This window comes from Pelodiscus sinensis, chromosome 8 (genome assembly GCF_052426305.1).
Source record: "Pelodiscus sinensis isolate ZL-2025 chromosome 8, ASM5242630v1, whole genome shotgun sequence".
Lineage (NCBI taxonomy): Eukaryota > Metazoa > Chordata > Testudines > Trionychidae > Pelodiscus > Pelodiscus sinensis.
In genome coordinates, this window is record NC_143059.1 from 67,332,355 (window position 1) to 68,485,787 (window position 1,153,433).

At 45.4% G+C, this 1,153,433-nt stretch overlaps 1 protein-coding gene and 2 long non-coding RNA genes across 4 annotated transcripts; 2 read left to right on the forward strand and 1 right to left on the reverse strand.

Moving 5' to 3' along the window:
• The first annotated feature begins 343,294 nt into the window (after window positions 1-343,294).
• On the forward strand, window positions 343,295-820,991 carry SORCS1 (sortilin related VPS10 domain containing receptor 1). 2 transcript variants are annotated; one of them, XM_075935516.2, is made up of 27 exons: window positions 343,297-344,716; window positions 503,045-503,112; window positions 564,623-564,722; window positions 642,107-642,265; window positions 674,417-674,490; window positions 696,118-696,182; window positions 709,904-710,022; window positions 715,855-715,944; window positions 727,903-728,082; window positions 734,495-734,641; window positions 742,023-742,125; window positions 743,294-743,370; window positions 749,985-750,076; window positions 751,302-751,409; window positions 753,320-753,437; window positions 755,231-755,361; window positions 764,212-764,325; window positions 766,013-766,184; window positions 778,604-778,790; window positions 787,381-787,514; window positions 790,342-790,465; window positions 794,433-794,545; window positions 797,328-797,459; window positions 814,543-814,642; window positions 815,268-815,373; window positions 815,488-815,648; window positions 820,211-820,990. In XM_075935516.2, exons 1-27 carry the CDS (start codon window positions 344,168-344,170, stop codon window positions 820,273-820,275), a joined length of 3,588 nt encoding a protein of 1,195 aa, XP_075791631.2. In that variant the 5' UTR covers window positions 343,297-344,167; the 3' UTR covers window positions 820,276-820,990. The 2 variants fall into 2 exon arrangements, with proteins under 2 accessions (XP_075791632.2, XP_075791631.2); XM_075935517.2 differs by lacking the exon at window positions 815,488-815,648 and having other exon boundaries at window positions 343,295-344,716; window positions 820,211-820,991.
• On the reverse strand, window positions 473,263-490,329 carry LOC112547741 (uncharacterized). Its single transcript, XR_012905724.2, has 3 exons — window positions 490,194-490,329; window positions 488,922-489,138; window positions 473,263-473,571 (listed from the first exon to the last, which is right to left on the reverse strand). It is a non-coding gene; the product is annotated as an uncharacterized LOC112547741 (long non-coding RNA).
• Window positions 820,992-840,616: 19,625 nt separating the features above from the next.
• LOC142830514 (uncharacterized) lies at window positions 840,617-857,803 on the forward strand. Its single transcript, XR_012905818.2, has 3 exons — window positions 840,617-840,741; window positions 843,687-843,812; window positions 857,665-857,803. It is a non-coding gene; the product is annotated as an uncharacterized LOC142830514 (long non-coding RNA).
• The last annotated feature ends 295,630 nt before the right edge of the window (window positions 857,804-1,153,433 follow it).

Sequence of the window (1,153,433 nt, forward strand, 5' to 3'; positions counted from 1 at the left end):
CAACCTAGGGAACCCATCCCAGTGCTTCACCACCCTCTGAATGAAATAGATTTGTCCTAATATCCAACCTAGACTTCCCACGCTGTAACTTAAACTAGGTGCAGCTGGAAGGGGTTTTCAAGTGCTTTGGAGAATACGGTCAAAATTCAAAATGATTTGGACAAACTAGAGAAATGATCTGATGTAAACAGGATGAAGTTTAATAAGGACAAATGCAAAGTCCTCCACTTAGGAAGGAACAACCTGTTTCACATATACAGAATGGGAAGCGATTGTCTAGGAAGGAGTACTATAGAAAGGGATCTAGGGGGTCATAGTGGATCACAAGTTAAATATGAGTCAACAGTGTGACACTGCTGCAAAAAAAAGCAAACATGAGTCTGGGATGCATTAAGAGGAGTGTTATGAGTAAGACACGAGAAGTCATTCTTCTGCTTTACTCTGTGCTAATTTGGAGCATTGTGTCCTGTTCTGGGCACCACATTTCAAGAAAGATGTGGAGAAATTGGAGAAAGTCCAGAGAGGAGCAACAAAAATTATTAAAGATCTAGAAAACATGAGCTGTGAGAGAAGACTGAAAGAACTGGACTTGGTTAGTTTGGAAAGGAGAAGAATGAGAGGAGACATGATAGTGGTTTTCAAGTATCTAAGGGTATGTCTTCACTAGCCCCCTAGTTCGAACTAGGGACGCTAATGTAGGCATTCGAACTTGCAAATGAAGCCTGGGATTTAAATATCCTGAGCTTATTTGCATGTTCCCATCTGGTCGCTATTTTGAAATGCCACTAGTCTGGACTAACTGCCCGCAGCTACACGAGGCAGTTAAACAATAATTTGAACTAAGTCCTGGAATAAGGATTGTTCTTTTTGGCCTCTGATGACAGGACAAGAAGCAATGGGCTTAAATTGCAAGAAGGGAGGTTTAGTTTAGACATTTGGAAAAACTTCCTAACTATCAGGGTGGTTAAACACTGGAATAACTTGCCTAGGGAGGTTGTGGAATCTCCATCACTGGAGAAATTTAAGAGCAGGTTAGACAGACATCTATCACTGATAATATAGATGGTGCTTAGTCCTGCCATGAAGGCAGGAGACTGGATTCGATGACCTCTTGAGGTCCCTTCGAGTTCTATGATCTTTGTGATGAGAAGTGCTCTGAACAGGCCTTGCTTCTGCAGAGCATTAAGGAAGGAGATGCCACATTCAATAAAAACCCACAAGTCACTTGAAACAACTAGGTAGCATATTATACCTGCTTCTAACTTCTTTCCAATGTGCTTGAACCGGTGGGCCTGACCAAGGAGAAGAACAAATCCCTTTTACATCTTACGCAGTTCTACAGTACATAATAAATATCTTAATAGCTGCAGTCTTGAAAGTAACACATGAGGAGCTGCTGCTGGGGCCTACAAAAGACGATGTATTTTTACTGTACGTATTTCCACATGGTATTGTTCAGTCTCTTCCCTAGTGTTAGAAAATTATTTAGGGGGTTTTAATGTCTTTGTTGCACAGCAGAGATTTGCCCTCCTGGCAGATCACTTTAAACGTGAAGGGAAAAACACAACACAAGGTTGGTGTTTTTCTAGCCTTCATATGTTGGTGTCCCCAAACATCATCGCAGTCTTCCTTATCAGGAGGATTAGACCACTTGGCTCATTAAGCTAAGCTACTTATACAAAAACCAAGGGGCTGGTGGGATTTGTAATACACCGGGATGTGGCACTAGATTAAATTGGCATTAGGTAAACGGCGCAATGTTCAACTGATGTAAGTGGAGTTAAGAAAGTAACCACCTGTGAGAATCGCTAAGGCCTTGTGGGGAGGTGTTAACACCAGCTGCACAGTTCGCAGTGGGGGAGAGCAGGAACAGCTATGTCAAATCACCTCTTCATGCTGCATGTCTTGGTAGCGTCTCTGTCATTCATCAGCATCTGTGCTGGCAGGAAAGGGAAGAGCAAAAATTCAGATTTAAGGAACAACTTAAAACAGAAAGAGAGCGAGCGAGCAAGCAGTTTTCTGTGCTGGTTTTTGGCAACCACAAATCAGAAAGGAAATTTCCTGTGAATTCAGTGCTGGGGAAAGGTGCCACGTACGGCATGGGGAACAGCTGTTCTAGTCCCTTCACCCCATCCCAACCATCTCGATGCCAACTCTGCTGAGGGCATGTGTATGTGGTTTTAACTGGATGACATTTGTAGGCCTAATCTACACTATATCCTCCATCAACCTAACCTACACAACTTCAACTATACGAATAGAGTAGCTGAAATTGATGCACTTACCAAGGTGTCTTCCATGTGGTAAGGTCAGTAGGGGCTGCTCTTCTGTTGACTCCAGCTACTCTTCTCGCCCTGGTGGAGTACTGGGCTAGACGGGAGTGCACTCGGAGCTGCGGGGGGATTGATCGCTGAAGTGTCGATCTACTGTCTAGTGTAGACAAGCCTGTTAACTGTTTAGAAAATGTTTCTACCTTGTATTAGACACATACATTTTTTAAAAAATTGGCTTTATTGAAATGAAATATTTCAATTGACCCAAATTATCTGATTATAGAATTTCATTTTGGGAAAATTTAAAAAAAATGTTGATTTTGTTCCTCAATAGAATGAAAAATATTTCAAACTCAAGATCTCACACAAAATGGAAAATCCAGTTCCAATCCAGTTTACTCATAAATACTAGGGATCTGAGGTCCAAATCATGCTCTGGTTACACCAGCGTAAATCTGGAGACTCTGCAATAAAATAAATTAACTTACTTCATATTTATACTGATGAAGAACTGAACTTGGCCCTTTGAAACAATACGTTAGAAACAGGTCCTGATTCTCATTTTACTTAATCCCAGTGTAAACCAGGAGAAAACCCACAAAATTAATGAAGTTACTGTATTATAAAATTCATCTGAGATAATACCCTTTCTATATTTGTTTTTTCTCTTCAGGAAATTTAAAACAAAAGTTCAATTTCAAATTGCCATTACAAAATGAAACAAAGCTGAATTTTGACTAAAATGTCTTTTTTTTGTTTCCCATTTTCAGTTAAAAAAACACCCACAGTACAAAATGAGATCTTAAACTGATGGCTCAGTAGTGAAAGCCAGTAGTGAAAGCTCAGTAGTTCTATAGCCATATAAAGGAAAAAGAAAACCAGGAAAGAAGAAGAGGGACTGCGAAACTGTGAGGGTTGAGTGGAGATTAAAGATAATCTAGCCAACACCTCAGCAAATTCTTTGCCTGTTTTGAGTAAGGATAATGAGGAGTTTAGGGGAGTGGCAGTGTGATTAACGGGAATAAGGATATGGAGGTAAAAATTACCATATACAAAGTGGAAGTAAAACACAAATATCTAAACAGGACTAAATTGGGGGTCCCAGATAATTTCCATTCAGGAATATTAAAGAAACTGGAAAACCTAAAAGCAAGGATTTTTAACCAGTCTGTAAACTTGTTATTCTATGATTGGAGAATTTCTAATGTAGTTCCTAGATTTAAGAAAGGTGGTGGTGGGGGGGGGGGGGGGGGGGCGGGAGGGAGTGATTCAGAAAACTATAGGCCTGTTAGTTTAACTTCCACTGTATGCAAGATCTTGGAACAAATTTTGCAACAGAAAGTAGTTAAGGACATAGAGGTTAACGGTAACTGGGACAAAATACAAAATGGTTTTACAAAAGGTAGATTATGCCAAACCAATCTGATCTTTTCTGAGAAGACCACTGATTATTTTAGACAAAGGAAATGCAGTTGATATCATCTGCCTGGATTTCAGTAAGGCATTTGATAAAATTCCACATGGGAAATTATTAGTTACATTGGAGAAGATGGGGATTGATAGGACAATTGAAAAGTGGATAAAGAACTGGTTAATGGGGAAAATACAACGGGTAATACTGAAAGTTGAATTGTCAAGCAGGAGAGGCTACCAATGGAGTTACAAAGGATCAATTTTGGGGCCAATCTTATGCAATGTTTTTATAACTGACCTTCGCACAAAAAGTGAGAGTGTACTAATACAATATGCAGACGCCATAAAATTGGGAAGCATTGCCAATAGAGAGGAGGACTGGAATATCATACAAGGAGATCCAGATGACCTTGTAAACTAAAAATGGAATGAAATGTAAAAGTGCAAAGTGCAATGTCACCCATTTTGCCCTGGTCTACACTAGGGAGTTATTTTGAAATAATTCTCCTTATTTCAAAATAACAAGCAAAGCGACCACACTACCAAGCCCGTTATTTCAAAATAACAGGCTGGTTATTTTGAAATAATTACTCCTGTTTTCCTTCAGGAATAAGCTTATTTTGAAACAGTTATTTTGGGAGTTATTATTTTGAAATAAGTTATTTTGAAATAATTTCCGAGAGTAAACATACCCTTAGAGTGTGTCTACACAGCACGTTAGCTGGAAATAAGCTACTCAATTTGAGCTACAAAAATTGTGTAGCTTATTTTGAGTTAATTTTGAAATAGCTTATTTTGAAATTTCCCTTAATCCTCATGGAATGAGGTTTACAGGGACATCAGAATAGCACACCTGTTATTTTGAAATAATGGGCGTACTGTCAAGACGTGGAATAGCTATTTCGGGATACTGGAAGTATCCCAAAATAGCGCTGCAGTGTAGATATATCCTAGGGACTAGCAACAAGAATTTTTGCTGTTAGCTGAGTATGTATTAGTTGGAAGAGACAGAGGAGGAGAAAGACCTGGATTACTGATCACAGAGAGTATGTCTACACAACATGCTTATTTTGAAGTAAGCTATTTCGGATTTTTTTTCCGAAATAGCTTATTTCAAAAACCACACCTACACTACAGGGATGCCTCAAAATTAGTCTGAGGCAGGCTCCCCTAATCTGGATGCGCTACCTTGATTTAGAGCCCCAGGAGGCACTGGGGAGTAATTACTACGAATGGCCTTAGGGAGGAGCTATTTCGAAATAGCAGTGGAGCATCTCGGAAATAGCATCCTAGCTATTTTGGAATAGGCGTTATTCCCCATGGAATGAGGTTTACTGAAATTGGAATAAGCTGCCTGTTATTTTGAAATTATTTCGAAATAATAGAATTGCTGTGTAGATGCTCGCATTGTTATTTCAGAATAACAGCCATTATTCCGAACTAACACTGCTGTGTAGACGCTTCCAGAATGATTATGAGATACCAGAGAGATGCAAATAAGGAATAGGCTTACACAATGCTTGGATGCATGAGGAAAAATATTTCCAGTAGAGACAGGGAAGCATTAGTACAAAACACTGGTGGGACTTCAGCTGGAATTCTGTGTGCAGTTCCTGTCTTCCTTGTTAAAGACAGATGAATTCAAACTGCAACACATGCAGATAAGGGTTACCAGGATGTTCTGGGGAATGGAAAACCTCCTTATGAGAGGAGCCTCAAAGAGCTTGGCTTGTTTAGCCTAACCAGAAAAAGGCTGAAGGAGATATGATGGCTCTCCATAAATACATCAGAATAGCAGGGAGGGAAATGTGTTATTTAAATTAGGGTACATCTACACAGCAGGCAGTTATTTCGAAATAATGTCAAAATACTGTCAAGCTGGAGGACTTCTTACTCTGACTCCTGTAACCCTCATTGTCCGAGGAGTAAGGGAAATCGGAGAAAGAGTGCTCTATTTCGAAATAAGTGCTGTGTAGAGGCTCTCAATTTCGAAAGCATCTATTTTGAAATAAGCTACGTAATTGACGTAGCTCAAGTTGCATAGTTTATTTCAAGTTAAGCCCTGCTGTGTAGATGCACCCTTAAGGACCAATGTGGACACAAGAGCAAAGGGATATAAACTGGCCATCCACAGGTGTAAGCTTGAAATTAAATGAAGGTTTCTAACCATCGGAGGAGTGAAATTCTGAAACAGCCTCCCAAGGGGAGCCGTGGGGGCAATAAACCTAAATGAGCTTGATAACTTTATGGAGGGGATGATAGGATGAGATTGCCTATCACAGCATGTGGCTGATTAGCAACTGCTAGCAGCAAATATCTTCAATGACCAGTGACAGGACACTAGATGGGGAGGGCTGTGAGTTATTACAGAGAATTATTTCCCAGATGTCTGGCTGATGGGACTTTCATATACATTTGTTGTCTAGACGATCCCAATATTTGGGAAGGACTTTTTCCCCCAGGTCAGATTGGAAGAGACGTTGGGGGATTTTCATCTTCCTCTGCAACAAGGGAATGGGTCACTTGCAAGTCTGAACGAGTGTAAATGATGGATTCTATGCAAGTCTTTAATCCATGATTTGAGGACTTTATTAACTCAGCCAGAGGGTGGGGTCTAATACAGGAGTGGGTGGGTGAGGTTCTGTGGCCTGCTTGCACATAATGGACCCTTCTGACCTTAAAGTCTATGAGTCTATAGAGGAAAATCTGAAACAAAATGCTACTTTAAGTCATTTTGAAATTTTCGTAGAGAATGGCCATTTTTGTTCATTGAAAATTCTCAAACAAAGATTTATCACCTGAAGCTTCTTGCTGGAAAAGTTTATTTTATGACCATCTCTTCTGAGACAACAGATGAAAGGGGAAACAATTATTTCAAAATAGTTTCCTAGTGTAGACATGCCCTTAGGTAGCATGATGGCTTGTTGCACTCTCCCCTCCTGGAATGTGTGCTGATTTTCTTGACTGGAGGCATCTCCTGTAACAAGGAGAGTAGATTTGCTGCCTATTGAATAACACTGGGTCAAATCCTGACCTTCTCCTTACCCTTGGAAGGTCCCAGATACAGCAGAACTAGTGTGGATTCACTGTGAAGATTGCACATGAGAAAGCTTCTGGTTTGAATGGAGAGGCAGCAGGCAGATCAGCTGCTATGTGGTTCCATGAAGCATAAGGACTACTGCAGCCTTAGGGGTGGTAGTAGCCATGTTACCTAAGGGTGCTGAGATTCCCTTCCCCCCCAGGAGTGAGGATACTCCCTGCACCGAGCTAGCGTCTCAGGCTGTGTGTGTGTGGGAGGAGAGACTCCATCTAACAGCCAAGCACAAGGTTTGGGTAGAGGTCAAATCTAGGAAAGGTGACAGATTTGCTAAGGCCTGAGACCTTCTTAGACCCCTCCAGATAGCTGGCTACTGATTGTCTCTCTTCTAACTAAGGGCAGCTCTCAGTTATGCTGCCCTTTGTGTTCCAAACAGTGTTGGGAATGGCCACAAAAGGCAGCATTGTGCTGGGGAAATGAATGCCATGCTGTGGGTTCCAGCTGAAAGAAAAAGACAAGCATACTGCTTCCCTGGAACAACGAGTGGGCTTGTAGTACAGGAAACGTCGCCGTCTGTTAGCCTCAGCCAGGAACAACGGCCATGCATGGAGGCAAGAAGGAGAGCATGGCCTTGGTGGTACCCCCGTCCGTCCCTGGGAGGAATGGCATTTCAAGCATCAGACAGCTACTGAATGGCCCAATTAATGCAAAACTGCCTCTTCTCCATCCTTGGAGACAAGCACATGCAATGATTTGTTGCAGTGTTAGCAATGCGGATCGAGGTTATCAAGCATTTAACTGACCTTGGTTTACTGAAAGTCTTCCCAGCATGTGCCCCCTGTGAGACGGAAAAAAAGGAAACCTTTGTCTATAAGACTGGCAAGTAATAAACGAGATGAATTCTCTCTGCAGGCAGAATTCCCAAAGCCTTCTGTCCTACTAGAGGGGTAAAACCGGGCCTGGGGGCTAAGAATGCAGGTCTGGAGCTGTGACTTCTGGGTTGCCTTCTGGGTTGCACAGTTCTTTCCACACGCGCATGGGATGTATTTCCCTGTTGCATCTTGGGATACTTTCCATGGCTGGTAGGGAGACGCTATTAGCAGATGGTAAACAGTCACTTTCTCTGCTTGTCACCAGCTTTTGTGCAGATGCCAAACCTTCTTGTGCACCTGTCACCAATTGGCTCAAAAGTCCTTTCCCAGCAGGTCCGGAAAAGCCTTGCCTGAGTTCTTTGCAGATGGTCTTTGTGGTGGTTTGAAAGCCCTGGGTTGCTGTGTTGAAAACTGTATTCAAATGGTAAGTTTAAATTTTCTGCCTTTCTTTTCCTGGTCCCGCCTGTAGGCCAGAGGTTCTGTAGGGAAACATGCAATCTGAGTATATCAGCAGATGGTCGGCCTTCCAGTTTGCAGCCAGGGCTATGTCTAGACTGCAGGCTTCTTTCGGAAGAAGCTTTTCCAGAAGAAATATTCCGGAAAAACTCCTACCGAAAGAGAGCGTCCACACAGCCCAAATGCATCAAAAAAAGATCTGCTTTTTTCAAAAGATTGGATGCTTTCTCACATTTCAGTTGTGATTACTGTGGATGGAGTGGCTACTGGGGCACCTGTGCTTTTTCCTGTAGGCCTCTTCTTTTGAAAAAAACTGTAGGGTAAACTGAGGCAGTCCAGGATATTTCGCTAAGAACCCCTATTCAATCCTAAAATTTGATACAGGCCTATAAACTTAACAGCACAGGGAGTTAGCATAAGTTAGCATGACCCAGGGAAAGGCATAGTTGCCCTGGCAACCACATTCCAGGAGGCCTCACCAGATAAGACACCATCTGGTACCAAAACAACCTTGTTAATGTCAGCATGTGAGATATGTTGTTACTGTTTTCCTTTAATCCTAGATAATGGGCCCATGACCTAAAGATCACGCCAGTGCGAGGTGGCACTATTCTCCATAATTTAACTAGAGAAAAGTTGCCATTTAATTGTCTATGTGTTGATGTTGGCTTATTTAGCTTGTTAAGGAAAACTTCCTGTATTAGTGATAAGGTGTTTAGCTGACGATGGGCGGATATGCGAAGTAATCTTTCTTAGCTTATTGGTTTAAGTGCTCATTTCGTCTTGATGCTAGAACCTATCAACTTGCTTCCCCTCCATCCATCAGCCCCCTATATAATCTATTGTAATGTTTTGCTTAAGCAGTGTTAACCTGCTTAGTCCCTGGTAGCATTCCACCAGCGCTGTGTGTAATAAATCCTGTTTTCACTGCATCTAGAGTGTCCAGACTTATTTCCAACAAAAACACTCTCTTCCGTGTCCATATATGCCTTTTTCAGAAAAAGGCTTCTTCCTCGAAGAAAGAGGTTTACCGCTGTTGGAGAAACCCCTCCATTCTTTCGACTTTCTGTCAAAAGAATGCAATTGCAGTTTGGACGTAAGTGTAGTTTTTCCGGAAAAATGACTGTTTTTCCAGAAAATCTTTGCAATGTAGACACACTCCTCTTCTGCCACAGGGAGCAGGTTGCTTTATCTCTCTCTGTCTCTGGTCCTTGTGTATTAAGGGTCTGGCTTTTAAGAAATAAAGGAGAGTTACCATGCAAACCTCCAGGAAGCACATTTTCTGTTTTGATTTAACGTCTGCTTGTATGTTGTGACCCTTACAAAGGTCAAAATTGGAAAGGGGCTTACTTAGGACTTCATGCTCATTTTGTTATAATCCATAAAACTTCTGACATGTAAAATGTCACTAGGAAAATCACACTGCAGGACAGACGAGCGTTTTCCAAGATCCCTGAGCTTTCTGTTGGAGAAAAACACTGTACTTTGCCATGTGATCATGTGCGCACAAACTGTTTCTCCCTCCCTCTTCTTCTGTCCCTTGCCCTCTTGTAGGAAATAATGGAAACATTTTATTCCTAGGATGCAGGGAGTGAAAGCCTCTAGCTTTACCAGCAGCCTGTTTTCCTATATTTAAATAAGGTTAAAACAGAGAGTAATTCAACCATGGCAACTCTAATTGGCTACAAGTATAATCCAATAACCTCATATCACCCATATTGTTAGTTGAGTTAATTGGACCCTTATAGCCACCAGCTAAATGTATTGGTGTATGCAAACGGTGAATCTAATTTCCTTCATAAACCTTCCTTCTGCTAGAGTAGAAGTTGGAGAGAGGAAAAGAGGAGGCGGTCAGCCTGGTGGTGTTATTTCAAAAGATCAATTTGGTTCCAATTATCTGCTCCCTCTAGATAGACAGACCAGAAAACATCATTAATGTCTTTAAACGGAGAAGAAAAAAATGAATCAGAAGTTCATGAGTCACAAAGTGAAAAGATTACGAGCTTTAGAACAGAACTGTATTCAGTGGTTCTCTTTGCCAGATCTTCCAGGTTCTGAGACACAGGACTCAGCATACCCGGTCAGTCTGGTTTTATTTTTGATTTATGCTACAAACGAGTTAGGTTTTTACATATGACATGTTATTTTTCATGCCACTGTATGGGGGTTGTGACCGTACTGGTGAATAGCTGTCCATGCAACACCCCCAGACAGTCAACTCTGTTTAGCCGCAGAACTGTTTCCTCAGAAGCAAAGGCTGTGCAAGTTTCTCCATCCTCCCCTTGCATCATGAGCAGGGTCCTACCAAATTCATGGTCTGTGTTGGTCAATTTCACGGCCAGAGGATTTTTAAAAATTGTAAAGTTCACGATTCCAGCAAGTTAAATCAGAAATTTCACAGGGTTGGAATTGTGGGGGTCCTGACCCAAAAAGGTGTTTTGGGGGAGGTTGTGGTACTGACACCCTTACTTCTGTGCTGCTGCAGGTGGTGGCCTTCAGAGCTGGGCAGCAGGAAAGCAGCAGCTGCTGGTTGGGAGCCTAGCACTGAAGGCAGAGCTGCTATCAGTCACAGCACAGATGGCTTGACATGCTGTTGCCACCCTTATGTCTGCAGTGCTGCCTACAGAGGTGGGCCTTCATTCAGCAGCCTCTGCTTTCTGTCTCCTCCCCAGCACTGAAGGAAATGCAGAGGTAAGGGTGGCAATTCTGCAATCTACCCTGCAACTCTCTTAGGGTATGTCTACACTACCACCCCAGTTCGAACTAGGTGGTTAATGTAGGCAACCGGTGTTGCAAATGAAGCCCAGGATTTGAATTTCCCGGGCTTCATTTGCATGTTGCCAGGCGCCGCCATTCTTAAATGTCCGCTAGTTCGGACTCCGTGCCCGCGGCTACACGCGGCACGAACTAGGTAGTTCAGATTAGGCTTCCTATTCCGAACTACCAGTACACATCATTCCACGAGGCTACACTACAGCGTTAATTCGAACTAACTTAGTTCGAATTAGTTAATTCGAACTAAGCTAATTCGAACTAACGCGTCTAGAACTAAAAACTAGTTCGAATTAGCGTTTTGCTAATTCGAACTAGCATGTCCACATTGAGTGGACCCTGAACCGGGGTTAAGGATGGCCGGAAGCAGTGCCGGCAGGGCATCAGAGGAGGACTTAGAGCGTGGAGATGCTGTCTCAGGCTAGCCGAGGGCTGCGCTTAAAGGGTCCTGACCCCCACCCCGGACAGACAGTTCTCAGGGGTGCCCCGCTTGCAAAGCAGTCCTGGCTTGGATTGCCCGGACTACCCACACTGGGCACATCACACCATTCGGCCATCAGACCGGCTGCACTTGCCGCAGGCTGCCATCTGGGGAGAGGGGACAATTGGGGGGCTGCAGGAGAGCTTCCACCCCCAGAAGTCTGCAGAGCCAGCCCAGTCCTCCCCATCGGGGGCTCGTACCCCATTCCTCCCTCACCTCCTTCCACTTACCCTTCCCTAGCCCCTCTTCTTGATGTACAAAATAAAGGACAATTGTGTTCAAAAATGGAATCTGTCTTTATTCAACAAAACTGGGGGAGACTGGGAAAAGGAGGTGGGAGAGGGGAAGAGAGAGGCTGGGAGAGGGGAGGGCAACTACAATGATCAGGGGTTGGGAACAGGTCCCATATGAAGAGAGGCTAAAGAGACTGGGACTTTTCAGCTTAGAAAAGAGGAGACGGAGGGGGGACAGGATAGAGGTCTAGAACAGAGAACTAGAACAGAGTTTAAAGGACGTGAGATCAAGTCATGGAGGTTGGGTCCATGGAGTGCTATTAGCCAGGGGGTAGGAGTGGTGTCCCTGCCCGATGTTTGTGGAAGGCTGGAGAGGGATGGCACGAGACAAATGGCTTGGTCACTGTCTTCGGTCCATCCCCTCCAGGGTTCCTAGGGTTGGCCGCTGTCGGCAGACAGGCTACTGGGCTAGATGGACCTTTGGTCTGACCCAGCACGGCCATTGTAAGCTCAGGACTCAGGGTCGGGGGTCTCAGTGGACCCCCTTGATTTTCATGCACACCTGCTCCTGGGTGGCCAGGCTGGCAGCTCTCCTGCCTTAGCTGGCCACTTTCCTGTGCCTAGTGCAGAGATCGTGGACGAGGTCCACGATGTCCGCACTAGCCCAGGCGGGTGCCTGCCTCTTGCAGTCCCGGGCAAGCTCCCGGGAGCCGCCAGCCTGGTCCTGGGAAGAGGGGGAGGGCTGGGGGGCATCAGGTGGGTGGCTCGATCCGTGCCAGGTGCAGGGTCTGCTGGCTGGGTGCTGGCAGGCTTGCACCTGGCACGGGCACCGTAGCCAGCCCGTGCCCCTCTAAGGGGTCCGGGGCCGGGAGGGGGGCATAGAGTTTCCCTGGTGTTAGCCAGAGTGGCCACCAGGGAAACCTGGGGAGGGCTAGCCTCCAACTAGTTTGAATTAAGGGGCTACACAGCCCTTAGTTCGAACTAGTAAGTTCGAACTAGGCTTAATCCTCGTGGAATGAGGATTACCTAGTTCGAACTAAGCGCTCCGTTAGTTCGAATTAAGTTCGAACTAACGGAGCACTAGTGTAGCGCCTATGAAAGTTAGTTCGAACTAACGTCCGTTAGTTCGAACTAACTTTGTAGTGTAGACATACCCTTGGTGCCATGCAGCCCCTAACACAATGGGGGATGTGTAGCTTTCACCATCACACAAGCAGCAATATATACTTGGCATGTTGTGGATGAGAAATAAGGGGCCTGACCCAATGCTCACTGATGTAAATGAGAGTCCCTTAATGGATTTAGGATGAGGCCCAACGTGATTTGGGATCAGCAGGATGCTGGGAGAGGAAGTTACAAATTCAGAGAGGAAAAGAGGTTTTCAGAGCCTTCTGAGTCATTAGTGCTTTTCTACAGTATGGCTGGAATTCCGGCCTCCGCTAATATTCCCAGTGAAATCACCAACAGCTAGACACACATTGCATCCCTTACTAAATTAAGTCATAATGCAAACAGAATGTTAACAGCTGGGGAAGCTACGCTTGGGCAGGTCTGATCATGCTACAAGTAATGCCCACGCATCACTTGAAAAGAAGCAAGCCCAGAGGAGGGCGGAGGGAAACAATAATGGCACTTATAACTTTTAATCACAGTTTGCAAGAAGGAAAACACCCTGCTCCTTCCTCTTTTGCAAAGGGCAAGGAAAGCTCGGGAAGCAGGGCTGACGTGGGGACCCACACCTGTGAAGGTGCTCGATCCTCATGTGCTGGATTCTGTGGGAGCAGGCCCACTGATGGGGGGAGGACACAGAAGGTAATAGCCCTGGTCCCCAGTGATTCAAAGGAGCCTGGGGCTCTGGCTGCTTTGGCAGCAGTGGTGCCCAGAGCCCTGAACCCCTTAAATTGCTGCTGGAGTACTACCGCGGCGCTCTGCATGGCTCTGAGGGCTGCCTGGGGAGGTGGGGACGTCACACGGTGAGGTCCAGGCAGTGCTGCGGTGGGAGGGGGGAGGCACTGAGAATGGCTTCCCTTAGCCCTGCCCCTTCTGCCTGAGGCCCCGCCCCTTCCCAGAACATGCTGCCATCCCTCCTCCCCCACTTTGCCCAAAGGCCTGGCATGGCTGTGTGGGAGGAATTGGGGGGAAAGGACTTTCTAGCTGAAAAACCACAGTGGAAAAAATGGGCAGAGGAGATTGTGGAATCCCTGACTCTGAGACTTGGATGGGCAAGGTCTGGTCTACTCCTAAAAATGGCTCCGGTTTAACTAAATCGGTTTCTGTGTTGTTTTCGTTAGCTCAGTTCTACTCTGTCCAGGTTCCTGCACTGCCCGCATCACCGTCGTATCTGAGCATCTTCCAGCGCAGCATGTGATGTGACCAGCCTCCGTCCTCCCTCTCCTCCTTGCCCTGGAGAGAGAATCGCAGGTAGTGTTCAGGTGGGGTACATTGTTTTAAATGTGTCCACTGCTCTGTGGAGTGGAAGGGTTGTGGTGGGTTCTTCTGGGAGCTCATTCCACAGCGTCACCCCAGCCCCTGAGAAAAGCTGCACCCCCGTCACGTTGGGGAGTTCTGCTGTGCCTTAGGGTTAGGGTGAGCTGCAGGGTTCACAGTGCTCACCCTGGTGCTTGAGGGGAACCATTAATCATGCTGGTCCCTGGTATTGCATGCCCTGATTATAAGCACCCAGCCTGTGACCTGGACTTCATTCAGTGCAACCCCCTGAGGAGAGGTTAAGAACATCTTAGACTGATTTAGCCCAATTTGGTTTCAAATAGGTTCTGAGACAAGTCCAGCTTGGGGTTACTGAGCAGAGAACAGGGAGGGTGGAGAAAGCTACGGTGACCGCCATTTCTCCCCTTCATGATACACGCATGCCTGTGTCACTTGGGGGAAACTAGGGGTGGCACCTAAAAAGCTACGTTCTCTTCCTTCCCTGACCCCTCCTGCAGCTTGCTGCTGGGCTACCTTGCACGGCCGAGGCTGCAGGCTCAGGTTAACGGTTAACCAAGCAGCTCTCCTTGGTTAGCCCGCTAAGCAGAAAGAACACATGCATGTGACCTCTTGAAGTAGGCAATGGACAGTCCCATACCAAGCAGCCAGAGTGGCGAGGAGGTGAGGGGGGCACAAAACAAGCGAGAGAAAGGAAAAATGAGACAGAAAATGAAAAGCCAAGAAGGAAAAAACACAGACTAAAAGGAGGAGAAGTGAAAAAACCAAAAGGAAAAAAAAAACTATGGTGGCAACTCAAATGAGATTTGGTGCAAGGTGGCATGGGAGTGTCCTTTGCTACAGGGGATACTCTGACAGAAAATAACTGGACCCCTCCTCCCATCAGTGTCATATTTCCATAAGCTGGTGTTTTGTGCTCTTGGTGCAGGAGGGAAGGGGCTTGTGACTGTTTGTAATTGGAGATTTGAGGAATTAGCTAGAACATTAGTGGGATATAATTTGTTCACTCAGGAGCAGAAATTCCATTACTGTTTACTCAGCTGTGATGCGCTAGACTTCCCTGAGCATGGGGCCGACAGAGATGCTTATAGCTGAGAAGTGAGCTAACAGCAGCAGGGATGGGGCTGCACTTAAAACAGGCTGCAGTGTAAATGCAAGACCCCACCCTGCTGCCTATTTGAACTTTACACCTAATAATGTCCTAGTATCCAATGAAAACACACGGCAGGGAAGGATTATTATTATTTCATATTTCGCTTAGGCTAGCGCTCAGAGGCTGGGATCAGGACTCCGTAGTGTTAGGCACTGCACAAAACATCCAGTTAGAGCAGATCAGGAATTTTTCGAGAAAATATTTGAATGTCAGAAAATGCTGAGTCAGTGAAACCAAACCTGTTTGCAGGCTAGCTTTCATTGTGATGAATGTATCCTGTTGAGACTTTTCTGAAAAAAAAAAAGCTCTGAATTGCCAACATGAAAAAGTCAGTATGTTTGAAATGACTTTTCAATTAAATTGGAAAACTGGGGCCTCGGAGTATTGTGTCCAGTTCTGGGCACCCCATTTCAAGAAAGATGTGGAGACATTGGAGAAGGTCCAGAGAAGAGCAACAAAACTGATTAAAGGTCTAGAAAACATGAGCTATGAGGGAAGGCTGAAGGAATTGGGCTTTTTAGTTTGGAAAAAAGAAGACTGAGAGGTGACATGATAGTAGTTTTCAGGTATCTAAAGAAGTGTCACAGGGAGAGGGGGAAAATTGTTCTCCTTGGCCTCTGATGATAGAACAAGAAGCAATGGGCTTAGACTGCAGCAAGGGAGGTTTAAGTTGGACATTAGGAAAAACTACCTAACTATCAGGGTGGTTAAACACTGGAATAAATTGCCTGGGGAGGTTGTGGAGTCTCTATCACTGGAGATATTTAAGAGCAAGTTAGACAGACATCTATCAATCAGGGATAATCTAGATGGTCCTTGGTCCGGCCGTGAGGGCAGGGGACTGGACTTGAAGTCCCTTCCAGTTCTATGATTCAACTTTTTATTGCAATTTGGGAGGGGATTTTCCCCCAAAACAAATCTTAACTTTTCCCCCTCCCCCAGAACAGGAAAGTCCTTTCCTTCTCAGCTATGTGCACAGGTAAACATGGTCCCTGCTTGGCGTATAGGGTAGGGGCCTGATAAACAACTTCCAAGCCTTCCAATTGTATTTATGCCTCAGGAAAGGAGTCCTTTTTCCTTCCACAAAATCCTTCTGTTATTCAACTGAATTCCTCCAATGAGAAAGGAAAAATTAAAAGGCTCAAGTAACTGTAGGTCTTCATCTAAAATAGCAATATTTGAAAACTTCCTCTCAGCTTCTTCCCTGCATTTCTTGTCTGCATACCTGCCACTTCATTGGATCCTTCTTTTGCCACAGAGCCTCCTATGAACAAAGTAAATATTTGGAGATCTAAATTACCAGATGAGCTATGATGCCATCATAAACAGTGGTAACAAGAAGCAGCTACGGTAGCAGCCTTTTATTTTTTCAATTGCTCCTGCATGACAGGTTGTCAAAATATTTACCCAGTGGTCTGATTAATAACAGGTGACAGATTCACTTATCCTCAGACATACCAGAAAATACCGCTCAGATACAGTCTTTAAAAAGTAACATCTTAGCTGCCGTTACATTGCCCCGTGGCAGGAACAAATGCATCCACGCAAAATGCAGTTAAACCCTTTCTGCTGTTTCAGTCAGGTAGTTTGTGTTTTAAAGATGCATATTTATAAAGAGGGCGTGTGCATGATAACATTCATCAGAAGATTGCAATACATTTTGTTCATATTTGTCACATCCCCTGATAGTACTCTTTGAGGGATGCACTGGAGAGGCAGTGTTTTCTAATGGTTAGAGCATCCTCCTACCATTCAGAGGATCTGCAGGGTGATCACGGGCAACTCACTTAGCTCCAGGGTCCCGAAATATCTTGGGGTATGAAAGAGGAAGACTCATTACACCCCTTCCTCAGACCTAAAAATGGGCCAGGGACAGTCTAGCTTTGATTTTGCAGGTTCAAATTAGGGATGCTAAAGACTAGTTGACTATCTGATAAGCATTTGCTTATCGGATAGTCTTTTGACTAGTCAACTAGTCAATATCCCCCTCCTTAGTGCCTCTATAAGACAGAAAAAGGGTAGGGGAGGGCACTCAGAGTGGCAGCACTTTGAAACCCCAAGGTGGCTGCTGCACAGCTGATCCATGGATCAGCTGTGCGAGGGGCTGCACCTTTAAAATGCCGCCTCTGTGCAATTCAAAGGGGCAGCCGTGGAGCCTGGAGTCCTGGGGAAATGGGGAAATGCTGTGGGGAGCCCAGGGTCAGCTGGGAGTCCCCAGTTGGCACTGGGCTGCATGGCAGCAGCCCTTTTGAAACACCAGAGGTGGCGTTTAAACGTGGCAGCCACTGCACAGCTGATCCGCAGATCAGTGGTGCGGTGGCTGCCCCTATAAAATGCCACGCCTGGGCATTTCAAAGGGGCAGCTCCCAGTGTCATTTCCCAGAACCTGGGATCAACTGCGGAGTCCCCAGATGACCCCGGGCTCCTACTGGCATGCAGCATAGCATGGAGCCCAGAGTCACCAGGGGACTGTGAGTCCCTCGCTGACCCTGGGCTCCATGGCTTTGAATGCACAAGGGCCCCTCCTGGGGATTCTTGTGCATTTCAAAGAAGGCACACCGTGTACAGCCTTAAGTCAGCAGGACTTCCTGCTGGCCCCGGGCTGTACGTGAAGTTCCACATTCCTCCTTTGAAATGTACAAGAGCCCCTCGTGGGAGGAATGCGGAAGTGCCTATTGACTAGTCAACGAGTTGATGGAAATTCTATCGACTAGTCGACTAGTCAATTAACCGCATTTTAATATCCTTAGTTCTAATTGCTTGCATTGCACAGCTATTTGCATCTGCTCCTATTTGCATGTGCAAATGGCTGCTCTGGTGAGCAACCCATGGTCCTGTGCATTTAGCTTGGATGCTTTCATTGAAGCTGTGAAACCCAGACCTCCACCCTTCCTCGGTTGGAAGGCTTTTGAGATTCCTATGACAAGAAAACAAACAAAACTACTCAATGAGGGTTTTTTAAAATAAAGTAAGATGCTGTTATTTCATTGAGACCTGAGAATGAATAGAAATGTAGAGCAAAACAGTTCGATCAGGCAAATAGCAGCAACATTAAGACTACAGAATCCAAGAGATAATAGAGAGGAGCAGGTGTATTGCTGGCAAGAAGGTGTTTTGTTTGATGCACAAATGATTGAACAGATTCTGAAGCCCAAAGTCTCCATCTGTGCCGCTTGACTATGATTACGAACGTCTTAAAAAAAAACCGCCAACCCAAAGCTCCAAGCCATATGGCCCCACTTCTACCTGGTGCTTAAGGGAGTACCTCATACTCAACCTCTCTTTACTTTTGCTCAGTCTCATTCCATGGCCTTTTTAGTTACAGCCTATATAATGACCCCCAAAGACTGAGGGCCATTATTCCCTGACATCCGGCCTGCTGCTTATTCTGGATTTTGATTGCGTGAACTTCCTGTTCCTCTCTTTAATCCCACTGAACTGTTTGTCTCATTGATTTCCCATGGCAGCAAAGTCAGCACAGGCCACATAAAAGAGTTATTCTCTTTTATATGCTGTGTTAATGTGTCTGCTGGCTAGTTTCATTCACCCACACTCTGGTTAAAGAGGAGCATCCAATCTGTTGGGTAATAAAGCATTTGTTTGGCACGGCCTTTTCTACCTCCTCTTAATCTCTGTTGCTTTAGAGCAGGGGCAGGCAAAATGTGGCCCGCGGGCCAGATCCGGCCTGCAAAGTCACTGGATCCAGCCTGCGGGAGCCTCGGCTCTGCTCCCTGCCTGCTCTGCCCCTGCATGCGGCTCAGAGCAGCTATCGGAATGCTGAAAGCCTGGGGCAAGGGGAGAAGAGGCTTTGCACACTGCCCCCACCCTGAGCACAACCTGCAGCTCCCATTGGCCAGTTTTCTGGCCTATGGGAGCTACCTATTAGCAGGACAGCAGTGCATGAAGTGCCCATCTCCCGTCCCCTTGGGATCTTAGCATTCAGAGCAGCAAACATGGCCCCTGCCTGGCTGAGGAACCTAGGGGGTAGGGCTGCTGGCCGGGAGTCACTCAAGTAAGTACTTACCAACCACAGCCTGCGTCTGGCATCCCGATTCCTCCCTCCCCTAACCATCTTCCCCCCTCTTGCACCCCTAAGCCATATAACGCAAACCCTCTTCAACCTTGCTCCTGCACCCCCATCCCCCCAGACCCTGCACCCCCTCTTACACTCCTCCTCCAGGTCACAACTCCTTCCCAGACCTTGCACCATAATCCCCTAGCCCCAGTCCCAACCCAAATTTCTTCACCCTCTCCTGCACTGCTCTTCCAGGTCACAATCCCCTTCTAGACTCTGCATCCCCTCCTATACCACTCCTCCAGGTCAAAATCCTCTCCTGCATCCATATCCCCCTCCCCCGGATCCTGCACCCCCTTTTGCACACCAATCTCCTGCCCCAGGTCACAACCCCCTCCTTCACCCGAACAGTCTCCCATATGCCCTCTTGCACTCAATCCCTTACCCAAAGCTCCCTTCTGCACCAAACCTCCATTCCAGACCCCACACCTTCTCCATTAATATAATGCAAGTGTGTGGCCCTCAGCCATAAACCAAATTCTTTGAGCCCCCTCCCCAACAAAAATTATTGCCCACCCCTGCTCTAGAGAATGAAAAGTGACCAAGACTTTGAGGATATGGATGACACCACCTCCCCCTATTGGAGGAATGTGGTAGGTTTCACCTCCGTAGTACCACTGATTCTCAGAGCTCTCCCAGTCTACAGCTTCTGGCGAGCCAGGTCAATTTGCTTCCCACAGCTGAGCATCCCAACTATGGCATCCCAAAGTAAAGGTATCAGGCTGCTGGAGTTTCGACATCATGCTGAGCCTAAACTGAAGAAATCCAGTCTGGGGTAAATGCTGTTACTTTGGCTGTGTTATTGGAGCAGATGGCTATTTGAAAGACGAGACCAGTGTATGTGTGTATGCCCAAGGTAAAAATGAACTTTTGGAGCTCACAGAAAATAAGGGGGAAAGAACAAACCTCTTTGTAGCTGAGGAGTCTGGATGAGACTCTATCAGGCAGCTGCACTATCAATCTTATTATATTAAGCATAAGTGTAAACACTGAAAAATTCATGAAGCAGAATGAAACAGTAAAGCCTAGTTAAAACTCAGAGCTCTGGTTTGATATATGCAGCGCTGACAGGATAAAGTGAAGGGAAAGGAGGAGAAAGAACAAGGGCAGTTTTACATGCTGTTTCCTTTTTTTTAAAAAATAATGATTTGCATTCAAAAAGTTCAAATGCGAGAAAGCGGAGCTATGCATGTTGCACAGAAATTGCTGCAGGGAGCATCTCTGATTGGCTTCACCCTCGATGCTTCCTCTAGATTCACGATCTCACCTTGAAGTTTGGAAATATTTTGCTTTGTCTCAGCAGCCTCACTTTCAAAACGAAGCTCTGAATTAGGCACCAAAATAAGAGCCCGGCCCAGATTCTCACACTGGACGCTGTGCTCTTTTGACAAATCGGGTCAGCGGCGTGTCACTATGGCAAACTGCTGGGAGCTGAGCTTGTTTGTAAATTTGCCCCCGTTGTAGGAGCAGATCCCTTGAAATTCAGGCCCTTTGGGAAACTTGGCTCCATAAGATCAAAGAGCATGAACTTTCCCCCCACTATATAAAGCTGTATTTGGTGACACAGAGTAAGAAGCGTGGGCAGTGGGTGAAGGCCCAGCTGGGAAAGGCAAGCCTTAACCCCGCCCCTTCTGACCAAGGCTCCACCCCTTCCACCCGAGACTCCCCCCCCTGCAGCAACCTGCCCCCTGGTGGAGCCACGCCCCACCCAACCCATGCCCTGAAGCCTGATCCTTCCTGACCAGCCAAAGAGCTGGGGCTAGTGGGCCACGGCTCCACCCTCCCAGGTGGCTAGGAAGTATAGGCAGTTTTGGGAAGGCAATGCCTTCCTTTGCCTACATTACCAACCACCCATAGTGAGAAGCAAATACCATATGCATGCCCAAATGACTAGCGTGCCACTAGATGATGGCTCTGTGTGTGTGTGTGTGTGAGAGAGAGAGAGGGAGGGGAAGAGAGCGAGAGAGACTGTGTGCAGGAGAGAATTAAATTTTTCTCCAGTTCCCCTCCGCCGTTCTGCGGCTGTGATATGATAATGACATTCTGCTCTCCGAGAGTATGCAGACAATGCCAATGAACAAGAGGTGGATCTGAGGCGCGGGACGAGCAAGTACAAAGAAAGCAGCTGAACACTGATTGGCCCCTTTGCTTGCCAGGACATCAAAGAAGCCTACACAAAACAGTTTAAAACAACAGCCACAGAGAGAACTGACAAAAGAGGCTGACTCCAAAAGAGACAATGCACTGATGAAGCCATATGGAAACTCCAGTGACGACTCCCTTTGGATATTATACTCACATATAGAGGACAAATAAAAATTCTGTTGGATGTTACTTGTCAAAAGGACCAGTCAAGCATCAACTTACGAAGACATACGAGAAAACTCAGGCTGATGTTCTGCTTTGGGCAATTTGCCCTCTGTTTAAACAAAATGTTTGTTTGTTTGTTTAAAGGGAGAATATAGTCTTCAGGCAGTCACAGATCTTTCTTTATTGTCTCCTTTCTTTCCTTGTCTGTTTTCCCTTATCCTGCTTTGAGCTCTTCTCTGCTCTTTCCATCAAATAAGAAATCAAAGGTCACTAAAGGGCTGGAGTCTCCTAACTCTAGAATAGTAAGGACAATTAACCCTTTAAACACTACAACATTGATTGCCTTTGCCCTCTACCCACCCACTTATCTACCCCCCATTGATATCTGCCCTTGTGAGATTTTTCTCCCATCCACTCTAAATTCACTCACTCCACTAAAAATGGCTCCATCCTCCCATATGTATAAGGTCAGGCAAGAAAGCTAGTCTTGTAATGACTTATAATATAATGGGGTACGTCTACACTACAGCGCTAGTTCGAACTAACTTAGTTCGAATTAGTTAATTCGAACTAAGCTAGTTCGAACTAACGCATCTAGAACTAAAAACTAGTTCGAACTAGCGTTTTGCTAGTTCGAACTAGTAAGTCCACATTGAGTGGACTCTGAACAGGGCTTAAGGATGGCCGGAAGCAGTGCCGGCAGGGCATAAAAGGAGGACTTAGAGCATGGAGATGCTGTCTCAGGCTAGCCGAGGGCTGCGCTTAAAGGGTCCCGACCCCCACCCCGGACACACAGTTCTAAGGGGTGCCCCGCTTGCAAAGAAGTTCTGGCTTGGAGTGCCCTGAGTGCCCACACTGGGCACATCACACCACTCGGCCATCAGCCCGGCTGCACTTGCCGCAGGCTGCCATCTGGGGAGAGGGAGTAATTGGGGGGCTGCAGGAGAGCTTCCACCCCCAGAAGCCCGCAGAGCCAGCCCAGTCCTCCCCATCGGGGGCTCGTACCCCATTCCTCCCTCACCTCCTTCCACTTACCCTTCCCTAGCCCCCCTTCTTATTGATGTACAAAATAAAGATAACGTTTCTTCCAACATTGACTCTGTCTTTATTGAACAAAACTGGGGGAGACTGGGAAAAGGAGGTGGGGAGAGGGGAAGAGAAAGGCTGGGAGAGGGGAGGGCAACTAACATGATCAGGGGTTGGGAACAGGTCCCAGATGAAGAGAGGCTACAGAGACTGGGACTGTTCAGCTTAGAAAAGAGGAGATGGAGGGGGGACAGGATAGAGGTCTCTAAAAGCAGGGGTTGGGTGGAGAGGGTGCATTCAGAAAAGTTCTTCCTGAGTTCCCATAAAGAAGGACTAGAGGACACCAAAGGAAAGGAATGGGTAGCAGGCTTGAAACTAGTAAGAGAAAGTTGTTGTTGTTGTTGACAAAGCAAATAGTTAACCTGTGGAACTCCTTGCTGCAGGAGGCTGTGAAGGCTAGAACTAGAACAGAGTTTAAAGGGAAGTGAGATCAAGTCATGGAGGTTGGGTCCATGGAGTCCTATTAGCCAGAGGGTAGGAGTGGTGTCCCTGCCCAAAGTTTGTGGAAGGCTGGAGAGGGATGGCACGAGACAAATGGCTTGGTCATTGTCTTCGGTCCATCCCCTCCAGGGTCCCTAGGGTTGGCCGCTGTCGGCAGACAGGCTACTGGGCTAGATGGACCTTTGGTCTGACCCAGGACGGCCATTGTAAGCTCAGGGCTCAGGGTCGGGGGTCTCAGTGGACCCCCTTGATTTTCATGCACACCTGGTCCTGGGTGGCCAGGCTGGCACCTCTCCTGCCCTAGACGGCCACTTTCCTGTGCCTAGTGCAGAGATCGTGGACGAGGTCCACGATGTTCGCACTAGCCCAGGAAGGTGCCCGCCTCTTGCGGTCCAGGGCAAACTCCCGGGAGCCGCCAGCCTAGTCCCGGCAAGAGGAGGTGGGCTGGGGGGCATCGGGTGGGTGGCTCTGTGCCGTGCCAGGTGCAGGGTCTGCTAGCTGGGTGCTGGCAGGCTTGCACCTGGCACGGGCACCATAGCCAGCCCGTGCCCCTTTAAGGGGTCCGGGGCCGGGAGGGGGGCATAGAGTTTCCCTGGTGTTGGCCAGAGTGGCCACCAGGGAAACCTGGGGAGGGCTAGCCTCCCACTAGTTCGAACTAAAGGGCTACACAGCCCTTAGTTCGAACTAGCTAGTTCGAACTAGGCGTTAGTCCTCGTAAAATGAGGTTTACCTAGTTCGAACTAAGCGCTCCGCTAGTTCGATTCAAATTCGAACTAGCGGAGCGCTAGTGTAGCACCTATTAAAGTTAGTTCGAACTAACGTCCGTTAGTTCGAACTAACTTTGTAGTGTAGACATACCCATGGAGATTGCCTATCTCCTAGAACTGGAAGGGACCTTGAAAGGTCATCAAGTCCAGTCCCCTGCCTTCACAGCAGGACCAAGTACCATCCCTGATGAATTTTTGTCCCAAATTCCTAAATGGCCTCTGCAAAGATTGAGCTCACACCCCTGGGTTTAGCAGGCCAATGCTCAATAAACGGAGCTATCCTCCCCTCCTCCACACTTAAGTGTGGAGCATTCCCTGGCTGGGGACGAAGAAATACAGATGCTTTTGTGACATCATAAAATAAAAACGATCAGTATAATACTTTGGAGACTCTATATTAACTATATTTATTGGTTTGAGGCAGGGTTCTTGCAGCTCCTATTAACTTCAGTGGGATTTCGGACGCTCGGTGCTTTATATTAGTGATCCTAAATACTGATCTGAGAGACCAACATTAGATATCAAGATCTGAAAAAGTTGTTCTTAGTTTCTCATGATCAGAAAGCATTGGGTAAGATTAATGTTTGTCCAGGTACATTTAAGGGGGCTGTTTTGTATGTCAGAAAATCCATGAAGTACTGGGTGTGACGGGATATCTTTATCTTTTTTATTAAGAGGCTTTAATTCAGAGGTTCTGTGCCTTCAGTGACTGGGCGGACTTATACATGGGTGCCCACAGACTGATTTAGCTTTGAGGCTTAACAGCAAGAATAATGCAGCTCAGAGTCTCATCACTCTACAACATACATCGCTAATGGCCTAGAAGTTGATTTGTGTTTCAATGCGTGTCAGCGGTAGGGCTGACTGTTGAGTAGGGGGAGAACACGGGGTGACAATTGTGTAGCAATTATTGAACATCACTCACTGCCCTTCCCCCACTCTGGGGATTTTTCCATGCTAAACGGTTTGAAAGGAGGCCAGCGAGCTGCCAAGTGCCACAGGACCTGCCGTGAAAGTAATGTGGTCTGACGTCTGTAGCTCTCACATTAAAAATGGGGAGAAATGACACACGGTGCGATATGCCAGAAAGATGAGGGAGATGGGGGTGAAGGCCACAGGGGGCAAATGAGCTTATGATTCTATAGGGGTGGAGGTGAACTTTGTGGCCACTTCTGCAAGTAAAAAAAGCCAGAGCAGCAGGTCTTAGTCCTACCAGAAGTACATTTTTCAAATGAAACGTATTTCAGAATGGGCTTCTCCATGCATTCAGCCAAATGAACACTCAGGGTATGTCTACACTAGCTCATTAATTCGAGCTAGGTAGGCAAATGAGGCAACCGGAGTTGCAAATGAAGCCCGGTGTGACGGGACAGACTGCCCCCACCCCGCGGAGACAGAGCTGCCCCGCACTGAACCGGCGGTTGCGCTCGCGCTCCTGGGAATGCACCAGGAGACGCGAGCGGCATGCGGCACCTGTACGGCAGCTGCCGCACAGCTGGGCGATGGGGGAGGGGCTAGCTGGATGAACGCCGGGAGGCATGATGGGGGCGCGACGAGACGGCCAGTGACATCACGCCAGCAAAGTGCTGGCGCGGTGTTTAAAAAGGGAGACGACAGCCGCAGGGAGGGGGGAAGCAAGGGAGTGAGCCAGCAGCAGTGCGGTCCCCGCCGGAGAGAGGCGGGCCCAGTCGGAGCTAGGGTCAAGATAGGCAAGGATTGCGGGGTAGAAAGCAGCCCAGGATGGGGCATTGAGCCGGTGAGCTGGCGAGTTTCGGGTGCTAGCCGAACCTGTCCTTAGGGTCCTGGGCTGGGGCCCGTGTGAGAGGGCAGGCCCGGGCCCCCCTACCCAGCACCCTGGTGTCAGGCGCAGAATCCAGCTACAGATGCCAGGAAGGGGTATAATGAGTGGGACGAGAAACTAAGTCAAAGACTGGGGGAAGAGCGCGCGGGCGGCTGAGCCCATGCCCAATCAGGGTGACTCAGCATCCCACGCGTACACCCAGGATTTAAATATCCCGGGCTTTATTTGCATGTTCCCGTCTGGTCGCCATTTTGAAATTTCACTAGCCCAAACTCACTGCCGCGCGGCTACATGCAGCAGTGAAACATTAATGTGAACTAAGTCCTTAGTTCGAATTAACTGTTACTTCTCATTCCACGAGCAGTGCCACAAGGCACTGAATCGTCAAGGGATCCACCATCTCTCCATCGCCCATTCCCACCTTCTGACAAACCGAGGCTAGGGACACCATTCCTGCTTATCTTGGCTAATAACCATGGATAGACCTATTATTGGGACGTCTAAGATATATTTGGGACCTCTTAGGCATCAGCATGGGAAAAGGTGTCAAAATCTGGCCCTTGGTGAGACGACTTTGTGCGTTGGCTGGAGAGCTGTCATGGTGAGTTTTCAGGGCATCCTGTGTCTCTCAAGAAAACTTCCTATTTATGTACACCCACTGATATATGGAGCAGCTCCATTTTCGTGTGAAGCAGAAGGAAAGTTCTCATTGTCTTCAGTTCCTCACAATTCCACTTACAGGACCAAATCCAGCTGTCAAACTCTAAGCTAATGAGAGTTTGTCATTGACGGCTCATACTGAACCTCTGCTTTGAGTGAGGTTGGCCCTTGAGGGGGTACAGTGGGGTGCACTCACCCTGCACTTGATGGGGAAGGGTTAACCCTACATTGTGGGCTGTGGAAGCCACGTCCCAGGGGAATTAGAGAGTGGCCTGTTAGTGAACTGGAATTTTGAGTCAGCGGGTTTTGGTCAAAGCCTGCATCCTTGCCAACTCAGTGGCACATGCTGCTTTCACTAGCAGGGCCCTGGGCTGGAGTCCTGGTGGAAAAGGAGGGCCCAGACCCCACTAACCAGGTTGTCACCCCCCTTCTTGAGCATGACAACTCCTCTTTCCCAACCACTTGGCAACTAGGCGTTACAGTTTCACTAGGAGGCATGAATCTAGGGATTCTGGCTGGTGGGCCTCACTGCCCTGCTAACCAGGGTGAATTTACTGCCGTTGGCCACTAGACTTTTACTAAGACAGGTGAATTTAGAGAGTCTGTCTGCTAGGCCTAACAGCACTGTCAACTGGGACAAATCTATGGCTATTGGGGCATACTGCCCTGCTAATTGGGGTGAATTTACTGACTTTGGCCACTAGGCCTTACTGTTCTACTAAGAGTGGAGAATCTAGGGCCTCTAACCACTAGGTATTACTGGCCTGCTGACTGGGGCAAATCTATTGACTCTCCATTAGGCTGCACTGCCCAGCTATTAGGGGTGAGTACACTGACTTTGCGCTCTGCGAACAAGGGTGAGTATATTGACATGGATTAAGGCAGCATACACATAGGTTACATATGCCCTACCCCTACACCCTAAGAGAAATCGAGTGTACTCACCCTGCATGCGATGGTGTCTCCCTCAACCCTGTCACGTGGGGAAAAAGAAACTCTATAACAAAGTTCCTGTGTATATGTATTTTGTAGGGGTCAGGTTTTTTTTGCTTTGTTTTGTTCTTGTAACTTGTTCCAGGTGCCTAGGGCATCGGATGGGATGTCTATAGTCACCTCTGTTTCTGTCCTGCGTTTCACAAAGTTTAAGAACCCCTGCCTTAGGGACATGGATCTGACGAAGTGGGTCTTTGCCCACGAAAGCTTATGCTCCTACACTTCAGTTAGTCTATAAGGGTACGTCTAAACTACATGGCTCCGTCGACAGAGCCATGTAGATTTGTTTGTTTAGCAAAGTCAAATGATGCCGCGATTTAAATGATCGCGGCTTCATTTAAATTTACATGGCTGCCGCGCTGAGCCGACAAACAGCTGATCAGCTGTTTGTCCGCTCAGCGCGCTAGTCTGGACGCTCCTCTGCCGACATCAAAGCCCTTTGTTGGCAGCCCCGGTAAACCTCATCCCACGAGGAATAACGGGGCTGCCGACAAAGGGCTTTGATGTCGGCAGGGGAGCGTCCAGACTAGCGCGCTGAGCGGACAAACAGCTGATCAGCTGTTTGTCGGCTCAGCGCAGCAGCCATATAAATGTAAATGAAATTTAAATGAACCGACAGAGGCATGTAGTCTAGACACAGACTAAGGTGCCACAGGACTCCTCGCCGCTTTTGCAGTTTCAGACTAACACGGCTACACCTCTGATACTTGCCTTAGGGTTCTGAGCAATGGAAGGTGTCATTACAACAGCAGCCTGTGAAAAAGGACACCCGAATAAATAAAGTCCCTCTAAGAATCTTCTTCACATAGATCCTTCACAGACAACATTAAGGTGATCCTCACGTTGATTCAGCCTAGCTCCCTAAAGACATTCTGTGCTGTGCCTGTTGCTGGTTCTTCCCAGATGGACTTCAACTGACACAAGACCCTTAAGTCTGGTCCAATATCAGTGTTATCATGGAGCAATGTTACATTCTGGATTGACCATGAGAAAGCAGCTCTCTTCCTCATCCTTCTTCCAATACACCCCAGATTCTTCTAAAGCGGCCACTCCTTCTATCCATTCACCGCCATCCAACTATCTGAAGGACTCTGACATCATAATGGAATGACATTTGCCATGGAGATAGGATGTGATGGTGATGGACATTGCAGCAGGACCTGTTACTATTTATGTCATGCTGCTAAGTGTGTCCAATCAACTTTATAGTCTTTGAGTTTGGTTTGACAGGGTCCAGCATGGCTGAGGCCTTCATCCTGAATCTTTTATTCGTCTCTGCATGCTGCGAGCTGATCCATCCAGCCACAGAGTTTCCAATTTAAAAAAAAAATGTTCACCCCATTTTCCTGCCAACTCTTCCATGATCAATGTAATTGCATCTGAAATTTGCTGTTTATTGTGGATAAAGTAAGAGATACACAGCAGTTAACAAACAGTGTGGTGGGAGGATTGTTTGTAAGGCCGCTGCCTAGTTGAGTAGTGTTTTATCTAGTATGTCTGTAAATCAAAAGAAAAAATAATGTATTCTGAAATTCATTGTAGAGATCATTTTTATATTTCTCAGCTCAATTCTTCAGTATGTTTATTTCTTCAGTGCACTGGAGAATTGTTATTTTAACAAACACACTCCTTAATCAAGTATTTAAATGGCTGTTGCTGCATTCCCTCTGGGTTGGGGCTTGGAAAAATTGTTTCTGATAGGTCCTGTGCCTTAATATACACCCTTTAAAGTAGGCTACAGCATCCCTTGATACAACCAACCAACCATATTTCTTAATACTTATGCTCTGAAATAATCAGCTTTAGTGCTACGTAAGGGAGGAATATATCGGTCTGAAATAGATAGACTTGAACTTTTGCTGAAAACTTGATGTGACTGAGCCCACAGGAAATAATTTTTAACCTTCATTTGGGTTTATTCATACTTTAAGCCAAGCTTGGCGCTATCTTCACAGAGAGAGGCTTATAGGAGCCAAGATCCTGTTGGCTTCTCTTACTCCTTGAGAACGCCAGGAGTAGCAGTGTCAACCAGGGCTGCTCTCAATGTTTGATTTAGCAGGTCTTATCTAGACCCACTAAATTGAACACCAGAAGATTGATCTCCAGCATGGCAAGTGGAGACGTGGGCTATGGTTTTCATACCTTTTATGCAAATGGGTGGTCTGGGTCTTTGGGAAATTGTTAATGAGATGATAAATTGGGAAGTACCTAAAATTTAATGGAAGAAGTAATGCCTAATAGAAAAGGCTAGGAACTTTCATTATATTTTCAATGAACTCTGAGGTTCCCTTTTACTTTTCTAGTTCCCTTGAAATCAGAGGCCCAGATCAGGTTTTCTTCATTTTTTTTTTTAAGTTTCATTACTTGTTTCTGGTCAGGAGAGGAAATATTAAAAATCTTGTCATCTAAGGTACTTATATAGTCCACATTGCTTTTGTATCTGAGACTCCTAGCCCCGAATGTATTTGTCTTCATAACACCCCTTTAAGGTACATTATTATTGCATTTTTACAGTTGGGAAACTAAGTCATGGAGTAACTAATTGACTTGTTAGAGGTCAGAAAAGAATTTAAACCTAGGTCCAAGCTAGCATCTCGGCCATTGGAGCATCCTTTCATTCTTCGTGTGTGTGTGTGTGTGTGTGTGTGTGTGTGTGTGTGTGTGTGTAGAAGTGAAACAAACTAATGATTAAAATGGTCAGGTAATTATTTTGCAACAAAAATGCCTTTGTTATTTCCTGGAAAGTGTTATGAGAAGACTTATTTTTGTCAACATTCTAGGGATTTTGGTGGAAGCACTCAGACTGAAAATAGAAAGTTTTAATTTTCAGGGTTTTTTTTATGAAACCCCAACACATTTTGGTGAAAATATATTTGTCATTTTGTTCTAATCTTTCCAAAGAAAATAATAAACCCCTCACCTCTTCCGACCAGTTCTACTAAACATTTTGGAAGAGAGCCTGCTCTATTAATAAGATTTGCAGCCCAAGCCTACATACCCAAGAGCTTTAGAGAGTTTGGATGCTGCTTTGAATAATTATAACAAGCTTCTGTTGCCGATTCCAGCTAGACTCTAATGCCTTTTGACATCCACCCATCACTGTCCTTTATACCATTCATGGTGTCAGCACTCTCGCGCTGTACTTCAATGAGCCAGATTTGTAAAATGACATGATTGCATTTCTTCCCAGAAATGCGTTCTGTGTTGACAGGAAATATCCAGTAAGAAAAATCATTGCACGTTCTTTGTTATTTCTACTGCTAAGCCTCCAGCAATGAAAATACCGTATATGTGCCCTCATGAATCATTCAAGCTGTCCTTACAGTTCCCAAAAAAAAACAAAACTCACAACCCCACCCCCAAACCACAACCGCCCGAATAACATCCTCCAAAATATTTGAAAAAAAAAACCCCAACAACCCAAATTAGATTTAATTAAGAACCAGCAGGAAAAATATCCTTTGGCTCTACCCAGTTCTGAGCTTCCTTACTGAACACTGACTAGCTCCCCCATTATTAAGAGATCATGCGTGAGAAATAGCAGAGTGACATGAGCCTGATTTTCCATTGGTTTGCTCTTTGTGTCTATTCTGATAACAGCAGCATTTTACATGGTGGAAATGATGACACCGGAAGGTGGTCTACTGATTTCACTGAAGCTGCAATGATTTACGCCATCTGAGAACCTGGTCCATTAGGCAATTGGTTATCTTTGGATAATGAATACATTGATCCTCGTCACAGAACCAACCCGGACTGCACAGGATTCCTCTGGGGCCAAGAACTCAGCAAGATTCAAAGAGTGACTGGACATTTGTAAGGATAACAAAGATACTCAGAGGCATTATAATACTAGAATACTAGAGTTGGAAGGGACCTCGAGAGGTCAAGTCCTGTCCCCTACCCTCATGGCAGGACCAAGCACCATCCACACCAACCCTGATAGACGTCCGTCTAACCTGCTCTTAAATATCTCCAGTGATGGGGATTCCACAACCTCCCTAGTCAATTTATTCCAGTGTTTAACCACACAGACAGTCTATCCTAAACATCCCTTGCTGTAATTTAAGCCCATTGCTTCTTGTCAAGGAAACCTCCTTGTAACACCTTTTAGGTACTTAAAAACAGTGGAACCATTGGGTTATTGAATACCAGTGCTCCAGGTGAGGCTAGAATGCACAGCCTCAGCATATCTTCCAAAGAGGATGGAGAGAGGCTGTTCTCAGAAGTGACAGATGGCAGAACAGGGAGCAATGGTCTCAAGTTGCAGTGGGGGAGGTCTAGGTTGGATATTAGGAAAAACTATTTCCCTAGGAGCACTGGGATGGGTTCCTTAGGGAGGTGGTAGAATCTCCATTGGCTTGACAAATCCCTGGCTGGGATGATTTATTTGGGATTGGTCCTGCCTTGGGCAGGGGGCTGGACTCAATGACCTCCTGAGGTCTCTTCCAGCTCTAGGATTCTATGATTCTGTGATTCTCTCTCTTGAGAGTACTTCCCTATAAGTGCAGTGCTAGAGCTGATGGACTCCAGGTCTGTTTTCCCATGACTCTTCACTCAAGACCAAAAGCAGCTAAAACTGGAGCCTTTCAGTGGCTTGAAAATATTGGGTCCATTTAAAAAGACGAGTTTTAGCCCTGCATAGTATCTGAATAACCCTTCCAGTTCGTATTTGTTGCACGACATCATAGTTGGTCAAAATTACTGGGCCATCTTCACAGCAGTTGACAATCTCCAGAAGCTGGAGAGCCAGGGCATGCCTGCAGGATGTCTGCCCTGTGGGGTGTCTGCCCTGTGGGAAGTGTCCGCCAGGGCTCAGGGCTCATGTCCTGCTTTTTCCGAATCCCTGGAGCCCTGTCAGGCATGCCCCACAGCACTCAAGCCCCAACACCCCCAATACCGCTGGGCAGACGCTGGAGGTAACACTGGGGATCTTTGGGATTGTGGCCCCCCCCCCCCCGATTTTTGCCAGGCCTTGTTGGCCCTGTGTGGTCACATGGTGCTACCCGGCTCTTTGCCTGCACGGCAGATGCTGGAGCCGGCAAGTGGGAGCTGCAGCCATGGGGAGACACAGTAGGAGCTGCAGGGAGCACCTCTGCTTGTGCTGCTGCCTCTCCCTGGGGAGCTAAAGCAGCCACCCCTCCCTGCAGCTTCCAGCTATCTGCTGCTGCCTCTACCAGGAGCGAACACCCGGGAGCTGCAGGGAGGGTCTACTGCAGGCAAGTGGGTACATGGCTTAACAGGGAACAGGGAGGTTGAAGAACATTTAAATTGTGCACCCCCCCTGCATGCACCAGTCATCTCTGGAGATACCCTGAGCCCAGTAAGCCCCAAGTTTCACCCCTTCCCCATCTGCTAGGTGAAGACTGGAGGTGGGCAATGTCCCTGTAAGCTGGGTGCTTGGGGGGCCACCCAGGAGAGATTCAGGTGCTGCCTAACTGATTAAGCAGAGCGCCCAAAGCTGCCAGCATGTGTTTCTACTGGAGGTGCACATCCGCATATGCCTCTGTGCACAGAACAAAATTTATTCTGCATACAGAGGGGAAAAACTAGAGGGAAAGTTTGTGCTGAGTGAGAGGGGCTCTGTGCCCCATACATTAGCTGAGTGACTCACGAGCTGCGGTTTGCTAGAACAATCTAAAATCCAGCTTTTGGAGGGCGTGTAGTACCCAGAATCATTCAAGATTGTTGGCCAGGTTCTCAGCCTCTCTTTGGTTTCAGTGGCGCCTGCCCCGTTTACACCAGAAGAAGTTCCGACCTTGCCATGACTCTGAGGCTGTGTCCTGACTCGCAGACGAGGTGTGGTTATCAGTCACAATAGCACAACTGAGGATATATCTACACTAGCCCCGTAGTTTGATCTAGAGAGGCTAATGAGGGCGACTGAAATTGCAAATGAAGCGCGGGATTTAAATATCCCACGCTTCATTAGCATGCTCCCGGATGGTCGCCATTTTAGAAATTGACAATCCCGAAGTAACTGCCCGCTTCTACACGCGGCAGTGAAACGGGATTCCGAATTAAAGCCCTTAAATCGAATTAGTTGGCAAACCTCATTGCAGGAGGAATAACAGCTAATTTGAGTTAGGGCTTTAATTCGGAATCCCGTTTCACTGCTGCGTCAATTTCGGTCTCCCTCATTAGCCTCCCTAGATCGAACTAGGGAGCTAGTGTAGTCATACCCTAAGTGCTTGAGAAGCACCATTAAGATACAGGTAAAAAAAGAAGAAGTGTAGACGGGACCATTTTTTGCACAAGATCCTGTATACCTCCTTTTTTGAAGCATAAGGGATCTTGTGCAAAAGAGATTTTTGTGCACAAAATGGCCCCATCTACACTGCTTGTTTTTGCGCAAAAACCTCTTCCGCAAAAAAGGATCGGAAAAAACTATGCAAATGACAGCGCGAGAAATGCTAATGAGCGCTTCATTTGCATTGCCTCTGGTGACAAATTCCTGCAGTCTAGACGTAGCCTGAGAGATGTAGTTAAAATGACCTAAGGATTATTCCCTGGCTTAGGTACTGTCTCTGGAGGTTTTAGACAACAATGGCTTTTCTACAACCCCTTTATGTCACCATTGACGGTGTCTGCTGCCTAGAGTGCTTGTAGCACATACATACCCACAGAGGAGTTGAGGGGGCTTCACATCTTTTAGGAGATTGCTTGGTCAGCACTTCACAAGATTGAGCCTGGGGTTTATAGTGTATTAACATGCTAAGCTTCTAATGGCCATCCAGATGGAAGGCAGGACTATGAATGGGATCTCATTATCCCTTAAGAGAGAAGTGGTATGTAAACGAATCAATCTAAAAAGCCTATTCTTTTAAATAGAGTACCCACAGATTCTAATCACATCAGGGGAAATTGAGGGCAAACAGGGAATTTTGGATCGGGCTCTTCAAATGTACAATATGTTTGGCTTTCGAGAGGTTACCAACACTCTGCAACCCCTGTGGGGTTTGGTTCGGTTAGTGAATTTGTATGCTGGGCAAGGTTCCAATCTCTGACTAGCTTCTTGTTTGAGCAGGCATAAATTCCTTGGAAAGTCATTTTGATTTTTGCATCTGACAAATCACTCTTGTATATCTGCTATTTTTCTCTCCTTCCAACCAGATTTTCCTTACAGTAATGCCCATCTTTTATCCCCACATCACTATGTTGACAAGTACCCATGTTTAGGTTTGGACAGAAATTACTGTTGAGTTGTTGCAATCCATCTTCTCATTTTAACAATGATACGAGCAAACGAGATTGTAGGAGGATCTTAATTTCCCTTGTTAGAGCCGTTGAGCTTTGGGACTGACTATTCTCACAATAAACCTGTCCTAAATGAACCTCATCTAATACCATCTATCAAGGTAATATAATGAACATCTGGTGGGGTTGAAATCCGTATGCAGTAAGGCAGTGTCTATAAAACTACCGAACTGTACAGCATTGCACTTAGTGAGTTAAACTACAGGAACAAGAACCTAGGGTCCAGTTGCAATCATCTGTAATGATCCCCCACCTCAGGTGTAGAGAGACAGGCAACCCTTGTCACAAAATTAGGTGCTAAGCACGCTGCGAAATGCAATGCCCTTAGCCTCCAAGCTACAAAGAAATGATGCTTCTATTGGTATGCACTTTTAGAGACTTTAAAAGTACAGATCCATTTCACACACTAAAAATGCCAGAGTGGGATTCCACGTTTATGGACTGTCTGAGATACTCAGCAATAAATATCCTACAAATATAAAACTGTTTCTTCTCACCACCAGCACGATAAAATCAGCCTGGGCGCAGAGTCAAGCTTGAGGTCTTTCTATCTAACGCATCAACGAACATAACAAGGGGTCTGCAGGCCAAACAAAGCCCTCAGGGATGTCTGTGAAACCTCACTGTAATGTTCTCAGGGATTGCTGTATGACCCCTCTGCCTTTGGTGGGTTTGCACAGAGATGAGTGATTTAAATGTAGTGAACAATTGGGTGGTGTATGCCCAAAGCAGGGCAGAACGTATAGCTCCCTCCATCTCAGCTATGTGGGCTTTGCAGGCCAATAGGAAACGAAAGTATTAAAAAAGCCCAAACCTTTTGTTTCCGAAGTCAGCCGATCTCACACAGGGGACATATCTCCTTTTCTCACAGTCCCTTTCAGAGAAGAACCGTACCTTAAGGCCTCAGCAGGGTAGCCATGTTAGTCTGTAACACATCATGTAGTCCTGTAGCACCTTAGGGTATGTCTAGACTACATGGCTCCATCGACGGAGACTTGTAGATGAGTTTACTAGACATAGGAAAATGAAGCGTCGATTTAAATAATCGCCGCTTCATTTACATCAAAATGGCCGCCGTGCTTTGCCGATCAGCCATTTGGCAGCACAGCGGGGCAGTCTGGACACTCCACAATCGACAATGGAAGCCTTTGTCGACCGCTCCGTTATGCCTCGTGGAATGAGGTTTACTGGAGCGGTCAACAAAGGCTTCTGTTGTTGACCGCGGAGCATCCAGACTGCTCCGCTGTGCCGCCAAACAGCTGATCGGCAAAGCACGGCGGCCATTTTGATGTAAATGAAGCGGCGATTATTTAAATTGATGCTTCATTTTCCTACGTCTAGTAAACTCATCTACATGGCTCCGTCGACGAAGCCATGTAGTCTAGACATACCCTTAGAGACTAACAAAAATATATCTGTAGTATCATGAGCTTTCGTGGGCAAACCCCACTTCCTCAGATATATTAGGGATATATTACCGACCACCTGACCAGGACAGCGATACTGACATTGAAATGTTGAGGGAGATTAGAGAGGCTACCAAAATAAAGAACTCTATAATAATGGGGAATTTTAATTATCCCCATATTGACTGGATACATGGCACCTCAGGAAGAGAAGCAGAGATACAATTTTTCAATGGCTTAAATGACTGCTTCTTGGAGTAGCTGGTACAGGAACCCACAAGGGTAGAGGCAATTCTCGATTTAGTCCTGAGTGGAGTGCAGGATCAAGTCCAGGAGATAACCATTGCAGGACCACTTGGGAATAGTGACCATAATATAATAACATTTAACATTCCTGTGGTGGGAAGAACACTTCAGCAGTCCAGCACTCTGGCATTTAATTTCAAAAAGGGGAATTACACAAAAATGAGGAGGTTAGTTAAACAGAAATTAAAAGGCACAATGACTAGAGCCAAATCCCTGCAAGCTGCATGGAAACTTTTTAAAGACACCATAGTAGAGACCCAACTTAAATGCATACACCAAATTAAAAAACATAGCAAGAGACCTAAAAATGAGTCACCGTGGCTTAACCACCATGTAAAAGAAGCATTGAGGGACAAAAAGGCATCTTTTAAGAAGTGGAAGTCCAATCCTAGTGAGATAAATAGAAAGGAACATAAACACTGTCAAATCAAGTATAAAAATGTAATAAGAAAAGCAAAAAAAGATTTTGAGGAACAGCTAGCCAAAAACTCTCAAAGAAATAACAAAATGTTTTTTAAGTACATTAGAAGCAGGAAGCCTGCTAAAAAACCTGTGGATCCCCTAGACGATCGAGATATAAAAGGAGCAATCAAGGACAATAAAGCCATTGTGGAGAAACTAAATGATTTCTTTGCTTCAGTCTTCATGGCTGAGGATGTTAGGAAGATTCCCAAATCTGCACCGTCCGTTGTGGGTGATGAATCTGAGGAACTGTCCCAGACTGAAGTGTCATTAGGGGAGGTTTTGGAACAAATAGAAAAACTTAATGTTAACAAATCTCCGGGACCGGATGGCATTCATCCAAGGGTTCTAAAAGAACTCAAATGGCAAATTGCTGAACTATTATCTGTGGTTTGTAACCTATCCTTTGAATCAGCTTCCGTACCCAATGACTGGAAGGTAGCCAACATGACACCAATATTTAAAAAGGGCTCTAGAGGCGATCCTGGCAATTAAAGACTGGTAAGTCTAACTTCAGTACTGGGCAAATTACTTGAAACAATAGTAAAGAATAAAATTGTGAAGCATGTAGAAGAACATAATTTGTTGGACAAAAGTCAACATAGTTTCTGTAAAGGGAAATCATGTCTTGCTAATCTATTAGAGTTCTTTGAGGGGATTAACAAACATGCAGACAAGGGGGATCCAGTAGATATAGTATACTTAGATTTTCAGAAAGCCTTTGACAAGGTCCCTCACCAAAGGCTCTTGTGTAAATTACATGGACATGGGATAAGAGGGAAGGTCCTTTCGTGGGTTGAGAACTGGTTAAAAGACAGGAAACAAAGGTTAGGAATAAATGATACATTTTCAGAATGGAGAGGGATAACTAGTGGTGTCCCCCAAGGGTCAATCCTGGGACCAATCCTTTTCAACTTATTCATAAATGATCTGGAGAAAGGGGTAAGCAGTGAGGTGGTAAAGTTTGCAGATGATACAAAACTGTTTAGGATAGTCAAGACAGAAGCAGATTGTGAGGGACTCCAAAAAGATCTCACCAAACTGAGTGATTGGGCAACAAAATGGCAAATGAAATGTAATGTGGATAAGTGTGAAGTAATGCACACCAGGAAAAATAACCCCAACTATACATACAGTATGATGGGGGCTAACTTGGCTATGACAAATCAGGAAAGAGATCTTGGAGTTATCGTGGACAGTTCTCTGAAAACTTCCACACAGAGTGCAGCGGAGGTCAGAAAGGCAAATAGGATGCTAGGAATGATTAAGAAAGGGATAGAAAATAAGACACAGAATATCTTACTGCCCTTGTATAAAACTATGGTACGCCCACATCTTGAATACTGTGTACAGATGTGGTCTTCTCACCTCAAAAAAGGTATTTTGGCCTTGGAAAGGGTTCAGAAAAGGGCAACTAAAATGATTAGGGGTTTGGAACGGGTCCCATATGAGGAGAGGTTAAAGCGACTGGGACTTTTCAGTTTAGAAAAGAGGAGACAGAAGGGGGATATGATAGAGGTCTATAAAATCATGAGTGGTGTGGAGAGGGCAGATAAAAAAAGTTATTTATTAGTTTCCATAATAGAAGAACTAGAGGACACCAAATGAAATTAATGGGGAGCAGGTTTAAAACTAATAAAAGAAAGTTCTTCTTTACACAGCGTGTAGTCAACCTGTGGAACTCCTTGCCAGATCAACTTGCTTGACGGGCCAGATCCGGCCCACAGAGGCCCTTTAGCTTACACCCTGGGTTAGGGGGTCGCCTGTAGGTGAGGATTGGCCTGTCTTCCAAGGCCTGTGAGAGTGAGGGATCATTTTCCAGGATAGGTTGTAGATTATCACACCCTAAGGCGAACATCAGCAGGAAAGACGAAGGGCAAGTCTCCAGTAGAAGTGCCACGTCCATGAAGCCGAACCTTCCAGCACCAGGTTTTGATCAGCAGTGAACAATGGAAGTGTCTTTTCCACATCCCGGAGTGATGCAAGTTAGATTGACTTAAGCTGTAGTGTAGATCTGCTCTAACACACGGGGGAAAAGAACAGGCAATATCATCTGTGACTGAAGGATCTTCACAGGAACACCCCAACATTAAAAAAAGTTAACAATCTTCAGATGCTGAACCTTTGAATTTCGGCCTCTCTTTTCACTTGTTACTGAGATAAAATGAGGCAGCTCTTCAGACAATGCTCAGCCACACTATAGAATGGTCACAGATAAGGTATGAAGAAAAGAATCATCGACACATGAAAAAGGAGATGGAATTTAGATGGATGACGTAATTCCTTCTAGCTGGAATTTGGCCAAACTGCCAGATTAATGTAGTAAAAGTGGCTTGGATTTTTTTAAAGAGCATGAATGGCCAGGATTTAGAACTGGCTGGTATGTTTTCATCAAAATAGAAAATACTGGTTTTGTCTACACCCCGCCCCCCAATTTTATTATTGATAAAAGTTTGTTTTGAAAAAAACATCAACATGAACCATTTGGAGATCAGAAATACCCAGACATTCAATTCCTGCATATTCTCAAATGGAGCATTTCAATTTTTACATTTCTAAACATTGTTTTATATAACTTTTTACAAGTGAGTTTTGAAAGGCTGAAATCAGAATGAAAGGATTTAATGTATCCAAACAAAACTTTTTGATCAACTGGAAATGACAGCCCCCAACCCCTTCCTCCACTTTCCTTTTCTGGTGTTCTTTTGGGTTACATTTTGGAGTAGAATTTTTTTTCCAAAACTGCAGCATTTCCACAAAAATGGAAAATCCAGGTCTGGCACAGCCTTAGCCAACCCCTATAAAAGCACTCAGAAACCCCACTGATGGGCAACGGTATAAAAACATCGACAGGGTCTTCAGTTTTGGTTTAATCTGACTGTTTTCATACCAGTGCTATCATTGCATTGGAGTGTCACGTGAGCAGATGCAAGAAACATTGCTCACTTAACAGAGTCAGCACCATGTTGACTGCACATGGATATGAGCGACAAGCTAGTTTTATACAGTATCTTTAACAGGCTGCTACCCAGAAATTTGGCATCTCCCCTCCTGTATTTGACCCATGCAGCCAGAAGGAGTTCAGTTACACTGAGGAAGAAGTTGAAGCATGAGATCTTTAGTCACTTGCTATGGGATCATATTTATCTTTATTATTTACTCCAATCTTACCTGTGTTCATAAGTCTCCTTGTCAAGTCCACCGTACATACTTCCCCAGATGAGCTGCAAACAACTTGGGAGCATGACTTTAAGAAAGTGTATATTAACACGGGAGAAGTTTGGGGATTTGTATGGTAACCAAAGCATAGACACCATCCTATTTGTCTCAATTGTGGTGACATTCACATGTTCTAGGTACAGTATATTTGTTAGTGTCTGGTTCAATGTGCGAGTGGTAAACAAACTGTCTGGAAAAAAACAGTACTGAATTTGTTACCATCCCTCTCAAGTATCTTTCGTTTCAAGGGCCAGCTGTGTCTAGGCTGCATCCCTCTTCCATAAAAGGGATGCAAATTAGACACATCACAATTGCAAATGAAGCGGGGATTTAAATTCCCCCCGCTTCATGTGCATAAAAATGGCTGCCGCTTTTTTCTGGCTCGGAGCTTTGCCGGAAAAAAGCGCCAGTCTAGACGCGGATCTTTCGGAAAATAAAGCCTTTTCCGAAAGATCCCTTATTCCTCTTAAAAAAAGGAATACAACTCGGGAGTTATTAAATTGAATTTATTAATTTCAAAATAGTTTCCTAGTGTAGACATGCCCAGAGGGACCTCAAGAGGTCATCTAGTCTAGCTCAACTGCATTCAGACAGGACCAACTAAATCGAGACAATCTCGAACAGCTTTTTGTCTAACTTGCTCTTAAAAACCTCCAAGAACAGGGATTCCACAACCTCCATCAGTAACCAGCTCCATTGCTAAACTATCATAATTGGAAATTTTTTCCTAATATCTAACCTAAATTTGGTGCTGTAAATTAAACCCATTACATCTTGTGCTGCCTTCAGTGGACATAGAGAACAATTGATTGCTGTCCACTTTATAATAGCCCTTAACATATTTGAAGACTTATTAGGTTCCATATCAGTCTTCTTTTCTGAAGACTTAGCAAGGTCCGTTTTTTTTTTTTAACATTTCCTCATAGATCTGGTCCTCACCCTTTTATCATTTGTATGGGTGTCCTCTGGATTCTCTTCCTTTTGTCCAAATCTTTCCTAAAATAGAACACCAAGAAGTGGACAATTCTCCAGATTAGGCCTCATTAGTGCTGAATAGAGTGGGATAGCGACTTCGTCTGTCTTGTGTATGGACATGCCAATTGATGCTTTAAGCCTTTTCCATACCTGGATCACACTGCTGGCTCAGAGTCAGTTTGTGATCCATTACCACCCCCCTTTCCTGTAGTTCTTTTCAGCACTATTACCACCTATCTAGTTATTCCTTATTTTGTAGCCTCACATCACATTTTCCCCTCCTAAGAGTTGCACTTCACACTTTTCTTTATTGAATTGCATCTTGTTAATATTAGACTCGTTTTTCAGTCTAATTTGTTTTGAACTCTAATTTTGTCCTTCAAAGTGCTTGCAATGCCTCCTAGCATCGTGTTATCTGTAACCTTCATAAACATACTCTCCACTCCATTCTTTGTGTCAGAAATGAAAATATAGGATAGTAGCAGACCTAGGATAGACCTCTTTGGACCTCATTCGATATATTCTCCCCTTTGGACAGCAAGCCATTGATAACTACCCCTAGCATGGTCTTTAAAGCCAAAGACTAGTTATCAATGGTTCACTTTCAAACTGGGAGGACTTATTTGGTATCACTTGTCATTATAATTATTATACAATAGCACCTTAAGGTCCAGTCAAGACTGAGAAAACATTGTGTTAGGAGCTGTACAAACACTTAGGGTGTGTCTGTACTGCAGAGCTTAATTCAAAATAAGTTATGCAAATAGAGCTACATCAATTGCGTATCTTATTTCACAACAGCTTATTTCGAAACAGGGAGCGTCTACACAGCACTTATTTCGAAATAGAGCCCTCTTCCTCCGACTTCCCTTATTCCTCGTACAATGAGGGCTACATGAGTCAGAGTCAGAAGTCCTCCAGCTTGACCGTATTTTGACACTATTTTGAAATAACTGCCTGCGGTGTGGACACGGACTAGGTTATTTTGGAATAGCACCAGTTATTTCGAAATAGTGTTGCAGTGTAGACGTACCATAGTAAGAGCAAGTCCCTGTAGTAAATAGCTTGCAATGTAAATGTACAAGACAGGTACAGTGGAGTAGTACCCAGCCAGTATCCTACCAACTGGACTACATGGCCTCTTACCCTCCCAAACTATCAGCATGCTGCACAAATTTGATTTCACTTTTACTGTTGAGAAATTATCAGATATATTGAATTATGAACCCGAGGTTATAGAAAGAATTCCCACCACAATTTCAGTTCTTTGCATGAATGGATTCTTTTGTCCCTCCTCCTCCAACGCTTTTTTAAAGTTTCTTATTATGTCCCACATTTGTATGTTATTAAACCAAGAGGTAGGATGTGTGCAAGTGAGGCTTTACATACTAGGATGTATATGACTAGCCATCAATTCTTCTGTGCTGAGTTTGTGCAGTGAAAGTGTATGATTTCCAAAGGCATTTTTGAGATAAGGCAAATTCCTAACCCTGAGTCACAAAGGCCCTTCATGAAAAAAAATAAAAAATCTCCCAGAACAGTGCTTCATTCAACCCACAACTACTGGCGCTCACATTTTATCCCTAATGTGACCTCAAGTTCCTCATGGCACAAAGGAGCTTGTGTTATTTCTACAGTCACGACAAAGAGAAAAACAGAACCAATCCTTCCCTGGTGTGCTCCATATGAATGTGAACTTTCCTGCATGTCAGACCAAGTAGGAAGATCTAAGGGAATTCATAAGTAACATAATTAAAGTGGGAAACAGAAGGCGATGGAAAGAAATAAAGCATTCAGAGCTTTGCCATAGGTGCCTCTAGTAAGTTTATTAGTGGCTCAGAACATCCCTGGGCCAGCACTGGAGAAAGGCTAAGAAGCCATTTGGAGGCAGGGCTGGCTAAGTGAAGATGAGGAATTCTGACCCCGGGTTTTGACCATGAGTGAATGGGGCACCCTCTAATTGCAAGGCAAGAGACTTGCAGAGGTGCCGTGTTATGCAGTCATACTCAGCAGTGAAATGAAAGTGCAGCTCCAAAAACTCCTTTGTTATTTGAACCGACATGCAAGAACTGCCACTTTTAAGTTGATTGACAGCTGACCTGAAATGGGTTTGATAATCTTAGTTTCTAGTGGACTTGTCTCTGTGTGCCTGAGCCAACGGGAGACTTTCCATTGACTTTAAGTGCTTTAGTGCAGACCCTAGATCAGGGGTGGGGAGCACGTGCTGGTGTTCCAGCTCCCCTGTCATCCCTCCTCAGGGCTGGAGCACACAAAATCTACGAGCCTGGACCCCCCCTCCCCTGCCCAGCCTCTGGTGTATTGGGGGAATGTGTGGAGTGTCTTTCTGCTGCTCACTTGTGTGTGGCCCTCAACTGATTTTGTTGTGGGCCAAGAGCGCCACCAAAAAAGGTTCCCCATGCCTGCCCTAGTTCATGACACACACATTTGATCCCCTTTTTGGCTGTCCTTGCGGCTTAGAGGTAGCCCTCTGCAGAGTTCTGTAGAGACTCATTTTGGGGGAGGAGGGAAGAAGGTTGTACTGCCATTATCTATGCCAGGGGTGGGCAATAATTTTAGGCTGGAGGTCACTTCACTAATTTTTGGAGTAGTCCCGGGTTGCCCCAGAAGGGGCAGGGCCTCTGGTGGAAGGGGAGGGGCCAGGACACTTCCCTGTTCTCCTCCCCCGGACCCTGATTGGCCTGGGGGTGGAGGGTATGTGAAGTCTTTGGCCCCGCCCCTTGCCTAGAGACAACTGCCAGCTGTTCTGAACCACGGGCCGTTCCCTCTAAGTACCCGCCCCCAGGAAGGACAGGAGGAGACTTCGTGAGCTCCCCACACTCCCAGGCCAATCAGGGGGCAGGGTGGAGGCAGGTAGCGAGAGACTTCGTGTGCCCTTCCTGTGCCCTACCCATCCCCAGGCCCTGATTGGCCTGCGGGTGGGGGAGTGGCAGGGCATCTGTGGACCGGATCCTCCTGCTTGGTGGGCGGATCCAGCCCACAGAGGCCCCTTTGCACACCCCTGGTCTATGCTGTAGCAGCTCCACTGACAAACTGAATGTCACTCTTTAGAAGTTTCCACTTCACAAATCTTCTACCAGCACTAAAGGAATTTTAAAAAGCTTGTTACATTTCTGTTGGCTTCGTTCTCTCCCTGGACTATAACAACATCAGAGGCTGGGCATGGGAATTCTGTCTGCAGCTGAGGGCAGCAGTAAAATTTGTTCTCTATATATGATCTGCAGAGAGGCAGCATCTGCACGTTTCCCACACACCTACTGGGTATGGTGCACGGTTCCATCTGGCACTGAGACCACTTATAGAGAGACTAAGGAGTCTGGTCCAGTCTTAGCTGAGAGCCAGCTGGCTTTTACCTGATGCGGTAGAGGCTCATGCTCTCAGCTCCAAAGGTCCCAGGTTCTATTCCACCTGCAGATAACCCAGGGTCTGGCAGCCTTACAAACTAGATGCCAGCCTGAAACAGTACTAAGCGCCTCTCAGCATCCCCCATGCATGAGATTCCTCTGGATCCTGTGATTGAGTTTAAAACTTCCCATGCCCCTTGGGCACATCTGCATACAAAAGTTGGCAGGACTTACTGCACCCTCTCACACTCAGCTTGCTCATTTATCATGCAGCCTTCCCTAGTGTAATACCTGAGCATCTCACAAGAGCTCTCCTTGGGAGGCAGGAAAGTATTATTCCCATTTTACAGATAAGGCACCATGGGGCCAACGTCACTCTGAAAGTCTGGGGGGAAGGGCCAGGAACAGAACCCAGCTTTCCGAGTCAAAGTCTAGTGCTTTCCTCCCTCGTTTCTGGAGAAGCAAGTGGGCAGCAAGTGTCTTAAACAAACTACTACAACAGCAACGTTGAAAATGGGATGTTTAAGAATATTTGGCCAATGAAAGGCTGTGACTGGCTAAGCAAGTCCTCAGGGACTGTCATCTTTCAGCACTACGAACGTTGTTGGATTCTATTTATATATTCACTGCAGTAGCCTCTTTGTCTGTCTGTCTGACTGTCTGTCTGACTTTCTCTCTCTCTCTCTCTGTCTCACACACACGCATCCAGAGTTCACAAGCAGGGACACCAGGGATATGTATGCTATGATACCTTGAGGCAATAGACTACATTACATTGTAACTCTGGAGATTTATTGCATTATAATGAACAGTACCCTAGTTAATGTAATAACAGGAGCCTCTCAGGCACAACATAAGTATTTGTATGTAGTGTTTAAGGTTTGCAATTGGTATAATAGGAGACTGAATCAGAAAATTTAACCCTATGAGACAGCCACAGGTCATTTTAATTATGATAGCTATTCCCTAGTCTCTGGAAGAGCAGATTTCTGGCTAGTTATGGATAAATTGTTGACCTGTATAACTATCTGAAGCATTCTACTACCAAGTTTGCTTGAATGAAAAATGATGTGTGGTTTACACTCAGTTGCATTTGCTTTCTATGAAATTTCCGATGGACAATTTTGCAGGCAGGGACATTTGCAGTATCAATTAATTTTAAGCAAAAATTAAAGACTCTACATAGATTTCACACATTGAATTTGGAATCACAAGATGCCTGAGTCAAAGTAATTTTATTCCAGTCAGGGAATAGTAACAGTACTATGTGACCTTTGTATCCAACCAAAACTAATTAACACAGCAGAACTTTCAAAACTCACAAACATTCTGCAGACAAAGGATTATTTAGGAAAACTATTCAGTACATAATTCTAAAGAAAATAAAAACAGTTAAGAAAACTGCTGGTTGCTTGGAAATTACACACATAGAAAAATAGGCTAAAATAATGGAAAAACAGGATTTTTTATGTGTTAATCAAACCGCATAATTATTTCAGATTCACTAAAGCTGAATGAATAAGTATTCAAAAATTGACAAGTAGTCCTGTAGCACCTTATAGACTAACAGATATATTGGAGCACAAGCTTTCATGGACAAAGACCCACTTCATCACATGCATGCATGAAGTGGGTCTTTGCCCATGAAAGCTTATGCTCCAATACATCTGTTAGTCTATAAGGTGCTACAGGACTACTTGTCGCTTTTGTAGATCCAGACTAACACGGCTACCCCCCTGGTATTCAAAAATTGTGATTCTCATCCAATGTTCTCTGGAGGAACTACAACATTGGGTTGGAAATCACATGTCAACAGGCTGTCGGCTACTATTCCAGTCAGAAATTCCACAAACCAGCTTTTCTTGACATTAAAGCATTACCTTCTGTCTTAAGGGAATTTTTAAAACAAGGTCTGTTAGGAATTCAATTCAAGCTTCAGATTAATTTATCTTTCCTGGCTCTGAGTGAAACTTTTTGACCCAAATATACATTTTTTTTTTAGAGAAAAGACACAGATTTGGAACACCACAACATTCCACGAATTTGTGTCATTTTTGACAAATTGTTCACATAGAAAAAAAACCAGAAAAACCTTTCACAAATTACTTTGACAGATTTATAACAAAATGTGTCAATTTAGAATTCAAAATAATTTTTCATTGTGAATTTTCCTTTGCTTTAAAAAAATATCAGAATCAAACTTTTAATTGAGGCTAGAGCAAAACTTTTCATTCAACTAGAAATCATTTTTGACTCTTCAATTTGCTGATTTTTTGTTTACATTGGGTTTATTTTGACCAAAAAGAATTCACTTGCCTTCCCCAATTTTTCTGAATGGCCAGCAATATAAAAAATCTGTTATTTGCACCATTGTACATCACACGAAACTTTATATGAGAATGAAGAAGTATCATATTATCAGTATGTTTCATAGAATCATAGAATCATAGAATACTAGGACTGGAAGGGACCTCGAGAGGTCATCGAGTCCAGTCCCCTGCCCTCATGGCAGGACCAAATACTATCTAGACCATCCCTGATAGACATTTATCTAATCTACTCTTAAGTATCTCCAGAGATGGGGATTCCACAACCTCCCTGGGCAATTTAGTCCAGTGTTTGACCACCCTGACAGTTAGGAACTTTTTCCTAATGTCCAATCTAAACCTCTCTTGCTGCAGTTTAAGCCCATTGCGTCTTGTTCTATCCTCAGAGGCCAAGATGAACAAGTTTTCTCGCTTCTCCTTGTGACACCCTTTTAGATACCTGGAAACCGCTATCATCTCCCCCCTCAGTCTTCTCTTTTCTAAACTAAACAAACCCAATTCTTTCAGCCTTCCTTCATAGGTCATGTTCTCGAGACCATTAATCATTCTCGTTGCTCTTCTCTGGACACTCTCCAATTTCTCCACATCTTTCTTGAAATGCGGTGCCCAGAACTGAACACAATACTCCAACTGAGGCCTAACCAGCGCAAAGTAGAGCAGAAGAATGACTTCACTATCACCCCTAGATTCCTTTCTGCCGTACTCCTTCCCAGACAGTCGCTTCCCATTCTGTATGTATGAAACTGATTGTTCCTTCCTAAGTGGAGCACTTTACATTTGTCTTTATTAAACTTCATCCTGTTTACCTCAGACCATTTCTCCAATTTGTCCAGGTCATTTTGATATTTAAGAGTAGGTTAGATAAATGTCTATCAGGGATGGTCTAGAAAGTATTTGGTCCTGCCATGAGGGCAGGGGACTGGACTCGATGACCTCTCAAGGTCCCTTCCAGTCCTAGTATTCTATGATTCTATGAGGGGGTGGCACAATTGGAGAGGTCCCACCACAGTGCAGATGAGAAGAAGTGGAGAAGGAGAAAACAGCAGCAAAAACTGCCCCGAGTTCTTCCAATAGCCACCAGGACCTGCCTTTTCTGAGATAAGACCTGTGGCTCCAGAATCGGGTTAGTCAGTCATCTACAGATCCACAAATAGGAGGGTGACAGAAAGACAGCCTACTCATTATCGAGTGACCACTAAGAGAAAGATTCCTCAGAATAATTCAAACTAATTACTCCACAGTATTTTCTGGGGATCTAAGTCAAGGTACTGTGTCCACATTTATGGAGGTTGCCTCGGACTAATTTCAAGGCTTCCTCGTAGCGAGGGCACGCTATTTGGATTTTGTTATTTCGGGAGTTATTACATCGATTTTAGTTATTTTGAAATAGTTTCCTAGTGTAGACATGCCCTTAGTGACTCAGAATAAGGCCCTTGATGCAGCTTTGCTTAACTCAGTGGAGAAATTCAGAATGATTTAAAAGGGGGTTAGGATTTGGCCTGTTCAGAACCAGCATGACATAGGTTTTCTGCTCCATCTTTCATTAGATTATTTTTAGAGAAATCAGTGTGGCTATGAGATAAGGGGCTCAAATACTTACATACTCCTCAGTGGATTATGACATCCTATTTACACTCAGTTGTGTGATAATGTAACTAGTCTCTTAAATCAGCTTTTGTAACAGATAACTGGCAGGTAAATAACATAACCGATTTCTTAAAACAAGCCTCCAGGGGAGATCCCAGCAATTATAGGCTGTCAAAGCTAACTTGTATGTAGCAGGCAAATTGGTTTGAAATTATAGTAAAGAACAAAATTATTACACATGTTATATGAACATGATAGGTTGAGGCGTCAACAAGGCTTTTGTAAAGGGAAATCATGCCACAAATTCTAGTACAGATTGACTCTCTCGAGTCCGGCATTCTCAGGAATTGACTGGGGCCAAACTGGAGAATTTGCTAAACCACCAGAAGTCGATATTGTCTAGCAGCATTACCAACACTTCCACTGTTTACTGGGCTCTTAGAAGACATTTAGGAGTAAATTAGAATTAACTAAAAGCACAGAACACTGACAGTCAGGATTGGTGGCTGTAAACAAACTTTATGGGACCTGGGGAAACTCGGCCATACCCATAATAGGCGGGTATCCGACTAACTAAAATCATGCTGCACCATGGATGTTGCTGGACCAGAGAGTGCTGGACTAGAGAGATTCAACCTGTAAGCTTCTATGAGGGAATAAACAACCATGTGGACAAGGATGATCCAGTCAATATAGGCTACGTCTAGACTGGCATGATTTTCTGCAAATGCTTTTAACGGAAAAGTTTTTCCGTTAAAAGCATATGTGGAAAAGAGCGTCTAGATTGGCATGGACGCTTTTTCGCAAAAGCACTTTTTGCGGAAAAGCGTCCGTACCAATCTAGACGTGGTTTTGCGCAAGAAAGCCCCGATCACCATTTTCACCATCAGGGCTTTTTTGCACAAAACAGTTCTCAGCAGTCTACACTGGCCCTCTTGCGCAAAAGCATTTGCGCAAGAGGGCTTTTTCCCAAACGGGAGCAGCACAGTATTTGCGGAAGAACACTGATAATCTTGCATTAGATCGTCAGTGTTCTTGCGCAAATTCAAACGGCTAGTGTAGACAGCTGGCAAGTGTAGACGGCTAGTGTAGACAGACTGTTATAGCCATTAGGAAACAGATAGATAATAAGATAGAAAATATTACAATGCCATTGTATAAATCTATCCTTGACTACTGCATATAGTTCTGGTCATAACATGTCAAAAAGATATATTAGAATTGGAACAATGCAGAAAAGGGAAACAAAAACTATTAAGGTTATGGAACAGCTTCCATACAAAGAGAGACTAAAAACCTAGGATTGTGCATCATAGAAAAGAGATGACTTAAAGTACATATACACTGCCCCCCTAGTTCGAACTAGGGAGGCTAACAAGGGCGACCAAAATTGCTTGATTAGCATATTCCTGGCCAGTTGCCATTTTGGAAACTGACTAACCTGAAGTATCTGCTTGTGTCTATACGTGGCAGAGAAGCTGGATTCCGAGATAAACCCCTTAGTTCGAATTAACTGTTAAACCTCATTCCACAAGGAGTAACAGTTAATTTGAACTAAGAGGTTTAATCTCGGAATCCCGCTTCTTTGCCGCGTATAGACACGGGCAGTTACTTCGGGCTGGTCAGTTTCCAAAATGGTGACTGGTCGGGAATATGCTAATCAAGCACGGGATATTTAAATCCCATGCTTCATTAGCAATTTTGGTTGCCCTCATTAGCCTCCCTAGTTTGAACTAGGGAGCTAGTGTAGATGTACCCTAAGGGAGGAAAGTCAATAGAGCTCTATTATATCATGAACAGCATAGAGAAAATGAACAAAGAATGGTTATTTACTCAATCACATAACACAAGAACTGGGAGTTACTCAAATTAATAGGCATCAGGTTTAAAACAAAGATATGGAAGTATTTCTTCACACAACTGTGGAACTCTTTGCTAGAGGAAGTTGTGAAAGTCAAACGTATAATAGGGTTAATAAGAGAATTAGATGAGTTCATGGAGGATATATCCTTCAATTGGTAACAAAAACATAAATATAGTATATAGTATATATTTTGTTAGTCTCTAAGGTGCTACAGGATTACTCGTTTTTTTAAAGTTACAGACTTAAGGTATGTCTATACTGCAACACCATTTCAAAATAACTAGCGCTATTCCAAAATAATGTTGTCCGCGTCTACACAACAAGCATTTATTTTGAGATAGTGTCAAAATACTGTCAAGTTGGAGGACTTCCTGCTCTCACTCTTGTAACCCTCAGGCTGTGTCTAGACTGCATCCCTTTTCCGTAAAAAGGATGCAGATTAGACACATCGCAATTGCAAATGAAGCGGGGATTTAAATCCCCCCTGCTTCATTTGCATGAACATGGCTTCCACTTTTTTCCGGCTTGGAGCTTTGCCGGAAAAAAGGGCCAGCCTAGACGGGGATCTTTCAGAAAATAAAGCCTTTTCTGAAAGATCTCTTATTCCTTATTTTAAGAGGAATAAGGGATCTTTCGGAAAAGGCTTTATTTTCCGAAAGATCCCCATCTAGACTTGTGCTTTTTTCCGGCAAAGCTCTGAGTCGGAAAAAAGCGGCAGCCATGTTTATGCAAATGAAGGGGGGGCTTAAATCCCCGCTTCATTTGCAATTGCAATGTGTCTAATCAGCATGCCTTTTACGGAAAAGGGATGCAGTCTAGACACAGCCTCATTGTATGAGCAATAAAGGAAGTCAGAGGAAGAGTACTCTATTTCGAAATAAGTGCTGTGTAGCCACTCCCTATTTCAAAATAAGCTACGCAATTGACGTAGCTCAATTTGCGTATCTCATTTTGAGTTAAGCCCTGTAGTGTAAATGCACCCTCACACGGCTATCCGTCTGAGACCTTCAATAGTATTAGTCAAGATGGTCAGGGACATAACCCCATGGTCTGGATGTCCCTATCCTCTGAAAGCCAGAAACTAGGCATGGACAATAAGGAATGGATCACTTGATGATGTCTGTTCTGTTGATTCTCTTTGAAGCATCTGGCAGTGGCCACCACTGAGTCTGGATACCAGTCAGGATGGACCACTGGTCTGACCCAGTACGTCCATTCGTATCTACACTGAATCATAATGAATACTGAGCAATTGTTACATACCAATTCTCCTGAACAATTTGTGAGCAGACCAGGATTAAAAGATAATCCTTTTACTCTAAGTTACCCTAGTTAATGGACCTTAGACATATTCACATTTATCCCTCATTAATTCTGGATTAGGTTATGATGATATTTTATAATAATGCCTTGCACATTGATAGAACCTTTTCTTCTGATTATCTTGTAGTGCTGTTCTACTGTTGATTAATGTTGTCTTGCAATACCCTGTGAATTAAGAATTAATATCCCACTTTAGAGATGGATAAGCCAAGATATAAAGAAGTGAAGTGATTTGCCTGAGGTGAGGTGATTTGTCAGTGGAATCAAATCCAGGAATCTAATACGCTCCGTGGCAAAATCTCTGGCTGGATAAAGTACTTAAACATCGGACTAACTTAACAAACATGAGTGCTTCAGGTCAGCAGGTTTTGGGTACATGCTAATTATTGGCTGAATCAAGGTCATAAAGGGAACCTTTGTAATTCCTAATTCTGAGCATTGCTCAACAATGCTGGATTAATTGTAAACTTAAAAGCTTTTTGGGATCTTATCCAAGGACTTTCTCACCACTAAACTGTATATTTATCAGGTGTGTATTGGGAAAAGTTGAAGCAGTTCACCTGTTGGGATACTGTGGGTTTCCCCCCTCTGATGTGAAGGTCACCCAGAGAGATGAATGCATTGACCGTTTCATGTAATGTATCATCTCATGTCTTTACAAGTGCTCTGCAGTTCTAAACTGTACAAAACCATTTTGCAAAATGCCACTGTGAACTTGAAGTTGGTTTTTTTTATAAAAAACAAGCCAACAACTATTAGTCTCTCCTGATGTGAATTGTAAAACACGTAATAAAGGGCTTTGAGTAAAATTGAAAAAGAGGAGGAAAAGTTTTGCTCCCAGCAGGCAAAATATTACTGACATTTTTAATAATAATGAAGCATAACACCTCAGTAGGGCAAAACTAAAATCCATTTTGTATGTCAAAGGATAGGTTGCATTTAATTTGTTTAGGTAATTTGCTAGGTTTCCCGTTTCTTATGGAATAAGTTCAAGGTTCTGAAGATTATTCTTTTTCTTTTCTAACTCTTCCCAATCATTTATGTTTAAAAATAAAACACAGAACTGCTTTTCCAACCTGCTTTTTGATTGATATAAACCTTTATAAAATATTTCCCCCCTCCCATTGCCCATTTAAACTTCAAATTTATTTCACAATTGGAGAATTGAAGGCAGGAAAAATGTAACATATTGGGAAGTTATTTCTTAAAATGAATCTAATTCATATTTAATTCAAAGTTGGTTAGTTTGCCTGATCTGATCCATTCTTCTTAAACATCTGCCATTTGGGGTGGAGTTTTAATTTGTGACTTGTTACTTATTTTATTAAAAACATGTCCTTTACTTAAACATTTTTACTTCAGTTGAATGTGCATGAACAGAACTTCATTTGGCCTCTTGATATGAAAATCAGTGATGGACAAACTTCAAAAGCTTCTGAAAGACTGCGATAAGCCTCTGAAATCTGGAAGACTTAAAAATACCTCATTCAAACTGTTGGAGTCCTACCCATGGACCTGGAAGGACAAGCAAGGAGAAGCACAGGGAAGGCAGAGAAAGGGAAAATCTTGCTTATTTTACTCTTACAAATAAGGCTTTGAAGTCAATAGGCCTAATTTTAACTTTACTTTGAAGACAATGGAATTACAGTGGAGTGAAACCAGTGCAAGTGAGATCAAAGTTATTGGGACTCTTTACTCATTTGAATATTGTACTGCTTAACACAATCAAAAAAGCTAACAGAATGTTAGAATCCTTTAGAAACAAAAGACAGGACTATGTAGCACTTTAAAGACTAACAAGATGGTTTATTAGGTGATGATCTTTGGTGGGCCAGACCCACTTCCTCAGAACAAATTGTGGAAGAAAATTGGCATAACAAAAGCTCATCACCTAATAAACCATTATGTTAGTCTTTAAAGTGCTGCATAGTCCTGTCTTTTGTTTCAGCTAGACCAGACTAACACAAAAATATCATAAAGCCTCTATATAAATCCATGGTACACCCACATCTGTGAATACTATTTGTAAATCTGGTCACTCCATCTCCAAAAAGATATATTGGAATTGGAAAACATACAGAAAAGAGCAACTAAAATGATTAGGAGTATGAATCAGCTGCCATATAAGGAGAAATTAAAAAGACGGGACTTTTTAGCTTGGAAAGGAGACAATTAAACGAAGATATGATAGAGGTCTATGAAATTATGAATGATATGGAGGAAGTGAATCAGGAAACATTATTTACTCCATCACATAATGCAAGAACAAAGGGTCACCCAATAAAATTGATGGGCAGCACATTTAAAATGAATGAAAGGGATTACTTCTTCACATAATGCACAATCAGCCTATGGAACTCCTTTCCAGGGGATGCTGTGAAGGCCAAAATTATAACAGCTCAAAAATAACTAAATAAGTTCACGGATGATAGGCCCATCGCTGGCTATTGGCCAAGCGTGCATGCCTCATGTTCTGGGTGTCCCTAGCCTCTGTTAGAAGGTGGGTATGGACAATAGAGAGTGGATCACAATTGTCCACACTATTGGATCACTCCTTGATAATTGCCTGTTCTGTTCATTCCCTCTAGAGCAGGGGTGGCCAATCCATTCTGGGCAAAGAGCCAAGATATCAGTGGATCCAGCACAAAGAGCCGGAGGAAAGATGTCGAGCACAAAAAAAAAAAAAAGGACTGCCTCTTTAAGAAAACACGTTTAGAGGCTTTTTAGCCACATCAGGCTCCCGCCGGCCGATGCCATCTTTAATACTCCATCTTAAGAAGATTTCCAGAGCCTATCTTGCTTGGGTGCTCGGCATGACAGAACTGCTTTGCCCAAATGGCTACTTTTGGCGGGTGTTGTCCCACGAGTCACTTTGTTATTGGGGCGGTGGCGCGAAAGGGTGATTCTCTGTGTGGAGTGACTCTCAAGAAAAGTACATAAGAACATAAAAATGGCCGTACTGGGTCAGACCAAAGGTCCATCTAGCCCAGTATCCTGTCTACCGACAGTGGCCAGCAAGTAAGCAAGATGCTTTCTTGCATCCTCTGCCCCCAGCCAGGGTGGGAGGTGAACTGTACAGATGCACCTCTGAATTCTGGGTCTGCACTGGCTAAGGACAAAAACTGGAGAGGAGAAGAGAGGGGCACACTAAAGAAACCTTTGGTTGCTGGATGTAAGAACAAGAGGCAAAGGAACACGGCTTATGGTTTATGCTTATGAATCCTGCTTCTGGCATTTCCCAAATGAATGATTTCCTTCCTTTTATTAAACGTTTGTTTTCTATGCTTGGACTTTGTGCTTGCACGAGGAGAAGTATTGTCTCTGAGAGGTGCCCAGGTGTGTGTGTGTGTGTGTGTGTGTGTGTGTGTGTGTGTGTGTTTAAAAGGAACATCTAGCTACTGAACCTGGCCCCAGTGGCTTCCAACTACACCTGATGGAAGGGTACCAACGGAAGGGTTTCATTAATCAGCCCCTGAAATACTTTGCGTGTTTTGAATGAGAGCCCCTGGAATAGCTGTTTTAGAAATAGTGACAATAAGCGATGTACTCTAACAATTATATTCTTTTAAATTACATTCTGAGAGATAAGGAACCTGCCTCTTTAAGATGAGCGTAGGAGTGAGCTGAAGGCCTATCGCTGGCCACCTAGGGAGTGTCTGTCTGCAAGAAGCTCCTAATGCAAAAGATCTGAATCCCAGAATAAACAATGTTCTGTTGGAAAGCTAAGCCAGGTGATTAAGGGTGCAGGACAGAGGACTTATCACATATATTCTGCAGCATGTACAGAGTGAATCTGTTAGTTCATGGAAGAGGAGAGACTGGCCCTATTACTCCCTCTGATCATGGCCAGGATCTGATTCATCAAGAAAGAGCAGAGCAGATCCCGAAGAGATTAAATAGGGAAACAGATAGAAGAGGACAGAAGTTTTGCTAGTTTGCAGGGGAGTCAACAGCTTGTGGGGGGCCCTGGGCAAAGTGTGTAGGAGGATGACTCTGTGCTCCTGGAAGAGGAGGGACCTTGGGTAGAAGGGGCGGAGCTGGGGGCCGCCGGTCCTTCATGCTAACAAGAGCGTGGTGTGCTCCCCTCAGCCCTCAGAGCCACACAGAGCACGCAGCATGGCGCTGTGGTGGCAAATTAACGGGCCCAAGGTTCCGGCTTCCACTGCTGCTGAGGTAGCAAGTGTAGCAATTGACAGCCCCCAGCCCCTTTGAATCACTGCCCCCCTCCCCAGTCGACAGGCCTGCTGCTTTGTCAGCAAATGGCCGAGGGAGCGCTGCCACAGCACCAAAGGAGCAATTAAGGGCTAAGGCGCAACCTACAGAATTGGCGCAACCTATTGAAAATGAAAGCAAGGCTGGAACCTGGCCTGAGAACCACCAAAACCTGCCATAAATATTCAGAAAAGGTTCCACGAATTACAGGGAAAACTGGTGATTTCGCACAAAAGGATACATTGTAGTGGTCTGGAATATCAAACTGAAAATGGATTAAAGAACAGTTCTTCAGAGTCAGAAATTATATACAGTGTCCTATATGGGGTCAGCCCTGGATTAAAACTCCAGTTTTTTATACTGTAAGGTTACGTCTGCACAACGAGTTCTCAGCAAAATATATGCTAATGAGGAGCTCATTTGCATGAGTTCCTGATCTCATTTACATATTTCCTGATGATCCGTTTTTGTGCTAAGAGTTTTTGCCCAAAAATAAGCAGTGTGGACATTTTCTTTTTGCACAAAACCCCCCTTTTCCGCAAGATCCTTATGCCCCCACAAAGGAGGTTTACCTATCTTGTGGAAAAAGGGGATTTTGCGCAAAAAGAAAATGTCCGCACGGCTTGTTTTTGCACAAAAACCTCTAGCACAAAAACAGATCGGCGGAAAATATGCAAATGAGATTGCAACTAATGCAAATAAGTCCCTCATTAGCATATTTTTTGCCGAGTAAACTCGTAGTGTAGACATAGCCTAAGAGTGATTTTATTTTGCCTGAACCAGAGCAAATCCTACGCACATATTAGTCTATCTGAAATTAATTAAGGCTGCTCAAGAACACAACGTAACTCCACTGGATTTCCTGGTGCAAGCAATGGATCAGCACCAAACAATTAGTTTTGACTAAGAGAATACAGCGTCAAAATTAAAGTATCAGCCTGATTTGGACAAACATCAGTTTCTACAGGCTATTTTGACTAAGCTACTCCAAGAGAATAGGAGAGCTGACCGAAAACGGTCCTTAGCTGATGAACTTTGGTGAGTAGAAAAATTTGAATTGCGCCTATAGCGTTGAACTGGAGCGTGAACAAAAATTAAGAGCATCAGGGTACTGGAAGCCATTACACGTAAATGCTATGCAATCAGTTTTGAAAGAAGGAGAAACTAATGATCTCGCTACTGTCAAAGAACAAACTGCAATAGCCACTCATGTGGAACAGAACAATGAAGCAATCTGACTACTGGCAATTGAAATCACGGCTTTCAAAAGGCCACGAGTTCAGGGAAAACCTATATTAATTCCCCACATTATGCAAACCGGAAAGGACAAATACCAATGTTACCCGACATACTGTCAAAGCTGTCAGGGGGGGAATGCAGCTGTCAGATGCAATCACTGCTACAAGTGTGGTAGCTGGGCAAACTGCACAAGAGGATGTTGGGTTGGAGGTCAATATGAACAATTGGGAAATGAGAGAGGGCTACAATTGGTAGGACAGAGAATGATCAATTCAGAGCCTAAGTTCAAGTCTACTTGCTCCTTTTGCCAACAAAGAGACTATGGGCAGTTTATGCAGCACTCATGTCTTCAGGAATGTACTGTTCAAGGGACTATCAGATGCAGCACCCGGAGAACACAAAACTATCTTACAAAGCCAGCAAGTCTCCATGGAGAATACTGATAACTTACCCACTCCTAGCCAGAGATATGTTGCAAGAAGAACACAACATCTTTGCAAGGGATTCAGATGTAGGATGTATTGAAACTTTGAAAATGGGCGTTAAACTGGCTGACAAGACTCCTGCCCAGAAAACATTTAGTGCTGTTCCCCAACTACTATTTAATGAAGTGAAGAGCTATACAGAAGACCCTTTGCCAGTGGATGGATAAAAAAAGAATCAGTCACCATGTTCCTCACCTCTTGGTTTTGCCAGAAGAAAAGATGACACCTTATGACCATGCACAGACTTGAGGCAACCAAAAAAACAAAAGAAAATAACTATTCCACATAGACATACTATACTGACCTTATATAGCTTAGGTGGGAAATCTTTGTTTTTGTTCCTTGATCTGGGTAAAGCTGATCAGGGGTTTATAACTGTGGCACCTTAGGCTATGACTAGACGACATCTCTCTGTTGCCAGAGGGATGTAAATTAGACATACCGACATTGCAAATGAAGCGGGGATTTAACTCTCCCATGCTTCATTTGAATAAAAATGGCCACCGTGTTTTGCTGAGTCAGCAGTTTGTCGGCAAAAAGCAGCTGTCAAGATGGGGATCGGGCGACATAGAAAGCCTTTGTCAGCTGATCCCTTATGCCTCGTAAAACAAGGTTTACAGGATCGGCCAACAAAGCCTTTCTTTGTCTCCCGATCCCCGTCTTGACAGCTCCTTTTGGCCGACAAAATGCTGACTCAGCGAAACGAGGCAGCCATTTTTATTCAAATGAAGTGCGGGAGATTTAAATCCCGCTTCATTTGCAATGTCAGTATGTCTAATTTACATCCCTCTGGCGACAGGGAGATGTAGTCTAGACATACCCCTAGAGACTAATGAAAATAGACAGGGCCATCAGCGGTCACAGGTAAGACCCACTTCATCAGATGAGTTGAAGTTCATGATTCTATATATTTTAGTTAGTCTCTATGGCGCCACAAGACTACTCGTTGTTTTTAAAGATTCAGACTAAAATGGCTACCCCTCTGCGGGGTTTATAAACGAGGGAAGTGCACATCTGAGAATAATAATCAAACCTTGAAGATTATATGAATGGGTTCATATTCCTTTTGGATTCACTAGTGCCTCTGCAGCACTCCCACGTGGAATGGAAGCATAGCTGAAAGATTTGAGAGGTGCCATATATATCCCCTATCTTGCTAATGTGGCCATCTACAGCTGTGGGGTCCAACCAGTTGTGAAGCAGTAGCCACTATAGCTGCATTGTTCAAGCCAACTAGCCACATTCTACCAGCCAAATAGACACATGTGGCTAGTGGCTAGCGTGATGGACGTCACGGATCTACAGCAAAGATTTCAGGGACCACGTGAAAGACGTTAGGAAAGTTCTCAGAATTCAGCAAAAAAAATAGTCTCCTATCATGACCACGTAAATGTAGTTTGTTCAAGAAGGAGGTGTTCTACTGTGGAAGAATGGTTTTAACTGAGGGATTCAAAATGAACTCGAAAGACATAGCTATTGTACAGGCTTTGGAAGAAAGGACTTCTTTCACAGTGAGGGAAGTAAAAAAAATGGTTTGGAATTTTTATAGGGGATTTATGAAGTATTTTGAGGGTTGCAAAAGCTCTGTCCAGTCTCCTTTCCAATACCAACACACTGGCTTCAAACAGAAAAAGACCAAAAATATGGAGGGAGCTGGACAGTTACCTGTCAAGCAACCAGTGGTAAGGACAGAACTCCACAAAGTACTATAAAACAATTAGACATGAGGCTGTGCCTGTGTTTGCAGGAAATGCCCACAGACAACCAGCTAGAATAAAATGGCCAAAGGAGTCACTGACATACGATCATTTGGGACAGCCAAGGTTCACCAGTCCACAGTTTGATGCACATGGCCAGCTACCTGGCTCAGCTGACTTTTAAGGAAAAAATATTGTAGTTGCGGAAGGTATTTATTTAACCCGAGTGAAAGGTGAGGTGGTGAGGCAAATTCACAGCCAAAACAGCGCTGTGTGCTCAGTCGACAATGAGCCCACTCCCAGGAGCGGCCTGAGGCCGGCTGCGGCAGCTGGCGCCCCAGGCTGGCGGTGCAATTGGCGCCGCCCCCTGCTTCATTTGCATCTTCCCAGGTGCCGCCATTTTTAAATCCCCCTTAGTCCGAACTCCGTGCCCGCGGCTACACGTGGCACGGAGTAGGTAGTTCGAATTAGGATCTCTAATTCGAACTACCGGTACACCTCGTTCCTACTCCTATTCCAACTACCTACTCCATGCCACGTGTAGCTGTGGGCACGGAGTTCGGACTAAGGGGATTTAAAAATGGTGACGCCCGGGAAGATGCAAATGAAGCCCAGGATATTTAAATCTCGGGCTTCATTTGCAACTCCGGTTGCCCTCATTTGCCTACCTAGCTCGAACTACCGAGCTAGTGTAGACATACGCTCAGGCTGCTCTAGGACAAGTGCAGGACAAGGGATTGCACAGATGCACCAGATAAGGGGACTGCAAAAGCATTAAACCATTTTTTCTGCACACATCTTGGCCTATTTGTGTGAAGATCAGCTGCACCCCAGCATCTGGACTTTTGTGTTCTTGTGCCAGCCAAAATAGTCTGGGGTCCAGCTATGCCCCTATTATAAATTCCACTGACTCTGTTCGTTCAATAGAGTCACAGGCGAAATGGGTCTAGTTCCAGCCCTTTTCAAGGAGCATATTTGGAATGTTCTTCATCTGGGTTGAAATAATTGCTTATTATGTTTGATGTTTTTCAGCCATCTGCTGTTCAGTTACATTTCACCCACACATTGCAATGTGGAAATGCAATATTTACTTTTTTCATTTTTTTTTAATTTAAAAAGTCTGATTGGATTTTTAGAAAAACACAGAAATAACCAATTTCAGGAAAGCGGTGAGTATAGAATGCCAACACATCTGCAAATAGGTCAATAGATACATCAAAAAGTTCCCAAATAAAGCCACTGGGTTGAATTCTGATCAACCTGGTGCAAGTCAGTTGACTTCAAAGGAAATACACTAGGTCAGATTCTAGTATCAAAACCTGGCCCACTAACTAAATAGTGAAATCTCTCATATGTCCTAAGGGAAGAGATTTGCAAAATTTAGTCATGCAGCAGAGATGATTTTTAACTAAAGGTCAGAAAGGAAATTGTACTGAAAACCAAAAATAGAGAAACCTACTGAAGCTCAAGTAATAACAAACAGCAATAATGTCTGTCTTTGATATCAGCACATTCTATTAAAGATGCTCTATCAATTAATTTTATGCTCAAAATGTAGGTTTGGCTGCAAAAAAATGTTTCTGGTTGCGCTGAATGGATGGTTAATGGACATTGGTTAACAAGAGTTTAATGTAATGTGCTCCTATAACAGAGGCTGGTGTCAGTCGAGATATCATAATATTACACTTTAATAGTCTTACAGATAAGAGCACAAGAGAAGTTATCCCAGTTGGAAAACATCTGAAGTCAGTGGGAGTTTTGTCTTAGTAAGGATTAGAGGAAAGAGAACTTACCCCAGGCTAACCAAGCAACAAAGGTAGAATGCTAGTCACAATTCTTTATAGCCAATGCTACAGACGCATCTGGGAAACGGTTTCACATAATGAGTTCAAGACATTCATGATGAGTTCACAAAACCATCGAGAACGAGAGGCAAAAAATTGTCGAATTAATTTGTTTACAGATTATTGACCCGTCTCTATTTTTCTTCTTCTTGTACTAAAACGTGCAAGGTAAAATCCTGGTGTTACTGAAGCCAATGGCAAAACTGCCACTGGAGCCAAGAATTCACCCCCATCGTTCATGGTTAAGTTGGTGACAGTATTTCTACTATAGTAGAAAGAGAGTCTGAGACTAAGCCCTTGTTTTAGAGACCTGAGGCTTGGGCTAACGGCAGGAGTCAAAGTTTTACTGATACAAAGCAGAAACAAGCCATGAGCAAGAGGCAGGCTCTACTCACAGAATCTGGCAAGAACTGAGCTGGTATTTCACAAATACACATTCCTGAGAAGCACTAGGCACAGAGTACACACACAAACACATCCCCGTATTAAGTAGTACCAGAACATCCCGATATCCAGCATGATAAAAAACATTCCCCAAGGGTAACAGGAACACAAGACTCTCCTAAAGGATAAGGTCAGTGTAGTGGGGTCGACTTACCACTGCAGTGCCTCCTGCTGGCCAAGCTGGGAATTAGCTCAGTTCATTGCAGTGCACCACCGTCAGCCACTGTCTCACCCATCGTTATGCTGCCGCACTGTCTCCACTGCCTCTCTGTGGACTGTGGTGCTCCCTGGACTGTGGCATCCTCTTCAGGACACTACCCTCTGGCAGTGCCCACCACTCCATTCTCATCCCCTTCCGGGGTATCAGCAGTCCTCAGTCAGTACACCTGCCACCATGGCCAACTGCAGTCCCGAAGTATAACCCCTTGCCTTAGGGGCAAGCCACAGTCAGTAATGGCCATGTTCCTTGGTGGCAAGGCAGGAAGAGGGGACCCAGGCCTGCCCACACTCTGGGTCCCGGCCCAGGCACCCTCTGGCAGCAGTCTTGTCCTGCCTGCCTTCACTCCCCTCTACTGCCCTCAATGTTCCCTGGGCCACTTCCCTGTGACCCTTGCACCTTCTCTCCCCTTGTGCCAAGGCCACAGCCTGGCAGGTATCAAGTTGGAAGCTCTTTCCCTCTCCTCTCCTGACCATGCCCAGCAGTGCTCTGCCCAAAATGCTTCTCCCTGGGAACTGATCCTTCACCCTCACTGGTCAGGAGCCAAATGCCTTCTGGTCTGCTGAGCAGCCCCTTATTTCAGGGCTGCCCCAGCAAGCTGCCCTTTGATTGGCTCCCTGTAAGCCTCTCTCTGATTGGAAGGGATTCATGCAGGCTCCCTCTGGCCAGTTTTTAACCCCTCCCTTGCCAGAGTGGGGCAGCTGCCCCACTACAATTAGTGATAGAAATGTAACTGTGTTAACCACCTGCATTCTGCTACAAAGACCTTTTACATCTTCACTTGAAAGGGAATCCTCTGAACTGTCATTCATGTTAAAATTCGACACTCTCCGAGAAGGAATGAACAAACACTCAAACTATCTTACCCATTACCAAGATAGCTTCCCCAATTATCACCTCTAATACCATTAGCTCACAAACATCCCACTCTCCCCACCTCTAATATCATCAATTCACAGACACTTACCTTCCTTCCTTCCCCCCCCCCCCCGCAACCCCCTCCTGTTCTGAAATGTGATTTGTCCTTTTCATATGCGTTCATTTTTTTTAATTGTATCCTTTGGTATATATGGTTGTGACTATTTTCTTCCACTATTTGATCTGAGGAAGTGGGTCTGGCCCACGAAAGCTCATCATCTAATAAACCATCTTGTTAGTCTTTAAAGTGCTACATTGTCCTGCATTTTGCTTCCACTACAATTAGGATGACAGTATGTAATAGAAATATTTTGAACAAACCAACATGTACAAGGTGATTAGTGATAACTAGCCACATCGCAGAGGCGGGAGGGGCAGTATGTAAGTTCCTTGCAATGGGGTATATATTCACTCAGAGGGAGTGTCTTTTTCTAGATTAGTGAGGAATGTGAAGTCTAACGGTTCACTGAGTTAGCCCATTGTTATAGGCACATATGTATTAGTGGTCTGGTACGGTCATTGAGAATAAATTGGTCTAGTGCCTTCTTAGAGAGTCTGCATAGAGCCATGGCAACACACACACACACACACACACACACACACACACACACACACACACACACACACACACACACACACACACACACTCACACCCTGAACATCTAACCACAAGCAACACATACAGGTCAATCCACAAGGGCATTGAGTTAACAGAGTCTAATGTATTTCATGATTTTCTTTCTTTATGTATGAAATAAAAATATAATGAGATCTGATTAGACAAAACAAAAAGCCGTCTCCCCCACCACCACTACAACAAAACATGTAGCTCTCACTCTAGTTGTTTTATTTTACTGGGATATGATCAAAGGAATCTCAATTAACCGGGTAAAAGAAAATCAACTCAAATAAGAGAAACTCAGGAGATAAGATGCTGATGTTTTTCTGGCAAATTTAAATGACAATGAAAACTCAATCTCAACAGTTACTGTGTGTAATGAAGAGTGGAAAGCTAGTACACAGCTCTTGTTCTGAAAATTTGTTGTACAAGGTTTATTTTTAATTGCATCTTTGTTGAACATTTTTTGAACTGTCAGAAGAAGCTACAAGATGCCTTCTGCAGCAGATTTCTATGTCTAAGCATGCAAATTCATACATTTTAAGGCCAGAAAAGTCCCTTTCCATTCAGAAGGATGAGTTACTCCTTAAACACCTGTTTGCAATGTGCAGAAAGAAAAACTGTCTTCAGTTCAGGAGACATATGCTCGAGATCTCATATAGCCAGTAATCATTTGAGCTTCTAAAATTTAGAGGTGATAATTTTCTTACTGAAAAGGTATTGAACCCATTACCATGTGATTATTTTGGACCTTATTATGAGGGAGAAAGCTGACTTCATTACTGAACTGGAAGGGAGCGGGGCTGCTTATGGACCAGCGATCATGACCTGATTATATTTTGTATGGGCAAATGACCATCCTAACCAGTCACATGCATAGGCATGGTGATTGGAAAGGGCTAATTTTCCTCAGGTTTGGGAAATTCTGAGTGAAATTGATCGGGATGACAGAGAGAAGAGAATGAACATTGGGAGATATTTAAGAAGTCTATTAGATGGCCAAAAAGCTATGACTCTACAAGCAAGAGAGAACAACTCACTAAAAACCTAGTTCAGTGCCAAAGTGAAGGCAGCAGTTAGAAAATAGAAAACAATGTATAGCACATGGAAAAGAGGGTGCATATGTAGCTGTCCATATACATTTGAAGTTCTGAATTGTAGAATATTGATAAAGGATGCTAAAAACCTTGGGGGAAATCTCTGGACCAGAGTTGGGGCAATTTAGATCACTTTTTAAACATTTCAGCCTGAATGCATTGGTCTCAGTTCTCTTTCTTTGCTTGTGCTGTTGTCTGCATCGCTACAAATGAAAAAATGCCTGCCAAATAGCTATAGAAACCCTATAGCTATAGATCAGATTTCTCCACTCATTTACACCTATGGTAGCATCTCATAGCCTGTTTGCATTGATCTTTCACAATCATAAATGACTATTGTTATATACTATATATTCCACAGGTGATCTAAGCCTACTTTTTTATTCCCTCTTCAAAGTATACTTTTTAGCTTTACTCCTATCATTATGCAGGAATTCCCCATTACATTTCCGACCCATATCTATTGAAACTATTGCTATAAAAGGGCTAGTGCAGTGTTTCTCAACCAGTGGTACGACTACCCTTACGGGTACTCAACAGACGTCTGGAGGGTACTTCAGCATAACTGAAATTTAGAGAAAACTGAATTTTTGTTTTAAGTTTTACAGTGTTTTATTATTTTTGTACTTATTACACCCCAAAATTTCATTGCCCGCCCGGCTATGATTAAGTTGTGTAAACAAATGTGTTGCAATGGTAGAAAAAATGTTGTGTGTCTGAAAACTGTAGTACTGGGGGTACTTATAATTTTTTTTAAAGGAGTACTTTATATAAAAAAGTTGAGATACACTGGGCTAGTGCGTAGTCGTGCCACTGCCCTCTACTGGCTGGAACCAGAACTGATGGACTGTAGGTTAGTTAGAGCCCCATACTGCTCTAGCAAAAGGGATTTCATCTGTAGCTAGGCTAATGGCAGGATTTGTTTGTTTGGCGCAGATGAACTCAAATCTTATCCCTGTTATCAATGTGAAGTTCCAAATAGTCACAGTGTTTAGCACAGAGGCAACTGAAACGCTTCAGGTTGCTATAGACTTGTTTCTACACATTAAAAATATGAAGCAAGACATTTCTGTGATAGCAACACATCAGAGAAGGGAAAGATGGTTCCTGTATTCATTTTCCCTTTGTTCAGTCACCCCCTCCATCTGCAGTTTATCCCACTATTCCACCAACGTCTCTTACCCCGGTGTTCTCTAACTTCAATATTCAGTACAAATGCTCTGTCCTGCCACATGTTTGTAAAACATCCTGTACACTTAACACACAGTGCCATACAAGAAGCCTTATTAACAGTTTCCCTGTTTGGGTTCCAATAGATGTCCCATCTCTTCTGCTGTAGGAAACCCTGCAAAAAGACGTGTTGCAGAAATTGTACTGTATGCACAAAGATCCATATGCGAAAGAAGGATCTATCCATGAAATAATCATTTCTTGTCCATCCATTAAAAAAAATCTCTCTTCATGCAAAAAGAGTTTTGAAACAAGAGGTGAAAGGCAGGTTTGTTACAGCTCTGGAAGCAGTTATGGTCCCATGACGACCAGCCATCTCTGGCGCCGATATGGCTAGTGGTAAATGAATTAATAGACCTTAATATGAATTACAGCAACCAAATCTATTTGTATTCGCAGTTGACCAGCTGCAGGGAACTGGCTATAACTGGGTTTTAATAGTAGGCAGCCTCTTTCGATGCAGACTGTAAGCTGTTTGGTTTTAATCTGAAGAAAGGGGACCTTTATTTAGAGGAAAAGTTAATGACTTCATGTAAGAAGCACATCCATTGTGATCTAAGTAGTTTTGTTTTATGAGGAAGACTGATATCTGGCCTGTTTTGTGGGCTGGGGGTATTAATTCTCTCCCAGGATATGACAAAGTAAAACAAATGCTACACACTTAAGCTGAAGACAGCAGCCCACAATCAAAATGCCATAAACACAAAAGACTGCCAGTAATCAGTGGCATTCCCAATCCTCAGACAATAGCGTGTCTGCAACTGTAATGACATTAGATGGGCTCGTGTTTTGAAACAGACCATAGAGAATTATTGTTTCAAAGAAGAGAATGCTAGGGCCTGGTTTCATTTCCTTATGGTAACCTGAATGTTAGTCAGATTCTGCACAACAGAAGCAGCAGGCTTGAGAATATAAAAGTGAAATGTGAAAGACCATAATCCAGGTCCAAAGTCCCATTTAAATCAATGTAAAGATGGCTCTTATTTTTGACTTCATCCATTTTTGGTTCAACCTCCAAGCAAATATCTAAGGTTAACTGAGACCAGCAAGCCTCCCAGTAAGGGACAACTCAACAGTAGAGGATTATAGCAAACTTGCCTCTGCCTGTCATTTCATGCACAGTGATGAAGGCATTAAAAATATCGCATGCTATGCACAAGTTGACATTTTTGCTCTATCTCCCCATATAGCGGCTGTCGTTAAAAAGGCTTTGTGGCTGAAAAACCATCCTGTTTTAATTTTTTTTCTCTTCACAGAGAAGAAAAAGAATAAGGGGATTCATGCCTCTTAGCAAATGCAGGCTTTTAAAATGGAGACGATGGCAGTTACGGTAGAAATACCAGGGCAAAGGGAAAGAGTATGGAAAATGCTCATGTTCTAGTGGACACACTGATTTTCTACAGCACTGCCAGGTTCCAGCCACACTCCCAGGCGTTCCAAGACTATGAAATAATGAATAGAAAAGATCGTTTAGATTCTAGGGACCACCACAGTTTATTGAAGAAAAACCCAACAAGACTCCCTTTCATTAAACATAGATAATGTAACCCTTTCCCCCAGTGCTTCGGAAAGTAATAAAGTGCAGGTTGACATGACAAAGTGCTATTCCCTTAAGTACCTTGTGAGGAAGCTTTTTAACCAGCTAAATTGTTTGAAGGCCTGATGTAGTTTCACAATGTGCTCTGGGGAAATGAAATAATAGGAGCCCGTGTTGCTGCTTCAAATCTGAAGTATTGATGGACACGGATAGCCAAATTCTCAGCTGGCAAACAGCAGTTCCACAGATTCTGATGGAAATGGTTGACATGAGGATCTGGTCCCTGAGTTCATTATGGAGCAGGAATAAAATCAGAGAGTGATACCTCAATAAATCATTGACAAGCCCCAAGAAAATTAGGGTGATTAAAAAATCTCACTAACAAACAATAGATGATAGTGGACACTGTAAAAGATGCATTTAACAGGAACCCCAAAGTCTTGATGGAAGTAGATGCTCACGTTGTCTACATCTGAAACAAAAGGGTGACGTCATGTCTAACAAGCATCGGCATGCATGACGAGTAATCTATTTTGCAGAGAGACCCTCTGGCTAGAATGAAGACAAAGCTGTAATTTGTACCTTTGTCCCATTGGTTCTCCTCTCAGCTGTCTTCCATGAAAAACAGGAGGCAAATATTCACAGATGTTGTGGCCTGGATAGGATCTGGTCTGTTGGGGCAGTAGAATTCCATACAACAGATGGGGAAGATTGTTTGGGTTCTTGTTTGGGTTCTTGGATCTAGGGGTATCTACACTGCAGAGTTTTTCTGGAAAAACAGTACTTACATCTACACTGCTATTGTGTTCTTTCGACGAAAGGGGTTTTTCCAAAGGGGTAAACCTCATTCTACGAGGAAGAAGCCTTTTTCCAAAAAAGCTTTTTCGGAAAAAGGCGTGTGTGGACGTGGAAGAGGGAGTTCTTTTGAAAGAAGAGGCCTCCAGAAAAAAGAACAGGTGCCCTGGTGGCCACTCCATCCAAAGTAATCATAACTTAAATGCGAGATAGCGTCCAATCATTGTAGATGCTATCTTTCGTAAAAGCACATCGCTTTTTCATTGCACTTTTGCTGTGTGGACGCTATCTTTCGAAATAAGCATTTCTGGAAGATCTCTTCTGGAAAAACTTCTTCTGAAAGAAGCCTGCACTCTAGACATAGCCTTGAAGAAAAAGGCAGGCACTGATGTTGCCAGCATAGGTACACTGGTAGTTGCCTGTGCATCGCTACCAAAAGTATTTGTTCTCTGATAACTGTTGACTCTTAAATGACATGTGAATTACCCAGGGTCTTATCTGAAGCTCATTGGAGTCACCTGGAGAGTCTTTCTACAGAACTGGGTAGGTTTTGGATTAAGGTTATAGTGAGATAGTCACTCATTAAATCCTGTATCAAAGAGCAAACATAACATTATTTCTTTATTCAAAGTGTAGGTTGAGCAGCTATCACTTCTGTCTCCAGAAACGGCAGTTGTGTGATCATCTGGATGATCACAAGAAGGGGCAGGGTGTATCCCATACCTCCATCAAGGCCTGGGCCTAACCTGTTATGTTGACAACTGGATTTAACTCCATCTCTAAACCTCCCAAAGTTTGGGCATGTCGTGACCTCTATTTAGTCCATGGGAGAGGTAAGGGTGAAGAAAGATTAGGTTTAGATCTGAGCTTTTGGGTGTGGCATTAAGAAAGTCGTTTTACTTCCAGCCTGCATCTGCTACTGACATTCTCAAATATTCAGACAATACACCAGTTGGCTTTGGATCTGGATTCTCCAGCTGTTTAAAACCAGTGTCCTCCTTCTGGCCCAGCACTGCTATGAAATCCTTGGCGATACAGTAGATGAACGATTTAGATATTGGCACAGAGAGTACTCTTATTAAGTTTGCAGATGATACGAAGATGGGAGGGGTAGCAACTGCTTTGGAGGATAGGGTCATAATTAAAAATGATTTAGACAAACTGGAGATGCAGACAAACTAGAGAAATGGTCTGAGATAAATAGGATGAAGTTTAATAAGGACAAATGCAAAGTGCTCCACTTAGGAAGGATCAATCAGTCTCACACAAACAGAATGGGAAGCGATTATCTAGGAAGGAGTACTGCAGAAAGGAATCAAGGGGTCATAGTGAACCACAAGCTAAATGAGTCAACAGTGTGACACTGTTGCAAAAAAAGCAAACGTGATTCTGGGATGCATTAACAGGAGTGCTGTGAGCAAGACACGATAAGTCATTCTTTTGCTCTACTCTGTGTTGATTAGGCGTCAGTTGGAGTATTGTGTCCAGTTCTGGACACCACATTTCAAGAAAGATGTGGAGAAACTGGAGAAGGCCCAGAGAAGAGCAACAAGAATGATTAAAGGTCTAGAGAACATGATCTATGAAGGAAGACTGAAAAAATTGGGCTTGTTTAGTTTGGAAAGGAGAAGACTAAGAGAGGACATGATAGTAGGTTTTAGGTATCTAAAAGGGTGTTAAAAGGAGGAAGGAGAAAATTGTTCTCCTTGGCCTCTGAGGATAGGACAAGAAGCAATGGGCTTAAACTGCAGCAAGGGAGGTTTAGGTTGGACATTAGGAAAAAGTTCCTAACTGTCAGGGTGGTTAAACACTGGAATAAATTGCCTAGGGAGGTTGTGGAATCTCCATCTTTGGAGATATTTAAGAGCAGGTTAGATAGAAATCTATCAGGTATGGTCTAGATGGTACTGCGTCCTGCAATGTGGGCAGGGGACTGGACTCGATGACCTCTTGAGGTCCCTTCCAGTTATAGTGTTCTACAATGCTATGAAGAAACATGACTTCAAACAAATAAGGGCAGTGAATCTGAAATGTGCTGTTGAAAGATTTATTAATGTTGTCCAAGGCAGGCTGTCCTCCTTCCTTGCTCCTGCCCCACCGAGAATGAAAGCGAGGAAGCCCAGCTCAGCTCAAGAAAAAGGCATCAGCAGTGGTCCGTTGGGCTCTCATCTACATTGTCCGGTTGGACCTTCTGCTGGGAAATGTCAATAGGAAAGCTCCCTCTGGGGGAGAAACAGACACCTTGTTGTAAGTGGTGGAGCTACCCGTACTGAAACATTGATAAGTAGCCCTACAAATGACAGTGACACTCTTTATATAAGATAAGAACAGCCAATCTGGTCAAACTAAAGTTCCATCTAGTGTGCTATCCTATCTTCTGACATTGGCCAATGCCAGGCGCTTCATAGGGAATGAAGAGAAGAGATAACTGTCAAGTGAACCATCCTGTTGTTCATTCCCAGCTTCTGGCAAGCTATATCTATGCGCATGAACTATTCCTGCATTCCCACTGGGGCTCTTCTATAGCAAGCTCAGTTTTCCTGCTCTGGGCACCCCCTTTGCATAATGTGATTCTGTCTATATCCATAGTCTATGCACGCACATGAAAAGTGTTCATTCTCTTTCATTACTGTTCTGTGTCCCTGAGAAACATAAGGAACCCTGAATTCTACAGGCTGCATAGGTTCTCTATATTCTCATTAGCATTGACCTGTTTCCTGTATTTCAGACACATATTGAAATATATACACCATCAGAGCAATTTTATGCTTTAAAATTAGTCTTCTGGCTAATTTTTTACATTATCACCACTTGGTACCTCTTCTCCCAGTACTCTTCTCCCAGAATCTTACGGCATCAGGTTATTCTTCGGCCACTTATTCAGGTCAACATTTCTTATCTCCTAGGCCCAAAATAGCTAAGCTAAAATCTTGCAGGCCTCAGCCTACAAGTCTTGTGTTCCAGCCTTTCTTACTTAGATATCTAATACATGATTCCCTCTAAACACTGATCAATGGCATACAGCTATATACTGATATAATCCTACCAATTAACTCTGTATAACATAGAAAAGAATATATATAGGCAAAGCTCCAACCATGCCCTGTGGATTCTGCGCTTCTGACAGATAGTGTTTGCCTCAGAGACTTGCTGTGACCCTCCACACAGCCTCATCTTGTTCTACAGGCCAGGGAAACCACCTATTGAGCCATACTCATCATAGGCTAGTCCACAGTTTGGGGTAAAAACCCTTCCATAGTCCTGGTCTCCCTAACCCAGGGCAAATACTGCCGTGGTGTGGGGAGGTTTGGGAGGAATCTAGGCCAACCCACTACTCCAGGTTCTGGCTGAGGGAACCTGAGGCAGTGGTGATTGACAGCTTTTTCCCTGGGCCATTTCCCCAAACAATCCCTCCCAATACCTTTTCTCTGGTACCTGAGCAAGTCAGTCCTCAGCATGCGTCTGCATACACATGCACACGCACACGCACACGCACACGCATGCACGCAGTTCTTCAGCACTGCACTTCCTCTTTCCGGGCCTTCACTCTTTTCCTTCCCCCTTCCTTGCCTGATGGGAAACCCTTTAAAGCAGCTGCACAGGCCTTAATTGGCTGCAGGTGTCTAATTAGCCTGCAGCTTCCAACATGCTCTAATTGATCCCAGGTGTCTGCCTGATTATGCTGTACTAGGCTTGGCCCTGTTTACACAGGGAAAAGAAAACTGTTGACCCAGGCCACACCATGTCTTCCCTCCATTAGTGTGCAGCAGCCAGCTGGTCTGGGTCTATCACAATATACATGTTAATTAATCCTAACAACTCCCAGTGAATGGATGATCATTTGAAATCATTGCTTCCACAGCTCTGTAATTAAACGGTAAAATAATCCCTTAGGATCTGCACATTTGGGGACCTTTGATGCCTATGTGTCCTTCCCCTTCGTGTGAACTGGTTATTGTTGCTCCAGGTAATCCTCCATGGCTCCGGAATGTGCCCATATGAGAGGAGTGGACTAGGAGCTGGGTCAGACAGGATTTGCTTCTCCTAGCACCTGCATTAGTTGGCCTGAAACAGTGCCTATCTCATAGTCCCACTGTGTTGGGTCTCTCTTTCCCTATGGGGAAATAGTGACAAAGTGGTTTTGTCACACCCATGCTGCTGACGAGATAAAGGGAAATAGGGACTTGGAAGGGACACTCGACTTCTGTGAAAGTGTCTCTGCGCTTCCCTCGGAACCCCAGAAATCTATCGTTTCAGAGGTGAATGGCTACTTGTTGCATCAGGAAAGAATGGCAAAATCTGCTGCATGCTGACTGAATGATTATGGGAAAATTCCATGACGTTCACCTCTCTCAATTTTCCTTCCCGTAAAGTGCCTTCCCCATGGGACTCTCTACAGTAATTCACACTAATAAATGCTAAGCAATTACAAGCAATTTGCATTCCAGGAGATTAAAAAATATATAAAGAGTTCCAACATGAAAACTTGAATAAGATGCATTTGCTTACAGGGATCATGACATCATAGAATACTAGAACTAGAAAGAACTATGAAAGGTCATCCACTCTAGTTTTGTGGACTCAAAGAAGCACCATCTAGATCATTCCTGACAGGTGTTTGGCTAACTTGCTCTTAGATATTTCCTGTGGTGGAGATTCCACAACCTCTCTAGGCAATTTATTCTGGGGCTTAACCACCCTGACAACAGTTAGGAAGTTTTTCCTAATGTCCAGCCTAAACCTTCCTTGCTGCAGTTTAAGCCCATTGCTTCTTGTCCTGTCCTCAGAGGTTAAGGAGAATAATTTTTCTACTTCCTCTTTGTAACGCCTTTTGAGGTACTTGAAAGCTTGTATGTCCCCTCTCAGTCTTCTCTTTTTCAAACTACCCCTCCCATTATTTCAATTCCTCTCTCCCACCCCCCCAGAGATCATGTTTTCTAGCTCTTGAATCATTTTTGTTGCTCTTCTCTGGACCTTCTCCTATTTGCATACATCTTTCCAGAAATGTGGCACCTGGAACTGGACACACTACTCCAGTTAAGGCCTAATAAAAGCAGAGTAGAGAGGAAGAATGACTTCTCATGTCTTACTTACAACACTCCTGTTAACGTATCCCAGAATCATTTTGCTTTTTTTGCAACTCTATCACACTGTTGACTCATATTTAGCCTGTGGTCCACTATGAGCCTTCTGTCCCTTTCTGCAGCACTCCTTCCAAACAGTCATTTCCCGTTTTGTATGGTGCAACTGTGCCTTCCCTTCTATTTACCTTAGACCGTTTTTCCAGTTTGTCCAGATTATTTCGAATGCTAGAAGGGAAGTGGTACAATGAGTAGGTTTTGCCATGCCCGTGATTTTCCTGTGGAACTGGACTGCTTGTGAAAGCCAGTTGTGGGAAAGAGAGTGGAGGGGGTAAAGCAATTGTGGGTTGTGGTATATTGGATTAGTTGGCTTACAGGCTGTTACATTTGGGGCTGATTAAAACTCAATTTGATGGGAAAATATAGTTGCAATTCAAAAAAACTGATCCCACAGACACGATGGCCTTGGAGGAGACACCAGCCAAAATATTCAAAATATATCATGCACCAAAATGTAGCATCACTGCTAACTCCCTGTAGGATTGATATGTAACGTTACATTGCCTGACATCCCAAACAGCTTGTTAGGAAGGCGTGTCAAAATGGTGACAATATAAGTATTATTATTATTATTAATAAACCTAGTCAGTCATGCATTGTGGAAAGTGGGTGAATTACAGGAAGAAACCTCTTGAAATGGGATAAGGAGCATACTAGGGATAAAGCAAAAGTAAGTACAGTAAATGGGAATTACAAGCACATCATCATGATCCTGCTGTGCACAGTAGAACAAGTAGTATAAGGTGTGACAGAGCTCCAGTCATACCCCCTGGATTCCGTGCTTTCTGGAGGATTTTTAGTCACCTCAGAGGCTTGTGGTGATCCTCCCATGGCCTCTTGTCTCGCAGAGGCAACGGTCCCTCACTTAATGAGCCATTCTCATCATAGGCAAGTCACTAGCTTGGAGGGAAACACTTTCATGGTCCTAGACTATTCCTTTCCCTGGCAGCAGCCCACTAGGTATGGGGAGGGTTGGGGGAACCTGGTCCCACCCCCATACTCCAGGTTCTGGCTCAGGGCCCTATGTAGCAGCCACTAGTGGGGCTCCTGCCCTTATCCGCACAGAATAGTGGCCTTTCCCTGGGCTATATCCCCAGCCATTCCCACAGTATTTTCTCTTAGCAGCATGGTGAGAGCTTCACTCGGTTATAACATTCTGACTCCTTCACACTGCACTTTCTCCTCTCTGGTCCATCACACCTCTCCTTCCCCTTCCTTAACTGAGGGGAAGCCTTTTATAGTGGACCAGCAGGCCCTAACTGGCTGCAGGTATCCAATTAGCAGACCGGCTCTTAATGAGTCTCAGGTTCCCACTTGTCTTGGTGACTGAGTAGCAGTTTCTGGTGGCCTATGAGGGGAACAGGAACTCACTCATCCAACTACCAGTTTAACTGCCCTCCATCAAACTCCTGCAGTGCACTGCCTTTGATCTGCCACCAAGGATATAAAAAATGCTGCTCTGTTTTCCAATTGAAGAATGCTGTCTGGCTCCAGAATCAAGCCAATACAGGTTGAGAATCCAGTGAAAATTGGTCAGCTTAAACTAGCTGCTTGCATTGCTTGTCACTCAAGCATTCTCAACATTGACCATCTTAGACTATAGTAGCTGAGCCATCTAATAAGGACATACATCTTCACTGATCAAAATGTTGAGTGCTGGTAAAAAGCAGTGTTGGCCTTACAATGAAGTTTGAACTTATGGTAGACATAAAAGTAGAATATAACATCCAATGAACAATTGTGTGTGCTTCTGAGGTACTAGAGTACGACACAAAAGAAAAATTTTGTCTACATTTGGTAGGATGATCCCTTTGCTGGATGGAGGTGCTGAATGCACCAGCTATTTTTTTGCTGTCGTTTCTTAAAGAGAGTAATAAGATTTTTGTAATTGCATTGATCTATCCATGACAATTGCAATGCAATGGACTGCAAAAATAACCATGGTATCCTGGCTTCATGATCTTCATCCAAACATTCTTTGCAACTGTGTTAATCGAAACCAATTACACTGCTCCCTCTAAAATATTGATTCATGATTTCACAAACACACAACGGGTTTTCTCACAGCACTCTGCATCAGAAATCATACTATGGATGCCACACCTCAAAGTGCCACCAAAGATACTGCAGCTTTCTGACGGCTCTCCACTAGTCTCTGTGAGAACAGGGTTCTTGATCCATTCAGCAAACTGAAGAGGAACTTTCAGATCGTCAAAGAGAAAGAAATTGACTACAATGCTGAACATCTTTATCATATGGACAGTGATCTGGTGAACAACAGCTACCTGATTTTCTATGTCTGATCCTTCAGGAAGTCTGACAGGATCAACCATATGTTCCAGTTGGGAACTGCAGATACAGTTCCCAACTGCAAATTGCAGTATAAACACTCACTGTTTTGTTGCCAAAAGCTGCTACATTCTATCAGCACCCATTGGTGAATTTATGAAACCATGTGTTTTTGAGAGCTGGACTGCAGTGTGAAGCCTTATCTATACTGGGATATTTTGTCACCAAAACCAGCCTTTTGGCAACAAAACAGTGAGTGTTTATACTGCAATTTGTGAACTCTGCTGTTTGTTTTGTCGAGAGAACTGGCTTCCACCAATATCCCATAAGCCTGCCCTGATGGCTGTGCTCAGTGTTTTGTGAGCTCTGCTGCTCTGCAGGCATGCACCCCTCTCCTTTCATAGCTCTAAGAAGTATCTGACAGTTGAGTGAGCTGCTCTGTTTGGGGAACAAACACTGAGCAAATCATTGGAATGCTCCTGTTCTGCTGCTGCCAGGGGATGGCTGGAGAGATTGCTGTGCTGCTTTGATATTCCTCGGCATGGAGAGCTCACAGAGCTACGAGGGAATCCCAAGAAGCACAGGGACCTGCTCTGCCTTCCCACAACACTGCACTGTGGGATGCTTACCCACATTTCTTTGCTCTACCCATCAACAGAGGAACTAGCAATGTGGCCATGAAATGTTGACAATAGGAAGGGAAAAAACCCTGGTTTGTCCAGTTTTCGCTTTTGGCGACTTTTGCATGTCGACAACACTTTTGTTGCCAAACTTTCCCGGTGTAGACACAGCGTTGAAGGCATCATCACCTTTGGCCTTTTAGTCATGATTTTGGAGCCACTTTTTTGTTAGACTTTTCAAAATACTCACTAACTGTCCCTGTTGTCAAATGTCTAATGTAGGTGTTGACATTTCATGCTGGAGTTTATAAAACACAGGAAACAGAGATTGCCACAAAACGTCCAGTGGATTGAATCAATTGCAGTACTAACTACTTGTGCTCAGTCCTGCATGACATAAATTGGCTGATATCTCATTTTTTCCATTGTTCTGTGAAGGTCTTGGACAGTTGGAGCATGGGTATTGCCCATGGCATCATATTTAGACCAACGAAGTAGAGAAGCTTTGGGTTGAAGTTCTCAATCACATGTATGTTGCTGGTGACAAAGACTTCAGTGAACCTGGCTTGTTTGCTCCTTCATTGCTGTTGCTACCTTTTAGCAGCGTTGCAGCTGAAAGGTTGTTTTTTCAGATGAACTTGATGAAAACAAAACTGTGCAACAAGCTACAAGAGGAACTCACGCAAAACAATCTTTGTGTTAGGGCATAGATGTAACCACAGAAGTTTGCACCAATGAAAGGAATGATTGTGCTGGTGATTACATTATATATGAGCAGCAGCAGAAGCAATCTCATTCCAATGAAGACTGCCAGGATGAAATATCACCTTTTGGAGACCAACCATAACAAACTAATTCAACACAAAATATGTCCATTGATGTCAAATGCACTTATAAATAACATAAAAATGTTATTTTTTTTGTACTACCTGGCTGTGTCTACATTGGCATCCCTTTCTGTAAAAGGGATGCTAATGAGACACTTCGGAATTGCAAATCCACGGGGAATTTAAATATCCCCCGGGGCATTTGCATTTACATGGCTGCCGCTTTTTTCCAGCTTGGGGATAAGCCGGAGAAAAGCGCCAGTCTAGACGCGATTCTCCGGAAAATAAGCCCTTTTCCGGAGGATTTCTTATTCCTACTTTCCGACTTGTCTCATTTCCGGAAAGGGATGCCAATGTAGACGTAGCCAGACTGAATAACCTAGTGAAAAGGGTTTTAACCAGTTTCAATAAGGGGCAGGTGACCGAAGCCCACAGGTAAGTGTAAAACATGGAGACCTGGGAGACGGGTCAGAAATTGGGGGGAGCCTCGGATATAATAGCATGGATAAAGGAGAGACAAGGAAGAACTGGGGGGCAAAATCAAATCTGAATCTTAGTTGTCTGTACTGCATACCAATGCAAGAAGTATGAGGAATAAGCAGGGAGAACTTGAAATGCTTTCTCAAAGGGGCTTTATTAAGGGTGCAAGAGCAAACTATTCCACTGCATGGGAATCACAGAATACTAGGACTGGAAGGGACCTTGAGAGGTCATTGAGTCCAGTCCCCTGCCCTCATGGCAGGACCAAATACTGTCTAGACCATCCCTGATAGACATTTATCTAACCTACTCTTAAATATCTCTAGAGATGGGGATTCCACAACCTCCCTGAGCAATTTATTCCAGTTTTTGACCACCCTGACAGTTAGGAACTTTTTCCTAATGTCCAACCTAAACCTCCCTTGCTGCAGTTTAAGCCCATTGATTCTTGTTCTATCCTCAGAGGCCAAGATGAACAAGTTTTCTCCCTCCTCCTTATGACACCCTTTTAGATACCTGGAAAGATAGGGAAAGATGGGAAGTATGGAAAGTCACCCCTCTAGCTTTACCAGGAGATTTTGAATGGTCTAAAAACCAAAAAGGAGTCTTATAAAAGTGGAAACTAAGTCAAAGGACAAAGGATAAATATAAACAAACAACACAGGTATGCAGGGGCAAAATTAGAAAGGTTAAGGCACAAAATGAGCTGATTCTAGCTTGTGACATAAAGAGTAACAAGGAAAATTCCTACAAATATATTAGAAGCAGGAGGAAGACCAAAGACAGGGTAGACTCAATGAAGAAGAAAAACAATAACAGAAAATGTGGAAATGACAGAGGTGCTTAACGACTTCTTTTTTTTTGGTTTTCACCAAGAAAAGGCTGATGGTGATTGGATGCCTACGATTGTGAATGCTAGAGAAAAGGAGGTAGATTCAGAAGTTAAAATAGGAAAAGAGCAAGTTAAAAAATTACTTAGAAACATTTGATGTCTTCGAGCTACCATGATTAAATGCATCCTAGAATATTCAAGGAGCTGATTGAGGAGGTATCTGAGACATTAGCAATCATTTTTGAAAAGTCATGGAAGATGGGACTGATTCCAGAAGACTGGAAAAAGGCAAATATAGTGGCCAGTGTAAAAAAGAAAATAAGGAAAACTCAGGCAACTACTGACCAGTCAGCTTAACTTCTGTGCCAAGAAAGATAATGGAGCAAATAATTAAGGAATCCATTTGCATGCATCTGGAAGATAAGGTGATAAGTACCAGTCAGCATGGATATGTAAAGAACAAATCATGTCAAACTGACCTGATAGCTTTGATAGGATAACAAGCCTTGTGGATAAGGGAGAAACAGTAGCTATGGCATACCTAGACTTTGATATAGCAAATACAACATAGATGGGACTACTACAAGGTGGGTGCATAACTAGTTGACTAATCATTCTCAGGATCACAGTCATGCTGGCAGGGCAGAGCAAGTAAAGTTCCACAAGGATCATGTTTGGGACAGGTTCTGTTCAATATCTTCATCGATGATTTAAATCATGGCATAAAAAGGGCGCCTATAAATTTTAGGGATCATGCTTTGGAGGGCAGGGTCATAATTCAAAATGATCTGAACAAAAAAGGAGAAATGGTCTGAGGTAAATGGGATGAAATTCAATAAGGACAAATGCAAAGTACTTCACTTAGGAAGGAACAATCTTGCACACATAGGCTGTGTCTACACTGCACCCCTTTTCTGGAAAAGGGATGCAGATTAGACAAGTCAGAATTGCAAATGCAAAATTTACATTTACATTTTCCCCGCTGCATTTGCATGAACATGGCTGTCGCTTTTTTCTGGCTCGGGGCTTTGCCGGAGAAAAGCGCCAGTCTAGACGGGATCTTTCGGAAAATAAAGCCTTTTCCGAAAGGTCCCTTATTCCTGATTTTAAGAGGAATAAGGGACTTCTCGGAAAAGGCTTTATTTTCCGAAAGATTCCGTCTAGACTGGCGCTTTTCTCTGGCAAACCCCTGAGCTGGAAAAAAGTGGCAGTCATGTTCATGCAAATGCAGCGGGGAAAATGTAAATCCCCGCTGCATTTGCAAATCCAACTTGTCTAATCTGCATCCCTTTTCCGGAAAAAGGGGTGCAGTGTAGACACAGCTATAGGGTGCATCTAGACTGGCAAGATTTTGTGCAAAAGAGGCTGCTTTTGTGCAGAAACTTGCCAGCTGTCTACACTGGCCGCTTGAATTTGCGCAAGAGCACTGACTTTGTACTGTACAAAATCAGTGCTTCTTGTACAAATACTATGATGCTTCCACTCAGGGATAAGCCGCCTTGTGCAAGAATACTTGCGCAAGAGGGCCAGTGTAGACAGGGAAGGAATTTTTGGTGTAAGAAAGCCCGGATGGCAAAATGGCTGCCGGAGCTTTCTTGTGCAAAATCGCGTCTAGACTGGCCACGGATGCTTTTGCGCAAAAGAACTTTTTGCACAAAAGCATCCGTGCCAATCTAGATGCTCCTTTGCAGAAATACTTTTAACGGAAAAGAACTTTTTGCGCAAAAGCATCCGTGCCAATCTAGATGCTCCTTTGCAGAAATACTTTTAACGGAAAAACTTTTCCGTTAAAAGTATTTCCGCAAAATCATGTCAGTCTAGACGCAGCCATACAGAATGGGAAGTGACTGTCTAGGAAGGAGTACTGCAGAAAGACATCTTGGTACCATAGTGGACTACAAGCTAAGTATGGGTCAACAGTGTGACACTGTTGCAAAAAATGAAAAAAAAATCAAACATGATTTTGGTATACATTAACAGGAGTGTTGTGAGCAAGACATAAGAAGTCATTCTTCCACTCTATTCTGCCCTGAATAGGCCTCAGCTGGAGTATTGTATCCAATTCTGGGCACCACATTTCTGGAAAGATGTGGACAAATTGGAGAGGGTACAGAGAAGAACAACAAAAATGATTAAAGGTCTAGAAAGCATGACCTATTAGGGAAGACTGAAAGAATTGGGCTTGTTTAGTTTGGAATAGAGAGGACTGAGGGTATGTCTACACTACAGCGCTAATTCCAACTAACTTAGTTCGAATTAGTTAATTCGAATTAAGCTAATTCGAACTAACGCATCTAGAACTAAAAACTAGTTTGAATTAGCATTTTGCTAATTTGAACTAGCGTGTCCACATTAAGTGGACCCTGATCCGGGCTTAAGGATGGCTGGAAGCAGTGCCAGCAGGGCATCAGAGGAGGACTTAGAGCGTGGAGATGCTGTCTCAGGCTAGCCGAGGGCTGTGCTTAAAAGGTCCCGACCCCCACCCCGGACAGACAGTTCTCGGGGGTGCCCCGCTTGCAAAGCAGTCCTGGCTTGGAGTGCCCTGAGTGCCCACACTGGGCACATCACAGCACTTAGCCATCAGACCGGCTGCACTTGCCGCAGGCTGCCATCTGGGGAGAGGGGACAATTGAGGGGCTGCAGGAGAGCTTCCACCCCCAGAAGTCTGCAGAGCCAGCCCAGTCCTCCCCATCGGGGGCTCGTACCCCATTCCTCCCTCACCTCCTTCCACTTACCCTTCCGTAGCCCCTCTTCTTGATGTACAAAATAAAGATAATGTGTCTTCCAAAATGGAATCTGTCTTTATTGAACAAAACTGGGGGAGACTGGGAAAAGGAGGTGGGAGAGGGGAAGAGAGAGGCTGGGAGAGGGGAGGGCAAATAAAATGATCATGGGTTGGGAACAGGTCCCGTATGAAGAGAGGCTAAAGAGACTGGGACTTTTCAGCTTAGGAAAGAGGAGACGGAGGGGGGACAGGATAGAGCTCTCTAAAAGCAGGGGTTGGGTGGAGAGGGTGCATACAGAAAAGTTCTTCCTGAGTTCCCATAAAGAAGGACTAGAGGACACCAAAGGAAAGGAATGGGTAGCAGGCTTCAAACTAGTAAGAGAAAGTTGTTCTTCACAAAGCAAAGAGTCAACCTGTGGAACTCCTTGCTGCAGGAGGCTGTGAAGGCTAGAACTAGAACAGAGTTTAAAGAGAAGTGAGATAAAGTGATGGAGGTTGGGTCCATTGAGTGGTATTAGCCAGGGGGTAGAAGTGGTGCCCCTGCCCAAGGTTTGTGGAATGCTGGAGAGGGATGGCACGAGACAAATGGCTTGGTCACTGTCTTCGGTCCATCCCCTCCAGGATCCCTAAGGTTGGCCACTCTCGGCAGACAGGCTACTGGGCTAGATGGACCTTTGGTCTGACCCAGCACGGCCATTGTAAGCTCAGGGCTCAGGGTCGGGGGTCTCAGTGGACCACCTTGATTCTCTTGCACACCTGCTCCTGGGTGGCCAGGCTGGCAGCTCTCCTGCCCAAGCCGGCCACTTTCCTGTGCCTAGTGCAGAGATCGTGGACGAGGTTCACGATATCCGCACTAGCCCAGGCGGGTGCCCGCCTCTTGCGTTCCCGGGCAAGCTCCCGGGAGCCGCCAGCCTGGTCCCGGGAAGAGGGGGAGGGCTGGGGGGCATCGGGTGGCTGGCTCGATCCGTGCCAGGTGCAGGGTCTGCTGCCTGGGTGCTGACAGGCTTGCATCTGGCATGGGCACCGTAGCCAGCCCATGCCCCTTTAAGGGATCCATGCTGGGAGGGGGGCAGTAGAGTTTCCCTGGTGTTGGCCAGAGTGGCCACCAGGGAAACCTGGGGAGGGCTAGACTCCCACTAGTTCAAATTAAGGGGCTACACACCCCTTAATTCGAACTAGCTAGTTCGAACTAGGCTTAATCCTCGTGGAATGAGGATTACCTAGTTCGAACTAAGCGCTCCATTAGTTCGAATTAACTTTGTAGTGTAGACATACCCTGAGAGGGGACATGATAATAGCTTTCAAGTACCTAAAAGGGTGTTACAAGGAAGAAATAGAAACAAATAGTAATAGAAATGTAGCCGTGTTAGTCTGGTGTAGCTGAAGCAAAATACAGGACTATGTAGCACTTTAAAGACTAACAAGATGGTTTATTAGATGATGAGCTTTCGTGATTTTGATCTGAGGAAGTGGGTCTGGCCCACGAAAGCTCATCATCTAATAAACCATCTTGTTAGTCTTTAAAGTGCTACATAGTCCTGTATTTTGCTGTAGAAACAAATGTTCTCCTTAACTTCTGAGGATAGGACAAGAAGCAATGGGCTTAAATTGCAGCAAGGGAGGTTTAGGTTGTTTCATGAGAATGCAGTGAATCTACCTGTCCATGCATGTAATTACAGCTTTTGAACTGAAGTATAGTATCAATGGGTTAGTGCCTTCCCCCATCAAATTGCTAATTTATGGGATTGCTTGGACAGCGAACTTTACTGCCTGATCTGTATCTCTGATGTTTGTTTGTAATATTTATTCATTGCAGGTGGAAAAAGTCACATTTTCCCAAGAATAATATAGAACAGGATAGTCAAGCCTACAAAAGACTAGTTGCCCTGGCTGGAAAGTACTGTATTTACCCGCCATGCCTTCATGTTCTCATACCTACTGGACATCTTCAGCCTTTTAGATCCCGGACAGATCGACCTTGTCCTCAGTGATCATTAAAAAAAAGCTCACTTTGTTGTCACATGTAATGATGTCGACTTGAAAGGAATCTACAGTGTTTCTTCCTTACGAGGCTTTTGCAATACCAACCTAATGAGATAATGTATTTATTTATTATAATAATAAACACAGCTGTAAAATGGACTATAAAAATAATAGATGACTTGCAGATTTCTCTACCCAGTGTGTCAGCTGTAATTGGTAAATAAATTAAATGATCCATATGCTTGCAATCATCTACTCTACTTTCCGTAGTATCCTCAATATTTAAATACAGTCAGCGTTATTTATTCTAATTACTCACTCACCAAAAAAAACCCCCACCAACAACAAAAACCAAAACTCGGCACAGAAATTGATTGGCCCTGTAATATAATTTCCCCAGCCACAGAAACACATACTGTGCTCTTTCTCGTGCACGTGAATGTAACAAGTATGATGGTCTCACATTTCTTATTAACAGTTTTCACTTTATCATGCCAATATTATTGAGTTTTCTCTTTATTAGTGTCTTGGAGGCATCGCTTGGAATGATACATAGGAGGATGAGGGAGAGAGTCCAATCTGTGAAGCTAGTGGTGATTCCCAAGTGAAGGGAGAATGATTCTTTTTCTTCCCAGCAGTATCAGTCTCAATGGTACAGAATCTGTTGTTGCATATTTGGATATGTCTGCACTGCAAAGAAAAACCTGTGGTGCTGAGTCTCGTAAACCCAATCAGCTGGCTCCAAGGATGGGGGTCTAAAAATAGCAGTGTAGGTACATGGGCTTGGATTGGGGCCTACTCTGAAACCCAGGGAGGGAGGGGGTCTCTGTCCGTACTTAGCCCTGCAACTTGAACCTGAGTCAACTAGCCTTGGTTCTGAGGATATGTCTACTCTGCAATTAAAAGGCCACCTCTGGCTGGGACCCAGAGAGTGGGTGGGACTTGCAACACTGCAGTAACTACTAAAAGAGGCAGGAAGAAGCCTGGTCCTAAGCAATCTAGAAGAAGGGACATCTGGGATACCATTCACTCCCAGAGCCAGGAGAAGGAGCAGAAGCTAGTGGACACATGCCCTTAGCCAGAGAGGGTACTCGAGAAAGTGAGAGTCCTTTACACATGAACTGACCTGCTCCGATTCAGAGCAAATGAATGCCAAGGACCCTAACTGAAAATGCACTCTGTTTATCCAAACTCCACCAACCATATTTTGACAATTCACGATACTCACTGGCATCCCAAATGGGCCGAACTTAAGTTATGGGGGGAATAAGACGGTGGTAGGTTCCTTTGTGCCCCACTGTCAATGCTGGTGTGTTTGCTGTAGCACATTCTCTAATGCTTTATCCAGATCGGTTTGAAAAAAAATCCCTGAAGTGTTGGGGCTTTCACCACCTGCTCCTGGAAAGTCTCATGAGGGTACGTCTACACTCGCTCCCTAGTTCGAACCAGGCATGCAAATGTAGGCGACTGAAATTGGTAATGAAGTGGGGATTTAAATATCCCGTGCTTCATTAGCATGATCTCGCCAGTGCATTACTCCACTCAACAGCTGTTTTGAAAGTGAAAGTGTACGCCGGGATGCATTAGTTTGAACCAAACCCCTTGGATCGAACTAACATTACTCCTCAAAAAATGAGCTATTGAGCAGAGGAGTAGCCATGTTAGACTGTATCTGCAAAAACAATGAGGAATCCTGGGGTACCTTAAAGACTTATTTATTTGGGCATAAACTTTCATGGGTAAAAACCACTTCGTCGGACACTTGGGTAGAAATCAGAGGTAGGGAGATTGTGTATGGGTGTGTGTACATAGCATATCAAAAGAAGAGTTACTTATCAAGTGTCGGGCTAGCATTAATAAGGCCAATTCAGTCAGAGTGGATGTGGCTCAGTCACAGCAGTTGATGGGGACATATGAATACCAAAGAGAGGGGAAATTGCCTTTGTAGTGAGATAACCATTCTAAGTCCCTATTCAGTCCTAATTTGATCACGTTCCTCCAGGAGGCTATTTCATCCTCTTCTATAGATTCTCACTGCTAGAAAAATTATATTCAACCTAATTTTTCCTTTCCTCTGTTTGCCTGAGCTGACCATCCCCTTTGTGCCAGTCTCCAGGATTGCACTCTTCTTTTCTGTTTACATTTAAATACCCAGGAAGAGGTTCAATCATGGTGCTGAGTGTAGGGAAAGCTTTCACTAGTTGCGAATGCAGGTGTTCTACAAGCAAATAAATCCCATTCACAAAGCGAATGGAAATTCACTGTCAAAACTGAGAAAGAAACCACTTGAAAGACTCGATGCAGAGCATAAAAGTTGAACTCTGCCTCTTTCATGTCTACGCCTGGAAAGTTTTCATTTATACATAATTTTATTTGGGCTGATATTACAACGTATCATGCCAACTCTCCCACAATAATTGTCCTGCAATTTTAAAATGAAAGTGATGAAAATTCTGAGCTTTGAACCCCTTGAGGTATGACTATTATTACAGGATGATTATTATCCTCACTCCCTTGCCAATCTGGAGACTTGAGAAAAGCAGCTTTGAGCCACTTGCATAGAGGAACTGAAACTGAGGCTGTCTGCCGGGCCTGTGTGCAAAAGAGACTAACACAGCTTGTGGGGATCAGGTCAGGACAGATGTAGGCCTTGGACCGGGCTGGGGCCTTCCATAGGCATGCGGTGGGCCCAAGCAGGGGCAGTTTTGTGCCACTGACTTGCCAGTTGGGAACTGGGGTGCAGCAGTAGGACAAGATGTAGCCCAGGAATTGTTCCTTGTAGTAGAAGGTCAGATTGGGCCATTTTGCCTGTCTTTGTCAGAAGGCTTGAGATCAGCCTGGGCCTCCCAAAGGAGGGACTGAGTCCCAACACTCTTGTCAGCCAGGGAGAACGGCCAGATCCCTTTCCCCCGGTACACAGAGCAGCCAATGACACACTTCACTCAAAAGGGAGAGCTAGCCCCTCCCCAAGCAGGGGGCAACAACCTTTATCGGGCATTTAAATTATTGCCGATTCATTGGTTAGCAGTTCACGGAATAGCTCACGCAGATTCCCCTGCCTTTTTTTGGTCATCTTTGGATCCTGCCCTTTCCTCCTTTTCTTTTACCACTGTCATTTCCCGGAATGAAAACCTTTGTGTAACTTTACCATCAGCCTTTTGATTCCCTGCTATTATGATTTGTCATGCCCTGGCATTCCTAGTGATTGTCTGTGAGTTTTTGATCCAGCCCACTGGGGACAGGCACCGAGCACAAAGAACTCACTATTTCCAAGGCTGGTACCAATCCCCAAGAAAGGAGAAATAAATGGTTCTGTCACGCTTAAGGAGCAGGGGCATTCAGGAGAGGGCTACAATTATATTATAATAGGGTGTGTCTAGACTATATGGCTCCATCAAGGGAGCCATGTAAAGTAGTTTACTCGACATAGTCAATGAAGTGGAGATTTAAATAATCCCCACTTCATTAAAATAAAAATGGCCACCGCGCTGTGCTGACAATCAGCTGATCTGGCACAGCGCAGCAGTCTAGATGCGGTGCAGTCGACAAGGGACGCCTTTGTCACAAGGCATACTGGAGGCATACCGAAGCAGTCGACAAAGGCTTCTCTTGTCAACCACGCCACGTCTAGACTGCCGTGCTGTGCCAGATCAGCTGATTGTTGGCGCAGCATGGTGGCCATTTTTATTTTAATGAAGTGGGGATTATTTAAATCCCTGCTTCATTGACTATGTCGAGTAAACTACTTTACATGGCTCCGTCAACAGAGCCATGTAGTCTACACACACTCTTAGTGCCTAGGGACCCAATCAAGGTCAGCTCCCTGTTGGTATGCTGAGTGCTGTACACAGTGAATAAGAGACCGTCTCAGTCCCAAGGAGCTATTTAAATAGACAGGATAGTGTTTCTCAGGCAGTGAGTTGCGACTTCCAGCTAGGCTGTGAAAGGCAACCTGGGAGAGTTGCATGATGTCATCAGTATAATCCCCTGAAGTGTCACAAGAATGGAACTGGCCAGCTAAGTGGAAGGAAGAGCACAGCTGACCATCAAATTGTGCATGTTGGGGCCATAATCGCAGCCCTTTTGTTTTGCTTGCACTTTCTCAGCTGGCAGGCTACAATTAATGCAGGACTCAGTTTGTAAATTGTTGAGAAAAATGATTGGAACATTTTGCATAACGTACATTTCCAAGGCGCAACAAGCAGAGGGGAATCCAGACACCTGCCACGGAGGCTATATTTACACTGCGTTTTTTTTGAGGAAGAGGATATGCAAATGGCATGCTCATTTGCATATCTTCTGATTCTTTTTGCAGAAGAGGTTTTGCCGCTAAAAAGCCCCGTGTACACAGGATCATTTGTCGGAAAAAAACCCTTTTTTGCAAGAGTCCTTATTCCTCAAAAATCGAGATCGTGAGAAAAAGATTTTTTTCCTGACAAACAGCCCTGTCTACATGGGGCTTTTTAGCAGCAAAACCTCTTCCGCAAAAAGAATTGGAAGAAGATATGCAAATGAGTGCCCATTTGCATATCCTCTTCCGCAAAAAAACCACAGTGTAGACATAGCCAGAGTGAGAAAGAGGACACAGGTCCAATTTTAGTCTGGTTATTCTAAATGAGTAAAGACCAGAATCTCGCCTAAGGCAATCGCAATGCTAGATTCACCCCAGAGGAGATACAGCTCCACCCGGACCTGCAAATACAAAGTCAGCATTCCTGTTGTTCCCACTCTGAGCTTGTCCTGATTGCCTGCAGCCCATTGAATTGCCTGATATAAATGTGATGGCAAAGTTTGATGCTTAAACATACAGGACCATCCTCTAAATCCTGCTTCCTGCATATTATTATGTGCATAGCCTTTAGTTCATCTCTATTGATTTTGTTGCAAATCAGTGCATAGCATTTCTTCATATAGCTCTTCCTTCTCCCTCCCCTGGCCACCCTTTATTTTTACTGGTTGCTGTTGGCACTGAGTGTCTATGCTATAAAAGTAGCCAGTTATAGCAAGACGCCTCCCCCTATTTACTTGAAAAGATGTGAGCGAGCATTTGGTGGGTCTGTGAATCAATATGTTTATCTGTTTCTGCTTCCACAGGCTTTTACAGAATTGCAGGCTCAGGACAATGCAGATGTCTCCACTGATGTGCGGGGAGGTGAAAGAGGGCTGTTGCTACTGTGCAGATGTTTATTTTTCCCTCTCAGAGACCAGACAGGCTCAGCAAAAAGTGGCAGCTCTGCTCTGTATCTGCAGTACAATCCTCCAGCCACCATAAAGTGCATTAGGGTTATTATTTTTAAGAAACATTGGTTATACTCTCCACAGAGATAGGTCTAAACTTACTCCCAGACCCAAACCCTAGAGGCTGAGACACATGGAGGCCCGGAGCATCATCAGACCATGTCCTTATTTTAGTCACGTGACCGTAGGTCCATGTTCCAAAGGCAAATACCTCTATCACGTGATAGGGATCGGCAGCCATCATCTTCAATGCTTGGTGTTATAAACAACAGATGAGTTCTGAAAGAATATCAGAGAGGACCCGTTTGTCTCCAACCGATGTCACACCGAATTCTCAGATCCCAAGAGGTGCTCACGCAGTGGATGTGGAATGAGTACTCAATTCCACCAAAATACGCGGTGCCTTAAAACCAGACCTAGAATTTGCATTTTGGGCTCATCAGTCATTTCGTGTGATTGAAATGAAGAGGCTTGACAGTAAAGAATTTAACATCATAGAGCCTGAACCCAGAATTTGCTCACATATGCTGAAAGTGGGAGGGGTCCACGGATCTGACGTGCTACTGATTCTTTCTTCCAAGATGACCAGTTTCATCCTGGAAAGATGCAGGGGAAGACTTCCAAAGGCATAGTCAAGCCAACAAAATGGCTCTTCTTTAACTTCTTCATCTTGTTAACTATGTGGTTCGAGCTTGCGGAGTTTGGCTCTTGTGAAAGTGCCAGTCCAGTGCCTTTTTTGTAAAAAAAAAAAGTTGCTGGTACTAGGGTTGCCAGATGGTTAAATAACCACCCCCCCCAGCAGAAAAAAAAAGCGGTTGCAGTCCCTTTAATTGCCGCATGTCCTGAACGGGTTTCCATCCAGGCTGGGAGACTGTGCCAGGGGAAAGTGGTACACACTGTGCCAGTCTAAACATTACCAATTTCACCTGGTTCCCTCTCATCAGTTGCATTGTCAGAATGACAGACTGCAGCTGTTATCGGTGGTTGTCCTAAAATGTCAGTGAACAGGAGAAGCTATTGCTCCCCACCCCACCAAAATGAATAGAATAGATTGGCAAAAAGTAAGTCACCGTGCGCGGACTAAGGCTGCCTTGCTCACCTTCCTCCAAAGGAAGGGCAAGACTGAGAGCTGATGCTGCAGACTGCGTAGCTAGGAAATAGTAAGGTGGTGCCAATCTGGTTTCTGTCCACTCACCCACAAGGTACCTCTTGTTGGTCTCCTCAGGAATTAGTTCGTTCAGCCCTAGAGCATCCTCTGCTGATTGGTGTCTTGCCCTCAGTTACTTGTCTTCTGCGCAACTTCAGGCCCCATGTTCCTTCTGGCCCACGGTGCTCATTCCTCACAGTACTGGCCCTCACCAGTGCCCCACGTGCTGGAGTCCTCCCTCACCAGGCAACCCTAAATCCCTATGCCCACTTTGCCTCAGTGACCCATTGCCAGTTGTCATCTAGCCTCTGCCCCAGGGGCAAACTGCAGCCTGAAATGGCCATTGGCAAGGGGGTGTGACCTGCTGCCTTATCCTGTCCCGGCTGCCTCACTGCAGCTCTAGTTTACCTCAGGCCCCTATATCAGGCCTGCAGCCTAGGAGTTGGGTCAGGCCTAGAACTCCCTAGCTCTACCTGTCCTTCCCCCAGCACCACTCTGTCTCAGGTCCCCTCTGTATCTTCCCAGACATCCGGGTCCCTCCTGCTACACAGCCAGAGCAAGAGCATAAGCTCCTCACTGGAAAAGCATAACAAGTGGGGTTCCGCAGGGGTCTGTTTTGGGACCGGCTCTGTTCAATATCTTCATCCACGATTTAGATATTGGTATAGAAAGTACGCTTATTAAGTTTGCAGATGATACCAAGCTGGGAGGAGTTGCGACTAATCTGGAGGATAGCGTCATAATTCAAAATGACCTGGACAAATTGGAGAAATGGTCTGAGGTAAATAGGATGACGTTTAATAAAGACAAATGCAAAGTGCTCCACTTAGGAAGGAACAATCAGTTTCACACATACAGAATGGGAAGCGACGGTCTGGGAAGGAGTACTGCAGAAAGGGATCTAGGGGTTATAGTGGACCACAATTTGTATATGAGTCAGCAGTGTGATGCTGTTGCAAAGAAAGCAAACATGATTCTGGGATGAATTAACAGGTGTGTTGTGAGCAAGACACGAGAAGTCATTCTTCCGCTCTACTCTGCGCTGGTTCAGCCTCACTTGGAGTATTGTGTTCAGTTTTGGGCACCGCATTTCAAGAAAGATGTGGAGAAACTGGAGAAGGCCCAGAGAGGAACAACAAAAATGATTAAAGGTCTAGAGAACATGACCTATGTGGGAAGGCGGAAGGAATTGGGTTTGTTTAGTTTAGAAAAGAGAAGATCGAGGGGGGACATGATAGCAGTTTTCAGATATCTAAAAGGGTGTCATAAGGAGGAGGGAGAAAACTTGTTCATCTTGGCCTCTGGGGATAGAACAAGAAGCAATGGGCTTAAACTGCAGCAAGGGAGGTTTAGGTTGGACATTAGGAAAAAGTTCCTAACTGTCAGGATAGTTAAACACTGGAATAAATTGCCCAGGGAGGTTGTGGAATCCCCATCTGTGGAGATATTTAGGAGTAGGTAAGATAAATGTCTATCAGGGATGGTCTAGACAGTACTGGGTCCTGCCATGAGGGCAGGGGACTGGACTCGAGGACCTCTTGAGGTCCCTTCCAGTCCTAGTATTCTATGATTTTATGATTCTATGAAGAGAAATTCATGAAGGATAGGTCCATCATGGAGGATAGGTCCAACAGAGGTGTCCCTGGCCTCTGTTTGCCAGAAGCTGGGAATGAGTGACGGGATAGATCACTTGACGATTCCCTGGTCTGTTCACTCCCTCTGGGGCACTGGTATTGGCCAGTGTTGGAAGAGGGGCCTTTGGTCTGACCCAGTATGGCTGTTCTTAAGTTCTTATGTGCCAGAGTCTGGCCCTGATTGGCTGACTGCTCCCCGCCCTAGTTGGTCAGAACTGTGCAAGCCTCCTCTGGCTTACCTGGAACCCTGTCCCAGCTGGCATGGGCTACAGCACCACCATGTGCAGACTTTCTCTGTGTTTCTGCCTCTTTGTTGTTTTTCCTAGATGCAATAAGAAAAAGATCTTTGCCTAAACAGGGCACAGCTCCACCAGCTTAGTGGAGTCGCACACACTAGTCCCTCCGTCGGCTGGCAGGCTCTCTGGCTGCCGGCCTGTCGGGGATTAAAATTGATGAGAATTCTGTGCTACCACAAAACTCTTCAGAGCATGAGATTTTCGTCAGTTACAGTCAGGCAGATTGCAAATTGCAGTCAGGAGGTCAGGGTGCTGGGGAAAAAAGCGCGTGTATTATGTTTTCCTTTATTTGACAAATAAAACATTATAAGCGAAGGCGATGGGCCTGTCCAAGCTCTCTTTCACCCCAGTGTGGATACAGAACAACGTGGCTAAACTCCACAAAATGACATCCATGAAAAGAATCAGGCCCTCCAGTACATTTTCAGCTTCACGCATCATTAACTCTCTGCTTCCTGAGTTTTCTAGCTAGGTATGTGCATGGCTCCCATCACCACAGGAGCTGAGTGCCTCCAAACATGGACAAACACCAGAGTGAGATAGGAAAGTGTTATCTCCATTGCACACAATAAAAACACAGGTCGATGAAATGATTCGGCTGTTTTTACATGGGAGGTCTGTGCTATGGCTGAGACTTGACCCCGAAATACAATGCAGTGCTTTATCCACACACCAGACTGCCGGGAACGACACTTTTGGATGATTGCTTTCCCGTGCTTACCACCTTCTAATGCTCTTACTCGCCTGTGCCCATTGGGGATTAGTTTGCATCATGTGAAATTACCCTTTCACTGTCTTGCTCAGAGACAAATGTCATTGGTTGGTCATAGCATTATCAGCTTAAAATCCAGGAAAACAACTTCTTGTTTTCAGTTGTATACAAAACAAGACGTCAGTGTCCTGAAGAGTCTTTATTCTAAAAGAGAGATGGATTGCACTACGGAAATTGGAAGGACCTCCCAAGTCAGCACCTTGTCTTTACTGCACTGTTTACTGAGGTGCTTAGCCCAAAGCCTACTATGATCCACACACAGAAAGCTGTGACTTGGATTTGGAGGTGCGTTGAACCTGGGCTAGCTTATGTGTAAGGTTTGCGGCTGGGTGTTGCTTTTAGAATCCACCTACTTTGCAGTGAGGATGCAGGCTAGGCCACCTGAGTGCTGAGGGTCCTCCAATGCCCTTTCCATAATGCTCCCTGAAGAACAGACAAGTTCTTCCACCATGGACTGGTGAAAGAATCCTTGAACATCTCAGTGCAAGGAATCACGGGATATGGCCCCAGACATACATGGGTGAGTGTAGAAAGAGTGAGGACATAATAATACAGATAGGCTACATCTCCACACGAGTTTTCTCGACACAAAATATGCTAATGAGGGACTCCTTTGCATGAGTCGTGATCTCATTTGCATATTTTCTGCCGATCCATTTTCGAGCTGTGGTTTTTATGCAAAAACAAGCTGAGTGAATGTTTTCTTTTTGTGCAAAACCCCCTTTTCCCGCAAGATCCTTATGCCCCAAAAAAGGAGGTTTACTGATCTTGCAGGAAAAGGGGTTTTTGTGCAAAAAGAAAACGTCCACTCTGCTTGTTTTTGCGCAAAAACCCCAGCGCAAAAACGGATTGGCAGAAAATATGCAAATGAGATCGTGACTCATGCAAACGAGTCCTTCATTAGCATATTTTTTGCTGAGAAAACTCGTAGTGTAGACGTAGCCATAGGGTATTGCTGTGGAGATATTAATACCTGTGCTAGGTTCACCCAGGTGTCAATATCTTGGGTTAACTGCATAGTACAGACATACTCCAACCATGGCCAGTGCCAACTACTTGCAAAGGAGGTACAGGAAACCCGACAGTAGGTTGTGAAGGGATAACCTACCTGCAGGGAAGCTTTCCTTCTAACCCATTAGGTAATTGTTGACATATCCCGAAGCTATTCTTTTTTGGTTTAAATGTTTACTTTGACAACTCTGGATGTTTTTGGTATCCACTGGAATTTTTTATTCTTTTCTGCAAAGCTCTTGGCCTCCAGGATGTTTTGTGGGAGTGGAGTTCCACAGGTAATTTTTGATTTGGATGGAAAGAAATGGTTTCTTTTCAGCCGCTTTGAATTCGCCACCCTTCTTGCTAACTGAATGTCCTATTGTTCTCAATGTTATGAAACGAGAGAATCTATGCTGTGAATCATAACACTTTCTAGGGTAGATACCCCCAGTGAAAAGAAAACCTGTTGAGACCTCTGATCGCCTTTATTGTTTTTCTCTAGACTATTTCAATCTCAGTTCTATTTTTTTGAAAGTCAGGTTACCCACCATGGATTTCGTTTCTAAAAGGCATTTTCAACATTGCTTCATTCCAGATTGCTTTAGGCATGTGTGATGTGTGCGCCGCATAGTTGTTTTCCTACAGAAGGCTCAATCATCGGCGTTAAATTAGTAGAATAGATCTCTAAGGTTTCCTCCTTTTCCTCCCCTCCAAACATGCACTCAGGTGTAGTTTTGGATGGAATCGCGTTAGCTAGTGTTAAATGCCTTTCAGGCAGTACCAATTGTTTTTCAGGAGTGCTCACTGGATATGGTCTTCATATTTTGCCCTAGTTTAAAATCCCCTTGCTGCTTCCCAATATACTTCTACTTTCATGTCACAAATTTCATTTGCAGACTACTTAATGACTTGGCACCTTTTCTGTTGCCCTCAATAGAACGTATGAACATAAGAACGGCCATGCTGGGTAGACCCAAGGTGCATCTAGCCAAGGGGTCTGTCTGCTGAAAGTGGTCAATACCAGATGCCACAGAGGGAGTGAACACAGCAGGTAATCATCACGTGATCCCTCTCCTGTCATCCATTTCCAGACAAACAGAAGCTAGGGACACCATTCCTACACACCCTGGCTACTAGCCATTGATGGACCTAACCTCCATATATTTATCTAGCTCTTTTTGATCCCTGTTAAAGTCCTAGTCTTCACAGCAAGGAGATCCACAGGTTGACTGTGAGCTACATGAAGAAAAACTTTCTTTTGTTTGTTTTAAACCTGTTACCTATTAATTTCATTTGGTGAACCCTAGTTCTTATATTACGGGAACAAGTAAATAACTTTTCCTTATTTACCAGTCATGATTTTATAGACCTCTATCATATTCCTATCTTAGTCTCTTCTCTGATTGTCCACAGATTCTGAGGCCAGAAAAGGCTATTGTGGTCATACAGTCTGAACTCCTGGATAGCACAGACCAATGGACTTTCACAAAATAATTCCTAGAACTGGTTTAGAAAACATCCAACCTTAATTTAAAAGTTGTCAGTGGTGGAGAATTCACCAGGGCCTTGGTAAATTGTTCCAAAGCTTAATTATCCTCAGTGTCCAAAATGTAACCTTATTTCCCATCTAGATTTGTCTAACTTCAACATCCAAGCATTGAATTATGTTATATCTTTTAGATTTGAGGAGCCCGTTATCAAATATTAGTTCCCCATCTAGATACTTGTAGACTGTAATCAAGTCATCCCTGGGCCTTTTCTTTGTTAAGCTAAATAGATTGAGCACGTTAAATCTATCGCTATAAGGCATATTTTCTAGTCCTTTAATTGCAAGATAACTCAATTCCTACTTGTGCATGAAGCTGCTAGTCTGTCTCTGAATCTCAAACTAAAATATTTGATCGCTATCACTTCTAATATTTCAGTGGTTTTAAATGTTTTACTGAAAAATGCCCTGCAACTGCTTGTGAAGGGCACTCTATAATTGCTGTCTTCTTGCTCTTATTCATTCATTTGGGTGAAAGGTTGCCCTTTTTCACTTGTGTTCACTCCATTGTTCCTTCTGAAAATACCTTAATCTCTGATGGGCAACATTAGGATAAGTTTTCTACCTGTGCTAATACAGAAATGGGCCATATTTTGTTGTCTGCAGACAGAGCATTGCTGTTTTCATAGTGAAACAAACTTTTCCCTATTTTACAGAAAAATATTAAAGTTTGAAAAGAAAAAGAAAAATAAGTCTCTTCGGGTATGTCTACACTACCCTGCTAGTTCGAACTAGCGGGGTAATGTAGACATACCGCAATTGCAAATGAAGCCCGGGATTTGAATTTCCCGGGCTTCATTTGCATAAGCGGGGTGCCGCCATTTTTAAATCCCCGCTCATTCGAACCCCGTGCCGCGTGGCTACACGCGTGGCTACACGCGTCACGGGGTTCAAACGAGCGGGGATTTAAAAATGGCGGCGCCCCGCTTATGCAAATGAAGCCCGGGAAATTCAAATCCCGGGCTTCATTTGCAATTGCGGTATGCCTACATTACCCCGCTAGTTCGAACTAGCGGGGTAGTGTAGACATACCCTTCTTCAGAGAACAGCATTTTCAGAAGGGTTCTGTACAACCCTTGTGCTCTGAAAACTAATTAAAATCTGAGATGCAGCATTTGGACACACTGCCAGCAGAAGATGCAATTAACTTTAATTACACCAAGCATTGTGGTTAACTGGGGGTGGCCTATCATATTTAATATAAAAAAAACCCCCTAAACTGAGAGTTTTACCAAAGTGCTTTCCCTAAAGGAATTTTTTGCTCTTTTCCCTTCCCTACCTAAGGGCTCCATTCTAAGAAGTTGCTTTCTATTTTGTGTGTTTTGGCCTGGATTGTAAAAGTGCCTATGTTACAGCATGTAACTTGAGGCCAGGCTGGAAAAAAATAAAGAAGTGCCTGAACCCAGATCCAAACTTCTGCAGGATATGAAGGCATTCAAATATGAACCCATATCCAAAGTTTGCACAAGGCCCATAATGAAAATATCATCCACATAGCCCAGGAGCATTCAAAAATCCTAATCGAGGTCTACATTTTGCAGCAGAAAACCATATACTAAGACAAGGAAAAAGTACTAACATCTGAGACTCAAATGAATAAAATCCCAAGTGTTTTTCACAACTAAACCTTCTTTTCCAGAAGTCATAGGATTTGATTAAGGGGAGGCTTTTCCCTCAGGGTAGGTTAAAGGGGAAGGTTGAATCAAGATCCGCAACTCCAGCTACGTGAATTAGGAGTCAATGTACCTTGATTGGCATTTCCCTGCAGTCCCCACAGCGGGAGACCAATAGGAGCAAATGCTCCCCTCAACTTCCCTTACTTCTCACAGGAGCAGGAGTTCTAGTTGCTGGTGAGGGTGCTCTCTGAGTTCGATTTAGCAGGTCTTTATGAGACCTACTAAATTGAACTCCGGAAGATCACTCGTGGTGCTCTCGATCTTCCCCGGAGTGAAGACATGGCCTCAGTGAAATTAGAAGGACTTCCTCTTCAGACTTGTACTCACCACGACCCTATGAAGAGCCCTGCAAATCTACACATACCATCTTTATATCTGCAGGTATCCACGTGCATGGATATGGATGCAGATATCCTCAGCTCCTTTTTGCAGATACAGATGAGGATGTGGATACAAATTTTGTATCCGCCCAGGGCTCTGCCTAGAAGAGTCTTCCCCTACATCAACCCATTCTAGACAGAAAAATACCTCAACTTTCTCTGATTGTCTTTTGATCTAGAGGAGCTCACTGCAGATAAACTTTTCTATAGCAAACAGACACCTGAGGTTACTCTTCTGCTCTGTGTGAGCATGAACCTTCTCCCTTCCAAACCAGAGAATGAAATCTACACATCTAAAGCATATCAGAATCCTGCTTTTTTGTTTATTTGGCTAGCACCTGACTTTTGAATTCAGTGCAGAAAGCACTTCCCTGGTCCTTTGGTACTTGATGACTAAGGCTATGTCTACACTCGCGGATCCTTGTGCGAGTAATATGCAAATGAGGCTAAGCGTGGAATATCGCCGAGCCTCATTTGCATACCTAATGAGCCCCCATTTTTTTTCAGAAAAGGCTCTTGCACAAGAAGGAGCGTCTACACTGCCCCTTCTTGTGCAAGAAAAACCCTCTTGTGCAATGCTGTTCTTCCTGTCAAGTAATAGGTGTAACGGCTTTGCGCAAGAGGGCTTTTCTTGTGCAAGAAGGGGCAGTGTAGATGCTCCTTCTTGTGCAAGAGCCTCTTCTGAAAAAAATGGTGGCTCATTAGGTATGCAAATGAGGCTCGGTGATATTCCATGCTTAGCCTCATTTGTGGACTTAGCCTCATTTGCATATTACACACGCAAGAAGCCACGAGTGTAGACATAGCCTAAGAGTGGACCCCTAATATCCAAAGGGAGCCCATCGCAGGCTCAGCGTTTAAAGCCTAGATCCTCAGAGGTCTTTAGGTCCCTCACTTTTATTGATTTCAGTGGGAGTTAGCTGTATAGAGCCTGGGCCTAGGTAATACATAGGAAAATTATAGCAAAGTCAGAAACTGAGTCCAAGTCAGAAACTGAGTCAAACTTCTGAGTAAAAACTTTGTCACTAGGGCGGTGTCTACATTGGCAGAATCTTGTGCCAAAGCGGCCGCTTTTGTGGAAAAACATGCTGCCTGTCTACACTGGCGGGGAGTTCTTGCGCAAGAACACTGATGTTCTAATGTGTAATCAGTGCTTCTTGCGCAAGAACTATGATGCTCCCGCTCAGGAATAAGCCCTCTTGCACAACTGTTCTTGCGCAAGAGGCCAGTATAGACAGGTAACATGAATTTCTTGCGCAAGAAAACCCGATGGTTAAAATGGCCATCAGAGCTTTCTTGCGCAACAGAGCGTCTACACTGGCACGGATGCTCTTGCACAAAAGCACATCTCTTGCGCAAAGGCACATGCCAGTGTAGACGCTCTCTTGCTCAAATGCTTTAACGCAAGAACTCTTGAGTTAAAGAGTATTTGTGCAAGATCATGTCAATGTAGACATAGCCTAGGAGGGTGGAGAAGTACTGGAATGGGTTACTTAGAGAGGTGGTGGAATCTCCATCCTTAGAGGTTTTTAAGTCTCGGCTTGACCAAGCCCTGGCTGGGTTGATTTAGTTGGGATTGGTCCTGCCTTGGGCTGGGGGATGGATTTGATGACCTCCTGAAGTTTCTTCCAGCTCTATCATTTTAGAGCCCCAATCTAGTGCTGTAATATCAAGCTCCTTTCACAGGTTCTAAAAACGTTTATTTGTTCATTCTGTTACGTTAAGCAGTCCTGGGAGCAGAGCTGTACATTTTGGATGTTCATAAAAGGCAGAACAGTAACTTGCAATGAAATACGCTCACATGTTGACACCTGCCGCAAAGGATTTAATGAAACATCTCCAGATTTTGATGTGAAGTGTACAGCAAGTGGCTTTTCTTTCATGCTGTGCCTTGGTCTGGCTCCCTCACTGTCCCCACATGCTCTCCCCTTTGTTGTACTAGCAGTGACATGCAACTTGTCCTAGCAGCGAGAGCGTTTTAGCAAGTGTTCTCAGCCAGCAATATTTTCAGTCCCAATTCAAAACAGCATATGCAAAGCAGGGATTTCAACTTGCTGAATGTGGAAAGTCTGCACATCAAGCCACGGTAGGTTTAGTAATTGCTTATTGCATTAGTTTGGATGCAAGCACTGCATGTGCTGTGCATTATTCTGATTTTATTAAAATCAAAAGATGAACTGCTAAATTAAAAAAAGGAAGATTGTTATGACTTCAGGTGAAGAATAAACAGCAGGAGGCAATGAACTCTCAGGCCACAGCAATCCTGTTTTAATGAAATATCTTCACTTATTAAAAAAAGTGAGGGGGATGGGAACACACACACACACACACACACACACACACACACACACACACACACACACACACACAGACATATATATGCCACATCAGCAGAACTGTCTCTGAACAGCATGTTGTTTTCACGAGGCACCAGAAACAAATATCTTTATGAAACAAATACCCATTGCAATCAGAACTGAAGGCAGGAAAATTCAAAGCCTTCTGCAATATTTTCAAACTAATTTTGGGACAATTTTTTTTTATTTATCTAAAGTTTTCCACCAAGCAATGTCAGCTCTTTAAAGCAAATATTTTTTCTTTTTCAGCGCTGATGATGAAGATGATGATTGCCAAGAGTAATAGTCTTCCAGGAGATGAAAATTCTTTTATTTTCTTTTTTTCTTTTCTTTAGAAAATAAAAAAAAAATCCTAAGGTAATTTACAACCAAAAACAGGTGATGCATTTTGTAAATGAAAGAGCAAAATGTCACAGTGGTAAAATTAAAAAGAAGTGTGTGAATTCTGAGCTGGAGGGGAAGGTTTAGGAGATTAGATTTGCCAAGCGCTGCTTGGAAAAGGGAATCATTGGGGGGATATCCGTGTTTTCATTAAAAATACAAAACCCAAATCATTCTCAAATCCTGATTACTGGGCCCTGAATTTGACCCCTATTTTATTTTTAATACAGTTAGAAAAAAAATAAAACGTACTTCGACGCTGACATCTCCGCTGCAGCAGTGCCAGTGTGCAATTTGCATGCAAATATCTGGCTAGATTGTTCTATAAGGGCCAGCACTGTACATAACTTGCACCAGAGCAAGAGAAAGAACAGGGGAGGTGCTCAGAGGCACAAATGCGAGCTTCAACGAGACTTTCAATGGGATTTGGCAGAGTGTATTCCATTTGGATCTCTGAAAGATTCCTTCAAGGCATTTGTCTTAGAGTCAAATAGCAAAGGGCTACTTGGAATTTTCAAAAAGGTGGGTACAAAAAGGAGACGTCCCATGAATGAGCAAGGTGGTGTGCATTCTGGCCCATGTGTTACTGGCATAGTGAGTTTGGGATTTGGGAGATGAGGTTCAATTCACTGCTCTTCCATAGACTTAACATAAGAACAGCCGTACTGGGTCAGACCAAAGGTCCATCTAGCCCACTATCCTGTCTACCAACAGTGGCCAGCACCAGGTGCCCCAGAGAGGGTGGACCGAAGACAATGATCAAGCAATTTGTCTCCTGCCATCCCTCTCCAGCCTCTGACAAACAGAGGCCAAGGACACCATTTTATCCCCTGGCTAATAGCCTTTTATGGACCTAACCTCCATGAAATTATCTAGCTTCTCTTTAAACTCTATTATAGTCCTAGCCTTCACAGCCTCCTCTGGCAAGGAGTTCCACAGGTTGACTACACACTGTGTGAAGAACTTTCTTTTATTAGTTTTAAACCTGCTACCCATTAATTTAATTTGGTGTCTTCTAGTTCTTCTATTATGGGAACTAATAAATTACTTTTCTTTATCAGCCCTCTCCACACCACTCATGATTTTATAGACCTCTATCATATCCCCCCTCAGTCTCCTCTTTTCTAAACTGAAAAGTCCCAGTCGCTTTAACCTCTCCTCATATGGGACCCGTTCCAAACCCCTAATCATTTTAGTTGTCCTTTTCTGAACCCTTTCCAAAGCCAAAATATCTTTTTTGAGGTGAGGAGACCACATCTGTACACAGTATTCAAGATGTGGGCATACCATAGTTTTATACAGGGGCAGTAAGATATTCTGGGTCTTATTTTCTATCCCTTTCCTAATAATTCCTAACTTCCTGTGTGAACTTGGGCAAGATATATAAAGATCTTTGGGATTTTAAAAAGCAACTAGAGGTCTAATTCCTTCTAATTTCAAGGCCAGGGCACTTCTGAAAATCCCTGTAGGTGCCCAGGTGCATCTTTAGGTGCCTCTGTGCCTCAGCTCTCCACCAACAAACCAGGGGGAACAACTCTTTCCTATTTCACAAAGGTGCTGAGGGAATAAATATTTTGACATTTGTGAGGTGCTGGGGTTCTAGAGCAATGGAGCTCATATGAGCACCTCAAACAGAGAGGTAACTTTATATGGCTTAGTTCTTCTCTCCCTTTGGTGAAGCGGGTTGTGTCTTCTACACTCATGGAACCCAAGGTTCACTGTGCTTCAAGAGCAGCCCCGGGAACTACAAGTTGTGGATGACAAACAGTTTCAGGTTGGGAGAACTTCCTGTTAGGACGTACCATCTGCCCCCCAGCAGGGTTTTAGCACTGACTGAGCTGGGAGCACATAGGCTGCAAGCAGAGAGGAGGCTGCTGAACTGGAATCCTGTTCTAGGTTCTTTACAGAATACATCTAATTCTCAGTGGTTTCTCCACATGGGTCTGGTCTGAGGTGAACACAACACAGAGCACACAAAGGCCTCTCAGAACCAGTCTTTCAAAGTTGTGTAAAAAAAGTTGCTTCTCCAATGTTAAATAGCCTCGTACTAAGCTAGTGAACAGGACAGGCTATAGTTATGCCCATATATTCTGTGGCTAGGTCAGGCCCATTCCTGTTCAGTCCACAGTCTTGCAGCCGGCCTAATGTGGCACAGGTCACACTTGCCCTTGCTGGGGTTTGGGCTTTTGTCTCTCAGCTAAAATGGGTGTTGGAGCAGATACCCCATGTCAACCTGGGCTAGGTAACCAGCCCTCCCCAGCTACCAGATGGACTCTCAGGTTCATTGGAGAAGGGAGTCTAAACACTCCCTGTTGGAGACCTTCACCTTCCCTGCTGTCTCTAACAACCCATTCGCCTTATCAGCTTCCCTGAGTTTCTCCTCTCACCCTCTCTCCCTGTCCTGGGGGCAGGGAGGAAGGAGGAAGCTTTGTAAAGGTTCTGTGGCAGCCTGAAGTGAGATCAGCTGGACCTTCATTGATTTCTAGCAGCCCTGTCTCAGGTGTTCTCACTCTGCCCTGTGATAACACTGGGTCAGCTGCTCCTGGTTGCCCTGAAGTACCCGTCTCCCAATTAGCCAGGACCTTTCTGCTTTTTAGAGCTGCCTTTTGCCCCTTCTAATCTAGCCCTCTGGCCTGACCCTGTCATAATTCTTATCAGAGTAGTCTAGAAAGATTGAGACACCATTATGTTAGGATCTGATCACCTAGCCCAGGCTGACCAGGAGTCATATGCTCCATCACCCTTTTTAGCCAAGGGACAGAAGCTCAGCCCCCAGCAAGGGCAAGCAGGACCAGTGCCACAGTATTTAGATTGCAAGACTGGAGACTGGGACCCAGAAGTGGGCCTGACCTTGCCACAGACTATATTGATATGATTGTAGCCTGTCCTATTCACTAGCCCAGTGTGAGGTCATTCAACATTGGGGAAGCAACTTTTTACACAATTTGGGGAGACTGGATCTCAGGCTCCTTTGTGTGCTCTGTGTTGTGTATCAGTGTGTGTCTGTGTGCGCCTCAGACCAGACCCACTGTGCTGAAGGTAATGCCTAAAACTTTGCATGCTTCTCTGAACCATTGGGGCGGTGTGTGTGGGGAAAGCTTATAAAACCCTGAAAAAGTTCCAGAAGTTCCCTCCAAGAAATGCCATGAGAAGAACTGGAGTGTAGAAATACAGCCACACACATCATGCCATGATGCAAAATGGCTATCTGGGTCCTGATGGCATTTCAAGAAAGATATGGAGAAATTGGAGAGGGCCCAGAGAAGAGCAACAAGAATGATTAAAGGTCTAGAGAACATGACCTATGAAGGAAGGCTGAAAAAATTGGCTTTGTTTAGTTTGGAAAAGAGAAGATGGGGGAGGGGGGACATGTTAGCCATTTTCAGGTATCTAAAAGGGTGTCATAAGGAGGATAGAACAAGAAGCAATGGGCTTAAACTGCAGCAAGGGAGGTTTAGGTTGGATATTAGGAAAAAGTTCCTAACTGTTAGGGTGGTCAAACACTGGAATAAATTGCTCAGGGAGGTTGTGGAATCCCCATCTGTGGAGATATTTAAGAGTAGGTTGGATAAATGTCTATCAGGGATGGTCTAGACAGTATTTGGTCCTGCCATGGGGGCAGGGGACTGGACTCGATGACTCTCGAGGTCCCTTCCAGTCCTAGGATTCTATGATTCTATACGCAAAGGGTTAACATTAGATGCGCTGCAACCTGCCCTTGCTCAGGAGAAGGGCTATAAATTGGCAGCTTGACAGGCAGAGGTGAGAAGGAGAGTAACTAGGCGGAGGGTTGTGTTGGAACGGAACGGAATGCTCCCCTCCCCTGCCCTGCGTGGTGTTTGAACCTCGACGTTTGAGTTTCCTGTTTCTTTTGGTCCCTGACAGCTGACTGGCTCATCTCTCATGTAAATCACAACTTTGTGTGTGGAACAGAAGGCTGCGTCCTTCACAAGGCTCTCTGTGAAGCCAACCAGACTGTCAGTGCCACTCTCCTTGCTCAGCAGGCCCAGGGCCTGAACTCATCTGGCCCTGCTCACTTTACTCATGATGAGAGTATAAGGCACCCAACCCAGCAGAGGAATAAAATCCAGGCTGAGTGTAGTCTGGACCGCTGAGGAAGGAAGAAACAGCCAGCATGGCTGCCCCAGGAATGGAGCTGGCTCCTGCATTAGGAATGCAGGAGAAAGGACCCTCTGAAGGTGGGGAGGTGGGGTGGGTTCTGGAATGGCTTAGTGGATATGGGATTCACGTGGGGAGCACAGGGTGGTCGACTCAATATCTCCCTGGCTCCGTTTCCATGGCAAGCCTGAGGCAAATAAGGCTGGGTGCCCTATGGGAGACATCTTAAAGGGGCCATGTTTTCAGACGTGCGGGCTTACTACTTTCTGACAGTCAGTCTCATTTAAGGTGTCTTCCTGTGGGCATCCAAAATCAGGCAATCCTGATATTCTTGGTTAACGACCTTAATTAAACCTCTTGGATCTAGCCTATCTCCAGTAAATATAGAACTACGACTGCATTGTCACATCAGTTTTCCCCATGAACAAAGGCAATCATAAACATATTCCTTCTCATTGTTTTCAAACTCAGATGTGTTCTGGGACACAGTTTTCTTTCTTTTTTTTTCTAATTATGTGCAGGTGTCTGAAGCTCATATGACTTTGGCATTAGAAGTTGGAGTTCGCACCGGTCCCTAAAGATGGAATTAGTTTTTAGAATCATCTCATTCACTGGAGCACAGACTGGGACTCCAGCAGCACAAAGAACACAATGTATGCACATCCTTGGCCTGTTTCATGCTGATCTTCTCATCACAAGGAAGCGTTTATTCTAGGCACTCCTGCTGTCATGTGTGAAAGGAAGGCGACGCTGCTTTGCAAATTTTTGGTTTCCCAGCTTAATTCATGATGTGCCACAATTCATTGTAGCATGTGATTCATTCCAGTGTGTAGGGCGTTCTTCTTTAGTATTGTTATCTATTTGTGTTACAACCACGACTAGAGGCCTCAGCTCAGATCACTACCCTTTTGTGTTAGCACACAGGAGGAAATAGATAATGTACATCATGGCCAACAGGAATAGTCCAGGGTTCTAATCTTAGCTCTGACACTGGCCTTCTGCATAACCTTGGACAAATCACGTTGACTCCCCGTGCCTCAGTTTACCCATCAGTAAAAAATGGAAAATGGCACTGATCTCCTCTGAAAAACCTTTGAGTTCTATTGATAAAGAGTGATGTGAGGGCTAAGTACTAAGACCATCCTTCCTTTTCTTTGAGGTGCTAGTATGAACTGGGAGCAAAACCACTTTGAAAACAGGCAGCCCTATGACTAATCCTGAGTCAACAACTTGCTACCCCATCCTGCACCAGGCCCAAGGGTGCCAATTTCTTATGCAGCTCATCAGCCTTTTTTCTTGGAACCCGGTTACAATGCTGTAAGAATATTTAATGTACACATTTTACTTTGATAAAAGAGATTTCTCCCAGCCTCGCATGTTCAGAAATAGGTTCTCTTTCCTTGCTCAAAACGACGTCTGGCTTACAGGTGTACCAGCTTACGTGATATTTCTAGATCCATTTTTTTTTAAATAAAAAGGCAATTTCCTTCAGTGAAGAGGAAAAATAGGTTATTTCCCCACTTTAACAAAGAAAATACATGGTCTGTAAAGCAAAGGTAAGTGGGAACCAGCATGTGATCTGTACTCAGCATGAATCTCTATTCTAGAGACAGTGAAACCTGCTTACAGATGTGGCTAATAGTAAAGTTTTGCATTCAGCAACAGATATTTTCTCTAAACCATGGGAACGGCTCCCCAGTATGCCTACTTCTCCCTGGGCCACCTTGAAGAAGAATTTCTGGACCAATGTACTACAAAATCAATCATATACCTGGGATATATCAAGAATATTTTCATCCTCTGGACAGATTTCCAGCATAACATCAACAACAACCACCATCCATCCATCCAACTCTCTAAAACTCTCCTGCATCAGCATCAACTTCCTGAACACATTATCAGCTTCAACAATGAAACCCTACAGACAACTGTATATAAGAAACCCACTGATCACCACGCCTACCTACATAGATCCAGTAGCCACCTCAAACATACCAAGAAATCTCCTATCGACAGTCAGGTACTCAGATGCCACAGAATAAGCTCCAAGGAGAAAGTCCAGGATGCACATCTTAACACACTTTAAACTGCCTTCACCAAATAGGGACACTTCACCAAAAAAAAAAGAGCTTGCATTATGTAATGAGCCACCCAAATTCCACAACAGAACCTGCTTCAATACAGAAAAACACACTTTCAACTACACCCCCATACTTGTCACCTATCACCCCCACACTGAACCCAAATGGGGTATCATTAGACAATTACAATGCATATTTGAAGGGGACCACATTCTGAAGGAAATCTTTCCTGAGCTACTTCTCCTGGACTTCAGATAACTCCTACCTCCCATCTTGCCAGCTCATCATCAGAAGCAAGTTCCACACAGGCTAGGAGACATCACCTGAAAGAGGCGCCAGATGCTGACACAACAACAGATGCAAAACCTGCAGCCATATCTTTACTGCTACAATGATCAATGCCCCCTCCCACACCTTGATCCACAGGTCCTAAACACGCCTACCACAACATGTGGCAAAACTCATCCAGTGCACTAAATGTCCCAATGTCAACTCTGCGGGCAAAACCAGTCACTATGCTCTCAAGTGAAATCACACACCAAAAGCACAAAAGACAAAAACACTACATCACCTCCAGGTGAACCCTTTTCACAAAATACCCATGCCATATCTCAGTCCTTGTCCTTAAAGGAAACCTGCACAACACCCTAAAAAGACAAGCTTGGAAGCTTAAACTCATCACTTTGCAAAGCACTAAGAATCCTGGTTTTAATAAAGATACCGATAAACCATCTGTAATCCATTAACCCTCTGTTTTTGCCCCAGGACTGTCCGTGTTTCAGTGGGCCATTCAATTGACATGGTCCTTTAAAATATGTTAGTTACTTATGCTAAAAAAGTCTGTTCCAACTTGCATTTTTCTGTGATACTCTGAATACCTTTCCCAGGCCTGAAGAAGAGGCTCTGTGTAGCTGGAAAGCTTGTCTCTCTCACCACCAGATTTTGGTCCTGTAAATGATACTATCTCACCCACCTTCTCGCAGTAAAATACATTGCAAGTCCATAATTTTTCCAATGCTTTCCAGCATGCTAGCTACAATGCCAGTTACAGTGAGCCTCCTCAGAAGGTGAGGTTTCTCCGTAGCCTATTTGATTTCACTGTGCACCAAATCCTACTCTGGTGAACAGAGACTCAGGCCATGTTTATGTATACACTCCTGCAGTGGCACAGCTGTATTTTTATAACTGTGCTGCTGCAGCACATCTGGTGAAGACACAGCTGGCTCTACACTCTTGGAAGGGGTGGAGCCTTGGTCTTAAGGGGCAGGCAGGGTAGCATCCCCCCACAAGCCCTTTTGCATTACTTGGGTGGTGATATAAATATGAGGCTATGTCTACACTGCTGGGTTTTGCCGGCAGAGAGTATGGTAATGAAGCACTCATTAGCAACTTCTCGCACTTCATTTGCATAATCTAAATTAGCAGTGTAGACAGATCTGTTTTGCGCAAGATCCTTTTCTTGCTCAAAAGGGGTTTTTTGAGCAAACTGGATCTGTCTACACTGCTAGTTTTTGCGCAAAATCCTCTTGTGCAAAAAGCCTTGGGCAGAGATTATGCAAATGAAGCATGAGAAGTTGCTAATGAGCGCTTCATTAGCATACGTTCTGCCAGCAAAAGCCGGCAGAGTAGACATAGCTTTAATGTTCTGAACTTGAGGAATGTTTGGAACTAGCTCAGCACATCTATAAATGAAACTGATCACACTAATTTTCATCATCCCTACCCGGGTGAAATGGAAAAATAAGATGAACAGCATCAATTCTGAACACTAACTTAGATTTTAAAAAAATATCTTCAGTTTTTATAATCTCAGGTGTTATCCCAGGCAAGTAAAAGAGTTCCCTTCCTCAATGGATAGTTTTAATTTTAATAACCTTAAATGAGAGAAATGCTCAGCTTTCTTTGACAACTCTTTTTTTTAAGAAGGCCAGAAGCTGTTCATGATGCCATGCTCATTTAGAATTAAGTTCATGAATGAAAAAAAGTTGAATAATTCAACAACACCAATTCTGTTTGTTGCACCAAAAGAATAGCATGCTGCTTCTCTTTCTTTGGATCTTTTCAGAATATTTATTTGACAAAATTGTTGCTTAAAAGATTTATTTTCCAACCTGTGTACAAGAAATGATTCTGTGGTTAAAGGAAAGTATCTAAATCTCCCCAGGTGGAAAATAATCCAAAATTGAATTTTACAAGTCAATGTGGCTTTATTAACACTGATAAAATAAAAAAAAATGAAAGAGAGAGAGAGAAAGAAATTCAAAATCAATCCTAGTTTAGTGGAGACGGCTCAGCGACTTGCATAAAATAAAATTAATCTTGTTTTGGAACAACAGGAAGTACATAATAGAAAATAAGGTTAAGATTGATTCTGAAGTTAAGACGCTTGCATTGTTGCCAAGCTGCTTATACACAAAGGAAGGGGGAAAATATTCAACTCATCTCAGATACATTATTAATCTATTTTTTTCAATATTTCTTAATGTCTGTGGCATAAAAGAAAAAGATCAAAGAATGAGGTTTCTAGTTAGCAGACTCCTTTTTGGTAGGAAATCATCTAGCCTTGGAACAAACGTGGTTTTTATTAGTCACTTGTTTATGTTGAAAAAATAAAATTTATTTCTCATTTCCAGCCTAAGCCTATAGTATGAAATATGCCATAATCTTCCTTTCTCTGGTACAATCCAAAACCATCCGTTTTCTTTCCAGTTGATTAGAAAGAGACTGGTGTCTAGACCATTAAAGTCAACAGGAGTTACAGGCTGCGATGAGAAGAGAATAGACCACGGAAAACAAGCATATATCTCTCTGGGGTGGGACAAACATGAGCTACTGTTCAAAAAAACTAGGTTAGGATTCTGTTCTCTGGGCTCCTTGTTGTTCCCAGGCTATGTCTAGACTGCAGGCTTCTTTTGGAAAAAGCTTTTCTGGAAGAGACCTTCCGGGAAAACTTTTTTCGAAAGAGAGTGTCTCCACAGCAACAGCTCAATGAAAAAGTGATCTGCTTTTTCGAAAGATAGCGTCCACATTGAGTTGATGCTATCTCGCATTTCAGTTGTGATTACTGTGGATGGAGTGGCCACCAGGGCACCCGTGCTTTTCTCTGGAGGCAAAAAACCACTCTCTTCTGCGTCCACACACACTTTTCTGAAAAAGTTTTTTAGGAGAAAAGCTTCTTCTTGTAGAAAGAGGTTTACCGCAGTCAGAAAAACCCCTCCCTTCTTCCAACTTTCTGTCAAAAGAACACAATAGCAGTGTGGACGTAAAGGTAGTTTTTCTGGAAAAACATCCATTTTTCTAGAGAAACTCTGCAGTGTAGACATACCCTGAGTGCTGTGCAAAGTGAGCTGGGATGAAAGGGTGCAATTTCCTTGCAATTCCTGCTGGAAAGTGGCTTACGGCATGTACGGGGAGCATGTGTAGAAGAAGGTGCCACGAATGGCTTGTGCTCAAAGGCAGAGCATTGCAAAATGCAGGGGGGAATGCATATACCTGGTACATATTAAAACTTGCTGGAGTGTTTGAGGAATGTGTGAAGGCATCAGGGTGTAGCCCTCCATGGGCCTGACAGGGACGTGACCAATCCACTTAGTATCCACACCCACCCAAATCTGAACAGGGGGACCCAGCAGCCACACACAAGGAAGTGGCAAAGGACAGTGCTGCGGAGACACATTAGCGCCTCAGCTGTTCCACCGCCCTGCCCTTCTCTGCTGGGCCATACCATTGGGCTGCTAATGCAGGGGGGAAGGAGGTGACAGGAATCCCCACCTCACCCATGGAACGCAGGAGCTGGTCATGTCCCCATGTGAATGCAGTGTGAGACGTTGGGCTGGCACATTTCCCCTCGCCGCTGGAGGGGGAATGGTTGGGCTCTCACAGGCAGCTGCTCAGAAGGGAGGGACACAGCAGGCATTGCGGGGTAGGGGTGCTGTGCTGACTCCCTACCAGGTTCAATAATGCACAGCGCTGGCCCAGGCTAGGCGCGGGAACCGTGGCTGCCCCCTGGACGGGTGAGGCATGCGCGTGCCCAGCGTGGCAGGTGAAGCCCTGCATCTGGAGGCACCAGGGTGTGGAAGAGGACACGGAATCAGGGGAGAAGCCGAACTAGCATAGTCGGTCATTGCCCGTCCACCCAAAAGTCATGGCCCATCCACATTTCCACTCAGAGCCGTGCCCCTGGGAGGCATCCCTTAGCCCAGGCACCCTTTGCCTGCAGGTGAAATGGCTGGTGACGGAGTCTCTGGGGCAGCTGAAGTGTTGCCCTCCTTGCTGTACTATTAACCAGGTGCCTGAGTGTTGGCCGCTGACTCTGCGCGAGTGTAGGGGTAAGCGAGGGATGTTGGCTCCTGGTGGGCTGCCTGCAAAAAAGACAAAAGACTTGCAGCTGATAACCGCTAATGGAGGACCAGAGTTGTAATTCCAGTTCCCCCTCTGTGCCTGTGAGTCTGTGTGGGTGCCTGCTGCCTGACGAATATTAATTCCCGACTGCTTACCCTGATGTGCTGGGTTATGCTGCTAACCCTCCTCCTCCACCACCAAGGCGGCATTCAAGATCTCCTGTGGTCACAGTCAGCTCCACCCTGCTGCTTGTGGGGCTGTTCGTTCTGGGGGAGACCCTTAAAAAGAGGGGAAATTCAGCCCAGTGTGGTGGAACGCGACGAAACAAGCAGAGCGAGAGTACCTCGCCTGGGTCAGATAAGTAGACTGGTTTGTCTCTTCACTCGAAACGCTGAGGGATTACGCCTTGACCTTTAGCCATTCAGGAGCTGAGACTTGCTGAAAAAACTGAAAAAAACTGCTTCCCTGCCTTGTGTGAAGGAGGGAGCCGAGACCTTTGCCGGCTGTGGAAGAATTTTCGTCTTTCGGTGGGGGTTATTTTATACCTTCCCCTGGAAGAGGATGGACTTTGTTATGAGGTAAAGCTTAAGGGCTACACCCCACTCCACAGGACTGGACTACAGGACTGTAGTTTCCCAGAGAATGGTATATGAGGTAAGTGAGGTGCCTTCTTGACCCTCATAGGGTGACCTTGACATAAACTTTGACACCTAAATTTTACTGACAGGACTTTCTCCCAGCAGCCTCCTGGCCTGCATGGCTACCAGCTCAAGACATACATGATAATGCATGGTAAGCATAGGAATATAGGGATGCTGTCACTGAGGACTGGTGAGTACATGCTGCCTGAAAATGAATATAGTGAATTTAGAGCCTGTATGATTACAAAATCATTCAAGTCCCATGGGCTTTTCATGATGTACGTGATGGCAGGTTCTGCGTGGGGCTGGTTCCCTTCCCCCGCCCCACAATAGTCCCTGGTTCCCACTCCCCCTCCCCCCGAGCTACAGCTACTATGTGAGATGGCCTGAGACTATTATTATTAGGTGCTACTTCTGGCTTTGGGGAATTCACCCCTCTCCCCCAACAAGCAGATTTATAGTCAATATGACTGAGGAAGTTTTGACAGGAGGAGGGAGGTAGTTTTCCTCAGAAGGATTTCTTCTGGTTCAGGTGTCTGGTTCATGGGGTTTCTACACCATGTTTTGTACTTCGTGCACGTTAAAGTGAGTCACAATTTTTCATATGACAAATACTTCATTTGAAAAATGGCCCTTGTCCTAAATTAAAGACTACCACTCTTTAAAGAGAGATGGATCTCAACCCACCTTTCATACAACCACTTCCACCTCAAGTGGGGAAAATAAAGAGGACCCTTTGGCTGCATCTCGACTGGCAAGTTTTTCCAGTTTTGCTTTTGCGGAAAAACTTGCCAACTGTGTACACTGGCCGCTTGAATTTCCGCAAGAACACTGACTTCCTACTGTCTGAAATCAGTGCTTCTTGCAGAAATGCTATGCTGCTCCCGTTCGGGCAAAAGCCCTCTGGTGCAAATGCTTTTGCGCAAGAGGGCCAGTGTAGACAACGCGGTATTGTTTTGCGCAAAAAAGCCCTGATGGCGAAAATGGCGATCGGGGCTTTCTTGTGCAAAACCGCATCTAGATACGCACGGACCCTATTCCTCAAAAAGTGCTTTTGTGGAATAGCGTTCATGCCAATCTAGACGATCTTTTCCGCAAATGCTTTTAACTGAAAACTTTTCCGTTAAAAGCATTTGCGGAAAATCATGCCAGTCTAGATGTAGCCTTTGAGTCTGTCAGGCTTCATGGATAGTAAGGGAAAGAAAGGCCCTGGCAGTGAGAGATGAGGGGGAAGATGGAAGGTCAGAAGGGGCCCTTGAAACACCAGGCAAGAAAAGATTCAAGAACATGATTCGACCCAGGCTGGGAGTGGCCTGTCCAGGCAGGGAAGCCTGGCTGTGGATAGGTGAGAGGTGGGGAAGGAAGAGTATATTATTTTGGAACTGTTTGTGGTACTAAATCAACTTAAGTAAGGATGTTGTGGGCAATAAGAAACTTCATGTAAGTATTGAAGAGCCCTGAAGTGAGGGAACTGAGGCAGGGATGTTGTAATGCCTCCTCATGTAATAAGGGGGTGTTTTAGAAGCAGTGACCCTGTCACAAAGTGTGTGTGTGGGGTGGAGGGGTTTCCTCAAAATTTTCCATTTTTTAAGCTAGAGAACTCTAGCACCTGGTCTTTGCTTTGTTTCCAGATTTCTTCCAACCTTTCTCCCACCTTCTGTCAATGACCAATGGTGAAAAGGAAAAGCAAAATCAATAATGAGAAATTTTACAAACCAGAATTGTCAATACTGAATTGAAAACCACACACACACACACACAAAATTCCTTTCTGAAACATGTAGAATTAAAATAGCTTTAAAATGTTGATTTTTTTCAGGAAAACTTTTTATTTTTGTACATGCACGAGTTAAGAGGGAATAAGCACACTATATAATTTAGTGACAAGGAGTTACCAGGGCCCTACTATGTTCTGAACAAACCCAGCCCCAAAAAACTTTACAGTCTAAGACAGAAAACAGCAGACAAGAACAAGCTTGCTGTATGATCTTGAGCAAGCCACTTAATTTCTCTGCACCTCCGTCCTCCTCTGTGTAATAGGGATAATAGCATTCCCTCATCCACAGGGATCTTATGAAAATAAATACAATAAAGATTGCATGGTACTCAGATAAGGAGGGGAGGGAAGTGTGACAAGGTCAAGCCAGAGGGCTGCTACAGAGTGGAGGTAAGGCAGCCAAAAAAAGTAAAATGCCCGCTAATTAGGGGTGGAGGGCTGCAGGGCAATTAGGAGCAGCTGGCAGGGAGCTGGCCCAGGTAGACTGGGGCCAGCTGACTCCACTTCAGGCCTTCTGGAGGCCTTTAAAAGCCTCCCCAGTTAGCAGGTGGAGGAGAGCAGGAGAGGAAGTGTTAAAGATGGATGAAGTAGTAAGAGTTATAGTGCTAGAGAATGCAGGGGAGAGAGTCCCAGAAGAAGTGGATGGGCTCTCTATTCCTAAAACCAGCTGCAAGTCTATCCCTTGGCAAAAGGGGAAAGGCTGCTAGCCCAAATGCTGATCAGTGAAAAAGGGCCTCAGGCTGCAGAAGGGCACATAGGGGCCTACTATAGATGGGGGAACACATGGAAACAACGAGGCAATAACTTTGTCCCCAGCCATGATAAGTTGTATATAAGACAGCTGCTTTAAGAATCACCAGAATAAGCCTGGGTGTTTACTTAAAAAAACCAAAAGCTTGATGTTTTGGGAGTCCCCTCCCACTTATCACTAAAGCAAAATACCAGCTGCATCTTCTTTCCCAACATCTCAGCTGCCCTGCGTCTCCCCACCCAGTTGTTGGTTGAAATGGTGGGAGAGATGCATGATTCCCTGGCTGGGCTGTTGATAATGAAGACTCAGCCTGTATTGCTAGAACTAAGACACCCATCCCTCTTAGCCAACACTGTACCAGGCTCATCAATGTTTAGATGGCCTCACCATCAGCAGAGGCAACAGAATGACACACCAAGAAAACATGGCTCACGCATGTATTCTTTGTTCAGTCTAGCCCCAATGCTGATAACATTCCTGGGGCAAAGAACAATATGGGAAAAGGTTTTGCTTTCACCAGTTATCCTCCCCCTCCATGAAAGTAAACAAAATATCTCAGATGATAAAGGTTCACATTGTCCGTTTTTCATGTGGAAGCCAAAATTCATCAATGTCACAACAAATGTGAAATCACTTGCAAAAATCTTATATGGACTCGCTGGCAAAAACTATCATTAAATTGGAGGTAAGGTTGGATACATATTAGTAATTTCAGGGTAAAAACATTACAGGAATGATAGCATTTATCCTAAATGCAAGCATTCCACCCTGGGAAATTCAGAGTTCAGGTTAATTTTTTAAAAAAATTCAAACCTGTTAAGGTGTGGAAATGTGCAGTTAAAACAATAATCTTAACTCTGCTCTGTGGTCACCTCATGCAATGACTACACAAATATGATTAGGGTTTGCACTTGCAAATTCAATGAAAAGGATTTTTAAAAACACATTCAATTTTTTTTCCAATTTTTACTTAGTGTCAAGACAGGGATGAATGAAGGTTGTTGGGTTCATTTCCAAAACCTAACAATGTTTAGATTTCTTTTCAGTTTAACCCTTAAACCTAAAAGAAGTCTTCACATGTAGCCAATGCACTCGATGGGTGCGTCTAGACTGCCAAGATTTTGCGCAAAAGCAACTGCTTTTGCACAAAAACTTGCCAGCTGTCTACACTGGCTGCTTGAATTTGTGCAAGAGCACTGACGTTCTAATGTAAGAATTTAATGCTTCTTGCGCAAATACTTTGACGGTCCCACTCAGGGATAAGCCCTCTCACGCAAGAATACTTGTGCAAGAGGGCCAGCATAGACAGGCACTTTAATTTTTTGCACAAGAAAGCCTAATGGCTAAAATGGCCATCGGAGCTTTCTTGCGCAAAAATGCGTTTAGATTGGGCATGGATGCTTTTGTGCAAAAGCACTTTTTGCGCAAAAGCATCCTTGCCAATCTAGACGCTCTTTTGCGGAAATACTTTTAACGGAAAAACTTTTCCGTTAAAAGTATTTCCGCAAAATCAAGCCAGTCTATATGCAGCCTAAGGGTATGTCTACACTGCCACCCTAGTTAGAACTAGGGTGGCTAATGTAGGCATTCGAACGTGCAAATGAAGCCTGGGATTTAAATTTCCTGGGCTTCATTTGCATGTTCCCAGGCGGGCACCATTTTTAAATGCCTGTAGTTCGAACTATCTGCCTGTGGCTACATGTGGCATGGACTAGGTAGTTCGAATTAAAGCTCCTAATTCCTCCTTGCTGGAGGAATAACGGTAGTTCGAATTAAGAGCTTTAATTTGAACTACCTAGTTCGTGCCGCGTGTAGCCGTGGGCAGGTAGTTTGAACTATGGGGCATTTAAAAATGGCGGTGCCCGGGAATATGCAAATGAAGCCCGGGATATTTAAATCCCGGGCTTCATTTGCAAGTTCAAATGCCTGCATTAGCCACCCTAATTTGAACTAGGGTGGCAGTGTAGACATACCCTCAGATAAAGAATGGCTCTCAAGACTAGTAATGAAACTGGAAACCTGCAGTGATCCCCAAAACTGTTACCCCATTTGCCCCTTTTCATGCCATTGCTTTTCCAGAAGCCCCCAACAACTCCCAGCTTTCTCATGCGCATGGCACTTTTGTTTAGCTTTTCTAAGGAATCCATGTGAGGTTTGCAATTATGTGAGACATCACGGTGTGTAAAGGAGAGCAGAATAGAGTGCCATTTCTTTTCTCTTTCCCTCTGCTCAAAGGCTGCTGCTTGGAGATTTACTAAAATAATCCGTTTGGCATTTTTGATTAATTTTTCCACTGCCAAATTTTTCACTCCTGAATTATGCAACTTTTTTTTGGCCTTCGTTTCTCCCCCCCACATCTCTGTTCGTTGTGCAGATTTAATTAGAATCACGTCATAAATACTGCATTACCAGAATATTAATGGAGATCCCATCAAGTAATTAAATCATTCTATTCACCATGAAACTCATCACATCAAAAATACAGGTGGCCACTGGTCTTGCTTAAGGAGTCTATTGCTTCTGGATTTTTTTTTTCTTAAAGAAAAGCAGTTAAAGATTTTATTTGCTCTGCCTCAGAGATTTGGGAGGTTTGGAATCCCCTCCACTGAAGTGCACAAAGCATTACTCACTTAATACTTCCACTGAGGTTCCTTGCTCCCAAATATGGAATTACTCTTCTTCATAGCTCATTGCTCGGACCACTCCACCTTCCTCTTTCAATCTCTCTACTGGCCGCCATCACACAAGACTCGTGCTTCTTGCATTTGCCTACAGACAACTGCAAGCTGCCTCCACCATCACTTAGGTGCCCTTGTTTCTTTTCTGACTGTTCCCTGCCTCTCTTTACTCTTTCAGTCATGCTTGCCTCAATGCCCCATTTATTTTTTCTTGATATTTTTCCCTATTGCTCCGTGCACAAAGCTAGTATTTCAGGCCACTCCCCCCCTCCCCGCCCATTCCTATTTCTCCTCAAGATCTATTTCTGCCACGAAGCATATGAGAAGCAAATCAACAACGCCACTTACACAAAAATCTTTCCTCAGCCCTATTAAAGGCATTGGGACTGCATGCGTGGAGTGCTTAATGCAGGATCCGAGCCTGGGTTTTAAGCTCTCTGAGATGAGGAGCTTCATTAGTGTTTCTAAAATGCTTACAGGTTGGACCTCTGTTGTCTGGCACCCTTGGGACCTGACCAGTCCCGCATGAGGAATTTTTCTGGACCAGGGGAGGTCATTTCTGGCTCCCTTAGCCCTGGCTCAACCATTGGCCTTCTGGTCTGCTCCCACCCTGACACTGGTTCTCCTGCTTTGGTCCCACTGACCTTCCCAGCTCTGCCGGGCAGCCCTGCTGCCATGGGCCAGGCCCCGGGGCTTGTTGCTGGTAGTCTGCTGCTCTGCCAGCCCTCCACCGGGGCTCTTTCATCCTGGAACATCTGCGGTCCTGCTGGACTAGAAAGTTCCAGTCTAAAGATGTTCAACCTGTAGTGATTTTTGGGTGTCTTGATCATTTGCTGCCCAGACTGAGGGCTGGTCTACACTAACACTGTCAGTCAATCTCCATTATGTTTGCTCAGTTACCTAAGATATATACCGGAAATCGATGTTACATAAATTGACTTACAGCTGCATCTACACTGAGTTATGTCTACTGGGGATGCTCTCCCATTGACATGCCTTCTGCTTCTCAGGGAGGTGAAGTACAGACACTGGCTGACAGCAGAGCACTCTCCTGTCGACTGGAGTGTTTTCACCAGACTCACTAAATTGACACATTATTAATTGTAGCAGAGCCAGTTAAGCTGGTACTGTAGACATGGCTTAAGTTATCTTCTGGTACGTCTAGACTACATGCATCTGTTGCCAGAGGCATGTAGATTAGGCTACCCGACATAGTAAAATGAAGCAGCGATTTAAATAATTGCTGCTTCATTTAAATGTACATGGCTGCCGCGCTGAGCTCCTGGGATGAGGTTTACCTGGTTGGTCGACAAATACCTTTGATGTCGACACTCGCGCGTCCAGACTATCGCGCTGAGCCGACAAACAGCTGACCAGCTGTTTGTCGGCTCAGCGTGGCAGCCATGTAAATTTAAATGAAGCGGCGATTATTTAAATCGCCGCTTCATTTTACTATGTCGGGTAGCCTAATCTACATGCCTCTGGCGACAGAGGCATGTAATCTAGACGTACCCTTAGAGAGGCCTGATTTTCAGGAAATGCCCTTTGAAAATCAAAGGCCTATAAGCTAGATACCCAAAGATTGCATCCCCGAGAGTCATAAGATGCCATTGAAAATCTCAGCAGTATCTTATTTGCATGGTAAGTTCTCCTAGGATGCTGTTGGGCGTGGTAAAATATCTGCGACTATCAATAATATTATGTGTCCGGATTTAAAATTCGTATTGTGACAGATCTTCAGTAGACTCCTGGCTAGTTGCCATGGCTATCTATTTTGGATAGTCTTTGGATAAAACGCTGTGTGTCCAGAGCATCCCTCTTGTTGAAGCAAAGGTGCATCGGCGCAAAAGTGATACATGAACAAAAGTTATTTTAAAAGACAGAATAAAACCCGGCTCATTAGTAAATGCCCTGTGATGAGCCTGCGGATCAATGAAAATACTCTTAAATCTAATTGCAGCCCAGACTCCTCTCATGCCTCAACACGACTGTTGTGTTGCAGCTTTCTCAGGCTGGAAGGACATGGTGTGAGGCCATAAACCAGTGCACATTAAATAGTTACATGCTCTTGGGTGCCGAAGCCAAGCGAGAATTATTATTGATTGTGATTTACATTGTAAATAGATGTGATGCATCAATGTTTTAAAATGTGAGGGCTGGGAAAATCCATCACAGTTGCTAAGCAAAATGCAGCCATCAGCCCAGCTTTAATGAGGGGATGAGCACAGACTACAGGAAGGAGCAAGATGTGAAGCAAAACAGAACAGTAATGAGCTTAAGTAACAATCATCATCTTGAGCGTCACCATGCACTGAACCTGAGACTTTAACATACGGTTAAGCAGCATGAGTGAACATGTAAATGAGGAGGACATAACTAGAGCTGTAAGAGTCAGGTTCGATTTCCTGCTTCACTACAGATGTCCTATGTGGCCCTTGGGCCTGTCACTTAGTCTTTCCATCCCTCTGTCCCTATAGCTGCAGAACAGGTATAAGAGCATTGCTCTGCTTCATGCATGTGTTGTCAGGATAAATACATGGAAGATTACATGGTGCTCAGATATTACAGGCAGTAAATCCTCTAGGTGGGAGCTGCAATCGGCTTATATCCCCTGTGAATCAGGCCATGTCTATATCATTAACTATATCGGCACTACTACGATCAATGCCACGATGTCGATTTAGTGGGTCTTGTGAAGACTTGCTAAGTCAACAGGATAGCACTCTCCTTTCAACATCTGTGTGCCATCTCCCCAAGAGGCAGAAACTACATCGACAGAAAAGCAGCTCGTATCTACATAGCACGGTGTAGGCACCGCTGTAAGCTCATTTAAGTTACAACAGCTTCCATTACATAAATTAGGTAACTGAACTAGCATAGCTTAGATTGACTTACATACACCAGCCCTCTGACACAGTTTTGGGTCTTGTAACACACTGCGGCTGTGTCTAGACTGGCCAGTTTTTCCGGAAAATCAGCTGCTTTTGCGGAAAAACTTGCCAGCTGTCTACACTGGCCGCTTGAATTTCCGCAAGAACACTGATTTCCTACTGTCTGAAATCAGTGCTTCTTGTGGAAATACTATGCTGCTCCCGTTCAGGCAAAAGTCCTTTTGCACAAAGCTTTTGCGCAAAAGGGCCAGTGTAGACAGCTCAGATTTGTTTTGCACAAAAAAGCCCTGATCGCGAAAATGGCAATCGGGGCTTTTTTTTGCGGAAAAGCGCATCTAGATTGGCACGGACGTTTTTCTGCAAAATGTGCTTTTGCGGAAGAGCGTCCGTGCCAATCTAGACGCTCTTTTCTGCAAATGCTTTTAATGGAAAACTTTTCCATTAAAAGCATTTGCGGAAAATCGTGCCAGTCTAGATGTAGCCTGCTTGTTTCACACACATTGTTTCAAGGTCTCAAGAAGCTACTGAAGTTGAATTGGTCTTTTTTTAACTATTGACTGAAATGAAACATACATCAAAAGAAAACAATCCTGGCAGGGGAAAAAATGGTTTCCAGTCATGATATGTTGCTGAAGATTGGACAGTCATGGAGTCAAAGCTCGTGGGTGCCAATGGGAGATGTTTAGTTGACTTCACCGGGCTTTGGATGAAGTTTAAAGTCTCCAGGCAGGAACATTCTTCTGGGATGGCCAAGGGGGTCAAGTACAATCATCCTTCTGAGACAAAATGTCTCTGTTCACAGCATTCTTTACAAATAGCCTCCATCCTAACACCTCCTTTGAATTGCTTTGGTGGAACAGAAGGTATGGGGTGCTTCAGCTGGGGTTTCCCTTCCAGGAAGGAATTCTTAGGTGATGTCAAGCAGGCTGAACAGTCTCTCTCTCTCTCTCTTCCTGAACATGAAAATAGCTGTAGCACTTTGCCCTATGGATTCTCCAACCATCGGAGTAGCCTTTAAGAGGCTGTTTTGTTGGGATACATTAGATTAGCCTTTAGTCACACAAGGGACTGGTTTGTCCCATGGCTGGCCTAGCATCAGTGGAGCATTTAGGTGAATTATCTTTTTCCTCCCAACCAACCTCATTCTCTATGTTGAATGCAGCTCAGCTGGATTCATGGCTCCGATTGTCTGTCTGGATATAGACTAAAGTTCCAGCCAGGGCATCACCCTGCAGCTGGAAGGACCACTAAATGGAGCACCGTAATAGGGTCAGCCAGCTGTCACAATTGAACATTTTTCTGTCAATGACACTTCGTGCCCCAACTCAGCCCCTAAATTTGAAGGTGTATGAAGTAAATTGAAAAAATGAATTTGCACACGCAACACAGTTGTTAGATGTCAATGTGCAAATCCTTTTTTAAAAACATATGAACTATATTGCTTATATGAGCAAATTCTAGACACAGAGAACTAGATGAGATCTCCAAGAGAAGTTATTCTGGGCTTTAGTATCTGGAACTTTTCTTCTGTAACTTAGCTTTCTTCCATATAATTAGAGGAGTCAGAACATTTTTGACAGGATGAAATGGTGAAATATGCCACTTTGTTGAAGGTGAAATGTATCACGGAGACATATGATTCATGTAAGCTCTATGTTAGAAATGGGTTTTTTTTGGTCAAAGATTCTGATCAATTTGACCAGACAGAAAGAGAGAGAGAGAGAGAGAAAGGAAAAGCTCCAATTTTGATCCAAAAATGAATCCTTCAACTCAACTCTGCTAAAGAAAAAACATTCCAAAAGTTTTGTTTTAGTTTTTGAAATCTCAAATGTTTCTGTGAAATGGAATTGTCATCCTCCAAACTGCTATGTGTATTAATAAAGCTTTTTAACTACTTTTCAGCAGTTGATTTTTGGTATGTGGTATGCTGTTTTCAAGGTCATTAGGGTGAACAAAAATGGATGACAGGTTGAGGCAATGGGTCATGAAAAGACCGTGACATTGGGACTGAACAATTAGATGAGCAATTTATACTGAAGTAATACATTGTCACCATGTTTCCTAAAATGGATGTGGCTTCTATTTTTTGTTGCTTGCAGCATCTCAACACAAGCTAAATTGCAAAAAAATTTACCTCTCATGTTTATGATTTTAAGTGAGGTACCCTACCTATTAGTATGGGAGGTAGAAAAGCTAATTTGTCATGAACAATTTGTAATGGTAGTTATTCCCCCCGTGCTTCCTAGGAAATAAATGATTTTTCATTTCAAAGCTCTTCTCTATATTACTGTAGCATGGCTGAGTTTTCCAAAAAAGCCCATTATTCACTGAAAATGAATGAGAGCTTTGCTAGTTCCAAAAAAGGGTGGGGGGGAAATATATATATTGGTACATGAAATGAGAGACCTACCTTGGGGTAATAATAACATGTGTCTGAACTGCGTGTCATTCTTGGCTTACTAATTATCCAACGAACAGGCAGACTTGGGGTTTTGTAAATGGAATAATTTTAGAAATACTATTGTACCTACTGATAAGTGTGTCTAACTTGTTATTTAGAAGAGAAATAGGGAATGGATTGAATAACTTTCTAGCTTCCTATTAAAATTACATGAACCACACTACCCTGGCTTTGAGATCTTATCAAATCTCCTAAAGTTAGCAGAATGAGACTTGCTCAGTACATATCTGGGAGATTTCCTAAGACAACACAAGATGCTGATCCTTACAGTTTTGGTTCTGGGGTAGATCCAAAACTTAGCAGATCCTGATTCCAAAGCACCAAAGAAATCTCAGGTATTTTCAGAAGCTATTATTCAAAGAGAGTTGAGCTCAAATGGGGCTTTTGTCAATTAACAAGAGTTCGCAAGAACAGATTTTTGGCACCAGCAAATTTGACCCTAAATCCTAATCCTGATTTGAGCTCAAACCAAAGTCCCTTCTAAAACAGGATCCTTCCCAGCTCTCATTGGTCAATCTCCACTTTTTATTGTTTTACAAATGTCAAAATGGAAGAAAAATAACCCTATTAGATACACATGAAATCTTTATCTGAGGTACTTATATTACCCCATTCATATCAGAGATTCTCATGCCATTTATTGTTCCCATCCTCATAATACTAACTTTCTCTACCTTAGTCCCAGCTATATGGGGTCAGCTACTACTGTGAGCTAAGTATTATTATCCCCATTATACAGATCATAGAAATATTAGAGAAGAAATAGGCAACCCAGGAGCGGATGGGTTAAATGAAACTGTTGCCCATGCACGTTAAACTTGGACCCTCAATACAACGTTCCAAGTGGCAACAATTTGGCAACAGTTACACCCTGTTATCTATTTTAGTATGTTAATTCACACGTCTATCATTACTTTTCCATAAGCCTTATTTAGTAATGTTAACTCCCATACAATGAATATTAATAAGCAGGTGATGAATACAATTATACTCACCCCGTTTGTTGTTTACTGGTTTTTAGTTAAATCAGCTTTACATACTATCTTAATCAGCAGCTCATAGGGCAGGGGAAGGAACTCTGACCCTGAAAGTGTTTTTACAGATCAAATGTGAAAACAAAACAAGACACTGTTCAGTGCAACCATTTTTCAAGGCTGCCAAGACAAAGGGGAAAAACATGTTTAGAGGACAATGCCTGCTTTGGCTGACCCCTTACCACTATCTCAGACCTCTATTCAATTTTACATATGCCAGCAAGAATTGTAGAACATTAGAACTGGAAGGGACATTGAGAGGTCATTAAGTCCAGTCCCCTACCCTCATGGCAGGACCAAGCTCCAGCTAGATCATCCCTGATAGACGTCTATCCAACTGATATATAATAACTCAAAGTACTGAAAGTACAAAACCAAACAAAAAACTCCCCACCCTGCCTAAATGGAATGGAAATGTCTTTGTGGATCTCATTCTAGTTCCCAGGGAACAGGTGTCCACTGCATGGAAGCCACTAGTGTATCAAATAATATTTGGCTCCTGTAACCTTAGGACTACAGGCTCTCATGGCAGAGGTGGCAATCACTATGTTATCTGAGAGCCCCTTGATGAGTTAGCCTCTATTGCCCTACAAAACAGAGTCCAGGCACAGTGACGAGTGTTTATGGAGATAGGTCAACTCTTTCACCTCTCACCTCAGTGTAGTCATCCGAACATAATAATATTGATCTCTATCATGGAGAACAGGGTTGCCTAATTCATGCATGTAAAATGCTCTGAGATTAAGAGAGGTAAACATTATTGTGATTAATAAATATTTATTGCTGTTAAATTCTTTTCCAGTTTCATGCTAGTGCTCTGGTTTATTCTGATCCTGTTTCTCCATGTACTCAATACCTGTAATTTCCAGGCAATGAAACACTAGCCATTCATAAACCAAGCTCCAGTTCTAATAATACTGAGCCCAGATACCAATGTCTTTACTAAGGCAAAGCACTCATTTAAACAATGGGAGTTTTGATGGAGTGAAAACGGAATATGGACCTTAGAATCTGGGAAAATTACACAAAGTATAGTGAACACATTGACAGTAAAAACCATGGCCCAGATCCCTAAAGGTATTTAGGTGCCTAGGTTCTGGTAAAATCAATGGGAATTAGGTGCCTAAGTACCTTTGAGGTTGTGGGCCTATAAACCTGATTAACCTCTTACATGATTCAGATCCTATTGCAGCACCATTGACTTCAGTGGTGTGATTGTCTAATTTGCAGTGATGTACACAGGAAGAGAATCAGGATAATGTGTCTTAAATTGATGTAATTCTGAGACATTAATAATAAGACTCTGCCTCTGAAATCAGTATTGACCTCAGGGATTGTCAAAGCCTTTGCAGTGGGCAAATTGCTGTCTGACAAATGCCAAAGCCAGGAGAGTCTAAGTCAAGAAGCTCAATGCGTCTTCAGAATCTCAGATGAAATCGTTAGCCCCTTTTGTGCAGACTGACAGGCTAAATGGATACAACTTGGGAAATAAGATTTGCTTTTATTAAGGACAAGCTACTGAGGAAACAGGCTGACTCAAATCTGTAACATCCATTTGCTTGAAGGTTCATGTGACGATTGTGTACTTAAAAATGAAAAATGTAAAAACAGCCAAAAACACAGTCATGGGCCAAACCATCAAACCTTAGTCAGTATTATTAATTATTATTATTTATTAACTAACATGAGAACAATGGGGATTGTCACTAATGTCTGACATAAGGTGGGTGAGATCATATTCTTTAGTGGTCCAACTTCTGTTGGGGAGAAAGACAAGCTTTTGAATTTACGCAGAGCTCTTTTTCAAATCTGGGAAATTTACTCAGGCCTGGTCAACACTATAGAATTAGATCGATTTAAGCAAGTTATGTCGACCTAATTTTAGAAGCATCTATATTAAAATGTCACTCCCATCAATGGCCAGGTCTACACTAAAGGGAATGTCGAATAAAGATATGCGATTCCAGCTATGTTAATCATGTAACTGGAGTTGACGTAACTTGTTTCAAGTTTCCCTGCTGTCCCCACCGGGGGAGACTAATGGGAGCAAACACTCCCATCACCTTTCCTCACTCCTCACAGAAGCAGGAGTACTGGACACTGATGGGAGCACCCTCTGAGCTTGATTTAGTGAGTCTTAACTAGACTTGCTAAATCAAACTCCAGAAGATCGATCAAGGCAGTGTCAATCTTCTGTTTAGTGAAGACATGGCCAATATAACTTGTCCTTTACACTGACTTAATAACTCCTCTTCCCTGAGAGTCATAGTGCGTAAGTTGATGTAGTCAGGTTGACTCAGGATCAGTGCATACACTGTTGCTTTCATCAACTGGTGTTGCCTTTCAGAATCCATCCCACATTGTGCCACATTGACAGTTAAATCTGTGCAAGTGCACCTGGTGAGGATGCACACTGCTGACACAAGGAGGTTACGTGGATGGGCAAACGCAATTTAACTATTGCAGTAGCTGTACATCGATGTAACCGTTGACTTAATTTTGTAGTGTAGATGTGCCCTCAGAGTGCCACTGCTAAATACCAGGTAGAACAGATGGATTCACATAAGCAGTGAACATGTGTTTCAAGGGACCACTCAAGGGGAAGTGGCTTGTTAACACCACTCCAGTCAAAAGGAGGAAAGGAAGGGCAGGGAGGGGAAAGCAGTGTGTGTGCAGGGAAGAAGTTGATTATGTGTTACAAACTGTTGTAATAAGCCACAAATCCAGGGTCTCTATTCAGGTTGCACTCTCTTAGTGTCTAGTGAAGTTATGAATTTAAGCTCATCTTTTGAAAGCATTGTGCAGGTTTTCTTTGAGGATGAGGACGGATAGGTCAGATTTAGAATGATCACGTTGGGAAAGTCTTCACCCTTGGATGATGCGGCCTTTTTGCCTTTTATCATTTTCATGGGTCAGTTCATTTGAAAGCACAGTGATTCTCTGATGTCCCCCAACAGGAGCTGGTCCAAGAAACTCAAAAGCGTCTCTCTCTCCTCAACAAAAGCTGGTCCAATAAAAAATATTACCTCTCCCACCTGGCCTGCCTACCATCCTGGGACCAACATGGGGCAACCCAACACTGTGGAGTACTAAAGACCATAGAGACCATCTTCCCCAGAGCACGGGGCTGCTGCTCTCCTCCAGTTGGTCCTGTTAGTGGAATCTCAGTGCTGACAATCAGTCTGGGAAATGACACAGCAAACTCTTAGCGATTCAGCAAGAGGGGCCCCTCTGAGGTTAAGCGACTGAGTGGGGAAAGCAGCAGACTGCATGTCTGATTAATGAACCGTTGTCTTATCAAGCAGTTCTTACCCTGGTGTAAGCCTACACTGACTGTGCTACAGTCCATCAAATCTACCGGGGAGCTGCTCCCTTCTGTGGGGCCAGGTTTTCCTGCTTCGATGCCAAATACCAGTAATATTAACCCCAGTAATGGCAAGGAGAGACAGCATCTGCTCTATCTGCCTTTAAATCTCTGTCTTCATAATTACCCTGACTTCTGAAGATACTGGCCTTAAGTTTAACTTCGGAATCAGCAGAAAACAGCCATTTTCCATTTGCAGGCAGGCACAATGAATGATTGGAATAGGTATAAAATCACTTTCTGCTTTATGATGTGTGGATTAATGAAAGTATTAAACCATTCTAAATGATAGATAAGGAAATTATTTCCACTGTAGCTTGAAAGAAATAAAACCTCTCCGTCTTAAATTAAAGAGATTTAAAACTTTGCAAGCTCATCAAAATTGAATGGGCAACAAAGAGGGGCAAGTTTATAACCACTTATGGATCACCTTAATTTTTTATACATTCATCATTTTTTCTGATTCATTTCTCTTAGCGTTTCTCATAAGCTTTGAGAAATGCAATAATTTCTTCAGAAAACAAGAGTAAATATGGGTCAGGCTAATATGCTTTTATGGGGAATACTAGGGCTTTCCTATTTTATTAACACTTTACACTGTTAATTTTATTTGACGTACATTGTTGTCTTTATTGCTTGTGTCTCCCAGACTCAAAAAGCATTATTTACTGCATTCAGAAAGCTGGAGCTGGAATAAACTGGTTAGAATTAGGTGCAAGGTAGAGAGATGTAATGATGGTTAGTGTGCGTGTCAAGAAGTGTTTGTGCATGCATTGAGGTGTTTGTGTATATGTGTTTATAGAACGGTGCGATTGTCCATAGGTGTATTTATTTGTAAATCTGTGTATGCTTTCACATGAGTGTTTGTCTGTGTCTATGTGAGGGGGCATTTGTCCATGAATGAAGGGGTATATATGTGTGTCTGAGGGTTTGTTTGTGCACAAATGTATCCATGTCTGTGTATTTGTAGATGAAGCTGCCTGTTTTTGTGCATGACTGTCTGTGTGTCCATATGATGGGTTGTTTCGTTGTGTGGTGAGGGTTCTGTGTATTTGTGTAAAGGTGTCTATATTTTTGTGTGAGAATGTTTTTTTGTACATGTGAGTGTCTAGTACAAGACTGCATTATAAAAGGCAAGTAAAATCAGAAGCTGGATTTTTTTTCACTCAGGAAGACTTTTGGTAAAAAGAATGGATAGATGGTGCTATTTATCCTTTTAATTTGATACCAGATGATTAAATGTTCCTCTTGCCCCAGAGAGCTCTACCAAACACAGATAATGCTCACAAAAAGTTTGATTAACTTCTTTCCCTCCATATACTTTTGTTTTCACCAGTGTGGGCACTTCAGGGCACTGGATGGAAGGAAGGTCAGGCAGCGTTTCCCTCCCAGCACTTGGAAATGGCCTTTTCAACCATGCAATTCACTATCTCTAGTCACTCAAATGCCAGAAAGTATCTCCAGAGTGCAAAGCTTTTCTGTTATCCTGACTAGAGGTGAGACTAAACCAAAACTCTGGGATACAAGCAGCCCCAGAATTTGCTAACATTAGGATCTTGAAACCGACTTTACAACTCCGCGCAATCAGTTGTCATAACGTAGCAATGTCAAATCATACCGACGATAAGACATTGGTGCCGAGCAGCATAATCTGAGGAGACTGTGACATTCAGATCCGTCAAACCCAGAATGTTTGCATTTTCATTGAGCAAAGTCCAACACGGCAGCTTTGAACTGATTCATATTCTCTTTAGAGCTGGGTGAATGGTCTGATCAATAGTTCAGATGTCATCGCAGCAGTACTGTCGAGCACTGACTATAAACCGGCATAGAACCTCACTCCCCACCCAGTGCTCACCAGGCAACATTTTTTTTTACAAAGTCTTGTTAGCTATGATGTTCCCATCACTGCTCCAAGGGCTTTGCCAAGCTCTATTGACATTTCATAATGCTCCTCATGGATATATTGAGTGCTCCCCTACGGCATGTGCTTTTGGGTCGGCATTTATTTCAGTAATGTCTGTTAGCACCATATGAGTGCTGGAACACAAAGGCAGACCCACTGAGATCAGCAAAATCCCACTGTGCTACTCTTTGATGTGCTGTGCAGTCTTAATAACAGACAGCACCACAGAGAAGCTAGGTCTGGCTCGTCTATCGCAAGACTCTGGCTCCTTCCTGCTCATCCTGTTATCTTCACCTCCATCGTTTCAGAAACAAATCTCCTTATTTTTAAAATAAAAATCACATTTGATAGGAAATGCCATTTTCTGACTGGTCCAACTGATGCTTGTGCTTTTGTTTAGAATGGGGAAAATAGATATTTCTAACTGGTTTAAAAATTTTTTTGTGTAATTTTTAAAGATTGGGAAATGATGTATGAAAGAAATGGGCTTGTACAATTCACCTATTGAGAGTGGTATTTGGACAATGGTTACATTCGGTTCTACCGTTGAGTCAGGTCATTCAGTCTACGTAGTACAGCAGGGAGGTGCCAGCTGTATGTAGCAAGGTTCCCTCTATGCTATGCAGCAGCACAGCCCTGCAGCCCTGAGTGGACGGGGCCAATGAAGAAGCGGTGGGGCCATGCTGTCATGCAGCTTAGAGGAACCGTGGTATGCAGACATCTGTGCAGCAGCCATGGACTAGGCCAGTGTGTATGGATAAAGGACCATGGTATCTGTGAAGAGAGGTGGTTAAAAAATAGTGGTTTCCTTGGAAAATGTTGAGATGAACTGAACAAAACCTAAAATATTTTGGTCAAAACTTGAGAGATGCCCAGGCACTCGTGAAAGGATCTTAAAGTGACTGACCTCTTACAAAGCAATTTCAGAAACCAGCTAGAGAGAGAAACTACAGAATTGGTTTTCATATGCAAATCTGATTCCTTTAACCAAGGACTGAACAAAGACATGAACTGGACGGGCCATTATATTCAACACTCAAATGACATCAATAGCTAAATATCAGGCACGTACAGCCCCCTCTATTAGACTCATTGAGCACGGCCACTTTACAAGGTGGGTTTTTTTCTCTTTCTCTCACCTTCTCCCGTCTTTTTCTGCTATTTATTTATATCTCTGGATCCCTTAACTCCATTCATTTGAAGAAGTGGGTTGTGCCCACGAAAGCTCATGATACCAGCTACAAATTTTGTTAGTCTCTAAGGTGCAGCAGGACCATTCATTGTTTTATAAGTTTTTTTAGTAGTGAAAAGTGTCTGCCTTTAATTTGTGGGAAAACAGAATGCTTGAAACCCCCAAAAATTTCATTCAAAATATTGCCATGGTGCTTCATGGGAGTTGTCATTAGAGTGACTCGTGCCTATTCTCCTCTAGGGGCTAAATTTCCTATGGTGCACCACTTTCTATCTTTTTTGGTAAAGAAAGGATATGTCATTGGAGTCCCTGGCCATGGAGCATCATGGGAATTGTAGTCTGGCTCAAAGGAGAATGGAAACATGAGGCCCCCAAAGTACCACCACCATACAGCACCACAATACCATTGCTGGATTAAAATATTTCAGTTTTGAGACAACTGTGTCTTTCCCATTATATACTGAATTCAAAAGCAGACACTTCTCACACAAAATCATTGTCAATCCCCCCCATATTCCATTGAACAGTTTTGCTGGAAATTTTTTAAGGAGCTATATCCATGGCTCTGTAGATCGAGTGATCAGCCTATATAGAGGGTGTGGAGCGGAAGCACCTGCTATTCCAGCCGATGTTGTCAAATGAAATTAATAGGCAGCAGGTGTAAAACAACCATAAATACTTCTTCCTACCATGCACACTCAACCTATGGAACTCAGGGTACGTCTACACAACCTCCCTAGTTTGAACTAAGGGGGGTAATGTAGTCATATGGAGTTGCAAATGAATCCCGGGATTTGAATTTCCCGGGCTTCATTTGCATAAAGCCGGCCAGCGCCCTTTTTAAATGCCAGCGCCACGCGGCTACACACGGCACGGACTAGCTAGTTCGGATTAGGCTTCCTAATCCAAACTAGCTAGTCTGTGCCGCGTGTAGCCGCACGACATGGAGTCCGAACTAGCTGGCATTTAAAAATGGCGCCAGCCGGCTTTATGCAAATGAAGCCCGGGAAATTCAAATCCCGGGATTCATTTGCAACTCCATATGACTACATTACCCCCCCTAGTTTGAACTAGGGGGATAGTGTAGACATACCCTCATTGACAAGACTACCACATGGTTAACAAAGAACTTGATAAGTTCATGGAGGATAGGCCCATCAGTGGCTATGAGCCAGATGGTGTCCCTAGCCTCTGACAGAAGATGAGAAAGGGCATGCAGGAAGGATAACTTGAGGATTACCTGTTTTGTTAATTCCCTCTGGAGCACCTGGCATTGGCCACTGATGGAAAACAGGGTACTGGGCTAGATGGAATTTTGATCTGAAGTAATATGGCCATTATTATGTTTTTATGTGCTGGAGTTTCAACCGTGGAGTGCTACCCTGAAGCCTCAATTCCTTCCAGTGGGCTGAGGGATGAATTCTGTCCCCACAAGTCCCTAAATAGCACCTTACACAAAGCCAGAATTATTCTCCTCTGTAATCTGGGTAGATATAATCTATTTATGACTGTCCACGGTAGGCTAGAATACAAGTTGACAAGCTGTAGTGAATGGAACTGCTCCCAAAATTAGGGCAAAAACAGTCACACAAGGACTTGATCAAAGCACATAGGCTACGTCTACACTGGCATGATTTTCCGGAAATGCTTTTAATGGAAAAGTTTTCTGTTAAAAGCATTTTCGGATAAGCACGTCTAGATTGTCAGGACGCTTTTCCACAAAAGCATTTTTTGCAGAAAAGCGTCCGTGGCCAATCTAGACGCGGTTTTGTGCAAAAAAGCCCCGATCGCCATTTTTGCGATCCGGGCTTTTTTGTGAAAAACAAATCTCTGCTGTCTACACTGGCCCTTTTGCGCAAAATTTTTTCAGAAAAAGACTTTTGCCCGAATGGGAGCAGCATAGAGATCGTCAGTGCTTTTGCGGAAATTCAAGCAGCCAGTGTAGACAGCTGGCAAGCTTTTCCGCAAAAGCAGATGATTTTGTGGAAAAACTGGCCAGTCTAGACACAGCCATAATGTTTAAAACCTGTGTCCAATCATTGTCGTCATAGTCAGGCAACATTCTCACTTCACATTATCTTAACCATGTAACTAATGCCATTGCATCAGTGAATAATAGAATAAGGTACATTATTCCAAGTCAAGCCAGGTCCCGCAGGGTACATCTACACTGTGGCACTATTTTGAGATACTTCCGGTATCCCAAAATAGCATATTCCGTGTCTTGACAGTGCACTCATTATTTCGAAATATCTTTTGAAATAATGGGTGGCTATTCTGACATTCCTGTAAACCTAATTCCAGGAGGATTAAGGGACCTTTTGGAATAGCGCTCTATTTCGAAACACACTCAAAATAAGCTATGCAATTTGCATAGCTCAAATTGCGTCACTTATTTTGAGCTCTGGGTGCAGTGTACATGCACCCTCAGAGTAGAAGAAACTTGCTCCTCACAGTGAGGAGGAGAGGGGAAACTTTTTTAAGTGTCACAACACTTCATACTTCCTGGGAGTGCCAGGCAATCCTGTTCCAGACCCTACCACATTAGTTGACAGCCTGTTCCAGTCAGACAGGGATCAGTGGTTTCCTTATTCATGCAGTAACCAATTTTATGGCCCATTATATAACTCTATGTGTTCAAATCCTATTAAGCCATACTTTATGTAGATGCACTTTACTGTACATTGGTCAGTAATTTTTTTCCTTTGCTCCCCACTACAGTAATCTGTTATGAGTTTATAGCAGCACTTCTTCTTTGCCAGAAAGGAGACTGCACTTTGTATATATGTCATCTGTCTGAAATTTGCTTTAGACTGATAATGAACCCTTGATATGCGCTTCTCTAAGACCAAGATAAATTAGTTTATAGCTGCCATCAATTTCTTCTGAGTCAATTTCTTCTGTGACAGCGACATACACACTCGGACCAAATGAGGATCATGATGACATGTTGCTAGGTGTGCACAGGGACTACCTCTCCCAGCATGCAATGCTCCATCTTGCTCTAACTGGCAGAAGCATGGTCCACATAACATAAGGGAAGCTGTAGCCATAGCATGATGGGATCTGTAGTTTCTGTGTCCTGTGTATACAACCATCATATCATGCCTGATACAAGAACCATCTAAGCCCATGGAAAGACTCTTCCTGAACTGAATAGACTTTGAACCAGATCCACAGTCAATAGACAAAACTTTAGGACTGAAGTGCTGAGTGCCATCCCATGGAAGCCAACAGGATGTGAAGGTATGGAATATTTCTCAGGAAATGCTCATCCCACTGGAGGATCAAGACCATCTCTCTTAGTAGATAGGATATCAACAGTATTTTGTGTGTCAGGATCTGAAATTGAGACAAGTACCAAGGCTACGTCTAGACTGGCATGATTTTCCGCAAATGCTTTTAATGGAAAAGTTTTTCTGTTAAAAGCATATGCAGAAAAGAGTATCTAGATTGTCATGACACTTTTCCGCAAAAGCACTTTTTGCAGAAAAGCATCCGTGCCAATCTAGGGACGCTTTTCTGCAAAAAAAGCCCCGATCGCCATTTTCGCGATTGGGGCCTTTTTGCGCAAAACAAATCTGAGCTGTCTACACTGGCCCTTTTGCGCAAAAGCTTTGCGCAAAAGGACTTTTGCCCGAATGGGAGCAGCATAGTATTTCCGCAAGAAGCACTGATTTCAGACAGTAGGAAGTCAGTGTTCTTGCATAAATTCAAGCAGCCAGTGTAGACAGCTCAACTTGCTAGTCTAGACACAGCCCAGATGTGTATTTTGAATCAGAACTGAGGGCTAAACTTCACTGTAATTTAGGTATACTTGGATCAGAGGGGTGTGGCCTCTAGTTCTCAGAGTTATTACAGTCTAACGGTTAGTAAGCCATTGTTATTTCTGTTCCGTCTTCCTAATGGCCATTTATTACTAGGGTTCCTATTGGGAAAGTGAGAAAATTTCAGTCTGGGATTCAGTGATGACTGTCATACGGCAGTGGCAATTAGCTTGGGACACATACTAGTGTCATGAAGTAGAAGACATGCTTCTTCATTCTGGGTATGTCTATACTACCACCCTAGTTCGAACTAGCGTGGTAATGTAGGCAACCGGAGTTGCAAATGAAGCCCGGGATTTGAATTTCCTGGGCTTCATTTGCATATAGCCAGGCGCCGCCATTTTTAAATGTCCGCTAGTGCGGACTCCGTGCCGCGCGGCTACACGCGGCATGGACTAGGTAGTTCGGACTAGGCTTCCTATTCTGAACTACCGTTACTTCTCGTGAAACTAGGGTGGTAGTGTAGACATACCCTCATTGAGGTTAACTTGTGAAACTGAGTTAATTTGCAGTTTATAGCTTTTGACCATTCTGAATCACCCTGTATGGAAAAAAATCTTGCCATATAATAAACATGGTTTTGTTTTCATGTAAATCGTTTGTTCTTTTCCCCTTGCTCTGATATGTGAGTATACTTTCTGCTTGGATGGGCACTAGAGGGGAAATTCATCCCGGTCCAGAGGGCCCATAAAAGGCCTATGAAAATCACTTTAGTCCCACTTAAACCTTCAAAATAAGGCTTAATGCACATAAGCCTAGTGCTGTGATCCCAAGCACAGGGAAGCATACAACAGACCTTGCCGAGTTGCTAGCCTGCCAGTTTCTGCATCACACAGATAAAAACAGTGTCAATGCAGGGGCTGACATGGCCTGTTGGAAGGAGGAAGGAATTGTGTTACATCACTGGTTTCGTTGACACTTTGACAGGTCACTTAGTCACTGATGCAGATGTGTGTAATTACTCCCAGAAAGTGATTGCCAAAGTTCTGGGTATTGATGTTCACTCTGGAGTTCTGCTGGTTTTTTAGTTTTTTCGTTTTTATATATTATTCCCTGGGTGATTCCAGTTGACTCATCAGGCTTGTACAATTAGTGCTCTAAGAGGGATGACTTAGAATCTCTAATGTGGAGGAGCACGAAAGTGGAGGCAGAAGTCTTTGACAGATTCTGGGAGAGATTCTCTCTTGTTGCTCTAGTCCCTGTATACTCCACTCCTGGGGCTCGTCTACACTGGCCCCTTTTCCGGAAGGGGCATGTAAATTTCATGAGTCGTAGTAGGGAAATGCGCGGGGGATTTAAATATCCCCCGCGGCATTTAAATAAAAATGTCCGCCGCTTTTTTCCGGCTTTTAAAAAAGCCGGAAAAGAGCATCTACACTGGCCCCGATCCTCCGGAAAAAGCGCCCTTTTCCGGAGGCTCTTATTTGAAGTAGGAATAAGAGCCTCCGGAAAAGGGCGCTTTTTCCGGAGGATCGGGGCCAGTGTAGACGCTCTTTTCCGGCTTTTCTAAAAGCCGGAAAAAAGCGGCGGACATTTTTATTTAAATGCCGCGGGGGATATTTAAATCCCCCGCGCATTTCCCTACTATGACTCATGAAATTTACATGCCCCTTCCGGAAAAGGGGCCAGTGTAGACGTAGCCCTGGTGAAAAGGGGCTGTGAGGCACCATCTGTCAGGGGAGAATTACTAAAGGGAAAGCACAGTGCGGGTGTATCTCAGTTCCCTCTCTGTACCCCACTCTCAGAGGATATGAGTCTGCTATAGCCCAAGGCTACGTCTACACTGTCAGCTTCTTGCACAAGAACTATTTTGCGGAAGAGTTCTTGCGCAAAAAGTCTTCCACAAGAGAGCATCTACACTGGCATGTGCTTTTGTGCAAGAGCGTCCATGGCAGCGTGGGCGCTTTCTTGCACAAGAAAGCTCTGATGGCCATTTTAACCATAGGGGCTTCTTGTGCAAGACATTCATGTTGCCTGTCTACACTGCCCTCTTGTGGAAGAGCTCTTGTGCAAGAGGGCTTATTCTTCGTGGGGAGAGGAATAACTCTTCCGGAAGAGGCCCTGTTTTACAACGCTGTACTGTAAATTTACTTGTGCAAGAACACGTGTGCAGTGTAGACAGCAGGCAAGCTTTTGCGCAAGAACAATATTGATCTGAGGAAGTGCGTCTGGCCCACGAAAGCTCATCACCTAATAAACCATTTTGTTAGTCTTTAAAGTGCTACATAGTCCTGTCTCTTTTTGTCAGGTCCTCCCACCTGAGTCAACCCGCAGAACCCCCATATCCACAATCCATACTATCCAGGCATTCCCGCTTTCTATGCTCTGGCCTCCCACATTGGCAGCCAGTCATTGTGCCAGCCCCCACAGCTGCTCCTCGAGGTGACTCCTTCCTCGCCAGACCTTTCCCAGAAAAGGGCTCCTCTGGATTCCTCTTTGGTTCCTTGTCCCTGAAGTGTCGGCCTTCTCTCAGGGGAACCTCTGGCTCGAAATACTCCTCCACCAACCTGACCACTGCATCAACTGTGTCAGGCTGGTGGTGCCTGACTCACACCCAGATACTCAAGCAGGGCTAGAAGCAACTGCTCGAGAATGAGCGAGTCCAGTATTTCTTGCACTGTCCGTGCCTCTGGCCTCAGCCAATGGGTTGCCCAGTCTAGCAGCTTTTTGGCAAATGCCCGGGGCCTCACAGCTGCTGTCCATCAAGCTGACTGAAACTTTTTCTGCTGAGGAGGGATAACTCAGTGGTTTGAGCATTGGCTGCTAAACCCAGGGTTATAAGTTCAATTCTTGAGGGTCCATTTAGAGATCTGGGGCAAATCTGTCAGGCATGGTACTTGGTCCTGCTGTGAGGGTAGGGGACCAGACTTGATAACCTTTCAAGGTCCCTTCCAGGTCTATGAGATAGGTATATCTCCAAATTGCTTTCTGTGGACAGACCCACTGGGTCCAAAATGGCTGCTCTTACTGCCTCATAGCTACAGGCTTGGTCATCCTCCAAGGCCCTATAGGCCACTTGAGCCTCTCCTGCCAGGTAGGGAGCCAGACACAGGGCCCAGATAGCCCTGTCCCATCCAGCACCCATGGCTACCTGCTCAAATGTCCTTAAAAAGGCACCCAAGTCATCTGCTGGCCCCATTTTTCAAAGTCCCAGGCCTGGTGGTTGGGTACCATCCCCTTCCCCAGGACTCACCAATTTGTTCAAGAGCTGCTGCTGCACCTTGCTCTGCTCTTTTATAAATTCCTGCAGGCTTTGCTGCTGCTCTGCCTGCCAGGATAGCAAAGCCTGTTTCTCCGCATGGTGGTCCTGCTGAAAACTTTTGCAGGGCCTGCTGCACTTGCTCCTGCTGCTTGACCAGCCATTGCAAGGTCTCCTTCATTTCTGGGCCACCAACCACATTCGCTGGTGCTGCACCCCGCTCTTGGTATCATATGTGGCAGAGTTCCTGCTCAGGCTCCTTGGTCTGATACACCAACTGGTCCACAAATCAGTCAACAAGCCTTCTGGTGCAGTCACCCATGCCTTTTATTGTAAGTCCCCACCACCTTCTATTTACAACGTTTACAGTCCAGCCAGCCAGCCAGCCAGCCAGCCAGCTCCTTCCTTCCTTCCTCCTCCCCGGAACACACTGAGCCACACCCTGACTCCTTCTTTCCCTCCCTCTGGCTTCCTTCCTTTGCTTTATATAGCCCTCCTTCTGTGAGACCCACAGATGCTTCTGATAGCCATGCAAGCCTGGGCTTGCTCAACTGTTTCCCCTTGACCAGGCTACCATGACAGAGCTCTGGCTTAGCCAGCAGTCTGTCGCACCAAGCTAGAGAACTGCTGCATCATGAAACATGAGGCGCGTCTTAGAGCAAAGATGATGGAAGCTCACACTTTTGGCTCTGGGTTGCAGTCCCAAAGTTGGTGGCCATGCTGCATACCAACAGAAATGCTTCTGTGCTGTCCTCTTTACGAGCCCCAAGTGCAGAGGAGAAAGGAGGGTGCCTATTGAGGGTTGGAGTCGGAGGGTTTCTAGCAGTAGGGTTAGTGGGCTGTGCTGAAATGCATTGGAAACCCTCAGGCAGCTGACTTCTCAATGTTCACAAAGTGTAGTAGACCAAACACTAGTCAAACACTCCTCAAGCATATGAGGCTGTTTGTCAGAGGCTGGAGAGAGATGGCAGGAGACAAATCGCTTGTTAATTGTCTTTGGTCCACCCCCTCTGGGGCACCTGGTGCTGGCCACTGTCGGGAGACAGGATACTGGGCTAGAAGGACCTTTGGTCTGACCCAGTACGGCCATTCTTATGTTCTTATGAAACATTCCATGCCCTTTTCCTTCATCTTTGCTTTAAGACATGTCTTATATTTCATGATGAAGCAGCCGCTTGGTGAAACTCTAAAGCCTGGGATCAGTAAGACCTCGGTCTAGATGATCCTCATGTTTCTTTCTGACTTGGAATCTATGACTCTATAATCCCACTAAAATACACAGAGGAACCTTAGAGCCACCTACTATGGGCAAATTCAATAAAGACCTGTATCAGAGGGGTAGCCGTGTTAGTCTGAATCTGCAAAAGCGACGAGGAGTCCTGTGGCACCTTATAGACTAACTGAAGTGTAGGAGCATAAGCTTTCGTGGGCAAAGACCCGCTTCGTCACTGCATCTGGCTCCTACACTTCAGTTAGTCTATAAGGTGCCACAGGACTCCTCGTCGCTAATAAAGACCTGGATAGTCAAACACCAAGTCTCAGATCATAGGTTGGTTGATACTATCATGTCTCGCATTGCTGAAATAGCCTGGTTTTTTATTGGATTTTCTCGGCAGCATCGGGCATTGCCATCATCAGGACAGCAAAGTAAATGGGCCAACTTTGATAGGATAAAGTGAACGGTGCGCTCCAGTGTTCCAGGCTGGAGACGTCTTTGCTGGCTGGAGATAAAGATGGCCACTGCTGCCGCTGCTAATTATTGGAATATATTGAATGGACTTTCAAGAGAAGCTGATTTGTTTTTACCCATTGGAAAATGGAATCACAATACGTGCTTTCCAGAGTCCTGAAGTTGCGAAAGGTGGGCTTCAGTGAAAAAGAAAAGTGCTCCTGTCATTGCATTTGTGATTCATGGATATGGTTTGAGGGAAAATCCTGCAAGGAGCCTGGTTCCTCTGTTGATGGGTGTGGAACCCCTGTGGCGAGGCCTTAAGTCTCACCGGGCTTCCATGGAAGTTGAGATTACTCAATACTGCTCTGGGCTTGTCATTGCTTTTTACAAAGAAGCTCGGCATATGGAAATGTGTCTGAGACCTACTGTCAGTCTCCTAATGAAAGAGCAATCACTCCTGATTGAAACCCCCACTCCAAACCCACATCTGAACCCTGTTCATGCTGGATGATGGGTGGATTGGTGCGACGGGGTGTGGTGCTCACTGTTAGCTGGGCCACCAGAGGAACTGATCATGGTGAAATCAGGCACCCTGCTGAGATGTAAGCTGCTCTGACATATTCTTAAATGAGGCCACTGTAATTGCATTGCAGGGGCAGAATTAAGATCTGACGGCTGGCGGCAAGCTCGTTTAGAGGGTGCACAGGTTCGGCAGTACATTACGGGGCTGGAGGGACACCATTTTTTAAAAGTATATTTTGCTCAAAGGTTGCAGCAGTGATAACTGGGCCCTGCCCATAGCTCTGCTCTCAATAACTAGGGACCAGGTTTTCAAAAACACCTAGGCCGTGTCCAGACTCAGGGGTTTTTTCGGGAAAAGTAGCCTTTTCCCGAAAAAACTTCCCCTGCGTCCAGACTCAAGCCGCGTTCTTTCGAAATTATTTCGAAAGAACGCGGCTTTTCTTTCGAAATTATTTCGAAAGAACGCGGCTTTTCTTTCGATGGCGGTAAACCTCGTTTCACGAGGAAGACCGCCTTCTTTCGAAAGTTCCTCTTTCGAAAGAAGGCGTTCTTCAATGTAAATAGGGCTTCTTCAAAAGAGAGCATCCAGACTCGCTGGGTGCTCTCTTTCGAAAAAGCGGATTGCTCTTTCGAAAGATCTGCCTGCAGTCTAGACACGATCTTTCGAAAGAGGCTCTTTCGAAAGATGCTTTCGAAAGAGCCTCTTTCGAAAGAAGCCTGCAGTCTAGACATAGCCCTAGTGATTTTGCATCCCTCCATTTTTGTTTGCCAGCTGCAGGGACCTTCTTTTCAGAGAGTGTTCCTCAGCACTTCTGAAAATCAGGTCCCTTTGACAGGTCTCATGCTAGGAATCCAGAAACTCGAGTGCCCAGAATCACTAGTAATTTTTTAAACAATCTTGGTTTAGATCTATGCTGATGATCAGAGAACTTGCGCATGTGCTGGGCGGATTTGAACCTGGGAGCTTAGTATAAGAGCCTCTACTGCTTGAGCTAAAAGCCATGCTCTCAGCTAAGGCTGTAAAGGTCTCTTGTTCTTATCTCTCACTGTAAGTGGTCTAAGTGCCACTGTATGGGACAGTGACCCACACCAGGGCTGTGTCTAAACTACATCCCTTTTGTCGAAAAAGGGATGTAAATTAGATACTTTGAAATTGCAATTTTTTTGAGGAGTACAGGATCTTTCGAAAAAGGGTTTTATTTTCGATCGATCCCTGTCTAAACGGCTGTTTTTCTTTTGAAAAGCCCCGTTTCGAAAAAAAACATGGCCGTCATTATGGAAACGAAGCGCAAGAAATTTAAATACCAGCTTAATTTGCAATATTGAAGTATCTAATTTACATCTCTTTTTCAGGAAAAGGGATGTAGTTTAGACACAGCCTCGGTGTGTAGGTTACATTTTGCTTAACTGGGCTCCTACTAGCACATTTTGGCTCCGAGACTCTCATTGTGTATCCCAGCCCTGATATCCCTAACACATTTTCTTCCCCGAGTTTCCTTTGGAAGATTCATTAAAGTTTGTAAAATATTTGGAGCTTGATTCAGATCAACAGGAATCGTTCCATTGACTTCAATGGACTTTGGATCAGGAGCCTGGAGATATTTTGTGGCAGGTACTATGTAAGTGGAAAACACTTTATTGTTTATTTTAGTCACGCGGTTACTGTAAGAGTACCTGCCTATGCCAGAAGCACGTTAACGCTGAGGACTGAATTGTGACCTTTTGGCCAATACGCTGTGCATCACGACATTGTGTGATCCTTCGGTGTTCTTCCACCGCCATCCTTACAATGCACACCTGTCTAAATGACACGAATAGTTATTGTGGTTCACTGAAGAACACATCTTTGGAGAGTTACAAGTCTGTGCTGAGGTGGACACGTACACTGTTAACCTGATTGCTGAGAAGGAACAGGGCCACCTGGGTTGAGCTCAGTGTAATCTCCTGGTGAAGTGGAAGGGGAAAATTTGATGCAGCTCTCATGGGATACTCAGCAGCGTTTCAGTGGCTGGACCTGTAATCCTGATCACTACTTGTAGACTGTGTGCAGTGAACTGAGACAACTTCTCAACCCACTGATTAAATGGAGTTCTTGCAGCTCCCATTTTCTGATGATGGAAACAGTAATTAAAAAAAATCGCTGACCAGAATGTGATGTTAAATGGAAAAGTCAACACAAAACTCCATAGAAAGTGAATTGTCCAGAAGTCTGCATTTTTAATCTGGGGATCTCAAAGGAGCTGACAAACATGAGTGAATGTTCGAGGCATCCCTGGGGAGCTGGTAACTATCTCCATTTGGGGGATAGAGAAGCTACAGCATAGAAGGATCACCTTGCTTGCCCAAGACTTCCAGCAGAATTGAAAACTGACCAAGGCATCCTATTCAGACACAAAAAACCTGCCCTTTAGGAAGCTTCTCACAACTTTGTGAGGTGTGTGAGATTACAAAACTCAGCTTCGAGCCCTGGAAATAATTAGTTCAGATCCATCTCTTCTCGGTGTGGTCTGTAGAGATGCACTCCAGGGTTGACCACCAAGGAAACTGTGGATTTAAAAATCTGAGGGCCAGATCTTCTGCTGGTGTAAATGGGTGTAGCTCCTCTGAACAGCTGTATGTAGGCTGGCCGACAGGCAGGGCAAATAGAGCAGTTGCCTTGGAGGCTGGTGATTCCACAGGGCCCAGAGCTCCTGGGCTCTACCACTTCTACTGAAGGAGCAGTGACAGCCTGAGTTCTTTAAATTACCGCCAGAGTGCTTCATGGAATGTTCCAAGTGGGGCTGAGGGCTGGCTCCGCCCCACCCCTTCCATCCTTGGCTCTGCCCCTTCCAGGCATGTGGAACCAACCTCTCCCCACTCCCCATTGCCCAGGGGCCAAGTCAGTCAGCACCCCGGCTGTATGCCAGTTGAGGATACGGATCTGAATTTGGTGGCTGTTTCTAATTTACTTCACCACTCTGATTTTTACATGCCTAGTTGTCCGGGCCATACCTCAAGCTGAGAAACGGGTTATTAGCACAGCTTACTGCTTGGCTACCAGGGATTTCTGCACATTGCACGCAGGATTGCTGTCTCCCTGTTCCGAGCTCCCTCCCAGCACCCCTTCTGATCTTCCCAGCTCCTGCGAGATCAAGAAGCTCCATTAGTCAGCAGGAAGTTTGCCAGCACACTCTTCAAGCTGACGTGCTGTCTAAAGAACACGTGCAGTGAGCGGATTAAAGTAATCACAGGCAGGTGTGTTCTACAGGATGTCAACAAGAAAGAATCAGTTTGCTTGACTTCAAGCCCTCCCTGAAGCTGTCAGGCAGGTATCTATGGACCCTGGCATCTTAGGTATTTGAATAATTACAGCATTCAAACTGGAGAGAGTCACGCTAGTACTCACTCCCCTTCTGCCTTCTGAGTGGACAGCAGCACCATCTCCTACCCCAAACTCTGGACTCTCCTCCTCATCTCATCGGCTATGAACAATGTTCCTCTAAGTTTTTCCATCCATGTGCAGAATAAATTTTGTTAGGTGTGCCAAGACATGGGTATATGTAAACTACCAATAGAAACACATGCTGCTGGGTGTGATCAGCTGTGGATGCGCTGCTAATCAGCTAGGCAGCACCTGAATCTTTCCTGGGCGCCTGCACAAGCACCCAGCTTACAGGGAACACTGACTATAATGTACTCTGCTTTTCAATCAGCTTGGACTGATTCTCTTCTTGCCCCAGAGCCAATCATGGGCTTGATCCTAGGTCCTGCTTTGCTCTCTTTGTCCCAGTGCTGTGGCCCCAAAGGAGGAGAAAGCATCCATGTCTACGCAGCTTGGAATTCCTTTGACGTGGGGAACCCTTGCCTCGTGTAAAATTGGCATTGTTGGTTCCTATGCCACTGATTTCCAGCTCCAGGCATTGATGGCATGCTGGGGATGGGGACGGGGACGGGGACGGAGGATGGGCGGGGGGGGAAGGAGAGGGACCATTGTGGGAATGTGCTGCACTCTATTAATAAAATCCATTGTGAACCCAACCAATGTGCCATGTGACCTTAAACAAATCACATGCTTTCTCTGTGTATCTGTTTTACAATCTATCACTTGTCTTCCCATCCATTTAGACAATTGGCTCTGGGGTGGTTTCTTATTTTATGTACTTGTGAAAATGTGAGCTTTTCATGGGAAGTGAGTAAGTGGGAGCTGAGAGCTTTGCAAAAATCCAGCTGGGGCAATTTGGCGGGCACATTTTTAGACTCCAGTTCAGCAAAGCACATAAACATACTCTTAATTTCAAGCACCATGGGGCTGTGATTTTGCTTGGGCGTCTAAGTGATACTACAATAATAACTGCAATAATGAATAAAATATACATCATTTTTACGATTAGTCGCTCAATACATATTTATAATGAAATAATTTGTCCTCCTTCTACAATATTTCATATTTTGGAATCTGCTGATGATAACTAGATCTGGATACTAAAAAATACATTTTTTCCCCTTCCAACTCTGTGGAAAGTTGCCAGCAACTGATGTTATCTTCTCCTTCTTCCTACAATGAAATGGATACACTCTACTGTAATTTTTACAGCTGGAACTGTATGCAGAGAAATATTAGATTATAGGTAGGGCTGTGATGAAAAATGTCTCAAATGAGCTAATTTTACATTCTTGAAAGACTACCTTCTATTATATTATTACGTTACAATGCTGTTATATAAATCAATGGTGTGGCTTCATCTAAAAGACTGTGTGGAGTACCAGCCATCCTATTCAGAAAGGATATTGCAGAATTAGAGGAGGTTCAGAAAAGGGGGATGAGAATTATCAAGGGCCTGAAAAACTCTCATATGAAGAGAGATTGAAATGTCTAGGATTGTTTACCTTAGAAAGGAAATGAATAGGAGGAACCCTGATAAATGTCTTCATAATAATGAATGGTCCAAGAGAAAGTGGTGCCTACCTCATAACACCAGAACATGGGGACCTGCAATGAAATTCAAAGCTATCAGACTCAAGCCATTAGACTGTAGATTCACTGCCACAGGAAGTTGTCAAGACCAAAAATTTTAGCAAGATTTTAAAAAAGGAATTGGGCATTTCTGTGGATCACATGAATATTCAGCATGATCATCATCAACAGTGACACTCATTTTGGTGGTGAGACTAAACCCTGCTGATAATCACCGGTCAATAATTTTTTCACTAATCCATAACCGGAACATTAGTAGCCAATAATTTTGTAGGAATTATAACTGTGATATGTTTAGTGAGCAGTGTTTTCTCCAGTTCATATTAGTTTAATAATACATCTCAGATAAATCAGCTGTGGTTGTATTTATTAATGAAATAATAAAGATAGCACATACATGGAGAAGCTTACCATTACTAAGTAACTTCCCTGTAGTTTCTGACAGCTTCTGTCCAATCTGCTTCTGGTCTTAGTTTCCCTGTGATTTAGGGCAATTATACCCTTATGGCACATATGGTGTATCATTCAAGTCCTTAGCTACCTCCTCAATTTGACACTCACTTCTCCATATCTTAGGGCTTCCAAGTTCTCCTGTACATGGGAGTATCTCCACTAACGTCAATGGAGCTACAGTACTTTGGAATTATAACAATGTATGTGGGAGACAGGATTCATCCCTCACCTAGTACCTTTCTTCAGGTCATTTTTTCCCCCCAAGCTGAAATATATTCCCTCTCGACCTTCCTTACAGTGTCTTGCTGAATGTTCTCACATGTCTAAATTAAGTACATGTTTAAGTGCTTCGAATGAGGGCCAGAGTTGTCAGTTGACTAAGGACTTGCCAAGGTGCAACCCCACAGGAATATAATTAAGGCGTGATTTCTAAACCATTTAAATTAAACTGCTTCCAATGGCTGTGGAGACGCTGCCAAGATTCAAGAATCAAAGCTGCAATAGCTGAATTAAGGTGTGTTTTTAAACTCTTCTAGTAAAACCACTCCCGAAAGCTATGTAGACACTGTTTTTGGTTTAAAACAGAATTATTCTCAAACTGAAATAGGGCTGCTCTCAAAACACTGGAGTTACTAAATTGGATCAAAACTCATTGACATTGAAGCTGGTAGTGGAAGCCAGATGAATTCTAGCTGGAATTAAAGCATATTTTTTTCAACAGTGAGAGTAATTAACCATGGGAACAACTTACGTCGTGCATTCTTCATCAGAGGCAATTTTAAAATCTAGTTCAGCTGTTCTTTTTCCCCCCTGAAAGATCTGGCCTACTTCAAGCAGGAATCATTTTAGGAAAGGTCTCTGGTGTGTGCTGTGTAGGAGGTCAGACTAGATGATCACAATGACTCCTTTTATCCATAAGAAAATCTAGGAATAATGTACATTTTAGTTTAAGCAGTGCAATTTTCTCATATAGAGGAGACCAAAACTATGTGTTCTAATTTAACTAAAGCAGTTTATTCAAACTGGTTTATTTAGACTGGTGCCCATTTCTGTGTAGATGTAGACTAGGTCTAAGTGCCTGGTTTCTGGGCTCAGCCAGGTACTTATGAAACACACCCACAAATACTTGTATTTTCAAAATTGTACTGAAGAGTGGCCATAAAATGGAGACAATTTCTGCAAGCCAAGCAGGTCATTAGCAGGTCATTTACATTTATCGTTTATGTAAATCTTTTGTGTCTATGATTCAATTTTATTCTTTTTTCCCCCTTTCTCTCTCTTCTACAGCTTTGTCTGTATTTTTAAAATACAAAATATCCTGAGTAAAAAAAGTCTGTGAATTTATTAATCTCTCCCTGTGTGCTCTGTCACTCTTTAGCTACTGGCAACAGTATCTAGTTCAAGTTGAGTTACTTTTAGTAAGCCTTTAATTTGGAGGAAAAAAAAACCCAACAACCCAAAAATCTTGGGTTTTTTTTATGCCGGTGTGGGATCATCACATGTTTGAGTTCAATTCATTGCTCAGGAAACTCACACACAGATGGTCAATAGTTCATGCGAATGGGCAACAGACCATGTAAACACACCTTCAAATTCAAGCATTATTATTACAGACCCTGTTAGTAATAAAGCCAAGTCCTTTGAGAAATAGCTTACTGATAGTGCTAGCCTTCAGACCGTGTCCAATTTAAGATATAAAAATAAACTACATTACCTGGTATTTTGCATATCTAGATCAAGATAGTGTTCCTGTAACTCCTTAGAAACTTACCAAAAAATGTATAGATAGTATCATGAGCTTTCATGGGCATAGCCCATTTCTTCAGATGACAAATAGGGAGCAAGAGTGACGTGAAGAAGTGGGTTGGACCCACAAAAGCTCATGATACTATCTCTGGGTATGTCTACACTAGAAAGTTAGTTCGAACTAACGGACGTTAGTTCGAACTAACTTTCCTATGCGCTACACTAGCGCTCCGTTAGTTCGAACTTAATTCGAACTAACGGAGCGCTTAGTTCGAACTAGGTAAACCTCATTTTACGAGGACTAACGCCTAGTTCGAACTAGCTAGTTCGAACTAAGGGCTGTGTAGCCCTTTAGTTCGAACTAGTGGGAGGCTAAGGCTTCCCAGGTTTCCCTGGTGGCCACTCTGGCCAACACCAGGGAAACTCTATTGCCCCCCTCCCGGCCCCGGAGCCCTTAAAGGGCCATGGGCTGGCTACTCACTTTGTGCCAGTTGCAAGGCTGCCAGCACCCGTGCCTGCACAGCCTGCACCTGCCACAGGATGAGCCAGCCATCCGAGGGCTCCCAGCCCTCCACTGCTCCCCACGACCAGCCTGGCGGCTCCCGGGAGCCTGCCCGGGGGCGCAAAAGGCGGGCGCCCGCCTGGTCAAGTGCGGAGATCGTGGACCTCATCGAGGTTTGGGGGGAAGCCTCAAATGTCCACGATCTCCGCACTAGCCACCGGAACGCGGCCGTCTATGGACGCATGGCTGCCAGCCTGGCCGCCAGGGGCCACCAGCGCAGCCGGGAGCAGGTGCGCTGCAAGATTAAAGACTTGCGGCAGTCCTACTCCCGGGCCTGCCTGCCAGAGGCTGACCCGGAGGCCTGCCCCCACTTCCATGCCCTGGACCGCATCCTGGGGCCTCATGCCGTCCCTGCCCCCCGGGACGTGATTGACCCCGGGGCAGAGGGACCGCTCCTGGACACCGAGGAGGAGGAAGAGGGCTCTGAGAGCCAGGAGCCTGCCGCCAGCCTTCCCAGGACCCGGGACCCCCGAGGCACCCCACAGAGCCGCTCGCCTGCATCATCAGAGGCCGGGGAGGCGTCCACCTGTGAGTACCCTCGTGTTCCCCTTATGTGTACGGGGGGCTGGGGCGAGAGGGAGCCCCGGGACCGTGCGCCTGGGCCTTGCCCACTACGGAGCAGCAGCTGGGGATCCTGCAGGGGCCCTGGCCTTGCAGAGGGGAGCTGGGTTTCACACACCTGGGCCCCTGGGGTAATTGACCGCTGGTCTTCTTGCACCACAGCTGCAGCACCGGGGACTGCAGGGCGCACCACACCGCCTGCAGCAGCCGCCCGTGCCCGGGCAAGCAGGACAGCCAGGAACCAGGAGGACTACCAGAGGCGGCATCTCCGGTTCCTGGACCGACAGCTCCGTCTCCAGGACCACTGGGTCCAGGAGGACCTCAGGCTGCGCCAGAGGAGTCTGGAGGCCCTGGAGGAGCAGGGCCGTGCCCTGCGAGGCCACCTCCAGAGCCTGCTAGACCGCTTTCCATTTCCTCCTCCCCCTGCTCCCCCTCTTGCTCCCCCTCTTGCTCCCCCTGCTCCCCCTCTTGCTCCCCCTCTTGCTCCCCCTGCTCCCCCTCTTGATCCCCCTCTTGCTCCCCCTGCTCCCCCTGCTCCTCCTGTTCCTCCTGCTTCCGCTCCTGCTTCCGCTCCTGCTTCATCCACACCCCCTGTCCTCTCTGCCCCCCCCTCCACAACCATTCCCCACCGACGCCCCCGGACCCGCAGTGTGGCGAGACGGGAGAGGCACCCAGACTCCCACCCCTGAGCTTTCCTTTCCCTTCCTCCCTTCCCTCCCCTCCCCTTCCAGCTCCCTCGTCCCAGGTTTCCCCCTCCCTTCTCCCACCTTCATTCCTCCCTCCCCCACCCCAGTTCTCTGAAATAAACAGACGTTTTTGTTTGAAAAACAGGTGTCTTTATTGTACAGTAGATAGGGAGGGGAAAGGGGAAGGGGGGGGGGTAGGGTGGAAGAAGGCCCCGGTGGGGCATGCAGGGAGAGGTCAGTCCTCCTCCTCCTCCACCTGGAAGCTCTCCCGCAGGGCTTCCCGGATCCGGATGGCCCCCCGCTGGGCTTCCCGGACGGCGGTGGTGCGGGGCTGACCGTAGTGTCCAGCCATGCGGTCAGCCTCAGCCATCCAGGCTGGCAAGAAAGCCTCCCCCTTCCGCTCACACAAATTGTGGAGCACACAACATGCCGCCACCACGGGAGGGATGTTGTGCTCGGCCAGGTCCAGACGGGTGAGGAGGCATCGAAAGCGGGCTTTCAGTCGCCCGAAGGCCCCCTCCACCACGATGCGGGCCCTGCTCAGCCTGTTATTGAAGGCCTGGCGGGAGGGATTGAGGTGCCCCGTGTAGGGCTTCATGAGCCAGGGCTGCAGTGGGTAGGCGGCATCCCCCACCAGGCAGACGGGCATGTCCACGTCCCCGACCCTGATGTGGCGGTCGGGGAAGAAGGTCCCGTCCTGCAGCCGCTGGCACACGGAGGAGTTCCGGTACACCCGGGCGTCGTGTGCTTTGCCGGACCAGCCCACATTTATGTCCGTGAACTGTCCCCGGTGGTCACACACGGCCTGCAGGATGACGGAGAAGTACCCCTTGCGGTTCACGTACCGGGACGCCTGGTGTTCCGGGGCACGGATGGGGATGTGCGTCCCGTCGATGGCCCCCCCGCAGTTGGGGAAGCCGAGGGCGCCGAATCCCCGGATGACGGCATCCGGGTCGGCGAGGCGGACCACCCTGCGGAGCAGCACCCGGTTGATGGCCTTGACCACCTGCGGAGAGAGACACAGCAAAGCGTCAATCAGTGGGGCGCCCGGGTGGCTGGGAGCATTCATGCCCTGGCAGTGCCCCGCGCCCCACTCCCGGAAGCAACCCCCCTGGCGGCGTGTAGTACGGCCGGGACAGCCCGACCCCTCCGGTGCGGGGCGCCTTCGCCTCCTCCCGCCCCCCCCTTTGTCCCTGGGGCGGCCCATCCCCTCCTCGCAGCCCCCCTCCCCCCCGGCTCGGTGGCCGACGAGCGCCGTACCTGCATGAGCACTGCTCCGACAGTGGATCTCCCCACGCCGAACTGGTTCCCGACGGATCGGTAGCTGTCCGGCGTGGAGAGCTTCCAGAGGGCGATGGCCACCCGCTTCTGGAGGGGGATGGCGGGCCTCATGCGAGTGTCCCTTCTTTGCAGGGCAGGGGCGAGCCACTCGCAGAGCTCCAGGAAGGTGTCCCTCCTCATCCTAAAGTTCTGGGTCCACTGTCGGTCGTCCCAGCGCTCCAGGACGATGCGGTCCCACCAGTCGCTGCTGGTGTCCAGACGCCAGATGCGGCGGGGCACGCCGGTGCCGGGGCGCCGCCGCGGCTCCTCCATGGCCCCCAGGGCGGCCAGGCGGAGAGGCAGGGGGCTGACGTTCCCCAGGTGGTGCCAGGCAGCCTCGAGCCATTGCTGGCAGGCTTGCAGTAGCAAGTCCAGAACGTGCACCAGAAGGTGCAGGGCGAGCCGTGGCTCCATGTTGCCACCTGCGGCAGTCCCCCCCGAAGGGAAGCACCGACACAGACGGGCACAGAGACCGACGCTTTGCTGTCCCTCGGCGAGGTTGGCAAGCAAGCAGGAAAAGCTGAGAACCGGCTGTCCAGGGGGGGTCCCTTTAAGCACGAGCCTCAGATAGCCTCAGACAGCAGCCACACAAAGCAACTGCTGACCTGATGCCCTGCCAGAACCGGTTTCAGCTGCCCTTAAATGCCCCCCTGCGTCCAATCAGTGTGGACGCGCTAGTTCGAACTAGCAAAACGCTAGTTCGAACTAGTTTTTAGTTCTAGATGCGCTAGTTCGAACTAGCTTAGTTCGAATTAACTAATTCGAACTAAGTTAGTTCGAACTAGCGCTGTAGTGTAGACGTACCCTCTATATATTTTTGGCTAGTCACTAAAGTGCTACAGGACCATTGTTCTTTAAGTTTTTTTAGTTACAGACTAACATGGCTACCCCTGTTTTTGACACAGAGGTTATGTCTACACTGGCGGGTTCTTGAGCCAGAAATATGCAAATTAGGCTAAGCGTGGAATATCGCCGAGCCTCATTTGCATACCTAATGAGCCGCCATTTTTGCAGAAGAGTCTCTTGCCCTAGAAGGAGCTGTCTACACTGCCCCTTCTTGCACAAGGAAAACCCTCTTGAGCAATACCACTACGCTGATTATTTTCAGGAATAACGCCATTGTGCAAGAGGGTTTTTCTTGTGCAAGAAGGGGCAGTGTAGACGCTCCTTCTGGTGCAAGATCCTCTTCTGTAAAATGGTGGCTCATTAGGTATGCAAATGAGGCTTGGCGATATTCCACACTTAGCCTCATTTGCATATTTCCGGCGCAAGAACCCTCCAGTGTAGACATAGCCAGAGAGTAGCCAGGTGTTTCCAATGTATAACTGAAAATGGAGAAACCATCTGTTTATGAAACAATCTGTTGACGAATGGTAACTTTGCTCAACCAAACTGACCAACTTAGCTTGAGATTTTGTTATATGTCATCAATTAAACAAAGTCGGGCTTCGTCTGAACTTGGAAGCCAAGACTCAGCAGAAAGAAAGGTTGAGGGAAGGGGGGACAAGAACTAGCATGTATCTTGTTTAGTACTTGAATGAATGCTAAACAATTGTGTTAGGAGGTACTGTGCTAACAATCATTGCTTTTCTAAAGGGATGTAAAGCTGAGAACTCATTAAAGGCCCCATGACTTTTATAACAAATATAATAACATTGAAATGGCTCAGATTTAGAGAATGAAACCTTCCACCTCCCATAGGAGGCCATCAATTCATATCCAGCCTTGTTGGCATTGACCAAAAGCTGTAAACCACGGCTTTTCATTTATCCAAGCAAAAATCATTGTTCATCTCAGTCCATCTCTACCTGCAATAGTGTCCGCGTCACAACAAAACCCATCACCATGGACACAAATTGCTGCTCTTTCAGCAGTCTCAGCAGAGAGCCTATGGACTGAATAGCCCATGGAGGTGCAGGTTGTTAAAGGACGGGTAAAGGTTTCCATTCCTTAGTGCTGTCAGTCTGGCACTAAAACACAATAAAATCAGAGATGGGCTTGCACTCTCAAGATCTGTGAGAGTCCAGAGCAGTGATGGGCAACCTAGGCTTCTGAGTGGGCCAGATGAGTGGCCCTCTTTCCTCTCATTGGGCCTCAAGATTGACATACCTAAGACGGTCTCCCCGGATAGGGAAGTTTTGCTAACTGCACGTACCTAGAATTGGAAGGGTGTGCCGATTGAACTGTAGCAGCGCTTTGATTGAAAGCAGGGGGAGCGCACGGCTCTCCCAGGCAATGTTGTGTGCAATCAACATGCACTTCACTTCACATGTCCTTGCTTTGAATGCATGTCACTTTAGTAATACTAGTAGGGAAAAAATAATATGGGCAGAAATCAGTGTAATCTGGCAACCCTGCACATGGCCAACAGTAAACAAAATGTTTCACAGGCCACACATAGATCCCCAGTGGATCTATGGGCCACACGGGGCCCACCGGCCATAGGTTGCTCACCACTGGTTCAGAGTAAGGGTTTCCAGTTTGACTCTATCCATAATACAAATTACCAGGCAAGATTATCAACTCACCTAGATCAGTGTAGCTCCACTCAAGTCAATGCAAGGGCAATGTTCTACCTCCATGGAAGTGCCACCCTACAGAAACTAACATGGCAGCTATAGACATCCAAATTCCATGCTGTACCTTAGAATGTAAACCTCTCTGCTCTCTAATATCCCTATACAGGATCAACTCAGAGTAATTTCCTCTCCCTTCCAATTGAGTTTGATTCTGATTTGATACTGTTCAGCCCCCAGATGCAATGAGAATGTGCCCCCTTTGAAGCTCTTCTATTGATTTTGTTCTCATGTTTGATCCAAGTGGGGGCAAATCCTATCAGATCCCAAATACCCATTTGTTCTGTCTTTAAGTCACAATGCCCCATTTTTTGTGCCAGATCGGCATGTGAACACTAGGGGCTTGCTTCAGAGTTGGACTTCACTCTTGTTCTCAGAAGGCAATAGGAACGCTGCAAAGAAATCAGCAGTTAGAATAAATGTTGATAATCTATGCGGAAATGGTAATTGCAGCTCCCTGGCTTGGGATGGGATGACTCATGGGCTGAAAAAAAAAGAAAGAAAAGTTATTACAGAATGTAAATAAATATTTCATGCGGAAAGTTTAAATTATTCTTTCCATTAAGTCAGACAATTCTGAACCCACAAATCATGCTATCAGCACTGGGATTATGAAATTATTCAACATGAGATCCAAGGAAGAAGCAAATTGTTCATTCCCAATGTTCCAGGGGGATTTCAACTTTAACCAAATCTTCCATTTCCCCTTTCACATCTCCCTGGCCATCTTAAGCACTTAAGATTTATTACAGCTCTTGATTGCAATCTAATGCATAGTGGGCATCATGGACCTGATCCAAAGCCCATTGAAATTAACAGATAGATTCCCAGCTGACTACAATTGGCTTTAGATCAAACCCTAGTATCTCTCCTCTGTATTCCCTCCTCTCATTCAAGCTATGCCAGCACTATGGACTAGGGTGTGATTCCCAGTTTGTGCATGCATGCTTACACTAGGTCAATGAGCACTAGCAGAAGCATAAATAGTAGCAAAGCTGTGGTAGCATGGGCGACAGTCATGGGGTCTAGGCAGGATGGTACTCAGTATAGCTAAGCCATCAAGCTACTTCCCATGCTACAAGGGGCTACACTGCTATTTATACTCACACTATTCAATGGAAGCTAGTGTGAATGGATTTACACAAGCTGAGAATCACACCCCTCACTTGTGTGTAGACATAGCATAGATGTCCGGTGCACTCAGGCAGAACTGATCGTCACTACACGTGAAAGATGAACTCTTAGCATTGAGGCTAAACTTCACCAGAGATTTGTTTGCATCAGTGCTCCAAAGCCATTTGCAGATGCAGAGATTGGGTCAGAGGATTGTCACAGAGCAGATCAAGGAGGTAATGACGGGGACCCAAGGTGGCATTTGTAACCAAGTACAGAACCTATAAAGCTTTCTCAATTCCTGGCACAACTCCAAGGAGACAGCCTTAACCCAGAGAAGTGCTGAGTACTATGGGCTCATTAAAGCCAATAGACCTTAGTGGGCTTTGGCTCAGGGCCTTTAACAAGAGAAGTCACAGGTGTTAAGCAAGATGAGGCCCTCTGGATAGTAAAAGACTTTTGTATTATAAGCCTGATAGTCACACCCACCAAAAAAAAAGGGTTTTTTTCATCTGAAACTTCAGCCATTTTCTCTAACCAGAAGAGAGTCTGTAGGCAGTGTGCATGCAAATTCGGTCTTCACTGGCTTTCCTCTTAATCTGAGGAACCCAAACACCTTTCTAAGTATTACCAGATACATTGGAAGGGATGGATCTAGAGCAAATAATTAACTGGAGGTGAACTTCCAGTAGTACTATTTGCCATAAAGCAGAGAGTATTATTACAATGGATAGTAGATAGAACAATAGAACAGGCCTACATGTGATCATCTCCCACTAAATTATCTGTTTTTAATTTGAATGAGTGTTTGTGAAGATGATAGAACCCCACGTACTGAAACGTGCTCCATGCATCCCACACACCAAATCATAATCCATGTACAATCTGGAGATTGCTAATCTCATTCTGATTTCCCAATGTAGTGAAATATTTAGCCTATCTACACTGATGCCACAAGTTCATTGGCTTATTCACTGCTAGTACGTCTACACTGCACACTTGTTTCGACATAAGCTATTCCAGAAGAAATACTCTGAAATAGCTCATTAAAAATAGCGCGTCTACACTAAAGGGAAGCCTTGAAATTAGTCCAAGGCAAGCTCCCCTAATGTGGACGTGCTACCTCGATTTAGAGCTCCAGGTGTCACTGGGGAGTAATTACTTTGAATGGCCCTGGAGAGGAGCTATTTCAAAATAGCAGCAGTGGAGCGTCCATACTACAGCTAATCTGAAATAGCAATTTTGGAAGAGGCGTTATTCCTCATGGAGTGAGGTTTACAGAAGTTGGAATAAGCCATCTGTTATTTGGAATTTATTTTGAAATAATGGAATTGCTGTGTAGACGCTCACGTTGTTATGTTGATATAATTGACAGTTATTTCAAAATAACTGTGCTGTGTAGACACACCCTGGCTATGTCTAGACTGCAAGCCTCTTTCGAAAGAGGCTCTTTCGAAAGAGAGCGTCTAGACTGCACGTTGAACTTTCGAAAAAGCGGCTTGCTTTTTCGAAAGAAAGCATCCAGTGGGTCTGGATGCTCTCTTTCAAAGAAGCCTTATTTACATTCAAGAACGCCTTTTTTCGAAAGAGGAACTTTCGAAAGAAGGCGTTCTTCCTTGTAAATTGAGGTTTACCGCCGTCAAAAGAAAAGCCGCGTTCTTTCAATTTAATTTCGAAAGAACGCGGCTTGAGTCTGGACGCAGGTGAAGTTTTTTCGAAAAAAGGCTACTTTTTTCGAAAAAACCCCTGAGTCTGGACATAGCCCCTGAGACAATCGAGTGTGAGCTGCAAACAAACCATCAGCCAATTAGATGGACCAGGCCGGTGTTTTTCTAGCCTTTCCTATCACAATGGGCCTGTCTCAAAACACATTGATGTCAATAGCAGTTTTTCCACTGATTTCAATGAGGTTTGGATTAAGTCACCGTGGAGGCATTAAATGAATGCGTAAGTGTAATGACTGTGTACTTTGGGGGCTTGATCCAAAGCATGTTGAACTCAATAGGAGAAGTCTTTGCCTTGACTTCAGAGGGCTTTGGATCTGGTCCTGAGTGTAAAGAATTTTAAGGGAAGCTGTTGCCTTTGATTAGCATCATGTCGTCTCCCCTCTAGTGCCTGGTTTAAAGATTGTGCTTTCTTTGTGTCTGCATGGTGATGTCTACCAGAGTTTCCTGTCTTCCTAGATGCTGTATATTTAGTCACTACAAATGGAAAATGAGATTAGCTGCCCCAGTGTGCAACTTGCTGTCCAGAGAAAGACCCTCTATCTTCTCCAAACCAGGTCAGCCACATAGTGTCATTTTCAGTGCTGGGAATATGGATTGCCGTTCCAAGCCCATAAATATCATAGGGCAACACTGGGTTTTTTAAGAGGGGGGAGGCCAGTGCCCCGTGAGTGACCCTCAGTTTAGCTTGAGAGAGCAGCTGAGGCCTAGGTTGAGGAGATAGGTAGGTGAGAGATGCCTGATGCTGGGAGATTCAGGGCCTGGAAGGAGTCAGATTCAAGGAAGAGGAAAGAGCTGGAAAAAGCTGCATCAGGAGAGCTAATAGAACACACTGAGTTCAGAGGACAGCAGGAATAGAACTGCTAGGGTATGTCTACAATACAGTGTTATTTCAAAATAGTTAATTCGAAATAGCTTATTTCGAAATAATGCGTCTACACACAAAATGCATTTCGAAATAGTGTTTTGCTATTTCGAATTAGAACAGCCACACTCAGTGGATGCTGAATTGTATTTAAGGCCGGCTGGAACCAGGTCTGGCAGGGCATCAGGTCAGGAGTTACGTTGTATGGCTGCTGCCTGAGGCTATCTGAGGCCTGTACTTAAAGGGACCCCCCGGGATAGCCGGTTCTCAGCTTTCCCTGCTTGCTTGCTCACCTCGATGAGGGACAGAAAAGCATTTTGTCTCTGTGTGCTCTGATTGCCCTCACTCGGGACACCACAGCACTCTGCAACATGGAGCCAGAACTGCCCCGGGACACTCTGGTGCTTCTCTTGGATGCGTTGCTATGAGCCTGGCTGCACTTTCTGCAGGCCATCCGGGAGGTCCATCTGGGGCTGTGAGTATCCAGGAGGCCCTGTGGGAGAGCTTCCACCCTGAGGAGCACTAACAGTCTCCCTGGTCTGCCCCACTGGGGGCTTGTGCCTCATTCCTCCCTCACGTCCTTCCACTTACCCCTCCCTAACCCTCATTCATGATGTAAAATAAAATACACATTTTTTTATAAACACAAACTGTCTTTATTTAACAAAACTGGGGAGGGGGGTGAAACTCTGGTGAGACTGGGGAAAGAAGGCAGGAGTGGGGAGGAGAGAGCATGGGAGAGGGGAAGGGGAAACCTGGGAGGAGGGAGCTGGAAGGAGGAAGCAAGGGGAAGAAGTGGGAAGGGAAGCCCAAGGCTCAGTGTTGGGGGTCTCGCCGGACCAACTTGATTTTCATGTGAACCTGCTCCTGGGTTCTCATGTGGCCTTTGGTGGCCAGGCTGGCAGCTATCCTGCCATAGTCGGCCACATTCCTCCATCTAGTGCGGAGATCATGGACATTGGGGGCATCTCCCCCAAACCTGAATAAGGTCCATGATCTCCACCCTGGACCAGGAAGGTGCCTGCCTTCTCCAGCCCCTGACAGGCTCCTGGGAGCTGGCAGGCTGCTCCTGGGGAGTGGTGGAGAGCTGGCTGCCAGTGGCTTGCTGGCTCATGTTTTGGGGCCACTGGGTCAGGGGCAGTGACTGCTGGCTCTGGGCTGGCCGGCTTGGAGCTGGCACAGGCTCTGAGGCCAGAGTCAACCCCTTTAAGGGCTCTGGGGAGGGGGGAAGGGAGAGGAGTGTTCTTGGTTGAGGCCAGAGTGGCCACCAGGGCACCCTGGGAAGGCTGGAGGCCCCCTATTTCAAAAAAAGTGTCTACACAGCGCTTATTTCGATTTAGCTATTTTGAATTTGGCGTTATTCCTCGAAGAATGAGGTTTACCAAATTTAAAATAAACACTAGGGGTATGTCTACGCTACGAAGTTAATTCGAATTAACTTTAATAGGGGCTACACATACAAACCGCTAGTTCGAATTTAAATCGAACTAGCGGAGCACTTAATTCGAACTAGGTAAACCTCATTCTATGAGGAGTAACACCTAGTTTGAATTAAGTAGTTCGAATTAAGGGCTGTGTAGCCACTTAATTCGAACTAGTTGGAGTTAGCCCTTCCCAGCAAGCCCTAGTGGCCACTCTGGGCCAAACCAGGGAAACTCTTTTGCCCCCCTCCCGGCCCCGGAGCCCCTAAAGGGGCACGGTCTGGCTACAGTGCTTGTGCCAGGTGCAACCCTGCCAGCACCCAGCCATCAGACCCTGCACCTGGCACGGCATGAGCCAGCCACCCGCTGCTACCCAGCCCTCCGCCTCTTCCCAGGACCAGGCTGGTGGCTCCCAGGAGCCTGCCCAGGGCCATAAAAGATGGGCGCCCGCCTGGTCTAGTGCGGAGATCATGGACCTCATTAAGGTTTGGGGGGAGGCCTCCAACGTCCACGACCTCCACACGAGGCACAGGGAAGTGGCCGTCTAGGGCAGAATAGCTGCCAGCCTGGGCACCCAGGAGCAGGTTTGCATGAAAATCAAGTTGTTCCAGTGAGACCCCCGACCCTGAGCCCTGAGCTTACAATGGCCGTCCTGGGTCAGAACAAAGGTCCATCTAGCCCAGTAGCCTGTCTTCCGACAGCGGCCAGCACCAGGTGCCCCAGAGGGGATGGACCGAAGACAATGACCAAGCAATTTGTCTCGTGCCATCCATCTCCAGCCTTACACAAACAGAGGCCAGGGACACCACTCCTACCCCCTGGCTAATAGCACTCCATGGACCCAACCTCCATGAATTTATCTAACTACTCTTTAAGCTCTGCGGGTATGTCTACACTACCACCCTAGTTCCAACTAGGGTGGTTAATGTAGGCAACCGAAGTTGCAAATGAAGCCCGGGATTTGAATTTCCTGGGCTTCATTTGCACCTTGCCGGGCGCCGCCATTTTTAAATCCCCGCTAGTTCGGACTCCGTGCCCGCGGCTACACGTGGCACGGAGTAGGTAGTTCAGATTAGGCTTCCTATTCCGAACTACCGTTACTCCTCATGGAACGAGGTCCAAACTAGTGGGGTTTAAAAATGGCGGCACCCAGCAAGATGCAAATGAAGCCCAGGAAATTCAAATCCCGGGCTTCATTTGCAACTTCGGTTGCCTACATTAACCACCCTAGTTCGAACTAGGGTGGTAGTATAGACATACCCTCTTATAGTTCTAGCCTTCACAGCCTCCTGTGGCAAGGAGTTCCACAGGTTGACTATATGCTGTGTGAAGAAGAACTTTCGCATATTCGTTTTAAACCTGCTGTCCATTCATTTCATTTGGTGTCCTCTAGTCCTTATATTATGGGAACTAATGAAGAACTTTTCTTTATTCACCCTTTCCACACCACTCATGACTTTATAGACCTCTATCATATCCCGCCTCAGTCTCCTCTTTTCTAAGCTGAAAAGTCCCAGTCTCTTTAGCCTCTCTTCATATGGGACCTTTTCCAAACCACTAATCATTGTAGTTACCCTTTCTGAACCCTTTCCAAGGCCAAAATATCTTTTTTGTGGTGAGGAGACCACATCTGTATACAGTACTGAAGATATGGCATACCATAGTTTTATACTTCCCCTTCTCCTTCTTCCCCTGGCTTCCCCCTTCCAGCTCCCTCCTCCCAGGTTTCCCCCTCCCCTCTCCCACCCTCTCTCTTCCCCACTCCCACCTCCTTTTCCCAGTCTCCCCAGAGGTTAATCCCCCCCCCCCCCAGTTTTGTTCAATAAAGAGAGTTTCTATTTTTGAACACACGTGTCCTTTATTTTTTACATCAGGAAGTGGGGCTAGGGAGGGGTAAGTAAAAGGACGTGAGGGAGGAACGGGGCATGAGCCCCTGATGGGGAGGACTGGGGTGGCTCTGCGGGCTCCTCGGGGTGGAAGCTCTCCTGCAGGGCCTCCTGGATCCTGACAGCCCCCCGATTGACCTCCCCAGATGGCAGCCTGCGGCAAGTGCAGCCAGGCTGATGGCCGAGTGCTGTGATGTGCCGAGTGTGGCCACTCAGGGCACTCTAAGCCAGGACTGCTTTGCTGTCCCTCATCGAGGTAGACAAGCAAGTGGTGAACCCTGAGAACTATGTGTCCGGGGTGGGGGTCGGGTCCCTTTAAGCACAGCCCTCAGCTAGCCTGAGGCAGCAGCTCCACGCTCTAAGTCTTAACCTGATGCCTTGATGGCACAGGTTCTGGCCAGCCTTTACTTTGGTTCAGGGTCCACTCAGTGTGGACATGCTATTTCAAATTAGCAAAACGCTAATTCGAATTAGTTTTTAGGTCTAGATGAACTAATTTGAATTAGCTTAGTTCGAATTAACTAATTCAAATTAAGTTAGTTTGAATTAGTGCTGTAGTGTAGACATACCCTAGGAAAGTTATTTTGAAATAAGGGCTATTATTTTGAAATAATGTTGCTGAGTAGATATACCCCTAGAGATCAAAGTGGGGTGTCTGATGAGAGGAATGCCCAAGCAATGGCCCCTGAGCAAAAGGAGGAAGATCCAAGTTGGTCATGGGGAGCAGAGCCCTGAAACAAGAGGATGGAATCAGGAGGGATGTGCCCTGAAGAGGTGTAGGATTCACGGGGAGAGAGGCCTGGGGAGTAGAACACCATGGGAACTATCTGGAAACACAGAGCTGCTCTTGGCTGGATGACTCAGATGTCCTTGGAGAGGGGAATGGAAAACCCAAAGTATCTTTGTTTACTGTGAGAGCTGGAAATGTTAAGTTAAACTAAGCAGCCTTTGTTTCAGTCAGACACGGATAGACAATATTGCTTTCATGGGTGGAAGAATAGGGAAACCGAGGCAAACACACCTACTGTATGGCAGCCTGTCAGAGGAAGGCATCTCCAGTGGGGTCGCTATATGTCAACAATACATCTGAATAGTGACCATTTCACTGAGAGCATATTTAGGAAGCTTCATTTACTCCTTCTGCCTGAAGGATAAAAGGAAAGGGGAAAATGTATGTTTTTTTAAAAAATAATTGCTCCTCAGAGACTGGCTTCTGGGCTTAGAGTCTTTAATTATGACTAATTCTCCCCTCCTCCCTGAGATAAATCTTCCAGTTATGAAACTATTCAGAAGTAAGCACAACAAAAAATGCCTAATTTTAGCCTTTTCTTTTTGGGTTTATGTCATTTGCACTCCTCCAAAAACAGGTATCGCCTATGCAAGAGGAAGAACCATCAACTAGACAAGAAATCAATCCCAATTAAGATCAGAGCAATGATTAAGGGCTTCCCTCCCAAGGTGGTCAATAGGGATTTTATTAATAATCTGGGAAACACATATGCAAGCAGCTTTTTAACGAAAATGGAAAGGAAACAATATGTCTCCATAATGCTAGGTTTGGGACTCTCAGCATGAGTCAGTGAGAATAAGAGCTGGAACAAAATGCAGATTCCTCCTGATTTCTATATTTTACTATCATTTAAACAGCGTCAATCTGGGATAAAAGCTCATTTGTCAATTTTGTTTTTGCTGCTGTTGGTGCAGGTGATTTACAAACAGGCACTTTTCCTCCGCAGCTTTCCCATCCCAATGCTTCAGGATGGTGATATAAACTATGCTAATGTGAGTGCTGCTCTTTGGGATTGGGATGAGATGTAAAACCTGCCACCCTGTGCATGTGCGGGCTTTAAAGATCCTCTGGCGGGTCTTACAAGAGTTGGAGATGTTAGTTATGATGTCATGGCCTGATTCTAGTTTGGGTAATTGAATAAGGGGCAAATTCTCTGCTGGTGTTGACTGATGAAACTTTAGAGGAGTTTTGCTCCTTTATAACAGCGAAGAATTAGTCAGATATTCTGAATTGCACAAAAGGCAATCAAATACCCAACTTCCATTGACTGACTGGAGATAGGCATATAAATCTAGTTGTTTCTCTTTGAACATGAGGGTAATTAATGGTTGTGATAATTTGCCAAAATGGACTGTACATCTCTGGCAATTTTAAAATCAAGATTGTGTGTTTGTCTACAAGCTATGCTCAGGGCTGGATTACCCAATAGGCAGACTAAGCATCAATAAAGCAGGGGCACCAAAAAAAAAAAAGAGATTTTATGATATAGTATTGTTTTTATTTTGAATTACATATGGGGGGAGGGCACCATAATCTTTTCAGAGCTTAGGGCCTCTAAGGCTGTGTCTAGACTACATGCCTCTGTCGGCAGAGGCATGTAGATTAGAGTTGTAGGCAAAGGGAAATGAAGCCGCGATTTAAATGATCGCGGCTTCATTTACATGTACATGGCTGCCGCGCTGAGCCGACAAACAGCTGATCAGCTGTTTGTCGGCTCGCGTGCTAGTCTGGACGTTCCCCCTGTCGACATCAAAGCCCTTTGTCGGCAGCCCCGTTATTCCTCGTGGGATGAGGTTTACCAGGGCTGCCGACAAAGGGCTTTGATGTCGACAGGGGGAACGTCCAGACTAGCGCGCGATCAGCTGTTTGTCGGCTCAGCGCGGCAGCCATGTACATGTAAATGAAGCCACAATCATTTAAATCGCGGCTTCATTTCCCTTTTCCAAAACAACAAATCTACATGACTCTGTCGACGGAGCCATGTAGTCTAGACGGACCCTAAAGGTCTTAATCCAGCCCAGGCTATGCTCCAGTTTAACCAGGAATTATTTCTTGGACGTTTTCTGGTCAGAGTTGTATAGGAGATTATCACGAGTCCCTTCTGATGTAAGAATATATGACAATTCCCCCCTTTGGTTCTAAATTTCTTTCTTGGGAAGAGATGCCAATATGATAGCAATGCACATTACATTGCTGAGCAGTGCCTGAGAAGTGTTTCGTGCACACGCAGTATTTGGGTAGTGCTTAAAAAAATCCAGATGGAAAGGTAACACATGCCTTAGAGACTCATTCCCCCAAGACCCTCACAATGGCTCGTTCCATCTCAATTTCATGAGCTCTTTGTGAAACTCAGACACAATCTAAATGGAATAACACCAGGCTGAATGGGGGGAAAAAAACAATCAGAGTGAAAACTTTATTGCTGTTTATTAGAGGGGAAAATGTAAAAAAATACATATAATCATAGCTGGGTTTTCCTACAGATAGAGGCTTTAGTATAAGGATTATTAAATGGAATCTGGAAGGCAGACAACGAATGTGATTCTCTGTTTTAGACTTATTTAAAATGAATGAGCCTGCCAGTTTCTATTTCTGTAACAATATTTTATATGGATAAGCTTTGCAAGTTGATCCTGCCCAGATCTTGGCTGAGGTGTCAGTTGGATTCAGAAAGCGAGGGAAGAATGCCCAGGGGTCAGGTTTGTAAAGATAAGAGGAGGCAGGTGAACCTTCTTGTCTCTCCTCCTCTGTACTCCCTCTCAATCTCTTTCTAAGCTTGTTTTTTCTCTCCATTTACAAAGGCTTCTGGTCCCAGGTAATGGCTGTCAGAGGCAACTAAGACCAGGTCTACACTGGGGGAGAAAATTGATGTAAGAGATGCAAATCCAGCTATGATTATTGTGTAGCTGGAGTTGATGTACCTCACATTGATTTTCTGGGGCAGCGGGAGGTCAACAGGAGGAATGTGGTGATGGGAGTGTGACGTAGTGGGGGTACTTGCTGGGCTGTGGTGACCTCTGCTGTCTGGAGCAAGACCCAGCAGGGAAAACCTCACTATGCAAAGGTGACGCCAAACCTGTTGAACCAGACACCCCCCATGGAGAGGAACAAAGGAAGGGGGAATGCTGCCCTGGCTGGGGGGCAGGGCTGGAAGAGTGGGAGTTAGTTGCTGTCTGGGAGCATGGAGGAGACAGCCTAGGGAAAGGGGCTGGAGTTTAGGGGCCCAGTCTCCCCCCATCTCAAGGGGGCCTGAGGCATCCTAGCCCAGCTCTGTGACCAGATTACATCTGTGCTGTGTTGTATCCTGGAGAGGCAATAAACTTCCTCTATTCCACTGGCTGGTGCAGTCTGTTTGTGCCCTTCGGGGTGCAGGAGACAGAGGAACCCCAACGCGCTGTCACAGGGAGAAATGCTTGTTTCAACTTGCCTAATCAGTTCTGGGCACCACCTTTCAAGAAAGATGTGAAGAAATTGGAAAAGATCCAGAGAAGAACAACAAAAATGATTAAAGGTCTAGAAAATGAAGGAAGACTGAAAGAATTGGGCTTGTTTAGTTTAGAAAAGAGAAGACTGAGAAAGGATATGATAGCAGTTTTCAAATATCTAAAAGGATGCTATACAGAGGAGGGAGAGAAATTGTTCTCCTTCACCACTGATGAGAGGATAAGAAGCAATGGGCTTAAATTGCCACAAGGGAGGCTTAGGTTGGACATGAGGAAAAACTTCTGGAAACTTCTGGTTAAACACTAGAATAAATTGCCAAGGGAGGTTGTGGAATCTCCATCACTGGAGATATTTAAGAGCATGTTGGATGGGCATCTATCAGGGATGATCTGGGCAGTGCTTGGTCCTGCCGTGAGGGCAGGGGACTGGACTCGATGACCTCTTGAGGCCCTTCCAGTTCTATGAATCTATGATTCTATGAGTACCATGGTCTATGAGGGCGCCCTCAGCATTTGATTTATCGGATCTTTCTAGACCTGCTAAACTGAACTTCAGAAGATTGATCACCACAGAGACAGTTTCCATAGCAAGGAAGAGAAGCCCTAAAATGGGAGCCTTTTTTTCCCCCTCCCAGGATAAGGATTCTGTTCCAACTTGGGACATTAGTGATGGAACAGGTGTTTCCATGGGATGGTTGCTCAGCTACATAAAAACATGCTGATGTTCTCAGACCTTTTCCAAATGCCTGTCTCACCAACTCACCATCATATTGAGCATTAATTTCAGATTCACCAAGGAAGACTGAGACTTGCATGAACCTGGAGAATTAATTGCTCTCAAGCATTTCCACCAGCTCAGGGGTGAGAGGAATGGGGAGGAAGCATAGAAAAGTAGGATAATCAGTAGCTTGTTCACATTCTATGTATATGTGACACTAAGGGATCCTTTGCCTTGAAGTCATAGGCACCAGACAATCTAATAGCTGGCAGTTAGAGCAAAATAGATTCAAATGGGAAACTAGGTGCACATTTTTCACTGTGGAGCTAAGGAACAAGATGATATTCCCAAAGCAAGAGGTTGATTTCCTCCCTTCAACTGAAGTTTTTAAATCCAGATTGGTTGTCTGTCTAAGACTCAGAGTGGTAGCTGTGTTAATCTGTAACTTTAAAAAAAAACAACGGTAGTCCTGTAGCACCTTAGGCCGTGTCCAGACTCAGGGGTTTTTTCAGGAAAAGTAGCCTTTTCCCGAAAAAACTTCCCCTGCGTCCAGACTCAAGCCGCGTTCTTTCGAAATTATTTCGAAAGAACGTGGCTTTTCTTTCGATGGCGGTAAACCTCGTTTCACGAGGAAGAACGCCTTCCTTCGAAAGTTCCTCTTTCGAAGGAAGGCGTTCTTCAATGTAAAGAGGCCGTCTTCGAAAGAGAGCATCCAGACTCGCTGGGTGCTCTCTTTCGAAAAAGCGGATTTTTCTTTCGAAAGATCCGCGTGCAGTCTAGACGCGATCTTTCGAAAGATGCTCTTTCGAAAGATGCTTTCGAAAGAAGCCTGCAGTCTAGACATAGCCCCAGAGACTAACAAAAATATATACAGTATTATAAGCTTTCATGGACAAAACCCACTTTCCACTCTGCTCATCTGAGGAAGTGAGTTTTGCCCATGAACGTTCCTGATACTATAGTCTCTAAACTGCTATCGGGCTACTTGCTGTGTTTCTACGAGTTGTGCTTAAGTTACATCACATGTAACTTAATGCTCAATATTGGAATTATTGGGTGAAGATCTGTGACCTATGTTATTCAGGAGATCGGACTATAGTAGTGTTTCCCAATTGGTGCTCCGCAGAACCGCGTGAACTCAGAACTCCCCCCTCTTAAAATGATAGCTCTTGCTTTTTTTTTTTTGCTTGACCAATTTTCCTGGCTGGGGTTCCTCGAAATTCTAAAAGGGTTCCGTGGCCAAAAAAACCCACTGGACTATAGGATCACAAGAAGTACCTTCTGGCCTTTAAATCTAGGAATGGATGAATAATGTATCCATTTAAGGTCACATTAGCGTAACTATAACTGGATGAAATGTTATGACATTTTAAGTAAACAATCCCCCCCTGCAAATTTCAATATTTTCCCCCTTCCAAAATCAATTTCACTGTTTTTGTTTCAGACCTCCCTTAATTATCATTTAAGTCACCATCCCCCTACCAGCACTGCTTGAACAGGGTCCTGGTGTGTACCTCAAAACCTTCCTTTGCTATGCTGCCTTCAAAAAAGCATTAGTTAACTGGCTTGTGTAGTGAGACCACTGCCTGTCATACTGATCAATAGAGTCTCATGGATTATTTGTACTGCTCCATCTGTGTGTACCTGTTGTCTCTTACCTTATCCTTAGATTGTACACTCTTTGAGGGGCAAGAAATATCTTTTTCTTTTGTGTTTTTACAATAATGGAGTTCTAGTCCATGGCTCTGAAGTGCTATGATATTATTTTGACTAAGCCCTGGTCTACACTAGGGATTTATTTCAATATAACCTCCCTTAGGTCGAATTTATAAGTGGACCATCCACACTACCAAGCCCGTTATTTTGAAATAATGGGCCACTTATTTCAAAATCTGTACTCCTGCTTTCCTCGAGGAATAATGCTCATTTCAAAAGAGTTACTTTGAAATAGTGGTAATGTGAACACTCCAGTGCTGCTATTTCAAAATAACCACTCCCAAAAATAACCACTGTCAAGACACGGAATATGCTATTTTGGGATACCGGAAGTATCTCAAAATAGTGCCACAGTGTAGATGTACCCTGCGGGACCTGGCTTGACTTGGAATAATGTACCTTATTCTATTATTCACTGATGCAATGGCATTAGTTACATTGTTAAGATAATGTGAAGCGAGAATGTTGCCTGACTCTGACAACAGTGATTGGACACAGGTTTTAAACATTATGGCTGTGTCTAGACTGGCCAGTTTTTCCACAAAATCATCTGCTTTTGCGGAAAAGCTTGCCAGCTGTCTACACTGGCTGCTTGAATTTCTGCAAAAGCACTGACGATCTCATGTAAGATTGTCAGTGCTTTTGAGGAAATACTATGCTGCTCCCATTCGAGCAAAAGTCTTTTTCCGAAAAACTTTTGCGCAAAAGGGCCAGTGTAGACAGCAGAGATTTGTTTTTCGCAAAAAAGCCCCGGTCGCGAAAATGGCGATCGGGGCTTTTTTGCGAAAACCGCGTCTAGATTGTCCCTGGATGCTTTTCTGAAAAAAGCATTTCCAGAAAATCATGACATTGTAGATGTAGCCTAGCAAAAAGCAATGCTTTCCTCTCAGCCAGTGCTCAAGAGGCACCACTTTTGGAAGAGGCTCTGCCTGTGTTGCAAAGGTCAGGTCAGGAGCAGTGAGACAGATCTGCTCGTCCTTGGCATCAGCCATAGACTAATTTGCCCAATGAACTTGCCTCCATGCATTCTGACTGCCTCTTCACCTTGTCACAGCAGGAACGTGGGACCTGACAAACCATTGGCGATAATGTCTGCTACACTGCCCGCAGCAGTAGATGTTCCAGGAGAAGGCCCTTCTGCTTTACTTAATGCATTGAAGCATCAAATACTTAAAACTGTATTATGTCGGGAGCGTTATGTAGGCCCACTTCCAGCATTGTGGGGAAAGGGGAAGAACTAGACAAATACCTGCAGTGCTCAGAATTTGGCTGCTATTTCCTTATGCATAGATGCCTCTGACATTTTTTTTCATTAACATACATCAATAACAGAGAACTTATTTTTACTCATGGTACTTTTTGATCAAGAAAGGTTATGTCCAGGAATCCCCCCTCCTTAATGCAGTTATCTCTTCAGTGGACTATGATATCCATTTAATACTACACAAAAGTTCAGGACAGGGAAGGTGGAAGATGATGGAATCCAGTGGAAACCACATGCGGACAAAGCTGGAAACTGGCCAATCAAATCAGTAAGGCCTTGCCCTATGCTGAAAGTGCTACAGGATCTGCAATGCTCACAAGTGGTCAAGGTCTCAGCTTCACTGGTAGCAGATGGAATATATATGCCTTTTGTGATCACTTTCGGCCCAGTGTGCTTTGTTGGTGTGTTTAGTTACTTTAAATGTAAACCTGACATTTTGGAAATGAAACCACAAGATTAAAGATTTTCATTCTGGCTTCCGTGAAAGAAATCTGCCTTCAGTGGGGGGAAAAAAATACATAGATCAAACTAACAAACAACTTGCAGTCTGGAGCTGTCCGGTGCTGACAGATTCACAGTCAATGCTCTTGCAAGCACATAGCCGCTGCCTCTTGTGGCTTTCTACACGTAACTAATACAAGAGAAAGGAAGCAGAAAAGGTGAAAGCACCATCTTCCTTATTGAATGTTTTGTATCTGATAAGAGGTCTCCACCTCCACCACATTTTTAATGCAATTCTTTGAAGGGTTTGAAAACCAGGACCATTTGGCCTGCAAACGTCATAAATATGTATGGAGACTCTAATAATAAAACCAGACTGACACACAACCCCACCCGCAGTGACCTCATTCAGGATGAAAGGTCAGTACTTTGAAGTGTCAATTTCAATTCCCCATGTTTTTGTGGGCCAAGAGAGGTCTCCTGCAAATTGAATACAATCAGTGATTATCTGTTTATCTTTTCCTCCTCCCTCTTCTCTTTTGAGAGCTGCAATGAAATCAACTGTGATTTCCCCTTCCCCCCAAATAAACCTTATGTTAAAGAAATTAGAATGCATTGTGGATAAAGGAAGGTCACCTAGGTCTTGGCTCTATTTTCTTCATTAGTATCAAATCAACCGCTAGCGATTGTTACTTCCACTTTCAGTGCTGAAGCAGTCAGAACAGCTTACAGATGCCATATGAGGAAGCCAGTGATGCATATAATATGCTATGGAAAAATAAATAGCTAAGCAAGAGCTGGTTCTCCCTTAGTTCAGTATTGTTGTTTAATAGCGACCCTATGCAGCCCATTGAGTTAATTATTGTATTAACTCTAGACACAATTTTCCTGGACTGAACAAGGGGGGTATCATATTATTAAATAATACATTTCATTGTGGTTCCCATATGTAAGCATGGGAAGTGACTTATACTAGCTAGACTGCAAGGCACTCAATGGGTTAAATTCTGCCTTGTATGAGTGCGCAGCTCCCATTGAGGCCAGGGGGAGCTCCTGCATGTATTCAGAATATGACCCTACTTTATCATAGAATCATAGAATCATAGAGCTGGAAGAGACCTTAGAAGGTCATCAAGTCCAGCCCCCTGCCCAAGGCAGGACCAATCCCAACTAAATCATCCCAGCCAGGACTTTGTTAAGTTGAGACTTAAAAACCTCTAGATTCCACCACCTCCCTAGGCAACCCATTCCAGTGCTTCACCACGCTCCTAGGGAAATAGTTTTTCCTAATATCCAACCTAGACCTCTCCCACTGTAACTTGAGACCATTGCTCCTTGTTCTGCCATCCGTCACTACTGTGAACAGCCTCTCTCCATCCTCTTTGTAACCTCCCTTCAGGAAGTTGAAGGCTGCTATCAACCCCCCCCCCCCCCCATTCTTCTCTTCTGCAGACTAAACAAACTCAAATCCATCAGTCTCGCCTCATAGGTCATGTGCTCCAGCCTCCTGATATTTTTGGTCACCCTCCACTGAACCCTCTCCAATGCATCCACATCCTTTCTATAGTGGGGGGCCAAGAACTGGACACAATATTCTAGATGTGTCCTCACCAGAGCTGAATAAAGGGGAATAATCACTTCTCTGGATCTGCTGGCAATGCTCATAATACACCCCAATATGCCATTAGTCTTCTTGGCTACAAGGGCACACTGTTGACTCATATCTCGCTTCTCATCCACTGTAAACCCCAGATCCTTTTCTGCCGAATTGCTACTTAGCCATTCGGTCCCCAGCCTGTAACAAAGCTTGAGATTCTTCTGTCCCAAGTGCAGGACTCTGCACTTGTCCTTGTTGAACCTCATCAGATTTCTTTTGGACCAATCCTCTAATCTTTCCAGGTCACACTAGACAGTATCCCTGCCCTCCTGTGTATCTACCTCTCCCCCTAGCTTAGTGTCATCTGCGAAGTTGCTGAGGATGCAAACCATCCCCTTATCCAGGTCATTAATAAAGATGTTGAACAAAACCGGTCCAAAAAAAGATCCTTGGGGCACTCTGCTACAAACTGACTGCCAACCTGACATCGAGCCATTGATCACCATCCACTGGGCCTGACAGTCTAGCCAGCTTTCTATCCATCTTACAGTCCATTTATCCAGTCTATATTCCCTTAACTTACTGGCAAGACTATTGTGGGAGACAGTATCAAAAGCTTTGCTAAAGTCAAGGTATATCACATCCACTGACTTCCCCATATCTACAGAGCCAGTTACTTCATCATAGAAGCTAATCAGATTGGTCAGGCACGACTTGCTCTTTGTGAATCCATGCTGACTACTCCTGATCACTTTCCCCTCTTCCAAGTGCTTCAAAATGGATTCCTTAAGGATCCCCTCCATGATTTTTCCAGGGACTGAGGTAAGGCTGATTGGTCTGTAGTTCCCTGGATTGTCTTTCTTCCCTTTTTTGAAGATGGGCACTACATTTGCCTTTTTCCAATCATCTGGGATCTCTCCCGATCTCCACAAGTTTTCAAGGATAATAACCAAAGGCTCCGCAATGACACTTGCCAACTCCCTCAGTACCCTCGGATGCATTAAATCTGGGCCCATGGATTTGTGTATGTTTAGCTTTTCTAAATAGTTCCTAACTTGTTCTTTCCCCACCAAGGGCTGTCCTCCTCCTTCCCATGCTGCATTGCCTAGTGCATTTGTCTGGGAGGTGCCCTTGTCTGTGAAGACAGAGGCAAAGAAAGCATTGAGTACTTCAGCTTTTCCCACATCATGTCACTAGATTATCTCCCTCATCCAATAAGGGCTTCACACCCTCTCAGATCACCCTCTTATTGATAACATGCCTGTAGAGACCTTTCTTGTTACCCTTCACATCCCTTGCTAGCTGTGATTCCAATTGTGCTTTCCCCTTCCTGATAACTCCCCAGCATTCTCGAGCAATATATTTATACTCCTCCCTAGTCATCTGTCCAAGTTTCCACTTCTTGTAAGCTTCCTTTTTGTGTTTAAGCTCTCCAAGGATGTCCCCAGTAAGCCAATCTGGTCGCCTAACGTATTTGCTTTTCTTGCTGTGCATCGGGATGGTTTCTTCCTGTGCCTTCAATAAGGCTTCTTTAAAATACTGCCAGCTCTCCTCGACTCCTTTCCCCTTCATGTAAGCATCCCAGGGAATCCTGCCCATCAGTTCTCTGAGGGAGTCAAAGTCTGCTCTTCTGAAATCCAGGGTGTGTATTTTGCTACTCTCCTTTCTTCCTTTATTCAGGATCCTGAAATCTACCATCTCATAATCACTGCTTCCCAGGTTGTCACCCACCTCTACTTCCCCTACTTGTTCTTCTCTGTTTGTGAGAAACAGATCAAGCTGTGCATGGCCCCAGGTCAGTTCCTTCAGTACTTGTACCAAGAAGTTATCCCCAACATTCTCCAAAAACCTCCTGGATTGTCTGTGTTCCGCTGTATTGGTCTCCCAACAGATGTCAGGGTGATTAAAGTCACCCATGAGAACCAGGGCCTGCGATCTGGAAGCTTCTCTCAGTTGTCCAAAGAAAGCCTCGTCTACCTCATCCACCTGATGAGGTCTATAGCTAACCCCAGCCACAGCATCACCCCTGTTGCTTCCACCTCTAAACTTATCCTATAGACTCTCAGCAGTCTTTTCTCCCTCTAAATACTGGAGCTCCGAGCATCATACTGCTCTCTTACATACAATGCAACTCCTCCTCCTTTTCTCCCCTGCCTGTTCTTCCTGAACAGTTTATACCCTTCCATGACAGTGCTCCAGTCATGTGAGTCATCCCACCAAGTCTCCGTTATTCCAATCAAATCATAGGTCTTTGACTGGGCCAGGGCTTCTAATTTTTACTGTTTGTTTCCCAGGCTTCTCGCATGTGTGTACAAAACACCTTAAATAACCAGTTGATTGCCCTAACTTCTCCATCCGAATCAGGGGTCCTCCTTTGTTGCTCATTCCTTCTTGTGATTCTTCCCCCTGTCCAACTTCTTCACTTACCTCAGAGCTTTGGTCACCGTCCCCCAACAAACCTAGTTCAAAGCCCTCCTCGCTAGGTTTGCACACCTGCCCATGAAGGTGCTCTTTCCTCTCTTGGTTAGGTGGATTCCATCTCTTCCTAACAATCCTTGTGCCCAGAACAGAGTCCCATGGTTGAAGAAACCAAAGTCTCCTCTCCAATACCACCTGTGTAACCATGCATTTACTTCCTCTGTTCGATGATCCCTACCTGGACCTTTTCCTTCAATTGGAAGGATGGACAAGAACACCACTTGTGCTTCAAATTCCTTGATCCTTCTTCCCAGTTCTACATAATCTGCTGTGATTTGCTCAAGGTCATTCTTGGCTGTATCGTTAGTTACGCTACATGGAGAAGTAGGAAGGGGTAGCGATCCAAAGGTTTAATCACTTTCAGAAGACTCTCGGTCACATCCTGAATGCGAGCTCCTGGTAAGCAGCACACTTCTTGAGATTGCAGGTCTGGACGTCAGGTGGATGACTCAGTCCCTCTTAGGAGGGAGTCCCCGACCACCACCACCTATCTTATTATTTTGGAGGCAGTGGTCATGGAACACCCATCCCTAGGGCTATATATCCCATGCCTTCCAGTAGATGGTGTTCCCTTCTGATTTCTTCCCTGAGAGGTCCCTGACAAAGCAGTCTCCACTGCATTGCCTGTGGAGAGAGCCTGTAAGTGGTTACTTACTTCTACAGGAATGGGGGATCTCTGAATTGGCCTTCTTCTCCTTCTAGAGGTTACATGCTGCCAGTTCTCTTCCTTGTCCTGTACTGCCCTGACTGGTTCTTTAGCGTGCTATGCCTGCAGGATTAAATGCTGCCTTCTATCAAGGAAGTCTTCATCCTCTCTGAGAGAACATAGGGTTGATACTTGGCCCTCAAGTCCTCTAATTTTTTCTTCCAAAATGGTGACCAGCTTGCACTTAGTACAGATGAAATTCCCTATGTCTTCTGGGAGGAAGACAAATAAATAAATGGAGATTGCCTATCTCCTAGAACTGGAAGGGACCTTGTAAGGTCATTGAGTCCACTCCCCTGCCTTCATAGCAGGATGAGGTACCATCCTTGACAAATTTTTGCCCCAGATCTCTAAATGGCCACCACAAAGATTGAACTCATACTCCTGGGTTTAGCAGGCCAATGCTCAAACCACTGAGCTATCCCTCCCCTTGGCACCTGTTGTTCAGGTAACAACAGCAGACCTATCACCATCCATACCTGGCATCCTTCTGAGATATTCGTCAGTTGTTATTAAGTGCATCCTTGAAGGGCAGGAGTGTAGTGAAAAGATTTTAAAGAAAGGCAAGGGTATCTCACTTCCTTCCCAAGTCCCTTTCCAAACTCCCTGTTAACAGTTCCTGTTCACAAGCTCCTTGGTCACTGACTCACTCCTTTATAAAGCCCTGGACTGCCTGATAGCTCCTCCCCCTGACTAAGGTTCAACCAATTAGCAGAGACTTCTAGATTTCAAACATTGATTAGAAGCTCACAGTTTCCACCTGCCAGCCACAGCCCTCACTCCATGAGGTGGGGGAGGGGGAATAGAATATGTTATATCCATCTATTAAGCTGTCAGTTTATTTTTCTAAATGCTTTTAAAGTGGCCATCAACCTGATACCTTAAAATTTATTTAGACTGTAAGCCCCATGGACAGGGACAATGTTTTGGTTCCGTATTTGGGAAGCAATTGTCTAGGTAGGAGTACAGCAGAAAGGGATCTAGGGGTTATAGTGGATCACAAGCTGAATATGAGTCAACATTGGGACGCTGTTGCAAAAAAAGCAAACATGATTCTAGGATGCATTAACAGGTGAGTTGTGAGCAAGACATGAGAAGTCATTCTTCCTCTCCACTCTGCGCTGATAAGGCCTCAGTTGGAGTATTGTGTCCAGTTCTGGGCACCACATTTCAAGAAAGATGTGGAGAAATTGGAGAAGGTCCAGAGAAGAGCAGCAAGAATGATTAGAGGTCTAGGGAACATAACCTATGAAGGAAGACTGAAAGAATTGGGCTTGTTTAGTTTGGAAAAGAGATGATTGAGAGGGGACATGATAGCAGTTTTCAGGTATTTAAAAGGGTGTCACAGGGCGGAGGGAGAAAAATTGTTCTTCCTGGCCTCTGAGGATAGAACAAGACGCAATGGGCTTAAATTGCAGCAAGAGAGGTTTAGGTTGGACATTAAGAAAAAGTTCCTAACTGTCAGGGTGGTTAAACTCTGGAATAAATTGCCTAGGGAGGTTGTGGAATCCCCATCTCTGGAGATCTTTAAGAGTAGGTTAGATAAATGTTTATCAGCGATGATCTAGATAGTATTTGGTCCTGCCATGAGGGCAGGGGACTGGACTCGATGACCTCTTGAGGTCCCTTCCAGTCCTAGTATTCTATGGTTCTATGGTTTGTACATCATTGAAAAAATGGAGTCTATGACTGGGGCTCCTATGTGCTCTGGTAATAATAATAATTAATTGATGTTTTCTGTGGTCTTGCTAATCTTAGGATATTTATTCCACAGAGGAACATAGTAGCTTCAGATGCACAGACTTTCTCCAGCACTTTTCTCTCTTTGCTTTGGTTTTCAATGCTTTTAATACTCCAAAGCAGAGAGAGTGAAAAGTGTGCAGGGTTGCACCAGGAGCATTGCTCGAAAAATGACAATGACAAGGTTAAAATGATTACCGAGTCCTTACTCAGCCAAACACTCAGTGAGTCCCAATGGAGTGTGGGCTGCACAAGGCCAAGATTCAATACCATATTATTAATAATGCTTTAGATCAGGACTACGCAATACATGGCCAGTGGGCCACATGCGGCCCATAGCCCATTTGTTTGCACCCCCGTGGTGCAGTTTGGGTTCACATGTCCCGCAGGTGGGAGCCAAAACAAAAAAGGAGTCAATAGAATGGTCTTCTGTTGCTATGCGTTTTAGTAGTTACATTCCTGGACTGTCATTGCTCATTACAAGTGCTGACATATGGGTGGAAATCAGGTAAATGTTGCATTATATTACTATCAGCAGAACTGACTTAAATGGGGCCTGTGTGTTGTGCAATCACAGTTAAGTTGCGGCCCTCGGTATGTGCTGTGAGTATCATTGTGGCCCCCAGGGCTTCCAAAGTTGAGTAGCCCTTCTTTAAATGATCAAACCAGGAGGAACTTAAAAATGAATTCAGTGCTCACCATTTCCTTTTGTTTATCACAGAATGGTCAGTGAGCCATTATTTTTATAATGTTTCATCATCTCATACGATCCCTCTTTCTGGGTTTTCTATTTCCAGAGCTCATGGATTCCAGATTCCAGTTCATGGGTGGAATAATGAAATGATTTAAAAAATAATTTCTGGTCACTTTTTGATTTGTCAACTCAAACTGTATTATTTTATTTAAATGTGGAGCCTGTGTTAATAACATTCTTTCCTTCTCAATCAAGGGATGGTGTAGACGGAGCTTGATCCTGCCTTGAGGGCGGGGGGCTGGACTCGATGACCTCTCGAGGTCCCTTCCAGTCCTATTATTCTATGATTCTATGACTCTAAGGTTGGGTGTTTTTCTGAAAGATACACTCCTGTTCAAAAAGGAATTATTTCAGGGAAATTCAGTGGTCTGCATTCTAGAGGAGGTCAGACAAGATGAACACAGTGGTCTTGGAATCTCTGAATCTTCTATTATAGAAGTCTAACATATCTATGGTCAGTCTTATATTGGCATGGCATATATTCCACTCAAACCTTCAATGTTCATTATGGTTTTATTAGTCCTTTTATTGAGGTAGTGCGTAGAACAGTGATGGACAAAAGGGCCTCCGCAGGCAGGATCCAGCCCAACAAGCAGGTTGATCCGGCCTGCGGAGGCCCTGCAAGTGGCATGGGTGCCTAGTGGGAAGGGGGGGGGCAAAGGGGCTCCCTCACCCCCAGACCAGTCATGGCCTGGGAATGGGGAAGCCCAAAAGCATCGTAGCCCCGCCGCTCCCAGTTTAGGCCTTGTCCCTTCCAGGGCGGCCAAAAATTATTGCCCATCCTGGCCTAGAATCTCTAGACCGGAACCTCAACCCTCTTACTTTAAGCATTGAACACACCTATAAGAGCTTACAATCTGGGCATGCCCTGCTCCTTCCCTACACAGATGTATTAATAATATAGAGAGAATGGGAAAATTCCACTGGATCAAGGATTCACACCACAGAGTCTCAGGTTAGTATACGACATTATTTTCAAAATTTATTTAAATAGAAACTTAAAAAACCTCTCCATTTTGGAATGCAACATAACTCACCTTGGTCGCTCTGATGCATCCTTGAGTGAAAGTAGTAAATCAAGAACCATCCAGCAGATTTTGCAAGGACTATAAACAGTTGTTTAAAGGTTAAGTTACTCTTATCTAGCTGCCAAATGACCTCCACAAATCTTACTTATTGGGGGCAGTCTGTACATGCACTTATTTGTGGATCATTTTTTATTCCCTTTGCAGATCACCTTCAAGGGAAGTTACATTTTGGGTCTACCCCTTAATAAGGGTGAGGATTTATTTGTATTGCATCTAAAAATGTGCTAGCTGCTTGTGCTCTATTTTCTCGGCTTACATGGGAGAGTTACCATTGGAGAGATTGTGGTTTGAACTTTAACTCGATTTCCTATGTGGAATAAGATACATCTTAATTGCTGGCTGGTGAACTGCAAAGTTGCTGTCCGTTTAATAGGCCTGGTAATAGTGCCAGCTGATCACTAAATAATACATGGTGGAAAGTGACTGCTGTCCCAGGTAGACAAATGCTGCTAACCTGAAGAACAGTGACAGATGCATCAGATGTGGGTTGGGGAATGCACTTAGGAGACCGCAGGGCTCAAGGTCTCTGGAACCATTCTGATGCGGCCCTTCACATCAAAGTCAGAGAACAAAGGGCAATCCATGTGGTCTGCCAGGCCTTCTGCTCCCACCTGAGGGGACATTGTGTCTTCGTCAGTGTGTATAATACAACGGTGATGTTCAATATCAACAAGCAGGGAGAGGGAAGGGGTACACGCTCCTCTCCCCGACACTAAGAAGTCCTCATGTTATGGGACTTTTGTATAGAACATTCAATACACTTGGAGGCCTCGTGCTTATTGGGAAAACAGAAGAAGCTGGCAGATAATCCTCAGCAGGTCCTTCAACAACTGCATATTGTTACTTCACCCAGACATTGTGTCATCAATTTTCCACAGGTGGGGTCATCCCCAAATGGATCTCTTCACCACAGCTCACACCAGTGTTATCAGTCCTGCTTGTTCCAGAACCACAGTCTGGGATCTAGTGCGGACACATTCAGCTTTCATTGAGGGGACTCCCTCCTATATGAATTTCCTCCTATCCCACTGATAGACAAGATAATCATCAAGATCAGGCGCTACCAGGCCCAAGTTATTCTCTTAACCCCAGCATGTGCCTCCAGCACTGGCAGACTTCCCTGCTGAAAACATTGGTAGATGGTTTGGTCCTGCTCCCCCTAGTACCAGACCTTCTTACATAAGACCATGGTCACCTGTGCTATCCAAACTTCGAGTTGTTCCATCTCGCAGCATGGAAACTCCATGGCTAAACCCACTAGAGAGTTTGTGCTCTGAACAGGTTAGGCGAATGCTGCTAAGCAGTAGAAAACCAGCCACAAGGACCTTGAAAAGATTCTCACTCTGGTTGACACAGCAGGGATTCGCACCTACGCACGCCCCAACACCAACCATTTTAGACTACCTGTTTCCTCTTAAACAACAAGGTCTGTTGGTATCCTCCATTAAGATCCATTTAACTACAATATCTGCTTTCCATCCAGGGACACTTGGCTGCTCTGTGTTTATGAATCCCATGGTTGGCCAGTTCGTAAAGGGCCTTGAGAGATTCTGCCCTCAAGTTCAGCAACTGTTTCCTCCCTGGGATCTTAACCTGGTCCTGACCAGACTGATAGGCCCACTGTTTGAGCCGCCGACCTCGTGTTCCCTACTCTACCTCTCATATAAGGTAGCCTTTCTAGTAGCAATTACCTCAGGGTATGTCTACACTACCCCGCTAGTTCGAACTAGCGGGGTAATGTATGCATACCGAACTTGCTAATGAAGCCCGGGATTTGAATTTCCCAGGCTTCATTAGCATAAAGCCGGCGCCGCCATTTTTAAAAGCCGGCTAGTGCGAACCCCGTGCCGCGCGGCTACACGCGGCACGGGCTAGATAGTTCGAACTACGTAGCCATTCCGAACTATCTGTACTCCTCGTAGTTCGAACTATCTAGCCCGTGCCGCGTGTAGCCGCACGGCACGGGGTTCGCACTAGCCGGCTTTTAAAAATGGCGGCGCCGGCTTTATGCTAATGAAGCCCGGGAAATTCAAATCCCGGGCTTCATTAGCAAGTTCGGTATGCATACATTACTCCGCTAGTTCGAACTAGCGGGGTAGTGTAGACATACCCTCAGTCAGGAGGTTGTCTGAGCTTAGGGCACTTATATCAGAACCACTCTATATGGGTATGTCTACACTAGCCATCCTAGTTCGAACTAGGGTGGCTAATGTAGTCATTTGAACTTGCAAATGAAGCCCGGGATTTAAATATCCTGGACTTCATTTGCATGTTCCCAGGTGCCGCCATTTTTAAATTCCCTGTAGTTCGAACTACCTGCCCGCGGCTACACGTGGCACAGGCTAGGTAGGTAAAGCTCCTAATTTGAACTACCGTTACTCCTCATTGCAGTGTTATTATAACAGTAGTTCGAATTAGGAGCTTTAATTCGAACTACCTAGCCTGTGCCACATGTAGCCGCGGGCAGGTAGTTCAAACTACCGGGCATTTAAAAATGGTGGCACCTGGGAACATGCAAATGAAGCCCAGGATATTTAAATCCCGGGCTTCATTTAACCGAGTCTCCATTCCTTAGATGTTCGCAGAGCTTTAGCATACAACATAGACAGAACTAAATGAGGTAGGAAGTCTTCCCAACTGTTTATAGCAGCGGTGGCTAGGATGAAAGGTCAGCCTATATCCTCACAGAGGGTCTCATCAGGGATAGTTTCCTGTAGCCGAGATCACTAAAAATCCCCCACCCCCACCTGTCTCAGTTCATTTCACCAGGGTCCAGACCTCATCTTTGGCATTTCTGGCCCACATTCCTATGCAGGAGTTCTGCAGAGCGGCAGCCCGGTCTTCCATTCATGCCATCACTGCACATTACACAATTAGTACTCATGCTAGGAACAATGCATCCTTTGGATAGGCAGTGCTCCAATCAGTGCAGGATTCTGACCCCATCTCTTAATGAGGGTTTACGTCTCAACTGATTGCAATGCACATGAACAAGCACTCAAGGAAGAAAAAATGGTTACGTACCTTCTCATAACTGTTGTTCTTCAAGATGTATTGTGGCTGTCCATTCCAAAACCACTCTCCTTTCCCTCTGTTGGAGTAGCTGGCAAGAAGGAACTGAGGAGGCGGTGGGTTGGCTGGGTTCTGTATTGAGCGCCACTCTGGGGGCGCCCAGGCTGACCCAACAGCTAGCTGTTAGGGGAAAAGTTGTCTGGTTACTGTGCATGCATGTACACACTCCTGATTGGAAGGGACATGGACAACACATCTCAAAGAACATCAGTTATGAGGAGGTACGTAACCGTTTTTTTATGCCACAGGATCGAGGCTTAGCCTAGTGAGATTATGTTATGCACAACATGACAACTATGAGGCATGGCACTTTGTCCCCATCTAGTGGTGGCAGGTGACGTAGAGCTTGACGATCTGCTACATCCTTGGATAATAGAGTGAGGACTTTTAGCTCAGGGAAGAGAGACTCACGTTTTAAGATCCAGAGATCTCCTGTTCAGTCCCTGTTGTCAACAATCTGCCAAGAGACAAGGCATTTCAAGTGCCCAGCTATTTAGACTGTGTTACATGGGTAAAAGATACACTCTGTCTGCCTATTGTGGGGTTGTATACTGCAACCCATCATCATGGTATCTGAGCTTTCACCAAGTCCCTAGCAAACTCCCTGGAGTCTTGGGCTCTTCCCCTTTTTCAGACATAGAGTAGTCTTACTTTGTTTGATTAGCTGATTTGTGTGAATCTTGTATGCAAAGTGTGAGATCTTCAGCGGCTGCAAATAGGTGTCGCTCCGAAGGCACTAGCTCATTACCTTGTCTCCCCACAATCCAGTTAAAAAAAGTTCAGGAACACGTTGGTGGTTTTGTTTTGCTTTTTAGACAGTGCTAGCATCTGATAGACTGACAGAGAGATTTTCTGTAAATCAACCCCATGCTTACTTTTCTAAATAGTTTTTATTGAGTTACTATAGTGAAGTGTAATACACCCAGGTCGTTATGTGAAAAGTATCAACCATAATCACAACACATAAAACAGATGTAATAGGAGGTTGTTCAAGTTACCATAGAACTCTTCTGATAAATGGGGGTAATCATTTATACTTCAACAAATGTCTGCCTAACTGAGCTGCCATCAAAAGGCAATAAGACATCATGCATGCTTAACATCTTCACTGTAAATAAAGGAACACGTTGTTTTGAAAACTTCTTTCTTGTCTCTTCGTGAATTTTAATGTGACTCAAAAGAGCAAGGGTTATATATGCTGCATAAATATGGACCTGTTCTCCCCCCTCCAGAGGAAAAAGAGGTGTGTAGTCTCAAGTTGTGTAAAGCATGGGGCATAGAATCAAGGCATAAAAACAGAATAGTCATGGGACTGGGTTTAGAAGAACATTTGCAGAAAAGAGGGACATTAAAAATAAGAGGTCAGATTTTCACCTGGTATAAATCAGTGTACAGTGACCAGATATCCTAATATTACTAGGACTGTCCTGATATTAGGAGCGTTGTCTTATATAGACAACTATATACCTCTGACCCACACAAAAAATGTCCTGAATTTTCACACGTGCTACATAGTCACCCAAGGTGTGTCACCACATGGAGTTACACCAGCTGCGGATCTGACTCAGAGTCCATTCTTACTAAACATGTCACTTACCCAGAGATGGTCCTTTGGTGGCATGTTTGAGAGATCAGGCAGGAAAGAGGGCAATAGTAACGACAGGTTGGACCTCCCTGGTGCAGCACCCTCAGGAGATGACCAGTCACAAATGAGAGATTTTGCTGGATCAGGGGAGGTCATTTCTGGTCCCTCTGGCACTGCCCTCCCCAAACCTGGCTCCACTCCTGGCCTAGCCACCAGTGTCTCATCCAGCTCTCCCCCAGCCACCAGCCCTGCTGCCTTGCTAGCCCTGCTGGGCTCCTAGCCCCAATAGCCTTGCTATGGCAACCGATGGCCCCATTGCTATGCCTCCCAGCCCCAGTGCTGTGTCTCCCGGTCTTGCAGTCCAGTAGACTGCTGCCCTGCTAGAACTGCTGGTGCTCTGGCCGCCGTGCCACTGGCCCTCCCAGACTTCCATGGCAGGGTTTCTGGCCAACAGCCCCTTTAAGCCAGCCTGGCTGGGCTCCTGGACCCTGCAGGGCTCCTGCCTCTGGTGCTTCACTGGGACTCTCTGGTCCAGGACCATCTGTGGTTCTACCAGACCCCAGAGGTTGTCACACCAGAGAGTCCTGGTTTAGAAAAGTTCAACTAGTAGAAAGTAGAAGGAATTTCAAATTGCTTACATAGAGGCCAAAAAGTGGTAGGATGTCTCAGGTGGAAAGAGAAAAGCAATGTACTGATGATGAGGCCAAAGTCAAGGAGCTGAAACTGGTTGATTGCAGTGACAGAGAAATGGAAAGACAGAGGAATTGAGAGAAGGGGAGAAGACTGGTTTTGTTACAAGCTTAGGACAAAAAGAAAGGATATAATCTGCTTGAATATCTTGTGGGCTGAATTTGGTATCTCAAAGACAGGAGAATTGCGGCTGTGCAATCAACTCAATTGCTCATAGAGCAAATAGTTATATAGAGCCTGATTAACATGAAGAGCTGAAAGAGTTTATAAACAGTGGTTACAACTATAGACACTGAATCTCTACTTGCTTCCTCTGGGTCTCCTCCAATACCAGAGAATGATGTGTATGTGAGACAGCAGATGGGAATAGACTCCTTGTTGACTATTTACATTTGTTTAGAAAGGATGGAAGCCCCTAGGTAATCCCTAAAGGCATGTCGACACTAGGAAGTTATTTCAAAATAACTGATTTCGAAGTAATAACTCCCAAAATAATTATTTCAAAATAGTGCGTTCCCATTACAGGGAAGCCTCAAAATTAATCTGAGGCAAGCTTTGTTAATGTGGACATGCTACCTCAACTTAGAGCCCCAGAAAGCACTGGGGGAGTAATTAGTTCAAATTGCTCCTGGGTGCAGTTATTTCAAAATAGTGGCACTGGACAGTCCACACTACCACTATTTCAAGATAACTATTTCGAAATTAGCATTATTCCTCGTGGAAAGCAGGAGTTGTTATTTTGAAATAACCAACCCGTTATTTTGAAATAATGGGCTTGGTGGTGTGGACACTCCACTTGTTATTTCGAAATAACTCCTAAGAGTTTTCACTTTACTGCAAACCATCTGGGTGAAACTGCTGCTACAAGCAGAATATCAGACCTGATGGGCCCATGGTTTGGGAAGGCAACTCTTCTGTTCCTGCATTTATTCGTTAATTCAGACCAATGGTGTGTAGAGTGAATTTGTCCAATGGGGACATATTTAATTTCATAAAAGCTTGAAAGGGGCTGTTTATTGTCCTCTTTCTCCTACACAGTAGGTACTAATTGGCACCCATGTGACTCGCACCATAGAGGTCAAGGACTAAATTGGTGATGAAGACTGAGTTCTTCTAGAGAAGCATCCTCCACAACAGGTTAAGACACATAGACTGGGCAGGTGTGGGGAAATTTATATGGTCATTGCTCATGACAGATTTACTGTGCACACATGGTATCTGGGTCAAATCTTTGGAGATTGTAAATATGCAGCTCCAGCAAATCCCTTGTAGCTATGATGATTTACACTTGAGGGTTGTAAGCCAGAATCCTCCTCTGCACCATTCATCAACACTTAGATAGAGTTGAAAATATCCCCTTTTCAAAGTTTTACCACTGTTCTTCTCGGGATGCTTCATTCAACCAAATTTCATCCACCAGGATTAACCTGCTACCGTCAAATTCTGATAATCACCCAAGTCATCTCTGCTGCTAAAAAGTGAATTAAACACATCAGTCAAAATAGTCATGGTTCCATGATTATCAGCTACTTGATATAAGTATGAGACAAGTACCACACAGAATTCCACATACCACCCAAGTGAAGTGTTGTAAGAACTCAGGGAACAATCTGAGCCAGAGCAAATTGAGGTAAATGTAACTCTTTTGGTTTCAGTGGAAGCTGTTACAATAGCTGAGGATCGGGCCAGTAGATTTGAAGACCCAGGTCTCCGTAGGGAACTGTGTGACCTAACAACAGTCTGGAAAGAACCAGCTCAGAACCAATTGAGGTGAGTTGTGAGTTTATTTTTGTGTCTCTCCATGTTTTAGATCTTGTGTGTTTAAGATTCATAGATTCCAAGGCCAGAAGGGAACATTGTCTGTCCCCCTGTGTAACGCAGGCCAGAGAATTTCCCCCAAATAATACCTACAGTAGATCTTTAAGGAAACATCCCATCTTGATTTTAAAATAGGCAGTGACAGAGAATCCATCACGACCCTTAGCAAATTGTTCCAGTTGTTCTATGCTTTAAGAAATAAAGTAGAAGTATATTACAACCTCCTTAACAGAGGCATCATGTTTTTCTATTTAACGTCTCTGTTTGCATGCTAACAGTGAAGATGGGATTTTAAAAATGTGAGAAAAAAAACAGATAAAACAGATGCATAGGCAATATGGACAAATTTCCAATTCAATGGAAAAGAGGAAGATTTTGCAATCTATATTCAGAGACTTAAGCAGTATTTTTATGAAAATGCTATAGAAGATACTGATAAAGGGCGCTTTCCCTAATTTTGGTGGGAAACACATTTACTGTGCTTAAAAGCTTATGTTTTCTACAGTAAACTGATGAGATGGAGTATATGAACATAACAGAGTTCTAAAAAAACAATTATGGGCTTGTCTATGCCATGGGGACTGTAGCATCATAACTGTGCCAGCATACCCCAATAGTGTGGATGCATCCTATTGTGGCAGAAGTGGATTTTCAGGAAAAGCAGCTCCCTGAGAAATTCCCCGACACTGGGGGCTAAGTCAATATTGCTACAGTAGTTAGGGGTGTGGATTTTTCATGCTCCTGAGTGCTGTAACTAGAGTCAGCCTGAATTCTAAGTGTAGATAAGGCCTAGAAGCCTAGCACGGTTTTTGTAAAAGCAGAATGGTATGTTACATTTATAAAACCACATAAAAAGTGAGAGAACCTATGAGTTTTTGGCAAACCTGAAAATAGTCTGCTACTCATTCTTTTGGTAAGTTTCTGAATAAGAACCTTTGAGATCAATTTGCTCTTGAAGAAAAGCACCCTGCATTAACAGAGAGGGTGAACAAGAAGGAACTGCCACTAAAGGGAACTGTAGAGACTGCTCTGAGGTTTGAATCCACAAAGAAATACATAACAACATTTGAAAGAAAACTGGCCCCATCGTGCGAGGCCTGTGAAGAAGGGCATCGGCAGGGGGTGAAGAAGATGTCAGCACATTTCACGGAATCTAAACAAAATGGAGAGAGCTGTGTTTCTTCTCCTTAAGGACAACCTACCAGCAGGAATAATGTTTCTTTAATAAGCTGCCGTGTCAGAAATGTGGTAAGAGGAGACATGTCACTTGGGCTTGCCACAGCACACCAAAGGACAAGATGAGTGGAAGCTGTAAGTGTCTACAAGCAGAGGGAAGAAGTGGCATGTATCAAGGATTGTTTTGGACTTGGAAGCTATTACTTTAAGGCTATGTCTACCCTGTACCATAACTCAAAATAAGATATGCAATTTGAACTATGCAAATTGCATCTCTTACTTTGATGGTATTTCAAAATAGCCTATTTTATCATTTGGCGCTCCGGTCTACACAGCGGCAAATTTTGAAATAAAGCGCTATTCCGAAACATGCCTTACTCCTTGTAGAGTGAGGTTTACAGGAATGTCAGAATAGTGAGCCCGAAATAACAGGCTTGCTGTGACGATTTGGGATAGCTATTTTGGGATACTCTGGTATCCCGAAATAGCGTTGCAGTGTAGACGTAGCCTTAGAGTGGGTGTAGGAGGAGGTCTTTCCTCCTGCTTGAAGGCTAAGGGTTCTGTAGTGAAGTGTGTGACCTTGCAGCAGTAGAACAATTGTGTGTCTCTGCCTCGAAGAGCAGCCTGCTTTGTCTCCCTCTGATTTTTGTTGAACCAGTTTTCTCCCTCTGATGAACCAGTTTTACATTGCAATCTTCTTAAGAGTGATTTATGGGTTTTATTAAACTTCTCAGCATGCTATGAACATATCTGGCAGCTTGGTGACAAAAGGCTGCAAACAAATGTATAAATATAGATCAAGTTTGTACATTTCATTTCTAAATTTAAGGCGAGCAAGGGGATAATTTGTTATCAGGTTCCTTATGGTAAGGGAGGTAGGCTTGCATACGTAATTAAGGATAAGTATTTAGGGAAAGCAGCTCTGCATGGGACTAACCAAATGCCCAATGAAGTCAATAGACATCCCAGCTTTTGAGACGCTATGTACCTTTTGGGAGATGCTAAGCAAACACAGCTTGAAGCCTTTGAGAGTCGTGCACGGATGTGCTCAGACTGCAGCGCTCTGAGGGAGCTGAGTATCTTTCTCTGGCCCTCCTGTAGCTTTATCATCTGCTGCTGTCCATCTATCAGCTGTGCCTGCTTTCTCTCTCCTTCCCAGGGGATTCAGACGGAGGTTTTCTTTAACTATTTCCCTCCACGTTCTTGTTATGCTCTCTGTTGTATCTGTTCCCTGCAGCATTTCTCAAAACGTATCCTCCTGGCTCGTCCTGCTTCACCTCCTTAGCTGACGGAGGCACTCCGCTGGTGTGGAGGGGTAGGATCTCAAGGCCACAGCTGCAGACACCAAAGAAACGACTGTATTGCGAGTACACTCACAGCCCTGATGTGTAAATGTTACATGCGCCTCTTTCTCGCTGTCCCTTGGCTAGCACACAGCTTGGTGGGGGCCCCGACTATGGTGAGTTCAGTGGGCTGGAAGGGAGAAATGGCCAAGGTGGTTTACAAAGAGGTCACTACATACACCTTGGAAGACTTTTCTGAATATTGGCAACCTTTTCTGCACACTGGGGTAATCAAGCCTGTATCAGTAAAGGATCTGGCCAGAATTTAAATCACTCCTTTTTGGGTTTGATGGTGATTTCATAGATAGTATTTTGATCCCTGAGATGTTTCTGAACCAGTCCACCAGAAAGGTAATAAGAGGGCAGGATGGGTCATGTTTTTCCTGTTATGTATTAACTAAGGCTCCTAAATTACGAGTTATTACTATTTAAGAGTTGCCCAAGCATCAAGGTGAAAGAGAGAACAGAGGGCTACAGGAATACAAAACAAATGTCTAATGCTTCGATTTTTTTAGTAGTCTGAGGAAACCCTGACTTGCTGCAGCCTTTTGCAGGAGTGAACTGCGGGTACCACTTCCTTCACCCTTCCATCAGTGAATAAGTAAATGAACTGAAAATCCTATTACATGAATATCAAACATTGATGTTATATGAAGTGCTACATAGAGTGGTAAAATAGGGAAGTTCATGGACTGTAATATAGTGATTCAAGTGGATATAAAAGGGGAGTCAACTACAAGTGATGCAGCTTTCAACAAGATTCTGTAAACTTTAATGATAGGGTTTAAGTCTGGGGCAGTCCTGTTAGGAAAGAAAAGGCTGCATTCTATTGATTTATTTTAGTTTAAGTGACAAATTGAAGAAGTAAGGTTAATGTTGGCAATCAGGCATCCTGATGCTATCAAATTAGGGAAATACAATAAACCTGTGCTGAACGAGGCCGTAAAAAAAGGAACTGAAACTAAAATGTGTGTCTTATAAGGACACTTGATCACAAAGTGGAATAATAATGTGGGACTGTTTTGTTAAAAATACATGCACTTAGCTCAGCCAAACATTCTAAGGTCCCACCATTGTAGTTAAAACAAGTACGTATGACCGAGCAATCGATCAATGGACCTCATCTTCTTTGATGCCGTTGGTGAGCAACTAAGACAATCCACAGTTGGCAAGTATGATTAGAGATGTCACATAAAAATCTGCCATCTGTGGGTGTCGTACACTTTTTCTTGTAATGTCTGGATCTGTTGACTCTCAAAGCTTTTGGGAGCCTGTATAATAGTTTGCCACTAGAATAGTTTGTCCTGAGCTTTGATTTCCAAGTAACCAGGAGATAAGTTGTATGACTTCACAGCAGCCATTAAGATATCTTTATAAACTATATACTGAGCACTTTCTGTTGACAAGCTGGCTGTAGAAGACCATCTTCAGTATCCATGTATCATCCATCCACATAATATGACCAATCTATCTAAATTGTTTGTTAATAAGCATTGCTTCCATACCCATGACATCACACACCTTAAGGAGCTTCATGACAGGAATTTTATCCCACCAATTCACAGGGGCAATCTTCCTGAGACAGTGCATATGGAATCAATCAAGTTTCAAAACGTGATGGTGATATATGGTCCATGACTCTGAGCCATACAGCAGGATATTGAGGACAATTGCCTGATAAACAGTTACACAGCAGCTCTTGAAGTGATGTTGCATTGTACAATGGACATTTAAAACAAACTTATGGAGTGTTTAAGAATAGGGAGAGACTTTGTATAAATTGTATGAAATTTAAACTTAATATTTCAGCCATTGGTAGAAGGTCGATGGAGAAACTGCATCCTGAGCAAGCCCCACTGAGAAATTGGCCAGGGGATGCACCCCAAAGGAACACATGGAAAGCATCTTTCAGAGGGTAGTTTCTGACCAGAACAAACCAGCTGGGATTCAGAGTATGTCTGGAGATGTTTGTACCACCATTTAAGGACTAACTTGTCTAACGCAAGCTGGTATGAAAGAAAAAATTGCACAAAGAAATTGGAATATTCTACTCCCAGTTGTCAGGATTAAAAAGCTGATTGGTGAACAAAGACAACTCTAATTTTGCTTAGACATTTTGAATTCTTTGGAAGACTCCAAAAAGAGAGCAACCATAACCTGGCTGAAATAGGATAAAATGCCCTGTAACTTTCTGTATATCTCTTCCCAAAATCTGAAGATAATTGCAAGGAAGAAGATTGAAGTCCTGGACTGGCCACATAGTAGTCCTGCTTAGGATATCAATACCTATCTTGAATAGACCCTCCCTTTCCTGTCTTTTTTCTATTTTCCAGCAATCTGGCCTGCCTTTACATTTGTTGGTGAAGTAGAGTCACCTCTAGATTGAAGACACAGCAGTTAAACTTCTTTAACATATTCTACCCTCGTGTTTTCCAAAGAACTCAGAGTCAGATAGTTCCATGCTCAACACTCACAAGCAGGGCCAGGTTTTTAAAAGAGCTCACTACCCAACATACAAACCAATGTACGGAGACCTCAAAAATCTGAGCTTGATTATGGCCAATAGTGGGGATTAAACCAGAGATGTTCAGAGCTAAAGACATGAAGAGGGCTGGCCAGAAAACAACAGTGACAACAAAACAAATACCAACATGCCAACATCTGAAAAATGTTGAGGGTTTGGAATTTGGTCTCATTCCCCAGTGCAGAATAAAACACGGCCTCTTGAAATTGTACAGGAAAAATCCAAGAGAGACCCCCCCAATGTATGAACAAAAACATTGTAGAACGCTGTAGATCTGAATCTCCCACATTCCGTGCGAGTGTTCTAACCACTAAGGGTATGTCTACACTACCACCCTAGTTCGAACTAGGGTGGTTAATGTAGGCAACCGAAGTTGCAAATGAAGCCCGGGATTTGAATTTCCCGGGTTTCATTTGCATCTTGCCGGGCACCGCCATTTAAAAATCCCCGCTAGTTCGGACTCCGTGCCCGCGGCTACATGCGGCATGGAGTAGGTAGTTCGGATTAGGCTTCCTATTATGAACTACTGTTACTCCTTGTGGACCAACATAGAGTTTTTTTTGAAAATTCTGCCTTAGAGCTCAGCTGACAAAATTTGCACAGAATAAAAAATTCCTATTTTTAGTGACATTCTCCGTGGACTCATTTGGGTTGACAATTAAACAAACACGGAGACATTTTCAGTTTCATGTTGTCTGCCTTTCTCTCATCTCCTCTGGCCTTGCCCTTTCCCCCTTGGAACCTTTTTCAGTTTTGAGAAACAGGTGCTGGAGAACCTTGGCAGTTCTCTCTTGTTCAATCCCACCTTAGCCTGCTCATGGAATTCATGGAATTCATGGTCCAACAATGGCTGTTAGCCAAGATGGGCAGGCATTTGTTCCGACACTCTGCCAGAGGTTGGGAATAGGTGACAGGGGATGGGTCACTTGATGATTAGCTTTTCTATGGCATCTGGCATTGGTTAATGTTGAAAGACTGGATATGAGCTACAGGGACCTTTGCTCTGACCCAGTTTGGCTGTTCTTATGTTTTTACTTACTCCCTTATGAAGGAAGGTCCTTCAGTTGTAAACATAACAGACGTTGGCTGGATGCAGCAGGCTGTGCAAAAACTTTCCAGCTTATATTAAAAATTTAATACACAGCTGTTGAGCTGCCACTTCGTATGGAATTGAAACGAAGGGGAAAAACAAGGTCCAATTTTGCTTGGGTGTTTTACCAGTGGCAATGGAAACAGGAGTGGGCCTGTGATGGATACTAAATGGGCTTTCAGATTGATCATATAACAGTGCGAAGACATGGTGCCCAATAGTTCAGACAGGTAGATGTGGTGTAGCTGACAGTCGGATGTGTCCTGGGTTGTTTTTAAGTATTGTAACTGGCAGTTGGATACAAAGTTCCCATTCTAATGCTTTCCATCTCCTGGTGACAGTTCTCTTCTCCCATATGCTCTGTCTCATCAGCTAAGGGTCTCAATTTCTTCCTCGTTAACTCATGTAATGCTGCCTCTTTATATCTAACCATGTGCCAAGGACAGACATATTTCCTTATAAAGACACCCGGAAGTCCCATTTCTATGAGACATTTTTTTTGTTTTTATTGAGGGAGAATTAAGACTGCTGAAAGGTGGCACGTTGTCCCAGCTCTTTGGCAGCGGATTACAATTTGACAAGCAAAATTCAATAGCCCAACTGTGGTGAACTCAGAGCTGCTGTACTCCATGCTGGATTCCTTGGACACAGCTATAGCAGGTGGAATCTTGCATGACGTCAACAGGTGGAAGCAAACTTGGGACCTCTGGAGTTTAGTGCAGGAGCCTCTCCAGCTTTAGCTAAAAGCCAGCTGCTTCTCAGCTCAGGCTGTAGAGCAAACTCATTGTCTCGCTCTGTAGACAGTTTAAGTGCCATTACATGGGAGAGTGAACGCTGTCTCTTCTCCTTCATGCAGGGCACAGTGAAGACCAAAAGGAAGTTGAGCATGCAAGAAAGCATGTCTCATCCCACAATATGCAACACCTGGGAAGGGACATTCCTCTGTTCAACTTGCCCTTTCCCCCTTCAATCTACACAGCCGCTGAAGTTTTCTTCCTCCCTCACTTTTCACAAGAAGTTCAAGCTTCTTGTCTTTCCCGCTAGGGTCTGCACAGCTCAGTCCATGTCTACATCTCATCTCTTCCTGTCATCCTCAGTGGTGTTGCAAGCCTCTTGTTGTTTGTTCCTGAAGCTGTAGCTGCTGCAGCCATGAAACCCGCAGCTTCCCATTGACCCTCTGGGTGCGAAGCCCTGGACACCCCCCCCCACCACAGATCACTTGTAATGCCATGAAGAGCCACCTGCTTTGCCCCTGGAGTCCTGACTGGCTGGGGATGGGCAGGTAGAAGAAGCTGGCCTTTCCACACACTGGCTTCCTAGACATCCAAGACATCCCACTGCTACTTCCTGCTGCTGATTGGAGGATGGGATTTCCCTTCGGGAAAAAACTGTGGGCAGCACAGTGGTTGCTGCGGTAGAGACACGGTTGGTGGCAGGCCACCGACAAGGGGCACGAAAGGAGCCATTGTCCTGTGGCCTGGTGAGTCAAAAGGGTCTGGGGCTCCTAGCCGCCTCTGCCGCTACCACAGAAGCCAAGGCACTCAGAGCCTCGGGCTCTTTAAATTGCCGCTGCAGCACACTCTGAGCAGGTCTCAGGGCTGGCTAGGGGGTGGCGGAGCAAGTACGGCATCTTCCATGCAGTCCTGAGGGCTGGCTGCCCCCAATCCCACCCCTTCTTCCTGGGGCAGCCCTTCCTCACCTTGCCCAAGGGCCCGGCCAATCTGTTGGCCCCACTGGTTGGTGGAGAGTTTGGGCTCGGGGCCGGAAACAGGCCACGGAACGTTATCTATGTAGCATGGCCTTGCATCTTGCGCAAGCCTCAGCTGAAATCCAAAGGAGTCACTTTTTGGGGGCGCATTAGTGACCAGATTGCTTTTGTTCTACTCCTATGGTAGGGGGGTAAGTTGATCTCTGAGTGAGTGCCTGCACCCCCTAAGGCTGTTAGTGGGCCCTCCACTCCCAGGCAAGGGATGGGAGTTTGGAGCTAGCTATCTGTGCGGGCAGCCATGCCCACAGAAAAAAAGGTGAAGCGAGTTTACCAGAAAGGCTCAGAAACCAGAAGGTGCAGAAAAAGAACCTGAAATGACTTTTTTTTAGAACTTTGTATTTTTAAATGGTTGGAGCTAATGGTACAGCATCTGCCCCCTGTGTTCCATCCCATGCCCCTTTCAAATCCACCTGCTTAGCTCCTTTCATGCTTGGACTCCCTGACTCTCCCTGTCGCCAGACACCATGTCCATTTCCCTCAAATCCTTCCAGGGGCCAAACATCTGCTGAGAAGCCCATCCATGTGGATCTGCAGAATTGAAGCCTGTTTTCCAAAGATCCTCAGTCTCTGTTTCCTTTCTTGGGCCACAAACCTCCCCTCTCCGAAGAGAAAATGCAGCAGCAACTCTACAAAAAGGGAGCTTTTTTGTAGCAGCTTTATTTTTTCCTGTGATTGTGGAACACTTAGCTCCAGAAACTTATTATCTAGGGATAAGATTATTAATTACATTTCAGTAGCTCTTAATGGACAAAACAAAGACCTGGCTCTCTGTACAAACACATGATAGCAGAGAGTGTGTGTCCTGAAGACCTTACAATTAGAGTGATCAAAGGTCCTAATATTATCAGTACTGTCCGAATATTAGGGGCTTTGTCACACAAATGCAACTATATGCCCACACACTGAGAAAAAAGTCGTCTGATTATTTTCACTTGCTATTTGGTAACCTGATTTGCAATATAAATAGCCAAAGGATAGAAGTAAGAGAGAGGCAAAGAAGCTTGCTCCAGGTCATGTAGCAGCTCAGTGGAAGAATGAGGAATTAACTTGGTCTCTTGACTCCCAGTTGATGCTTTAGCCACTGAGCCATGCTGCCTTTCTAACCTTGAGAGCTTGCCTGGGAATGACGAGGTCCAATCAGAAAGGAAGTCTCTAGCAAGCAAATGGAGCTCTGAGGACTCCCGACTGAATAAGAACACAGTTGGAACGATTGCTGGATATCACCTCATTGTGTTTTATGATCTGCACAGAATTAGTTTCCAATTCACTTTAGCAATGAGTGAATTCTCATTGTAAACTTGTTTAGAAACACTTCAATGATCAGTGCCTGATAAGTATCTACATGGAGAGGACTCAGGGTATGTCTACACTACCCCGCTAGTTTGAACTAGCGGGGTAATGTAGGCATACCGCACTTGCAAATGAAGCCCGGGATTTGAATTTCCCGGGCTTCATTTGCATAAGCGGGGAGCTGCCATTTTTAAAACCCCGCTGGTTCGAACCCCGAATTCCTAATCCGAACTACCTAGTTCGAGCCCCGTGTAGCCGTGCTGCACGGGGTTCGAACCAGCGGGGTTTTAAAAATGGCGGCTCCCCGCTTATGCAAATGAAGCCCGGGAAATTCAAATCTCGGGCTTCATTGCAAGTGCGGTATGCCTACATTACCCTCCTAGTTCGAACTAGGAGGGTAGTGTAGACATACCCTCAGAGAGGTAGCCACCTTAGTTTGTAACTTTAAAAACAACTTAAAAAACCTGACATGTACCATTATTGGACACAACCAAGTGAGTTATAAGATCAAGAACACATATTCCTGCGCATCCAGAAATATAATTTATGCCATCATGTGCCGAAAGTGTCCATCTGCTATGTACATTGGACGAACGTCTCAGACATTTTGCCAAAGGATCAGTGCCCACAAAACAGATATCAGACAAGATCACAAAGAAAAAACAGTTTCTTGCCATTTCAACCAGAAAGGAAATTGTCTCAACGACTTGATTACCTGCATCCTGCTTCAAAGACCTCTTAAGACTTCACTTTAAAGAGAATCCTCTGAACTGTCATTCATGCTTAAATTCGACACTTTACATTCAAATTTGAATAAAGACACTAATTATCTTACCCATTACAAAGATAGGTTCCCCAATTATCACCTCTAATATCATTAGCTTACAGACATTTACCTCCCCTCGTTCCCCCCCTCCAACCGCCCTCTGTTCTGAAATTTGATTTGTGCTTTTCATATGTGTTCATTTTTTAAATTTGTATCCTTTGGTATCTATGGTTGTGACAATTTTCTTCCACTATTTGATCTGAGGAAGTGGGTCTGGCCCACGAAAGCTCATCATCTAATAAACCATCTTGTTAGTCTTTAAAGTGCTACACAGTCCTGGTTTTTGTTTTAAAAAACCTGAGAGTGCCACTCTTTAACCTAGTGATAGAAATGTAGCCGTGTTAGTCTGGTGTAGCTGAAACAAAAAACAGGACTATGTAGCACTTTAAAGACTAACAAGATGGTTTATTAGGTGATGAGCTTTCATGGGCCAGACCCACTTCCTCAGATCAAATAGTGATGACTAACACTCATTAAATGCCGTATGAGAAGACAGGTGGAATTGAACCTGGAACCTCTGGAGCTTAGCACATGAGCCTCTACCAGGAGTTAAAAGCCAGCTGGCTGGTAGCTCAGGCTATAGAGCAAGCTCATTTTCTCTCTCTGTAACTGGTCTCTGTGTCACTAGATGGGACAGTGCAAGACACCCATGAGGAGTATGGGTTACAGCTGCACATTGACTGACCTGACCTCATCTCTAGGTCCTTCACCAACACAGAATTCACTTCCTCGCCGTTGCCACTTAGTAGCGCTAGTTGTGATTTTAATTCCGGCCTCTAACACCAAAACAAATACGGGACTAAAAAGTCGAATTTGCCTTGGTCCAGGCCATGGACAGGAAAGCCACCATGAACTGGTAATGGTGTCAGGATTGCTGGCGTCAAAGTAGGGAATGAAAGGAGCTCTGAACCACTGAAGAGCAGAGACAGGGGGTCAGGAGAAGCCATAAGAACATGTTAACTTCTCCATTTAACTTCTTGCCAGAGGAAAGAAGAAGCAAGCTTTTGATTGTAGCCCTTTATGTTAAGCCATGGAGGCAATTATCAATCCAGGGCTGGTAGATGCTTGAGGCGAGAACAACCCTCCCCCCCCCCACACTCACCATGATAGCAAGGGAGATCGCCACATTATAGCACAAAATCAATGCCCAGGGTGCCAATAAATAGACCTGTTGGCAAATTGATCTCAATTTCCCCGGTTCTTTGCACCCATTATGGCCCCAGGCATCACTTTTGTGTGTAAATAGCTTCTTCCTTTTCACATAGTGCAGAATTGATTGGCATAGCCTCACTTTAAAGACAGCTATCAGCACACGCTCCCTGGTAGACCTGTAATTTCAGAAATAACACCGATTGTGGCCTCATCACAGCAGCCACAGAGAGACGTTGGAAGAGACAAAGACAGTCATTTTCCATCCTACTAAGAACATTTCCCTAGGAAATCCAGACCTGATCCTCAATGGGTATAAATCGATGAGGCTCCATTGAAGCCAATGGATGGCAGTGTTCCCGTTGCTCCATAGTTCTTCCTCCCTCGTGAAGCCTATGGTGTTACTTTTAGTGACATGGCCATAACTGGGTAACTCATGTCTACACTACAGAGGGTTTTTTTTCAGAAAAATGGCCATTTTTCAAAAAAACTTCAATTATGTCCACACTGCAATTGCATTCTTCCGCAAAAAAATTGAAAGAACAAAGGAGTTTTTCAGGCATTGGCAATCCTCATTCTATGAGGAAGAAGCCTTTTCTGAAAGAGCTTTTTCAGAAAAAGGCATGTGTGGATGAGGATGAGGGAGTTCTTTCGAAAGAAAAGGAAAGAGGAAAAAGCATAGGTGCCTTGGTGGCCATTCCGTCCATTGCAATCACAGCTGAAATGCAAGATAGCATCCATTCAGTGTGGACGCTCTCTTTCAGAAGAAGTTTTTCTGGAAGATCTCTGCAGTCTAGACATAGCCTCAGAGTATTCCGGGCTGGAGCCATGAGCTAACTCTGACTTACTTCCTTACATAAGAGACCCCCATGGTTGTGATGCACTTAACTAAAGGCCAGGCTGGAATCCTGTGAGGAGGCTTCTCTGTGTGGCACTGCGAGGTCCCCTTTGCAGAAGAGTTATAAGACTTTATAGGAGCTGAATAACTGACCTTGCAGTGTGAGGGAATGGACCACAAAGCTGAAAATGGAATGAGCTGTCATAAAAGGCCACTTAAACCTGTGAAAGAAAATAAGCAGTAAGGTCTTAGCTGGCTCTCTATGCTATGCTTGCTTTATCCCAAGTCCTGGGTGCACGGGACAAAAGTACTGGGGGGAAATGAGTGAGTGACCTGACATTGGGCAGGCACATTTGTCCAAAGCTAAACATGGCTGGAGGTGGCTGGTCAGGACCAGGAACTGTGAATTTGCTGCTTCATCTCCCATCCTGCCTCCAATCTCATCCCCTGCCTGGAGCTATCCAGGATAAAGACATTACGGGTAAATCAGACATACCGACATTGCAATCGAAGAGGGGATTTAAATCTCCCGCGCGTCATTTGAATAAAAATGGCTGCCGCGTTTCGCCGAGTCAGCAGTTTGTCGGCACAAAGTGGCTGTCAAGACGGGGATTGGGCGACAAAGAAAGCCTTTGTCGGCCGATTCCTTATGCCTTGTAAAACAAGGTTTACAGGATAAGCCGACAAAGGCTTTCTTTGTCGCCCGATCCCCGTCTTGGCAGTCGCTAGACATACCCTATGTGTCCATCCATGCCTTCTCTTGCTGTCCTCCCCAAGAGTGCAGGGAGGTGCCCTCTCTGTCTCTCTTTGGGTGTTCTACAGCCACCTCCCCCTATTATATCTTAGCACATCATAACGGCTACGTCTACATTCGCCCCTTTTCCGAAAGGGGCATGCTAATTTGAAAGGTCATAATAGGGAAATCCGCGGGGGATTTAAATATCCCCCGCGGCATTTAAATAAAAATGTCCGCCGCTTTTTTCCGGTTTTTAGAAAAGCCGGAAAAGAGCGTCTACACTGGCCCCGATCCTCCGGAAAAAAGCCCTTTTCCAGAGGATCTCTTTTTTCCGGAGGATAGGGGCCAGTGTAGACGCTCTTTTCCGGCTTTTCTAAAAGCCGGAAAAAAGCGGCGGACATTTTTATTTAAATGCCGCGGGGGATATTTAAATCCCCCACGGATTTCCCAATTACGACCTGTCAAATTAGCATGCCTCTTTCGGAAAAGGGGCCAATGTAGACGTAGCCAACTTGTATATCCTCATGACAACCTGTGAGGTAGTGGTCCCTATAAGCGGTGTGCTTGTGTGGCCATTCAGGAGAGATTCGAATGCTGCCCAGCTGATTAGCAGTGTACTCATAGCTAGGATTTTGTTTCTACTGGTGGTGCACATTTGCACATGCCTGGGTGCACATAGAAAACATTTATTCCCCATGTAGATGGAAAAAAATACACACTTATTGACTCTGCCTGGCTTTGGCCACACAGAGTGGTGTTTCTGTGCATTCTTTTTATGCTGTTTGGGGAGCTCTGACCTATGTTACTGGTTTATGTTTTTCCATTTGTTTTAAATGATGTATGCATGAGATATTTAGCTGACTCAAATCTGGACCAAAATGCATCACAACATCCTGACAAGAACATAAGTAGTCCTGCCCCTTTAAAATTGTCCTTGCCCTGCTTGGAATTTCTTGAGCTGCAGGGTGAATTCCATCCAGTCAGTTCAGAGTTTTTGTAAAACAAGCTTCTGTTCTTGTGCAGCACTAGGGGTAACCCTTAATAATATCCAATGCATGTGTTTAGCAAGCTGCATTCTATAGGCATATGGGCCTGCTCCCATGTAAAGGAACGCGGAAGGAATTTGCCATGGAGTTATGGAGTGGAATCATGAACAGGCCTTTAAAAATGTTTATGGAGACTTTTTAAACAAACCCAAACCCATAATTTCAATAAGGAGAAATTTCCAAAATGCTAAGCTGCCCATAGGAGCCTATCTCCCATTGACTTTCAATACAAGTTAGACTTCTGGTTGCCATTTGTGCTGGTAAGAAATGTTGTTGGTGAGCTTAGCTGAAAGGATTGAGTGGACCCTGGAGACTTGAACCTGTTTTCATTCTCCGAACACTTGCTTTCAGCCATGCAGCAAGAGGGGCTGGCTAGCGTAGGTCAGATTGTCCTGCTGCCCCCTGCAGCAAATACATTTTGCATGGTAGAGCCATCTACCTCCGTGAGTTACACACACTGGGTCGCAGCCCAGTATAGGATTGTGGAATGTCAGGTGCCTGGTCGCCTGGCTGTTGGGTGACCAAGTGACCAGTAGCATTGCTACGGCAGGCTTCCTGCCATTCCTGGCAGTGCAGATCCCAGAAGGGGCCAGCAGCTGGTCCAACTCCTAGGCGAGGCTGGATGGGACTCCCTGCACTGCCTCCACCCTGGGCTTCGGCTCCAGGGACCAGTGCCTCTGGGCGAATGCATTGTGCAGAGCTGCTTGTGCACCTCTGCCTAGGAACCAGTCCTGCTGCTGACCACTTCCAGGGCGCAGTGCAATCCACAGTTCCAGGACAGGCAGGAAGCTGCCTTAGCACCCCTGCTGATCTGCTAACTGGATGCTGGCAGAGCAAAGCCCATGCCCAAACCCTGAACACTAGCCCTGAGCCTCTCCAAACCCAGAGCCCCCTCCTACACTCCAAACACCTCATCTCCGTACCACCCCAGAACCTGTACCCAACCTGAAACCCACCCTCCGAGCTGCCTCTCACCCTGAACCCCTCTGCCCTGCCCCCAGTCTGGAACACCCTATTATAGTCCAAAACCCTCATCCTATCCCACCCCAGAACCTGTACCCATCCTGAAATCCACCCTCCGAGCTGGCCTCTCACACCCTGAACCTCTCTGCCCTGCCCCCAGTCTGGAACCCCCTACTATAGTCCAAAACCCTCATCCAATCCCACCCTATAGCCTGAACACCCTGATGTAGCCCTCTCCCCTACCCTCCCGCAAAACCCCCCTCCTGGCCCCACCCATAGCCCTTACTCTAGTCAAAAGATATAATTATGCTGGGTCACAGGCATCAACCATTTTCTTCAACGGGGTCGTGAGGAAAAAAGTTTGAAAAATGCTGATCTATCTGGTATCTTTTTCACTAGCATGAATTTCACTGTAGCAAATGCAGTCTCCAAAATATCAGATCTCCCCACTCATTAGAGCATTTTGCTATTATCATTAATCTGCAGAAAAATAAAAGTACTTCTGAGTGTAGAGCGTGGAAGATAAGTTTTAGCCTGGAGCCAATTTTTGCAGCTGAGAAATAAAGTGAGAGGATGATAGAGAAGCTGACAGACCATTCACAAAAGCAGTGCTTAGTGCAATTGCCATCAGAAACTCTCAACAGGAGCAAGTTAATGTTGTCTGCCATTTACAGGAGATTCGAAGAACAAAATACTGAAATTCCGACTAATACAATTTTTAAAGCATTGCTAAACTCTGGCTCTGGTGTGGTCTCTTGTTGAAGAGGATACAGTGAGTGATAACTGTGCCATTCTATACCTAGGGGGAACACCCTGTAGTCCCTATATTTTTCTGGTATATATTTGTGATTTTGCATATAAGGCATGTCATGTGAGGTATGAGGGAATAGGTTATGGACTGCTGAACTCCACGGTGCTATCTAAATATGTATATCTTTGGTGCATATGAAGGTATGAGATTGCGTTGTATGGTTGTCACTCTAACAGCTGTAAGCTGGGGAATCAGTCAGGGTGTGTCTAGACTACAGGGTTTTGTCGACAAAAGTGGACTTTTGTCGACAAAACTATACCTGCGTTCACATTGCCTTTGAGTTATGTTGACATAATGTCGACAAAACTCAGCATTTTTGTCGACGTATGTAAACCTCATTCTGCGAGGAATAACGCCTTTTTTTTGACAGAGTTCTGTCGATAGAAGGCGTTATTGCATCTACACTGTCCTTTGTGTCCACACTGTTATGTCGACAAAGCGGCTTGCTTTGTCGACAGAACTGGATGTAGTCTAGACTCTCTATGTCGACATAAGTTTTGTCAACAGATTTTGTCGACAAAACTTATGTCGATGTAAGCCTGTAGTCTAGACATACCCTCAGATATTAGCTCCTCAGAGACAACAGCAAGGACCGTAACCAATGCTTAGCTGGTGTCAAACAACCATTAACAGCCACTGTTCCTTAAGGGAGCTACTATTTAATGACTCATCTACATAAGATCCCACCAGAGGAATTGTTGAACCTAGCCTAGGGACTTAGCAATGCCCATCAGACACACCTGGACTTGTTTCTCCAAGCACATGGACTGAGGGCATAAAACAGAACAAAGCAGGCCCTTGCTTTGCCTTTCTCCTGCTCCCACCTCTGCAAGCAACCAGGACACTGAGAAGACTGAAGAGTCCAAGAGCCCATCTATACTTACTAGATCAATGCTCCAGAGGTTGATCTTCTGGCATTCGATGTATCAGGTCTAGTATAGGGCTCCGGACACCTTCCATTGGTGTCCGGTACTCTTCCTTTTGTGAGGAGTAAGGGAAGCCTTCGAGACCAAATGCTCCCATTGGCCTCCCACTGTGCAGATGCTGCCAATGATCAGTGCAAGGTAAGCCAACTCCAGCTACGCATTTTGAATAACTAGACTTGTGTACCTTAAGCCGACCTTCCTGGTCTAGTGTAGACCAGACTCAAAGAGAGGACACTGTCCTAAGTTGAAGGGATAAACCTGTACATTAAGGACTACAATGTCCAGAGTGGTGAGAAAAAACTGCTTCATCTAGTTTAAGAGGGTTGGGAGTTTAGATTACATGTTTATATGTTATTTCTTTTGATAACTGACTTTTTGCCTATCGTTTACAATCACTTAAAATCTATCTCTTGTAATCAATAAGTTTGTTTAGCTATATATCTTTACCAGTGAGTTTGCCTGAAGTGTCCGGTAATTTACTCCGGTTTTACAAAGGCCGGTGTTTATCCACTTGCCACTGATGAAGTGGTGAACTAATATATAAATGTATAAGCAGGAGCACTGAAGAGACAATCTTGTCCCTTCAAAAGTTCTCATCTCTGTAATTAAGTTTTTTCCCCCCAGTGATTCAGTGTTGTTCAATGGACTTAACTCTGCAGGGTTAGAATTCAGATGGAATTTAGAAGTACTAGGATTATACACTTAGGCTAGGTCTACGCTACAGCTTTTTTTTGGAAGAGGCTTTTCCAAAATTCGTCTCGTCTACACTGGGCCAAATTTTAGAAAATCCCCTTCTTTCGGAAGATCCCTTCTTCCTCATTGAATGAGGAAGACACGGCTTTTGAAAAAGCATGTTTGCACTTCCGCAAAAAAAAAAAAAAAGCGGAATGTGGTGGAGTTTTTCTGGGATACCACTGGTATCCTGGAAAACCCCCACAGTGTAGACATAGCCTCCCGGTGCTCCCTGTGCTGAAAGAACTCTTTTAGCTGCTCCAATCAGCTGATAAGGGACCATGGAAGAGACAGGGGCAAATCACCTTTCTTCTATGCTGAAGGTCTCACACACACACACACACACACACACACACACACACACAAAACAGTCACTTCACACACACACACACACACACACACACACACACACACACACACACACACACACACACAAAAGCAGTCACTTAGGGCCAGATTGCAAGCTCCTTACACATATTAGTCAGTTCATTGGTCCACAAGTAGTTGCATTGACATCATTGGGCTTATGAGTGGATACAAAATAGGGATGCAGTAACATAGGAAAGAGATCTCCAAAATGAGACAAAGGATTATTGTGATGGGGATGCCTAAGGTGCAGCCTGGCACTGGGAGACTTCTGTGTCCCCTTAACTCTCCAGCCTATGCTGCCTCTCACAATACTTTGCTAGTGGCAAACAGCAAACCCCTCAAGGTAGTATTCCGTTTTAAGCAGTTCCGGAAATTTATGCCAGTGTAGACACAGCCTAATGGTGTAATCCCTCTTAAAATAAGGGATAAGGGATCCACTTCATTTGCAATTGCGATATGTCTAATTTGCATCCCTTTTACGAAAAAGGGATGCAGTCTAGACACAGCCTTGTTAAAAAAAATGGTTAGCAGAAAATTCAATTCTTCTGTTGGAAAAAAAAGTTTGGATGAACTATATTGGAGCATGTCTAGCCTCAGAGTCTTCCCTTTGCAGGTACAGGTTCCCTATGTGAAGCATGGTTGTCTCAGCTTCCTGACAGTTGTTTCCAGGGGGGCAATTAAAACCCCCTCATAGACTCCCAGGGTATGCTCAGTACCCCTCCAAAAGCCAGCTGGCAAGGGCATGCTAGCTGCAGTGTACCAAGCCATTCATATTGGCTTAGGAGCAGGAGAGACACCTCTGACTGACAGAGAAGGATAATGACTTTGCTTCCAAAAACCTCCATCACCCATATATGCTGGATAAATGAGCTTCTACAAGTGTTCCTGCAAGGACGACGGGCTTTGATCAGATGAAGGTGCATTTTACAAGTCCCTCTCCCTGCTCACAGGGAACAGCCCTGGAAGGAAGCTTGCCATAGTACAGGCTTTTATGAGCTCATATTAACCTCTCAATCATTAGTTACATTTCAGTACCTTGCTACAAGGAGGTGAGCCTACACTCTGCAAGAGGATAATCATTTATTATAATTGAAGGTTAGCAATGATCTGGCAGAGCGGTGCTTGTCACAAGAGCAAGCGTGGTGCACAAAGCTGACATTTTACTATGCCCTGATTCTGGGATAGGGCAAGGAGCAGTTCTGCCCTGGCACAGTTTATAGCAGCCTCCGAGGATGGTTGAGTTGCTGAAAACAGCTGTGAAGGAGCTATTATGTCACCAAGGGGTTGGAAAGTTCAGCAGCACTCTGGCCATACCTCCTTCACTGGCCAGCCCTCCAACGTGTCGTCTGTCTTGCAGGCTTTGATATCCAGATCTGAATTGGGTGGCTTGTGCCTATATCTACATGAAACAGAATACACAGAGTGCTTAGGGCTATTGCAGAGAGACAAGTGGTTAAATATTTTACAGGTACATCAAAAAACTTGGTGGCATAGAGAGGAGGGGTCTCCAAATCTCACACGTTCCTTCTCCAGGGCCTTTCCTCCCACGCACTTTCATGCTGCTGACGGTAGAGAGCTATAAATACATTTAGTTGTTGTCAACTGCAAAGATAACAAGCACTAGAACCTCTTCTGATAATTAGATCTTAGAAGTCAGCCCATCTGTTTGTGTTTATGCACCACCGAAAAGGATCTATTTTAGGAATACTAACCACAAGTGAGGTCCAAAAGTCTTTCTCAATAATTATGCACTTTCATCCTTTGAAAACACACAGTTAGTACTCAGTTGACCCTCACGGAATTTCATTTTCTACAGAAGATCTGTGCTTGCAGTAATTGGCCAGCTGGAAATTTCCCTAGAGCAAGTTTAAAACACATATTCCTTATCTGGAACTGAAAAGCAGTTGGTCCCATTATCCTCCCAAACAGCAGCACATAACTTTAAAGTTTCACTTTAGCCTCACAGAGAACTTTCCGAGGAAAAATTTCAACAGAACCAATAAGGAGAAAAAAAAATCTCAACCAATCCACAGTGTCACTGGGAATCTGGCAAACCCACCTTAGGAACCCAGGAATTATGATTCCTAGAGCCATGCTGTTAAGAACAGATTCTGCGTCTTCCGAGGATGTGGTCACGATGAGTTTCATGGGAGATGATGATGGTGTCAGAGGTGATTGACTTCAGGTGGGAAACGTACAGCAGGAGTAGAGGACCTTCTGAGCAACAAAGTCATCAGAATGGGGTTGAACCTCTCTAGTCCAGCATCCTTGGGATCTGACCAGTTCTGAACCAGAGAATTTTCCAGACCACGGGAGGTTAATGTTGTCTAGCAGCATGACCAACACTCCCACTGCTTACTGGACTGTTAGAGGACATTTAGGGTTAAATTAGAGCTAAATAACAGCACAGAACACTGAGGGCCAGGACTGGTGGCTGTAAGCAAACTTTATGGGACCACGGAAAACTTGGCTACACCCATGATAAGTCGACATCCGGCTAACTAAAATCAAGCCGGACCAGGGATGTTTCCGGACCAGAGTTCCAGACTAGATTTCTGGACTAGAGAGGTTCAACTTGTAAGAAGAATTAAAAGAAACCAATGACGAGGCCCCCTGGAAATATGGCATTTCAGAAGATGCATCTGACGAAGTGGGACTTTGCCCACAAAAGCTTATTCTCCAGTAAATCTGTTAGTCTATAAGGTGCCGCAGGACTTCTCATCATTTTTGCAGATTCAGACTAACACAGCTACCCCTCTGATACTAAATGGAATGTTTTTCAAGGCTTCTCACCAGGCAGTCACAGCGCTTTAACTTTTAATCTCTCTCTTTCATTCAGGCAACAAAATGCATTTTTTACGTTAACTGTAAAATTGCCATGTCACCGGTGACAGTAATGCAGAAAGGAAGCCTATTATCAGAGCTGCTCTTTATCCGACAACTTCCTTGCAGTACAAGGCTTGATTGCTTAGATGGGGAATGCGGGGGAGGGAGGTGGGACTGAATGGAGACCACTTCTTCAATTCAGGTTTTCCAGCTGATTGGCAGACATAAAAAAATCCTTTCAGTCACTATATGGTTTCCCATTAAAATCTCTTATGAGAGTGGGCCATTCATGCCACTATTGTTAAAAAAGAATCTTCATTGACTATTACTATTATAGAAACTAGAGATGTCTAGACTATTAATCTAGGCTAAACGCCAGCTCTATCACTTCACTTAGTTAGAGACTCACTCATTAACGGATCCTCATATCTGCAAACATATTCATTGCTCCTAAGTATTTGCTGAATAGTTTAGACAAATAATCCTCCACCTTTCAGATAGGCCTAAAGTATTTGTTGTAGCTGTTGTGTGATTGGTTCCTCAAGTCACATGCTGTTGTTTCTCCTTCATAACAGGAGGAGTGGAAACAATCAAAGTAATGAAAAACAAACTTTCAGCTGAATAAGCCATTGAGTCTACCAATGTGAAACTTTTGGTCTCCATGGAGATATTCCAAAAGACACAGCTATCATCAGTGTAACGGTGTGTGAGCAATAATGCGACCTGACGCATCGCAGGCAGCTGAACTCTGTGCTGCTTCTGTTTATCAAAAATATTCATAAGCCCAATTATTTATACTTTTGATTAAAAAAGACTAAAATAGTCATAAATGAGCAAAGAATAGGATCATTTGCAACCATTTTGTGAATAAAATTCACTGACAGATTGAAAATTTTAAAAAATGTCCAACAGCCTGAAATATGTGTGTGTGAGAGAATTATTTGACCATGTGTAATGGCAGCCTTCTTCGAGGGTTATAGACATTAGCCACAAAAAATTGCTCACAGCTGAATTTTGGAATTTTCCTGGTTCAAGTTCTCTCCAGAAGGGAGCTAATGGTTATTGTTGCCCGCTTCATTTTCTTTATTGACACCTCAATTTAAAAAATGACCATTTTGTCCCTGTCTTTTACTATGCTGATTGATGTTGTGTCTTTAGCTTCATTGTTATGATCATTGTTTTTACAGTATAATGAGAGTTGTTGGTGTGAATGGTCTGGTCAGAATTGGGTCCGTGTGGAAGATGCTGAGCAGGAGAACAATACTGTCTAGTTAGACAGCATGAATGGGACACACATGGACCATTCCTCATGCCCAGATTATTGACCAGGTCTTTGCTTTGTGCCTAAAGCTCTTGGGGTGACAATTGGATCCTGGAGGAAGCCCCCAGCTTTGCATATTTAGTGGAGACCTGCTTGGACACTGCTTGCACTGGTGCAATTCATTCCTAACAGTTACTTCAGCGTGAATGGGGATTGCTGAGGAGAAGATGCGGCTGTGCTTTTTGCACTTCATCCGCAAGGCAGTTCTCATTTGCCACCAACATTTTAAAATGTTCCCGTTTCCCAAGCAGACTGAGTTGGAATTTGTCTAGAGCACTGCGCTTAGTACCCAGATAGGCTGGTGAAAAGCGCCATCGATCATTAAGGACCACGTGTGGTTAGCCCCTCCATTTTCCATCCTTTCCTAAAGACAGCGGATGTCACAAGTGTGAAAAATCAGGACACTTTCATATGGGGGGCTGAGTGGCACAGTTTCAAAGCCCCTAATACTGAGACAGTCCTGATAATATTGGGACATCTCTTCACCTTAACAGCACTTGGCCCCTAACACCATGCTGTGCTAACACAGCTATAACTCACACCCAGAGCTCAAAATGCCACCTACTGAATCACTAACATTAATGAGTGTAGCATTTAGCTGCTTCTTGGTGATCTCCAATCCAAGAAGGCTCCCCTCCTGACTCTCTTTAATTTGTAAAGCTGACAGCCACACGAGTAGGTGGTAAAGCTCTAGGCAATGAAACTAAATGCTACCTTTCAAAGAAGCCCCTGAATTAGGGTCGCCAACGTTCTAATCACACAAAACCAAACACCCCTTCCCAGTTCCCTTCCTATATCCTTCTCTGGGGTCCCACCCCTACCCCACCCCTTCTCCCAGGCCCCATTGCCTGCTCCCTCCATCTGCTCTCCTGCTGCCACTTATTTGCTCCCAAATTCACTCACTGTCACCAGGCTGGGGCAGGGGGTTGGGGCATGTAGGGGTGTGAGGGCTCTGGCAGGGGGCGGTCTCAGGTGTGGGGCTAAGGATGTGAGGTTTGGGGTACAGGAGAGGAATCTGGGCTAGGGCAGGGGACTGGTTTGTGATAGGTGCAGGATGTGGGCTCTGGAGGCAGTTTGGGTGCGAGAGGGGAATCCAGGCTGGGGAAAGCCACCCTAGACCCCGCAGTTTTGGGGCCCCTGCGATGGCTGCCCCAAGTGTCCTATGGACAGGACCTGTAAGATTATCAGGGGCTAGGTGCCTGGCACGGGGTGACACTAGGGGTTGCCCCCTCATACTCACCATGGTGGCAGAATCCAGAATGGCCCCGCAGCCCCGCCCTGCCCCGCCAGCCTCTCCCAGCACACTGCGTGCAGCATCTCAGTGGCGGTGGGAAGCGGAGTACTGCTGAGAAGTGGGGCACAGCAAGTGGGGAGGCAGAGCAGAGCAGGCTACTGGGCCGCTCCGGATCCCCTCGCCATGGTGAGTTCGGGGGAGGGGATGATGCTGCCCTGTGCCCGGCATCCCATAATCCTCTGGGCCACATTGAGGGGCAGAGGTGGAGTAGGGGCAGAGCTTGGGGAAGAGATGGGGTAGGGGTAAGGCAGGTCCTGTGGCGGAGGGGAAGGGGTTGCCCCATACCCTTCTTGGGATGACCCTGCCTGCTCCCATTGGTTGCGGTTTCTGGTCAATGGGAACTTCAAGGATGGTGCCTGCTGTCACAAAGGCCTCCCTGGCCACCCCTGAACCTAGGGGCCACAGGGACCTGGGGGTTACTCCGGAATCTGCATGGAGCCAGGGCAGTAGAGAGCCTGCCTTATCCCCAGGTCCCTGCTGAGCATCGACAAAACTTTTAACAGCTGCCAGGGTCCCTTTTCAACTGGGCATTTTAGTAGAAAACTGAATGTCTGGCAGCCCTATCCTGAATGCTGGTGATCTCTGAAGACTCCATGGAGTTCCCCCAAGAATTAGGGTGTTTACTACAATCTCACAGCCATATTCTGGTTTAGGTAGTAATGAGTGCAAACTTCCTATCAAATATTTCTGCTTATATGATGGCTTGTTTTTTCTCTTCCCTCCTAAATAACTTCTCTCATGTTAAAGAAAAGCATCACACATCCCTGATTCTTTAAGAAGGGAAAATAGCTTCCATGTAGATCCAGTTCCCTAGCAACAGGATGCTAACTCCTAAATCAGTGGACACTTACTCACCCGTTTGTCTTCCATCTCTCGAATTTCCATCGCTGCAACTTTTTGACCTTCTGACTAGATGGGGCTTAACAATAAAGTATGTCAGGATCCCCAAATGTCCTGGCGTGTTTTCCTGCTGATCTTGCCGTTGTAGTACAAAACAGAGAGGACAAACATTGCCAGAAGCATCTGTTGTTTTTAATAGAAACAGTGGACTGTGCAAAGATAATTTCAACAAGAATTACTAAGCAATAAGTGATAGCCATTACTGTCATCATTTAGAAAACTGTAATATAACGAGAACTTTATTTTAAATATATCTGGAGGCTGGCTTAATGACCTTTATTTTGCCATTTTAATTTAAATATGCACAATTTCAAAGCTGAGATATCAAGAATAATACCATTAAGTCCCAGAAAGATGAATTATGTAGTCAAGTTACGTAGTGGATCTGAGTCACAGCTGTACAACAGGATGGCTTTGTCACTTTTTTGTTAATGCTGTCGTGATAATACTTAAGTGGTTTTACTTTGCAGGAAATGGGTTAATTCAAACTCTTTTTCGTTGCATAAATGGGAGACTTTAGGGAGATGCTTATGAAGTCTATCTTAATATGAAATTAAATTTTGAGGGATATATTTTTATTACATGTACATATAATTTCTCTGAGGCGCTGAGAATTGTATATTTTTATGTTACACACAGTGAAACGTGGTTTAAATGGAGTGAGGAAAAAGGAAGCAAATGCAATGGATGGCTTAAATAGATATTCCACCGTGTTTGATTGCAAAAAACCATGATTATAATGTAGCTGTCATAACTCAGATGATATGTGATAGATTTCCTCTTAAAAAAATAAAATGGGTCCCACTACCAGAGCCTGATTTTGCTGTCTCTTACACTAACTGGTATAACTCTATTAGACTTCAATGGAATTACACTTGATTTGCACTATTGTATATGAGATAAAAATCAGATGTGATATTTACAAAAATGTCTTATCTTTTCATCAGCCTGAATATATCACAGGTCAGTGTGAATTCCATAGTTTGCCATATCCTGCATCACTATCTATGAAGATACCAGTAACTCTGGGCTTTGAATTTAAGAATCAGAGGCACAGGTTGCCTGGCAAAGCTATTCCTTCATTTCAGCTCCATCTGTCTCAGACGGATGCCACATACTCATTTCAGAATGAGGAGACTTCTTCCTTACTCCAATACAGCACTGACATGTACATTTCCATCCTCTTTCTTTGGTCTTAAAAGAAACTACAAGTGATCAATCAGCTGTGTCTGGGATATTTACAAATTAAAGACATTTACAAAAGTTTTCTAGGAAAAAGATATAAATGTCAACATAAATGACATGAATGAAGGCAGTAATAATTTTCATAACCTATTAAAATATTTCATTCCAAACTTTTCTGTAATGCAATATGCTAATCTAAATGCAAGCTCATCTAAAATTACTTTTTTATGGCCACTGTGACACATCTGCCAAGGCATTTTTGCCTCTGTTTAAGCAAAACATTTTAGCATGTGCTTAATTTTAAGCACGAGTTGAACCCGTTGACTTCAGGGGGTGTGATCATGAGTAAAGATTTGCTAAACTGGTACCTTAATTGGCAATGCTTTGATGAGGAAACTTAATGATTGTGATCCAATTGAAATTCCACAAAAGAGGTGAATTACACATTCCATTGCTGTTTCATAAAGCCCATTAATGTGAAAGAAAAGATTTCCATTGATCTCACTGGGTTTTAGAACAGATCTTTAAAACTACAGAAGAGAATGCATGCTATAAATAGAAACATATGCCCATATCCTCAAAGGTATTTCAGCTAGGGATGATAAAAAGCATTTATTGAGATAAATGTGTAACCGTTGACATTTTCAGCAGTTACACATTTACTCAGAGGCATGAGGGGTCTGCATGTAACTGTGAAAGTTAACCAATTAGCCTATCTCCCATATATTTTGATGAGAGTTTATTGTTATTTGTTTGTTGTTTAAATATCTTTGTGTATCTGAGCCTTGCTATTTGGCAAGCCCATTTCCATGGTCTCTTCTGCAGCCTTTTGCATGGGCAAGATAGTATCACAAAAGTTATAAAAGCACCAGATAAGATTTTTCCCTCTTCAGGTTTTAAAGGAGAAGGACTAACACCAGACAAGATTTGTGTGGAAAAAAATTAAGCCTCTATGTATGTTTTCAGTAATGACACCTTTGGCAGTGCAATTAGAGTCAAAATAAATCTCTCCATCCCAGTGACAGCTTGTGGAAGTGAAATCCAGTGAACTGGATGGCTCTGGGAAAATGGGATCTTATATTTTTTGACAGCATAATTGTTATGCTCTGTCAGATTTATATAACTTTTTCATAAGAAATACTTAATACTTCACACGGATATTACTTTTTCTCATCAAATATCACTTTGGAAAAAAGTTAATAATTTAGCAACATTTTTATTAAAAAATAGCTAATTCATAGATGCACACAATGCAATCACCAGATATTGCATTCATTACGAAAGGAAGTACAATTTTCCACCAAAGCTTTGTAATGAGTCTGTTGTTTATGTAACAGTCTTTCATCCTTGAAAAACATGCGTTTTCAACAGAAGTTTAAATCTGTGTTGTAAAGGAGAGATGGTATGCTGTTGTATTGTGCTTATTTATCCCAGGGTTTATGGTAAATTTAGTCCCATTATTTTTCTACTGTTTTGGCCCAATTGTAGAATCTATAAAATCATTAAGAATAAACAGATTCTGTTTGTCCCTCCATCTATCCTCTGATTTTAAAGCTGAACACTGATTCAGGCATCACAAACTCAAACTACATGTTACATTGTGGTTTCAATTTTTCTTTGAAAAAGAAAAAAAAGCAGCCCTCCAACAAAATTCGTGAATTTTGGAAGACATTTGGTTCCTGTTTTGACCTACAACGTTTTTAGCCTTGACTCTATAAACACTTACACGTATGCTTAACTTTACAACTTGAAGATTAATCAGTTTTACACACACACACAGGCTACATCTAGACTACAGGTTTCTTCTGGAAGAAGCTTTTTTTGGAAGGGCTCTTCCGAAAAAACTTCTTCTGAAAAAGAGCGTTCACACTGCAAAAGTGCATCAAAGAAGAGATCTGCTTTTTCGAACGAGAGCTGAATGGACACTCTCTCTCATGTAAGCTGTGATTGCTATGGACGGAATGGCCACCAGGGCACTTGTGCTTTTTGTTCTTTCCTCTTCTTCAGAAGGAACTTCCTCTTGCCCATCCACACATGCCTTTTAGTGAAAAAGCTCATTTGCAAAAATTCTTCTTCCTCGTAGGATGAGGATTACCAATGCCAGAAAAACCCCTCTGTTCTTTTGATTTTCTTGCCGAAGAACCCAATTGCAGTGTGGACATTCCTCAAAATTCTGTAGTGTAGACATACCCACACACATCGGCTACATCTGCACTACATGTTTCTTGCGCAAGAGTTTATGCGCAAAAACTTCTGGCGCAAGAGCACATCCACACCTCAAAGCACATCACAAAAGCCATGTGCTTTTGCTCAAGACAGCGTTCACACTGCACAAGAAAGCTCTGATTGACATTACACACTAGCATAAACTGAAGCGAAAGACACACTAGCATAAACTGAAGTGAAAGTGCTGAGACCAGAATATTGGAGAATTAATATCCAATGTGCAATGTTTGTACATGATCCCTAGGGCCAAAAAATGATTGGGAAATTAGGATGGAACTAAGTAAAGAAAAGATTGGTTCAGAAATGCCTTCCACTTCTGTTTGAATATTTCAGACATCACAAATGCCTAGGATTCTGTTACATTCCAGAATTGATTTCTCTACCCCAGGAACGCCATTGCCAAATTAGCCTGTTTGGTTCTCAAGGATCAGCTCTAGAGCACTTGTTTAATGGTCCTTAATCTGCAGCAGACTCCTACAGCCCCATTGCAGCCCATGCTTAGTTTGTAATGAAAGAGATGCTGGTGCTTAAGCAATTTTTTTACATTCGTAATTGATGCATGCAGAGGTGCCGGGGTATAAACTGCCAAGCCTACGGGTGCCAGGACTCCATATTAAGCAGAATTAGGAGCTATGCACTGTCGTTTTTTAAAGCCATTCCTGAGACACCCATCCGTCTGTGTCTTCTCCTTCACTGAGAGAATGATGGATGAGAGCAATACAAAAACCGTTAGGGGAGGTAGCTCAAAACGGAATGAGCCGCCCAGCAGCATGTACAACTTTGATCTGCTTGGGGGAATTGTTTATTTTCTTGTTATTGAAAATCTAAGAGCTTTGGTTGACAGCCTCATTTCTGTGCAGGTTTTCTTTTCAAATCACATTGAGATGAAAAGTAAATTGCTAATTACTTATACACACAAGTAACAATGAGTACGGTTTTTCATTTAATCCTCAGGCTCAGGCACCCTCATGACTAGCCCACATGCAACATTTGTATTCTTTTGGCGATAGTCCACATCGGGAACAAAAAGGGGGTTTCAGCTTAGCTGTGCTCCCTTTAACCACGGACAAGGGTCAAAGTGAGGGAGGGAGGTTATGTCTGTGGAGAAAGTGCACTGAAGTGTCTCCAGCAGCAGGGTTTGATTGTTTCTTTAGGATAAGAACAAAAGTTTTAATAAAACACCCAAGTTTAGTCAGCACCCTTGTCTGGGAATGTAACAGCTGCTCTCTGAGGGTATGTCTACACTACCCCGCTAGTTCGAACTAGCGGGGTAATGTATGCATACCGAACTTGCTAATGAAGCCCGGGATTTGAATTTCCCGGGCTTCATTAGCATAAAGCCGGTGCCGCCATTTTTAAAAGCCGGCGCCGCCATTTTTAAAAGCCAGCTAGTGCGAACCCTGTGCCGCGCGGCTACACGCGGCACGGGCTAGATAGTTCGAACTAGCTAGCCATTCCGAACTATCTGTACACCTCGTTCCGCTTTTAAAAATGGCGGCGCCGGCTTTATGCTAATGAAGCCCAGGAAATTCAAATCCCGGGCTTCATTAGCAAGTTCGGTATGCATACATTACTCCGCTAGTTCGAACTAGCTGGGTAGTGTAGACATACCCTGAGGCACTGACAGGATTGCGGGGCACCTAGGCAATGTTGGGGGAGGAGGGGCTCCCTGCTCCAGGAAGGGGCAGGGCCTCAAGTGGAAGGGGCGGGGACTCAGGTGGAAGGGGCGGGGACTCAGGTGGAAGGGGTGGGGCTGGTACAGCCCTCAGTACTGCCAGAAGCATGCCCTTCTCCCATCCCCCACCACCCTTCAGAACCGCTCGGAGCACATGGCACAGTGTTCTGGAGCATGTCATGAGTCTCTCCATCCGCATGTCGTGTGCCTCTCCGTCTCTCTCACCGCAGTGGCAGCGGTGGTGGCCAGGAGCCTCAGGTTGTTTGGAATCACCAAACCCTGGGGCAACTGCCCAATTTTTTTCATTTCCCCCCACCCCCTGTCCTCCACACATATCAGCAGGCCTGGTTGCTCTTGAAATACACAGAACTAATGACTTACACAACAACAACAAAGACATGCCAGTTTAACCCAGTTGTGTTTTTTAGGCCAGAGAGATCTGTAGACTCACTAAACAAATGACCATAGCCATTACTTACCCCTGTTTTGTTTTTATTTTCATTTCCCCTGGTTTGGGATCAGGCTTTTCTCAGACCTATAGCTCTTGAGATCCAGTCTGGGGACAATGTGACTGGGCTGAGATAGGGAACCACCCTACACCAAAGGAAAACGTGAAGCACCGTTGAGATCAGTGTATACATCCCCAGCTTTTATTACCTAGAGAAAGGGCTTGAATGCCCTTAGGGGCAAGAAAAATGCTTGAGTCACAGATATTGCTGAGAAAGAGAGGCAATAATTAAAAATTAGAAACAGCTAGAGGACGGCTAAGGTTTGGACCCCTTGGTTAATAGTTCGGAAAGCAGTTCAGTGCAGATAAAAACTGAATAAAAAGACACATAAAAGAGAAAATAGCTGCCAAAAGGGAAGATGTTGAAAGCAGTCAGCTGACAAAGGAAGAGATTCTGGAGTTTAACCGAAGGGAGGGGAGGAAACAAGGCTGATGTTCGGATGTACAGTGGAACGCCATCAGGATTCTAAGATGTATTGCAGGAGGAATGTAACATAAATCAAAAAGGAGATAGTTTTATTGCTCGAAGGCTGTGCGAATGAAGATCTCGCTGAGCATGCTGCTCTCAGTGCTGGTCACTATGCTTGAGAAAAGGTGTAATCGCTTTTCAAGGCAAAACAGTGCTGAGCAACTACAGATTAGACCAGATTTAAATGAAGAAGAAAGAGGAAGAAAAGTCAGGCTTATTTCTTACTGCAAAAGATAAGACAGAGCTTCATGGGGACCTGCAGGAACCTGATAACATCACTAGAGAAGGCTGAGAAAATGTGATCCAATTCTACTATTTAAATAACCTGCAAGCTGGAGTTTTTGGCCAGATGTACAGATGAAAGACATTTCAAGCAAAAGCCTCGTATTTCAGAATAAAAGTAGCAAAATCACCGTACAAGTCTATGATTGGAAAGGCCATAGGGGAAAAGAGAGTCAAAGCACCAAAAACGTGAAACCTTTCTTTACCTTTTGGAATGATACTCATGGCTCATGAAAGCAAAACAGTTCTGTCTATAGAGTCTGCTACCATAGCACCCCCACTGTGTGTGATTTCTTACAGACGTCTGTCTACTCCTGCTCTACATTAATCCTGCTGGGTCAGTTCTAGCTGATTTCTTTGAAACCGCGTAGATGTTGCAATGGGCAAAAATTCAAATATCATTTTCGATTACAATACAGAATACAAAGTGCAGAGTGCTCACTTTACATTCATTTTTATTACCAATATTTGCCCTGTAAAAAATTAAATAGCGTTTTTCAATTCATCTAATACAAGTACTCTAGTTAGTGCAATCTCTTTATGGTGAAAGTTGAACTTACAAATGTAGAATGACAAAAATAACTGTGTTCAAAAATAAAACAAGGTAAAAATTTAGCAACAAGTCCACTGAGTCCTATGTCTTATTCAGCCAATTGCACAGACAAACACATTTGTTTTCATTTGCAGGAGATAATGCTGCCTGCCGCTTGTTCACAATGTCACCTGAAAGTGAGAACAGCTGTTCACATGGCACTTTTGTAGCTGGCATTTCAAGATATTTATATGCCATAGGTTCATGTGTCCTTTCATGCTTCAGCCACCATTCCAGAGGGTATGCATCTATGTTGATGATGGGTTCTGTGCAAGAACATCCCAAAGCACTGCAGACCAACCATACTTTCATTTCCATCATCTGAGTAGGATGATCCCAGCAGAAGGTTAATTTTGTCCCTTTTTTTAGTGGTGGTGGTTTGGATTCCAGGAGATTCCACATCAGAAAGTTGTTCTTTTAAGACCCGCTGAAAGTAATTGCCACCCCACATCCCTCTCAAATTTTGGAAAGCGCTTCAAATTCTTAAGTCTTGGATCGAGTGCTGAAGCTTTCATATCTCACAAACATACCATCTTTGTGTTTTGTCAAATCTGCAGTGAAAGTGTTCTCAAAATGAACAGGTGCTGAGTCATTATCCAAGGCTACTATACCATGAAATATATGGCAGAATGCAGATAAAACAGAGCCACACACATAAAATTCTCCCCTAAGGAGTTCAGTCACAAATTTAATTAATGCATTAATTTTTAACAAGCATCATCAGCGTGGAAGCATGCTCTCTGGAATGGTTGCCAAAACATGAAGGGGCATACGAATGTTTAGCATATCTGGCACATAAATACCTTGCAATGCCAGCTACAAGAGTCCCAAGTGAACTCCTGTTCTCACCTTCTGGTGACATTGTAAACAAAGAACAGGCAGCATTATCTCCTATAAATATAAACGAACTTGTTTGTCTTAGCGATTGGCGGAGCAAGATGCAGGACAGTATGGATTTGTAGGCTTCAAAGTTTTACATTGTTTTGTTGCAAGATGCACTTTCACAATAAAGAGATTCGACCATAGTACTTGCGTGTGGTGAATTAAAATTATATTTATGTCGTTTATCCATTTCTATGGTGCAAATATTTGTAATAATAATAATAGAATAGAAAATGAGCACTTTACATTTTGTATTCTGCATGGCAATTGAAATCAATATGTAGATAAACATCCAAAATATTGAATGCATTTCAATTGGCATTCTATTGTTTAACAATGTGATTAAAAGTGTGATTAATTGTGAATAATTTTTTTGAGTTAATTGCCTATGTTAACGGCAATTCGTTGACGGCCCTTGTTTGTACACTGCTTTAATTTAAACCATGTGCTCTATGGTCATGGAATAGGGGTCCTTGCTTTACAGGGGTTTGTGAGAACATATCATCTGGGTTCAATAAACAAAGATGGGCATTTGTATTACTGTATGGGTTGCATGGGTTGTATGGGAAAGGTGAGGACGGTGGGGTTGTGGAAGCACAGGCTGTCTCTTCGTCTGTCTCACAGAGCAATAGAATCTTGATGCTGAATGGAGCTTTTTGGGGGTGCACATAAATAGCAACAACAATAAGAGGTAGTGAAAGCCCTTTCCTGGAGCCTTCTGTTGGTGAGGGTCTGGAGTAGAAACCACCACTTTAGGCTTCACTTTAGTTCCATCCCCAGGCCACAAATTAGCCCACCTTCATAAGAATGGCCATACTGGCTCAGACCCATGGTCCATCTAGCCCAGTCTTCTGACACTGGCCAGTGCCGGATGCTTCACAGGGGATGATCAGTACAGGGTAACTGATCGAGTTAGCCATCCTCTGCCATCCACTCCCAACTTCTAGCAGTCAGAGGTTTAGGAACATTCAGTGCCTGGGGTTACATCCCTGAGCATCTTGGCTAATATCCATTGACGGACTGAACGTATCCATTTTTTAAACCAATTCTACTTTCGATCTTCCTAGCATCCCTAGCCACAAGTTCCACAGGCCGACTGCGCTCTGTGGAGAAGTACTTCCTTTCAACCTGCTGCCTACTCTCTTCAGTGGGTGACCACTGTTTCTTGTGTAGGAGCATAAGCTTTCGTGGGCAAAGACCCACTTCGTCAGATCACGCTGGCTCTGGGACTGCTGCAGCTCTGCCTTTTAAATGTAGTAGTGGCAGCTTTTACATTTAAAAAGCAGAGCCGCAGTGGTCTGGGACTTGGCACGAGCTGGGACTGCTGAGTCCCGGCTCCCGCGAGGTCCCCTGCTACACCTCTGCCTCCCTGCCCCCCAGAGATGGTGTTGGGAGAAAACCAGCATTTAAACTAGCTCCCCCCATCACTGGCTCCTGCTCCCCCTTGCTGTCTCTGATACAGAAGCAGCAAGGGAGGAGGAAGTGAGTAGTCGAGAAATGACTCGGCCACCCGATAAGCCTAGGCTTATTTCTCTTTTAGAAACATCTTTCCTGGCAAATTTAAACCAAGCAAATGAATCAATTCTAAGAAGAGTTTGTTCCTGTGCTATGCATTTTAGACTAGCATCTACATTTAGATTGAAACTTTCTCCAAGAGCTAATGGCTCACCCCTTGCAGATCCATGACCACATTTAACATTTGCCCCTGACTTTAAATGTGAACTCTCCCCAAATCTGGGGTTGTTCGGATACAAGGCTTTTTGTTTTCTCCCGATGCACTTCAGTGTAAAGATGCACTTTGAAAACTTCACAGGGGAGAACTCAATAAATAGTTACTCAGATCTGTGCTTTAATAAGCACCCATTTTCCATGTGTGCTAATGATCATTTCTAACAGACTCGTTTATTACAGTTGCTGTGAGCTTCTGTGTTTAAGAACAAGGGGAGAGGAGAAGGAAAAGGAAAATTAAATCTACAAGCATTTCTGAGGACATGGTGGAACATTGGGAAGTGAAAGTTGTTCCTTCATCATTGTCGTTGATGTTCTCAAAGGAGGTAACATGTCTGAACAGTGTGGCTGTGTCTACACTGGGCCACTTATTCCGGAAAATCAGCCGCTTTTCCGGAATAAGCTGCGAGCTGTCTACACTGGCCCTTGAATTTCTGGAAAAGCAACGATGCTCTACTGTGCAAAATCAACTGCTATTCCGGAAAAACTATTCTGCTCCCACTCGGGCATAAGTCTTTATTCCGGAACACTGTTCCGGAAAAGGGCCAGTGTAGACAGCCCAGTAGTCTTTTCCGAAAAAAGCCCCGATCGCGAAAATGACGATCGGGGCTCTTTTCCGGAAAAACGCGTCTACATTGGCCACAGACGCTTTTCCGGAAAAAGGACTTTTCCGGAAAAGCAGCCTGCCAATGTAGACGCTCCTTTTCCGGAAAAACTGAAAACGGAATAGTATTCTGTTTTAAGCATTTCCGGAAATTCATGCCAGTGTAGACACAGCGGCTACGTCTACACTGGCATGAATTTCCGGAAATGCTTAAAACGGAATACATTCCGTTTTCAGCTTTTCCGGAAAAGGAGCGTCTACATTGGCCACGGAGTTTCCGCGATAACGATGCGCTTTTCCGGAAAAGCGCGTCTACATTGGCGGCGCGCTTTTCCGGAAAAGCAAAAAGCCCGGAACCATTTTGAAAAGGGCAAAGGCCACCAGACCTTTCCGGGGGCGGGGCCGGAGCTCCGTCCAGACGCGTGGTTAAAGGGGTCTCGCCGGGCAGCCGTTTGTCTCGTGCTCCCATGCCTTGTGACCTCTGCCAGAGACTGGCACCCTTCACAGGGTCGGTGGTTGCCCTGTGAGTTTTGGGGACACCACCCTTTGGCCCCCCACCAGCTTTTCCTGGCATTTTATTTTTTCTGCTCTGCACTGTCTGCTATGGAGCCGTGGGTGGCCATGTACCTGCTCGGGCCCCTGTTAGACCTGTACAGGTGCCTGGAGCTCGTACTGCAGGCTGGTGCCCTGCTGTACACATACCAGGAGGCAGAGATTGCCTTGGACTCCCTCACCAGGGAGGTCCTGGCAACCGCGTGGCATCAGCACCCAACGATAGACCGGCCCATTTGGATTTTGGAAACGAGCACCGACTGGTGGGACCGTGTGGTCCTCGGACGATGGGACGACTACCAGTGGGTCCGGAATTTCCGAATGAGAAAGCGGACCTTTTTGATGCTGTGCACCTGGCTGACCCCCGCGCTGCAGAGAACCGCCACCCGGCTGCGGGCACCCATCCCCGTCAACAAGAGGGTTGCCATCGCGCTGTGGAAGCTGGCCACACCGGACAGCTACCGCTCGGTGGCACACCAGTTCGGGGTGGGAAGATCCACCGTTGGTGTTATCGTCATCCAGGTAAGTCCCAGGGGGAGTGAGATGGGGGGAGGGTGCTCCACTCCAGGCCCAGGGACACCCAAGACTCCAGGCTGGGTCGCTCAGGGGTTTCGACCGTCCCTCCCTTGCACCGGCCCACTGGTGGGGGGGGCGTGGGGCGAGGGGGGCCCTGTGTGTGTGTGTGTGTGTGTGTGTGTGTGTGTGTACAGAGGGAATCAAGGGGGGGACCCAAGGGAGCGCACACTCACCCCTGGCTGTATGTAATGTGTTCCCTTGTGTTTCTCTGCACCCTTCTGCAGGTCGTCCACGCCATCAACGACGTCCTGCTGCCAAGAATCATCCGCCTGCGCGACGTCGATGAGACCATGGCCGGCTTCGCTGCCCTCGGGTTCCCCAACTGCGGGGGAGCCCTGGACGCCACCCACATCGCCATCCGGGCCCCGGAGCATCGAGCGGGCCATTTCATGAACCGCAAGGGGTACTGCTCCATCGTCCTGCAAGCCCTCGTGGATCACCGGGGTCGCTTCCTGGACATCTACGGCGGCTGGTCCGGCCGGGCACACGACGCCCGCATCCTCCGGAACTCAGGACTGTTTCAGAGGTTGGAGGCGGGCACCTACTTCCCCCGGCGGGACTTGACTGTCGGGAATGTGCCGATGCCCATCTGCATCGTCGGGGATGCGGCCTACCCCCTGATGCCCTGGCTCATGCGGCCCTACACGGGGCAGCCGGACCAGAACCGGGCCCGGTTCAACGACCGCCTCAACCGGGCCCGAAACCCAGTGGAGCTGGCGTTTGGACGGTTAAAAGCCCGCTTCCGTTGTTTGCTCACCCGTCTCGACATGGGTGAGCAGAATGCAACAGAAGTGCTGGCCGCGTGCTGCGTGCTCCACAATATTGTGGAGCGCAGTGGGGAGGCCTTCCTCCCTGCATGGGTGGCAGCTGAGGCACAGACCTTGGACCAGCCCGACACAGCTGCCATCCGCCAGGCGCGCCAGGAGGCGGTGCGCATTAGAGAGGCCCTGGTGGACATGTTTGCCCAAGCCCCGTAGCAGGGTCGCTTGGGTCACCCCAGAGTACTCCGTCCCAGCTCCTACCCTTCCCCACCTCCTCCCCTTACCTCCCCCCTCCCCATAGTATAGTAAAGCGTCGGGTCACAGCACATCGCGGCCGTCATCGAGTCTGTTCGTCGGGTGCGTCGGGTGTAGTTAGGGTTTTTCTTTTAAGTTAGGCTAGGGTTTAGGCCACCATCGCCGTCCTGAGGAACAGCCAACAGGATTTGGGACTTGTGTCGAAGGCTTACATCAGTGCCATCTTCAATGGATCTCCTGGCTGTTCCTCTCCTGAGGCCCGGAAGGCCCAAAGGACTGACATGGCCAGCAACACCGTCATCGTCCGTCGAGGGATCTCCTGGCTGTTCCTCTCCTGAGGCCCGGAAGGACCAAAGGATCGAGGTGGCCAGCAACACCACAATCGTCCTCCCTGCGCCTAACTTATGTTTTTGAATGTGTACTGTACTGCATATTGTAACCATTTTTTTCTGCTTGTTTGTTGCTATGTAAATATAGTTTCTGGTTTACATCTTTACTGAAAAGTCTCAATTATTTCTTTATGCGCCGCGAACCAATGACCACTGAAAAAGCCCCCCCCCCCCCCCCCCGGTGATAGAGTCATGAATTTGTTGTCCACAGTTGTAACCCTCTTTACATTGAAGTGGCTAATTGGCATCTCACATAATTTCTGTACAGTTACTAGAGGAACACAATAACCACACAAGATTGAAATGAAAACAGAACTTTTTATTTACAAAGGAGGGGGGGGGGAGCTTTAACTGCAAGAAGGAGGGGGGGACCTTTAACTGCGAGAAGGAGGGGGGGGGAGCTTTAACTGCGAGAAGGAGGGGGGGACCTTTAACTGCGAGAAGGAGGGGGGGGCAGTTACTGGGACGGGTGGCCCCTGCGAGCGCCCCTCTGGGGGCGGACCTGCCCACGCTGGGCAGACCGCGTTGGGGCAGCCTGCACGCTGAGGTGCCCACGAGTAGGAGCACGAGTAGAAGCACGAGTAGGAGCACGAGTAGGAGCACGGTCTTCAGGGTCAGGAGCAGGACCATGAGCAGGGTCAGGGTCAGGAGCATGAGCAGGGTCAGGGTCAGGAGCATGAGCATGAGCAGGAGCAGGAGCAGGAGCATGAGCATGAGCAGGAGCAGGAGCAGGAGCAGGAGCAGGAGCAGGAGCAGGAGCAGGAGCATGAGCAGGAGCAGGAGCAGGAGCAGGAGCATGAGCAGGAGCAGGGAGAGGAGCAGGAGCATGAGCAGGAGCAGGAGCATGAGCAGGAGCAGGAGCATGAGCAGGAGCAGGAGCAGGGAGAGGAGCAGGAGCTGGGAGAGGAGCAGGGATAGGAGGGGGCATGGGCTGTGCTCCCGGAGGGATGGCGGGGGCATGCGGTCCGGCCATGCCATAGTGGATGGCATGTATTAAATGTGCCGTCAGGGTGCCCATTGTGGCACGCATCTCGCGGCATTCCTCCAGGAACGCAGCCCATCCCTCCTGCCGCCACTCCTGGTCCCCCTGCACACGCTCCGCAATGGAGGTCTGGATCCCCTCCACCGCGGTGACATGACGCCGAAGCAGCTGGTCCCGGTGTCGGAGCCTGGTCCTCCGGGCTTGGGCAGCTGGGGGTGCCGCTGCTGCTGGAGTCGCTGGTCTGGTGCTGGGTCCCGCTGCAGGGAAGAGAAGAAAGGACGGGTCAGTCAGGCAGGCCATCCACTGTCCCCACACTTCCATGCCCTCCACCCCAGAGCCCCAGGTGACCGCACAGTTGTGGCTTGGGCCCACTCAGTTCCCCTCCTGCTCCCGGGGGGTGTTGTATGTTGGCAAGAAGGACCACCCCTGGGAGTAGGGTCCTCCCTGCAGTATTGTAAGCACCGGTCTGTATCCTGGCTCCGTGCAGGGCAGGAGGGTGCTTGTGCTGCGTTCACCTGTGGAACTCCCTGCCGGTGGACACTGTGAAAAGCTTAGGGCTAATCACTGGTGTTTGACAGGGAGCGAGATGCATCCCCACGCAGTGCCTGGGAGCACACCTGTCAGTGGCGGTCTGGGCTCTCAGATCCCATTGCGTGCGATATCTCCTGGTCAGAACCAGAAAGGGTGACTGGGTGGGGGGATGTCCCATCCTTGCAGCAAAACTCAGGGGCCCATCTCCCTCCCACTATCCCTCCCGCAAGCCTGGTAGCCCAGGGACAGGTGTGGCCGCAGTGGGGACTTCCCTCGGGGAACCTGCCAAGGCACTGGGAGCAGGTGAGCGGCTCGGTGGCGGTCCACGGTCACAGGACTGTGACGCTGCACTTATCCCAGGAGCAGCTGGCTGTGCCTCACAGCCAGGCCTGGGACAGTGTGCCATTCCCTGTGCTGCACCCCTTGGTGGAGCAGCAGGCTCTGGGCTGAGTCCCTCGGGCCCTGGCCGGTTCCAGCCGGCATCCACCCTTCCCCCTGATCCCGCTGAAATGTGTGTGAGAAGCACGGTCCCAGCCGTGCCCGCAGCTGCCTGCCACGGCCACCTGCCGCTCAGTCACCAGGCTGCACGTGGTTGCACGTGCTGCTAACTGCCGCATGCTATGCAGCGTGCAGCTCACGTGGCCTGAGTGACATGCTCTCCCCTTCCCCCCTCCGGACACTTGGGTCTCGCTCCCCCCCCGCCCTCCGCCCCCCGCCCTTTGGGAGTGTAACCTTCAAAGACTCACCAGTGGGTTCCTCCCCGGCCACAGAGGAGCTGCTGGAGGGGGCCTGCTGGGTGGCAACGCTGGCCTCCTCTCCCGAAGCGCCGCCGCTGTCGTCTTCCTCCTCCAGTTCGGTGGGACGAATGATCGGGGGGTGCTGGCAGGTGTCAACGGGGACAGCTGGGCCTTGCGGGGCTGGCTCGCCCAAAAATGAGTTCAGCCGCTCAAAATAGGGGCAGGCATCAGGCCCTGCTCCCCTCCCCTCCGTGGCCCGCACGTACCCCAGCCGCAACTCCTTAACCTTCGAGCGGACCTGCTCGCAGTTGCGGCTGGGGTGCCCTTGCTGGGCGAGGTTCCGGGCCATCCGGGTGTACAGCTCAGCATTCCGGCGGCGGGACTGGAGGTCATGGAGACCCTCCTCCTCCTCCCACAGGTCCAGGAGGGCCTCCAGCTCCCTGGGGGTCCAGGATGGGGCCCTGCGCTTCCGGCCCCTGGGGGCTTCCTCCTCTGCCCCGGGTGACGGTGGCTGACCACCTCGAGCTGCCATGCCTCCGCTGAGGTGGCTGGGCAGCACACTTGCCACGTCGCAGAGCTGGGAAGGGAGGTCTCTGAGGGCCTCCTGCCACGTGCGGCCAGTAGCGTGCTGGCTCTTTAAGCCTTCGGGTAATGCGGAAGTCCGTGGCTTCTACGGGGTCTCCCGCCGTCCAAACCGCTTTTTTACGTTTCTTCTGCTTTTCCGGAAAAGCTGTCTACACTGGCCCTTTTCCGGAAAAGCTTTTCCGGAAAAAGGACTTATGCCCGAGCGGGAGCATCGTACGGTTTCCGGAATAGCGGCTGATTTTGTACAGTACAGCATCGTTGCTTTTCCGGAAATTCAAGGGCCAGTGTAGACAGCTCGCGGCTTATTCCGGAAAAGCGGCTGATTCTCCGGAATAAGTGGCCCAGTGTAGACACACCCAGCCTGTATCTTTAGAATCAGAGAATGCTAAAACTGGAAGGGACCTCGCAAGGTCATCAAGTCCAGTCCCCTGCCTTCCCGGCAGGACCAAGCACCATCTACCCATGGTCTCCAACCTTTTTACACCCAAGATCACTTTTTAAATGATAGACCAAGCCAAGATCTACCACCCCGCCCCTTCCTTGAAGCCCCGCCCTCTCTATTCTCCTCCTCTCCATCACTTGCTATTCCCAATCCTTATATTGCTACTTTAAAAAAAATTCCCTCCATTCCTTGCAGCTACTCACCTGTGCTGTTGCTCGGTGAGTAGCTGCTCCTCGAATGAGGAAATCTAATGTAAATGTACTGCGCAAGTGCGCAGTTCAGAGAGGGCTCAAGAGCTACTCTTAGAGCCTCCGAGATCTACCGGTAGATTGTGATCTACTGGTAGGTGACCACGGATCTAGACCATTCCTCATAGATGTCTGTCCAACCTGCACTTAAATATCTCCAGTGATGGGAGTGCTGTGCGACCATTCCTTACCCTACAGAGATGATCCAGGAAGCTCACAGTTTTCAGACTATGGATTGCGACTCAGTACTGGATGGTAGCATGTCAGACACTGGGTCTCGTTGCTGCAGGGGGATCAGGTGACCAGTGGGGAGCTAACGCAGATTCCTGACAGTCCTGGCACCACAGACTGTGCTGTGTCCCAGAAGTGACTGGCAGCAGGCTCAGCTCCTAGGTGTGTGTGTTTGGGGACAGTGGGGGAGAGCACACAAGGGTCCAGCACCTACCCTGAACACTAGCACTGCACTCCCATTGGCTGGGACCTGGCTGCTGGCTGCTTCTGGGGTGCAGCATGGCTTGTGGTGCCAGGAGAGGCAGGAAGCTGCCTTAGCCCCCCGCTGCACTGTTACCTGGGAGCTGCTCCTGCTCCAGCCCTGACCCCCCCAAAGCTGGAGCTCCCTCCTACCCCCAAAGCTCTCCTCCTCAGCCCCACCCCGGAACCCACACTCTAGTCAAATAATGTTGGGTCATGGGCATCAACAATTTTTTTCAACTGGGTCACGAGAAATAAAGTTTGAAAAGCACTCATTTAATGCACTGGGCATCAAGAGACCGGCTTAAATTCCCATCTCAGCTGCAAACATCCTGTATAGCCTTGGTCACTTAATTTACCCTCGGCTTCTTTCTCATATCTGTGTCATGCAGGGGTGTTCTGCAGATAAATTCCATTGATGGCGGCAAAGTGTTCAGAACCAACAGTGAGGAGTGTCAGGAAGTACCTAGCTAGAAATAAACACTTCACGTTTCTTTCTTAAAGGAGGCCGGATTTTGTTCTGCAAGTGTACGACGAACGTTGGCTGTGTGTCATATTTGCTGCAAACTACAGATTCATATTTGCTTGTTAAGTTAGCATGAAGCTGGCTGAATATTTCTGATATGTCTGTGTCTCTCTAGAATATCTGTTTGTGCTTTCCTCTTTGCCTACAAGCTGTCCTGAAATCCGGGTAGGACTCTCAAAGGTGGATAATGAAAATTTGCTCTTCGGCAAGCAGAGCAAGTTTTCTCAACATTATCCTGATAGATAGATCGCTAATGATTTTCAGGGGGGTGTATCTCAATAGCATATCTTGCTTCTTGATTGCCTGCCCATGGCCGAACTAGCAGACAGTCCTTTGAGCACAATTTAGAGAGGAACGAGGGAGATAGGAGCTGTGTAACACAAAAAAACCCTGCCTCTTGATTCAGGTTTTCATACTGAAAATCAACAGGACCTCTCTGCTTGGAGAAAAAACACATGCTTGTTAGTATCTCAGTGGCAGCCTGTAGGATGATAGGATTACATGAGAATATAATAGTAGCATGTGGAAGATAGCTATCAGTTTCATCAAGAGAGGGAAGCAAAGTCCATTTAGGTGGGCGTAGAAGCCCGGAACAACTGTCCTTTTGAGCTCCATGTGCATTGTCTCAATCATCACAGCAAGAGAGAATATTCTCTCACTCTGTTGACTAACGTTGTAAACTTGCTTTCTGCTTGCGGTAGCATGAATGTTATTTCCTTTTCTCCCCTGTCGGCAACAAAGAGAAAAAGGATAGGAAAAAAATCCCACCATGGTGAGGTCAAGCTGGACTCTTTGCTTGTCAGCTGATGCTGAAATTAGAAATTGCATTTGCTAACTCAGATGAGTTGCTACTGTTTCCCTATGGGAAAGACAATGGCTACGTCTAGACTGGCAGGATTTTCCGGAAATGCTTTTAATGGAAAAGTTTTCCATTAAAAGCATTTTTGGAAAAGAGCATCTAGATTGGCATGGACTCTTTTCCGCAAAAGCATGTTTTGCGGAAAAGCATACCTGGCCAATCTAGATGCGCTTTTGCACAAAAAAGCCCCGATCGCTATTTTCATGATCGGGGCTTTTTTGCGGAAAACAAATCTCAGCTGTCTACACTGGCCCTTTTGCGCAAAAGTTTTGCGCAAAAGGGACTTTTGCCCGAACGGGAGCAGCATAGTATTTCTGCAAAAAGCACTGATTCCTTATACTAGGAAGTCAGTGCTTTTGCAGAAATTCAGGCGGCCAGTGTAGACATCTGGCAAGTTTTTCTGGAAAAGTGGCTGATTTTCCAGAAAAACTGGCCAGTCTAGACAAAGCCGATCTGTTTAGTGCAGGGAGGCAGTATGGCCTAATAGACTGCTTACAAGCCTGAAGACCTGGATTCTGGTGCTAACTCTGCAACTGACTTGCTGTGAGACCTTGGGCAAAGTCTGTTTCTCCTCACACCCGTTGTCTGTCTTCTCTCCTCTCACTGTAAAGGTCTTTGGGGAGAAGATTTGTCTCAGTCCAGTACTTGTGTAGTGCATAGCACAATGGGTCCATGACAGCTGTTGTACCTAAGAGATAGCAGGAGACAGATGCTGCATCTGGTGGGGGGTGAAGGAGATTTTGCGTGGCTTCCGTCTAGGACGGAGAACTGCAAAAAGAAATCTGGGAGTCATAGTGAACCACAAGCTAAATATGAGTCAACAGTGTGACACTGTTGGGGGGGAAAAAAAAACCAAACATGATTCTGGGATGCACTGTGTTGTGAGCAGGACATGAGACGTCATTCTTCTACTCAACTGTGCACCAATTAGGCCTCAATGGGAGAATTGTGTCCAGTTCTGGGCACCCCCTTTCCAGAAAGATGTGGAGAAATTGGAAAGGGTCCAGAGAAGAGCAACAAAAATGTTGAAAGGTCTAGAAAACATGAGCTGTGAGGGAAGGCTGAAAGAACTGGGTTTGGTTGGTTTGGAAAAGAAAAGACTGAGAGGGGACATGACAGCAGCTTTCAAGTATCGATAAGGGTGTTACAAGGAGGAGAGAGAAAAATCTCTGATGATAGGACAAGAAGCAATGGGCTTACTTTGTAGCAAGGGAGGTTCATGTTAGGCATTAGGAAAAACTTTCTAACTGTCCGGGTGATTAAACGCTGGAATAAATTGCCCAGGGAGGTTGTGGAATCTCCATCACTGGAGATATTTAAGGTTGGACAGACACTTATCTGGGATGATCTAGATGGTGCTTTATCCTGCCGTGAGGGCAAGGGACTGGACTTGATGACCTCTCAAGGTCTATGATTTTATGACTGTTATGGAAGCTCTAAGCTAAGTCCAGCTCCTTTAGCAGATTGCTAGTGTCTAGCTATAGGATTTGCTGTTACCTTGGTTTGCTGGGCTCAAATCTCCTTGGAGGAGATGAGTTTAGTGGACATGAGTAGAGGTGTTTTTGAGAGATAACCTCTTTCATACATAAGTTGGGCTGTGGCTGCCACAGGCAAGACTGTGGAGGGTAACGTGGGTGGAGCTGGGCCACCTCTCCAGGAGCACCAAGAAGCTGTGTACCAGGACAGAGCCTGCCAGATGCACCACCCGTAAGCAAGAAGATAAAGCTATGATCTCGATCTGCTGTGGAAAATGCTAGCAAGGAGCAGTCCCTGTGCCCTGGAGAAGGCAGAGGCCACTGCTGTGGCTAGCACCCTGGCCCACCTACCCTTTGGCAAATTCACAGACGAGTCAGTGACAAGCTGACATTTTAAATCCTGTCACTTTTGTATATACAGGGAGTCTAAAGCTTCCCCTTTCCCCTCCTTGGCTGAATCCTCTCTACCCCAAGCATGGCTGCATACAGTGTACATCAGGCCTGTGCAAAACACCAGCTGAGGGCCAAATCTGACCCATCGACCACAGGATCCAGCTCTTGGATGCAGCAGGGAGCGTCAAGCAGAATCCCCTGCTTGCTCCACCCTCCCCCCCCCACACCGCTCAGAAAAGCGGCTGCTGGGCTGTTTGTTTTTCACAAACTGTGAGGAGAGGGAAGTGGTGCTCCATGAACTGCTCCTGCCCCCAGCACAATCCCATTGGCCGGTTTCTGGCCAATGGGAGCTGCCGGTTACATGAATAGGCAGGTGTGAGCACCAATCCCCCCTCCCCTCTTATTCACAGGCTCTTATTCATAGAGCACATGGTTCAGCAGCCTTTGCAGGGGCGGGCAGGCTCCTGCCTGAGAAACATGCTGGGCTGCTGGCTGGGAGTCTCACTGGTAAGTCTCCCAGCCAGAGTCTGTCTCTGACACTCCAGGCTTTCTCTCCCCACAGCCCTCTGCCCCTTACCCCACATAACCCAAATCCTCTGCCCCCTGTCCTGAACCCATACCCCTCCCAAATCCTGCATCCCAATCCCATGTCCCAGATCACCATCCCCTCCTGCCCTAGGTCACATCCGAAACGCCTACACTGTAATCCCTTGCCCTAGTTCGCAACCCAAACCCCTGCACCACAATCCCACGCCTCAGGTGACACCTGTCTCCTTCACCCAAACTCCCTCCCAGACATCCCAGATCCTCTTGCACCTGAGTCCCTTACCCCAAGCTCCCTTCTGAACCCAACCTCCAATCCAGACCCTGCCCCTGCTCCGTTAATATCATGGAAGGGTGCGGCCCTCAACCATTTTCCAAAATCTTGGAGTGGCCCCCCCAGGAAAAAATATTGCCCACCCTGGTCTACATAACTATTGAGATGCTTTGGGAACCACGGGAGGGAAGAGCGACAAGGAGTCCTGTGGCACCTTATAGACTAACTGAAGTGTAGGAGCATAAGCTTTCATGGGCAAAGACCCACTTCGTCAGATGCATCTGACGAAGTGGGTCTTTGCCCACGAAAGCTTATGCTCCTACACTTCAGTTAGTCTATAAGGTGCCACAGGACTCCTTGTCGCTTTTGCAGATTCAGACTAACACGGCTACCCCTCTGATACGGGAGGGAAGGGGGCTCTTTACATCAGCAAAGGATAACAGAGCCATTCATTTCTATGTGGCATAAATGAACACAGCTGCACTGATGCCAGTGGAATTACACCACTTTAGGATCCAGCTGCTATTCCCTTTGGCCCTCTCCAGAGTAGGGATGTAAGTGATTAGTTGACTAGTCAACTACATGACAAGCATATGTTTATTAGGTAGTCGAGTAATGACTTGAGTAGTCACTTTCCCCCCTTATTGCCTCTATAAGACAGCGGCAGCAAGGGGGGGAGCAGGAGTCGGTGCTGGGGGTGCAGGAGCCATTGTTTAAAAGCTGGTTCCCTCTAGTATCATCTCTGCAGGGTGCAGGGGAGTCAGAGGCATCCCGACTGCTGCGCCTCACCTTTTGAAATGTACAAGAGCCACGGCAGCTCTTGTACATTTGAAAGACCGAGGTGCAGCAGAGAACCTGCGTGAGCAGGGACATAAGCAATCCTGCTGTTCCTCTTCCTTTGAAATGTATAAGACCTGTGGGCGGCTCTTGTACATTTCAAAGACAAAGGCTCAGCAGGATAGCAAGCACCTCTTGATTGACTAATCGAGTAGTCGATGGAAATTCTATCGACTACTCGATTAGTTAATTTATTGAAATTTAACATCCCTACGCCAGAGGCCTACTCGCAAAGATGGGTTCTACCACACTAAACTGCATCTTCTTGATTAAGCCTTTCTTCACTTAGGGGACAATCTAAGTGACTTTGAAAGTTAATCACTGTAAAATGCTGTGCAATGGTTATTCCAGCCTTCAAAATAGCACAATTTGATACAACAATATGTACAGCTTCAATATTAATATATCACCACTAGAAAAGAGAACTTGAAATCCATTGTTACCAAATCCTCCATACTCACAATGGGAATATTGTTAACCTGTGCAGCTATTTTCCCCTGACACAATGTAACAGGATATTAAAGATGTCAGGATACAGGACGCACCAGGACTCTGAACTGGATAACAATCAGTCTTGTTAACAAGAAGACCATGTTGATAACTACAGCCCATTACTTGCCATTACAGCCAACAGTCAATTATGGAGAAACTCGTGTTTCAGATGAATCGGCACTGTAAGGAAACAGTAGAGAGGTCATTGCTTGGGGAATGTAGATCATAAGTTATTGTGGATAATCATGTCCAGCAGGGCTCAAAGAAGATTGGAGGTGAGAGGTCAAGGAAGCACCAGTGAAGTGGAGAAAATAAAAGGGGAGAACTGGGATGTATTCTGTGAGCGGCTTTCATGCCTCTCCAGCTAAAGCCAATAGGAGTAACATTTGGGACCTAGAAATAATGCCTGAAACAAACACACAGAGGAACATCTGCTGACATTCTTGCAGAGATGGTAGGATAAATAAGCTCTAAATTCCCACAAAGAAAGTGCAGTCCAAAGGAGAGGGGTGTGGCTTTGACTTCTGGCTCTGCTATTGACTTGTGCTGTGACCTTGGGCAAGTTGCTTAGCATCTCTGCACCTCACTTTATCCATCTGCCAATTAAGGGTAGTGAAAGCACCTTAAGGTCTCTGGACAGAGATGAATGTTCCTCAGTAGCACTATTTTTACCTGCTTTATTACTGCCGTTCAAACCTCTCGCATAGCATTCCCATATAATGTATCTTTGTTGGTCCCCACCCCACCTTTCTGCTTTCTATTTAATTTTCTGAGTGCTTTTTGAGATCTAAAGGAAGAAAATTCTTCAAAGAGGTGAATGGACGAGAGAGGTCATCTGATCTTAATTTGGAACCTACTCTGTAGTCAGTTGAGAGCCTCTGTGTACCTCCCTCTTTTATTTTTTATGGGATCATTCAGGGTTACAAATTAGATTAACTATGTTTGCTTCGCTGTTTTAAATATTTAACGATGTGTGTTTATTTCACCCTGGTCCTTCATTTCCCAGGGCTTCCATGGGAGCAGTCAACTTTGGCTGTAGTGTTCCCCGCCCCATTCTGTCCCTCCCTCTCTCCCTTTCTCTTGTTAGGGATTGTGGAAGTGTTGGAGACGGAGGTGGAGAGTGGGTTTGCTTTGATGTTCTCTCCGTGTTTCTCTCTGTTTTGGGGAAAGGGGCTTGTTTTGGTTTGATTTTTTTTTGTTTCATTTTGTGATTGTTGTGAATTTAGTTTCAGGGCTTCTGTGCCAGTTTTGGGGGCAGGCTTTTGTCTACCCACTTGGCTGGAGTGGCCTCATAGGGAGGATTTAGGGCCTAGTTTATTGAAGCTTTGGAAGGTTTAACCATGGATGTTAAGAGGTTACCTGCAGGTCCTGCCTCAGGGGAGGAGTGTGAACTAGCTGCGGAGGCAAGGTCACTAGGTTTTAAAATGTGTGGGATACACCCCCAGTAAGCAAAGCTGTTTGTGTTGGTTGTCATGCGTAGCCTTGTTGAACAGGTGGCTGTGGATGAGATCACTAGCTGTTAAAGTCACTCTCTCTAATGTCCCTCTTATAGGTAAAGAGCAGTTAGCTAGTGACCTGGACTAAGTCTACATAACAGGCTTCTTGCGCAAGAGCCCGTCCATACTTCAAAAGCCCATTGAAAAAGCGATGCGTTTTTGCACAAGAGAGCGTCCAGACTGCATGGATGCTCTCTCAAAAGGAAACGTCGATTGCTATTCACAGAATGGCCACCAGGGCACCTGGGCATTTTCGATTGCCTCTTTTTGCGCAAAAATACCTGTTCCCCATCCACACACACCTTTTTGTGCAAGAGCTTTTGCACAAAAAGGAGTTATTTCTCGTAGAAGGAGGAATACCTGCACTGGATAAAACCCTCTGTTCTTTCGTTTTACTTGAGCAAAAACGCACTTGAGATGTGGACGCGCCATGAGTTTTTGCACAAAAACTCTGAAGTGTAGAGCTAGCCCTGGTGAGGAAAAGATTAGTTTTCATCAGACTGAAATCACCCCTGAGGTCCCGTCCTTTCGTAGGCCGATGTTTTCAACACGAAATCATGCTGTCAAAGTTCTAAAAGTTTCCCCTCAATATAGGGTTGCCGAGCGTAACCACAATGTGTTCACTGCTGCTGAGGATGCAGCCTGCTTTCCTTGTGGGAGTCTGACACAATTAGGCTATGTCTAGACTATGCTGAAGTTTTAAAAGAGGATATGCAAATTCCGCAGGAATTTGCATATCATCTTCCGCTCTCACTTTCGAAGGCAGAGCTTTTGAAAGTGAAAGTAGTCGGGACGTGGTTTTTTCAGAAACACTCCCTCCCTTTTTCGAAAACCCGCTCTTCCTCAAAAAATGAGGTTTACGTGGCTTTTCGAAAAAGGAGGGGTTGCCAAAAAAAACGCGCCCTCGCTAGTTTCACTTTCAAAAGCTCTGCTTTCGAAAGTGAGATCAGTAGAAGGTATGCAAATTCCCGCAGAAGTTGCATATCCTCTTTTGAAACTTCAGTGTAGTCTAGACCAGCCCTTGGTCTCTCTGCGCCCTATGACAAGGCTGCCTACCCCTCAGCGTGGTGACCCTGATCCTGGACAGGTGGGGGTGCTCTGTAAGTAGAGCACAGATCAAGGTCCATCTACAATCCAGGAGGAGATGGTTCTGCAGCGCTTAATTCAGTGGTCTCTTGGCCTAAAGGCTGACTGTGAAATGGAGACAGTGCCTGTTGCTATGGATTCCATGGCCTGGGCTGTGAATCCTGGCTTGCTGGCAAAGCCCTAGAGTGAAAAACAAAACAAAGCAGCAATTCCTAGGGGAGGGGTGTGATGAGGCGTCCGCCTCACCAAACCAAAGGTTGTCTCTGACCAATGATAATGGTGGGCACTAATGGATACACAGGTTGAAACTCTCTAGTCTGGCACCTTTGGGACTGACGGGTGCCAAACCAGAGAATTTGCCGAACCATGGGACATCAATATTGTAGTGAGTGGGTTGCTTTATTTTTATTTCACTGAGGCGAATAATTGGAACATCGCTTGCAACGCTGCTTAATGTCTGACTGTATTGATGCACCCTGTGTAAGCTTATGCCTAGCCCAAGCTTATCAGCTCTCTACATAACGAAGTGTTAGTGTTGGCACACAATTGCGCTGTGTTGGCACAAGGAAATAAGTAGATAAAACACAACAAACATGTTTACGCATAGCAGCATTACCAGCACTTCCACTGCTTGCTGGGCTCTTTAAGGGTAATTTACAGCTAAAAAACAGCTCAGAACACAGAGTCAGGACTAGTGGCTGTAAAAGCTTTGCAGGACCATGATAACTGGACATCTAGGTAACTAAAATCATGCCGGACCACAGATGTTGCCAGATCAGAGAGTGTCCGACTAGGGAGGTTCGACCAGTAGTACATTTTGGTGTTTTTATTTGAGGTTTGTTAATGTCTTCTTGTTTTTTTCTGATGGGTGCTGTGGAAAATCTCTGGCTGTGTCCCATGAGTCCTGTGCTTCTAGGTGGCACTTGTACGCCTCAAAAGCTCACTGTCACCCTCCACACTGCCTCTTATCTTTTCTAGAGGCCAGGGTCACAGCTTACAGAGCCATCCTCATCATTGGATGAGTCAAAGGATTGGGGAGAAACCCCTCTGTAATCCCAGCCTCTCTTTCCAGGAGCAGACCTTTTAAAGTGGTGCAGGAAGGGTTGGGGGGGACCCAGGCCCACTCACTGCTCTGGGTTCAGGCCCAGGAACCTTAGGCAGTGGCACCTATCAGCAGGAGCGGACTGGCAATCAAAATAGGCCTGGGAACGGCCCTCCCCATGACATCACCCCTGCATGCCCCACAAGCACCGACCTCTTTCCCTGCGTCACATCTGACACGCAGCGCAAGCGTCAGGCTCCATGCGCCACATACAGCACGGATGCAGAGCTGCTCGGAGTGCGGGGCAACAGCAGCCTGTCACTGGTGGATACAACGGCCCGTCACAGGTGGATACAACAGCCCACCAGGAAATCCTCGGTATCCTGATGAGCCAGTCTGACCCTGCCTATCCGGATTTTTTCTGAGCCCAATACAGCAACTTTTTCCCTGGGCCACTTTCCCAAATGCTCCTTAGTACCTTCTCCCTGATCAAATCTTTCCTGCTTCAGCCCACATACTTTTTCCTTTTTGCAGTCTCCAGCAACTCACTTCCTCCTCTCAGTCCGTTACTCTTCTCCTTCCCCGTCCCTTATCTGGGGGGGGGGGGGGGGGAACCTTTTAGAGTAGGCCTTAATTAGCTGCAGGTGCCTGATTACCCTGCTGCTTCTGGCAAGCTCTTAACTAATCGCAGGTGCCTGCCAGCCTTGATTATGTGGCTGCAGTCTCTGGCAGTGTATTCTGCAAAGAGAAAAGCATTCACCCTGCTCTTGGTATGTCTGCCCTCCACCAAGCTACTGCAGCCAGCTGCCCTGGGTCTGTCACTGTACTTTTTCGAATAAGAAATTTTGCATGGGGCAGTCTGAATGGGAATGGGTGCCAGGCCATTAAAAAAAATCTGGCCCTTTTTGAGTAGGTGTATCTGTCTCCTGGAGTGTGAAGAAAGCTTTATGTAGGGTGCACGTTTTTGGGATTCAGGTGCATGGAGCACTCCAGTCTACTCCCAAAGCTGAGTCAGCACTCTGTTGCCTAGGCTTCCTCTACTTGTATTTACTTGCATTTACACTCCTGCTATTGACTTGGGTGATTTTCTGCTCTCCGACTTTGCCTGGGGGCTATTGTGGAACCAAACAGGGTTTAATGCACTGGGACTGGATGCCATTTGGGGTCAAAATTGGACGGGAGCCATGGAAGAGCTGGAGAGGAGGTTGCAAAGGCAGAAAGGGTATTTCCCTTGACTCTCTTTCCAAGAGCTGGTGCTAGTCATTAATAATTTCATTGCCTTTCTTTTGTGGCATGGGTTTGGGATACCCTCCCCTCTTTTTAGAAAGAATTCAGAAGGTTATTTTTAGATGTTTTCTGGGATGGCCATTATGGGCTGAAGCGGAGGTTTTTGTATTGGTTGTGGAATGGGGGGGGGGGGGTCTCCTTGATCTTTTGAGAAGAGTTGCTACTCTTCTGTTACAGGCTCTACAGCAGTTGTTTTCTGGGGAGAAGCCTGTTCCTGAGAGAAAATGGGCCTTTGCTTTTCCTCACTAGGGATGGGACTTGGGGTTTGATTAGGATTTTATTTATTTATTTATTTATTTTTGCTGAATCCTGGGTGTCTCAATTTTTAAATGGCTGGAGATTTCTCAAGCTGAGGATGCAGGCTAGGTGGCTGGAAAATACGTGAATGCCTTGTTTTTCACCCTGTAAGGGGATTCTTAACCTTGTTTCTAGGGCCATGTCTTCACTACCATGACACTGTGGTGATTAACCTGCCAGAGTGTGATTTAGCGGGTCTCATAAACACCTGCTAAATCAAACTCACAGGGTGCCTCCATCAGTGCTGGTACTCCTTCTCCTGTGGAGAGTAAGGAAAGCCAATGGGACTGTTTGCTCCTGTCAACCTCCTCCTGTGGAGACAGCAGGGAAACTGGAATTAAGGTACGTTGACTCCAGTTATGTCATTAATGTAGCTAGAACTGCATTTCTTAATTCAACCTTCCCATTTAGTGTAGCCCTAGCTTTGGAGTCCAGTCTCTTCTCATGTTGTGGCAGGGAACAAGTCTGGTTTTTGTTCCATTTGCTGAGATTCTTGGCTATTGTCCAAGATGAAACCAGGCCTCTCTAGGAGCAGTATTGTCATTCTAGCCTGTAGCCTCCTTGAGCTGTCCATCCCTGGTTATATTAATGTTTCTATTTCTTTGACTGTTGCTTCTGCCATGGATTAAGATGATAATAGGCCTGGCTGTTTGCTTACCTGCAGTGGCTGTTAGGATTTCACGTTTCATGACTTTGGATATGAGTCATTGTATAGGCCTCATTTCTGAACTCCTGTTGATTGCCCTGATTCAGTGTGGAGAAGCAGCTTCTGTTGGCGGAGTCCATCCACCCAGCCAGTTGAATGGTATACAAAACTCGGATTGCAAAGAGGATGGGTGATCTCCAATGGAAAATTCTTTCCAGGAAATTTCTTGCCATGAATGTATTTGTGCATCATTTGGCTCTGAAGGTATCCATGGCAAGGCATGTTCTTTCTGTGATGCAGAGGAAACTCATATGTTTCTTTCTTGTTCCCGGTTATAGTCATTTGTTTGTTTTACTTTTGTTGTTGTTGCCTAGATTTTTCTCATACTGTATTTACTTTTATCGTTAAGAAGAGATTCCCAAATAGATATGGGCTACGTGTGACATTTCATTTGGGTCAAGCAAAAATGGCCATTTTAAAAAACTGCCAGTGTAAATTATTTGATATTGTGGTTGATGTTCTTAATGATGTTATGCCTTCATTTGGTGTTTTGATAGTATACTCTTATACAAAATTTAGATCAATGGAGGGCTACTGAAAATGTACTTTGTACTGTTAGGGATAGGCAATTTGTTTTCACATTAGTAATTTTTTTTTTCTTTGTGTGTGTGTTTATGTACTGATTTTATCAAAAGTATTTTAGCAGCCAACATAGCGCTCACTTGCTCTGTATCTCTATATCTTCTTCTAATTTTCATCACCATTGATGTGGGAGTTAGGCTCCTAAATACCTTTGAGTTTCTGGGTCCACGACAATTAAGCACTTCTATATGCTGCTTTGGAATGCATGTCCTAACAACACCAAATCCCACCCTCTGTTAAAATAACAAGACCCTTTCCCAAGTCAAGCAATCTTCATTAAAATGATTCCAACCCATGTTCACAGCTCACAAGAACTTGCTAGACAGCTGCCTCTCTCTTCGTCATCTCTTCAGATCACAAATAAATAGCAAATTAGGGTCTTTTGGGTCAAAACATTGCTTGGCGGCAAGAAGTGTGAATAATAGGCAGCTTTCTTTTTTTTAAAAGAAGAAAACAGATGCTCAATGTCTCTCATGTTAATGACTGAAATGTGCTTTCCAGTTAAAATAAACAGGGAGCATGCTATTTCACATATGGATTTGCTTCACAAGTCTAAAATTGTCCATCATTAAACAGTGTACAGAAAGCCCAGTAATGGATAATGACCACAATGATATCATCATTGAGCTAAATACCTATTAGACATCTGGAGAGTCAGAGCAATGGCTTATCAGCCCGGAGGTCTGTGGGCTAATGTGTGTTGTGATGTACAGACAATCAGCCTGATTCTGCCCTCTCTGAGAATGCTGTAGCTTTCCTGAAGACCATGGAGTTACACCGATGTAAAAATGGATTGAAGTAAGGTCAGAATCTGGCTGATTGATAGATAATTGCCTGGCATCATGTCTCTACTCGATGGGTCAGATTCTGCTCTCTTGGAAATGAATGGAAAAACTACAGCTGGGATCAGAAACATTTTTGAGCTGAGTTTGCTTATGGGGAGTGTTTTGGGGAAGGGTGAAGTTCGAACCTTTTAATTTAGGGGTGGAATGAAGTCTCCTGTAGGTATAATGTTTCCTCTTGCTAAGCAGGCTACATAGCTAAATGAGTTGGGCAGTTTTGCCGGCTTCACTGGGAGCCAGGCCGACTGTTTAGAAACATTTCCATATGGATCTTTCCCAGCTCCCTGTTAAAATTTAGAACCGCAAAAGTGTTTTCAGTAAGTGCTATTCATATCAACCACCATAAACAACGTCAGGAGATTGTCATGTTTCCTGCTATCAAATAGGTAAGAAAAAACAGCCGTAGCCCAGTTAAATTATACACAGTAAAAGAAAACACTCAGGTCCAATATATTTTTCTGAATGTCTGGGAGGGGAAGGATAAAGACCTAATATTATTTTACCCTGATTCATCTATTTCCAGGCTTTGCCTGTGTGTCATCTCAGATGCTACTTTATCACCCGATAGCTCAAAACTCCCTTTACTTTTAGCCACAGCTTCAGCATTGGACTCTAGGCCTCATTTTTCTCACAGGGAACTTTCCTGTCTGTTCCAATCTAACAAGAGTTCTGGTGGCAGGAAATCACATGTGAAGACAGCAGTACCAAAGAGGCCTTGAAAACATACTAGGCCCAGTGTTGCCTGTCAGCTGAGCTCTTGTGCATGTGCTCAGGAGAGATTCAAGTGCCATCCAGATGATTAGCAGAATGTCCACAATGAGGGTTTTTTTGTTTCTACTCATGGAACACATTCGCACATGTGTCAGTGCACATAAAAATTTATTCCGCACATGGATGGGAAAAATCCGTACATGGATGGGAAAGATTTGAAGAAACATTGATCAAGCCTTGTGAGAGCTCCACTTGACCCCATGCCTCCTGATTCCTTCCTAATGACAAAAGAGCTGCACAAAAGGGGATAGCAAACTAGATTCCTTGGGTTTATTTGGGGAATGGTTTGCAGACCACTAGATGGATCCCATAGAACCATCTCATAATTCCCCCCCTTCCTACCCTTACTCCCCAACATGGTATTATTTCATTTCCTGACTCCAGTTTAATTCCACCATCACCCCATGTGCTTCTTTTTCTCCTGCTTCCCTCCCCACAGGAACCTCAATATTCATTTAAGTAAAAGAGAGACCGAATCCACATCCTGTTGACTGACACATTGGATCTGCGATGAGCAATCTGAGGTCGGCAATGCGGTGCCTAATCTAAAGCAATATCACCCGTCAGTTTCATAAAAACTGCAGGAAAAATATCCCATCAGGCAAAAAAAAAAATTGTCATCTAAAATAAATGCTAACCTTATCTATACAGACAAAATGACGGGGAATTGTCATTATGTTTCTTCTTGCTGGAAGCTGGGTACCACAACATAAATGACTGGTTATTTGTGAAAACGAAAGGCCAGAAGGGTAGTTCACCAGGCTTGCTCTAGGTGTGTTTTTGTTTTTGTTTTTCCTCCGAATCAGTGCAATGTGCAGACTAAAAGGTACTCTTACAGAATCTAGGGCCTTAGCTGTCTCAAGACATCTGATCTCTCCTGAGACCCGAAGGTGGTTCTAGCTCTCTCTCTCTCTACTGTCCTAATTCTCGTGAGCATTGTGTGTACCCCAGCAGATGGAAAGACAAATGGGAGCTCCTTGTTTATTTGCATTCTAAACAGCCACCTCACTTAGTATTTCAGCTCTTCTTTGCTTTTTAGTTTGTTGGACCATTGTACAGTTGCTGCAAAGTGAGCAAACCTGCTTCAAGTCATGTTGGTGATGGGTTGCACCCAGCCTCGTAGCTTCTGGGTTGCAAGTGAGGACACAAGAGTCGTTCCTGTCTGAGAATTGTGCTGTAGCCCATGTTAAGTGAGCTTAGTGATCTCCATTCATACTAAGCGACTTCTACAGTAGGAGGGTGCTTTCCCTCCGTTGATCATACAGCACTCCCCAAATTACTATTATCCCCATATTCCAGAATGGGGGAAACAATGTGCAGAGTGGTGACATGCCCAAGTTCACCCAGTGAAAAAGGCACTGAGCTGAGGCTGGTACCCAGATCTCCTGATTCACAGTCCAGTGCCCTGTGTGCCGTACCATGCCACAGGAAAACCATTTCCTAAGAGAAGGCATAGTAGCTTGCCCCAGCAGAAAGGAGGAGGACTGATTAGACAGGTGATCCAATGTCCTTCTCATCTTTCAGAGGGGTAGCCGTGTTAGTCTGAATCTGCAAAAGCGGCGAGGAGTCCTGTGGCACCTTATAGACTAACTGAAGTGTAGGAGCATAAGCTTTCGTGGGCAAAGACCCACTTCGTCAGATGCATGTAGTGGACTACATGCATGTCCACTACATGCATCTGACGAAGTGGGTCTTTGCCCACGAAAGCTTATGCTCCTACACTTCAGTTAGTCTATAAGGTGCCACAGGACTCTTCGCCACTTCTCATCTTTGGAAGGGATTGTTCAGTCTGGGGCAATTCTGAAGCATATTGTTAGAGGTGCATCGTGGCCTCTGGACTGCCCTTCTTGTATCTGTATAGTCAAGGGACTTCGGTCTCTAGTGCTGACCCCCAGAAAGAAAAACCTACCGCCAAATGCTTATCGTTAAACGTTAATCTGGAAGCAACCAAGTTCTATACAAAAATGAACAAGAAGAAAATAAAGTGTCATTGCCAAGTAGAATTCCCCGTAACCAGCATAAAGAATCTGAACAAACACTATTACCCAAATCTTCCCCCCATCTTTGTCTCCTCTACATGCATGCATGAGTGCACGCCCACACAGAGGAAAGAAACATGCCTTCTTCTACAGAAAGGCTGGCTCTAATGAGATATTTTCTCCACATTGCCAAACAGGTTTTGGAACAACTGAAGAAGAGCTTGTAATGGGGTGCTTGCCCCCACACTGGGCTCTTGGGGATTAATAGAGTCCTAAGAAGGCTGTACAGGATATAGCCAATCTGAGCCAGGCAGGCCCATATAAGAAGAGCTGGGCAGCAGTCACTTCCAGGAGCTTGGGGAGAGAGGAGGACCAGCAAGAACCTGGGACAGAGCACCTGGGGAGGTAAAGGCAGCTCCTATTGGGCTGCAGAGATTTGCAGGCTGAACTTCTGAAGCAAGGGCAAAGAATGCATTGAGGGCATGGGGAAATGGCCCAAGAAAATCTACAGAGAAGTTGGAAGGGGCACTGCAAGTAGTGGACATCTACAAGGTCCTTGGGCTGGGTCACGCAGTAGTGGGAGCCTGGGCCCCCATTACCTCCGCCTGCTACTGAGGAAAGTGGTTGGACAGAAGATGGTGATACTGTCCCCTAGAAGTGGGGTAGCACACAGTGTGGCACAGCTGGAGTGCTATGTCATGGAGAGGACACTGTGGTCCCGAGAGTGACATGGGCCCCTGGAGTAGAAGTGATGATGGCAAGATGCCACCAGAAGAGGGCACATTGGTGAGCAGAGCTAATCACCATGACAGCCAGCAGGAGGTGCTACAGTGGTGAGTCATGCCCTGTCACAGAGCCTTCCCCCGTCTCAGGATTTGCATTCATCCCCACTGCATTACAGGTCAAAAAGCTCTAATTTGCCGGAGGCTTGATTTAAGAAGCTCTCAGCAGCCAGGAGCACCACAAAATGGCATCAGTGGGCTTTGCCTTTTGTGAAGGGGGAGAAGTCAAAAGTCTGAGGGATAGCCATGTTAGTCTGTATCTACCAAAACAACTAGGAGTCCTGTGGTACCTGAGGATATGTCTCCACTACAGAGGAAGATTGAAGCTACTGCTGTCGATCTTCCAGGGTTTCGATTAGCAATCTAGTTAAGGCAATTCAAAGTGAGAGGGGTACTCCAGATGATGCCGATAACCCTGCTTTCATGAGGAGTAAGGTAAGTCGAAGGAAGAGTGTTCTTCCTTTGACTTCTCGTTCTTCCTTCGACTTCCTGCTGTGTAGACAGCGCCAAAGGCTGAGTTAACCTACTTTGACTTCAGCTAAGCAATTAACATACCTGAAGTTGCATATCTTAACTTGATTTGTCCCATAATGTAGACATATGCTTAGAGATTAACAGATTTATTAGGGCATAAGCTTTTGTGGGTAAAACCCACTCCAATTCATCTCGTGAAGTGGAAGTTACAGAAGCAGGAGTAAGGGAGAAGCTGCTTGTGATAATGAAGCTAATCAAGTCCAAGTAGAAGTGGGTCATTCACAACATTTGGTGTGGAGACATGAACATCCTGAGAGGGGAAATTGCCATTGTGGGGTATTAACCAGTTGAGATCCTTATTCAGTTATAAGTTGATAGTGTTGAATTCGCAAATGAATTCCAGTTCAGCTCTCTCCCTTTGTATCTGGTTTTTGAATTCTTTTGTAGAAGGATGGCTACTTTCAAACCCAGTCCTGGGAGATTAAAGTTTCCTTCTAAAGGTTTACGTGTGTTACCATTTCTGATGTCTGATTTGTGTCCATTTAGCCTTTGGTGTAGAGACAGTTCAGTTTGGCCAATGTACATGCCAGAGGGGCATTGTTGGAACTTGATGGAACGTTAGTGGACATGTTAGTGGATGAGCCCATGTGGTTTATGTGGTTAGGTCCTGTGATGGTGTCGCTTGTATAGATATGTGAACAGAGTCAACAACAGGGTAAATGTTTCTGTGGTGCATTGTGTGGCTGCTGGTAAGCATTTTGTTTCAGATTGCGGGGGGTGGGGCTGTCTGTAGGCAAGGATTGGCCTCTTTGCCTCCCGGTCTCTCAATATGGCAAAGGTGGTCAGTTCCAATTCCAATGATGCAATAGTAAGTGGGTTGGTGGATGGTCCCTAAGGTAGGTTGGTCCAATACTATTGCAAACCGTGTTTTAAACTGGAATGTTGACAAATTCATGCTGGACAGTACAAAAAGACAGTAAATCATGGCAAATGAGTGTCATCAACTCTTGCTGGAATACATTCTCCAGCTATCAAGCTGTATGTATTGCTCTTCTAGGACCTGATCCAAAGCCCACTGAATTCATCCAGAGCCATTCCACTGCCAATAAGGTGTTTGAGAGAAGACTTCTATAATGTGGCCATAACCACAGTGTGTCTTAATCTTCTCCAGGCTGCAGCACTGCACACTAGCTGCCATACCTACGTGCTCTTCGAAGCACAGGAAAGTTGCACACAGCTGGACTATGCATTTTCTGTTTCATTGCAATGCCCTAGTAGTTAAGATTTGGCTTATGAATAGGCACTGCTATTTTTTCTTTAAAGAAATTCTATAAGGCTGTAGTAAATTGAAGAGCTAAAAAAGAACCACGGCTCTGGGGAACGTTGTTAAGGCCTTTGTCAGATGCTAGGCAACCCCTCGGGGAGAGCAAGCCCCACATTAAAGGGTGTCGTACCTGGGAAGAATTGTTGAAAGTCACTTATGTCATGGGATTGCTTCTCGAAGTAAGTTGCCTGGCACGGGGAGAGACATTTGGAACACGAATGCCATGGGAAAGTTCTAAATATATTCATAGCTGTCTCACCCTCAGGGTTTCAGTTTTGCTCCAAAGCCAGCTTCAGAGTCTCATTTCAAATGAAAGCTTTTACTCAATCTGTAATGCATTGTGATATCCAGCAGGTAGAACTCATTGCAGGAAATTGCTTCCTGCAATGATCTATGATTCATTCAGTCACATCTCTGAGCTATTTAGGGGAAATTATCCATGGGATCGTATCATTAGTTTAAAAGCGGCTGCAATTGTTTTTCTGTCAGGATAATTTTAAGCCATGCACGAGTATTAGTTGGAAAAACATATTTGAAAAGGTGTCTAACTCTTTCCCTATTGCTTAAATTGGGATTTCAAGTAATATATTCCCCTTTATTGGTAACTAGATCCATGGGTGAGACTGAGAGGAGCCACTTCTCTGCAAGCTTTGCAGAAGTGTGTTCCGATGATGAGACATCCAATCTAAAGAAGCCTTTTCCTATTCTGTTCCCCACTGGCAGTCTTCTATCATTATCCCCACGTTAGGGGTGTGTCTAGACTACATGGCTCCATTGATGGAGCCATGTAAAGTAGTTTACCCAACATAGTCAATGAAGCAGGGATTTTAATAATCCCCTCTTCATTAAAATAAAAATGGCTGCTGTACTGTTCTGACAATCAGCTGATCCGGCAAAGCGTGGCAGTCTAGACGTGGATCGGTCGACAAGGAAAGCCTTTGTCGACCGCTCCGGTAAACCTCGTTTCACAAGACATAAGGGAGCAGTTGACAAAGGCTTCCCTTGTCAACCGATCCGCGTTTAGACTGCCACGCTGTGCCGGATCAGCTGATTGTCGGCACAGTGCGGCGGTCATTTTTATTTTAATGAAGTGGGGATTATTTAAATCTCCACTTCATTGACTATGTCGGGTAAACTACTTTACATGGCTCCATCAATGGAGCCATGTAGTCTAGACACACCCTAGGGTTTGGTACAGGTGCCTGGGCCCACCCTGTCCACCAGGCTGTGAGTCATGATCCAGGGGTGGGCAAGTAATTCTTCACCTTGGCGTGCAAAGCAACTGCTTTCCTGGATCGCTTCGTGCCAGAGTGCCTGTGATGTTGGCAGACGAGGTGCCAGCTCAGTCCAAAGCCTTAGTCATTGTCCTTGATTGTCCTTGGTGCAGGAAAAGGTATTGTGTGAGGACCTAAATACAAACAGCCATGCTTTGAACCACGACTAGAGAACTCGCCAACCAGAAAATGCCTTCGTTTATTAAGCTCCCCACTGCAACAGATCCTTGTCCTGTCTTGTAACTGAGGGCCAGAAATTCTATAAGGAAAGGAGATTGAGAGTGGTTATAATAAAAGATTATATATATATATATATATATATATATATATATATATAATATATACACCAATTCCAGACAGCGTGAGCTGTTCTCTTTTCCTCACATGATAAATGAACAAACTGAACACACAGTGAGGATTTTGAGCTTCAGAAACAATCACTGGTCCCTCCTTTGAAAGCTCTGGCAACAGGCACTCCTAGGCTGTGTCTAGACTGCAGGCTTCTTTCGAAAGAGGCTCTTTCGAAAGCATCTTTCGAAAGAGCCTCTTTCGAAAGATCGCGTCTAGACTGCAGGCGGATCTTTCGATAGAGGAAATCCGCTTTTTCGAAAGAGAGCACCCAGCGAGTCTGGATGCTCTCTTTCGAAGACGGCCTCTTTACATTGAAGAACGCCTTCCTTCGAAAGAGGAACTTTCGAAGGAAGGCGTTCTTCCTCGTGAAACGAGGTTTACCGCCATCGAAAGAAAAGCCGCGTTCTTTCGAAATAATTTCGAAAGAACGCGGCTTGAGTCTGGATGCAGGGGAAGTTCTTTCGAAAAAAGGGTACTTTTTTCGAAAGAACCCCTGAGTGTGGACACGGCCCTAGGGTACTCCTTCAAGAGAGCTCAGAGCCAAAGTCTACTCCCTTCCATCATCTCCTTCCCTTTTTAAGCTCCACCTCGGAATTGTGCAGTTTCTGTAGGCATGGCTGGATGGGGCTGCAGGGCTCAGCGTGGCCCCTTAACACCTTCTTCAGTGTTGGGTTTGTATACTCCATCCAAATCTCCTTCTCAATTACATTTAAAGAGCCCTGAGCAGATCAAATCTTTGATGGGGTCTGATCAATCTTCCAGGCCATGTTCTCACTTCTGCTGGATTTGCGTATGGAATTTCCAGATCGCAGATCCTCTCGTCATTATGTTGGAATGACTGAAGATGAAACTGATTCCTCCAAAGAAGTCCTTTTGGGATGGAGTCTCCACTTGTGAGGGTTGGGGTATTTCTGCAATGTTCCAAAGAGCTCCAAATGTCTTGGTGCTTTTAAGTTAAACTTTGTTTCTTGATCTCAGTTCTGGAATTGCTCTTGTCCTGTGCTGAACATTGACATTTTGCTGCTGCTGAATTTTTTTTATTCTGGTATCCTGTTTTCAAAATTCCTTCTGCTCAGGACACTTCCCTTTACACTGTGTAGGTGCCTCAGGTAAAGGCACGCTTAGTTGTCTTCCAGTCGGAAAGTCTGTTGGAGATAGTCCAAGGTATGTCTACACTGCAAATTTTTTTCTGGAAAAATGACAATTTTTCCAGAAAAAACAATACTTATGTCCACGCTGCTATTGCATTCTTTCGACAGATAGTCAAAAGAATGGAGGGGCTTTTCTGATGATGGTAAACGTCATTCTATGAGGAAGAAGACTTTTTCTGAAAAAAAGCTTTTTCAGAAAAAGACGTGTGGACGCGGAAGAGAGTGTTTTTTTTCGAAATAAGAGGCCTCCAGGAAAAAGCACAGGTGCCCTGGTGGCTACTCTGTCCACAGTAATCACAACTGAAGTGAGAGCTAGCATCCACATTGATTGAACATTTTCTTTCAAAAAAGCACATTGCTTTCTCATTGGGCTTTTACTTTGTGTAAACATTCTCTTTTGAAAGAAGTTTTTCTGGAAGATCTCTTCCAGAAAAGCTTCTTCCGAAAGAAGCTTGCAGTCTAGACATAGCCCCAGAGGCAAGCAATCTTGACTGATATGCTTTATATGGGTCTACTGATTTTTTTTTTTTTTTTTTTTGCAGAAGTTATTTTTTAAAGTCTGCATTGCTTGCTCCAGCTTCCTGTTGCGCCTGGGGTAAAGTGGACCTCTAGTGCCATGTTTCTTAAACTGTGTTCTGTGGCTGTGGAGGCGCTTTGTGGAGAACAGAATTCAAAATGGCCACCCTTAAAGGGACAGGTGACTTTTTTTCTTAATAACTTTCCCCACGACCCTTTTCCTGCCCCCCGACTTTTTTTTTTTTTTTTTTGCTCAACAAAAATCCTTGGTGTTCCCCATTAAAAAAAATATTGTTTGGTGTTCCTCCGTCTTAAAAAGTTTAAGAAACACTGCTTTAGTGCCATGTTCAAAATCCAAGTCCTGTGCAATAGCTTGGAATGTTTCAGAGGCAAACTGAGATCTATTATCAAATATAATGGCTGCAGAAACTTCATAATTACAAATATTGAGTTTAGTTTCTGGATGGCCTATTCCAGTGATGTCTGTATAAGTATGACCAAGTCATTACTACTTTGAATATAGTCAACTGCAATAATGACCCTTTAAAAAAAATCTCTGGCTACTTGCTCCCAGGATCTATCTCATGCCATTGTAGAAAGTAATGGTTTTGTGATGGTCTTTTACCCCCCTTCATGTCCTTGTTACATATTTCTCTGTTTGGAAGGATTACATTTTCATAGGTACATCACCAATTTTACTATACATATACATACTGATGAGAAAATAGTTCCATGGATAACAATCATAGTATACTCTTAGTCAAACTACGAGAAATCTGCTTGAGAACTTCTTCATTTGATTGAAGGAATTTATTTTGTAAATATAATTGTGCTAAGGTTTGTACATTTTAATTCTCAGTATCCACTTTCATTAACTAATTATTATCTGCCATCTGGATACCTGAATGGTGAAAATTTAAATTGATAACTATAGAAAAAAATGACTGAACATCAATATTATCTGTCAAAATAATGTTTAAAGAAATATGTAGCTTGGGCAAAATTCAATCTCTCCGCCCTCCACTAAACTCTGAATTTTCCCACTCTGACTGGGCTGCCATTTGGATTGTTGTGCTCATGCCCTGCACTTGTTCATACTTTGGTATCCATTATGGATTTCGGAGGAGTATCTTTTTCTGAGGCACTAGCGGGATTATAAAGAGTTGGCCTTTCCAGAGCAGGGCAATCAGCCATGTGAAGGTTTTACCGTCCTGCCAATGCGGTGGTAGATTGGTTGGAAGTTGACTCTTTTGACCCCACCCTCTTTGTCAGAACTGAGTGGGGTTCTGACAAGTCTCATTCATTACCCAGCTCTAATTTGCTGAAGTCTGGTGGCAGCTCCTGGAATTGCTGCCAGAACGAGGTCAATATAAACTGACATCCTTTTCTCTAAAGCCTTTTTCTTTCGCTGGTGGCTGCTCAGCTGGGGATCTCAACGGTCTATCGGCCGCTGTGAGTACTTTCCCTGGCACATGGACAAATTGACAGAAAATTGCATCTGCCACAGTCAGAAACTTTGAATCTTAGGTAAAAGGGTGTTTTGTATTTTCGAATCCAATCATGCGACTAAGGCCTTGTGATCTATTTGTGTTAAAATTCAGGTATGTATTGAGCCATTCACAGGCCCAAATGACTGCTGGAGGGTTTTTTATTTCATGTGAAAATACCACTGCTCAGTCCCTTGATATGACTACGACAGGTCTCCGGGATCTTTCGGGCTTCTTGTGTGTTAGTGTAACATACACATCTTCTGGGTGTGGGGCATTGTCCTATCTACTAACACTTAGACCACTTACAGAGAGAGGGAATGAGTTTCCTCTACCACCTTAGCTGAGCGCCAGCTGGTTTTTAGCTCAAGCTGTGGAGGCTCAGGCACTAAACTTCAGAGGGTCCTAGGTTCAGTTCCGCCTGTCGGTATTACAGTAGCGCTGCTCCAAACCATATGAAGATGTCTGTTGCTACTGTCATTGCAATATCATGTCAAAACACGCTGGGATGTCAACAGTTTATTAAATGTGATGTGTTTTGTGTATTCCCATGGATCCATATATTGTGACCATTCAGGAGATCACCTGAAGAATATATAAAATGTGTTACATTTGGTAAGAATTTCCCCAAATGATTTTTTACGCCCAGGAGCCTAACGGCAGAAACATCCCTTGGTTCAGGTATGGCAAGCATGCCTTTAGTTCATCTGAGTCTGGCTGAATTCCCTGCTTGCTAATAATGTGCCTTAGAAATTGTATCTGCTCCTTTCCAAATTCACATTTCTCATTCAGAGTGAGGTTGGCTTGTTGGAAGCATCGCAAAACTGCCTGTAGTCACTTATCATGCTCATTTTTTATCTCTGCCATAGACCTACTCATCATCTGCATGGCAAAGGATGCCAGGCACAACTGACATGAACTGGGAGATTCTGTTCTGGAAATGTTCTTATGCGGCAGTTATGCCAAATGAAAAATGATTGAAACTGTACCCTCCAAAAGGGGTGATAAATGTCGTTATCGGAGTGGAGTCTTTAGCAAGAAGGACTTGCCAGGCATCTGCAGTAGCATCTAACTTTGAGAAGACTTTGCTTTCTGACAACTGCACTAACATCTAGTCACTTGCAGAAAACATATGTCTTCCCCTGCCCATGGTTTTATTAAGGTGTGTAAAGTCTGCAGAAATCTAAATGTTGGCCATTGGGCTTTGGAACCGCAACCCTGCTAACCCACAAATCTTCCATTCTCTTGAATGAATCTTTGACTTTCCCTAGCGAGGGCATGGAGATGTGACAAATTGCTGTGAGAGCAAATGGAATTACCAGTGGCATCTGTTTTATTTTGTACTGCCCTGACAGGTTTCACAGCCCTGTGAAGATGTGTGGAAACATTTCCTGTATAGTTTACTTTTTGCTGTCACTGCAGTGCAGTTCTACTGCTAAGTGTAATCCTTGTATCGCTAGCAACCCTAGGAGAGGCATTGTCAGTCCATATATTGGATATATTATTTCTTGAAGAACATTCCGTCCTTCTCCAATTTCCTAAGGAATTGACCACAGATCTCCAATGTATTGTTATTAGCATCATGTAGAGTCTTGTTTTGTCTTTCCAGATCTCCATCCTGGGATCAATTGTAATTTTTTCTTTTCTTTTTTTTTGCAATTGCATGACAGCTGCCCCCATATCAGTTTTAAAATTTAACATTTGCACTGTTAAATTCTTGCTGGCTGTGGGTTGATATCCTGCCAAGTCTTCCACAGCTTTTCCAAGCTTTCCTACTTCTCCCATGCTTTGGTTGTGCATTGGTCTTATGTTGTAAATATGGTCTTCTTGCCTCTTTTCTATTGTCGGAGGACATCCCCCATGGAAGTTATATGGCAGTTTCTTTATGGTTTCTTTCATTCTCACTTTTTTGCTAGGGTGAGCTCTGGCTGTAATAAAGCTGCGCTGATAAATTTGTGACTCTTATACTAATAACAATAACTATCCTGTCTCTTACTAGATCTCCTTTTAACATTTTGTGTTTGCAATATTCAGCAAGATTATGAATTCCAGTTATAATAACCAGTTGCCTTCCCTTGTTCCTGGCCCCTCTTATTAAATTTAGTCCTTCGTATATAATATTCTGTCTGCCTACAGAATGGGCATTAAATCCTCTTTCGCTCTGGAGTATTCTTTCATTTCCTCATTAGTGAGATGTATCCTCATCAGCATCAAAGGCATTTACTTGGTGTTCTTAGCTTCTGGTTTGACAGAGAAAGAATATGTGGAATCACTCAATTTCCTGCATCCATCAAAGCCCGCTGTGTTGCCAAAATCAAATTTCTCTAACATTATTTGTGGTCTGGTCTCTATTTCTGCACTGAGCTAGGAGCCTGCCACCTTCTGCTGTAGCTTTCCCTGCTCACTCGTCTCTCTGGCAGTCTGGGTTGGTCTCTTAACTTTCCTTCACTTCTTTAGAGAGAAGGAATCACTCACTTCTGACACCAGATAGCATGAGGATATAAACACAGAGCCATGCTGTCAGCAGCAACTAGAGAACCAGGCACTTAGTTCCTACATTTATTAAGCTCCCTTCTCCAGCACCTTCTGATTCTCTCTGCTAGCTGGGGATGCGGCTTTTAAAAATTCCAGCCTGAATCTTATGGTAGCTATGGGCAAAATCCAGGGAATAACAAAGTGCTAGAAATGGAAAAGTCTCTGTTGCTAAAATCCAGACAGGTACTCTTAAGACTAAGGAGATCTTACTCAGAAACATCAAGCGCTAAGGGAATCTCAGTGAGGAAATTAAACCAGAAGAAGAATACAGTAAACTGGAGATTGTAAGCATGAGACGACCATTAGAGAACATAAGAGATATGGGAGATTGTGGAAACATCCACCTGGAGATCAAATTAAACCTCTTGTCCTTGTGAAAACCTCTATCCACTTAGGGCATGGGTTCCCAAACAGGGGGGCATGCCCCCCTGCAGGGGGTGAAGAAATTCCGGGGGGGTGCAAGGCGACCCAGCCACACACACCCCGTCAATCCCACCTCAAGTTTTGCTGCTATTTTTTTGGGAGGGGAGCATGAGGGTTTCTCAAAAATCAAAAAGGGGGCGTGATGCCAAAAAGTTTGGGAACCACTGACTTAGGGGATGCCTAAATAAGCTCAGTGACGTAAGTTTAAAGGTGTCTAGTGATTAGAGCAAGGAAAGGACAATTAGGCTACGTCTACACAGCACTGTAGTTCAAAATAAGATGCACATTTTGAGCTACGCAAATTGTGTATCTTATTTCAATCTTATTTCAAGCACCAGATTTCAAAATATTTCAGAATAGCAGGTTGTCCTTTACTCCTTATGGAATGAGATTTACAGGGATGTCAGAATAGCGAGCCCCAACTAATGGGCTTGCTGTTAAGATGCGGGATAACTATTTCGGGATACTCTAGTATCCCGAAATAGCGTTGCAGTGTAGATGTAGCCTGAGAGAGGAAGGATGGTCTAGTGTTTAGGGCACTAGCTTAGACCCTGGTTCAGACCCTGCTCTACCTTAGGCTTCCTGTGTGATGTTAGGTGACTCACTCAGCATCTTTGTATTCAAGTTCCCCACCTGTAAAACAGGCATAATAGCACTGCATCTCACAGGTGTGAAGTGAAGATATATACATAATAATTAGGAGGTGCTCAAACACAATGGTATATATAATAACTTTAGCTAGCAAGTTAGGATCCATGGGACTTGTCATGAGCCCCCCATGCTTTATGAAAACTAGCTTATGAATATGAACATGCAGAACTCAAAGACACCTTAACCTAAATTCATTGTATAACATATTTTTAAATGTGCATATTCTATTTTTGTGCATGTATCATTCTTAGGTCTGAAACTGGAAACATGAAGTATGAATCTGCTTATAATTCTAAATTTGCTAATGAGGGCCATTTCTGATACTTTAGAAACATAATGGCCTAGTGATCAAGATAACAATCTGTGAATGGGTTTGTTTTTCATTGTGGTTGGTCATGCCAGGATATCTGGCCTGGCCACCTGATGCTGGAACCCATTTTGAATCTTGGACTTTTCTACTCAAGGTGAGAAAAGCTTGAACACAAAGAATTCCTACATTTGGACAAAAGGGATATAAAAGTGGAACCAAATAATAGATAGTAGTTGCAAGATGCCAGGAGACACCCCCTCCCCAATTGCCACCCAAGATGCCTGCAGGAAACATCTAAGACTGAACAGGGGGAAGGATTAGGCTGAAGCTGTGAGGCTGCTTCCCCGGTAAAAGAGATGATTAAAACATCTGTTAGGGTAAGAATTTGCATATAACAAGTATTAGGATTAGCTGGTGTGTTTTGTTTGTTTTGGCTTAGTAACTTATTTGATCTGTCTGTTTTCACTTGCAATCACTTAAATCCTGCTTTTTATACTTAACAAACAAAAGTATTTTATTATCACGCCCAGTATAAACAATTGCTACCTTGGGAGAACAACCACTGTGCATCTCTCTCTTCCCCCCAATAAAGGGGGGCTGACCTGATGAGCTTTCTCTGTGTAAGACTTTTATACATAGTAAGAGATTTATCTGGGGCTTTGCTCCTCATTGGGGCTGTGCTCCTGGGTGCTGTGAATGGCCTTACAGCTGAGCCCTCTGAGTTGAGCTGGGTCAGCGTTTGTGTTGCTCTGTGCCTTCCCTAGGGAAGACCAGAGCTTCTGGACCAGCAGAACAGAATGGTGGAGCGCTCTGGAGGTCAGGTATCTGGCTCAGTGGCACAACCAGCTCAAGGGGATCCCTGTGACCTAACCCACCACAGGACTCATTTCCAACTTCATCACTATTCAACTAAGCCATCACTGATTTGCGGCCTTGATCATTATCAGTGTCTGAAAACAAACAATGGGGCATTTGGGGACCTTGCTTCTGTTCCCAGCTCCTACCTAGACTTGCTCTGTGATCTTGCACAAGCTATTTAATCTCATTTTTCCATTTGAAGGAGTGGGGCATTATCACTAGTGCAGTAAAAGGCTGCAGGACCCCAGTCTGGGTTTTGGGCCCCATGGTACTAGAAACTGTGCAAACAAAGAATACAAGGACAGGACCTTTCTTGGAAAGTTTTGCAGTTTAGGATTTTGACAATACACAGAAAAGGGAGTGGGGGAGTTGGCAGGATAAAAGAAGAGCTAATTTGCATAAATTAGTAATCACAGTGATCTCAAGATTTGTAGTTGCCAGCCAATTTAACAAATTTCAGATGGTTGTGTTTGTAGGATCATGATAAAAGAAGGTTTAAAAGAGAGATCCCGCTGGCCAACTACCCATCACCATGGTATCTGGGCCTTCCCACAGTAGCTAGACTGCATGCACTTGCCTCTCTCTGGCAAATACCTCATGGGCAGCCTGTGCAGAATTATGTAAGCAGAGAGACTTCCTAGATTTCACACCACACTTCTTTCTGTGACTTAGAACAGGATGTTAGACTTTCCAGAACACATTGCACTAATTGGGGTGATGCAGCCGACATTCACTTAACAAGAAGCCACTCCTCCAGAAACCTCATTATTGCATTTGCCATTAAAGGAGTGGCACAGCTTTTGAGGTTTGGCTGTGTTCTTTCAGGCGCTAACAGCCTAGAGATAAGACACTAGAGTGCGCTAAGAAAGCTGAAAAGTTTAGCTGTCAAAGCAGTTTGGTAGAGCAGCAACACTGAGATGTTGAATGTGGGGGACAGATTTATAAAGTGTGAGATGTATCTACAAGGGCCGTTTTTTGGTGTTTGGTGCTTTACAAAATAAATAGAGATATGCCTTGAAGAGTGAGGTAGCATGCAATATACTCCAGTGCAACCCAATGGAGACCATATGATCATATTGTGAATTTGTCTGCAATCTACAGTATCAGATTTCTTGACTGGGTAGAGCTTATTGTGTGGGTGGAGCCTGGAAGAGTGCCACTAACATTTCCCCCAATCACACCTTGAATTAGAGGTTGTAATGGTGTGCTAGCATAGAGCAAGCTGCTACCTGGGTCATAGGGACTGTTGACATTAATCAGGGAAATACTGACCAGATGAGTAGAGACCTGTGTATGTACACGATGTCTGTTCCCTGAGCAATAAATCAGTGGATGTATACACAGACAGAGTCAGATTTCCTGAAAAGCACCAAGCTTTGCCTCAAACTAGGGATGGCTCTTAACTGACATACTGTCTCTGAAAAACCCGGAATCGTTAAAGTTGGCTTATGGATCTTTCATGAAGGAAGGGCTGATTCTAATGACCTATTCCATCCCAATGGATTGACTTGAGGCATAGAGTGACTAGAGAAGAACTTTGTAACTTGAATCTTTGCTTAAATAAGACATCAACATAACTTGTGGCCACGCATTTTAAAGCATGTACTTTAGAAAACAGGGACCCTGTGCAAATCCCCTTCTTTTGGACTTCCCCACTGGCAATGAATTAACATGGCTGTAACCTTTTCCAAGTATGACAGTAATGAGCGTATGGTCCCAGACGTACTATGTTACGGAAATCAGAACCTTTTCTGACAAAAGAACAAGCTACTAGCAACTGAGCGAAAGGACTAACACCAACCGCTGCTGGTAACAAATGGTTACAGCAGATGAGTCAGCCACTAGAGGGAGACTCGATAACATGCACTAAGCCATCCTGTTGCAACACCCCCCTCTAGTGGGCGCTATTAGTAAAACTACAATAAATGTCATTAATTGCAGTTGTTCTGCCTCTGTATCAACATCAGACTTTAGTTTGGCTTCCTTAAGATCAGGGATAAAATGGGGGCCACCTGATAGCACCTCCTCTCCCCCGGGCCCGTATGACTCACTGGGGACCCAGTCTCAGATCTTTAGATCCCATGTGGTACCTCCCCACACCTCTGCTCTGTTGCTTCTGGGGGGAAAAACGTCAGGGAAGAGCTAACCAGAGACTCCAGCCAATAGGCGCAGAAGCAGCCAAAGCAGGGATCTTCAGACAGTCAGCGAACTTTCTGCAGTTATGACTGGACTTCCTTACCCTGAGCCAGGCCTCTTCGCAGGGGAGGGCAGGCAAAGGCCTAGCAATTTTAAGAAGGGTCTGGGGCTCCATAGCAACAGCCTTTTGAATCCCTGCCAGAGCCCCCGGCATCACAGAAGGGCTGGCTGGCAGGGAGAGGAGGCAGCTAGCCCCCAGGCCTGCTTCATCTGCCCAAGGCCACAGCCCTTCCCTGGGTCTAGAGCCAGCTTCCTCCCCCAGCTTACCCAGGGCCCAGCAAAGGCTGTAGGCTGCTCTGCCCTGAGCTGATTGGCTGTTTGCTCTCTCTCCCTCTCCTTTCCTCACATTCACATGCTTTGAGCAGGGGATTGGACTCGGTGAACTTCTGAGGTCTCTTCCAGCCCTATGATTCCATCGTTCTTTTCATCCCCTGCCTTGTTCCTGATCCCCTTTCCCTTCCCTTCCCTTCCCTTCCCTTTTACCTGACCCCCTCCAAAGTCAACTCATTATCTCCCGCACACAAATAAATGGTGCCATTATGAGCATGGTGTTCCTCTGCTTGTGTGTTCCAGTCCGTCCCCCACACAGCACCCGTCTTTTCTATATTGTATGGTTTTGGGGGGTACAGGGATGATCTAATACTCTATCTATGAAGTGCCTAGTATAGTAGGGTTCCATTTTTGTTGGTCTTTGGGCAATACTGAACTAATCATGATAAATAATAATTATAGGTAGGGGATGAGCTTGATAAGCTTGCCCAGCACTTTCTATGATAAGACTTTGTTTTCAGCTGCTTTAGACTTTGCTAGACTAACCATTTGGGCTGATATTTATTCAGCCACGTGTCTGCCTCAGGCTGTTGTTTTGGAAAATTTCAGCCATAAGGGTGTGACTGTTTCTGAGAATGAGAGCAAGGGAAAGCACCTTGTTTTTCAGTATTAAAAAAAATCCAGGGACCTGTACTTTAGGAAGTTCTAGCCCCTCGGTGACTTGAAAGTTAGCAAGGGGGAGGCTTTGTTTTGGGGATGATCCTTTTAACAGCCTCGTGAAAGTCTGCCCCTAATGTGTCCACGTGACATGCTTTTTTTGGCAGGCGGGAGGGAATCTCAGTTTACACAGTTTGGCTGCGTCTAGATTGGCATGATTTTCCGGAAATGCTTTTAACGGAAAACTTTTCCAACGGAACAGAGCGTCTAGATTGGCTCGGACACTTTTCTTTTTTTCTGCAAAAAAGCCCCGATTGCCATTTTCACGATCGGGGCTTTTTTGCGGAAAACAAATCTGAGCTGTCTACACTGGCCCTTTTGCGCAAAGGGGACTTTTGCCTGAACGGGAGCAGAATAGTATTTCCGCAAGAAGCACTGATTTCTTACAGTAGGAAGTCAGTGCTTTTGTGGAAATTCAAGTGGCCAGTGTAGACAGCTGGCAAGTTTTTCTGGAAAAGCGGCTGATTTTTCCGGAAAAACTGGCCAGTCTAGACACAGCTATTCAGTAGAGATTTGCTAGAGTTTAACAGCTAACGCCACCGAAGAGTTTGTCCTCTCGTCACAACTAGCGCTGACCTGGCTGCATGTGCTCCTTCCACACATGGCTCCTACATGTAACTAGAGTGTGCATGCACCACTCCCTCAGAGTGACAGAGCGCATTCTTTCTGGCCTCAGGCTGTGTGGCAAAGCCAGATGTTCCCTCTTGTTGTGCTCCAGCTGTGGTGGGGCCTGGGCCTGGGTCCCAGAGCAGGGAGCTGGTCTCTTCAGCAGGGCTGTCCTGACCAATTCTGGTGCCCTATGCAACCTGAGCACCTTCATTTTGGGGAGTGGCAGGGGGCTCTCTGCGGGGGTTGGGTGGCTGTTTCACGAGGGCAGAAGCTGCGGGGGGCAGGAGCAGGGCAGGGAGGCTAATGAGACTGGGGAGCAGGTGGGAGGTGTAGATGGCGGGTGAGCAGCATAACTCCAAGCTCCAGGTCGGAGGAGGAGTAGAGGGCAGCAGCTCAGCCAGCTGGAGACAAGGGGCTGTTTTCCCTTCTGCCAGCAGGGGAAACAGCTGTTGAGCATGGGTTGGGAGCTACCCATGGGGGTCCAATAGGGAATCCGGCTGGCTATCAAAGCCGGTGCGACATACACAGCTGCCTAGGGCTCCACAAAATTTGGGGCATGGATCATCTGGGGGAGCAGACTGGGACAAAGAGTCTGGAGAGTGGGGCTGGCATGGACTGCGCCAAGACTGTCAGCCAGGGAGGCAACCAAGGGATCCTACTTACTTTAGAAATTCAGCTTACAGAATGTTACACTTGCCTGAATTCAAATGTGATTTTTAATCATTCTGATGGATACGATCAATGTTTATTTTTAAGCTTTTTAAAATTGTCGTCCATTTCAGTTTTCACAATTCTTTTAAATTATGGGATAGAAAGACTTAATCAATTTTAAGTTCACCATTGTGGGCAGTTTATAGGGGTTTGAGAAGAGGGGAGTCAAACACTAATAGTAAGCAGTGATATTGACGACTAAAGCTTTATTAGTGTTAACTTTGTATCTTTTGTTAAGTTTTTTTAATAGCCTTAAATAAAACTAAAGTTGTCAAGCATCTTTTTTTTCTTAGTTTGCCTTGCTTTAAATTTTTATTATTGTCACTGGAAACATTTTTTCCTTATTTGTGTTTGTATGGTGAAATCAACATTTACCAATGTATACTGAATCTCAGAGGGGTAGTTGTGTTAGTCCGCGTCTTTAAAAACAACAAGTAGTCCTGTGGCACCTTAGAGACTAGGACATACACACGCACACACACACACACACATGTTAATGTGAAAGAGGGAGAGAATATCATGAGCATTTGTGGGCAAAACCCACTTCAGATGATGAGTATGAGTGGAGGAAAAAAGGGGGCGCTTCAGAATAAGAAGGAAGAGGGAGAAAAAAAATCTTGTTGTTTTTCAATGTATACTGATAAACTCTAATCCTTCCCAAGCCTACTTTTATTTAAGTGCCCAAAAATGCTGTGATTTGTCTGCCAGCAGAATGGGGAGAGGTCCGACGGGAAAAATGTGGTATATGATCATGCAGTTAAAGACTGTGACATAAGGAATAAATACAAGGGTGCTGAATTAAGGCTGCACATGCAGCCTGACTTATGGCATCTCCTAATATATTTTTAGTGCATGATTTAGTAATCCTAATCTTCTTTTATTGTAGTTTTTTTAGTGGAATGAGAGAAATATAGAAGAGTCTACAGGGAAATCACAGGCGGATGGCACACTTGATAAATACACATTTCAATAAGCTGCATTTGAAAATCAAGCAGATGAAACTTTCCAATGACGAGAAAAAGGGAAACAAAATTGCTAGAACAATATGTTATCAGAGGATAAAGAATCACACATTGTATTCTTGTTCCCTGAGAATACTCATCTGTCTGAGTATTATACTCTAGCCTGCTCACAGGTTAGAGAAACCGATAGCAATGAATGTAAAAAAACAACAATAATAGGAAAATCTACAGGGAAAACTCTCCATAAGAGAAACATTTTTCAAGACCCTTAGTGGGGGAGACTTTGGGGAAGATTGGCTATTCAAAGTACATTGTCTGCAAGCTCTTTGAAGACTAGGCACTTGGGGCTTGATTAATGAACATTTTCTGCATCATTTAGGCCTATCCTTTCTGCTGTTTATATATAAAAAATGTAGTACATTTTTTTCCATGCAGAATATGTAAAGGAAAGCAGCATGGTCTAGTGGCTGAAACTGAGAACAGGAAACTGGAAGTCCTGTGTTCTTGCATTGTCTGCAGGCAAGTCCCTGTAATTGACAATAATATACTGCATTTATTCGTAAAAGGTCTTTTCCAGTGACTATATTTGGAGTCAAGTATCAGAGGGGTAGCCGTGTTAGTCTGAATCTGCAAAAGCGGCGAGGAGTCCTGTGGCACCTTAGAGACTCACTGAAGTGTAGGAGCATTGCTCCTATACTTCAGTTAGTCTATAAGGTGCCACAGGACTCCTCGCCGCTTATATTTGGAGTGATTATAATCCAACCCATCATTTTCATGGGATCCTGTAGTATTGGACAAAACCATGCACACAAGTCACCTAGCACTCACCTCCAAAATATAGACACTGCTGGGCAGGAGCACACTAGCTAACTAATAGTTATGCTGCATATCAGTTCACGAGAAGTGGTGTCAATGAATACCATATTCACACAGGGAGAAAGTAAGTGGGCAAATTATAGTAAATTAGAAGTTGGCTCTGACAGTGGGGCTAACAAACCAGCCCTTGAGAAAAACAGACTGACCACGAGGAATGGAATGGTATGGGAACTTACAAAGAAGTGTAATCTTGCCGTGGCATAGTTGATTCACACATCAAATAACACCCCTTCTTCCCCCCCCCCCCCGAAATGTATAAAGCATTCCTGGCTCCTGGGCAGTGTTCCCTGTAAGCTGAGCGCTTGGGCAGCCACTCAGGAGAGATTCAAATGCTGCCCATCAGAGTGCCCAGACTCTCCAGCATGTGTTTCTATTGGTGGTACACATCTGCACATTCCTTGGTGCACAGAACAAAATTCATTCTACACACACGGAAAAAATAGAGGTAACATTGCTCCTGAACATTTCTAACTTACGCTCTGAGCTGCACACAATCCATCCCTGAGATCAATATGGTAGTGTCTACTTATGACTTTCATTACACGTGTTTTAAAAGCACTTTAACATACTACAAAGTTTGTGCTTCGCTTTTAAATAATGCTTAATGATTGCTCAGTCACAAGGGTCGCGGGATGTGCTATTAATAAACAGTCTGGCTCCTATGATACGCATTTTCAGGAAAAGTAACCTCCATGTGTGCTCTACAGAGCAGGGAGGTGATCTATGTGTTTGGGAGGGCGCAAGATGTATATTGACTGGCTTGGCAGTAGCCAAAGAAAAATGTGATAAGTGAACACGGGATGTGAGTGATTGCTGTGCTTCAGGGCAATCCTTCTTGGCAGTGGTGTCATGTCCTCTGATATATGTCCAGCCACTGCCTGGCCTCACTGTGTACAGCAGGAAATATGCAGATAGTCAGAGAATATATTGTGTGTGTCGAGATTCTAGCTACAGGGCGCGGAGCCAAGCCTGGTTGGAAGGGGGAGGTGGTCTGAGTTCAGTCTAGAAGGTGAAAGTCAATAACCACAGGCCATACTAATGTCACACTGTCAGGCCAGAGTGAAAGTTGAAGATCTGTGCTGAGTCTAGGTCAGTCAGTTGAAGTAGGGTCGGTGGAACAGGGGCCAGGTTAGGAGTCAGCTGTGGAGTAGGGTACGGGGAACTGAGGTGGGGCAGAAGTCAAGAGCAGAGCAGGAGCCAGGGGCAAGTAGTGAAGCTAGATAGTAGAAGATGAGAAGTCAAACTTGTGGGGCACAGAAGAGGGTTTCACTTTGTTTGATTTGGGATTTATTGGGCCATTCTAGGGAGGGGGGACACTGCGAGTCCTGGCTGTGAGAGGAAGTGAACCAAGGGAGACTGGTGGGAGAGGACAGCTGGCATGCTTGGCAGGAGGTATCAAGTAGTCCAACAGAGCAGACCTCAGCAGATGGTTATAGAATCCCTTAACTGCAGCCAGAGTAGAGGATAGGCCTGGATACTCCTGTCAACCGGTTATCACGTGTGCGTGAAGCTGCTGAGGAGGTGAGGAGGGGACTGGAAGGGCACTTGTGTCTCTGGAGGATATTAAACAGAAGCTACTGAAGTTGGGCATTTTTAAAGGATAAGGTCCAGATCACTTCCACCCAAGAGTTGTAAAAGAACTAGCTGAGGAATTCACTGGCCCCCAAATCTTGATTTTCAACATTCTTTGGAGCACTGGGGAAGTTCCAGAAGACATTAAGAAAGCTAATGTGCCAATTTTTTAAAAAAACAGTAATTACTATGACAAGTAATTATAGGTCTGTCAGCCTGGCATTGATCCTGGACAAGGAAATGGAACATCTGATATGGGATCCAATTAATAATGAATTAAAGCAGGATGATATAATTAATGCAAATCAACATGTTTTATGGGAAATAGATTCTGCCAAACTAACTTTATATCTTTTTTGATGAGAATACAAGTTTGGTTAATAGGGATAATAGTATTGACATAACATATTTAGATTTCTGTAAGATGTGTGACTCGATTTTGATTAAAAAGCTATAATTATTTAAACTTAACATGGCACACGTACAATGAATTAAAATTGGCTACCTGGTAGATCTCCAAATGTATTTATAAATGGGGTATCTTCTTCGAGTGGCTGTATTTTCAGCAGGGATCAGTTCTTGGTCTGATGCTATTAACATATTTTCATTGAGGAGCTGGAAAAACAAACAAAGAATCAACACCGATAAAGCATTCAGGACACTGATTCCGAGTGATCTGAGTCACTTATTAGACTGGGCGCAATAAGTGCTTTCATATAGCTAAGTGTAAAGGCACACATCGGAAACAAAGAAAGTAAGCCATAATTATAGGATTGGGGACTTAAAGGAAGCAGCAGGGCTGAAAAAGATTTGGGGGTTGCTGTGGATAATCATCTTAAGATGACCTCCCTATCTGACACTGTGGCTGAAGGCATTCATGCAATGCTGGGTTTCATGAACTGGAGTATTTTAAGTAAGATTTAAAGAGGTAATTTTAGCTTTGTATTTGGCAATGTGGTGACTGCTGCTGGTATATTGTGTTCCGTTCTGGTGTCCACAAATCAGGAAAAGTGTTGATAAATGGGAGGGAGTCCACAGAAGAGGCAAGTGAATGAATGAAGGATTAGAAAACATGCCTGACAGTGGTAGACTCGAAGAGCTCAACTGATTTACTTTAACAGAGAGACGAGTAAGGGGTCAGTAAGTACCTACATGCGGAACAAATATTTAATAATGGACTCTTCAAGCTAATGGATAAAGATATAATGTGATCTGATGGGCTGAAGCTAGACAAATTCCGAGTAGAAATGAGCTGTAAATTTTTAACAGTGAGAGTAATCGACCATTAGAACAAATTACCAAGGGTTGTAGTGGATTTTTAAATTAAGATTGAATGGTTTTTCAAAGCGATCTGTGCTAGGGATTATGTTTGGGAGGTTCGGTGGCCTGGTGGTCAGACTAGATAATCAAAATGGTCTGTTCTGGGATTGGAATCTGATTTTGTCTGAGAACCCCATGAGAAGGGCGTGAGGTTCATCAGCACAGAGTTTGTGCAGAAGACATTTTCTGGGGACATTGGGCAGTTATTTGTTGGACTTTCTCTTACCTCAGGAAGGTGGAGTAGGACTATTAAGGTCAGGTCTACACTAAAGAGACCAAAGAGGCGGATGAGGCTTTTTTTTTTAAATAACTAACAAACTCATCCAAAGTGCAGGATTTGGTGGCGATGGTGGACTTCGATTATCCAGACTTAAGTTGGGAAACTAACACAGCAGGGCATAGATTATGCCACACGTTCTTGAACTGCATTGGAGACATTTTTTTATTTCAGAAGGTTGAAAAAGCTACTGGGGGGAGTAGAATCTGTTCTTGATTTGATTTTAACAAATAGGGAGGAACTGGTTGAAAATGTGAAAGTGGAAGGCATTGTGGGTGAAAGTGACCATAAAATAACAGTTCATGATTCTAAGAAATGGTAGAAGGGAGAACAGCAAAATAGAGACAATGGATTTCAGGAAGGCAGATTTTAGTAAACTCAGAGAGCTGGTAGGAAGACTTGGAAGACTAAGAAGATTCAGAGAGCTGGGAAGCAAGTCTAGAAGGAAAAACAACTGAACAGAGTTGGCAGTTTTTTAAAGGGACATTATTAAGGGCCCAAAAGCAAATGATTCCATTGTATAGGAAAGATAAAATGTATGGCAGGAGGCCACCTTGGATCAACTGGGAGATGTTGCATGATGTAAAAATCAAAAAGGAGTCATATAAAAAGTGGAAACTAGGTCAAATTACAAAGGATGAATATAAGCAAACAAGCAGGGGCAAGATTAGAAAGGCAAAGGCACAAAAAGAGCTAAATTTAGTTAGAAGCAGGAAGGATAACAAGACATTCTACAAGTATATTTGAAGCAAGAGGAAGACAAAGGACAGGATAGGCCTGTTGCTCAGTGAGAAGGGAGAAACAATAACAGGAAACTTGGAAATGGCAGAGGTGCTTAATGACTTCTTGGTTAAGGTTTTTGTCAAGAACATGGATGGTGATGGGATGCCTAACAGAGTAAATGCTACGGGAAATGGGGTAGGTTTAGAAGCTAAAATAAAAGAACTAGTTAAGAATTACTTAGAAAAGTTAGATGTCTGCAAGTCACCAGGACCTGATGAAATGCATCCTAGAATACTCAAGGAGCTGATAGAGGAGGTATCTGAGCCTTTAACTATTATCTTTGAAAAATCATGGAAGTTGACAGAGATTCCAGAAGACTGGAAAAAGGCAAATATAGTAGTGCCCATTTTAAAAAAGGAAAATAAGAACAACCTAGGAAACTACAGACCAGTCAGTTTATCTTCTATTCCAGGGAAGATAATGGAGTAAGTAATTAAGGAATTCATCTGCAAACATCTGGAAGAAAATAAGGTAATCGGTAACAGCCAGCATGGATTCGTAAAGAACAATCTGATAGCTTTCTTTGATAGGATAATAAATCTTGTGGATAAGGGAAAAGGTATTTGACACAGTCTGCAAGATCTCCTTATTCATAACCTAGGGAAATACAACTATATTGGGGCTATTATAAGGTGGGTGCATAACTGTCTGGATAACCATTCTCCGGGAGTAGTTATCAATGGTTCACAGTTTCTAGTGGAACCATTTTCTATTACTGAATACTGTTCCAGCTGAATGGAAATGGTTCACAAGACCATCCTGGCCATACCAATGCTTGATGAAAAGTGTCATTCCTGCTATCAGAATGCGTCATTCCTACACTATCATTTCATCTGTAGGATTGTAGGGTATTATCAAATGACACATTTTAGCTTTAGCAATGTACAGGTTTTTTAACCAGGTCATTTTGAAATTTCATATTTTTCCCCAGTTTTGGTTTTGTGAGAAATTTCAATTTCCCAACATTTCCTTTCATCCCAAATCAGAACAAAATGCTGCAATTTTCTCCAGAATGGAAAGTCTGAGGGTATGTCTACACTACAAAGTGAGTTCGAACTAACGGATGTTAGTTCGAACTAACTTTCATAAGCGCTACACAAGCGCTCCGTTACTTCGAATTTAATTCGAACTAACGGAGCGCTTAGTTCGAAGTAGGTAATTCTCATTCCATGAGGATTAAGCCTAGTTCGAACTTACTAGTTTGAATTAAGGGCTGTGTAGACCCTTAATTCGAACTAGTGGGAGGTTAGCCCTCCCCAGGTTTCCCTGGTGGCCACTCTGGCCAACACCAGGGAAACTCTTCTGCCCCCCTCCCGGCCCCGGACCCCTTAAAGGGGCACGGGCTGGCTATGGTGCCCGTGCCAGGTGCAAGCCTGCCAGCACCCAGCCAGCAGACCCTGCACCTGGCACGGATCGAGCCATCCACCCGATGCCCCTCAGCCCTCCCCCTCTTCCCGGGACCAGGCTGGCGGCTCCCGGGAGCTTGCCCGGGACCGCAAGAGGCGGGCACCCGCCTGGGCTAGTGCGGACATCGTGGACCTCATCCACGATCTCTGCACTAGGCACAGGAAAGTGGCCGTCTAGGGCAGGAGAGCTGCCAGCCTGGCCACCCAGGAGCAGGTGTGCATGAAAATCAAGGGGGTCCACTGAGACCCCCGACCCTGAGCCCTGAGCTTACAATGGCCGTGCTGGGTCAGACCAAAGGTCCATCTAGCCCAGTAGCCTGTTTGCCAACAGCGGCCAACCCTAGGGATCCTGGAGGGGATGGACCGAAGACAGTGACCAAGCCATTTGTCTCATGCCATTCCTCTCCAACCTTCCACAAACCTTGGGCAGGGGCACCACTCCTACCCCCTGGCTAATACCACTCCATGGACCCAACCTCCATGACTTGATCTCACTTCCCTTTAAACTCTGTTCTAGTTCTAGCCTTCACAGCCTCCTGCAGCAAGGAGTTCCACAGGTTGACTCTTTGCTTTGTGAAGAATAACTTTCTGTTACTAGTTTGAAGCCTGCTACCCATTCCTTTCCTTTGGTGTCCTCTAGTCTTTCTTTATGGGAACTAATGAAGAACTTTTCTGTATGCACCCTCTCCACCCAACTCCTGCTTTTAGAGACCTCTATCCTGTCCCCCCTCCGTCTCCTCTTTTCTAAGCTGAAAACTCCCAGGCTCTTTAGCCTCTCTTCATATGGGACCTGTTCCCAACCCCTGATCATTTTAGTTGCCCTCCCCTCTCCCAGCCTCTCTCTTCCCCTCTCCCACCTCCTTTTCCCAGTCACCCCCAGTTTTGTTCAATAAAGACAGATTCCATTTTTTAACACAATTGTCCTTTATTTTGTACATGAAGAAAAGGGGCTAGGGAAGGGTAAGTGGAAGGAGGTGAGGGAGGAATGGGGTACGAGCCCCCCATGGGGAGGACTGGGCTGGCTCTGCGGGCTTCTGGGGGTGGAAGCTCTCCTGCAGCCCCCCAATTGCCCCCTCTCCCCAGATGGCAGCCTGCGGCAAATGCAGCCGGGCTGATGGCCAAGTGCTGTGATGTGCCAGGCTGCTTTGCAAGCGGGGCACCCCTGAGAACTGTGTGTCCGGGGTGGGGGTCGGGACCCTTTAAGCGCAGCCCTCGGCTAGCCTGAGACAGCATCTCCACGCTCTAAGTCCTCCTCTGATGCCCTGCTGGCACTTCTTCCGGCCATCTTTAAGCCCAGTTCAGGGTCCACTTAATGTGGACATGCTCGTTCGAATTAGCAAAACGCTAATTCAAACTAGTTTTTAGTTCTAGATGCGTTAGTTCGAATTAGCTTAGTTCAAATTAACTAATTCAAACTAAGTTAGTTCGAATTAGCACTGTAGTGTAGACGTACCCTGAGTTTCAGCCAGCTCTAGTGTACATAGGGTAGTACCCCAAAGCCATCAGACAAAGTTATAGGGCCTTGAGGACCTGTTTGCCACAGGTATCACATCAGTATAAAACTGAGTTGTAAACAGTGAGTTATAATGGAATGATCATGCTGAATGACAGCAAAGGCTCTCCAAGAGTTTATGGGGAAAGGGTGTTTGGTTTTATGCCAGAGGAAAAACATATTAGCCTTAGCAATGATGAAACTGACTACAGATCACATTGACTGTAACATCAACAGATGCTAGCGCGCCAGTCTGTTTGCAGTTGAAGGAGTCAGGTGGTGAAACTGCTGTATGATGGATACATAAGGATTCCCAACTGCACTTACAACTCACACATTACTGGGGGGGTGAGTGTATTTGCTTCTGTTGCTGCTTGTTATTATTATTATTAGTGATTGTTCCATGGGGGGCAGGCACAGGTGTGCAGGAGGGAGAGAAAAGCAATCAATGGGCAAATGAATTTGTGATGCAGAGATGACTTGCATTATAATCCATCGCCCTGGGACACAGTTGGTTGGACTTCTGGTTGAGTTGCTGTTTTTCTGGCTTCCCTTTGGCAATCTCCTGGCTTCTCTGTGGACACAAGAATGTTTGTTCATGTATGTCTTTAAATATAGCTGCTTCCAGGTGAACTTGAAGCTACATTGACACATCGATACAGAAACAAAGATGTTTCCGTTGTTTCCTCTTAGAGTCCGTTCCGCTGCATTGTTTCGCTTCTTCGCAACAAAGAGTATATGGGTAAATAATTAAAATAATCATCATTGATGTAGATGACTGTAGTGATTAGAAGCCCCATTCATGGACCAGGACTTTATTGTGCTAGGTGTTGTACCAACATAACAAAAAGGTGGCTCCTGCCCCCAAAAGCCTACGCTCCAGGTCTAATGTTAGAGAGAACCGATGGATCCAGACAGGTGGGGGACACAAGGAAACAGTGGGACTAGTGAATCGGACAGTGGGGTGTCCGCGTTCTAGCAGCCTCACCACGGTTGAGCTTCCTGTAGGCCTCATGGCACAGGAGAGTTTTGAGGAGGGATGTGGAGGTAGACAAGGAGATGCCCCACCGCTTTTTACTGACCATAACAGTGAACAAGAAGGGTAGGGGAGGAGGAGAAGCAAGCAGGGGGTGGGTTTAGAGGGAAAGGGCAGCTCGGGAGTGGAGTCTTGGGGAAAGAGGCAGTGCACAGGCAGGGTCGCAGTGGGAATGAGCAGTGTGAGGGTGGGGGCTAAAGGAAAAGGGGCGCCTATATAAGACAGAGCCCCAAATTTTGGGACGGTCCCTACAATATTGGGACATCTGGTCACCTTTGGCTGTGTCCAGACTCAGGGGTTTTTTCGGGAAAAGTAGCCTTTTTCCGAAAAAACTTCCCCTGCGTCCAGACTCAAGCCGCGTTCTTTCGAAATTAAATCGAAAGAACGCGGCTTTTCTTTCGATGGCGGTAAACCTCATTTCACGAGGAAGAACGCCTTCTTTCGAAAGTTCCTCTTTCGAAAGAAGGCGTTCTTCAATGTAAATAGGGCTTCTTTGAAAGAGAGCATCCAGACTCACTGGATGCTTTCTTTCGAAAAAGCAAGCCGCTTTTTCGAAAGTTCAACGTGCAGTCTAGACGCTCTCTTTCGAAAGAGGCTTGCAGTCTAGACATAGTCTTTGTGAGGAGTGAGACAAGGCACAAGCTTTCATGAATAGATCGCGACAAGCTAAAGCTGGTGAAACTTCCCCAAAGTTTATGGGTGTTCAGAACCACTGGTTTCAGCACTGCCAGTGCTGTCTGTTCAGAAATAAGGAGTCGGGTCCCTCAAAATAACAAGACTGTTTAAAATATGAAATGTTTTAGTACAGGTTGAACCTCTCTAGTCTGGCATTCTCTGGTCCAGCAACATCCAAGATCCAGCATGATTTTAGTTCACCGGATGTCCACTTATCACGGACAAGTTTCCCACAGTCCCATAAAGTTTGTTTACAGTCACCATCTGATGCCCTACATTTGTATTTAGGAACGGTTTTACTATAGTGCCTAAGGGTATGTCTACACTACCCCCCTAGTTCGAACGAGGGGGGGTAATGTAGTCATACGGAGTTGCAAATGAAGCCCGGGATTTGAATTTCCCGGGCTTCATTTGCATAAAGCCGGCCGGCGCCATTTTTAAATGCCGGCTAGGTCGGACCCCGTGCCGCACGGCTACACGCGGCACGGATTAGCTAGTTCGGATTAGGCTTCCTAATCCGAACTAGCTGTACGCCTCGTTCCTAAGAGCCCTAGTCATGGACCTGTTGTTCCAGGCATGGTGCAAATAGAACCAACAGGCAGTCCCTGCTCCAATCGAAGTCGTACCTAGCTCTCCAAATACACGTCGTGGCATCATCTTGGCTGCATTTGCTTCTAGCGCTGTCAGCATGGGAAGATCAGAGAGTTTTCGCAACGCTTGTTACCAGCCCCTAGCATTTGCAAAAGAGACAAAAGGTTTGTGAGTGAATCTTGGTGCCCCCCCAGGCAACATTACCAATGGTAATTTCCCAAACTCTGGAATGCAGGCAGTGCTCAAGTCCCAAAGGGGTGTAATCCTGGATAACCATGAATGAGAAACTCTTTTCCCATCACACCCACAAACTGCTGCTTTAGCAATTGTAACTCCTGCTCTAAAAGGGGGTGTCATCTATTCAAAGGGCAGCCCCATACATCTCTGTGACTACAGCAGTACCATTACTGTCCAGAACATGACAGGGGAGTGGATTTACTGCTTTAAGGGCTTCTCAGTAAGTCATTGGTTCCAGTGGAGAAGCATTTTCCTAATTTATTGAGGAAACAATCAATCACTAGGAAATACACCCCGCATGTTAAAGTAAGCCTCTGGGCCTTTGCCCAGACTTGAAGGGTCTTAGGGAAGATAACCTGGCACGATTCATCCCCAACATTGCTGGGTTTTTTGTTAGCAGCTTTGGTGGTTACTTTGAAATACTAATGTCCTGACATGGTTGTATGATTTATGGCTAGAGTTTTAAGGAAGAGTGCATACAAAGCTGGTTCAAATTCATTTGTATGTGATAGATTGTCTGTTCGTACTGGAATAGTAGCTCCTAGAGGCCATGATCAATACAGGTCAAGGAGCTACACACAGACGGAGAGCGAGACAGATTCTGCCTGGAAAAGTTTACAATTTTTAAAGGTGAGAGACAGCTTTTGTGACTGTGCTCCCTAGTTGCACCATCATGCACGATAGATATACGACTGGATGCATATGATGCATGGTCTCCTTTCAAATGAGAGGAAATAAATCATGGTGCACCACAGGAGGCATAGGCCAACCAGTTGGCCTCATCCATAAATGAGAATGGGACTCTGAGACACCCAAAGTACATCTCCCCCCCCCCCCCCCCCCGCCCCGTGTGACGCTACAGCAGCATTTCAGAATCTACTTCTAATACTTCATTGAGAAAACAAACATGTGTAATGGATGTAAATCATGTTGAAGGTAAATCATGTTACAGGAAGGTGTTCAGCTACTAAGCCAGTGATTCCCAAACTTTTTCCCATGGAGGAACCCCTAAAACAATTTTTTTATATCCCGAGCAACCCCTACCTATGAAAATGTTTGCTTGGCCAGAAAAAGTTGACAGCGGGGAGCGCTATTCAATTACTGCTAAATTATTGTCAAGAAATTTATTTGTAAAGAGCTGTTTTTATATATATATATATTTGTCAGCTTACATTGTAAGAAAAAAAAATTGGAGCATTTTTCCTGTCTTTTTTTGTATGATCTAATCTTTTTTTCCAAATATCAAAATATCAAATCAATATAAAGTTCACATCCAAAGTCAATATAAAGTTTACATTCAGTGTGACACTTGTTTCTTGTTGCACAAATGTTGAATTCTTGGCTGAATTTTTGACACAAGAAAATAACCACAGTTTCGGTAAAAACATTAATTGCAAAACTGCGCAAAGACTACAAATCTACAAAATAGCAAATGACTGTAACGTGCACTAGAAAAGACTAGAAATGCAGAGAATTCTGGGAAGCAGAAGGGCAGGCCCAGTACAACTAAATATAACTTTAGATACGAACTGACCAAAACAAAACAAAGAGGCACTTGGTAGCGTACGAAGATTACTCTAGTATTGCCAATTGCCGGACAAAAATTCCCATGATATTTTGAGGGATTTTTGGAATTGTTTGCGGTATTTCAAAATTTGTATATATTTATTCCACGATTTCTCGTGGAACCCCTGATGATGGTCTGCGGAACCCCAGGATTCTGCGAAACCCTGTTTGGGAAACACTGTACTAAGGTGATGCCTCAGTATAAAAACCTCTCTGGGACAGACTAGAACAAGGAGAGCATCTTTCCTCTTTAATGGTTCCTTTCTTTATGCTAATTCATTTTTCCAATCAGAGGAGAGCCGTCAGCGATGGAATTTTCTCTCTCTGTCTGACAAAGCCTGTTTGTTTAACTTTTAGTACACATTGCAAACCTTATCTATTGACTCTGCATTTTGCTGGACGCTGGTCATTTGAGAAGGTTGAGTTTCATTTGCAAAAGTGAAGGAATTTATTGGAGTTGATTCTTAGTCAATTTTGTACCTTGTTAATTGATGTTTTATCATTTTTGTGCATGTGCCCAGAGGCTGGATGCATTTTAATTCTGTGAAGAATAAATAAAATAACACGAACAACCCCTAACTGAGTGTTCAGTCCCAGTGTGAATGGCATTGCATGGATTGGCACGGATTCTTCGGAGACTGGTTCAAATCTCTTGTCTGGAAAACAGAGGGATCTTTCCTCTTCACACGGAGCAAACACTAACAACTGTAGGAATACACTTTGCTAGTTTTTGCTGGTGTGTTTTTCATCCTCAATTTCTGCTGGTTCTATATACAAAGAAATACAGATATAGAAAATATTCAAAGGATTTCCTTTATTGGAAGAGGTTTACAGGATCTTTCAAAATGGGGCATTTCTGTTGAAAATGCCCCGTCTTAACCGTGGCTTTTTTTGAAAAACGGCTTTTTGGAAAAAAAAAAAAGCCGTGGCTGCCATTATGTAAATAAAACACAGGAAATTCAAATCCTGGCTTCATTTACAATTTCAATACATCTAATTTACATCCCTTTATCGAAAAAGGGATGTAGTTTAGATGTACCCTTGGAGGAAGAGTGCTCTATTTTGAAATAAGTGCTGTCTAGATGCTCCCAATTTTGAAATAAGCTATTTTGAAATAAGCTGCGCAATTGACCTAGCTCAATTTGTGTAACTTATTTCGAGTTAAGGCCTGTGGTGTAGTCGCACCCTTAGATTCTAAGTCCAGAAGGGGACCATTCTGAGGGTGTGTCTACACAGCACCCTAAACTCAAAATAAGAGCTCTTATTTCAAAGCTATTTTGACATTTGAAATTTGGCGCGCCTGCACAGCACCCAGTTTCAAAATAATGTGCTATTTCGAGTTATCCCTTATCCCTCGTGTGATGAGGTTTTCTGGGATGGAGAAATAGAATACCCATTGTCAGGGCTTGACAAACGGTGGTGAAAACTACTCGCCAGCCCCTCACGGCGCATGCGCAAGACCCGCATTGCACATGCGCGTGCCGCCGGTGAACCGGGCGACTGCCTGAAATCTACTCATCACCGGCGAGTAGATTCAGTGATTTGTTGAGCCCTGCCCAACAAATCACTTGTGTAGACGTGGGGTAGCGATACCCTGATCGTCCAGTCTCTTCTCCTGCTTAACAAACAGTTTCATCCAGTTTTATCCACACATACTTTTGGTTTCCTTCATAGCACCTATTTTTAAAAGATTTTGGGCAGTGGCTGATTATTAGACATTAGAAGAAGCTGTAGTAATATAATTACCACAGCAATCCAGTGTTGGATACAAATTGAGTAAGGAACTCAAGCTTTTGATTGGACCAAAAGATCTCGTAAGAGACCATATACCAACAACACACGACCACCTAATAGGGGTACAGTGTAACTAAATGGTGAACCAAACTCTTATGAAAACCTTGAAGTTAGGTAAGAAAGGAACTTTGGACAGGTTTAAATCCCTGTAGTATGTGCTTCTCCCTCTGCTGTTTTTCTTTTTTAGCCACCACAACACAACCTTGCAGCCAGATCCTAGGTTTGGAGGACATTGGCATGTTCCCGGAGGTCTAACGGGCTTGAAGATGCTTTTGTTTCAATACAAACTGAATTTAAATCAAAAGCGATTGGTGGGAATTTCCCTCCATAATTTCTTTTCCTCCCGCTGCGTAGTGCCCATATTTTATCCTCGAAGAACATTCTCAAGATTTTTAAAGAAATACCCATTCTTTGTATGTCTCCAGGGATTGTCCTTTTTGATCCTGCTCTCGTTTCCCTTTAAATTTGCCTTCTGATTTTTCTCTTATGGAGTTCCTTGCTGTCTTTCCCATGTTGTTAGCTGCTTTTCATAAAATCCTATCTCTATTTTTTTCCGTTTCCTTTTTTCCCCCTCTTTTGTTCTTTGTTGCTGGGGGCGAACGTTGTAATTTAGTCAGTTTGTTCTGCTCTGCTGCCTGTTTAAGAAAAGGCCTCTTATTCCCTGGACAGTAAACAAGTTTGTAGCTCCTCTGTCTGTCTCTTGGTTGCCTTTTCCGCACTCCCGCCCAGATGCCTGCAATACTGCTACAACATTGTTTCATTATTCCATGGGAGTGCATTGCTTCGGCTGACCTTTCTGCCCACCCACTACTACTCAAACCACCCAGCTACTGAAATGCTTTACATGGTATAATAGCAATCCCTAAAGACAGATTTCCCATTCTAAGAGGCAATCGACCCTTAGACTGATCCCTCCTCTTTGCTTGATAACATCTGTTTAGTTGGCGATTCCTTCTTGAGATTTCACCTGGGGCTGACGATGGGTTAAAAGCCTAAATTCTCATCAACAATTCCAAGAACCAGCAGAAATATGCCAGCAACTGCACAGATGCGGAGGCCCCTCTTTAGTGAAATGCAAACAAAAGCTAGCAACAGGATAAAGACACCAGGATAACAAAGCGTTAAAGAGATACCCCAGGGGATGCTTGAAGAGTTTAGACCTTCTTAAAGAGTGTCCCCTCTCAAGCTGAGGAAACACAAATGTGTGGTTAAGGCAGCTGGGATGTCTGGATTTTATTCCTAGCTCTGCCACTGCCTCCCTTAGGCAAATCATTTAACCTGTATGTGTCAGTTTTTATTCTGTAAAATGGGGCTTCTTCATTTGCCTTATCTGTTTAGGCCAGGTGCTCCTTGATGATGGGACTAATGAAACTAACGAGCAGCAGGTTTAAAAAAAAAAAAGAAAGTTCTTCTTCACACAGCACATAATCAATCTGTGGAACTCCTTGCCTGAGGAGGTTGTGAAGGCTAAGACTATGACAGGGTTTAAAAGAGAACTAGATAAATTCATGGAGGTTAAGTCCATAAATGGCTATTAGCCAGGATGGGTAAGGAATTGTGTCCCTAGCATTTGTTTGTCAGAGGATGGAGATGGATGGCAGGAGAGAGATCGCTTGATCATTACCTGTTCAATTCACTCCCTCTGGGACACCTGGCATTGTCCACTGTTGGCAGACAGGGTACTGAGCTGGATGGACCTTTGGTCTGACCCAGTATGGCCATTCTTATGTTCTTATGACTGTCTTCCATGTACTGTGTTAAGTGTAGTAATGGGCCTCCCTTCTCTACTGTCAGACAGACATTAGAATTTGGATCTGAATGTCATAACTGATCCTTGTCTTTATAATGGAGCTGAATCAAAACCGTCAGATTCATAAACTCCCCAGATATTGAAGAAGCCCAGATTTGGATTTTGCAGCTCAGATCTAGCTCTACGCTAGGTGCCTTAATGACGTCACTGATTTCTCTAAAGGCCACGTGAGAGGCAAAGGTTTGATAATCCAAACGAGTGATTCAGAGACAATTATGGTAACTAGTGATAACTAGCAAGTAATCTAGTGCATGCCTGTTCACTGCTGTAGCATGTGTTCCTGTGACTTCTGAAGAACCAACCTTCTCTCTATGCACTTTGACATGATGTGCTTTCTAATAACATCGTTAAGGAAGATACTGCATGTTCTGTTATAACCAACCGCACTCAACCAAAAACAGCAGCTTGGGTGGAATGCTAAACATCTCAGACAATGAGAAAAATAAAGCCAGGACTCCCAAAGCTTCCCAGAGCGCCCCAATCAGAAGCCACATGGAGTAAGTACAGATTACACCACTATAAGCCAGAACTCTCTGGTTCGGAGCACGGATGTTCCAGGATCAGAGAGTCGGTATACTGCAGAGGGTGAGGGGGTAGAAGTCTGGCACTATGCATGTGTGGGTGATGCATGCCCATTTGGGCAGCGGGGGTGGGGAGAACTCAGCTGAGCTGTGGTAGGTGGAAGGGGAGGGGTGGAAGTTTGCATGCAGCTCAGCTGGGCTGCTTGGGGGGGTCTGGTTCAGCTGAGCTGCAGGGGGAGCCAAGAAGCCTGGGGCAGGGGCAGGGCGGGGGGAGCCGGCACAGGGGGCCAGAAGTGACTTCCCCTGGTCTGGAAAATCCCTCATCTGGGACCATCAGGTCCCAAGAGTGCCAGACCAGGGAGGTCCAACCTGTAATACCTGTGTTTGTAGTAACCAGGACTCCTTACATCCTTTCCTTCACCTTTGTGAAATGAGGGAGCAAGTCTCCAACAGCTCCCAATGCCAGAAAGCCCACATTTCCATAGCCACAGATGGTACTAATTGACCTCTTCGGTGGTCATCTCAGCAGACAGGTCAAGACTGAAAAAGTAAGTCAGAAAGCAGGGCATATGCATGAAGAGCCCATCCCAGGCAGACTGGGCAGTGTGGGCAATCTATCATTGCTCCACATCTGTCTTCACCAGTTCTATTCTCTACAGGTGCAATAGATGCTTTTTCCCAACCTATTTCTTACATTGAAAGGACCCAATCCAGCACTCACTGACACAGAAGCAGTGTGAAACTTTCCATTGATTTCCAAGGGCTTACAGCGCTACAGGTGGGACCTTCCTGATCTAGCACCCTAGGGACCAAACTACATAGTTTTCCGGACGAGGGGAGGTCGCACCCTCCTCCCTGCCAGAGACCTACTGCCCCCAGCCCTGGTGGTGCTGTGCTTCCTCCCGAGGCTACCCTCCTCAGCGCACTGACTCCAGCTGGGGCTGTGCTCTCACCGCTAACCTAGTCCCCCTGCCTCCAGCCTAGGTGGGGCTGCACTCCTGCTGTGCTGGCCCCATTGCCACTCCCCACCACCAACCCAACCCCTGAACCTGGCCAGCTGGGGCTCTCTGGTCTAGCACTATCCATGGTCCTTCCAGACCATAGAGGTTGCCAGAGAGGAGAGTCCTGGATTTTAGAGGTGCAACCTATATTAAAGCAATCCATTAATTGTCAGAGGAACAGTTCATTGTCTGGGCTTCCTGTTGGTCTACAACCTTTTTTTGCGTGGCAATTTTTGGGCAATTTTCCAGACTGATTTAGGCCCTGATTCTGCAAAGTACTTAAATAAGCGCTTCATGGTAGATATGTCTATAAGTCCATGGGACTTCAGCACCCACTAACAGTGAAGCCCATGACTGGTTTCTTTGCCGAATAGGAATGGGCTTAAGCATATGCTCAAGTAATTTGCTGGATCAAAACCTTGCTGCAGCATGATCATAGTAAGCGGAACAGACAATGGCAAGGACCGTTAAGTTAAAGCGATAGGAGCAGCAAAAGTGATGTGGACCAAAAGCAGGCTTGGCTAATAAAAATCAGCCCCTGGGTATGTCTACACTACAGAGGGGGTTTTTTCGGAAAAATGACGTTTTTTTCCAAAAAAACCTTCAATTACATCCATACTGCAGTCGTGTTCTTCTGAAAAAAAAAATCGAAAGAACTCAGGGGTTTTTCTGACATTGGTAAACCTCTTTCTGTGAGGAAGAAGCCTTTTTCTGAAAGAGCTCTTCTGGAGAAAGGCGTGTGTGGACAGAGAAGAGGGAGTTCTTTCTCAAGAAGAGGAAAGAGGAAAAAGCACAGGTGGCCATTCCTCCCATAGTAATCACAGCTTACATGCGAGAGTGCATCCATTCCGTGTGGACGCGATCTGTCGAAAAAGCAGATTGTTTTTTTCAATGTGCTTTTGCTGCGTAGACGCTCTCTTTCGGAAGACTTTTTCTGGACGATCTCTTCCAGAAAAGCTTCTTCCGAAAGAAGCCTGCAGTCATAGAATCATAGAATAATAGGACTGGAAGGGACCTCGAGAGGTTATCGAGTCCAGCCCCCCGCCCTCAAGGCAGGACCAAGCTCCGTCTACACCATCCCTGACAGATGTCTATCTAACCTGTTCTTAAATATCTCCAGAGAGGGAGATTCCACCACCTCCCTTGGCAATTTATTCCAATATTTGACCACCCTGACAGTTAGGAATTTTTTCCTAATGTCCAATCTAAACCTCCCCTGCTGCACTTTAAGCCCATTACTCCTTGTCCTGTCCTCAGAAACCAAGAGGAACAAATTTTCTCCCTCCTTGTGACACCCTTTTAGATATTTGAAAACCGCTATCATGTCCCCCCTTAATCTTCTTTTTTCCAAACTAAACAAGCCCAATTCATGAAGTCTTCCTTCATAGGTCATGTTCTCTAGACCTTTAATCATTCTTGTCGCTCTTCTCTGTACCCTTTCCAATTTCACCCCTGGCTACGTCTACACTGGCCCGAATTTCCGAAAATGCTTTTAACGGAAAATTTTTCCGTTAAAAGCATTTTCGGAAAAGCACGTCTAGATTGGCAGGATGCTTTTCTGCAAAAGCACTTTTTGTGGAAAAGCGTCCGTGGCCAATCTAGACGCAGTTTTCTGCAAAAAAGCCCTGATCGCGAAAATGGCGATCGGGGCTTTTTTTGTGGAAAACAATACTATGCTGTCTACACTGGCCCTTTTGCACAAAAGTCTTTCAGAAAAAGACTTTTGCCCGAACGGGAGCAGCATAGTATTTCCGGAAAAGCACTGATGATTTTACAGGAGATCGTCAGTGCTTTTCCAGAAATTCAAGCGGCCAGAGTAGACAGCTGGCAAGTTTTTCCGCAAAATCATCTGATTTTGCGGAAAAACTTGCCAGTCTAGACACAGCCCCTGTGTCTACATTAAAACCTCTTACTGCCCCTGGACACTTAACAAAGCCAGCGCCCCCAGAAAGAGTCTAATCGTACAACTCTAAGGACGTTAACTATTAACATCAGAAATACAACAGGGCCCAAGTGCAGCACAGATACAAGGCGTGGCTTGCTCCAATGAAGTTAAACAATGACGTATAGGGTGACTTATGTCACGGAAGCTCTTCTTAGATCTCCAACTCCAACCGCCATCCTCAGCCCTCATGTCTGCATGCACCACGCTCTGCCACTAGCCTCAAGTGAAATGAACCAATTCCTCACAGCTGTCCCTGCCCTGCTACCCCCCAAACCTCCGATTCGTTCAGATTCTGTTTCTCCTCCTAGACGTATGGAGAAGATCTGTCTTTTCCCCACCAGCATGGGGACAGGATCTGTCCAACCACATAACGGCCAGCAGCCTTCAGATAAGGAAGTGGCGACCAGCACAGAGAATAAGCTATTGATGTTCTGTTTCCTGTGTCTGTGTAACCCGCTGGCTGGGGTTGGCTGGTCCCCCTCTGGGCCTGTCCCACAGTGGATGGAAGTGCTGATACAACATGGCTCAGGTTTGGGCTGCTGTGGCGGTATGGTCATGGCACCAGCATTGGGAGAGAGTGCTTCCAGCACCATAGCATAGCTCCTGGCACTGGGAGCCCGTTTACATTAGTACCAGGCCTGCCAACAAGTGGGGACTGGGGCCCAGTCATTCAAAGGGGTCCGTGACAATGACCGGAGCCCCGAGCCCTTCAAATCACCACTCTGGTGCTGCACAGCATGCTCCATGTGGCTCTGAGGGCTGGAGGAGGGGGATGCTGCACTTCAGCAGTGCAGAGGGTCGTCTGCTGTCCTTGGCACCACCCTCTCTAGGAGCAATGAGTGGGGTTTTCCCCCAACTGCCCAGGGTCCCATGGAAGCTCTCCACTCCCCTGACTGGTGCTTTATAGCTCTGTAACTCGCTGTGCTCGGAAGATGTTTTTTCATACCCCTCAGTGAGAACGTTATAGTACAATAACTTGCCAGTGTAGACAAACCCTCAGAGCCTATTTCTTTCTCCAGAGACTCATGCTTTTAGCACTGGATGTCCCTGGTTCACTCCCCAGTCTAGATCACACAGCTCTATCTTTATGGCTGTATCCAGACTCAGGTTTTTTTTCGAAAAAACCTCACCTGCGTCCAGACTCAAGCTGCGTTCTTTCGAAATTAAATCGAAAGAACGCGGCTTTTCTTTCGATGGCGGTAAACCTCATTTCACGAGGAAGAACGCCTTCTTTCGAAAGTTCCTCTTTCAAAAGAAGGCGTTCTTCAATGTAAATAGGGCTTCTTCGAAAGAGAGCATCCAGACTCACTGGATGCTTTCTTTCGAAAAAGCAAGCCGCTTTTTCGAAAGTTCAACGTGCAGTCTAGACGCTCTCTTTCGAAAGAGGCTCTTTCAAAAGTATCTTTCGAAAGAGCCTCTTTCGAAAGAGGCTTGCAGTCTAGACATAGCCTACGTGTGTAATTTCCGTATACACAGAATTGTCATGTGTCTGTTCATAGATACACATGTACACGTACATACATAGAATCATAGAATACTAGGACTGGAAGGAACCTCGAGAAGTCATCGAGTCGAGTCCCCTGCCCTCATGGCAGAACCCAGTTCTCTCTAGACCATCCCTGATAGACATTTATCTAACCTACTCTTAAATATCTCCACAGATGGAGATTCCACAACTACCTTAGGCAATTTATTCCAGTGTTTAACCACCCTGACAGTTAGGAATTTTTTCCTTATGTCCAACCTAAACTTCCCTTGCTGCAGTTTAAGCCCATTGCTGCTTGTTCTATCTTCAGAGGTCTGTAAGAACAAGTTTTCTCCCTCCTCCTTTTGACACTCTTTTCGATACCTGAAAACCACTATCATGTCCCCTCTCAATCTTCTCTTTTCCAAACTAAACAAGCCCAAGTCTTCCTTCATAGGTCATGTTCTCTAGACCTTTAATCATTCGTGTTGCTCTTCTCTGGACCTTCTCCAATTTCTCTACATCTTTCTTGAAATGTGGTGCTCAGTACTGGACACAATACTCCAACTGAGGCCTAATCAGCACAGAGTAGAGCGGAAGAATGACTTCTCGTGTCTTGCTCACAACACACCTGTTAATGCATCCTAGAATCCACAGGACAGCTTCTGTGGTTTGAATAAAAGGCCATTTTTTGCTGGGAAAAGAAAAGAGTTGGTGGACAATAGTCAACCAGGTCTACTGCCCACATAAAGTGTTTACATGTGGAAATAAACAGACTTCAGCAGCTCCCGTTGAAGTCAATGGGAATCTGCAGGAGTAAGGGCTTTAGGATTTTGGCCTGTGTTTGAGCTGCTTGGAGGTAAGGTACAAAAGCAGCGATGGGCAATCTTGGCTAATGAGTGGGCCGTGTGAGTGGCCCTCTTTCATCTCAGTGGGCCGCAAGATTGTTGTAAGCAAGATGGTCTCCCAGGATAGAGTAGTTTTTGCTAACTGCACTTGCGTACCTCGAATGTGAAGGGTTGTGCCCATTGAACAGCGCTGTGATTGGGTGCAGAGGGAGCACATGACTCTCACAGTCAACACTGCCTGCAGTCAGCATACACCTCCTTTCACGAGCCCTTGATTTACGTGCAGGTCACTTTACTAATAACGGTAGGAAAAAAACGACACAGATGGAAACCAGCTGACCCTGGCAATCTGGCAAATGGAGTGCCCATCTTTAAAAAAGGGAAGAAGGACGATCCAGGGTACTACAGACCAGTCACCCTCACCTCAGTCCCTGGAAAAATCATGGAGGGGATCCTCAAAGGATCCATTTTGAAGCACTTAGTAGAGAGGAAAGTGACCAGGAATAGTCAACATGGATTCACTAAGGGCAAGTCATGCCTGACCAACCTGATTAGCTTCTATGGTAACTGGCTCTGTGGACGTGGGGAAGTCAGTGGAAGTGAGATACCTTGACTTTAGCAAAGCTTTTGGTACAAACTCTCACAATATTCTTGCCAGAAAGTTAAGGAAATATGGATTGGATAAATGGTCTGTAAGGTGGACAGAAAGCTAGCTAGATTGTCGGGCCCGATGGGTTGTGATCAATAGTTCAGTGTCTGGCTTGCAGCAATTTCATGCAGAGTGCCCCAAGAATCGGTTCTAGGGCTGGTCTTGGTCAACATCTTTATTAATTAACCAGCTGAGGGGATGGATTGCACCCTCATCAAGTTTGTAGATGACACTAAGCTAGGGGGAGAGGTAGATATATTGAAGGGCGGGATAGGGTACAGAGTGACCTCGACAAATTGGAGGTTTGGGCCAAAGGAAATCTGACGAGATTCAACAAGGACAAGTGCCGAGTCCTATACTTGGGACAGAAGATTCCCAAGCATTGTTACAGGCTGGGGACCAACTGGCTAAGCAGCAGTTCAACAGAAAAGGCCCTGGGGATTACAGTGGATGAGAAGCTGGATATGAGTCAACTGTGTGCCCTTGTAGCCAAGAAGGCTAATGGGATAGCATGGTGCATTAGGAGCAGTATTGCCAGCATATCTAGGGAAGTGATTATTCCCCTTTATTTGGCACTGGTGAGGCCACATCTGGAGTAATGTGTCCAGTTTTGGGGCCCCCACTATAGCAAGTATGTGGACGCATAGGAGAGAGTCCAGGGGAGGGCAACCAAAATGATTAGGGGGCTGGAGCACATGACCTATGAGGAGTGGCTGAGGGATTTGAGCTTATTTAGTCTGCAGAAGTGAAGAGTGAGGGGGATTTAATAGCAGCCTTCAACTTCCTGAAGGGAGGTTCCAAAAAGGATGGAGAGAGGCTGTTCTCAGTAGTGACGGATGGTAGAACCAGGAGCAATGGTCTCAAGTTGCTGTGGGGGAGGTCTAGGTTGGCTATTAGGAAAATCTATTTCCCTAGGAGGGTGGCAAAGCACTGGGATGGGTTACCTACGGAGGGGGTGGAATCTCCATCCGTAGAGGTGTTTAAGTCCCTGCTTAACAAAGCCCTGGCTAGGATGATTTAGTTGAGTTTTGGCCCAATTTTGGGTGGGGGGCTGGACTCCTGAGGTTTCCTCCAGCCCTAGGATTCTATGACCCTGCGCGTTGGCAATAGGGATGTTAGCTATCGGGTAATTGAATAGTCGTATAACTGCATAAAATGGTATCCGAGCTCCCCATGGACAGAGGCTGCTGCAGGGGTGGTGGGAGGGGCAAGGGAGGCTGCTGCGAAGCAGCTTCTGTCCGAGCTCCCCGTGGACAGAGGTTGCTCCAGCCTCTTTCTGTGGGGGCTCAAACCCCCGTTGACTGGAGCTACTGCTGTGAAGCAGCCTCTACCCACAGCAGGACCAGGCTCTCTGTGGACAGAGGCTGCTTCACAGCAGCCTCCCCTGCACCCCTCTCCCCTACCTGCTGCTGCCTCTGTTAGATACAGAGGCAGCAGGGAGGGGTGGGGGAGGAAATGTGGAACAGGCTAATACTGATTGAGAGGCAGCAGGCGGGGGGCGGGGGGATGTGAAAAGTCTTATTAGTTAATTGTATAGTTGACTACACATTGACATTCCTGGCCTCTGATAGGCTGCATGCGGCCCATAGGCCACAGGTTATAATAATAATATATGGAGATATACCATCTCATAGAACTGGAAGGGACCTTGAGAGGTCATTGAGTCCAGTCCCCTGCCCTCACGGCAGGACCAAGTACCATCCCTGACCGATTTGTTCCAGATCCCTGAATGGCCCCCTCAAGAATTGAACTTACAACTCTAGGTTTAGTATCAGAGGGGTAGCCATGTTAGTCTGAATACACAAAAGCGGTGAGGACTCTGTGGCACTTTATAGACTAACCGAAATGTTGGAGCATAAGCTTTCATGGGCAAAGATGCATGTGATGAAGTGGGTCTTTGCCCACGAAAGCTTATGCTCTAACACTTCGCTTAGTCTATAAGTTGCCACAGGACTCCTCTCCGCTTTTGCAACTCTAGGTTTAGCAGATCAATGCTCAAACCACTGAGCTATCTCTCCCCCCCTCTTAATGAATTGCCCTCCACTGCCTTAATGAATTGCCAACTAATTACTATTATTACTATTAATATTCCTCGTCCTACGTGTCAAGCCTTGACATTACATATATAGCAAATATTCTCCATCCCTGGCTTTTGCCGAGCTCTGTGCTTGCACGTGCTCTACAGAGTATTTAGTTCTGTGGATAATTGGCTGAGACTACAACAGTAACTTGCTGTTGATTAGGTATAATTGAAAGCAGCGAGCATGCCTGTTATCACAGTGTTTTACGCAAAAGCACAGTAGATGCCACGGTTGACTGCACGGCAGGCGGATGCCAGCTGGGGCTGCGTCTCACGCCAGAACACACAGCCTTTACAAATGAGCAAACCAAACAGTCTAATACTGAACATACCTCAAGAGGGAAATGTGCTTAATATTTTGCCCTTTTTCTCTCCTCGAGGATCTTACTACCTTTCTTACTCAATTGCCTTTCAAGGGCATAATACTCTACCTCCACTTGGCGTGTCTCTGCAGCAGGCAGGTCTCTGTGTAATCTTTCGAAGTCATTATGAGGAGGTAGCATCCGTATTTCTGACAGGCTGAAATACATTACTTCAGCCAGGGATCTGTGCTGCGTTTCTGATTCAGGCTTGTGTTGACCTAAATTTTATCCGCCCTCCCAAAGAGAATTAGTGCAGAATTTGGATTCCCCTTTTGCCTTTAATTGAGCCTATAGGCATGATTGAAATAGCCTTTGTTTTAATTAGTACCCTACATTGGAGAGGACTCCCATGTCTGCTGGCTAAATGGTGTTTAAGACATTAATCATTTGGCTTCTTCTGTACGTTTATGGCTTGGTCTACGCTATCAATGTATGTTGTCATAACTGCATCACTCGGGGGTGTGGAAAATCCATGTGCCTGGGGTTATGCCACGTCCAGGGAACGCATCTGCTCTTCTGAAATCTTTTTTGGAAGAGCAGACACGCTTTTTCGGCATCCCTGGAAATCTTGTTTTACGAGGAAGAAGAGATGTTCCGAAAAAGTTTTTTCCCCAACATTTGGCCAACTGAAGACAGGCCAAATGTCGGAAAAGCCTGTTCTGAAAAAAGAAGTGGAAAAAGCTATGCAAATTGTGGTTTGTAATTTGTGTAGCTTTTCCTGGAAGTACAGTGTCGTGTAGATGTAGCCTGGGCAGCAGAATTATACCAACCTAGCCCCAGGTGTAGACAGCGCTATGCCGAAGGACAGACTTCTCCTGTGGAGATAGCTACTGCCTCTTGGGAGGTGGAGAGTCGACGCCAGTGGTGGGCAGCCTCTGGTTCACTCGGGTTCAGCCTGCGGACCCCCTCTCTGCCTCCCTCCCCCACGTGTGTCTTATGCACGGGGGCACCAGGGCCACGTACATCCTGCTCCTTCTCCTCCTTCCCAGAGCCTGAACAACTGCAAATAGGTTGCCTACTTCTGCATTTCAATCATGCAGCTACTGAGACAAAGGAGGGCCATGCAGCTCACTCACTCGTCTTGGTTGCCCATCACTGGTCTACACGGATGGGAGAAGCTCTCGTTGGCTCAGGTAGAGTTTTCACTAAGGGTTTGTCTACACTGCACGCTTATTTCGAACTAAGCTATTCCGGAATCGTGATTCTCAAATAGCTTATTTCGAAATAGCACGTCTACACTGCAGGGAAGCCTCAAAATTAGTCCAAGGCAGGCTTCCCTAATGTAGACTGGCTTCCCATTGTTATTTTGAAATAATGCGAGTGATCTTGAAATAACGGCGCAGTGTAGACGCACCTTAAGTGTTGTAAGTGTAGACAAGCCTCCAGGTCTGGCTGCACTTTTCAAGCATTAATTATTTCAGGACATGTCTACATGTTGGGGAGCTGTAGTGAGGCAGGGGGTCTGGTAAAGACACTCTATCCTGATGGGGGAGAGCTTTCCTTCAGCATAATGTAGCCTCCTCTGTGAGCAGCAGAAGCAAGGTCAGCTGGAGAAGCCCTCCTGCCGGCTTAGTGCTTACGTTGTTCAGGGCAATGGTTTATTACATCCTTGAGCAACCTAAGTTTTGTTAACGTAAGTTGTAGCATGGACAGCGTCTCCATCTCTGCTCTCTTCCCCACCTCCCTTCTCCATTATATCCAGAGAAGTAAACAGGCCCAAGTTAAGTGATATGACAGTGAGTCAATAGAAGAACCCTGAGAAAATCCAGGAGGCCCCACTCCATAGTGCATATAGTAGTGATACAGCAGAGGGAGAGAGCTTTTAAAATTGCAGGCGAGTTCTTTCCATTTTCCCAATGCTATGGAACTAAAGTGCAGCATGTACTTCTAGATGCGTGCCCCTACCATTCTAGAAGATATTGGCAACTTGATTGCTGGTTGAAACCGAGGGCTTTTAAGGTGGACCTGTGTTCTCTTGTTTTGGGACCTCCCTGCCAAACATCTCCTCTGACGCAGTGCTATGCTACATGTCAGCCCACTTTGTGCTATGAGAAAAAGCCATCCATCTGAATTCTGCTCCAGATTTCAAACACTCACCAAACTTGCAGATGCTTAGGGTAGTCCAGTGTTTTTCTTTAGCACCTTCACTATATTATGTTTTGGTTTTCTTTGTGGAAAATATATATATATAAAACAGAAGCATAGAAAATTCCCAGCCCAGTTAAGCCCAGCTGTGATGGCTTCAATGGAACTCAGATGATATACAGGCGCCAGGCTGACTCTCAGGACAGGGGTGAATTTTGCCCTGGAGGAATAGGGAGACTGAACTCTCTAACCACTTAGAAATGGTCCTTCCACTGAAGAGCTGGCGTGCGTAAGGGGAGACAGAGGGGGAAGCTTGCATTGCTGCTGTCTATGAGTCGGGGTCCATTATAATGGTGGGGGACATTTGCAAAATATACATCCTTATCTCTTGTGATATAACGCAGACCTCAATAAGAGGCACTGGAGAGTCTTTCCACAAAATGGTCTTTTGTCAGGGTATGTCTACACTTGCAGCCTAATTTGAACTAGGGCTGCAAATGTAGGCATTTGGAATTGCAAATCAAGCCTGGGATTTAAATATCCCATGCTTGATTTGCATCTTCCCAGCCGGGCGCCATTTCTGAAATTTACAAGCACAGAATAACTGCCCTTGTCTACATGCAGCAGTGAATCAGGCGTTCGAAATAAATCCCTAGTTCAAACTACCTGTTTTTGCTCCTGAAATGAGGTTTAACAGGTAGTTTGAACTAGGTCTTTATTTCGAACGCCCGTTTCACTGGCGCGTGTAGACGTGGGCAGTTATTCTGGGCTTGTAAATTTCAAAAAATGGCGCCCGGACAGGAAGAGGCAAATCAAACACGGGATATTTAAATCCCGAGCTTGATTTGCAATTCCAAATGCCAACATTTGCAGCCCTAGTTCGAATTAGGCTGCAAGAGTAGACATACCCTCAGAAAATGCTGCTTTCTCCAGGTGTGTCAGGTACAACAAACAATTTACAGGGAAGGTTGTGTGGGCTCATGTGACGGTGCGTTGGGGGTTCCCCGTCTCCTGCACCCCGAAATGGCACAAACAGACTGCACCAGCCAGTGGAATTGAGGGTGGTTTATTGCTCCTCCAGCACAGCGCAGCACAGATGTAATCTGGTTACAGGAACTGGGGCTAAGAGGCCTCAGTGCCCCCCTTGAGATAGGGGAGTCCCAGCCCCCTCCCCAGCTCCTACTTCCCTGCCTTCCAGCCAGGAACTAACTAACCCTCTTCCAGCCCTGCCCCCCAGCCATGGCAGCATTCCACCTTCCTTTGTTCCTCTCCATGGGGGGTGTCTGGCCACTGGTTCAACAAGTTTGGCATTACCTTTGCATAGTGAGGTTTTCCCTGCTGGGTCTTGCTCCAGACAGCAGGGGTCACCACAGCCCAGCAAGTACCCCCACTATGTCACAGCTCAGAATGGCATTTCTCACCAAGACGTGTAGGAGAGACCCAAGACCACCTAATAGCCCTGTAGTTAGAGCATTCGCTTGGGATGCGTGGGACACAGCGACATGAATCTGAGTCTCCCAGATGAGCACGAGGCCAGTCGCTGTTCTGGAGTAGGTCTGTCTCATCCAGCATTCCCCTTATTCTCCAGAGTGGTCAGAGTAATGCCTTTCACAAATGCCAAATCCACTGCAAAACTTTTAAGACCCTGGTACACCCACATCTTGAATACTGCATACAGATGCGGTTGCCTCATCTCAAAAAAGATATATTGGCATTGGAAAAGGTTCAGAAAAGGGCAACAAAAATGATTAGGGGTTTGGAACGGGTCTTATATGAAGAGAGATTAAAAAGACTGGGACTTTTCAGCTTAGAAAAGAGGAGACTAAGGGGGATATGATAGAGGTCTATAAAATCATGACTGGTGTAGAAAAAGCGAATAAGGAAAAATATTTATTTATTTCTGCAATGTAAGAATTAGGGGTCACTAAATGAAATGAATAGGCAGCAGGTTTAAAACATAGAAGAGGAAGTCTTTCTTCACTCAATGCAAAGTAAACCTGTGGAACTCCTTGCTAGAGGATGTGGTGAAGCTCAGGATTCTAATAGGGTTCAAAAAAGAGCTAGATAGATTCATGGAGGTTAGGCCATCAATGGCTATTAGCCTCTCTGGAGGTGGATGAGAGGGGAGGGACCACGTGAGGGTTACTTGTGATCTCTCTCTCTAGGACATCTGGTATTGGCCACTGTCGGCAGACAGGATACGGGGCTAGATGGACCGTTGGTCTGACCCAGTATGGTCATTCTTATGGGTTTTATAATCCAAGGAGCAGTTTATCAAGATCATTTAATACATGGGAAGAAAACCTGCCGATAATTCTGTGGGAGAGATTTATCACATGGTGACTGAGATTTCCAAATGTGCACAGGAGATTTTGATAGCCGATTCCCATTCATGTGAGCTGAAATCACACCTCCCTGCCCCGCAGTGACAAAGTGTTTCCTTTCTCACGAAATCTCATGTCCAAATAAATCGGTTAGTTTCTAAGGTGCCACAAGGCCCCTCGTTATTTCAACATTTAAGGTTATATTGCTTTTGGGGAAGATTTCAGAGTGACTAGAGACCCCCCTCTTACAGATTATAGACCGTCAAGAGAGCTGAATCCCACTGTTGCAGACTTAGGGATACATTGGACATCCTTTTTTGACTAGTAGCAGTGTTGCTTAGTAATCAGAGAATGGAGCCAGCACCAAGAGCCCAGAATGCTAGTGGGATGGAATCTGCGCTGATAGGTGATTGGAGGAAGTCACTTGTTTTCCCTAGCTGTACAATCCCTCCTTTGTCAAGTGCTGTCAGATCTATAGATAAAAAGTCTATCTCGATGCCAGTGATTATTTCCCACAGGAGACTTTCAAAGGAGTCACCTCCACTCCCATTGAAATTGGATGTTTAACTTCTTGTAGACCCCTTTGAAACCCACCCCCCCTTCATGTCTGGGTTACAGATTTGACTCTGAACACACCACACCGAGGCCACTAACATTAAAAGCTTGGCCGGGGAGACTTGTGGGAAGACAAAGAAGAACAAAACCATCCCAATAGATGAAGGTGTTCCCACGTCACACATGCAGCAAGACCAAATAGAAACCATACTGCAGAAGAGGATGGTCACATGGCTCGCACCTTCACAGTGGCAGCGAGAGAACATGGAGAGGCGGCATGGAGGAAGCGAAGGTGCAAGTGACCGGCTTAATTTCTCATAGATTTTCGGCGCCATTACAGGAGTCGAACGTGGTACAAGAGGCCGAAAAGGAAATGGAAACTGCTTCGACTGGCTTGGCAACCAGCATGAGGGTGGGCAGGAGAGATTTTCAAGGGTGGTGAGATTCCCGCATCCTCTGCAAGGGGAAACAGAGCCAAGGAAGAGATTCTTGTGTCACTTCTCTCCCCTGAAGCTGAAGTACAGGGTGTGGCCAGAGGACCTTTTCAGCGTCATTCCCCAGACACAGTTTCTGCCCTATGGGTTGCCATGAACTAGAGCAGCCTGCAGGTTGCTCTGATTTGTGCCTGGAACCCTAATATTGAATACAGTGGCACCAGAGGCTTTCCCCCCACCTCTCTGTGCCCTTGAGCTCAAATGACTGCAGGCTTCTCAGCCCTGGGCAAAGATCTAGCTTAGAATTCTTCCTGGAGGAAGTTCACTGATGTCACCCTACGGAAGGCGCTCAGCATCTTGCTCTGTGCCGCCGCGGTGTTTGTCTCTAGGGCAATGTTGGGTGGATTCCCAGGAGAGAGGAGGGTGTGGTCAACGACTCCATGCTATACAGCAGTGGTCCCCAACCATTTGGGGTTGCCGGGCGCCAGGGGGCGTGGCCGTTTGCCCGCCGGGCGCCCGGGGGGCAGGGTCCCCCCGAGCGGGGCCCCTCCCATAGCCGCATTCCCGGGGCTGGCACTGGCGCTCTCTCCCTCCCCTCCCCCAAGCGCCGCGCGCCTGGGGCCGGCGCTGGCGCTCTCTCCCAAACGCCGTGCGCCCGGGGCTGGCGCTGGCGCTCTCCCAAGCGCTGCGCGCCCGGGGCCGGCGCTCTCTCCCCCCCCGCTCCCCCATGCACCGCAGGGGGTCAATCCGCGGCGCCCCCGGGGCCGGTGTATAGGCAAAAAGTGAAACCGCTCCGTTTTTGTGACGGTCACAGTTTCTGTCAAACAAACATGACATTCGGTATAACTGCTCAGGAATTGCTACCTTTGCTGGCTGGTTGCAAATTCAGAGGAACTGTGTTTTTTGGCCAGGCCAGCCCTGAGCACTTGGCGGGCGCAGACAAATGCCCCTGCGGGCGCCATGGCACCCGCGGGCACCGTGTTGGGGACCACGGCTATACAGAGTTGCTGGCCAACAGCCCCTGGCGGGTAAAGCCTGCATGTACTCTTGCAGCTCTGAGGCCATGTTAATGACTGCAGAGCATTTCTAGGGTTCGCCATGAGGCTGGAAGAGAGGAGGATCCCCTGTCTAAGCCTATGCAGCTAATGCCTAACAAATAGCCCTTAACTCAGGGTACGTCTACACTGCGAGTTTTCTCGGCCAAAATATACTCATGAGGGACTCATTTGCATGAGTCGCAATCTCATTGGCGTAATGTCTACGGATCCTTTTTTTTCACTAGGGGTTTTTGCGCACAAACAAGCAGTGTGGACATTTTTGTTATGCGCAAAAACCCCGTTTTCCGCAAGATCGATATACCTCCTTTAGTGGGGCATAAGGATCTTGCGAAAAAAGGGGTTTTTGTGCAAAAAGAAAACGTCCACACTGCTTGTTTTTGCACAAAAACCCCTAGCGAAAAAATGGATCGGCAGAAAACATGCAAATGAGATTGTGACTCATGCAAATAAGTCCCTCGTTAGCATATTTTTTGCAGAGAAAACTCATCGTATAGACGTAGCCTCAGACTTTGCACAAGAGGAGGTCTGGCCTCGCCAAGAACTTGCCTGCGGTAGGCTGACCGACATGCCCTATTATTTTTTTAACCATGGCAGCATAGCATAGCTATGACCTCATACTCTGAGACCCACCTGTGACAGTGCAGGAGAGTGAATTCAGATCAGTGTCCTGTCTACACATGAAATTTCCTCCTCTCAATCTAAGTCAGACCCTGGCTGTTATTTTAAGGCAGACCTTGTTCTCTCCCTTGGTATTTTACAGAGCGCTGACATGCTTTGCTGCCTAGACACAGGGCTGGCTCATAAGGCAAGGAGTTAATGTCCCTAATTTATACTTTCATGAAGCTGGGGATACATTTCTCTTCACACGAATGTGCCAGCGGGCTGTAAAAAGGATCATTTTCCAAGATGACATTAACATTATTTCCATTTGGGAGGAGAAAATCCTTGTTAGACAAACTCAGGACTCGGGATGTATAATATATGAGCACGTCTCCCCCTCCCCCCCATGGAGAGCAGACGCACAAAGGGTCTGACTCGGCTCTCACGCTGGTGTAAAATAGGAGTCATGCGAATGATGTCAGTAGACTTACATTGGGGTAAGGGGAGGAAACCAGAACTCAAGCATGAACAAAATACAGGACTATGTAGCACTTTAAAGACTAACAAGATGGTTTATTAGATGATGAGCTTTCGTGGGCCAGACCCACTTGATCTGAGGAAGTGGGTCTGGCCCACGAAAGCTCATCATCTAATAAACCATCTTGTTAGTCTTTAAAGTGCTACATAGTCCTGTATTTTGTTTCAGCTACACCAGACTAACACGGCTATATCTCTATCAGAACTCAAGCATGTGAGGATTGCAAATGGAGAAAAGACAAGGGCTTAGGAATGAGGGATCAGAGTAGCTTACAGATAGAGAAGCAGCCTTGGACTAATAGGAAACCAGAATTGTATTCCTTGCTCCTCCATTGATCAGTTCTGTGTATGTGGCCTCTGGCAAGTCACTTGACATTTCTACACAACCATTTCCTCTCCCACTCTTCATTAGCTTTGGCTTTTTGGGAAGGGGCTCTCTCTCATTGTGTTTGTCCAGCACCTAACACAATAGGGGCTGAAATTGACTCAGCCACTCTATGCACAACCATAACACAAATAATGTCGTGATTGACAAGAACTATTAGATCATTGAGTTAATCCCCTTGCAAGAAAAAAAAAAGATGTACTCCCCCAGTAGAGGATGTAGTAGGTATTAACGTCATGCTACTCTGGACATTTGAGAAAAAGCCATGGAGCATAAACATTTACTTTTTCTGTGGACTTGTGATAAGTTTTCCCCAATCTGCTAAAAAAAAAGTGGTAGTAGGAGCACAGATGAAACTTTAGAACGATTCTAAACTACTTGACATTTATCATGTCCTGTTTCTAACACACCCAACGCTTTATCATTCGGGTGTCTTAAGGCATCATTTAAAAACTGGAAATTAAATCCTAGTGAGAAAAACAGAAAGGAGCATAAACTCTGTCAAATGAAGTGGAAAAATATAATAAGGAAAGCCAAACAGGAATTTGAAAAACAGCTAGCTAAAAACTCAAAAAGTAATAGCAATTTTTTCAAGTACACCAGAAGCAAGAAGCCTGCTAAACAGCCAGTGGGGCTACTGGATGATCGAGATGATAAAACAGCACTCACGGATGATAAGGTCATTGTAGAGAAACTAAATGAATTCTTGCATCAGTCTTCATGGTTGTGGATGTGAGGGAGATCCCAAACCTGAGGTGTCATTAGAGGAGGTGTTGGAAGAGATTGATAAACTAAACAGTAACAAGCCACCGCGATCAGGTGGCATTCACCCAAGAGTTCTAAAGGAAATCAAATGTGAAATTTTGGAACTCCTAGCAATGGTCTGTAACTATCCTCTACATCATCTTTTGTACCAAATGACTGGAAGAGAGCTAACGTGAAACCATTTTTAAAAAAGAGCTCTAAAAGTGATTATGGCAGCTACAGGCCAGTAAGTCAGTACCGGGCAAATTGGTTGAAACAATAGTAAGCAACAGAATTGTCAGACACATAGATGAACATAATTTGTTGGGGAAAAGTCAACATGGTTTCTGTAAAGGAAAATCATGCTTCACCAATCTACTAGAATTCTTTGAGGGGAGGTTAACAAGCATGTGAACAAGGGGAATCCAGTGGATATAGAGTACTTAGATTTCCAGAAGGCCTTTGACATGGTCCCTCACCAAAGGTTCTTAAACAAAGTAAGTTGTCATGGGATGAGAGAGGTGGTCCTCTCATGGGTTGGTAACTGGTTAAAAGACAGGAAACAAAAGGTAGGAATAAATGGTCAGTTTTCAGACTGGAGAGAGGTAATTAGTGTTCCATATTGGGACCAATTGTATTCAAGATATTCATAAATGATCTGAAGGAAGGGTTAACAATAAGGTGGCAAAATTTTCAGATGATACAAAACTGCTCAAATCAATAAGTAGCAGGTTTGAAACAAACAAAAGGAAGTATTTTTCACACAGCTCACAGTCAAACTGTGGAACTCCTTGCCAGAAGATGTTGTAAACACCAGGGCTACGTCTACATTGGCAAGATTTTGTGCAGATATTTTTAATGCGAGAGTTTTTGCATTAAAGTATTTGTGCAAGAGAGCATCTACACTGACATATGCTTTTGCGCCAAAGCATCCGTGCCGGTGTAGATGCTCTAATGCGCAAGAAAGCTCCGATGGCCATTTTAGCCATCGGGCTTTCTTGCGCAAGAAATTCATGTTGCCTGTCTACGCTGGCCTCTTGTGCAAGAACAGTTGCGCAAGAGGGCTTATTCCTGAGCGGGAGCATCAGAGTTCTGGCGCAAGAAGCACTGATCTCACACATTAGAACGTCAGTGTTCTTGCGCAAGAACACGCGGCCAGTGTAGACAGGCAGCATGTTTTTGCGCAAAAGCGGGTGCTTTTGTGCAAAATCATGCCACTGTAGACACAGCCTAGGACTTTACCATGGTTCATAAAAGAGCTTGATAAATTCATGGAGGATAGGTCCAACGATGACTATTAGCCAGGAAAGGCAGGAATGGTGTCCTTAGCATCTGTTTGTCAGAAGTTGGGAATGGTTGACAGGAGGGTGCATCAATTGGTGATTACCTGTTCTGTTCATTCCCTCTGGGGCACCTAGCCACTTTCAGAAGACAGGATATTGGCCTAGATGGATCTTTGGTCTGACCCAATATGGATGTTCTTATATATAGACTGGTACGCTGTCTGTATGTAATGTGTGAATGTACAGGTGTTATATCTAAATTGCTGGGTAGCGCTTGCGGAAGCAGTGACCTACCTGACTATCAGCCATTGGTGAAAGGATCACCCAAAGGATGACATTGACTCACACGCAGGACAGGTGAGGAATGGGATTCAACTTAAAAATCAAAAAGTGCAGCGAAAGTCAAAGGGTCACTGCTAATGTCCCACAGGCGGGCACTGACCAGAGAGCCCCAGATCATCGCCATTGCTGTAAGAAATGATCGAGGGAGCCAGTGGATGCCTCGTAGTGGCATTCTGCCCAGAGGAGTCCGAGGACGATGTCCTCGTAGTCACAGATAGCCACCCTAGAACAGAGCTTTCTCCTCCTGGATTTACAAAAGGCCAATGTGGCCAGTTCCAGGAGGAAGCTCCCTGGAAGGTCTCTGTAAATGGTGCAGGTTCAGAACTTTTTCACCCCTAGTTGAAAGTGACCGGACTCCTGAAATTGGCCATAACACAGAGCAACAATGACCTCCTCCTGGAAAGAGCGAGTGGCCCAAAATAAACCAGGGTTCCCCTGATGATGGAAAGCAACTGAAGAAGGCAGGAAAGAAGGCAGGAAGTCAGCAGAGCACCCTGCACAGTACCCCCTGCTCCAAAATGAGTGGCCAGGGAGGTGGTTGGTGCTACCTAATGAAACTCGTGTGGGATGTTTGCATTTTTGAGGCAAATCATGATTTCCCTGCAGTCACAGAGAGCCTCTTCCCCCTCCACGTTAATCAAAGGCCACTTTGGCCAATGCTAGGAGGAGATTCCCGGGGCTGTCCCTAGTTGGATTGGCAGCACTAAAGACTGGAAAACCTCTGTTAACCCACACAAGCAGAAATCTTTGCCTTGCATGACAGCATGCAAAAACTCTTCTCTTACAGCTCACGGTCAACCTGTGGAACTCCTTGCCAAAGGATGTTGTGGAGACCAGGACTTTGACAGGGTTAAAAAAAAGAGCTAGATAAATTCATGGAGGATAGGTCCATCGATGACTATTAGCCAGGAAAGGCAGGAGTGGTGTCCTGAGCATCTGTTTGTCAGAAGTTGGGAATGGATGATAGGGGGGTGCATAAGGATTCTGAAAAGCTTCTGTGTGTCTTTGCCTTGATTGGGTTTAACTCACCTGGGTGAAAAGCACCCTGTGTAGGTAGCCAGTATACAACCTATGCAGATATCTCTCTTTCCAGCCCTCAGTTTAAATGGGTGATGGTCCTCTGCATAGCTATGAATTTCACCCTCTATTTAACATCAACAGAAAGTCATGCTCTGTGATTTAAATATCAGAACACTAACCCATTCTGTGGTTGTATAGGCTGCTATTTTCATTCATGACAAATGCCTCTGATCAAATAAAGACTTTTTTTTTATTCCTGTGGTTATAAACTCCGCCCATTTACGAGATCATTCAAACTCAGCCAAAGGCTTTTAAAGATGCGAATTCACAGGAAATCAGAAAGGCTATGTCTACACGACCAGGTTATTTCAAAATAAGTTATTTCGAAATAATAACTCCCGAAAGAACGATTTTGAAATAAGCTGATTCCTCTTCACAAGCCGGAGTCATTATTTCGAAATAACAAAGCCCATTAGTTTGAAATAACAGACTTGGTAGTGTGGATGTTCGCCTTGTTATTTCGAAATAACTCCCTAGTTTAGTCCTGTCCTGGGTAGCATATGAGGTACTGTACCTTCCTGTCTGAGGCATGGCCATGTCACATGAAAAGTCAGAGAGACATACCCCTGAAATTCTCATACAGAATTGTGCCTGTGTCCTTACGTACATGGCATACCGCCTGCCTGGGATTAGTGCTATGCCTTTCTTCCATTTCAGGGGGAGAGGACTACAGGCTGTTTTAACAACCTCCATAATTTCCTTAGCTGTCATCCTAAATGGGCTCTTTCAAATACTGCAGTCAAGGTGAACATCTTCCCTTCCCCTTTCGCTAAAAGGAGTTCTGAGTTCAGGAGCGCTGACCGGAAAGGATTAGCACAGAATCCCAAAATGCATCTTAAAAAAAAATGTAAAAAGCAAGACATGCCATTATAAAGCTGCATAAACCGGGGCACGAATGGTCTCCGCTAATTACACACTAGCATCGAGCCGTGCTTAATATCTTACTCCAGTCTAGTCTTGCTTGCTGCTATCCCCTTAGCAGTCATGAGACAAATTACTAACCCCCCATGTAAATAATGAACAGCAAATATTCTCTCTGCAGTTTATTCATTCATCATTTTAGAAAGAGTTAGCTTGGGGGGGAAGAGAGCTCCTGTGCGAAGTGTCAAGCAGTAATTCCTAAGAACACAGATGTTTCAAACAATAGGAGAACTATGGTAGGGGAGTTCATTCCACATCTGCAGAGCATTTGCCCCTACCATTGTCAGCATTTGTTAAAGGGCTGGGGCTCCCTGTTTCCACATAGAGGTGAGTGGCATAGTACGGAGTGTGCAGAAACTGCTGCCACTGACGTTAATGGCAAAATTCCCATCGACTTCAAGGGCTTTCAGGATGTAATCCTTCACACAGATGTACCATCAGGGCTTATACCCTGATGCAGAAAAGCACTTATGCATTAGTCCAGTCATGTTCCATGGGACTTACACATGTGCTTCTGCGCTTGTCTGACCCTAACTGCTTTTCTGAATCAAGGCCTTTGGCTGGGATCAAATCTAGAACTGGCACTAGCTTAGCTTTCAGCTCAAAGAGCAATCCGATCACACGACAACGTTCTATATGTACAGCCCCATGGAGAAATGCCATTTACTGTAGTTCATTATGGGGTAAGAGTTTTACAGGCTTACATTTGCATTTCAACAGGAAATACATGTCTGAACAGCGATGGCCATGTATAAGTAAATCAGATGTTGGCCATGGGGCAATAGGATATGTCTGAATGCAGTTACCGGCAGCTAAAGGGTGGAGACACCGCGAGAATAGTTTGGACTGTGGTATGGAATATAAGAATGGCCGTTTTAGATCAATGGTCCATGTAGCCCAGTATCCTGTCTTCTGACAGCGGCCGGTGCCAGAAACATCAGAGGAAATGAGCAGAAGAGGGCAATTATCAGGTGATTCATCCCCTGTCATCCAGTCTTAGATTCTGACAGCTAAGGATTTAGAGACATCGGGCGCATGAGGCTGTTGATCATCTTGCATAATAGCCACTGATGGGACTGTCCTCCGTGAATGTATCTAATTCTTTTTTGAATTCAGTGCTTTTGGCCTCCAGAACATCCACTGGCATTAGGTTCTCGTGTATGTATGGTGCACTTCCCTATGTTTATTTTCACCTGCTGCCGACTGATTTCATTGGATGTCCCTTGGTTCTTGTGTTATGGGAAGGAATGTAACGGAAAGTACCGGTCCACAATTTCAAAAGTGACTAGTGTTTCTGAGTACCAAACTTGAGATGCCTTAACAGTGCCAGATTCTTATAAAGTGCCCATCACCTACGCTGTGAAAATCAGAGCTAGATAAAGTTATTTTTAAAACTTTTGAACAATGGAATAAAGGCAAGAAGGACAATTTAGGGTGAACAGAAGGGAACTTCCAGTGCAACAGTAAACTGCAACAATGGTACGATAATGGTGAAATAACAATGGCTTACAGCTAATCAAATGCCTCTCATTAATAGGTACGAATTCAATCCAAACTTGGAGATAATAGTTCTTTTTATGTTGTTGGCTGTCAGCATTGACTAACTGAGCTGAGCAATCGTGTTTCATTTCCCCACGTTTTGTTCCTGCATCTGGTGGGGTAAAATACAAATGAATGCAGATGCTTTCTTGGAGCCTGTGAAAATGTTTGTGCTCTGGCTAAGAAAACAAGCCAAGAGTCATTTATAAACACAGTTTAAATTTATAAACACAGTTAGTTTAAATTAATTCATAAATAAACTATTTTTGTGTGGCAATTAGTTCAGATGGAAACCTCTTCCAACTCCCCGGTCACTTCTTTATTACTTCTTATTTACTTTGTAAACAGCTGCTGTGCTACCTTCCCTACTCCTCTCCACAACTTCCAATTCATTTCTCTCTCTGGATAAATGCTTCCCTTTCTTGCCAGTAATGTCACTCGCTCACTCACAAGAACAAAGAGCAAGTGTGCACGGAGCAGGCCTCTTGTAAGTGTAAGAAGTCAGTGTCAGCATAGTGTTTATTGGATAAATGAAGATGGGAAGTCACAGAATTTGTTAAACCAATGAAGGTGCCATATACTCTCTTTCAGGCAGGAGCAATGATGTCCCTCTAGGTAATAAAAATACTGCAGACCGTGAAGGCTACCAGCAGAGATAGCAGCTAGTAGTTCTAGGAGTTGTGGGAAACCCAGAAGAAAGAGCTGTTGAGTGTGATCCTGAGAGGAAAAAGAAGTCCATAGATTCTTGGGCACAGAGCTTGCTGGTGTGGCAGACTTGGGGATTTCAGAACAAGCAGAGCAGCTGTTGCTTGTTACTACCATGCTCAGGGAAACAAGACTTAGTGGACATTTTTTGTCAGCCGCACAAAATGACACCAAGAATATATCTGACTTACACCATTTCTTATCTCAATGAAAACAACACGTCAAGGTCCCAAATATTGGTTATCTGATTGGGTTAAAGAGGAAATAGTGTTTTTTATTAGATCTCCTCCTCATTGCCTCATCTTCTGCACTGTTTAATGATTCTGAAAGGTCCTGAGGGTCCGTAACTACCATCAGTCAAGATTTTTTTAAGCGCTTGAATTGCCTCTAGAGAGCCACAGAATCATAGAATCCTAGAGCTGGAAGAGACCTCAAGAGGTCATTGAGTCCAGCCCCCTGCCCAAGGCAGGATCAATCCTAACTGAATCATCCCAGCCAGGGCTTTGTCAAGCTGAGACTTAAAAACCTCTAGGGATGGAGATTCCACCCTCTCCAGGGAACCCATCCCAGTGCTTCCCCGCCCTCCTACGGAAATAGCTTTTCCTAATATCCAATCTAGATCTCCCCACTGCAACTTGAGACATTGCTCCTCATTCTGCCATCTGTCACTACTGTGAACAGCCTTTCTTCATCACCTTTGGAACCCCCCTTCAGGATGTTGAAGGCTGCTACCAAATCCCCCCTCACTCTTCTCTTCTGTAGACTAAATAAGCCCAGATCCCTCAGCCGCTCCTCATAGGTCATGCGCTCCAGCCCCCTAATCATTTTGATTGCCCTCCACTGGACCCTCTCCAATGCGTCCACATCCTTTCAGTAGTGGGGGGCCCAGATGCAATACTCCAGGGCTACATCTACATTGGCATGATTTTCCGGAAATGCTTTTAACGGAAAAGTTTTCCGTTAAAAGCATTTTTGGAAAAGCGCGTCTAGATTGGCAGGACGCTTTTCTGGAAAAGCACTTTTTGCGGAAAAGCGTCCGTGGCCAATCTAGATGCGCTTTTCCACAAAGAAGCCCCGATTGCCATTTTCGCGATCGGGGCTTTTTTGCGGAAAACAGAACCATGCTGTCTACACTGGCCCATTCGGGCAAAAGTCTTTCGGAAAAAGACTTTTGCCCGAACGGGAGCAGCATAGTTTTTCCGGAAAAGCACTGATGATTTTACATTAGATCGTCAGTGCTTTTCCGGAAATTCAAGCGGCCAGTGTAGACAGCTGGCAAGGTTTTCCGGAAAATCAGATGATTTTCCGGAAAAACTTGCCAGTGTAGACACAGCCCAGATGTGGCCTCACCAGTGAGAATAAAGAGGAATAATCACTTCCCTAGATCTGCTGGAAATGTCACTGGCGTTGGAGAAGTTTTGCAGTTGAAAGACTTTACCTGGAAGGTCTGCGGGTGTGGTGGAGTGGTATTCAGGCACTGTTATTTCCAGAAAGGACTGAGCACCTAACCTCTGACAATCAGCCCCCTCGGAAGTGTCTCAAATTGGGCACCAAAACTGGAGACAGCGGAAAGCAAAATCTTGGTCTTTTTAGGAACATCCAGTGCCTTATCATGTCAGGCGCTGGAAGGAGGAATCAGAGCCCCCCCCCCCCACTTCTCTAACACCGCCTCTCCCTCCCCCAACAGGTCTGGACAAAGTAAGGGTATCCATTGTAATCTGTGAGTAAAAGTGTTGATAAAAGTGTGTTTAAGTCACCTGGCTTGGTTTTCATTGATTTAGCTACTTCTGGGACCTCCCCTGCCTCCTCTAAGCATCGTCTTCCACTTGCCAGCAGAGGGGTGTACTAGGTACTCTCTCCCAACTCTATGGGGAGGACGTTGGAATGGGTGTGATGACAGCGGAATAAAAGACCCATGGCACAGCTAACCAGTGTCAGCTGACTCAGGCTATGGGGCTGAAAATTTCTATCTATTGGCTTGGGCTGGAGTATGGCCTCTTGTTGGCGGAGGGAGGAGAGGGGGAGGGAAGAGATTCCCAAGGCCCAGGATCCAGCCTGAATGTCTACACAGTAGTTTTAGAGCCCCACAAGCCAGTGTCAGTTGCTGTGGGCCTGCCATGGGCGTTTAATTGCTGTGCGGACGTACCCATTCTAAAGAGGGCTAAGAAGGGGAGAAGTCTGAGGCAGACTGACCCCACAGCGAAAAGCAGTCGAAGCTTTGCCATTAAATGCACTGAGCTGCCTGCTGGCTAGAACACCGTGGAAAGCAAATTACACACATTCATTGGCATATTTATACTAATTGGTTTTGACTGTGTCTGTGTCCCTCACAGCAATGGGAGCCAATGAAGCACCTCGTGAGGTAAGTGGATACTGGTGGCTTTGCATGAATATTCCAGCTTCTCATACCCTTAAGATGAATTTTGGGGTGAAAAATATGCTTATCACTAATAACAGGTTCGTTCTAGCTACTTAGAGATGAATTAAGATGATTAATGAGACGCACACACACTGGGTTTTATTAATACCACATTCCATATAAGCAAAAAGTCACGGAACTAGAAAAAAACCAAGATAAGAATAACAACAGAGTCAGCAACATCTGTGCTCATGAAATCCCCTTAACGTGAGATTAAGTGTTACGATTGTCACACTCCTGTTATCCCGAGGTCTTGCTACGGGACAGGTTTGATACTTTTTTATGCTTGTCTTGCTTATAGACACCTAGTTCTGAGCCTCTACTTGTTTTAAGTCATGGCCTCTTGTTCATATCTTCCATTCACGTTATTCGAGTGGAGGTTCAAACAACTGGCACAGTTAGAAGATTTTCCATACCGTGCAGTAAAGGGGTGTATGGCCAAATAAAGCATTTCCAATCTAGGCGATGTATCACTGTGAATCTTCTGAGGCGTGATTACTTACTAACGCTAACTTTTATTAGGCCTCTAATGGCCGTATGTTAAAAAACACTAGGCCTCAAGCCAAACACTAGGCTTCAGGCTCACTGGAAAGCTTATTTTTACAACAGTTGTTAAGTTTCTTTGCTTATTCCTACTTCCATGATGCCTCTTCATTTCATTTGAACTAATTTAGCAAGTATCTTAATTCTTTCTAGGATATTCATGATTATTTGCGCGATCACATAGCTCAGGTTAACAACAAAGCTGCCGATGAATGGAGGGGGCAAATAGGGAACACAAGAGCCCCATGCTCTCTAAATTGCCACATGAGGTTTGTGTGTGTGTGTGGAGGGGGAGACACAGCATGCTCTGGGCAGTGCTGAGGCCTGGCTGCTCCTGCTCCCCTTCTGCCTGAGGGATAAACACAAGGGAGGGAAAGGAGTTGTTTAAGTTCAGGGCCCGTGCGGCCATCCACTTGGCCATCAAGACGTGTGTAGTCTTGACATTAGAAAAAGGTTTCGAACCACCGGAGGAGCGAAGTTCTGAAACCGTGTTCTTAGGGGATGCTGAGGGAGAGCCAGAAGTACCAGACGCAGCACCAATGTTATTGGCTCCTGGCTGAACAAGCCGCAGAGTTAGCAATACCCTAATTTCTATGGGGCTTCAGGTGGAGATGCAGGGCTGGGGCAGCCAGCACCTGCCACTCCCCCCCTCCCCCCCCAGCTCTTAGAGAAGTCTGGAGTGCACTGCACGGCGCTCCAGTGGCGGTTTAAAGGGCCCAGGGCTCTAGGCACCGCTTTGGAATTGCCAGACCTCAGGGCAGTTGCACTTGTGGTCCCCATCTCCGTCGGTGGGCCTGCCCCCATGGGGAAACCTGATGGACGGGCGACGTGCTGGGGAGCCGTGGAGAATTTAGGCATGGAGCTCTCAGTCACTGCCCTCAACAAATCAACCTGGGAACGGAGAATAAGACAGAGGCAGAGAACCGGGAAATCAATCGGACCCTTTTATGAGTCTGACTGGCCCCCGCAGTCGCATGAACTGAGAGAACCTTTGCCAGGGTTGTCAATCCTCATCCTTCCGAGACTAGGGAAGAGAGATTTCACCCCATGCACAGCTCTCAGCCCTCAGAGATCCCAGGTGGGACCCTGGCCTTTAAAAACGAGCAGAGTGGGAATGCTGGTGTGATGGGGTCTCTCTCCCATTCTCTCCTCAAAAGGTTTCATGTGAGCGTCAGAGGCTAGCCAGCCCACGGGGCTGCATCTGGAGGGGCAGGCCCAGGCCGGTCCTGAATAAAGACGAGTCTGAGGTGGAGGAGGAGATGTGTGGCTGCTCTATAGGCAGGAGGCCTGGAACCAACAAGCTCAGTCAGGGAAACTCTGCAGTTCTTGTCTGAGGCCAGAAAATGAAGAGCCTGACAACAGTCAAAGAGAAAGTCTCATGAGGAGGGGCAGAGTTAAGGAATCCTCTCCTGAGCAGCAATTCTGGCAGGGGTCAGGAGAGACATGGAGTGGGTAGAGGGGTGGGTCGGGCTCTGTGAGGGAGCCCTGATTATAGGGCAGGATCTGAACTTTCCCAGAGAGAGCCCTGTCATGGAAAAAGAATGAAAAGTGAAGCCTGATTTCCATTTGGGGTTACCAGGGAGGACCCTGAGAGACCTGGTGCTGAGAGAAGGGGGAATTTAGAGCTGACAGGAACACGTCTAGGGAGGAATCTGGCAGAGTGCACACTGGCTGCCTGTACTAAGGTCTCTGGACTGGAATCCAGTGTACATGATAGCCCCACATTCATTTACCAGCCTTTGCTAAGGCGGTGTGAAGTACAGTTCAGTATGGGACTATTTTAAAAAATTCTACTCCTGTCCCATCCTGCAAACCCCATTTCCAACCAGTGTCCTGTTTGTTCTTGCATTTTTATCCCACTCCTCACACCAAAAGTCTTAGATCCTGGAAATCCCACAGGAGAGACACATTCCCCTAGGTTACTTAAAAAAAAGCCAGTTAATATATATATATATATATATATATATATATATATATATATATATGAAATTCAAACACAGCTTTTACCATTAAAAAGAATAAAACAAATCTTCAAAGCATGTAAAAAAGCCTACATGAACTCCTGTTATAATAGACATCAAATCTTTTTCTATCCCTCACTTAAATGTAAGTATTAAAACATTTATTTAAAAGAAAATAAACCCCTTGCTCGTAATTCTTGAAATCCAATTTATGACAAACTGAAGAGAGATTGTGCTGAAGAGAAATTACCATTGTCAGAGTGTTTTTTTGCCCACTCAGTCCTGCTTCCAACAAAGTACATTTTACCCACTCCTGTTATTACGGATTCCAGTCAGGGTGCAGGACTACAGGGTGAAGCTCATGTGAAAGCGATAAGGATGTGTTGCTAAGCCGGATTGTTTGGTCTCCCCTAGACAAGGCAGACAGTTCGGGTTACTGCCCCCCCTGCAGAGCTACCCAGAGACTGACCAGCTCAAATCTGGGCAGACTCAGTTCTAATGGATCAACACTCAGGAAACCAACCCCCCAAAGGGACCAAAACAACAGATAAAGCCATTTTACTCTGTGTAAAAGTTTTACACAGAGACAGCTTATAAGATTAGCTCACTATATCAATGAAAGAGAGATATGAACAGTGGTTGCTCACTCCCCCACCCCTCCAAGGAAACAATTATTTACACCAAACTTGCTAATAAATAAAAGTGTTTTTATTAAGTATAAAAAGTAGGATTTAAATGGTTGCAAGTGAAAACAGATCAAAGTAAGTTATTACATTCAAATGAACAAAAAACACTAGCTAGTTCTAACCCACTAAGGTCATGTCTACACTAGGAAACTATTTCGAAATTAGTAAATTTGATGTAACTCCCAATTTAAGAAAATTGAACTAGCATGTCCACACTTTGAGGAAGCCTCAAAATTAGTCCAAAGCAGGCTCTGTTAATATAGATGCGCTACCTTGACTTAGAGCCCCAGGAAGCACTGGGGAGTAATTAGTTCGAATTACTCTGGGGAGTAGCTATTTCAAAATAGTGGCACGCTACCATTATTTTGAAATAGCTCTTTCAGAATTAGCATTACTGCGGATGAAAAGCAGGAGTACAGATTTTGAATTCAGTGGCCTGTTATTTTGAAATAACAGGCTTGATAGTGTGGACGCTCTGCTTATAAATTTGACCTGGGGGGAGAGGGTGATTTTGAAATAAAGTGTGGATGTTTTCTTTTTCCACAAAAACCCCGTTTTCTGCAAGATCCTTATGCCCCAAAAAAGGAGGTTTACCGATCTTGTGGAAAAAAGCGGGGGGTTGCACAACAAGAAAATGTCCACACTGCTTGTTTTTGTGCAACCTGCCCTAGGCAAAACCGGATCGGCAGAAAATATGCAAATGAAATTGCAACTCATGCAAATGAGTCCCTCATTAGAATATTTTTTGCAGAGAAAACTTGGAGTGTAGATGTAGCTTTAGTGTAGACCTGGGCTAAGAAACTTGTTACATGCAAATTTTTACCCTAAACAACTGTTCTTATCTCAGGTAAAAAGCTTTGAGTTAATTGATCTTTATTCTGGCTCTGGTCTACAGCTTCTTCAAAGTTCTTTGTATCCACTTAGGATGGGCCAGGCAGTTTCAAAAGCCAGTGAAGAAAAAGAACGTCTGGCTTCTCATTGCTTAAATAGACTTTTCCTCGTGGCAGAACCCTTTGTTCTGCACCCCCAACCCCATCTTCATGGAACAGTACCAGGAATTTTAGTCGCAGGTGGCATGGTCACATGTCTTTCTAGGACCAACCACAATTTGGGCTTATAGGACAAACACAGATGTCTCCAGGTCATTAGTTTGAGTACCGAGTCATTAAGATCCAGAGCATCAGTAATGGACCTCATTAGTATCTTTAGAATTATAAGCAGATTCACACTTCATATTTCTAACTTCACATACATATGCAGCCAATTGTGACATTAAATTGATGTTACATGAGGTATTTTGTCTAACGTGTCTTTGAGTTATGTATATTCATATTCATAAGCCAATGTTCATAAAGCATGGAAGGGCTCTGGGACAAACACGTTTTGTGGTTTGCCAAGAAGCCATCAGACAGCAATGATGCATTGCCACTATTGACTCGTACCGTCTTTGAACCAACAAATCTTCATGCCCTGTGAAAGGGGCTTTTGTAACGTGGGTGGAATGCAGAGGATATCAATGCGAGCTCTAGCCAGTGCTAAGCTAAGGATGACTGTGTCCTTTTCTGTGTGATGAGTTCTATGCTCCCGGGTTGTTGAACACAGAAGAACTTTTCCTGACAATGATTGCCTGACGTTTAGTTCTTCCCTTGTAAATTGCAATGCATCCAGATTAAAGATCTCCCTAACTTGAACTGTAGGGATATACTTGTCTAAATCCAGCTCCAGATGGTTGGATCCATATCCAGTTATCAGTTGCTTGACTCATCCTGTTGCTGGATCAGAGAATTAAGTAACACTTCGTGTCACTATTACCTGTCAGCATCAGTGTAGCTAAATGAAGGAAGAATTAGGGAAGGGAGTGTATATGCTGACAATCTAAATCCTTATTTTATGTTGCCTTTTTAAAGAAGACACAATGGGCCAAAGTTATCTCAGACATGACTCTGCTGAGTTCTGTGGACAGATACCAGGGATAAATTTGCCCTGGTTTAAAGTTGTCTCTTCTTTTTGGCTGAGGCTTTATCTTTAAGCAGTCTGGCTTTCTCTCCTTCTATAATGAGAAAGCAAAGCTTTCGGGGCTGGCTGGTTTTCCATCTTTCTAATGGGAGTATTTCTTGGCCAAAAAATAGTCCTGTGTCACTTGCCAGCCCTCATTTGGCCTGATGTTTCACATACGGTGTCCTCGGTTTCATCAAAAGATTCCAATCCCAAACGTGACAGCGATGCCAAGAGAATTACTTTGAATTCAAACTCTGTTAAGCGCAGCATGATATCATGGTGGAGTCATCAGGTGAAATGAAGACTGACAGTTTAATTTCTCTAAATACTGTAAAAGAAAAGACATCTGCCATGATGGCTTCTGGCTTCCACAGGTTGACAGTAATAGACCATGTCTCTCTTTACTGCTAAAAAAAATCCTTGTTTTAATCTATACAGTTTTTTTTAATGGAGCCAAACATGGTATTAGAGTCTATGACCCAGATCTTTCTCCCCTCTCCACCGTGCCTCCAGTTTCTATGGTCCAAAGGAGATCTCAGATTTGCTTGAGTCATTTTATTTGTCTACCTAATGGAAACAAAATCCTGAAATATCCTTTCCATCTTTGTCTCTCTTCCACGGCCAAACTCACTCCACCCTGTTCCTAGATTGCAAGCATTTCAGGTCAGGATGGTCTCTCTGGGCTAGAATAAACAGTCACTCGGTCCTGATTGTGCAAGGAGTCGTGTCTGTAAGTGTGAACTCGTTGACTTCAAGGGGCTTCATCCTACATGTCTTTGACCAACCGCAGACAATGGCCCACATCCCAGGGGACCATAGACATAACGGTGTCTGTCTTCTGTAATGTCCAACATTTCATTATCTTTTAAGGTGTTCAACTGCAGACAGTATCACCAGGTCGGTCCTTTTTTTCAGACACACCACCCATCTCAAGGTCCCTCCCAGCCCTATAGTTCAGTGAGCCAATGAACACCGACATAAACAGGCTGCAAATAAAGGGTGCAGGGAAAAAACAAAACCAGAAGTGAAATGATCTGCAGCTTCTGTCTCTCTAATCTATAGTCTATGTAGAGCAGCTGAAATGAGAGAGAAAAAGCCTTCATTAAACTATACGCTGAATGCAGAATGGATAATAGGATCTGGCTGTGAAGCTGACTGTGCTGTCTGCAAATACATTATAACTAGGAATCTGGCCGTCGTTCTCCACCCATCAAACCTGCTTTTGCATTCATCTTAATGCATGGTGGTCTGCTTCCTCAACCCAGTGAAAATCAGGATTAGGGTGGGTACAGGGTAACGGGGCTGCAAACCCTTTGAAGGTGAAGATGTTCCAGATGCCCAGGGTCTGGCTGTGCTGCGCAAGAGTCAACGTGGTTCTCCTGATGGTTCTTGTTTATGTTAAGATGCAGCAGGTGGCCAGAGAGTTGAAAGGGTCGCTCCTCACACGCAGCAAAGCTGGGCTATGAATACTGATCAGCGTGGAGAGATGCTGCTTTAGCTCAGAGCAGGCTCCGATGTGTGTCCTGTGAAGTGGATATAAAGATAAAAACAAGAGCAACTGTTTGTTTCGTCCATGCTGTATTAGGGTACAGCTATACTGCAGCATTATTTTGGAGTAACTGACATTATTCTGAAATAACACAGTGACCGTCTACACTACAAGCCATTATTTGGAAATAATGTCACACTGGAGGACTTCTTACTCTGACTCCTGTAACCCTCATTTCACGAGGGCTACATCTAGACTGGTGGTAGGAATAAGAGATCCTCCGGAAAAGGGCTTTATTCCGGAGGATCGCGCCAGTCTAGACGCTTTTTTTCCGGCTTTTCCCCAAGCCGGAAAAAAAGCGGCGGACATGTTTATTTAAATCCGCGGGGGATATTTAAATCCCCCGCGGATTTCCCTATGCTCACTTACCTGATTTGCATCCCTTTTCCGGAATTTGTGGCCAGTCTAGACATAGCCGAGGAGTAAGGAATGTCAGAGGACGAGTGCTCTTCCTTCGCCTTCTTGCTGTGCAGACAGCGCGAAAAGCCGAGTTGAGCTATTTCGACTTCAGCTACGCAATTGACATAGCTGCAGTTGCGTAGCTTAATTCGACTTTAGCCCCACTGTGTAGCTGTACCCTTAGTATTAATGTGAAGAGCGATGTGCACATCATGATGGGTAAACCACGGCCTTACTCTGCGTGCATGTATTGTGCGTACCAAAAACGGACTCTGTTCTTCACTACGACCTTTGGTGCAAAGATAATAATAAAATCCTAAATGAAGAATCAAAAATATACAGTCCGTGAAAAATCCCTTCAGCCCAGTGACAAACAATTGTAATGTACTTCTGCCTGCAGAGGGCTACATTTTTGTCAAAACAGATTTTCTATGAAAAATAGGTTTTTTTATCAATACAAAAATATTTAGTTAGTTGAAAGTTTCCAGTTTCCAGAAACCAAACCTGAAAAGGTTTGGAAAAAATGGTTTTCAAAAACCAAATTTGTTTTTAAGATTTTAGATTAGTTCTTTTCATTAAAAAAAAACCCTGAAAAATGTTCTTGGGAAATTTCTTTTAAAATATTTTCTGGTGAAAATCAGCATTTTGCAACCAGCCGTTGTTCCTTCCCCTACTCAACAGATGCTTTTTTGAATTCAGAATAAGAGAAAAGATCATTTTAAAGGGCTGAAGTTCCCTAAAACAGGTAACAGATGGGATCAGAGAGTGGGATCGGAGAAAAAGAAACTGGCAGGTTAAAAATATTTTTTAAAGTCACATCCTGTCTTATGCTCCATATAGTACTGTACATTAGCAAAGCTGGAAGGGTTTTTAAACGATAACTAAGATTTCAACATTTGAGCTGGTGCTTTGCTTTTGGAATGTCAGGCATCTCGGTCTTTTTAATTGGGTTCACTTTTTGGCTCTAGCATGTTTGATATTTTTGTGTTTGCCCTCATGTAAAAAAAATGTGTAGAACTTAATCGAGATGAAGTTAATGACATTCTATAAAAGTTACTTTTAAAACTAAAGAATGGAATGTAAATTGTTAATCCCTCCATACTAGCCTATGGAATTCTGCGGATGAGACGTGTTCATTGTAACCTACAGGATGATCTGAACTTTCCTTTTCTCTCTTTTTTTAATCACTTTTGAATACATTCTATAGAACTGTTCCTTAAGGAATAATTTTGTGAGTAGGCATTTCTATGGTATTCATTGCCATAGTAGTTGACCTTTACTCTATGGCAGTGTTTCTCAAAGCGGTCTGTGAAACAACTTTCAGAAGTGCATTAACTGGCCATGCTGATTTGTTTATTTACTGGCGCTGTGGCCATAGAGCCTCGTGACTCCCATTGGTCCATTTCATCATTTGCAGCCAAGGGGCACCATGGGAAGTGGCGGCCTGGCCCACACTGCTTCCCATAGCTCCCCTTGGCTGCAAAGGGCTAAACAAAGCCAATGGGAACCGTGAGGCTCCGTGGCCATGGCGCCGGTAAATAAAGAAACCAGCGTGGCCAGTTAATGTGTTTCTCAAAGTTGTTTCGTGGACCACATTGAGAAACACTGTTTTATGGTGTATTTTAAAAAAAGAACAAATGAAGAAAGAACAAAGGGCAGGTGTCTGAGAGAGACCACAGTGAATATGGTTCCTCAGTAATACAGGCAACCGGAAACAAAATGGCAGCCGCCTTCTAGTTGGGGCTGGTCTTGCTTTGAGTAGGGGTTGGAATAGATGACCTCCTGAGGTCTTTTCCAACTCTAATAATCTTTGATTCTATTATTCAACTTGGGAAGGAGGGGAATTAACAAACTCTCTCTCTCCTCTGTATAGTTAGAGAGTTTGTCTGTCTGTTTGATCAAGAACTCCTCCTAAACGGGAAGAGGTAGGACTACCATATTTGGTATACAGCTTCCTCTTATCATAAAGTAAAGCCATATAAGGGTTTGGTTGTGCCAAGAAAATGGGACCTGGCTGGAGTGGAATTGCTTCTCAATAAACCAAACAGAAAAGAGACAGGATCACCAAATGATGTAAAGTCCTCAAAATTGACAAAACCAAGGAAATGTGGAAAGAGACTGAACCAGGATGAGCCAGAAAAATGGGATGAATCTGGAAAAGGATTGCTTCTCAATAAACCTTCCTGAAAACTGATAAAATGAAGAAATTTGGAATAGTCCTGTGTTTTGGCAAAGCTAAATCAATGCTTTAGATTAAAAAACTAGAAGAAAATATTCCTGGAAACTAAATCGACTATAGACCTTCTTTGATTAAGACATAGAAAATGATAAGTGGTTTTAGGGAGAAATAAAAATACACTTGATGTAATTCTCATTTAAAAAAAACAGTACTCAAAAAAATTAAACAGAAAAATTTTAACAATCCCTTATTTTAAGAAATAAAAAACCCTTCAAAATAAGACTGTATTTTTTAAAAAATACATTCATTAAAATGTACAAGCATGTACAGGTTTCTTTTATTTTCAGAAATAAATCTTCAAAACCTTGAGTTAAGGACCTGAGCAAAGCAGGATAAATCTGTTAGTATGTATATATATAAAACAGCAAACATTAATGAATTTTTAATTTCTTGGGATGCTTGGTAAGTATTATGGCACAGAACATACGTAATTAGGGTACGTCTCCACAGCAGCATTATTTCGGAATAATGTCGGTTATTCCGAAATAACTATGTAAGCATCTACACAGCTAGCCCGTTATTTCAAAATAATTTAGAAATAACAGGTGGCTTATTTTGGTGTTTGTAAACCTGATTCCACGAGGACTAATGCCTCTTCCAAAATAGCTTCAATGCAGCTATTTCAAAATAGCTCTTCCACCAGGCCACTCAAAGTAATTACCCCTCAGTGACTCCTGGGGCTCTAAATCAAAGTAGCCCGTCCACATTAGGGGAGCCTGCCTCGGACTAATTTCCAGGCTTCCCTGCAATGTAGATGTGCTATTTTGAAATAAGCTATTTTGGAGTATTTCTTCCAGAACAGCTTATTCCGAAATCATTGTGCATAGTAGACGTAACCACAATGTGCTAGCCACATAATTCTGAGGCAAAATTGGGAATAGAACACTGAACTCTTGGGTGCGTCTAGACTACATGGCTCCGTCAACAGAGCCATGTAAAGTAGTTTACTCGGCATAGTCAAAGAAGCGGGGATTTAAATGATCCCCACTTCATTAAAATAAAAATGGCTGCCACGCTGTGCCGACAATGAGCTGATCCGGCACAGCGCGGCAGTCTAGATGCGGCGCGGTCGAAAAAGGTTTGTCGAGACGCACCCTTTAATATTAAGCATAATGGCATCTTTCATTCAACATTTTGGTTAGACACAATATATGGAATATTTAATCTAACGGTGGGCTGAGGAAGCTGCATCAGAACCAGATTAGCTCCAGGCTGGGTGGTAGGTTTAGGATTGAGGCCAGATCAAGATTAGGATTCAGGATGCAAAATCTTGTCCCCCGTTGCCCTATAAATAGTGGAAATCTTGCCTGAAAAATGTAGCACAACAGATATGTGTAGGAGCGGCTTGATCTCGTGAGACCTTAACCACCTTCAGTCAAAATCTCCTGTGAAGTGGTGTTTCAAGATGTAGCCATTTATGACTTTGAAAAATTAGGTTCTTTCAATTCTTCAAGCAAGGCAGAACCTAAACTTTAGGAGCCAGGAATTTTTAAAATCAAGGAGTTCAGCTTCGGGGGGTTCATTTGCTAGTTTTGTTGAGTTAAAAAAGATCTTTAATAAACAAAAGAAATTGCCATGAAAACATATCTGTCGACATCCGGTTTCACAAGCTTCCTTTTACAAAGTGCCTAAAGGGCCTTGACTTTATCCTCTTTAAAGTAACTAGCACAAGGACAGAAGTACTGCAAAGAGCCTATTGAACTATTTTAATAATGTATGACTGATGACTAGACACATAGATCTTTTTTGTGGATCTTTAATTGAATTTTTTTTAATTAGACCCGTTCCAGGAACAGATGCAATAACCCAAATCACAGTTCTAATCTTTACCAAGAGACAATTTCCTATTCTCTGAGAATACTGGGGTCTTTTCAGCTCTCCTCCAGCAATAAATAAATATCAATAACTCAACAGCACAATGGATTTAGACAACTTTTATCTTTTTATTTTCCTACTGGTAAAATAAAACTAGTCCATCAGCATGAAGTGACGTAGACTCCTTTTATTAGTCTCCAGTTATGGATGGGAACCAGTTTCCATTGTTTTCATGGGAGCCTCCTGGCTGCCATGTGGCACCGCACATAAAACACCCTCTCCAAACAGCTGTGCCGTCATTTAGAAATGCAGCCGCTTGCATCTGCAGCCACGGTGCCCAGCCAATGGGAGCTACAGAGCTGGTGCGCAGGGCAGTGTCTATGGACAGAGACAGTGCACAGAGTGTCCCTAACCACCCCTCCACCTAGCGGTTGGACATGCTGGCTGCTTCCCCAGAGCCACACAGATCTGATGTGACGACTAAGAGGCAGATACAGTCACTAAGTCGGTTATAAATCCAGGCTGAAAGGAACCAATGTGATCATCGTTACTCATTGCACAGGGTCAGAACTAGAATCCTGCGTCTTCATATCCATAAATCTGGCCTGAAAGTAAAGATGACCCTCTTGTTCCTAGCGACTACAAGTCGTGAGTCCCTCATCTGCATTGGTATTTCTGGGCAAACTATTGCACTAGCACTTGTGGGAACATGAATGTGAACAGGCCACCCACATTTAAACCATTGTGTCTTCCAGGCCTGCTCTGGATGAGGGTCAAAAAATAAATCAATAAACTCTTCGGGTGCATCTACACTGCACCCAGAGCTGGAAAGAAGCTACACAATTTGAGCTATGCCAATTGCATAGTTTATTTCCAGTTAATTTTAAAATAGCTTATTTTGAAATTTTGGCGCTGTCTACACAGCACTTATTTTGAAATAAACCACTATTCCAAAATGTCCCTTATTCCTTGCAGAATGACGTTTAAAGGGACGTCGGAAATTATTTGAAATAACGGGTGCGCTCAAAAGACGCAGAATAGCTGTTTCGGGATCCCTCTGGGATCCCAAAATAGTGCTGAAGTGTAGACATAGCCTCATAGGGTACATCTAGACTGCAAGCTTCTTTTGAAAGAGAGCATCCACACCTCAAAACCAGATTGAAAAAGTGATTTGCTTTTTTGAAAGAGAGCATCCAGACTGCATGGACGCTCTCTCGAAAGAAAGCCCTGATTGCTATTCACAGAATGGCCACCAGGGCACCTGTGCTTTTTTCGATTGCCTCTTCTTTAGAAAAATGTCCCTGATCTGAGTCCCCACCCGCCTTTTTTCGAAAGAGCTCTTTCGAAAAAAGCATTCTTTCTCGTAATTTGAGATTTACCAATGTCGAAACCCCCCCCTTCATTCTTTCGATTTAATTTCGAAAGAGCATGATTGCGGTGTATGTTTTTTTCAAATGAAGGGCAGTTTTTTTGAAACCCCTCCCCCCAATGTTGTCTAGACATACCCATAGTGTGTTTCCATTGTTGTCCCTCTTCTCTTTCCCATGGTGAGATGTAATAGGGCCACCTAGGGGACAGAGCACTGACTTGGGATTCAGAAGACCTGAATTCTATTCCTGGCCTTTATGGTGACCTTACTTCAACTTTGAGCCTCAGTTTATCCATCTGTAAATCGGGGATAATCAGACTGACCTTTATAAAGTGCATTGAGATCTACTATTGAAACATGCTACATAAAAGGTAGGTGGCATTATAAAGGAAGGGGAAATGCACCTGATTATCACGCCTAACAGATTGTAATCTGCTCTTCTTGGATCAGTTGTATGATTGGAACCTAAGACCTTTATCTTTAAAGCATAAGCCTGGCCAGCATGAGCGAACGACTAACATCTGTTAAAATGGAAGTTGTGGCAAACATGCATCTCTTATGTGCCTGACCACCAGGGATTGACAAATATCCTCATCTCCAGAATATGGGTTTCGTCATCGCTGAATTACCCTCCAAAACGTCAAAAAGAAGAGTGGCACATCAAGCCACTTCCAACAGCTCTCCATGGTTGTTCTTAGGAGAACTGGGGATGGCACCTGCCTTGTATGATGGAAGGACTTGGCACCAAAGAATGCGTTCACAATTTGCTTCCTGCTCACGTATTTGTTTTCTCCTCCTGGGGAAAAACCAATGACGCTTCAAGAAATTCTCCCAGCACATCTCAGATATGAGCTGGATGAGATGTGAAACCTGAGAAATATGGATGTTCCAACCCCCCCAAAAAAAGAAAGAGAAGAAATATTTGCTAAGAGTTATGTCTTGAGTAAGAGTTGAAACATCCAACACGTGGCCCATGGGTTATACGTGGCCTGCGGTCTATTTGTTTGCAGCCCACAGGTGGTAGCTAAAACAAAAAATTAGTCAAAATAATGGTCTTCTTCTGTTGATATGCATTTTAGTAGTTATATTCCTGGATTATCATTGCTCATTAAAAGTGCTGATATATGGGTGGAAATCAGGTAAATATTGCAATTTATTTATATCAGCAGAACTGACTTAAATGGGGCCTGTTTGTTGTGTAGTCTTGCCTTAATCTTTGTATTCATGCCCGTCAGTGTGAAAGAAGGTATTTGCATATAGTTGCATATATATTTGCATGTATATGCAACCACACTTAAGTGGCCCTTGGCATGCTGTGAGTATCATTGTGGCCCCCAGGGCTTCCAAAGTTGAGTAGCCCTTATCTAGATGATGAGAGCGCCTCAGGCAACAGATTACTTTGAAATGTCTTTATGGCCAAGCTGTTTCTTGACAGACACAAGAAACAGCTGATTTCATTCTAAAACCTCCTCATTGAATTTAGTGTAGAAAAATCATTCCATTGGTCAAATTTCTCGGTAAACATTTAAAAAAATCCAATCATCTTCTGTGTTTGAGAATAAAAGAATAGAAAAGGCCAAGCAGTTAAGGCACATTACAAGCAGTCTCCACGGCTGTCTCCAAAAACAGGCTGTAATTTCTGAGAATGCTCCTCCCGAAAGTTCACTATGACAAGCGCACCCCATCCTTGTTCCTGAGTATGGTCTCTCAACTCACTATTACTTACTAGTTCATACAAGCACCCTGTTTGCTTCCTGGGTGTCCATGGGTTCCTTTGAAAGGAATATTGGATCAGATTGAAATGTGCCAGCTTTATATCAGCTTAGGATATTCATGGTCTGCCTGGAATTATCCTCTTTAGGAGGAAGAGCATCTAGTGCTAAGGTTGTGCTAATAAAGCTTGGATGACACAAAGTTGGGAGTATTGCCAATGCACAGGAGGACTGAAATATCACACAAGAAGATCTGCAGGCCCTTGAAAACTGGAGTAGTAGAAATGGGATGAAATTTAATAGAACATAACATAAGAACTGCTGTACTAGGTCAGACCAAAGGTCCATCTAGTCCAGTATCCTGTCTGCCGACAGTGGCCAGCACCAGGTGCCCCAGAGAGGATGGACTGAAGACAATGATCAAGTGATTTGTCTCCTGCCATCCCTCTCCAGCCTCTGACAAATAGAGGCCAGAGACACCATTTCTATCCCCTGGCTATTAGCCTAGAGCAAGGTCATCATGTACACAGAGACTAACAAGAACTTTTGCTACAACGTAGGGAGATATAATTTGGAAACAACAGAGGAAGTGGAGGAGCCAGATTGATTGGAAAGAGCATGATTCTGACTGCCAATGTGATGAGGTTTGAGAAAGGCTAATGGAAATCCTTGATGCATTCAGTGAGGTATTTCCAGTGGCAATAGGGAAGAGTTATTATCGATATACAAGGCACAGATGAGACCTCATTTGGAATGCTGTGTGCGGTGCAGGTCTCCTATGCTTATGCAAGATGAACCCAAACTAGAAAAGGAGCAGAGAAGAGCTAGTAGGATGATGAGAGGACTGGAGAACCTATCTTATGAGAGGAGACGTAAGGAGCTGGCCTGGTATAGTCTAACAAAATGAAGGAAGATACAATTGCTCTTTACAAATTCATCTGAGGGGTAGATGTCGGGGAGGGAAAGGAGCAATTTTCATAAAGGTCCAACGGTAGCATGACAACAAATGAACATAAAGTGGCCATCAACAAGGTTAGGTTTGAAATGAGATATATGTTTCCAATCATCAGAGCTGTGAAGTTTGGGAACAGCCTTTCAAGAGAGCTAGTGTGGGGGATGAACCTAACTTCTTTCAAGATGAGCTCGATAAGTTTATGGAGGGGATGTTATAATGAGATTGCCTACAGTGGTAGACGATCCATCCCCAACTACTGACAGCAAAGATCTCCAGTGGCCAGAGACTGGACACCAGATGACAAGAGCTCAGATCTACTGCAGAGACGTCTTTCCACATGGGAAGCAATGAGGATGGAAAGGAAGGAGGTATGTTTTCCTAACTTGACAGCATGGGCCATGAGTCAGCATTGGGTTTGAACTAGATTAACTGGTGGATTCTCTATAACTTGAAGTCTTTAAATCATGACTTGAGGAGGTCAGGAACTCAGTTAAAGGTTATGGAGCTGTTGCAGGCATGGAGGTGAGAGATTCTGTGGCCTGAGATTCCGATGGCCTGGTTAGCTGATTAGAGTGGTCTCCTTCTAATTTTATAATTTATAAATGCCAGGCTTTGCCCTCGTACCTTCTCCATACAACAGGGACCCACTTCCCTTTTACCAACCTGAGAAAGGCAGGATGATTCCAGTCGTCTGAAGCCTCTTGTCACAAATCCCAGAGTGAGAACTTTTGATCTCTCAAACATTTGTTATTCCAAAGACGTCCATCCTCCTAGCTATCCGACGAAGGAAGGTGATTCAAAGAGGGCAGGAGAAATGGACCTAGACGTAAATAGATAAATAAGGATTCCACTATTTGTTTGCTTCCTATCCCAGGGGTTGATCCCTGACTGTCCCCCTTCAGACTGATCATGATCACGGAGCAGGTGAAGTGCTGCTGTTTGTATTGCCAGTCCCTGGGATGGTTAAATCATCAGCTTCCAGTGGATAAAATGGTAGCATCCTTATGCCGTAAAATGTGTATTTCCCCCTTACTCTTCACTGTTCTTATTATGTAGTGTTTGCGTCTCACCCTGCAAAATAAAGTCAGCCAGCCTGACAGAGTGAAAAACTAGAGTAAGCTGAAACAAAGAACTTTTGGAGAAGCACCAGATTTTAATCCTTTCCTGGGGGTGTAAACTCACTGACACATTAACAGTTACATGTCCTGCATTGGCTGCTGATGCGAAGCTTGGATCTGGACCTTGTGTTTTCTAGACCGCAAACACGATTCACTACGTAAGAGACACAAAGACAGGGAGATGAGGGTGAAACTCTGGTTCCTCAGGTCAGGCCACTGCAGTGTGAACTAGAAGGCAGCTCCCTTACACTGGGGTAGTAAAAAGTCCCATGTCTTGTGCGTGAGCTTGGCACTATTACTCATTCACTCATAGAAGCCCTGGTCGCATTATGCCTCTAGGCAACAACTTGGATCCAGAGCTAGGTAAGACCTCTCCCAATGTTTGGATTTGGGGTTTGGGTTGCGCCTTTCTCTAATTTTCTGTAATATGCCAGATTCTCCTCACACAGGAGATTTATTTCGAGAGGGCCAAACTATACTCTTGGGCTGTGTCTAGACTGGCAAGTTTTTCCACAAAAGCAGCTGTGAAACCAGGTTTACCTGCGCCGGTCGACAAAGGCTTCCTTGTTGACCGTGGCGCGTTTAGACTGCCCCAATGTGCCGACAAACAGCTGTTCAACAGCTGATTGGCAGAGAGCAGCAGCCATTTACATTTAAATGAAGCGGCAATTATTTAAATCGCCGCTTCATTTCCCTATGCCGGGTAGCCTAATCTATATGCCTCTGTCGGCAGAGGCATGTCATATAGACATACCCTTGGATACACCTTCTGATTCCTTTTCACTTGATACTCCCTCGGGAGTGCAGAATACGTGCCTTTAAGATTTTGCAGACAAGTCACTTCTAAAGCATAATGGCTGGTCAGTTAATTGTATCTGACAAAACTTCATCTGCAGTTTAACTTGGATAAAGATTTTTTTTTTTTACTCTGCGATGCAGTGATCCCCTCTCTTCTTATCACAGCAAAAACGGAGTTAGGAGAGGTGGGCCCAATCCGCTAATTAGGCTGCAAACAAGAGTACCTTAGGGTGGGGGCAGCTAATTAGAGAGGCTCAGCTGTGCAGAAACAGGCAGAGCCTATAAAGCCAGGCAGCAGCCTACAGACTGAGCTGCTGTGATAAGTAGAGGACTTATTCCCTGGGAAGACGAGGGCAGTTTGGTGCTATAGGCTGGACCTCCCTGGTCTGGGACCTGAATGGTCCCGAATGAGGGAGTTTGATGGATTGGGGCAGGTTAATGCTGGCCCCTTTGCTGCTGGCCTTTCTCAGGGAGGTTGCTGGGCTTCCCTCCCAGCTGCTGACCCTGGCTCCCAGCTTCTTTTGCTGGCCGTGGCTGCTGGGCTGCTTACCCCTGGGTTGCCAGACCGGCTCCTGTACCTAGCCCTGGCCAAGCTCCGGGCTGTCAGCCCTTTTGTCTCTGGATTCCTAGTCAGCCCCACTCCAGCTGCTAGGGCACTCTGGTCCAACTAGACCATGGATGTTGTCGGACTAGAGAGGTTGAACCTGTAGTAGACACAGAGAGAGGAGGGGAGCCAGCGTGTAGGGAGGAATAAGGGCAGAGAGAGGGAGTCGAGAACTGTTGAGCTGAGGGTCTCTGGACTGGAATGTGGAGGGGTTGGGTGTGGGGAGGTCTATGTTCCCCTGCCAGCCACTAAGGGGATGGTGTAGAACGGAGGTAAAGAATGGGTAGACTGTTTAGTACTGCAGATTGCATCCCCACTCCCGGGGTGCACTCTACGTGATGTAACTGGAGGGCTGAGTGGATCTTGGGGGAGCAGCTAACTGAATGGTGTCACACAAATCACAGAGAGGGGTGTCTACCTCAGGAGCTAAGCCTGAGTGACCAGAAGCAGGTGCCAGCCCTGTGGCGAGTGGAGCACCCTATCACATCCCCCCTGTTCTAAAAGACCTGCTGCTGAAGAAATTCTGCATTAATACCTGGTGAAGGGTTCACTTGGGGCCAGCAGGCTGAGGCGCGATAGTCTCTGAGACCCTCGGGGCAGCCTCGCTAGGTAACCTGAAGGCCTGGTGGCCAAGTTATGCTCCACTGTTCTTTAATGCTCCCAGTCTTCCCAGAGGAGGGCTACCAAGGTAGGCAGAGCTGGGCCTTCCCTCTCCACTGGGTCCCACCCAAGGTCTGGGTGGCGGGAGTGATGAGGAAACTCTGCCCCCACTAGCCCAGTTTCTTCTGCTCTCCTTCCTCCCACTCGTCTCTCAGTGTACGTGTGAGCTGCTCCCGCCATCTTGAATTCAGTCAGCTGGGTCTTCCTAGCTCACTTTCCAGTGTCTCCCTCGTCAGGGAGAAAATGGGGAGAGAATAGGGGGGCAGAGCCTTGGCCTTCCAGTTGGGTTCCCTTCTCCCTGTAGATCCCTCTGTCCCAGAAGATGCTGCCTGCAGCCAGTTGTGCCTTCACTCCCTACCCCCCGAAGCCCTGCCCCTTCCTGGAGCACGGAGCAGGGCTTGCCAAGGGTCTCACACAGACTTGGTGATGGGATCCTTTGGGATGAAAGGCATTGCATACCCTGCTTGTTAGTAATTCTTGTCAGTTCACTGTTCTTTGGTATCTGGGCTCAGTGCAAGAATTAAAGGGTGAAATTCTCTGCTCTGTCCTCTACAAGAGATCAGACAAGATTACTGTGGCCTAATAGGGAACGTCTACACAGCAGTGTTATTTCAGAATAACTGGCATTATTCCAAAACAACACAGTGCGCGTGTACTCTAGAAGCCTTTATTTCGAAATAATGTCGAGCTGGAAGACTTCTTACTCCGACTCATGGTAACCCTCATTTCACGAGGACTGAGGGAAGTTGAAAGAAAAGTGTTCCTCTCAATTTAAGCTACGCAATTGGCATAGCTGAAGTTGGGTAGCTTAATTCGACTTCAGCCCTGCTGTGTAGACATACCCAGGGTTTGACAAACTATAGAATCTAGTCACCCGTGGTGAGTAGATTTCAGCCGTGTGCCCCGTTTACCGGCGGCGCATGCATGCGCAATGTGGGTCTTGCGCATGTGCAACACGGGGTTGGCGAGCAGTTTGTCAAGCCCTGGACATACCTATAGCTATGAAGCCATGAACTTTTACATTAGCAAATCTCCCACTGTTGTATGTGAATGCCAGACTTCAAAAAAAACAAAAGCACGCTCTCTTAGACTCATTGTTCTGGCATATACAACTCTTGCGGTGCAAGTCACATATTCTCTACCATCGTAGGTTGCTCTTGGGCTGTCACCTGTCACTGTCATGTCCCTGTGCCGGTATCTTTAACAGAGCTGCAGAGGAACTCTGCTTTTCTTGTCCCATGAAAAGTTTTGAGAGCTCAACTAACTTTCCCATCACAAATGTAATGAAGTTAAAAGACCACATATGGGTGAATGTGGGTCCGCTGAAATGTTCTGTTCCAACAACTTCAAAACTTTGTGTAGTTGAAAAATTTAAACAAAAAAGTCAACTTCAGCATATTGGCATTTTTAAATGAAGAAATGTTTTATCCAAAAAACACCTGATGGGTTCTACTCTGAATAGGCACATGTAAAAAACTCAACTTTAGGGGAATATAGGGCCTGATCCACAGCTCTATGAGCTCAACAGAGAAACTCCCACTTATCTCGTTAGCCTTTGGCTCTGGCCTGCATTAGGCAGAGATGCTCACAGAAGATGACTGTACATTGGTTTGAAAATATGGGCAGTGAGATTTGGGCCTTCATCAACCAGTCTGCTGTGAAACAGTTGTTACTCTCCAGTTGCTGACAAATTGGTGGCATGCTCTAAATCCTTCCACAGGACTCTCTTCCCCACACTTTGGGTGTGTCTAGACTACATGCCTCCGTCGACGGAGGCATGTAGATTAGCCAGATCGGAAGAGGGAAATGAAGCCGCGATTAAAATAATCGCGGCTTCATTTAAATTTAAATGGCTGCCCCGATCTGCCGATCAGCTGTTTGTCGGCAGATCGGGGCAGTCTGGACGCGATGCGCCGACAAAGAAGCCTTTCTTGATCGACACAGGTAAACCTGGTTTCACGAGGCATACCTGTGTCGATCAAGAAAGGCTTCTTTGTCGGCGCATCGCGTCCAGACTGCCCCGATCTGCCGACAAACAGCTGATCGGCAGATCGGGGCAGCCATTTAAATTTAAATGAAGCCGCGATTATTTTAATCGCGGCTTCATTTCCCTCTTCCGATCTGGCTAATCTACATGCCTCCATCGACGCCAGCATTTAAATACTCCCAGTATTTTTAGACAGTCAGAGGGGTTGAAATACAACAGCTTTTACTTTTGTCTGATCTAAGATCTATTACCAAAGGTAAAAGACACATCATATGAAAAAGACTTTCCGATTAAACGTGCTTCTGTCCACTTTCCATCCTCTGGCTTGCTCAAAAGAGTGTGAGGTGGTGAATTGAAGGATGAAATGGTTCAGCTAAATAAGAAACCTTAGGGATAGATCCTGGGCCCCACTGTAGTCCTTATTGCAGCGCTGAGACAGTGCAAAGGATCTGTAATGATCCCAGGAGCCTTATGAGAGTAGTTCCCCTGATATAAGAGAATCCCCAGGTGATTTAATGTCAGTAAAGCTTTATGCCCCGTCCCTGGAGTAGGGAGTCTACAAGAGGAGTCGCCAAAGAATGTAGCTGGAATATTCAGTGCAGTGGAATATTCAGCCCTAGGAAGCTGTTACAGCTGGCAAGAGTGAGAACTGGCATCCACACCATTTGGGGGAAGAAAAGTGGGTTAGTAGAGTAATGTCTGTGCTCCCCCACTCTTTCCTCAGTTGCACCCAGGAGAGCTTGGATGCAGCTGGGAATCTGGGTGGGTGAATTTCTATGGGTTAATCTCACAGAACTGGAACAGAGTAACAATCATAGAATCACAGAACACCAGAACTGGAAGGGACCTCGGGAGGTCATTGAGTTCAGTCCCCTGCCCTCTCGGCAGGACCAAGCACCATCTAGATCTCCCCAATAGATGTCTATCCAACCTGCTCTTAAATATTTCCAGAGATGGAGATTCCACAACCTCCCTAGGCAACTTATTCCAGTGTTTAACCATCCTGACAGGAACTTTTTCCTAATGTCCAACCTAAACCTCCCTTGCTGCAGTTTAAGCCCATTGCTTCTTGTCCTATCCTCAGAGGCCAAGGAGAACAAGGTTTCTCCCTCTTCCTTGTGATGCCCTTGATACTTGAAAACTACTTAGATACTTGAAATAAATGACGGTCCATCAGTAAGGAGTGGGATGGGGAACCTGTAATTTGCTACCTGCGAGGGGTCGCAGGCAGAAAAAGCTGGTGAATTTCAGAAAGAGGAAGGGAGGCCGCTACCCAAAACTCTGCATCTGAACATCTCACTCCATCTTGAGCGGGACTTGGAGTTAGTTATGAAATATAAAGACCTAGATCTATTATAATTCAGACTACCTCCATCCCCTCCCAAAGCCTGAATGCCTGGACTATGACAGATATCTAGGAGAAGACTGCTGAGTGCATGCTGTCTCTTCACTAATATTTTGCAGACGGTGCCCACTTACCGTTGTGATGAGCATGCTCATGAAAACCCAAACACACCAGGCTGCCCATTAACTTGCATGGTCTCCCCTGCGTTCATTGGTAGCGATTGCCCATGAAGTCGTCATCTGGCCTCTTCCATGGTGGTGGTAATGAACCACTGGTGCCACCGCATGTACACTGAAGAATCTAGTGCCATTTGAATAAAGGATTCTTTCTGAAAGAACTCTGCCTGTGAAACGCACAAAGCAGGGACTGTAACTTCTTTGTTGCTAAAGCGATAAAGAAAGTAATGCCACACTAGGTTCTAAAGTCCCATTGCTGTCTGGAAATATCTTTTTAAAAAAAAATCACTTCTCTCCATCCAGTGTATGAAGGTGCCTGCAGTTAAAGGAATGGGAAGATGTAGGAAAGATATTGCTTCCCCGGAGTTTTATGAAGCTGATATCAATCTTTTATTTCATAAACTTCAGGCCTGTTATTACCTTAAAAGTGCGCTCCGTGGCATTAAATGTGACACTGACAAGAATACAAATAAGGGGGGAATCAAATGCTGCTAGACATTAAGGCCTGAACAGTGCTTCTATAGAAGCACTGGTTTTTAAACGTTCCTCAGAAGAGTTTAAAAGAGCCCTGAAACAGCATAGCATCTGAAGTGTGTTTGGGGGAAATCAATCAATTTTAAGCTTTAGTACTGACGAAAATAAATACAGTGTGATTCAGGTGAGGATAGGGTTTTGACTTCTTCAGCTAGAGACCCAAAGGCTTGTTTGCAAGCGGATGAAACAATATTGTGTACATGCACTCAGAATATAGGAGCATTCAAAGCTGGTATTTTTGAAGTAAAAATTCATCCAGATTTTCATTAACTGTCATTCCAAGAGGGCTTGTTTTCACAGTAAAGTATGTGAAATGCTGGCTCAGGAAATGGCCCAGAAGGAAGCAGTAAATACTTTGCCTAAAGGCTTGTCACATTTGCACAGTAGGAAGGCCCTAGTCTTTCAATGCATGTAAGTACATAAGCAAGTTTATAGTCCCCTTGAAAATGCCCGCCTGTTTACAATGAATGAATGTGCTTACGTGCAACACCGAATGAGGTCATAACGATGGTCATGACTTACATTCACACCAGCTGAGTATCTGGCTGTCTATATCTGGGTAGCTCAATTACTATAGAGAACTTTTCCTGGGTGTCTGGCTGGTGAGTCTTGCCCACATGCTCAGGGTTCAGCTGATCACCATATTTGGATTCGGGAAGGAATTTTCCTCCAGGGTAGATTGGCTGAGGCCCTGGAGGCTTTTTGCCTTCCTCTGTACCATGGGGCATGGATCACTTGCTGGAGGATTCTCTTGGGGTCTTTAAACCATCATTTGAAGACTTCAATATCTGAGATGTAGGTGAGAGGATTATTCCAGGAGTGGGTGAGTGAGATTCGGTGGCCTGCACTGTGCAGGGGGTCAGACTAGATGATCATAATGGTCCCTTCTGACCTTCAAGTCTATGAGTCTATGACCCTGATTTACATCAGTTGCAGATCTACCCATAATGCCTTTCACTAGAAGGGTCACAGAAAACTTTCCAGACAGATCCATGGATTATTGTGTGTGTAAAACAGCAGCACGGATATAGCAGTGTGATTAACTAACTGCTTGTGCCGCTAGAGCAGGGGTGGCCAACCTGCAGCTGGCAAGCCTCATGCAGCTCTTCACAGAAAAAATTGCGGCTCCCACACCCACGGCTCTCGGCTCTGAAAGGGGCAACGTGTTTCTGTCTGAAAGGGACAGAGCTGGAGTTGTGGCCTCCCATGCAGATTTCAAAATGGCCTCCTTAACAGGGCAATGCCTGCTCTGTTCTTAAAAGGGCAGCGTCCAGGGCCTTTTTTTTTTTTTGCTCTACAACTTTTTTCCCTCGGCTCTTTGCGCTATATCCACCACTCTTTTGGCTCTTCATCTGTAACAGGTTGGCTACCCCTGAGCGAGAGGCTTTCCATCATTGAACTTCCATCATCAAACATTGCTGCAGTGGCAGAGACGGCTGCAAAACTTTATCTAGTCAGATGAAGACAGGAAGTAATGACTATTGCATCCAAAGTGAAGCAGCAGTGTGTGACATTTGGTCAGGGACCTATGGCTAATGGTAGTTGCTTGAATCTCAGGTCTTGTTTGTAAGATGGCACCAGGGTCATGAAGGCCTGCTCTACATTAGACATGGCAGGTTGATTTAAGGTACACAACTCCAGCTACACAAAATGCATAGTTGGAGTTTATTTATCTTAAATCGAGCCATGGTAGGTGTCCACATAGCGGGAGGCCGACGGGAGTTCCAGACGCTGGCATGGGCTGCCCTCAGCATTAGATTTACTGGCCTCCATTACATCAAACACTAGAAGATTGACCTCCAGAGGATCGATCTTCTCCCTAGTGTAAACATGCCCAGACTGCTTGGTAAAGTAAGTAAGTGAGGAGATAATCGGATAATCTGCAAAGACTGTGCTAGCACACTCGTAAGATGCACCACCTGGAAAATGTCCAGGTTCCAAACACTTTATGTAATCTCAACACACACTTTTCAATGTAAACATCAGTGTACCGGGAATCGTTTATATCTGCTATGCGTTTGAGAGAGTTTGTGCCTCTGTCTGTCTGTCTTTCTATTTGTTTGAAAACTCCTCCTAAACGATAAGAGCTAGGACCACCAAATTTGGTAGGCAGCTTCCTCTTATCATAACGTAAAGCAAGGTCAGGGTTTGGTCATACCAGAACTATGGCATGTGCGTGGAATGTGATTGTTTCTCATTGAATGGAAAGGGAAGGGACAGTAATATTGCAGACTGACCACAGGGGGGCAGCAAACATGGGAGACAGTTATATTCTACAATGATCACAAGGGGGTAGCCAGCAAGTGAACCCCTGCCTCCCTGACAGCCCCTGAGATCCGTGGAACTGTCACCAGCCAGGCAACATGGCCTCCATTCCCTGAAGAGCCCTGGGGAGAAGTTCCCCGCCACCTTGGATGGCCCAAGAGAGCGGTCCCCACCATCCCGTGCTGGCCCCATAAAGCTACAGAGCAGCTGGGCAACATGGCCCCCTTCTGTCCCAGAGAACCATGGAGCAGCCTGGCACTGTGGCCTCTGTTGCCCTCGGCTGGCCCTGGAGAGTCACAGAGCAGCTGGGTACCACGGACCCTGCTGGCCTGGGCTGGCCTTGGGGAGCAGCTGATGACTGAGCAGCACAGCACCCTCTGCTCCAGGCTGACCATGGGGAACAGCCCTGAGCTCCAACCCCTACCCTGACTCCTGTGCCTCCCCTGCCCTGCCCTGAACATCCTGAGCAATGCTGGGTAAATCTTCTAGTATATATCACTTTTAAAATGTATTCTTCCATATGTTAAAGTTGTTAACCATGAGCTGGTAGGAATTTCAACCAGCAATAACTTTTACTTATCTGTATCTGTCAAAGAGAATACTGTCTTTCAGAGTATTATCTCGGACATGTGAATTGAAACATGTGAACTGTGTGTAAATGCAACGCATATGGAGTGGCTGGTTCGCTTCCTTAAATCTTCATTTGATCAATGACTTCAAAAACACATTGTACATATTTCATGTTCTCTTACCCAACTGACGTTTTTTTGTACATATTGCATATGAATGGACCTAATTTGATATTTCAACAAATGTTATTTCCGTTTTGAATTGTAATGGAAAAATGAATTTTTCACCAACTATATGTATGTGAGAGAGGTTTTCTTTGAATATCAAATTTTGATGGGGGAAATATGCGAGAAGAAAAACAGGGAAGACATTTTCTTCACACGCTGAATATTTAATGTTTAAGATCAGAGTGTTTCTGCATAACTTTTGTGTTCAGCTCTCTTTTGACTTTTTTTTTCGTATTGGGAGAAATTGTAAGTTTCAGATCAACCCCTTTCTCCTTTGTTTTTGTTTGACTAACTGCTCTTTAAGGAGGAATTCTTTGGAAAGCACAGGGCATTACTGTAAACTAAGACCTTAATCATGAAAATTCTTAGGGTATGTCTACACTATCACCCTAGTTCGAACTAGGGTGGTTAATGTGGGCATTCGAACTTGCAAATGAAGCCCGGGATTTGAATTTCCCGGGCTTCATTTGCATGTTGCCGGGTGCCGCCATTTTTAAATGTCCACTTGTTCAGACCCATGCCCGCAGCTACATGCGGCACGAACTAGGTAGTTCGGAATAGGCTTCCTATTCCGAACTACCTGTACTCCTCGAGGTGTATGTCGAACTAGCAGACATTTAAAAATGGCGGCGCCCAGCAACATGCAAATGAAGCCCAGGAAATTCAAATCCCAGGCTTCATTTGCAAGTTCGAATACCTACATTATCCACCCTAGTTCAAACTAGGGTGGTAGTGTAGACATACCCACAGAGTAAAATTTTTATCCTATTGGAGACAATGCAAAACTCCCACTGAATTCAGTAGGACTAGGATTGCAAAGTGTGTATGTAATCCACACATGTAGTGTGGTTCACTGTCCCATGAGGTGGCACTTAGACCACTTACAACAAGAGCTAAGAATAGGGGAATGCTACAGCCTAGGTTGAGAGCCAGCTGACTTTATAGCTCAAGCTCCAGAGGTCCCAGGTTCAAATCTGCCTGATAGTATCTACAAGTGTTCTGCCAAGCCTGCATAGTTGTCCTGATGACCACTATGACAGTGAACTTTTAGCAACAAATATCATTTGTGTGTGTGTGTATACAATGCCTAGCACCATTGGGCTCTGATATCAGCTGAGGCTTCTGGGAACTACAGCAACATATTTCAGGATTGGATTACACCACTAGTCTCCATAATCCTGTGATGGTTCCAACTTCCAAGGAAGGGATGAATCCCCTTGTTAAAAATGGGTCAACCTTGCTATATTTCATAGCTGGGAGAAGGGGAGTGGGAAAAAAAACCCAAACTTTTGCTTGACTGGTGATCATTTTAGGTCTTTACACATTAGATTTGGTTATTGTAATTAGAGGTAGGCTTGAACCAAAAACTTTTTCTTTCTCTGTATATCTAGGAAGGGCAGGTACCCAATGGTTTGGACTCTAGTCTAGCTATGTCTCTGTTCTCCATCTGTAAAATAGGAATGTGCTGCTATCCTCATCAAGAGTGTTTGTGAGTGACTGGTTGGAAAACATTGATGGAATCACATCCATGGTCACCAACATTTCTTTGGGAAGGGAAAAAAGATGAGGTGAGAGATTAAAAAAAACCCCTCATTGTTCCAATATTGTTTTGGGTTTTGTTTTGAAATGACTTCTCATGTTGAGTGGTTTCAACTCTCTCATTTTTAATATTGTAGGAACCTTTTTAAAAAATGTGTTTTGGCTCTTGCTGAAAATGTCTCAGTTGATCTAAAATGAAAACGCAAGGGGAAAAATTCCTTCGCAGAGAATGTCAGCCTTCTGGGGGCTTGTGCTCCCTGGAAATGAAGAATTTTTAAATTTGACATCATGAAACATAATGGTTGTCCTGCAGCCAGTGCTGATAATGCATTCGTTTGTGAAGATTTCACATAATATTAAACGGGGACACGTAAGCACCGCTGCTAGATTTGTCGTCCTATCAGAGGGCCCTGAACGTGGCCAATAGCAATTGTCAGACTATTCAGCTCTTTGTTAATGCTCCTGGGTGTATATAATTAGCAGGGGTGTTTGGGTTCCATTGTTCCTTCCCTTAGACTGGTGCGTCTCCTCCCCCTCATGAAGCTGTTCTCTCTCATTTGCCTCAATCAAAAACCAAGGCATTGTAAGAGCTAGTTTGTTAGTCCAAGAGGCTGTCTGTCAGAGGGCCTCCTCACACAGCCCCGCCGTCAAAAGCTTGAGCCCCTGCCAGGGTGTGGAATAGCTCACTGCCAGGGTGGGGAGAAGATGCAGCCCCCAAGCAGCGGAGGGGGCTGGTGTTGAAGCAGAGGGATGGTTGCCAAGTTAGTTTGAGCAGCGGAGGCATTAAGCTGAAAGACGAGGAGCCAACAGAGCGTGAGGACTATTTGACATTAGGGTTACCAGGTAGCTTCAGAAAAAACACTGGACACACTTGATCGGGGGGGCGGGGGAGAAGGGACTGGCCAGGAGGGGAGTAGGGCTGTCCGGGACGGGGAGGACGGGAAGCAGGGCTGGGGGTGGGAGATCGGAGGCAGTAGGGCTGGCTGGGTGAGATCAGGGGGGTGTCCGACGGGAAGTAGGGCTGGTTGGGGTGGGAGATCGGAGGCAGTAGGGCTGGCTGGGTGAGATCAGGGGGGTGTCCGACGGGAAGCAGGACTGGTTGGGGGGGGGAGTTCGGGGGCAGCAGGGCTGGCCGGGAGAGATCGGCGGGGGGGGTCAGGGGGAGCACGGGGGGGGGGGAGAATCAGCCAGCGGGGAGCAGGACTGACCCAGGTACATGCAGATCCCAGGGAACTGCCTGTCCCGTGCATGGTCCCAGCAAAGCACGAGCGAGTCCGGCTACGGCTCCACAACGTGCTTGAACAGCGCTCAGGAGCATCAACAGGGCTTCTCCTCCTCCCCGAGGTGTCACTCCTATGTCAGATGCAACCAGAGGCTCCCAGTGCGGATCGCGCCCCGCCTCCCAGCCAGGCTTCCATCAGGCACCCAGCCGGAAAACCAGAAAATACCGGACATTACACATGTCCGGTGTTTTCTGAGCTTTTTTTTACCGGACAGAGGGCCTAAAAATTGGACTGTCCGGTTGGCTACCGGACACCTGGCAACCCTATTTGACGTAGGGCACTTACGCTTGTGGCCGAGGCGTGGGTAGTGGTCGGAGGCATTGCTGCAGGGAAGGATTTGCTCCGTGCTCTTCCCAGACCCAACTACTGCAATAAAACACATTTGTATGCCTCCTTACACAGGGATGTGTCTATCTGTGATGGGCTGTCTGCCCTGCACTGGCCCTTTAAGGGTTAAAACCCAGCCCTGAGCCGGGCTGGAGCCAGGGAGCCAACAACTGAGGCAGAGACAGCCAATTAGGGCCCAGCTGGGGCTGTATAAATAAAGGCTGCTGGGGAGGTGGAGACAGACTTGGTCTTGCTCTAGCTGTGGAGCAGGAGGGACCTGGCTGCCTGCGATTCTAGAAGCTTCCTGACTTAGAGCAGGGCTGGGGGAAGGCAGGCAGAGCTGGGAAGCTCGGGGTAGGGGAGCTCCCAGGCTGCAAGACCTGAGGCTATTAGGGCTGCAGAGAGGCAGCCAGGGTAGCAAAGGCAGCAGGTCCTCACCCCCTTGCCAATGGTGAGTGGCCATTTCAGACTGCAGTTTGCCCCTGAGGCAGGGGCGAGACTGGCAGTGGGTCACTGAGGCAAGGTGGGCCTAGGGGGTTGAGGGTTCCCTGAGGGGAAGGACCACGGAGTATGGGGGCCCTGTGGCAGGGCAGTACCCAGAGGGGAGGACACCACACGGGTCCTAACACAAAGTGGTGGAGAATAAAAGGTAACGGCGGGCGAGACAGCAGCCGGAGGGGGTGCTAATTCACAAAGTGACCAGCAGGAGGTGCTGCGGCGGTGAGTCACACCACCCCGTTACACTATCCCTAGCTATTTCTACCCTCTTCCCCCACTAAGCTTAGGGACATTCTTCCATAGGGCAGCACATTAACATAGCATCGTAGAAATTCAGGCCTAGAAGGGACCTTAATAGGGTGAGTCTGATCCCCCTACACCAAGGCAGGGCTAAATATTATCTAGATCGTCCCTGATGGGTGTCTAACCTCCTCTTAAAATCCTCCACTGATGAAGATGTCACCAGCTCCCTAGGTAACTTGCTCCAGTGTTTAACCACCCTGACTAAAAACTTTTCCTAATATCCAGCCTGAATATCCCTGGCTGCAGTTTACGCCCCTTGCTTCTTGTCCTGTCCTCAGTGCACAGTTGAACCCTGTCTTCTCCATAATAACCTTTTATATACTTGAAGACTGTTCTAGGATTGTGCAAGGGACTCAAGGTCATCTGGTCTGGTCCCCTGCACTCACGCCTGGACTAAGCATCCTGTCACCTCCCCCCCCCCATCTTCTCTTCTCCTGACTAATCAAAGTCTTTCCTGAGGGCGCACATTTTCTAGACGGCTGATCACGTTTGGCTGCTCTCCTAGGGTCTCTCTCCAATGCGTCCACATCATGGGGTTCATCCTGCTTTGGGTGGGGGGCTGGACTTGATGACCTCCTGAGGTCGCTTCCAGTCTTAAGATTGTATGATTCCTGAAGCATGGTGCCCACCACTGGACACAGGACTCCAGGGCTATGTCTGCACTCGTGGCTTCTTGCGGGAGAAATATGCAAAGCGTGGACTATCGCCGAGCCTCATTTGCATACCTAATGAGCCGCCATTTTTGCAAAAGAGACTCTTGCGCCAGAAGGAGCTGTCTACACTGTCCTTTCTTGCGCAAGAAAAACCCTCTTGCGCGATGCCGCTACGCCGATTATTTTCAAGAATAACGGCATCGCGCAAGAGGATTTTTCTTGCACAAGAAGGGGCAGTGTAGACAGCTTCTTCTGGCGCAGGAGCCTCTTCTGTAAAAATGGCAGCTCATTAGGTATGCAAATGAGGCTCGGTGATATTCCATGCTTAGCCTCATTTGCATATTTCTCACACAAGAAGCCGTGAGTGTAGACATAGCCCAGAGGAGTGCTGAGTGGAAGAATTACTTTTTTTATGTTGCTTAAGCACTTCTGCTAACGCCTTCCAGGCTGACGTTTGAAGTGTTGTTTTTGTAACGGTGTTACGCTGACTTGTATAGAGTTTGTGGTCCATTCTAATGCCCGGATCCTTTTATACAGTAGCTCTTCTTCAGCAGTCCTTTCCCAGTTTACATTGGTGCAGCCAGTGTGTTCCTTTCTGCACGGTGTACGTGATTGCGACTGCAGACACCCAGGCTATGTCTGGACTGGCATGATTTTCCGCAAATGCATTTAACGGAAAAGTTTTCAGTTAAAAGCATTTGCGGAAAAGAGCGTCTTGATTGGCACAGACACTTTTCCACAAAAGCACTTTTTGTGGAAAAGCGTCCGTGCCAATCTAGACGCGCTTTTCCGCAAAAAAGTCCTGATCACCATTTTCGCAATCGGGGCTTTTTTGCACAAAACAAATCTGAGCTGTCTACACTGGCCCTCTTGCGCAAATGATTTGCGCAAGAGGGCTTTTGCCCGAACGGGAGCAGCACAGTATTTCCGCAAGAAGCACTGATTTCTTACATGAGATCGTCAGTGTTCTTGCGGAAATTCAAGCGGCCAATGTTGACAGCTGGTAAGTTTTTCCGCAAAAGCACTAGCTTTTGCGGAAAAACTTGCCAGTCTAGACACAGCCCCTGGCTATAGCATGCTGGCGCAATCCCAGCCACAGAGGCTGAGGCAGGAGCCAGGGCTTACACCTTACAGGGTTACTTCAAAGCTCCGCGAGTGTATTTTTCCTTCGCTTGAATCATGCGTTCAGGGAAGTTGGGTTCTGGCTGGAAGCAAGGGAGCTCAGCCAGCCCTTCGATCATCAAAGTGTCACAGTTGGAGAACAGCTGCTTTCAAACAAATACCTGTCTCAGGGCAAACAGCTGATTTAGGTCAATCTCATCGAAGCCAGAGGGTGTGGAGGGGAACTGGGGAAAACACTGTTCTGTGAGAAAAATAGAACAGGGGAAAGGTCTGGCTGTCAAAAGCTGGATTGTCCCCTCCCCGTGCTGTCCTGAGAGTGAGGAGAGTCTTGGAAGGTCCCTTCACAGCACATCCCCTTATAGCTCGGTCAGGCTGGACACAGCTTGCTCAGCACTGAACCCACCTCCAGCCTCACAATTAGCCCGTTCTCTCTTCCTCTCCCTCCCATGGCTGCTCTATGATCTAATCTCTCAGAAGAGCTGTGTAATCCAGAAGTCATTTGAAGGGTGCGATAACTGTATTGGTTTTACAAACTGAGCCATTCCTCTATAAATTCAACACTGATACCCTGGGCTTGAATAAAGACGTTAACTGGCTGGTGCATTACAAAGCCAATTTCTCCTGCCTTTAACATCCACATTTTCACATCAAAGGCTATGAATGGGACACATCCAGCCTAATTAAGTAGCCTCATGAACACGGGTCCTGCAATTGATAGGTACAACTTCTGCTGTTTTATATATATATATATATATATATATATATATATATATATATATATATATATATATATATATATATACAGTATTGGTTTCTGATATTTCCACTCCAGTTCATCTGATGAAGTGGGTTTTACCCACGAAAGTGTCTGAGTCTATAGACTTTTGTGAGTCTCTCAAGTGCCACAGAAGTACTCATTTTTTAAACTGAACAGTGTGATACTTTGTGCCAGTAGGTGGTACTCTGTATGTTGGCCATCTGTGTGTCCTCGCAGTTAATTGCCTCCTATGTATAAGCCAGTCCCCTGAGGCCACAGCGGAGATGCTCAATGGAGTTGCATTATCAGAGGTTTTCCGGGGGCCTGAAAATACTTGCCTCCCTACCCTTTCTCAGCTAGCTGGCAAAGGAGGGTGAGATTCATCATGCTGACCTCTCTCCCACCTAGCCATTCCGTTGGGGGCCACCTAATCTTCACTCCCTCCCCACCATACGGATTCTCAGACCCATATTGCCTGGAGGAGGGGCTGACCAGTATAATCAACGCAGCTGCGTCTCAGCACCGACAGGCATTACCAGGGTAGATCAATGTCCTGGCTCTAACGGTGGCTGCATCAGATGCCTCAGAGGAAAGCGTAAGCGCTCTCCTCCTCTCAGGGCCTTGGTCAAGGTATGAGTGGGGAGAGTGGCTCTGGGTCCCCAGAAGTGGCAGATCCTCAGTCAGATGGGGCAGAGCCCCCCCCCAGCCAACCCTGTCAGCACCAGCTGGTGGGCGCTGCCCGCAGCTCCTGCCACTTGCACGGTAGCAATGATGGTGACCGGGAGCACTGGTCCCTTTTAAATCACCGTGCCCTGGGACAACTGCCCGCTTTTGCCCCCAACATTGATGGGCTTGCCTCCCCTGCAGTAGGCAGATGTGGGATACTCTGCCTCTGCCTATTAATTATCATGTGGATCTCTAATAGAGATTAATATCTCTGCTGTATCAATAACTAGTAACTCCAGAGTCTTTTTGGAGCAATATCAGATCCCTTTTTGATTCTCGGCCTCACCAACCTCCTGCGGCAATGAGTTCCGCAGTCTAATTGCACACATGCGGGGGAAATCTGCACGAAGCAGGTGTGAATTTGGATAAGAGTTCATGACTGCTGGGGATGTATTCCACCTCACTGAAGAGGCAAAATCACTTGTTCCTCGTGTGGTTCGCTAGTGTTGAAGGGTGTGTCTACACTGCACTGTTATTTTAAGATAACTAGCGTTATTTCGAGATAACAATGTGAGTATCTAAACAGCCAAATAATTTTGAAATAATGGATGGCTTATTCAGAAATCTGTAAACCTCATTTTATGAGAAATAATGCTTATTCTGAAATAGCTATTTTGAAAGAAGGCGTGTGTAGACACTCCACTGCTGCTGTTTCCAAGTAGCCCTTCACTGGGGCCATTTTAAGTTACTCCTCCCCAGTGTCTCCTGGGGCTCTAAATCGAGATAGCACGTCTGCATTAGGGAAGCCTGCCTCGGACTCATTTTGAAGCTTCCCTGCAGAGTGGACATGCTATTTCAAAATAAGCTATTATGGAACAACTACTCAGGAATAGCTTATTTCGAAATAGCCGTTGCAGTATAGACGTACCCCAAGAGGTGGCAGCATATTTTTTTCACTCAAATGGAATAATATGGTCCTAGAGGAGGAAACAATTTTATTTTACTACTCAAAAGTTTATTCTGCTGAATACTAAAACACATAGCTAATAGCAATAGTTCTTTAAAGTCATGAAATATTTACTGCCTGGAGCCCTCGGCAGCAGACTGGTACAGTATGTTTATTCTGCAGTTCAGTAAATTATAGATATAGTAAGAATCAAATTGATGCTTTCAGATCATGTTAATCCAAACAAGCCTTCTTTATGCTTTTAATCTCAAAAATTTGTTTTCCTTCCTATTCACATAATTATCAAGGCATCTATTAGGCACTATAAATAAACCCAGGCCTAAAATTTCTCTCCAGACTCCAAATATACTGAATGACTTCAGGGCATATTATTTCTCAACAGAAACTCATGTTTCTGCCATTCTTCCCAGGTCCTTGGTATAGACCTTTAAAAGGAAAATTGCAGTGATAGCTAAATAAACATTTGCTAACTGAGAACCTATAGAAATAAATGGGAAACAGCATTTAGAAATAGCTGGCGTGGTCCCAAAATCTGCATAATTCTAAAGGGTGCTGGTGTCTTTCCGCCACCTCTGCATAGTTATTTTTTTATTGTGCTTCATATTCATTTACCTAGTCTTAGACTATTACATGAAGAGCAGGCTGATGGGGAAGGCTGGTCCCGTGGTTAGAGTGCTAATCACAGATGAAGGAAAACCAGCTTCAATTCCTAGCTCTGCTACAGGTGGGTTATCTGATGTGGGGTAAATCACTGAGGCAGCAATCTTCAAAGGGTTGTGTTGTATAACTCCCATTGGGTGGATTCTGGCCTTAATCTCTCTGGCTCATAATCCCATTCTATGAAACGTGGTTAACAGCATCCAGGATTTAGGATGCGTCTATACTGTACCATTATTTTGAGATAACTAGTGTTAGTTTGAAATAACAATGCGAGTGTCTACACAGCCATTCTGTTATTTCAAAATAATTTCGAAATAACAGACATCTTATTCCAAAATCTGTAAACCTCACTCTATGAGGAATAATCTCTTTTCCAAAATAGCTTTTTGAAATGAGGCGCGTGTAGACGCTCCATTTCTGCTATTTCGAAATAGCCCCTCACCAGAGCCATTCTAAGTTATTCCTCCCCAGTGCCTCCTGGGGCTGTAAATCGAAATAGCGTATCTGCATTAGGGAAGCCGGCCTCGGACTCATTTTGAGGCTTCCCTGCAGTGTAGATGTGCTATTTTAAAATAAGCTATTTCGGGATAACTATTCCCATATAAAAAGGACAAATCAAATTTCAGAACAGAGGGGGGATGAGGGTGGGAGGTTGGGGACTCAACAAAGTTACGCCTGGGTCTCAACAAAGATGCTAATTACCTTACCCATTACAAAGATATCTTCCCCAATTATCACCTCTAATATCATTAGCTCACAGACATTAACCTTCCCCCCCACAGCCCCCCTCTGTTCTGAAATGTGATTAGTCCTATTTATATGTGTTCACTATTTTTGATTGTATCCCTTTGGTATATATGGTCATGCCAATTTTCTTCCACAATTTGATCTGAGGAAGTGGGTCTGGCCCATGAAAGCTCATCACCTAATAAACCATCTTGTTAGTCTTTAAAGTGCTACATAGTCCTGTTTTTTCTTTCAGCTAGACTAGATTAACACGGCTGCATCTCTATTACTCAGTCATTGTGGTAGAAGGGGATATCTGTGTCCCTAACTCTTTTAGATTCATTATTAGTCACATTAAGGCTGCAGGGCTACACTCAAAAGTCAGGCCATGAGGAAGTTAAAATTGAATGTGGCACCTTAATATTATTCTTTCATTGTAAACAATGCAATATAGTCTCATTAGGTGATTTATGTGGTCTGAGAACAGGACTCAGCATTAGGACTCTCAACCTTTTTTCTGGTGTTGCCCCTGATCTGTTGTATCAAATTATTTTTTCTGTCGTTGCCCTGGTATGTCTGTCTGGGTATGTAATTCATTGTGTTATGCCTCTGAATCAAAGGTGATACATTGATTAGAGCATCATCCTATGCATGAGGAACTCTTCACTTCCAGAAATTAATGAACATGGAAGAAACCAAAGTGGAATTTCCTCATTCAGTCTTCTCAGAGTGCTCTGAGCAATACTTTTCTGCCTGGGATGCTGTTGACATAAGCTTTGCTATTGGTTTTCACAGTCAAGCTCATCCCAGGGTCATAAAATGGTCAATTTCTAAGCATGCAGTGCCTGGGCACATAGCCTGTTATAAATCCAGCCTCGGTCTCCAATAGACAATTAGAGGTGTCTGATGACTACAGCATGTCATGGAAATGTCACTTCAGCCCTAGCTCTGCGCTCAGGCAGCACCAAGAAATTTAACCCATACTCATCAGGTGTTTGTCTATTTTTTTTCTTCAAAACCTCCATCCATAGGGCTTCCACGGCCTTCTTCGCAAGCCTGTTCCAGTGCTTAACTCTCCTTATACTTTTAGTAAACCTGTCCTAATCTTCAACCTAAATCTCTCTTGCTACAGAGGTAAGCCCATTATTTCTTGACCATGCTTCAGTGGACACAAAGAACCAATTGATCCCCATCTTTAGAACAGCCTTAAACATATTTGAACTCTCAGGCTGTGTTTACACTACGAGATTATTTTGAAATAAGTTATTTCGAAATAACTCCCCAAATAACGATTTCAAAATAAGCATCTTATTCTTTACAAGCAGGCATTATTATTCAAAATAACCAGCCCCTTATTTCAAAATAACAGGCTTGGTAGGCTATGTCTAGACTGCAAGCCTCTTTTGAAAGAGGCTTTTTCAAAAGATACTTTCAAAAAAGTCTCTTTAGAAAAAAAGCGTCTAGACTACAACCAGTACTTTCAAAAAAGCAAGCCTTTTTTTTTTTTAAAGAGAGCACCCAGGCAGTCTGGATGCTCTCTTTCGAAAAAGCACAGTTTGCATTACATAGCGCCTTTTTTCAAAAGAGCACTTTCGACAAAAGGCGTTCTTCCTCGTAAAACGAGTTTTTCCATGGTCAAAAAACCTGCCACTTTCTTTCGATTTACTTTCAAAAGAATGCGGCAGCAGTCTAGACATGGGAAGTTTTTTTGAAAAAAGGCTACTTTTTTCAAAAAAACCCTGTAGTCTAGACACACTTGTAGTATGGACATTTACCTTGTTATTTTGAAATACGAGGAGTTATTTCAAAAGAACTCTCCAGTGTAGACATGCCCTTCAGAGACTAACAAATATATTAGACCACGAGCTTTCATGGGTAAAACCCACTAGTGATGTTGATTTTACCCATAAAAACTCATGATATAGCATATTTATAACTGACGTTATTTCAAAATAACAACGTGAGTGTCTAAATGGCAATTCTGTTATTTCGATATAATTTATAAATAATGGATGGCTTATTTCAAAATCTGTAAACCTCATTCTACGAGGAATAACACCAATTCCGAAATAGCTGTTTCGAAATAGCTCCTCCCCAGGACCATTCAAAGTAATTACTCCCCAGTGCCTCCTGGGGCTCTAAATTGAGCTAGCACGTCCACATTAGGGGAGTCTGCCTTGGACTAATTTTGAGGCTTCCCTGTCTTGTAGACGCACTATTTGAAAGAAGCTATTTTGGAGTATTTCTTCTGGAATAGCTTATTTTGAAATAAGGTGCCCCAGAACTGCTTTTTATATTTGAAGACTGTTAGAGGGACCCCCTCAGACTTTTCTAAAGGCTAAACATACCCAGTTTTTTAACCTTTTCTCTTCGGCTAAGTTTTCTAAACCTTTTATTGTGTTGCTGTTCTCTGAACTCCCTGCAGTTTGTCCACGTCTTTCCAGCAGTGTGGTACCCCAAATTGGACACCGGCCTTACTAATGCTGAATTCAGTGCAACATCTGCCTCCCATGACTTCAGATATGAATGGCACCATGTGAGACTTAGCATTTTTATCTATCGCAGAAGAGCCCAGTCCACTTCATGGCTACACCCAATAAGAGACAACCCATGCCCCAAAGACACTATAGTCTTAAAAAAGGTGGCAGACAATGTGCGGGAAGGAAGCAGAGGGACAGGGACACACCCAAGGTCACATTGAAGGTCAGCAGTGGATGTGCAGGATCCCAGCCCAATGCTGTATCCACTAGACAACGCTGTCTTGTGTGTCCCCATCACTACAACGTAGTACTTTTGGCAATCTGGATGAGAGACTCAGCTGAGAATGTAATTGCAGAGCTGTACTTGTCTGCTGCTGACAATCCACTCCTTTGCCCCACCATTGAAATTCATGAGACTATAAGCTATAAGGCGGGGGAGAAATGCTTTTGCCATGCTGCGTATGGAACCAAAAAGCCAGGTACCGCTCCCATAAGCTTTCATTTATCTGTTCTGCTCTAGTCCTATAGTACATGACGTCCTCTTGCAGTCCTATTCTAGGGTCTTGTTCATGCTGAAGTGGTGACATTTTACATTGCGGGAAGGGTGACTCTACTGTAACAGCTGTGGGAGAAAGCCTGCGGAAGGCATTAAAGGATTTTCGGAGTGCAGAAACTAGAATCTCATGGATATACAAGAAACCCTCACTGTTTGCAGTGGATATGTTCCTGGCACTGCCGCGAATGTCGAATGCCTCCTCTCTCTCCTCCGTTAGCAGGTGTGACTGCAACACAACACTCTGGGCTGTTACCTCAAGTGAGCCCCCAAAGGTGGGATGTTTTAGGGAGAAAGAAAGGTTGATTTGAAAGGGGTGTTGCTTCTGGAAGCCACCCTGAGCTGGCGTCAGTCATGTGCACTCTGAGTACGTCTACGCTGCAGAGTTTTTCCGGAAAAACAGCCATTTTTCTGGAAAAATTATACTTACGTCCACACTGCTATTGCGTTCTTGTGATAGAAAGTTGAAAGAACGGAAAGGGTTTTCTGACAGCGGTAGACCTCTTTCTATGAGGAAGCAGCCTTTGTCCAAAAAAGCTTTTTTGGAAAAAGGCGTGTATGGACGTGGAAGAGAGTGTTTTTTCGAAAGAAGAGGCCCACAGGAAAAAGCACAGGTGCCCTGGTGGCCACTCCATACACAGAATTCACAACTGAAATGCGAGGTAGCGTCCAATCAGTGTGGACGCTATCTTTCGAAAGAGCAGGTGGCTTTTTCAATGTGCTTTTGCTGTGGAGTTGCTCTCTTTCGGAAGTTTTTCCGGTAGATTTCTTCTGGAAAAGTTCTGTCGAAAGAAGCCTGCAGTCAAGACGTAGCCTCAGACGTGATCTGCAGAGTTCAGTGGAGGAGGATTTCTCTGCCAGGCACTAGCCTGCAGGATGCCCTTGGCCATGTTCCCTCCTCTCTCCGGGCCAGTGTTCCCATCTGTAAAAAAGCAGGTAATTAGCCCGATGTCCATGATAACATGCCCTGAGAGCTTCCAATGAAAAGTGCAGATATGAGCTCACTAGCATTATTCTCAGAACTAGCCTGACAACGAACCCGTCCTCACTCGCCTGCTCTTCTTTTTTCTTCAACGTGGTAGTTGGTGATAGCTCAGGGGTGCAATGTTGGGTGCTGGGTCTCGGTGCTGCAGGGGGGTGAGGTGACCAGTGGGGTGGCTAAGGTAGCCCCTTGCCAGTCCTGGCACCACAGACTGCACTGCGCCCCAAAAGCAGCCAGTAGCAGGTCCGGCTCCTAGGTGGGGGGAGGGGAGAGCACACATGGTTATGTGCACTAACTCTGCACTCCCATTGCCTGGGAACCTGCTACTGGAGGGAGCATGGTCTGCGGTGCCAGGAGAGGCAGGAAGCTGCCTTAGCACCCACGCTGCACCGCTGACCGGGAGTTGCTCGAGGTAAGCCCCTTCTGCCCCAGCCCTGCCCCCCCCCCCCAAAGCTGGAGCCTCCTCCTATACCCAAAGCTCTCCTCAGCCCCACCCCGGAACCACATTCCCGTCAAATTATCCTGGTCCGCGGATATCACAAATTTTCTTCAACTGGGTCACGAGAAAAAAAAAGTTTGAAAACCGCCGTCCTTGCTGGTTTAGGCCTGCAGAGCCCCATGGATGCCAATGCCAGAGCAATTCAAGCCAGCAGACGCTCTGGCCTGAGTGGCAGTGGTGGGCCTTTTAAGAAGTTGAAGAAAAGCAACTCGCTCTAGGAAAAAGTGCCGAACGCAGCTCTTCAGCCTGCTTAGCTGTTTCTTTCCAGCTGGATTGCTCTCTAATGTGGAGCATTAATTGGAAAATAACAGCATTCCATCCTCGTAGAAAATCAATATGCCTTCTCCTCCCCTCCCCTGACAAGGGGAATCCATTACAAGGGCGTTTCTGGACATGCCAATGAGTGTGACTCTCAACCGCTCCACTTCAACCCTCATAATCAGTAGGAGAGGTGTCAAAACTACTCTTCACGTTCGGGTGGCCTTCCAGGCCGGCAGCTGCTTCCAGATCTACTGGCCCATAAAGGAAAATGGGTAAAGATCATTGTATATTTCTGAACTGACACAGGCTGGCAGATCAATTGCGCCATCAGGCAGGGTGTTGGGTCACCAGGCTCACAACCACAGGGACAGTTTTGCAATGTCGCCCCCATAAGTGGATGTCACTACAAACTTGCCAGCCCTAAGAAGCCAGATGAAGGAACAAAGGTAAGAAAAGAAGGTTACACAAACTGGGAATACGAGCAAATGGCCACACGTTTTACAGGAGACTCCACGGTATACAGGCAATAATTCTAGTCACCGAGCATCGCACAGTCCTGCTCAAATCCCCACCGGATCTAATTAAGTGTGTGGCCCGCCAACCAATCACAAATAATTGTGCTGGCTGCTCCATTGTATAGAGTATACTGTAATAAAGGGCAAAAGTTTTGCAGAGTTATGACCTACCCGCTAGAAAAAGATACGATCTTTCAGCGAGGTTTTATTTTTTGCTTGCTCTTGGAAGCTGCAAAGGAGCAAAGGAGATAAGAAAGTACGATAGCTGGTTGGCAGTAGTGTGCAGTGGCACAGATGTTCTGGGGAGGCAGAATGTCCCATGCGTGTCAAGACTTTCTGCAGAAAAACTGTGAGGATTTGAAATCCTGATAAGGGAAAATGTAAATGAGTCCACAGACTGCTTTCCAGATTGAGTCTGGAAAGCAGCTCTTCCTATGATGAAAGGACTGGAGTTATTTTCTAAAGCAGTGGCTGCTATAGGAAAGTTCACATTTGCTGTGAGTCAGCTACAGGGGATACCCAAGATGTTGCGTTCTTCTCTCTACATAGACTAGAGAAACGGTCGTATCTCAGGATAGCACTGTCAGGCTCTGTCTACACTGCAGGCTTCTTGCATAAGAAGCTTTTTGTGGAAGAGATCTTCAGCAAAAACGTCTTGCGCAGGAGCACGTCTACATTGCAAAAGCCCATCGAAAAAGCGATGTGTTTTGGCACAAGAGAGCATCCAGGCTGCATGGATGCACTCTTGAAAGGAAACTTTGATTGCTATTTACAGAATGGCCACCAAGGCACCTGGGCTTTTTTCGATTGCCCCTTTTTATGCGAAACCCCCCCTATGCCCTGTCCACACATGCCTTTTTGCACAAGAGCTCTTGGTGTGGGGGACGACGTCGCGCACCGGAGGGAAGAACTAGACTGGCAAGGAGGAGGAAGCGGCCCAGGACGGGGGCTGGAGACGGCGGTGCCGCCTCCAGCTTGTAACCCCCTGGAGGGTTGGTGAGTTACGGGGGAATCACCACCAACCAGGCAGCGCTAGTTCATTGCTGCCTTGAGGATCCTGGGTCGGGACTCGGAGCGGGGGTGGGCCCGAGTCCCCCTCCTTCCTCACGCAGGATTGTGCATATCCAAGACTCTTTGGACTTCCCATCGAGCCATGAACTCTACGTTCTAGTTGGACTAGTAAGGGAAACGCGGGTGGGAGAAAGGTGCACGGGTGGACAACCCCAAGGATGTAAGCCTGATGGGGAGACCAACCCGTGACATTCCTTTTTGATTGGTAGATCATTCAAGAACTCCTGGTTAAGCCAGGAGGGGTCTCCTGCCATACTTTCTGCCTTTTGCTATTATTTTCAAAATCTGCATTGCATTTTGGGAAGGACCTTATGCAAAGCCCATTGTAGTCTATGGGCCCTAGAAGAGCTGAAATTTAAAATTTTATCTAAACTGGGAAGATTACTTAATCTTGAAACATGAGCTTTAGGAGTCCTGTTAACTTACAGAATGTTAATAATGACTTTGAACTAAGTACATCCAAGTGCACGTTTTATTTAATAACCTGGGAGTCAACACATGTTCTAATAAAATTCAATTTCCAAGCATAGAGAAAGCCTCCACTTGGATCTGGACTTGAATAACCATTTACAGATCCAAGGGGTAAAATGTTACTCATCTAGCAACTGCATGACTTTTATTAGGAGATCATTAAAAAATGTTCAGTTTGGATATTGCCAAAATTTGGGAAGTGAAAGCAGGGTACAAGAAAACCACAAACCAAATTATTTCAGATGTAATGAAACTGTATCCAAGTAATCGCTTAAGTTGATATATTAGAATCCATAGACTCAATAGGGACTACAAGTGTCATCTGACATATTTGCAGTACATTGTTTGTCAATTCCCTGGGGGGACAAATTTTGGATTACCAGCCATTCAGAAAAAACAGGATGCTACTTTGAGCGGCAATTGCATGAAGGGGACATGCTATGCATTTGGATAAGTAGGGTTTTTGGGTAAAAGATATTTGGGTAACTAGAATTATACTGCATATCATATGTAACAATGTAAATGCGGAAATTATTGGTGAAATCCTGGCCCCAGTGAAATGAATGAGAGGTTTTTTCCTCTCATTAATTAATTGTCACCAAGATTTCATCCTAAATATACAGCGTGTGGGGAGAGAGAATGCTAGCTTGGAGTGATATAAAAGTTTGCATTTGGGATAACTGCATTAGTTCTGAATTCCTTTCACCTTCTGTGCTATTTGTTTGCTTTTTGCGTACATCTCTTACCAGTTTCTTGTCAGTTTCACTTAATAGATCTTGCACATTAAATGAAGGCTTTGGGGTGCCATAATTGTGTAGGCTGTTTTTTTTTTTAAAAAAAAAACCGGATTCAGTAAGAAGAATGTCAAGATGATCCCAAGCTTTCCATTTCAACATGAATACAATGGGACGTGAAATATTGCTGGGAGTAAAATAAAGCTTTTGTGCCACTAGTGCTTTGCATGGGCTCCAAATCAGCCTTTTTTCTCACCCTTTTCTTCCTGCTATACTTCTTACTACTTAGGATACAACAGCAGAGTGAAACAGATTATTTTATGATTCACCTGCCTCATTGTTTGTCCATGTATGAGTTTGATCCAAAAATAAAGAATACTTAGTAATCCCAGGCTCACGTCCTCAGTCAGCCGCAGGTTTCTCATCTTCCTCCCTGTTCCTCGCTCTCAATCAAACGGGAATAAAAAGTTTTTGCCTTTTCTTTTGAGCAGCATCTTTATTTTGCACCTAGAACTTGCAGTCGGTGCCCACTCTGGGCAGTGAGAAATTCAATGGAAACATAGGGGAGAAAAAAATAGAATCTGTAATGATGACAAACTGCAAATAGCAACGCTAGGCCATTAAATTTTTAATCTTTTTTTCTCTATCATTATTCTCTTCCCTCTATTAAATTCTTCCAGAGTCAAGTGAAGAGCTAAAGGTGACAGTGATAGACATGAATGTTTATTGTCTTGTCAATACAAATAAACCCAGAGCTGATAAGTCAGGCTATTTCTTCAAGGCTGACTAAAATGCAGTGATCTCTGAATAAAATAAAATAAAATAAAATAAAATAAAATAGAAATCAGGATATGTATTCTAGGTTCTGTGGAAGATGTAAATGACACAAGTAGCCTGACTGTAGAAAGTGGCTTGAATGATATTTAGTATTCCCAGAAAGCTATTGCCACTTGTGACTTGCATGTTTCAAAATGCAGATTGGCTGGATTGTGATGGAAGAACTCGATTCTGCCACGACCCCATGGCCCTTGTAAGAGATGGGAAAGGCGATGGAGTCTAGAATGGAAAGAACCAAAATGAAATGGCAAAACCTTGCTGGAGAGTACCAAGCAACGGGGGAAGGAATGTGGTCGGATGAAAATGATGGATCTTACCTCTGCAAACAAAACCAGGAATGGGTTTGGGAAGGGCCTGTCTGATGCAGAGCCGAGGTCTGTGGGGAGTCAGTTTTAGAGCAGGCAAACTCCAGAACAATGACTAAACCTTTGGAGAAAGCAGGTTTGAACACCTGCCAAGGAAAGCCAATACTAGAAGGTACAGTAGGCAGGGCACTAGCCTTGATTTAGGCAAGCTATGTCTTCATTCCACATCTGCCCCGGCCTGCTGCATGACTGTAGGCAAATTCATTCCTCACTTTGTGCCTGTCTCCTCCTACTTTTTATCTCTCTCGTTTACATTGTAAGTGCCTCGTGTCGGGTCCTGTCTTACTAGGTATATGTGCAACATCAAGTACAATGTACTGCTCCAGCCCAAATAAAAGCCTGGTCGGTGGTTTTCAATGTTTCCTATATTGCTAAGAACTATAAATGGAGCTTGTTCACCATGATGTTCAGCAGGGAGACTCTTACATCAACTAGATGTGGAACAATCCCAAGAGGAGATTTTCAGAGTGAAATTCCATGGACCGGGGATGTGGCCTGGATGAATGGAAGTGACTGGCCAGGGGACGGGAAGAGTAGAGACAAAATGCTGAGCGCTTTAATGTAGGCGTGATGAAGACCTGCCCTCGTGAGAGTGAGAGGCATTATGGGGATCAAAGAGGAAATCAATGTGAGCTCTTCAGGACAGGTGAGGAAAAGCACTTTGAATTCAGGTGTGATGGTGACTCAGCAGAGACAGCATGGGCTAGAATGAACAAGAACAATTTTCTTCCCTCCTCCTTGTACCAGCCTTTTGAGTTCAGGTTAGGGATGTAAGTGACAGTTGAGCCTAAGCTTATCAGGTAGCTAAGTACTCAACTAGGTGCTTGCTCCCCCACTTGCTGCCTCTGAATCAGAGGCAGCAAGGGGAGGAAGAGGAACCCGTGCTGGAGGGAGCCGGCTTAAAAGCCGATTCCCACCACCACTGTATCTGCGGTGCCACCTGCTTTGCTCCGTCCATGGCGGGGGGGAAGTTAGGGGAGCCTGCCATGAATCAGCTTCTGCCCGCAGCCAGCCCAGGCCACCGCGAACAGGGACTGCTGGACCTGGCATGAGCTGGGACCGAGGCAGACCAGGCTCATGCCAGTCCAGGACCACTGCGGCTCTGCCTTTTAAATGTAGTAAGAGTTGCCCGGATCTTACTACATTTAAGCTGCAGAGCCACAGGGGGGGTAGCTCCTCGACCGACATAAGCTGGGACCGAGCATCCTCCCTCATCGACTAATCATGTCGTTGATACAAATTATATTGACGACACAATTAGTCAATTACCCGCCTCTTGCCTCCCTGGTTCGGCACCCTCAGGACAGCTCCTAGGGAGTTTGCTGGACTGGGGAGGTCAATGACCCCCTGCTGGCTGCTGTACCGTTCCTGGGCTCCTCTTCCAGCTTTGGAGCTCTCAAAGTTGGTGCTCCCCACCCACTGCTGCCTCCACTGACACTGGCCCGGACAGGGCTCCCCAGAGCACAGGTCCCTGCCCGGCTGCAGCTGAGGGTTCCCCAGCCAGGACTGCCCAGCCACTACAGGCCCTGCTGTCACCAGGGGATCCCCAAGGTTCCCGGCCGAGGTCACCTGGTCACTACCCAACCCAACAGCTGTTGACATAAACAGAACTTCCCACACCCCATGGGACTCCCAGCTGGCTCCCGCTCCTGACCGCCAGGACTTTGTGGTCCAGCAACATCTATGGCCGAGATCTGAAAGGTTCAACCTGTACTCATCCCCACCCTCTGTCTTCTATTCTCCAGCCTAAAGAAACCCTGCTTTTTCACTCTTTTCTCAACTCATGTATTAGACCTTTAATTTAGATTGCACAGGCACCATTCACCAACAGTCATAGAGTAAATATCTAGCTACTTATCTCCTGTTTTTTTTTCCTGTTTAGCATAAGCCAAACCTTTTCATGAGAGTTGTACTGACATTTCCATGGCAGGCCAGAGTCATTTTTGGAGAAATCCCTCTTGAACTGTCCTAATTACCACAGGAAATACATATCTCTGCATAGACCTTTGTACCACTACATAGCCAGCCCACCTTTCCCCTCGGATCTTGTTACCCAATCAAAGAACCACCAGGCTAGCTGTCATCTGAAAGAGTGAGCAGCATGGGTTCCAATCTACTGCAAGCCTCCTTTAGAACACCGGGCAAATGATTTACACGTCTGTGCCTCAGTTTCTCCATGTGTACAGTAGGGGACATATTAGCCAACTATTGTAAAGTGCTGTGAGATAAACAGCTGGAAGGAGGTGTTGACGTGCAATGTATTATGACTGACAGAATATGTGCTTAATAATAACCATTTATTTGGGAGAAATGCAAATCAGTATAAAATTAATTAGTTTACAGTAGATTTAGCTGGGGTCTGAGGGTGAGATTGCAGACAATTCATCATTGTTTAAGTATCACAGAGACTCGTGCCAAACTTCCATTAATCCAAGCCTGACTTTAGAATGACCATTTGCAAAATTTCCAAGGCTTTCCCCCCAGCAAACATTAGAGCTAGATTTCGGAAATTACTCATCTGATGAAGTGGGTTTTACCCACGGAGGCTCATGAGTCTATATAGGTTTGTTAATCTCTAAAGTGCCACAGGACTACTCCTCGTTTCTGAAATAACCGAGTAACTGTAAATGTCTTATTGAAATACACTGCCGCAATCCTTCACCAGAAGAAGGAGATACTTAAAAATAAATAAACTCCCTTTAAAATGAAACTGAAAAAAGGGAGACTGAACAGAGAGGAATTGCTTACTGAAGTAAACTAAATTTATGCACCTCTCAACTTCTTACTAAATGTAGAGCCTATCTAGATCTGTATATGGGCATACACATAGCTGTGTGTATAATGTGGGTGTGATATAGTCATAATACATGATGGAAACAGGGAATAACTGTGAATATGCAATTGTGGGAGGAAAGTAGTGTTCCATGTAATTTGGTGCTTAGGAGTCCACCCTTGGAGATTCAAGTGCCACCCACGGAGCACCCACAGCCATGTGTTTCTACTGGTGGTGCACATCAACGTAAGCCTTTGTGCATATAACAAAATTTATTCTGCCCGTGGATGGAAAAATTGGAGGGAACATCGAAAGGAAGGGGGGAAAACCTTACAAAGCTCTGTTTGGGCAAACGATCATGAAAACTGTAGAAGCAATGGGGAGAAAGGAAAAGCACAGTCTCTTACTTGAGAAACTGCGTGTATGATACAGAGTCAAGGGACAGCTAGTTCAGAACATGGAGATTTCGGTGGCTTCATGAAATCATCGGCGGGAATCTTCCTTCCTCCTTGTCCCCCCGCTGTCATTTCATTTCCCAAATCCGGTCTCTGGGCCTGACGGGCCGAGCCTGAGCAAACCTTGGCGACGCTTGAGAGCTACTGATCTCAGCCCAGAGCGGCAGCAAGTGTATGTGAGCGGGCCGCACGGCTCGGGGAGGGAGAGTGTCTTCCAGACGAAAGGACAGCGTGTTCTTACATGGCCCCACGGCTGCTGCCTGGTTCACCCTGCCGGAGCCAGGCCTCCCCTGAAGTTACCCCCTCCCCAAGAGAAGAGCCAGGGGCTGTAAATCAGACTCCATCCAGACGCGCAATCGCTCCTGGGGAAGGAGATACCCAGGAGGTGCGCGCAGCGGCTGGGGACCGGCTTCGCTCCTTCACTCCCCCGCGAGCTGGGCACGTCCAGGCCTGCGGGGGGAGCCGCGGTGCCGCGCGTGGGTGCGGGGGAGGCTCTCAAAGTTCCCGCGAGCGCCTGCCGGGCTGCGTGTGCCGGCTCCTGCGCCCCTGGGAAGCCGCGGAGCAGCCGGGTGCGTGCGCTGCGCTGCGCGACGCACGGAGCCGCGGGGGGCACTGCGCGCCGAGCGCCGCCTTGGAGCAGGAGGCACTCGCCAGCCAGCCGGGGGGATCTCTCGCTCCTGCTCCAGCTCGGCTCCTCCCCCGCGGGTGGCGGCGGCTTTCCCGTCCGCCCCACGCCGGCTGCGCGCCGCCAGCCCCGGGGAGGGGGCCAGGGAAGCCGGGGGAGAGACTCGAGCAGGTTTCTTCCTCCTCCCCCCCCGCCTGCGCCCGCTCCAGCCGCGCCTGAAACTTGCATGGAGTTGCCGCCGCGCTCCGGGTGAAGCCGCAGCGCCCCCGCGGCGCGCCAGCCCGCCGCAGCCATGGGAAAAGTTGCGGGCTGGTCCCTGCTGGCCGGGACCTGGCTCGTCCTCTGCTCCTGGCGCTGGAGCGGGGCCGAGATAACGTGCCGCGCCTGCCGCTCCCCGGTGCAGCCGCATGGGCCGCGGCAGGGATCAGCCGTGCCTGTGTGGCCCGGCCGCGGACGACAAGAGCGGGGCTTCCCGGTGGAGGCTGCGGGGAAAGCCGCCGCGGCTCCCACCACTAGGCAGCCCGGCCCCCGCGCGTCCCCGGCGCGCCCCGGAGCTCCCCTGCAGGGCGCTGCGCCCTGGCTGCCGGCCCAGCTAGGCGAGGAGGGGAGCCCGGCCGGGCGTGCGCCCCGCAGCCGGCGGAGAAGGAGCCAGGTGGAGGGGAAGCGAGCCCAGGGCGTCCCGGCCGAGCGGGAGGCGGCCGCGGCCTCCCCGGAGCAGCCGGCGGGCAAAGCCACCCGCTTCAGGCTGGAGGAGCTCCGGCTGAGCAGCAGCACCTTCGCGCTGACCGGAGACTCGGCTCACAACCAAGCCATGGTGCACTGGTCCGGCCACAACAGCAGCGTGAGTAGCCGCGGGGCGCGCAGAGCCTGCCGTGGGAACGGGACCCCGGGGGGCGCATCGGGGTGCCGGCCGCAGTTGGCGGCGGGGCTCGCTGGGTGCTTTTGCGGCAGCAAAAGTTTTCTCTCTCCCCGAACGCCACCTGGGCTGCGCTCCAGTTGCGCGTAAGTCGGGGAGGTCTGTAGATCGGGGCGGAGAAGGGGGATGACTGCAGGGAGTGCAGGGCGCATGGGGTGGTGGCCTGAAAACCTCCCTCTCCCCAGCTGGCAACAACGCAGCGGGGTGGAAAAGGTGCAAATTACCCTGCCCGTTCCTTCGCACCCCTTCCTCCGCCCCGCTCCGGTCTCTGCAGGAGGAACGGGTCCCCAGCCCGGGTCAGCGGCTCCCCGGAGCCGGACGGACTCCGATCGAAATCCATCCGAGCCCAACTTGGAAGACGCGGGTGCGCAGCAGAGCGAGGGTCCTCATTCCCTCCCCCCCTCCCCCAGGAACAAAGCGGTGGTTGTTTGGCTTGTCTCGGGGACTGTTCCCCATCCGCACTAGCCCAGATCTCGGCCGTGGGAACGGCGACCACCCAGAGCGGGCGACTCCGTTTCCAAGACCGAAGGAGAATTCATGGCTCGGGGAGGGGAAGTTTTCTCAAGTTCACTTGCGCTCTGCCGTGGCGAAGCGTTCCGTTAGCCGTGGGAACCCGTCGCTTGGCGGCGTGCGCTTTGAAGCTAGTTCTGGAAAGGCAGAAGCTTGGAAAACGGGCTGATTACATCTTCAAAGCTGGGCGTCTTGGGGCTTGCAAGGAGCAAAGAGAATATCGGGAAGAGATCCGGCGGGATGCAGGGCTAGCGGGGACCTGTTTTCGTCCTCTGTAGCAGTGACTCAGGCGGACTACAACGTGGCGAGGCGTTTTCGGCTCCTTTGCTAGGCTGGAGTCCGATTTCTGGATACCTGTTCTTCCCTTCTGCTTTTAATAAGAAAATGTGGTAACGTTTGAGAGGCCTGATCATTCATTCCCTTTGGTTTATATTGTGTGAAGGGAAATAGCCAGGAGCCAATTTACTATTAATGTACGTCTCATAAGCACTTTCAGCCTTCACAGGCGGGACCAATATTTTATAGTTGTATCCGGAACTTTTAAATCATTGACGCAGAATTTCTCACTATCCAGGTTTTCAGGACCTTTACCTGTGAGCTACTGAATTGCACCCTCCCATTAGCTCTCCAGCCACTAAACCGCATTGAGTTTGCCATCTTTTGAAAGGGATTCCTCTTTTGAGCAAGGACTTAGGATTGTAAAAGTATAAGGCTTTAACGCCATCAAGCCTTCTGGGCGTATAATGCCTGGAATTAGAACTTTAGTCTTCACATTAAACAGGTATTTCAGGCCCACACGCTGATATGAGTAGTACAGTAGCACAAATCAATGGTCTGAGTGAGAGTTTGGGTTTGCAGGAGGCCAGACTGGGTCCCTTCTGGCTTTACAATCTAGGGATGCGCTTTAGGATGGGGTTGGATGCGGGAAGTGCTTTGACTCACTAGCTGCTTTTTTCCCAAACAACCCTCTGCAAGACAGGGTCATGCAGACAACTTGCTGCTTTTGTACAGGCGGGTGCCAAGCCACCGTGTGCTCTGCTCCCCTCCAATCGCACAGCTCAGTGTTGCTCTACTCATGCAGTTGGTTGGGAGACCACTGGGGCAAACCTAAGTGTTGTTAACTTAATAAGTAGCCCTCCTCTTCCTACAGAGACAATGTCCCAGCCTAGTGCTATTGGGCACTATGTTGTGTGTAAGGTACTATTGAAACCCTCTCTATGTGGTCTGGGAAGATCCCTGGGCATCTTTTGCAGAAGTGGTTGTCCTGGTCCAATTCTGTTCTGGGCAATTTATTTTTCCCCGGCAATTTTTGTGGGAAGCCATATAAGTCTTCCTTAACAGTTATGTAAAAGAGCTTTCACGCTTCACCCAGAGGTGGCTACACTTCAGTAATGTTGTAGTGTCGTTTGACACCACTTTGGGATCCCATTTCATGAAAGATACTATAATCAATGTAACCTTGTTGCCATGAAGTTGCTATCGCAAATAGCGCCCAGTGCTGGCAACCCCTGATGAATTCACTCTTTATGAGTAAGTTTCACTATTTCAAGTGGTTGTCTCTCCTTTTACTTATTAAGACTTACTGTAGTACTGTCTTATGTACAATGCCCATGTAAAACTTGATTCGGTTTGGAGTAGGAGAAAGAATGCGCCTCCATAGCTTTGATTTCAAGATGAGAGGGGTCTATTGATTTGGAAGGAATAAAGGCACAGGATGGAAAGTCCTTTGGGACCAAGGCTGACTTTTGGTTTTGTGCAGTTTCTAGCACAATGGAGTCTGGTGGATTACTAAGGCTTCTAGGGACTACTGCAGTGCAAATAAATAATAATTACCGAATTCGTCCATGGTGTAACTCAGCTGAAGTCAGTAGTTTTGCATCAGAGATTAATTTGGCACATCTGTTTGCTGTGTCATCTAAGGACCTGATCCATGTCCAGTTCAAGTCCGGGGGTCACTTTCCATTGGCCTCAGCTGGAACTGGAAGATGGTCCCTGGTGAGATGAAATTTCTCTGTGAAGCCTTACTCCAAAACCTTGTAATCAAACTCCCCTATAGATAGGGGTTGGCTTTCTATTAGAGGTGATTTTGAGCGAGATGAAAAATCTTAGATTCCTGGAAATATAGCTACCTTTCATGCTCCCAGTGGGAAACAAATATTCACACAAAAGATGTGTCTCTATTTATTAACTGCACATAATATACAAGGAGAAGATTTTTGTGCTCGGTGCAGGATGAGTGCAGATGGGCCGGGGAGCTGAAAGCCATGACCCTATCCTCGACTGGCATAGGGGATCATTGTTGGCATGGTAGTCAAATATGTGATCCATCCCCTGGAAGTGCACAGTCAACCTGTGGAACTCCCTGCCAGAGGATGTGGTGAAGACTAAGACTTCAACAAGGTTCAAAAAAGAGCTAGATAGCCATTGATGGACCTAACCTCCATGAATCTATTAGCCAGGATGGGTGGGAATGGTGTCTGTTTGTCTGTAAATGGGTGACAGGAGAGGGATCACATGAGGATTACCTGTTGTGTTCATTCCCTCTGGAGCACCTGGTATTGGCCACTGTGGGCTAGATGGACCATTGGTCTCACTCAGTGTGGCTGCTCTTATGTTCTAAGCCTTCCGCAATCAATGAATGAGTAGTTGGCACAGATACTCTCTCCGTAGCATTTAGAGCCTTTACAGCAGCCAAGGGATCTTCGATGGCCACACAGAGGATCATGACTATGCAAGCCTTTTGGTGTGATCATGTCATCAACGCCTGTCCCCCTCCTTCCCCCCCGATTCCATATATGGGGTGTAAATGGGGCTGACAGCTTTGTACTGGTCCTCTGCCCCACAGGTGGATTTTGCCACCTGTTTGGAACCTGCTATTGTAACCTCTTGCAAGTGCCTTCCCAATTTGGTGTCTGAAGTCAGTGTAGATTGGGTGTCCCCACAGTTCCCTTGGGTCTTTTCTCAGTCTGCCGTCACCCAGAGCTGTAGAAGATGGGAGGCGCTTGAAGGTGGAGCTACAATAGGCTCCAGGTGATTGTTCCCACCTTGCAGAGAATCCCAAGGATAGTTTTATTATGGGGTTTGGCAGCCTTAGGTTACGAGTGGTTCCCATCACTGGTTCTTCTGGAGATTGCAAAGTTGCGGAAGGCTCAAGTCTGCCTCCGGCGCTAGTTTGCGGAGAGTGAGTCTAGTGAATGAGTTGCTTGCTGGAGACACAGCCAGAGAGCAAAGCACTGGAAGAGCTGAGGAGGTAAACTGGAGGACCGTGGGAAGAGAAGTCTCAGTACCAAGCTAGAAGATCCTCTTATGATGGATCCTCCCCTGTAATGCAGTAGTAAGTTGCCCTGAACTGGAGAGGGTCTTCTACTGCTCTCCTGCAGCTGGAGCAGGTGAAGCATTAATAATGATACCCAGCACTTATCAGTAGACCTGGAACCAGATAAATGCATGTGCCCATTTTACAGATGAGAAATGAATTTGTCCATAGTCACCCGGCCAACCAGTGGACAAGATGGGAACAGAACCTAGGTACTGGCGGTGCCAGTGCTCCATCCACTAGGTCGTACTGTTTTCTTTCTTCAGTTTTCTTGAAAGGCAGAGATGGGCTGCTGTGAGGTCATCTATTGAGACCAGTCATGGTCACACTGCTGGACATGGATTCTAAGTCCACCCCAAAGTAGTCTGTCTGGGCCTTTTTAATTCCAGTCATTGGATAAAATCCAGGAGGCAGGTGGAATCAGCAGAGGATGCAATCTGTGAGGCTGTCCTCTCCATGATCAGCTGAAGAAACTAGATTGGAAGGGAAAAGCAAGGCAGCTTTTGATGGGAGAAGGGGTAGACAAGAGTTGTTATTGTGAGACTCCACAGCATGTTACCTGATGTTGCTGGAAAGGCCAAGCTGAACAACTGAAAGGCAGAACAGGGTCATTTTTTTTATTGTATAAATGATCTGAGTAGAGAGATTCTGTGTTAACTATCCTTGGAATTTACACATGTATGCTAAAACCAATTTCATACATTCTCACGTATAATAGGGAGAACCTTGAATTGTTGGGATGCAGAACTTGAACTTGAATGTAGCTTGAACTTGAATGTAGCTTTGCCTTTGACTTGGAGCACTCTTGATTTTAAAACCTAATGTATTCCAGTTTACAAAATGAATATGAAAGAGCATAATGAATCAATCATATGGTGGCATCACCATAAATCCTCTGTTCTAAAGAGAAACCGTAAAACCCTGACAACGTTTCCTCAGCTTTCTGAGCATTGGATTCGTCACGTGGCTCATTTGTCTGTGAAATGCATCAGTTAGGATCGTCTGTCATTCCATCACAGCTAGAGGACTCAACGTGAAAGTGCCCACTCTTGGTGGGTATTCCTCAAAATCCGTCCTGCATGCTGAATGGCTGGTGATTACCGTTTTTCTTCTGTTGACTTGCTGATGACCCATTGTTCTCCTTTCGGGGCATCATTCACAGAACGGAGGTTTTCACTGAGGAACCTGTCGATAGGTATGGAGACCCCAGCAAGCTAAGGTTTCAAGATGGCAGCTGTGTCCTGGTGTCCGTGAATATCCCTGTCTCTGGTAGAGTCTAGTTGGTTCAGCTCATGTTATCTTTTGTGTGGTTATTGAGGGACAGGAGCTGAACTGCTGAAAATAGAGGCAGATTCATTTTAAGTTGGATGTCAGCATTAAAATACAGTGAAATGTTCTGTAACAGACAATAAGAGCAACCAGCCAGACTCTGAAGTTATTATTTACTCTTTACTAGGGATGTTAATGGGTAACTGGTTAACCAGTCTCCCACTTGCAGGATCCTGGTTAACCGAAAGGTTTAACACTCCATTTAGCTGGCTAACATTTTAACCAGGATATTCTATCCCTATTTTTTACATGGTCAAACCGTATAAAGACTGAGTGGAAACTGAGACCGTATTTAGCTCCGCAACATTACTGCCACACACCTTCTACTTATATATTTGAGAGAGTTTGTGTGTGAGGGTACGTCTAAACGACGGGGGTTTTTTGAAAGAGGATATGCAGATTCTGCGTGAATTTGCATGTCTTCTTCCGATCTCACTTTCAAAAGAGGTTCTTTCAAAAGTGAAAGTAGTCTGGATGTGGGTTTTTTTTAGAGAAAAAGCCCCTTTTTCGAAACAACCCACGTAAACTTCACTTTTTAAGGAAGAGCGGTTTTTTCGAAAAAGGGGGCTTTTTTCAGAAAAAAACGCATCCAGACTATTTTCACTTTCAAAAGAGCCTCTTTCAAAAGTGAGATCAGAAGAAGATATGCAAATTCCCGTGCAATTAGCATATCCTCTTTCGAAAATAGAACGTAGTCTAGACATAGCCTGAGTGAGACATAGCCTGTCTGTTCATCTGTTCAAGAATTCCTCCTGATCCATTAGAGCTAGGACTGTCAAATTTGGTACACAGATGCCCTTTTGGGAGGGCAGGGAGGGGCTGCACCTGTCCCCAGTTGTACAGGAACACTGCAGGGGGGGGGGGGGTTACCTTCATCCTGGAGCAAGGGGGAAAGTGCATAGTTTAAGGAATGGAGCACAGTGGGCAGACAAACCTGAACCTACCCCAGCCGGGGGACATGCACCCCTCCCCTGGCTGTGCCTGTTGGAGCTGCAGAGGCCATAGAGAGGCGCTTTTCCCCTGGCCCCAAGCTGCTGCAGTGAGAGCGCTGGGGCTGTTCTCTCTCCCTGGGGTAGCTTGTTACTGATCCCACATCCCCAGCCCCACCCCAGAGCAATGATTTAAACAAGGAAAAACAAAAATTAATTGAGTTAAGTATCTGATCAAAGCCGGGTTAATCTTCTAGAGCATGTCTGCGTGTTTCCATTTTCTCTTCTTTTGACTCCCACCTGCTACGCTTTATACTTCATAAAATCCTTTATTTGCACTATAGATCTAAACAATATCCTATAGATCAAGATTTCAGTGAGAGAAAACATCAACATCTTCACTCAGACCTTGAATTAGGAAACCATTTCCCCAACAAATGCACACATTTTTCATGTTTTCAAGCACATTAAATAGCTATTGTGTTTTTTTCCTGCCTTTAATATGATCCATCTGTAGCTATATTTCCTTGTGGGATTAAAATACAAGTCTTTATTAAAGAGCACCTATAATAAGACACACAATAACTTTCAAAAACAGCCGTGTGGTGACAGAAAGTGAGAAGAATCACGTGCCTAGGAGAAAGAACGAGCTTCAAGAATAGCTGGTCTTCGAGGAAGTCTATGGGAGACCTTGAGAAATTGAAGTGGTCCCATACGGATTGGGTAGATGTGGCCAGTAGTTTCCAGTTTCTCATACTTGGTTCCGCGTTCCCAAAATCTTTTGCCACCCTTACTGCCGTCTTTGAGATGAGAGGGTTTTAAATCAGAGCTTGACAAAGCCCTGTCTGGGATGATTTAGTTAGAGTCGGCCTTGGTTTGGGCAGAGGGTTGGACTTTATGACCTCCTGAGGTCTCCTCCAGCCCTCATCTTCTGTGGTTCTATGACCTGCTGGAAGTCATCACCCTGAGGTTGATCCTTCATGCAATAGTCATCTACATCTCTAATTCCCAGTGGGAGCTTTGAGCCCTAGACTTTTTATTATTTGGGAATAGTTAATTGCATATATAAAACCCATTACTATACAATGACTTTCATCCAACCTTCAGATTTTTGTCGTCACTTCTACAATCAAACCATAGTTGGAATAAGGTCCTTTAATCTGTAATGCTCAGGGTCTGAAACAAACAATTGTTGGTTGGTATTATACTTCCTTTCTTCTGCGGATCTCCTAGCACTTTAAAGTCAATGACCCCTCCCATCACATTGTCCTCTAAAATAAGGACCCAGCAGAATTCCCAGCAGGGTTCTAACACTTGCCAACTTTATGGCCAGCGTCCTCTCTGTTGAGATTATAAGGGAGATGGGAGTGGCTCGTTCGAGGGAGCTCGAGAGGAAGGGATTCCCCAGAGACCCAAGCGGAGGCAGGACTCTAGGTATGCAAAGCAATCTCAGACTAACTGCCCCCCCAAGTTCTTCACACAGCTACTGCTCCAGCCGGAACTGCACTCTGACTTCCAGCTGACGAGTGTGAGCGTTCTATGACGGCTTGTGCTTCTCCCACCGTGGCAACAGAATGTCTGGGTGGGACTGAAAATGGTTTCAGTCTACAGGGCTGTTAGCTGAGTGGTTAACAGGCTTCCTGCTTCCGACGGATATAAAATGTGTTTTTTTTTTTTTTGCTCTTACTTGTCAAGTCTTTGGCTAGCTGGCCCTCTTGATCAGACTTTTACACTTCACTTGCCGTTACGCAAAGGCACTGATGGTGTTCAGTGCGTATCGGTGAGGCTCATTCATCAAGGCGATTTGCTGATTGTCCCCAGGAATATGCTGTTTATGAATGAATGTCTGAATGATCATTTCTTTGTGTCCTGTGTAACCTAAGCGCCCGTTTGGAGCCATTTTCATTCTAGGCACAGATCAGCCTAATCAAGAGTAAGAAAGGAAGCCGGGTTGGAGGGGCGGGGGAGAGGGGTGAAGAGTGACAAAGGAAAATAATTCACAGTTGTTACTTGGGATGCAGAGCTCTTCCAGGGAGCTATGGGCCTAATGCAGCAATGTGAGGTGGAGGGCAATCAACAATACGCCTGTGGCGCCTAGCACGTTACAGGCTATCCTCAGGGTTGAATTTGTATGTCTACATTCAGTGTCATTTTGGTCAGTGTTAACTTATGACCATCAATGCAATGAGTGTTACCTGTAATTTTGAGTTGCTTTGACCTAATAGTAATGGGCATTTCAGAAAATGTGTGTTTTTTTTTTTTAAATAGGAATAAGAGGGAACTTCTTTGAATTTTTCCAAATGGAGTTTCTGTAAGTACATTTAATCTAGAGCTGAGTGACTAATACAAAGGAAACAATTTATTCAACCAATAGAGCCTCTTTTGCTGCTGACAAATTGACCATGATCCTCCAGTGGCTTTCTCAGATGTTTTTGCTCATAATTAATCAACAAGTTCCTGATCCAAAAACCCATCAGAAATCAATGGAAAGCTTCCCAATGCCTCCCATGGCCTTTGGAAGGCCCCCAGCTAATCACTATGAATAATTCCTGGTCTGTAGATTTTTGTCCTCCAAGCTGCATTTTAACTGGGCAAATAGATTACATGTTTTTTCTCCAGTTCCCTGTGAATCCGTGTAATTCTCTGACATTGAATTAAGGGGTCTTGTCTCCCCCAATCATCTTGCCAGTAAATTTCTTTGCCAGAATATTCTCAGAACACAGACACAAAAGAGAGATAAATGGAGGTGAAACTAGTTCTCAGGGGATCTCTGTGTTAGTCTGTAACTTTAAAAGCAAGGAGTAGTCCTGCGGCACCTCCAGGCATGTCTACACTAGGAAATTATTTTGAAGTAATTTATTTTAAAATAACTCCTGAAATTACTTCTTCGAAATAGCGTGCCCTTGCTACTAGGGAGCCCCAAAATTAGTCCCAGGAAGGCTCCCTTCATGTGGATGTATTACCTCAACTTAAAACCCCAGGAAACACAGGGGGCGTAATTATTTTGAAAGACTCTGAGGAGGAGTTATTTCGAAATAGTGTGGACATACCATTGCTGCTACCACTAGTTTGAAATAACTATTTTGAAATGAGCGATATTCCCTGAGGAAAGCAGGAGTTATTTCGAAATAACCGTCCTGTTAATTCAAAATAATGGCCTTGGTAGTGTGGATGCTCTGTTTATTTCGAAATCAGGGGAGTTATTTCAAAATAACTCCCTAGGATAGACCAGGGCTCAGAGACAAATATATCTCATGAGCTGTCATGGGTAAAACCCACTTCATCAGATGACCTTGGGTATGTCTACACTGCATCCCTAGTTCGAACTAGGGATGCAAATGGAGACAATCGAAGTAGTTAATGAAGCGGGGATTTAAATATCCCGCGCTCCATTAACATGATCTCGCCGGCGCGCTAGTTCGAATCACAGCTGATTCGAACCAGGAAGTGCGCGCCGGGACGCGATAGTTAGGACTAAAGCCCTTAGTCCGAACTAATGTTACTCCTCATTTTTTACTTCAAAGTAAGAATAAGAGCCTCCGGAAAAGGGCACTTTTTTCCGGAGGATCGGGGCCAGTCTAGACGCTCTTTTCCGGCTTTTTTAAAAGCCGGAAAAAAGCGGTGGACATTTTTATTTAAATGCCGCGGGGGATATTTAAATCCCCCGCGGATTTCCCTACGACGACTAGTGAAATTTACATGCCCCTTCCGGAAAAGGGGCCAGTGTAGACGTAGCCAACGAGTGGAGAGGGAAAAAGAGGGGGAGGGAACCTTCACAATTTATGACAGAAAAAGAAGGGGGAGGAAAAATGCACTATTACGCTCAAGTGAATATTCATTGGGCATTTTTTAAAAGAAACATTTACCCAGATCTCCTTTAAACATAGGTTTTTAATGCTAAAGGTGATCATTATTGGCACAGTCCTGCTGTGTTTGCATAGGGATTTGACCTGGAAATTAAATTTGCTGACTATGAAGATTTAACTGGGGTTTGAAGGTGAAAAAACTGTTACTGGAAAAACGGTTTTTAAAATAAAATCATTCTTAGGGAAAAAAGCAGAATGTTGGGACTGGTTAACTGCAAATCAAAGCCACCTCTTATTCTGCTGGCTTTAAACAAAATAGATTTGAATGCAAAAGGATAAAGACGGAATTAAAAATCCATGCACAGAGCAGCAATTGCACTAACCACAGAGCCCAGACTGCACCGAATTAGGGGGAAACCTCCCTATCTGATCTGAATCCTCTGTATTCCATCTGGGGCAGTCTACAGGGGAATGTGGTTCCAGCTTGATTGCGTTGCCCCAGAATTGTCCGGAGTAGCCTGTAGTGTTGATGGTGAGTTTGAGAACACTGGGGGGTGTTTAGACTACACCTCTCTCTCGACAAAGAGATGTAGATTAGGCGCATCGAAAGCGTGAATGAAGCCGGGATTTAAATATCCCATGCTTCATTTGCATAAACATGGCTGCCACTTTTTTTGAAACAGAGCTTTTTCGAAAAAAATGGCCGTCTAGATGCGGATCTTTCAAAAATACAACCTTTTTTCGAAAGATCCTGTAAACCTCATTTTTTGAGGGATAAGGGATCTTTTGAAAAAGGGTTGCATTTTCAAAAGATCCATGTCTAGACTGCCGTTTGTTTTCGAAAAAGTTCCATTTCGGAAAAAAGTGGCAGCCATATTTATGCAAATGAAGCGTGGGATATTTAAATCCCAGCTTGATTTGCACTTTTGAAGTGCTTGATTTGCATCCCTCTGTCAACTGAGGGATGCAGTCTAGACATAGCCTGGGTGTTGGGATGTGCTTATCCCTCCCAGAGACACAGCCAATGAGCGTGCAACTTTGCTTTTGAATATGGGCAAGAATAGGGTGAGCACAGTTGTAAAGGGGTGTGTAGTCTGGGCCTTCTCTCACTCCTATATGTGGCAAAGGAGATCTCAGAAGATGCTGAAGGGGAAGGGAGGTAGGGCAGGGAACCTAGGATCCATGCTTAACTCTGACTCAGTGGCCTAAAAGCTCTACAGAGGAGGAAATGGAGGGCAGCAGCTGCTGTTTCAGCCCACAGGTTTGAAGAGTGGCCAAAGAGAGGCTAGGGGGCAGCTCTGGGTCTTTTTTTGCAGGTAGAACAAGTTGGGTTTTGGTTTTTGAATGACAATTGGCCTTTTTTAACAATTAACAATTTGACACATTTAATTTTTTCCAGATTGTGTTTCTTTGATGGAAAACCTTAAAACCCAAGGAAAGGTGTTGAAAATATTTGTTTTATGACTATATTTGGTTTATTGATCACAGAAATTTTAAACTTTTTTTTGGAGGCGCACACAGCCAAAGAATTTCAACTCCTCTCCAATGTTCCCTCTAATCTTTTACGTCCATGTTAGGTTTTTTTCCATCCACGTGTGGAATAATTTTTTAATGTGCACTGACGCACATATGAGTGTGCACCACCAGTAGAAACAAAATACCTAGCGGAGGGCACTCTGCTAATCAGCTGGGAGGCATTTCAATCTCTCCTGAATGGCTGCACAAGTGTACAGCTTATAGGGAGTGCTGCTCTTCACCCCAAATTTAACATTTTGTTGTGGCTGGAAAATATCTACCAGGGCTCCAAACTTCCCTGGCTAAATGTTTAATCACTTGTTTAGATTGACAGTGTCACTTTAAATAGTGACAGACATTGAATTGACACCCAGGCAAAAAGCCGGGGAGACTTCTGCTATTTATCATTTAAAAAGATTTTTAAAATCTCCAGCAAGCGCTTATCTTTTTCCTTTCTTCCTCCCGAGTTTCAATGAGAGCGCATTGAAATGCCTTAGTCACTTTCTTCATGCTAAAGACAGCAATTTCATCTGATCGCTTTGGCAGTTCTATATTTTCCCCCCCGGTGGAATATTACTTTTTCCTTCTCTGTGCCCTTGATACAAAATACTGTTTCTGTTCACTGCTCTTCTGATCCCCTACTCCCTATGCCACACACAGCGTCGACACGGTCACCTGGCTATCACTTGGTGATGGACAGACTGCAACAGATGTGATTTACACCCCCTGAATTGTCATCTGAAACCTGTCATCCCCAGACTGTGACAGGCAGCGACAGCAAGTTAGGGCTTGACTCCTAAACGAAATAAATAATGAATGTGACATACCTGATTGTGTAGGTGTAAAAGTTGTCCTTTTCTCGCTATGCCTCTGGGATGTGGGAGGCCCATGTTGCAACTAATGGGGGAGAAAATATCTCCATACCCAACCAGCTTAGTAATTATCATACGGAAAAAACAAACCTGCAACGTACCTTGGGTTGTGATCCTGTTATGTCCCAGGGGCCAGGCAAGGTCTTCCGTGAGATGATGGGTGCTCCAGGGGCTGGATGGAACAAGTGGGTTATTCAGCAGATGGCACTCTTCACTCTGAATTAATTCGGCACCATGGCGTTGGGCTACCGGGGTTGCTGCCTTTCAAATGAGATGCAGTCAAATGAAGGTCTCGCCAGTTGTGAGCTGGACAAGTCCCCTGGCAATTTTTTACAGGAATAGGGAATGTCAGTCCAAATTTGAATGTAGCGATTCCATTCTGTTTACCTGAAACTCCTCTTGTCTTTTTCAGTTAGGTGACTCATGGTTTGCATTGCACCAAAAAGCAAGGGCCAGATTTATCAGTCGAATTACAATGAGTCTGAATTTGTGCCAAGTGGATTTTCATTTTCTGTCCCCAACTATTCCTTAGTTGTGTGCTCTTAATGAGCTGCTACATTACAATGCAGAGGTGGTTGGCTTTCTCTGGTCCGTGTAGTGATTCTTATGTACAGTGAGCCCTCGCTACTTCGCGGTTCGACCATCGCGGATTCACGACTTCGCGGACTTTTTTCATTACATTATGTATATACGTGAATCCGCGATGGTCGAACCGTGAAGTAGCGAGGGCTCGCTGTATACATGTTAAATATACATGTCCCTACTTCGCGGATTTTCAACTATCGCGGTCGGGTTTGGAACCTATCTACCGCGATAAACGAGGGTTCACTGTATACAGTGTCTACAATCTGTGATTTGCTTGGGACTCGTGAGAGTGAAACGTGTTGTTCCAACCTAAGCTCAAGCCTGGAGTACAGAGTGGGAAAGAAGGGTTGTTTGTGTTTGTGCAGCACCTAGCACAATGGATCCCAATCCAGGACATGCATTGTTTGGTGCTGTAGTAATACAAATAAATAGCAATTGTGCATGGAGATGGGTTTGAAACAAAACCGTTGATTCGAATACTACCAAATTTTGGGTGGAATGATGGTCTGGAATCCTGAAGCTGTGACAGACGTGTCTTTGCATTCTAATGAGCAAGCCCAGTGTTGCAAACTCACAAGGCAAGTGATACAATCCGGAAATGGTTAATGTGTCTCTTAAAATCCCACTTCCACGAGTCAAGTGCCCAATTGAGAGTCTCCACTTTCCTTGTAAGAAAAAGGGGAAAGTGTTTAAAAACCCAGATCCGAGCATACCTTAAAGGCTCTTAAACCAGAAGAGAAATAAAATGAACCCCACAATTATTATTTAAAACAACGTGGTTGTAAAGCAACTTCTTTATTTTAGAAGGGCAGGACTCATGGTTTTTAAGCCTGAATTGTGATTTTTTTTGGGGGGGGGGAGGGTGCTGCTGTGAAGATCTGAATGGGGCGAGGGGGAGGTTGTAGAATTTTGCAGCTCTGGGCAAATTTTGAACAAATGACATCCCTTCCTGTTTTCATGTCGCTGAATCTAGGCAGGCGCCGGAGCCAGGAAGCAAACAAGAAACATGTAATACACAAGCAGCTCTAGTGCTGTGTCTCTTAATCACCATGTGCTCATATAGTCTCATTGGTAGAGCTCAATGCACTTCACAAAGGAGGTCAGTTTATTTGCCTCACTTTACAAATGGGGAAACTGAGGCACCAAGGGAAAGTTATTTCCCCAAAGTCACCCGGCAGCACAGCTGGGAACCTAGATCCCCTAAGCCCCAGGCTAGGCCACACTGCCCTCCTAATAGTACTATTTTATATTGCGTGCTGCAATACTACATTTGAGATCACTGGCTCATTATGCTAAGTGCTGTACAAACTCTTAATAAGAGGAAGTCTTCAGCTGGAAGAGCTTCCAAGCCTAAATAATCAAGATAGACCAAGGAACCAGTGGATAAATAGAAGCCTAATTGGAGGATTTGAGCCTTGGTGACCTACCCAAGATCCGACAAAGTTAATGGCAGACTTTGGAACAGACCCCCATCTCCTCTGGTAGTGGCTTTACCACAACACAGGTGTCTCTCTTCTACCCGTGCAGCTACAATAACAGGTGTGATAGTCTAGGAAAGGGTGTGTTACTTCACCGTCTCTCTGTAGAAGCCAGGCACTTGCAGAATGAGTTAGAAAAGCAAAGCAGACGTCGGGCGGAATCTGTACTAAGCTAGCTAAAGCTGGCAGTTATCAAAAAACCCCACAAAACAAAACACAGCTCCTGTGCCTGTTGTGAAATGTACAAGAGGTTATTGCTGAAGTACCGGGGCGGGGAAATTCGGGAGCCGGTGCAGTAAATGATGGTGGTGATAATTTCATTGGATCGCATAGTAAGAGGGGGCCTACAACATGGAGCACAGCCCCTTCCCACCCATCACTGACTGCTTCTCTGCTGCTTTGCCCAACTTGCTTTGTCTTTGTAGCACTGAGGAGAGCTAGCCACTGAGGTGTGCATGAAACAGGGAACTGCCTTTTTTCATAGGCACATGAGAATTGCTGGACTGGAGGTTCATTTGGCTCCGTCACCTCTTTCTAACTGGGGTCAGAACCAGGTGCCTGAGAGCAGGGGGGCTGGAAGCCTTGCCCAGCCTCTGGGTAAGGTGGTGGTGGCAGGGGGGACTTCTTGCTACCAGAAAGGGTGGCGCTGGAGCAGCCAGCCCTCAGTGCCACCTGGACCGCGGTGCTTCTATCCCCAACCCTTAGTCGCCTGGAGCATGCTGCATGGAGCTCCAGCGGCAGTTTAAAGGACCTAGGCTTTGACTGTCTCACTTAGCAGTGGTGGTAGCTGGGAAGCTTGGGGCCCTTTCAAATTGCTGGGCTCCAGGGCAGTTATTCCCCTGAGGGAGGCGGCCGAAGGAGGCAGATGTTGGACAATCAGAGATCTCATGCTGAGTCGCTCGGGGCTGGCTTCCTGGCTTCCTTTAATATCCCGTCCAATGTTTATGGTGTTAATGATGAAAATTCTGGATAGTCTTGTTCTCCTATAATCTGCCAATCCCCTTTCCGAATCCTGCTTTTCAAATGCCCCCCTACCCGGTCCCTGGATGTTTTGTGTGTGTGTTTTCCTGCTTTCGTTCAATAGCAAAGAAACATAGAAGCAGAAAAATGAACAAATGTGTTGGCAATTATGTGCTGATGCCTAGCTGGTTGGTGCGAATCAACCTGGCTCCATCAGAATCAGTGGAGCTACGCCAATTTATAACACGCTGAGATTCCGGTTCTATAGGCAAATGAAGATAAAAACGGCCATCCTTGCTCAGATCAAAGGTCCACCTAGTCCAGTATCCTCTGCTTCTGGCAAAGAGAGGTGAGGGGCACCCTCTCTACCCTCTCCATTGATGCACTCACTTGCTTTCATTCTGCAAGAGATGCCTTAATGTTGACTTAAGAAACCATGTTAGAGAGGGGAGGTATGGGAATGGTGAGCTTTTTTCAAATGGGCCATTCACTGGGTGTATTTTAATACCCCCACCCAACCATCTCTGTCATAAGAACTAAGCTAAACAACTAAACTTGTAACATTTAACTGGTTAACTGCCTGCCCAGCCTGGGTTGCTCTGGCATGGCTGGGGGGACGGGTCCTTCCAGCCTACCTGGGCTAAGTTGGATGGACTGGGTTGGGTTTCAGTTGTAGCCCCCAGCTGCCTGTCTCCCAGGGCTGGGGTTATGCTGGGCAGTTCTGCATAGCGGGGGCCACTAATATCAGTGTTTCTCAACTTTTTTTTTTATATAAAGTACCCCTTTACAAACAAATTATAAGTACCCCCAGTACCTACAGTTTTCAGACACCATTTTTTTTCTACCACTGCAAACATTTGTTTAAACAACTTCATCGTAGCCGGGTGTGCGGTGAAATTTTTGGGTGTAAAAAGTACAAAAATTATAAAGTGCTGTAAAACTTCAAACAAATTCAGTTTTCTCCAATTTTCAGTTGTGTTGACGTACCCGCCAGACCTCTCTCGAGTACCCCTGAGGGTACTCATACCACTGGTTGAGAAACACTGGCTTATACTATAAGCCTCATACTACAAAGCCTGTTGCACTGGCTGGCAGCCAGGAGCTGGCATTTGCTGGGAGGGAAGAGTTTAACTGTAACAGTAACCAATAATCTGATGCTTATCGGTTAACCGTATAAACGGTTAACCTCTTACATCCCCAGTTTCAGCTCCCTGCTCCAAATCGCACAGAGCAGGGACTCTAACTCTTGCTTGGGAGGAGACCTGAACCACTTGGCTGTTCTAAAGGGTAGCTCTGTTTCTTCTTCCATCCTTGCCTTAGCAACCTTTCAGGTGAAAGTTTCATGAAAATCGGCCCTTTCCCCATAGAAAGTTTCAGCTTCAATGAAACAGCCTTTTCTGACTGGAGAAAATTTTTTTTTGGTCTGGAACATTCCAACCAGCTCTGTGCATGAAGAGCATCATAATAATAAACCAATAGGTGATGCCCAACTCACACTAGTAACGCTGAAAAAATTACTCTGAGCAACCCTGCAAGAACACTGATGTATTCTCAAGCTCCCATAAGCCACCCTGCAATGGCAAACTGAAGTGTGTTGCGCCGTGGCTAACACACAGCCCCACAACAGCAAAGCACGTGCTCCTTACTACCCACTAGGGTTGCCAGATGCTTGAAACAAAAATACCAACCCGCCCGCCCCCCCCCCCCCCAAATGGGAAAAAATTCTGTTGAAGGGAAAAAAAGGGGGGAAGACTAAAATTGTTGAGCAAAAAAAAAAAATGTTGTGCCGGCAGCCTTGGGGAACCAGGAAAGCATGGGGGCTGGGGTCAGAGGGCTGGGAGTGTTGGGGGCCTGGGGAGGGGAGGCTGGGCGCTGAGTGTTTGTAGGGTTGCCAGGTGCCCAGCATTTTCACCTCCTGTCCAGGGAAAAATTCAGAAAATACCGGACATTTTAGGTGTCGGGTATCTCTGAATTTTTTTACCGGACATGAGCCCAAAATACCGGACTGTCCAGGTGAATACTGGACACCTGGCAACCCTACGTACCCACCAACAACCTTAGTGCAACAACCCCGCATGGTCAAGCAGCCATCAGTATTCGTGAGCCACCTGACAATAACAAGCCCAGCACCACGGAGGAAACCTGAGTGTGCTCATTGTAGGCCTGGCTTGACATGAGTAATTGGATGTGGGTGAGGCCTCGTTTCTTGGGAGAGATTTAGTGAAGTAAATGGATGAGCAGCCTGGGAACAGAGTGTCTGCACTAGCTAAGATAAGAGCCACTTACAGTGGAGAAGATAACCATGACTAAAGAAAAGTTTGGAACCCAAGATGAGGTAAAGAGTAAGTCGGGCATGGATAGTGTGTGCTGTATAGCAGTGGTTTTCAAACTACTGGTTGCCAGGGGCAGATGACCGTTTTGCAGGGCCCCGGGCAGCATAATTCCGCGGGGCCCCCCCTTTGCCACGGTGCATGCGCGGGGCTTTCTGAAGCGTGGGGCCCAGGGCGGCCGCCCCGTTCGCCCTGCCCTATATCCGCCCCTGCTGCCCATTATTGGGTGGTGGAATGTCGGGCACTGAGTCTCGGTGCTGCAGGGGGATCCGGTGACCAGTGAGAGGCTAAGGCAGCTCCCTGCCTGTCCTGACACCACAGACTGTGCCCCAGAAGAGGCCGGCAGCAGGCCCGGCTCCTCGGTGTGTATGTGACGGAGAGCACGCAGGGTTCTGTGCATTGCCCCTGCCCTGAGCACTCGCTCTGCACTCCCATTGGCTGGAACCTTCTGTTGGCTGCTTCTGGGGCGCAGCATGGCCTGCGGTGCCAGGAGAGGCAGGAAGCTGCCTTAGCACCCACACTGAACCACTGACCGGGAGCCGCTTAAGGTAAGTCCCTCCTGCCCCAGCCCTACACCCCCCGAAGCTGGAGCCCCCTCCTGCACCCCAAAGTTCTCCTCCTCAGCCCCACCCTGGAGCCCACACTCCAGTCACATTATGTTGGGTTGTGGGATCAACAGTTTTCTTCAGCTGGGTCATGAGAAAAAAGTTTGAAAACCGCTGCTGTACGGGGATTGGTTCCGGCAAGGTGACCAGGCCAATCCTGAAACATGTGATTCAGTGCGACGAGCAAATGTATGTGAAGGAGGAAGTTTGGCTGTGTCACTGGAGAACTGGCAAACCTTATACCTAACCTTTGTTTGCTGAGGAACCGGAGTGCCGTGGCGAGAGTCAAACTGAGTTCTTGGGAGACCCAGTGGAAGTGGTCCGGAGAGGTTGGACCTGTCAAGGAATTTGTTATAAAGCAGCGAGGAGGCGACATCTGTGTGCTTTTCGCTTTGCAGTTGTTCTCACAGAGAGGTGTGCATGTATTTCCTGATTCTTTCAAATTGCGCTGCTTAGTGATGGTTTCAGGGTATCTTCTTGACCCACTGCTGCTAACAGAGCACGTAGAGGACCGTTCTGTACTGTACAGGTCCCCAAAGCAGTTGTCACAAAGTTAGTATTGTCTATATCCATGATTAAGCCATACCAAGACTCTCGACAGCTCATTTCATGCAGGACCTGTAACATCAGGTAGGCACCAAGGGACTTTAATGCTGTCTCTTGCAAGAAATTATTAGTTGGGTTTATCATCTTATTTTTCTTGTAAATGGCAGTGAAGGCACAGGAGAGCTGGACTGACTTTCCTGATCAGTCACCGGCAGATCACTGCAGGTCCCTCCCTCATGCACAAAGCATTGTGCACTCTCTGTGTGGGGATTTAGGGGATTCAAAACAATGAATCTTAGGTTCTTCTATCCAGGGTGCTTTTGAAAATCTCTTCCTTGGAGAGAATGACTGATGTGTGACTGGCTCCCCTCAGCTGCCCTGGCATGTGCTCGGATCTTCTCTGTGTATCGGTGTCTCTCATCCCCCTGCCTGTCATTCAAGGGTTGCAGAGGGCTCCTGACATGGCAAATCCTTTGTGTCCATCCGTCGCAAAAGTTTGCTTTGGGGTATCTCTGATGCACATGCAGCATAGGTAAATTCTACCCATCCTCTGAAACCACGTGAACAAGAGACATTTTGCTCAGTGTTCTTTGATCTTTGCAGCAATGCTGACTCTCATCAGGACGTGTGGGAAATGTGATAGCCCTGTACAACCTGCACGTGCCTGGCGTCTCCTAAAATGTGTTTTAAAACTGCTGCTAAGATCCATGCTGTATATAGCAGCAGTGAATTCTGGTCACTGCTGCTCAGGTTCTTCTGACATGCCCATCGTCGTGATAGCTGAGTGAGTTTTAAGAGAAAAATCACTTTGAAAAGTTCTGATCAATCAGACCTAATGTACATGGCTTAGTAATTAACCAGGGCACCAATCGGAAAGAGAAAGTGTTGCAGTTCTTTAGAGGTACCATTGTTTCCATATTTTCCTTATGCCTGGTAAAATCTCAAAATAGGGATGCTCCGGCATGAATCTTGCGTCTGATTCTCCACTTCTTTTCCTGGTGTAAATCAGGAGTAACTTCAGAAGCCAACAGAGTTATACTGTGAATCTGTCTCTTATTTCCTTCTGAGTCTTCGCTATTGACAGAGCAGCAGAAAGGGAATCATTTCAGATACAGTCTGACAATGGCAAATCTCACTAGGAAATACCCCTTTATGAGAGACTTGGCAAGAGGTATACACTGAGAAAATCTCCATAAGCGAGCAGCAAACAATGTGGCCCAAAGGAATCGCCAGCTCCGTATGAAATATTACAAAGGAAATTTATGTTAAGCGCTTGTATAAATGGTACTTTACTCCAGTAAGGCTAACGGAATGATTAAACAGATGGCAAGCTGCATTGCGGGGGGGGGGGGGGGGGCGAATTTGGGAAGAGGAAAAATACATCCACATTCACTAGTCATGGTCAAATATACAGACTCATCTGACAGTGTTTCTAAATCCCCCTTTGACCATGGCAATGAAGGAGTGAAGGGTAAGAGGAGCTGCCTCCCCAGCATGGCTAATTGGTTGACTGGCAAAAGTTGGGATAAGGGGCAGAAGGGGGTGGTTCCCAAAGAGCCGGAGGGTTATTCCGTATGGATTGCAAATGGCTGGAAGCCGCTAAAAGAGCAGAACATGAGGTCTCCTGAGGATTCGGGTGAGAGGCCTGGAGGAGACCCTGCCAGCCTAGGTGGAGTTCCCTTGTCTTACTCTCCAGCAGCTAAAGAAAGTCTAAACTCCCTAGAGTTCTGCTGCCACCAAGCTTAGGCGGGATGTGACAAGGAGTTGAGCACTGTGACCGCTGAGTTGAAAAGCTACGCGAGCAAGGGCCAGTGTATAGTTTCAAGGGGCCCAAGGCTGGGATAGGGCTCTAAGGGGGAGTTGTAGAATCTCCATCGTTGGATGGTTTTAAAATGAGGTTAGACACACACCTGCTAGGGATGGTCTCTTGGTCCAGCCTCAGCAAAGGGTGATGGCCTAAATGACCTCCTGAACTCTCCTCTAGCCCTGCATGTTAACGATACGAGCAGATTTTTCCCAGCACTGCTGGGGTCTTTAGCTCAATTAAGATTTTATTATTTTTTTTAAAAAGGGAAATATAGATGCTTTATTTAAATGATTGTCGTTTTCAAAAACGCAATGCGTTTTTTATGAAGTTAATTTTTAGTTTGGATTTCTTAAAGGGATTGTTACAAAAAATCACTTAAATTTTTTGTCGTAATTTTTTTTTAACAGGAATTCCATGTATTTTCATCACTATAAACTCCTATCATTCAGTATGTTTTAACTAGGGATGTTAAAATGTGGGCGGGGCTTGGTAAACGTGTAACTGCTGACATTTTCAGCAGTTACACATTTACATATGGGGGGAGGTGCTTCTGCACCGGTTCCCGCCGACCTACCACTGCTGCCTCTGATACAGGGGCTGCAGCATCGGGAGGGAGGGGCTTGTATGTAACCATGAAGGTTAACCGATGAGCTCAGAATTATTGGTTAACCGTTTACATGTGTACACTATCACATCCCTATTTTTAACAAAAAAAAGGCTTTAATCAATTTGGTTTCTAATAATATTTTCTTCGAGTTTTCAAACCTTTAGCTTTGAATTCAGTGTGCTAAAACAGAGCACTACTCCAAATGTCTCTGTGTTTTTACCTCTTTTATGTAAGGTTTATTGAGAAACATTCCTATTGTAGGTTCATCCTGTTTTTCTGGCTCATCTTGATTCAGTCTCTTTCAACATTCCCTCAGTTACATCAGTTTTGAGGACTGTACTTGTTTGGGTGATTCTGTCTCTTTTTTCTGTTTGGTTTTCTGAGAAGCAATCCCGTTCCAGGAACATCCTATTTTCCTGGCACAACCAAAACCTGAGGTGGCTTTAAGTTTATAAGAGGAAACTGTACACTAAATTTGGTGGTCCTCGCTGTTACCATTTAGGACGAGGTCTTGAATTGACAGACAGCCAAACTCTAAAATATATAGTGTATTATGACAGGTGAGATGTCTGAGTCCCCTGTCACTGACATTAACGAACCTTGCTAACGGGATGTGAATTAGACAATGACCCATTTTTATACGTGATTCAATTGATTAAAAATATGGTCCACATATACTTAGCAAATAAAATTCAATCGGCTTACTGCTGGAAGATGAAAACCTTTCCTGATAGAAAAACACACAGTGCAATACAGTGTGGGAAACAGCTCAAATACAAAAATTAATCCGTTCCATAAGGACGCAATGAAACTGACAAATATGTTTTCAGATATTGGCCCCTCATATACATTGTCATTAAAGCCAAAACTCCCATAGGAAGTATATTTGAATATTTAAAAATAGGCATTTGAGCTGGTTTGAAAAAAAATGGTGGTAAGTTTTCCACTGGAAAATGCATTTTAGCTGAAGTGGAAAGGTTTTGCAGGAATGTGTCTATATTTGAAGGAGAAAAGTTGAAAAATCTTTTTTTTGGCCTCATTTTGTTTTTGATCATGTCAACAGATTTTATTTTGATTCTATATTTTCAACTTATTTTGTTTTGACTTTTATATTACATGTAAATATTGATGACATTTTATATTTCATATCATTCACTCATATAGCTCGGTTCCAGTATCATTCACTCATATTGCTCAGTTCCAGTGTCAAAACAAAAGTCACCAACACTCCTGAAAGGAACCATTTCCATAGTTCAGAATAAAAATGTTCATTTTGTGAGAGATTGACTTATCGGCCTTTAGTTTTCAAACAGTTGCTGTACTTTCCCAGGGAACCAAAAGTCTGATTTGTGACCGGCTTGAGCAAGTGTGTAAACAGACTTATTTGAAAATCCCAAACTCCTCTAGGCAGTTTTTGAGTCTGCAGCTTTACAAAGATGCACTTCTCCACCGACTCCCTAGCAATTCTGATAATGAGCTGAGAAACAACTTTATTTCTTTTCTAAAGCTATGTGAGCTTTAGTCAAGCATTACATGGAAGTTGAGAATTGTTGCAATACAGCTATTTAATAGCTAGAGAAACCACAGAGGAATACTTGATTGCAAGGCGAACGTTCAAAAGGGAGGGATTATTCACTGCTGCTAACCCTGAACTACCCAGCAGATTTACTGTCCAACAAATGCAGTCTTTTTTTTTTCGTTCAGAGGAAGGATTTCAAGTTGTTCCTAATGTGCAGTATTTCAGTTTAGCTGGAGTTGCGTATCTTTATTTGATGGTCCTCTTTAGTGTAGACCTGGCCTTAGGAGCTCTGGTTTAACCCATGTTAATCTTGGGTTACCGGTGAAACATCTGGGAAGCGATGTCAGAGCGTGGCAGTGTTTCAGGACTGGAAGAGGTAGATGGGTGCATCATCAGCTGTGAGATTAAACCATGTGGATAGATAAAGTGACTTGGGAGAGGGCAGAAAGGGAAAAAGCAGATCTGAATTTAATTCCTCATGCTGCTTTCCCTCACCTACACCCTGCTGTTTGTACTTGATTTCAAAATGGAAAAGAATCCAAGCCATCCTGTCCCCTCGCCAACCCCTACAGCCGGCCAGCCAATGCATCTAAGGTGCCCATCTGATTCATCTGGTTTCACTGCATTTCCATGCTTAGTCTCATAGCTTTAATCTGTAAACAAGCACATCATAAGAGAGCTAGGTAATTAAGCAAATTAGATGGGAGAAACTTTGCCAGAGGAGATGTAAACAAAATACCTTCTCAAATTTGGCAGGGGATGGCTTTGCTAGAGAAGAGCCGCAGTGCTCTGCCGCGGAGACTGTTCTCTGGGATTGAAGAGAACGCCAGACGGTTTGTTCCGTCACTGATAGGAGTAAAGCCATAAGAAAGGAGAGATGTAGGCAGATATCAGCCCACCGGCTCAGGGAGGAGGTTTACATGGTGCAATACAGTAATTCCTCATTTAACACTATAGATCTGTTTCAGAAAATGATCATGTTAAGTGAAAACGTGTTATGCGGGGTCAATTTTCCCATTGAAAATAATGGAAAAGGTGGGGGTTGCATTTCAAGCGGTGGTGTCTGTTGGGACCGGGACATAAGGTTGGGGGAGAAAGGGGACTGGGTTACAGCAGGGAGGGGAGGCGTGTGGCTCTGAGGAAGGGAAGGGGAGGAGAGAGGAGGGCGATTGGGTTGGGAGTATGCCCCTATGACAGGTCTGCCAGGACCCGCACTGCGTCTGGCGAGGGGGGGGTCGCCGGGGAACAGCGTGGCGAGTGGTGAACCCTCCGCTGCTCTGCAGGGAGGCAGGGGAAGCCCCGCGCAGCTGCCGGCAATGGGCTGGGGAAATCGTGTTATTTTGGGGACAGTCGTGTAATTCAAAAAACGTTCCCCCCCCCCAAAAAAATCATGCAGTTGCGAAAACCTGTTAAGCGGGCACGTGTTAAATGAGGAATTACTGTACTGTATAATTTCTTCACTCTGGGAGTCTGTGTGGATCTTCTTGGAGATCATTTTTCAGAGAATCCAGACACATGATCTTTATCCTGCATGCCTTTTCCCATAATCGGCGACACGTTTTCAGGAAGACATTCCGTTGCTATCACATTAAGGGTGTGTCTAGACTACAGAGTTTTTTCAAAAAAGTGGCCTTTTTCGAAAAAAACTTCCCCTGCGCCTAGACTGCCGCCGCGTTCTTTCGAAATTAAATCGAAAGAACGCGGTGGTTTTTTTGACCGTGGTAAACTGCATTTTACAAGGAATAATGCCTTTTTCGAAAGTGCCCTTTTGAAAAAAGGCATTCTTGAATGCCAACAGGGCTTTTTCGAAAGAGAGCATGCAGACTGCCTGGGTGTTTTCTTTCAAAAAAGTGGCTCTCTTTTTTGAAAGAAGTGGTTGCAGTCTAGATGCTCTTTTTCGAAAGAGGTTTGTAGTCTAGACATAACCTATTTGTCTTCTGTCATCCAGCAAGTCCACCCTCTCCATTCCATGGCAACCCGGAGGGAAACCATATCCCCCATGTATCATAAGCCACATACACCATCTTCTCTGCCAAGGTTTGGGGAAGAAAATCCAACAGTTCCCTTCTGCGTATCCCCCACAAGAAAGTTGGGTAGTTGGGTGTGACACCATGAAACTAGACCGCAATGATGTTGAGATTTGTGTGTGGAGATTTTAAGGCTAGATGGCACCTCTGTGGTGTTACACAAATTGGTACCTACTTGGCCATTGGCTTGAGTGGCGCTTCACCAGAGATTAATTTGGCTCATCATGCTTGTTACTCTAATCTGACTCCTGGCCCTATTTGCAAGGGGTCAAATTATTGCAGAGACAGAGAAGGCAATCTCACTCCAATTATTGGTAGATAGGGGATCTCATCAGTCAGCTGACCTACCTCTTACTCAATGTCACTGGGAGAGAAGTCCATGCATTTGGTATTGCCAACTCCAGTGCTTAAAAAAATCATGAGTCGGGTCTCCTCAAAATCATCTAAAAAATGAGGAGCCCTGTGGTTCCTTATAATACATTTATTAGTCTTTGTCAGACATTGTCATGGGCTGCAGCTCATGGTCAGATGCAACTGACCAAGATCTGTAGCCCACGAAACTTTATGATCTAATAAATGTGTTAGTCTTTAAGGTACCACCGGACTCCTCATTGGTTTTGCTGAGAGAGACTAACACGGCTACTCCTCTCAAGCAAAATCAGCTAGTTGCTTAAAAAGGATCATGGTTATAAATCCACTTTGGAGTCTGTCTTATTTGCCTCCTTGTCTTTGAGGTTCTAAGATTCACATTTTCAAATTTGTCTCCACAACCACGAGGGCAAGACACTTTTTTTTTAAAGGAAACATTTAAATTCTGCACCATATGTTTAGGTCAGATTAGATTATCACAACGGTCCCTTCTGGCCTTGTAATCTATGAGTGGATATTGCAATCATCTGACTCCAGGCTGTAAAACTACGGAGCATCTTAAAGCTCTTGGTAAAATCATGGGAGTTGACCACACAGCATAACAGCAACAGGTGGGGGAGAAGTTCTATTGCAGCGTCGCCTTTCACTCATGCTTTAAAAGTTAAACCTAATCTTTCACAAATTGTGAAAATGCAAAAGCAGGTAAATCATGGTCAGGATGAAATATTTGGCTAATTTAAAAAGTTACACAATCTCCAGTTGCTTTTCCATAATGAACAATGCAATTGAATGATCATTAGTGCTGGGACAGAACCTTTTGATAACAATGGAACAGTTTGAATTAAATTTGGCTATTTCATTATTTCAGTGATGCCTGTTGTTTTGGTTTTTCATTCTCTGAAGCCGTCAGATGCTTGGGCCTCAGCTCCACTCTGTATCTGATTTATTTTGGACTCCATCCACATGTGTTTCTGACCTGTGTGAGGGAGAAAGTCTCTTTAAATGAACAATACCAGTTCTGATTCCATGCGTCTGCCTGTATCCAGCTGATGTATCGAGAGAGTTTATTATCATGTGTGCAGTTCTGGAAAATAAAGACAAAATCTGTCCATGAGTTTTCTGTCAGTAGCAACGCTCGATAGAGAACTTGAAAGCTACTGGTGGCATCCTTAGCTCTGTAGGTAAATTTCAAGATGTAGAAAGAGGCTATGCAGGAAATATATGAGAGTGTGGAGACAGGATTGCAGGGATGCAGTCTGTTATTAAGGGCAACAGCCTCTGTTGGTGTAAATTAGTGTCACTCCATTGACTTGTGCAAGCTGAAGTTACTCCCCCAGGTTTTTTTAAGACACTGGTCATGCCTCAAGTCATGTATCTGTGTGCCTGGGCGGATTCTCCTCCCTTCCACCCAGACTAGCTTCGTGTCTCCAGGACTGAGGCTGAATCAGTAACTGTGACAGCTTTAGAAGGAGTGAAAATCTAGCCAGCAAACTCTGACTGTGTCTAAGATTTTGCTGCTTAAATGGTGAATTCCTAGGGGCAGGAGTGCTTTGTAAGGAGCGGGGTGTGTGCAGACAGTACCTTACCTATGGTGGGTTGCCACCAGAATGCAAATAAATGATGCCACAGGCCCTACCTCCTGGGTATAGTGAGTTGGTACTAAAGGGGACCTGCAGGGCATGGCATGCCTGTGTCCCTGGATTGCTGTGTTCTGGCCCCTCCTAACCAATGTTCCTTCTAATTGTTTTCGACTCATGTGCAGCATAAATTTTGTTACATGCACCGTGGCATGTACGGATGTGCACCACACATTGCTTACAACTGTGCTTGCTCTGCTAATCATCTGGGTGGCACCCAAGTCCCCCCTCCTTTGCCACCCTTTTTTCTCTGCTGGGACACAGATGGGACAAAACCACTCTGGCTGGGTGCGAGTTCTACCTCCCTTCACCACCTTGGCAGCTGCTTCCTGGGGGAAAGTAAGCGACATGGCTGCACTGCCAGTGGTTCCTGCCAAGAAAGATCAGCTTCTCCCGCAGGGCCATGGCAGGATCCCCCCTCCCTGCCCCCTGCCGCCACTGAGATGGCTGCGGATCCCCCGGTTGGTCGAGGAACGGTTCCCCTGCCAGGGCCCTGCTGCTAGTAGTAAAGCTTTGAGCCAGGGCCGTGGAGGCACCAATAGCTAGCCTGCAGAAGGAAGGGTGGTGTAAGCACCAAGAAGGGCCATGTGATTCCTATCTTCATAGGGGTAGCAGAGCGCGAGCTGGCCCTCCCTGCATGCTCCACCCAGAGCCATTCTCTGTTCCTGAGCTCGGGTGATAGGAAAGGGGCAGGTCCTCCATTCGCTTCCAGGGGTGCAAACTGCCCCCCCACCCCAGGAGAGAGGAAGAAGGCGATGATAGCCCCTCCCCCACCTCACACCAGCCAAAGTTGGGTTTTTTTGCTTAACAACTTTGGTCTCCCCCCACCCCCTTTTTCTCTCAACAGAATTTTTTCCTGGTTTTTTTTAAGCGAGGGGTGTTTGGTATTTTTTGTTAAACCATCTGGCAACCCTATAGATGAGGGAGTGGGGCAGGCCGACTCGCTCTGCAAGGAGGCCTGCACCAGGGAGTCCTGCAAAGGGGGCCTGGTCTCCCCTCCCGTTGGCTTTGTGGCTGCGCATAAATGCCCCAGCCAGAAGAATTATTTAGGGCAGGGCAAGGGGATGAATGGCTCATGGGGCAACATCAGGATACTGGGGTGGAGGGATTTGGAGGAGTGGGTTGGATTAGGTGGGGAACAGTTTGAAAGGGAAGAGCTGACGTCCCCAGACTGGGCAAAACGCTAGCGCCTCGGAAGTGCCCTGTAGGGAGCACACCTGCCTAGGCAGGAATCTGGTCGAGCAATCAGGGGCTTCTCTATTAGCCGGCAGGAGCTGAAATCCCCTGCCAAGCTGTTATTTAAAACCAACCAGATGCATGTGAGGCGCCGTTGAAACACCAGCCGAGGGGCTGCGGGGTGGGATTCATTTTCTTTCTCTGATCAAGGCAGATTAGTTTTAATGCAGGCTGAAATTGCGTCCATTTTCTCCCGGTAAATGAACCGTCAGACATAGAGCCAAAAGCGGGCCTCCCGTGATGGCTGCTGTTAATATTTTAGAGCCATTTTCACTTTGGATCACAGCTGGGATGCGGGCATGCGAGAAATCAGCAAAGCCCGCTGCACGTTTTGCCGGCCTTGAATCCAGTTCAGGCTCAACTGCTCTGCGTCCACTGGGCCTGGCCGTCCGTATGTGAAACAAAGGATAATAGTTCATCCCCGGGTATGTGTGCTATCACTTCTACAGCCTCTTCCATGCAGCTCTTATGTCTGGGCAGAGGAGAGGAAGGATGGTCTGCGCTGGAGGGCTTGCCTGGTACATAAGAGAGCGGGGTTCAATTCTCTACTCTACCACAGACTCGTCTACGGGGGCCTGACAGTGTGGCCAGGTCCTGCTCCATGCTGTAAATAGGGATGGGGCTGAGGTAACCTTTAGCGCCCCCTAGAGCGGGTTGGCCTGTGCCCCTTCCCACAGGAAGCCCTTCATGCTGCCTGGAGCATGCGGCATGGCACTCCGGTGGCAATTTAAAGGACCCAGGTCTCCAGCTGTCAGCGCTGCTGCAGTCGTGATGTTGATGTCGGGGAGACCCAGGGCCCTTTGGAATCTCTGGCTCCCAGCGACTGCCCTCTTTGCCCACCCCTTCCGCCCCTCGGTGGGCCTGTTTGTGTAACTTTGAGCAAATCACTTCGGGTATGTCTAGACTACGGCGTTTATTTCGTAAGGAGATATGCAAATGTGGTGCTAATTTGCATATCTTCTGCCAATCGCTTTTTCGAACGTGGGTTTTCTGAAAGTGAAAGTAGGCTGGGGGCATTTTTTTCTGGAAAAAAACGCCCTTCCTGAAAAAGGAGGTTTACGTGGTTTTTCGAAAAAGGGTATTTTTTTTTCCTGAAAAAACTGCATCCAGGCTACTGTCACTTTCAAAAAACCCACTTTTGAAAAAGTGATCGGACGATATGCAAATTAGCATCGAATTTGCATACCTCCTTTTGAAAAAAACGTCGTCTAGACGTACCCTTCTTCTCTGTTCTCCACCTGTGAGTTGGGGATAATAGCCCCATCACCCCTTCTAAGGGAACAAAGAGGGCTGTGGTGATAGATTGGGTGATGTCTAGATGGCTAGGCTAACGGGAGCCATTTGAGGACCTAAGATGGATGGCGAGACTTTTCTTAAGCTCCTTTGCAAACCCTTGTCCTATCTACATCCTTACTCCTCTCACAGACCTGCTTCTACAGCGCTTCTCCCAGAGAACGGTGATTTCTGCAGAACTGTCCTTCTGCTCTTCTGCTTTCTCTGACCTCTACCCCTGCCCGTCACCTAAGTGTGAGTTCCTCAGAGACAGGGACGTTGGAAGGGGAGGCTCTGAGGTGGCACTGAGCACTCTCTCTCCCTGGTGCTTGCCTGGCTGGTGCTTTTTAATGCTCTCAGGGCCTAATTTGGCTCTCCAGGAGGAGTTGGGAAGAAATTTTTCCTCAGGCCAGATTGGTAGTGGCCGTGGGGGTAGGAAGAGTTTACCTTCCTCTGCAGCAGGTGGGTGTTGGTCCCTCACCAGGGTTATCTGGGAGAAGTTCACTTATGAAGGGGCCATGGGCAGTGGTGAACCTCGGTCTTGCTTAACCTCTACCTGAGGCACGTAATCGTCCAGGCTCCTGTGGGCTGTCACGCTTTGGTCTAATTTTGATAGTCGGGTTTAGCATGCGGGTGCTGAGTAGTGTTGGTACCTGTGCTACGCGGGAGGTCAGACTACATGATCTGGAGGTCCCGTTTGGTCTTGAACTCTGACTCCATAGGCTGAGTGTGCTAGCGGACCCAAATCTAGAGCCCTGGTTAGAGTTCCCAACACCCCAGGATTGTCCTGGTTCCTCCAGGAATTAAAGCCGAATATTTATTTAAAGATTATGTCCTGAGATGAAACTCCAAGAAGACATTCAACCAAACTTGGCAGCTCTCTCCGATCCAGCTCCAACAGACGTCAATGGGAGTCTTTCTGTGGGAATTATGTGAGAATTCGTTGCTCTGGATCAGGGGTAGGCAGTAAGCAGCCCTCGAGCTAGATGTGGTCCACCAGGGCTAGCCCCGGCAGGACGTCAGCACTTTATTTACCTGTGCATCTGCAGGTACGGCCTCTTGCAGTTCCCATTCATGGATCTCCTTTCCTGGCCAATGGGCACCATGGAGAGTGGAATCTTGGTTCACACCGCTTCCCGTAGCTCCCATTGGCCGGGAATGGCAATTCAGAGCCATTGGGAGCTGCGAGCAGATGTACTGGCAGAGGCACTGGGGCTAACCTAGGTGAACTGTGTCCAGCCTGCAGGCCACGAATCACCCACCCCTGTTCTGGATGCTCAACCAAACCAAGCCTCTTGCCCTTCTGAGGTTTACCTATCGCTAGCATGCAGTCCTGTGCGGAGCAAAACGGCCCTGCCTATGCTAGCAGGGCTGAGTGCGTTGTAGCACAAACGGGATCCACCATGTCTAGTACACACACGGCAGAGTGACATACTTTGCGGAGGTCAGTAACTTTCTCCCAGGTCTATGGCTGCCTGCTAACGTTTCTAGCTAACTTTCCATGACTGGAGGCTGCAAAGGTCTCATAACACCTCCATTTCCCCTTTTCCTTGCCCCATTTACACACACACACGGTGTAAGCCAAGGCCAGAGGATCTGGTCGCTTGTCTCGTTTTGGGGCTCCAGTTTGATATTTTGACCTAGGAGTGTTTATATATTTATTTTTGGGCTCTGTAGTCATTTGCCCCTCTGCTTACTCCAACACCCTTTCTCCAATGCCTCATGGACTTCTCCTCAGTCTGGGATTGCTGGAGATCAGGCAGCAGCTTCCCACTGTCCACGCGCTCCCCAGTGAGGCGAGAGAGCTCAGGGCCCCTGTGATAGGGGTTCAGAGACCGCTTCCTGTCTGTCCCAGGCAGACAGTGAGCCAAAGTTGTTCCTCCTTCGCAGACTCAGGACAGTGTTTGAGCCCACGACTTCAGTGAACCCCGTAAGCGGTGTCTTGAATCCGGGCTGGGGAAAGGGGCCCAAGCCAAAACTTTGTGCCCACAGCACCCTCTACTTGAGGTGGAGATGAATTCTGCATATAAGCATTGTGGCTCAAACCCACCTCTAGCTGTAATATCTACAGGATGCTTGAGGGGGGAGGGAGTTGCGTGTGTTGGCCATGTTTCCCAAAGGGAAAACGGGATGCCACATGGGGCATGCCTGAGGTTCCCCCCCCCCCAAGGCTCATCAGAACCCTGCCCCCGCCCTTGGATCTGAAGTCACTGCTCACCCAAGCCCCTCCCCCACGCAGAGCTCCCTTGTCCAGCACATGGGTCTGGGGTCACTGTTTGCCCATGTGGGGCAGGCATTACTGAGCCCTTCCCTCCTGGGCTGCGATGGGCCAAGCTGGTCACCTGGGCCCACGTGGCCCAAGCTGCTCATCTCAGCTCCTCCACCCTGCATGGGGGCGTCTGAGCCCCTTTCCTGAGGATCCCCCCATCCCCCACACCACGTGGGCCTCTCCCTACTGCCCTGGGGTTGCCGTTCATCCATGCTCTACAGCTCTACTGGCTGGAATCATCACTTTTCGCCTCCCAAATGTCCCTCCAAGCCCAGGCTAGGGGGCATCTCCCACTTTTCTGGCAAAACTGGGCATTGGTCCTGCCCGGCTTTGTCAACTGCTCATCCAAATGGGACAAATCCCCACTGTTGCCAAAAAAGTCGGGATGTCCAGAACAGGCCCCCTTCTGCCCAGAGGAAATGGGTTGGCAGGGGCAGCCTACCTGCTGGTGGCCAGTCTTGGGGGAGAGACTGCTTCTCCGGAAGCCTGAACTGCCAACACCTGCCTCTCCCTCCTGACCAGAGTTGACACGTAATGCGGGAGAGCTTGTGGGAACCCGCTCTGCTTTTCATCCCCATTCTCTGCCTCAGGTGATTTCAGTCTCTGGCATCTTCACTCTGGTACCTTCCCTCAGCACGTCAGAAAAATGGGAACGAGCAACCATGCTGTCTCCAGTTTGCTTTGCTCTTCGGAGGAGAGTTTTCTGTCCGATTCATGCTAGCAACTGCTCAAAGGCAAGCATTACATTAGACTTAGCAGCTCCACTGTGAAAACCCCATCCGTGTTTGACAGCCTGGCTTTCCCATTTAGTTTCCTAGTCCTAATGAATAAACAGGAGTTGCATCGCAAGCTATCCGGTACTTAAGATTGACTAGACCCTGGCGCTCTTTTTTAACATGTTTGTTTCCTCTCTGCTTTTAGCACCTGCAACAACTGAATACTCCTTCAGAGACATTGATTTAGTTGGGATTGGCCCTGCTTTTTGCAGGGGGTTGGACTTGATGACTTCCTGAGGTCTCTTCCAGCCCTGATCCTAAGGCAAGAAATGATGAAGGTATTAAATCAGTCTGTCAGGAGTGGAATTTTGTATAGCTCTCCCAGGGGTAGCTGGATGATAATTTGAGCTGAGGATGGCAGACAGTTTGCTGGGATAAATGTAGTAGGAGTTAAGATCAAAAAAATGCTGATCGCTATTACTGATAGCGCAGATTGCAAACACCAAAATTCCTTTTTAAATGTGCAGTTTTCTTACATTTTATGTTGGCATTTATATTTCATACAATGAAGCGAGGCTGGTCAGTTTTACTTTGTATTCCATGCCCACCCTCCAGCATATGTTTTTATAGAACTAATTAAAAAACAATTAGTTTGTCAGGGAACAATTCAGTCCATAAAGTTCTTTGTGGAAATTTGTGTCTAAATTCCATCTTGAGCATGAAGTACCATAAGAATGGCCATACTGGGTCAGACCAAAGGTCCATCTAGCCCAGTATGCTGTCTGCTGACAATGGCCAATGCCAGATGTCCCAGAGGGAGTGAACAGAACAGGGAATCTTCAAGCAATCCTTCTTCTGTCACCCATTCCCAGCCTCTCACAGAGGCTAGGGACACCTACCCATCGATAACCTAACCTCCATGAATTTATCTAGATCTTTTTTGAGCCCTGTTAAAGTCCTGGCCTTCATAACCTCCTCTGTCAAGGAGTTCCACAGGTTGTCTGTGCACGGTGTGAAGAAAAACTTCCTTTTATTTGTTTTAAACATGCTACCTATTTTCATTTGGGGACCCCTTAAGTTCCAAATACTGAAGTTTTGCTTCTGCCCAGTTGGATCCAATAACTTAACTGCAGGAGGATAATAATAGATGAGAGGTATCGCTCCTCTTCCTTTTCCTCCTTGGGAGTTCCACACCTCTCCTTCTGCAAGGTGAGAAATGGGAATGCCAAAGAACAAAAGGCATTGTACTGTGTCACTTGAAGGACACCGTGCTGCAAAGGTTGAAAGACGTCTCAAGGAAACATCTGAATGAAAGGAATGAGGATCTGGAGAGCCCATCTCTCTTAGGGTACATCTACACTACAGAACAAAGTCAAATTAGGATGCACCACTTCAGCTACGTTAATTGCGTAGCTGGAGTCAAAGTAGATTAACTCAGTTTTTGGTGCTGTCCATACTGCAGGAAGTTGAAGGAAGAACACTCTCCCTTTGACTTCCCTTACTCCTCGTGACAGCAGGGTTATCAGAGTTCATATCTCACTTCGAATGAGATGTCTTAACTAGGCCACTAATTCAAACCCTGGATGATCGACAGCGGCAGCTTCCATCTTCCTTTGTAGTGTAGACATAGCCTCAGTTCTGTGGCACCTTAGCGTATGTCTATACTGGCCCCCTAGTTCAAACTAGGGAGGCTAATGTAGGCATTTGAAGTTGCAAATCAAGCCTGGGATTTAAATATCTCACGCTTGATTTGCATCTTCCCGGCCGGTCGCCATTTTTGAAATTTACAAGTCCGGACTAACTGCCCACGTCTACACACGGCAGGGACCCGGTAGTTCGAATTAAAGCCCTAGTTCGAACTACCTGCTAAACCTCATTCCAGGAGGAATAACAGATAGTTCGAACTAGGGCTTTATTTCGAACTACTCGGTCCCTGCCGCGTGTAGACGCGGGCAGTTAGTCTGGACTTGTAAATTTCAAAAATGGCGACTGGCCAGAAAGATGCAAATCAAGCGTGGGATTTGCAATCTCGAATGCCTACATTCGCCTTCCTAGTTTGAACTAGGGGCTAGTGTAGACATATCCTTAGACACTTAAATAAAATTAGTATCATGAGCTTTCAAGTGTAAAACCCACTTTATCAGATGAGCTGATTTTAGGCTTATCTCTCTTAGGGTGAGTCTTCTGCCCCACTTAAGGCTATCCTATACTCTAAGGCTACATCTACACTGGCATGATTTTCCGGAAAGGCTTTTAACGGAAAAGTTTTCCGTTAAAAGCATTTTTGGAAAAGCATGTCTAGATTGGCAGGACACTTTTCCGTAAAAGCACTTTTTGCGGAAAAGCATCCATGGCCAATCTAGACGCGCTTTTCCGCAAAAAAGCCCCCATCGCCATTTTCGCAATCGGGGCTTTTTTGCGGAAAACAAATCTCTGCTGTCTACACTGGCCCTTTTGCGCAAAAGTCTTTCAGAAAAAGACTTTTGCCCGAACGGGAGCAGCATAGTTTTTCCGGAAAAGCACTGATGATTTTACAATAGATCGTCAGTGCTTTTCCGGAAATTCAAGCGGCCAGTGTAGACAGCTGGCAAGTTTTTCCGGAAAAGCGGCTGATTTTCCGGAATAACTTGCCAGTGTAGACACAGTCTTAATAAGAGTCTCTGTGCTCTTCCACCTGTGTCCCATTTCACCACTCAGTCCCACACGATGGCATTTTCAGAGACCAGCCCCCTTCTAATGCCCATCTAGGATGAAGTTGTCAGCATCACATCTGGGGAGAGGAAGACATTGAATTAAAATATTACTAACTAGCATATGCAAGGGGGTGGTGTTAGCTGCTTTTTTAAAAAGCAGAATTAGAATAAAGTTCCTCCATCAGTTCCTTTTGGTTTGTTGTTCCTAGGAGTTTGTAAATTGGGGGATTTTTCTCTTTCCCCAGCACAAATTGAATGAACGAGGTGAATAAAAACCAGTCGCCATAAAATAAGATGTGCCAGATTGGGATGTTAGATAGCGACTGATTGAGTAGTTGTCTAACCGCACAAAATATGATCAGTTACATGACTATTTGATAGTCCCTAGGGGTGGGGCTCCTGGCCCCACTCCTGAGAAGACTTCTGCCACCCTGCACTGTTGCTTCTATATCAGAGGCAGCAGTGTAGGGTGGCAGGCAGGAGTTGGTCCGCGAGGCTGCATTGGCATCTACAGACCAGCCTCCCCTACCCCTGCTCAAGGCAGCAGCATGTGTGGGGGTGGGAGGGGGAGTGGAAGGGGGAGAAAGGCAGGCAGCTCCATGGAAATGTAAGACTCAAGAACTGCAAATGCAGAATTATTCACCAAATTACATTCTCCGATGCTTTGCCCAGTCCAGTTTGAAACGATCCGAGTGACAAGGCTTCCGCGGCTCCCCCTGGGAGCCTGGCACGGAGCTGATCTCATTAACAAAGCAAATTCTCCTCGCTGTTCAGCCAAAATTTTCCTTTGCTTAATTTCATCCCGTCGCTCCACTTATGCCCCCCCCCCCCTCTGCCTTAGCCGTTCCTGCCTCGCTGTAGCTTTCAATAGCCCGCACTTAACATGCCTGAGAAATAGGGCTTTAGCTTGCTTGTCCTGGTGCCAGGTGAGCCATGGTGCTGACATCTTTCTCTAGACATGGAAGCTGGTGGTGGGTATTTGGCTTGGATCCTTGGAGCTAACTGGGGCTAGGAGAGAGCTGTGGGAGGAAGGAGATGCACACCAGGAGGAGTGGCATCTGATTTCTGAAGTTTTGAACTGGGTACTGCTGGTTTTGGGTGTGTATCTTGGACTTGATTTCAGCCAAATGTTCATGGGAGCTGTGGATACTCGGCGCCCCTGAAAATCGATGGAAATGGGCATCAGACTAGGTGGCCAAAGCCAAAGGTTGCTTTTGAAACGCCTGGCCTAAGTGACTCTGAAGGTCTAGAAGGACGCAACATGCAGGAGACTGTAGGTAGTAGAAAAAATGGGGAGTATACTTGTCTCGTAGAACTAGAAGGGACCTTGAAAGGTCATCGAGTCCAGTCCCCTGCCCTCAAGGCGAGACCAAGAACCATCCCTGACAGATTTGCTCCAGATCCCTAAATGGTCCCCTCAAGAATTGAACTCATAACCTTGGGTTTAGCAGACGAATGGTTTTCTCCTAGGTTATAAAAGTGTCATTGAAGAGACTCTGTTGGGGGAGTTAGCGTCAGCTACTGGATAGAGCGGGGAGTTGAACATTGACTCCTGGATTCATGTCCCAGCTCTGTGATTTCATGCAAATCACAACTTCTCCATGCCTCCCATTACTCATCCTAAAACAGCAGTAAGGAAATCTATTTTGGGGGAGGGGGAGGGATGTTTGGGGTGAGATTGAATTGAGCAATGTTTGCAAACTGTTCCGAGCTACCTGCTATGGAAGGTACCATCATTCCGTCCACTTTTGCAACACAGATAAACAACATTGCAGAGTTATTGTTTTTCTTTGTTAAGAGAACCCAAACTGATGCTGCAGTTCTCCTTTTAGGTAACAGATCTGTGAGTGTCAGGGTGGTGGGCAGGGAAAGATTTCTCTATTCTGCTAGAATAGTAGATTCTCCTACAATAAATTATTTCTCCCTCTGAGCGTATTGAGTCAACAGCACGGAACTTGTACTTTTCAAGCTGTAAGCAACACACTGTTTAAAAAGTGGAAGGGATCAAACTCTGTATTTTAGAACACAGAGCCCCTCTCTATGCAAAGACAGCTGTAGTGAAAAGAAATAATAAGCTCTGGAAATTGCTGCAGCTGTAGGAATTGTAGTGGGTTCAGGGTGAGCTACCAACGGACCAGAGGCCAGCAATGTGAGTGTATTAATAAACTTGAGTTGTGTGCTTCTTCGTGGTGTCTGCCGTAGCAAAGCCAAGCCAATTATTTGCCCATCAAGGCGAGGTTATAATGACCTCCCTGCTCTCTTTGCGCTTTTGTTTCTGGTGTTGTGTGGTAGAAAATGTAATATAGAAATGATTAATTGCATTGCCCACCCGATTCTGTCTCCACTTGAGATCTGTGTAAATCAGGATGCTCCAGCATAAATTAGTAAATTGTGTCAAGTCATGGTGATTAAAGAATTAAAAAAATACTTTATGAAGATCCTATTCTCAACCCGGTCTGATTTTGGATGGAAGCCCAGCTGAGGAGGGTGAGAGAGCAGGGAAAAAAAGAATAAATTTGGTGAAAGAGACTTTGGCAATATTTTGCTACCATTTCCTCGAGGAGAGAAGATTGATAACAAACATTAGTGAGGCAAAATTACAGTGATTTGTATAGGTTCCCAGGTGGACAAGCCTAAAGTTAATAAAATAATACAGGCTGCTAGGCCACAGAAGTGCTGTACCACTCATAAAATGGAAAGCTTTTATTACAGATGTATAAAATATGCACGTGTGTCTTAAATTTATCATATAAAAAGGCATCTGCCTTTCTGTTAATAGATTAAAAGCCTGCGTTCAGCTGCCCTAGTAAACAATTTGTCTTGCAGGTGTAATCACGGGTGATGATGTTTAGCCAGGCTGCATTTTGCAAGCTCCCCATTTTTGGCTGCCAAAGTAAAGCCACAGCCTCTTGCTGAAATGACCTCGGCGCCACCAGGGTCTTCCATCATCAGTTGCACCTGACGCGCGCCCCTGTCTGAGTGTGAGTGCGTGGGGGGTGCGCATGAGGCAGCACATAAGAGCTGACAGCTTAAGTGCTTTCTCCTCACTGTGCCGGAGACTGGCAGGAGCTGGCAACGGACAAGAAAGACGAAGGTTCTGAATCTTTTATGCTGCCCTTTTAAAAAAAAAAAACTTTTGGGTTGCGTTTGGTCCCCCTCAGACGGCTGGGTTTTTATCGCCGACGTGGAGAGCGCCATGGTTGACAGCATCCCGTTGCCGTGGTTCTCTGCCGTTCCCTCAGTGAGCGGTTGGTGGATTAAGCCTGCTGGGACTCCACCCCCGGCCTGGTGTGGGCACTTGGTGACCTGCAGGAATGTTCAGAGCAATGTTGGGAGCTGGGGTACTGAGGCTTTATCTAGGGATGCAAGAGGTTAACCGGTTACCCCATAAGTAGGCGGCTTATCCACCTGCTTTCCAGGTAATCGGTTAACCGGCCTGGCTGGTTGGACCCTGCCTACAGCCATAGCATGATCCTGGAGGGGGTTGGGGTTGGAGCAGCCCCCACCACCTGCAGCCATGGTGGGGCTGAGGCCAGAACAGCCCCTGCCAGACACAGAGGGATAATGGTGAGGAGAGCCGGAGCAGCCCCTCCCACAGCCACGGCCCGTCATGCCACGGATGGGGGTGGGGCTGTCCAGGGTTAACCAATCAAACTTAACATTCAACTGGTTAACATTGTAAAGGTTAATTAACATCCCTAGTTGTATCAGAAGCTCGGGCAGCTGGGACCAGATTCGGTCTCCCACCAAGGTACGTTCAGCACAGAAAGGGGATGTAAAGGGCCTGTTATTCCTCTCGGATAGATTGACTGGCTTGGGCCTGGTTGACGTTCGAGCATCTCCGTTAGCCTGCTGCAGCCGACAGCAGCTAGCTTTGGTCTCTGTGACCAGACCCAGTAGGGGGCATGCAGACGAACTCTGCTGTGCCTCGTACCCAACCCATCCGGCAGTGAGACACCCCCTAGGATGGCACAACATGGCCAGTGAAACGACTTGGGTTCTACTCCCAGCTGCGCTCCTCACTTGCACTGTAGACCTGAGCTAGTCACTTGACCTTTTGGAAGATCTTACTTCCACGCGTGCAGGACTATACCATTTCAGTGCCAGTGATCTCAAACCTTCTAGTGCAGGGGTGGGCAATAAGCAGCCCGCAGACTGGACACGGTTCACTAGAGTTAGCCCCTGGTGGGCCGCTAGCACTTCGTTTAACTGAGCGCCTGCAGGCCCGGGTGCTCACACCTCCCATTGGCTGCAGGTCACCATTCCCGGCCAATGGGAATTACAGGAAGCAGCATGGACCAGGAGACAACTCCCATTGGCCGGGAACCATGATCTGTGGCCAATGGGAGGTACAAGCAGCCTTACCTGTTGATTCTCAGGTAAATCAAGTGCTGGCAGCTCACCAGGGGCTAACCATGGCAAACCACATCTAGCCTGTAGGCTGTTTAGTGCCCACCCCAGTCCTAGTGGGATTGCTGAGCAGAACCAGTGACCATTCAGATGGTTGCACAGCAGCAAGGGACTGCTGTGCATTTGTCATAGAATCCGAGGGTTGGAAGAGATCTCAGGAAGTCAAGTGCAGCCCCCTGCCCAAAGCAGGACCAACCCCAACTAAATCAACACAGCCAGAACTTTGTCAAGCTGGCACTAAAAAACCACTAAGGGTGGAGATTGCACCCCCTCCCTAGGTCACCCATCCCAGTGCTTCACCACCCTCCTGGGGAAATAGTTTTTCTTAATATCCAAGGGTATGTCTACACTACCACCCTAGTTCGAACTAGGGTGGTTATTGTAGTCAATCGAAGTTGCAAATGAAGCCCGGGATTTAAATATCCCGGGCTTCATTTGCATCTTGCCGGGCGCCACCATTTTTAAATCCCCGGTAGTTCGGACTCTGTGCCCGCGGCTACATGCGGCACGGAGTAGGTAGTTCGAATTAGGCTTTCTAATTCTAACTACCTACTCCGTGCCGCATGTAGCCGCGGGCATGGAGTCTGCACTAACGGGGATTTAAAAATGGCGGCGCCTGGCAAGATGCAAATGAAGCCCGGGATATTTAAATCCCGGGCTTCATTTGCAACTTCGATTGACTACATTAACCACCCTCGTTCGAACTAGGGTGGTAGTGTAGACATACCCTAGTTTAGTTTTAAAGATGAGCCAAGAAGAATAAAACAAACAGTTGCTGGTTTTACTGCACCCAACACCTATCCCGTTGGTGGGCCAAAGCCAAGCACTCCCTGAAGTGGATGGGAGTTGTACTAGGGATGTGAAAGGTTAGTTCCCTGCTTGTCACCAACAGGGGCTCCCTGATTGTCCAGAGTAGCCTCTGTCCGTGGTGGCCTGAGTGCCAACATGCAGGGCAGCAGGACAGGAGTGCCCCTTCCACCCTCCCCTCCTTTAATTGGTTAAGCATAACATTGAACCAGTTAACGAATTAAATGGGATTTTACATCCTTAAGTTGTACGGGAGCAGGTAGCGATGAGGCAGGGTACCGGTGTGTTGATGACAGCTTCATCCACAGAACATAGGATCAGAGAGTTGCTTTCTAGTCATGAGTAGTGTGGCTTTGGTGTATATTTCCTCAAAGGTGCATTATACGGCACCCTGTTTGCTCTTCCTCACTGAGGCTCAGTGCTCTCAATTTACAAGCCTAAAGAAGATTTAACTGACTTCCTGCGAACCTGGGATGGTTGTACAGGCAAAGCAGAAGACTGGGCGTCTGTTGACTGTCTTTTTACACCGAGCTCATCCACCACAGCGTTGGAATGCCTGTCACGGTTTCATTCTCAGCTCTACCCCAGGGATCACATCACTCCCTGCCCATCTAGAACTTCACAGCCATTGTATAAGCTATTCACATGGCCATTTGGAGCTTAACAGTGGAAAAGCTGGCTCAGAGCAGGAGGCTATGAGCTCGAAAGTACATCTTAGAATCATTAGTTACAGGCGAGGGTCTATAACCCTTTGTAGAATAATTCTGCTTCTGTCTCATCGAAGGCAGCAGTACACATTCACCCAAGTCAATTCATTGTCATGCTTATTTTGTGAAATATTGTCTATTAATTAGTTTTCAGCTGTGTTAGATTTTAATTGAGTTTAAGGGCAGAGGGGGCCATTAGACCATTTAATCTGACTTCCTGTTTCGCACAGGCCATGAAGTTTCACCCAGAGAGAGAGATCACACTTCTGAGCCCAATGACTTAAGTTAGACTAAAGCAGGCTAACTTTTCTAAAGCCTTTTGAGAACGTTGGTTGGGAATCACTACAGAAATCGTGAACAGAGCTGGTTGGCCCCAAATGCCTAGTTCTAGCTTTATTTTTCACTTCCCATCCATTTCAGATTTTCAACAGACTCCCCAAACTGGCAAAAAATCCTTCAAAAAACCATTTGTAGTGTGTCTGTGTGGATTCAAAAATAGGACATTTTTACTGAATGTCGAATTTGTATACTCCCAAATTGCAAGTATTTTGATTTCCAAGCTTTCACTGAAACAACAACCACCACTCCTTTCCCCAAAATAGGGAGTTGGAGAGGGTGAAATATTTTTATTTTGGTAAAAAAAAATGTTTTGGGGAGAAATGCTTTGAAAAATTTCAACCGGCTCCCATTATTGTTAACAGCTAGGTACTCAAGTAAATGATGTCTCACAAATCTGACTGATATGTAAGAAATCGAGGAGTGTTCCTTCTATCGCCTCTTCTATCTACAATACTAAAAGTTCTGAAATGGGTATCCATTTACTAGCTGGAAACACAGCAGAAAAGAACTCTGCATACTTCCGCGATCAAAGAAATAAAAGGTATTTTTGTTAGAGAAGTAAACAGATCTGTCTTTAGGGGACACACAGAACCTTAATCAGGTTGCTTATCTCCATAGCACACTGATGGTGCAATATAAATCCATCACACTAATGAGTACAAAGCTCTTACTTTTTTGGCTCTAGCTTGAGCACTGTCTCCATGTGGTTACATTTAATTACTAATAATAGAGTACACCATCAAAGCAGGAAGCAATTTAAACACCAAATTTATTTTCTATCTCTTGTTGCTTTTTTTGAGAGAAAGGATGATCTTGTACGGAAGACAGTCATGGGACGCAGGAGATTTCTGTTCTCTTCCTACCCTGTCCAGACCTTCCCCGGTGACTTGGACAAATCAATCTTCTTGGCAGAGATGGTTTCTTCCCGCAAGCATGTATGGTACAGAGCACAATGGTGTCCCTCTTGGGGTCTCTAGATGCTACTGAAATGCTGCTAGAAATGTGGCACTTCAGAAGACTTGCCAAATATTCATATTGAGCTCTTTTATATCTCTTCATAAGCCAGTCCTTCAGGCCCCTTCACATTTTTTTCCCCTGCGTTCCCTCCAATTTATCAACATCTCTCTGCTGCCAAGATGCATGGAGCAGAACAAAAGCCACAATCAGCTGTGGGAAAAAGATGCCAGAAATTACCTTGTGTATTTATAGGTAGGTTCTTAGCATTTCACTACCCAGAGTTCATGTTATCAGAGCTAAGCTATTCATTTTAGGCTGTTAGGATTTCTGTGCCATTATTCGATAAAGGGCTGAAAAGTACGTTAGCATCTCAAAGTGGAGCCTGATGGGATACTCCAGGGAAGAGCTCAGAGGCTGAAGGCAAACACAGGTTGTTGCTGGTTACTTACTCTAAGGGTATGTCTAGACTACTGCATTTTTTTCCCAAAAAAAGTGGCCTCTTTTCGATAAAACTTCACCTGCATCTAGATTGCCATCATGTTCTTTCGAAATTAAATCGAAAGAATGTGGCGGTTTTTTTGATATTGGTAAACATCCTGGTAAAAGTAGGAACACCTTTTTTTGAAAGAACCGTTTCAAGAAAAAGGAATTCTTGAACGCAAACAGGGCTTTTTTGAAAGAGAGAGTCCAGATTACCTGAGCGCGCTCTTTCGAAAAAGCAGATTGCTTTTTCAAAACCCTTGTGGCTGTCTAGACGATCTCTTTCGAAAGAGGCGTTTTCAGAAGAGCTCTTTCGAAAAAGCTTCTTTTGAAAGAGGTTTGTAGTCTAGACGTTCCCTAAGTGGAGGCAGTACGGCTAATGCATAGGACAGCAGCGTTGCTGTCAGAAGTCCTGTGTTCTATTTGTGGGATGGCCACTAGCCTGCTTAGTGACCTTTAGCAGAACTGTAACTGCCACTGGGCAGATTTGAACCTGGGACCTCTGGAAGCTCTACAGCAGGGATACTCAACACATGGTCTGCAGGCTACCTATGACCCATTGTCCATTTCTTTGCAGCCCAGTGCGGTTTGGGTTTACAATGGAGCTCAACAAGCGGCCCACAGGTGGGCTCCTTTGAACATGGCCTCCACTGGGAACATGCTCCACAATGGCGAGTCAATATAATGATCTTCTGTTGAGATGTGTTTTAGTAGTTAAATTCCTGGACTGTCATTGCTCATTAGAAGTGCTGTCGTATGGGTGGAAATGGGGTAACGATTGCATTTTATTAATATCAGCAGAACTGGTTTACATGGGGCCTGCGTGTTGTGTCGTTTGCCTTCATCTTTGAATTCATGCCTGTCAGTGTGAAAGAAACTATTTGCATATATTAGCATATCTATTTGCATATATATGCAATCACACTTAAGTTGCGGCCCTCGGCATGTGCTGTGTGTATCATTGTGGCCCCCCGGGGCTTCCAAAGCTGAGTAACCCTGCTCTATAGTTTGAGCTACAGTAGACTTCCAATAATCCGGCACATTTGGGACCTAGGTGGTGCCGGATTATCGAATATGCCAGAGTACCAGGAGGTACTATAAGGGGGCATACTCCCAACCCAGTCCCCCTTCCCTCCCCTCCCCTTTGCCAGAGCCAAACGCCTCCCCTCCCTGCTGTAACCCAGTCCCTCTTCTCCCCCAACCTTATGTCCAGGTCCCAAGGCAGCTGCCTGCGCTCAGCGGCTGGCTGCTAGCAAGTGCAGGCTGTTCGCTGTGTGCATTGGGGACCGTGAGTGGGCCGGCGCGGGCCAGGAGCATGCATGCGGCTCACAGCAGCCCAGTCGTGAGAGCGGCTGACTGGAGCACTTCGGAGTTCCAGTTGCTGCCGGACTATTGGCAGTGCCGGACAACTGGACAATTGGAGTTTTCCTGTATAAAACCAGCTGGCTCTCAGCTTAGGTTTAGAGCTCCCTCGTTCTTCTCTCTCGCTGTAAGTGGTCTAAGTGCCACTACATGGGACAGTGAGCCACACCCACTAGGTGCGTGGGACATAAGCACTTTGAGGCAGGGACTTGTACTTGGAATTTCTTCTTTGCTGAAAATGTTCCATTCCTGCGGTGCTGGTTGCCGGTAGGTGCTGCTTTCATGGTGCGAACGTCACAGCAAAAATGGCATTCCATCCATAGCTGGTAGGGGCCACAGAGAAGGAGGCCCGGGTGGCAGTGAGTTGTCCGGATTTGTTTCCCCAACAAGTGAAGAGGAAGGCTCCAGCTTAGCCCCAGCTATTCCTCAGGCCGTTTTGCACCAGCCACGTTAAAAAAGGAAACCAGAGGTGGTCCCAGTTGGAATGCGGATGCAATTTTAAAAAAAGGGCGGGGGGGAGGAGAACTGAAAGGAAGGGCAGATGTTTCCCATGGGGTTTGAAGCAGCTCTTAGCACGTTTATCCATCTCGGTGCTAATGAGTTGGACTTCCCTGGTCCACCATCCTCAGGACCTGACTGGTCCCAAAGGAGGGAGTTTGCCAGACCAGGGAAGGTCTGGCCTTTGGACTCTTCCAGGAGGCTTCCAGGCTCCCCTCTTGGGGGATAGGGCACTTGCATGGGGAGGGCAGGGTTGGGGGTTCAAGTCCCACACCCCCTTCTGGCTGGGACCCCCTGAAGGTGGGGTGGTGGGCTGGGTTCTGGAATAGCTTAGAGGATAGGGCATTCCCGGGGAGCCTCAGGGTTGGGGGTTTGAGTCCTCTGTCCACCCTGGGACCCCCTGAAGGGAGGTGGGGCCTAGAGGATAGGGCATTTGCCTGGGGAGCACGGGGTTGGTGTAGTTGTCTCTGGCCCCAGTTCTGCTCCTGGTTGTCAGCTCCCTGGACTGGTGCCACTCCTGCCCTCCTCCAGCTGGTTTCTTGGCTGCCTACATTAGCTCCGCTCACAGCCCTAGGCAGGCTGCTGGCTCCTCAGCTGCCAGACTCACGTCCAGCAACATCAGTGCTGGGGCTGTTCCAGGCTCCAAGACCCCACCAGAACAGGCTTCATCTGTCGGGTGCCCATGAGTACTGTGGACAGGGGCTGCTCCGGACAAGAGCGGTGGCCCACTGTGGGGCTGGAGCAGCCCCCCTGCCTGCTGCAAGTGGGAAGGTGCTCCAGTCCCCATTGTTAACTGGAACTGGTAAGCATCATCCATTTCAGGTGATGCTTACTGGTTAACCTTTCATGTCCGTAGTGGTTATAAATACTTCTCATATGTCCAGAGATGCTAACCATGCTATTCTGACCAAACCTCAGAGTGGATGGTTATTTACTTATTCCGATAAGATAAGAACTAGGGGTCACCAAATGAAATGACTAGGCAGCAGGTTTAAAACCAACAAAAGGAAGTTTTTCTTCACACAGTACACTGTTAACCTGTGGAACTCCTTGCCAGAGGATGTTGTGAAGACCAGGACTTTAACAGGGTTCAAAAAAGAGCTAGATACATTCATGGAGGTTAGGTCCATCAATGGCTATTAGCCAGGATGGGTAGGAATGGTGTCCCTAGCCTCTGTTTCTCTGGAGGTGGGTGACAGGGGAGGGATCACATGAGGATTACCTGTTGTGTTCCCTCCCTCTGGGGCATCTAGCATTGGCCACAGTCGGCAGTCAGGATATTGGGCTAGATGGACCTTTGGTCTGTCCCCGTGGTACCATTCTTACGTTTACATGGCATTGACTCGGGTGTAGCCTTAGGCCCCCCTTCTACACACACACCCACATGTTCAATTGTTACCTACCTCCCCAGGAAACTGAGAGGATTAACATCTGTACAATGTTTAAAACTTGGCAGCGTAACCAGCTACCGTGTGCAAAGCAGGGTGCAGAACTTCCAGCGGGTGGCTGGGCGTGGTTTGTCGGCATTAGCCTGAGGTGGACCACCTGATGCTTTGTTTATCAGAGCGTCCGCAGCCACAGTGGCTGTGATTTGCCGTTCCCAGCCAATGGGAACTGTGGGAAGTAGTGGGGGCCGGGCCACTATTTGGAGTGAACCATGTCTGGCTCACCAGCTGGAGATCCCCTTCCCCTACTGCAAAGCATTAATTACCTCCAAGGATGAGAGTGGTAATGCTGAGTATCACTAGCTCAGCAAAACTAATAACATGAGATGGTTATGCGAGGTGCATTTGGTTGAAAATTCCCCTGCTAAGACATTTTTGGTCTTAATTTCCCTTTTGTGAATCTGGTTGTGTTCCAAAATCACCTATAGAAGTTTCATAAGTTTCTCTTTCATTTCAAAATTCACTCTAGCATAAGCTGGGTAGACTAGCCAAAAGCATGAAGTTGGATTTGATGGTGTTTTTAAAAAGATAAACGTGGTCACAAGATGTCACAAATCTTACAAGATCTGTTCTCCTCCCAAGGTACCTGCCCTCTCGGCTGAAATCTTAGAGGATTTCCGCCTTCATCGGAACCACAACTGGATAATCAGAACTCTTCTAGCTTTGGATCCAGCTTGGAACTGAAATCATAGGGTTAGGTTGGGCTCCTCAAAGGTTTTGGTTTGGAAGTTCCTGTTTGGCTGCAGGTCTGATTATGAAGCTTCAAAAACAAATAGGATTGATTTTATGATAAATCGGAATTTTGAGCTGCATTAGAAAAAAAATTTAAGGGAAACCGTTCTGTTTGTGGACCTGGGTCATAAAAAGGGTGCTGCTGTAAACACATGCAATGAAGGTAAGCACAGTGCAGCCGTGCTAATTTGCATCGTGTCCGAATTCAGCCTTGGGGAATATCTGATTGCTCCACTCTTCTGCCTGTGCTGTAGTGTGCCTGCACTGCGTACATAACTTACTCCGGTTGTGGTCTCTGTTAGCGTTCATGTAATATGAGAGGGATTATGAATACTGTGTGGTCTGCTGAACCACTAAATGATTATATGTCTCTAGAAAGCAATCGGTCCTCTAGCTACTGTGCTTACAGCAGATTAGTCAGTGCTTCTCTAACTCAGCAACTTGACGCTGCGTGAAAACAAGTGTGTGTGTGTGTGTGTGTGAGACGCTGCATGAAAACACGCAAGTGTGTGTGTGTGTGTGTGTGTGTGTGTGTGTAAAAATAATCCTTACCCTGGAAATATTAATTCCCAGACTATAGACGCCTGCCTTTCTTCTCTCAAACAGAATGCCTTTATAGACACATTTGATAATTGGATAGATATTAAACAACCACTGCTCCACGGAGGCGATGGAATTGACTCAATACAATATGAGGTGCTCCTTTTGCATCCGGTATCTCACCCAGGTGCCGTGTGAAAGGGGCATTATTTCGGTTTCTTCAGCTTTCTCAAAAGCTGCCAACTCAGGCCTGGATGTTGGAGTAAGAACCAATCCTTTCCCTAAACTGCCCCTTGTTTGACGGAACTGGACAAGCGCGAGCTAAAGGAAACCAGCTGCCGCCTGGAACATCGGACTGAGCCAATTTCACTCCGTGTCCAAGTGGGGGTTGATTCTTCTGGAACTAACGGTTGTTAGTATTTTTAATAGGAGCATAAACCAGCCAAGCTTGAGCACACAGTGAATGTTTAGGGGCCAGTTGCCTCTTTGTAAGAGCGTCAGAGAACACCCCCACAAGACGGTCAAAAGTGGTACTACTTGCGCCCTCTCTCTGCAAGAGGAGAGCTGTTGTTGCTGGTCTTGTTCAAGGCTGCGACGATCTGCGGGGGGAGGTATGGGCAGGCTGGGGACTAGCCGGCCCAGCGTCCTGCCAGAATAATGGGCACAGCCAGGAGGTGACAGGACTGCCTCGTTGGCTGAAGGGAGCCAGCAGGCCCCACCCCTGGGGTCTATAGAATAGTCGAGTAGCCAGTCAGAATTCATGAGTTTAATCGACTACTCAATTAACCGATATTTAACATCCCTACTCACAGGCCTCGGTTAAGCTAAGAGTTCACTATTGCAATGATGCGCCCAGTCACTCCACCCGCAGGACTTGAACTCCCTGCCTCTGGATCTAAAAGCATGAGCCACCATTTGAGCCAACTAGCAATTGGGCAGCTATAGCAGAGTTCTAGCCCTTAATACACAGTTCAGCCACTGGAGGGGGACAAAGAGCCCCCTGGTGTTAATCTCAGTTACGAATATCCTTTGCCCTAGGATGCAGTTAGTGACAAAAAGTCATCTGAGCAACCTGTGCCATGAATATTGAGACAGAATTCCCAGGGGTGTTCCCTGGGGTTATCTGGGGTAAATTAGAGCCACAGTAAAAAGGTTAGAAGTCTAGTATGCCGGCAGCACTAGTAGCCACTGAGAGTAGAAGTGCAGTTTAATTCGGTTTCAGGTGGACCAGTGGGGGACACATTGTAGGGTGCGAAAACGACTTTGGCAAATATTTACAGTTGCCGAGAGTCACAGACCAAAAACAACACAATCAAAAGTCCCAGTGGTTTTGCTCAGAGCGCAGGATTTTCCATTCAGTCCTGACCAGACAAGCCCCTTTTGGCTATTGAGAACCCTTCTGTTCTAACAGGGCATTACAGTGACGGAGAGGGCACAATGATCAATTATGAGTATCCCACAGAGTGTGTGTGACAGAGGGGCACTAAGCTCTCTCCGCTCAAGCCACAAGGTACCAGTGGGTACACACCTAGGGAGGGGACTGAGGCTTTGGCGACACCCACAATTGGCATGTATCACAACTGGATGGGAAGTCATGCCTAGTGGTTGAAGCAGGAGTCAAGCAGAAGATCCAAGATGGAGTCAGAGCAAGCAGGACTGGGATGGACCCGGAGAGGAGAAAGGCAGAAACAAGGTTGAGTGCCAGGGCGGAGCCGGAACGACTGTGTAACCCACACACCTGCTGAGCATGGTGCACTGTCGCAACTACTTGCTCCAAGACCGCTTAGAGAATGTGTTTGCTCTACAGCCTTAGCTACCAGCCAGCTGGCTTTTAGCTCATGCAGTAGAGACTCATGCACTCAGCTCCAGAGATCCCAGGTTCAATTCCACCTGTCAGTGTTACAGCTTAAAAGCAGGCTGGCTTTTAAGCTGCGTCAGAGGCAGCAGCACAGAGTACCAGGCGGAAGCTGGTCTGCGAGGCCAGCCAGTTTAAAAACCAGCTCCCCTCGTGGACCAGCTGCCTATCGCCCCACACTGCTGCCTCTGATACAGAGGCAGCAGCGTGGGGTGACAGCAACCCCTGTCCATGGGAGGTTCTGAGGACCCAGCACTGAACCAGGCTGCCTGCCCGCCTGGCTCCTAGTATACTTTAAATGCAGAGCTGCAGCAGGGGTAGGTCCCAGACCTGGCGCAAGCTGGGTCTGAGCTGGGCTTCTGGCCAACCTGCTAAAAAATGTACTGGCAGGAGGGCGGGATGGGATGCATGTAGTCTATAGCATTACCCAATAAGCTTTTGCTTGTTGATTAATTGCCTGAACTATTGCATCCTTACCTGCGAGTTCTCCCCTACTTTTCCCACTCCAGATCTGAAATGAAAAACTCTGGGATTTCCACCTATCCTTGGAGGAAACCCCAGGAGCTATTTCCAGACACTCTGCTTACCTGTTCTGTTGCTCAGTTTATCTTTGTCCATTGTTACGCCTCTGTGGGCCACCATACAGAAATTCCTCTCTTACTTGTGTCTGCACCCTCTGGATAGTTTGCAAGTTCCGGCCCTTCCCCACAGTTATTATTTAGCCATAACAATGTTGTTATAACAAATGTCACTTCAAGGAGTGGTAGGATTCGTGCCTGGAATGCATCTTTTTTTAGAACCCCTGTCTTCTAGAGTGAAGCTATTCCATGCAGCGCACGGTTGCGACCATGTTATTTAATTAAATAGAATCAAACTTTCTAGCTGCTGAGAGAGGCAGATGGTAACTACCATGTAAGGTCTGTTCTAGCACGGGGAGATGTAAGGGTAGGAACAGCAAGACTGGTTTTATTTTTTTATTTGTACTGATGGCCTCCAGGGTGCTACCTTTCTACCTCCATGAGCTGGAAAACCATGCTGCCACTCTAGGTATCTCTTTGCTTGGAGCTAAGGCAGAAAGTAAACATAAAAAAATAAAGCTTTGTTTAAAACATGGTAATGAATGAGAGCAGTGTTAGTGCTTGTAACATTATCAGTGCCAGGGGTATAAAAACCTGTTGAATCAATTAATCCAGGGGTGGGAAATCTTTTTTGCATCAGGGGCTGCTGACCCACAGAAAAATCCGTCGGGGGCTGCCCACAAGTGAGAAGCAAAAAACAAACAAACCCCCCTCACTGATATAGCCCCCAGATGAGGAGAGAGGCACTCCGCACTTCCCCTCGCACACCTAGTGGGGTTCAGCCTAGTCGATTTTGTGCTTCCAGCCCCGCGATGGAGCAGCAGCGGGGATGGAGTGCCAGCTAGGGCTCTCCAGTGCTGGGGGTGGGGACTGAGCCTTGGGGGGCTTCATCCAGGCAAGCAGGGGGCTTCATCCGGCCCCTGGATCTCAGGTTCCCCACCCCTGAGTTAAACGATTCCGTGGGATCCTTCGGGGAGGGAGGGATTCCTGCCCTGCTGGAGCAGTCCCCAGCCAGTGGGGCTGCTGACCCTCTGCAGGGCTGCCGACTGCTGGCCAGCCCCCCGTGGTCCCATCAGGGCTGGAGGCAGCCTTTTGCACACAGCACACTGCCCCTGGGCCCCATGCTTACTGGGTGACCCATTCACCTCCCTAATCAGTGCAAAGACTCATTCAAGCAGGGCTAGAGCAGATGCAAGAGGCCTGATTCTTCTCACTTCCATCCCAGTGCTTGGACTGGGCTGGAGGTGACACGAAACCACCTTTCCTGTGGCCTCCGAATAGGGCAAGAGCAGTGGCTGGTTGGCTGTGGGTGTAATCGGCACAGCCTTTGGCTTGCTCTGAATTGATGCTGTTTTCCTGGGGAGCTCTGCGAAGTGGAGAATAGTCATCGGGCCATGCACTTGGAGCAAGTCCCAGCAGAGTCTTGATCCGCCGCCTATTCCAGGGGCTGGGAGCAAAGCCAGGGTAGGGTTTAGGATGGTCCTGGAGGGCCCTCCATACAGAGTACTCTCAGGTGGCCCGTTCCACCTTTTCATGCTGCGAGAGGGGCTCCAAGGGGCTTTAGAATAAATCGGGTTCAGTGTTTCTGTGTTGGAGAAAAGAGTCCAGACTCCTGGCTTCCACCCCGGCTATGTTTATGGTTGCCAGATGGTTTAACCAAAATACCGAACACCCCTCCCTCCCTGAGAGTTGTTAAGCAAAAAAAAAAAAAAAAAAACCAGGGTGGCCCCTTTAAGAAATGCTTTTGAGGCTTTTTGGCCCTAACAGGCTGCCAGCAGCACCCAGGATTTTCGCCTCCTGGCCAGGAAAAAATCAGAAAATACCGGACATTTTAGGTGTCTGGTATTTTCTGCATTTTTTTTTACCAGACAGGAGGCGAAAATACCGGACTGTTCGGGACAATACTGGACACCTGGCAACTGTAGCTGCATTGTGTGGCCTTGGATAAATCTCGTAACCATTCAGTGCTACTGCTCAAGGCCTCTGTCACATGCGCGTCCTGGTTCTTGCCCTCCTCCGAGACCTATTTCTTCAATGAAATAGCTGAGACCTTCAGGGAAACATGCTTAAGAAAAATGCAAAGCAACATAGAAAAGGAGGGGGGGGGACTTTGAAATGTGCTTGTCCCACTTTCAGAGGGGATTTAGGGAGCCTGTCTCACTGCAAGCCAATGGCATATCAGGTGCTAAGTAGGTGTGCTTGAAAATTTTACCTGGGAGCTTTTTGTGCATAGGCGTTCAGTATGAAATGTTGTTGGGTATCTGTCTTTTGTTTTGTGCCTGCCTTCATCCTCGGATGCAACCAGAGGAAACACAGCACTAGACCCGTCCCCCTCGCTTAGTGTTTAAATCCAAGAGGTGCCCATCAGAATTGCTTACATCTGCATTCCCGGTCCCTCACCCGGATAGCTCGGCCCTGGGCTCCCCTTGCCCTGATTTCTGACAGCTGGTGGCACACGTGAATTGTTAAGGGCTCATCAGGATCTTCAGCAGTCCTTGCTTTTCTGAGCACTGGCTTCTGGGGCTCCGAGGAACAGGCCAGACAGGGGATAACGCAGGGATGGCAGCTGTACCTTGGTATGACCCTGTGTGAGTTGTGGCTGTGGTGTTTGATCTGTGGGAGCAGATGGAGAGCCTTTTGTTTCTCCGAGAGCCAAGGGAGAAGCGATCAGAACTCAGAGTTCTCAGACAGGAGTGTATCTGGTGGATTTCTCTTCTCTTGGATTTCACACCTCCCCATGCCCTCACCCCCGAACAGCCCTTCCAATAGCATTGAGCTTGCTCTCTGGTCCACTCGGGATTTTGCATTCTCTCTCGCTCTGTCACAGTCTCGATTCTGGTGAAGCAGCGAGGGGCTACATCTAGACTGTAGGCTTCTTTCGGAAGAAGCTTTTCCAGAAGAGATCTTCTGAAAAAACTTCTTCCGAAAGAAAGCATCTACACAGCAAACGCTCACTGAAAAAGCGATCTGCTTTTTTGAAACGTAGCGTCCACATTGAACAGATGCTCTCTCACATGTAAGCTGTGATTACTATGGATGGAGTGGCCACCAGGGCACCTGTGCTTTTTCCTCTTTCCTCTTCTTTCGAAAGAACTTGTGGACCACAAGTTGAATATGAGTCAACAGTGTGATGCTGTTGCAAAAAAAGCAAATATGATTCTAGGTTGTATCAACAGGTGTGTTGTAAGCAAAACTCGTGAAGTCATTCTGCTGCTCTACTCTGCACTAGTTAGGCCTCAGCTGGAGTACTGTGTCCAGTTCTGGGCGCCACATTTCAAGAAAGATGTGGAGAAATTGGAAAGGGTACAGAGAAGAGCGACAAGAATGATTAAAGGTCTAGAGAACATGACCTATGAAGCCAGGCTTCATGAACTGGGCTTGTTTAGTTTGGAAAAAAGAAGATTAAGGGGGGACATGATAGCGGTTTTCAAATATCTAAAAGGGTGTCACAAGGAGGAAGGAGAAAATTTGTTCCTCTTGGTTTCTGAGGACAGGACAAGGAGTAATGGGCTTAAAGTGCAGCAAGGGAGGTTTAGATTGGACATTAGGAAAAAATTCCTAACTGTCAGGGTGGTCAAATATTGGAATAAATTGCCAAGGGAGGTGGTGGAATCTCCCTCTCTGGAGATATTTAAGAACAGGTTAGATAGACATCTGTCAGGGATGGTGTAGACAGAGCTTGGTCCTGCCTTGAGGTCGGGGGGCTGGACTCGATGACCTCTCGAGGTCTCTTCCAGTCCTATGATTCTATGATTCTAACTCTCTCGTCCCCATCCACACATGCCTTTTTCCGAAAGAGCTCTTTCAGAAAAAGGTTTCTTCCTCGTAGAAAGAGATTTACCAATGTCAGAAAACCCCCTGGCTACGTCTACACTGGCATGAATTTCCGAAAATGCTTTTAATGGAAAAATTTTCTGTTAAAAGCATTTTTGGAAAAGCGTGTCTAGATTGGCAGGATGCTTTTCTGCACTTTTTGCAGAAAAGCGTCCGTGGCCAATATAGATGTGGTTTTCCGCAAAAAAGCCCCAATCGCCTTTTTCACGATCAGGGCTTTTTTGCGGAAAACAGTACTATGCTGTCTACACTGGCCCTGTTGCGCAAAAGTCTTTTGGAAAAAGACTTTTGCCCGAACAGGAGCAGCATAGTTTTTCCGGAAAAGCACTGATGATTTTACAGGAGATCGTCAGTGCTTTTCCGGAAATTCAAGCGGCCAGTGTAGACAGCTGGCAAGTTTTTCCGCAAAATCAAATGAATGCTCAAATGATTTTGCGGAAAAACTTGCCAGACTAGACACAGCCACTCGGTTCTTTCAATTTTTTTTGAAAGAACGTGATTGCAGTGTGAACATAAGTGAAGTTTTTTCGGAAAAATGGCCGTTTTTCCAGAAAAAACTCTGTAGTGTAGACCCGGAGAGAAACGCCTTCCAGTTGGCTTTTATTGGGCTCCGCTCAGCCGATCCTCCTTGCTCTGTGTAAATCCACAGGCAACTCCCCTGGCCTTAGAGGAATGACGCTAGTGTAACTAGGTGCTGCATTCAGCTTTTAAGAACCACGGCATCAGAGAAAATAAACAGTAAATCGATATTGAATTTACACCTGGACAGTTCGTTAGCTAATAAGGATGCCTCACTCACCTCCTCTTTCTAATCCCATCCTCATCAGAGATCAGCTGGAATCTTCCCAGGCTAGTCGTGTGGTGGGCTCCAATCCAGTGTAGGAATTATGCTCTAGCTGCCTATATTCCATTCCCAAACTAGGAGGGAACGCTGTTTCTTTTGTCTCTGTTCCTAAGCTGGTTTTGCATTGTTGTCATTGAACTGCTGCCACGTTATCATGCAGGGGTGGATGCATCACAGCGGTGGGAGTGAAACTGATTCCTGCATATATAGAGTGTGATTTTGCAAAATCCCTTTCGTGCTAGGCCCTACTGACTGATGAGAAGGTGAAGCTAGCAGGGCTGCTCAAGGAAAGGGGGGCGTGCCGGGGTTCAGCAAGAGTTGTTGGTAAAACCTTATTGAATATTTTGGAATACAGACTTCCTGATCTAGTAAACCACTTAGGCATGGCAGGATTCCCATAGCTAAAGCTATACCCATGCTTAAAGGCTTTGCTGGATCAGGGCTAAAATGCACAGTAGGAATGTACGATAGGGTTAAAAATAGTAAGTACTTGGGGTGGGTGACTTGCGGCAGTTCTATACGCTGGTTTGTACCCATTTGGTTTTCTTTCCATTGCACATTCTGGCTTATAAATATACAGTAAAAGCTGTTTTATCCGGCACGTCACCAGTTGGAAATCTCTCTAAACCGGCCTTTCTGATCTTGGAAAAATCTGGTGTATAGTGGCAAGGGGCCGGCAGGCTCCCTACCTGGCTCCACGTGACTCCCCAAAAGGGGCAACATGTCCCTGTTGCTCAGAGGTGGAGGAACAGCCGCAAGGGCTGTGTGCATTACCCCCATTCTGCCCTCAAGCCCTAGCTCTGCAGCTCCCATTGGCTAGGGGAGGCAACGCACACAGCCCCTTAGTTGTGCCTCAGAGCAGCAGGGAGTCACCTAAGATGAGCACCCCAAAACTCCTCCCATGCCAGATCTGACACCCCAAAACTCCTCCCATGCCGGATCTGACACCCCAAAACTCCTCCCATGCCCCATCCTCCAGCTCTGAGCCTCCTTCTTGTACCCTTCATCCCTGGCCCCACCCTGGAGCCTGCACCCCCAGCCTGAGCCTTCCCCCCGTCCTGCACTTATTACGGTTAACTCTTACTTAACTGGAATATTTAACTAACCAGAACTCCCCCGTTCCTTCCACATGCAGATGACAAAGCTTTTCTTGTATATTGTTAACATTCTATTTTTTAATCATATTCCAAAGCCAGAAGGAACTGTTTATGATCATCTAGTCTGACTTCTTGTCTAACACACTCCCTGGAATTTGCCAATCATTCCTCGAGCAAACCTTCTAGGGAAAAAAACCCATCCCCTCTTGATTTTATAATTGCCGGTGATGGAGAATTTATCATGCCCCTTGGTAAGTGGTTCCAGTGGCTAATTACCCTCACTGTTAAAATTGCCCTGTCTCAAAGTTGAGAAGCAGGAAAGGGTTTTATTGAGAAGGAGAAATGGCCTCCTGAGATAAGATAATAAGAGGCAATGGAATAAAACTGTAATGTTTTGATGAGGGGGTTGATGACAACTTATGACTTCAAAAGCACCTCCTAAATTGATGCTGGAATGTGATCACCAAGCAGATAGGTCTGCCAACGAGTTCATTGTGTGAAAGTCTCATAAGCAAGTCAAATGTAGGAAGTAGTTGGCTCCTATAATTACAGGTGGTCTGGCACCCTCGGGAACTGACTGGCCTTGGATGAGGGATTTTGCCAGACCAGATCTGGTCCTTTGCTACTTTAACGGCCACTAGGTGGATTTGAACCTGTGATTTCTGGAGCTTAGTATAGCAACCTCTACCTTTTGAGCTAAAAGCCAATTGCTTCCTAGCCCATGCTGTAGAGATCTCTTGTTGTCTGTTGCTGTGGTCCAAGTGCCACTGCATGGGACAGTGAACCAGGTTAGGTGTGTGGGTTACACTACCACCTCCCCATGCACCCCTGGCCCTAATGCTGGCCTCCTGGCCACCGGCCCCTCCACCCTGCCGGGCCACACCAGGCTCCTTGGGTCTGCTGGGATGGCCCACTGGAGTGGTCCAGGTGCCCAGACACCAGCCCTCCATTGGGACTCTGGTTTTGGAACATCCATGGTCCTGCTGGACCAGAAGTCCCGGTTTAGAGAGGTTCAATCTATTGTAGAGCTGGATACAAAAAACTAAAATACTTTCCTATGAAAAAAAATTCACATTTACAGAAAATAAATTTCATCCCAAATCAGGACAGATTAAAAAAACTGAGATTATTATTTTAAGGAAGGGACTTTCAGAAATTGTCTGTTTTGGGAGCACCAATGTGCCATGTTCGGTGTCTCAGGCAGGAAGTGAAATGCTGAACAGGGATCTTGGCGGGAAGCTGTTGCTTTGAATCCCCCCCAACCCTAAACATAAATCTGAATTTTGGGGGGCTAAGTTGGAATTTTTTCCCTGGAAAATGGTGGGGTTGTTTTGTTTTTTTCAAAAAGGCGTTTTCCTCTGCAGTCACTTCTGCAACAGTTTGTCTTCAGTAGAGATTTTGTTTTAGAGATGTTCACTACATTTATTCTTGGTGGGAGAAAGAACAAGTGGAAAAGGGCTAGGATTTCCTATTGACTGCACAGTGGCTAGATATTATGGTGACGGCAGCTTCAGACATGCCATAGCAGTGGTGGGTAGGTGGTTTTTCCATTACAATTTTTATTACTGTAGTGTCCATGTGCCCCTGCGGAACAGTGGGCCCTATTGTACGGCGTGTGGTGCATACATGGAATCATAGAACACTAGAACTGGAAGGGACCTTGAGAGGTCATTGACTCCAGTCCCCTGCCCTCATGGCAGGACCAACCACTGTCCAGACCATCCCTGATAGATTCTATCCAACCTGCTCTTAAATATCTCCAGTGATGGAGCTTCCACAACCTTCCTAGGCAATTTATTCCAGTGTTTGACCACCCTGACAGTGAGGAAGTTTTTCCTAATGTCCAACCTAAACCTCCCTTGCTTCAATTTAAGCCCTTTGCTTGTTGTTTTATCAGAGATTAAAGAGAATAATTTTTCTCCCTCCTACCTGTAGCACTCTTTTTAGGTGAAAACCGCTATCATGTCCCCTCTCAGTCTTCTCTTTTCCAAATGAAGCAAACCCAATTCTTTCAGTCTTCCCACATAGGTCATATTTTCTAAAACTTAAATAATTTTTGTTGTTCTTCCCCAGTTTTGCCACATCTTTCCTGAAATGTAGTGGCCAGAACTGGACACAATACTCCAGCTGAGGCCTAATCATCGCAGACTGAAGTGGAAGAATGACTTCTCGTGTTTGCTCACAACACTCCTTGTTAATGCATCCAAGAATGTTTGCTTTTTTTTTGCAACAGTGTCATACGGTTAACTCATATTTAGCCTGTGGTTGACTATGACCTATAGATCCCTTCCTAGACCATCACTTCCCATTTCTTATATGTGAAACTGATTGTTCCTTCCTCAGTGAAGCACTTTGCATTTGTCTTGATTGAATTACATATAGTAGAAAATCCCTATCCCTTTCTGTATAGGAAAAGTTGATAATTCTACATAGATAAAACTAGAGTGACTTTTCCTGGTCACAAATCAGGTTGTGGCAGAGGTGGGAATACAGCCGAGATCTTCTCTAGGGATGTCAAGGTTAACCCATAACTTTAACAGCATACTTACTGGGTTAACCATCAGGCCTTGCCCGGCATGGCCAGAGCAGCCTCCCACCTGTGGCGCTATGTGATGGGCCCTGCTTGGAGCATCCCACAGCATGAGATCCCAGTTAACTGGTTAAAGTTTAAACATCCCTAGTCTCCTGAGCTACCGTTTTCCTTCAGCTGCCAAGCCTCTGCAGGGTCAGTGGTTGAGCATGGATAAAGCCCTATGACAATCTCCAACCCTAAAGGCAGTAAGACAGTCTGGAGTAGTCCTAAAAGCGGAAAGGAATCTGGGATGTTTACAGCACCAATTTCATTGCTTGGAAAGCTGGACTTTTAATAGCCAAGCCTTTTGTAATAGATGAAGTGGCACCTCCAAGGAATCAGGGTAGCAAGAATTATTTGGGTTGCCTGTGAATATTTGTTTTGGCAATCGGAGGCTGAGTTGCTTTTTATCTGTAGTTTTTGAATAATTTCCTGGATTGAAGCTGCACAGGGAAAAAAAAACCTCAAGGACAAGCTCTAATTGGAAAATGGATCCCCCGAATCCATTTGCCATCTCGGTGCTGAATGGACCCAATAGCTGTTCCAGCTAGTGCCTGATTGCACACCCTGGTAAGGACAAAAAAAATTGTGGAGCCAACCCTGCCGTATGTTGACAAAAATCCTTTCCCTCCACTCTCTTGAAGCTAGTGGGAGCTAATGCTGTTTGCGTTACCATTGGTTGCCTGATGCAAAATCTCGTGAAATCAGTGGGGACGTTTCCACTAACTTTTTGATGGACTTTGGTTAACTGATTGTATTAGCAGAACTCATGAGCACTCCTGGTCTCAGACTGCAGCAGGAGCACCAGGAATTTGCAGCACCAGTGCCCAAGTTGACAGCATGCTGAGAACACAACGATTGCACCTCAGCTGCATAACTAATCCCAAATAGCTAGATAGATGCATGCAGCCTGGGTGTCTTATCTTTGTTGACAGAAGAGGAGAGGGGGGCGGATGGCTGTAGAAAGCAGTGCAATTTAGCTTTGGCCTTACACTGTGTTTTTCTCCTTTCTGTTTCTTTCATTTTATAAAAAATGGCTCCCTCCAGAGCTCTATTGATTTTTTTTATTTATACTCGTAGCAATGCTGACCCTTGTGATTTTCACAAGTCTCTTGATAGGCGGGGATAAGCTCACACCCATTAGGTGACCAGAAGTAAAGACCACACCATGACAACGAGGCTGATGTGCCGTTTGAGTGTTATTTTTGCAGGGCAGCTGCTCTCATTCGTGCGAGGCTAGCTCCAGAGCTGTTAACTCAAGTCGGGTTCATTTGATCGAACTCTAGTGAACACACACCTTACATGACCTTTCTCACCACTGGTTAATTTTGTTTGATGCCACTAGCAGACTTCATTCTATTTCTGAGGAAGACTAAAGCAAGTTGCCTGTCCGTGTTTCTGTCGATACTGTCTCCAGAAATACGTAGACAGCATAATTTATTAAAGGCCAATAATCTGTTTAATTTTCATGTACAGCCTGTTCTTTGTTACTCTAGATCAGATGTAGACAATAATCCAGATAGCGGCGAGGAGTCCTGTGGCACCTTATAGACTAACTGAAGTGTAGGAGCATAAGCTTTCGTGGGCAAAGACCCACTTCGTCAGATGCATGAAGTCTGATGAAGTGGGTCTTTGCCCACGAAAGCTTATGCTCCTGCACTTCAGTTAGTCTATAAGGTGCCACAGGACTCCTTGCCGCTTTTGCAGATTCAGACTAACACGGCTACCCCTCTGATACTTGAATAATCCAGATGTGATTCACCAGGATTAGCCTGTGGAAGGTGCTTTATTTACCTGTGCCTCCACAGATATGGCTGCTTGGAGCGCCTGTTGACCGTGGATCTCTGTTCCTGGCCAATGGGAGCTGCGGGAAGCAAAGCCCCAGTCCGCACTGCTGCTTACAACTCCTATTGGCCAGAAACAGCGTTCTACAGCAAACGGCCGTATCAAGCAACCATACCTGTGGAGGTAGTGGCCGTACCGGTGGAGGTGCAGGTGAATCAAGTCCCTGTGATCTGTTGGGGCTAACCTGGGTGAACCACATCTGGCAGATGGGCCAGTTATTGCCCACTCCTGCTCTAAATGTAGCGGCTGGGGAGAAAAAAGCGGAGTGTTACCTTGATCCTTCTCTTTGGGCAGCTAGAGGAGAGAAGTGTTCTGTTCAATTGTTGAAATAAGTCTCCCTGACAAATGGAGGGGAGTCAGCACTTTGGACAAGCAGGGCAATTCTAGGCATGAAGAATAGGATAATTAAAAGGCCAGCCAGTTAGATTAAAAAAAGAACCCACCGATAAGAACCTATGCACGATAAAAATGCCTGCCAGCTGGTGTCAAATCTGTTCATGGGGGTGATTTTGTATCCTAGCATCCTGATCCATGGAAGCAAAAAAAACCCCACAACCCCCCCCACCCCACTAAAAAGAAAAGATATACAATGTACAATGTTTTTTTTACAATTTCTCTCCCGTGCAGCATTTCTTAGAGGGTGGGGTTTTCCACTGGAACTCAGCTATTCCCAGCTATGTCCCTAGCCTGCTGGGTGACCTGGAGCAAATCACTTTGCTTCTGTTTGCCTCAGTTTCTCCAGCTATAAAATGGGAATGTTGATACTGTCATCCTTAGCAAAGTTCTTGGAAGCCTGCTTAGAAAAATACTTCATGAGAACTAGGTATTTTACTATTTATTATGAAAATATCCTGTAAAACAGGGGCGGGGAACCTTGTGGCCCCCAGCTTGCCTGACTCTGGCCCCTGAGGTTCGGGGTCCCCCCCACAGCACTGGGGAGCCTATGCTTGCACTCCAGACCACCTGCTATCGTACTGTGGGGCGGGAGCACACAAAATTTACGTGGCCTGGCCCCTGGTCAAAAAAGATTCCCCACCCCTGCTAAAGAACTTAAAAGGGATAAATGCACTGGAAGAAATATGAGAGTACAGAAGTTACTGTAAGAGCAATACATTATATCCCTATAGAACTAAAATGTCTCACCGAATTTAAGAGGGAATTTTATCCTTGCTTTATGTGGGTTGATAATGAAATCAAAACACTATCCTCCATGGGCTTTTTTTTTCCATTAGGAGAAACACTGCCTTGTATGGTTTATGTGTTGGGGACACCTGTCCATGGGGAGCTGGATGGAGACCCGCCAGTCTCATGTCACATGGTCGCACTCAAATGGGGATGACTTTTGTTCATGCTGAGAGGTGGGTCTGTGAATCTTCTAGTTTCAGGGCTGGAACTAAATCAGAAGTCAGTCAAAGAAGCCCCCGGATTCTAAACTCAGTTTGTCTGTAAGCAAAGGATGGCATTTTCAAGTGCTTTCTTCTACAACACTTCTCTTATTCAAGTCCATATGCATATTACATTATATTTCACCTAAGGAGATGGTATATTTTGCCCAGGCAGATGGTTTTTCCAGGGCAGGTTTGAGGTAGTGTACACCAGCATCCTCATTGTACAACAACCCATACTGCAGTGTCCTACAGATCTAAACCCCAGTTTTCTCTGGGTCTCCTAATCCCATGACACCTTCTACCAGCACTAAAGAGCTCCGAGATGTTAATTCTGGCAAACGAGAATGGGATATATGAAGGGCTAAACCCTCAGCTGATGTAAATTGCACCAGAGCAATGAAGCTTTTGTGTTCTAATGTAATAGGGCTTGCTATTCGTTCTCTGTGAGGGCTTGATGTGAGCTCTCTCGTGTGCACAGAACAGATCCTTTATCACAGGAATCAATGAAATGGCAGCAGAGCTGAAATTCTCATTTAAACCACTTTTTAGAGCAACAGCAGTGATTATTTTTTTTATCCACAAAGTACACCCTGCTTCACTTAATGTTACCAACAAAACAAGTGTGCAGAAAATTAGCCTCTAAATATCACATATTGAACATGACAAGAAGCCTTGAGATACTGTCCGCAGCACATGTGCTCTTCTCATCGGAGATGACATTTTACCTTGCCTTAGTTATCTGCTGGAGCTTTTTCAAAGGAAGCTCAGGTTGGCAATAAAATATGACCAAGCTGCTTCACACAAACACACCCTGATTCTCCAGGGCAGGTTTCTGACTGACTTTTCAACACGCTGATTATAAATGCCACCTCCCCTATCTTTGTGGACACACCAGGAGGAATCGCTGTCCCTTGAGGCAAGGGGCAATTTGGCACAGTCCAGGAAGAGCTAGCAGTACGGAAGGAGGGTGTGGGCAAAGCGGGGGAATGAAAGCTTAGGAAAAGACCAGAGAGATAGGACAGAAAGAAGTGAAAAAGTGGAGGGAAAAAGAGGATGGCAAAATAAGAGGGGAGGAAAAGAGAGAAAAGAAGCAGAATGTTTGAAGGGAAGAAAGCTGAATGGAGCATAGAAGGAAGAGCAAGAAAGGGAAGGATAAGAAAGCAGGCATGAGGAAAAGGAAGCAATTCCCTTCATTGGTCCTCAGTGGAATGCGAATCCTGAATCTTCCCCAATATGACACACCCTCTTCCACCTGGGCAGTTTTATTATCAGGTAGCAGTAGCAGACTGTTATCTTTCAGTAACCATACGGTGATACAACATGCTTTGCTAGTGAGTCAGAGGCAGAGAAGATAGGGAGGAGGTAACAGAAGAATGACATTTCTTCCTCTCCTCCTCATCTCCTTCTTTGTGTGCATAGATATTCTGTCTGGGGAGAAGCGACGAGGAGTCCTGTGGCACCTTATAGACTAACTGAAGTGTAGGAGCATAAGCTTTCGTGGGCAAAGACCCACTTCGTCAGATGCATGTAGACGAAGTGGGTCTTTGCCCACGAAAGCTTATGCTCCTACACTTCAGTTAGTCTATAAGGTGCCACAGGACTCCTCGTCGCTTTTGCAGATTCAGACTAACACGGCTACCCCTCTGATACTTGTCTGGGGAGAGAGCATGTTCTTGGGGGGGAGCTCTACTCATTAAAAACTAGTCCTTTTCTTCCACAGAGATCCCTCCCCTGCCTGTCACTCAAAGAAACCAGAAGGAACCTTGTGTGCCCTGCAATGCTAGTTTAACGCTGCAGCTGTAACTCCTTCATTGCAGGGACGGTGTGTGAAAAACAATCTGACAGAAGATGGCAGTTCAAAATATGTGAAAAAGGGCCATGACCCTTCCCATATATCCCAGCAGTGGCTTCATGGCTTAAATGGAGAGTGTGCTGCCTCCAATCCCAGAATGCACAAAGCGGCGTTGAAATTAGCTGTGACCATGAAAAGAAAATGGGGGGGTGAGTGGGGGTGGAAAAAATCACTATGGTTCTTTAGAAGTCCTGTTGGGGTGCATCCAAATGATGCTGCCTGGAGATCGTAGTGAACGGGGGACATTTTGTGGACTCACTGTCCTACCCGCAAGTTGGTGAGGTACCAGAAACGTCCCTCCTACAGGTCGAAATGAATGCACCGTTTAAGTAATCTGGAACAGCCAGGTGAGCCTACATCTACCTAGGTACCACACCCTCTTCATTGTCTAGGCACTGCTGCCTTCTGCTCCCTGCGGGGAATTTGGGGGAAGCCACGTGGAGCTTCTGACCTCCCCGTTCCCTGCCAGCCCCCCGTTGCCCACTCTCTCCCAGGAGTGGGGCAGCCTTGCCCCTCTCACAGTCCTGGCTCACCCTGGATCCCCTCCTGGAGTGGGGTCCGGCCAGCCAGCTCTCCAAAAGGAGGTGGAAATGGTCAGCCATGATGCTGACAAATCAGCCAACGGGACAGACTGAGTGACTGAGTAGAAACTGTCACCCTGACCACACTGACGTAAGGTTTTACCAGTATGCAGGGAGGCTGAGCAAGGTGTGGGGGGGGGGGGGAGGGGCAGCTTTAGGCCCCTCAAAGGAGTGGGGGGCAAAAGAGGTGGGGCTTAGAGGGGCATGAGCCAGTTTCATGAACCCCAGGTACTTTTTAAATTGCCATGCCTCAGGATAGGTCCCCCTTTGCCTCTCCCCCCTGCCATCAGCAGCCTTGCTGGTATGGTCCTAACAGCACTGCCATGGTAGCACTTTAATATCACCTGGGTACTGGCCTGTGCCAGTGGCCATTTTCTTACCGGTACGTTGTACCAACCCACTTTCACCTCTGGGCATAAGCCTTCACCTCTCGTGGAGGGGTTGTTGTGGCAGGCTCTTACATCAGCAGGAGCAAGGCTGTAGTGTAAATGCTAAAATAATTAGGCCAATGTAAAGCTGACGTAAGGCAGATGCATTTTATAGACCCGGCCTGAGCAACCAACATTTATGATGACAACTACAGTGGATCGCAGTGTAGCGTGTATTGGCAGGACTCTACTTTAGACAGTCGTTACCCCTAATTCTGGGTGGGAACAAATGGTCTTAGGCAAAATTTGTCCCCTCTGAATTTAAGGATATTGTCCAGCGACTTCAACGGGGCCAAGATTTTGCTCCTTGTCGTTTGAAGACTTGGGTCAGCGAGAGAGTATTCCTCATCTAAACCCTGGTCTACACTAGAAAGCTATTTCATAATAACCCCACCCCCCCTTATTTCGAAATAATAAGCGGAGCATTCACACTACCAAGCCCACTTTATTTTGAAATAAAGGGCTGGCTATTTTGAAATCTGTATTCCTGAATTCCTTGGGGAATACACTTATTTCAAAATAGTTATTTCCAGGGCTGGGCTTACCATGAGGCGAACTGAGGCGGCTATCTCAGGTGCCATTAACTGGGGGGAGTGGTCGCGCCACTAGGACCCAGAGTATAGAAAATTGTGTCTGCTGCTGGTGCATATGTATTCTCTCTGCTCTAGATGCACAGAGATGGTGGAGCGCCATGAGAGGAGTAGAACAGGAAGAAGGCAGAACTGAGACCTCTCAAAGTTTTGGCTCAAGTGAGAGAGCATGAGAGCATTTGAGCTCCCCGCCTCAGGTGCCAAAATGTTGTGGGCCAGCCCCGGGAGTTCTTATTTCAGATGTAGATATTTCAAAATAATTTCCTACTGTAGACTTGCCCTAAGAGTCCAATCCAAAGTCCACTGAAGTTAATGGAAAGAAATCCCATGGACTTCCAATGAAATTTGGATAAGGCCTTAATTAAGGCAAGAGATTTTCAATCTAAGTTTTAGTTTTTCACACACTGAGGCCAGTTTCCTACTCTTATCACATTAACCAAGGTCATATTTGATGAGCTGACATTGGATTGCATTCTGCAACTTATCATTGACAAACATGTATTAAGTTTCTTTTTGCTGGGAGGTCTCGGTTATCTTTAATTACAGCCAGATCCACAGCTTTAATTAAATACAGGTGATAGTCCTTCCTTAGTAATTATTCCCCAAAGAAATTACTTGAGAGACATTAATACCTTTCACAAGAAACAATCCTAGAGGAGCTGGGCTGATATGCAGCAATACTGATGGTGGGAAAGAGAGAAATTTAATTTTGTGATTTAATATTAAAACATTTAGTTAGATTTTTTTTTAGTATTAAATTTACTACTTGTTCAGCCACTGCAGTGAGCAGACCAAATAGGATTATTCAAATGAAATATAGATGGAGAGTAAAAGAACTTTGCAAATCCTGTTACACAAAGAACTTGAATTATAGCCACACACAAAAGTTTCCATTGAAATTGGGGCTGTGTTGTGTGAGGTGCTGTACATCCCAGACACAGTCTCTGCCCTAAGGACATTGAGTTCCAAACAGGGAATGATCATCTTATCTCTCCATTTTACAGATGGGAGAACTGATGCCCAGGGCAATTAAATGACTTGGCTAAGATTAGAAAAAAAAAGTCTTGGGCAGAGCTAGGAATGGAATGAAGAGCTCCAGAATCCCTGAGTTAACAAGACAAGGTTCCCCTTGTCTGCAGCTCTGTGTTTTTGTCCTGCTTTAATTATTCACATCTCAGGTGTTTAGTTTTTTTAAAGTCAACTCTGATCAGTTCTTGGCCCTCCCCAAATTTAGGATGATAATGCTACTTGGCAGTTATATAGTCATTGCAATCATCAAAGCGTTTTGTTAACAGTGACTAACCCTCAAATCACCCCCTTTCAATAAGTTTTTCCTAATAAAAGGATAGTGAAACCAAGAGGCACTTGAGAACTCGAGTAACTGATTCCTGGTCTATGCTTCACAGTTAGGTCAACGTAAGTGACTTGCATCGACATATCTACGGAAGGATCTGCACGTAGTTTGCTACTGCTGATGTAACAGCCCATCTACGCTGCCTTAATTATTCCATCTCCATGAGGGATGTAGAGTCCTGGTCAACCCCACCCTTTCTATTTTATGAGAAACAATTGAATTCCACACCCATCCCATTATCCTGGCACAAGCAAACCCTGACCTTGTTTAAAGTTAAGATAAGAGGAAGATGCTTGCTAAATCTGATAGTCCCAGCTTTTACTGTTTAGGAGGCATTCTTAAACAGAATCACAGAGACAGACAGAGGCACATTTCTAAAATATATAGTAAGATAAGGAGTGATAACATATATGTACTGCATATATCCATAGCTGCCGAAGTACTTGACAGACTGCAAATGCATGGGTCTCTTTAACAATCACTAGGTTGAATTATTTAAATAATGTTGCCCCAACAATTATACACAACATTTTAAAAAAAATTGAGGTAGAGGAAGTGTAAACTCTATATTAAAGTCTATGGAAACAATGTTAGCCAAGTTAAATTGTAATTTTCCAGGTGAGATTTTAACCCAGAAACCAAAACTAATTCCAATATTCTTGCAAGAACAACAAAAGCCAAAACCCTCATGGCAATGTCAAGAGCCACCAGAGTCAAGGACTTGGTTTTACATCTCATTTGAATGATGCTGAGTATGCTTGTGCATAGAGCAATCGGGCCCACGCGGCAAGGAAGCAAGGCCCTGCACTTAACACCACCTGCCACTATATTACAGGATGGGTTAAGCCCACTCATGTCCACAGCCCCCGTATCCTCCCAGATATTGCTCCTCCTGATATACGCTGGTGGCTGGTCTTGTGAAGAGCACAACAACATGCAAATCCAAGACATCCGCTTTCTTGTCACTGTTAGACCCTTCATGTGATTAGACCCTTCATACCTAAATAGACAACTGTTCAATTGGCAAACAAGTGCAGAGAACGATCCTGTTGGCCAGTCTAAAAATGTAATGGTCAAGAGGGGCTTCATCATTGGTCCCAAGACCTGTGGCAGGAGCCTCAAAATATAAAGAAGCTCCCACAATACCAGTGGCGTCCGTATGACTGTTTATTCAGTGACCTAGAAACTACATATGCACAGATGTGACAGGAAACAGGATGAGGACATGACAAGAAGTTGTGTTTCCTATTGGATCGGGCCCTCCAAAGTTTCAATGATCATGCAAGCACCCAAACACCCTCATTAACTCCAAAGGTACTTACGGGGTCTCCCAGACATCTTCTGGGCTTGTCTATTACTGGTTAGTTTAGCAGGGCCGAGCAATTCACTAGGGCTATGCCTAGACTATGGAGTTTTTCCGGGATACTGGAGGTATCCCAGAAAAACTGCTGTGTCCAGGGAACGCGTCTTCTCTTCCGACATTTTTTGCCAAAGAGCAGATGCACTTTTTCATAAGCACGGACTTCCTCATGCCATGAAGAAGAAGGACTCTTCCAAAAGAGGAGGTTCTTCCAAAATTTGGCCTAGTGTAGACAGGCCAAATTTCAGAAATGCTTCTTCCAACAAAACTATCAGAAAAAGTTACGCAAATTGCAGAGCACATTTTGTGCACCTTTTTCCAATAAAAAGCAGCAATCTAGACATAGCCTAAATAAAGTTGCATTGCTGCAGACTGGGACCAGACTGGGGTTCTCTTCTGTGTAACTGAATGCTGTCATGTAATGATACGCAGTCGGCAGAGTTGAAATGTGTCACCTCTGCTCTTGGATAAGTAGCACTGTTCATTTTAATAGCAAATCTGTGACTGAGCTGGCCTGTGTATTGAATAGAAAAGACGTGCAGTTTAGAAACTGAGGCTGTCATAAAGCTTGTCACAAGTGTCAAATAGTTAGAAAAACATTGCTTGGCTGCATAAATCCCGCTTTCCCTCAGTTTCTATAGGCCTGCTCAGTAAAAGCAAACAGCAGGCAATCTGAAATGTGATGCTAATCTTAGTGCATCAAGAGAACTGGGTTGCAAAATGAGGAGTTTAAGGACTATCTGCAGACATCTTGACACAATACACATTTTTATTGTTTGGCTAGAGTCTTCTCTGTGAATCAAAAGGACACTGGATTATTAATGTCAATGCCTTTGCCTCCTGACTTACCAACACCATTGGAGGTAACCAAGTCTTCCTTTGGGGTTCCTCTTTCCAAATTTTGACCAGACTTGAACTTGCTTAGATTCGGAGAGCCCATTCAAGCGAGAGGGTATAGTAGTGGTAGCACAGATTATTTGAATAGGTTTACAGGAATCAGCTAAGGTGGCATAAGTATCTTGATACTAGTAGAACTGCATCTGTATTTCAGGTTGCATACTTTAACTCAGAGGTTCTCAAACTGTTTGGGCTCCGGAGCCCTTTACATGCATAAAAATGTATGCGGAGCCCCAGCGGTCCACTGATTGTATATGTTGTACCTATCGATGTTTCCAGTTTGTCAACTTCACGGAATCCCTGGAGATGTCTCATGAAGCCCTGGGGCTCTGTGAAGCACAGTTTGAGAAACACTGCTTTAACTATATTGACTTCTCAACCAGTACAGTCATAGCGGTACTAGTCCAGCACTCTGATCTAGCAACATCCATTGTATGGCATGATTTTAGTTAGCTGGATGCCCACTTATCATGGATGTGGCCAAATTTCCTATGGTCCCATAAAGTTTTACAGCCACCAGTCGTGGCTTTCAGTGTTCTGTGCTGTTATTTAGCTCTAATTTACCTCTAAACCTCTTCTATGAGCCCAATAAGCAGTGGAAGTGTTGGTAATGCTGCTAGACAATATTGACCTCCTGTGGTTTGTCAAATTCTCTGGTTTGGCACCAGTCAGGTTCCCAGTGTGTTGGACTAGAGAGGTTCTATCTGTATACAAATGGTGTGTAGATCATGCCAAAGAGTTATGCTTCTCCAGAGTCACAAGGACTGGGCACGTGATATATCTGCCCCGTCAAAAGCATCTGAATATTCTGAATTAATCACATGCTAAAAAGTTATGGACCGGAATGATTCACTCATCAGTCATTCTGTACAACAGTTATGCACAAGAACAATGATCTACTCATGGCCAAAGTAGGTGAAAGCCATTCAATGGGTTGTGCGCTACAAATGATTTATCTGAAATGTGTTCACTTCAGCTAAGTATTTCAGAATCCGTCCTGCCAAGTGCTAACTACTCCTGCACTGGGCAGGGCACTTAGCTCCAGAGCTCATGTGCATTAGCACTACTCAGGAGTGCTCGGTGTCTGCTGAAGAGAACCATCCAGGAGCAGCCTAATGCCTTTAGCCCAAAATGTCAGAGTTAATTTATTGTGGTGATTCCAAACACACTCCGCTTCAAAAGCAAACTAAGCAAAAGTTTCACCGGTGAAATCGCTTGCTATATCCATAGGATGTATTTCCTTAAAAAAAAAATTTGGGGAAAAAAATAATCTTCTTTGGAAATTCTACAAGATCCCACTGAGTCATCTTGTGAATCCTGCTCCCAATCCTTTAGGCTGTGTCTACACGTCACGTTTTTGTGGCAGAAAATATGCTAATGAGGGACTCATTAACATAAGTCGCAACATCATTAGCATATTTTCTGCCGTTTCTTTTTGCACAAGGGGTTTTTGTGCAAAAAGAAGCAGTGTGGACTCTTTTTTTTTTTTTGCACAACCCTCCCGTTTTGCACAAGATCCTTATGCCTGTCCCGGAGAGGCATAAGGTTCTTGTGCAAAACAGGGTTTTTGTGCAAAAAAGCCCCCCATCCACACTGCTTCTTTTTGTGAAAAAACCCCTTGCACAAAAAGAAACGGCAGAAAATGTGCTAATGAAGCCACGACTTATGCTAATAAGTCTCTCATTAGCATATTTTCTGCCGCAAATACGTGAAGTGTAGATGTAGTCTTAGTGTGAACTTTGTCCTCAAATCACACAGGTTCATCCTCTTGGCTAGCATGCCCATCTGCAGAATTCCCTTTTAATCTTTACTTCACCTGTGGGGAGATGAAGTAGTTCTGACATATGTGAGGGAGAGCAGGGGCATCCCCTCTCTTCCCCTCCCCTCCCCTGTCGGGATTAAAATAGATTATTACACTGAAGCCAGTCCTCTTTTCATTGCACTTGTCAAAACCTTTTTCTCTTACTTAAACTGCCATTGGCTTCTACGCCAACCTCCCTCTGACCATGGCTAATACCATTAAGCTGCGTACAAAGTGCCCCAAGTAATTGCTTTTGTTAGAAGGCTCTCTTGAATGCATGGAAAACGTTTTCCAAACTGGGGGCTTTGTGTTGGGAAATTGTAGCTGTCATCTTTTATGGTGTCATTGAAAACAGAAACCCATCTTTGTCATTTGCGACTGAAAGGGCTTCTGTATCGTTTGCTAATGGGATTTGTTTTCCACCTCGTTTCAGCAGAGACGTCTATAAAGCCACTGCTCCAAGCCCAGAGCTCCCCTCCAAAGCCCTGCGTAGTAACGTGACAGTAAGCTGACAGGCAGAGGGGAAACAAAAGGTTTAGGTTAGCGATGACTTAAACGATGTGAGGCGTATTTCACTGCATCGAGTGAGAAGGAAAAACCATCTCTAATCAATAAAAATATGAAGAGTTTTGTTGGTCCCAGAGGAAGAATTCAATGGGAAACGGTTGCTATAAATTAAAAGGCCTGTCGTTACATTATTCTTTCTGCAGCACAGAGCCATAGCTTTTGCATTGGAAAGCTGCCTTAGGGTTAGGGCTGCAAGCTTGTTATGTTGGGGGAAAATTCACTACTAGAGGTTGTACCTCCCTCGAATGGTACTCTCGGGACCTGACTGGTCCTGAACACGGGGATTTGCCGAATGAGGGGTGGTCCTTCTCAACGTGGCTCGTGCTGCCCCCAGCTAGGACTCCAGCCAAGCCCCACTGATGACTGTCCAGGCTGGAGCTCTGTGGCTGCTGGGACTGTAGACACTGCCAGGCCCCCACTACCACCTGGCAGCAGGGGCCAGAATCCCCTGCTGCGCGCCCCCCTCCCACAACACGGGGCTGCTGGCTGAGTCGCACCCCTCCTCCCCCTTTCTTGCCTTGCAGCCCAAACTCTTTATACATGGTCTCTGTGGTCCAGGAACATCTGCCCCAGTTAAGGGTGGTACAATCTGTATTAAGAGGCTGCATATCCATCTGCCTCGGGTTGGTTAGTGTATCAAGGTGGCACTTACCTCTCACAAGCACCCCCGTCTGGCCTAATGTGTGTGCCCACCTTGTCTCTTTAAAAAGCCTTTTTTGCCTACTCAGCCCTTGAGCCAAGGAACAATCTGTGAATCACAGCCCCTTACGGGGTACACGCCTAACAGGCTGTCAGCTGACGGTCAGGGCAGTGTGTGTGTGTGTGTGTTTCCGAGAAAAGGTTTAACATCTGCGTCTTTACTGCTAGGACCGGGGTCTCGTCACAGAGGGTAGCCAGCAGGCTAACAGACGCCTTTTTATATAGGAAGAGCTTATTACACCTTAGATTTTAGCTGCTAGAACACAGGGTTCTTTCGCAGCGGGCAGCCTGGGAAAGGCTGAAAGGTGCCCTAACGGATCTGTCACCTGGGAGTGACACAGATCCAAACGCCCAAGCTCTTCCTATGCCTGTCCCTTTATGACTGGCTGAAGTTCTTTTAAATTGTGCTTGGTTCTGTTACAGCAACTGAAGGAGTCAGGTTAAAACTTAAACAGTTACAGGTTTATTAAAAGACTTATAAAAGCATATGGTTACAATGGCTATTGCTCTCTTTCTTAACTGTTAGCAAATACAGATTTTAAAAATGGTTACAAAGAAAATAAAGATAGAAAATAGAAATAATGGTACTGAGTGACAGCTTAATCTTTAAAGAGCGCTAAGTCTATGTGTACACTTAAGACAAAGGACCACATCCAGGTACAATTTTTACTCTTTTCTGTGCCTCTCGACTCCAGCGGGTCAAGCCAGGGCCGGTCTCTTAATTCTTAGGAAAGACGAATACGAGGTGGGTGTCCCCTCTGGAACCTCGGGAGATCAAACACCTAACTTGACCAGCAGATAGATGGTAAATTGACACTCAGAGTAAATGTGCTGCTGGACCTATCTTTATACCTCTGGGGGCCCGTATCCTCTTTCTTATCTAAGAGGCTAAATTGTACTGGTCCGTTTTGTGGCGCTAGTTCTTACAAGCAAGTTTCAAATTAATTTACACTTGCAAGAGAGATAACTAAATTGTGAGTACTAGACATTTTTTTTACTGGGCAAGAGATTCCTCCCCCCATGGACGGCTGTGTTTTCATATCAATATGGGTTAAGCCAAGGGCACTCCTTGGCAGCCTCTTGGTCAGCAATTGGCGTATCTCTGTTTACAGCCATTCACAGTCACAGCAGCCTGGGCCTTCTGCTCTGTGTGCCCTGCATACTTCAGGCAAGCAAAAATGGATGTTACAAGGGGCGGGTTCCTGTCTGGCTACACAGGCCCATCCCAGTGCCCTCTGCTAGTGTCCCTTTTGTCTCTGTTTCCTCACTCACAGAGCGGGCCTTCAAGGGCTTCCCCTCCTGGGGTACGTCTAAACTACATGGTTCTGTCGACGAAGCCATGTAGATTTGTTTGTTCAGCAAAGGGAAATGACGCCACGATTTAAATAATCACAGCTTCATTTAAATTTAAATGGCTGCCACGCTGAGCTGATAAACAGCTGATCAGCTGTTTGTCGGCTCAGTATGCTAGTCTGGACGCTCCCGCGCCGACATGAAAGCCCTTTATCGACCTCCCCAGTAAACCTCATCCTACAAGGCATAACGGGAAGGTCGATAAAGGGCTTTCAGGTCAGCCTGGGAGTGTCCAGACTAGCGCGCTGAACTGACAAACAGCTGATCGGCTGTTTGTCGGCTCAGCGCGGCAGCCATTTAAATTTAAATCAAGTCGCGATTATTTAAATCGTGGTTTCATTTCCCTTTGCCAATCAGCCTAATCTACATGGCTCCATCAATGGAACCATGTAGTTTAGACACACCCCTGGAGACAGTGTCTACACCCTTACCTCAGGACTTTAGCACAGTTTATCATAGTCCCTATTCAGCTTTCCACACGGAGCTCTCCATGGTGCTGCTGCTCCTTTCCTCAGCCAGCCACCTGCTCATCACAGGCTCAGGGCTTGTGAGACACTGAGCTGACTCTGGGCCTGCAGCTGCTTCTTATAGGCCTTCTGGCCCCTGATTGGGTGGTTTCTCTGCAGCCACTCTACCCTCTTTGGAGGACTTCTCTATGGTCCTTTTCTGACCTTAGGACCTGCTCTGCCCTGTCAGTTAAGACAGAACAAATCCTGCCTTTTGTAAGGGGGTAGACTAAATGACCCAGAACTTACAGTTCCATGATTCTTTGATATCCCTGTTTTTGTCCATGACTGTTCCCACAGTGACCACTCCTGTCCCACAGAGCGGGGCCCCGCTCCCTGCTCCAAGCTTTGCAACCTTGTGGAGCGGTTTGCAGTGCTGTTCAGGTCTGACCCGCCTGATCCTTTTGTCATGATGAAGGGGAGGGACAGGGAGAGGAGCAAACCTGGGTGATGCTGAGTCCCTGAATGTCAGCTCAAAATGCCCAGAGCAAGGTGCTAGGCCCAGACCTATGGGACAGAGCTGCCACTGTGAGGTGATTGGGGGGAAAGGTGCTGGCTTTTCAGACCGTGCATTGTCCCCTTCCCCATCCACCAGGGCAGAAGGAGATTGTTGCTACCTGTTTCTGTCTGATATTTTCCACAATATCTAGTGATTTCAGGCCCAGAAGTCAAGATACTACAGTAGAATTGGGAAGCACCAGAAACTTCTGAAGACCTCCAACCCAATTCTTCGGGTCATGAAGATGTGCAACTATCTGTGGTTTTTTCAGATGTCCAAAGTGAGTTAGGTGCCCAAACCCTCTTAAACCTCACTCCCCTGAGCTCGTTTTGGAATTCCCAGTCCAAAATTTTTAGGCACAAGGTGCCACTAGGAACTGCTTGAAATCAATGCAGATTATGACCCTAAGTACCTTTCACAGAGCCTGTGTGAGTCAAAACTCTTGAGCTCATTCATGTGCTCCTGTTGTGGGTGACGGATGAGTGTATGCCCCACAAGCTGTATTGCATGAATCTATCTATGTTCAGGGGCTGACATTTTGGAAAAGATGAGAACTCAAGAAGGTTTTTTTTTCTGGTTTCCAAAAATTTTCCTAACTTCTGAGTTTTCTGGATGCTTTAAACTTTTCCTATCTCTTGCAGCCAGGTTGGCATAGAGCTCATACAAAATGCCCTAGCCTTGCAGAATACTATTATCTCCTTATGCAGTTTAGGAATTCACATTCTCAAGCTAGTGGAGAAAAAGAAGGGCCTGAAAGTTTAGTTAGAAATAAACACCGCTGCCTTTCTGTGCATGCGTAAGGACTGGCTTCCAGAACCACATTCATGACTTGGGTTTTTATCTTTACCTCATTGGAGATATTTGAGAGCAGGTTGGATAGACATCTATCAGGGATGATCTAGATGGTTCATGGTCCTGCTGTGAGAGCAGAAGGCTGGACTCGATGACCTCTTGAGGTCCCTTCCAGTTTTAGGGTTCTATCTGTTATCTTTGGTTCAGTTCGAGGGGGCCATTTTTTACTTCCTCCTCCTCTGTCCCTGGCACGTATTTCACGCCCTGTTTTAAATGAGCTGCAGTGGAGCAGGGGAGGTCAACGCTCAGCCCTTCCTCAGGGATGGGGAATGGGATAATTAAATGCTGAGAGGATGTGGCAATGGGACGCGCTGGAAAGGAGGGCAAAAGGGTAAACAACAAAATGAGGGTGGTTTGATAAATGCCGCTTCTGGGTGACGCTTCTGGCAGTCAAAGTCGTTCTTCATCTCTGTGAGTCTCCTCACTAGCTTTACGCACGATTGGTTTAGTGAAAGGTGCTATCAAACTCCAGCAATGTTGCTTCCCAACCTCCAGTTTTCTCTGCCTGCCTCTAGCTGGATAGGGCATGGAGGGAGCACACCCATGTGTCATATCAGGCCATGCATTAAATGTTGCCATTAAGTTTCATGGAGCTGATAACTTGGGCATTTAAAGCAGTGTGTGTTTAATTCCATGCCTACTCCTCTGTTGATGGAAGGGAAATATAAATGCATTAAAATACAGAATGGCTTCAGCCTTTACTGTCTGATCTCATAAGCAGAAATAAAACTGTGATTCCTTCTCTAGAGAAGTACCAGTACAGGGTACTAAACACAATACAACTGCATGCCCCATACTACCTCTTCTTGAAGCCATAGGTTAATGGGGTGAGCCTCAACAGGTGCAATACTGAAAAAAGTTAAAAAGGGTATTTTTGCTCTCCCCGTGTAATCAAGAAATATCGTGGAATGAGGAGTAACAGTAGTTCGGACTAGGAAGCCTAGTCCGAACTACCTAGTTCGTGCCGCGTGTAGCCGCGTGGCACGGGGTTCGAACGAGCAGGGATTTAAAAATGGCGGCGCCCAGTTTATGCAAATGAAGCCCGGGAAATTCAAGTCCCGGGCTTTATTTGCAAGTGCGGTATGCCTACATTACCCTGCTAGTTCGAACTAGGAGGGTAGTGTAGACATACCCGGAGAGTGAGAGCTGGATATGAAATCTGTAAGGGTATGTCTACACTACAACGTTAATTCGAACTAACAGATCCAGACTAAAAAACTAGTTCGAATTAGCGTTTTTCTAATTCGAACTAGCATGTCCACATTAAGTGGACCCTGAACCGGGCTTAAGAATGGCCAGAAGCAGTGCCGGCAGGGCATCAGAGGAGGACTTAGAGCGTGGAGATGCTGTCTCATGCTAGCCGAGGGCTGTGCTTAAAGGGTCCCGACCCCCACCCTGGACAGACAGTTCTCAGGGGTGCCCCGCTTGCAAAGCAGTCCTGGCTTGGAGTGCTCGGACTACCCACACTGGGCACATCACAGCACTCGGCCATCAGCCCAGCTGCACTTGCCGCAGGCTGCCATCTGGGGAGAGGGGACAATTGGGGGGCTGCAGGAGAGCTTCCACCCCCAGAAGCCCACAGAGCCAGCCCAGTCCTCCCCATCGGGGGCTCGTGCCCCATTCCTCCCTCACCTCCTTCCACTTACCCTTTCCTAGCCCCTCTTCTTGATGTACAAAATAAAGATAACGTGTCTTCCAAAATGGAATCTGTCTTTATTGAACAAAACTGGGGGAGACTGGGAAAAGGAGGTGGGAGAGGGGAAGAGAGAGGCTGGGAGAAGGGAGGGCAACTAAAATGATCAGGGGTTGGGAACAGGTCCCATATGAAGAGAGGCTAAAGAGACTGGGACTTTTCAGCTTAGAAAAGAGGAGACGGAGGGGGGACAGGATAGAGGTCTCTAAAAGCATGAGTGGGGTGGAGAGGGTGCATACAGAAAAGTTCTTCATTAGTTCCCATAAAGAAGGACTAGAGGACACCAAAGGAAAGGAATGGGTAGCAGCCTTCAAACTAGTAACAGAAAGTTGTTCTTCTTCACAAAGCAAAGAGTCAACCTGTGGAACTCCTTGCTGCAGGAGGCTGTGAAGGCTAGAACTGGAACAGAGTTTAAAGGGAAGTGAGATCAAGTCATGGAGGCTGGGTCCATGGAGTGGTATTAGCCAGGGGGTAGGAGTGGTGTCCCTGCCCAAGGTTTGTGGAAGGCTGGAGATTGATGGCACGAGACAAATGGCTTGGTCACTGTCTTCGGTCCATCCCCTCCAGGGTCCCTAGGGTTGGCCGCTGTCGGCAGACAGGCTACTGGTCTAGATGGACCTTTGGTCTGACCCAGGACGGCCATTGTAAGCTCAGGGCTCAGAGTCGGGGGTCTCACTGGACCCCCTTGATTCTCTTGCACACCTGCTCCTGGGTGGCCAGGCTGGCAGCTCTCCTGCCCAAGCCGGCCACTTTCCTGTGCCTAGTGCAGAGATCGTGGACAAGGTCCACGATGTCCGCACTAGCCCAGGTGGGTGCCTGCCTCTTGCGGTCCTGGGCAAGCTCCCGGGAGCCGCCAGTCTGGTCCCAGGAAGAGGGGGAGGGCTGGGGGGCATCGGGTGGCCGGCTCGAGCCGTGCCAGGTGCAGGGTCTGCTGGCTGGATGCTGGCAGGCTTGCACCTGGCACGGGCACCGTAGCCAGCCCGTGCCCCTTTAAGAGGTCCGGGGCCGGGAGGGGGGCAGACGAGTTTCCATGGTGTTGGCCAGAGTGGCCACCAGGGAAACCTGGGGAGGGCTAGCCTCCCACTAGTTCGAATTAAGGGGCTACACACCCCTTAATTCGAACTAGCTAGTTCGAACTAGGCTTAATCCTCGTGGAATGAGGATTACCTAGTTCGAACTAAGCGCTCCGTTAGTTCGAATTAAATTCGAACTAACGGAGTGCTAGTGTAGCGCCTATGAAAGTTAGTTCGAACTAACGTCCGTTAGTTCGAACTAACTTTGTAGTGTAGACATACCCTAAGATTAGTATCAGAGAGCAAGTGGGAAAAATCAGGACTGAAGTGGAGGGTCATGGTTGTCTCTTTACAACAAAGAAAAAAAATCTGGACATATGGTCGCCCTACTGTTAGAGCATCTGCTGGGTCAACAGTCATTTGGAAGGAGAGGGGGATTTCTGGTACCTGTCCCATGGAGATGGGAAAGAAGATGTCCTGACCTGGCTGGTGCAACAAGAAGCTGCAGTGGCTAGCTCAGACTGCAGCTCAACAGCAGAGCCTGCAAACCCCATGAACAGCTATCAAGAGGAATCCAGATTCTTGGAGAAGTCCTGGCAGAGGATTCTGAGTGAACCCTCTTGCTCAAATGTACAGGCATGTGCCTTGCCTGGTGGCTGATGGAATGTGGGCTCCAGCTGGGAAGGCCATGGGAGGGCAAATTGGGCGTGCTCAGATTAGGGGTGTGGATGGTCTGTAGGCAGCAGGGTTGATGCTTTGGAAACAGCCTCCCTCCCTGCCGGAGGTGATTAATCGCCCCCAGGGCATCCTGCCGACTGTAACAGTAAAGAAGCCACTTCACAGCCCTGAAGGCCTGTCTGCCAGATGACACTGAGATCCAGCAGAGAGAAGAATCATAAAGAAGGGGAAGCTTGCTACCCTTAAGCCCAGGAGGACCCACCATTTCTCCTGGTGTCTCTGTCCAGTATGGCAGATTGAAGTATAGCCTGGTGCCTTCAGTGGGTGCCAGGTCCATCTATTGAAAGCTAGTGTTAGGTGGCCCTGTGTTGGGGGCTTGAACCATTGAGATTTGGATCAGGAAGCAGGTCCCTTATGCACTGCACCAGTAGAGGAGACTCTCCAACTACCCTACCTTCAGGGTCTCTTTCTCTGAGGAGATACATGATCTTCCTACAGCCACCTCGTTCTGGCAATTCAGTGGTGGGGATCCCTCTTGGGCGTGTAAGTGAGGGAAGGGCTGCTTTAGCCCCTGCTTTTTGCCTTCTGTTTACTGCAGCTCCTTCTCCTCGCATGGTCCATTGTGGAAGCCTGTTGACTCGCCTGGTTCTAGCCGTCCCCGAGGGGAATGACAGTGGCACTGAGGGCCATACAGAGCTGATTTCCCTGTGGCATCAAAGCTGAGCGCCTAATCCACAGGCCAGTGAGTAGTGGGCCAGAGTCCATGGCCACGTCCTGATTCTCAGCCCACTGCTTTGACTAGTAGGGATGTTACATTTCGGTTAATTGAATTGTTGATTAATCTCATGCATTCTTATTGGTTTCTTGACTATTCTGTAGTCCCCGGGAGAGGGCTGGCAGCCAGTGGACTCTGGCCCCACTCCCGAGGAGCCCCCTGCCACTCTGTGCTGTTGCCTCTAGCTCCCAGCACCAGAGTGGCAAACCCTTTTAACTTGTGCCTTCTCCGTGCCTGGCAGGCATCTCATGTTTTTAGTTACAGACTTACACAGCTACCCCTCTGAGACTTTCTTCTTCTGTGTTTATATAGCTTGGTTTCTGTGAATTCCACTCCAATTCATCTGAGGAAGTGGGTTTTGTCCACAAAAGCTCACGCTTCTATATAATTTGGATAATCTCTAAGGTGCTGCATGATCCCTCATTTTTAAAGTCACTGACTAACAAGGCTACTTCTCTGAGCCTCTTCCTTGATTTACTGGGCTCTTGCAATCTGACACCACAAGGTAGACTTTCTGACATCACTGATCATCATTGCTCTGACAGCCCAGTGACCTCACAATCAGCAGAACGTGGACCTACCAGGGATATGGAAGGTTGGACAAGAAGTGCAGGAAAACAAGAATCCTGGGTGTTTAATAGGATTTTAATAAACGATAAAAGATTTTTCTTCCCTAGAGTTCCACCTCGGGTTAATACAAGTTAGAAGTAGGAATCTTGTTTGGAAGGTTTGTTTTTGGCTTCTAGTTATTTTTTAGTGCTGCAAATAAAGATTATGAGCGTCACTAAAAGGATGAAATTTGGAACTAATTGATGGCATGTGATTTCAAGTCCATTTGGTGGTTGCTATACTGTGAATAGCCATTTGTCACACTCCCTTGATGTTTTTTAATGGGCCTTTCAGACACTCTTCAGTCCACTGGCTTAGGTAGCACTCCACACCCAATTGAATGAGTTTTGAGAGCAACCTCCTCTCTGACTGCAGTAATTACAACAGACGGGATGCAAGAGGCGAGGTATAGCCTATATTCAGCAAAGAGAAACAATGATAGGATCTGTCACAATGATATGAAAGCTGCCTCTGGAATCCTGTAATTGTTATTGCATAATTAACAACTCTTGCCGACACCGTCTCCCTTATGATTCTCTCTAACTTGGAGCATCTGGACGGGGGTTGCACAGAGCCCAGTTCTGTTCTCCTGCGGCAGCAGAGTTCTGATTAATTAATCATTATTTGTGCTTGAATAATACATTTAAAGATAAACTAGAATGCTCAGTACAAAAACAAAAAGGGGGTGTTGTTCTGGCTGCTTGAAAGAACGTGGTCCCCAAATGGTGAGAGAGTTGTAAAGGTAAATATGCTCTTTGCTAACCCAACTTTCTTTTGCTGTTTGCTCCTAAGTATTAAGTTTGGGGATAGACATTTCCCCATCAGCAGGCTGATAAGTCACTGGGGGTTCATAGAATCCTAGGGCTAGAAGAAACCTCAGGAGGTCATTGAGTCCAACCCCTTGCCCAAAGCAGGACCAATCCTAACTAAATCATCCCAGCCAGGGCTTTAACAAGCTGAGACTCAAAAACCTCTAGGGATGATGATTCCATCATCTCTCTAGGAAACTTATTCCAGTGCTTCACCACCCTCCTAGGGAAATAGTTTTCCCTAATATCCAATGTGGACCCTCCCCGCTCTAATTGGAGACCATTGCTCTTGTTCTGCCATCTGTCACTACTGAGAACAGCCTTTCTCCGTCCTCTTTGGAACCTCCCTTCAGGAAGCTGAAGGCTGCTATCAAATCCCCCCTCACTCTTCTCTTCTGTAGACTAAATAAGCTCAAATCCCTCAGCCTTTCCTCATAGGTCATAGGTTGTGATCCATTAATACAACAAAGAAAGAGGCTGACACCGTTGTGAGTAATACATTTTTTAGTCTATTAGCTCTATTAAAAATGATGAAGGGATGTAAAACACAACCTTAGGTAGCTATCTTACCTGCTTCACAGTGGTTTTGCAATACATGGGGGCTGTGTCTAGACTGGCAAGTTTTTCCGCAAAATCAGATGATTTTGCGGAAAAACTTGCCAGCTGTCTACACTGGCCATTTGAATTTCCACAAGAACACTGACAATCTCGTGTAAGATTGTCAGTGTTCTTGCGGAAATACTGTGCTGCTCCCGTTCGGGCAAAAGCAGCGAAAATGGCGATCGGGGCTTTTTTGCGGAAAACCGCGCCTAGATTGGCCACGGACGCTTTTCCGCAAAAAGTGCTTTTGCGGAAAAGCATCCTGCCAATCTAGACGTGCTTTTCCGAAAATGCCTTTAACAGAAAACTTTTCTGTTAAAAGCATTTTCAGAAAATCATGCCAGTGTAGACGTAGCCGCGGGCTGTCCTTATTAGCTTCATTCTTATTAGGCAGGATGAGTAGGGACGGTGTCCCTAGCCTTTGTTTGTCAGGAGAGGACATCACTTGATAATTCACTGTTCTGTTCACTCCTTCTGGCATTGACCACTGCACCTGGCTTTGACCATTGTGGGCAGACAGGATACTGAGCTAGATGGGACCTTTGGCCTGACCCATTATGGCCATTCTTATGTTCTTTAAGGGTATGTCTACATAGCAAAGCTATTTTGAAATAACATTACTAGCGTCTACACAGCCAGGCTACGTCTACACTGGCACCCTTTTCCGGAAATGCTTAAAACAGAACAGTTTTCCGTTATAAGTATTTCCGGAAAAAGCACATCTACATTGGCAGGATGCTTTTCCGGAAAAGCACTTTTTCTGGAAAAGCATTCATGGCCAATGTAGATGCGCTTTTCCGGAAAAAAGCCCAGATCGTCATTTTCGCGATCGGGGCTTTTTTGCGGAAAAGACTACTGTGCTGTCTACATTGGCCCTTTTCTGGAACAGTTTTGCCCGAACGGGAGCAGCATAGTTTTTCCGGAAAAACACTGACAATTTTACAGTAGATCGTCATTGCTTTTCTGGAAAAGCAAGCGGCCAGTGTAGACAGCTGGCAAGTTATTCCGGAAAATCGGCTGCTTTTCCGGAATAAGTGGCCCAGTGTAGACACAGCCTCATTGTGTTATTTTGAAATTAATTCAAAATAGCAGAGGGCTTATTTCGAAATTGGTAAACCTCATTCCACAAGGAATAGCGCCAATTTTGAAATGGCTATTTTGAAATAAGCACTGTAGATGCTTATTTTGAAATATGGGGCCTCCAGCCATTCCCAGGGTGCCTTGCTGGCCACCCTGGCCACAAGGTAACTTCCGACCCTGATGCCCTGCCGGAACTGGTTCCAACCAGCTTTAAATGTGATTCAACGTCCGCTAAGTGTGGACGTGTTATTTCGAAATAGAAAAACGCTATTTCAAAATGCGTTTTGTGTGTAGACACGTTATTTCAAAATAAGCAATTTCAAATTAATTATTTCAAAATTAGATATTTCGAAATAACGCTGTAGTGTAGACATACCCTAAGAGACCAGGGGGGAAAAACAGGAAATTCTCTCACAATTAGCCAGGGTTTCCAAAGACTGACTCTTCAGGCACTCAGCCAGATGATGGCCAGATTTTAGGTGGTTTGGGCACCAAATTAAGATTGGGACTTCCCAAAGTGTGCTTCATTCATCAGTCTCTGTTTTTACACATGCAGATTAATTGTTTTCCCCCACAACTCATCACACTGGATGCTCGACTCTTGAAAAATCTGATCATTTGGGTTGCTCTTCTTGATCTCGGTGGAAACATTCCCATTGAATGCGATGGGAGCAGTTATAGTCACATTGAAGGCTGCTAAAAGTCCCATCGTGTAGTGTTTGGTAGCATCCCTTTACATAGTTCATCCCTTTCATGGCACTTACTGGGTGCGTCTAAACTACACGGCTCCGTCGACGGAGCCATGTAGATTTGTTTTTTTGGCAAAGGGAAATGAAGCCAAGATTTAAATAATCGCCGCTTCATTTAAATTTACGTGGCTGCCGCGCTGAGCCGACAAACAGCTGAACAGCTGTTTGTCGGCTCAGCGCGCTAGTCTGGACGCTCCCCTGTCGAAATGAAAGCCCTTTATCGACATCCCCGGTAAACCTCATCCTACGAGGCATAACGGGGAGGTCGATAAAGGGCTTTCAGGTCGGCGCGGGAGTGTGCAGACTAGCACGCTGAGCCGACAAACAGCTGTTCCGCTGTTTGTCGGCTCAGCGCGGCAGCCATGTAAATTTAAATGAAGTGGAGATTATTTAAATCGCGGCTTCATTTCCCTTTGCCTACAACCCTCATCTACATGGGTCCATCGATGGAGCCATGTAGTTTAGACACAGCCACTGTGTGCACCTTTCAGAGCAGAGTAAATATGCAGATAGGCCTCACGTGTGTATGTTTAGTAATTGTGGTTATTTGGGATTGTGGCTTCTTCACCTGGTTTTTGCATGTAAGGAGAAAACGGTATCACACCATTCTTAGTGCCTACATGAGAGCTGACCTCCTGAAAACATTTGTCACTATGACCAGCTGGTTATACAAGATTAAATGCAGAGGCTGTAAGTTGCTGGAATCCCCTGGGTCTATTTATCCAGATCCCCCATCTTGAAGGGTCCTGAGTAATGTTCGCTCTGTTTTTTTTCTGTTCATGTGCAGAATAAATTTTATGTGCACCCAGGCAGGTTCAGATGTGTACCACCAGTAGAAACACATGCTGCAGGCTGTGGATGGCTGTGGGGATTTTGTTAATCAACTGGGCAGCATTCGACACTCTCCTGGGTGGCTGCCTTTGCACTCCCCTTACATCGAACATTGGTTCTGGGTGCACTCCACTCCATAGAAGTCTCGCACCACTGAGGATGGGTGGCTATCGATTCATTGAAAAGTCCTTGCATCAAAAGCCAGGAGGTTGAGAGCTGCCTGTTGAGATCTAGCTGGGTTTCTCTATGGCTTCATTGATCAGCTGAGGCTCTTGCGATGGCTTTTTTTTTTTTTTTTTTTAAACTCCATTTTCAAGCCTCACAGCACATCGTGTTTGCACAGCAGGCCTGTGGAAAAAGGTCAGTTTGATTTCTCTGACCTTTTGCTGTTTAGTAAACATGGACAGCTGGAGGGCCTCACCGCAGGCTTGTCAGTTACACTGTAACCCCGGCTCAGGTAATGAGATGCATGCAGAGCATACATAGCCTTATCTCCTGAGCTGTACCCAGACAGGACAGCTCGCCTCACTTCCTCCCGAGATAAAGCACGTCGCTTATTTTCTTTCAAGGAATTTGTTTACCTGGTTTGGGATGGTGGCCACTCATCCTCTCACGATACACTTGAGAATTTGTTTGTCTGTGAGTGAGTATGTCTGTCTGTTGTTCTGTCTGTCTGTTCAAGCACTCCCCCTAAACCATTAAGAGCCAGGACCACCAATTTTGCTATCCAACTTCTACTTCTCATAATGCAAAGCAAGGTCAGGGGCTGTTTGTGCCAGGACTGTGGGGGGTGCCTGAAATGGGATTGGTGCTCTCAAAAATCAGACAGAAAAGAGACAAACTCACCAGGCAAGTGAAAGGGGATAGCTGAGGGGGCCTTCCCCCTACCCAGGACCATCTCAGCTGTAAGCTTCCCACCCCTCAGGTGCCCTTTGGAGAGGGTGGAGGGGGGGGGGGCTTAATGTTTCTCCCTCCTCTCCTCCCCAATTCATACAAGGACATATACAATAATACAAAAAAGAGACAGTCACCAAGCAAGTGAAAGGGGCTGGCTGAGGGTGTGCTCCCCACTCCAGGGCTCCCCTATCCCTGAGCCCCCCACGTGCCCTTTAGGGAGGCTGGGGGTGGATGGGCTGAAGCTCGTGCCTCCCCCGATTTGTATGGGAACATATCTTGGCTGTCCCCCCAGGGGAAAGCACAGTTTCTGGCATGATTCACTGTGGCTGTGAGCAGGCAAACCTGGGCCACGCGCCCCTCCTCTGGCTATGCCCAGTTGAGCTGCAGCAGCCATGGAAAGGAGGGGTGTAAAATCACGTCATTGGTTAATATTAACTTTAACTGGTTAATTGATTGAATGGGGGTGTGGCGAGATGGAGGGCTGGATGGGACCCCACCATGGACAAGGGCTGCTCCAGCTGGGCCAAAGAAGCTCTCTTCCCATGGTGGGAAGGGAGCTGCTCTAACCCCTACCAGTCAACCATAATTAGTAAGCCTCACCCATTAACAGTGAGGCTTACCCGTTAACTAGTTAACCATTAACATCCCTAGCAGAGAGGCGCTTCTCACCTGGCCCCGAAGCTGCTGCAGTGAGAGAGGGCTGGAATAGTCCTCTCTCCTTGGGGTAGCCTACCTACTACCCCTCATCCCCAGCCCCACCATTTTATTTTCCAAAACACAAACATTAATTGAGTTAAGGACCTGTGCAATGCCAGGTAAATCTGCTAGCAGTAAAAATATGTAGGACTGGAAGAATTTGATTCTTTTTAATTTTTTGTAATTTTGAGAAAGAATAATTGTTTTTAATTGTTAGCGTACCTTCAATATTCACAGTTGTGCGAAATTATGAGTTTCAAGCACTTTATTTTTTCCATTTGGATCTATTTAAATGCTCCTCGTTGCAGAAAATTATGGGGGATAAGAGGCGTCAGGTAGTAATTAGTTAATGACAGTAGACATTGACATTTAAAAAGTTAAGGCTTTGCAACCATTGAAACACAATGTCAAAATATATAAAATAAAATGTCTTTAAATGAAACTCTAGGCTTAAGTTCTCAAGCAGCATTTTTCTTCCTTTGCCTGTCTGTACATTCTGAATATGAATGGAAATATTTGTGTTGGTTTCTGTGTACTGGGTGAAATCGGTATTTACTGATTTAAGCATTTAGTCCTTCCCACCATAAATATATATAAGTTCCTAAAATACAAATGTCTGCCATACTGAGACAGTTCCTTGATGCAGTAGTCCTGATATGTCTACACTTGCACCCTAGTTCAAACTTTTCAGAGTAATGTTTTCAAAAATGAGGAGTAACGTTAATTCGAACCAAGGGGTTTGATTCGAACTAATGAGGCCTGGAGCACACTTTCACTTTTGAAACAGACGGGTTTCGAACCAGCGTGCAGCCGAGATTATGCTAATGAAGCGTGGGATATTTAATTCCCAGCTTCATTTACTATTTTGAATGCCTACATTTGCATCCCTAGTTCGAACTAGGGTGCAAGTGTAGACATACCCGATGTGTTAAGATGTAGGTATAAAGAGAACTGTATGTTAAGAGGTAGCCAGAAAGCAGCTAAGCAGAGCCACTAAAGAATCAAGTTTCTAGCAGGGTATTACAAGCAAAAGAGAGACTTTCAGACCACCTATGAGAGAGGGAAAATAGGTTTTTGCCCCCTGTACTAACTTCACCCCTAGTGAAGATGGAAGCAAACTTCTTATAGGCTTCAAAGGGAGTTTTCATTATCATTTGTATGCTGCACAATTTGCGTACCTTTTTCTGATAGTTTTTTTGGAAGAGGCTTTTCCGAGATTTGGCCCATCTACACTGGGCCAAATTTCAGAAAAAAAACCCTCTTTCAGAAGAGCCCTTCTTCCTCATGGGAAGAGGAAGACAGGGCTTTCAAAAGAGTATGTCTGCTCATCTGCAAAAAAAAAAAAAAAAAAGTGGAAGAGCAGATGCGTTTCCTAGATTCAGCGGAGTTTTTCAGGATACCAGAGGTATTTCGGAAAATCGCCGTAGTCTAGACACAGCCTAACTATGGAAGAATTGGGAGGAGAACTAAAGCATGGAGCAGGAAATGATTTAGTCCAGAATCATCCAGAAAAGCAGTGAGAGAGCGAAGATTAGAACTCAACTTCCCTGAGTCAAAGACCAGAGCCCTATCCACGATGCATCTCAAATGGCATAGCTTCATGCGAGTCTCTTTCTTTTCATAGACTACTAGAATTGGAAGGGACCTCGAGAGATCAAGTCCAGTCCTGTGCCCTCATGGGAAGACCATGTACCATCTCTAGATCATCCCTGACAGGTGTCTGTCTAACCTGCTCTTAAATATCTCCATGATGGGGACTCTACAACCTCCCTAGGCAATTTACCAAATGGACAATTAGGAAGTTTTTCCTAATGCCCAACATAAACCTCCCTTGCTGCAATGTAAGACCATTGCTTCTTCTCTTTTTCTTTACTTAGCTCACCTCACTGCCCAGGGAAGCAAGGTACATAATAAGACAAATCAGGAAATGAATGAGATTGGCTAGGCTTTACCATCAAAACCATGGATCTCCTAGGACCGCAAAATGCTAAGAGCGGCAAAAAAATGCATAATCAGTGACTGTGTTTTTGGGTGACTCTGGATTAAGAATGGGCAGAGAGATTCTGGTATTCCTAAAGCAGCAGAATTGTTAAAGCAGCCCTGCAGTTGGCTCCTAAACTAAAGGAGAGAAAAAAAAATAAAGGTTCCACGGGCTGCAATTTTGCTAACGTTTGCAAAAAAAATATCCAATTAGCTGTTTGTGCTCAACCTACAATTATTTTGCAGCATCTTCCCTGTGAACATTCAAATAACCCCTTCTGGGACAAAGCCTGAAGCTTGCAGCACCAGGTCGCAGCTACATGATACTTAACCATGAGTCCACGGAGAAACAATTTCAGGCAATCCAACATTGACTTAAAAAGTCTTTTCCGGCCATTTTATCCCTCCAATTTTAAATTACCTAAATGGTGGAGCTTCCATCCCTTTGGGTGACTAATCCATAGTCTAAAGATCCACACTGTGAGGGAAATCACACTTGATATTGAACCTCAATTTCCCCTCGCTCAGTTTCCTCCTATGATGGGAAACTCAATGTAGGGTCAACATGGATGAGTAGCTGGCGAGGAAGAGTGTCTCTCTGTCTCCCTCCCTCTCTAATTTTTAAAAGCACATACAACATGGCAAACAAGAACCATGAGAGACCTCACTTGTTCTAGGATAAAGTGGATTTAAGTTCCCAGTCGTAAAACCAGTGTACGTGAATAGAAAATCAGGTCTTAGGTTTTTACACATCCCCGAATTTTAGAGGCTGACTATCTATTTCTGAGTTCTGAATATCACTGACTACTAGGGATGTAACATCCAGTTTAATTGGTTACACATTATATTTAAGAGGTGAGCTGATTAAACGTAGCGCAGGTGGGGGGGAATTTCTCCAGACCCGTTGGGCTGCAGCGCCCCCTGCTTGCCGAGGACGAACTGGAGCCACCCTCTCCATGCAGGCAGGGGCTGCTCCAGCCCAGCCGAAACATTCCCTCCCTGGCACCCAGACTCCTCACAGACAGAGGCTGCTCTGGACAACCAGAGCAACCCAGGTCGATGGCAGGCTCCTCACAGGGCTGGAGCAACCCACTGCCTGTGGATGGCAGGATGCTGCTCCAGCCCCATTGGTTAACAATTAACTGGAACTAGTAACCCATTAAAGGTGATGCTTACCCGTTAACTGGTTAACCTTTCATATCCCTACTCACTACCTGCACAGTCTCTTCTGAAGTTGACATTAAACCTGCTAGTGGACACATGTAAAGCTCTGAGACCAATCTTGCTCATGTTTACTCCTTCTTGTTCCTGATGTGTACTGTAATCCCCGCGACATTAGTGGGACCAGTGTGGGAGTCAGCCTACACACACGACTGAATTTTCAGGCTCATTGTGTTGTCTCATGAGTTTCCAACACCCTGGGTTAGGGATTCACGCTGGAACTCCCATTAGAGACGTTATTCTTGTCTTTCCATTTACCAAAATTTGTGGCTGCCATCGTCCACTCGCGATGTGTCCAAATGTCTCTGGTAACTGTGGGCTTGTCCACCCCCAGTGCGCAACAAGTTGGATGTGAATCTGCAGACCGCTACCTTGCTTCACCCTAGTTGGCCGTGTGGTCCCTGCTTTGAGTGCACTACAGAACTTTTTGTGGGTGGTAGCAGGGTGCAGACAGTCAGATACCATGTGGTCTGCTAATGTGCTGTAGAAATACAACCCAGAATCCCAGGCACTTTGTCTCTGTGCAGCTGAGCCCTGGAGGATCCCTATGTTATACAATCTCTAAAGTGCTCTGGGAGCCTTCAGAGTGAAAGACCTGATGTAAACGAGTGACATGCATTATGTAGGAAATACGACTGTTGTGTTTTAGCCGAGGGAATGTTGTCAGATTGTAAATCTTCAAAACAACACCGCAACACACCCCATCTAGCAGGCAATAACCAGAAATGCTGACATCCCAGTAACGCGATCGTGGTGTTGGGCACCCTAGTTGTAATATGCATGACAAGACCTTTGGTCTCTTGTTAATATCTCATTTTGGTTGTTAGATTTTTAATATCGAGACTGTGACAGTTCCACACTTGGATTGTTTCAGTGGAATGTGTGAATGTCTCTTTGTTTTGTTGCTGTGTGCTGTGGTCTGGAAATGAAAGGAGAAATCAAGCCATTGGGAGGGTGGTGGTTTATTTATTTTGGGTTTGTCTTTGTTCCTAAACTACAACTGGGAACCTGAGCAGAGGTTTTAATCATGAGGGAGCAAAGGAAAGCCGCAGCGAAGAGAAATGCAACGGATGACATGGCAGCAGTGCCAGCATTTTGTGAGGTACGGGGAAAGAGAAAACAGCGAGCAATGTTCCTCGTTAGACGGCAGCCCTGTTTACATTGTGTTCATCAATTCAGTGACACGGGAGGTTGCAGAAGGAGCGTGTTATGTTTCACATTACAAGATTCACCTACACTCTGCGTAGATTAAAACCAAAACAGTAACTGCCATTTGCCCCAACACTGAAAAGCTTTTGCCACTTCTAGTCTAATGAACAGAAGGTGAAAATGTAGGTTTCTTAGACCAGCGGTTTTCAAACATTTTTTTTTCTCATGGCCCAGTTGAAGAAAATCGTTGAGGCCCGCAACCCAACCTAGAGTGTGGGTTCTGGGTGGGGCTCAGGAGGAGAGCTTTGGGGTGCAGGAGGGAGCTCCGGCTTTGGGGGAGAGGGTCAGGGCTGGGGCAGGAGAGGCTTACCTAGAGCAGCTCCCTGTCAGCAATGCAGCAGAGGTGCTAAGGCAGCATCCTACCTCTCCTGGCACCGCAGACCATGCTACGCCCCAGAAGCAGACAGCAGCAGGTTCCAGCCAAGGGGAGTGTGGAGCTAGTGCTCTCGGTAGGGGCAATGCACAAAACCCTGTGTGCTCTCCCTCACACACACACCTGGGTGTAGGGTTGCCAGGTGTCCGGTATTCACCCAGACAGGGTATGTCTACACTACCCCGCTAGTTCGAACTAGCGGGGTAATGTAGGCATACCGCACTTGCAAATGAAGCCCAGGATTTGAATTTCCCGGGCTTCATTTGCATAAGCGGGGAGCCGCCATTTTTAAATCCCCGCTGGTTCGAACCCCGCAGCGCGGCTACACGGGGCTCGAACTAGGTAGTTCGGACTAGGGTGCCTATTCCGAACTACCGGCACACCTCATTTCACGAGGAGTAACGGTAGTTCGGAATAGGAACCTAGTCTGAACTACCTAGTTCGAGCCCCGTGTAGCCGCGCTGCACGGGGTTCGAAGCAGCGGGGATTTAAAAATGGCGGCTCCTCGCTATGCAAATGAAGCCCGGGAAATTCAAATCCCGGGCTTCATTTGTAAGTGCGGTATGCCTACATTACCCCGCTAGTCGAACTAGGAGGGTAGTGTAGACATACCCCTAGTGAGGTATTTTCGGCTCCTGCCCAGTAAAAAAATTCAGAGAATACCGGACACCTGAGATATCTGGTATTTTCAGAATTTTTCCTCAGCCAGGAGGTGAAAATGCCGGGCACCTGGAACCCTACAAACATTCAGCGCTCGGCCTCCCCCTTGGACCCCAACACTCCCAGCCCCCATTCTTACCTGGTTCGCAACGCTGCCAGCACAAAATGGCTGCTGGCCAAAAGACCTAGGGGAAGCAACGCTTTCCCTGGGTCTTAGTTCTCAACCGCTCCCCTGTTCCTATCCCTGCACTTAAAGGGGACATGTTATTTTAATGCTGTTTTATTTTAAAAAATGTTTTTGGCTTAATAAGTCCTTGGAGTCTTTGGTCTCCCCCCCTATTTTCCCCCCTTCAACAGAATTTTTTCCTGGTGGGTATTTTTTTTAGGGGGGGTGTTCAGTATTTTTGTTTCAACCATCTGGCAATCCTACCTGGGAACTGGGCCTGCTGCCGGCTGCTTCTGGGGAGCGGCACAGTCTGCAGTGCAGAACAGGCAGGTAGCTGCCATAGCACCCCCCATGGGTCAGCTGATTCCCCTGCTGCAAGGAGACCCAGTGCCTGACTTTCCACCACCCAGTGCTGGGTCATGACCCCTAGTTTGAAATACAGCTGTCTTAGACCATTCCAGTGGAAAAGAGCAAATCCCCGGTGCATTTGCAGTAGTAGATAAGGCCTGAAAATTAGCTAAGAGCCTCTTAGATGGTTGGTACAGGCAGGTTTTTCCCCCACTACTCTCCCCTTAGGACATTGGGATTCCATATAGTATTTCCACCGCTATCATCTGCCATCATTTAAATGTTCAGTAAAATAAGAAGTCAATAAAAAACAACCCTAACTGATTCAAGCCCAAGCAATTGGAGAAAATGAATATGGCCAGAGAGACCTTGGAAAACAGGGAGGGACCATGTCAGTAATTAAAAAGGAATGCACGCATCGGAGTGTTCGCTCCAGTAGCGTGGCATTTGTAAGCAGGGCGACGATTGGCTGACTTCTTGCCCTCTCTGCAGCTGGCTATGGGAACAGAGGGGTTCTTTAAGTACTCCTCAAATTTCTGCAGTGCTCCTGGGAAGAGCTGGATTGACAGCGGAGTGAGCTTTTCATGTCGAGTCAGTTGAATAACGGCAGCTTACTCCACTAGTGGCTCCATTGACTTAGTGAATTCTGCTCACTGGTGACTAAAGGGATCTGAATCTGACCCTTGCAAAGTGGGTACAACATGGGTGGGGTAGGACAGCAATCATTCCCCACAGCAATAATCTGGAAACACCATTCTGAGTGGGCCAGAGGGCAGTTTGCCTGCATTCACTTAGGCTATGTCTACATTACAAAATAAGGTACACAATTGACATAGCTCAGTTTGCATACTTATTTTGAGTTAAGCCCTGTTGTGTAGACACACCCTATGTGGCCTGCCTTTCTGTACTATTGGAGCACCTTCCAATCTTGGATGTGGTTACTCTCACAAGAGGCAGGACAGTGCTATTATTTCCCATTGTATAGATGGGAAACTGAGGCACAAAGAGGCTAAGTGATTCACCACATGGGCAGACTGTAGCAGAGCAGGAAACTGAACATGTGTCCTCTGGGTTCCCAGTTAACCCTGCTAACCCTGGACCATCCTTCAGCTCGTAAGCCACTTACTAGATGATTGACAGGTCTCCGGGTCACCTGGCATTTGGGGAGAATTTTCTGTCTTGTTGCCTGGTGCATGGTTTTCAAAAGTTCTTACTGAGAAAGTCTGGAAGTTCGACATCAGCATTCTCCTTTATTACCCTTTGGGGACAGGCCATCAGTGTAGCTTGAAGTGTACTTCCCACGGGGCCCTTTTCTCCTCCCATTTAATTTACCCCTTAAATGCCTTAATCCATAATTTTTCCCTTCTCTGCTTCAATTGGAGCAGAGGAATGAAGAGCAAACTAGGTCTCTTACCTGAGACATTTCTGAGCTCACAGTAGAAACTGTTACTCTAATGATTCCCTTTACCTCCTTTCTGGTCCCTATCTCAGCAGATGGGTTCAGCATCTTGCCCTTCTCAATTATCTACCAATAAACCCACCAAGTGGACAGTTGTCTCTGGTTTTCCAGTCCTATTCAGCACAATGGAAAGCACAGTGATATATTACATAGCAGCAGGCTAACAGCCAAGCCTCTGGAGGCCCAGTTAACTCCAACCTTTAATTGTTTGGCGGGTTTTTCTCAGCTCCTCTAAATTTGCAGAGGCCTCCCCACCCTCCCTAGAATTGGTTGAAAATACACCGTTGACGCCATTTCCACCCCACTCCTGAAAAATGGCCTATTCTTCGCCCCTCCCCCTGGAAATTTATGGCAGAAATTTGTCATTAGGTCTGAACCTTCCCGTCTGACAAGAAACTGAAACTGAAAAATGTTCTGGCTTCATTTTTTTTCCCCAAAAGTAAAATGGATTTTTTTTGGCATGAAGTAACCAAAACCCAAAGAAACAGACAATTTCTATGACAACTAGATTCAAAAAAATCTGGAAAATACCATTTTCCAACCAGTTCTATTCGTATCCTTCAATGTCTGCCACATGACAAAAATCATCCAGTTCTTTCCCTACAATGCTGAAGTGAAAAGAAGAAAGAAGGTCAATCTAGCAACATCCCTCAGGGCTGTGAAAACATTTGCAAGCTGAGAACCATAATTAGATTGCCCTAATCCCTGGCATAGATGTCACTGTTTTGATGGAAGAACACTTCGATCAACCTAGCTACTGCATCTCAGAATTGTGCATTAACTGCATTGATAGAAATGCTCTTTCCATCAATGTATGATATATCTATAGTACAGCAGCACAACAGAAGTTCACACATAGCCTAAAGCTTTGATTTTGTCACCTCCAAATTTGGGGAAACTCTGATTATAGCCCTTATGGTTGGAAAATGTTTATTGGGTCACGTTGCCCATTAAGTGATGGTCAAGTTATTCTTTGAGAATCGGCTATCCAATGAATTTAGCATGGCTTTTATTCTGTTTGGGTGTGTCTACATAGTACCCTAAATTGGAAATAACATATGCAATTTGCACTACGCAAATTGTGTATCCTATTTCCATTGTATTTTGAAATAGCTTGTTTAGAAATTTGATGCTTCTACACAATGCGAAATTTCAAAATAACATGCTATTTCAAGACATCCCTTTAACCCTCATGGAACGAGGATTACAGAGAAACTGAAATAGCTCTCCTGTTATTTTGAAAAATATTTCAAAATAATTGGTGCATTTAAAAGATGTGAGGTAGTTATTTCAAGAAACCTCCAGTATCCCGAAATAGCCCTGCTATCTAGATGTACCCTTTGTGAAACATGAACTGATTCTAACTTCTACATCTGAATTTGCTGTTTTCTGGTAATTGCCAAATAGTTTGCATGAATAATTTTCAGGTAATTGCCAAATAGTTTGCATGAACAATTTTCAGACGACAGTGTATTTGCCAATTCCTCACTTTCACGATTTATGTTCTGTTGTTCATTGCCGATGAGTGACCTAAGTCATGGTGTTTTCTACTGCTAGGTTGCAATTCAGAAACTTTTAAAGAGGACAATGAACAGTGAGAAATTGATAGTGAAGATGTAATATCAAATACCCTTGTTCTCACACAAATACCTCTTGTTTGAAAGCATACATGGATATTGGTACAAGGTGCAACCATTTTCTAGCTACCTATGGACACTAAATCCAGTTTGTATGAATATTGATGAATGATGAATAATAAGGTACATGAGCATGGTCAAACTGCCTGCGAGTGAATTTTCACAGTCCCCCTTTCCCCTTTTATTTTCTGTATTCAGGCAACTCTAACGGGATTGAAAGCGTCATACTTTGCCTAGAGCTTTGAAAACTGTAGGAATCTGGCAAGGATTAGAGTCTTGGAAAGCGATCAAACCAGTGTAATACAATAGTCAGTTGTAGGGCTCACTAGAAAACAACTGTTCAGTTTCACGAAAGAAAACTGAGGTTTATATTTATTTTTGTTCTGAGGCAGAAAGAAAATGAGGCCCTTCCAAATGAATAGCCCTGTGATTAGGGCACCTACGGGAGACTCTGATTCAACTTCTCCAAATCAGGCAGGGTCTCTCTCCCTCCCTCAGCAGAAATGCCATCCTGGAGCGGAGAAATATTTAGTTTTTTGAAATACAATGCTTCAATGGGTAAAAAAAGTTAATATTCCTCTCAATATTCCCTCCAATCTTTTCCATTCACGTGAGGATTTTTTTTCCAGCCATGTACAGAATAAACTTTGTTACATGCACCAAGGCAGGAGGGAATGTGCACCATCAGAAGAAACACAAATTTTGCCATGGGCGCTCTGCTAATCAGTTGGGTGGCATTGGACTCTCACAATTGCACAGCTTACAGGCAACACCAATGCCTATGTACTGAAAAGTCCTGCTGGATTGAGTCTTCACCTACAATATATTGTCAGTTTTCTGAATTGCAGGAGGTTATTATGGGAAACAAAGAAGAATGTTGGGCCAGTCCTTCCCATGGTCACCCACAAGCTTTAGTGGAGTTGCATTCAGACAAATCAGATCTTTTGGCTCAGTCAAACCTTCAGGGAGATTTTTCAAAGCAGACTGTAATAACCTGAGTTGGAATGTAGCTAGGTTCCTGAGCTTAGCATAACCCCTCCTTTGCAAACAATGCTTTGAGATGGATCTATGATGAGAAAAATTGGTCTCCTTTCCTTGTGATGACAGGCAAGAAGCAGCGGGCTTAAACTGCAGCAAGGGAGGTTTAGGTTGGACATTAGGCAACACTTCCTAATTGTCAGGGTGGTTAAACAATGGAATAAGTTGCCTAGGGAGGGTGTGGAATCTCCATCACTGGAGATATTTAAGAGCAGGTTAGACAGACAGGGATGGTCTAGTCGGTGCTTGGTCCTGCTGTGAGGGCAGAGGACTGGCCTGGATGACCTCTGGAGGTCCCTTCCAGTCCTCGTGTTCTATGACTCCATGACCGCTTGTGGTCAAGTCACTGGCTTTCTATCTCACCCAGCGGAAGGTAACTCCAGCAGTGCAGCCTTCTGGGAAATGGGTTCAGTACTGACTTGGAAGAGGGCTGTCTATGACAGCTCTAACCCAGTGTTTCTTAAACTTTTTAAGATGGAGGAACACCAACAAATTATTTTTTTCTATGAGGAGCACCAAAGACTTTTTGTTGAGCAAAAAAAGAGCAAAAAGAAAAAAACAGGGTTGGGGGGCAAGTTATTGAGGGAGGGTGGGAAGTCGCCTGTCCTTTTTAGGGTGGCCATTTTGAACTCTGTTGTTCTCTACAGCACACCGGTGTGCCACGGAACACAGTTTCAGACACACTGCTCTCACCCCATAGCTAGTTTGGGTAGAGTTCCTGACAGGACTGCCAACCAAATGCTGGTAATGCTCAACCCAGTCATTTCTGAGCGCTGATGGAGTCACAGCCAAAGGCCAGCTGCAAGGGTGATCCTGCCTGGCAATGCGTGGGCATGGCCCTGCAACTGGGGTGCTCATTTACACCCGTGGGTGTAAAACGCCAGTGGGTCGGGAATGTGCTGGAGCTCAGCCACGGTGCAGGGCTGAGGAACCAGGCTTGCTATGAGATTCTCCGTGAGCTCGTTTTCCTTTCATGCATCTGTCAAGGACACTTGGGAGCAGCTTATTCTCACCTTGGGGAAGTTCCCATTTAATGTGCATTAGCAGGTAAAGCACAGACAAGTTGAAACTTCCCTGGGCAGGGTGCTGCAGAGCACCCTGACTGAAAGATTCTTGCATGTGGGATCAATTCATTTGCAAGCTCTCTAAGCCTGCATATAAATGTAGCACCATGATTAGCCTACTTTACAACACTTCAGCGCCTTGATGAAACTGGTCGATGCAATAAATTCCTAATGAGCATTGAGCCTCTTCTTTTGGGGCGGAGGCGGGGGGAGGGGGGGACTAAAACTCCAGGTGATGCTTTCAATCAGCCAGCCTAAATCCTGCCCGAGTTGTACTAATCTTTATCTGAAATGGAGACAAAGCTGATGAAAGAAGTGCTAAGGACACTATCCACTGACTATTTTTTTCCCTAGAGTTAATGATAACCATGGATGACTTTCCCCGTCCTTTTCCAGCTTAAATCCAATCTCATGCTAGATTGATGGACCCTCTGTCAATTTGCAGATACCTACAGAGTTGCTCTGTGGCATCAGCATTTCAAAGTTTTACAATCACATTATTAGTCAAGACTTTTTTTATTATTTGCTGTAGAGGACTGATGGCTACTCTGTATTGTTTAGAACAATTTTTTGAGGCTTAAGACTAAAATTGGTTCCTCTCTTGATATTAGTTTCCCTCTACTTTATGCAGACATGTATTGTTCCCTGTTACAGAGTTGATCTTGTACCCTGGATTGCAGATGCTGGTTTGTTACTGTAGGATTGTTCCAGGGGCTGGACTGTTGGCATTGACTTTCTTTATTAATACTAGATGTCGGTATGTTTGATGGTGATGGAAAATTCTGCACAAGGGGTGTGTCTACACAGCAACGATATTTCGAAATAACAATGCAAGTGTCTACACAGCAATTCTGTTATCTTGAAATAATTGCAGAATAACAGACGGCTTATTCTGATTTCAGGAGGCATAACTGGGGGCTACGTCTAGACTGGCCCCTTCTCTGGAAGAGGCATGCTAATTTCTCACTTTGGAATAGGGAAATCCGCGGGGGATTTAAATATCCCCCGCGGGATTTAAATAAACATGTCCGCCGCTTTTTTTCCGGCTTGGGGAAAAGCCGGAAAAAAGCGTCTAGACTGGCGCGATCCTCCGGAATAATGCCCTTTTCCGGAGGATCTCTTATTCCTACTTCAAAGTACTTCAAAGTAGGAATAAGAGATCCTCCGGAAAAGGGCTTTATTCCAGAGGATCGCGCCAGTCTAGGCGCTTTTTTCCGGCTTTTCCCCAAGCCGGAAAAAAAGTGGCGGACATGTTTATTTAAATCCCGCTGGGGATATTTAAATCCCCCGTAGATTTCCCTATTCCAAAGTCAGAAATTAGCATGCCTCTTCCAGAGAAGGGGCCAGTCTAGACGTAGCCGGGTGGTCAACAAATGCCTTTGATGTCGACACCCGCGCGTCCAGACTACTGCGCTGAGCTGACAAACAGCTGATCGGCTCAGTGCGGCAGCCATGTAAATTTAAATGAAGCGGTGATTATTTAAATCGCTGCTTCATTTTCCTATGCCTGGTAGCCTAATCTACATGCCTCTGGCGACAGACGTACCCTTAGTAACCACACTAGGGCTATGTCTACTTGACTGCTGTCTACATTGCACGCGCATTCTTACACAAGCAAATTTACAGTATAGCATTGTAAAACAGGGCTTCTTCTGGAAGAGTTATTCCTCTCCCCATGAGGAATAAGCCCTCTTGTGCAAGAGCTCTTCCACAAGAGGGCAGTGTAGACAGGCAACATAAATTTCTTGCGCAAGAAACACCTATGGTTAAAATGGCCATCAGAGCTTTCTTGCACAAGAGAGTGTCCACACTGCTATGGATGCTCTTGTGCAAAAGCACATCTCTTGCGCAAAAGCACATGCCAGTGTAGACGCGCTCTTGTGGAAAACTTTTTGCGCAAGAACTCTTCTGCAAAACAGTTCTTGCGCAAGCAGCTGCCAGTGTAAACGTAGCCCTAGTGTGTGGGCTACAAATGGATGGGATGAGAAGATGTCTCCAGTTGTGTGATCGGCACATTTGAGTTTTCCTCAAGTGCTCTTTGGAAATCTGTCTAATGGCAACGCTGACTGGATTTATTATTTTTTTTCCTTCCCCGCAGTGAAAGGCGAGTAGGTTAACTGCATTATAATTATTTATCATGTTCCCCAAGACAAGCAGAGTGATTTATGCCCCATGTTTGGTTTGCATGCTTGGCTCTGTAAATCATTATTTTAGTATGCACTCCCACCCCTCACTGACTCAGACACGGTGTGCTTTGTGCTAGCAGAAAAGAGCTGGTGAATCTAGGCAGATAATCTTCAAGTAAAAGGAGCCAGCAACAATGTCTCTTTCCTCTCCCCCACCCAAAACAAATCATAGATAACTCCAAGTATTACGCAATTTATTCCAGTCAAATTCACTGGAAAGAACAATGAGACAAAATGCCTTGATTCTTCTAGTTAAAGGAAAATTGCAAATATCTCAATCAAGTTATCCACTTGCCAAGAGAAAATTGTAGATTTTCATGACAACTACAATACTATTATCATTGGTATTGCTGTAGAATCTAGAGCAAGGTTTCTCAAACTGTGCTCTGCCGAGTCCCAGGGCTCCGTGAGACATCTCCTGGGGCTCCGCGAGGTTGACAAACTGGAAACATCGATAGGTACAACACATACAATCAGTGGACCGCTGAGGCTCCGCATAAATTGTTATGCATGTAAAGGGCTCCGAAGCCCAAAAAGTTTGAGAACCACTGATGTAGAGGGTTCAAGCACTTCTGAGCTAGACTTCATAGAAGCATATAGCAGGGTGTGTCCCAACTAGCTGCTAGTCAAGAGACATTGTTCTCACAGTTGGGGTATGTCTAGACTACAGAGTTTTGTCGACAGAAGTTTTGTCAACAGATAAAGTCGACAAAGCTTCTGTCGACTAAGAGCGTCTAGACTGCAGCTAGTTCTGTCGACAAAGCAAGCCGCTTTGTCGACATAACAGTGTGGATGCAAAGGACAGTTTACATGTAATACTGCCTTCTATCAACCGAACTCTGTCAACAAAAGACATTATTCCTCATAAAATGAGGTTTACCAGCGTCGACAAACCTGCTGAGTTCTGTCGACATTATGTCGACAGAACTCAGCGGTAGTGTAGACGCAGGTATAGTTTTGTCGACAAAAGTCCACTTTTGTCGACAAAACCCTGTAGTCTAGACACACCCTTGGTGTGTTAGTAACAGCTTGTTTAATTCCAGCATACAACTGTAACCACCACCAGACAAAATGCAGGACAATGTAGCACTTTCAAGACTAACAAGATGGTTTATTAGATGATGAGCTTTCGTGGGCCAGACCCACTTCCTCAGATCAAATAGTGGAAGAAAGTAGTCACAACCATATATACCAAAGGATACAATTAAAAAAAATGAACAAATATGAAAAGGACAAATCACATTGCAGAACAGGAGGGGGATGAAGGGGGGGGGGGGAAGGAAGGAAGGTAAGTGTCTGTGAATTGATGATATTAGAGGTAGGGAGAGTGGGATGTTTGTGAGTTAATGGTATTAGAGGTGATAATTGGGGAAACTATCTTGGTAATGGGTGAGATAGTTCAAATGTTTGTTGAGTCCTTTTTGGAAAGTGTCGAATTTTAACATGAATGACAGTTCAGAGGATTCCCTTTCAAGTGCAGATGTAAAAGGTCTTTGTAGCAGAATGCAGGTGGTTAAGTCATTGAGAGAGTGTCCTTTCTGGTTAAAATGGCAAGAAACTGTTTTTTCTTTGTGATCTTGTCTGATATCTGTTTTGTGGGCATTAATCCTTTGGCGAAGTGTCTGAGATGTTTGTCCAATGTACATAGCAGACGGACACTTTCGGCACATGATAGCATAGATTATATTTCTGGATGCGCAGGAAAATGTGTTCTTGATCTTATAACTCACTTGGTTAGGTCCAATAATGGTATCAGCAGAATGAATATGTGGACAAAGCTGGCAACGGGGTTTGTTGCAAGGGAAGGTACCAGGGTTGGTATTAGTGTGGTATGTCCTGTGGTGGTTGGTAAGAATCATCTTGAGGTTAGGTGGTTGTCTATAGGAGACTATGGGTCTGTCTCCCAGAGCCTCTTTGAGTATGGTATCCTGTTCCAATATAGGCTGTAGTTTATTGATAATGTGTTGGACAGGTTTAAGTTGGGGGTTGTAGGTGATGACAAGTGGTGTTCTATTGTTGGTTTTCTTGGGTCTGTCTTGAAGTAGATGGTTTCTAGGTATTCGTCTGGCTCTTTCAATTTGCTTTTTTATTTCTCTGGGTGGGTAGTTGAGATTTATAAATACTTGGTAGAGATCCTGAAGCTTCTGGTCTCTGTCAGTGGGATTAGAGCAGATGCGGTTGTATCGAAGGGCTTGGCTATAGACGATGGATCGTGTGGTGTGTTCTGGATGGGAGCTGGAAGCATGTAGGTAACTGTATGAGTCGGTGGGTTTTCTGTAGAGAGTGGTGTCTAATTTTCCATTGTTGATTTGTACGGTGGTGTCCAGGAAGTGGATCTCTCGTGTAGAATGGTCCAGGATACCATACTCAAAGAGGCTCTGGGAGACAGACCCATAGTCTCCTATAGACAACCACCTAACCTCAAGATGATTCTTACCAACCACCACAGGACATACCACACTAATACCAACCCTGGTACCTTCCCTTGCAACAAACCCCGTTGCCAGCTTTGTCCACATATTCATTCTGCTGATACCATTATTGGACCTAACCAAGTGAGTTATAAGATCAAGAACACATTTTCCTGCGCATCCAGAAATATAATCTATGCTGTCATGTGCCGAAAGTGTCCGTCTGCTATGTATATTGGACAAACATCTCAGACACTTCGCCAAAGGATTAATGCCCACAAAACAGATATCAGACAAGATCACAAAGAAAAAACAGTTTCTTGCCATTTTAACCAGAAAGGACACTCTCTCAATGACTTAACCACCTGCATTCTGCTACAAAGACCTTTTACATCTGCACTTGAAAGGGAATCCTCTGAACTGTCATTCATGTTAAAATTTGACACTTTCCAAAAAGGACTCAACAAACATTTGAACTATCTCACCCATTACCAAGATAGTTTCCCCAATTATCACCTCTAATACCATTAACTCACAAACATCCCACTCTCCCTACCTCTAATATCATCAATTCACAGACACTTACCTTCCTTCCTCCCCCCTCCCCCGTGTTCTGCAATGTGATTTGTCCTTTTCATATTTGTTCATTTTTTTTAATTGTATCCTTTGGTATATATGGTTGTGACTACTTTCTTCCACTATTTGATCTGAGGAAGTGGGTCTGGCCCACGAAAGCTCATCATCTAATAAACCATCTTGTTAGTCTTTAAAGTGCTACATTGTCCTGCATTTTGCTTCAGCTACCCCAGACTAACACGGCTACATTTCTATCACTACACCACCAGACAGACTGGAACCTGAGACTTCTGGATCTTAGTGTTGGAGCCTCTACAGCTGGGACTATATAAAGCCAGTTGGTTCTTAGCTTATGCTAGAGCTCCCTTATTCTTCTCTTTTGCTGTAAGTGGTCTAAGGGACACTAGATGGAATTGTGAACCACACCCACTACCTGTATGGGTGACACAATCACTAGCATCATTTTTATGCATGAAGGGAAATGCTCGCCTCCCTGCGTGTGCCACTCAGAAAGGTTGCAGATGCAGAACTGAAACCCAGCAAAATATAGGAACTTCGAACCAGTGCTGTGCTGGAGGAGGCTTGCATGACTCACCAGTACAGCAGCGTTAGGAGAAACTTTCATTTGCATGTTTAAAAAGGCATGTTTCCAGCTCTCTTCTCTGCCTAGAGCCTGGAAGACGTCAACCGATGGACACACACCCATGCCTTTCATTTAAAATGCATCAGTGTGTGTTTGGGATGTGGGATGACTGAAGCAGGAATCCAGTGAGTAGCTGCTCAGTCAGGCAGCTGTAGAACTGTTTCTCAGGGTATGTCTACACTTGCACTCTCTTTCGAGAGAGGGATGCAAATACAGCTGAGCAAAATCGCAAATGAAGCGCGGATTTGAATGTCCCATGCTTCATTTGCATATTCACGTTATGGTGCTATTTTGAAATAGCGCTATTTCGAAAAAAGAAATGCTGTCTATACGCGGTTCTTTCAAAAGAAATCCCTTCTTCTGAAATAACCCTTATTTCTCCTACAACAAGGTTCACCAGTTATTTCGGAAGAATAACCGCATCTAGACTGTGTTTCTTTTTTTGAAATAGTGCTATTTCGAAATAGCGTTATAACGTGAATATGCAAATGAAGCACGGGAAATTCAAATCCGCGCTTCATTTGCAATTTCGCACAGCTACATTTGCATCCCTCTCTTGAAAGAGGGTGCAAGTGTAGACATACCCTCAGATAATACAACTTTGTAGGCCTGGTCTACGCTAGGACCTTAGTCTGAAATACGACCCCGAAGGTTAAAGTTGTGAGCTGGGCATCCACACTATCAAGCCTGTTTTTCTGGAATAAGGGGCCACAAAATTCAAACTCTGTGCTTCTGCTTTTCATGAGGAATAACGCTATTCCCGAACTTGTAAGTGGACACTCCAGTGTTGCTAATTCAAACTAATTGGCTTCCAGGAGGCCTCCTGCAGCTCCCCCAGTGCTTCCTAGGGCTCTGAGTCTGAGGTAGCATGTCCACATTAATGGAGCCTGCCTCCGGCAACATTCAATGCTTCTCCATAGTGAGGACACACAAGTTTGAATTTGTTACATTGCGAGTTCATAAATCAAACATAATAAATTTGAAATAATCCCCTAGCGCAGACATGGCTTTAAAGATTACCCAGCACTAGAATAGGACCTAGAATAGGGGTGGGGAATCTCAGTCCTGAAGGCTGGATGTGGCCCCTGGCTTGTCTGGATCCAGCCCTCAAGGCTCGGAGTCCCGCAACCCCATCAGGGATCCTGCACTAGTGCTTCAGGCCCCTTACTCCCATCACTCTACCTCGGGGCCGGAGCACTCAAAATATAGTAGCCTGGGACCCCTAGACTCTAGTGTGTGAGGAGAACTTGGAGAATGCCTTCCTCCTTCTCAGTTGGCAGTCACAACTATGAGGGTTGGGTTCTGGTTTTGTTTGTTGTTTGGAGGCTTTTTTGCTTCTCACTTGTGTGCAGCCCCCGACTGATTTTTCTGTGGGTCAGCAACCCCCAACCCAAAAAAGATTTCCCACTCCTGGACTAGAACATGGTATTATGTTTATAGCAATCTACTCCACCGAGGGTATGGTTATATTGCATCCCGAAAAACTGTTCCGCAACAAAGGAACGCGTTTGCTCTTCCGGGTTTTTTTGTTTGCGGAAGAGCAAACACGTTCTTTCGGAAGCCCCTGTATTTCTTGTGAGGAATAAGGGGGCTTCTGAAAGAGGATTTTTTCCCGACATTTGGCCCAATCTAGACAGGCCAAATGTCGGAAAAGCCTCTTTGAACAAAAGAATCGGAAAAAGCTATGCAAAATGCAGAGATTTTTCCGAAACTAACTTGTAGTTTAGACATGCCCTGAGAAAGCTGATTTCTTTGCCACCAGATGAAGCTTCTAAGGCAACCACTCGTAGATCATATCACTATAAAACAGCCCGGGTCTAGCAAAGATATGGCTACATCATACACCCTGGATCTCAAATAGAAGTAGGAATACAGAAAAGAAATTGAATCCCGTTCCCATTTGAAACCTAGAACAAAAGCTGAATAGTATGAAATCCAGATTCCAGTGCTGCCATCTGTAATCTAAATCTAAGTCTCTGAGGGGAACCCTGGGTTAACTCCTGTGTTTTTACCTGCCTCTACATGATGAGAAGACTCAAGATATGTGACTGGACCACATTCCCTTGCCTGAGCATGTATCATCCCAAGCAGAGCAGAGGGCAGATCTTGCTTTTGCTACACTGGTTTTGGACTGGCGTCACTTCAACTAAGTTGACAGGAATGACTCCTGATTTACCCCAGTGTAGCAGAGGGATAAGGGGCGCCCTGACAGCATAGGTGGTGGGGCAGGTTACTGTGTGGCCTAGAGGATAGGGCACTTGCTTGGGAAAGACAGCATGGTGGGTTCAAGTCTTACCTTTCCTGGGTCAGGACAGCCAAAACCAGTCAGCCCTCAGGGCTGGAGGAATAATGGGCACCCTGACAGCAAGGTGGTGGGACAGGTTCCTGTGTGGCCTAAGGGATAGGGTACTCACCTGGGGAGGCTTGACAAATATTACCTATATTCTGGGACTCTAAGGGTCCTGCAGCTCAGTGATCATCCACCACAGGTAGATGGGCTGAGCTATGTCTCCAGAAAACACTAACTTGACCAGTAAGGAACAAATATATTTCCCTTGCACTCATCTCTTTCCAAGGATGCCTATCTAGTAGAATATCCTCACCAAGACTGGATGTTGGATAAACAACCCCAAAGCTGCCTTTTAGCTGGAGGGGGAAAACTGTCAGTTAGCTGCTGCCTAATGACTTTGGGTATTTGAGTCTAGCTGTGTTTACTGTGTGACAGGACGTTTCTCCACTCGGGCCTTAACACAGCCTCCCTCTTGCTGAGACGAACAGCATGTCCTAGTTTATAATGTATAGCCTGTCGTCGGCAGGGCCCTGGGGATTCTGATGCCACCTTGAACACCTCTCTTGAGTTGCTTGCTGGAGCGAGTGCTAATGTTCCAAAACAAGTCCAAGTGCAGCCGAGGGAGAGGGTGCAGCATTGGGCTAGTCACCGAGCATGCTTGGGTCTTATAGGACATCTGCTTCTCTGGTTGCTCTCAGAACATCAGGCCTTTTGTGTCCACTGCTCTACATGTGCTTGACTGTAGCAAAAGATTTCCATGTGATTCTGATCTGTGTAGCTATTGCTACTAGTTCTAAAATGCTTATTACCTTGGTGAACAAACAGCATGAGAATTTACAAAGAAGGGCCGCGGGCTGTAACAAAAGTCATGTGATTTGTGGTTGAGGTGACACAGTGGACCAAATGTGTCCCTTGCGTAACTTCTTGTGCTCCAGTTCCTTGGTCTAGATCAGAACCACGCATCCTTCCTAGCTCTGTGCAATGCTCCTTTTGCTGTGAGCTTGATAGCTTTCCACGGTGAGCACAAATCAGATCCATAGGCAGAGGAAAGGGTACAATGATGAATCCATTGCCAAGGTCAATTGGCTGTACATGTACCCTGCATCTCTCAGTTAGTATCTTTTAACAAAGTCAATGCCATTCTTTGTATTTTTTCCTTTGTGTGCTTTCTTTGGCATGTTCTCCTAAAACAGAATTGCAGCATGAGTGGCCCAAAATGTTCCCTCTAATCTTTTCCATCCATATGCAGATATTTTCCATTCATGTGTGGAATAAACTTTGTTACATGCACTGAGGTATATGCGAATGTGCACCACCAGGAGAAACCCAAATCTAGCTGTGGGTGCCCTAGCTGGCTGGCACTGGAATCTCTCCTGAGCGGCCGCACAAGCGCTCAGCTTTACAGGGAACACTGGTGACCCAGCATTTTTGAACAGCCCTGAAATAGCAAACTTGCCAACATTTAATTTCCTGGGAGATTGGTATTGAAGTGGGGGAGGAGTCAGGGAATAACTGAATGAATGTGCCAGTTGGACTGTAGTCAAGCATGGTAATGGAAAGGCTTGTTGGCTCTACTTGTGAAGGGTCTGGTGCCCATGTTCTTCCATTGAGGGTTGGCGCTAGCCCAACATAGGGAACCCTGCTCATGGAAGAAGAGGAGGTTGAATTATTTGGTTATTCCTAGATGAGACGTTCTAGAAGGGAGAAAGGTCCCTGTCTTTCACCCTTTGTAGATTCCAAGCCTATGTCTAGACTGCAGACCTCTTTCGGAAGAAGCTTTTCTGGAAGATATCTTCTGAAAAGACTTCTTCCAAAAGAGAGCGTCTACACAGCAAAAGCGCATTGAGAAAGAGATCTTTCAAAAGATAACATCTACACTGAATGGACACTGTCTCGCATTTAATCTGTGATTACTATGGACGGAGTAGCCACCAGGGCACCTGTGCTTTTTCCTCTTTCCTCTTCTTTCAAAAGAACTCCCTCTTCTCCGTCCACACACGCCTTTTTCCAAAAGAGCTCTTTCAGAAAAAGGCTTCTTCCTTGTAGAAAGACGTTTACCAATGTCGGAAAAACCCCTCTGTTCTTTCGATTTTTTGTCGAAAGAACGCAATTGCAGTGTGAACATAAGTGAAGTTTTTTTGGAAAAATGACTTTTTTTCCAAAAAAAAACTCTGCAGTGTAGACATACCCAAAGAAGGAAATGAGATAGTGGTGGCCTAGTCGAGACGTATGGGAATGATTGCGGGAGCAGATGGGGAGTGTGTTTGGCTAATCTGGGCCCTTAAATTTGGGAGGGAATTGAAGAGAACAAGGAGTGGGGAGAGCCACAGACAAGGCCTGTTAGGGCCAGGGGAGCATGGAGGAGTCTGCGGCTGAAGCTTAAAATAGGGCTGCAGCCAGTGGTGGGTTTGATGCCAGGATGAATGAGGAAATTAAGTCTTTGGGTATGTACCTTAGGCCTTGGAGCCAGACAAAGTTTCGGACTAGGTGGCTGCAGTAATGGGGAGGCAGGTAGATCTCAATTAGTAGAGAAGCTGGGGGTAGGGGAATATGTGGTTCCAGGCTGGCCTGGCCAAAGAGTTTGCGGGGCCTGGACGGTGGATGCTGTGGTGCAGGCAGAGCCCCCGGGAGTGGGGCCATGGAAGGAACTGCCCCCACCTCTCCATCCTGTTGTGGAGGCCAGACCAGGAAGCAACCACCTTGCCTTGCCCTAAAGCCGGGCCTGGTTCTAGGGTAGTTTGGGGACTGTGTAGAGAGGGAAGGGCTGATAAAAGGCATGGGGCTGGCAGGGGCCGGAGTTGGGAGTCTTGTAGTCAAGGGGAGGGGCCTTCAGGTTCCAGCAAGATGAGGTGCTGCTCCCTCACTGGCAGAGGTGTGCTCACGCTCCCTTCACTGCTGGGAAGCAAGTGGCCAGGCCTGGGGGAAGATGCGGTGGCTTTGCATTTCCTTTAAACGAATCCAAATGGTTTCGCAATTTCCATTGGGTCCCAAAAAACATTGAAAGTACAAAAAAAATTGGTCAGAACCTGCGAAAGGTTCTGATTTTGTCCGCTGGCATCTTCCACTGAAAACCCCTCTTGTCAGAAAATTCCCAGCCAGTATTAACAGAGATCGGGGGGTTCAAAATTTCAAGTCAACCCTGGAGCATCCCAGAGCAGGTATCCAAAATCCAGAGCAGCCCCTGCTCACTTGGTCATTAGCAGCCCTGGAGGGACAACCTGCCTGGCAAGCCACACTGTGCAGGCTAGTGTCTGCTGCCCTGCTCTTACAAACAAGCCTCTCATAAGGAACCAAGTATGCAGCCCGGCACCTGCAATAACCATACAATAACCAGCTAGCATGTGCATAATATGGAAGGACATATCACATTAGCAAAGTGATTTTTTTTTCATTTTAAAAGAAAAAAATATAAGCAATTATAAAAATACCTTAGAAGTGATACTTACAAAGATTCTGACCTCGGGCATGTAACAAACATAGTTGTGAAAAACCAGTGAGAGTGACCCACAATGCAGCTGAGTCTCTTAGGCCTTGTCTATACTTACCGGAAGATCAATGCTGCAGAGATCAATCTCCCGGGGGTTGATTTAGTGGGTCTTGTAAAGTCATGATAAATCAACCACTGATTGTGCTCCTGTCGACTCTGGTCAGCATGGAGTAAGGGAAGTCAACAGGAGAGTTTCTCTCATTGACCCTCCGCTGTGGGGATGTCATGGTAAGTTGAAATAAGGCAGTTGAGTCTTGCTACTCGATTCACATAGCTGGAGATTAATACCTTAGTTCAACTTTGCCCCCTAATGTTAACTATTAATTGGATGCTGTTTCAACACTAGAACACTAGAACACTAGAACTGGAAGGACCTTAAGCGGTCGTCAAGTCCCATCCCTTGCCCTCCTGGCAGGACCAAGCACTGTCTAGACCCTCCCTGGCAGGTGTCTGTCTAACCTGCTCTGAAATATCTCCAGTGCGGGAGATTCCACAACTCACTAGAGAATTTATTCCAGTGTTTAACCACCCTGACAGGCCACCTGACTTAAATGAGAGCACTGAACAATATGCCCTGGTCTACATTAGGGAGTTATTTCAAAATAACCCCCCTTTTTTCTCAGTAATAACTATCAAGCCCATTATTTTGAAATAATGGGCTGGTTATTTTGAAATCTGTACTCCTGCTTTCCTCAGGGAATAATGCTTATTTTGAAAAAATTTCAAAATAGCGGTAGTGTGAACCTTCCGGTGCTGCTATTTTGAAATAGTTACTCCTCAGAGTAATTTGTTACTCCTCAGAGTAATTTGAAGTAATTACTTTCCTGTTCTTCTTGGGGCTCGAAGTTAAGGTAGCATGTCCATATTAATTACGAGGACTAATTATGAGGCTCCCCTGTAATGGGGACATGCTATTTCGATTTTGTTATTTTGGGAGTTATTATTTCAAATTGAGTTATTTCAAAATAATTTTCCTGGCCTGACACAAAAGGTGAAATCTGAGATAGGGTTTCCTTCAGGAGGATGAGATGCTGATTTGAAAACTCTCACGCCCTAGACGTTCCTGCTAATAAATCAGCCCATCCAGTTTCTGATGCTGTCCTTGAGAGAGGCTGTCATCCAGATGCTTAGGAATGAATATAATGGCTTATGACTCCAGCACCTGAAGTCCTATCATACTGCAAGCTCCCTGGAGATGGTAATCATACAAAACTAATATTGCTTTGCTAGAGATAATGTTGTGGTGCCACGCTGAGTTACATGGATTGCCGCTGCGAACGCCTGGCAGGTTAATTCTGCTTCGATGTAAATAGAAGTGGTATCAAGGATATTGTACATAATAAATGGCTATAAGGATGAAGACATTAGGAGAGACCCGAAGAGCAGGATCACACAGCCAAGGCCCTCAATCAGCCGCTGACAGAATCATTGTGGTAACGTACAATATTCACTGATTCACAAATTCCCTTGAGCTAGATAAGTGTGTCTGTCTGTAATGGGGCTAGGCCCCAAGGTCAGTGAAGGGCCATAGAGAGGTCTTCCTGACAGGCTAGAGTGGCTATGGGGGAACCAGCCAATCAGGGGCCAGGAGGGACTATATAAGAAGGTGCAGGTCTAACAGTAGCTCAATTGCAGCCGGGACCTGAAAGGGAGAAGGTCAGGGTGGCTGGCTGTCAGAACCAGGGACAGCTCCCAGCGGAGAGCTGATGAGAGACTGATGAACTGGGATAGGGCCCTGAGGTAAGGGTGAGGACTTGTCTCTGTGAGGGGAAGCCCCGGAGGTATCACTCCCATTCAGTGGAATTTTCCAGTGTTTTGAAAGCATTTTTCTGACAAGGTGTTTTTGTACAGGGGGTCACCTTGCCCAAATGAGCCCCCTAGGACTGAATGACCTCCTATAATGCAGCCATTGGCCATCACCTTTCTACCTGCAATACTACTTATTCAAATGTATGGTTTGGATTATGGCATCACCAACAGGCTTCACAGGCAAAAAAGGCCCCTGTGCAAGGTGCTGTACAAACCCTTAGTAAGAAGATTGTTGCTGACCTGCGGAACTTGCCATCTAAATAGACCATAAGTGGGAGGGGAAATGGAGGCATGGAGTGGTGAAGTGACTTGCACAGGGTCACAGGAGAAGTCAGTGGCAGAGCCAGGATTGGAAGTCAGGTCTCCTGAATCACAATGGTCATTCAATTAAAAACACATGTAGTTCTTTTCACCCATCAGTGACCAAACATGGTTAAGCATCATCAGCTCCAGTTTTACGGCTGAGGAAACAAAGGCACAGGGTGGCGAGGTGGCTTCCCCAGGGCAGTGACCCAGTGGCAGACCTGGGAATTGAACCCAGAGCCCGTAACCTCTTCTCCCTGGTAGCCTATTATGCGCTCATCTTTGGTACAGAGCCTAGAGAGACTGATTCCAATGGAGCCTAATTCTGCTGTTCCTTTCTAATGACTCTAAGGATGCCTGGGTTATGTTTGTTTATACTTCATTTAAGATTGCATTATTCTTGTACTGAATAAACCCGTCAGCCATAATTAGTTCCTGTAACCACAAGAGGAACAGAGAACTGATCAGCTGGAGGCTTTCCTTGCTGCTGAAATCAATTAACCATTTCTCACCCTCTGTACAGGAAGAGTTTTTATTTTTAAATTATCCTAATATATTTGCGAATGAATCGCTGAGACTTCTGCCATGCTATTAATGCAGCTCATAGTGTTTCATGACATTGGTACCTCTCTATCATGCCAGATGATTGGCTTTGGACCTGAACCTGTGACCCGTACTGCTTGTGAGCTATACTTACGCATGCAGATAATCTCATCAAAGTGAAAAAGGGCTATGGAAGGTCCCTGGATTTTATTTTATTTCTTGCAGAGCATTGTGGGAGCTGGTCTCTGCTCTGAATATATACATGAGTGCTAAAAAGTATCTGAACAAAAAGGGATCAAATTATTATGTCTGAGGAAGAAATTATCCCACTGGATGTTGCCCTGCCATTGATTGAAGAAGGTGCCTTGTCCTGTCCATGGAAAGAGGGTTAATTTTATACACTAGAGCTCAGGTCTGTTTTATACTCTCTGGCCATGCCTACACTAATGTGGAAGATTGATAGTGCTGTGGTCAATCATCCGGAGTTTGATTTAGCATGTCTAGTATAAACCCACTAAATCAAACTCTGAGAACATCCCTGTGAGTGCAGATACTCATGCTCCTCACATAGGGAAAGGGAAGCCGATGGAGTGTTTGCTCCCATTGACCACGGGGAAAACGGCGGGGAAACCCAATTTATGTTAATTATGTAATTAACATAGCTGGAGTTGCATATCTTAAGTCAACCATCTGCTGTAGTGTAGCCTGGGCATCTGTGTGATGCTGGACAAAACACAAGATTCCTTTCAGGGAGACACGGTGGCAAAGGTAACGTCTTTTATTGGATCAACTACTGTTGGGGAAAGAGACAAGCTTTGAAAGCTGGTCTCTCTTCCACACAGAAGTTGGCCCAATAAAAGATATTATCTCCTGCACCTTGTAGCCCTCATGGTCCCAGGATATTAGAGACACAACAGCACTGTATAAATCCCTGTTAGTTTTTCCTCATTTGTCAAGTGGAGATAGTAATTACCAACTCCTCATTGGGGATGTGTAGCTGAAATTAATTAATGTGTATCGTTTATTGAGATCCCCAGACAAAGCTGCAGAAGTGCTGCTAAAGGATTGTTATTTATTCATGGTGCGAATAATTAGCTCCAGTGAAAATGGAAGCAACACACAATCTGTGGAGTAAAATTCTATTTGTGGTAGAGTACATCTAGTTATATAAATGGCTTTCTTCACAAAGGATTCTAATGCACAGGTTCATCCAGGAATCACTTTAACAGTGAAATGCAGCCATGATTAGGCTGGGGGTAATGAGCCAAAATTTTTGACAGCAGACTGTTCAGTACTGTGTGATGGTGTGTGTGTGGGGGGGTGACCCTTCTGGAAAGTTCCATAAGATTTTTAGGAGATTGGTCTTACAGTCTGTTTATTTGTCTTGGCTATGTCTAGACTGCATTGATATTTCGGGATACCAGAAGTATCCCGAAATAGCAATGCCACATCCAAAGAATGCGTCCACTATTTCGATTTTTTTTTCAAAATAACAGATGTGCTCTTTCGCCATCCCTGTAAACCCTGTTCTACGAGGAATAAGGGATGGCTCGAAAGAGCACTTTATTTCAAAATTTGGTGCTGTGTAGACACGCCAAATTTTGAAATAGCCTTTTCGATTTAATTTCAAAGAGGCTATTTCGAAATAGCCATCTTTTTTCGACTTTAGAGTGCAGTCTACATGTAGCCTTTGTTACTCCAAATTCACTCAATGGAACCCAGATAAGAATTTGGCCACAGAATGCATCTGGTTTATTACCTTATGTTTCTTTACAGTTGTGGGAGGGGGAGGAGAGGTAATTGAGACTAGAACAGCATTAAAGGTGCATTAGCTAAGTCTGAGCATCAGAAATCTATTTAGTTGGCTCTTTGAATTGCCTTAAAACATTTGAAACAGTTTATTTGTGTCCCATTTCGGTGAGTGCTTCCTAAAAGTAGTTTTGGGTCATTTCAGCTAAAAAGATTCTTTATGCTGATACTTAAAACTACCAATTAGTATGAGGATAATATATGACTTTTATGGCTTATGCAGGAAAAAAAATAGAGCTGTAGAATATCATACATATACATGCATACAGAGAGGTATGAGTTGCAGTGATGCATATGTAAGCGGGGGAATGGTCCCGCTATTGTGGGGAACTTTCCTGGCTTCTATATCACCCCGGTGAAATGAACCAGTGAAAGGATCTGAATCCCCGCTCCCACTTCCTTTACCCCATGGCTTCCCTGATCCTGAGGGCTGCCCCTCCACTCTCCTGAGTAGCAGAGTCCTCGAAACCCCAACAAGGCTGGGCCCAGGTTTCCTGGGGCTTCATCCCCGACCTTGTAGTCACTAGGGGCAGGAGTTAGGGTGTCCCCACTCCGAGGTGCTCTCTTCACACTGCACGCTTCCTTGGCCCAGTGATCATTTCATAAGGTTCTAAGCAAATACAATTGATTAAACATCAACTGATTAAAGAGAAAAGAATAAGAAAAAAATGAGAATGGTTAAATGAGAACACACAGCCCTGCTCTGCAGCACAGGGACATCAAAACTGCAGAGTGTAAGGACAGTCCACAGTCTCTTCCTTATAGGCCCCTTAGAGGCCCTGGATGTGCTGCAGGGGGGCTGCAGGCTGGACACGCTTGCTCTGGCAGTGACCACACAGCCTCAAGCTCTAAGTGGCCAGACCCCTCTCCCAGTCTGGCCTGCTGGGCCTCTTGGCTGGTGATATCTCCCTGCCCAGAGCCTCTCCCCGCACTTTGCTGGTCCCAGCTGCTCACCACACCCAGCTGCAGGCTGTACTACTTTGCCAGTCTCCAGCTCCTTGCATTGCTTCTCTGTCCCTTTTGGCTCTCTGAGCACTGCCAGTCTGCTGCTCAACACAGGGTCTGCACTCCTTGAGCTGTGTGTGCTTGGCTCTGTTGCTGCAAAACTGCCCCTCAGCACAGCTTGCACTCCTTGGGCTGTCTGTGCTTGGCTCTGTTGCTGCAGGACTGCCTCTCCACACAGCTTATACTCTTCTTAGCTGTCTCTCAGCTCTCTCCTTGCTCAGAGAGACCCAGAACAATCCCAGCTTACAGGGAGGATGGGGCCTGGCCTCTTGCTTTCCTCACTGGCCTGTCCAACTTGTCAATCAGGCCGAGCTGGAGTGTTGGCTGCTTTCCATTGTCTCTGGGGTCTGTCAGTCTCAGGGCCCTGATTTCTCATGGACCCTTCCCCTTTTGATACTGGGAGCTGGCGAACCAAAAACTCCCACAGAGTTTTAGTAAGGGGCTAACAGTCCCCTTACACATATCTGGAGTAACCCCTGGGAGCAATTGAAATCCAAGTCAAGCCCAGATTGTGTATGTACACTACCGGAGCTGCCACAATGATGAATTTATTGCAAACCAATTCAATTAATAAGTAATAAATAATTAACGCAAATCAGAATGTAAAACTATAGAAGTATTTTAACTAGATTTGTGCATTCAGTGCCAAACGGTTGTATCTCTCCATTCAGGGGATACTAATAAATCTGTCTTGGGCACACGAGCATGACATTTAATTTGTGTTAAAGACAGAAGGGATCCCAAGACATATTGTATATATTAATGTTACCTGCTGTTAAAATGTCCACAAAGTTTCAGGGAACAGATGCTAAGAGGCACCTATCAACAAATATACACATCGAAACTCTCTCAAGTCCAGAACTCTCTGGTCCAGACACATCCCTCATCCTGAATGATTTTAGTGAGCCGGGTGACCACTTTTCATGGGTGTGTCCAAGTGTCTCACAATCCCATAAAGTTTGTTTACAGCCACCAGTCCTGGCTCTCAGTGTTCTGTGCCATTGTTTAGCTCCAATTCCCCTCTAAGGTTGTGTCTAAACTACATGGCTCCATCGATGGAGCCATGTAGATGAGGGTTGTAGGCAAAGGGAAATGAAGCCGTGATTTAAATAATCGCGGCTTCATTTAAATTTACATGGCTGCCACGCTGAGCCAACAAACAGCTGATCAGCTGTTTGTCTGCTCAGCGCGCTAGTCTGGATGCTCCCGCACCGACCTGAAAGCCCTTTATCGACCTCCCTGTTATGCCTCGTAGGATGAGGTTTACTGGGGAGGTTGATAAAGGGCTTTCATGTTGGCAGGGGAGCGTCTAGACTAGTGCGCTGAGCCAACAAACAGCTAATCAGCTGTTTGTCGGCTCAGCGCGGCAGCCATATAAATTTAAATGAAGCCGCGATTATTTAAATCGTGGCTTCATTTCCCTTTGCCAAACAAACAAATCTACATGGCTCCTTCGACGGAGCCATGTAGTTTAGACATACCCTAAATGTCTTTTAAGAGCCCAGTAAGCAGTGGAAGTGTTGGTAATGCTGCTAGACAATATTGACCTATCATGGTCTGGAAAATTCTCTGGTTTGGAACTGGTCATATCCTGAGGGTGCTAGACTAGAGAGGTACAACCTGTAGTGAGTATGGCAGTGAATCTAATGGGAACATACAGTTACAGATAAGGAAGGGCAGAACACTGATATCAATGAGTGTTAAGCGTGTGGTTAAAAGTTAAGATTCTGCGTAACTCCTGTGTGAATAGGGATGAATTTAAGCATACTTTCAAAGTGCTTTGCTAAATGAAGGCCACCATGGGCCACACCTTCAACTTGAGTAAATCAGCGTTGCTCAGTTGAAGCCATGGCAATTTCCAATGGCGGCGTTTCATTCAGTCCGCAATTTCTTGTGCAAATTCTATTTCCAACTGACTTTTTAAAAACTACAGAAGGGATAGTCCAGCCTCTCCTCTAGGATCCCAGGGGCTCAGCGTTTGAATATTGCTGTAAGTCATTTGAACAGGGCAATCCAATAGGGAGCGCTAACTAGTGGTCCAATCTTGGTGTGGATTTTTATTTTTGAATAACTGCAGCCTGAATGTAGTCTCTGCATAGAAGTGTTTCTCCTTTCTGATAAATATTCGTAAAGAGCTCTCTTTATTCTCCACCCAACACTTAATTACAATGTGTAAATATGCACACAGCCCTATTATAGATGTTAATCCCAAAGCTGATAAGGCAGGATGAGGGAGAATGGAAATGAATTGGAGTATGGATAAGCACTGGTCTTTCATTAGGCTAGCTAAAGTAATCATAGATCTGCTGCTGGTAAATACACATCTTCCGGATACACATGACACTAATTACTTTTGGCAGAGCAGTGCTCCATCCCAGTGATATCTTTATTGTATTTCTGTGATGATCAAATACCTTTACATGCTATTTACTTTTGATTATGTGACCTTCTTGCTTAAAATTGCAGCAAACCAGGCCTTTCTGTGTCAGAGCTAAGGGAAGCTGCCAAGTTCCCTTTCTTAGTCTGTCATTTTCCCCTCCAACACACCATAAAGTGAACCCACACGGAAGTTAGAGAAGTCCAGCATAACATTTGCCCTGTCTAACATTTTATAGAGCCTCCTGTCTGGTTGGAACTGAGTCATTGTTAAATAAATCAACAGTTCTTTCCATGTCTTTCTTCCCAGAAGTCCTGAAATGTTTTACAAACAAGTTTTCAAACTTGAGCGCATAAGGTGAGGCACTTACAACCATACATAGGGCCAGATTCAGATGCTTGTAACTCCTGTGACATAGCACTTTTACTCCAAGGGTGTGTCTAGACTACATGCCTCCGCATGTAGATTAGACAGATCGGCAGAGGGAAATGAAGCCGCAATTTAAATAATCGTAGCTTCATTTAAATTTAAATGACTGCCCCGCTCTGCCGATCAGCTGTTTGTTGGCAGATCGGGGCAGTCTGGACGCAGTCAACAAAAAAGCCTTTGTTGATCAGCGCAGGTATGCCTCGTGAAACCAGGTTTACCTGTGCCGATCAAGAAAGGCTTCCTTGTGACCGCGGCACATCCAGACTGCCCGGATCAGCTGACAAACAGCTGATCAGCTGTTTGTCAGCAGAGCAGGGCAGCCATTTAAATTTAAATGAAGCCGCGATTATTTTAATCGCGGCTTCATTTCCCTTTCTCGAATACACAAATCTACATGCCTTCGTCGACGGAGGCATGTAGTTTAGACGTACCCCAAGAGACTTCAATAGAACCACTTGCAGAACGAGGTTCTATTCAACGTGATGAAGGATGTTGGAATCTATCCCATAGTCACTGAAATGAAGGGTTTGATTTTCCAAATTGTTCGGGTCTCATAATGGATCATGACACAATGTTAGCTGTCCTGCGTGTGGTTTTGTTGTACTCTGAATGAGTTTATCAACTCTGCGGATCATCCACCTGAACAATTATCCTTACATTTTCCAATCTTATCGGGCTGTCAGCAACATAATGCAACTGGGATTATTTGTGTGGAGCGTACTATAGGATCAAAAGCAGTGTCCATTTTAATGGTGTGTGCCTCAGAAACTGCCTCCCCTCCCCCAAAATAACAACTGGATATTTTTTTCATGAGAGTATCAGGTTTGGCAGATGCTAGTGGTATGGAAATAGGATGTCTCCCTCTACTGCCAAGTCAATCAATTTAAGATACAGACATGCTCAGAGACCACACACTGATAGTGCCTCTGGGTGTACGGTGTGAAAATGCAGAGATTTTGTCCTCAGAGTGCTGACCTGTTGCAATACATGTACCTTTCACATCCAGCTGCTGACCTCCAGAACCAAATAATTTCTAGATGAAAGGGCATTATGAGCTCCGAGAAAGTCAGCAGCTCATGAAGGTTTCTGGGTTTCACATGGACATGTGCACCAGAATTCAGTTGACATGAAATTTGGGAACATTTTCCCCCAAGTGCTGTCCATTATGAATGCTTTGACTGGCTGGCATAGCTAATATAAAATGTGACTTTTGATGTGGTTGACTCCTTGCACTAAAATATTCTCGGAGCAGATGGTGCACCCTGCATATTCTTCTGGATTTGCACCTCTTTGCTTAGTTAATTCCTCTTCTATGTTCGTGACACATTTGACCTTTATCCAGGTGCTAGTGTGATCGCACACATTTATGATGTAATGTCTCCTTCTTGAGAAATTTGTAGCCTGCCTGCATCAGAAATCACTTTTTTATTTGTGGCTTCCTAAAAATGGGGCCAGGGCTTGGTTGCGCTGTATGCTGATGCTTCTTTGGTCCAAGTTTCCAGCTGGGTTTGTGCCATTTCATGTGCTTTAATGATGTCTGTGGATTATTTAAGTTCCAAAAATCAAAACAGAACTCCTGACTTTTATTTAAAATAAAACAGTTACAGTTTTTAAATAGTAGTCTATGTACTTCTCCTATTATCTGACAAAAATCAGAGATTCAAATGTAAGGAAAAGTATACTACTTTGAGGAGTGTCCCTGTTGGGGGTCCATTTCATGTGTTTCTATGCCCTGTGCCTTTGATCAAAGATTTGTGGCCAGTCTTCTGCATATCCCACACACATCCTTCTTGATCCTTGATTAGTGATGTTAAAAATAGTGTAACACGATAATCATATAACTGTTAAATATCCTGCTGGTGACACGGTTAACCCTTACTGTTACTACAGCCTGCTGTGGGCTCTGAGGTAGGAGCTGGAAGAGTCAGTCTGGCACGTGCCTGGTTCCCCCAGCAGCTGCCCCCGTTCCCAAGCTGTCCCCCACTATGGCTCTGAATTAGGAACTGGCTGGCTCCCTGAGTGTCCTGGCTCCCTGCTGTCAGCCAAGCTGGGACCTGGAGCTTGCTGGGAGTGAGCCAGCCTGCCTTCCGGCTCCATATTTACTTACAGAGCCACATCAGGGGGTGGGGCTCCTGTTAACGGGTAGCATTAACTGATTATCTGCTTATCGATTAACTGATTAACCGATTACACGTTAACATCCCTATCCTTGACCCATGTTGAACTTATATGGAGCTATGCAAACCACCCTCAATTCCTTCTCTGTCTCCTTTACCCTGATGGAATCATGCCCATTCTCCGATGATTAGCTTTTTCTCCTACAGTTACTTACTGTGATGTGTTGGACCCCACTTTTGGGGTGCCACCAGATGTGTTGGGGTACCACTGAACCCACAAACCCTGGGGAACCTTTCAACTAGGTCGCCATGCCAAGCCCTCATGCCCCTTTTCAGCGCACACCCGGGAAAGACCCTACCTTGCTGCAGACACAGACTGTAGCAGGGGCCAGTAATGAATTTTGCCTAGGGACCACTTCAAAAATTTGTGAAGTAGCCCTGGGCCACCCCAGAAGGGGCGTGGCCTAAACAGGAAGGGGCATGGCCTAAACAGGAAGGGGCAGGGCTGCCCCACCCCCAGACCATAATTGGTCTGGGGATGAGGGAGCCCTCTTGGCCCTCCCTTCCCACCAGGCACCCATGCCCTGGAAGAGGCGTGGCAGGCTCCCCCATCCCCAGGGCAATCAGGGCCTGGGGTGGGGGAGCGCGGGAAACCTCCTCCTGTCTTGCAAGGAGCACATGGTACTTTGAAGTGCCGCGGGCTCCTTTCAGGGCCAGAGCAGGGTGAAGGAAGCTTTACGCAGCTCCCCCATGCCCTGATTGGCCTGGGAGCAGGGGAACCTCCTCCACTCTTCTCCCCGCCTCCCTGCCCTGCAAGCAGCATGCTGTGCTTCAAAGTGCCACATGCTCCTTGCAGGGCGGGAGGAGGCTTCAGGTACTCCCCCACCCCCAGGTCCTAATTGGCCTGGGGGCAGGGGAGCAGCAGGGCCTCCACAGGCTGAATCCACCCATTTGGCGGGCCGGATCTTGCCCGTGGAGGCCATTTTGCCCACCCCTGGACTGTAGTCAGATCTGTGGGACAGGGTTTTAGCTTGGTATTTACCCAGCACTCTGGTGCACACACCATCTGGAGTGTGAACCCCAAATAATATTGTATTGCACTGTACAAAGAGGTGCACAGCACAAGCTCACAAGAATTCGCGCTCTCCTTCAGTGTAGCGAGAGAGGTGCACAACTTTTTTGCCCCTCCCCCTGATATGAATTGCACGAACAAGGTTTTGAAATACGAAAGACACAATTTTATTAGTGACAAAGTAAATTTTAAGTGCTTCTAAGGGAAAGCAAACAGAACAAAGCAGGTTACATTAGTCAATAAATAAAACTCACAAACTAAATTTAGCACACTAGATAGGTAGGATGTACATAGGAAATTCTGACCCTGCATGATAAACGGGCTGACAAAGTCTTAAGGCACAAATTGTCCTGGTTTTCCCAGATTTTCATACACACATGAAAAATCCTTCCTGCTTAGGACCATCACTTCCCACAGCTGAATCTTTGCTCCTCTGGTGTTTCCATGTGTGTCATTGGACAAGGGGTGAAGTCCCTTGCTCATGATGTCATTGTCCCCCTTTTATATCATCTTCTCACTTTCTGGAAAGCTTTTTTCTTGTGACCTGGGTTAAACAGTTAGCATAGTTATCTAGTTGTCTAACAGTTAGATAGTTGTCTAGCGCTATCCCTGAGAGGTTTCTATTGTACACAGCTCTGTGGAGTAATCCTTATGCTTTTGTGCATGTCCTCAATAAGCCATTAACCTTATTCAGACTTTTTACTGTTGTACCTGAAAACCTGCATGTGGGTGTTTTTCCGCCTCACAACATGTTTCAGTAACACTTACACAACCAAACTTCATAGCTTCACATCCAACGATAACACATACATACAATCCAATGAGCTATTAATGCCCAGTAGATCAAGACTTATTTGAATGAAACCTCATGGGCTATACTTCACACCAAACACATCCTAATTAGATGAAAGTGCTTAATATTGGAGTTTCAGGGTAGCACGCTTACTTTATAGAGTTATCGGAACAATTGCTCCCCTTGATTTTTTTTTCCATTTCTTTCTTTAAAGAGCCCACCTTTTTGGTGTTAGAGGTAGCTATATTGTTAGGAGACTTCCCCTTCCAGGCTCTACAGTTTCATTCGTTTACCTTGGGAATGCTGGTCTCCTTGAGATTCAAGGGGTGTTGCTCCTGTCAAGAGTCTGTTCTAATAAGTGTTAGACGCTCCTTGTACTTCCATTGTCTGGGTGATACCTCCAGAAAGTGCAAACGCCACACTTCCTTCAAGGATAGATCCCGAAACAACAGAGAAATTTTAGTTTAAGCTTCAAGCGATGGAGCAAGTTTCGTGTTCAGCTTCTGACCTGGAGTGGAAGGTCCCTCTGGTACATAAACCCCAGGATACAGATAGTGCCTCATCCACATGAACACACTGGCCACTGGAGACCATTAGAGAAACGGGTGGTACTGCCGCACCAAGTATGTCTGTAGTACTGAAGTCCTCATCTTCATCTGCTCTAAGCAGAGACAAGGAATAAATCTCTAAGAGGCTCTTGGCCACCATCTCACAAGAAAGTCTCCTCCGCAGAGACTTCCGGAACCCTTGCAGGTTCTGAGCGAGAGTGGAGACCTCCGGCAGGTTGAGTGAGTCTGATACTTGCAAAGGGGCTGGGAAGTCAGTCAGACAAGACGGGCTTGGTAGCGAGTTTGGATACCTGTACCCAGAGTAACAGACAGGGTTAAAAAGACCAGGCCCATCTCTAAACAATTCTCAGTATCGAATACAAGAAAACCGGTAGCACCAGAGACCACTGGCTTACTTATGGGATGGTGGGAATTCCATACCAAGCAGGGGGTACCAGCTGCTGGAAACATTCTCTACAAGTTCACACTTGGCCCTATCTTCAAAACCATCAGTAGTGCCAGAGATTAAGAGTGCTGGGAGTTGGTCAAGAATCTTACTAGCTGACCCTTTTATCACCTAGAGCATCACACTCAGACGCATCTGCATTTACTCTCAAGCCAATCAGAAATCTCCTTCTGTAAAGTACACAGAAGAGGACTCAACAGACTCTCAGATTTCAGTGGCAGGCTCCCCCTCCTAATTGAGGACACATTGCTCTCTGTCCTATCCTGCTGTATTACAGGAGGAAGGGGAAGTACAGAGCATCCCCGGAGCTCACTTCTGGCTTGTTCCTACAGCCCATGCTTCAGGGTTCAGCTGGCTGTTTGCATGGGTCAGGAAAAGACTCCCCCAATGTACTCTGGGAGGGTATGTCTACACTACCGTCCTAGTTCGAACTAGGAGGGTAATGTAGGCATACCGCACTTGCAAATGAACCCCGGGATTTGAATTTCCCGGGCTTCATTTGCATAAACTGGGTGCCGCCATTTTTAAATCCCTGCTCGTTCGAACTTGAACCCCGTGCCGCGCGGCTACACGCGGCACGAACTAGGTAGTTCGGACTAGGCTTCCTAGTCCGAACTACCGTTACTCCTCGTGGAATGAGGAGTAATGGTAGTTCGGACTAGGCTTCCTAGTCCGAACTACCTAGTTCGTGCCGCGTGTAGCCGCGCAGCACGGGGTTCGAGTTCGAACGAGCAGGGATTTAAAAATGGCAGCGCCCAGTTTATGCAAATGAAGCCCAGGAAATTCAAATCCCGGGGTTCATTTGCAAGTGCGGTATGCCTACAGTACCCCGCTAGTTCGAACTAGCGGGGTAGTGTAGACATACCCGGAGTTTCTTTTTAAATCTCAGAAGTACCAGAAGAGTCAGAGGTTGCCATAGCTGGCTATGGAACAGTAGAAGGGGGTAGGCCCATGCTCTGAGATGGCACCAAGAATTGTCTCTCTTAAGCTGCTTGGCTGGCTGGTTTTGGCCCACATGGTGAGGATCTAAGGCTATGTCAAGACTATGCTCTATTTTCAAAAGAGGATATGCAAATTACGTGGGAATTCGCATATCTTCTTCCGATCTCACTTTCGAAAGTGGCGCTTTCAAACATGAAAGTAGTCTGGATGCAGTTTTGTCAGGAAAAAAAACCCTTTTTCGAAAAAAACCCGCTCTTCCTTAAATGAGGCTTACGCATTTTTTTTCTTTTCCGAAAATGGGGGTTTTCCCCTGAAAAAAACACATCCAGACTACTTTCACTTTAGAAAGTGAGATTGGAAGAAGATATGGAAATGCCTGTGGAATTTGCATATCATCTTTCAAAAATACAACATAGTTTAGACGTACGCTGAGCGCCCTGTGGAGTCAGGAAGGTATTTTTTCCCCTACCCTGTCCCTGGTCAGACTTGCAGTGAGCGTGGGAGGTTTTTGCCTTCCTCTGTATTGTGTGGATGTGGGTCTCTTCCTGGGGTTCTCTGAATACAGTTTACATAAGCATTTGCTTTCCATTGCAGGGGTGTTTGGCCCTGGGGCACTTCAGTCCCTCTTATTCTCTCCCCGTAGCACAGAATAACCTGTCTCCCATCGGTTCTGATGCTTTGGTCTACTTTTGTTGTTGGGTTTTATTAGTGGGTGCTAGGTGGTATTGGTGGCCTGGCTAGCAAATTTGGTGGTCCCTTCTGGCTTTAACCTCTATGGTTATGACACTCTTTATCCATTGATCTTGGATTGGTGGCTTTTATTTCCACTACATTACTTTTAGGCAACACCGGCCCTGATGGAGACAGAAGGAATAGGCACAGGGAAGGGGAGAGAACTAGTTTAGCCGCAGGAGCCTAGTGAAAGATGTTGTAGATCTGAAGATGGTTTGGTTTCTGCAGAGCTGTGCGTTATTGAATCTAAAGAATGAGGACGGGTAGGCTCTTATTACTGACAGCCATGTGACTCTAGTCTCAGCAGGATTGGACCCCAGGAACAATACAAGGTATTTTTTGATGATATCTGATTTCGGGGCTATGAGAAGTCCTTTGTCTGTTTTGCAGGCCAAGATGGAAGTGATAACTTTTGAAGTACCAAGAATCAAAGTGTATTTATATGCGCATTGCAATTGAAACTCGTGGGTTTGGGTTTCTGTGCTTGTTTATTTATATTTTCGGGTGGGAAGCGTAGGGTGTGTGTAAAGAAAATAAAAAAGGTAATGGGAGAAAAAGGCAGTTTGAGAGACATTTAGTGCTGATGAATAATTCAATTTGATTTACTATAGAAATGAAAGAGAATGGCACTGGGCTTTTTTTCTTACTGTAAAAGAGAGAACTGCAGTTTAGCTTTAACAGCTAAGGATAGTTTGCAGGCAGTTTATGCTGCTTATTTTTATTCTAGGTCAAGTCATCAGCATTTAAAAGCAGTTTAAACCCTGCATTCATAGTACACTGTGCTTCTTTTTTTTTAAAAAAGAGAAAAAAACTGAAATATATTCAATTAATTAAATAAATATTTTGCCTAATTGCAAAGCAAACCTTCCCCAAAAATGTAGAATATCAATGGGGCTCTTATGCAAAAGAAAGTCAGCGTGGCCATGGTGAAGAAGAAAAGAAGCAGCATTGTTATCTGATAGAGAAATGTTTTGATTGGGAAAAAGAAGTTTTCCACTTGTCAATTTCAATCTATTTCCTATTTATGAAAATTTGAAATGATCAGCAAAAACTCCAGGGGGAAACGGGCATGGGTGAGAAAAGAAAAGAAAAGAAAAGAAAAGAAAAGAAAAGAAAAGAAAAGAAAAGACCTGATAATCAAGGCTTGATTTTTTTCCACTGAAGAAAATTGCCATGTTTTGTTTCTAATATCTTTATTGAAAAATCAAAACTTCTTAGTAGAAGGCTAGTCCCCGGACACACCCTTTCTGCCCAAAACTCTGCCCCTTCTGGGGCCTGGAGCCAAGCTCCTCCTCCCCCACTACCCCAGGCCCAGGAAGTCTCACCAGCCCTCAGAGACTTATGGGTAATAATAACGCCTAGCTCTTAGACCACTTTTCATCAGTAGATCTCAAAGCACTTTACAAAGGAGGTCAGTATCAGTATCCCCACGTTACAGATGGGGAAACCGAGGCATAGGAAGGAAAATGATTTGCCCAAAGTCACCCAGAAAGCAATGGCAGAGCTGAGAATTGAATCCACATCTCCTGACTCTCTCAGTCCAGCGCTCTAACTATTAGACAACTCTGTCTTTCCTGCCAATCTGAAACACTAGAATTTTAGGACCAGATTAAAAAAAACAGTTAGCTGCATGACCACCGGAGCAAAACATACACGCAGTCTCCTACTGAATCTGTGTATGGAATTAGCAAGGTTGCATAAGCAAATTTGTTAATGGATTGTGGAAATTGTGACCATACTTACGTAACATGCACAAAACTGATGCATGAACGTATTCTCTCATTTAATAATACATGAGTAACTAATCCCATAGTTATTTGTGTTCCTGCGGAGATCAGCTCACAGTAGCCCAGGTGATATTCTGGTATGATGAGAAATGTTCTAGGGAGATATAGGACAGTGACGAACTAAAGTCTGTCCTACAACTGATGCTTTGCAGGTTGGTGGAACTGGGAGGAGATGGGTGGGAGGGTCCTGATAACAGTGGGAATCTCCTCCCTGCCTTTTCACAGGATCAACTGAGGATAACTTTCCCTGGAGGTGTACCTACATGCATGCGCACACACAGGCACACACACAGAGGAAACACAACATACGATCCATGCACATCAGACATCGATGGCCAGTGGTATTATGCTGTCCTGTAGGCATCACCTGCAGTTAGGGACTTTTAACTGAGCATGCAGTTCATGATTAACTTCTCTGCTTTGCAGAAGGTTGATGACAGACATCTGAAGCTTAATCTCATGCACAGCAAGTGTGATCTTGTTTGCATAAGTGCACAGTAAAAAGTGATGTGCAGGGGAACGTGAGCCTGCATTAATGGGAGCATGGTTGAATGTCAGCCAAATTACTCACTCCGGTAGCATAGCTAAGTGCTTCATTAATAGCAGGATGACGCTCAAGCCTATGTAGCCTCAGGCATATCCAGACTTGCCTACACAATGTACCTTATTCACCTGGTCCCATGAAAATAGAACTGGCCAGGAATCTTTTATTGAAAAATTCTTTCAATGGGAAGTGTGAGTTTCCACAAATTGCTTCGCCCCCCCCCCACACACACACTGAAAAATGCTGATTTTTGTTGACATGCTTAAAATTGTTCATCGAGGAAAACCTAAGTGTTTTGTTTCATGTTGAGTCAACCTTAATCTGTGTCTGTTTGAGCAGCTGTGGTGCCTTTTGGGAATAAGACCATATCTTTGGTGTATCATGGGAGATGTAGTCCACTTGGGAAGCCTGGGCACTAAGGAGCCATATGCTGGCACAAGGCACCCAAACTACAACTCCCATGAGGCACCATGATGGCTCAGGAAGACAATGTAACATTGAACTGAAGTTCGCTGTTTTAACATTTTTGAACTCATTTTTTGAACTTTAATTTAGAGCTGGATAGGGAACAGATGTGCTGAGTACAAATGCAAAAGATCTTGGGCTAGAATTCATGGATTCCCAAACTGGGGGGCATGAAGAACTTCCGGCCCCACACACCCCGGTCAATCCCACCCCAAGTTTTGCTGCTATTTTTTTGGGAGGGGGTCGTGAGAGTTTCTCAAAAATCAAAAAGGGGGCGTGATGCTGAAAAGTTTAGGAACCCCTGGACTAGATGAACCTTTGGTCTGACCCAGTATGGCCATTCTTATGTTCTTATGAGGATCTTGAAAAAAAAACTTGTTCTGAAAAATTAATCTCCCTTTTTTTTTTTTTTTTGCAAAGTTATAAAAGGTCTCAGGCCAGTGGAAACATCTGAGAATTTTGAAACACTTTATTTTGATTTTGACCATTTTTATTCTCTTTTCAGAAACTATATTCTTGCAATTAGTAGCTTACCTTTCAAAGCAAAATTTCATTCTGAACCAGAAAAAGAGCTTCTTTTTTTTTCAATGCAAAAATATCAAAATGGAACAATTCAGCAATTTCAGTTTTTCTCAAATTCCAACTTGAAAGTTTGGTTAAAACTGACACTTGTGCTAAGTTTTGCATTTGATGAATTGGCATTATCTGCCAACAAGAAGTTTGGTAATTTTTTTTTCTAAAAACATGACTTTTCCCTTGTGAAATATGTTGACTGGAAACAAAAGCCAAAATGTTGGAATTTCCTGCAGGAGGAAAAAAAATCCAGCTTTTGATTAGTAGTAGTTGGGCATGAGGGAATGGGCTGCATGGGCTTTGATGCTAGCCACGGTTGACAACTTACCCGCCCCCCACCCCCGGTTTCATCAGGAACCTTGGAGAATCAAATTCGTTCTCCCAGATGCTACTGAAGCAAAATGGGGAGATTTTGCTTCAAATCCAGCAGTGCAATGAGGCTATGGCAGGTTCCCTGCCTGCCCTGGCTCCGTACCACTCCCAAAAGTGACTGGAATGTCTCTGTGGCCCTTGGTAGGAGGTCAGGAGGTATCCAGGTGCTGTGCCCATCCCAAGTGCCAATCCAAAGCTCCTATCCACTGGCAAATGGGAGCTGCTTGAGTAGTGCCTGCAGGCAGAGCAGTGCATGGAGCTGTATATCCCCTACGAAGGGCTGCTTGGCAGCTTCTGGGAGCAGTGCAGAGCCAAGGAAGGTTGGGAGCCTGTTTTATCCCTGCTGCACCGACACCCAGGGTACGTCTACACTACATGCCTCTGTCGGCAGAGGCATGTAGATTTGTTTATTCAGCAAAGGTAAATGAAGCCGCGATTTAAATGATCGCGGTTTCATTTACATTTACATGGCTGCTGCGCAGAGCCGACAAACAGCTGATCAGCTGTTTGTCGGCTCGCCGCTAGTCTGGACGTTCCCCCTGTCGACATCAAAGCCCTTTGTCAGCAGCCCCGGTAAACCTCATTCCACGAGGAATAACGGGGCTGCCGACAAAGGGCTTTGATGTCAACAGGGGGAACGTCCAGACTAGCGGCGAGCCGACAAACAGCTGATCAGCTGTTTGTCGGCTCTGCGCGGCAGCCATGTAAATGTAAATGAAACCGCGATCATTTAAATCGCGGCTTCATTTACTTTGCCTACAACCCTAATCTACATGCCTCTTGCGACAGAGGCATGTAGTGTAGACACAGCCCCTGGGTAAGCGCTGCCTGAGCAGAGCCTGCGCCCCTCCCCCTCCAGCACGCCCACTCCATGCCCCAGCCCGGTGAAAGTGAGTGAGGGTAGGAGAGTGAGTGATAGAGGGAGGGGACAATGGAGTGTGCAGGGTGGGGTTTAAGAGAAGGGGCGGGGCAGGGTCTTGGGGAATGGGTGGGGCAGGAGGCGGGGCCAGGATATTTGGGTTTGCGTGATTAGACAGTTGCAACCCTAGAGTTGCAGTGCTGCTAAAGTTTGGCCCATCCACCACCTTGCAGATGAGGCGAGATCAGCCGATGGGCCAAATTCGATTGCTGTTTTAACCTACCGTGCTCCCTTTCAGCACTCCCCAGTGTAAAACCAGTTCCAGTGCCCCTGGGCTTAGATGCTTGCTGCACTTATCATGAAGCACAGCAGCCCTGCCCTACCTGCTCTGCAGTGCCTGGAGGGTTTGCAGGATCAGCACTCCCTACCTTAACAGGTTTTGTGTGTGCAGCTTATGAAGGGAGGTTGAGGCAACTCTCAGAATATGGCCAAAAAAACGCTACACAGGCTTTCTAACTACTAGACCCAGTCTGGAAAGCTGGCTGCATCCCCCAAACCCACCTGACATTAAAGGAAATCCCCCACATATTTTGTCTGCGGGCGGTAGCAGTGTGCTGGGGCAAGAGCACCTAATTAACTCCTGCCCTGTTGGCCTCAATCAAGGTGGGAGATTTGCAACACCTGTAGCCTGGCAAGCCATGGGTTATGGAGGCTGTGAAGGAGCCAAGATTGAGGGGTGGGAGGCAGTGAGGAAGCAGGAGTCCTCCTAGCTGAGGACTGACTCTGCCTGGTAGAGGGGAAAACACCCCGTGAAGAGTACATGTAGCTTGGCACTGGTGGGATGGACTAAGGTGAATAAAGACCCAGGTATTGCACACCTTGGAGATCTCTCTGAACCTGATTTGGGAGGGCAAAGTACCCAAGAAGCATGGGGGGAGGTCTGTTGATTTACTCCGTTACCAGGATCCAACACAATGTTTTGTTTCTTTCTCCCCCTCCACCCCTATTTTGGCAAGGGAAAAAAATCAAATCCAGTTAGAACTGATCTAGTATGTTCAGGGTTAGTTGGTTCAGCCTCTGAATCCCCGAAAAATTATTTTCTCAGCTCCTCACATACCTACAGGTCCAGAGATGGAGGTAATGGTCTGTCCCGCAAATTCTGTCCCCCAAGTTTCCCCTCTTTCTGGTTCAAATAAGATCTGCCACCCTCACCCCTCTATCTGCACTATCCCATGGGCTTAAATGTTTTAGCAGGTCTCCTGTTGTACTAGAATGGGATGGATTAGCAAGCTCTGCATTGATTGCTTAAGTGATCAAGGCCAATGCAACTTCTTTGCCATTCGGCGTTTCAAACATTGCTGCCACCCGTTTGAGCTGAGTAGCAGATGTGGCCACCGAAAATCATCCTCTTTAATTGATGCCATGCCCTGTCAGGCATGGAGTCCCTTGTCGCTTGCCGATTGGATGTGAGCAATCGCTTTGCTTTCTGTGCACACTGGAAGAAAGAAAGAGAAAAAGAATAGGGAGGGAAAAAACTCAGCTCTGTTGACTCCAGGGTGTCTGTCTCTTCTTAGCGAGATTGCTATCAAGGAACAAGAGTTATTGCCTTTCCATCTAGTTCTTCCCTAGCAAAATGTTCTGGTTCATTTCATAGTGATATTTTCTTAGCCTTTTCAAAGGTCTGCTTGGAATTTTAACATGGCAAGAAGACCAGATAGTATGTTTCCTTACCACAAGTAAATTAAAACAAGGGCCCTGTGTTCATTCTTAGAAGCGAATATGTGACCGTTTTTGCAACCTAACATTGCTTTAATAATTTATTTTTAATTTGAGGCCATTCAAGAAAGATGGGCTCATTGAAAAAGAGAGAGGCTAGGAATCTCTCAGTGGAACCTTTTATTGGGTTAGCACCATCAAAGCTAAGAGGTCATAGAATCATAGAATCATAGGACTGGAAGGGACCTCAAGAGGTCATCGAGTCCAGCCCCCCGCCCTCAAGGCAGGACCAAGCTCCATCTACACCATCCCTGACAGATGTCTATCTAACCTGTTCTTAAATATCTCCAGAGGTCTATAATCATAAACTGCAATTCATGCAGTGCAATCGCATCTGGTAGGCGATCACACTGAGATCATTCTGAGCGGATTTTTATTTTGGGTTATTCTAAGTAGAGTCTCCAGGGGTATGTCTAGACTACAGGCTTTTGTCGACAGAAGCTTTGTTGACAGATACTGTCTTTCGATTTACTTTCGGAAGGACGTGATTGCAGTGTGGACATAACTCAGGTTTTGTTGGAGAAATGGCTGCTTTTCTGACAAAACTCTGTAGTGTAGACATACTGCTACAGGACCACTCATTTTTTATGGGGTTTTTTTAAGTTACAGACTAACATGGCTTTCCCTTTGAGACTTTTAATAATATCCTACTTGATAAAACTGATAGAAAGTAAATGCCTATGAAACCCACAGACCTTCTGGGTGTGGTTTATTGTCCCATGTAGTGGCACTTATTCTTTATCTCTTAGGCTATTTTTACAGTGCAGGGTTCTTGCGCAAGAACTTTTTGTGTAAGAGTTCTTGTGCAAGAGCGCGTCTACTCTGCCATGTGCTTTTTGCGCAAGAGCATCCATGGCAGTGTGGAGGTTCTCTTGTGCAAGAAACCTCTGATGGCCATTTTAGCTGTAGGGTTTCTTGCGCAAGAAACCCCTGTTGCCCGTCCACAATGCCTTCTTGCGCAAGAGCTCTTGTGCAAAAAGGCTTATTCCTCACAGAAAGAGGAATACGTCTTGCGCAAAAAGCTCTGTGTTCTTACAATTTATTGTACTTTTTCTTGAGCAAGAATGGGCTTGTAGTGTGGACGCTCTGCAAGTCTTTGCGCAAAAACTCTGCAGTGTAGACATAGCCTAAGTGGTCTAAGTTTGCTCTTGGGCCTTAGGTGAGAGCCAGCTGGCTTTTAGCTCAAGTGATAGAGGCTCATACACTAAGCTCCAGAAATCCCAGGTTTGGTTCCACCTGTTGGCATTACAACAAATTTTAGAGCAGTTTGGAAAATGTTTTCTTGCTCCTCTTCTGAGAATTTCTGCTTTTCAGCCAAAACAATTTGAAAATTGAAATATGGCCAGAATCTGGAACGTTTGGTTTGGAAATGCTGTTGTGATGCCTTATGTGAGCTGTAATTCCATTATTCTTTGTATGCCGGCACCCTAAATGGGCTATATCTCCATGGCGTATTGTGGGCTGGCCTCCCTCCTTGGGGGCATGTGGTGCATCATGGGAGATAAAGTCTGGCTGGTGAGCTTGTGCTACATGAGCAGGGCTTGACAAACAGCAGCGAAATCTACTCACCAGCCCCACACTGCGCATGCGCCAGACCTGCATTGCACATGCACGCACCGCCGGTGAACGGGGCGACTGGCTGAAAGTTACCTGCCACTGGCAAGTAGATTGACTGATTTGTTGAGCCCTGTACATGGGGAACATTATGAACTGCTGTAACAACATAGGCAAACAGAAATAATGTCGGTTTTGGCTGAAAAACAAAAACATTTTGCTCCAGGGGCATCTGCTTTTCTGATGAAAAACCAAAATGTCCTGTGGAAAGCAGCAGAATATCATTCAGCCAAAAATCCAATTTTCTGTCAGAAAAAAAAAGGAAAAAAGAAAGAAGAAGAAAAACAAAGACAAAAACCCAGTTTTGACTGGGTATTGGGGATCAAAACAGTGCAGCTGCATTGGTACAGCTATGCCACTGCACACCGGTAGGTGTAGACTGTCAGTCCCCGTAATACACGAGGTTCGAAGGGATGCCGGAAAGGATGAGACCACAACGGGGGGTTTCAAAAAGCACAAACTGATTTTATTTTGATGGCGCCAGACAATCATCAGAACAAAAATTAAACAGATTGCCAGACAACACAAAACAATTCCCTGAGGCTTTTCTAAATCACAATAATTTCCAATAACTGCCCAGGGGTTAGGAACAGTTGAATTAACACTGGTATTGTCCATAGGGCTGATTATTTACACAACTTTATACAAGGAAACAGTAAAAAACCTAAACCACAACTATTTATAAACTAACTTAGTAACTTTTTAGCCACTGTCACTTGGCAAGCAATAAGGACAACTAAAAAATCAATTAGGATAGGGATGATGGTGGTGGGGGGGTGTTATACCAGTTCTGGAGACAGCAGGAACACAAGTACCGGTCACACGCTCATAAACTGTCTCCACTCGGGTCGACCAACTCGGAGTATGCTCAGTAAGACTCAAGAGCGGGGGGTGCAAGGCGTCTGGGTGATCAGGCCAGGCGTTCACTCAATGCGAATCCCCAGTGAGAGAGGGGCTGCCTGCCTGTTTTATTGCCTGTGAACTTATCACCCCATAGGTTGGTTTTTGCTGCAGTGGGTGGAGTAGCAGGCCTGAGCACAAGTCAGCCCATTGGCTGATCTTTCACTGCAATGGGTGGAGCGAGCAGGGGAAGATTATTAATTTACATGCCCTTATATGGAAACCACTCCACCTCACAGACAGAGCCCCCTATACCAGCCTCAGAGGTATTACAAGCTATGGCTCCCTGTGACGGGCAGCCATTTCTGATGTTCTGTCTCGGACATAGACATGCCTCAGTTTCCCAGACCTGAGGAAGAGCCCTATAGATCGACAGCTTCTCTCTCACACTAGTGGTCAGGGCTCCAATAAAAGATACTATCTCACCCACCGAGTCTCTCTGAGGTACTTGCAGGGGACTTTCAAGGAAGCATTGGATCCTCTGAAAGACTTGAACTAGCCACTGACTGTGCATCCACACACAGAAGTGAGGAATTTCTACCCCCTCCCCCCAACCGTATTACCAAGGCATAAGGTCCAGGTGCATAGAGTAAGCAAACCAATGCCTGCCAGGGCTGCTACTACTAATGAAGAATGCAGCCCTTTGCGCTCGGGGCTAAGTGTAAGATTGAAAATTTAGCCCTACCTAAAAACAAAGGGAACTTTTTCCCTATCGCTGCATCTACACAGCAGGGCTTATCTCGAAATGAGTGATGCAAATTGAGCTACGTCAACTGCGAAGCTTATTTCGAAATAGCTTATTTCAAAACTGGGAGTGTCTACACAGCACTTATTTCAAAATAGAGCACTCTTTCTCCAACTTCCCTTACTCCTCGTACAGTTAGGCTGTGTCTACACTGGCCACTTATTCCGGAAAATCAGCTGCTTTTCTGGAATAACTTGCCAGCTGTCTACACTGGCCCCTTGAATTTCCGGAAAAGCACTGACGATCTAATGTAAAATCATCAGTGCTTTTCCGGAAAAACTATGCTGCTCCCGTTCGGGCAAAAGTCCATTTCCGGAAAACTGTTCCGGAAAAGGGCCAGTGTAGACAGCAGAGATTTCTTTTCTGCAAAAAAGCCCCGATCGCGAAAATGACGATTGGGGCTTTTTTACGGAAAAGCACGTCTAGATTGGCCACGGACGCTTTTCCGCAAAATGTGCTTTTCCGGAAAAGCATCCTGCCAATGTAGATGTGCTTTTTCCGAAAATGCTTATAACGGAAAACTTTTCCGTTATAAGCATTTCCGGAAAATCATGCCAGTGTAGACGTAGCCTTAGGGTTACAGGAGTTGGGGTAAGAAGTCCTGCAGCTTGACAGTACTTTGACATTATTTAGAAATAACTGCCTGCTTTGTAGATGTGGACTAACAATAGCACAACTACTTCACAAGGAGTATTATGAAGCTAAATACACGAAAGATTGTGAGGTGGTCAGATACTATGGTGATAGCCATATAGGTATTAAAAAAGACAAGGAATCTCACTTTTGAATTCCAAGTCCTTTTACTACTCTTTTCCCCTCCTTTTAGGTGCGTAAGAAATTCTAGGAAGGTTTCTTTCTCAGGTATTGGGTCTATAGCTAGAGCCCCCGTCATTGCTCCTTCCCCACTCTGGCACGATAAATGCAGACGTGAGGGCCAGCAAAAGTACTCCAAACCTTATCTACCAGGCTTTGGTATAAAACTTTCCCCCAAAATCTTAACAACCTAGATTTTGGGAATAAAATCTCTGCTGTCATCACCCAAATATGCTAAAGAAATCAGGGAGAGACTACTTGGGAAATCTCACCCCTAAAGTACAAATCAGGACACAAAAATTAACCAATACCAGGTTAATAAAAATAAAAGAAAAATAATTTTTATTATCACCACAATATTTCTGTTGTAAGCATAATGACTAGATGGAACAGTAACAAAATAATATACTCATGGAGGAGAAATTTACCATGGGCCAGGAACTTAATTACAAAGGCGAGCAAAACCCATTTTTAAATGCACAGGCATCAGATCCTGTTTCCCAAACCGTAAAGCAATAAAACCTAATGGATTTATCTAAACTCTATCCTACTTACAGACTTTGAAGAGTATTTTCTTAGAGGGAGACATCCTGTCCCCTTCAATAGCTGGAGAAAAAACTGCCCAGAGACCGAAGGAGGGAAACCCAACAATTCCTTTGTCCTAGTTTGAAATTCCTACCTACATTCCCATTGGCCACTCCACCTGGCTAGGTGTAGTTAACCCCTTAGTCTCCAGGCTGCTGGCCATCTCTCGTGATCATGACAGCCCCTGTGCCTAAACCTTCAAACCCATCATGGATTGATTAACATTGTAACAGTAAATATGAGGATGATAATGCTTGACAACATGGAGCCCGCTATCCAGACATCACAACTGATGCTTTCCAAGAATCTTCAGGGGCGTGTCTCTGTAGGCAAGAGGTGCTTAGTCATTTGGGGTATGTCTACACTACCGCCCTAGTTCGAACTAGGGTAGTAATGTAGGCAACTGGAGTTGCAAATGAAGCCCGGGATTTGAATTTCCCGGGCTTCATTTGCATAAAGCTGGGCGCCACCATTTTTAAATGTCCGCTAGTGCGGACTCCGTGCCGTGCAGCTACACGTGGCACGGACTAGGTAGTTCGGACTAGGCTTCCTCGTTTCACGAGGAGTAACGGTAGTTCGGACTAGGACTACCTAGTTTTGTCAACAAAAGTGGACTTTTGTCGACAAAACTATACCAGCGTCTACACTACCGCTGAGTTCTGTCGACATAACGTCGACAGAACTCAGCAGTTTTGTCGACGCTGGTATACCTCATTTCATGAGGCATAACACCTTCTGTCGACAGAACTCTGTCGACAGAAGGTGTTATTGCCTGTAACGTTGCGTCCAGACTACGGAGCTCTGTCGACAAAGCAGCTTGCTTTGTTGACAGAACTCAATGTGTCTGGACGCTCTTTGTCGACGGAAGTTTTGTCGACAGTATCTGTCGACAAAACTTCCATCGACAAAACACGGTAGTCTAGACGTACCCTTGGGCAAGTCACTTTACTTCTTTGTGCCTCCATTTCCCTATCTGGCGAGCAACATCGGTTAATGTCAGCTGTTTGGGAGACTGAAAGCTACTCGGCTTCAGAGATGCCCCTAACTTATGTCTCTGGGCGAGGAACACGATCAGGCGTTCTCTGTGTGTCCCAAGCAACAACTTTATTGTCTTTCCCTTAGTCTTCAGTATTGGAGAGGGGGAAAGCTATGTTGGAATTAACCCTACATTCCCTGAGGACAATGTAATTTCTCTACACCCTGTTTAGTGCACCTATTTTATACCTGAGTCCTTCCTGGGATGACTAGATGCATTAAACATCATTCTCCTGCCCTCCTTTAGGGGAAAAAAAATTAGCTCGGAGTTGTTTTGATCTTAAGGCTTATGTCGTCAGTGCCACATTGTTACTTTCAGTAGCTCTAGCATCGAGGCCTACTGTGCTTCTCCAAGACTGACTTGTATAGGAGGTACTAAAATGCTTCCCTTACATGATTTGTACTCAGATGTTGTAAGGGCAGCTGGATGCTTTCCAGTTCCGTGGCAATTATCTGCCCCCAAGAAGTCTATGTCTACCCTACAGGGTTTCTGTGCAAAACAGCTGTTTTTGCACAAAAACCCGTGGCGTGTCCACATGTCAAGTGCATTTTTGCGCAAGAAAATTTACAGTAAAATGGCAGAACAGAGGGCTTTTTGCAGTGTAGGTATACCTCTTTCTACGAGAAATAACTCCTTTTTGTGCAAGAGTTCTTGCGCAAAAAGGTGTGTGTGGATGCTCAACAGTGGTTTCTTGCACAAAAAGAGCCTATCAGAAAAAGCACAGGTGCTCTGATGGCCATTCTGTGAATGGCCATCAGAGTCTTCTTGTGCAAGAGCATCCATGCAGTGTGATGCACTTTTGAGGTGTGGACGTGCTTTTGTGCAAGAAGTTTTTGCGGAAGATCTCTTCTGCAGAAAGCTTCTTGCACAAAAACCCTGCAGTGTAGACAAAGCTGAAGAGTAGGCAGGATTTAATGTTGAAGAACCAGAAGTCTTTAGCTTTTTTTTCTCATTCTTTTCCTCCCTCTGTTCCAAAGCAGGCAAGGGGATGTGTTAAAAGACAATTCCATTGGCCCTGGTCTACACTATGGAGTTATTTTGAAATAACCCCCCTTATTTTGAAATAATAAGCAGAGTTTCCATGCTACCAAGCCTGTTGTTTCGAAATAATGGGTAGGTTATTTTTAAATCTGGGCTCTTGTTTTCCTTGAGAAATAAGCTTCTTTTGAAATAGTTGTTCTGGGAGTTATTTCAAATGTAGTTCTTTTGAAGTAATTCCCTAGTGTAGTTATGGCCTTGCAGTCCTATCATGGGTATGTAGGTTGAAAACTATTCTCTAAGAAATTCCTCCATGAATTTTCAACTGCTCTTTGCTTTTGGATGTCTCTCTTGTTTTATTTCAATGAGGTTATGAATCCAAAAGCCTTATGTCCTCTTGATCCACTGCTACTGCATCAACTATTTGAGAACAATTGGCAGCCAACACAATTTAGAGCAGTCTTTAGGCTGATCTGCATTAAATCAGGGAGCTGGATGAGATCAGGGGACACTTTGCTCCTCTCTGTCCTGAGTTGTGCTGTTGTATATAACCCACGCACCTTCTCTGTGTGGCTCACTGTCCCATGTAGAATAGTAATAGAAATGTACTGTCCCATGTAGTGGCACTCAGCCCACCTACAGAGAAAACGAATGAGTTTGCTCTACAATCTTAGCAGAGAGCCAGCTGGCTTTTAGCTCATTCACGCACTAAGCTCCAGACGTCCCAGGTTTGGTTCCGCCTGTTGCTGTGACAAGGTGTGATCTCTGGCTGTGACCAGTGTTAGGAAGCCAAAGACTGAAGAGGCGATGGATGCTAAATTAACCTTTCATCTATCAGGGCAATACCTCCTGGTCAGAGTTAAGGACCATGTTGAGGTGCGGCTTGTGCTGATCTTATGCTGTAGGTAACTAGAGAAGTTCAGTCTCCTGGACTATAATTTTAGAACCTAGTTTTGTGTGTTTATTAGTCAAGAAAGTTAACCCTGGGAAGTCACAGCACATATTCTAAGTATGTTTTGAAATGGCAGGGCAGTTTTTCCAGGCATTGATGTAACCAAACCAACCTTGTACCATACTCATTACTGCAAGATTCTTTTGACCTGTACACATTTGCTGGTTTTCCACTAACTGGTGGCAATACCTTTTGTAAAATAATGTGTGTTTGAGTGAGATAACAGTTTTGTTTAAAAGGGGGAATCTCCCTTTTGTCACAGACTGGCTTATTTCCCATTTCCTTTAACAATCCGATGCATTTTTAGCAACTGCTAGGGATTTTCATCTGAGCCCTCCTCTTTTCCCTGAAAGAAAATAGTTTTTTTTAATGTATTAACAAAATCAACACATTCTGCGTAATATATTGGCCCAGTGAGATCAGACCTTTAACAAGCATTTATATCCCAACTCTGAAATGTGCACTTTATATTGCTTATTATTCCTGGGTACTCGTTAAGGGACTACCATCCTAAATCTTTTCCCATAAGCAAATAACACATTTGAATGCGACGTTCAAGCAACATCCTTACATGACAACACTTGTGGGGGAGTTTAAGGAGAAAGAATGAAGAAGTTATTAACAGCTGTAACTTCCAACCTTGAATTATTGGCATGTGACATTACAACCTTATGGTTGCGATCTCTAGACATCTCAGAAAATATGACCTTTTGCATTACGATTGGTCTTGAGATGCCTTACAAACAACTGCCACTGGTGTAGTCTGTTGTAGTTTGAACGAAAAAGGAACTGTGAGTAACTGAAGAACTTCATTATACGTTCAGGCAAATCTCTGCAAGACATAGGAGAGCTAATGGATTGTGGGTGGTGCGGCTTCTTTTGAGATCGGATAAAACCAGTAGAAATGTTGGGTTGTAACTGATTTGCTATTGTAACAGGAGTTAGTTGACTTACCACTTAAAAAAAAAGCAGACTGAAAATATACATGTAGAAATATAATAAATGCAGAAAGTTGCTCTATAGAGGTCAGCAAGAGAGGCTGATTGGTTCATTTAGTTATGTGTGTTTATGGAAAAATGGGACCTAAATTCCATCCCCGTTGTTATTCATCTGCTTTGCTAGGTCATGTCTTATGAGACAGAGGAAGAAGGTGGAACCAGATTTAGGCCTGAGACAATGTCATTGACTGAAATGCTTTTGCATCTCATCACACCGAGGCTCGGCTGGACTCATTTTCTCTCGACTACTGTAAAGGGGCAGTAATAGACAACCTAATTTTGGCATCCATACAACTCATAAAAAGTGTTCCTTGGTTTATGACTGAGCCAAGTTCATACCTGATTTAACTCCATGGATGTTAATGAAGTGACACTATTATTGGACCTGATCCAGTATATCCATTTCTCTATACTGCGGTACGTTATTTTGTGGAGCGTTACAGTAGAAAACAGAGGGTTTGTTACACACAGCTTGTGGAGTCCTTATGGTCTGAAGAAAACAGTTACCGGTACACAGAGGAACACGCCGTTGTGAGGAACAGTAGGTATGCTTCCTCATTAAGTGCCATTTTCTCCCTCCGCGCTCGCTACGACATGCCTTAGAATTCTTTAGCACGCTGGGAAAACCAGACTGTTGAGACCTGCAGGCAAAGTTCTACCCTCTGTCCTGAGCCAAGGATCCACTGAAGTTACACATGCCATGGAAGGCAGAATATGCAATAGAATTGCACTTGGAGAAGATGGATTTTGACCCGATCCTTTATTGTTAAAGAGAGCAAGTTGGTGATTGAAACTCAGAATAGACCTGAACCTTCTGAAATTCATCTGCCCCTTTGTCAGAGGAGGAGGACACATTAGATTTAGGGGGTTAAGAGTCAGGAATGAATCAGAATCTTGATAACTTCCATCCCTGGCTGTGTGTGCACAAGCAAAGTCCCATAAGCCCCTTCTGTATAGGGTATATAAAAATACTTGCCTGAGTCATAGAGGTGTTAAGCTTGAGGGGAGAAGGGATAGCTCAGTGGTTTGAGCATTGGCCTGCTAAACCTAGGGTTGTGAGCTCAATCCTTATAGAGGCCATTTGAGGTAAAAATTTGTCAGGGATGGTACTTGGTCCTGCTATGAAGGTAGGGCACTGGACTTAAGGTCCCTTCCAGTTCTAGGAAATAGGCACTCTCCATTAATTTAATTTACCAATTAATGTTTTTAACTTACTTTTGGGCTCTGCACATGAAAGGGGCTTACATGCTCTCTCCTTTTGTGTCAGGATGAGTTTCACTTTGAAGACACATCACCATCTGATGAAGCATGTTTTGCCGACGAAAGCTCATGATGCTATATATTTTTGTTAGTCTTTAAGGGCATGTCTATGCTACAAAACTATTTCAGAATAACTAACATTGATTTAATAACTCCCGATTTAACAACATCGAAATAGCATGTCCTCACTACGGGGAAGACTCAAAATTAGTCCAAGGCAGGCTCTGTTAATGTGGTCATGCTACCTCAACTTAGAGCCCCAGAAAGCACTGGGGACTACGGTAATTAGTTCGAATTACTCTGGGGTATCGTTATTTCGAAATAGTGGCATCGGAGCATCCACATGATTGCTATTTCAAAATAAGTCTTTTGAAATTAGTGCTATTCCTCGAGTAAAGCAGGAGTACAGATTTCGAAATAAGTGGTCTGTTATTTCTAAATAATGGTGTGGACGCTCTGTTTATAAATTCGACCTACTGGGGGGTTATTGTTGTTTTTAAAGATGCAATTCCCTTCTCTTTGATTCCCCTCTCCCCCGAACTCTCTTACTCAAGGACATCTCTCTTATCTTGGTTGAACTTGCCTCATGGCCATGCAATACCATTCAGTAATTCTGTCAAGTGGTATCTTTGCCTTGTGACAGAGTGTTAAAGAGTGATTTATTGCTTGAATACGCATTGCTTTCACGAAAGCGATTTGTTTAAACAACAGTAAAGCGCTAAATAAATTATTCATTGCATGCTAATTTTTCACTTTTATGTGCGGTAGTAAGTTTCAGAATAAGCAGTCTGTGAAGCATTATATATCTCACATTCATCCTGGGTGATTTTTCCCTGCTAGTCTCTTTTGCAAGGAAGGTCTTTTTCTTCAACCTTTATCCATGCTCCTGGCTTTGCAGTATTTTTTTCCCCCATTGCTTCTACAGAATGGATCAAATGAATTATGTCTGGTGCTTGTGGTCGGGGGTTTGATTGCCGGCATGGGAGATGCTACATGTTTGGAGTTTATGGGTGCTAAGAATTCCTTTAATAAATACTCTGGATTTTACTGTGAGGCACTGTCATTAATACACCCTGTAATGTATGATGCTCACAAATAGCGTGTACATTTTCAAAATGTCTCTCTCTACGATTTCCTATGGAGATTTGTGTGATATTTTCTTTATGCTGCTGGTGGCTAGGGGGGCATTCTGGTTTGCACATAAATCCAGAGGTTTGAATTGCTCCTCATAGGTGTGCTTTCACTTGAGGATGCAGACTTTCCAATTTTGCTTTGAAAATTTTGACTCAGGATATAAAATCTTCACTCCTCAGCAAAGACCCTTGACTTGCTGTCAAGAATGGGTTTGCATAACAGATCAGTTAGGAGACATAACAGCTTGGGTTTTTTTCTAATTGAACCTTTCACCCTTGCTGTGTATCCACGCTACAGAATCACCAGTAACTGTATGATGAGTTAAAGCTATTATTTATAGTGGATCTAATCAATATATTTTAGAGGCATCTGTCTCTGACTCCATCTGTTTGTTCAAGAACTGCTCCTAAATGGTAACAGATAGGATCACAAAATTTGGTAGGCAGCTTCCTTTTACCCTAACTTAAAACAAGGCCAGGGTTTGGTTGTGGCAGGAAAATGGGATGTGCCTGGAATGGGATTGTGTCTTCTACCACTTGGAAAGGGAGGGAGCTGATTAGAGGGATGTGACACTAAACAGTCACCACTGGGGGCAGCGAGCATGGGGTAGGGGGTAGCTATATGTCAGAGTGCCAACAGCTGCACCAGAAAGGGAGAAGCCAGCTGGGGACGGAGCTCTCTATCTTGCTGGGGATGGGGAAGGGAAGGGAATCTCCAACATCCTCACTCTTGCCTCTGCCCACAGAATACCATCAGGACCAGACAGTGCAGTCCCTCCTCTGCCACATGCTGGGCCCACATGCAGCACCATTGGGCTGAGCAGTTTGGATGTGCCAGCAGGACTGCATAGCCTACCTGCCTCTCATCCTGGCCCTTGATCCAGGGAGTGCCGCTGGTGCTGGCTTGCGCCACCAAGAGGCCTCCCTGTTGCCTCCCCCTCTTCACTCCCTGGGAAAAGCCAGGGGAATGCCAGCAGGAGGCCTGCATATACCCCAGCACATACCTGCCTCCGGACTGGACCTGGGCAATGCTGGGTGTGTCCTCTACTCTACTCTACTATATAATTTAGTGTTTGTTTGATCAAGACCTGCTCCTAAAGGATAAGAGCTAGGACTAGCAAATTTGATATACAGCTTCCTGTAATCATAACTGAAAGCAAGGTCAGGGTTTGGTTGTGCCAGGGAAATGTGATGTGCCTGGAATGGAATTGCATCTCAGAAAATGAAACAGAAAAGAGACAGAATCACCAAATCAAGTAGGCTACGTCTATACTGCAATGCTATTTCGGGATACTGGAGTATCCTGAAATAGCTATCCCGCTTCTTAAAGGTAAGCCTGTTATTTCAGGCTCACTCTTCTGACATCCCTGTAATCCTCAGTGCACAAGGAGTAAGGGACAATTTGGAATAGTGCTTTATTTTGAAATTTGGCACTATGTAGAGAGAGCCAAAGTATGAAATAAGCTATTTAGAAATAAGATTGGAATAAGATACGCAATTTTCGTCGCTCAGATTGTGCATCTTATTTTGAGTTACGGTGCAGTGTAGCTGCACCTGTACAGTCCTCGAAACGGACATAACTGAATGAATGTTGAAGGAGACTGAACCAAGATGAGCCAGAAAAATAAGATGAACCTCCAGTAGGATTGCTTCTCAATAAACCTTACAGAAAAGAGAAAATGGAGAAATTTGGAGCAGTGCTCTGTTTTGGCACAACTAAATCAATGCTTAACGTTTGAAAACTAGAAGAAAATATTATTGGAAACCAAATTTCCGATAGCTCTTTTTTTGTTAAACTCATGTCATTTGCTATGTTTTATAGAGATGAAATCAAAATCCATTTGGTGGAATTCCCATTTTAAAAAAGTACTAAAATTAACTTCATGAAAATAACATGATTTCCCAAAAATAATCATTTCACGAAAGCATGCACATTTATCCTTTAAAAAAAGATGTGTGGAGGACCCGAGAAATGCTGGGTAAGTCTGCTAGTAGAAGATAAGAGGAGAAATTTTGACCAATGTTTTCAGGCATCATCTCCCCTGCTCTGATTTTAATTCAGAAATAATCCCCCCAGATGCCCATGTTGTTATACAGTCAAATGACCAAACAGAAAGCTATATTCTCTTGATGCATATATTTAATGTTGATGCTAATGGGCATTACGCATCAAGAAAATAGACAGTTTGTGATAGATTCGACCCATTGAGACTTTGTCTTTGAAAAGCAGTCTGCTACATTCTTCACTACATTCACCTGAACAGCTCTATTGCATTATTATGCTTCAAGCAGACAGACAGACATCTACAATCTGTCTTTCCTTCATCCCCAAATATGACATTCTGCCTGTGAAACAAAAGCTATAGTTCTTTTACTTTGGACATCCAAGGGTCTCTGTGTCTGGCCCTCACAGCAGAGAGTATCCTGGGGTCTTTCCTTTTTATTGCTTTTCTCACACTCCTTTGTTCATTGTTTGTAGTACACAACGAGCGTTGGTCAGGAATTTTTCAAACCCGTTTTTGTGTTGGAATATGCTGATTCATGAAAATCAGCACATTTTGCTGTAATGTACCAAACTCGCCAACATTGTAGGCGAGAGGTTTCTCAGGTCCAAGATGGAATTTCTGGTCAAAAGTAGTAAGAGTGGGTGAGCCACAAATACCCTTGTGGTTGGGGCCCTTGGTGGAGTTGTGGGCATCCTAGGTTCAAATCCTGCACTGCTATTTCAAACAAGGGACTGGAGGCTGGGTTTTTTCCATCTGAAGTGAGTGCTTGGACAACAGGGCTATTCTGATCTCTCTCTGTCTGCTTTTTGTTTGTTTTCATTTCAAAACCTTCAAAAGGGCTCCCATTTATTCCACTGCAGAATGTGAAAAAATAGGTGGAATTCCACAAATTCACAGGAAAAGAAAGCAGTTTCTCACTGAACTGTACATAGAAGTTGCAATCATGCTTGGGGCCTCTGTGCTATGAATAGGGTTGCCAGATGGTTTCAACAAAAATACCAGACACACTTGACATTACATCACAATCTACATTACATCTTCTTTAGAAAATACCAGACATTTCTATTTTCTCATTTCTATTTTCTCAATTTGTTTCCCAAACAGAAAGCTCAAATATTGGACTGTCCAGTTCAAAACCAGACACCTGGCAACCCTACCCATGCATTGTATGATCACACATTAATAATGGTCAGTCACACTTTATGTCTGTGTCTAGACTGGCAAGTTTTTCTGGAAAATCAGCCGCTTTTCCGGAAAAACTTGCCAGCTGTCTACACTGGCCGCTTGAATTTCCGGAAAAGCACTGACGATCTAATGTAAAATCATCAGTGCTTTTCCAGAAAAACTATGCTGCTCCCGTTAGGGCAAAAGTCTTTTTCCGAAAGACTTTTGCGCAAAAGGGCCAGTGTAGACAGCACAGTACCGTTTTCCGCAAAAAAGCCCCGATCGCAAAAATGGCGATCGGGGCTTTTTTGCAGAAAAATGCATCTAGATTGGCCACGGACACTTTTCCACAAAAAGTGCTTTTCCGGAAAAGTGTCCTGCCAATCTAGACGCGCTTTTCCGAAAATGCTTTTAACGGAAAACTTTTCCGTTAAAAGCATTTCCGGAAAATCATGCCAGTGTAGACGTAGCCTATAAGTATAGAACTCAGGTGCAGAGAGATGAAGAAACTCACCCAAAGAACATGCGTCAGAGCCAGGAATTAAACTCAGGTTTTCCGAGTCAGTCTAGTGTTTTAAGCACAAGACTATTCTATTTCATTTTGGATATGTGTACACTTCAAGCTGGGTATTTAATTACCAGCTCGAGGAGATATTTTACTTGCTCTATCTGTGATCGATCTGTCATACTAAACACAGTAAGGTAGCTGCAGCGGTATGAGAAGCCGGGGGTAGCCGCACTAAATATCTTTCTGAGGTTCTGGAAACATACTCAGGGAGCTAGTTCCTCCCATCCCTTGCATTGTCGGGGCTGCATTCAATTTTCAGTTCACAAACTGGATTGCAACTAACACAAGTATGTGTCCTAGAGCTGAGAATTACATACCTTGTTTGAAGTGCAGAGATTGCCACATAGAAGAAGAATGGTCTTGTGGTTAAAGTACTGAACCGACTGCTTTTCTTTCTGTGTCTTCTCCTGGTGGCTGGCATTTGCCTCTTAAGGAATGGAAGGTGGAAGGCTCGGTAAATCAGGGAGCATGGTCTTTTTAGGTGTTTGGACGCATCTGACACTGTGGGCCCCTGATTTTGACTGGATGACTGTTCTAAAAATATTAAATAAGAATATTGTGTTGGACAAAGTTTGCCCCAACAATTTGTGCAATGATGAGGCCATTGAGTTATGCCTCTTTAGCTACTCATGAGCAGAAGGTGGAAATCTTGGTTGAATTAGCTTCAGAAGGGTAGCTGTGTTAGTCGGTAACTGGAAAACACCCTACCACCAACAACAAATAGTCTTGCAGAACATTACAGCAGTGGTCTCTAAGGTTGCCAGATGGTTTCAACAAAACAGCAGACACACTTGACATTACATCACAATCTACTTTACATTTTATTTAGAAAATACCGGACTTTTCTATTTTCTCATTTCTATTTTCTCAATTTGTTTCCCGAACAGAAAGCTCAAATACTGGACTGTCCAGTTCAAAACCAGACACCTAGTGGTCTCCGACCTTTTGAACTACAAGATCACTTTTTCAGTTTTAGTGCAATGTAAGATCTACCTCAAACCCAAATATCCTTGTAGCAAAGGATTACTGCCCAGGGATTCACTCTGAGTCATCCCACCGCTGACACCATGTCATGGCTCATTTCCCCAACCTGGCACTCCGCGTGTATATATGGGGGCTGGCTAGCAGAACAAAACTGTGTAAGAATCTGTCTCTGTAACTCCCAGAGACAAACTTTTCCAGTCTCGGTTTCCCTGTGACCCCAAAAGAAAGAAAACTGATCACTGCCACTTCCAAGTGTAACTGAAAATATAAAATAAACCCTTTTCCAGGGAAGAAATCACTCAGAATCCCCTCCCTGAGCCAAAGCTCTCCCCTTTGCCCCAACTTCTGTGTTGCTATTAGTTGGGAAAACAAAAAGAGACAATCTGCAAGGTCAACGGCGTTCTGCTTCTCCTGGGTAACATAGTTCCACTTAGGCACGTAGGTTTAAATCAACCAATACTTGTTAACCAAAACAGAAAAAAAACCACTTTTTATTATTAAAACAAGACTACTGTTGCAAGCATAGTAAACAGCCATGACTGGCTGTTAAAAGCCATGGATTGAAATAGACACAGAGAGAATCCTGTGGTCAGATAAGTGTGTACCTATTCAATAAGCAGTACGCGTCCACATGAAGCATGTGTGCTTGGATTTAAATCTGTCCCATTACTCCCTGTCTCACTCCATCTCCATGGTGCAAGGCAGAGCCAGAAAATGTACAGCGGTGGAAGATGCTCAAACCCTGGGTTAGGTCATAGTGCAGCAGAATGCTACTTTGTTGCCATGGCAATCTCCCAGGAGTCACTGTGTGAGGGCATTGTTGTGGTGGATACCATGTGGGGAGGCTGCAATAGTAGCTAAGGGTGGATCTGACAGCAGGCCTGGCGGCACTGATACAACCAGATGGGAAGGGGCTCCCTGCACAGCCAAGGAGCCAAAGGCACCAGGATGCAAGGTGTGGGGGAGTCTGCTGTCTTCCTGGCCCAGTGGCGCACAGACCCTGGACAAAACTGCAAGGAGAAGTCCAGGGCTGTTGGATAGGCCACTCCACCGTTGAACACTTCTGGCCTGGAGATGGCTCCCATGCTCCTGACAGGTGACGGAGAGAAAGGGGGAAGGAGGCCATGACAGCAGAGCGACAGACATCAACATGCCCTACTGCAGGACCAGTTGTAATGGGTCCCTGCAGTCACAAGGTGCAGGGTGGAGAATGTGGTTACTGCAAGGAGGAGGACAAACTCTGGACATATCTAATTTACGAGACTTTGTGATATTCCATCACCTCCCAAAAGAGCTTCCAGTTGCCATTGCCAGCCACTGTTATTTGGGTGAGTAGATTTAATGCAAGATTTTCCAAAGGCAATAGTGATTTTTGGTTTCCCCAACTAGGGACTTCTTAAAGAGGCCTGATTTTAAGAAAGCACTGAGCACTCAGCCTCTGGAAATCTGGCCCTTTTAAGATGTACTTCTAACTGAGGAACCAGAATTCAAGATGTCCAAGCCAACTGCGCTTAGAAAGTGCTGGCAATTCTCCCAGACTTTGAAAAGTTTGGCTGCTGTAAGGTAGAGTGAATACAAGCAGAGAGAGGGTAAGTTTAGAAGATAGGATACACAAAGAACAAGTTAAAAATCACTTAGGAAAGTTAGATGTCAGCAAGTCCCAGGATACTCAAGGAGCTGATAGAGGAGGTATCTGAGCCTTTAGCTATGATTTTTGAAAAATCACGGCAGACAAGGGAGATTCCAGAAGACTGGAAAAGGGCAAATATTGTGCCCATCTATAAAAAGGGGAATAAGAACAACCCAGGAAACTACAGACCGGTCAGTTTAACGTCTGTCCCAGGGAAGATAATGGAGCAGGTAATTAAGGAAATCATATGCAAACACTTGGAAGGTAATAAAGTGATAGGGAATAGCCAGCATGGGTTTGTGAAGAACAAGTCATGCCAAACTAATCTGATAGCTTTCTTTGATAGGATAACGAGCCTTGTGGATAAGGGAGAAGCGGTGAATGTCATATACCTAGACTTTAGTAAGGCATTTGATATGGTCTCGCATGATATTCTTATTAATAAACTAGGCAAATATAACTTAGATAGGGCCACGATAAGGTGGGTGCATAATTGGCTGGATAACCGTAGTCAGAGAGTTGTTGTTAACGGTGCTAAATCCTGCTGGAAAGGGATAACAAGTGGAGTTCCTCAAAGGTCTGTTTTGGGACCCGTACTGTTCAATATCTTCATCAATGATGTAGATATTGGGATAGAGAGTACGCTTATTAAGTTTGCAGATGACACCACACTGGGTGGGGTTGCAACTTCTTTGGAGGATAGGGACATAATTCAAAATGACCTTAGCAAGTTAGAGAAATGGTCAGAGGTAAACAGGATGAAGTTTAATAAAGAGAAATACAAAGTGCTCCACTTAGGAAGGAACAATCAGTTCCATACATACAAGATGGGAAGCGACTGTCTAGGAAGGAGCATGGCGGAAATGGATCCAGGGGTCATAGTGGACCACAAGTTGAATATGAGTCAACAGGGTGATGCTGCTGCAAAAAAAGCAAATATGATTCTAGGTTGTATCAACAGGTGTGTTGTAAGCAAAACTCGTGAAGTCATTCTTCCGCTCTACTCTGCACTAGTTAGGCCTCAGCTGGAGTACTATGTCCAGTTCTGGGCGCCACATTTCAAGAAAGATGTGGAGAAATTGGAAAGGGTACAGAGAAGAGCTACAAGAATGATTAAAGGTCTGGAGAACATGACCAATGAAGCCAGGCTTCATGAACTGGGCTTGATTAGTTTGGAAAAAAGAAGATTAAGGGGGGACATGATAGCGGTTTTCAAATATCTAAAAGGGTGTCACAAGGAGGAAGGAGAAAATTTGTTCCTCTTGGTTTCTGAGGACAGGACAAGGAGTAATGGGCTTAAAGTGCAGCAAGGGAGGTTTAGATTGGACATTAGGAAAAAATTCCTAACTGTCAGGGTGGTCAAATATTGGAATAAATTGCCAAGGGAGGTGGTGGAATCTCCCTCTCTGTAGATATTTAAGAACAGGTTAGATAGACATCTGTCAGGGATGGTGTAGACGGAGCTTGGTCCTGCCTTGAGAGTGGGGGGCTTGACTCGATGACCTCTCGAGGTCCCTTCCAGTCCTATGATTCTATAAAATCTTTTGAGTTGTGAGGCACAATGTCTTTTCAACCAAAATGGAAGTTTTTCCAACTAAACCACTTGCTGCCTTGGGCAGATTTGAACCTGGGACCGCTGGAGTTTAGTATAGGAGCTTCTACTGCTTGAGCTAAAAAAACAGCTGGTTCTCAGCTTACGCTGTAGAGCAGCCATGGCCAACCCGCAGATTACGAGCCACATGCGGCTCTTCCCCTCCTCCCCTGAAAAGTGCGGCTCGTGAAGCCACTCCTGCACCCTTCCAATGGCCCCCGGCCCCTCCTCCCCCACCCCTTGTGACCCTGTGTTCACCAGGTCAGCAATTCAAAATGGCATCCAAGATGGTGGCCATTGATGGGAACCTGATACAGTCAAAAAGCCTAAGCTTGCTTGCTCCGTAAAGGGGCAGCCTCCTTTTTTAATTGTCTTTTTTTTTTTTGCTTGACAATTCTGATGCAGCTCTTTGCATTTCTTCCGCTGCTGTTTTGGCTCTCTTTGTTAAATGGATTGGCCACCCCTGCTGTAGAGATCCCGTGTTCTTATCTTTCACTGTAAGCGAACTAAGTGCCACTCCATGGGACAGTGAGGTGTGTGGGTTACATGAGGACCAGATGACCTGCAGCCTATCACCTACGTGTCAGAAACTTCACCTGGGCTCTGGCTAATTAGTCATGGGTGGGGCTAAGTCCTGCTCTGCCAAAGGACCGCCCCTTCCTGTGTCACTTCTCATAAACAAGGAAAGGAGGGGAACCCACTTCAAAACTAATTTACTCCTGGAGTCTGAAGGCAAAGCTGTATTTTTAGCTGTGATAGTAGAGTTTATATCCCTGGAAAGAAAGTAAAGTTTAATTTTTTATCTTAGTTTTTAAAAAGGCTCTTAGCAGACAGACATAAAACCAGATTTTCAGCTCCTTTTCGCATGTGTGCATGCATGTATGTACGCACCACTGTATCCACTGTTCTTTGCTTCTCGCCCTTGTTAGTTTGTATTGACTGGTAAGAGGGGGAGTGGGAAAGGGAAACAAAGAAATAAACAAACATGAAGGGTGAGACATTCTGTTTCATTTCATTACAGCCTTCCATCACAGCCCATACTCTGACATTTAGAACAACATAATACGTATGTCTTTGATCGTTAGGTTCCTCTAAGCTATCTAGCGACAGCCCGGGAAAACAAAGCAAAAAATCCAACCACTGCAACAAGAAAACCCACCATGATATTAAACCTTTTGAAGTTTAAAGAACAAGGAAATGAAAGCACCAAAGTGGATACTTTTAAAAAAGATGATCTTTCATAGACGATTGAAATAAAAGTTTAACACAAAGTGCAAATGGGAATCTGGCATAAGTGAGCAATTTTGCTGCCCAGCTGTGATTTGTTCATATTTCACGTGTGGTTTGGAGCAACTGTATTGCTGCTGCTTGCTGTCTTGCAGGCCTCAGATAGTACCCCAATTAGTTGCATATGGCTCTTGGGCCACAGGTTTCCACTACTGATATACACCCTTAACATGCTCAAAACAGCCTTCACCAAATAAGGACACTCTACCAAAGAAGTTGATCAACAGGACACCTAAGTACCCTGAGAGAACTTTCTTCATGACAGAAATTAAATGCCTCCCTCCCCAACCCTACACCTTTAGTTGTCACCTGCCACTTCACAATGGAACCCATAGGTTGTATCATCAAAGAACTCCAACCTCTACTCAACGGAGACCTGATCCTGAAGAAATTGTTCCTGAACCCCTTCTTTTGGCCTTCAAATAGCTCCCCTCATCTCTACAGACTCATCCTTAGAAGTAAGCCACACACAGACCAGGCCACACCAAATCAAAGAAGCACCAGAAGCTGCCAGAGTAGCTAATGCAAAGCAAGCACATGGTTCTCCAGTGTCACAACTATCTACACCCCCACAAGATCCATGGTTCCTCACATGCCTATCACAACGCATGGGGTACCTCTGCCAATGCACTAAATGCCCCAGTATCAGCGAGGTGGGTGAAACCAGACAATCCACTCAAACTCACACAGGAAAATGGTAAAAGACAAAAAACACCATAAACACTTATGAGTGAACGCTTCTCACAAAGTGATCACTCTAGATGCTTGCCTACACTTACAGCACTGTACAGGTTTGGCTGTGCCACTGTTGCACTGTATTTCACCATAGGTATTTCACCATCCTGAGAGTTGTAGCCCTGTCATTGGGAGAAGCCCTCCCAACTACATAGTGCTATCTACACTGGGGGGGTAGGTTGCTGTGGATTTTTCAGAGTGACGTAGTGATATCAGCATAAATTGGTAGTGTAGGGCAAGCCAAACTCTGTCTTATTAGTCCTCTTCCTCAAAACCCATACAATACTTTTAAGAGATGAGTCTGGGAGCTTAAATGCATAATTTTGTAGACACTAAAAAATATGGTCGTACTAGAGACACTGGATTTATTGCTTATTACTGCAATCTGTAACCCACTAACTCTCTTTTTGCCCTGTGTCTACAGGAGTGTTAATGGGCCACTTAACTTCCAGTGATCCCTTAGAATAGGCTAACTACATATGTTAAACTCTCGGATCTTGTGTTTCGCTGTGACAGTCTGAGTACCTTTCCCAGACCTGAAGAAGAGGTCTGCTTAGCTAGAAAACTTGCCTGCTTCACCGATAGAAGTGAGACCCACAAAAAATATGACTTTGCCCATCTTGTCTCTTGAAGGCAAGGTCTATACTGCACTTTCATCGGTAAAACTTATGATGTTCAGGCACGGGGAAAAAACCCCCACCAACATTCCCCTGGCTGACGCAAGTTTTACAGACAAAAAGTGCAAATGTGAATGGACAGCACTTTGTCAGTGGGAGATGCTCCAACTAATCTATGTAATCTCTCTGTTTTGAGAGGAAAAGATGGGAAAGAAGGGAGACATGGGAGGTTTTTGTTATGCTCTTACTCAGTTGTACATAGCTGCAGAGCTCTCTGTGTTAACTCAGGGTATGTCTACACTAGCCACCTAGTTCGAACTAAGGAGGCTAATGTAGGCATTCGAAGTTGCAAATCAAGCCCGGGATTTAAATATCCTGCGCTTGATTTGCATCTTCCCGGCTGGTCACTGTCGTACCTCGGTGTTCTCGTACCTTGGTACCTTTGGTGGTCTGGACTGTCAGTGTCAGCGTCTGGTCAGGGTTGTCCTGGCCCGCTCCTGACAGGACCTCTACTCCGTTGTTAAACTCTCGACTGCGTGAGTAACAATCGGTACTCCCTTTATCTAGAGCGTTAGACCCCGTGCAGTTGGGTCAACACAAGAGATCTCTGAGAGGCCCCGGAAACGACAGATGCAGGCAAGGTTTGAAATCAATCGAGCAGGTTTATTGTCAAATGTGAAGCTCTACCAGTTGGTAACAGAGATCAGTACAATGTTACACCACTGGGCACTATGGCCCGCGTTGACAAGGTACCAACACCAGGCAGGCCTATTGCCATAGATCAGATATTAACAGCACTTAGTCAAAGTTAAGCTACTGTGCATTCTGTAAGTTTAGGCAATGACACCTGCCGTTCAGGCGCCTAGTGCACCCCCCCCCAAGGTCGGCCGGAGAGCACCCTCTGCGGTGTCCTTTTATAGACAGGTACAAACAACTTACATCATTTCTTTACACACCAGGTTACCACCCACTGTTGCCTAGTTACCACCCCTCACCTTATGGAAGGGGGGCTTACTTACTATCCTTCATGCTGTCAATTTCGACCCAGTCCTGAACCTAGGTCGGTATGTGCATTAGTTTTTAGGGAGTTTTTGTACCAAGACATTTCTTATTAAGATGTTCCATTACTCCCCTTTGGCTTACAGTCTGTACCCAGTGCTTCCCTGTGTCTTTCCATGCTCGACCTAACTTACATAATCACACAGTTATCAATAGGGCCTCTTTCTTGGCTCCTGTTACTGAACCAAAGTCTTGCTCACTAGATTGCAGGCCTGTTGCTGTTTTCATGTTACAGGCCTCTATTTAGGCCTGCTGACTCCATGTTACTGACCCTCAACTTACTACAGTCACCATTTTTTGAAATTTACAATTCCGGACTAACTGCCCATATCTACATGCGGCAGGGACCCGGTAGTTTGAATTAAAGCCCTAGTTTGAACTATCTGTTATTCCTCCTGGAATGAGGTTTAACAGGTAGTTCGAACTAAGGCTTTAATTCGAACTACCGGGTCCCTGCAGTGTATAGATGCGGGCAGTTAGTCTGGAATTGTAAATTTCAAAAATGGCAACCAGCCGGGAAGATGAAAATCAAGCCCGGGATATTTATATCCTGGGCTGGATTTGCAACTTTGAATGCCTACATTAGCCTCCTTAGTTCGAACTAGGGGCCTAGTGTAGACATACCCTCAAGGAGTGTGGGCTGCCTGGCCCAGGTAAGGTTTCTTTTATTGTTCTGTTCTTTGGAGATCTGGTAGATTTATTCACCTGGTTTAGAGGCAGCAAGTTGAGTGGTTAGAGCAGATGATATGGAAGGCAAGAAGCCTGACTTTTTTAAACCCTCTATCGCTGGCTCACTATGGCTACATCTAGAGCGCACTGAAAAATAGAAAAAAGATACACAATTTTTTATTTAATCTTGAAAGACGCTATTTTGAAATTTGGCACATCTGCATGACCAACAAGGTTTCCAGGGATGGTGAAAGAGTGCGTCTGTTATTTCGGGAAAAAAAATTGAAATAGCGGACGCATTTCTCGGATGCAGCATTGTTATTTAAGCATACTTCTGGTATTCCGAAATAGCAACGCAGTCTAGACGTACCCTAAATGACTGTGACAAAGGCTGCGTAAGACTCAGGTCCTTTGTTTACTGACTTGCCCTGTGGGACATTGTAAACATTTGCCCTGGGAGAGTCCTTTGGCCTTTGAGTCACTACTTGAGCTGCGTAGAGAATGGAAATCCTATTTCACAAAGGATTAAGAGATTTTGAAATGTGATGGTTTTGCTCCAGTTTAGAATATACCCCCAAAAGGTTTAAATTTCTCCATAAGAGAAAATTCTTGGGTGGAGGGGAGGAGGAATAGTCCTTACAGCTCACTTAAAATTATTCAGTGTTTTGAAATGCTATGACATAATGAAAACAAAACAAAAGGTAAACACAAAGTTAAGGCTGTTTTAAAGAGAAAACTGTAGCATGTTGTTCTGAAAACATCCGGAAGTTTCTGCAGTCTTGGAACCTTTTTTCTCCTTCTAAAACAATATTTCAGTCAAACCCATGACATATCTCGGGGTATTTCAGTTTCCACAGAACTGCATTTGCTGATGAAATCTGTTCTGTCAAATTTTTTTTGGTCCCAATGATAACTGTGTGGGAGAAACCAGACAATCACTATGCTCTGGAATGAACTCATACAGAAAACTGATAAAAGACACAAACACAATATCACCAGTGGGTGTACACTTTCCACAAAGTGAAGACTCTGTATCTGACTTGTCAGTCCTCAGCCTCAAAGAGAACCGGCAAAGCACTTTCAAGAGAGGAGCCTGGGAGCTTAAATTTGTAACTTTGCTAGACACTAAAAATCATGGTTTTAATAAAGGGCCGTTGGATTGATGGCTTCTTAGAACGATCCTGAACTCCGCTTTTTGTCCTGTGACTAAGGGGGCGTTAACAGGTCACTTCACCATCAATGGTTCCATAACTACTTATGCTGTGTGATCTGTTTGATCTTATTCTGAGCTGCCGGGCACTTAGGGCAAGTCTGCCCTTAAACTACTGCATGGGCAGCACTGTGGCTTTGTAGTGAAAAATAGCAAATGCACCTCCTCCAGTCAACATGGCGGTGTCTGCACCGGTGGGGAGAGGGGGTGTTAAGGTCAGTATAACTACATTGATTCACACCTCAGGGGCTGTGTCTAGACTACACAGTCTTCTGGGAAAAGATACGCAAATTGTGTACCACAATTTATGTATCTTTTTCCACTTCTTTTTTCGGAAGACGCTTTTCCGACTTTTGGCCCGTCTACATGGGGCTGAATGTCTGTAAAAAACCCTTTTTCAGAATATCCCTTCTTCCTATAAAACAAGGTTTACAGGTGTCATGGCTCCTTCCCCACTCTGACATGATAAATACAGAAGTGGGGGCCAGCAACTGTACCCCAAAGCCTTATCTACCAGGCTTTGGTATAAAACTTCCCCCAAAATCTTAAAAACCTAGATTTTGGGAATAAGACTTCTGCTGCCACCACCCAAATATTAATAACGAGATCAGGGGAAAGATCATTTGGGAAATCTCACTCCTATTATAAAAATCAGGACACACAGTAACCAATGCCAGGTTAATAAAAAGAAAGAAGAAAACTTTTATTATTACAACAATATTCCTGTTGCAAGCATAAGGATCAGATGGAAAGGTAACAAAATATACTCATGGAGGAATTACACCATGGGCTGGAACTTAGTTAAAAAGAAAAGCCAAACATCTCTTAAGCAGTGCCAGATATCAGATCCCATACCCAACCCTTAAAACAATAAAGCCTAACGAAACTACCTAAACTTTACCCTACTTAGAGAAGTGAAGAATTGTTTCTTGGAGAGAGAGAGAGAGAGACATGCTTGTCCCTCCCTGTAGCTGCAGAGGACTCACCCCGAGAGAGAAAGGAGGGAAAAACCCAAATTCCTTTGTCCCAGTTTGAAAGTCCTACCTACATTCCTATTGGCCACTCCACCTTGCTAGATGTAGTTAACTCCTTAATCCCCAGGGTGCTGGCTAACCCTCATAATCATGACAACAGGGATGCCAAAAAAAAAAGTCTGCTCCTCTGAAAAAAATTTCGGAAGAGCAGATGCGTTCCTTGGACTGCCAGTGGGGTGGGAGGAGAGCAGAAGAGGCAGCTGGGCCTAGTGATTTAAAAGGGCCTGCAGTTCCCATCCTCTCACCGCTACCATGGCAGCAGCAGTGGCCAAAGCCTATGGCCCTTTAAATCACTGATGGAGGCATGGGTGGGGCTGTGCTGACTGGCTGGCTCTGGGAAGCTAGACCCAGACTCCTCCCTTTGCCTTGTTACCCCATCCCTTCGGCCTGAGTCTCCTCCTTTTATGGGGTCTGGAACTGGTCCCCTCCATTTTTCGCAGGAGTCTGGACAGTTCTACCAGCAGCCTCGAGGGTAGACCTGGCCTAGTGTTTTTCCCAGAGCTTTGGAGCTTTCCCAGGGCTTGCCTCTCTTGCTAGACAAAGTCAGTCTTTTAAAAGATATTACCTTACCCCCTTTATCCCTAATGAAAAATGCTTCTTCTCTGGCTGTGGGGATGAACTGCCTCTGTGTGTTGCCTGCATTTCCAGTTTCACTGGCTAGCGTAGAGAGGAGGGTGCGGAGAGGAACAAAGATGCCCCTTGCTACTGCGGGAAGAGATTAAATAATATCTCTTGGCAGGTGGTTTCATGCAGTCACTTCCCAGGTCCAAGGGGTTTGTCACTGCTCGTGCCCTTCATTCCCACTTCTGAAGGAAGGCAGCTGTGCAGCGCTCATGATTCAACATCATTTTGCAGGTTACTGCTGGCTCGAATCAGGAGAATGACCATACAGAAATGATCGCTTATTTTTTTGTTCTCTCACACACAGAGCCACACACCCCACCCCATATTCTTAGCGGGGGAATAATAGGCCCGTTTGCTGAATTCACTGAGGGACAGTGACAACGTAATTCTGTATCTGCCACACACAGCTGCCCTGCGGCCACTGGTAACCATTCCTGGGAGGGTTCAGATTGAAATTTAGCACGTACAGAGCCTTAATTGGCACACACCCTTAAGAATATGCAGCCTCTGTGGGAATGCCATCTGACATCCCACACATGCTAGCATTCTCTTTAAGACGTCTCATGTAACACGGTAGCCATGTTAGTCCGTAGATTTAAAAACAGCGAGCAGTCCTGTGACACCTTAGAGACTAACAAATATATATTATATAGAGAATCAATGAGGTTTTGTCGGTAAATCCCACTTCATCGGATGAAATACTTCTTTAAGATGTACTGTTACTAAAGCCAGGTCTACACTGGGGGAGAAAATCAATGCAAGATACGCAACTCCAGTTACATGACTTGTGTAGCTGGAGTCAACATACCTTGCCCCGATTTTCTGGTGTGGCCCCCACAACAGGAGGTTAATGGGAGAAACTTCTCAAACTCCTTGCGCCAGCGAGGAGTGCTGGTGTAAATGGGGGTGCCCTTAGCATTTGATTTTGTGGGTCTTCAGTAGGCCCGCTAAATCGAACTCCGGAGGATTGATCGCAGAGTATCCATCCTCCTGCAAGCTGAGATGTGGCCTAATATACAGAATAATCAACCTTCCTGCAGTTGGATTTGTCTCTTGTCCTTGATATCTTTCTATGGCTAGAGCCCTGCAAATCCTCAGATATCCATGGATATCCATATAGTCGGATATGGATGCAGATATCCACAGATCATTTTTGCAGACGAAGATGCAGATGCAAATGCCAATTTTATATCCATGCAGGCTTCTATATATGACACTGTCGCCTGTGAAAGAGCACAGAGAACTAGCTCCCTCGGAGATGCTGGAGTTCTCTCATTGGAGTCATTGCTCAATTACTTCACCCTCATTTATTATTGTTATTTAGAGAGTGTGACAATTTAAAGGTGGATCCTCCCCACTATGGTTACCAGCTCTCATGTCAATGGCCTGATTTTGCAAGCAAGCAGGCAAGCAGGGGGAAATAGCAGATGGGGTGAGGAGAGGAAAGGGTTACAAAGTCCACCTGGTTTCTCTGTTGAGGCCAGTATATGTATTAATGACCAATTCTGGATCAGAACGTGAGCTGCTCAGGGTGGGGGTAAGGCACTGGTCTGGGAATCAGGAGACCTGTGTTCTTCTTCTACCTTGCAACTGACTTGTTTGGTGACGTTCTTCAAGTCACTTCACCTCTTGGTGCCTCTGTTTTTCCTCCTGTTTTTTGACTGTTAGACTACACACAGTTTGGGACAGGGACCATCTCTTACTATGTGTTCTTGCACAAGAGGGCTTTTTCCTGAGCGGGAGCGTGAAAGTATTTGTGCAAGAAGCACTGATTTTGTACATTACAAAGTCAGTGCTCTTGTGCAAATTCAAGCGGCCAGTGTAGACAGCTGGCAAGTTTTTGCACAAAAGCAGCTGCTTTTGTGCAAAATCTTGCTAGTCTAGATGCATCCGAAGAGTGTATTGGATAAAATGTGATACCATATGTGATACCTTGCAGCTCTACCTGAGATCAGGGTTCTATTATGCTAGGTACTCTACAAACCCGTATGGAGGGAGTGGAATGAACCCAGACACAATTATTAGACAAAACATAAATTGACACACTTATTAGATAAATTATGCACTCATACCTCTTCATGGGGTGACTCTGGGTCTTGAGTTCTAAAAATATAACCATCTATTAGCTGAGCTATGCAAGATGTCTCTCAGTTGAGTCTCTATCTCACTTTTGTGAGCCCACCACTAGAGGGCAGCATAATGGTATTCACAGCTAATAACGGGAAGCTTATACGGGAAGCCCAGCGGTTAATCCTACCCCTCTTTCTATGCAAGAACAGTAGGACTAGTCATTTTAGTAAATCGTACTTGTGTCAGTAAGGGATAAAGGATCTGGCCCAGAAATCCTAAATTTAAAGCAAAACCTGGCATAGTTAATGGAATCCTAAGGCTCGTTTCACTCGCCTGCCAGACTTTATAATCCCTAAGGAAAATGTTGGAAGGGATCTTAAACCTCATGCTGTGTGGTTTAAGCCACACTCTACTTCTTACGGGTTAGAACAAGGCTTTTATTGGGGATGATGGTGGTGGGGATAACTCCACATTGACCTTCTGCAGGGTTCTTACATCTTCTTCTGCTACTGACCACCCTGGGGAACAGGATTCTGGCCCAGAAGGACTTTGGTTCCATTCCAGTCTGGTGATTCCATGCGTAAGAATCCCAATGGAAGGCAATCACACGATCTGTCACGTACTGTGGATCTTCTCCCGTACCCAGAAGCATTTTGTCTGATTCACCATCCCCTTCACCTGCTTTACCTCCTGGGGGAAGAACTTGCAGTATGATGTTACAGCTGCATCAAACAGGGAACGGTCTGCTTGGTTCAACATATGGCATCTGCGAACACTTCCCATGTCAGTCGAGGCAAATGCTTTAACAAGTCATTCAATTATGTTAAGCACCCATTAAAGGAATCCTAAACCCTCCCCTCGGGTCATTTCAGTTCTAGGAGATTGTAATTGTTTCAGACTAACCATGATTTTTTTTTCTTTTGCCTCCAGGTGATTCTAATTCTGACAAAGTTGTATGACTACAACCTCGGGAGCATCACGGAGAGCTCGCTTTGGAGGTACGTAGATAAATTGAGCTAATAATTACCATCGTACTTAAACAAGAACACGCCAGTACAGTTCTTTTATTGAATTTAATTGGATTTTTTACATGCTGGAAGGTTCATGGCTAAGCTCTCTCCTTTTCTTTCTTTAGTTCCTCTGTTCTCTCATTCTTGGGGATGAAGGGACTCGGGTCTGATCGTCTTATTCACTAGATAATGCATGTCATGTCACTATCATTTTAGGATTTTTTTTTAACACACAGTCCTATTCAGAATTAATTATCCCATGGAGTGAAACCCAACCGACCCCCCTCCCCATGTTTTGATCTGTCACACTTTAATTTCAGTTTTCAGTGACAAGATCTTCATGCTGCCTCAGTGTTCTTACAGAAGAATCTCAGAGTTCTTGGGAACGGAGGGTTGTTCATAACTCCGAAATATTTGTAACTCTGAATAAAACTCCAGTGGTTGGATCTTTCAAAAGTTTACAACTGAACATTGACTTAATACAGCTTTGAGACTTTACTATGCAGAAGAAAAAATGCTGCTTTTAAACATCTTAATTTCAATGAAACAAGCACAGAAACAGTTTCCTTACTTTGTCAAATCTTTCTTTAAACCATTTGTTTATTTTTTGGTAGTTTAGATTTAACGCAGTACTGCACTGTTGGTTTCTGCTGCTACCTGGTTGCATACGTCTGGTTCCAAACGAGGTGTGTGGTTGACTGGTTGATTCCTAACACTGCTGTTCGTAACTATGGGTATGTCTACACTACCCCGCTAGTTCGAACTAGCGGGGTAATGTAGGCATACCGCACTTGCAAATGAAGCCCGGGATTTGAATTTCCCGGGCTTCATTTGCATAAGTGGGGAGCCGCCATTTTTAAAACCCCGCTGGTTCGAACCCCGTGCAGCACGGCTACACGGGGATCGAACTAGGTAGTTCGGACTAGGATTCCTATTCCGAACTACCGGTACACCTCATGGAACAAGGTGGTACTTCGAAGTAGGAATAAGAGATCCTCCGGAAAAGGGATTTTTTCCGGAGGATCGGGCCGAATCGGGGCCAGTGTAGACGCTCTTTTCCGGCTTTTCTAAAAGCCGGAAAAAAGCGGCGGACATTTTTATTTAAATGCCGCGGGGGATATTTAAATCCCCCGCGGATTTCCCTATTACGATCTGAAAAATTAGCATGCCCCTTCCGGAAAAGGGGCCAATGTAGACGTAGCCTAAGGGTTTCCTGGATCACATTCATTGTTGTTAGCACTGGGTGACTGATCACCACTTTACATATCCTTGTTCCCTTCTCTTGTAGAGGGTTATGGATCAGCCAGGCACATTATGCGTGTTGAAATGGAATTGTGTGCCTACGCGTACTGATTGACAGGAAGTGTTATCTAGTTGTTAGAGCCGATGGCCGCCTAATTGCCAAGTCTTCTGGCTTCCCAGTTTTCTGGTTGTGTGACAGTAACTCTTGCTGAGGTCAACAGAATCTGCTTGTAAGCTGTGGGGGGATAGAAAAGCAGGGAGCCCCTAAATTGTTTTTCCAAGTTACTACTAGGGATGTAAAATCCATTTAATTGGTTAACCGGTTAAACGTAAAGTTTAATGGTTAACTGGTTAAGTAGAGGGGGCGCTCCAGCCCAGCTGCCTGCAATGCACGTTGGTCACCATGGACAAGGGCAGCTCCAGACACCCAGAGCAGCCCCTGTCCACAACGGGACCTGTGGGGCTGGAGCAGGAGATTAATATTTTTTAATTAATAAGGTAAGAGGTTATTTTTTAAAAGTAGTTTTGAATTAAAAAAACCCAGAATCATAAAACAATGTAAAAAAAATCCCAACTTTGTGTCTCAGGGCTGTGAACTGTTGCTTTTCGAGTGCTTTAGTAAAGTCAACCTAAACCCTGGTTGTGGATGCAGCTGGGTTGACAGAAGAATTCATTCTAGCTAACGAGCTTTCACCTCTCAAAGACATGGATTAATGTATAGATGGAAAATATAGGAAATGTCTATAATATGGCCCTACATCAGGGGTGGGCAATATTTTTTGCCTGGGGGCCACGTATAAAATGGTTGAAGTAGCCCCGGGCCACCCTGGAAAGGGGTGGGGACTAAACAGGAAGGAGTGGGGCCTAAATGGGAAGGGGCGGGACTATCCCCAGACCATGATTGGCCTGGGAGTGCAGGAGCCCCTTCCCCCCCCTTCCCACTAGACATTCATGAGCTGGAAGAGGCTTGGCACGTTCTGCCACCCCCAGGCCAATCATGGCCGGGAGGCGGGGGAGCACGGGAAGCCTCCTCCTGCCCTACGGATCTGGCCCGCAGAGGCCTTTTTGCCCACCCCTGCCCTACATGAGCAGGCCCACTGACGAGAGTGTAGGAGGAGAAAGGGGGCAACTGCTCCGGGGTCCAGCAATTCTAAAGAGTGTGGGGCTCCTAGCTGCCACCACTGCTACTATGTCACAGGTGGCACCTGGAACCTTGGGCCCTTTAAATCGCCGCCGGAGCCCTGCAGGTGGTGCTCCTGGCAGCTCTAACGGTTAAGGGTGGTGGTGTGGCATACTAGGGGTGGCACTCTTGGCCGGCGGTCCCAGCTCCGTCCCTTCCACCTGAAGCCCCACCCCTTCTGGGAGCAGAGAGTCACTTCACTCCAGCTAGCCCAGGGGCCGGGTGTGGCTGTCGGTTCCCCTGTACATGACAAAGCTGGGCCCTTGTAGCGGCTGTTGTGTAGACATATCCTTAGTGGATCAATAGACTGCTGGTTGCAAGTGAGATGCCGCCTCTGAAGTGAGCTAATGAGATTTCTTGCCAGCTGAAGGGGGCATTAATTACACCATGATCCTCTCCACAGACTTTTTTTCACCATTCTTGGGGCTTTATTATTTATTTTATTCATTCAAGAAAGAGAAAACAGGGAGAGGCAACGATTATCTCATGCCGAGCAATTATTTGAGGTTTCATTTTTCTTCCTCTCCCCGTTATCTGTTGGATCACAAAGAGGATTACACTGTGAGACTCAGGAGAAGATGGTGCTTTTTTACTACAGGAGCAAGATAAGCTTAGGTTTGAGATAAATAAAATGTCAGAATAACAGATATAGAGTCTGTTTAGGAGTGGGGAGGGGGAATAATAGTCTCTCTTTTCTTTTCCTATGTGATCAGCGTTCTGGTGAGCCATGAATTGAACCTTTCATTCAGGGCCCGAAGAGGAAGCTCAGCTAACTGCATCTGTCAGCCTCAGCCGTGCAGACATTTAGGCCTGTGTTTTACTTTATTCCCTTAAGTCATCCCACTGAACTCAGTCTGCCGACTTTTGATAAGAATTCCTAGTTTCTATGTAGTGACTTTCATCAGTAGATCTCAAAGGGCTTTACAAAAGAGCTCAGGTCCATTGTCCTCATTTTACAGGTCGGACAGAGAGGGAAAGTGACTTGCCTAAGGTCATCCAGGAAGTCAGTATCGCAGATAGGAATCGAATCCCCAACCCTAGTCAGTGCTTTGTGCACTGAGACATGCTGCTTTTATTTAAGCACATGAGTAAACATTTGCAAGATTAAGGCAAGCTGTCATACATATATGGCTGGCATCCAATTTTTCCCACTCAATTCTCCAAGAAAATACATTGGCTGCCTCAAATTATCTTCAACATAGTACCACCATCTTCATCTACCTTTACCCTGCAAAAAGCCCCTATAAGTCCTGCAAAATATTTTGGTCAGCTACGACTCCTGTTATGGAATTGTAACCACCACAAGGTGGATTTGAACCTGGGACTTTTGGAGCTAAGTATAGGAGCCTCTATCCTCTGAGCTAAAAGCCAGCTGCTTCATAGCCCATGCTGTAGAGGTATCTTGATGCTAGCTGTTGCTGTGGTCTAGTTACCACTTGGGCTGTGTCTAAACTACATGGCTCCATCGATGGAGCCATGTAGATGAGGGTTGTAGGCAAAGGGAAATGAAGCCGCGATTTAAATAATCATGGCTTCATTTAAATTTACATGGCTGCCGCGCTGAGCCGACAAACAGCTGATCAGCTGTTTGTCTGCTCAGCGCGCTAGTCTGGATGCTCCCGCGCCGACCTGAATGCCCTTTATCGACCTCCCCGTTATGCCTCATAGGATGAGGTTTACCGGGGAGGTCGATAAAGGGCTTTGATGTCTGCAGGGGAGCGTCCAGACTAGTGCACTGAGCCGACAAACAGCTGATCAGCTGTTTGTCGGCTCAGCGCGGCAGCCATTTAAATTTAAATGAAGCCGCGATTATTTAAATCACGGCTTCATTTCCCTTTGCCAAACAAACAAATCTACATGGTTCCGTCGACGGAGCCATGTAGTTTAGACGTACCCTAGCATTGCTTAGTAACCACATTAGGTGTGTGGGTTACAGAATCCTAGGGCTAAAAGAGAGCAACCTCAAGAGATCACAGTGTCCAGTCCTCTGCCCAGAGCAGGACCAATCCCAACTAAATCATCCCAGCCAGGGCTTTGTCAAGCCAGGACTTAAAAAAACTTCTAGGGATGGAGATTCCACCACCTCCCTAGGGAACCCATCCCAGTGCTTTGCCACCCTCCTAGGGAAATAGTTTTTCCTAATATCCCACCTAGATCTTTCCCCCCTGCAACTTGAGACCATTGCTCCTCATTCTGTTATCTGCCACCACTGAGAAGAGCCTTACTCCATCCTCTTTGGAGCCTCCCCTTCAGGTAGTCGAAGGCTGCTACCAAATCCCCCCTCACTCTTCTCTTCTGTTGACTTGGAATCATTAGGGTTACACCAGCATAAAATGGGTACAAATGAAATAGGACTCTTGAGTTTCTAAACAGGAAGGCACGTAAGCAGCATGGCCTAGTCAGTGCATTGAACTTGGAAACTCCTTCATTCCAATCCCCGCTCTGCCGCTTCCCTGCTGTGTAGCTTCAGGCAAGTCACTGAACTGCCTTAATGTCCACCTATGTAAAAGGGGGATATTAATCACCATGTTTCCTAGGAGTGTTTTCAGGGCTGGATGATGCATGTTTGCGATGGTCTGGAAATCCAAAGGGATCGCTACACAAGAAACAGAATGATTACAGTGGTTAAAGCAAGCTAGAGGGATTCCGAATGCCTGGACTCTGTTTCCAGCTTTGTCAAGAACTTCCTGTGTGATCCTGAGCAAGAGTCTCTTAACCTCTCTTGTCTTTACTGAGTTGTGAAACAGAAAAAAAAAATATTTACCTTCCTCACAGAGTGAGTCTCAGTGAATTCATGTTTGCAAAGGGCCTTGCCGTCTGTGGAGAAAAGGTAGTAGAAGTAGAAAGCAGCTTATAGCTCAGCTCATCTGGGATGCTGTGTTTGTAGAGCCATGTGCGTGTGTCTTTTCCCTCACCCCCGGCTCCATCACTCCTTCGCTCTTTCCTAGGTTTGCTTTTGTCTTTGTGAGTTGGCAGAGGAAGGGCCACTGCTTGCAATGAGCAACTTCATCTCCTTCCACACTTCCCCTTTTGGCTCCTATGATGTCGGATTATAAGTCACGTTAAATATCCTCTTCCCGTTTTTGACTGCATGCTTGCCACAATTGAGAGTTATGTTATAACAGAGCACTCTGAAGCGTTGAGATATATACTTGCCTCTTCAGAATGAAGCATCCTAGATACCCCATTATTCCATAAATCAATCTCTTGTATTTCTTACACTGGTTCAATGCACTTTTATTTTCCACCTGCTGAGCTGCATTAATAAGGTCATAACCTCTGGTTTAGTGACATTGCACAATCTGCGACGGCAGAGGATTAGGGTGTCTTAGCTGGAGAAAGCAGGAGAGACAAATCAATTCAGAAAAGTGACAGAGGGAGGCCTTTTAATGAATACATTCTAACGGGCAGCTTTGGGGGAAAGGGACTTGAAAGAGAAGTTTGAAATATTTTTATCATTAAATTCAGTACTGCAATTACGTTGTGCAACTAAGTTGGTTTCCTTGCCTCAGTCTCAGAGCTGGGGAAATGCTGCCACATTATCTCTTAGTGGTTTTCAACGTTTTTTTCATTTGCAGACTCCTACAAAATTTTAAATGGTGGTTCAGAGCCTTTTGGAAATCTTAGACATAATCTGTGGACCCACAGGATCTGCAGGCCATAGGTTGAAAACCACTGTCCTATGGGAATTCACTTAAATTTAAAAATGAACTTTGCTTGTCCCCCTATTTTGTGTTTCCCTCATGTGAACATCTGATCCCTTGACTGTCCCACATGTGAATGGTTGAGGGCACTGGGGTTTGAGTTCACATGTCCAGTTTTGCACAAGAAATCTCTGTATACAGAAGACATTGGTAAATGTCTAAACCAAGTCACGCCTCAAAGGTGACTTGATCACAAATTTGATCATTGTGGGATCCTACCTTAAGTGAGGCATGAATAAGGCCCCCGGGATTTTGTTTGCTGACTTCAGCGTGGGCTGAATGCCTTCCACCCATCTCAGGACTGGATGCTTTGCTTTCAGCACTCAAGTCCACTCGGGACTTCACAGTTGCTATTGAGTTTACATGGAAGGTGATCAGATACCAGGGTGATGGGCAGCGGTATAAAACCCTAGAATAGAAACCGACCATCAGTTTCTCCCGACCTTCATTGATATTAACAAGGGACTTCTTAGGGTACTTTGCATGTTACCACTGTGAGTTCCAGTGATGGCAGCAAAGTCTTATGGACACTGGTATATAACTATGCTTGGAAGGATTCCTTTTTTATTGATAAATGTCAGTAAATGTCAATTTCACTGCACACACACAAGAATGAAAATATATTTCCATCAACAGTAATTGAAATTTACACATAAGCAAAAGTAAGGGAAGTTTGTATGAGGATTTGATTGAAGATATCAGTTACTTTGTATAGTTTGACTTGTGATGTTGACAATTGGTGTTAGAAAGCTTTATGAATGTTTGAATCTCGACACTTACAGTGGTTAAATTATTACCGTCTGACCTCCAGTGTAATGAATCTTGCCAGTAGCCATCGGAATGATAACACAATAAAAGCTGAATTCTTCCAATCCTACCTATAATTTCCAGCAGATGTTTTCATAGGCTGCGATTCAGCAAAACGTGCTGAAGTCCCAATGACTTCAGCGTTTTGCTGAACAGGGGCCATGTGAATCCAAAAGCGCCCCAATCCCATGGTGGTGTGAAAAACCCCAGCCAGGCTCTATGACCCTGATTCTAACCACACGTACATTGAATCCAATGGATTTACAGCATGAAGTTGGCAAGAGGAAAATCAGGCCTGCCACCTTTGGGGTATGACTTGGTTTAGAATTTTATCGAGTGCCTTCTGCTGTGCCTGGTTTGCAGGGATAAAATATTCAGCATTAATGAAGCTGCAAATTTATTATGCACATTAAACGTGCGTTCTCTGTTGCATCCAGTCATGAAATGTGGTAGTGCAACCATGTGAATCCAAAGCACCCCAATCCCATGGTGGTGTGAAAAACCAACATGTAAATCATGATTATGACTATTAATGTTGACATATAATATCAATATACCGTAAACAACAGATGTACGATGTTCATGCTGCTTTGTAGATATTGTCAACATTTAAAAGGGGAGTTGACAGTTGTTGTTTTGCCCAATAAAAGGGCTAATAAAAGGAAGAATCTGGCTTCATGATACCCAGTGTATGCTGATGTCCTGTCCAAATACATACCGTGGAGTTGGATAGGCACATTCTCCAGGCCCTAGGGGGCAAAATGTGTCTTGGTATAACTTCACCAAAGTTAGTATTATTTTATACATAAGCACACGGTGGGTCAGATTCAGAGAAGGTGTGTAAGGTACATAATGGTTCTTGGGGAGTCTTCAGTCTCAGGCTTCTGTTTCCCCAGTCACCCGCTCTTGCGCCCTGCTTTCTGGGATTTTTCCAGGCTGGATACAGTTCCCTGCCTCCACTGTGTTATTTCCCAGTAAAAAAGGCCACCTACAGAAGCCTGTGTCTGCACTTCACTTAGTGTCCAAAGCCTATAAACAGTTGCAAAGGCCCATGGTTCTAAGTTACCCCACAGAATTCTTTCTAAGCCCTGGTCTACAATAGGGCTTTATTTCAAAATAACCCCCCTTCGGTCAAATAATAAGTGGAGCTTCCACACTACCAAGCCCGTTATTTTGAAATAACAGGATGCTTACGTTGAAATCTGTACTCCTGCTTTTCTCGAGGAACAATGCTTCTTTCAAAACAGTTATTTAGAAATAGTGGCAGTGTGGATGCTATTTTGAAATAACTACTCCCCAGAGTCACTCAAACTAATTACTCCCCAGTGTTTCTTGGGGCGCTAAGTCCAAGGTAGCGCATCTACATTAACGGAGCCTGCCTCGGACTAATTTTGAGGCTTCCCCGTAGTGGGGACACACTGTTTCGATTTTATTTATTCGATTTTATTTTATTTATTAAGTCGAATGTAGTTATTTTGAAATGGTTTCCTAATGTAGACATGCCCTAAGGAAGCACTTTTCTTTTCAATCCACTAGCACTACAGAGAAAACATATTTTAAAAAACCAACAAAAGAACCTACACACATGCTAAGATGCTTACCGGAGATCACTCTTTATTTCCAATAAGAGTTCTGGCCAGTGAACAATTCTTCAAACAGCACCCAGGGACTTCCCTGTGGCTACAAATTCATGTCTCCTTTTGCTCAGATCTAGAACCCCCACAGATCTGTGAGTTACTCCTTTATGCAATTTGCCCCTTTTACTCCAGGGCCTTGGTAATTTCTAGACTAAGGTCCTCACCCCAAGGCAAAGCTTCAAAAGATATGTAGTCCAAAGATACGCATAGGCATTCACCTCCTCCCAAGTACTTCCCAAGAAACCTGACCAAATAACTGTTCATTTCTGTCTTCCCCCCTTGTTATAAAGAGTCCTTTGAAGCTAGTAACAATTCCCAAGGTTTACTTTCGTCATGTTTCCTAGACAAGTTACATAACATTTCAAAATAACACACACCTATTTACATTTTCAATACAACGAGCTCTTGAGTCTTAAACTTCATTCAACGAGGGTTTTTTTTCAGTAAGGTTTGTCCAGTGTACTGCAATAAATTCACAAACCTGTCATGTACACTTTATGTGAGACTGCCTATGTTTGGGCAACTTTTCTAGTCCCCTCCCCATCTGGGGTGAGTAGAAGGGCCCCTGAAAAGGTCTGCTCACTCACAGCAGCTGCCTTCAAAATGCACATCTGTCCACCCCAAGCACAAAATGACCATCACCCGACTACCTCCCCTGGTCAGATTTGTGACTAAAGACTTCCCAAGATCACTGCTCCTGTCTTTCCCGCCACTCAGCCATCGCCGCAGGACTTTGGGCGGGTGTGAATCCTTCAGCAGAGGCCTGTGTATGAAATCGTTTAACGCGGGGAAATTGGTGCACAGGTGGGGACCACACAAAACTTGACAAGAGGAAAAAACTCTGACCCAGTGGCAAGGAGATCCCCGACAACCAGGGTCTCCTTTCTGCTGCAACTCTCATCTGCCTTCACACCCACAGAGTGCTAGACAGTCCCCTATATGCACCTGATCCACCGTGGGGATCTTTTGAAGTTTGGACCAGAGTTAGGGTACGTCTAGACTACCGCGTTTTGTCGACGGAAGTTTTGTCGACAAAACTTCCGTCGACAAAGAGCGTCCAGACACATTGAGTTCTGTCGACAAAGCAAGCTGCTTTGTCGACAGAACTCCGTAGTCTGGACGCAACGTTACAGGCAATAACACCTTCTGTCGACAGAGTTCTGTTGACAGAAGGTGTTATGCCTCGTAAAATGAGGTATACCAGCGTTGACAAAACTGCTGAGTTCTGTCGATGTTATGTCGACAGAACTCAGCGGTAGTGTAGACGCTGGTATAGTTTTGTCGACAAAAGTCCACTTTTGTCGACAAAACTAGGTAGTCTAGACACACCCTTAGTCAGGAGTCTCGCTTCAGACCCTTGCCAAAGGGGGTCCCTACCGGGAGTATAAAAGCTCTGGATGATTTAGTTCTGGGGGTCTTTAGCTCACACAAGCCTCTTCACTACAGTAAGGTTGTGTTGTCATCCCTACCCTTCTCTATGGACACCACAGCTGGGTAACCTACAAACGACATCTCTAGGGCTGGTATGGTTCCAGCAGCGATGCCTCAGCAGAATTCTCTAGATCAGCCGAGAAGTCCAATGCACTGACATCTGTGTTCTCTCTGCAGCTAGCGTAGAAATCCAGGTTATGAAACACCAACTCTGCTGGGCTGGCTGTTGTGTATGTATGCCTGACACTTGCCTCCCGGGGCAAGTACTCGTCTCTCAGTTAAGTCAGGGAAGAAAGGCTCACAGAGGGCAGTTTTTCCAAGTGGTAAAAAAGATTTTTATAGATCATACAGGAAAAAAATGATGGACCACCAAACTTTTTAATGGACACATTCTTACCTAGTATAGAAATGGCTCACAAGGACAAAAGTGAACAATATTCAGGGTTTCTCTTCATGCATCACAACACCTCTAAGCTGATGACAGTGACGGCACCTGTCAAATCCCAGCCCAGCTGGCAAACCGAGCCGGGCAGAAGGCAGGTGGCTGGGAGAAGAGGGGAGCCCACAATACAGGCAGCTGGACTCACCGCACATTGACCAGGCATGTGGACATAATCCTATCCCTGTTACAACCCCCATCTCCCAGGCCAAACCATCCCGCCTCCGGGTCCTCCTCCCACCCTGGGATGGGACATGTGGGAGCCGGTCGCCTGGCTGGGACCGGAGGCTGTCACCTGTAGGTGAGCCAGTAGGGAGCCTGTGGGAGGAAGCACCCTCCCCCCCACGCCTCTTCCCTCCAGCCACAGAGAGCCCAGCGGGCGTGGCGGGGTGGTGCTGCACACAGGCCCACCACACGTTGCTCCTGTGCCGATGCTAGTGATGCTGAAGAGTTCAAAGCCAGGGGTGGAGAAGAGCAGCACCCACCCACCAGCAGCGGCTTGGGGGGAGCTCCCGCTGGGAGAATTCTGCCCCTGTCCTGGGAACTGTAAACTCCTGGAGCCGCCCCGTGACATGGTGCTCACCCTGGGGCCAAAGGGGAGGAACTCCTCAGCTGCACTGCAAATCTCTGTGGTTTTTTAACTGATGTTTTTATGGACTTTACGGACAGATCCAATTTTAGGTCTTTTTTACGGCCTCTCCGTGAATTTTCGGACAGTGGGGGGCAGTGGGAGCACTTTAAAGACACATTGAAACTATGCCTTGAAAAGGGAGGCAACAACCCCACAAACTGGGGGGACTTGGCACGGGACAGAACACAGAGGTGCCACCCCATCCATCAAGCCAGAGATCACTTTGAGGAGAACCCACATGCTCACGAGACAGAGAAATGACAAAGGAGGGGGGAAAAGGGCTCACCCATCCAGCCAATCACTGTATCTCCTCTAAGATTACACCGGTCAGTCCGTGGGGAAAATATGCAGGGCGAGAACTGGGCTCCTCAGACTCTTAAAAGTCCACCAGTGAATCTCCTTGGCAAGCGTCATCCTCACATTGAGGGAGAGCCAGCGAAGATGCCGTATGTAGAGCCCTGCATGGAACAGGGAGTGAAAGGCACAGGTTGCACCAGGGAAGAGTTTGTAGGTGGCACCAGGCACTTTACTTAGGGTTGGTCCTCCATTGGGCAAGGATTTGGCCTGGATGACCTTGTGAGGTCTCTTCCAACCCTACTCTTCTACGAATCCTGATTGCAACCCCTGAAGCAGAGAAGATTTGCACCACTCTGCTCACTCGCTAAGGAACTCGAAGGGAGAGAACTGTACGTAGTAGCCGCATGTGACAGGGCAGAATGCTCCCTTGGGTTGCAGCATCCCGAGTAACTTGCATTCATGTTATGGAGACCTGCTGCTACAGCCGTTCCTAAAACTGAAATGTTCAAAGGCGCACACTGCGGCTGTGCTCTTCAGGGAGGAGCTGATGAGAGCGCTGATGGCCGAGAGCTGCAAATAACTTGTAGTCAAACACTCAGCGGCTCGGCTACGTATTTTGCAGTGTAAGCTGACGACTCTTGACTCTCAGGAATAATGGCTCAGTTCAAACCGACCTTTTCTCATGATTTTCTAACCACCCAGAAGAACCCTTTTATTCATTCATTTCCTGAAAGCACCCACAGCCTGTTGCCGGTATTGGCTCATTTCTTCCCCACTCTCACAATTATTAGTGGAGGAATTTTAATGACCACATGCAATTTATTCACATTCATCTTGCTATCTCATCGTCTGAGTGCTGTCTGCTAAGTTCCTGGGCTTGAGAGGGAGACTTGCTGTCTGGATTTGAAACTCAGCCAGGAAAGTGGTGGCGACGAGACTGTAAAGCTAGAGATGGCATACGACTTCCCATGTGGTTGTCATATGCTATGCTCTGTACTGCCGAGGAGTTGGGAACTAAACCTCAGGGCTTGGAACATGAAGCGACTCTGGTGTGGGAAGGCCCAAATTGCTGCCTTCCTGGAAATGTACCAGATATTATATAGAAGCCTCTCACACCCGGTCTGTAGTTGAGAATAGCTCCAAATCCTCCATCGCTGGTCCAGCAGCCAGTGGATTCAAGCCACAGCACAAATCCCAAGTAAAGCTATGATTTGCTATGGTCAAACTGGCCCTGGTTGCAAGTGAAGGGGAATAACATAGAATCATGGAATCATAGGACTGGAAGGGACCTCGAGAGGTCATCAAGTCCAGTCCCCTGCCCTCACGGCAGGACCAAACACTATCTAAATTATCCCTGATAGATTTCTATCCAACCCGCTCTTCAATATCTCCAGTGATGGAGATGCCACAACCTCCCTAGGCAATTTATTCCAGTGTTTAACCACCCTGACAGTTAGGAATTTATACCTGCCTCTGGAATTTCCACTACATGCATCTGACGAAGTGGGTTTTTGCCCACGAACGCTTATGCTCCTATACATCTGTTACTCTATAAAGTGCCACAGGACTCCTCATCGCTCTTGCAGATTCACACTAACACGGCTACCCCCTGATACTTGACAGTTAGGAAGTTTTTCCTAATGTCCAACCTAAACCTCCCTTGCTGCAGTTTAAGCCCATTGCTTCTTGTCCTATTCTCAGAGGCCAAGGAGAACAATTTTTCTCCCTCCTCCTTGTGATACCCTTTTAGGTATTTGAAAATTGCTGTCATGTCCCCTCTCAGTCTTCTCTTTTCTAAACTAAACAAACCCAATTCTTTCAGCCTTCCCTCACAACTCATATTTTCTAGACCTGTCATCATTTTTGTTGCTCTTCTCTGCACCTTCTCCAATTTCTCCACATCATTCTGGAAATGTGGTACCCAGAACTGGATGCAATACTCCAATTGAGGCCTAATCAGTGCAGAGTAGAGCAGAAGAATGACTTCTCGTGTCTTGCTCACCACACTCCTGTTAATGCAGCCCAGAATCACGTGTGTAGTTTTTGCAACAGTGTCACACTGGTGTTTCATATTTAGCTTCCGGTCCACTATGACCCCTAGATCCCTTTCTGCTGTGCTCTCTCAAACTCTGCAAAGCGCAGCTTTGCCTACCTTGTCCATGCTGGCTGCTGTCCTGGTTGCTGCAGAGTCTCTGCTAATTCCACTGTGGCTCTGCCTATGAGATTATCTTTGATCATGCCATTCTCCATTTCACCAACAAGCTCTGGTCACACTCTGACTCACTCTGCCACTACAGGTTGAAATCCAAATCCATAAAACCACCCATCATGGACATGACAGGCCAGGGAGGCTGAGCCTCTCCAAACAGCCAGGCATGTCCCAGTCCATGCTCTGCCTCCAGGGCTCTTCCTGCTTCCCACTCCTCCCCAGTGACCCCAACCCAAGCTGCTCCTCTTCTCTGAAGCAGGCTAGGGCAGGCTGACCTGAACCGGGGGCTTGGAATGGCAGAGGCCAATGCTAGAGCCAACAAGTCCAACAAGTCCTGGGGCCACCTGGTGCTCTGGAATTGGGGTGTTGAGGCTGCCCGCCTGGTGGTCCAGGAATGGTGGCACTTTGGTGGTCCAGCCGGGACAGCCCAGGGTCCAGCAGCTGCATTGGAGGACTCAGGGCTTAGGCAGGGGGGAGAGAAGGGAGAAATATGTAGAGGGAGGAGTAGTCTGGGGCCTTGTCAGAGGGGGTGGGACCAGAGGCTAACCTCCCTAAATGGGGAGTTCACACACCACCCTTGGACACCACCTTGTCCTCCTTCAAAGCCCACCTCTCTGTCATTCACAGAATAAGGTACAACGTTCTTTGGGCAGGAAGAGAGCTGTTATCACCGCTGCTGACTGGCTGTGCACTTTGCCTGTTATACTCTAAGGTCTTTGGAACAAGGGAGAGTCATTTATCACACGTGTGAATCAAACCTGGGATCTCTGCAGTGTAGTGCATGAGCCTCTACTGCATGAGCGAAAAGCCAGTTGCCTGTCAGCAAAGGCTTCAGGCTAAACTCATTATTTTCTCTGTCAGTGGTCTCAGTACCACTATCTGGGGCAGGCCACCACACCCAGAAGGCAGGTGGGTTACAGATGCAGCACCCAATCCAATGGGCCATGAGTTATCTCCGCAACAGACTAAAGCTTCTGTCCCTCCTAATCAGATTCTTCCTGCAGAACTAGAGAGTGCTGCTGTCACATTGTAGCTGGCTCCTGAGCTGGCAGACACTGCTAAGGAGAAGGAACCAACCCAGAGTCACCTGTGAGGAGTTAGTTGCCTAGGTAACTGGGTGTAGTTAAATAGCTAAGGAACACCTGGGCCTGATACAGAGTTCTGAGGGCTTGCTCACAAAGCTCCTGAACACAGAAAGCTGCTGGGGACAGGGAGCTGGTGAGGCAATGTAACAGTCAAGGGCTCGCCTGCAGAGAAGCAGATCTGAAGGGGGTGAGCTCTGAGTCGTCTGAAACTTGAAGTCTTTAAACCATGCTGGGAGGGTGTTGGTAACTCAGCCAAAGGGTGGATGGGGGTCTGTGACTGCAATGTGCAGGAAGGATGATTAGATGGGTCGTAAGTGTCCCTTCTGACCTTAAAGTCTATGAGTGCCAAACCCCTAGGCTATGTCTACACTCGTGGGTTCTTGTGTGAGAAATATGCAAATGAGGCTAAGTGTGGAATATCACTGAGCCTCATTTGCATACCTAATGAGCTGCCATTTTTGCAGAAGAGGCTCTTGCTCCAGAAGGAGCTATCTACACTGGCCCCTTGTGCAAGAAAAACCCTCTTATGCAATGCCGCTACGCTGATTATTTTCAGGCAGAACGGCATCACGCAAGAGGGTTTTTCTTGCGCAAGAAGGGGCCGTGTAGACAGCTCCTTCTGGCGCAAGAGCCTCTTCTGCAAAAATGGTGGCTCATTAGGTATGCAAATGAGGCTCGGTGATATTCCACACTTAGCCTCCTTTGCATATTTCTCACGCAAGAAGCTGCGAGTGTAGACCTAGGCCTAGGGAATCCCACACCACTGAAAGGCCCTTTTCTGGCAGTGGTGGATGTTCTGCCATGCAGAGACCATGCCATGTCAGTGGCAGGGGTGTGATGGCTACAGGGCTCCTGACTCTGGAGAGGAACCCTGCCCTTGGTGATGGTAAGGGCCCTACCTTGGGGTGGGGGGGAAGGTGTTGGTGGGTCCTTGTTTGAGAAACCCTTTCTGGCAAAGAGAATGGACAGAGGAGACCTTCCTCTGGAATGTCAGGTTTCCCAAGGAAACTTTCTTTTTCATGATGGGGAAAAAAAACACATTTCCCTGCCAGCTCTATTTTGGTGTCCGACATCCACACAAACTAGTAGGAGATATTTGGAGAAGAGGCTTGCATCCAAGATTATTACTTGCTTCCCCTATTTGCCATATGCTGCTTTCGTTCCCAGTCAACCTGGAAAGTTCTGAGGTGCCTCATGCTAGTGAAAAAATAATGGGAACAGGTTTTTATATGATGGATTGTTTATTACTTCATCCAGAATTGTTTGCTCACCCGCCAGCTAAGGCGATTATTAGTTAACATTTAATGTAGGTTATCCAGCCAAATTATAAATCATTATTATCTTAATATACAATATCGGAAAATATAGGACAAAGCAGAAACGTGCAAGAAGGTAACTATTAAAAACCTCTGGTCACCCATGGACTTGTAGGGAATATCCCACCGTATGTCTTATGAAAAACTGTGTGTGGCTTCATTTTGCCTCATTGATCGGGAGTCCTGCTATTAAGGGCGTTTCTGTAGCTGGAGCTGTTTGTTATGCATTGGATCACTGCTTTTGGTGAACGATGGTAAATGCAAAATTGGGTCCTCACTGAGCTAGTGGCTCTGTGCAAGCAGAATGTTGCGTGACCCCTTCAATAAGAAGCCCTGTTGAATATAATAGGGCTCAGCACGCTGCTTTTTGGCTTGCCTCCAGAACAGCATCCTAATAAGGGGGAAGGTGTCAGCACAGAAGCATTGATTACTACTTGTATTAGGATAGTAGAGGCTCCACTCAGGAATAGGAATGTAAGCGAATGGTCGCCTACGTGATGAAGCAGAAGCTTATTGGCTAGTTGACTAGTGATGCAACTACTCACTTCCCCCTCCCTGGCTGCTTCTGTATCAGAGGCAGCAAGCAGGGGGAGCTGGGGTTGGGGGGGGGGCACTGGCTTAAAAGCTGGTTCCCCCAAGCACCATCTCTGCGGGGGATAGGGTGGTAGAGGCACAGTGGGAAATGGTATGAGTGAGGACCGAAGCAGTCTCCACTCACACAGCTTCTGCTGCGATTCTGCTCTTGAAACGTATAAGAGTCCCACAGGCAGCGTGGGGCCAGAGGAGACTTCACTGCTGGTCCTGTGCTTCTGGTGGGGCTTCCGCCTTTGAACTGTAGCAAGAGCCCGCCAAGCCCAAGCAGGCTCTTGCTACGGTTCAAAGGCAGAGGTGCCATTATAGACTAATCGAATCGTCAATGGCAATCCCAAAAGATTAATCTAAATTTAACATCCCTACTCAAGATCCAGGGTCCCCTTTTGCTCATGGCTAGCACTGTACAAATGCCCAGGGAGAGGCAGTCCCTGCCTTGAAGTGCTCCCAGCCTAAATAGCGGAGGGATGAGATCGTTATCCCAGCTCTTACATGAGGAACTGAGGCATGGGGATTGGAGAGTGAAGTGACTTGCCCAAATCTTTGGGGCTGACCCAAGTTCTCCTGAGTGCCAGAGCAGTGGCCTTAAAATAGGGCCATGTTTGACCTTGAGGATCACTTCTCCTCTTCAACTGCTTTCAGTGTGACCGCTGGAGGACTACTGAGGGTTGCAGAGGATGGAATAGGGCAATTAGGACATCAAGAGACAAGGTGGGTGAGAGGACATGAAAGTCCATCTCTTGCAAAGCCAGGACGGATTCTCCAGATAGAGAACGTCTCCCATAGGAAACGAGTGCTATACCTGATTGTAGACAAATGCTGTTATCTTCGTGGACCTCGTCTTCCAGTGGGAAATCCAGGCACCCAATGCCCAAGCTCCAGGAGCCGTCATGGTGGCTGTTCATTGTACGTAGATCTCGGATTGCCTTGCGCATGGGAAAGAAACTCAACCCGAATGGACAGTAAGAGAACGTCTCACTCCTGGGCTGCAATGTTTTACCTGCTCATGGAAACGTTGTTGTGCTTTGCTGCTGGCAGCTTACAGGCTCCGAACACGAAGGGTACGTCTAGACTACAGTCTTTTGTCGACAGATACTGTCGACAAAGCTGTCGACAAAGAGCATCTAGACTACATTCAGTTCTGTTGACAAAGCAAGCTGCTTTGTCGACAAAACCCTGTAGTCTAGACACAACCTTACATGCAATAACACTTTCTGTCGACAGAGTTCTGTCGACAGAAGGCGTTATGCCTCGTAAAATGAGGTTTACCAGCGTCGACAAAACTGCTGAGTTCTGTCGACAGAACTCAGTGGTAGTGTAGACGCAGATATAGTTTTGTCGACAAAAGCCACTTTTGTCGACAAAACTCTGTAGTCTAGACACACCCGAAATGTTGCTTGGCAGCCGTGTTTCTCATCTCAGAAGCAAGGGGGGAGCCAGACCACCCGCTGCTCTGAAAAAAGTGCGCACCCTGGGGTGGGGGGCAGACGGACAGGGAGCCCCAGGAATTAACTGAGCTCCGGGCAACGGCAGCTAATGCTCTGTTTTATGAGCAGCAGTATTTCAAGTCAATTTTGCACTTTGCAGGAAGCCAGGGCCATTAGGCTATCTTGGATTGAATACCTCGCTAATGCCTTCTGCCAGTCAGCTGCCCACACGCCCGGTCTGGAGGATGGTGGCCAGCTAGAAGAGTGTTGTGAAAGGATATACCTGGTGAACAGAGGGGTTAACTGCAGTCGAGCACAGTGTTTAGGGGTGCAAACTGGCGGGCAGGGTGGTCGAGGGGAGATATGGCACCTGGGAACTGAGCTGAACTCCCCCCAAAATTGAGGCAGTTTTCTGCTTTTGGCAGTTTATTTTCTTTCTTTGAGAAATCGTTCTTGCTGGCTGACTGCGTTGCTTTTATTCTACTGAGTCCTTTTCCCAGCTAACCTGGGAGGACTTATAAAGGGGTGGTAAGTTTATTATAATAACGATCACTTGTATCTCACGGTAAGCTGATTCAGTGCTTCAGGAATGTGGTGTCAGACATGTGCCTTGTCCCAATGGGTATCTTCTCTAAACCTTTTTGGTGTGCTGTGCTGCATAGCAAGGCCTGAAGACAGTATCAATTCTCTGATTGTCTTTCAGTCTGAATAGTGGACTGACATGAGATGTAGCAGAAGTGCACAGGGAAGCATTTCCCACACATCTCATACTTCACAGGACTTTGTGAGGAAAGGCAAGGAGGGGGTTTAATGTCCTCCACTTGTCCCTAAAGGCAGAACTTTTACATAGGCAAAGCCAGTGGTGCCAACTCTAGTGATTTGTGTGTGCGTATTGTGATGCTTTGTGCGTGTTCCCCTTCAAATAGCAGCTCTTGAAGTCACATAACAGCATCAGAATATCAGATTATATTCGGGAAAAGACGAAAATAACGTTCTACCTTCTAAGGTGGAGGCAGAGAAACTCGAAAGTCTCAAACCAACAGGCAAATAAAGAGAATCCTATTGGTGTATCTTTTCTTTTCTGAAGTGTGAGTCTTATTTAACGCTGTTTGAAAGCTGGGGGCTGGTACATTGGAAGGACCAAAGAATTTTCCACACAACTTTTTTTTTTTCCAGAGAAACCAAACTGTTTTGCAGAATGTGACGCATTTGACAACAGCCTTGCTGGGAAGGCACACAAATCCAGTGTATAGCAGAGGTGGGCAGCAAGTGGCCTTTGGTTGTATGCCGTTTGCTTGGGTTACCGTCTAGTGAGTCAACAGATGATTTATTTACCTGTGTGTCCACAGGTGCGGCCGCTTGCAGTTCCCTTTGGCCAGCGTTTGCTCTTCCCGGCCAATGGGAGCTGCAGGAAGTGGCATAGAATGGATTTCTGCTTCCTGCAGCTCCCATTGGCCAGGGACTGCAAACCAAGGCCAATGGGTGCTGAGAGTGGCCACACAGGCACATAAAGCATCTGGTGGCTCACCAGGAGCTAACCCTGCTGAGCCACATTTGGCCCATGGGCTGTTTATTGCCCACCCCTGGTCTGTAGCTAGGGGAGGGGGAGTAAGGGCATTCGGCTGGCATGTGGACAGGCAGCTTCAACTTCCTCCTTTGAATCAAGCAGAATGGGCCTGATCTGGGATCTGTTTCACCCAACATAATTGTTGTTTTCTGGCCGGTCCTATTGCTATGGTAGGCGATATCTGCGCTGCACTGTAGTTTTGAAATAAGATATGCAATTTGAGCTACGCAAATTGCGTGTCTTATTTCGGGTTCATTTCAAAATAGCATACTTTGTAATTTGGCGCTGTCTACACAGCACTTACTTCAAAATAAAGCGCTATTCTGAAATGTCTCTTACTCCTCGTGGAAGGAGGTTTACAGGGACGTCAGAATAGCGAGCCTGAAATGACGGGCTTGCTGTGAAGATGCGGGATAGCTATTTTGGGGTACTCCAGTATCCTGAAATAATGTTGCAGTGTAGCCTTACTCTTGCAAAGTTTCCCCTTGCAGGATTTAGCCCCAAATAACCTGGTATACAAGGGGCAGCAATAAAATAGAGAATCAAGAATGAAATACATTGTTAGTGATTATCCTGCCAGTCATCTCCGTTCCAAAGTGACACACAGTCTGTTGCTAATAGTCTGAGCAGACTGCAGGTTTTTTGTCATTAATTAAAAACCATCAGCCTTCCCCAGTTCCCAGTGACTGACAGAGGGTTGTATTTCTGAGAGCTTTTTGTTAAGCGACAGGCTTTAAAATGGGCACAATGCTCAACCTCCAGTTTGACAGAACTATTAATCGTTGAGTGGTGTAGCTACATAACACAGACCTGAATCATCTCTTAGCTTCTAAATAAAGAAGGGATGTAGGAGGATTGGGCGGGGGATGCTGTGTTAACACTGCTTCAGTGTGATAAGGGGATAAAATGCAATTGGAGGAACCAAGGATATGTGTGATCTCTCATTGTGTTTTGGCAATGAGTCACTGTACTTTTATTGATGGCTCAAGTAGAGGTCTGTACATTTTCACAAGGTATTTTAATACCTAGGGGATCCGTGATGAGGCTGAAAAACATACCTGAGAAAAGCCGTCGGTTATTTTTCTTCTGCTTATGGGAGATAGTGTGTCCGTTAGAGCTGGGGAATGAAAGCTGGAAGTCATGGGGTTCTTGTCTTTTTCTGCCACTGCCTTGTGTAGCTTTCAGCAAGTCACTTTATCCCGCTGCACAATGGGACACACTGAGATTCTCTAGTGAAATGCACAACTTGTCTGGGTTTAGCATTCACAACTATTTGAGTCTCTAAGACAAATGCAAGTACTGGTTATTGCAAGCAGCAACAACAAGGGTTGGGGTCAAACTGTTTAGGCGTTCTTCTGAAAAATAAACAAAACTATGGCCTGAGTCCATAGCTGTGCTCCTATTTGGCATGAGGAAATTAAAACCTAACTTTTCTAGTCACCGTGATGGGCAACCCTCTCCCACTGAGGGCACGTCTGCACTGCCTCTTTTTTTGCGGAAGAGGCAATGCAAATGAAGTGCTCATTAGCAACTTCTCATGTTTCATATGCATAGTCTCTTCCGATGCTTTTTGCGGAAGAGGTTTTTGCACAAAAAAGTGCTGTGTAGAAGGATCTGTTTTGCACAAAAAACCCGTTTTGCACAAGAACCTGTAAACCTCATTTCTTGAGGAATAAGGGTTCTTATGCAAAAGGGTTTTTTTGCACAAAATGGACCTGTCTACACAGCACTTTTTTGTGCAAAAACCTCTTCCACAAAAAGGATCGGAAGAGAAAATGCAAATGAGTGCACCATATGCAAATGAGTGCTCCATTATTTCCTCTTCCGGGAAAAGCTTGTTGTGTAGCCATAGCACCAGTTTCAAGCACTTGGGGATCCTAGGGCAGAGGGATTCAAGAGTATTTTGGGAGGACGAACAAAAAGGACATAACCTTACAACTGTATACATTGCATGGTCAGCAGCCACTCAGTTCAGGTACATCTGCACTAGCCCCCTAGACTGATTTAGGGAGGCTAATGAAGGTGACTGAAAATTGCAAATCAAGGCTGGGATTTAAATATCCCACGCTTGATTTGCATGTTCCCGGACAGTCGCCATTTTAGAAATGGACTAGTCTGAAGTAACTGCCCGCGTCTACACGCGGCAGTGAAACAGGATTCCAATTTAAACCCCTAACTCGAATTAGCTGGTATTCCTTCTGCAATGAGGTTTACCAGCTAATTCGAATTAGGGGCTTTAAATTGGAATCCCTTTTCACTGATGCGTGTAAACGTGGGCAGTTACTTTGGGCTAGTCAATTTCTAAAATAGTGACCGGCTGGGAACATGCAAATCAAGCGTGGGATATTTAAATCCTGGCCTTGATTTGCAATTTTGGTCGCCTTCATTAGGCTCCCTAGATTGATCTAGGGGGCTAGTGTAGACTTACCCTTCCGGTGTATTGATTGTCTGGTTTGTTAAAGTCCAGAAATGAACAATGTCCCCACCCTCCTTATAGACTCTACTAATGTGTATAACTGGGCAGCATACAGGGAGAACTGTAATATCAGGATCTGCCCCCAGATGCTGGCTGCTCCCAAAACACCTCTCCAGAGAGGAATAGAGGGTAAAGGGCTCCTATGTATGGAATCAGCAGCTGCAAAAATCTTGTCTGCCCCTGTTTTTAGTAACTGACTTTGTGTAGCCTGCAGACTCAAAATAGAGGATAACACAACATGCTATCTCCTCTGTAGGGCTGGACTCAAGTATCTGTCTTCCTGGGAGCCAACTTCTGGGAAGAGCCAAATCATTTGGGATGAGGGGCACACCCTATAGCACTGTCTTGGTTTTGCTTAGCTCAGGGAAGTGCTGAAAACACTTGGGCTATGTCTACACTTGTGGGTTCTTGCTCAAGAACATCTTGCGCAAGGGTTCTTGTGCAAAAACTCTTACGCAAGAACACATCCATACTGCCATGTGCTTTTATGCAAGAACATCCATGGCAGTGTGGACACTCGCTTGCGCAAGAAAGCTCTGATGGCCATTTTAGCCATAGGGGTTTCTTGTGCAAGAGACCCCTGCTGCATGTCCACCCTGCCTTGTTGTGCAATAGGTCTTGTGCAAGAGAGCTTACACTTGTGCAAGAATCCCTCTTACCACGCTTTAAAGTAAATATTCTTGTGGAAGAGTGGGCGTGTTGTGTGGATGCTCTTCAGAAGAATGGCCATCCTTGTGCAAGAACCCACCACTGTAGACATAGCCTTGTTGTTCTGAGTGGCACAAGGTCTAGGGATCCCCACCTCCAGCTTGCTCTTGAGCCCCATGCTAGGAAGTAGATGGAAGCATAAAGGTTTTACATGGTTCTTTCTCAGTCAAAGGGAGTCAAAGGGTTGTTGCCTGAGTAAAAACCTCAAGATCTGGCCCACTAGTATTATTTACCTGCCTCCAGGAGTGACCAACAACTGATGCAACATATGAATGTTGAAATCACCTCCCATTTACTACCCTCCCATGTCTCTAGGGCAGTTTCTTCCAGCCATGTCTAGGAAATCAAGTTTTCCCTGAAGCATAAGGTGTTATTGCTCACACAGCAGATTAGCATAAATGACTATTATTGAAGTTGTAGGTTTTAAAATTCCTTATAAATCCTTCTGTAGCAAGCAAGTCACTGACCTCTTACGGCAGCGAACTGGCTAGTTTTCCCCAAGCAATGAGGAAAATATTCGGCCACTGCTTTCTGCGATGCCAAGTTCTTTTGTTATGGGGCAGCATGAAACCAAGAGACCAATTACTTCTCACTGTACTTGTCGTCATCTTAAAAACTTCAGGAAATTCCCCCTCTAAATGTTAGTTTTTTCCAGGCTACAGAATCCTATTCTTTGTCGTCTCTTAAGATAGGTTAATGCTACGATGGGTGTTAGCTCTTTGTATGTGAAGAGCACATCACAACACACCACTCTTCGACATTGGTGAAGGAAAACAAGAAGCCAGCGGATAAATTTTGTATTAAAACCCAGCACCACCACCCCCATTGTGCACATACACTGTCAATTTCCAACGTTTATGCATTACACGGGGAAGCGAGCTTGATGTCAGATGTGATTTAATAGGCGTTGATTTACTTTCTTAAGTGCTTATTAGGATGATCAATGACAGTATTTTGAAGCCAGTCGTAGACTTGGGAGACACTTGGACTACTCATTATCCTTCCACTGAGGTTTTTCTTCTAACACAGTAATTTGTGGACCTGAGTGCAGAACAGGGAATCTCATCCTTCATTTGATATTATCTGGGAGAGTTAATCGTGTAGGGGAACATTATCGCTGCCATATAAGAGAGGTGGCTTGGTCCACTGGGTGTGAATACCAAGCTGGGAATGAAGAGGTCAGTTTCATTAGGGGATAAGGCTATTGCTAGGTTTGCAGCTTGGCATAGTTGAATTAACTGGCTAAGGGACAATCTCACAAAGTAGTCATCCCTAGGAAGCCATCGTCAACTGGGGATGCGTCTGTATGCATCAGTATGAGGCCTGAGGATATTCAGTGTTTTCATCAGTGCATGCTTGTGAAGCAGGGGTGGAGAACCTTTTTGGGGTCGAGGGTCACTAACACACAGAAAAATCAGTCATGGGCTGCACACAAGTGAGAGGCCAAAAAAAAAAAAAAAAACCCTCTCTGACGTGGTCCCTGAGAAGGAGAAAGACACTTCCCACACCGGAGCTTACGGAGGCCCGGCCTAGTAGATTTTGTGTGCTCCAGACTTGTGGGTCAGCAGGAGGGCTGGAGCATCAGGCGGGCTCCCCAATGCAAGGGAGGGCCCCCGAGCCTCAGGGGCCACATCCAGGCAAGCCAAGGGCCACATCCGGGCCTGAAGTTCCCCACCGCTGTTATAAAGTGCATGAAGGCTCAAAGCTTAGCACAATGGCAATCAATGAGGATAGGGCCGTTGTACAGATCAGCGTGGATCGGTTGGTAAGCTTGGCTAAATGCAGGATTACGCACCTACGAGCAAGCAGCACAGGATAGAATGGTGGATTGTATCATGGAAAGCAGTCATTTTTAAAAGGGTTTAGGGGTTATAGTGGACAAGCAACCCAACACGGGTATGTCTACACTACCACCCTAGTTCAAACTAGGATGGTAATGTAGGCATACCGCTCTTGCAAATGAAGCCCGGGATTTGAATTTCCCGGGCTTCATTTGCATAAGCCGGGCACCGCCATTTTTAAATGCCGGCTCGTTCGAACCCCGTGCCCGCGGCTAGACGCGGCACGGGCTAGATAGTGCGGACTAGCAAGCCATTCCACACTAACTGTACACCTCGTGGAACGGAATGGCTTGCTAGTCCACACTATTTAGCCCGTGCCGCGTCTAGCCGCGCGGCACGGGGTTCGAACGAGCCGGCATTTAAAAATGGCGGTGCCCGGCTTATGCAAATGAAGCCCGGGAAATTCAAATCCCGGGCTTCATTTGCAAGAGCGGTATGCCTACATTACCACCCTAGTTCAAACTAGGGTGGTAGTGTAGACATACCCCATGAGCTTTCAGTGCCGTACTCTGGCAAAAAAGTGTGATCCTGGGACATTTAAAATGAGAGTAGTGAGTAGGACAAAGGAAGTGCCTTTAATTCCATGTGAGACCCATCCTAGAATGCCGTGTCTGACACTGGGGGGTCTACATTTCAAGAAGGGTGTTGCAAAACTGCAGAGTCTAGAAAAGAGGCACAAACATGATTCAAGGGCTAAAGATGATGCTTTAGCAAGAGAGGCTTAAAGAGCTTGACCAGTTTAGAATATCAAAAATAAGATTGAGAGGAGACTTTATTATGGTGTATTAATGTTCTCAGGGAGAGGACATACCAGCAGAAAGACACTGGTTCCCATTATGCCTGGAAGCTGAAGCTGGAAGTAGAATCCCAGCTTGGTGGTGGTGGTGTGGTGTGGAAGGAGGAGAGCTGGGAGAAATAAATGTAGTCCTTGGAAGATGCCAGAACAATGGCCACTGGTGATGATGGAGATGTTAATGAGGAAGACCATGGCTAATGTACTGGATTGTTCTGCATGGGACACTGCGAGCATCATGGATGTGCGGATGTACATTCCTTAGCATCTCTATTTACCTTTCTGAGTGGGGGTGTTTGTGACTCTGCTAAATATATTGACAATTATATTTATAAGAATGGCCATACTGGGTCAGACCAAAGGTCCATCCAGCCCAGTACCCTGGGTCAGGTTTAGGAATCTCCCTAACATCCTCAGCCATGAAGACCAAAGCAAAGAATTGGTTTAGTTTCTCCACAATGATTTTATAGTCTTTAAGTGCTCCTTTTGTAGCTCAATTGTTCAGGGGGCCCCACTGGTCGTTTAGCTGGCTTCCTGCTTCTGATGTACTTAAAACACATTTTATTACCTTTTGAGTTTTTGGCTAGCTGTTCTTCAAACTCCTTTTTGGCTTTTCTTATTACATCTTTACACTTAATTTGGCAGTGTTTGTGCTCCTTTCTATTTACCTCACTAAGATTTGACTTCCACTTTATAAAAGATGTCTTTTTTTATATCTCACTGCTTCTTTTACATGGTTGTTAAGCCACGGTGGCTTTTTTTAGTTCTTCTATTTATTTTTTTTAAGTTTGGGGTACACATTTAAGTTGGGCCTCTATTATGGTGTCTTTGAAAAGTATCCATGCAGCTTGCAGGGATTTTACTTTAGTCACTGTACCTTTTAATTTCTGTTTAACTAACCACCTCATTTTTACATAGTTCCCCTTTTTTAAATTAAATGCCACAATGCTGGGCTGCTGAGGTGTTCTTCCCACCACAGGAATGTTAAATGTTATTATATTATGGTCACTATTTCCAAGTGGTCTTGTTGGACCAGATCCTGCACACCACTCAGGACTAAATCGAGACTTGCCTCTCCCCTTGTGGGTTCCTGAACCAGCTGCTCCAAGAAGCAGTCATTGAAGGTATCAAGAAATTTTGTCTCTGTATCTTGTCCTGAGGTGACATGTACCCAGTCAATATGTGGATAGTTGAAATCCCCCACTATTATTGAGTTCTTTATTTTGATAGCCTCTCTAATCTCTCTCAGCATTTCATAGTCACTATTACTGTCCTGGTCAGGTAGTCGATAATAGATTCCTGCTGTTATATTTTTTATTAGTGCAGGGAATTACTATCCATAGTGATTCTATGGAACATGTTGATTCATTTAAGAATTTTACTTCATTTGATTCTAAATTTTCTTTCACATATAATGCCACTTCCCCACCCGCACGACCTGTTCTGTCTTTCTGAAATATTTTGTACCCCAGAATGATTGTGTCTCATTGATTGTCCTCGCTCCACCAGGTTTCTGTGATGTGATGTCTATTATATCAGTATCTTCCTTTAACATGAGGCACTCTAGTTCACCCATATTATTTTTTAGACTTCTAGCATTTGTGTACAAGCACTTTAAATACTTGTCACTGTTTATTTGTCTGCCCTTTTCTGATGTGTCAGATTCTTTTTTATGTGAATGTTTTTTGTCTGATCTGGCCCATACATTATCCTCTTTCATCCTCTCCTCATGACTAAAACCTAGAGAATCTCTATCAATAGACTCTCCTCTAAGAGACATCTTTGTCTGATCCACGTGCTGCTCTGCACCAGTTGGCTTTCCCTCATCTCTTAGTTTAAAAACTGCTCTGCGGCCTTTTTAATGTTACGTGCCAGTAGTCTGGATCCACTATGGTTTAGGTGGAGCCCATCCTTTCTGTATAGGCTCCCCCTAGCCTAAAAGTTTCCCTAATTCCTTATAAAGCTAAACCCTTCCTCCCTACACCATTGTCTCATCCACGCATTGAGACTCTGAAGCTCTGCCTGCCGCTTTGTGTCTGCACGTGGAATTGGAAGCATTTCTGAGGATGCCACCATAGAGGTTCTGGATTTCAGTCTCTTTCCTAGCAGCCTAAATTTGGCCTCCAGAACATCTCTGCTACCCTTCCCTATGTCATTAGTACCTACATGTAACACAACCATGGGCTCCTCCCCAGCACTACACATAAGTCTATCTAGATGCCTCAAGAGAGCCGCAACTTTTGCACCAAGCAGGCAAGTCACCATACAGTTCTCCTGGTCATCGCAAACCCAGCTATCTACATTTTCTAATGATTGAATCTCCCATTACTAACTGCATTTTCCTACTGACTGGAGTTCCCTCCCTCGGAGAGGTAACCTGAGTGCGAGAGGATACCCCAACATCTGGAAGGAGGGTCCCAACTATGGGAAGGTTTCCCTCTGCTCTCGTAGACTGCTCTCCTTCCCTGAGCCTTTCATCCTCCTTAACAGCACAGGGGCTGTCTGACTGGAGGTGGGACAATTCTACAGTGTCCCAGAAAGTCTCATCAACATACTTCTCTGCCTCCCTCGGCTCCTCCAGTTCAGCCACCCTGGCCTCCAAAGCCCGTATGCGGTCTCTGATGGCCAGGAGCTCCTTGCACCGAATGCACACACATGCCACCCGCACGTACGGCAGGTAATCATACATGCTACAGTGAGCACAATATACAGGATAGCCCCCACTCTGCTGCTGGGCTTCTGCCTGCATTCTCTCCTATAGCAATCAAGGTTATTGATAGGATTTCTAGTTAAATCAGGAAGTTTTGATTAAAACCTTTAAACTAAACTTTAAAGACTGGCAATTGTACCTTGGCCCCTTCCCACTCCCCTTCCAAACTCCCTCTCAAAACTCCCTGTTTTTGTTACTGTTACTGATAGGAGTTACTATAGAGAACTTTCTGGCTGGTGAATCTTGCCCACATGCTCAGGGTTTAGCTGATCGCCATATTTGGGGCTGGGAAGGAATTTTCCTTCAGGGTAGATTGGCAGAAGCCCTGGAGGTTTTTCGCCTTCCTCTGTAGCATGGGGTACAGATCACAACTGGAGGATTCTCTGCATCTTGGGGTCTTCAAACTATTTGAAGTCTTCAACATCTGAGATATAGGTGAGAGGATTATTCTAAGAGGGGTGGGTGAGATTCTGTGGCCTGCACTGTGCAGGGGGTCAGACTAGATGATCATAATGGTCCCTTCTGACCTTAAAGTCTATGAGTCTATGAATATAAAGGAGTTTCTACAGTGTGAGTGATGCAACTGTGCAGACTGGGTTTCCTAATTTATGTAAGAATTTGAATAATACTGGGCCTGATTTTGGGACAAGAACCTATCAGTCCTCAAAGCGATAACTGAGGATTTGTAAGTAATCTATATAATTAATAGGCACTCTAAAGATTGGGCAGCATTTATGATGGACTTTTGAAGCGGAAGGAGCTTAGACATGATAGAAAATATGAACGAAGGGAGGGATCCACAGTTGGTATACACTGGCATGATTTGACTGACACTGATGAAGCTATAACACTAAGGCCACGTCTAGACTGGAATGATTTTCCGCAAATGCTTTTAACGGAAAAGTTTTTCCATTAAAGGCATTTGCGGAAAAGAGCGTCTAGATTGGCACAGACGCTTTTGCTCAAAAGCACTTTTTGCGGAAAAGCGTCCATTCCAATCTAGATGCGGTTTTGCACAAGAAAGCCCCGATCGCCATTTTCGCCATCGGGGCTTTTTTGCACAAAACAGTTTTTAGCAGTCTACATTGGCCCTCTTGCGCAAATACATTTGCGCAAGAGGGCTTTTTCCCTGAACAGGAGAAGCATAGTATTTGTAGAAGAACACTAACAATCTTACATTAGATCATCAGTGTTCTTGCGCAAATTCAAGCGGACAGTGTAGACAGCTGGCAAGCTTTTCTGCAAAAGCAGCCGCTTTTGTGGAAGAACTTGCCAGTCTAGATGCAGCCATAATGTATATCTGGTCTGAAAATAAATTCTGGCCATTGACGTATATATTTTTTACTGCTTAGCAATTCCATGCACCCAAAATGCAAAGTAAACAGGGAAGGTGTTTAATAAATTTATAAAGTCCATTCAGCCAATTGTCCTGTTACAGAATAATGGTCAGTATTGTAAACAAATATAATTTCTCCCTTCTATTAATGTAATTTAAAAATAATTAAACCGTCATTGGGTTGGGCAGCTGCTATCTCTGAAGTTCAAATGCTTCTTGTTTCAGAAAATCCTGCTGAGTCGGTTAAAAAACAAAACAATGCTTGTTAATTTGCAAGCTTTCTATGGAAATTGCTTAGAGAAGACATTGTGCAGAGACATAATAGCTAAGCTCTGTGTGTGTTAATTGTCTTCACGGTGTACAGTAACTTGTGGGATGCCAGCAGGCAATTGGCAAGCACAATGACGTTCATTTGTCCCTACTCTGGGATGTGTTTTCTCACCAGATGTATTGCCTAGCCTGTGTTGGTTCAAACAAAGACAGCTCTTGAGAAATATTCAAATCAGTGTACTGGCAGACACATCTCTCTTTATCTAGGTTTTCATAGTCTGCCCATCAGTGTAATATAGCCCGGGGACTTTACGGGTCCACCTGTTGTTTAGAAGATTGCCTGCCTTGCAGAGCGAACGAATGATCCTGAATAGAGCTGCTTGGAGATCTTTCTTGGAACGGCTTTTCAGCAAAAAAATTCCATTTGCATCAATCAATGGGTTGATTTTGGATGAAATTTAGTTTCTTTTGAAGCATTTTGATCGTGTTGAAATGACTCGTTTGGACACTTCTGGAATGAAATGTTTTGACTTTGTTTCGAAGTGACTTTTTGAAATTAAATGCGTTACTTTCCATATGAAACAAAAAAGTATAGGTTAAAAAGGGAACAGAATGTTTTGGTCGTCTTAAAATGAAAAATAATAATAGTAATAATAATTAGAGTTCCATGGAGCAAGTAATTAAGGAAATTGTCTGTAACCACTTGGAAAGAGGCAAGGTGATAGGAAACAGGCAGCATGGATTTGTAAAGAACAAATCATGTCAAACCAATCTGATAGCTTTCTTTAATAGCATAACGAGTCTTGTGGATAAGGGAGAAGCAGTGGATGTGGTATACCTAGACTTTAGTAAGGCGTTTGATACCGTCTCACATGATATTCTTATCAAGAAACTAGGTAAATACAACTTAGATGGGGCTACTATAAGGTGGGTGCATAACTGGCTGGATAACCGTACTCAGAGAGTAGTTATTAATGGTTCACAATCCTGCTGGAAAGGCATAACAAGTGGGGTTCCGCAGGGTTCTGTTTTGGTACTGGCTCTGTTCAATAACTTCATCAACAATTTAGATATTGGTATAGAAATTATGCTTATTGGCTGTGTCTAGACTGGCCTGTTTTTCCAGAAAATCAGCTGCTTTTCCAGAAAAACTTGCCAGCGGTCTACACTGGCCGCTTGAATTTCCGCAAAAGCACTGACGAGCTCATGTAAGATTGTCAGTGTTCTTGTGGAAATACTATGCTTCTCCCATTCAGGCAAAAGTCCTTTTGCGCAAAACTTTTGCGCAAAAGGGCCAGTGTAGACAGCTCAGATTTGTTTTCCGCAAAAAAGCCCCGATCGCGAAAATGGCGATCGGGGCTTTTTTGTGGAAAAGCGCATCTAGATTGGCACGGACGCTTTTCCGCAAAAAGTGCTTTTGCGGAAAAGCGTCCGTGCCAATCTAGAAGCTCTGTTCCGAAAATGCTTTTAATGGAAAACTTTTCCGTTAAAAGCATTTGCGGAAAATCATGCCAGTCTAGACGTAGCCATTAAGCTTGCAGATGATACCAAGCTGGGAGGAGTTGCCACAAATCTGGAGGATAGGGTCATAATTCAAAATGACCTGCACAAATTGGAGAAATGGTCAGAAGTAAATAGGATGTAGTTTAATGAAGACAAATGCAAAGTGCTCCACTTAGGACGGAACAATCAGTTTCATACATACAGAATGGGAAGTGACTATCTGGAAAGGAGTATGGCAGAAAAGGATCTAGGGATTATAGTGGACCACAAGTTGAATATGAGTCAGCAGTGTGATGCCGTTGCAAAGAAAGCAAACATGATTCTGGGATGCATTAACAGGTGTGTTGTGAGCAAGACATGAGAAGTCATTCTTCCGCTCTACTCTGCGCTGGTTAGGCCTCAATTGGAGTATTGTGTCCAGTTCTGGACACTGCAGTTCAAGAAAGATGTGGAGAAATTGGAGAGGGTCCAGAGAAGAGCAACAAGAATGATTAAAGGTCTAGAGAACATGACCTATGAGGGAACGATGAAGGAATTAGGTTTGTTTAGTTTAGAAAAGGGAAGATTGAGGGGGGACATGATAGCAGTTTTCAGATATCTAAAAGGGTGTCATAAGGAGGAGGGAAAAAACTTGTTCATCTTGGGCTCTGAGGATAGAACAAGAAGCAATGGGCTTAAACTGCAGCAAAGGAGGTTTAAGTTGGACATTAGGAAAAAGTTCCTAACTGTCAGGGTGGTCAAACATTGGAATAAATTGCCCAGGGAGGTTGTGGAATCTCCATCTGTGGAGATATTTAAGAGTAGGTTAGATAAATGTCTATCAGGGATGGTCTAGACAGTATTTGGTCCTGCCATGGGGGCAGGGGACTAGACTCAATGATCTCTCGAGGTCTCTTCTAGTCCTAGTATTCTATGATTCTATGATTTTGCAGCAAAGTTGCATGGTTGCTTTTGTTCGGTTTTGGACTGGGAAAGTTTTGAAATGTTATAATCTCCCCCAAAATGGAAAATTTGATTCTAATTCAGCAGACTGTTGAATAATATTGTGAGTAAGGGTCTGACTCAGGAGAACTAGATTCTAATCCCAGCCCTGCCACTGAATAGCTTGGGGTATGTCTACACTAGCAAACAATTTCAAAATAACTAAAATCGATTTAGTAACTCCTGAAATAACAAAATTGAAATAGTGTGTCCCCACTATAAAGGAGAGTCTTGAATTTAGTCCGAGGCAGGCTCTGTGATTGTATCTGCCCTACCTTGACTAAGAGCCCCAGGATGTACTGGAGAGTAATTAATTCGAATTACTCTGGGGAGTAGTTATTTCGAAATAGCGGTAGTGTGAACGCTCTGCTGCTGCTATTTCAAAATAACTATTTTGAAATAAGCGTTATTCCCCGAGGAAAGCAGGAGTGCAGATTTCAAAATAACCAGCCCGTTATTTCAGAATAACAGGGTTGGTAGTGCAGACGCTCTGCTTCTTATTTCGAAATAAGGGGTTTATTTTGAAATAACTCCCTCGTGTAGATCAGGGTCTGGTGAGCTATGGCGAGTCACTCCTCACTGTGCTTTGCTTCCCTCATCTGTAAAATGGGCATAATGATGCTGTCTCCTTTGTAAAATGCTTTGAGATCTATGGAGGAAAAGTGCTATACCAGAGTTAAGTTATTAATAATGAGTTCTTGTAGTAAATGCTTCCTTGCAGTGGAAGAAATGGGACTTCCAGGTTGCAGGACTGTTCTTGAGCTTCTACAAGCCTCTTTATGCTATAGGACAGGAGTGGGCAATAAGACGTTGACAGTTCACCAGGGTTAGCCCCTGATGGGCTGTTGCCACTATATTTACCTGAATCTCAGTAGGTACGGCTAACTGCGGCTCTGGCTGGCCAATGGGAGCTGTGGGAAAGGCACGGATCTAGACATGGGCTGTGTAACCCATTTAATCACTGGTGTCTTTGGAACTGCCACTGATGCATAGTAGCGGTTACTCTATGCATCCTTCTGTACTGCAAATTATGTGGAGAATATCTCAGACTACTGAAAAATCTGTTGGCCTTTCCCAACCTGGAACAAACCAACCAACCAAATAGCATATTGCTGGAAAAAATAATTGTGCCACATGCCACTTCTGATTGGATGCCCCCTGAATACCCAATCATTTTTAATTTACTAGACGTTACACTTGTGCATGGCCTTCAAAGCAGGCAGCTCCAGGGGTCTGTCAGACTTGAGGTGCCTCGTGTCTGAATCATTTGCTTTTAAATCTTCCAATGTTATTAATGAAGAAATTAACTACGGCATTTTGAAAGCCCCAGTTAATATCAGTAAGACAAAATTCTGTTTACCAACAAACTCCTGGGCTGTCGTGCAAGGCTTTGCCGTGGTCAAATATGAAGTGCTAAGCCGCTGGGTGGAAGATGCTGTGGGAAGAACAAAGGAGCTGTGTTCGTGAACGGTATGTACTACGTTTGTCTGAAACTGGTCCCCCCCACCACCGCCTCCCACTACAATGAATGTTTGTCTGCATACATGTGGCAGAGAACTTGACTCCAAGGACACTGCTCTTTGTGACCCACAATTCAAAGCAGCATATTTGGTTGCATTTGCAATGGGACTTGATTGGCCCATTACAGGCAGTCCCCAGGTTACGTACAAGATAGGGACTGTAGGTTTGTTCTTAAGTTGAATTTGTATGTAAGTCGGAACTGGTACATATTGTAGGGAAAACTCTAGCCAAACATTTCTCCAGAGCTCAGTTTTATTCTCCCACACCTCACTTCCCTCAGTCCTTTATTCTCAAGCTGAGGTGTCTGCTGAGAAAAGCTGATCTGCGTCTCCCTGGTCTGCTGGGGGGGGAGGGGTGGTGCTAGCTTCGCGTCTCCCTGGTCTGCTGGGGGGAAGCAGCTAGTGCGGGGTTGCCTCACCCCGTTTGTAAGTAGGGATCCAACGTAAGTTGGATCCATGTAACCCGGGGACTGCCTGTACTTTGCTTTAAGGTCCCAGGGGATTAACCACTTTCCCCCTTCTTTCTAATTTAAGTTAGTTTGATGTTGGGAGGGCACCGTATCCCTCTGTCTTCTCTTTCCCCAGTCTCACTTTTGGTTAGAAACAGTGTGCATTAAGAAATGGTTGTTAACACAAAGTGCTACGTGTCATGCTTGGGAAACCAAACAGTGGAAGTCTAGCTGAGGATCAGGACAGAACAACACTATAGGTCTCACGGTGAAAAGATTGGGAAATATGGGTAAATTTTAGGCAGAAAGACAGTTAAAACTCACACAGTTGTGCTCTGTCTTCCCTGTGTTTTGTCTACAGTGCTAGCTGTTCAAAGTAGGAACTGTCTGCCTTTAGTGTCTTCATCAGTGCCAGGAACATTGGTAGCACTTTGGGGCTTAATCCAAAGGTATCTGAAATTAGTGGAAATGATCCTATTGGTTTCAAGTGGATTTTGGAGTTTGTCTTTAATTTTTGAAGGCCAGCCTCCCTGGTTTGCAAAAGATCTCGTAACAGGAAGAAGGAAAAGCAAGGAAAGACGCATGTTCCAAACTTACCTGAGTTGTGTAGATTTGCTATCATTTACAACATGGGTGAAATAAAACCTCTGACTCCAGCAAAGCCCAGAAACACAAGCACAAGTAATTCACTCCATCAAGTTTTATGTCAGTAGCTCGGAAGGGAAGTTTATATTTCACTGGGAGTGTTGTCCATTTTAAACCAAGTCACAACAGTGGCTGATGGGTAGGATCAAAGTCCCTGACCTAAAAACTAGCTGGATAATTTAATTTGCATTGGCAACTGCTGTCTAGCGCATAAGGATTCACTGTCCTCCAATTGCATGGAATGAACTCACCACTCCACCAAGGGAGGGAGATGGATGCAGGAGTAGCTTGTTGAGAGAATCAGAATCTCAGAATGGAGTCAGAGCATTACTTTAGGTATTTATTTGCTACACACTTACAATGATCATGTCCAGACCTAAAATCAGAGTCTCTGTAGCTTTGCATTATCATCTCATCTGCCTTTGGCATCTGTTAGCATATAGGCTTGTTTGTTAGCCTGAGACAGAATTTTGGGTTTGACCTTTGATATGCTATTATCCCGATTAATATGTGTGAAGAGCAAAGGGAGTGCGTGTTACATGTGCCCACAAGCAGATAGGATGCAAAGAGATGGAGTTACAGTGTTGCAAGCTATCATGGGAGTGTAATATATGGGCCTGCTAAAAGGGAGGAAAGGGGAATGGGAAAATCAGAGCTGGGAACAGAATACTGGGAACCAGACTGTGTCCCTGTGTAGAGCTATGGCTGTGTTTGCAATCCCCATCACATGGTTCTTGGCTGAAGCTGTTGGGGACTGTCAAGGCTTATTCCCCACTCTGGCATGATAAATGCAGAAGTGGGGGCCCGCAAGAGTACCCCAAAACCTTCTTTCCAGGCTTTGGTATAAAACTTCCCCCCAGTCTTAAAAAAAGCTAGATTTGGGGGATAAAAACTGGCTGCCTCCACCCAAGTAATGGTAAGAAAGACAGGGGAGAGATCATTTGGGAAATATCAGCCCTACAGTAAAACGAGGACACACACAAATTAACCAATACGAGGTTAATAAAAAAGAAAAAGAAAGAACTTTTATTATCACCACAATACTCTTGTTACAAGCATAATGACTAGCTGGAACAGTCACCAATTAATATACTCATGGGGAGACCTCCCCCATGGGCCAAGAGCTTAGTTACGAAGGAGAGGAAAACGGATTTTTAAATGCACAGACATTAGATTCCCATTCTCAGACCATAAAACAATAAAACCTTGTGGATTTATCTAATACCCTACTTACAGATAGTGAAGAGTCTTTTCTTGGAGAGAGAGACATGTCTGTCCCCCTCGGCAGCTGGAGAGAAACTGCTCAGGGACAAAGGAGGGAAAAGCCCAAAAATTCCTGTGTCCCAGTTTGAAATTCCTAACTACATTTCTATTGGCTGCTGTCTACCTGGTTAGGTAAGGGACATAGTTAACTCCTTAGTCCCCAGGCTGCTGGCCATCTCTTATGATCATGACAGGGACTGAACATTAAATGGAAGCTAACATGTTCTTGCTACTCAGTGTTGCAAAGTAGCTTCCTCTCGATGGCACGAGCTGTACAAATGGTTTGGTTTGGTCTGCTGGAAAGAAGAGGTGAACAAAGGAGGGTATGGGTCTGAAAGAGTCTTTTCCCATGATCTGGAGTAAGGGATGAAATGAAAAAAGGGCCTGGCAGATCCTGGAGGGGAGAAGGTTCTGGTGGAACAAGGCAAAAATCTTTCAACCATAGTTCCTGATCCTTGCCGTCAGAAACAAATGCAACTGTGGAAGCATCAGTACTACGTCATTGGCTGTAACTGGCAGCACCTCAAAGTCAGGGGTTTTGTTTTTTGTTGTTCTGGGTGCTGGTTCCATGAAGTGCCAAGCTCTGCCTATGAGCAGTTGAGGTGTTGGATTTGTGTCGTTCCCCCTCCTCCCCACCACACACACACACACACACACACACACACACACACACACACACACACACACACTTCTACTGAGGAATGCTCAGCACCTCCCAGGACTGGGCCCTCAGAACACACAGGGAAGGTGTCCTAACCGGACTGAGAACATGTCTCCATCAGTAGTGTCTGCATTTGCAATGGTGCTGCACTGTGTGTCGACGCTGCCTTTCTGTCTGGGGATAGGTGACCAGATGTCCCGACTGTATAGTGGCAATACAGCCGTATGTGGCTTTGTCTTCCACAGTTGTGTTTGACCTCCCATCATGTGTCCTGATTTTTCACACTTGCTATCAGGTCACCCTGTATGGGACCAACTAGCACTATCCTCAGTAATGACTAAGGAAGCTCTTCACAAGCTTTAGTGGTAGAAGCCTGTCTTTGGAGGCACTGATTTCCTGGGGGATGCTCTCCCTTCCCCCGCCATGCTCCCACTCCTTCCCTAGGGCCCCGCTCTTGCTCTTCCCCCTCCCCCAGTGCCTCCTGCCTGTGACTGATATGCGGTGGGCAGGAACCACTGGAGAGAAGGGGGCAGAGCTAATTGCTCGTGAGTGCTGCTATATTTTTCCATGGGTGCTTCAGTCTCAGAGCAGTCATGGAGTCCATGCTGACGGCTGTCTCTGGAGAAGCAGAAGGAACTGAAATCTAGCACCCTTCTCAGGAGTGAGTGTATTTTATCTCCTGTTTGCTTCCAGGACATAAATTGGCTACAGAGCTACAATTACTGTATCCTGGGCTTTTTCTTGGGTCAGCCACTTTTGCTCAGTTACCAGGGCTTCCCCTTAGGGAACACGTAACCAACACGCAACCCGCAATCTCACACATCCCACAGAGTTCTGCCTCTTCCCATCCTGAGCAGTCCAGGGATAGTACACCTCACTTCCCGTTCCTTTGACTCTGAGTTTTCTCTAAACCAGCGTTTGCTCTCAGACCACAGCCTTACTTCCTGCTTATCTCTTCGCCTCTCTGCCTCGGTGAGGCTATGCTCCGCTGGGCCCAGAATAAATCCAGGTCCATCCATCCTGTTCCACTCGATGCATTTAGGAATAGCTCCCCAGCCAAGGCCAGTCAGAGAGCTAAATGTAAGTGGGCATATTGGATACTGTAACAAATGTGCCTAAATAGCTGAGTTGGTCTCTCGCTCTGTTCCCGAAGGAGACTTTTACCAATAGGATTTTATTTAGACCAGCTGGGAGTTAACCCTCACTGCACAGGGCCAATGGGAAAAGGAAGGCCAAGCTCCGCTGTACTCCAACACGGATAATTCATCGGAACAAGAATTGTCATGCTCAGAAGTGACTCCAAAATCACCACAGGCTACCTCCTTGTTTGCGGTTTCCCTTGGGAGCGAACGAGGTTTCTTCCTCCCTTTTATGCAGCTATCTCCTTGGACTGAGGCACGTTGGCAAGGTTGTGCGGGGAAGCTGGCTACTGCCCCTGTTGGAACTAGGGATGTAAAAAAATCGTTTAAAAAGATAACCGTGAAACCGCTAAAAATCTCGGGAGAGGGGACAGCCTGTTTCACCTTCCTAAAGTCTGCTTGGAACCATCCTGTCAAATGGTTAGCAACCCAGAAAGCCTGTAGAAAGGCTCTCATGGTTCCATTTAATTCTCTAGGGTTTTTCCATAACATTGTCATAAAAAAGGCACATTTTCCTTTTAGCTCTCCTTCAACTCCATTCCACTATCCAGAGACAAAGTGCTCTTATGAAAAATAGTCAGTTTTGTGTTTATTTCTGTACTCCCATCAGGGATGTAAAATTGTGTTTAGTCAGCTAATCAAGTAGTCGATGGAATTTCCATCGATTGGTCAACAAGCGGGGAAACGGCAGCACCGCAGCAGGGTTAGCTACTCGTCCCAGGAGCTAACCCTGCTGCACCTCTTCCTTTTCAATGTATTAAGAACTGTCAGACTCTTAATACATTTAAAAGGCAGAGGTGCAGTGTGGGAGGGAACCAGATGAGAACAAAGAGTCAGCTGATTCTTGGCTCGTGCCCATGCTATGCCTCTGCCTCCCCTGCCCGCCTCCCCCAGCAGAGATGGTGCTGAGGGGAACCAGCTTTTAAGTTGGCTCCTGCCAGTACTGGCTCCTGCTCTTCCTCCTTACTGCATCTCTCAGATAGAGACATCAAGGCGGGGGGAAGGGCAAAGCAACTAGTCGAGTCATTAAGCATCTGCTTATCAGGTAGTCAACTAGTCGCCTACATCCCTAATTCCCACTAGCCCTGACTTGGCTTCATAGAGCCTCACACAATGCCCATACTTCTGCCGGGGCTACCACTAAGTGGCTGGTACTTCTTTCTCTTTCCACAAGGGCCTCAGCCTGCTCTTCCAGCAGGAAGCCCCTTCTGCAGCTGGCCAGGACACTCTTTGACCCGCTTTTTCCTCCCTTACTGTGGGAAAGCATTCAGCTTGGGAAACAGCTTTTCACACCCACCTCACCCTTTGGCATCCTCCCCAGAATGATAAACCTCTTCCTGCCTTTTCTGCTTATTCTTTCTACCAAAGCTGAAAGATCAGATACACCCTTCACGACGGTTGCACAGGCTTTCACCCGCCTGTACCAAGTTTTCTTGTACCCTTTAGCTTACTGATGGTTAAGCCTGCCAGGCTGGCTTTCCACGTATGTGCAGCCCTTGCCTCTCACTTGCAAAATGAATAGGGTTTTATTTTTATTATAAAGAGCTCCAGCTGGGGAAATTCTTCCAGCAGTCCAATAGAAAGTCTATTGCCTTCCCTAATAATGAGAGTAAATGCTTTATGAAATCAATCCAAACCTTATACTTGACACACATGTCAATCAAAGCAGGGTCTAAAGGTGCAATTCCTCAAAAAGGAGACCAGCTGAGTGACAAGCCCTTTTATAATTGGTATCGCTGACTGAAAAGGGGGTAATTTTTTTGTGAAAACATCATTTTTATTCAACCTTTTTTGAAATTTCAGCATTTTTTTCTTCAGAATTGGAATTTTTGACCCCTAAGCATCTCCGAGCAAAGTGATAAGAGTTACGCAATCTATAACATGCTAGATAACCTCATCCTTCCATAGCATTCTTCATTGTAAGGAGTCCCAAAGGCCTTTAAAGCCCACAAGGAAGATTCTCTCCAGAAGTGTAGCTCTAGAAAAGAGCCAGAGAAAGAAATGTCTATTTCATGGGAAATGTCATCCATAAAAGCTCAAAACATTCCCAACTAGAATTAAAAGCTGGAATTGGAAAAAAAATCCTGGATTACGCGATTGGATCCTGGGACATGGTAATACCAAGGTACACACTATAAGGCTGTGTCTAGACTACATGGCTCCATTGATGGAGCCATGTAGATTAGGGTTGTAGGCAAAGGGAAATGAAGTGGCGATTTAAATAATCTCCGCTTCATTTAAATTTAAATGGCTGCCGCGCTGAGCCGACAAACAGCTGATCAGCTGTTTGTCGGCTCAGCGTGCTAGTCTGGACGCTCCCCTGCTGACATCAAAGTCCTTTGTCGGCAGCCCCATTATTCCTCATGGGATGAGGTTTACCGGGGCTGCCAACAAAGGGCTTTGATGTCGGCAGGGGAGCGTCCAGACTAGCGCGCTGAGTGGACAAACAGCTGATTAGCTGTTTGTCGGCTCAGCGCGGCAGCCATGTAAATTTAAATGAAGCCGCGATTATTTAAATCGCCGCTTCATTTCCCTTTGCCCAATAAACAAATCTACATGGCTCCGTCGACGGAGCCATGTAGTGTAGACGTACCCTAACAGAAAAGGTCATGTTGGTGGGGGGTGAAAGAAAGCATAGAATCAAATGAAGTTAAAATCTTAAATGAACCCAATTATACCAAACAATCTCTATGAATTCCATGCTCCTGCCTGACCAGGATGGTGATCATAACTGTGAAATGCTCAGGGAGATTTCAGAAGTTATAATAAACTTAGTAATGATGGCAATTATCCCCACCTCAGGAATGGGATTCCAAGATTAAAGTTCTTGATGCAAATGCTAATCATCCAACCAGTGGACTAAATTAGGGTATGTCTACACTACAAAGTTAATTCGAACTAACGGACGTTAGTTCGAATTAACTTTGATAGGCGCTACACTAGCGCTCCGTTAGTTCGAATTTAATTCAACTTCAGCTATGTCAATTGTGTAGTTTAACTCAACTGCGTAGCTTAAGTTGAAATAGCATAACTTAGCCTTTGGCGCTGTCTACACAGCACACTACACAGAATGCTCTTCCTTCAACTTCCCTTACTCCTTGTAAAATGAGGGTTACAGGAGTTGGAGTAAGAAGTCCTCCAGCTCAACAGTATTTAGAAATCAAAGCTTGTAGTGTAGATGTGCTCTTTATTTCAAAATAACGTCAGTTATTCTGAAATAACACTGTTGTGTAAATGTACCCTAAGGCAATTAAGGGGAGGGACAGGAGGATAGACCAGATAAACCTTACATTGCAGCTGGTGTAAACACTAGTGTTGCCAACCCTCCAGGATTGTTCTTAAAATGGCCAGGAACTGAAGATTAATCTTTAATTAGCGGTTGCCTCCAGGAATACATCCAACCAAAGCTGGCAACCCTAGACAAGCAGAGCTCCCCCAACGTCAGTAGACCTTTGCCAACACACATCAACTGAGCATCTGGCCATGTCTCGCCTCTTCTTGGCTTCTGAACATGCTTCCTTGCATGGTAGCCTGGTCATCCGCCTGTTCCTGAAATCACTGGCTGTTCCCTGCCACACCTGAGGGGCTAACACCCTGAGTAGTGCAACACCAAGTGCCAGAGCTGATGCAAGCCAGGGAATCCGTGACTGTCTGGATTGAAGGGTATAGGGTGAAGGATCATATGACTCTATTGGGTGTGGCCATGACTTGCTATACATGTTTAAACAGGGCACACAAGGGCATAAGTTGTTCTGCACAGGCTACCTGTAGCACAGATTTCAGTGCAGGGGGAAGGGAGCAGTCTTAGCAAGGTTTCATACCTCTATTCTTACCACTCCTGGGTCATGGAGGGAAGCCAGGCATGAATTCAGTCCCAGGCCTGCTCCTGGGGTAACCTAACTCAGTATCACCCTTTTCTCAGGGCTTGTGGTAGGTCTACAACCAAGCCATGTGAGAAACAGGGAATCCCTGCAGAAGACCCACCCTGAGCGAGTTACACAATAGAGGACCCATCTTTGTGGGAGGAGGGTGACAGCTGGCCTCCTCCATAAACGCTGGCTGCTTGATTGACAGCCCTCTGTTGACACCGGTGTGAAAAGTGTTTGCACTCAAGACAAGCGGAGCGAAATCTAATTTGTCTGGAATGGGCTCTCCTGTTAAATGTTAAACTGACCTTTTCAAAGGAAATTTACTTGATCATTCTAAGTGCTGCCCCGCTTTAAGCTAAACCTGTCACCGAGACATGATTAAAGCCACTTATGTGTACATCAGTTGCGCCCATTATGAATGGAAATTGAAATCAGCCTAAATGGTAACCATAAATTTAAAAGTAAGGTGGGGGGCAGCATGATATGAAGGTTAAGGTGCCTTATACACCCAAATAGTGATAGAAATGTAGCCCTGTTAGTCTGGTGTAGCTGAAACAAAAAGTCCTGTTGTTTATACACCCAAGGATTCTACATGCAGAACTATTCCAGAGCCATGAAATTGCATAGACTGTCTTCAGCGCATTTCTAGAGGCCTAACTCTCTGGTCCACTTTCTATCTCCCTGCTCCACTGGAGAAAGGGAGCTCAATTCATTTCCCCACAGGGTTTGGAGTGAAAGGGTTGGTCACAGTTGCCTGACCTTCTCATCTGGTGCCGGACCTTCATAAGAAGTAAATGATCCGATCTCATCTCAAAGCTCTGACAGCCCCTTTGATTGATGATGGGAACAAGAGTTTGATGGATGGAGAAACTCTGCATGTAGGAGGCGGGAGGGATGGGAGCCACATTCGTCAGCGGGGACATACTCTGTATTTTTGTCAGCCCTCCACATGGCTGTGTGGTGGCTCCAACACTTGGCTATTTTGATGACAGTCACTAATGCATCTGATCCAGGGAGGTCCTATTAAATCAAATCAGAATTAAATGCCTTCCACTTTACTGGCATTTATCAGTGACTTTGTCAAACTTGGCAAATGTCTCCTAAACAAGTGAAAGGAGGCTTACAGAGTCTTTTCTTTTGCTGTTATCTTCATGTATCTGTGTGCCCTTCGTGAGGTAATCTGGGGTTTATAAATATTAACTCTTCAGGCTAGCGGGGCTGGTTTCTAGATAGTTGAGTTTAGCTTGCCCTTAGCCGGTTTGGTTTGGGGCAAATTGCTATATGGGAAGGAGCTGTGTTGCTAAATCTATGTGATCTGCTCTTTAGGCAGAACACAAATCAACTTGCCAGTGTGCTGTATGGGAAAGGGATTTTCTTCCCTTTGCATAGCATGGATATGGAACTAGATTCTTATATCAGCACATAGATGTAAATCTGGAATAGAACCGATTGGGCCACTTTCAACCATGGAGTTTCACTGGAATATGCTTTTCAACCAAGTTTTTATGAGGGGTGGGGTAGAGAGACAGATTCTCTGCACCTCAGTGGATAGGGCAGTCTTGTTCTGTCTGATTCAGAGTGGCCTCATCTTAAAAACCCAATTCAGAATGAGGTAGGCAAAGGATCCCAAATTTGGGGAGGGGGGGTCTCACATCTTAAGTCAGTGGCTCCCCATCCTTTTCTCAGCTTTTGATCTGAATACAGACATCTCAGCAATATTTTGGTTTCATAAAAACATCTAAAAGGTTTGCTTTTTCATTATAGTGTGCAGGGCTCAACAATTTAGGTAATCTACTCACCACGGGCAAGTAGATCATAGCCCGGCACAGCACTGCAGTGCTGTCAGCGCCTGCGCAGCGTGCTGAGCCGTGCAGCTGGCAAGCAGGGCTCGCCGCAATTTGGCGAGTCCTGGTAATGTGGAAGGAAAACCAATTCACAAACCTTGAGAGTGGCCATGAAATGGAATGGTCAGCTCTGATCAGTTGCAACTCCACTGAGGTCACCAAAGCTACTCTAGGCTTACACCAATGTTCGGGATATAAAACGGTGGCCTTTGGGGTCTTTTGAAAAGAGCACGAGGGATGTTACATAAAAGGTCTTGAGCTGTAACACCAAGAGGGGAAATCAACCCGGGGATCTCTGGAGCTTAGTGCACGAGTCTCTACTACAAGAGCTAAAAGCCAGCTGGCTGGTAGCTAAGGTTGTAAACCGTCTCAGTGCCACTAGAAGAGTGAGTACACTATACCCAACAAGTGCGTGGGTTACACTATATAATATAAAAGGTTAGTGTTTCCAGCTGATATTGGCACGGGCTGTACATGTGGCTTGGGTGTGCTTTGATCTTTAGCATTACAGTTATTAGTAAACAAACAGACTTGATAACTAATGGGTAATGCGCATCTGGATCTGTTCAGATGAGACTCTACAACTTGCTCCTTCCATTGTTCCGAACCATCCTGAATTTAAACACCTTCCAGGCACGCTGCACAAGATGCTGGCTTGACAGCTCTGAAGCTTTACATTCGTCAGCGAGCGGGGAGTGGATTGGACTATCAGAGTGCTCCTGGCTGGCTGAGTTGCTGTTGGAATTATTTTAATGCTGGTGGGATTTCACGGTATGGTGTAATGAGTTGGGTACACCTGGAGCTATGGCTAGACTTCTCTTTAGCCTTTGAAATCCAACTACATCAAAATAGATTGCTTTCAACCCTTCTTTCCCCCCAACCTGACATTTCTTTGAGTAAGTTAATTCAGAATTTGGGATGAAAAGTACAAGCAACAGATGAATACAGATTCTTCATGAGAACATTAGTAAAGGGGAATGTTTACAGTGTTCAATTCACAGGTTTTTCTGTGTGCCACCCCCTCTATAAAACTCTCCTTTCAGCACTAAAAACATATACTCTTCTATCCTAGAGCAAAGTGGTTACTAGATATTGTAGAGCCAGGAAGCTTCTGTTAGGGGGTCTAGGCTGTAGCTGCACTCTGTCAGGGTATGTTTACACTACCCTCCTAGTTCGAACTAGGGGGGTAATGTAGGCATACCGCACTTGCAAATGAAGCCCAGGATTTGAATTTCCGGGGCTTCATTTGCATAAGCGGGGACCCGCCATTTTTAAAACCCCGTTGGTTCGAACCCCGTGCAGCGCGGCTATATGGGGCTTGAACTAGGTAGTTCGGACTAGGATTCCTATCCTAGGTGTACCGGTAGTTCGGAATAGGAATCCTAGTCCGAACTACCTAGTTCGAGCCCCGTGTAGCTGCGCTGCACGGGGTTCGAACCAACGGGGTTTTAAAAATGGCGGGTCCCCGCTTATGCAAATGAAGCCCGGGAAATTCAAATCCCGGGCTTCATTTGCAAGTGCGGTATGCCTACATTACCCCCCTAGTTCGAACTAGCGGGGTAGTGTAGACATACCTGTAAATGAGGGTAACATAAGGCTAAGATTCCATTTGATGTGTCTCGTGAAGATCATTTTCAGAAACATGGCATGAGAGGAGTGAAGCTCATCCCTAGAATATGAGTATATAATTTCCTGAGACAGAAACACCAGTCTCTCAATTCACTAATAGACTGCTTGAGCACCTCACCTTGACCACATCTTGTTGTGTTCTCAAAACATGATGTATGCCACTGACCATTTTTCTCCAAAGCGGCTCACTGTATGCTTTCTTCCTGGGCTTAGAAAACTGTATTAATCTTCTGCTCTGGGCTTTCATTTCATTTCCTGTAAAAATCCATCTTCTGCTACTGGAGTTGACCTAAGGTTAGATGTCAAGGGAACAAATTACTGGCTCTCCCTCCGTATTCCAAGCGTCGCTATAAATAGCATGCTTTCTATCCCAGTTGATCCTTCAGATACATAGAGATAAATAAGCTTTTGCCAAAGAAAAGAAAAGGCAAAGCTGACTTGTCTCTCTGCAGCTCTGGTTGATGCATATTATTTAAAAGATGTACAGAAATGTATAGGCTGAATTATTCATACAGGAAAAAAAAACCCATCACCACCGGGCTCTGTTTGTAAGTTTTAAAGCAACAGCTGGTTCTTCTTGGGTGAAATCTTCTATTTCTTGCATACAAATGTCACCAAGAATGTGTCTACATAGGATTTTGGACTGACCTGGTACAAGCTTCATGGTTCCTGTCTCTGAAAAAATAGTTGTGTGGACAGAGCTTTGGCATTGTAACTCAGGCTGCAACTCAGGTCTTGAAATCTAGGGACTTGGGTGGGCTTGCTTCAAAGCACCGTGTCTTTGGGGCTGTTTTTAAACCTCTATCAAGAGCCCTTCTACCCTACGTCTGTGGACCTGGGCTAGGAGCTAAATCCAAAATGCTATGTAGCCACGCCCTAACAGTGCATATACACTGTACCCTTAGTTTGAAATAAGTGACGCAATTTGAGTTATGCACAGTGCATAGCTTATTTTGAGTGTATTTCAAAATAGCTTATTTTATAATTTGTCTCCATCTACACAGCGCCAAATTTTGAAATAAGCCGCTATTCCGAAATGTCCCTTAATCCTCATGGAATAAGGTTTACAGGGACTTCAAAAAAGCACGCCCATTATTTCAAAAGATATTTTGAAATTACGGGCATGCTGTCAATATGCAGAATAGCTATTTTGGGATACCAGAAGTATCCCAAAATAGCACCATAACGTAAACGTACCTCAAATCTATGTCTACACAGGCCAGTCTTGCACAATAACGTATGCAAATGAGGCATGGGAATTAATATTGCCAGGGCTCAATGAACCGTGGCGAGAGCTACTCGCCAGCCCCGTACCGCGCATGCTGTATACCGGCACTGAGCATGTGCACAGCACGGGTGAACGGGGCGACCGGCTGAAATATACTCACCACGGGCGAATAGATATAGCGATTTGTCGAGCCCTGAATATTGCCAATGAATGAAGGAAGGCCTTTGTTCAATGACACAGAACAGATAGTCAGCAAAATGAGAGGAACAGTATAGAGCAGTGTTTCCCAAAGTGTGCTCCGTCTCCCAGTACTGGTCCTTAGAAAAAAAATACCGATCCTTAGAAAAATTATTGCGCGTGATCCTATTAATTTGTGTGATGGGGTATCAGCACCCCTCACTGCTGAGCACGATCCTCTTGGGAGAGAGCCTGCTGCCGCAGCATCTCTGCCAGGCATGCTCCCAGGCGGTTAGGCTAGATCCAGCAGGCGCTAGGACCCAGGTAGAAGGTCGGGCACTGTGTGCACCGACGCAGAATGCCCAGTGTCTGATGCAGCCGGGGGAGCCAGTGCTGGCCAATAAAGCAGCTGGGATTGGGGCCGGAAGGAGGTGGAACAACCTGCAGGACAGGTAAAGCCAGCGACACAATTTATTTGCATATTCATCATTTGTTGAATGAATATGCAAATGAATGTTACCGGTCCTCCAAAAGCTTGTGAATGGGTTTACTGGTCCCCAGTATCAAAAAGATTGGAAACCACTAGTATAGAGAATGAAATGTGATTCACTCCTCCCAAGTCCAGGATTGACATTTGATGTGTGAAATTCCCCCTTCCTTTTTTTCTTTTTTTATATCTGACCTTCCATTGGCAAATACTTGGAGCCAGGTGACACCTGTCTTTGCGATGCAATACAATGTTACTTCTATTGAAAAAGACAGAGACATCTGCACCAGATGTAGAAGAGCCCATTAAATCACAGTTTGTGAGGCTCGCACAATAGACGCCCGGAGTGTTAAACACGGAGGGTTTAAGCCTTGCTGCCTTGTGGCTAATTTGATGAGACATGGGGCCTTGAAGTGACCCAACAGAGGGATGTGCGTGTTTCATCAAAGCTGCCAGCACTGCCCGAATAACTAAAGGCTGCTTCTGCCTCTCTGTGTTGCACTGGTGTGGGGACAAAACTGCAGAAGGGAGAACCTCTTCCCCGCACTATACGCAGGGTTGTGAATCTAGTGTTCATCAAAATAGTAGGCAGAGACATATTGGCCAGGTTTGCCACCAGGATACTGGCTCATGACGGTCATCAGACCCTCGGTGTTCTCATTGCGTGGGCTGTGGCTGGCAGCTTTGATTAGGGGGCCGCTCAACTGTCTGTGTCTCTGTGAGATGGCGTGATGCACCACTTCATGTATGAACCCTCCCTTCCCTGAGCAACTCTCGCTTGCTGTGGAGGGCAGCTAAAACCCCTTGTTGCTACGGCTTTTGGCTCTGTAGCTGACAGTAGCCTATTCCCATATGGTTCCTCTTCACCATGCTACAGTGGCCTTATGTACACTAAAAAGATCAATGCTGCTGTGATCGATCTTCTGGAGTTTGATTTAGCAGATCTAGTTAAGACCTGCTAAATTGAATTCAGATGGCACCCCCACCAGCAGCTGGTACTCCTCCCTTTTCCGAGGAATAAGGAAAGGCCTTCTGCTTTGGAGACGTTGCCAAGCTTAGCTTAAGGTAAGCCCGCTCCGTAGCTGGAGTTGCATACTTTAAGCTGAGCTGCTGGGTCTAGTGTAGACCTGGCCTCAGCCTTCCTCGCTGGCGTTTCTCTTTCACGATCTAAGGACTGGATGGTGAGTAGCCTCTACATGGGTATGGATGGTGAAAAGGCAGTGAAAGGTGCAAAAGCCTTTCTCTTTCATCCTTTTTGGGTGGGGGCCAGGATTTTCAGAGAGGTGGCTGCCAGTTTTTTTATTCCTTGAAACTGCTCCAAATAAAAGTTGATTAAAAAAAAAAAGTACTTTGATGTGGGGAAAGTTATTCTCAGCCCAAGCATTACCAAGTTTGTGAAAAAAAGCCAAACATTTTACATTATTGTCTTTTTTTCCTCCTTTCCGCCATCAGAGTGAAGTATTCAAGGAAGGGTTTTTTTTTGTGGATGGAAAACTTTATTTTATTTTGGAGAAAAGGCAGTTTTCCTAAGGAGAAAAACAAGTAAATTCACAACTTCGCCTGGAGTTGTCATTTCAGCACTTTAATGGAAAGAAAGCTGCTGTCAACTGGAAATTGGATTGGAACCTAGGGGCGAGAATTTAAAAAGTAGTTGCTTAAATGTGGGTTGTAAGAGACTGTATTTATGCATACAGCTAAGGAGTGTGGGGATGGCCCAACAGATACTAGATAGGGCCTGGGGAGACTTATGCTCATTTCACTGCTCTGTCAGTGTCCTTGTGAATGGGTCAACACTGCAGCTGGGAGCTTGTTGGGAAGACTAGCTCTCGGTAGCGAATGCACAATAGCAGTGTGGACAACTATGCTGCAAAGTCAGTGTGACTATATTTGGTTCGTTAGTTCAAGTCGATCTAGTCCTAGTCTGTCCATGCAGGCTGGGAAGCTTGTTCCCAGCTGCAGCATCGACAGGCTTAGTGTGACCATGGGCCCATCACTTAGCTTCTCCGTGCCTCAGTTTCCCCTCTGTGAAATGGGAATAATAGCTCTCTCCTACTCCACAGGCATGTGTCGGGAGGAGAAATGCTTTCAAGTGTACGTTGGTCACATGCGGTGGTAATGGGGGCCATAGAAGTACAGTTTCACCATGAGAGTTTGTAACTCAGTATGGATCCTCGTGAACAAGTCTCTGTCCTGCTTTAACTCGAGCCTGTTAAAAGTTAATTTCAACCTTTCAGACTAAATCTGCGGTGTTTTAATGGGGAGAGGGGGGGATTCAAGCCATCTCACTTAAAAGTAGTTCTTTAAAGTGGTGCTATCTAATTGTTAGAACTGTCCGGGCAGGTGATAAACCACCACCCTGAACAAGTCACTGGGAAGGTAATAAAACTTGGAATTAGTTTCTCTGTAGCCTATGAGTCAGCCCATGTCTGAAGTGAATGATGCACAGAGAAAGCCAGCTGAGAGATGGTATTTGAGTGGGAGGGGCAAAGGGCCCATGCGGTGAGTCAGAAAAGCATATATACGGAACAAAGCTGATCCCAAACTGAAAAGCCCCAAGGCAGAGTGAAGAAGGCATTGACAGAATTAGTTCAGTACTTAGTGGGCCAGGTTGTTCCATAGAACAAAGTAAAGAATATTCGCCATTGGCTATTCAAGCAAACCAAAGTAAAATCACTATGCTTCTGTCTGAAAGGTAATGAGTAAAGTTCCCAAAGTGTTCAACACGGGCCTTGTTCTGCTCCCATTGCAATCTTAACATAATACTAACTGGCTCTTAAAGTTCTTTACAAGGGAGGGCAGCAGCATGGTCTCCATTTTCCAGGTGAGGAAACTGAGGCAGAGAGAGGACAAGTGACTCACCTAGGGTTATCCAGCAGTTCAGTGGCAGAGCCAGGAAGCACTCCCTGGTCTTCTGAATCCCAGCTCAGTACTTTCTCCACCAGAGTACAGTGGCTGCCGATGAGAGTTGACTTCAACTGATGCATTTAGCCCAGGTTGAATGCTGGGGAGAATAGTGCTCAGTTAGATCAGAAAGTCCTGAGGGACTAGAAAGGTAAGAATACAGGAATTTAGTCAGGGTAGGTGCTAGCCTGTTTATGTGCACAGAGTGTGGAGCCCGTAAGAAGCAATCCTCGTGTGCAGCCCCGTTGAGTTCAATGGGACTTCTCATGGGCAGAATCAAGCCCACATGGAAATGTCAGAGCGGTCCTGGAAACTAAACTGAATTACTAGCAAAGGGAATGGGGTGTAGAGCTGGTGGAAGATTTTCTGGAAATGTTTTTGTCTCCATGAGCAGGACAGGAGGAATTGAAGGGTGTGAATACTTGCATGGTGGTGTGAAGAAGCAAGGGTGTAAATGTGTTTGGTCAGGAAAAGTGGTTGTACAGAGAGACTTGACTCCATCACAATCAAATTGAAGCCGTTGGCTCTGAAAGTATGTGATGACAGTCGAGGGGGGTTATTTAAAGAAGAAGTTTGGTAAATGCCAGCAGGTGCAAAGGAGCTTTGAGGTGAGATACGACCATCTTCTGGGGTTGTCCGTCATGCAAAAGCAACTCTCTCCGGCAATCAAGGGTAGCAGGGAAATGGCGGTAGAGCTCTCAGGGAGAATTAAGATCGGAAGAGGCTGAGATCCTGGAGAAGTACCAGCCTTACGGATGAAGGAGTTAAATCCAAACAGGCACAAGGCCAAAAGTAAAAGCTGTAAACGGCTGCATGGCCTTGCGAGGTGCTTAATAGTGAAAAGCAGTGAACTAAAAGGCCTAGAAATGGAAGAGAGCCTTGAGATAATAGGCTTTTGTGAAATGGGTTGGATGACAAAAATCAATGAGATACTTTGGGACCTGGCCATAAACAATCCAAGTAAGACAGATGCCGCTGAAGCGATGGGAGACTAGCACAAGGCCTAAAGTGGTCCCTTACTGCAGGTCTACACTGCAGTAAAAGACCCGGGGCTTGGCCCAGGCAGCTGACTTTGGGCTTGAGCTTGAGTTGCAAGGGTATGAAATTGCATTGCAGTTGAATTGCAATTTAATTATCCCTTCAATCAAACATTAGAAACACAGCTATGAGAGCCTGCTAAAAGCCCCCGCCTGTCACACCCTGTTCTGCCCCCCGCAGACTTCCCAAATGCCAACCTCATGCACGTCCTTGTGGCTGCTCTGCTGCTGAAAAGGGTTTTAGATGAGGTCCTGAGCGGGTGTAAATCCTCATCTAATGGTATGGCCTGTGAAATGGTATAGCCTGTCCCTTGCTGGAGGTCAAACTGGATTATTTAATAGTCACTTCAGGATTTAAAATCCGGGACAGCATAGTTATGGAGCATGGGGAGCAGTTGACACCCCTTCTGACTATTCATAGTTCCTGGCCAGCTCATGGTTACCAGCTTCTAAGTAACCATGGTTACCAGGGCCTAAGGGTACCAGCTTCCTAATCACACAAAACAAATGCCCCTACCCCACCCTAAAATGGCCACGCTGAGTCAGACCAACGGTCCAGCTAGCCCAGTATTCTGTCTTCTGACAGTGGCCATTGCCAGGTGCCCCCCAGAAGGAATTAAAAGAACAAGTGATCAATCCCTTGTCACTCATTCCCAGATCCTGACTAACACAGTCTAGGGACATCGTTCCTGTCCATCCTGTCTAATAGCCATTGGTGGGCCTATCCTCCATGAATTTATCTAGTTCTTTTCTGAACCCTGTTAAAATCCTGGGCTTCACAACATCCTCAGGCAAGGAGTTCCACAGGTTGGCTGTGTGCTGCAAGAAGAGGTACTTCCTTTTGTTTGGGTTAAAACCTGCTATCTACTCATTTAATTTGGCTACCCCTACTTCATGAGGTGTGGGAAGGAGTAAATAACTCTTCCTTATTCAAAAGTCTCAGAGGGGTAGCCGTGTTAGTTTGTGACTTTTAAAACCAATGAGTAGTCCTGTGGCTTCTTAGAGACTAACAAATGTTTGAGATGTTGTGGGTAAAACCCACTTCCTCGGATGAACAGAGTGGAGAGAAAAGGGGGGATCCGCACAATGTGTAACAGAAAAAGTAGGGGGAGGGGATGTGCCTGTCAACTGTAGTTCTGGTGCTAATGAGGCTAATTGAGTGGGCGGGACATGTCCCATACTTCGCTTTTGATGGCTGGGGCAGGGCTTGTGAGCTCCAGGTGGGGGCTAGAAATGAGTGGTTGCAGGTGTGGGAGAGGGTTGCAGGCTGGGGCTAAGGGGCGGTAAGGGCTGTGGCTGAGGGTGTGGGCTCTGGATTGGAGATGCCAGGGTCTCTTTTGGACCAAGCCTTCTGGTCGAAAACCAGACACCTGACAACCCTATCTGGGCCTGGTCGGGGTGGGAGTGGGGGGGGAGGGGCACTGTGTGGCACATTGCAGCACTACCCCCTTTCCTTGGCAGCTGGGCAAGATACAATGTTGGCAGAATATCTGGCTGGAGTAGAAGGTGAAACAAGCCAGGCACTGATCTGTGCTCAGCTGTCCATTGCTGAAGCCCCTCCCACAACATCAAACTACCTAGGATAGGACCGTCCCCGCTGGAATGGGAGTGGCCTGCGAACGCCCCTCCCCCTGAACAGCAACAGGCTGGGAAACAGACGCAAGCCCCCTCCCCTACTAAGAATTTTCCTGAGATGACACCCGTGAAGGTATCTCTTAACGTAGCTGGCTGTGAGCACCACTTTGAAAGGAGTCAAGGAGGCAGCTGGAATGGTAAATAAATTACCAAACAAAATAGAAATGTGTGTTGTTTCATGATTTTAAAAAGAAACCGAACAAGAAAATAAAAGAGCGTTGTGCCAGTGTACAAGAACCAGGAAATTAAACCAATCTGTTTCACCGCTCAAGCGGAGTGAAGTGGAAAAAGAAACAAATGGCATAAAGGGTTCCAAGTGCATTAGCTGTTCAAAACATCTCTCTGTTTCCATGCTGTGAGTGGGTAGCAATAGAGTGGGTTGGTGTTCAGTTTTCGACAGGAATGCCTGGTCAAAAAGCAACTCTGGTGGCCCTGGTCAGCACCAGTGAATGGGCCATTAAATGTCCCATTTGTGACATAGTAGGGCTAGGGCAGAGCCTACCCTGACTCTGCACACGTCCTGGAAGCAGACAGCATGTTCAGCTCCTAGGTGAAGTGGAGGCCAGGGAAGTTTCATATGTTGCCCCCAGCCCTGAGCTCTGGCTCTGCAGTTCCCATTGGCCAGGAACTGCAGCCAATGGGCGCTGCAGTGGTGTTGCCATTGGTCACAGGCAGTGTGCAGCGCTCCCTCCACCAAGGAAAAGGTCCAGAGAAGAGCAACAAAAACAACGAAAAGTTCAGAAAACATGACCTATGAAGGAAGATGGTAATAACTGAGTTTATTTAGTCTGGAAAAGGGAAGAGTGAGAGGGGACATGACTACAGCTTTTAAGTATGTAAAAGGTTGTTACAAGAAGAAGGGAGAAAAATTATTCTCTTTGGCCTCTGATAATAGGACAAGAAGCAATGGGGTTAAATTGTAGCAAGGGAGGTTTAGGTTGGACATTAGAAAAAACTTCCCAGTAGTCTGGGTGGGTAAGCACTGGAATAAATTGCCTAAGATGGTTCAAGATTTTTAAGAGTTGGTTAGACATCTGTCAGGGATGGTTTGGATCAGGAATGGACAAATAATGGCCTGCGGGCAGCTCCTAGCAGGCCCTCAGCACTATATTTACTTTTATGGATCAAGTACTGGCAAACGGGTCCCGTTGGCTGAGGATCGCTGTTCCTGGCCAATGGGAGGTGTGGGAAGTGGTGTCCCAGTCTGCAACACTCCCATTAGCTGCCATGTAATTTCCCACCCCTGGGCTTGCAGCAAGGGAGGTTTAGGTTGAACATTAGGAAAAAGTTCTTAACTGTCAGGGTGGTTAAACACTGGAATAAATTGCCTAGGGAGGTTGTGGAATCTCCAACACTGGGGATATTTAAGAGCAGGTTAGACAGACACCTGTCAGGATTGGTCTAGATGGTGCTTGGCCCTGCCGTGAATGCCAGGGTCTGGACTTGATGACCTCTCGAGGTTACTTCCAGCTCTATGATTTTATGGAGTGATTGGGGAGTGCGGACTTGGAGAAGGGTTGGAGCAAAGGTGTGTTAAGGTGTTCAGTTTTGTGCGATGAGAAATTTGCAAGCCGAGTTACCAAGGCATTTTGTGTGTCTTAATATTGGCTTTATTTTATTCAGCTGGTGGACAAACTGCTAGGCTGTCAGAGACGAGATTGACTGCATTTAAATGGGCCAGAATCCAAGTACAGTTTATTTTTTCTTGACGTTTCCTCATGGCTGTGTGATGACTGGCTAACTTTCAAGTCTGCAGCAGCTCAGGTGAACTGGAGAAATACAGGCAGCCCCTACACTTCTGACAGAAGCAAGTAAATAACAACTTATCAAGCAATATATTTAAACTATACATTTATAGTGACAGGCTTCTGGATTTCAGTGCACAATATTTAAGGCAGCAGAAGATAATTTCCTTAGGGTTCATGTCACAGGTTGATGCAGATTGCCTATTCTGAAATAGTGTGGGGAATGGATTGAGATATTCATGACAGTAGGTGGACTAATGGAATTCTGTGGCTATTAAAAACGCGCAGGAGTTTGTTATAATACTGTAATAGAAATGTCACTTGCCCTGATGGGAGTAGAGAGGGAGGGAAAAAACTGCCAATGAATAATAATGATGTTATTTAAATACCAACTTTCTCACAAATATTTTACAAAATATAAATTATTCTAGATATTTTTAGCTAGTTTTATCTTAATTCACTAAGCAGAGAAGTGAGATTCAGACCCTCTTGGGCTGTTTGGTGCTGTTTTTCTATTGTCAGGTCATTTGGCTGGGTAAAAAAAAGCATTTGTCTTACCGGTTGCATGCAAAAATAATTTTGATTTCAGATAAACATTGAAGAGTCTCATTGTAAATATTCATTGGTACAAATCAAGGCTGAAATTTGCTTGGTGCAAAATTGGTGTCCATCAGATCAGGAACAAACGAAATACTGTGCCTCTGAATATTACAGTTTTGCTATTTAGTATTTGAGTTCCAGTAGCACTCACTTTATGTTAGTGTACCTACCAGTGTGGGCTTGTCTGCATGAGAAAGTTGCACTTCTTTAAATTAAAGGTGTGATTTTAAAAAACACAAATCTGGTCTAGTTAAGCTGATGCAAACCTACGAGTAGATACTCTCAGTTCATTTTCAGAGTGGTTTTGTTTGGTGTTGCTTAGGGTACATCTACACAGCAGGGCTAAAGCCAAAATATGCTATACAACTTCAGCTACATCAATTGCGTAGCTGAAGTCGAAATAGCATATTTTGGCTTTTGGTGCTGTCTACACAGCAGGAAGTCCAGGACAGAGCACTCTTCCTCTGACTTCCCTTCCTCCTCGCAACCCTTTCTCCTCGTAAAATGAAGGCTACAGAAGTCTGAGTAAGAAGTCCTCCAGCTCGCCATTATTTCAACGTTGTGTCAATTATTCCAAAATAACACTGCTGTGTAGATGCACCCTTAAAATGACTGGAAACCAGGTTTAAACAAAGTCAAAATAAGCCACTCTGAGAGTGTCCACACAAGGCTTCATGGCAGTTTTAAGTACATGAGTTTAAAAACCATGTTATGATGAACCCGTGCATAGGGTTGCCAGGTGTCCGGTATTCACCTGGGCTGTCTGGTATTTTTGCCTCTTGTCCGGTAAAAAAATTAAGAGAATACCGGACACCTGAATTTTTCCCCGGCCAGGAGGTGAAAATGCCGGGCACCTGGCAACCCTACAAACACTCAGTGCCTGGCTTCCCCTCCCCCCCCGCCCCGAACCCTGCCCTGGCCCTAAACACCCCCAGCCCCCATGCTTACTTGGTTCCCCAAGGCTGCCAGCACAAAATGGCTGCTGGCCAAAAGACCAAGGGGAAGCAATTCTTCCTCTGGATCTTAGTGCTCAACCTCTCCCCTGCTCTAACCCTGCACTAACTCTTAAAGGGGACATGCAGTTTTAATGCTGTTTTATTTTTTGGGAGGGGGCTTAAGTCCTTGCTCAGCAATTTTGGTCTCCCCCACTCTTTTCCCCTTCAACAGAATTTTTTTCCGGTGCTTTTTTTGGGTGGGGGGGGGGGGTTGGTATCTTTGTTTTGACCATCTGGCAACCCTACCCGTGCAACATCTGTGTGTAGGCAAGGCCCCTTCTGGGAGACAAGGCCAGGCAGGCAGCTACTGCCTTTGAGCTAATGGATCTGGACTCCCATCTCAGGTAGCAAGGTGAGCTTATGTTTTGTGGCTCCAGACTCTGTTCAGTCTCTGCAGCTGACTCGGCCAGCTGTCCAGTTGCATTAAGCCCTGCAGATACTGACAGGAAGATTAGATACCGATATGGGCTTACCATCTAAGGAAGGAACCAAATTATCTGATGGGTTTGGAGGCATCCATCAGTCCATCGTCTCCTGGGTTCCACTTGGTGATTCTGTTAAGCAGTAGTTATAAGCTGTACGCCAAAGTTTCTGTAGACTGGTCATATAGGGCTTAAGTCTCCAATCGGCCAACCTCATCAGAAACCTCCATTCTCATTCTGTTGTAATCTGTGGGCATCTTGAACTGTTTGCAGTACTTCTCCTCCACTTGTGCTGTAAACAAATGGAAGATTTTACTCTACATGGCTGCCAGCCCAGCTCTTCTGCACACCTATGTAGTAACAGGGATACGGAGCCAGGACAGTGGCTTTCTCCAGGCAGGACTAGAGTAGCAGCATCCCAAAGGTTTTACTATGCTCACCAGCACTTTACACACGGAATGAAACACTGCCTTCCCGGGATGCAGGTAGAAAACCTGAACCACTCCCCCCGCTTAGTGCTACAGAGGTTAAAATAATGCTCTGGTTTGATCTCTTATGTAAACCTATGGGTACTCTTCAACCTGTGAGTTGTCCAGATAGAATTAATCACATATTATTTACTATTTCCCTCCCAGTCAACAAAATGACTTTTGAACAAAACAGAAAGCTTTATGACAATTAAGGTGATTACATTTATCATGATGTCAAAAACAAAAACCACAAACCAATATGGGTTTTGGAACTTCTTGTTTTCCAGTAAAAACTTGAGGACTCTTGCAGAAAACATTTTTTTTTACTTCTAAGTTTTTTTGCAGAAAATACTTTTTTTTTTCTGACCAGCTGTGGTGAGTGGGTCTATGTTGCACTCAAAATTACACACATGTTTTAAGTACCTTGACCAATTGCATCCATTCATATATCATTTAAATATTGCAGTAAAAAAAGCAAGGCTTGCTTTTCTGCCCATCGCTAATTCTCTGTAATTACAGCTGGTCAGTTTTTTTCCTCAATAGAACAGATTTCTATAAGCAATGCTGATTCAACTAAATCAAAACATTCCATGGGGATGTATCAATGTTGTTGAAATATTTGAAGGAAAATTATTGAAATGATTCAGTGTGACAAGGTTGAAGCATCTTGTTTTGACTTTATCATCTTGATTTCAGTTTATAATGTAAGCTGTGGAAACATTACCGTCAAAATGAAAAGTTTTTTCCCCATATAGACAAGCAACATTTAGACAGTTAAAAATTAATTTTCTGATTTTTTTTCCACATGAAATTTGAATTTTCATGGAGACTTGGGAATAAAGAAAAGGATTTCTGGCAAAACAGAAATTTTGGTTCTGATCATCTCTGCATATAATATTTAGTCCATATATGAAAATGGCATGAGAGAAGCAGGAAGAAAATGGTTACAAATAAGATATATCTGGTTATGTTTTTTTGGAGTGTGTGATTATTAGTCATTCAAGGCAGAATTACAGAAATCATGGATCACGGATAAGATTGAAATAAAATGCTAGCTCCTTTGATCACTTGCATATTTGCTCTACTGCAAAACCTCTCTTTTTTTTTAAAAAACTTTCCACTATTTCTAGTGCTTTTATAGATGTTGACAGAAGTGCTCTCTTCCGTCTGTAGATAGTTACCTTGTAAATAAAGCCACAAATGCAAAATAATTGCCTGGAGATTCAGAAAAATGGCTAGTAATTCTGAATACAAGATTATTGCTTGAAACATCTGCTCCATGTTAGTGGTTTTGTTGTTATTTTTGGTTTTGGCTTGTTTTGCTGTTTTTTTTTTTTTAATATCTTCATAATAAAACGTATGCAGCGAATTCTCCTGGCAGTTTTTTCTGGAGCCACTCTATCAAAATAAATGAGATAACATTAGTGTAATTAAAGGGAGACATTAACCCATTAATCAGTGTACAGATTTTTAGCACTAAGAGCCAAATTCTGCTCTTTGGTAACTTATATTCTTTGGCTATGTCTACATTGGCATGGTCTTGTACAAATACTCTTTAACACAAGAGTTCTTGCGTTAAAGTAATTGCGCAAGAGAGAATCTACGCTGTCATGTGCCTTTGTGCAAGAGATGTGCTTTTGCGCAAGAGCATCCGTGCCAGTGTAGATGCTCTCTTGCGCAAGAAAGCTCCGATGGCCATTTTAGCCATCGGGCTTTCTTGTGCAAGAAATTCATGTTGCCTGTCTACCCTGGCCTTTTGTGCAAGAACAGTTATGCAAGAGGGCTTATTCCTGAGCGGGAGCATCATAGTTCTTGCGCAAGAAGCACTGATTTCACACATTAGAACGTCAGTGTTCTTGCACAAGAACTCCCCGCCATTGTAGACAGGCAGCATGTTTTTGCGCAAAAGCAGTTGCTTTTGCGCAAAATCATGTCAATGTAGACACAGCCTTTCATTGTTCCTGATAATCTGTCACAACAGAGGCAGACTGTGGTTCCACATGCAACTGATATATCAATACCGAGCATATGCAAAGATTGGCCAGCAGGTGGTACTGTTAAGAAATGGCTAGTGGCACAAACAGAAGTCAGGAATTCAGGATTATCTTGAATTCTACCTGCTGTTTATGGCTCCCATTACCTTGCATTACAGCACCTCTGCCATGTTCAGAAATAGAACTAGCAGTAAAGATTCTCTCCCTCTCAGACCATAAGAAACATAATCCGCGTGGGTGTATGAGATAGAAGATAATAGATATAAGCGTAGTTCATAACACAGCATTGTGGTCGTGCGTCTCTTTGTGGGAGTGAATGTGCTAGGTTAGGCCCAGGTATCTCCTATTAGCACAAGTCACTTCCTGCCTTGGGATGGCTTTGTTGTTCTGGTGGAATGTTGCTGTTTTAGAAGCGCACAGTCCCAGGAAATGGGGGGATGCTTTCTGGGCTAATCTGTTGGGAGGCTTTGACGGACAAAACAAGCCGCAGCTGGATTCTGTGTTCCTGGGGGGGGGGGAGAAGGCAGTGGGAAGAGTTGAGCCCCAAGTTAACATGTAAATGTTGACCTGGGTTGCAAAGAAGCAAAGTGGCTGCATTTTGTACCAGTTGGAGGGTTTTTTTGTTTCTGGGGATGTGGCTTAGAGCCAGTGGGAACATTTTGTCAAGAAAACACACATGTCCACTTGCTCTGTAGCCTGGTGGCTAGGATACTGGCTTGCAATGTGGGTGTGCTGGCTTTTAATTCCTCCTCTGCCTTGAGCAGACTGATTAAAATGAAAAACTCTGCTATGAATAAGGCACTAGAACCTGATTCTCCCACATGCCAGAACAATGCTCTATACATTGCTCTACAGTTACCTAATGCAAAAGCTTCTGTTTTGATCCCAGAATGGACACTCACAATTCTGTTTTACACACACACACACACACACATGGAAGGTTACACACACGCACACAAGGAAGGTTTCACACACACACACACACGCACACACGCACACAAGGGAGGTTTTACACACACACGCACACAAGGGAGGTTTACACACACGCACACAAGGGAGGTTTTACACATACACGCACACAAGGGAGGTTTTACACACACACACACATGCGCACAAGGGAGGTTTTACACACATACACATGCACACACACACGGAAGGTTGTGTTTTTGTTAAAATGCGGTATCAAAACCATTTTTGAAACCGCTAAGGATGCTGCAAAATGGAATTGTCATCCTCTGATCAAGCTCAGATTTAATCCCTAAATGCAATGAGATGTAATAACCAAACCCGGAGGCCATGCACATCCATGCCCAGGCCTCAGAATGATAGGATGGGAATCAACCTTCTGGACATCGGCAAGTGGAATTCTTTGGTGATGCATCCATGCCTTATAGTGGTAAAATTTGTGACATCAGTGTGTTTGTTTTAAAGGCACACATTTTCTTTATGCTTATCCGAATCTACATTGTATTATTTTGTGGCGCATGATCTCAGATGGCAGTAAAGTGTTGTGCCATCATCCACCAAGTTCTTCTTTAAAGAGAAGCTAGATAATTTCATGGAGGTTAGGTCCATAAAAGGCTATTAGCCAGGGGATAAAATGGTGTCATTGGCCTCTGTTTGTCAGAGGCTGGAGAGGGATGGCAGGAGACAATTCGCTTGATCATTGTCTTCGGTCCATCCCTCTGGGGCACCTGCTGCTGGCCACTGTCGGCAGACAGGATACTGGGCTAGATGGACCTTTGGTCTGACCCAGTACGGCCGTTCTTATGTTCTTACAAGAAAAGAAAATTCTTTTAAACAGGATCCACACCACGAATTTCATCTCTTGCTAATAACTGATCTTTGTTCCAGTCAAGTGTCGGAGTAGAGTACATGGCTACATTAGACAGCCTTAAATGTTTCCCTTATTTGTCCTCTTTAAAAACTGATAACTGATGTCTCTATTGGCAACACCCATGTCAGAGGTACTTTCAAAAGAAATGTACGGTTGTTAGGCTTTCCTCTAAAAGTCTTTCTCTGCCATATGGCCCATATAACAGGTCCACGTGAACTGTAATACTCCTGCTATTGGGTTTCCATAAAGAAAATCAATGGCTATCACTATGAAAAAAACACATTTTTTTTTTTACTGAATAAACAGCCTAAGACACAGTGCTTGGCCATGCCTGGAAAGGATGTAGTATCTTGTGTAAAAAAATAAAAAATAAAAATAAAATAAATAAAAAGAAAACTCGAGTAAGCTTATAACATACTGAAGTGATAACTTAGTCGCTCACTCTCAGCTGTTTGGCATTTACAACAATTATCATCATCTTCTCTTCTATCGAGAATTAATGTTTCTTATTGTACGTGTTTATTTTAAAGTGCAGCGGGAAGATGCTGTTTTAATTTTTCCTAATCCAATTTAAATGCAAATGTTAACCACTCACATGATGCTGTGTGTACATAATTAAGCATCATTATATACTACATGAATCATTCAAAAAGCTCCAGAGAGCCATTCCACTATGTAAAACATAGGCTTTACACTGAAAAGCAGCCAAGTGGCTTGTGCCTGGTGTGATTAAGTATTTGGACTCATTAAAGCTCTCTTCTGATTTATAGGTCAACCGATTATGGAACGACGTATGAGAAACTGAATGATAAGGTTGGCCTGAAGACAATTTTGAGCTATCTGTACGTCTGCCCAACCAACAAGCGCAAAGTAAGTGAGAATAGGTTTAGTGCGTTCTTAATTTATTTTGTGAATTCTCTCTTGGCTGCTTAATCTTCATCCGTTTTCCGAATGTCCATAACTGTTAATGTAAGGACCATGCGTAACCCACACACCTAGGCTATGTCTACACTCGTGGCTTCTTGCGCAAGTAATATGCAAATGAGGCTGAGTGGAATATCGCTGAGCCTCATTTGCATACCTAACGAGCCACCGTTTTTTTCAGAAGAGGCTCTTGCGCAAGAAGGAGCGTCTACACTGCCCCTTCTTGCGCAAGAAAAACCCTCTTGCGCAAAGCCGTTACACCTATTACTTGAGAGGAAGAATGGCGTTGCGCAAGAGGGTTTTTCTTGCGCAAGAAGGGGCAGTGTAGACGCTCCTTCTTGCACAAGAGCCTTTTCTGAAAAAAATGGTGGCTCATTAGGTATGCTAATGAGGCTCGGCAATATTCCACGCTTAGCCTCATTTGCATATTACTTGCGCAAGAAGCCACGAGTGTAGACATAGCCCTAGTGTGGTTACTGAGCAATGCAGGTGGTACCTAGACCACAGCAGCAGTTAAGACCAAGAGACCTCTACAGCAGGGGCTAGGAGCCACCTGGCTTCTAGCTCAGAGGGTAGAAGCTCCTATACTCTGCTTCAGAGGTTCTAGGTTCAAAACTGCCTGGTGGTGGTTACACGTGCTCCAGATCCTGTGTTGGAGTAAATTGGTGTAGCTGTATTGCGTATCTGGTGCTGTGGTTGTCTACATCAGTGGTCACCCACCAGTAGATCAGGATCTACTGTTAGATCTTGGAGCCTCTGAAAGGTGATCCTGACAGGTTTGGCCAGGAGGCTATCCAGTGCTGGCACTTCATTTGCCCCTCAGCACTGCTGTATTGCTCCTGCCCTCGAGGTGCCCCTCCCTCCTGAGAGCCTCCTGCTTACTGTGCAGGGCATGGAAAGAAGAGGGAGGGGAGGGGTGTAGATGTCACGGTGCCCCTCCCTCCACCTTGTACTCCATCTCCACTGAGAAGAGGGGGGCAGGAATGGAGGGTTTGTTGGCTGCTTTTGGGAGTGGTGCAGGACCAGGGTAGGGGTGAGCCTATCTTAGCCCACTGCACCACCACCCAGAAGCCATCTGTGGTAAATGGTGCCCAGCTGGAGCCTGCATTCTGAACCCCAGCCTCAGTCCTGAACCCCTCCTTCACCCCAAACCCTTGCCCCCTGCCTGATAAAAATGAGTGAGGGTGGAAGAGGGAGGATGGAGTGGGCAGGGGCGGGTCCTCGGAGAAGGGGCTGGAAGGAGGCAGAGCAAGGGTGTTTGGGTTTGAGGTAGATCCTGGATTGCACTTAAATTCAAAAAGCAATCACATGCTTAAAAAGGCTGGGGACCACTGGTCTACGAGTCCTAGATGGGCTTAAAAGGTATCGAGCATTCAATCGTATTTACACTTCTAGCTGGGGATGATTGCATTGTTTGGAAGAGGAGAGACTCTAAGACAGGGGTGGGCAATAATTCTTGCAAGGGGACCACTTAATGAATTTTGATATCTGGTCACGGGCTGGCTCCACCCCCAGAAGGGGCGGAGCCTAGGGAGGAAGTGGCTGGGGACTAGCCTATCCCCAGAGTAAAAATACAGCCAAGCGCTTGCAGCTCCCAGCTCTGCCATTACTGCGTTGCCTAGCAGCCACCTGGGGTGGCTGCAGCTATTTAAAAGGTTTGTGGTCCCCGTTTCACGAGGAGTAACGGTAGTTCGGAATAGGACCCTAGTCCAAACTACCTAGTTCGAGCCCCGTGTAGCCGTGCTACACGGGGTTCGAAGCAGCGGGGATTTAAAAATGGCGGCTCCCCGCTTATGCTAATGAAGCCCGGGAAATTCAAATCCCGGGCTTCATTAGCAAGTGCGGTATGCATACATTACCCCGCTAGTTCGAACTAGCGGGGTAGTGTAGACATACCCTCAGGATTTCTTCCTTCCACCGCATGGGCGGTGGATTAGGGTAGGGTCTGCAGGATTTAACAGGGATTTAAATGTTGCAGAAGCTTGGTGCTGGTGGGAGGCGGCATTGCAATGTAAGAGAATCTCCATTGATGTAATTGACGTACAGAGGAGCCAGAAGAAAACACAGGGTGGGCGGGAAGTAAGGTTCTGTGTAACTTACCAAGTCCATGTGGTGTCTCTAGCTAATACCAAGAACGAAGACAACAAGATTTGGGAGAAGGGTTTAAAATCAGCTGTACTACATGTTCATTTGTCACCGTTAGGAAAAGCAAATACTGTTGCTTCCTTTTCCGGGGCAAGGGGGAGTGATAAATGGGTGTCTCCTGTTCGGTTGCCGGAGCCTGCGTCCACTCTATTGACTTTTTTTGTGAAAAAAAACCAACCAATTCATCTGAAATGCTGCCTGTGCTCATGGTGCCTAGTATGAGTACAAGGGTTCTGAGGAAGTCTGGGCACTGATTAGACACTTTCACCCTTATTACATATTTATGCTGTAATGAGGGACCCAAGGGTTGAATGTAGTAGTGGCAGAAATACTCACATGGGTCATTTGATTTGATACCCTGCATTTTATGCAACTGCCTTTCCCATAAATGACTCCTGTGCCCTGGAAAGGTTACCGTGTGCACCAGCTAAGTTCCCTTGAGGCAACATCAAATTTTGTCATTTGAAAATATTCAGTTTTAAGTCGAGAAATCTCTCTCACTTGCTCATCTGAGGGCCGACGCATCCATGTTTTGCATGAATCAACCACATTCTGGTTTTCCCCATTGTCCTCTGAATTGCTCCTCCGTGACGTGGGTGCAGGGATGAACCCCGCTCCCGGGTGAGCGGGGAAAAGCATATGCAAAGTCACTTAGATGACTTGAAACCCAGGCCTCTCCAGGGTGTCCAGGTAGCCTGAACAGAACCTTCATAGTCATCCCTTTTTGTACAGTGTGCCCTTGAGTCTCTGGGAACTCTGACTCAGGTAAAATGAAATTCCCCAGCTAAGATGAAATTTGCAAATTAAGATCTCGGTTCTGCAAACACGTACACGTGTGGGTAACTTTATGCAATGAATGACCCTGTAGATTTTAGCGGGGTGTTAAGTTCTTCCTGGGAAGACGTGTTTGCAGAATGGGGTCTCATTAACGTCATTCTAATTTAAATGAGCCTATAGCTCATGGGCAAGTTTAACATTAGTACTTTTGAATGACATGTGAGCCACAGCAGAAGCAGATATAATCCCCTTCCCTATCTCTTTACTGGCATGCTCAACATATACACTAAACTGCTCTAGTCTGACACCTTCAGGACCTGACTGGTGCTGCATAACTGACACCAGGTGGATTTGAACCTGGGACCTCTGGAGCTGAGTGTAGGAGCCTTTATCCTCTGAGCTAAAAGCCAGCTGGCTTCCAGCCTGTGCTGTAGAGGTCTTTTGGTCTTAACTGTTGCTGCGGTCTAGGTGCCTCTGCATGGTAACCACACTAGGTGTGTGGGTTACAGCTGCACTAGTGAATTTGCTGTCTAGCAGCATTACCAATGCATCCCCTGCTTACTGGACTCTTACTGGGTAAATAACAGCACGTAACACTAAGGGCCATCACCGATGGCTGAAAATAAACTTTATGGGACTGCGGGAAACTTGGCCACATCCCTGATAAATGGACATCTGGCCAACTAAAATCGTGCCGGACCACGGATGTTGCTGGACCAGAGAGTGGCAGACAAGAGAAGTTCAGCTTGTAGTTGTATAGCTGTGGAAGCACAGGAGCTGTGACTGGTGGCATGAGCTATTCAGGTGTCTGGTTGTCAATGGAGCACCTGATTGGAAAGGGGTATGATGCTGTTAGCTTCAGTCATCTCTGCTGACTGAGCCGTTGAAAGTTGGTTTGGAGGTGCAGCGGGGTGTTTGGTTCCCAGAGGGAAAGGTAGTCAGGGCGTGTCTGTGCATGGCCCCTATGTACGGGTGCTGCTCCCATTGCTGGCTCCACAGCAGTAGGAGCTACAGGGGTAGCACCTATGAGTGGAGGCTGCACAAATAGCCTTCCGAGCTGCACCTCCAATGAGGAGATGTGGGGACATGTCGCTGCTTCCCAGAAGCAGCCGGAAGTCAGTGCTGCCTGGAACCCATATCCTGAACCCCTTCCCTCATCCCTGCTCCACCACTGAGCCCGCATGCCCAGTCCACAGCCCATACCCCCTCCCGTACCCCAGTTTCCTGACCCAGCTCGGAGCTCCTTCCTGCACCCCCAACCTCACATCCCTGGTGTCACCCCAGAGCCCACCCGCCCCAGCCAGAGCCTGCCCCCCCAACACCAACTTCCTGCCCCAGCTAGTGAAAATGAGCGAGTGAGCAAGGATGGGTCAGAGCGAGCGATCGAGGGAGGGGAATGGAGTGAGCAGAGGCTGGGCCTCAGGGAAGACATGTGGCAAGAGTGTCCCGTTTTCTGCACGTCGAAATTTGGCAACCCGGATGGGGCTGCCCTCCCCTAGTACAGAGCCTGGGGATCCAGGTGGGTTTGTACTTGGGTCGGCTTGCCCAGGTAGCCACTCACGCCTGTTGCTGCTATCGCAGCCCCTCTGCCATTTTTACCATGCTGGCTAAGAATGGCTATTTGTTGGGAATCACTCCCCACCCCGCAAACCCAAATGTAGGCCTATCCTAAGTTGTGTATGTTTGCAGCAAGGGGGATTCGAGTTTGCAGCAAGGGGGATTCGAGTTAAGGAAAACTTTCTAAGTCTGAGGCTTGGAAATCACTGGAACAGGCTGCCTCAGGAGGCCATGGCATCCCCGTCACTGGAGGTTTTTAAGAACAGGCTAGACATCCACCCGCTGGGGTGGCCTAAGTGACCCTGGTCCCACCTTCGCATGGATGGGAGCTAGGTGAATTCGACGACCTCTTGCCATCCCTTGCAACCCTGTTCTCTTACGATTCTATGATTGTGTCCGTTTGAGGAAGAACCCAGCTGTTTTAGGAGGAGAGCTCCATAGATTTGAGGATTTGTTGCGTCAGTGCTGCCTGTGGTGTTTGGGGGACAATACGAAATGTGAGCTGTCCAGGATCCAGTGTGGGATTATCCCAATCAAGGCGAGGATAGTGTAGCAACGGGTGCCATGCCTGCGATCATCGCGAGGGAAGGGACCCTCTCTCTTGCAAGTTGTCTGAAAGCAAAAATAGCGTTTGAATGCTGACCTTGGAGCCGAGCGTGGATGCAAAACAGGATTTAAGATGTGGCGCATCACTCCCTCTCTCCAATGGACTGGGAGTTTGCATTATTTGAATGATTGCCGGCAGACTGAAAAAGCAGCCTGATCTACCCTTGCTGCGGCAGTGCTACCTGATTAATGTAGCATCCTTAACTAAATTGCTAAGATTTCACAAATCAGGCTGGATAATGAGATTTTGATTTTAAAGAACACAGGCTTGCAGCTGAGTTGAAGGCAAATTACTGAAACGGAGAGGAACACTTTGACAGAGGACGACGACTGACTGTTCTTGGACGTTTAATGTAACAGAAGCAAAGAGGGGGTCCTAGCCACTTAAACCATGGGTTTTTTTTTTACTGTTAAATGGAAATGAAAAGAATTTGCAGTGGCAGATAAATGGGGCTCTCATGGTCGTCTTTTGAAATGCTGATAGATTTAAGAAACATAGTAGGACAATGAAGGTCTTTACAATGGTGAGAAAATCAATGAAGTTGACACAGCAGTATATTTGTGTACAATTTCTTTCCTTGCATCATGATATTTTCCTATGAAATATGCATTTGATATATTCAGGAAGGGATGTACTTGAATACCACTTGGATCTAGGCCCACTGGAAAGTTTTTCTGTGATATTTTTGATAATTGGTTATTTCTGAGTAATAAAAAGCACATAGAAAAATAAATTATTAATACTTTGGACTGATGATATGGAAGTCCTTTGGTCTCAAAGTTGGTTTGTTGCTGATAATTCCATGGAAACTTTAGGCCAAGATTTTCAACAGTTACCACAGATCTTATAGAATCATAGAACGAGAAGGGACCTCAAGAGGTCATCAGATCTAGTCCCCTGCCCTCATGGCAAGACCAAGCACTCTCCAGATCATCGCTGGCAGGTGTCTGTCTAACTTGCTCTTACATATCTCCAGTGATGGAGATTCCACAACCTCCCTAGGCAATTTATTCCAATGATTAACCACCGTGACAATTAGGAAGTGGGAAGATTTTCCTAATGTGCAACCTAAACCTCCCTTGCTGCAGTTTTAAGCCCCTTGCTTTTTGTCCTACCATCAGGGGAGAAGGAGAACAATTTTTCTTTCTACTCCTTTTAACACCCTTTTAGATACTTGAAAACCGCTATCCTGTCCCCTCTCAGTCTTCTCTTTTCCAAACTAAACAAGCCCAGTTCTTTCAGTCTTCCCTCATAGCTCATGTTCTCTAGACCTTTAACCATTTTTGTTGCTCTTCTCTGGGCCTTCTCCCATTTTTCCACATCTTTCTTGAAATGCAGTGCCCAGAACTGGACACAGTACTCCAACTGAGGCCTAATCAGCGCAGAGTAGAGTGGAAGAATGACTTCTCGTGTCTTGCTCACAACACTCCTGTTAATGTATCCCAGTCATGTTTGCTTTTTTTGCCACAGTGTCACACTGTTGACTCATTTTTAGCTTGTGGTCCACTATGACCCTTAGATCCCTTTCAGCAGTACTCCTTCCTACACAGTCACTTCCCATTCTGTATGGCTATGTCTAGACTGCAAGCCTCTTTCAAAAGAGAGCGTCTAGACTGCACGTTGAACTTTCGAAAAAGCGGCTTGCTTTTTCGAAAGAAAGCATCCAGTGAGTCTGGATGCTCTCTTTTGAAGAAGCCCTATTTACATTGAAGAACGCCTTCTTTCGAAAGAGGAACTTTCGAAAGAAGGCGTTCTTCCTCGTGAAATGAGGTTTACCGCCATCGAAAGAAAAGCCGCGTTCTTTCGATTTAATTTCGAAAGAACGCGGCTTGAGTCTGGACGCAGGGGAAGTTTTTTCGGAAAAAGGCTACTTTTCCCGAAAAAAACCCTGAGTCTGGACACAGCCTATGTGTGAATATCCTGGGCACCTCTACTTTAGTGTGTTCAGCTTGAGAAGCCTCTAACGGGACTTACTTTTCAGAAGGTAGGTGCTTGAAATTTTCTGTAAATCAGGACCCTTTGGAATTATTATTGACTTATTAATAGTGTCACCAAGACATCAATTCAGCCATCAATTCCTTTATTAAATCCAAGGGCCAAGTGATATTTATACACATGTCTAAAAAGCCTACATAATGAACTCTTATTACACTTCTGTAGGGTTGCCAGGTGTCCTGTTTTTGATTGGCACACCCAGTGGAAAAGGGTTTTGGTGGCTTCCCTCAGCCCCGCTGACTGGGCTGTTAAAATTATTTGCCTTGCTCACCTTGCCCTAGGGCCAGACCTGGGCTCAAGTAATTAGGGGCTGGGGCTGATGCTAGGGTTTCCAGATGGTTCAACCAAAAATAGTGAACCAACCCCCTTCTCTCGCCCCAAAAAACGGGAAAAAATGTTTTGAGAAAAAGAAGGGGGAGACCAAAATTGATGAGGAAAACAAAAGTGTGGCCCCTTTAAGAAATGCTTTTGTGGCTTTTTGGCCCACCATCTTTCTTGGTTCCCTGCACTGGGCCAGACAGCTCCCCTGCAGAACCCAGTAAGCACCCAGGATTTTTGCCTCCTGGCCGGGAAAAAATCAAAAAATACCAGACATTTTAGGTGTCTGGTATTTTCTGATTTTTTTTTTTTACCGAATAAGAGGTGAAAATACTGGACTGTCCAGTTCAATAGTGGACACCTGGCAACCTTAGCTGATGCAATTTATTTTTACTCTTATAACTAATGTAGCAATGCTATAGGTGGTATGTCTATGAATGGCCAATTGCAGAGTTGCCAGGGCAGAAATGAAGCACCGACAGGGCCCTTCTAAAGTGTCTCAAGACAGAGGCATCTACAATCAGTAGTCACTTCTGAAAATCTTGATGTAGCTGGGCATTGACTAGCTTCTCTGTCATCTTGCTCAGGAATGGCATGTTTGACACTTGGCTATAGTTGGTTAGAACTCATGTGTTAGGGTAGGATTTTGTTTTCGGTGTTGGTTGGACTATTCTGTGTTAAGAACGAAGGGAAGATTCCTTCTGCAAACCATGTGTTGGCTGTTTTCTTCAGGAGTGTCATCAGTTGTTCTTGACGCCTTCCTAAGCCAGTGGGTTGGCCTACTGCTGCAGTCTGTAAATACCCAAAACTCCCATTGCTTTGTAATGTGTGTGTGTAAAGCTTGCAAGATTTGGACCCAAGAGCATAGATCCACAGCATCCCAGGCATACCAAGCAGAGGTGGATGGTCTGAGGCACATTTCTGAGATCTAAGTTAGTTGTCCTGCCTCTTGGTTAATACTAAGGACAGATGAACTGGCTCCGATCTATTCAGATCAAATACCAAATTGAGCAGCACCTTCTTCCCCAAAATTCAGAAGGAACTTGGAATATTTTGCAAAGTTAACAATTTGAACAATTATTATTTTCTTTTTAAAGTATTCAAGAGCCTGAATACTGCTAGGATTTTGGCTGCCACTGGAAGCAGAAGTTAATTGATGGCATATTAATAACTGATCAGATCTGTGTGCATATGAATGAAGTTGTCCCACAAAGAAGATACAGTAGCTTCTGCTAGGTTCTGGAGAAGGTCTCCTTCACATCAAGTAACAAGGGTCTTCTGCTGTGTTGGTGGAAAGACTAGGGTTTTGGTCCCAGCTGCCAGTGGGGGGTTTTTATGTAGTCATTTTTTTCTGTTGCTTGCTGGACATAAATTATACTACCCATTCTTCAGTTGGTATTCTTTTGCTAAGAGTTGGCTACTGAGTGACAGGATCACATGACATATGAAGTACTGGGGTATAGGGAAGTCTCAGCAGAGTGTCATGGAAGGTATAGCACATTAGGGCAAAAGAACATTTTTGAAAGATAGGGTTGGGTTATCAAAAGCAGAATCCTTATGCAGCAAAGCACTTAAGCATACGCTTGAAGTTAAGTATATGGAATAGTCCCATTGACTAAGAGAGCAAGAGAAAGAGTGTAATAGTTCAGCGATGTGTAATTTCTAGTGAAATGCTCAAACATTTGAACCTGGACAGGTTTTGTGTTTCCACGTGGAATAGAAAATTGTATTAATTTTGTGTTGGGGGGAGGTTGACTTTTTCACTCAAAATGTATCCAGTAAAATGATGGAAGGCCAATGCAGTGAGATTTAATGATGGAATATTGTCAGAAATCCTGTTTATTCTAGAAATAATGTCAACAATTTGGGTAAGATTATTGGTCACTTTTTAAACTATGTGGCCTTAGTCTGAAGTCGAAATCTTAACTTCTCTAAAGATATTTTTCACACACACACACACACACACACACACACACACACACACACACACACACACTGGATGGAGGGTAAATAGATTATTATTACTAGGTAAATACTGCAAATATTTTCCCATGAATATTTGCTTGACATTTCAAATGAATTCTCTTTGGTTGCACTCTCAACCTTTAATGTTCTCTGTTCCACAAACATTTCTCTAGGAAGGTTGAATGGAAAATAAAATTTCATCTTGTACTCTTGCCTAATCATGGAAAGCAAATTATATTTTTTTCTGTGCGTATTTGCATAAGGAGCCTGGTTAAAGCAATGATTCAGCAAAGCATTAAGCATGGGTTTAACTGTAAGTCCATGCTGAAGCCTATTCCTTTTAAACAAAGCACTTAAGCACTTAACCACATGAATAGTCTCCTTGAAGTTAGGGATGTAAGTGACTAGTTGACTACCTGATAAGAAACTCGACTAGGAGCTTCCTCACGTTACTGCCCTTTCAGAAAATGGCCACAAGTTGGGGAGTATTAGCTGGTGCTGGGGAGGAGCCAGCTTAAAAGCGGGTTCCCCCTGCCCAGCACTGTCTCTGCACGGGGCAGGGGAGGCAGAAGGCAGCAGGGAAATGGCGCAAGTGGGAATTGAAACAGCCCTGCTTCCACTGGTCCCGCTGCTGAGCCTCTCCCTTTAGAATGTACAAGAGCTGCCTGCGGCTCCTGTACATTTCAAAGGAAGAGGCACAGAGGGGACCTTATGCCAGCAGGGACTGCTTTGCTCCCCACCTGCGCGGATTCCCTCTGCCTCTCTCCTTTTGAAATATACAAGAGCCATGGCCGGCTCTTCTACATTTCAAAGGGAAAGGCCTAGCGAGATAGTGAGCACCCTCCCTTATCGACTGATTGAGTAGTTGCTGGAAATTCCATCGACTACTCAATTAGCTGATCAATCAAAATTTACCATCCCTACTTGAGGTCGAAGCTAAGCACGTGGTTTGGTGATACAGGGTTTATTGCTATCACCCAATCAGGAAACTGAATATACACCCTGTACTCAACCTGGCCACTTCTTAGACATCAGAGCCCTATGACCGTTGTCCAGGTTCTTTAACCAGAGGATACAGATGCCAGGTTGGACACTCTTCCATCACATGAGTTGTGGTCAGCAATGTAGCCTCACAATCAGCATAGTGCACAATTCCTGCAACTCCAGATGAGCCTGTAGAGCCTGCTCCCATCACAAGGACTAGGAGCCGGGTTGAGCGAAGGAGTCCTGAATTTCTTAGCTCCGGGAACCAGCTGAATACAAGACAGCTGGGCAAGTCTCCTGCCTTCATGTGGGGGTACCTGTCTCAGTAGCTAACACAGATGAAACAAAATTGAAGCTCAGGTTTTCATTGTAAAACGTGAAAGACCCTTCTGGCCGCTCACGACTAAGCAACATGGGTTGAATCATATACCGTAGAAGACGTATAATTGGATTTGTTCAGACAATGAATAGATTTGTGAAAACCATCACAGGTTCACACACTTTCTACTAAAGAATAAAATGCATCAAGCAGATGCACAGCTCTATCTAGCATTCATATATAGCTGTAAACAGACACGACAGGATTTGCAGAGCTCCCTACTGTCTGTGAATGCCAATTTTCTCCTTAAAGCTTTTATATTTCCATGCTTGTAACTTTTTTTTTCACTGAAACAAATTCTTGTAACAAGGTTCCAGACAATGTCTCTTTATGAGGGCTTTTATTGTAAATAAAGATGAGGACAAACCCAGCCATTATTTACCGTTTCCACTGTTGATCTGTCGCCATTAGATTCGTTATTATAAAGGACAGCATCTTTTTTTAGTATCCATCTGTAATAAAAGTGAACTGTAATGCAATAATAGTTGTGTGTAAACCTAGAAGATCTGTGAAAAACCTGCTCATAGGGAATATCTCTCATCTCACTGAAATACCCACACCACCTGGTCCTGTGATTGATGACACAGGCTGGGAGGGAAAAAAAATCTGAACACATGGTTCCTGCCAAACAAATCAAGCCGGCTTCGTTATTTGTCAACAAGTGTGCAGAAGAGAGAATCCCTGATGTGTAATCAATCCCTGGCCTTGTTTGTGAAAACAGTGGTTTATTTGTTCCATGCATACAGTCTGTTGTGAGGGAAAATAAAGTGATTTAGCAGGCATCTAAGAAGTGGGATGGTTTGGAAATAATACCCCCTCCATAGACTCAGATCTCCAAATCTCTCCTGGAGTTAATTTACATTCAGCATCACTGAAAATAAATTCTATGGGCCTTAGCCCAAAGAGGCTCCAAGTAGGTTACCTTTCAGCACTGCATGGGAAATCAGAGAGGTATGGAAATGAAAGGGGGGAAATTTACAATTGGGTGGAGAACATATTTCTTTGAGTCAAAGAGCTGCTGGCTAATTTAGACCCGGTATCCTTGTAAATCGCCCACTGCGTTCTTTGCAAGGAGCCAGTTCGGCAGTACATTTGTTCTTTGTACTTTCTGTGTATCGCTCGTTAATTAATAAAAACTTGGGTTGATAGTAGCTGCCAGCACTTTCATGCTATTAATAGCACTGCAGCAGCTCATCAGATATTGATTATTTTCTGGGGGGGTTGAAATTGGGCTTTTTCCTCTCTTTTTTGCATGTCTGTGCTAACCTGTGGTTCCCTCTCCCCCCCCCCCCCCCGAACCATTTGGATTTTAATTGCTGCACTATACAATGTCGTTCCCTCCTTCCAGATAAATGGATTATAGCTGCCTTTTTTCCTCCCCTTTATATTTTGCGGGCATGATTAACACCTTTATCCTGGCATGTTCTGCACTGTCCTGTTGTGTGTGCATTTCCAAGATAAGGGGTGTTTATTGTGACTATAATTGCATCGGTTTTGAGGCTGGCAAGATGCATCATTCCTTCAAAATTATTTCTATTAACGAGATGATTTTTAAATGTGAAAGAGAATGAGAAGACCGCGGCCTGGCTTTTTCTTCTTTCTAGCATTAATGGCAATGTTTCTATCCTTTAATCAAAGCAGACTAAGATGAAATCTCATTGGTGAATGGGAGTGCTGCTTTGTAGAGGGGAGAGTTAGGAGTTTGCACAGAGTATGTCTGTCTGTATCCTGAAGGTGAACTGCTCACCAGTGCAGAGGACCAGCGTAAGGGCTGTGGGTATGTCTACAGTGCCAACGGAGGTCTAATTTCCAGCATGACCTGGACTGGCTTTGATTGAGTTAGCATAATAAAAATAGCAGTGTAGCTGTGGCGGTGTGGAAGGCAGCTCGGTCTAGCTATCTGAGTACAATCCCATCTCAGGCTCCAGCTTACCCAGGCTCCTGCTCTGCTATGGTAGTGTAACCCACCCACCTAGGCTACGTCTACGCAGTTTCCCTCTTCCTCAAAAGCTTATGCAAATGAAGCACGGATTAGCATATTGCCATGCTTCATTTGCATAATTAATTAGGAGGCATTTTTGCGCAAGAGGTTTTTGCGCAAAAAGGCGCCGTCTACACAGCGCCTTTTCACACAAAACCCCTCTCTTGTGCAAGAGCCGTTCTTCCTGAAACAACGAGGAAGAACTGCTCTTGCGCAAAAACGGCCCCTAATTAATTATGCAAATGAAGTGGGCAATATGCTAATCTGCACTTCATTTGCATAGGTTTTCGTGGAAAAGGGAAGCTGTGTAGACTTAGCCCAAGTGTGGTTCACTGTCCCATGCAGTGGCACCTAGACCACAGCAGTAGATAAGAACAAGAGATCTCTACAGCATAGGCTGAAAACTGACTAGCTTCTAGCTCAAGGTCTAGAGCTGCCTATACTAATCTTCAGAGGCCCCAGGTTCAAATCTGCCTGGTGGAGGTTATAGTAACACTGCTACTTTTTAACACATCAGCTTGAAGAAAGCCAGCGTGGGTACACAAGCCGAGAATTACCTCTCTAGCCGCAGTGCAGATGTGCCCTACAAGCCCAATGCCTTGTTCTGACTCTGAATTTCATCCCTAGCTGGGATGTGAATGGTTCCCCAGTGAACCAGTAAATATCACCCTTACTGGATGATGCTTACCGGTAATGGTTAACTGTTGGCCCAGCAGGGCAGGAGCAGTTCTCTGCCCACCCGCGGTGTGGCATGGTGGGCCCCACTGGCTGGGGTAGCCTCTGGCTGCAGCGAGGGGCTGGTCCAGCTCAGTTAAGCTTGCCATGGTGGGTGCTTCAGCCCTGTCAGAGCAGGCCCCGCCTACAGTGGGCCCGACCTGCCTGGAGCTGCACGCCGCACCATGGGTAGGGAGCGCTGCAACCAACCTGGAACAGCCCTTGCCCACTGTGGGAGGCCACTCCAGCCCGGCCGGCATGCCGTGCAATGCTGTGAGGGGAGGGGTGCGGGATAGCTGGAACGGCCCCTTGCCTACCGCCGTTTGAGCAGTTAAACATTATGTTTCACCGGTTAGCAGATGAGACAGGACTTTACATCCCTAGCCACTAGACGCAGAGGTGAATGTCTCTGCCTTGCATTTCCAGTACTTCAGAAATCGGTTCCCCCAGTCCTGACGCTGGTCACAGAAATGAGACCTGAGGTTCCACAGTACTACCAAGAGCCCAGCGTCTGAGCTGCTTCATCTTGGAGCCTCTCCGGTGTGTGTGTGTCTGTGTGTGTATGTCTGTGTGTTCTAAAGAATGCTTAGTGCTGCTTATCCTGCTGCTTATCCATCATTAAGTCCAGTGAACTCCTACAGATGATGGGGAATCATGTTTGCTGGCTTTGAAGGGAGGCGCTATGTCACTCTGGTACCCCAGGAATGCTTTGCTCTGCTCTAGCCCATGCAAACAAGGTGCCTTCTGAGCGTCTAGACTACATCCAGTTCTGTTGACAAAGCAAACCGCTTTGTCGACATGACAGTGTAGATGCAAAGGACAGTGTAGATGCAATAACACCTTCTGTCAACAGAACTCTGTCGACAAAAGGTGTTATTCCTCATAGAATGAGGTTTACAGCCGTTGGCAAAACCGCTGAGTTCTGTCGATGTTGTGTGAACCGAACTAAGCGGCAGTGTAGACACAGGTATAGTCTTGTCGACAAAAGTCCACTTTTGTCGACAAAACCCTGTAGTCTAGACACACCCCTAGAGACTAGGAGAGGAATTCTGGTGTCAAAAAAGCAAAGAAAGAAAAAAGATGAAAACAGCAAAGCTGTACCAAATCTCCAGAAGACGTAGGGATGTTTTAGGAGCAATTATCTTCTATTATAGGGTCACAGACCTTAAGTCACAGCCCCACTGAAGGAATGAGACCCTTGTTAGTGGGGAGCCCCCACAAAAAAGCAGGAATACTTCTTGGAGAACCACATGTGAAAGCAATCACCTTGCCATATTTACAAGTCATTCGGTGCACAGTCTTGGTTGTGCCACCTCCTCTGCTGGCCGGTGATCTGGAGGCGGCAGAACAATATGCTTGTGTCAATAAGGATGAGTTACAACCAGATTCTGAGTGGCATGGATAAACTAAGCACATTCAAGGGAGTGCATGGAGTTGTTAGGTTATGGGTGGGGACAGATGCCTGAAAGTGAAACTTTACTCTCAAAGGTCAAATCCCACAAAAGATGACAAATACCATCATCCTGGTTGGTATCTTCTTTTGTTGGCGGTGGCAGGAAAGATGTCAAGGATAGAAAGGGCACGTAGACTAGCCTGCCCTGTCACCTTTAGGGAATGCTTGAACTAGAAAGTTCCCTGAAGTTACCCCATATTCCTGACTTTGCAGTTGGCATGGACAGGGATGAATTGTGTGTACAGCTGGTATTGATAGAATTTACCCCTGGCCAGCTGGCATAATCCTGAACATGTTTTGTGCACTCTGACTGTAAACTTGCGTTCAGCCCAGTGTGACTGAACAGGACTCCTCAAGGATACAGTCTATGCCGATGTGACCGTCCAGTGAAGAAAAGCTTTGGAGAGAGCCTTGCCCAACATCTTGTGGAAAGCCAAGACATGTACTCACAGCGGTCCAGTGGGCAGGACAGTGAACTAAGAGAACAAAGAGGTTGGAGGGCCACACTTGCCTCTCCTGTGTGACTTGGAGGAAGGTCATTTCTGTTGGCAAAATAGGGACAATGATGCTTGGACCCTTTTGAAAAGTGTTTTGAGATCCCTGGAAGAAAAGCTCTCTTGAGATGCAAGGTGTTGCTGTGATTGCTTTGCTGCTTGTTTGGTGTCTGCTTCTGTTTCCAGGGCTATTAATACAGCTCTTTTTGGTAAATATCCATGTCTCGATCCAAAATCGGTGAAGCCAACATGGCCCTTTAGAGTCACTCTAGAGAATTTTTGACTAGGTTCTAAATTCTTGTAGAATACATGAATAAACATGCTTGCCCCACCCCCCCAGTGACTGCAATGGAATTTGGATCCACGCTTCTATGAGTAGACGAGGTATCACTCATACATTAAATAATTAGAATCAAAATATTATGGGATGTGCATAGGGATGGGCCACAACAAGATTCATTTGCCATGGTTTCTGTTTTTCTGCATAATTCCGACATTTCTCCTTCCTCACCCTCCTTTTCCAGATCGTACCTCTCAAGTGTCCTTCAGTTGAGTTCCAAAGTTATAAATGTTCTACACAAATTTGGCATCCCTCACTCTTATTACTGAAAACCTATTTATATCAGAAAAAATCATAAAACCGAGGAGTCCTTTGATGGATGGTCCCTCTACGTATTCCAAATGTCAGATCATGGCATGTCAGATTCCTCTGCCAGGTCCAAATAATGCATACATCAGCATCCCAATATGAAATATCAACCCTCGCCCTCGCCCGATTACTGTCCTCGCCTAACGGATGCAAAATTACCAAGATCCCATGCATAATTTAATCTGGTTTGACCCCCCAGGAAACCAGGAATGTTCAGAGGTGATTTTGATGCAGTCATATCATGCCTAGTAGAATCATTGACTGACTCCCTACAAATCATTCTACACTGTACCGCAAGAACACCTCCCAATCATGACTGGATATTTTCACACGCCCTTGGGGGGGGGGGGGAAGGTGGTATCATTTCCCCTGTTTGACAGATGGAGAGACACAGGGCATGTTGAGTAATGTAGTCAAATTGTTGGCTTGCAAAGTTGGGTTTAATGATTAGAGGATAGACTAGAAGTTCTGGAGATATAACTTGCTATTTCTGGCCCAGGATCACACAGAAATTTCACCATAGAGGCAGGAATCGAACCCAGATTTTATGAGTCCCCCTTCTGCACCCTCATTACTCTTTGTTCATCTGCATCATTCTGATATTTCCCCTCCCCCACCATGCCTTTCCACCTCATACCTCTCAAATGTCCTTCCACTGAATTCCAAAGTTATAACTTTGGCATCCCTCTCTCATATTACTGAAAAACTATTTATATCAGAAATAATCACAAGACAGAGGAGTTCTTTGATGGATGATCCCTCTATGCATTCCAAATGTGGATGCGCATGTGTGCGATGTGCCAGTTTTCATCCGCTGACGTTTTCAGCCGGTCTTGATCTGCACAGATGTCTTACCTTGCCACAATCTCCAGGTGAGGTTAAAAGACATACCCCATTGGCACATGTGGACAGGCAGGACGGCACCTCATTCTGGTTGCTATGCAAGAAGGACATCTGCCTCTGGAACTGGTGTCTCTGTCACATTATCATGTACCAACTGGCCTACCTTCTAGGCATGCAGAACTACTGATAGACACACTTGATACCTCATCCAGGAGTGGGAGTTCCTTGCCTCCGCTCTGCACTCCATCAGCTGTGCCTTAGGCTCCCCTTGTTGGGATCTCTTTGCCACTCGTGAGAGTTGAAAATTTCCCCTCTACTGCTCCAGGTCTGCAAGGTTCCTAAGTTGAAGAAGAGGCAGCAACTTACCTCTAAGTGGAGGTTCCTTGAGATGTGTGGTCCCTCGTTGCATTCCAATGCCCGCCCACCATCCCCTATGCTGACGACTTCCTATTGGGTGGTAAGATGGTGACCGGTTGCGTCACTCCACCCGGCCTCTTGTAACTTTGCATGGACACAAAAGAGGCCTGTGTCGGTCGATAAACACGGATGATGATAACTTCCAGCTCTGGTGCCTGGCGCATATGCACACTTGTGTGAGGAATATAAATAGGGACCCCACATCTAGAAGAACCTCCAATCTCAGGTAAATAACCTTCTCTTATTGCTGCAACAGGCAGGAATTCTGTGGAATCAAGTCTCCGGCATGAGTCACTTTTCAAAGTCCTCCCTTTTGAGCCTCTGCCACCCCTTGTGTCCCCCATTTTGAACCTCAGCGGGCGGAGGGCTATGTTCCAGATCTTGCTCCTCATTCAGGTGTTGTTTAACCAATCGCGTGCTCTAATTTTTCCACTGGTAACGCTCCTCTGTCATTCCCTGTTACCAGACCTTTCTCTCTGCTCCCACTTCAAGTGTGTTACTGACATTTACAAACTCCCACTAGACAATTCAGTCAATTACCACCAAAGACACCCATTGTTCTGAGCAAGCTGACCTTTTACCCTGGGGCATCAATTAAAATCTATGGCTTTTACTCCTACAGTGCCTGCTGTAATTGGAGCCTTGGCAGGTTGCCAGGCATAACTTGTGGATTTCCCCCTCCCCCCTTCTTTATTACCGAAAACAGCAATAAAGTATAAATTACAATTTTTTGTTGTTGGGGGGGGGGGGAGGCAACATAATGTTTAACAAAGATTTTTAATGAAGCAAATCTTTTGCTTGTTAGAAGGACTAGGAGAAAAAGGCAAATAATTGGCTACATTCTGTAGGCAAGGCAGCTTACTTCCCTTTCTGCATCTTTGTTTTTCTCTTCTTGCTAAAGTGCCCCAGTTCTGCAACAGGGATGTACTGATAATTACGGGATAGAAAGAGCTGCAGGCTTTGCAGTGATTGCTTTACCGTAAGGCTGATTCAGGTGATGAGATGTAAGAGCCGAGACGCAATTGCATAAGGATATGTACCTGTCTGGTTTCAAGGAGCCTGAAGCTAAGCAAGGGTCTCATTGGAGGATGGGGGAAAAAAGTAGTAGTGCTTTTCCAAGCTCCACTTACAAAATAAACCCCACACACTCTGTGTGCAAGTATACAACACTGCTCTGAGGAGGTTGGGTCTCTCTGGAGTTTGTCCCGTGAGCCTCAGTCTAGAACCCTAAACACTGGACCATCTTGGTGGCTCAGAAATATTGATCTGGTGGCTCATGGGAGTTGAGGGGTATGTGCCTCTTGTTGCCATTCTCCTGTGTGGGTTTGGTCCCCAGAAGACTACATCTCCCATGCTGCACCATGTTCATGCACTCCCATAATGCACTGCGTTGGCACAGCAAGAGAGGAAAGCTATGGTTCATCATGGGTGATGTAGTCTGGCTAAGAAGCCCATGACATAAAAGAGAATAGGGAGATGAGGTACCCAAACTGTAGATCTGATAAGGCACTGTCACACAACTTCCAAATCACAAATTTGATTTTGGGGCAAAATATTTCAGTTTTTGGCCAAAAATATTCAGTTTTGATTTTTTTTTACTGAAAGGGTTTGACAAAAAATATTGTTTTCATTTACACTGAAAGTTTCTAGGGAATATAGCTCTGCTTTCTGACCAGCTCTGTATCTATTTGTCATTGCTAAAAGAAGTGTTAGGTCACATGCAGGACTGTAAAGTGTCTACACACAAAAAAGGAGGGGGAAAGTGAATTTTCCAAAATCACTTAAATTACAAAGGGATGTGGCTCCTTGGTCATCTGGGTTCTTTTCAGAATGTTACAATGTATCAATTTAGCTACCTCTGTTTACACAGGGTTTTGCTCGGTGAGAGCAATGACCTTAGTGTCTGTTTGGTTTATCTGCAGTTTCTTCTGAGGGAGCCACAGGCCAACAGGCCCCTGGGAAATATAGTTGGCAGTGAAGCAGCCATGTTTATTTTCCTTTGTTGTGTGCCTGCTCGGCTTTCCCCTTGATATTTTTCCTTCTCCCCCATCCCCTCCCTTCTCTCCTATTTATTTTAAGTTCTGAACATCCAACACTCTGGTCATCTGAAGAAGTGGGCCATGCCCACGAAAGCTCATAATACCTTCTACGTGTTTTGTTAGTCTTTAAAGTGCTACCAGACTATTTGTTGGTTTTGAAGTTTATCCTGTACAGACTAACTCGGCTACCCTCTGAACCATTTCTAACTGTTGATGTCAGAACGATTCTAGATGCTGGCTAAGTCTAAGTAATGAGACCGACAAGGTGAGCGAGGCAATATTTTATTGAACTAATTTCTTTTGGGCAAAGTGACAAGTGTTTCAGGTCTGCAAAGCTAGTCCTCTGGTTCAGAGGAGGTAACAGAGGTTCCAAGCTAAACAGAAGGTGGAACAGATTGTAAAGCAAGAAAGTTTCTCTGATATTGATGGAGATCAGGTATGGAAGCATGACTTTGTGAAAAGGGTTCATGCATGGGTGATGGGTAGGGTTGCCAGGTGTCTGGTATTCACCCGGACAGTGCAGTATTTTCAGCTCCTTTCTGGTAAAAAAAAATTCAGAGAATACCGGACGCCTAAGATGTCAGGTATTTTCAGAATTTTTCCCCAGCGAGGAGGCGAAAATGCCGGGCACCTGGCAATCCTACAAACACTCAGTGCCTGGCCTCCCTTCTCTCCCCCACCCCCCGAACCTTCCCTCCCTCCCTTGGCTTCCAACACCATCAGCCCCCCGACCCCAGCCCCCATGATTACCTGGTTCCCCAAGTTTGTTAGCACAAAATCGCTGCTGGCCAAAAGACCTAGGGGAAGGTCTTTTTTTTTTTTTTTCTCTACAACTTTGGTCTTCTCCCACCTTTTTTCCCTTCAACTGAATTTTTTCCCGTTTTTTTGGGGGGGGAGGGGGGGTCGGTATTTTTGTTTCAACCATCTGGCAACCCTAGTGATGGGGGGGGGGTGTTTGTGTTTCATGGTGTTTCTGTATGAGTTCATTCGAGAGTTTAGTGGTTGTCTGGTTTCACCACTATAGTGGTTGGGGCGTGTGAGGTGCTGGGTGAGGTACACCACATGTGACAGGCCTTGAGGGATCCAGAGACCTCGAGAGGTGTGTTGTGGAGGTGTTGATCAGCATAGCAGTGGAGATATGTCTCCCTCAGATGTGAGAGCTCCCTGCTGGGGCTGGAGGAGTGTGCCTCTCCCCCGGCCATGGCTAGGAGCTGCCTCAGCTAGGGCAGGGGTGCTCCCGGCTCCGTCAGGAAGCTACCCTTACTGGGGGGAGATTAGGTTTGCATTCCTCTGGCACCAGCAGGGAGCATTCCCAAAGGACCTGCCATATCTGAGAAAGAGGCAACCCTCTTCCAGCCCAATCCAGCCTCACTGGAGCTGCCACAGCCTGGAGAAAGACTGCACCAGAGCTGCTATGGCGAGAGAGGACTAGGAGCAGCCCTTATTCCTGGGGGATCCCTCATCACCAGCCCCATCCCAGATCCCGCTCTCCTAGCCTCATCCTTTGCCCCTGCACAGCAATGTCCTGCCCCAGCCCTGACCCCCCTCCAGCACTCAAAGGCTCTGATCCCCAGCCACACCCCAGAGCCTGCACCCCCAGACAGAGCCCTCCTCCCTCATGCTGAACCTCTCCGCCCCTCCCCCCCACAGATCATCCATGTGCAGAATAAATTGTGTGATGTGCATCGATGGGCAGCGGATGTGTCCCCCATTATCTCCCTATTGGCGCACATAACAAAATTCATTCTACACATGGACATAAAAATTAGATTACAGATAGTGGTAACACGCTGTTATCTACTGACCCTCCATTGTCCTAGGACTGCAGAGATGTGAATTGCCCATGTTCAGTCTCTTATAACGTGTGTGAGCCTGTAGGCTGAGCATTCTGTCCCACCTTGTATTCCACTTGGACATGCTGGTTACTTCCTCCAGGCATGAGGAAGAGCACTGAAGCTTGAAATCTTACCCTTATACCGACATAAGTGGGTCCAATACAATATTACCTCTCCCACCTTGCCTCTTCTATCCCATTTGGCTACCATAACACTGCAAAGTACTTACTTACTTACTGCCCGTTACGCCAATGGCGCATAGGGCAGCAACAAAGTCCTTCCACTTCTGTCGGTCACAGACCAAAGCGCCTATTGTTCCCCAAGTGTGATGATGATCTTTTAATTCTTGTTCTACCGTTCGGCGCCAGGTTGTTTTTGGTCTTCCTCTCTTTCTCTTCCCATCTGGTTTCCAGTGGAGTGCAATTTTCGTAATAGATCCGTCCTTTCTTCGTAACACATGACCTATCCATCGCCAGCGTCTTTTCATAATTATAGTGGCCATGTCTTCTTGTTTACACTGAGACAGTAGATCTTCGTTGGAAATTTTATTTGGCCAAAATATTCTGATTATTCCTCTAAGATTCTTGGTATGGAATGTAGACAATTTATTAAGGTCTCGTTGTATCATGCGCCAACATTCTGCTCCATAGAGAAGCACTGGAAGAACACGGCTGTTGTATAGTTTCAGCTTAGTGCGCACGCTGTACTTCGAGGATTTCCAGATGTTATTCATACTGATAAAGGCATTTCGTGCTTTACTCAGTCTATTCTGAATGTCTTGCTTACTTCCACCATCTGGGGTGATGATACTACCCAAATATACAAATCTATCAGTAAAGGGAAGATCGTTGTTATTGATCTTGATGGGGGTTTGTGTTATAGTGTTCAGAGTCATGACTTCTGACTTCTTCTGGTTTATCTTAAGGCTAACTTGTGAGCTATATTTATTTAATTTATCTGTTTTATCTTGCATATGCCGATGAGTGTGAGAAAGACGTGCCAAGTCACTGCAAAGTAGAAAGCTCTAAATAAGGGTGTATATAAAAATGAGTGTGGGGAGGCTAGGAGTTCCCTTTTATTCTGCACCACACACACTAAGGGTGTGTCTAGACTACATGCCTCCGTTGACGGAGGCATGTAGATTAGACAGATCGGCAGAGGGAAATGAAGCTGTGATTTAAATAATCGCGGCCTCATTTGAATTTAAATGGCTGCCCCGCTCTGCCGATCAGCTGTTTGTCAGCAGAGCGGGTCAGTCTAGACGTTCCCCTGTCGACAGAAAACCCTTTTGTCAATCACCCTGGTAAACCTCATCCCACAAACAGCTGATCGGCAGAGCGGGGCAGCCATTAAAATTTAAATGAAGCCGTGATTATTTAAATCATGGCTTCATTTCTCTCTGCCAATCTGTCTAATCTACATGCCTCCATTGATGCACTCTAGACACACCCTAATAGGCAGCATTGTGCTAAGAGCCCGTGTGAGAAGGTGCACATATGACTTCTCTTGTCAATACTGTCTCCTCTCTGTGACTACAGTTTGACAAAGCACCGTGTTGTCCAAATTGCCAAAAAATTGGTCTGCTCCACCTCCTCTGTTCTCATCGCTGGGCACAGGCACTGCTGAAGCTATTTCAGCCTTGTGGTTGGCAACTTGGCTACTGGGGAGTGAAGGAAGAAAGCTTTTTTGCCCAGAATCGAATGAACTCTGGCACACAGCCTGGTGGCCGCGCTGGCTGTGTGCTAGGTTCATGCGCCTGTACTGTTTCCGGCTGACTACAGGTTCTGGAGAACAATGTGCTACAATGTGTATTCATTTCACAGGGCAGAGGCTTACTTTGCAATGGTTAAGGCATGGAAACTTTGGCCATGTCTTCCATCTGGGGAAAATCGATCAATCTTCCAGAGTTCAATTTAGCAGCTCTAGTGAAGATCCGTTAAATTGAACTCAGAGGTCGCACCCATCAATATCCAATATTCCTGCTTCTGTGAAGAGTAAGGGAAGCCCACAGAAGCAAACACTCCCATTGGTCTCCCACAGTGGTGATGATGGGAAAACTCTAATCAAGAAATATTGACTCCAGCTACGTAATTAACGTAGCTGGAGTTGCGTATTTTGATTCAACCTTCCCCTTTAGGGTAGACTTGGCCTTGGGGATTCTCACTTCATTTAGGCCCCATTATGTCATTGTGGCAGTGTAGAGACCTGTGAGTGCGTGTAATTTACTCTCACTTTAAGGCCTTTTTTCCACTTTAAGGTTCCTTAGGGAAAAATGAAACTTGGATTCCATATTGATTATTTTTATTCGTAATGAAACCTGATTTCTGAAGGAACTAGAGGCTAAATATCCCCTCTTCTCCTCACCTCAGAAGCAGAGAAATTCACCTACTTACTGTTTGGTGAGTGGATTTATCAAGCCCAGGTAGGCATTATTTTACATGTCCAGGGAAGAGGAGAAAAAGATTGTAATGAAGGGTTTGAAATTTCCCTGGAGGGCAACTAACCTCCCCACACATTCCCCCTTCTCTGGGAAGTAAAAGACTCTGAGTTACAAGGCATTCTCCAGGAATCAATGCAACCTTTCATCTGATGCCAGCAGGAGCCAGCTACGTTTGCATGATAAAGAGGGATGGTTTATCATCGGTGCAGTTGTATGCTTTGATATTACAAATCCAGAGTAGTTCCACTTGATTATTAAATTCCTTTCATGTGGAAGAAAACTCCTGACTCGCTAGAGGCACCCCAGGGAGATGTGAAATGGTGAGGTCTTCCCTACAAGGGAAGGGAATAGAACCCCACTCACAAGCTAAACACTTCCCTTTGTATTTTAAAGAAGCTCTGTTGGTGGTGGGCGTGTGTTCCTAATTGACCGTAATTGAACCCAATGGGTCAAGAGTCTGGAGTTGAGCTTTGCTCATGGTAGCAGGAGTTGAGTATGCTCAGAAGGCCTGATTTCTCCTCAGAGTCTGGCACAGGAAGTGAGGCATCTTCACTTATTGCTGACCTAGCCAGAACAGGGTACGTCTCTGCCTCAACTGCTGTCTAACTTGTTCCAGGCTGTCTGTGGTGGCTAGGCACGGTGGTGGCAGCCCGGCATAGCCAGAGAGCAAGTGTTTTGGAAATGATTCTTTTCTTTCAGGAAGCCCTGTCCCGCCACTGTCAGCAGGAGCAACTACAGATTGTCGTGAGAGAGTATGCTAGACGGGGTGTCATTAGGACATAGGTGTCGGAGGTTGATGCCTGGGGACCCTGCTTTAGGAAGCCTGGAGTTACATATGAAAAAAATTTAGACTTCATGGTGGCAAAGAGAAGCTTGGAAATGTAAATCTGAGGGAAACTAGCACAGGGATGTCCACCTCAGCTCCGAGAGGGGCACATTTCCCTGTGCATCTCAAGAAGGTGGGACCTCCGAGATCTATGGCTTTGGTTTCCCGCCAGTGCCACTCCAGTGTATGTTGCCAGAGAACACAATGGAGCTGATCTATCCACGAAGCAGATATACCATGCCCACTGCAGTAAGTACTGCAAGACTCCCCTGGTACCATCCCAGGAGAAAGAGGAGCCATCCCTGAGGTTTCTGAGGAGAAAGGGGACTCCACTGATGCTTCAAAGGGAGCAGAAGGGGCAGCATGTTACAGCCTCTCTGGGATGGCAGACCCTCCTCATTGTCACTTAGGGTACATCTAGACTACAGGGTTTTGTCAACAGAAGTTTTGTCGACAGATACTGTCGACAAAGCTTCTGTCGACAAAGAGCGTCTAGACTACATTCAGTTCTGTCGACAAAGCAAGCTGCTTTGTCGACAAAACCCTGTAGTCTAGACACAACCCTACATGCAATAACACCTTCTGTCGACAGAACTCTGTCGACAGAAGGCGTTATGCCTCGTAAAAGGAGGTTTACCAGCGTTGACAAAACTGCTGAGTTCTGTCGACGTTATGTCGACAGAACTCAGCGGTAGTGTAGACGCAGGTATAGTTTTGTCGACAAAAGTCCACTTTTGTCGACAAAACTCTGTAGTCTAGACACACCCTTACACGTCTAATGATGGGGGGGGAGGAGGGGGAGGTTCCATGCAGGAGCGTTTGCTACAAGGGGGCCATTTTTCCCTTGGGCTTCAGTTTGCCTGAACCCATTTCCAGCTCTGCATCATGTAGGGTCACCCCCTTTTGCAAGGAAATTCCTCGGGGGTAGCATCATCCCTTCAATGTTTCCAGGACTGGCGTGAAGGGCGCAACTTCTGCAAACGTGTCTTCCCCAGCTGGCGGTGTGCGTATTCGCATCAGTCGAGCGGATCAAACGTTAGACTAAGCTTTCCCGATAACATCATAAGAGGAAGGTGTGTCTTCGGGCAGAGGTTCGAATGCATCTTGGAAGATCTTGAAGTGACTGTCACACAGATAAAAGCCCTGTGTATGATTATTAGTAACCCTGTATGTTTCTATAGCAAACTTCCTCCCCAGTGTGCTTGTGCATGCGACCACCCAATCCTCTAATAAATAGGAAAGTAAAGTGCATGGCAGTATTTGTTTCTTTCCTAATAGGTGATTATTTCTAAACGTTAGGAGGCAACAGGCTAGCAGCATGTTCAACCCTTGTCACAGTAGAGACCTACAGACCCAGCGGCAATAAACTAATAGTGCTGTATGTAGCATTGTTTTATTAGCCGTGTCAACCAGCCTGTTTACTTGGCCCCACAATTAGGATCATGCCTTCAGCCGCTCAGAGGGAAACTAGTGGTTACATGTGTTATGCAGGGAATCTGAAAAAAGTACTGCATAGCACTAACAAGATTTTAATAAGACAAGCGTCTCTCATCTATCCAAGACGACAGATAAATAAGGTTTGGGCACATTCCAAATGGCAGCACTTACCCACCAGTCACTTCCAGTATTTATAATGTTGAAGCCTATGAAGTTCCCATTTGATATGTGTGCGTGTGCGTGTGCGTATGCGTGTGCGCACCCACAAAGATCTGATGAGAGGACAATCTGTGCACCGACTGTATAGTTTGCATCTATATAAACAACAAAAAAGAGATCAGTTAACCCTATTTATTTTGAGTCTGCACATCCTAATCTCAAAGCTCCAGTCATCTGAAGAAGTGGTCTGTGCCCACGAAAGCTCACGATACCATGTTGTGTTACTCTATAAAGTGCTACCAGACCATTTGTTGTTTAAGTTTATCCTGTGCAGACTAACTCGGCTACCCCTGAAGCTCCTAATCTAAAGATGCTCAAGGGTTAATAAGGATGCGTTTGAGGGTAAAACTCAGGACTAGGATGCAAGTGAAGAAAGCTCATTTCTAGAACTGTTACTGTGGTTTTGGGGAAGACACACAACTGCTTAATGCTTTAGTTTCCCCTCTACACTGCTACTTTCCTATCTCTCCAATGTTTTGTGTGGCCTAATGTATTTATGCTTGTAAAGAATTTTAATATCTCTAGAGAGGTGATACCCTGTAAGTGCAAACAATTTTTAGTATTAATAGTCAATTCATGTGCATAATAAAAAGGTACATACTATAAAAGGGGTTCTATTACTCAATATATCTACATTACAGCCATAGTAAAGCTGCATATACAGCTTCTATTTGGAATGATCTGAATAGGAACTACATTACAATGTACAGTCGTGTACGTTGTTGCTGCGGGAGAGAGAGATAGTGCCGTTAGTACTTGAGATAGGAAAACATTTCTTATAGTTCTTTCTTATAGTTCTTAAAGATGTTTCCTAAAGGAAGGCAGAGCATGACTACATGAGGAAATAGGGAGGATTCATCCAAAGGATAATAAGGAAATAATTCCTTTGGTTTTGCTGCAGGGGAGAAATATATTAAAAAATCCATTTCTATAGGTTAACTACTTTCACATTCTAGTTAACTGGAAGGCCAGTCACACTTTAAAAAGGAAAAACTTAAACAAAAAAAAAGGTCTCATCTCTTTGGTGAATCCCTCCCCAAATACCACAAACTATATCCCTCAATAATCCATCCAGCAGTTCATGCTGCAGGCTGCAGGGACCCAGGATGCAAAGCAAAATTAGGGCATGCATCCTAAGAGTCAGGGTTACATTTTCAGGGCACAGGTTGTCCTCCCATCAGGCATCTTTTCTATGGGCTTTCCTTGGGAGGTTGCGGTGGTGTTTAGTATCCAATACTGTGGGAGAGATTGTCACAAGCGCAATGGGTAACTAACCACGTAAGCCACACTGACCGTTACTCGGAGTCAAGCATCTATATCTCTTTTTTGTTTGTTTTAAAAATCTCTCCCCTGCTGTGCCTAAAACCAGGTCAATTGTTGCATGCACCTTGATCCCTGGGAAGCAGCAAGAATGAGGTTATCCTTCTGTTTGGCATACGCAGCTCTGAGAGCCCGCTGAGCCTTCTGGAAAGTTTGTAACATTCCCAATCACAATCAGCTGAGGTTCCAGTCTCTTGGGGTATGTCTACACTAAAGCACTAATTTGAACTAACTTAATTTGAATTAGTTAATTCGAACTAAGCTAATTTGAATGAGTGCATCTAGACGTAAAAACTAATTTAAATTAGCATTTTGCTAATTCGAAATAGCATGTCCACATTGAGTGGACCCTGAACCGAAGTTAAGGCTGGCCGGAACAGGTGCCGGCAGGGTATCAGTTTAGGACTTAAGAGTGTGGAGCTGCTGCCTCAGGCTAGCCGAGGGCTGTGCTTAAAGGGACCCGACCCCCACCCTGGACAGACAGTTCTCAGGATTCCCCAGTTGCCTGTCTACCTCGATGAGGGACAGCAAAGCAGTCCTGACTTGGAGTGCCCTGAGTGCCCACACTCGGCACATCACAGCACTCGGCCATCAGGCCGGCTGCACTTGCTGCAGGCTGCCATCCGGGGGTATCAATAGGGGGGCTGTCAGGATCCCGGAAGCCCTGCAGGAGAGCTTCCACCCCGAGGAGCCTGCAGAACCACTCCAGTCCTCCCCATCGGGGGCTCATGCCCCATTCCTCCATCACCCCCTTCCACTTACCCCTCTCTAGCCCCCCTCCCTGATGTAAAAAATAAAGGACACGTGTGTTCAAAAATAGAAACTCTCTTTATTTAACAAAACAGGGTGGGGGGGATTAACCTCAGGGGAGACTGGGAAAAGGAGGTGGGAGAGGGGAAGAGAGAGGGTGGAAGATGGGAAGGGGAAACCTGGGAGGAGGGAGCTGGAAGGGGGAAGCCAGGGGAAGAAGGGGGAGAGGAAGTATCAAACTATGGTACGCCATATCTTCAGTACTCTGTACTGTGTACTGTGGTCTCCTCACCTCAAAAAGATGTTTTGACCTTGGAAAGGGTTCAGAAAAGGGCAACTACAATGATTAGGGGTTTGGAACAGATCCCATATGAAGAGAGGCTAAAGAGACTGGGACTTTTCAGCTTAGAAAAGAGGAGACTGAGGGGGGGATATGATAGAGGTCTGTAAAATCATGAGTGGTGTGGAGAGGGTGCATAAAGAAAAGTTCTTCATTAGTTCCCATAATAGAAGGACTAGAGGACACCAAATGAATTGAATTGACAGCAGGCTTAAAACTAATAAGCGAAAGTTCTTCACACAGCTCAAATTCAACCTGTGGAACGCCTTGCCACAGGAGGCTATGAAGGCTAGAACTAGAACAGAGTTTAAAGAGAAGTTAGATAAAGTCATGGAGGTTGGGTCCATGGGGTGCTATTAGCCAGGAGGTAGGAACTGCACAAGTGCCTGGCGTTTAAAAGGGATCCAGAGCTCCCCGATGCTGCTGCTCCTACTTCGTTAGCAGCAATGGCCAGAGCTTCAGGCCCCTTTAAACTGCTGGGGGAGCACTGCTCTGTGCAGCTTGGAGAGCCCAGCACCACAGTCTGGGCGACACTAAAGGCTTATTGTCCTAGGCCCCTCCCCTTCTTCCATCAGGCCCGCCCCTTCTGGGGGTGTGGCACCAGGACCCCTCCCACGTTGCCCCAGGGCCCACGTTGACTGACGGTCCCACTGGTAGGTGTACGTGGATTTGTGTTGAGCCTCATCTCCATCATTAAGAAGAAAAATAGGACTAAAAATCTAAACGGTGGCTTTCAAAGCTGCATAAGGGATTTTGACAAATGATCCAAATCCAGTTGGTGGATTTGAAAATGTCAGGCCTAAAATGAAGGTCGTGGGCTGGTGCAAAGTGGCACAGTAATTCCATGCCTTTGACAGGCACTGGGGACCATCTTTCTTGAGTGTTTGGCAAGTTACTAACATACAGTGGGCGCTACCCAAAGGCTGGTTCTCCTTGCGTGGGGCAACTGAATTAATAAGGAGCCTCCTGAGTTTTCTCCTCACAAGTTTGATTTCTTGGTTTTATTTTTACTGCTTTTTCCTTCCACCATACAGGTCTGTGATGAGTCCCAGCAGGGTTTGTCAGCAGGGGTACGTCTAAACTACATGGCTCCGTCGACGGAGCCATGTAGATTTGTTTGTTTGGCAAAGGGAAATGAAGCGGCGATTTAAATAATCGCGGCTTCATTTACATTTACATGGCTGCCCCGCTGAGCCGACAAACAGCTGATCAGCTGTTTGTCGGCTCAGCGAGCTAGTCTGGACACTCCCCTGCTGACATGAAAGCCCTTTATCGACCTCTCCGGTAAACCTCATCCTACGAGGCATAATGGGGAGGTCGATAAAGGGCTTTCATGTCAGCAGGGGAGCATCCAGACTAGCGCGCTGAGCCGACAAACAGCTGATTAGCTGTTTGTCGGCTCAGCTCGGCAGCCATGTAAATTTAAACGAAGCCGTGATTATTGAAATCGCGGCTTCATTTCCCTTTGCCGATCAGCCTAATCTACATGGCTCCATCGATGGGGCCATGTAGTTTAGACACAGCCCAGGGTATGGAACCCTGCTCCTTCAGCACCAAAAAGACAGGTCTTTGTTACTTGAGATAATTCCTTTAGTCCTGGTCTACACTAGGGAGTTATTTTGAAATAACACCCCCTTAGGTCGAATTAATATTCGGAGCGTCCACATGACCAAACCCATTATTTCAAAATAACAGGCAGGTTATTTTGAAATCTGTACTCCTGCTTTCCTCCGGGAATAATGCTTGTGTCGAAATAACATTAGTGTGGGTGCTCCGCTGCCACTATTTTGAAATAATTACTCCCCAGAGTAATTCAAAGTAATTACTCCCTGGTGATTCCTGGGGCTGTACGTTGAGGTAGCATGTCTACAATAACGGAGCCTGCCTCAGACTAAGTTCAAGCCCCCGACCCCGCCACCCCTAGAGGGGACATGCCTTTTCAAATTTGTTATTTCAAGAGCTATTAAATTGATTTTAGTTATTTCAAAATAATTTCCTAGTGTAGACGTGCCTTTGGTGTTAGTAGATGGCTCTTGTCCTCTGTATGGATGTGGTACTGGAGTGGGCCATGACACATGCAGCCAGAGAAATACAGTTGCAGTTGTAGGGCAGAAGGGAAAGTAAACAAGGCAAGGAGTTGAAATACTAGGACAGATTGATGTTCCTGCTATTCTAGAATGTCATCTCCAAAAACGGTCAGTACCAAGTGTTTGATGAATAACCCCCTTTTCTCCCTTAGCCCCCCCCCCCCAAAAAAAAACTAGATAATGGTTTCAACCCAAATCCTTTGAACCCTTCTGAGCTCTGGATGTATGTTTTTTTCCTCACATCAGCCATAATCAGCTTGGCTAACTACTCGATGCAGTATCATGAGTATAATAGTTTGCTACCAATGCAGCCCTGTCTTTGAGCATGGTCTCTATGTAAATGTTCACCTTTCTTCGGTCTCACATAAATGTAATCAATGATGCATCCTCACAAGTTATCCTTATGTGGACTCGATTTCTTATCTACTTGTGTCGAAGAGGCTAAGAGTCTGTATTATAAGGGAAGTTATGCATTTCAAGAGGAAATTCCTTTGATGTCAACTTCGGTTAATAGCGCTTTCAATGCGGGTGTCTCTGTTTGTCTGTCTTTTGGGAGATAGTTGCTATCCTAGAAAATAGATGTCAAAAACTGGCGTTGTAGTGTTTTGCTGGATATAGTAAAAGTAGAGCCACAGAGAGTGAAGACACCCAGAAGGACAACTGGGAGGAAAGGAAATGTATCAATAATACGTTGCATTTATTTAGACCTGTTTTACCCTAAAAGATTGTAAATCACTTTCCAAATTGAATATTGATCTATACAAGAATAACTTCATCCGTTACTGACATGCATCCACCTCTGGGGTGAAGTGTTACAAGGAACTAGTCCCTACACAGCAGCAACACTACACAACTGTGTATGGGAGGGAAGAAGAAAAACATATCCAGCTGAAACATCAGGCTACTGTAGGTGGTGAGAATGCGGTTGCCTAAGTTCAAATCTGTTTTGTATAATGGAGTCGCTAAAGGCTGTGGCATTTTAATAGCAGCAGGTAGAATGGGTTGAATAACTGATATTTTGGTTCTCTGGCTGTTCAAAAATACAGTCAATAAGGAAAGCCTTTTCCGACAAATCCCTTATGCCTCGTGCAACAAGGTTTACAGGATCAGTTGGAAAAGTCTTTCCTTGTTGACCGATCCCTGTCTAGACTGCTGCTTTTTGCCGACAAAGTGCCGTGTTGACAAAAAGCGGTGGCTGTTTCTATTCAAATGAAGCACGGGTTATTTAAATCCCCGCTACATTTGCAATAGTGATGTGCCTAATCTACATCCCTCTGTTGGCAGAGGGGTGTAGTTTAGATACACCTTTGGTGAAAGAGATGCCAGTATGACGAATATCAGCAGCTTTTCTTTCTGGCCATGTTGCCGCTGGTGGAAACTTTGTGTCATAATTGCAGATTTGGATTAAATGAACCTCCCATTTTTCAGCAAATTAAGAATTCATCTAATTTGTCACCCAGCTCTAGCCTTGCTAGACAGGCTTTGGCTTTATGTTTGACACAGAAGTAGTGGAAACCAGCAATAGGGTAAGAAGTGTTATCCAGGAGAAGATATTTTGTTCCATGAATATGCAAACGCTGATTGGGGACCCATGGAGGATGAATACATTTTCCAATCACTCAGAGGCACACTGACTTATAATTCTGTACTCAGTCAACTGAATGATTTATTATATCATATCTTAAAAGCATCATTTAAATAGAACTTTGCATATATAAGGGAGACCGCAGTAGATCAGCATTCCATTGCTTGGTTTAAATCCAGGACCACAATGGGAGAGACATTTTAGCCTTCCTACCGCCATCTCATCTCAGCCCCCTTGCTTTTAACGATATCACGAGCTTTCCTTTGTAAAAGCTGCTTGTTGTGCTACATTCTAGCTTTTCCGTGCTATATCATTAAATGCCATTACTGTGCCTAGACAGCATGGCGGGAGTGGAGAAAAGGACAGGAAAGTGGGGAGAAGGAACTAGGAATGAAGAAAACTGAAAGCTATTTATGTGATCCAAGCTAGCAACTACAATTTAACCTCATTAGGCTAAGTGGTGCAGATGAGCAGAATACTGTACTTCACGTTTGTGGCATTTTATTTATTGTGGTTTTATCTAGATTCACTTAAAGAACACATGCCTGATTCTCATTTACACTACGGTCCCTTGCTTGGAGTACATTTAACAACCAATTTAAAACCAAGCTATGCTCCCTTAGTGCAAATGAAAATAAGGGCCAGAGTACATGAAAATGACGGGTAAGCAATATGTTGTAAAAATGTAACAAGTGATTGTTGAACAGACACTTGAAAGAAACTGAGATGATTACAGATCTGAAATCGTGAGCCTTTTTGCATTGATTTTTCAGTGCAAAGATTTCAAAATGCTTCATAAAGTATGAGCCAGATTATGACTTCCATTCCTGTGCTGGAAAGTCAGTGAAGTTACCCTGGATTTATGCTAATTTTACCATATTTAGGGCCTGATCCCAAACCTCATTGACTTCAATTGGCTTTGAGATAGCCCATTGGAATGTGACTAGCTGTGCATATGCCACCATTTAAGTACATCAGTCAGAGTACAGCAATATTTGTGGGTGTGGGGGTGTGTGTGTGTGACATTTTTGCTAAAGTTGTTGAGACAAGCCCAATTCTTATGACAAGGGCCATGCAAGTGTAACCCGTACATCTTCTGGATGAGATTCACTACCGGTACCTCATCTACCAGCACTGAGACCACTTACAGAGAGACGAGTGAGTCTGCTCTACAGCCTGAGCTAATAGCCAACTGGCTTTTAGCTCCTGCAGTTCGATGAAGCACTGGAATAGGTTCCCTAAGGAGGTGGTGGAATATCCACCCCTAGAAGTTTTTAAGTCCTAGCTTGACAAAGTCCTGGCTGGGATGGTTTACTTGGGGTTGGTCCTGCTTTGGGAGTTGGACTTGATGACCTCCTGAGGTCTCTTCCAGCTCTAGGATTCTATGATTCCACCTGCAGATGACCGGTGTCTGCCGGTGTTACACAAGGTCCACACACAACATGTGGAAATGATGTTTCCAAGGTCTTATCCCAAAGACTTTTCCCCTCACCCCCCCAAAACTCCCAGCTCTCTTCATACTGATTCCACCAAGCTGATCCTAACCAGCATTGCCAAATGGCACATTCTGCAATGCAGCCATTGCAGTGTATCCAGATGTAATCAGACCACTCTGCAGAGGGGTAACAATCATGAAATGTATACAGGATGTTCCTGGCTGCAAAGATGTGGATGGGTAACACTGCAATTGGCAATGCGCATGTGTCAGGTACTCAGTTTTGGACTCAGCATTATTTCATGTCTTTTATAATACTGGGAAAAGTGTAAATGGAATCCCCTTCACTTAATTACTTATCCATTGAGACTCACAGATGTACTTTAAATGACTTGGCTGAAATGGGTGTTTGGGTATAAAGTATTCACCTGCCGTTAATGGAATTATCTCAAACAGGACACTGGGCTAGATGGACCGGTAGGGCCATTCTTATGTACTATACGATGTAAGCCTTCTGACTCGGGACTGCAGCTTGAGCTGAATCCAGACTGCAGAATGACAGGGCTTGGACCCAAGTCACAGCAAGAGTTGGGCTGTGAGCCAGCCCCCTAGTAGGATACTAGGATTGAGTGTTTGCTGACCCAAGTTGGGCTGATAGTCTGAGTGATAGAGAAGTGAGGTGTGGGCTCAATTCTGAGTCAGATCCTGGGCGCAGTGCTCAGTGTAGATGCACTCTAAGGGTGTGTCTAGACTACAGGGTTTTGTCAACAAAAGTCCACTTTTGTCAACAAAACTATACCTGCGTCTACACTACCGCTGAGTTCTGTCGACATAACGTCGACAGAACTCAGCAGTTTTGTCAACGCTGGTAAACCTCATTTTACGAGGCATAACGTCTTCTGTCAACAGAGTTCTGTCGACAGAAGGTGTTATTGCATGTAAACTGTCCTTTGCGTCTACACTACCATGTCGACAAAGCACCTTGCTTTGTCGACAGAACTGAATGTAGTGTGGACGCTCTTTGTCGACAGAAGCTTTGTCGACAGTATCTGTCAACAAAACTTCTGTCGACAAAAACCTGTAGTTTAGACGTACCCTTATAGTCCCCTTCCCAGTCTTCTAGGCTGATGTCTAGACCATACTCTTCAACCACTAAAGGTACCTCTACACCAAGGGTGGGCAATACCAGCCAATGGTCCGAATCCGGTCTGCCTGGGTTAGTCCCTGGTGGGCTGCCACCACTATATTTACCCATGCCTCCAAAAGCATGGGCAATTGCAGCACCATTAGGCCACAGATTGTTATTCCTGGCCAATGGGAGCAGCGGGAAGCAGTGTCCCGGTCCATGCCACTTCCTGTGGATCGTATTGACTGGGAATGACAAAGTGTAGACTCTGGCCACAGTGCCTGTGCCAGCTCCAGGCCTGCCAGCCCAGAGCCAGCAGTCACTGCCCCTGGCCTAGCGGCTCCAAAACATGAGCCAGGAAGCCACTGGCAGCCAGCCCTCCACTGCTCCCCAGGAGCAGTCTGCCAGCTCCCAGGAGCCTGCCAGGGCCTGGAGAAGGCGGGCGCCTTCCTGGTCCAGGGTGGAGATCATGGACCTTATTCAGGTTTGGAGGGAATGACCCCAACATCCATAATCTCTGCACTACATGGAGGAACACAGTTGCCTATGGCAGGATCGCTGCCAGTCTGGCCACCAAAGACCACATGCGAACCCAGGAGCAGGTTTGCATGAAAATCAAGTTGGTCCAGTGAGACCCCTGAGCCCTGAGCTTCCCCTCCCCCTTCTCCTCCTTGCTTCCCCCTTCCAGTTCCTTCCTCCCAGGTCTCCCCCTCCCCTCTCCTACCCTCTCTTCTCCTCTCTCCCGCTTCCTTTCCCCAGTCTCCCCAGATTTTCATTCCTCTCCTCCCCGCAGTTTTGTTAAATAAAGAGAGTTTGTGTTCATGAAAATATGTGTATTTTATTTTACATCAGGAGGGACGTGTGGGTAGGACATGGAAGGATAAGTGGAAGGACGTGAGGGAGGAATGAGGCACAAGCCCCCAGTGGGACAGACCAGGGTGGCTCTTAGTGCTCCTCAGGATGGAAGTTCTCCTGCAGGGCCTCCTAGGTACTGGCAGCCCCGATGGACCTCCAGATGGCAGCCTGCAGCAAGTGCAGCCAGGCTCACAGCAACGTGTCCAGAAGAAGCACCAGAGTGCCCAGGGGCAGCTCTGGCTCCATGTTGCAGAGTGCTGTGGTGTCCCTAGTGAGGGCAATCAGAGCACGCAGAAACAAAATGCTTTGCTGTCCCTCATCGAGGTAGGCAAGCAAGCAGGGAAACCTGAGAACCGGCTGTCCAGAGGGGTCCCTTTAAACACAGGCCTCAGATAGCCTCAGGCAGCAGCTACACAACGTAACTCCTGATCTGATGCCCTGCCGGACCTGATTCTTGCTGGCTTTAAATGCGATTCAGCATCCACTCAGTGTGGATGCACTATTTTGAAATAGCAAAATGCTATTTAGAAATGCATTTTGTGTGTAGACACGTTATTTCAAAATAACTTATTTCGAATTAACTATTTTGAAATAACGCTGTGGTGTAGACATACTATGACACAGAGGTTAGTGCTGTGGCTACTGCTGCAGAGTTCTGTAGTGTATATTTATAAGGGGAGCAAGACGCCTGTTGTCTGTGAACCATCCAACTAGTTAATAAAAAGAAAGGAATGATGCTGACTTTTACTATCAGGCATTCACACGAATTCCAATATAGCTACTGAACTGTCCCTGCACAGCAGCGGTGCCAGCAATTCCCTGCCTCGTCAAAAGCTATAAATTAGGTCAAGTGTCTCTTGTCCCCTGAGTGGTGAAACAAGTGGGATGAATTTGAAGTGAAAGAACTCTGAGGCTGGGAATCAGGCAGGAGAGCAATCCTGTGGCAAGGGGCGAAGCCTAGGGGAGTTGTAGCCTGCTTGGAAGGAACTGTAGAGGAGAAGCTAAGAGGTTTGCTGGCTTTGAAGGAACTGAGTCTGTGGACAGGAACAGGGTCAACTCCCCGCCAAAGGATCAGAGCAGAGAGAAAAGACCAAGAGGAAGATGAGCCAACATACCAGGCCTATCAAGCTGGAACAGAGCAAAGGGAGCATGAAGGAAGGTTAATTTAACAAAAATGGCTGGCTAAAACAGAGCTATATTTTGCTACCATGATTGGATAGAGCCCTGGTCCCGTAGCTGGGGTGGGTGAATTGACTTGTACAATCATCAGCCATTCACTGCTCACCATATGGCTCTGTAGCAGTAGTGGCCACCCAGAGGAAGGTGATGCGTGGGCTGGAACAGAGATTGTGCTGATTTCTGTACTACTAAGAGATATTGCATTTGTTGTAGGAGGCCGGCGGGAAGGGATTGGATGGCAGAGAATTGCCTCGCAGTTCTTTGCATCATCTTTAGCCTTGTTTGGACTGAACGTTTTCACCAAATGCCACTTCTTAAAAATAAAAAACATGTTACCCCACCCCCCAAAAAGTGCAAATAAAAGGGATTCCAACACACAGGGGAACAAACTCTTCTGGCTTGCAAAACCCTTTCTAACCATCTCAAGTTTTTGCAATAATCTTATCTAACAAGTTCAGCAAGCTTGGGACTGATCGTTACGGAAGAGGCAGGCTCCCCAAAACATCTAAAGCTGAACTAATAAGCCATGTGTCCATCATAATTTTCATCTGTGTATGGATGTGTCTCTTTCCACCCTCTTTTGCCTGTATTCAGACTGTTAGCTTGTGGGGGAAAGGGGTGAATCTTTCTTTGTGTCTGTACAATGTCTATAACAATGGGTCCCATCTAGGGCCTTTAGGTGGTAAGAGTATAAAAGTAACAGCCTAGTAGTACAGGTTGAACCTCTCTGGTCCAGTATAGGGATGTTAGATTCTGATGAATCAGCTAATTGAGTAGTCAAAGGAAAAGTGTGGGTGGCTCTTGTACATTTCAAAGGGAGAGGTGCAGCAGTTGGGACCCCGCGTAAGTGGGGACTGTTTCGGTTCCCGTTCATGCCATTTCCTCCACTGCACCTCTGCCTCCCCAGCCTGCCCCCCTCCCCCGACGGAGATGGCACTGGGGGGAGCTGGCTTTTAAGCCCGCTTCCCCCAGCACCGGCTCCTGCTCCCCCCACTTGATGCCTCTGATACAGAGGCAGTGGGGGGGGGGGGGGAAGCAACTAGTCTAGTAGTCTAGTCTTATCAGATAGTTGACTAGTCACTTAAATCCCTACTCTGGCACCCTTGGGACCTGTCCGGTGCTGAACCAGGGAATTTACTGAAGCAAGGGAAGTCAATTCTGTCTAACAGCATTACCAACACTTCCACTGCTTATTGGGCTCTTGGAAGACATTTAGAAGTCAATTAGAGCTCAACAACAGAACAGAACACTGAGAGCCAGGACTGGTGGCTGTAAATAAACTTAATGGAACTGCAGGAAATTGGGCGCACCCATGATAAAAGGACAACCGTCTAACTAAAATTGTGCCAGGCTGCTAATATTGCCTGACCAGACAGTGCTGGCTACGAGAGGTTCAACCTGTACTATAAAGATTAGTGTTGGTACGCACTACATGACAGCACATTTTCCCTCTGACTCAGTACTGAAGCTATACCCCTGCGATGTACCGCTAGAAGTGATTTATTTTGAAGGAAATGTTGATTTACTATCATCAAAGATGCCGTTACATCTTTCACAAGGACAGGGGGCAGATTCATTGTGTTATTCTGGACAACGAGGCAGCTGTGGTTCACATCGTGAGTGTAGGGAGAGGCGTTAGGATCTTTGGGGATGCAAGAGCATACTGCGCTTGGCCCTTTTGTCAGAATGGTTGGTGCTGCAGGTTTGTGAAATGAGGACCTATAGTCATGGGGTGCTTGCATCAGAGGTGAGTGGTAAACTACTGAATTTTTTTTGGGGGGGAAGGTAGTTCCTTTGTGGAATGAAAAAAAAAACCCCAAAACAACTGAAAAGAAATCAAAACCCAAACCCAGTCTTGGACACCTTTACAGAAGAGCAATGCAGTTGGTAGTGAGAGAGCCATGCAGCGTACCCTCCCACCTGTCCATGAAGAGGGCAGGTTGGGGAATTAGGAGTCCTGGTTCTGCTGCGGCATAGTAGGCGAGCTGCCTAGTAAGTTAGGGTGTGTCTAGACTACATGGCTCCGTCGAAGGAGCCATGTAAATTCGTTTACCCGACATAGTCAATGAAGTGGGGATTTAAATGATCCCCGCTTCATTAAAATAAAAATGGCCGCTGCGCTGTGCCGACAATCAGCTGATCCAGCACAGCGCGGCAGACTAGACGGAGATCAGTCAACAAGGGAAGCCTTTGTCGACTGCTCCCTTATGCCTCGTGAAACGGTTTTACTTCAGGAGCTGCCGTGCAGCCAAAGATCCTTGGAGCCCAGACTGCTGAGGAGTTCCCAACCTGGGAGCCAGGATTCTTTGTGCTTCCAGACTCTTGTCAGCCCGCCAGGTGGGCTGTTGATCAGCCAGTCAGGCAAGCTGAGTATTCTGCCAGGTTTCTGTTGGAATTGCATCAAAATCCACACGTTCCCCAAGACCTTTTCAATTGAACTGGCCTGGCATTTTCCAGCAGAGAACTGGTCAGTTGGAAAATTTCTGACCCACTCCAGCTGTCGCTACTAAATAGGGTTTTCAACACCAGAACAAATTACAGTGAAGGACAGTTCATCGTTTGCCAAGTTGTACTCAACAGCTCCTGTGTCTCCTAAACTTTGAGCAAGTGGAATGGGGGGAGGGGGAGGAGACATAATGGTCCTCCGCTCCCTGTCGCTTGGTTACATCTGCAGTGCATCACCTCCCCTTGGCAACCTATGCTGTCAGCAAGAGAACAAAGCCTGCTGTCGGATGCCAAGCTCTGATGCGGCGGCTTTGTACGACTCCAGGGTGTCCCTGTTTGTCATTATTTTCATTGTCTCCCCCCCAGGACAGCCATCAAAATAAACAGCTCCTACTGTTCAAATCAAGACATCTCATGAGCATTCTGTTGCTAACCCACCTTGAGCAATGGGACACCAGAGTAGCTGCTCTGCCATGACGGAACATATATGACCTATACATGTAAACACTGGTGCTGGTCATGCTTTGTATTGAGGTTCCAGTTACAAATCATTAATAAATGCTCTAAATGTATTACAGACATGAGTAATACATGCCACCGACGGTTATAAGCAAATCACTAGAAGAGGCTGTAAATAAGTAACCTGTAACTGTAAATTAAGAATGGAGTAACCATTCATAAAACACCTGGTACCCATTTATGACAGTGTTATAAATAGAACCCTGATAGGCACAGTCCATAGATACAGCGTGGAAACCAGCATGGTACCAGGTGTTTTATGAATGGTTACTCTGTTGCTCCAGAGGGTAAGGTTCTGGGCTGGAATTCAGAAACTCCAAAATTCCCTACTTCACCACAGACTTCCTCTGTCACCTTGAGCTCATGTAAACGCTAACATATTCGGTCAACCCAGCTATGCCGCTATGGGGTGTGAAAACCAGTGATGATTGAAATTGACCTCTGACAAGAACCTCTACCTCATTTTCTTGTAGAGCAGCTCAGACAGTGGTTCTCAACTTTCCAGAGCCCTGTACCCTTTCCGGGTGTGTTATTTGTCTTGGATTCCGCACCCTTCCCCAAATTTCACCTTGCTTAAAAACGACTTGCTTACCAAACCAGACATAAAAATACAAGTGTCCCAGCTCGCTATTACTAAACATTTACTTACTTTCTCTGTTTTACCATAAAGTTATTAAAATAAATCAATTGGAATATAAATAGACTTTCTTTTCTGTTTCTGGCACAAGGCATTATAGTTGGTCCTGACTTTGCAGGTGCATTTCATGTTGCCTGTGTTAAACCTAGGCAAATACCTACATCAGAAGGGCCTCAATCACTTTTCTGTATCACGTCTCTAAGGCTGTGTCTAGACTACATGCCTCTGTCATCAGAGGCATGTAGATTAGACACATAGGCAAAGTCAAATGAAGCCGCGATTTAAATGATCGCGGCTTCATTTAAATTTACATGGCTGCTGCGCTGAGCCGACAAACAGCTGATCAGCTGTTTGTCCGCTCAGCGCACTAGTCTGCCGACTAGTCTGATGTCACTAGTCTGATGTCCCCTGCCGACATCAAAGCCCTTTGTCGGCAGCCCCGTTATTCCTCGTGGGATGAGGTTTAACGGGGCTGCTGACAAAGGGCTTTGATGTCAGCAGGGGAGCGTCTAGACTAGCGCGCTGAGCGGACAAACAGCTGATCAGCTGTTTGTCGGCTCAGCGTGGCAGCCATGTAAATTTAAATGAAGCCACGATCATTTAAATCGTGGCTTCATTTGACTTTGCCAAAACAACAAATCTACATGGCTCCGTCGACGTGTCCTTTCCTGTGGCCCTAACAAATGCCTTTCCGCCCGTCCCTACATCCATGCAGAAGGTTGCTGCAGTGCTCATTCTATTACCCAACTCTTTTTCTACATGACCCCCTCTCTTTGCATCCCTCCACTAGCCCCCTTGCTATCACAGCCAACATAGTTACATGGCTCCCCTGGGCTATCCCCATATTGTCATCCGTCCTTCACTACTGAAACATTGACTCCTCTGTCTGATCAGCTCTCTGCCTCCTCATTAAACATTCATTCAAGCATCTGCCTATGCTTTCTCCTATGCTTCTCCCATGCTGCCCCTCGCACTCGGGAGCAGTTCCTCATAATGTAATCATCTGCAAAGCCATCTCAGTGTCCTCCTTCAAATCCCTCCCCAAACTAGACATGACAATGGTGAGGCTACCAGCAGAGTGTCGTCAATATTGTCTTGTCGTTTCCATGTACTCTCCCATCTGTTTGTATTGTCTTGTGTCATCGTACATTCAGGCTGTAAGCTGTTTGGGGCAGGGCCAACGTTTTAGTTGTGTGTTTGTGTCGCACCTAGCACAGCGAGATCATGGTCTATGAGTAGGGCTCTTAGGCACAACCACGATACAAATAACAATTCAATAAAAGCTTCATTATCCGACATGCTAGGGAATGGGGGAGCCCTTTAGTCAAATATTCTGGCTAACTAAGAGTTCAGAGTATGGCAGAGGGCTCACGGTAGTAGCAGGGGATTGGGATGTACGAGGGGGTATGGGCTCCGGGCTTGGGGGGGGGGGGAATATAGGCTCTTGGGTATGGCCAGAAATGAGGGATTTAGGATGTGGGAGGGGGAACCAGTCTGGGCCTGAGGGTTTTGGAGTATGGAGGGGATGCGGGATTTGGGCTCTGGGAAGGAATTTGGATGCAGGAAGGGGCTTGGGGCAGGGGACTGGGAAACAGGAGGGGTTTAGTGGTAATAGATTTGAGATACACTCACCTTTGCAGCTTCCCGAATGTAGCAACGTGTCTCTGTTCCTCCTAGGCGGAGGCAGAGCTAAGCGGTTCTGTGTGCTGCCTCTGCTCGTAGGCACCACCCCAGCTGCTCCCATTGCCCATGGTTCCCGGCCAATGGGTGCTGTGGAGCCAGTCCATGAGGTGGGGTGGGTACAGCACATGGAGTCTATCTGACCATTCCTCCAACTCAAGAGTAGCAGGGATGTGTTGCTGCTTCTGAGGAGCCCTGCAGAGACAGGCAGGGAGCCTGCTGGCCCCGTGTCAAGTGGACCATGACCCGGACTTTCAGTGAAGGTCAGAAATGCTAGTTTATAGAGCTTTCTGGTAGACACGGGGCCGGGCAACACAGCTTTCAGTGTAATTAGGAGATGGAGGTAGCTGGAGAAAGGAGGGAATCAGAGGGGGAGAAGACCAATGAAACATAAAGGAAAGGCAGGAGCTAAAGGAAGAAAGATAGATGAGATGGAAGACAGGGGAGACTGCAAGGGCAGAGCCAGAGAGAGGGAGGTACAGAGGCAGCACTCTGTGGGTGGGGGTGGGGGATAAATGTAACATTAGGCAGTAGATGCAACCCATTAGTTCATTTTATCATGCATTTCTCGTGTTATTTAGTGTTATGCTCATCTCCTATGGTGTTTCATATACAATATTGTAAGCTCAATAGATGTCTGTTGTAAGATGATAGACGTATACAACTCAGTTTGATGCGTGTGTTTTCGGTCTCTAAAGGAAGCATGGATGGAATATAAGGGCTATCTGCTGAGTCATGGGAGATTTTTAGCTTAGCCAGACTAGGCTGTCGGCTTCATACCATTTGATGTGATTGGGTGATTTAAGAATAACCCTCTGCCAAGAAAGTTATGAGATTACTGGAAGGGATGTGCTAATTGGTGATGTTACAGAAAAAGAGACTGCAATGTGCTATCCTAGACCACCCCCCCCCACCCCCACTGGATTGTAACATCCTAGAAAGTTTTGTTCTGATTACAGGTTACCATGGACATGTGTGTAGCTGCTAATGAGAATAAGGGGAGCTAAGACGACAACATATGAAAATTGGGGCATCCGGATATTCATGGGACGTGGAAAAAGAGATAAGGAGAAGAGGATTGAAACCCTCATGCATATGCATAAGTAGTTAGGCATGAACAATATAAAAGAGGCTCCCTGGTTGGGTGCAAGTGGGAAGCCCCCCGCCGCCCCGGAAAGACCACAGAAAACCCCAGTATAAACAACCCCTCTATTGATGATCATCTGCTGAGAGATCCATCAGACCTTAGAATATTGTTGGGGATGTGAGTACAACTAGGCTACATCTACATTTGCAAGATTTTGCGCAAATACTTTTAACGCAAGAGTTTTTGCGTTAAAGTATTTGCGCAAGAGAGCGTCTACACTGGCATGTGCTTTTGCGCAAAAGCATCCATGCCAGTGTAGACGCTCTCTTGCACAAGAAAGCTCCAGTGGCCATTTTAGCCATCGGGCTTTCTTGTGCAAGAAATTCATGTTGCCTGTCTACAATGGCCTCTTGCGCAAGAACACTTGTGCAAGAGGGCTTATTCCTGAGCAGGAGCATCATAGTTCTTGTGCAAGAAGCCCTGATTTCTTACATTAGAACATCAGTGCTCTTGCACAAGAACTCATGGCCAGTGTAGACGGGCGGCAAGTTTTTTTCACAAAAGCAATCGCTTTTGCACAAAATCTTGCCAATGTAGATATAGCCCTATAGTGTTCATCATTGCATGGGTATTTGTAGGATTTCTTTATGTATGGCTAATTGCAACTGAGTGTTTTGCTTTAATAAACCCTATAGCCGAGTAAGACTTTGTATCTTTGATTATGGTTGTGGTCACTAACCTTGATCTTTGCATGGAGGTGATTTCACCAGAGGTAATTTCCTCTCTGTTGAGCTAGAAACTGCAGCAATGGGAGCTGAACCACAAATTTTCTAAATTCAACTTAAATTTAAAAAATGGTACTTTGGGGAGTCATGGATTTTATGTTAGGGGGTTATGCAAATGAGCTAATACATATTTATCCAATAAGAACACCCAGGTATTAAATCGTGTGCATAAAATTTCCAGATCCACAGATTTTACACTTAAGGTTCTGACAGAATCTTTATAGAGCTCTGCAATCTATTCGTTGTGAGCAATTTATCCAGGTAATTTAGTTCTTCCTTTTTTCCTCTTGTTACTTCTTTGCCATTGGATCCTAATTTCTGCCAGTGCATTTGTTATCTATAAGAATTCGCTGTATAGTTTACACAAGGCAATTAAAAACAGTCTCTGGTTCGTGAGTTCTCCCCTTCAGCCTTTTGCTATTCATTGTGATTGAGTGGTCCTCTAAATCTCATAACATTTTCCTGCCCTTTGGATGTTTTTAAACAAGGGTGCATCTACACCGTAGGGCTTAACTAGAAATAAGCTACACAAATTGAGCTACATCAATTGCGTAATTTATTTTGAAATAGCTTATTTCGAAATTGGGAGCATCCACACAGTACTTATTTCAAAATAGAGCCCTCTTCTTCTTACTTCCACCTCGTACAATGAGGCTACGTCTACACTGGCACCCTTTCCGGAAATGCTTAAAACGGAACAGTTTTCCGTTATAAGTATTTCCGGAAAAAGCGTGTCTACATTGGCAGGATGCTTTTCCGGAAAAGCACTTTTTCCGGAAAAGCTTCCGTGCCAACGTAGACGCGCTTTTCCACAAAAAATCCCTGATCGTCATTTTCGCGATCGGTGCTTTTTTGCAGAAAACACTACTGTGCTGTCTACACTGGCCCTTTTCCGGAACAGTTTTCCGGAAAAGGACTTTTGCCTGAACGGGAGCAGCATGGTTTTTCCGGAAAAGCACTGATGATTTTATATTAGATTGTCAGTGCTTTTCCAGAAATTCAAGGGGCCAGTGTAGACAGCTTGCAAGTTATTCTGGAAAAGCGGCTGATTTTCCAGAATAAGTGGCCAGTGTAGACACAGCCTGAGGGTTACACGAGTCGGAGTAAGAAGTCCTCCAGCTTGACGGTATTTTGACATTATTTTGAAATAACTGCCTGCTGTGTTGTTGCGGGCTAAGTTATTTCTAAGTAATGCTAGTTATTTTGAAATAATGTTTCTGTGTAGATGTACCCCCGGAAAATAAGGAATAAAAAATGATGAACCTTCTAGTTAACTAGATGAGTGTTCATACCATGCTCAGCACAACAGTGCATATGAACTTTCTAAACAATATCAGACACTGTAGTGAGTACATGAATACCCCCATTCATATGTGAGTGTGGGTAGTTGTATAAAGAAACAGCCACCCCTTAGACACTCGAACAAACAAAACTTCATGCGCTCAAAGATACTGATCAGTGAATAAAAAGGGATCAGGTCTCTGATTCCATATGAAATTCAGTGTCGAATCGGTTAAGTCTCTATGGTCCTGCCAAGCATTCAGCGGTCTCCCGTTTCCTCACTTGAGCTTGGATTCTTGTCTCTGCTGTTTTATTAAACCATCTGTTAAAGCACCTGGGCAGTACAGCTTGTAGCTTACATCATTAGTACTTCTGGACTTGGGCTGCTAAACTAAGATGGGAGGGTTAAGGCTGGCTCTGGGTTATGATGACGCTGTGGTGATGGAGGGGAAGAGCTGCTAAAATCCCGTATGGCTGATCTCTGGGATTTCTGAAGCGTTGTTGTCTCTTATTTTTCAATAGCGCTGGAAAGATGTCTCAGAAAAAATTAAACATCGTGTCTCTAATGGTTGCTCACTCATGTGGTCTTACACTGTAGTGGTTATGAAAGAAGGGATTGGTGGAGAAGTGCAATTTGTATAGCGAGAGTACTGAAAGCCACTTAACCAAACTAAACCCTATAGTGGAGGGGTGGCCAACCAGTGGCTCCAGAGCGGCTCCTTGCATAGGAACTAAATCCAATGCTGGAGCTACAGGTGCCAACTTTCCACTGGGACAGAGGGTGCTCACTGTCCAACCTCCAGCTCTGCCCCAGGCGCTATCCCCCTTCACCCTTTCCCCCTATGATCCTGCCACATCCTACCCTCTCCACTGAGCATATCACTCCAATGCTTCCTCCCTCCAGTGTTTCCCACTGAGAGAGAGCTGATCCCCATGGGAATGAGGAAAAGGAGGAGGAAGCACTGACCAGTGGGGCTGCCAGTGGGCAGGATGTGCTGAGAGTTGTGGTGGGAAGAAGATCAGGGCTGGTGACATAGAACTGTTGCTCTTTGGCAATGTGCATTGGTAAATTCTGGCTCCTTCTCAGGTTCAGGTTGGCCAGCCCTGCTGTATAGAATGGAAACCACTTTGGGAAAGGGGGTGTAGAGCATCCCTAGTTCCAACACTTCTGGATGGAGCCCTATCTGCATGCAGCATTTGAATCTGCATCCACAAAAAATGATCTGTGGATCTTCACAACCACAGATGCAGATAGCCGCAGGTATAAATCGGATGTCCGCTAATCTGCAGGGTTCTAGATACAAAACTGGTATCTGCATCCGTGTCCACTAAAATGAGCTGTGGATATCCAGGGATTTGCAGGGCTCTACCTATGGATTGGTGCCGCAAATTCTGGCAGCAATTTGAGAGTCTCTCTTAAAGTGCAAGGGGCAAAAAAATTTTCTTCTTGAAAAATGATTACTGGCCCTGAAGCTGTTGATACTTGACTGACAAATATATTTAGCACTGGCATGTCTCCTTGAAAGCTGTTCCAGTTTACAGAAGGAGTGTGGTGTTTGTTAAAACAATCGTACATATTACAGCATATTCAAAGATGTTTTCAGTCATTTTTTGTGCATTTGATTTTTAACTTTTTAAGAGCCAACATACTTAAAAATGTTAGGCCTAGCATTATGCTGAGGCATGATTTTAGTAAACAAAATCTCATCGATCACTGACTAGAAATAGGTAAGGTTGGCAAGCCAGGGAACATAAATCCATAATTGTGCCTGACTCCAAAAACCATGGACTTAATAGAGACACTGGTTTTATGGCTCATTACAACAATTTGTAAGTCACTCCACTGTCTGCTAACTGTTAATTGCCAACTTCATTTTAATGATCTTCTATAGCAGGTGTAAACCTCTTATGCTTGGCAATCTGACACTTAATTGCCTATTTCAACTTGAGTGACTTACATTTAACAATCTGTTGCACCTTCTAGATAGCTTGGAAACCCTAGTTACCACCTGCAGTCCTCAGGAAGAGCTCTTTTAAGTTCAAAAGCCTGTCCCTTCACCAGCCGAAGTTGGTCCAATAAAAGATATTACCTCACCCATCTGGTCTCTCTTATAACCTAGATCAGCATGTCCAGGAACGGCCCTAGATGAGCTGCCGGCAACTGGCGCCCTAGGCGAAACGCGCGATCGGCGCCCCTGCCTCCAAAGTCCTCAACGACCATTTATCTTGGCGCACTAGGCAACCGCTTAATTTGCCTGTCTTGACGTGCCACCACTGAGCATAGCTACAACAACACTGCAAATGAATAGAAATAAGGAGCTAGAGTCATACCCAATGTTTACTCTAATTGTTTTCCATCCACATGTGGAATACATTTTGTTATGTGCATATCCAGATGTGCATATCGGTATATCCAGATGTGCATCACGGTAGACGCATATGCTGCCGTCTATCGGCACTTAGCTAGGAAGCATCTGAATCTCTCCTAGTGGCCACCCAAGAGCTCTGCTTACAGGGAACGCTGGACAGATCCTTAGTTGAGGTAAATCAACAAGGAGTCTGATAGCTCCTCACAGGCTAAAACATTCATTAGGGTGATTTGTCATTCACTTTGTCAGATACAAAAATCCATCCTCAATGAACGAGTGCTGATGTAACATTCCCATCTCTGTATCCCTATGTGACAGGGCACCAAGACCCCACACTAAGCCCGAGGGGGTGTGCGCCTTGGCGAAGGGACCGCAGAGCACCTACCGGCCGTGCGCCGGCTGCTCCCAAGCCGTGGCTAAGCTAGGTAGCGCCGCGGTTCAGCTGAGTAGAAGCACGGCTCAGCTGGGGGAACGCAGTGGTGCCCCCGGAGGAGCGCCGAAGTTGGTGCTGAGAAGGGGAGGGGCCACTCAGCTGACCGGAGCATGGTACTTTAATCCATCATGAAGGCTGGTATTCAAATGTACAAAGCATTCACTTTTAGTAGAGCACTATTTGTTCTTGACAATTGGCCACTAAAATTAGATTAGAATTAAACCAGTGAAAACATGGTTTTTTTCCCTGTAGGGTGGCATATTTTTAAGATCTCGTATCTCACAACTTTAAATGGCAGGGAAGCAAACAAGGTTGCATGAGAAACAGAAACTAACAAGATAGAAAAATAACTTTAAGGATATCTAACAATCTTTCACTACTGTAAACCTGTCCTTTCCACGACCACCTCTGTTCCTTTGCTTTTTTGGAATCCCTCGATGTGGAAATCTAATTTACACCATGGAAACTCTTTGGGACCAGGAACCATTATTTTATATGTAGGTATAGTGCCTATGGAACTGTGTAAATAATAGTATCATTGAAAGGCTGGGAATAAAGGTTCCAAAGGTATAAAGCAATTACTTCCAAACATAGCACTTTTACAGATCGTGGACACTAAATCTATCACTATTCCTCAGAGTAGCTCTGATATTTTTTAAGCCCTGATCCAGAGCTTAATGTGTCAAGTCCTGGACCTTACACCATTTGCATGTTTTGTCATGGGCATAAAAAAGCCAGTGGTGTCGAAGCCAAGAGTCGTTTGCTCAGATTCAAGTAGCAGCTGATTTTCCAGTGAAGTTAAAAGGCAATGTTTTAAGGTTAAGCAGATATAGGCAGCGATGACAAGCCAAGAAGGTGACATGCCTCCATATAAAATCTACCCCAGCTAGATAACAAACTGAGAATTAGCCCTTGGAAGTCAGGGCTGCAATAGTCCGATTGTCTCCTCTCAGAAGCTAAACAAACAAGCAAGCTCATGCTTATCATTAGTTAGGAAGTTTTCAGCTAAATGGTTGGTGGGATTTTTGGGGGGTGGCCGGGGAGGGGGCAGAAAATGCAAATTTGTCCTTGAAACACTTCATGGGAACATAAAAGTAGAGATGAAGGTCTCTCAGGAAATGTTATCAGATCCCAGATGGAATTTCTGGTCAGAGAGTGAGACACAGAGAGACCCTTTAACTATAGGGGGAGTTAAGGCATACACGTAGACTGTGAGGGAGACAAATTCTAGTCTCTGTTCTTGGAACATATCCCTGAGCATTTCCCCTTTCTGATTAATACCCTCATCACCAGACTATAGGCTATTTAGAGGTCTGTTGTATTTAACTTTGATGGAATATATGGCCCAAAGAGTCATGACCCTGTAACTTTCCTGTATTAAACAATGTTAAATGAGATTCAGGGATTAGTATACAGAGACCTCAGCCTCCTTATTACCATGGATACCACCATTAAAAGTCCCGTGTAATGTTTTATTAAAGATATAGATAGGAAAACGGAAGAGAGAAAAAATGTGAAAGCTTTTGACACAAAGTATTAAGTAAGGCTTTCTTTTTAACAACCTCCCTTGTTCCCTTGCCCTATACCTGTTGAGATGCTTCAGAAAGGGGAAGCCTCCCTTATTTGACAATGATTTAGATTGCATTAAAAAGGGTGAGAACTATTCTTTGTGAGGAAAAGAGGGGAAAAAAAGTAGTTGGAATAGGCAGGAAGAGTTGTTCTTGTTGTTGTTAAGGTCTCATCCCATTTCCTTGAAGACAAAACAAGACAACCACACTCCAGAAGGAAGAGAGAGATTAGCAACAGCAGAAAAATGCAGCTTTTGTCTCTGGTGTTGACGTTGGGCTTGTCTACACTGCCACTTTACTGTGCGGTAACATTCTGCTTAGGGGTGTGAAATCCCCTCTCTCAAATGAAGGAAGTTATGGTGTTGTAAAACGCACATGTCTATGGGCCCCCTCCCCCCCCCACACACACATACACAGAGCGCTGGGAGAGCTCTGTATGTGCCATGACCACACTGGTGCATTGAAGTGCAGACAAGACCTTTGACAGGCAAGGCACACAGCCTTACTAGCCACTCCAAGGTGTAGCAAAATTCTACCAGCACTGGGATTTTAAGGACATTGGTTTTTTTAATCTACCTCTCCGCTCACAGGCTTACAACAGTATTGCACAATATGCGGTCCTGGTTCGCTGTACAAGACTTTTTATGAAACAGAAGGCAAAGGAAGAGGGACTGGAAGGAGGGGAAATAAGATGAGGAAGAAAAATAGCATTGTTGGCAGTATCTCTCCCATTGGATAGTTGGAACTTAGCCGGAGTGGGTGCAGCAGCTGGTGGTATCTGGTTCCATCTCTCTGGCCCAATCTGGTCAGACATATCTCAAAATGAGGATGAAGACAGCACAGTGGTGTCATGCTGAATGCAGGAGTCTCAGGCAGGGGCAGATGAGAGTTTTGCGGGGCCCAGGGCAGCACAATTTTACACATGCACCTCCGCCACAGTCGACAGGTAGTAGCGCATGCGCGGGACCTATTGAAATGCGTGGTGTGGGGCAGCCACCCTGCTCGCCCTGCCCTATATCCGCTGCTAGTCTCAGAAGATCATGGGATTGGCAACCAGGATGAGGGAACTTGCTTCTTTCCATCCTCTCATCTTTTAGTCAGCCAATATTCACAGCCCTCATTTTCCCACCAAAACTTTTTCTGTCCACCACTCAAGTCTAGTTTCGGAAACACTCATTTCTATTCACTGATATGAGTCCTACCCTACCCTGGTTTCTGAGATATAGCAAGAGGCCTTTGCTTTGGACCAATTCAGTGTCTCTCTTTTTGTGTCTATTCCCACCAATATTGTGTATTATAACTTCAAGCTGTGTTGCTGTAGCTCAAAACAGTGAGTACCATGTCAAGTCAGACTGTTAAGAAGCAGGGTGCAAATCCCAAATGGGTTTTGAGTTCTATCCTTAGCTTTTAACAGCTAAGTATCAAGTATAGAGTCATAGAATATTAGACCTGGAAGAGCCCTCAAGAGGTCATCAAGTCCAGTCCCCTGCCCTCACGGCAGGACCAAGCAGTATCTGGATCATCCCTGACAGGTGTTTGTCTAACCAACTTTTAAAACTTTCCACTGATGGGGATTTCACAACCTCCCTATGCAATTTATTCCAGTGCTTAACAACCTGACCGGTAGAAAGTTAGGAAGTTTTTCCTAATGTCCAATCTAAAGTTGTCTTTCTGCCATTTAAGCCCATTATTTCTTATCCTATTATCAGAGGTTGAGGAGATTGTTTTTCTCCTGCCTCCTTATAACACCCTTTTAGGTACTAGAAAGAAAAGTAATTGAAAGATATTATTATGCCCCTCTCAGGCTACATCTACACTTCACTTCACTTGTGCAAAAGCCTATGCAAATGAAGTGCAGATTAGCATATTGCCATGCTTCATTTGCATAATTAATTAGGGGCCGTTTTTGCACAAGAGGCTTTTGCGCAAAAAGAAGCTATGTAGACAGCTCCTTTTTGCGCAAAAAACCCTCTTGCGCAAGAGCTGTTCTTCCTCATTTTTTCAGGAAGAATGCACATTATAATATTGCACAATTTTGCATTTTCCTTCCATTTTCCTTAGTGACTTCATTCTTTTTAGGTGGTTCTAGATGAGTTTCATTGGTATGATCCATGCCCTGCTACGATATGCTGAGTGTGAGTCTACATAGTTTCAATACCCTTGACTTCCTGAAAGCCTGTTGTGGAAAGCAGAGCTAGTAGCAAACCCACAAATTAAACCAAATGTACAGAGGTCAGTGTAACCCTCAATACGGTGCAGACCCGTGAAGCAGAGGAAATGACAATGTTAAAATTGGCTGTAGTCACGCACTTGCTAATGCTCGGAATGTCTTGATGCAAGCAGATAGAAATCTACTATCCTCCCTGTCAGCTGTGCCTGCTTATGATGGATCCGAATTTGTCCCGTGACTGTTTCTGGAGAATACAGAGGCAGCAGATCAGAGTGTATTAACACGTAGAGCCCAATCTGCATTTGAGTCACAGAAGTATTTTGTCATTTGATGCCCATTTCGTTCCATTCATCCAACAAATTGTGTACTTAGCCAAGATCTATGGCTACAAGAGTGTTAAATGCGGCACTAAGGTTACAGTGTGGAAATTTGTTACGCACTTACATTTGGCTAAAAACCTTGGAACCAGACAGAGAATCATGCGCACACAACCCCTGCCTCTGACCTCAAAAGTAAGTGTGATATATGTACTGTGATCTGACGAGAGTAGCAGTGTTGTGCCCTAATAGGCTTTGAATTGAGTTAGCTAAAGCATGGTTTTAAGAAATGGAAAATGTAATTATAAGGACGAATTAGGAAGTCGTATCCAGGCTTTTCAGATTGACCTTAACGCCGGGAAAGACGCCAAGTTGGTAGAACAGAAAAGAAGAGCTGGGCAAAAGTTTTTGGCTGTCAATTCTTCGTTGTGGCTGAAAACTCCAGATCTGGCAACACTGAAATGGTAACAATCAATTTCTGTTAATTTTGCTGAATTGTTCATTTAAAAAATGCTTTGTTTTGGCATTTTCTAAATATGCAAGAACAGCCATACCATAGGGTCAGACCAAAGATCCATCTAGCCCAGTATCCTGCCTGCTTACAGTGGTCACTGCCAGTTGCTTCATAAGGAATGAACAGAACAGATAACTATCACAGTGATCCACCCTCTGTCACCCATTCCCAGCTTCTGGCAAACAGAGACCTTTTGTTTCAGTTGTTCCTTTAGTTTTATTTTTCATTATTTTAAAAATTAAAATGTTCAAAATTGGAACAAAACATTTTCATTTTGTTAAGGGAAGTATTGCTTTTGACCCCAAATGAAATTTTTTTCATTCATCTTTTTTTTTAAATGTTCATTTCAAACCAACCCAAAATGATGTTATTGCTTTTTATTTTTCAAAATTGCCAATGAACAGAAAATTCATTGTTTACACAGCTCTGTGGACAGGTGAACTCCTCTAGTCTTGAGACAGCTGTGCCTCAACTTTATTTTGGATATACTACAGCCAAGGTTGAGAACGTTTCTATCCCTGGCCTGGCTCCTTTGGGCTACGTCTAGACTACATCCCTCTGTCGGCAGAGGGATGTAAATGAAGCACTTAATAAGTGCAAATGAAGCCGGGATTTAAATATCCCGTGCTTCATTTGCATAATCACGTAATGGTGCTCTTTCGAAAAAGCACTATTTCAAAATTGAAACCGCAGTCTAGACGCGATTCTTTCAAAAACAGAGCGTTTTTTGAAAGATCCTGTAAACCTAATTTTTGGTCTTTCCTCTTGTGTTCCAGCAAGGGAACTGATTAGAAGGAAACTGTTCTTAGGTTTTTGACATTGCTCATAGATGGAATCCCAAGACAAAGATACGATGAAATGCTGAGTTTGTCAGCCAGCTGTGTATTATTTGCATAGGCCTGCAATTTATTTTTGCTTAGTTAAACATAGATGCTTATATACTCATTTACTTCATAAAAAAATCAGATAGCAAAGTTTCTAGAAAGTTGGTTAGCATGGAGCAAAACTTTTAAAAAGGCTTTTAAAATTAATTTTAATGGGTGAGAGAAGCCGGTTGAGCTTTCAGAATCAGCCAAGTGCTGACATAAAAGCTAACTCATCCAGAGCTCATGCAAATGTTGAATGTTCACTGGAGTTCAAAATCTCTGGTGAAATATATGCTATAGCTCTATAGCAGCCTAACATTGCTGTCAGAACAGATTTGCAAATGCTATGAGTCATGATGACCCATAAACCTAACCAGAAACCTAAATCAAAACTATACTCTGGGTCATGTTATTCTTTTTAGTGGCTTCTTGTCTAAAACCCAGTTCACCGATTAACTCCCCATCTCCTCCCTTGATGATTTTTTTTCAGATGTGCCTTTGACTTAGACTTAATAGTGCAGTCGAAGCATGTGAAGCAAAATAACTACTCTTTACTAAGGGCCTGATCTGGTGCCCTCCCAAGTGAATGGAAAGATTCTCTCTCAGGGTACGTCTACACTGCATCCCTAGTTCAGACTAGGGATGCAAATGGAGACGACCGAAGTAGTTAATGAAGCGGGGATTTAAATATCCTGCGCTTCATTAACATGATCTCACCAAAAAATGAGGAGTAACTTTAGTTCGGACTAAGGGCTTTAGTCCGAACTAACGCGTCCTGGCACGCACTACCTGGTTCGAATCAGCTGTGATTCGAACTAGCGCGCCGGCGAGATCATGTTAGTGAAGCACGGGATATTTAAATCCCTGCTTCATTAACTACTTCGGTCATCTCCATTTGCATCCCTAGTCCGAACTAGAGATGCAGTGTAGACGTACCCTCATTTAGATGGGCTTCCAATCAGGCCCTAAGGAAAGAGTGGATCGGGGTCTGAATGGCTTGGAGAACTGGAAATGGTAAATGCAGCCTTTCACTTCTGGGCTGCTGTAGAAAGCCCGTCCAGCTTAAGAGTGACAGAAACATGTTACTGTCTAATGCAGGGGTGGGCAAGATGCCTCTTGTGGGCTGGATCCCGCCAAGCCACCCGATCTGGCCCGTGGACACACTGCTGGGACCCTCAGGCATGTAGCAGCAGCTGTTTTAAACACAGGGCTGCTTGGGGTGACTCTCTACTCTGGAGTGAGGGGGAAGGCTTTGGGTAATCTCCCTGCCCCCAGTCGAATCGTCAGCTCCTATTGGTTGGAAACAACTGGCCAATAGAAGTTGACCCCAGCCAATCTCTCAGCTCATATTGGCCGGAAACAGCCATCCAATAGGAGCCGAGAGATTGGCCAGGGGATGGGGACAATGCAAGCCTCTCCACCATCCCAGAGTTGAGAGCCACATGGAGGAAGTAGCCTGCAGTTTAAAGTGGTCTGAGGCTGCAGCAGGCAGGGAGCCCAGCCTGCCTTGAGGGTGGTGCAGGGCTGCTGGCCGGGAGACACTTAGGTAAGCACCTCTTAGCCAAAGCCTGCCTCTGGCACCCCTGTGCCTCCTGCACTCCAACTTAGGGACGTTAAGAACTAGTCAACTATCCAATAAGCAAATGCTTATCAGATAGACAAGTCAACTAGTCGATTTCCTCCCCCCCTTGCTGCCTCTATCAGAGGTAACGGGGGGGGGGGAAGTGAGGGGAAAGAGAGGGTACTTCAAAGTGGCAGTGCCTCATGGAGCCTGTACCTGTGCTCCATGCAGCGCTCCTGCTTTGAAACTCCCATGGTGGCGTTTCAAAGGGGCAGCACCGCACAATTGATTCTGGGCTCTGTGCGGTGCTGACCCCTTTGAAATGCTGTGGTGCCCAGGGTCAACTAGGGACTCCCTAGCTGACCCTGGGTTTCCTGTGGCATTTCAATGGAACCTGGAGTCAGCTGGAAATGCTGTGTGGGGTCCGGGGTCAGGCTCCCTGCTGCGCTTCCACTTTGAAATGCAGAAGAGCCCCCACTGGGGACTCTTGGACATTTCAAAGCTGGCATGTCCGCCTGCAGCCCGGAGTCAGCGGGACTTCCCATTGGCCTGGGCTGCACGCGGAGTTCCGCATTGCTCCTTTGAAATGTGCAAGAGCCCCAACAGGGGCTCTTGTACATTTCAAAAGAGAATGCGGAAGTGCCTATCGACTACTGAATGGAAATTCCATCGACTACTCGACTAGTAAATTACTCGTTAGTTAACATCCCTACTCCAACTCCCTTCCCTAGGTCACCATCCAAACCTTCTGCACCCCCCTGCCCCAGGTCACAGCACCTTCCCAGACCCTCTACCCCCTCCTACAGCCCTCCACTAGGCCAGAATCTTCTCCTGCACCCAAACACCCTCCCAGACCTGCACCCCAATCCCCTGACTCAGGTCACAACCCCCTCCTTTACCCAATCTCCCTCTCAGACCTCATACCATCTCCTGCACCCCAGTCCCTTACTCCATGCACCCAACCTCCATCCTAGACCCTGCATCTCCTCCACAGAAAAGTGCGGCGCTTGACCACTTTCCAAAATCTTGGTGTGGCCCCCCCGTCACCATTACAACTGGCACTAAATGATGGCACCTTTGTCAAATCAAAGGGATCCGGCCTGAAGATAAATAGTAATTTCCCTCTTTCCATGGAAGTGGTTATCTTGGATGAAGCACATGCATAGGGTTGGTGTAGGGGACCAACCTGTTCTGTTAATGATCCGATTATTTCAATCTCCCAGTGCTTGAGCCAGATGCAGTGAAATATATGTAAAGGCTTTCATTGGCTTTGGATAAGGCCCTAGAGAAAGGATGGTGGTCCTGCAAAATGTTCCTCCCCAGGCCTTCTGAGTTCCTGGCCAGTGTCCTAGTCACTTCCTGTTCTTCCTCATCCTTCCTAAAATGTATATTTGCATCTGCATCCATATTTGCAAAAATGAGCTGTGGATATCTATATCCACATCTGCGGATGAGGATACCCGTGGCTATAAAGCAGATCTCTATGGATTTGCAAGGATCTGCCAATCATCTGTGAGAACTGATCATGGCTGTGAGAACTGGCCATGGAAATCTCTCAAGGGATGTGATAGACATACCCATTGTTTGGGCCAATTAAAACCTGCCTGGACAAAACATTGGGCTATGAAGTAGATGACTTAGTAGGATTTTCCCAACTCTTAACTTCTACAAGCCTGTGGTCATGGCTTCTAGTCCTCACTCCAGCAAGGTGGTCAACAACATGGACTTGAAAAAGAAAGTTACAAAAATGTTTATGTAAACTTTTCATAACTGCATTGAGACTGGGAATGGAGGCCATGGTAGATTCTTATTTATCAGCAATGTATTGTCCTTGCTGTCAACAGCTATCAAAGCTGCTGTCATTAGCCTGAGAACAAGAGACATGTACTCTATAGCAGGAGTATATTAATATAACAGAGTAGTCTTGTATCAAAACAACAGTGCGGGACTCAGAAGGGCTGGAAACAATTCCTAGCTCTGCCACACACTCATTGTGTGAAGCTGGGGAATCATTTAATCTTTTGTGACTCGGCTCTCCATCAGCAAAATAGAAGTAATAACACTTGTCTGGCTTACAGCACTGTTTTGAAACTAAATTATTTAATAAACGTGAGGTGATCCAATACTATAGCGATGGGTACTATATAAACACATGAGCAGCCAGATACAATTTAATTTTCTGTAAGCCCCAGAATGTGATGCTGTTTCTTTTTAATTACATTTGCTAATTAGTAGTAAAACTGTTCACCATTCCTCCGCTTTTGCATGTGAACAAATGGCAACATCATCTGTTGATTCAAAGTTGGAGGAAATAGAAAAGACAACCCTGTTATTACTTTGATGAATTAGGCACAGATACTGTATTATCATTAGAACTGTTTGACTGCGGAGAAGAAAATACTCATCAAATAAATTATTCAGTGAAAAACAGCAACATTTGCTGATTGACAAATTTCTCGATTAGTATTTCGCTGGCTCTAATTATTACAATGACAGTGCAGTGGATGAAGATGACAATTATCTCAGTCAGAAATTTAAACAGTTATGTGAAAAAGAAATATCTTCGACATTTGCACTAGCTGAGGCAAAATTACGAAGGTGATTCATTCTCCGGTTTTAAGGCAAAAACGGATCACTAGCTGGGGTCAGGAAGAACTTTCTTCACTTTATTACAAGCACGGAGGGGTTTTCACGACACATCTCTGCAAGGCATCTAGAATTGCCCAGTGAGGTACATGAGGGGGACTGTAGCACTGTGCTAGACAGTAATTCCTATTTTCCTACAGGACAGAACATTATCAAAGGAGCAGTGTTCTCCTGATTCTAGACAGGGAAAAAAATAATAAAAAAAAATCAATCCAGCACTGCATCATATTCATCCAAACTCATTTGACTGTGTTTCTATACAGGGTATGACTTTATTCACAGCAAATGAATTCCTTTTTCAGATTGATTCCTCTGCATAGTATTTTACTGTGCTCACCTGGGAGAAGAAAAAAACCCTCTATATTAGCGTTCCATAAATCTATAACCGCTGGGCTTTGCTAGTGTTTGTGGACAAGTGGTTAGGGGTCAGAGTGGGTTTTGTTCTCCTGAGTTTTATTCCTTGCTTTGCTACTGATTACATCTGTCCTCTTTGGACAGTCACTTAGGGTATGTCTACACTACAGAGTTAGTTCGAACTAACGGACGTTAGTTCGAACTAACTTTCATAGGCGCTACACTAGCGCTCCGCTAGTTCGAACTTAATTCGAACTAGCGGAGCGCTTAGTTCGAACTAGGAAAACCTCATTTTACGAGGATTAAGCCTAGTTTGAACTAGTGAGTTGACCACTCTGGCCAACACCAGGGAAACTCTATTGCCCCCCTCCCGGCCCCGGACCCCTTAAAGGGGCACGGGCTGGCTACGGTGCCCGTGCCAGGTGCAAGCCTGCCAGCACCCAGCCAGCAGACCCTGCACCTGGCACGGCTCAAGCCAGCCACCCGTTGCCCCCCATCCCTCCCCCTCTTCCCGGGACCAGGCTGGCGGCTCCCGGGAGCTTGCCCGGGACCGCAAGAGGCGGGCACCCGCCTGGGCTAGTGCGGACATCGTGGACCTCATCCACGATCTCCGCACTAGGCACAGGAAAGTGGCCGGCTAGGGCAGGAGAGCTGCCAGCCTGACCACCCAGGAGCAGGTGTGCATGAAAATCAAGGGGGTCCACTGAGACCCTCGACCCTGAGCCCTGAGCTTACAATGGCCGTCCTGGGTCAGACCAAAGGTCCATCTAGCCCAGTAGCCTGTCTGCCAACAGCGGCCAACCCTAGGGACCTTGGAGGGGATGGACCGAAGACAGTGACCAAGCCATTTGTCTCATGCCATCCCTCTCCAGCCTTCCACAAACCTTGGGCAGGGACACCACTCCTACCCCCTGGCTAATAGCACTCCATGGACCCAACCTCCATGACTTGATCTCACTTCCCTTTAAACTCTGTTCTAGTTGTAGCCTTCACAGCCTCCTGCAGCAAGGAGTTCCACAGGCTGACTCTTTGCTTTGTGAAGAACAACTTTCTAGTTTCTAGTTTGAAGGCTGCTACCCATTCCTTTCCTTTGGTGTCCTCTAGTCCTTCTTTATGGGAACTAATGAAGAACTTTTCTGTATGCACCCTCTCCACCCCACTCATGCTTTTAGAGACTTCTATCCTGTCCCCCCTCCGTCTCCTCTTTTCTAAGCTGAAAAGTCCCAGTCTCTTTAGCCTCTCTTCATATGGGACCTGTTCCCAACCCCTGATCATTGTAGTTGCCCTCCCCTCTCCCAGCCTCTCTCTTCCCCTCTCCCACCTCCTTTTCCCGGTCTCCCCCAGTTTTGTTCAATAAAGACAGATTCCATTTTTGAACACAATTGTCCTTTATTTTGTACATCAAGAAAAGGGGCTAGGGAAGGGTAAGTGGAAGGATGTGAGGGAGGAATGGGGTACGAGCCCCCGCTGGGGAGGACTGGGCTGGCTCTGCGGGCTTCTGGGGGTGGAAGCTCTCCTGCAGCCCCCCAATTGGCCCCTCTCCCCAGATGGCAGCCTGCGGCAAGTGCAGCCGGTCTGATGGCCGAGTGCTGTGATGTGCCCAGTGTGGGCACTCCGGGCACTCCAAGCCAGGACTGCTTTGCAAGCGGGGCACCCTGTCTGGGGTGGGGGTAGGGTCCCTTTAAACGCAGCCCTCGGCTAGCCTGAGACAGTATCTCCACGCTCTAAGTCCTCCTCTGATGCCCTGCCGGCTCTGCTTCCGGCCAGCCTTAACCCCGGTTCAGGGTCTACTTAATGTGGACATGCTCGTTCGAATGAGCAAAACGCTAATTCGAACTAGTTTTTAGTTCTAGATACGTTAGTTCGAATTAGCTTCGTTCGAATTAACTAATTCGAACTAAGTTAGTTCGAATTAACGTTGTAGTGTAGACGTACCCTTAATAATTTTGTGCTTCAGTTCACCCATTTGTAAGATGGGGGCAGAAGCAGGGAAGTAACACCAGTTTCTCTCATACCTACCGCTTAACTACTTACTACAGAAGTGGTAGCAGGCTTAGTCATGCATTTGTGTAAAACACGTTGGGCCCTTCAGTCTATATAATACGTGTAAAATATAATCATTGTTATGACCCATGTTGAATATGCCAGCAAACTGCCCAGCTGTGTAACTAACTCTCAGACAATTCTTCAGATCCCATTTTCAGACCCAGCAGCCTTTCTGTCTGGCCTAGGACTCACCTAACTCTCTCTGGAATAAAACAATCCAGTCGTGTTCTCTCAGCTGTCTGCGTTCCCAGTGCTGGTTTGCTCCCCCTGAAATGTATTTAGTGTACTCTTTCCATCACTGCTTTGTCACATCTGCGGTGTGTACCTGTGGAACAGATTGCTGCCTTCCATGACGCACTTTATTTACAGGTTCTGACCGGCGGGCTGTGGGAGTTTTTCGGTACCTGTGTAGGCCAACTGTCTCTCAGAAATATATTGCACTGAATGTTATGATTGCCTTCAACGTGCAGCTGCCGAGCTGCTGAGTCCGTGAAAGCCTTAACACAAACGAGCCTGATTCTGCACTGGCTCAGATCTCGCACCACCATTTTCAGGTGGAGGGGGTTGTGTGAGGTGAAATATCATCTGAGAGGCTGGCGCAAATGATCCTCATGCCTTTGAGGTCAGCAGCATTTGCACCAGCGGAGGATCTGCCAGAGGATTTGGCTGTTGCCGTGTGTTTACATACACGCACGTATGTAGACACACAGCTTTAGGCCCAAATACAGCCAGGTTAATTGACCAATATCTGGAGAGTTCCCTCTGTATAATGGGATGCTCCCCTGGCTCATAGGTCCCGCACTGTCTCCAATGCCGCCTCTCCTCCCAGTTGCCATATAGGCCCCAACATCTTAAAATTACCTTTCTCCAACTTCCAATTTCCATCAAGCATTCCTCAGCTGAGAGGATCTGTGTATGAACACTCACACTAAAGATACTTACCGTATTTTCCGGCGTATAGGGCGACTGGGCGTATAAGACGACCCCCTAATTTTTTAATTAAAAGATAGGGTTTCATCTTCTACCCCAGCGCCCCTCCGCCTCCTTTCCTCCCGGTGTCCCTGGTCTGCTGGAGACGGTCCCCAGCCGACCAGAGGCACCGGGAGCAAAGCCGCAGCAGCTTTGCAAAGCCGCGGAGGGGCTCCGGCGGGGGGGCAGCCCAGGCGCGCCTGGGATGCTTCCCCGAGGCTTTGCAAAGCCTCGGGGGAAGCCGGCGGCGGGTCATCCCAGGCGCGCCTGGGATGTATACCCGGCGTACAAGACGACCCCCGATTTTTGGGGGATGTTTTTTAACATCAGAGGTCATCTTGTACACCGGAATATACGGTAGATATGGTCATCTTTCTCTCTGGCTATTGCTATATATGGTGCCTGTCCCTATGCTTCTGTAGGATAAGAGGAGTCCTAGAAATGCCTTAGACACACGCTAAATGGATACATTTACAATTGAAATTAGGCATATATTATATACACCAAATCTACAGGTCTGTGGAAGTATTACATCAAAAGTTGCATTGATGGTGAATGGCTCACATGTTTTTGTCACAAACCAAAGAAGCATTTTCTGTTGTTGCTTTGGAGATTGCATTGCATCTTAGGCTATGTCTAGACTGCAAGCCTCTTTCGAAAGAGCCTCTTTTGAAAGAGAGCGTCTAGACTGCACGCGGAACTTTCGAAAAAGCAAGCCGCTTTTTCGAAAGAAAGCACCCAGTGAGTCTGGATGCTGTCTTTCTAAAAAGCCTGTTTGCTTTCAAGAACGCCTTCTTTCGAAAGAGCACTTTCGAAAGAAGGCGTTCTTCCTCGTGGAATTAGGTTTACCACCGTCGAAAGAAAAGCCGCATTCTTTCGATTTAATTTCGAAAGAACGCGGCTGCAGTCTACACACAGGTGAAGTTTTTTCGAAAAAACCCCTGAGTCTGGACACAGCCTTAGTGAAAAAACAAAAAACATAAAAAATGAAAAATTATTACAAAATGAAAAATTGACATGTCATTCCAACATAAAGTTGAAACTGGACACTGCCACACTGTTGGAATGTTTCCCAATTTTTTAAAAGAAATTCCAGCAAAATCTGCTCAATTTCAATTTTATATTTAGATGTAGTAAGGTCTGTCAAAGTTTCTCTGACAAGTGTTATTGACTACCATTGAAATGTACATTCAACATAAGACCAAGGAGGTCTGGCACAGACTCTGTCCAACCTGTGGAGAGACTGTAAAGGCACCGAGTAGGAAGGCCTAGGAGAAGGAAGAAAAGCTTTGTGTTGCGTACACTCAGGAATGGGGTTGTTTAGTTTTATTTGCAGTATACTTCAGATCATGCAAAAGTCTGAAGGGAAGATTTATTTGAACAATCCAAGAAGAAAAACTGAGGCAGGCTGCCTGAAACATGACTGTAGGTCATTGTCAGGGGGTGCACACCCCCAGTGTGCCTCAGTGCCCCCTGACTGTCCTCATATAGCCCCTCTCAGGGCAAGTTACAGTCTGTATGAGTTGCTCATCATAGACATTTGTCTCAACGGCTCAGCTTACCTAGTCGGCCTCATGATCTGCCCGCAAGCCAGGGGCTGTGTTTCCAGTCCCTAGCCAGGGGGAGTCTTGGCTGGCCCTCCTCCAGCCTTTGCTGGTCATCTCCAGCTTGTCTCCCTCCAAGGGGCTCCTGCTTCCTCTGCAGTCAGCCCTCCACTGGCTCTCCCCCTTAGCAAACTGTGCTCCTCCCTTTATAGCTGACAGCTGGGCTCGCCTAGCCACCCGGGCTTCTCTGGATCTCTGACAGCTAGGCTCTCATTAGCCTAACCGCTTCAGCTGGGTTCTTCCAGCCACCCTAAGGCTCAAGATCTGAGCCTTAGGCATAAAGGCCCAGTGCAGGGCAGGCACCCTGTCACAGTCATGAAGGGGCACCTGGAGATGGCCAGCGTGGTTACAGGAATGAAAGCAAGTACCGAAATAGTAACACCACGTCTTTAAAAGCGCCCGTTATTTCCTGACTTCCCTGTAACCCTTGTTCCATGAGGGTTAAGGCATTTGTCGCAATAGTGCCTTATTTTGAAATTTGGTGCTTTCGACTTAGACTTGGAATAAGCTACACAATTTGCATAGCACAAATTGCAAAGCTTATTCTGACAGAGGGTGCTGTCTAGACGCACCCAACTTGTCCAGGACCTGATTCTAACAACTATTCTTGCAGCTGCTGTCCAGTTGCTGAACCTCCCTGGATCAGCATTTTCACTCCTTTCAGTTGTTGAATTTCCGGAGTCAGCAAAAGCAAAATTTCCTGGTAGCACTGATTTAAGATAAAATCTCTCCCTCCTCTCCCCAAGGCGTCTTGGAGCCTTGAATTCCTTGCTTATACAGCTCCTGCCACAAAACATATGGGGGCATATTCTGAATCCTGTGAGATCTCATTGATTGCAGAGGAGTTGCCCTGAAAATAAATCAGCACAGAATTTGGTGTGTGCCTGGGAATGCTTTGCATGTTGTTTCACCTGGATGATGGCTGATTTTGGGTGTGAGCTGTCTATAGCTAAGGAATACGGCTGCTTTGTGATCTTGAGAAGGCAAGGAAAATCCAACCTTTTAGTTCTGATGTGTCCTCCAATAACTCCATAATAAATCAAACCATTCAGATATGTGGACATGTCTTTTGGCCATTGTGTATCAAAGCTTTGAGCCAACACAATACTTCCGTGATTTCATAGCTCACTAGTATGACGTCATCCTTATCTTCATGTTTCCCTATTTTAATTCTAGGTCATTTTACCATATAGTGTCTTCTAAGTGCATGTATTGCAGAAGAGATTAATTAAAAACGTATAGCTGCCCTTTCACTGCCAAGCATAATGCATCACTGGCAACTGGGGCTGTCAGAAGCTTAGTACCATAACTTATGACTATGGACCACACAGACAATTTGAGACTTTTAAAATGTTCCTTCAAAGTGGGACAGGAATAGCTTGACAAATCTGAGTCTCTCTCCTCTGACCCCTGACAGAGAATTCCTACCTAATGTAAGGAACGTTCCCACTGGTACTTTGGCTAAATGCCAACTATGCACTGTCTAAAAGCATCCCTAGCAAGAAGAAACATTAATTGTAGGATGGCATAAGAGGGGATAACTAGGAGGAATGGCATACAATTAAGAACAGGGATGCTGAAGATTAATATCCTGAAAAGTCTCCTTTATAATGAACATTATTAAATTTTGGGCTTGTCACCCACTAGATGCGGTATGGGACCCATCACGAGAGTTGAACGTTTATAAGGCTGAATACAAATAAATGGACTAAATGTGCCTGCCACAATGAATCTCCCAGTCCATATAAATCCCAGATTCACCATAAATGGGGTGAAACCTACTCAGCAGCTGTTTGGCCATCAGTTCACCTACCTTGATAATATTCAGTCACCCCTTTTTCTGTCTCTACATGCGTTTAATCCAGATTACACTGCTTGTGGTAGCTTTATATGTAAGAAGAACATCAACTATCTTTGCTGTAATCCATTTTCAGTGGCTTTTAGGGAGGGATATGTGGGGTAGCAGATTGTACAGAAAACAGGGTCAGAACACCTGGCTTTTCATCTTTGTTGCTGGTCCAGGGAAAGTTACTTTCACTCTCTGTATCTCTCTTTTCCCATTTCCATGGGTTGTATTTCTGGGCTGCAGTCTTTTCTGAAAAGTAACTGTCTCTTACTATGTAGATGTACAGTGCTTAGCACACTCAGCTGGGGCTGTTGGTGGCTTCTTTACTACTTCTATTACTAACCCAGACATGTGTGTTCTCTTTCTGATTTTGCCATGGATACAAACTGTTCCTGGACCAGTTATTTAACCTTTCTTGTCTTAATTTGCCCTTCTGCAAAGCATGTTCACCAAGTTGCGGATTAACTAATTGCTTTGAGAGCCTTGAATGAAATGCTTTATTGGGATGCAAAGCATCAGAGCCAACCTGCAGCAGCGCCAGTCTGATACAAGCTGTCTGATTTCCTGCACCACCTGACTGGCGGCAGGAGTCAGTAGGGTGATACTTACGCTCAGTAGCGGTAGCAGTCCAGTGGCTGCTTAATGCGTTCCTAGCCTACATCTGTACATGATCCTGTATTTTCTGTGTGTAGCCTTTCTGTAGACACAGCCTGCCCCTGCTCAGCCCCCAACTTTTTCCTGACACCTGGCTCAGATGCTTGGTTCCATGTTCTACCTGGGAATGCTTTGGCTTCTGGCACTGACCCTTGGCTTTGCTTCTGGACACACTAGGGATGTAATAATGTAGTAGATTAACCAATAAGTAAAAGCTTATCAGTTAATGCTATAGACTACACGCATTCCCCCCTCCCCTGCCAGTACATTTTTTAGCAGGCTGGCCAGCAGCCTGGCTCAGTCTGGCTCTGCATTTAAAGTGTATTAGGAGCCAGGCGGGCAGGCAGCCTGGCTCAGATCTGGCTTGTTCCAGGTCCGGGAGCTCACAGTCTCCGCAGACTGGGGCTGCTGCCACCCCACGCTGCTGTCTCCTGCCACAACAGCTCCTGTAACACAGGCAGCACAGGGTAACAGGGTGACAGGCAACTGATCCGTGAGGGGAGCCTGTTTTTAATCTGCTCCTGCCTGCCACCACATACTGCTGCCTCTGATACAGAGGTAGCAACGCAGAGTGGAAGGGGGTTCCTCGGCAGTAGGGCTGGAGTGCACTGGCTGCCAACACCATGCCCAGGGACTATAGAATAGTTGAGTAACTGATAAAAATACCGGAGGTTAATCGACTAGTCAATTAACTAATATTTAACATCCCTAGGACGCACCCCATCTGGGTTTAGAATCAGAACATTTGGAACTAGCTCTGGCAATGTCTAAACTACATTCCTCTTTCAAAAGATGAATGTAAATGAGCCCGATCGAAAATGCAAATGAAGCACGGATTTACAAATCTCACACTTCATTTGCATATTCACGTGACAGCGCTTTTTCGAAATAGGTTTTTCGAAAAAGAAACCAGAGTCTAGACTGCGTTCTTTTGGAAAAAAAAAACTTTTTCAAAAGAACCCGTACTCCTGAAAAAATGAGGTGTACGGGTTCTTTTGAAAAACGGGTTTTTTTTTTTAAAGAACCCCGTCCAGACTCTGGTTTCTTTTTCGAAAAACCCTTATTCGAAAAAGCGCTGTCCTGCGAATATGCAAATGAAACATGAGATTTGTAAATCCTCTTTCGAAAGAGGAATGTACTTTAGACATGCCCTCTAACTCTTGCTCTGACCATTTGGCAAGACTACCAATGAACTGATCGCTCAAACAAGTTAAAATGGTCCAGTAAAGCTAAACTGGTAGATGAGCAAAGAATTCAAAGCAGAGCACTTTAGCAAGGCTGCGCTTTGCTAAGATTTAATTTCTCTGACTAAATGTGCGATACATGTGTAGGTACACTACTGTTTATAAATAATTGAAACTAAACAACACCTCCAAAATTAGCACAGTAGATTATAGGATATAGATTCCACGGCATTGTTGTTGTGTTTGCTTGTTTATTTACCTATTCACAAAATACAATGATCTGGAAAGGTCTGAATTAGTCCAAATTAGCAAGGTTCCACACTTGAATTGTCATAATTGTTTTCTAAACTATTTCAAATGATCTGGTCTATTTTTAGCATATTTAAGGCAAGTGGACTGTTAGGTAGCAATGGTAACAAGCAGTAGCCGGGTTTGAGTCAGTGCCGAGCTACTGAATGGAATGCAATGTGCATGTAGAATACAGAGATAAGAATCTCAAATTTGATTTACAAGAGTTTCAACAAGTGAGAAGCTTTATCATTCCTTGTTCCTTACCTGGGAACGGATTGATCCTGGAGCTAATGTTTACATCATGTGATTAGGGGCTCAGACTGCTGGATTCCTCATCCAGCCCAGATACTAAATCATTGTGATTAAAATTCAGCTATGTGCTTAAAGCTTTTACAACATCTCAGCACAACCTAAGTCTCTTTAACACTCACACTGGGACTTTGGTTCTGTATAGTTCTTTGTGCTGACCTCAAACATAAGGGTGAATGTTGCCCTCTGTTAACATGAGCCTCTGTGGATGAGTTTCCCTACCCTTAATATGGGAATATAAATACTTACCAGCATCTTTGATGTGTTATAAGGATTCCTTAATTAAGAATCATGTTCTCTTTCCTCATTTACCAGGAGACAATAGTTCTATGATCTATGAGTACTCATTTAATTTATGCCATCAAATGCCAGCAATGTCCCACTGCAATATATATTGGACAAACTGGACAGTTCCTACGGGAAAGAATTAATAGACGCAAATCAGATATCCATAAAGGGAGCATACAAAAACCTGGCGGGGAACACTTCAATCGGCCTGGGCATTCATTAACAGATCTTCAAGTAGCTGTTTTGTTACTAACCAATTCCACAAGCCAAATACACAGGGAAGGACTGGAACTAAACTCATTCACAAGTTCGATTCTTACACCCATGGATTGAATAAAGATACTGGGTGGCTGGATCATTATCAACCTACCAAGCTGGTCATCTGAAGAAGTGGGTGGAGCCCACGAAAGCTCATGATACCATCTGCATGTTTTGTTAGTCTTTACAGTGCTACTAGATTATTTATTGTTTTTTAAGTTTATCATGTTATTCATGTGGGCCATATTGTGCTAACAGTTTTTAAACAGAGCTCTCAATTAAAAGTGAGAAGAAGGATGGTCTCATTGTTAAAGCAACTCTGGTCAGGCCTGGGATCAATTCCCAGCTCTGCCACAGATTCCCTGTGGGAACCTTGGGTCAGTCACTTATGGCCAGATTAAGTGCTCCACTCCCATTGATGTCCTTTTAGTACCTCAAAAGAGATCTGTCATCTTTCTCCATCTGTAAAATGGGCCTATAATACTTCCTGTCACCTGTCTTGTCTATTTAGACTGAGGCTATGACTGTATAAGCACATTTGTTGGTTTAAGTTATGCTACTAAGGGATGTGAACTCCCCACCCTGACCCACATAAGTTACACTGAGGACACGTCTTCACTCTGCGGAAAGATCTCCAGTGCAGAGAGCGCCGTGTTGGTGTGGGATGCTGTCCTGCTTGCAGAGGTACTGCCGCTCATTGAGTTGGTTTCATTATCATAGAATCATAGAGCTGGAAGAGAGGTCATCAAATCCAGCCCCCTGCCCAAGGCAAGACCAATCCCAACTAAATCAACCCAGCCAGGGCTTTGTCAAGCCGAGACGTAAACACCTCTAGGGATGGCGATTCCACCACCTCCCTAGGGAACCCATTCCAGTGCTTCACCACCCTCCTAGTGAAATAGTTTTTCCTACTATCCCACCTAGACCTCTCCCACTGCAACTTGAGACCATTGCTCCTTGTTCTGCCATCTGTCACTGCTGAGAACAGCCTCTCTCCATCCTCTTTGGAACCTCCTTTCAGGAAGTTGAAGGCTGCTATCAACTCCCCTTCCCCCCCCCCCCTCCCCACACACACACTCTTCTCTTCTGCAGACTAAACAAGCACAAATCCCTCCGTCTCTCCTCATAGGTCATGTGCTCCAGCCTCCTCATCATTTTGGTTGCCCTCCGCTGGACCCTCTCCAACGTGTTCACATCCTTTCTATAGTGCGGGGCCCAGAACTGGACACAATACTCTACATGTGGCCTCACCAGAGCCAAATAAAGGGGAATAATCACTTCTCTAGATCTGCTGGCAATGCTCCTCCTAATACAACCTAATAAACCATTAGCCTTCTTGGCTACAAAGGCACTCTGTTGACTCATATCCAGCTTCTCATTCACTGTAACCTCCAGGTCCTTTTCTGCACAACTGCTACTTAGCCAGTTGGCCCCCAGCCTGTAACAATACTTGGATTTTTCTGTCTCAAGTGCAGGACTCTGCACTTGTCCTTGTTGAACCTCATTAGATTTTTTTTGGCCCAATCCCCTAATCTGTCCAGGTCACTCTGGACCCTAACCCTGCACTCCAGTGTATTTACCTCTCCCCTTAGTGTCATCTGCAAACTTGCCGAGGGTGCAATCCATCCCCTCCTGCAGATCATTAATAAAGATGTGAACAAAACTGGGCCTAGAGCCGATCGTTGGGGCACTCTAATAGAAACCGACTGCCGATGGGAGACCTTGGAGATCTTACAGTGGTGCAGCTGCATTGTCACAGCTGTGCCACTGTGCCAGATCTCTTGTGTAGACACGGCCTCAGCTTTTCAGATTAGAGACTGCATCTTAAGTTGTCCTTGTACAGCACCCACCCCAATAGGGCCCTGATCTCAAGGTTTCTTAACACTCCTATGATATAAATAATAATAAGATATTGAAAAGTGTTGTCCAGTTAGCCCTTATCAGAAGGAATATGGAGTACAATTTCTCTCTGATCTCTTCAGTACTTGACAAATGGTTGGTAAACAGGACTCTGCCGTCTCTGGATTTATGCACAAGTCAGAGTTGGTGGAATGGGATGGTTCTTCTGTCTCTTAAATCGATAGGTTACAGCCCATTATTAAAATAGACACCGTTTAGAGTTTTTAATCTATTCACTGTCTTCGCATATAAAATAGTGTGTATGGAATGCAAAAGAGAGGGGGAGAATGGGCATTATTTAATGAATCATTTTGTTTGAGAAATCAGCCCCTCTTTTGGAAAACAAGCACACAAGAAATGTCACATAAGTCAAGGGAACTGTTTTCAATTGCTTTTTAATATGCCTCTATTTTGGTAAGCACAGGGATAGAGCAGATTAGTCTTTTACAGAGCTTCCAGTGTACAAACAACTAGACACAAAAAAAACTAAGTACAATAACATTTCCAGACAAAAACTATGATGAGATGGAGTTAAGAGTGAGGGGAAAGGTTTTTTTTTTTTTTTTTGGTTGGAAAATGTTGATAGATCAAAACTAAGATTATAGGCAAGAAAGTCCTAGAATAGCAAGTGGACCAGTGATTAGGACACTAACCTAGGATATAAGACACCTGAGTTTGAATCCGTGTTTTACTGGGTTCATCTCTGGGACTTAAACCCAGATCTTCCATGTCCTAGCGAAGCCCAGGATTCGCTAGGCTTTCCAGGCGATTGTCTATTCTGAAACATAAAAAGGCAAATACTTATTTTTTCATTAAAAAGTTTCAGTTTCTTCCCAGTGCAAAACGGACCCATTTCTGAAATCTCCACAATATTCGTGGGATGAGAAAATTGTTTCCCTCTCTACTTGAGAACACATATAAATAATTTAGGATAAAATATATTACAGAGGAGGTGGTGTCGTTTTCCCCAAAATAAGCTTTCTGTGTTCTTAGTGAAGGTTAAAGTTAAAAGGAATACAAACACCATAAAGAAGGAAAATGCGCTGTTTGGAGACCCCATCAGCCTTAACTCTGCTCTGTATTAACAGGGTGCAATAATCAGTGCATTGTATCAGGGAAATCTTGTTATTGTTTTCAATAATATTTTCCTACATTGGCAGTAAAAAAGTTCCAGGAAATGAATGATTTTCGCAGCGTTTGCTACGTTGCGAGACAGCTTGCCACAAATAAAACAAAGGGAAATAAAATCTTTCGTTTTGTTCAGCTCTTGAAAAAGAAAAGTTGAAGCTACATACAGAAAGGCTTCAGGGAACAGATTGGGTTTTTTTTCTTTCTAGTTAAAGACTACCTTGAAGGAAAGAGATCTATTTTAAGAATTCAGCTCAGCTGTAGGGAAAACCGCTGGTTTCCTGGGTGATGTTTCTCTCATTGCCTAAGTGTATTGGGCCAAAAGCACGTTTGGTACTGAACGAACAGTTTCTATTCACTTCAGAGGGACTTATGGGTAGTCAAAGATTTTTCACGAGCTGGCCCACCATGAGGAATTGTGAACATAAGAACATAAGAATGGCCGTACTGGGTCAGACCAAAGGTCCATCTAGCCCAGTAGCCTGTCTGCTGACAGTGGCCAGCACCAGCTGCCCCAGAGAGGGTGGACCAAAGGCAATCATCAAGCAATTTGTCTTGTGCCATCCATCTCCAACCTCTGACAAAGAAAGGCCACGGACACCATTTCTTCCCCTGGCTAATAGCCTTTTAAGGACCTAACCTCCATGAAATTATCTAGTTTCTCTTTAAGCTCTGTTATAGTCCTAACCTTCACAGCCTCCTCTGGCAAAGAGTTCCAGAAGTTGACTATGCGCTGCGTGAAGAAGAACTTTCTTTTATTAGTTTTAAACCTGCTACCCATTAATTTCATTTGGTGTCCCCTAGTTCTTCTATTATGGGAACTAATAAATAACTTTTCTTTATTCACCCTGTCCACACTACTCATGATTTTATATGCCTTTATCATATCTCCCCTCAGTCTCCTCTTTTCTAAACTGAAAAGTCCCAGTCACTTTAGCCTCTCTTCATATGGGAATGCATTAGATCTGTAGAAAACCAACCCCAGAGAGGAAAAACTCCTGTGCTCCATTCCGGCCACTGGATGAACATTTACATATCAATTAGTACGTGGAAACAGGTCCAATTGTCCCAAGGCCTGGCAATTCTAAAGTGCCCGTGGCTCCCAGTTGCCATGGGCCTTCTAGAATCTGCATGGGACTGTTACGTGGCCAGCTCTGAGGTCTGGTGGGAGGCAGCATTGCAATATAAGAGAATCTCCATTGATGTAATTGATGTGCAGAGGAGCCAGAAGAAAACATGGGGGGGGGGGAAGCAAGGTTCTGTGTAACTTACCAAGTCGATGTGGTGTCTCTAACTAATACCAAAGAAAGAAGAAAGCAACAAGATTTGGGTGAAGTGTTTAAAATCCATCAGCTGCACTTCATGTTCATTTGTCACTGTTAGGAAAAGCAAATACTGTTGCTTCCATTTCGGGGGAAGAGGGTGATAAATGGGTGCCTCCTGTTCGGTTGCCAAAGCCTGCGTCAACTCTATTGACTGTTTTTTTGAAAAAAAACCCACCACAATTCATCTAAAATGCTGCCTGCGCTCATGGTGCCTAGTATGAGTACGAGAGTTCTGAGGACACCACGTGGGCCCTGATAGGAACAGAAAGTCATTACCTTTGCTGGGGGAAGCCGAGCCACATTCTGGAGCTTTGTTCCACCTGGTCGTAGACAGAAAAAAGCAGCAACGCCCATTACCGAAAGGACTCCCTCTGGCCATGTGAATGGTTTGGACGTGGCTTTCACTTTTAAAAATCATACAATCGTAGAATCCTAGAGCCGGAAGAGACTTCAGGAAGTCATCAAGTTCAACCCCCTGCCCAAGGCAGGACCAATCCCAACTAAATCAACCCAGCCAGGGCTCTGGGAAGCCGAGACTTAAAAACCTCTAGGAATGGAGATTCCACCACCTCCCCAGGTAACCCATTCCAGTACTTCCCCGCCCTCATGATTTTTAGCTCGACTTGATGGGAAAGATGGGATAGTAGATTATGGAAAAGGAAATTTTGAAGCTAAATACAAGGGCAAAATTCATCACCTCAGATGAAATTAGTCCATCCCACTGGGTCGGACCACATATTCCATTCTGATCGTTGTTACTGCTCACATCCACACTCTGCAAAGTGCAGTGCAAACCCCTAACACACAGACAGTCCCTGCTTGGAGGATTTTATAATCTAAATACTCCAGGATCCTTTCTAAAAAAGGGACCAGTGCCAAGTTGGTCAAAAGATGATCATAGTATACTAGGACTGGAAGGGACCTTGAGAGGTCATCGAGTCCAGTCCCCTGCCCTCATGGCAGGACCAAATACTGTCTAGACTATCCCTGATAGACATTTATCTAACCTACTCTTAAATATCTTCAGAGATGGAGATTCCACAAACTCCATGGGCAATTTATTCCAGTGTTTGACTACCTTGAGGCTACGTCTAGACTGGCATGATTTTCCGCAAATGCTTTTAATGGAAAAGTTTTCCATTAAAAGCATTTGTGGAAAAGAGCATCTAGATTGGCACGGACGCTTTTCCACAAAAGCACTTTTTGGGGAAAAACGTCCGTGCCAATCTAGACGCACTTTTGCGCAAAAAAGCCCCAATCTCCATTTTCGCGATCGGGGCTTTTTTGTGCAAAACAAATCTGAGCTGTCTACACTGGCCCTTTTGCGCAAAAGCTTTGTGCAAAAGGACTTTTGCCCGAATGGGAGCAGCATAGTATTTCCACAAGAAGCACTGATTTCAGACAGTAGGAAGTAAGTGTTCTTGTGGAAATTCAAGCGGCCAGTGTTGACAGCTGGCAAGTTTTTCTGCAAAAGCAACTGCTTTTGCGGAAAAACTTGCCAGTCTAGACGCAGCATCTGACAGTTAGGAACTTTTTCCTAATGTCCAACCTAAACCTCCCCTGCTGCAGTTTAAGCCCATTGCTCCTTGTTCTATCCCCAGAGGCCAAGATGAACAAGTTTTCTCCCTCCTCCTTATGACACCCTTTTAGATATCTGAAAACTGATATCATGTCCCCCCTCAATCTTCTCTTTTTGAAACTAAACAAATCCAGTTCCTTCAGTCTTCCCTCATAGCTCATGTTCTCTAGACCTTTAATCATTCTCGTTGCTTTTCTCTGGACCTTCTCCAATTTCTCCACATTTTTCTTGAAATGCGATGCCCAGAACTGGACACAATACTCCAACTGAGGCCTAGCCAGTGCAGAGTAGAGCGGAAGAATGACTTCTCGTGTCTTGCTCACAACACACCTCTTAATGCATCCCAGAATCATATTTGCTTTCTTTGCAACAGCATCACACTGCTGACTCATATTCAACTTGTGGTCCACTATAACCCCTAGATCCCTTTCTGCCGTACTCCTTCCCAGACAGTCGCTTCCCATTCTGTATGTATGAAACTGATTGTTCCTTCCTAAGTGGAACACTTTGCATTTGCCTTTATTAAACTTCATCCTATTTACCTCAGACCATGATGTAAGAAAGCAAGCTATAGTCTCCGGACCATTTGCTATTACACTCCATTTCAATTGTGACTTGTATTATGATTGTTGGTGGGTTGTTACTTTGTTCTGTTTAGTGTTTAATCCTTTCCAGTTTGGATGCTTGCATAATGCCTACTCTCTGGTAAATGGGGTCATATTGTGCTTTCTGTACAGCAAAGAAAAGTCTGATTCATGTCACTAAAGACACCTGAGGTCATCCAGACAAGAAGAATTTAAAAAATCAAGAGGACTTGCCTACATTTATTCACCATGCACATTTTTGTCAGCTCGGACAATGAAACTAGAATAGTCTGCCTTGCCTGTCTCTCCCTTTTCCACCCCTTCACCACATCTTCTCCCTCCTGGTTTCCAGTCAGTTTCGTTTCTTTCTGGTTCTCATGCTGTCCCTGGGCTCCTAGCTCTGTCTATTTAAATGCAAATGTTTTGTAACTAAGTTTGCTTTTAAGTTTTCAGGTAAGCAGCCTGGGGTTCTGACTCCCCGGTGCATGGTGACTTTGGAAGATGTCACCTTAGGGAGTTCTAACTTATTTTATCCTCTTGAAATGAGGTCCTGTACAGTAGGTGATGAAATAGAAACCAAGGCTAGTGCAAGATAAATCAAGGAAAGAAAATAATGATCATAATGAATGATCACAGATCATTATAGAGAATAGATGAGAATAGATGATCATAATGGTCCCTTCCGACCTTAAAGTCTATGAGTCTATGGATAATGTAAGTCTAGGGTTAATTTGTTTGGTGGCTAGGGTGCTAGCTTTAGGAGACCTGTGTTCCTCTCTCTCCTCCACCGCAGATTTCCCTGTGCGATACTGACTAAATTACTTAGCTTCTCTGCGACTAAGTTTCCCATCTGTAGACTGGGATAATAGCAATACTCTATCTCATGGAGATGTTGTGAAGATAAATACATCAAAGTTTGTGGAAATGGGGTCATGTGAGTACCTAAGATAAAAAGCTGTGAGACTGGAACTGATCTCGGCTAGCCGTGTTCCTTAGAGTCGTAATCCAAAACCCATTGAGGCTGATGGAAAGACTCATTAACTTCAGTGAGCTCTGGAATACGCCATTGATTTGCATTTATTTCTGCTCTAGTTGCTCCAGTGCGGTTAGTGTTCTGCTGTACGATCTTTTCACGTACCCACATCAACAGCATTTCTTTTTAAGTGCATGGTCACACAAGACTAGAAAATTCATCTTGCCTGTTGATCTACTCGTCTGTAGTGGCAATATCACAGAAATCATGTTGGGAGAACGAGGCAGAGAATAGTATGCATCTGGGTGCTTTGGGGTGACACTCAAACTGTTTTGCTTGGCTCATTGATAGCGGATGGACTGTGAATTTCGATTGTAATAATAATTTGTTTTTTATATGCCAGCCAAGATGAAGTCACCACCATAGGATAATGAACATGATTGTTTCTAATGAATATTATAATATTTAGTCCTTATCTAGCCCTTTCCATCAGTAGATCCCAGGGCACTTTACAAAAGGAACTATAATTTCCCCCCATTTTACAATGGGGGCACTGAAACAAGGAGCTAATGTGATTTCACCAAGGTTACAATCAGATTAATAGCAGAGCTGGGTGTAGAATTCAGTTCTCCTGAATCTCAGTTCAGTTCACTCTCCAGTAGGAAACACTGCCATGTGGTTTTAGATATTTAGAAGATTATCTGCCCACCATCTAGATATACAGAACTTCTATGTATATTGCATCTGTATATATACAGAGATATGCATAACAATATCTATATCTACTGTACTATTCAAGATCTTTATGGGGCCTCCTGAATTAGAATTATTGATCAGTTTGTTATATGCTGTCTTCCACCCCTTCTGCTTTCGGACTTTGCTCACCCCTCTATTCCTGAATGGTCAGTGGGAACAGGAAAAATATTCTGAAATGCATGAACACAGAGTAAGACTCCCACTGTGAAATGCTAGAAGCTGTTCCTTTCAGTTCGGGCTTGTTTAGGAGCTCATTGGTGCCTGGCATTTTCAGAGATTGTAAACTATGCATTTTTAAAATGACACTAATGATACAGAGCTTTAATCTTGTTGCAGGAAAAGGTCTTTCAAAGCCTTGTGTGTTTGCCAGTTGTGCTGACTTGTTCTCTATTCCGGGTGACATTGTTTTTCTCTTGCTGTAAGACTGCAGTCGTCCTCTTTGTGGCTCTCAAACCTGTTTCCTGCCCACAGAGGCAGGAGGGCAGACTCTCCTACTTCTCTCTGATTCATCCGCCATACAGACCAATTAGTAAGTTAATTGGTGGTGAATGGCCATGGAACTACAAGCCATGCACGCTGTAACACCCTTAGACTAAGCTGAAGGAGCAACTTCACAGAGCAGGTTCTGTTTCTGGTACATTACTGAAACCATAATTCATAGCATAATGGAAATTAGAGTTGGGACGAACCTAGTGGGTTATCAATGTCCCCCTCCCAAAGCAAGTATGCTCCCTGCAAAGCAGGTTATAAAATCTCTAGCAATTACATTTTCCTCCACCTTCTATCTGCAGACTGTTCTGCAATCTAACAGATTCCACCACTGGGAATTTATCTTTCTTTCTTTCTTTCTTTCTTTCTTTCTTTCTTTCTTTCTTTCTTTCTTTCTTTCTTTCTTTCTTTCTTTCTTTCTTTCTTTCTTTCTTTCTTTCTTTCTTTCTTTCTTTCTTTCTTTCTTTCTTCAATTTCCTCTGCTTATATAACATGCTTGCATTACTGTATATTGTCCACCTACCCTGATGATTGCAACTCAAAAAGGAAAACAGGAGACCTTTGTGATTTGCTGAATTTCTATTCATGTTTCTGCATATTTGTGAAGTTCTCCTATCCCAGCCTGAGGGGGTGGCGGGAGCTGGAAGCCATGGGGAACTCACCACAGCTGTCCGGAGCCATGGTGAGTTCGGGAGCCAAGTTGTGATTCCCAGTATTTGCTAATTTTTCCATTCATGGTGGTGCCAGGAACGTATCTACCATGAATGAGGAAGGTTTCCTTGTATTGATGTTAACCTTAGCAAAATGTGCTTTGGTGTTGGCTATCCTGGATTCAGAGCTTGTTGATGGTTACAAAGGGGTGATTAGGTTGAACATTTAACCTGTTATAATTAACCCTGCTCATTTTAATTTACCCGACTGTCTGTCTGATTGCTACATACTTCAGATACATGCACACAGACAGTTATCATGTATGGCTTTGCTTCCAGGAAGATTGGTCATCCTTGCTTTGTTCTAACATGTTTGCTACACTCGAGTTGTATAGTCTGATTTTTATACTGTCTGCCTCTAAAAAACATCAGGTTCCCCGTTTTCCTGTAAATCTTGGCTGCTTCCTCATCTTTCCGTTTGACTCCTTTCAATTGTGACTATTTCATCCATATAGATTATGTTGCTGACTGATCCAGAAATTGAGAGCAGTTTACTCATCAGCTCCGATGAAGGGGCCACCTATCAAAAATACCGGCTGAACTTCTACATCCAAAGCCTGCTGTTCCACCCCAAGCAGGAGGACTGGATTCTGGCCTACAGTCAAGATCAGAAGGTAAGAAAAGTCCTTGTGACCTTCTTTACTAATGACGTGACATTTTCTCTTACAAACACAAACCTTTAGTGCTTGTTTTTCCTAGAAGGCCTCTGTGTCTGCATGCACCGTAATTATGAGTCCATTTGCACACCGGCAAGGTCTGCAGCTCCAAATCAGGTTTTTACTGGTGGATGTCAAGTTTGGTAATATTTGCATCATGGGCATTAATTGTGGCGAGGGCATTTAAGGGAAACAAGGTTGTGCCCCCAAACATGGAGAATGGGTGTAATGGTTGGCTCCAAATTGGGCCTTTAATTGTGTTCTCTTCTTTTTAACTATTAGTTAAAACTATTCTTGCCAGGATAGTCACTTTAATCATGTGCAAAGCTGTTCAGTGTAGGTCCTCAGATAATGGTACACAATGTGGATGCATTTCTTGGCACTCAAAACAACTAGTGGTAGCCTCCTTGCTCCAGAACAACAAAGAGTTCTTTTTGCTCCTGCCTGCTTAGCACATTATAAACCAAATGGTTTTTGTCCAAGGAAGAAAATAAGTGAATTGAATCCCTTTTGGAGTCTGCTTAGGTTAGTGCAGATCATGTCCTGGCTACAGACGCAAGCCCTAACATTTCAAAAGTGTCTAATGTTTTGAGTTACCTCAATTTTTGGATCAACTTGAGACCCCCTTCAAGGGGCCTGATCTTCCCACAATTCTGAAAAACCAAAGTGCCAAAAATCACTAAATTTGGGCCCAATGAATATTTTAAAATCAGATGTCTTGACAGGCTGTGATTGTTCAGATTGGTAGACCAATTTAAATCTCAATGTAATGGAAAGTTTTATAGTTCTGTAGCACTGTACGGGGGTTCATTCGTCACAGGGACATCTTGTGGCCTGGTGTCTCCTAATGGCTTGCTTTCACTCTGGCACCCCCTGCTGACAGTCTCTCCTTTGCTGTGGCGTCTCTGTTGAGTAACTTGGGCCTGGTCTACACTAACTCTTCCCCTGTCAATCTACCCTACACAATTCCAGTCGACATACTTACCGCAGTGTCTTCCACGTGGTAAGATCAGGAGAAGCTGCTCTCCTGTCAACTCCAGCTACTCTTCTCATCCTGGTGTCCTACCAGAGTTGACGGGAGAGCACTCGGAGATTAATTTATCATATCTAAGCTGGTGCGACAAATCAACACCAGTGGATTGATCACTGCAGTGTCAATACACCGTGTAGTGTAGACAAAGCCTTGGCCGCTACCCAGGCCACAATAGTGCTTGGTCCTGCCATGAGGGCAGGAGACTGGACTCGATGGTCCCCTCCAGTTCTAGTATTCTATGATTCTGTGAGTCTATAATGAATGTCTGCTTCTTTTGGGGTAACAAAATTCCACAAACAAAAGTCCACCAATTAATTACAAGACCTTGTGTCAGGACCTTGTCTCTGGGCCACTGGCCGATAGAGAGACATAGGCCCTTTATACACTGGGTTCACCCCAGGGACTTCACTGGCTTCCTTCTGTTTCCCTGGATATCTCCCAACTTAGTCTCTCTCAGGCTTTCTTCCCTGCTACTTCTCTGGGTTTATGCTTCATTCATGGCCAGGAGCCCTATGCTTACTCTCCATCCTGAATTTCCTCCTCACCACCTTTCTGTTTCTATAGGGTGACTGCCAGACTCCCTCCCTTCAGCCCCCTTCTGCTATAAACCTCCTGCTTGCTTGAGCTTCATAATCAGTCAAGCATGGCTTCCCCTCCAGATGCAGCCAGCGGTCATTCCTGGTTTCTCAGGTCCACATTAACCCATTCAGGGAATATGTGGGGTATGTGGCCCATCATAAGCACTTTCCAGTCAGGAATTTCAGTGTGGCTTACGAACATAAAGGAATTAATCCTCCCCACACTCATATGGCACAGTATATATTATCAGCACCTACAGGAAATAGTGTCTTGGGACTGGTCTACACTAGACCTAGCTACAAGCGTGTGCAAAATCCACGTCCCTGAGCAACACCATTAAGCCGACCCAAGTCCCTGCGTAGACAAATCTAGGTGAGAGTGGAGGTGGATATCCTTCATTGGCAGGAGAGCCTTTTTCATCAGAAAAGGTAGAGTCTATCTATCTACCTGCCTCAGTAGCATTCACATGTAGACAAGCCCTTAGGTTTTCTAAATGATTCGCCTCACAACGTCAGAACTGAAGCTAAAGGAAATATTGGGAATGCAAATTAAACCAGAAAACCAGTGTCCTGCTAACACTTTGGCTTATCTCCATTCAAAATACATACGTTCTATCTCCCTAAATGTCCTTTGGGGTCTGAATCACACAGTGTGTTCATCGCTCGACTCTTCAATTCTTGTTGTAGCATGAGCTGCATCCATGTTCTGCCTTAGGAGGTTTCATTCTAGCATAGTTGAAATAATTCCTGAAGCCTGAATGTAAAATAGGAAGAGCCAAAATTCGGCCCATATTTATGCCCATGAAACTCCACTGAAATTATTGCATAGATGCAAATGAGGAGAAGATTTGGTTCCAACAGGATAAGCGCTTTGGTCCCTTTGAGATGAAAGAAACTTTATAATTATAATACACTAACGATTGGTGAAGAGCAACGCTGCTTGTAGCAATAAATTTCCCATGTTGAAATAGGGGGTGGATGGAATATACATTTCTGTTGAAGCTTGAGTCCGCCTGCCAAAGTGAGTGACGATCCCGAGTTAGACAACGTATAACTAAGTTTCACTGAATTTATGGTGCACAACCCCAGAAGGAGATAAAGCTAGACAGCTGGAGACATAATTTCCTAGTTCCAGCAAGCAAATTCTCTCTGCTCTGTTATTCCCTCAGCAATTGCTTTTGCTTTATTTACAGGGATACCACACATCCAGCAGATATGAACTCAGGCTTTTTGGAGGGCCCTGAGGGGGTTAGATGGAACGATGGGGGTTAGTCAGGGTGGCAGAGTTTGTCTGAGTTTAATGTGGGAGGGTGCTGGTGAGAGCTTTATTTAAATAATATTTCAGGGTATGTCTACACTAGCTCATTAGTTCAAGCTAGGAAGGGAAATGAGGGAAAGCGGAGTTGCAAATGAAGACCGGGATTTAAATATCAGGCACTGCCATTTTTAAATCTCCCTTAGTCCGAACTCTGTGCCCGCGGCTACACGCGGCACGGACTAGGTAGTTCAAATTAAAGATCCTAATTCGTACTACCGTTACTCCTCGTGAAATGAGGAGTAACAGTAGTTCGAATTAGGATCTTTAATTCGAACTACCTAGTCCGTGCCGCGTGTAGCCGCGGGCACGGAATTCGGACTAAAGGGGATTTAAAAATGGCAGCGCCTGGGAACATCCAAATGAAGCCCGGGATATTTAAATCCCGGGCTTCATTTGTGACTCCACTTTCCCTCATTACCTTACCTAGCTTGAACTAACGAGCTAGTGTAGCCATACCCTCAGAGAGTAGTAAATGCGATGGTTGTCGGTGATTAGAATATGATGTTACTTGGCACAAGCTTTTCCCCTAGGCAGAGGGCTGGCACAAAGCCCCCAGAAATAGAGCTCATGTTCCCAGCATAGGGGTGAACTATAGTTAGATCTTAACCCTCTTGGAGTGTTTCCTGTGACCCCAGTGGGTGCTGGATTAGCCCCTTTGAGGATAACTGAAAAGTACCAAGAAGAAATCAACTTGGAATAAATAAAATTAAAAGGTCAGGTTCTCCCAGTGCAAACGGTCCCTGATGGTTTCATTTGTGTGGATCCAAAGACAGAATTGGGCCTAGATGAACTGTTTGATCCTGTGGGTTTTTATATTTATGTCTATGGAAGCTATGGAGTCGTTCATAACAAATGACAGTCACTTGTGACCTCGTATTAAGGCTGTAGTTACAGCAAGAAAACCCAACAGTCATTAGCGGCAGTCCAGCGTAGGGGTATTATTGACCAAGGATGTCTACTCAAGATGTAGACGGATATGTTGTGACCAGCCTGAATTCAGTTTGCCATCTGAGTGAGTCCTATTAGCCTGGTTGCCAGCATCACAAACCCCCTTCACTAGTCAGATTAATTTGCCCCCTTGCTTCGGAAGAGAGCCAAGGATTCAAGGACCATGGATAATGGGCAGGAGAGGAGACTGGATTAACACGAAGCCGGGATCATTCCATACCTGGAGGCATTTCCTCCGATTGAGGACTTAGGTAGAGTGCCCAGGCAATATGGGGGAAGGTACATGCCGCTCATGCTGTGGCTCTTCTTTGGGCAGAGGACTTTAGTACCCTAGGCTAACAATCCAGTGCCATTTACATGCATTAAATTTGCTTGATAGGTTTCAGAGAGAGCATCAGAAAACCAGCTGCTGCCTGTTCCAGCTGCTCTGATTACATTCATTTTTCCAGCTGAAAGTACAGTCGGTATGTGGTGAACTCACCACTTAATTGCAGCGCTATTGTGCACGTCTCCATTCTCTGCATAAGAAAAGTTACCGATCAGAAGAAAACTCCAGGCACAGTAAAACATCGCTAGGGACATACAAAGTTGTTGGGTGCCCTGTACATTTTAACGAGGGTGGGTTTAATCAGCTCATACAGTAAGGCTATGTCTAGACTACTGGGGGTTTTTTTTCAGAAAAAAGTGGCCTTTATCGAAAAAACTTCACCTGCATCTAGACTGCCGCCACGCTCTTTTGAAATTCAATCAAAAGAACGTGGCGGGGTTTTCGACCACAGTAAACCTCATTTTACGAGGAAGAACGCCTTTTTTCAAAAGCGCTCTTTTGAAAAAAGGCGTTCTTGACCGCAAACAGGGCTCTTTCGGAAAAGAGAATCACTTTTTCGAAAAAGTTGTGGCTGTCTAGACGATCTCTTTCGAGAGAAGCGTGTAGTCTAGATGTACCCTAAGGGGCTGTTTTGGGGGGGTGTTACTTGTATCTTTTTTTGCTATACAGTCTTAAATAGTAGCTGGTGTAATTAGGACACAAATTAAAAACCTCTGTTGCATACAGAGACACCTTCCCCTGTTCAGATGGGTTGCCACTCAGAAACAATGGCTAGAATTCATCCCCAAGTAGCTTACCTCTTTGAAGTGATGAAGTGCAGGTGGAACGGGAGGGGTAAATCATGTGGGGGAAAGCGTAGAGTCCTAATTGCACGGCTCAGACGAAATGCCTAAATGCACTCAAGTGCTGAGTGACAGCAGCCGGGGTGGAGAAGCTGTTTTAAAATGGCCCTTCTAGATTCCTCGCTGCTCCTTTGATGTTTTAAATGGCATCTTGAAAGCAAGGCAGCCAATTTAAAGGGGACAGTCGCTGCCAAAGAGACATCTCTAAATGAAAATATTGTGGTGAATGGCCTTAATATTTGATTCCAGATGTCTGAGTTTCTTTTAAGTGAGTTTAGTTCCTGGGGGGAAAAGTACAAAATGAAGAGTCTTGGAGATAGAAATTTGGGCTGGTGGTAAAGGCACTGAACTTTGATTCCAGAAATCAGGTTTCTAGTCCTGGACTGAGTGACAAACTTCCTGTGTAAGCTTGGAGAAATCACTTCAGTCACTCTCCGTTTCTTTGTTCCCCATGTGTAAAACTGGGATTGTAACACTTGCCTTCCTGCGGAGCACTGAAGATAAATAGACAAATAGAACTCTCTGTAGGACAGCTAGAAGACTTGCCCAGCATTGCCTGGGGTCCTTTATGGCTGGGGAGGGAGTCTCATACACTGGGGTTTTCTGTCCACCCAGTTTCCCCCGTCCCAGCTGCCAGTGGTCTTCTGTTTCCTCCCCAGACCTCCCGGGTGCCAAAGTCCTTCTGTCTCTTTCCACTCTCCCCTACTTACCGGTTCATATGGCAGGCAAGATGGTGAAGCTCTGTCCTTGCTGGCCACTCTCTTGAGCTAAGTCTACGCTGCGGCAGTTTGTCGGAAGAGGAAGCCCTGTGTAGACAAGGCCATTTGTCGGAAAACCCTATTTTGCGCAAGATCCCTTATTCCTTAAAAAATGAGATTTACGGGATCTTGCACAAAATGGTTTTTTTTTCTGACAAATAGGCCATCTACACAGAGCTTTTTATCGCAAAAACCTCTTCTGCAAAAAGAATCGGAAGAGAATATGCAAATGAGAGCACGAGATTTGCAAATGAGCACTCCATTTGCATTTCCCCTTGTGACAAACTGCCGCAGTGTAGACGTGTAGCCTTGGTGGTGTGGCTTCGCCTAGTGGCCACTCTGAATATGACATCCCTCCTCTCTCTGCTCCCTTTAAGGAAAACAGTCCCATTCCTGGCACCTCCTGTTTTCTTGGCACAACCAAGCTCTGCCCTTGCTTTCAGTCAGGATAAAAGGAAGCTGCCTACTGATTTTGGTGGAGTTCTTGAAAAAAACAGACTGACAGATGGACAGACAGACACAGATTTCTAAAATATGTAGCTAGATGTGACAGGTGAATCACAGGAACGGGTAGTGGAAGTACAAGCTTCCCATGTGTTGCCCCAGTGGTTTGCTTTGAAAGATGAGCAGTTCCTGTGTCTGTCAGCAGACATGCTTATTGCTGTACAGGTGAGACTGATAATTAGCACACTTGCGTTAATGTACTTTTTGAGGTGGGCATTTGTCCTCTAGGTCCTGATCCAAAGCCCATGGACATCTTTCCATCAGGAGCTAGTGGGGGATACATTGTATTTAAGCCCTGTCTCCTTGAGTTTATTCATTCATTCAAAGGAGAAAATAATCCACGGTGCACAGAGAATACAAAATGCAGTTTTGTGAACTCTTGTAGGGTCCGGGATGAAGGGAAGCCATTTGGTCCATGAACAAGCTGGATTAGTTTAGGTCGCGCCAGTCACAATAACGGGGAATGGATTTAGTGGGGTGAACCCATAAGCCGTTCAAGTGGGAATAGTGGTGTTCAGAGTCAGGAGTAACAGAACAATCACTCCCCTGTGTGAGCCAATAGGTGTCAGCGATGCAAGGTTGTGCATGGAGGGAGTAGGCCAGCTGTAAAGGTATTAAGCGAAACAGTGTATTGTGGTATCTTTGGGTCTAACTCACCCCTGGGCAGGGGCCCAGAACTAGGTGCATGCGTCACTTTCAGTTCCTATCGCCTCCTAATAGAACTTCAGTGGCTCACATGGGTGGTGACGATGCTCGGCACAGGGGATTTTCCCCACTGTCAGAAAAAGGGTGCTGTCCGTGTTCTCCCATCCTTTTTAAACCAAAGTTTACTGGCCTCTCTGGGGTCTGCTTCTCCTCTGCGACCCATGGAAATCAGGAGCAATTCCATTGACCTTGTAGACTGCAGCGGCAGTAGCACCGGCATGGAATGGAAAGGAGTGAATGGAGTTGCCTAGGTTTACAACAGGAGTAAGAGTAAAATTGGGCCCTAAGTTAAAATCAAACTGAGCAGTGAGCCTGAGCATGCTCTCTTAATAGTTTTGTGATTAATAGATTTGAAAGTCCGAAGGATCATCTAATCTGACCTTATGTAACATGAGCCATACAATTTCACCATGCGCAAAACATCTGCACTCGTAATCGCATGTGTGAAAAGGAAGTGCAGGTGTATATCTCCTGAAGTCGTATCCATGCACCAGGCAGGGTGGTTCTTGCCCATATGCAGAATATGCATCTGTGTAGGGCACCTGAAAATTTGGGGCACCGCTAGGTCTTAATGTCCACCCTCTCCTCTTCCTATCCCTGTTCTGTGGTTCAGCTTCCTCCAGGGAGGATCTAGTTAACTTAAGTGAAAAGCCTGCCAGAGCAATTAGCAGAACTCTGAACTTGTGAAAAGGCCATCCAAGTGGTAATGAAGGCCTTTAACCCCAGGCATTTGCCTACCCCAGGTCTATACTGTCAGCTCCTAAATTTACCGTGTTAGTCGACAGGACGTTAATTTAAAATTTGCTTGCAAAATATTTCATCAGTTGCTGAATATTATCAAATCACATGTCTAAAAATCATCCTTCTCCCTTTACCCCTCCTCCTTCCCTCAGGGCTGCTGTTCACCAAGGTAATAGCACTGAATAGAGCCCCATAAATCCTAAGGATTGCCCTGGAACCAGGCATTTGGCCTATGTATCTTTTGCACACAACCCTTTTCATATGTGGGTTGTAATTTATGGGGCAAATTGAGCAGTTGAATATCTGATGCTTATGCTGTTCTGAGGGTGAACCGGTGAAAGCTATGAAGCTCCTTCATCTTCCTGTTGCTTGTTTTATTTCCTTGCCTAAGCAGTCAACTGCCCAGCATTAACTCAGCAACGGGGTAAAGCTGTCAGATTGTATTTTTCTTTTAATTTGGCCATAAACTAGTGTACAAACTGTGATAAAACATGCCCTCGAAGTGCATCCTTCAGTCTCTTACACACCTCACTAAGCATAATGTGTGGGGAAACAACTTAAAGCAAAGGAAATAAGTAGTGGATGGAAATAAAAGAACCAATAAAAACAAACAGCTGGTCCAGTGGCACATTCTGTCCAAACAGGAAGATAGAATCATAGAGAAGTAGGGTTAGAAGGGGCCACGGGAACTCATTTAGTTCAGTTTCTCAACCACCAGTCTACGGACTTGCATCACTGCCGGTGATCTCCCTGACTCAGTGGAGGAAGCCAGCAAACTGGTCCCTGATTGAGAAACACTGATCTAGTTCATCTTCCCTCTGCGGAGACAGAATTAAACTTCGTTAGATCGTCCCTGGCAGGTGTTGATCTAACCCCGTGGTCCCCAACACGGTGCCCGCAGGCGCCATGGCGCCCGCGGGGGCATTTCCATGCGCCCGCCAGGTGCTCGGGGCTGGCCTGGCACCGGGCGCATGGCGGGGGGGAGCGCTGGCCCCGGGCGCGCGGTGCTGGGCGGGGGAGCGCTGGACCCGGGCGCGCGGCGCTGGGCGGGGGGGGCGCCGGCCCCGGGCGCGCGGCGCTGGGCGGGGGGAGCACTGGACCCGGGTGCACGGCGCATGGCAGGGGGAGCGCCTGCCCCGAGCGCGTGGTGCTGGGCGGGGGGAGCGCCGGCTCCGGGCGCGTGGCGCTGGCAGGGGGAGCGCCGCCCCCGGGCATGCAGCTATGGGGGGGCCGCCCCCGGCGGGCAAACGGCCCCGCCCCCTGGCGCCCGGCGGGCAAACGGCCCCGCCCCCTGGCACCCGACAACCTTGAAAGGTTGGGGACCACTGATCTAACCTGTATTTAAAATCCCCAGTGATTCTACAACCTCCCTAACATATCTTGTTCCATTGCTTATCTAACCCACACACCTAGTGGTGGTAGGGCACTGTCCCAGCTAGTAGCACCGAGACCACTTACAGAGAGAATAATGAATCTGCTCTACAGCCTTAGCTGAAAGCCTGCTGCCTTTTAGCTCCTGCACTAGCGGCTTAAGCACTAAGCTCCGGAGGTCCCAGGTTCGATTCTGCTTGTCGGCAAAACAGTGAACTGTCCTTAATGGTGGAAATATGGATGTTAATGATTTACTGGTTGTAGTTAACCAGTGGGGGCTGGAGCAGCCCCCTGCCTGCCATGGACAAGGTGGTTACAGCCTTACCGGAGCAGCCTCCATCTGTGGGGTAAGTGTTCTCCAGCCCATCTGGGCTGGCTTTGCCTCCCCGCTCACCCCAGTATAATTGGCTAAGCTTCCCAGTTAACTAATTAAACGGGATTTTACATCCCTAGTTAGAAAGGTTCGACCGAAGTTTCCTTTCCTTCAAACTAAGGGTATATCTAGACTGCATCCCTCTGTCGGCAGAGGGATGTAGATTAGGCAAGTCGACATTGCAAACGAAGCGGGGATTTAAATATCCTGTGCCTAATTTGCATAAAAATGGCTGCCGTTTTTGCCAACTCAGCAGTTTGTCGGCAAAAAGCGGCAGTCTAGAGGGGGATCTGTTGAGAAAGAAAGCCTTTTTCAACAGATCCCTTATGCCTCCTGCAAGGAGGTTTACAGGATCTGTTGAAAAAGGCTTTCTTTCTCAACAGATTCCCCTCTAGACTGCCGCTTTTTGCTGACACAGTGCTGAGCCAGCAAAAATAGCAGCCATTTTTATGCAAATTAGGCACGGGATATTAAAATCCCCACTTCATTTGCAATGTCGACCTGCCTAATCCGTAGCCCTCTGCCGACAGAGGGATGCAGTCTAGACATACCCCCAAGTGTTTGTGGGCATGCAGAACAATAGCTCTCTATCTTTTCTTAACAATCATTTGCATTTCTATGCCTGTTTTCTAGGGTGACTAGATGTGTTGTTTTTAAATGGACAGTTACATATTTAAGCTCTCCTGCAGGTGTCCCTCTGCATGGACCAATTGTCCCCTAATTTCTATTTCTCTCCTTCCTTGGTATTGGTGAGTCTTACTGCTATTGGATCCTTGCTTGCCAGCTCTCCATCCACCAGTGATGAATGGCCAGGTGGATTTACTTAAATCACCAAAAAATTATTTTAAATCAAATTTCCCATTGATACTTCTTCACATATTTCTTCAAACAATGGTGCAAATTTGATCACTAAAACTTCAAATTTACACCACAGGCCAGCTTTTACAACATCTAAGCAAGTATACTTGTGTAATTTTATTTTTGATCACTTGATTTTTATTAATTTAGAGAAAAGTACATAACGCTCATTACCTGTGTCAAGTTGTAGATGCAGTAGCAGTACATGAGGAAGGGTAAGAACCAAATCTCTCACACAAACAAAATAGCACTTATATTTTATTCAACTAAATCTTAAATGTTACATAAATGTTTCACATTTGCAGTTGCAGCCGTCTCCTGAGTCGCTGTCCTTAAGGTCTTTTAAAAAAAAAAAATCAGGTTTTATTAACTGTACCAGACAAGTCCTCGGAACACTAAATGTACCATGCCCTTAAAACTTCTGCAGCTAGCTTCTGTCTTCCCTACTCCCACTGTCATTTTGATGCAGATCTGATTCCAAGTTACCAAAAAAGCTAAGACTGACTATGCTTAGAGTGCATGTAATTTTGAAGTAAGCTCCATGGAAAACACATGTAGGATGGGGTTCCGTGGGAAAGCTGAAGTAAAATAGGGAATAGACTTACGGCATCACCATTATAGTCTGTGGCTGCTCTGTGCCCTGGGCATCCTCCCCTGCTGAGCCACCTGTCTGGCCAGGTTCACTGAAGCCCCTGCAGTCAGATTCTCTGAGCCTGGAGCACAAAGCAGCCTTAGGGCTTAACCCCTTCCTGCCCATGCAATAGCCAGGGGTCAGGAGGCAGCTGGGCTATTGTCAGCAGCAGGTTGGAGCTTTTGGCATTGTGCAGGCAGGTTGCCTTTTGGCATTGTGCAAGCAGGAAGGGACAAGCCACTTCAAGCCACAGGAAAGCGGGATGGTGGAGCAGGAGTGAAGAGATGGTCTCCTTACTACACAGGCCAGGCCATCTCTACCCCACCCATGAGCAAGAGACAGAGAGAGAGACACACACACGGTAGGAAAGAGCTCCCATCCTTTCCCTACTGCACAGTGCTTGATTGGCCATTCTCTAGTGTGAACCTGGACAGAAATCTAAGGAGGGGAGCCTGTGGCCCTGAGTACCCCCACATGTTGCCTCGGGAAGGGACCATGCTAGGGATGTAAGTGACTAATTGACTATCGGATAAGCATAAGCTTATCAGATAGTCAACTCGTCTCTCGACTAGTTGCTTCTCCCCCACCCCTTGCTGCCTCTATTAGATAGAGGCAGCAAGGGCGGGGGAGGAGCCAGTGCTGGGGAGAGTAGGTTTAAAAGCCAGTTCCCCCCAACACCGTCTCCACAGAGGCCAGGGGAAGCAGAGGGGTAGCGAGGATTGGGTGTGAGCCAGGAATCAGCTAATTCCCGGCTCATGCCCAGTCCCAGATGCTGAGCCTCTGCTTTTTAAATGTATTAAGAGCCAGCTCTTAATGAATTTAAAAGGCAGAGCCGCAGCTGCAGCTCCCCCACTTAACGACTAATTGACTAGTCAATGGAAATTCCATCAACTAGTCGATGAGTTGATTGAACTAAATGTAACGTCCCTAGTTCATTCCAGGGGCCCAGCCAGGCATGGATGCTGGAGAGCACCGAGTAGGGAAAGCTTGGTCACTTTGACCAGTCACCCATGTCCCCATGTGAGAGAGGCGTATGGGACTATGTGCGTCTCACAGCTCTCCGCATGCAAACCTGAAAGGTAAGACGGTAAATAAAAACAGGCCAACCTTTTCATAGGGGCTCAGTCCATTTGATGTGCATTTGAACATTTGTACTGCAGAGTTCTTCTTGCCATTGAACTCACTGGTGCACGTATCATGTTACCAAGTGTCCCATGTTACCAAGTGTCCCATGTTCAGCACAGCAAAAGGATAATCCGACTCTTACCCTTTCCAATGCCCACCAGCTTTTTCCTCCGTATACTAAACATATCCGCTTGTATCAGCCTTTCCCCATTGGTGCTCTGCTTGGTGGAATTCTTCAGTAATATGAATCACTGATTTTGCCACAGCTGTGCATGTCTTTGGGCAGATCCATGTGCCCCAGTTTGCGCAAGTGTACAATCTGTACAAATAGGAATGCTTGTTTGCCCGCAAGCCTGCCTGTGTGAGCATAAAGCCTTTGTTTTCCAGATGCCTATGTGCAATCAGCGAGGGAACAGCCCCTCTTTTACAAATGTCTAAAACCTGACGGATGTCCAGAGATTTTCACTCCTTTCCATGGAAACATACTAATTTGCCAACTGGGAATCAGTGTTGTCTTATAGGTCGGGTTGGATGTGGAGACCTGGGTTTTTAATCCCCGCTCTCACTTACCAAGTGTGCGACTTTGAGAAAGTCAGTTTAACTCTCTGTACCTCTGTTTCCCCTCCAGTCTTTTCTATCTTGTCTAATTATGTTATAAGCTCTTTGGTGCATTTGCTGTACACAGCCAGTCCCAATGGGACTCTGAAATCAACTGGAACCTCCAGAACTATTGGTATGCAAAGGAGAAATAATAATTCATGTTTTTAAAATGAAAAGTTGTGTGGGGGAAACCAGTTAACTTTTGCTCTGCATTGTGTGATAATTAAACTTCTTCTTTTCCTGCAAATGCTAATTTTTATGGGGGAAAAACACAAAAATTGAAAGATCGACTTTCCCTTCCACCTGCAAAATAATTGGTTATGAAAAAAATCAAACAAAAAAACCACAACAAAAAACAAAAACCTACTCTAGCGGGAATGCAGGCATTTTGGCAAGCCGTGCAATTTTTTTGTTCATACAGTCCTCCTGGTTTCTATATAAGTAGCTTTGAAATTTACAACACATTGGAATGGCTTCTCAAGAGGAGTGTTAAGTTCATCATAACTCAGAACCTTTACATTGAGATCAATCATCTTTCCCAGGGCATGTCTACACCAAGAAATTATTTCAAAATAACTGAATTTGACTTAATAACTCCCGATTTGACAGAATCGAAACAGTGTGTCCCCACTATGGGGGAAACTTAGAAATTAGTCCGAGGCAGGTTCTATTAATGTGGATGCACTACCTTGATTTAGAGTACCAGGAAGCACTGGGGAGTAATTAGTTTGAATTATGCTGAGGGAGTGGTTATTTCTATATAGCGGCACCGGAGCATCCATGCTACTGCTATTTTGAAATAACTATCTCAAAATTACCATTATTCCCTGAGGAAAGCAGGAGTAAATATTTCAAAAGCCTGGTATTTTGAAATAACAGACTCGGTAGTGTGGGTGCTCCACTTATTATTTCAAAATAAGGTGGGTTTTTTTTGCAAAATAATGCCCTAAGGTAGACCAGGGCCAAAAGAAATGATCTATTTCAGCCACAGGTTTCCACACTCAACAGTGTTCTTTTACATATGCAGGAAAAATAACGTTCCCCCTCTCACACACACACACACACACACACACACAAACCCCCATGCATGCTGTTAGGTGAAATTCTGTAGTGTGTGTTATGCAGATAAGCATAAATGGTATGTTGGTAAAAACATGATAACTCTATGTTGTTAGCTGTTGGGTTTCATGCATGAGTCAAATTTTACAGATAAACATCTATTCAAACTGGGCTGAAGTTAGAACACCAGCCTTTGTGCCTTGTAGGAGAACGTGTGGATGGAAGAAGAAGAGTAAAACTGCCTGTACTGTACTTATTAGGTAGTATCCGCAGCACACTTACACAAAGGGAAACTCTTCACATCAACTGTTCCAGTAAACCTGAACAATTATGAGATCCTCTCAAGACGGGGTTCGTTGTGATACTGGTGAAGAATCAGTAGGCAAATCTCAGTGGCTTTCAGAATGACTGCTAGATGGATACCTGAAGGCATTATCACTTCCACTTGTTCCTCTCAGCGTTAAACAAACACCCAGTTATTTGCTAAATATATTGATGCCTTATGTTCAGTGTAGCCGACACACTGATACAATTCAGAATGCTCGATACTTTGCACCACTGTATCTCGTTTCTCCTCCCATGCCTATTTAAATCATTTAAGTGTCACTGGAAAGTAGATTGTAAACCAGGGTGGGAGGGAACTCAATACCAGCCCAGAAGCTGTGTGCTTCTAGCCAATCCTCCGTCTTTGCTGCCCATGTGTGGAATTGCCAGATTCTCCTTTAGTTTCGCCGTTTGCCATAGGGGAGCCATATGGTGGAGCAGAGTGAAGAAGTATGGGAGGAAACGTCACATGGGTTCCACTAATACAACAGCTAAGTGATGCCCTGCTGAACGATTGTGGACCAAGAATACTCTTGTTTACCAGAAATGGTTCTTCTCTACCCCAGAATGATCTGCCTCCTGCTGGGAGAAACCTCTGTTCTTCCCAGAGAAAATGGCTTGCATCCCAGGTCAGGACACTGGGAGCCAGACAAGAGACACTGAACTGGTAACATACCTCCCCTCACGTGGGGTGGAGTCTTGGTTTTGCCACAAGTGCAAGTCAAAGGACTGTGCAGCATATTCTCTGAGGCATACTCTGCTTCCCAGTCGACTTCCCCACGTCCAGTTGCTATGCAGGTGGAGCGTCCCATTCTAGACCTAACTCCACCCACATCTGCTCCTCCTCTGTGTAAAGGGTATATGTCCCCTTTGCATAGCCTGTTTTCCCCATCGTGCTTCAACCTGCACCATGAGTTGCTAGCACCAGGTTTTAAAGAAATGTCCAATATCCCCAGACTCAGCGTCCAACCTGAGCCAGTGTGGCCCTCAACTTGACCTATTCGCATGATAGGAAGTCAACAGTAACCTGATTTACTGGTGGCAGCTAAAAGAATGTCGACTATGAGGAGGAGACGGTTGTTTCCTCTTGATTGCTCTTCAGCAGTTTTGAAGTGAAGGAGTACACCATAGAAGAGAGGAACAGATAAAGAGAGACAAATGTGAAATCTGTCTTGCTATCCCCTGGTGGCATTGAATCACTCCCAGATAAAATCCTTCACACGTGAACAATATTTGAATAGTACCCCGATGGACACTAAGAATAATGACTAAAACATTAACGGAAAGAGCCAAATTCCTTCAAATGCACCCGCGGCGGTAATCATGTGCAATATCTCAGTCATAAACCCATTCAGTATAAATGAATGGGGGCGAGGAGCCGGAATGGGGTGATTTTATTTGAATTGCACCATTCCAGTTTGAGACAGCGGCATCTTCATTCAGTTTGACTTAATGTTTACACTTTGAGCTTTACAATGCTTCAGAGATTGTGCCAGGTGTCTGTACAGTGTCTTGTGCCATAGGGTACCACATACGGAGAGGAAAATCGCTCTGAAAGCTCTCTTGGGACTCGCATAGGCAGACGCAATGAGGAATCTGTGGTAGAAAGGCAATGACTCTTGTGAATTGATTCTCTTGGGGGTGAGGGAGAATTCTCTTGGAATGTGTATAACTTTAAGCAGCCCACGCGAATGGAAAATAATTCAGGCGATCTGAAGTCAGGGGTATGCAGATTAACATTCTGAAAGATTTCTATGAAGGAATTAAAGGTGGGTGTGAACCAAATGAGGTACCACCTATCTTAATTCTTTTGGGGAAGTTCCTATCCAGAGCTAATCCAGGTATTTTTGGCTAGGTCAAGATAGAGGGACTTTTTTTGTAAACTCAGGGGGGCCTTATGAATGGTGGAATTATTATGGTCAGGGCTATAGCTAAGAGGAATGAGTGAAGACTTCCCGGAAGATGGAGATAAGAGAAGTTGCTTCACATGACTGCAATTATTTGATTCTACAAGGTCAGTGATAAATCAGCTTCAACTCTAGGCTGTGCATTGGTATAACCTTTTTAGAAGAAATTGGGGGCAAAATTGTGGTGCCGACCAGCTCCCCCAAACACTGATCTCTTCTAGTTAGCATCATGTCACTCCTGGATTCGGTTTAAACCAGCTGTTCTTTAGCTATACTCCGATCCCCACCTCTGCAGATTAGGAAATCAATGTATAGAGCTATATGTCCCCATTGGCATACAAAGTACATAGGGACTGCCAGAGTGGATCAGCCACCAGCCTTCCATTCACACTTCCAGCCCCGGGGGTCTGCTCCTGGCTCCACATCCACCCTCAGCTCAGGAGTGGTGATGGGTAACGGTGTTCCCATGCCACTATGGAAAAATTTGCCCCTGTGGAGTCTTCAGCCTAGCCCTCAACCCACAGGGATTGATTGATTTAAATACTGAAACATGAGACCTTGCAGCCCATGTTACCTCACTGCAATCCCTAAAGATTGTCTGTGGATATAAAAAAAAGGAACAGTGACAGGTTTCCACATCACAAGGACTCTTGGAGAAGCAACCTCCCAAGCGGATGGGGTTGTAAGCCACCTTTCGGAGTCCTGCCTAAGAATGTGATCCCCTAAGATGATGTCCAGGACCAGAGCTGTGCAAATAGTTGCTTTGGGGGGTTCAGTGACAGTTCTAGGGAGAAAAAAAGTTATTTTGGGTTGAACAAAGAATTTAGTTTTGATTCAAGCTTTTTAGCCTTAAGGTTTTAATTTTTTTTCCATACAATTAAAGGATATGTCAAAACAAAACGCAATTTCAAATAGGAACATTTGAATTACACAGTTCTTCCTGAAAAAGCTATGCAAATTGCAAACCACAATTTGTGTAGCTTTTTCCGCTTCTTTTTTTGGAAGAGGCTCTTCGGACATTTGGCCCATTTACACTGGCCAAATGTCGGAACCCTCCCCCACACTTTTTCAGAACATCCCTTCTTCCTCGTAAAATGAGGTTTACAGGGATGCCGAAAAAGCGCGTCTGCTCTTCCGAAAACAAATTCAAAAGAGCAGACACATTCCCTGGATATGTCAGAGTTTTTCCTGGATACCTCTGGCATCCTGGAAAAACTCTGTAGTATAGACAGTGACTTAGACACACATTTGCAAAATGTTTCCATTAATCTAACTGTGCATTTTCCAGTAGGAAAAAAAGTCAACAAAATTCGCCCACTTCAAGCAGCCTTTCAAATGCTTTGGATTTGGCAGGGTTCACTGCCTTGCTTCTGAGATCAGGTACAAAGAATGTAGTTGTCCTGCACTCTTGCTGGATGATGTTTAGACTATCAGGAGTGAGTAGCCTGATTGGGCAAGAGGGATGAATATTGGAATTGGCAGATTCACCCACTAGTTTCAGGATCACAGAGGATGTCAAAATGTTTTACATGAAGCAGGTTTTGAGGCTGGCAAACCAGGCACCAGCTCTTACCAAGACTGCGGACGTGAAAAAGAACTGACAAGCTCTTGACACCAGACCCGTTCACTGCTATTCTAGAGTTGCTTACAATAGGAGTTGGTCTTATAAGAGTATAGCGAGTGTTTAGACTCGATGAGATCCTTGTAAATTGTCACATGCATTATTTTCACCCATAAAGTCTGTTTTCCATGCTATAAGAATAAAAGTAAGTTTTTATTTGAAAATATTTGCTTCAAACTTGTGAACCCCAAGTTTGTCATCCCCCTGCCCATCAAGAAAAAGTTTCAAATGGAAGGGCCAAGGAACATCACAACACAAAGGATTGGTGAATGGCCCTGTCCCACTTTGGACATAGTGGCTGGGTCTAGACTGGCATGATTTTCCGGAAATGCTTTTAACGGAAAAACAGTTTTTGCGGAAAAGCGTCCGTGCCAATCTAGATGCACTTTTCCACAAAAAAGCCCCAATCGCCATTTTTGCAATCGGGACTTTTTTTGCGGAAAACAAATCTGAGCTTTTTACACTGGCCTTTTGCGCAAAAGTTTTGCACAAAAGGACTTTTGCTCGAACGGGAGCAGCATAGTATTTCCGCAGGAACACTGACAATCTTACATGAGATCATCAGTGCTTTTGCGGAAATTCAAGCGGCCAGTGTAGACAGCTGGCAAGTTTTTCCGGAAAAGTGGCTGATTTTCCAGAAAAACTGGCCAGTCTAGACATAGCCAGTATGTACAAGGAAGCTCGTCCTATGGATTTGGAAGCTGAATGAAGGAACTATAACAAAGTCATGGGAAAATTCCCCATCTCTTTTGCTGTTTGGATTCTAATTGAAACCATAGATTCCCAACCGCTGCCTCCTGATGGACACTTTGAATTGACAAATCACAAAACTCTGCCGTTCTTTGGATTTAGATCGCGACTCATTTGTGCACCTGTCTGTTTGCTTGAACCTGTAAGTAATCTTACAGGTTATTTATCTTTCCTAGTCAACGAACTTTTAGCTGGTGTATTACAGCATAGGCTACCGGCCTTGTCTTTGATGTAAAATATAGGACACCAATTGATCTGGGTTAAATGATTGGTCCCTTGGGACTGGAAGCAACCTGGATATTGTGTGATTTATTTTTTTAAATGTAAGTGGCCATTTATCACCAAGTCCAGTCTGTCTGGGTGGCAAGAAAAACCGGAGAGTCCAACAGGACTGTGTGTGAGTCCAGGGTAAGACCGAGAAGTCTGGAGGTGTGCCTAACGTAGTGAATACAAGCAGAGAAAGGGTAAGTTTAGAAGATAGGATACACAAAGAACAAGTTAAAAATCACTTAGGAAAGTTAGATGTCAGCAAGTCACCAGGTCCTGATGAAATGCATCCCAGGATACTCAAGGAGCTGATAGAGGAGGTATTTGAGCCTTTAGCTATGATCTTTGAAAAATCATGGTAGACAGGGGAGATTCCAGAACACTGGAAAAGGGCAAATATTGTGCCCATCTCTAAAAAGGGGAATAAGAACAACCCAGGAAACTACAGACCGGTCAGTTTAACGTCTGTACCAGGGAAGATAATGGAGCAGGTAATTAAGGAAATCATATGCAAACACTTGGAAGGTAATAAAGTGATAGGGAATAGCCACCATGGGTTTGTGAAGAACAAGTCATACCAAACTAATCTGATAGCTTTCTTTGATAGGATAACGAGCCTTGTGGATAAGGGAGAAGCGGTGGATGTCATATACCTAGACTTTAGTAAGGCATTTGATACGGTCTCGCATGATATTCTTATTGATAAACTAGACAAATATAACTTAGATAGGGCCACGATAAGGTGGGTGCATAATTGGCTGGATAACCGTAGTCAGAGAGTTGTTGTTAACGGTTCTAAATCCTTCTGGAAAGGGATAACAAGTGGAGTTCCACAAGGGTCTGTTTTGGGGCCTGTACTATTCAATATCTTCATCAATGATTTAGATATCGGGATAGAGAGTACGCCTATTAAGTTTGCAGATGATACCAAACTGGGTCGGGTTGCAACTTCTTTGGAGGATAGGGACATAATTCAAAATGACCTTAGCAAGTTAGAGAAATGGTCAGAGGTAAACAGGATGAGGTTTAATAAAGAGAAATGCAAAGTGCTCCACTTAGGAAGGAACAATCAGTTCCATACATACAAGATGGGAAGCGACTGTCTAGGAAGGAGCATGGCAGAAAGGGATCTAGGGGTCATAGTGGACCACAAGTTGAATATGAGTCAACAGTGTGATGCTGTTGCAAAAAAAGCAAATATGATTCTAGGTTGTATCAACAGGTGTGTTATAAGCAAAACTCGTGAAGTAATTCTGCCGCTCTACTCTGCACTAGTTAGGTCTCAACTGGAGTACTGTGTCCAGTTCTGGGCGCCACATTTCAAGAAAGATGTGGAGAAATTGGAAAGGGTACAGAGAAGAGCGACAAGAATGATTAAAGGTTTAGAGAACATGACCTATGAAGCCAGGCTTCATGAACTGGGCTTGTTTAGTTTGGAAAAAAGAAGATTAAGGGGGGACATGATAGCGGTTTTCAAATATCTAAAAGGGTGTCACAAGGAGGAAGGAGAAAATTTGTTCCTCTTGGTTACTGAGGACAGGACAAGGAGTAATGGGCTTAAAGTGCAGCAGGGGAGGTTTAGATTGGACATTAGGAAAAAATTCCTAACTGTCAGGGTGGTCAAATATTGGAATAAATTGCCAAGGGAGGTGGTGGAATCTCCCTCTCTGGAGATATTTAAGAACAGGTTAGATAGACATCTGTCAGGGATGGTGTAGACGGAGCTTGGTCCTGCCTTGAGGACGGGGGGTTGGACTCGATGACCTCTCGAGGTCCCTTCCAGTCCTATTATTCTATGATTCTATGATTCTATGATTAGACTGATCCAGGAGTTCATGGCTTGGCAAAATCTAATTATAGAGTATACCATTAGTTTGAGGTTTCTGCCCTGGCATTGACAGTCTGCCCTGAGGCAGGTTGTGAGCCACTCCAGGCACTGTGACCCAGGTCATGGAAGACTACTAGTCTCTTTCAGACATAACTTACACTGATCATCAAAACTGGGAGCTAAGATGCTTCATCTGTGCTTCTCTGTAGGATTTAACACCCAGAAGCTGTAATTTATCCAAGACATTAATCTGTGCCTTTTGTAAAGAGAGCTGAACTTTCTGAACCACAGGGTAAATTCAATGTTCTAACGGGAGGCAGGCGGCTTGCAGCACCAATTTTATTAACGTATCTACCCCAAAGTCCCCGCGGTGGAATTCTTTATGAAACTGCTCACAGCTCAACTCCTTTAATCTGCAGACAGAAGATAATGTTAGATTTCAATGTTGTAATTCAGTCAAATATGGATAGGAAGACAGTGGTCTATTGGGCATAATCTTTTACTGCAGGAGATTACAGCTACAGGCATTAAATTTGTCTGAATCTCAGAGAACAATTTCTTCTAGGTTATATTTATTATTGAGATTTGAATATGTACAGACCAATGAATGAATGCCAAAAAAACAAAAGCGTGGGGAAAAAAAAGTGAATGAGATTACAGATCACTTAAAGATAGGCCGAGATCCTCAGATGGTGTCGTTTGGTTTAGCACCAATGAAATCAATGGAGATATGTCAATTTACGCCACTTGAGAATTTTGCTCATTCAGTGAATGCAGTAATATTTAAGGGCTTCATATAAGTCACATTCAAATTTCAAGGAAAAATTCAACCATCTGTAGACATACATGATTACAAGGTATTGGCTCCTGAGACATAAATTGGCTTAACTCTAAAGTAAGTAAACTCTATTTATTTTATTAACAGTTGATAGGATTTAGGCTCAGTGCCTAGCTCCCTTATGAAAATGAGATTTTGGTCTTGCTTACACAACACCCTTCTGTCAATAAAAGTCAGCTTTCATCGACAAAACAGTGGAGGTTTACACACAGCAAAGTTCTTCCTGCCGATTTAACTCTCCTGCCATGCCAACATCATAAAACTATATCAATGTGTGGCATAGAGCTTTTTGTGACAAAGTTAGAGAGATGCTGTGTCAAGGTACACACCTCACCCACTTATGGCAACCGTACACTGCTTCTAGGAGATGTCCCACAATGACCACCATGACCACTCTGAGAAGCAGTTTCTGCTCCACAGCCCTGCGCAAGGTGCATAGGCATGAATCTCCCTCACCCCTCAAAGTTCTTGAATTTTCTGAAATTCTATTTCCTATTTACTCAGCGTGAACAGCTAACATCTCATCTTCCTAGCTGACCATGCTGGCTTTCTGCAGAAAACATGTTCCTGCCTAGAGTACACCAAAGTTGCTGGATTGTTGGGTCTGTGAGGAGAGGTGAACTGTCAGGTAGGAGAAAGGTTACTAGTGGAGTTCCTCAGGGATTAGTTTTGGGGACAATTTTATTTAACCTTTTTATTACTGACCTTGGCATCAAAAGTGGGAGTGTCCTGATAAAATTTGCGGATGACACAAAGTTGGGAGGTATTGCCAATTCAGAAAAGGATCGGGATATCATACAGGAAGATCTGGATGACCTTGTAAATTGGAGTGGTAGCAATAGGGTTAAATTTAATAGTGAGAAGTGTAAGGTTATGCATTTAGGGATTAATAACAAGAATTTTAGTTATAAGCTGGGGACACATCAGTTGGAAGTAACAGAGGAGGAGAAGGACCTCGGAATCCTGGTTGATATAGAATGACTATGAGCCACCATTGTGACATGGCCGTGAAAAAGGTTAATACGGTCTTGGGATGCATTAGGCAAGGTATTTCCAGTAGGGATAGGGAGGTGTTAGTGCTGTTATACAAGGCATTGGTGAGACTTCTTTTGGAGTACTGTGTGCAGTTCTGGTCGCCCATGTTTAAGAAGGATGAATTCAAACTGGAACAGGTACAAAGAAGGGCCACTAGGATGATTCAAGGAATGGAAAACCTGTCTTATGAAAGGAGACTCAAGGAACTTGGCTTGTTTACCTTAACCAAAAGAAGGCTGAGGGGAGATATGAGGGGAGATATGCCAATGAGGGAGAGGAATTATTTAAGCTAAATACCAATGTGGACACAAGAACAAATGGATATAAGCTGGTTATTAGGAAGTTTAGACTCGAAATTAGGTGAAGGTTTCTAACCATCAGAGGAGTGAAGTTCTGGAACAGCCTTCCAAGGGAAGTAGTAGGGGCAAAAGACCTATCTGGCTTCAAGATAAAGCCAGATGGGTTTATGAAGGGGATGGTTTGATTAGGTAACATGATCTTGGCAATTAATTGACCTTTCATTATCAGTGGTAAATAGGCCAATGGAGGGATGATAGGATTTACTATAGAGAACTTTTCCTGGGTGTCTGGCTGATGAGTCTTGCCCACATACTCGGGGTTCATCAGATCGCCATATTTGAGGTCGGGAAGGAATTTTCCTCCAGGGTAGATTGGCACAGGCCTTGGAGGTTTTTCGCCTTTCTCTGTAGTATGGGGCGCAAATCACAGCTGGAGGAGTCTCTGCATCTTGGGGGCTTTAAACTATTTGAAGGCTTCATTATCTGAGAAATATAGGAGGGAGGATTATTCTAGGAGTGGGCGGGTGATATTCCATGGCCTGCATTGAGCAGGGGGTCAGACTAGATGATCTTAATGATCCCTTCTGACCTTAAAGTCTATGAGTCTATGAGACATTGTGCAGTTCCAGCTCTGAACCAGCCATACAAATATTGACATCTGCAAGCAGATTGCTAATGCCATGGATGAGAGGGGGCATGAAAGGGACATGCACCAGTGCTATCCTAAGATCAAGAAGTTGAGGGAGGCATACCAGAAGGCAAGGGAGGCCAAGAGTTGGTCTGGTGTGCCACCAAAACTATGCCACTTCTACAAAGAGTTGCATGCTATCCTCAGTGAGGACCTCACCTCCACTGCCTGTAGATACTTTGGGGGGACCATAGGCAGTTGCCAAAAGAGCCAGACGTGAAGATGAAGTGGTAGACAAGGAGGTCGAGTTGTAGGATGTGGGACAAGCAACAGGCTCATCTGTTTGTGTGGTGAGCATAGTGCACTTTTTGACTTTGGAGGGAATTAACCTGGTCCCTCAGTTCAGCTCTGCTGTGCCTGAAGCAGGAAAAGGAGCTCTGGTAAGTGCTTATTTTGCTTCGATAGTTCATGATAACATGAGTCAGAAGCATCCTTAATTTTGTTACATGGTGTATATGTGAGAAGAGATGAAAATTAACAACACTAGATGTTGTTTGCCTTTCCTTCACATTCCCTTGTGCAGTAGTGGGGGGCAGGGTAAGGGCAGAGCTGTGGAAAAGTTTAATGAACATCAAGATCCCCTGGGATTCCTTTATAGAGATTTATAGGAAACTTTCCTTTGGATACACTGCAATTCTAACAAAGAACTGGCAGAGCTGCTTTATTTCTTCCCCATTTGTACTTCTTCAGGAGCCAAAGCAGCCTACAGGTACGCAGCATATGGATCTGGTCTGAAGCCACATGCTGCGGGATGCACCCTTGCATCTTCTCTCAGTTACTCTCGGTAGTGTGATTTCGACTTTGATTGCCCCCAGCTGCAGAAAACGATGCCCGAATTTAGAACAGTGTCCCGGGGCACTTGTACTGGTCCCCTTCTGAAAATCCCTAGACTAAATGTCCCATTCTGTACCACTCTTCCCCTTCCCTTGGGCTGAACTCAGAGGGTATGTCTACACTACCCCGCTAGTTCGAACTAGCGGGGTAATGTAGGCATACCGCACTTGCAAATGAAGCCCGGGATTTGAATTTCCCGGGCTTCATTTGCATAAACTGGGCGCCGCCATTTTTAAATCCCTGCTCGTTCGAACCCCATGCCGCGCGGCTACACGCGGCACGAACTAGGTAGTTCGGATTAGGCTTCCTAGTCCGAACTACCGTTACTCCTCATTCCACGAGCTTCAAATCCCGGGCTTCATTTGCAAGTGCGGTATGCCTACATTACCCTCCTAGTTCGAACTAGGAGGGTAGTGTAGACATACCCAGAATGATCAGTGCTCTAGCCATGCTGCATGCTTGCAAGGGGAAGGGAGAAAAGAGGCGCATGTAGCTTCTGTGATTCAGGACTGTAAGTGTGCGCACAATACGGACTCGGTGTATTGTTTCTTTTGCTTCTCAGAATGGGCTGTCCTGGCCCTTACCAAACTCCTTTCCCATCCCTCGCATATATGTGGCCCACTGTACTCCACCCTGAGGGACATTTTCCAATACAACTATGGGACTTACACACAGATGTAAGATCCTCACTTCTGCGAGTGCTGCTTTCTGTCACATTCCTTGTAAGAAATGTACATCCATGGCTGTTTAATAAAAAAATTAGTCTCATGAAGACAGTGATGCTTTATTTGTGACATACAATTTATGGTTGCAACAGACATTCATACACAGTGGCCATCAGCATGTTTGCAGATTACAATTAACGGAATCGTTAAAGGGACCATTGATGGTGGCAGGTGAGTAATTCCCGGTTTGATTTTTTACAGAAAGACACATGACTGGGGTTTAATGTCAGAATGCTGCTTCAAAGCCTCCTTGATTTGAATACCTTCCTCATTAAGCTCCTCTAATAGCTCTGGTGTCTGGCTACTCCAAATCAGCTATGAGGTGATCAATCTCCACTCTCCACTCCTGGGGAAATTTCCTTCCCGTGGCTTCACAGATGTTATGGAGTGCATGGCAGGCTGCTTTGACCATAGCAATCTTTTCCTCAGTGAGGTTGAACCTGCCAAAAAGGCAGCACCAGTGACTTTTTAATCTGCCAAAGATACATTCCGTCGCCATTGTGTACCTGCTGAGCAGTGGTTGAAGAACTCCTTGCGGCAGTCAAGGTTTCTGGTGCATGGCTTCATGAGCCATGGAAATAAAGGATATGCTTGGTCTCCCCCAGACCAGTATGGCCATTTCCACATCCCTTGCTGAAAGGTTTGTGTTTGGAAAGAAAGTCACGGCTTGATTGTGTTCCTGAAGATGTGTGCATCATGAACCATCAACGATCATTTGATATCAGTGAAATGGCCTGGTGAAAGGCGAGAGGAAAAAGTAATGCTGAGGTTATTACCTCATCGACAAGAATTCAATTCTGAGCATTTTATTCAGTTTATACTCAGTCGACCTTTTGCCTGAATAAGAACAAAATAGAAACCCAGTAACAAATCAACATTTTCCCCAAGGATGGAAATTTAGATAAAAACTGATCAACAATTCATTTTCTATTTGAGGCTAGAAAAGTGAAGAACATTTTAACATTGCAATGTAATAATGAAAATTGCCTGTAATCAGACTGAAATGCTTGCGAAAGAAAATAAAATGTCATCTTTTAAGAAACTGCATGGATACACCTGTCATAACAGCCCTGAGAGAGGACAAGCCTGTAAAACAACATGGAAGTAAGATACCATGTGATTTTTTTTTTAATGAAAGCCTCATAAATGATGAATGGGGGGAAAGATCCCAATGTTTTGTCTGGATAAAAATCAAGTCCAGCAACCAGATATTCTTTTCTTTTTGGGGGGTCAGCCATTGCACTCCAAAATGATATCTTAGTAGAATACATTTGACAAAGCACCCTATAGGGAAAAACATATTTTTTAATATTCTGCCCGTTCACTGAAGATCATTAACCAGATTTAACTTAACCTAAGATCCTACCAGATTTAACTCAAAATCTCATGCTTTTTCATAGTTAAACTATTTATTTTGTGCTGTTGGCTGCAATGGAATTTCTTTGAATTCTAAAGAGAAGCTCAAAACAATGTCAGGAGAATCTGTAGTAACTCTTCAGTTACCATGTCACCATTTTGTATGTTGGAAACCAGGGTGAATACATTAATATTATAGAAGCCCATATGCTGACAAAGTAAAAGGATCTCTCGATGACCTACATAGATGCAATTCTCTCTGGGCTTAATCCAAAGACACTATAACCCATATTATTTTTCTTCATTCAGCAAAAGTAGCCATCTCTACAAATACCAAGAGAAACAAACTGTAGTGTTTCAGTCATACGAGAGATGCTCATTTAGGCCTCAGATAAAGCAAATTAATTGGCCTACTGCTGCTTCTTTGCCTGTGGTGAGACTGCAGGTTTTCAACAGTGTTTGCAAGCCTCAAAGCAATGTTGGATCCTGTTTTCCTTATGTTTGGAGTCCTTTTACATTAGTGTTAGAGCGAGTAGCTAAAGATCGCCACCAACAGATGGATATTGGATACTATAAAAATAGTTATACTATCCAGTCCAATATCATTCTTCCAGATCAACTTTCCTCTTCCCTTCCCTTTCTGGAATCCCACTCAGGAGAGATTAAGATCTATGAATGGAGAGATCAATAGAGAAGGTCCCAATAAATCTCAAGAATCAAGGATGAATCCAGAAGTAGGCATAATTTACAGTAGGCAGAATCCCTCAACCAGCTGACAAATGAACTAAGAAGGGAATCCTTATAAATGTGGTCTTTGAGAGACTCTGGAATCCAAGACAGTGTTGCTCTTTGTGGTATACCCAAGGTAGACCTATTTTCAATAAGAGTCAACAGGAAATACTGTTATTTTTTTCCAGTGAGAGTGAGTATGCAATCTCTGTGTGATGGGGAGCCTGTCCGAACCTGGAATCTAATGGCTTGTCTACACAGCACCCTTAGTTTGAAATAAGCTACGCAATTTGTATTATGCACTTATTTTGAGAGAATTTCAAAATAGCTTATTTTCTACACAGCGCCAAATTTCAATATAAGGCAATATTACGAAACATCTCTTAACCCTCGTGCGATAAGGTTTACAGGCATGTCCGAATATATCTTGATATAATGGGCTTGCTAGCTCTGCAGTGTAGACATAGCCCAAGAGATTAATGGAGTCCTAGAGAGACTGCGAAGGAGGTAGCCAATCAGAGAAGGGCTGTGAGGAGCAGCCAATCAGGGTTAGGTAGGTCCAAACAAGAAGAGCTGCAGGTCAGAACAGGTTCAGTAGCTGCCTGCAGCATGAGGAGGGAAGAACAGGCTTCTGGCAGGATGAAGGAGTGACAGCACCCAGGACAGAGAAGTGTTGCCAGCAGGACCTGGGGAGGCTAGAGAAGACACCCGGCTAGCTGCTAAGATTGACAGGCTGAAGCCCTGGAGTAAGGGCAAAGAAGGTGCCGGAGGCTGGAGAGAAATGAAGTGCGAAGATAGAGTGTCTGCAGCAAGTGCTGGCCCTATTACAGAATCCCTGAGCTGTGACTGGGAGTAGTGGGTGGGCCTGAGTCCCCCCCAACACCCTTATTCAGCAATGAGATTGAGACTACAATACTGCCCCCTGGAGGGGGGAGCAGAGAGTGCAGCATAGCCAGAGGGCTGTGCCATGAAGAGGATACCACGTCCTGGAACTGGGAGCAGACGTGATGGCAGGGAGAAAGAGCACCCGAAGAGCGTGCACTGGCTAGCGGAACTAATCCCTGGAACAGCAAGGAGGAACCCCATTACAGTAGATGAGATGTTCCTCCTTGGATGGGATGCCGAATGCCCCAGCATGGCTGTGGCAGCCACAGTTCACGGGGGTGCTCTTTCTTTCCAGAAGGAGCCAGAGATTCTTCCCAGTGTGAACAGGGCTTCTCATACAACAACCAGGGACAGTATATACCATCCTGAGCCATCATTGCATCTGCCAGCATGGGCAGTCCATCTCCAAAAGACTTGGAGACGACTTTCTCTCTGGACATTTAGGCTATGTCTACACTACAAGGTTTTTGCTCAAAAACGGCCATTTTTGTGCAAAAACCTGCTGAGCGTCCACACCTGAAGCATGCTTTTGCACAAGTAAATCGACAGTAAAATGGCAGAACAGAGGGCTTTTTGTGGTGTAGGTAAACCTCGTTCTACGAGACATAACTCCTTTTTGCGCTACAGCTGTTGCACAGAAAAGGCACATGTGGACACTCCGCAGGGGTTTCTTGCACAAATAGAGCCTATCCAAAAAAGCAAAGGTGCTCTGATGACCATTCTATGAATGGCCATCAGAGCTTTCATGCACGAGAGCATCCAGGCTGTTTGGGTGCTGTCTTGTGCAAAAGCACATCACAAAAGCGATGCGCTTTGAGGTGTGGGCGCGCTTTTGCGCAAGATGTTTTTGCGCAAAAACTCTTCCACAAAAGACTTCTTGCGCAAAAACCCTGCAGTGTAGACGTAGCCATAATATGTTCAATTTAATGCCGGAAGAAAATCAACTAGAACATATTTGGAATTAAAAAAAGATGTGGTTTTCATGACAGGAACTCTGATAGAAAACAGATCCTGCATCAGCCCTATTCAATCTATATTCGAGTATTGGTTATATTTAAAGCATAAAGGTGTATCGGTTGCTTTGCTAAAGGCAGATCTTTCATGAAACAACTGTTTCTCACACAGAGATAGTAATAGATGGCAAATCTGTATTTTTGAATGAGGTTATTAAGTTTCTTTGAGAGTTACTAAATTTGTACCCCACCGCTGAGGAGAGATCTTGTAGCACCCTGGTGCTTAATTTCATGCTGTCACAGCTTATGTCTCCACTCTTTAAGTCCTTATCTTCATGTTCTTTATTTCATCTCTCAATTAAGACTGCCGTTATTAGAGCAATCACATCAGCTGGGAGGATGAGTGAACTTCATGCCTTAATAACTGACTCTTCATTTACAGCTTTTTATAAGGACAAAGTAGTTCTTCATCCACACCGGAGATTCATATGAAAAGTTATCAATCAGCCCATTGCATTGTCTGTGGATCGTCGTCCGTCCGTCCCCCCGCCGCCCGGGTTTTCATTCAAATAAGGGCAGAATCAAAGCTATACGATTTGTATACCAAAAGAGTCTTATCCTTCTATTTGGATAGGACCAAATAGATTTTCACTTAAATAGTTTATGTATGCGGGTAACTGTAAAGGAAATCCTCTTTCCGCACAAACATTATTAAAGGGCTCAGACAGCGTATACTAGAAATGTATCACAGTGCTTCACCGTGCTCCTTTTTCCGATAGTAGACTTCACTAGAGAAATTGCAGCCTTGATGACATGTTTGAAACAGATTCAGATAGTAGACATTTTTGGAGCAATCACACAGCATTCAGTACACACATTCCCAAGGCATTGTTAGCGATCACAACTAGGTCAGATGCATCGTTTGGTAGATTCATGTTCTAGCCCTTGTTTAGTTAGAGCTTCTTCCCCACCAGCCAACTTAATATGCATTCTAATTTCTAAACCCCTGCTACGTCTACACGGGCATGATTTTCCGGAAATGCTTTTAAAAGTTTTCCGTTAAAAGCATTTTCGGAAAAGCTCGTCTAGATTGGCAGGACACTTTTCCAGAAAAGCACTTTTTGCAGAAAAGCGTCCGTGGCCAATCTAGACGCGCTTTTCCGCAAAAAAGCCCCGATTGCCATTTTAGTGATCGGGGCTTTTTTGCAGAAAACAGTACTGTGCTGTCTACACTGGCCCTTTTGCGCAAAAGTCTTTCGGAAAAAGACTTTTGCCCGAACGGGAGCAGCATAGTATTTCCGGAAAATCACTGACGATCTTACATGAGATCGTCAATGCTTTTCCGGAAATTCAAGCGGCCAATGTAGACAGCTGGCAAGTTTTTCCGGAAAAGCGGCTGATTTTCCAGAAAAACTTGCCAGTCTAGACACAGCCCTGGGGTATGTCTACACTAGCCCCCTAGTTCGAACTAGGGAGGCTAATGTAGGCATTTGAAGTTGCAAATGAAGCCCAGGATTTAAATATCCGGGGCTTTATTTGCATCTTCCCTGTCCGGTCGCCATTTTTAAATTCCACTAGTCCGAAGTAACTGCCCATGGCTACACGCGGCAGTGAAACGGCAATTCGAACTAAGTCCTTAGTTCGAATTAACTGTTACTCCTCATGGAACTTGCAACTTCGAATGCCTACATTAGCCTCCCTAGTTCGAACTAGGGGGCTAGTGTAGACATACCCTTGGTGGGCAGTCTGTAGCCCGTGGGCCACCTGCAGTCCCACAGGGTTCCGTGTGTGGCCCATATCACATTTTGTTTACCGTTGTCCACACGTAGGGTTGCCAGATTCCAATGCTTTCCATCCATGTAGGTTTTTTTTTCCCTACCCGTTAAATTAAAGTGACATGCGCATAGAAAGCCAGGGCATGTGAAGTGAGGTGCCTGCTCATTGTACACAACATTGTGAGAGTTGTGCGCTCCCTCTTGTAGCCAATCAAAGCACTGCTATGGTTCAGTGGGCACATCCCGCAATTTCTAGGGACGCAAGCGCCGTTCGCACAACTACCCTGTCCCAGGAGACTGTCTGGTTTACAATAATCTTGAGCCCGCCGAGATGAAAGAGGCCCTTCATGCGGCCCATTCACTGGCCTCAGTTGCCCCTCCCTGTTCGAAGCTCTGTGGGAGTATGCAGAGTCTGTCGTGAAGAACTTCACGGATAGCTAAGTATCTTTCATTTCTCCATGATCCAATTCAGCACCCTTGGCAAGCATCAATTCAGGATGAAAAGAACTAGACTCTGTGTTATATATCTCAGGCAATTGTTTGCAGCTGCATACAGTCACAAGCATTGTGTTTAGCTGCTAATGGCTCATAGGCATAATTTGCTGCAGTCCAGTCAAGCTATTTGAACCATGGTTGACTCTTCAAGGGTGGCCAGTGGTAACGAGGGGTCCTTCAGTCGGGAGCCAAAGGGCGAGAGAATGGCAAATAGTACACAGGCTTCTTTTAGTTCCAGCATCTCAGTGGCGCTCTATTCTGGGGTGGGCAACAGTACACCCACAGAGCATGACCTGTGCTGGAAATCTCCAAGAGCATGATTGTGAGTTGGGTGAAAATAATTGAAGTATCATCTAATGCGGGACAGGTCTGTAGAAATACAACTCCCTTCCCCCACCCATGAGCAAAATTCAGTTTCTCTGTGCAAAGTGAAATAGGATTTTCATGGAGGAGAAACAGGGATCAGATTTCTCCTCCCCATCCAGGAGGCAGCTGTACTAGTGACCACCAGAGGCAGTACCCTATTAATGCAGAGTTTGTGATGAGTACAGACTTGGGGATGAGTACAGACTTTACAGATCTCCTGGGCATCCCTCTGCCATTTCCCAGAATTCTGACCCCCCTACTCCATGGTGGAGATGGCCATGGGAGAGCTTGGATCTGTAGCACACAAGGAATAAATGCATAATGTAGCCCCCTCCACATCCCACCCCAATGCTACAGAATCCCTCTCTTCCCATGGCCTTTCCAAAGCCATAAAAGGGCCCTGGCCCACAGGGCATGCTGGTCATTTCCATTGTAGTCAGAGCCTTCTGGCTGTCCATAGATCAGCCCTTTGATTTCGGAGGCAATGCCCCGGAGGAAACAGATGCCAGAGAACACATCCAAAGCCGTGTGAGTTGCAAATTCTGTGCCCAGGTTGACTGGGATTGTCCTCAAACTTCAGTGTGATCTTTTTTTTTTTTTTTCCAGTTTAAAAAAAGCAAAGGTCAGGAAGGTTCAGTGATTGTATTTTGTTTTCTCTCCAGTTATACAGTTCGGTTGAGTTTGGCAGAAGATGGCAGCTTCTCCAGGAGAATGTCGCACCAAACAGGTTCTACTGGTAAGAAAAACAGCACCGTTTTTTTGTGTCATAAACATGGTTCCTCTGTGTGTGTACTGAGGTGGCGATGCTTTTGAATGAAGACTCGGAGGCTGAGGAGGCAAACCCTTCGACCTTTCGCTCTCCAGTTTTAGTGCTGAGGTGAACTTTTTGCCATTGGCTTAGGGACTGTCTTTCTGTTCTGTGTTTGTACAGCACCTGGCACCATGGTGTTCTGGTGCAGGATTCGGCCTCGTAGCCACCACACTAGCACAAAGACTAGATAACAGCAATTTAATAAGTAGTTTCCATCTTAGGGCTAGCCATTTGTTTCTGCAGTGCTTTTACATCTGCAGTGCTTACATGTGCAGCACTATTGCAACTCAGGCACGTGTTCCCCTCGGTGCCCAAGCCACAGAGAATATGAATTTACTTCAGTTTACTGCTGGGAAATACTAGAATCATTGAAGTCAAAGGTAGTTTTGTCACTGTCCTAACCAGAGCCAGGCTTTGGTAGTGTGTTAGCGTTAGCCGGAGCGAGCAAGCATTTTTAAAAGGGGGCACTGCAGAAATTTCTGAAGTGGCCACGGGCCACCCCAGAAAGGGGTAGGGCCTTGGGTGGAAGGGGTGGGGCCAGGAGTCTTTTTGCCCCTCCCCCCCACACTAATTGGCACAGGGTAGGGGAGCTCAAGAAGTCTTAAAACAGTTGGCATTGCCTCTAGGCGCCTAGTAAGAGGATATCTCACGGGCTCTCCCTGTCCCCAGGCCAATCAAGGCCTGGGCAAGGGGGAGCGTGCAAAGTCTCCTCCCCCCGCAAGAATGTGAGGTGGCTAGACAGACACGCCGGATGTTTTAAAACCAGTCAGTGTGTCTCTCTAGCTGCTGCGCACCCTTGGCAGGGCGGGGAAAGGACGCGAGAGACTTCATGCGCTTCCTGCCCGCAGACCCTGGTTGGCCTGGGACAGGGAGTGCACGAAGCTCCCTCCGCCAAAGGTGTGGGGCAGCTAGAGATAAAAGCTGGCTTTTTTAAAACAGCTGATGTGTCTCTCCAGGCGCCGCATGCCCTTGCAGGGGCGAGGACACTTCACACATTCTCCCACCCCCACGCCCTGATTGGCCTGGGGGTAGGGGAATGGCAGGGCGGCCGTGGGCTGGATCCACTGGTTTGGTGGGCCAGATCCACCGTTTTGGGGGGCCGGATCCGACCCTCGGAGGACCGTTTGCCCACCCCTGGCTTAAGCTATGTAGGCTCATGATTTTAGCTCTGGTTGTCACAGCCTCAAACCTCAGTCGTGACCCTGATGTTGGGCATTGTTTTATGCCATACAATATTTTTCTTCACACCGCTGTGGCTTGTTGCCATGTTTGACTAAACAGCTGGCAAGTGCTCCAAGATTTCCAGTCCACTATCAAGACCAAAAATACAATATGCACACATGGGGGATCAGTCATACTGCGTACATTTCTCAGCATTTCTCACAACACTCGTCTACTGCACCACTATGAAGTAGGCGAGAGCATGTACCCCAGAGTTTGAATCCGGAAATAGGTCCTCCATCCCCTAATTGAACAGCTCTACCTATCTTTGGTACCACAGTGGTCCTCATCAACATAGTATCTGTTCATCTCACAATCTTCATGTTCTCAATGTGGAGGAGGACAGAACAAGGAGCAGCGGTCTCAAGTTGCAGTGGGGGAGGTTTAGATTGGATATTAGGAGAAACTATTTCATTAGGAGGATGGTGAAGCACTGGAGAGAGTTATTCATTGTTCTCCTTGGCCTCTGAGGATAGGACAAGAAGCAATGGGCTGAAACTGCAGCAAGGGAGGTTTAGATTGGACATTAGGAAAAACTTCCTAACTGTCAGGGTGGTTAAACACTGGAATAAATTGCCTAGGAGGAGTTGTGGAATCTCCATCACTGAAGATATTTAAGAGCAGGTGTGACAGACATCTATCAGGGATTTTCTAGATCAGGGGTTCCCAACCTTTTTCGGTCCCAGTACCCCCTTGGCTTTTAGTAAACCTTCCCGTACCTCCTCTTCAATATGAAAGGAAATAAATTCTAGACTCTAGAATCCACAACTTTTTTCACCAACACTACTACTTTTGGAATATTTCAGTTAGGATAATCTAGTTATTTACCAAATATTCCCCGTATCTGCTTGACAAGCTTCTCATACCCCCTGGGGGTATGCGTACCCCAGGTTGGAAATCCCTGATCTAGAAGATGCTTGAGGGTAGAGGACTGGACGTGATGACCTTTCGACGTCCCTTCCAGTTCTAGTATTCTATGATTTTACCTCGGGAGGTATTAGAACCTCCATCCTTGAGGTTTTGAAGGTCCACTTTGAAAAGTTCTTTCTGGGATGATTTAGCTGGAGTTGGTCCAGCTTTGGACTAGAGAGCCTCCTTAGGTCTTTTCTATCTGAATCTATAATTTTATGAGGTTTTTTTTAATGGATTAGATCCAGATTTACATTTAAATTGTGTATAGCTCCCAAAATTTAGATCCTGGATTTTGGGTTGAATCTGTCTCAATTCCAAACCTTTCCCTTTCCTTGTAACCTGGACTTTTCTGAAACTTTGGCAATCTTGTTTTTTTTTCTTCCTGTTTTTAAATTGTTCATTCATCTTTGCCCTTCTGGCTTCTAGACAGGACCATCATAAGTCTCCATCATAAGAACATCTTTTCCCATGTTTCTCGTGGTATTTCTGGCTTGACAAAAGAAGAAAGAGCTGAGACTCTTGTAAGAAAGCATGTTTTTGAGCTGTCCGGCTAAATTGTGCAGGCTCAAGAGGTTCAGAGGGCTTGAATCAACATCCACAATCTTGAATGCTTATTATCCATACTAAAATCCAAGCCTTTTGAAGTCAGGCTGTCATTAGTCACAAGAGAGATTCATCGTATATTGAGCTGATAGACACCAGCAATAAGAATAATGATGATAATGATCAATGTTCCTTTCCACAGAGATTAAGCCTTAAAGGCCTCTGAGGTTCTAGCAAAAAAAGAAGAAAAACCAAGACTTTCAACAGCACTGTGAAGCAAAATATAACAAATAAGATTAAAACCTGCTCCGATCACCTGCCAATCTTCCCCTAATCACAAACTAAACAAGAAACCAAAAGTTTTGGCTTCACCTCCAACAGGATGTCTTTTATCCATTTTGGTCATTGATGCGTGTTAAACTGTGAATTTGCCTTCTGAAAAACTAACACAGTTACAGAAAGGCAAGATTTTGTGGAAATAATTTTAATGGAAAAGTTTTTCCGTTAAAAGTATTACTGCAAAAGTGCGTCTAGATTGGCACGGATGCTTTTGCACAAAAAGTGCTTTTGTGCAAAAGCATCCATGGCCAGTCTAGGTGCAATTTTGCACAAGAAAGCCCCGATCGCCATTTTAGCCATTGGGGCTTTTTTGTGCAAAACACTTCTTCCCTATCTACACTGGCCCTCTTGCACAAGTATTCTTGTGCAAGAGGGCTTTTTCCTGAGCGGGAGCGTGAAAGTATTTGCGCAAGAAGTACTGATTTTGTACATTACAAAGTCAGTGCTCTTGCACAAATTCAAGTGGCCACTGTAGACAGCTGGCAAGTTTTTGCGCAAAAGTGGCCGCTTTTGTGCAAAATCTTGCCAATCTAGATGCACCCAAAGAGGAATGTAGAAAGACCTATTACTGGACCACCAGGCTAGGCTGTGAGGCAAAGCATTGAGTTTAACCCATGCTTTGGGCCCTCTTAAGGTTGCATTTATGTACACCGTGCATTTGTTTTATTTGACAGGGAAAGAAACATTTAGGAGCCTTGATAGGCTTTTAAAATACCCTCTCTCCTTCATCAGACCAAAGCTGAAATTCCTAATTGCTCACTAGTATATTCTAATTGCCATTTGACCCCGCTATGGCCCTCACATAAATAAGTCCTGGGGCACTCTATGTCTTGTGAATGAAATCACTGGGGGTTGCTAATGCTCCCGTAGGAAAAGATTTGTCTGTAAATGTTTCCAGAGAAAGCACTTTCATCATTCCTGTTCCTTTTTTTATGTACGTTTCCAAGAGATTTTTCTTTTTGTTATTTTTGGCCACTGTGCTAAAGTCCCCAGAGGAAATTAAACCACAGAAAAACAACATTAAAGTAATCTACTAACACCTCCTGTTAAACTTTCAAAAACATTATATTTAGAGAGAATGCAGATGCTTGTAGATCATATGAATTCTGTGTTCTTGTGTTCCCGCTTTCATTACCTACCACAAAAATAGAATTCTCCAGAGTTCATTGTTCCCCCTTTTTACCCCTCCACCTGCAGCTAAAAGTAATTCTCTGACATCCAGACTGGTTGTTGTGGAAGGGATTTTGATGTTACCTCAGGGTGGGAGATATCAGGTGTGGCGTAGGCAGATGAACTCAAACCTCCTCAGCAAGCAGAGGCCTGGAGCTTTCTCATCTGGAAAAAACAGGGACGAGGTTGACACTCCTCTCTTTTATAAGGGTATGTTAAGGATAAATTCATGAATACACCAAACTGCAGTAATATGCTCTTTATAAGAACCGACGTTTCTCATGATCACCCCAGCCTGGGAGTTTTATGATGCATTCCCTCAACGAGAGGGGAGAAAGTGATGTATTAGGGAGCCAGGCCCATAGAATGAGAGCATAAGCACACAATTACAACTTCTGTGAGGCACTGAAGCGCCATTTTGCATCAGACTATTGCAGTTCTATATCAGAATACTCTGTTTTCAGTACTTTACTGAAAAGCTAGTAATAGTTCTTCACAGCAATGCGGTGGCTGCAGTTTTTTGGGGAGAACTGCAATATTTACAGATGTGGTACCAAAGGGAAGGAAGGCCTGAAACCATGGTGAACCAAGCTAGGCAAATGCTTTATCAAAATGTTTGGGAACGTTAGTTTGAGGAACCCCTCTGAATTCTCTTTGATGATATTTGTGGCTTTTCGTAGCCATGTCCGTCACATTCACAGACGTGGAGTTTTTTTGTTGGCAAGAATGTTCATAGAATGTGGAAGTTTCTGAGGGTATGTCTACACTACCCTCCTAGTTCGAACTAGCGGGGTAATGTAGGCATACCGCACTTGCAAATGAAGCCCGGGATTTGAATTTCCCGGGCTTCATTTGCATAAGCGGGGAGCCGCCATTTTTAAAACCCCGCTGGTTCGAACCCCATGCAGCGCGGCTACACGGGGCATGAACTAGGTAGTTCGAACTAGGCTTCCTAGTTCGAACTACCGTTACTCCTCATTTCACGAGGAGTAACGGTAGTTCGAACTAGGAAGCCTAGTTCGAACTACCTAGTTCCTGCCCCGTGTAGCCGCGCTGCACGGGGTTCGAACCAGCGGGGTTTTAAAAATGGCGGCTCCCCGCTTATGCAAATGAAGCCAGGGAAATTCAAATCCCGGGCTTCATTTGCAAGTGCGGTATGCCTACATTACCCCCCTAGTTCGAACTAGCGGGGTAGTGTAGACATACCCTGAGTGTGGAAGGGCATTTAGGCCAGGGGCAGAGGGTTGGGGTGCAGGAATGTGAAGGCTCCAAGTAGGGGTGCAGGCTCTGAGGAGAGGCTGGGGCTGAGCAGCTCTCAGGTAGATCAGAGGTTTGGGGTATGAGGGTTCTGGCTGGGGGGCGTCGGTTCGGGGGTGGGGCTGGGGTTGAGAGACTCAGGGCTAGGACAGAAGGTTGGAGTGCAGGGGTGTGAGGGCTCTGGCTGGGGGCACAGGCTCTGGGGTGGGACCAGGGCCGAGGGGCTCAGGGCAAGGACAGAAGGCTGCAGTGCAGGAGTGTGAGGGCCCTGGCTGGGGGCACAGGCTCTGGGGTGGGACCAGGGCCGAGGGGCTCAGGGCTAGGACAGAAGATTGGAGTGCAGGGGGACAAAAGCTCTAGCTGGGGGCGCAGGCTTGGGGGTAGGGTTGAGAGGCTCAGGTCTGGGACAGAAGATTGGAGTGCAGGGGCTCTGGCTGGGGGGGCAGGCTCTGGGTGGGGCTGGGGATGAGGGGCTCAGGGCTGGGATAGAGGGCAAGACACAAGGATGTGAGAGGAAAGGGCTCTGGCTGGGGGTGCGGGTTATAAGGTGGGGGCTGGGTTGAGAGGCTTGGGGTGAAAGAGGATGCTCTGCAAGGAGACAGGACTCCCTCAGTGCTCCCTCCTCGCAGCAGCACATGAGCTGGTGGGGAAAGGCACCTCTCCCTGCTGTGGCAAGTCGGGGGCTGGGTAGGCACCCCGCCCTCTCCCCTGCAGGTTGGAGCTGGGCAAGCCACAGCAGGGGGGCTCCAGGGTCGAGCCATCCAGACCACACTTGCATTTAGGCCAGGGGAGAGGTGCTGGGTCCGGGCCGCCCCGCCCCCGGCTTTGGCAGGAGAGAGGTCAGGCTATGCTCAGGGCAGGTTGGTCTTCCTTCCCACCTTGGGCGGGTGCCTTGAGCACCTGTGTGGTGCTAATTAGACAGCAGCTCAGCCACCGAGCTCACAGGCCACTTAGAGGGAGAGTTCACTTGAATTCTGGAGGGTTGGAAATCCAGATACTTTTTTTTTTAATTTGCATCTCAAGCTCATCTCTAATTAGTGCATATTGTCATCAGACATTTCACAGAAAGAGTCAGTCATGGGTGAGGGAGGAAGTAATCACAAATCTAGGGTCTGTAACAGGGCAAGAGACTCATTCAGTTGGATGCTGCAGGGACATCAGAGAGTTTCATAGAGACAATCTAACCCCAGAGCGACAGACCTCAATCCACTCCCCCCTCCACAAGGATAGCCTCTGTGAGGGGCTGAGTGGAGAATGAGGAGACTGTAAGAAATGAAAACCAGGTGGACATACTCAATGGGGGAAGGTTGGAGTCCATGGGGAGTTTTGAGAACAAAAGGATGGATTTGGAGTTGGATGAGAAGCCAATGCAGATAATGGTGAATCAAAGTGGTCCTGCTTTTTGGAGCTCCTAGAGAATTCTGTGTATTAGTTTGGAAATGGATGTTGGTTTGACTGCTGGATACAGCTGCAACTTTACCTAGGAGCTGTGTCTAGACTGGCCACTTTTTCCGGAAAAGCACTTGCTTTTCCGGAAAAACTTGCCAGCTGTCTACACTGGCCGCTTGAATTTCCACAAAAGCACTGACAATCTCATGTAAGAAATCGGTGCTTCTTGCCGAAATACTATGCTGCTCCCATTCAGGCAAAAGTCTTTTTCCGAAAAAACTTTTGCACAAAAGGGCCAGTGTAGACAGCAGAAATTTGTTTTCCACAAAAAAGCCCTGATCGCGAAAATGGCCATTGGGGCTTTTTTGCGGAAAAGCGCATCTAAATTGGCCACGGACGCTTTTCCACAAAAAGTGCTTTTGCGGAAAAGCATCCTGCCAATCTAGACGCGCTTTTCTGAAAATGCTTTTAATGGAAAACTTTTCCGTTAAAAGCATTTGCGGAAAATCATGCCAGTGTAGACATAGCCAGGGTGTGAGAGAGAGAGAAAAGTAGTGGTTGTGTTTATATGCCCGAATAGAGAGGGGGGGAGAGACAGGCTAGGAGGTGAGTGGGTGTTTGGACGGAAGATGGGGTGTTTGTCTTATGGATGATGGAAATCTTACCTATTAAAGGGGAAAGCCAATGGAGATCATCTTTAAAAATACATTTCTTGGGTGAGTTATTTCAGTGAGAAAGAAACCACAACTGCTTTTAAAAGTCAGGATTCATTCTTTAAAGCAGCATCTGGAGGAACTGAAAAGCAGCGTCAAATGCCTGCTCGCAGCTTTTAAAACCTCCATTGTACCCTAGCGGTCGGAGCTTGTCTGGTAAGCCGTTCCAGGGGCGTCTGTCAGGTTTTTGGCTGGGCAAAATCAGGTGGGCTGATCCGGTTTGAATAGCATCGTGTCTGGGCCGTTTCCAGAAGCTGCTGGGGATCACCAAACAAAACCTTTTCGTCGCGGCGGGGTGACCGCTGGAGGCAGACGGGGAGGATGCCAATCAAAGTGCAGCACAACAGTGTGTCCAGAAAATCATCTGCTTGATGTGGCTTAAAAGCCACAGTGGATAAGTTGAGCTGCACTGAAAATGTAATTAAACAGAGGCACATTGAATAACGTAGACAGAAAGCAAACATGCACGCACCAGAGGAACAGAGGCAGGCTCATGGGGCGCTGAATGAAATCGGTGGCTGGTGGGGAACAGCGAGAGGTTTTCTAAACGGGACGACACATGTTTGGGTCCAAGTGGATTTTGGAAGAAGTTCATTTGAAAGGTCAGAGCCCACCGGTGCAGGCTGATGTACCATTACTGACAGTTTTAAGCAGGCTGAGTGGCCAGGGCAATGAAAATATATGGCAGATAGCAGCTGGAGGTGGACAAGCAGTACCCCCGGGTACCACTCTGCCGAGGGCACATGGAAACAAGGCTCAATGTTCCCTGAAAAGTTACTGCTGCCGGGGTGCATCCAGCAGAGGCAACAGTCCAGATCTCTGGCACCGTCAGCTTGCAAGCCAGTAATGTCTGTAAGCGTATGTCTACACTACCACCCTAGTTCGAACTAGGGTGGTTAATGTAGTCATTCGAAGTTGCAAATGAAGCCCGGGATTTAAATATCCCGGGCTTCATTTGCATCTTGCTGGGCGCCGCCATTTTTAAATCCCCGTTAGTGCGGACTCCGTGCCCGCGGCTACACGTGGCACGGAGTAGGTAGTTCGAATTAGGCTTTCTAATTCGAACTACCGGTACACCTCGTTCCACATAGAGGGTAGACATACCCTAAGACATCTCGGCCTCCATCTATAACCAGGGGTGCATATGCTCCGGTTGCCATTGTTCTTTGGTTTAGAATCCCAGATGTACGTCAGTGCATTCAGTGAAAATCTTCAGTAACAATTCCTAGGCCTCTGAGAAACAATTGGCAGGCCCATTGACGGGGGTAGTGGGGGGGGGGCACAGGGGAATGTGATCAATTGCTCCAAAGCCTGGGGGTAGGGTTAGATATGTTCTGTTTTCCTCGGACGAAAGGCCGGTGGGGACATTCTTCCCCCACCCCGTCTTGCGGGGGTGGGGGAACAGGGACTATGGGGATTTAAAGGCGCAGTGACTCATTTTTTTTCTCTGCTCAACCAATTTTTTCCCCAGCATGTTTGTTGTGAAAGTATCTGGCAACCCTACCTGGGGAAAAAGACGCAGAACACCCAGCCATTGGCACTACTGTGGCAGAGGTGGCAGCTGGAGCCCCGAGCCCTTAAAATTGCTGCTCAGCATTGTGCCCAGAGGCACTAAGGACTGCCTAGCCCCAGCCCCACCCCTTCCACAAGAAGCCCCACCCCTTCTGGGGCTGTGGGGCAGGCCCTTCCCCCCACGCCTTGCCTCGGGGCCCAGTGAAGCTGTCAGCCCCACAGGCAGTGGAACAAATCCTGGGGTCTGGTTGATTTGGCACAAGTTTCAGGAGGAGCTTGGAGACCTGTAAAAGTGTCACAGAACTTATCCTTTTGCTATCCTGCTCCTCACCCAGCCACTGTCCGGGCCCAATCCCCCTGTGCTGGATCAGAGCATCCCGATTAGACATCCCGAGGGGTACCTTACACCAGTTGAGGTTGTGGCTTTGCTGCTAAGAAGAATTGGTAGAGCAAGTTGCCAACAGATCCCCGTCAATGGAGGTAGTCTAACTATGTCTATGCTACAAACAAGGGGTGTGATTCCACTTCTTGCACACGTGTACTTGTGCTAGCTGTCATGGCAGAGTGGAATCGCAGTAGCCACAGTGGAGGTATGAATCAGGCATATCGAGTACATACCTGACCTGAAACTGATGAGTACGTGCTTGGCATGGCTCGACCGTGCCTTTGCGGCTACTCCCCACATTGCTATTTGCACTCGCACTAGCTCTCATCAAGCTAGTGGTAGTATGTGCAGGTGGACAGGGGGTTCGCACTTCTAGCTGTTTTGTGGACATAGTCTCGTAGAGCTGCTTCAAATCAACCTTGCCAATAGGCAGGGCTGAACCAGAGAACCTGAGAGCTCCCACCCATCTTCCCAAAGAGAAGCTGGATAAATTCATGGAGGTTAAGTCCATAAAAGGCTATTAGCCAGGGGATAGAAATGGTGTCCCTGGCCTCTGTTTGTCAGAGGCTGGAGAAGGATGGCAGGAGACAAATTGCTTGATCATTGTCTTAGGTCCACCCTCTCTGGGGCACCTGGTGCTGGCCACTGTCAGCAGACAGGCTACTGGGCTAGATGTACCTTTGGTCTGACCCAGTACAGCTGTTCTTATGATCTCTCTCATCCATGGGAGAGATTCTTTGTCCTGTTTCATGCTTGGAGAATGGAGATTGTCTGCAAACCTCCATCTGAGATAAAGTGGGAAGGGTAGCCCCTGTGTTATCTTCCCTACAATTCTGAGACAGAGGACAAGCCAGGCAGGGATGTAAGTGGGCCTCCATTCCCTTCTGTAGTCTCCGGTTGGCTGAATGGTGACCTTAGCCGATTCTTGCCAGGTGGTATGTTACGGCAGCCCTTGGGCTGTTCTAGTCTGTGCCTGGACTTGGGAATGCCAGAAATCAGGGGCGGTCGCTGATGGTGAAAATGATCATAGCAAAAAATCTGGTGCATTGTAAATGACAATTTTCGGCATCTTCACCCATCTGCTTTTTGCAGCGCTATTTGTAATGGTGTCCAACATCCTTTTGGTTAGTGGTTACAGGAATAGGTACTAAGATTCTTGGATTCTATTTCTGGCTTTGCCCCATAATTACTGACATGGCCAAGTCAAGTAGAGCCATTGAATTTTGTGTAACCAGTGGAATCGTGCCAGGTGAGAGCAAAATTTAGCCCTTAACCCCTCTCTCTAACTCATTTTAGCAATTTGTAAAACAGGCATTTTATAATAATACCTAGATACTTCCATGGAGCGCTAGAAGATTTGCTTAACTGCTGTTTGCAAGATGCTTTGAGAACCAGGGAAGAAAGGGTATGTAATGAGTACAAAGCATTACAATTCTTATTCAGAGAGAGGATTTAAGGTATTACAAAACAACCAGCATGGAGAAAAAATGATAATGTCTGGGGAAGTACCTTTGTCGCTTTGTGTTGTTTGTTGTGCTTCTGGCCTGTAAAACAAAAACATGCTCCTGCCATCGAGTAATTTGGAAGAAGCTGTCAACTTTTTTAACGAGAAGTGACAAGACATGCCTCGGAGGAATGGGGGAGCTGGCTTAGCGTTTGTGAGATTTATGATAAGGGATTCGCACAAGTGCTGAGGCTAAAAGAAGATAAATCCCCATAGACAAATACTCCCAATAATTGAATTACAAAGCCATTATCGTGTGCTCGATGGAGCAACTTTATGACTCTGTTGTGACAGGATAAAGCTTGTTAGAATATTTATGCTCACAGGACGATTTCAGCGTCAGGATCTCGGAAAACAAGCACTCTTCTCTACCTGCCTGTTACGGCTAATTGGCCTTTCTGAGGAACGCAATGAATGAGGAGATGGGAGAAGCATTAGGAATGGAAAGTCGTCAGGAGCAGAAGGAATGTTGCACTGAGCCATCTTAAAATAAATATCACTAAGCACAGAGCCAGCTTGGAATATGTACCGACAGCTGCTGGAGTCCGGTGACTGGAAAGGGGAACAGCGCTGGTATGCAGATGTAGTTTTCAAGCATCCAATCTGGAGCTGGATTTTCCAACTTGCATCTTCATTGCATTTTTACTACTGGCTGTAGCTCTACACCCATAGGGGTTTGATCCAAAGCCCATTGGAGTCTCCTCAGTGGCTGAAATCTTGCCCCCAAATGACAGATCTGTCATTGGTTTCAACTCGTTCAAGATTTCAACCACTGATTTCAATGGACTTAGGGTCATGTCTTTGATGTCTGAGCATTTTTAAAGAGAGGATGGTTTTGAGGGTAAAGTGCTGGACTCAGGAGATCTGGATTCAGTTCCTGGCTCTGACACGATCGATCCTTTGTCAAATCACTTAATCATTATGGTTCCCACTAAAGGATTTCACCACCTGTTCCTCAATTTCCCATCTGTAAAATGAAGATAATATTTGCTTTGCCTCTCTTGCCTATTCAGATTGTGAGCTTCCCACGGCAGTGACTGTCTCTTGCTAGACACGTCATGTCTAGTACCAGGGGCCCTGGACCTTGGCAAGGGCTTCTTTTGTAACACAAGTAATAATTAATAATAACTTGCCTGTGAATGTAGAGAATTATTCATCTACTGAGTAGTAGTGGGTGAGATTTGCAAAAGTTTCAAGTTTAGGGTTGGTTTTTTTAATTAAAATGTGAATGATTTTGTGACAGTATTTCTGTCTTTCAACTGATGGCAAAGCTGATTTAAAGAAGAAAAGAAGCAGCAGCATTTCTTTATACAAAATGTAATGAAAGGAAACTACTTCCTACTCTCCAGTTCTTCTCTTTCTATTCCCCTCCCCCACCTTGTAAGAGTTTTGCCTTTCTCTCCCATCTAACCCTCTTGTACCTGCCCCAAAGCACCAGAATATGCTTTGAGTTATGTCTACACTGCCTCTTTTTTGCAGAAGAGGCAATGCAAATGAAGCGCTCATTAGCAATGTCTCGCGCTTCATTTGTATATTGTCTTTCTATGCTTTTTGCGGAAGAGGTTTTTGCACCAAAAAAGCAGTGTAGACGGGTCCATTATGTGCAAAAAAAACCCCAACCTTTTTGCACAAGAACCTATGAACCTCATTTTTTGAGGAATAAGGGCTCTTGCGCAAAAGGGTTTTTTTGCGCAAAATGGACCCGTCTACACTGGTTTTTTTGGCACAAAAACCTCTTCCGCAAAAAGCATTGGAAGACAATTTGCAAATGAAGCACAAGACGATGCTAATGAGTACTTCATTTGCATTGCCTCTTCTGCAAAAAAGAGGCAGTGTAGATGGAGCAATATAGGTGGAGAGAAAAGCTTATGTTCCCCATCCTTTTCTCCTGTTTCCAGCCACATCTCCCAGATCAGTGAATTATTGGGTCCATACTGTCTATTCCGTGCTAACCCAAAGCTCATTCTCAATTCAGTTCCCTCCCTCCAAACCTAACTGGGGGCTTGAGAACTGTCATTTGGGAGGCAGGTCTCCATACCAGGGCAGGAAGGACTTTGTGGCAGATGTAAGGTAGAGCCCAAGTTAGAAGCAATTCCTGACCCAGATTTAACTCTCAGCCTCTAAAAATCCTGCTTCCTGCTATGCATTGTATCCCTGAGAAAACACCCTGTGAACTAACCAATTCCCCCGGTATTGATGATCAATCCTGGCCAGAATATCAGGTTTATGCCTCATCTGATAGTTCATCTCTGATTTATTTGAGATTTCGAGTGGAAAAGAAATCAGGTGTTAACCAACGTACACGTATCCAGGAGCCCACCGCTTTTCGGGCATACTCCGTGGAAAGCAGAAACGGTGAAATTTTGAAACTCGGTTGCTTCACTTTGGGCACCAAGGGCAGCATTGTGTTGTAAGCAAAACTCGTGAAGTCATTCTGCCACTCTACTCTGCACTAGTTAGGCCTCAGCTGGAGTACTGTGTCCAGTTCTGGGTGCCACATTTCAAGAAAGATGTGGAGAAATTGGAAAGGGTACAGAGAAGAGTGACAAGAATGATTAAAGGTCTAGAGAACATGACCTATGAAGTAAGGCTTCATGAACTGGGCTTGTTTAGTTTGGAAAAAAGAAGATTAAGGGGGGACATGATAGCGGTTTTCAAATATCTAAAAGGGTGTCACAAGGAGGAAGGAGAAAATTTGTTCCTCTTGGTTTCTGAGGACAGGACAAGGAGTAACGGGCTTAAAGTGCAGCAGGGGAGGTTTAGATTGGACATTAGGAAAAAATTCCTAACTGTCAGGGTGGTCAAATATTGGAATAAATTGCCAAGGGAGGTGGTGGAATCTCCCTCTCTGGAGATATTTAAGAATAGGTTAGATAGACATCTGTCAGGGATGTTGTAGACGGAGCTTGGTCCTGCCTTGAGGGCGGGGGGCTGGACTCGATGACCTCTTGAGGTCCCTTCCAGTTCTATGATTCTATGATTTTCATAAGCAGACTCTGATTTGGAGGGTTATGTCAGTTTCTTGCTGCCTGCCTTGAGGAGCCTAAAAGGAGGATAACTTCCAGAAAGTGCTGCTCACTTGAAACTCCAGCTGACTCTGTAAATGTGATCTCCAGTGCTTTAAACTGGGACTCTGATCAGAAGCTTCCTTTGAACATTTTGGCCTTTGATCCATACACGCATTTGAAAATGTTGACCCAGCTGCCTGTGTTTGAAATTATTGATCTGTACTGGGCGTTCATCGTGACTTTTGCTTAAACAATAATAAGCGTGTGCCATTATGAAATATCAAGTGTGGAGGTTTTGTATTTCCCTCGTGATGAGGTCTTTCTGCAGCTGAGTGGCCTGACTCAGTCATTCACTTCCTCTACTCCCTGCACCTTTGAATTTTAGGCTTTTTCACACTAGTGAAAGGGATACTGGATTTCCTGCAAGTGGCAAAGATTTCACATGCCTGGGGAGACAGATTTATAGAAATCCAGCTGTCAGAGTGATGGCAGAGGCGGGGCAGAGGCTGCAGAAGCACTTGATGTGATACCCTTTGCTGTTAAACGTAGTGTCCCATTCTTTCATTTGCCATTGTCTCTGTCTGAAAAGAATAGCTTTTAGTCTGTTCCCGATTCTCCTTCCTCCACATACAGTCTGCAGTCAAAGTCACTGCTGTACTGTAATTCCACGGCTCTCAAGATAGCTTTTTGAAGCTGTCAAGCCAAGACGTCTACGCAGCAGGCTTGGAGTTGATTAAAATTTTAGGAAGCAGCTTTGTAACCGACGCGTCGTGGTCTTACATATTTCATAGCACAACCATTTTCTGTAAAGGCAGCAGGGAACATTAGACTGCAGTCCCATTGGCATTTCCACGTTAGCTCACCCCCGAAAAAAGTTTGTAATTTCTCTTTTCTTTTACGTTGTGCTTTTGCTGTAAAACGCATCAAGACAATTACTGTGGTTTAAACATAAAAAGCTCTTTGGAAAAACATAATAGGAATGGTTTGATAAACAAGCTACCGTCCCTTCCCCAAGGGTGTTGAAATACAAGGGGAGTTGGTGGATTTTAGAAGGCCTGCGATTAAAAGGATGAGTCATAATCAATAGGGTGGGTTTTCACCACGAAGTTAAAACTATAAGCCAAGGCAGGGAGAAAGGCAGCTGCAGGCCCTGATGGAAGTCTCGGCGCTCAGGCTAGGAGAAAAGAAGTAATGAAGGGAAACTGGAGGATAAGGCAACATGAGCCTAGTGGGCATAATAAATTAACGACAGCCATAGCTGTGTAACACAGCTGGGAAGGGGGTATTAGCAACATTGGACTGACATTTATTGGAGAGAGCAGTTTCCTGCATTGCCACCTCATAGGGACTAAGGTTGGGTACCATATGGAGCTCATCCATTCCTCTCTAGCTGCCACCTCCCAGAACAGGGCAATTATCGAGTGATCTGTCCCATTGTCTAGTCCCAGCATCTGGCAGTTGGAGGTTTAGGGTAATTCATTGCATGGGATTGCATCCCGGAACTACCTTGGCTAATCACCATTGATGGACCTATCTTCCAATTGAAATTTTGGCTACCACATCCCCGGGCAGTGAGTTCTACTGGGGCTACATCTAGACTGCAATCCTCTTTTGAAAGAGGCTTTTTCGAAAGATCCTTTCAGAAAAGCCTCTTTCGAAAAAGAGCATCTAGACTACAACCAGTACTTTTGAAAAAGCTAGCCGCTTTTTCGAAAGAGAGCATCATGGATGCTCTCTTTCAAAAAAGCACAGTTTGCATTACAACGTGCCTTTTTTCGGAAGAGCACTTTTGAAAAAAGGCATTCTTCCTCATAAAATGAGGTTTTCTGCAGTTGAAAAAACTGCCGTGTTCTTTCCATTTACTTTCGAAAGAACGCGGCAGCAGTCTAGACGCAGGGGAAGGTTTTTTTTTTTAGAAAAAACCCTGTAAACTAGACACACTCTAGTTGACTGTGTGTAGTGTAAAAAACCACTTCCTCTTCTTTGTTTTATACCTGCTGCCTATTCATTACATTGTTTTTTACATAGTTCCAGTGTTCTGTGGGGATAAATAACACTTCCCTATTCATTTTCCCCACATCATTCACATTTCATAGCCTTCTACCATCTTACCCCTTAACCCTCTCTTTTCTAAACTGAATAGTCCATTTCTTTGTAATCTGTCCTCATACAGAAGCTGTTCCACTCCTCTAATCATTTTTGTTTTTCACTGTACTTTTCCTATTTCTGATCTGTAGTTTTTGAGTTGGGGTAAGGTGTGCAGTTCAAGGTGTATTCAAGGTATACAGTATTCAAGGTGTGCTCATGCCATGGATTAATATAGTGACATGATGATGAAACCATCCACTTCTGTATTCACTTGAAGTCTCTGTAATAAACAACAGTAAAAGCATGAAATCCTAGAGTAAATCTCTGGCCTCTTCTAGTGAATAGACTCTGATTTTCATAACTTTGTCAGGAAGAACCAAATCTTATTCCTTTTGATCTGAATTGCCAAATTCCCATTCACAGCATCCAAAAGTTGCAAGGCAGTTGGAGATGGGAGGCAGAGATTAATTGATTTATACTTGGCAAAATAAGCCCTAAATCCTTTTTTGACTTGTGGCTGGCAATGGGAAGAAAGTGACATTGAAAATGGCTGCACTTTTTTCTGTAATTTGGGTGATTCCGAAGAAGCATTTATTAAAAATGGGTGTTAAATGCCCATGGGTCATTTTTCTTTGTGCAAAATATGTCACCCTACAACTTCTTTTTAATGTTTCATTATTAACAGCTGCAGGAAAGAGACATGTAACCAAATTATAATGTGGGATCAGGATGCAAATAAATCTTAGTACAAGCTCTTTCACAAGTAAAAACGTGCTTCTGTTGCCAACTGAACCTGTGTTACCAGCGGTACTAGGCCTAAGAGGGCTTCCTTTAATTCCTTTCCTATATAGTATAGGCTGCTTATAATTGATATTGCATATGAATAACATAGATGGAAGAACTGGAGGGATGTGATATGATGCCACAAAACCTAACTGATTTTTATCTAGATTACTCATGCCAAAATATTAGTTTATTTGTTATTATTCTAGCCATATTAGTTCCTGTATTTTAGAGAGACAAGATGGGGAATATATATATTTTATTTTATTTTATTTTATTTTATTTTATTTTATTTTATTTTATTTAGAGCTCTGAAGACTAGGGATGTAATAGGATAATTGATTAACCGATTCACTGATAAAAAGCGTATAGGTTAATGCTATAGACGACAGGCATTCCCTCCCCACACCCACCCTGCAAGTAAATTTTTTAGCAGGCAGGCAGGCAGGCAAGTAGGCAGCCCAGATCAGTCCTGGCTTGTGCCGGGTTCAGGACCTACCCCTGCTGCAGCTCTGCATTTAAAGTATATTAGGATCCGAGTGGGTAGACAGCCAGGCTCAATTCTGGCTCACGCCAGGTCCAGGACCTAACCACACTGTGGCCCTGAATTTAAAGTGCATTAGGAGCTAGGTGGACAGGCAACACAGCTCAGCTCTGGCTTGTGCTGGGTCCAGGAGCACAACACCCCCCCATACACACTGTGTCAGAGGCAGCAGCATAGGGCAACAGTCAGCCAGTCTACAAGGGGAGCTGTTTTTAAAACTGGTTCCCCTCACAGACCAGCTCCCACCTGGCAACCCACGCTGCTGCCTCTGATACAGAGGCAGCAGCGCGGAGTGGCTGGGACTGGGGCCGGAGCACACTGGCTGCTGGTTCTGCCCCTGGAAACTATAGAATAGTCAACTAACTGGTAAGAATTCATGAGGTTCCTTGACTATTCAATTAACCGATATTTACCATCCCTACTGAAGATGAGCTGGGTTGATTTAGTTGGGATTGGTCCTGCTTTGAGCAGGGGACTTGACTTGATGACCTCCTGAGGTCTCTTCCAGCCCTATGATTCTATGAGCTCATTCCACGAGGAGTAACGGTAGTTCGAACTAGGAAGCCTAGTTCGAACTACCTAGTTCATGCCCCGTGTAGCCGCGCTGCACGGGGTTCGAACGAGCGGGGATTTAAAAATGGCGGCGCCCCGCTTATGCTAATGAAGCCCGGGAAATTCAAATCCCAGGCTTCATTTGCAATTGCGGTATGCCTACATTACCCTGCTAGTTCGAACTAGCGGGGTAGTGTAGACATACCCATGCATCTTATGAGGTGGGTTTTACCCACAAAAGCTCATGCCCTAATAAATCTCTACGGTGCCACAGGACTCCTTGTTGTTTTTGCAGATACACACTAACACAGCCACCCCGCTGAAACCTCAGTTTTGATTTCCTGCAAATAATGAGGCATTTGACACAATAGCATCTGACTTGTCCATCACTGGAAATGAATGTTCTTCTCTCTTTAATCTAGTATTAACCCACAGTTCAGGCAATTGTCAAGAAAATAGCCCATACTGAGGCAGGCAAATTGTTAATGAAGACACATGAGGATGGCCCATCTGCTCTTACTCTTGCCTCAGGGAAAGAGGTGACAGGCTCACAACCAATAACAGGACTGTGCCCTCAGAATTGATGTTGATTGGCAGTGCTATCATTCAGATAGGACATCAAAGTAATGGCCCTGTGGCCTGTTCCACGGTGTTCTCCAAGCAGATGTTAACAATTAAATGGGTCTTTTACTCCAGTATCCCTGGTAAGCTGTCCTGAATACCTTACATTGCTATTTCTTATCCAGTGAACAAACAAGCTTTTTTGTAGGTAGACTGCTATCTGGTTTATTAACTTAACACAATTTTAATTAGATTTGAACCAATGAACTATCTGATAGGACAGGGAATTTTCTTTTTCTGTTTGTTAATCAGACAATATTGGTCATTACGGAGGTGAATTAAATTCATGTGCATTCAATGGCTGATATAGAGGAATGAGTAAGATTCTACATTGAATCTTAGACATCTAGGGTTGGAAGGGACCTTGAGTCATCAAGTCCAGCCCCTGCTTTGTGGCAGGACAAAATAAACCTAGACTACCCCTGACAGGTACAACCTTTAAAAACCCTTCAGGGATAGCAATTCCACAGCTTCCGTTGGAAGCCTATTCTAATGGACTAGTCTAACAGTTATAAAGCTTTTCCTAATATCTATCCAAAATCTCCCTTGCTACAAAATAAGCTCATTATTTCTTATCCTTCCTTCAGGGGACATGGAGAACAATTAATCATTGTCTTCTTTGTAATAGACCTTAATATATTTGAAGTCTGTTATCAGGTCCCTTCTCAATCTTCTTTTCTCAAAATTAAACAGGTCCAGGTACTTTAAGCTTTCCTCGTAAGTCCGATTTTCTAAACCAGCGACAGTCAAGCGAGTTTGCTGCATGAGTGGCCTCTTTCATCTCAGTGGGGCTGCAAGGTTGTCATACCCAAGATGGTCTCCCTGGATCGGGCAGTTTTGATAACTATACTGGTGGACCTACAATGAGCAAGGACCGCCAACTGTAGCAGTACTTTGATTGGACACCGAGAGAGCGCACATTTCTCACCGTCCATGCGGTGTGCAATCAGCATGCACCTTGCTTCACAAGGGCTGGCTTTATGTGTGTGTCCCCTTAGTAATACCAACGGGAAAAAAAATGGACATGGAAAGAAACCCGTGTTATCTGGCAACCCTGTGCATGAACAATGGTGAACAAAATGTCTCATGGGCCACAGACAGAACCCTGATGGGCTGCATGTGGCCACAGGTCATTCACCACTGTTCTAAATGTTGTTCTGCTCTGGACTCTGCAGTTTGTCTGGAGTTTCCCTGAAGTGTGTGAGCCGGCTTTGGACACACTGCTCCAGCAGTGCTCTTCAGCGCTGAGGTGACCGGGACATCGATCGCCCTGGTCTTACTTATGGCACTCCTGTTAGTACACCCTGGATCTTCTTTGCAGCTGGATCACATGGTTGAGTCATTCAATTTGTGATCCAGCATAGATCATTTTCAACAGTACTATCCTCTAGCCCAGGGGTGGGCAATCATTTTAGAAAGGGGGCCACTTTACAAATTTTTGAGGTGGCACCAGGCTTCTCCATAAGGGGCGGGGTCTGGGGCATAAGGGGCAGGGCCAGGACACTTTCATGCTCCCCTTCCCACAGACCCTGATTGGCCTGGGGGCGAAGGGAGCGCGCAGTGCCTAGAGTGAATAGCCAGCTGTTCAGAACAGCTGGTGATTCACTGCAAGTGCTGCTTGCCCCTTGCAGGTGGGAGGAGACTTTGCATACTCCCATTGCCCTCAAGCCAATCAGGGCCTGGGGGCATGGGAGCGCGTGAATTCTCTTGTCTCCTGTCCCCACCCTCCAAGGGGTGCATGGCGCCAAGAGTGAAGTGCCAGCTGTTCATAACAGCTGGCAGTTCACTCTAGGCACCATGTGTCCCTGGCGGGGGGAGTAGACTCCACATGCTTCCCCGTCCCCAGGTCTTGATTGGCCTGGGGACAGGGGAGTGGCAGGGCAGCCCGAGGCTGGATCAACCATCTTGGTGGGCCAGATCCAACCCTCAGAGGCTCTCTTGCCCACCCCAATCTAGCCAGATAATCCCTATTCTGTACTTGTGCATTTCACTTTTTTCCTTCCCAAGGAAAGCGCTATGCTTTGGTCTTTATTGAATTTCATACTGCTGAATTCAGACCAATTTTCCAATTTGTAAAGATCATTTTTGAATCCTCCAAGCCCCCTCCTTGCATGGGGCCATCTGCAGATTCTATAATTTCACTCTCCAATCCATTATCCAAATCACAAATGAAAATATTGCATAGTAGTAAATCCAGGAATAGTGCCTGCAGATCCTGCCTGGATACACTGTCCAAGTGGAACAATACACAATTGGCAACTACTCTCTCAATACGGTCTTACAATCAGTTGTGCATCCACTTTACAATAATTTAATCCAGACCACATTTCCCTAGTTTTCTTATGAGACTATCATGTGAGATTATGTCAAAAGCCTAACTAAAATCAAGATACACCACATCTACTGCTTCCTCCCAATCTCCTAGGCCACTTAGCCTGTTGAAGAAAGTTAAATTAGTTTGGCTTGATTTGTTCTTGACAAATCCATGCTTACTTTTCCTCCAGTTTCCTCCAGGTGCTTACAAACTGATTGTTTTACCAATCTCATAACACATCTCCCAATAGAGAGCCTCAATTTTATCATTGAACACCAAGGCCTTCCCCGCCAATCCAAACAAAGGGCACGCCAAATGTCATGCACTGAAACACACCCCAGAAATCAAAGCAAAGGACACACCATTTTTGAAATACTGAAATATCCTCTACCAATCAAAGCAAAGGAAACACCAGAATCTCCCACTCTGAAGTTGATGGGAATGCAGTACTGGGCAGAGTTAAGGCTGTTGAAGGGATGTGAACTTTGGTTTTATGAAACATCAGCATGGCTAGAATTTCTAAGGGTTGATATTTTGGGGAACACTAGTATGGTCTTTTAAATTCTTTAGCTTTTAATTACCGATACAATTTTATCCACCCCCTACATGTGACATTCCACTGTGTAATAAATGTCGTGGAAAACATCTGACTGAGCTTAGTTCATTTTAATGCTTTAACTGAGTCTGTCCTTTGCAGGTCTGTGATGGGTTCCAGTAAAGAGCCAGATCTTGTGCACCTGGAAGCAAAGACAGTGGATGGCCGTAAGTACATTAGGTTACCAGTATTTATGATTGCCAGCTCTGTCATGCTCTGGGCTGGCCTGCCTTTCTGATGGCAACATGCTACAGTGGAGAAGACTTTATTTCTCTTCTTTGTTGAGTCTTTCCTGAGCAGGGTTTTCAGGGCAGAGTAGCAGCTCCTCAGCTACCTGAAAAGATTGTATTAAGAGACTATGGAAGGAGCTAATTTGCAAGTGGGAGGATTCCCATGGGTTGTTCAGTCTTTGAAGGCAGTCTGTAAAAGAATCCTCTCTTCTCCAGTTTATCCCTGTGCCTGCTCCTTCCTTGTCATCTTTCTTTGCTCTTGTGGCCAATGTTCCTTTTGCTTACCTCTCCAGACACCTTCCTCCAGCTCTCCTTGTTTCACAGGTCCACTCGTACCTCTGCTGGGCTTTTCTCTGCTTCCATGCTGCCTGCTGTTCAGTCTTTCCGCTTCCTCACCTCTGCAGGACTTTTCCCGTGGCTTGTTTCCGACAGCTTTCAATTGCCTCAGGCAGTTGTGTGCCTCCCAAAAACCACCCGGTGGCCCTGGATGTTCTCATTTTTAATTCCGCGATGGCTCTCTTGCAAATGTCAACTTTGCTGCAGTGTAAATAATAGATTTGCACCATTTGCAGAAATATTGGTTTTTTTGTTTTTATGACATAGTTAATTAACTTCTGGAAAAATCCCTCTGGGTCAAATTCTGCTCTCAGTTATGCAGCCACTGTCAGTGGTGTTTCTCCAAATTTATGACAGCAAGATTTAGCCCAGCTACTACCAGGGAGGGAGCCTTCTCAAAACTACTTTTTCTTTAATTTGCTTAGTGTTACGTGTAGGAAATTATTCTTCAGAAGATGAATTTTAAAAGGACGCCACTGGAATAGAAATTATGCACATCATTAATATCCTTTCCATTTAACAACACATTTGATTATTAAAACTGAAAGAACTGTAAATATCTCAGTCCTTTTCTACCATTTATTACTTTTTTTAACTTTTGTATTCCCTAGACACAGAAAGAACACGGATCCATCCAACCTGATGGGAATAATAAATAGTAATAAAATATTCAATTAAGATTACCTTTAATGGAGCTGCTACACTGCTGTATTGTGCTTTGGACTGTATAATATGGTAGTAAGTGTTTATAAAGGGCTACTCCCTTGTAGTGACACTTTAGGGTGTATTCACTTCATGGAATATCAGATATATCCTGGAATCAAAACTCCAACTCCTCTTTTCTCCTGCTTCAATTCAAGCTCTTCTGATATTTGAAAAAAATAATTTTTTACATTTATAAAGGATTTTTCTTCTAGGGACCTCAAAGTGTTTTACAAAAGTAATAAGCATTATTATTCCCATTTTACAGCTGAGGAAACTGAGGTACGGATAGGTAAAGTGACTTTCTCAGTCACATGCTTAGTCATTATCGTTGAGAATAGAACACAGGGTGCTTAAATATCAAATGCCTGTTTTAATTGCTTGAACCTTCCCTCAGTTGGTAAGCAAACCTTTCTCCATTAGGGGGAGACTAGCAAGGCGCTGTAGCAGGCAAGGCGAGGGCAGGTTTAATAAAATGCTTTTTTTCAGGCTCAGTCCAAGAGTTACAGTTTGTGAACCTTTTCTTTAATCTTTTTCAAGGGCTGCATGCTTGGGAACTAACCAAGGGTGAAAATTCAATAAAAGGATTTAATTTGAAAAGATATTCCCTGTCAAAACAAAAGTAGAAAAAATCACACAGCAGTTGAAACTCAGGAACTAAGCAAAAGCACCCAATCTCAATGCAAATAACGAGAGAGTTTTATTCTCGTGCCTTGTATCTTTTCCAGCAGAAGCTCAGCAGTACATTAACCATGGCTTCAGGTGAGAGAGAATAGAGATGTCACCGTAGTCAGATATTAGAAATTGTAGCTGGCCGGGTTGTGAGAGCATTTATCATCATCGGACTTAATCCTGGGCATTCCCAGCTGGAATACTAATAACTTATTGTGCCTCTGCTTTCTGGTCCCTGATCATGGTCTGTCCTCATATTTTAATATGTCGTATTTCTACACATAATACTAAAAGATTTACACAGGAAAAAATAACGGTCCCTCAGTTTGTATAAATCTATACAGTTTCCCTGGCTTCAGTGGATCTATGCCCAGTTACAGCAACTGAGGATCTGGCCTTTCAATTGTACGATTGATGCTAGTGCTCAAACTGGAGTCCTCGAAAAGGGCTTGGTAGGGGGTTAATTCAGTATGGGAGTTCTACAGCAGGTTCATCATTATACAGCGTTAACTGATGTGATTTAAGTTTTCAACACTCTTGCTTAATTTCTGTAGAATGCCACATGTAGCAGAATTTGATCTCCAGTATAAAATGCGAGTACGTAGAAAGTGATGTTTACATTTAGTAGTTTCTCTTAGGCCAGGTCTACACTAGACCTAAAAGGTCGGCTTAAGGTACACAACTCCAGCTACGTAAATAACCTAACTGGATTCGACATACCGTAAGCTGAGCTTGGCTCCATACTCACAGTGGGAGGTTGATGGGAGCAAACACTCCCATTGGCTTCCCTTATCCCTCACGACTGCGAGGAGCACAGGACTACAGCAAGAGCTGCCCTCAGCAGTTGATTTATGGGGCTAGTCTAGACACTCTAAATCAAATGCCAGAACGCCGATCTCCGACGCGGCATGTGAAGACGTACCCTTAAAGTCTAGTCTGGGACAAATTCTAATTAAGAGCCAAATGGCAATCACTGTGTTTTCAGCTGAAAGAAAGTCATCTGAGTCTTATGTTATGTCTCTACTCTCATGGCATTTGGTCCCTGGGGTTCTACTCTGAGTTTTGAATAAAATCAGGAACTGACCCCCCCCCCCAAAAAAAAAGTCAGCAGAAATAATGGATTTTTGCCTGGTTTCTGGTCAGCACTGTAAAGAAGCAGTTAATTTCATGAGGCTCTGAACCACACCATAAGTCCTTTTCTGTATCCAGAGGGCAAGGAGTATACTGTTAGAAACTTGAGCCAAATTAGATCAAAACTTAATCAAAATCCCCTTGAAAGGTCTATAAATTATTGAGAACCCTCGCTGGGCATTAGGTTTATGGAAAAAATATGTGAATGTTGTACCTAATAGCTTGTACAGCTCTCATTAGTGACAATTAGACAATCAAAGCTTGAAACATGCTAAGATGTCTTAATACTGTGCCCTTAAGAATTGACTGGTTACAGGCCTGATTTAAGGTCCATTGGATTAAATTCTCTGTTCAGCCACAGATGGTCCTGTACAACCACAGACAAGTCATTTGATGTCTCTTGGTCTCAGTTCCCCATTAACAAAACGGGTATATAGCATGGTTCACAGGCATGTTGTGAGCATAAATATATTAAGGATTGTGAGGTGCTCAGATACTTCATTGGGGGGACCTTAGTTATAATCTAAAGAGTTGGCAACAGTTTACTTATATTAAAGTTGGGGGGGAGGGTCTTTAAATTAGGAATGTTTCACTGGAGGCTGCAACTAAACTTGAGTACAAACCCTCTGCACAGTTCAAACTGGGATTCATACCCAAAATCTACACCTTTCATCCCTCTGGGTCATTTAATATAAACAGCTTAATTTACATACTGTGTGTTCTGCTTTGCATGAGAGGTAAATAGCTGTGAGTCAGGAGGCCTGGGTCCTTTGTCCAGATGCTCCATTTGTTTCCTGCCTGAAGTTGGGCAAGTCAAGTGAGAGCAAAATTTTCAAAAGCAAATGAAAAATGCTGCACTTTCGCAGTGTCAACTCTAGTTAGTACAGGTAAGTATAACTCCTGTAACAAAATATCATTGACCAGTAGGTAGTTCAAAAGATGAATGCCCACATTAGATTAGGTTGCTATCACAGCACCTGAAGGCAATTGAATAAATGGAACATCTAGACTATGGATCTGCTGCTCAGAAGGGAGCAGGAAACTACTTTATCACATAAAAATTCACAATTTTATGTATATGTGTGTGTGTACGAAATCTTCCTTTTTTTATAGAAGCAAGCAACCACGCAAATCCACACATTTGAAATGCTTTCTTTAAATGATTATTCATTTATTTACTATGCTTAGCTTAAATTTCAAAACAAAAAGTTGTTTTGAACTGGAGTTTTTCATTTAGAAAATGTCAGAACATTTCAAGAATTTTGAAACCTTTTTTTCAAAAAATGTGCGAGTAAAAAAGAAATTGTCAAAAACAACTCTTGCCTCAAAACTTCATGGAAACTATTTTAAAACATCACAATCAGGCTCGTATTAAATGTATACCACTTCCCTCTTACTGCTGTTCTCCCTCCCCATCCAAAGCCCACCCCTCCTACATCTGCTAGAAGACCAAATATAAGCCATCCTGGGTAAAACACAGAGGTAAAGAGGTGATTGGATGTTAATAGGCACCCCTTAAAAATTGGAAGTCAAATTCTACTAAGGAATATGAAAAGGGACATAAACTCTTGTAAGTCAAATTTGAAAGTATAATTAGACAGGCCAAAAGGGAATTTGAATAGCAAAAGGCACAAAAACTAACAGCAAAAACTATTTTAACTACATCAGAAGTAGGAAGCCTGCCAACAATCAGTGGGGCCAATTGATATGATTGAGTTGCTAAAGGAGAACTCAAGGATGATAAGGCCATTGTAGAGAAACTAAACGAATTCTTTGCTTCAGTCTTGGCTCCAGAAAATGCAAGGAAGATACCCCAATCTGGTGCCCTTCTTTTTAGGTGACAAATCTGTGAAACTATTTAAAGTGCCAATAGGGGAGGTTTTAGGGCAAATTGATAACACTGATCTGGAGAAGGGGTGAATGGGGAGGTGGCAAAAAAGGGGCAGATGATTCAGAATTACTTATGATTGTTAAGTCCAAAACTGACTGAAAAGTCATAAAGGGATCTCAGAAAACTGGGCAAGTGGGCAACAGAATGGCCCATGAAAATCAATGCTGATAAATAAAAAGGAACGCACATTGGGGAACACTTCTGATTATGCATACAAAGTGATGGGGGGGTCTAATCGATCTGTTACTGCTCAAGGACCCCCCAGCTCTCTCTCACCACAGCAGCATGGGGCCAGGTGAGATGCACCTATCCACGGCTGCTGCAGCCCCAGTGGGCACAGCTGGGTGAGGGGTTCATGTCCAGGTCCAGGTCCAGGTCCAAGTTCATCTGCCCCCTGTACTCCCTAGCCAGAGTCATGAATGCAGTAAACTGTGCACTTTCCCCTGGGGGAACAGCCAGCAATGCCCCTGTACAAATACGGGCAGAGGGGCACTTGAACCCTCCTTTATGCATTCCTGGCGGGTGAGGGGTTTTGGTCTGGGCAAGACCCTGACGGGATAGAGGCATGCCCCCAGCCAGCCTCTTTCCCCTGCCTGGTGATTGTCTCTTTTCTCTATACATTTTACAAGAAGCCATCCTATTCCAGGCACATCACATTGTCCTGGCCCCACCCGAATTCGGTAGTCCTTGCTCTTACAGTTTAGGAAGAGTTTTTGAACCAACAGGCAGACAAACACACTCACGGATGGACAAACTCCCGCAGATATATAGTAGATTAAAAAGAGCGGGGTTGTTTAGTTTGGAAAAGACAACTAAGCCCTGCTCTGCACTACGGCTTTATTTCAAAATAGCCCCCCGAGATCGAATTAATAAGCGGAGTGTCTACACTGCCAAACTTGTTATTTCAAAATAACAGGCTACTTATTTTGAAATCTGTACTCCTGCTTTCCTCAAGGAATAATGCTAATTTTGAAATGATTATTTCAAAATAGTGTTAGTATGGATGCTCCAGTGCCACTATTTTGAAATAACTACTCCCCAGCGTAATTCGAACTCATTACTTCCCAGTGCTTCCTGGGGCTCTAAGTCGAGGTAGCATGTCCACAATAATGGAGCCCACCTTGGACTAATTTTGAGGCTTCGCCCTAGTGTGGACACGCTATTTCGATTTTGTTATTTTGAGAGTGATAAAATTGATTTTAATTTTTTGGAAATAGTTTCCTAGTACAGACATGCCCCAAGAGGGTATATGACAGAGGTCTATAAGATCAAGAATTGTCTGGAAAAAGTGAATAGGGAAATTCTACTTACCATAAGAAATAATACAAGAATTAGGGTCACAAAAGACCTCTTGGGGAGTCTTCCCAGGGTCCTGACAAGGCCACTGCCCCTCGCCTTCCTGCTCTCTAGGGTTTTCTCACCGCCCAGTCCTGCTGAGCCAGCTCCCTGGTCTCCCTCATCCAAGGACCAGAGCTGAGATCCCTGCCCCCCGAGAAGCAGTACAGACACCGAACCTCTTCAGGTCCAAGGAAAATGTACTTTTGGGCCCAGCTTCCCAGAGATACCACTCCCCAAATGGGATCAGAACCCCACATGAATTGTTTAGGTAAGCCCCCTTTAACAATGAAAGGGGGAATGTACACACTGGTTGCTCCCCCAGATAACAATTATTTACACTGAGCTTGAAGTAAAGTAAGTAAAAGTGATTTTATTATGTACAACCAGTACGATTTAAGTGGTGATAAGTTAGAACAGGCAGAGCAAAGTAGATTACAAATGTAAAATAATGGAAAATGCTTAGCTAATTCTAACACTAAACCCTCAGTACAAACTCACCCTCAAACTTTTCCTTTTCCAGCTAAGCCTTCAAACCAGGGACATTCCCTTTCCCTGGGGTCTTTGGTTCATTCCCCTGCGTGTGCCACGCCATCCAGCCAAAGACTTGTTACTTTCCTTGTTAAATTGTTTTAAAGATTCCACTTTGGTCAGGAATTCTGTTTCTACATTCCACCTTCCATTGCTTGCTCAGCTGCTGCCAGTTGGGGCGGATATGTGACTTCCTCAGACCAACCACTGTTAAGACTTAGAAGACAAAGGAGATTGTTTACAGTTGGTCATGTAGACATTGGGAGTAACAGCCTTGGTGGCTTTCATTTGCACATTTAAAAGCATAAACCATTCCATGCTTCATCTATCTAACTGTACACACAAGAATGATACATACCCCAAAATAAGATATACGGACCCAGTGGATTAAGACATTAAGATTGATAGGTTACATGAAGCAATTTGTCCAAAGCATTTTTGAGTTATACATATTTGTGTCCATAAGTCCATTTCATAAAGTATGGGGGGAGGGGTCCGTCACATTGGGGTCATCCAATAGGTTTGGAACTAACATAAGGAAGTGCTGCTTCATACAACTCACAGTCAGCCTATGGCGTTCATTACCAGCAGATGCTTTAAGGACCAAAAGCATAACCAGGTTCAAAAAGGCATGAGATAAGTTCATGGAGGTTAGGTCCATCAGTGGCTATTGCTCAGATCACGGGGGTTACAAACCCCTGCTCTGTGTCCCTAAATCTCCCATTGCCAGGAACTGGGACTGGATGACAAGTTCATTCCTTCTGAAGCATCTGAAACTAGCCACCGCTGGAAGGTAGAAGATAGGCCTAGATGGGCGGCCCCATCTAGAGCTTTTTTTTGTGTAAAAAAAATAATAAAGTGCCGATACTCTAGGGAAAAAGTTGTTGAGCTCTGATTGGAGGTGCCGGTACTGCATCTGGAGGTGCCAGTACTGCGTACCGGGCAGTACCGTCACAAAAAAAGTACTGGATGGGCCATAGGTCTGACCCAGCCAGGCTGCTCTTATGTTACGTCCTCTAGAAAATTTTGATCTAGACAAATCGTATTTTCAAATTCCTGAATAGCTCTCCTGCTCCTGCAGTCTTACTCACAATAGTACAGTAATTACTTACATAAATACAGGTTGGAGGATCAGGTCTTTAAATAAGTATGTGACAGAGGCATGCATTTATTTGGATAGATATTGGTAACTTGGGTATCAGAGGGTTATTTTTAAAGGAAGGGATGGAAAGAAGCAAAAAAGCAATATGAAGTGGTAGCATCAATTCTGGAATGTGTTGCTATTTAACCAGTGCCTCTGTCCATTTTACTTCCCTGCATTGATTTGTTTATTGAGTTTTCATTCAAATTTGACATGTGCTGTTTTGTAATCACAGCAAGGGCCAGATCTTCAGCTGGTGTTATTCAACATGCTGTGCTGATTTCCCACAGCCAAGAATCTGGCCCAGAATTGTGAACAATAAGATCATGTTCCTCTCTTCTTCTTGTGGGGGTATTTCAAAGTAAAACATAACCTTCTGCTCTCCTGTTTCTCACAATGGATATTTCATTCTTCTCCAGAATGCCCTGTAACTGGGCACAAGTGCATCATGGGGATAATCCAAATGGTAATTTCTTCCCAGACATAGGTGATGATCAGAATTTGCCTGAAAGAATGAGGATTGTAAATTCTTCTAACTTGTAGTCTAGTTATTGGAACTCCAGGCGGCAACTCATTCATTTAAATATGAAATCCTGGTTTGATATATGGTGCAGCAGATGGAATAATAGGGATAAAACCAGATTGGTTAGTACATCCCTCAAAAATGAACAGGCTTCCTTTCACTGTTCTTTAACATTTGCTATTTGTGAGTATGCGGCTGCCTGCTTGGGAAAATGCTCATGAATCCTAAAATATTCCACAAATGATGATTTACCTGAGCATTTATCCCAGGGAGTGAGCTATTCATTATTTGTTTTTCTCTTATTTAGAAGGTTTCAGTATTCCAGTCCAACATCAGTAGCAATGCCTTGTGACTTAGATGGCCAATCAGACAGCTGAACAATGCATCACAAATAGACAAAATGAACAGTTCACCAACATTATGTCAGCTGGACATTTGTTGTCTAAACTGGTTGGCTAACGCTTGTGGTTGCCAAACAAAGTTTCAGAAATTGAGACTGATTCTGGAATGAATTACAAAAAACCAACCAAACCCTCACCCCGCAAAAAAGGGATCAATTCACAGAGTAGTATGTTACAAATAAATTGTCCAGCTTTCCTTACTGTCCAGTAAAGTGATTCAACCACCAGTGAAATCCCTGGAAGGCTTTCTGTGGACATCACTGGTGGCTCAGGACCTTGAGGAGTTATCCCAAATAATTTCTTGGAGCAGGATGTCCCACAGGGCTTTTGAATCCATTTTATATTTGACTCTCTTCAGGCTGGTGGCGTCCTTCAATGCCCCTGAAACTCCCCCAAACTCTAAGAAGCCATGTCCACTGTCAAACTGTCTCGAGAGGTTCACTACCATGAGTACAGTCCTCAGCACAGACTGTCATAAAGCACGTCAGAGACCCCAAACTGGCTCTGTTCCATAATTAGATTTCACCAATCCAATCACACCAAAAATCACAAACTATTCTGGTTGCTCCCAGTCCCTAGAGACCAGCTGCTTCTGACACATCAGTTTGTACTCCAGATGTCTCCCCAAAGACAAAGCTGGAAGACAACCTTCTAGTAAACTAATAGGCTACATCTACACTGGCACCCTTTTCCGGAAATGCTTAAAACGGAACAGTTTTCTGTTATAAGTATTTCCAGAAAAGTCTACATTGGCAGGATACTTTTCCGGAAAAGCACTTTTTCCAGAAAAGCGTCCGTGGCCCATGTAGACGCGCTTTTCCGGAAAAAAGCCCTGATAGTCATTTTCGCGATCAGGGCTTTTTTGCGGAAAAGACTACTGTGCTGTCTACACTGGCCCTTTTCCGGAACAGTTTTTTCCGGAAAAGGACTTTTGCCCAAACGGGAGCAGCATAGTTTTTCCGGAAAACACTGACAATTTTACAGTAGATCGTCATTGCTTTTCCGGAAAAGCAAGCAGCCAGTGTAGACAGCTGGCAAGTTATTCCGGAAAAGCGGCTGCTTTTCCAGAATAAGTGGCCCAGTGTAGACACAGCCATGGCATATTTGTTAATTAGGAAAAATAAATGAGAGTTATTACGTGTTAAAGTGGGCAACATATTCAGTGACCGTCTATGGTTCCAAAAGGTGATAAAGATAGCAATCTGTCCATTGAATGTCTTTTCAGGGCTAACCCATGCTGACCTTAGGAATCGCTGTTTTTTGTTTCTTAGCTCCAGCCATTGTAAGAATCCAAACAACAAACCATTTCTTCTTATGAGCATCGTTACATCACCTTCCTCTTCTAGAGTTCAAACTTATGGGATGAGATCTCCTGTATGTGACTGCATCATGGGTGGATAGGGTAATCAAAAAAACCCTTGTCCAACAATGGCCCATCTTGATGTCTCTTCTTGATGGACCACTCTTCCTCCTTAAGTTCACACCTTGATAGCGGAGAGTTTTACAGTGATAAAGCAAAACTTGCGTATTACCTTATAGCATGGGATCCAGATGTTGCAAAGAAGATTAATGCCTTCAGCAACTTACAAACATTTTATAGAGTCTAACCACATTTTGGCACCTGGTTTCCCAGTATCTCATCCACATCATCATGGAGGAGTAGACACGGCTCCCTGCAAATCCCATTAGCACTGCTTGTGATTGAGCCAGAATGGATCAAGACCTCCTAATATACAGATTCTACAGCTGTGAGACTCCAGATGCACCCAGAGTCGTGTTTGATGCTTCTCCTTGACAGGAGCAGATTTTGTTCCTGGTGTTTCCCCTATGGCAATAGGAAGCCTATTTTCTCATTATCTATCACAAGGTTTCTCGCACCATTTTTAGAAATATCTAGCATTGGCCAGTGCCCAAGAAAGTATCGTGGTCTAATTCACAGGTCTTTGGATCCCTCTCTGAGCAAAATCGCAATTGCAGTGTCTCTAGGCACAGCAAGGTTTTGGTGGTGGTGGTGTGGATTAAAAGCAGCAGCTGTTGTTAAGAGGTGAGGCTGCTGGAAATGAGAAGCATAATGCCCTAATTACCCATGGCAGGGAAAACATCTGTGCAGGAAAGGTAATGAAATTAATTCCAGAGCTTAGCAACTGAATACATTCATTGACATTAATTAATGCTAAATTACAAGGCTCTTCCTATGGAATCACATAAAAAGTCCCCATGAACTGAATGCCAGAAGAGATTGTATTTACAGCTGACACAATGAAAGCCCCAAGGGAAGAAGAATGATTGGGCATTTATTGCAAAGCTTGGTTCCCTTTATTCCTGGGCTCCAAGTCAAAGGGAGTTTTGCTGGAGCAAAAGAATGTGCATCTCATGCTTTGCTCCAGTGACCATTAGTGTTAGTTAGTCTCAATAATGACTGCAGGGGAATTACTAGCAGTTAGGAGCATTTCGCAATGGCAGGCAGCAATCCTTCCTTTTTGAATCTGATATGTGTCCCTAGAGCAAAGCCAGCCCCAGGTCTGGATTGTAGTAGAAGAGTGGTCATTAGATGCACATGTTGCAGCAGGGGGAGTCAGCTCAGCTGGAGTGAAGAACATTTCAGAATGGTCTTCCCTTGCATATGAGAGAACTTGGGACTTGGGGAGCAAAGCACAAGTAGAAGGGAAGGCGTGGGAGTGGAAAATAAGCTGTCCTGACTCCAGAAAGCCATCCAAACCACAGCTGTTACGAGTAGCATGATCCTTGATCACATGGGTCAGGCTACACCAATGGCTAGGGTTAGGAAGGCATTTGTCCCAGGACATATTGCCGTTTTGATGAGTTTGCTTCTGGGCCTTTGGGTCAAGGCCTTCTTTCATGAGGAGGTGGATTTATTTCACATGATCTGAAATTGTAAAGAGAAAAGCCCTTAGCTTTTCCTCACCTTGTATTCTTTTCCTTCTCTTTCCTCTTCCTTCTGTAGTTTCCTGTTCAGAGGGACCATGGAGCAATGACCCAGCAAAGGGAGATTTCTTGTTTTCATTTGATGTGCTAGTGTGCAAATCTTCTATTGCCACTCAGTGGCTGGTCTAAAGAAAGGCATATTGTGGAGAACTAAAAAAGAGTCTCATGATATTTGGATTATATCAATTAGTGGTTTGTAATGTGTTTTGAAAAAGACAAGAATTCTATATTGCGTGGATTAATAATATTTAGCACCTTATATATCCAAAGTGCTCTGCAAACGCAGGGCCCGAATCATCCACGAGAAATCTGACTTTAATAATACCATAGATTTGCACTCTGTGTGTCTGTGTTTTAAATAGAAGACAACATCCTTGGCAATAAGGAAAAAGCTTTTAAAGGATGGATTTATTTTTTTAAAGACATGATTAAGTGGAAAATGAATGAAAAGCTAGCTGTTTCAATTTCAGCGAAAAAAATGTTGTTTCTCTGTTCAGAGGGGCATAATTATACCAAGCAAAGGCCTGCAGTACTCCAAAGAGGAAGACGATTAGAAGTACTTTCAAGATTAAATGCCAATTAGAATTTGTCATACCACTGCTAATGCTAAAATCCCTCTTTCTGTAAATGAGCTTGGTCCTCATACAGACTGCTTAATTGAGCTGGAAAAGCCTAAATATAAGACCGAGGTCCTGATTCTGACTCTGACGCATTCCATAATCCTCGACGGTATTTTACTTGGCACAATGTATAGCTGGCAAGCCCCTTGAGATGTGGCCAAAAGTCCTCATGAGTTTGTGAGATTTTGTGACACTACATGGCACAGGCTAGGTTAGTCAACCTGGGAACTAGAGAGTCAAGAAGGACCACAAGGTCCAGCAGCCTCAAGAAAGAATCCCCTCTCTAGTCATAAGAACATAAGAACAGCCATACTGAGTCAAACCAACGGTCCAGTATCTAGCCTTATTACAGTGGCCGATGCACAATGTTTCAGAGGGAATAAACAGACCAGGGCCATTTCGAGTGATACTTTTCCTGTGGTCTAGTTCCAGCATCCAGCAGTTGGAGGTTTTTAGGAGCACCCAGAGCGTGAGGTTTCATCCCTGACAACCTTGGCAAATATCCATTGATGTACCTGTCCTCTGTGAACGTAACTTATTATTATTTTTTAATGCAGTTATAATGTTGGCCTTCACAATGTCTCCTGGCAAGGAGTTCCACAGGTTGACTCTGTTCTGTAAAGAAGTATGTTCTTTTGTTTGTTTTAAATGCGCTATTAGTCGTCACAACCAAGTGCTGAATCTTCTCTATTGTGAGAGGCCCCGGATTCTTCAAAGGTTCAGGCAGGTATTTTGTGTCAAGTATATGAGTGAGTACTCCACAGAGTTGATGGGGACTAATCACATGCTTAAAGTTCAGCATGGGGCTAAGCCTACAGGGGCATGACATACTGCTGTCCTCAGATGCTACTGCCGTCTTGAATACCATTGAATTTAGGAGAATTATCAAGTTAGTTCTTTGACAATCTGGTCTAGAATTCTGGAGTAGCACCTTGGGCTTGTGAGAAATGTGGGGGTAAGTTCACAGCTTTGGGGCTGGCACAAAGATGGCCCCAGGAGGGTAGTTTGCAGTAGGAGGGTTATTTGTGGCCACCCTGACGCTTGGATGCCCTGTGTGCTTCTCATGCACTGCCGAGAATCTGATTTAGTCTGCTCCTTACGCATGTTTTATTCCTCAGTTTACATTAGATTTGAGTTGATTAGATAGTACGGTCTTTCGGGGCAGGGACTCTTTTTGGACAGTGTTTGTACAGCATCTAGCACGGGGGGAGGAAGGGTACAATCCACAAATAGCACTCCTAGGTGCTACCATATTATAAATAAACTATAGACCACACCCAGAGCTTCAGGCGGATGTTTTAAAACCGAAATCAGTAATGAGGGAATGGGCCGGGCAAATGAGGAGGAAAGCGAGAGCCAGTACTGCAGCCATGGAAGAGGCCTGTGCCCTCTGCCAGACCATTAATCTGTGTTGTCCTTGTGATTTCAGATGCACAGTACATCACCTGCAGGATGCAGAACTGCACGGAAGCCATCCGGAGCAAACCATTTCCAGGCTACATTGACCCAGATTCCCTGATCGTGCAAGACGATTATGTGTTTGTTCAGGTGCGGAACGTGCATGCTCTTATCGATTCCAAGTCATTCTCCTCCCCCCCACCCTCCCAACGGATATATGCACTTACACCTCTTCCCCCACCACTGCAGCCAGCCCAGAGTGCCTGATAAAGGAGCTTCCCAGAGTGCATCAGCCCATCAGAATGCTAATTGTTCCTCCTGACTCTGTTTCAAGTATCTTATCCGCATGGGGTCATGGGGATGCCGCCTGGAGCATTCCGGATGCGTACTGGATTAATCCTCATTATGCATTCCAGGAGTAGATGCCATACCACTTGGCGTTAAGCTGGTGTGCCAGGCTCAAGGTTTTTACTGAGTCAGGGAAAGGAATAGAGAAAGGGAGGCATTAGAGGGGGGAGCGTAATCAGCCATTATTGTTATGCATAGCCTACGATTATTGAGACAAGGATGAAGATGAGATGTATTCAGCCAATTTCTGTACCAGGTGAGAGCTGGAGAATACATCTGGAGAACCAAGGGTTTCATTATCCTGCTGCCACTGTCTGTTTAATAATAGAGTGGAGGAAAAAAGAGCAAGGGACAGTGTACATGATCTGGAAATAATCTGGTTTCCGAATGCCTTCTGAGACCTTTCATATTTTGGACTTGTTTGCGTCGATACCTGATCCTTTTGCAGTGGGTCTGGACTTGAGTCTGCACCACTGGTTTAACTTGAATTAATTGATTGCTAATTGACTCAAAGTAATTAACACAGTTGTATATACAACAAGTTGTCCTGCAGCACCTTAGAGACATATACAGCCGCTTCCCGAGTTACAAAAAAGTTATGGACCAACACTTGGTCCATATCTCGAAGTGTTTGTAACTCAGATCCCATAGAATTACATGGCGACCACGCTGTTTGTAAGCGCGGATCGCCGTTCGTAACTCGGATCCGCATTTATGATTACTTTGGTCATAAGTGTGGCTGGTCGTAAGTGGAGGTGGTCGTAAATCAGGGAGCAGCTGTATAGTATCATGAGATTTTCTGGGTAAAACCCACTTCATCAGATAAATTGGAGTGGAAATAACAGAAAACACAATAAATATACTAACAGCAGAAGAAGTACCTGTCAATTGTAGGACCAATGTTATTGAGGCTAATGAAGCGGGCTGGATGTGTCCCATTCATAGCTTTTAATGTGGAAATGTAGATGGTAGAGGCAGGAGAAATTGGCTTTATAATGTGCCAACCAGCTAGTGTAAATTCCAGTTCTGCAGATGTTTTTTGTCATGTGTGAATGAAATTCCTTTGTCGAAGGATGGCTACTTTTACAGGTTAAAATGTTCCGCTTCAGGTTTCTGTGTGTTACCATTCCTGAGGTCTGATTTGTGTCCATTTATCCTTTGTCATAGACACTGTCTAGTTTGGCCAATATACATGGCAGAGGGGCATAGCTGATAATTTATGGCACATATAACATTTAGTGGATGTGCAGCTGTATGAGCCCCTGATGTTGTACCGTATGTGATTCAGTGCTCTGATGGTCTTGCTCGTTTAGATATGCGGATGTGAGTCTAGATGCTCTGATTCAGGACACAAGCACTTGTGGTTTGCCATAGGCGTTAACTAACCTAGGAGTTGATACGTACACTGGTATTTATGTGGTAGGTAATGCACTTTTTAAGGGGTTCCACGGCGTGCAGTCTAGACATGCCTTTTGATTGCATATCAGGTATTGGTGGGTGGGAATCTTTCTTTACTGTCTTAATGGAATCCTTGTTCTGGTATCATTGTATTGGTACTGTTCTGCTAGAGTTGGCCTCTCTCCAACAGTCCAGCCAGATGCCATGGTGCACAGGGTAACAATTGGTATGTTAATTCCACTATGGATAGTTACAGTCTCCCTTTTCCAATTATCCTTCTGTTTAAGGAGGATACAGCATATTTCCATTTCCTGTTTTCAACAGTTGTGTGGTATCACTATGTGTTTTTAATAGACAATGCATTCCTGCCTGTGCTAGGGTGGGCATTTCAATGGTTAGAACATAAGAATGGCCATATTGGGTCAGACCAAAGGTCCATCTAGCCCAGTATCCTGCCTTCCAACAGTGGCCAGTTCCAGGTGCCCCAGAGGGAATAAACAGAACAGGTAATCATCAAGTGATCGGTCCTGTGTCACCCATTCTCAGCCTCTGACAAAGAGAGGGACACCATTCCTACCAATTCCTGGGTAATAAGTATTGATGCACCTATCCTCCATGAATTTATCTAGTTCTTTTTTGAACCTTGTTAAAGTCCTGTTCTTCCCAACATACTCTGGCAAGGAGTTCCACAGGTTGACTGTGCGCTGAATGAAGAAAAACTTATTTTTGTTTGTTTTAAACCTGCTACCTATTAATTTCATGTAGAGCCTCCTAGTTCTTAAGTTATGGGAACAAGTAAATATCCGGTCTATATTCACTTTCTCCACATCAGTCATTATCCAAATGTGCCAAAATAATCTGCAATATGGATATGAAATTAGAGGATGAAATTCTGGCCTCATTGAAATCAGTACATGTTTTCCTGAGGCCAGGCTATCACTCAGAATTTGACCCTTTGACTTTGCTTACAAACAAATTATCTGATCGCCCTGGTACGTGTAGCTACTAATGACATAAGGAAGGATTGGAAAGAGGTCCTGGAGGCCAAATTTAGACTGCTAGGTAGGAGAGTGAAGTGTAGAACTCCCATGGTAGCATTTTCTGAAGTGCTTCCAGTACCACACGTTGGGCCACTTAGGCAGAACTGCAAAGTCTCACTGCATGGATGAGACAGTGGTGTAGAGAGGAGGGGGTTAGATTTATTGGGAACTTGGAAAACTTTTGGGAAAGCGGGAGCCTGTACAGGAAGGATTGTCCCCACATGGAACCAGATTGTTGGTGCTTAAAAAGGTTGTAGAGCATTTTTTAAACTAAGGGATGGGGGTAAGCCAACAGGTGTGAAGGAACACATGGTTTGGACAGAGACATCCCTTAAGGGAGGGTCTATTGATAGAGATTGTCCTAGCAAGGGTGGAAGGTGATAAAATACAGTAGGACCTGTTGAGAAACAGTCAGATAGAAGAGTCCCATTCAATTACATCAGACAGACAGCTAAAAAGTGACTAATTTTTAAAGTGCTTATATATAAATGCTAGGGCTATGTCTACACTACGAGTTTTCTCGGCAAAAAATATGCTAATGAGGGACTCATTTGCATGAGTTGCGATCTCTTTTGCATATTTTCTGCTGATCCGTTTTTTTACTAGGGTTTTTGTGGAAAAACAAGCAGTGTGGACATTTTCTTTTTGCAGAAAAACCCATTTTTCCGCAAAATCCTTATGCCCCCCAAAAAAGGAGGTTTACCGATCTTGCGGGAAAAGAGGTTTTTGCAGAAAAATAAAACATCCACTCTGCTTGTTTTTGCACAAAAACCCTAGCGAAAAAACTGATTGGCAGAAAATATGCAAATGAGATAGTGGCTCATGCAATGTAGTTCCTCATTTGCATATTTTTTGCCGAGAAAACTCATAGTGTAGACGTAGCCTAGGAGTCTAAATAATAACATGGGTGAAGTAGAGTGCCTTGTATTAAACAAGCATATTGACATAATAGGCATCACAGAAACTTGGTAGAATGAGAAAAACAGTGAGTGGTCCTCTAGCACCTTAGAGACTAATAAAATTACATATACAGTGTCATGAGCTTTTGTGGGAAGCAAATCAATGGGGCTTAATAATACCACAGTGCAAAATATATTGGAAGGATAGAACAGGTAGCGGTGGGGGGTGGGGATTGACATTTTATATGAAAAACAGTGTAGAATCAAATTAAGTCAAAATCTTAAGCAAAATAAACTGTACCTCTATGGATAGTAATTCCACGCTCTAGTACCAAAATATAGTATTATGGATATATTATTGACCAACTGACCAAGGCTGTGATAGTCACCATAAAATGCTCAGGTAGAATAGAGAGACTATAAATATTTTAAAATCTCAATCATAATGGGGGATTTAATCATATTCATTCATATTGTCTGGGTATTTATCTCCTCAGGATGGGATGTGGCGATAAAGTTTCTTGACCCCTTAAATGACTATGTATCGGAGTAGTGGTCCTGGAATTCCCAAGCAGTGAGGCAATTTCTTGATATAGTCCTAAGTGAGCATAGGATCTGGTTCAAGAGATGAATATGACTGGAGTGCTTGGGAATAGTGATGATAATATAATTAAATTTAACATCCCTTGTGGCAGGGAAAACACATCAGCCAACCCTATAGCATTTAATCACCGAAAGGGAGGCTACCCAAAAATGAGGAATTTGGTTAAAAGAAATCAAAAGGTACTGTGCCAAAAGAGAAATCCATGATAGCTTCTCAGATACTTTTTAAAGACATCAAAATAGAGGCTCAACTTAAATGTATGCCCCAAGTTTTTTAAAAGCATCAAAGTAAAAGAAGCAGTGGGAGGAAAAAAGACATTCTCTAAAAAGTGGAAGTTAAATCTTAGTGTGGAAAATAGAAGGCAACTTACATTCTGGAAAATGAAGTGAAAAATATTATTAGGAAAGCCTAAAAAGAAAAGACTCAAAAAGTAAAAGCAATTTTTAAAGTATGCCGGAAGCAGGAAGCCTGCTGAAAAATACTGGAGACACTGGACAATCAAGATGCTAAAGGAGTTCTCAAGAACGATAAGGCCATTGCAGAGAAACTAAGTTTTTTGCATCAGCCTTCATAGCTGAGAATGTGACACGTGAGGGAGATTTCCAAACCTGTGTCATTTTTCTAGGTGACAAATCTAAGGAACTGTCTGAGATTGAGGTGTCATTAGAGGAGGTTTTGGAACAAATTGATAAACTAAACAATAACAAATCACCAGGACCAGAAATTGTGGAACTACTAACTGTGGTTTGTAACCTATCCTTTAAATCAGTGTTTGAACCAAATGACTGGAGGAGAACTAATGTGATGTCAGTTTTTTAAAAATCTAGAGGTAATCCTGGCAGTTACAAGCCAGTAATTCTAACTTCACTACCAGGCAAACAGGTTCAAAATATTGTAAAAAACAGAATTGTCAGATACAAATGAACATCATTTGTTGGGGAAGAATCAACATGATTTTTGTAAAAGGAACTCATGCCTCACTGATCTACTAGAATTTTTGAGTGGATCAACAAGAATGTTGACAAGAGGGATCCAGTAGATAGGGTGTACTTAAATTTCCAGAAAGCCTTTGACAAGGTCCCTCACCAAAGGCTCTTAAGCAAAGTAAGATGTCATGGGATAAGAGAGAAGGTCCTCTCATGGATTGGTAACTGGTTAAAAGATAGGAAGCAAAGAGTAGATATAAATGGTCAGTTTCCAGAATGGAGAGAGGTAAATAGTGGTGTCCCCACTATGGGACCAGTCCTATTCAACATATTAGTAAGTGAACTGGAAAAAGGGGTGAACAGTGAGTTGGCAAACTTTGCATATGATACTAACCTACTCAAGATAAGTAAGTCCCAAACAGGCTGTGAAGCGCTACAAAGGGATCTCATACTACTGGGTGACTGGGCACTTGGCATTGGCCACTGTTGTAAGACAGGATACTGGGTTAGAAGGATCTGACCCAAAATGGCTGTTCTTAGGTTCTCATGTTGTAACTATAGGGATCAGGTTGTTCCACTGACTGACAATTTCAGACTCATTGACATTTGTGTTTGATTCACATTTTGTTCACCAGCCACAGCTATGTTGAACTGTCACAATCATAGCTGCATTCATTACAACCTGCCTAGTATTTTCCTCCAACCTCAAAGAAAAATGAAGGTTGGTGATGGTAAACATGGTTATAAAATCTCTTTTTATATTGCAGTTAACATCAGGAGGACGACCACACTATTACGTGTCCTATAGGAGGAACGCATTTGCACAGATGAAGCTGCCAAAGTATTCTTTGCCCAAGGTATACTGCTATTGCTGATATATTCACACTCACACACGGAGCGATCCCAATCAATTCAAAGGTTATGGCGGCCAAGCGGTAACTTCAGAATGAATTTTAATTAACAAAAACTTGTTTTCAAAGAATATTTGGAAGAGGAACAGAGCCTGTGGTTGTGTCAGTATTTCAGTCATTCAAGGGCATCACTATGAAATGTAGATTTGTGCTCGGGTCTTCTTACATTGCTAGAGGCTGAACCTCTCTAGTCCGGCACTCTCTGGTCTGACGGCATCTGTGGACTGGCATGATTTTAGTTACTCAGATGTTCACTTATCATGGGTGTGGCCAAGTTTCCTGTGGTCCCATAAAGTTTGTTTATAGCCACCAGTCCTGACTCTCAGTGTTTTGTGCTGTTAGTTAGCTCTATTTTACCCCTGTCATGGCTCCTTCCCCACTCTGGCACGATAAATGCAGAAGTGGGGGCCAGCAAAAGTACCCCAAAACCTTATCTACCAGGTTTTGGTATAAAACTTCCCCCCAAAATCTTAACAACCTAGATTTTGGGAATAAAATCTCTGCTGTTACCACTCAAGTATTGGTACAAAAATCAGGGGAAAGATCACTTGGGAAAACTCACCCCTAAAGTACAAACTAGGACACAATCATTAACCAATACCAGGCTAATAAAAAGGGAAGAGAAAGAACTTTTATTATCACCACAATATTCCTGTTGCAAACATAATGACTAGATGGAAAAGTAACAAAATAATATACTCATGGGCTGCGTCTAGACTGGCAAGTTTTTCCGCAAAAGCAGCTGCTTTGGCAGAAAAACTTGCCAGCTGTCTACACTGGTCGCTTGAATTTGTGCAAGAACACTGACGATCTAATGTAAGATTGTCAGTGTTCTTCTGCAAATACTATGCTGCTCCCGTCTGGGAAAAAGCCCTTTTGCGCAAATGTATTTGCGCAAGAGGGTCAGTGTAGACAGCTAAAAACTGTTTTGCGCTAAAAAGCCCCGATGGCGAAAATGGTGATCGGGGCTTTCTTGCGCAAAACCGCGTCTAGATTGGCACGGACACTTTTCCGCAAAAAGTGCTTTTGTGCAAAAGCGTCCGTGCCAATCTAGATGCTCTTTTCCAAAAATGCTTTTAACGGAAAAAACTTTTCCGTTAAAAGCATTTGCGGAAAATCATGCCAGTCTAGACGTAGCCGTGGAGGAGAAATTTACCACGGGCCAGGAACTTAGTTACAAAGCAGAGCAAAACCCACTGTTAAATGCACAGGCATCAGATCCTGTTTCCCAAACCATAAAACAATAAAACCTAATGGATTTATCTAAACTTTATCCTGCTTACAGACTGTGAAGAGTATTTTCTTAGAGGGAGACATCCTGTCTCCTTCAATAGCTGGAGAGAAACTACACAGGACAAAGGAGAGAAAACCCCCAAAATTCCTTTGTCCCAGTTTGAAATTCCTACCTACATTTCCATTGGCTGCTTGCCACCTGGTTTAGGTAAGGGACAAAGTTAACACCTTAGTCCCCAGGATGCTGGCTAACCTGCATGATCATGACAACCCCTATATGTTTCTAAGAACCCAGTAAGCAGTGGAACTGTTGGTGATGCGGCTAGACAATATTCACCTCCCATGGTTCAGCAAATTCTCTGGTTCGGCACCAGTCAGGTCCCGAGGGTGCTGGACTAGAGAGATTCAACCTGCATTTCATTTTAATCAATTAACACCATTGTGGAAGGTTTGCCTTGAACTATTCTCCCCCGCCTCCTTCGTGTGGGTCATTTTTGATGCTTTGCCTCATTAGCAGATTTGAAAGGGAGGCAAACAAAGAGATGTTTTGTGTCTGCTCCATATCGTCCCTAATTAAGAACAATGGTGAATGAGCAATGGAGCCTGAAAGGATGTCATTGCCTTATAGAGCTGGGTTTTTGAGAGTGCTAGTCAACTTTGGGGATGGAGTAGGATCAGTACTTTGCAGCCACATGTCAAACCATTTATGAAACAAAAGGGAGCCATCCCCCTTAAGGTGTTTTTTTCTTTTTTCAAAATAATGAGCTCTGACTTAGTAGCATTCAAGAGCATGGCCTGCTAGGTGGTGTGGCTATCAGTGGTTGTACCCGGGATCAGATGTTTAGGGCCGCATGTGGGTTACTGCTACACAGGACAGTGCAAATCCAAACTGACAAGGTTCTTGGAACTCTTCCCTTGTGGTTGAGCAGTGTTTAGCCTTCTCCCACACTCTCCAACCCGCCAACCCATCTCCTTGACCTGTGAATCCCCTTGAGTTGTGGATGAGTCTTGAAAAGGATCGGTGAAGGTACAGGGCTGTCTACTGTGAGGACCTCAGGGGATGTCACACCATGGAATCCTCCTGATCTGCCCCAAAGCACGGGGATCCCAACATGCCTACAGGGATCAAAGTTAGTTACAACTAACAAAGCCACAAAGACTTATGTTACCCACACACCTAGGCTACATCTACACTTGCGGCTTCTTGCACAAGTAATATGCAAATGAAGCTAAGCGTGGAATATCGCCGAGCCTCATTTGCATACCTAATGAGCCACCATTTTTTTCAGAAGAGGCTCTTGCGCAAGAAGGAGCGTCTACACTGCCCCTTCTTGTGCAAGAAAAACCCTCTTGTGCAATGCCGTTACACCTATTACTTTTCAGGAAGAACGGCATTGCGCAAGAGGGTTTTTCTTGCGCAAGAAGGGGAAGTGTAGACGCTCCTTCTTGCACAAGAGCCTCTTCTGAAAAAAATGGTGGCTCATTAGGTATGTAAATGAGGCTCGGCGATATTCCACGTTTAGCCTCATTTGCATATTACTTGCGCAAGAAGCCGCGAGTGTAGACATACCCTAGTGTGGTTACTGAGCAATGCAAGTGGCACCTAGACCACAGCAACAGTTAAGATCAAGAGATCTCTACAGCACAGTTTGGGAGCCAGCTGGCTTCTAGCTCAGCAGGTAGAGGCTCCTATATTCTGCTTCTGAGGTCTCAGGTTCAAATCTGCCTGGTGGTGGTTACACTCCCATGTTGGGGATGCTGGTGGGAATAGGATCCCCCTATCAATGTTATATCCCACAGCAAGTCATTTTTCATAGTACAGATCCCAAACCTGGGCTGCACCCAATACCTCCAGTCACTTTTACAGAATCATGACCATGGTATTTTCACATAGACCGATACTCAAGCCATCCTAAAGCACCAGGCGGAATTATCCTATCAAGACAGAGTATAATAATATATGCTTATTTGAGACAGATGTTTAAAAAGTCATTGGAGCCTTTTCAGACTAGTAATTGCAATTCCCCTGCAAAAATGACCCTTTGAATGGCCACTTGCAGCTACCCTGACCATCTGTGATGAAACCATTTGCTTTCAGTTGTTTCCCCACTACATGTTTGGTTCTCCATCTGGCCATCTCTGAGATCTACAGAGAGCTGGGGAAAGGAATTTACCATTGATTTTAGCCTATTGTACATGAAATAGGAATTGGAACAGCAAATGCTGTTTGCCCCAAGTATGAATGTGGTATTTAAGGAGAAAAAGTGCTTCATTACAATCTCATAACATCTTCAAAAGATGAAGAGTTACATTTGGCGTGGAAGGAGCCAAAGGAAAAAAAAAAACTCGGCATCTATTTGGGATGCTGCTATCAAAGCAGGAGAGCTGCCTTTATTAAAAATGTACAAAGCGCTGTGCTAGCCAAAGGAATTGAAACAAACAGTTCCTTCTGTGCCTTGATTCTCTTTAATCTTTCTCAACTAAGAAATTGGGCCCGGACGTGGTAAACAGTGCTGACAGTTCCAAGCTCTCTAATGGCTCATGGATGGAGGAGAGGAATACAAAGTTTTTCACCCTTGCATCTGTCACCCCTTTTGAATTTGGACCAGAGAAGGGTGTTGTCACCTGACAGCTGCTGGCTTTGCTGACATGAGTTGATGGGTTGTAGTCCAGCTCATGTGGGCAGAGTTCATGCTATAAAACTCACAATTATGGCTGCCTCGAATTGACACTATTTTTTACCGGTCTGAGCAAAGGGAGAACTGAGCTATGGGCTGTTAATGGATACAGTGAGAGGAAGCCTTGAGTTGCCATTCTCATTCTGTCTGATGGCATCATGGCACGTGTAACAGGGTTGGGCCTCAGCGCTGTGGCGCCTCCTGCTGGTCTCCTTGGGAATCAGCTCTTCAGCCTCGGAGTACCTTCTGCTGGCCTGTGTCTCACCCTCCATTATCTATCCCTGAGTTACTGCAGGTCTCATGTTCCTCCTGGACCACAGTGCCCTTCTCTCGCAGTACAGGAAGTCCCCGGGTTACGTACAAGATAGGGACTGTAGGTTTGTTCTTAAGTTGAATGTGTATGTAAGTTGGAACTGGTACAAAGGGTGTCACAAGGAGGAAGGAGAAAATTTGTTCCTCTTGGTTTCTGAGGACAGGACAAGGAGTAATGGGCTTAAAGTGCAGCAGGGGAGGTTTAGATTGGACTTTAGGAAAAAATTCCTAACTGTCAGGGTGGTCAAATATTGGAATAAATTGCCAAGGGAGGTGGTGGAATCTCCCTCTCTGGAGATATTTAAGAACAGGTTAGATAGACATCTGTCAGGGATGGTGTAGACAGAGCTTGGTCCTGCCTTGAGGGTGGGGGGCTGGACTCGATGACCTCTCGAGGTCCCTTCCAGTCCTATGATTCTATGATTCTACAATATTGTAGGGGAAACTCTAGCCAAACATTTCTCCAGAGCTCAGTTTTATTCTCCCACACCTCACTTCCCTCAGGGTATGTCTACACTACAAAGTTAGTTCGAACTAACGGACGTTAGTTCGAACTAACTTTAATAGGTGCTACACTAGCGCTCCGCTAGTTCGAATTTGAATCGAACTAGCGGAGCGCTTAGTTCGAACTAGGTAAACCTCATTTTGCGAGGACTAACGCCTAGTTCGAACTAGCTAGTTCGAACTAGCTAGTTCGAACTAAGGGCTGTGTAGCTCTTTAGTTCGAACTAGTGGGAGGCTAGCCCTCCCCAGGTTTCCCTGGTGGCCACTCTGGCCAACACCAGGGAAACTCTATGCCCCCCTCCCGGCCCCGGACCCGTTAAAGGGGCACGGGCTGGCCACGGTGCCCGTGCCAGGTGCAAGCCTGCCAGCACCCAGCTAGCAGACCCTGCACCTGGCACGGCACAGATCCACCCACCCGATGCCCCCCAGCCCACCCTCTCTTGCCGGGACCAGGCTGGCGGCTCCCGGGAGCTTGCCCTGGACCGCAAGAGGCGGGCACCTTCCTGGGCTAGTGCGGACATCGTGGACCTCGTCCACGATCTCCGCACTAGGCACAGGAAAGTGGCCGTCTAGGGCAGGAGAGCTGCCAGCCTGGCCACCCAGGACCAGGTGTGCATGAAAATCAAGGGGGTCCACAGAGACCCCCGACCCTGAGTCCTGAGCTTACAATGGCCGTACTGGGTCAGACCAAAGGTCCATCTAGCCCAGTAGCCTGTCTGCCAACAGCGGCCAACCCTAGGGACCCTGGAGGGGATGGACCGAAGACAATGACCAAGCCATTTGTCTCGTGCCATCCCTCTCCAGCCTTCCACAAACCTTGGGCAGGGACACCACTCCTACCCTCTGGCTAATAGGACTCCATGGACCCAACCTCCATGACTTGATCTCACTTCCCTTTAAACTCTGTTCTAGTTGTAGCCTTCACAGCCTCCTGCAGCAAGGAGTTCCACAGGTTAACTATTTGCTTTGGGAAGAAGAACAACTTTCTCTTACTAGTTTCAAGCCTGCTACCCATTCCTTTCCTTTGGTGTCCTCTAGTCCTTCTTTATGGGAACTCAGGAAGAACTTTTCTGAATGCACCCTCTCCACCCAACCCCTGCTTTTAGAGACCTCTATCCTGTCCCCCCTCCGTCTCCTCTTTTCTAAGCTGAACAGTCCCAGTCTCTGTAGCCTCTCTTCATCTGGGACCTGTTCCCAACCCCTGATCATGTTAGTTGCCCTCCCCTCTCCCAGCCTTTCTCTTCCCCTCTCCCACCTCCTTTTCCCAGTCTCCCCCAGTTTTTGTTCAATAAAGACAGAGTCAATGTTGGAAGAAACATTATCTTTATTTTGTACATCAATAAGAAGGGGGCTAAGGAAGGGTAAGTGGAAGGAGGTGAGGGAGGAATGGGGTACGAGCCCCCGATGGGGAGGACTGGGCTGGCTCTGCGGGCTTCTGGGGGTGGAAGTTCTCCTGCAGCCCCCCAATTACTCCCTCTCCCCAGATGGCAGCCTACGGCAAGTGCAGCCGGGCTGATGGCCGAGTGGTGTGATGTGCTCAGTGTGGGCACTCAGGGCACTCCAAGCCAGAACTTCTTTGCAAGCAGGGCACCCCTTAGAACTGTGTGTCCGGGGTGGGGGTCGGGACCCTTTAAGCGCAGCCCTCGGCTAGCCTGAGACAGCATCTCCATGCTCTAAGTCCTCCTTTTATGCCCTGCCGCCACTGCTTCCGGCCATCCTTAAGCCCTGTTCAGAGTCCACTCAATGTGGACTTGCAAGTTCGAACTAGCAAAACGCTAGTTCGAACTAGTTTTTAGTTCTAGACGCGTGAGTTCGAACTAGCTTAGTTCGAATTAACTAATTCGAACTAAGTTAGTTCGAACTAGCGCTGTAGTGTAGACGTACCCCCAGTCCTTTATTCTCAAGCTGAGGTGTCTGCTGAGAAAAGCCGCTCCGCATCTCCCTGGTCTGCTGGGGGGGGGGGGGCAGCAGACCAGGAAGACACAGAGCGGCTTTTCTCGCCACGGAGGATGCGGGCGGCGGGACCACGGTGCGTCTCGGCGGTCTGCTGGGGGGGAGGGGCGCAGCTAGTGCGGGGTTGCCTCACCCCGTTTGTAAGTAGGGATCCGATGTAAGTCGGATCCATGTAACCCGGGGACTGCCTGTACTGCTCTTCATCATTGCCCCTGCACTCTGGGGTCCTCCCCTCCCAGCAACCCCCAGTACCCTAATCCCACCTTGCCTCAATGCCCCACTGCCAGTCATCATCAAGCACCTGTCTCGGGGCAAACTGCAGCCTGAAATGGCCACTCATCATTGGCAAGGGGGTGAGGACCTGCTGCCTTTGCTGCCCTGGCTGCCTCCTTGCATCCTTAGTACCCTCAGGCCTTGCCTCAGGCCCTGTAGCCTGGGAGGGAGTTTGCCTGGCCAGAGCTCCCCAGCCTTTCCCCAGCCCAGCTCCGTATCAGGAAGCCTCTAGCTTCCCTGCCAGCCAGGAGCCTCCTGCTCTATAGCTGCAGTAAGAACGTTTTCCTCTCCACTCGAGGAGCCCCTATTTATACTGCCCCAGCTAGGCCTTCGTTGGCAGCTACCTGCCACAGCTGCGGGATCCACAATCTCAGCTGTCTCCCAGGAATGGGTTTAACCCTTGTGAGGCCAGTGTGGGGCAGCTGTGCCATCATATCATGTAATGTGAGCCTCCCGATCTCTCTAACAGAGTTCATCACAGAATAGCACAGGTACCCCTAACGTCAATTCATTGGTGTGGTCCATTTTTAGACATACCTAAATCTCTGGCCACCAGCTTGTGCTGTGCCTGGAGTAGCTTACTCACCAGCTGTGAAACACAGGCATATAGGGTTGCCAGAGACTTTTACAAAAAATCCTGGGGAAAATGGTGGGGAAAAAAAAATTGGTTGAGCAAAAAAAAAAAAAAAAAGTCACTGCACCTTTAAATTCCTGTGCTCTCCCCACCCCCGCCAGATATGGCAGGGGGAAAATGTCCCTGACAGCCTTCTGAGAAAAACAGAAACGTATTTTCTGCGTTTTTTTACCGGATTGTGTGAGTGAAAACCGGACACCTGGGAACCCTCCAGGCATAGACATAGGCCCTCCCGCTTAGCCTACAGGCCCACCCACCCATAGCTCTGCCTCTGTTCCTGCAAGAGTGCGGGGACTTGCCCCTCTCTGCTTGGTGCTCCAGCTGGACCAGGCCTGCTCCCCTCATCCGACGCATCTGGAGCGCTGGGCAAGTGGCACAGGATAAGACAGAGCATCTATCCCTCCAAAGCTAACTGGGGGCGGGGGAGAGGAAGCCCCATTGCTGCTACCTCCCCAGTCACTGCCCACCCACCCAAAGTCGGGCCCACCCACTTGTCCCATTCTGGCTATGCCACTGCGGTAAAGGTGAAGGCGGGCAAAGCAATGTGATTGCCATACAGCCAGATTGTGTAGATAGTTCCAAGTTTCATAATGACGGAAAGGGTTCATCTCATCTCAGCGCTGTCTTACACAGTGAACCTCTAGCCCTGTGGGAGCCACAATAGTCACAACACTCCTAAAATAGCGAACCTTAAAAGCAGCTGACCGTGACCGCAATTGACCGGACATATCCGGTATCGCCTTCCTGCTATTAATCTTGCCAAGTGGTGACGGTCCCGAAGCAAGTGAGAAAAGGGCAGTTGCACTGTGTTAACAATACCGAAAGCTTGGTCCTTTAGCCTTTCCTAGACTCCCAATCAAATTCACAAGCATAACATTGCTCTTTCTCTTGCCTTTGGAAAGATAAGAAGGGCAGGCACTAGAACTGCATGTTAATGTGCATTCCCCCGTGCCGTGCTGCAGCCCGGGATGTTCTCAGAGTCCCAAGAAGGGTTTAGACTAATACAGCAAAAAACTGACGTGGATATTAGCCCCTTTCCATTGTGTGCTTACACTGTGCAGGCAGATACAGGACAGCGGATACACACAGGGTATGTCTAGCCTGCAAACTTATTTCGAAAGAGAGCATCCACACTCAAAACCGGATCGAAAAAGCGAACTGCTTTTTCGAAAGAGAGCGTCCAGGCTGCATGGACGCTCTCTCGAAAGAAAGCTCTGATTGCTATTCACAGAATGGCCACCAGGGCACCTGTGCTTTTTTCTACTGCCTCTTCCTTCGAAAAATGTCCCTGTTCTGCCTCCACACACCCCTTTTTTTGAAAGAGCTCTTTCGAAAAAGGCATTTGAGGTTTACCAATGTCATAAAAACCCTGCGTTCTTTCGATTTAATTTCGAAAGAACGCGACTGCAGTGTGGATGCAGGTGAATTTTTTTTTCTCCAAAAAGGGCAGTTTTTTTAAAAAAACAATGTAGTCTAGACATACCCACAGAGGCAAATATAAGCTGACATAGCATACACCTCCTTCAGGCCCCTATAGTGTGTATGTTACACCAATGTGGACTCACTTCACACTCCTTTGGACTATTGGAGCATATGGATTGTAATCACAGGTTGGGATGCAGCTCTAGCCGAAATATCTGAGCTAGATTTAATCTAGCTTGCTTGGGTACCAGAGCAGTGAAGCTGCAGCATCAGTTAGTCCCACAAGTAATTACCCAGTGTTCAGGGCGGGCAGGGACAGCCCCGTCTGAAGCATGAGCTGCCACAGCTGGTTCACAGCTAGATCAAACCTAGCTCTTAGGCTAAAAATGCGCACATACCCTGTGCTTGCAGACCTGGCATATCCTTAGATTCCCTTTGCCTTCATTGGATTGTCTTCCTTACTGAAACTCTCACCTCTTTACTCTTGTTATAGAATGAGCCAGTTGGAAATCAGAAAGAAAAGTTTTCAGAGAACAAGCAACCTGATTGATTTCCCTGGCATTCATGAAATTACCTTCCGCTTTCCCTAAAGCTGGTCAGATCTTGCAAAAATAAAAATCTGTGTTAGGTGAATAAACTGTTTGATCAGAATTTCATGAAAAAGTACATTTGCCAAATACACTTTGAGCATCTCTGCTTCCCTCAGTCATACACTATCTCTGAATTTGGCTCAGCGGGGCTCTTAGGGTACGTCTACACTATATGCCTCTGTCGGCAGAGGCATGTAGATTTGTTTATTCAGCAAAGGTAAATGAAGCCGCGATTTAAATGATCGCGGCTTCATTTACATTTACATGGCTGCCGCGCTGAGCCGACAAACAGCTGATCGGCTGTTTGTCGGCTCGCCGCTAGTCTGGACGTTCCCCCTGTCGACATCAAAGTCCTTTGTCAGCAGCCCCGGTAAACCTCATTCCACGAGGAGTAACGGGGCTGCCGACAAAGGGCTTTGATGTCGACAGGGGGAACGTCCAGACTAGCGGCGAGCCGACAAACAGCCGATCAGCTGTTTGTCGGCTCAGCGCGGCAGCCATGTAAATTTAAATGAAGCGGCGATTATTTAAATCGCGGCTTCATTTACCTTTGCCTACAACCCTAATCTACATGCCTCTGCCGACAGAGGCATGTAGTCTAGACACAGCCTTAGTGTGCATGTGTCTGTGTATACACACATAAGGGACTCTAAGTGTATGTCCACACTGGAAACAGCGTGTTCTTCATTTGGGTTAAGTACCCCACAATAAATTAGCTCAGATTGAAATAGCAATGGAGGCAACACAACCTGGTTTATAATTTGGCTGAGTGGCTAAAGTTCAACTCCTGGTTATTTTTCATGCTTCCATCTTTTAAGCCAGAAGGGTAAAAATCCATCGGGATATTCTGTTTGTGTGGCAATAATAGCTGTAGTTAAAGCAAGAGGAACTAGAATAGCTAAAGACATTAACTTTTGATAAAGTTCCCAGTTTTGCAGACCCCCAAAAAACACTACATAGTTTTCCCTGTAGATTTTAAGGCCAGAAGGGAGCATTATGATTATTCTATCTGGGAAGGAGGTCATCTTTTTGTTATACATTAGCACTATGGGATCTCATTCTTAAATTCTGTGGCAATACACATGTACACACATACATTCAGCAGAGGCTATAGAATTTAGTAATTCTGGCATCTGTAACTTTTTGGGCTTCCACAAAGAAGCGGAAATTTAAGCTATTTTATTTTCTTAGCTCAGTAATATATAAGTTGGACCTTCCTGGTCCTGCACCCTCGGGACCTCGCTGGTCTCGGCTGAGTGATTTTGCTGGATCAGGAGAGGTCATATCTGGTTCCCCTGCTACCGGCTTCCCTCAGCTTTCGACCAGCCGTCAGGCTCCTGGCTGGCTCCCCCTGGCTGCCCTGCCAGTCCCCCCACCTCTTTCCCTGCTATGCTGGGCAGCCCAGCTCCCTGTGCACCGGGCTTCTGGCCCCACAGGGCAGCCCCGCTGCGGCACACTGAGCTCCTGGCCCCACAGGGCTGTGCCTGGCTGCCCGGTTGCAGCATACCAGGCAGCCCAGCAAGCGGGAAGCCCAGCTGCCAGCCCTCCACCAAGACTCTCTGGAACATCCATGGTCCTGCCAGACAACAGATGTTGACGGACCAGGCAATCCCAGATTAGAGAGGTTCAGAGATTCAGACGGACCAGGCAGTCCAGGATTAGAGAGGTTCAGAGAGTCAGACGGACCAGGCAGTCCCGGATTAGAGAGGTTCAGAGATTCAGATGGACCAGGCAGTCCCGGATTAGAGAGGTTCAGAGATTCAGAGAGACCAGGCAGTCCCAGATTAGAGAGGTTCAGAGATTCAGAGAGACCAGACAGTCCCGGATTAGAGAGGTTCAGAGATTCAGACGGACCAGGCAGTCCCGGATTAGAGAGGTTCAGAGAGTCAGACAGACCAAGCAGTCCTGGATTAGAGAGGTTCTGTACAGAGACTTCCTTTTCAATCACATTTCATATTTAAGATAGAACATGGGGAAAAATCTTGTATGATACATATTTTTTTTAATAGTACCCCCCTTCACAAACTGCTCCTGTACAATAATGTGCTTAAAAGTATTGACGGTGTGAATGTTCAGTTAACACCTCCACCATTAATTACTACTCTGCATACCAGCAGAAGAGAGAACAAGCAAAATATGTGGATGTGTGGGAACATGCTACTTGCAAAAAATGTTATCTACAATTTCTGATTAGGCTCTAGTTCTGACTACATCCCTTGATCATCCAGGATTTAACCTGTGTTGACCTTGGAATGGATACAGCCGAGTTGCCCTCCAATACGGTGCTTCTGTGTCCTTTCCCCAGGATATGCACGTTATCAGCACGGATGAGAATCAGGTGTTTGCAGCCGTGCAGGAGTGGAACCAGAACGAAACGTACAACCTTTATATATCCGACACCCGAGGGGTCTACTTCACGCTGGCCTTGGAGAATGTCAAGAGTAGCCGAGGGCTGGAGGGTAATGTGATGATCGACCTCTATGAGGTATGTCACAAGGGCTAATGACGTAGTCCTATCCTGGGAGTTCAGGCTGTTCCAGGAACTTTGCTTTTGTGATGAATGTGCACAACCTTGTACCACGAGTGTAATTAGTGGAGAGATTCTGTGTTTGCATGCAGGCTCATACCTTTGGGCATACCTGCTGTGATGCCTTTTATCCAAGGACTTCAAAAAGCCCAGATTTTGTACTGCTGTACAAAGTCGGTACTGAGTGAAGGTACGAGAAGGTTCACTCTTGCACCTGCAGGTAAGATCCGGCCTGATGAGATCTAGCCATGGACTTAAGAGAGCCCATGCAAAACTCCCCAGATCTGCTACACCTTACAATTGCTGCAACATTCACTACCTGGGAATAAAGAAGGAATTGTAGCTGAATCAGCCAGAATTCCTGCTGTGGGAACAGTAATATCTGGTATACAGCAATCACTTATAACATACCACACCCTGAATAGATGCATCCCAGGGCCACAGAACTTCAAGGATGAGCTTTTTGATGCTATAAGAAGAACAGGCAAGGGAGGAAGGGCAGTTTTAAGTTACCTGTACCACCCTTCTGAGCTTGGTTGCTCTGGGGATTGGAGTGGCCATTGTGTTATTTAGACTCCCTTGGATACTTATCTAGGTTATGACCACCTCCCTGCATAGCCCAGAATCTCTGCAGAGCTGTGTGGGGAAGCCCCAGCCCGACCCTCCCCAGCAGGTTCCCTATGCCAAACCATGCAAAGGTGTCTTTGGAAAACAGACTGGTGCCTGCATGTGTGGGAATCCTTCCCTGGATGGAACCAGGGTTTTGGGGGGGCCCCTTTAAGGTATTCTGACCCATTTGTATGGCACAAAACAGCTGGAGCAGGGAGAAGTTCTCCCTTCAGTTTTCCTACAAGTGATTTGCCCACTGCAGGGTGAAATCCATTCAATCACAGTGGCTGTGTCTACACTGGCACCCTTTTCCGGAAAAGGGATGCAGATTAGCCAAGTCGGAATTGCAAATGCAGCAGGGATTTAAATTTTCCCCGCTGCATTTGCATGAACAGGGCTGCCGCTTTTTTCCGGCTCGGGGCTTTGCCGGAAAAAAGCACCAGTCTAGACAGGGATCTTTCAGAAAATAAAGCCTTTTTTGGAAGATCCCTTATTCCTCTTAAAATCAGGAATAAGGGATCTTCCGGAAAAGCCTTTATTTTCCGAAAGATCTAGACTGGCGCTTTTTTCTGGCAAAGCCCCGAGCCGGAAAAAAGCGGCAGCCATGTATATAAATATAAATAAATATAAATCCCTGCTGCATTTGCAATTCCGACTTGGCTAATCTGCATCCCTTTTCTGGAAAAGGGTGCCAGTGTAGACACAGCCATTAAGTTCCTGTAAAAGCGAAGGGACTTTTACCTGAGTATTAACTCCAGGCATTGGTTTGACTTTGAATAGCCTTTAACCACCTTGAGATGTCCATACAGGAAGCCTGGACGGGTGCTGTGTAAATGCAGACAAATTGCAGAAGAATGGGCACGCCATTTCCTCCTCTTTATGAGGTCTTCACTATTAATCTATGTACGGCATTAGCAGCCTGTGGAAAGGCTGTTGCCTCTTATTACTGCCAGTGCAAGGAGGGTTTGACTGCATTACATAAAGGTGTCCTACATCGCAGAGGAAAGAAAAGCTTTTGTTTTATTAGGCTGGCAGATCATAGCAAATGGGATTGAAATTAATGTGATCAGGCTGGAAGCGTCGTCTCTGCTGACTACCTCGATAGAAAGAATATTGGCTGACACAGAGCCTGGTGCAAACCTCCCTTGAAATCGGATGTGCTGGCTGGAGGAGAGCTGAAAGCTATGCAGAGTTGATTCCCCAGGAGGACGGCTGCAAACAATAAGCCCTGGTCTACACGAGGGAGTTATTTCGAAATAACCCCCCCCCTATTTCAAAATAATAAGTGGAACATCCACATGGCCACGCCTGTTATTTTGAAATAACAGGCTGGTTATTTTGCAATCGGTATTCCTGCTTCCCTTGGGGAATAACGCATCTTTTGAAATAGCAATTTCGAAATAGTGTTCGTGTGGATGCTCCACTGCTGCTATTTCGAAATAACTACTCCCCAGCAGGGTCAGCCCACAACATTTTGGCACCTGAGGCAAGGAGCTCAAATGACACCCTAATTCCCCTCACTTGGGCCAAAACTTTGAAAGGTCTCAATTCTGCCTTCTTCCTGTTCTACTCCTCTCATGGTACTGCTCTGCTACCTACACCAATAAAGGAGAATTAACAGCAGCAAACACAATTTTCTACACTCTGGGTCCTAATGGTGCCCCTCCACTGTCTGGCACCTGAGGCAGCCGCTTCAGTTCGCTTCATGGTAAGGCCAGCCCTGATCCCCAGAGGAATTCAAAGTAATTACTCCCTAGTGCTTCCTGGAGCTCTAAGTTGAGGTAGCGTGTCCACAATAATGGAGCCTACCTCAGACTAATTTCAAGGTTCCCTCATAGTGGGGACATGCTATATCGATTTTGTTATTTCAGGAGCTATTTGGAATTTAGTTATTTTGAAATAATTTCCTAGTGTAGACATGTCCTAAGTGTGTAGGGGGAGGCAGAGAGAAATGGACTCTGAGCTGGTTTGTGGACCGCAGCGTCGAGAAAAGCAGAGTGTGCGCACCGGGTACTGGGGTGGGGGGTCTGTCATGTGTCAGCTTGTCTGGCTTCAGTGGAGTGTGTGAGGGTGGCAGTGTGTATAGAGTAATTAGGCCAGATTCTCAGCTTGGGTACTTCTGCCTTGCACACTCAACGGAGAGTTGGACTGAACCTGACGGGGACTCCTATTTGTAGAGGTGATGGAAAATGTTCAAATTTCAAAATTTCCCAACAAAAGAGAACTTTTTTTTTTCCAAAAATGTTGGTGAACATTTTTGGTCTGCTCTTTTGCCCAGCAAGTTAGTTTGGCTAGTTCTCTTGAACGCCCAAAGACCCATGTCATCCAGACTAGCTCACTAGTATACAGATCCATGTGGAGAACGTGATATAAACAATTCCATCTCCTTGGCCAAACTTGACATTTTTGACAAAATATTTCATCACAGCCATGCAGCGAGGGTACGTGTTGGCAGTGACACCATAGAGGTATGTATTGCGTCTGCAGTTGCTTTTCAGAGATCTCTTAATACGGCACAGACTCATAGCATCTAAGATAAGAAGGACACTGCTATTGTCTGGTCTGCCCTTCTGTATAATACAGGCCATTAAATTTCACTCAGCTACCTCCCTGTTGAGCCCAAGAGTATAATTAAACAACATCTAAGTTATATTTTATTCCCTAATGATTAAATTTGTATTTGTTTCAGCTAGAAACTAATTTATAGACAAACACTTGGTGTATCAGCTGTGACGGAGTCATTCATTTCATCTCCTTCTGTCTTTATTAATTGGTTTACCCTTTGTTCTGCCATCCATCACTACTGAGAACAGCCTCTCTCCATCCTCTTTGGAACCTCCCTTCAGTCAGCTGAAGGCTGCTATCAACCCCCCCCTCACTCTTCTCTTCTGAAGACTAAATAAGCCCAAATCCCTCAGCCTCTCCTCAGAGGTCACGTGCTCCAGCCCCCTAATCATTTTGGTCGCCCTCCGCTGGACCCTCTCAAATGCATTCATATCCTGTCTGTAGCGGGGGGCCCAGAACTGGATGCAGTACTCCAGGTGTGACCTCACCAGTGCCAAATAAAGGGGAATAATCACTTCTCTAGATCTGCTGGCAATGCTCCTCCTAATGCACCCTGATATCCCATTCGCCATCTTGGCTACAAGGGCGCCCTGTTGACTCATATCCAGCTTCTCATCCACTGTAACCCCCAGGTCCTTTGCTGCCAAACTGCTGCTTAGCCAGTTGGTCCCCAGCCTGTAACAATGTTTGGGATTCTTCCATCCCTAGTGCAGGACTCTGCACTTGTCCTTGTTGAATCTCGTGGTAGGTCACTCCCCCTTCTCTATCTCATTGGAAGGGCTGCCCCTCTGCCTCCCAGGACAGGGATAGGTCCATGTGAATCTGCTTGTCCCAGAGCAGGATAGCATGAGGGAAAGGTAGGAACCTCAGGAGTTGGGGGAGGAGTTATGTGATGCAGTATGGTGGTAGGATTGGAACGGGCAAGCTCCATCATGGCAGGGGAAGCCTGAATGTGGGACCAAGTGTTGAAGAAATGGGTTGGGGGGCAGCATGCTTGGAGGATGTCTGCAGCCAAGTAACCAGTTTGTGTAACTCAGGAAGAAGGGGGAAGGGATGGTGGAGAGTGTGGGAGGTGTCGACTCTGGAAGGATGGGGCCTGCCAGGGAGCTGTGGAGAGATGCCAGTCACCTCGCGATCAGATACTGCAGATCATCTGCTGTGAGTCTTGCTAATTTCCCCTGATAAGAAAAGAACCATCCTCCCTTCGTGGAACTTCTCCTCCAAGGTCTTAGCGAAGTATGTTGAGGCCAACACAGTCCTTGATTCTGCGGCAGCAGTTACCAGTTTGGTTCCAGTTAAGTAAAAACTGCTGTGACTAAAATGGTCCAACAGTTGACGTGGTGTCTCGGTTCCTTCACTTCTCTGCCCTCAAAGCAGAGGTGGAGTGGACACTTGAACCATCCTGAAGGTAGATAGAAGGTTCTCCTCCCCCCGCCCACCCTGCAATCCCTTGATAGCTGTCGCCGTTTATAAAACGACAGCCTAACAGACTTGCTCTCAAGCTATAGTGGATATTACACGATTGATTTTCAGGCTGTTGAACATCCAAGAAACGTTTTGCAAGGTACATTGGGCAAAACAAAGGTATTTTCCTGCTTCATTTTCACATGCCTCTACATGTAATCATGCCTTTAACAAGGCACAGAGCATTTTTTCACAGCCCCAATGGGATTCTGAGTTGGTGGGTATTGGAGCATTGCTTTAGGGGGGAAAAGGTTGGCCAGAGAGTCCAAAGATCTGTCTCTTAACTCTGATTCTACCTCAGCTTTGGGCAAGTCACTTTAACTGCTTCATGGCTCAGTGCAAGATTGGAATAAAAATACATGAAAAGAATTTTAAGGGTTATCTATATATCTATCGGTCTGTCTGTCTGTCTGTCTGAGAGCTTATCTGCGAGTCTGTCTGTCCTGTGTATCTGTCTGTTTCTTCAAGAACTCCTCCTAAACAGAAAGAGCTAGGACCACCACATTTGGTATGAAACTTCCTCTTATCATAACTTATAGTAAGGTCAGGGTTTGGTTGTGCCAGGAAACTGGGATGTGCCTGGAATGGGATTGGTTTTCATTAAACGGAAAGGGAGGGCTGTGCTATATAATGACCACATGAGGGCAGCAGGGGATATGGGATGCAAAGCAGGGACAGTTATACTATACAATGACAATGGAGGGAGCAAGGAGTCAGAGCTGGGCACCGGGACAGCTATAATCCCATTGGAAGAGCCAGGTGCAGAGGTGGAGAAAGGGACAACTATCCACTGTATATTTGAGCTTCTCATAAAGCCATACAGAAAAGAGACAGATTCACCAGGCAGGTGAAAGGGGCTGATTGGTAGTGTGCCTCCCTCCCCACAATTCAGGATTGCACCAGCCCTGAGTCTCCCATGTCCCAGGTGCCCTTTGGGGGGGGGGAGGGCGGGGCTGAAGCCTCTCCTGATTCATACTGGAACATTTCTAGCTGTTCCTCTGTGTCAGGGAGTGAGGCATAAGTGCACAGTTTGCTGCATTCCTCACTCTGGCTGGGGAGCAAAGGGCACAGAGGAATCTGGATATGCATCTTTCCCCCAGCTGTGTCCACTGGAGTTGCAGCGGTCATGGAGAAGCGTTTCTCACCTTGCCGCAAGCAGCTGTGGGGAGGTTGCCCTCTGTCCCTGGGGCAGCCTGCATACTGAACCCCTCAACCCCAGCCCCACCCCAGAGCATGGATTTAAAGGAAGCAAGCACATTTGTATTTTTTTTCCAAAAAGCCAACATTGAGTTAAGGCCCCCAGCAATGTGATTCATGAAGAATTTTGAAATCCTTGGGCAGAAGGCACCATACAAAAGGCAACGTATTCCGTATTCTCGTTTTGTTTGAAGGAGAACATTTCTGTGGGTGACTCGGCAGAGGGACATTAATGACTGTCCCTTGTGTCTTCTCATGAGAGACAGAGGTTGTCCCGTTTTCCTGACAGTCACCTACATCATTTCAGGTTTCCTTTCTCCTTCCAAAGCTCCAGCTTTCCCTCCCCTCTGTAGTGTTTCTTGGTGTTCTTCTGACACCGACCATAACTTTCCTACTTCTAACACCCATTGGCAACGCTCACCCTCGACTCCATCACTCAGATGCTGTCTCTGAGGCCCTGCTGAGTTTGACAGGTAATCACATGTGCACGTCCAATTTTGATCTATTTTTTTTCAGCCATGTCAATTTTTCCTAGGTAGCAGGGATAAAAGGAATGTTCTTGGCTAACAAGAAGATTGACAACCAAGTGAAAACTTTCATCACCTACAACAAAGGCCGGGATTGGCGCTTGCTACAAGCTCCAGACACTGATCTGAGAGGAAACCCTGTTCATTGCCTCCTAGTAAGTTCTGCTTTAAAACACAACTTTCCCCCAGGTAAAAACAGGGGCATGTTGTATGACACAGGCTGGGTGCTTCATGACAAGGGTACCGTGTGGCGAGTCTTGGGCAGCCAGACATCATGGCAAAGCACTGGCTATTTTATTGATTTATTTATGTACCTTTGACAGAGGACACATTATAAAAATCACATGGCTTCTTTCTGCAGAGCTGATGAGCTCCTCTAAGGCAGCAGGTGAAGATAGGGACTCTGTGACGGTGGAGTTGAAATTCTGCATGCTAGGTGGGGTGAGCGAGCTACTTGCAGAGACCAGCAGAGAGTGTTCAGGATCTTCCTGATATAGGACAGTAACTAGAGATGGGCACAGGCCCCAGAATTAAGAGGGGGAACGGGGAGTTTCTACTGTCTGATATAGGTAATTTATTATTGTATCTTCCATATTTTTCTTTTATGTCATATAGCCTGTATAATGGCTCCTTCCCCACTGTGGCACGATAAATGCAGAAGTGGGGGCCAGTAAAAAACTTCCCCCCAAAATCTTAAAAACCTAGATTTTGGGGATAAAAGATCTGCTGCCACCACCCAAGTAATGATAAGAAAATCAGGGGAGAGATCACTTGGGAAATCTCACCCCTAAAGTACAAACCAGTACAAATTAACCAATACTAGGTTAATAAAAAGAAAAGAGAAAGAACTTTTATCATCACCACAATATTCCTGTTGCAAGCATAATGACTAGATGGAAAAGTAACAAGATAATATAGTTATGGAGGGGAAACCCACCATGGGCCAAGAGCTTAATTACAAAGCAGAGCAAAACCCATTTTTAAATGCACAGACATCAGATCCTATTTCCCAAACCATAAAACAATAAAACCTAATGGATTTATCTAAACTTTACCCTACTTACAGATAGTGAAGAAAGAGTCTTTTCTTGGAGGGAGACATAGTGCCTGTCCCCCTCAATAGCTGGAGAGAACTGCTCAGGACAAAGGAGAGGGAAACACCAACAATTCCTTTGTCCCAGTTTGAAATTCCCATCTACATTCCTATTGGCCAACTCTACCTGGGTTAGGTATAGTTAACCCCTTAGTCCCCAGGCTGCTGGCCATCTCTTATGATCATGACAGCCCGAGACTAGGTCAATCAAAAATCTGTGTCTGTGCGTGTAAAATCCTTAGCAAAATGGAACCCTGAGGCAGTTGAATGGAATTTTGCAATTATTTCCAAACAAATATCAGAGGCCTCCCTCCACCGACATGGCCACTCAGTGAGCGGAATAATACTCTGAGTACCCCCACAGGATGCACTTCCCATTGTGGTCTTCCTGTTCTTGTCTCGTGGCTGTAGCCACCTGCTCTCTTGCATCAGCTGTTAGGACAGTCGATTCTTTGAGAGAGGGACCATCGTCTCATGGTGTGAGTGTACAGCCTCTAGCACCGTGGGGCCACCACGTCCTAAGACAACAGTAAATAATAAATATTTGTGGAAGGTGCATGGTGCCTGCATGGCAGTGTTTATGGTCAAATCCGGGAGCATTGGGATCCACGGTTTCTGGTTCAGCCCATTATAAATATGAAGACTATTTGAAAAATTCAGATCTGGGTTAGAGGCTTTGGTTTGGGTCCATGTCCTGTAACACAAATCCTAGGTGGTAGAGATGCTCTGCTGGCGAATGGGAAACAATGGGATCACTTGCAGTAGGGGTAGCATGTTCTCGGTAGGATACAGAAGGCTTTACTAGCCTATCTACAGAACGGTGGGACTTTTGCACAGTTATGACGGGGGCGTTGAGATGAGAGTGTTAAATAGGGTGGGGGCAGACGTCCCTGAAGGGGCAGATCACAATCAGCACCATGAAATGCAGACACTTCTTCAAAGGTTATCTGAGGCTTGTGGGGGTTCAGAACCAAGCAGCACATCCCATGAGATTCATTTCTCCTGTAAGATTTTCACTCTTACTGGATAAGTCAGTTTGCCCTTTGGGTACCTGATTTTCCCCACCTGTAAATGGGGTTAATGATCCTGACATCCTTTGCATCGTGCTTTGCGATCTACTGATGAAAAGTGCTGTGTAAGAGGTAGGTGGTGGTAGTAGTTATTGTTGTGGGTTAGTGCTTCTGGCAAGAACTGGCGGATCTTTTGGAAAAGGCTTTATTTTCCGCAAGATCAGCTTCTGGACTGGTGCTTTTCTCTGGGAAAGCTCCGTGCCGTGCCGAAAAAAAGTGGCAAAGCTCCAGAAAAGCTCCATGCCGAAAAAAAGCGGCAGCCATTTTTATGCTAATGAAGTGGGGGAGATTTAAATCCCCGCTTCATTAGCAATTGCGATACGTCTAATTTACATCCCTTTTATGAAAAAGGGATGTAGTCTAGACGTAGCCTTAGTGTATGTCTAGACTACATGCCTCTGCCGACAGAGGCATGTAAAATAGGCTACCCGACATAGTCAATGAAGCAGGGATTTAAAGATCCCCAACTTAATTAAAATAAAAATGGCCACCACGCTGTGCCGGCTCAGCTGATCATCAGCACAGGGTGCGAGTCAAGACATGGATCAGTTGACAGGGAATGCCTTTGTCGACCACTCCTGTAAACCGTGTTTCACGAGGCATAAGGGAGTGGTCAACAAAAGCTTCCATTGTTGACCGATCCGCGTCTTGACTTGCACGCTGTGCCGACAATCAGCTGATCCGGCACAGCATGGCGACCATTTTTATTTTAATGAAGCTGGGGATATTTAAATCCCCACTTCATTGACTATGTCGGGTAGCCTATTTTACATGCCTCTGTCAGCAGAGGCATGTAGTCTAGACATACCCTTAAGGAGAGGGAGGAATCCAAGAGCTATAGAAAGATCTGGTAGACAGAAGGAAACTAGGGACAGGGCGGTTGGAGGGTTTGGGCTCTGGTCTGTGTAGGGTAAGCAGATAGTAAGTGTGAAAAATGGAGACAGAGGGTTGGGGGATGAAAGGTGCTTGTAGAAGTAAAAGCCCCAACTATCAGGACTGTCCCTATACATTCAGTACATCTAGGTCTGAGAGCCCTGCCCTGGAAGACTGAAGATAAACCAAAAGCAATTTCAGCTTCTGACCCTTATGTATAATCATAGTGAGTAATTATGTATGTATTAATTGTTCTGTGTGTTCCTGTAGCACCTGATGAGGTTGGGGGCTCCGTTGTGCTGAGAGCCCCTTATAGGTGTATGGCTCTTACACTCCCCACTGTATAGCTGGCACTAAGAGCAGCCCAGTTGTGTTGATTTCAGTGCGGTTGCCCTGCTGTGAATCAGAGCAGAATGTTCCTTAGAGAATGTGAGTGAGTTGCTCGAGGTCATGTAGCTGGACAGCATCCCAGTACCAATTACCCTCATAGAGCTATTCACTCTTGGCCCCAAGTACATTCCACTGGACTCTCCTGCTTCACCACTACCAGGGCTTGCCTCGTCTTTGTTAACCCTGTAGCTAAGTAATAATGGTGGTACCAATAGCTGGCGTTTACAGAGCACTTTCCATCTTCTGTACAACTTCCACCTGCACAATATGCAATGGAGTGATACCCATACAAGAGAAAAGGAAACCGCAAGCAGCACTGTCTAGAAGGATTGAAGTCTCAAAAGACAGATAATCTCTGTTGGAGTAAGGGACTGAGTGAATTACTCCCACTAGCACCCATCTGCAAAATGCCCATGGGCAACATTAATTATTTTGTTTTTAAAAACTTGAACCCCCGTTAGACCTTCATAATGGATACAAAAATAAATGGAAGAATCCCGTTTCCCTGACTGCCTTTCTGCTTTAGCTGAACTGGGTTCTCTCCCCAGAATCCTCCTCTGGGTTGCTATGGAGTTTGACCCCACAATGCTGTACAATGCAGTTATGGCGTTTGGCATGTGGTGACGCTGCTGCCTGGTCTTTTTCCTTTGCTTCACATCAGCAAGAGTTCACCTCCCTCCTGCCCACATGGCCTGTGGGTTTCACCTCTGAGGGAGTAGTAATTGCTGACTTTGGTAGTTCACATCTTCACTGTGGGATTCTAAATTCAAACTCTGAAGGGCCGAAGTGTGGTCATGACAGGGAAAATATACTCCAAGGCTATGTCTAGACTGCAGGCTTCTTTCGAAAGAGGCTCTTTCGAAAGCATCTTTCGAAAGAGCCTCTTTCGAAAGATCGCGTCTAGACTGCAGGCGGATCTTTCGAAAGAGAAATCCGCTTTTTCGAAAGAGAGCACCCAGCGAGTCTGGATGCTCTCTTTCGAAGACGGCCTCTTTACATTGAAGAACGCCTTCCTTCGAAAGAGGAACTTTCAAAGGAAGGCGTTCTTCCTCGTGAAACGAGGTTTACCGCCATCGAAAGAAAAGCCGCGTTCTTTCGAAATAATTTCGAAAGAACGCGGCTTGAGTCTGGACGCAGGGGAAGTTTTTTCGGGAAAAGGCTACTTTTCCCGAAAAAACCCCTGAGTCTGGACACGACCCAAGTGTGCATCCTGACCTAGCCAAAGGAAGGCCCAATACAAGGCTGACCATTAACAGATATTTCCTTTCACTCAGTAAATCACAATCCTGAATTCTGTAATTTCCACTCCAACTCATCTGATGAAGTGGGCTTTACCCATGAAACTCATGATCTTATATATTTGTTAGTCCCTCAGGGATGTCTACACTGCGGGCTAAAGTCGAGTTAGGATATGTAACTTCAACTATATTAATTGCATAGCTGAAGTTGAAGTAGCTTAACTCAGCTTTTGACGCTGTCTACACAGCAGGAAGTCAAAGGAAGAACACTCTTCCTTCGACTACCTTTACTCCTCATGAAACGAGGGTTACGGAAGTCAGAGTAGGAAGCCTGTTATTTCAAAATTATTTCTAAATAACGGGTTTGCTGTGTAGATGCACACTCTGTTATTCTGAAACACCACGAGTTATTTTGAAATAAGCGTGCCATGTAAACATAGCCTTAGGTGCCACAGGGCTGCCTGTTGTTTTTAAAATTACTGACTAACACGGCAAGCTCTCTGAAACCTTTATAGTGTTCACTATAGGTCTTTTCCATGTCTAACGTTTATGACTTGTTGTGGGGTATGGTGTCTATTCTCCGGTTCATCATGGTCTTCCTCGCACTCCAGGTCAGCGATGGGCAACCTAGGCTAGTGAGGGGGCTGCATTAGTGGCCCTCCTTCATTTCAGTGGGCCGCGAGATTGTTGTAACCAAGATGCTCTCTTGGGATAGGGCAGTTTTGCTTGTTGCTTGCTATCTGTCAGTGTGCCAACTGAGCTGTAGCAGCATTTTGATTGGTGTCTCAGTCTACGAGGTTGGGGCAGTGTCTTCACCCTCACAAGCTCACTCAGATTCCCTTGATTTTCCTCATCGTGAGTGGGCAAATGCTAGTCAGGTGGCCCCTCCCCTGGTTCCTCCATGCACCCTCTTATCTAGACTGTGCCCGGTCCTATCCCCGCACCCGAAATCCAGACAGTCCCTCCTAGTTAATTACAGCTGAGGCTTACCTGCACTGACTGGAGAGAGTAGGCAGACCTGGGACCTCCCCCGCTCGAGGTCTCGGCCGAGGTCCCTAAGAGTAGAGATAATGATCTTCTGCTTGTTTGGTGGGACTGTAGCCCACAACTCACCAACCCCCGGGTTCCTTTTATCCCATCCTGGGTCGCTTCCTACGCTTCACGTCCTTGCACCACGTCTGGTCCATGTATCTACGCTGCCGCCGGTCTTGCTCCAGTGGCGCTGACACCGCTCCTCGGTGGCGAGTGCCCTTCTCCTGCCCCACCGGGTGTCTCTCGCCACGTTGACTGGGGCAAGTCCCTCTTGCCCCGCTGGGCGTCTCTCCCCGCGCTGACCATAGGAAAGCTCTTGCTTCCCTCCTTGACATCTCTCTCTCCTACCTTGAGGCAGGTGCCGACTTTTTGAAACCTGTGCCTTTCTCCCCTGGACGCCCGCACATGTGCCTTTCCCCCACCGGCCAGCTGGTGCCGGAAGCTTCTGCGCTAGCGCCGGCAGCAGCGTGCGAGCAACCCCCACAGTGCCATAGCAGAGCCATCGTCTGGCCACAGAGCGCCTCTGCTCTCCCCACGACCGTGTGGGGTCCAGCCAGCTCTGGCTCCCCTGAGCCCGACACCCCATCACAATTGGATGTAGAGGGAGTGCACGGCTCTCCCATTCAATTCTGTATGCAATCAGCATGCCCCTCACTTCACCTGCCCTGGTTTTACCTGTGTGTTGCTTTTGTAATAGCGGTAGCAATAAAAAAAATACCAACAACGTGGATGGAAACCAGCAGAATCTGGCAACCCCGCACGTGGGCAGCAGTAAACAAAATGCCTCTTGGACCACATGTAGAACCCCAATGGGCTGCAGGTTGTCTACCACTGCTCTTGACATTGGACGGGGAGAGGGAAGTAGTATCCTTATTTCTCATTTATGCTCTGGTAGGTTCCTCCAATCTTTGCGGGAACGCATGGTAGAGATGGTAATTTCACGCACCGAGGGGGGGTGTTGTGTTATCATTGGACTAAATCCTGAGAGAGAAGCTGAGGAATTGCTGGGCCACTCCAACTCCTGTGAGTTTTAGTGAAGACACAGCCCCCTGCCTATGTCTTTATTCCACCCTCAGGTCTTTGTGTCGTCTTCCATGGGCACGGAGCTCTCCCTCAGGTCCAGCCCACCAAACACTGCCTTTCCCTTCCAAACCATCCAGATTGTCAGCCTTGCTGTTCTACCCCTTCTCTGCCCTCTCCCTGCTCCACACTCTCATCTCCTCAGGGTTTGGTTCTCTGGCTCACGATTTATGTTCCGTGCGTTTCAAAGGATAATAATCATGAATCATACCCACGCACGGCGCAGCTGTAGTGTCTAATAGGTGTCTCCCCTTTGTTGTCCTTGCAATTTTGCCTTGTTACTGTGGCATGGAACAAATCTCTATAAATAAAGGGAATCAAAATGGGGGGAGAAGAAAAAACCAGCTTTTCCCTGCCAGGGTTTATGAGACAGTCCGGGGTTTGCCTTTTCATTAGACTGCCTGTGTCAGTACGGAGTGGCTGGCAGGGTTCCGCTAGCAGAACGGTGCTAATGGTATCATCAGACCTTGTTACACTGGTATTCACAGCCCGGCTGGCACTTGTCCCTTGGAATGACATTCCATTTGCTTCCAGCTTTTCTTATTTTCTATTTTTCAATCACTTTTTTGGAGCCTTCAGAAAAGGAGGAAGAAACTCTAGGTTCTTACGGGTTGTCTGTAAGAGCAGAGGATTCCTTCCAGTCCTCTTCTGATGTTCTATGGTCATGCGGCACTGATGCTCCAATGCCCAAAGGGAAGGGAGAATGAATAGGGATGCTCTTTGTGACTTGTCTCTTTTTCTCCCCTTTCTTTCTCTTCAGCCCTATTGCTCGCTGCACCTTCACCTCAAGGTCTCCGAGAACCCCTACACTTCTGGAAACATCGCCAGCCGAGATACTGCCCCTGGCATTATTGTGGCTTCTGGTATGAAACATTCAGTTACCATCTATTGCAGGGCTACTCAATGTTGGAAGCCCAGAATGATACTCACAGCACGTGCTGAGGGCTGCAACTTAATGCAGATATATGCAAATATAGGGTGTGTCTACACTGCAGCGTTTTTCCAGGAAAACGGCTATTTTTCTGGGAAAAAAACACACTGCAATTGAGTTCTTTTGACAGAAAGTCAAAAGAACAGAGGGGTTTTTCCAGCGGCAGTAAACCTCATTCTACGAGGAAGAAGTCTTTTTCCGAAAAAGCTCTTTCGGAAAAAGGAATGTGTGGACGCAGAAGAGGGAGTTCTTTTGAAAGAAGTGGCCTCCAGGAAATAACACAGTTGTCTCGGTGGCCACTCCATCCAGACAAATCACAACTGAAAGGCGAGATAGCGTCCAATCAATGTGGACGCTATCTTTCGAAAAAGCACATCACTTTTTCGTTACACTTTTTCTGTGTGGATGCTCTCTTTTGACAGAAGTTTTTCCGGTAGATCTCTTCCGGAAAACCACCTTCCGAAAGAAGCCTACAGTCTGACGTTGCCATATATGCAAATACATGCAAATAGCTTCTTTCACGCTGACGGGCATGAATACAAAGATTAAAGGCAAGACTACACAACACGCAGGTCCCATTTCAGTCAGTTCTGCTGATATTAATAAAATGCAACATTTACCCAATTTCCAGTCGTGTGACAGCACTTTTAATGCACAATGGCAGTCCAGGAATTTAACTAGTAACATGCATATCAACAGAAGACCAATATATTGACTCACCGTTGTAGAGTGTGTGCCCAGTGGAGGCCATGTTCAAAGGATTCCACCTGCAGGCCGCATGTTGAGCCCCACGTAAACCCAAATCACACCATGGGCCACAAACAAATGGGCCCGAGGTCTATGTGTTGAGTAGCCCTGATCTATTGTATGCAACTATTTGTGTCCATCAGATTCTGTTTGTGGCATTTCCACTGGGCATGGAAGTAGAAGTATTTGGACTTTCATCTTGTAATTAAGTTTCCTGCCAAACTGAAATCACAATTCTTCCCCCACCCTGGCACTGAAATCCTTTGCCTAGAAAAAGATAAAAATCATCGGCAGCACTGAGGCAGCTCCATTTTCTGTGTCTAAAAATGTCTCACTGAATAATGTTCTTACAGGTAACATCGGTAGCGAATTGTCAGACAGTGACATCAGCATGTTTGTTTCATCGGATGCTGGGAACACATGGAGGCAGGTAAAGAACGTGTGAATCAGTCATGAGTGTCAAACAAAGGGAAGTTGCTTTTAAAAATGTGATCTGTGTTTTTCTTTTGGGTGGCAGATTAATTGACACTAAGGCTACGTCTACATTGGCATCCCTTTCCGGAAAAGGGATGCTAATGTGACGAGTCGGAATTGCAAATCCGCGGGGGATTTAAATATCCCCCGCGGCATTTGCATTTACATGGCTGCCGCTTTTTTCTGGTTTGGGGATAAGCCGTAGAAAAGCGCCAGTCTAGATGCAATTCTCCGGAAAATAAGCCCTTTTCCGGAGGATTTCTTATTCCTACTTGAAAGATATTTAAATCCCCCGCGGATTTGCAATTCCGACTCGTCACATTAGCATCCCTTTTCTGGAAAGAGATGCCAATGTAGACGTAGCCTAAACCAAGAGAAGGGGGATCCTTCCTGGACTTTTCTGACACCATTTCCTGTTGAAAAGAGGGATGTGCTCATGCCACAAAGACTGGGCTTTTGGGGAGTTTGATTGTTGAGTTCAATGGGAGATTAGCCACAGATGCTAACTTCACTAGTGAGTTGGGTAGCACGTGTAGCAGTTTTAAGAAGGATGGCCTAGTGGTTTCAGCAATTGTCTAGGATTTGGAAAAGCTAGGTTCTATCCCTGTTCTGCCACAGACTTCCCATGTGACCATTTTGCAAATTCCTTAGCTTTTTCTGTGCTTGGTTTTCTACCTGTAAAAATGGGGTAAGTGATTTGTCTTTTCTCACAGAAAGTGTTGTGAAGAAAGATTAAAAACTGTGAGGTGCTCAGATACTAAGGCAATAGGAACCAGTGCGAAGAGCCTTCTGTGGAGACAAAATTTGTATCTGCGTCTGCAAAAATGAGCTGTGGATTTGCAGGGCTGAAAGCTCAAATCTTTTAGTTTGAGCCCAGATCTAGCAAAAAGATATTATCACACAGCTGTGTGGCTGCCTCATGCTGACCTTTCTTTTAAAGTTTCAGCTGACACTCATTTTCACAGAATTTAATGCCTTCAGGCAAGTCACTTACCCCTAGTCCTCTCTCCCTCAAGTCTGGTCTGCAACTGTTCTGACTCTGGCACTGAAACTCCTTATGTAGTCCTTCCTGGCCCCTGATTGGCTGGTTTCTTCCCAGCCTCTCTAGAAGGTCTGGAGGACTTCTCTGTGGCCTTTTCTCTAGCTTCTGGGCCTGGTTCTCCCAGTTACAGGGGTCTTCAGTGCCTAGTGGAATCATCATCCTATAATACCAACTCCTATCAGGCCTGGAAAACTCATTACAATTAACTGCTTATGTGGTATTCATCCATAAACAATGTCCTATAAGGTATGTATGATGATTATATTCTTTAAAGTAGGTCTATATACAGAAGATATGTCCTTACAGTTTGTATTTAGGTGTTAATCCCTAGCAGAGGTGAAAACCTAGTTTTGCCAGGCAAAGGGAAGCATATTCACAGGCACTACATAGATTCATATGTAGATGAATTGCAAACCAAAACAATGGCAGCCTTATTGACAGAGGAGTCAAGAGGTGCATGGGGAGTCAGCCGGAAGAGAGGAAGAGCAGGGTTCCTCCTGGTGACAGAGACAACAGTGGGAGCATTGAGAAATATAAGAAGGAGCTTAAAACCATTTGGGGGTCTACTCACTGAAGGAGACCCCTTCAAGCGTCTGGAAAATTTGTGAAAACTTGGGTTCTGGCTTTGACCTACAGCTCTGACAAAGACTGAATCCCTGAGAGGCAATCTACTTGTTTAAAAAGGACAGTTCACCAGCAAGGAGCGTGGGCATCCGACTGTGTTTTACGGTTTGTTTTATATGCCCAGTACTCTCACTCACTTCTCTTTTGGATCTTTGCTCTTTGTAAATAAACGTATTCTCCTTTTTCTGATGCATGCATGCAGCATACTCCTGATTTCCCTAACCCCCAAGTTCCCAACCTTCGTGTTATCCAAATCCCTTCCTTGCCCCACCAGATTTGAATAATGCAGCGCTTCCAGTAATGGAGCAGAGACTTCCAGCCACAGGAGACGTCCCCCTGCTGCTGAATGGCTCCTGCGGCAGCACAGAGAGCCCTCCAAAGCCCGCCCTGTAATGGGAATGAGGGTGCAGGGCCATGACAGTGGAGCTGCAAAAGGGGCTCACTATGCTGCCGCTTCTACCCTCTCGCTTAGCTGAGTTCCCGACTATTGGACTGAACCTTCGAGCCTCTGTGCTATTGGAATAATGGGGAGCAGGCTCAGCGGAAGTTTCCTGAAGGTGGGAGAGTCATGGGTGCCCAAACCCAAGCCAGACCCTTTCTCCACCTCCCCAAGGCGCTGCCCTCATGCTTCCCCTTCTCCTACAACCCTGTCCCCACGATGCCTCTCCACCCACCCAAAAGCCCACTTGCTCCTTTCCACTCCTCCCCCCGGTTAGTCACTCAGGCCCCCCTGTTCCGCCCCCCTGACAGGGAGTGCACAGAACAGCTCAGTGCAGTGGTGTTTAGGAAATTGTGACTCCTCAGCTGATCAAACATGCTGGTGTGTGCCCCGTTCTCTTTGGGGACAGCCGATGGGGTTATTTCTATGAGCGGCCAATGATGGGCTGAGCAGTGCCGGTGGTGTGTGTAGAAGGCCTTAGGGGCTAGCATATACCTTGTTATGGCAGTGCAAAGGAAGGTCCGGGAGAGCCCTGGCAAGTGTGCATGAGTGGCTACAAGCTTGGCAGCAGTAGGGAGCCGACTTTCTCTCACTGGAGGCTGAGAGAACAAGGTGACTCGCCAACCTGAGCAACCTGAGGTAGTGTCACCATCTAGTGCATTCTCTGGTGGACCAGACCCTCCCCACGGAATAGTCACTCGTGTCAGTGAACCGTAGCTTTCTCATGGGGTGTCATTTTCACATCAAAAGCTACGAATGGGACACATCCAGCCCATTTAATTAGTGTCATTAACACAGGTCCTACAACTGACAGGTGACTGCTTTTCCTGTTTTATATATATATATATCTTGGATATTGTTATTTCCAGTCCAACTCATCTGAGGGTCTGGGTTTTGCTCACAAAAGCTCATGACACTGTTTGTTTTGTTTTTTGGGGGGCGGGGAAGGGAGGTTGTTAGTCCCTCAGGTGCTACAGGGCTACTCGTTACAGACTAACATGGCTGCCCCTCTGAGACTTTCTGAAAGGTTATTCCACCTTTGTACTGATCTCACAGTTAGACAGTTTCCGCTGATGTTCTGCCCACGATAGCCCTTACTTAGTTCACTAAATTTATTCAGGACACAGAAACTGCCACATTGGATCGGGCCAGTTGTCCGGCAAGTGCAGAATCCTGCCTTGTCGGACCAGCTACTTCTGCGCAAGGAGCAAACCTTGAAAATGGGCACATGTCCATGGATCCATCTGAAGGGGCACATTTCTACCAAGCTCCTGTCAATCAGTGGTTGGCTTGTTCCGGGAAGGGGATCTAAACCCTCATGCTTGTGGGCCTGATCCAAAGCGCATTGGAATCAATGGGAGCCTTTCCACTGACTTGAGTGAGCCTTCTGGGCCTTAGATTAGTAGCCTACCTCTAATACATTTGATTGGGAGGAAACATTTCCTATGGACACATCATTGCATATCTGCGTACTGTAGGGTTTCTTCTATGAAGTCTGGTGCTGGCCCTGAGACAGGATACTGAACTACAGGACTTGATCCAATGGCTGATTTTTTTCATTCTTGTGTTCCTAAGCATGAATGTTTGGGCTCCTCATTTTGTATTCCGTTTTGTATGACTTGTAAAGTCTCAGTCTCCATATAAATGTCTACTCGGTTTTCCAATTTGACTCAGTTCTTATCTCCAGTAATATCTTCTGGCACTGAGCTCTCCAGGTTAACATGTGTTTAGTAATACAAAGTATTTCCTTTTCCCCCCTTTAAATTTGCTGTCTTTCGTTTTCATTGCCTGTCTCCTTTTTGATTTTACTATGAGAGAGGTCAAATGTCATTTCTTATTCATTTCATATTGCTCTTGATTATACTTCATGGATGAACCTCAACATTTCGGTTGATTACACCCTTCAAACAGTTCTCAAGGATCCCCACCCGCTCCTTAGTCGCAAATACGCTCATAGTCTCCAAAATACAAGGTCCGCTCTTACAAGGACAGTACAGCAGAATCATGAGCATATTTTCCTCTTGATGGAGCACATCCAGCCAAGGACTTAACCTGAAAGAAGATAGATGGAGAATGAGCAATATCTCCTGTTCTTCTCAAATTATAAATCTCACGCGCCGAAAAGGAAGCCGTATGCCACAAGAGTTAGATGCCGTGATTACTGCAACAGATGTGTTTGCCCCGTTCCCTCCTCACTGCTCTGCTTGTTAATTAAATATCCCTTACTTTGAGAGCACATAACTAATGAGCTTTAGCAATCAGGTAGAAGTCCAGTTAATCTAATCCATGGCTGCTGCACATCATTAAATATATTGTAATAATTAGCAGGCATTAAACTAACTGCCGTAATTCACATACATTGAACTTCTGTGTATAGTGAAGGGTTTTTAACAATGCAAATAATCAGAGCAGGACTGGCAGCTGCTCCCCTTGCATGGGAGATGAGTCTGGGGTGGGGAGTGATGTTGTTTGGGTTCTGACTCTGTAGTGTTTGGTGCTGGCCCGAAATATTCCCTCTAATATTTTCTATCCATGTGCAGAATAAACATTCTTACACGCACAGAAGCATGTGTAGATGTGCACCACCAATAGAGACACATGCTGCCAGCTGTGGGCATTCTGCTAATCAGTTGGGTGGCCCCTAAATCTATTCTGGGCGGCTGCCCAAGCACTCAGCTTACAGGGAACTCCAGGGCCACTGATGGTACTAAACTCAAGGGACTGCTACTCTGACCCAGTGTAGAAATTCCTGTGCTTGGATGCTAGCATGGGTTGGGAGACGTGGAGACGTGGAGATCAGGGCTGTTCATGTTTGTACATAGCGCCCCCCTGTGGATAACTCAGGATCAGCATCTTTGGAGTCTGGATCTTGTCCCGATTTTTTTTTTTAAGAGGGATGAGTCAATCAGAGGAGAGCAATGGAGAGCAGTTCCAAAGGTGGGTAACAGGAGGAAAGGGGAAGCATTTCCACGGACACACACACAACTATTTCTCAGTGATACTTATCTGGCTTTCATCTCTGTAGTACCTGAGCATGCATATTGTTAGTGTATTCCTCCTCCAAATCCACCTCGGTGGTAGGGCAATGTAATGATTTCCATTCTACAGATGGGGAACCGAGTCACAGAAAGAGTGTCGCTTGTCCAAGGTCACACAGGGACTCTAGGGCAGACTAGGAAAATGAACCTCTCAAGTCCCAAGCAAGGGCGCATCCTTGGGCTGACTTACCTCTCTCCTTGGAATGTGACTTTGTCGTTGCTGGAGCTGAGTGAATAATTCCTAGTGAGCAATTTGTTTAATGGATCTTCTCACCTTTTTGTTGGGGAAATGGCTGCAAACAAATCAGGAGTCTCCACTGTGCATTTTCTAGTCACTATTCAGTAGCAGGTCACACACGTTCTTTTCATTCGTGGCTCACTATTTGAAATCTGAAAGCCGAGCCCTGTTGTGATTGGCCACAGAGCAGCATATCTTCTTTCCGATTGGATAAGCGCAACTCTTAAGATCAGGTGTGTACATTTAGAACCTGGTCTTCTGCCTTTCAAGTGGATAGAAGGTTTGCATCAAATTCAGTGGACGTGAGATTAAATGCCTAAAACCCTAAGTCGGCCGAGCGGTGATCTTAAAATGTGCGACCTGAGGGAAATTAGCAAAACTCAGTTTCATCAGTGTTTGCAGGAGAATGTAAAAGGGACCCTACTGATGGAAACCTGTTTTGATATGTAAACGTTTACTGAGGGAAATTATTTTTGCGTTGCTTGCCCACCTCTCTTTTTTTTTCTCTCAAAACATTCCCGTATGGTCTTTGTAAGACACCTGCAAAGTGAAGCTTCCTTCACCTCCAACAATGCTCCCCACTCTATGGGCGTGTCTGGAGGCTTGGGGGGAGAATGATGATCTAAGACAAGGCTACTCAACTTTGGAATCCCCAGGGGCCACAATGATACTCACAGCACATACCGAGGGCTGCAACTGAAATGTGGTTGCATATACATGCAAATATATATGCAAATATATGCAAATAGCTTCTTTCACACTGCCGGGCATGAATACAAAGATTAAGGCAAGACCACACAACACACAGGCCCCATTTCAGTCAGTTCTGCTGATATTAATAAAATGCAATATTTACCCAATTTCCACCCATATGTCAGCACTTTTAATGAGCAGTGACAGTCCAGGAATGTAACTACTAAAACACATAGCAACAGAAGACCATTCTATTGACTACTTTTTTGTTTTGGCTCCCACGAGTGGGCTGAGTGTTGAGTAGCCCTGATCTAAGAGGATGAAATACATTTGACAAGGGGGCAGTAAGATATCAATATAAAAAATCAGACCTGTCTGGGTAGTAACGTGCCTTCCCCCGAAGCCATAGACCCCATCCACAGCCTCTCCCTGAGAAAGAGTGTGGCCTTTTAGCAAGGCTAAGGAAAACCCATCTGGGTGCATGTCTGTTTTGCAGATCTTTGAAGAAGAGCACAGTGTTCTATTCCTGGATCAGGGTGGAGTCCTGGTGGCCATGAAACACACATCTTTGCCTATCCGACATCTATGGTAATGCATGACTATGCTGATCCCATTTGTCATCAAGTCCTTCATGACAAGTTATGTGCTGCTGGCAGTTAAGCTGTGACTAATTTTTTTTAGCTAAATGCCTGTATGTCAATTAAGAAATTTGCATGCATTCACTCTGATTGGGCTAAAGAAGTGCCGGTGATTTCACACTGAACAAGTGCAAGTCAGAGTTCTGGCGAGAGATCTTCGGCAATCGTAAATGAGTACTGTACCATTAAAATCTGCATTGAGCTACCACAGGGGAAGGTTTGGCCCCTGGAGCCTGCACATTAAGCTGGAGTTTGGGGTAGGATCAGTCTCACAAAGAATCCTAAATATGCTTTATTTGCAAAACGGGATGAAATTATCTACTAGGTGGAAGGCATCAGTAATGCCAGATCTTTCTTAGATAGCGCCAAGGCTTTCCAGCAATCAAAGCAGCACTGTCACTCATAGGCACAACTGTTGGGCTTCCCAGACTGAGCCTTGATTTGTGTTGCTATTGTTCTGTAGCTATCATGGTGCTCAGCGGTGTGTGTCACTGTTAGCAGCTCGCCAGCAGGCTACACCCCTGCTACACCCATTGGCCGAGAATCGCAGGGAGGTTCTGCACTGCCCCTGCACTTGCAAGCACCACTTCCTGCAGCTCCCATTGACTGCAATTCCCAGCCAATGGGAATGGTGGGGGTGGAGCCTGCGGGCGAGCGCTGCTAACACTGACACACACAGCTCCACCGGGGGGGTGGGGGGCAGAGCCGCTTCCCCGTCCGCCAAGCAGAGCCACAACTGCAGCCCTGAAAGCCCCTTTCATAATCCGGCCCTGCTTAGACTGCAGAGACCAAGAGCAGAGAGCTGGTTGTTTGCTCTGGCAGGCGAAAAGGGTTCAGCGGGAGCGGGATGGGGACCTTTGAGCCAAACCAGAAGAAATCCTGGTGTGGGGCGTTTAAATCAAGATGATCAGCAGTGACTACGAGTCTTGGAAACCTCATCATTATGACGCTCCCCGTGACACTTAAATGGGCCTGGTTTTCAGAGGGTAGGTGTTCAGAATGTGATGCACATCAAGTACCTTCACAGAGACTCAGGGAATCCTGTCTTTTTTTTTTTTTTTTTTAATCTTGGCCTGCATAGCTGGCAAGACAGCACCTACCTTTGTCTATGTCAAACAGCTCTATCTCCTGCATTTCTCTCCGAGAGCTGATGACACTTCTGCTTGCCCCACTAGGTTAAGTTTCGATGAAGGGCGATCCTGGAGCAAATACAGCTTCACGTCCATCCCGCTCTTCGTTGACGGCGTCTTGGGTGAGCCTGGCGAGGAGACTCTGATCATGACGTAAGTGAGCATGTAAAAGGAAAACAGCCAATGTCAAGTTCAGTTCTGATCAGAACTGCATGAGAGACACTCACTTGGTCCAGACCCTTGTGTAATCGCACCTCTGGCCAGGCTGTGAGTGGAGACTGGGTCTTGGGTATCTAGGCTAGAGGGGTGGCAGGGGGTGAGAATATGTAATCAAGCTTGTGATGCCAAAAATCAGCAAAGTTTGCATGTAACATGACTTGGAGGGTCTCACAAGTTTCAGAAACAGGGTGAAATGGCTCATCGATGTAACTGTTTGACTCTTCAAGCTGTATGAGACTTTAAGTAGAGCTGCCCATCGCAGGGCAAGGTTGGAAAGAAAAATAAGGTGTCTTTTTAAAGCTGTGCCTTTGTATTTTTAACTGGGAGGCTGCAAAACGGTACGCATGAACAACACATTCTTGCCTGGGAAATGTGATTTAGTTGCAATACAGGACTCTGAGTTCTGCGTAGCACAGAAATTTGTACTCACCCTGGCGTCTTATGTGGGATCAAACTGGAAAACAACATGAGACAAATTCAGTTTCTGCTTGTGAAAATGAGTGAAGTTGGAATGGATGGACTTTGTGGTTTGGAAATTAGCTGGTGAGAATATAGGGGCACTGAAAAGATGCCGTTCAGATCCAGATCTGGTTCTGGATTTTGATTCATCCGGTGCCCACCTCTCAGATTTGTGGCAGAATAGTGTTTGAGTTCGGATTCAGTGATACTAAAATTCCGTGAGGTGTTGTTTTTGGACAACGTCAGCCTCAGAGGTCAAACCTTTTCCAGACCAACAGCCTGATGAGATTTCAGCCATGGCCAAACCAGAATTGAAAAACAGATTTCCCTTCTTGTGGATCAGCTCTAGGACCGAAATCCTATGGGCATGTTCATTCCAATAGGATGCCTCTCCCACACGTCATGCATCTGCACTCCATAAAAAGATGCCTGCAGGCTAGACTGGTCCCATCTCGAGTTGGCAGTTAGAGTATCGTTCTTCATTTTTGTATGTTGCCCCCCAAAGACCCTGGTCAGGGTCAGTCAGTAGCCTTGTGCTAAAATAAACTTAATAGTTTAGAAGTTACATTTGCAAAAGAGACTTAGATCTTTAGAAGCTGAAGTCACACAGACTTTCATTTTGACCTAGGGTTCTTTGTCACCTAAGGGCTTTTAAAAATGTGACCCAAAATCTCATTGAAGTGGGATGCCAGATCCTAATTCACTTATGGGATTTGCACAGAGCAGCTGGAAGGTGTAATTCCCAGTTTGGGTAGATGTGTCTATGCACTAGCTCTGCTTCAGTTAGTGCCTAAAAACAGCAGTTTTTGGCCAGCTGCCAAATATGTACCAGAAGGGATTGTACAGGTTGAACCTTTCTAGTCCGGCACTCAGGTCTGGCAACATCCCTGGTCCAGTACGATTTTAGTGAGCCGGATGTCCATGTATCATGGGTGTGGCCAAGTTTCCTGCAGTCCCATGAAGTTTGTTTACAACCATCAGTCCTGGCTCTCAGTGTTCTGTGCTGTTATTTACCCCTAAATGTCTTCTAAGAGTAAGCAGGGGAAGTGCTGGTAATGCAGCTAGACAATATTGATCTTCCATGATTCAGCAAATTCTCTGGTTTGGCACCAGTCTGGTCTGGAGGGTGCTGGACTAGAGAGGTTCAGCCTGTACTACGGCAGCTAGACAGAACCACTGCCCTGCTACTGGGAACAGTGCTATTTTTCAGTGCTAGCTCCACCTGAGCTAGCTCATATATGTCTCCCCGAACTGGGAAGTCACTCCTCCCAGTTAGATGGACCCACTGGTACTTCTGAACATTTGACCCAGGGTAGCTGGTAGCTCTGAGGCTGCACCTGGTGATGCCTCTGAATGTATAAACTCTTCTTTGTTGTGATCTGTAGAGTTTTTGGACACTTCAGCCATCGCTCGGAATGGCAGCTGGTGAAGGTGGACTACAGGTCCATTTTTGACAGGAGATGTGCAGAAGAGGACTACCGGCCATGGCAGCTCCATAGCCAGGTAAGAAGCGTGGACGCTGGGTATGAGCTGAGGTCTTGATGAACACCAGTGAAGACCAATTTCTGTTCCTGCTAACTTGGTGGCTCAGAGTCTCTACGATGAAATTATGACTGGCTTGCATTGTTTTATTTCAGTTTATACTGGTTCGAGCTGCAATCTACCAGCGACTTCCGTCTCTAATTGATACAAGCCAGGGCTCAGAAAGATGCAGGCTTTCCAAGCTTTACTTGGACACCTGCAAGCATGGCTCAGATGTCATGGAAGCCCAGATACTCAAACACATGTAGACATTTAAACCTCCCCTGCACTTAGACTGTTGCCACATTCTTTCAAAAGTAAATCGAAAGAACGCAGCAGTTTTTTCGACCACGGAAAACCTCATTTTATGAGGAAGAATGTCTTTTTTTTAAAGTGCTCTTTCAAAAAAAGGCGCTATGTAATGCAAACTGTGCTTTTTTGAAAGAGAGCATCCAGACTGCTTGGGTACTCTCTTTCGAAAAAGCGGCTAGCTTTTTTGAAAGTACTGGTTGTAGTCTAGACGCTTTTTTTTGAAAGAGGCTTTTTTGGAAGTATCTTTCGAAAAAGCTTCTTTCGAAAGAGGCTTGCATTCTAGCCATAGCCTTAAAGGCTAATAAAGTCAATGGAAGTTAGGCACCTAAATACCCTTGGGTATCTGGACCCTAGACTTTGTTTCCTAGTGCATGATACTTTCTGCATGGCATTTTATATTCTGTAAGGTTAGAATCAACTCTGGCCTAAATGGTCTAGTGGTTTATTGAAGTCAATACAGCTAAACTTGTGTATGTCATCTGAGCATACGGCATATCTGTTTATGACTTGTTGGGAAAGGGTTTAAGAAGTAATATAAGATTAACGAGGCTGGACTTAGATTAACAGTTCTCATGAAACACAAACACAATGCCGAAGTCCTAGCCATGGGTCAGATTGTCAGCAGATGTACATCTCCTTTGAAATGACTGGAGCAGCACTATTTTTACACGCTTCTGTCCTTGTTGTCCTGAGGCGGGCAAAGCCGTGACAAGTTCCCTTTTCCTTCAGCAACTCAAAGAGGAGTAAAATATAACAAGCCAGGTGAATGCATTTTATTTTTGGCTTCCTGTGCTTGCATAAGCTAAAAAGCCAAGGAAAGCACCGTCCATCTTCTATAACATCTGCTTCTGAGCGTGAGAAACTGGTCACGGAAGGCTGCCCCATATTTTTTCCTCGAGATTTGGTTCCTATTGAGAGTGCAATTGTGAGCCTGCTCCTCTCTGATTTCCCTAGAGACAAAATGTTTTTTAGGGTGCTTGAGTCCTTTCTACAAGTGTTTGAGTTCAGTGCAAAACAGACAACATACTAAGCCAGTGCTTACAATTTATGGAGTAGATTTATGTGTACAAACAAATGACAGTGTTCAGGCAAGCTGGGTCAGAATAAAAAAAGACTAAAGAAATGGACTAGCTCTGTCGCTTCAGTATCTCAGAGATTAGAGAGATCTGTCAGTGCTCTGAGTTATGGTACCTGATGTATAAATCAAATCTCAAATCAAACCCCTGGATTTGAATAGCCCTGGACTTTGGGGAAATTTGGGTGCATATCTGGATACATCTGTTAATCTAGGGACAGCCTGTCTGGTGGTATACGTTATGCAGCCCCTTTGGCTTCACTTAATCAACAGCAAATGTGGCCCATAGAGCCATCCTACAATGCAATTTGGCTAAAACTTTGCCAAATCGGGGTGCTGAAAACAAGAATAGTGCTGTAAGGAGAGACTGGTTTGTTTTTGTTTTCAGGGAGAAGCGTGCATTATGGGAGCCAAAAGGATCTACAGGAAACGCAAATCGGAGAAGAAGTGCATGCAGGGAAAATACGCTAGGGCCATGGCCTCAGAACCATGTGTCTGCACGGAGGCAGACTTTGATTGGTGAGCAATGCCGATGGGATCCTCCTGAGAGATGTGCGTCTGCCTTTGCCAGCCCGATACTCCCTTGATCTGCATACAAAGGGTTAGGTGTGTAGCTAGATCACCCTCTGCTGGGGCAGGGAGAGAGCAACAGCTCAGGAAAGGAGCGACACGAGGAGATCTGCTAGAAGAGGCAGTGTTAGTCTCCCCTAAGAAATGGTCAAGATCGCCATTTGCAAAGGCTCCAACAGGCTGAACTGACACATCCACCCAAAGTCCAGCTCAGTGGTTTTCACACTTTTTGTCTTGCGACCCACTGAAATTGTTATGCCCGTGACCCTACATAAATATTTCTATTGACTAGCATGCCAGTTCCAGGGATGAGGGGGTTGAAGTGCAGGAGGGGGCTTTAGGTTTGAGGAACTCGGGGCTGGAGCAGCCGATTGGGATGCGGGGTTACCTCTCGGTGGCTCCCGATCAGTGCCACAGCTCAGGGGCTAAGGCAGGTTTCCTGCCTGACCGGGCACCGTGGACTGCACTGCACCCTGGAAGTGGCCAGCCACAGTTCTGGCTCCTAGGTGGAGGTGTGCAAGTGGCTGTGTGCACTGCTGTCACCCACAGGTACCACTCCTCAGCTTCCCCTGGCGGGTTCCCAGCCAATGGGAGTGTGGAGTTGGTGCTTGGGGCGGGGGCAACATACAGAGCCCCATGGCCCTCCTACCTCGGACGTGGACCTGCTCCTGGATGCTTCTAGGCAGGAGCGGCCCGAGGCCAGCTACCGCAGCTGGCGCCCCAGGCGGAAGGCGCGATCGGTGCCCCCACCTGCATGACCGTCAATGGCAGTGACGTAATCATCGGGCGCCCGGGCGCCCCATGACATCATCATTGGGCACCCTAGGCCGGCGGCGCCCTAGGCGACCGCCTCATCTGCCTAGGGCCTAGGCTCATGAGCCACTCCTGCTTCTAGGACAGCACATGGTCCATGGTGCCAGGAGAGGCAGGAAGCCCCTACTGGTCACCTGGTTACAAGGTGACCTACTGCCTAACATCCTGTGACCCAGTACTGAGTCTCCGTCTGTACTGGGTCTAGCTCATGTCCCTGTCTTAGCAGAACTGCACACTGCAGGGGCTGAATGGGCTAGCTGGCAACTTCCCAGCAGAGAGGCATTGTGGTTCTGTTATGCTGCACCTCTGGGAGCCCTTTGCATTGCCAGAGACCCTCCACTAGGATCTGTAATGGGTTGTGAATTCGACCCGGGAGCTGCAAGATGAGCCCTTAGAGGTTCCCAATTTGCAGCTTTGTCTGTGTTGCTCCAAGGATATAATGAGTTTTACTTGTTTTTGTCCTCACTCTTATAATGGTATTTTTATTGATTTTTTTTGGTATAAAACAGACAGCCAGTAAAAGCTAAGCCAAACGTGCATAAAAACCACTGGTGCCATAAATTAACTGTGTAAGTGGTCATTCAAACCCGGACATGCTGCTTTAATGATCTCATTCCCAAAAAGCATTCTTCCCCAGGGAGATTTGTGTCAGGATGCTGAAAGGCAGGGCAGTGTGATGTAATGTAACAGAGAGGTGGAAGGCACCGGGTGTAAACACTAAGCCCTGGTCTATACGAGGACATTATTTTGAAATTAGGGATGTTAAAATGAGATTAATCAACTAATCGAATAGTCGATGGAATGTCCATTGACTATTCGATTAGCCGTGCGGCATTCTGCCTTTGAAATGTACAAGAGCCCCAATGGGGACTTTTGTACATTTCAAAGGTGGAACACCACCTCTGCACTCCTGTCCCCTCCCACGGAGCTGGATCTGGCTGAACCGATTTTTAGCCAGCTCCCCTCAACACCCCTTTCATTCCTTCCCCTTTCTGCCTCTTACTGATGGCGGCAGAAAGAGGGGGAAATGACTAGTTGACTAGCGTGATGACAATCCGATCAACTTTTGCTTTTCGGATAGTCGACTAGTCGATTAGTCGCTTACAGCCCTATTCGAAATAACCTCCTTCAAGGTCAAATTTATAAGTGGAGCTTCCACCCCACCAAGCCCGTTATTTTGAAATAATGGGCCCCAGAATTCAAAATCCATACTCCTGCTTTTCATCAGGATTAACGCTACTTTTATATGGCTACAGGGTCCTGGCCTGTAAGATTTCAATGGGATTTGTGGGTGCTTATTAGCTCTGAAAACAAACCTGGAACTTCCAATGCAGTGACTACACCAAATCTAGCAGATGTCTCTTTCTCTTCTCAGGATGTTTCCTCCAGTGTTGTTTTTTTAAAATTTAAGTAAATGTTGAAGAAATATGATTTTTCCTTGAGCACATTTCCTCACATTACTCCTTGTTCTGCAATGCAGTGTTGTGCCTGGCACTCCAGATTGTCAGTTTAAAGGAAAGACAACAAATAAAACCCACTGATTTCATTTTAAGGAAATAAACAACAAAAAGGAGAAAACACCGGAGCCTTTTGAAAGGGATTTTCAGCAGAATGGACTCCTGGTGTCCATAATAAAATATAGCTTGTAAACCCAAAGGCTGTCTGACTTAAACCTTGGCTGTAATGGTCCCAATCCAGAGTAGCTGGAGAACTGGCTACATCCCATCATCCTCTTTCTCTTTCCTTTTTTGATTCATTCCCTTTCTGGAATTAGATTTTGATCCCTTTTGGTGTCCGCGCAGCTCACCATGTGGTCCTGGGGAAAATCCCAGCTCAAGAGCAATAACCAAAATAATCTAATTTTTAATATAAAAAGCCATTTCATTTTGCCTTGATTTCCCAGAGCAGCCAGGGAAGCCAAGAAAGAAATGAGGAAATGATCAAAGCATGGTTTGAGTTGGAGGAATATGCACTCATAAAATGAATAAAGATTTTGTAAAGCTTCTCTCCGACGAAGCTTAGAGAATTTGGGGGCCATTTACAGTTGGTATCGAAACCAGAACAGAGGACGACTGGTTGAGGGTAGGTTTGTTGTTTTCCACTCAACAAGGCTGGCCCACCTTGGGAGTAACTTTTGGGCTGTTGTGAGCTCTCCTAACGGGGAACGTCACCTGTAATTAGCTAAGGAAGAAAACAATCAGGGAACAAAAACAATGCTGCGGGTACTTGCATGGTCTGTGGCTCACAGCCAGAGGGCAATAGTGCATCAGAAACGCAGTAAGGCCTGCGCTCGGCTTCCATTCCCAAGGCAAATCTTTCCCTAGCAACTGCCTAGAAACCAGATTGCACTTATTCATTAGGGTAAATGGATTACGCGGCTACTCGCACATTATTAAAGCACTAAGTTACCACGTTTCCTGACATTTTACTCCATATAGCAGCACCTCTCCCATAGCAATACCTGTTGTCACCAAAGCAATCCTTGCTTAGGTCAGTAATTTGGTCAACTAACTTGGGACCAGTTTCTGTTCCCCTTCCTCCACTTCAGTAGTGCCTTATTCCATCACTATTTCCATTGGGCCTGATTCTCATTGACACTGAGGGGTTTAAGGTGTCTGGGATTACTTTTAGAGCATGTGTATTTCTGGTATTTCTGGAGTTTGCCTGGGGCCTTTAAGAAGGCTGTGGCTGCAGTGATAGAGTCTGAGGCTAGGTGCATCACATTTAGATGAACCAAAAAGTCCTGCTTTATTGGTAGCTATGAAACTAAGTGCTATAGATATTAAAAAGTGTATGTATAGAAATTACTCTGAACACCTGTATAAATAGCTAGAAAATGTCTTCTTTTCTGTAGCATTTTTAAATCCTTAAGTAATGATTTATTAGCAGATATATTAGTTAAACACTCGGAGCCAGAGTTTGAAAGGCATTATGAAGATAGGCACTTAGTGGGATATTCAAAAGGTGCCTAAAAACCTTTAAAGATCTGCCTCATGGATGCTACAGTGAGGATATGTCTAGACTACATCCCTCTGTCACCAGAGGGATGTTAATTAGACATACCGAAATTGCTAATGAAGTGGGGATTTAAATATTCCGCACTTCATTAGAATAAAAATGGCCACCGCTTTTTGCTGACACAGCAATTTGCAGACAAAAAGCGGCAGTCTAGACGGGATTGGTCGACAACAAAAGCCTTTTCCAACCGATCCCTTATGCCTCGTGCCCCATCGGCAAAAAGCGGCGGCCATTTTTATTCTAATGAAGCGTGGGATATTTAAATCCCCACTTCATTAGCAATTTCGGTATCTCTAATTTATATCCCTCTGGCGACAGAGGGAGGTAGTCTAGACATACCCTGAGGGGTGGTAGTATAGAACCCTTAACATAGAATTTGGTCCCCATTCTAAAAGCCATTTTAAAAATTCTATTGAGAGGTTAACAATTTCTATTCAATTCTATGGGATTTTTCCACAGGGGAGTTTAGCTAGGTGAGCCAGAGGGACATATGGAATTAAAGATGGCTGTATCCACAGGTACCTGGCCTCTGTGTCACTTAATGGATTTAAGGTTTAAAGGTCAAAAAGCTGGTGGCATTTTCAGTTTCTGATAGCACTGCCCTATATTGTTCAGGTGAGCTGGCTATAATTGAGGAGGTCCTAAAGTCTGGCATTAAAAAGTCTTCTGATTATGGATGAGGTGAGCAGAGTGATCCATGGACAGAGTTACTGCTGGAAGAGAGAGACCCGAGTTTGACATTTCCATCCTTTGCAGTGATGGATTTGATAATAGTTTCTTCCTACGTGGCATCTCCATTACTGGAGGTTTGCAACTATGGTATACCATTCTATCTGAGCCTCCTTTAATCTTTGTAGATATATAGTTCTTTGGAGCTGCCCAGGATATCATAACAGTGAGCCAAGATTTTCTTTTTCTTCTTCATGTTCTTCTGCCACCAACTTTTCCTTCCAATGCCCTTAAACATGCATCATCCACTGAACCTCTTCAAGTGTGCCAAATCGAATCAAGACGATCTCAACTTTAGTAGTTTAACCATAATGTAAAACTTCCCCTTTGTATGTGTTGTATAGATATCTAAAGCAAGAGGGAGAGAAAATCACTGAAGCAGGGCTGGAACAGCTGTTGAGAGATTATCTAGTTCACCCTTCTATGCTGAGACAAGATAATGTAAACTATGAAATTTTTCTAAGATAACACACAATAAATCTGTGGAACTCCTTGTCAGGGGATGTTTTGAAGGCCAGGACTTTAAAAAGGTTCAAAAAAAGGACTAGATATTTTCATGGAGGACACGTCCATCGATGACTATTAGCCAGGATGGGCAAGAATGGTGTCCCTAGCATCTGACTGTCTTTGGACATAAACTGATAAAATATAATTGCAGGGATCTACAATGCTACTTCTACTGACACTGCCAATTAGGTGAGATTTGAGTTAAGGCTGTGGATTTGAGCACTGTAAAAACAATGTAATTGAGAGCAGAATCAGATCTCTAAGCTTTACAATATCATCCTTTTTTATATCGCCTGCACTGTCATTGATGGGCACTTCTGTTTTCTCTCTTATGCTGTTCTGAGTCTGGCACAAAATCTAGCTAGTCTGAACCTCAGATGTCAGGCAATGCAACCAGCCCGTCTTGGATGCATTCAGATCTCAGTACTCGATCATGCTATGGTGATTCATGCTACCGCTTATCAATTGCAACAAAGCCTGGTGTGTTAAACCATAGGCAGCAATTTGTTGTCATCCTTAGTGCTCTGTGGTCACCTGACAGTAGCCAAGACATTCATTAGTTTCCAGGTCTGCAGAGGTGAAAGAGGTGCTGGTGTATCCCTAGAGAGATATGGAAGAGCAGTTTATGTAATTTACTAGTATGATATTTCTGTATATCCATATCATGCCAGCGCAGACTTGCAACGTTAAAAAGGTCACAGTCAAACTTCTACCTTCGGAAAACTATGTCTGCTCCAGATCGTATAATGTCCATGACTTTGAGGCATATGATCCAAACACAGTCAAAGCTAGTTAATTCAGGTTTGGTCAGTCCAGATGCCTGAATACAATACCCAAATGATTTCAGCTGTAATCAACTGTAGCATGTGTGTGTGAGAGTAATAAGAAATTACAGACCAATATTGTTGGATTAAATTAGACTTCGGATGCCTAGCCCCTGTGGACAGATTCGCCATTAGGTGAAAAACAAAACTGACTATGGGGATGCTTTATGTACACTGTTACAGCTTTTTAATTATATTGACTCATGATAACTCAGGAATATGGCTTTTCAACATGGTGACAATTGAATTAAAAATGACCGAGGTCTTGTTTGTACATAAATATTTGTTCTCTCTAGGCAAATGAAAACGGTTTTACTTCTCTTTCTAGGCTGTTTCCACAGCCCTGGTGTCCTACTTCCAATAAGAATGATCATAGGTCTACACAGCAGACTGCAAAGCCTGTCTTGAACTTTCAAGCAATGGCCGGTCACTGGTGTGTTAAGAACTAGGATTATTAAAATTGAATAATAAAAACTATGGCTGAAGAAGATCTTTTAATTCATCCAGTCCATTGCTTTGAAATTGCAGGACTCTTTCCTACAGTATATCCTCAATCCCTTTGTAAATCCAGTTTTAAATATACCAAGCAATAGGGCTTCCGAGTCATCCTCCAGAACACTATTCCATAGTCCAATCGACCTCACTCGAATGCTGTTTTTGATGTTCAGCCTACATTTCCCCAGCACCAATTTAATTCCTTTACTCTCAGTCGTAGGTGGGAAAAGGGGAAGAGATAACGTCAGGAACAGAGCTGGTTGACATATTTCAGGCTTTCCAATTTTGACGGCAAATCTTACTGGAATTCCAACGAACATGTTGTAAACTGTTCATTACATTTTCCTTTGCGATGTTTCAAAATGTTAATTAAACTCAAACTTTGGAAAGCAAGGACAGGGCATCACGATTTTTACTCTTATCCAGCCATCTCTTCTTTGGAATTAAAAACAGTGCTATTGTTTTACTGGAGCAGCATCGCTGGTCCAGTTACAGCAAGATCTCCTGGGCTCTCTTTATATAGAATCCAGGCAGCTTGGCTCCTTCCATATTCTGTGTCTTCTGTCCTGGCTCCTTTCCTTCACGGTGTTAACTGCCCTTCAAGCCTCCTCTGAGCAGTTTCTCCTCCATGAGGTGGTGGTTGTCTATTATAGCACTGGTTCTCAAAGTGTGGTCTGCAACCATCTTGCAGGTGGGCCACAGGCTTGGACTTCGATCCCTCCTGCCCCACAGCCAGGAGCCAGTGCTGGCACTCTACTCCCATGCCAGCATCCCACTGTGGGGGGTGAAACTCGAGCCCCACAGGCTTGTGAGGTAAAGAAGCAGCTCTGAGCACTGCTGCTCCCCTGCCTCCGGCTGGAGGAATGGCAGTGCCAGAAAATTCTCTCCTGGAGGCTTTCCCACTGCTCCCATTGGCTAGAATCATGGCCAATGGGAGCAGCAGGGGGGTTGAGGGGCATGGAGCCAAGTAAGTGCCCTCATCCTCCTCATGCCCAGACCCTGTACCCCCCATACACCTCACACAGACCCCTGTCACTCAGACTCTGCACCCTCAGCTCACTCTTGCACCCAACCTCCCAGCCAGACTCCACACTCACACCCCCTCCTATACCCATTTTGTCATCATGAGTGGTTGGTTGGTGGTCTGCGGAAAGGTCTGTGTTGAGCGAGATGGGCTGCGGGACAAAAAGTTTGAGAACCACTGTATTAAGGAGAGTGGCATTTTAGAACATGAGATTCCTCCCTCTCCCCCACACACAAAGGCAACCGGGATCATTGTGTCATTAGTATTCCCCATTGTGAGGCCAAGATGCAGTTGGATGAACATGGCACCTAAACCAGACAGTGTACAGAACCAGCAGCTCAACAGAGAGAGAAAAAGAGAGAGAAAGATGTTGATAACTTCTCCTTTTCCAAACTAATGCAGAAATGAAAAGGGGGGGGGAGAACCTAGCTTTTTCTATTCCGTACTAAATCCTGCACAGGAGTTTGTCCCTCTAGAAAGATTTCTCAGAGGGTACGTCTAGACTGCATCCCTCTGGCGACAGAGGGATGCAAATAAAGCACATTGAAATTGTTAATAAAGCCAGAATTTAAATATCCCATGCTTCATTAGCATAAACAAGGCTGCTGCTTTTTTTCAAAATGGAGTTTTTTCTAAAAAAACCCCCAGCATTCTAGACTCCAATCTCTTGAAAATAAACCCTTTTTCGACAGATCCTGTATTCCTCAAAAAATGAGGTTTACAGGATCTGTCGAAAAAGACTTTATTTTCGACAGATGCGCATCTAGACTACCGTTTTTTTCGAAAAAACTCTGTTTCGAAAAAAAAGTGGCGGCCATGTTTATGCTAATGCAGCGCGGGATATTTAAATCCTGGCTTCATTAGCCATTTCAATGTGCCTAATCTACATCTTCCTGTCAACAGAGTGGTGTAGTCTAGACACACCCAGGGCTGTAACATTTGCTTTGGGCTGCATGTGATATTATGTCCAAATACTGTCCGTTTGAATTAAGCTGTTCAGTTTCTAAAGCATCCCGGACTCAGCAGCAGGTTTCAATTGCTGTGAATTCTGGGATTTGCTACCTTTGCTCCTGGATCTGTCTGAACCTCAGGAGCAGTGCTAGACCTAGTAACCAATCTAGGCCTGACAATTTACAAGCTCTGATTTCATAAAGCATCAGGGCTAGAAACAAAAGGGCTTGTTCTGCTCTTGCTTACAATGACCTACACCTAGGTTAACTCCACCGAGGTCGAAAGCAAAAGCAGAATCAGGCCCTGAGGCTGTCTGTATTATATCATTTGATAGCTGGAAATGCAGCAAAGGGACCCAGGGCAATTCCATCCCTGTGGGTGAGGATGAGCTAATGTCTGATTTCCTTGTCAATTTTTTTTCTTTTTACGATAAAATAGCGATTATGGATACGAGCGTCACAGCAATGGCCGGTGTCTGCCAGCATTTTGGTATAACCCGTCGTCCTTGTCGAAAGACTGTAGCTTTGGACAGAGTTATCTCAACAGCACTGGGTAAGTGGATTTACAGAAGATGATTTTGCAAATCACACCCTGCAGCCCTCTGCCTCATGGCATCTTTAGGCTGTCATCCCAGCATTGTTTCGAGCTGATTTTTCCTCAAAGACAGGATCTAGTTTGAAAGTGATTAAGTCAATGGGAGTTTTTTTTCATTGACTTCTTCAACGGGCATTGAATCAGACCCAGGATTCTCTAATTTGTGTTTGGTTTTAGTATTTAAACCTGATCCAGAAAATTGATGCTACAAGGACATTGTAAGAGAACAGGACAAATGTGATCTATGGGCTTATCATTTGAAGTCTGTACAAAGACCACTGGTGACTTGGGAGGACTTTGGAGAATGCCCTAAGTCATGAAGAAAATCCAACGGACTGAACCTGAGAATGGCATGGATGCTGGAGAAAGGGAATAAGAATCGGGCCCCTCTACATTCCCATTGAAATTATTGGGATGTGTAGGTGTCAAATTCTAATTCCATTTGTTAAGTACAAGGTGCATAAACATTTGCAAAGGACTTATAACTATAAACAGTCTCACAAGCTGTAGAAATGGGTCCAAGGATCTGGCCCATTTCCTCCGGCACCAATAAACATAATGCACAAAGTATCAGAGGGGTAGCCGTGTTAGTCTGAATCTGCAAAAGCGATGAGGAGTCCTGTGGCACCTTATAGACTAACTGAAGTGTAGGAGCATAAGCTTTCGTGGGCAAAGATCCACTTCGTCACATGCATCTGACAAAGTGGGTCTTTGCCCACGAAAGCTGATGCTCCTACACTTCAGTTAGTCTATAAGGTGCCACAGGACTCCTCATCGATAATGCACAAAAAATACAATCTGTCTGACCGCAGCAATGCCCTCTGCCTGGAATGTGGCGGCAAGAGCAAAAGTCCACTGAAAAGCAAAAAATGAAATGGAAGCAAGTTGGGGTTAGCAACGATTTCTCACAAGCACAAGGACCAAGTTTTCTCAAGGGGTTTCCAGTGTATTAGATAAGTACAATTGTGCTGCACTCAGCAGATTAGTATATAGCTTATCAATGGATCTAATTATTCTGAACATACTTCACCGCAGAGATTCAAGGCTTCATTAATATGTTTGAAAAACCCTGGGATCTTTATGTAAAAGGTGGAAAAAAAGTGCAACACTGGATTATTGCAAACTGGCTCCTGCCCCACTGAGCAGAAAGATCTGCCGTGCACGATAGCAGTGGTTGAATAGTGTCCAGAAAAACGATGTAACTATTTAAGGGAAAACTATATAACTATTTAGGGCAATATGCGGCTCATGGGCGGGATGCAGTTTGCCTGGCTTCATCCCTGGTGGGCTGCCAGATGCTTTATTTACCTAAGTGTCCACAGGTACAGCCGCTCGCAACTCCCATTGGCTGTAGTTTGCTTCCCTGGCCAATGGGCTCCATGGGAAGTGACGTAGGCCAGGCCACCACATCCCATTAGCCAGAAACAGTGAACCACGGCCATTGAGAGCTGCAAAACAGCCGTACCTGTGGTCAAGCAGGTAAAAAAGCATCTGGTGGCCTGTCAGGGGCTAATCCTTATTGCCCAGCTCTGGTTTAGGGGATTGATGAAGGAAAATATTGATTTGAGAAAGCAACATTATACGCTCCTTGTGTACCGCAGACGTGGAAAGCGTCTCCTCCTTACACAGAGATCTCTCTTTGCAGGTACCGAAAAGTTGTGTCTAACAACTGCACAGATGGTGTAAGAGAACAGTATACAGCTAAACCCCAGCGGTGTCCTGGAAAGGCCCCCCGCGGACTGCGAATCATCACCTCGGATGGGAAACTGACTGCAGAACAAGGGCACAACGTTACTCTCATGGTGCAGCTGGAGGAGGTACAACCTATTTAATAGGCCCCGTTGGGCACACTCTAGTCTGAATTGTGTGCAAGAGGAAGCTTGCGAAGTAAGTTAGAGCCGAGTAGCGGATTAAATCCACTTAACGATGCATCTCAGTCTGAACGTGCATGTAAAGCAATAGGACAGAAAAGGATGACGTGACACAAAGATTGCTTCCATGCGTCAACCGCTGTTCAGATCCAAAACCTCACATCCAAATCACTTCACATTCCAAAGGCGGTGAAGACAAGATTCCTGGTGCCAGCCTTCCCTCTTCGGTTTGGATTCCCAACATGAATCTGAACGTGAAAGATGGACAGATGATTGGTTCCATTTAGACATGGCTGCAGTTCAGACCAGGACGGTGGAAATCTCACACACAGCTCTGATTTCCCTCCTTTGGAATGGCTGAAGGCTCCCACCATGTCAGAGTTTAGGACTAAAATCTCCTAAGAAAAGATTTTAAGAGTCCGGTGGTGAATATGAACCTCTAGCCCTGATTCAACTTCCACCAGAGCAAGCGTAGTCTCAAAATCAACACACACAACAGCTCCTTCTGTTCAGTTGTAACTCAGATTCTAGATCTTGAAGTTTACAAAGTGGCCTAACAGTACAACAAAGAACTAGGAATCCGGGCTCTTGGATTCAATCGTTGGCTCTGACACTGAATTACTTAGTGTGCATCTGCACTGCACCGTTATTTCGAGATAACTAGCGTTATTTCAAAATAACAATGAGAGTGTTTACACAGCCATTCCGTTGTTTTGAAATAATTTCGAAATAACGGATGGCTTATTCCAAAATCTGTAACCCTCATTCTACGAGGAATAACACCTATTCCGAAATAGCTATTTTGAAATAAGGCGTGTGTAGATGCTCCACTTCTGCTATTTCGAAATAGCCCCTCACCAGGGCCATTCTAAGTTATTCCTCCCCAGTGCCTGTGGGGGCTCTAAATTGAGATAGCACGTCTACATTAGGGGAGCCTGCTTCCGACTAATTTTGAGGCTTCCCTGCAGTGTATACGTGCTATTTCAAAATAAGCGTGCAGTGTAGACGGACCCTTTGTGATTTCTGGAGAATATTGCTTACCTAGCTGTAAAGTGGCTCTAATAACATTGAGCATACAGCGATCCAAGGCTTAGTTGTTTTTGAAAATCTCACATTTTTGGATAAAAGGTGGTTAAAAAAAAAGTATATCCTCAACACATCTCTGATTTCCTAGTATGTTTCTTCCCAGCTTGGTTCCTCTTGTATCTAAAACTAGTTAAGCTGTTGGAGAGAATTCATGAAATCTCTCTTCCTGTTTTCTCTGCTCCTAAGTAAGATTTCCTGCTGTCCAGATTGTGTTTTCCTCTCCCTTCCTTGTCTCATTTGGTTTCCTTTGTGGTTTGGCAAGTAAGTCCTAAACACAGATGCATGTTTGCACAAAACCACCAAATACATGCTGTGTTACAGGGACTAACTCAGATCTCCATGTTGGTGGTTTCTGATTCTTTGTATAGTGATATCCTAGCAGATATAATGAGGAAAATCTGATACTGTTGGTGTCTGTGGCTAAAAGTTGCAAATGCAGACTAGACTTCGTTGGCTGCGTGTGTGTTTTCTCTGCATGCTATGTTGGCTCTGGCCAGACAGGCCATGCAGCAGGCTCTGATCAAACTGTTCAATAAACCCACAGACTCAGTTTTCAGGGAATGCACTTGGTCCAGTTAATTCTTACTGGTTATCACCCTCTGGGAAGGGAACAGGAATGGCTAGCTTCTCTCTTCCATTGGTTGCATTGCTCCATGATACACCAGTAGCTGACAAGGATCCAGTTGTTTCTTATGGATGCTGTCTTCCAGTTAACCTACTGAACGGACAGTAACCAATTTATTAAATATTGCTGTGCCAGGATTTAGTATTGGTATTCAGACACTAAACAAACTTAGAATCATAGAATCATAGAACCATAGAGCTGGAAGAGATCTCAGAAGGTCATCAAGTCCAGCCCCCTGCTTTAAGCACAACTTGTTTGGATAACATGACCCTCATGTTGAATGTGCTGTCGCTGCCCTAAAAAATGTGACTCCCTACCAGGGAATTGTTTTACCCAAATTATCATTCCTATGTAACTTATTTTTTTTTAACCAATTTGTTTTTTCTTGCTTTCATGTTGTTTGCTGCCATACTTTTGTTGATTTGTTCCTGAGTCTTGGTGAAACAGTTAAGCAAAGTTATGCACACTGTAAAAGTACAGCAATAATACAACGCTATAGTAGTAAAACAACAAACAACAGAGCAATAATAGAGTTGCTTTTACACAGTAGCCGGATTCAAATTAAATGACAGTTTAACCTGGTCCAGCCCATGGTTTCTAGCTGATTGACAGCTTAATTGCCTGTAGAGCCCTACACGGATAAAAAATGTTGTATCTGCATCCACATTCACATCTGCAAAAATGAGCAATGAATATCCACATCCATATCCACAGATGTGGATACATGTGGATATAACATTGATATCCATGGATTTGCTGGGCTCTGAGTTTATGGAAGACTGAGGTGTAGCTGACTAATATTTTATTTATAAACACTTTTATTTTCTTGATGCTTGGGGGCTTCTTCACTGTATAATGATATCTTCTGGGGTCTTTCTCAGTATAGTATCTTTAAGTGCCTTTGGTCATAGGGATGCTACCTTAAACAGCTAGTTAGCTACATAATGAAGGTTTTCTAAAAAAATTGTTTATCTTTCTTCTTGTTTTCTCTAACCCCCATTTAATACACTTTTTAACTTAGTGTGGTTGCAGTGTAATAGGTCTTTTATAGCACAAACTATAATTTGCAATTGTTATTTAGATAGTAATGCACCTCACGTGAAAATGACTAATATTTTATACTAAATGTAATACTTAACTCCTAAAATAGATTCTCACAATCTTCTATGAGAAGGTGAATTACTTTACTCTGCTGAGCACTCTGGGGTTATGTTTTAGTAACATAATTTTTAACAAGCTTTTTAGAAGTAATTTGTTTGTGATACAAATTTCATTTTTTAGAAACACAAACTTTAGCACCCACCACTTCCCTGTAGCATAGCATAAAATAGAAATTAAACCAAAACAAATCATAAATACAGATCTATGCAAATATTTCAAGGTTATTAAATTTTCATTATAATTGGTTGTGTTGAGATAAAGGTGGGAATCTGTTGAAAAGGTCGAAATGTATTTCAATTGTTTGGTTAGCTTTGTTATTTTTTTAAATTTTTGCTATGATATTTGATAGCTATATTTAAAAGTGCAAACAAGTTTATGAAAACCCAAACAAGAAATTGACATTCTGTTCCTATTACCTTTACCTTAATATTGAAGATTCCTCTTACAGTTTTTCTTTGAATAAAAAAAATGTGGTTAATAAAAGAGAATAATTAATGGGTACACCCCAACAATAATATTAATATATTGTGAAAACACTAATATGACATAAAATAAAATTGACTTCTGTTATAACAAAACAAAAAATATCACGATACACCCACCATATAATATAGAATTTACAGGACAAGTTTATAATTAAAAACAAATGGCACAAGAATTCTATTTAGAACTCTACAAGATAAAAGCATAGTTATTAAAATAATGCACTTAAAAATATGATCAAACAAAAGTTCTAAACATTTAAATAAGCAAGTAATTACCTTGTTATTCAAAAATGTAATAAAATTGATAAAAATTCATATGAAATTATTTACCAAATGTGTAGTATTAATTTTGAAACGTAAGGCATTTTCCATTATTTTATATGAACTTTATTTTAAAACTCTGTTATATGGAAATAAGGAAACCCATGTTTAAAATATTTAGTCAGTTGTTGCAATTAGAAGCAGACTCTCCAGTTCTGTTGCTAGGCAACCATATTTTCAAAAAAGTGAGGAGTAATTTCAACTATTGCATTCCTGAAAGTTTAAAATAATTAAGTTACTAAATTTATTTAAAGTAAATTTTTTACCTGGTTTTCTTCTTTATTTGTTGTTTGGTTCTATTTTCAATTGCCTCCTGAAGCTTTACAATAACCTTTTGTTCCTAGAGCACACACACACACTGATATGCAAGGGAAGCAGAATGTAACAAATCTGATGTGCTTTGTTGCGTCTATATGTTCATTCTAAAAAAAACAAAAAACACACACACAAAAATCAAAGTTTTGACTAAACAAACTCACTTCCCTCCCTTTCCCCCCATTTTGCCACAGTTAAAGGGGAAAAAGAAGACACAATAGATGAAAATATTATCTGGAAAAAACAAAACAGAAAAAAATGCAGTTTTATTCACTAAAATATAGGACATTTAAACAAAACAACCTCTTTAAAAAATCCAGACATTTTTGGTGAAAAAAAAAATTGTGTGGAAAATTTCAACCAGTGCTAGCTACCACTTATTCTTTCTCCAAAAATGCTAGACACACAAGCTGTACAAGTTGTAATCATCTGGTGGCTGAAGCGGTACGAAAAAACTGGCTATCAGCCTGGCCAGCTATAGCTCTATTGGGTTCCCGTGAGGCAGAAAAAAAGAAACAATGAAATGTTTCTCCTGCGTGGGAAATTGACATTTTGTCAATATTAATTTTACCTTAATGTTGAAGTTTCCCCTTGATTTTTTACTTTGAATAAAAAAATAAAAATCTATAATGAATAAAAGAGAATTCTTTTTGTTTGCAATTGCATTAGCTATTGAAATCCCTGTCACCTGCAAACTTATTTTTAGTTGCTCACCACTGACACAAATAGTGGAGCTATCAAAAGGGGATGGGAGAGTTACTAGAAAGCATCCATGTGTAAAGAGCCTTTTAATTGCAGGCCTTTCTATGAATGCACATTGTATTGCTATAAGTATATAGGGATAACTGACTCAATAAAACCTTCCTATTGTGGATGCAGTTAGAAAGCACCTGTAAGGCAGTGGAGGTATTCTAAGGCTTGTACCCATTTAGTTATTTCTGTAAAAATCACAACCCTAATGGAAACAGTTAAATAGGTACTGCAGTTGTACATAGGCATGGCCTGAGATCCATTCCTTTCAATCCAGCTCAAAAATAGGCATGAAAAACAAGAGTTCTCTGCCTTAGCTCTTCACATCCGAGGATGACACCAGGCACGTCAAAACAGCCTGGATTATGTGGCAGTGAACGTGTAGTGCTCAATGTGAATCACTGTACCTGGAGACAAAGAGAAGCCCGTCCTGAAATGCCAGAGGTGGCGGTCGATGATTTTAATGACTAAAGATATCCAAGAGGAACCAGTTTCTTCACTTATGCCACATTTACAGCTCTTGTGAGGTAAAATTCCGAGAGAAACCTTTTCTCATGTCTTTGGTCCTTCAGAATCCTGCTGCTTTAAAACTTCCCCCACGCTGAGATGTAGCTAGTCACCTTACGTGCTTGTAGCTTTCCAGCTCTCTCTGTTCATACTCAAGTTCCATTTGATTCAAAAGGACTAACAGTGGGGACCATAGCCATCTTTAGGGTACAGCAAATGGGGACAACCCCTCGGGGCCCCGGGCTTTGGGGGAGTTCCCTGGGCTTAAGCAATATGAATCACTCTAGCTCTATCGATGTTAGTAAAGTGATGCTGATTTCTTCTAAGTAACGATCTGGCTCTATTCCTTTCTTACATCAAAACTTTTGCCTATGCTGGGGCAGATAGTCCCATATGGGCAACAAGACGGTGAATCAGAGTCTTGGGATCTAGTTGACCTCACCATGACTGGCAAGTTAGAGGAGGAGATCTAACCCTCTGCCACTGACTTTCTTGGTGGCCTTGGGCAAGTCCCACAGCTGTCCCAGCTCCAAGATGAAGACAATGGTCCGACCCTGCATCCCAAGGCCTGAGCTAGCTCAGTGCTGCCTTAGAAACTGGCCTGAACTAAAAGTCGAGCCTGGTAGAAGCTCATTTCTGGCCACTGTGTGGGCTGCTTTCTCTCCGAGGCCCCAGGCCAAGACTGACGGGCAGCCAGAGATCCTGGGTTCCCTCCACCAAAGAGGTGAGAGGTGGGAGCCAGTTAAACCCCCCATGATTCCAGGAGAGGGGCTTTGCCTGTTGATCATATGGCATTCGAACAAGCAACTCCCACCTGTGTAACGAGTGCCCCGGGTCTCTGCCAAGCTGCCTGGGAAGCCAACAATGACACAAATACGTGTGATTCAGCTGCCTCTTCCCTTGCAGGCAGTCAGAGCCAGCGGCAGTGCTACATAGGCACAACCCGGCTCCACAATTCGCCTCTTTGGGTCGCACTGGTGTTTGTGCGATTGGGGTTCGCCCACCCCCCAAACCCGTATGCAGGGGGTGCGAAGGGTGCAAACGCATCCCTCATGGTCCCCCAAGTAAGCATGCTCTGTCCAGCTGTCTGGGGGAAGTCTGGGTCTGATTTCCCCCTCCCCGTCCCCCAGGAGTGAGGGTGGGGGCAGGGCTAGGCCTCACTCCAGTGTTGGGGAGGAATCAGCCTCATTCTTTCCCCAGCCAGCTAGAGCATGAGGGAGGGAGGCAACAATGCGCCATTCCTGCCTTCCCCCAGCTGACCGGAGCACACTTACTTGCAGGGCCATGAAGGGGTGCATTCACACCCTTGTGGTCCACATTTACACCCTCCCACACACACACTAATTCCTCTGTACATCCCTGCAAAGCACTGTTACCTTGGCCCTCACAGCAACCTACCAGCCACGACCTGAGTCTGGGGGGACTCATGCCCCGGGCCAGCAATGCTGGGGGACAAAAGGCAGCTTCCCCAGAATCCAGGGATTGAAAAGCACTTGGGGTTCTGGGCTGCCAGCACGGCTACTGGGCCCTTTAAATCATTGCTGCAGCCTTGCATGGCATAGTCCTGGCCACACTGAGGGCTGGTGGGGTGGGCTGACCCCCTAGCTCCACCTCTGCTACCTGAAGTCCTGTCCTTCCAAGGGGACCGGAGCCAAGCCCTTCCTTCTCGCCACCCTTGAGGTGGCCACTTTTTCCATACATACGTGTTTTATTGACTGGTCTCAACAATCTTGTGCTGTCTAAAGAAATGTGGGATTATGGCCCAGTTCCCCTGTTAACCAGTTCCCCTGTTAACTGTTACTTGCTCATTTGAAATGTCCCAAGAATCATCTTGCTGATCAAAATCATTTTTTTTACAACTTATTAATAATTGTTGATAAAAATCAGACATCCTTGAACTTGATTATGGGAAAGATCTTGGTTAGCTGAGTTCATTTGACTTTCCATGGAGTCATCCAAATATTCTTCTTGAAAGAAAACAGCAAGAAACCATCAATAGGGATCATTAGTAATCCCTGGTTTTAGGCCCACATTCCGCATACGCTTAAAAATAAGCACCTGCTTTGTTGAATCAGGACAGAGTTAACTTGTTAAAGTTAAGCATATGTAACCCATGCACCTACTGGGTGTGCTTCGCCACCCCATGTACTGGCATTTAGGACACTTACAGAGAGCATGAGGTTGTTCTATAGCTTTAGCTGTGAGTCAACTAGCTTTTAGCTCAAGCAGTAGAGACTCGTGCACTAAGCTCCAGAGGTCCCGGGTTCAGTTCTTGGTGTTACACATATGCTTAATGATTTGCTGAACTGAAGCCATATTAAGGAACACTCCATTGACAGACTTGACAAGGAATCCAGGTGGAATATCTTCCATAAAGAATCCAATGGAAATGTCGTCCAAGACGCATTTTTTGACGCAAGTAGAAAAGTACCATGGGGGGATATGGGCGCATCTGCATAAAGACTCTGTCACGCACTTTTTTAAAACATTCATTCAGACAGTCTGACTGAAGCAGTGTCTGCCTGTTGCAGCGGATAATTAAATCTGTTTTAAACCTCTATAAGGAAAAAGAGAGGAACCAAATGCATAATTGAAGACTTTTAAATTAAATCTGAGGCCTGGGACTAAAATTAAAAACTTTGTGCTGTATCTCATTGTTTTAATACTTCAATTTACATACAAAGCCGAGCACTTAATTCAGAAAATTCATGATTACAACCTTCTGGGTGAAATTTAAATGGAAAGCTGGAAGGCTGCATCCTTATTAGATAGATTGGGATGGGCCATAATCTCACATATACCAAAATTCAAATGGCAATATAAAATTAATCAAAGTGTAATACTATTTTGCAAACAGCATGGTCTGTTGCTAATAAACCCTGAAATGAAAAGATTCAGAAATTTTTTTGACAACATTTAGGTTTGTTCTAGATTTTTGCAAGAAATAGGTATGTTTGGCATGGATTAAAAAAAGGTGCTATTATATGCGTATGTAAATCCTAAAAGGGGGATTTTGTTAACCAACAGAGTGACTTTGAAAACTGAATTATTTTCTTATGTCACAGTGTTTTCATTTTTAATGGGCTGGTGCTCAAGACACTGGTTTGGGCATTCAACGATTTGGATTCAACTCCTACAAGTTGAACCTCTCTAGTCCAGCACCCTCAGGACCTAACAGGTGGTTGGTGGCTGTAAACAAACTTTATGGAACTGCGGAAAACTTGGCCACATCAATGATAAGTGGACAGCCAGCTAACTAAAATCATGCCATATAACAGATGTTGCCAGACCAGAGAGTTCCAGACTAGAGCGATTCAACATGTAATCTGCCACAGGCTTTATTTAGGTCAATAGATCTACTTGCGCTTAATGCTAAGCAGATGCTTAAATACCTTCCCTGGATCAGAGTCTATAGCATTCAGTGTACCGACTGAAGGTTACACCGCAACTGATTGATAACACATATATTGAATTATACACATATATTAATGGTAACCACAAGGACTGCTCTTTTCTTGGCTATTGTAACAGGTGTCTGCCTACCCCAGTGTGATCAGTATACAAGGACTGTATTAAGTGGACTTAATCTTAGGTAGCCAGCTGTGCAAACTGTGACCGTACCTCCTAAGAGAGTTTGCATTGCAAGCCTCTAGAGGTGGAGTTGGAGGGTGCTGCTCATTCAAGAAGTTGGACTTGGGTTAATTGCTCATTGCTTTGATGGTCAGGCGCAAAGGCATGGGAGAAATGCACTGAGCGTACTCCCCATGTTTTGTGGGTTTTGTGGATCCATATAATCTACTCCTACACTTTTCAACACACTCAGCACAAGCTGGGAAAGGCAGCAGAGGCGACCGTAGCAAGGGGAGGGAGTGTTTTATTTTTGGTGCCAAGTGTCAGGTATGAGGGCCAGTAGAGGAGCCGGTTTCTGGCACCCTAACTAGCACAGCTGGCCTATAGCCTGCCTGATTGGTTACATCATGGCCTCCCTGATTGGTTGGAAGACGCAGCAGACTGGCTTTGAAACCCAACAGCAGCAGCTAAAAGCATTTGCCCACAGCCAAGATGGCTCCCACCTTCTTCTAGCCTTAGCCCTGGCCATGCCCTGCCCTGCTTCATTCCACTTCTCCTGGGTTTGATGCTCGGTTCTGATTTTTGGCTTGATCTCTGACCACCGGCTCTGGCATTTGGCCTCTGACTCAGTCTCTCAACTTGGCCTCTGATTCCTGGCTGCCGATGCCTATTCTGCCCCTAGACCCGCTATCTGCGCTGACCATAGGCAAGATCTCTCACATCCTGGTCACAGACATAAGGGAATTTCATATTGTGCCAAAAACCTTTCGTGGTAATACCACCGCCATCGACGATTTCACCCGGCAGATAGGCATCAGTAGAACATGTCACGTACGGCAGCTTTATATCTTCCCCCTTCCTAAAAAAAAAAAAATTTAAATGTCAGCTTTGTAAAATGAGGCCTTTTCAGAAAAGTGATACAGCCCAAATCTTCCAGAATGGCACATTAATTTCCAGTTCAAAGGGTTTAAAAATGGGAAAGGCCAGTGGAAGTCTTGTTATGAAAGAGACCGAGAGAGCTGGCAGCCGGAGTTCTTCCTCAATTAGATTTTAAAGTGGTGTCTCTCTCGACCGTTTTTCTCTGGGTGGAACTATGACAAGGGGACATCTGAATCCCACCAGGGCAGTGGTCTCCAACCTTTTTACACCCAAGATCACTTTTTAAATGACAGACCAAGCCCCTTCCTTGAAGCCCCGCCCTCTCTATTCTCCTCCTCTCCATCACTTGCTATCCCCAATCCTTATACTGCTACTTTAAAAAAAAATTCCCACCATTCCTCGCAGCTACTCACCTGTGCTGTTGCTCAGGTAATGTAAATGTAATGATAATGTAAATGAACTGTGCAAGCGCGCAGTTCAGGGTGGGCTCAAGAGCTACTCTTAGAGCCTCCGAGATCTACCGGTAGATCGTGATCTACTGGTTGGTGACCACAGCACTAAGGCTACGAGTGGTTCCCCATGCCTGTGGCAACCGCAGACTCAGGAGATTTGATGCCCCCCCAGCGTTAAAAGAGGAGGAATGTCTGACGTTGGAAAAGTAAACTCTTCTAACACTTCCTATAAATCCTGCAGAGTACTGGGCTGTCTAAAGGCTTCTTACATGATTCTCTTTACCTTCTCCCACCTACTGACAATCTCAGGCTATGTCTACACTGGCGCGACCTTGCACCAGAGATATGCAAATGAGGTTAAGCGTGGAATATCACCGAGCCTCATTTGCGTATCTAATGAGCTGCCATTTTTGCAGAAGAGGCTCTTGCGCAAGAAGGAACTGTCTACGCTGCCCCTTGTGCAAGAAAAACCCTCTTGTACAATGCCGCTACGCTGATTATTTTCAGGCAGAGCGGCATTGCGCAAGAGGATTTTTCTTGCGCAAGAAGGGGCACTGTAGATGCTCCTGCTAGCGCAAGAGCCTCTTCTGCAAAAATGGCAGCTCACTAGATATGCAAATAAGGCTCATTTGCATATCTCTGGTGCAAGATCGCACCAGTGTAGACATAGCCGCAGTGTCTATCAGAGTAGCCAAAGATGGTCTAACTCACTGTGCTTCTTGGCCCCATCAACGTGGCGTTAAACCACTATCACCCTCTGGGATTACTTCTCCTCCAACTTGCTCATTGTGTGGTGACTGGCACCGGTGCAAAGCAAGTGCAAAATGACTGCCTGGTGAAAGACCTAGCTCAGCAAAGCACTTATGCAAGTAATCAACTTAAAACATCTGTGTGTGTCACCTTGGCCAGGTCCACACTAAAGGGGAAAGCCGACTTCAGATACGCGACTCCAGCTACATGAATTACGTAGATGGAGTCGAAGTATCTTAAATCGTGCTTTGGTGCCATCCACACAGCAAGAGGTCGTGGGGAGTACATGCTCCCGTCAACTTCCCTTACTCCTCTTAGGAGCAGGACTACTGGTGCCGATAGGAGTGCCCTCTCAGTTCGAATTAGTGGGTCTTCACCAGGCTGCATTGATCTCCGTAGTGTAACTAGCCCATTGGTATTACTGGTCTTCACAGATTTTAAAATCAGATGTTACCATTTTGATTACCTAGACTGGCCATGAGAAACAGGGGCCGTGTCCAGACTCAGGGTTTTTTTCGGGAAAAGTAGCCTTTTCCCGAAAAAACTTCCCCTGCGTCCAGACTCAAGCCGCGTTCTTTCGAAATTATTTCGAAAGAACGCGGCTTTTCTTTCGATGGCGGTAAACCTCAATTTACGAGGAAGAACGCCTTCTTTCAAAAGTTCCTCTTTCGAAAGAAGGCGTTCTTCAATGTAAAGAGGCCGTCTTCGAAAGAGAGCATTCAGACTCGCTGGGTGCTCTCTTTCGAAAAAGCGGATTTCTCTTTCGAAAGATCCGCCTGCAGTCTAGATGCGATCTTTCGAAAGAGGCTCTTTCGAAAGATGCTTTCGAAAGAGCCTCTTTCGAAAGAAGCCTGCAGTCTAGACATAGCCAGGGTGTCTCGCCAAGCCTGTGGATGAGTCACATTTCCTTTACTTGTCCTTTTCAGAGAGCACTGGCTTATCAAAACCCTACTGGTTGGTAAAGCTGTGTGTAAAGAAACAAATCCCCATGGATCCTTTGGGTTTCAGGTGGTCACCGTTGTTCATTTCCTCTGCCTGTTCTAAGTCAAAGAGCTCCCAGCCGGACTTAGAGCTTGTTGGGCTTGTGTGTACAAACAGCAAGTTCATTCTCTAGTGTGGAATATCAAGGCCCATAACAGACTTCCTCCAGATAACAGGATCTATGCTCTTGCATGGAGCTCCCGGCTGTGGTTCTTTGCTGCCATGTCTCCATTTTTAGTTTTAATGATCACCCAAAGTGGCAGACAGCCAGCCCAAGGGACTAATGCCCTCAGCTTTACCCACAGAACAGCGGCACAAGCCTTACTCTCCACCTTCATTACTGGAACCGTCTCTAGGCAGGGAGAGGGGAGATTAGTCACCATGCCTGACCAGTCCTCAACCCTCTCCTACTGAGTCAATGGGCGTAGGTTCAGGTTGCGAGTGAAGTCAGGTCTGACTCTTTCCCCGTTTGCCTTATCCTAGGGCGATGTCCAAAGGATGATCATTCAGGTGGATTTTGGAGATGGCACTGCCGTGTCATATGCTAACCTCAGCTCGACAGAGGACGGGATCAAGCACGTCTACCAGAACGTGGGCATATTCCGAGTCACCGTGCAAGTGGAAAACAGCCTGGGATTGGACAGCGCAGTCCTGTACTTACATGTAACTTGTATGTTATTACTGTTGTTGGTTTACAACATATCTAAAAGAAACACTGCATTCTATAGAGACTATTCGGGGTCTCCCTGTCTGAGACATGGGCACAGTCAGAGAGGGTGAATTTTCGTCCCTCCCAAACTGAAAGTCTTAGAATCCAAAAACTATTCACAGATAATGGCCAATTTAAAAAAAAAATCCTCACTTTTAGTGCCTCAAATTTCAGATGCCCTGTTTGAGAGGCCTTTAGAAAAGGGATCTGATTTTGAAAACATAGGTGCTCAGCACTTTCTAAAAATTATGCTCCTTTAAGATCTCAAAATGCTGCATCCAGAATCACTGGACACTTTTAAAATGTTTTGTCTGTTCGTAGATGTAGGATCACTCGCCCACTACTGAAATGCAGCCACTTCTGGGGTGGAAATCAAGTAAATTTCACCCTTTCTGTTATCATGGCAACCATATTCCTAAAACTGGAGAAAGTTACAAGAAAAATAATATCTTCCACCCCCACTGCTTTCCTTTTGAATCTTCTTCTATCTCAACTGTTGCCGATGTAAAACCCACATTTACTTCTGCCCCTATAGAGAGCTCATGTTATTTCCTTTTTATTCTGGCTAATAGTTGGTCCAAGCTACAAAGCTCTGGCCCACATCTGACTCAGGTTTATATCCAGGATTTTGTGTGTGTGTGTGTGTGTGTGTGTGAGAGTGAGAGAGAGAGAGAGAGAGAGAAGGGGAATGGAGTTGTGTGTGTGAAGGGGAATGGAGTTGTGCTGGGAGAGGAGGGAAGGGGTTTATTGTACCTGCATGTTATTCAGAAAGGAAATATGGCTAAAGAAATTGTTCCTTAATTAATACCTGACACTTCTATAGCATACTATGTCAAAGCATTCAGCAAGTCCCATGCACATGTAACCTCCCTGGCTTACGCGGGTGCAGGCCACATTCCCCTATGTGCCTGGGCGCCTGATGTTGTTGACATTGAGGGAGACCCTGGACATCCCTGTCAGTGGGGCTGACAGCCACTGAGGGCCCTGCGGCAAGATATGTGGGGGAGCCGGCTCCATGCCTTCAGTAGAGGCAGGCCCAGGGACTAAGGAGCAGGACTGAGGGCACTCAGCCCTTTGTGCTGCCCTCCACGCCCCCTCCCCGTGGCCTTCAGAGCTGCATGGAGCGATGGAGTCGTGCTTCTGCAGCCATTCAAAGGGACACAAGGTTTGACCACCACTGCCAGTGGCTGGGCGCACGACACCCCTTTGAATCTGCAGGTCCCAGGATAACTCCTCCCTTTGCCCCACCCCCCTATTGGCAGGCCTGATCCCAGTGGTGATGATGGATAGGTGGGAATCCTCTATCCACCTCTTTGCTGCCCTCCCTTGCCTCTAAAGGAATTCACAACTGGTTGTGTCTCCACCTGGCTGGCCATTGTAGACACTCAATGGCATGCCCGGGAAACGTCCAGGAATAAACCCAGCAATGATCTGTCACATGGCCCTAACTCAGAACTAACAATATATAAATAATAGGCATGCAAGGCACTTACATTAGACCCAACACATCTTGACTTGGCAACTTAGAGGGATTGAGTTTAACAGACTAGGATTAAATATCACTCCTAATTTAAACCCGCAGAGTGCAGTTGAATAAAATCAATTAACAAATAAAGTATGCAGGAATAAATGAAACTTACCTGGCATTTATGTAACCCACACACCTAGGCTATGTCTACACTGGCACGATCTTGTGCCAGAGCTATGCAAATGAGGCTACGTGTGGAATATCGCAGAGCCTCATTTGCATATCTAATGAGCCGCCATTTTGCGGAAGAGGCTCCTGTGCAAGAAGGAACTGTCTACACTGCCCCTTCTTGTACAAGAAAAATCCTCTTGCGCCATGCTGTTACGCAAGAGCCTCTTCCACAAAATGGCGGCTCATTAGATATGCAAATGAGGCTCAGCGATATTCCACGCTTAGCCTCATTTGCATAGCTCTGGCGCAAGATCGCACCAGTGTAGACATAGCCCTAGTGTGGTTACCATGCGGTGGCCCCTAGCCCACAGCAACAGTTAAGACCAAGAGACCTCTACAGCATGGGCTGGGAGCCAGGTGGCTTTTAGCTCAGAGGGTAGAGGCTCCTACACTGTGCTTCGGATGTCCTAGGTTCAAATCTGCGGGGTGGTGGTTATATTTACACTGCCACCATTTCTCCCCCGCAGCGTACACGCCTCTGAATTTCAGTCCCAGATGCCGGCATGGGAGCGCTTGCAGACCTATCGCGGGAGTGGTGCAGGTTGTATGTGTCAGCCCAGCCAAGGTGGCAAACTGCACAACCCCTCTGAAAGTGGAGTTGGCCCCACCAATGCCCGGTTTCACTGGGCAGATCACTTTGCCCCTCCTCGGACACAGGCTCAGGCTCTCTGCTGTGCTCCTTCCTCTGCAAGCTTGTTCCCAAACCATAGTCCCAGTTACCATTCCTGCCCTGCAGACTCTGCTCTGTCTGCTCCAGGCACAGCCCGAGTCTCTCCTTCCTTCTGGGACAGCCTCCTACAGCCTCTGAAGCTCCCTGCTCGATGTAAGCCCCAGCTCGATCTAAGCCCCAGCAGCAGCACCTGGTCTGGACAGAGCTCCAAACCCACAATCTGGCTCCTATGCAAAATGCAACCCACCACCTGCTCTCTCTCCACTGCCAGGAAGAGGAACAGTTTCCCCCAAGGCATCATGGGAGTTGTAGTCTCTAAAGCCAGCTTCCAACACACAGGATATTCCCACTAAAATTCAGAGGCTCCAATAATAAAGGCGGACTACACAGAGATTGCAACTTGGAGGTTACTTTATTCACCAAGAAAGCAGCTGTTTGTGGGGTGCAAGGCAGCAGCTGTTTAGCAACACTCTGAACAGGTCAAGGCAGAGTGAAGTATAGTCCTATAGTTACTGAAAACTAGAGGGGAACTTACCGGGACAGTACGACTTATAGCTCTTCTCGAAGATGCCAGGATAGATTTCGGGTGCGATTTTCAAAAGCCACCTGTGTGGGACTTGGGCTCCCAACTCCCACTCATGGTCTTTGGACAATCACCCCTCTTAATAATCACAGGAGGTCAGGACCCCGATTTTATGCCTCATGTTAAAAATGTCACCTTGTGCAGCACAGCCCCTCCTAGCATCATGCCAGGGCTTTGATTCCAAAATTAATGCCGTAGGGAATGTCTGTACAGAAGGGCAAAAGTAGAGTTAAGGTACGTAAGTCCAGCTATGTCAATTGCATAGTTGAAGTCAAAGTAGCTTAATTCAGTTTTTGGCGCGGTCCAGACAACAGGAAGTCAAAGGAAGAACACCGTTCCTTCGACTTCCCTTACTCCTCGGGCAACGAGGGTTACAGAAGTCAGAGTAAGATGCCTGCTATTTCAAAATTACTTTGAAAGAATAGATTTGCCGTGTAGACGCGCACTCTGTTATTTCAAAATAATGGGAGCTATTTTGAAATAAGCGTGTGGTGTGGACATAGCCGTAGAGAACTGAAACTTCTTTCATCTTACACTCCTCTATAACTTGGATTTCACATTTTGGGACTTCAGCCACGTGGTTCCGTATGATGAGGCTTTTGCAGATAAAGGAGACCCTTGCGGAATCGTTATTCGTGAGTTTGTATATTCGTGGGTATCTCTCATTTCCCCTATTGCACAGGGCCTCAGGGAGTTGCCGGACAGAAGCAGCAATCAGCCACTTCTCTCTTGTGCTCACTATGATAGCCGAGAGCCGCAGGTAGCTCACCACTGAGGCCGGGTTCCACAGTGAGTTCAAAAGCCACAGGAAACTCCCCACAGGGGCTTGGAGTCTCAGAGACTCACTACAGTGGCCAGGGGCTGCCTCCCTCTCTCCCCCCTCCCCCCACCCAGTATTCTGAATTTGGCCATTTGTAGTGGTGCCAGGAATGAATGCACCACGAATGGCAAAGACTTACTGCAGAGGGAATGTCTCGCCTTTGGGGCCAAGGCTGAGTTTTTTCTTAGCAGAATATTTGTCTTGGTGTAAAGCCCTATTGAAATTAGACAGACAGAGGCCTGTGTTTGTGAAGGCAAAAGATGCTGTGTACAGATTTTTTTTAACTTTCTTATTCAATGTTGACTCATCAGTCACGGTGTGGGTTTGGCTCTCGAGACAAACCAATAACTATACCTTGTTCTCTGTGGAAAAGCCAGTTCTTTGCTCCCTCTCAGCCTCCCCTGTCTTCCTCTTTATGGAACAGTTAGCAGATTGTGAGGCAGGGGTAATTTCTAATAGATTGTGCAAATCCCTGGAAACAAATGTGGAATTGGTTTGGTGGTAATATTTCCAGGGAGGTTCTGACAGTGTCTGGCATGCAGGCGTTGTAATCAGCTGCAGCTTAACAAGAGGAGTTTTCATGGGGACAATCATCATTATTCTCTTGTTTGAAAACGAATGAGCCTGCATGATACAATAGATGTTTTCTTATGCAGCTCACAAATGGAAAAGAGAAAGCAGTTGTCTAACTCAGCCACCTGCAGTTATTTCCTGTTGGGCCAGCTGATCGAATGAGCCAGTAGCCTTTGGACACTGCAAAGTGATACTTACAAAGGTGGCCTTTGTATCTTTTTAAGTGATACAATTTTCAAAATGGCCTAAGCGACTTAGGACCCTAAGTCCTATTAATTGGCCTTAGATTTCCAATATAAGACAAGCATTCATAGATCTACCTTGATATTCTGAAATCTCATTAAAAGTCTGAGTGCAATAGTGGTTTTTGGATGGGCTTTTTGTACCATTCCCATATCAAATTACATTTACTGGTACAAAAATGCATTTTATATTTAATCTGTTTCACTCACCACCCATTGCCCTTGTCACTTCCCTGATACTGCCACAGTCTCTGGGCAGACCTGGTTTCCGTGAGCCAAGGTGGAATAGTACTCAGTTTGCCAGCTGTAAACAGCCACAGAGGGTTGGAAATCAGGGTTGTTCAAGGGAAGTTGGGGGCTTTTTAGCTACACCTTTTCCTACAGACCTCAATTCCCCTGCCATGCCAGCTGCAGGGTAGTGGCATGGCGCAAGGAACCTTCCACCCAATTCACACCACTAGCAATCACCTTTAACCTGAAGACTCATGTGTCCTGGGGCCCATATTACAGCAGCAGTGAGGAACCAAGGATCAGGAGAGTGAGCAAAAATGAGATTTATGCCACCTGTAGGCATGCACATCCATTGGGCTCTGATTGCAAACCACTTCTTTAGCATTAACACCATCTCTGAATCATCTCTGCAGGCATTTTAGGCCAACAGGAAACTTATTCAATCTCCCTGCCTGTTGCTTTTACTCTAAAATCATGTACCGTGTTAAAGAAACTCTTTGGATACAGGTCAACCCTACCCAAGTGATGTTCTCACTGACAATTCTGTGATCCCGAAGCATCTCCTGTGGGCACCGGCAGTGATCTTGGGCAAGAGGCAGAGGTGTAATGATGAAATGATTCATCGATGGCACATAAAATGGGGGAATGCAATTCCCTTGTAATAGGACAAGAGTTCTCTTCCCCCCTCATATGCCTATATAGAGTGATACAGTGCCACCTGCTGTTCAGCCAATGCAGTCCAAACAGCATGTCCATTGGAATGCAGATGTTCAATAACTGGGACGTGCCTCCTGAGTCTTTCGTTTTCTATCATAACAAGGAAGCAGTGAAGGCCTGAAAGGGCATTAAACACTCAGGCTGTGTCTACATTGGCACCCTTTTCCGGAAAAGGGATGCTAATGAGACACTTCAGAATTGCAAATGCCGCGGGGGATTTAAATATCCCCGCTGCATTTGCATGAACATGGCTGCCGCTTTTTTCCGGCTCGGGGCTTTGCTGGAGGAAGGCGCCAGTCTAGACGGGATCTTTCGGAAAATAAAGCCTTTTCCAAAAGGTCCCTTATTCCAAAGTGTATCATTAGCATCCCTTTTCCAGAAAAGGGTGCCAATGTAGACACAGCCTCGGCGTTTCCAGAGACATTCTCAGCACCAATATAAAAACGAGTAGTCCTGTGGCACTTGAGAGACTAAGAAAAAAATATAGGGTCATGAGCTCTCTCTCTCTCTCTCTCTCTCTCTCTATGGCTACGTCTACATTGGCCCCTTCTCCGGAAGAGGCATGTTAATTTCCAACTTCAGAATAGGGAAATCCGCGGGGGATTTAAATATCCCCCGCGGGATTTAAATAAACATGGCCACCGCTTTTTTTCCGGCTTGGGGAAAAGCCGGAAAAAAGCGTCTAGACTGGTGCGATCCTCCGGAATAAAGCCCTTTTCCGGAGGATCTCTTATTCCTATATATGTTTGTTAGTCTTCAAGGCTAGGTCTACACTAGGGGATAACTTCGAATTAAGATATGCTACTCCAGCTACGTTATTTGCGTAACTTGAGTCGAAGTAGCTTAAATCAAATTTTGTATCTGTCCACACTGCAGGAAGTTGATGGAAGCACACTCTCCCTTTGGCTTCCCTTACTCCTCGTAGGAGCAGGACCACCAGCACCAACAGGAGCACCGTCTCAGTTAGAATTAGCATACCTTCATTAGATGCACTTATTTGAACCTTGGAGGATCGACTGTGGCAGCTTTGATCTTCTCCGTAATGTAGACATCGCCAAAGGTGTCACAGGACTACTTGTTGTTTTTAAAGTTACAGACTAACATGGCGAGTCAGCACCCGTATGTTTATCTATTGCTTTAAACACAAGGTAAACTGGCCTCAGTGGGAACTCTGTTGGAGATAACATAGTTCATGGTCCCACTTACAGCTTGACCACTTTGCTGACACTTTAGAGTCTTTCTCCTTTGCATTTTCTGCTGCTCCTGGACACTTGGGCTACATTTACACTGCAACGCTATCTCGGGATACCAGAATATCCCAAAATAGTTTTCCTGCATCTTAACAGCATGCCCATTATTTCAGGCTCGCTATTCCAACATCCCTGTAAACCTCACGAGGAGTAAAGAACATTCCACGAGAAGTAAGGGACATTTCAGAATCACCAATTATTTCTAAATTTGGTGTTGTGTTTCTATATCTAAATAAGATTTCTAAATAAGATTGAAATAAGATATGCAATTTGTATAGCTCAAATTGCATATATTATTTCAAACTATGGTGCAATGTAGATGTACCCTTGGTGAATTCAGAACAAGGGCACCTCTCTTGAAATACACACAAGCCTGGACAATGATTTATTTCAGTTCTGACTCCATACCGGAGACTAGACTCTATCAGCAATTCTCCTGTGGCTGTAGAGTATACAAAGGAGTAGGACAAAATTCTCCAGAGCTTCCAAAGTGTGAGGAAAAATAGGAATAGTCAATAACTCTTGGAGATGAGGCAGGGGATCCACCGGCAGCCATCAGAACAAAGATTACCCATAATCCTGGTCTGCAACAACTCCATGCTAGGCAGATCCTGAATGCCCCTTGACCGTACAGTGGTGCTGGGTGGTGTTTAACAGTTGTCACATTTCTACCTCAGAGGCGGCTGCATTTCAGTGGGGTAGCACAGAGCCTGAGTATTCATCTTAAGCATAGTCATTTACACCTTCTGAGCGCTCACATTTTGTAGCCACTCTGCACAGGTATAAATGATTATGGTGCTAAGCAGTGGGGAAGGAGCTCACATTGTTCTTTGTGGACAAATAACATTCCACAAAAGATGCTATAGATATGTGAAATCACATGGGCAGCACTGGTGTCAAATAGAGGCTTCCTTAATGGAACATCCAGACCACTCCTGGATACCGAAAATTAGTTGGATGTCCTCAATTCAGTATTTGGAGCTTCTGGGTGCAGGATTGGGACTGAGCCTGTACTGGAGAACTGTGCTCTAAAATTACCTTCTGGTTGGTGTTTTCTCTCTTCTTTTTGTTAAGGAGCACGCTACTATTCCCCAGAGGAATGACAGTGATATATATAGAAAACAAATTATAAAACAAGTTTTGATTACAGACCACTTCCCTGCACCCACATCCCTTCCACCAAAGTGGGAAAAAGGACTAGCTAGAGCAAGTTCCAATGTAAATTTAGTTGGTCCATTAAACTACAAAACTTGGCATGCTATGGAAACAAAAGGCACACTCTAGATGAGAGAAAAGGACCACATGGGAAAGGAAAAACTAGCGCTAAAAGAAAAAGATTGGAGGGATAGATGTTTTGGTCCAGGTCTTGTAATTATATAAATCCACATAGCTCCACTGCAGTTCATGGAGTTATACCCAGCTGGTGTCTGGTTTTTTTTTTTTTAGGAATGGATCCCAAGTATTTGTAATATTATTATACTTCTCCTAGTGCAAATTTGAGTGTACCTCCAGAGTAGTCCATATAATGTGTCTGTCTCCTCCTAGCGGTAGTCCATGTATATAAGTTTGAGTCTGCTACCACCTTTCTGTAGAAGTCGGGTGCGTTAGTCCAGGTAGTAGCAAATCCTGGTTTTTGATGCATGGGTCTCAAGTGTCTCTTCCCAACAGCCGTACAAAGCTGGAATGCATTGCTCACACTGCCTCACATGACTTTCTTCTTCACTGTGTCATGCTTCCCCCGTTCGCCACTGCTTCTCTCTCTGCAGGCCCCCTGGAACATGTTCATTTGTCTCTCCCATTTGTGACGACCAAGAACAAAGAAGTCAATGCTACGGCGGTACTGTGGCCCAACCAGGTGGGCACGCTGACTTACATTTGGTGGTTCGGGAACAACACTGAGGTTTGTATTCCCCGAAAGAGCCATCACAAACCAGTTTAGGGGAATAACATATTCATGAGTGGGCGGGGCTGGTGAATACTCTTGAATAGTGGACTATCTAGTCCAGTGGCTTGCCTCTGCCAGTGGCCAGCACCAGGGCCTTCACAGCAGGATGTACCATACTCCACAGTATATGCAAATCAGCCCATTATTTTTTAAAAATATTTAGCTATCCCTGTGTAGGGCTAATTTGAATTTTATGCAAATACATAACCCCCTATTGGATAATGCAGAGGAGATCTGATTGCAAAGTAGGCTAAAATGTTTTTTCTTTCTTTCTTTAACTCAAACTCAAATTTGACAATTTTTACAAAACTCTCTGTGCTGACGTTTTCCGTTCATTTGGAGCTGCCTCTGCGTAGCTGGAGGATGGAAACCCTGTTCCCTTGTCTGTGTGTCGTGCATGACTAACAAGAAGGAAAACTTTTTATCAGCAACTCCAACACCTACCCTCTAACCTAATGCAAAGTTCTCATTTTGTCTGTTAAACTATGTATGCAATAATTTCTCATTATGACACTCTGGGGGATGCAAAAGCTGCACTGTACATCTAGCTGCCTACAGTCGCTTCTTACCATAAATAGCGCATATACGACTTTCTGCTGTCTCTTTAGTTAGATTGCCTGCAAATGTTAACCAGGTGCTTTGTCGTCGTTGTTTATCTGTATACAGAAGTACCCAAAGGTGCCAGTTAGATTCTGGGGGTAAAGGTTTCATAGATGATGAACCCAGAAAGGGCCATTAGATCACCTAGTGCTACTTCCTGCATAGTGAGGTCCTATCATTTTACCCAGTAATCCCTGCATGAGCCTGTGTTTTATGACTGAGCTAGACTATGATTTTAGTGTGGCAACGCTCTGGCCATGTCCTGAGGGCCCTGCACTTCCTGGCAGTTAAAGTTTGCCTCAGAGGCGCGCTGTGACCCTCCACCCAGCCTCTAGCCCATTGGGCCATCCCCATCATAGGCTAGTCTATGGCTTGGCATGAAACCCCTCCCTAGTCCTGGTCCCTTCTCTCAGGGGCAGACTCTGTAGTGGCGTGGGAAGGGCTGAGGGGAACCTGAGCCCACCCACCACTCCGGGTTCCGGCCCAAGGACCCTAAGGCAGTGGCAACGGGCAGCGTTTCCTCCACTCCCGGTGTCACAGCCTGTTCCTGGGTCACTTCCCCAAACAATCCCTCCTAGTATCTCCTCCCTGGTACCCGACAATCCTTCCTGCTCCCCCACAGCCCTCTTCCACGCTCCCATCCCTCGCTCTCTCCGGGCACCTCCTCACTCTCCGTCCTTGGCCTCCTCCTGCCCTTCCTGAGGGGAAGCCTTTTGAATTGGCCCCAGCAGGCCTTCAATGGCTGCAGGGGCCCTGATTAGCCTGCTGCCTCAGGCAAGCTCTTAAATGGCCCCCGGGGCCTGCCGGCCTTGATTACGTGGCAGCAGTGCCTGGCCAGTGCACTCAGGGAACAGAAAACTATTCACCCAGTTTCCTGTATATTTGCCCTCCACCGAGCTACTGTTCCAGCTGCCTTGATTTAAAAACATCATTTGATGGAGCATCTACTCTACAACCTTAGGTAAGTTTTTCCAGTGGTTAATGAACCCGGTTAAAATGGCACCTTATTTTTAACTTGTATTAACTTAGCTTCCGGTTCTAGTCATTGGATCTTGTCATACCTTTGTCTGCTAGACTGAAGAGCCCTCTAGTGTCAGATCATCTTCCTGTGTAGTTTCTCACAGACCGTGATGGCCACCATATTCTAGCTCAGTCATAAGACACAGGGCTCTTGTAGGGATTAATGTCTCATGCAGAGATTAATGGGTAAAATGATATGACCTCACTATGCAGGAGCTCATCCTACATGATCTAGTGGTCTCTTCTGGCCTCATCATCAACGAACATTTTACCCTCGGCATCTCGTCAAGCTCTCAGTGATTAGGGGTGACCTAACTGCTCCCATGGAAGTCGATGGGAGTTCTGCCACTGACCTCAATGGGAGCAGAGTTAGATTAACTTGGGGTGCTTTTGGAAATCCAAGGCAGGAGAAGAATACAGGAGGTTATGGCGGCGGGCACTGGGTGAGGTAAGAAAGGCCAGTACTGCAAGCACTAGGATAGTGTCTTAACACACATACATGGTAGCTTAGCATTCCTCCAGCAGAACATTGTGTAACCATGAGCATCTTCAGATAAATGGTGTTATTCCATTGGTCACAATGAAGCAAATGTCAGAGGCCCAAACCTTCCCTAACCCTTCATTCCGGTAAGGTAATCGCGGTGTCATGGAGGCCCCCTTAGGCTTTTGCAGGAGAAATCTGGGTCAATTCCCAGCTTTGTTACAAACTCTGCATGACCCAGCGCAGGCTACTTTGGTTGTGTGTGTCCCGGCTCCTCAGTTGTACAGTGGGGATAATGAACTTCCCTTTCCATTTGCTTGTTCAAAACATAATCCCTCTGTGGTGATGACAGCCCCTTGCTTCTACTCAGCACTTAACACAAATGGGCCCCAGTTTTGTTGGTGGCCTCCATGCTACCGTAATGCAACTACGAGGAAGTGAGTTTTAAATGAGATAATTTTGTATTTCCATTTAAAAAAACCCCACCTTTTAAGATCTCAGGTCATAAACCTAGGATGGAGAAACTAGTCAAGGAGTAAAGAATCACTCCCCCATCTTCCCTCATAGCTCCAATGCACAATATACCTAACCTCCCTCCTGTTTGGCCCAGCAGAGGTAGGACTTCAGGGATTGGGAAGATCAATTGGCAACGTAATTCCCCCTTTTCTCATGTGTTTGCAGCCGCTGGTAACCCTGGAGGGGAGCATCGCATTCACGTTCTCTGGGGAAGGGATGAACACCATCACGGTACAGGTCTCGGCAGGGAACACCATTCTACAGGACACGAAAACTATTGCAGTATATGGTGAGCCCTTACCCTTATATTCATCTCTTGATTCTTCCCCCCCCCCCCTTCCAAAGCAGCGGCGGCATCTTTCTGCACAGGGTGAGATTATAGCAGCATAGACGTATCCAGAGCAAGTGTGCTGTGTTTGTGATGCATCAGTACTTTCTACATTGACATATTGCACCCAGCGCTTATTAAAAGAGAAGCACAGCAGGATTGCTCCAGAATGCTTTAGGGCAGATTCTGCTCTCAGTTAACTGAGGTACATCCAGAGTAACTTCTCTGAAGGCAACTGGAGTTAATCCAAATTTACACTGGCCCACTGGAGACTAGACTCTTGCTTTACAGTACAGCCTCTTCTAGATGATTATTGTACAGTAGAACCTCAGAATTAGGAACACCAGAATTATGAACTGACCAGTCAACCACAAACCACATTTACCACCAGAAATTCACAATCAGACAGCAGCAGACAAAAGCAACCACAACGAAAAGCAAATCCAGTACTATGTGTAGTGTAAACGGCTAAAAAAGAAAGCACCATTTTTCTTACGCACGATAAAGTTTCAAAGCTGTATTGAGTCAACGTTCAGTTGTAACCTTCTGAAGGAACAACCCTCCCATTTTGTTCAGTGTTACCGCCATTTCAGAGAGACACCGAATCTCCACTCCAAAGATGTTCAGAACTCTGAAGTTCTACTGTTCAATTTACACTGGCCTCCAGAGGACTAGCCTCTTGCTTTACAATAGAGCCACTTCTAGATGATTTAGCATTTATAATTTCATAGATGACCATTGGAAAAGTGAAATATGTTACTGGCTGGATTAACTCCATTGACAAGCAGATGTCCTGTCCCGGTATGTGCAAAACCTGGATTGATCTGTGTCCAGCATAGCACAGTCGACTTTTGTCTCTCCCCGGTATTGCAAGCGCAGATCACAGAGCTATGTTGGATAGTCTTCCTGCTTTGGGCGATTTCATGCCTCTAATGGAATTATGCCTTCTCTAGACACCATTCAATCAGGCTTTGATCCTTGGGCCTCATACAGATACTCTAGAAGAGCAATGGTGTTTCCCTGTGGAGTAGAGGAGATTGTGCCACATGTCCGGTATTTGCAGACATCTCCACACTGTTCAGATGATAACTCTGCTGAGAACCGTGCTGTGTTACCAATGGGCTGCCTTCTCCGCTAGGCTAGGGAACTCTCCAGATCATGTAGGCCCCCGTGAAAGCTTAGGGCAGCTTGAACTGCTCTCAGCTGCCCCAGGGACCATACCAGCCATAAAGGTCACCAATGCAAGCCAGTGCTCTGATCACATCTGCTTTCTCTGCCCCGTCCTCAACACAACTCTTGTCTGATGGCCACGAGGGGAGGTGGTGGTGAGGGCATCAACCCCCCACCTCCCCGCTCTCGCCCTACCTCTGCTGGAGGTTGGGACCAGGAGGTTATTCTGACAAACTCCCTGCCCTGGGAATTGGAAAGAGCTGATGGAGAAGAACTAGAGTAGCCCCATGCTGGGGAAAGTCCCAGGAAATGAGGTAAGCCAGCGTAACAACCCCTTCATGCTGCTGGAGCATGGTCGAGAGCTTATAGTGTGGCTGAGATGCTGGCACAGTGTAGATTTCTAGTGTACAGCATATATGGGTCCAGTGAAGGGCATATATTATTGGATTGTTTGCTAACTACCTCCCACCCAGCTCATGAGAGATTCCCCAACACTTAGCACCAGCCTAGAGACATGGGATTCATCACAGATTAAAGGGGAAATTATTTTTAGAAAATATTGGCAGTACCTCTTTCCCTGCAGGCTGGGCTTGGCGGTGGAAGCACCCCGGCAAACATAACCAGCACTGCGAACAGCGATGGAAATAGTGAAAGATGCTCACCGAGTTCCTTTTTTACTTCTTATCCCAAGGTTGTTTCAGTGCGACAGTTTCTCCCAGGGTAGTGGATATAAATGCGCAGTGTCTCGCTACCAGAGCATCTGTTAAAATCCCATCCAAATCCCAAAGCAGCTTTCTTTTTCCATATTTCAGGAGCCATGTTTTAGTGTAACATTTCAGTTCAATTCCCCGTTCCAGCACCCCTGCTGCTCAATATGGTAAAGTCATTACGACGCTGCTTCACTTCTTTCAAGTGCAGCTTCTGAGTGTTTCATTTGCATCCTTTCATGCGATAAACATCCTAATGACTAGATAAGTCACCTGCCTTTTGGAAAGGAAAAGGAAAAGAAAAAAAAAAGCAACAACACAACCGCCTACATGAGGAGCTTCCTGGCTCTGAGTTTTGTTCCATTTTGTGACACGCTTGACGAGTTGACCGTTCATTGCTCTTTGGGCTGAAATTAAGGAACGTGACCAGTGGCATATAAAAGAGTCAATTTATGAATGGCACAAATTTTAAATTGCTTGGTAAGTTTCAGTCCATTTCCCAGTTGACAAATATCCACGTGGAAAAACAGACAATCCTCACTATTGACATCCTTCTGGGGAGTCCCAGCTGAAACCCCAAGGGCTGATTGGCCAGTCTGATTTACCCTGGAAACGGTTACTACAAGTCAAGCCATAGCTCCATCGGCAAGGCAACATGGAGTCACTTGCATTGCTCCCCCTGGTTCTATGCCTATTTCTTAGGTGAACCATGACCTTCCATCTTGGGGCTGATTGATCTGCTTCTCCAATGCAAAGTTCGCACACACAAATTGCATGAAACAAGGACACAAATCTCTGTAAATCAGCGTAGCTCCTTTGGCTTGAATGGAGGCACCTCCGTTTACACCAGCTGAGTATCTGGCCCTGAAGGTTATAGAGCCATATGTGCCCAGTCTATAAATGTAGGACCAGTTATAAAGTTCAGCAGTTGAATGGCATTACTCAGTAAATGACCTTGTGCACAACGCAATCAAATATGGAAGGACAAGGATGCCTTTCTGGATGTGCGTAAGTGCTTTGCTAACCAGTGGTGTTAGAATGACGTACTCTCCTCATAGTGTGGGGGGGGGGGGGAAGGAGGGAGGGAGTTCTCATCACTGTTCCTGAGTTGGGAACTGTGATGGAATGGAAACGTTGGGAATGTTATGGAGCTGTTTGAGCCATTGCTTTGGGACTCACATCCCCTCCACTTGGTCCACAGCAGCTGGAGCTTGTTAACCCGCAGGTTCATTACAATGCCCATTTCTATGGGTAGCAGAGAGTGTAGTTCTCTGATGGAGATTCTGCAAGCAAGGAGAGGTGACTATGAAGTGGCTGAGACCCTTATTTGAGGGGCAATTGACAGGCTGGTTTATGTATTCATACAAATATTAAGAGTCCCAAAGCCTTTGCAGGGATGCCTTTTTACAGCAGAGTACAAAGTTCAACCTCTCTAGTCTGGCACTTTCTGGTCCGGCAACATCCATTGTCCAGCATGATTTTAGTTACCCAGATGTCCACTTGTCATGGGTGCAGCCAAAAATCCTGTGGTCCCGTAAAGTTTGTTTACAGCCACCTGTTCTGGGTCTCAGTGTTCTGTGCTGTTATTTAACTTTAATTTACCTCTACATGTCTTCTCAGAGCCTGGTACGTTGAGGAATAGTTGGTAATGGTGCTAGACAATACTGACTTCCGGTCAGGTCCCAAGGGTGCCGGACTAGAGAGGTTCAAAGTGTAATGCAAATCTAAACAAATAAAGATTGGATTATGGTTAGAAAAACCTTAGGGTGAGGACGATTAGGGTATTTTTCCGCCTTCTACAATTTTGTGAGTGGTGCCCCAACACCCGTAGCCTTTGGGTGGATACCTGAACTGTTGGCGTAGTGGACATTGATCATCATAGCTCCATTGGCTTCACTGACGCTACAGCCATGTACGATGGCTGTGGATCATTCAGTTGGGATAACTATCCTATTACATTGGCTAAAATCCATCGCAATGTATCGTGTTAGTCTGACAACCCAATACCGCAGTGCTGTCAGGAAGTAACGTGTGTGCCGTTGTATCCCCAGAGCGATTTCAGTCTCTCCGCTTATCGTTCTCTCCAAACCTGGATGAGTACAACCCGGATATTCCCGAGTGGAGACGGGACGTCGGTAGAGTGATCAAGAAAGCACTAGTTGAGGTAACCAATGGGATATGGTTTTTATTCCTTACCACTTCGTTCCCTCCATGATTATTGTGTCTATCCTGGGCCTCGATTTGAAGAACAGAATGATCTGCCCAACCAGGGAGCCAACAGATCTTAGAAAGAGACACACCCCATCGTGGAGGTCTGTTGAAAAGCTGAGCTCTCCAGCCCTATTTTTTGTGTGGATGGGTATAATGTGGGTAGGCCCGATGGGCTTAGGTCATGCTTCTGGGAAGCATCACTCCTTTTTGATTACAGGAGCCAAAGCAGAATACTTCAAAGGAAAGTGTATGCAACATCCAAGTTGCCCCTATGTGGGCAATTTGAACACTGCAGAATAACAATTTCTCCCCTTTGCTGCTGTCTTTATATTTTTTTCTGTCAGTGGCCACTGACCCACAAAAAAAAAATCAGTTGGGGACCACACACATCCTTTCAAAGTGGGTGGGGGGAGAAAAGCTTGGGACTTCCCCAGGCTCTAGGGTGGGGACAGAAAAGAGGGGTTCAGGATGAGGGATGGGGCTTCAGGCTATAGCAGGAGGTTATGAGGCACAACACAGAATGCAATTTCATCTTCAAATCTCATCAAAACATAGAGGAAAAGGAGGAATAGAAAGAAATAATATTTCAATGGGCTTTGGTTTGTAGCCTTTAGATCTCTGTGTGTCTACATCAAGTATCTGATGGCCCATTTGGATTCTAACTTGGTTTTTTCAACATCAATGATGCAATAAAACAAAATCAAATCACTAAAAATAGATTAGAAACCTGGGGTATCAAGGCTATTTGTCAAACCAAAATGATACAAAACCACTAAAATTGTTGTTTATATCAGTGTTGACCTGAAAAAGAGGACTGTGTTGACACTCCATCTATGTCACACAAGTCCTATAGGATTTAGGGCTAAAACCGAGAGAGCATTATAGAAATTAAATAGATCCTCCACAATTACTCTAAAACCTAACTAATTCAATTATCTCCTTGCTATATATATTTTACCAACCTAGACACATTAATGGAAGATTAAGTTCCTACTATAGTATACCGCATGCTTATATAAAGATTCTTTAGAAATATCATTGTTCTCTACTAAGTTCTCTGGGTCTGTTCTGTATGATAGATTATGATCTGCCTAATTTGGGATTATCCAATATAATTTTATTTATCATGATCACTCACTCCTCTGGCCCCTCAAACATTGACCCATCCCTTTCAGCCATGTCTAGTACCTGCCTAATGTTGCAGAGAATGGTGAAAAGGCATCTAGCTAATTATCTGAAATGTTACATTTGGGAAAATTCCTTCCTGTCCACTGCAGGTGATCACTTTGTATCCTGGAGGATGAGCAGTGATAGTCCTTGTCTTAGCCTCTTAGCTCGGTGATTACACACAAATCAAACACATGCTCTAAACATAAGACCACAGGAGTTCTGCATTGTGAGGAAGTAAATGTGGGACCATCTCTGCTATCTTTTTTCAGCATTAAGAGCAAGTCTTGGGAGACATATTGTTTCCCTGGTCCAGGAAAGGAGCTTACATTTTCAGCTTCTGAAATTGTACCCCTCAATGTCAAAGCTAAGCTGCTGGACTACTTCCCAAAGATACCTGTGTTTATTGAATTGGCAATATTGATTAAATATAGCGACGGTCGCTGTACACGGATCCCTGCTGTTTCATTTCACTTTGGTTGATCTTGTTTTGCAAGACACAGCCACACAACCAGAGGATAATTAATTACTCTGGGTAGGTAATTCCATTTGCTGACTCACGCAAAGTCTGCTCTGTCCCACCCTGGTTTTGCCCCCTTGGCATTGATGGAGTTGCTGCTGATTCACACCAGTGTGAGATCGAAACGAGGCATTGGAGCTTTTCCTTACACCTTGGTTGTTGAGAGAGAAAACAATAAGGTTGCAATATAAGAATGGCCGTACTGGGTCCGACTAAAGATCTAGCCCAGTATCCTGTCTCCCAGCAGTGGCCAATACCAGATAACCCAGAGGGAGGGAACACAACTGGTAATCCTCACGCTATCCCTCTCCTGTCACCCATTTCCAGACGAACAGAGGCTAGGGACACCAGTCCTACCCATCCTGGCTTATAGCTATTGATGGACCTAACCTCCATGAATCTATCTAGCTCTTTTTTTGAACCCTGTTAAAGTCCTAGTCTTCACCACATCCTCTGGCAAGGAGTTCCACAGGTTGACTATGCATTGAATGAAGAAAAACAACTTCTTTTTGTTTGTTTTAAACCTGCTGCCTATTCATAATTCCATTTGGTAATCCCCTAGTTCTTATATTATGGGAATAAGTACATAACTTTTCCTTATTCACTTTTTTTCCACACCAGTCATGATTTTATAGACCTGTACATTTCTCACCCACCCATGTCACTAGCCAGCCAACTCTGCTGGAAGGAACAATAAGTAAATATGCGTTTGTTTGATCTCTGCCTCGCCACCAGAGGTATAATTATTTCAGCATCTCTAGAACATTCTAAGACTGGCACCATTGGAGATGCTCAGGATCAGTAATGCAGAATGTGGGCAAAGTCACTCAGCACCAGTCAGTGCCTTTAGGGGCTCACCTACCATACTGATTATGGTATAAAAGCGCAGACAGGACAAGAGTACGGAACAGTACTACTAAGTCCCTGCCCCGACTTTCACCATCGTTGGTAGATCCCTCAATGAACCTCCTGCAATGCTTTAACACACGACTTCTTTGTTCTGGGCTACCACTGCCGTTTACCTGTCACTGTTTGTCTCTATAACCAGGCAACAAGCATTTCAAGCAAACATATCCTGGTCGCAGTCCTGCCTGGTTTGCCCACATCCGCCGAGCTCTTCATTTTACCATACCAAGATGCCATGGGTGAGAACAAACGAACAGCAGAAGACCTGGATCAGGTATTATTTCCATCTTTGGCAGAGCGGCGGATGTCGTCCATGGGAAGGGGGGCAGGGAAGAGATTGCGGGTTAAAAAATAAAAATAAAAAAGGGGGCCATTACATTGCAACCAGTGGGATCAAAACGACGAGCTGGGGCTAGGCTAAGTTCTGGTTGCTTTGCCCCAGGAGTGCAAAGGGGAGTCGGGGATCCCCCAGTGATGTCATTAGCAAATCTGGAATGTTCCATATCTGTGGGGCTAAGCAGCTTGCAACCACGCCGAGCAGTAACCTGCCGAGGGGTTTATGTGAAATGGGGCCGGTTAGTGAGGTATTCTCACCGTGTCTGTTTGCAGGTGAGCGTTTGCCACGTCTGGCCTGAACCCCCCACAGGCCCGTCCTCCGCCTTTGGGCCAGGTCCTCAGTGTTGCTAAACCCCTGGAGAGCCAACACTGAGGCCAGGTCCTCAGTGTTGCTAAACCCCTGGAGAGCCAACAGTACCCCTCAGGATTTGCCTCTTGGTCCATAGAACGAATGAACTGAGTCTTCCTCTCGACAGCTAAATCAATCTTGAATTTTCCCTCCCTCTCTGTTAAGTTGATGTCCCCTGGAATTTATTCCCACTGCCATCAGCCCCCTGCAGTGCTTTGTAAACCCGTGTTAATCACACCCTGTTACCAGGCGCAGAACAGCCAGGTCATCTGCCATCTCATACTTACCCTTGCTCGGCCTCCATCTTCTTTAACAAACGACTCATCTCCGCCATTTTCTCCCTGTGCAAGCTATAAACACCCGGGAAGGTTTTACTACCCTGCAACACCTCCCCACCCCCACCCGGTCTCCACTGGGAAGAAAGGCTGTGCATCCACTATCTAATTTACCACTGATCAGGGTCCTTCTGCCCTTCGCTGCTTATTGTATTCTACAAATTATTATGAATCTGTTTTTCCTGGTAATCCTGAAGTCTCCATGGTCGTAAAGAAAGGAAATGCTGGCAAGATGTCATAAGCCTTTTCAGGCGAGGGGTGAGCTACAGCTTTCAGAGGGACACCAGCACCATCTCTGCTAGTCGTCTCGAGGGGGCTGTACTGTAATCTTTCAAGTTATATAGTGATAGAAATGTAGCCGTGTTAGTCTGGTGATGTTATCTTTGTAATGGGTTAGTCTTACCCATTACAAAGATAGCTTCCCCAATTATCACCTCTAATATCATTAGCTCACAGACATTTACCTTCTCCCCCCCCATCCTTCTGTTCTGAAATTTGATTTGTCCTTTTCATATGTGTTCACTTTTTTTTTATTGCATCCTTTGGTATATAAGGTCGTGCCAATTTTCTTCCACTATTTGATCTGAGGAAGTGGGTCTGGCCCACGAAAGCTCATCACCTAATAAACCATCTTGTTAGTCTTTAAAGTGCTGCATAGTCCTGTTTTTTTTTTCAGGTTACAGGCATTATTGTCAGGGCAAAGCCTGCTGTTTCCTATGGAGCTGCCTCTTTGCCGCTTTCCACCTTGATATTAAAGCGTGTATTTTGTTTTGTGGGTGGAGCGCTAGGGCCCTTCTCTAGTTGACTGTAAACTTAGGATTGTTTTCAGTAGGAACTGTTTGATGCAGGCTCCGTATGCCCCATTCAGCATTCAGAGCACCTGAGACTTGCTCAAATACTGTCCCAGAATGCGAGGGCCTCTGTTGACCCTGGTTTTTCTGAGGTCCCGAACCTTCTCAACTTGCCTCCAAACCCCGGTGGCAGTGTTACCTGGGGTTCTTTCAACTCAAACCTCTCAGTAACTTTTACTCTCTGCGAGGTGATGTAAGGAGAAAATTCAGGGGAGACACGGCCATCCAGCTGATAGATGGATGGTACAAATAGGGCAACACGAGAGTGTTTTCACTTAAAGCTAAACTTCACTTAGTTTCAAGCACTTACGTCCACAACAGGTTAGTAAAACACCCCCACCCTCGATAGTTACCAAAGTCAAGTGTGGCTCTTGAGTGGCACCGGGCAGGCTTCCGATAGCCAGTCTTCCGTCTGCCGGTGGGGACGAAGATGCGTCCAGATGTGAAGAGTCCTCAAGGAGTCCTCAAGGTGTCCCTCCAAGTGTTCCCAAAATTGTCCCCCTAACTCAAACTTTCCTTCCCTATTTATCCATTAGTATTGCAATAACATGTCTCTCAAAAACTTGTTAGGCAAGTACTTTTTAAAGGTTAGGCAAGAGGTTTTCTTCTGATCATCATGTTCACCAGATGCGTTTTTTCTTTTTCAGAGACTCCATGCCCAGGGGCCCTGATAGATATATGTCTTAGGGCATTTAGACAAACTTCCTGTTTTTCTAAATGTATAGCTCAGCGATTTCACTAGAGATTTGGGCCTCAGGAAGGATGTGGGGTCAAACTGCCCTCTCTGTGGCACCCAAACTCCCCCTTCCCTCCCTGATTTTGGTCATGCAGAAGTTGCAGTCTAGGTCTAATTTGGGCCTGTTAGCTTGGTTGCTAAAGTTTAAGGAGTAAGCAATAGTGGTTCAGGCACATTACTGGATTTGCCGAAATCTCGCCGTACAGCAGCATTTGGATCATTCCCTGAGTTCATGTCTGAGCATTTTATGCCGATGTTTCCTGACCATGACCCTAATTTACTCCCTTAGTACTTCACATGTTCCATTCTCTGCTTTTCATTTGCTGGAGGCGGCTAGGTGGAAGTACTGTTGAAAAGGATCTGGGACTTACTGTGGATCACAAATTGAATATAAGTCAACGGTGTGATACAGTTGCTAAAAGGCTAAGATCATTGTGCTAACGGAGAGCTGTGTGGGAGGTAACTGTTGTGTGCATTTAGCTGGAGTCGTGTGTCCAATTCGGGGTGCCACCCTTTAAAAAAAGTGGTGACCCACGTGTGGAGAGCCACAAAAAATATGCCAGTTCAGCAAACCTGATGCAGCCTTTTATCTTCTTTAAAGTGAATTTGCGGAGGTTGGATTACACCATTGTGGGTTCGGCTCTGGGGCCTGCAGTTTCAAGCTCAACAGGAGTGAAAGTTGTGTCTGCTACTTGCTTGAGATTTAGAATCTCTAGGAACACAAGGCTCGTGATCACACATACATTCACACGTACAAGGTCTAGTCTGTTGTACAGGTTTTATTAAAGTGCCTATCAAAGTTATGATCACCCAAGCATACAGAACATCCCTAAAACCTATGCACAAGTTATAAGTAGAGTCATACAGCCTGAATCATACAATCATAGAATACTAGGACTGGGAGAGACCTCAAGAGGTCATCATGTCCAGTATCCTGCATTCTCAGCAGGACCAACCACAATCTAGATCATCCCTGATAGATGTTTATCTAACTTGCTCTTCAATATCTCCAGTGTTGGAGATTCCACGTCTTCCCTAGGCAATTTATTCCAGTGTTTAACCACCGTGACAGGTAGGAAGTTTTTCCTAATGTCCAACCTAACCCCTCTCTCCCCCCCTTGCTGCAATATAAGCCCATTGCTTCTTGTCCTATCATCAGCAGTTAAGTAGAACAATTTTCCTCTCTCCTCCTTTTAGGTACTTGAAAGCTACTATCATGTCCCCTCTCAGTTTTCTCTTTTCCAAACTAAACTAAAATTAATGATATCCTTAAGGCCTGATGGCTGCCTTACCAATTGAATATCAGTGGGGGAATAATTTCTGTGGCGCTTCCCATCAGGAGCTCAGTTTTCCTAATCTGGGCACCTATTTTATAATGTGATTTTGACTATGTCTCATTAGCATTTATGCACATAGTTTATCTTGCAATTAGGGCATGTGTTTGGAGTCTGTGACTGCTGGGTATCTTGTAAGACAAAAATTACTTTTACTACCACTTTTTCACAGTATCCCCCATTGGTACATCTTCTGTCATCTTGCGGCATGGGGTCATTCTTTCTTCCCTTATGAAAACATTTTGTAAGCCTATGGCCTGGTATGGCTAAGCTAAAATCTGACAGTCTTCTGCCTGTAGCAGGCTTTGTCTTTCATCCCTCCTTAATTAGGCTACATCCAAACTGCAGTGCTTTTCCAGGATACCGGAGGTTTGGCCCCATGGAGCTGCTTCTCGGTATTGCCGTGGCGTCTGACACACGGCTTACTTCTACAACGCCAGCGGATGACAGACTACCCAGTGTCGTTTATGCTCTCGGAGCATTGCTTTACAGTGTGTCACCCCTCCACCAGGAAGCCTCTTGTGCTCCTGCAAATCAAAGCATGAGGGAAAACAAGGCCCCAGAATGTCATGCCTGTCATGATGCCCGAAACCATGGGCATATGCCCCGGAGGCAGCGGATGTAAATTTCAGATCTGTTTGCTTCCAAAGCACTTGAGTGGAGGGAGCATTGCTAATGAGCTGCTTCAAAAGGACTTAGCAATTTAGGAGCACAAGTCCCATTGGGAGTGAGATGCTCTGAATGCCAAACCTCTCTGAGGGGCCTCAGGGGTGGGCGAGTCAGACCCTGACTAGCGTCCGTAGCGAATGCAGTTCTGGTTCAGTTTAGTAGAGGGTAGCAACACACACAGTTTACCGGCCTTTTACAGTAGATGGTCTCTATATGGGTTAGGGCAGGAGTTTTCAAACTTCGTGATGCCACGACCCCCCTCTAAGTTGCTCACGACCCCCCGTGGAGTCAGGACCCACAGTTTGAGAAACAATGGGGTGAGGGGATGATGTGCAGGAAATGGGCAGATGGAAGGGCATTGGCCAATGCTGCACGCTCCACATGGAGGTTAAGGAGAATGAAGGGGTGCTGACAGCTAGCTCTCCTCATGTGTGTGTCCTGTCCTCCTTCCCCCCAATCCATCTCCAGTTCTACCTCCTCTCCATTGCCAAGGACCCTTTCATCTGTGACTTTTATTACCTGCCTCTCTTTTCCATTTCCGCCTAATAGATTGCTCAGCAAAATGCCGGGCATGGTACACAACATTCGCCTTACAGACCGGTCACATTCCAAACGTGTCCAGGCAACAAGGGCTTGATTTTCGCAAGTGCTGAGCATTGGCAAATCTGTTAGAAGGCGCCTGTGAAAATCAGTCCCCACACGCCGAATTAAAGATCCACATGAACTACCGTCTATCCCAGTGGTTCCCAAAGTATGGTCCACGGACCACTCATCTTCCAGGTGGGCCACAGGTGCAGAGCGCACTCCCCCTGCAGCTGAGCGCCACGCCAGTGCTCCAACCCTCACAAGGATGGCGCGCACACCGGCTTCCCACGGCAGGGGAAGCCTCATGGGCTGGATCCGGATTACGGGAAAGGAAAGGGCCGTGCACTGCTGCTCTCCCATCCCCCGACTGGGGGAAACAGCAGTGCAGGAAACTGCTTACATGGAGGCTTTCCCTGTTGCTCCCATTGGGTGGAATCACAGCCAATAGGGGCAGTGGGGGGTAGTGCCTGGGAGAAGCGGGAGGCACGGAGCTTAGTAAAAACCCCCTCACCCTCCCGCTGGGAACCCGTAACGTCACCCTGCTCCTGCACCCTCCCTTCTTCCTAGGTCCCCCACCCCACTCCTGCACTCTCTCTTCCACCCAGACCATATACCCTCAGCCTGCTCTTCACCCAGCCTCCCAGCCAGCTCCCCTCCACCCTCAGCCTGCTCTCACATCCTACCTCCTGGTCAGACCCTGCTCTCACACCCCTTCCTGCACCCATTTTGTCATCATAGGTGGTTGGCTGGTGGGCCACAGAAAGGTATACGTTGTGCGGGATGGGAGATGGGCCAAGCAGTTTGGTCTCTACAGATGCTAGTCAGGGACTGACTTGCACACACCTCTGTGCTGGTGGCCCTCAGGACCCTCAGAGATGTTTGCACTCACTTTTTAAAATATATGACCAGGAAATGCATCAGAGGTGTCTATAAAAGGATGTATCTCTCTACACTCTTTGAGCAACTGCTGTTGCAGAGAGGTGTCGATTTTTCCTCCCTTGTCCTCAGGGTCACTTGTCTGTGAAAAATGCTGACTAGTTGTCCTTCAGCCTTTGTGAAAGGTGACTTGTGTGCTCTCGAGATGAAGCTTAAATTTACCCTCTTGCTATCATGCCCAGATGTCTTTCAAGATCTCCGCTTGTCCCGGTGAACATCAGCTGCTCTTTCTCCCAGGCTCAACTTTTGCCACTGTGTCAAGGACACTCTGTGATTCTTAAGTTTCTCTCTTGTCCCAGTGTATTGTTCCAGCCGAGGTTCATTAATTGTATTAGTGTTCGGGATGATAGAGGTCTATAAAATCATGAGTGGTGTGGAGAGGGTGAATAAAGAAAAATTATTTACTTGTTCCCATAATATAGTATGCCCACATCTTGAATATTGTGTACAGATGGGGTCTCCTCTCCTCAAAGATATTTTGGCATTAGAAAAGGTTCAGAAAAGAGCAACTAAAATGATTAGGAGTTTGGAACAGGTCCCATATGAGGAGAGGCTAAAGAGACTGTGACTTTTCAGTTTAGAAAAGAGGAGACGGAGGGGGGATATGATAGAGGTATATAAAATCATGAGTGGTTGTGGAGAGGGTGAATAAAGAAAAGTTATTTACTTGTTCCCATAATATAAGAACTAGAGGACACTAAATGAACTTAATGGGTGGCAGGTTCAAAACTAATAAAAGAAAGTTCTTCACACAGCACACAGTCAACCTATGGAACTCCTTGCCAAAGGAGGCTGTGAAGGCTAGGACTATAACAGAGTTTAAAAAAGAACTAGATAAATTCATGGAGGTTAGGTCCATAAAAGGCGATTAGCCAGGGGGTAAGGAATGATGTCCATGACCTCTCTTTGTCAGAGGCTGGAGAGGGATGTCAGGAGACAAATCGCTTGATCATTGTCTTTGGTCCACCCTCTTTGGGGCACTTGGCCCTGGCCACTGTTGGCAGACAGGCTACTGGGCTAGATGGACCTTTTGTCTGACCCAGAATGGCCGTTCTTATGCTTTTATGATTCTCAAGGTCACCGAGGGACATTGACGGCCTGCTGATGTCCCAGTATCTTTTGGAATCATCTTAAGACAGTCCTTGATATTAGTAATACTTTTGCACTTACATCACATCTTTTGTTAAGGAATCTCAGTGCAATTTCCAAAGTCTCACAACATCCCTAGTAAATTACTCCGTATGACTTTGCTCATGTCGCTGATGGAGAAAGTGAGGTAAAGAAACATCACATGATGCAGCCCAAGTTGGAGAGTCTGTAGCCTTGCTAAAAGCAGACCCCTGTTGTTCTGACTCCAATCCCACTCGTCTAACCAGTAGGCCACATTCCTTCCCATCAAAGTTCATGTTCAGTTCTTCCCTTTGCTTAGTGATTCCTCTGGTGAATTGAAAAAACAAGAACATGCAACATATTAGGTGCTAGTTGAGAATCTCGCACAAACAACATGTAAACATTCAGATCTCCTAGCTGGTGTAAACTGGTGTAATGTGTAAGGGGCTTTGCAGATAACACCTTGGGGCTGTGTCTACACTGGGCCACTTATTCCGGAAAATCAGCCGCTTTTCCGGAATAAGCTGCGAGCTGTCTATACTGGCCCTTGAATTTCCGGAAAAGCAACGACGCTCTATTGTACAAAATCAGCTGCTATTCCGGAAAAACTATTCTGCTCCCACTTGGGCATAAGTCCTTATTCCGGAACACTGTTCCGGAAAAGGGCCAGTGTAGACAGTCCAGTAGTCTTTTCCGGAAAAGTGCATCTACATTGGTCACAGACGCTTTTCCGGAAAAAGGGCTTTTCCAGAAAAGCAGCCTGCCAATGTAGACGCTCCTTTTCCGGAAAAACTGAAAACGGAATAGTATTCCGTTTTAAGCAGTTCCAGAAATTCATGCCAGTGTAGACACAGCCGATGAGTATGTAACGCCAAATTCTTGATACCCAGTGTCTGGATCTGGGTGTGGAAAAATATCCTTTTAGTGTCTTGTAGTTCAGTTCATTGCTGTACAGAGTTTGCACCTAGTTTTCACTCTAAGAAAAACTCTGTTTTCCACCAGCTGTATGCTATTATTATCCATTGTTTTGTTCTTTGATGAAAGACTGATACAGAAGGAATCATTTCTTTCACAGAATTATCTTTGCACATCGTGCTTAATTCTGCCAACAAAGCAGATAACATCAATAAGGCTCAGTTAAGAACCAAAGCTAATTCTGAATGCTAATTATCTTTGGAGGGGAGACTCCTGAAGATGATAAATTAGTTCATTATTCTGAGAAGCGTCACCTTCTGTTTGGTTAGTTATGGAGCCTCAGAGAAAGGATGTAGAAGGGCTTTTTTTTAGCCCTAGTGTTTCCCCAAATAAGAATATGTTTATTAAACTGGTCGGAGAGATGTCGGGCTCTCTGAACGAGACACAATTGCTCTGATGTTGCCTCACCTACCTTTCTCGCAAAACACATCCTAGCGTTGTTCCACCCAGGAGATACAAAAAGGGACATAAGGTGGCTCAGCGTGCTTCCTGGTGAAATCAGTAAGAATCTTTCATTGACTTTCTCGGGATTCTGATCAAACTGCAAATGTGGAATTTCCTGCAAAGCACACTGGGTTGAAGTCCAGGTCAGCTACTGCTTGAACCTGGAGCTGTGCCAGCTTGGAGATCTGATATCCCCCTCGCCCTCAGGACAATATCTTTGTGCTTTATTCTCTATGGGTATGTCTACACTACCCCGCTAGTTCGAACTAGTGGGGTAATGTAGGCATACCGCAATTGCAAATGAAGCCCGGGATTTGAATTTCCCGGGCTTCATTTGCATAAGTGGGGCATCGCCATTTTTAAATCCCCGCTGGTTCGAACCCCGTGCCGCGCAGCTACACGCAGCACGAACTAGGTAATTCGAACTAGGAAGCCTTTCATAAGACTCGCTTATGGTGTGATGCCTCCAAACCCCAGTCTGCTAGGAGGGTGATGAATCGTGACTGGCCCTCTTCTCTTCCCTTCCCCTAGACTTACCAACTCCTCATTCCTGCCATCTCTCTCTTCTACCTCTGCTTCAGTTAAATGGTACAAAAGCATCTGTAACTAACAAAACAGTGCCAGTCATGGCTATTTCTGTTATCCTCCCTCCCCCCCCATCATGCTTGTGTTTTTTCTGTCTAGACCAGTGTTTCTTAAACTTTTCAAGACCGAGGAACACCAAACAATCATTGTTTTTATGGGGATCACCAATAATTTTTGCAAAAAAAAAAATCTTGCCCCTTTTAAGGATGGCCATTTGAACTCTGTTCTCTTCTCTGTTTACTATGCCCCTGACGTGTAAGATGGACACATGCCCAAAAGTAAAAGCAACCCCCTCTAAGAAATTTTCCCACCATCCTCCTACCCATAGGGTATAAGTTTGGCTCCCACCGAATCCTCTCTCCTTTGGTGCTGGTCCCTCCCCTGCAGGTGTCTGCCCTTCTGCTTCACCCCAGAAGCCGCTGGCACCTGCACCTTCCCTTAGCCCTGCATCCTCCTGGTGCTTCCTCCTTCGCCCTCTTTCCCCCTGATGCCCACCCCCTCACCACCCTCTGCCCCAGTTCCCCTCCTGCCCCTCTGTGCCCTCTCACATGACTTGCTCAATCCCCACCTTCCTCATGCTCACCCCTCCTCTCAACCCTTCTCCCAGAACCTCCCCCTCCTCTTGCTTCCTCTTGCCCACAATGCCCTTCCCCTCTCCTCTCCCAGTATCACCCTGTCCCCTCCACCCTTCCACCTCCACTGACACCTCCCCTCCCTCCTCCTGCCCTTTTCCTCATTGTCTCCACTTGGCCCCCTGGCATTTGTCTCTCCTCCACCCTGCCCCTTAGTTCCTTCCCCTTTCTTCTCCTGCCCTGCCCCTCTCCCCTCAGCACAAGCCCCTTCCTCTCCCACCCTCCTTCCCCCTAGTTCTCTCAGAGCCCCTCCCCACCTTTTGCCTTCCAGTTTGCGGGGGTGGAGTCTGTGGTCAGGCCCCAGAAGCCCCTGCAGCCCTGACCCCAGCTGCTTCCAAGGCAGGACGGCTTGCCGGGCCTGGAGCTGGGCCGCCCGTGGTGCTAATGTTAGTGCCACATTCCAGGCCCTGCACCAGCTTTGGCTCCCATTAGGAGGAGTGCGTGGCAGAGGGTGGGGGGAGAAAGGGCCGTGCAGAGAGCGCACCGTCAGAGTCGGAACATACTCCGCCCTGCAGCGCTCCAGCTGGGCTCTCCACAGTCTCCACCGGGACTCCGGTGGCAGCTCCCAGGAGCGGCTCACCAGCTCCAACCAGTGTCCATCCCTGTCCAGCAGCGGTGGCGGCCGCATGTGGATGGAGGAGGCTGGGCTGGTGGCACATGGCGGAGGCAGTACTGTAGCGGGAGGGAAGGCCCACGCAGTGTGGGGGAGGGGTTTGCTGGACACTGGTGCATGGTGCTGATCTCAGAGCTCTGGATACTGCGCACCACTGGCAGTGGCCCTGGCTGCCCGCGTAAAGCACCAAGGGAGTCACTTATGTTCTGGGTGGAGGCGTGGAGTTGCTGTTGCACTGTGCTAGCACTGGGTGTCTTTAAATCCACAACTGTCCTGGAAAAAAAGGGATGTGTGGTTGGTTACCATGTCTCCGTGGCAGACCTTGGACTGCCTTGCGGCACACTGGTGTGCCGTGGGACACAGTTTAAGAAATGCTGCTCTAGGCTGCAAGTTCTCCAGGACAGGGATTGTCACTGAGTAGGTCTACACTGCACCTGGGAGGCGTGGTTCCAAGCATGGGCAGGCAGATGCGAGCTAGAGTAACATCGACAGGTGGAACTGAACCAGGGACTTCTAGAGCTTTGTGCAGGATCCGCTACAGCTTGAGCTCAAAGCCAAGTGCCTCTCAGTTAAGGCTGCAGAGCACAATCATTATTCTCTCTAGTAAGTGGGCCCAGTGCCACTGCATGGGACAGTGCACCACACCCAGCAGTTGTGTGGGTTACATAAGCACACTAAGAAGAGCCACATGGACGTTGCAGCAGGGACAGCGGCTCAGGCTAACCACCTGGGCTCAGATCTAGGTGCTTTTTTCCTGCCTCAGTGAGGACAGTGGACTTGTCACGCACCGCAGCAAAAAAATGGAGCCAGGCCTGGCTCAAAAATGAGGGGTGGTCTTGGGACAGATGACAATTCTCCATGTTGCCTTTCCTCATCGATGTTTGAACAGCACAACAAAGACGTGCTGTAAGATCGCTCAAGCAAACTATGGCTCTGATCTGCATGGCAGGTAAGGACAAGTAAGGGCAAAACCGAGGGCTGGCAGCAATGTCTGAGGAGTCAAAGCCGACCCCTGCAGGATCCACATATCAAAAGCCTCTGTTTGGGGGACCTCTGGTTGGTTCATCCCCAGCTGCTGATGAAGACGATTACTATCACTGTGAGGGTGTGTCTAGACTACATGCCTCCGTCGACGGAGGCATGTAGATTAGACAGATCGGCAGAGGGAAATGAAGCCACGATTTAAATAATCGCGGCTTTATTTAAATTTAAATGGCTGCCCCACTCTGCCAATCAGCTGTTTGTTGGCAGAGCGGGTCAGTCTAGATGTTCCCCTGTCGACAGAAAACCTTTTTGTCGACCACCCCGTTATGCCTTGTGGGATGAGGTTTACCGGGGCGGTCGACAAAAGGGTTTTCTGTCGACAGGGGAACGTCTAGACTGACCCGCTCTGCCAACAAACAGCTGATCGGCAGAGTGGGGCAGCCATTTTAATTTAAATAAAGCCGCGATTATTTAAATCGCGGCTTCATTTCCCTCTGCCGATCTGTCTAATCTACATGCCTCCGTCGACGGAGGCATGTAGTCTAGACACACCTTCATTGTCAGTGGAGAAGAGGCTGCGGTTGGCTGCTCTCCTCGCTAGGGGCACTGCAGCTTCTGCATGTTGCCCGTCCGGCAGGAAGAAAGGTTCTTTTATCCAGGAATTCAGTGGTGTCCAATGTGTGTGGCAGGAATCGCCCAGCAGGACAAGTGGGGTTTTATTGTTTCTGGACTGGACTTGTGCCAGGCAACCACTCTGGAGCATTCTCATACCTGAGCTGATGTGTGCTGGGTTCTGATTCTTCTCCATCCTCTACCCGTATCACTGACTGAACCAGTGACGGGTGGCCCACGGGCCACATGTGGGTTCTATGTGTGGCCCGCAAGACAGTTGCCAATGCACCGGGTTGCCAGATTCCACTGGTTTCCATCTGCATCGTTGTTTTCCTACTGGTATTACTAAAGCGACACACACGTAAAGCACAGGCACATGATGGGAGGTGCGCGTTTATTGCACACGACATTGACTGTGAGAGCCGTGCACTCCATGCGTACCCAATGGAAGTGCGGCTACGGTTCAATCGGCACCCTCGGCAAATTCTAGCTATGCAAGCACAGTTAGCAAAACTACCCTATCCCGGGAGACCGCCTTGGTTACGACAGTCTTGCAGTTCACTGAGATGAAGAAGGCCACTTGTGTAGCTTGCTCACTAACCTAGATTGCCCACTGCTGGACCAACCCATTCCCTGCCAGCAACTCAATAGGCACGTTCTCCTCCTTGAGGCACCATTGCATGGCCAGAGTGGTTTCACATTACATGTGTCTTTACCTAGGTGGCCAAAAGGGCCTCTGCAGGCTGGATCTGGCCCTCCAAGTGGGTTGATGCAGCCCATGGAGGCCCTGCTGCTCCCCCACCTCCAGGCCAATTAGGGCCTGGGAACGTGGGGAAGTGCACAAAGTTTCCTCTGCCCTGCAAGGAGCATGTAGAGTTTAGAAGTGCGATGCACTCTTGGCAGGGCTGGAGGAGATGTCACACGCTCTCCCACTCCCGAGCGCTGATTGGCCTGGGGCAGAAGGGGGAGCATGCAAAGTCTCTTTCCACCGCCGGGGGTATGGGCGCCTAGGGGAAACCTCTGGGGGGAGGGACAAAAGCTTCACGCACTCCCCCACCCCCAAACCAGTCATGGTCTGTGGGTGGGGATACAGGGAAGTATCTTGGCCCCGTCCCTTCCACTTGAAGCCCCGTCCCTTCTGGAGCAGCTCAGGGCCACTTCAAAAATTTCTGAAGTGGCCTCTGGTAAAAAATTATGGCCCATCTCTGACCTAGAGTGAGACACGCCCTATTTCCCCAGCCTCCCTTACTTCTTAACAGTCCTGGGTGCTTTGCATCAGAAATAACAAGGATGGGTGTACTATGCTATTTCCTTCAGCTTGTGTGAAAACTATACCAGCGTCAATTTCTCCACACGCAAAGAACCACCTTACAGGGGTATGAGGATGGTTACCTGTGGCTGATTCTATGCCCATTCCTGCTACAAGCCATTAATGCCCATGGTTTTAGAGCATTTCCATCAGCATCTATCACTCCCTTTTGGGGGGGGGTGTCCCTCGTAGCTTCCAGCCTCTGAGTGCAAGTCTACTTGAGTGCTTCAAGACAGGTGTAATCTGTGCTTCATTTGCATCCTGTAGTACATCTCCTTTGCATGCTGTTTGGAGCTAAGCAAGTCAATCATATCCCTCACATCTGTGGATGAATCTCTATTAGCTAATGTAATTTATTCTTCCTCTTGATAGAAATATATTTACAACACATTCTGGTCCCACTAACAAGATTTAAAAAACAAAAATGAGATGTATTTTTTTAAAATAAAAAGCCCATTGTTGGTGGTTGCCAAATTGATATTGGACCAAGGGCACTGATTCAAGTGAGCAGTGGCCAAAATGAAATGTAGGCTCCAACAGTATTGACAAAAATCATGAAGAATGTTAAAAAAGAAAACCCGCCAAAGATGCATCTCAGCTCTTGATGAATGACAGTCGAGGAACACTTAATCACATCTCTGAAGCATTATTGAAATAACCTCCTTTGAGAAAAATAAGGAACACAACAAAGATGGGCTAAAAATGATGAGCATGTATGCCTCCCTGTCAATTTTCCATTCATCTTTGAAAAAGTAGAAAGATTTATTTAAACCAAATTAGATTCAATAGTGAGCACAAATGCAGCACCGTTCCTGAACTTCACTTGGCTGTCAAAACCCAACACTCTATGTTGGGTTATTTTCAAGTTTTCCAGTCACCTCTCTGCTTACCCCGGGCTCCATCCTCCGCCCATCTTGGTCTTGTTGATAGAGTGGAAAATTGTACCTTGGGAACTCATAGGATGGATGAAGTATCTACAGAAACTGAGGCTGTAAGCATCCAGACAGAACTTGGTGGAAAATGCTGTACATTATTTACGTATATAACAATGCCATTCTCTCTGCCCTGTCTATTGTGACAGACCTAAGCCAGCAGCCTGCCACACTCTGGGGGAAGGCAGGTATACAGGGCACTGGATAAGTGGTTTTCTCTTCCCAGGGTAAACTGCTAGAGCCTGCTGCCATAAAATGAAGGCAGGAGAACACCTGGGGTTAATTAACTAGATTGCTCCCTCAGGCAAGTCACTCAACACCTGCAGCCAATTACAGCCAGTGGAGTTGCTTTAAAAGGCCTCCCCTAGGTAAGGAGAGGGGGAAGACTAAGAGTGAGGGACCAGAAGAAGAAAGGGAGGAACAAGAAGAAACTGTGTGGGAGCTGAGAGCTGGTTAACAGGTACCAGAGGGAGACATTTTGAAAAGGTGGTTTGGGGAAGTGGACCAGGGAAAAACTATGGACTAGCCTGTGAGGAGTATGGCTCACTAAGCTATGGACCCTGCTTCCTGTAAAGAGAAAGGGCTTGTGTATAGTACCACAGCAAGTCTCTGAAGCTAATATTATCTGCCAGTAGCACGAATACCACAGGACACAGCCAGGACTTTGCCACACTATTTAGACCCTAAACTCTTCAGAATCTTTAAATAAAGATTTGGGTCAACGCCTGATTCTCCTGCTCTATGGACATTAATCCTGGTTGGGCTCCATCCCAGCAAAGTGGTGCTCGTATCCTGAAGTAGCATCTCTTCTTTGCCCTGTTCCCTGAATTGAGTAGAACCTGTGTCTGGTAGATCCCCATTGTCTTCAGCAGAATTACACGAGGGTTCATCATAAATGTTCATGTTATAAGGGCCTATCGTGATGCTCTTGGTCTGATCTCCTGCAAAGCACAGACCATTATATTTGACCTGATGATTTTTAGCCTTCGATTATTTCTGCATTGCTTGTGTTGAAACTGCAGGGCATTCATTTGCTACTTCTGGGTTGGTACTGCAAACATTTAAGCACAGGAGTGCCGTTACTCAATGAGTAGACTCTTTAGCCAGGGTCTACACTAGATCCAGCAGCTTGGCTTAAGGTATGCAAGTCCACCCAAGTATTCTACATAGCAGGAGTCGGCTTACTTTAAGCCAGTGGTCCCCAACGCAGTGCCTGCGGGAGTCATGGCACCCGCCAAGGCATTTAGGTACACCTGCCTAGTGACCAGGGCTGGCCTGAGCCATTCTTATGCCCTGGGCCCTGGGTGCATGGCGCATGCGCGGCCTCCGCCCCAGATGCATGGCGCATGCGCAGCCCCGCCCCGGGTGCGCAACACATGTATGGCCCTGCCCCCGCACTGCCTGGCAGCCCCAAAATGTTGGGGACCACTGCTTTAAGCCAACCTTGGTGGCATCACCACAGCAGGGCTATGTCTAGACTGCAAGCCTCTTTCGAAAGAGAGCGTCTAGACTGCACGGAGAAATTTCGAAAAAGCGGCTTGCTTTTTCGAAAGAAAGCATTCAGTGAGTCTGGATGCTCTCTTTTGAAGAAGCCCTATTTATATTGAAGAACGCCTTCTTTCGAAAGAGGAACTTTCGAAAGAAGGCGTTCTTCCTCGTAAATTGAGGTTTACCGCCATCGAAAGAAAAGAAAATTAATTTCGAAAGAACGCGGCTTGAGTCTGGACGCAGGGGAAGTTTTTTCGAAAAAAGGCTACTTTTTTCGAAAAAACCCCTGAGTCTGGACACAGCCCTAGAGACCAATGGAAGCAAATGCTCCCGTCAGCTTCCCTTACTCCTCAACAGAACAGGAGTACTGGCCACTGATGGAGCATCCTCTGAGTGCGATTTAGCGAGTCTTAACTAGACTCACAAAAATGAATGCTGGAAGACTGATCATGGCAGCATCAATCTTCCGTGGCGTGAAGACACGGCCTTTGATGTCAATAGGCCTACCTCAGTGAGTAAAGTTACTCATGGAACGTGTCAATCTCAGTAGCTACTAGTAGCATATAAACATCTATATCACCTTGCTAGCTGTACCTAGCTACTGTACAGTAAGTCCCTGATGACTCACATTTTGAACTTACTTTTCCTATGTCAAATCTCTGCTTTGTAGAGGGCCCTGTTTCCACTATAGTAGCAGTTCCCAACTGCCAGTCCATTGGCTGGCGGGGCCGCACAGAGAGTGGCTGCCCCAGCTGGAGGGACCAAGCCCCTGGTGAAGGGAAGTTGTCCTGGCTGACAGGGCCAAGCGCCACATGGAGAGTGGCTGCCCTGGCCGGTGGGAACAAGCTCCATGTGGAGAGCACCTGCCCCAACCATCAAGGCCAAGTGCATGTGATGGGTGGCTGCCACTGCGATCCAGTTCTCCTCCCTCCCTGCTTTAAAAATACTGAAATGCTGGAACTTACATTCATACATGAATAAGTGAAATTGAAGCAAATGTGCTGGTTTAAGCTACTTAATATGAATCACCACAGACAACTTTTTACCCAAACTGGATTACTTGGAAATCTTTAACTCTTTACAGCGGTTTGTGTGGGAAACCTTGGCTTCTCTTTGACTGGGTGGTTATCTTGCGTTATCTCACATGCAGCTCTTAGAAGCTCAAAGAATCTTCATTAAGGAGTGAAATGATTAGTATTCCACCTGGAGGAATATTTCTATTCTACCACAAATGTTTGGCTCTCTCATCTTATAACAATAAGGCTTCTCCAAAAATGTGTGAAATCCAGAACTATCCTGCATATATTGTGTACATATAGAAGCATTGCAAAATAACATGTGATCCCTTAAAATTGCCACGTGGAATATGCAAACATGCAAATTAATTACCATAACGGATATGCAAATATTTCAGTGCCGGTCTGCCAGTGAGTTTGAATGAGTTTGCCGGTCCTCGGTATGAAAAAGGTTGGGAATCGCCATTTTATAGCCAGCAATTGTCTAAAGTGACTTTACTAACCTTTTCCCCCCTGTTTCTTCCAGATTTCAGAAATATTGATCCACAAACTGAACCAAAATGTTGTCCAGTTTGAGTTGAAACCCAGTGTTCGTGTCCTGGTCCATGCTGCCCATTTAACTGCAGGTCAGTGGTAATCCCTTCAAAATCTGGTTGAGTAGCAAAATCTGTTGTAAGTCCCTGGTTAGCAGCACAGTGGGATCTGCCAGGCATTCCTCTTGGCATGTGGTATATTTGTAGTGAGCACTCTTAACGACAGTGAAGGGCATACCTTACAGTGTCGCCCATGCCTACGTTTCTGCATCAAACCCCCCCTACATGTGATGAGTGACAGACATGGCAAATGCATCCAATGCCCAGCTTCATCCAGATAACAACACACATAGCACCATGCCCATGCATTAGTCTGGCTGCAGTATTTTTTTTACTCCAATAAAATGCAGCTGAAACATCCCTCTCCAACCATTCATGTTTCCCATGACGATCAGTGGCCTTGTAGAGTGGGTCTGTACCTCAGGGTGGAACAGAACTCTACAGGAAGCCATAGGAATACCTACACATCACAGAGCCCCTTGCCTTTTGGAAGTGATCCGTACACTGAATGGGGATGTACCTTGGAGACACCACGGAGCAATAATTAGACAGGTGTCACTACAAAGAAACGGCTGGGGCGGGGTGGCCGCACCATATCTGCGTAGAGTTATTTCCAGTCCGTGCTCTGTAGATATTCTAAAGATCTCCTCTCTTGTAGCTCCCCTGGTGGACCTCACGCCCAGTCACAGTGGTTCGGCCATGCTGATGCTGCTCTCGGTGGTGTTTGTGGGATTAGCCGTTTTTGTAATTTACAAGTTCAAAAGGTACGACCCCCCCCCACCCCACCCCCTTGGTCGTCTACGGACTCAGGTCTAAAAAGGATGACGTGACGTGATCCGTAGCGTACACGGCAATGATGGTTTCTGTTAATGTTTTAGGAAGATTCCGGGCATTAATGTTTATGCACAGATGCAGAATGAGAAAGATCAAGAGATGGTCAGTCCAGTCAGTCAAAGGGAAAGCATGCCTAATGTCCCTCAAAGTGAACTGATGAGCCCTGAGCAACTAGTAGATGACAAGTTGGATACCCGGCCCATAGGTAAATAACTTCCAGCCGCCAACAGCTGGTGAAATTCTGAGTTCTAATTGGCTAGACTTATTCTGAAACTTCCCACCACCCCTCCCAAAGCGCTCTCCCCTCTACTTCTGTGTTAACATCTCTAAAAGGCACCAACTAACTCCTCTTCCTCCTTTGATGAGAGAGAAATTAACCCCCGGAGTCTTTGCCCCATGTCGTTTTCTGTGCAGTCCCTTCTCCTCCTGCAAAACTTCGTATTCCTGTCATGACTAACGTGTGCTGTCAAAGAAGTGCCATCTAGTTTCTGGCACCTATGTGATTATGAGGCAAATGCTCAAAAGAAGGTGTTCTTTTTTCCAGCCTGTGGGGGCTGGTGGGAGGCTTGGTAAGTACAGCTTAAAAGCTCAGCCTGAAAGGATGCATTTGGTACCATGGTCCGTGAGGTGCTCCTAACTGCAGAGCAAACAGTGAAACCACCCCAACCAGGGGAGCCATGGATCTCTGTATTGGGCAGCAGGGTTTGCCTTCAAGCCAGCGTCTCTCAGAGGAGGAATAAACAGCAGCGCTTGTTGACCAGGAACATTGGGAATGTACAAACGGGGTTTATTAGAACCATAGTAACCACAGTACCACTTCCCAGTTTCTCTGGTGCGATCCCTATTAATTTCAAGGCAGTAGAAATCAGCACCTACAGAAAATACCTCCTTTCTTTCACAACACTGAGGGGACGACGCAAGACCTGTCTACATTCCTGGGAAGATCAACACTGTGGCGGTCGATCTTCCAGTGTCTGATTTAGCCGGTCTAGTGGGGACATGCTAAATCTAATACTCAGGGCACCCACATCGATGCCGGTACTCATCAAGTAAGGGAAATTGATGGGAGCATCTCTCATGTCGACCTCCCACAGTGAGGATGGTGCCCCAGCTCGGCTTAGGGTACGTTGACTCCAGCTACATTATTTGCGTGGCTGGAATTGCATACCTTAACCCGACCTTCCCCCATCGTGTAGACGTGTCCCCGGTATGTGCTCAAATCCATCCCTGCCCAGCAAAATACTTACGCGCATGCTTATCTTTGTGTTTACATTTCACTGGGGCTATAAAGACCTAGGGCCATTCTTAAGTACTTTGCTAGACTGGGGGTCTGGAGACATGTGAGAAAAATTTAAATTGAACTCTACCCTTAGCTGGTCTGTGAGATTGTCAAGCCACTGTTGAATCCGGCTTCTGCGCCTTGTGGTATGTGACTTGTAAAAAGTGACAATCCTGCCATCCCTCACCAGGGGAGTAGACCCACCGAGGTCACTGGGTTCCTTGCATGAAGAAGAAGAACTTCTGTGCCTAAGAGCTAGAGAATGGGGACCATTTTTAGGAGGAGGGCACATCCATTTTTAGCTGCCTGGCCTTGAGCACAGATGAGTTATGTTTTATCAGTCTGGACCTGGCTTTGGGCCACTTCAGAGGGCCAACAGGAATTTAAAACTGACCTGATGCACCAGCTGAGGATTTGCCTAGGCTACATCTACACAGGCATGATCTTGCACAAAAACTCTTTACCCCAGAGTTTTTGCATTAAAGTAGTTGTGTAAGAGAGCATCTACACCGGCATGTGCTTTTGCACAAGAGCATCCTTGCCAGTGTAGATGCTCTCTTGCACAAGAAAGCTCTGATGGCTATTTTAACCATCGGGCTTTCTTGTGCAAGAAATTCATGTTGCCTGTCTGTACTGGCCTCTTGCACAAGAACAAGTGCACAAAAGGGCTTATTCCTGAGCGGGAGCGTCAGAGTTCTGGTGCAAGAAGCCCTGATTTCATACAGTAGAACGTCAGTTTACTTGCGCAAGAACACGTGGGCAGTGTAGACAGGCAGCAAGTTTTTGAGCAAGAGCGGCCACTTTTGCGCAAGATCGTGCCAGTGTGGACACAGCCCTAGTGTCTGGGAGTTTTCCTTTGGAGTAGGCCTCACCCCATCGAGATTAAGGATGAGAGGGAAATTAGGCCCAAGAGGCGTGATCTGGGAGCTGGCTCACTTCAGGGTAGTACCCGGACTGCTCCACCTTGTGCTGGGGGCCAGTTTGACTTTCTAGAAGTCTCCAGGATCAAGAAAGAGGAACAAGCCAGCTGGGGGTTCCCTTTAAAGTATTACTAGGGAGCAGTGGGAGCAGCTGTACAACTTTACTAGGGCTGGCTATGGCAGTGTGTCTCTATGTCAGAATTTTCCATTGGCTCTTTCCCAGCTCCATCTCGGGCTGTTGGCTGCTGAATAATGACCACGTCAGAGATGCATCGCCATGGCTACGCTACCAATCAGGAAGTGTGCCTTCCAGCTTCGGTAGACACACTGGACCTAGCTCTGGTTGAGCAAGCGTGCTAACAGATAGCAGCAGGGCCACTGTGGCACCGGCATCAGTCAAGCTACCCCCATGAGCCTCAAACCCATGGGATGAGGCAGGCTTGGTTTCGAGCAGCTAGCCTGAGCCATTCCCAGTGGCACAAGAGCTGCACAGCTATTTTTCATGTGCCAGCTGGAGAAGAGCTAAAGTTCACCTCCCAGACCAACCCAAAAAGAGTGTCAGTGAGAAGAGCAAGGAAGTTATCTTGGAGCTCTGTGGCGACATGGAAAGATCTGGACTTGTGTGTGAGGAGACCACAACACACAAAGAACCAGGAGGAAAACTGGGGTAGAGGCAGGCCCTTCATCCTCTTTTTTGGTTTGCGCTCCCTGGCACGGAGGTGAAACCAGGTGGTTTGGTTGGATATTAGACGGGGAAGCCATTTTGAAGAGCTCACGTTGTGAAGTACTGGAATGTCTGGTACTCTGGGAAGGCAGCAGTGGCCGCCCAGCTGCCTGAACCCAACAGTTATATTCCTCTGGTATGCACATAAGCACTGCGCTCGACAGCTGCCTAACCCTGCGGGCACCTGCAGTCCCTAAGCACTGACCTTGCTGCCCTTCACAGTCTCTCAGGCATCCATTTCTCAGTGGGCAGGCATGCAGAAAGTTCTGCCCCCATCCAGCAGCTCAGTGCCTAACTCTCTCCTAAGCCCCAGCAAGATTCACAGACATGGCCTCCCCCCACCTCTCTCGCCTTCGAAGCCCATCCAGTAGCTGTGCACTGAGCTTGCCTAAAGCCACACAAAATGGCTGGAGGAGGTGGCATTCCACACCCCTCCCCCAGTAATGTGTGGCCTAGTGCTTAGATCAGCCCTCATGGGCCTGACCCGTGTTCAGTTCATCCCCTGGGCCCGATGTGCAGCAGGGACGTGAACTTGGGTCTGCCACCAGAATGTCCCCGCCCCGGTGCAATTGTGTGCAGGTCTGTCTCCTTTCTTCTTCGGATATGTGGCGTGGGGCAAACTGGGTGGGTTAGCGTACTGCCTTGGGAGGGCCAGCTTCCCCTCCCTATGAACATTTAACGAGTTGTACGCAGTAGAACCGCTCTGACAGGCGCCACCAGGAGCCCCTTGGTTCACAAGGCCGTGTCGCCCGGGGTAAGGACTCTCTGCAGGGAGGTGGGAGACTTCTGGTGCACATCAGGAAGCAGTGGGGGGGGGGGGGGGGAATTGAACCTGGCTCTCCCGTACTTGAGGAAGGGTGCACTAATCACAGTCTAGAGCTCATATGGGGGGGGGGGGGGGCACGACCTCCTTGGTTTTTCTTAAAAAAGGACTAATCTGCCATAGGCGCCTCACTGCAGGAACACATTCACAGCTGAGATTGGTCATGGCCATGAATTAGATATGCAAGTGCCCTTGAAGGGCAGGTTTGGGACACACCCCTTTCCTCAGCATTTCCTATTGGCTAGCTTGGGAGGCTGAGTGTGCTGGCTTTGGGGAAATAAGTACCGAGGTGCATAATGTAAGGTATCGCCTTTTGTTAATCTCATTCTCTCCCTTGTGAGTCCCATGCAATAGCCCTGGGTCTTTCTGGAGATCAGCATTGTTTTTCGAGGGGGGCCCGGTTCTTTTGAGGAAACAATGCACTGGACATAAGAATGGCCACACTGGGTCAGGCCCAAGGTCCATCTAGCCCAGAGAACGGGACAGGTCATCACTAAGTGATCCACCCCCTCTTGGCCGACAGACGTTAGACGCGTAACAGAGACGTAATGGGCTGTTTCTCATTTGTATTGGGTTTGTGTTGAAACAGTTCCCCCCTCCCTCCCACTTGCCCATGGAGACTAACCTTTGTGCTCCGTGCCTTTCGGAAATCCAGAGGCTGGGGTAGTTCGGTTTTACGCCGCCACAACTTACTGCAGCAAACCCTTCTTTTGCAAAGGCAAATTGGACAGTGGGCTACCAAAGTCGCCGGCACCTTTCCAGAGCAGATGCCATAGAAACACACATCACCCCATCCTTTCTTCCCTTCTCTTGAGTATGGGTGAACCCTCTTGGTCAAAAAGAAGAACAAGCCATCCCATTCAACCTGCTAAGTGGCAGGAGAACGTTTCTGGAAAGAATGTATCAGGCTGGATCAATCCAGTCCTAACACCAAACAGAGAGACGTCGTAACATCTTCCGTTCTTGAGAAATGCTCGGTCAGCTAACGGTTGCTTTTGTCTTGTTTTTTTCTTTGCCGCAGGAAGTATTTCCATAGCTGCTGAGCCTCGAAGCACAAAAGACATCCCTACCTATGTAAATGTTTGAACCAAGGACACCAGGACTTGTGTACATAGCTATAGATATATATATATATATATACATACAAAGAAAAACTCACTGCATTCGGACTTTGTAATTCTTCAGACGACAAAAAGGTTTTTAGCTTTAATCCTGTGCATGTGGAGATTATACCCAGACCGTGGTTGGACTTGCAGTGTACAGTGTACAGGGGCTCTCTTTTAATAGGGGGCAAATTAAATCACCTTCCCCCTCTTCCACAGTTCACTTCCCTCTCTTTTCTGATCAAGCTCTTATTTGTAGGAAATTCATGATGATCGTGGCCAGCAATGTGCATGGGGTCTTTTTGAGGGCGATGGGGTGGGAGGGATAACAGTATTTGGCTGCAGACTGAACTGTTTTTTTAGCACTACAGCAGAGCTACCCCCGGCAAATGGTCCTGAGGCACCCCACGATACACAGGCATCGACATGGCAGTGTGTCTGGGCTGGTATGCTTTTTGTCTTCCTTTGGCCTTTCACTGTTTCCGTCTGACTGTGGGACGGCTTGTGGCACCCAGGAGCACAGCCAGGAATCAGCACAGGTTCCCCCGAAGCTGCAAAGTCAGGGGATTGCGAAAGACGGGTCAGCCCATTCACACCAAGGCACCTGCCCCAAGTGGCAGGAGGCAGAGGCAGACCCCCTCCCCTGCCACAGCCCAAGCCTTAGGGTATGTCTACACTACCACCCTAGTTCGAACTAGGGTGGTTAATGTAGGCAACCGAAGTTGCAAATGGAGCCTGGGATTTGAATTTCCCGGGCTTCATTTGCATCTTGCCGGGCGCCGCCATTTTAAAATCCCGGCTAGTTCGGACTCCGTGCCCGCGGCTACATGCGGCACGGACTAGGTAGTTTGGATTAGGCTTCCTATTCTGAACTACCTGTACTCCTTGTGGAACAGGAATAGGAAGCCTAATCTGAACTACCTAGTCCGTGCCGCGTGTAGCCGCGGGCACGGAGTCCGAACTATCCGGGATTTAAAAATGGCGGAGCCCGGCAAGATGCAAATGAAGCCCGGGAAATTCAAATCCCGGGCTTCATTTGCAACTTCGGTTGCCTACATTAACCACCCTAGTTTGAACTAGGGTGGTAGTGTAGACATACCCTTAGAAACATGGCATGATTTGGGATGAACTCTTGCTGTCCATTGTCCTTCATGCTTTGGCCTCTCTCTATCCATTCTGGCCTTCATTCTCCACAGTCCTGCCCTGTGGCAGCATTTAGACCAGTTTGCAGTAGGGATACGAGGCTGCCTGATGGTCGTTTCATGGCCACTTTGCATGGTCTAAATTGCTGCACAAGAACAGGCATGGCCAACGTGGATTCAGATGCACACACACACACACACAGATGCTGCACATACACACTCTTTGTCCTTCAGCAGCATGCAGTCCCTGCTTCTGGAGCAAGGTTTGGCTCTGTCGCATAGCCCAGGATCCCAGCCTTGACCCCGTTGTTACCTGTGGGGGTCGCGCTATGGCCGAGTGTGGGCCTACCAGCCTTTCCTCTCCATACACAGCACTCCCAGGCTACATCTAGATTGCATCCCTTCAAATTAGATGTATCACAATTGCTAATGAAGCGGGGATTTAAATCTCCTCTGCTTCATTAGCATAAAAATGTCTGCCGCTTTTTTTCGGCTCGGAGCTTTGCTGGAAAAAAGCTCCACTCTAGACGTGGATCTTTCGGAAAATAAAGCCTTTTCCGAAAGATCCCTTATTTTAAGAGGGACAAGGGATCTTTCAGAAAAGGCTTTATTTTCCGAAATATCCGCGTCTAGACTGACGCTTTTTTCCGGCAAAGCTCTGAGTCGAAAAAAAGCGGCAGCCATTTTTATGCTAATGAAGCGGGGGAGATTTAAATCCCCGCTTCATTAGCAATCCCTTTTCCAATGCATGGGGGCAGTCCCTTGCTCTACAACATGTAGCAAGAGCAAGGTTATGCTACCAAGCTGTTAACGCCCCATGAAGAATTTCCACTAGCCTGCTAATGGCCCTGTGTCAATGAGCCCTGGTATGTCTGCTCACTACACCCAACAGGGGCTTTTAGGGTCTAGCCTGTGAACCCTCAGCTCTAGCGTTTCCTGGCAGAGGCCGCTGTAATAACAGAACCATGCAGGGAGGGGGGGAGGTTTCAAAGTCTGCTAAAATGAAGATAATTCAAGGGAATGGTGCTGCTTTCCAGCTGTCCTCAGAGCAGCTGGGGAGTGGAGGGAAGAGAAGGTATGTACAGCAGACATGAGAGCAAAATTCAGGCACAGGTAGAGCTCATGCAGGAGTCAGACTTTCTGACCTATCTCTTTCATCAAAGCATTTATATCTCTTCGGGTATGTCTATACTGCACAGTTATTTCGGGATACGGGAGGGATCAGAAATAGCTACCCTGCGCCTACACAAGCCGCATGTTATTTCATAATTGTTTTTGAAATAACGGACACGCTGTTTCAGCATCCTGGTAACCCTTGTTCCATGAGGGTTAAGGGATGTCTCAAAATAGCCCGCCATTTCAAACTGTGGTGCTGGGTAGATGTGCCAAATTTCAAAACTTAAAAATCGATTGGAAATAAGATATGCAATTGGCATATCTTATTTCAAGTTTAGGAAGCTGTGTAGACGCACCCTTATAGAGTTGTAGAGCTACCCCTCTTAGGGCATGTCTATACTAGGAAACTATTTTGAAATAAATCCCAAAATAACAAAATCAAACTAGCATGTCCACACTACGGGAAAGCCTTAAAATTAGTCCGAGACAGTCTTCATTATTGTGGATGGGCTACCTCACCTTAGAGCCCCAGAAAATACTGGGGAGTAAATTAGTTCAAATGACTCTGGAGAGTAGTTATTTTGAAATAGTGGCATTGGAGCATCCACACAACCACTATTTCAAAATAACTACTTCAAAAATAAAGTTATTCCTCGAGGAACGCAGGAGATTTCGAATTAAGCAGCTCGTTATTTCAAAATAACAGGCTTGGTAGTGTGGATGCTCCATTTATTAATTCGGCGTAAGGTTTTTTTTTTTTTCAAAATAAAGCTCTACCATAGACCAGAGCTAAGGCCTCCATGTGGACTAAAGTCAATTTGCTGTCTTCATTGGGCTTTAAAAGCATGTTAGCTAATCTAGGATCACAGCCTCCTTGGACTCCTCATCTAGCTGAATTCTAAGAGGACCTCAGCCAACACCACCTCAGCACTACTGGGCAGCTCTGACCAAGCAAACACGCAGTCGTGGCTGCAGGAGCTGCTCCTGTTGAGGACTGCCGGCTCCCTGAGGTGTTCAGGGTCTGACGTGCTGAGTATTACGCAGCATTCTGAGTGCATTTTCTTCGGCACAACACTGCCTCGCTGAGCTGGGTGACATGTGGGTTGCATGGAAGTACATGAGGACTGGCTTTGGGCCTACCTCTGGTTCCAGCTCACTGAGGGTGCGTCTAGATGATGGTGTTTTGTTGACAATAGTGAACTTTTGTCAACAAAACGATACCTGCATCTACACTACTGCAGAGTGAAGTCGACAGAACGTGGCAGTTTTGTCGAGGGCGGTAAACCTCACTCTACGAGGAATAACGCCTTTTGTTGACAGAATTCTATCGACAAAAGGCGCTATGGCAGCCACACTATGCTTTTTCAAAAGAGAGCATCTAGACTCTCTGTCGGAAAAACGGCTTGCTTTGTCGACAGAACTGGCTGTAGTCTAGGCGCTCTTTGTCAACAGAGGCTTTGTTGACAGTATCTGTCGACAATGTTTCTGTCAACAAAAGTCTGTTGTCTAGACATACCCTGAGTGACCACGTCACTAAACTGCTCTTTCCAGCTGAAATCCTGGATGATGGCTGAATGCCGCCACACTGAGCCACTGGGCTAGCTCCCTTGTATAATCTCCTTCCTGGGCAGTCACTTCAAGGCTCCTTCAGTAAGCTGGGTGACCGCAAAGGGCATCTCAGAAAGCTGGTGGGCAAAGTCCATACTGTAGATGGCCCAAAGACAGCACGACATGAAAATGGATGGGGTAGTGAGCATCCCAAGAGCTGACTTGCATTGCTTCTCTACAAATCGGGGTTTAGCCCAGTTCTGAAATAAAGGTGATGCCAAGAGGAAAAGATCAGTTCCACCCCCCACTCTCTAGGTCACTGTCCTGAGAAACCCTCCCCTTTGGGTGGAGTGCCACCATTTCTCCCAGGCATTGACACCACTTGCTCTTGTGTTTGCATCTCTAGCTTTAAGAAAGAGGAGGACGTTTTTTTGCAGCCACTGTATAATATCCCCCAGGAGCCTAACTGACCCGTGAACTCTGGCATTAGCCAACTTATTTTTATAGTGAGCCACTTAAAAAAGTTTTCTTATAGTACTGGAACTGCTCATTTTAAATGACTTTTTTGATGTATTTTTTCTTGGTTAAAGACTATATGTAGTGTTCTGTATAATTGCTCTTGTTTATTGCTTTTACAGTCATATTTATTAAACAGATTGTCTCTAATGAAAGGCTTGTGTGTCTTTGGTGCGCATTTAACTCACTGCCCCAGGCTGCAATCACAGAAGAAGAAATTCAAAGAATGGGCCGAGGCTATGTAAAAAGATCAGTAAGTGAGAATGACAAAGGTTTAGCAAAGGGACGGGCTGAATTGTGTTGCAAAAACCTCTTCCAGTTGTGAAACCACTTTCAATGGAGTTTACCACCCTCTACCTACTAAGAGAGGCTGGGGGATTTGGGCTTATTTAGTCTACAGAAGAGAAGAGTGAGGGGGGATTTGATAGCAGCCTTCAACTACCTGAAGGGAGGTTCCAAAAAGAGGATGGAGCGAAGCTGTTCACAGTGGTGACAGATCACAGAACGAGGAGCAATGGTCTCAAACTGCCGTGGGGGAGGTCTAAGGTGGATATTAAGAAAAACTATTTCCCTAGGAGGGTGGGGAAGCACTGGGATGGGTTCCCTAGGGAGGTGGTGGAATCTCCATCCCCAGAATCCCAGCTTGACAAAGCCCTGGCTGGGATGGTTTCGTTGGGATTGGTCCTGCTTTGGGTAGGGAGCTGGACTTGACAGAATCCTAGGGTTGGAAGAGCCTTCAAGAGGTCATGATTTGGCCTGCATGCCCAAGCAACACAACTCCAAGACCACCAGTGTGTTGGGGGCCATTACCGGCCTCACACTCTCCACAGGCTGGGCTGCCTCCTAAATCTTAGCATTTGTCATCCATAGCCGGCAAAGCACTTTACAAGCACAATTCTCCCCTTTCGACTGAGAAACTGAGGCATACAGAGGTGAAGTAACCCGCCCAAGGTCTCCAAGCAAGCCAGTGGCAGAGCTGCGAATATGGCTCCAGCCCAGCACCCTAGCCACAACCACACGGCTTCCTCCTGCTGGAGGCTGCCTCATAACAAAGTCGCATCTTGCAAGGGGAGGCGCTCGAAGCAATATGCCCACATTAGCTAATTACAACTAGCAACAAGCCCGAAAGGTCGGAGACTTGGGTTTATCCCCATTCTAAGCATGAACAAACTGAGGCAGAGCTAGGCGGAGAGAACTGCCAGCTCACACCCTCAGTCTGGGCAGAATGAGTCATCATGGTGAAATTGCCAGTCTCTGATCCAGCCCTCTAGAGGCCATTGTGCCTCTAGGGACCCATGTGCCTTCTGGCTCTGTTCCCCTCTAGTAGCCAGGCTCCAGAACTACAGGAGTTTGAGCCACCTTTGTGCTGAGGAAGCTGGGCCGTTTAGCTCCAGCATCAGCGCGTTAGGTTTTGTACCCAAACTTGTTCAGATGTCACCCTCACTGCCAAGGATACACCTGGGGGGATGCTAGCCCCTGTATAGCACAGAGCTGTTAATTGACTCATTAATGGGATGCTTAGCTTTAACTTCCCGGACTTAGGGTCTGGTTTTCCTGGGAGGATGCTGGAATTACTGGATCTCCAGGAGGGTCCTGAAGCCAAACTGGGCGATCAGCCACTAACAGTCCAATGCTGCAGTGGGGACAAGGCAGGTCCCTTGGTGGCCCTGGCCCCACACGACTCCTGGAAGCATAAGCAATGTTTCCTCTAATCTTTTCCACCCATGCATGGATTTTTTTCTACATATGTGCGGAATAATTTTTATGCACACCAAAGCAGGTGTGAGCGGGCACCGCCAATAGAAACACAAAACCCAGCGGTGGGTGCTCTGCTAATCAGCTGGGCAGCACAGGGATTTCTCCTGAGTGGCCGCACAAGTGGCCAGTTCCAGGGAGCACTGGCCCCAGCAATGGGAGCTGCGGTGTTGTTGCATGGGGCAGGAACAATGCGTGGAGACCCCCTGCCACTGTGCCCACCCCATAGGACCGCAGGCCACCTCAGGAGCAGTGTGGGGAAGGCAGGGAACCAGCCTTAGCTGTGCTTCTGACCGGGATATGGAACTGCCCATCTGGAGCCTGCATCACCCATCCTGTACCCCAACCACCAGCCCTGAAACCCCTGCCACACCCAAACTCCCCCTAATACTATAGCCCTCCTGCACACTAACCCCCTGCCCTAGGCTCAGCCCCCACACAATCAACCGCTCAGCCCCAGACCAGAACCTGCACCCCTCCCTACCCTACTCCATCCTGGGGAAAGTGCATGGGGAGAGAGGAAGTGGCAGAGGAAAAGGGGATAGTGTGTGCAGGGGTGGGACCTTGGAGACAAGGCGGGGCAAGGGCAGGGCCTTTAGAAGGGGGTGGGGCAGGAGTGTTTGGGTTTGGGTCCAAAGGCTACATTGCAATTTGGCTCATTAGGTTCTGGCTACCTAAAAAAATCCAGGTTCAGCAGGCCACAGTTTTCTTCATCTCCTGAGCTTTTATTTAACTTTCCCAAGCTGCTGTACTCCCCTCCAGACAGCGCATTGGTGTGATTCCTGAATGCATAGCTTGCATATGAGTGAACACCTATTGAAACAGATGTTTTGGCTGAATGTGGGATGCAGGATCACAGCCGGGGCTTGGAAAGTCTCTTACGAGCCACTTGTTCCACTTAGGCCACATCTATACTTACTACACAGGAGATCAATCTTCTGGCGGTTGATTTAGTGGATCTAGTAATGACCCACTAAATCAAACACTGAGGGCACCCTATTCTCCTGGCAGTAGTGAGGAGTAAGGGAAGCTTATGGGAGTGTTTGCGCCCATTGGCCTTCCACTGTGAAGACACCCCAAGCTTGGCTGAAGTTGTATCAATTCTAGCTACTTTAAGTTATTTACATAGCTAGAGTTGTGTGCCTTAAACCGACCTTCCAAGTCTAGTATAGACCTGGTCTTAGCTTGTAATCTCTTCTGCACAGTGACTGCCTTATTGTTCTGTGTTTGCACATGCCTAGCACAAAGAGGTCTTGGTCCATGAATGGACAGGGTCCAATGGGGATGAGGTTGGATACAATGATTTGGTCATTGCCCTGAATTGACCTTCTCCATCCCTAGTCACTAACACACCTGAGTCCAGCTCCTCACCGACATGTAGGCCCCTATGGCAATGAATGACAACTCACCTAAGTATCTTTGAGGCTGTGGGAACTGCATACTCGCTTAACTTGGGCTTATGTCTAATTGACTTAAATGCTTAGCAGGGCAAGGAAAGCTCTGAAGTTATTGCTTAAATGCTTTGGGGAGGTGAGGTAAGACCTGCCAATGACCCCTCCCTCAAACCTGCTCCATTTACATACAGGGAATTGCTGACAGTTGCAGACCAGTTCCTGCCTAGGGAGCATAACGAGTCATTTGCATTTTATCAGTCTGATGCTGCCTCCATTTGAACGGGGGAGGGGCTATTATCCTTTCATTATTAGTATCTCACGTGCCATTAGAACATTGCCCAGGGCTTCACGGCACATGCTACACGGTGTAAAACAAAGACGCACACAAAACGATTTCCCGTCCTTCAGCTAACGAGATGCTGTCACTGCCTTGCCTCATGCAGAGGAATAACAAAGCATGTGAATAAATACAACCGCAGTTAGCACAGCTACCTTGAGATTGAAATGCTGGGGGAAACCTTGCCTTGGTCCCCATAAGAAAAGTCTTACGTCATTGCTCTCTCTTTAGTAAGATCAAAATATCACACACCAAGGCTATGGGCTTCAATAAATAATTCATATGTTGCACTAGCTAGCATTTATATTTCCTTTTCTATCGGGAAATGCAGTTACCAATTGCTTTTCAGCTAACTGAAATCAGGACCTAGAGGAACGTGTTTGCATTGCTAGAATTTAAAACTTTAGTCATGGAGCCCTGCAATGATACAAGATCTAGATCCACATTCACATGTAGGGAAGTGATTATTCCCCTTTACTCGGCACTAGTGAGGCCACATCTGGGGTGCATCTAGACTGGCAAGATTTTGCGCAAAAGCAATTGCTTTTGCACAAAGACTTGCCAGCTGTCTACACTGGCCGCTTGAATTTGCGCAAGAGCACTGACTTTGTAATGTACAAAATCAGTGCTACTTGCGCAAATACTTTCACGCTCCCGCTCAGGGATAAGCCCTCTTGTGCAAGAATACTTGCCCAAGGGGGGCCAGTGTAGACAGACACCTTAATTTTTTGCGCAAGAAAGCCCGATGGCGAAAATGGCCATCGGAGCTTTCTTGGGCAAAAGTGCGTCTATACTGAGCACGGATGCTTTTGCGCAAAAGCACTTTTTGCGGAAAAGCATCCGTGCCACTCTAGATGCTCTTTTGCAGAAATACTTTTAACGGAAAAACTTTTCCATTAAAAGTATTTCCGCAAAATCATGCCAGTGTAGACGCAGCCCTAGACTATTGCGGCCAGTTCTGCTCCCCTCACCCCCGCTTAGGGTACGTCTAGACTACAGGCTTTTGTCGGCAGAAGTTTTGTCGACAGATACTGTCGACAAAACTTCGGTCGACAAAGAGCATCTACACTACATTCAGTTCTGTCGACAAAGCAAGCTGCTTTGTCGACATGGTAGTGTAGACGCAAAGGACAGTTTACATGCAATAACACCTTCTGTCGACAGAAACTCTGTCGACAGAAGGTGTTATGCCTCATAAAATGAGGTTTACCAGTGTCGACAAAACTGCTGAGTTCTGTTGACGTTATGTCGACAGAACTCAGCGGAAGTGTAGATGCAGGTATATTTTTGTCGACAAAAATCCACTTTTGTCGACAAAACTCTGTAGTCTAGACACACCCTTAGAGAAAGGATGTGGATGCATTGGAGAAAGTCTAGCAGAGGGCAACCAAAATGATTAGGGGCTGGAACACATGACCTACGAGGAGAGGCTGAGAGATTTGGGCTTATTTAGTCTACAGAAGAGATGGGACGGGGGATTCGATAGCAGCCTTCACCTACCTGAAGGGAGGTTCCAAAGAGGATGGAGAAAGGCTGTTCTCAGCAGCGACAGATGCCAGAACACGGAGCAATGGTCTCAAGTTACAACGGGGGTGGCCTAGGTTGGGTACTAGGAAAAACTATTTCCCTGGGAGGGTGGTGAAGCACTGGGATGGGTTACCCAGGGAGGTGGTGGAATCTCCATCCCTAGAGATTTTTAAGTCCCAACTTGACAGAGCCCTGGCTGGGTTGATTTAGGCTATGTCTAAACCAGTGGTCCCCAACCTTTCGGGGTTGCCGGGCACCCGGGGGCGGGGCCGCTCACGGGCCATGTGTTCGGAGGCGGGGCCACACATGTGCCACACGCCCGGGGCAGGGGCCACCCACGTGCCCTGCATCCGGGGCCAGCACCACGCATGTGTCGCATGCCGGGGGGGAGCAGGGTGGTGGCCCAAATGATTCAGTGGACGCACATAAATGCTCCGGCGGGCGTCATGGCACCTGCAGGCACCGTGTTGGGGACCACTGTCTAGTCTGTAGAGTTTTGTCAGAAAAATGGCCATTTTTCCCAACAAAACTTGAGTTACATCCACACTGCAAGTGTGTTTTTTGACAGTCAATTGAAAGAACAGAGGGCTTTTTGTGCAATTGGTAATCCTCATTCTACAAGGAAGAAGCCTTTTTGTGAAAGAGCTCTTTTGCAAAAAAGCATGTGTGGACGGGGAAGAGGGAGTTTTTTTTGAAGAAGAGAGAAGAGAAAAAAAGCACAGGTACCCTGGTGGCCATTCCATCCATAGCAATCACAGCTTATATGTGAGATAGCGTCTAGGCGCCTGGACTCTATCTTTCAAAAAAGCACATTGCTTTTTCGATGTGCCTTTGTAATGTGGATGCTCTCTTGTGCAAGAAATTTTTTCGGTAGATCTCTTGTGCAAGAAGCCTGTAGTCTAGATGTAGCCTTAGTTGGGTGGATAGCTGCAGATTTACAGCGCTCTGTTAAGTTGTAATTGAAGACCCAACAGAGAGGTGGGCTGTCCCGTGCTAGGGTTTTCATAATCCAACATGAGTCAGTCCCTGTCCCTGTCCCTGTCCCTGTCCCTGTGAGTAAGCAATTGAAATAGACAAAACAAACAAATGGGAGGAAAGCAATTATTAGTCCCATCTTACAGCCTGGGAATGGTGGCACAGCAAGATTACAGCAAATAGTTAGAAAAACCACCTATGGGATTTAGATGCCTATGGGCCACATTATGAAAGATATATTGGTACCTAACTATGCAAACAGCTGCACAGGTGAATTGTTTAAGTACCATTGTTTAATGATGAAGAAAAAATAATAACAGAAAAATTGGAAAGGGCAGAGATGTTTAATGACTTTGTTTTGGTTTTCAACAAGAAGCTTAGTGGTGATTGGACATCTAACATAGAGAACAGCAGTTAAAACGGTGTAGGATGAGAAGCTATAATAGGGAAAAGAACAAATTAAAAATTACTTAGACTAGTTGGCTACGTCTAGACTGGCATGATTTTCTGCAAATGCTTTTAACAGAAAACTTTTCCGTTAAAAGCATTTGCGGAAAAGAGCATCTAGATTGGCACGGACGCTTTTCCGCAAAAAAGCCCCAATCACCATTTTCGTGATCAGGGCTTTTTTGCTCAAAACAAATCTGAGCTGTCTACACTGGCCCTTTTGCACAAAAGCTTTGAGCAAAAGGACTTTTGCCCGAACAGGAACAGCATAGTATTTCCGCAAGCACTGATTTCAGACAGTAGGAAGTCAGTGTTCTTGCGGAAATTCAAGCGGCCAGTGTAGACAGCTGGCAATTTTTTCCACAAAAGCACTTGCTTTTGTGGAAAAAATTGCCAGTCTAGACACAGCCGTTGGATGTCTTCAGGTCACCAGGGCCTGATGAAATGCATCCTAGAACACTAAAGGAGATATCTGAGGAGATAGCTGAGCCATTAGCGATTTTCTTTGAAAAGTCATGGAAGATGGGAGAAAATACATTTATAATGCCCATCTTTAAAAAGGGGAAAAGGGCAACCCAGGGAATTACTTACCCTCCTTCTTATCATCTAGATGTTTGTAAATTGACCCCTTACATATTTGTTCTGTTATATTTCCTGGTACTGAAGTTAAGATGAGTGGTATGTAAGTGCCAGCATGAATTTATCAAGAACAAATTGAGTCAAACCAATCTGATAGCTTTCTTTGACAGGGTGACAGCCTGGTGAACAGGGGGAAGCAGTAGATGTAGTATCTAGATTTTAATAAGGCTTTTGATACAGTCTCACATGACCTTTCCATTCATTGAAGAGGAAAATACAACCTAAAGAGAGCTACTGTAAGGTGGTTGCCTAATTGGTTGGATAACCATTCCCAGTTACCCATTCAATGGTACAGAGTCATGCTGGAAAAGCATAATGAGTGGGTTTGGCAGGCATCCATTCTGAGTCTGGTTCTGTTCAATATCTTCATCAGTGATTTAGATAGTGACAGAGAGTACACATTTATAATGTTTGCAGATGATACCAAGCTGGGAGGGGTTGCACATGCTTTGGAGGATAGGGTCATCATTCAAAATGATCTAGAAAACTGAAGAAATGGTTTGAGGTAAATAGGATAATAATACATAATATGGAGATATACCTATCTCATAGAACTGGAAGGGACCTTGAAGGATCATCGTGTCCAGTCCCCTGCTTTCACAGCAAGACCAAGTACCATCCCTGACAGATCCCTACTTTGAATAAGATCCTCCAGAAAAGGGCGCATTTTCCGGAGGATCGGGGCCAGTGTAGGTGCTCTTTTCCGGCTTTTCTAAAAGCCGGAAAAAAGCGGCGGACATTTTTATTTAAATGCCGTGGGGGATATTTAAATACCCCGCGGATTTCCCTATTACGATCGCTGAAATTAACATGCCCCTTCCGGAAAAGGGGCCAATGTAGACGTAATCCTGGAGTATTGTGTCCAGTCCTGAGCACCACATTCCAGCAAAGATGTGGCCAAATTGAAAAAAGTCCAGAGCAGAGCAACAAAAATGATTCATGGTTCAGAAAATGTGTCCTATAAGGGAAGAGTGAAGTAAATTATAGTCCACCTTGTAAATGTGTCCTATAAGGGAAGAGTGAAGTAAATTATAGTAAAACCTTGTCTGGCAAATAAATTCTATAAACATTCCGCCTGTATTGACCGTGCTCCATCTCCTCACAAATCTGATATGTTGACCAGATTGTGCAAACCTCAACCCTACAATGTAACCAAACACTTACCTGAAGACACTAGCCTGGACTTTCCCTGCAATTACTCTTCCTGACAGCCAGTGCATGATGTGGCATCTGGCTCAGGAACTGAGAGCAAGGAGCCTCTCTCTCTTGTATTCACATGATACCGTCACAGTTGTGATTGTGAAATAGGTGGGGGAAGGGCAGGAAGGCTAGACTTATGGCCTTGCCTCTTCTTCATGAGGCCACACCCCAGACCAGAGTCCTGAGCTTCCCTGCCCCCTCTTCCTGTGGCCAGAACAGCCCCAGCTCAATATCCTGTGGCAGCATTTGCAACCAATGAACCTGCCACTCATGAAGTGGGGGGAGGAGAGGAGCCATGGGAGCGAATAAATAGGAGCAGAGAAGGACAGAGAAAAGCTCATGTAATAAAAAACAATCATAGAATCATAGATCTGGAAGAGACCTCAGGAGGTCATCAAGTCCAGCCCCCTGCCCAAGGCAGGACCTATCCCAGCAATGTCACAATCCATACACAAAATGGGGCTAAATTAAACCTTAATAGTAGCATTTGTTAACTATTTAGTACTAGACTTTGCAGCTGTATTTTTCTTGTAAAATAATCTTATGTGTATATGTAATATGGACACACCTCATGGCCCAAGCTGCAAATCTACCTCCCTAGTATGAAAATGGAATAACTCTACTTCACCAAAATTTCTCCCTATTTATAGAGAGGTAGGTCAGAATTAGGCACTGATTTGGCCATGTTGGAGACCTGCATAGTCAAATTGCAAACCAAGCCCTGTTCACACTGAAATGAGCGTTCTTCCTTGATATAGTGTTAACCCATGGGACTCTGAAGACTTATTCCATGTACTAATGTCCATGTACTAATGTCCCTGCTTACTTATGTGATGCTTGAGTGTTAACGAGGACAATTGGAGGCCTGAAACTTAACCCACAGCTCTCAGTTGCCTACAAGGACTAGCCAATAACACAGAGACAGTCACTTCTTTGATGGTGGCTTAAAGCCATAATGTCCCAGCACATCCAAGAGGTTTTTAAAGAATGGCTCTTTTGTTCTGGGAAACATGGTCAGTGTGATGAAAGAAAATGAACTGTTAACATTTGTTGCAGGAACTCTACAAGTACTGTCTGCATGGGGTAATTCAATAGAAGGACGTTTATGGACAGCAAACAGAAAACCCTCTGTATTTTAAACCAGAATCCGATCTTGTTTTCACCGGTTTTGCACTGGTTTATCCCATTGCAGTTAATTAAATAAATGATCCTATATCTTTTTGTTTCTTAATTACTGAACTCTTTCAAGCCTCAAAATGCTTGAAAGATTTTTAGGGTCAACGTTGAGGCTCACTTGCTATTTTATAAGCAGCTGTACATCTCTCTGTACCATTTATCCCCTCGGTAGTCATCCTTTTTTATTTTTAATTGGAGTGGCGGCACAAAAGAAAAAAAACCAAGCCTTATTTTGTTGATTTGTTTGATAGTGTGCCAGATCTAAAAATAGACAAAGCCATCTTGGCTCGACTTTCAAATTCATGTTTCCACACTGCGCATGCCAAGGTACTCGGGCAGATTCTTCCCGGACTTTACAAAATAAAAATTACGGCTCAGCTTTGGACAAGCAAACACAGAACAGAAACAAGTCAAGCAGCAAACATTTGTGGCTCTGGAAATAAAATTCTATTTTAAGATTTTCTTTTCCTCTCTCTAGCTCTCTCTCTTTTACACACGTGGTGCTCCTGAAAAATCAAACACAATTTGAGGTGACAGAGAAGGTAGAAGTTGAGTATTAGAAAAAAAGCAGCTCTTATTTTCTCAGACGATGCATGAAATAGCATTACCATCAAGCCCATTAAAAAACATCTCCAGCTATCTCCAGACACCTGCCGTGGGATTAACAGGACTCTAACTGGCTTTCAGCGCTGAATGTTTTTGTACTTTCATGCTGGACAGAAAACCGTATGGTTAAAAGGAGTTTTAGACTAGTACAATACGCCTTAGAGGGATTGGTGAGGCTTTGCATCATATCTACAAAGAAATGGGAAGGTTCCCCTCTTGCAGTGTGCATGAATCAAAAAAGCCAGATGCAAGCATAGGCACCAATGATGTAGGGGGATGTTATCTTTTTGCACTCGGCAGCAGGACTGAAATATAAGGCTAATTTACCCTAGAACACTGACTGTGAGCCAGATTCAGTTTTTACTCACATTGCCTTCAGCCCATGAGCAATTCCAGTAGCAATAACCTGGCTTTGAGTCTCTACGCTCAGACCTGGTCTATACTAGAGTGGAAGGTTGACTTAGGGTATGCAACAGCAGCTACGTTACTTATATAGCTGGAGTCGACGTATCTTAAATCCTCGTCCACATAGCGGGAGGTCAACGGGAGCAAATGCTACCATCAACTTCCCTTACTCCTCGTGAGGAGCAGGAGTACCAGCGCTTCCCCCTGAGTTCAACTGAGCAGGTCTTCACTAGACCCGCTAAATCAAACCCTGGAACATTGTTCATGGCAGCATCGATCTTCCGCATAGTGTAGACATGGCCTCAGTAACTGAAACTCTGAAGTATTCTGATCCTTTGGTGCTCTCTCTGTTTGGATCATGCCAAAAAAGATGATATGTGGAGGGACTATAGTTAAAGGCAATGTCCAAGAAGCCAGTTTTCCACCTGCAACCCCACAGCCTTGGCAATCCTTCCTTCCTCTGACCTGCCAGAGGATATTTTCACCAGCATGAAATTTTTGGCCTGCTCAGCGTAGATTACAAATGCCATGGGCCAAGTTCTTGCTCCAGATCCTTGACTGGTGTAATACAAGGGAAACCAATGCACAAGCTGAGTCCCTACCATTTATGAAGAAGAATGATACAGCCAATGGAGAATGGAGGGAAAACTGAACAATACAATAATCTGTGCTGATTAGATCTCAACTGGAGTATTGTGGCCAGTTCTGGGTATGAAATTTAAAGAAAGATGTGGAGAAATTGGAGAAAGTTCAGAGAAGAGCAACAAAAATGATTAAAGCTCAGAAAACATGAGCTAGAAGGTAAGACTGAAAGAATTGGGCTTGTTTAGTTAAGAAAAGAGAAGACTGAGAGGAGTCAAGGTAGCAGTTTTTAAATATCTAAAAGGGGGTGACAAGGAGGAGGGAGAAAAAATGTTCTCCTGGGCCTCTGAAGGCAGGACAAGAAGCAATGGGCTTAAATTACAGCAAGGGAGGTTTAGGTTGGATATTAGGAAAAACTTCCTAACTGTGGGTATGTCTACACTACCACCCTAGTTCGAACTAGGGTGGTTAATGTAGGCAACCGAAGTTGCAAATGAAGCACAGGATTTGAATTTCCCGGGCTTCATTTACATCTTGCCGGGCGCCGCCATTTTTAAATCCTTGCTAGTTCGGTCTCCGTGCCCGCGGCTACACGCAGCATGGATTAGTTAGTTCGGATTAAGCTTCCTATTCCGAACTACCGTTACTCCTCGTGGAATGAGGCGTACCGGTAGTTCAGAATAGGAAGCCTAATCTGAACTACCTAGTCTGTGCCGCGTGTAGCCGCGGGCACGGAGTCCGAACTAGTGGGGATTTAAAAATGGCGGCGCTCGGCAAGATGCAAATGAAGCCCGGGAAATTCAAATCCCGGGCTTCATTTGCAACTTCGGTTGCCTACATTAACCACCCTAGTTCGAACTAGGGTGGTAGTGTAGACTTACCCTATCAGGGTGGTTAAACACTGGAATAAATTGCCTAGGGAGGTTGTGGAATTTCCATCTGTGGAGATATTTAAGAGTAGGTTAGATAAATGTCTATCAGGGATGGTCTAGACAGTATTTGGTTCTGCCATGAGGTGAGACAGAGCAGGTGAGACAGGCTTCTGTGAAGGATGATCTAGACGGTGCTTCGTCCTGCGGTGGGGGCAGGGGACTGGACTTGATGACCTCTTGAGGTCTCTTCCAGCTCTATGACTCTATGAATATTAAACAATAATACTCAGTGCTCTCCAGGCAGCCTATAATTAGAGCAGGACACTGGGATTTACATGCTACCTCCTGACAAAAAGTACAACGGAGATCTTTCATAACTCCCAACTCTCCAAAAGGTAAAACATTCAGCGAGAGTGTCCCTCATCTGCAGTCTCCTCACAGCTGACCCCTGTGGAATCACCATCGTACCACTTTTCCGACCCACTGCAGATTTTCCTAGGTGATCTCCCTTCTCCAAACTTACCAGGCCACATGATACTAAGCCGTTGAGACATGACATACTTTGCAGACCTGAAGAACTCGCCCTGGAACACTAAAAGCTTGTTTCCTTCACCAAAAGAAATACAGCCAATAAAAGCTGTTACCTCTTCTGTCTCCTGTATCCTTTTGCAGATGCCACAATAAGAGTACTATTGTGGAAGGTGTCCCAAAACAGAGAAATCTGTTTTACCTATATTGTACCCAGCCACACACACTCACAAGGAAACTTGAATTTGTTCCTGATTAATGCCAGACCACTTTTTGTGGTTAAAAAGTGAAATTTTGTGTAAAATTTTTTTTCCACCCCAGAAAATTGGTCTTGTCATACATTATATAGCTGTGTACATAATCTAAACCATATGCTTTGCTGTGTTTCTTTTTGGCAATTGAATTTGCTTTTTTTTTTTCTTTTACTAAATCTTGAACCATTTCCATGAAAATTTTCCACTGAAAATAAGAAACAAAAAAAAAAATCCTGTTCTCTGAGAAATATTTTCAGATGTTGGGTGGAGTGGTGCATGCCTGTAATCTCAGCCTTTGGGAGGCTGAGGTTGGCAGATCGTTCAGGGGTTCTCGGTTGCAGTGTGCTTTGCCAATTGGGTATCTGGTGCCACCGACAGCAACAGTGCTGTCCTTACCGGTACACAGAATACACAGTTGTGTAGGACACCTGAAAATCTGGGGCACCGCTGGGTCTTAATGTCCACTCTCCTTTTCCCATTCCTGTTCTGTGGCTCTCCTTCCTCTGGAGAGAATCTGGTTAACGTAAAAGTGAAAAACCTGCCAGATCTATTAGCAGAACATCACACTTGTGAAAGAGTTATTCGAGTGGTAATGAAGCCATTGAACGGGCATTTGCCAACCCCAGGTCTATACTGTCCACTTCTGAATTTACTCTTTTGTTCTACAGGAGCTTAGTTTAAAATGTACTTTAAAACTATTTCATCGGTGTGTTGTGGAAAACTATGTTTAAAAAAAATCACCTCTTTCAAAAAATGTCATCTCCCTGGACTGCTCTCAGCAGGGCTGGCCCGAGCCATTCTTGCACCCTGGAGAGCGGGTGTGCGGAGCATGCACAGCCCCACCCCAGGCACGTGGCACCTGATTGATGTGTACGGGGTGCCGCGCCCCTAGGCGTGTGGCACATATGTGGCCCCGCCCCATGGCAGCAACCTATGGGGGGCTTCTGATGCAGTGCCTCTTACCACTTAAATCAGGCGCCCCCCCCCCATAGGTTGGCACCCTGGGCAGCTGCCTGGCTAGCCCCTTCCCCCTTAATCCGGCCCCGACTCAGGCAAAAGGGCACCAGTTTCATAGTACTGTGTAGGGCCCCATAAGTCCTAAGGACGGCCCTGGCCAGCGGGTGGCTGAAGGATTGGCTAGAAGAACACAAATGCCATAGTGTGTTCGGCACTTTCTCCGTTAGAACATATTGATCACAGTGATCCAACAGGAAAAAAAAACCATGTTTCTGGAACAGCTTTTCTTCTTGTTCACCATTTTGCCAACCATAACACTATAGCAGGGCTACTCAACACGTGACCCATGGCCCACATGCAGCCCGCAGCTTGTTTGTTTGTGGCTCACAGTGCAGTTTGAGTTTACACAGGGCTCAGCACGTGGCCTGTGGGTGGGACCCTTTGAACATGGACTCCACTGGGAACACGCACCACAAAAGTGAAAGATGCAAGCGGACGGGCTGGCTGGAACAGACGGATATGGGAAGTCGGCCTTCTTAGCCCCCAGGGAGGAGGTGCTGGGAGCACCAACGTATTGTGTGAAAGAAGCTATTTGCATATATTTACCTATATATTTGCACGTACATGCAACCGCACTTAAGTTGCAGCCCTCGGCGTGTGCTGTGAGTATCATTGTGGCCCTTGGGGCTTTGAAGTTGAGTAGCCCTGCACTACAGAGAAGATTTTTTTAAAACAAATTTTTGAAACAAACGTGCCAAGACCAGGTCGAGTCGTGAAATGCACGAGAACAGCCTTCAGGCGGCTGGGGCTCTTAAAAAATGAGTTTTGGGAATAGTGAGCATAAGCCTGCACAGTTCTGTTTTGACATTTGAATTTTTACATACTTTACGAGGCGTATCAATATTAATGTCAGACATTTTAATTAGCATTAGAGATACTTGCAGGTGAGCACTGGATGGAAAGCCAGTGTAAAATCACTTTGCTAATTAAATTCAACTGCATATTTTCTTCACCTGAAGGCACATAAGTAGATCTTGTTTGTCAAATCCCTCTCAGCCAAATAACCACTCAACTAATTTCAAATTAAATAGCTTATTCGGGATTTGAAACGATTCTTCCTCCCCAGGGAGATGTGGTTGAACAGTTTTACAGTATCCTCTGAGGATATGTTCCTGACCCTCCCAGCTGGCAAAATAACATTCCTTTAAGTGAAAGTTGCTGGATTGACAGACCTGGACTGTGCTATCCTCCAGTTATCTGCACAATAGAAACACAAGTTTATTCCATATCATCAAAGCAATATACCAGGACCTGACTCGGAAGGTCGACTCACTGGTTCACTCAGTCACTCACTTCCTGCAGTGACATCATTCATGGCGGCCAATCAGGGCAAGGGGGAACTGGAGAGCTACACAGCAGTAAACAGAAAACTGTCTGAGATAGTTGGAGACGATTGTAAGCCAAGCAGTCCATTTGGTGCACTCACAGCTAGGGTCCATCTTCAAAGCAATGACCTAGAGCGGGCATGGTCTGTCGCCTATTATAGATTCATAGCTTTTCAAGCCAGAAGGGACCCTTTTGATCCTCTAGTCTGACCTCCTGCATAACACAGGCCGGAGAATTATACTGCATCAAGCCCTAAAATGTCAGGTTGAGTTAGGGCACCTCATGTTGACTGGCATTCAATCTTAGTTAAAAACAGGAGAGCCCCAGGAGTGGTCTACCCCATGGTGTACAGATTGGTATCAGAAAGAGAGAACTAAGAAAAGTTTTTAAAAAAACCCACATGCAGTAAAAGAGAATCTTTCACTCAAAATCCTACCCAACAGCCCGACTGTGATCAGGCTTACGAGAATTTGCCAGTAAAGCTAATCAAGGCGGCTGAATCCTTAGAAGGCCTATTGACCACTGAGACACATCTAGGTTTGCATTTACAAAGCAATGACATAACAGGACTTCTGGGTTAGCCTAATGATGGCGGGAAAAAATCAAAGGAAGGGTTATTTCAACATCATCCTTTGGATATTTAATCCAGTGTTGGTAGTAGTCTAGTGAGCATTCACCTGCTCCTGTATTTTTCATGCCCAGGACTTGTAAGGATGTCTTAGATACTGGTACAAAAAAGTTCAGCTAGTAAATACTTAAACTCCCCATAATCAACAGGCAGCCAATGCACTACTCCATGGCCACTCTGAAAGTGATCCATGCAGAGCAACCATTACCCCTCCTAGGAGACACTGGAGCACTAGGGAGTGGGAGAAGAGTGAAAGTTCCTGGAACTATTCCGTTTCCGTTTCCATGGCTGCAGTGGTTCTCAACATTCCTCACACTATGATTCTATGGTATGGTGAAAATAGGCCACTGACCGTCCCTGTTTGGCATATACGGAGAGATATGCCGCCCTGTTTTCAGCCCCAGGTGGAGAACGTATCGAGTGTAACTCCAGTGAAGCCAATAGAGCTAAACTGCCACCGTAAGTGAGCCCAGTCCTGTTGTGCCACGGACGGTGGTTCACCACAAACAGGGGAGCCAACAGCTCCACGGGCCTCTGGGCAAGGTGGGAGGGGCCCAGTGCCTCTCTCCTGGAAGGGATGGGCACCCCTTTGCGCTGCCTGGAGTGTGTCGCACCCGCCGCAAGCCCTCAGAGGTGACTGGAGTGCAGTGCTCTGGCAGCCATTTAAAGGGCCCAAAGCTCTGGCCACCATCACTGATGCAGTAGCAGCAGTTGTAGCTAGGAGCCTTAGGCCCCTTTGAACCGCCCCTTTGAACCGCCAGGCCCTGAGGCAACTGCTCCCTTCCCCACCTCCCTGTCAGTGTAACTGATCAGCTCCCGCTACAACCTCTCACGCTTTCGGAGTGGTCAGATCTAAAGTTCAAGGTCAGCTCATTGTCAACATCCCAGTTGAGTTAGCGATCCAGAACCAACTCCCAACTCCCTCCACCGGGGCGGGTGTGGGTGTGGCCTAGGCGCTGATGTAGGCTACCAAGCCCTGCGTGTACACAGCACCTTCCTCCTCCAAAAGGTGTAAAGTGTGAGATGCTGAAAGGGAAAGCGACTTGCCCAGGGCTGATCCTCCCCTTTAGCTTCCCAGATCAGAAGCGCTCTCAGTTTTCTCTGGTTGAAGACAATGCATATGGGTCACCACGCTGACCTCAAATTCTCACCCACCTGCTTCCGTGTGGAGAGCCCATTCAACTCCCAGTAGGCCCAAATCTCAAGTGAAAGCAGGTTGCGTTCTGCCTCTGGCACTGCGCTACATCTGCCAATGGGAGGTAGGTGGGGAGAGGGGTGGGAATTCCTGCCATAGTCCTATCCAACCCAGGCTGTAGGAATACAGGAGCCAGCTCCTCCTCTCGGCTCCCTCCATGCTTGTGGGAAGTAGAGCTGTCCTATCCATGCTCCGGCCATGCAGGAGGGGGCTCCATACTTTCAAAGGACAGCCATTTGTGGATCCCTTCCATCTTCTCCACTGCTCCCTGCCGTGACTGCACTAGGTGACGTATGAAAAAGGAATGTCAGGGCCCTGTTGCACAACCCAACACGCCAACTTTTGAGTTGGTTTAAAGTGGAAGAATGGCATTGACGTCCAAAACGCTATTCCAATTGACACGAGCAGAGAATTTGGTGCTTTATTTGGAAGGTCGTACTCTCTTCTAGATGCCCGCAGACACCAGTGCTTTCGATTCCAGTTCTGCAGGATGGACCTCCACGGTCCGGCACCTTTGGGACCTGACTGGTGCTGAATAAGGGAATTTTCCAGACCTGTCACCAACCTCCCAGGCACCCGCTGGCTCCGCTTCTGGCCCCAGCCGACCCCCAGTGTCTTCAGCCGTATGTACTGCTGGCCCTGGCTGGACCCCTCAGCCCTGAGACTTCTAGCTGAGCTATTGGGAACCTTGCCATGCTGTGGGGCTCCTTGTGCTGCCTAAGCTCCTGCCACACTCCTGGGTGCACCGCCGGTGGTTCATACAGAGCCACTCCCTGTAGCGATGTGTTACCAGTCGAACCCAAAATTCTCTCTAAGTAGCACATTGTGGCAGGGAGCAGCTCTGTACAAACTAACAGGCTGTCTGAGCTCCCTGCTGTGGGGCTCCGAGCCATGCCCCCCAGACTCCCTGCACCTCCTGAGCCCCTCTCACAGGACTCCTGGCTGTGCCCCCGGAGCTGCCTGCACTGGTGGAACTCTCTGCTGCAGGGCTCCTAGATGCATTGCAGGATTCCCCGCATTGCCTGAGCTCTCTGGCGCTGTGCTCCCCATGTTTCCTGAGCCCCCAGCCCACCACAAGGCACCCTGCCCCTGGACTCTCTGGTCCAGGAACATCCGTGGTCGGGTAACTGGACCAGAGAGTCCCAGTTTAGGGAGGTACAACCTATGGAAGAATGGCTACAGTTGTTGTTTCCTAAAAAAACCTGTTATTCTCTAAGGGCTCGTCTACACTGGCCCCTTTTCCGGAAGGGGCATGTTAATTTCACCTATCGTAGTAGGGAAATCCGCGGGGGATTTAAATATCCCCCGCGGCATTTAAATAAAAATGTCCGCTGTTTTTTTCCGGCTTTTAAAAAAGCCGGAAAAGAGCGTCTACACTGGCCCCGATCCTCCGGAAAAAGCGCCCTTTTCCGGAGGCTCTTATTCCTACTTCAAAGCGCTTTTTCCGGAGGATCGGGGCCAGTGTAGACGCTCTTTTCCGGCTTTTTTAAAAGCCGGAAAAAAGCGGCGGACATTTTTATTTAAATGCCGCGGGGGATATTTAAATCCCCCGCGGATTTCCCTACTACGATAGGTGAAATTAACATGCCCCTTCCGGAAAAGGGGCCAGTGTAGACGTAGCCTAAGGCTATGTCTACACAGCAGCGTTATTCTGGAATAACTGACATTCTGAAATAACATAGTGCGCATCTACATGGCAAGCCGTTATTTCAAAATAATATTGAGCTGGAGGACATCTAATTCCAACTCACGGTAACCCTCATTTCACAAGGAGTAAGGGAAGTCAAAGGAAGAGGGTCCTTCCTTCCCTGGTGTGCAGATAGCGCCAAAGGCCGAATTAAACTATTTCAACTTTAGCAACGCAATTGACATAGGTCACGTTGTGTAGCTTAATTTGACTTTAGCCCTGCTGTGTAGACAAACTCTAAGCTGCCACAGAACCCCTCGTTCTATTGGGGATAACTGAACCATTTCATTTGAAAACCAGCTCCCTAGCCCACCTCTACATTTTCCAAGTAGCATCCTTCATTGCTAGTGCTTCATTATTTTGTGCAGTGAGTGGTAAACTTCTAGATCATAATTCATCTCTCTTATCCTTTGCCTATGGCACGAATCAGCACCTTGCAGAAAAAACACTCGCAGTGTGACAGAGAAAGAAAAGTCTCCCACACCCAAGGAGGAATAAATCTCTCCTTGTTGATTTTGCTAGGCACCAGAGCTCTGCACTTGCTTCTGGGGCAGTCACGACGATTGCGGTGATATGTACAGACACACAGTAAAGTCTCCAGAGTGATACTGCTTTAATCACTTCACCGAGGAAGAAAAGCATGCGGCAGTAAGTTGTCATATCAGCAGCTCAAGAGTAAAAACCAGTGAAGCAAAGCTAGTACGGGGGAGATACTGCTCCCTTATGCGAGAACTTTTCTAATTGAACACCTAGTTCTTTTTAAGTTTGCATCTCATTAGGCTACTCAGTCACGACAACAACATGGGAGGTAAATGAGTCACTGGCCCAGCAGTGTTGAATCATGCATTGCCCCATGGGAAAGTGGAAGGGGGATTTTCATACATCATTAGAGCACATTGAGTGATCTGCAACAAGTCAACGTGAAAGGTTAGAAATTATATAAATCAATCTCCCTGAAAGGATTTGATCCTGCAAGGATACGAAAAACAGGCTTGGGGATAGTAGCTGTCAATCACACTGAAGAAGGTCCCAGAATTCTCCTGTTTCAGCAAAATGGATAATTCACCTCACTCAGCAAACCCTGGGGATTGGTTAACTCACAAGGTCCTTTATTAGGTTACCCTTCATGGCCTATGTATGTGTAGGCGGGGCTTGCACTGCACAAATTCCTGAGCCTTACGGCTTTGGTGGATGCAGTGGAATGTCTGTCAGTATCCCTGCATTCCCAGGGAGGTATTTATATACAAATCCATGTTGCATTTTAGATGATGCTGAGGTGGATGGAATGAATCCCTGGCTGCAGATGATATGTCCATGGATTCATTCCACCTCAGCGTCATCTAAAATGCAACATGGATTTGTATATAAATACCTCCCTGGGAATGCAGGGATACTGACAGAGGCATCCCACTGCAGCCACCAAAACCATAAGGATCAGGGATTTGTGCAGTGCAAGCCCTGCCTACACATGCATAGGCCATGAAAGATAATCTAATAAAGAACCTGGTGAGTTGCACTGACAGCTACTTAAGCAGATCCTCAAAAATGCTGAAATCTAGATCCTACTGAAGTCAATGGGAGTTTTCCCATGGACTTCCAATGAGTCAGGATTTCACCCCAGGTCTTTACTACCTGAGGTGAGAGTAATCACATTAGCTATCAGAAGGCAGCAGGTTCTTTGGAAGCAGGCACCAACGGGAGAGATGATCATCTGCACCAAGCGAACCTAATGCAAGAACCTAATGAGACCGACCTAACGATGTCCATTCAGTAAGCAGCAAAAACAATTCTCAGGTGACGGCTGGGTTTGTAGGCTGCAAAAGCTCTCCAGGCAAACAGGGCTTGGTTGCACTTTGTGCTTTTCACAGGGCCTACTGGCTAAGCACAAACTTACAAAGATTCATGGCAGGCTGGGATTTGAAGCACTGGTGCCTGCAACACATCTGAATTCAGTGAACACAGGCCTGCCTAGCCCCCCCTACTGACATACATCCAGAAGTGCAAGAGGCCAAAATAGGTAAGAGGCCAACTCTGCCTCAGTAAGCTCATTAGACCTGCACTTGGTTAAAACACACTGGATGCAAGACAATCTGATTACAAAATATGAAACTCCATCCTTGGGTGCATAGAATCATGGAATATTAGACCTGGAAGGGACCTTGAGAGGTCATCCGATCTAGTCCCCTGCTCTCATCACAGGATCGAGCATCATCTACTTTGTCCCTTGTAGATGTCGATTCAACCTGCTCTTAAATATCTCCAATGATGGAGATTCCACAACCTTCCTAGGCAAGTGATTCCAGTGTTTAATCACCCTGACAGGTAGGAACTTTTTCCTAATGTCCAACCTAATCTCCCTTCCCACAATTTACACCCATTGCTTCTTTTCCCATCCTCAGAAGTCAAGGAGAACATTTTTTCCTTTCTCCTCCTTGTAACACCCGTTTAGATACTTGAAAACAGCTATCATGTCCCCTCTCAGTCTTCTTTTTTCCAAATTAAACAATCCCAATTCATTCAGTTTTCCCTCATAGCTCATGTTTTCTAGACCTTTCATCATTTTTGTTGGCCTTCTCTGGATCCTCTCCAATTTCTCAACATCTTTCCTGAAATGTAGTGCCCAAAACTGGACACAATACTCTGAGGCATCCCCCAAGCACTTATTGATATAAACAAGCACAACACTCCATGTACTCCTCATGGTGGAATTTGGCTCTAAACTGCAGGCAGACTGAACTCTTGAATTCTGAGTCATTCAGCTCTACAAACACGTTCACAAATTTCATAAGCATTTATGAAATTCTGGGGTGTGTCTCTAACTGTCACACACACACACACGACCTTGATCTTCACAAAAACATTTTATATGAACATTTTCCAAAAGACGCAACCTAATCATCTTGGTACCCATTCCTAGACCCAACAACTAGCCCACACTGCCTCTTGTAGAGAAAGATATCTGTATGTGAGTGCATCAGACTTGAATAAATTTATCCCCAGAACACCGCCCCCTGAGGCAAGGATATGTTATTATGCCCATTTTAGAGAAGCTAAGTGATTTGCCCAGGGTCTCACATGGAAGCTGTGGCACCAGATAGAACTGAACCCTGGTTTTCCAAGCCAGTGGCCTAACTACTTTCTGTCCTTCCTTTTCTTTTCCCTGTTATCATGAATCACTATGTTTTGATGAACACTCGGACCAGAGCTTTCTATAAGACTCATGCTCCAAAACAAAAAGAATGAAATCAGAAGGCAGAGAAGAAGACTATGCATCTTGCAAATATTCCTTGTTTGTTGCCTCCTTAATTTGAAAATTAGGATTAATCAGAAATCTCTTTTCTCTGCTCATGTGTCGTGAGAGTTCATCTCATGCAATGAACACGTGGGCAAAGGTTTTCCAGTGCACTTCCCCTCAAACATTCCTGAAGAACCAAAGGGTCTCGCTATAAACATCCATCAAAGATGACCAAAGAATGTATCCTGGAAGATCGACCATGAAAGCGGCCATCTTCTGTGTAGCATAGAACGATCTTCTGTGCCCTAAATGATTGAACGCAGTGGTGATTTAGATGCATCTTGAAAACCAGCTGGGTATGCGATGGAGCCAAAGGCAGCAGTCGCGAAAGAGAAATGTCATCCTTTGTGCCGGCAGATTGCTGAAATAGGCCTAACTAAACATTTGCTGCTTGCTTACTCATTTGATTGGAGCTTTATAAAGACCATAGCGAGCTAGACAATGTTAGAGGACTCTGCAAATATTCTCTTAGTTAATGTTGCTGTAGCCATATGAATCCAATAAAAGATATTCTTACCTACCTTGTATCTCTTGAGGTCAGAAGATGGTTAGATAGATCACTTTCTATCAGAGAAGAGGTCAGTATTTAAGGATAACGTTATACCAGTTTAGTTGAGAGTAGATAGATATGAAATCCTGATTCTCAAGCCTGTGTAATCACTAGACTGGTTGAACGTTTAGAAAATCCTCATGACATGGAATTGAAACGTTCTGTAGTAACACCTCCATTCCATCAAAACTTTGGGTGGCAACCAGTCTGTCTGCCCACGTGGTTTTCTATTACTCTGGGCACCCACCCTCATATTTTTATGGGCTGCCCAATTCCTAGAGAGCCACCTAAGGCTAGGTCTGCACTATCGCCGTTTTTTCGGAAAAAGCGACACAAAGCGTGTGCAGCAATTTGTGTAGCTTTTTCTAATTGCTTTTCTGGAAGAGGCTTTTCCACCATTTGGCTCCATCTAGATGAGGTTAAATGGCAGAAAAACCTCCTCTTTCGGAGGATCCCTTATTCCTCATAGAACAAGGTATACAGGGCTCCCCAAAAGAGCAAATGCGTTCCGTGGATGCAGTGGAATTTTTCCGGGATACCAGAGATATCCCAGAAAAACCCCACAGTCTAGATGTACCCTAAATAGGGAAACCAATACCCAGGAAAGCAGCTTTTTGGACAGTAAGATGAAACATTCTGCTTCAGTTCGCCTGTATTGGAATTTTCCTCTGGCAAATAAAAAACCCTAGCAACAACAACAACAACAAAAGAGGGTTGGACATTGCAGCCTGATTTGGGATTCATTATTTTCCAAAACTCAAAGGGTACATCTAGACTACAGGCTTTTGTCGATACTGTTGACAAAGCTTCTGTCGACAAAGAGCATCTAGACTACACCCAGTTCTGTCGACAAAGTAAACCACTTTGTCAACGTGACAGTGCAGACGCAAAGGACGGTGTAGATTCAATAATGCCTTCTGTCAACAGAACTCTGTCGACAAAAGGCATTATTCCTTGTAGAATGAGGTTTACTGCCAGTGATAAAACTGCCGAGTTCTGTTGACATTATGTCAACAGAAATGGGCAGTAGTGTAGACGTAGGTATAGTTTTATCAACAAAAGGCCACTTTTGTTGACAAAACCCTGTAGTCTAGACACACCCAAAGTGTTCCCTAGGAAGAAAGTTTAATTTGCCCTCCAGCTGCAATGCAACCACAGGACTGCTGCCTTTTGCAGCACCCAGGGTCTGATGTTTAACCATTGACATGAAAAGCCTTTCCCCATGTTGGAACTCTGTGGTAGCATTTTCCACACTCACACTCATTTCAGTGTGGTGTAAATGGTGGCCCAAAGGAGGCAATGAAAAAAAAATCAGATGTCAAAGTGCTGAAATGGGACCTGCCCTGCTAATAGTTTTAAGAAGGGGCTTCATAATCACCCATAGCATGACACAAAACGTGCCTCTCTTTCTGTCACACCTAAGCAATGCCTCAGGATTCTGACTGCACATAGCTGTCCAGTCTATTTCTCAAAGTCACTTTACCACGCCGGCTGGAAATCTTAAATAATGGTCGTGTCAAAATTAATGTAATGAATCCATGTTGTGCATAAAAAATGGTGCCAAATTAGCTCTTCAAAATTAGTTTTGTGAGCAGGGCTCTGCCAAGCAGCTTGGAAGCCTAATTGGGGAAATTATGACCAAGTAACACAGTGTTTGTGGGTGCTCGTTGCGGATAGGCAGATGTTTTCAAGTCACAGTATTCGGGAGATGACTCTAGGGAAGAAATTCTCCATTAACTCCAGACACTCTAATGTAGAGTGCTGGGGTCAACAGATAGTGATCAATGGCTTGATGTCTGGTTGATGGTTGGTATCAAGCAAGTACACCAAAGGGCAGTTCTGTGGCTGGTTTTGTTCAACATCTTTATTAATGACCTGGATGAGGGAATGGATTGCACCCTCATTAAGTTCACAGATGACACTAAGCTAGTGGGAGAGGTAGACATGCCAGAGGGTGGAGGTAGGGTCCAGAATGACCTAGACAAATCGGAGGTTTGGGCCAAAAAAAAAAAATTCTGATGAGGTTCAACAAGGACAAGTGCAGAGTCCTGCACTTGGGACAGAAGAATCTCAAGTACTACTATAGGCTGGAGACCAACTGACTAAGCAACAGTTTGGCAGAAAAAGACCTGGGGATTACAGTGGATGAGAAGCTGGATATGAGTCAACAGTGTGCCCCTAGAGCCAAGAAGGGTAGTGGCGTATTAGGGTGCATTAGGTGGAGAATTACCAGCAGATTTAGGGAAGTATCAGAGGGGTAGCCGTGTTAGTCTGGATCTGCAAAAGTGACAAGGAGTCTTGTAGCACCTTATAGACTAACAGATGTATTGGAGCATAAGCTTTCATGGGCAAAGACCCACTTCGACAAATGCATGTAGTGGAAATTTCCAGAGGCAGGCATAAATATGCAGGCAAGAATCAGGCTAGAGATAATGAAGGAGACCTAGGGAAGTGACTATTCCCATTTATTTGGCACTGGTGAGGCCTCATCTAGGCTACGTCTACACTGGCCCCTTTTACGAAAGGGGCATGCTAATTTTAAACTTCAGAATAGGGAAATCTGCGGGGGATTTAAATATCCCCCGAGGGATTTAAATAAAGATGTCCGCCGCTTTTTTCCGGCTTGGGGAAAAGCCGGAAAAAAGTGTCTAGACTGGTCCAATCCTCCTTTGAAGTAGGAATAAGAGATCCTCCGGAAAAGGGCTTTATTCCGGAGGATCGGGCCAGTCTAGACGCTTTTTTCCGGCTTTTCCCCAAGCCGGAAAAAAGCGGCGGACATCTTTATTTAAATCCCGCGGGGGATATTTAAATCCCCCGCGGATTTCCCTATTACGAAGTTTAAAATTAGCATGCCCCTTTCTTAAAAGGGGCCAGTGTAGATGTAGCCCTAGAGTATTGCATCCAATTCTGAGGCCCCCCATTACAGAAAGGATGTGGACACATTGGAGAAAGCCCAGCGGAGTACAACATAATGAGGAGAGGGCTGGAGCACATGACCTATGAGGAGAGGCTGAGGGATTTGGGTTTATTTAGTCTACAGAAGAGAAGAGTGAGGGGGGAGTCGATAGCAACCTTCAACTTCCTGAAGGGAGGTTCCAAAGAGGATGGAGAGAGGCTGTTCACAGTAGTGACAGATGGCAGAGCAGGAAGTAATGGCCTCAAGTTGCAGTGGGGGAGATCTAGGTTGGATATTAAGAAAAACTTTCATTAGGTGGGTGGTGAAGCACTGGAATGGGTTACCTAGGAAGGTGGTGGAATCTCTATCTCTAGAAGTTTTTAAGTTCCAGCTTGACAAAGCCCTGGCTAGGATGATGTAGTTGGAATTGGTCCTGTTTTTAGAAGGGGAATGGACTCAATGGACTTCTGGGGTCTCTTCCAACCCTATGGTTCCATGAGCGATACCAGCCAATTTTCTGTAACTGTAGTTGTATGCCAGTTTCAGTTCAATGATTTCCTGGAGCTGACTCGTTTTACGTTGGTTGAGTGTGGTGAATCCAGATCCATGATGTACACCTACAGCTTTTAAGACAACTAATTCAGACTGTAAACTCTTTGAGGAAAGAATTGCCTTTGAAATCTCCTCTGCACAGTTCATATCAGACTGAGGTCCCTGTCCTAAGTTTACTCTTCTATTTGCTTCTGTAACCACCAGCAGGTGGATTTGAACCTGGAACTTAGTACAAGAACCTCTGCAGCTTGAGCTATAAAGCCAGCTGGCTCTCTGCTTAGGTTGTAGAGCTCACTCATTCATATCCTTTTGCTGTAAGCAGATTAAGTGCCACCAGATGAGATAATGAACCACACCCACTAGGTGTGTGGGTTACACTATCACAATACAAATAAATTAAATTTTTTTTGGCTAAAACAACACAAACCAACACTGATAACAGATCCTTCCTGAGAGGCTGGTTTTGTGGTACAGGAAGGGGACTAGGACTCAGGCGATCTGGGTTTCATAGTGAAACACAAACCAAGTTTCCTATGTGATCTTGGGCAAGTGGCTTAGGGCTTGTCTACACTGACTTCAGTTTGGCTTATAGGTGTATGAAAAGCACTGCATACTGAAGTACTGTGCTGTAACTCCCCCGTGTGGCTGCTGTAGGAGCTAACAGAAAAAAAAATCCTCCTTTGCATTAATATAGCCCTGTTTGAAAGGACTACATTCATGCAAAGTAGAATGGGGTGCACACCAGGAATGACCCCATGGGAGAGATACATTGACGCTCTTTGTTGTGCTTTGCTATTCACACATTCCTTGTCCAAAAGCTGAGGAGATGTAACTAGGCTAATCACTCTAACCCTCAAGGCAAGCTCTTACAAGGGTATCAGAATATTTCTTTTCTCCCACCCTTGATCTATTGAGGTCATTATGGGCCTACCTGTGATGTTATCAGAAGTCTCAAGAGAGAGGCAGATTAGTTGGTTATACCAGGAGCAGAGAGGAGCTTGATTGTGGCCTGGTCTACATTATGCAAGAAAGTTGACCTAAGATATGCAAATCCAGCTGCAAGAATAGCATAAATGGAGCCGATATACCTTAAGTCTAATTTCTGCAGCCCACCCACTGTAGGAGATCGATGGGAAAAACTCTCCCGTCGACTTCCCTTACTCCTCACTACCCCATGGAGTACTAGGTGTATGGAGGTGCCCTCAGCGGTTGATTTAGTGGGTCCTTACTAGACACACTAAATTGAACCCCGGATGATCAATCTCTGGAGTGTCAATCTTGGGATAAATGTAAACCTGGCCTATAAGTATAACAGATATGAGAGAGAAAGAGAGAGAGAGAGAGCGAGCACATGAGAACGCTAGTTTTGAGTTGACTCAACATGCATTTTTTATTTGATTTTTCTCTCCAAAACAAAAAGAAAACCCAAAACGCCTTCCAAAACACTTCATTCAATGCAAAACAGTTATTTTCTGTGTTTTGTTACATTTAGCTTTCAGGGTTTGTGGGGTTTTTTTTGTTAGTTTGTTTTTTTACTTTTAATAAATCTTATTAAATTTCTAGATGAAACATTTCAAAATGAAATGCTGAATTGTTTCACTCTGAAACTCTCAGACGGACATAGTTTGACTCTCGTTTTTCTCTCTTTTTCTTCCCCTGGTGGAAACTAGTTACTGAATTTGATCTGAAACCATATTGCTTGGCGATTAAAATCTTCATGCAAAAAAATGTTGCCCAGTTTTGATTGTGACACCCTGTATTAAGCCTGATTTCCTCCCCCACCCCCGCTGGAGAGGAAATCAGGCTTATATGTGATGTCTCATTTACACACTTCTTGCTCTTAAAGATCCACTTCTTGTGCACCTGTATAATGGGGCTAGGGAGACTAGAACCACCAGAGAGGGTCGTCTCCCCTCACCTCTGCATTGCTACCAGCAAAATAGGTATCCTGTGAAGGGAAGCAAGGCAACATGTATAATTGTGGGGGTTTTTGCATAGGCATGTAGTCAGCATCATGATTACGGCATTAGAGGCAAGCTCTTCAAGGCAGGATCAGTATCTAAGGCCAGTTGACATACTTAGACCTACTTACCATGTCTGCCTTGTGGTAAGGACGAGGGGAGAGGTTCTCTCATCATCTCTACCTACTCGTGTCATCCTGGTGAAATATCGGAGTTGATGGAAGAACACTTGGAGGTCGATTTATCATGTTTAAGGGAGTAAGGTCTAAAAGACCCTGATCTTATCTGGAGACTAAGGCTGAGATCTGGAAAAGTATTTAAGCATCTCACTGCAGCTAATTTCAGTGGGAACGAGATAGCTAAATACCAGTCAGGACTTCCTGAACCTATGTGTAATGCTGTAATGAACAAAATCTTGAAGGAATCTAAAGATCCCACATGGAAGGCACAAAGTGCTGTTGTGATGACTGAGAAGAAGGACACACCGCTACCACACACACTCAAACAGAGGAAGGAGGAGGAGATATAAGCAGAGGGGTGCAGTTTGGAATAAATCCTTACACTTTGTCAAACCTGCTTTAGCACCAGAAGAGTAGGATTCCGGTGGGTGTCTGATTATCATCTGTGAAAGTCAGAAGAATTGACATCTTAATGAGTTTCTGAAAAGGGGGCTAAAATTAAAAATGATCACTGAATGTGAATGATGATTATGTCTTTTTTCTTTACTCCCTGCCCCCAAAACCAAACAGTCACTAGCATGTGGGATATGAATAATTAAGAGATTAAATTTAGTCTGTGTTTATGATCCGTTGAGGGAGAAAAAACCCACAACCTCCTCCACCTACACACACACACACACACAAAACACACACAACTCACACACTTCTTTTATGGCTTCTAAATAAATTCAGCATCGGCTTAAACTATTAGGGGAAGTTAAATCAAACTAATTAGGATATTAAAATACTTTGTGCATTTCCAATCACTGGTTTATTGCAGGTCTGGCTCTTTTCCAAGGAACAATAATAGCATGAATACATTAGAATGTTTCTTTGCCTTTAATATGAAAACCATTTGCTCATGAACAAATGATTGATAAGTTGCATTAAATCCCAAAGCAGATCCATTTGCAGACATGCCCTGGAAGGGTAAAATTTTATATTCATAAAACATTTAACAATATATACCCTAACTATATTAAAAATACAACAGTGATTATGTCTATTAGAAATATAGCTTCAACTGATTTCAGTGGGAATGAGGTACTTCAACTTTTTGGGGAGTAATTGCTAGATTTCCAAAGTGGGGGAAGAGGCATTATTCTGGGGAAGATTATTTCATTGGCTTTGAAACAGGTTAGAAAAAAAGAAATCAGACTAGAACCTAGATGGAAGTGAATTGAAATTTACAAGGAGGCATCTGCAGTCCTCCCTCCTTAGTGACCACCACCTAGCTGTTGAGTCCATGATCTTTCAATTTCCTCTGATTTACTCTACACAGAAGCGAAACGTAGCCTCCAGAATTTAAAGTGAGCTGGTACAAGTGGGTACAGATGTGTGTGTATGTGTAACTAACTGGTTGGCAGAGACTGTGTCCCTTGTGTTCCTGAGACAGAGAATAAGTTTCCTCTAGCCACCAGTTAGAATGCCTGCTGTGTGCACGTACACACACACACACACACACACACACACACACACACGGCTGTGAATTGATTATACGGGACTCGATTATGATTTTAGGTACAGCTTTAGCAAGGGAGAGGTTGGAAACTCTAGGAAGTGCCCTCTGAATTGTGATACCCTCTCAATTTTCATTCCTGCCCTGTGAGCAGCTTCAGATAGTAATTTACAAGTAATCTTGAGTTATTGTCCATTCACTCCTCAGCCATGTGCTCTGGAGTGGATGAAGTAGGCCAGGGGTGGACAACCCATTTAACAAAGAGAGCCAAAACAACGGCAGAAAAAATGCGAAGAGCCACACCAGAATTGTCAAGCCAAAAAAAAACACATTTTTTTTAAAGAGGAGGCTGCCTCTTTAAGACAGCCGCCATCTTGAGCACCATTTTTAGATTGCCGCAGCTCCGACCTGGGAAACAGAGAAACCGGGGGCCAGAGGGTGAGCCGGCATGGAGTGGGGATGGGGCAGGGTGCAGGAGCAGCTTTGTGAGCCACAATTTTGGGAAGCAAGAGCCGCATGTGACTCACGAACCACGCGGGTTGGCCACAGCTGAAGTAGGCGATCAGTTGGACTTAGCTATGTGTGCCTGCCTAAGGTAGCCTGCATGGGGGTTTTCTGGCTCCCCCCTGGGTAAGGGCACAACCTAGCCCTTATAGTTTATGGACTTGCACGATTCCAGGTGCCCTCAGTGCCTAATGAAATCTGTCTCAGAGGGTTAGCAGTGTTAATCTGTAAGGCTATGGGTATGTCTACACTGCGGATCTATTTTGGGATACTTCTGGTAGCCTGAAATAGCTATTTTGCATCTTGACAGTGCACCCCTTATTTCCAAATATCTTTCAAAACAAGCACGCTATTCCGACATCCCTGAAACCCTCATTCCATGAGAATGAAGGGACATTTCAGAATAGTGGTGTATAGACAGCTCCAAATTATGAAATAAGCTATTTCAAAATAACATCAAAATAAGCTACACAATTTGTACAGCTCAATTTGCATATCTTATTTTGAAGTAAGGGTGCAGTGTAGACACACCCTAACTTTAAAAACATGCGGACCATTTTAACCTGCCTGGGTGTCAGCCGATAGTCAGGGCAGTGTGTGTGTGTTACACCCGAGTCTTTAACTGCTGGGACACAAGGCCCCATTGCAGTGGGCAGTCTAGGAGAAACTGACAGGTGCCCCGAGAAGTTTAACATCTGTGTCTTTTACTGCTAGGACCGAGGTCCCGTCGCGGAGAGCAGCCACCAGGCTGACAGATGCCACAGAGTTTATAGGAAGAGCTTATTACATCTCAGATTTTAACTGCTAGGATACAGGATCCCTTCGCAGCCTAGGGAAGACTGAGAGATGCCCCACCGGATCTGTTCCCTGGGAGGGACACGATCCAAAACGCCCAAGCTCTTCCTATACCTGTCTCTTATGACCGGCTGAAATTCTTTTAAATTGTGCTTGGTTCTGTTACAGCAACTGCAGGAGTCAGGTTAAAGCTTAAACAGTTGCAGGTTTATTACAGAAGCTTATAAATCCAATGGTTACAGTGGCTATAGCTCTATTTCTTAACTGCTAGCAAATATAGATCTTAAAAATGGTTACAAAGAAAATAAAGATAGAAAATAGAAATAATGATACCAAGTGACAGCTTAATCTTTAAAGAGCTTTAAGTCTATGTATACACTTACGACAAAGGACCACAGTTTTTATCCCCTTCTGTGCCTCTCGACTCCAGCGGTTCAAGCCAGGGCCGGTCCCTCAATTCCTAGGAAAGACGAATACGAGGTGGGCGTTCCCATGGAACCTCGGGAGGTCAATCATCTAACCCGACCAGCAGATAGATGGTAGATTGACACTCAGAGTAAATGTGCTGCTGGACCCATCTTTATACCATAGGGGCCCGAATCCTCTTTCTTATCTAAGATGCCAAATTGTGTTGGTTTGTCTTTGTGACGCCAGTTCTTACAAGGGAGTTTCAAGTTAATTTACACTTTCAAGAGAGATAACTAAACTGTGAGTACTGGACATTTTTTTTTACTGGGCGAGAGATTCCTCCCTCCGCCGACGGCTGTGTGTTTGTATCAATATGGGTTTCAGTCAAGGGCACCCCATGGCAGCCTCTTGGTCAGCAATTGGCATATCTCTGTTTACAGCCATTCAGGGTCACAGCAGCCTGCATATCCGGGCCTTCTGTTCAAGGCTTACTGCTCTGTGTGCCCTGTATGCTCCAGGCAAGCAAAAATGGATGTTACAGGGGGGTTCCTGTCTGGCTACATTGGGCACTCATGTAAAAGTAGCCATTCTTCTACAAAGGAATTTCACAAGCCAACTACAGAAAGAGAGTGCAGAATTGACCTTCATATGAAAATTTGACACTGTTTCCGTTGGCCTGAACAAAGACATGAACTGGATGGCACATTATAAAACCTTACATTTAACACCTTATTGACATCAAAATCTAAGTATAGGATTTCTAGTTCTAATCTTTTTTTCCTCCACTCAAGCTCATCTGAAGAAGTGGGTTTTGCCCAAGAAAGCTCATGATACTATATATATTTGTTACTTTCGAAGGGTCTCTCTACACTAGGACATTATTTCAAAATAATTAAATTCAAAAGAATAACTCCCAAAATAACAAAATCGAAATAGCATGTCCTACTACAGGGGAGCCTCAAAATTAGTCTGAGGCAGGCTCTGTTATTGTGGACATGCTATCTTGACTTAGAGCCCCAGGAAGCACTGGGGAGTAATTACTTCAAATTACTCTCAGGAGTAGTTATTTAGTGTGTCCCTACTGCTATTCCGAAATAAGTTATTCCCCGAGGAAAGCAGAGTACAGATTTTGAAATAACCAGCCTGTTATTTCAAAATAATGGGCTGGATAATGTGGACGCTCTGCTTAATATTTCAAAATAAGGGGAGTTCCTAGCATAGACCAGGGCTAAGGATGACTCATTGTTTCTACTGAAATCAGGGCAGTTGTAGTGAACGAAGCTGTAATTCAAACAGAACTAAGCAAGACAAACTTTAGCAGGACAGAAGAATGTTCCGCAGTGTGCGCTCTCTCCAAACACGTCCAGCACCATGGCAGTGGGAACTGCAGCTCTCCCTCCGCCCTCCCCCCCGCCATAGAGGGCAACTGATATTGGCATTTAAATCCCCACGTTCTTAATTTAGACTCCATAACTGATCCCCTTTAAAATCTGTTGCCTCTCTCATAACCCATCACCTAATGCGATGCTAATCCGCTTCATTTCCATTGCATATTAGTTCTATGGAGAATGGTATTAATTAATCCCTCATAAATAGAATTTAGTGGCTGTGTAGCACAGCGGCATGACATTAACATGGCAATGAGCTGCCAGACCATCACTTCCAATTTTGGGTTAAGTCCTATTATGTTCCGCAGCATGGACACTGTGCACAATTCATTTAGTTCCACGTCCTCTCAGCTGGTGTTCTCCTAAGCTAAAAAACAAACGACCTTTTAGCCCAGTTCTTTTCAGAACACTGTGTTTTCTCTGCCGCGGACCTTACATTCTGCTTGGATTACTCATCGTTCTATTTACCCGCAGCTAACCACCAGTGACCTTACTCGGAGGGCCAGCTCCCAAGATCACAGCGGTGGCTGTGGACACTCTCCCAAATTGGCAATTAGCAGGAAGATAAAGCAATACCATTGGCATTGTAAACTGATACCGTTTGGAAATAAACAATAAATGAATGCATTAAGAATAATCAATTCATGAGTAATTAATAGACATAATTCCATTCCCCTTTCACAGCCACTGAAAAAATCTGGTTCCTTGTAGTCTGAGTTAAGTTTACCTGTCTGCTAATTCTTAATTCAAAGGGTTGTTACATTTTCTATGCTGCCTAGTGCACAGGATATCGGCCTGGGACTCCCAGGTTCCATTCCTGACTCTGCTACCGACCTGCCAGGAGACCTTGACCAAGTCACTTTACATATTGGTGCCTACTTCCCCTCCCATCCTTTGCTTCCCTTCTTTATCTAGATTATAAACTTGCTCAGGTCGGGTCCTTCTTGTTTTGTGGCTGCACAGCACCTAATAGAATCGGGTCCTGGTCTATTATTGCGATTTCTCAGTATGACAATAGAGCTACTGAAATCTAAATAATGACAAAGGTATGTAATTCCTTTCCCTCCTTGGAGTGGATCTATCTTTTGTTCCTATCACCTTAATATGTAGAATCATTTCCCCCTTTTTTCTACTGAGAAGTGAAGAACTTTAAACAAAGCAAACTTGAAATGTTTTGGCCTTAGGCCTGGTTATCCAGTGACAGGAAAGTGTACGGGGTGCTGTACTGATATGATGGGTAAGTGACACCTAGAGGTACGTGATTCTACAATACTGGGTCTGTACATTGTTCTGCCTCATCCCTATTTCTATTCAAAGTTGCACTGCTTAAGCCCCTGTGTGGACACTTTCAATCTGATTTAAGACAGGCTAAAATAATTTGTTTTAACATGTTTCCTTGCTCAAGTAAAACTCACTCAACAGAAGTTTAAACTGAACTCAAAGGCTACAGCTACACTGAGTTTTGCCGAAAGAGGCAATGCAAATGAACCACGGATTAGCATTTTCTCACACTTCATTTGCATAATCTCTGGGGAGGCATAAGAATCTTGCGCAAAAAGGGGTTTTTGCGCAAAAACAAAACATCCACACTGCTCGTTTTTGCGCAAAAAGCCCTTGCGCAAAAACAGACCGAAAGATTATGCAAATGATGTGCAAGAAAAATGTTAATTCGTGCCTCATTTACATTGCCTCTTTCAGCACAACTCATAGTGTAGACAAAGCCAGAGTGTTCACAAAGAGCTTTGATGGCACAATAAGATGCAATGGCAGAAATAGACTGAACCTCCAGCTAGACAGTCTTCAGGGCTCAGCTACAGATTGGTCTCTGAAGGACACAATCCACAAGGAGGCTGCTGCCCTTTGAAATTGGACTCGATGAGGATGATGAAGCTTAAGCAGATTTTTTTTTTTAGAAAGATTCAAGATAAGCAGACTCCTCCATTAGTTTCCACTTCCGCAGATATGGCTGCAGATATCCGCAGTTCATTTTTGCAGCTATGGATGCAGAAGCGGATACCGATTTTGTATCCGCATAGGGCTCTACACAGAAAACTAGTGCAATTTTGAATAAAGACCAGTCCCTAGACAGCGTGAGGGCCCCATCTTGGCTGGCCTACTGGGGCTTGACCTGACGACCTTCTGAACTAAGCAGCACAACTCTCTACAGCTCTGTATGCCAGGGCTATACCCGATTCACCTTTTTTGGTGGACCAGGTACAATGGGAGACAAGTAACACACACAGTCCAGTGGCTTCCACAGGTTGACACGAGTTCTGGCACTACAAATATACAGGGAAAGGCCGTCTCCTCCTCCAGCGATGACTGGTGTGGGACCCACCCCTTCCCCACATTAAGCTCCCATCTTTGAGAATGCTCTGTGCTCCAAATCCAAGAAACATAGAAGTTGGAGAGACCCACGATGGGGGAAGTCCTGCCATGGCTGTGGCGGTATGGTCATCTGGTAGCAAAGATGGTGGCTGTGCAGGGAGATGGCAGGGTGTCGATTGAAGCACGTGCACAATCTGCCTCCCTTCCAGGGGTAGTGTGCCAGCATGCGGGGGGCCTGGCCTGGCCTCAGGGAAAGGAAGTAGCAATGAGATGGGTCCAGAAGACCTGGCAATATGTGTGGAAATGGCAAGTCTCTTCCCTGGAGGTGGGATCACAGTATAAACTCTAGGAGGGCTACTTCATCCCATGAACCATGGTGGCCCATATGGACTGGCTGCTTGGCATGTTGGCTGGGGTGGATTCTGCTTCCTGTGCAGGCTCGGAACCCCTAAAAGCCTCACCTGACATGGCCGCCCCATTGTGTTTAGAGCTGTACAGTGAGAGAGACAGAGGTCCTGACAAGGAGAGTTTACAGTCTCAACCACCAGCACAAACAAAGGGAGGGAGAAAGGGAATGGGTCTCCTCCCCATATGGGAGAGAGAAATTAAATGGTATGATTAAGCCCTTTGAGGGAGACTCTTTCGCTTTCTGCTGGAGGGTGGGGCATACACCACAGACTGGGTATCCCTCACCTAATCAGTTCCCTGCCATTTCAAAGACTGTGCGCATTGATGGCATCTCAGCCTCTACCTGTGGTACACAACCATTTAATCTACCGAGGATTGAACTGCTTTGGCCTAAACTAAAGATTTTGGTCTTAACAGAGGGTGAAAATGAACAGCTTGTGGTAGATGGAAAGTCAGATTAGATCATCTAATAGTCCTTCGCGTCGATGAACCTATGAACTTTGCCCCAAGATCCCAGTGGAATTCAGTGGTAGAGCCAGAAATTGAGCCCAGATCCTAAGACTCAGTTTAGTTTTGTACCCTCAGAGGAGCCAACAGCCTGCGCAGGCTTCTGAGGAAGATGGGGGGGAAGGAGGCAGACTCAGCACTCCCAAAAGGGGTGAGCCCTCAGGAGGAAGGGGCGGGGCTGGGCAGCCAGCCCTCAGAGCCTCTCAGAGCGCAGAGGGCAGTGCTCAGGTGGCGATTTAAAGGGCCCAGGGCTCCAGTCACTGCGGTTGATGAAGAGGCAGCAACAGTGACCAGGAGCCTCAGGCCGCTTTGAATTGCTGGGTGCTGGGGAAACTGTCCCTTTTGCCCTCCCCTGTGCCCCCATTCGCAGACCTGCATACCCTCAAGAACATCTTCATTCTTCAAAAGCAATGTGGTAAACAAGCCAAAAATGTAGCCTCTCCGGGCTCTCTCAACAGCTTCCCCCTTCCGCAGCTCCAAAGTGGGGTGGGAGAGAACAAGAAGCCAGCAAAACAAAGATTGCAGGGCAGGGATTCAGGCTTTAAAACTAGATCTGAAACTTTAAACCACAGAATCTCAGTTGCTGGAGATGTATCCGAGTGCGACCAGGAATTGCTAAAGCAATTCCAAGCAAGTGCAAAGCAATCAGAAGAGAAAACACCGGCGAGGGAGAGGGGCTTGCTGGAGAGCTGCCTTGTTTTCGTTATTTATATTTCCCTACAGTCGCAAGAGAAGTATTTCTATAATCTCCATAAAGGACAATGCAGTTAATTGAGCTAAGTAATTTCAAGGCTCCTTAATAGCCCCAGCCTCCAGCGTGAAATATTTTGGTTTAATGATCAGCATAAAATAGCTAGAGGTATTTTTAATGGAACTGTAATTTCGGAGGTTTGTTAATAGTGGTGTTGGAGAGAGGGGATCATCAACCATCAGCTGCCATGCAGATATCAAAAGAGCTGTCTGCAAAACGGTCAGGCTGCATGGCAGTATCATGGTATTCAAAGCAGTAGTCTCCGGTACACCATCCCATGTCACAGCGAGGGAGTAGACAGGGAATTGGGATGCCGGGCCTCTATTTTCTGCTCTCCTGCTCTGACCTCCAGCACGTAAATTCACCCATGAACCTCTCTTTCCTCACTCGGCCTTCTTCCGTCACGCCGACTTCGATTGTAAGCTCTTCAAAGCAACCACGGTCTCTTGGGCTGTGTCCAGACTCAGGGGTTTTTTCGAAAAAAGTAGCCTTTTTTCGAAAAAACTTCCCCTGCGTCCAGACTCAAGCCACGTTCTTTCGAAATTAAATCGAAAGAACGCGGCTTTTCTTTCGATGGCGGTAAACCTCATTTCACGAGGAAGAACGCCTTCTTTCGAAAGTTCCTCTTTCGAAAGAAGGCGTTCTTCAATGTAAATAGGGCTTCTTCAAAAGAGAGCATCCAGACTCACTGGATGCTTTCTTTCGAAAAAGCAAGCCGCTCTTTCAAAAGTTTCGCGTGCAGTCTAGACGCGCTCTTTCGAAAGAGGCCTTTCGAAAGTATCTTTCGAAAGCGCCTCCTTCGAAAGAAGCCTGCAGTCTAGACATAGCCCTGATGTACATCTGCACTGGAGCAGGTATGTGATTCCCAGCTCAGGGAAACACATTCACACTAGCTTTGACTGAGCCAGTACCCCAGAAAAGCAGTGTAGTCATAGCTGCAGAGACGTCAGGACAAGATGGCTGCCAGAAGCGTGCACTGAAAGTTTCATTTGTGATTGTATTTGTAGCATCTAGAGGTCATGTCATTTCCAGCTCTGGCAGACACACCTCCAGTTTCAGCATAGACAGACCCTTAGTATGGGCATTTACAGCATCTAGCGTACCCACCAACAGGCAGAATAGAACCTGGAACCTCTGGAGTTGAGTGCATGAGCCTCTACAGCTTGAGCTAAAAGCCAGCTGCTTCTCAGTGAAGGCTGCAAACTCATTCTGTCATGTTGTAAGTACTCTAAGTGCCACTACATGGGACAGTGAACCACACCCAGCAGGTGTGTGAGTTACACTAGCACAACAGGCCCAGGTGCCAAGTTGGAGCCTGCTGGACATGAGAATACAAACAAATAGCCAATCATTTCTGAAAGTTGAAGCAATGGTTCTGGTTCTATTTACTCTTTGCCTTGTTAGAAGGTCTCCAAAACCAGCTGCATGCCAGGCACAAGTCTCCTTAACTTATGGAAAACTAGCAACTTGACAAGCTCACATGACAAGTTGTGGTGGGAGAGGTCCAGGTTGGATATTAGGAAAAACTATTTCACTAGGAGGGTGGTAAAACACTGGAATGGGTTACCTAGGGAAGTGGTGGAGTCTCCATCCCTAGAGGTGTTTAAGTCTTGGCTTGACAAAGCCCTGGCCGGGTTGATTTAGTTGGAATTGGTCCTGCCTAGAGCAGGGGGCTGGACTTGATGACCTTCTGAGGTCTCTTCCAGTTCTATGATTCTGTGATTCTATGACAAGCCACTAACGTGTACACCAGGAAGAATCAGGGCAGAGATGCAGGAAGGTTCAAAACCGGCTCTCACTTGTGTCCACACAGTCCCACTGATTTCAAATCAGTTCAGGGTGCAGTAATAGAATCTCTCTCTCGGTTGGCCACCATGTTCCCCTTTCATCATGGTCTTGTGTTGGTCACCTCCTTGTCTTGGCAACCCGCCATGACAACTCCTGACAATGACATTTGGAATTATTTTGCAATATTAAAAGGTATATTAAGATTTTAAATCTCATTCTCAATTCTCTTTCCCTCCCCATCCTTCTGCTGCTTTTGAAGTTATTTTCATCTACACACAATCTTGCCCTTTTTCCCCCCTCTTTCCTGGACTCATCTAATTTGCCTCATTTCTAAGTCATGAGCATATCCTCAAGACACCAATTCATAAGTTCCTCCTGTTGACTTGTTCATTAAACACTAATTTTTACCATCTAATTCTGGCTTTTTAGCTAATGAAATCCAGCGTAATTATAAATATCCATCTTGCAACACTGCATATTGGCATTTGGATAGAAAAACTACAAAAGTGAGAAAGGCATGAACATAGAGGCAGGTTCCTATAGTGATCCAGGAAGCCAACCCTACAGATATAAATATATAGATTAAAATACTCTCATTTAGGCTTATTTCAATATTTCCTTTATGCTTCCTTTAAGCTTTGTTTGAACTTGAGCCATGAGGGACCACGTCTAATTTCAACGGCCCTGCATGAGACACATTTTGGATTCTTCAGATCCATTATTTAGCACCAAGATCTGAAGTGACTGGAGAAAAAAAGCACAGTTCTGTGCTGTATTTGATCCCAGGTACAAGTGCTTTGGCACTTTCCATAAAGTATCAGAGGAATTTTTATCAGGAAAACAAAGTCATTTGTGAGAACTTGGGACACCGTTCTGATCCATGATTACTTTAGGGGTCTATTCAAGTGACTAAGAGCCAATATAATAAGCCTCTATCATGTTATCTCTCTAAACCGGTTTTTTAATGGAATTTAAAACCATGGTTACACAAACTGGGACTGGGCATCAGATCAGGTTTCTAATTCTATTCCCGTTTCTACTGATGGATTTCAGGTGAGATTCAAAGCCTGCCAAGTCAGTAAAAATAATCTGAGGATACCCAATAGCAACCCTTTCATCTCATACGAATGTTGGAAAAAAGAATTCTTGTTTTTAGAAGTCTCAGATCCCTGGATAAGAGTCTTTGAAAGTGCTAGATATTAGTGTGTGAATGGTATTGTTGCAAAGAACAAAGTAAAAGAACAAGAAAGAATTAGTCTAGAACCTCATACAGAGCTAAGCTAATTGACATCCACTAAGGATCAGGCACTTTATATCAAATTCTGCAGGTCTGTATGCTTTTATCCAAGATAAGAATATGGAACTCTGAAAAGTAGGGTAGGGCAGGAACACAAAGCCAAAAATAGACATATATGTAGCCAAAGCTTAATAAGCCAGATCTTAAGGTTTATATTTGTGTTGGTGTTTTCCTGAGCTCCTTAAAAGCTTCAGCAAAGCAATAAGACCACAAGACCTTTCAATTTCAGAAACTCTAGTCTTTGTTCACACTCCTTCTGGAACCCTTCTTCTTGCATTTACCTCTCCCCTTTTTTAGTCTCCTAGGCATTTGAATGCATTTCTCACTGTCACATTCTCTTATGTGGTCTGTGAGATTGCAATGAGTACAAATTAGTCACATCCACACAACAGAGCTAAACTTGAAATAAGCTACGCAACTTGAGCTACACTTATTGAGTAGCTTAAGTCAAAATAGCTTATTTTGACTTTTGGCGCTGTCTACACAGCAGTTATTTTGAAATAAAGCACTCTTCCCCCGACTTCCCTAACTCCTCATACAATGAGGGTTACAGGAGTCAAACCCATTATTTCAAATTTATTTCAAAATAATCGGCTTGCTGTGTAGACACACACTGGCGTTATTCTGAAATACTGCTGTGTAGACATAGCCATCCAAGTAGGAGTTCATCCAAGTAGGAATTCCCCCCAAAATTCCACATTTTATGGCCATCAAAGTTGATTGGGAAATGTTTTTTGTTCTTGTACAAATATTATGAAAAAACAAAAAAAAATTAAAGGATCTTTTTTGTTTCATAAGTTCTCTGGTTTTCCTTAAAGTGAACATTTTTGGTCAGATTTTCAAAGAAAACCTGAAAAAAAAAAAGTTGAAATTGGACATTTCCCAGTTCACTGTGCTAAATGATTATGTCACAGTGTCTACATCTGATTTATTCTGCCAGGCGTTTTACTCTGAGATGGGGAACTTGAGATGGGGAACAAATACTCAAGTAGAGTTGCGTGGGAGCAGGAATTTGCTTTACAGGGGAAATTTGAAAATTTGAAATTTGGTTTCAGAATTGAAGAAAAAAATCCTGCAAAAGGAAATTTTCCAAAAAATATTTCATTTTCAGTCAAACATAAGGTTCCATTTTGATACAATGAAAATGTTTCATTTGATTTTGTATTAAAGTTTATAACATAAAAATAAGCTTTCAATGAAAAAGTAATTGAGGGTTTGTTTTTTTTAATCAAATGTGTTCCTTTCCAGTAATGCTCTAATGAAAAGCTTTGATCACTTTCAAAATCTTCTCTGACTTTTTTTCTGAATGAAATTTCATTGAAATTTGACACCTCCAAGAAAGTCTTGATTTTGACAAAACGCATTTCCCAACAGAAAATATATTATGTTGGAAAGTTTACAACCAGCTATGTTGAGAAGTTTATTTAAGTATCTTCAGAATGATTTGTATTTGATGTCTCCTTATCATGAGTTTAGACAGAGCTTAAATACAACCAGACCTATAATATTTTGCAATTTGGGGGGATTTTTATAGCATGTTGTAGGTGTGGGAGTTCCAGGAAATATCTGAAAATTTAAGCCAGAGTCCAGAGGCATTAATATGCTCCTCTGAATCCTAGAAGCCTGTTTTCCCACACTGAGTACTGTGGTTAGGAAGAAAACTGCTAAGAACAGCTGCAGCAGTCAGGCAAGAATTCTCAGCTCCCAAAGATTTCAGCAACAGAGACGTTCCTCCATGTCACATGCTACACAGTAGCTAAGAAAACAGGAGGCTTGTCTAGCATAGGCTGAATAAATCTTCTGTCTGGTGCAACAACCTGCCTGCCGAACATCATGTCACTGAAAAAGACCCTGGATTATTTTTACAATGAGAGCTATTTGGTTATGAAAAGTAATTCTTTTTATAGTCATTTTAACCAAGACCTGCTGCAGCAGTTTGATGTGTTGGCAGAGTCTTTCCTCTTGGCAACGCCTCGTCAAAAATCACACAAACGGCCACACAGCCCAACAGCAATGAGCAGAAAGCATTGGGAGTATATGGACTTCACACCTCTGGTAAGGCTGGAGAATTTGGGTGCAGGAGCAGAGATGAGAAGGAGCTTATGGGGGGCAAGTCCTTATTCCCATTCGGGTGTAACGCCCACCGACAAAACTTGCAACAGCATTTATTCAGCAGGGATTGAGTTCTGGGAATTGATCTAGGTACCTTTTCAGCAGACTACTTTTAGAAATGGTCCCAGATTAAAGAGACTGTTGACAGAGGGGCCGACAACTGGGCTCTTGAGCAAAGTAGGAGGGAGCCTGGTTTGGCACTCCCGCAAGGGGTGGGGCCTCAAGTGGATGGGGTTGGAGGCAGCCAGACCTGCCTGGAGTGCCCCACCCGGTGTTCTGGAGGCAATTTAAAGGACCCAAGGCTCCACCACCGTCATCACAATAGCAGTGCCAACAGTCGGGGGCCCTGGTCCTTTTGAGTCAGCAGGCTCCAGGGCAGTTTCTGCTTTGCTCCCCCCGTCACCGGGCCTGACTATCAAGCACGTTTCGGAACAAATTGCTAAATTAAACCATTAAGTCACTAGGACCAGGTGGTATTCCTTGACGAATTCTGAAGGAACTTAAATATAAATCTTCAGAACGTTTATCATCCTGTGTAGAAAACTACTGGAGTACAGCTACTGTGGCAACTCCAGAGGCAATCCTGGCAATTACAGGCTAATACATCTACAGGCAGTCCCCGGGTTATGTACAGGATAGGGACTGTAGGTTTGTTCTTAAGTTGAATTTGTATGTAAGTCGGAACTGGTACATATTGTAGGGGAAACTCTAGCCAAACATTCTCCAGAGCTCAGTTTTATTCTCCCACACCTCACTTCCCTCAGTCCTTTATTCTCAAGCTGAGGTGTCTGCTGAGAAAAGCCGCTCCGCGTCTCCCTGGTCTGCTGGGGGGGAGGCGCTAGCTTCGCGTCTCCCTGGTCTGCTGGGGGGAAGCAGCTAGTGCAGGGTTGCCTCACCCCATTTGTAATTAGGGATCCGATGTAAGTTGGATCCATGTAACCCGGGGACTGCCTGTACTGTCCCAAGCAAACTGGTTGAAATTATAATAAAGTACAGAAATGTCAGCTGCATAGATAAGCGTGATAGATTTGGGAAGAGACATCACATTTGTTTGCAAAGGGAAATCATACCTCACCAATCTGTTAGAATTCTTTGAGGGGATCAACCAGCAAGTGGACAAGGGTGATCCAAGTGTTATAATGAGGCATTACTTTAAAAACTAACAGATTTATTTGGGCAGGACTCCTGATTGTGTTTTCCAATACAGATTAACATGACTACCCCTCTTCAAGTTGTTATAGTTTGTTTGGGCTTCCAGAAAGCCTTGGACAAAATCCTAACCCAAAGGCTCTTAAGCAAAGTCATGGGAAAAGAGGGAAGGCCCTCTCCTGGATCAGTGATTAGTTTGAAAGCTAGAAAACAACGGGTAGGAATAAATGGTCAGGTTTCACAATAGAATCATGTAAGTAAAGGGGTTCCTTAAAAATCTGTACCAATACCAGTGCTGTTCATTCAGAAACTGTCTAAAAAGGGATAAACAATAGTATTACATATAAACATTGCACCTTAAGTTACTCAAGATAGTTACATAAAAAGCTGACTGCAGTGTTACAAAGTGATCTTACAAAATGGGTGATTGGAGTTCATCGGCCGTTTTGTTGCCCAAGGTAGAAAAAAGCCAAGTAATTCATATTGCATAGTTGGCATTATGATTATTTCTATTATAGTGCTCATCTATAAAAAGGGAAATAAGGACAACCCAGGGAGTTACAGATCAAATTAACTTCTGTACCGGGAAAGATAAAGGAGCAAATAACTAAGGAATCCATTTGCAAACATCTAGAAGATAAGGTGCCAAGTAATAGCATGGATTTGTAAAGAACAAATCGTGTCAAACGAACTGGATAACTTTCTTTGTAACAAGCCTGGTGGATGAGGGGGAAGTCATAGATGTAGTACATCTATGCTACAGTATGGCCTTTGACACAATTTCACTTGACCGTCTCAGTAACAAAATAGGGAAATACAACCTAGTGCGAGCTACTAAAAGGTAGGTGCATAACTAGTTGGATAGCCCTTTTCTAGAGGGTACGTATCAATTGGTCACAGTCATTCTGGAAGTGCATAAAAAGTGGGATTCCACGTGGATCAGTTTGGCGTCCAGTTCTGCTCATTATCTTCATCAGTGATTTAGATAACAGCAGAGAGAGTACACTGATAAAATTGGTGGATGACACCAACCTGGGAGGAGCTGCCAAGCTGGGAGGGGTTGCAAGTGCTTTTGAAGACAGGATTAGAACTCAAAATGCTCTGGACAAACTGAATTTCATCCTATTTACCTCAGACCATTTCTCCAATCAGGGCAAATGACTTAGGGTACGTCTAATCTACATGCCTCTGTCACCAGAGGCATGTAGTCTAGATGTACCCTTAGTCATATGCAAACACCGCCTTGTAACTTTTCTGCAGTACAATAGGATTGAGGGTTGCTGTGGGGTTTTTTTTTTTTTTTTGCATTTAATGAGTGTGATAATTTTTTTGACCCTTTTGACAAGCCTGTTCGATTTGCCATGGGATAGAAGACACAGAAGGATTATCCTGGAAGAGACAATTTTCTGCTGCAAATGACAAGGCTCAATAACAGTGTATTAACAGGTGCAGAAATGGGACCAAACAGAACAGCTTTACAACAGCTATAATTTTGCCTCTGCTGCCAGTATCATCATGGTAATGGATTAAAAAAAAAAATCACATCACAAAAGGCCAACATGTATCACCACTTGGATTTCTCTTGGAGGGCGAAAAAGCAGTACAACAACTTCTGAAAGAATGCTGCCAAAGGATGGCTGTCAGTTGTATGCATGTCTGGGAAGGTTGTGGGTGAGGAGGGAGAAAAAAAGGAGGCACACATTCGAAAGGGTCTGAGGACCAAATTCCTTATTATGTGCACAGGTGTCCTATGCACTTGGTAGGTTCACAGAGATGGGACCAAGACTAGAAGAAGATTGCCATTTTGCAAAATAAAACAAAGTAGTAAATAAGTGCAAATGCTAGCTTAGTCATTTTCCTAATGGAAAATTGTTTCTAGTCAACAGATGACACCTGACTCCCAATCCCCAAACACACACAGGCTATATATCTGGTACAAGTTACAGACTCTGGTGCACCAAATTAACTGTGCCTATGTGGGGGACCATGGCGCATCCTTTCCTCCATCTATGTGCCCGAGAAGCATCTCCTAGACTGAGCCTACCTGCCTTCAGTCTAATATTAACCACTTTACATCTGAGGGCCAGACATCTTTTTTGAATCAGGATTTGGCACCAGATGGAAAAAAAAATGGCCTATGCAAGTTGAATCCTTTTAGTCTAACCAACTCTGGTCTGGCAACATCTGTGGTCTGGCATGATTTTAGTTGTCCAGATGTTCACGTGCCATGGGTGTGGCCAAGTTTACCTGCGTCCTTGAAAGCCACCAGTCCCACAAAGCCACTGTCTCTCAGTGTTCTGTGCTGTTATTTAGCTCTAATTTAACCCTAAATGTCTTCTCAGAGCCCAGTAAGCAGTGGAAGTGTTGGCAATGCTGTTACACACTACTGACCTCCCGTGGTACAGCAAATTCTCTGGTTTGGCACCAGGGGCAGCCCGTGGGGCTAGGCAAACTAGGCAGTTGCCTAGGGCGCCGCCGGCCCGGGTGCTCGATGATGACGTCATGGGGCGCCAGAGCACCCCGTGATTACATCACAGCCATTGACGGCTGTGCAGGCAGGGGCGCCGATCACGCCTTTTGCCTGGGGCGCCAGCTGCCACAGCTGGCCTTGGGCCATTCCTGTTTGTCACCAATCAGGTCCCCAGAGTGCCAGATTAGAGAGGTTCGTCTTGTAATTAATCATGATCAACACTTGAATTATGGCGATTCCAGGAGGCCCAAACTGAAAATCCAAATCCCATTGTGCTAGTTGCCACCTCCCCCACACACCAGGATTTTATTCTTTTCAAGGAAGGGGCTACCTAAACAGAGATAGGACAGGAGAAAGGAAGCCTCATCCTCATTTTACAGATTGCAGACAGAGGCAAAGCAAGATTGGGTGATTTTGCTCAAGGTCCCACACCAACAGCTCTTAAGTAAAGTAAGTTGTCATGCGATAAAAGGGAAGGTCTTTTCATGGATTAATAACTGGCTAAAAGACAGGAAACAAAGGGTAGGACTAAACGGTCAGTTTTCAGAATGAAGAGGGATCCCCCAAGGGTCTGACCTAGGACCAATTCTATTCAACTTATTTATAAATGATCTAGAGAAAGGGGTAAACAGTGAGGAGACAAAATTTGCAGATGATACCAAACTGTTCAAGATAGTTAAGACCAAAGCAGACGGTGAAGAGCATCACAAAGATCTCACCAAACTAAGTGACTGGGCAACAAAAAATCAAATGAAATTGAATGTTGATAAATGTAGAGTAATGCACATTGGAAAAAATAATCCCAACTATACATATAATATGATGGGGAGTAATTTAGCTACAACTACTCAAGGGAGAGATGTTGGAGTCATTGTGGATAGTTCTCCGAAAACATCCACTCAATGTGCAGTAACAGTCAAAAAAAGTAAACAGAATTTTAGGAGTAATTTTTAAAAAGATAGTATCTGTCTTATTCTCTGATTGCCTCTATATAAAACCATGGTACGCTCAGAGCCAGTCTTAGAGGTTTCCCTGCTTATTCCCCAACACCACCTCCCTTTTTTTAGACAAATTTTTATCCAGTATTTTTTTAAAACCATCTGGCAGGCTGGTTGTCCAGGGCCATCAATTGGTTAGGACCAGCCCTAGGTACGCCCACATCTTGAATACACTGTACAGATGTGGTTGCCTTATCTCAAAAAAGATATATTGGCTTGGAAAAGGTTCCGAAAAGGGTGAAAAAATTATTAGGGATTTAGAATGGTTCCCATATGAAGAGAGATTAAAGAGACTGGGACTTTTCATCTTAGAAAAGAGGAGACTAAGAGGGGATATGATAGAGGTCTATAAAAAAAGTAAATAAAGAAAAGTTATATACTTGTTCTCATAAGAACTAGGGGTCACCAAATGAAATTAATAGGTAGTAGGTTTAAAAACAAACAAAAGGAAGTTTTTCTTCACTCAGTGCACAGTCAGCCTATGGAACTACTTGCCAGAGGATATGGTGAAGACTAGGATTTTAAGATGGTTCGAAAGAGAGCTAGATAAATTCCTGGAGGTTAGATCCCATCTTGGCTAATAGCCATTGAGGATAGGAATGGTGTCCCTAGCCTCTGTTTACCTGCAAACGGTTGACAGGAGAGGGATCACGTGAGGATTACCTGTTGTGTTCCCTCCCTCTGGGGCATCTGGCATTGGCCACAATCAGCCAACTGGATATTGGGCTAGATGGACTTTTGGTCTGACACAGTATGGCCATTCTTACGTTTTTATGTCCTATAAACATAATGGACGACATAATGGTATGTTTAATGAACACCCTTCTGTTCCAACTTATAAGATAAACTACACAGAAAGCCAAGTCATCTGAAAATAAACCATAATTTATGTACATATTCATTCACTATTGTAACTTTTCATAAATCAAAGTCTAGTAGACTACCAGGAGTTCTTTGAAGAAAAGAATTAATACAGAACTGGAAGAAGAAACTTGTTAGCTGGCTCAACTGGTATTCAAGAACCTACAATGAGATTTCTGATTTATCCTCCAAATTAGACAGAGGGAAAATAACATATTCTGTTTAATCATATGGATTTTTTTTGTCCTAGCTATTTAAGCAAAAAGAATATTGTATGAAGACAAGTCCCAGCTGTGAAGTGAAGGCACTAAAACTTAACGGGGGGGAGGGAAAGAGGGGGCAAAATGGAGAAAAAGAAGGACAAATAAATGCACTGTAGAATAAGAGCCATTGATACTATTTCTCAACTAGATACGTTTCCCTAGGTGAAAGGTGAAAACTTTCACTGTATGCCGGGAAAAGAGGCAGGTTATCCACAGTATCTGAAGCAGGAAGGGCTTGATTTCTTAGCAGCCCTCCGCTGCTTGACGGACACATGCTTTCTGTATATTTTTTAAAGATAGGTGCGCAAACCAACACCAAACACACCCACTGGTTCACATTAGCGATTACTTCCATTATGCATCAGGAAGCAGAGAAAGGGTCTAGTCCTAGGTAAGCCAACCCTCCAGCATCGGCCGGGAGTCTCCAGCAATTAATGATTAATCTTTAATTGAAGACTGTCATGCAGACTGGTGGATGGGGGAGAAGAGGGAATTACCTAAGGCATTTCAAAGGGCCCACAGGCAGCACAATGGGGCTAAGGAAGGCTGCCTGCCCGCCCTTCCTCCACGTTGCTCCCAGAAATATCTGGCATGTCCTTACAGTCCTGGTGTATGCCTGCCCACATCCCCCTAGCACCAGCTCCACAGCTCTCATTGGCCAGGAACCACCAATGGGAGCAGCAAGGGCGGTGCCTGTGGACAGCAGTGTGCAGAGACCTCTGACCTAGGATCTTCTGCCAGGGTGGTGTGCCAGTTGCTCTCGGGGACTGCCCCAGGCAAGAGTTGTCCCCCTGATGCCCTCTTAGACCCCAAGCTCCTGCCCCAGCCCAGAGCTTGCACCCAAAATCCCTCCCAGGGCTGCCCCTCCTGCCCCAGCCCACACCTCCTCCTGCACCTTCTGCTCCAGCACTCAAACTCCTGCTCAAAGCCCACACCCAACACACCCTCCTGCAGTGAGAGTGAAGGAAGGTTGGGGGGAGAGCAAGTGACAGAGCAAAGAGGATATTGGGCGGGGGCCGGACCTGGGATAAGAGGCAGCCAGGAAGGGCTTCAGTGCAGAGATGGAGCAAGTGTCTTTGGATGTGCATGATTCAACAGTGGGCAACCCTACCGGGTGGGCATGTAGAAGCCCTGGTCCTGCCAGCCATTCACTGGGCACCAGCTGGGGCGGCCACACCATCGTCCAAATGAGACAACGTTTGCTTCTGCATGGGCATGACTTCTGGGGGAGGAGGGACACCCCCTTGATCATTCTGCTGGGGAGCCTGGAATTGCTGTCAGCAGCCCCATTGGCATGGGACAAAAGCTCCGGGGATTAATCAACAGATGCTACTTTGGCTGGATGTAATAACAACAAAAAGCCTTTGAAAGATGCCAGAAGAGACTCCTATAGGAGCAACGGTTAAGGGCAGGGTAGTGAGTTGGGGGTATGCGATAGGTGAGCGTAAGGAAGACTGTTAGGATCCATTACAAAAATGCCCATGTGCTGACTGTGGATCCAAACAGCTCCCGTGGGTAACTCAAAGCCAAATGGGGTAGCTGTGCATGAGGCAACGAAAGGCTGATTGGTGGAGCAAGAAAGCCAGTTATCTGCGGCAACCAGCTAAAAGCTAGTAGGGGAGGGTGAGGCAATAATAATTGACTACCTGCTTAGGCGCCCCATAAGCCTCTTCCAAAGATAGTCTGCCTTTTGTAAGCAGGCTCCGGTGCCCAGTCCCCACTGCAAACCCTAGTACAGTGTTTCTTAAACATTTTAAGCCTGAGGATCACCAAACAATTTTTTTTAAATGAGGACCACCAAGGATTTTTAGTTGAGCAAAAAAAAGTCGGGGGGCGGGAGAGGGTTGGGGGGAAGTTATTGAGGGAGGAAAAAAGGTTGGGGGAAAGTTATTGAGCCAAAAAAAAAAAAAAGAACAAAAAAGGGTCGCCTGCCCCTTTAAGGGTGGCCATTTTGAATTCTGTTCCCCATGGCACACTTCTGATTGCCTCATGGCATTCCACTGTGCCACAGAACACAGTTTAAGAAACACTGGCCTCGTGTGACAGGGCCACCAGGGCTAGCAGGGAATAGCCCAAAATGAAAGACGTTATGGCTCAGGTTAGCTGAGAATGAAGCACTTGCAAGGTTATTTCCCACTGGGGACTTCCTGTGCTGATTACAATCAGCAGCCAAACACCCATAGGCACTACTGAGCATGAGGCCTGCCCCTTACTCATAAGCACAGCCCTGTACATCTCTAGATATCTGCTTTCTATCCACAGGTATGCACATATGTGGATGCGGATATCTACATATCACCGTTGAGGATACAAATTTTCGTTTTGGCCAGGTTCTATCCATAAGATTGTCTGACAGGCAGAAGCTCCCTTATTTTCCTGCTCCCTCTTTGAAGGTAGTTTTCTCACCTCCAACATACAGTGGGAGGGGTGCAAGCTGCATGGGGCTGCTACCCGTATCCAGACTGCTGCAGGTTCTGAAAGCTCAGCTCTCTCCCCTTTATTTCAATGTATGAGTAGCCCTTCTTCCCCATGCATGTCAGGCCACATGATTCCTTGTGGATGTTGTTCAGCTGGTAGGCAGACATGGCAAGATCTATTTCGACTTGGAGAGGCCGTTGGGGTCCAGTGGGTGGAACGCTGCAAGGGGACTTGGGAAACATGGATTTATTCTCGGCTCTGCTACTGACCTAATGCAGTGACTGGGGGCAAGTCATTTTGTCCCATTTTCACCCTCTAAATTATGGGGGTAATGACAATTCGTTCCTTTGAGATCTAAGGATGACAAGTGCTGTGTAACAGCGGGGCACATGGTCTTCTTTAAGGGCCTGGTGCAAAGCCCGGGGGGTATATCTACACTACGGGACAAGACTGAATTAAGCTATGCAACTTCAGCTAATTAATTGCGTAGCTGATGTCAAAGTAGCTTAACTCTACTTTTGGCGCGTCTACACTGCAGGAAGTCAAAGGGAGCACACGCTCCCTTTGACTTCCTTTACTCCTCATGGAAGTCAACCAAAGTGCCCTTCTCAGTTTGAATTCACTATGTTAACTAGACCTGCTAATTTGAACCCTGGAAGATCGACAGCAGCTGCTTCGATCTTCCTCTGTAGTGGAGACGTACCCAGAGAAATCAATTCAAGCCTTTCCATAGACTTCAAGGAGCTTGGGATCATGCCCCCAAAACATCAAATCTATTTATTTTCACCAGATCCTCATCCAGATTTTCCTGCATTCTGGGAATGCTCATATACCGGCTTTCTCCGAGGCCCATTGTTTAACATTTTCATGATTCACAAAGCAGGCTGTACTTGATTACACCAGTTAAGAATTGTCTCAGACTCACAGGGGCTCAAGTCACTGTACAGTGTTTATTGCTTATTATGAAAGCTACATGATGATAATAATTTCAATTATAAGCCTATTAGGTAGGTAATTGACAACAGAAGTGTACTAAAGTTACATTTCCACTTATTTCAATGCAAGTGGTGCGCTGTGTTTTTAGGCGAGCAAAGCTGATAATCAGGGCATAAATGATTTTATAATTAACTTCCTTTGTTTGATTCCCCGGACTAAAATGCATTTCTGTTCAGCAGGCATCGAGGTGGCTCACAATGCATTTGGATTTTCCCTTCCCTGCTCCACTGTTTCATTCCCGGAAACAGAAACTGCTCACTGTGGCAGAAATCTTGCACAGTCATTGAAGTGATATTTTATAGAATCATACAACACGAGAACTGGAAGCGACCTTGAGAGGTCATCAAGTCCAATCCCCTGCCCTCACAGCAGGACCAAGCACTGTCTAGATCATTCCTGACTAATCATTTCTGTCTAATCTGCTCTTAAAGATCTCTAATGATGGAGAGTCCACAACCTCCCTAGGCAAGTTATTCCACCCTGACAAGCAGGAAGTTTTTCCTGATGTTCAACCTAAACCTTCCTTGCTGCAATTTAAGCCCACTGCTTCTTGTCCTATCCTCAGAAGCCAAGGAGAACAATTCCCTCCCTCTTCCCTGTGACACCCTTTTAGATACCTGAAAACCGCTTTCATGTCCCCTCTCAGTCTTCTCTTTTCCAAACTAAAAAAAGCCCAATTCCTTCACTTTTGCCTAATAGCTCATGTTTTCTAGACCGTGAATCATTTTTATTGCTCTTCGCTGGACTTTCTCCAATTTCTCCACATCTTTCCAGAACTGGACACAATACTTCAACAGAGGCCTAATCAGCACAGAGTAGAACGGAAGAATGACTTCTTGTGTCTTGTTCACAACACTCCTGTTAAGGCATCCGAGAATCATGTTTGCTTTTTTTGCCACAGTGTCATACTGTTGACTCATGTGGTCCACTATGACCCCTAGATCCCTTTCTGCCGTGCTCCTTCCTAGACAGTCGCTTCCCATTCTGTATGTGTGAAACTGATTGTTCCTTTCCAAGTGGAACACTTTGCATTTGTCCTTATTAAACTTCATCCTATTTACTTCAGACCATTTCTCCAGTTTGTCCAGATCGTTTTGAATTATGACCCTATCCTTCAAAGCAGTTGCAACCCCTCCCAGCATGGTATCATCTTCAAACTTATTAAGTGTACAGAGGCTCCCCAAGATGCAATTGCCTGCATTCTGGCCCCCTGCATTTACAACCATTTTTGTAAGTGTGGAAGGGGCCAGAAACCCCCAACTTACGTCCCTGGCCTGCATTTACGACAGCACACGACGCCTACCGTAAATGCGGGTTCGATTTATGACACCCCCGACCTGCAACGCTTCCCCCAGAACCAATCGCATGTCAAGTCGGGGGCCTCCTATATTCTCTATTCTATCATCTAAATCGTTGATGAAGATCCTGAACAGAACCAGTCCTAAAACAGATCCCTGTGGAACCCCACCTGTTATCCCTTTCCAGCATTATGACAACTTTACCACCTGGTGTTACATCAGCTTTCTTTCTGCAGCATGGGTATAGAAAACAATTCTGATAAGAAGAGGGTAAAGAGGTATGAACGTTGATTCATGCCTTGATATAAGGTCCAATCCTGAGGAGTGCTGAGTGCCCTGCGGCTCCTTTGACATCCATCTGGACCTGAGCACTCGGCACAGCTTATGTTAGCTGTAGGGATACCAAAGCATCTCTTATTTAATTAAAATAAAGAGAAATAATCCTCGGCTAGGGCCCTCATCCAAAATGGTGTGGTGCCAAAAAGTGAGGACTCCCATTCACATTGGATTGCATTTAGTGTTTACAGCATCTCAGCCCAGAATAATCACATGGTCACAAATTTCATTTTATTCTGTGCTCCTTGGGATAACAGAAATTATGCCTGAGCATCTGATGGCATTTTACAAGCATTAACAAATGAATGCTCCTGCCATCCTCAGTTAGATTGGTTATTATTTTATCCAATTTACAGTTAGGTAAACTGAGGCACAGAGGAGTGCAATGGGACTTTCCCAAAGTTCTCACAGTGAAAAGTGGCAAAAGGCCTTATTTTGTGGCGTAAAGAGCTAAGCTTTCAAGAGGTGGCCCTTGTTTGTTGTGCTTACAATTCTAATGATGGTACATGGTGAATGCTAGAGATGCACGCAGCACTGTGTATGTAACACTGGGCACAGACCATGGAGGCTTCTTCGAAAGTTTGCCTCCGGGATTACAAATATATAAAGAGCTGCACAAAATGGATTTTTCAATTTGCTGGCAAGTTCACAAATTAGAAAACATTTTAAGGGGGAACCAAAACCGGTTTTTTTTAATGTGGAAATTTAAACACCGAAAGAAAGTGTTTTGGATAAAATTATACATTGTTTTCACATTCCATTAATTTTTTAAAAAGTTAAAAAATTATCAACATTCAAAAGAAGTCATTTCAAATAAAATGAAAAAAAAAAGAATTTTAAAATGTATGGGTTCAATTTTATTATTTTGTCCAAAATAAAGGACAGAAATGCATCATTCAATCACTATTTTTTGCTGAAAAATGTTTTGGTTTAAAAAAAAAAAAAGATGACAATGAAAAAAAAAAACAAACCCTTTGTTCAGGACTACAAATATCTATGACAAGTTGATTTCATAGGAAGGATGGAGGGGAAGGAGGAAATTGTTAAACATCCTCAGCCCTGTCTTTGCTTGCATTTCGGCTACTGTGTAATATAAGAACCCTGGGATGCATTAATTATTTGATTAAAATAAAGTTAATGGATTAAGCCAATGATCAAGCTAACAGCAAGTATGTGAGGGTGCTAAGTTAAAACCATGAGTTAGGTTGACTGACCTCAGTAGAGAAGACAAGTCCTGAGACTAAGCTACACGATATAGGTTGAACCGCTCTAGTCTGGTACCCATGGGTCCTGACCAGATCCGAACAGAGAATTTTCTGGATCACAGGAGGTCAATATTGTCTAGCAGCATCACCAACTCTTCCACTGCTTACTGGGCTGTTAGAGGACAGGTAGGGGTAAATTAGAGCTAAACAACAGCATGGAACACTGAGAACTAGGATTGGCAGCTATAAATAAATGTTATGGGACCACGGGAAACATGGCCACATCCATGAAAAAGTGGACATCTGGCTAACTAAAATCATTCTGGATGATGGATGTTTCTGGACTAGAGAGGTTCAACCTGTGCCAGCTACATGAATGATATAGCTAGCGTTGATGCAACTAAGACAACCTAATCTTAGTGTGTTCACTGCACTGGATTAACAAGATATGCTGCCTGGTTGGCCAATCTTATTTTTCTCAGAAAGGTGGAGAACAGAGTCAGAGAGTGTTCTGCCATTGAGTTAGCAGGTCTTCATTAGACCCCACTAAATGGACATCCGATGAGTCCATTGCAGCAGCATCGACTTGCCCGGTAGTGAAGACAAGACCTCAGTGATGCTCTCCTGTCTACATTAAAGTTTTGCCAGTTATTATCCTAGGCAGGAGTTAAACATAGGAGAAAGAAAATAATGTTTTTGACTCACAACCTGCTCCAATTTAAAACTCCGCTCACTGTTCAAGAACAACTTGATGGATCTTGGAGAAATACTTGTTGGCTAAGAGGCCTTCTTTCTGGAAGCTATGAATATCATCAGTAATATGATGTGGGTCTGGCCCACGAAAGCTCATCATCTAATAAACCATCTTGTTAGTCTTTAAAGTGCTACATTGTCCTGCATTTTGCTTCAGCTACCCCAGACTAACACGGCTACATTTCTATCACTATCAGTAATAGTCTGTGCCTTTCCTGAATATTAATGTCTGGCATAAATTAGTAGGTTTAGAGTGGTTGCAAACTGTATATACACCCTGGGAAGCAAAAAGAACATCACAGTTAATGTTATAATTTAACCAGTCATTAGGTTTGAGAGGCAACTTAACATTTAGAAGAATGGGGACAGTTTTCAGCTCTTACACCTTAGCTGAAGATAGACCCTTTCATAGGGTTTCTGTCCCCTTGCCTTGTTTGGCCAGGAGAACAAAGATAGTGTGTTTCTCCAGTTCTTGGTAAGCTGGGACCCTCCAAAGGTCAAGGGAAAAGAATCATGAATTTGCTGCTCAGCAGATCGATCGCAATGTAATATGGACTGGATCAGCTCCAGAAACGCACGACTCTCTGGCTCAAGGACTGGGCAGTTACAACTGGCTCAGTAATGGCTGGGCTGAAAGCTAGACTCCTAGGGCTGCTGGGTATTTCCAGTGTACTCTGATTCTCTGCAGTGTAGTGTCCATCAGGACAGCTGATTGGCATCTACTTTGTGACCAGGGCAGAGGGCCCTCTATACAGCATAGATGCAGCAGGGAGGAGCAGAAGGGGATAAGAGCTGGTTCTCTCTCCTGCCTTCCATTATCCATAGTTCACAGTTGATGGTTTCTACTTTTTTAAATGAATGGATGGGAGTAATTTTGAAATAATAATAAAAGGGAACAGATCAACCATGAAATACGAGACGTGGGAGGAAAAGGCTTTTTCAGGATGCCTTTCAGCTCACCTCCGCTCAGAGCAGCATTAAGTAAGACCAGCTTTTTGATCAAATAGCAGCTTTGAACTTTCAAACAACAGAGATGCTTCCCTAATGAAAGTCTTTTGACTCTCTTTAAAATTTCAAACCTTTAGTTAAGGTGGATTATTGATTCGCTAGCCATGGCCAGACTCACTAGAAGTTTAAAAGGTATCTATGTTTCTTCACTCAAGTTGTTAGTAGACAGAAGTGAAATAAAAGATCGATGGGAGATGAGGCCTTGCTTATAAATCTTTGCAAAGTGTTTTCAAGCTGCCTACCAAACCAATTTGATACTGCAATTTCTTTTATGTCTAATACAGCAGCACCTAAGGACGACAATCTACACGCCAAGCCCCCATTCTTCTGGGTGCTCTCCACACAGAACTAGAAGTGAGCAAAGAAATCAGTTTCCATCCTGCAGGAAATTCTGATATTTTTTTCTTTGTTCTCATCTAAAAAGCTGAACTGCCCAACTTTTTCATAGAAAAGATCTGAAAAAATAATTCAGAAAGTGTTCAAAAATATTTTGTGATTTTGGCTCTGAATCATCCTGAGCCAGTTCAGCATTACGTGGCATGTGATGATGGTGAGGGTGCCTCATGAGAGTTGTAGTTTGAATGCCTCCCCGCATTCTTTCATATACTACATTGCCCATCATGCAACTCCCATGATGCACTACATTTCTTACTCAACATGGAGATTGCAGTGCATCATGGGAGATGTAGTCCATAAGAAAGTTTGAGCAAAACAAACTGCAGTCTCTGATAGCTGACCTCTTAGGCTACGTCTGCATTGCAGGATTTGTGCGCAAGAAGCTTTTTGCAGAAGAGATTTTCCGCAAAAACTTCTTGCGCAAAAGTGCATCTGTAACCCACACACCCAAACTGGTTACTGAGTACTGCAAGTGGCTCCTATACCACTGCAACAGTTAAGATCAAGAGACCTCTCTACAGCATAGGCTGGGAGCCAGCTGGCTTTTAGCTCAGAGGGTAGAGGCTCCTATAGTCAGCTCCTGAAATCCCAAGTTCAAATCGACCTTAGTGGCAGTTACATATCCACACTACAAAAACACATCACAAAAGTGATGTGCTTTTGCACAAGACAGAGTCCACACTGCATGGATGCTCTTGCACAAGAAAGCTCTGATTGCCATTCAGAGAATGGCCAGAGCATCTGTGCTCTTTTTGCACAAGAAACCCCTGTTGAGTGTCCACACACACACCTTTTTGTGTAAGAACTCTTACACAAAAAGGAGTTATTCCTTGTAGAAAGAGGTATACCTTTACTGCCCTGTGTTCTGCTGTTCTACTGTAATTTTTTTGTGCAAAAACGGGCTTGAGGTGTGGACACTACAGGTTTTTTGCACAAAAAGGGGCGATTTTTGCACAAAAACCCTGTAGTGTAGACGTAGCCTTAGGCACTCATACCCAGATCCCCATGCTACTTTCCAGGACACAAAAATCTAATCGCCTTAAAGATGATTTTTATTAAGGATATCTTTTTGGTTTTAATACACATACTTGGTTGGTAGGTGCTACAGAGCACCAGAAGAAAAATTAAAACACAGAACATAGTATCGCTGAGTACAGCTTAGATATAGTGAATGGGGGGAGGAGGTGAGCACATGGATTTAGCACAGAGAAGCTTAATCAAACAAACAAAACAAAGAAAATAACCTGACCACAACTAAATATACATTATTTCCTATTTACTCATGATATACTTCAAATTTCAGTCCATTTCCATGTCTAGTATTCCTTGTAGGCATGGTAGTTCTTCCTGGATTAATTCATCTTGTTTTCCCCAACTCCTGGCTTAGACTCACTATGGGTCTATGTCTACACAGCAGTATTATTTCAGAATAATGTTGAGATGGGGAACTTCTTACTTCTTCTCCTGTAACCCTCATTTCATGAGGAGTAAGGGGTGTTGAAGGAAGAGTGTTCTTCCTTCAACTTCCTGCTGTGTAGACAGTGCAAAGCGCCACATTAAGCTATTTTGGCTTCAGCTACACAATTGACATGGCTGAAGTTGTGTATCTTAATTCACCCTGCAGTATAGACATGCCCAAAGAGAACAGCGGGCAGGTATATCTATTCAATTTAAATTGAATATTGAAATTGAATTGAATATCCCATTGGTTCTCCTGGTTCCCTGCCATCACCCTCTAGCTACCTGAGTTTAACCCTTTCATTGCCAAACGCTGGCCAGGACCCCTCCTCTCCATCAAAGTCTTCTATTCATTTAAAGTTTTTTGTCAAAACTTTAGCTTGCGAGCTGAATGGGGCAGTGACTGTCTGGGAGTTAAGTAGAGCGGATTGGGAATTTTCTGCTGATTTTTTCCTATGGAAAATGCATTTCCTGAAAAACCAAATTTCTCAGGGGGGAAGTTTTGATTTTTTGATACACTTTTCAGAGTTTCATTAGGAAAAAACAACAAAAAAATTAATTTTGGGTCAGGTCAACAATAAACTGCACTCCCTTTGGTTCTGTGGTTCCTCAAGGGAGCTGTAGAGTGCCCTAATGGAAAATAGGTAACCCTCTGGAAGAAGTCCAAGTGCTTCTTCCTGTCCTTCAGAAGAAGGGGATTTACACTTGATGGTGGCAGCTACCTCCCATGGGCAGGAAGTCTGTGGCCTGGTGGAGTTTTTGTAAACAGAGGCCTATTGAGGCAAGGTATTTAAAGTCTCTTGCGGACCACCACCTTCTGCACTTGGAGTGCTTGAGTGGGGAACAGCTCTGACAAAGACACATAGGATTGGGGAAAGGAAGACTACGAGGTAACAGAGGATAAGCATAATTTAGTCACAACAATGACCATCAGCACTGAAGTTATGAGTTCTAAGACTACAACTGTGATATTTTGAGGTATTGCACCATCAAAACCTATGCCAGCTTCTCTATCCACTCCAGTTTTTTTCTGCAACACTGCCTGGTGTTCCAACCTGAAGCTACCAACATTTCTGCCCATTAAATCTGGTCAGACTTTTGGACTAAGACCCCTTAATTTTTGATGACAATGGTATTGTCATCTAAAATCAACATGTTTTGAAAAACAATGAAATATCGATTCTGACATTCTCAGAAAGCTTTACGACTGCAGGCTGCACTTCCTATGCCGAACAGCCCCACAACACTGTCAGCCTAAAGTGTTGGCAGCAGTCGAGAAGTTACATCAGGTTTTGAAGCCCACATCGGGACGCCTGTGTCTTGCAACTTGGAAGTATCCAATGGGGACACTGAGCAAACAACAGCATCTGCGATTACTGGGCAACATCCTGCCTCTCCCATCACAGTAAGAGGCCTAGAACTGGGGAACTGCTGGAGGGAAAGCAGGGAGACAATACTCCTTGATGACCCACTCCAATAAACCACCTTTGGCTTTTTAGCAATTTGGGCTACCCACATTCTCCATGCCTGCTTATCAGCTGTGGAACGTCAGTCAGACGCCTTCCGAAGGGTTTTCATCATCGGTTGTCATCATTTCATTGGCAATGTGAATAATTTCTATAGCTCAAGAGTTCGTGGTGAAGCAAAGGTACCTCTTCAATCAACCCTCCTCCCTTCTGATCCGGGCTGGGGACCAACCCTGGCTGAGATCCAATACAAAAGGCTACCAAATTCTCTAGCAATTGCCCCAAACAGTGGTAGATCACACAAAGACTAGTGGCCTATTGACTCACATAGGCTGGGGGCAGAGATGAGGGTGGTACATGGTCCCACACCCTGCTACAGTTGAGCATTGAGAGGTATTGGCAGCACAGCTGCTCTACCTGTTGCAGACCTGTTTTGATAGGGTAGGGAAAAGGAATCTATTGCAACACAGCCCTTAGAGGACCCTTTGCACAAGGTTGGTTTTACCAAGCAATGTCTACACTACGAGCCTCTTCCGCAAGAGGAAATGCAAATAGAGCACTCATTTGAATATGGCACACTCATTTGCATTTCCTCCTAGAATCTTTTGTGCAAGAGGGTTTTGCACAAAAAAGCACTGCGTTGATGGCACCTTTTTGTACAAAAAAACCCTTTTGCACAAGAGCCGTTCTTCCTCATTTTTTGACCATGACCTCATCAGAGCCAGAACTCTTCCTTCTGCAGAATGCCCAACATGTGGCACATGGCTGTGTGCTACTACAAATGTTCCTACTATTGTTACAATTAATAAGTTCTGCGAATAAAATTATGCAAATGACAGAGTAGCAATATTTGAATATTTTAAGGAGTTGTTTATTTAAGTGTTTTATTAAAGCTTGATAATTTTAAGAGTGGGCTGAATTTTCACCCAAATCCATTAAAACTTTCAATTTTACTCACAATTTTAACCATTTCCACAAGAATTTGCACGAAGTGGCAAGAGTGTTTACCCTGGATCATATTCACAAATACATCTTTAAAAAAGCAGTTTTCAGTGTGGGTAATTGCATGCAATTATGCTCAGAGGTGTACTTATACTTGATCTGACTGCTAGGTGGTGCTGAAGCTGAAATTTCAACTTCCTAATTTGGGAGACAGAGATAGACTAATGCCAAACCAAACAGAAAAGCAAAAGGTTTTTGGGATACAGAGGGATTCAGATGATTTCCACATGTGGTCTAAAAGGTGGCAGATTCAGCCTGATGCAGAACACCATACTGTGATGAGAGAAGAATCAAAGTATCAGAATCTAAACTACATGTGCTAATTGATGAGGCACTGCAGTAAAAAGGACAGGAAAGCAAAACACTGCTGTGTAGGAAAATCTTTCAGACAAAGAGATAGCAGACATCAGTCATAGAGTATGTCTACACTACCCCGGTAGTTCAAACTAGCGGGGTAATGTAGGCATACCGCACTTGCAAATGAAGCCCGGGATTTGAATTTCCCGGGCTTCATTTGCATAAGTGGGGAGCCGCCATTTTTAAAACCCCGCTGGTTCGAACCCCGTGCAGCGCGGCTACATGGGGCTCGAACTAGGTAGCTTGAACTAGGATTCCTATTCCGAACTACCGGTACACCTTGTTCCACGAGGTGTACCGGTAGTTCGGAATAGGAATCCTAGTTCGAACAACCTAGTTCGAGCCCCGTGTAGCCGCGCTGCACGGGGTTCGAACCAGTGGGGTTTTAAAAATGGCGGCTCCCCGCTTATGCAAATGAAGCCCGGGAAATTCAAATCCCAGGCTTCATTTGCAAGTGCGGTATGCCTACATTACCCTCCTAGTTCGAACTAGGAGGGTAGTGTAGACATACCCATATAGACAAAAGGCTACCATATTTTCTAGCAATTACCCCAAACAGAAGCAGATCACACAAAGGTTAGTGGGTGTGATGGTTCCATCCCCCGATGCTTTATGAAATTGACTTACAGATACCAAAATGCATAACTCAAAGACGCTTTGGACAAAACCCTTCATGTAACCTATCAATTTTAATGTCTCAGTCTGCTGCATTAGTCTCAGTCTGCATCTTTCACTTTGGTGTATGCATCACTCTTCCATGTAAAGTTGGATATATGGAGCATGGAATACTTTATGGGTTTAAATGTGCAAATGAAAGCCCTCAAGGGTGTTACCCTCAATGTCAAAGTGAACACCTGTGAACAGCTTCTTTTGTCCCTCGAGTCTGAGCAGTGGTTGGTCATGTGACTACCCCAACTGGTAAGGTCTCACCAAGTAATTTTCCACGGAAGGGTGGAATAGAGAAACAAAATTACAGTCCAAAATGGAATCTATCAAACAACGGGAAGCCAGCAGCTTCTTTGTCTTTGGCTGGCATGGCAAATCCAAGAGGATAACTAAAGATGCCAGGGAAAAGGGGACTTTGCTGGTTTGTAGGCTTAACCAGAAAAAGAACAGTTTTAGGGTAAGTTTGTAATAAGTGTTAGAACTAGCTATCGCTTTTCTGTTATTTTAAATTTGCAATCTACTTTGCTCTGCCTGTTTTCACTTGCAGCCACTTAAATCTTACTGTTTGTACTTAACAACATCACTTTCATTTACGATCAAGCCCAGAGTAAATGACTGTTACCTGGGGGCACAATCAGTGTGTACATCCTCCTTTCATTGTTAAAGAGAGTTTATATAAATAATGCATTTGGGGGTTCGATCCCATTTGGGGAGTGATTTCCATGGAAGCTGGTCCCCAAACTGCATTTTCCTTGGACCTGAAGCGTTTCAGTGTCTATATTGCTCCTCGGGGTAAAGGAGTGGGGAGGGGGACGGATCTCAGCCCTGTGCCTTGGTTGGGAGACACTAGGGGAGGTCGCCCAGTAGGAGAGGGTGGTGAAAAGCCCCAGAGAGGAAAGAGACAAGTGTCAGTGGCTGTGTTGGCACTCCGGGGAGCACCCCCAAGGGATCTTCTATGACCGCACCCCATCACAGTGGCCCATTGACTCACATAGGAGCTACAGGTGCTGAGTGTAGCCAGACAGAACTCCCCTCTCTCCCTCCTCCCTCTGACATCCTTGGGAGAGAGAATCCTTGAGAGCAAAACTCTGTCTTCAAAGGCTCCAGGGCCTCCAGAGGTGCTGGAGCAACAATGGCCCTGGATGCTAGACAGGAGCCAGATAACAGCGGCAATTGGGCCAGTAGGCGGTCAGGGGCCTTGGGATGCCTTTGGCTGGTACCAGTATTGATACATCCACACACACCGCCCCAGAAGAAGAATCTGCCACCCAGTCAGAAAAAGGATGTCTGGCCCCAATGATTTAGTTAGCTCCACCTTACAGGTGCAAATTAAGCTTTAGACCCCCTGTGGGAATGGGCGTCACAAAGACGTTCCAACTTAATTGGCATTTTAATGACAAGAGAAACGTCTTTGTGACCATAGGGGTATAAAGTAGGGCCCTGTGCCCCACTCTAATTGGAGATCCACCCATTTACCTGCTGGTCAGGAAGTCTTGGACCCCCGAGACTTTAGGGACGCCTTCCTTTCGTACAGACTGCTTCCCATTGGGATTGAGAGAAACGCTGGCTTCATCGGAGTAAAGATCGCAGGGGTGAGAATATACCTGCTAGGTGTCTGTTTTTGCATGCATTTAATAAGAGCTCAGAGAACCGAAAGGGTTTCATGGTACCTGTACGTGACTTTTTATTGCAATTTCTGTCTTGCCCTTTTGTAGGGGCTGTGTTATCTGTAACACAGCAGTAACATTTAACAGCTAAGCTTGCCTTGTAACAATAAAATAGTAACTGTTTAAGCTTTCAGCCTGACTCCTCCTGTTGTTGTAACAGAACCAGACACAATTAAAAGAATCACAGCTGGTCAGGGATAAATGCAGTAAGAGCTGAGTGTTGGGTTGTGCCGCTTCCATGGGGCAAACACTTGGGGTGCCCATCAGCCTTCCTGGCTGCCCGCTGCAAAGGGACTTTGTCCTAGCAGTTGAAGACTCGGGTGTGTGATAGGGCTCACAGACCACTCACTGCCCCGGCCAGTGGCTAACACTGAGCACATCAGAAAATTATTCCTCAAGAGCATGGAGTTTGATCTTCCTTCCTCTGACGTCAAGTGGATCTCGATTTGCACACACTGGGTATGTCTAGACTACACCTCTCTATGGACAGAGAGATGTAGATTAGGGACATCGAAATTGCTAATGAAGCCGGGATTTAAATATCCTGTGCCTCATTAGCATAAACATGGACGTCGCTTTTCAAAATAGTTTTCGAAAAAACAGCAGTCTAGACATGAATCTGTCAAAAATAAACCCTTTTTCGACAAATCCCGTATTCCTCAAAAAATGAGTTTTACTGGAATATAGGATCTGTCGAAAGGGTTTATTTTTGACAGATCTGTGTCTAGACTGCCGTTTTTTCAAAAAAACTCCACTTTGAAAAAAAGCAGTGGCCATGTTTATGCTAATGAGGCATGGGATATTTAAATCCCAGCTTTATTAGCAATTTCAGAATGCTTGATTTGCATCCCTCTGTCGACAAAGGGATGCAGTCTAGATGTAGCCACTGTGGTGTTGCCTAAACATAGGTATTAGGCACGGAACTGTGAACCTGACTGCCCATAACACGCCTGAAAATCTGGCCCATTTTTGGGGGTAGGAAGAATATTTAATGTACTTAAATTATGACAGGGAGAGCAGCATGTGGAGTCGCAGTCTCCAACACTCATTTGCTGCTTGGCCCGTGCCGATCATCAAGCTCAAAAACCCTACCAGCAGCCTCAGGCCATCTCGGCAACAGCCTCTTCTTTAGATGGTTTGATAGTGTCCAGGACTATCAGAATTATGGGGTTCACTGCCCCACTGTTCTTTGAGAGCACAAACCTAAGGCGTACCTCTTACCTTTACCTATCAGAACAGAATCTTCTACACCTAGTCTGAGCCCCAATTATGTTACCCAGGATGCTGACTGCTTAGGGCCCAAAGATGTGTCACCCCATTCCCCCCCCCCCATCTCCTTGGGCAATATAACAATGGCCACAGGTTCCCAACAGCCTCCTTACAATAAGAGACTCACATTTGGTAATTGGAACCAGTCATCATCCCATAATGAGCAGGAAGGATGAAGGACTACCCTCTTCAGACTCCCTGGATGGGTCTTGTTGTCTGTGGACTTGTCTTCATTTAACCCTGAGAAAATGCTCTTGAGATTGATCTCCTGGGGTTCCATTTAGTGGGTCTAGTAAGATCCCACTAAATCGATTGCTGATGTTGCCCTCATTGACCCTGGTACCTTACTGGGTTGTGAGGATTAAGGGAGGCAGGTGGGAGAGTTTCTCCCATTGACCTCCAGCAGTGGGAACACCACAGAAATTCGAACCAAGGTACGTCGACTCCCGTGATGTTCCTCCCGTAGGTGGAGCTGCATATCTTAGGTAGACTCTGTCCCACAGTGTAGACCTAGCCTAAGTCTCAGACTGGTTTCTCTCCCTGGAGCGATTGTACCAAGGTTCTGTGTTCTCCAGGAGTCTTCTTGAAGTACTGCTGGGCCTCTGTGGTCAAATTGGTTCTGTGGACCCTTCTGGATGTGCTCAGACAGAATGAAAACTAATTGCCCAATATGGTCCATCCACTAGAACACAATGGGCACATGTGTGTATAATCATACACACACAGTACTTCATTGCGAGTGCACCAGTCTTATGATGTTATTTGGAATATGAGTGGCCATGAGAGTTGGGAAAGGCCTAATTTTATACCCCTTAAAGAATAATTGTATCCATAATGATGGCAACACTAAGAGATTAAGACATATGAGAAGAGGCTAAGAATCTCTACGTAGTTCTTACGGGAAAAGAAGTGACTTCATGGCGTTAATTACTACTTTTCAATTTAAGAGAGGGCTTGTTAAAATTGATTTAGGGAGACAGATTCATGCACCCTCCAGTAACAGGTACATTAAAGCAGCATTAGTTATAATCTTTCTTTAAAATGATAAAACCTCTCTGATGTTGGCAGAGCAGATACCAACTCATGCTAAAGCCCCTAGGCCTCACCAAACACTGACAGACACCTAGCTGGAGACTAGTCTGACTAGCCTATGCTTTAGTACTGTTAAAATCATTATAAGATTTTAAACACATTTTTATAACTTGACAAAATGCTTGAGAGATGCTGTGCATACTGCTCCCACTTAGCTTCTGTGGACCAGGGTATAAAACATTGTAATGAGGGTGTCACTCACCTCACACGACCAGCCTGTACTCCTGGCTGTGGCAGCCCTCTTTCAACTCAGCTCTCCAGCCCTGCCTGAGCTCCAAGGAGGATCTGCCTCACTCTGGCTCAAGAGCTTCCTTTTAACTGGCTTGCTGGGCCCTGATTGGTTGCATCTCCTGTGTCACTCTCTTTCCTGGAGGAATTCTCTATGGTTTGCTGGGTGGGGTGTGGCAAGACCACAAGCCTCCAGCAGGGGGCCTCAGGGCCTGGTCCACACCATTACAGTCATATTTAATGTTTGCATTGTAAACATCTGTAGCTGCAACTCACCCATCAGAGAAGAAGCCTTAAGCAATGCACACAACCTCTGAAACCAAATGAGTCTCTGTGAAACATCAAAGGCCAAAAACTTTGATTGCTCCCAGCCTGCCATGAAGAGAAGATGGGAACCACCACTTGGCCTTCTCTGTTTGAACTCTGGAGGAAGGGAATAACAACCCCTGACCAGAAGGAACTGTATCACTGTGCTGCTTGGAATTTGGAGAGGCCAACATTTCCAAGCATAAGCAGAGGGGGTCTCAAAGCTGTTTGGCTTAGGTTTCCTCTGGCAGACACAGAAGGTTTGCATATTGCAGCCATTTCTGTTGCCTTTTAGACCCTAATTAATTCTTTCCCTTGTGTTTGTTGAGTTGTTTACAGGGTTAAAGCAGCTAATGACTCCTATTTAGTTAATAAATGATTAGGGATAGTTAATAAGTGTTTTGTTTAGTTAATAAATTATTAGTTAATTCATTATAGGGACCAGTTGAAAGTGTGAGCGGTTTAAGGTGCAATTGGTCCGGGGTAAGTGACTTGTCCTTTGAGAATTGGAGTCCCATCTGTCCCTAAGGCAAGTTTCCCTGGACGGCAAGACAGACAATGGTACCCATGTGGACTCCATGGTTAGGCTTTAGCCTGGTCTGTACTAGACCAAGCAGGACGGGTTAAAGTACGCAACATGCTTAGCTGTAGTTGGCTTACTTTAAGCCGAGCCATAGCGGCATCAGCATCCACACAGTAGGAGGCCGACGGGAGCAAATGCTCCCCTCAGCTTTCCTTACTCCTCACAGAAGGAGGAGTACTGGATGGCGGTGAGGGCTGCCCTTAGTGTTCGATTTACGGGTCTATATTCGACCTGCTACATTGAATGCTAGGAGAGTGACCTCTGGAGTGTCGGTCTTCTCGTAAGTGTAGACGTGCCCTTAGAATGCCTGACGAGTTCACACGTATTTCTCACACATATAGAGCACACAACCAGTTTGGGGTTGGTGTGCTGCTTCTGGACAGTCTGCCCTGAGGTTGGCACTCATAACCGCTTGATACTAAAAATTTCTAGGTGAACATTAAAGTAGGTAGAAAGCAGCTGGGATAGATTGCAAAACTTTGTTGTCATAGGAGGCTGCATGGCCCATGAGATATATAAAGCTAGAATATTTACATCTCTGTTTAAATATGACCTAGGTTATATCTCTCTGCTATGTCCAGTGATGTCCATAAAATGGTTCCCATCCAGTTTGTGTTCAAATAGCGTGCACATCCTAACTTGCCAACTGACAGGGAATCACGCCAAAGAATGGTTCATTGGCCTAAGGAATTCTCTCTCAAACCATGAGGTGGGTCCAATACAAGACAAGGCACTAAGGGTTTCCAAACAGTATCTTCCAGGTGCCAAACACCATTGGAGTTACGCCTCTCTCGTCTGCCCATACCTCATCATGAGGATGCCATCGAGAAAGTTGAAGCTATAGTCTTTGCACCAATCACTGCTACAACTCAAGGAGTGATCACAGTCGCAGAGGGGGCAACAGCAAGGAGAGAAAACATGATATTTCATTACTCAAAGACTTGCATAGTCAATACATTGCCTTAGAAGACACCACCACCAGAGCACTTGCCACGGTATAAACATGTGTTACAGGAGCTGTCCCTTGTAAATGAATGGATTTTGACAACTGATCATCTTGTGCTTACACTTCTGAAAGAGCATTTGTTTCACTTGGCCCATGAGGAACATTTGGGGCCGAGTCTAGCCAAAAGACAATTAGGATAAGACTCCTGGTGGCCAGGTATGGACAAGCAAACTCAGCAAATAATCAAAAAGTTCATGGCTTGTGCTCAGGCCCACTGGCAGGCGAGAGGGGGGGGACAATGGAGGCAATTGCCCCACGATTGGCCAATTCAAAGGGGCCCTTTAAATTGCGGTTGGAGCTCTGAACAGCTCTTAGAGCTGTTTGGGGAAGCCCAGGCTATGTCTACGCTCGCAGCTTCTTGCATGAGCAATATGCAAATGAGGCTAAGCGTGGAATATCACCAAGCCTCATTTGCATACCTAATGAGCTGCCGTTTTGCAGAAGAGGCTCTTGTGCCAGAAGGAGCTGTCTACACTGCCCCTTCCTGCGCAACAAAACCCCTCTTGTACAATGCCGTTATTCCTGAAAATAATCAGCGTAGCGGCATTGGGCAAGAGGGTTTTGTTGCGCAGGAAGGGGCAGTGTAGACAGCTCCTTCTAGCACAAGAGCCTCTTCTGCAAAAATGGCAGCTCATTAGGTATGCAAATGAGGCTCAGCAATATTTCACGCTTATCCTCATTTGCATATTTATTGCACAAGAAGCCGTGAGTGTAGACATAGCCCCAGACTGCACTGTGGAGGTTGCTGAGAGCTGGCTGCTCTCAGGCCTGCCCCTTCCAGTTAAGGCTCCGCCCCTTCCACTTAAGGCTCCGCCCCATATGAGAACACAGAGCCAGCCTCCCTTCCCCTGCCCAGAGGCCCGTGGTTGTTGCCTCTCCTGCTCATGCTAGTATTAATAAGCCAGAGAAAACCGTCAGTATCCCTCTCACTCCATTTGACTCTCCCAGCTGACCCTGGGAGACACCGGCTCTTGACATGACACCATTTGAAGATCATCTCGTTAAACAAAGATTTGCCATCGTAATAGCAGACTATCCATCAAAGTGGGCACAAATTATAGCCACTGGAAAGGATTACTGCTAAAATAATGATTAAATTCATGTCCTCTGTCTTCCCTAGAGGAGGGTTTCCCAAGGAGCAAAGAGGACCCCTGCTGAAATGCAGCAGTCCGTCTGTTCCAAAGGGAGAAAGCATGAAATGCTCTCTGGATATGGGAGCTAGTGCCCTAGACAGGAGAATGAGCAGACTGGTGAAAAAGTTTGCAAGGGAGCCCGTGGAAAGTGGCTTTACAACTGAAACCCTGGTTGATTCCAGGACCCAACAGGAGTATCACCCTTTGAACTGCTGAGGGGACACAAGGCCAAACCATGACTTATGAGGGTTGCTCCCTCTAATTTTTCCCACCCCTGAGAAGAATTAATTTTCTCCTGTGCGACAAGTCACCTTCATATTAGCATAACAAAACTATTGTGGCAGAAGCAGGGCCAAGTGGTTCTCTATGGGGAAGGAGGCTGAGGTGTGAGGACTCTGGCTGGGGGCTTGGGCTCCAGCCTTTCTTTCGGGCCACCCCCATCCATGACAGGAGGAGGAGCCTCAGCTCCTGCCACTGCTCCTACTCTAACCTGTTTCTGGCTTCTGGCCCAGCAACAGGGCCAAAACCGGGCTATCATAACAGTGGCCCAGGAAGCTGGAGAACCACAGACTGTCCACCTGCCCTGAGAGGGAGGCCCAGGGTCTGGGGACATGGGTCAGGGACTGAGAGAAGCCCCTACATCTGCTTGGGGTTCAGGGTGCGACTCCCAGAGTTGCCCAGGCTGGGCTCCAGCTTGGCTGGGAGTCCTGGTGAAGTGGCACCTTGGCTTACCTGGCTTAAACAAAAACAAATTTCCCCTTTCCCCCAAAGAAGTCTCATCAAATTACCCATGAATGTGTGAAGAACAAACAGGAGACATGTCGACAGTAGGTCGATCTGAAGATAGATAGGACTCCTCGAGCTCCAAATTGGAGCTTTTATTCAGACCATGTTGCCATGGTTGAAAAAAAATGACAGTCACGATAGTCGTGTCCTTTACAGATAATGGAAACCCAAGACGATTCTGCTGTATTAACAGATGGAAAGAAATGGAATATTGCAAGACTGTCCACAGCTCTGCCAGCAGCTGAAGAGGAGAACGCTGATTTCCAGTGAGGACCTGAGAACGACGACTTTGTTCGTTATTACTATCAGAATAATTTACTGGGGGAAGGGAGGAAGACTCTCCAACTAAAGCAGGAGAAGCGTGAGATAAAGGAAACTGCCTATAACCTGAGAGGACTTTGTTACCAGATTTCAGCAATGGTTTGAAAAGTGACTGTGTACAGCTGTACGACGATTATTTTGAAGATGAAGAGTGTGTTGTAGCTAGCTAAGAGCAGTTAGTTATACCAGTTTGGGCTTGTAATTTTGTTAGTAGGGTTCCTATAGTCTAGGGTCCAGGAACAACAATTCCCAGGATGCATCACACGGAAGACGGAGAAAAGAAGGGAGAAAAAAGTGAAGGAGGGAAATAAGAATGGTGTTATCCAGTTTCCTGAGTCTTCCTCGCTGGGTTTCAGATACAAAATCCAGTCCTATAAAATGATCTCCCGTTGATATTTTCTCCTGCCTAAACTTTCTGTTACTTGCTCTCTGGGTCCCTCAATTTTGAAATTCCCACCACCATCATCCCATTCCTCGGTTTTGCTACTAGGGATTTTTCACTTGCCAATCCCCTGCAGAAAGTGGGAACAAATTGGTTTCTCCAATCCTTATGTTCTAGCTCTATTGTAGACTCGTAATAGGCTGTAATGACTGTCATTTTCCAAGAAAGATTGGTTGGCTCTGTTCACCCATGCCACCATCACTTGAAACTTCATCCACTGTAGAGGTGAAGGGACAACCGAGAGGGCAAATCAACCTTTACCCTCAAAATAGAGTTTGCAGCTTGATAAGGGAGACAGACAGTTCATCATGTCAAAACAGAATTCCTACGTGGTACACAGATTCCCTCGAATCATCACAAAATGATAGCAAAAGTGGCAGTTGAAACAAAACATTTTGATCTTACCAAAACGAAATGTTTCAGTAAGATTGAAACAGAATGTGGGAAAATGATGGAAAGTACAACTCCCTCAAGGCACTATAACAGCATTTATCAATCGATATAGTCCAGTATTGCTATTTGAATGCAAAGTTGGATTTTTTCCAAAAGTTTCATCTAAGTTTTCCATGGGGAGCAAGCTCATTTCCCCACTGGCAATGCTGTTGCCAGTTCTCTGCTGATGCTACGGCTAAACAGAGAATTGTGTTTTTGCAGAATTTAACAGGAATTTATTCTCCTCTTCTATTAGAAGAGGAGAATAATTCCCCACAGCTGGGTCAGCCAAGAGAATTAGATCTGGGACCTCTGGATCTTAAAAACATGATTCTCATCTGTTTGAAATAAGAGAGCAACTCCACTAATCGAAAGGCAGCAACAGACACAAATGTTTTACACAGTACAGCCACTAGAGTGGGACAAAGACCTACACTCTGACAAGTACGGACTACACACTTCCATTGGGTGGAGAAGTTTATTGCAAGACTCACAGCCTTTACAGCCTCTCACTGTTTGTAGATTCCTGAGAAAGCATTCCAAAGTGCTTTATTCTAAGACCTTGTCTTCACTATGAAGAGTGATGCCGTGATCAATCTTCCTGAGTTTGATTTAGGGAGTCTAGTAAAGACCCACTAAATCAAACTCAGAGGGTGCCCCCATCAGTGCTGGTACTCCTGCTCCTTGGGAGGAATAAGGGAAGTCGACGGGAGCATTCGCTCAGATTGGCCTCCTACTGTGGAGACTGCACGGAAACTCAGATTAAGATAAGAATTCAAGCATGTGGAGTTGTGTATCTTAATTCAACTTTCCCCTTTAGTGTAAGCCTGGCCTAAGAGGCATAAAAGAAACTCACTGCAGGGTAACCTCATGTGAAAGGCTTGGGTTAATGCCTAAGCAAATAAATGAGCAAAGTGACATGAGAAAGCCACACCAGGAAAATGTACTGTGGTTAGGTAGGTGGAGGGGTGAGGGGTGGGAGGGTTCTTTCTTCCAATTTCTCATCCTTTTCCTTTTTTGTCTCTGAGCTCATTAATACACTCTGCTTCATTAAATCAACCCATCAGAATTAACGCCTCTTGGCTTGTGCAATGCATTCCCACACAGTCGCAGCAGTGAAATAAGAAAGGTCAGAAGATTTTGTCTTGCTTAAGTTTTAGTCCCACCTTGGTTTAAAATATGCGACACTTTTCCCAGTCCCACATGCACACAAATCGAAAGATTACATAGCATTCGATTAACACCAAAACCAGATGACATCTCAGCAGGAAGCTAACCTCTCACTGCCTTGATCACTCCAAATCTGCTTCTAGGCATCTCTCTATCAGCCAGAATCTCAAGGGAAACGTCAGTGGAGTCTGACAAGAGGAGTCCAGCCAGTCAGGTTTTCAAAGATTTAAGAGATGTTATTGCAATGCGCTGTTAAAAATACCTGCCAAGGCTACCACTGAAAGTTTTAAGAGGATAAGAATAATTGTGCTCCCAATCCATTAAACCTGTGACAGATAGACAGGATAGCCGTGTAAGGGAGTAAAATGTAATATTATGATGGAAAAATACAGTGTGTCTGTTAGACAGGAGAGTACTGCACACAAAATGGAGATTTCATGAGGTGAGGGATGGCAGGCAGGCATTACAAAATGCTAATTTATGTCCTTCTCATTATGATCTTTGGTTCTACTGCGGGAATTAATCTTCATCTGTCAGACGAGAGCAAATGTTAAAAAAGAAATGAGAGCACTCATTCCGTGCATCATTGCTGATGGATGAAGCCCCTTTGGAGATGTCAGATCAGCTCAGTGCCTCAATCTTGTGGGTCATTTAGCTGTAATCTGGCTAAGGATCTACCTCTAGATGCTGCCAAGTTTCTAACGATTTTGGAGAGAGCTGCAGGGGCTCATTACCAGGATCAGGCCCAGAATGAAACAGCAACTTCTCTGCCTGTGTCTCTTGGATGTGAAAAGCCTCAATGGGCTACTTGGTCTTCCTTGAGAGAGAAGCAGGCAAAGGCAGATCTGGGCTAATGTTTGAAAGGTCTCATGCAATGCCATACAACTTCCAAAAGGGGGCCTGATCTGCCCCCATGCACCTTGGATTTGGATATGCAGCTGCAGTGCCTCATGGGAGTTGTAGTTTGGCTTCCTCATCTCTCCTTTCTCCTCTATGAGTAAAGTTCTCCAGCAGGATCAACAACCCTCCACAATGCATCAGAACCAGGGACTCCCATGATGCAGTTGTCCCCATTACCATGAAGGGAAGATGCCGGTACACCAGAGGAGATGTTTTCCCACTCTGCAAAAATATGGCTCCAGTGAGATCTTTATCCAAGTGTAATATTTCTTGTATATAATACACACACACACACACACACACACACACACACACACACACACACACACACACACACACCAACAAAGTGCCTGTTCATATAGTAGTTCCCACTGCGTTTTAACACATCCAGAGGAGCACCGAGGGCACCCATCCACACAATAAGGAGTCTGCTACTAGTCTAAACCTCACGAACAAGAAACTTGGGCCACTTGAAACATTCCAAGGACAAAAAGATTGAAACCAGAGTCGTAAATTGGTTATATAGCATTTGGGAGCCTGCAGCTTTAAAGCCCATGGAAGAATTCAAAGAGAAACGTGTTGGATTCTTGTTTGGAGAGACAGTGCCGGTACAGCTTGCGCAATGCAGGAATCTACTGTTTGCTGACAATGCTAGGAAAAGGTCTGTCACTTGATATAGTTTCTATTGAGTGTCTTGTAAAAGTTGATAAACACTCAACTACACTCACTTTCACGTAATAGAGGAGTGTGAACATCAACTGGCAAGGCTGAACCAACCCACTTCAAGCCTCCAACTTTTGGCAATTTGTCCAAAAGACAAAAGAGATCTTACATTTCCCCACTATTCAGCTAATTTTTTATCCCCCTGGGCTCTTTATAATTGTGAGTCCTTTCTGGGAATAAGAGCTTCCCCAAATCTGGCAGTTCTTGTAGGGTTTCCAACCTGGCTGGAGAAGTATCTGAAATCTCTCCAGAAAGCCTGTTTCACTATAATGCTCAGTGTGTGTGAGACTGTGTCACGCTCCAGTACAGTGGTTCTCAAACTTTTTGGCCCACGGCCCACCTGGCACAATGAAAACCTTTCTAAAGACCGCCAATTGCTAATGGAAAAACTTGCCGTTAATGACATAATTACACCCGAGCTATTTTGCTAGTGCTTCAGCTAGAGAGCACAGTTTAACTTAACCAGTAAGAAAGGAAATATTAAATTATTAAACTGATTAAGGGCGTTAACTTTCTCATGTTCGTTTATCACACTTCATTTTAAATAAAGCAAAAATATTAACTTTGTGTGCAACACAAAAGGTTTCATTGTTTTCAAGGTTTGATTATTTATGGCAGGGGTGGGGAATCTTTTTTGGATTGGGGGCCAATAACACAGAAGAAAAATCAGTTGGGGACCACACAAGTGAGAAACAAAAAACCCTTCAAAAACCCCCAACAGACACACCTCACTCCCTTGGCACTCCAGCCTCACAGGGCGAGGGGGAGAGACAAGGATGACTGTGGGTCAGGGATCCCATGGGCTGCAGTTACGCTTCTGGGGTTCATGGATTTTGTGGACCCCAGGCTCCAGAAGGAGGGGACAAAAATGAGGGGTTCTGTGTGTGGGACAGGGCTGCCAGTGAGTGGGATAGTGATGGGGGTGCAGGATCTGGACGGGAGGCAGGGTGCAGGAGGGTGTGAGGTTTGGGTGGGAGGTAGGATACAGGAGCAAGCTGGGAGTAAGATGTTTAACCAGAGGGGAGGGAGCAAGAGCAAGGGAAGGTGCAGTGTGTGGCCAGGAGGGAGAGCACAGGAGCAAGGTGGGGTATATGGCTAGGAGGGAGGGTTCAGGAGCAGCCTGGGGTAGGGTGCCTGGGCAGGATGGAGGGTGCAGGAGCAGCTTGGGGGTAGGGTGCCTGGGCAGGAGGGAGGGTGCAGGAGCAGCCTGGGGGTAGGGTGCCTGGGCAGGAGGGAGGGTGCAGGAGCAGCCTGGGGGTAGGGTGCCTGGGCAGGATGGAGGGTGCAGGAGCAGCCTGGGGGTAGGGTGCCTGGGCAGGAGGGAGGGTGCAGGAGCAGCCTGGGGGTAGGGTGCCTGGGCAGGATGGAGGGTGCAGGAGCAAGCTGGGGGTAGGGTGCCTGGGCAGGATGGAGGGTGCAGGAGCAGCCTGGGGGTAGGGTGCCTGGGCAGGAGGGAGGGTGCAGGAGCAGCCTGGGGGTAGGGTGCCTGGGCAGGAGGGAGGGTGCAGGAGCAGCCTGGGGGTAGGGTGCCTGGGCAGGAGGGAGGGTGCAGGAGCAGCCTGGGGGTAGGGTGCCTGGGCAGGAGGGAGGGTGCAGGAGCAGCCTGGGGGTAGGGTGCCTGGGCAGGAGGGAGGGTGCAGGAGCAGCCTGGGGGTAGGGTGCCTGGGCAGGAGGGAGGGTGCAGGAGCAGCCTGGGGGTAGGGTGCCTGGGCAGGAGGGAGGGTGCAGGAGCAGCCTGGGGGTAGGGTGCCTGGGCAGGAGGGAGGGTGCAGGAGCAGCCTGGGGGTGTGGGTTTGAGTGAGGATTGTGGTGCAGGGTCTGGGCATGGGGGGGACACTTACTAGGCTTAGCACCCCATTCACTCCCAGTCATGGCCTCCCACTGCTCCCATTGGGAACAACTCTGGCCAATGGGCGCAATGCGGAAAGCCTCCAGGCAGCGTGTCACTGTGCTGCCGTTCCCCCAGGGTGGTGAGGGGGAGCAGTGGCAACACATGAAGCCACTTGCTCTGTCTCTCTCTGTGAGCTGGGTCTGGCCGGGAAGGCCAGGGCTTTCTACCCCCTCCCCCCACACACACCCTCCGAGCAGGAAGCCAGAGCGGGTGCTCTAGCTTTGCGGTCCCCATGAGGCTGGAGCACCAGTGCAGATTCCCTGCTGTGGGGAGAGGAGGGAAGGAGGGGGGCTGGGCTTGCACCATAGACCACCTCTAAGGCATCCACCTATCATCCACCACTGCCGTCTGAGAACCACTGCTCTAGTGGAGAGGGCTGATTAGAAGCAGTCTTCCCTGTAAGCTGGGCACTTGTGAAGCTGCTCAGGAGAGATTCATATGCTTCCCAGCTGATTAGCTGAGCACCCACAGCTAGGCTTGTGTCTACTGGTGGTGCACAGTTGCACATGCCCCAGTGTACATACAATTATTTCACACATAGATGGAAAAAAAAATCCACACATGGCTGGGAAAAAAAATTAGAAGGAACAGAGGGCGTCTAACCCATTACCACGGATAGAAATACTTGATTAACCAAAGTAGAGTGGGAAAGCTTGCACTTCTATTGTTCATGGTGCACTATGGCAAGAGGTTACGGGCTTGATGCAGGAATTACTGGGGGGAATGTGGTGGTCTGCATTATGCCAGAGGGCAGACTGGAAACTCATAGGACCCCATCTGGACTGGAGGGGGTGGAATCTCCATCCCTAGAGGTTTTTAAGACCTGGCTTGACAAAGCCCTGGCTGGGATGATTTAGTTGGGGTTGGTCCTGCTTTGGGCAGCGGGTTAAAGTCGATGACCTCCTGAGGGCTCTTCCAGCCCTAGGATTCTGTAACTAATTAATCCATTAACTTGACATTCACTAAAAAAGCCTTGAACATCACAGTATATTGCATGGCTGTACAGCATAGCAAGCACTAAAAAGAGACCTGGCTGGAGTGCAGAATTTTTGGAATGTTAAACATGACCGAGAGAAATAATCAAAGGGGCTGAGAAGCTCTTCTCTCAAGCTCGGAGACAGGAGTGTCTAGCAATACAACGCAAGATGCTAGTTGTGACAAAGTCAGGAGGGATGAAAACTAAATTTGCACTTCATTTCCAGTTAAGACACCATGCAGCTCAGGAAGCCATGAGTCTAAGCCACCTTCTTTGACTCGTAGGCTGTGTCTAGACTGGCCAGTTTTTCCAGAAAGTCAGCCGCTTTTCCGGAAAAACTTGCCAGCTGTCTACACTGGCCGCTTGAATTTCCGCAAAAGCACTGACTTCCTACTGTAAGAAATCAGTGCTTCTTGCGGAAATACTATTCTGCTCCCATTCAGGCAAAAGTCCCTTTTGCGCAAAGCTTTTGCACAAAAGAGCCAGTATAGACAGCTGAGATTTGTTTTCCGCAAAAAAGCCCTGATCGCGAAAATGGTGATCAGGGCTTTTTTGCGGAAAAGCGCGTCTAGATTGACACGGACGGTTTTCTGCAAAAAGTGATTTTGCGGAAAAGCGTCTGTGCCAATCTAGACGCTCTGTTCCGAAAATGCTTTTAACGGAAAACTTTTCCGTTGAAAGTATTTCCGGAAAATCATGCCAATCTAGACGCAGCCCTGGAGTCTCCATTTTCCTGAGGGCCAACATAGCCATCTTAGAGCATGCACTGCCATGCATTGAGTTATTTTGCTTTTATACCAGTGTTACCAAGATCCAAACATTCTAACCAGTTAAAAGTTGTACATCCATCCCCATTCAGATCAGATGCATCTGACGAAGTGGGGTCTTTTGCCCACGAAAACTTATGCTCCAATAAATCTGTTAGTCTAGAAGGTGCCACAGGACTTCTCGTTGTTCTTAGTCTATCTAGCCCTGCAGCTTGTATTCTGACAATGCCAATCCCAGTTGCTTCATCCACTTCTGGATTCTGGCTAGGAACACTCAAAGCAAGGGGCTGCATTCCATTGATGGATCCATCTTCTATCAACTTATCTAATTATTTAATGAACCCAGTTGTACTTTTAGCCTTCACAGCATCCCCTGGCAAAGAGTTCCACAGGTTGTGCATTAGAGCATGGCACCAGGCTGACATGGTGACAGCACCCTCCCATAAGGTATTACTTTAGGTACTGAGGTGCCTTCAAGGTGATATAACAGCAGGCAGTAGCCTCTGGTGGCTGCTGTCAATCTAGAGATTTGAGGAATACATGCTGGTAAGATGGGGCGAAGGGGAACCAGGTATCCTTCTACATATGTTGCTCTGTTAAATATCATACCTACTAGAAGACCGAATAGAAATTTTGTCTCCTTCACCACTTCCCTAACAGCTCCTCACTAGTAAAACAGGACCTCGGATCCTCAGCACCTGCGACAGCCGGTCATCTTGCCTGACTATTTCCTCCAGAGAGTTTGGGGACTGTCTTTAAACATTCATCTTGTACCTCAACCTTATTTACAAGTAGCTGAGACCTGTTATGTGAATGAGCCTGCCCTGGCCAAGTATGCTCTGGGACTGAGAGGAGGTGGCAGGTAGCTCAGCCATGCAGCCAGAGAAAGTCCCTGACACTCTAAAAGAAAGAACCCTGATGACTCTTGAAACAGGAAGGATTGTCCAGTGGTTAGAGCAGTAACCTAGGATACAGGAGGTTTGGTTTTAAGTCCTGGTGATGCCACCGATTTCCTCTGTTCCTGGGTAAATCACTTAGCCTTGCTGTCACTCTCTGTAAAATGGGGAGAACAGCACTGCCCACTCTCCTGGGAGTGTTGTGAGGATGAGTGCGTGAACGATCGTGCAGTGCTGCAGCATGACTGTACTGGGGCAATAAGCTCTGGAATTCCATGCTGATGCTTCAGGCCAAAAGGGACACCCAGTTCAGCTTGTCTGACCTCTTGTATGTCCCAAGCCACTAGAACAGCCAAAGGAGAAGGGACTGAAGTACACTAGGGTGTAAGCCTCTGCAATGGCAAGTAAAACGAGATCTACTCAGAAAATCCTGACAAGTGACCCAGATGCTACAGAGGAAGGTAAATCCCCAGGTCACTGCCAGTCTGATCCTGAAGGAAATTTCCTTCCTGCCACCCTATACAGCAACCAGTTTGACACTGCTCATGAACCAGCCAGCCCAGCCCCTGAGAGTGCTCAGTGCCACCACAGACCTCTGCCCGCCTACCTACAGACCTAGCTCTAGTTATGGCCACCCCTGCTGCTTTGGAAGGAGGAGATTTTAAACACACACACACACACACACACACACACAACCTCAGACTCAGTTTTGGGGGGGAAAAGTCCTTTCCTGCCCAGCTACAACCCCGAACACAAGACAAATTGGAAGTTAGCCCCTTGGAAGTTAGCCCCACGGCTGCTGAGCCCTTCTCCTATTATCACAAGCAACACCGTCATTTGCACTCAGACGTATCCAGCTCTGTTTACACTAATGAAATTGTTGGCTCCCGCTACCCCTCCTGAGAGGAGCCCAGAAACTCTATCTTCTGATGGTTGGACACCGAGTTTCCAGCCTGCGTCTGTTCATGGACCGGTTAGACCCGATGGATTTTGCCTCAGAGCATCGTAGTGCCTCACAGAGCAGTCCCCATGCAGGTCTTCCCACAAAGATCAGTGGCTCTGGATCAAGACCAAAAGGGCAGAGCAGGAAACCACTGGGATTGGAAATGCCTCGAGAGGCAGGTGAGCAGTTGGAGTGCACACCTGTGAAAGGGGGGCATGTCGACGGCTGAGTGCATGCACGTAGAAGGAGGGACTCACCTCCGCAGCACTCCCTCCTTGCTGGATGGGTAGGACAGACTCTCTGCATCTACATCCCCAAGCTGAGAGCGGCTCTGACCCTGTGAGGGTCTTCCTTGTTGTGTGAATTGTCGCTGTCAGGACACTGAAAAGCCTTCTCCTTTCCAGGGGACTAAAACCGCCACTAGAAGTCCCCCAAACCACAAAACAATCCTGCCCCATCTTGGCCTGTCCATGAGGCTCCATCGTCAGCCTCATTCTAGGCTCAGGTCACCCCTTGCTCAGGGGACAGTAAGGGAACCCACAGTCTCTCTGCTCTCAGTTCCAGCCCAAGGACCCTGTAATAAGTAGCTAGGCTGCTTCAACTGAGCTACTGCTTCTCTGGGCCACTTCACATGCAGCCTGTGCTTAATGGATCCTCTTCTCTGATTCCAAGGCCTCTGCCTTGTTCCTTCCTTCAGTGAGGGAACACAGACCCCTCTTGCCTGCTTCCCTGGGCCCTCCTCCATTTCCAGGGCCCACACAGGGATTAAGCCCACACCTGTGGTCTTCTTCAGTCTGTCTTCCACAGACCCATCCCTGAGAGAACTCACCACTTCCCCTGTCTGCTCGGGGAAAAATTGCAGCTTAATGGTGTTTCCTCCCTTCCTTTCCCTCTCCGAATGCTCCTGATACGTTCCTCTCTCACTAGTCACCCAGCTCCTTCCCCACCTGAGCCTCATCTTTAATTAAGCTTGGTCAAGCCCACAGCGGTAGCTATGTCACATCTTTAGGCTCTCAGGCCCACGTTGACCCTTTCCCTGCCAAAGTGGTGTGTCTACCCCACGCCAGTACATTTCATCTTAGGCGCTGTCTACACTGAAGAGTTGAAAGCACATCCATGGGAGAGCGCTCTCCCAGCACTCTGTGTAAACCACCTCTACAAGGGGAGTAGCTAAGAGCACTGGAGCTTAGTTCACGCTGGCCCTTTACAGAGCTTTAACTTGCTGTGCTCAAGGGGGGGGGGTGTTTTTTCACACCCCTGAGCCAGAAAGTTACAGCACTGTAAAGTGCGGCTGTAGATCTAGCCTTAGAGACAGCACCTACACCCCTTCTAAGTGCACTGCTGCATATCCAACTGTACTGAACCCACAGACAACGAAGGGGAATCAAAACCGTCAATTTTTAAGCATTTCTGTGCTACTGGGCTACGTCTAGACTGGCATGATTTTCCACAGATGGTTTTAATGGAAAAGTTTTTCCATTAAAAGCATTTGCAGAAAAGAGCATCTAGAGTGGCACGGACGCTTTTCCACAAAAGCACTTTTTGCCGAAAAGCGTCCATGCCAATCTACATGCGGTTTTGCACAAGAAAGCCCTGATCGCCGTTTTCGCCATCGGGCCTTTTTTGTGAAAAACAGTTTTTAGCTGTCTACACTGGCCCTTTTGCGCAAAGGCATTTCCGGAAAAGGGTTTTTGCCTGAATGGGAACATCAAAGCATTTGTGCAAGAATCACTGATTTCGGACAGTAGAACGGCAGTGCTTTTGCGCAAAATCAAGCAGCCAGTGCAGACAGCTGGCAAGTTTTTGCGCAAAAGCAGCTGCTTTTGTGGAAAATCTTGCCAGTCTAGATGCAGACCTGAAGTCTATGTAAGGTGCAGCTACCCAGCTATCCTTTAGAGGGCCATTCACTTTATATTACAAGACTGAAAAGAGTTAGTGAGCTAATGCAGTAAACAAGTCTTGAAAGACGGTTGTTACCATTTTAACCACATCCCCCCTATGCTTTTCTCTGGGGTGAAATGGATGATGAACCTACCTCAAACCGTCAATACCTACATAAGGCATATCCCCCTGGCAGGCTCATTTTAAATGCATTAGTGTCCCACAATGAAGAGAGCAATATGCGTGGATGCATTGTCAGCCTGACATGGCTTCCATGGGAAATCTTAAATATACAAAGTAGGTTAGTGTGTTTCATCAAAGCCTGATTTAACTTATCAAGAGGAGCCAATTTGCATTCTTCAAAACAGGTCAGGATAAAACTGCAGCCTCTAATCTCATTCTCATATTGCCTTTGATGGGCATCCAGTACCTTCTACTTAGTCTGAAGGTAAAATGGCTGTTCTTTGGAATATTTCATATTGTTTTTTGAGAGCAGTCTCCGAGGGGTAGCTGTGTTAGTCCGTAACTGTACAAACAATGAGTAGTCCTGTAGCACCAATTTTGTATATAGAAGAGTGAGGGGGGATTTGAGAGCAGCCTTCAACTTCCCGAAGGGAGGTTCCAAAGAGGCTGGAGAGAGGCTGTTCTCAGTAGTGACGGATGGCAGAACAAGGAGCAATGATCTCAAGTTGCAGTGGGGAGGTCTAGGTTGGATATTAGGAAAAACTATTTCACTAGGAGGGTGGGGAAGCACTGGGATGGGTTATCTGGGGACGGGGTGGAATTGCCATCCCTGGAGGTTTTTAAGTCCCAGCTTGATAAAGCCCTGGCTGGGTTGATTTAGTTGGGGTTGGTCCTGTTTTGGGCAGGGGGCTGGACTCGATAGCCTCCTGAGGTCTCTTCCAGCTCTAGGATTCTATAATTCTATGATAATCATGAGCTTTAATGGGCAAAAACTCATCTGAGGAAGTGGGCTTTGCACATGAAAGCTCATGATTATATTATATATTTGTTAGTCTCTGAGGGCTTGTCTACACTACCGAGAAGATGGAAGCTGCCACTGTCGATCTTCTGCTGTTCAAATGAGCAGGTCTAGTGAAGTAGGGTGGTCCAGATAGTACTGACTCATGCCATGAGTGCAGGAACCTGGACTAGATAACCTCTCAAGTTCTCTTCCAGTTCTACAATTCTATGATTTAAATCACTAGTGGATTGGTTCTGCCAGATCACGATTTGGTGGAAGGAACTGTCAATTTCTTTGTTTTAGGTGCTATAGACACAGCTTGGTTGACTCCTAGGAGCCCCTACAATATAACTGTTCAGTTTACACCAGTTTCATAATATGCTTTTTTGCTAAGCTGAATTAAACTGCACATTCTAAGGGAGTTAGAGATTTTCTAGAGAAAGTCTGAGACCCCAAACCTATGAAGCCTCCCAATTATACAAGTGATCTGAGATTTGCCAACTTACCTAGGGAATTTGGAAGAGCAGTTCCCAGTAAAATGAACAGAAACCCGATATCTCAATGCACTTGTAAGCTTTAAAACATCTCAGTTGTAATTAACATAACATAAGAACGGCCATACTGGGTCAGACCAAAGGTCCATCTAGCCCTGTGTCCTGTCTGCCCACAGTGGCCAATACCAGATGTCTCTGGGGGAATGAACACAACACGTAATCATCACATGATCCTTCTTCTCTCATCTATTTCCAGATAAAACAGAGGCTACGGACTTCATTCCTACCCATGCTGGCTAATAGCCATTGATGGATCTATCCTCTATCTAGCTCTTTTTTGAACCCTCTTAAAGTCCTAGTCTTCACCACATCCTCTGGCAAGGAGTTCCACAGGTTGACTGTATGCTGAGTGAAGAAAAACTTCCTTTTGTTTGTTTTTAAACCTGCTACCTTTTAATTTCCTTTGGTGACCCCTAGTTCTTACGTTATGGGAACAAGTAAATAACTTTTCCTTATTCACTTTTTCCACACCAGTCATGATTTTATAGACCTCTATCATATCCCCCCTTAGTCTCCTCTTTTCTATGATGAAAAGTACAAGTTGTTTTAATCTCTCTTCATATGGGACCCGTTCCAAACCCCTAGTCATTTTTGTTGCCCTTTTCTGAACTTTTTCCGGTGCCAATGTATGGTTTTTTGAGATGAGATATCCACAGCTGTATGCAGTATACTAGATTTTATACAGAGGTAATAAGATGTTCTCTGTCTTATTTGCGATCCCTTTTTTAATGATTCCTAACATTCCATTTGCTTTTTTGACGGCCACTGCACACTGCATGGATGTTTTCAGAGAACGATCCACAATGACTCCAAGATCTCTCTCTTGAGGAGTTGTAGCTAAATTATTCCCGGCCATATTGTATGTATGCAACCTTGTATTTCTATTACTGTCTTCCTTCCTCCTTCCTGACTCTGCTGTGCCCTAGGCCCTTCTGGCATGTCTGATTCCTACTTAGGCCCTGATCCGACCTGTGCTTAATGAGGGGATCATTCCTACTAGTTTCAGAAAGAGCACCTCTGCGGCTTAAAGCCGTCTTTGCCTCCCTAGGCATTGCAACACCACAGGAAACATTTCCCTTAGCTGAGGAGCCAGCTCCTTGTGTACACTGAGCTTTCTAACAAGTAATCCAGCATCCTACATATGGATAAGGCCTAGTCTCCACTAAACACCTCCCCCCGCCCAAGGATCTAATCTACAAATAACATAGCTGAAGTCGACGTACTTACCTCAGCATCTTGCGTGCAGTATGGTCAGCAGGGCCGTGTCCACACTCAGGGGTTCTTTCGAAAAAAGTACCCTTTTTTCGAAAGAACTTCCCCTGCATCCAGACTCAAGCCGCGTTCTTTCGAAATTATTTCGAAAGAACGCGGCTTTTCTTTCGATGGCGGTAAACCTCGTTTCACGAGGAAGAACGCCTTCCTTCGAAAGTTCCTCTTTCGAAGGAAGGCGTTCTTCAATGTAAAGAGGCCGTCTTCGAAAGAGAGCATCCAGACTCGCTGGGTGCTCTCTTTCGAAAAAGCGGATTTCCTCTATCGAAAGATCCGCCTGCAGTCTAGACGCGATCTTTCGAAAGAGGCTCTTTCGAAAGATGCTTTCGAAAGAGCCTCTTTCGAAAGAAGCCTGCAGTCTAGACACAGCCCAGGGGCTGCTCTCCCGTTGATGTCGACTTCTCTTCTCATCCTGGTGGAGCACCAGCGTCAATGGGAGAGCACTCGGAGATTGATTGATTGCCTCTAAGCAGTTAAGAATAAGCCTAAGGCCTCCAGTTGTTCTTTATTCCTTGATCCTTCTGACCTTCATCCTGCTAGCATACTAACTTAGGCCAACGTTTCTGTACTTTGAAGCACCCAACCCCCAATTCAGGCACGAAAATAAAAAATCTGTTTAATTTTCTGCCCCTGGTTTTCCCATCCCCTCTGGTAAGATGTGGGAGATAATTCACTCAGCACGGCTGATCACCATGCCACTTTTATAGGAGTGCCTACATGGGTGGGGGGGAGGCTAAGTTCAGGTCCCAGGTGGGAAACTGTGGGCCCCTGATACTGCAGATGTGTGTGTGCTGACACACCTGATTGGCACCCCTTTCTCCTCTGATGGAGTCCATGTGCTCAATTCAGACTTGCAGATGCACTCACTGAAGCCCTAACATCCCCCTAACCAATGAGAACCTCCTCCTGCTGAAGTACTTTGCTGAATAGGTGCCCTAGGTCTAATCCTAACCTGTTACGCTCATCATGTCTCCTACTCTGCTCCCACTCTCAGCTCTACCCCATCGGATTCACTACCAGCAGTCGCCCCATTCCATGAACCAGCCTTCTTTGCTTCTTCCTAAGCCCTCCTAAAAAGCCACTGGTTTGGCTTTGCTTTCCATCATTAGCTTTCTGCCCCCGCTCTTTCACCCCAAACTTGTCATGCTGTAATTTTGTTCTGGAAAATATAATTGACAAGAAATTCTTGAAACCCACAAACCCCCAGCCATTTGGTTATGATTTATGTCACTGGGATGGGGTGTACCAACCACACTCCGGATCTGAAACGGTTAACCAGGGCTACCTGGCCGAGAGAGCCCCACCCCCACAGCCCTACTGGGCATGCTTCAGCTGGAGGACAGGTATAAAGGCTGGTGAAGCAGCTCAGTTGGGGCTGACCACTGCTGGGGAAAGAGAGGCTGCCAGGGCTCTGGGGGTACATCTAAACTACATGCCTCTGTCGGCAGAGGCATGTAGATTTGTTTGTTCAGCAAAGGCAAATGAAGCCGCGATTTAAATGATCGCGGCTTCATTTACATTTACATGGCTGCCGCGCTGAGCCGACAAACAGCTGATCAGCTGTTTGTCGGCTCGCGCGCTAGTCTGGACGTTCCCCCTGTCGACATCAAAGCCCTTTGTCGGCAGCCCCGGTAAACATCATTCCACAAGGAATAATGGGGCTGCTGACAAAGGGCTTTGATGTCGCCAGGGGGAACGTCCAGACTAGCGCGCGAGCCGACAAACAGCTGATCAGCTGTTTTTCGGCTCAGCGCGGCAGCCATGTAAATGTAAATGAAGCCGCGATCATTTAAATCGCGGCTTCATTTGCCTTTGCTGAACAAACAAATCTACATGCCTCTGCCGACAGAGGCATGTAGTCTAGACACAGCCTGGAGGAAGAGCTGTGGACAGACTGAACCACAGAGGCTAGTTAGCAGAGAGGAAGTAGACCAGGGGGGAGCTAGATCCCCGAGAGCTCGATGTGTTTCAGGAGGATTCCCCGCTGAGCTAGTGGTGGGATACCCCACTGCTGACAGGGCCCTGGGCTGAGGGATTGGGCCCGGGTGCCCCTACCCTAACCCCATTAACCCTCAAAGGGGGTTCTACAAGTGAGATTAGTGACTCAGGCTGCTAGACCATACTGCCCTGTGCAAAGGGCATGGATATTGACTTTGAGACTGCGGCCACTAGGCCTCACTTCCCTGAGAGTAAGGAGGGTTGCTACTGGCTCTGTCTACTAGGCCTTGTTGCCCTGAGATGAGGGAGGGTTGCTACTGACTCTGGCTGCTAGGCCTCACTGCCCAGAGAGCAGGGAGGGTTGTTACTCACTCTGGCCACTGGGCCTCACTGCCCTGAGGGAAGGGAGTTATGTTTGATTCTGCCCGCTGTTCCTCTCAACCCTTCAAGAAGGGGGTGTTTTACTGACTGTGGTTGCTAGGTTGGACTGTCTCAGCAGAGATGGGGTGTACTTATAGGCTCTGATCCATAGGGACTGAAACACACAGGGGGTAGATCACTAACACCCTGCCCCTGAGTGGGCTGAACAAACCCACCCCATGAGAGTCCCCTAGTAGTGCCGAGGAAGCCCACTATAGAACCAGAACTCCAATGCGTTCACACAAGAAAACCATGGGTTTGCTCTCAAAGAACTCTCTACCTATGTAGAAGACAAGAGTCACCATGTTGGACAGATGGACTTTGATTAATGTAATACCTTCCTCTGTTTCTTGCATCTATTTGTGTCATTTCAGATGTTAAGGTCTTTGAAGGGATTTTGCCTTCCTCTCTGGGTCTAAAATGATTTGCAAGGTAATAGTACTCTACGGCTGTGTCTACACTGGCATGAATTTCCAGAACTGCTTAAAACGGAATACTATTCCGTTTTCAGTTTTTCCGGAAAAGGAGCGTCTACATTGGCAGGCTGCTTTTCCAGAAAAGCCCTTTTTCCGGAAAAGCGTCTGTGGCCAATGTAGACGCGTTTTTCCGGAAAAGAGCCCTGATCACCATTTTCGCGATCGGGGCTTTTTTCCGGAAAAGACTACTGGGCTGTCTACACTGGCCCTTTTCTGGAACAGTGTTCCGGAATAAAGACTTATGCCCAAGTGGGAGCAGAAAAGTTTTTCCGGAATAGCGGCTGATTTTGTACAGTAGAGCATCGTTGCTTTTCCGGAAATTCAAGGGCCAGTGTAGACAGCTCGCAGCTTATTCCAGAAAAGCGGCTGATTTTCCGGAATAAGTGGCCCAGTGTAGACACAGCCTACAAGTAAGAGATAATATTGTCAAGCATATCAAAGCTCATTTCTGGACCTGGCGGGGTTGTATGATTCAATATCCACAGCCGACAACGGGTTGATGTAAAAGGCAAACAGTGTGGAGTTCAGGGAACGTTGCGTTCGCGGGAGGGGTAGTCAAGTGGCTTAAATAGCAGAGGCACTATTGGAAACCAAATTGTGGGCTTTTTTATTCAGTCTGAATGCTATTGAATGATGAGTGCCTAGTGCCTTTCAAAGGATGTTAACGTTGACAGTGAATTTGCACGAAGGCTAGGTATCAATGCCTGTCATGTGTTCGAGATATCAGATACGAAAGAAGCCAGAAGATATGAAGGACAAATTCTACCTCTAACTTCATTATACACAAAATAGTGAAAAGAAACAATAAAGACTTACACAGTTCTAGTCCACTAAATGGGGTAGTTAGGACAGATGATATAGGAACACCTAGGACAATACACAAGGTCATAGCTTTTTAGGATATGACATACATGTACTGGTTTCTATAAATCACATGCAGTTCAACAGTAAGTAGCATTGCAAGCCGTCTGGGTCGTTCTAATAATATCTACAATTGAAGTAGGAATAAGAGATCCTCCGGAATAGGGCTTTATTCCGGAGGATCGGGCCAGTCTAGATGCTTTTTTTCCGGCTTTTCCCCAAGCCGGAAAAAAAGCGGCAGACATGTTTATTTAAATCCGCGAGGGATATTTAAATCCCCCGTGGATTTCCCTATTCCCACTTTCAAAATTAGCATGCCCCTTCCGAAAAAGGGGCCAGTGTAGACGTAGCCCTGATGCTTGTGGTGAAGTGATGCTGTACTATGCCGAATATGCATGATTGTGCAAAACCATTCCTGCCTTAGAGCCCCCAGCCTTACCTGTGTGCCTTTGAATTCAGAGGTATCTATCTACTGATTTCACCGGCAGATGAATTGTGTCACATGGAGGGGTAGATTAGGAAGAATCCAGGATGGTTAAGGACCTGGCTTTGTAGATGAACCTCAAAGGGATGGAAAGTTCAGCAACTGTCCAATGTTCTGATATAAACTGCACAGGATCCTGACTCTGGAAATACAGTGGAGGAGACCTTCTCAGAATTGTTCTGTTGAGCCTTCCTTTTTCTGATCAGGCCACAAACATTGCAACATTCCTGGTGTTCTGGCATTTCTGGCACTGAGGAGAAGAGCACACACCTAAACGATGATGGGAAATTAAGTTCATCAAACACTGTTTTTGGAACCTAAACATGTATCTCCTTTGAGGTTTAGGGGAAGGACCAAGGTGGTTTTTATTTGATCCGAGCCAAGTCATTCAACTTTTGTGAAACGGGTGCATATTTCAAGGTACTGAACTTCTTCTGCAGGTAACAAAACAAGTTTTGTGACAATGTCACTGGAACAAACTACCGAGGGAAGTGGTGGTTTCACCATCTTTTGATGACTTCAAGTCAAGAACAGTTGCTTTTCTGGAAAGTGTGCTTTAGCCAACACAAGTTATTGCCCTTGACAGAGGAGTAAGTGTGTTAAATTCTATGGCCTTGATTACATAGGAGTTCAGATTAGAGGATCTAATATTCCCCGTAGACTCTATATCTTAGAGTCAAACTCCAATCAGAACTTCAAGGCTCTCAATCTTCAAAGGGCGTATGTCAGTGTGGCTTGACTGCTATGTTACTTTACCCTAGACAAGGTCTCATGTCTGGTTGCTGAAGGCTGTGTCACAGATCTATAATTATTTTCTCCCTTTTTCTGAATCAGCCATAAAAAAAACCCCAAACCACTTTCCACTTAGTTTTCAAACTCATTCCCGACTGCTATTATTGTCTTGTACACAGTCTATCATCTGGGTAGACATCAGTCCAGACAGTGGTCTATAAAGGCAGCCAAGGTGAAATTGCTTCTCAGATTATTGGTCTGAGACACGTTAATAGTCAAAGAGTGAGAGGAGTCATAACCGTACCAGTAAATGCTAAACCTTACTTGGACTGGGAAGATAGGATACAGTTGACTTACTTCATTAAAAGTATAAGACCTAAAACATTTTAGGAGGAGAAACGTGAGCCATTTTGGTAATGCTCGGAGGCATTACTGCTCTCTAATATGCTACATTGTTTTTTCAAGGTTTATCTGTGCACTGAAGCAATTTAGCAGAATAAAAAGCAGTCAGTATCTGTTACTCACATGTATTCATGCTCAGAAACTATCATGCAGGGCATATAAATGAGAGAGAGAGAGAGAGAGATGGACTAAGCACATTGGTTCACTTCTAGGTCATGTGAATTCTTTTAATTATGATCCCAAACTATCCAAATTTTGGTTGCATCCTCCGTGTGACTCATCAGTGAGTTGATGATCATTTGGCTGAAATACTTGGGAACTTGCCAACGATATGCCCACTCATGCTAGCAGGTTGTGCTGTTCAGCTTTTGTACTTCATTTCCTGCAGCACCCAAGAAGGTAGGGAAACATATCTACCTTCCATTAGCCCTTTAAGTAGGCCCATCACATACATTTCTCTCTTATCTCCGCAATATATCAATGTGAGAACAGACTGGTGAGAGCACACAGAAAATTTAATTTACTCTGGAGACAAGGAAATCTTGTCTCATTTCCTTTGTGTGCATAATTTGTGACATTACAAACCAAAGAATTTTACTTGGAAGAAAATGAAAACAAATGAGTTAATTGAAAACAATATAAGCTCTGTTATAAAGCAGCTAAAAGTTTTAGTTTCATAATGAGTCTATTTAATCCAGGTAGATGGCATTTGTTTTTGCTAAACCAATTAAAAATAAATTACATTTGTAAAAGCCCGCGCATACATGGATTAAATCCTGAGTAAAGCATGCCAAAAAGAGTTGCTACTTGAACCATAATGGCCAGGAAACAATAAATCTACTTAATATTAGTAGCAACTATGAAAGGCTTCATAATGAAATAACAATTAGAGCTGCAAAGAGCTGCTTTCTGCTAATAATTCCAGAATTACTGTTTCCTTTAGTATTGTTTATTTTAGGGATGGGGAAGGCAAAATGCTTTATTATGGTTACTGATTTCAAACAAACACTGCTTAGGTCTGGAATAGCAGTGGTAAAATTACTTTGCATTGAAAGAGTCATGAGGATAACAGTGCAGGCAAAGGTCTGTCCTTGGTCATTTATATTTTAATTACGGAAATGTTTACAGACTCCTTTTGTGATAGATGCTGAGCCGAAAGGGGAAATCGAGAAAGCTTTGTCGAGCCAGGAAAATGAAGCTCCATCAGAATGCTTTGCGAAATCATGTCTGGTTTGTCTGACTGTCATTGTGGAAAAATAAAAAGAGAAAAAAGCTGACAAATACTTCTGGTATGAAGACTACTTCTTTTAAGCTTCAACCTCATATACGCCAGACCAAAGAACAAGTAAAACAATTATTGTCAAAATGAAATATTTGTTGATTGATTCCAAACTAGTCCCTCCTCCACTCCCCATAATTTCTCTTGGGCTGAGGATTTAGAAGTTTTGCGGGATTTGGGTTGAAATTGAGAAAAATCTTGAAGTCTCGAAACCCTCCACAAAACACAATTTCCACTTTCCACACAGTTCTAATAGGATACAGAGTCCTTTTCTTGGAGATAAGACAGACAAAAGATGGGGATACAGAGGTGAAATGACTTGCCCAAATTCACACAGCAAGTCAGTTGTAGAGCTAGGAATTTAATCTATGAACTTAATTTAATTACTCCCATTCCAGTGTTCTACTCCCCAGCCAGGGTGCGTCAAGCCAGGCTTCCTTTGAAGAGAGGCTCTGTAATGACTAGTTTCTCTAAAGGATTACTCTTTAAAATTCCATTCACGCTGCTCCGGCAGTGCAAAGGGGACTTCAATCTGCCTGCAGACAGCACCTGAGGATTGAAAATGTCATTCATATGCAGAACTATTGTTGCTTTATTATCTTGTATTCTCTCTGCAAGTTTGTCATGGCCTGTTCTTTGTTTTTTACTTATATCATAAGCTGTTCTGAAGCACAGGAAGTCTTTGTTCTTTGTTTGTACAGCACCTAGCACAAGGGTGGTCTCAACCCATTATTATTTCAGTACTAACCATGCTTCTCTCTAGGGCTGCCAGGTGGTTTAACCAAAAATACCGAACATCCCCTATTGGGGGGGAAGACCAAAGTCGTTGAGTAAAAACAAAAAGGACCCCGAGAGTTCTTAAGCAAAAAATAAGAAAAAATAAAACAGCACTAAAATAGCATGACCCCTTTAAGTGTGTACAGTCAGAATAGGGATAGGAAGCCGTTGAGCACTAAGACATAGGGAAGGCATTGCTTCCCCTTGCTTCAGTTCTTTAGGGTTTTTGCCGATGACCATCTTGTTTTCTTCATTGAGCCCCCCCAGGTAAGCAGGGAGTCCAGGGATGGGGAAAACGGGGAGGGGGGTAGTCCGGGGGGGTGGACCCACTTGCTGACTGTGTGTAGGGTTGCCAGGTGTTTGGTATTTTCACCTCCTGATAGGGAAAAAAACAGAAAATACCGGACATTTTAAGTGTCCTGTATTTTCTGAAATTTTTTACTGGACAGGAGGCGAAAATACCGGACTGTCTGGGTCAATACCAGACACCTGGCAACCCTACTTATCTCGCTGCATCTGATGAGGAAAGGGCTAGTGTATTTTCTATGCTTCAGAGGTGCCCTATCAAACAAAAATACTTACAAATTTATTTAAATCTATTCTGCATCCAAGTATTCCACTTAGGTAGGAACAAACAGCTACACACATGCAACATGGGAAATGACTGCTTAGGAAGCAATACTATGGAAAGAGATCTGGAGGTCATAGTGGATCACAAGCTAAACTTGAGTCAACAATGTAACATCATGGCAAAAAAAACCCAACTCATTCTGAGGTGTGTTAGCAGGAGAGCTGTGAGCAAGACACTGGTGAGACTTGTGAGCAAGACACTGTGTCCAGTTCTGGGCGCCACATTTCAGGAAAGATGTGGACATACTGGGGGTGCCGAACCAGAGAATTTGTGGAACCATGGGAGGTCAATAATGTAGTGTGTGGATCTCATTATTTTTATTTTGCTGAGGTGAATAAATGAGACAGCACTTTCACTGCTGCCTAACAACATCTGATTGTACTGATACACCCTATATAAGCCTTCACCTGGCCAAAGCTCATCAGCTCTCTTCATAACAAAGTGTTAATGTTGTCACAAAATTTTACAATAGTGGTCCAAGGAAATAAGTAGATAAAGCTCAAAAACCATGCGTACGCTTAGGAGCATTACCAGCACTTCCACTGCTTTCTGAGCTCTGAGAAGACATTTAGGGATAAATTAGAGCTACGTCACGGTGTGTCTAGACTACAGGGTTTTTTAAAAAAAGTGTCCCTTTTTTGAAAAAACTTCCCCTGCATCTAGACTGCTGCCGCGTTCTTTTAAAAGCAAATCAAAAGAACGTGGCAGATTTTTTGACCATGTAAAACCTTGTTTTACGAGGAATAACACCTTTTTTCGAAAGTGCTCTTTCGAAAAAAGGCACTACCAAATGCAAACTGTGCTTTTTCGAAAGAGAGCATCCAGACTGCCTGGGTGCTCTCTTTTGAAAAAGCAGCTTGCTTTTTCGAAAGTACTGGTTGTAGTCTAGATGCTCTTTTTCGAAAGAGGCTTTTTCAAAGGTATCTTTTGAAAAAGCTTCTTTCAAAAAAGGAGTGTAGCCTAGACATACCATGGGTATGTCTACACTACCCTCCTAATTCAAATTAGGAGGGTAATGTAGGCATACCGCACTTGCAAATGAAGCCCGGGATTTGAATTTCCCGGGCTTCATTTGCATAAGCGGGGAGCCGCCATTTTTAAATCCCCGCTGGTTCGAACCCCGTGCAGCGCGGCTACACGGGGCACGAACTAGGTAGTTTGAACTAGGCTTCCTAGTTCGAACTACCGTTACTCCTCATTCCACGAGGAGTAAAGGTAGTTCGAACTAGGAAGCCTAGTTCGAACTACCTAGTTCGTGCCCCGTGTAGCCACGCTGCACGGGGTTCGAACCAGCGGGGATTTAAAAATGGCGGCTCCCCGCTTATGCAAATGAAGCCCGGGAAATTCAAATCCCGGGCTTCATTTGCAAGTGCGGTATGCCTACATTACCCCGCTAGTTCGAACTAGCGGGGTAGTGTAGACATACCCCATAAGAGCACAAAACACTAAGAACCAGGACTGGTGACTGTAAATAAACTTTACAGGACTGTGGGAAACCTGGTCACACCCACGATAAATGGATATATGAGGAACTGAAACCGTGCCGGACCACAGATGTTGCTGGACCAGAGAGTGCTAGACTAGAGAGGTTCAACCTGTAGTTTTAAACCTGATGGCTCAGACCCTCAGCAGATAAACAACACCTTTAAGATCACAAGTGCACTGCCCCAGCTGAGAATGTGTTCACTCCCATCCTCCAGCCTGCGAAGAATTGGTACGTTTCCCAGTGTTCTAAGCAGGCCTTGTCATCAGTGACTGCTTTGTTAGAATCAGTGCTGGTTTTCCCAGCTCACGGGGAACAGACGAAAGACAACTTTTAACTAACCCTTTGAAGCCTTAGTAAAGGCATTAGTGTTCTCAGTCTCTGTGTAAGTGGTAGTGCAGATCTGCATTCATGGTGAGGGAATACCAGCATGCACACGGGGTAATGCACGCTCTGCACCAAGGGATGGTGCAGAGTAACAGAGAGGATGCTGGCCTGTCTCCCTGGTGTGCACCCCTTCAGACAACTTGTTCTTAGGGAAAAGGTGGTAGTGAAAAATCCCTATCCTCTGCTATGTTGTTGACCATGCAAGACTGGACGCTAAAGAAAGGCAGAAGTGAGAGCACAGAAAACCTTGTTCTTTCTTGGCCAAGATACATTCCAAAAAACTTGGACTTATAATGAAACAACATAAAGGGGGGAATATTTTTCCTGCGACTGACTTCCATTTGCGCAAATTGTGTGTGTGGGGTGGGGTGGGGTGGGGTGGGGGGGTTGTGTGACTTAAGAGTGGGGAATGGGAGGACTTATAATGCATCAGGTCCTCCAAGTGTCAACGACTTTAGTGCTGAGCAGATGTATACCAGGTTGACGTATAGCGAGGATGCCCTGTACCAGACTTCTGGGAGTACCCAGAACTGTGAAAACAACCAATAGTCCTGTGGCACTTTAGAGACCAATCTAATGTAATCCTCTCTCTCTCTCTCTCTCTCTCTCTCTCTCCCTGTATATATATATATATATATAAAAGCATAAGATTTCAGGGGTATGACCCACTTAATCTGATGAGTAACAGAAAGAACAGAATCCAAGATATAACAGCAAAAGAAGGACCTGTCAGCTGTGGGACCCATGTTAATGAAGCTAATGAAATGGGCTGAATGTGTCCCATTCCTAGCTGTGAGTCACGGCCTTACCTTTGCTTCTTCAGAGGTTTGCTAGAGATTAGCCTGTCGGATAGCTCCCCACCACACCAGTCTGTCATCTTCCCCAGCAATCTCCTTGGGGCTTTCCCAGCCCAAACTTGGTCTAGCAGGTAACACTCAGAGAGTGCCAGCCTCTGAGCTCCTCAAAGACAAGACTTTGCCATGCACAACCTCTACCACTGTGGATTCACAAAGGAGATGCCATTTGATGCACTGTTTACAGAGTCCATATGTCACAGTGTATCCAAGTCACGGGGGTAAATAAAACCTCCCCTTCAAACCCAACACCAAACTGGTTTATAGTTGGGTTTATAGTTGGGGTTTTTTTTTAGATGATTCTACGTAAAAGGGATAAAGGCAGAACGGGTTACAAGGACACAAAAGTAGAAAACAAGCTTCTAAAAGGCAAAAACTTCATCAAGTAAGATGCAGTCTTGGTTCAAGATGGCTTCTTCCACTCCCAGCCTCCCTTCCAGGCTTTACTGGCAAAGACCCGTGACAGAGAAAAGATCACTTGGTTTCTTTGTGTCCTTAAGGTAAAGAATAAAGATGGAGTATGTCTCTGTTCCTTGTATCCCCAAAGGGATATTTCCTGGGCATTCAGGCTCCTGTGTCTGACTGGGATGCAGGAACTATATTAATTCTGTAGTTTTTAGATTCAGCATCAGGCTGACCCCCATCCCCACAACTGGCTTATCTCGATGGCTTTGTTGACTACTAATATGTAAGTGGAGTGAACAACCCATTCCCCCTCCCCTCCATCATTCCTTTTTTCTAGGACTAACTGGTTTATCACTTTTACCTAGGCTAAGCTGTCTGATCTAGTAACATCAGAAGGAAGTCAGAGCTTCACCTATAGGGTTAACACATGTAGTTTACAATGATATGGGAAACCCGTGTGGTGTTGACGCTCACATGATACCTCACAAAAGGCATATTTTGTATTGTGACGGTGAGTTAGGCCCGTCTTGTTCGTCATCCCCTTACTCCCCACTTCCGTGCTGCCCTCCACCCCACCCTGAGTCTCCATGTCTCAAGATCTGTCCTTTTTGTCCAGTTTCAGCCTATGATTGGCGTAGTCAGATCCAGCACTGAGGCTGGCATAACCGTCTGCGGCTCAACCTCTGGACGACTCTCTGCATGGGTCATTAGGAAAGGGGGGTCCGGGCCCGCCCCCTCTCACAGGCCCCAGCCCAGGGCCCTAAGGACACGGACTAGGCCGTAGTCCGGTCCGACTGGAGGGGCTTTCCACCGTAACACGCCAGTCCATGGGCTTTATCCTTTGCCTGCCCTGGGCTACTTCCTCTCCCCACTTCCGGCCCCCTGGCAGAAGCAATGTCCCCCGCTTGGGCCCGTCTCACCTCCCGGGTCAGCGTTCTGTGGCCACACCCCATCCGGGGCTCTCCTCTCCCTCTCCCTACTCTACTGCGCTCCTTCCCTGGTTTTAAACTTCCCTCCCTACGTCCACGTCAGCGTTGAGGCTCCACCCCCAGCCCTCTTTGGCGTGCTGATGTCTGGGACGTCAATTCACACCCTTCGGCTGGTTGCCCCTTCCCCCAGGCAGCTGTGCCTCCCGGGTTGTTTACCGCAGCGGGGTTGCTTGGCGGCCGTCGAACAGCCGACACACCACCAGTATCCTGGCCACCAAGTCGCCACAAAAGCGGCAAGCGGCGTGTCTGTAGTGCGGGGCCATTCTGCCCTGTCACATGTACGCACATTTCAGGAGTGTGTAGGGTATGAATCCAGGGTCGCATTCGCCCTAAAGCACCCCTACCTCCTTAATGGGTGCAGTGCAAGTTCCTCCCCTCCTTTTTGTCTCAATCTTCTTTAACTCAGGCCGAGGCTGAGGGTGATGGGCTCTTTCACGGCGCCCCCTCACCCACTGACACTGGTTTGTAATGGCAGGTTCCCTGGCAACTGAACTGAGATCTCAGAGCTATGGAAAGGCACTGGCTTGGGGGCCTGGAAAAACAGAAATGGCCTACGGGGCAGCAACACAGATACCAAGAAAATTGGATTGGCCCACAGCTTTGTGGCTGGCTAATGCTGGTACTTAGCAATACAAACACCAGCTTGTATTCATCAGGCAAAATCAGAAAGGCCAAATATATCTGCTTCTACTGTTTGTTTGGGTGGGCTTCTCCCCCAACCCTGATCCTGGCATTTTCAATTTGAGCACAGAGCTGGAATAACTCTTTTCCCAATGTGCCTCTTATCCAAGAGGGCATGTGGGACCTTCAGAGGTTTCTTGTCTGCTTTTATTTGGATGTTTTTCTTCATTAAAAGCTTCATTGATCTTCTGAGTGTAATTAACTCTGCCTTCCTGTAATTATTAATTTCTTAATAGCTGAATGGAGGGCTTCTAACTCCATCTCAAGTGCCATTTCGGTGCTCTTTTTTTCCTTGTGCGGTGACTCAATCAATACTGAGAGCTTGCATTTGTACAGCACCCATGATCCCAAAGGCTCCCAAAGTGCTTTTCAAACATTACGTACTGCAATCACTTCATTCGCCGGGGACACACAGCCGCCCCCGGAGTGGAATGCATCTGCTACATGAAAAGAGCCCCGCAATACCACCTGATCCGTTCAGTCCTGCTAGGACAAGAAATGAAGATTCTTGCATGCATGTGAAACTGCCTGGGGAGTTCAGAAAGGAAAAATGTAGCTAGCTGGTGACTAATGATTGAGATTGTGGGTGGCTGGCTGCTCTCCAAGCCCATTCAGGGGAGTCAGAGGTGCCCTTTAACTCCCCTGCAGGAGCAATCCAAATTATTAGTGGCTAGGTGGAGGTGTAAAGAGTTCATGTTGAGCTGTTTTAATGCAGGTGAGCAAGAAAGGGGTGGAGCGGGGGGCCACAGATGGCTGGAGGAAAAGCGGAAGCGATCTGTGGTAGGTTTACTGCTGAGACAGATCATTTTGGCCCTGGAACAAGTAGGAAACCAAAGTCCAAATTGTTATTCTGAATAGTAACAATATGGCCTGTGGCTTGTTCCGGGGCAGTGCAGGTGTAACACCAACAAGCAGAATTGAACCTGGGATCTCAGGAACTTAATGCATGAGCCTCTACTGCATGAGCTAAAAGCCAACTGCCTCTCAGCTAAGGCTGTAGAGCAGACTTGTTATGTTCTCTGTACATGCCACTACATAGGACAGTGAACCACACTCAGTAGGCATGTGGGTTCTATCTTTCCACTAGCTGAGAAAGCACATCCAAAGCTTCAGGCTTCGTTTTCACTGCGAGTTCTTCTGGCAGAAAATATACAAATGAGGGACTCGTTAGCATGAGTTGCGATCTCATTAGCATATTGTCTGCTGTTTCTTTTTGTGCAAGTGGATTTTGTGCAAAAAGAAGCAGTGTGGACTGGGGGTTTTTTGAGCAAAAACCCCGTGTGCAAAAAGAAATGGCAGGAAATATGCTAATGAGATCACAACTCATGCTAATGAGTCCCTCATTAGCATATTTTCTGTGGGAGGAACTCACAGTGAAGACATAGCCTCAGGGACATCCCAGACAAGCCCCCACTTGTAATGCTGACAGGCAGAACTGAACCTGGGGCCTCTGGAACTTAACGCATTAGCCTCCACGGGTTGAGCTAAAACCAGCTGCCTCACAGCTAAGGCTGTGGAGCAAACTCATTCTCTCTCTGTAAGTGGTCCAAGCACCACTGCATGGGACAGAAATCATTTCATCAGGGCTTGTGAGAGAGACCATAATGCAGAAGGAAGAGGCTCAATAGAAAAATGTAGAAGCTGGATATTGAGATTGAAACATGGTTTAGATTATTTAATGTTTTTATTATTGTGGCACCTGAAGCCCCGGTCATGGACCATTGTCCTAGATGCTGTACCAGTACAGAAGTTCCCTGCCCTGAAGTTCTTGCTGTCTTTAAATCAAGACTGGGGAACAGTAGGAACTCAGCCAGGTTTATGACAGGAGTGGGTGAGGGGTGAGGCACTAGGGACTGTGATGTGATGGTCAGACTAGATGATCACCTTCTGACAGTTAGGTCTGAATCTATAGACCAGTGTTTCTTAAACTGTGTTCCGCAGTACACTGGTGTGCCGCGAGGCAGTTGGAGGTGTGCTTTGGAGAACAACAAAATTAAAAAAAAAAGGCCACCCTTAAAGGGGCAGGTGACCTTTTTTTTTTTATCAATAACTTTCCCCCCGACCCTTTTTTTTCTCAATAACTTCCCCCTGTCCCTTTTCCCCCCACAATCTTTTTTTTTTCTCTCAACAAAAAATCCTTGGTGTTCCTCATAAAAAAATGTTATTGTTTGGTATTCCTTAGTCTTAAAAAGTTTAAGGAACACTGCTATAGACAGTCTGAATCTCTCCAGGGAGGACAGATGAGAAACTTACAACCAATTCATTTGTTGCTTCCTTTTCTGCTCGCAACTTGTCTACAGAGTACAAAAGTTTCACTTTTATTCATGATTCAAAATGATTGACTAATTGCTTCCTTCTGGTTTGTAGATAATTAACACGAACACACTGATGACTGGGAATATGTTAAACTTGAAATTCAGGCACTCTGTTGCTGGGTTACGTTCACCATGCTATGTTATTTCTTTTCCCTTGCTGGATGATGTATGCAAATCAGAAACAAGCGTGTTTCCGAGTGGCATTTGGAAGAGATGAAATCTAATCTATGGTTGGCTGTGCAACTCGGGGTTCAGTTTTGGCAAGTAGTCAACACTAACATTTTCTTTTTCATAGATTTGTACTGGGTTTTTTCTTCCCCTGTCCAGAAAGAACCATTATTATCATGCAAGCTGTCCTCCATGCATAATGCCAGATTTCAACCAGTGTTTCCAAAAAGCATTGAAGCCAATTACACATTTGGTCTAGGGAATGCTTCTTTGGGGGATGAATAGCTCCTTTAAAACTTCTTCACTACAATATTGACTCATTGTTTCTTTGTGCTCCCCCATCTTTATACTCAAGGGTACGTCTAAACTACATGCCTCTGCTGGCAGAGGCATGTAGATTTGTTTGTTCGGCAAAGGTAAATGAAGCCGCGATTTAAATGATCGCGGCTTCATTTACATTTACATGGCTGCCGCGCTGAGCCGACAAACAGCTAATCAGCTGTTTGTCGGCTCGCCGCTAGTCTGGACGTTCCACCTGTCAACATCAAAGCCCTTTGTCGGCAGCCCCGGTAAACCTCATTCCACGAGGAATAACGGGGCTGCCGACAAAGGGCTTTGATGTCGACAGGTGGAACGTCCAGACTAGCGGCGAGCCGACAAACAGCTGATCAGCTGTTTGTCGGCTCAGCGCGGCAGCCATGTAAATGTAAATGAAGCCGCGATCATTTAAATCGCGGCTTCATTTACCTTTGCTGATCTGTCTAATCTACATGCCTCTGCCGACAGAGGCATGTAGTCTAGACACAGCCTCAACTGTTGTCTCATCTTACATGTAGATTGTAAAGCTTTGGGGGCAGGGACATCTTTCTTCCTCTTCCCTTTCTGCATTTGTACAATCCCTGACAAAAAAGGGTACAGGTCCGTGACTTGTAGGTTGCCAGGTGCTAATACAGAAGTACTAATAAACTAGTTACAGAAGGCAAGTACTAAAAGGAGCACAAAGTGAAAAGATTTTTCTTACATGCAAACAGCTACAGAGGGACAATATTTTGCACCAGTCCACCCTTTTATTACAGAATAATTATTCTGACTAGATGCTGGTTGTTTGGCTGCTCACATTCAAGTGTTTTATTTTAGCAGAGAAGCACTCAAGCTTTGTCAAATCAATGGTAACTTACAGCTGCCTCAGAGGTCTACATCTCCTCTCACTGATGTGGGGGTGCTACATTGACTCTGAGAAGTTACTCCTGATTTATATCAATGTCCAAGAAGAATGTAGTGGTTCAGGATACCATCGCTGCCCCCTTTTTACAATGAAGCTCTAACTCCAGCAGCCAGGAAATTAAAGGAGAGTCACATTTAAAATTTTAAAAGTTAATATCCTAACACTCATAGTTGTGGAAAAAAGCTTGAAAATATGAATCCGTATGGGCTCAACACCCAAAAACTCCACTCAAAATATATATTTATAGTCTCATAATTTTTAACATGATCTCTTTATTTCAGTGAGCTTGACTCATTGTCTTTGAATGCTTGTGGCTGTGAATACTAAATCAAGTCCTATAGTTATAAAACCGAGAAGATTACAGCCATCTTCTTCAATAACAGTGTAGGAGCAGCTTGGTGAATGGACAAAAGTCCTGGAATTCAATGGAGAGGCCAACCTCTTCAGTTAAGTTGCAGCACAGCATGCTGGGACTTGTAGTCCCTGTGGGTGTGTCTACATTGCACCCGTAGCTCGACATAAGCTACGCCATTTGAGCTATGCAAATTGTGTAGCTTATTTCAAGTCAATTTCGAAATAGCTTATTTCAAAATTTGGCATTGTCTACACAGCACTTATTTCAAAATAAATCACTATTCCAAAACATCCCTTACTCCTTGTGGAATGAAATTAACAGGGATGTCAGAATAGGAAGCCTGTTATATTTTGAATTAATGGGTACACTCAAAAGACGCAGAATAGCTATTTTGTGATAGCCTGTGTGTGTTATAGAGGAGTGAGGTCACAGGCTACATTACAGAACCCCGCAGATTAAATCTCCCTTATGGACTCCATTTTGGCCTAGAAATAGCTTGTTTAGTAGAACTAAAAAGGGTTTGAGAACTCATGTATGTAGGCATTTTAAAAGACAATTTTGCATTTCCCATCTCAGAAGTAATGAAGTGCAAAGTGCAGTTTCACACTAATACAGTTCTCATTATCCCTATAATGATGCTGATGAGGACAACAGGAGTAATAGAGAAATAGAAACATGGCAGAAAAGTAGTCAAACAGCCAAAAGAGTGTGTGTGTGTGTGTGTGTGTGTGTGTGTGTGTGTGTGTGTGTGTGTGTGTGTGTGTGTGTGCCATCTTCTCTCAAAGAACCTTCTAAAGATAAAACTGCATTACCCCCCTGGTGGGAGAGAGAAATGTGGTTATATGCAGGGTTTATGTGCAATTTAAAAGTTCATAACATTGACTGGGATTCAAATCCGGGAATACTTCTCTGTGGATGTAAGATCGACTATTTGCTGGGAGGGACTGTAGCATGTCTGTCTCGGACTAGAAACAACGGTTGGGTTCTTGGTTTTGTTTTGTTTTTTGGACTTTAAATAGTTTCCTTTTCAGGTGGAAACACCTTGAGAGAAAAGGCTAGCTCCTACCCAGGAAAGGTTGCCTAGTAACCAACCTACCTGGTAAGAATCTGTGCTCACTTGTTGAGGCGGCTGAAGAAGTCTCAGATATGGGGCTGGAAAATATAAAAGAGAAGGTCTTTGTCTGCCGTTTTGGAGAAACAGAGTAAAAGAGCAGAGGTTGTACATGCTGGTTCAGAAGCCATGTGGGTGGGGAAAGGCCTATGTCCCTAGAACTCTCCGGGTTGGTGTGGAAGCTGAGGTAGGTAACTGTGTGGAGGTGGGGAGATCGTTAGGTCTATCTCTGTGTATTTCTCATGGGCTCAGTAAAAAGGAATTTTTTCAAGACTCCTGTGCAAATGCTGTGGCTGTTTTTCACTATGCCTCTGAGGAGAGACGCTGTAAGCCAGAAGGCTTACACCTTTAGTGGGATTCTGGGGGACCAGGCAAGTTCTGCTGGGGAGGCTTGAGGAAGATGACAACTGTTTTGGGCCCTTGGTAATTGGACTGTGGTGTGCATGCCAATAGGGAAGATAAAAGTTTACCATGATGCCTGCATCGGTAGTGTGTCCTTAGATGCTCAAAGTCTGGCTGTGTGTAAACTCTACCCAGCCCCGGCAGGAGACAGAAGGGGACACTTCTCTGAGAGATAGATCTAGAGTCAAATTTCTCCTCTAAATCAGGCAGAGAGAAGATTTGAAGCCCCATTTCCTATATTCCAAGTGAGTGACTCCATAGGCTGGTAACTGAGGCAGTCTGTCTTTGGCCACTTTACTGCACGGCAATTTTCTGGCCCTACGATGTGAAAAAACCACGCCCACCCCGAGCTCGGCAATTCAGAGCGCTGTAAAGCACCAGTGTAAATGGGCTCCCAGCACTGTTAGCTATTCCCCTCGTGGAAGTGGTTTACATGGAGCACCGGGACAGCTTTCTCCCAGCTTTCCTGCCGTGGCCGCGCTTTCACGCTAAAACACGGCGGCAGCCGCACTGCACTTTACTTTTTAGAAGTGAAGACAACACCCGAGAGTAACCTGTTCTTTTTAACCCAACCAAAGCAACGTCCTCCCCTCCCCTTGATGGTACTGAGTAAGCATTAATCTGATCACTCATTTTAATTCTTGCGACACTGGTCAGTTTCCCTGTTTTATCTGTAATGAATGTGTTGCTAGTGAAAAGTGCCCTACTATTGAATCCTGGTCACTAGAGTCTTCCAGTGATCCATATAGGTTCCCATATGGCCCTGAGCTGCTTCTAGAGGGGAAAGCTTGCTTGACTCCTTTGGAGTCAGGGCATCAAATAATTGAACCAATTGGAGTTATGAGCTCTATGAGACTGACACTCTCAGGAGCTTCTGTATTGAAGCCTGTGGCAGTTTCATCACTGATTTGGATGGGATCATGACACCACTAATCCTTGGTATATTTGATGAGGCTACCAGAAGAGGTGCCACTTATTACTGACGTGAACAGCTGTCAAACATTAGAATCCATGTTGTAGCTGTCTCAGTCCCGGGATATCAAGGAGACAATCTGGGTGGACCTTGTATTGGACCAAGTTCATAGAATCCTAGAAAACTAGAACATCGAATCCAGTCCCCTGTCCTCATGGCAGGACCAAGCACTGTTTAAATCATCCCTGACAGGTGTCTGTCTAACTTGCTCTGAAATATCTCCAGTGATGGAAATTCCACAACCTCCTTAGGCAATTTATTCCCGTGTTTAACCACCCTGACAGGCAGGAAGTTTTTCCTACTAAACCTCCCTTCCTGCAGTTTAAGCCCATTGCTTCTTGTCCTATCATCAGAGGCCAAGGAGAAAAATTTCCCCCCCTTCTCACCGTTTTAGATACCTGAAAGCTGCTATCATGTCCTCTCTCAGTCTTCTCTTTCCCAAACTAAACAAGCCCAATTCCTTTAGTCTTCCCTCATAGCTCATGTTTTCTAGACCTTTCATCCTTTTTGTTGCTCTTCTCTGGATCTTCTCCAATTTCCCCACATCTTTCTTGAAATGTGGTGCTCAGAACTGGACACAATCATCCAACAGAGGCCTAATCAGTGCAGAGTAGAGCAGAAGAAAGACTTCCTGTGTCTGACTCACAAGTTCTCTTGGGGAGGAAATGAAGTCCAATTCAGAATTGGCTTGAAGTCATGATAGGCCTCTGAACAAGCTGTCAGCTCGAAACTCATTTTTTTGAATGATCAAATAAAAATTAGCCCTGCACAATCATAATGAAGGGGAGAAGCCACTTGATTAAATTTTGTATGCTGTTTTAAACAATGTGCATGGAGTTTAGTAAAGGTGCTGTAATAAAGTGAAATCTGTGGAATCATAGGACTGAAAGGGACCACAAGAAGTTATCAAGTCCAGTCCCCTGCCCTCATGGCAGGACCAAGCACCGTCTATATCATCCCTGACAGGTGTCTGTCTAACCTGCTCTTAAGTATCTCCAGTGATGGAGATTCCACAACCCCCCCTAGGCAATTTATTCCAGTGTTTAATCACCTTGACAGTTAGGAAGTTTTTTCTAATGTCCAACCTAAACTTCCTTTGCTGCAGTTTTAACCCATCACTGCTTCTCCCATTCTCAGCGATTAAGGACAATAATGGCTCTCCCTCCTCTTTGTAACAAACTGGTACATGCTTGGAAACTGTGATCACATCTGCTCTTGGTTTTCTCTTTTTCCAGACTAGGCAAACTCAGTTTCTTTCAATCTTCCTTTATAGGTCATATTTTCTAGACCTTTAATCAATTTTCTTGCTCTCTCTGATGTGAAAGGACTTTCAGGTCCTGAGGGTGCCAGATGACACAGGTTCAACTGGTAGGTAAGTCTGGGGGAGCAGATCCCCTTTGTGATTATTTTCTGTTAACTTCTGAGGTAATAGTGTTGTGCGGAACCAGTCCGGGAAATCCTGCAGCCTTGAGCCTTTTCCCTTGTTGACAGAGAGCAGCAAGCAGAAAAGCTGCTGTTTCTCATTGCCCAGCCTTCTGCAGGAAGGAAAACACGAGAAAGCAGAAAACAGGACAACTTCCAGAGGATTTGGGGGATTAGAGAGGATCTGGAGGAAAGCCGCCGTAGATGGATAAACTGGTGCCAGTAATTCAGGGACCTGATGGTTCAATACTGCATGAGGAATCTTACACTTAGAAAAGATTTAACAAACAAAATAGTTGCACAATGAAACAACAGATCTGCTCCCATCTTCACAAGGTCACCTATTCTCTCCTGATTCAATACATATAATTAGTACAATATTGTTCCTCATTGGAGCACTTCTCAAGCTATAGACCTGACAATACACTGCCTTTGTGGAAATATCCTGGGTATACACTCACGAGAGGATCCCCTATATTTAAAATGAGGGATCTCTCTGGAACCAGTAATCATAGAATCCTAGGGCTGGAAGAGACCTCAGGGGGTCATCGAGTCCAAACCTTGCACAAAGCAGGACCAACCCCAACAAAATCATCCCAGCCAGGGCTTTGTCAAGCTGGGACTTAAAAACCTCCAGGGATAGAGATTACACCACCTCCCCAAGGAACCCATTCCAGTGCTTCACAACCCTCCCACTGAAATAGTTTTTCTTAATGTCCAACATAGTTTTCCTCCACTGTAACTTGAGACAATTGTTCCTCATTCTGTCACCTGCCACTACTGAGAATAGCCTCTCTCCATCCTCTTTGGAACCCCCTTCAGGTAGTTGAAGGCTGCTCTCAAATCCCCCTCACTCTTCTCTTCTGCAGACTAAATAAGCCCAGTTCTCTCTGTCTCTTCTCACAAATTCCCTAAATCCCAAATAATTTCCATTGACCTCCACTGGACTCTGCCCCATTTCACTGCATCCCTTCTGCAGTGGGGAGCCCAAACCTGAACGCAATACTCCAGATGTGGCCTCATCATGGCAAAATAGAGGGAAATGACTTGCCCTTGGTGAAATTAGGTTGACTGTTGCATAGAGATTGTGGAATCTCCATCATTGGAGATTTTTAAGAGCAGGTTACACAAACACATCTCAGGAATGGTCTAGATGATAATTACTTCTGCCATGTGTGCAGGGGACTGGACTAAATGATATTTTGAGGTCCTTTCCAGTCCTACCATTCTTTGTATGAATTGCAGGTGCTCTTTGTGGTAAGAGGATGGGTTTCCTAATACATCAGTATGTAGGTATCTTGGATAGTAAATCTGTTTGTTTGTCACTATCGTAACCATTTCTATTGGAGTAGAAGAGCTCTAATTACAACTTCTGGGTACACAGGGGCTGATTCACCACCCCATTACTTCCAGTAGAGTTGCATTGGTGGGAAAGTGGACTACTGCAACCATGAATCAGGTCCATGTTAGTATCTGAAGACAGGTTGCTTTTGTGTCTTGTGACACCTTGAGAATTGTCTACAACGTGGAATCATAGGACTGGACCTGCATGTTATTCATAGAATCATAGAATCCTAGGATTGGAAGAGACCTCAGGAGGCCATCGAGTCCCTGCCCAAAACAGGACCAACCCCAACTAAATCATCCCAGCCAGGGCTTTGTCAAGCCAAGACTTAAAAACCTCTAGGGATGGAGATTCCACCCCCTCCAAAGGTAACCCATTCCAGAGTTTCCCCACCCTCCTAGGGAAATAGTTTTTCCTAATATCCAACCTAGACCTTCCCCATTATAACATTACCACCTGCAGAGTATTGAGTGACCTCAGCACCTACCAGAATCTGACCTGTAATGAAGATGACCTTGTATTTTTCCTGTACTATGTATTACAGGACATGGAAGACCAGTGATTTCCCTGGAATGTAGTGACCCGGGACATTTCTTTAAGGGGTTTCCACTGCATGGGGTGTCCCTATTCAGGAGTTAATGCAAGGTTAAGTTCTCATCTCCTGAGAAGGCTATGGTGAGGTAGGAAGAGGACTTGAGTTAATTTTAATTCACCTTTTCTTCATACGTGGCTACTGTATCTTGGACAGAATTTTCCAGGGGGCCCCATCCATTCATGGAACAATCGTGTTCTCAGCTTTTCGTGTCACACGGAACATTGTCCCAATAACAGCTCTCTCCAGCATTGCAGAAGAAAAGCCGTTCTCCTGAGTAACTAGCTGCTTGCACCTATTGAAAAATGTTACATGGCTGAATGGCTTTGTCAAGCAGAGTCTCACTGGCTCACAGTGCATCTCTCGTTCCTAGCACCGTGGCTGAATATCATTCTTTCCCCATGTTTTTTCCTGCTATCGACTTACTATAGTGGCGCTTAATCAATAAAATCTCACACTTTTCTTTCTTCAGCTCCCAGCCAGTGCTGCGTTACTCCATACAGCATTGGTCAGAAGTGGCTGTCACATGGGAGATAAGACAATCTTCATTTCTCATCCACAAAAGTACTTCCCCTCCCTCCACCCACCATTCTACATTCCCCAAAAAGCACTTTGAATGGCAACAATAGAATTCATTACCCTGGCGAGGCTTCAGTGACTTGATAATTCATTCCCCTCGTTACTCACTGTTCTGTCATGACAGCTGAAGGGAAGAGTCTTGATCTTGAAGGTAGGACAATGATACAATATATTTTCAATCAGCTGCTAGAAGAAAGGTTACAACCTGCTTCATGCAGAATTCAATTAGGCATCACAGAGAAAGTCTGCATTAACTATTATAGATGACACGGCTCTTTCAAGTTACCCTTAGCTCCATCTCCTTCCTCTAACGGAGTTTTAACTAATTCTGGCACTAAGAGAAAGCAGATCTGTTCTGCTAGAACTGAGAGAGATTATGTCCCCTCAATATACTGAGAAGGAACCTCAAAGATGCTGATGCTTTGTGGAAATAAGATAAATATTCAACTGAGAAACAATTCTGCCTCCATCTATCTGATTTACCTGGCGAGGTAATTCCCTCACATGTCTCCCCATGGTATCTGAGCACTTGTGTCACATGGTGAGTGGATTTCCTACTAGTTTTTTTGCATGAGAGACTCTGAGTCTCAACAAATCCTCTTCAAGTTAATTTGTGGATGAAATCAAGTAGATAGGGACTAAATTTCCTGTTGCTTTAGAGGAAAGTCCATATAAGATAGCAAAATGCAGGACAATGTAGCACTTTAAAGACTAACAAGATGGTTTATTAGATGATGAGCTTTCGTGGGCCAGACCCACTTCCTCAGATCAAATAGTGGAAGAAAGTAGTCACAACCATATATACCAAAGGATACAATTAAAAAAATGAACAAATATGAAAAGGACAAATCACATTGCAGAACAGAAGGGGGATGCAGGGGGGGGGGGGGGAGGGGGAGGAAGGAAGGTAAGTGTCTGTGAATTGATGATATTAAAGGTATAATAGGTTCACGTATGAGGCCTTTTCTGATTGGGTTTTGAACTGTGTTCATCACAGAGTTTCTGAACATGTTGGGGAAAATGTTGAATCATAATTTGAGGTTTAAATCTTTGTCCTTCCTAGTTGGGAAGGCCAGTTGGCAAATTGGAGGCCACCATAAACCGTCAACGTTCACTTTGAGGAGAGCAGGGGACAAATGAAGCATGCTTTTAGCAAGAGCTGAGGTAGAGTTGGAATTTGCATCCCAAGGACATTTTTGAAATTTGAAATTTTGAAAAGTCAGAACACTGAAGTATTCCATACAAAAAAACCCGTGCTTATTGATTCAGAAACAGTGAAACTTTTCACTGGGGCCCAAACCATTTTTATATTCCTGAAACCGTTTTTTTTTCCTTTTCGGTTTATTGAACCAACTCAGAGACTTTTGTTTCGAGTGACTTCAACATTAAAATGCATTACTTTATTGTGGTACATTACCTCATAGGGCTTTTAGTTTGGGTCCTTTGATGTCTCCTCCCTTCCCCTCCCTCCCAACTCGGGGTCCAATCTGGGAACTAAATGGAAACTGTACTGCAGAATGATCTTCTCCTTACTATAGAGAAAGACCACATGTCCATCCTCGTATTTTTGTATGGTTGCAGCACCTCAGAGATCTACTCCCAGGTCTGGATTCCATTGGGAGAGGTACTGTACGCACACAGAGGGTGTGTCTAAACTACATGGCTCCATCGATGGAGCCATGTAGATTAGGCTGATCGGCAAAGGGAAATGAAGCCGCGATTTAAATAATCGCAGCTTCATTTAAATTTAAATGGCTGCCGCGCTGAGCCAACAAACAGCTGATCAGCTGTTTGTCGGCTCAGCGTGCTAGTCTGGACACTCCCGCGCCGACCTGAAAGCCCTTTATCGACCTCCCCATTATGCCTCGTAGGATGAGGTTTACCGGGGAGATCGATAAAATTTAAATTATTTAAATCGTGGTTTCATTTCCCTTTTCCAAACAAACAAATCTACATGGCTCCATCAATGGAGCCATGTAGTTTAGACGTACCCAGAACGTATGGCTCTGACAATAAACATTATTGTTAGAGCCATCAGCCAAAATCAACACTGTGGAGCATGATGACTTGCCAGTGTATGCAGGAGCAGACAGGACACTACACCGTTATTTCGAGATAACTAGCAAGCGTCTACACAGCCATTCCGTTATTTTGAAATAAATAACGGCTTATTCCAAACTCTTATTCCGAAATCTGTAACCCTCATTATACTAGGAATAACACCTATTCGGAAATAGCTATTTCAAAATAAGGCATGTCTAGACACTCCAATGCTGCTACCAGGCCCATTCTAAGTTATGCCTCCCTAGTGCTTCCTGAGGCTATAAATCGAGATAGCACATCCACCTTAGGGAAACCTGCCTTGGACTAATTTTGAGGCTTCCCTGAAATGTAGACATGCTCTTTCAAAATAAGCTATTTCAGACTCACTATTTTGGAATAGCTTAATTCAGAAAAAGTGTGCAGTATAGACGTACCCTAAGGATGCATCTACACTGCACCCTTAGCTTGAAATAAGCTCCGCAATTTGAGCTATGCAAATTGCATAGCTTAATACAAGTTAATTTCAAAATAAAGCGCTATTCCAAAATGTCCCTTACTCCTTGGCTGTGTCTACCCTGAGCCACTTATTCCAGAAAAGCAGCTGCGAGCTGTCTACATCGGCCCCTGTGGAAGGAGGTTTACAGGGACATCGGAATAGTGAGCCCATTATATTTCAAAATAATGGGCTGCTGTAAAGACACAGAATAGCGATTTTGGGATACCGAAAGTATCCTGAAATAGCTCTGCAGTGTAGAGGTAGCCCTAATGGCTAAGCCCTCATCTGAACAGCTCACAGAGGCTACGTCTACACTAGTACCCTTTTCCGGAAATGCTTAAAACGGAACAATTTTCCATTATAAGTATTTCCAGAAAAAGCGCGTCTACATTGGCAGGGTGCTTTTCCGGAAAAGCACTTTTTCCGGAAAAGCATCTGTGACCAATGTAGATGCGCTTTTCCGGAAAAAAAGCCCCGATCGTCATTTTTGTGATCGGGGCTTTTTTGTGGAAAAGACTACTGTGCTGTCTACACTGGCCCTTTTCCGGAACAGTTTTTCTGGAAAAGGACTTTTGCCCGAATGGGAGCAGCATAGTTTTTCTGGAAAAACACTGACAATTTTACAGTAGATCGTCATTGCTTTTCCAGAAAAGCAAGTGGCCAGTGTAGACAGCTGGCAAGTTATTCCGGAAAAGTAGGAATAAGGGATCTTCTGGAAAAGGGCTTATTTTCCGCAAGATCCCGTCTAGACTGGTGCTTTTCTCTGGGAAAACCCCGAGCCGGAAAAAAGCGGCAGCCATGTTCATGCAAATGCCATAGGGGATATTTAAATCCCCCGCGGAATTTGCAATTCCGAAGTGTCTCATTAGCATCCCTTTTACAGAAAAGGGTGCCAGTGTAGACACAGCCACAATGTGTAGAATTCATGAGACCACAGTGCTGGCAATGCACCCATGCTTCTGATGGCATCTAGCTGTATAGGCCAGCGCTTCAGCCCTCTTTCTTCCACACTGAGCCGTTTATTGGTTCCAGCCACCTGTTGCCACATATCATTCCCCCAGATTGTAAACTCTCCCCTGCTGGAGCTACTTGGAGAGAAATAAAGGATACCCTTGGGTGAAAACACTGGACTGCAATTCAGGGTTGGGTGCAATTCCCAGCGCTGCCACAGATTCTCCAAGGGATCTTGGGGAAGTTACTTAATCTCCCCTGAGAGAGCTCTGCAGAGAGGCGCTGCGTGAGGGAGGCGTTCTGCTGCGGACATTGCAGAAGGCAGCTGTCAGGCTGCTTTGGATCCTGGGGCGGGAGGCAAGATAGGAGTTAGATAAAGGGCCCATGGCTTAACTCCCACCACTAGAAATTCCTAGCAGCCTATAGACTGGAGAGGTTGCTATAACTTTAACAGGTGCCTAGAGCTGTTGAAGTGATTATAGAATCATGGACTCATAGAACACTGGAACCAGAAGGGACCTCGAGAAATCATCACGTCCAGTCCTCTGCCCTCACACCGTGACCAAGCACCATCTAGACCATCCCTGATTGGTGTCTGTCTATCCTGCTCTTAAATATCTCCAGAGATGGAGATTCCACACCCTCCCTAGGCAAGTTATTCCAGTGTTTAACCACCCAGACAGTGTTTAACCACCACCGTACAAATCAACAATGGAAAATTAGACACCACTCTCTACAGAAAACCCACCGACTCATACAGTTACCTACATGCATCCAGCTCCCATCCAGAACACACCACACGATCCATCGTCTATAGCCAAGCCCTTCGATACAACCGCATCTGCTCTAACCCCACTGACAGAGACCAGAAGCTTCAGGATCTCTACCAAGCATTTATAAATCTCAACTACCCACCCAGAGAAATAAAAAAGCAAATTGAAAGAGCCAGACGAATACCTAGAAACCATCTACTTCAAGACAGACCCAAGAAAACCAACAATAGAACACCACTTGTCATCACCTACAACCCCCAACTTAAACCTGTCCAACACATTATCAATAAACTACAGCCTATATTGGAACAGGATACCATACTCAAAGAGGCTCTGGGAGACAGACCCATAGTCTCCTATAGACAACCACCTAACCTCAAGATGATTCTTACCAACCACCACAGGACATACCACACTAATACCAACCCTGGTACCTTCCCTTGCAACAAACCCCGTTGCCAGCTTTGTCCACATATTCATTCTGCTGATACCATTATTGGACCTAACCAAGTGAGTTATAAGATCAAGAACACATATTCCTGCGCATCCAGAAATATAATCTATGCTATCATGTGCCGAAAGTGTCCGTCTGCTATGTACATTGGACAAACATCTCAGACACTTCGCCAAAGGATTAATGCCCACAAAACAGATATCAGACAAGATCACAAAGAAAAAACAGTTTCTTGCCACTTTAACCAGAAAGGACACTCTCTAAATGACTTAGCCACCTGCATTCTGCTACAAAGACCTTTTACATCTGCACTTGAAAGGGAATCCTCTGAACTGTCATTCATGTTAAAATTCGACACTTGTCAACAAGGACTTAACAAGACTTTGAACTTTCTCACCCATTACCAAGACAGTTTCCCCAATTATCACCTGTAATACCATTAACTCACAAACATCCCACTCTCCCTACCTTTAATATCAGCAATTCACAGACACTTACCTTCCTTCCTCCCCCTTCCCACCCCCCCCGCATCCTCCTTCTGTTCTGCAATGTGATTTGTCCTTTTCATATTTGTTCATTTTTTTTAATTGTATCCTTTGGTATATATGGTTGTGACTACTTTCTTCCACTATTTGATCTGAGGAAGTGGGTCTGGCCCACGAAAGCTCATCATCTAATAAACCATCTTGTTAGTCTTTAAAGTGCTACATTGTCCTGCATTTTGCTTCAACTACCCCAGACTAACACGGCTACATTTCTATCACTATTCCAGACAGGAAGTTTGTCCTTATGTCCAACCTAAACCTCTCTTGCTGCAGTTTAAGCCCATTGCTTCTTGTTCTATCATTAGAGGCCAGGAAGAGTAATTTTTCTCCCACCTCCTTGTGACACCCTTTTAGATACCTGAAAACCACTATCATGTCCCCTCAGTCTTCTCATTTCCAAACTAAACAAGCTCAGTTCTTTCAGTCTTCCCTCATAGCTCATGTTTTCTAGACCTTTCAGCATTTTTGTTGCTCTTGTCTGGACCCTCTTCAGTTTCCCCACATCTTTTTTGAAATGCGGTGCCCAGAACTGGACACAATATTCCAACTGAGGCCTAATCAGTGCAGAATAGAGTGGAAGAATGACTTCTCATGTCTTGCTCACAACACCCCTGTTAATGCATCCTAGAATCATGTTTGCAACAGTGTCACACTGTTGACTCATGCTTAGCTTGGGTCCACTGTGACCCCTAGATCCCTTTCTGCAGTGCTGTTTCCTATGCCAGGGCCTCTCTTGTCCATGGAGCAGCTGAGAATCAGGAGAGGGCAAAAGTGGCTTAAAATGACCCCTATGTTAGAGGCACAGCTCACCTATTCTCTCTCTCTCTGCTCTGCAAGATGGGGATCTGTATGGTTTGCATTAGTACCGGTATCTAAAGCTGAGGGGGGCATATCTGGATAATCTTTGCTTATTTTGTATTTTGAATTCACAGCAATGGGCACTTATAATCCAGTTTAGTCCTCTGAATAAATATTTGTATTGTAAGTTTGTTTACTGTATAGTGTACAGCACTTAACACAACGGGGCCCTGATCTTCATTGGGAGCTGTAGGCGCCACCATAATATAAACAATGTAACAGCGATGGTAATTACGTGTTTCCAATTATGGAAATCAGGGATTTACAATTAAATCACAATGAGTTTAATAAAACCTGAACACCATAATCTATTTATATTCCAATGCTTGCTTGGCCTGATAAGCAAAACCATAAATATCAGCTTATGAGAAAGCTACAAGCCATCCTTCTACAGAGATTTCTTCTGCCTTTCCTCCCCCCGCCGCAGCTTTGTTAGCCTAAAACTGAAGGGGGGGCAGGAGCGAGGGAGAGAGAAATAGACCATGAGAATTCAAAGTAGGTTTTCCTTGAATGAATGCAAAGGAGAAGCCTATGAATAATGCTACTGGTCTGATTTGTAGTCCACCTGAAGCAGGAGCCAATTGGTTATGAATAGAACTCAGCCCGCTATGCTGTTGAAAGCCAAAACCATTTTGACTTATTTTCCTTTAATGCATTTATGGTAATGGGAGATTCTGTGACTGATCACTCTGAAACTTACCCTTGGTATTCTACTTGCTCCATCATCATTCCAAGGGTTCAAAAAAAATCCACGTCTCAGAGGACTGCCTTAGCATTTCTATTTTCAAACTGTTGCAAAGGCTGTCTAGTCCATAACTTTTAAAGACACACATTTTAAAAAAGCAGCATCTCAGTATTAATTTCTAGAATGGGTTTACAGCGTAACTATCTGAAAATCTACCACACGTGTGGAACGTAAATACAGGGTCTGGGAGTCAAGATCTGATTCAAATGATTCAGATTATTTGCAGATGAAAGTCCATAGTAATTCATACTGAACAAAACTTGCAGCACCAGATATAAGGAAAACGAAATCGGAGGCTTCAGGACATAATGGATCATCTGAAGTGGAATAGGAGTTTAGGTCCCAATTCAGCAAAGCACATGCTTAAGTCTCCGTGACTTAACTAGAGTTTAGGCATGTACAGGTTAAATCACCTCTCTAGTCCAGCACCCTTGGGACCTGACCAGTGCTGAATCAGAGAATGTGCCAAACCATGGGAGGTCAATATTGTCTAGCAGCATTACCAACACTTTCACTGCCTCCTAGGCTCTTAAAAGACATTTAGGAGTAAATTAGAGCTAAATAACAGCATAGAATACTAAAAGCCAAGACAGGTGGCTGTAAACAAACGTTATGGGACAGCAGGAAACTTGCCCACACCCCATCATAAGTGGACATCTGGCTAACTAAAACCGTACCGGACCATGGATGCTGCCAGACCAGTGCTGGACTAGCGTGCTGCACTAGTGTGGTTCAACCTGTGTTTTAAATAGATTGCACACATGCTCCAATGCCTTGTTGAAGTGATGCTTTAGAAACACATTTGCCGATCTTGCCTGATAGAACAGTGCACACGGAAGCCACAGTGCCAGTCATACGCTTGCTTGCAGCCCTTCATAGACAGTCCTATTGAAATCAAGGGTGTTCCCATGGACATAAGGGGACACCTAGGGTACATCTAAACTACATGGCTCTGTCGACGGAGCCATGTAGATTAGGCTGATCGGCAAAGGGAAATGAAGCGGCGATTTAAATACTCGCGGCTTCATTTAAATTTACATGACTGCCGCGCTGAGCCGACAAACAGCCGATCAGCTGTTTGTCGGTTCAGCGCGCTAGTCTGAACGCTCCCCTGTCGACATGAAAGCCTTTTATCGACATCCCCGGTAAACCTCATCCTACGAGGCATAACGGGGATGTTCATAAAGGGCTTTCAGGTTTGCGCGGGAGCGTCCAGACTAGCCCGCTGAGCCGGCAAACAGCTGATCAGCTATTTGTCGGCTCAGCGCGGCAGCCATTTAAATTTAAATGAAGCCGCGATTATTTAAATCGCCGCTTCATTTCCCTTTGCCTACAACCCTCATCTACATGGCTCCATCGATGGAGCCATGTAGTCTAGACACAGCCCTAGAGGGATTGCATTGCAGGACTAAAAATTCAGAGAGAGCCTTCTGAAGACACATGGCTTTCCTCTGAAGCGTCATTTATGACACACTGTCAGGGATGACATACTAGACTGCACGGTGCAATTAAATCTGTTTCTTCACTTCAGGTGATGGGGTTTTTAACAAAACTGCTCTTAACTCAGCCACCCTGAAAAGAGGCATTTTTAATTTCATTATCTCTTTAGCCAAGGCAGCAGAGTGTCCTTACCTGAGACCTCCTTACAAAATATCCATCACTGCTGGTACCAGTTGGCATTGCTATTGAGAGTTTCACCTGAGAAGCCAGGGATGGGGTGGGCCGGAGAGACTGAATTAAAATTAACCCCTCAAGTCGTCCCCGGCAGTTGCAGGGTGGAAAATCTTTAGCAATACAAATGCTGTGCTATTTCCCCTGCTTGTTCTGGGCATAAATGGAAGACTAAATTCCATTGGGTCATTTGCTCAGCATACTAATATCACCGTGGAGCAGAATCCAAGCAGGCTCAGCAGAGTAAGTTCAGGGCAGGGTGGTGTCTTGTTTCAAATGACACAAGTATCCAGAGTGTCTCCTAGTAAAGCAAAAAAAAAAAAAGGACATTTGAGAGACAGGCCGAATGCAGAGGAAGAATTACCATGCGTAAGAACATATCCCGGCTGGGACGTAGGTGCCATGCTGTCCATACCCCATCTGGACAGCTTTGATTACCTCACATGTAAATGCGCCTTTATTGTCTCTGGCTGATAAGCTACTGCAGGTTCCTTTGCTTAGGGTAAGCTGGGCTTATGGGTGGCCTGCACAGCACATTTTAAGAACATACAATTCCTCGAATTACCATGGAATGAGGTTTAACTGGTAATTCAAGTAAGGGGTTTATTTCAGAATCGCCTTTCTCTGCCTCATGTAGACGCGGGCAGCTATTCCAGGCTAGTCAATTTCCAAAATGGCAACTGCCCAGGAACATGCTAATGAAGTGCGGGATATTTAAATCCTGTGCTTCATTTGCAATTTCGGTTGCCCTCATTAGCCTCCTTAGTTCGAACTAGGGGGCTAGTGTAGACATACCCTCAGTATTAATAACCCATTTTTCCTTTAGTTAGGGAGTGGTAGAAGAAAGAGGCCTCTTGTTGGATAGTTTTTTAGACTCTATGAAATCTATCAATACTTCATATTTCAAAATGTGTTAACTCTTTCCCCCTTCTTCCTATATCTTTAATAAAAGGTTAAAAAGATGCTAATGGTGTTTGTGCTATGGTATGCAGAGATCTCAGTCTGCTTAGTACCAAAGTCCAAATCTTTTTTAACACTGTTTACTGTTGCATGGTGACTGGGTTATGTTAACACCTCCATCCCTTAGGGTGTGTCTACATAGCAAAGTTATTTCAGAATAACAGCCGTTATTCTGACATAACTATGCGAGTATCTACACAGCCATTCTGTTATTTCGAAATAATTCCGAAATAACGGATGGCTTATTCTGACTTCTGTAAACCTCCATCTACGAAGAATAACGCCTATTCCAAAATAGCTATCTCAAAATAAGGCGTGTGTAGACGCTCCACTACTGCTATTTCAAAATAGCCCCTCCCCAGGGCCATTCTACATTCTTCCTCCTGGGGTTCTAAATCAAGATAGCACATCTACATAAGGGAAACCTGCCTCAGACTCATTTTGAGGCTTCCCTGCAATGTAGATGTGCTATTTCAAAATAAGCTATTTTGGAATAACTATTCCAGAATATCATATTCCGAAATAACTGTGCAGTTTAGATGTAGCCTTACAGTGCATCTAAATGCTGCTGTTCCTCATGGACGATTGGGTATATTGCATTCATAGGCCAGTAAAAATGGATCCTCAAACTGGTGGATAAAAGTGAGTGAGAGGGTCAGGTGCAAGAAAGAGAAAATTGTAATCAGCATTTGCTAATTTTTTTTAAAGTAGAAAAATATCCATCGGCATTAATCTCTGTGGCTCATAAGAAATGGAGGTGGGCTGGCAAAGTTTAAGTGATTGAAAACGGTGCTTATGGCAGCCTGCAAAATCTGATTACCACCCCAATGATTTACAACTTGGCACTAGCATAGGGGGAAAAAATAAAGCCCAGAAACTGAACCGAGTAAATTAAGAAGGACCTTTCCAGTTTACAATGAACACTTCAACATGGTTCAAAAATGTTTTAACCAAGAGTTCATTTTCTCTAAACATATGTTACCTTCGGAACATCAGCTATTCATTTTAGTGGCTTCTCTCTGAATTACATTTTAATCTGTCCTGAAAGAAAGTCCAACTTTGCCTGACACCTTTTTAGGGATTCTCTTGATTTACTTAAATGACATTGGGCGACTAACTTCTGTGTCTCTGATGCCTGGCAGGAGCTATCCACTCCTTCAGCACTGACTGAGTCAAATGGATTGGGGAAAACTTAGGCAAGGTCTACACGTAATAGGGAATGTCAAATCAAGATACGCAACTCCAGCAATGTTAATTGTTTTGAGATTCCTCACCTTCCCCACAGCTGGAGGCTGATGGGTTAAAGTGCTCCCATCAGCTTCCCTTTCTCCTCACAGAAGCAGGAGTGCCAGCTGCTGGCAGGAGTGCCCTCTGAGTTTGATTTAGCAAGTCTTAACTAGACTCGCTAAATCAAACTCTGGAAGATCAATCACGGCAGCGCCAATCTTCTGTTTTAGTGAAGACATCGCCTAAGAGAAGTCCTGCAAATTCACAGAACTAAATTTTGCTGGATAAGGTTTCTGAATATTGGGAGAAAAAGGACATTCTGCATGTTAACCTACTAATGACGGAAGAATCAGTTGACGTAGAAAAAAAGGTTATATCTGAAACTAAATCCCCAATAGTAATGTTTTCTAATTTTTCATATACCAGGACTGTTTTATATAATCCAGAGATTTGGGTTTGGGTTCAAATCCAAACTGTGCCACAGACTCCGTGTCACCTTGGGCAAGTTGCTCAATCTTCCCCGTGCCTCAGTTCCCTCTCTGGCATGAATAGTCTCATAGGAAAAGCATCTCAAAGTTTACGGTGGATTCTCTATCATTTGGAGTCTTTAAAGTTGAGGCTGGATGTCTTTCTAGAAGAGACACTCTAGCTCAACCACAAGTTATTCAGCTCAATGGAAGAATTACTAGGGGTGTTCTCTGGGCTGTGTTAAGTTTGCATTTTAATCCAGGGACTAGGAACCTACAAATATTACCCAACAACCTGATCTCCATCCCAACTGGGCCAGGCCAAAGAGCTCGTTGGAGATCAACATGCTAGCCACACTGTAGCTTGCCCTGCCCACGTAGATAAGCAGACAGTGCTGTGATTTTTTTCTCCAAGCCCCTCTTGCACACCTGTGCTAGGGGAAGTCACAGTGCCGGTGAGGAGCTGGGGCACTGCCCGATCTAGTAGCTCCAGCATGCTCAAAGCAGGGACAAATGTGAGACTCCAGGGTTGTGTTTCCACCTGCCTTTCCCTCTGCTTTGGCCAGCAGACATGCTGCTGGGGATCGTATGCACTTGAAAAGGGGGCAATGCTGTTGTCCTGTCGTGCCAGATTATCTTCCTGGATTTCCAGAGCTGTGTCCTGCTCATCCCATGGGTTTTACCCCTAATCTAGCATTGAATCAGCTCCTGCATAAAACAGTCCAAGGAGACCCAATTTTGAAGTGGCACAAGTCGAGGTCCCAAAAGAACCCGTCACGGGTGGAGCACACCAGTGAGGAATTCCTTGGGAACGGCACTGCTGCACCCTAGCAATCCTCCATCCCTGTGCTCTATTAATGGCCCCCTCCATCTGTCAGGACTCCACTCCTGGCTGGATTGGAACGGTGAGGTGCAAACACCGACTGGTATCCACATCAGCTGTGCTGCCGTGCCTCTCCGGTTTGCAGGCCACTGGGGGGAGCAGTGCCCTCACAGTTGGCTGTTCTGATTAACATATTAAGAAAAAAAATCAGATCAGTGCAGCTTCAGTCCACTGGAAGCCAGAGCCCTTTCAAGTGCAACTGTTAATTAAGTGAAGCTAGCACTCCAGCATTCATGGGCTGATAATGACACAATTCACCAGGCTCCTTACACCTCTTCCCTGGACTGAGCTTTCGGCATGCCGCCGCAGCCCCTATCATTACTAAAGAGGATCAGTAATCCCAGGGCTGCCTTTTAGCAAGGTGTCCGTGGGGATAGGGCATGGTACCCACACTCAAAGATGTAAGCACATCGGCTGCCCTTTAGGCTGCTGTGGCCGAATCAAGAGTATTAGGATTCCATTGTGTTCCCAGCCCTTTGCCCGTGCTCTACCGCAGTTATGAGTAATAACCGACAGAGCATGCATCATGCTCACAGATGCCACAGTGACTAAGGGAGTCTGAGCTGGCTTACCCCTGATCCACGTTGGGCTGTTCTGGCAGGGTGTGGAGAACCAGGCTGTAAAAACAGGAGCAGGGTTGCCCTACCTTAAGACCGGGCAACCCTGCAACCTTCTTAGGATTGGCCTGCTGAAGAGAAGAATGAGGGGAGATTTGATAGCAGCCTTCAACTACGTGAAGGGGAGCAGGGTTGCAGAGTGGATGGAGAAAGGCTCTTCTCAGAGATGGCAGAAGGCAGAACGAGGAGCAATGATCGCAAGTTGCAGTGGGGGAGGTCTAGGTTGGATATTAGGAAAAATGATTTCCCTAGGAGGGTGGTGAAGCACTAGAATGAGCTACCTAGGGAGAGGGTGGAATCTCCATCCCTAGAAGTTTTTAAGTCTCAGTTTGACAAAGCCCTGGCTGGGATGATTGAGTTGGGGTTGGTCTTGCTTTGGGCAGAGGGTTCAACTAGATGACCTCCTGAGGTCTCTTCCAACCCTCATCTTCTATTATTGTAACCCTCCGGTGGCATAAAATGGACAAAACTGGTCCTATGACATCTGCTCTGAGCTCTGCCTTGGTTCAGGGGCATCTGTGTGTGATCCCACATCCTAGAAGTTCCTTGGGCCATATGAACTATGTAAGGGTATGTCTACATTGCTACCCTAGTTCGAACTAGGGTGGCAGTGTAGACATACCCGAAGAGATGCAGTCTATGTGACACACAGCGTACTCATAGAAATGGAGGGCTGGAGAGCCAGATTCAATAGAGTGATGGGATAGTGAAGCAGGAAGAGACAGTGGGTAAATAAAACCCTCTGATTTCTGTGGGGATACACGAAACATACTTAAGCAGTCACAGAAGTTACAAATGGCAAAGACCTATGACTATAAACTAGTTTAGAAGTTCTTAAATGCAGCATCATGTGCCCCAGGAAAACCAGTGACATCTGTGATTGCAGTTAGCAGTTGCAGGGCCATATTGGTCCTATGACCTTAGACAGACAGCCTAAGGTAATATCTTTTACTGGCCCAGCTTCTGTTGGTGAAAGAGAGAAGCTTCTGAGTTACACAGCGCTCTTTGGCTGTTACCTCACTCAGGGTATGTCTACACTACCCTCCTAATTCGAACTAGGAGGGTAATGTAGGCCTATCGCACTTGCAAATGAAGCCCAGGATTTGAATTTCCTGGGCTTCATTTGCATAAGCCGGGCGTCGCCATTTTTAAATCCCAGCTAGTTCAAACCCCGTGCCGCGCGGCTACACGTGGCACGGAGTAGCTAGTTCGGATTAGGCTTCTAATCCGAACTAGCTGTACTCCTCGTGGAATGAGGAGTACAGCTAGTTCGGATTAGAAAGCCTAATCCGAACTAGCTACTCCATTCCGCGTGTAGCCGCGCGGCATGGGGTTCGAACTAGCCAGGATTTAAAAATGGCGGCGCCCGGCTTATGCAAATGAAGCCCAGGAAATTCAAATCCCGGGCTTCATTTGCAAGTGCGGTATGCCTACATTACCCTCCTAGTTCGAACTAGTGGGGTAGTGTAGACATACCCTCACTTTGTCTCCTTTAATCTCTTGTGCAGTGTGCAGTGGTTCTCAACCTGTTTCCCACTGAGGGACACACACGCAGTTCTCTCTGTTGTGGGGGCTGCATCCTTGCAATATATACACTGTTTGTACCTGGATGTATTTAACTGACAGCAAAGGGAACGAAGGTGTGGGTGTTGGTGAACACTGTGCAGACCAGATGTGAGCATGTGTGTTTGAGAGAGAGCCAGTGTGTGTCACGGGAGACAGGTGTGTGTGCCAGGGCCCATGCCATAAAATATTTTGAGAGGGGGGGGGGAGAGAATTAACCGGTTTCTGTGCCACTTCTGTGAAATTGTGCTGGGCTGTTGAGCACTGCAAGGGGATTGTGTATCCCTGAGCTCAGTGCAGAAAGTGGCCTGGAAAATGCAGGGGTGTGTGTGTGGAGAGTGAGGGGAAGAGAGAAGGGGTGTACGATAATCCCAGCTGAAATCAATGTTCATGCTGTCGGTAGGGCCATGCTTATAGGGCATCCTTCCCTGAACTGGCTCCTTTTGGAATTTTGGTTGGGCCGATGACCCCTGCTTGCTTTAAGCCTTGCCTGAGCTGGGCCCACAGAGCAGCAGCAGTGCCAGCAGCGTGTGTTCCTCCAGGCTGCTGTGCTGCAGTGCCGGGGGCCGTGTGTGTGGCGTGTGGCACACGGCAGCTCAGTGCCCTGGGGTCTTCTCACCCGAGTTTGTTGGAAGAGCCCTGATGGCTGGGTGGACAGGCACTGACCTCTGGATGCCTGGAATGACTATGGAAGGGGTGTACCTGGGACAGAGAGGCTCTGCCAAGCCCCATTCAGCGCAGGGGGCACCAGGAGCATGCCCTTTGCTCCATAAGGGGCTCAGCACTGGGGCACAGGCCAGGCCAGGGGGGAGGTCACTGAGCGGAGGACACTAGAGTCATGGAGCAGAGCTTGCAAGAGAGCTACACCGGGCCTGCTAGTGCTTCCTGCTCATGCATATACCCTCCCACTGAGCCATGGGGGACCCTAGCTGGGAAGCCACAGACAAATTTTCACCCTGAATAATCCCCCACCCGCGCCCCGCCCAAGAGAGGGGATTTACTGCAAACTCTCTCACTCTCGCTGTGAGCGTTGGGACCGGGCATGGCCAGCAAGGGATGGGCAGACAGGCTCTGTCTGCTGTAGGCTGGATAGTTGGGGTGGGTCCTGCTTTGAGCAGGGGGCTGGACTCGACGACTTCCTAGGGCATGCTGATCCCTCCAAGCAGAGCAGAGCAGAGAGAGCTCCAAGTAGGGCTCCGTCATATGCATGCCCCCTCTCCCCCCAGCTGCCTGTGCTGGAACCGAGGAGAGAGGCAGTACGCATAGCAGTCTTTAATAGTTTTGAGCAAGGCATCACATGGGCCATTGCTGAGTGCTGACGGGGCCCATGGGTTGAGAAGCTCTGCTCTACTGGAAGGGCTTTCGAAGTTAGACTGAAGATAGACGTGTGGGTGTGTGGAATCCTTAGTTACACTGAATAGTAACAACACGTAACCCTTCTACACCTCTTGGCCTACTGGGATGCTCTAGGATTTCTGACTGAAGTCAAGGCCTTTGGGATTAAGGCTAGCCAAGACCACACCTCAAAACTAGCCTCAGTCCACTTTCACTGAGAGGCTACTTCACACCTACTTGCAACTTTGCAGAGCAGCTGCCAGGCAATTTAACCCATGAGATAACTGAAGTTACTGTGTAAACCAAGTCGCCTCATAAATCATTAAGGTCTTACTCCCACCAACAGGCCCATTTTTGCGCTGTTTCAGCCGTTTTGTTTGTAGTTGTAAGAAATGGTACATCAGATTTGCGGGCCCCTCAGTGACTGGAAAAATGCATACACCAACAGGGGACTATCAGCTACTCAGCACAGCCTTTTTATGAGTCCCAGCTTTTCCTAACTACTCCCCTTCAATTTGTCTGCCATTTGATCAGACCATAAATGCCTTGAATATTGAGTCTATGAGCCCTTAACTTCCATGGCTTGCAGTCTTCCTCTTGGTTTCTCAGAGGATGTTTGGCATTGTAGTATGTAGTCGGCAAGAGTAAGTCTCAGGTCTGACACTGGGTTCCCAAAGTACAAAGGACGCTACACAGGTATCTGTCAAATACAAGTAGTTTATTTCCTCACAGCTAACAGCTGTGCCCCATAAATGGAAGAACAACATAACAAAGAAGCGGCCTATCTTACGTCCCCTCCAGCAAGCCTGGGACTCCGGGTAGGCTGCGGACGAAGTGGGAGGTTGTCTCAGCTTCCGAGGTGCCGGTACCCAAAGCCCATCGGTGAAGTCTGATTTGCTAGGCTCTGAGGCAGCCTTAAATACAGTTTTCCTGTCCTATTTCGCAGTTTGGAAATTTCCAGGGCTTGCTCATTAGTGCTGATGTAGAGCTTAGCTGTTAGTTATCGATCTGGTTCTGATCTGGATCTTCTTGTCCTTTGTCCCCGTTTACGTGATCAGTACGTTAGGGTAAACAGACTTGTTTATGCGTTCTTGCCCTTTACCATTATCTTATACTTGTTCCTGCTATACTGGCAACAATGCTTATCTTAAGTGGTATATGTTCCCAAAGTCTTGCTTCTGGCTCATCAGATATAGGGAAAAGGGAAAGGGAGGAAAAATGCAGGCCTCACCACCCTTAAACTATCACGTACAAAGTTCTTCCATAATTGACCACTACATAGTATAAATTCTATTTTAGCCATATTTAAGTGTGGATAATGTTGTAACAGTTTAGCATTAGGCAAATTGCTTGTATTGGCTTGTATCTGCATCTAATGTTAAGGACAAGAACAGACCCTTATGATTATTGCTTGAACTCAGACTTGAGATGAATATTGTAAAAAAAGATAAGTGTCTGTTAAAGCTGTAATTCGATGTCCTTGCCCAAACGCTGATATTGTTTCTATGTTAATGAAAGCTCCCTTGTGTTGTGAATGAGGAACGTATGTATTAGGCAACAAGCAGAAAGGCCATCACCAGATATTCTAGGAAGGGACCAGGACAGACAAATAAGCACCGACTGAGACGATTACAGAACCTCACCAAAATGTGAGAAGGGGGCATATTAATGACTCTGCAGGAGGAAGGCAGGCAGTTGTCAATGAAGACAAGCTAGCAATAACTGAAACCAGCCTGATGGGATAATAGAGAAGGGACGAGAAGAACAACTTGAGGAAACAAGCTCTCATCAAGCAGCAGTTGATTACAGCATGTTGATGCAAAACCCACTGGTCCCAATGCAAGGAAACGACAATAAAAAGAAGCTGCTTTGCCACAGATTTTGGGCTTGTCCACCACTGGGATCTCAGCCCAGGACAAAAGGAACCTGGTCCCGATCCCCTTACTTCACTAGCTTGACAAACTAGTGAAGGTGAGCAACAGATCAATCATTATAACAGCCGGCAAGGCAGAGTGTGTGTGTGTGTGTGTGTGAGAGAGAGAGAGCAAGCATATGCTAACTGCTTTTCTACTGTATTCTCAATAAACGCGACATATTGCCTTTCCCCCTGAAAAAGGTCCTGTGTGCTTTTTATAAGTTTACTAGCATGGGACTCTTCCCCATCTATGGGTATGGCTAGACTGCACCCCTCTGCTGGCAGAGGGATGCAGATTAGGCTGGGTGAAATTGCTAATGAAGCGGGGATTTAAATATCAGGCACTTCATTAGCATAAAAATGGCTGCCGCTTTTTTCCGGCATGGAGATTTGTCGGAAAAAGCAGCAGTCTAGAGGCTGAGCTATCGCTAAGAAAGCCTTTTCCGATAGATCCTGTATACCTCGTTTGAGAAGACATAAGGAATCTATCGGAAAAGGCTTTCTTGACCAATAGATCAGCCTCTAGACTGCCGCTTTTCCTCGACAAAGCTCCGTGCCGTAAAAAAGTGGTGGCCATTTTTATGCTAATGAAGCGTGGGGTATTTAAATCCCCACTTCATTAGCAAGTCCACCCAGCCTAATCTGCATCCCTCTGCCAGCAGAGGGGTGCAATCTACACATCCCCCTACTGTGCCAGGCATTTCTGTCTCCTTTTCCCACTCCGTTCCTGCTCCTTTGTAGCTGGACTTGTTCTCTTCATTGCTCACAGCCATGGATGCATGTCTGTAGTACCCTTGCCCTTCTGGCAGGTGGGACAATCACTCTGATTGCTTCTCAGCAGGGAAGACTCTTCTCTCCCATCAGCCTCTGCTCAAATCCATCCCCTCCTGGCACCCCTTATCAAGGGGCCGGTAGCCTGTATTTCGCATTTCAGATTTGTTTTGGTGTAAACTTTATATAACACAGTGTAATGGGGTGGACTAGGCTTGATGCCCCCTGCTGGAGGCTTGTGGCCTTGCCTCACCCCGCCCCAGGGAAAAGAGCAGAGGGGCAGTCCTCCAGGCAAGCTAGAGTGGCTGCTTCTGCTGCAGCCAATGAGGGCCCAGCAGGTCAGTATAAAGATGATGTTTGGCCAGAGCCTGGCAGTTCCTGACTGAAGCTCAAGACAAGCAGACCCGAGGACTAATTAGGAAGGCAGCAGTTCCTTGGACAGCTCAGAGTGTAAGGTGGATTGCGGACCCTGCTGAAGCCCAGGCCTGGGGCCTGAAGACTAGGCGTGGTGGAACAGGGCAAATTGCAGAACCCTGGACAGGGTGCTGTGAGGACTTCCAGATAAAGCCCTGAAAGAGGACAAGAATGGAGAAAATTCTTGGGGAAGTGGCCCAGAGAGTAAGTAGCAGTGAACAGTAAGAACTTAAGTGGGCCACAGCTATTTACAGGGTCCCTGGGCTGGCACCCAGAGAAGTGGGTGGGCCTGGGTCCCTCCCCATCCCCCTGGTAGCTACTCAAGGGAGCAGGAAAGAAGCCTGGTCCTAGGCCACGCAGAAGAAAGGGCATCTGGGATACCCTCCACTCCAGAACCAGTCATGGGCATGGGAGCTTGTGTACACAGGTCCTCGGCCCGAAAGGGGCGCTCAAGAGAGGTGAACGCATCACACTAAAGTCCTTTGAACTTCTGGATGATCAGACTGACGCCTGATTCCATGGGAGTTTGTATCCTACTTCCCTACCCCCCAAAGACAGACAAATACTCTTGCAGTGCTAACATCCTCGGCCACCATTTCACCTGGCTAGGCTAACCTGGCCCACACTGACTTTCTCTTTCCTTGGAGGATGGTCTCTTCTCAGACACCCGATCCTTGTAGCACATCTTTGGAGCCAGCAAATGGATCTAAGGCTTCTTTTGATAGCAACTGTTTGTATCACTGGCTAACTTAGGGATTTCCCCCCATTTTATATATATAGTCAAAGTAAGAGAATATTTTCAAAATATTCCCATTAGGCTATTAAAAAAACCCAACCCAAACTATAACTTCAGATACCTCTTTATGCATCACATCTATGAACATTTAAAAAAAATAGCCCCAAATTCATGTAGCTTTTATGGATACGCTGAAAAAAGTATCTTCTCTTTCAGCTCAGGTTGGGCTATATGGAAAGGCCATTTGGTTATCTGGAGCAGATAGGCAGGGCATTGGCTCCTCTGCCTGTCTTATTCCTTCATCAGCAAAAACATGGGCCTGTGGAATGAACATCTGAGACAAAAGGGAGGGAAACCTCATTTCAAATGCATCGAGCTGTTTATCTCAGCAAGAATTGCAGAGAAGGAGAACAGCTGCCCCTTGGGGTTCTTTTAATCATGCACCTATTTCTCTGTGTCCTATAACATATTGTGTTAAGCTTCAAATGTCACCCTTGTAATGCCAACAATATCCCCTTCTATAGGTGTGTTCTGCCCCTGAAGTGAATAGATTTAAAAGCAAGGGTATCCGCACAGCCTGATACCTCTACTTTAGTCAGCTCACAATTGTCTTCCTATATTCTACAGCAATGATTCCCATTCCTAAGGTAGATGAACATTTAACAGACATTAATGGTATTCTCCACATTTTTACACATGGGGAACTGAGTCACCGATTAGCTTAAGCGACTTCCCAAGGTCATGCAGGAACACTGGCAGAGGTAGAAGTTGTACCCGAGTCTTCTGAGTCTTTCTAGTGCTGTTTTCTACTTGACCAGCCTGTCTAATTTGGGGCACTGTCTTGTGAGTGCAATGAATTACAGAACACTAGAACTGGAAGGGACCTCGAGAAGTCATCAAATCCAGTCCCCTGCCCTCATGGCAGGACCAAGCACCATCTAGCCCATCCCTGATAGATGTCTATCCAACCTGCTCTTAAATATCTCCAGTGATGGAGCTTCCACAACCTCCCTAGGCAATTTATTCCAGTGTTTAACCACCGAGAGTATGTCTACACTTGAGCCCTATTTCAAAATAGGGATGCAAATGAAGACATTTGAAATTACAAATGCAGCTGGGATTTAAATATCCCACGCTTCATTTGCATATTTGCATTATGGCGCTATTTCAAAATAAAACACGCTGTGTAGACGTGTTATTTCGAGAGAAAACCCTTCTCTCGAAATAAACCTCATTGTATGAGGAATAAGGGTTAACAGTTATTTTGAGAGACGGGTTTTCTCTCGAAATAACCATGTCTTAACAGCATCTGTTATTTCGAAATAGCACCATAACGCAAATATACAAATGAAGCATGGGATATTTAAATCCCGGCTTCATTTGCAATTTCGAATGTCCTCATTTGCATCCCTATTTCAAAATAGGGTGCAAGTGTAGACCTACCCCTTGATAGTTAGGAAGTTTTTCCTAATGTCCAACCTAAACTTCCGTTGCTGCAGTTAAGCGCATTGCTTCTTGTCCTATCACCAGAGGTCAAGGAGAACAATTTTTCTCGCTTCGCCTTGTAACACCCTTTTAGGTACTTGAAAGCTGCTCTCCTGTGGATGCCTGAAAGTGGCCAATGCCTAACAAGTGCGGATGCCTGAATGTGGCTGGTGTGAATGCCTGAATGCAGCCAACACCTACCTATGTTGTGAAGGAACACGCTCGACTCAGCAGTGTTTGCTGTCGCCACAACCTGCAATCAGCAATGCTGCACTTAAGCAAGTCATTCAGTGAGAATGCCTGGCCGGGAAGAGCCAGGCAGGGAGAACAGACTTGTGTGGTGATATACTCAGCCTCCAGACAGAGCGCCATTAATGTGACAATAATCCACGCTCCAGCTCTCACGCAGATACACAAAGCTATCAAGCTGTCAGTGTTACAGGGGTGCTCTACGGGTATACAGATGGCTAATCAACAGATAAGGGGGGAATAGCTGGTGCTCAAGAATATGGAGCATGTTTCTGAGGCCTTCCCAGCCCAGTAAATCTTCTCCTTGCCTATGAAAAATGACTTCTCATGCTAGCACCTGACATCCGCTCTTGCCAGCTACAGGGCCCTCGGGTGACACCCAATCACTTAATGGTAAGATGCCCCTCTATTTTACTGTCTCTCTACATGCAAGCCTCAACTTTGGGTGGATGGAATGACTGAATCTCATCTGGCATGACCCTGCCATGGATGGGCCGGGCCTGGTAGCTCTCTCCTCTATAGTACACCTGTTGACAGCTGTTCTGATCTTGAGGTGGTGGGTATGACTCGGTCCGATGGCCAGGTCATGTTCTGATTCTGCTCCGTCCAGGATAGCAGAACAAATTTTCAGGCCTAACTCTGGGGCCCCATTTTCTTTACAGCCCCTTGTCCCAGGGCTTTCAAAAGCCCTTATTCCTGTGTAAAAGGGGATGGGAGGCTAACACCACCTTCCCCATGGCTGACAGAGAATGCAGACCCTCCCTCCTTCTGACATCAATAGTTAAGGTCTGGCTATTCAGACTTACCCCCTGCTACCTCCTTAGGCTTCTTCAGACCCCAGTTTATCAAGAGGACTTTCCAGACCCTCTTTCTGGGCCAGTGTATACCTGTACTGCTCTCAGGATCTTCACGTTTTCAGACTTCAGCCCTCCTTTCGGGAGGTGACTCGCAGGATTCTTCCCCCCGAATCAACAAATCCCAAACCAAATGTACAAACTTAAACCGCTTCCCAGGCTGGAATTTTACTCCATCCAGTGTCTTTCCCAGTCTTCTGTTTCTTATTTCTGGCAAACAATTATCAGAGAGCAGGGCCTCCCAAATTCCCCTCTCCTGGGGCTTCTCTCTCTCTCTCTCTCTCTCTCTCTCTCTCTCTCATGTGCATTCTTGGTCCTGTTAAGAACCTTCCAGATGGCCTTGCTAATAGATCTACTCAACATCCCTACAAAGTGCCGGCAGATAAATTAATAGAGTGCTGAAGCTCCCATTAACCTCTCAGTATCGGTGTGAGGTATCCACCCCATGGCAATGTTCTCAACATGGGGATAGGAAACACCCTGGAGAGATCATGATCTATTATCACAGGACATAACCACCTAACAGAAGGGGAGCTCCGGCTAATCCCAGCTTCATGGGAGGCAAATTCTGAGGGCTTTTGGTGTGGAAAACTGGGTCCCACTATGGAAAAGATTAAGAACCATCATGCCAAAGTACTAACTGTGGAATGGTGTAGTGTATATGTATGAGTCATAGATGGTATGAGTATGTTCATCTCTTATATATCGAAACTGATTTTTCTATGTCCTAAAATACTTGCCCCTTTTCTTTGAGCTATGTGCACCTTTAGTTGTCTCTCTTGTTGTCCAACTAATAGAGCCCACTTATATGTGGATATGAGGTGGATGTAATTGCTCCAAGACCTTTGCCTTTCCACCAAGATGGCCATTCTAGCCGTCTGCTGGTGTAAGTCAGCAGAGTCCTATTGAAGTTAGGGTCAATTCTTTTCCCAGCTTATTCCCTTGGGCAATGCATGGTCTGAGTCACAATCTAGCCCTGAGAGTGGCCAGAATTCTCCTGTCTCTCTCCTTTCCCTTGCAGCCCCACAGTGCCAGGAGCTGACCTGACCTAACACCTGCCAGGAAAGCCTGTAGCATTTCCTGAGAGAAGTGGGGAGTCTACGGGTTCACGGTGAGGTGTTTACTCTACAATTGCATTAGCAAACTACCACTGAAGCTGGAGTCAGTGTCTGACTCAGAGAACCCAGCTATGCCTGCCTCCCTCCAGCCTATTTCTGACAAGTGCGTGGACCCTCGGAACAACACGATGCAACACTCTTGGTGGGACAACTGACGAGCATACATTGGAGGCGGGGGAGAATTCAGTGTGGAAGCCCAACCTCAGTGGCAGCTGTACGTGAGTAGCTTAGAGAAGACCTGCACCCTTTAAACTTTCATATGAAGGTGAAAGATTCCCAGGGCCAGATCTGTAGATGTATTTAGGTGCCCCTCGGTTCCGTCCATGCTGCAGTGGGATTCCAAGCGTCGCTTGACAAACTCACACTAGCTCAGCTCAAGCTAGCGTGCTAAACATGGTAGCGTGGATATTGCCACATGGACTGCATCTCAGGCCAGATGGTCGAGTCCATGCCAACCTGACACCTGGGGTCCAACTACACATAGGTATCTTGAGCTGCTGCTACTTTTAGTGCATTCATATGGAGATACAGTGAGTCTGTCTGCCCACAGTGGGAACCATGCCCTCACACCTGCAAGGCAGACGAACCCAAAGGCTACGTCTACACTGGCACCCTTTTCCGGAAATGCTTAAAACGGAACAGTTTTCCGTTATAAGTATTTCCGGAAAAAGCGCGTCTACATTGGCAGAATGCTTTTCTGGAAAAGCACTTTTTCTGGAAAAGCGTCTGTGGCCAATGTAGATGCACTTTTCCGGAAAAAAGCCCCGATCGTCATTTTCGCAATCGGGACTTTTTTGCGGAAAAGACTACTGTGCTGTCTACACTGGCCCTTTTCTGGAACCGTTTTTCCAGAAAAGGACTTTTGCCTGAACGGGAGCAGCATAGTTTTTCCGGAAAAACACTGACAATTTTACAGTAGATCGTCATTGCTTTTCCAGAAAAGCAAGCAGCCAGTGTAGACAGCTGGCAAGTTATTCCGGAAAAGCGGCGGCTTTTCCGGAATAAGTGGCCCAGTGTAGACACAGCCAAAGAGTCTTGATTCCAAGGTGGACATTTTTAAAGCCATCTAAAGGGGATGAATGCTCAATTCCCATTAGAAACTAAATACAATTGGTCAATTAATATTTAGTCCCTTCCAAGCTTAGTTGTGTGGTTCAGAGCCTTCTCCAAAGACACAAATCACACCTCAGACACATTCGCTGAGGAACCTACCACAGCAATAAACGCCATTGCCAACTCTGCCCACACATCTACACAAGCGGCAACATCACACACCTAGCTACATAAGCCACCACATCAGGGGCTCATGCAACTGCACATCTACTAATGTGATCTATGCTAGCAGTGCCCCATTGCCATGAATATTGGCCAAAGTGGACAGTCTCTATGCCAAAGGATAAATGGGCGCAAGTCAGATATCAGAAATGGTCACACACACAGAAACCTGTTGGGGAACATATTAATCTACCTGGGCACTCAGTCATGGATTTAAAAGTAGCCATTTGTCTACAAAGGAATTTCACTAACCAGCTACAGAGAGAAACTGCAGAATTGGCCTTCATATGCAAATTTGACACTTGGCTTGAACAAAGACATGAACTGGAAAGCCCATTATAAAACCAGCCTTCCTTACATTTAACACTTCATGGACATCAAAAGCCAAGTGTGGGACGCTACCAGCCCACTCAATTAGCCTCATTAGCACCGGCACTACAATTGACAGGTACTTTTCTGTTATAAACTTTCTTCTTTTTCTGTTATAAATTCTGGGTTCCCTCTTTTTATCCCCGCTCAGGATCATCTGAGGAAGTGGGTTTTGCCCACAAAAACTCATGATACTACATATATTTGTCTCTACGTGGCCACAGGACTCCTTGTCATTTTTAGGGCTAATTCTGTCGGCTATGCAGAATTTGGCTGGAAATTTCACAGGTACAGGCTTCTTTCATATGATTTCCATTGCCTCCATCTGACTCAGACAGGAATATTGGGTCAAATCATCATCTGGGTTTTGAGCCAATCTTTTTTGACTGATTTTTTCATTCCTTTCATAGCAGGGGCTAGATGTTCATAGCAACAGGGCAGCACAAAAAAAACGGTGGACAAAAATTAAATTTCTGTTCTACATATCAGAAAAAAGTTCAGGAAAGGGAGAAGGTGTGTGCATGTGTGTGTGTGTGAATTCACAGACAGGACACACACACACACACACACCCCCCTCTAACAGGAATAGGATCTTTAAGGAGATTATGTTAAAAAACAAAAACTAATCAGAAACTAAGTTAGCTGACCCCGGTCAAATCTATTTCCTTATTTACTCACTTGTCTCATCCCCACTGTTTATTGCAGAGAATAGGCAGAGAGAAGGAAAAGAGCAAACAGAGGTAGTTTGTAAAAGCATTGTAAGAATGGTGCTGTTCCTATTATCAGTGAACCCCTCTGTCACCTCTCTCCATTTCTTTTAGATGAGGTAGAAATACTGCTGACATTTCAAATGCATCACCCTAATCAAATCCCCATCCTCCCGAAATGATTTCTGAGAATGCATTATAGGGCTATAGAAAGCTGCGAATGAATAATACTTTACAGAACAATAGATAAAGTAGCAGGAACTGAGCTGGAATAACCAGCTTTGCCTGGGTTATAAAGTGACATTAACTCCTAAGGGAAAGTTTTGTTCACACCAGGCCTGTGAGGCCGATGTGGCTGTAGAGGAAAAGCCCCTGCTCCTCCTAGGTTTAAAAAGCCATTGATTCTTTTCATGTGCAAGTGTAGGGAATGGACAGTAGCGATGTTCCTTGTGGTGCTGTGTTGCTCTATCTGGGAGCCAATGATCTCGTGAGAGGCTGAATCAAACTTTTAAAGACAGTTGCCAGTTCCCATTGTCCAAGTCATCAGCTGGAGAATCTACCTTTTTTTTTTTTTTTGTCTTCAAACCCCTCCTCCACAGCCACTTATTTCAATTCTCTGAAAAAAACATTTTCACCTCTTCCCTGCCACACATCTGTATGGTCTGTTCTCTCGTCTCCTTTCACTGCCTCCGTTCAGCTCTCCTTTGCCTCAGAGCCATCTGCTGCCTTGACACCACCTCTCTGCTAAGCCTTCAGAGAAGGTTCCCTGGAATAAAGGACTCCTCACAGACTCCTTGCCGCTAGGGAAGTGCTCCCAGAAGAAGTCAGGAGCCAGCTTCCTCCAGAAACTCATAACTCAACTTGTGTTGCCACTAAAGTGCAAATGAGGCCTGGCTCATTTGGGGATGGGTAGTAAATGCTCAAAGGGGCACAGTAAATATGAGCTGTCCGGTGCCTCTGAACATCACTGTCTGTGATGGAGATAAATGCACGTCCACCTCCTACCTGCATTGTATGTATATTTACATGTTCTATTCGGTATAGATCCATCACATTTTGATGTGTACTGCAAGTCTCCTAATACCTTGCATAGCCACAGCTAATGGTTTCATAAACTTATATTAATGATGCAAAATGTCTGATAGGCCACCTTGTCCAGCCTCCTGACAGAGTGACTCCTGAGAGAAGACTTCCACCAATCCTCTGAGGACCTCTCACTGCTGGGAACACAGCTGGATTTAAAAAAAAATTCTTCTCCCTCACAAAATCATAAAAACAAAAAATTATCTAAATTTTCCAGATGCTGGAAAAAGTGAGTAAAAAATGGCAATATTTTGGGGATATGCACCAATTTATTCAGGTTTTGAGTAACTGATTTTTAATGAAGAAAAATTCAAGGTTTGCTTCTGAAAAAAGACACTTTTTGAAGAAAAAAAATCATACCTAATCCTACCAACCACTGCTCAGGCTGAAGGACACAAAATCATTTCATTGAAAAATTAAATTTTCCATCCAAAAAGTTTTGATGAAAAATATTTGAGCAGTCCTAGTTAAGAAAGGTTGCCTTATGTCCATTGTAAGGAATCACTTCCTGAATGTCATCCTACTATTCCCTTGGCCCACCCTAGACAGGCCTTCCTGAACACTGAATTCACCATTAAAATTCTTTATTCATGAAACTGCTCAAATTACTGGTAAAAGGAAGCATGATGGCTCTCCAATGATTTCTGAGAAGGAAGGGAATGAGATTTTCTTGTGTCCCTGAATGCTGATGTTTTCATGGGGCTGGCTTCCCCTGCTTGTCTTGTATCTGATGCCTTGGTTTCCTCAGCCCAGCTCTTAAAGAATGTGCATATGTAGCCCCACACACGTAGGCTACGTCTGCACTGTAGCCTTCTTCTGGAAAAGCTTATGTCAATGAAGCATGAGGTTGAATATCACCACACTTAATTTGCATAATTCATTAGCAGACATTTTTGCGCCAGAGGCTTTTGTGCAAAAAGGAGCTGTGTAGAGGACTCCTTTTTACACAAAACCCCCCTCTTGCACAGGAGCCGTTCTTCCTCATTTTTTCAGGAAACGTGGCTCCTGTGCAAGAGGGTGTTTTTGCACAAAAAAGAGACATCTACACAGCTCCTTTTTGCACAAAAGCCTCTTGTACAAAAATGGCTGCTAATGAATTATGCAAATGAAGCGTGGTGATATTCCACTCCACGCTTCATTTGTGTAAGCTTTTCCAGAAGAAGGCTACAGTGTAGACAAAGCCCTAGCGTGCTTCACTGCCCCAGGTAGTGGCACTTAGACAACTTACAGCAAGAAATAAGAACAAGGGAGCTCTACTGCCTAAGCTGAGAGCCAGCTGGTTTTATAGTTCAAGCTATAGAAGCTCCTACACTAAGCTCCAGAGGTCCCAAGTTCAAATCTTCCCCTATTTGTTCAGGCTTGTTTATTAACCATTCTACATCAGCTCAGATTCAAAATTTTTCTGATGGATTTTACAGCTCCTGCTCTCTGGTCTTTCCTTCAGCTCCTGCTCCCTGGTCTTTCCTTAAGCTTATCCCATCTGAGGTTTCTACTCCTGCTCATATCTCCAAGCAGGCCTTCCTCCTTGCTAGTGGAAAGTCCCTTTCCAGGCCTTTGCCCTGAACCGGGATCTCCCTGGTCTGTCTGGACCAGCTCCTTCTTAAAGACAGTGCTGCTGCTGGGGTTCCATCACATAATGTTGATCACTTGTCCAAGCTCCTGGGTAGAACTTTCAAACAGGGCCCTGGCTTTCTGATGGTTCCTACTGGCATCCTGTGTGATGCCTCTTCATGGCTGGTCCACCAGAGTATTTAAGAGGCTGAGGAAGCTCCTGGATCTTTTATGCATTCTTGGGCATGACTGGACAGCAACCCAGACAGGGCTGCTAAACTCTCCTGGATGTCTCTGTTGGTGGCATGGAGAAAATCCACAGGATTCCTGTTGCCGGAGAAGGGCAAAACCCAGAGATATTCCATTTGAAGGAGAAAAGAGCCCGTAAGAAGAAAACAGCTCCCATCCAAGATACATTCATTAGCAATAACTTCCAAAGATCATGCAAATCTCAGATTGGATGATTCAGTCATATGTGACTTTGATAGACCATCAACATCATAGGTTGCAATTCCCATCATCTTGGAGGGAAACGATGCCAACAAAAGTGAAGGAGGGGGAAGTTTCTCAGCCTCTCCTGGGAGACAAAAGAGGGATGGGCTACAAGCTGCTTTCTGCCTAAAGATCTCCATTCCTCAGCTCTGGCAGGTGAGGCAGAAAAAAAGCAGGTGATGACACACTCTGGAAGGCATCAGAAGCAGTGAGGATATGAGAAGGTGGACATACTCACCTTTGAGGAGTGAGCCAGGATTTATTATCCATTGCAAGCTCTCAGCTACAGCAACAATCGGCCGGGGATGTGAATCAGGCCGCTCCTCACCCTAAAGATCTAGTGTATTTCTAGAATGTTGGGAAGGTAGTATTGAAATAGCCAGCTGCCACTTCCTGAAGGCCCCTCTTCCAGCTGCTGTGGCAGAGCTGGCTGTCACATGCAGCATGGTGTGCCGTTTGCTCTTAGCATCGCCATCCGCGATTCTCATTTGAAATCTTGTCACAGGGAGGAATTAATTTAGAGCTGCGTTCTCTTCTTCCTGCAGCCCGCGTTGCTGAAGGGAGAAGACATCCATTTTTTAATGTCTCAAATGTTTCTTAACTCAAGGTAAAAACAACAAAAAAAAACCCCAAACTGAATTTGTTACAGTTTGCAACAAGCAGCGTACTGGGAAGACATATATCGGGAGCAGAAGCTTAGGTGGGAGTGATGAGTGTTTTGTGGGTAGCAAGCTCAAAATGCATGTCAGAGGGCCTCACCATCAAAGTTTTTGTTTCTTAGGTTGGAGCATTTAGAAAACAGGTCTGAGATGGTTTATGGCTTCCAGAGAGACCCTGAAAGCTAAGTGCAGGATCTGTTGGCTGCAATGCAATCGGAAAACTGCTTTTGCTATTTAGGAAAGGAAGTCTTACTGTCTCCAGGTCTGTAACTATTATTATCACTGATGCACTGAGCTCCCCCGGCAGTTCCTGCTGTGCCATGCCTGCATGGCTGCCTTCTTCTCTTCTAGTAGGGGAAAATGCCAGAGTCCCATGCAGCATTTAAAAAACAAACTCCCTGCAGAGTAATAAAATGGCCTTTGGATCCAGGGTGGGTGAACTGGCTTACCTACAATATGACATCACCCAAAGCTTTCACTTCAAATTCACTCTGAACGTGGAAGCTGTGGATCTCTGTGCTTTCCAGTTTAGCGGGGAACCAGAAAACTATGCAGACACGGCTTTTCTGATTTCAAGAAGGCTATGAAGATCAGGAGAGAGCTAGAGGGCTCAACAAGTACAGCTCAATTTGCAAACCAAGGTAGTTAGGGGAGTTTGGGGGCTTGTACAAAGCAAACCATGCATGGGTTTTCTAGAGGCTGGAGGGAGATTTGCAGAACTCCCCCTGATCCCTCCCTCAATGTATTCATGCAACATCAGAACATCCACCTGGAGTGCAAAAAGGTGTGGTAGTGGATGCAGGGATCCCATATCATGTGGGACGTCCGCATCTGGCCCTGAGTTGCCAACTTGTCCTCTGTGGCTACTGAAGTCCCAACAATGTAACTATACCAGATTGTTTTGCTTGTTTTTGCTATGATGCACCTGCATTCCCATGCCCTTGGATCAGGGTGTGATGTTCCAGGGATTTGTGTCTCCAGTGCCCCTTGCAGACCATCCTTCGCTGTGCACCTCTCAGGCCTCCAGCTGAAGATCAGTTAGGCCAAACCCCTTCTAGGTAACCAGCTATCCAAGTATAGGCCATGGTCCCCCTGAATCAACCTACCTCTGGGTCACCCTTTGTTGGGATTCTATGGCCTTTCCACTGTTCCAGCATCCAGTACCGTCCAACCTCCAAAAGTCTCTTATCAACCAGTCCCCCCCGACTGCTTTCCCTCCCTACCTGAACATGCCTAGTTCTATGGCCTGAGTGTCACGCGCTGATCGCGGTCCAGGGGAAATGAACGCGACTAATGGGATCTTTTTCTCTTGTTCACCCATAATGGGGGTGTGAGGGACTGGAGAAAGAAGGGCCTGACCTCCCAGGAGTGAAAGAGCCTCTGAGCGCAGCTAGCCCCGCCCTGCTTTACCTGCAGTCGATGCCAGGGCTGGAGGGGGGAGAAAAGGAAGGAGCCTGGCTCAGTTTGGGGCTGACTATCAGGGAGGCAGGAGCCTAGTGTTGCAGTCTGAGGGCATGAGACAGAGCCTGTCCACTCAGCAGCCAGGGGAGCAAATAGAAACCTTCTCTACCCCTCTGGGGGAGAGGGGAGATCCTACTGAGAAACCCCACTAAGAGGTCTCTTGAGGCCCCACCCCAAACTTAAGGACTTGGAATAGGGAGTGGTTCAGAGTTCGAGCCAGAAACACAAGGGGACAGAGGCAGCACCCCCTCCCCCTCGCCTGCTTACTCAGCAACATAGCCACTAGGCTACACAGCCCCGGGGGATCTGGTCACAGGGGGGGTTGCCCCATCACAGGTATGCTATGGGCAGCATGCTTCACAGGCAGGTTTATGGATCAGCAGTAATCTGTGCCTTGCATGGCCAGCCCTCAGACTGTCCTGCTCCAGAGCATGTGAGTTGGATTGCACATGTGGTATTACTTCCTCCAGTCAGTACAGGTAGGATTTCACCACAAACCTTAATATCACACTGTTAGAGGCCAAGATGAGAGATGTCTAAGGCAGACTCCCCCTTCCACTAATTTGTAGATCATCTCATCTGTATCCCCAGGAATCCTGGTTTGGGGCTATCCAATACACTGAATGACCCCCTTACACCTATTTCCATCCACCTTGCTATTGCGTAAGAGTGTTAAATTAGTGCCATTTATGCACCAAAGCTGTAAGTAGAGTGATGTTACTTGAATTTACACCTTTTGTTGTGCTTCTCAGGGGTAAATGTACACCTTTTCGTGTGCTTCCAGCTCCCTAGCCCCGCCCGACACTTCGACGGAGAGGATGCAGGCCGGTCTAAAGAAGCCTGATTGAGTCTAGGTGACTCAGAATTACACCTCTTGACACATCACTCTTGAATTTGGCCCTGCACCTTCAACGCACTCTATAACGCCCCCTGTCAAAATTCAGGGCCAAAACAAACTTGGATGAAAAGATGCCTCAAATTAAGCTCCTAAATTCTGATTTTGGCTTAGCTCAGAGAGACTGTGAAGAGCTTCAAAAGGATCTCACAAAACTAAGCGATGGGCAACAAAATGACAAATGAATGTGAATGTTGATAAATGCAAAGTAATGCACATTGGAAACTATAATCCCAATTATACATACAAAATGATGGGAACTAATTTAGCTGTTACCACTCAAGAAAAAGATCTCCGAGTCACAGTGGATAGTTCTCTGAAAACAAACTCAGTGTGCAGCAGCAGTCAAAAAAATGCAAACAGAATGTTAGGAATCATTAGAAAAGGGTATAGAGAATAAAACAGAGAATATTTTATTGCCTCTATAATTATAAATCCATGGTAGGCCCACATCTTGAATACTGAATAGAGATGTGGTCACCTCATCTCAAAAAATATTGCATTGGAAAAGGTTCAGAAGAAGGCAACAAAAATGATTAGGGGTTTGGAACATGTGCCATATGAGGAGAGATTAATAAGATGGAGACTTTTCACATTACAAAAGAGGAGACTAAGGGGGGATATGATAGAGGACTATAAAATCATGACAGGTATGGAGAAAGTGAATAAGTAAAAGTTATTTACTTGTTCCCATAAGAAGTAGGGGTCACTAAATGAAATTAATAGGTAGCAGGTTTAAAACAAACAAAAGGAAGTTTTTCTTCATGCAGCTCACAGTCAACTTGTGGAACTCCTTGCCAGAGGATGTTGTGAAGATCAGGACTTTAACAGGGTTTAAAAAAAAGATACATTCATGGAGGTTAGGTCCATCAATAATTATTAGCCAGGATGAGTAGGAATGGTGTCCCTAGCTTGGCAGAGGCTGGAAATGGGTGACAGGAGAGGAATCACTTGATGGTTACCTCTTCTGTTCAGTCTGTATGGAGAATCTGGCATTGGCCACTGTCAAAAGACAGGATCCTAGGCCGTATGGACCTTTGATTTGACCCAGTATGGCCATTCTTATGATGACACTGGACTGATTTTTCAGAAGTTCAGCACACACAGATTCAATTTTTGGCCACGGGTCTTAAACTGAGCTCATACATAAGCACTTGGCTGGATCAGGACAGAGTACTCAGTGTAGGGAGACCAGTTAATAAGCAGCGGGGATAAGGAGTAATCATAGAATCATAGAACTGGAAGAGACCTCAGGAGGTCATCAAATCCAGCCCCCCTGCCCAAGGCAGGACTAAGCCCAACTAAATCAACCCAGCCAGGGCTTTGTCAAGCTGAGACTTAAAAACCTCTAGGGATAGAGATTCCACCACCTCCCTAAGGAACCCATTCCAGTGCTTCACCATCCTCCTAGGGAAATAGTTTTTGCTAATATCCAACCTAGACCTCCCCCACTAATTTGAGACCATTGCTCCTTGTTCTGCCATCCGTCACTACTGAGAACAGCCTTTCTCCATCCTCTTTGGAACCCCCCTTCAGGAAATTGAAGGCTGCTATCAAATCCCCCCTCACTCTTCGCTTCTGCAGACTAAACAAACCCAAATCCCTCAGCCTCTCCTCATAGGTCATGTGCGTCAGCCCCCTCATCATTTTGGTCGCCCTCCGCTGGACCCCCTACAGTGCGTCCACATCCTTTCTATAGTGAGGGGCGGATGAACTGGACACAATACTCATCAGAGCCGAATAAAGGGGAATAATCACTTCTCTGGATCTGCTGGCAATGCTCCTCCTAATGAACCCTAATATGCCATTAGCTTTCTTAGCTGCAAGGGCGCACTGTTGACTCATATCCAGCTTCTCATCCACTGTCATCCCCAGGTCCTTTTCTGCAGAACTGCTATTGAGCCATTCACTCCCCAGCCTGTAACAATGCTTGGGATTCTTCTGTCCCAAGTGCAGGACTCTGCACTTGTCCTTGTTGAACATCATCAGATTTCTTTTGGCCCAATCCTCTAATCTGTCCAGGTCACTCTGGACCCTTTCCCCACCCTCCATCTTATCTACCTCTTCCCCTATCTTAGGGTATGTCTAGACTACAGGGTTTTGTCGACAGAAGTTTTGTCAACAGATACTGTCGACAAAGCTTCTGTCGACAAAGAGTGCCTAGCAAGCTGCTTTGTTGACAAAACCCTGTAGTCTAGACACAACCCTACATGCAATAACACCTTCTGTCAACAGAACTCTGTCGACAGAAGGCATTATGCCTCGTAAAATGAGGTTTACCAGCGTCGACAAAACTGCTGAGTTCTGTCGACGTTATGTCAACAGAACTCAATGGTAGTGTAGACGCAGGTATAGTTTTGTTGACAAAAGTCCACTTTTGTCGACAAAACTCTGTAGTCTAGACACACCCTTAGTGTCATCTGTGAACTTGTTGAGGGTGCAATCCATCCCTTCATCTCGCTCATTAATAAAGATGTTGAACAAAACCGGTCCAAAACCAGAAAATTGGGGCATTCCGCTAGAAACTGACCACCAACCTGACATTGAGCCATTGATCATTACCCGTTGGGCCCGACAGTCAGGCCAGCTTTCTATCCATCTTACAGTCCATTTATCCAATCCTTACTCCCTTAACTTGCTGGCAAGAATACTGTGGGAGACTGTATCAAAAGCTTTGCTAAAGTCAAGTATATCACATCCATATCCATATGAGATTCCCATATCCACAGAGCCACTTACCTTGGTCAGGCACGACTTGCCCTTTGTGAATTCATGTTGACTATTCCTGATCACTTTCCCCTCTTCCAAGTACTTCAAACTGGATTCCTTGAGGATCCCCTCCATGATTTTTCCGGGGACTGAGGTAAGGCTGAGAGGTCTGCATTTCCCTGGATTGTCCTTCTTCCCTTTTTTAAAGATGGACAATAGGTTTGCCTTTTCCCAGTCATCTGGGATCTCTCCTGATCTCCACGAGTTTTCAAAATTAATGGCCAAAGTCTCCACAATGACATTTGCCAACTCCTTCAGTAACCTCGGATGTATTAAATCCGGGCCTATGGATTTATGTATGTTTAGCTTTTCTGAATAGTTCTTTCCCCATCAAAGGCTGTCCACCTCCTTCCCATACTACATTGCCTGGTGCATTAGTCTGGGAGCTGACCTTGTCCGTGAAGACAGAGGCAAAGAAAGCATTGAGTACTTTTCCCACATCATCCGTCACTAGGTTACCTCCCTCATCCAGTAAGGGCCCCACACCCTCTCTGATCACCCTCTTATTGCTAATATGCCTGTAGAAACCTTTCTTGTTATCCTTCACATCCCTTGCTAGCTGCAATTCCATTTGCACTTTTGCCTTCCTGATAACTCTTGAGCATTCTTGAGCAATATATTTAGGCTCCTCCCTAGGCATCTGTCCAAGTTTCCACTTCTTGTAAGCTTCCTTTTTGTGTTTAAGCTCACCAAGGATGTCCCCGGTAAGCCAATCTGGTCACCTACCATATTTACTTTTCTTGCTGCGCATCGGGATAGTTTCTTCCTGTGCCTTTAAGAAGGCTTCTTTAAAATGCTGCCAGCTCTCCTGGACTCCTTTCCCCTTCATGTTAGCATTCCAGGGAATCCTGCCCATCAGTTCTCTGAGGGAGTCAAAGTCGGCTCTTCTGAAGTCCAGGGTGTGTATTTTGCTACTCTCCTTTCATCCTTTGGACAGGATCCTGAAATCTACCATCTCATGATCATTGCTTCCCAGATTGTCATCTACCTCTACTTCCTCTACTAGTTCCTCCCTGTTTGTGAGCAGCAGGTCAACCAAAGCCCTCTCTCCGATACCACCTGTGCAGCCACACATTTACTTCTTCAATTCGATGATCCCTACCTGGACATTTTCCTTCAACCGGAACGATGGACGAGAACACCACTTTCGCTTCAAATTCCTTGATCCTTCTTGCCAGCGCTACATAATCTGCTGTGACCCACTCAAGGTCATTCTTGGCCATATCATTAGTTCCTACATGGAGAAGCAGGAAGGGGTAACGATCCAAAGGTTTAATCACTTTTGGAAGACTCTTGGTCATGTCCTGAATGCGAGCTCCCGGTAAGCAGCACACTTTGAGATTGCAGTTCTGGACGGCAGATGGATGACTCAGTCCCTCTTAGGAGGGAGTCCCTGACCATCACCACCCGTCTTCTTCTTGGGGGGTAGTAGTTGTGGAACCCCCATCCCTAGGACTATGCATCCCATGCCTTCTGGTAGAGGGTGTTCCTTTCTGATTTCTTCCCTGAGAGGTCCCTGCCAAAGTATTCTCCACCGCAGTGCCTGTGGAGTGATCCTGAAAGTGGTTAGTTACCTCTACAGGAATGGGGATCTCTGAGTTGACCTTCTTCTCCTTCTAGGGGTTACATGTTACCCGTTTTCTTCCTTGTCCTGCACTGCCCTGACTGGCTCTTCAGCCTAAGTGCCTGCAGGATTAAACGCTGCCTTCTATCGAGGAAGTCTTCATCCTCTCTGATAGAGCACAGGGTCAATACTTGGGCCTCAAGTCCTCTAATTTTTTCTTCCAAAATGGCGACCAGCTTGCACTTAGTGCAGATGAAATCCCTTCTTTCTTCTGGGAGGAAGACAAACATGGCACATGTTGTGCAGGTAACAACAGCAGACCTATCACCATCCATACTTGCCTTCCTTCTGAGAGATTCCTCAGTTGTTGTTAAATGCCTCCTTGAAGGGCAGGAGTGCAGTGAAAAGATTTTTAAAAAAGGCAAGGGTATCTTGCCCCCTTCCTAACTTCCTCTCCAAACTCCCTGTTAACAGCCACTGTTCACAAGCTCCCTGGTCTCTGACTCGCTCCTTTATAAAACACTGGACTGCCTGATAGCCCCTCCCCCTGATTAAGGCTCAACCAATGAGCAGAGGCTTCTAGATTTCAAACCCTGATTAGAAGCTCACAGCTTATACCTGCCAGCCACAGAACACAGTCTGTGGGGATTCAGGGGAGAGGAGGAGGAAGGGAAAGAGAAAAAAACAAACAGCCAAACACAAGCTCAGCACACAGCAAGAAAACCCCAAATACAAACACTTACAGACAGCCACTTCCCTCAAGGGTCCTGTATTATCTTCCTCCTTTATCTGGAGAACTCCCTCTCCAAACTCGCTGTTAACAGCCCCCTTTGCAAGTTATAAGTGCTTGTATATGACAAAGCTTTGAATATTGGGAATATCCCTCTAAAAACTGGGATATCTGATCACATTAGCTTAGTGCCTTGCAAGGCTCTGCTTTCAATGAGCAATTAAAGTGTATGCTGAATATTACCAAAGATCACAAAATATAGTTGAACAATGTTTTCCTTCTGCTCCCCAGTGATGGAGCTCATACACAGGACTTGAGACAGAAAGATCAATCCACTGCAACGTGCTAGCATCTTTCACTAAGGTGTATAAAACCTTGTGAATACATCTATTTTACAGTCAAGTATATTTAGATATAAAGTTTTTATTATTGCGCTCATGCAACAGATCCATCATCAAGCAGCTCCCGCCAGACCCTTGGAAAAGGCTGAATAATTAAATAATACGCAGGCCATGTCTCATTATTAAAACATACTTTTTAAAAAGCTGCTTCTAAACAATGCAATGGGAAACGCACAGCAGGAATGTGCAGGGTGGATCCATGGCTTTAGTTAAAGTCACTTTAAAAAAACCAAAACAACTTTATTCTTTAAATGTGTCTCAGAAAAGAACTTTACCGACTTCCCACAGCCACTCCTGGGAGAAAGAGGAAACAATGAAATCAAAAGTCAATGGAGAACACAGAACCAATTCAGAATGTCAGCCCTTCACGTTGTATAAATTAAACCATTGTTAACTGGGCAGAAACAAACATGCAGATAGCAGCAACGGTGGAGTCTCTGATTGATGGCTTGGTCAGCGAGGGTTTGTACTTTTCCCTCGTCCATGAAACTTAAGTATGTCATAGCTTCCTCCAAGTGTGATCTGTATGAGCGTTCCTTGTTTTCGTACTGTCATGGGATTTATAAGTCAAGATGGTCAGAGAGGCGACCCCAGGCACTGAATAGCCATCCTTTGCACTTCCCTGCCTCACAGGGCAAGGTGGGGGGAAGGCCATGAGCTACACTCCAAGAAGGGGTGGGGCCTCAGACACAAGAGGCGGGGCCTCAGGTAGAGGGGCTGGAGATAATCTGATAACAGTGCCACCCAGAGAGACCTACGCCTCCCCCAGGCAGCCCTCAGGCACTACTGCAGCAGTTTAATGGACAGTTTAAAGGGTCTTGGGAGCTACAGGACCTTTTTTCTCACTGGGCCCCTGGCAATCCCTCCCCCCTGCCCATTACCATGACTGGGGAAGTGCTATTACTCCTATGCTACAGATGGGAAACTGAGGCACAGAGCGGCAAAGATCCCATGTCACACAGGAAGGCTGTGGTCGATGTAGGGTTTGAACGTTGTCCTCCCACATGAGTGGCCACATAAACTGCCCCATCCTTTTTCACTGCAGTATGACTGTAAAGGTAATTCAATTTATACTTATTTTACAGTTCCTGTACACAGCCAATAAGGGCTAAAAAAATTCCTCAGCGTGACTGCAACTGAGACCCTTACTTTTTTGCACTGAAGTGGTGAATCACATTTGGGTTGGCCTGTAGTTCATTATTTAAGGAGCGTTTATTACACTGTAATAAAGAAGTTGTTCACTTGATGGAATTAATGGCCGGGAAATTTAGACGAGCTAAAAGGAAATACTTTCCTTCTAGGCAGCCTGTTGTCGGCCTAGGCAGTAATTCACTGTCGCCTCACGGGAGGCCAGCTAGTTAAATACTGCAGCTGGAATTTAGAAAGGTCTGTATAATATATGCCCTGTAGTATCACTTAGCTATGTCTGTGTAAGGTAACGGTAATCATTTTTTATACTTTGGAATGTAAAGCGATTGCCTGCAAGGACAAAGAAGTCTGAACCCTTCCCATGTGCGCATTTTACACTTAGGACCTGATTCTGCCACCTCTATTTACACATAACATCCTAGAGCCTGATCCAAAGTTCATGGAAGTCATTGTGAATCTTTCTGGTGACTTCCGTGGGCCTGCGGGTCAGGCAGATTCTCTTCTAGGATGCCGACTGACTGCAATAAAGCAGCTTGAGTAGCAAGATGCGACGGGCGGTCAGGAAAGGGATGCTGAATCTGGTGCACCGGGGGGGAGGGGGTTGTCTTTCTTTGAAAGATCAAGTGCATATCCCTGTCAGAGGCAGGAAAGCAGACGTGATACTTGGTTCTTGCTGGTCCTCCTGTCAATGGATACACCCCATACGTGTCAGTAGCTCCCACTGTACAATACAGGATGTGTGTGGGAGAAGAGAAGTGCTGCATCCTGGTTTTCTCAGCACCTCAGAAGATGGCAAGTCACCTAGTACCTCATATCGTAATGCAAATCAGAGGGTAAAATTTACCCCTCTAGACAGGGGGCCAGGATGAGCGACTCACCCTTAAATGCTGCTTGAGGCCTCAGGATAGGCTGTCAGCAGTGCAGAGACCTAGGGCGGCATTTAACCTGAACAATGTAAATTATCTTCACTTTGACGACCGTGAACTTTTAAGCTGGATGACTTGACCAGGGGTACTGCCCTCCCTGGGCTTCTCTTCACGGCAGTGTTATCTCGAGGTCGGACTTCAGCGTTGTCCCTAAACTGACACCCATGCATACGCAAAAATCTGTTCCTGGAGGTAGAAGCCTTAAAGTCAAGTTATTGGGCCTGAAGGGCTGGGGCAACGGGGCACAGAACCAGGCCTGGCCCCTGGACAAGATGGGGGCGGGGCTACTATGCGTCTCTGGAAGGGGTGGGGCTTTGGACAAAAGGGGCGGGGCTGGGGCAAGGCAGCCCTCAGCGCCACCCAGAGTTCACCACATGGCGCTATGGCAACGATTTAAAGGGGCTCTGGCTGCTGCCACTGTTGTAGTAGCAACAGCGGCTGCTGTGAGCTCCAAGTCTTTTTGTATCACAAGGCCCTGGGACAACAGCCCACTGTAGCCCCCCCTCTCCTGTAGGCAGGCCTAGGCTGGAGTGGGAAATACAGGTCAAGTACCACTGGCAATTGAGATAGTAATGCAGTGGGGATGCAGCGACCACGTCCTGCGACTGTAGGTCCTCTGTGGAGCTTGGCTCTTGTGTCACAGCATGGCCACTCCCACGCAGCCAGGCGAGGAGTTAACTCATGTGTAAATAACTGGAGCTAACTGTGCCGTGCAGACCTGGCTTATGAAGACTTTGGCAAGCACTGGAATGGATGTTGTTGACTGGACTTGAGTCAGTGACGTGGCTCACAGGCTGCATATGGGCCATTGAATCTCACACAATGAAAACTAGGGAGAACGTCTCATGGTGGTGGATTCACCAAAACAATACAACAAAATCCCCTCTTGTTCTTCCTTCTAACTTTTCATGGAGACGAAATGTGGAAATGTCTCCTAACGCCACAAAAATCTGCGGGGCAGAAGGTTGCATATAATACTAGCCAGGAGTTTATCAGCATTGTAGGTCAACCTCCCAAGGGCTCACATGGGACTTCACAGCAAAGTTGGGTGGACTGAGAGATTTCATTGGCTACAAGCACTAGGTCTGCAAGATTGGATTTGCAGCCTGTCTGTTTTGGAGCAGCAACCCTGGGGAAGAAACTATAAGTATGCTCAGAGAGGAACCAACGTCACACCGATTTTTAGGCACAGAGCTCCTTAGAGTAGCAGTTCTGGGACTTGTGAGTAAGGAAATCCTGCTGTGGTTTCTATTATATTCAGAGGGAAAGGATTTTCCAAGAAAACAAGATTACAACAGAAATATATCTGACTCGTATCATTGATTTCTCCTTCTAATAGACCCCAGAGCTTAGCTGAATACTCGGGCCTAAAGGGGTAACAAAATACAGAGCAATATGGAACACAGTCCCTCAAACCAGATGGGAAAAATTATCCTAGTAAGACCATCAGTCTGCTAGCCCTGAGCTCTGGCAGACTTAGCCTAGGACTGCACTCCCGCCTCCGAGTACCCATTTATAGACCTCAGGGCAAGGTTTGTTAAATTAGGCCATAATTCCTCCATTATTAAATGCCACCCTCATGGTGCTGATCTTTTAGAAGACTTTTAGCAAATTAGAAGGTGATGGGATGGCGGGAGATTTATGGCATGCTCACAGCCATGTGGTAATCAACAGGGATTTAGGGATGATGAGATGATGCTACTTACTGAGACTGCATTAGCTGGGAAGGGCAAAGATGTGGGAAAAAGTTACAACCAAGTTACAACACACACATGGCTTCAGCTGATGATCAGAGTGGGCAACTTGCATTTATTCAAGGGAATCCCTCCACACCTGACCCTGGCAATGAAGTGAACATCGTGTTAGAAGTTTAAAGAAGTCTAGATAAAAGCAAGTGATAACACCAGACATCTTAAATGCATGTTCTACTGGCTAACTCATAAATCAGAAAAAGTAATTGATAATAGGGAACTATCATCCAATGGGAACATTTCTATTGAAAACCTGCAGGGACTGGTTCCTGGATTACTTCTGGTCAATATTTTTACAAATGATCTGAGAGAAAATACAATTTGAAAGTGAAACCAATTGATGGAGCTGTGGTAACAGAAAGGATCGGTCAGTTCTACAGAGACATCCGGATTATATGACAGACTGGCTCACTCGACCAGCAAGCATTTTATTGCGGCTAAGGGCAAATGTCTCAGAACCAGGAGTGTAGAGAAAACATAGATTTCTAAGAGCAGACGACTATTTAACCTCAAAGAAAAAAATCATAAAAAGATGCAAAAGCTGTCAGCTAAACCAGGGAGAGATTCAGATTCATAGGGAAAGACTGTCTCAAGCGTCTCCTAGTGGTGGATTCACCAAAGAATACAAGGCATACATTTTTAACACATAATTAACCACTGGAGCAACTTATGAAGGGACAGTGCCATTCTGAGGGGGGTGCACAGCCTGGGACAATGCCCCTTCATAATGTCCCAGGTGCGGGGCCCAGGGCAACCCCCATACCATCCTGCCCACCCAACCCCACGCCTTCCCCAAACCCTGTCCCTGCCCAAGAGCAACATGGCCTAGAGGATTATGGGGGGCCTAACATGGCGACAGTAGGGGGGTCAGTCCCTCCCATCACCACAGCAGTTGGAGCCAGAGCAGCACTGCTCTGCCCTACCAAGCCACGCCACACTCCCAGACCCCTGCTTCTCCACAATGGCAGGAAGCAGAGTGTCCTGAGGTAATCCTGCAGACCCCATCTATAGGACAGTTAGGGTGGCCACCATGGGGCCCCCAAAAGCACAACCCCTGCTGTGGCCACACAAAGCCACTCTACGAAAGGGGCACCTCTGCTAAGGGAAGTTATGGATTCTCCATTTTTCATAAAATCATAGAATACTAGGACTGGAAGGGACCTCGAGAGGTCATCGAGTCCAGTCCCCTGCCCTCATGGCAGTACCCAGTACTGTCTAGACCATCCCTGATAGACATTTATCTGACCTACTCTTAAATATCTCCAGAGATGGGGATTCCACAACCTCCCTGGGCAATTTATTCCAGTGTTTGACCACCCTCATTTTTAGGAACTTTTTCCTAAAGTCCAACCTAAATCTCCCTTGCTGCCGTTTAAGCCCATTGCTTCTTGTTCTATCCCCAGAGGCCAAGATGAACAAGTTTTCTCCCGCCTCCTTATGACACCCTTTTAGATACCTGAAAACAGCTATCATGTCCCCCCTCAGTCTTCTCTTTTCTAAACTAAACAAACCCAATTTTTTCAGCCTTCCTTCATAGGTCAATTTGAATCAATATGGGTGTTTTTCTGAAAGAGATATGGGCTTAATACAAAAAAAAATCACTTGGTGACTTTCTTGATAGGCTTTGTATAGCATGGTGTGACTCACTGACATAGCACCTCCTGCTGGACACTCTGGGAATTAGCTCCACTCACCACCAGAGCGCCCCTTTCCAGCTGGTGTCGTGCCTGACATTCCCTGATTTCTTGTAATGGCCCTGCCACCTTACGTTAGAACCTGCATCTCTCCCAGACTACAGTGCCCTTTCCTCTGGGTACTGCCCCACAGCAATGCCCCCACACTCTGGGGTCTTTCCCCTCAGTGAACCTCCCCCCCTCCAACCACTTACATCCTCCTCGCCACAGTGACTCTACTGCCAGTCACTATCTTCTAGCCCTTTACCTCTGGGACAAATTGTAGTCTAACATGGCCACTCATCATAGGCAAGGGGGTGGGGGACCTGCTGACTTTGCCTACCCTGGCTGCCCCCTTCAGTACTCCTCAGGCCCCTGTCACTGGGCCTCAGCCTGGAGCTCCCTTGGTTTACCCTGCCTTTCCCCAGCACAGCTCTGTCCATGGTCTCTCACTGGCAGGCAGCCAGGTCCTCCCTCCAGAGCTGAAGTGAGAGTGTGCTTAGCCTGGCCAGCCATCCCTTTTATACAGCCCTCCTGGGCTCTCATTGGCTGCTGTAAGGCCTCTCCTGATTGGCCCCTAGCTACAGCCCTCTCCCAGGGCTGTTTTAACCCTTTTTTTACCTGGAGTGGAGTGATCACCTCGCTACACTCCATGATTCAAGAATTCCCTCCTGGCCCCCCAAAATAATGAATGTGTTAATATGGTAGACAGTGACAGGTTTTCCACAAAATACAGGACTATGTAGCACTTTAAAGACTAACAAGATGGTTTATTAGATGATGAGCTTTCATGGGCTAGACCCACTTCCTCAGATCAAATAGTGGAAGAAAATAGTCACAACCATATATACCAAAGGATACAATTAAAAAAAAGCGAACACATATGAAAAGGACAAATCACATTTCAGAACAGAAGGGGGATGCGGGGCGGGGGGGGAAGGAAGGTAAATGTCTGTGAGTTAATGATATTAGAGGTGGGGAAAGATAGATGTCTGTGAGCTAATGGTATTAGAGGTGATAATTGGGGAAGCTATCTTTGTAATGGGTAAGGTAGTTGGGGGTCTTTGTTTAGCCCCCTGTGGAGAGTGTCGAATTGTAGCATGAATGCCAGTTCAGAGGATTCCCTTTCAAGTGCAGATTTGAACGTCTTCTGGAGTAGGATGCATGTGATTAGGTCATTGAGACAGTGTCCTTTCTGGTTGAAATGGCAAGAAACTGTTTTTTCTTTGTGATCCTGTCTAATGTCTGTTTTGTGGGCATTGATTCTTTGGCGAAGTGTCTGAGACGTTTGTCCAATGTACATAGCAGACGGACACTTTCGGCACATGATAGCATAAATTATATTTCTAGATGCGCAGGAATATGTGTTCTTGATCTTATAACTCACTTAGTTAGGCCCAATAATGATGTCAGCAGAGTGAATATGTGGACAAAGCTGGCAACGGGGTTTGTTGCAAGGGAAAGTACCAGGGTTGATATTAGTGTAGTATGTCCTGTGGTTGTTGGTAAGAATCATTTTGAGGTTAGGTGGTTGTCTAAAGGAGACTATGGGTCTGTCTCCCAGAGCTTCTTGGAGTTTAGTGTCCTGTTCCAGTATAGGCTATAATTTATTGATAATGTGTTGGACAGGTTTAAGTTGGGGGCTGTAGGTGATGACAAGTGGTGTTCTATTGTTGGTTTTCTTGGGTCTATCTTGTAGTCGATGGTTTCTAGGTATTCGTTTGGCTCTTTCAATTTGCTTTTTTATTTCTCCAGGTGGGTAGTTGAGGTTGATAAATGCTTGGTAGAGATCCTGAAGTTTCTGGTCTCTGTCAGTGGGATTAGAGCAGATGCGGTTGTATCAAAGGGCTTGGCTATAGACGATGGATCGTATGGTGTGTGCTGGATGGGAGCTGGAAGCATGTAGGTAACTGTATGAGTCAGTGGGTTTTCTGTAGAGGGTGGTGTCTAATTTTCCATTATTGATTTGTACTATGGTGTCCAGGAAATGGATCTCTCGTGTAGAATGGTCCAGGCTGAGTTTAATGGTGGGGTGTAGGTTGTTGAAATCTCTGTGGAATGTCTCCAGTGTTTCTTGGCCATGCGTCCAGATCATAAAGATGTCATCGATGTAGCGTAAGTAGAGAAGGGGTAAAAGGGGACGGGAGTTGAGGAAACGTTGTTCTAGGTCAGCCATAAAGATATTAGCGTACTGTGGGGCCATGTGTGTACCCATGGCTATTGTTTTAACTGGCTTTTGGTGAGGGTGGGCGGATGGAAATGGGAAGGAGAGAAACTCACTGAACTGCATGTGTGAATGAAGCTATAATTATGCTGCTTAACATATTCCTGCTCCCCTACAAAACAGCTTACAGGTAGCCCCTCTAGGGAACCTTTTCCCTGCTTCTTGCGCAGAGCTGTTATTGAGATGTATATGTTTCCATAACTACTGACAGCTACTGGAGCCTTTATGTCGCTACACACCGCTCATGTCAAAGAAAGCAGTTTGTTTTATTACCCCTCCCCCCATTTTGGTGCCTCGTACTGCTGCTCCAGGGCTGTCATGTGGATTGTCCTTTAGAATATTAACCCATGTCATTTTACTTTGAATACCATCCCCGCTTGCTCCCAAAAATATGTTTTTGTATTGTGTTGTAGATTCGGATTACATTTCCACACAATGGCTTCCCCACGCTGTGAAATTATCTCTATGCTGAGTAACCAATTGAAATTACACCCTTGTCAAAATGCTCTTAATTAGTCATTACTCATTGAAACAGGCTTTTTTATTCTCCCACATGATAAGGCTCATTTTCCCCAGGATAAAGCAGCTGCTTTGCCTGGCACGGATACATTTCAAAACAAGCTTTAGCGTGGCTTTGAAGCCTGGATGAATAGCATATTTTATACCTTTACCTCTGACAACAGCCTAGGGCGATAACCAGAATTGTATTGTCTTATGCTGTAGCATAAGAGCGGAGCCAATAATTGGTAACAAATGAACAACAACTACTATCTCCTCATCTGGAAAGTTTTGGGATCAAATTGTGTATGTTAATTTATACAGAAAAATAAGAGTTCTCCATCTAGGTTCCTATGCACAGCTGTACAGAGTCAGAGTAAGGCCGGTGAATTAATACAGCAGGGTGAACTTGTTGCAAATATCTCTCCTTTTTGGCTAAAAATGCAGATGTGAGTTGGAAAAAATGATTTGCCCACTGGGGTTGAATGAAGCATGGTTTTACCCAGGAGGAGGAAACGGACAAGAATTTCAGGAATATCAGAAGAGATTGTTTTTGGCATTTGCAAAATGAAACATTTTGACTTTTGCTTGGGAAAGGTATTCTGGATATTTTGTAAACAGTGAAAGTCTCTTGGAAGCTAAGCACAATGCAGGAGATCTTTCCTGTTTATGGTGGGTGTGTTCCTGACATCACTGCAAATGGCGAAATCCATGAATATTGGAGACAGAGGGAAATAAAGTGAGTGCTCCATGTCCCTGTGGTCTTGCTGGCTGCTACAGTGTGTGTTGGGGGGGGGAGGGGCTGACCTCTACTGCTGCCCCACAACAGCCCCCCCTCAAAGCCTCATTTTTCCCCCTGAGGCCAGGGGATGGGATGCAGTAGGGCAGAGAAGGCAGGGTGGTGTCAGGAAGGGGAGGGGCTTGGGAATGGGAGAAATTCATGGATACATGAAACTGAGAATAATGATGTTCCAAATCGTGAGGGCGTTTTGTTTCAGGATTCTTTTTGTCGGTTCAGCTTCTGAATGGAAAAATGGGTTATTTGCACAGCTCCGTTATTTCAGGCCCACTTGCACCCCATTCCAAGAGCTGTAATGGTGCCGCATGGCATGAAGACTCTGGTAACCCGTCCTGAGAGAGGATGGAGGCATAGCTAGACTGGGCTCTGGAGCACAGCCGGAACCTCACTGTGAAACAGCATCATCCCTTTTGCTGGCCTAGGCAGCTCTTGTGCATAAACTCTGGTCCAGTTCTTGTGCATAAAGCTCCGCCCCATATCCTCCTGTCATTCATTCCTCCGGGAAGGCTCTGACAGTGCCTTCAGGGAATTCCTTCTGTCCCTATATGGGCACGCAGGAAAGATCACCCTCTGCGCTGGGATGAAGATCAGCCTGCGGATTCGAGCACTCTCTTCGATCCCCTGTTAGCGGCCTTGTATTCAAGTCCATGCTAGAATGACAGATCCAAAAATGTCCTAAGAGCAGCAGGGGGGAACCTATTTTGGGTCCAGGGCCACTAACCCACAGAGGTATCAGTCCAAAGTCTCTCAGGCTTGGCCATCCCTTCCTCCCTTGTCTGGGCGCCCCAGAGAGAATGGGTTCAGGGGCTTCCCTTCCTTCCCACTCCTGCAAGTGGCTCTCCCCTGCCTCCCACCCTGGTCCCCTGCAAGAGGAGGAGTTGCTAGAAGCCTCTGGCTGCAGCCACCTTATGCAGGGAAGGAGCTCTGGATCTGGCTCCCCCTTCTTCTCTAAAGAAACCCCATTCAGGGAAGGGGCTGGAGAGGGGGAGCTTCTCTTCCCTCCCACTCCTGCAAGGGATTTCCCCTCCCCCCCTTCCTTCTGGTCCTACAAGCCTTCTGAACTGCAGGAGGCGACGATGCTGGGGTTGGATGCTGCAGGAAGTGGCTGTCTGCAGTAGCTTCCTGCTGCAGCTGCCAGGAGGCTGGGAAGAAGCTCCAGCTGCTTCTTCGCTGCCACCCACCACCCGGTGCAGGGGAAGGGCAGCAAGCACTGGAACGCCGGAGGAACTTCTGTTAGCACACAGCACATGTAGCTTCCCCCTGCGTGCACCTCTCCTACGTGCAGGAGAAGAGCCGGAAGTGTCCGGGTAGCACTGCAAGCGAGGCTGGGGGAAGTCTTTATAACAGCCCTTGGAAACCCCCATAGCATTGCATGGTTGCTGCACCCCCGGGGACTGGATTGAATTATTTGGGGGCATAGGCCGGAGGTTCCCCAACTCTGCTTAAGAGCTTGGAATGGAATAAAGCCAGCAAGTTTTGGTTTGTTTCTTTCTTTCCACACATGAAAAGTCACACAGGGCTTGGATGAAACTGACTCCCTGAAATACGAAGTTTGCACGTGGTCATGTCTCACGAACATTCCACATTTTGTACAGTAAATGCACCTTGTACCAGGCTTATTAAGCAACAGCAACCCACAACGCCAGGCCCTTTGGAACCAGCTCTACTGAAAACGGGAAGTCCATGAAAGTCCATGAAATTCGCCACAGTTTATCCCAGGAACATTTTGGACCAAGGAGTTATTTTGTGATCAGGTCTTTGCTGGTACCTAAAGGACGCAGATGCCAATGTTAATTCATGATCTGATCAGGTATTGGCTGCACGTTATCTGCATGACAACACGCTTCATCTCCCTCTGTGATTCACAAGTACATTGTCTATGTCCACTTCTTCTGAGTCTTTCTTCATTAGACTAGTGTGTTATCACCAAGCTGTGGCTGAAACAGAAATTAGGCAGCCTTTCTCCTCATTCATTTCATCACCTAATCCAAAACCTTCGTACTGCTCCATGCCAGTCCTGGTTTTCCTTGAATCTTCCCTCACCAGCAGCACACCTTGTTTCAAAACTTTCTTCATCATTTTCTGCAGATCAGGATAAATGAATCAATGTCTCCCCTGAGAGCGGTTGGAGTCCGCAAATATACTTTGAGTATTGTAACTTCACCAAATATGATTCTGAATCTCACCTTCAATATATAAGGTTTAAATGCTGATTTTCTTAATTCCATATACAGCACCAATGTAACTTCATTGTGGTGTCCATCATCTTCTCTTCCCAGTGTCAGTAGCCTGTGTTCATCATGACAGGGTTCTTTTTCTTCTCATTTCATGCCACATAAACCAATAATTTCCCACTCATAGCATTTCAACTTGTGCATCATTACCCAAATACTCCAGCCTGGCATAATGCTCCTCTCTTTTTCATGTCTTATCCTTTGAGTTCATAACATAATTCTCTATCCTGCCTGTGATTTTTTCTGTTTCTTCCCATGGCACATTTTTTGCCTTGCTCAGTTTTTGAGCAATAAACATGGCCCTTGTTTGTCCAGGCAATGACCGAGGTGCCATACTTTTCTTTCCATTCTTTATTTGGCTTCTGGGTTCCACTATTCACAAATATTTGACCAAGAACTCTTGGCTTTCAGGTTGCCTGGTATATTGTAATCCATCTGCAATCCTCTGTAAGCTGTCTGTTAGCTTGCTCCAGCATCTTTCTGCCAATGTTATACTTGGAAAATCACTTTACCAGCTTTGCCACAGGAGGCTTCAAGCGGGAGAGAGGCTGTTCTCAGTAGTGATGGATGGCAGAACAAAGAGCAATGGTCTCAAGTTGCAGTGGGAGAAGTCTAGGTGGGATATTTGGAAAAACTATTTCCCTAGGCAGGCGGTGAAGCACTGGAATGGGTTACCTGGGGAGGGGTGGAATCTCCATCCCTAGAGATTTTGAAGTCCTGGCTTGACAAAGCCCTGGCTGGGATGATTTAGTTGGGGTTGGTCCTGCTTTGGGCGGAGAGCTGGACTTGATGACCTCCTGAGATCTCTTCCAGCTCTAGAAGTCTCTGATTTGAAGAGCTAAATGTCCCCTTTCCCTCATCATTGATTGCCATTAGCTGCCTTCACTTGTTTTATCATGTCAGCCAAGGTAAGGTTCTCCGATATGGTGCTGTAGTGCACATGAAACTATTTGGAGCCACTAGGATGGTTGAGGGAGTTACTTGCCATTGGTTCTGGTAAAGAATATGCAATGGAAAGAATGCTTTGCAGTGCTATTCCACATGCAGAGCACAGAAAATGAAACCGTCCTAGAAAAGCTTTGCTAGCCACAGTGAGGGAGGGAAGATGCCAGAGTTCCCCAAAGTAGCAGTAAAGATCTCAATAGAAAGTTAAAAAAAAACCCAAGAAAACAAAAAAAGACACCAGAAAATGACCTCGTAACTACAGACCCGCTGCTAGCAAGCAAGGAGCACCTAGTAAAAATGATGCATAAACTATTTAACAAGATTTACAGAGCAGCGCATGTGCCAAGTGAATGGGAGAAAGTGATACTAGTACTGATCTATAAAAAGGGAAATAAGAGTGAAGGCACAAACTAGAGAGGAGTCAGTTTACTGTGTGCCGGGAATCACCACCACATTGCAGAGGAGAACATAGATGCTACAGAAGCAGAGATTGCAGGTGAAGCAGTCAGATTTGCAGCAGGGGGGAGTGTAATAGATCAGATCTTTTCTATAATAGGAGTGTCTAAGAAGAATATAGAATGAAATCAAACCTGCCACAACAGTATAGATTTCAAACTGGTTTGGCAGAAAGGATTGTGGCATGTTATGAGATGAAGACATCTCCAACAAATTAATTAAGCTGATGGAAAGCATCTACAGCAAGTGAAGGATTGCAGTAAGAGTACAAAAAGAAGCTGGTTCAGGATGACTGTCAGAGTAAGATGTCTAAAGATGTCAACTATTATCAAGGAGTAAGACAAAGATGTCAACTATAGCTACATTTGTTCATGAGAGAACTGGAAGCAGCAACGACTGTAGCACTGAGGCTACATCTACATTACAGGATTTTTGCGCAAAACCAGCCATTTTTGTGCAAAAACCTGCAGAGCGTCCAGACCCCAAGCGCGTTTTTGTGCAAGTAAATTTACAGTAAATCAAAAGAACAGAGGGTTTTTTGCAGTGTAGGTATTCCTTTTTCTATGAGGAATAATTCCTTTTTGTACAAGAGTTCTTGCACAAAAAGATGTTTGTGGGCGGGCAACAGGGGGGTTTCGCGCAAAAAGAGCCAATCAGAAAAAGCACAGATGCTCTGGTGGCTATTCTGTGAATAGCCATCAGAGCTTTCTTTCGAGAGAGCATCCATGCAGTCTGGACGCTCTCTTGCACAAAAGCGCATCGCTATTGTGATGTGCTTTTTTAGTGTGGATGCGCTCTTGCACAAGAAGTTTTTTCGGAAGATCTGTTCCGCTAAAAGCTTCTTGCACAAGAAGCCTGCAGTGTAGACAAAACCTGAGAGACGAAACCAGAGGAGTCATGTTATTTGGTAGGAAAGACCATTAGCTTATTGCTAGACAATACTGGCTTTGCAACATTGACCAAGAAGGATTTACAGAGAATAACTGACAAGGTGGACTGAGCAGGCAGAAAATTCACAGATTGAAGATCAGAACACAAAGAAGATAAACATTATGGAAACTGGAAAACAGGACAAAGAGGCAAGGATCAAACGTGCTGACAAAGAACTCGAACAAGTGGGAAACATGTGTACCTTAGAGGACTATTATCAAACAAAGGGAATTGTGAAGATGAAATAAAAAGAATAATTGGATTACTGACTACTGCATTAAAAAAAAACACCTCTGCACAATCTGGCAGGCTAAAGGCATTTCAGTGAAATAAAACTCATTGAATATAAGACAGCTATCATGCCAATACTGCTGAATGTGAGAGCAAGGGGAAAGCTGATGAACGGCAGATTTTGCCTGCAAAAGTGAACTGGCTGAGGGGAATACTGAGAGTTTCTAGGCTGCAGAAAATAAACAGCAAAGATAAGAAAATGCCTCCGGCAAGAAATAATGCTGTTATAAAAGCTTGAAGAAAGATGACTGGAGTGATTTGGATATGTGTCAAGAAAGGACCTGGAATGGATACCATATATGGCCATACATACAAGAGTACAAGGTGCTAGAAGTAGAGAAAGACCAAGGATGCTCTGGATAGACATGGTGAAGAATGACAAAACAAATAGGTCTCAAGGAAGCTGGTACACAATAGAAAGCGAGGGACAGATTTCATTCAGTGCCATCATTGCTGTGGAGCTGATGGACAGGAATAAGAGAAGAACAGAAGGTGAAGGGGGTAATGTACATATTCACCAATCCACGATGCGTTGGTTGCTGACACTAAGAACTAGTCAAGGACTTTTCATTGAAATGGTTATTCAAGAGTAATTATTAGTTTCCACAAAACGGACAAGGAAATGACAGTTTTTTCAACTTTTTTTCAATTTTCCATTGGAAAAATAAAAGTAAACATTTTGTTTTGGTTTGATACTGATCTACATCCACTGGAGCTGCAGTTGCTATTTCAGTCCATATAGGTTTTTATACTGCACTATTCACCAATGGATCAGAGCAAATTCCAGCAGTGCATTAAGCAACAAGGCTGTGTCTAGACTGGGAAGTTTTTCCATAAAAGCAGCTGCTTTTGCAGAAAAACTTCCCAGCTGTCTACACTGGCCGCTTGAATTTCCGAAAGAACACTGACTTCCTACTGTCTGAAATCAGTGCTTCTTGCGGAAATGCTATGCTGCTCCCATTCGGGCAAAGCTTTTGTGCAAAAAGGCCAGTGTAGACAGCTCAGATTTGTTTTGCGCAAAAAAGCCCCGATCGCAAAAATGGTGATCGGGGTTTTTTTTGCAGAAAAGCGCGTCTAGATTGGCATGGACGCTTTTCCACAAAAAGTGCTTTTGCGGAAAAGCGTCCGTGCCAACCTAGATTCTCTTTTCCGCAAATGCTTTTAACGGAAAACTTTTCCGTTAAAAGCATTTGCGGAAAATCATGCCAGTCTAGACGTAGCCCAAGAGTACACGCCAAGTTGTGTGTGGTTTGTTTTCTTATCTTCCCAACAGCAGAAGGTGCAGTAAAGTGTCTTGTTTTGGTACCTTGTTTTATACACACACGCCCATGCATGCACATGTGCACAAACACAGGAAATAGCGAGAGCTGTGGTGGTCTTCATTTCCTGTGGCCTGTCATTTCCATTTCTGACTTTATTTTTATTTCTCAGAGTTGTATTGGGCCAGAGGTTTGGGATTGTTGCTCCTGTTCTCCATCCTGGTGCTTGATGGTCTTTTAGCTATCTTTGGCCCAGGTTGAGACAGTCAGTATCTGTGGGAAGCCAGTGAAGGTAGGGGAAGACAGGGGTGATGCGTTTCATGGTATCCTGTGTGGTTGAAGAGACTTGCCGTGACCTTTTATACCAGTTGATGTTTCCAAAGCACTGAAGATTCATGCCCAGCTACATTGCATGGGTCTAGTCCATCTGAGAGGTAATGAACTAAAAGCAAGTCTTCATCTCTCAGGATGAGGAGGAGTCCCCAAGCCAGCCGGAGGTGGTAGAAAGAATTACTCAAGGCTGTTACAATGTGAGAGTTCGTGGTTTATGACGTCAGGGCAGACTGTCAAAAGAGAGGCAGATAGCCCAAACTGGTGGTATGTTCTGTAATTAGCTTTCATCAACCCAGGAACACATGGGAATGCCTGGATAACTGTGTTAGTCTTACCAGGAAGTTAGTCCAAGTCCACACTGGCAAAGAAAATCAATGCAACATACGTCACTCCAGCTACATGAATTGCATAGTTGGAGTTGACCTACCTCACACCAATTTTCTAGGCAGCCTCACAGCAGGAGGTTGATGAGACTAATGCTCCATCAATTTCCTTTACTCCTCTCAACAGCAAGGAGTACCAGCACCAACAGGGGCCCCTGCAGTATTCAATTTAGTGAGTCATTACTAGACCCGCTACATAGGACCCCAATGGATCCACCGCCAGAGCTTCAATCCTCTGGCAAATGGAGGCGTTGCCTTAGACAGTCCCCTGGATACACCAGTCTATCTTGCCACCCAGGTAAGATGGACTTAGTGCTAAATGGATACGTACACCAAAAATCATAACATATTCAGCTTGTACCTAGTCCCAAGAAATAAGTCACTTACCCCAGGTCAATTTGTACCTTAGATGTCATAGCAAAGACAATACTAGTAGCTATTCCTAGAGTAAACTAATTAAGGCTTCATTAACTTAAAAAAAAAGTTATGTATAGGTTAAAACAGGCAAGATATATGCACATATGTGTTCTATGGCTCCTAAATATGATAGTGATGTAGCAATCTGTCAGCACTGAATGGGTTTTTAATGCTAAGCCAGGATGACAATTGGGGTCCTTGATTTCATATTTCTTAGTTCCAGCTCTTGCTATACAAACAGCAAAGAGACGAAACATCTTCATGCTCATTATCTTTATTTTCCTCTTCCAGCTTTTCAAATAATTGGGATCGGGCCTTTTCCAAGTATTTCTGCATGGGTGGAGAGGACAATTGGTAAAGCTTTTGTCTTTGCAATGGCCCATTTAATTTGAACAAAAGCGGCGAGGAGTCCTGTGGCACCTTATAGACTAACCGAAGTGTTGGAGCATAAGCTTTCGTGGGCAAAGGCCCACTTCGTCAGATGCACGTGCATCTGACGAAGTGGGTCTTTGCCCACGAAAGCTTATGTTCCAACACTTCGGTTAGTCTATAAGGTGCCACAGGACTCCTCGCCGCTTTTGCAGATTCAGACTAACACGGCTACTCCTCTGATACTTAATTTAAACAGTCCTTCTGAATGGGTGGGGGGAAAGTTGGTCCTTTTGTCCAAGCTCACAAGTTCAGTGCAGGCCTTTTTACAATGGTAAGATGCTGCTATTTTACCCGTTAGCATGGAATACAGATGTTATATATGCGATTAGTGCAGGCAGCAATTGACAAGCATTTTATAGAGCCTGAACACATCCTTTTAGATCTAACAGCTTTAGGAGAGCTGGTCTGGTTTCCAGCAATGAATTTGTCCGTGCTCAGCTGACATACGCAGACTTGTCCAGAGTTGGCACCTGATTTACCAGCATCACAGAAATGAGACTGCAAAAGCTGGACAAAAATGGGAATTTGGCAATTGGGACAAAAAGTCCAAATATCCAAATGTCTTAGAACAAAAAGTACCGAACAAAGTTTCCATTTGCAAATGTGAACAATGTGTTTGTCTTTGTTTATCTGGGATTGGTTCCACACTCAGTGGCACCTGCTTGAGCCCCTGTGATGCATCATGGGAGAAGTAGGGGGGATGAGAGACTGGGTTCATGGGGGATAATGGAGGCATGAGCAGGCTGGATGACAGGGGGCTTCCAATCAGGCCCTTGGTATATTTATTGTTTGAAATTGTTCCCAAGGCTGTCCTATGCGGGCTGAGAAATAAAAGTAATGACATTCCCAATGTTAAGTAGCAGAGAAGAAAAGACTGTGAGCTCAAGGAGTGGTTAGGAACTTCACTTCAGTTGTTACTCATTGTTTAGCAGTTATGTGAATTAACTAACAGGATTCATTGGATGTATTCAGTTCAATTCCATTTTGGTCACTTGAAATTCATGCACCTTGTCAGGGACTAAGTTCTCCCAAGATTCCTTTATTTTCCAAAAATGCAACAGGAACCCTGTGGAATGATTTTATGCCTGCACAGTTGTGTTTGGCTAATTTCACTAAAGACTAACAGGATTTCCTTGTTTATGGCAGTTACACAGTATGACAATTGGCTTCTCCTTCGCAACACTGCATTTTTTAATTTCAAGTTTTTAAATCGTGTTAACTACTTCTAGCACCCAAGGTAACTGCCATTCACGCCTTAAAAGATTCCTTTCTGGGTGACTTGGAGGACAAATTCCCTCTGGCTTTGTTTGACAAGGAGCAGTTTTCTACTTCCATTAGTTTTGACTAGGAAAAAAACTGTTTTCCTACAGCGTGTCCATGGCATCATTTGCAAAGTTGTCACAAGGGGGCTTGATAAACTGTGAGCTGCTACACTGCAGTCATTACCACTAATTATATATCTGTCTGTCAGATCTGTCTAATCTATCCATCCATCTCTATCTAATCTGTCCTCGCTATTTAAATCTTGCATTAGGAGGTACATAATGAAATTATGTTTGGCTTAGCAACGCTTGGCGCATTAATTACATTCTCTCTCTTTGCCAGTCATGTTGCCGTTGCTGGGTTGAAATAATGGAGGAAGGAAAGGAGATTTGAGTCCGTGTTACAGAGCAGCCAAATGAAGGACATTGCTTAAACTTTGCATGCAGATAAAAGTTGTTGAGTCAAACGTGTCTTCACTGTTTGCATCTTTGGACTAGTAAAGTGAAGCGGAAAGGTGTGGGAATGGAGCATCTGGAAACTGAAGCTTTTCTAAATGATTCACAGAAAAGGTGCTGCTTGGGTAACGGCTACATATACTTCCCCCATGTTATTATGCCAGTGTTTCCACACTGTCTGCCATAATGTTGCCCATCACCATAGTATCTGAGGGTACGTCTACAATGCACGCTTATTTTGAAATAAGCTATTCTGGAAGAACTACTCGGAAATAGATTATTTCGAAATAGCACGTCTACACTACAGGGAGGCCTCAACATTAGTCCAAGGCAGGCTCCCCTAATGTGGGTGTGCTACCTCGATTTAGAGCCCTAGGAGGCACTGGGGAGTAATTACTTTGAATGGCCCTGGGGAGGAGCTATTTCGAAATAGCAGCAGTGGACTGTCCACATTACTGCTACTCCGAAATAGCTATGTCGGAATAGGCATTATTCCTCGTGGAATGAGGTTTACAGAAGTCGGAATAAGCCGTCCGTTATTTCGAATGTATGTCCAAGTAATGGAATTACTGTGTAGACGCTCGCATTATTTCAGAATAACGGCCGTTTTTCTGAAATAACGTTGCTGAGTAGATGCACGCTGAGTGACTTCCATGCAAAATAGATTGGCAACAGTCTGTTGCTGGTGAAATGGCCCGGGCATGGGCAGCAGGTATAATAGGCAGGGGAAGGCAGTATCTTCCCAAGCTGCTAGGCATGGCCCCACCCACACTCCACCCCCAGAATGCTGGTGCCACCCACCCTTTTCGTGCTCTGGGGCGGGGAAGTTTGGACCCCGTGCTGCCCACCCTCCCCGTGATCCAAGTGTGTGGGGGGTGGGGCTTGGCTTTCATGGAGGGCGGGGCCATGGGCTAAAGGGGCAGGGCTTGGGGCTTGCCTCACCCAGCCCTACATTCACCCACCGCCCATGTGCCCAGAGATCTTCATGGAGTCCCTGGCTCGTGTCCCTTTTTGGGTTCTGGAAGCACAATGGATACTCCACATCAGTGACACCACTCACTGTTCTTGAAAGGGCAGGTGATAAGTCTTCTGGATAAGGCAGTGAGACATAAATGTTCAATTCCTGGCTCTGCCACAAACATTCAGTGAGACTTGAGCTAGCCAGTTACACAATCATTTCCCCAACCATGCACACTTCTTCTTTGCTATTCTTTAACTGCCTTCTCTTCTTAGACTGTAATCTCATCAGGGCAGGGACTCACTCTTACTCTGTGCACCTAGCACAATTTGGCCCTGCACTCAGGCATTCTAGAGGTGACCATAGCAAAAATGACCAATCCTAACTAACAGCCTTCTCCCAAGATCAGCGTTACTATCTTATTGCCTACTATCATCTCTCCCCTTCCCAGACCCACACACTCATTGTACTCTGCAGTCAGGGTGATGGGTTTAATCCAGATTGTAAACTCATTAGGAGAGTAATCATGTGCCACCCGGCAGTGGGGCTGGCCGCAGCAGCCTGGGAGGGAAAACCTGTCTGTACCCACAGCAGCCCAGGAGGGGAAGCCGGATTGGAGCAAACAGATTCACAGACAGACGGATATTTCTAAAACACAAATAGTTGTAGAGTACCATGCATACCAATGGCACGAGTACAATATTTGTTTACTATAATGTAATAAATAAAATGGCACACATACAGATGGTTGGGAGACAAATTGTGCAAATGTTCCAATGTTCATTGGAAAAGCGAAACCTGAAAATATTTGGCCAAAAATGTTTGGTCTTCAGTTTTTAAGTTGAAGAAGTAGAAGAAGAAGGAGAAGGAGGAGAAGAAGAAAAGCAGGCTCTTTGCATAAAAACTTTCATTTAGTCAACCCTAATTTCCACATTAAAAAAAAGTTTGATAGAAATAAATTGGCCAGCCGTAACAACAGTCGTAATTACCAGATGGCTAAAATTGAGTCCGTACACTTAACTTTTGTTCTTGGCACATGTACAGAGTCTGCTAATCAAAACCCGTGAGGTATGATATTTTTTTTCTTACAAGAACACATATGTTCAAGGAACTAGACTGAGACCCTTTAACTCAGTTCACTGTCATGCCATTACCAAGTTGAAACAGGGACCTGAACAAACAGAGCTCTGTATTCTACTTACGATCTTCTGAGCTTGCCTGTCCAAGGGATAAGATTGCTGGGAGATACAATTCTGTGTCCCACCCAATGCAGTTTGGAAGGAAAATTGGGTACGTTTGATGTTCGGTGACCTTGTAGTTTCTATTACACTTGTCATATCAGAACAAAGAGGAAAGAGAGTTCTGCTCATCTTGAAAGAGGATAAGACTCCTGGAGCACAGGCCCTGTGTTGTCCTGATAGACTAAAGAGAGAGGAAAATAGACTTTTCCCTGATTCTCGCTGACAATAACAGCACGGCAAGAGGGAAATGGCTTTTCATCTCTAGCTTTGCTGCTGATAAGCTTGTTAGGAAATCAGAATTCTGGCTTAGGCCACAGATTTTCACAGTTGATAAGACAGACAATTATAACTTCTTTGTAATCTTCGCTGGACACATTCAGTGCAAGTCGGTAGCAGTGTAATAGGAAAGAACAAAGAAAGACTCTGTGGCAGAAAAACAATTTGGATCTATTACAGGTGCAGCAGGTCTTTTCAAGTCAATTGTTTGTCTTTATTTCCAAACTATTTCCTATAGGAGGTTAAGAAAAGAGAGTTTTTTCTAGCCTTTAAATTCAGCTAACACAAAGGGCCTTATTTTCTCTCCCCTGGCTCCCCCAAAGCTGCTCTCTACTACATTTGGTACAATTTCTCCTTCATTATTTTTTTCACCAACAATTACTGCCATTTGGCCCTCCACGTGCCTGATTTGCAAAAGAGACACTTTACTCTGTTGGTTTGCAATATCATAAGCCAGCACTGTCCCAGTCACTTCTCCTGCACCTCTACGTAATGGTGTGCACTGTTTTTTAGGTGCAAAACCATCATTCTTTGACGGTCAAGATAAACATTTGACCTAATATAGGTCTGAGTGCTGCAAGATCCTGATTTTGATCTCTCCTTGTTTCATTTTTGTCATAATAATCGGCATGCTTACAGATTGTGGAAGGGAGTTTTTAAGAGCTGGTTAGAAAATGATTGTTTTTCTTGTGGAAAGTTTCCATGACATCAAATTTTTTTATCAAAATTTTCCTCACAAAATTTTAGATGTCAAAGGAAATTCTTAAAATTCTTCTTTAAACCTGCCAACTTTCAATAGAAAATAGAAATGGTTGTCATTGAGTGGAAAAGATATTTTTCTTCTAAAAAGCTGAGAAAAGTTTTTCAGTCAGCACTAGTGGTTACCAAAACCTCTATTTAAATCCAGGGAAATGGGCACCGTTTAACATCAGTACTTCAAGAACCAGACGCTGGCCAGGACTTGGTATCGGTTTGGTCCTAAAGGTCAGGTCTAAAATGCTTAAATGTGCAGGGTCTTTATTTCTGATCCTGCTAAACATTTTGGATTCAATCCCAATATCTGAAGGGCAGGGAAGAGGCACAAAGAGTAAGAAATAGTATTTGGACGGAAGGTTTCCAAAGAACCCAAGTAGAGACGGTGTTTTGCCCTTGAGTTGCCACTGAACCAATGACCTCCATAACAGGAGGATGCTGTGTTTCCAAGGAAATTGTCTCCTTCAGACAAGATGAGATAAAATACAGGCTACTAACTCTGCTACCCTATGGTCCTTAGAGAAATTATTCTTTCCCCTCCACTTCAAAGGAATCTGCAGAGCTGCAATAATGGCTGGATGATTTGTCTAGAGCAGGTTACCATTATTTCCATATAAAAATCTTTTTGAGGGAAGGGCAACCAAAATGGTTTCCAACAAAAGTAAAAGAGTTTGCAGCAAAGATTTCACATTGGTAAATTGGTTCCATTTTTCAGTGAGACACGGGGAACTGAAACTCAAACATTCTGCAGTAGAACATTCCGTATTCAGGAAAAAGCAAGGTTTTCTGTTTTCAAAAATTGTTTTTTTAACTGAATATTAATACAGAAAATATGGTTTTTAATTTCACGTTTCCTTCTTTTCTAATGGAAATATTGCATTCGATTTTTAATTTTTCCCCAAAATTTCTCATACAAATAATTAGGAGGGATAAAACACCATTGCTATCTATGACCCACTCCTATATCTGTCTCCATTCTGGTGCTTGAGCTAAATGATGACCTCAGATGTTCCTGCACTAGGAACACAGTGACAGCAGGCATGGGGAGGGCTAGAGAGACAGCTGTGCCGCTTTGACATTCCTCAGCACAGAGAGCTCACCAAGTTAGGAGGGAATTCCAAGCAGCACAGGGATCGGCTATGCCTCCCCACAACATTGCACTTACCGTATTTTCCGGCGTATAAGACGACTTTTGATGTTAAAAAACATCCCCCAAAAATCGGGGGTCATCACGATCGGGGGTATACAGCTTTGCGGCTTTGCAAAGCCTCGGGGGAAGCCGGCGGCGGGGCATCCCAGGCGCGGCTGGGATGCCCCGCCGCCGAAGCCCCTCCGCCGGCTTCCCCCGAGGCTTTGCAAAGCCGCGGAGGGGCTCCGGCAGCGGGGCAGGCCAGGCGCGCCGGGGCTGTCCCACTGCCGGGACGTCCTCAGAGGCTTTGCTCCCGGTGTCCCTGGTCTGCTGGGGACCGTCTCCAGCAGACCAGGGACACCGGGAGCAAAGCCGGGGAGGCGGAGGGGCGCTGGGGTATAAGACGAAACCCTATCTTTTAACTAAAAAATTAGGGGGTCGTCTTATACGCCCAGTAGCCTTATACACCGGAAAATACGGTACACACAATGCTTTGCACTATTGGTCAACAGGGGAACTAGCAATGCGGGCCATGAGATGCTGACAATGAGCAGCAGAAAAACGGGTTTGACCGGTTTTCACTGTTGGCGACTTTTGCATGTCTGCTGCCAAATCTTTCCAGTGTGGATAGAGCCTCGAGTAAAATAGGCTTACATCCATCCAGGGGCATGATGCTACACTAGCACCAGCTGCAGTGTCCAGAAAGCCGGGATCTTATACTGACACATACCAGCTGCATTAGAGAAATGGTCATGACCTTTCCCCTGTCTCCCTCCCACATCTCCACAGCTGTCTTATACATCAGCATTCCTGGGTGCCAAACAAACCCCCCTCCCCTAGTGAATACAAAGCATGTATATTTCCAGTAGCCCTAGTGATGTGCAATTGACCAGATTGCTTCATGTAAACAAAGATTCAGAGAAGGGTTTGAGTCTCACATTTTGGCTTGCCGTATGTTTGTCCAAGCTAGAAATTCAGCTGGAGAGATTGCTTTGTGCACCGCTTTCCTGGTTTTCTTGTGTTGCTTCCTCTCTTTCTATCCCTTTGTGGTATTAAAACGGTTAGAAGGGTAAAGGTGGACAGCGAGGAAGGAACTGTGAAATCTACCGCAGGCTTAGATCATGTTTCAAAACGCTGCAGCCACTCCGAAAAACACACATTGTGCTGGCAAATCACTCCCAAATTTATTCTTCCCCGGCTGCGCTGTGAATGACCTTTTCTAGTTTTCGCAATGCGATCGACCTGAGCTTCTCGAGTCATTCATTTTCCACCCAGAACGAGGACAATATTAGGCAACGGGAGGGAAAAGCTACAGCATTCACGCGCAGGCTTTCCGCTTGAAACAGAAAACAACAGAAATGCAACAGGACTCCAAGACGCTGCGTGCTGATGTGCTTGGAATGCCAGCCGGAGAGAAAGGATCGGCTTGTACAAGAGGTTGCCGCGCTGAACTCAAAATCAGATGGTCTGACAGGGGAGCGAGCTCAAGTGCTCTGTTCCGCTCGCTGCTGTGACCCTGCTGCAGTGCCACAGGAGGCATTATGGGCACAACACTGCTTGTGGAGAACCGCATGGTGAAGCGTAAGCTGTGGTGGGGAAAAAAAAGCCCTTTCCGCAAGAGTGGAGCTGCGTGAGGTTTGTGGTGGCCTTGCACACAGCCACAGAACGAGTCAGGAATTTCCTGACAAAATGTTTTCTTGTTGGTAAGGTTACTCAGGGCCACGATGGAAATGCTGGGGAAAACCAGTCAGCCATGCGCATCCGAAATCTCCCAGGTCAGTGCCTGCACTGCCAGGCCAATGGCTATTCTGAGGTAATTCTCTTTCTCTCTTTTTATTGGCATGAACACAACTGACAAAACCTCAATCCGCTCGCTCCCTTCCCCCCTCATACCCCCTGGATTTTCATTTTTCTAGCCAGTCCTACCCTCAATGCCTGTTTATGAGGGAATCAAGGAATCAACATGGATGTGATTTTGAGAGGTGCTCAGCTCCCATTCAAATTATTTGAATTTGTGGGCCTTGTTTGCATGGCACCCTATGCTCCAGGAGTAAATTAACAGATGTTCTGCCCTTTCACACTTGACAGATGAAGGAACCCATCTCTGCCTTCTGCACAGTCACATGAAATGTGGGAGAACTACCCACAAGAATGGGTCTTTAGTAGAAAAAGGGAGTTACATGCTGAGAGTGCTGGCTGGGATGTTTCCTTTTTCCTGTGAAGACTGTTTACTTTAGGGGTATGTCTAGACTATATGCCTCTGCCAACAGGCATGTAAGGGAGCTTAGGGATAATGGCAACATAACAAATGGGAATAAGGATATGGAGGTAGATATTACCAAATCTGAGGTAGAAGCCAAACTCAAACATCTTAATGGGAGTAAATCGGGGGGCCCAGATAATCTTCATCCAAGAATATTTAAGGAATTGGCACATGAAATTGCAAGTCCATTAGCAAAAATGTTTAATAAATCTCTAAACTCAGGGGTTGTACCATTTGACTGGAGAATTGCTAATATAGTCCCTATTTTTAAGAAAGGGAAAAAAAGTGACCCGGGTAACTACAGGCCTGTTAGTTTGACATCTGTAGAATGCAAGGTCTTGGAAAAAATTTTGAAGGAGAAAGTAGTTAGAGACTAATGGCAATTGGGTCAAATTACAACATGGTTTTACAAAAGGTAGATCTTGCCAAACCAACCTGATCTCCTTCTTTGAGAAAGTAAGGGTATGTCTACACTACAGCACTAATTCGAACTAACTTAATTCAAATTAGTTAATTTGAAATAAGCTAATTCGAATTAGTGCAACTAGACCTAAAAACTAATTTGAATTAGCATTTTGCTAATTTGAAATAGCATGTCCACATTGAGTGGACCCTGAACCGAAGTTAAGGATGGCCGGAGCCAGTGCCGGCAGGGCATCAGGTTAGGACTTAGAGCGTGGAGCTGCTGCTTCAGGCTAGCCGAGGGCTGTGCTTAAAGGGACCCGACCTGCACCCTGGACAGACAGTTCTCAGGGTTCCCCGCTTGCTTGTCGACCTCAGTGAGGGACAGCAAAGCAGTCCTGACTTGGAGTGCCCTGAGTGCCTGCACTCGGCACATCACAGCACTCGGCCATCAGCCCGGCTGCACTTGTCGCTGGCTGCCATCTGGGGGAGTCAATCGGGGGGCTGTCAGGATCCAGGAGGCCCTGCAGGAGAGCTTCCACCCCGAGAAGCCCGCAGAGCCACCCCAGTCCTCCCCATCAGGGGCTCGTGCCCCATTCCTCCCTCACCTCCTTCCACTTATCCCTCCATAGTCCCCCTTCCTGATGTAAAAAATAAAGGACACATGTGTTCAAAAATTGAAACTCTCTTTAGTTAACAAAACTTGGGGGGGGGGATTAACCTCTGGGGAGACTGGGAAAAGGAGGTGGGAGAGGAGAAGAGAGAGGGTGGAAGAGGGGAGGAGACACCTTGGAAGAGGGAGCTGGAAGGGAGAAGCCAGGGGATGAAGGAGGAGGGGAAGTATAAAACTATGGTACACCATATCTTCAATACTGTGTACAGATGTGGTCTTCTCACCTCAAAAAAGATACTTTGGCCTTGGAAAGGGTTTAGAAAAGGGCAACTAAAATGATTAGGGGTTTGGAACAGGTCCCATACGAAGAGAGGTTAAAGCGACTGGGACTTTTCAGCTTAGAAAAAAGGAGACTTTCGGGGGATATAATAGAGGTCTATAAAAGCATGAGTGGTGTGGAGAGGATGAATAAAGAAAAGTTCTTCATTAGTTCCCATAATAGAAGGACTAGAGGACACCAAATGAAATGAATGGACAGTAGGTTTAAAACTAATAAGGGAAAGTTCTTCTTCACACAGCCAACCTGTGGGAGGCTAGAACTATAACAGAGTTTAAAGAGAAGTTAGATAACTTCATGGAGGTTAGGTCCATAAAAGGCTATTAGCCAGGGGGTAGGAATCGTGTCCCTGGCCTCTGTTTGTGGAAGGCTGGAGATGGATGGCACGAGACAAATAACTTTGTCATTGTCTTCAATCCATCCCCTCTGGGGTACCTGGTGTTGGCCGCTGTCAGCAGACAGGCTACTGGGCTAGATGGACCTTTGGTCTGACTAGTACAGCCGTTCTTATGTTCTAAGCTCAGGGCTCAGGGTCGGGGGACTCACTGGACCAACTTGATTTTCATGCAGACCTGCTCCTGGGTTTGCATGTGACCTTTGGTGGCCAGGCTGGCAGCTATCCTGCCCTAGATGGCCGCATTCCTGTGCCTAGTGCGGAGGCCTCCCCCCAAACCTTGATGAGGTCCACGATCTCTGCACTAGACCAGGTTCGCCTGCCTCTTGCGGCCTCAGGCAGGTCCTGGGAAGAGGCGGAGGGCTGGGTGGCAGCGGCTGGCTGGCTCATGCTGTGCCAGGTACAGGGTCTGCTGGCTGGGTGCTGGCAGGCTTGCAACTGGCACAAGCACTGTAGCAGACCATGCCCCTTTAAGGGCTCCGGGGCCGGGAGGGGGGCAGAAAAGTTTCCCTGGTGGTGCCCAGAGTGGCCACCAGGGCAACCTGGGAAGGGCTACCCTCCAACTAGTTCGCATTAAGTGGCTACACAGCCCTTAATTTGAACTACTTAATTTGAACTAGGCATTAATCCTCATAGAATGAGGTTTATAGTTCGAATTAAGCACTCCGCTAGTTCGATTTAAATTCGAACTAGCGATTTGCATGTATAGCTGCTATTAAAGTTAATTCGAACTAGCGGCTGTTAGTTCGAATTAACTTTGTAGTGTAGACATACCCTAACAGATTTTTTAGATAAAGGTAATGCAGTGGATCTAATCCACCTCGATTTCAGTAAGGCATTTGATACAGTACCACATGGGGAATTACTGGTTAAATTGGAAAAGATGGGGATCAATATGAAAATTGAGAGGTGGATAAGGAACTGGTTAAAGGGGAGACTACAGCGAGTCATACTGAAAGGTGAACTGTCAGGCTGGAGAGAGGTTACTACTACTGAAATGAGGTTTACAGGAGCGGTCGACAAAGGCGTTCTCTGTCGACTGATCCTTCTCTTGACTGCCGCGCTGCGCCTACCATCAGCTGAGCCGGCACAGCGCGGCGGCTATTTTTATTGTAACGAAGTGGGGGATATTTAAATCCCCGCTTCATTGACTATGTCGGGTAGTCTACTTTACTTGCCTCTGTCGGCAGAGGCATGTAGTCTAGATATACCCTAGCTGTGAGGGATGTTGCCTGAGGAGCAACACTTGATTTAATGTAAAGGCTTTTATCACAAATCTTCCCCTTAGCTGAATCAGTAGCAAGTTAAGCTGCTGTGAAGAAGATGTTCTGAAATAGCTGTGATCCAATTGCATGGGCAGAGGAAGAAAGACACAGAAAAGCCAGCCCTGTTATTCTACAGTGCATATGCCCATCAGGGATTGCTTTGGAAGCATGCGTATGTCTTTGTCTCAGCGGTGACCTATCTGTAGGCAGAAGCCTGTAAGCTTGCCAGTTGCTTAGTGATCTGAAACTCTACCGCTGAGTCTAGTCACTGCTTCAGAGCTGGGTCCATTGCAGCTCTCAGGACAGAATCCCTCAAGCAGTGGACTGGGGGTCGGTAGGTGGGGTCATTCGTTTCCATCAGCTTCTGAGCTCATCAACATCACCGAATCCCAGCAATGGCTGTCGAATGCCCCTTTTACAACTGCATTGGAACCTCTCATCAGGGCGTGTCCACACTAAAGCTTACATCGGTATAAGGTACTCCACTCGGGGATGTGAATAAGCCACCTATTCCCACCCCTTCCTCTGAGCAAGAACAGCAACACTGTTTTTAGCCCCGACGTGGTCAGCGCTGTATCCGTGGGAGAGCGTTTCCTGCTGACAGAGCTACCGAAAATTGTCATGACCATATATGCCAAAGGGATACAATCAAAGTGAAGACATATAAAACAGACAAATCAGATTTTAGAACAGAGGGGGGATGAGAGGGGAAGGTTAATGTCTATGAGATAATGATATTAGAGGTGATAATTGGGGAAGCTATCTTTGTAATGGGTAAGATAATTAGCATCTTTGTTAAGGCCCATTTGTAAAGTGACACTATCATTATCTCATAGACATTAACTTCCTCCCCTCACTCCCCTCATCCCCCCTCTGTTCTAAAATCTGATTTGTCTATTTTATATGTCTTCACTTTTTTTTTTGATTGTATCCCTTTGGTATATATGGTCATGACAATTTTCTTCCACTATTTGATCTGAGGAAGTGGGTCTGGCCCACAAAAGCTCATCACCTAATAAACCATCTTGTTAGTCTTTAAAGTGCTGCATAGTCCTGTCTTTTGTTTCAGCTAGACCAGACTAACACGGCTACATCTCTATTAAGATCTAATTCTTTGTGGCTGAGAGTTGCTTAGAACTTTTGTCTTTTCAGCGCTTCACTGGACACCACAGTTGGGGGCACAGTGGGGCAAAATCCTAGCGTGTGTAACTTACTAATAGCCAGATTTCCTCCAGGGAAAATAACAGCTTAAACAGGCACCTTGCCTCCCACACGGGACGTGAGACTTCATCTATGAGCACAGGCAGGCAAAGTTAGTAGCTGGCCATTTATTTTCAGGTCAACCATGCAACGACTGGCTTTCTCCATCATACGCAATTGTTGGGATCCTTTTCATCCCCTTGCTACACCCTCTGTTGTCTTCCATGCACTTTGGTTCATGGCACATGTTTTGGGTCCTTACGTTTTCCACCAGGATGCAGCATTCTCCATTTCCCGGTGTCAAAGCCTCATGCTGTAACTACCTATATTCAGCATTTGGAAACACCCGTTTGCTGCATTACAAATGAGGCTCGAATTCCCATTTGGTGAGTTGCACCCTTGGACTGAGAAATATAAATAATTCCGATGCTTCTAAACACCACGGATACTATGAATTATGAGCTTTTCAGCAGAAGGACACATCAGATCAATAGAAACAGAGGGAGTCTGGATAAGCACATTTCATAATTACGATATTGGACTGCATGAATCCATTTAGTAACACACTTCACGAAAGTTTTCAAAATTTTATGTTTTATGATTTATTAGAGAAAATGGTGTCTCGGGAGAAGGTTCCATCCCATGTCCTTGTTAATATCACCTTTATTGGGAAACTTAATTTAACTTCAAAAAGGGGTTACATAAAATACCAATCCCACATAACTGTATCTGACAAATTTATGTTTCGTTATTTTTTTTCCAAAGGAAATGAATCAATCATCCAGTTACTCTTCAATTCATCTGATTCTGTGCTACACCATCTCCTTGAAATAATCAGACCACTTTGACAATCAGTTAATAAACAGGCACTTAAACATATTCTTTTCTCGCAGCTTAATACTCCAGGTAATGAAGTTGAAATAGATTGCCTGGTGTGGGGCTTTCTCACAGATTAATCTAATCAGCCCTCCAGCGCTCGATTTAAAAAAAAAAAAAAGATCTAGTGGAATTGCCTAATTGTTCAGTTCAAACAAGGATGTGAATGTGGAATCGTTTAGATGCAAGGCATCTTTTGGAAAAAGCCTTGAGGACCGTGTCAATGGGAAAGGACCATTTGTCTCGAACGGGGCAGACAAATACATGGCACCATCATTCAAATGGGAAGAGGGCCTACGTGTGTCTGGGTTCTGAAAGCTTACGTTCTGTTCAGCACAGGGCATTCTGAAGGGTCCACACAAGGCCCGGAGGAACTAGGCAGCTGTGATGAAGGGTGTTATATTAGGGAGGTTGTAGAATCTCCATTGCTCAAGATTTTTAAGAGCAGATTAGACAAATACTTGTGTTGAATGCAGGGCACCAGACTAGAATACACCTCAAGATCCCTTCCACGTTTGCCTGTCTATGATTCTCTGGCTGAAGGTTTGCTCTCTGAGTGTGAGATTTGGGACCCAAGACAGGGGCAGTGACTGGACTGGACTTTGTTGTTCAGACATCAGAGGCTTAAAACAGTCATCAACACAGATTCCCTTTACAATCGAACGGCCTGCAAGAGGGTGCCTGGCCAGATCTGTGCAGAATGTAGTGCGCTTCTAAAATAGTTGTATAAACTGGGACACAATTGTAGGCATGGGAAGTAGGGGTGTGTGTGTGGGGAGGAGGGTGTAGCATCCCCAGGTTCCCAGCCTCCTTCCCATGCGTTGGGGGCTCAGCAGCCGGCCTCACACATCAGGATCCAGGCCGCCGCCCCTGCACTTGGGTTCTCATCTGCTGCCCTACATGCGAGGGGTTTCTGCAGCCGTCCCCATGCCGAGGGTCCGGCTGCCAGCACTGCATCCAGACCTTTGTTCGTGACTTCAGCTGGTATGGAGGGGGGCAATGGTAAGGGGGCTGCATTTCAGCATCCTCACTCTTTAAAATGTTCTTGTGGCACTGAACACAGCCCATGCTTTTTCTTAAGCAGGCCACTAACTGTGCTGAAGTCCTATAGGACACTTAAAACCCATAGAAAAAATCTAAGTTGGATTACAGTCAAAAGAACTCCACTCCACGGCTACGTCTACACTGGCCCCTTTTCCGGAAGGGGCATCTTAATTTCAGAAGCCGTAATAGGGAAATCCGCGGGGGATTTAAATGTCCCCCGCGGCAGTTAAATAAAAATGTCCGCCGTTTTTTTCCGGCTTTTAAAAAAGCGGGAAAAGAGCGTCTACTCTGGCCCCGATCCTCCAGAAAAAAAGCCCTTTTCCGGAGGATCTTATTCCTACATCAACCAAATGTAGCAGCTAGTGATTTGTGTGTCTCTTTCATGTGTCTCATCCACTCTTTGGAGCAGTTACAGCACAACATGTATAACATGAGTTGAATTGCAAATAATGAATGACTAGGAGAGCGGGTTGAAATTGTTTGACTCAGCGTTTTCCATCAGCGTTCAACCCAACCAAAATGTGTGTGTGTGTGTGTGGGGGGGGGAACAGTGTGTCAATTACACAATTTCATTGAGGAGGAAAAAAGAAACATTGAGGCTATGTCTACACTGTGTGTGTGTGTGGGGGGGGGGAGAGTGTGTCAATTACACACAGTTTCATTGAGGAGGAAAAAAGAAACATTGAGTGTTTGTATCAAAGCAATTTTTGTGCATGCAATGTATTTTGTGTTACATTGTCAAATGTAATTTAAAATAAAATTACTTTGAACATTTCAAATGCAATTAAAATCAATAACCTATTAAACAACTGGAAATGAGACAATCAACAAGGCACCATGACACACACAGCGCCACTCACCACTGTGGCGCCACCTGCTGGTCACTTGAGAATTAGCTCATTTCAGTTCTGGAGCGCCTCCTTTCGGATGGTGTCTCGCTCGGGGTCACTTTTTCTTCCCTCACAAGTTTGTGTAAGGGCCCACGTCCCTCCCAGACTGTGGTGCCCTTCCCTCTGGGTACTGGCCTGCCACACAACCCCACACACTTTGCTGTCCTCCCCCTCAGGGAACCCTGAAGCCCCTAAACCCACCTTGCCTCAGTGACCCACTACCAGTCATCATCTGTCCCCTTACCTCAGGGACAAACTGCAGTCTGAAATGGTCACTCATCATTGGCAAGGAGGTGTGGACCTGCTGCCTTATGCTGCCCTGGCTGCCTCTCTAGTCCCTCAGGCCTTGACAGCAAGGCCTCAGCCTGTGAGTTTGCCTGGTGAGAGCTCCCTAGCTCTGCCTGCCTTTCCCCAGCCCTGCGGTGTGTCAGGAAGCCTCTAGCTTGGTTGGCAAACAGGTCCCCCCTACTCCACAGCTGGAGCAAGAGTTAGCGAGTCTCCACACCTCCAGGAGCCCTTATTTATACAGCCCCTAACACACTGTTTCTGCCTCAGCTGCAGGCTCCACCATCTCAGTCCTGTCCCAGGGCTGGATTTAACCCTTCCTAGCCAGTGCGGAGCACACACCCTGTCACAGGCACCAACAAAATGCAGCATATGATTAACTCCAAACAATTTTCCAAAATGTACTTGGACAGAAAATTTCAAAATTTTGGCTTTTCCTTCAGATTCAGAACCATTTTTTTTAGAGGTCGTATTTTCTTGTGCAATGGCCTATTTTAGTTCTGGACAAAACCTCGTGTTAGCTAGAGAGCTAGCAGGGAAGGAATGTCTTGTGCGTAAAGCAGTTGAATTTCCTCTCTTTCTGCCTCAGTTCCCAATCAGCTGTTCTCCCAACCTGGGTTTGTCTTATCTTTTTCCAATGCTAGCAAGGTCTGTCTCTCCCTTTGTATTCGTAAAGAGCTTAGACAATGGGACTCCGATTTTTATTACAAACGAGGGACAGTTTGTAGGTGTTCATGCTACTGACCAGCTAACTCAGGAGAAGAAAACATCCCTATTACAGAGTTTACGAAGGTAATAAATTGCTACTTTCATTTTTGTTTCAAGTCCGCTCTCCTTTCTGTTTTAGAAGACGTTTCTTAGTGCATTAAATCCCCAGATTCCGCCTCCATATGCAACAAAGGGGTCTATTCATGGCCCATTACATTGTTTCAGGCTGGCCCCAGAGTTCCAGCAGTGAAAGCTGGATTGTGCTCTTGTAGGGACATGCCCTCAGACTTTCACAAAAGCTTCTAATGCTGCCGCAGCGCTTGGGAATCAGGGGCGAGCCGGCATTTCTTTGGCTGCATGCTCAGCTGCTGCTGTGGCAAGTTCTTGGAAAAACAGAGACCGTGGCTGCTGAGTCTGATCTAAACCTCCTCCGTCCCGTTGTGTTTCCCGCCGGCTTTGGCTGGTCAGTGTTGAGCGATGGATTGCTAGACAGGGCCTCACCAGCGCGCTCGCAGAGTGTCAGAAAAAGCTGGTGTGATTGCAGGGCAACATTTCTGGAGGAGACTGTCTCAAAGGGGTTGGCAGGGTGGGAAACACAAGGGATTAGCACCAAAAGAAACAAAACCCATAAAGCCCAGGGAAATGTGGGACTCTTCGCGCACAGGAGAGAGAGTTCCATATTTTCCTGGGCATTGCTATTTCAATGGCAGAGCATTTTATCCTCTATTCTGAGCAAGGGATGGCATGTCCTTAAGCATACGCAGAATACACAGCTGCATAGGGCACCACTAAAGTGATGCTCCAAACGAAATGGTACCCTATGCTGCCTATGCCTAGTGCTAGCACAGAGCTCAAGCAGCCCCAATCCCCTGCCTCCCAGCCCCCGCTCCACCTTCTGGTGGCTGAGGCCCAATCCCCCGGCCCCATAGTCCCTGCTCCACCTCCTGGCCTCGATGGCCCCTTGCCCCTCTGCTCTGCCTCTTGGCCCCAATGGCCCAATATCCCAGCCCCTTGGCCTCTGCACTGCCTCCCGGCCCCATAGACCCAAACCTTCAGTCCCTGCCCCCTGCTTGGTTTCCTAGCCCGGGGGGCTGAATCCCCCAGCCCCCCACCCCCTGCCCTGACTGGTGGCCCTAATCCCCTGGTTCCCTGCTCCACCAACGGGCACCTGCAGCCCAATCCTCCACCTCTTGCTCTGCCTCCTGGCCCACAGCTCTAGCAAGCTATACTGTACTCCCTTCCATCTGTTCCCCCAGCAGCATCCCTGCCCTCTTCCTGCCCCCACAGCTCCTGCCTCCATAGCCCTGAGCACAGCTCCCCCCTCCTCCTTGAGTAGCTGCCCTGGCAGGAGATGGAGCAGGTGCTCGCACTGAGCAGGGCACCAGAAGGCAAAAGGACAGCCCTGCTCCAGCTCAGACCCAGCCGGAGATGCAGACTGTGACTCAAGGATGTCCCTGCAGAATACATCACTTGGCAGGTTGGCACTGCCACGCTGGCCTGGTTTAGGGGCAGAGTCCTGGTTCTGCCCTGTCCCAGCCTGCATGCAGAGGGAGGAAATAGCAACGTCGCAGAGCGTGATTGCAAACCTTCCCTGGGTAGCCATCCGCACCGGGGGGACAATGAGGAGGAAGGGCCCCTTGCCCCTTACACTTGCATACAAGCTTAGTGACAATCTGATCGTGAACAAGAACCTCAGATCACAGCACCCTGAGCTTTAGAAAACCTCAGCTGTTTTTACCCACTGATGGTGCCAGCCAAAGGGCATTCCCCACTTAGCAAGCCCAGGCTGGTTCCAGATGAGTCATTCAGAGCTATTGATTATTCTAATTGCAAACAAAGGGACGGGTTGCGCTATGAATGTTAAGAGTAGGTAAAACTTTGGGAGCCGAGCATCTGCAGATGGGGAATACAGAGCATTTATAGTTTTACTGGGAGCTTCTTATATCTCTATGGCTACCACTATCCTGGGTGGTTCCCAGAATCTTTATATTCCCATACTATTTCAAATAGATTGAGTCCAATATTCCTATCCATTTGTGAGCTTAGCTGCTTGAACTGAGAACAATGTTTTCCTTCCCTATTGTTCTCTCTCCCTGAGGCTACGTCTAGACTGCAAGCCTCTTTTGAAAGAGGCTTTTTCGAAAGATACTTTTGAAAAAGCCTTTTTTGAAAGATACTTTCGACAAAGCCTTTTTCAAAAAAGAGCATCTAGACTGCAAGCAGTACTTTTGAAAAAGCAAGCCGCTTTTTCGAAAGAGAGCACCCAGGCAGTCTGGATGCTCTCTTTCAAAAAAGCCCTGTTTGCATTCAAGAACGCCTTTTTTTGAAAGAGCACTTTCAAAAAAAGGCGTTCTTCCTCGTGAAATGAGGAGTACCACCATCGAAAGAAAATCCGCATTCTTTCAATTTAATTTCGAAAGAACGCGGCTGTAGTCTAGATGCAGGTGAAGTTTTTTCGAAAAAAGGCTCCTTTTTTTGAAAAAACCCTGCAGTCTAGACACAGCCTGAGTTTCATATGTTTTTTCTCCTCTTATTTCTCCCCTGTCCCTCCTAGCCATTACAACCTTATATCTGCATGAAACACCTCACCAACTAAGTACATAAAAACTCTTCAAAATAGCATGTCATTTTATTGTAGAGTGTGTTTGTGGAGGGGGTCAAGTATGTTTGCCGGTTGTACAATATTTTGAACAAAGTATGTTGCAAATACCGTAAAGATAGCAGTGTCTTATATTTCTGCTAATCAGTGTTTGACTCAGCCACCAATAAAATGTGAATTACTGCAGCTCACTGACTCCTGAGAAGGAATTTCCATATTTATTTGTAATGAGTTTGCTGAAACTGCAATGTTTGTGTTGGTTTTCAGGGCCTGGGATTGGTAGCCAGATTGATCACGGAAACCTCTTTTAAGCAAATGTTGCAGGAAATTGATGGAACAATTTGAAGCTGGCAAATGTGAACCTCCATCCTGAATACCTGAATCGGATAATCATGCTCATCCAATCAAGGAACTAAACCATGTGACTCACATGGCCAATCAAAACCGACTGTCGCCTTTCAGATTTAGACCATAAACTATTGCCAGCACTGCTGGATGAATGTGTAAATAATATACAGGTTTGTGGAGGCAGGAAAAGGGAGTAAGGGAATTTGTGTGCAGCCATCTTGGTCTTGTTAACAAGAGAGCAAGAGTCAGGCTAAGTCTGTGGCCTGACAACGCGAGATCTGTAATTAGACGCTGCCTTTGCCTCTCGCCTCCATACGGAGATAAGGATAGAATGCTGACTCTGGCAGGGACCTTGAGATAAGGAGCATCTGGGTGGAACTAAATAACTGTTAGCCATTGGTGTTTGTAATGGGAAGGAGACTAATTGTTATTGTTATTATATTTAATAGACAGTATATAAACTGCTTCATAATTGCTTGTATTCGAAGATCTGCCTCGGTGAGGGGGGGGCTTCCCCCCTGTCCGAACCAGTTTTTCCCTTGCTGCAGCTCGTAATAAAACTGCCTCTGGCTACTTGTTGCTTACAAACTCAGAGTGAGGACAATGTTTTTTTCCACAGGTTGAACCTCTCTAATCCGGCAACTTCGGGTCTTGACCGGTGCAGAACCAGAGAATTTGCCAAGCCATGGGAGGTCAATATTGTCTAGCACAGCGTTTCCCAATTTTATTTGGCCACGAAACCCTTTTAAATGCTAAAAGAATTTTGCGGAACCCTTAATAACAGTCTTATATATGGAGCTGAAACAGTAGATCACAAATAAGTAAGGATAATAATAGACAAATGCTAAACAAGGTCATGAGATCAACATTTAGTTTAATTGCACATAGATTAATCTATCATATTTGTGTCGGTTAAATTTTAAATACAAGAAATCACGTGACTATACTGAAATAACGTATTCACGAGAGCGCTGCCTGGACATTCCTATACAAGCAACTGCTTTGACAGCTGAAGTTTCAACTTTGTCCGACGCGGCGCTAGTCTATTCGTGTTCCGTCACCCATGTGATCCACGCTCCCCGAAAGTGAGTACAGGGATTTACGGTGGTATATAACAGGTGATCACACGACTGACTGACTGCGTGCGCAGTGCTGAGTAGTGTCATCATCGTCCCCACTCTCTGGCTAAGCTGGCATTACACAGGGACACTTATCATGGCAAACACAAACAAAAATTGTTTTCAATACCATTCATAAATGCTTAAATATTAATTTTTTAAATCATAAAATGTGATTGGAATGGAATTTTCTCGCGGAACCTTTATTTTCACGTCATGGAACCTTTATTATGGTGCAGAACACCATTTGGGAAACACTGGTCTAGCAGCATGACCAACACTTCTACTGCTTACTGGGCTCTTAGAAGACATTTAGGGATATATTAGCTAAATAACAGCACAGAACACTGAGAGCCAGGACTGGTGGCTGTAAACAAACTTTATGGCACTGCGGGAAAACTTGGCCACACTGAGCAGACATATGACTAACTAAAATCATGCCGGACCACAGATGTTGCTGGACCAGAAAAAATAGTACTTGAACAGAATACAAACCATTCCTGAAGAGAAAACGGTGTTAAATCTGTCAAATAAATTTGTTGCAAATTGTTTCTTTAACTCTATAACAAATTAGATTTTAAGTTAGGTTGGTCATATCTCGACACACAGTGCTAGTTAGATTATGCCAAATTAAGCCCTAAAGCAAAAGATAGAATACCGCCAGCTTCATTTGACTACAAATTCTTAAAGGCTAGGACTTTGGCTTTTTCACTGTCCTTAAAGCACCTTGTACATTTACAGTGTGCGACTGTTAAATATTTATTTAGGTGAAGGTCAGTGCTCAAGGATTTCTACAGTATGTGAGAGGAGAGCCATGAAACCGTGGGTTTCTCTTCCCGCCGTCATGCAGTAAAATGTCACTCCGTTCAAACTCATAGTGAAGTCTTTCGGTTTTGTGCCCTATTCGCTTGCCGAACCGCGGCACTGAAAAGTCATTTTGAGAAAATGCCCTTTCCTGCCCTATTGAAGATGTAAGCACGACTGGATTTTGTGTGGGCGGCAGGCAGAAAGGATTGGGGGATGAGACTTTTGACTGATTAGGGTCAAAGCGGGCCAGGAGGATTGTGGCTTCTTCGTGGCCATGAGACTGCTGCCCACTGTCCCTCTGCGCTTTTGGCTCATGCTGCTTACCTCAGCCCCCAGCTTGGACTGGGAGGCTGTGAATGGTTCTGAGTGAGAGAGAAGTGTTTGTGAGAAAGCTGCGGAAATTTCTAAGGGGTCCTTTGACATGCTTGAGCCAGGCTGGCTTATATCCTCACTGAAAGCACAGCCATTTAATACGGTTAGGTTGGGAATGCAGGAAGGTGAATAAGTTACCCCACCCTGGGTATGTCTAGACTATACCTCTCTGTCGACAGAGAGATGTAGATCAGGCACGTCAAAATTGCTAATGAAGTGGGGATTGAAATATCCTGCACTTCATTAGCATAAACATGCACACCGCTTTTTTTTTTTAATGGAGCTTTTTCAAAGGAAAAAAAACCTGCAGTCTAGACACAGATCTTTTGAAAAATAAACCCTTTTTTGAAAGATCCTGTAAACCTAAAAAAATGAGTAGGGATCAAAAAAACGAGGTTTACAGGATCTTTCGAAAAAGGGTTTATTTTTCAAAAGGTCCGCATCTAGGTTTTCGTTTTTTTCAAAAACGCTCCGTTTTGAAAAAAAGTGGCAGCTATTTTTAAGCTAATGAAGCACAGGATATTTAAATCCCTGTTTCATTAGCAATTTTGACGTGCCTAATCTACATGGCTGTGTCTACACTGGGCCACTTATTCCGGAAAAGCAGCCGCTTTTCCGGAATAAGTTGCCAGCTGTCTACACTGGCCCCTTGAATTTCCAGAAAAGCACTGACGATCTACTGTAAAATTGTCAGTGTTTTTCCGGAAAAACTATGCTGCTCCCTTTCAGGCTAAAGTCCTTTTCCGGAAAAACTGTTCCGGAAAAGGGCCAGTGTAGACAGCACAGTAGTCTTTTCCGCACAAAAGCCCCGACTGCGAAAATGACGATCGGGGCTTTTTTGCGGAAAAGCGCATCTACATTGGCCACGGATGCTTTTCCGGAAAAAGTGCTTTTCCAGAAAAGCATCCTGCCAATGTAGACGCGCTTTTTCCAGAAATACTTATAATGGAAAACTGTTCCATTTTAAGCATTTCCGGAAAAGGGTGCCAGTGTAGATGTTGCCCTTCTCTCTGTCAACAGAGAGGTGTAGTCTAGACACAGCCTCTAGGAATAGTCCCCAAAATCATGAAACATCAAATGCCACTCAGTGGTGGGCAACCCATGGCCCGTGAACCCCCTGTCTACCACCTCCCCCTACATGCCTCCCTGGTGCATGGGAATCCCTGTTCCTTCCTGTTCCTTCTCCTCTCTCCCAGCACTGTCAGAGAACTGTGAAACTGCTGATTCACACTCTGTCCCTGCTCCTTCCACTTCCACTTCCGCCCAGAGTTGGAACACCATGAATCAGCTGTTTTCCCCTGCGGTCATTACCCAGCATAACTGTCCTCCCTACCAAACCCTTCCTTTTTCCTTGTTTTATGAGAAACAATCCCATTCCAGGCACATCCCATTGTCCCAGCACAACCCAGCCCTGGCTTTGCCTGAAGTTACGATAGGAGGAAACTGTCTACCAAGTGTGGCGGTCCTAGCTCATACTGTTTAGGAGGAGTTCTTGAACAGACAGACATATAGACAGACAGACAGAGAAGCTCTCTCAAATACATGTATGGGTGGAGTTATCTTTCCCACCATGAGTTAATTTGCATTTAGCAATACTGAATTTTATCTGCCATTTTGTTGCCCAGTTTTGTGAGGTCCCTTCCATTTGCACAAGCTGAAGACCTGTTCTAAGATCTAGGGAGGTTCTGCAAGTTGGCCAGATGGGGACTCTTACTCCCCTGCACAGACATATGGTCTGAGACTGTGGCTAGGTCTACACAGCAGCATTATTTTGGAATAACTACACAGTCATTATTTGGACATAATGTTGAAATAATGTCCAGCTGCAGGACTGCTTATTCTGACTCCTGGTACCCTCATTGTAAGAGGAGTAAGGGAAGTTGGGGGAAGAGTGCTCGATCTTGAAATAACTACTGACTAGACAGCGCAAAAAGTTGAAAGAAGCTACAGGAGGCCCCTGCTTTACGATGGCCCGATTTATGACCCCCCTGCACTTACAACCTTTTCCGTAAGTGCAGAAAAGGCCAAAATCCCCCGAATTATGTCCTCGGCCCCGCATTTACGACAGCACATGACGCCTGTTGTAAATGTGGGCTTGACTTATGATGCCCCTGACTTGCAATGCTATTCCAATAACCGATTGTATCACAAGTCGGGGGCAGCCTGTATTTTGACTTAACCTACACAATTAGCATAGCTCAAGTTGCGTGGCTTATTTCGAGTTTAACCCTGCTGTGTAGACACGCCCTGTGTGACCCATAGTACAGAAATACTCTAGTTAAACACTGCTCCTGCCTAATCACTATACAAATAAGCCTCTTTCATTGTTGCTTTAAGAGTTCACCTGTTTCTTGTGTCTTTCATAGAATCATAGAAGACTAGGTTGGGAAGAGACCTCAGGGGGTCCTTTAGGCCAACGAAATCACCCCAGCTTGGGCTTTGTCAAACCAGGCCTTGAAACCCTCTGGGCATGGAGATTCCAGCACATTCTCCCTGTGGCAGAGTCCTCGCTGTCTGCTTTTTACAAATGTTCCCAATTCTGAATCTTTTCCCTTCAGCAGCACTTCTCACTAACCCACGTCACCCCCAGAACTGTGCGCTCTTCTATCTAGCAGGGTGGAGATTGGCAGCACAATAGCCCACCTCCCTCCCCGCCACCAGGCCCTCCTTTCTGACAAAAGCCCTTTCAAGAAATTCTGTGTTGAACATTGGGACTCTTCAGGGGAGAAAAAAAGAGGCCTTGTCAAGGTCCCTACCACAATGCTCACCACGCAGTGCAATGTCCATCTGGAGACTCTGGCTTGCAGGCCAGGTCAGCCAACATCACAGTGTTAAATCGGACGGTTACAGAGTTCCAGAATAACCAGGAGACGGGGAGAGAGGTTGAAGAGGTCGATGCAAGAGGGAAGAGGCATTTCTCCAGATGCATGTGGAGGAAGGGACCAAGAGCTGATAAGGCAGACAGGCTGAGCAAAGCCTGGACCAGATGGCACCGGCTGCAGAAGAAAAGAGCCCGCAGGCATGTACCAAGATGGCCAGATGGAACAGAAGTGAAGAAGACGAGGCATAGTATGAGCAGCAAGAGGATGCCACTGAAGGATTGATATTCACTGCAGCTGGCTCAGAAGGGCGAGCATTCACCAAGAGTCAGATTTTCACTTTGCATTGCCCTGGGAGTGGTTCCCATGCTGCCCCTGGTGGCTGGGCAGCTGTGAGGGCTCCCAGCTCTCTCCCCTTCCCCCGCACTACTCACAGGGACTTGGGGATCCTGGACACCCCCACTGCCACAGCTCAGAGCTCAGATGAAGGGCAAACAGAATTGCAGTCCATGACCTGCTTTTGGAGCATGCTCAGCAGGGCATGTGGGCGGAGCAAGGGAAATTCCAGAAGGAACGCCCCAGAGCAGCCCCACCAATAGGAACCACTAAATGCTCATTCATTGTGCTCTGTGGCCATTTGCTGCCCAGTACTAACAACTCTGGGACTGCACTGACCTCCTGTGGCTTGCCCTCGATGGACAGGAGGTTGAGGCTGTTTTGTGCTGCAAGGAGTTCCTGGCTAGATGGACAGAACTGGTCAGAAAACAACAAACATTTTCTGCAAAAAGGAGTGGAAAGAAACAAAATAGTTGGTAATTGTTTAATGGAAATATTCCAGTTTTCTGCCAACTCCTTCCATTCTTCCTCCCCCCCCAAAAGCTCTGAAAATCAACAAAAAATTAATATTGGGAAACTGGAAACACCCCAACCCCTCCAAAATTCATTTTACAAGGAGAAAAAGGGATTACACAGAAACTAACGAAAATGTCTAGGAACGCTTTTCCTTTAAAATCTCCAGGCTAGTGTTGGGTTGAAAAGGTCTCTCAATCACGTTAGTTTCATGCTTTGGAACAGTTCAGAGTCCGTTCAACAGAAGGCAGGGGTGTGTCCACACCGCCGTACTATACAGGAAGTCAGACTAGTTCATGACAGTGATCTCTTCCAGCCTTGAAATCTATTTATCTACCCCCCCTTCCGTTCTGATAGCTATTCACTGGAATATCTTTCTACATTTTCCAAACATGAGGCCACAACCTAACATTCTTACTTACTGATTTAGGCTGTGTCCAGACTCAGGGGTTTTTTCGGGAAAAGTAGCCTTTTCCCGAAAAAACTTCCCCTGCGTCCAGACTCAAGCCGCGTTCTTTCGAAATAATTTCGAAAGAACGCGGCTTTTCTTTCGATGGCGGTAAACCTCGTTTCACGAGGAAGAACGCCTTCTTTCGAAAGTTCCTCTTTCAAAAGAAGGCGTTCTTCAATGTAAATAGGGCTTCCTCGAAAGAGAGCATCCAGACTCGCTGGGTGCTCTCTTTCGAAAAAGCAGATTGCTCTTTCGAAAGATCCGCCTGCAGTCTAGACGCGATCTTTCGAAAGAGGCTCTTTCGAAAGATGCTTTCGAAAGAGCCTCTTTCGAAAGAAGCCTGCAGTCTAGACATAGCCTTACAGTCCCAGCGTGGGCCAACTCCCACTGTGGTCAAAGGAGGCTTAGCGCAAAGTAAGATCAAGTATAGATTATTGTCATTGGTGAGACAGATATGATATCTGTAGTGCTACAGTGCCACCATGAGGACCGCCATATGCCAGGGCTTGAGCTGGCTACGGTGCAGCCCCAGAGCAAGAGGTTTTCCCCAGGAGCAGCTGGGCAGCCACCACCAGCTTCTGCAGGGCTGGGCTGGCATCAGCTGAAGGAAGGACCCCGGGTGGACCATGGGTTCCCCCAGGGAGAAGAAGGCTCTGCCTCTGAGGTACTGAGGTACCCTCTGGCCCACTGGCTAATTGACCCTTCAGCCCTCTCCCTTCTGGCTCTGGAGGCACACAGCCCCAAAATGTCCTAAAATAAGAAGCAAACTCAGCTCAAAATGGAACTAAGCAGGAGTCTTCCTATGGGCCATCATTCCTCTTTCTTCCTGGCTTGATTCCCAAATAGTCTCTGACTTATGCACTGCTTGCTTCTCCGGGGTCTCACCATTCCTCCACCGTGGCTGCTCCAGCAAGCAGGCCCGGGTCCCTGCATCTCTTTTGGCAAAGCTCCCTCTAGGCAGTGCTTGTTCCTAGCAAAATCAGCTCTGAATTCAACCAGGCGTGTTCCTTTTATTCCCCTCCAGGCTTGGCATTGGCAGCAGGTAGAGCGGGCAGGGACTAGCTGGCATGGATCCGCTCCCTCATCCCTATGTTTTAACAGCACCAGTGTGTGAAATGCAAACTATGAAAAGTCAATACCACCTTGGGCAAAGAGGGCTTTATTTTTTCATTAATTACGCCAAAGGAAGAAAATTACCATCCTATTGCTTTGCAGGCCTCCTATGATTCCAATTAGATCTGCTGTACTAACAAGAAATGCTTAATACAAAAATTGTTCTTTTAGCATGCACAATATGACTTCACATCAAATAGCAGTGGGATCTCGCAATCGCCAGGCGCAGTCCTGCAGGGAAATCGCCTTCGTGGTTGTTTGCTGCAGCAAGCTGCAGACGGGAGGGATTCAGTTGTCAGCTTGGTTGTTACCACCTATAATTACTTTTAAAGATTCATGTCCTGTAATGATCCAAGACACTCCTGTTATCTCTTTCCAGCAATTGATCTGAAACATCTGTCATCAACACCCGCACAGCTAAGAGCTGTTTTGCCTTGGAACGATAGGAGAACAGACACGGCCACGGAGCGATGGTACGCTTTGCATGCCAAATCAAAGATGTCTCATAGCACCCTCTAGCTAACATTTTAACAGCACCGCAATGGAAGCCAGCAGCATTTAGCTTTGCAAGGTGGCAATGTAAACACATTTGTTTATAAGGCGGCTGCTCTCCAGGTCTAATTTGGTAAAGGAACACCGTGGAACAACACAGGGCTAGCTGCTGTCACTATAACCACTATAACTCCAGGCATCACTACTGAATGGGAGTAAAGATGTTGAAATCAGACCCTGTAGGGTTAGTTGTAGATAATGATATTTACACATAAAGACCAATGCTTCATGTACCCCATGCTCAGAAAGCCGGATGGGGTCAATGAAAGGTTTTGAAGGATGCACATCCTGCAGCACATCCACAAGTCATCTACTACATATTTTAGAAACATTGTCTGTCTGTTGGTGTGTCCATCCATCTGTGAGTCCATTTGTTCAAAAACTCCTCTTAAATGGTAAGAGCTAGGGCCACCAAACTTGGTATGTAGCTTCCTCTTGTCATAACTTAAAGCAAGGTCAGCCTTTGGTTGGGCCAGGACAATGGGATGTGCCTGGAATGAGATTGTTGCTCATAAAATGGAAAGGGAGGGGAGTGCTAGGAGGGATAGTCATACCACAGAATGACCACAAGGGGGCAGAAATGGAAACTAGGACAGCCCCATTGGGCTAGCAGCAGACAGGGTGGAGAAAGGGACAGCTATCTACTATATAGTTCATAGAGTTTGTTTGTGTATCTGTTTGTCTGTGCATCTGTCCCCCAGCTGGGGGACATGCACTTCTCCCCAAGCTGGGCTCTCATCTGGCCCCAAGCTGCTGCAGTGAGAGAGGGTTGAGGTTGTCCTCTTTCCCCAGGGAAGCCTGCATAGAACCCCTCACCCCAGCCAAACCCCAGAGCAGTGATTTAAGTGAAGAAAAACAAAAGTTATTTGAGTTAAAGACTCAAGGAATGCTGGGTAAATCTTTTACAGGTTGGACCTCCCTGGCCCGGCACCCTCGGGACCCGACCAGTCCCAAAAGAGGGCATTTTCTGGACATGGGCAGGTCCCCTGTCATTGGCCTTCTAGCCCCCTACCCCTCTTACTGTCGGCTGCTTCCAGCCTGTGCCTAGCCGCATTGCCCTCAGGCTAAGGCTCTGGCCCTGGACCTGCTGCTGTCGGGCTTTGGCCCTGGCCACTGGAGATGGAGCCCCAGACACTCTGCCACGGGCTCCCCATGCTATGCTCCCAGCCTGGTCGCCAGCCCTCCCTACACCTGGGCTCTGTGGTCCAACAACATCCATGGTCCTGCTGGACCACAGATGTTGTCGGACAAGAGAGTTCCAGTTTAGGGAGGTACAACCTGTAGTTAGCTTCCATACAGAAACGTTTATACTTTGCTTGGTTGTAGGGTATTTATAATACACAATTAATCAGGACAAACATTCTTCCTTGTCTTAAATAATCATAAAGGGAGAGGTCTGAAATCAATCGAGCTATTGTGATTTACATCGGCTGAATAGCTGACTAACTTTCATCCCAGATTTAAATTTGATCTGCGTAGGGTTGGGAGGAGTTTGGTTCCCACTTTTCTCCCTCATACCTTAGCACTCTCTGACTGGGGTTGTGAAGCTGGAAGGTTTTGTTATTATTTGTAATACTACAGCATCTAGGAGCCCTAGTCATGAAGCAGGACCACATCATGCTAGGTGAACAAATGCCGAACAAAAAGATGTTCCCTGCCCCAAGAAGCCATCTAAATATAGCAAGAGAGAACAGATGAAACCTTAAAGGCCGTTATTAAAAGGCTTTGGGACTGCCTGGAATCAGGATGGGTTCAGAGAGTCTAGCCCAAAAGTCCAATCATGTGATTTTTGGTCCTATTTTTGAATCCCAGAGGTTGGCATAAATTTTGACCAACTCGTGAGCTTTTTTTTTTTCATTAGTCAGAGCCAGAGAGAAATGGTCAATATTTGCTGGGAATTGCGGGTTTGTATTGTTAATTTCTTGGGGGAAAACAGAGAAAAAAAGAAAAGACAAAACCTGAAAAATATTTCAGTTCCAAAAAATGTTTTTTGGGAAAAAAAGAAGTTAGAAAAGACCTCTGTGGATTTTATAACCCTTTCTCACCTCAAAAAAAATTGACTGAAAACCAAAAATGACTGCCAAGTTTGTTCTGGTTTATCACTAAAAACTCCCTCAAAAAAGGAAACCAAATTGAACATATTTTGGAAAAAAAAACAATCCACCAAAAGGCTTCTCAGTGCTTCCCTGACCCCCTCTGGGCCCTGGAAAGCAGAGAGTAGCTGTAGGGTAGCGTGACCTCCTCATACCCCGACATGCCTCCAATCTACCGGAATAGAGCCCTGATGTCCTCACAGCAGTGAGGCTACATCTAGACTGCATGGTTTTTTCGGCAGAAGATATGCAAAGGAAGCACTCATTTGCATAGCTCATGTTCTCTTTTGCATATCCTCTTCCGATTCTTTTTGCGGAAGCGTTTTTTGCGATAAAAAGCCCTGTGTAGATGAGGCCATTTTTCGGAAAAAAAAAAAAAAATTTTGCGCAAGAGCCTGTAAACCTCATTTTTTGAGGAATAAGGGCTCTTGCGCAAAAGGGGGTTCCTCCGACAAATGGCCCCATCTACACAGGGCTTTTTATCACAAAAACCACTTCCGCAACAAGGACCGGAAGAGGATATGCAAATAAGATATGCAAATGAGCACTCCATTTGCATATCTTCTGCCGAAAAAACCCATGCAGTCTAGACGTAGCCTGAAAGTGGGGAAGGCCTTTGCAAAAGCTCCATTTCCACCCACTTTCCGGCTGCTTTCCATGGATAGAATGGTGCAGAAGCACACGAGCACCAACAAATTCAGACCCAATACTTTGTTTTAAATGGCTGTGTTGGATTCTGAAGAAATAATCTAAAATGTCTAAAAATCCCAAACCAATGACTTTCTTCCTGAAAGACCTGAACCATTTGAATTGTTTTTCACAACGCCAAGGAATTTTTATAGCGCTGATTTTTTTTTAAAACAAACTTAGATGCCTCACTCACGGTTTGTGACTCACATGCACATCCTAAGACTGGCCTTACTTCCCAAATCATTAATTTGATCTGCTGGGAGGTGCCTCATGGCTGTGAACCCTTCCTCTCCACGCCACGGGCAATCTCAAGCTTTTAATAATGTCTTGAGCACAGAGAAGCTGGTTCAATGACCCTGTGCCACCATCTTTTTTCTTTTTAATCACAAAGCCATCCTTAGCAAAGATCTGGAGACACAACTAGCCTGTAAGTGCAGAGTGCAGAAGTCTTGTTTTCTCCCACAAATTTGGAAGGACTGCACAAAGCACGTGGAGCCGTCACAATTAGTTCTGCTGTTAGAAAAGAGACCTCTGGGGATATTATCATTGGTAAGGGGGCACCCATTTTGCTTTTATATGTTTAGGCCACCTCTTCTAGAACCTTCTCCATTCAAGAGCAGAGAGGACGGCTCAGTCGGGGCCACAGCCGCTAAATTGTGCTTCTGTCTCACAAGCCAAGCGCAAGATGACCAGAGGCGAAAGCGGGCCAGTGTGAGCCATTACGGCGTACCCCTAAGAACTGGCCACCGGTACGGGCCAGCAGGAAGCTGACAAAAGCCCTGCTACAGCAGCACTTTCACATAACTGCCCGTTTCACGCCTCACGCCCCAGTGAGGGAGCAAAAGGGGTAGCTGCTCCAGGCCCTGGCAATTTAAAAGGGTCTGGGGCTCCCAGCTGCCATAGTATCAGCAGCCATGAAGTGCTGGCTGCCGTGCCCCAGCCCCGCCCCTTCTGCCCAAGACTCCGCCCATTGTGAGTTCCAGAGCCACCTCCCTCCGCCCAAGGATGCTGGTGCCAGGTGCACCAGTAAGTTCTTCCCTGAAAATGACCAACACACGGCCACCGCCTGAGTGCAGATTAGTGACTAAAGGCTTTCAGACATCCTGGCTCCTGTCCGTACCAGCGCACATCCATTACCACAGCACTTTGTGAGCAGGAAAGATTAACATCCTTGCAGGGCCCGATGCACAGCATCTTTTAAGGTGGGAGAGCCAGCGAGGAGGCGGAAATTGCACAAACCTGGCAGAAAGGAGCCCTGGACCTAGTGACAGGGAAGTCTAAGACAACAGCAGGTCTCCAGCCTGCTGCAGCCCTCCGCAGCCTTCACAGCCTCAAAGAACTGTCAGGTCACCTGTTCTACCATGGGAGCATTGAGAAATGTGGACCGTGCTGTGTCTGCCAGCTCGCCTCAGAACTGTTCACCCAGAGTGACCCCAAAGCTCTGGGCGACATAGTTCGGAGCATCACTGGGCCGCACCAGCCTCTCCATCACAACAAGGTCACAGGCCAAAGAGAGGTTTATATGTGAACACTTGATATTGTGGCAGGATATCATGAAGCGCCAGCTGACCTCTCTGATGTTAGATGAAACTTTGTGAAAAGCCACAGGAAGCCAGCCCTTTAAAAATTGTAGTAGTGGAAGGACTTCCTTGACATAAGATCATAAGAACGGCCAGACTGGGTCAGACCAGAAGTCCATCTAGCCCCGTAGCCTGTCTGCTAACAGTGGCCAATGCCGGGAGCCTCAGAGGGAATGAACAGAACAGGGAATCATCCAGGGATCCCACTCGTCACCCATTCCCAGATTCTGGCAGAGGCTAGAGACACCCTTCCTACCCAACCTGGCTAATAGCCATTGATGGAGCTATTCTCCATGAATTTATCTAGCTCTTTTTGAACCTTGTTAAAGTCCTGGCCTTCACACTATCCTCTAGCAAGGAGTTCCACAGGTTGACTGTGTGCTGCATGGAGAAGAATGTTCCTTTTACCCTACTTTTTTTTTAATTCAGTTTCCAGCACAGATGCCCCCAAACTCCAGTCCCAAGCTTAAACCTTACATGAGGAAATGGAGGTATAGATGGATCAGGTGAATTGAGTTGGAATACACAAATGGAGCTAGTTTTTCCAAAGACCTCAACTCCCATTTTGGCACCTAAATAAAAGTCTTTTCCCCAAAAGTGCTCATCTTCCAGCCTTTCCCACTGTGGTGCTTATAGCCAATATTTCAGAAGGTCTGAACATCTCAGGTCTCCAACTTGCTGACCTCTTCAAAATGGGGCCATTTACTCTGGCACCAGAATGTGGGCTGAGTTTGTTGGAAAAGTCTGGCCCGACTGATGAGTGATGGCCATCTGGCCTGATCCAAATCAATAAACTCTTTCTACTGATGTCAGTGGACTTGAGATCAGGTCAGTAGTCTCCAGCAGACCTCGGGCTAGACCCCATCTTGCTTAATTCTCAGTTCTGAACTTTAAATATGACAGCACCTTTCCTTTATCAGAGGGGTAGCCGTGTTAGTCTGGATCTGCAAAAGCTACAAGGAGTCCTGTAGCACCTTATAGACTAGCAGATGTATTGGAGCATAAGCTTTTGTGGGCAAGGACCCACTTCGTCAGATGCATGTAGTGGAAATTTCCAGAGGCAGGTATAAATATGCAGGCAAGAATCAGGCTAGAGATAATGAGGTAAATTCAATCAGGGAGGATGAGGCCCACTTCTAGCAGCTGATCTGGAGGTGTGAACACCAAGAGAGGAGAAACTGCTTTTGTAATTGGCTTGCCATTCGATTGGCTAGGAGAACACTTCCATCTCCCTGGACACACAATAGCAGATTTAAAGGTAGCTATCCTGCAGCAAAAAAACTTCAGGACCAGACTTCAGAGAGAAACTGCTGAGCTCCAGTTCATCTGCAAATGTGACACCATCAGCTCAGGATTAAACAACGACTGTGAATGGCTAGCCAATTACAAAAGCAGTTTCTCCTCTCTCAGTGTTCACACCTCCAGATCAGCTGCTAGAAGTGGGACTCATCCTCCCTGATTGAATTTACCTCTTTATCTCCAGCCTGATTCTTGCCTGCATATTTATACCTGCCTCTGGAAATTTCCACTGCATGCATCTGACGAAGTGGGTCATTGCCTGCGAAAGCTATTGCTCCAATACATCTGTTAGTCTATAACAGCGGTCCCCAACGTTTTGGGGTTGCCGGGCACCTGGGGGCGGGGCCGCTCATGCGCCACATGTACGGGGGTGGGGACGCTCACGGGCCATGTGCCTGGGGGCGGGGCCAAGCATGCGCTGCAACCCCGGGCAGAGGCCGCTCAGGCGTCGTGTGCCTGGGGCCAGCACCAGCATGCATCGCAACCCCGGGCAGGGGCCGCCCATGCGCCCAGGGCTGGCACCTGCCGCATGCCCGGGGGTGGGGCCAGCCCAGATTCCTCCACGGGCGCACATATATGGCCCGGTGGGCGCCATGGCACCCGGCACCGCGTTGGGGACCACTAGGTCTATAAGGACTCCTTGTCATCTTTCCTTTAGGAGAACCTGAGCCTGCAATTAATGGGAGACATTCCATTGACTTCAATGAGTGTTGGCTCAGGCCACAAATTTTTGCCTGCCTCACAAACATGAAATTCACTTCCTAGATCTTCAGCCAGGACCTTTCCAGCAATAATACGTGGCACTTCCAGAGCACTTTTCATCGGAGGGTCTCAGACGGATGAGGCTCAACATTCCTTCCTATACTGTTGTACCAGGAGCTTTTGGCAAAGCATTAAAGGGCCTGAACCAATACGGCTCATAGTTAAAAGTAGCCAAGCTAGCAGGACATTTCTCGGCAGCAGTCTTAGCATGACCAACACAGGCGGGGAGGGGGTTTTGAGACACAGAAAGGGCTCAACCCTCCATCTTTCCCAATGAGATCTCTGCTGAAATTGCAATTGATGTGCATTGAGAAAACAGGAAGTTTGTGTCCATGCCCACGAGGATGAGTCTGGCAGGGTCCCAAGACAGTCAGACTCTGGGAACACACGTGGCTAACTGATGATCAGAAGGAAATCTCTTGCTTAATGTTTAACATTGTTGGCTTAACACATTTTCTGTGTGATGTATTGTTGTAATACTAATGAATAGCTAAGGAAGAAAAGTTCGGGGCAGTTCAGGGACTCTCCCTCTGGGCACATCTTGTGGTCCCCACCTATCAAGTGTGACAACCAACTTCAGTAATTACTGAGGGTTGCGGGTGTTTTACTAACCTGTTGTGGATATGTGTAAGAGTTTGAGGCAATGTTAAGTTTCACTTTCAGTGAAAGCACTCTTGTTTTGTCTTGTTTGTACCAGCCAGCCATTGGTTGGACAGTCTTGTCTCACTTGATTTATTTCCTAACACCACCTCACACAAAGTAAAGTTACCAAGATGTTTGGGTGGAAAGAACCTCGTGTAGCGCTATGTGCATTATTCCCATTTTAGAGATGAGTAAAGTGCCTGTCATAGGGTACGTCTACACTACAGCGCTAGTTCGAACTAACTTAGTTCGAATTAGTTAATTCAAACTAAGCTAATTCGAACTAACACGTCTAGAACTAAAAACTAGTTCGAACTAGCGTTTTGCTAGTTCGAACTAGCAAGTCCACATTGAGTGGACTCTGAACAGGGCTTAAGGATGGCCGGAAGCAGTGCCGGCAGGGCGTCAGAGGAGGACTTAGAGCGTGGAGATGCTGTCTCAGGCTAGCCGAGGGCTGCGCTTAAAGGGTCCCGACCCCCACCCCGGACACACAGTTCTAAGGGGTGCCCCGCTTGCAAAGAAGTTCTGGCTTGGAGTGCCCTGAGTACCCACACTGGGCACATCACACCACTCGGCCATCAGCCCGGCTGCACTTGCCGCAGGCTGCCATCTGGGGAGAGGGAGTAATTGGGGGGCTGCAGGAGAGCTTCCACCCCCAGAAGCCCGCAGAGCCAGCCCAGTCCTCCCCATCGGGGGCTCGTACCCCATTCCTCCCTCACCTCCTTCCACTTACCCTTCCTTAGCCCCCCTTCTTATTGATGTACAAAATAAAGATAACGTTTCTTCCAACATTGACTCTGTCTTTATTGAACAAAACTGGGGGGAGACTGGGAAAAGGAGGTGGGAGAGGGGAAGAGAAAGGCTGGGAGAAGGGAGGGCAACTAACATGATCAGGGGTTGGGAACAGGTCCCAGATGAAGAAAGGCTACAGAGACTGGGACTGTTCAGCTTAGAAAAGAGGAGACGGAGGGGGGACAGGATAGAGGTCTCTAAAAGCAGGGGTTGGGTGGAGAGGGTGCATTCAGAAAAGTTCTTCCTGAGTTCCCATAAAGAAGGACTAGAGGACACCAAAGGAAAGGACTGGGTAGCAGGCTTGAAACTAGTAAGAGAAAGTTGTTCTTCTTGACAAAGCAAATAGTTAACATGTGGAACTCCTTGCTGCAGGAGGCTGTGAAGGCTACAACTAGAACAGAGTTTAAAGGGAAGTGAGATCAAGTCATGGAGGTTGGGTCCATGGAGTCCTATTAGCCAGGGGGTAGGAGTGGTGTCCCTGCCCAAAGTTTGTGGAAGGCTGGAGAGGGATGGCATGAGACAAATGGCTTGGTCACTGTCTCCGGTCCATCCCCTCCAGGGTCCCTAGGGTTGGCCGCTGTCGGCAGACAGGCTACTGGGCTAGATGGACCTTTGGTCTGACCCAGTACGGCCATTGTAAGCTCAGGGCTCAGGGTCGGGGGTCTCAGTGGACCCCCTTGATTTTCATGCACACCTGGTCCTGGGTGGCCAGGCTGGCAGCTCTCCTGCCCTAGACGGCCACTTTCCTGTGCCTAGTGCGGAGATCGTGGACGAGGTCCACGATGTCCGCACTAGCCCAGGAAGTTGCCCGCCTCTTGCGGTCCAGGGCAAGCTCCCGGGAGCCGCCAGCCTGGTCCCGGCAAGAGGGGGTGGGCTGGGGGGCATCGGGTGGGTGGCTCTGTGCCGTGCCAGGTGCAGGGTCTGCTAGCTGGGTGCTGGCAGGCTTGCACCTGGCACGGGCACCGTAGCCAGCCCATGCCCCTTTAAGGGGTCCGGGGCCGGGAGGGGGGCATAGAGTTTCCCTGGTGTTGGCCAGAGTGGCCACCAGGGAAACCTGGGGAGGGCTAGCCTCCCACTAGTTCGAACTAAAGGGCTACACAGCCCTTAGTTCGAACTAGCTAGTTCGAACTAGGCGTTAGTCCTCGTAAAATGAGGTGTACCTAGTTCGAACTAAGTGCTCCGCTAGTTCGATTCAAATTCGAACTAGCGGAGCGCTAGTGTAGCACCTATTAAAGTTAGTTCGAACTAACGTCCGTTAGTTCGAACTAACTTTGTAGTGTAGACATACCCATAGTGTTTAAGTGATGTGACCATGGTCACATGCAGAGACAGTGGCAGAGATGGGAATAAACTCTGCTGGTGCATCTACACAGCAGGGCTTAACATGAAATAAGCTACGCAAATTGAGCTACATCAATTACATAGCTTATTTTGAAATAGCTTATTTTGAAAGTGGGAGCGTCTACACAACACTTATTTTGAAATAGAGCGCTCTTCCTCTGATTTCCCTTACTCCTAGTACAATGAGGGTTACAGGAGTCAGAGTAAGAAGTCCTCAGTTTGACAATATTCCAACATTATTTAGAAATAACTGCAGGCTGTGTAGTTGTGGACTAAGTTATTTCAAGATAACACTAGTTATTTTGAAATAATGTTGCTGTGTAAACATATCCTATGAGACTAAATTCCCTGTGTCTACAAGACATGCTAATTTTAGGAATATACATGTTTCCGTTGTTTGCATTAAATTGGATGACACATGCACTTCTGCACAGCTGTGTGGACAAATAATTCATTGCAATTGAAAAATCTAATGTTGTATTTCCTATTGTCTCCCATCAGTAGCTCAAAGGTGCCTTTCATATAGTGTTTAAGTGATGTGACCATGGTCACATGCAGAGACAGTGGCAGAGATGGGAATAAACCTAAGAGTCTAAATTCCTTGTGTCTACTGGCCACACGAATTTTAGGAATATACATGTTTCAGCTGTTTGCATTACATTGGATGACACATGCACTTCTGCACAGCCATAGCGGCAAATAATTCATCGCAGTAGAAAAATCTGATGTTGTATTTCCTATTGTCTCCCCGTCAGTAGCTCAGAGGAGCAAATAATTAAGAGAATCTGGTTATGTGAATCCAGAGCAAATGATTAAGGGGGATCAAGTTATGTGAATCCTTCTATTTTTAAAATAAAAATCACGCCATTGGAGTCTGGTTGGATGTGCCCTAGACCCACATGTTTCAAGTAAGCTCATTTGCATTTCCACAGCCCAACGCTGTCTTACCTCTTTGCATTACCACCAGCTCCGGGATCTGAATAACAAACTGGCACTTCAGAAGAGCCGGATTGTTGTTGAACACGTGTGGAATATGTACGCTGTGATCCTTTAAACAGGAGATTAAGGGGCTTATCAATTGCTGTAAGCCAATTTGGAGACAAAAAGGTATTTGCAAAGGAATCTCTCCCCAAGCAGGCAAACGCAATTGCAGAGCAGTCCTTGTCTGACAGGCGCAGGTTTGGAGGAGTGCCGTCATTCCTCACATGATGTAGCAGAGGCAAAACACATCCTCTGTGTCCTTTTCTGGGAGGTTTATTTTTGCTGCCCTTCTGCAACTGTGCCTATGTAATGTTAATTTTCATAGTAATATTCCAGCCGTAGGGGTTTCATTCTTTTTACTGTTTCTCATGGCATAGACTGGGGGAGGTATGGATCTCCAGAGAAAGATGAGAAGGTGATCTTGCAAGGGTAACTCCTGTTCTATTTAGACACTGCTGCCCGGGTAATAATACCTCCTTCCAACCTAGCATTTTTCATCCACAGCCCTCAAAGCACAAAGGTGCCAGATTGCTGCTCAGATGACCTACTAGCGAATGGAATGATCTTTGGCCCACTTAAATGACTCAGTATCATGAGCCCATTTTACAGACAAAAATACAGAGGTGCAGAGAGACAGAGAACAGGCAAAGGTCAAGCATCAAGCTGGCTGACATATTTTCGTTCTAAATAATTTTGGGGCTGAAAAATGTCTGTTTTCTCAAAACTGAACATGTTCAGAGTCTTTTCTCCTAATTTTCAGGCAAAAATGAGGATTGATTTTTGTTTGTGTATTTCCATCCTTTTGTCCCTTCTTCCTCATCAGCGGTAGCTAGAGCGGCTAGGAAGAAACCAGCCAATCAGAAGCCAGGAAGGATTACAAAAGGTGCTGCAGGGCTAGAGGCAACTTAGTGGCAGACCAGACCTGGAAGAGAGAAGGTCAGGGCAGGCAGGCAGAACCATAAACAGCTCAGAGAGAGAAGCTGTTTAGAACAGCAGGAAAAGCCCTGGAGGTGCCACTCTCTCCGAGTGGGGAAAGAAACTGAGGGGAAACAAACTGAGACAGTCAGACTTGGAGACACCGGCAGAGGGCACAGGGATAGGCCCCTGATAGGTGTGTACCCTGGAAGGGGTTTGTGATGTGCAGGGTGTGACTCGGCGGGAGGGTGGCAGTCTGCCAGACAGGGGCACTCGCATGAGATGAGTGACGTTCTGTTACAGTGTGATTTCACCTTACTGACCTCCTGAAACGGCTCCCGGGCTGTACACCTCGTTCCCGCTAAGCCAGGCTGAATTTCCCTCAAGAATGTGAGGGCCACCGGATTTTTTACGTCTTCCTGATGAGAAATAATGAAGGCCCCACAAATATGACAGGGGCGAAAGTATAAAGTTGCCAAGGTGAAAATCCAGTTGCCAAATGGGACATTTGCAAAGTTCGCAGTAGGGAGGGGAACCTTCCCGCACGGCGAGGCCGCCCGGTCATGTAAAACCAGAGATCAGTGGAGCCTTTGAAAGCTAAAAAGCAGTTCTCCTTTGAGCAGCGACCCTTCATCTCCTCTGCGGGACAGACCTCTGGGCAGCGGGTAACCGTTACACGCACAGGCTCCTCCGACACCGCTGTCACCCTGGTATTACTCCATGATTTCAAAGGAACCGCTCCTGGTTTACAGCAGTGTGAGCGGTGAACCAGGCCTTTAGACTCCACTACCAGCTGGCAGCAGCAATTTGGCTGCTCTGTATTTAGCCACCATGGGAGGTTGCTGCTGCGGCAATTTCTCGGTTCTGAGAGTGGTTTGTAGGGAAGGGTGGAGTGGGGGGGGGATAGATCGTTCACCATACAAACAGCCCAGTCCTACTCTCCTGCTACACCAAAGACTTTCATCGACTTCCGTGGGAATCTGAGATCTAGCAGGAGGGATTTTAGGGCACAAAATAAACCCAGAGTCTCCCCAATGGTGATTTTCCTGACCTTTCAGCTGGGTCCAAGCAGGAGTTCCTGGGTTAGCCTTTATCAGCCTCAGGGACTGCACAAGAGCCACACAGCAAAACAAGTCCATGTTGGTGCCCAGTTGGCTTGAGGATCAGGGCAGTGGAAAGGCGGCATGGATAAACCCACTTTTCCCCTACAGGGTCATGTCCCACTCCAAGCACAGCTCAGCCAGATCCAAGGGCCCGAGCCGATCGAGAGGCTACCTGATATCTCTCTTGCACACCTGGGTTATTAACCACGTTTAGCCCAGATCTTGATACTACAGGTTGAACCTCTCTGATCAGGTACTCTCTGGTCCGGCAACATCTGTGATCCAGCAGGACCGTGGATGTTGCTAGACCAGAGAGCCCCTGGACCAGAGAGTTCCTGTGGCAGGGAGCATGGGTGGCTGGGAGTCGGGCGACTAAAGGGGCCAGGCTGCTGGAAGCCCAGTGGCTGGAGTTGGAAATGGATCTGGGCTGGCAGCTGGGGGGCAGGGAACCTGTGGGGTCAGCATGAGAGCCTGGCCAGCAGCCAGGAGGGGAGGCCAGTTGGCAGCCTGGGAGCAGGAAGGCTGGTGGCCAGGGTCAGCATCGGAGCTGGGCCAGCAGCCACACCAGAAACAGAGCCCGGCCAGCAGCCAGGGGGGATGCTCACCCAGCAGCTTGGGAGGAGTGAACCTGGTGGATACAGACAGCAGTAGCGCCGAACCGGTGGCCTAGGGCAGGCAGCCCAGCAGCCAAGGCCGGCAGTGGAACCCAGAGCCCCAGAGAGAAGTTTCTGGGAGGGCCCAGAACACGACAGCAGAAGGTCTGGAATTGATCTCCCCTGGTCTGGCAAACTCCCTCATTTGGGATGGGTTAGGTTGTAAGGACGCTGGACCAGGGAAGTCCAACCTGGAGCCACGCAGAAAAACCTCTGTCCTGGGTTTTGCATCATAAGTCAGACTAGCTTGTCCCACTGGAGATGTTGGTCAGAACCCACATTTCACTTTACTTTGGGCGGGAACCCAGGGAACCCACCCACTGTGCAGCAAGGATGTAGGTTGCTTCACTTCCAATGCCTTCCACTCAATCACCCTCAAATAATTACCCTCAAAGAGCAGACAAATTCTCCCTCAGTTGAATGGGAGAGAATCCTACCGCATCTCAGCACACACGCACACACCCCATAGGATATGTTCCCAGCAACATACACGTGAGCACAGAAACATCGAGCGCACAGTAACGTGGGGACGGCTTGACAGTGGGGACGCTTGCACCCAGAAAAGGGTAAAGGGGATTCTCAGACCCCGGTGCCTATCACTTGGGCTACCTCTGCAGAGTAGACATAGCCCCCGGGGAAAAGGAGAGCAGATTTCTATAATTCTTTCAGTGCTGCGAATTAAAATGTTGCCAAAGCACCATGTCAAAAAATGGTGGTTTTCATCTTGATGCCGTCCCTTCAGCCAGCACCAACGCTCTTATTTCCTCCAGCTTTTTTTCTTTCAAAAGAGTTTTAGCTTTCCAAGTGAATACTGCACTCAGAGACAAGATACATCTCTGGGTTTATTGCTGCATCAACCCTAAACAAAACGGGCATTAAAAAAACCCAACAACAAAAAACAATTGTTCTCCAAAGGTGAAATTAGCATACTTGGCTTGGGAAGGACTCTGTTTCCTAAAGCCTGCAAACCCAGGGGGAGATTTCTTCTGCTCTCACTCACTAGTAAAATGCTGTATTTGTTAAGCAAAATACTGTGCTAAGTTTCCGGTAAGATATAGTGCTACCAGTCCTATTAGGACGTTTTATAGCTTTTTATGGTCGTTGGGGTGTCTGGATGAGAACTTCAAGAAAAATACCATTGGGGAATTAGCTACCCTCAGAAATTCAGCCTTCATTAATAGGAACATTTCGGAGAGCTATAAAATACAAACAAAAGGCACATTATACTGGAATGGGAGGGGTGTAAAACACAAGCACACAATTCCGGCGAATGTATAGGCAGGCACCAGGTATAAACCAATGGCAGGTTTCCCTTCTTTTGCTCGGTGTTGCAAATGCATCGTAAGAACATAGTTATTCTCTATCATGTGTTTTATGATAATGCCTTGAGGCCCCGAATGCATATGGAGTCCCGTTCTGCGAGGCATTGTGTGCACACACTGGAAGACAACCATGTCTGCTGCGAACAGCCAACAAAAAGGGTGGGGGTGCATTCTGGAATGGTAACCGTTTACAGCAGGATGTGTCTCATGGATCTGCAGGCCCGAAGGGGTTGTCTCAGCAAGCCAAAGGCTCCCTGACATACCTACCAGCAGGTACATGCCCCTCCAGGTCTCGCAAACTACTGCAAAAACTGCTCTTCCATGTCCTACCACAACCATTAATGAAAAGTCCGCACGGCCCAGCTTCAGGTGCTCTCTTTGCAGAATGTTCATCCAGACCCTCCATGCCTCTCTTGTTCTGACCAGAGGGTGGCTGGTTTTCTCTCCGCAGCAACAGGAAAAGACCAAAGGCCCCTTTGCGTATCCTTCCAAAGATTTTGGCTGCCCTTGCCTGGCCTTCTGAAGACACTTTTGTCTCCCTCATCCCAGAGGAAATAAAAGACAGGACTATGTAGCACTTTAAAGACTAACAAAATGGTTTATTAGGTGATGAGCTTTCGTGGGCCAGACCCACTTCCTCAGATCAATGTGAGGAAGAAAATCGGCACAACCATATATACCAAAGTGCCAGTTTTTTCATATGGTTGATGGATTTCCACCTAATAAACCATCTTGTTAGTCTTTAAAGTGCTACCTAGTTCTGTCTTTTGTTTCAGCTACACCAGATGAACACGACTGCATCTCTATCACTATTCTACATGCAAGGCACTGCATTTAGCCGTTTAGAATGGAAATCCAACCATATGAAAAATCTTGTACTTTGGTACCTTCACCTTCACATCATGCACTGCTGCTTCTTGTGGCTGGACACCACTTCCGACTGGTAGAACCAGGCTGTCATGGACCGGTGGGATGGCCAGCAGTGGTTCCAGAATTTCTGCATGTGGAAGGACACCTTCACAAAGCTGTGTGAGTGACTCGCCTCAGCCCCCACACCCTCACGCAACAGGACACCCACAGGTGACCCACCATCCCCCTCCAGAAGCAGGTGGCCATCGCTGTCTGGAAGCTCACCATGCCGAGCAGCTACCGCTTGGTGGGGAACCAGTTTTGTGTGGGGAGATTGACCATCATGGTCATGCAGGTATGGCACTCTCGGGCTATTGTCCCAGGAGGGTGGTGAACCGCTCCAATGGGGTTCCCTAGGGAAGGTGGAGGGAGTGGCAGAGGCTGCCTCCTTGGAAGGGTTTTCAGTCCTGGCTTCACAAAGCCCTGCTGGGCGATGGGGTAAGTAGGGGGTTGGTCCTGGTGTGTCCGTGGGGTGGGATCAGAGATCTCCCAGGGGCCCTGGCAACCCTGTAGTTCTCTATCTCATTCTACATGTAGTGAGGCCATCAACACCATCCTGCTGCGCAGGCTCATCTTCCTGGGTCACGTGGTCCCCATTGTTGACGGATTTGCCACCATGGGCTTCCCCAACTGTGGTGGGGAAGGGACTATTGACCTGTCTGGGCCCCCGACCACCAGGCATGCGAGTACCTCAACCGGAAGGGGTATTCTTCCACGGTCCTGCAGGCCCTCGTGGACCTCTGAGGCTGGTTCACGGACATCAGCATTGGATGGTCCGTGAAAGTGATGCAGCCCCTCACCAACCTACACCGCATGTGTCCAGGGAAGGCAACGCAACTCACCTGTTGGTCCTTCCTTAGCCTCCGCTGAACCAGGGGGTGACATCCTGGGAGGAGGGTACTGGCTCCAGGGGCAGGGTGAAGTCCTGGCTAGTGGGTATGCTGTGTGTGGTGGCCACCTCCTCCTCCTCATCATCCTCATTGTCCTCCTCCACTGTCACACCCTCCAGGAAGATAACAACAAGGGTCTCCAGGCTGGAGTCAATGACGAGGGGAGGGGAAGCAAATTACCCACCTCCCAGGATTCCCTCGAGCTGAGTGTAGGAGTGGCAGGTCTGGGGTGCGGCTCCCGACCGGGAACTCCTTTCTCTGGCCTTGGAATAGACCTGCCAGAGCTCCTTGACCTTCCGCAACTGTGCTGACGACACATGCCCTATATCAAAATAACTATTTGGAAATAAGAAATGAGGTGCCCGTTATTTCAAAATTAGTTTGAAATAACAGGCTTGCTGTGTAGATGCTTTCTTTGATATCATATATATAGTAGCCCAATGTCTGTGACTCTGTAACGCTGTAGTGTCTGGTGTTGCCTCTGGGGGGCGCTGTTGCCTTCTGCCGTGGCGCTCGGCTGACTTCTGCACTGCTCAGTCAGGCCACTGCGCGGGATCAGGCTGTGCTGCATGGGGAGCGTGGGGCCCAAACGTCCGCTTGCTCCCACACGGCTTCCCGGCTGAGCGGCGCAGAAGTCAGCCGAGCGCCACGGCAGGAGGCGAAGGGGGGCGGGGCGGTGACGTACACGGCCAGGGGGCGGGGCCTGGAGCCTCCGTCATGTTACTGTGCTGACATCTGGTCCAACCAGCCCAGGAGAGTTTGCAACCTGGAGCGGGCCTGGGAGGGAGGAGCACAGCAGCTGCACGGTCAGCTGGAGAGAAGCGGCGCTTTAAGGGGAACGTGCCACTTCTCTCTAGCTGCCTGCTCCATGGCTGCCCCCTGCTCAGTCCTCCCGTTGGCATCTGAGAATGGGGGCTGGCCGCTGAGGCTGGCTGGGCGGAGGGCAGGGGAATGAGGGGGAGGGGGAGCACAACTGGCAGGCTGCAGGAACAGTGCTGGGGGGCAGCTGGAGCTCATAGGCAGCCGCTCAGCCGCTCAGCCGTGCGGAAGCAAGCGGAACAAACAGCTGTTTGGGCGCCGTGCTCCCCATGCAGGATGAGGAAAAGAAGAGAAAGAGAGACGGAGAGAGAGGCAGGAGACAGAGGAGAGCTGAGAGAGAGAAGGGTAGAGGTAATAGGAGGAGGGGGGAGAGAGAGACGGAGTGAGAGACCAGAGGCTCAGGAGAGAAGACCGAGATAGAAAGGGAATAGGACATGGAGGAGAGACCTGAAAATCCCGTCTTATGACAGGCTAACTGGCTAGTTTCAAAATAACACTGTTGTGTAGACGTGCCCAGAGAGTACACGCACACACACACACACGCATGCACACACACACACACACACTCCTTCCACCTCTCTTTTCTCTTACTGCACTTTTCTTTATATTTTATATGATGCCTTCCTAGCCTCTTCCTCACTTGGGGTGTGTCTAGACTACATGCCTCCTTCGACGGAGGCATGTAGATTAGCCAGATCGGAAGAGGGAAATGAAGCCGCGATTAAAATAATCGCGGCTTCATTTAAATTTAAATGGCTGCCCCGATCTGCCGATCAGCTGTTTGTCGGCAGATCGGGGGAGTCTGGACGCGATGCCCCGACAAAGAAGCCTTTCTTCATCGACACAGGTAAGCCTGGTTTCACGAGGCTTACCTGTGTCGATGAAGAAAGGCTTCTTTGTCGGGGCATCGCGTCCAGACTGCCCCGATCTGCCGACAAACAGCTGATCGGCAGATCGGGGCAGCCATTTAAATTTAAATGAAGCTGCGATTATTTTAATCGCGGCTTCATTTCCCTCTTCCGATCTGGCTAATCTACATGCCTCCGTCGAAGGAGGCATGTAGTCTAGACACACCCTTGGAGAATTTCACCATCCATCCGTGGCCTGCTGGAGTTTTGTGTGTCTGCAAACCAGACACATGTTGGACACACCTGCTAATGTAACCCCACCTCCTGGGTGTGTCTGTCCTCACTAGTGGCACCAAGACCACTTAGTGTTTAATGGTTGTTGAAGAACAATCCCACTGGATTTCAATGGGCATTGTCCTCCTAAAACCCTTAAGTGCTTCTGAAATCTCTCTGGGGCAAGATGACTTGCAAACGCTCCCATGACTAATCTCATGGACTTCAGTGGAAACTTTAACAGCTTGTAGGACTAGCCCTCGACTAATGCACGGCAGCTTTCTGTCCTTAATTGCCTGGCAAAAGCCACAGATGGGGAGAAGGAAAGTAAGTGCGGACACTGAAAACCCTTGTCTCGTCTCAGCAGAGACCCAACGAAGAGCTGGTGCCTTTCTGATGGCTGTAGCACTGGGAACTTCTTACGTCAGCCTGATTTAAAGAACAAAAATTGCACCCACATTACTTCCCGCGCCCTCATTTTTAAAAGTCCTCCCTCCCTGCCCAGATCGCTGTCTGCCAGACAGAGCGGGGGTATGTCAAAGCCCATCACTGATCATCTCCATCCTGGCTCCTCCACTTCCAGGATTAACATTTGCGAGGCAGCCTTGAAGATCAGGATGAAATGAGCTAAGCCTCTGGAGACCCTTAAAATGTCGCGGCAGCATGTTTCAGCGACGACGCGGCTTAAAATAGAAAGAGGCAAACTAGCATATTTAAACATTCATTATAGAAACATGTTCTAAAGTTATTTACTCCCCGGTTAAGGCTCGGGAAAGATTCTGAAGGATTTTATTGTTCTCTAGGCTCGGAAAGTAAATTTTAAAATAATAATTGGCAATCTTGCTGTATAAATGGGATGTTCATTGAGATGGATCACAAATGTTGGAAATTAGGATTGGGATGTACATGATTCCTAGCATTTGCCTACCTTCGCTACCATTGGAGTAAAACTCTGGCCTGGTTTACACTAAAGGGGAAAGTCAACTTAAGATACACGTAATATATGCCATCATGTGCCAACAATGCCCCACTGCTATATACATCGGCCAAACAGGACAGTCCCTACGTAAAAGAATCAATGGACACAAATCTGATATGAGGAATGGCAACATACAAAAACCTGTAGGGGAACACTTCAATCTTCCTGGACACACAATTGCAGATCTAAAAGTAGCCATCCTGCAGCAAAAAAACTTCAGGACCAGACTTCAAAGAGAAACTGCTGAGCTACAGTTCATCTTTAAGTTTGACACAATCAACTCTGGATTAAACAAAGACTGTGAATGGCTCGCTAACTACAAAAGCAGCTTCTGCTCTCTTGGAATTCACACCTCCAGAGCAGCTGCTAGAAGTGGGCCTCATCCTCCTTGATTGGATCCACCTCGTCATCTCCAGCCTGATCCTGGCCTGCATATTTATTCCTGCCTCTGGAAATTTCCACTACATGCATCTGACGAAGTGGGTCTTTGCCCACGAAAGCTTATGCTCCTACACTTCAGTTAGTCTATAAGGTGCCACAGGACTCCTCGCCGCTTTTGCAGATTCAGACTAACACGGCTACCCCTCTGATACTTAAGATACACGTTAATTATGTAGCTGGAGTCAAAGTATGCTTTAGTGTCATCCCCATCGTGGGACATCATCAGGAGCACACACTTCTGTCGATTTACCTTACTTCTCATAAGGAGCAGGACTAACAGTGCCGATGAAAGCACACTCTTAGTTCGAATTTGCGCTAATTCGAACCCCGGAAAATCAACTACGGTAGCTTTGATCTTTTCGGAAGTGTAGACAAGCCCTAAGTGACCATGCTGGGGGCAGAGATGGGGCAGTTTTTGAAAATCCCACTCTAAATATGTGTAGGAATCACTTTGCCTATTCCTGAAGTGCAGCCACCTCTGGGGTGGAATCTGGCAGCTGCTTAATAGGACACAGTAAATGTGAACAGCAGCCCTAAATAATACTGTAAGCAGTTGAGGGGAAATTCAGGTACAGCAATTACCGAGGTTGCAATGTGATGTGACTTTGATATTAAAAATTTTAGTTTTGCAAAAAGCGTTGAGGGATTTTTAATAACTAAATGGCCAGGATTCCATTGTATGATCAGCCAAAAGACGAATGTAGCAGCAAGAATAGCACCCAGTAATCATGACACAGAGATGTGAAACACCTGCATTCTCTCTAGAGGCATCTCATTAAAGATGCTGACCCCTTCTAATGCTACTTTAACCCATGAGAAGTGGGGAGACCATCTTGACCAAAGCCAATAAGATTCAAATGTCCATAATGGGGAAGATAGTACTTTTACTGATTAGCTATAGATATAGATATCTATAAGGTGGGTGCATAACTGGCTGAATAACCGTTCTCAGACAGTAGTAATTAACGGTTCACAATCCAGCTGGAAGGGCATAACAAGTGGGGTTCCCCAGGGGTCTGTTTTGGGACCGGTTCTGTTCAATATCTTCATCAACGATTTAAATATTGGCACAGAGCATATGCATATTAAGTTTGCAGATTATACTAAGCTGGGAGGGGTTGCAACAGCTTTGGAGGATAGGGTCAGAATTCAAAATGATTTTGACAAACTGGAGAAATGGTCTGAAGTAAACAGGATGAAGTTTAATAAGGACAAATGCAAAGTCCTCCACTTGGGAAGGAACAATCAGTTTCACACATATGCAATGGAAAGTGCCTGCCTAGGAAGGAGTACTGCAGAAAGAGATCTAGGGGTCGCAGTGGACCACAACCTAAATATGAGAAAACAGTGTGACACTGTTGCAAAAAAAAAAAAAAAGCAAACATGGCTCTGGGATGCATTAACAGGAGAGCTGTGAGCAAGACATGAGAATTCTACTCTGTACTGATTAGGCCTCAATTAGAGTACTGTGTCTACTTCTACACACCGCATTTCAAGAAAGATGTGGACAAACTGGAGAAGGTCCAGAGAAGAGCAACAAGAATGATTAAAGGTCTAGAGAACATGAGCTATGAGGGAAGACTGAAAGAATTGGGTTTGTTTAGTTTAGAAAGGAGAATACTGAGAGGGGACATGATAGTGGTTTTCAGATATCTAAAAGTGTGTCACAAGGAGGTGGGAGAAAAATTGCTCTCCTTGGCCTCTGAGGATAGGACAAGAAGCAATGGGCTTAAATTGCAGCAAGGGAGGTTTAGGTTGGACATTAGGAAAAACTTGCTGTCAGGGTGGTTAAACACTGGAATAAATTGCTTAGGGGGGTTGTGGAATCTCCATCACTGGAGATATTTAAGATCAGGTGGGATAGACATCTATCATGGATGGTCTTGACGGTACTAGGTCCTGCCGTGAGGGCAGGGGACTGGACTTGATGACATCTCAAGGTCCCTTCCAGTTCTAGTGTTCTGTGATTCTATGATTTGAGATAGATAGATAGATAGATAGATAGATAGATCGATCCCCACATCTGGTCAATTTAATTGTAATTCATTTAGTCACAGCATTGTTTATGATACTGAATGAATCTGAAAATTCATCTACTAGAAAGTGAATTATCCATTTTTCTCTGAAATTGACACTGGACAAAAGAAAAAAACAGCTCTGGGAAGAAACTCATAACTTTACCACCAGCCATTCTTTTCACTTTGCTTCCCCCCTCCCTGCAACACAAAGGAATCTGAATTAGGCACAAGCGATACAAATTGCAGATTACTTTCTCACCAGTCCTAGCCTTAGACACTCAAATCAATAGAAATTCATGAGATCTGTAAATTAAACTTCACATGCTTGTGTGTGTGTGTGTGTGTGTGTGTGTGTGTGCGCGTGTGCACGCACAAATTACAGCTTTATTGATGAGGTTATAATCCTTTTGTACAATTGTAGAGGTACAGCTGAAACATTTTATTAATATTGACAAAGGCTGCCTCATGAGCAAAGGGAGTAGGAGGGGTGCTAAAGGAGGCAAATCTAATAATAATTCCTTTAATATTGCACCTCCGTGTTTCTCTCTGTTAGAGGCTTGGCACATTAGCAAAATGTATTTCAACATTTTTCTTGCAATACTCAAGTGTAAAAAAAAATTGGAATCATCTGAAGGCCTACAGATTTAATCAAATATGGTGTACTCTATAAATCTCCCCGATTACTAGATAAGGCTAACACTAAACATCTATCAATGCTGTATTATTTCTGTATAAGTTGCTGTATCCAAGTCTTTAGGGTCTGTTGCCTCTCTGGCCTCTTGGTAGATACAAAGAGCTACTTTTGTATGGAAAGCAGTAGTAGCAGATAGATAATCCTAGCAACAGCCAGGTTTCCTGGAGCAAGGCTATTGCTTCTCTTTGTCCAAATCTTGCCATCATGCCATACAGCACTGATCTCCAACCTTTTTCCACCCAAGATCACTTTTTAAATGTCAGGACAAGCCTGAGGGTTTGGCTCCAACTGGGGGCTTGTTAGCCAGGCTTCATTTTTAAATAAAATATGTCAAACACAAAAGATTTCAGCATTGTCTTTATTTATGAAAGGGGTAAGGAACCAGTTTTAGTCAGAGGTCACTGACCCACAGAAAAGTCAGTCGGGACCACGCAACTGAGATACAAAAACACAACCCCTCCAAACCCCTCAAGCCTCACTAATGTGGCCCCAACTCTGCTGGTGGGGACAGGGTGCTGTGGCAGAGGACAGGATGCTGGGGCAGGGGACAGGGTGCCAGTGGGTGCTAGGGCAGGCGACTGGGGCAGGGAAAGGGTGCCAGTGGGTGCTAGGGCAGGGGACAGGGTGCCGGTGGGTGCTGGGACAGGGGGCCAGTGGGTGCTGGGACAGGGGGCCAGTGGGTGCTGGGACAGGGGGCCAGTGGGTGCTGGGACAGGAGACAGGGTGCCGGTGAGGGTCCTGGCTGGGGGAGGGGACAGAGACTGGTACCTGAGGATCCTGCAGCTGCATGCCAAGGCCCAGGAAGTGCGCAGCCTGCTCTCCCATCTTCCAAACCTCGGGGAGGTTCCATATCAAGATAGAAGGCACGTATCGTCCAGCCTGGCTAAGGGGTTGATCACCCAAGGCCGCCACCCACCCACTGAATCACAAAAGGGTGTACGAATCTGGAGCATGCTACGCGTTGCTTTTTGTCTGTGTATCGTAATTGTCACTGGGTTTGTAAGTATTGCTTAATATATTATTTATCAGCTTAGCAATAGTTAGTTGTATTGTATTAACCATATTGTATAATGGTACCACACCTAGGTCTAAATAAGAACAAGGAGTAGAATTGAGGGGTTGTTAAGTGAATAGGCAAACTAATATTCTTTAATGTCTGTTTTATTTGCATGCTACATTGTCTTAAATCAGAGACAGTAATTTAATATAATAAGATTGTAGTTAATAAAGTTTGTAATTGGTTAAGAACATTTAAGTTCGAGCTTTCCTCCTTTGCTGCCCCAGTCCCTTACCACAAAACACCACCCCTAGACAATCTTTCGAGCCTCTGGTTCATCAAGGGGCAGTGAGGGGGAGCCCTGAAAGCCTTGCAATCAACTAGTCGAGCCCCTAGTATTGACCAGTCGATCCAGATCAACGGGTTGGTGACCACGGCCATACAGGAAGGCCACTGATCTGATCCTGTATGGTAATTCCTAAGATGCTAAAATAAAGGGCAAAAGAAGTGACAGCAAGTGAATCAGGCTCACCACGTTTGCCTGAAATACTCTGTGCTATTGTGAGGTTTTGATACTGTTTGGAAATAGTGAAGTTTTCTGGTGACTCATTACCCTTACGCCTCGTGACTGAGATAAGTATTGGCAGCGACTGGAGCCACCCTGAGTATTCAATTTAGTAGGTCTTAACTAGACCCACTAAATCAAATGCCAGAAGAGTGATCTCTAACGTGGCAAGTGAAGACATGGCCTCAGGGGGGTTGCCACTTTTGTCTGTCTCCAAAAACAACAAGGAGTCCTGCGGCACCTTAAACACTAACAGATGTATTTGGACATAAGCTTTCATTGGTAAAACCCGCTTCAACAGCAGTGTCAAGCCTCGTCATGCTAGGTGCTGAGCAGCTCTGGCAATGAGAGCTGAACAACTCTGAAAATTGGGCCTGAGTGTCTAGAGTGTGTGCCCTCTAAAATTCAGACACTCTGAGGAGAGATGATCTAGTGTGGGGGCTGAGCATGGATGAAGGAGGAGCCCTGACAACAGCCAATGCTGCAGAAGAGGTTTGAACTGATCTTCAAGTTGTTCTTGCATTCTTTGTTTATAAACCCAGATTTCAGGAAGGAATTGAGCATGGACCTTTCATGATGACTGTGCTGGTAGACTACTAAATAGTGAAAGGTACCTGAAAACAGCAAAGTTATTCCCACAAACTCTTCAGGGATCTGAATTGGTGCTTCCATTCCTTTTTTTTTTTTATCAGTAGCCACTGGCTGTTGCAGTTGTCATTTCATCCAAATGTAGGGCCAAACTCTGGGACCGATATGTATTTCAGAATGATGTCATTTGGCCCATAATATGCAAGACCAAAAAGCGGAAAAAGCAAAGTACTCTGGAGCAGCGCCACCACAACCCAGAATCAGTTGCCCTGCGAGAAGAATCCAGCCTCTGAGAAGCAGGTGAAACAATTTTATGACCCAGTATGTCTGGCCAACATGTTATGCAATGTTCCATAGACTCTTATTTATTTAATTTCCAGCATTCAGGATGAATTAGCCATGGGAGCACATCTTCTAGTGCCCTCAGACTAGCATGCATTTTAATAACTAATTGACCATTCTCACCTCATACAGTCCCAAGTAAATCCCCTGGCTGGATGTTCTGCTTGAGCTCCAAGCAAAGAGAAAAGCCAAAGGAAGAGAATCTGTGATGTCCACTCCTGGTAGGAATCAGGGAGTTTACATTCTACTCTTACCTCTGCCCATGACTTGCTGAATGGCGTTAGAGAGAGGGACTTAGCTACACGTTTTCTGAAGGAGCCATTCATTTGGAGCGTCTGAATTTTAGAGCGGACAAACTCTAGACACCCAGGCCCAATTTTCAGAGCTGCTCAGCACCTACCATGACGAGGCTGGACACAGCTGATGAAGTGGGTTTTACCCACAAAAGCTTATGCCTAAATAAATTGGCTAGTCTTTAAGGTGCCACCAGACTTCTTGTTGTTTCTGGAGACAGACAAACACGGCTACCCTTCTGAGGCCACGTCTTCACTTGCCACATTGGAGATCAATCTTCTGGCATTTGATTTAGCGGGTCTAATTAAGACCCGCTAAATCGAATGCTGAGTGGCCTCAGGTGGTGCTAGTACTCCTCTCCATATGACAGCACTTTTAATGAGCAATGACAGTCCAGGAATTTAACTACTAAAATAATCTCAACAGAAGACCATTATATTGACTGCCTTTTTGTTTTGGCTCCCACCTATGGGCCACGTGTTGAGCCCCACATAAACCCCAACCACACCATGGGCTGCAAACAAACAGGCTGCTAGCTGCATGTGTTCAGTAGCCCTGATCTAGGTCATCCCTGATAGATGTCTATCCCACCTGATCTTAAATATCTCCAGTGATGGAGATTCCACAACCCCCCTAAACAATTTATTCCAGTGTTTCACCACCCTGACAGGCAGGAAGTTTTTCCTAATGTCCAACCTAAACCTCCCTTGCTGCAGTTTAAGGCCATTGCTTCTTGTCCTATCTTCAGAGGCCAAGGAGAACAATTTTCCCCCTCTTCCCTTTGACACCATTTTAGATACTTGAAAACCGCTATCATGTCCCCTCTTAGTTTTCCCTTTCCAAATTAAACAAGCCCAATTCCTTCAGTATTCTCTTATTCCTCATGTTTTCTAGACCTTTAATCATTTTTATTGCTCTTCTCTGGACCTATTCCAGTTTCTCCGCAGCTTTCTTAAAATGCGGTACCCAGAACCAGCTAGAATACTCCAAGGCCTAATCAGCGCAGAGTAGAGCAGAAGAATGACTTCTCGTGTCTTGCTCACAACACTTGTTAATGCATCCCAGAATTATGTTTGCTTTTTTTGCCACAGTGTCACACTGTTGACTCATATTTAGCTTGTGGTCCACTCTGACCCCTAGATCCCTTTCTTCAGTACTTCTTTCTGGACAGTCACTTCCCATTCTGTATGTATGAAACGAATTGTTCCTTTAAGTGGAGCACTTTGCATTTGTCCTTATTCAACTTCATCCTATTTACCTCGAGTAACTGACTACTCTTTTACATCCCTAGTAAATGCAGGTTCATATGTTGTGTGGCTCTGGCACACAGAGGGACACAGGAACGGAGTTGTGAAGTCACTAAACATTCACTTCCACTTGTTGCCTGCATTAACAGTACTGTCCAGGCTCCAGAGGTGACATCCTAGTGCGCAGACCCAGTGTGTGCTTTTCATGGGGCAAACAGAGAAAGGAGGAGTTGCTCCAAAGCATCTTTTAGAGAACCAAGAAGAAAGTAAATGACTAGATCTTGGCACACTCTGATCAAGTGGAGACGAGAATAAAGTTTCACGAGGAGTAACGGTAGTTCGGAATAGGCACCCTAGTCCGAACTACCTAGTTCGAGCCCCGTGTAGCCGCGCTACACGGGGTTCGAAGCAGCGGGGATTTAAAAATGGCGGCTCCCCGCTTATGCTAATGAAGCCCGGGAAATTCAAATCCCGGGCTTCATTAGCAAGTGCGGTATGCATACATTACCCTCCTAGTTCGAACTAGGAGGGTAGTGTAGACATACCCTCTGTGAGACAAGAATCTAAGAGAAGCAAGGCTTGTGGCAGAAGTGCACATCCAAACGTGAGCGGGAGTGGATAGAATACTGATGAAGTGATGGGAGAAGCAAGGAGTAGATCTGACGGAGGAATTTAATGCAGAAGTGAGAAGAAACATGATTAACAAGAAGCAGTATATTGCCCAAATACAGGGAGGGGGATCTCTCTTTTATCCAGCCACTGGGGAAAGGCACCAGACAGAGATGGTACATGCAGATAGTGGTGTTATTTCGGGAGACTTCCAGTCTCCCAAAATAGTGTTTTCTGCGTCTTGCCAGTTTTCAAAATAGCGGGCGCACTATTCCAACATCCCTGTAAACCTTGTTCCATGAGGATTAAGGGACATTTTGGAATAGCGTTCTATTTCGAAATTTGGCACGGTGTAGACAGCATCAAATTTCAAAATAAGCTATTTTGAAATTAACTTGAAATAAGTAGCTCAAATGGCATAGCTTATTTCGAGCTAAGGGTGCAGTATGGACATTGTAACGGTCCCTCCCCATGCTTTATGAAATGGACTTACGGACATGAATATACATAACTCATAGGTACTTTGAGCAAATTATTTCATGTAACCCATCAATCTTCATGCCATGATCCACTGATTGATTATGTTTATCTTACTTTGATGTATGTATCGTTTGTGTGTGTGAAATTAGCCATATGGCGTGGGGAATACTTTGTGGGTTTTAACAGTGTGAATGAGAGGCAAACACCTTCAGGCTGTGTCTAGACTGGCATGATTTTCCGGAAATGCTTTTAACGGAAAAGTTTTCCGTTAAAAGCATTTGCGGAGAAGAGCGTCTAGTTTGGCACGGATGCTTTTCAGCAAAAGCACTTTTTGCGGAAAAGCATCCGTGGCCAATCTAGACACGCTTTTGTGCAAAAAAGCCCCAATCGCCATTTTCGCGATCGGGGCTTTTTTGCGGAAAACAAATCTGAGCTGTCTACACTGGCCCTTTTGTGCAAAAGTTTTGCGCAAAAGGGACTTTTGCCTGAACAGGAGCAGCATACTATTTTCGCAAAAAGCACTGATTTCTTACAGTAGGAAGTCGGTTGCTTTTGCGGAAATTCAAGCGGCCAGTGTAGACAGCTGGCAAGTTTTTCCAGAAAAGCTGACCAGTCTAGACACAGCATGGAATAAATTGCCTAGGGAGGTTTTGGAGATATTTAAGAGCAGTTTGGATAGACATCTATCTATTCTAGATGGTGCTTGGTCCTGCCATGAGGGCAAGGGACTGGACCTAGTCATTCCTCTAGGTTCCTTCCAGTTCTAGTATTCTATGATTCTATGATTATTTACCATGCCCTGCATCATTGTATCATCTCCAAATCTTATCAGTGATTATTTGATGTTTTCTTTTGGTCACAAATAAAGGTATTAAATAGCATAGGGGCAAAACCAGAGCCTTGTTGGGATCCTACTAGCAACACATCCACACAGAGATTATTCACAATACACAGTTACAATTTAAGATCTGTCATTTAGCCAGTTTTTAATCCAAATAATATGCCAAATTGATTTGATTTTTTTTCCAATCAAAATGCCATATGGTATCCAGTCAAGTTCCTTAAAAACTCAAAGTTTCTGAAGCAATTACCTTGCAATCTCATTAAAAAAAGATGAAAGGATAGCCTGATTGGATCTAGTTTTCCTAAAGCCTTGTCAACTGGCATTAATTGTATTACCCTGTAAAAGGGGTTCCACACACTGCAGGAGCATTGGCTCAGGACCGAGTCTGGGAATTAGCTTTTGCCCCATCTGGCAGCCCTTTCCATCAGTTACTCATAGTATGATTTCTCTCTGGGCACGTCTTCACTCGTCTAACCAGAGATCGATGTACTGGCGTTCGACTTAGCGGGTCTAGTACAGACCTGTAAATTGAATGCAGAGGGCAGCTCTGTCCACATCTGAATTCCTCACAATCACAAGGAGTAAGGGGTCACGGGGGGGGACAGTGCCATGCTCTGCTTAAGGTAAGCTGACTCCGGCTAAGTAGTCTATGTAGCTGGAGTTGTGTACCTTAAGCTGACCTTCCAGGTCTAGTGAACACCTGGCTTCTGTCATTACCAGTCAGGAGGGGAGAGGGGGGCTCCCTCTTTGTAGCTCAGCTCTCTGGCCAGATCACTGTATAGTCCTCTGCTTTTAGGGTAAAGGAGTTCCTCAAATACTAGTCCAATACTCTTATATCAGATCTTCATCCCCAATTCTGGGGGCCCTGGTCTGTGCACAGTCCTTATCCCCTCACATTCAGGGGCTGTGTGTCATCTTTCTTGTGTCTGAAAGGAAACCTAGATCTTCCCTGTTCCAGCCCAGAAGCCCTATAAGCATCCAAGGTCTTCATACCCCTTCGCCTTGCTGCCATTTCCCTGGGCTTCTTCTTACTTATTCATTCTCAGGCTTTATTCCCTACAACTTCTCTAGGTTGACCCCTCTTTCAGGGCTAAGATCCAATGGCTTATTCTCCCTCCTTGGTTTACTCCTCATCATCAGTTTGTTCTGACTGTAGGCTGTGACAGCAGACTCCAACCCTGCAGCCAGCTTCTCTCAATTTCCTGTCTTTATGCCTACCAGCTTGGTTCTGCCCAGCTGGGCTTCATGATCAATTAAGTTGGCTCTTCCATCAGGCACCAACAGGTGACATCTCAGGCCCATATTAACTCCTTCATAGCCTATGAGTGGGTTAAAAAAAATCACACCTCCTTTTATCTCTTCATTAAAAAGTCCCATAATATAATGCTACATTATTTTGTCCACAGTTTCAGTCTATATCAGTCTGACGGGCCAATATTACATGAGTTTGCCCTTTTTAAAATATTGCCACAAAATTTGCTTTCTTCCAGTCTCTTGAAAGTTGCCCAATATTCCGAGAATTGTTAAAAAACAAAATTAGCTATCCACCAAACTCCTCGGCCAACTCTTTTGAAATTCTTGTCTAAGTTATCCAGACCTGTTCATATTAAAATGTTTGACTTGAGTAGTAATGGTTTAACATCCTCCAGAATGACTAGTGGAACGGTAATGTCTTCACTATCGTATGGTATGACCCCATCATCTGTTTTTCCCCAAATACTGAACTCAAATATTTATTGAACACTTTCCATTGACAATTCTACGATTTCTATATCAGTATAAACAAATATAATTTTTAGGAATGTTTTTGTTCCTCATATCCTTAAAGAATTCCTTCTTATTGTCTAGATCATGGCTGATCATAGAGCTCTACTTGTCTGTCACAGGGCAGACACCCCCATGGCACCTCCAGCTGGTTGCTCTGGGAATTAGCCGGACACCTCCCTCTCACTGGTATCTCCCCGTGTCCTCGCTGCCCTCTCTAGTCCAGACGTGTGTCATTTATCAACCACAGAGTCCTCTTCAGGACACTGCCCCCTCCAGTGTCTGAGCCCCCCTTCTGGGGGTTGGTGTTTATCCTGCTTGCACTCCAGGGTCCTTCTCTCCCCAGGGCACCCTATTCTCCTCCCAGGGAACACCCAGTTCCCCTGGGCCCACCTTGCTTCATTGACCCACTGCCAGTCCCAAACTAGTCTATCCCCTGCCTCGGGGCAAACTGCAGCCTGTAATGGCCACTCATCACTGGCAAAGGGGTGTGGACCTGCTGCCTTTGCCTACTCTGGCTGCTTTAGGCCCTGCAACCTGGGAGCTTGCTTGGCCGGAGCTTCCCCAGCCCTGCCTGCCTGCCTGCCTGCCTGTCTGTCTGTCTGTCTTCCCTAGCACAGCTCTACCTCCAGGAAGCCTCCTGCTTCCCCAGCAGTCAGATACCTACTGCTCTCTGTCCAGAGCAGCAATCAGTCCTGCAGCTCCCTCCAGGCATCCTTTATATAACCCCCAGCTGGGCCCTCATTACCCAGAACGGCCTCAGCTGGGGCTTCACTCTCAGCCCTCACTCAGGGCTGAGGTTTTGCCCTTAAAGGGCCAGTGCTGGGCAAACACCTTGTGACAGTGTCCTTTTGCCTGCCTTACCAATATTTTAAATTTCAATAGCTTCTGATGAGAGTCTCTACTATCAATGGCCACTTTCTTCCACTGATTATATATACTTGGAACTTTTTATCACTGCCTTATTTTCTTCAGGAAAGAAGGCTTTGTGTGTTTGTTTGCTTGTTTTTCTTTTAACCAATGCAGCCTTCTTTCTTAATAGTCCCTTTTTAGGTATCTACTTAACTATCCTTAAACAATTCTCAGTTAATCTTTTTTTTTTTTCCTGTTAAAATTCTTTCTTCCAGCTTATCTGGCTTCATAATTATTTTCATTTTTGTGAAACTGGCCTCTTAAATCCCCAGATATCTGTATTACTGTTTGAAACGTTACTCTGCTTGCACATACTAAATGTGATCAAGTTATGAGTACTTGTACCTAAGCAACCACTAATTTAGTTCTGTGACCAATTCCTATTTATTTGTGAGGATGAAATCTCATAGAATTCCCTTGAATTGGACACAATACTTTTGGCTAGATGATTGTCTTTAATTTTTAGACATTCCAAGGATGCTTTAGTATAGACAGCATAAGAAACTCAACATATCTCTCTCACACTGAAGCTTCCTCTCACCGAACTTTGTTTTTGTATATTATAAGAAGGTGCTTAAGAGCCGGTCATCCTGTTCCCCCTATATTTGGGGGGTCTATAGAAGACACTAACCAATAAATTCCATCTCCAGTTTCATCTGTTAGAACATTTACTAATCCGTTCAATAGTCTATCCCTTTCCCATATCACTTCAGCTGGTAGCTTGCCCTGGAACCATCTTAAAGCTGGTTATTTCAGGGCTGGGCAAACCCATTCAAGTGAAATAAAAAGCATCTAAAGGCAAAACGAACTGAACCTGAACAGTTGAGTTTTGAAACAAGCCCTGGTTCATTATACACCAGATTTCCTCACCTCACAGGCAAGAGCAGGGCTCAAGACCCAAAGACTCAAGAATACACTAAAATGTAATTGAACAAGCCCTTTCGTGCTTCACTGAATTTCTGACCTTGGAGGCATTAACCATTTATAACATAAACATCCCTCTCACCCAAAGAGGGCTAGAGCCCTTCTGTATGCTTCAGATGTTACAACAGTGACCTCCATCTTGATAAGCATCCTGACAACACTCTGTAGGTGGGTGTAATAGCATCTTCATGTTCAGTATCTTACTCAGCCACAAGGTATCTTTGTGCATGGTGCCGAGTTCGAGTGAGGGTGTGGACTCTGATAATGAAAATAAACAAAAGTGAATCTAGAGCAATGGCTCCCAGCGTGTGGTCTGTGACCCCTGGTGGTCTGCGACAGTACTGCAGGGGACCATGGAAAGTTTAAAAATAAGGCTCAGGCCTACCATGGTTACTCTGCTTGCACATACTAAATGGTAGGCCTGGTCCTTTCTTTTTCTCTCTCTCTCTTTTTCTCTTTTCTCTCCCTTTTCTCTTTTTTTCTCCTTTTTTTCCCCTTTTCTCTCCTTTTCCCCCCCTCTTTTTTCTTTCTCTGTCTCTCTCTTTTTTTTCTCCCGTGGGGTGGTAGGTAGTCTATGAAATTTTAATAGATTGAAAAGGGGTCTGTCTGTATGCTCAAAAAGGTTGGGAACCACTGATCTAGATATCCTAAGAACCAAACCAAAACATTTTTTTCGGGGACATCTTTTGAATGAAACCTTGGTTTTCTTCATTTCCTTGTGTGACATTGTTTTAAATGATCCTTTTTTTGTTTGTTTAGAATCAAATGTTTCATTTTCACTTTAAAAAACTGTTGTTTTGCAGTTTTTGAAGTTCCCATGACACACACTTTTCTCTTGCCTACCGTCTTCCTTTTTTTCATTTGGTAGGGTGGAGCATACAAGTTGAAAAAAACAAGAGGGGAAAAAACTACTTGAAAAAAAGAATCAATTAAAAACAGCAAGGGGAGGGTTAAGTTTCAGGAGGGACATAATTTAATGTAGCACCAGAGTGAAACGTAGGCCATACTGCTACCTGAAACACATGAGAATATAATGCAGACCTTTCCGTGTAGTCAGCAGAGATCTCCTTCCCACACCTCTGCCTGCCACACCACACCAATTATTGTTAGTGAATCACGTCTGATCTCACGCATAACAAAACCCATAGAATACCACCCAATAATGTTCTGTACTGGCTAAGGGCTAAGTTGTGACTTGCACTACTAGCTTATGCAAGGTGTCGAGGGGCACAGCCCCTTGGGCAGGGTCTCCTCATCAAAGTCCCCTTGTGAGTCTGCCTATCAGGGTCCACATAGCCCAATGACCGGCATCTGCATAACTCCCGCCCCTCTGTCTCCGTCAATCTGGCCCTGCGGCTCTGTCTTTGTAAGGCTCCCCTCTTGGGGCAAATACAGCCCTGTGGCACCGTCTTTATATGGCTCCCATTTTGGGGTAAATACGGCCCTGCGGCACAGCCTTTTAAGGCTCCCTTCTTGGGGTAAATACGGTCCTGCAACCTAGTCCTTCGGCTTTTGGGCCTTCCTCTGCTCCAGAGCATTGCAAAGGAGGAGGATAGGGAGACCCGGGCCCTCCCACTCCACCGGGTCCCAGCCCAGGGCCCTATTGGCAGCGGCTCAGTCCACTGCATGCTCAACAAGGGGTTTTTCCCCTCAACCTCGGGGATCGTCCTTCTCTGCCCTGGGCTGCTTCCTATCTCTCTGCAGTTCTCTGCTGCCGTACCTCTCCCGTCTCTGGAGCCAGAGCTGTCGCTGAGACTGAGGCGGCGGCAGTTGCTGCTGGAGTTGTAGAGGCTGTGGCGTAGGTTCAGGCTGCACGGACTCCTCTGACTCTGGAGCTGACTCTGCAGGTCCTTCCCCTTCAGCAGTCAGCCCAGAATGAGCTGTCTCAGGGCCTTTTATAGTGCTGCTCACCAGGGAGCATGCCCAGCAAGGCCGTGGGGGAGGGGAGCTCTTAGCCAGCTGGGCCCCGCCCACAGACTGACCTACAGAGAGGGACCAGGGTGCCCCATCACACAAGGGAATTAGAATCCTTATTACATGCACGCATAGGCTTACTGGGACTTTGTCTTTTTAATTTAGAAAAAGGTGAGCAGGAGGAAGGGCAGGGCAGGGGCCTACTAATTAGAGCAGTAGTTCTCAACTCGTTTCAGTCCACGGACCACCAGGCCAATCAAAACATTTTTGTGGACCACCTCCAGCACATGTAACACAGGACGAACGACACAGCAACCGCTCAGCACGACGGCGGCAGCTACACTGACACTCAGAGCCTCAGACAGAAGTTACTGGCAACACAACGTGGTTGCGTCCTAGGTGATGCTATGGATGGCGCGCCACGTGCTTGTGAACACGCCGTAGAACAGCCTCACGGTGTCGCCTGCGCGCGCTGTGTGACTTTGGACAAAGTTCCTGTGGACCACCGAAAAAGTCACTATGGCCCACCAGTTGAGAACCACAGAATTAGAGCCACCTCCGCTGCGCCAGTATAGGTAATGGCATAATTTGCTACTGTCTTTTACCAGCAGCAACTTACAAGAAGAGTGTTGTGTCTCAGAGAGATGTCTCCAAGGCAGAGATCCTTGGGGCTGCTCTTGGGGGCGGAGTGGTTCCGCTAAAGGCACCGCCATGTCCTGAAAAAGTAGTCATTTCCATCACAATTCGTACCCGTAAAGGAGTTGTCTGGGAGATCTGCAGCAAAGTGAACACAAAATGGGTAGGGAGCCAAGCAAAGGAACTCAGTTAATCAATTCAAGGAAACATTCAAGGCCTCTGTTTCTCAGTCTTGCTGCCCCCTAGCAAGGGGCTTGCCCTTACCACGGAGCCTTTCCTGTGGAGATTGGCGAACGCTGCTGAACTGTTCCATATGGCGGCTGTATCTATTTAGAAACCCAAAGGGACACGAATAACTACTGACGACAGCTAATTATGGTACTTGAACATGAGACTCTTAATTGAAATAAATCAATGTCAGCGAGGATGCTAGGAAGAAAAGGCTGATTGAAGAGATGTAAAATGGAAAATAACAGACTGAATTGCCTTCTCAAACGTGCCCGCACGGTTGCTGCTTGAGAGCAAAACATTTTTATCTTGGGCCGGGCTGTCCTGAGGATTTACGGGGCCTTACGCAGGACTATTAAATTGGTGCCCTGATGCCCGACGGCAGCTAAGGGCAGCGGGGAGGACAGTTTTTTTAGAGATGTGATTTTATACTCTTCAGCAATACACTAATGAAATATTTTAAATCAAATTTTAAATTCAGGTCCTGTCGACAAACACCGTAAATTCAGACCTGGGGTTGGCAAGGACTGACAGGACAGACCTGGGGTTGGCAAATGCCCATTAAATGGCTTCATTGCCACTCGAATGGCTTTCACAGGTTCAGTGCTCTGCTAATAGGTCTGTCAGGCTTTGTCACCGAACACTAGATCCTTTCCGGAGGAAGTGAAACCACAGAACAGGGAGAGGCGGGAAGGTGGTCCCCAAATTTTCAGGTGCCCTACAGAACTGCACATTCTGCATATGGGTAAAGATGGCCCAAGCACTTAACCACAAAAATCTATAAGTGGCCGAGATTGACCATTTGGTGCTAAAATAGAGGGAAACATTAAAATGTGAGTGGGTTGAGCTGAGTAGAGACAAAGACTGTGAATGCTAAAGGACAAACTGTCTTTGGGCAATACCGTTTAACGGGCGTTGTTCCCTGACCTTCCATATTCCTCTTCACATCCTGTGCCTCTGAATCCTCTAGGAGCCTTTGGCTTGTCTGTCGAATGGGGGTGGTTGAAATATTTTCAGTGGAAAAGTTTTCTGTCAGACGGTGCTGTTTGGTCCAGATCAAAATGTTTCACAGGAACATACTGTTTCTTCCAACATTTTCAGCAGAATGGTTCCACAGCAGAAGAGTAATTTGACCAAAAAATATTGTATCGGATGTTGGACTCGCTTGTGCCATTTTGACTCCATGTGGGGGGGGGAAATAGCTTTGATAAATACACCCTGGCCAGGTCACTCTTGTCACACTGCCCTGTGTGTTCTGGGAGCACTGCCCAGTAGAAGAGCAGGCGATGGTTTCAGAAGCTAACAGCAGAACACAAGTCTAAATATTTCATTGAAATATGATCAAACAGGTTTTATTTTGCTATGCTCATTGCGATGCTTCCCAATTAAAATATTTCTGAAAATGTCATTCAGGGGAACATTGAGGTTTCAGCTTGTCAGCTCTGATTTAGCACAAAATATTTGAATTTCCTGTAAGGAGGAAAATGTATTTCCCAACTTGCTCTGCTATTGAGACTGTAATTTTATTGGGGCAGGGACTGCTAGCTAGGTGAGCACAATACCTAGCGCTATGAATCCTCAATGTAAGTTATTGCCGCTAGGTGCTGTACCAATGTTAATCTGAACCAGCCCTCTATACCCTTTTCAGGTATCCACAATTTCCTCACAATCTTCTCTGATCTTCCCCTTAGAGCCTATCTAATCTCCTCTACATGGTCTCTTCCCTTGACTCCCTCATTCTCCACTTGTTTGCTTGCCTAACTATAATCAGCCGCTATGCTGCTCTGGCAGGTGTTTTGCCCTCGCAATTTATTTGCTCTTTTTATTGTGCATCTCTCTTTTTATTGACACATGGCTGGGCAGCCATTAGAATGGAGTTAAAGGTGAATCTCACTCCCATTCATGGCATTAAAACAGATAACAGGTTTGAGATCAGGAAAGTACATTCCCCTTGAGATGCATGAGGATCGACTTTGGGGGAGGATTTTCACCTTCTGAGAGAACATCACGAGGGGATTAACTATAAAATTATTACAGAATGTCCCGTATATGAAATCCCTCTGTTGGGGGGGCAAAAGGGGTGATTGCCCTCCTGGTGATTCAAAAGGGACCAGGAATTCTGGCTGCCACTGCCACAGGATTGGTGGGGCTGGAGTCCTGGGTCCTTTAAATCACCACTGGAGCCCTGAGCAATGCATTCTGGGTAGCTCTGTGTACTGTTGGGAGCAGGGAGCCTCGTGTGGCACACTCCGGGGCTGTGTCTACACTGGCCACTTATTCCGGAAAATCAGCTGCTTTTCCGGAATAACTTACCAGCTGTCTACACTGGCCCCTTGAATTTCCAGAAAAGCACTGACGATCTAATGTAAAATCATCAGTGCTTTTCCGGAAAAACTATGCTGCTCCCATTCGGGCAAAAGTCCTTTTCCAGAAAAACTGTTCCGGAAAAGGGCCAGTGTAGACAGCACAGATTTCTTTTCCGCAAAAAAGCCCCAATCACGAAAACGACGATCGGGGCTTTTTTGCGGAAAAGCGCGTCTACATTGGCACGGACGCTTTTCCGGAAAAAGTGCTTTTCCGGAAAAGCATCCTGCCAATGTAGACGCGCTTTTTCCGGAAATACATATAACGGAAAACTGTTCCGTTTTAAGCATTTCCGGAAAAGGGTGCTAGTGTAGACGTAGCCCGGGTGATGCTGTGGACTGGCTGCCCCCAGCTCTGCCCCTTCCACCTGAGGCTCTGCCTCTTCTAGGTGCCTTAAACAGCCCTGCCCCTTTGCCCAGAGGCCTAGCATGTCTGTCAGTCCCTAGTGCATATAAATGATTTCATGTTATTGGAAGGCGTGGGCATTAGAGGACTTCAGTACCTCTTATGCTACTAAGATTTAATGTGATTCCCCTACTCTAGTGATAGTTCCATGAATTTCAATGCAAAGATTTGGAGATTGGCTCATCCATTTACCATCAGCGATCATACTGTGTATTGTGACAGGTCTGTCCTGCGATAGTTGTTAGTGATGTGAAGGGGAAGGTTTATTATCCACGGAGAAAAGAACTTCTCCCCAATTAGTTTCTGATTTGCTTTGCAACTTTGTCTGCAAAATGTCATTTGCAATTGAAGACTGTTCTAACCTCAACGCAGTTTATCAGAATCTCCGACATTGTGGAGGTCTGGATGGAAGGCAACCCATAACCGAGGCTACGTCTAGACTGCAGGCTTCTTTTGGAAAAAGCTTTTCCAGAAGAGATCTTCCAAAAAAACTTCTTCCAAAAGCGACTGTCCACACTGCAAAAGTGCATCAAAAAAGCAATCTGCTTTTTTGAAAGATAGCGTCCACACTGAATGGATGCTCTCTTGCATTTCAGCTGTGACTACTATGGACAGAGTGGCCACCAGGTCACTGGTGCTTTTACCTCTTTTCTCTTCATTCAAAAGAGCTCCTTCTTCCCTCTTCAGAAAAAGGCTTCTTCCTCATAGAAAGAGGTTTACCAATGTCGGGGAAAAAACCCTCTGTTCTTTCGGGTTTTTTTTTTTTTGAAAGAACGTGATTGCACTGTGGACATAAGTGAAGGTTTTTCGGAAAACCAGCCATTTTTCCAAAAAAACTCTGCATTATACACATACTCTGAGCCACCACTGAGTTAGAAAATACAGAACGTGGGCAATACTATTTTTTAAAACAAAGTGTAATCCTAGTTTTGTTCATTTTCCCTCTACAATACCAAAACTGGATATCCTGACAGCTCAAAAATAGCAGCTGATGCTCTACTAGAATCAGACACTCAATAGCCAAACTAGAATTTTGATTTGGTAAAATACTACTTGGTGATATGGTTCCAAGATATTTAAAAAGAATCTAACACAACATGAAAGTGACTATGAATTTTTCTGTCTATATATATCTGTAAAATTCCATCCTACTAACCTTCCTCAGGTTTTTGGTATGTTTAATACTGCTGCTTGCCAATACAAAGGATAACAATCAATACACTCATTAAGACTTACTAGCTGTTTGATTAATATTCCATGTCTAATTCCTTGGGAAATGTACTGTATCTGCCAGGCTAATGAAGATGAGGTGGAGTTATTTGTTTGCTAGCAAATCTGATTTGCATATAATTAACTGAAAATAAGATCCCTTTATTTACAGGAAGCAAAATATGCCTTTTTGTTAAAGAGTTTCATGTCAACAGACTAACCATCATGTTGAATTAATGAAACAGTTGTGCTGTTCAGAGATGAGAGTGACTCAGAGGGATGAGAATTTTTGGGACATGACTGATAAGGGAGCTCAAGCGCCTTTTAGAACACAGATCGCTGTTTCTGTAGGTGTTACCTGTACACCTTGTATTATTCTGTTATCCACCGCATTTAAAAAAATACAAGTTAGACTATATTTAAAACAAATGCATTGCCACTGGATATCCTTTCCCCGACCTACTTTAGGAAAGGAACATGGTTTCATTTGTAGAGGTGTTTTCTGAAAATGACCTGCCTTCACAACCCTTGAAGCTCTGAATATTAGGCACTGTCATTCAGCTGGCCTGCATTTAAAACAGTGGCATTACGTATGTATTTTCGATATTGCAACTCAGCCAGAAATAAGGGGATAGAAGCCTTCTAGTTGTGTTTTGTTGTTTTTCAGGACTGGAGACCTATGAAAGACCATGGGGATGCTTAGCCTCTGTGTCATACTGTGACAATAAAAGTAAAATTCTTTGCTTCACGCAAGAAATAGCAAAAAAATCTGCCAATCACAGATAAGCTTCTAGGGAAATCTGGATCTTCAGAATTTCTGAAGGAGGGTTAGGCAGATTAGGAGGGAAATTCTTGTGATTAAGATACTGGCTTAGGACTCAAGAGGTGTGGATTCACCTCCTAGCTGTGAAGAGCAGCAGATCTGCATTCATGTCCCTGAGTGCGCTAGTTAGCAGCATGTCCAGACAAAGAAGGAGAGGGGTCCCCTGAAGAAATGTTCATGAGTGCAGTTGCTCCTCACTTCATGTTGTCCCAGTTCACATTATTTCGTTGCGACAGTGCTTATCGATTAGAACAACTGCTTGCTTAAAGTTGTTCAGTGCTCCCTTATAAGGTCATCTTTTGACTGACTGCTTTTTGCACTGCTTGCAGGGTTTTCTGAAAAAGCAGCCTGTCCTTGAGGGGGGTTGGAACCAGGGTGGGCTGGCACCCCTCATGAACTCCCCTACATTCCCAGTAAGGTACGCAGCTGGTAGCTGCCCCTCCCCCACTTCAGTGCTGCTCCTGCTGTCTTCCTTGAGCTGCTCTCCGGAACCTTCTGCTTGCTGTGCAGGGAACGAAGGGGGAGAGGGATACTTATATCAGGATGTCCCCCCTCCCATCCCCTACTGAGCCCACCCCCACACACTCTCTATCCCATTTCTGTCGGGAAGTGTTTGCTGCCACTGCTGTGGGTCTATTGTGTTTCCTCCCTGCAGGCTCAGTCAATGCTACCTCTAGGCTACGTCTACACTGGCATGATTTTCGGAAAAGTTTTCCGTTAAAAGTATTTTCGGAAAAAGCACATCTAGATTGGCAGGATGCTTTTCCAGAAAAGCACTTTTTGCGGAAAAGCGTCCGTGCCAATCTAGACGCGGTTTTCCGCAAAAAAGCCCCAATCGTCATTTTCGCGATCGGGACTTTTTGGCGGAACAGAAATCTGTGCTGTCTACACTGGCCCTTTTCCGGAACATTTTTCCGGAAAAAGACTTTTGCCCGAACGGAAGCAGCATAGTTTTTCCGGAAAAGCACTGGTGATTTTACATTAGATCGTCAGTGCTTTTCTGGAAATTCAAGCGGCCAGTGTAGACAGCTCGCAAGTTATTCCGGAAAAGCGGCTGATTTTCCGGAATAACTGGCCAGTCTAGACACAGCCTATATGTATGTACTGCCTTTTATCTGCCAAAAAAATTTCCCTGTGACCTAACCCCTCCTTCAAATATTTACATTAATTCTTATGAGGAAATTGGATTCACTTAACACAGTTTCACTTAAAGTAGCATTTTTCAGGAATATAATTACAGCATAAAGCAAGCAGTTAGCGTACCTAAGTAGTTACAAATTACAACTAGCTTTCTCAGACACTGATTCATCTACTGGCTGAGTCTACCCTCAGAGGAAAAAAAAATAACAGTGAATCTGGTGTTGCTTGATGTGTGATGAAGTTCCAGTGCCAAACTGTTTAACAAATAAACCAAGCCAGGCATAAATTAGTGAGTGGAAATCGGCTAATGCAGCTCCAGGTTACAACAGCTGCCATTGCCCGGTGCTTATATCTCTCTTCATTTCAGAAGGCTTTGGTTTGTCAACAGTCTGTAGTTGGCACGTGAACCCTTCATACCAGCCTTGCATGCTACTGACAGCCCACTGGAGCATGACTGAGAGGTGCCCTATTTGCAAGAAGAAAGGAGACTGGGAATTGTAAACAATAGGGTAGGGGGGAAGCGTTGGGTGGTTGTTGCTTTGTTCTGACAAAGCTTGCTTTGTGCTTGACAAATCCCTGGCTGGGATGATCTAGTTGGGGTTGGTCCTGCTTTGGGCAGGGGACTGGATTCGATGACCTCCTGAGGTCTCTTCTGTGATTTGGCCTGCATGCCCAAGCAACACAACTTCAAGACGACTTGGTCCCAGTGTGCTGGGGGCCGTTACCAGCCTCACACTGTCCTCTAGGAGGGTGGTGACACACTGGAATGGGTTGCCTAGGGAGGTGGTAGAATCTCCATCCCTAGAGGTTTTGAAGTCTCGGCTTGACAAAGCCCTGGCTGGGATGATTTAGTTGGGGTTGGTCCTGTTTTGGGCAGGGGCTGGACTTAATGACCTCCGGAGGTCTCTTCCAGCCCATAGCTTTTATGATACTACGAAGAGAATGCCCAGGTGTGCAAAGGCATGAATAAAGCCTGGTTTTGAAGCACTCATTCCCAATGGTTGAGTTTTACCAAAGCTTTCGGAGTTCTGCATTGGGAAGTATGAAAGCAGGACTTTCGTCCCCGCGCAAGGTGAACGAGTCAGTTAATTCACTTCATTAATTAAGGTGAAATCAGCAGCACAGCACATGAAGGTGAGAAGGAGGCTGGACTAATCATTGGCCGCTTGGATGCAATGACAGCGAAATAAGCAGGAAAATCAGGGGCAGCTCACACGTGACGTTTTCATTTGGTAAGCCATCTCAGCGAGTTTGACAGCCTTTATCAAGGCTGACACTAATTAGTGCTTGATTCACTGGGGATGGCGCGTGGTGGCTAGCAGTTCTCATTAATCACCATGAAATGTTCGTGCCACAGCGGAGCGTGACAAGGAACAGAAATCCCAGCAAATCACCTGTCTCTGGCTATAAGCATCAGTGCTGAACCCAGGCTAAAGATCAAGTGTGTGAAATGAAGAGCCACAGCCAACCAGTCCACATCCTGCTGCCAAGTTGAGCCAGACGGAGAAGATGCCGGGGAGAAAAAGAAAACAGCAGCAAGTTGTCTGTTCAAGAAAGGGGGGGTTGGAGAAACAAACTGGGCAACTGTGCTAGGGCCTGGTGATTCTGCAGCAGTGGCTGTAGCCCTGGGTCCCTTTGAATTGCTGACGGAGCACTGCACGGCACGTTCTGCATGGCACGGAGGAAGTGGTGAGTGAGGTCTAGGCAGTACTGAGAACCGGCTGTCCTGGCTCCACCCCTTCTTGCTGAGGCCCCGCCCCGTCCGGGGTGGCAGAGCCTTTCCTCCATCTTGCCCAGGGCATCTGTCTGTTCACCTGGAATGAAGTAACCAAGATATCATGTTGCACTCTCCCAATCCACTGGCTTTTCCATTCCATTTAGCCACCTGTCAGCTGGTGTGGATAGAAATATATGTGGGGTTAGAAAGATATGAGTGGGAAGGTTTTATAGAAAGATACGTGCGGGGTTTTTTTGCATTCCTCTGCCAGTTTCTGAGCCTATATTGTGCACTTGGGTTATATTTTGGGGCTTTTCTCCACCATTATGAGTGTACAATATGACACTGATCAAACTGATAAGGCCAGATCCTCAGCGGGAGCAAATCAGCAGAGCTCAAGGCAGTTATGCCAATTTGGCCCCGTCAAAAATCTGGCTCCTGCGAACGATGCCTGTCAGTGCCATGGACACCCTGCCATACAGAGGCAGTGCCAAAGGCTGGCAGCCCAACACCCTTAACAAATATTCCACCCACCCTGGATGGTGAATTCCACTAAACAACATTAAGTTCTTGTTCCCAAGGAGGGTTGGTCATGCGCTGTGCATGGAATGGTACTAGTATGACCAGATAGTATGAAAAATCAGGACAGAAGTGTGTGTGTGGTGGTGGGGGGTAATTGGGGTTTATATATGACAAAGCCCCATATATTGGGACTGGCCATATAAAACCAGGACATCTGGTCACCCTAGATGACACCTCGCTACTCCTTCCTCCTCGAGTAGCAGTCACTGCGGCTGGGCTTCATGGCAATTCATGTGCACTGGCTGGCGCACGGGAGGAGGAGCACCTAGGCTCCGCCCACCTGCTCTCTTATTCCATTACTTCCCATCCTCCCCATTCAAAGACCCCAGAAAAGTGTGCAGTAGTGTAAGGTAGGGAAGGATCCTGCATTTGTCTCCAAATATCAGGTCACTTCCCCAAAGTCATGGGATGGGCTTAAAAAGGATGAGGTTTTGTTAGAGCTATGTGGGTTCTTTGCTTTTCCCTGCTGGTTTCTGAGGCTTTAGGGTGCACTTGGGTCATATTTTGGGGCTTCTCTCCACAATCATGAAACTTAAAAAAAAAGCAGAGGTTCTCATATAATCAGTTCCCTGAAGGAGGGGGGATTTAATGAAAGAAAGCAAATATCACACAAATTGGTAACACTGGATCTTTACTTGCGTCTGTATGGCACAATCTAACCCTAGGACTTTACCAACAGGAAGTTCAGATCAGCTGGTATTATTCATTATTAATTAGAAACCATGTGTCAGATTAGATAGATAGCCAGAACACTTAACAGGCTGCATCTTCATCTTGTATAAACCTTGGTAATCCTACTGACTTCAAGTAAGCTATGCTGATTTGCTTCAGCATGTTTCAAGGTCAGTACAGCCAGTTCCCTGAACACAATTCCTAGCATCACTGTGCAGCCAATAACTATTTTTAATGAAAACGTTGTGCCACGTGTATCATTAGTCCTAAATAATCATTCCGAGCTGAAACGAGGGATAGGACTTTCAACAGAGCACCCTCTGATTTTAATAGCGGTAGCTGGTTTTAGCAGAAATACTTTTTGAACTTGGGATATAAAACAAAGAAACAAACAAAATCCATCCATTTTAAAATGGCATTTGGCAATCATGTAGCATTTGTGCTCGAATGGCCTTTAGGTTCTTATACTTCCCAGGAGGTGTGTGGGCCTGCGACGTGCAGAGTGAAAGTAGTAGTAAGGCCAGTAGTATGAAAATACACATATAAATAAATAAAGATGAGGCAAATCAGCTGAGATTCCCTCATCCAAAACTCATTTTACTATGCATACATGGTATTTACTTGCTGCATATGTTAGGAAGGGTTTTTTGCACAGTAGCAAAGCCGGTGACCTTCCAAAGTCATATAAGAACTTTTTTGCATTACCAATCGCTGCAGCTAGTGCTAGGTAGTTACTGCATTTCATATACAACAGTGAAATATCTCCGGCTGGTTCTGTGTTTCTGGATTGCACCCAGAGCTTATTTATGGATTTTTAATAGCGAAAATATCAATATTTGATCATGTTCAATAAATGATTTAAATGGAAAAAAAATCAAGAACATGAAATACAAAAATCTACTTTTAAGTAACACTGGGGTTGTGAGATCCATGAATAAATAACAAAGGGCCTGTTCCTACTCTCAGACATACCTGTGTAAATCTTCAGGCACCTTAGAGAATTCACTCCAGATTTACAGCTATGTTCTCAGACAGCAGGATCTGGCTGGGAGAATTCAGAGTTAAGGCTGATGCTTATCATTTATCATATTGATGAATGTTTAGCTTTATATATAAAAAAAACCCACTTGTCTTATAGGTGACCAGCAAATTAAATTTAAACATGGTTAAATAAATGTGTCTGTGCCTATTTTTCTTTTTTATGATATAAGGAAGGCCTGACCATTTTTTTTTTCTTTAAAAATATCTGCTCCTTTCTTTACCTTAGAAATGTGAGGAATATTGAGTTTGATGCTCCTTTGCTTTGCTTGGATACTTTTCACAGATGCGTTGATGTCTATTCTATTTCAGTTTTGTTGATCAAGACTGACAAAACTCGTAGGGGGAAGCAAAGGAATTATTATTCCCATTTTACAGACAGGCAACTGAGTTTTAGGGGGAATAAGTGATTTAGCCAAAGCCATATTGGAAGTCCAGCAGAGCCTGTACTAGAACATAGATCCCTTGAATTCCAGTTTTCTACCTTTTTTCCATCCCTTCCTTTCCCACAAAAAGGGTTTGAAACAGACTGATTAAAACTGCCTTCCCTTCTCAGCTTTCACGTTTTCTCTCTTGTGAGGCCATAATTCCAATAACATCCAAAGAGAAAAAGCTTTAAATGACATCCAAGGAAATCAGACTCAGTGAAAAGCTTTCTAATGGAACTTTTGTCATTTGCAAAAATCAAAGCCTTCTGCCAGAAAGTGCCAATATAAGTCCCAACTGGAGACAATGAAGGGTCCAGCAATGGGGTAGCCCTCTGGGTTTTAGATGAGTTTCCTGGTCTCTCCCTGGGTTGATGTCTCAGGCTCTTGACCTTTCAGTCCTCAGGGTTTTTTCTCCCCTAGATTAGGCCTATAAAGGTGTCAGCAGGTGCCTTTGGCACCCCTCTAAGATTTACTAGGGGAACCCAGACTTTCCTACTGCACTGAGCTCCAATATTGCATCCAGTGTAAGCAGTTAAGTCCTGTGTCTCGTCCCACCAATTCCCTCTTTCCCGAATGAGTAAAGACATTAAATAACTGAAAATCAAATATAACGTTGTTGCTTGTGTAACCCACCCACCTTCTGTGTGTGATATTCTCCGATTGTATCTAATGGCACTGAGACCACTTACAGGCTACATCTAGACTGTATCCCTCTGTCAACGGAGGGATGCAAATCAAGCACGTCGAAATTGCTAATGAAGCAGGGATTTAAATATCCCGTGTTTCATTAGCATAAACATGGCTGCCACTTTTTTTCAAAACTGAGCTTTAAAAAAAAAAGCAATCTAGACGCGGATCTGTCGAAAATAAACCGTTTTTCGATAGATCCTGTATTCCTCAAAAAATGAGGTTTACAGGATCTCAAAAAAGGGTTTCTTTTCGATAGATCTGTGTCTAGACTGATTTTTTTTTTCAAAAAAGCTCCGTTTCAAAAAAAAGCGGTGGCCATGTTTATACTAATGAAGCCTGGGATATTTAAATCCCCGCTTCTTTAGCAATTTCAATGTGCCTAATCTACATCTCTCTGTCGACAGAGAGGTTTAATCTAGACACAGCCAGAGAGAGACTGAGAAGGCTGCTCTCTATGACTTTTTTTCTCATGTGGTAGAAACTTATGCTCTAAGCTCCAGTGGCCCCAGGTTCGATTCCACCTGCAGACAACTGGGATCTGTCAGGCATCATGAGACAGAGGCCTGGTTGGAGAGTTCAGGGGCACAGCAGTATCCCAGTTCCAGGTGGAATCCCATCACAGAGTGTAAGGCAGGGGTGGGCTAGATATGGCCTACGAGCCAATAAATCCAGCCTGCCAAGACTTAGAATCCTGCCTGAGGTCTACCCCACACAGGGACCCGCAGGCAGGGAGCAATCCTGGGCTACTGAAAGTAGCTGGCTGCTCCATGTGCCTCTCTGTGGCACATGCTGGGTGTGTTCATGTTGGGGAGAAGCTACGCAAGCTGCCCCTGCCCCCAGCACAATCTCTCAGCTCCCATTTTAGGTGTAGACCAGGCCTTCACCTCTTCTGAGGCGTATTGTTCCTGAAGTAGCAAGGGAGTGAGTAATGCAGAATTTGTCTATCATGGGGACTCCAGGACCAAAAGGAGTGAAGTTTTAATTAAGAACTGGAGCATTTCACCAATAGTCTTTACTATCTCCAATGCAACCTGGAACTGGGGTACTGTTGTGTGGCCCTTGACCACCTACCAAAATCTTGCCATGGCCTCTCCATTAAAAATTAGTCCCCACCCCTGATGTAAGGGTTATGTTTAGACTACGAGCACCTCAGTGGCACAGATGAAGTGTTGCAGCTATGCCACTGTCACGTAGACACATGCTACAGCAGTGGAGAGAGGTTTTTCCCATCGCTATAGCACATCCTCCCACATAAGAGGCAGTAGCTAGGATGACGGCAGAATTCTGTCAGCCGAGCTGCAACTATCCCAGGACTTAGGTAGGCTTAACTACCTCTCTCAGAAGTGTGAATTTTTAACCTGCCCCCCCATCCATGTTTGTGAGGTAGCTAGGTCGGCCTAAGTTTTAGGTGTAGACCAGGCCTTTGCCTCTTCTGAGGCGTATTATTCCAGAAGTAGCAAGGAAGGAAGTAATGCAGAATTTGTCTATGTGGGGACTCCAGGACCAAAAGGAGTGAAGTTTTAATTAAAAGCTGGAGCGTTTCAACAGGGCACACAATAGACTTTACTATCCGTTTCCTGACTGAGGCGGTTGCAAATTATAACCACAGCTTCTCCCTGTTTTAATTAAAACTTGTTAGCTGGGTATAATCACCTTCCCTCCCTTTTGTTATTTAATGCTCATTAAGGACACAGGATTAGAGTGCTGCTGAGCATTTGGTGTGTTCATTGATGGATAAATATGGCCGTGCCAGTGAGGTTTCCAGGGCCAAATCTGATTAATTAATTTAATATCTTTAGGAATCGGTCTTGCAACTAGCCCAAGAGCAAATAGCAAAAGGTAGGCTGCAGATATCCACCTTCAGGTCTCTACAGAACCAGCCCTAGTGATTGTCTGTCAAAAGCAAATGCAACTGAGAGTTATTTAACAGTAATAGAGCTCCCTGATCATCAGGTTGGTATTTCTATTCTGGGGATGCTGTTATGCTTGTAAAGGTCACAGTGTTTCTTTTTATCTTACCCATTCAGCATGAGGACTGGATGTTTGCATACAGTATAAGCAGATCATTTGACAGCAACGCAAAGACACTGCTTTCCTCCTCTAAGACTCAGACGACAGGTATACCCAACAATCACAATTCCTGCTGGGATTTTCAGAGTTACCTGCTCATTTCCTTCTAGGGGTAACGGATGCAGGGGCAGCAAACAAGTGGCAGAAAGAAGGAATTTGTAAGGGGAAGGCAGACAATTGGGGACTTGAGGAGGACGAGGCGAATAAGGGAAACATGGGCATGTCTGAGGAGCGAACAAGGGACTATCAGAGACAGCAGCTAGACCAAGTTGGCAGAGCCCGAGTCTGCAGTCGTAAGGCAGGAGTTGAGAATGGGCTGGATTGTGATACCAGAAGGTCAGAAGCAGGAGACAAACTGCAGATCAGCACCACAAGTTAGGAGCCAGAGTGAGGTTGGGTGTGGACAGTGGCGGTGGAGGGGTGCGCAGAGATAGGGGTCAAACTGGAGATTGGGGAATCACAACTCAAATGCCAGTGGGGATGCCAGGACTAGAGAAGCCTAGAGTCCAGAACAGGATGGAGCCCACTTATTCAGACAGCATCTAGTTCCTCGTGGTGACTCAGGTGGTGCCAGCAGGCTGATCAGCTGCTCTGCGTATCCACCAGTAGGACTTTACACTGGGACGGGGAATCGTGGGTCCCAGATAAAATATTGCTAGCAGGTTACGAGGTGCCAGGATGGAGCAGGGCTGTACCCTGAGGACTGTGGATCAGAGGAAAAACCATAGAGAACCCTGAGGGGAGGAGACCATCTTGCCATGGCTGAAGGATGGATAGGGTGATAATCAGAGACTTACCCATGACAGCAAGGAGGTCAACATTCAAATGAGTCTGTTCCCTTTTTCTCTTCGGCCTTCTACGACAGCTTCTCAAAAAATGGAAGCTTCTCTGCCCCTCTCCCCACAGAACACTTTGTTTTGCTTTGTTGAAAACGTCCACGGAAATGTTTCATTTTTGACACTTCTCCCATTTTTCACTTTTTGGCAACTGAAAATTTAAATTTTTCAAAATCGCTGGAAAAAAATTTTGGCCAAAAGATTTAGAACAAAAATGGCTAACCCCTGCCAGGACCAAAGCTCTTCAGTTTTTATAGTTTTGATTTTCAATGGAAAATCGGAGGAAATCAAATACTCCATGACATTTTTGTCTTTCATCAAACCCCCTAATATTACTAAACTCCGAGAGGCTCTGGGAGACAGACCTATAGTCTCCTATAGACAACCACCTAACCTCAAGATGATTCTTACCAACAACCACAGGACATACCACACTAATACCAACCCTGGTACCTTCCCTTGCAACAAACCCCGTTGCCAGCTTTGTCCACATATTCACTCTGCTGATACCATTATTGGACCCAACCAAGTGAGTTATAAGATCAAGAACACATATTCCTGCGCATCCAGAAATATAATCTATGCTATCATGTGCCGAAAGTGTCCGTCTGCTATGTACATTGGACAAACAACTCAGACACTTCGCCAAAGGATCAATGACCACAAAACAGATATCAGACAGGATCACAAAGAAAAAAACAGTTTCTTGCCATTTCAACCAGAAAAGACATTGTCTCAACGACTTGATTATCTGCATCCTGCTTCAAAAATCTTTTAAGACTTCATTTCAAAGAGAATCCTCTGAGCTGTCATTCATGCTTAAATTCGACACTTTACACTCAAATTTGAATAAAGATGCTAATTATCTTACCCATTACAACGATAGCTTCCCCAATTATCACCTCTGATATCATTAGCTCACAGACATTTTCCTCCCCCCCTTCTCCTCCTTCCATCCCCCTTCTATTCTGAAATTTGATTTGTCCTTTTCATATGTGTTCATTTTTTTTAATTGTATCCTTTGGGATACAGTAAAACTCCAATAGTCCGGCATCCAATAGTCCGGCACTCCTGATAGTCCGGCATCAAAATGGCAAGAGCCTAGTGAGTGAGCTTTGGCAAAAAATGAGTTACAAGGTAACAGCGGCAGCAGCTGAACTGAGCAAAAAGGGTAAAAAAGGCTTAAAAAACCTAAAACATTACAGTATACTGTATACAGTATGTACAATAAAAAGGGTTAAGAACACTTTATGTACAGTATATAAAGTATACAATATATATATAACCATTTTACAGTACCTCCTGCTAGTCCGGCATATCTGATAATCCGGCACCACCTAGGTCCCATAGGTTCCGGATTATCGGAAATCTACTGTATATGGTTGTGACAATTTTCTTCCACTATTTGATCTGAGGAAGTGGGTCTGGCTCACGAAAGCTCATAACCTAATAAACCATCTTGTTTGTCTTTAAAGTACTACACAGTCCTGTTTTTTGTTTCACATAATATTCCAGTGAGAAACAAGCTGGCAGAGCTTTTCCCCAAGCCTACTCATGTATCCAAGAAATGAATCAATTAGACCATTGGGATTGTGCAGAGAAGCTACTTAGGGTACGTCTCCATTACACCTGGGATCCAGCTTTTCTCAAACTAGCACAGTAAAGGTGTGTCTACACACGCGGCTTCTTGCGCGAGTAATATGCAAATGAGACTAAGTGTGGAATATCGCCGAGCCTCATTTGCATACCTAATGAGCCACCATTTTTTTCAGAAGAGGCTCTTGTGCAAGAAAAACCCTCTTGTTACACCTATTACTTTTCAGGGAGAACAGCATTGCGCAAGAGGGTTTTTCTTGAGCAAGAAGGGGCAGTGTAGACGCTCCTTTTTGCACAAGAGCGTCTTCTGAAAAAAATGGTGGCTCATTAGGTATGCAAATGAGGCTCGGTGATATTCCACGCTTAGCCTCATTTGCATATTACTCGCGCAAGAAGCCGCGAGTGTAGACATAGCCATAGAGTATGTCTATGCTGCAGCACTAGATTGAAATAAGCTACACAGTCTGAGCTAGGCAAATTGCATATCTTATTTCAAGCTTATTTCAAGAGTCTATTTCGAAATTTGGCGCTATCTACACAAATAGGTCTGTTCCAACAAATCTCTTAATCCTTGTGGAATGAGATTTACTGGGATGTCGGAATAGCAAGCCCGTTATTTCAATTGCCTTTTGAAATAACGGGAGTGCTGTGAAGATGCGGAAAACACTATTTTGGGATACCGGACGTATCCCAAAATAGCGCCCGCTGTCTACACGTACCTAAAAAAATAGCCATGTAGTAGCATGGGCCGCGGCTCAAACTAGCTATCTGAGTACAAACCCACCTGGATCCTGGGGATATCTTTCCCCAGATGGGGAAGCATGTTCCCAGCTGCAATACAGACACATCCTCTGTCATCTTCCGGTGTTTGGCTGAATCAAACTGCTCACAGTTGTCTTTTCCTTGGGCCTGCAAAGTAACACCTGTGACAGCAATACTTTTGCCAAGCAAACTTCTCCTCTAATTTTATTTTGCTGCTGGAGCTTCTCTCATGTTGCCCATATCCTGTCAGGTATTCAAGCTCCTGGCTCTTGGTCATGCACTGGTGAGCTTAATGGACTTTTTAAGGAGGTTAATTAAATACTGATTCTAAGGGTCGCTGCATGCACTCCATTTGTCCCGAACTGAGTTAATTTATGTGTCTACCGCTTTAAAACCGTTTTTCCAAGTGTGACCCTCTGTGCATTGGTGTAAATTACTCTCTAGGGCCAGGAAGAATATCAGTGGATGGCTCTCCTTGATCTGTCTATTAAAGATCTTGAAGGAGCACTACCAAGGTCAGGCAAGATTTGTGTAGCAGGTTAATGGGGGGAGCTTGGGGGTTTTAGGTCATTCTTTGCATACAAAAAAACAAATGTTTTGCACTACAGTCTTCATGTGATTAAATGTATCCGACCTGACTCAATTCAGTGAGACTCAGTGCAGAACTGGAGTGAGAATAAAAATTGCACAAAAAATCTTAAGAGCATCTTACATTTTTATATCACCTTGCACACCTGTAACTGTCCACTGAATATTCAGCGGCTTCTTGGAGAGTGTAAAATCATCAGGAAATGCTCAGTATAGTAATGACCCACTTTATATCCCTATCCCACAACACACTGAATCATAGAATCATAGGACTGGAAGGGACCTCGAGAGGTCATCGAGTCCAGCTCCCCGCCCTCAAGGCAGGGCCAAGCTCCGTCTACACCATCCCTGACAGATGTCTATCTAACCTGTTCTTAAATATCTCCAGAGAGGGAGATTCCACCACCTCCCTTGGCAATTTATTCCAATATTTGACCACCCTGACAGTTAGGAATTTTTTCCTAATGTCCAATCTAAACCTCCCTTGCTGCACTTTAAGCCCATTACTCCTTGTCCTGTCCTCAGAAACCAAGAGGAACAAATTTTCTCCTTCCTCCTTGTGACACCCTTTTAGATATTTGAAAACCGCTATCATGTCCCCCCTTAATCTTCTTTTTTCCAAACTAAACAAGCCCAGTTCATGAAGCCTGGCTTCATAGGACATGTTCTCTAGACCTTTAATCATTCTTGTCGCTCTTCTCTGTACCCTTTCCAATTTCTCCACATCTTTCTTGAAATGTGGTGCCCAGAACTGGACACAGTACTCCAGCTGAGGCCTAACTAGTGCAGAGTAGAGCAGCAGAATGACTTCACGAGTTTTGCTTACAACACACCTGTTGATACAACCTAAAATCATATTTGCTTTTTTTGCAACAGCATCACACTGTTGACTCATATTCAACTTGTGGTCCACTATGACCCTCTAGATCCCTTTCCGCCATGCTCCTTCCTAGACAGTCGCTTCCCATCTTGTATGTATGGAACTGATTGTTCCTTCCTAAGTGGAATACTTTGCATTTCTCTTTATTAAACTTCATCCTATTTACCTCTGACCATTTCTCTAACTTGCTAAGGTCATTTTGAATTATGTCCCTATCCTCCAAAGAAGTTGCAACCCCACCCAGTTTGGTATCATCTGCAAACTTAATAAGCGTACTCTCTATCCCAATATCTACATCATTGATGAAGATATTGAACAGTATGGGTCCCAAAACAGACCCTTGCGGAACTCCACTTGTTATCCCTTTCCAGCAGGATTTAGCACTGTTAACAACAACTCTCTGACTATGGTTATCCAGCCAATTATGCACCCACCTTATCGTGGCCCTATCTAAGTTATATTTGCCTAGTTTATCAATAAGAATATCATGCGAGACCGTATCAAATGCCTTACTAAAGTCTAGGTATATGACATCCACCGCTTCTCCCTTATCCACAAGGCTCGTTATCCTATCAAAAGCACACTCTTAAGTCCATTCGGACTCAGCAAAACCCTAAAGCACAAGCTTACCTTGAGACAAGCAAGGAAGTGGAAGTGTTTTCATGAATAGAAATGCTCTGTGGAACCTAGGCATATAGACACATACACACAGATGCGCACTCCGGGCAGGGCTGGTAGTGCTGCCTATAGATGAAATTTCCAGCCCTTGCCATCTCAAGGCTCTCTTTTAATTGCTGTAATATTGCCACGTTGTAACTGTCCGGGGTGAAATTTCCCATGCCAAATCACTGACCCATGTTGAGATTTTGAGCAACATTTCGGCAAGAGGAGAAAGCAATGGGACTAGCTGGTGCCGAGGCCACATGGGCTACGTGTACACTGCAACCGTATTTCAGAATACTGGTGTATCCCAAAATAGCTATCCCACGTCTTCACAGCAAGTCCGTTCTTTCAAAATATAACAGGCTCGCTATTCCACGAGGAGTAAGGGACCCTTTAGGAATAGTGGGTTATTTCGAACTTTGGCACTGTGTAGACAGCGCCAAAGTATGAAATAAGCTATTTTGAAATAAGATTGAAATAAGCTATGCAAATTACGTAGCTCAAATGGCAAATCTTTTTCCGAGCTACGGTGCAGTGTAGACGCACTCCATGGAGAAGAACGTTTTCTGACTAGGATGTAGAAGAGAAAAGAGCTAATCCTGGTGTGGTGGAAGGAAGGTGCAGATTAGGACAACGGTCAGGGACAGAGGGGAAAACAGGAAACTGCATGGACAGGAAAAAATGAGTGAGCAGAAGACAGATCAGAAAAGAGACCCCTCCGCCATCCATATACATTGTGGTATGGTATTTAGTGACCTGTCTGCATACTGGTTTTCCCCACAGGGCCCCTGGACACATCCAGCATGGCCAGTACTCTGGGGATGAAGGATTGTACAGTGAAGGAGGCTGTAGGAAGAGCCCCTGTCTCAATTGTTGCAGAAGTTGGAAGGTGCAGGGTGAATGAGGCAAGGACTCTAGATTGAGGAAAGACAGCTTGGTGATTAAAGCAGTTGAACAGTGTGTTGTGAAATTGACTCTTCCCTGCCTCTGTCTCAGAGTTTGTGTGTGAGATGCTAGGCAAGTCACCTGAAGCAAACTTTTCACAGTGTGTTCCTTGTATTCTGGGTGCCTGACCTGAGACCCTGGGATCTCATTTGCTGAAGTGGTGAGCTCTCAAAGCTGATGGGAATTCCCACTTGAAACTTTCAAAGTGCAACATCATGCTAACTGCTCTTAACCCCCCTACTCCTAAACAGGCCCTAGCTGCAAAGCCACCCTTGTCCGTACTTGGAATATGCAGCTGCATAGGGAACCTGAAAATTTGGGGCACCCCTGGGTCTTAATGTCCACCCCCGTCTCTCCCTGTTCTGCAGCTTCACTTCCTCCAGAGAGGATCTAGTTAACGTCAAGGTGACAAAGCCTGTCAGAGCTATTAGCAGAACATTGAACCTGTGAAAGAGCCATTCAAGTGGTAATGAAGCCATTTAATAGGCATTGGCCAACCCCATGTCTATCCTGTCAGCTTCTGAATTTACTATGTGAGTCTACAGGAACTCCGTTCAAAATATTTCATGAGTGTGTTGCTGAAGATTATAAAATCACATCTCTAAAAAAATCGTCATTCCTCCCACCCCAGCTGGCATCGGGCATAGGAGCACCAGTTTAATAGTACTGCGTAGGGCCCCATATATCCCCAGGAGAGCCTGCCTAAGGGTCATAGAGTGGGCACCCAAAGTGAATGAACAGTTCTGATCCCAGTAGTTCAGTGCCTGTACAATGGGGGCAAGAATGCTCTCTCCCAGGAGCGGTGTGTAAACACGCCGATGAGTGTGTGTTTAAAGCACTCTGATACCATCATGGTAGTTCAAGACCATATCGTAATGCCTGCGCCACAAGGGGGAGGCCCAGACAGCCCACTTGCGGGAGTTTCCTGACTTTTGACAACTTGTCTTTGCAACCTGAAGACTCTTTTAATGCCGCATGCTGTGCTGTGACAGAGAAACCAACTCTTCGAAGGGGCCACAGCCATGTGGGACATGAAGCAAAGCAGAATGCAACATCTGATTAAAACGATTGGCCTCTTCCACTCGAGCCAAATCTTTTAAGTGCATTACATTGCAGCTAATGCGTTGGGCTGTTACACAGGTGTGATGCTATTTAAGAGGTCGGGTTTTTATCCTGGCACATGCCAAGGCCCCGGGGACACTGTCGATGCAGGATTTTTGATGCAGAATGCATTATCGAGAGGTTGAGCATTATCAGCTCTCCTGCAGTCTGCTTCTCTCGCCATTGTGTGTTTCTTGGAGCCCTTGAAGTTGCCTCTTTTCCTGTGAGCTCTCTGAAGCATTCCAGATTCAGACCTGGCAGGGAATGATGAAGAATGCAGCACTCCTGAAACCAAGCCAATGGGGTGTGCTTTAAATGGACCAGCACTATAAGCTCTGGCATTTTTTTTTAAGGCTGCAGCTTTCCAAATAAAGATAACGAGATGAACCAGTAGCAAACAATATTAATAATTCAGCCGTCCATCACTCTGATGAACAATTGAAGGAAGAGCCTCTTTCCTCCTGATAGATAGATAGGTAGGAGGAAAAAAAGCCGGTTCGAAATGATTAAAGTCGGCACTATATAACAAGCCTTCCCTATGTTGAGAGTGCCAGGAGAGAAGTCGGTCGCTGATATTTAAACACATATTATGTTTCCATCTTCCTGTCATTTTGTTCTGCAAGCTGTTAAGATTTGTCCGCCTTGGAAAGGAGGCTGTGAAAGGAAGCTGAGGAAACACAGAAAATCCATCAGAACGCAACACGTTCGCTGGGTTGGTACTTCACAGTCTGTCCCTGGATGAAGTTTTTGCACTCCCTGCGCCCTGAGAATTTTACAATTCAGCAGAGTCCCGGGGGAATGGAAGCCGCGGGGGTGGAGGGAGGCAGGCTAGAAAGGCTTGATTGGTTTGATCCACACACCACAAACGGGGTCCCCCAAATTGTCCCCTTGGCTCCCCAACGTTTACAATCTCCTCTCTCGACCTGAACATGTCTGAGACCTCGTGGTATCTGGCCGACTCAGCTTTCAGCTACCTCAGTGTCTGAGCCACAGAAAATATCCATCTGCAACTGTGTCATGGGAATGGGCTTAGTTCTTGAGGCGAATGTGGTACCGGTTTGTGCTGTAATGCTGGAGATCCTAGAGTCAATCCCTGCTCATGACCTTCATGGAAATGTAGGGGCTGGAAAAGATCGGGAGGAGTCATCTATCTAGCTGCGACAGGCCCACGTAACCCCTTCCTCACAAAGGTTTATCCAGCTTATCTTAAAAACCTGCACTGACAGGGATTTCACAACCTCTTTTGGAAGTCCAGAGCAGAGCTTACGTACCCTTCTGGTTACAAAGCATTTCCTAATATTGAACCCAAATAGCCCTGGCTGCCAGGCCCGGCTACAGTGGGGGGCAAAGAGGGCAACTGCCCCAGGATCCGGCAGTACAAAAGGGCCCAGATCCCACATCCAGTACCGGCCCTTTAAATGGTTGCCAGCATGCTGCGTGGCTCACTTTGAGCACTCTAAGGGCTGCCCAAGCACTGTTCCTGACTGGGAACCAACTGGCTAAGCAGCAGCTCAGCAGAAAAAGACCCTCGGATTACAGTGGATGGATAGGAGTCAACAGGGCGCCCTTGTAGCCAAGAAGGCTATAAAATCATGAGTGGTGTGGAGAGGGCGGATAAAGAAAAGTTATTTATTAGTTCCCTAAATAGAAGAACTAGAGGACACCAAATGAAATTAATGGGTAGCAGGTTTAAAACTAATAAAAGAAAGTTCTTCTTCACACAGCGTGTAGTCAACCTGTGGAACTCCTTGCCAGAGGAGGCTGTGAAGGCTAGGACTATAATAGAGTTTAAAGAGAAGCTAGATAATTTCATGGAGGTTAGGTCCATAAAAGGCTATTAGCCAGGGGATAAAATGGTGTCCTTGGCCTCTGTTTGTCAGAGGCTGGAGAGGGATGGCAGGAGACAAATCGCTTGATCATTGTCTTCGGTCCACCCTCTCTGGGGCACCTGGTGCTGGCCACTGTCGGCAGACAGGATACTGGGCTAGAAGGACCTTTGGTTTGACCCAGTACGGCCGTTCTTATGTAAGGCTAACAGCATATTGGGATGCATTAGGAGGAGCATTGCCGGCAGATCTAGGGAAATGATTATTCAGCACTGATAAGGCCACGTCTGGAGTATTGCCTCCAGTTCTGCCCCCTCCCCATTATAAAAAGGATGCGGATGCCTTGGGGAAAGTCCGGCGAAGGGCAACAAAAATGGCGAGGGGGTCAGGCGGTGAAGCACATGACTCATGGAGAGACTGAGGGATTTGGGTTTATTTAGTTTGCAGAAGAGAAGAGTGAGGGGGGATTTGGTAGCAGCCTTCAACTACCTGTAGGGGGGGGCTCAAAAAGAGTCTGGAGAGAGGCTGTTCTCAGTGGCAACAGATGGCAGAACGAGGAGCAATAGTCTCAAGTTGCAGAGGAGGAGGTCTAAGTTGGATATTAGGAAAAACTATTTCCCGGGGGAGGGTGCAGTAAGGCACTGAAATGGGTTCCCTAGGGAGGTGGTGGAATCTCCATCCCTAGCGGTTTTTTAAATCCCAGCTTGACAAAGTCCTGGCTGGGTTGATTTAGTTGGGATTGGTCCTGCCTTGAAGAGGGGGCTGGACTCGATGACCTTCTAAGGTCGCTTCCAACTTGCTGAGTCTATGAATCTACCTGGGGGAAGCGCAGTGTGCTCTGGGCGGCCCCCTCGAGGGGAGGGACTGTGACGCGCTCTGGGTGGTGCTGAGGGCTGCTTAGCACCAGCCTCCCCCGCTTTCCACCCAAGAACCCGTCCCTTTTGGGGTCATGGAGCAGCACCCCTCACCTTGCCCATCAGCCCGGTGAGGCTGTCGGCCCCCGCTGCTTGTTGCAGAGTAAGATGAAGGCTTAGTGTTCTGCTTTCAGTCGACATGGAGAACATCTTGCACTTCAGCCACTCTTGTAACTTTTGAAGGCTGTTGGCAGGTCACCACATTGTCTCCTTTCCCTGAGACTAAACAGTTTTTTATTTAGTGTCTCCCCATAGGTCAAGTTTTCTAAAGCTTTTCGCATTTGGCTGTCCTCTGGACTTGCTCCAACTTGTCCAGGTGTGTTGGACCAGAAGATTCATTCCTCCGGGCAGGTTAGAGTGGTGAAGTGGCAAGGCAGGATCAGGCCAGGCAGTTGAACAACAAAGTTGGGTGAAGCAAAGCTTCAGGGTAAAGTGGTCTAGATAGCAACCAGTAGGCAATGGTCAAATGGTATATAAAGGCCCCACTGCCTTGTGTGGTCTTTATATAGCCTGGGATCCCAGGAAATTGCTCCTTGTCCATCCAATCAGGGGTCTAGTTTCAGTAGCAGCATCCTGGCAGGTGGTTGTAGAACCTCATCTTCTTGCCTTTTATGTCCCTTGCTGGGTATAACTCCTTTGGTGCTTTCTGATTTTGTCCTTCCACGCTTGCGCTGTTCCTTTGCCTCGGCCCTAGCAATTTGTTCAGGTTTCGACTATTTGTAAGGTTCCTGTTTGATTTCCAGGTATTGCAGTTTCCAATGGTGCTGTTTTGGCTTTTCTCTATTCTTCCTGCTTACTTTTTGACTAATCAAGATTGCTTGCAGCTATGCCTTTAATACAGTCTCCTTGAGAAAATGCCAGCAATCCTAAATGCCTTTTTCCCCTCAGGTTTCCCCCTCCCCCCATGTCTTTACCTACCATTTCTAGGAGTTTGTTAAAATCTGCTTTTTGGACATCTATGGTCCTGCTTGTGATCCCCCTCCTTTCCTTAGAATCTCACATTTCATTATTGCTTTCTCCCAAATTGCCTTCAGCCTTCCAGTCTGCAACCAATTTCTTATGGGTCAGAATCAAAATGGCTTCCTTACTGCTCCCCACTCGTACTTCCTCCACTTTCTGAAACAATAAACTAGCTCTAATGCCTTGAAAGAACTTATTGACTTTGCATGTTTTGACCTATTAGCAGCAGATGCCTTGAGTAAAGTCCTCCATTACTACCAGGTCCTCTGTTTTGCCTATTTCGGCTCTTTGTCCTAAAAATACATCCTTTCCTCATCTGATTTAGTGGCCTATAGTGCTTGCCATGACACCAACCCTGTATTTAATCCCTTCACCTGGAGACTTTCAAATATTCTGCTGATCAGCTCCTTCTGGGCCTCATTTTAGATATATAATGCATCCCCTCCTCCATTTTTGTACTGCCTGTGCTCCCTGAACAAGCTATGCTCTTCTTTTCCAGTCATGAGATTTATCCCACCACCCTGTGGTGCCAATTCAGTCATAATTTAGTTTATCTACTCACACTTCCATTTCCTCATGTTCCTTCAGCATCTTCCCTGCACCTAGGGACTTGTTACAGCTGCCCCTCAGCATGCCCTGTGGGGGCAATTAGGAGAGGCACTCAAACAAAGATGGTGGGGCCAAGAGGCAGATTGGAGAGGGAACAGTAACTTCCATAGTCAGGCCTGTTGGGAAGGGAATCGGGTTTGATCCTCAGTAAACTGTCTGAAATCATGTTTTCACAGACATGGAGCTGATTCGTCTCAGAGATGAAAGGGACGCGGAGTGAGGAGGAGTGGGAGAGTGTCAACCTGGTCTAAAGAGGAGAGATTTGGGATATTTCCAGAGTGGAATTTCTCCTGGGTTTGATTTACTAGGTGAGTGATGGAATGGGGCACTGCAAATACTGCCTACTGCACTGGCAATAGCCAAGCCCCACCCTCTGCAAAGCATGGGCTGGAAAAGAGACGATCATTTGCTCAGGGTTATTCCCAAGCAAAGCTTTGGTGTCTGGGATTGCCTTTGCAGGAGGAGGGAAGGGATTTTCTCAGCAGACCCTCCCAGTTCAGGAGCTTACAAAACGGTGGGACAGGGCCAGACTCAAGAAGTGGCCAGTTGCTCATGCTTGGCTTGAATGAGTGCAGCTGGCTTACAATCAGAACCACACACTCACACCTGCGTGGTTTTACAGGTACCCCCAATTCCACTGTCCCTATAATCTTCTAAGGCAAACAGGCCACTGCACATCTTACTCGCTAAGGTCCATGTCCCGCCTTGCCCTAGCAGGGTCAGCAGCAGCCAGGCACAAAACAAAGGGACTGACGACCTTTCTGTCCACCTTGTTCAACCTGGCTAAGTCTAGACTGCAAGCCTCTTTCGAAAGAGACTTTTTTGAAAGATACTTTCGAAAAAGCCTCTTTCAAAAAAGAGCGTCTAAACTGCAACCAGTACTTTCGAAAAAGCAAGCAGCTTTTTCGAAAGAGAGCACCCAGGCAGTCTGGATGTTCTCTTTCGAAAAAGCACAGTTTGCCTTACATAGCGCCTTTTTTCGAAAGAGCACTTTTGAAAAAAGGAGTTATTCCTCATGAAATGAGGAGTACCACCGTTGAAAGAAAAGCCACATTCTTCCGATTTAATTTCGAAAGAACGCGGCTGTAGTCTAGACGCAGGTGACGTTTTTTCGAAAAAACCCTGCAGTCTAGACACAGCCCCTGTGTAAGGACTGTGCTTCCAAAACACCAGCACTGCTCCCTACATGCTCCCTGAAAGGTGACTGGGAGTCCAAAGAGGTCAGGGTGGGCCTAGAGGAGACAGAACCATGGTTCTGCCTACCAGTGGAGAGAATATATAGCACACCTCCATGCCCCAGAGCATTGTGGGAAGAGTTCGCCTCCCTGAACCAGAATGGCTCAAGTGCTCCCCCTGGAGGCAGTACAGCTGTATCACACTTTCAGTGCATCTTTCTCCCTAAATCACAAAAACGTAGGACTGGAAGGGCACGTCTACACAGCAGGGCAAAAGTGGAATTAAGCTACGCAACTTCAGCTACATCAATTGAGTCACTGAATTCAAAATAGCTTAATTTGATTGGGTGCTGTCTACACAGCAGAAAGTAAGAGAAAAAACACTCTTCCTTCGACTTCCCTTACTCTCTGTGATATGAGGATTATAGGAGTCAGAGTAAGAAGTCCTCCAGCTCGACATAATTTTGAAATAACGGCGTGCTGTATAGACATGCTCTGTTATTCTGGAATAATGGCAATTATTCTGAAATAACATCAGTTATTCCAAAATAACGCTGCTCTGTAGACATACCTGAAGAGACCTCAGGATGCCTTGTAGTTCCTCCGAGTGCATTATACAGCTGTAAAAAAGCTACTGCAATTTGACCTAGCAAATACATTCCTTCTCAACACAGTGAATCTGTCTTGCCCCTAGGACCTTAAAAATTATACAGTGTGTTAAAATCTAATATATAAAGGAGAATGTCTGTAAGTTTGTGCGCTAATTACTTGGACACGAAGAGCTACCGCAACCAAGCTTTGCATGGGATAACCTTTCATCCAGGGGGAGGTTTTAAGGTACTTTTGGACCTGATCGGGCCGAGCTCAAGCTGTAAAAATCCAAAGTAACTCGCCATGCTGCGTGGGCCGCCCCACCCACCTTAGGTCCTGTGCCCGTCGCCTGCGGCCCCCAGCGCCACCCGAGACTTGCCCCCCCCACGCGTGAGGTTACATAAGCGACCCTCTTTCTCCCCCCCCACCGGCACACAGTGTCCTGACCCCCACGCGCACAATGGCTCGGGCACCTGCCATGCCCCTCCGCAGCATATGCAGCCCCAGGCGCGAGCTGGGGCGCCCCTCCCACGTGTAACCTCTTCTCCACCCAGGGTCGCACCCCCCCCGCCTTCCTGGGATGACACAGACCTATATTTTAATCCCTATAGAAATCAGTGCAACTTTTCTACCATTCAGAAAAAGATAATGGACTACTGTTTTTCTACATTTTGTTCCTCCGGTTTCCCAAGCAATGCTAAATCCTGCTAGTTGTCTATATTCTTGGAGCTCCTTGAGGTCCTGATTAAGATGAATCTCCCTTATATATAAACACATGTCAGGGCATGGCCCTGTTCCAAAGACCTTGAATCCAAAGGAGAACAGAATGGGAGGAAAACTTCAGATGTGCCCAAATGACTAAGATGTCAGGTTGTAGGCATGTAGGTCACCAAATGGATTTTGAAAATTGTACCCAGTATTAATAAGGTACATAACAGAGCTTGGGTATAAATTAATTTGGGCTGTGTCTACACTACATGCCTCTGTCGGCAGAGGCATGTAGATTAGGGTTGTAGGCAAAGGTAAATGAAGCTGTGATTTAAATGATCGCGGCTTCATATACATTTACATGGCTGCCGCGCTGAGCCGACAAACAGCTGATCAGCTGTTTGTCGGCTCGCCGCTAATTTGGACGTTCCCCCTGTCGACATCAAAGCCCTTTGTCGGCAGCCCCGTTATTCCTTGTGGAATGATGTTTACCGGGGCTGCAGGGGGAACGTCCAGACTAGCGGCGAGCCGACAAACAGCTGATCAGCTGTTTGTCGGCTCAGCGCGGCAGCCATGTAAATGTAAATGAAGCCGCGATCATTTAAATCGCGGCTTCATTTACCTTTGCTGAATAAACAAATCTACATGCCTCTGCCGACAGAGGCATGTAGTGTAGACGTACCCCTAGTGACCTCAAAGATCTATGCAAACATGAATGAAATAAGCCTCACTTATTTGATCCTACCCACATTTATATTCCCATTTCATAGATGGAAAAACTGAGGCACAGACTTATCTAAGCTCACCAGGGCCTTGACTCAGCAATGCATTTAAACACTTGCTTAAGCCCATCTCTAGTCAAGAAAGCACTTAAATCCCACTGATTTGAACATGACTTCTGTGGTGGTTTAAGGCTTTTCTGAATCAAAACCAAAGTGGGTCTGAGGCAAAGTCAAGGATAAAACCCTGATCCATATATAGAGAGTACTTCTATCTGTGCGTCTGCCAAGATGTACAGATGGGCTATCAACAACGCTAGGCTCCATTACATTAAGAGTAGTGATAACGCCCTTGGGCAGTAACAATCCAAAATATATCTGGGAGAGAAAGCAAAATGTGTCCATATGCACTGTTTTCCCATCAAACTGTGATTTCCACTACAGAAAGATACATTAACATCTATTGTGCTTTATTAATAGCCAGGTGTAATTCCCTTTAAAACAGGAGATTAGGGTGCTATCTTATTAGTTGGGTTTTATGTGCAATCTAAACTATAACCATTAAGCTGTCTCTTTATATTGCATTTCAAAGATATAACTAAGATATACACAGACAATTAATGTTATTTATTTTAATTGAGTAATTTCTCTTTTCTGCTGAGCCAGTCTGCTTGCAATATAAATGATCACAGCACGCAAATGGCTAGCTAACATAGTGATAGCATATAAGTCACCATAACCTTCGAGTGTAACATGTTAACCTATTTTCCTATTGAACATTTAACAGGGTGGATTAACATTCCCCATAATTGAACTGTTTTATGCTTGGAGCCCTGTATATTGAAAAATTATTGTTGACAAAGAAGGTGCTACTGTGAGCCTAGGCCATGCAACTGAGATCAGCAAATACAAATCAGAACTCCTGAACATCACACATTTATTATAGCTTTAGCGTGACTCTCCAGGGTCAGAGAATTCTAGGTAGTTAACTAAAAAAAGCCATATATATAACAAGTCATGGCTACATGGTTGACAGCAAACTTGACATATGCACCAGTGGGAAACATACTTCATGACCTGCTTTAGAAACAGAAATATCTATTATCAGAGTTAAGAAGATGTGTAATCTATTGTTCAGTGGAAATCTATAGTGCTCATGTTTTTAAGATTCAGACACTTAACTCTGGAGGGTTTGGGTTCAAGACCCGATGAAGACCAAGAAGATAGTCCTTATAGATGCTCCACCTGTCCCTGGTCACTAGAGGGTGACATTAGCACTGCATGGCAGTGGGACACATACATATCAATAAAAGCAATTATTCCTGAAACATTTTTCATAAGTCTCCTCAAATCCTCTTTGCTCTATGAATCTTCTTGTCACGCTCTGCCCTTCTCTCTTTCAATTTTTATACTGTCTCTCTCACCATTGTATTTGAATATATTCTAGCTGCTTTTCCCTGCTGTGTTCTTCAGGATCCAGGGCTAAATTGCCTAAAGGAGCTCTCCCAGAGAATAATAAGACCCTACCTCAGGACCCAGGGCTGGTCAGAAACACTCCAAAAGAACAATATTCTACTGTTAACTGCAGTTCCATCAAAGCCAAAATGGGTTCCCAAATCAGGTCAATTTCGACAGTATTTCATTTCAGAGGGGAAAAAGAGAGGGGAGGGAAGACTTTGAAAGTGTCAGAATGTCCTTGCATTGATAGTATGTGTTTTAAATCTTCCTTTCAAAATGATTTTTTAAATCTCGAACACACAGACACAGACACACCCTCCCCCAAAACCAAAGGTAAAGAAACAAAAGATTTTGATTGACCTACGTGATTTTTGTTTTCTGGAATCTTCTTACACAGCAAAACTTGAAAAGTTCAGGTTTCACGCTGAATTGAACTGCAAACAGACAGCCAAATCTCGAAAGCCGCCATAAAATGGAATTTCTGTTCTATGCATGGCTCCTGGACTGAGCCTCCAGCCTTCTTAGAATTATCCATAGAGAAAGACACTCCTCTGCTCCAAGGAGCAGATACTGCAAATTGCTTATGCAAAGCCCCAAATAAAGGCAGTGTCTCAGGGCTTTAGGGTCCTTAGGCTCCGCCAGCTTGGACAATTACAGTACATTTACACAGCAGGGGTAAAATTGCGTAGCTTAAGTCGAAATAGCTTAATTTTGATGCTCTCTACATAGCAGGAAGGCAAAGGAAGAGCACTCTTCCTTCGACTTCCCTTACTCCTCGTGAAATGAGCATTACCATGAGTCAGAAGTTCTCCAGGTCAACGTTATTTCGAAATAAAGGCTTGTACTGTAAACACATGCTGTGCTATTTCTCAATAACATCAGTTATTCGGAAATAATGCTGCTGTGTAGACTTATCCTCAGGGACTGAACTAGTTCTAGAATGTGGGATTTATCCATAGCCAAAGTAAATGGAAAGGTTTCCACTTACTTCAATTGGCTGTGAATCGGACCGTTACATTAAAGATATGGTGGTGATGAGGCCCATGAAAGAAGAATGGTATGTTGATTGATAGATTAGATCACAAGGATGCCGCCCAGTATCTCTGTTAGGTGTCAAACAAAAAGACTAAACACAGCTTCCAGCGATCCGAAAAGCCAAGCATAAAATGAACCCTGCACCTGTTATTTAAGGGAATGGATTTTATGACATGAATATTCCTGGCATATTATTTCCGCATGCATATTGCACTGAGAATGTACACTTCTCCATATCTCAAATCAAAGCTGTGTCGCATAAAACAACAAAGACGTGTTAAAAGTGGCAGACGCGGTGAAAGAGGAATTATTTGCAATGCTGGTGGAAGATTGATACCAGAGACACGCTTATTAATTCCCTTTTTGGTCATTTGTTAGCCGGCACGCACACACACAAAGCACTATGATGTTGGATCTGCTTGATTCAAATATGCAAGCTCCCAGCCCTTCCTCCAGTATTGTGATTCATATCTTGAGGGGGGCCAAGCTGATGGTAAAGAGCATTTCGTAGCAGAAGAATTGCCTTTGATCAATGGAGGTTTATGTCATTTGACTGTACAGCAAAAGTCAGTAATACACAAAGGTCTCCTTGACAATTGCAAATTAGCATGGTTCTCTGCTGCGGTAAAAGAGCCATCTACTTGCAGAACAACAGGGTATGTTTCATGTTTCCTTTGTATTATGCATGCCTGATGAAAGCAGATTGGATCAATCTTGTTCCAAGTGGAAAATATACTCCCTCAATACGAAGGATATCTAGGTTTTAGGCTTCACCAGCTGATTTGTTGTAAGTGGCTTTCCTAACAGGAGTACAGATTTCAGAACTGAGAAATAAGATTAGATCTACCCCAGTCACCTTCCTCTGATGGTGCCAGATGTTTCAGAGAAAGGAATAAGGTCCTAGCCATTGGCAGATATGAGATCTGAGATTTAACACCATTCCAGAAATGGAATGTCAGAACGGTCTAGCTACAGCGGAGCGGAGAATGGAGCAATAATGGGAGAGACACCGGCCAGAAAGCAGCGCACTCCAACAAACAAAGCTAATTCCTGGTGTGACCAGCAGGAGGCACCATGCAATGAGCCAGCTCTGTCTCACTGCATTCAGGCAGCCGTTTCCTCCCATGATCCAGCTCTCAGAAGGTTTCTATTGCATTTTCTACTGCAGGAGCCAGGACACTGGACTAGCTGGTCCATTGGGCTCTGTCCCATTATGGCAATTCCTGGGTTCCACAAACAAAATATACTTCGCCATCATTGTGTGACACTGAGCCAATACTGAGGGTTGAGTCCACTCTAAGAAATCGGAGCAGGTGCAAAATGCTGCATGGAATATTTGTGGTAGACTGTGACAATCGGCCTTGAATTTTTCAGGCTGGGGCAACACCATGTGATATGGACCAGGCTGTCAGAACTAACATGACCAAACATTTTCCAAGGTGGACAGGTGTTCTTTGCTCATGCACACGTCTAGCAGAGTCGTAGAGTGGAGACAGAATGGCTGTGTCTACACTGGCCAGTTATTCTGGAAAATCAGCCGCTTTTCCGGAATAACTTGCCAGCTGTCTACACTGGCCACTTGAATTTCCGGAAAAGCACTGACGATCTAATGTAAAATCATCAGTGCTTTTCCGGAAAAATTATGCTGCTCCTGGTTGGGCAAAAGTCTTTTTCCAGAAAACTGTTCCGGAAAAGGGCCAGTGTAGACAGCAGAGATTTCTTTTCCGCAAAAAAGCCCCGATCGCGAAAATGATGAACGGGGCTTTTTTGTGGAAAAGCGCGTCTAGATTGGCACGGACGCTTTTCCGCAAAAAGTGCTTTTCTGGAAAAGCATCCTGCCAATCTAGACGCGCTTTTTCTGAAAATGCTTTTAACGGAAAACTTGTCCGTTAAAAGCATTTCCGGAAAATCATGCCAGTGTAGACGTAGCCAATGGGATTTAGAGTGCTAACATCCCACAATGCAGTAAGAATTCATTCTATGCTTGAGGTTGATGCTCAGCTGGGTTTTCTGTAGCAGGGCCATTTAATTCCTTGCAATGAATCAAACTGTGACCTTTACAGCAAAACCCCTTGGTTTGATAATGTTTGCACTGGCACCAATTCAAAGGGACTCCAGTGCAGCAAGATAAAGAAAGGGACAAAACAGAGTTAGATGTAGCAACATGAGCAGCCTCCAGAGCCTACTCATGGCTGAGAGGTGAAATGACTCTGTTAACAAAATAAATGCAGATTTTTTTCCCCAGTGATGACGGTCTGTTTGCATACATTTCAGTTCACAGCTATAAGAATGGCCATGTCAGGTCAAATCAAAGGACTAGCTAATCCAGTAGCCTTTCTGACAGTAGCCAATGCCAGGTGCCACAGAAGTAATGAACAGAACAGTGAATTTTCAAGTGATCCGGAAGGCTCTTAACATATTTAAAAAGCAGAGGCACAGCCTGTGGGACTGGACATGAGCCGGGAGATGGTGCTCGGGGGAACCAACTTTTAAACCTGCTGCCCCCCGCACAGGCTCCTGCCCCCCCCCCTTGCTGCCTCTGAGGCAGGAAAGGGGGCGAAGTGACTAATCACTTATGGTATGTCTACACTACCCCGCTAGTTTGAACTAGCGGGGTAATGTATGCATACCGCACTTGCTAATGAAGCCCGGGATTTGAATTTCCCGGGCTTCATTAGCATAAGCGGGGAGCCGCCATTTTTAAATCCCCGCTGCTTTGAACCCCGTGCAACGTGGCTACACGGGGCTCGAACTAGGTAGTTCGGACTAGGGTGCCTATTCCGAACTACCGGTACACCTCGTTTCACGAGGAGTAACGGTAGTTCGGAATAGGAACCTAGTCCGAACTACCTAGTTCGAGCCCCGTGTAGCCGCGCTGCACGGGGTTCGAAGCAGCGGGGATTTAAAAATGGCGGCTCCCCGCTTATGCTAATGAAGCCCGGGAAATTCAAATCCCGGTCTTCATTAGCAAGTGCGGTATGCATACATTACCCTCCTAGTTCGAACTAGCGGGGTAGTGTAGACATACCCTTACATCCCTCTTCACAATATCTGGCAATCAGAGTCAAGGAATCCTATCCCTTCCTGTCCTGGTTAAAAGTCATGGATGGACCAATCCTGCATGAACTTACGTAGTTCTGTTTTGAAATATCTTCTGGCAAGCAGTTCCACCCCCTTTAGTGCAGGCTCAGGACTTGCCCTATTTAGCAAAATCATGATCATCAGTCCTGCCAGTATTAACCCCCGCCCCCAGCATCCCCCTATGAGCATCCTATGAGGGATGGACGTATCCCTTCGGTCTGGGGCTGATGAGGAGTATCTGAGCTTTCTGAATATGTGCTGCTCTTGCACTGATGGGCAGTCAATTAGACACCTGGTTGATCAAATTCTTTACAAAAAAAATCTTTTTTTTTTGGAGGGGGGGCAGGGAAGCTAGTTAGGCCTCCCAGGGCAGTTCCTCCGCCTCCGGGTCAGTGGGTGGCCATTCTGCCCCACTGCAGAGACACTTAAAATAAACCCCAAGTCAATAGTTCAATAACCCAGTCTAGTCCGGGGCAGAGCGAGAGGCAGACTGTTCAGCCCCCGGCCTCGCTTCAGGTCGGGCAGCAGATGAAGATTTCAAAAACCTTAGCCCTGGTTCAGGGCAGGGTAGTAACCAAACCCAGGCTGTTCAGAGGTTCTGGGCCCAGGCCCGGTTCAGGCAGGGCCACAAGCCCTCCATCACAACAGTTAAGGAGCTCTGGCCCTGATTCAGGGCAGGCAGCACACAGAGGGTATGTCTACACTAGCCTCCTAGTTCGAACTAGGGAGGCTAACGTAGGCAGTCAAATTTGCAAATGAAGCCTGGGATTTAAATATCCCGGGCTTTATTTGCATGTGCCCATCCGGTCACCATTTTTAAATGCCACTAGTCCAGACTAACTGCCCGTGGCTACACGCGGCAGTTAAACGGTAATTCGAACTAAGCCTTTAGTTCGAATTACCGTTTAACTGCCGCGTGTAACCATTTAAAAATGGCGACCAGACGGGAACATAAAATAAAGCCTGGGATATTTAAATCCCAGGCTTCATTGCAAGTTCGAATGCCTACATGAGCCTCCCTAGTTCGAACTAGGGGGCTAGTGTAAACATACCCAAACAGAGTTAACCCAGAGGACAGAAGGCCTGGCCTTACTTCAGGCAGGGCAGTGACCGAACACACAGCTAAGGGGCCCTTAGCTGGTTCAGAACAGGCAACTCACAAACCCTTAGGATTAGCAGTTTTAGGAGCCCCGTCTTGGGTTCAGGCAGGGCTCCAACAACGCAGTCAGTTTGTGAGTCCAAGGACCCAGGTCTTGTTTCGGGCGGGGCAGCAACAAGGTTCAGAAGGGCCCTGGCCCTAGGTCAGGGTGAGGCAGCAATCCACACTGTTCAGTAGTTCAAGGAGTCCAGGCCTGGTTCCAGGCTGGGCAACAAACAAAGAGTCACAAAGGGTTTGGGGTCTCCTTGTTCAAGAGGGGTGCAGGCCAATTGCTTGCAGTGGCGGAGAGCGGGAGACTCCCACCTGGTAGGTGGGTGGCAGGGGGAATGCAGGCCTGCCCACTCCACTGCGCCCTGGCCCAGGGCCTTAGAAGCAGCAGTGCCAGTTGCTGGTGGCTCAGCGGGGGTTCCAGCCCGAAACGTGCTGGCCTGAAGCCTTTAATAGCCCTCGCTGTTCCCTGGACCACTTTCCCTCCCCCCCCCCCCAGCGGGTACCTGGAGTTCTAGCAGGTCACTGGGGGAGTCCAGAGTGGTTGCGTCCAGCTGGGGTCCATGCGGTCCAAGCCAGTTCACAGCCGCCAGCGGTCCCAGCCGGTGCTCGGGCAACAGCAGGACGAGGCGTTTCGGCTGCTCTTCTGGGTCAGGCTGGTCCTCGAGGTGAGGCCCGGCTGGTGGTTCAGGCTCCTTGGCCTCCCAAGCAGGGCGCTCTGAGCAGATCTCTGGTTCCTCCAGAGGCTGGGCACAGACTGAGCTCTCAGGCTGGGTTCTTATAGTCCTGGCCATGCCCCCTTGCTTCCAGTCAGGTGACTGGGAGGGGCTATGCTATGCCCATAATAGCTCCCGGGGTGGTTCCTCTGCCTCTCAGTCAGTGGGCTGCCCCACTCCGCCCCACTACAGGTGTGTCACATTTGATTGGCCCTCAGGATCAACACCTGGAACCTGTCCCCTCTGCGCGAGTTGCCATCCTGTAAACAAAGAGAGACATCACCACACGCAGAGGAGGAGCAGATGACATTGCGGGGGGAGAAATAATGCTTTCTTCTTTGGCTTGTAAAGAGTTGTGCTTTCCCCTACTCTACGGGGAAGCTCAACGTTACAAGCCAACGAGGTCATCAACACCTGGGTTCCTCTGTATTTCCTGGCAGTGGGTACATAAAAGAAGGAATAATCTTTAAGAAGTAGCAATGGGAGTGTATATATATATATATATATATATATATATATATATATATATATATATATATATATATTTAAAAGATAGATGTTGTAACTGTTTAATTAAGATAATAATGGCACACTTAAAAAAGAGCAGAGATAGCATTTTATGTCTCATCTTGCAAAATTCACTCTCTCCCCCCCGGAAATTGTCGAGCCATACTGGGTGTAATTAATCCAGCTTTGTAGCTCTAGGGCTTTGTTGAATTTTAACCCAGAGCACAGGTTGGATTGGGTAGGCTGCCCATAGCACAGCCAGTAATGTGGGAAATAAAGGGGAAATTGATCAAGGTCTCAATTCAATCTGATTTCACAATAATTAATGACGGTCTGCTCTGTTGTGCCAGAGGTTCAGGGGAGAGCTATACAAGCCAATCTGTTTTCTTCCCCCAGTGTAAAAACTCTAAGGTTTTAAAATAACTTCAACGGCCAGAGGGGAAAGGTGGCTGTGGGGACAAGGATTGCTCACTGCTAATTACCAGTGGAAATCAAGCCCATGTTTGAAGGGATCTACCAATTGCCCAGAGGAAATCTACGTGCAGCTCAGTAGCTTTTGTGAAGAGATTTGCTTTGGTCTTATGGGCATTTTCCTGATCACAAGATCTGCCATGGCACATGGGAACCTTTGAAGGTGTGGTTCTGTTCTCCTCTCACCCAGTGGAGGTTAGAAGTCCATGTAGCACCAGCTCTGGAGCGGAGTGATAGCTGAGACACCAAGGTACGTCTAGACTACAGGATTTTGTCAACAGAAGTTTTGTCGACAGTATTTCTGTTGACAAAGAGCGTCTAGACTACATCCAGTCTTGTCAACAAAGCAAGCTGCTTTGTCGACATAACAGTGTGGACGCAAAGGACAGTGTAGATGCAATAATGCCTTCTATCGACAGAACTCTGTCAACAAAAGGCGTTATCCCTTGTAGAATGAGGTTTACGTACGTCGACAAAACTGCTGAGTTTTGTCGACGTTATGTCGACAGAACTCAGTGGCAGTGTGGACGCAGGTATAGTTTTGTCGACAAAAGTCCACTTTTGTCGACAAAACCCTGTAGTCTAGACACACCCCAAGAGAGAGAAGCTGAGGGAGCTGCTTGCGGCTTTGGAGATCCACTCTCAGGAGACAAGATAGAGCAACAGCTGTGGCTTTAAAGAAACCAGCAGAAAGGGAACTGAGCAATGGGGCTCGGGGGCTACCTAGAAGGCAGTAGTCATGCTCTTTATGACTTCCTCGCAGCTCTGTGAGACTACTTTGTAGGAGCTATTGTGAATGCGTAACCACCACCAGGCGGATTTGAACCTAGGACCTCTGAAGCGGCATATAGGAGCCTCGACCCTCTGAACTAAAAGCCAGCTGGCTCCTAGCCCGTGCTGTAGAGCAGGGTTTCCCAAACTTTTTCGGTCCCTGTACCTCCTTGGCTTTTAGTAAACGTAAATTTCCCCAAATCCCTTACTCAATATGAAAGGAAATACATTCTAGATGCTAGAATCCACAACTTTTTTCACTAACACTACTACTTTTGGAATATTTCAATTAGGATAATCTAGTTATTTACCAAACATTCCCTGTATCCGTTTGACAAGCTTCTCGTACCCCCTGGGGGTACACGTACCCCAGGTTGGGAACCCCTGCTGTAGAGGTCTCTTAAGGTATGTCTACACTACAGCGCTAATTCGAACTAACTTAGTTCCAATTAGTTAATTCGAACTAAGCTAATTCGAACTAACGCATCCAGACTAAAAAACTAGTTCGAATTAGCGTTTTGCTAATTCGAACTAGCATGTCCACACAGAGTGGACCCTGAACAGGGCTTAAGGATGGCCGGAAGCAGTGCCGGCAGGGCATCAGAGTAGGACTTAGAGCGTGGAGCTGCAGTCTCAGGCTAGCCAAGGGCTGTGCTTAAAGGGACCCGACCCCCACCCCGGACAGACAGTTCTCAGGGGTGCCCCGCTTGCAAAGCAGTCCTGGCTTGGATTGCCCGGACTACCCACACTGGGCACATCACAGCACTCGGCCATCAGACCGGCTGCACTTGCCACAGGCTGCCATCTGGGGAGAGGGGGCAATTGGGGGGCTGCAGGAGAGCTTCCACCCCCAGAAGCCCGCAGAGACAGCCCAGTCCTCTCCATCGGGGGCTTGTACCCCATTCCTCCCTCACCTCCTTCCACTTACCCTTCCCTAGCCCCCCTTCCTGATGTACAAAATAAAGGACAATTGTGTTCAAAAATAGAATCTGTCTTTATTGAACAAAACTGGGGGAGACTGGGAAAAGGAGGTGGGAGAGGGGAAGAGAGAGGGTGGGAGAGGGGAGGGCAACTACAATGATGAGGGGTTTGGAACAGGTCCCATATGAAGAGAGGCTAAAGAGACTGGGACTTTTCAGCTTAGAAAAGAGGAGACTGAGGGGGGATAGGATAGAGGTCTATAAAAGCATGAGTGGGGTGGAGAGGGTGCATAAAGAAAAGTTCTTCATTAGTTCCCATAATAGAAGGACTAGAGGACACCAAAGGAAAGGAATGGGTAGCAGGCTTCAAACTAGTAACAGAATAGTTTATAACTTGCATTGCTCAGTAACCACACTAGGGCTGTGTCTACACTGGCATGAATTTCCGGAACTGCTTAAAACGGAATACTATTCCGTTTTCAGTTTTTCCGGAAAAGGAGCGTCTACATTGGCAGGCTGCTTTTCCGGAAAAGCCCTTTTTCCGGAAAAGCGTCTGTGGCCAATGTAGACGTGCTTTTCCGGAAAAGACTGCTGGGCTGTCTACACTGGCCCTTTTCTGGAACAGTGTTCCGGAATAAGGACTTATGCCCGAGCGGGAGCAGAATAGTTTTTCCGGAATAGCGGCTGATTTTGTACAGTACAGCGTCGTTGCTTTTCCGGAAATTCAAGGGCCAGTGTAGACAGCTCGCAGCTTATTCCGGAAAAGCGGCTGATTTTCTGGAATAAGTGGCCCCGTGTAGACACAGCCCAAGTGTGTGGGTTACAAATGCACAAGAGACAGATGTGGGGGGCTGAAAGTAGAAGACAGGGATCAGGGAAATCTCTGTGTAGGTGAAAATAGACACAGAGTATAGAGATCACAGAGCAGAATGCTTTATCTTTTGGGGATGGAGTGTTTATGGGAGGCCAGGAAGCATCTCTTCCCCAGGAAACCTGTTCCTGCTATGTGATGAAACCAGGGCTGTGTCCAGACTCAGGGGTTTTTTCGGGAAAAGTAGCCTTTTCCCGAAAAAACTTCCCCTGCTTCCAGACTCAAGCCGCGTTCTTTCGAAATTATTTCGAAAGAACGCGGCTTTTCTTTCGATGGCGGTAAACCTCGTTTCACGAGGAAGAATGCCTTCTTTCGAAAGTTCCTCTTTCGAAAGAAGGCGTTCTTCAATGTAAATAGGGCTTCCTCGAAAGAGAGCATCCAGACTCGCTGGGTGCTCTCTTTCGAAAAAGCGGATTGCTCTTTCGAAAGATCCGCCTGCAGTCTAGACGCGATCTTTCGAAAGAGGCTCTTTCGAAAGATGCTTTCGAAAGAGCCTCTTTCAAAAGAAGCCTGCAGTCTAGACATAGCCCAGGTGTTTAGCAAAAGGAAAAAGAAATGTTTTCATGAGCTCCTGGGAGAACTCACCTCTGGTAGTTACCACCCAGAAAGAGTATGAACTGCATGAGAGGCAGAGGACTGACCTCAATGCTCCTTTCAGCTTTATGACTAATTCTTTGCCACCGTCTCCTGGGACATCTCACTTCCCCGCAACGTTATGGGCTATAGTCAGGAAAGAGCACATCCCTGCCGCGAGGTGATGGATTTGAGCGAGTGCTTGAAGGAATAGAAAAAGTAGAGAGAACTATTGGATTTGGGGGGAATATAGGATGGGGAATGGAAGAGGGATGGTTTTGGTGGGGAAAACAGAAAAGAGAATTGGTGGACATGGTGGGATGAGGAAGGCTAAGGATGGGCTGGGGAGTGAGAGGCAGAGGAGCATGGGTAGGTTTGGAGGGAAGGAGAATTATTGGGTCTGAGGCATGGAAGAAAAGGTGAAATGATATGCCTACTGCATGTTCTGGTGCGAGTGGGAGACCTAAAAGCCTGGGGCAAGAATCATGGAACTGAGGCCACAACAGAATTTTGGGGGAAAAAATGGGGAGGGCGAAATTCCAGGGATGAGCGAAAGATCAAAATCTAGAAAACACAGAACCAGAAAGGGACACAAAGCAGAGAGCTCCAGACAATGCCCACCGCTCCTCGAAGCTGCTGAAAGAATTAGTGGACACCACCCAGAGGAACTCTGCCTGGACCAGAAATAGGTCCCAGTAACAGAACAATCCCCCCCCCGTCCATCTTCCTTGTCCTTGTGTGATGGATGGCCATCTTCCTTAGCAGCAGGTCAGTGAGGAGGTCCTGTGACGTTGCCGGGCTATGGATTGAGTCAGCATGAATGAGACACTGGGAGAGCTGGAGCTAGAAGCCAGAAGCATTCTACGTCGATGTGTATCGGGTCTGCCTCTGGCTGCAGGAAGGACAGCAGGTGGGGGGGGATGCTGTGAACAGCACCAGAAACATGTCCGTGCTCACTAGCTGGTGGCTACGTGCCAAAGCACTCTCCCTGGTGAGCTGTGGAACCAGAGTGGGGTACAGGATGGCTCACCAGGGTTATCTGGGTGTGGACACATGCACAAGCCAATATGGCCGCAGACCCCTTTGCTGGCCTGGTTATCAAGCAGACCAGGTGGACTACTAGTCTCTCATCCCATAGTGGGTGTTGTTGCTCTAGGGCAAGGTGCAGTCTGTTGGTGGTGTGCAGGGGAGTCAGCTTGTACAACGTTTGCCCCTGTTGTGTTGCTCCCAGAAACAGAGGACTTCAGAACTGTCACCCTCCCCCAGGATGACCGACACAAGCACTCTATTGCCATTAGTGGTATGACAGCAGGACCTAAGCCCCTGCCTGAAATCAGGGTCGTATTGTGTCTTCCAAAGAGCTAGACGCTATGAAGACAGGCAGAGGAAGCTGACGGTCTTCATTTTACAGAAGAGGAATTGAACATTCAAGGGACATGCCCAAGATCACATCCACGGTCTGTTTCGAAGCCAAGCGTTTCCACAAGACCAGCCTTCCTCTCTGTCAGGGGTAATGGGTTCCTTTAAGCAGGCCCAGGGTTCAGTGCAGCTTGGCTAATTGCTTGCTTCCCAATGAGGCTTCAGACAAGGCACCTGGACCTTATGTAGGAGAAAGCAGCTGCAGTGACTTGTTGGCAGATGCCTGCAGATGCTGCAGGTGTAAAGGTTTCAGCAGGGCCCTGTCAACAGAGGGGAGAAGATGGAGGGGCGGTTTAAATATCAGGATTTGGTGGCTTTTGTAAGAGCCTGAATTGAGGGGAAAGTGAGGCAAGCCTCAGTAAAGCCATTCTTGGCCAGCAGGGGGTGCTAAAGACAAGCATCCTTTCGCATGTTCCCTAACGTAAATATCCCTGATACTATTCCTAAGGTGGAATTTCCTATTTCTAGCTGTGCTCATGAGTAGGTGATACCAGCTCCCACAAACCCATGCTTGCAAAGAGAGGGATTTGTGTTTGTGGCAGACAGCTGCGGCTTGTTTTGGACGTGTGTGCAGTGGAAACATTTAAATGGCAGCCAGGACTGGCTGTCCATTTCATACATGTTTGAAGCCCAGCTGCTGTTCTTTAGCCTCATTATCCCGTGTCTTGTTTTAAATGTCTGGAATTAGGTGCAGAGCGAAAGATTGTGTTTAACAGAACAAAAGGCTCATCACAGACACGACTCATCCAGGGCCCAAAGCCAACACAGCTTCACAACTAATATATGCTACTTATGCTAATGAGTTTCACGGTGCTTCATTAAATCAGCATGGAGTCTTCAAACAGGTCTGGATTTATAACCAATGCATGGAATACAAATTCCAGGCAAAAGAGACACGCATGGAAGTTAAATGCTCTGGGGACAAATTAAGGTTTTTGGTGCAGAGCCCTGTAGGAGGGAATAACCCCAAGTACGAAAACAAAACAAGAGATCACTGCAATGTACAAAGGGTCTATCCCATAGATGGTTCATCAAACACTGCTGCTGGAAAAACACCCAAGTCGAGTCAACTTCAATGCTAGCTGTAATGTACCACCAGTGATTTATTCCCCTTGATCAACAGTGCGGTCCATTTTGTTCCAGATTTATTTTAAATACATATGAATCTTGCCTGACTGTTCCATCTTTCAAGGATTGATCTTGCCAAGTGCTGTATTTGAATTTGGCAGGAAGTGAAGGACTGCAACCACACCAGGACTGGACCCAAATGCTTGCAGAGTTGGGCCCCATCTGTTAGTATAGAGAGGAGAGACACAAGGCTTGAAACTTTCTCACATTGAAAAGGGTGTTAAGGTCCAGTGAAGCAGGAATGAGGTCTCACTCTATTACACGTTGAACCTCTCTAGTCCAGAACTCTCTGGTCCAGAAACATCCGTGGTCTGGCATGATTTTAGTGAGCCAAATGTCTACATTTCATAAGTGTAGCCAACTTGATTGTGGTCCCATAAGGTTTGTTTACAGCTACCAGTCCTGGCTCTTAGTATTCTGTGCTGTTATAACTCTCCTTGCATCCCCCCATGTCTGACTTTGCATGTGTTGTAACCCAGCCCATGGTGTACCATGCGAATATTGTAAAACTTCCTAAGATCATTTATACTGCAGAAACATAACGAACACAAAGCTGATGGAATCAGTGAAGTGTGAGTGCTGTTCAGGATTTTCTTTGCCTAACGTTTTCAGGCTGTTTTCTCTTTGTCTTTTGTCACCGCTGTTGTATACAAACCATTCAACCAGAGCTAGTGTTTTAGTTTCCAAATTACTTATTGATCCATGCACTGGGGAGGGGAAAAAAACTAATTTAAAAAAATATCTTAAAGTCAGGACATTACAGAGACTTCAAATTTCTGGATAACACAGATGATGGGATGTTACTTGGGCTGTGATGTCTTTTTCAAGACATCAGAGTGAGTGGCTATTTTTTACATTCAAAACTTTTTGACATGGTTTAGTGCTCAGGTTATAGGGCAAAAGAGTTTGGTTTTGCTGACGCCAGCCCTGCAAACACTGCCTGGAATCAGAGAGACAAATTGGGTTCTTTTTGGTTCGCTCATATTCTACCAGTAATAAAAGGAACACTGAGCAATTCTTCTGTAATGAAGACATTGCTTCACTGGAGTTCGGTGATTGGAAGCTCCCCTCCAAAGAAGGCAGCCCAGAGTCACAATGAGGGGCAGGAAATGTAAACTGATCTCTCTTGTATGAATTAAAATAAAATATATAGGCCCAAAGAGTCAACTGTCTTAATATAATACAAATGCGGTCTCACATTAAACTGTAATAAAAAAAATTCATGTTTTTGTATTCAGAGACCTTAACCTGCTTTTTATCATGTCAGACACACCAATATTACTTGTCACCTTTTAGTAAGGATACACAAAAGGAGGAAAACTGTTTAAATATTTGAAATGTAAATTATTAAGTAAGGCTTTTATTTTCACAACATTTCTTGTTTCAATTCTCTTTAGCTAGAGAGAGTTTTTAGAAGAAATACCCCCTTTGCTTGGCAGTCTCCTAGGGTACATCGAGGCTGCAAGCTTCTTTTGGAAGAAGCTTTTTCAGAAGAGAACTTCCGGAAAAACTTCTTCCGAAGGAGAGCGTCCACACTTCAGAAGCGCATCGAAAAGCGAACTGCTTTTTCAAAAGAGAGTGTCCACATTCATTGGACATTCTCTCGCATGTAAGCTGTTATTAATATGGATGGGAGTGGCCACCAGGGCACCTGTGCTTTTTCCTGGAGGCCTCGTCTTTCGAAAAAAACCCCGCCTTCTTCTGCATCGATGCATGCCTTTTTTTTGAAAGAGCTCTTTTGGAAAAGGCATTCTTCCTTATAGAACGAGGTTTACCAAAGTCAGAAAAACCCCTGCATATTCTTTCGATTTTCTTTCGAAAGAACACAATAGCAGTGTGGACATAAGTGAAGTTTTTGCAGAAACCCTGCAGTCTAGATACACTCCTAGGTAGTATTAAAGATAGGAAGAACTGTCCTATTGAGATAGACTTCAATAACGACAACTTCAGACTGAGTCCATTTCCTACAGGGCAAAACAAGACAGACATGCACAAAAGAGGAAGCAAAAGAAGAGCCAGTGATAGATACTGCAGCATTGGTCTGTAGTTTTGATTTTCACTTACAATCTCACAGGCCTAGCCTAATACAGGCCTAGCACATAGTCTAACCAGCCACTTCAAAACTGGCCAACTTGTACCAACCTCAGACTGCTCAGAGCATTCCACTGAACTACCTCCCTGGTAACAGGTTTACAGTCCTGTTGAAAAACGGGTCGCTTTGGCCTGCTCAGCTAGACTCTTATTAAACCAAAGATGGTGGGGGTGGCAACATCCTCTCAGTCTTTCTTTTTGCTTGTGTCTCAGCAAAACATCTTAGGATAACAATAGGAAAGGCCCAGAGTCCCAGGAGATGAGGGTGGGGGACTGGCCATGCTGGTGAACATAATTCTTTCTCATTCTCTCATCTTTCATTCCACCAGTGTTTATTAGCCAGCTTTCTCCACTTCCCAAAATCTCTGAAGTCTTCAAAATAGCAAACAATGGGCTTTATAACCCATCGTGTCCACTAGTTAGGCCTATTTTCCAACACACCAATTCTGAGTCACTGATTTCCCGGCACATACTCTTTGTTTACCAGGCATAATCTTAACTCAGTCCTTGTGTTACATCAGGGTGCCAATTCATAGAATCATAGAATACTAGGACTGGAAGGGACCTTGAGAGGTCATCGAGTCCAGTCCCCTGCCCTCATGGCAGGACCCAGTACTGTCTAGACCATTCCGGATAGACATTTATCTAACCTACTCTTAAATATCTCCAGAGATGGGGATTCCACAACCTCCCTGGGCAATTTATTCCAGTGTTTAACCACCCTGACAGTTAGCAACTTTTTCCTAATGTCCAACCTAAATCTCCCTTGCTGCAGTTGAAGCCCATTGCTTCTTGTTCTATCCTCAGAAGCCAAGATGAACAAGTTCTCCCTTCTCCTTATGACACTCTATTAGATACCTGAAAACGGCTATCATGTCCCGCCTCAATTTTCTCTTTTCCAAACTAAACAAACCCAGTTATTTCAGCCTTCCTTCATAGGTCCTATCCTCTAGACCTCTAATCATTCTTGTTGCTCTTCTCTGGACCTTCCTCAATTTCTCCACATATTTCTTGAAATGCGGTGCCCAGAACTGGACACAATACTCCAACTGAGGCCTAACAAGTGCAGAGTAGAGCGGAAGAATGACTTCTCGTGTCTTGCTCACATCACTCCTGTTAATGCATCCCAGAATCAGGTTTGCTTTTTTTGCAACAGCATCACACTGTTGACTCATATTGAGCTTGTGGTCCACTATAACCCCTAGATCCCTTTCCGCCATACTACTTCCTAGACAGTCGCTTCCCATTCTGTATGTATCCCATTCCTTTGAACTAATTCAGTCTGTCTCACTTTATTACCTTTGTCCCATCCATGATGGTTCCTCTAGCTTCTTTTGACTTCCTAGGATCTGACACTCCCCTTTCACAGTTGAGTTTACAATGAGGGTCAATTTATAGGCACTATTACTACATATACCTTTAAATTAAAAAAAAAACCCAAAGCAACAAGGATACGTTGTTATGCGGAAAGGCAAATGGCTGCCATTCTGTTAGTTTCAAAGATAATAATAAGACAATATAATTAATAATAATTCCTGTGTGAATTTAAATCCAAAAAACAGTCACAGACCTTATTAAAGCCAACATGGCTTGTGGTAGGCATGCTCAACAGAGAGTTCAAACAAGCCCTTTTTATAGCAAAAATAGCTGCAGATCACAGTGGCAGCCACCTGAGGTGCTAGGCCACATGGCAGATCAGAGATAAACCTCCTGGGGTTTCTCCGTTTGGCAACACAAGGTTTAGGACAGGGGTTGTGGGCTGTATGTGTAGAAAGCAGAGTGAGCTGTGGGAAGGAAGTCTGAATGCAGAGAGACTGGGCTTCTCCGGCACAGGGCTTCCTGGAGTGGCCGGTCTGCAGATTTCTGAGTAAAGACCTTGCCTGCTGTTTGCTGCCACTGCAGTCGGGGAAGCAGCAAGCTTATACCTGATTTGTGTCACCATTTTCCCTGTCCTAATGGAAACAGCCCTGCAATACCCCAAGTACCAGCTAAATATACAGGCAAATGAGCAACTGCAATTTCACAGAACTGTTAAAAAAAAGAAAAATCACCAACATCTGTAAGGTGTCCTAGTGCTCCATGAAATCTCTCCATGTGTCTGATCCCGCCCTATGGAAGACTATAGGATCCAGCCATGTAATCCTACATTTCTATTTTTTTATCATGACAAAGAATCAAAATCCTCTGAACCACAGCCAACTTGAAAGCATCATCAAATCGCCTGTACCCTTAACAATCCATGGTTTCTGACATTTTCCTGGCACTAGCAAAATAAAACATAGGAGGTTTTCCAGCTAAATCTTGCCTAAAACTAATACCTATCAGATAAAGTAATTCTCTGTATGACTTTGGGTAGACTAATAGTAAATTTTAATTGGCACTACATAATAAAGCCATTGGGTAACTTAATTAATGAGCAATAAAAGTGCCACTATTTTTATAAGAATGAACAAGTCAGGCATGACTCTGTTGTTCAGACTGTTAGATACAAAATCTCTTCTATGCGCAGATTGGGACTGGAATATGGAAATGCTTTCATTTTGGGGTACCACGTATAGTTAAACGCCACTATCTGCATGTCTAGACAGCAGCTGTGAGCAGTGATTCCCAACTCTGCCAGACACATGTGAGCGTGCTAAAATAAGAATAGGCAATGGGGGTGGATTCCTTGATGATTACCTGTTCTGTTCATTCCATGCAGAAGTAGCAGCCCAGATTAGCCCTCCAAGCACCCAAAAAATCTAGCAGAATGATACTTGTCTGGCTCATGCAAGCCATCACCCTTTCTGCCACAGCCACACTGCAATACTTAGGTGCCAGGCTGAGCAGAAGTAGTGCATGTACGAACATAAGAATGACCAGACTGGTTCAGACCCAAACATCCATCTAGCCCAGCAGCCTGTCTTCTGACAGTGGCCACTGCCCCACAGGGAATGAACAGAACAAGTCATCATCAAGGGATTCATCTCCTGGTGCCTATTCACAGCATTCGGCAAATAGAGGCTGGAGGCATTGATAAGCCTATCCTCCATGAAATTAGCTAGTTCTTTTTTGAACCCTATTACAGTCCTGCCCTTCTCAATATCTTCTGGCAAGGAGTTCCACAAGTTGACTGTGTTGTGTGAAAAAATTCTTCCTTTTGCCTGTTTTAAACCTGCTGCTTATTAAAATATCAATCTCATAGGAGAGCCAAGCACCTCTGTTGAAGGACAACAGGCCCAGCTAAAAACAACTACAGAGGCCCCAGCAAAGCATGACTTTGATTTTGTAGACCAATGTGCTAACCTCTGAGCTATGGAGCCATAACTAAGAAGAGGTACACATGTTTGTATTATAACTCCAAACTGTTGGGTAGCCTTACCCTGAGGCTATATTTAGCTCTTTGCAGATGCTACTTTAAGGGCATGTCTACACTAGGAAACGATTTCGAAATAACTAAATTTGACTTAACTCCCAATTCTACAGAATTGAACTAGGGTGTCCACACTACAGGGAAGCCTTGAAATTAGTCCGAGGCAGGTTCCGTTAATGTGGAAGCACTACCACAGACTTGGAGCCCCAGAAAGCACTGGGGAGTAATTAGTTCGAATTATTCTGAGGAATAGTTATTTCGAAATAGCAGCACCAGAGCATCCACACTACCGCTATTTCAAAATCACTATTTCAGAATGAGCATTATTCCTTGAGGAAAGCAGGAGTCGATTACAAAATAAGCAGACTGTTATTTCGAAAAAAAACCGAACTTTGTCGTGTGGAGGCTCCTCTTATTAATTCAAGCTAAGGGGGTTATGATGAAATAAAGCCCTAGTGTAGACCAGGGCCAAGGGGTTACATGCAAGCTGTGGACAGGAGGGGCTTACTTTGGCGGCGCCAGTTCTGGCCAATGGGAGCTGCAAGATTGTGCTGGGGGCGGGGCAGCCTCTCCCTCTCCCTTCAGATCATGGCAGCATTCAAAGAGGCACCTACCCCCAGAGGTGGCTGTTCTGGAACCCTGCCCAAGGCTCCCGCTAGGCTACTTGCTGGAGCCGGTGGCTTGTCTAGCCAGATCCAGCCTGCGGGCTGTATTTTGCCCGCCTTTGCTGTAGTTTGTGCTGCAAATCATCATGACTGTAGTTCTGTGTTACAGCCACACCCGGATGTGCTCTCTTCTGGCCCCACCCTCGGCAGCACGCCTTGTGTTAGAACCAACACACAGATCGACAATGCTTGTGCAGGTGGAATTCTTCCCTAACCCCTTGTGCAGCACGGAGGCGCTACCACAGGGCAGTGGCTTCCTTTCCAGCCTCCCCAGAAGCCTGTGAAGGCACAGGGATTGTGCAGCATGCTGCACGGTGCAGCATGATGCCTGTGCGGATGAATAGGCTGCTTCACCCGCAATGCCTTCCACACAAGGGCCTTTTCACCCCCACAAAAATCCCTGCCAGTAAAACCGCTCCACAAACAACCTCACTGAAATCCTAGAAGTTGGCGCTACCCAGCCATCCCTGTCACCTCAGGTGTGCCGCACTCCACCCCCTCCAGCGAGCAAAACAACATGCTTGAGCGATCGCTGAGATGATAATTGGAGGATGATTAACTCTCAGGTTCAAAAATACAGACACTTGAGGCTGAGGGAGCTGGCAATTAGGCAAACTCTTTCCTCGAGGGCCATGATGAGCAAGTGGCAGTGCTAGATATTCATGTGCATTTCAACCTCGCTCGAATTACAGGAGGAAATGACTTTGCTCAAGCCATCTGATGCGTCATGGAGCTGTCGGCTGCGTACCAAGGATTTCCATCGTAACGCCTGCTTAAGCGCGGATTATCCTTGCTGTTCATGTTTGACTGGCCCAGAACAAACAATGTGAATGGTCGAGCTTTTATCTCTGGGTAGTACTCAGAAACAATTAGGTCTGGAGCTATTGCCATGTGAAATCCCGTTTGTGTTCAAAGCTTCCCTCGCCTTACTTTTCTGCAAGAAACAAAAGGGTTTGCACTTGGTGCCGACTTCTTATTCTCCTCCATCAAAATGCACTTAAACAACCTCCCGTTGGCTTTAACCGGCACCCAGGCAGTCCCGAACACAACATGGCTCATAGGGCAGGGTGACTTAAGGACCTGGTCACTATGCTATTAGGTAGCTTTCTGGGGGACTGGTGTGCAACAATTCAGGGATGTCTCACCGCATTTCCTGGTGGAGAAACAGCCACATCCCAGAAACCAGTTGGCCTTCCAACTGGCAACCTCAGCAGAAGGGAATGAAGGGAGGATGAAAGAGGCTCTTTCCTCCTCGTACCTCGCCACTAGGTTAGCTTGAGCAATCACTCTAGTGTTGCCTTCAACCTGCCCACACACAAAAATCTCTTGTTTGAGTTAATTGGTGCTTTAAACTCCAGCGAGCAGGCCTGCGGGACACAGCGGGAGGAGGAGAGGGAGGGTCAGTGCCTCCATGCTGTTAAACTTGTGCCAGTAACACAACAAAGACCCAGCCACTGAACTTTCTGCCATCCTCTGATGCTAATCTAATCATTCAGTAGCTCTAGGGTGGTTTCCTAGTGCGGCTGCAGTCACTTGAGCTAGGCTCATTCACATGGAGTTAATTTGAGTGTACAACTAGAGCACCCTGTTGCAGGGAAAGCCGGTCCCTAGAAATCATGTCTCTGGCTCACATTAGAGGCATACAACGAAGAAAGGGGGAGTAAGGAGAGTCTGGCATTGCCACAGGGCATGCGGTTCTCATGGGGCTTGGCCACACAGATCTAGTCCAGCTGCCTAAGGGTACTGGATCAAAATATCATGGTTTGTAGAGTAACCGTCCTGCCTACTGTCCCTTAGCCTCCTCCAAAGGCCTCAGCACCTGATGTCTTGCCCGTCTAGCTCGGCTCTTATTCAGATTCTAAGGCCAGAAGGAACAACAGTGATCGTCTTGTCAAACCTCCTCGACATCACAGTTTTAGAAAAGATGCCGGTACTGGTCTCTGCTTGGAGGAAGGCCAAGCTGCCTGAGTATTTTATGCTCTGACCCATGGGCAGGCTCTGCTACTGGGCTGACCCACCACAGTCTAGAGAGCTCCCGCTTACAGCCTGTCCAAACAACAGGCGCTAGCTCAGGGTGAGACAGTCAAAGGTTTCGGGGCTCAGACCAGTGTCCTGGCCAAGCAGCAGTTCACAGGCCTTCTTTGGGCCGAGCAATAGTTCAGAGACCCAGCCCTTGGTCAGGGCGGGGTCCACAAACAAGGCAGGGCTCAGACCTCCCTGCAGGCTGGGCTGCGGTCCATAATCCAGGCCCTGAGTTAGGGCGGAGTGAGAAACAGTTTAAAGGCTGCAGGCCGCGTAAATGGTTTACAAGGCCCAGCCCTTGGTCAGGGCAAGGCCACGAGCAAACAGTGAGACAGTGTAGAGCTCAGGCCTGTCTGCAGGCTGAGTGGGGGATCCTGTCCGCAATGCACTGCGCAGTTGACCGCCATACTCTCAGCCAACCCAGTATCCGCTATCCCTGGGCTGCTTCCCAGTTCTCCCTGTGGGCCTCCCCGGCTCAGCCTCTGCTCTTCGGAATCTGCCAGGGGTCTGGGTGTGGGTCAGTCAGCGGTCCAGCCTAATCTCCTGGCCCAACAGGGGCCCTGGCCATCCAGGTCAGTCTTCTGGGCCTGGCAGCGATCGTGGCAGCCCTGGCCTAGATTTCCCTCCTGAAGCAACGCAGCTGCACCTTCCTGCTCGGGAAGAGCATCAGGCTTGCTCAGCCACTGGGCTCTAACTGAACCCACCGCCCCTCCTTTTATACTCATGGCCTGCCTCTCTGCAACCTGTGGGTGAGGCTCGGTTGTTCTGGGAGGAGTCTTAGGGAGCGGTTCCCCTTCTGCGTCAGCAGGAGGCCAAGCTGACGCACTACAATGCTCAATCTTGACTTCACAATTGATGATTCTCCAGTGACAGGGAATCCACCACACCCTTGGCGAATTGTTCTAATGGCGAATTACTCCCATCACTCAAAAATAAGGCCTTATTTCCAGACTGAATTTGTCTAGCTTCAAGTTCCTGCGGTACACCTTCCTTTGCTAGATTGAAAAGCCCAGTACGAAATATTTGTTTCCGACGAAGGTACTTACGGGCTATAATCAAGTCACCCTTAATCTTCTCTTTGTTACGTTAAATCGTTTGAGCTCCTTGAGTTTTATCACTACCAGGCATGTTTTCCAATCCTTTAAAGAGTCCCCTCTCAGAAAATCGTTCTACTTTCTCAACTTCCCTCTTGAATTGTGAGCACCAGAACTAGACACCGGATTCCAGCATACTAGGGCCAAATACAGAAGTAAAAGAACGTCTCTCCTCTTTCTTCAGATTCCACTGAGTGCACACCCCAGATTGCACTAGCTTTTTTGGCCACAGCTTCACACCAGGAGCTCTTCTCCAGCTGATTAACCATCACCACCCCCAAATCTGTGTCAGAAGCACAGCTTTGCAGAATAGAGTCCCCTAGCCTGTAAGTGTGGCCTATGCTCTTGGTTCCTAGATGTATAGGTCTACATTTAGCAGTATTAATATCCATATCATTGTTGGGGGAAGGGTTGTATTGCCTGGGTTGGTGCTACCACCTAGTGTTAGTGAAATATTATAAGCAGTCTTGCTCAATCCTGGGCCCCTGACTGGTGCGCAGGCCTATACTTATTAGTGTAGCAGCCCCTTTAAGACAGTGGGGTCTGAGAGTGGGGCAGGCCACAATGCCTGCACTAGCCTAAATGCCAATACAGCCCCGACCCTGGTTCAGGGTGGGGCAAGCAAAGCCAACAGTTCCCACAGTCAGTTTTAGCCCAGGCCCTGGCTCAGGGTGGGGCAAGTAAACAAAGTTTCCCAGCACAAGTGGGGGGACTATCACCCAGTCTAGGGGATAGCAGAGGGGACAAGAGACCTCCCTACCCTACCACACCCCAGCCCAGGGCCCTAGCAGTAGCAGCCTTGGCAGCCACTGGGGTCAGCAGAGAATCCGCTCTGAAACATGCTGACACACATCAGAGGGCTATCAGGTCCACCAGACCATTCTCTGCTTCCCCTGGTCCACTTCCCGACTCCCACTCAGTCTGTACTGGTCTCCCAGGCAGCAGCATGTTCACAGGGTCTGCACAGTCCACTTTGGGGGGTAGGGAGAAAAGGGTGTCTCCCTCAATGCCTGGTCCCAGTTGTCAGCCTTGTCCAGACCCTCAGGGTCCTCCTAACACAAGCATCCAGGGTAAGCCTCTGCCCCCTCCCATGGCTGGGCACTTATTAAGCTTCTGGGCTCAGCTTTTATACTTCCTGCCCCACCCCTAGGCCTTGGCGGGCTTAAAGGGGCAGACTCTGTCTCAGCCCACCTGGGCTCCGAGAGGGGTTCTCCCTCCTTGAGGTCAGTGAGCGGCCACCCCTGCTCACTACAATGATGTATTGGCATTGGAAAAGGTTCAGAACAAAAATTATTAGGGATAGGGAACAGCTGCCATCTGAGGAGAGATGAATAAGACGGACTTTTCATCCTGGAAAAGAAATGACTGTGTGTGGATATGGTCAGCCATGACGGGTGTGAAGAAAGTGAATGAAGAAGAGTTATTTACTTCTTCCCAAAACACAAGAACTAGGGGTCATACTGCACGCTTATTTAGAAATAAGCTATTCCAGAAGAAATGCTCCGAAACAGCTTATTTCAAAATAGCACGTCTACACTATAGGTAAGCCTCAAAATGAGTCCAAAGCAGGCTCCCCTAATGTGGACGTGCTACCTCGATTTAGAGCCCCAGGAAACACTGGGGAATAATTACTTTGAATGACCCCGGAGAGGAGCTATTTCAAAATAGCTGCAGTGGAGCGTCCACACTACTGCTATTCTGAAATAGCTATTTCAGAATAGGAGTTATTTCTTGCGGAATGAGGTTTACAGAAGTTGGAATAAGCCATCTGTTATTTCAAATTTATTTCAAAGTAACGGAATTACTGTGTAGATGCTCACATGGGGTATGTCTACACTACAGCATTATTTCGAAATATCTAATTTCGAACTAACTTATTTCGAAATAACGCGTCTACACACAAAATGCATTTCAAAATAGCGTTTTTCTATTTTGAAATAGTGCGTCCACACTGAGTGGATGTTGAATCGCATTTAAAGCTGGTTGGAACCAGTTCTGGCAGGGCATCAGGTCAGAAGTTGCCTTGTGGCCAGGACGGCCAGCAGGGCACCCTGGGAAGGGCTGGAGACCCCCTATTTCGAAATAAGCTTCTACACAGCGCTTATTTCGAAATAGCAGTTTCGAAATTGGTACTATTCCTCGTGGAATGCGGTTTACCAATTTCAAAATAAGCCCTCTGCTATTTCAAATTAATTTTGAAATAATGGAATGGCTGTGTAGATGCTAGGATAGTTATTTCGAAATAACGGCTGTTATTTCAAAATAACTTTGCTGTGTAGACATACCCATTATTTTGGAATAAGGCTGACGTATAGGTGCACCCCAAATGAAATTAATAGATAGCAGGTTTTAAACAAACAAAAAGAAGTACTTCTTCACACAGTACACAGTCAACCTGTGGAACTCCTTGCCAGAGGATGTTGTGAAGGACAAGACTTTAAAGGGGATCAAAGTGAATTAGATACATTCATGGAGGACAGGTCTATCACCTGGCTATTACCCAGGCCAGGAAGGGATGGTGTTGCTAATCTCTGGGTGACAGGGGATGGATCGCTTGATGATTACCAATTCTGTTCATCGGCCACTGTCAGAAGACAGAATATTGGGTAGATGGACCCTTGGTTTGACCCGGTATGGCTGTTCTTATGATTCTTATGTTCTAATGGTGATTTTCCTGGGCATAACACTTAAGAGTGAGAGTCAAAGGATGTGTTTTATTGGCATTCGTGGCTTGTGGGGTGGTTGCTCCACGCAGGGAAGAGGAGGGGTGAAGCAGGTGTGAGGGAGCCAATGCAGAATTCTCCAATCAGAGAAGCGCTCACTAAACGAGCCAGTCTAGAAGTGGCTTGTTGCTACAATCAATCAGGGCCAACAAAGGCCATACATAAAGAGCTGCTCCACAGAGCAGAGTGCAGTCTCTCCCTGGAAGGCAAGGGGAGGATGACTGGCTGCCTGAGGAAGCACCATAGACAGAACAGTGCTGGGCAGGACAGCAGAGTGTGAGAATGAGCTGCTGGCTGACCTCTGCTTGCTACAAGGGCTGAGAGGTTGCTAGGGCTATGAGGAAATGGCCCAGGCACTAAAATAGGCAGCAAATTGGAGGAGGGACAGTAGGCTCCAGGGTCCCCTGCCCTCTTCACTCCACTTCCCAAGGGGGATGGAGAAGGGCTGGACCTAAGACTGCTGCTGGCTATGGAGACAAGAGGCAGGCCTAAGGGCTACGGGGCCCCTTGAAAGGAGGAGGAAACAGAATAGGGCACAGCTGGAGGGCTGATCCAGAAGAGGGCGCAGCGGTCCAGGGAGTGATGTGGCTCCAGAGCAGAAGAGCCAGTGGCAAGACCCTACCTGAGGATGGTGTGCTGTGGAATGAGAGCTTATAGACCTCGGGGGGAGGGATTGCTCCGTGGTTTGAGCATTGCCCTGCTAAATTCAGGGTTGTGAGGTCAATCCTTGTAGAGGCCATTTGGGGCAAAAAATTTTAGGGATGGTACTTAGTCCTGCTGTGAAGGCTGAGGACTGGACTTGCTGACCTTTCAAGGTCCCTTCCAGTTCTAGGAGATAGGCAATCTCCATTAGTTTAATTCCCACAAGGGCCAGCAGGAGGCACCTTGGTGCTGAGTCGGCACCAGTGCAGCTGCCTGCTGGTGAGAGCTAATGGCCATCTTGACTATGAGCAATAGCACGGAGCAGTGTTGCCCACTGGGAAGGGTTTAAGAGATAAGGGAACCCGGGCCCAGTCTACTACACTGGGATCTGAAACAGTTGCTCTTATACAAGGCCTTATTACCCTGATACATGTTCCTACCATTGCCCCTGGCCCTCTGGCATCATCCTGAACCTAGAGTCCTTCCTGTCTTTGGCACAGAGCTGCCTGCTAAGTCTGTTCCACTAGCAACAGCAAGTCATCACCTTCCATTGCAGAACTTGAGAGTCTTCTAGTGGCTTGGCTATGAGGTTTGATATCGGTGGCATTGAGTGCTAGTGGCTTCCCCGGGGGAGGTTGCTGTACCCGATTGAATTTAGTTGTTCCCTTTTAAATACTTCCTCCATTGGGTGTACACCCTGAAGAGGTGTGTGTGTGTGTAGGGGGTGTAATTTCTTGGGCCCACAGCAGCTCTTCAGCACTCATCTCACCAGTGTGAAGTTCGTATACCTCATCACTAAGATTTGCTTGTACCTGCCTAACCGAGTGTCTTCAACTGTTCTATAGACGTGGCCTGTTCTCTTTGTTATTTGCCACTCCTCCAATTTTTGGGTCAGCTGCAATATTGCTGGGATGATTTCATGTTTTCTTCCATGTCACTAGTAAAAAAGGCAAATTCTGTAGGGACAAGGAGTGATCCTTGCGGTACCCCACTGGAAACCAGTCTACTCTATGATCATTCCCAATGTACAGTTACATTGGGAGAACTATCAGTTAGCCAGTTTTAAATCCATGCAATGTGTGTCCTACTAACTTTATATTATTGTAGGTTTTTAATCAAAATGTTGCATGGCACAAAGTCAAATGCCTTTTAGAAATCGAATCATATTATGTCAACACTAGCATCTTTATGATCCAACCCTGTAATTGCATCAAAAAGACATCAAATTTGAAAGGATGTATGTTCCATAAATCCATACAGATTTGCAATAATTGCATCACCCTCCTTTAGTTCATTATTAATCACATTGAATTATTTTGACCTGGATCAATGTCAGGCTGACAGGCCGATGTTTATCTGGGTCATTCTATTTATCCTTTTTAAAAATTGGCACGAGCTTTCTTCCAGTTCTCTGGAACTTCCCCAGTGCTCTAAGAGTTATTGAAAATCAACATTCATGGTCCAGTGAGCTTCTCAACCAGCTATTTTAAAACTCTTGGAAGCAAGTTGTCTGGACCTGCTGATTTTAAAATGTCTTACTTTAACAGCTTCTGTTTAACATCCTCCAGAGAGACAAGTGGAAGGAAAGAGTGTTATCATTACCATATGATGAGACTGCAGCATCTGTTTTCAACCAAAATATATAACAGAAATATTTATTAAACCCCTATGCCTTTTCTGAATTATTACTGATAATTCTACTATTGCTACCTAGCAATGAACCAGTTTCATTATCAGGGTACTTTTTTTCTTAATACAAGAACATAAGAATGGCCACTCTCGGTCAGACCAAAGGTCCATCTTGCCCAGTATTCTGTCTACTAGATGCCCCAGAGGGAGGGAACACAACAGGTAATCATCACATGATCCCTCTCCTGTCTTCCATTTCCAGACAAACAGAGGCTAGGGACACCATTCCTTATTTACTTTTTCCACACCAGTCATGGTTTTATAGACCTCTATCATATCCCCCCTTAGGGTATGTCTAGACTACATGGCTCTGTCGCCAGAGCCATGTAGATTAGTTGACTAGACATACCCAAATGAAGCGGCAATTTAAATAATCGCTGCTTCATTTAAATTAAAATGGCTGCCACGCTGAGCTGATCAGCTGTTTGTCAGCTCAGCGCGCTAGTCTGGATGCTCCGCGGTTGACATCAAAGGCATTTGTCGACTGCCCCATTATGCCTCATGGGATGAGGTTTACCGGAGCGGTTGACAAATGCCTTTGATGTTGACTGCAGAGTGTCCAGACTAGCGTGCTGAGCCGGCAAACAGCTGATCGGCACAGCGCGGCGGCCATTTTAATTTAAATGAAGTGGCGATTATTTAAATTTCCGCTTCATTTGGGTATGTCTAGAGCCATTTCGTCTAGACATACCCTTAGTGTCCTCTTTTCTAAGATGAAAAGTCCAAGTCTTTTTAATCTCTCTTCATATAGGACTCATTCCAAATCCCTCATCATTTTTCTTGCCCTTTTCCGTTTTTAAAACTTCTTATTGTCCTTCATTCTGGTAGCAATAGTTTTCACCTTGTGTTACTTGGCTTCCCTCACCAATTTTCCATAATTCCTAACCTATGATTTATATTCATTCCTACCAACTTTCCCTTTCTTCCATCTGCAATGTATTATTTATTCATTTTACAGCTGTAATAATTTACTCTTTTTTAAAAAAAAACAAACAAACCATCAACAGTTTTAATCAGCATAAACTTTTTCCTCAGGATTATGGCTTTTGGAGAATGTAGTGAGGTGTTCCAAAATGATTCCCTATTATCTTGCACATTTTTTCTGGTTAAATTATTCCTCCCAGCTGATCTGGCTAATAATTGTTTTCAGCTTTGTGCAATTGGCCTTATTAAAGCTCCGTGATCTGGACTTTATTCTGTTTGCACATTATAAATATGATCAAGTCATGATCACTTGTACCTAAACTACCATTTAATTCTGTGATCAGCTCCCTCTTTATCTGTTAGGACTAAGTCTAATATAAAATTCTCCCATGTTGGTTGCAACACTTTTTAAGTTAGAACATTGTCATATATAATGCTTAGAGATTCCAAGGATGGTTTAGTATGGGCAGCATGACACGTCCAGCCTATCCCACTCAAATTAAAGTTTTCCATGACCACACAGTCTCTTTTTTCTTACACATTATTGATAGCTGTGTAAGGACCCAGTCATCTTGTTTCCTAATGGGATTTCATGATCTGTAACAGATACCACATAATACTCCATCTTGTGCTTTCTCTGTTAGGACATTGCTCCATAAGCATCCCTCCAAATCTTTTTGGTTTGAATTGTCCAGAACTCGGAAACAGGTAATGCCATTTTTGAAAGTACCACTTCTCCTCCCCTTTTGCCCACTCAATCCTTCATGTTCATTGATTGTAACATTCCAACTGTGTGAATCACCCCACCAGTAATACCAGCTCAATCCAACGTATGCTGATAAATAATTCCTGTTCCTCTTGTTGGTTACTTAGAGTGTGTCTACACATCAAAGTTTGTTTCGGAATAACTATGCGAGGGTCTACACAGGAATTCCGTTATTTCGAAATAATTTCAAAATAACGGATGGCTTATTCTGACTTCTGTAAACCTCATTCTATGAGGAATAATGCCTATTCCAAAATAGCTATTTCAAAATAAGGTGTGTGTAGATGCTCCACTTCTGCTATTTCAAAATAGCCCCTTATCAGGGCCATTCTAAATTATTCCTCCTGGGGCTCTACATTGAGGCTATGTCTAGACTACATGCCTCCGTCGATGGAGGCATGTAGATGAGGGGTATAGGCAAAGGGAAATGAAGCTGCGATTTAAATAATTGCGGCTTCATTTAAATTTACATGGCTGCCGCGCTGAGCCGACAAACAGCTGATCAGCTGTTTGTCGGCTGAGCGCGCTAGTCTGTACACTCCACGCCGAACTGAAAGGCTTTTATCGACATCCCCCTTATGCCTCGTAGGATGAGGTTTACCAGGGATGTCAATAAAAGGCTTTCATTTCGACAGGGGAGCGTCCAGACTAGCATGCTGAGCCAACAAACAGCTGATCAGCTGTTTGTCGGCTCAGTGCAGCAGCCATGTAAATTTAAATGAAGCCGCGATTATTTAAATCGCGGCTTCATTTCCCTTTGCCAAACAAACAAATCTACATGGCTCCGTCGACGGAGACATGTAGTTTAGACGTACCCTGAGATAGCATGTCTACATTAGGGGAGCCTGCCTCGGACTAATTTTGAGGCTTCCCTGCAGTGTAGACATGCTATTTCGAAAGAAGCTATTTCAGAAAAACTATTCCAGAATGGCTTGTTCCAACATTACTGTGCAGTGTAGACGTAGCCGGTGGTTTCTGGCATTAGTGAACAGGCAATTCAAGAATTTCTCCTCCTCATGTCCATTGATTCCTTGAATAATTTTGTTCTCAGCATGTTGACTTTGTGCTGAGTGTTCATAGTTTCATTCTTTTTAACCTCCCCTTTTCCGATAAGGTTCACCTCCCCACCCCCCCTCCTGGCTATGCCTAAGGGTGTGTCTAAACTACATGGCTTCGTCAACGGAGCCATGTAGTTTAGACGTACCCTAAGAGACAAGCTAGCTAGGGATCAGTCACTTTCTATTGAGGTGGAGGCCTTCTGAACCTCCAGTTCTGGCCTCCCATCAAAGGTAGACCCATCGTCCACAAAACCAAAGTCCTTCACCCGTCATCATGTAGCCAGTGATTCGCTTCCACAGTCTTAAGCCTTCTGACTTCCTTTGTTAGCAAGACAGGAAGGAATCCTGAGTATATTGTCTGCATATTCTTCTACATCATGCTTCTGAGTTGTCTTTCTACTATCTGTGTGATATCTTGTGACACATACACCATCATCATCAGCCTGTCCAGGCTTGAAGTTATACCACCTGTTTTAGCTGTAGGAGAGCAGCACACCTCCCTGTCATCCACCTGTCCCTTGCAGACCGTTCTTTCAGTTCTTCTGAGTCTTGAATCTGCAAGAAGGATCCTCTGTCTACTCTGGATTACTAGAGAACTCGTTGGGGAAAAGCTTGGTTTTCTTACAAGTTGCTGCCATCTACATGTGTACATCTCTCTCTTCCCTAAGGCCTGCTGGACCATGAGCGATTTCTTCCATAGTTTCCACATTGAGGAGCTAATATTGATTTGAAACTTCTAGTTGTGTGGAATTCCCCCTGCTTCTTTTTTCTCTGGTGGCCACAGTCTGCCTAGCCTCATCTCTGTCTCCAGCCATGTAGAAATTCCTCCACCACCTCTTGCCTTCCAGCTCTCCTCTCTGACTTCCTCTCTCACCCATGCCTTTGTGCTAGCTCCATTCTTCTTACAACCTGGGGCACTGGTGTTTCCTAATGCTGGTTTTCTAGGTGCGCCATAGCTGCTCTGATTCTTGGTGGCATCTCAAATCGCTGTTCCGATCCAAGAATTGTTTCATCCAGCCGAGCCACCAAATGGGACTTCATACACAGGAAATCCCTCCTGTCTTCAGGCTGAAAAAAGAATAGGGCACATTCATTTCAGATCACCACCACTTCCATTGCTGGGCATCTTGAGATCACATGTAGTGCTAACCTGGAAGGAAAGCTGTTTCTATTCTCTTCCCAACTCCCTCTGAAATTCCTATTACCTGCTTCTGGTATTCTTGTTGTAGGAGAACTCAGAAGATAAGAACTGATGCCGTTAAACAGAATATTTTTGCTCCACTCAAACAAATACATGGCTACTCATAGAGTAGTAATATAAGTTGCTTCTTTAATCCCCTGCACATGCTGCTGAATGTGTAACCCTTGCAGCTAGAGTCCTACTAAACACATCTTTGATTAGCTGGAAAATGCAATTATTTTTATAATAATACTATGCAGACAGCTTGTAAGAATAGCAATGACCTGTTTTTTTCACTCTCCTCTCTATTTTCACTCTCCTCAGTTTCCACTGGATGAGTAGAAGATTTACTGAAGAAATAATCACTTCAGCTGCATTTAAACCCGGTAAAAGACAGATTGGCTGTGTTTTTAGACATTTACATCAAAGTAATTAGCACTATACAACAATGTTGCATTCATTAAGATGCTCTGAACCAATTCTTAGATTGTATTAGCAAAAAAAGACAAACTGAAGACTGGGAAACTACAGATTACATTCTGCTGCTTGGCTTATTTTTGTATTTATGAGCCTCATTGCAATTCTCCACAGTAAGTGATAAAGAGACCAATGCCCTCCAAACAAAACAAAACAAAACATCCCCCACCAGCTTTGGGAGAATGGGGTGGAGTATGAGCTTGTGGGTAAGGTTGGGACTCATGTGATCTGGTTTCCATTTGTAGCTCTGCTGCAGACTCTCTGTGGGACCTGCAATAGTCACATAGGCCCATATTTGTAAAGGTATTTAGGTACTGCTGCATTCAGTATATAGTTGTGGTTTGGGAGCCTACCCTGGCTAGATTTCAGAGCTAGAACTGCAAAGACCATCTACACAGCTGATTTTAGAACAGCCGTGCAAATCTGTTAATCCATGTGAGTGTTGGTGTCACAGGCTGTGTAAACATTCCTTAGAAGTCTAGATCCCATCAATTACCAGTGGGATTTTGACCCAAAGTGTCTAAATCCCTTTTGAACACTGGATTGAGGCTTTGGAATCAGTTAGATGTTGCCACATTGGGTACGTCTACCCTACATGCCTCTGTCGGCAGAGGCATGTAGATTTGTTTATTCAGCAAAGGTAAATGAAGCCGCGATTTAAATGATCGCGGCTTCATTTACATTTACATGGCTGCCGCGCTGAGCCAACAAACAGCTGATCAGCTGTTTGTCGGCTCGCCGCTAGTCTGGACGTTCCCCCTGTCGACATCAAAGCCCTTTGTCGGCAGCCCCGGTAAACCTCATTCCACGAGGAATAATGGGGCTGCCGACAAAGGGCTTTGATGTCAACAGGAGGAACATCCAGACTAGCGGTGAGCCGACAAACAGCTGATCAGCTGTTTGTCGGCTCAGCGCGGCAGCCATGTAAATGTAAATGAAGCCGCGATCATTTAAATCGCGGCTTCATTTACCTTTGCCTACAACCCTAATCTACATGCTTCTGCCGACAGAGGCATGTAGTGTAGACACAGCCATTGAGTACAACAATGCCAAGTACCTTTAAAAATCTGGTGTTACTCTCTCTGGACTAAAACAATGGAGAAAATCCTCTTCACCTGCCTTTGTCTGTTCTTGTCTACTTAGGTTGCAAGCTCTTTAGGGCAAAGAGAGAAAGTCTTATTGTGTGTTTGTACAGTTCTTAGAACAATGGGGCCCTTCCTTCGGCTGAAGCCTCCGGAGCCCACCACAATACAAAGAGATATGGTATTAGAAGACTATTTAAGATTATAAAAACCAGCATGGGAGAGGAATTATAAATGCCACCGAGTGAGGGGAATTGTTTTAAAGGACAAGTGAGTTGAAACTGAGAAAATTTAAGTGGAATATCAAGGAAAATTCTCATCTGCAGAGATCGAAGTCGGAAGGAATTAAGTGTAAGGGGTAGTCTCCCATAGGTTTGGCAGTAGCTGTATTTTCTGGAATCAGAATCATAGAATACTAGAACTGGAAGGGACCTTGAGAGGTCATCAAATCCATTCCCCTGATGGCAGGACCAAGCACCGTCTAGATCAGTGCGTCTCAACCTTTTTTTTTAAAAGTACCTCCTTTTAAAAAAAATGGTAAGTACCCCCAGTACCTACAGTTTTCAGACACACAATCTTTTTCTACCATTGCAACACATTTGTTTAAACAATTTGATTGTAGCTGAGCATGCGGTAAAATTTTGGGGTGTATAAAGTACAAAAATAATAAAGCACAGTATAACTTAAAACAAAAATTCAGTTTTCTCCAAATTTCAGTTGTGTTAACGTACCCCCCAGACTTCTCTCGAGTACTCCTTAGGGTACTAGTACCACTGGTTGAGAAAGACTGGTCTAGATCATCCCTGATAGCTGCTTATCTAACCTGCTTTTACATTTCTTCAGTGATGGAAATCCCATAACCTCCATAGGCAATTTATTCCAGTGTTTAACCACCCTGGGAGGAAGTTTTTCCTAATGTCCAACCTAAACCTCTCTTGCTGCAATTTCAGCCCATTGCTTCTTATCCTTTCACCAGAGGCCAAGGAGAACAATTTTTCTCTTCCTTCTTGTAACACCCTTTTAGGTACTTGAAAGCTTCTATCATGTCCGGTCTCAGTCTTCTCTTTGCTAAACTAAACATATCCAGCTCTTCAGCCTGCCCTCGTGTTTTCTAGACCTTTACTCATTTTTGTTGCTCTTTTCTGGACCCTCTCCAATTTCTCCTCGAAATTTGTCCTAGACAGTAGCAGAGAATACCCTGAAGGTAAAATTGTTACCCAGGCATAGTAATAGATTAGCCAAACTTTGTGCTGCTGCTGCATGAATACCAGCCTGCCAGCGTCATTGCAGAACAGAGGCAGGAGAACAGTTAATGATGCCCATAATATGACTGATGTGGCATATGCTGCATCGAGGGCTTTCCTCATTCAGCCAGAGAAGCGAGTAGGCCTGCGGATTTCTATAGTACCGTCAGAGGAGCCGATCTCTTGGGATATGTCTACACTTGCACCCTATTTCGAAATAGGGATAAAAATGCAGACATTCGAAATTGCAAATGAAGCCGGGATTTAAATATCCTGCATTTCATTTGCATAATCACGTTATGGCACTATTTCGAGTTAGCGCTATTTCGAATTAACAGATGCTGTGTAGATGCGGTTATTTCAAGAGGAAACCCTTCTCTGGAAATAACCCTTATTCCCCGTACAATGAGGTTTAACAGTTATTTTGAGAGAAGGGTTTTCTCTCGAAATAACCGCATCTACATAGAGTCTGTTCATTCGAAATAGTGCTAACTCGAAATAGCACCCTAATGTGATTATGCAAATGAAGCGCAGAATATTTAAATCCCGGCATCATTTGCCATTTCAAATGTCTGCATTTGCACCCCTATTTCGAAATAGGGTGCAAGTGTAGACATACCCTTGGTGTGTTTGTCTGTGACTGGAAACAAAAAACAGCGTCAATCCCATGACAAAAGCCGCTGCTTCTGGGATTGCCGGCTCAGTTTTACAGGTCTCCCCGCCCTCATCACGGATCAGGTTCATCTGAATTCTTTGGTGGTTTCCCCGTTACTGGGTCTTGTCTTGTCTACAGGTGTAGAATCCTGTTTGATGGGTTAACCAGTTAAACATATTGTTTAACCGGTTAACCTGTTAAAGAGGGGCCGTTCCAACACCCCTCCCCCCTGAAGCAGGGGATGCTCCAGAGCCCACAAAGGACAGATGCTGTTCTGGTTGCCAAAGTGGCCACTGCCTATGGGGGTTCCGCTGTGGGCAGAAGCGACTCCTGACAACCAGAGCTGCCTCTGTCTGTGGTGGGCCCCCCCCCACCCCCATGGGGCTGGAGCAACAGGGAATTGCTCCAGCCCTCAGCAGGTTAACCCATTAAAAATTCCCATCCCCAGTTCTTTCACCAGCTGTTGACTAGGTCAGGCAAGAGTCTGATTTGGACAGGGGGTTTTGGCGCTACTGAATGCGTCCGGGCCCTTTCAAGCTGGAGCCATTCGCCCAGGTGAGATGGCAGAGCTGGAATTCGAAAAGAGATTTTAACACACCCCTTTCACAACTGCTAGGCCCAGCTTCCAAAGGGCCGTCAAAGCCAATGTCGGTGAGGCCGTGCGTGCCCAGTGACATTGACTAATCTGGCTATTTCATATGTATCCCCAGGCCCAGTGTGTTTCAGCAGCAGCCCTGAGAACGACGAGTTGTGGACTACAAACGGCAGCATGTTGGGAGAACTTCCGGGTTCCTGCCATGATGTGCCCTCTGCCCCCAGCAGGGTCTCAGCAGGGACTGTGCTAGAAGCAGCATGCAGGCTGCATGCTGAGAGGAGGGGTTGCTGAACTGTGATCCTGTTTTTTTACATACACACACACACACACACACTCACACACACACAGAGCTTCCCTTTGCTGAATAACCTCACACACACACACACACACACACACACAGCTTCCCTTTGCTGAATAACCTCACACACACACACACACACACACACAGCTTCCCTTTGCTGAATAACCTCACACACACACACACACACACACAGCTTCCCTTTGCTGAATAACCTCACACACACACACACACACACACACACACGCACAGCTTCCCTTTGCTGAATAACCTCACACACACACACACACACACAGCTTCCCTTTGCTGAATAACCACACACACACACACACACACAGCTTCCCTTTGCTGAATAACCACACACACACACACACACACACACAGCTTCCCTTTGCTGAATAACCACACACACACACACACACACACACACAGCTTCCCTTTGCTGAATAACCACACACACACACACACACACACGGCTTCCCTTTGCTGAATAACCTCACACACACACACACACACACACACACACACACAGCTTCCCTTTGCTGAATAACCTCAGACTGGGCTAGCGACCAGGCAGAGTTACACACATCTGCTGCCTGAGCCTGCATTGGTTTGTTTGCCTGAACGTAGCTGTCCAGATTTTGAAAAGTTTGTCCCCGGTGACTTGCCCTGGGTCACACTACGTGTCTGCAGAGGAGGCTGGGACAGAGCTGTGTAGTTTCTCTTCTGCCTCCCATGTGCTGAGGGGGAAAGGAGACCTCCCTGGATAAGAAGGGAATCTCAAACAGAAGCATTTGTTACATACTGTGAAAGGGGAGACTTACCTCTTGCCTTCTGCGACAGAGGGAAGTGGTTTCTGCCTGCCTACATCTTCAAGGAGCCTGCTCGGTTTATAATCTTCCCTTGTCCTCTGCAAAGTGTCCTCAGGTGCCCTTGTAGTCCATTTAATCAGGTTTCCTGGTGCTTGGGCTAATGAGTGACAGCCTTTTTTATTAGGTTGCATCTGGGAGGTGTGAAGCTTTCCTCTTCCCATTTGCTCATTCCTCATGCCTGGCGGCAATGGAGAAAAGACACCGCGTTTCAGGTGTTGACTTCCTGAGGCCCCCTGCTCCGCTCCAGACCCTGCCTCCACTCCACCCCTTCCCTCAACCTCCCCCCTGCTCCTGCCCCCTTCTTCACCTGCCCTACTTCTTCCTTCCCCAGCTCCGCCTCCTCCCCCAAATGCGTGTAAGGAAACTCTGGGCCCCTAGCTAAAATTCAGTGTGGCGTTTGGTGGGTTCGCTCCCAGTATCAAAGGGAAGGGGAAGGGTCTATGAGAATTCAGGATCCTGTGACTGACGGCCCCCCAGGAACATTGGTAAGAGGCCAGTGTGCCCCGTCAGTCTGATTGGCAGGGAAGGCAGGCCAATGAGGGAGTGAGGAAGCCGGGGGGGGGCATAAGGGGGGCGTCCCATCCATCCTGGGAACTGAAATTCCCTGGGTCAGACTGAGTGGGGCCAAGCTAAGGAGAGAGCATGGGCCTGAGCTGAGCTGGGGAGGACCCAGGAGAGACACAGCCCACCAGCAGAGCCATGCTAGGAGCAGGGCTGCAACCACAGAGCCAGAGGGGCCAGAGAAGCAGCCCGGGAGCTGGAGGTGGCCCAGCAGAGAGTGAAGCTAGCGCTAGAGCAGGCTGGAGCTGGGTGTGGTGAGAAGCAGGGAAGAGCAGGGCCCTGGGCAGAGTCCCGGTGCAGGCCAACTCCACCAGCCAAGAGGCCTGGCAGGCTAGACTGGGGTGGAGGCTGATGCTGGGGAGAAGGGTCCTGCCACTCAGAGCAAGTGTCTGACCTGTAGCATCCCTGCAACACAGCCAGGGCCCGGGCAGGAGTCCTGGGGCCTCTGAAGAACAGACTGAACTGTCCTGACACTCCAGAGACGCTGTGTGGGAAGTCTCCAGGCCATAGAGAGGAGTGGCGTATTTTCCCAGCGACTGTCTCCATTCTTTCCCCTGTTCTCTCTTTTTTGTAAAATTGATTGTTGTTTAATAACTCATGTTTGCTTTCAGCTGTATGGGAGCCTCCGTGGGCCAGGGAAACACGGCGTGAGAAAAGAACACCCCGGAGTGGGGACACCTGTCTCTGCTCTAGGTTACCATGGCAAAGTCTGGAAGTCAAGCCCCCAGGAATACTGGGCCCAGCCTCGGGGTCACGGGGACTCTGCCATGCAGGAGAGTGGAAGGGGAAGCATCTGAGTAAAGGAAGTGGATGGGAGAGAGATCTCAGATCCTTTTGCAAGCCCATTTCACTGGGATAGCCTAGAAACCAGGAATGTTCCCCACACTTACATGTGTTCTACCCTCGCCCACCTTCTGCCCCCCAGTGGCTCCTGCACACTGCTGAACAGCTCATCACAGTGGACAGAAGAGGGTAGGGCAGGAACTGAGCTGCAGGGCTCTCTTGTTTTTCCATGGGTGCTCAAGCCCCACAGCACCCTTAAGTTGGCCTCTGGGAAGAAGCTACATGATGGAGTATTGTCTGGGTAAAAATGAGACCCTGAGGGTACGTCTAGACTACCGCGTTTTGTCGACGGAAGTTTTGTCGACAGATACTGTCGACAAAACTTCCGTCGACAAAGAGCGTCCAGACACATTGAGTTCTGTCGACAAAGCAAGCTGCTTTGTTGACAGAACTCCGTAGTCTGGACGCAATGTTACAGGCAATAACACCTTCTGTCGACAGAGTTCTGTCGACAGAAGGCGTTATGCCTCGTAAAATGAGGTATACCAGCGTCGACAAAACTGCTGAGTTCTGTCGACGTTATGTCGACAGAACTCAGCGGTAGTGTAGACGCTGGTATAGTTTTGTCGACAAAAGTCCACTTTTGTCGACAAAACTAGGTCGTCTAGACACACCCTGAGTGACAGAAAGTCAAGCTGTTGCCTTGAGCATGAGTTTGTGGAACATATTTGTTTAAAGGGTTCTGCCAAAAATCAGTCTGACCGTCCCGGCGACGATAACTCTTCATTTGCTTGATAGGCGCCGGTTTACCCACCAGGTCTCCCGCCAGCTCTGCTTTTTTGGATAGTTCTCCACTCGACGGCATTTGGTTCACACTGTCAACGTGAACACCAGCCTTTTTCCTCCTCTTCCCACATGTTCTTCTTGGCTGATAGAAAAAGTGACCCTTCGGCGGCAAGGAAAAGAAACCCAGAGGCTGACTCTGGAAATGGCGGCTATCAGAGGTGAAGGTAGAGCTAGTAGCTTATCTCCTCCATGCTCTGGGAAAGCAGAGCTGGTCCCTGAAGTGCTCTGCCTTGCTCAGTTTTCAGGCTCCAATTCTCTGGTTCATCCAGCTAACAGTGCGCAAGAGAGGGAAGCTGCCAAGGGGCCGGTTGTGGGTGTTTGATTGCCTGCACTGGGCTTGAGACAATTCTGTTCTGTACCGAGCCATGTGGCAATGCTCCCCTACATGAAGAGCATCTATTCTTCCTGCCACGCCCAACCCCCAACCTGTTTCATGCAACCAGGAGTGGGGAGGGGAGCACAGAAAATGGCTTGGCTGGCTTTTTGCCTCTTGAGGACTCCCATATGCTGGGGAGAGAGACTATGGCCAAGAGTAGACTTCAGGGCCATTTCCGCTTTGGGGAAGGGAGACACCACACCAGAGAATCCGGCTCTAGCACAGTCAGATGAGAGGCATTCCTGTCTCAAGAGATGCTTTTTCATGCTAGTGGACCTTAGGCCATTCCTCTGTCTTCTGAGACCTGGCATACCGTCTGACTAGCATCCCACCCCACGCCCGAACCACATGAGATCTCACATCTGCTAGTTGTATCATAAATTCACAACCCATTTCCATACACTGAAGTGGCTCCCTTCCAGTAGCTCAGGAGGTTGAATTATGTGGCACCCACATCTTTCACCTCTCTTGGCTCAAACTGGTCCCTGAGGTACATCCTGGTGGGCCGCTGCCAATATATTTACCTGCCCTTCTACAGGTACCGGCAATCACAGTTCCCATTGGCTGCGGATCACCATTTGTGCCACTTCCCACAGCCCCCATTGGTTGAGAACAGCGACTCGTGGCCATCGGGACCTGCAATTGCCTGTACCAGCAGAGGCACAGGTAAACATAGCGGCAGCAGCCTGCCAGGGGTTATCCCTGGTGAACCACTGCTGTTTTATTGCCTACTGTGACCCAAACCATCCAGCAGGCCAGACAGAACCCACTGTGTGCGAGTCCCAATGTAGTGGCCTGTCCAGTAAGATATTTTTCATCAAAAAGCCAGTTTTCCATTGAAAAAAATCGGATCAAAACATTTTCAGCCGGCTCCCTTCATGTTACAAACAGGAAACCTTGCTAAATTAAAGCTGCACATGTACAGGAATACTCAATTAAGGCATCATACAATAAGACAACCTTGTCACTTTCTCCTTTTTTACAGTGCACAGCAGCGAACACAAGAAGCTGTCTCGGCACCTAAACTTCCCCTACCCAACCTCCTTTCTTTCTCTCTGATTCCTCCTTTGGCTTTGGACACAAGCTTTTGGCTTCATTAATTAGGCTGGCCCATACTTGTGAAATATGAATGTCTTGCCCTTCCTTTTAGAGCATCCTGGGATGCTTTTTAGCATGCTATTCTTTCAAGGATGTCTCGTTCGGCTAATTAGTTCTTGTTGAAGACAGCGGTTCCAAAAGTGTAAGGTTTTTGGAAGGTTTACTTCCAAATGAGGCCAGGTATTTAAAGTAAATTAATGTTTGAAAAAAAGAAATCGGAGAGGTTAGGCTGCGATGCGTAAATAACTGAATTAAAAGCGATGGCACAGAATGAAAAATTGATCACTGTTCCACAAATGTGAATTTCTCTTCCATCCAGGACTTGCTAAAGAGGGGGGCGGGAGGGACAACTAATAGATTTTGCTAAATTATTGAAACCCAAAGGTACGGATCAACGCAATATGGATTAATTGTGCAAACAGAATCAAAATTTTATTACAGGCGCTGATGAAATATTTATTAGGCAGACTCCTTTTCTCATATACACTGGAGTAATTAAAAAGACGTAACCCTCTAGGTTAACATGTCTCTTCTCATATCCCTGTTTGTATGCCAAATGAACAAAGTAAACTGATTCAGTTTAGGGAGATTGAGTTCCTCCATGGTATATGTCTAGCTCACAGTTTTGCACTGCAGAAGCAGTAGCACCCAAGCCCATTAAAATGAATAGGCCCTATATACTTGGCACTCTTAGGGAAGCATATTGAAATCAGTGTAAAGAAACCCATTAATGTCAATGGATTCTAGATCAGGCTCATAATTCTTTAATAGTAGCTGTGAAAGAGAAAGACATTTTACTCTTCCTTGCCTTGTCGTACAGGTTGAACTTCTCTTGTCCAGCACTCTCCAGTCTGAAAACATCTGGCATTTGGAATGAATTTACTTAAGCAGATGTTCTCTTATCAGGGATGTCGCCAAGTTTCCCCAGTCCCATAAAGTTTCTTTACAGCCACCAATCCTGGCTCTCAGTGTTCGGTGCTGTTATTTAGCTCTAATTTATCTTTAAGGGTACGTCTAGACTACATGCCTCTGTCGTCAGAGGCATGTAAATTAGGCTACCAGACATAGGAAAATGAAGCGGCAATTTAAATAATTGCCGCTTCATTTAAATTTAAATGGCTGCCGCGCTCTGCCGATCAGCTGTTTGTCGGCACAGCACGGTAGTCTGGACGCGCAGGGGTCGACATCAAAGGCATTTTTCGACCTCCCAGGTAAACCTCATCCCAGGAGGCATACCTGGGAGGTCGACAAATGCCTTTGATGTCGACCCCCGCGTGTCCAGACTACCGTGCTGTGCCGACAAACAGCTGATCGGCACAGCGCGGCAGCCATGTAAATTTAAATGAAGCGGCAATTATTTAAATGGTCACTTCATTTTCCTATGTCAGGTAGCCTAATCTACATGCCTCTGCCGACAGAGGAATGTAGTCTAGACATACCCTAAATGTCCTCTAACAGCCCAGTAAGCAGTGGAAGTGTTGGTCATGCTGCTCAACAATATTGACCTTCCGTGGTGTGGAAAATTCTCTCATTCAGAACCAGCCAGGTCCTGAGGGTGCCGGACTAGAGAGGTTCAACCTATAATAAGCACTCAAACACATGGTGATGGTGGTGTGAAAGAAAATTAGTAAGGATTAGTGTGGTTAGTATAAGATTCCCTCCAAGATTTTTTACACTCAACTCAACCCAAGGACTGGGTCCAGTTTCCATCTCTCAGATGTCGTTAGTCAACAAAGCTATGCGGAGTTGATCAGAACCCACCACAGCAGGTACATCACAGATCCCAAGTAACACAGACAACCTCTTCCTTAATATACGCACACTTTGTATTTACTGCATCACACGCTCTGCGACTGGGCTGGTTGCTTTTTAAGAACAGCATACTCTGTCCCTGCTGGACCTACTCTTTACCTCCTCTTACTTTCCAGGCTTATCCTGTCTATTGTGTTCTTGTCCATTGTAAATGGGTAAAGGGTGTTCTCCCTTTTCTTAGTTAGTGCACACATCTTATTTCAACAAGATTGATCCATTACCCTCTCCAGTCATGCTTGCTGAGAAAGGAGTGGTCTCGTGCCACAGAAGCTTAGTAATTTCTTAGTAATTTCTAAGAACAAAAGTTGGTGCCTAGAATTCTTAGTAATGTCTTGGTCTTCCAACCTAATATGCTGTCCAGGCATCCATTTTCCATTAGCCACCAACATGTAGCACATTCGAACGGTCTATTTACAAGGTTTCATTGTTTATTACATGTCAAGCCATGTCTCCGCTTAGGAACTTAGACAATACAAGATTCAGAGTAGCATGCGGGGGGTTAGATATTCACGGCTTTACCCATGTAGCTGACATCTGTGGTCATTCAAGCTAATTTTGGATGGATGGAAAGAAGATACTGTAAGCAGAATGGTCTGATCCAACATAAAGGTTTCACCCACCATGAGTTTTGGCAATCTGCATTACTGATTAGTGTCAAGAAAACCTTAATGCCCCCGTGTATTACGTGTAAACCACATTAAAAAAAAGAAAAAAACAATTATAAATATTTGAGAGTGATTTAAAACATTCTATTGGGCTGTTTTTTGTTTCTTTCTTCCTGTAAGAGCAAATGCCTTAGTTTCCATGAGTCCCCCTTTATAAGCCTGAGAGAGATTGGAAAGAAATACGACTAATAAACTGGAAACACTTCTAACTAAGACTTGAAATGTTTTTTCTCTACAGAAGAGTTATCACAACTTTAATATCAGATCTTGCAGGACCTTCTATGGCTCGAAGTAATTGTTTTTAATCCCAAATGGGAAGCTAAGAATTTCTCTTTTCGTATGGCACAGTTGCTCACACTACAGCATTACTGTAGACTTTAAATCCGGACACCAACCCATCCTGGGCACCCAGGGGGTATAATTTAAGGGAAGAAGGCAACCTGGAAACATTTTTCTAACAGGTTGATTTGAAAAAGAACGGCATCTATTTAAAGTTGCCCTGGACTTACTTCTAGCACATCAGGGGCAGACTGCATTTGAGAAGGTTAAATATTCAGAATACGTTGCATCATTGTGGTAAATCCCAGAGAGACATCGCCTCCTGGCAAAGAAAATGCCACTTGGCTTGATGTCAAGTTAGGTCCATGGAATGGCCTGGTTGAACATTCTCTCTGTCAACTATTGGCAGTCTTGTGCCACTGAAGTTTTTAGTGTCCATATGATCATTGGCCATTTAGTGGCATTCCCTGATCAACACACTAAGTCATTTCTTGGTCTTCCAACCCAACATGCCATCCAGGCATCCATTGTCCATTAGCCGTCAACATGTAGCACATTTGAACGGCCCTTTTGCAAGCTTTCATTCTTTGATTTTCTTTTGCCTCAGCAGCAGAGAAACTATTGGCTTTTTCAGCTACAAGGACAGTTGACCAGTTTGTCACAGATTACAAATGGCCTTATGACATGAATGTATCAACCCTGAAAGGCAAATACTGGATACGTGCATCTGCTCAAATAGATATCACCAATACATATGGCATATGTATGCATGTGTGTTTGTATAATTTGCCAATCAATTTCATATGTGAGATATATGCAGGTGTGTTTGTATAATTTACCAATTCATTTCATCAATAGGCATTTACACAGTTGCAATCGTATCAGCAATGTGAGTGTCCTCTGCCCATGACATTCTCAGTATCGGGACCTTTCTTTCTATTTTTAAACAAATGGAGTTGTGTCTCACAGCTATACATCAATGTCACCCATTTCTATTCTTCTCTTTTTCATTCGAGGCACAAGTGAGGGTTTTTTTTTTTTTTGGTGCCTAGACTCACAAGAAAATGTAGCAACTCATGCCGAGACAACTTAAGAAGCAAGCAAATGGTATGGTTAGATGGAAGAGACAGAACTGCTGTCATGATTTTTTGCAAGTCCTATGATATTTGCTGTTTTTCTTAAATCTCCAGCTCTTGGAGCTGAGATTATATTAACTAGTCATGATTTTTTTCATTAAAAATAATAAATTTCTAGCCCTCGTATGATCAGAATGGAGGCTCAAATATTAGAAAGCAAATTAAAATATATATATATACAGGCAGTCCCCGGGTTACGTATAAGATAGGGACTGTAGGTTTGTTCTTAAGTTGAATTTGTATGTAAGTCGGAACTGGTACATATTGTAGGGGAAACTCTAGCCAAACATTTCTCCAGAGCTCAGTTTTATTCTCCCACACCTCACTTCCCTCAGTCCTTTATTCTCAAGCTGATGTGTCTGCTGAGAAAAGCCGCTCCGCGTCTCCCTGGTCTGCTGGGGGGGCCGCTAGCTTCGCGTCTCCCTGGTCTGCTGGGGGGAAGCAGCTAGTGCGGGGTTGCCTCACCCCGTTTGTAAGTAGGGATCCGATGTAAGTCGGATCCATGTAACCCAGGGACTGCCTGTATATATCTATCTATCTATCTATCTTAGGAAGTTGTTTAAACTTATCTGCTGATTCTGAGTTTGTGTGTGGGGGGGGAGGCAAGGCAATTTCACAGGTTTTGAATGCTTGCTGATGGCATTGTGAGGACAGAAATGCATGTACACCAAATGACTTGCACAGAAAGACCACTTCTGCTTTGCAAACAGAACTGTGTTTAATTGGGTTCCTTTCTCAGATGTGGGTGACTGCAATTTCTCTGTAGGGACTTTGAGAAATGCTTTCTTCTTTTCACATAAAAGGCAAATGCAGGATGCTACAAGAGATCCGTGGCAAAGGGCGGTATGCGTAGGGGTAGGTTTTCTTTTCATTTTGTTTGGGAGTTTTTGTATTTTTTCCTTACGTAGGAAGCAGCACATCATTTCCAAAAAACGGAAGCTAAAAGAAAAGAAAATTGCCTCCATAGTGGATGAGCGTATCTTAGGAAGATCATTAGTAACCCATCCTTACAGAGGGCCCAGAGGGATAAGTGAGAAGCTACTGATATGGCTCCCTGAGGAACCCAAGTCCTGTGCTGCATCTCCTGATGGGCCTGCCTGGAACCACACCTACCTGCTACCTTTCTTCCTGGCTGCATAGATTGAGACTCGGAAAGCTCCAGTCATTGGCAACAGGAGGCTTTGCTTTTAATTAATAATCACTGCTCTTCAGGGCTGTGGATGAGGCCTGCTAGTGTCCTTCCACTATAAATTAGTCAGTGCCAATCCAGCTGTGTGTATGACAGCCACCTTTGCAGCTGACATGCTGGGAATTTAACCTGGAGAACCTCCTGTGCTAAAAAGCACAAACTTGAGTGAATAGTTTCCAATTAGAGTCCCTGTGAATCTGCCACTCGGGGCACCTGTAACAGACTTACTAGTGGAGAGACCACTTAGGAGGCATTATAGAAGCTTGGCCTATGTGTACCAGTCCTGCATTTTTCAAAAATCCAGGTCTTTCCTTGAATTTACCTTCAGTTAATGAAATCCAGCTTATCCCTCTCCTTTGGTCAGTATCTTTACTCTGCCAATTCCCGCTGCTCTTTGGATTATATACTTACTTACAGTTTATTGACCAGCGACAAGATGGTTCCATGTGTTCCAAAGAGTGTGGTTCCTCGTAAAAAGAAAAAGCAGACTGAGTTGGAACTCAAGCTGTGTGGAAGCCGGTGGCGGGTAGATTTTGCACATCTTTAGTTGCTCCCCACCTAGAGGGGATGGGACAGACCCTTCATCACAAGAGAAGGGAGTGTAGTTCTCCCTTGTGCAAACACAATGGGTATGTCAAAACTTCTTATCCCTGCCCACAGTCTATCTTCCGCTGATGTGAGAGCCTTCTCCTTTGCAACCAGCATGATGTAGAAATGTTTTTCTGTCTCATCTCTACATTGCTTTTCCTATTACACCTGAAAATGTATTTTTTTCTCCCCACCCCTCTTAGTTCCTCTCTCCCTCTGCTAATAGCCTCTTGTCTTGATGCTTTAAGTTTATTCCTCACAAATGGCTTGATTGTTGTTTTAAAGAAACATTGTCATATCGTATTTGGTCCAAATATAGACAGAAAGCTAATCTTGGTATTTTAAAAATATCATAGAAGCATTTCTAATTCCAGTGGAACTCTCTTATTCTTTTAAACTAATCAACATTTCTCTGTAACGCGTGCAAGTCAGTCATTGCAGTGTTACACTAGTGAAAGGCAACAGGAGTGCGACATCAGCTAGAAACTAGTTGTAAAGGAAAGCAAAATCCTACTTTTTTTTTTACTTTCCCTAACTGAGGGAAATGAAAATAATAATAAAAAATAGCGGGATAAATATAGTTCTCATTTATACCAGTATGAATCATCAATAATGAAAGTCAATAAAGTTATGCAGAATTACTCCATTATAGCTAATGTAGTAGCTTGTCAAGAACACAAATTATTTCTGAGTACCATCAAAATGAAAGGACATCCAGATTGCCAACCCTACATGTTCAAAAATCATAGTCGGACTGAAAAAAATGTTTTAAAAATTGCACAATTGGCTTTAAAAAAGCACATGGCTGGCTTTTTTTAAGGTGTTGTTTTACATGCAGTCTAGTTTATCACCTTTCTGCATTCCTCTTTCAAGTTCTCATCTGCAAACATGCAGTTTAATCTACAGAAAGAATACTGAGATTCACCCATAATCATGAGAGTCCAGGAGCTGTGAGCAAAATCAAGAATGATCATTTGAGATTAAATCATGACAGTTAGTTACAGTGAGAAATCAAATAGATTTTCACAATTCTTATTATTATAGTAATCATTCACAGGCAATTTTGTTAATAGGCCAAATGTTTTGTTTTAAAAGTATGATTTTTTAAAAATCTGAATATACCAGTTTTTTTTTAATATTGAAATAAACCATCAATATTTAGTCACATATACCAGCTGAGAGGTGAGAATAGGGGAAGATTAAAGATATTCTATTTTTGTTTCTGGCTGCTATCATATTGGATTCTGCTTTTTGATACATTTTCAAAAGTTAAGGGACTGGAAGATTTCCCTTTTTTAACCTTTCCAGAAACTCATTCATATGCAAATAAGTAAAATAAAGAGATTAACTAATTTATACTAAAAATGATCAAAACAGATGAGCTTGATGATACAAGCAGGGTTCTTTATTTTGAGGCATATTTTCCAAAAACATGCTTAAGATGGGTTCTTCAGCTCATTCATTACTTTCTCCAGTAGGTGACACTGTGGAGATAGTCCTAAATTTTGAATCTTTGTTTTCTTTTAAAAGTACCATCAAATCACAGATTTCCCCACAACCCTCTATTGTTTACAGCCTGCTGGAAAAGCAAAGTGAATTACACAGAACAGTTCAGAAAATTAGCATTGTTAAATGTGTTACATATATCACTAATAAAGTTTCATTATTTACACTGTCAACTTGAAAAGTGCTTATTTCCTAATCAATCAATGCACAACTATGTAAACAGCCATATAGGCACATAACATGAAATGATGAGGCTCCCAAATCAGATCTACTTGAGATTAAGTGTTGGCTGGCTGAGGTTAGAAAGGGAAGACTATCAAAACATCATGTGCCCCAGCCTAGCCATTTCCCACCACCCCAGGTGCCTACAAGAAAAAAAAAATTACATTCGTTAGGCCTCTGGTTGAGATTTTTTTTAAAAAGTGCCACATGCTCACCCAGAACTGATGTTTAGACAAAGTTAAGGCAGTCACATTGTTTGCAAACGCCAGGATATTTTTTTTTAATTGATAAGTATGATTCACCTTTGTGAGGCAACAGAATGGCATGGCTGTGGAATCCACAGCTCTTTATATATAAGTCCTGGTTCAACTCCTGCCTTAGAGCTAGTTAGTAGTGACTGAAAACCATCACCATCTGTGTTCACTGTCCAGTCTGGCCTGAGACGAGTTCTGGGTGGCAGCTAGCTATGAAGTTCAGCAAAGCCTCCATCTTATGCACACGTTGCCCGTCACGTGAGGGGCAAAGATAAGAGGTAAAACCAGTGACACAGGCTGGAGCAGGTCCAAAGACTGTTTTGAGACAGGCGGGGCTGATGCTGAAATAAATAAGCAGTCACATCTCTGTGTGTGCGTGCAGCTCATCTTCATCCGGCAGCATTCAGCATATGCCAGAATAGAAAAAACCCCCAAGCACCTGTGAAGAGCGGGGTCTCAATAGTGAAGGCAATGCTGAAGTCATATCATAGATATACAGCTGGCATCTGTAGGCCCAAGCTGGTACTCACAGCAGGATCATTAGCATCTTCCCCAAAACAGACACATATAGATTCAACAAGGACAAGTGTAGAGTCCAGCACTTGGGATGGAAGAATCCCAAGTATTGTTACAGGCTGGGGACCGACTGGCGATGCAGCACCTTAGCAGAAAAGGACCTGGGGATTAGAGTGGATGAGAAGCTTGATATGAGTCAACAGGGCGCCCTTGTAGCCAAGAAGGCTAATGGCATGTTAGGGTGCATTAGGAGGAGCATTGCCAGCAAATTTAGAGAAGTGATTATTCCCCTTTATTTGGCCCTGGTGAGGCCACATCTGGTGTATTGTGTCCAGTTCTGGGCCCCCACTATAGAAAGGATGTGGATCTTTTGGAGAGGGTCCAGCAGAGGGCAACCAAATTGATGAGGGAGTGGAGCACATGACCTACAAGGAGAGGCTGAGGGATTTGGGCTTAGTTAGTCCGCAGACGAGAAGAGTGAGGGGGGATTTGATAGCAGCCTTCAACTTCCTGAAGGGAGGTTCCAAAGAGGATGGAGAATGGCTGCTCTCAGTATTGACGGATGAAGAACAGGGAGGAATGGTCTCAAGTTTCAGTGGGGGAGGTTTAGGTTGGCTATTAGGAAAAATTATTCCCCTAGGAGGGTGGTGAAGCACTGGGCTGGGTTCCCTAGGGAGGTGGTGGAATCTCCATCCCTAGAGGTTTTTAAGTCTCTGCTTGACAAAGTCCTGGCTGGGTTGATTTAGTTGGGTTGGTCCTGCTTTGGGTAGGGGGCTGGACTTGATGACCCCCTGAGGTCCCTTCCAGCCCTAGGATTCTAGGATTCTATGATCCTATACAAGGCCTGGAAGGTTGGCGTAAGGTACGCAACTCCAGTACATAAATAACATAAATAACGTAGCTGGAAAAGCGACGAGGAGTCCTGTGGCACCTTATAGACTAACTGAAGTGTAGGAGCATAAGCTTTCGTGGGCAAAGACCCACTTCATCAGATGCATGTAGTGGAAATTTCCAGAGGCAGGAATAAATATGCAGGCCAGGATCAGGCTGGAGATGACCAGGTGGATCCAATCAAGGAGGATGAGGCCCACTTCTAGCAGCTGATCTGGAGGTGTGAATTCCAAGAGAGCAGAAGCTGCTTTTGTAGTTAGCGAGCCATTCACAGTCTTTGTTTAATCCAGAGTTGATTGTGTCAAACTTAAAGATGAACTGTAGCTCAGCAGTCTCTCTTTGAAGTCTGGTCCTGAAGTTTTTATGCTGCAGGATGGCTACCTTTAGATCTGCAATTGTGTGTCCAGGAAGATTGAAGTGTTCCCCTACAGGTTTTTGTATGTTGCCATTCCTAATATCAGATTTGTGTCCATTGATTCTTTTACATAGGGACTGTCCTGTTTGGCCGATGTATATAGCAGTGGGGCATTGTTGGCACATGATGGCATATATTACGTTGGTGGATGTGCAGGAGAATGTACCAGTGACAGTATGGCTGATCTGGTTAGGTCCTGTGATGGTGTTGCTGGTGTATATATGTGGGCAGAGTTGGCACCGAGGTTTGTTGCAAGGATTGGTTCCTGAGTTCAAGTTATTATGGTGCGGTGTGTAGTTGCTGGTGAGAATATGCTTCAGGTTGGCGGGTTGTCTGTGGGCAAGGACCGGCCTACCTCCCAAGGCCTGTGAAAGCGAGGGAACGTAGCTGGAGCTCACCCAGTGGGAGGTCAACAGGAGCAAACATTCCCATTGGCTTCCTTTACTCCTCATGAACTGAGGAGTACCGGCACTGACTAGGGTTGGCCTCAGTGTTTGATTTAGCAGGTGCTTATTAGACCCTCTAAATCGAACACCAGAAGATCGGTCTCTGGCGCAATAAGCGTAGGCGTGGTCACACACAGGTCTTGTATGTGAGCTTAAACATCATTCTGCCTCAGGGCTTCATACTGTTCACCATCACATCCACTAAACAACTTCCTTGCAACGTGATGTCAAGAGCGGAATCTCTAGTAGCCTTTCTAGAATCGCTGAAACCTCACTCTTTTCACGGTCAAAATTCTGCTTGTAGTACGGTGTTGGAGGGGGTGGGGTTTTGGATCATTTTGTTTTTATTTGTGGTTACTAAAGGCTTTGGGGCCGATGGGGGTGCCAATGAAGTGTCATTCTTATATGGAAAGGTTTTTACAAAATGAAAGGTTTTGCGATGTTTCCTAAAGATGGTCAGATTCTGCATTTGCCTGATCTCCCCAGATGTTTGCTCCACGACAAAATCTTTTCAGCCAAGAACGTTTTGTCCACAGTCCTCAGCCTGGACTTGGTGGTCAGAGGAACTCAGCAGTCATGGTGGCTCTCAGGTTGGCTCAGTCTTTGAGGTAGCAGGGGCTTGATCCATTAATTGCCTTGAAAATTAAATACCAAACCATTCATCTAGCATCAGAAGCTGACCAGGACCCAGTGGAGGGATGAACACAGGCCCATATGTGCTCACAGAGGAATAAAGCTGGATTCTGTACCAGGCAGAGCTTGCGTGTCATTTTGACATTGCACTGCAGATGCAGTGTGCTGGTGCAATCCACCTTGCAAGTGATGAATGCATGGGCTGCTGCAGACAGATTTTCGTCCCAGAAGAAGAGCTTGTGTATTTTATAATGGATCTGCCGGAATATAGAACCACCAAACTGAATCAGACCCAAGGAGCATGTAATCCACTAGTGGTCATTGCAGTAGGTGAGGAAGTTTTCAATGACCCATTTTTCACCCAAGAGCGTTGATGAGTTCCCAGCAGATGGAATCCTTCTATCAACCTCAGGGCAAAATCTGGGTGTGTCCTGAATGGGGGGGGGGAAGGGGGCAGGTAGAGTCTTAGCAATCTAGAAAGCCCACACAGATCATGACAGAAGATAGACCTATTCCTCTTTGGATGACAAACTGGTGGGGATGGCTAGGAAGTTTGATGCTGCTCCAAATCAAAGGCACATAAGAAAGACCATACTGGGTCAAACCAAAAGCCCATCTAGCCCAGTATCCTGCCCCAAGAGGAAATGAACAGAACAGGCAACCATCAAGTGATCCCACCCCGTCACGCATTCCCAGCTTCTGACAAACAGAGGTGAGGGACACCATTCCTACCATCCTGCCTGATAGTCACTGATGTACCTATCCTATATGTATTTATCTAGCTCTTTTTTGAACTCTGTTGAAGTCCTTGCCTTCACAACATCCTCTAGCAAGGAGTTCCACAGGTGGTGTGTTGCATGAAGAAGTATTTTCTTTTGTTTGTTTTAAACCTGCTACCTATTATCCACATGATATGGACAGACTTGCTTATCCCTTGTGCATGTGCTGCCACAGGCAGCAGGGCTAAGCGACTCCCTTGAGATGCATTTGTGGAGCAGCCCTGCTGGACTGTGCTGTAATGCAAAGTAGATATCATTCACTCTTATGAAGAGGATTGTGGCAGGGTCTGTGCATTGCTTATGGGTTTTAATGGGACTAATGGCGGCATTGTGGGTTTTAATGGGGCTAATGGCGGCCTTTCCACGTAGGTTAATTTCACTGTGTGGGAATTACCCAGGTATCCCCACTGCTCAGCTTGATGGATAAGGTCAGAGTTTGGTTGTGAGAGTTTACAGATGGGGACAAGAATCAATGTGCGGAGGGGGGAACTTTAGGGTAGATGAAGGTTTAATCTTGATACTCTCAGTGCACTGCAAAGTGCTGGCAACACACTGCAGTTTTGAACAAATAAATGAATTCATTAGTAGTGAGAGAGAGACTGCTGATAAAACAGAAACAAAAAGGAGGAGATTTTAGTCTGAGTACTAGTGTTCAATACAAGGGAATATTGAATTTAGGGGAAAAAGCTTATTCACTCATTTGGCTTTTTAACTCTCCAAAATGCGTTCATGATTGATTTTGTTTGTGGGAGCAGAGCTAATATTACTGTCACTGTAACAATATTTTCCCCTTTATTTAGTTAGTGCAAGTCACCCCTTGAAGCCATTTACTTTTCTTTTTTGCTTCAATGGAAGAGCTTTTTGAAAAGTCCAAAAAAATGGTTTCCCAACATATGTGTTGAGCTTGAGTATTTTATAATGGAGCCACAAGCAAACAGAACTTCCCGACTAACTCAGACACAGGGGGTATCTATCCACTACTATTTAACCAATAGTGCCATTGCAGCAGACCAGGGAGTTTTAGATTATGCATTTTTCACCTACAGATGCTGATTCATCAACACTGAAAATGATCCTGCATTACATCTCTCCCCATTTGAAAAATGTTGAAAAGTTGTTTATTCAAAAATTGCCACCTGAGATCTGGACAGTTTCGGGAGGTGGGGCGAGGGTTGGGGTTGGCTACTAATCAGTTTTTTTATAACTTAGACAATAGAGACAAAAATTTAAATGGGATTCAAGGTTTAAAATTATCAAATGAATGTTTCAGTTGACACAAAATAATTGTTGATGTTTTCGTTTGTTGGATTAGGAACATCTTTGAGGTTTGAATTTTTTATCTGGGTTTCAGATGGGATTTTTTTTTTCAAAATTTCAAAAATTCACATGGGATGTGACATCTATTTCCCACACAACCCTAGGGGCCACCCACAGATGCTGGTACAACACCACAAGAGGCAAATGTGGAATAACCTACTCCCTGCCTCAGATAAGTTTCATCAAACCCTCTACTAGGTCAAGACTGGCTTAAGTCCTAAAATATGAGGTATTTCTATTTTTCCAAAATCCTCTCAGTGTGTTTTATATTTTCTATCAAAATTTAGTCTATTCTGGTTCTTCATGTACACATCCACTCCTTTATCGAATTTTGTTAAGCTCCTGCCTTCAGCAGAATCTTGTGGTGATGAGTTCCACAGTCTAATTTTGCAGTGTGTGAAAGAATATTTCCCCTCTGGAAGTTTTCAGCTTTCTACTTTTCAGCTTCATTGAGTGTTCCATTCAATTACATGAGTCTTGCATGGATTCTGAGCTTTGGATGCCCCAAGCAATTGGAATATGTGTGCGTCTGCGCACACATGAACAAAGTCCTGGCCTGTATGAACCTTTTGGGGTTTGGCTCTCTGATGCCGCAGTGTGCAAAGGATTAGCCTTCACGCTCGCTGGACCACAAGCCATTCTGTGTTTTGGCATCATGTGCAGGTTTTTAGAGGATTTTGAAATCCAGACAATTCCAATTAGGGATGTAAAATCCCATTTAATTAGTGAACTGGTTAAACATTATGTTTAACCAATTAAATGGAGTGAGCAGTGAGGGCTGACGAGGCTAGAACCATCCCCTCCTCATGAATGTAGGCTATTCCATCCTGGCTCACCCAGGCCAGGCCCACTGTGACGAGGCTGTTCCAGCCAGTTTGGAGCTCTCCTGCCCCCCAGCAGGCAGAAAGCTGCTCCATCCCCTTTTGGTTAACTATAACCAGCAAGACTCAGCCATTAAGGGAGAGGTTACCGGTTGAGCAGTTAAACATTCACATTCTAATTCTAATGTGCGTCCTTTGGGCAGTGAAAATTCCTTCCCCCAGAATTGCATTCCCCTGAAAAAGAGCTCACTGGGTGTCCAGACTCAGGGGTTTTTTCGGGAAAAGTAGCCTTTTCCCGAAAAAACTTCCCCTGCGTCCAGACTCAAGCCGCGTTCTTTCGAAATTATTTCGAAAGAACGCGGCTTTTCTTTCGATGGCGGTAAACCTCGTTTCACGAGGAAGAACGCCTTCTTTCAAAAGTCTCTCTTTCGAAAGAAGGCGTTCTTCAATGTAAAGAGGCCGTCTTCGAAAGAGAGCATCCAGACTCGCTGGGTGCTCTCTTTCGAAAAAGCGGATTGCTCTTTCGAAAGATCCGCCTGCAGTCTAGACGCGATCTTTCGAAAGAGGCTCTTTCGAAAGATGCTTTTGAAAGAGCCTCTTTCGAAAGAAGCCTGCAGTCTAGACATAGCCTCAGAGTGCAGATGACTGGAAACAGAGCCTCTAACCAGACTTCAAACAACCCCAGACTTTGTTCCTTGAGATAAAACTCTGAAAACGGCAGTCGTTTGAGTTTGGGTTTTGAAAAGGTAGAGAACAGGATCCTTTAGGTCATCTGGCCACCCGAGAGGAGACATACACCCCTACCATCGATGAGCTGCAGAAGACACCCACACTCATAACCCCTGCTGCCCTTCATATGCTCACTTTGCTTGCCACTTGAGCCTCTATAAAAGTGGCCTGCCACCTTCTGAGTGGGAACCCTGCCATTCTAGCAGATGGGTGTGAAAACAGGAGCCAAGAGAATCACATACATTATGTGCTTCAAATGTATTTGCTGAAGGCAAGATTCCAGCCCCACAGTAAAACAGCTGTTAGCCAAGAGCTGCGGCACTCAGGGTGAGAGGTGATGTGAAGTTGTCACTCCCAGACCAAGCTGGGTTCAGTCTGAAAATGAAACAAAAATTGCTCCCCATTCTCCATTAAAAGGCAGGCTTGGCTTTTGTAGCGTCAGGATAGGTTGTTGGTTTTTTTTTTTTGCAAGGTCAGCCAGACCAGGAGACAGAGCTGCAAGGTTCTGAACCAGCGTCAGCTCTGGTTGAAGTGATGGGGACTCTGTGGATGCCATTGGATGCGTACCCACATATAGCTGAGCTAAATGGTATGTTCTACCATGAGCAGAGGGCAAGGAAGGGCTCCAAGCAAGCGTCAGAACAATTTGCTACCCCATCGTGACGCACATTCACCCATGCGAACCAGATCCTCAGCGTTTGTGAGTCCCCAGTGACATCAGTTGAGGAGCTGGCCTGGTTTTTTTAATTCATTATTTTGTCCATCTCTTATTTACTTTTGCTATCAGCTCACCCGCATATGTAAATCGTTTCTGTGCTCAGACCCGTGCCTCCCTTCCTCTTCATATCACACATACCAAATACACCACTACAGTACCATCCTTTCATGCCCGTTCTCTGTCTCTATGGTTCTATGGACCCCAATGGGATAGCATCTGAGCATCTTCCTATACAACGCATTTGACAAAAGAATGATCAACTAGCTCAGTTTAAGAATCTTAACACATTGGAAACCAATGTTTATAAAATGATCTGACTGCCCTTCTGTGCACACACATATCTACACCCCTCTGTCCTGCGATAGAGCTCCTAACAAGTTTTGGAAACAGACTATCACAGGCTACAGAATGTCACTTGGGGCATACCTCCCCTAAGTTGGCAGGCTGGGAATTAAGTTGGAGATTCTTGCTTGGCTCCTGAAGTTCAGAACACGTTCGTGATTAAAAAGAGGGAGAGGCAAATGGCACTAAAGAAAATGAACTACAGGTAGCCTCAAAAAAGCAAATATGATTCTAGGTTGTATCAACAGGTGTGTTGTAAGCAAAACTCGTGAAGTCATTCTGCCGCTCTACTCTGCACTAGTTAGGCCTCAGCTGGAGTACTGTGTCCAGTTCTGGGCACCACATTTCAAGAAAAATGTGGAGAAATTGGAAAGGGTACAGAGAAGAGCGACAAGAATGATTAAAGATTTAGGGAACATGACCTATGAAGCCAGGCTTCATGAACTGGGCTTGTTTAGTTTGGAAAAAAGAAGATTAAGGGGGGACATGATAGCGGTTTTCAAATATCTAAAAGGGTGTCACAAGGAGGAAGGCGAAAATTTGTTCCTCTTGGTTTCTGAGGACAGGACAAGGAGTAATGGGCTTAAAGTGCAGCAGGGGAGGTTTAGACTGGACATTAGGAAAAAATTCCTAACTGTCAGGGTGGTCAAATATTGGAATAAATTGCCAAGGGAGGTGGTGGAATCTCCCTCTCTGGAGATATTTAAGAACAGGTTAGATAGACATCTGTCAGGGATGGTGTAGACGGAGCTTGATCCTGCCTTGAGGGCGGGGGGCTGGACTCGATGACCTCTCGAGGTCCCTTCCAGTCCTATTATTCTATGATTCTATGATTCATGCTTGGATCCCAACATTCCCAGCTACCAGAGATGTAATGCTCCATTGTGTAGATAACAGCCAAACTGTAAAGTTTAGAGTAGGATCCAAATTTCCCTGCATTTCTGGGCTCTTGGTCTTAGATTTTGATTTGAGCCAGGTTTTGGTACAGAATGGAGGGGAGGAACCAGACCTATATTGACAGGATATGATAGGAAAAATGAGGGTTTTGCATTGAAGCCTTCTAAATGGGACACCAAAGACCTTGGTTCTACCATACATTTCCTGTCGTACATGGGTCAAGACACTCAATATATCCAGGCCAATTCTGGCACCCTTCTTCACACTGGACAGCAAAATTATTTAATGGCTGGTTCCACTGACTTCAGAGGGATTGCCAAGATAATCTGTAACTGGAAAAACTTAAAAAACAACAAATAGTCTTGCAGCACCTTAAAGACTAACAAAACATGTAGATGATATCACAGGCTTTTGTGAGTACAACCCAACTTCTTCATTAAGGCTACGTCTACACTGTGTGTGGGTTTTTTTGGAGGAAGATATGCAAATGGGGTGCTCATTTGCATATCTTGAGCTCTCATTGCATATCCTCTTTTGATCCTTTTTGAGGAAGAGGTTTTTGCGATAAAAAGTCCTGTGTAGATGGGGCCATTTATCAGAAAAAAAAACCTTTTGCACAAGAGCCTGTAAACCTCATTTTTTGTGGAATAAGGGCTCTTGCGCAAAAAGGATTGGAGGAGGATACGCAAATGAGAGTGCAAGATATGCAAATGAGCACTCCAAAAAAACCACACAGTGTAGACATAACCAAAGGGGCTATGTCTGGCGGGTTCTTGTGCAAGAACGGCCATTCTTCCACAGAGCGTCCACACTGCCCGCCAGCTCTTGCGCAAGAAGATTTACAGTACGGCGTCAGAAGAGAGGGGTTCTTGCACAAGATCTACGCTCTTTTCTAACAGGTGGAAGCCCTCTTGCACAGGAGCTCTTGCACAAGAAGGCAGTGTGGATGTGCGGCAGGGGTTTCCTGCGCAAGAAAGCCCTATGGCTAAAATGGCTATCAGAGCTTTTTTGCACAAGAGAGCGTCCACACTGCCATGGATTCTCTTGCGCAAAAGCACATGGCCATGTGGACGTGTTCTTGTCAAGAGTTCTTGCGCAGGAAGTCTCGAGCAAGATGTTCTTGCGGAACAACCCGCCAGTGTAGACATAGCCTAAGAGTGCTCACGGAGTATGCAACATGGCTAGCAGAATGTGGTCCCTTTTGCTTCTATTCCCCATCTGTAACATGGGAGTATGGTACATTTAGTTGGGAATGGCTCTGCTTTGGGCAGGGGGGTGGGCTTGATGACCTCTTGAGGTCTCTTCCAGTCTCAGGATTCTACGATTCTATGATTCTACAATCCACCTCATAGGAGTGTTGTGCTACTGTCATGACGGCAGCCATGTAAGTGCCTGTACAGATTACAGGCCTAACAGTGATGAAAGCTGGCCCCTGACTGATTTATTTTACAAACCAAGGGATGTAGCTGCTGGAGCTTAATATCCATATTAAATTAATATGAGGAAGGGGGGAAAAACCAACAATGCTTCCACTAATCCCAGACATGTTTTAAGCGCGATAAAGTGCATTGGCAGTGACTAATTGTGGATATGTCAAGAGAAAACATCCCTAGAATAGACTAAGCAACAGGAAATGTATCGCTGGCATGCAGATTCCCAGCCTCCGATTAGCCGAGAATGAAAACAGCGGGGGACCCACAGACAACGCAAACAAAATGCCAACAAAGAAAAAGGGGATTAGTGAGCCACAGCAACAACAGCTCCAAGCACCAGTGAAAGGTGGAAAAAATTGCCACGGTAACTTTGTAGTGGGTCTGCGTGCCTCTGAGGGAGGAAGAAAGCAAGGAAATAACATTGCTGAGGGGAATGCAAATGCAACATAGGAGCATTTCTGCATCTAAGCACTGGCTGAAGATCGGGGATGGGACAGTATACAAATGAGGAGAGCAGAGCCAAAGGAAGTTATTATTATTATTATCTGTTGGTATTACAGTAGCACCCAGAGTCCGAATGAAGATCAGTTCCCTCTTGTGCTAGGTTCTGTACAAAGACAGTGCAGAACTTCCAGGCCTAATAGACAAGGCAGGCCAAGGATGGGGGACAGAGAGAGGTGACCTGACTTATCCACAGTCACCCAGAAATTCAGTGGTGAAGCTGAGATTTGAATTTGGTCGCCTAACCCCCAGTCCAGTGCCATGCCGGTCAAAGATAGCAGCCCTCACAGCATTTTTGAAATAGCATTAGGGCAAGCTGGCAGAAGGATAAGGCAATATTTTTAGTGGGGGAAGGTAGCTGTGCATTAATAAGGGCCCTGTGTGATGGAATCCCCAAGAACTGGGGTGTGATGGGCTGGACGAGGCTCCAACGCCCCCTACAGGAGGCCAGCGGCCTTGCCACACACCATCCCAGCAAGAGGAGCGGAGAAGAGGTCCTCCAGGAATTATAGAGTGGCTGTCTCTGTGGCAGCCAATCAGGACCCAGCAGAGGGGTATAGAAGAGGCTGTGAGGCTAGGACCTGGCAGTTCCTTTTAGGAGCTCAACCCAGCCAGGTCTATATCCTGACTGGGAGATCAGCACTACGGCCAGCTCCCAGTGTGAGCTGAACCTAAATCTGGGTAAGGCCCAGATCCAACGGCTGAAGACTGGCCACAAGCACACAACAGCAACTCACTAAGCACTATGGATAGGGCTAGTCAGGCCCTGGTTTCAGGACTTGGAAGGCGACCGGACAACCAGGCAAGGACTTTGCATGGCACCACTTGACCGCAGTGGGGTGCTCACCAGCGGGTGGACTCATTACATGGAGTAATGCTGCCCCCCCCCCCCCGCATGTCTTCAGTCCAGGCTGTGTCTCAAAGTATTTAGCTAGTGACAAGCAGCAAACCCCTCCCGGCACTGTTATCACTCATTAAAATAGCATGGAGCCCAATGGCCTGCTAGATTGCATGGATGCTCCCTGAGCCACTAGTGAATCACACAGAGAAAGGCACCAGCAAATCTCCCAAGATCCCAGCCTGGCACCACAGAACTGTCCCATTTTATCCAGGTCAGAAGCCTGATCAGTGTAAGTTTATTACCTGTTCTGCCCCTCCTTCAAAGTGGAGATGACGCACACTACTCTTTGCATGGTGTCAAGTATCAGAGGGGTAGCCGTGTTCGTCTGGATCTGCAAAAGCGACATGGAGTCCTGTGGCACCTTATAGACTAACCGATGTATTGGAACATAAACTTTCGTGGGCAAAGATCCACTTTGTCACATGCATCTGACAAAGTGGGTCTTTGCCCACAAAAGCTTATGCTCCAATACATCAGTTAGTCTATAAGGGTATGTCTACACTACCCCGCTAGTTCGAACTAGCGGGGTAATGTAGGCATACCGCAATTGCAAATGAAGCCCGGGATTTGAATTTCCCGGGCTTCATTTGCATAAGCGGGGCTCCGCCATTTTTAAATCCCCGCTCGTTCGAACCCCGTGTCACGTGGCTACACGCGGCACGAACTAGGTAGTTCGAACTAAGCTTCCTAGTTCGAACTACCGTTACTCCTCGTTGAACTACCTAGTTCGTGCCGCGTGTAGCCACGCGGCACGGGGTTCAAACGAGCGGGGATTTAAAAATGGCGGCACCCCGCTTATGCAAATGAAGCCTGGGAAATTCAAATCCCGGGCTTCATTTGCAATTGCGGTATGCCTACATTACCCCGCTAGTTCGAACTAGCGGGGTAGTGTAGACATACCCTAAGGTGCTAGAGGACTCCTTGACACTACCCTTTGTAAGTCAACCAAAACACCCTGGTTTTGGTTAAGTATAAAATATATGTATTAATTACAGAAAGACAGATTTTAAGTAGATATAAATAGCGGGTACACAAGGTCAGAGATCGTTGCCAAAGAAAATAAAAGGTAAGCATACATTCTAAATCTTACACCTTCATGGAAGAGGTAGTATGTCGGTGAAGCAGTTTTTCTTACCCCATTGGAAGTTGTAGGTAGGTTACAGTTCTTAATATGCAGGCTTCCTCTTTAAGCCTGGGACCAGTCCCCTCATTTCAAGTCTGTCTTCCTAGCATTCTTGTTGCTTCCATCATAGATGGGGGAGGAGAAAGGCAAAAGCAGGATGCCACTGTCCTCTGCTTTATACCCTCTATCCCTATGGCTGGAAAACACCAGCCCAGTCATGTTCTGATGAGTTTTGCCATCCCAATTGTGTGCTGCAGAGCTTTTACAGAATTGCACATCCCTTGTGTACAACTCCCCCTGCTGATGAATAGTCATGGAAGTGGATCACCTCCTAGGAAAGGATCACTGGGGAAAGGATCATTTCCTTTGTGGTCACTGGAGAACTGGTAGTGCACACCAGTGTTCTTTGTAAGCTGTGGGCTTCGACGGCCACTCACGAGACATCCAAATGCTTCCCAGCTGATTAGCAGAGGGTCCGCAGGCACCGTTTGCTGGTAGTATGTGTCTCTATTGTTGGTGCACATCTGCTCATGCCTTCGTGCACATAACCACATTTATTTTGCACGTGGATGGAAATAACTAGAGGGAACACTGGTGAATAGCCCTCAAACTTGCAACATATTTCAGTAGCAACCCTACAGCTAAATCTCAGCTTCATACACACAAAGAATATACAGATCGGTTTCAGCAGATTGTAATCTTTCATACGCTACCTTCCATGGCCTGGGTTGTAAGAAACAGCACAGCCATCTATGAATGGTGGATATGGAGGTCAGAGAGTGCTACTTTGAGGTACAACATGTCACTGTCTAGACCTAGAAGCATGGAGCACCCTTGACTCCAACAGACGTCAGTTCGTGGACTCAGCAATTTTAAGGCCAGAAGGAACTATTGTGATCACCGAGTCTGACTTCCTGCATTACACAGACCATAGAGTATTCTTCTACAGCGATTTCTGCCTTAAGTCCAATGCGAATTGTGACCGGCCCAACATCTCCAGCAGCTGCTCAGTCCTGCGCTCTCTTTCATAAGCCAGCCCAGAGCTCCAAGCATGTATATGTGGTTCATAGACACTTGCTGAATACTTGATATGGAAAGAAGTGATGAACCTGTACAGGGCTCACAGACGATCCACTTGGACGGCCCACCTTGCGACTGGCCATTTGGATTTCAGGGTTTCACTTCTGATCACGGTTTCACTTTCTCCCAGAGTGGGACTAATGACTGTTAGGCAATCAATGGTAAATAATGAAAAACACACACTTGAAAATACAAACCGTGAAGTTTGCTACAATCGGTTGAACATTGCAAACAGTTTTATAAACGTGGTGCAGCGGCCTGGCTGCTCACACAACAGAGAATGAAAGCCCTTAAATAACGGGAAACCCAATCCTCCCTTTCATTTCTGAAAATATTTGCACAGCATTCTTTGTATTAGTGAAGTAGTGGCAGTTAACTGCTAGTATGTCTGTGACAAGGGTACAACTGGGACAGAGTTTCTTTGGGTGATCATGGAAATTAGGACTCCTGGATTCTAATGATGATGCTACTGATATTTTTTTGTAAAGCACTTTGAGAGCTATGGAATGAAGACATTATGTAAGAGTTATACAGGCAGTCCCCGGGTTACGTACAAGATAGGGACTGTAGGTTTGTTCTTAAGTTGAATTTGTATGTAAGTCGGAACTGGTACATATTGTAGGGGAAACTCTAGCCAAACATTTCTCCAGAGCTCAGTTTTATTCTCCCACACCTCACTTCCCTCAGTCCTTTATTCTCAAGCTGAGGTGTCTGCTGAGAAAAGCCGCTCCGCGTCTCCCTGGTCTGCTGGGGGGAAGCAGCTAGTGTGGGGTTGCCTCACCCCATTTGTAAGTAGGGATCGGATGTAAGTCGGATCCATGTAACCCGGGGACTGCCTGTATAGTATTATTATAACAGTCCCATCTCAGCCTTTGCCTCCCTAAGGGCATATCTACATTAGGAAATAATTTTGAAATAGCGTGTCCACACTATAGGAAAGCCTTGAAATTAGTCTTAGGCAGGCTCCATTAATGTGGAAACGCTACCTCGACATAGAACCCCAGGAAGCGCTGGGGAGTAAATAGTTCGAATTACTCTGGGGAGTAGTTATTTCAAAATAGCAGCACTGGAGCATCCACACTACCGCTATTTCGAAATAACTATTTCGAAATTAGCATTATTCCTTGTGGAAAGCAGGAGTTATTATTTCAAAATAAACAGCCCGTTATTTCGAAATAACCAGGTTGGTCGTGTGGACGCACTGCTTGTTATTTCAAAATAAGGGGAGATATTTCGAATAACTCCCTAGTGTAGACCAGGGCCTGGTGACCGTGACCTAGTCACTGAGATCAAGATTTTCAATATCAAGGAATCAAAATGTCATGTGGTACCAGTCAAAACCTTACAGAAGTCTACGTATGTTACGTCAACACAGTTACAAGTCTGGTTGCTAGAGATAATCTCATCGAAAAAGTTCCGGTTTGTCTGACAGGATCCATTTTCCATAAGCCCCTGTAGATTGACATTAATTGTTCAAGAAATTGATTCTCACATGTGCTTCTACACTGTCTTGCCTGGGATCCATGTCAGATTGGCAGCCCTATATTTACCGGGGCCACCCTTTTTTACTCTTTTTAAAATGCTAGCACAACATTCCTTTCTTCCAGTCTCCTGAAATATCCACAGTGTTCCCAGAACCATGGATCAACAATATTAACAGCCCACCAATCTCATGCTGGAAAACACTTAAAGAAAGGCTGTGTGGCCTAGTAGGTAGCACACCAGCCGGGGGCACAGCATAACTGAGTTCTATTCTTAACTCTGCAGGTGACCTTTGGGAAGTCATGTTGCCACTCTGTGCCTCAGTTTCTCCATCTGTAATCTAGGGGTAATGACACAGAGCTACTTTGTAAAACCCTATATAAGAGCTAGATTTTATTAAAGGGAGCCTTATTTTCATAGGCCGTGCACTCATCACTATCTGAAAGTTTGGCTTCCCACAGCTCCTATTGGCCGGAATGGCGATCTGAAGCCATCGGAAGTGAAAGTCCTAGCTATGATTAGATAGAATTTTCATCCGAATGGCACGTTGGGCTATTAAGAACAGGAGATGCAATCTTACTCAAGGCACTGGAGGTTGTTTACAGAGTGCAATCTGTGCTGTATGATTATTATAAACGCTTTTTTATTATGGCCATTTCATTTTGCCTTAGAATATTTTACTTTACTGGAACATTGAGAGAATGAATTTTATACAAGATAATTATGCATTGATATGAATTACGCCTCATAAATATAAATGGCATTCTGTTTTATGAACTGGATGCTTCAGGAGATACAAATGTATTCGGAGAGGTCTAGGGTTTTTCATGTAAAGGTCCTGATATATTTACTGTCAATTGCATATTCTTTGTGTAACGGATGCAGCATTTGAAATTATATATCAGGTTTTCGTTTAAGCAGTGTTTTGCTATGGAGGAGTGTCATGGGCTTGTTTCCTTGACCGTTGTAGCATCTGTGCTCTGAGAAAATAAATTGGCATTAGCATAAACCTTGCGTGCGTATTGAAGCATCTGGAATCGGGATGGTTGCAAGGGTAGGTACCAGCATGATCCTCGTGTTTGTGTCCTTCATTGTGTGTAGCCATCAATGGGGTGCATGATCTGTAAGCAGCGAAATGGGGTTCTCTACAAGGTAATGATGTCAGGCATCTACGGCTCACATCACAACCAAGGCTTCCTTTTTTATGAGGATACGTCTACACTGCACGGCTATTTTGAGATACCAGAGGTATTCTGAAATAACGACCCTGCGTCTACACAAGCCACCGGTTATTTCAAAATATTTTTCAAAATAACAGATGCGCTATTTCACCATCATTGCACGAGGGATAAGGGATGGCTTGAAATAGTGCATTATTTCAAAATGTAGCACTGTGTAGATGTGCCAAATTTCAAAATAAGCCCTTTCAAAATAGATTCGAGATAAGATACGCAATATGCATAGCGCACATTGCGTATCTTATTTTGAGTTTAGGGTGCTGTGTAGATACACCCTTACTGAGTAAGCCTTTTCATGCGGATTTAGCTTCTGACCTGAGTGCAGTATGGGGTGTTCCTTTCTCTCCAGGGACTAGAGGTATGTCTACACTACCCCGCTAGCTCGAACTAGCGGGGTCGTGTAGACATACCCTTGGAGAGTACCAGCCCGTGTCCCACTTCCCATAAGTCTGTCTACAGTGTGAATTCCTTCGAGAAGTCTGGGTTGAAGAGCACTGGATCATGACATGTAGGCTCTTCCAACATTTTAAAGTCTGTATCACAGTGTTCTGACCATGGCACTTTCTGCAATGGTGGAAAAATAAGGCAAAACATTTAACTATAGTATCCAGCCAGCCCTAAAAATTATCTCACTTGCTTTTGGGTCAGATCCAATAGTTGTTCACCACCTCCACCTTGTCTACAAGTGGGCATATATGGGCACCCTCGTGCTGTCTACGGAGCGCGGACCCCAAATGACTGCTTGCGCCGCTTGCTCCTGCGCGGCGGCCCAGCTAAGCTGTGCAGAAGTCAGCTGAGCGTCACGGCAGGAGGCAACAGCGCCACCCAGAGGAAACAGCCAGCGTTTCAGCGTTAGAGTCACAGACATTGGGCTACCATATATATGATTAATGGGCTTGGTAGTGTAGACGCTCCACTTATTAATTCAACATAAGGGGAGTTATTTCAAAATAACTACCTAGGGTAGACCAGGGCTCAGAGAAAAACCTGGAAGGAGATTGAGAGAGTGAGTGAGTGAGACACACACACACAAAAACATCTCCTTTGGATGATATATTTACACAAAGTGAAGGCTCAATACAAGAATGTAGCAAGAACCTATAGTATTCAGAACACTTTTACCTCTAGCCTTATTTCTAATGCAAAGCAACCACTGAATTTCTTTCTGTCAATGCATTGTAATTTCTAACACAGGGAGATATTAAATTCTACACAGTATAGACCAATATCTTAGAATTATGCTGCTACTTTAAAGATTTTTTCTTTAATTAAAATACTTCTTCAATTGCAAGTTCTAAGATATCACACTATAGAACAGATAAAAAAGAGGCATGTTAGCAGTGGGAGAAATCATAAAATCACAAAGCACGCAGTCAGAAGATGTTTATGTTGGAGAATTTTTGGAGTGAGAGAGAAGCACAGAAATGTTAAGGGAAAATAGCAGAATTAACTTCCTTGAGCAACAAATACCTGGATGAATTGTAAATACTTCTTGTGGCACAAGGGATCAGTTGACCATGTTTGAAACTAAGCTTACATGTGCATTTTCTTCTTTCCTTTCTAACTGGTCTTGTAGCTTTCATGCTAATTGATCTATCTGCATTTCCATTAAATGCTTCAAAATATGTTATAGTATTTTTTGTTACCATGCATTTACTTGGAGGTTCAAACTATGGGTTGTGATAGGTGCAGATGTGAGGTATACATTGTTGATGTTTTGTTCAGGTTCTTAATCCATGCCCATCACCATGGTATCAGACAATGTTCTTATAAAGTGCATTAATTAGCTTAACCAGCATCTATTACATACGCGTCCTCCCCCCCATCTCTCTTCCTTGTCTTAGGAAGGAATATTAGTATTCCCCTTATGTAGGTGCTCAAGCAGACATATTCTGTATATATGCCTTAAATGAGGCTAGGCAAGATGAGCAAGACCTGGAGGAGGTTAGATTTGAATAATGAACAGACTCAAGAATTTTGAGACCTGTTCATAGACTCATAGACATTAAGGTCAGAAGGGACCATTATGATCATCTAGTCTGACCCCCTGCACAATGCAGGCCACAGAATCTCACCCACTCACTGCTAGAATAATCCTCTCACTTATATCTCAGATATTGAAGTCCTCAAACGATGGTTTAAAGACCCCAAGATGCAGAGAATCCTCTCGCAAGTGACCCATTTCCCATGCTACAGAGAAAGGCGAAAAACCTCCAGGGCCTCTGCCAATCTACCCTGGAGGAAAATTCCTTCCCGACCCCAAATATGGCGATCAGCTGAACCCTGAGCATGTGGGCAAGACTCACCAACCAGACACCCAGAAAAAAAGTTCTCTATAGTAACTCCTATCTTCCCACCATTGGCCTATTTACCACTGATCGTGAAAGGTCAATTAATTGCCAAGATCATGTTATCTCATCAACCCATCCTCTTCATAAACCCATCTAGTTTAATCTTGAAGCCAGATAGGTCTTTTGCCCCCACTACTTCCCTTGGAAGGCTGTTCACCTAATTTCGAGTCTAAACTTCCTAATAGCCAGCTTATATCCATTTGTTCTTGTATCCACATTAGTATTGAGCTTAAATAATTCCTCTCTCTCCCTGGCATTTATCCCTCTAATATATTTAAAGAGAGCAATCATATCTCCCCTCAGCCTTCTTTTGGTTAAAGTAAACAAGCCAAGTTCCTTAAGTCTCCTTTCATAAGACAGGTTTTCCATTCCTCGGATCATCATAGTGGCTCTTCTTTGTACCTGTTCCAGTTTGAATTCATCCTTCTTAAACATGGGAGACCAGAACTGCACACAGTATTCCAGATGAGGTCTCACCAAGGCCTTATATAATGGCACTAACACCTCCTTGTCCCTACTGGAAATGACTCGCCTAATGCATCCCAAGACCGTATTAGCCTTTTTCACGGCCATGTCACATTGGCAGCTCATAGTCATCCTGTGATCAACCAGGACTCCGAGGTCCTTCTCCTCTTCTGTTACTTCCAACTGATGTGTCCCCAGCTTATAACTAAAATTCTTGTTATTAATCCCTAAATGTATTACTTTACACTTCTCACTACTAAATTTCATCCTATTACTATTACTCCAATTTACAAGATCATCCAGATCTTCCTGTATGATATCCCAATCCTTTTCTGAATTGGCAATACCTCCCAACTTTGTGTCATCCACAAACTTTATTAGCACACTCCCACTTTTAGTGCCAAGGTCAGTAATAAAAAGATTAAATTCACAAACAGTTCATAAACAATAAGAAAGGGCTGAATTTTCTGAGTGAATGATCCCCTTAGTTCTAATTCCAGATACTTTCTTCTACTGAAATATAATTTTCTCATTTTCAACTCTATTTTCTCTCTTCACGGGGCTTCAACAAACCTTTCTCTGGACAAGCCAAACTTGAACTAGAGGGGTTTAGAAAGGCATTCGCTGGGGCTTATCGTTTTATAAGTGCCTAATCATTCAAGGTTTCCTCCATTCACCTCTGAAGTATGGCAAGTTGAAGATTTTCCATTACAAAAAAAGTTTTCTGGTAGAAAATTAGGGCTAGGTTAAATGAAATATTTTATGAGAAACATCTGCATTCTGTGGAAAATTTGATTGCTTCATCAAAAAAAATCAAATGCCTGAAAAGTGAAAAATCTTGTTTTCCACTGAAAACCAAAATATTTTGACTCAGAGAAGACTGATGGTGCATCAGGGGAGTTGTAGTTCAATTTCCTCATGCCCTCATTCTTCTTTATGGGCTGGAATCTCCAACTATACTTCATTTCCCATGGTGCACTGCAGTCATGGGCCTCTTCATGATTAAACGATGAACCTTTCGTGCATCGTGGGAGATGTAGGTTGTCAGAGAGACTTATATGTGTGGCAGAATGAGAACATGAGGCAACAGAATGATAACTCTCATGTGGCACTGTTTTTTGGCCAAAAAAAGTTATTGCTGCAAGTCAAAATTTTCCATGGGAGCAGGGAGACAGGAAAGGGGAACAACATTGCTCCAACCAGCTCTACTTCTGAAACATCTGGTACAGGCCACTGTCAGAGATAAGACACCGGGAAGAAGGACCATGGATCTGATACAGCCCAGCAGTTCCTCTTCTGGCTTCCTAGGAAAGGTGGTGATAACACACTCTCCTCGGAGAAATGTTTTTATTCTTTCAGGAAACAGCCACAAAAAGCAACTGGAGTTGGAAGAGGTGGAGAGGACCCCATCATAGAATGAGCTTCTGGTGGAAATGAGTCAGATCCAAAGTCTGCCCATATTTATGAAACCCTGTAAATGTTTCACCTTTGAAAAGACTTTTCCATCCTAAAGGTACGTCTAGATTACATGCCTCTGCTGACAGAGGCATGTAAAATAGGCTACCCGACATAGTCAATGAAGCGGGGATTTAAATATCCCCTGCTTCATTAAAATAAAAATGGACGCCATGCTGTGCCGGCTCAACTGATCGTCGGCACAGCGCGCGAGTCAAGACACGGATTGGTCAACACGGGAATCCTTTATCGACCGCGCCTGTAAATCTCATTTCATGAGGCATAAGGGAGAGGTTGACAAAGGTTTCCCTTGTCAACCGATCAGCTGTCTTGACTCGTGCCCTGTGCCGACGATCAGCTGAGCCGGCACAGCGCGGCCGCCATTTTTATTTTAATGAAGCCGGGGATATTTAAATCCCTGCTTCATTGACTATGTCGGATAGCCTGTTTTACATGCCTCTGTTGGCAGAGGCATGTAATCTAGACGAACCCTAAGAGTCCCACAATACTGATTCCCCCATCAACACAAACCCCCCAACCAACAAAAATAAATAAGGGACATTCATACAATCGATCACAATCAGAACTTGACCCCAAACAGAGGTTTTACCCTGAAAAAAAAAGAGAGCTAAAAACTCATGAAGTACTCCAGGGACTTGGCAATTGCTACTGATTTTACACGGAAAGAGATTACATACTAAGATGATAAGCAGCAGTATAAAACTGTAGATAGATTAGATAAGATGGTTATGATAATAGCAAATCCTACTTTACTCTTTACTCTCTATCTTCTCTGGTTTCCCACGAGGCTGTGTTATAGATGGCACTTCAGATCACTTTTTGTCTCTTCTGGGTAAGATATGCCAAACTCTATTACCTTTCCTCCCATTGCGCTGCTTTTAAAGGTCAGGGCCTCCAATTTTCCTCACTAGAAAGATTGTCCTGTGAAATCCCCCCAAAGTCAAACATTAGCTGACCAAGCGAGAATTTGTCATTTCTCATTATCATTGAATAGTTCATTGCACCATGTGGCTTATCACTGACGGATCACTTCATGTCTGATTCAAACCCCACTGAAGACTTCCCACTAATTTCAATGGGCTTTAATTAGGCTCATAAGGCTTGACGAGGTGCCTTCAAATGGGAGTTTTACAGCCTCTTTCAATGGAGCGGAAGGGTAGAATTTGGCCTATGCAAACCTTCCCAAGAAAACTTTGTTAAGGGAAGTTTTGTTCCCCCATCTTATATTTCATTTTATCCACAGTTTTGACGTCATGGTAATATTTTAATCCAAAACATGCAGAAATGGAGATTTTTGCCTGTTTTGGATAGGAGCAATAACACTGAACAAAGAGGAGCTAATTTTTTCCATGAAAATAGCTAATTCTCATTAAAGAGATTAATATACTTCACTGGCAATTACTCCCTTATTTGCATTGATAATAAAATGCCCAAACACTTCCATTTTGAATCAATTTGCGTTTAATTGTGAATGTTTTGTTCACCTGCAGGACTTCTGCCATGCAACAAGAGAATGGAATTTTGTATCATGGTTTACATATCTTAGCAACATTTTATACAAACACCCTCACATTTTCTCCCAGCATTAATATACTGGTCCATGATCTGGCCTTCTAGTTTTCAAAACTGCTCAGATTATACAGGGATGCAAAATTATATGCTGCATCTTTAATTGTAGAATGATTGGTAGCTGCTGCATAGTATACGTAAATGGACACAGAAAAAACAACTAATGTGGCTGAAAAAAAGACTCTTTATTAATATATAAACTGTGTGTTGGGTGCTCAAAAGCTCTGCATTTTTGTGTTTCTCTCTCTCTAAATAAATTCTGGGAAGGTGTTTATGTAACACATTTGTCTGAATCCTGCCACATAGATAATATAGAGAACACTCTAAGTGACACAAAGCAGATTTAAAAAACTCTCCAAAAGAATAATGAAAATAAATGCAAAATGGAAAGTTCTCGGTGAAAAAGATGTGCTTTCCTCCACAACAAACACCTGGATGAATTATAAATATTCTTTGTGACACAAGGGATCAATCAACAAGGTTTGAAACTAAGCTTACATTTGCATTTTCTTCTTTCTTTTTTAACTGACGGATCTTTTCGCTTGTATGCTAATTGATCTGCCTTTGCATTTTTATTAAGTGTTTTGAAATATTTTATACAATTTTTTTGGTCCTTTTGTCTTCACTCGGAGATTCAAAAAATGGATGCGTGACAGGTGTGGACGTGAGCTGTATGTTGGTGATGTTCAGATTGTCAGCCACCAGTTGCAGCCCCCGCTCTTAGGCAAGGGAGCTCAACAAGATGCAGCTGCATGTGTGCTATTGTGCTTTAAATAGGCTACTGCCTGCACACATGCAAGCATTACAGTTTGCACCTGTACAACCGATTGGCTCCAAGAATTAGCTTTGAATAATTGGCCCCAGTGGGCTTTTCAGTTCAAGTTCTAAGCGAAGCTCTGTGCATATGCAGAGGTTGGGCCCTTTAAGGGCAAGTACAAGCGTTAAACAATGGTATCAACTGCTTACAGCTGGAAAAGGCAGGTGAGGGTTTTCATGCTTGCAAATTCTGCCTGCACAAGTAGAGCCTAGGGAGGCACGGAGATGTAGAATCAAACAGCAGTGACTATTACTGTGAGCTTTTTGGGGACAAGGCTATCTTCTTGTTCTGTGTTTGCACCACACCTCACACCTTGAAGTCCTGGGAGCTATGACTGGGGTCCTAGGCACTATAGTAATTAAATAAAATAATAAAATACATATAATAAAATAAATAATAGCAAAATAATAATAACAACAACAATAACTTGTCCTTTGCCTGATCCAAAGACCACTGAGGTTACTGAGAGACCTTTTATTTATTTTGGACAAGGCTCTTTCATCCGATTTGCATAGTGCAGTCACAGTCTCACACGAATTATTATTTACATGATTACCAACTCTGGCCATAGCACAGTAATCATGACCTGTATAGAATCGGATACTCTTGGGATGCTTCAGCATGATGAGGAAGGTTGAGAAGCACATCTCCCTGAAAGTCGGCTTAAGGTATGCAACTCCAGCTATGTAAATAACGTAGCTGGAGTCGGCTTACCTTAAGCAGAAGTTGGCACCATCTTCACAGTGGGAGGCCAATGGGAGCCAATGCTCCTGTCAGCTTCCCTTAGTCCTCGCAAATTGAGGTGTACTGGTGCAGAATGGGGGCACCTTCAGCGTTTGATTTAGCAGGTCTTGTCTAGACCCACTAAATCAAATGCCAGAAAACCAACCTTCGGTGCAGCAAGTGAAGACATGGCCTAAGAGTCATGCAGTGAAGTAATTCCTCATATGTCTCCACAGCTTGAAAACTCCTAATAATACCAGTGTAGATGTTGCCATTCTGCCTGGAACCTGGATGATGAAACCTGTTGGGGAGGGAAGGTTTCAGAGCCTCAAATGCATCTGATGAAGTGGTTTTTACTCACAAAAGCTTATGCCCAAATACATGTTAGTCTTTAAGGTGCCACAGGAGTCCTCATTGTTTATACTGATGATTATTAGCAGTAGCATTATCATGGCACCTAGATGTTCCCAATCGTGATTGGGATCCCATCGTACCAGGAACAGTACAAATAGCTATGATAGGATCTTTGCCCTGAAGACCTTACAAAGTAAAAATAGCACAACAGATAAATGGTCAGATAGGAAACAGGTACTAAGAAAAGTCAGAAAAGGACCCATGTTGCCTAGGTTTCTGGGATAGCATTAGTGTGGATGCTCCAGTACCGCTGGTTTAAAATAATTTCTTTCCAAACCATCCCTCACAGGTGTTTATCTAACCAACCAGCCCTACCAGCTCTACTTACTGTGCCATGGTTCCTGATATAAAGTCTGCTAACAGCAATTAAAAGTCTTTATCGGGCTTCTGGAAGCCACATTCTGAAAAGCATCATCAGTGGAATAGGTTAAAACTTCTTCACTGTTAAAATTGGGATTTCAACAAAATAAAACTTTTCCAGAACATGTGGCTTTCTTCCCCTGTTTGAATATTTTCTGGAAAAACAAGCATTTTCAGCCACATATTTTTGGTTTTCATTTGGATTTTATTCCTTTTAATTAGCAGTTTGTCTGTTGTTGTTTTTTCCAACAGGGGAAATGGGGAGAAGAGGTGGGCAGAATTTTTTAGTTCTTAGTTGCTGCAAGCCAGAAAAACATCAGTTTTCTAACTTTTTTAAAATTAAAAGGCAGTAGGTTCTGCAGAAAATAACCTTGTGTTCTGACCACCTCTACTCATCTGGAACTCTCATTGTCTTCCTTTTCCCCTGACAGTTTATTTTTTCCTTGTCCTGTATAAAATAACTCAAGCCAGAAGAATTCCTCCATTTTCCTTTAATGACTCTCATAACTGAATACATCAGTTCACTAGGAAGTTGTTCTCCATAGAATTAAGTTGGGGAGAGGAAAAAAAATTAGGACTTTATAAAAATTTCCATTTTTTTGCTCAAAACCTAAAAATTCAAAATTCTAAAATTCTAAATTGTGCTGATATTTTGAAGATGACAGCCAGCTCTCCAATTGGTCAAAAACGTATGGGCGGGATAGAATTTGGAATGTTGATTTTCCCCCTGGGCCTCTGTGGATTTAAATATTGAAATACCAGTGTCCCTACATGTTGCTCAGAAGTGGAAGCCAAGCACCACAGAAGATCCTTTGTCTTAGGGCTGTGTCTCACCTCAGAACCACACATTTCACAAAGAGCGCAGCCTTGCTATACGACTTGATTATTCTCTCTGAACTGTGCACGTGGTTCCCTTTTAAACTTAGACTTCCCTCGTCAAAGGTGGATTGTCAAATGAGCCCTACTACTTGTGATAAAATAGCCATGACATTAGGACCTCACTTCAATAAGCTCTGGCAACATCATCATCCGTCAAGTATACTATGTTCCTGATGAAAGTGCTCGCTCTACTGTCGCTCTGAGAACAGAGTAATAGCATCATATCCCACACAGCAAGTGAGAGGTGATCTGTCACTTTTCTGGTGCTGTGCAGAGGAAAATTGGAAACAAAGTCAAATTTTGCAGCATAGCCTAGTAGAAAAAGGCATATGGAATTAAGTAATAATTGAAATCATGGATAGTAATGTCTTGTGGCTATTTGGAGCGACGAGCTAGTTGCTATAATATTCTGCCCTAACGGGGAAGTTAAAAACGGAGCTGGGAATATGCCACAATACATCTTCTATGGTGGCTGAAAAATGAATTTGCCTCAGCTGTGCTCACACCCCATTTATGGTGCATGATCCTTTCATAGGAGAAACTGTCCTTGGACGCATTTTCCATCAGTACAATTTTAACTTGCGTGGTTATTCCAGAAGTGGTCTATTTTATATGGAAGACGGGGTGCTCCCAATCTCTGCAGGAGCTCTGACACAAAAAATACCAGACGAAGATCTTATTGTATTCCCTGAAGCTGGGACTTTGCTCAGTCACGCAGTTGTGTTCTATAAATGACCATGGAGATTACAGATCATAAATGCAATGCGCTTAACATACGTTATGGAGGATGCGACTTGCTTGCATGGGAGTCAGGCACTTAAATATCTTTGAGCATTAGGGCCGAGGTTCCTGCAAAACCTGACTGAGCCTGACACAAGAGGATAGATCAGTATTCAGAGAGCTAGTGACAATGTAGGATGCAGACCTGGATTTTTGCTCAAAATAGAATTTTGGGTCTTGTTCGCCTGTTTGATTTTTAATATACACAACTCCTTTACTAATATGTGTAAGCAAAGACACTGTTGTTTTTGCATAGCCTGATTGGTTCCTTAGTATATTGAGAACAGATCAGAACAATCAAAATGTTACTGGGCATGGGAGGAATACAGTATACACGCACACATTTGGGCTGTGTCTACACTGGGCCACTTATTCCGGAAAATCAGCCGCTTTTCCGGAATAAGCTGCGAGCTGTCTACACTGGCCCTTGAATTTCCAGAAAAGCAACGATGCTGTACTGTACAAAATCAGCCGCTATTCCAGAAAAACTATTCTGCTCCCGCTCGGGCATAAGTCCTTATTCCGGAACACTGTTCCAGAAAAGGGCCAGTGTAGACAGCCCAGAAGTCTTTTCCGGAAAAAGCTCCGATTGCGAAAATGACGATCGGGGCTCTTTTCCAGAAAAGCGCGTCTACATTGGCCACAGATGCTTTTCCGGAAAAAGGGCTTTTCCGGAAAAGCAGCCTGCCAATGTAGACGCTCCTTTTCCGGAAAAACTTAAAATGGAATAGTATTCCGTTTTAAGCAGTTCCGGAAATTCATGCCACTGTAGACACAGCCTTGGAGATGGCTTCAACTCCTAGCTTAGGGCAAGATCTAGCAGCCAGTTGAGAGAGGTAAGGAGATGGGTAGAAGAGATAAACACTAAGGCCAAAGAAATGCCTGCTCCTGACAACCTCTCCCTTTACACCTCCCATGGGAAAAAAAAGAGGTGAGAGGATGATCCCAGATTAATTATTCCCCCCCAAAAATGGAACATGACCATAAATTGTAAGAGATGGGACCACGGGTGTGCATTTCAGCTACAATTAAAGAGGGGTGTGGGAGGACAGGATACTGGAAAACAAGGCTCTGTGGTGTCAGAAATATGGACATGCTTGGTGGAAATTAACACCAATAAACATCTCGTTACCTGCTGGTCCTCTGCTGTCTGTCTGTGTGACAAGTACCAGGGGAGAAGGTGAAGGGAAAGCCCTCCAACAAATAATATCTAGGGACAGGTATATGACAATCCTCTTGCCAGCTCTGTGATTTGCACAACTCTGTAAACAACCCAGTAAGTACTAGGGCCTGGTCTATACGGGTACGTCTAAACTGCATGACTCCGTCGATGGAGCCATGTAGATTTGTTTGTTTGGCAAAGGGAAATGAAGCCGCGATTTAAATAATCGCAGCTTCATTTAAATTTACATGGCTGCCGCGCTGAGCTGACAAACAGCTGATTAGCTGTTTGTCGGCTCAGCGCGCTAGTCTGTACGCTCCACGCTGACCTGAAAGCCTTTTATTGACATCCCCCTTATGCCTCGTAGGATGAGGTTTACAGGGGTTGTCGATAAAAGGCTTTCATTTCGACAGGGGAGCGTCCAGACTAGCGCGCTGAGCCGACAAACAGCTGATCAGCTGTTTGTCAGCTCAGCGCGGCAGTGCGGCAGCCATTATTTAAATCGCGGCTTCATTTCCCTTTGCCTATCTGTCTAATCTACATGCCTACATCAACGGAGGCATGTAGTCTAGACACACTCTAATAGACCAGGAAGGTATGCAATTCCAGCTATACAAAATGCATAGCTAGAGTTGGCTTACCTTAAGCCAAGCAGTGGCAGGAACTAACGCTCCCATTGGCTTCGTTTACTGCTTGCAGAAGGGTGATTATGGGATGCTGGTGGAGGCTGCCCTCAGCTTTCAATTTATGGGTCTATACTAGTCCCGTTAATTCAAATGCTAGATCTACCTCCAGAGTGTCAACCTTGAGGTAAGTAAAGACATGTCCTGAGTAACTTGAGGCACCATCCAGTTGTTTTTAGCTCCTAATGGGAGCGCCTTTAATGGATGGTATTTGAATGTTGGCATGGACTCCCTTAGCTCTTGTCCTCTTTGCCATGCATGGAGTTACAATGAGAAACAAGTAGGGTCCCACTATCAAACATATTGGAAGACAACATTTCCCTCAGTTGGGGCTCTATATAATAATAACTATCTGATATTTAGGGACTAAAGGATTAAAAATAGCTTAAAAAATCAGGAGCTGATCTGAATAAACAAAGAAAATGGTTAAGCCTGGCTAGTAGGGACTGAATTAGAAATAAGGCGATTAGATGGAAAGTAACACTTAATGGAAGAAATGTGCAGCCAAGTACAATGGCTTTAAGCTTGCACCAGTTCAGAGATGGTATTAATGAATGGCAAGACTAGCTTAGCTGTGTGATATAGCAATAAAATGAGGAGTGGAAAAAATCTATAAGTACCGTAATGCAGTCATGACAATGGGCAATATTATGGATACATGTCTTTAAGAATCATAGAATCATAGAATAATAGGACTGGAAGGGACCTCGAGAGGTCATCGAGTCCAGCCCCCCGCCCTCAAGGCAGGACCAAGCTCCATCTACACCATCCCTGACAGATGTCTATCTAACCTGTTCTTAAATATCTCCAGAGAGGGAGATTCCACCACCTCCCTTGGCAATTTATTCCAATATTTGACCACCCTGACAGTTAGGAATTTTTTCCTAATGTCCAATCTAAACCTCCCCTGCTGCACTTTAAGCCCATTACTCCTTGTCCTGTCCTCAGAAACCAAGAGGAACAAATTTTCTCCTTCCTCCTTGTGACACCCTTTTACATATTTGAAAACCGCTATCATGTCCCCCCTTAATCTTCTTTTTTCCAAACTAATGACGAAGTGTTAAATGTACCTTCCGCTAGTCTATGAAAAAACATGCAAGGATTGTTTCCCCAGCCCTTCTTACAATCTACAGCCCCATTTTATATTTTGTCTTAGACTAAGATTGTAGAGTTTGTTTAGAAATACTGAGCGCAAAGCAATTCTCCCAAAGAAAATTGCACCCAGGAAAACTCTCATTCAAAATACACATTTTCATATCTATGAATTTATTTGGGCTCTGTAATATGTGTGGAAAACATAGATTTTGAGAGAGCAGTTACTTGTTTACACATGAATACTTTGTGGCCCTATCCAGACAGTGGTTGCATCACATTGCTCATCAGCACCTGGCTTAGGCAAGCTCACGATCCAACGGATGGACCCAATTTGAACTATGCCACCTGACGCATGTTGCATTATACTATTAATGTTACTACCACCTCTCTCGAGCTGAGGTATGCCAGCAGATTTCTAACCACATTCCGAAGAGAAGTGGTCAATAGATTTGGCTTTCTTTAAATAAATACTCATTTAAGGCGGATATATCTGGATACTTACCCAGAGGTACAATGCTTTCAAAGGTCCATTAGCACCGGGTGGTTTCTAGGCAGGTTGTGAATGAGCTAGCTAAACTATCATCTCCAACTAGATCAACATTTCTCAAACTATGGGTGAGGACCCCAAAATGGGTCACAACCCCATTTTAATGTGGGCACCAGGGATAGCGTTAGACTTGGCGAAGCCTGGGGCAGAAACCAAAAGCTGAAGGCCTCAGCCTTGGGTGGAGAGGCTCAGGTTACAGGCCCTACAACCAGGGCTGAAGACATTAGCCCTCAGCTTTGGCATCTCCCACCCAACGCTGAGGCCAATGAGGTTTGGGTTTTCCCTTTCCATGTGTCCTGAGGGGAGGGGGATGGAGCATGAGCAGTCTCAAGCTTTGGCTTCCTTCTCAGGGGGTTGTGAAGTAAATTTTGTTGTGAGAACAGGGTCATGGTGCAATGGAGTTTGAGAACCCCTGAGCTCGCTAATGGCATGACTGGTACAAAGGCAAAACTAACCAAGGAAAAGTTAAAGCACGAGT

Coding starts and splice junctions, on each gene's coding strand:
- SORCS1 (XM_075935516.2), top strand. CDS start 344,168: ATGGGAAAAGTTGCGGGCTGGTCCCTGCTGGCCGGGACCTGGCTCGTC. Junction 734,642..742,022: donor ACCCTGTTCATTGCCTCCTA/GTAAGTTCTGCT, acceptor CTTTCTCTTCAG/CCCTATTGCTCGCTGCACCT. Junction 787,515..790,341: donor GGTTCGGGAACAACACTGAG/GTTTGTATTCCC, acceptor ATGTGTTTGCAG/CCGCTGGTAACCCTGGAGGG.